The 1,005,546-nt window shown below is 41.2% G+C and overlaps 4 protein-coding genes, 1 non-coding gene and 4 pseudogenes across 14 annotated transcripts; 2 read left to right on the forward strand and 7 right to left on the reverse strand.

Moving 5' to 3' along the window:
• Positions 1 to 28,626: 28,626 nt before the first annotated feature.
• Positions 28,627 to 30,117, reverse strand: LOC122490603 (annotated as a pseudogene).
• A 95,570-nt stretch (positions 30,118 to 125,687) lies between these two features.
• Positions 125,688 to 677,000, reverse strand: FARS2 (phenylalanyl-tRNA synthetase 2, mitochondrial). Of its 7 annotated transcripts, none has more exons than XM_043590888.1 (10): positions 676,559 to 677,000; positions 625,855 to 625,941; positions 585,488 to 585,522; positions 549,570 to 549,765; positions 541,263 to 541,897; positions 493,129 to 493,288; positions 469,505 to 469,636; positions 344,040 to 344,200; positions 286,257 to 286,408; positions 125,688 to 125,981 (listed from the first exon to the last, which is right to left on the reverse strand). In XM_043590888.1, the coding sequence occupies exons 5-10, from the start codon at positions 541,872 to 541,874 to the stop codon at positions 125,843 to 125,845; spliced, it is 1,356 nt and encodes a 451-aa protein (XP_043446823.1). In that variant the 5' UTR covers positions 541,875 to 541,897; positions 549,570 to 549,765; positions 585,488 to 585,522; positions 625,855 to 625,941; positions 676,559 to 677,000; the 3' UTR covers positions 125,688 to 125,842. The 7 variants fall into 7 exon arrangements, with proteins under 7 accessions (XP_043446823.1, XP_043446824.1, XP_043446822.1 ...); XM_043590889.1 differs by having other exon boundaries at positions 676,533 to 677,000; XM_043590887.1 differs by lacking the exon at positions 549,570 to 549,765.
• Positions 226,367 to 226,465, reverse strand: LOC122490730 (annotated as a pseudogene).
• Positions 677,001 to 677,227: 227 nt separating the features above from the next.
• On the forward strand, positions 677,228 to 849,612 carry LYRM4 (LYR motif containing 4). Of its 4 annotated transcripts, none has more exons than XR_006298885.1 (4): positions 677,228 to 677,538; positions 723,583 to 723,703; positions 797,102 to 797,233; positions 849,157 to 849,612. XR_006298885.1 is itself a non-coding variant. In XM_043590894.1 (4 exons), the coding sequence occupies exons 1-4, from the start codon at positions 677,453 to 677,455 to the stop codon at positions 849,223 to 849,225; spliced, it is 384 nt and encodes a 127-aa protein (XP_043446829.1). In that variant the 5' UTR covers positions 677,228 to 677,452; the 3' UTR covers positions 849,226 to 849,612. The 4 variants fall into 4 exon arrangements, 3 of the variants coding, with proteins under 3 accessions (XP_043446829.1, XP_043446831.1, XP_043446830.1); XM_043590894.1 differs by lacking the exon at positions 797,102 to 797,233 and adding an exon at positions 785,584 to 785,691; XM_043590895.1 differs by lacking the exons at positions 677,228 to 677,538; positions 797,102 to 797,233 and adding exons at positions 721,122 to 721,533; positions 785,584 to 785,691.
• LOC122489272 lies at positions 730,081 to 731,751 on the reverse strand (annotated as a pseudogene).
• LOC122490217 lies at positions 731,797 to 737,616 on the reverse strand (annotated as a pseudogene).
• Positions 849,613 to 852,908: 3,296 nt separating the features above from the next.
• LOC122490699 lies at positions 852,909 to 853,042 on the reverse strand. The gene has a single exon (XR_006299232.1). It is a non-coding gene; the product is annotated as a small nucleolar RNA SNORA70 (small nucleolar RNA).
• Positions 853,043 to 869,890: 16,848 nt separating this feature from the next.
• Positions 869,891 to 872,366, reverse strand: PPP1R3G (protein phosphatase 1 regulatory subunit 3G). The gene has a single exon (XM_043590897.1). The coding sequence runs from the start codon at positions 871,540 to 871,542 to the stop codon at positions 870,505 to 870,507; it is 1,038 nt and encodes a 345-aa protein (XP_043446832.1). The 5' UTR covers positions 871,543 to 872,366; the 3' UTR covers positions 869,891 to 870,504.
• Positions 872,367 to 958,603: 86,237 nt separating this feature from the next.
• On the forward strand, positions 958,604 to 967,554 carry RPP40 (ribonuclease P/MRP subunit p40). Its single transcript, XM_043590898.1, has 8 exons — positions 958,604 to 958,726; positions 960,342 to 960,486; positions 961,807 to 961,875; positions 962,686 to 962,781; positions 963,460 to 963,585; positions 965,311 to 965,509; positions 965,643 to 965,777; positions 967,338 to 967,554. Exons 1-8 carry the CDS (start codon positions 958,604 to 958,606, stop codon positions 967,534 to 967,536), a joined length of 1,092 nt encoding a protein of 363 aa, XP_043446833.1. The 3' UTR covers positions 967,537 to 967,554.
• Positions 967,555 to 1,005,546: the final 37,992 nt, after the last annotated feature.

The following is a 1,005,546-nucleotide window of genomic DNA, read 5'->3' on the forward strand; positions in this document are numbered from 1 at the left end:
AAATGTAGAAGAGGGAAGCATAAAAGTTATTGTCCTAGTGATGCAGGGTGGGAAAGAATTGACTGCCATTGCTGGCTTTGAAGACAGAGGGGACTGTGGAATGTGAGCAGCTTCTATAAGTCAGTAAAGGAAAGAAAATAGATTCCCTCCTAGAGTCTTCAGAAGGAATGGATTTTAGTGCACTGGGACCCATTTTGGAACTCTGATCTCCAGAACTATGAGACAGTACAGGCATACCTTCGAGATATTGGTTCAGTTCCACACCACTGCAAAAAAGCAAATATTGCAATAAAGCAAGTAAAATGAATTTTTTGGCTTCCCAGTGTATATAAAAGTTATGTTTACCCTATACTGTAGTACATTAAGTGTGCAATAGCATTGTCTAAAAAGAAATATACATACCTGAATTTAAAAATACTTCATTGCTAACAAATTACTAACCATCATTTGAGCTTTCAGCGAGTCCTAACTGCTGATCACAGATCACCATAACAAATATAATAATATGAAAAAGTTTGAAATTTTGTGAGAATTACCAAAATGTGACAAAGAGATAGAAATTGAGCAAATGCTGTTGGAAAAATGGCACTGATAGGCCTACTTGATGGAGGGTTGCCACAAACCTTCAGTTTGTAAAAAAATAAAATGCTGTATCTGTGAAGCACTGGAAAACAAAGCACAATAAAATAAGCCACTGAGTTTGTGGTACTTTGTTATAGCAGCAATAGGAGACTAATATACTGAGGTTCTAAACAAAACAGAGGAGAAGGGGTACAGATGCATTTTACAACTTAGCAAAAAAAGATACAACAAAAGCATTTATTTTTCTCATTTTATCCATTTGAGCTTATTTTTTCTCTCCAAACATTCACCACCGGCAGAGACTAAGACATATGCTCTTTCAGTATTCAACACAGGGCAATACAACACCAATAGAAGGTGGCCAGAAACAACTATTGGTTAAAAATATACAGTGGATGGCAAACACATTCTGTTATTCAGTAAAGGGGAACTAATTTGGTGTTTTTCCAGGAACTTTTTGGTGATAAAGGGAAAGCTCACAACTCGAAATAAAATTATAACATACGGATGCTCTCCTATTGTCGGGAGGTTTGAAGACACTAGATCTTGGAAGAAACAGGCAGATCTCCATGGCAGGAAGGACAGGGCTTGGGTGGAAAATGCCCTTGACAGGGCATCCCATTAATTTCCAGCTCTTCAACCACCTGGTCTTTAGCAGAGATGATAACAAGTAACTGTGTCTGACAGATGTGAGTTTCTGCTCATCCTCTCTCCCATTTGCAAGGGACATGTCTAGGAACAGAGGAATATCAGAAGGTGGGCAGAGAAGGGAGAGGGAAAAGAGGTGATCAGCCTGGACTATTTTAAACTTTAGTAATTGGTGCCAGAATGGTTAAGAGTAGGCATGCATTTTATATAATACCCAGACCTAAAAGAGACTATTTTCCAAAGGGAGAAAGAATTATTAGCAAACCCAGGGTTTCATGAAAACATGAAAAAGTTTCACTGGTCTTTCCAAGCATTAGTTCATAAACCCAGGCCGTTTTTCTGAAATGAAAGCTATAGACAACTCAAACACATTTCTGGGCACTTATCTGTTAATAACGTGAATGTTAGCTACCACCTGGGTTTGCTGGAAGGATTAACTGAATTCACATTTTTTAACTGTTTAAACAGTGCCAGGCACATGGTAAGAAATGTGGAGGTGTTGCTGACCATTATTGTTAAATCAAAGTAAACCACCTTATTTAGAATAATGAATCAAAAATAGAATGTGACCCTTTCAATCTATGCAATCACATACAGAATTTAAGTCATGATTTGGTGGTGGATCCACCACCAGATTTGTGTGGTTTCCAAGTCCAAGAGAAATAAAAGGAGCTAAGTAAGCTGAGTTCCTCACACAGGTAAGACCACACCAGGGGGAGAGGGAGCATGTGACCATTGGGCCAGAGAATCTCACTGAGCTCCAGCACTAGTGATGTCACAACAGGAAGCTGCATGGCTTCAGTGTGACTCTCTATGCATCTGTATGTACATTCTGCACAACCTACAAGGAGTCCAGCTCCAGTCCTGATAAATATCTGTTGGTTGAGTGAATGAGCTGGACAGGCCACACACACACACACACACACACACACACACACACACCGAGCCTCCATAGCCCATTCTATAAAATAAAAAGAATGCATTTCGATAATTTTTAAAGACCACCCCATTGCCTTCTTAATAAAATTTTTAAAAGAATCAATAATCTTAAAAAAGAAAGATATTGAAAAATAATAAGGGAATCTGTGCTTATAAAACAAAAGCAAATTTAAACAAGTTTACCAGCACCTGTTCCTTTCTCAATTGCCTTTTCCTTTAGCTCTCAGACTTTGGGGGAGATCACATGACAATAGTGATGTATTAAAAAAAACGGTTATAACTGCAGTTATAACTGGCTGGCTCAGTCGGTAGAGCATGTGATTCTTGATCTCTGAGTTGTGAGTGAATTCAAGCCCCACATACTTACTTGATCAATCAATAAATCAATTAATTAAAATTTTAAAAAATGTTATAACTATTTTAGGTTGGGTTCTCTGGAAACAGATATGAGGTAGAGATTGGCATGTAGGGAGTATTTTGTGGAGTGGTCTCAGGGTCAACTTGAGGGTTGACCTTAGTGTCAGTCCCAAGGGGATAAAGAAAGCAGGGTGACAGTGGCACCTAGGTGTCTCAGTTGATTAAGCATCTGACTTCGGCTCAGGCCATGATCTCACGGTTTGTGATTTTGAGCCCTACGACGGGCTCTGTGCTGATAGTTCAGAGCCTGGAGACTGTTTCAGATTCTGTGTCTCCACTCTCTGCCTCTCTTCTGCTTGTGCTCGCTCTCTCTCTCTCTCTCTCAAAAATATATAAATATTTTTTAAAAATTAAAAAAAAAGAAAGCAGGGTTAGAGAGAGAGGGATGGGGGTTGAATGCCTTCCAGTCACAACAGAGGCTTCAGTCAGTCCCATGATGAGTTCTGACGTGGTCCTTCAGAGCTGTCCCAGCTCGAAGCAAGCAGGCTATGCACTCACATTTCCCTGCCCTCCTGCCCCTTTGGCCAATCATTGACCAGTCTTTGGAGCTGACTGGCCATGAGGAGAAAGGGAAGCAGCCATGGGGGAGGTGGCTACCTTTGGTTGAGGGTACTTTCAGGGAGGGACGCAGCACCCACACCACAGGAACTGGGAGAATGAGAGCCTCAGTCTTTGTGTTAGTTATCTGTTGCACAGAAACAAATCACCACTTAGAGTTTTAAAATAGCACATATTTATTATCTCATCATTTCCATGGAGTAGGAGTCTGGACATGGGTTAACTGGGTCCTTTGGTCAGGGTCTTACAGGCTGTAGTCAACGTGTTGATTGGGTTGTGTTTTCATCTGAAGCTCCACTAAGGAAGAATCCATTTCCAAGATTATTCAAATTATTGGCAGAATTCATTTCCTTGCGGCTGTATGACTGCAGGCCTGGCTTTTTGCTGGCTATTGCCTGCCGGCCACTTTCACACCCTAGAAGTTATCCATATTCTTTGCCACATGGGCTTTTCTAACATAGCCAATTACTTCATGAAGCCTTCAGGAAGAGTCTTTCACTTGCAGACACTGTCAGTGTCTATTTCAAGTGCATTCGACTGATTAACTCAGGCTCACTCTTTTGATTGACTCAGAATCAACTGACTTGGGACCTTAATTATATCTCACAATCCCTTTACTACTGCTATATTCTATGGACTAGAAGCACACTACAGGTCCCATCCAGGAGAGCTGGGGAGGGGAGGAGAGATTACATAAGGCATGAACATCAGGGGGTAAGAATCGTGGAGGCCATCTTGGGATCTGTCTGCCATTGTCCTGAAGGGGATATCTGAGTTGTATGCTATAGATCCACTATAATAAACATAAAATCTGGTAAACAAGATTCTTCAAGTGCCAAGTGATTTTAGGCTGACCCATTTTGCAGGCAGCTTTAAATTCGGGGGGATTTTAACAGCCAATAGAGATAGTGTCAAGGTCTTTATGGTGGCAGGGGACAATACCACCTAAAACCTAAATATGTAGCTCTCAATGGGCAAGTTTCAAAGGGGTGGATGTTAGCACAGCCCTTTGCACATAGTGAGATTTCATAAATGACTGTTGAATGAAATTCAGTGGGATAGAGAGCAGCGTTTTATGCTGCAAGGGAGTTGTGAGTCTCCTCAGTCTGAATCTTCTGCTGAATGTCTAACCATTCATAAGTGGCCAGACTGTCAGGGAAAATAATGGCTAAGTTTGACTGCCTGTAAAAGTCCATAGAAAAGTGCTTCTTTTGCCAAGTGAAAATACCAAAGGGAAAAAAAAGTCTTTCCTAAACTATAGAAATTCACCTTTATTTAAAAAAAATTTTTTGTATGTAGGTTGTATTTATAAACTTTTATTTTTAAAATAGAAGCGAGTAGAGGGAATAATAAAAAATGATCTGAAGATCCAAGACAGGTCCTGCAGGAACTCCAAACTACCAACAAGAGTTATGGGCCCTGGCATTTTGGTGTGGGGACAATTCCAGCCACTGAAACTATGTGGCTGATTGACAGATGAAAATGGAGAAAACTGTTTCAAGTAGGAAGGGAACTAACTGCCTAATTCTTTACATATGTGATTGTCAGTTAATACTTTAAGGTCCGTGCAACACCCACTCATCTTCATTTTGTAGAAAAGGAAGCAGTCTTTGCCCTCATGTGGCATAGTCTACTTTGGGGGCCAGACAAGGAGAGGCCATGTGACACTGGGGGTCTGTGCTCTGGGAGAGAACATGAAGGGGCTGCCGGGCAGGGGGAGCACTTCACCCTGCACAAAGGAGGCTTCCCAGCAGGAGGAGATTCTGAGTGGACACTGTGTCTTTACTTCATGGGTCAGTGGGAGAAAAGAATGCCATGTAGGATGGAAAGGGCAGCCAAAGAGGAAGCCTGAGCCTTCTACTTTGCAGTTTGCCTGGAGTCACCTATGTCACTGTGTCTTATGTGGAAGGGGATGGCTTTGGGCTAGTTTAACTCACATATAGATAGATGGGAAGAGGCTAGATAGACAGACTTAGCTTATACAGCTCATAAGAAGTCCTACTTAGGGGGCACCTGGATGACTCAGTCAATTAAGTGTCCAACTCTTGGTTTTGGCTCAGATCATGATCTCATGGTGGTGATCTTATGGTTGTGAGATAAAGCTCTGCGGTGGGTTCCATGCTGGGCGTGGAGCCTGCTTGAGATTTTCTCTCCCTCTCTCTTTGTCCCTCCCCCCTCAAAGCCCTGCTTAGGAATATAGTACCTTCCTTCCTTTTGTTGAAGGTAATTTACCTTCAAAATGGTTTCTAACAACTTAGATTTCTTCTTTGATGAGTTTTGGAAAATCAAGCCCAAGCCACCCAAAGATAAGGCTTAATAGGTCCTCTTTCCCTAGCATATTATTCCTCACAATTAACTGTCTTCATTCTCTCATCTGGAAACATGGACCCTCTTAGAGTTAAGAAACCACACAATTAGAATTAGGGTGATCATATAATTTATCACCTAAAGTGGACACTTCAGAGAGTGAAAGGGAGCATGGATAATAATTATTCTAGGACAACAGACAAAAACTGGGGCCATCCAGGCAGACCATCAGGCTACCTGTGCTGAACTCAGCCCAATTTTTTTAAGTTTATTTATTTATTTAATTTGAGAGAGACAGAGACAGTGCAAGCGGGGGAAGGGCAGAGAGAGAGGGAGGCAGAGAATCCCAAGCAGGCTCCACATGGTCAGCTCGGAGCCCTACAATGTAGGGCTCAACTCATGAAACACTGAGATCATGACCTGAGCCAAAATCAAGAGTTTGACACTCAACCCACCGAGCCATCCAGGCAAACTCAGCCCAATTCAACGCTAATTAGCTACAGAATGGAAACAGAACTTTCCCAGGACTCCCAGAAGCTCCTGTATCTGGGTGATAAGGAGGAAGGCAGCCATGTTCTTCCTGCCTGAGTTACACAGAGTGTGCCAGACTTTGTCTAAGAAGAATATTGTTACCTAACAGGACTTTAGGAGCCCTGTGTTTAAGAAAAGTCTGTTCTCTGAAAATGAGAAGAGCAGATAATAAACAGTAGGCTCATTAAATGCCCAGATTTTTAAAAATTCAGCAATATCTATTTTTAGAAAGCTCATTTTTACTCATGCTCCTGCTCCTAAATATTCTAAATATTCTCCTGCTCCACCCACGAACAAAAGTGATTTTGTAGCAATTGACTCCGAGGCTGCTGACGTCATTAGGTAGGGAAGTAGACTGGAGAACTCCCAGGTTTGCAGTGAAACTAGTGAACACTGACATGTAATGGAGGAGAGCCACCCATCTGGAGGAGATACAACCTAGACTATGATTGTAAAATGTGTATTGAGGAGGCCTGGGAAGCACTTATACCTAACTGGAGGACCAAGGGATAGCTTTAGTGTGCAATGGAACTGATGAAGAGGAAGGCTGTAGCCTAATCAATTCAGTTAATGTATCTGAAGACAGTGTTAGCCAAACAAGATGGTCTGCACAGAATCTAAAAGAGAACTGAACAACCATGCATGTGACAGCGCTCCTCCATCAAGGCCAAATCTTTCAGATTGGAAAAGGTGGTTTTCTTTGTTAAGAGTCAAGGAAAGCCCCTCTGATTTTGGCAAGGCTTGAGTGAAACCCCATACCCCCCACCAAATCCTCCTCAACAACCCACTTTCCATTGTTCTGATTCTCAATTTATCCAAACAACTTTGAGTGACACCACATCTACACAGAAATTCTCTAAGTCTCTAAATCTACTGATAGTTCAGCAACAGGGTCTAGTTGATGAAATTCCTCACCAAGAGTCATAACTAGAACCTGAAATTCTCCTAAAATATTAAGAGGATGAAATATGATAGTTTCATTTAAATTTTTAAAAAAATTTTAAACGTTTATTTATTTCAGAGAGAGAGAGAGACAGCGTGGGAACAGGGGAGGGGAAGAGAGAGAGGGAGACACAGATTCCGAAGCAGACTCCAGGCTCTGAGAAGTCAGCACAGCTTTCTCATTGGAGAGAATTTTCATATCTTTTGTTTACTAGTAAGCCTCTTCTAGATTCACTTCATTTCTCAATGCCTGTTGGAAAATGTGATTCTCAGAGCTAAACATGATGTTCAGGTGTGGTCTGACCATTAAAGAAAACAAGACAACCACTCTTCTCTTGATTGGTCCAATTAAGTACCTCAAGTCTGTATGATTCAGGACTGTCAGCAAGTCAGCTAAGCAAGAACTCTGTTCTGTGTGTGTGTGTGTGTGTGTGTGTGTGTGTGTTATTGTAATTCAATTTTTAAGTTTTAAGATAATTATAGATTTCCATATAGTTGTAAGAAATAATACAGAGAACCGTGCAACCTTTACCTAGTTTCCTCTAGGAGCAACATCTTACAATACTGTAATGTAATATTATAACCAGGGTATTGATTGACACACATATGCAGTCAAGATATAGAACATTTCCATCACTATAAGGAACCCTCATTTGCCCTTTTATAGTCACATCTGTTTCTTCCTTCCCCTACTCTCTCTTAATCCCTGGTAACCACTAATCTGTTTTCCATTTCTACAATTTTGTTATTTTAAGAATAAGTGGAGGGGCACCTGGGTGGCTCAGTCAGTTAAGCCTCCAACTTTGGCTCAGGTCATGATCTCACAGTTGGTGAGTTCAAGTCCCATGTCGGGCTCTGTACTGACAGCCTGGAGCCTGCTTCAGACTCCCTGTCTCCCTCTCTTTCTGCTTCTCCCCCACTCATGCACTCTCTTTCTCTCTCACAAAAATAAATTAAAACATTTTTTTAATTAAAAAAAAGAGTAAGTGGAATTGTAGCCTTTGGGATTAGAATTTTTACTCACCATAATTCTCTGGAGATTCATCCAGGTTGCTGTGTGCATCAACAGTTATTTCTTTCCATTGCTGAGTAGTAGTCCATGACATACTACATTTCATGGATGTACCAAAGTTGGTTTAGCCATTTATTGAAGGACACCTGGGGTGCTTCCAGTTTTTGGCTATTAGTAAGAAAACTGCTGTAAACACTAGAGGTTCCTGTGTGAACGTAAGTCTACATTTTTCTAGGATAAATGCCCAAGAGCGCAATTGCTGAGTTTTATGATAGTTGTATGTTTAATATTCAAAGAAACTTCTGAACTGTTTTCCAGAATGATTTATACCTATTTTTTTTTAATTTTTTTTTCAACGTTTATTTATTTTTGGGACAGAGAGAGACAGAGCATGAACGGGGGAGGGGCAGAGAGAGAGGGAGACACAGAATCGGAAACAGGCTCCAGGCTCTGAGCCATCAGCCCAGAGCCCGACGCGGGGCTCGAACTCATGGACCGTGAGATCGTGACCTGGCTGAAGTCGGATGCTTAACCGACTGCGCCACCCAGGCGCCCCAATTTATACCTATTTTTGATCCAGATCTATAGTTAAGCTGGTGTTCCCCAATTCAAAGCCATAAAGTGTTTTGTGTTTTGGTGTGCTTGTGCATTTTTGTTCTTGGACCTGAATGCAATGTGCATTTATTTTCCTTAAATGTTATTTTGGTAATTTCATGCCAATATTCCAAGTCTTAAGATCTTTCATATCTGCTTTCTCTCATCCAACATATTAACTGTTCTTCTTGACTCCATTTTTTCTGTACCTTTTGTAACCATGTTTATTAAAGCTTTCTTCACCCAGAGCTTGAAGGGGGAAAAAATGGAATAGGACGAAACCCTAAAGCATGACACTGGAGACAAACTCTCCAGGTGAATCTTATCAGCTTATCTACACTTTCTTCCCTGTCTATAAGGATAATACCAGGAAATTTTCCAAAGGATTTGCAAAAGTCTGATTCCTCTGTATATAGCATTCCCATTCCTATCAATCCAAACACTTCATTGATAAAAGAGAGAAACATTTAAGTTCCTAGGTCACACTATTTCACTGTGAATACACTTTAATTCTTACTGAGAGACATTTTCTTTTCTCAGTTAACAGAGATGGAAGACATTAATAAAATTACTTTCAACATGGTGGCTTTGCTCTTTTTTTCTTTTTGAGAGAGAGAGAGAGAGAGAGAGAGAGCACAAGCAGGGGAGGGGCAGAGAGAGAGAGAGAGAGAGACTCTTAAATAGGCTCCACACCCAGTGAGGAGCCCAATGCGGGGCTTGATCTCATAATAGTGAGATCATGACCTGAGCCAAAATCAAGAGTCGCATATTTAACTGACTGAGGGTCAGCCTGATTTTTCAATCTAGGCTGCAATGCCCGTTTAGGGCATCAAGATTTTGGAAATAGGATGCTGACAATGATGAAGATGATGGTGGTGGTGATGGTGATGATCACAGCTAACACAGGTAGCATGCTTACTAGATGCCAAACATTTCTGAGAACTATGAGGTTCTGTGTCATTTTTATACCTGTATCTGGTTTGTGAATAATTGTATCATTCATAGGGATTGGAAAAATGAGTGTTCTTTTTAGATGCACAGCATGGATGCCAGACACTTTAGTCATAAGCTTTACTTGGGATTGTGTCTGAATTCTTGGTAGAAAGGAAAATTGGTAATATAAAATCAAAGCCAAAGAAAGCTTGTGCTTTATTATCTGATTATTGTAGGCATAACAAGTCTTGAGAAGCCTAATTACCTTAATTTTAGTCACTGTGTACTATATCCTGAGAGCATTTTATATCTCTGCACTTTTCACATTTGAAACGTGACAATTCAAATAATTAAAACTAAAATCCAGAGTTCAATAAACACAGTATTTTAATTTTATTTCTTTATGTATTTTTATATTCTTATTATTACTTATTTATTTTATTTAGCTCTCTTCTGATTCTCAAGAAAACCATTGAGTTAGTGATACCTGATAGGATAAAGGAATATGCAATTTAAAGAAATAATTATACAATAACACGGATATAATTTGATTTATACTTGTAAGTGGTACGGGGAGAAACAGAGCTATATCATACTTTGAAGAGTGATAGTAATAATTATTCAGATTTAATCATTTTATTAATACAAAATTAAAAAAAAAGATTTTTAAAACTCTGAAAATCAGCTTGGCTTAAGAATCTTTTGGTGGCAATTTAAGCAGCCATGGAAGGTGGAAATCTGTACTATATTAGAAGAGAGAAACAATAAAATGCAAGACATCCCACTCACATGGGAGCATACAACCTTAGTTATAAGCAAGAATCATTCTGCCTCACACTATAATGACATTCCAGAATCAGATTGAGGAGTCAGTCCCAAAATGGGATTAAAAAAAAAAATCAGATCTTGAAGGAAGTCTTGGTTGACATGTTCATTTACTTTGTTAAATCCAAAGGGTCTTAAGTGGCAGCTATACAGACTAATCCAATTGTTACACAGGAGGCACTGCACTATTTCTTAATATGTAACTTCAAAGCACTTGAAACCATTAAGTTGGTTTGAACATGATACAGAAAGTACTGGGAGGGAAGGTGATATTACTGGTCAAGAGCATAAATGCTGTTAAGATGAAAAGGCTCTGCTAGTTGATTTATTATCACACCAAAGAGCAGATAATAGTCACGTGACCTCATATGAGTTTCATTTAGCATCTCTTAGACTCCGTTTCTTGTAAAAAATGGCAATTAAAATTGCCTTGGAGTATATATGGAAAAAAATCCCTATTCCTGTATCTTGTATAGTATTCAGGGGCAAATTATAGTTTCTTTTGGTCACTTACTGCATTATAATAATGACTGACTATTGCTTATTACTTACTTATTGAGCATTACTATGTGCCAAGGCTAAAGAACATTTTTATATCCTATCAAATCCTTACAATTCTATTGGAAAATGCCAATTTTTCTCATTTTTTTGCTGATGGGAAAACTGAGGCACAGAAGTTAAGGGAATTAGCCAAGATTCTCAGGTAAAAGGGGGGTCAACCCCATACGTAAAGTCTATAAGTGAGATGGCAGAAATCAAGGATGTGATCACCACACTACACACACACACACACACACACACACACTATGTATTTACTTATAGTATAAATTAGCTTTCAATGGACTAGAAATAAGAAACTGGGCTAAGTTGACTGGGGCACCCACCAATTTCCCTGATTTCAGGCTAAATGGTCTTTGAGTTTCTCTAAACCCATTTTCTTTTTCTTTTTCTCAGTAAACAAATATTTATTAATACCTTATTACTTTTTATGAACCAACAAATGGTGTTTTAAGAAAAATAACATTTTTAAAATGTGATGCAGTCTCCATTCTAGACAACAGTCATTATGCACACAGTGCACTACCCTCTGCCTCGTATCAGTCTGAGCACTGAGGTACCTCAGACAGACCAACACCTCAGCCCTCATGGAGCTTCCATTTTATTCTAACAGCTTTGTTGAGATATTATTTGCATACAATAATATTATCCTATTTAAAGTGTATGACTCAATGATTTTTAGTGTATTTAGAGTTGTGCAAACATCCCAGAGTTGAAGTTTAGAACATCTACATAACTCCAAAAACAAAATGTTGACTTTATTAACACTCACTCCCACTCCCCAACCTCCAGCCACAGGCAACCACTAACGTGCTCTCTGCCTCTATAGGATTACTACTGTGAACATTTCTGTACCTGAACGAAGTGGTTTTTTTGTGATTGGCCTCTTTCACTCAGCACAATGTTTGCAAGTCTCATCCATATTATGGTATTTATCAATACTTTATATTTTAAAGATTTTTAAAAATTTTTAAGTAATCTCTACACCTAACGTGGGGCTCAAGCCCACAACCCTGAGATCAAGAGTCACATGCTCCACCAATTGAACCAGCCGGCTAATTCTCAATACTTCATTTTATATTTATTTTTTTAAATGTTTATTTATTTATTTTGAGAGAGAGAGAGAGCATGAGCAGGGGAGGGGCAGAGAGAAAGGGAGAGAATCTCAATTAGGCACCATGCTCAACATGGAGCCCCATGCAGGGCTCAATCCCATGAACCATGAGATCATGACCTGGGCTGAAATCAAGAGTTGGATATTCAACCTACTGAGCCACCCAGGCACCCCAAGATATTTTTCAAGTAATCTCTGCACCTAACATGGGGCTCAAACCCACAATCCTGAGATAAAGAGTCACACACTTCACAGACTGAGTCACCCAGGCGCCCAACACCTCATTTTAAAGCCTGAATAGTATTGCGTTGTATGGGTAGACCACATCTTATCCTTTCATCAGCTGATGGACATTTAGGTTATTTCCATTTTGTAGCTATTATGTATGATGCTGTTACGCATTTTGTATACATTTGTTTATAAGTTTTTGTGTGGACATGTGTTTTTGTTTCCTTGGAATGAAATTCCTAGCAGCAGAATTGCCGGGTGATGTGATTGCTCAATGTTTAACGCTTTGAGGAACTTCTAAATTGTTGTCTAAAGTGGTCACACCATTTTACATTCCTAGCAGCGTGTATGAGGGTTCCAGATTCTCTACATCCTCACCAATGTTCATTATCCAACACTTGTTATTGTACGTCTTTTTGTTTCTATGGTGTGAAGTGGTATTCCATGGTATTTAAAAAAATTTTTTTAACGTTTATTTATTTCCAAGAGACAGAAAGAGAGCACAAGCAGGGGAGGGGTAGAGAGACAGCCCCAAAAAGGAAAGGATACATGCTATATGAGGAACCCTGGAAACATCATGCTAAGTGAAAGAAGCTAGTCACAGAAGACCACATATTATATAACCCCATTCATAGGAAGTGTTCAAAATAGGGAGATCTATAGAGACCTATTAGTGACCTAGGGCTGTGGGGGAGGAGAAACGGGGATGGTAACTAAAGGGTGTGGGGTTTCTTTTACAGGTTGTGAAAAGTTTCTAAAATGAGCTGTGGTGATATTTGCATGTTATCTGTAAATATAGCAAAATCCATTGAATCATACTCTTTAAAGAGGAAGTTGTATGGTATGTGGATTATAAGCTGGTAAAGCTGACATTCTTTAAATAACTTTTTAAACATTTATTTATTATTTTTGAGAGACAGAGACAGAGAAAGCATGAGTGGGGGAAGGCAGAAAGAGAGGGAGACACAGAATCTGAAGCAGGCTCCAGGTTCCAAGCTGTCAGCACAGAGCCTGATGCGGGGCTCAAACCCATGAACTGTGAGATCATGACCTGAGCTGAAGTTGGACTCTTAACCAACTGAGTCCCCTAGGCACCCTTCCATTGTGGTTTTGATGCCATGTCTCGAACAACCAATGATGTTTGCCTTTTTTTCATGTGCTATTGGCCATTTGCATATCTCCTTTGGGGAAATGTCTATTCAAATTCTTTGTCCCTCTTTAAATTGGGTTATTTATCCAGGAGCCTGGGTGGCTCAGTCTGTTAAGTGTCCAACTCTTGATTTTGGTTCAGGTCATGATCTCATGGTTCATGAGTTTGAGCCCCACACGGGGCTCTGTGCTGACAGCATGGAGCCTGCTTGGGATTCTGTCTCCCTGTCTCTTTGCCCCTCCCCCTCTTGCTCTCTATCTTGCTCTCAAAATAAATAAATATAAATAAATAAATAAATAAATAAATAGGGTTATTTATCTTTACTGATCTGCAATTGTTCTATGTGTACCCTAGGTGTAAGTCCTTTGTCAAATATATGATTTACAAATATTTTTCTCCCATTCTAGAATTTGTCTTTTAACTTTTTTGTGGTATTGTTTAAAGCACCAAAGTTTCAACTTGTTTCTTTTTATTTATTTATTTTTATGGTAAAATATGCGTGACCTAAAATTTATCAATGACATTAAGCACCTTCACAATGTTGTGCAACCATCACTACCATCGACCTCCAGAAGTTTTTTCCACCTTCCAAAACTGAAATTACATGCCTCTTAAGACTAACTTCTCATTCTCCCCTTCCCCTCAGGCCCTGACAACCACCATTATACTTTCTGCCTTTATGAATTTAACTACTCTAGGGATCTCATATGAGTGGAATCATATAGTATCTGTCCTTTTGTAATTGACTTATTTCATTTACCATAATGTCTTTAAGGTTCATGCATGCTATAACATGTGTCAGAATTTCCTTCCTTTTTAAGGCCGAATAAGACCCCATTTGTATATATCACATTTTGTGTATCCACTCATCCATTGATGGAAAAAGTTTTTAATTTTGATGAAGACCAATTTGCTTATTTTTTTATTGCTTGTGCTTTTGGTGTCACATCTAAGGTATCATTGCCTAAGCCCCAATCATGAAGATTTACTCCTGAATTTTCTTCCCAGAGTTTTATCTCTCACATTTTGGTCTATGATCTATTTCAAGTTAATTTTTGTTCAGAGTGTGGATATCCGGTTGTCCTTGTACCATTTTCTGGAAAAAAAAAACTATTCTTTCCCCCACTGAATTGTCTTGGCACCTTTGCTGAAAATCAATTAGCCAGGGGCACCTGGCTGGCTCAGTCAGTAGAACATGTGACTCTTGACCTCAGGGTTGTGAGTTCAAGCCCCACGTTGTGTGTGGAGCCTACCTGAAACAAAACAAACAGAAGGAGAAAAGGAAAATCAATTAACTTAAACATAAGATTTCATTTGGGGATTCTCAATGCTATTCTCATTTCCTTATCTTTAAGCGAGCAATCTGATCTAGATTACAGTTACTTTAAATTTGCCTGATCAGAATCACCTCTCATATTTGTAAAAATAGATATTCCCAGGTATTTTCTCTGGTGATTCTGATTCAGTAGACTCGGGGGTAAGGCGGGAATTTGCTGTTCCTCCAGTCTTCCTTAACTCAGTTACCAGCAGCACATTTCCCCTGGTTCCTCAGACCAAAAACTAGAATGTAACAGTGCTAGTTATTAAGCTACTGTCTGTTATTCCTAAACTCACCCTTCTCTACTCTGCTCAGAAGTTGGGCTGGAGCTCTGGAAACCACATACTCCATGGCAGCTGCTCTACAATGTGTTCTGCCAATAAGAAATGTGAGGGGGAGACTGAAAACCCAGGGGGAGGGAGGGAGAAGGACTTGCCCCTCCCAGTTTGTTCCTGATTATGTGTCGTTCTGTGGGCATCACGCCAGGGTGGCATCTTAACTCCAGTAGCAGCAATTCCTTCCCATTACCAGCAATTAAATCTATTTTGTAGGATTTTTAAAAAATATTTGCAGAAACAACTTTATTTAAATCTCAGTTAAGACAGCAGCACCCACCAACCAGTCAGCACCCTCTTGACAGACGTCTGGTTTACATGCCTACAGGACACTACTCTGAGTTCAGACACCAACACCAACACCAAATACGCAGCACCTCCTCAGATGTCTAAGTTTTAGCTCCCCGAGGTTACTACTCTAAGTTTCTAAGTTTTAATATTCTTAATATCTTCCCTTTGTTCCATTGACCCTACATTTTGGGAACTACTTCCTGGAATTGCTTCCCCCATACTACTTTAGACTTTGTGTTGCATCTTTTCAGTTACCTATATAACAACTAGTTAATTTTAATCTTTTTAAAAATTTTTTAATGTTTATTTATTTTTGAGAGAGAGAGAGAGAGACAGAGCATGAATGGGGGAGGGGCAGAGAGTGAGGGAGACACAGAATCTGAAGCAGGCTCTAGGCTCTGAGATGTCAGCACAGAGACTGACATGGGGCTCAAACTCACAAGCTATGAGATCATGACCTGAGCCAAAGTCGCACACTCAACTAACTGAGCCACCCAGGTGCCCCACAACTAGTTAATTTTATATATGAAATACTCTCTTTTTTGACTTCCACTGCATGAAGAAGTACCTTGTTTGGAAGTTGCTTATTAGGCAACAAGCAGCCCCAGGACTATGGTCCCTTAGAGAAGAGAAAGAAACAGGGGTTCTCTATCATTGTCCCATCTTCATACTTAGAGGTAATCTCCACTCCATGGTTCAGAGAAGAGGAATCCAAGCAGAGTCTATTGTTCTCACTAAATTGAGGAGACAGAGAAAGACGTTTGGAGATCCTGAAACAATGGGATTTTGCAGAGCAGACTACCAGGGAGAAGGGAGTTACACAGAGAAAGAACTCACAGATCTTCACTACAGTTCTGTTTAGTCTTTGGCTATGACTACTCTGGGCATGCATAGGGGTAAATTCCATGAAGCCAGGCAAAGAACAACTATCAGAGAGCTACAAAAGAAACAGATCTTAGGGCTAGGAGATATTTGAGATATTTGAGTTCCAAGTAGCCTAAGTGGAGTGAGGTAGATGAACACTTGGGCCATTCCATAGAAAACCCAGAGGGGTCACACTTTAATAATAGGGTTTAATTATCCCTAGAGTAAAAGCTACTCTGGATATACCTTAATAAAATTTGAAAACAAGCCTTGAAATAACCACGCTGACCTGAAAGTAAGTTCACTGCTTAAGTGCTAAAACAAACTGTAGCACCCTTTAAAGGAAAATAGCATACAGGAGAAAAATTAGGCAATAGAAATCATGTTGTCTAAGAAGCTGGCATCAAAACAAGATGAAGCGTGCAAGGATTTTATTAGGGGAAGTATCTGTATGTGGAAAAATGTGAAAAGAGCCTAATAAGGGTGGGAGAAGTGTCAAAACATAATAAAATCTGACCCTGAGGGAAGAAAAGAGAAAGAAACTGAAAAAAAGTGAACAAAACCTCTGTGACCAATAAGATAACATCAAGTGATATAAAACACGTATAACTGGAGTCCAGAAGGTGAGGAGATAGAGGAGGGGCCAGAACATATACCTGAAGGAATAACAGCTGATTTTTTTTTTTGCAAATTTGATGAAAACTACGAACCCTCAGGCCCAAAAAGCACAATCAATAGGAAAACATAAAGAAACCCACATCAAAACAGATCAGAATCAAATTTCTGAAAAACAATGAAAAAGAGACAATTTTAAAAGCAGCCAAAGGAAAGAAGACAAGTTTTATAGAGAGAGTAACACAGATAGGGATTAAAATAGACTTTTTGTCAGATCCCATGCAAATCAGAAGACAATGCAATGGCATGTTTAAAGTTCTAAGAGAAAAATCTGCCAAACTGGAATTCTATTCCTTGTGAAAATATTTTTCAAAAATGAAGACAGAGTGAAGATTGTTCAGACGAACAATGAGACACAGTCACCAGTAGATCTTACTACAAAAAATAGTAAAGGAAGTTTTGCTGTTTCATGGCAAGAAAAAGAAGTTTCTCGGGGTGAAGAAACATGATTCAAGATGGAAACTTGAATCTACACAAAAGAAAGTAGAGTGCCAAAAAGGAAAATGTGGGTAAATACAAAAGGCTTTTGTTGTTGTTGTTGTCGTTGTTGCTGTTGTTGCTGTTGTTGTTGTTGTTAAGTCTGTTAACCTCTTTCTGTTCAAATAATGGGTGTGGTCTCTGTTTCCTGGCTGAACTCCAAGTGATATAAGAGCCTATTTTTTTTCTCAAATCTGTCCCATCAGCCCAGAGGGCTCTGTGAACCACATTCTGTTGGCTTCCCATTATTCCTCTCTCATGGCTTCCCATTATTCTTAAAAACAAAAAGAATACACTACAAAGCAAAAAGAAATCACTTTCTATTGACTGCCTACCACAACCCACGCACTGCTTTTCTCCCAGAATTCTCCTTAAAATCCAATCTCTTCACCATCTCTGATCTGGCTCCTGCAAATTTCTCCAACTGCAGCTACTATCCCTGCCCACTTGCTGTTCTCTAAATCACACCAGCCTTTGGGTTCCTCAAAAACATCAGGTGTGTTTCCATCTCAGGATCCTTTTTACTTGCTGGTCATTCCACTGAATGCTCTTCCCTCAGATACTTTCATGGCTCTCTCCTTCTTCTTAATGGGATCACTGTTTGAATACCACAGTCTAAGAGAGATTGCCTCACCCTATTAAGTGTAGCAAGCCCCTGGTTTCTCCCCAGCTACCTTCTCTACCATTCACTTTCCTGGGTTTTATTTGTTGCTTTTTATTTGAGTATAGTTGACATGCAATGTTACATTAGTTTCAGATGTACAACATAGTTTATATAAACAACAAGTGTATGTGTTATGCCGTGCTCACAAGTGCAGCTACCATCTGTCACCGTACGATGGTATTACAGTATTATTTACTATATTCCCTATGCTGTGCCTTTGATTCCCATGACTTATTCATTCCATAATGGGAAGTCTGTATCTCCTACTGCCATTCACCCATTTTGCCCATCCCTCCCCCTCTCTCCCATCTGACAACCACCAGTTTGTTCTCTGTATTTATAGGTCTGATTCTGCTTTTTATTTGTTTGCTCACTTATTTGTTATTTGTTTGTTTTTTTTTAGATTCTACATAGGAGTGAAATCATGTGGTATTTGTCTTTTTCAGTCTGACTTATTTCACTTTGCACAATACCCTCTGGGTCCATCCATGTTGTTGCAAATGGCATGATCTCATCCTTTTTCATGGCTACATACTATTCCATTGAATATACATGCCACATCTTTCCTGTCTATTTGTCTATCAATGGACTGTTGGGATGCTTCCATATCTTGGCTATTGTAAATAATGCTTCAGTAAATATAGTGGGGCATATATATTTTTGAATTAGTGTTTTTGGATTTTTTTTGGAGGGGGGGAGGTAAATACCCACCAGTAGAATTATTAGATAATATGGTATTTCTATTTTTAATTTTTTGAGGAGTGTAATACTGTTTTCCCCAGTGGCTGCAGCACCTTACATTCCTACCAACAGTGCATGAGGATTCTTTTTTCTCCACATCCTCACCAAAACTTGTTATTTCTTGTCTTTTTTAATTTTAGTTATTCCAATGGGTGTGAGGTAATATCTCATTGTAGTTTTGATTTGCATTAGTGATGTTGAGCATTTTTTCATGTGTCTGTTGGCTACCTGTACGCTACCATTCACTTTCTATTCTGTTACCCTGCTCAACTGACTTCAAAGCATTGCAGGTGGAAGTTAAGTGACTTACCTATCTTCTATTAGATTTTTGGGGCCCCTGGTAGATTGCATATTGACTCCCCCAAAATGTCTACATCCTAATCTCTACAATCTGTGAATATTTTACCTTATATGGCAAAAGAACTTTGTAGATGTGATTAAGGATCTTGAGAGGATATTTTGCTAGGTTATTTAGATGGACCCAATGTAGTCATTAGGGTCTTTAAAGGAGGAGGGAAGGAGGAGGGAGGGAAGGAGAGAAGAAGGTTCTTATTTTAGAACAATATAAGTGCCATGAAAAGAATCACATAATCTTTCTTTATCTTGTATCTTATATCATCAAATTAATCATATCAGGTGTCCTTTTGGAATAGATCCCAAATCCAACAACTTCACAAGACCTCTGACACTGAGACCACAGTCCAAGATACTACTTTCTTTCACTGGGAGTACTGAACGACCTCCCAACTGGTCTCCCTGCTACTACTCCCATCCAAGTACTAATCGGGCCTGACTCTGTTTAGCTTCTGAGATCAGATGAGTTTGAGAGCGTTCAGGGTAGTTTGGCCATAGACTCCCTGCTTCTACTCTTAATTTCTACTATGGTCCACAATGCATCCAGAGGAATCTTTAAACATGAGTCATATCACAGATCCCTGCTGAAACCTTCAGTGGCTTCTCTTGTCATCCCCAGGAAATTCCTCAGTCCTTACTGGGGCCTCAAAGCTGCACATCATCTGGTCCTAGGATGCCTCTCTGACCTCATCCCCAGTCATTATACCTCTTGCTCCCCTAATAAAGCATTTAAGTGGTACAAACAGAATTTGAACCCAGAACTGTGCTCCAACATGATGTCAGCTTGATTAGGCATTCCAACCATATGTCAGTGAAAGCCTCTCTGTCTCAGGGTTCTACCTCACTGGGTCACATGGGACTCAGCTGCTATGCTGGTTAAAATACAAATAGCTGGGCCACTCTCCCAAAGATGTCAATTCAGTGGATCTGACATGAGGCCCAGGAATCTGCTTTGAAGATTTAGGTGCACATGATAGTTTGAGAATCCCTGCACTGCTCAATGAATAGAGTGTAATTCACCTATACAGGTAAAAACAGTACCTTGTTGTTAGGCATGAATGAACTTGATTTAGAAAGCCTAAGACCAGAAAGATCAATTTATGTTTCCATTATCAGCCTCAACTGAGCAGCTGTGCAGAAGCCAGCTTAATTAACTACATTATTATGGGGAAAGCCAAATAATTAAGGAAAAATTATCACTATATCCTTTAACTACTATGTTTATTCTGAGGCACTGAAAAAAATGTTGGTTTTTCCCAGCCTCCTCAAAGCAGAGGCTGGGGTAGGGATAACAGCAAATGACTTTATCAGTGATGTCAGGATAAGCACAGAGATGATGTCAATTGGTGTTAAAAAATTTACTTGGATGGTCTGGACCAACCAGCCAGGATTTGGAGATCAAGAGCATAGCCTGAGGAGCCTGACCCACCTGAATTCAATTCTGTCTTCTTGACCAACCAGCTGTATAACATTAAGCAAATGATTGACACTCTCAGTCTTTGTTTTTCTATTTGTAGGATGAGGCCACTAGCAGAACCTATTTTGTGAGGTGGTTATGAGGATTACATTTGAGAACATCTTCAAAGCATTTATTTCTGGCATGCAGGAAGCATTCAACAAGTGGTTAATTTGATTATCACAGCTACCATATTAATTCTCTTCCTTGCCTTAAACACCGGCTAACTTTGCTTGTGTAAAAACATCTTAGGGATTCTTCCCCATTGACGTTTCCTGGAACACACTCTGCATTCCATTCAGAACTATTCATGAGAAATGATCCTTGACCCTGGGACCTGATCCAACAGCTAATAACTGCATGAAGCAGGTGGCTTGACTGTTTATACCTCTGCTACTATACAGAGCGCTCATGACCTGGTAGCATCAAAGACCTCGCTCATCACTGTTTTTACCCTCTACTTAAATATCTTGTGTACAGAGCAGAGTATCGCTCAAGAAACACTTGTTGAATGAATACACAGGTAGAACACTTTATCTCAAGAATGACATAATGCCGTGTGCCAGCTAGGATTCAGTAGAGGTCTTGCAATTCTCCTAATGAAAGCTATATGAGCAAGTCAGTTTCTTCATGACTTCATTGTCATCACTGTATAGATAGATAGTAATGTTTTATGTAGAGTAGGAGTCAGTCTTTTTACAGTGCAATGCCTGAACAAAATTGGGTTTGAGGTAAAATTTTTCAATAAGTATTAAAGATGTTCTCCCTAACATTGGGGGTCTTATTTAAGTGTCCATAGGAGAAATTAGACAGGATGGTTTTGTTGGCCTCTACTCACTGGTCTTGGCTATTAGCCTCACGCTGTATTTTGCCTGGAGCTTGAGATTCTTGACAGTGAATTATTACCTTCCGGATGTCTCATAAAAATAATAATAAAAGAAAAGATTATATGAAGAAACCTAAGACCTTGTCAGCCTTCGTGAGCAGACACCCACATCCTTTTAGCCACTGCCAACCTTCTAAGAGAAGACTGTATGAAATGTGGTCCTGTGAGTGGCCCCAGTGTGACACAAGGTTAAGAGTTTGGGCCCTGAAATCCAGCTCTACTTTTTGTTACCTGTAAAATTTGATGAGTGAATGTAACATGTGTGGAACATGCCCTGGCACAATCATATTTGTCATTATTACCTGGAGGAGTGATCCTTGTCTGTGTCAGTTATGGTCCAGTTCCAGGACTAGGAATTTACTGCAGCTATATTTTAGGGAGTGTAATACATTGGAAGGGCTGAAGGAATGGCTGCCAGCGCGTCCCCAAGTGACGGCCTTGGGAACTGGGTTCAAGAGCACACAGCTACTGAGCTGAGATGCAAAGACCAAGAGGCTATGCTGCCACCACCAGGAACCTGGGGACTGGACATGGCTGATTTGGGCCACGACAGCCACCAGAATGCCTTTCAACATCCGTGAAGATTAAGCTGGACATGCTGCCCCAAATCCCTCCCTATTACCCTGCTTGTGAGCAAAAGCAGCCATGGAAGCAAGAAAATGGCTCCCACCTCATTCCTGCCTCTTAGCCTGTGTCTATGGTAGCCTGCCTCCAGGATGGCCCCCAATGATCCCTGCCTCCTGGGGTTCACCTCCTGGTGGAGTCCCTCCACCATTGTACCAGCAGTGGTTTGTGTGGTTACTAGAACCCAGCAGGAGTGATGGTGCATCACTTCCAAGACTGGGTTGTAGATGACGCTTTGATGTCTATCATATGACTTCTATCCCTTGTTCTCTTCCTTTCTCAGATCCCTTACTCTGGGGGAAACCAGAGTTGCCTTGTCTTTAGGACATTCTTGCAGTCTTGTAGCAAAGCCCATGGGGTGAGACACTGAGGCCTCTTACCAACAGCCATGTGAGTGAGCAAGGAAGCAGCCCCTCCAGCTTCTGAGACAACAGTCCCAGTAGACTTCTAGGCTTTATAAGAGACCCAGAGCCAGAACCACCCAGTTAAGCTGCTCCCAGACTCCTGACCCTCAGAACTAGGAAAGAGAATAAATGTTCACTGTATTAAGCAGCTAGGTTTTGGACTAATCTGTTACTTAGCAATAGAGAACTAAACAGCATCTAAGTGGGAGGACTCAATTCACCTCCCAAACTCTAGCTGCAAGGAATATGCAATGTAGTTTCAGCCTTATGGCTGTGCAGAGCAGAGAAACACAGGAGGAAGGGGCTGGTTGCTGACTGATCCGATCCGCACACTACGCCACACCATTTCATGCCAAGGATGCCAGTGTGATCGTGTTTGTAAGCAACTAGGGATCAGACAACCAATACATTTCAGACAACCCTGTCTTACAGAATCTTGTCCATCTTTATTCACAAACTAAATCCTTCTTTTGCTATGATCATTGTCAGCCACCAAGAGCAATTCGCTCCTCTTTGCTCCATTAAACAGAGAGAAGCGAATCCTTTCTGCATCACATAATACAAAAAATATCTCAAGATTTTCCACTCAGTGGAGAATTATAATAAGTAGGGCTTATAATAAAATGCAGATACCACAGTGACAAAATAAACCCATGCAAGTCACCAGGCTAAGACATGAAGCTCTATTGTGGACCCACTTTTGCTACTGTTGATCAGTTGATGAGCAAACTATTTGAGCTACTCTCTGCTGCCACGCCTGCCTCCTGCCTGGTGAGAATGAGCAGCTCAGGGAGGTCCATACTGCAGTATTTACAACAGAAACTGTTTTCCTTAGTGGTTCTCAAAAATGCCTCAAGGGAAAATGTCTGAGGCTTTATAAAAATGAATGCATCATCTTTGAGGGGCCCCACACCAGGAGGAAGTGAGATAGGAGCTAACGGCATCAACAGAGATATTTGTGTCTTTGTTTTCCAGAAGTCACAAGGACTGTTTAGCAAAGAAATGGTATGATATGGTGGGGACCTCTGCTTGGGAGACAGAGGAAGGCTCTGTACAGAGGAAGTAAGGCAGGCAGTTCTTCTAGGGTGGTATCAAGGGTGCAAACCATTAACACCTCTTTTTGGAGAAATTATAACAAGGCTTAAACAGAAGAGGCAAGAAGAAACTGTGCAAATGTCCCAGAGTAGATGCTGTGAATGAGGGACAGACCTGCACAACAAAGGATTTATGAACTGGTGGCCTTGAAAAGACTTATAGAGGGTGGCAGGCAGGAAAGAACATTTAATTTGTACTTTGCGCTTGTATGTTTTTTAACATAGAGCACTCTGAGAGGAATTTACTTTTTTTAATATATATTTTAAGGTTTTTTATTTATTTTGAAAGAGAGAGAGCATGAGCAGGGGAAGGGGAGGGAGAGAGAGAATCCCAAGCAGGCTTCATGTTGTCAGTGAGGAGCCCAACGTAGGACTAGATCCCACAAACTGCGAGATCATGACCTGAGCTGAAACCAAGAGTTGGACACTTAACTGACTAAGCCACCAGGCACCCCAAGAGGCATTTACTTTTTTATAAAGAAGGGTTTTTAAAAATTAAATATAATTTATTGTCAAATTTGTTTCCATACAACACCCAGTGCTCATCCCAACAGGTAAGAAGGGTTTTTGCTTTTTGGTATTTTTTGAAAAGCAAAGGTATATATATTATATATAAATAAATATATCAATTTCCTGGCTCTCTTAGATTTTTTTTAAGACCTAAAAAATTCTAACCCAAAACACGCTGAATACAAGTATCAGTTATTAAGAGGCCATCGCTCTCTGTCCCTAACTGGTATGCAATCTAATTTCATATAATCCACACAGACATCAACACCCTAAATAGCCTGTAGGACTCAGAGTTTTTTAATTTCTGCATGTCAGCTGGTGAACAAACACTCTGAGATGATGTGTCCTGTGGTACCACCTACCCGTTCAACTTCTGACGTGTTGGCATCTCTAGGTAGTGGTGAACTTTGCGGGGCAGTTTTATTGTACTTGGACTCTCTTCTGTTCTAAACCTGGCGGACTATGGAAAAATCATAATTGCTGGCTTCCTAAATTTAACAGATTTAACATAAAGATACAAATCGTTGCAAGACACAAAAGTACTGAATCCTAATCTTCAGTCAGAAACCAATTATACTTAATCTGATTGATTCTTTGTTCAATTATGAAGGAAAAGAACAATATTGGAGACTATTATGAAAAGATTACATATAAAAAGCAAATGTAGTTGGAGACCTTACGATTTTTCAATCTCTAGGAAAGGAACAATGTAAGAAAAGAGTTGTTACACTCTCAGAGAACAACAGAAACACATTATATGCAAATAGGGAGCATCATGCAAACAGACTCTCTAGGAGCAGTTTGTTCACTGCCATGCCATAAATTAGGCTCCCTTGATCCTTTCAGAGATAGAAAACTCGTCGAAATTAATTATTGTAATTTAGAGGGGCTCAGGATGGTCATTGAGATGCCAAGAACCAACAGACCCGGGCATCTCTGTATTCTTCCTTCCTTCCTGTTTCTTTGCTTCCTTCCTTCTTTATTCTCTCTCTCTCGGGGCTCCTGACTGGCTCTGTCAGTTGAGCGTCCAATTCTTGGTTTCAACTCAGGTCACAATCTCACAATTTGTGAGTTCAAGCCCTATATCAGGCTCTGTGCTAGCATTGCAGAGCCTGCTCGGAACTCTCTCCTCTCTCTCTGCCCCTCCTCTGCTCTCTCTCTCTCTCTCTCTGAAAATAAATAAATAAGTATTTATTCTCTCTCTTTCTCTCTCCCTTTTCAATTTATTTATTTTTAATTTTGCCAATTTTATCATTTTTACTCTAAAATCCATTATTTCTATTTCTTTCTTTCTTTCTTTCTTTCTTTCTTTCGAGAGCAAGCAGGGGAGGAGCAGAGAGACAATAGGAGAGAGAATTCCATTCAAGCTCTTCACTGTCAGCAGGGAGCCTGATGCAGAGCTTGATCCTACAAATCATGATATCATGACCTGAGCTGAAATCAAGAATCCAAAGCTTAACCAACTGAGACACTCACTCACCCCTCTCTCTCCCTTTTTACAAATGTGAAATATCCACTTCTTTAACTACATACACATTCACAACATAGATAGGTATGGGAGTATATGAAGATCTACAGATGCATATACATGTAAATACAGTAAAGTCTTCTGCCCAATTCTGTTCCATTCCAACCAGGGGAGTTATTTAACTGGTAAAGTTGAGAAGCTATTTGATGATAGGAGAATACACTTGTGGACTGAGATAGGGAAATCATCGTGCAACATGGTCCAGAACAATGTTGTGTCTGAGATGGGGTTCCTTTTTTTTCTTGGCTCAGTAGGAAATTGAATGACAATACTTGAGACCTGCAAGCTTCTGGAAGAGAACTGAAGAGAACAGATCTGTAAGAAATTTGAGAGGCTTTAGAGATGGACACATCCAATTTTCCCAATGTCTCACAATAACTCTTGTTTTATTGATAAAAGAAAATCAGTGTTTTTGCCTTTTGATGAAGAATTTCTTGATGTGGTAAATTTGATGAAGGGAAGGATGCTACACACACACACACACACACACACAAACACACGTGCATGCACTCAGTTCCATGCACAAAAATGTTTACCATAGCCTCATTTATAATAGTCAATAACAATGACAAAAAGCAGGCAACTGAGGAATGCTAAGAGAGTTATAGGTAAGAAAATAATGATGTTTATGAATCATTCATGCTATCTTAGGCTCTCTGGGCTCTAAGATAAGCTCAAGCCAGTAATGACAGAGGAGCTATCCAAAAATGTCCTTGGGACAACAGGTATGATATGATAAGCACATACCAGGAGCTGGGATTTGGCCAGGCCCCAGGAGAACAGGAATTGGTTCCAAGTTTCTGGGGCTTTAAGAGGATGAGGTCAAAGATCTTCACTGTATGGTTGTGTCACTTATGAGTTCTTGCTACTCTCCCCTCCTTTGTTCCATTCCCAAGTTCCTCAACAAGAGCAACTTCCTCGTCTGTCACCTGGAATCTCTTCTCCCCAACTCACAGCTTCTGCTATGTGTCCTAGTTCCTGTTTATTTATGTTATTCATGTTTTTTTATTCCTTTTATGACTTTAACTTGCCTTAGCCCATGATGACACTATTGCATCTTTCATTTATACTTTAGCTGTCATTGGTAAATGACAGAATCTCTGTTTCCATCTAGCACTTCTAAAAGAGAGAAGTTGACCAGTTGAGCAAATAGCCATCACCCTATTAGGCATGAGCCTCTAAGCCCCAGGCCTTCCGGTAGGCTTCTGATAAGCCTGTGGATTGCCTGGTGTGGGTGAGCAGTCGCCAGGGAGGGTGGGTTATTACATTATAGAAACACAGTTATGCAGGTTGTATTTCCAAAACAGACTATGGGTGAGCAGTCTCCCATATAAGGGGCTCCAGGCATGGGCAGGCACCACAATCTGCATCTCTAGGACCAACCTGATGAGTGCATTACAATTGCCCACAGAGTGTCTGCATGCACTTCTAACAGGGAGTCAATGAATCCAGCTTGTCGAGAAGGTAATTTGGCAATATATATCAAATAACTTAATGTTCATAGACTTTGCCTGATCATTTTACTCCCAAGATTTTTATACCAAGGGAATGACTAAAGATGAACACAAAGATCTACATGTAAAAATCTTCTTCAGGAGATTATTTATATTAGAAAAAATATTCAAAAAGGAGATTTGTTAAGTTATGCTTTATATAGGTGCAGTAGAATACGATGCAGGTATTGAAAAGATGGTGGAGACAAATATACAATAGGTAGTAGGGATGTTCAGGATGAACAGAAAAACAGATTTAAAAGTATGGTGTAATAAGAAATACATTTGGTCTTTGTCCCCAGTTCCTGGCACAGAGCTTCTAAAATCCCTTGGAATTTCCCCAATGATAGGACTGTCTTTTGTTATTCATTAGGAGCCCCTTTGGTTACACCTGAGTTTATTGGAGGGGGGGGGGTGGGGCTGCAAACTGATCTCTATAAAAACTCATGAACAATGAGACGTGATGAGCTTCTGAATTGGAAAACACATCCATGTGCTGGGACGGTGGTACACCCCATCTTTACTGGGACAGAAGCTCCTGAACTCAGCATCCTTCAAACATTGTCCTATGCACCTCATCTGGCTGTTCATTTGTATCCTTTAGATTAAACTGGTTTAAGTAAAGTGTCTTCCTGTGTTCTGTGACCCATTCTAGCAAATTATCCAACCTGAAGAGGGGGTTGTGAGAACGCTTGTTTTATGGACATTTGGTTAGAAGTATGGGTGGCCATTTGGCCTCTGGGCTGGGGGTGGTCCTGTGGGCTGAACTCCTGTGGAGTCTGATGCTGACCCTGGAGACAGAGGGGGTCAGAATTGTGTTGAATTGTAGGACACCTGATTGGTGTCTGAAGAATTGGATATTGGTGTTAGACATCCTCCAAATAGGAAAATATAGAAAAAATTCCCCAATATTATTTATAAACACACAAACACAAAAACAAAGGAGTTACGTAACAAAAACTTAATTATGATTCTTTTTTATTTTTATGTGAGCAATCATCTGATGTATAAAAAGATGCAACTAAATTCAAAATGATACAAAATATCAATTTCAGGGTGCCTGGGTGGCTCATTTGGTTGACTCTTGATTTCAGTTCAGGTCATGATCCCAGGGTTGTAGGATAGAGCCCCACATCAGGCTCAGTGCTGTGCATGGAGCCTGCTTAAGATTCTCGTTTCCTCCCTCTGCACCTCCCCTGCTCCTGCACTCTCTGTCTCTCTAAAACAAAAAAAACACACCACAAGATATCGATTTAAAAACAACAAAAAGTGAGTATATTTAATCATACTCAGCTTATAAGAGAGCACATGGGTAAATAGAATAATTCATTCTATAGCATAGTGCTATATGAACTGGGGACAGAAAAAGTTGGTAAAGGAAGGCAGAGGAACTCTTAAGAATTGGAACTGAGCTTGGGGGTTGGGCGGCAAGGGGCACGTCTGGGTGGCTCAGTTGGTTAAGTGTCCAACTTCAGCTTAGATCATGATCTTACAGTTCATGAGTTTGAGCCCCACAATGGGCTCTGTTCTGACAGCTCTGAGCCTGGAGCCTGCTTCAGATTCTGTGTCTCCCTCTCTCTCTGCCCCTCCACTGCTCACACACACTCTCTCTCTCAAAAATAAATAAACACTAAAAAAAAATTTTTAAAAAAGAATTGGAACTGAGGGGCTCCATAATCATCTGGCATCCACTCAGTGTTGTACATATGGTTAGAAATGTACATGATGCGGGGCACCTGGATGGCTCAGTGGGTTAAGCGTCTGACTTCAGCTCGGGTCATGATCTCATAGTTCAGGAGTTTGATCCCCCCATGGGGCTCCATGCTGGCAGTGCAGAGCCTGCTTGGGACTCTCTCTCTGCTCTCTTTCTGCCCCTCCCCCACTCGTGCACACATTATCTCAAAACAAATTTTTAAAACCTTAAAAAAATAAAAAAGAAATGTACATAATGGGAACTCCAGGGATCTTCCATATCCTTCCTTTAAGCTCTCCCCACCAATCAACTGTGGCCACAATGTAACGGTTGTGCTGAGTTACTCTCTATATTAAGTAGTTATCCTCATGGGTTCCTTTGTGCATGGTAATCATTCAAACCTAGGATTCTCAGGAATCCTTAGAGCCACTGGATACTCTTGACCCAAATTCTCAACTTCAGCCATTTAACAGTCAGTTATACATTTGGCATACAGGTAGTCCATCTTTGACTGTACTAAGTCAAGTTTGCCTTTAATAGACAAGTTGATAAAGTTGGTATCAACCAGAATGTCATAAGATGGGCCCAGCTATGTCATATTAAAAGAATACGCAAGATGGTGTTGGGCAACTTCTCTTTCCTTGAGTGCACTGGAACCTTTCTTTTCTTTCTCTTTAGGCTTTTATCTTTCTGTTGAAGCCTCTGATATCTGAGACTAAGCATTTACTTCACGGTCATGTACTTTCTTGCCTTCCTTTGCTTCCCCATGTTCATGCTGCACTCTTATTTCTTTTTAATTACTGTTATTTCTAAAGGGAGAGATGTGTGTGCTTTTTCTAAAAAGTGTTATGAATAGTTATTATGCTTACAACTGGAAACAATAATTTAGCAATTAATGTTTACAAAGAGTTTGTGATAACACTCATATATAATGTTAAATGAAAACAAGAATACAAAATTGAACATTGTGCAGTTACAACTCTGTTAAAAATATGGAGCAAAAAGGCGGGAAACACATTGCAGGGTGGAAATGTCTATTTCTGAGTGGTGGACCTACAAGTGACTACTTTTTTACCTGAGTGTATTTTGCTTGCTTTTCTAAAATGGGCATATGTTGGTTTTCACCTTTTTTTTTTTAACTTAAGGAAACTTGAAGGTTATGGAGATTAAGAGATCTATCCAAGGCCACAGTTGTTCAGCAGAGAAACTGGGATAGGGGGCCAGATAACCTGACATACATGGAGTGGACACTGTGATGTCCTGCTCAGATCCCCTTCAGAAACAACATTTCTTCCCCCAGCTACCAGAAGTGTTAACACAAGACAGTGTGCAAAGGCCAAAGTGCTAATGCTGGAAAAAACCACTTTCCCAAGGTGAGCCACTCTTTCGTGGCAGCTCACACCCAATGATGGAGGGTCACAAAAGACTCCATTTGGGGCAACTCTAAAGGGTCATTCTGCTTCATGGTCCACAAGGAGTCACCAAAGATCTTAGCACTGTATCACAGCTTGACACTTCCCTCTGCCCAGTCCTGCTTCTGTCCTCTCCCTTCCATGAATGTGGTTTCTCCCTAATAAACATCCTGCACAATAAGCTTTATCTCAGAGTCAGCTTCCCAGTGAACCCAGCCTGTGACGGTAGGTATCAGGAGTGGTTCAAGAAAGGAGACATTATAATGAGATATTGGAACAAGATCATCTGCCACCCAGCTGAGGATGAAAACTCTCTATCACTGGTGGAGGTGGAGTCCAGAGCCCACGGCATAAAACAGAAGGACAATTGCTAGAACTTTCACCAGGGGTGAAATGGGACAGCATATCTGTGGTAGGGGAGGCATCAAGCATTTGAGAAATATGAGGGAAATCATTGCTATAAGAACAACAGAATTGTGTAGCTACTGCTGAATTTGCTAGACTTCTGGAAAAAGAGAAAGAAAAGCCGGGAGCAACTAATCAGCAATGAAATCTAGGCTGGAAAGCGAGGGCCTTCTTGGAAGCATAGAGGGAGGCTCTTGTCTCTGTGCTGGGAGACTGAAGACAAGGCAAGGAATTGAATCCACAGGGCAGGAGAGTTTGAGAGAGACCACTCTTTCAAACACGTCACACCTGTTGCTCCAAGGCCAGGCCCTGGAAAAAAAAAAAATGGGATCCCAATACCCAAGGTGAGGACACGGGGGTTGAAAGGCCCAAATCTGCTGGTGCCCTGGAGCTTGCAGAGAGCTCCCTTAACCCAGCCCCATGTTTGAAGCCTGGCTATAGGTAGGTGCACAGGCCTCTCCTCCATAAAACACATGCTCCTCTTGGGGTCCCACCCACCTCCACTTCTGGCATAAGCCTACACTAGAGCTAATAAGGCTAAGGCACAACACAGCCCAGCTAGGGTCATTCTGGGTCTGGGAAGGAGGAAAGGAACAATATCTCACAGGAGCAGCAGGACCCAGCCAGCTGAAGCAGCAGCCTAGGCACGTGTGTGGGGGCCAGACTGTGTGTCGGAGCAAGGGGGGCAGAACACAAGGTATGATAGTGGAAATGCTATAGGTTTGGAAGCACTCCCCCAGGATTCCAGATGGAGCACCCAGGGGACAGCCCCAGGAGACAGTGCGGACATGCTTGTAATGGAAAAGTAACCGCTGCACGAAGTAAGGTAGAATTGCCAGCATTTTGGTGGCATATGGTGGAGACTGTTCAGAGAAATGTGCACACTCAAGTGGATATACTGTATCAGGTTGGAAAACACAGCAGAGGAATATGCTCCGAAGGAGGGTCCAGGGGATGTCCAGGGGATGCCCTTGTTCCCAGGGCACTAAGGAAGACACATGTGAGACAGGCTCCAACTTCCCTCAGGGACTCAGTGATGGCTCTGTAGGAGATGCTGCCACAGAATTGAGCTTGCCAACAACAGGATAGTGGGGTGAAAAGACTCTGGAACAAGAAAGACCACGTGATAGCATGTCACCACCAGGAGCCAGATGAAGGCAATTATCATAGTGTCCAGGTCAGAGGGGCAGCCACAGAGCTTGACCCCCAGGGAGGAAACAAATAGTCACTAGAACTCAGGGCCCTTAGGGGTGCCTGGGTGGCTCAGTTGGTTAAGCGTCCAACTCCTGATTTTGGCTCAGGTCATGATCTCTCAGTTCATGAGTTCAAGCCCCACATCAGGCTCTGTGCTGGCGGTGCAGAGCCTGCTTGAGATTCTCTGTCTCCCACTCTCTCTGCCCCTCCCCTGCTTGCATGCTCACTTGCTCTCTCTCTCTCTCTCCCTCTCTCAAAAATAAATAAACTTTATTTTTAAAAATTTAAAAATTTAAAAACCTCAGGGCCCCTAGGGGTAAAATAGATGGGCAGCCAGTAAGGATGGCATTCTATCTGTGCAATCCAAGAAATCCAGAATGGATGAGCTAGGCAGTGCCCCAGTTTTGCTCAGTTCCCAAACCTGATCCAGAACCTACAGACTGAAGGAGAGTCTCCATCCTCAGAAAAAAGGAAGGGAAGGGAAGGAGGAAGGGAGGGAGGGAGGGAGAAGACAGGCAGGTAGGCCTTGCAATCATGGAAAGTATACATGGTAATGATTTCTCATGTCTTCCCTAATGGAAAATAAAGTCATTTACTTGGATTACTGTACACTGGAGAAAGCAAATACCCAAATATTCTGAGGACATTGTTGACATCGTAAAGCCATAAAGCAATGTCATGCCTGCCTACCTTAACTGAGGAACATAAGGGGGCTGGGTAACAAATGGCTAGGCCCAGCTCACAATGGGCCCACTGGGTCCATAAACTCTGTCCCAATGGTCATTTCCCTGGTCCCTGAATGTCTAATTGGGAGTGACATACTTGGAAGCTGGCACAGCATCCACATTGGGTCCTCAGCCAGTGAGGGAAGAGCTATCACAGGGGAAAAAGTCAAGTGGTGCTGGGAGCTGGCAAACTTTTTCTATAAAGGTCTAGGTAGTAAATATTTTAGGTTTTTCAGACCAAGAAGCAATCAATACCCTCAACTCCTTGAACAACTGTTCCCACCCCCAAAATGTAAATGTAGTCTTTTTTTACATTTTACACTTAAAAATGTATAAAACCATTCTTTGTCCTCAGGTTGTACAAAAACAGAAGCATGATTTCCATCATGTTCGCTATATTTAGAACAAATATAAATGGACTGAGAGATCTCCCAGGATGCACAATGAAATACAATTTCCCTTGGGGTCAGATAGTCCCTAGGATTGTTGGATCTTGGACATATCAAAAGCTTATTTACTTTTTTCAAAACTAAGAAAACTCATCCCCAGAAGAATAAATTTAGATAAAAATATTTAGCCTGGGAGTCTAGTTCCTCCATTATATTACATGCAAAGTTTTGTGTGCATGTGTGTTTGTCCGTATGTTCAAAGATAGTAAGAACCTTGATATGGTGGTGCCATGCCTCATTGCAGCCCAGACCCCTGTCTCCATGAAATTGAAGGTGAATGTTTGCCTGGCTTCCCCTGTGAGGACTCACCATCAACAAAAGTCTCCTGGGCTGCCACCAGGTCCCAAGGGCTTCGGGCATCTGAGGGACTCAAGGGGAAAAGCTATCCCAATCGATAGACTGAATGGTTCAATAACTCATTTTGCTGCCAGGGCAGTAAAATAAATAAATAAGAACCTGGCTGGAAGTAGAAATTGTCCATGTTCAGTGCTTCTCGGAGGCCAAGTTGATGGGCTTTAATAGCTTCAGTCAGCACAGGACACAGGCAGACTGTCCCAGCAGTGTGCCCTCTGTTTCCTAGGTAACCGAATTTGAAATAAGATGATGACTGGAACTGGGTATCGAATCAATTTGTTGGAGGTACAAATGTGGGAAAGGCAAACTTCACATAAAACCTCAGACTGCAGCATCCACATTTATTATCATTTCAGCTTGTGTGTCTCTACCGCTCAATTACCTGCCACCCAGCTTAGCCAGCCCTTCCCTCCCAACTGAAGAGCCCCACCCCCTGAAAAAAAGAAAATCACAGTTCCTTGTGCTGTCATGATCAATAGGATGCTTCTCTCCATCAGATGAAAAGAGCTAGAGGCAGATATGCATGGGGAAAGCTCTTTTGTGTTACAAGCCTTAGTGGCGGGGTTCTGGCTAAAGTAAGGATCTAGAAATTGCTACGTGATCCGCCATCCATCCGATCTGGTTGTGAAGAGATTGCTCCAGAGTTTCTCCAGAGGGAAGGAAATTCCTAAGTACTGTACCTAGTGGGTCACCAATTCTTAGCCTTTGCCTGACTTCAGTTTCAGGGAGTTTCAGCAGTTACCACTTTGGCTGGGTCAAGGGTAGGAATAGGGATAGGAATAAGGAAGAACCTTCCCTGAGCAACTTGTGCCCCTCCCATCCTAACACTTAACCATGGTGTATTGTAATTGCCTCAAGATTTCTTAGTGTCATCTATTCTGTTCTGGACTCAATCAATGGCATCAGCTTATAACATATGTAATGAATGAATCAATGAATGAATTTTAGTGGAGATAGTAGTGAGAAATCCCTTGGTCCATGCCGAGTCCTTGAGTTTTTTTTTTTTTTCTCTTGTCACAGCCTCCTTCCCAGCGTCAGTCCTTATTTCCCAAATTTACAAAGAAGGGGAGCACATTCCCCCACCCCTGAACATAGAGGGCCCCAAGGAGAAAGCATTCTCCCCAAACCTGACACATAACGGTACTTGATACATACTTGCCAATTAAGTTGCTCTGATTATCATGCAAAATAATTTGACATGATTTTAGAAACAATTTTGGGCTTCCACCTTTTATAGTGTCGATTGGATTATTTAAAAGCTTTTACTGAATATTTCAATCAGGATAGGCAGGTATCAGCTAGCCTTGTCTTTACAGGGCCAAATAGTAAATATTTTCTGCTTTCCAGGCCATGCTGTCTGTGTTACACCTATTCATCACTGTTACTGCATCATGAAAGCAGCTGTATGTATACCCATAATGAATGTTTATGAATGGGTGTAGCTATGTTCTAATAAAACTTATTTATAAACACAGGTGGGGGGGGCCAGATTTGGCCCATAGGCAGTAGTTTGCCAACCCATAAACTAGGCTAGGTTATACTAACAAAACCACCAAAATCTCAGAGGCTACGCACACTGAAAGGTTATTTCCCCCTCACGCTACATGTCCAAGATGGATGCTGGTGGCAAGGAGGTTTTTCTCCAAAAAATTACTATATACCATTTTAGGACACCTGCACCTCTATGTGAGGCTTCACTATTCCCCACAAGAGAGGGGGCAGGCAATAAGGTAAACTCTGGCAACTAAATGTCTTAGCCCAGAAGGACACACCTCACTTCTCTTCTCATGTCTGTATGGAGCTCATCACTTTGCCATCCCTAAATTCAAAAGTGTGGAAAATTGTAATCCAAAATTAGCAGAGAACTGAATATTGGTAAATCAGAGAACTATGCACCACATTGAGCATTAGAATGTGCAGAGCCCTATTTGGGACTAACAGGAAGCCTCTGTCTCATAGTGGATGAGACAGATGTGCCTCAACAAAAAGTGGATGCAAAGTCACTGTGATAAGTGAGTAGTGGGTAGTGTGGCATCTACAGTCCCTTTAGCGGCAAACTCTGTGATTGGATCTAAGTGTGATAAACACACAACACATGGAAGGGATAGCAGGATCACTGCTCTATTTACACACTCAATGGACAGTGCAAATTCTGACACAGGATTCTCCCCACCCCCTCAGTGCCTCCAGCCTATTTCTAGATTGAAGAATATGGGTCTGCAGGGGATGAGGTGAGAAGGGCAAAAGAGAAGAAAGCAAACACAGCTTCCAGCAGGCAAAAGTCATCATGTACATTTCAAAAATGATAAAAGACTTACCTGGAACACAGTAGAAAGTTGCCAAGGACAGACATTTAACCCAAGCAAATTTTACACTATGTCAGCAACAGATACCAGTAGGTTCTCCTTTTGAACATCCAAATATAACTGGTCAGATTCATGTTCTAAGTGGGAAAAACACCAGAATTGAAAAGCCTGGTGTGAGACTGTCAGTGAAAGTAAAAGTTAAGACACACACACACACACACACACACACACGGCACATTGGTGCCCTCGTCCATAGGGCCCCCAGGCACTGGGGTGGCAGGATGCCCCTGGGCCAGCCCCGTGCAAGGGGGACTCCTGAGGTGGAAAAGCTCAAGCCTCAGGGAAATGCTTTACCTGCTTAATGAAAAGTCCGTTTTGTCAGTTCCCAAGAATACTTACCTTTTCCCCAGAGACTTCCAAGAATTAATTAATACTAAATGCTTGTCCGGCCCTTTGCCAATGCAAAGGATTTGTTTAGTCTGAAAGGCCAGAGGAAGCACAAACAGGAGAGTTGGGCTTTATTTTATAAAGACTCCACCTGCATTCATGCACAGAATGACCTTGCCATGTGGAAAACACAAGGGAAAGAGGCCCTTCCTATTTTAGGAAGTGTCATTTCCACACCACACAGAATGCAGGTCACACATTGCCAGATTCTCTCTCTCTCTCTCTCTCTCTCTCTCTCTCTCTCTCTCTCCCTCTCCATCCCTCTCTCTCTCTATATATATATGGCATGTATATTCCACATTATGATGATATATGGACTGTTAGGGATACTACTAAAGATAAGAACTTTGTTATTTCCTCTAAGACCCATTTCTGAAATCTGCAATAAACAACAACAGCATGTGGCCATTTCTTGGGATTCCAGTGGAACAATAGAAATAGAGAACAATTCAAAGTTGTTTGTTGTCTAGAGGAGGCACAGAGGCAGAGGGGGGCCTTACCTGGAGCCAGTCAAGCTGTAGAGTCTGAAGGAACAGTTCCCAAGGCTACCCTTGATTCTGACATCATCTGTAAATTCAGGGACTTTCCAAAACTACCTCCAGTTTCAACAGTTCACTGAAAGGGCTCACAGAACTCACTGAAGGCTGTTATACTCATGGCTACAGTTTATTACAGGGAAAGGATTAGAACCAACCAAAGGAAGACACACAGAGGACAGAGTCCAGGGGTTTCCAAACATAAGACTTCCATTGTCCTCAGGAGGTGACACCCTCTCAGCATCAGTGTGTGAGGATACACAAGGAGTATTGCCAACCAGGGAAACCCACCCATGTTTTGGTGTCCAGAGATGTTATTGGGGCTTCATTACATAGGCACGACTGATTGATTGATTGCCCATTGGTCTGAACTCAATTCCATCTCCCTCTCTAAGGAATTTGGACTGTTATCACATAGTCTGAGGGGCCCATCCTGAGCCACCCATTAGCATAAGCTATCTGTGGTCCAAGGGGCTCACTTGGATAGCAAAGACTGTCCTATCACTCAGGGAGTTCCAAGGGTTTAATGGTTACCTTCCAGGAGCCAGGGATAAAAGTGAGATCTCTCTGGGTGAAACCAAATTCCTTACTACACCTGTCCCAAAGGAGACACCCCCAATAGCTTTGCCCGGGAAGTTTGCTGAGGACAGAGAGGTCTAAGCAGTAGCATCCAAGTTTCAAGGGGAAATGATATGTCCCCATGGGAGTAGTCAGTGATTATCTGTTTATCATTCCTCTTCATGCCTAAGTCTTTTCTGGGCTGCATAGCTTCCCAGAACATGATTCCAGACCACAATCTCTTCTCTTCTCTTTTGTCCATTCATGAATTTCATTTACCCATAGTTCAAGGTCCTTCTCAAGCTTCATGTTCTTTGTGAAATGTGACAGTTTTGAAAACTGGCTGAAAGTAACAGGAACTCTCATTCATTGCTAGTGAGAATGCAAAATGGTGCAGCCACTTTGAAAGCCAGTTGGGCGGTTTCTCACAAGACTAAACATACTCTTACCATACAATCCAGCAATTGAGCTCCTTGATATTTACTCAAAGGAATTGAAAATTTATGTTCACACAAAAACCTGCACAAGAATGTTTATAACAACATTATTCATAACTGCCAAAACTTGGAGGCAACCAAGATGTCCTTAAGTAGGTGAATGGATAGATAAATTTTGTTACATCCAGACAGCATAATATTATTCAGCACTATGAGCTACCAAGTCATGAAAACACATGAAGGAAACTTCAATGCACATTACTAACTGAAAGAAGCCAATCTGAAAAGTCTACATACTGTATGATTCCAACTCTATGACATCTCTTCCAGGCAAAATTTTGGGGACAATAAGAAGATCAGAGGTTGAGAAAGGTTAAGAGGAAAAGAGGGATGAATAGATGCAGCACATCTGGGAGGCAGTGAAATCTTTCTGCATGATACTATTGATGAGGGAGCATGGGGCAAGCTGAGGGCAAAGTGCAGGCTAACAGTACCCCTCCCCACCCCCACCAACCCCAACAAGTCTGATATTCCTTGGACACTCCACGCTACCCCAAAACAGGGAAGGACAAAAAAACAAATGGTTAAACTGATAAGAGTCTCCACCAGTTTACCAGAAAGGACAATCCCATCATAGCCTAAAGTCCAGGAACTGTCTTAATGGTAATGCTTTGTTAGGGAGAAAAACAACCTTAGTTTGACAATAGCTAGGCCTCCAGTAAGTCTTTAGCATGTGAAAGTCTCTTTGGAAACTCCCTCTCCGCTCTCTGACTCCATAACACCCTCCCCCCCACACACTTATAATGCAGCTCTTCCTGCCCATGGGTCCTGTCCCCATGCTTTAATAAAATCGCCTTTTTGCACCAAAGACATCTTCAAGAATTCTTTCTTGGCTGTTGGCTCCAGACCCCATGAATCCCCATCACCCCAAAACTTCATCATTATGACAGTGAACGCATGTCACTTATATTTGCCAAGGCTGTAGGGATCACACACACCAAGAGTCAACCCTAATGTAAACTATGGACTCTGGGTGATAATGATGTGTCAGTGTGGGTTCATTCATTGTAACAAATGTACCAGTCAGGTGTGGGATGAGCAGTGCCAGATGAATAACTCTGGAGTTATTTAAGTGTGTCTTCTTTCCCCGGCTGGGTTGCTGCTCTCTCTGGGGCAGGGACCAGCATGCATTTGGTGTCCAAACAGTACGGGGCAGGCACAGAGCTTTGTACAGAATAGGTGTTCTACAAGAATCTGTTAAAAAAGAAAAACCATGCAGGTCGCCTCGATGGTTCCGTCAGTTAAGCATCCAACTTTGTCTCAGGTCATGATCTTGCAGTCCGGGTGTTTGAGCCCTGCGTCGAGCTCTGTGCTGACAGCTGAGAGCCTGGAACCTGCTTTGAATTCTGTGTCTCCCTCTCTCTATGGCCCTCTCCCACTTGTTCTCTCTCTCTCTCTCTCTCTCTCTCTCTCTCTCTCTCAAATAAATAAATAAACATTAAAAAAAGAAGAAGAAAAACTATGCAGACAAGCATCTGCATGACATCATGGTCTCAGTGTTGCCTGACAATAGCAGGGTCAGGTGGCACTGCTACATCTTCACGTGGTCAGCCCAAGACAGTCCCTCTCCCTGCCAATGCTCCTCCTCTTTTACCACCTCACTTACTCTCTAGAGTCTCAGCCTTTGGAAAATTTTGGTCCAATGAGTTCCATTCACCCCAGTGTCAAAGTACTTAAACCTCTCATTGTATTTCCTGAGAAGCTGTTGATTGGATTGGGAAGACACACACATGGAGATTCCTGGTACCACCCAGAGTTGATGTGGGTGTGGACAAACGGTCACTGACTTGGACCACAGCTGGTATGAGAGTTCTTTGATGTAGACATTTTGGAAAGTAAATTGGCACCATGTATTGAAAGCTGTAAAACAAAAATGTATACCTAATTCTGAGAATTTGTTCTAAAGAAATAGTGTATGAGCAAAAGCACTTAGTTTTATGGATCTCTGCATTATCTATAAGAGGAGAGGAAATTGCTACAACGAGATGCCCAACAATAGAGACTGCTTAAACATACCACGATCTACCCACAGGTGACATGCTTTTTCTTCATTCTGTACCAGGCATGGTACCAGGTACATAGGAGAGAAATGTATGAATGACACAGACAGAAAGTCTGGCCTTGTGGAGCCTGCATGCTGGGTTGGGGAGGGTAGGTAAAGGCAACAAATGTAACACATTTTTCACAAAAGTACAATACTTGGTATGTTGGAGAGTGATGTTGACTGTGGAGAAAAATCCAACAGGGCAGGAAGATGGAGAGTGTATGGAGAAAGGGTTTGGGTAGGAGTTAGAAAATATTAAATAGGCTACTTGGGGAAGGTCTCATTGAGAAGATGATATCTAAATAAAGTTGGAAGAGGCAAAGGAACAAGTTGGGGGTAGAGAATGTTCTAGAGTATTCTAGAAAGGAAGAACAGAAAATGCATGGCCCTAAGGCTGGAGCATATTCAAGAAACAGCAAGGAAGTCACTGTGGCTGAAGTGGAGTCAGTAGGAGGGAAAGAAGTAAATAAGGTGAGGCATATGGTATAGGGCCTTACTGATCACAGTAAGAATTTTGAATTTTAGTCCGTGGAAGGAGGAGCCTATAGAGGGCTTGGGAGAGGAGCAATGTGATCCGACTCAGGTTTTTAAGTAATCACTCTGGCTGCTGTGTTTAAGACAAGCATAAGGGAACAAGTCAAAAGGGGAGGGTCTATTAGGAAGATGTTGCAATATTCCAAGGGTGCCTTGCACCAGGGTAACGCCGTAGCAAAATTCTGGATCTGTTGTGAAGGCAGAGCCAACAGAATTTGCTACCAAATTTGGACACAGGGTATGGCCAAAAGGCAGAAGCCAAGAACAGTCATTCTGAATCCTATGCAGAAGGAAATCCAATAACAGAAAATATTCTGAATATATTTCTAATTGAATCAGGTTATAAAACAATGTTGTTAAAAATTACTCTATTATCGGAAAAGAAAATACAGATATATGCGAATACAAAAAGACTAGAAGAATATCAACTGAACTGTGAGAAGTGGTTACCTTAGGAGCAGGATTGCTGGTAGTTTTTATTTTCTTCTTTTGCCTGTTTTTAATGTCTACTTTCCCAGCATGAAAACACATTGTTTTTTAACCACGGAAAATAGAATAAGTCATTTTAACCTGACCCTCCTCTCCATCCTCCTAAAACTGGGTCAGTCAATACAAGACCCTCTTCCAGATAACTTCAGGGTTTCCTCTGTTTTCCTGATGTTAATTATAGCTACTTAAGACATTATGCAGTTTCAAAGAGAGACGACAGCAAATATTTAGAAATCCTTGTATTCTTTCCCAGAAGCAATCTCAGGTAGAAGGGCGGGACTGTCTGTGCCTTGTGATGTGAGTAGACAGATTCTTGGGAAAGTTTGTGGCAAAATACAGTAATGTGTGGGTTTTTGATTCATACCAAATTATTCAACACAAAAAGATGCCCATAATGGTATCAAGAATGACTGGGGACACCTATTGGAAGTGTGACCGCCTTGCTGTGGAGGCTCTGTCTCTTGCTTTCTGAGGACAACAAGACATGCATGTGTGGGAAAATGGGGGAAAACATGGTGCAGCTCAGACCATCAGCCTTACAGATGGGTGGAAAGAAGATGAAGCAGTGTGCTGGAGCATACAGGGACTTCTTCCTGGAGGTTGTGGAAGCTGACCCCAGGCCCAGAGAAAGAGAAGGGGAGGATGAGGGTAGGCACAGGGAACAAAGGAGGAGAGCCCAGATTAAGTAAAGGGCTTGTTACTCAGTCAGTGACATCTTTCCCAGAGAAAGCCCTGTAGCAATGCTTAAATAGCCTCTTCACATGAGGGCCTATTACTTCTGGCACTTGTCCACACAGTCACTTTGTCCATGGAAAGTTTTCCATCTCCCTGAAAGGAACCTCTATTTGAGTTAGGATTATTTAACTAATCTTTGTCTTCTTTTAAATGAACAGTTAAGATGGAAAGTTTTAAATTATGTGCTTGATGATATTTATGTGTTTAAGAAATGAATTATTTTAGCACAATAATTTGAACATTGTGCCAGTATCACAGTTAATGACTAAGTAAATGACTCCCACTTTTGGTTTGGGTAAATATTTCTCTCTCCATTATCATTTATTCCCTTATGGGAGCCATAGACTGCATCATAAACTCAGCACAGAGGATTGTTCTAAGTTTGTTTTATTCAATATTTAGTAGAAGCTACCTATAACATCCATTAGGGGAGATAATGGATTTCTTTCCTTTTCTAGAAAGTCTGTACTCCTATGACAGTCATAAAATGAGCATTTTATACACTCTGGGTCTGGATTGACCCAAGTTCTCAAATTGTGCAGGTTTGGAAGCAGGCATGAAAGCAATTCTCTGCCATTCTGAAAATATTCAGTCTTTTCCACTGCCTTCACTGTGGAAAGAAAATGCTGGCGCAAGACTGGAAGATCTGGAGGAGGTGAGTCTGTGTAGGTGCGTGTGTCTGAGACGGTTGGGGGAAGTCATGGAGAAGAGGTGACCACCAGCAGACCTATAAGCCGGACCCAGTCAATGGGAGGGTCCTCAGCCCTTTCCCTGTCCTTGAAATATGGGTTCTCCTTGCTCCTCCTCCTCCCAGAAGATGCTCCAAGGACAAAGCCTTGAGATAATGATGTGGTGTTGAGAGCACCTGCATGACATGTGTGACTGAAATCAGTTAAGGCTTTAAGATGTGGTGGGCAGGTGTGGAGATCCATTCATCTTGCTGCTGAGCAAAACAAACCTTGTATGTAAATTCCCTTTGCTCAATAAAACAGCCACCTACCAACATAGAGTGGCCTGAGTCTTTCTTCAGTCTCTCCCTGCCCTCTGAGTATGGTGGCCAGTTTCAGATTTCACCCAGGGAAACTCCAAAAGGGGTCATGAATCAATGAGGAGCCAGCTGGTAAACTGAGTCAGTGATCAGTGACCATACATGTGTGACCCAGGCTCACATGGCATTGAGTTCAGATGTTTTTCCTTCAATACAAAAGCATCATCAACAACCACAACAGATGCAACCCATGGAGTGTCAAGTTGTGCCCGCTGTGTACTGAAGAAGAGCACTCGGCTGTGTGCTCCTTGACGGCAGACACCAATGTCAAGAACCCCATCGTGGGAAGGTTGCAATATCCTTCCTGCCCCCTGACCTCACACATCTCTCTACCCTCTTCCCTCCTCTGGGACTTTCCCAAAGAACCTGTCACAACCTAACTTACTAAATATTATTTATTGAATCTTGCTCAATGTCTGTCTCCCTCCCCTACAATGCAATCTCCATGACTGTTTCACACAGTGTGGTTCCCAATTACTAGTACAGTGTGGGTACTCAATAAATATTTAGTGAAGAATGAATGAATTATCCCCCAGTGCCTAGGAAAGCACCTAGAACACAGTAGGGACTCAATACGTAGTTTCAGAATGCATGAAGGGATCCACTGATTAACACCTTATGTCATTTAATCCTACATGATAGTTATTATTATTTTCATTTGACACACAAGAAAACAGAGACATAAACAGGTTCAGCAGTTTGTTCAGGGACGTGGAAATGGTTAACAGCAGAGAGAGGATGCAAACAATTTTGTCTAGTGTCAAAGCCCATATAATTATGCTAGACTGAATAAGACTGTTTAATGTGGAATTTGGAAACAGATCCATTGAGAACGCATAGATTTACAGATATATATGTGTACATTTCATTACAGCTTGTAAACACTAGTGGCTTAGAGACAAAAATCTAAGATCTGGCCCAGGTTCTCTCTCTTTTAAATTGAGGTATAATTGACATGTAACACGATATTAGTTTCAGGCGTACACCATAATGATTTGATACTTGTATATATTGCAAAATGATCACAATTAGTCTGGTTAACATCCATCACGAAAGATAGTTACAAAATGGTTTTTACTTGAGATAAGAACTTTCAAGACCTACTAAGTGAACAACTTTTATGTATGCAATACAGAATTACTAACTATAGTCCCCTTGCTGTGCATTATAATCCTCAGGACTTGTCTGATTTATAACTGGAAGTCTATGACTTTTGACCCCCTTTCACCCATTTCGCCATGCCCTCCCAATCCTAACCTCTGGCAGCTACCATTCTGTTCTCTGTGTCTATAAGCTTGGTAAGTGGTGTTTCTTTTTTTTCCCATAGATGCCACATCTGAGTGAGATCACATGGTATTTGTCTTCCTCTGACTGACTTATCTCAGCATGATGCCCTCAAGGTCTCTCTGTATTGTTCCAAATGGCAAGATTTCCTTGGTTGAATAATATTCCATTGTGTATATCTACCACAATTTCTTTATCCTTTTATCCATCAGTGGACACTTAAGTTGTTTTCATGTCTTGACTATTGTAAATAATGCTGCAATGAACATGGAGCTCCAGATAAATGTTCAAGTTAGTATTTTAATTTTCTTTGCATAAATATTAAGCAGTGGAATTGCTAAATCTTATGGTAGTTTGATTTTTAATTTTTTGAGGAATCTCCATACTGTTTTCCACAGTGGCTGCACCAATGTATATTTCCCCCAACAGTGCACAGGGTTCCCTTTCTCCACATCCTTAACAACACCTGTTATCTCTTGTCTTTTTGATAGTAGCCATTCTAACAGGTGCAAAGTGACATCTCATTGTGGTTCTGGTTTGCATTTCACTGATGATTAATGATGTAGACTATCTTTTCATGTAACTGTTGGTTGCCTCTTTCTCTTCTTTGAGAAAATGTATATTGTGATCGTCTGCACTTTTTTAAATCAGATTGTTTGGGGGTTTTTTGTTATTAGTTTGTATGAGTTCTTTATATATTTTGTATATTAATGTCTTATCAGATATGCTTTGCAAAACTTTTTCCCCATTTGGTAGGTTTTCTTTTCATTTTGTGAGACTACATCATATTAAAACCTTCTTTACATCAGAAGAAACCACCAACACCCATTGAAAAACAGTTAAAAGAGAACTACCATATGATCCAGGAATGTTGCTTCTGGATATTTATCCAGATAATTAGGGAGGGTGTTTGTTTGTTTGTTTGTTTGTTTCACAGCCAGCATGGAGTCTAAGCACAACCCTGAGATCAAGACCTAAGCTGAGATCAAGAGTCAGATACTTAAGCAACTGAGCCATCCAGGTTTGGATGGTTTCTTTGGATATTTATCCGAAGAAAACAAAAATACTAAGTCAAAAAGATATCTGCACCCCCATATTCATTGCAGCATTATTTACAATAGCTAAGACATGGAAACGACCTATTAATGGACGGATGGACAAAGAAATTATGGTATATGGAGAGAGTGGAATATCAGTTAGTCATCAAAAAAAAAAAAAACAACAGTGAAATCTTGCCATTTGTGACAACATGGATGAACTCTGAGGGCATTATGCTAAGTGAAATAAGTTTGACAGAGAAAGACAAATCGTATGATCTCTCTTATATGTGGAGTTTAAAAAAGGAAGAAAAAGGCTCATAGAAGCAGACAACTGATTGGTGTTTACCAAAGGTGGAAGGAAAGGGTTAGGAGTAAATGGGTGAAAATGGTATAAGTCTATTTTTAAAATATTTTTAAATATGAATATGCCCAGGCTTTCAGCCAAAAAATGGAAAGGGAGTTCCAAGCAAGAGGAAAAAGTGAGCAAAGGCAAGAAAGCTACAGCAATGAGGCAGAGAAATGAGGCAGAACTGGGAGGGCAGTTTCCCCAACATCCAGAACTACCTTGGTCACTGCTTTACAGCTGAGGAAACTGAGAGTTACCCACTCAAGGCCAGACAATAGCTGCAGGGCCTTTGACGTTCCAGGTTCCTGCCATTCTTGCCTCAGTGGGTCCAGGCTATGAGGGTGGCTAAATACAAGCCTTGTCCAGCAAGAAACATGTCTCTCTTCTGCTTGTATTTCTGGAGAAGTACAAAAGGATAGCAGATATTCATGTGTCTACCACTCAAAATGAAAAATGTTAACATTTTGTCACATTTGCATGGGGTCCTATTGCCCATGATTATTCCCAACAGGCAACCCCAGTGGTGAATCTGGTGAGGATCTAGGTTTTTATAATTCTACACCACACCACACACATGTATCTATAAACAAAATACACCATGTGTGTTTTAAACATGCACAGGCAGGACTCAAACAACACATACCATCATACCATTCTCCTGCCTGCTGTTTTCATTCAATATTGTATCTTCGAAGTTTATACAGGTGGAACCATACACTTACTTATATAAACCATTTCATAGTATTCCTTTAACTTATTTACCTGTTTTCCTCCTGACAGACACTTTAGTGGTTTTCAGATTTTTGCTATTATGTCTCATTGTGCACACATGACAATTTGTCTAGAATTCGGATTGCTTGATAGTAGGTTATGCACATGTTTTGGCTCTAGTAGATGTTTCCAAAGTGGGAGGAAGAAGAAGAAGAAGAAGAAGAAGAAGAAGAAGAAGAAGAAGAAAGAGGAGGGGAAGGGGGAGAGGGAGGAGGAGGAGAAGGGGGGAGGGGGAGGGGGAGAAGGGGGAGGAGGGAGAGGGGGAGAAGGGGAGGAGCAGGAGGAAGAGAAGGAGAAGGAGAAGGAGAAGGAGGAGAAAACTTGGGCCAACCCATCCCCTTTCTTCTAGAAATTTCTCCTCTCAATCCATCTCTAGCAAATAGGAACATTCTGCTTTGCCAAAACATCCCAGAGAAGAAGACCGGTGCAGAATTCTCTTCTAGGGAATTGCAGTGCTGTGCCATTTTGACACGAATGTTCTGCCTTAACACTTTCCCACTATAGTTAAATCCTCATCCTTCTTGTCCTAATCTATGGAAACAGTAAGAGGTTGCCATCATTTAATGATATCCTTTTACATACCTCATGATAGTTAATAGTTTTTACATTGGATGGAGCCCATGTTTAATTGGAATTAAAGGGTGCTGAGAATGTACAAAGCCATTCTTGTTTGCAGTGAGTTATTCATTGCATTTGTGCTTGCCTTCTTGAGTAGACATCTGGAACTGTGCTACCATAATTATTTCTTATTGTAATGAGTTGAACTATACCCCCACCTACCCAAATAGGTTGAAGTCTTAACCTCCAATACATTAGAATCTGTCTTTACTTGACAATAGGGTCATTGCCGATGTAATTAAGTAAGATGAGGTCATGGTGGAGTAGAGTGGGCCCTGGTCCCACACCAGGGCTGGTGTCCCTATAAGACCGCCATGTGGAGACTCACACAGCAGAACTCCACGTGGCGACAAAGACAGAGACTGAAATTATTCAGTCGCACCCCACAGAAGGCCAAAGGTTGCCAACAAAGCACCAGAAGCTAGAGGAAGCAAGCAAGGATTCGCCTAAAGTTTTCAGGAAGAGCATGGACTCACTGACACCTTGAATTTGGACTTTTGGAATCAAGAACTGTGAGATAATACAGTTCTCTTATTTCAAAGACACCTGGTTTGTGGTGCTTGTTATGGCAGCCTGAGGAAACAATATAATCATATAAATGGTTTCTCTTTGATCAAGTATCTAACCTGTATTGATCTGGATGAAAGTGTGTCTCCACATTTCACTCATCTCCTCCTGCTTTGAGAGACTTTGGAAGCTTCTGAATGAGGAGGCTATTTTCAGAAATAGTAATGAAAGTTTCAATTTTGGATGTCTTTAATTATAATGTAAAAATGAGTAACACTCCTTCCAAAAAGAGCTACCCTAAATCCATCTGGGATTCAAGGAGATACTGAATTCAAACAATGCACTACTGCCATAGTCCTTAATGGATGCCCAATTCTGTCTAAGAATAGCAGAGCATTATTCTAAAATTAAAATAATCACTAAAGCTGGGTGACAGAATGCCTTTATGTGGGCCTCTACAGGCCTGGCTATGCCAGATTTAATTAAGGAGTTTTATTTGCATCAATAAATTATTATCCAAGGTAAAATTAAAGTTATTCGATTTGTTCACACTCAATTTCGTTTAGGTGTACAATTAGTGGTATAAGTCTATTGCAAAATAATTCAGCCAAGAAATCAATTTTAGCACCTACAAAAAGCCCAACCAAGCTATAATTACAATCTTCCAAATGCTAATTGTGTACAGTTTGGGATAGGAAATATACATATATATCATCTCACTGTTTACAACCAAAAAATTATACTTGCATAAAACACGAGAAAATTATCTTCATTATTTATGACCCTCTAAAGGCTAAGATGTTCCTTTTAGGGCCCTTTTGGATGAATCCACATTAGAAATTATTGTCTTCCCTGGCTGCATATGTACCATTTCTTCTTCTTGTGGAGTCAGAAGCTAATGTGTGCTGATGCAGAGAGCCCCATAGTAGGAGGCAGGGGGACCAGAGATCAATGCAGGAGCTGGGACCTCAGGGAAGAGCCTGGGTTTGGGGGAAATGTCTGTCACCTGTAGTATCAACGTGTTCTCATCTATGAGAGAAAGGTCACAAGTTGGGGGATGAGCAACTAATGGAATAATTGATAAAAATGATGTTCATTTCCAAATAGGAAATTAGTTGTATGCTCCAGGCAGGCCATAAGGTAACCATACTTGATGAAAACCAGTGAGAACTAAGACAATATTCAGCAGATTGTTCTGAGAGTCATAATGGCCTCTAGAGCATTCTCTCTCTAAAAATACTGGACAGAATCAATTGGAGCAATATAAGAATGCAAAGGTGGTAGATACCTGAGTTGGATTTTGTTATTTTGACAATGATCTCTTGCTATCCGCCAAAACCACATGCACTGTGACAATGATGCCATGCATTTGCATAGCAAGTCACAGTGTACAAAGGTCCAACATGTGTATCTCTCCCTGGGAGGTCCATTTGCAAGTGATTATTACCGCCACATCTGTTTTTCAGTTGGAGAGGAAACTGAGTGAATTGAAGAAGAAAAAGGACTGGGTAAGTGGGAGACTCAGCCAAGACTCCACAGCCATGCTGGTAACATATTTTGACATACATCTTTCACATTTGCATTTCACAGAAATTCATTATTTATTTATTGTAAAGAGTTACTCTGTTATGTGATACACTGCTTGCCTGGGACTATGGGGAGAAATTCCTTAATATCTTAGCACCATAAAGAACTGTTCTCCTGAGCATTGGGCTAGTTACCTATTCCAGCACATTCTCCCTCTAGAAAAATGGATGGATGTTCTTCTGGGTAATTTTTATGCATAATGACACTTATGTGTCTCTCCAAGATGCCCAAGTTCTGAAAGGGAAAAGTAAGGATTGATTCAGAGAATGGGAATGGGAAAAGTAGGTGGAATAGGTAGAACTGAGGAGAACAGGAAGATGTCAGCTTCCCCTGACACTAACCCAACTGATTGGCTCACTAGTGTAGAATTTCATGTGACTCTGGTACTAAGTTTGGGGGGAGATGGTGACAAATGCAGTGCATTCAGAGAGAGAATGGGGAGCAGTTAGGAAACAATTCCCATAAAGAGTTGTTGAAGTAACTGGAGATGTTGAGTCCTGACTACAGAAGTCTCGAGGAAACACTGTACATGCTTTCTACGATGTGGAGAGCCACCATACAAAGAGGCAGGAGAAATTTTCGGGTGAATTCACAGGACATAATGAGATCATTGGAAAAGAACACCAGGAAGAAAATTTCCTTTCAATGTAAGAGAAGGTACTTTAACAATTCTAGCAGGCAAACAATGGTCAGGGTGTCCTGTAGAACTTTCCACCCTTGACTGGAAGTATCCAAACAGTGACTGGAGAGTTGTCCTAAAGGGTACCATTTGGTTCAAGCAAATGGCTCTGGGGTCAGTTCAATGGTACCAAGTTCAATGGTACCAAGGGTACCGTTTAGTTCTAGCTCCAACTGCCCATGACTTTACGAGTAAGTTCTACTTGGTTCCCAGGGTTCATTATTTTTTTGGTGTTTGCCAGAGACCTCTCCATGGGGCAGTAAACCTTTCTCCCTTCTATTATCTCATGGTCATTTTAGAATGTTATTTCTTTGGCTCGTTCCTTCTTCCCTGGCTCCTTGGGTCTGAAGAGTGATGCCATACTCTGAAGGAATCAGGAAGTGCTGGTGGAAAATTTCTATTAATTGCCAATATATTTTTTATCTTAGTAGACTTTTGTGTTCTCTCTGTACCTCACAGTTTGTAGGCATTTAATGAAGTTTTAATGGTGAATGAGTGAGTATGAATATTATCTTGGCAGCTAATTTTGAAAACAATATTCCAGGCTTTAAGGAGAAAAGAAAAGGGAAATAATCCAAAAAAATTCTAAACCTTTTAAAACAGCTCTAAGTTAGAAATTGAATTAATTGCTCATGATTTTTAAAAATACTCTTAGCAAACTGGAAATAGAAAATTTCCTAAAATGATTTTTAAAACACTATAAAAATACATAGCCTACATCATGCTAAATGTTGAAATATTCTCTTTAAAATCAAATCAGATAAGGAGGCTTGCTATTTTCAGCTCCAGTGAACATTTTACTAAAGGTTCTACACTGTGTGATAAGACAAGAAAAAAGGTATAAATAATGCAGTATAAAAAACAAAATTGGTAGAGGCACCTGGGTGGCTCAGTCAGTTAAGTGTCCGACTTCAGCTCAGGTCATGATCTTGCACTTTGTGGGTTTGAGCCCTGCATCAGGCTCTCTGCTGTCAGCATGGAGCCTTCTTCAGATCTTCTGTCCCACTGCTACCCTCCCCCACTCCCTCAGGCTTTCTCTCTCTCTCAAAAATAAATAAACATTTTTAAAAATAGAGCAAAATTCAGGTCATGATCTCATGGTTCATGAGTTCAAGCCCCGCGTCGGGCTCTGTGCTGACAGTACAGAACCTGCTTGGGATTCTCTGTGTCCCTCTCTTTCTGCCCCTACCCTTGCTCGTGATCACATGCTATCTCTTTCTCTCTCTCAAAATAAATAAACATTAAAAAACACAAAGTTTTAAAACATAGAGCAAAATAAACAAAAGTGTATCACCACAAAAATGGTCTCTTCTTAATTTGGCCTTGTTGAATCTGCTTTCCTGTCTCTGTTGTCAGTGGCTAAGCAGCACATTAACAAAAGTTTGCTACTCACCGAGTTCCTGTGAACTCTCCAGGTCCACCTTGTCTGATTGTGTCTTGCTTCTCAGCATGGCCAGCCTCTCCTGGGCTCCAGCCTATCTTCAGCAAGCAGCTTTACTCTCCTGTCTTTACAGAGCAACTCTCGTAAAGGGGCACAAAGCAAACCTTGTCTTCCCTGCCTTATATGATTCTCTATAATCCCCCTCTTAAGGATTTAGCCCAGGTTAAATGTTGTTTATTTGCTTAAAAAAAAGAATTTAAATCAAATTGAGTTTTTTATACAGCCTACACATTAAATAAGTATGAACAAATATATGTTATGGGGTCAGAACAGGCATATGGATTGATGAGAAAACAGGCATATTGATTGAGCAGTATGGCTGAAAGATCCCACTGAGCACTTATCAGCATAGGGGTCAACAAGAGAAAGAGGTGGCCCACCATTAAGCAAGCAACACCATCTATCATACAGAACACAAGTAGATAATATATGCAAAAGAGCTAGATGGACTATTCCCATAGACAGATGGGGGAAAATGTGGGCTAGATGACAGAGCACTGGGTGATTCACACATAACTGGTTGAACTAACATACCCAGCAGAGCAGATTAATGAACAAATGTCAGCATATCGTGAGATCTCTATTGGCTCTACCCTCATCCCAGTCTTGTCCAACATTTTTATAAATGATTTGGACAAAAGAGGGGTAGTGTAATCAACCAAATGTATGTTATCATGAAAGTAGGAGTGATAGTAAATATGCTGAATAACAGAATCAGAATCCAAAAACCTGCAGAGTGGCTCCAATTAGCCAGCCCGGTTAGGGGTGATGTGTCCAGATAGAGAGACAGGATGTGTTCACCATGCCCAGTGCTGTACTTACCACACCTGCGTGGTCCTTCGGGGGCAACATATGCAAATGGGAATTTTACAGTAAAACAAACTCTAGGCAAAGTGACCAGGATAATGTGACTGGAAACCAGGGTAACTAGATGTGCAATCTAGCACAGGAGATGTAGTCTATGACTACATGTGATCCATTGCCATACATTTAAGGGAATACATATGAAATGAAATAGGACTTCAGCTTATTCCGTGTCATTCCACAAGGCTGAACTAAGACAAGACAGAGTTTGACTTTACGGGAAAGAAAAGGAATATTGGCTTAGTACCTATCTAGTGCCAGAAATGATGCTTAGTGTTTCATAATAATCCTCCCAACAACCAAATAAATTGTTCTGTTTATCTATGGCTAAATAGCAAGCCACTACAAAACTTAGTAGCAGCTTAAAATAGCCATGTATTATTCTTCTAGCTCACCTGTCTGTGGGTCAGAAATTTGGACAGGGCAGAGCAAGGAGAGCTTATCTCTTCTCCGTGATGCCTGGGGCCTCAGCTGGAGTGTCTTGAATGGCTGAAGGCTGTTCAGGTGTCGCTCTTGGTCTCTCTATCCAGCCTCCAAGGGTGGGCTTCCTCACATCATGGTGGCCTTGGGATGGGTGAACCTGTTAGGCAGGGCTCAGGGCTCCAAGAGGTGAGGCAGATGTCGCCCCTCCTCTCAGGTCTAGGCTAGCAGCTGGCAGAGCAGTTCCTCTTTACCGCGTTGGTCAGGCTGGTCCCAGGGCCAGTGCACATTTGGGGAGAGGGAAAAGAAGAGACAGAGAAAGCCTCTGTGGCTGTCTATGACCCAACACTCTGGGGAAGAAGCACAGGATCGTAGGGACCGGCAGAGCCAGGACTCAAACCAGAACTGACCAGTGATCATTCCACTCAGTACCTTCAGGCCCTCAGTGACTTCCCAGATGTTCTCTCAATGTGCATGCTTCTTTTTAAAAATTATTTAAGTTTATGTATTTATTTTGAGAGAGAGAACACAAGCAAGGGAAGGAGCAGAGAGAGAGAGGGAGAGAGAGAATCCCAAGTAGGCTCCGCACTGACAGTGTGCAGAGTCCAATGAGGGATCGAACTCACAAACCCATGAGATCATAGCCTGAGCCAAGGTCAAGACTTGGACATTTAACTGACTGAGCCACCCAGGCACCCAGCCCCCACCCCCGCTACCTTGCTTATCTCCAAATGTGAACCACGCATCTCTGTTTGAATTTTACAGCAGCCCCTCAGACTCAGCAGGCAGATGTGAATCCTAAACTTATCACGGGCCCCCTCTCCATCCCAAACTGGGCACACCCACTGCCCCTAACATCCACCTAGTCTCCCAGGCTCAGCACATCCTGGCGAATCTGTTCCCACTCGCTCACTCATTTCTTGGGCCCCATGTCAGTCACAAAGGCCTGTGAGTTCACGTACACCACAACAAACCAGGGATCTGGCCTGCTGGTTGGGATACCCCTCTCCAAGCTCACCTAACTCCAGTCATACTGTCCTGATGCTCCTCTGTCCTCATCCCCGCCTTCTGAGCAGAAGCTCAGACAGCATCTCTCAGATGCCACTGTGGCAGATATAGCACCTTCCCTTAGCCCTTCCAACCCCTAAGCTCACTTTCTTCTTCACGGTGTTTATCCTTACCTGATATGGCAGTATCTATTTATTTGCTTATTTACTGACTGTCCCCATCTCTCCCTGGAACAGTGCCATTCAATAGAAATACAACATGAGGGGTGCCTGGTTGGCTGAGTCAGTTCATCACCTGACTCTGGCTCAGATGAGGATCTCACAGTTTGTGGTTCAAGCTCCACATCATGCTCTGTGCCTGCAGCCCGCTTCAGATTCTCTGTCTCCCTTTCTCTCTCTGCCCCTCTCCATTTGTGCTCACTCTCTCTCTCAAAAATAAAGAAATACACTTTAAAAGAAAGGAAAGAAATCAACACAAGCCCTGTATGTAATTTCACATCTTATGGTAACCACACGTTAAAAGCCAGAAAAGAAGCAAGTGACATTAATTTTAATCATATATTTTATTTTGTTCAAAATATCCAGTGTATTATCATTTCAATGTATAGCCAATGCAAAAAAAAAAGATTAATGGAATCCTTTCCACTTTTTGTTCTCTGTTTTGAGTTCGGGTGCACACGCTCTCCCAGCACTTCTCATTGAGACTCACCTGTTTCAAGGGCTCAGTGGCTCCAAGAGCAGCACAGCTCTAAAATATAGTAAGCCCCAGGGCTCAGAGGCCTTGTGCTTGTCCACCTCTCTCTTCTCAGGGCCTGCAACAATGCCTGGCACTGAGTGTTTGTGGATTGCATAAATACCATAAAGTAAATTGCATCCCTTGTCTTGGTTCCTCTCCCTCCCACACCAGCCCCAGTCCCCCTCACCTCTTGTATGGCAGGCACTTCCTACCTGTTGGCACCTGCAGGTGTGGCCGGTAATTTCCTTTTCCTGGAACCTTGTCACCAGTTCCAGAAGCTACTGGAGAAAGGCTCTAAGGGAGCAGCCTGGGTGCTGTGTCTGTGCCTGCCACCAGTAGCAGCAACATTCAAGCTAGGGAAGGTTTAGAATCTGCCTGATCTGGTGGCCCCACCTGCGGGCACCTGCTGAAGGCCTCTTCCCCTTCTTTCTTAGCCAGAGTGTCTGGGTCTCTGGTTCTCTCCTCCCCTCTCCCTGCCTTTGCCCTTAATCCTGAGCTCTAGGGTGGAATCCCCTCAGGGATTTCTAAAGGTCTTCAGTGTAACTTAGGTTGGGAACACTGACATCTGATTCGATGCTTTTATAAAAAAATTTTATTTGAAAGAGACAGAGAGCAAGCAGGGGAGAGGGAGAGAGAGAGGATGAGAGAGGAAGAGAGAGAGAGAGAAAGTCTTAAGCAGGCTTCATGCTCAGCACAGAACCCAACTTGGGACTCAGTGCTACAACCCTGGGATCATGACTTGAGCCAAAATCAAGAGTCAGATGCTCAACCAACTGGATCCCAGGCACCCCGACCTCATGTTTTTTGACTGAAGAAATTGATGGCAGAGGCCTGTTTGGTCTGAACTGGTGCCTACCATGATGGCCGGCTCTAAGGACCCACTGCCTGCCCATTTGTCTGCTACTTCTGTGACAGCTTGGTGCCAGCCTGCTGCCCGAGCTCTTGGCCTTGGCTGACAGTTCCAAACTTCTTGTCCCTGGATGTTCCATCTAGGTGTGGCCCAGAGTGGTCAGCTGGCTTTGAGTTCCTCCTCTATGGATTCTTTTTTGTGCCTAGGTGGTTCAGTCAAGCATCCAACTTTGGCTCAGGTCATGATCTCACAGTACATGGGTTCAGGCCCCACATGAGGATCTGTGCTGACAGCTCAGAGTCTGAAGCCTGTTTTGGATTCTGTTTCTCCCTCTCTTTCTGTCCTCCCCCACTTGCACCCTTTCTGTCTCTATCTCTCAAAAATAATAAACATTTAAAAAGTTATTTAAAGAATGTCAGCTTTACCAGTTTATGATCCACATACCATACAACTTCCTTTTTAAAGAGTATGATTCAATGGGTTTTGCTATATTTACAGATAACGTACAAATATCACCACAGCTCATTTTAGAAACTTTTCACAACCTATAAAAGAAACCCCACACCCTTTAGTTACCACCCCCGTTTCCCCTCCCCCACAGCCCTAGGTCACTAATAGGTCTCTATAGATCTCCCTATTTTGAACACTTCCTATGAATGGGGTTATATAATATGTGGTCTTCCTGTGACTAGCTTCTTTCACTTAGCATGATATTTCCATGGTTCTTCATATAGCATGTATCCCTTCCTTTTTAGGGCTAAATAATATTCCATTGTACAGACATATCCACTCATCAGCTGATAAGCATTTGGATTCTTTCCACCTTTTGGTTATTATGAATAATGCCGTATGAACACTCATGTACAATCCCCCATTAGTTCTCCCCGTATCTTGCTGCCAGGCTGATCTTTGACAAACATGGGAGAGCAGATCAGTTTATTGTTCTGACACTTCCAGGGGCTTGGCCCTTCACAACTGGAGTGCCCTTCATTTCCCCCCCATGCTATGGAGGGAGCAATGGAGGAAGCAATGGAGGGCCATGGTCAGGGCAAAGGCTTTGGACTCAGAGGTCACAGTTATAGTTACCAGTGGGCTAAGCCAGACACAAGACCAGCCAAGTTTTGGGATTTGGGGACAGCAGTGATGATTCTTTCACTTTGATTTACTATCCAGTAGGCAACAAGCAGATCAAAGATGCCAGGGGCTGTACTCCACAAGGCTACCTTCTGACTTCCACAGAGATGTCCAGGCTCAGAGGACAGCTGGCCACCCTCCATGTGAGCCCACAGAGCCCAGCACTGCCCCTTATCAGCTAGAGAGGGACCATGACAGCACTTTAGGGTCCTCCACATTAGCACTGTAGCCACACTCATCTGTGTTCTACCTCTGACTGCCTCATCAAGTAACACCACAGTGCTTATAATCCCCTGTTTATGGGGATAATAATACACCAACCTCACAGGATTCCTGAAAATCCATGCATGCATGCATGAACCAGGCCAGAACAAGGAAAGCACTCTATGCATGTCAGCCACGATCTCTTCCCAAGGCAAACACTTTGCTCTGTGGAGACTTCTCTCCCACCTGTGCTCATCCCCTCTTCATACCTTGCATCTAGATTCTCAGGTTAACCAAGTTCTGGCTATTTCTATTAGTTTCCTACTGCTGTTGTAACAAATTGCCACAAACTCAAATGTGATGGCTTAAAACACACACACTTATTATATGTGCCTTCTGGAGGGCAGAAGGCCGAAACTTGTCACAGAGGGCCAAAATCAAGGTGTTAGCAGGGTTCTGTTTCTTCTGGGGACTCTAGGGAAGAATTGTTGCCCTGACCTTTCTACCTTCTTGATGCTGCCCACAGTCCTTAGCTCACAGCCCCCTCCTCCATCTTGAAAGCCAGCCAGCAATGGCTGGTGCAGTCTTTCTCAAATTGGGTCAGTCGGCCTCTCTGAGTCTGTTGTCACATCTCTGCTTCCTCCCTTGAGATTTCCTTGGCCCACCTGGATAATCCAGGATAATCTCCCCATCTCAACTCAGCTCGTTAGCAATGTTTATTCCAGCTGCAACCTAATCCCCTCTTGCCACAAAACCTTTTGTCATGGCAGCTCCAGGTATCAGAGTGCAAATATCTCTGGGGAGCATTATTCTGCCTACCACACTATTCTTTAATGTTCAGTTATGGCCTCCCCTTGCCACTTGGGTCTTCCCCAAATGACCCAGTCCTCTGCCTCCTTTCCTAAATGCCCAAAATACTTATCATCTGTAACCTTCATGTTTACATAGCTTTTGTGCCATCGTGTACTCTTCGTGTACTCATCGTGTAAGTGAAATGTAAAGTCCAGAAAGGGAAGGACCACGTCTCACCCCCTGAGAGAGGCAGCGTGGCAGAGCAGAAAGGCCCGGAACTGGGAGCCAAGGGGACTTGCTTCCATTCTAGCCTCTGGCTGGGAAACCCTGAGTGATTTTCTGGACATCTGTGATTCTCATTTCTCTCTCTGTAAAATGGGGTTCATCCAAACTCTAGCCATAGCCACTGTTAAAAATCAAAACAAAGCAACACATCAACAAAAACAAACTACTCAATCAAAAAAAAATGGGCAGAGGTCTTCAATAGACATTTCTCCAAATAAGACATACAAATGACAAAAAAAAGCACATGAAGAGATACTCAACATCACTCATTAGGAAAATGAGGACTACTTCATGTCCATTGGGATGGCTATTATAAAAAGAAAAACAGAAAATTACAAGTGTTGGCGAGGATGTGGAGAAATTGGAACACCTGTTCACTGCCAGTGGGAATGTAAGATGGTGCTGCTGTTGGGGAAAACAGTATGATGATTCTTCAAAAAATTAAACAGAGAATTACCATATCATCCAGCAATTTCCCTTCTGGGTATATGCCCAAAGGGAAAGCAGGGACTTCAACACCCACGTTCACAGCTGCACTATTCACTACAGCCAAAAGGTAAAGCAACCCAAGGGACCATCAACAGATGAATGGATGAACAAACTGTGGTATACTCATACAATGGAATATTGGGGCCACCAACAGGGATGGTCCCACCGCCCACCAGAGACACAGTCTTAACAAGGAAAGAAATTCTGGAACATGCTACAAAGTGTGTGAACCTTAAGGCTACTATGCCAAGTGAAATGAGCCAGTCACCAAAGATGAATATTTTATGATTGCATATATGAGGTTCCTGAACAGTCAGGCTTATAGAGACATAAAGGAGAAAGATGGTTGCCAGGGGCTAAAGGGTCGAGCAGGAGTTAGTGTTTAATGGGGACAGACTTTCAGTCTGGGAAGATGGAAAACTTCTGGGGATGGATGGCGGTGATGGTCACAGAACAACGTGAAGGTACTTATGCCACAGAACCTTCCACTTAAAATAGTTAAGATGGTACATTTTATATTACATATACCTTACTGCAACAACAACAAAAAATCAAGCAATGTAAGTAGAAGTGCTCTGGTAACTATAACATTTGTACAACTTTAAGGTGACGGTTTCCTGATATCCTATTACCTACTCACCATTTTTCTGCTCATATTCCAGATCCCAATAAATAGTGAAGAGTTGCCCAGGCACATACATCTTCCTGTCCTTTTCTTTCCCAGCCCATCTGCAGACGTGTGTAGCTAACCATCTTACCTGACGATGTCTCGTAAACTATAGCAGTCTGAACATTTTTTAAAGTTTTTTTTTTAATGTTTATTTATTTTTGAGAGAGAAAGACAGAGTACGAGTGGGGGAAGGGCAGAGAGAGAGAGAGACACAGGATCCGAAGAAGGCTCCAGCCTCTCAGCTGTCAGCGCAGAGTCTGACATGGGGCTCAAACTCATGGGCTGCAAGGTCACGACCTGAGCCAAAGTCGGAAGCCCAACCGACCGAGCCACCCAGACGCCCCTGAACATTTTTAATGTGACAAAACGTGAAAAGGTATGGAGAAAGAAAGGTAGAGATGTGTGTGCATTGTGCATTCATGGATTTGTGTTTATAATCCAACGATGTTATTTTTCAAGTCTGCCTAAAGCTGGTTCCACCTGCTGGTTTCTTTTGGTGACCCAAATACGTGTGTGCATTCTCCATATGCTTTGGAGTCTGCACACAATGAGCTGTGTTTGTCCCTCGACTGACTTTATGCAGTGGAAGCAGAGCACACAGCACGTAGACCAGGGAGCCCGAAATCCCGAGCCAAGCTGCACGCAGGGTAGGTAGGAGCTAGGGGAAGCAATAAGACCTAATAACCTCACCCATTCTCCTAATTGCTTTCTTCTCACAAAGAACCACACCAGAGGCTCCGGTGGCCCTCAGGGAAATCTCTGCTTGTTATGAGGCTGGTGGGCAAGTCTTCCCTCACTGTGAAATGCTGGCAGTTTGTGTCAACAAATCCAATTTCAGTCAATCAATAGCCCGCCTCCTAGCTCTGTCCTCCAGGCCCCACAGAGCCGGGAGCTGGCTTCCCCTTCCTCCCAGCCCTGCCCACAGGAGCCCTGGCAGGAAGAGCGGCTGGCTGGGTACAGAGGATGAACAGGCAGTGGGGTCCAGCTGGTTGTGGCAGAGGGCCACCAACAGGGATGATCCCACCGCCCACATGAGACACAGTGGGGCGTGTGGGTTACAAGCACCAGCTTTGCACAGAGAAGCCCAGGTACAAGGGCTGGCTGTGCTACTTTTGCCTGTATGGCCTTCGGCAAGCTCTTCACCTCTTTGAGCTCCAGGTTCCTCCTTTCTAAGGCAGGATGGTAATGGTGCCCACATCCACGATTGTTCAGAGAAGGATTACAATGCATGCAAGGCACCCAGCTCGTCTCTGGCCCATATTAAGTATAAAGAGGGAGAGGCACTGGAGATCTGCCAAACCTTACAAGCCCGTGGAGCTACTGTGGAGATTACAGTCATCGTTAGCACCATCATCATGACCCCTGTCTTCTGGACGATTGTGTGGGAAAACAGCTCAGGACTCTACTGGCAGAGAGGGAACCAGCCCATGTAGGTCTACCAACATGGAGAACCTTTGACCATACACTAGTTCATGAAGGTTCCCTAAGCAGACATGCTTATTAGATGTCATCAGTGTTTGTAAAAAGAAATATCCAAACTGTAGGGGTGCCTGGGTGACTCAGTTGGTTAAGCATCCAAGTCTTGATTTCAGCTCAAGTCATGATCTCATGATTTCATGAGTGCAAGCCCCACATTGGGCTCTCTACTGACAGTGTGGAGCCTGCTAGAGATTCTCTCTCTCTCCCTCTCTCTCTCTGTCCCTCCCCCACTCACCCTATCTCTGTCTCTCTCAAAATAAATAAACTTAAAAAAATATATATCCAAATTGTAGTGTCCTCATCATATGCCTGGTACCTGACCTCAGGAGAGTCATTTGCAGGCAGATACTCCCAAGGAGGTTTGCTCCATCGCCTGGCACAACATGGAATAGGGACAGGGTTTGACCTCAGACATACTGGTTTTCCAGAGAGCAACGCAAAAGGACTCCACAGCGGTTCCCTGAGATTTCTGCATTTCCCCTGGGAAGCCAGAAAGAACAGAGCCCTCCCCAAAAAGGAGCCCTCTCACCTGTAGGGGAGGTCACAGTTTCATAGATCTTTGGGTGCTAGAGGTCCCCACCGGGCAGCAAAGAGTTAACACAACCCTACTTCTTGCTAGCTGGCCATCACGCCCAATAGATTGGGGGGTGAGACCCTTTTGCATGTGCATGATCACGTGAATTCCCCACAGGGCCAGGAGCAAAGCCCCTCAGAGTAGGACACACAAGGACAGGTTCAAGCTAATCAGGCAGCACAGGGCTCCAACTGAAGCTCCGGAAATACGGAATTTGTAACTAGCCGAGGATGCAAACATTTCTCCAGCAGGAAATGGTTAGAAAGAAAGACCATAGAGTGCATTTTGCGCCTGCCGTTGCTGCTGCTGTTTTGCTTAATTGGGAAAGGAAAGAGAGTAATTAGAGGTGAGGTTTCCAGATGCAGAATGCCTTAATATTTATGGAGTTTCTACTCTGAGGCAAGCACTGTGAGAGACCCTTCCACATTCATTATTTCATTTTGTGCATCACAATAACCCTGCCTAGCCAGTATATTTACCTTTTTGTTGTTGTTAAATGAGGAAGCAGAGGCCCAGATATAACCTGAAAGCTCAGGGACCTGGCACTGAGCAGGTACTCAGTAATGAGAGATTAACGGAGACCTGCCCAGGGTCACAGTCAGCAGGAAAGATTCAAATGCAGATTCTAAAGGTCCAGGCCACTCCTGACCCCACTTTGCTCTCTCCCTACCTGCTTTCTCAGGGCAGGAGACTAGGAGGCCTTCATCAGGAATGGGGTTTGGCTTCTGGGAAAAACTTCCAGATGGAGAAAATAAAGCTTTTTCTAGAGGAATCTGCTTTTACAGGAGCAGCCATATCTCCATGCAGCCCAAGGGGAGATCCCTCTGAACATTTAAGGTAGTCTCAGATATTCAGAGGAGAGAGCCAAAGATTCTGAATTTAAAAGAAAAAGGGAGTGAAAGACCCCCAGGCTAATAAAATGTGAGTTATATCTGCTATGAAATTGGGCTTTCCTATGAAAGCACGGGGTCAGTGCCTGCTTCCTTTCTGGAATTTACCTTACGGTGAGTACAGTGAAAACCAAAAGAACAAAAACCAAGTCGCCATGCATGTTTGGGACATTTGGGATTAGGATATATAAGCACAGTGGGAAGAGTCCTAGAAATTGCTCCCAGAAATTTGATTACTGGGTAGAAATGACAGGAATCTGGATTTCCAACCAGACTTCTTGAGTTCCAGACTCTAGCATATGAAACTTCTTCCTGACACTCCATGCAGATGCACCATGGGCATATACAACTCATCATACCTGCCGTCAAATGAATGATTGGTTGCTGCTTACACCCACCCCCATGCCCACTGCCACCAACGGGAACATGGCCTGCCTTCTCTACTTGGGTTGGAGGTATCATTGTCGTCCACCCAGCCCCTCAAACCAGATACTTGGGATATGTGTCAGCCCTCCCTCACCGATCCAGCAGGCTGCGTCCTGCCAGAGTCTCTCCTTCACACTGTCACTGACCTGTGGCATCTTTCTTCCATTCTCATACTCGAGCTTCTAGACCAGCCTCCCCAGTTGTAGTCTTACCCTCCTGTGCCCATCAGTGGTTCCAGAGACATTGTTCTAAAATCCTAATTTGATCATGGCACTCCCCTACTTATCAGCTTCCATCACTCACCAGCATTGCACACTCTAGAGTCCAAGCCTCTTAGCAGACTCTGAAAACTTGCATGATCTCCATAGATGGACAAATTGGGCTTGCCTCCAAAGTGCCTCCCATCTAGGTTAAATAAGTGCCACTGAGAGGGTTCATTTTATGTGTCACCTTGGTCAGACATACTAGTTGGCTTGGGCTGCCATGTAAGATACCACAGGCTGGGTGGCTTAAACAGCAGAAAAGTATTTCCTCGTGGTTGTGGAGGCTGGAAGTCCAAGATCAAGGTGCCAGCAGGATTGGCTTCTCCCGAGGCCTCTCTCCTTGGCTAACAGACAGACACCTTCTCACTGTGTCCTCATATACCCCTGCTTTTTTTTCTCTGTGTATCCTAATCTCCTCTTTTCATAAGGACATCAGTCATACTGGATAAAAGCCCACCCTAACAGGCTCAGTTTAACTTCAACACCTCATCAAGGGTCCTATCATCAAATACAGTCATATTCCAAGGTACAGGAGGTTAGGACTTCAACATATGGATTTCGAAGGGACATCATTCAGCCCATAACAGCTATAGTATCCAGTTTGGGGGTCAAACACCAGTTTAGATGTTGCTGTGAAGGTATTTTTTAGATGTGATTAAAATTTAAATCAATGGTCTTTAAGTAAAGCAGGTAATGCTCCATAACATGGATTGGCCTCATCCAATCAGTTGAAGGCCTTGAGAGAAAAGACTGAGGTCCCCTGAAGAAAAGAGCATTCTGCCTCCAGGCTGCCTTTGGCTTAGAGCCAATCATATCAATTCTTCCCCAGCTCTGGGATTTCAGACTTTCCAGCCCCAATAATTGTGTGGGACAATTCCTTAAAGCAAATCTCTCTTGGGGCACCTGGGTGACTCAATTGGTTAAGCATCCAACTTCAGCACAGGTCATGATCTCACAGTCAGTGAGTTTGAGCCCTGCATCAGGCTTTGTGCTGACAATTCAGAGCCTGGAGACTGCATCGGATTCTGTGACTCCCCCTCTGTCTAGCCCTCCCTGGCTTGTTCTCTGTCTGTCTCTCTCTCTCTCAAAAATAAATAAACATTAAAAAAATTTTTTTAAACAAATCTCTCTTGATATATGTACACATATCTTTTTGGTTCTATTTCTCTAAAGAACCCTGACCAGCCCTAACCACATACCCCAAAAGATACCTGAAAACACATAAAAAATGTAAATACAGAGGTAGGCAGTCAAGGGTTGGTATGGTGTTTCCAAAATCACCAGGGGCCCAGGCTACTTCCATCTTGATACTTAGTGTGCTATCTCATGGTCCTATCTGGCTGCTTGAGCTCCAGATATCACGTCTCTATTCCAGCCAGCAGGAGACAGGAAGGAACATAAAAGAGAACACCTCTTCCTTTCAGAGATACGTTCTGTAAATTGAACATGAACATCTCGTTAGCCAGAATTTGGTCACATGTAGTTGCAAGGAAACTGGGAATGTAGTCTTTATTCCAGAATATGTGTGCCCAGCTAAAATCAGAAGGTTTTATATAATCATAGAAAGGAGGGGTGGATATGGCATTGCACCACAATACATTTGCTACAAGTACCAGCTTAAGTGGGTGCCAACAGGAATGAATTATTTAGAAATTAAGAGATTAACGTGGGCAGGGGCAGGCAGAGAGGGCTCTATGATGGAAAGGGGACCTAGGCTACTTTTGAAGGAAGGGTTAATTCTCTCAAGCAGGAGAACATCTCCGCAAGCTTGTCCCAGGGTGCGCATAAACACTACTGTGAGCCGCATGACACTGGGGGGCGGGGGGGGGGGGGGGGGGGTTGGCGGCGGGCTGCTCAACCCAGGATCAGCAGAGTGTGAGGCCAGTGCTGGAAGGCAGGCTCACTCTGCAACAGGCTGGCAGGCAGCAGCTGCCCGCCGAGGATGGACAGGCTGACGGCTAATGGGACCCACGGCCAAGGGCATGGCGACCCTTCCAGCACTGATTCAGTCTTCACAGAGACCAGGGGTCGGGGGAGGCCGGAGAGTGAGGGAGGGGCCGTGGGATTGCTTCCATCTCCTCAGGGCAAGCCAGCCAATGGGCGGCCTCGCTGATGTTGTAATGCTCCAGCTCGGCATTTCATTGGCCAGCTCTCTTTCTGGGCTCAAACTATTTTTTCATTTCCCCCACCCCTACCCCCCCCCCCCCAAGTCGCAACTAGGCATAAACAAGATACAGAGGAGCAGCGCTGAGCCCAGATGGGTGGAAGAACACGCCCCTCAAGTGCTGTGTGGTCTGTGAGGACAGAAACTGTGACAAGCCCCCAAGCCCCTCACAGGCCTTGGGGAGGCTGGGCTCTCCCACCCAGGCACAGGAGAGATTTCTCCCCCCTGATATTTATTTTTGTTTTCACAGTTTTACAATTCATGTTTCTTACTGTACGGTCGCTCAGGGCTTTTAACACACCAAAGGCTCCGTGAAGCTTCAACAGGGATAAGCCTGTAAGTGAGTAGCATTTCCTAAACCTGGTTGATCTCAGAGTCTTTTACTCGCAGACCATATTCCACTGGACACGCTCTAGAAGATGCTCTGCTAGCAAGTCACTCCGGAAATCCCAGCTCTTCAGGAAGTCATCCTCCCAGGGCCCCTCCCTCCCTGGGCTGGGTTATCTGGCCTCCACACCCACCTTGGGGTCTGCCCTTGCCAGCCTCTGCTTAGTTGGAGCCTTGTAGCTTAATAGTCATGAGCAGCAGCCCAGGGTCACTCGTGGCCCCAAGTTAGGGTGGGAGGTGGAGGTGAGAAGTCTGGTGCTGGGAGAGCCTTACTCTCCCTCCTATGTCCCCCTTTGCACCCACCTGTGGATGCCAGGCAGCCAGCAATGACTGAGGCCCTTCTCAACACCAGCATCCTTGAGTGCTAGAGGTGGATTCTGCACTCAGGGTGCTCCCTGGGAGGACCCAAGGCAGAGAACTAAGCAAGTCACTGCGATACCGTGTGCTGGGTGCAAGACTGGAAGTCATACCACATATGGTCATGGCTCTGAGGAAGGGAGTGATCGCTCTATTTTGGAGGGGACAGTGGGTCGGGGCACCAGGGAGAAAGGGGATATAAGAGGCTAAAGACAGAAGTCAGTGCTTGAGGTGGTCAAATGAAACCTCTATGCAGTTCAGCGTCCTTCAAAGTGTTCGCATCCCAGGAAACCAGGTCTGAGAACCAGACTTATGGGACAAGGGCTAAGCTCGCCAGTGCACTCCAAGTTAAAAGCAGGCCTAGTGCCTGTGCAGAGGGTCAGTGAGCCTGGGCTGGTGTGTGCTCTGGCCAAGCCCATGCCTGGTTTTCCTACTGCAGCTCCCAGATTGTGTCTGATACCAGAGAGGGAACTTCTGTCAGGTGATAGCCACGTGGTCAGAGGCGAGGAAGCCTCTTCATCCCAAGCGGGGTTAAGCACGTTGTATGGCGGTGGGGCAGAGGCATGGGAGTTGCTGGTGCACTGAGGCTCGGGGCTGAAGTGGTAAGAAGAGGCTGAGGACAAGATGGAGCAGAGGCAAGGTAAAAGTTGAAGAGCGGGAGGAAAAAGATGGCTGCTTGATGTAGTGCTGGTGCCCCGGGGATTAGGAGCTTTGCATTCAGGCTCCAGCTCGCCTTCTTCCTGCCTGTGTGACCTTGGGCCAGGCATCTCTGATCTGGGCTAGTTCACTTTTCTATAAAAGGAAGTGGGGAGAGTAGCTATGATCCTTAAAGCCCCCTCCTTCTCAAGTGTAATAACATCTTCCTTTCTGGAAGGTCCCAACTGCAGGTGTTACCACTGTAGCACCCAACTGCAGGTGTTACCAGTGTAAACAGGAATGGGTAGACAGGTGCAGGTGGCACAGTGATCCTCATGAGGGTGGGGTGAGGCTGCTAGCACCCTGGGCTGACTCAGAATGGTGCAGCACACAGCCCTCCGTGCCCCCCCTCCAGCACCATCTCTCTGCTTTCTACCTGCTGAGCCCCCCAGGACACTGCAGCTCATGTAATAGTCTCTTCCAGTTCCCATAATGGTCCTGCAGCAGCTCCTGCAGGCTCAGCCTCTCTCTGCTGGCAGCAGGCTGTGAGTTCAGAGGGAAAATGAGCTCCTGGCTCTTGGGAAGGTGAAATCAGGCTCCAGAGTCAACCCAGGACAGTGGTAGAGCCACAGTTTCCCCTGGACACAAAACCTGTGCAGGGCCCATACAGCAGAACTCTCAGTCCTCCACCCTGCAGAATCTAAATAGAAAGAGAAGGATCAGCCTTTGCTCCTCATTTGATATGGTACCCTTTCTTGCAGTTGTTTCCAAACCATGTTTACCTAAGAGTCCTGTCTGTAAATGCAATCTAACATGAAAGTGTAAACAACAAGTATTCAATAATTATTTCTTGAAATAAATGTCTATTGGGTGCAGTGTTGAGAACTTGCTACACACTGATGGTCCAAATAGACCTTCTCCCTGCCTTCATAGCGTGTGGTTTAGTGAGTGAGACCACACATAAACAAATATTTTATGGACACTTATGATCAATGCAATGAAGGAAAAGAAAGTGGGGATGTGTTTAGGTTGATTTGTCAGGATGGATTTCCTGGGAAGGGATGCTCCTGCCTCTAACGAGGACCTGGTCAGCGTGAAAGCTGAGGACAGGGCCAGGCAGAGCCTTCGGTGACTGACAACACCCAGAAATAATGAGCAACCCCCACATGCAGATGGGACAGTGAGACACCCCTGCCTGGTGGGAGGTGCTGACCTTCTCCACAGCGCAAGCCAAGGCAACAGCTCCCACCTGTGCCCCCAGTGGCCTGCCAAACATCAAATCATAGGTTAATAAAATGTACAAATACAGAGATTTTCACACAATCGATACACATTAAGCATTTGAAGGTGACCAGCCTCATAAAAAAAGCATCAACAAATTCAACAAAACAAAGAGCTTGCAACTGGGGAAACTGAGTTACTAGCGTATCAGAACAGAAAGTTTTAGATCCATGTATTTAATATCTTCAGAGAGATAAGGGAAGATGTATATATCACATATATCAAGAGAAAAGATGGGTATGACTCAAGAGCCTGGCAATTATGAAGAGAACTAATGAGAGATCTTAGAAATGAAAAATATAATTATGCAAAAATTATTCCGACTGTAGTGTGGAGAATGAATACAAGGAGGCAAGACAGATAGAATCCAGTAAGGGATGACAGTGGCTTTGGCTAAGATGGGGGCAGAGCAGAAAGAGAAGAGTAGATGTATTCAAAATATATTTTAATGAGGATTCTGCAAGACTTTCTAACTTGCTAAGGGTTTGAATGTGAGGATGAAGGAGAGAGGGCACTCAGGGATGATTTCTAGAACAAACACAGAACTGCTCCCTGCATAGACCAGGGAAGCCCCTTTACCCTCTGTGTGCATCAAAATGAGTTGTACAACCCCTTGTACAATCCCCAAACTGCACCTTTTGAGGTTTTCTCTTCTCCTTGCTCTTGACCTAGAGGGCTTGAAAAGAAGAGGCGAGAGCTGAATCCATCACTGAATGTGGCCATTATGTTTGTCATCCCTGGTGCCTCAGGGAGGGTCATGGCTGTGAGGGGAGAGAAATGTGACCATTGCAGATTGGGTGCCCTTGAAAGCAGGCCCTGAGATGGAGTTTTCTTGCAGAATGTTGATTAAGGAGTCAACAATAAAGGAGTGGGGAGCGGGGGGAAGAAGGATCAAGCAGAGAAAGAAGTAGAACCAAACCCGATGACAGCCTTGGTCAACCCCATGGGGGATGGAATGACCAGACTGTTATGTACTTTCATTCTTCAGTCATTAGATTTGGGTAGCACTCCCCATTGCCGGAATAGCAAGTCCTTATTGAAGGGTGGCACATTACAAAGATCAGCACAGTGATTGAAGTCACAGAAGCCCCTCAAGTGGCTTGAGGTGTGGCCTTGTGTATATCTTACTGTTCCTTGTACTTACCTGGTCTGAGGTCATTACTAAACATATCTCCAAATTGTGGGGAAATCATAAGTTCAGAGGCAAAGGAAGGCCGAATCAAAGCCAAGAACATCATTCATTGGGGTAAAAGAGAAAGGAGTGGCTTTAAAAATGGTCAATATGGAGCTGAAATCATCTCACTTATGGCAAACTGTATAACCCTAAGCACAAATCTTGGGAAGTTCATACCCTGAGATCCAGAGTCTACAAGTTCACAATATAATACCTTATTGAGAAAGCAAGTCTAAGTCAATCGATAGAGACCCTCTCTGCTGATTCAAATTCTGTTTTCACATGACCTGGCTGGCAGTGGGCTGAGACTCATCTCTCAGAACACTTGGAAGCCCTAAATGTGGACTGATGAACTGCAATATAGAACATCTTTGAGTCCCTACATCATTCAGGGATTCTATATTCTACTAAAGTCTGCTTATGTGATATTTGGGATTGTGAATGTAAAAACTGAGGCAGGAGGCAAATGATAATGTATCCAAATATGCTCTCTGCTATTTGGTTCAATGGGGCCTGGGATTTTTGAAATTCTGAAATAAAGTGGTTTACTGGGCAGTGTTCCATGGAGGGGAATAAGGAAGCAGGATAGGGAGAAGGAAGCCAAGCAAAATGCAAAGCCAACAAAGCCCCATGCTTGAAAGGTGACTGCCTCATCCCACACAGGAGGTCTGTGGACCATGAGCCCCTCTACTCACTTGTCAGAGGGATGGACATTGGCTGGCAATTCCCAGACTCCATGTACTCAGGCAAAGCACCTTCCAGAAGTAGCCCTCTGACAAAGAATGGAGTCTAGATATTGGGAGAAAAAGCAAACTGGGAACTGAGGGGCATGGAAATAGGAAGGGAACCTGAGGATACAGAGCGGAATGGACACCACAATTGCCAGGAAGAAGTTCCAAGGTTATGGAGTCAGCACCACTGTGTCCAAGACCATGCTGCCTATTGTGGAGAAGACAGAAGTCCCCAGACTCCACGGCTCTCATCAGTAACAGATGTCTGTTCCTTCAACATTTCAAACCAGGCTTAAGTTTCCTCGCTGTTCAGATATGGCTTCCTGGGATGATGGCAGCGAGCATCAGTGAATGTTAGGTGTCATAGTTGCATCTGGAAAATGACTGGCTTTTCAATGCACTGTATTCATAATGATCATAGCAACAAATACAACAATAATGTGGCTGAGACTATGCTCACCACACCTATTTTCTCTTCCTGGAATATAGCAAATCTTTCTATTCAAGCACCCTTGGGTCTAGGTAGATTGGGTCTAGTACCCTTGGATCTATTCTCAATAATGTCATTGCTTCCAGGTCAAGGCAGTAAAAGCAGGTGTGAATTTCCTTCAGAAACCTTAAAGTCCACATGCTGGAGATAGTGATTCCACAAAATGGAAGGGCAGCATTCTTGAGTCCCTGGGTCACAGGAGAGCCACCTGACCACAATTATCCACACTGGACCCTGTGTTAGTGGGAAATAAACTTTTGCTAAGCCATGAAGATCTTCAAGCTGTGAGCTGTTAGCTTGCTCTGTTACATTTAACGGCAACAACCACAGAAACAACAACCTGTCATGTAGTATCATGATTTTCCTTTTGTAGGTGAGGAAATTGAGGATCAAAATGGTTAAAAGGCTAGCAATGGCAGAGGTGGAACTCAAAGTTTATCTTTAATCCCAGCCTGTGTTCACTGTCATGTAAAGCCTAGTGTGACTATGTTTGATGCTTTCCCATATGTCAGCTTTGATGGGACAGAGAAGAGAATATAGAAACCTGGGGTCTCTTGGGTGGGATATGGAATGGGGAGGTAGGACACAGAAAATAAAGGCTCTCCACATCAGAAGCCAAGCTTTAGGCACTCTGCAATTTTGCTAAGGGCTTCCCCACCTGCTCACATATGGTCTCCCCTTAATATCCTCACTGTAATGAAGTTGTTTCTTCACTACAGTATGCTCATTTGTCTTGTGTGATTCTAATGACTACTTGCTACTGAAGAGAAGAAATGAGGTGATTTAAGTGTCCAACCTTAAATTCTCAAGGCTGTGCCCCTCAACTCCAAGCAGAAGCAGAGAACCTCTTGTATCATGTAGACATCTTGCTTGCTTTCTGTTCTGCCACTTACCCATTTCCTTCTTAATAAATCTGATTTTCCAAGCTACCATATCCTTTGGGGAAGTCTAAGCCATTCCTCTAGCCAGGAGTGAGAGTTCATGGCCTAAGCTAAGTATGTATGATGGAGTGATTTCCCTGTCAGATTATTGGCTTAGGCATGGGCATGGGATGTAGTTCTGGTCAATGGACCTAAGCAGAAAGTCTGCTGATGAGGTTTCTGGGAAGACCCTCCTTTAAAAAAAAAAAAAAAGGTAAAAATGTTTGCTTTTCTGTCTTGGGGCTTGGGTGTATATGTTGTTCCTGAAACCAAAACGGTCATCATGGGTCCATTAGGAGAATAGTCTATGAGGATAAGCCAAAGATTTAGGATGGCAGAGTAGTAAGACAGAAATAACCTGAGTCTTTAAGACATTGGTGAACTTGTGAATTAACCAAAACTGGAATTTCTGCCCCTCTGGACTTATTATGTGAGATAATAAACTGCTTAATTGTTCACATCATGATGAATTAGGGTTTCTATTACTTGCAACCGAAAGCATCCCAATGGATTCAACTGGTAATGTTGCCATATGCTCTAGGAGGGAGAGCACAAGAAGAGCTTAGTGGCTCCCACAATGCTTAGTGGCTCAGTTGGCTTTCTTGATAGGATCTTAGCTTCCACCCATGCCCTGTGCTCTGACTTAGAATAAATCCTTCCACATTTCACTTACTCATGACTCTGCTCATCTTAGCCCCACTGCCCTTCAGAGGGAGCATACCCTGAATTACTGCACAACAAATCCTCAAGTTTCCACCCAGTTTCCCAGCTGCCCATTCTCATTGCTGCAAGCAGGAGAAAGATGTTGAACACCACGAGTCCTGGCAATTCTTTGCAAAAGATGGTGACTGTTTTCTTGGGTTTCCATAGGTGAGTAATAGGAAGGAAAAGAAGCTCATTTTTTCTAACATTAATTAATTCACATAAGGTCACATTTTACATCATTTTAATTAACTTTCATTGAGTTCATGTTCAAAATGGGGAAAAAATATGTTCATTAAAATAAGTCATGAGGACCTTAGGTATAACAGTATGGGGTATTTAAACAGGTTAGAAAATTGGAAATCTTTTCCTTCTGCTCTGATGCATGGTGGGGTTTTGTGAATTCCTAACTTCTCTCTAACATATCACCTTTGCAGAATTCAGGAAGAAATAGACTTGAAGGTTTTAACTCTTTCAGGAAGCCTTTTCTGAGATTTCTCACCCCTGCTTGTTCCCTTCCTCAACCACTGGCTAAGCCCCCTGTCCCATTAACACTTTGCAAACTTCTGTCTCACAACTACTACGTTATTTGACGTTAATCATTTAATATTTTATTTCCTCCACAACATTGTGAGGTTCTTGAGGGCAAGACCTTGTGTTATTTCTTTATCTTCTAGCAAGATGGTTGGCATACAATAGGTGCTCAGTATAAGTTTATTGAATGAATGAAAGCCAGGAAAATTTTTCCTGGGTCTCATTTTAATTTAAGAAAGGACAAGTATATATAGCACTGTGTAAAATGAAAATTAAAAGGCAAAGTCCTTTAATAGTAGTATTGAAGGCCTGCAGAATGTGCTGTCTATGTCAGAGTGGCTGGTGGAACACAGCTGGCAGCTGGGCTGGTCTCTGAAATGTGGACTTAGGACAAGTGTGGGTCCATGTGCCTCACACACCTGGGAATACAGTAACAGAGTCTTAAAGCATACCCAGTGACAATCTGCACTAATCTGGAGGGTAGGAGCTGCCTGAGGTGCATTTGTTCTATGTTTTGGCTTTTGGGATTGTCCCCAAATGAAGCACAAGCATTTTTCTTAGCTGAGCCTGACACTGATTCTCCAGATACCTGTCCATCTAACTCATAAGGCCTCCATGACTCTTTTTCCATTTCTCAACAAGCCCCTGTCAGATGGAGTTTCATCACACAAGTCCTTGCTGAGCCTGGCAATGTGCCCAATTACAGGACTACAGGTCCTCCTTGGTGCCCCATTTGTCCTTCCCCATTGTCCCCAACAGCCACTTCATTCACTGTCCTCATTCCCCTCCCCCTGTGGAATGACCTGCCATCCTCACTTGGTCAACAAGTGTGAAATTGGCTGGAAAAAAAAGGCAACAGTCTTCTTATTTTTCAAGAGGTGCTTTGTAGCTGGGAAAGTTTGAGACTGAATTTCCCCATGCTCAGATTTACCTCCCTGTTGAAACTTGTTAAGTTGTCTTACTTTTTCTTTTTCTTTTCTTTTTTAACATTTTATTTTTAAGTAATCTCTATATCCAATGTGGGGCTTGAATTCACTACCACAAGATCAAGAGTCACATGCTTGGGACAGCTGGGTGGCTCAGTCAGTTAAGTGTTCGATTTCGGTTCAGGTCGCAGTCTCATGGTTCATGAATTTGAGCCTCACATTGGGCTCAGTGTGGAGCCTGCCTGGGATTCTCTGTTTCCCTCTCTCTGCCCCTCCCCTGCTCACACTTTCTTTTCTCTCAAAAATAGATAGATAAATAAATAAACAGGAAAAAAAAAGAGTCACATGCTCTACTGACTGAGCCAGGCAGCTGTCCCCTTGTGTGACTTACTTTTAAGTAAGTCCAATATTTGGATTTCTAAATGTAGATTCAAACACTATTCACACCACAAAAGGATTTTCCCATCTTCAAAGGACTTGTCCTTAGACTCCTACAAATCAATAAGAATAAGTTAACCAAATAAAAAAATGAACAAAATGCTTGAACAAGCCTTTCCTTTCAAAGTTTATCCAAATGGCTGTTAACATAGAAAACTATGCTCAATTGCATTAATCAGGCACATGCAAATTAAAATCAAATTAATACCAATAGACACCCACCAGAATGGCCAAACATCCTGGTAAATGAAAAACATAGAAAATAATAAGTGTTAGCAAGGGTGTGGAGGAACTAGATTCACATACACTGCTAGTGAAATTGGCACAACATGTTTGACAATATAAAACTGAATACACATAAGCCCTGACTCACAGATTCCACTCTCAGGTACGTACCCAATGGAAATACACATATATATCCACCAACACACAGGTAGTAGAATGTGCTGATCAGCATCATTTGTTGTAGAATATGTCTGGTAATTATGCAAATGTTAATCAATGGTAGAATAGGTATAAATAAACTGTGATATAGTCACACAACAGAATATTCTTCAGTGATGAAAACAGATAGACACTACATGAAATTGATGAACACAATGTTAAGCAAAAGATAGACACAAGAGTGTATCACTTTAAATAAAGTAAAACCTGGTAAAATTAAGCTATGTTCTTGGAAATCAGAATAGTGATTATCCTAAGGGGGTAAGAGATTGGAGGGAAGCATGGGGAGGGCCCTCTAGAGTTTTTATAATGTTTTATTTCTTGATCTGGATCCTGGTTACATAGATGTGTCCAGGTTGTGACATGTGCACTTTCCAGTGTGTGTATTAAACTTCAATTAAAAAAGATTTTTTAAGTATGATGAAATTTATAAATTTTTCATGCCACAATAGAACTTTCTAGAATTATATTTGCTATCCAGAATGAAACATACCACCAATGTTCAATTGGATTAAGTATTTTCCCTCCCTAGTGTCTTTACTAGCTTACTAATTCTGGAAGGCTAGGGAACTGAGTTAGGATTTAGGGACTAACTTCTACATGCATGGCATTGGATCATGTGTTTTTGGTATTCTCTAAATAGCCTATGTTCCTGCACTCCAATTGAGGCCCAGAAGACAGAGACCATTTTTCATTCTCTTTTTTCTCCCCACCCCATCTCTTCCTCAATGCCCAGCTGCCCTGAGGATTCTTCAGAGGACATAGTTTCAGGCTGGAGAGGATTCCTTATCTAACTCTGTCACAGAACAAGCTCTGAGATAGGATGCCTTTCTTTTATGAAGCAAGAATTTATTATGTACCTGTAATTACCTCAGTTTACCTTCACATTCTCAAACCTATGCCCATTTTATGGAGGAGAAAACTGGGAAGCATCACTCAAAAGGCAACATCCTTCAGAAGTGACAAGCTGGTCACAGGATTCAGTTGGCTCCATGACCACACCATACTGCCTGGTGTTTTCTAGAAAAGCCTCACTCTGCAATTTTAGTTTCCAAAAGCAGCCACCTTCTTTCTGCAAGTAACAACCTGGGCTGGCTGGCCATCCCTGACCGGCCATGAGTTTTGATGTCCCTTCATTCCGCCCCAGGGCCTGGAGACAATCAGAACTCCCCTACTAGAGGCTCTGGTTCTTCGCAGGTCCCAGTGGGGCCCCAAGACAGGGTCACCCCACTCTGAGCCTGCCTATTCTTTCTCTGCAGGAGAGGAAGGAAGACCCCAGAATTTTGCTGGCTTCTCTGTGGCGGACATGGAAGCTGCTCCTGCCTGATCAGTACCTGGGCGAGTCTGCTCCGGGTGCACGGGCCCTGCAGATGCTGTCAGAGCTGCCCATTTATAGACAATGGCCGGGCGCCCAAATTTTCCCCAGGCAGCCTGACTGCACGCTTCACCTCCCAGCCTGGCTGTGTGGAACTCTCCATCTGTATTGATCACACTGGCTTACCACTGCAGACAGAAAGCCGCTCTGTAATCTGCTGGGGAAGGCACAGCGCTACCCGGCATGGCGATTACAACTCAGCTCAGGGAAATCAGCCTCTGGTCTTGAGCTCAGCCCAGCAGCCTTTTTTTCCTCAGTGGAATTTTCCCCAGGCTTGCTCGGCGCAGACTCAGGGATAGCAAATTGACCACTCCTCTGGTGCTGCCATGGAAATCAGTAAAGGCAGCCTCAAGGGCAGGGTCTAAACCAGCACATCTTGATGGAGAGCATGCACACCCATTGTCTCTGTGCTCAGGGTCCCCAAACTCCAATCTTTGGCTAACCTCCAATGACCATTTTCTGCACTTTATGCCTCCCTCACCCTTGGCAGAGAAATCGCTGCATGATCCCAGCAAGAGTGATGGAGTTGCAATGTGGCCAGGACTTTAGAGGCCATCCGGTGCTCCTTTTACCAGTGAGAAAACAAGCCCAGAGAAGTTAACTGACTTGCCCAAGGTTACACAGCCGTGCAGGTAGAAGTTGTATGAAAAGAATCCAGGCCTTCTGATTTGATGATCACCTCCCCCTCCCCCACAGCATTCTAGGCTGTTTTTCTTTCTTTACTTAAGGGACTCCTCTAAGCCCTACACAGTTTTGGGCTACAGATTCAGGAGAGCCTAGAGATGATCACTTTCCTTTGGGGAGGCCAGAGAGATTTGTGAGGGGATCCACCAGGGATGACAGTGCTCAAGGAGAGCACACCCCAGGGCCCAGGTGGCTCACAGAAAAGTAGGCAGAAGGTGAGCATTGTTTGGGCCACAGCAGGGAAGAGTGAGGGGAACACGTGTGCACCAAGTCAGTGTCAGCTGGCCTCAAGCATCCGAATGTCCCAGGAGGGGCAGCAAATGCCTGCTTCCCCTGGCAATATTGACACCCGGACCAGTGACTGTCAGGTAATTCCTGTGCTCTGTTCACTGCATCAGTTGAAACCAAAAATGCATCACCCTCCAGGAGGGTTGGCATGGAGGACATCTGAGGCAGTGAAGGCAGGCGTCAGGTTGGTCACCTCCAGTATATTCAGAGATGATCAGAGGAGGGTCGCACAATGGCTGGATGTCCCCAGCCGGCAGCCTCTGCAATTCTCTCCTCTTTTCCCATCCCCAACTTCCTGTTCCCTGCCTTGGGCCAGTTTTCCCCCTCTCCCTCTCCACCCCATCTAGACTTTCCAGGCCTGTGTCCCACTTTCTGAAGGACCTGCCTATGAGGTAACTGGCTAGAGAATTGGGACGATGCAGAAGGATGGCCGTGGTGGCTGGTGATTTTCACAGTTTGCCTATCCTTGGATAACTTCCCAAATCTACATCGATGTGCCAAGTCCGGGCCAGTCTCCATGCCTCCGTGGGCCTCTGTTTCCACATATGAAGCTCTGGGTCTTTTTAAGCAAGAGCAACCATGCCTCCCATGAGGATGGTGCTATTACTTTTTAAAAAAGTGTTCTTGTCTTAAAAAATGTTTGTGCTCTGAATTCAGACAGCACAGACCTGAGCTCCAGCTTTGCCCCATCTTCACAGCCTGCCCTCCAATCCTCAGTGTCCCCATCTGTATTATGGGGTTGATAAAGTCAACCATATGGTTTGTTTGAAGGACTGAGTGAGATGATGCACGGGAAGTGCTCAGCCCAGTGTTATCCCAATAAATGTAACATGTTCACATGTCCTCATTATTTATGAAACAGGTAGGGCATATTCTAGCATCAAAATGATAGATGCATAAATGGAACTCCAAGAAGTGACTCATCTAGAAGCAGAGGTTCCAGGGTCTGTGGACACCTCCCAATGCTACCTCCTCAGTATCTCTGTTTCTGATGAGCTATCCGCCACTCCTTGGGAGGTTTGGAAAATGCAGAGTGGGTTCTCATTGCTCACACAGTCCTGACTGCATGCAAGAATCCCAGAGTAAAATCTGTGTGTCTGACATTCCTCAGGGTTTGCCCTCATGATTAATTTTATAGATGAAGAAGTTAAGACCCAGAGATTGAGTGGCATACCTGGAGGTCACACAGCTTATTCTCCCCTCACTCCCACCTCCATCTCTGTGCCCGGAGATGCTGTCCCTTCTCCTGATTCAAGGTTCGATCTAGGTTGTCCTTACTTTGCCCATTCACAGATCCTGGAGAGGGAACTCAGGGGTCTTGTAGTCCAGGACCTTCTGGGCACAAGAAGGCCCTCCTGAGCAATGCCTGACCCAGCCCCCTCACACCCTATCCCAAGTTGGTGGGATTCCAGGGTCACACTTTGCTCCTATCTTCCACGTAGCTGCAGTTGTCCAGTGGCTGTTCCTCTGCTCAGGCCAAAATGTGTCTGTCAACTCCACCCAGTAGGCCTGGGGTTAGGAAGAGGCCCCAGAGAGGGCCATAGCAGAGCAGGTGAGACCAGGGACCCAGCTCATCCTGGGGGGCACACAGCCCAGTGAGCTACCACCAATCTGCAGGGACAATGAGCCCAAAAGTCACTTCTGCAGGGGGCAAAGCCTGACCTTCCCTCGTGGCTCCAGTGGGGCCAGAAGCACAGCCAGTTCCCCTCATCTGCCATCTGTGTCTGCTGTGCTGACTTCACTCTCAGGTTGCAAGGACAGTTGAGTAGATGCCATCAGAGAACACAACTCCTGAAGGAGCAGCGTCTGGGCAGGGATGGAGTTCACGTTCACAGGTGTTTGATGCTCATCCTTATTAAACCCAGTCCAGAGAACTTATTCCTGGCCAGCACATGTCCTAGCCTCAGAGGGGAGGAAGGCAAGTGGGCAGCAACCCTTGAGAGGGTTTTCCTCTTGGGATAATATTCAAGGCTGGATGAAGAGAGGGTGGTTGGCCCTGCCTTCCACAATGTTAGGGCTACTTAGGGGTCCAACTCCAGTTTTTAGGAAGGAAACACAAATATTTTCAGGCTTCAAGTGAAGCAAAGCATGTGCCTTGTCTCAGAGGAATCCAGTCACAACCTTCAAACAAGCTCACAGTGCTCCCCCCAGGACCCTCCCCAGCTCTTGTCCCTCTCCACAGCCCCCCCCCTCCCCAGGTTGAGTCTCACAGTCAGGAAGAGCTCAAAATTCCAAGCTGTTATTATGACCCCACAGGGGGCCTCTGACATCCCCGTGAGCCAACACTGTCCATGGGGAAACAGGGCTATGACTGAAGCAACATTTGGGCCTAGAACCTCACTGCTGCCGGGCTCAGAAGCCCAGGGATCTGGCAGGTCTGAGCACAACAGCAGCTCAGGCCCGTCTGTGCATCCTGAGCTGCCCTGTCCCTCAGCTCTCTGTAAGTGCTTGGGGATGGCAGGGAAAGTTGGGCCCTGGTGGGGAGTCCCTCCCAAACAGTGGGCACGATGAGGCCTCTGGGTGTGACCTGAGAGCCCATTTGACCACCAAGCATCCTGCAGCCCACTGTCCTCAGCTGTTTTCAGCAGATCAGCTGTGCTCATTCCAGGTCTTTATCTCATTTTTTTTTTTTTTTGGCTCCCTCTGAGAGGCAAATGTTCTAACAAAGATGTGAGATACTAGAACAAGGCATTAATTTCAATAGTCACTTAAAAGCAATTGCTTGGGAAATATCTCATTTTCCCATTAAATGCTGCACAGCCAAAACCTCAGGTAATTCTCTTCCCTTCCTCTCCCTGGCCCCTTCCACCTCCATGCGCTAACCCCCCTTCCCCTCTGTCAACAGCTCACAACCAGCAGATCATTTCCCAGTCCTGTCCTAAAATTATATCCTGAGTACATAAATGATTCCATTTGGCTAATAAGCAACCTCTAGACAGCAAATGCCTGACAGGTGACTTACCCTAAAGAAATCATCCTGGAGGGGCTTCCCCCCAAGGTGGGTGTCTTCTTAGGAGCACAGAGCAGGTGGCTAATCATGTTAGCAGCTTTGTTAACACTCCATTCTTGGTGCAGGGGGACTGGCAGGCACACAGGGGCCTGGAGAGGGGGCAGCCTGCCCTCTGAGGTCTCTCCTTGCTAATGAGACATGGATGATGTAAAGAATGCATTTCCAGGTCTTCCCTGGCCTTCCACTAGACAAAAGTCTGAAGAGGCGTGTCTTTCAAGACCTGTCTCAGGGGAAGCTGTGATCCAGGTGGGGCTGAGCCTGACAGACGTAGTGGATGATTTGAAAAATTGATTGTGGTCTTTCACTGCAAAACCGGGAGAGAAGTCCTGGCTGCCTCCCTTCCTCCCCATCTGAAGGCCCTGGGGCCTGACTGAGACAGAGCTAGAGGCTGGAAAAGGGGAGTCTTGGCCTGTCCCCCATTTTCCCAGTCTCCCCATGCCCCTGATCCCCAACCCCCTACTTGTCTTCCAACTACAGGCTCTTCTCTCTGGTTCCATTACTGCAGGGCCCCACTCTAAGATGCCATCTAATGTAATCTCTCTCTAAGGGAGACCCACAAAACACACCTGCCCCCTCTTTCACAGAGATTCTGATTATTATTATTATTAAAAATAAGAGTTGACTATATGTGACAGACTTCCGCAGGCTCAATTCCAACTGTCAATTTCATTGACAGTTTACAGAAGAACTGAGGCCCAGAGAAGCTCAGTCATGTCCCCTGAAGTCACACTGCTGGGTTCTGAGGATTTGAGCCCAGATTCTCTTGGTTCTGGGGCCTGAATACATGATTGCATGGCAGCACTCTCCATCTAGCCTGCAAGACTCAAGGAAATTCATCTCCAGTGAGGGAGTTTCAAGTCCTGGCAGTGAGGAGCTCTCTGGAGCAGGGTACTGACCCCATAGACTTCATATGGCTTCACAGCTGCTGGCACCTGCAGCCTCTCCTCCCTGAGTAAGAGAGGAGCATGGAAAACAGTATGGCAGGTCCTCAAAAAATTCAAAATAGAGCTACCATGAGATTCATCAATCCCACTTCTAGGTATGTATCAAGGGAAACAAAATCAAGTTCTCAAAGAGATATCTGCACCTCCCTGTTCATTGCAGCATTATTTATGACATCCAACATATGGGAACAACCCAAGTGCCCTTCAAGAGATGAATGGATAAAGAAAATGTGGTCTATACGTACAATGGAACATAACCTTTAAAAAAAAGGAAATCCTACCCTTTGCGAAAACATAGAAGAACTTGGAGGACATTGTACTAAGTGAAGTAAGACAGACACAGAAAGAGAAATACTGCATGATACTTTAATGTACGTGGAATCTAAAATAGTCAAACTCATAGGAGCAGAGAGTAGAATGGTGGTTGCCAGGGGCTGGGGGCACATGGGAAGAGATTGGTCATAGCCAAATACAAAATTACAGTTATACAGGAGGAGCTAGTTCTGGGGATTTAAAGTACAACATGGTGGGGTGCCTGGGTGGCATATTCAGTTAAGCATCCAACTCTTGATTTCAGCTTGGGTCATGATCTCATAGTTCATGGGATCGAGCCCCATGTCAGTCTCTGTACTGAGCATGGAGCTTGCTTGGGATTCTCTCTCTTTTCTCCTCTCCAGCTCTCTCTCACTCTCTCTCTCAAAATAAATAAATAAATAAATATTTTTAAAAAATAAAGTACAACATGGTGACTCTGGTTAAGAATATATATTATACTTGAAATGTGCTAAGAGGGTAGATCTTAAGTGTTCTCACCAAAAGAAGAAAAAGAAGAAGGAAAATGGTAATTAATCAAGGTGATAGATAGGTTAATTAGTTTGATTGAGGTGCTCCTTTCACAATGTATGCGTATATGAAAACATCAAACTGGGGGCGCCTGGGTGGCTCAGTTGGCTCAGGTCATGATCTCACAGCTCGTGAGTTCGAGCCCTACATCAGGGTCTGCACTGGCAGCTCAGAGCCTGGAGCCTGTTTTGGGTTCTGTCTCTCTCTCTCTCTCTTTCTGCCCCTCCCCTGCTTATGTTCTCTCTTTAAAAAATAAACTTAAAAAAAGAAAGAAAACTTCAAACAGTATACCTTGAATATATACAATTTTTATTTATCAATTATACCTCAATAAATGTGGCGTGAAAGGAGAGACAGACCAGAAGCCACCAGCTCTGCATACAATTATGAGTTTCATCTTACTGATTCCCACCTTAGGGAGAGAAGCTGAGGCTCAGAGAGGCTGAATCAAATGATAAGGTCACATAGATTTAAGGTCTCTTCTCTAGGCAATGGGCTTTAAGGCTGTCGTTCTCTTCTTCCCTGTAATTTGATGGCTCTGAGTTGCCCTTCTTGGGCTTTGGTGAAGCTGAGCTCTTGCATCAGCCTGCATATACATGTGCACTTAGAGACGTGAATGCTGTAATTTCCTTGTTCACGCACAGTCTATCCCAGGGCTGGGGGGTGAGACGGCAAGAGAAGGGGTCTTGAGGGTCAAGACCATGTGGGAAGGCTGGGCCACTGAACCCAGAGTGTGGCTCAAGTCAGCCAGCCCGGCTCCTGAAGCCACACACACATAGGAAGGTGTTATCCCATTTCAGGAGCTGCCCTGATGCCACAGGAGGCCACGCAGCTGTTGGAGGCTGCTCTGATCTGTCTGGGGTCACTCTAGCCAAGGTCTGATCTTTCCTTCAGAGCAGAAAATCAAAGCACATTGAAGAAAACCCTGAGAAGGCTATCGTTTTCCAAACTTGAGTGCCTGGGGTGGAATTCTGGTCCGATGTTTGGAGGACTGACTTTTGTGAAGTAATGTGTCTGGGACAAGTGATGGTTCCTTCTCTTCCTACTGTCTGGTCTGCTCCTGCCAGACTCACCAGCAGAGTGGAGAGAAAGCGCGATTGAGTTCTATGATCTAAGGGATCCCAGGTGCCCCAAGGCAGCCATAGAGCCACACCATTTGGAGAGCCCAGTTTTATGCTTTCCACAGCCTCCTGCTGCTGGTGCTTGAGGAGGATGACAAAGCAGCAGCAGCTCAGCCAGTCCAGGCCCAGGAAGCGTGGAGCGAGGTTCTCGGTGTAGGAGTGCGATCATAGGCTTGGACAACAGAGAGACCTGGTTCCATTGATATGTTCCATGTAAACTTGGGCAAGTCTCAGCCTCTCCAAGCCTCAATTTCTTCACCCGTGCATTGGGGACAAGAGTGTCAATTCTGCAGGGCTAGTGTGAAAATTAAATGAGAATCTTAATAGAAGCCTAGAAATGTCAGCATCATAATGATGGTAGTCTATTACTGCCTACAACTCACATTTTCTCAGCACTGACTGCAGACCAAGCTCTGTGCTAAGCATTCACATTAACTGTCCCAAATACCAATTAAAACCATGATGAGATACCACCTCATGCCTATCAGAATGGCTAAAATTAACAACACAAGAAACAACAGGTGTTGACCGGATGCAGAGAAAGGGAAGCCCTTTTGCACTGTTGGTGGAAATGCAAACTGGTGGAGCCACTCTGAACAGTATGGGGGTTCCTCAGAAAGTTAAGAATAGAACTACCCTATGACCCAGCAATTGCACCACTAGATATTTACCCAAAGGATTAAAAAAGTGGCAGATGCACCCCAATGTTTATAGCAGTATTATCAACAATAACCAAACTATGGAGAGAACCCAAATGTCCATCAACTGATGAATGGATAAAGAAGATGTGGAATACATATACAATGGTATATTACTCAGCCATCAAAAAGAGTGTAAATTTTGTCATTTGCAATGATGTGGATGGAGCTAGAATGTATTATGCTAAACGAAATCAATCAATCAGAGAAAGACAAACATCATATGATTTCACTCATATGTGGAATTTAAGAAACAAAACAGATGAACATATGGGAAGAGGGACAAAAAGAGGAGAGAAGGAAACAAACCATAAAAGTCCTTTAATGATAGAGAACAAACTGAGGGTTGGTGGAGGGAGGTGGGTGGGGGATGGGCTAGTTGGGTGTTAAGTACGAAGGAAGTCATTTGTTACGCTGAGCGCCGGGTGTATGTAAGTGGTGAATTACATACACTGAATTCCACTCCTGAAACCAATATTTCACTGTATGTTAACTAACTAGAATTTACATTAAAAAATTGAAAAAAAATATTACTGTCCCACATAGTCATCCTAAAAATCAAATGAGGTATGTATTATTACTATCCCCATTTTGTAGATGGGAAGACTAAGACTCCAAAAGGCTAAGTGCGCTTTCCAGAATCACTGCACATGTGTATGCAGACAGTAAGTCATAAGAAGCCAAAGTCATTGGATATCTACCTTTCTCTCCCGCCATTATCACACAATCACTTAAGTGGTCGTTGTTCCTTTAACTGAATGAGCGCACCTGCTGTTTCCAAGTCTGTGGACCTTCCCACATCCATACCACACAGAGTTCTTCAGTTATGCCATGAAATAGGACATGCATTGTTTTTTATTTTCAAAATGAAGAAAGCGAGGCATTGCAGAGTTAAGTTACACACAGCTAGCAAGTGGCAGAGAGTGGAAGAAAACCAGCATTTATGAGCACTTACTCTATGCCAAGCGCTGTGATTATTTCAAGCTTCTGTTGTCGCCGATCTGCAGGGAAGCTTTGGGGGATGTTGGAATTTCCTTGACTTCTCATAACTACCCTGTGAAGAAAGTCTGATTGTTTATTTTCTTATGTTACAGACAAGGAAACTGAGGTCCAGAGCATTTAATTAGACTCCAAAGCTTGTTAACAAGGAAGGAGAGGGTTCCTTTCTGCTTTTTAGGGAATGTGTAGACAACCCCGATTCCCACCTGAGGACGAGATGGAGATGAGTTCTCTTCGTCCCACGTACTCCTGCCCACCCCCCAAATCCCACAGATCAGTTAGGGAAGGCTTTCTAGGCCCTGGCTTCCCAACAGAGTGAAGACGTGGGTTAGAAAGGGCTGCTGCTTTTGTGGGTGGCCAGGGGGAGTGCTGTGCTCCCCACTCCTGGATGCTTCCCCATCTCCTCCTCCCTGTGTCCCCAGTAAACCCCGGGAGGACTGGAATGCTAGCAGGTATGGGAAACAGCCAGAAGCCATACATCCAGCCTCTGGTGATGCAAGGGTATCCTGCACTCTGGTTGTGGTGGAAGTCATCTTTCCTAGACAGCCAGGCACAGCGCCACTGAAAAGATTGGTGTTGAGCAGTGTCTAGAAGGATCCTGAGGAACAGACAGACATAACTGCAGGTGAAAGCTGAGGCCTATGGCAAGCCATCCTCTCTGGCCCCTGAGAGACCCGGGGGGTGGGCCCTTGTCATTATCTCCAACATTAGACCCCATCTTTTTGTTCGCTTCCAATATTGGTAACATAATTTGGGGCATGCATCCAATATGGGAATGTTTATTGATTTGCAAATTCTATTAATGTGCCACTGAGCTAGTGAAGGCATCCCAAAGCAGACACCAATATTGATATTACAAGGGGATAATAAGAAACCCTAATTAGAATTTCTGATGCTTTCTCCCTGAACGTATTACAAGTCCCCCATGGTGTGGCCCCTCTGGCCTGGCAGCCACTGCTTTTAGACCTTGGTAGAGAGCCGGCTGGGGCCCTGGCAGGGCTTGGGCTTCAGGAGGCTGTTTAGTGAGGGCTTTGGAAGCACAGGCTTTGGAGGGAGTGGGTTTGGAGCCCATCTCTGCCTCTGAGGAGACATGTGGCCTAGGAATTGACCTTCCTCCTTGAAGCCTCTGTTTCCTCACTGCTGAAATGAGGCAGACAACCCTGTTGTGCAGAGTTGATAAGGTGACAACCATGGGGCCTAGCACTGGGGAGGTACTGAAGTGGCCTGGGTACCTGGATATCAGTCCCAAGGATGAGGTCTAAGTTCGGAGGGACTGATGGCACAGGAGAGAAGTCCAAGGACCAAGGACCCACTCTGCTCTTGAGCTCATCCCCTCCCCTAAGCTGGGTGGGCCTCCACGGGGAAGCCACACCAGTGTCACTCCAGGTAGAACTCCATTAACAGAAACGCACACATTCATAAGTTCGGTTTAATCCTTCTTCTGGCATCTTCCCAGTTTTGTTCGCAAAAGCTTGCACGTCCCTTTGGCAACTTAGAAAGCAGAGTAAAACCAGAAAAAGAATTCTGGAGAAGTAGAAATTTATTTTTGACCTGGAACAGCTTCATGATATGAGACCGACACTCTCTCCGAGTCAAGGCAGAGACTTGACCCCCACCCACTCCGCTGCCCCAGGCCATTTATTTAGCAGGACCCACATCATTCTCAGGAGGCTCCTGAATGAGCTGGGGGCTCTATCATTAGCAGGATGTGTGAAGCCACTGACCATGCCCCGGGGTAGCTCCTGTGGCCTGGGACAGGGTGTTCCAGGGGATAGCAGTCCAGGGCCAGTCCATCCCAATATGGCTCCCCCTGAAAGAACCACTTTCACACTGCTGCCAAATTAAACTTGCATTTGGGCAGGGGAGGGAAGTGGTGGGTAAAGGTGGAACATGGGGAGAACTGGCCACAGGCAGAGGGGGCAGCTGCTCTGGCTTCCCTGGGAACCACAGCCCTGTCTCTCATACATCCTACCCCGGAGCACTCACATTCGAGCTTTATGAGCGGGTATTAGATTCCACTGCGGCTGCAGTGGGCATGTTGATGGAGAGTTCAGCTGGGCTGCAAGGACACATTCCTGGTGCAGTCCTGGATCACAAACACTGTGGCTGAGGGGGTGCACGGTGGTGGCGGGGAGGACAGGGTGACCTGGATACATCCTCCCTAATAACCCCACACTCTTTACTAGTTACCTTCAGTGTCTTTTGCCCTTCCATCCCCTTCAAAGTGAAGATACTCACAATACCTATCACCATCCTTAGCGCAAAGTTGCATAATCTTTCACTTTCCCTGAGCCCTGGCCTGCCAGTCTCTGCTGCAGCCACTGTGAGGACAGGACGAATTCATTTGCAAAGGACAAGCACAAGCCTCTGGTGGGAAACAAATGCAATGTACCACAGTAAATGGGAGCAACTTAAAAAAAAAAGGACAAAATCCATTGGGGACTCTGTTGCCATAGGAACTGGTGTTACAGCTTGCTTCCGATAATTAATGGAGGGTTTTGCTATTACAGTATTCTTGAAACTTCGCTCTCCCCTGTGCTGCACTGCAGAATGCAGCATCGCCTCCCCATTCATAAATATTTCATTACCACCGGCTGCTGCGTTTCATCATGGAGGATAACACTTGGCCTAATCCACCCCTCGCCAAACTCCTGTTGTCCTGTCAGAGAAGCAGGGCTTTTCTCTCTCTTCCTTCTGCAGCTTCCATTTACCTGGTGTGAAGCTTTCTTCATTCCCCAACCTCAAAGGGCGGCTTCACTGGCTTTGCTTTCAGATCCTGACATCTATCCCCTGTGCCTCATCTTCCTTTCCTAGAGGTCGGGTTGGCCTCCGCCTGAGGCATCTGTCCAGCTCAGGGCCCTGCTGCCTCTCTGTGTCCCCTTGGATGGTGGCCTGGGAGGACGCTGGGCTTTCCATCCTGGTTTTGCAAGGTGCTGGCTCAGCTTCAGGTCCCTCATGGTTCAGTGGAGACATGGCCTCACCCGCAGGGTCAGAGAGGGAGGAAGTGAGCCTGTGCTGCCCTGGGATGTGCTCACATGGTGGTTGCTGGTGCTGGTTTGTTCTCAGATTTCCTGTGTTTATCTAGATGAAATCATATCCACGTTATTTTATTTTATTTTATTTTATTTTTTAAATGTTTTATTCACTTATTTTGAGAGAGAAAGAATGCAAGCAGGGGAGGGGCAGAGAGGGAGAGAGAGAAAGAACCCCAAGCAGGCTTCGCGCTTGAACTCACAAACCATGAGATAAATGACCTGAGCAGAAACCAAGAGTCAGACGCTTAACTGACTGAGCCACCCAGGTGCCCCTTTTCTTTTATTTTAAAAGAAGGGCTTGTTCCTCCTGGCTGCCAGGGCTGCCTGGCTCCTGGCTGCCAGCTGCTTCTGGAACCACGTGTGGACTCTGTGGCGAGAGCTGGCTCTGGCGAGGGCCCTTCACTGGAACTTGAGGGAAAGGACATTGAGCTATAAAAGGAGCTGTCTAAGGGCAAGAGGGAGGAGTCCTGAGCAAGGGGGAGCAGCAAGGTGGATTCATGTGCATGAAGTGTAGAAAACTAGTCTCAGGCTCACCTTCCCCCCAGGACTCAGCCAAACACACCTTCCCTCTTGTATTTCCTAAAAGCGTTTTAAGGCTCAATTAGTGAACGTTTACTCAGGGCTCTTTGAGTCTTGCTCTAGGAAGAGGCAGAGCAGTGGGGGTGGATGGGGTCTGCTGCTCCTCCAGGTGAGGCAGCAACACTGGGAGAGGGGGGCTGGGGGCTCAGAAGCCCAGCTGCTAGCAGATACTGAGCACTGGCCTGGGGGGAGACTTGGGGAAATTCCCCCGGGCTCTGGGCTTGTTTCCCTTCTGCCTCCCATAAGAATATAAGCACCAGCGTCACTCTCTACCAGCCCCAACTGTACAGTCTCCCGAGTTTTGATAAAAGGGTGTATGCCCTCTGTGATGCCTCTGCGCCCAGCCTACTCTGGGTCACCGTGGCATCCCCTTTCCAAGCCATCCCCAGACTGCAGGGAAAGTGGGGGCAGATGCCTGGGAAGCCGCTCACTGCAGACAGGCCTGAATGCCTGGCCCCCCATGGTCCACTTTTCTCCACGCTCCTCTCTCAAGGCACAGGGTCTAGGCAGATGTGCACTCCCAGGGACCAGAGCCAGGTGAAAGAGGCGCCAAGGACAGGAAGAACCAGACAGGATCAAAACTGGGGAGATCAAATTGTGCCAGGGAGTCCCAGGAAAGAGTTCAGGGAAGACAGAAGACAAGGCCAAGAAGGTTAGAAATGGTGGGACTTCTGCAGGAACCAGGAACCAGAAGCAGAGAGCCAAGCAGGACTAAGCACAGACACGTCCAGCCAATAGTCAGGAACACCTAGATGCTCCTTTGCAGTGGTCTCTACTGTGGGGCCCAAGCGAGTCAGGCCAGCTAAAAGCATGAATGTGGGATAATGTCAGCCTCTGTGATTGCATTGCTTTTACTGCTTTTAGCTCCTTCTCCAAACCCTGCCTACATCATAGATACTGGCTTGATGAGTGCTACTGAGTTCCAGAACCATGTCTCCCACAACCATCAGTCATGCCAGTGTAGACAGTGGGCCAGAGGCTACCCATAGAGACACTCTTCCCTGCCCCTGAATTCCCCAAGCTGCCTCCATGAGTTCAGGACTCTCTGACAGAACTTCCAGCCTTCTTTTCAGTCTGAGGGGGAAGCTGGTCCAAGACTCGGTGCTCATTCCAGAAGCCCCTGATGCCCTGGAACTAATATTCCTATCTAAGTGCTTTGACTTATAAGACCAGAGACCTGGGCTCAGTTGAGCATCTGACTTCGGCTCAGGTCGTGATCTCACAGCCCTCGTTGGGCTCTCTGCTGTCAGCACAGAGCCTGCTTTGGATCCTCTGTCCCCCTCTCACTCTGCACCTCCCCCACCCACACTCTGTCTCAAAAATAAATAAACATTAAAAACAAGACCATGGACCTAGGGTGTACCCTCAACCTCCTGCCCCTGGGGACATTTTCTGGAATCCTGGCCTGCTCTGATTCTGCAGGGCCAGTCTTCGAGGTGGGCTCATACCAGCCTCAAAGAGCCTGGACCTCTCCACACCTAGTCTCAGTGGGACAAGCCTCTGCAAGGCCAGCTCTTGGGAGTCCTCTTCTGCAAGTTCTCTTTCTAGCCTCATCTGTTCCAGTTTCTGGGACACAAATTTAACTCCCCTGCCCACAGTGCTCACCACCTTCTCTGCCTATTTTTTTTCTTAACTGTGGTAAAATGCACACATAACATAAAAAGTACCATCTTAATGGTGCTTTAAGTACCATGCTTTTAAGTGTATGGTCCTGTGATATTAACTATATTCACAATGTCCTGCAACCATCACCATCTCCAGAACTTTCTCATTTTGCAAACCTGAAATTCTGTCCCTTTAAATACTAACTCCCCCTTCCCTCCCTCTGCCCCTGGCACCCACCCTTCCACTGTGTGTCTCTAAGAAGTAGGCTGATCTAGGAACCTCACGTATGTGGAATCATATAGTATTTGTCCTGTTGTGACTGGTTTGGCTATTTCACTGGGCATGATGTGTTCAAGCTTCCTCCATGTTGTAGCATGTGCCAGAGTTTCCTTCCTTTCTAAAGCTGAATAATATTCCACTGTATGTATACACATTTTGTTTCATCCATTCACCCATCAACGGACGCATACATTGCTTATACCTTTTGGCTAATGTGTGTAATGCTGCTAAGAATGCGAGGATACTAATATCTGTCTGAGTCTCTGCTTTGACTTTGGCATACATACCCAGAAGTGGAATTGCTGGACTGCATGGTAATTCTATGCTTAGTTTTTTTTTTTTGAGAAATGGCCATACTGTTTTCCACAGTGGCTGCACCATTTTACATTCCCACCAGCAGTGCACAAAGTTCCAATTTTCCCACATTCTTAACAATACTTGTTATTTCCTGTTGTTTTTGTTTTTGTTTTTGTTTTACTACCCACCATCATAATGGGTGTGAAATGGTCTCACTGTGGTTTAATTCACATTACCCTAATGATTAGGGATGTCAAGCCTCATTTCATGTCCTTTTTGGACATTGGAGAAATGTCTCTTCAAGTTCTTTGCCCATTTTTCAGCAGGTGTCTCAATAAGTGTTTGTATTTTTGTTGAGTTACAGGAGTTCAGCTTGTTCTGGAGCTTTTGAGGCAGGCACCTTTGCTATGAATGAACCCGAATGATATTCAGACACACACACCTTTAATTGTCCTTTGGAGTCTGGTCTCCCCAATCACATCTCCTTCATCAGGATCCACCTACCTGCCGTCTTGGGAGCCATCTCCAGTCTCTTTTTTTGCAGGCAGTAGTAAGAAGCACAGGAGCATTTTCAGGTTTGGGGACACCATGGCTCCCCTTGGGCAGAATGTGTGATGTGCCTGGGCCTTGCTGACCTTGGGTCCCAGGAGCACTCTCCATTGATGACTTCTGGGAAGTTTCCACAGAGCTCCTGTATCACATTTTCCCAGGTCAAAGCCAAACATTTCATTACAGCTTCAAAGATTCAGCACCACATGCACTTCAGGGAAGCTCAAGGGCAAGGAAAAAGGAAACGTGGACCAGAAGTATTCTTTCAGTCCATTATTGCTACTATGAGAAGTGTGTAAGTACTCACCTTCCAGATCCCATTGTGTTCTGTGCCAGCGCATTTGCTGGGCATCTACTCTGAGCCACACACCAAGCTGGGTGCTGATCCCACAGCCTTCCCTGACAGCTTCACCTTATTCCCCACAGGTTTCTGCTTTCCAGCTCCAGGGAAGCCCCGGGGGAGTCAGTGCCACAGAAGGGAGAGAAGTCAGGGGAGAAAAGAACAAAGATGGAAAAGGGTAGGAAGACTTTCCCTCTGTCCTCTGCTTCCATTCAGGGGGGGAGCCCCAACCCCACACTTGTTTGCTTAGGAGAAGTGGACCAGCTTCTCACTCAGGTCTGGATTTCGTGGAGCCAAGCTGTACTAAGGCAGAAGGAAGCCTGGGTCAGGGTCTGACTTTCAAGGAAAAAGTTTTCTCCTAACATTGAGGAAATCTGACATATTTGTAGGTTAGCTCTGCCATCATAGGGGAAGACATCTGTCCTTCAGAACAAGCCCAGGGAGCCAGATAGGGAGTGGGGGACAGGGTGACGGAAGCAGGAGGGAAAGGAGGGAAACACAGGAAAGAGAAACAATGGTAGGCAGAGGTGGGCTGTGGAGGAGGGGGAGAAAGTGTTCATGAATACAGAGTGTTATTTGAAGAGCAATTAGCACAGCACCCAGTGTCTATGACATGCTTAAAGAATGCCCATCACATCACCAACTAAAGCTGGCCCCACCAATCTATGAAATGGGGGGTTTCTACAGCAGCAACAACCCTTCTCCTCTTGACTTGCCACTCACCCATCCCCACCCTCACTTTTCTGTGGAAAATAAGGACTCAGGGTGTGGCCTCTGGAACATTATAAATCTCTCCAAGTTGTGGAGGACGGGGCGCTTCATGGGTGGGTGGACTTTCCAGCCCACTATCCAAGGAGGGTGCCTCAGTTTCTGTCTGTTCTATATGTATGTATTGGAAGGAAGTTCTCCTGCTTAAACATGATGGTGTAAATTACTGGCCTAGAGACCCTCTAACGACCCTCCCACCTGGGACATCTCATGGTCCCACACTGCCCCAGGCAGACAGTTATCGGTGCCCCCATCCCTGTTAGCCACAAGAAGCTGGCCAGGCATAAGGTGGCTGCAAAGAGGAAGCAGTTGGCCCACATCCCCTGCCCAACTGAGCAAGTGTGTTTGTCACACTAGGAATGGTTGTTCCCAGAAGTTGGAAAGGGTTAGCAGAGTCCAACGTCCCCAGGAATGCTGGAATTTGATAAAGTGAGACTTTCTGGACCTGGTGTCAATCTAAGGAAGTGAAAGGGGACAGCTTTTAACCTCACATGAGAGATTTTATAAAAAATGAGACTGATTTGGGGCGCCTGGGTGGCTCAGTCGGTTGAGCGGCCGACTTTGGCTCAGGTCACGATCTCGCGGTCCGTGAATTCGAGCCCCGCGTCGGGCTCTGTGTTGACAGCTCAGAGCCTGGAGCCTGTTTCGGATTCTGTGTCTCCCTCTCTCTGACCCTCCCCCGTTCATGCTCTGTCTCGCTCTGTCTCAAAAATAAATAAACGTTTAAAAAAATTTTTTTTAAAAATGAAACTGATTTGGGGTCAAATGGAGACCCAAAGTAGAAATATTTCACAAAACATAACAAACAGCTGGGTTTTTTTAAAAACCATTTCCCTTGTGCGCTCAAAGCCCACATGTGCATAGGTGGAGAGGCTGACTGAAAATCACACAAACCCAGGAGTATGGTGTCAGCATCTGAATTAGTGACTCTCAACCCCGGCTACATACTGTGACGACCTGATGGTTTTGTTTAATTCTGTTGTTCAAGCCCCACGCTCACCAAGTCTGATTTAAATGGCCTGGGTGAGGGTGGGCGTAGGGATTTTATTACCTTATATCAGTCAGGATGGCTATTATCAAAAACAAAAGACAACAGTGTTGGTGAGGATGTGGAGAAAAGGGAACCCTCGTGCAATGCTGTTGGGAACGCAAAATGGTGCGGCCACTGTGGGAAACAGTATAGGGGTGTCTCCAAACATTAAAAATAAAACTATTGGGGCACCTGGGTGGCTTAGTCATTTGAGCGTCCAACTCTTGATTTTAGCTCAGGTCATGAATGCAGGGTGGTGGGACCAAGCCCCACGTCAGGCTCTGTGCTGAGCATGGAACCTATTTGAGATTCTCTCTCTCTCCTTTTGCCCTTCTCCCCCACTTGTGCTCTCTCTTTCTCCCTAAAAAATATAAATAAACAAACAAACAAACATACAAACACATAAATATAAAGCTATCATATGATTTAGAAGTCTCATTTCTGGGTATTTATCCAAAAGAATTCAAGATAAATCAGGATCTCAGCATTATTAGTACTCCTATGTTCACAGCAGCATTATGCACAATAGCCTAGGTGTTGAAACAACTTAAATGTTCATTGATAGGTGAATGGACAAAGAAAATGTGGTCTGTACTCACAGTGGTCCACTATTCAGCCTTAAGAAAGAAGGAAATCCTATAATATGTTGCCACATGGGTGAACCTTGAGAACATTATGCTCAGTGAATGGGCTGGTCACAGAAAGACAAAGACTGCATGATGCTACATACATGAGGTATCTAAAATAGTTAAGTTCACAGAAACAAAGAGTGGGAGGGTGGCTGCCAGGGGCTGGGGAGGGGGAAATGAGGAGTTATTAATCAACAGGCATAAAGTCTTCAGTTAAGCAAGATTAATAAGCTCTAGAGATTGTACAACATCTTATCTACAGTCAACAGTGCTGTACTTAGAGATTTGTTAATGGTAGGTCTCATGTTTAGTGTTCATACAATTTAGAAAATGTTTTTTAAATGCTAACCAGATAATCATGATGGGCAACCAGGGTTGAGGGCCACTTACCCAAAACAACAATAGCACAACTTCCACCAATCTCACACCTTGGTACTTACCCAAAGGAGTTGAAAGCTTATGTCTAAGCAAAAACCTGCATGTGGATATTTGCAACAACTTTATTCATAAGTGCCAAAATTTGGAAACAACCAAGATGACCCTCAGTATCTTCAGGAGGTGAATGCGTAAATAAACTCTGGTACATCCAGACAATGGAATATTACCCAGCATTAAAAGGAAATAAGCTATCATGTCATGAAAAGACACAGAGGAATCTTAAATGCATATTTCTAAGTGAAAGAAGCGATCTTAACAGGCTACATGCTGTATGACTCCAACTCTATGACACTCTAGAGAAAGCAAAACCACTGTCCATAATCTATGGAGACAATAAAAAAGACCAATGGTTATTAGGGCTTGGAGGACAGAGGACTGAAAAGGCAGAGCACAGAGGAGTTTTAGGGCAGTGAAACTACACTGTGTGATACCATAATGATGGAAACATGTCATTATGCATTTGTCCAACCCCACAGAATGTACAACACCAGGAGTGAACCCTAGTGTAAACTATACACTTTGGGTGATTATGATGTGTCAGTGTGGGTTCATCCATTGTAACAAATGTCTCACTCTGGAGGAGATGTTGATGATGGGGGAGGCTATGCATGTGTGGACCAGGGGGTTTACAGGAAATCTCTGTACTCTCCATCACTCAACTTTGCTATACACCTAAAATGTCTCTTAAAAAATCAAACCTTTCTTAAAAATTGCCTAATTTAACACAGGCAAGTCTTCTCACACACATGATTCACCATATTGAAATTTTCATTAGTAAAACAGAAGAGTGATACATTTTTTAAATTTTTTTATTTTTAGAGAGAGAATGAGGAGAGGGGCAGAGAGAGAGGGAGAGAGAGAGAAACTCAAGCAGGCTCTATGCTCAGTGTGGAGCTGGACACAGGGCTCGATCCCACGACCCTGGGATCAGGACCTGAGATGAAACCAAGAGTTAGGTGTTTAGCTGACTGGGCCACTCAGGTGTCCCAAGAGTGATAAAGTTTTAAAGATTTGAGTCAGGTACAGAAATGAAATGTCCATCCTTGGCTGACGTGTCTTTTGAGGGAAGTGCTGAGGTACAATTTCCCCCAGCTAATCCTTAAGATCAGGCTCACGACCAGCCCTCAGCATAGACTTCTGAGAAGTTTCAAAGACATTGAGAATACCTCAGTTAAATTAGCCACCCCCACATCAGTATTATCTCGAATTCTGCACCCAGAAATTCACCCTCTCCTCCCAGGAGTTTCTGGGAATTTCTATGTACAAAATATGAATAGCTAGGCACCCATCACAGCTTTTTATACCTCTTCCTGGGAACAGGATTTGATAAGAGAGAGAAGGTAAAGGGAAGAGTGATGAGCCCAGGGTTGAGCAGGGGGCCCTTCCCCTCCATCCCCTCCTCCATGACTGTTTCAGGGGGCAGCTCTGCAAAAGGGGCTTGAGGTAGGGATGGCCAGTGGTCTCCAGCTGACCCAGCTTCTGCCAGTGTGCAGGAGGCTTGGTAGGTCCTGCCTATTACGGCCAGACCTGCACCAGCGCCCACCTCTGAAAGAGAGGTCGGGCATGTGGGCACTGAGGCGCTGTGGCCACTCTCTTATCAGCCCAGTGGCTGTGTCCCAAGAGGGAGTGACCCACCTCACAGGCCCAGGATGATGTGCCTTGTGGGTATGAATTCTATACACAGCATGCTTCAGTCTAGGGCCCCTACATAGGGTACAGGGCAAGGAGTTCTGGGATGTTTCCCAGTCCAGCTGTCACCAATGTCCTTTGAGACACGAGCAGGGCACTAGGATATAGGCCACAGCATGTGTGGAAGTGGCATTCACTCTTGAAGGAAACCTGGGCTGTTTCCTACTGCGGGGATAACATTGGGATATAGTGGGAAAGAGCTTCAGGCCTGGAGTCAAGAGACCTTCCATTTACCACCCTGTGCTTTTATTTCCTTAGATTTTAATTTCGCCATCTCTAAGCCAGTGCAAATGTCTGTGGTGCCTACCATCCTGGAAGGTTGTAGGGATCAAGTGGGGTGAAAACCTTTGAAATCTTATTGCTCTTTATGAGTATAAGTGATGGCTATCTGCCTGATGGGCCACTGGCCTTTTGGGGGAAAATGGGGTTAGTGTTTAACCAAATGCAGCTTACAGAGAAGTCCAGACACAGAGCAATTGGTTATACAGGTCATTTGTGTCCATCACTCACGTCACAGATGCAATCATTCTTCTGGGTTGCATGATGCCCGTTTTAGTAGCTTCCAAAACAACTAATCCTTTGATGTTAAATTAAAGAAAATTAATTTCTCATTGGAGTTCCCTGAGAAAGGGAACTTTGTTTCTTTTTGCAAAGGAATATTATTAATAATAATTTTTAAACTCTTATTCTGGAGTAGACCATTGTGGTAGAATCTCATGGTGTTGCAAGCCCTAAAGAATTGTCTGAGGCTGCCACCCTCAGAAGGGAGTCATGCTGGCCTTGACTGTCCCTGGTCTGCCCAGGAGACTGAGTGCACGAGCAGGAGGAGAGAGTGACCCACAGGGGAGGGGCGTTCACAGTGCCAGAGGACCAGCCATCCCCACAGACAGCTCCCTTTGCCTCTGCTCTACAAACACCTCTTGGCTCCCCAGAAGGCACACAACACTAATGCCCTTATAAATAGGCTCCCCCGACTTGGGGAGTTAGCAGTTTCAAGAAATCCAATGGAAGAAACAGCCAGTGTTGCAATCCTGGCAAACGCTCTTGGGCTTTCTCTCTCTCTCTCCCTCTCTCTCTCTTTTTTTTTTTTCCTTTCCCCGTTTTAACTGTTAAAATTCATCTCCGACATCGCACACACGAATGAAATCAACAGTCTCTTATCAGATCCCAAATCTGTCAGCGATGTCTACCAGCCGCCTGGAGCCAAAAGCCTCTTAGCACATGTGTGACTTGAGCTGAAAAGGGGCTGGGACAACAGTGCAGGCAGTTTTGTTCTGGCACCCTCATTCCCAAACATTTGCTCATTTAGAGCACGGCAAGCAGCGATGCCTGCATTCTCATCTATCTCAGTTCCATGGGCTTCCAGACATGGTTCAAGCATCTCCCTGGCATGCACTAGGGTCTGCCTTCTGCAGGCACCAGTCACCGGCCCATGGCTGTTTGACCAGTGGCCAAACTCAGTGCTCTCCCCCAGCCCTAGGATGCTAGCCCAGGTCTCCCCAGGGTGGGAACAGCTGGGGGTACTGCCTGGGAGGAACAGGTGTCTGAGTGGATTTGGCTGAGCCCTGGGTCTGGGTTCACCCCCCACTCACCCTGGCCCAGTGCTTTCAGGACTTGGGTGCTTTGTATGGTAAGTCCACAGGCAGCTCCAGGAGTGCTGGACTCCAGGAAGATCCCATTACTCCTCTCTCTAAGACCCACCTTTTCCCATGATTTCTGCTAGAGAGAGACATGAGACTTAACAGAACATAAGTTTCCTGAGAATAAAGTGTGGGGTTAATCCATCTATGTATTCCTGGGTCTGGCACCTAAATACTAATATTAATAAGAACTATCATGGGGCATCTACCAAGTGTCAGTTACTTTATATAGATCTTCTTGCAGATATTAATATAGTTTTTAAGCAGATGAGTAGAATAAGCTAGAAAGTTAAGGAAATTTCCTGAGATAGTGAAAGTGGCAAAGCCTCTATACATTTCCCCTTGACTTTTTATTATAATGATTGATGAATAAATACATCGAATGGATGTGTGGATGAATGAATGAATAAATGAATGAATGAATGAATGAATGAATGAATGACAGAGTGAGTGAATGAATAAATCTGTTATATTCAGTGAGTGAATGAATAAATCTGTTCTATTAATCAGTCTATGTGTCTGTCTGCCTGTCTGAAGACAGGGAGAGAACATGACCTAAAGGATGAACTTGGGTCTGTGTAGCAAAGGTAGGGTACCCCACCAGCTCTGTCCCAGTGAAGACCCAGGTTTCTAGGTGGGGAGGTGGGTGAGCTCAGACTCATGGGCAGTAGAAATAGGTGCAACTCCTTCCTCTGCGCCCCAGGCAGGGCCACATGGGAAGCACCAGCATTGGTCAGGAAGCAGAACAAGTGGGAGAAAAGTATGGGCCAGAGTCTTTATTGTGGTTTCCTTGGGCTGGAACTGGCAAATCAAGGTGGGCAGGCTTCAGATTGGCTATTTTAAATAATTCAGCTCTGGGACATATGGGCTCTCCCTAGTAGTCTGGTACCTGGCTCTGGGGTGATTAGGGCAGGTGGACAGTGGCCGGCAGTGAAAAAGCCCATGGAGGGTGTCGTTGGGGTGTTCCTGGATTGGTTTGTATTTGAAAGGTGAACTCTGAAGGGGAGAGTGCTATCTCCAGGAGTTAACTAACCCTGGGAGAGGCAGTTCCTCCAGGGTCAGCACGTCCTGAAGATGTCAAAACGTCAGAATATAGAAAATGAAAGACAGTTGGGGTGCCTGGGTGGCTCCAACTCTTGATTTTGGCTCAGGTCATGATCTCATAGTGGTGAGATTGAGCCCTGCATTGGGCTCTGTGCTCAGCGTGGAGCCTGCTTAAGATTATCTCCCTCCCTCTCCCTCTGCCCCTCCCCTCATACACATGCACACGTGTGCTCTCTCTCTGTCTCAATCTGTCTCTCGCAAAAAAGAAAAGAAAATGAAAGAGAGCGAATGCACTGAAGCTCCTGAGGACCCATCAGGGCAGAGGTCTGCTTTGAATGCTGGATATCTAAAAAGATATAATAATTTTAACATGTTAAAAAATATAAACTATATCCAGGCTAACTCCCTTTCTAGATAGAAATCCAGAAAGATTATGCTTCTGTGGTCATCCATGGAAACACCCCATCATCACCTTCACCTTTTATCAATTCTGTTACCATTTAAGGGGGGGACATTAAGTGCCAGTACTATGGCAGGTACTGCATGGTTGGTCCCACCCCTACCACCTCCCCAACCACACCTTGGCCATCTTCCTGGGCTCCAATTCTTCCAGCATACCAGGCTCCTCCTTGGCCTCTTGTCTTTTGCAAATGCCCATCCTTCTTTGGCCTGCCCACCACTCCACCTTGCCTATATATACTTATATATAAAATATCTCTCTATTGTATCTCTCTCTCTCTCTCTCTCTGTGTGTGTGTGTGTGTGTGTGTGTGTGTGTGTGTGTATAGGGAGGGAGAGAGAGAGAGAGAGATTATAATGGGTTGGCTTACACAATAATTGCCGCGGAGAAGTACCAAGATCTGTAGCTGGCAGGGTGGAGACAGGAGAGAGCCAGTGGTAGGATTTTTGCTTGGAGGACAGGAGAAGACTGATGCTCCAGCTCAGTCAGTCAGGCAGGAGCCTGACCTCTTATTCAGCCTTTTTGCTCTTTTCAGGTCTTCAGTGGATTGGATGAAGCCCACCCACGTTAAGAAGAGTAATCTATTTACTCAGTCTACTATGTCATTCATAGGTTAATCCTATCCAGAAACACCCTCAGACACACCCAGAATGATGTTAGACCCAAGATCTGGATATCCCATGGCCCAGTCAAGCAGACCCCCCACACAAAATTAACTACACTCTGTTAATGTCCTACAGACCCATAGAGCTTAAAATGTCCAGAACTGACCTCGATACCGCCCCCCACCCCAGCACGCTGCCCAAACCAGCGCCTAAAATGTCCAGAACTGACCTCGATACCGCCCCCCACCCCAGCACGCTGCCCAAAGCAGCGCCTAAAATGTCCAGAACTGACCTCGATACCGCCCCCCACCCCGGCACGCTGCCCAAACCAGCGCCTAAAATGTCCATAACTGACCGAGATACCACCCCCCGACCCCCACCCCAGCAAGCTGCCCAAACCAGCGCCATGTCCCACCTGTCACTCTGACTCCACGTCGCTCAGCACCATGCCCCACAGCCCGGCCCCTAAAGCACGTCTCGAGTGCATCCCCACCTCTCATGTTCACGGTGCCAGCCTTCTTTGGCAAGCCCATCAACTGCCTGAGTTTTGGCCACTGCCTGTGTGGCCTTAGGTCTTCAGTGTTTCCTCCAATCTTGTCCCCACACTGCCACCTTTGCTGTCTTTCTGAAGTGGTATGCATTTGGCTGAGATCTGTTTGTGGCGTCCTCTTGGGATGAAGTTGCATTCCTGGGCCATGTACCCTGACAGCTTGGGAGGCCTTCTTCCACCGGATCTGACCTACAATGTGGCTTGCACTCCTTGGTGGAGAACACTTAATATAAGTCACAGCCTCCAGCTCCCCACACCCAGGCACCTCCACAGGGCTCAGAACACAAAGGAAGGCTGGTCTCAGTCCTGATCATGCGGTTCATCATGATGAACCTTAGGGAGCATGGGCAGCATTTTCCCCTGAAGAATTGTTTATTCATTCATTTATTCATTCATTCATTTAACAAGTATTCTGAAACAGTATTTCATGACTAGTACTATTCTAGACACTGGGATATGAGGAGAAGTAACACCTGCTCTGCAGTGAGGGAGTCAAGATGTGTTGTATGGAAGCCAACTAACAATGCAAGGCAATGAGAGGAAAGCACAGAGGGGCACGGTCAGTCCCTATGGTTTTCTAGATCCAGGAAGCACTAATAAAAGGAGGGGGTGGGGAGGAAGGAGGGAAAAGAGAGCACAGGAATCCTTAATATACCCAGGAGAGTGTAAAACTGATGTCCATACCAAATTCTGCACATAGATGTTTATAGCAGCTTTATTTGTAAGTGACAAAACTTGGAAGCAGTCAAGATGTCCTTCAGTAACTGAATGGATAAATGAATTCTGGTATATGCAGACAATGGGATATTATTCAGTGCTAAAAAGAAATGAGCTATCAAGCCACAAAAAGACACAAAGGAAACCAAATGCATATCACTAAGTGAAAGAAGCCAATCTGGAAAGACTACACACTGGATGATTCCAACTCTGTGACATCCTGGAAGAGGCAAAACAATGGAGAGAGTAAAAAGGTGGGTGGTTGCCATGGGTTTCGAGGAGAGGGGGGATGAACAGGTGGAACACAAGGGAGTTTTAGGGCAGTGGAAACACTCTGTAGGACACTGCAATGATGGCAATTTGTGGAAACCCACAGAAGGTACAATTCCAAGAATAAACCCTAATCTAAGGGAAACTATGGACTTCGGGTGGTTTTCACGTGTCAGTGTAGATTCATCGATTGTAACAAATGTCCCACTCTGGTGGGGGTGTTGATGGTGGGGAAGGCTGCATGTATGTGGGGGGAGGGGGTATATGGGAAATCTCTGTACTTTCCTTTCAACTTTGCTGTGAACCTAAAACTGTTCTTAAAAAATAAACCTTATTTTTAAAAAAGAAGAAGAAAAAGAAAAGGTGGGAGGGAGGATGGGTTTTGCAGGAAATTGCTCTAAGGTTCTGAAATCCTTTTCCCTCCCTTTTCTGAAATGCAATGATGCTTACCAGCCACCAGCTTGCCTGCCTCTTGGTCCCCAGTTATGGAGATGACAGTGGTCTGTGATATGTGCCTCTGACTCAGTCACCTGGCCTGATGTCTGAATCCCCTGAAAGCTGCTCCCTGGTCCCATATTCTCTCTGGCAGGCGCCCAAAAGTCTCTGCTCCCTGTCCTACTAGAGTTTCTCCCCAGGCCCCACCAGAAGTAAGTGGACCCCTCAGCGTCTGTAAGCAGGCATCTGGGGCTTCACTGTGTCTCTCTATTCTGCAGGGACTTCTGGGGCTCCAGCTTTTCCCAATTGTCAGCTTCCTCTGGGCTTCTTTCCCTATATCCCTATAGGTTCTGCTTTTTTTTTTTTCAACCTCTTTTGACAATGACCCTGCCTCCATCTTCTGGAAAGAGCCTTGTAAAATCTGAGCTCAGCCCAGATCCCCTTAGGGTCAACAGGGATGTCTTCTGTGGCCTTGGGAGGGACTGTGCGTGGGCTGGCTGGATGGGTTTTACTCCCCTTGGATTTGACTATTCAGAGTTTAAATTTGATCTTCTCAATGTAATTCTTCATGTATTCCTTCTTTTTAACATATTTTTATATATGCTTATATAGAATTCTTACATATTTTTATATGCTTTTCTTTCCCCCTGAAGTCTAATGTATATGTTCAGCCCTATGAATTCTCTGATGGCATTCTCCTTTCTACCAAGACTCCTACTGATTCTTCTAAGATCAAAAGTTAATTCAGATAGTAGCTCCCCTTAATGCTTCCTTTTTGCTTTTCATTGCATGGCTAATTCAAAATTTATGTGAAAATATTGTGAAATTTTTTAATGTTTATTTATTTATTTTGAGAGAGAGAGAGAGAGAGAGAGAGAAAGAACTCAAGCAGGGGAGGGGCAGAAAGGGAGAGAGTGAGAATCTCAAGCAGGCTCTGCACTGCCAGCACAGAGCCCAGTGCAGAGCTCCATCCCATGAACCATGAGATCAAGCCCTCAGCCGAAATCTATTCAGCCACCGAGGCACTCTGAAAATATTGTGAAATATTTAACAGGAAAATACTACCATGAAGTCAGACCTTATAATCACCACACTTTTCTTTTCTTTTTTTTTCATTTTTTTTAATCTTTATTTTTGAGAGAGAGAGACAGCGTGTGAGCAGGGGAGGAGCAGAGGGAGAGGGAGACACAGAATCTGAAGCAGGCTCCAGGCTCTGAGCTGTCAGCACAGAGCCTGATGCAGGGCTCGAATTCACAAACCGTGAGATCATGACCTGAGCCGAAGTCAGACACTCAACCAACTGAGCCACCCAGGCACCCCATCACCACACTTTTCTTTACACTGTTACTACATATGCATGCATCTTTACATGCCACATGGTATTGTTTTTTTCATGTCATCTTTATTGTAAATGAATTGCCATACCTGTATTCTTATGCACTTGCTTTTCTGAACTCAACATTACATTTTTTTATATTCAGGCATGTTAATATATATAACACCAGCTCATGCATTTTAACTACTGCCTAGTACTTCCTTATATAATTATATCACAACTGATATATCCATTGTTCTGCTGATGATCATTGTAAATGACTCATTTTGAGTTTTTTGTTTGTTTGTTTGTTTGGTTTGGTTGTTTTGGAATTCAAAGAATGCTGCTATGAACATTCTAGAATAAGCCTTCTCTTCTATTTCAGTGTGGTGCATTATCCAAGAAAATTTTTTATTGTGAAACCATCTTTGGATTCTTAGGTGAAACGCAACTTGGTTACAATGTATTTTTATTTTTATAGATCACTGGATTTGGTTTGAAACTTTAACACAGATGCCTGCGGTTGCAGGTGCCAGGTGGACATTCCCAGGGTCAGGATAATCCTCCAAGAGCCTTGTATAATTTGGGGAGGGGAGTGCAGTATAACCAACTCCTTCGGGACTGTTCCAACAACACCTCCCATGGTGCACACCTCCTCCTCAGAGACATGCTCCACCCCGCTCCAGGCCCCTGGCTGATGTTCATTCTCTAGTTTGGGAACAGAGTAAAATGACAGCTGCCACATCGAGGTCCCTGTCCTCCCAGCTGGGTCCATTGCCAGGGTAACTGCTTCTCCTCCTGTCCCTTCACTGAGTCTCTAGGCCATTTGTTGCAAGAGTCAAAATCCCACCTGGTGTCTACTATGCTCACCTTGCCACCTCCAGGACAGCTGGAGAAAGTGTCACCTACATGGCCAGTTGCTGCTTGGCAGGTAGAGGTTGTTAATGCTGGGGGACTCAACCTGTAAAAGAGACACATCCCATCTCACTGAGAGATGACAGAACACTTCAATAAGTATGTCTTCTTTCTGAGGACATAGGGACTTGCAAGGGAGCTAATGTAGTGGAGTCTATTTTGAGAAACTGGGGGAGGGGGAGGGGAGTGGGCTTCCAGGGTCTGCCTCTTTTACTCTCCCCCCTTTAAACAAATTGGCAACGATTGTGCTTCATGCTGTAGGGGGAGTGTGCAGTAGTGTCCACCACCAGAGTAATTCCCTTCTGATTTTTATTATTTTGTAGGAAACCCTAATTACTTGGGGAAAGGGAATTCAGAGCACCCTGAAGAAATGCAAAGGAAGAAAGAACCACGCAGGATTAAAAGAAATGCCCTTGGCACATCTGCCATTGACAAAGCCAGGCATCTCTGGCATCTCAGAGAGGAGAATAAACCCCAGAAAGGGAAGAGCCACAGTGGGTGTCCAACCCGATAGGCCCATAGGGAGACGCACGGGGTTTATTTGCCCCTGGCATGGCACAGGACGAGCAGCAGCCAGATGCTGTCCATGGTCCTGGCCACAGCAGCCTGGGCGTGCAGGCCCCCGGGTGCCAGACAGACACCCCTGGGCCAGTCAGCATTTTGCTCAACCCTGAAGCCGGGGAGGGGAGAGGCCCCGGGAACAAGCCCAGTTACACTTTTCAGCTGCCTGAGTGGAGATTCAGAATTAGGAATGCATCATAGAAAATATGACGTGATATATATTTTTGCACACTCAGGCTGTGGGCCACGAGTCACACTTGCCACACCTTGTTAAGTGGTGAATCCCGTCATTCTGTGTGTCATTAGTCCAGAGCCATAACTAAGGCTGTGGCTGGTTTGTGGCTGCAAGATACAGACAAGTCACCTGGGGGAAAGCAGCAGAGCCCCGAATTCCCATGCTGCAAACTCACATCCAAGGACCAGTAGTGACCCACCTAGAGATCCAGCTCTCAGGCTCTGCGAGGCTTTTCAGGCTGTGAAAAGCCAGTGGGGACGTGGAAAATCCAGTGAGGAGCAGGGTGGTAGAGGCTCTAGAACTTTCCGTGAACATCCAGGAGCAACATATTCTCAGGCCCTGAGAATCCCCACAAGTAATGAGTCGGGCAGCAGTGGGGTCTTGCGGGGGATCGGGCATGTGTGTTTGAGACCCTTCAGTTTCTCCGTGACCATGATAATCTACTATTATGCCTCCAGTGTGTTTCCTGTTGGGACCCCTGTGAGTCCGTGTGGCAGGGACATTTGAAACTCCACAGGCTGAATGTAATTAGATGCAATGGAACACGCTGGTGGTTCTATTTTATTAAAGAAAAATGGAAATAAATTCACCTCAGAGGAAAGATCAAACCATGAAGTCATACAGAAAAAGGAACGGACCAGAAGGTTCTCTGCGCTGTGCTTGGCGCTGGTTCTTCGGGTTAACAGACTGTCTTTTAAAGCCACTTTCTTTTTTCTCTCTTTTTTTGAACTAATTCTATCCAACCATCCAGCACAGATTCAGAACTGTTAACCTGGAAAAGAGGGGACATGTGGAGGTCGCCTTGGTAACTAGCGCCTGTGCAGTCTGTAGCTCCTGCCCCTGGCAGATCGGAACAGAGCGCGTCTGAATTGATCTTGCTGCTCAGCTCTTGCCCTCTTTGCCTGGAGGCATCAAGCAAGGTTTAGAAAGATGAGCACCAAACACCCCCATGTTCAGAGGACCATCTCTGCCTGGCGACACAGCCCCTGCTTCTCCCTCAGGATTTCAACTTCGCTCATTAGTGTCGGTGGCAAATCTGCCTTTTTTTCCCCCTATGTTATTCTCAAGTCTCTGTTTAGATCATCAGAAATATTTTTTTGATGTAAAATAGTACCCTTTGACCCAGAATCTAGTGAAATGAACTAATCCACAAGATGGAAAAGGCTGTATGCCTGAAGATGTTCACTGCAGCATTTTTTATGAGTGACAGATAGCAACTTACATATACAGAATAGGAGGGGGATTATATACCTTGTAGTATATATATGAGAAATATGCAATTATGCAGTCAACAAATTATAATTATGTGGCAACAGAATAAAATACATCTCACAATCCTAAACTTGAAAAGACTACGACATTATACATTAGTTGGTTATATATATATATATGCACAGGACAAAGGACTAGAAAAGAATGCACAAGAGTATTTGTTGTTGTTTTAGATGGGTGACTTCAGGCATGATTTCCCCTCGCTTTTGTAATTAATAAAATGAATAGCATTCTTAACTTCTCCAAATATAAACCAATATCATAGTTATTTTAAAAGGCCTCTCACCAGTTTTTTTTTTAAACTAAACCTGTTAGGTATGGGGCCAAGTAAGTCAAGAAAGATTAAAAGCTGAACTTTTTCAAATTTGCAAGAAGATCTCTTTTCACCTGAGCAATAAATCTGTTATTCTCCTTATTCCTGTTTTGTTTCTGTTTTTTTTTTTTTAGGCAAAATGCTTATTTTTCTTATCTATTCATTTTATTTAACGCTGTCTCTCATGCTACATTTGGACCTCTATTATCACATCAATGATGGCCCCTGTTTCCTCAACTACAGGCTCCAAACACCATTGCATGTTAAGAGAGAAGGGATGTTAGAATTCATTTCCCTAGTGTTCCTCAAACTGGGGTCAATTGTGGGCGGAGAGAGAGAGGACCCTGTTTTCACTTCTTCAGTTTACTCTGCGTTGATCACTATATAATATGCTATAAGCATATTTATGCTATAAGCATAAAGCATTTCTATTTAGTTTTATGTTATACATATTTAAATGTTATTACAATAGAAATATTTTCAGTCAACACTAGGGAGCATGAATATTTTCTTTCTTTTTTTCTTTATGAGGGGCAAGTCCTCATTAAGCCTTCCCCTGTCTTCAAGTGATAAGGACCCTGAGTGCAAGGGAGGAGAATAACTGGGTCCTGTTCCCTCTGGAATGGGGACACTAAGGCCTGTTCAGTGCTTAACTATCCCATGCAGGGTTTAGAAGTGTCAGCTGGGATTGGCCTATCAGACTCTACATCACAGGTCTGAGAGCTCAGTGAAGGTTGTGGCTTTATAGTGATGGAATTTCTATAACCAGCCTAGACCTCTGCTCTGACCTCTAGATTTACCTACTGGGCTACACACCTGACATCTCTTCTTGGACATCTTAAACTTGACACAGGTCAAACAGAACACTTAGTCCTTCCCACTGACAAGGATCCCCTCCTTTACCAAATTGTAGTTAGGCTCCTCTGAACTTTCTTCTCAACTTCCTTGGCCTTGGCTGGTTGCCCTTGGTTTGTGAGCCCAGAATAGCAAGAAGTCTTCCAACCCATTCAGCAAGAATTCTCCTACCCTTGACACCTAATCAAGTTCCTCTTAATAATTTTCCACAAACTGACCCCCTTGCCCTGCCTATCAGATGTAAATCACCAGTTACCCTATTGTATTGGAGTTGAATTTAACCCCTCTCCACCATTGCAATAGTCTTGAATAAAGTTCCCCTGCTTGTTTAAGTCTGTCCGGTACAGTTTCTCTTGGACATCTCCCATACTCCCCAAACATGTATACTTCCGGTTTTCTCTACCAGCCACCCAGCTGCTTGAGCCATGAAACCCAGGGGCCATCCCTGATCTTTGCATCCAAGCAATCCATCTTGAATCCCTTCTCTCTCCCTCTCTCTCTCCCTCTCTCCCTACCCTAGTCCCAGGTACTATGATCTCCAGCCTATATACCTGAAACCTCTAGCTGGTCTCCCAATTCTAGTTTGGTCCCCTGAAATCCATTCTATACAAGGCAGCAAAAGCAAACTTCTTATAGGATAAATGAGATCATGGCTCTCTCCTGCTCAGACCTTCGAAAAGCTTTTCATTTCTCTGAGATTGGAAACCAGGCTCCTCACCTGACTACAAAGCCTTATGAGATTTGCCCAAGCCCCCCTTCTTGGCCTCATCTGATTGTTATATATTTATGTGTCTGCTTATCTGTCTTTGTGTTTCCTTCCCACTAGAATGTAAGTGCCGTGAGGGTAGAGCCATGTCATTCTTGTTTGCTGTCATCTTTACATACCTATGACCATGCCTGGCTTGTGTTCACTCTCAACCACAATTTGTTAAATGACCTAATTTAACCTTGGGTTGAAATTGACTTTCAGAGAACCCTTTTAGTCACCTATTCCACATGACACTCATGTACAAACCAAGAGCCTAGTCTTCCTGATGGGTCCCAGGGTCCCGTCTGCTCCAAACAGCTCCTGTATGTCCACCTTGCCACAGCCAAATGCAGGCTGGTTTGTAGCACAGAAACACATATCTTTTATGTTAGCCTGAAAGTAGGACTGAATGTCCTTATATTCTGTGTCACAAAGTGGGAAGGGGGGGTCACATGACATTGACATTGTGTGGGCTGTGGGCAGGTGATCTTGTTCCATAGTCCACTGTAAACCATGAGTTCTGAGAACTTGAAATGCATCTAAAGTGGAGCACCTGGATGGCTCAGTCAGTTGAGCATCTGACTCTTGGTTTCAGCTCAGATCAGGATCTCATAGTTCGTGAGTTCGAGGCCCACATTGGGCTCGGTGCTGACAGTGTGGATCCTGCTTAGGATTCTCTCCTCCCTCTCTCTGCCCCTACCCCTACTTCTCTCTCTTAAATAAATAAACTTAAAAAATGATTCTTAAAAAAAAGAATGCATCCAAAGTGATATTTGAGGAATTTTATATATCTTCAGTCCAACTGCAAAGAAGTTCTATATTTTATTTCCATTGAAAAAGGTCAGTAGGAATAAAATTAAGCATAAACAATTCTTTTTTTTTCCAGCTTGTAACTAAAAGGCTTTGCAGGTAGGCAATAGATTTTGCTGAAAGTGGTTGTTTTATGGATGTCTGGTCTCTGGGATCCCCTGCTCATCTCTGGGATTCCCTAGCATACCCCACCAGAAGTGATGAGAGATATCCTCAAGAAATTCTCATGGCTTCAAAGCATGGCCTTTCTCTTTTCAGGTTAAACAGTTTCAAATGTGGTTACATCAGGCTTATTCAACAGATAACAGGACAGAGGGGACAAGGGCTGGGTGAGGTCTTTGAATAGGTGAAGTCCTTGGGTACCAGTGTGCACAACTGGTCTACACAACTAGCAGGGGTATGGGTACTGACATGCATGGGGGGGCAGACAAGGCACTGGGAGCTTGAAGATACTCTCTTCTCATTGTTTCCATGTTCCAAGTTAATTGGGAATTGAGGTTAGGTCCCAAGTGCAGGTAGGGGGAAGGGGGTGTTGGAGGCTTCAGGAGAGACAAGGTGTGAAATGACTATGTAGGATAGGGAAGAATGCTGACTGACAATGTGTAGTAGAATCTGGCAGTGCTGAGGGGTGCATGAGGTCTATGGTCATGAATTTTGAGTGATGCTTGTCTGTACTGGTTGGCCTTTTCTTCCAGGAACAGAAAGTTGTTTGGGCGTGTGTACAGAGTAGGTGGAGAGATGCCGACGAGCAGGCGAGGGGTTTTGCCAGGCAAGTGTGATGAAGACAGGGAGGGCAGCCAAGTTATAAATATTTGTCAGTGAGTGATTAAAATAATGGAATATGGGGTGTTTCCACTGTAAGTTTTTTTTGTGCCATTCGATTAGTTACCATGTCCATAATTACTAATATTTTTTAATTAGAAAAGAAAAGAGTAAAGTAGATGTCGGTCAGATTAAGAACGAGTCAGTCCAGGGAGGTACGTACTGAGGTGATCTCCAGTCCAACCTCCACTTCTGTCAGGTGCTGGTCCCATCTCTCTCCTCTTTGTATCACCGACACAAGGATTGAGGGGCCCACTCTAGGGTCTCCTGGGCCTCTGAATGGGTTTATTGCCAGAGTGTATGTGGCTCTCTAGGGCCTGGATCCCACTCTTCTTAAGATCAAGTCCACTCCTCACTCTTTCTGAAGTAAAATATGAGTCAATACACCAAAGGTAGGAGGCTCAGGAGACTTTCTATCTGTCAGGGACTGAATTGTATCCCCCCCCCCAAATTAATATGAATCCTAACCTTTAGTACCTCAGCTGACCGTATGTGGAGATAGGGTCTCTAAAGAGGTAATGAAGGTAAAATGAGGTCATTGGGATGGGCCCTAATCCAATCTGACTGGTGTCTTCATAAGAAGAGGGGATCAGAATGCTGACACATAACCACACTGAGGGAAGATTGTGTGAAGACACAGGGAGAAGACGACCATGTACAAGCCAGGGAGAGAGGCCTCAGAAGGAACCAACCAGCCTCCAGAACTCTTATTTTAGCCACCCAGTCTATGGTACTCTGTCCTAGCCACCTGTGAAAACTAATATACCATCCAAACTAGGTGGACTGTCTTCTAGAAGATTACTAAACTATGTCAAATATTTCAAAACTGTTTTTATGAAATACAAGCTGAAATGTTTCAGCAGTGTCTCCTCCTTTGCACACTTAGATGTAAGTGAATTACTGGCCCATGTCTTTGTAGGTTTAAGCATACGGCATCCAGTTTATTTCATATGTGTTTACTTTTGCCTCACTGAATTCTTTCATTATTTACATTAAGTCCCAAAATGAGCTCTTCATCTAATGTTAAGATTAAAATCATTTCATCAGGTAAGTAAATAAGTAAATCAGATGAAACCCCACTGAAATTGGAAGTCATCATGTTGGGGTCAAGTTTGTCCCATTCAGAGTGATAGTATACATATGGAATGGCATAAACGAGATGTATTACTAACTGTGTGTGTGTGTGTGTACTGATGTATAAACTCTGGAAATATTTAAAAAAAACCCAACTATGTGAACATGCTGGAGAGTGGATAGAAACAGGCAGAAACTGGAAGGGCACTGCCTCTGGGTAGAATGGGCATTTGTCTGCTTCTCAGCAGGACACTCCCAGGTTGGCAGGCAGAATAGCTGGAGCTGAGGCAGGAAACCCAGTCTTATTGCCTACTCCCTCAGAGCAGGGAGAAGGGCTGCCTGAGCTGCTAGAAAACAAAGGGAGAAATGCCAGATAGGAGGAAGCCAGTGAGGGGAACACTGCCATCTGCATATAAACTGCCCCCAGGTCCATGGCTGTCCTCTGAACTGAGCTTGCATGGAAAAGAATCCACAGAACCTGGGAGGAGGAGGCGTGGAGTATAGGGTGGGGGCGGGGAAGGGCGGGCATAAAGGAGAAGACAGGATGGTGCAGCCAATGTGGAAAACAGTATGGAGTTTCCTCAAAAAATTAAAAATAGAACTACCGTATCATCCGGTAATTCCACTACTGGGTACCTCCCCAAAGATTGTGAAAATACTAATCTGAAAAGTTATATGCACCCCCATGTTTATTGCAGCATTATTTTTACCACAGCCAAATTATGGAAACAGCCCAAGTGTCTATCAATAGATGAATGGATGAAGAAGTATGGTATCTGATACACACACACACACACACACAGAAATATATACACAATGGAATATTATTCAGCCATAAAAAGAATGAAATCTTGCCATTTGCAATGACATGGATAGAGGGTATAATGCTAAGTCAATCAGAGAAAGACAAATACTGTATGATTTCACATAAAGGTGGAATTTAAGAAATAAAACAACTAACAAAGAAAAAAGAGACAAACCAAAAAAATAGACTCTTAACTGTAGAAAACAAACTGGATGAAATAGGTTAAGGGGATTAAGAGTACATTTCCCGGGGTGGGGGAGAAGGAAAAAAAAAAAAAAGAATACATTTCCCATGATGAGCACTGAATGATGTACAGAATTGTTGAATCAATATATTATACACTAAACTCAGTATACATTGTATGTTAACTATACTGTAATTAAAGTTTTTAAAAAAGAAGACTTAGGAGATGTCAAAAGTTGAGCTCTTGGGGAGCATGTTCTTCCAACTACAGTGGAATTAATCTAGAAACCAACATTTTGAAAATCGCCAAATAGCTTCAGTGGACCTTATTGGCACAATTGATGAATTTTGAATATGGACAGAAGATTAGGCAATAATATTTATCCATGTGGAATTTCCAGATTTGTACAATTAGGCTGTGGTTATACAAAAGATGGTCCCTGTTCTTGAGAAATATCTGCTGGATATTTATAGCAAGACGGAACCGTATGGGGGAGAGAGGACGATAAAGCCAATGGGATCCATGGGAACAAGTAGTAAATCTGAGGAAAGGTATACAGGAGTTCCTTGTACTATTTTTGCAACTTTTATGGAAGTTTAAAATTATATCAGTAGAAAAACATTTAAAAACCTAATTCTGATCCTATCCATCTCTTTTGCTTCTATTTCCCTCTTGAAAAGTCTGTATTAGAGATCTGAGGCAAGACTTTCCATCACATGTGTTGTTTCTTCCCTACTTGAGCGGGGAATCGGCAAGGTTGGGACTGTGCCCAAACAGCAGGCAAGGGTTTTGTCTCCCAGCATCTGGTTGCCCTCAGCCGGCCCCACTTCCAGGCACCAGCTCACTGTTATTTGGCTTTTAAGTAGCCAGGCCCCTGTGTTCAACTGCAAAGCTAATCACAGAAAGCCAGCAGCAGGGATTAGTGTCCACTAGATAAATGACCAGCAGCTATTGTCATATTGTTCAAAGGGTAGAAACCTCTAGATAGGAAAGGTGAAGAACAATTGTGTCTGAATAATGAATTTGTGGGTGGTGGGGTGTGAGACAGTATTCAGAGAAGGATGAAGAGGGAAGGGAAAGGTTGCTTTAGCCCGTATCTCACAGGAGGGAAGAAAGGAGGGCCAGCATTTCTGGCGCATTCCCCACACGCCAGGCTCTATATGCTCTGTTGCGTCTGAAGTAGACAAGAGCTCTGTGCACTTGTCCTTCTGAATCACCTTTCACTGCTTTCCCATGTCTGGGAGAAGTTCCCCCTGTTGTGTCTATGTGGCCTGACTCGTCCCACAAGAGAATGTGAGGATGCCAGAACCTGTCTACCTCAGTCTTCCTTGCAGTGTCATGGGGGCTGTGACCCAGTCCCCCAGTCAGATGCACCAGCCTGGAGTCTCAGGGACCCGAGGCCAGAGTGGCTGCAGGAGACAGAGACCCTGGGCAAAAGGGCAGTGTCTGTGCGGTGGTGGGTCCTCACAGTGAGGTTAGAGGTGTGGCTTCCACACTCTTTGCCTTTCACCCAGCACCTCCCCCCACCCCTGCCACACCTTTGTATGTACTCTTTTTTTATTGTGTTAAAATACACATAATATAAAGTTTACTATCAAAACCATTTTTTTTGAGAAAAAGAGAAAGAGAGAGAGTTCATAAGCAGAGTAAGAGCAGAGGGAGAGAGAATCTTAAGCAGACCCCATGCCCAGAGAGGATCTCACAAACGTGAGGTCATGACCTGAACCAAAATCAAGAGTCAGACGCTTAACCGAGTCACCCAAGCACCCAAAACCATTTTCAATTGTAGTAGCATCAAGCACTTTCTCGGTGTTATTACAACCATCACCACCATCTAGTTCTAGAATTTCTTTATCGCCTCTGATGGAAACCCTATACCCACTAAGCAATTTCTTTCCACTCCTCACCTGTCCACACCCCAGCCCCTGGCAACCGCTAATCTGAATTCTGTCCCTATGGATCTGCCCATTGGATACTTCACATGAATGGAATCGTTATGGGATCTTTCGTGTCTGGCTTCTGTCAATAAACACAATGTTTCCAGGGTTCACCCATGTTGTAGCGTGTTATCAGAACTTCATTCCTTTTTATGGCTGAATAATATTCTGTTGTATGTTTGTTTATTCATTCATCCACTGATAGACATTTAGATTGTTTCTAACTTTTGGCTGTTGTGAGTAGAGCTGTTGTGAATAGTCATGTAGAAGTGTTTGAACACCTGTGTTCAGTTCTTTGGGGTTTATACCTGGGAATGGAATTGCTGGGTCATATGGTTTTAACTTACAGGGGAGCAGTCCCACTTTTTCCCTCAGCATCTTTTTAATACCCCCTTTTTCCCCTCCTTAATATGAACATGGCTTTTTTTTTTCTGCTGCTTGTTACTTAGAACTCTGACTAATGCCTCATTCCCATCTCACTGATGTGAAAACTGAGGCTCGGGAGATTGAGTCATCTGTCCAGGCTCCTGGCTGGTAGGTGCTTGATCCAGGCCACAAACCCTGTAACAGTGTAGTGGCAAGACTCTGGGACAATGAGATTCCCTTTGTGTCTTACTTCCTGCATGATATGGTGCAGTGGTTCCCATTAGGGGGTCCCTGGAGGCCAGGGTCTCCATGATTTAGTGGCAGGAGTCTAGGAGCTGTTCTGAATATTTCACAAAGCTTAATGGAAAACTCCACATTCCCACAATGAGGCTATTCAGGCTATCTAAAATGTCAAGTTTCTTTGCTTTTGGAAGGAATTAAATCAACCTAGGGTGGTAATAAGGGTTATCTCCTGCTGATCAGCAGACTCTGGCTGGCAGTTATGTATATTTTTGATTAATTTAAAAATGGGAAAATGAATAAATTATTACTTGATAAATGCAGTTGTTTGGTAGATAAAAATCTCTTAAAACATGGGGTCCTGGGGGGAAAAAAGTAACAAATGAGTTTCTTGGTAGTAAAAAAAAAATGGTGAAAGCATTGGCCTGGTAGGAAGACGTCTGAGGCTAGGCCTGTAGCTCTGGGTTTGGCCTCCATTGTACCACCAACAGTCAGGCCTCATGGAAGTGACGGAATCTATGAAGACTTCAGTTTCCAACTCTCTACCGTAAGGAGCGGCTTGCTGTGCTATCGTGGTTCTGACCTTGACAAGGAATGAGGCAATGAAGAGTGAGAGAGTTCATTTCTTCTAGGTGCCACAGCATGGTCTGGCCTCCCATAGAAGCCAGACATGGAGCTCAGCTTCCCCTCGGATCTCAGTGTGGTCAGAGACAATAGATCCAGCAGAGAAAACCTGCAGGCAAAGGACACCACCGTCTCTTTCCAGACCCCTCCCCTGCAGTATCCTCCCCACTGTTCTCAGCCCAGGGACTTTATCTCTCTTTCCCATCTCCCTTCTATGTCAACCCTCTCCACCCCTCTGCTGTGTCCCACAGGGATCACTGCCTGGCTCCTTGTGGTCATGCCCACCTGCTTCCCTGGCCATCTTCCCAGGTCATGGATGTGTTCTCTTGCTCTTAGCCTGCAGTCATGTCACCAGAGCTCTCCAGTGCATCTCTCACCATCCTTCTTAAAACCACGGCCCTCCAAAGGCAAGGAAATTAAAAGCAAAAATGAACTATTGGGGCCTCATCAAGATAAAAAGCTTCTGCACTGCCAAGGAAACAATCAACAAAACTAAAAGGCAACCTATGGAATGGGAGAAGATATTTGCAAATGACATATCAGACAAAGGGCTAGTACCCAAAAGCTATAAAAAAAACTCATCAAACTCCACACCTGAAAAACAAATAATCCAGTGAAGAAATGTGCAGAAGTCATGAATAAACACTTTTCTAAAGAAGACATCCAGATGGCCAACAGACACATGAAAAGATTCTCAACATCACTCCTCATCAGGGAAATACAAATCAAAACCACACTCAGATACCACCTCACGCCAGAGTGGCTAAAATGAACAAATCAGGAGGCTATTGATGCTGGAGAGGATGTGGAGAAACGGGAACGCTCTTGCACTGTTGGTGGGAATGCAAACTGGTGCAGCCACTCTGGAAAACAGTATGGAGGTTCCTCAAAAAATTAAAAATATATCTACCCTATGACCCAGCAATAGCCCTGCTAAGAATCTACCCAAGGGATACAGGAGTGCTGATGCATAGGGGCACATGTACCCCAATGTTTATAGCAGCACTTTCAATAATAGCCAAATTATGGACAGAGCCTAACTGGCCATCAACAGATGAATGGATAAAGAAGATGTGGTTTATATATACAATGGAATACTACTTGGCAATGAGAAAAAATGAAATCTGGCCATTTGCAGCAACGTGGATGGAACTGGAGGGTATTATGCTAAGTGAAATAAGTTGGTCAGAGAAAGACAGATACCATATGTTTTCACTCATATGTGGATCTTGAGAAACTTAACTGAAGTCCATGGGGGCAGGGAAGGGGGAAAAAAGTTACAGAGAGGGAGAGAGGCAAACCATAAGAGACTCTTAAAAACTGAGAACAAACTGAGGGTTGATGGGGGGTGGGGAAGAGGGGAAAGTGGGTGATGGGCATTGAGGAGGGCACTTGTTGGGATGAGCATTGGGTGTTGTATGGAAGCCAATTTGACAATAAAATATATTTTTTAAAAAACCCGGGACCCTGCCACTAAAAGCCACATGAAGCCCCCCACCTGGGCCCAGCTGCTTCCCACCTCCAAGCCTTTGGATCAACCACAATTGCAATCTCGACATTAAACCTCAGAAAGTGACCAAGGGTTTAGCATTTTGATTTCTGGTGATATGCAGTCCCTGACAACAAATATGGTAAGCCCCTGTGAATCAGAACACTGGTTTCTCTGTGGTTTTGAATAAGTTCTTCCACTTTGTCTCCATACTGAATGCTCTCATCACTGGAAAGAATATTTGCCATCTACCTCACCATGAGTTATGGACATAAATAAATGAACATTTGTAAAGAGCTTAAAAGCGCTAGAAGAAAAGGCATGGGCTGTGAGTAAACACACTTCATAAAGCGTCAGCTCTGGAGGACCATCTTTCATGTCATGAATACTGACGTCCTTGACTGATTAATCCACAAAGGGATGTTGGCCACCCTCACTGACAAAAACCCTGGCAGAAAGGTCATGAGGGGTGAGCCCTGTGGGAAGTGGAGTTGTTAGTCGAGTGGCTTCGGTATCTAGCACACCCAGGCTGCCCTCCACAGCCTCATCCTGCCTGGACTAGCCTCTACACACTCTGTTCAGTTTGGACTCCAAGTTTCAGCTTAACTAGTCCCTGTGGTTTCTGACTGCCAAGTAGCTGCATGACACTGGGCCAGTCTGGGAGACACTGTTGACTTCCTATAAAATAACATTCCCCACTCCACTTATTTTTTTCTGGCAGAGCCTTTTTCCTACAACAGAGGCTGGAAATGCTAGATACTTCCTTTCCCACTTGCCTTGAGATGCTGGAGTGTGGGCATGTGAACTAATCCTGGCTGATGAGGTTTGAAGGAAGGCTAAGAAATACTTTCTCTATGATAAAAATAAATTTGTGAAGAGAAACTAAGATGCTTTGCCATCTTCATTCTTGCTTTTGGAGGTTGTATGGAGACATGTTTGTTGATGCACTTGCAGCCATATTGCAACCATGAGGGGAAGACATGGTCCACGTGCTGCAGTTGGTAGAGCACAAAGATGAGAAGAGCCTGAGGTCTCAGTGACAGTATCAGAGCACTGAATCAGCTGTCCCCTGCAGGCTTCTTGTTCTCTGAGATAATTGTGTAAGCCAGTCTAGATTGGGTATTCTGATATCTGATAGTTGAAATCATCCATATAATACAGCAAGTCATTTTACTTCTCTGGGTCTCAGCAATTCATCTCTAAAATGGGGCTACTGGACAAATGATCACTAAGGGTTCTTTGGATCTAGATTTTCCTGAATACCTCCAAGTGCCATATTTTTTCCCCCAGAAACTTCCCAGACCTCACAATCCCTTCAGTTGGGATTGTGGTCTTCTCTGAAACTACACCCAGATTTCCTTTCTTTTTCTTTCTTTCTTTCTTTCTTTCTTTCTTTCTTTCTTCTTTCTTTCTTTCTTTCTTTCTTTCTTTCTTTCTTCATTTTCTTTCTGTGCCTGCTTACCAGCTCCAATGCTAGCTGCTTTTCCATGCACTTATGACAATTTCACATCTCATCCTATAGCTGTGGGTCTGTGAGGCTAAGAGGCATTGTGCTCAAGGATCCCACATTTCAACTTGCATCTGCCTGATTCCAAAGCCCAAGCTCCTAACCATCTTGGTGAACTGTCTGTGTTATCTTCATTATCTTGAGAATGAGCTTTAAGTGACCCTATTAAACAGTATTTTTCAAGCCCTGAGGCCCCCACACAGCATTAAACTCCAGGAATTAGACTAGCCCATCCCAAGTGGAGTCACTGGCAAACACCATTCAGAGCCTTCTGGGGGGCGGGGGGGGGGGCTGGCCCAGCAAACACAGGTAACCTGGGGCCTGGGCCCTGACTGGAATAGCACAGCATAACTGCATCAGAGCCAGCCAGCCCCGAGGCGTGATGCAGGGAGGCCAACACTGCTTAGCATCCCCTCCTCTGGGTTCTAGGGGGGGCTTGTCTGAGAAGCTCAATGAGCTGTTTCTCCCCGTGCTATTAAGAGGCTCTGCTGCCTGTGCCCAGCCTGGACATGAGGTGATTAATGGGCAGTGACAGGAGAATTAGTGGCTGCCCTCACCAGGGAGTGGCAATTTGCCAGGTGCTGTTTCCCTCATCAAAGGGGGTGAGCAGGTGAGCAGGCCAGTGTCCTTCCATCTGGCCGGGGCTGTGGCTGCATTCCCATCATCCAGAGCTGAGTTAATCCAGGCCAGAGCTGCGTTCTCTAGGAGGGCTGAGCGGGGGGGGAGGGGGGCAAGGGGATTGGGGAGGAAGGAAGAGGAGAGGAGGGAGGGAGGAGACAAAGAAAAAGAAGGAAGAGAAGCAGGGGTGGAGGAAAGTGGGGAGGGAGTTCTGTCCTGCTGCCTGAAGGGAATGGTTTGCAGGGAGGAGCAAATGGAACTAGGATTAAAGATATTACTTGTGATGCCTTGAATGCCTCTGAAACAGTCAGAACACCCTCTGCCTAGGCAGACCTGGGGGAGTAAGTGGTCACTGGCACTGGCTGGGGCCACAGTGAAAGCACCCTCCCAGAGCCACACCCAACTACCTGCCACCAGGGGCTGGAGCAGGAGGCAGATTCTCAGATTCTTGTCACTCCCTTCCCAGTGCAGGGCGGACTCCTGGAGGATCCAGAAGACTCACCTAGTGTGTGAAAAGCATTTGAGACTCGCTCTTCCTCTTGTCACAGGCAGTCCACGGCCCCTCTGTCTCTCACACCCTGACAGCCTCAGGCACCAAGGTCACTGCCTGGTAGCACCCGCGGCCTTGGCACTCTCTGTGTGAACAGGCCCTCCTTCTCTGGCTCATTTCAGGGCTATCTGGCTGGAGCACCCCCATGTGTTCTGGTCCCTGAGGCCCACATACTGGCCCTCAAGTCAGCTATCCTCTCAGTGTTTCCCTGAAGGGGCCCATGAGATGCTCCTTCAAGGCCAGAGAAACCCAGTGTCTCTTGGGAAAGTGAGACTTGAATGCCTCTCTCCACCTAAACACACCACAGCTCCAGCTTCCCAGCTCACTCCCAGGCAGATTCCACGAGGGGCAACTGTGAGGTGACCCTCTTTTCAGAGTCCTAATGAGAAGGAGGGCTGGTCCCTCTGGCTTGGGGCTTATATTAGTTTCTTAGGGTTGCCCTAAGTACATGCCACAGACTGGGGAGCTTAAACACCAGAAGTTCACTCTCTCACAGTTCCAGAGACCAGAAGCCCAAATTCAAGGTGTCAGCAGGGCTCTGTTGCCTCTGGAATCCTCTCTTGCCTCTTCCTGGTGACTGGTGGTTTATTGGCGATCTTTGGTGATCCTTGGCTTGGAGCTACATAACTCCAATCTCTGCCTGTATCATCACATGTCACATGGCGTTCCCTCTGCATCTCTGTCCTCATGTGGCCGTCTTCCTTCAGGGACACTGGGCCTTCTGAACCAGAGCTCACTCCAGGATGATCTCATGTTAACGAATTACATTGTCAAAGACCCTGTCTCCAAATAAGATCACACTGCAGTAAGTGGGGGTTAGGAATTCCACAGCTCTTTTTTGGGTAGATGCAGTTCAGCTCCTAACAGGGGACAAGGATCTGAGGGGTGGAATTTTCTTCCTCATTCTCTCTGCAGCCCGGTTAAGCCTTAATGATGAGCAGTTCAATCCTCTATGCTCTGGAAGGTGCTCATTGCTCTAGCCAAAAGCTTCTTTAGATCTAGTGCACGCCAATCATCAGGAATCTTATTAAATGCAGATTCTGATTGCATTCTGGGGAGGGGCCTGGGACTCTGCGTTCCTAACAAGCTCTTGGGTGACACTCACACTTCAGGAACCCCACATCACACAGTAAGTAGCTGTCCCACTGAGCCATTCTGAGGAGGTCAAGTGCCAGCCCCTCCAGCCCTGGGGAGGGGTGGAAGGCTGCCAGGTCCATGTGCTAGAAGGCAGAAAGTAGAACACTCCATTTTAATCACCAGAAAACAGCATCCTTGGTAAGTGTGTGGTCGAATATGCTCCAAGTCTTGTGTGGGAGCTGCTGGCTGAATCCTCGGTGCGGCCAGATCCCAGGGAAAGAGTGGAAGACAGACTTGGCTGCCAGTTTCAGAGAAGGCACATCACATCCACATCAGTCCTAATTCAGGAAGATCCTTTTTTAAAATCTCTCTTGGGAAATACTTTAGGAATGGAATTGCTGGGTCATATGATAAATATATATTTATAACATTTTATTACTATTAAATGTCAATATTCTTGATGCTTTAAAAATAAGTTTTATTTATTATTATTATTTTTTTAATGCTTATTTATTTTTGAGAGGGGGGGGGAGCAGGTGAGGGTCAGAGAGAGAGGGAGACAGAGGATCCAAAGGGGGCTCTGAGCTGATAGCAGAGAACCTGACGTAGGGCTCGAACTCACAAACTGTGAGATCATGACCTGAGGTGAAATCAAGAGTGGGACGCTTAACTGACTGAGCCACCCAGGCACCCCCAAAATATCAGTTTTATTGGGATTATGATTCACATACCTTGAAATTCACTCTTTCAAATCATACAATTCTGTGGACTTTAATACATTCATATGGTTGAGCATCCATCCCCCACAACCAGTTCCAGAACATTTTCTCAACATGGGCTTCAGAAAAATACTGCTACACCTGTAACAGCTCATTGTGCTAAAAGCTTCCCATGCCTTAGCTCACCTAACCTCCATCACAATGAGTATGATTAGTGCCCCCGTTTGTAAAATGGGGAAACTGAGTCAGGAGGCTCAGGAACTCCTCAAGTTCACCCAGCCAGTCAGTGGCAGGGCCCCCGCTCACATCTGATATCTAAAGCATGCATCTTGACCCCTTGGTCAAGCCTTCAGGTCCTCCCAGCTTCTGGCCCAGGGAGGGAGTACCGCTGACTATAGTCAGGCCTGGTGGCTTGAGGGCAGGAGGGAGAATGTCACGGGAGTCTGATTTCTCAATCCGGCCACAGTATGAACCTCCCTTAGGTGGGAGGGAGCTGCTCTGTGGATCCCGGAAGCCATCGGCAGCTGCTGGGCTTCACTGTGATGCCTGGGTGCTTCCCACCGCGTGGAAGATGGGCACAGGACGTGCTTTGTTGTAAGCTTGATGCCCCAGCTGGAGCAGGGGAGTATGGCTACTGTCACCGTGCTGCTCTAGCTCAGAAGGACTTTGGGGAGAAGATATATGGCTAAACCAGAGGCTCTATCAGCAACCTTTGGGGCCCCTCCTTCTCTTCTCTGTGCCATTGAGTCAGCCAGCCAGTCACCCAACATACCCCAGCTCCAAGGACAGCATTGAGGGCTCCATCACTTCTCGCCTGTGTCCTGTGTGGGGTGGTCTTGCACCCTCACTCCTCCACCTTCACCCAGTCTCCCCAGCATGTGTTGCTCCTCTCCTGGAGATGGTTGCACCTCAGGGTGCACCCCCAGCATCCTTCTGGACACTTCTCTACCCATGTCTTCCAGAATCCCTGCTTCCACCCAGCTGAGCAGCTCTGCTTTGGAGTTGTAGCATTCATTTGGCTGTGAGAGCAGCTTGGTAATTTTTCTCTTTGTTACTGTACATACATAATTTACATGCAGTGAAAGGCACAGATCTTCAAGTGTATGGTTTGATGAGTTTTGACAAATGCATTTGTCCACGTAACTGCCCTCCTCTCAAGATATAGAACGTTTCCATCACCTAAAAATGCCCCATGTGCCCCTTTCAGTCAATCACTTCCCAGGCCCAAGCAACCTCTGATCTATCTGCGTTTGCCACTGTAGATTAGTTCCGTCTGCTCGATCACTTCATAAATGTGTTTCCTGATGGCTAATAGGGCTGAGCATCTTTTCATCTTATTGGCCATTTATAAATCTTTTTGTGAAGTGTTTGTTCAAATATTCACTCATTCCGTTCAAAGGGTGTTTTGTTTTGTTTTGTTCTTTTTAAATTACCATTGAATCGTAGGAACTGTTTGTGCATTCTGGATATAAATCCTTGTGAAATACAGGTTGCAGATATTTTCTCCCAATCTATGGTTTGCCTATTCATTTTCTTAATGATGTGTTTCAAAGAATAGAAGTTCTAAATCTTGAAAAAGTCCAATTTATCACTTTTTTCTTTACTAGTTTTTTTCTGTGTCCTCTCTAAGAAATCTTTGTTTATCCAAGGTCACAAAGATAGTCCCTTATGTTTTTTTCCTGAAGCCTTACAAGTTATGGCTTTTGTATTTAGCTCTATGCTCCATCTCAAATTATTCTTTGTGTGAAGTGTGGAGTAGCATCGAGATTCTTTTCTTTCTTATGCGGATAACCAGTAGTTACAGAACCATTTGTTGAAAAGACTTTCTTTTTTCCATGGAGTTGCTTCAGCACCCTAGTTATTTCTTATTAATAATAAAGTATAGATGACTTCAAATAATTCACTCTTTTTTAAAGTTTGTTTTGAGAGAGACACAGAGAGCGAGGGAGAGAGTGGCAGAGAGAAAGGGACAGAGAGAATCCCAAGCAAGCTCTGCACGGTTAGCACAGAGCCCAATGCGGGGCTCAAACTCACAAACCCTGAGATCATGACCTGAGCCGAAACCAAGAGTTGGAAGATTGACTGAGCCACCCACCCAGACACCCCAAATAATTCACTTTTGATAGGTGAAAAGATGTTAAAAATAGACTTTAAAGTTTTCCCTGTAAAATGGCAAGTCCACACATTGTCTTCCAAAATCCTTTCTTGACTGGGAAAGACGAAGTGCTGCTGTCTGGCTGGCCAGCCATGACCTGTACACAGCCCCGGGTGCACCTTCACCCTGCCCAGGAATGGCCAGTAGCTGAGGGTGTGGCAGGGAACATGGGCTGGGAAGTGCTGCTTTAGGGTGTAGCACACTGATTCTCTTTCTGGATGGATCCTTATTGTGTAACCAGTCTCAAGTGGCCTCCTTGATTTCTGCTGTTAACTCAGTGTGGTCTGGCGTCCCCTCCATTGTTTGATTCTTGGTGAGAACACCAAGCCCTCTGTGAGGCTTGTGTCCACATTAGGCGTGCACACACACACACACACACCCTAGCCTTCATTTTGAGAGAGAAGGCTATAGGGGGGAGTTCCTTGTTTTATTGCTGCGGCTGCAGAGGGCAATGTGCTGTGATGGTGTTTTTTCATCCCTCTTCCGTGCATGGCAGACATGTGGCAGACGTGGCATGGTGGAAGGCCATAGGCTTTTTAGTCTTACGGACAAACGGCCTTAAATTCTAGTTCTATTACCCACCGACTAGAGAAGCCTGGTCCTGGCCTTGGGCTTGATGTGTTCAACCCCTAAGCAGACATACTGTGATTACTTTCAGAGTTGTTGTGAGGTTAACATGAAATACTTGAGAGTTTTACGCACAGCTTTCTTAGTGCTTGCTGAGCCATTCATTTCGTACTCTGCAGTAAGAAGGGCAGGGATTACCACCTTTGTTTTAGTGTGGAGGAAATTAAGCCTTAGGGATGCTAGATGACCCACCTGGAGCAGAGCTGGGTTTAGACCTGGGTCTCAGCCTCAGGCTTGGCCCTGTGCCCAGTGGAACATCCCTGCACCGCTCCCCTCCTGAGAATGGCCACAGGGCTCAGGGATGGGAGGAAAAAAGTGCCAGTAATTTGTTTTCTCTTGACTGCTTTCAAAGCAGTAAGGCATTTCTGGGTACAGAAGCCACCCAGAAATCTCGGAGTCAACACGACCTTGAGTAATTGCTGAGGTCAGGAATAACCACATTTCCTCCCTATCCCGGTGCTGGGACACTTTCCTGGGAGCACCAATTGCCCTTACAGGGTCCTAGATTGCTCAGTTTTGGTTCTCCCCTGTCACTCAGGAGCTGACCTTTTCGACTCTGAAAGTGACCTTGAATCTGACTTTCTGTCCAGAAGCAGCGATGGCTACATGTATAAATCTATTGAAGGTTTTGAGCATCAGAAGATAAAAAGCGGCTTCTAGTGGTTTTGACATAGAACCCAAAGCTGGCCCCCAGAGCCTACATCAGATGACCTAGCATCTCACTGAGAGGTCCTGTGGCTTGTCTGTAGCTTCTGTCACTATCCTGAAACTTGAAGCTCCTGCAGGTGAGGTCTCCACCACTATGTGGTCCATCACCTCTTCTGTGGTCCAGAATGAACTCCCAGCCCTGACTACTGTTGTCTCAGTGCCTGGGCAGGTGCACAGGGAGGAGTGGGAGGCAATGTTAAGAGCACAGGCCGGGGGGTCAGAAGGACCTTCTCCAGTGCTGCTGGTTTTGTAACATTTCCCTGTGCACCTTAATCTTGCACCTGGAAATGAGAGATAATGGCACCAGCTCTAGGGGCTTGTGAGGTTTGAATAAGAGGAGGCATATAAACTCCATGAGGGCTGGACTTGGTCTCTCTATGACTCCATGGCTCCATCAGTTGTGTAGAACAGCGGTCCCCACTCTAAACAGCTGAATGAAGGTGGAGTACTATGCCCGAAACACGACGATATTAGCCACATCAATGTCACTGTCATGTGACGCTTCCACTACCAGGCAAATACTTACGTGGCCTACAGATGGGTGGAGGCAGATGGCCCTCGCTCGTAGCCTGTAAGCGCTGAGTGACAGTAGTCACTGTGAAGACTGGAAGACTCCTAGCATGAGAATGGAGGACACAATGGGCCCACTGGGGTGTCTCAGTAAGTAGAGTCCACGTGTGGGCATTTGGAGGCTGCCGTAAATTCTTTGAGTTCACTCGTTTCCTCTGATGCATGAAAATGAATTAAAAAAATAAAAGAACATCCAGTGTCGAAGGGTTTCCTTTTTCTTTTCTTGACTACCGGGCCATCAGCCAATGGCTGGGAGCACTGGGTCAGTGTTGTGGTGACTGGCTGTTTCCAGGAATGATAAGTCACAGGGTACAGCACAGGGGAATCAGTTCACGGTGTCACTCATCTGGAAGAGGGAAAAGCAAGGAGGGGACAAAGGGGTAAATGGCTCCACCCTTGAGCTGCAGTTGGTCACAGAATTTATCACCATGACCTTCAGAGTAGCCAGTGTCTGCTGACCTCTGGCTGCCTGGCGTCTTGAGAGGCCTGTTGACATGGATAAGTGATGCATGGGCCTGCAGCATACTTGGCCTTCAACTCCAGGACATGGCTGCAACCCTAGCCTGAGCCTTCCTGCCTCTCACATAAAGTCACGCTCAGGATGCCTGACTCAGTGTGGTGTTGTGGAAAACGGCTCCAGAAAGCCCAGTTCTGGGCACAGCTCTATAGTAACTAGTTATGCCCTCAGGGAAGCCATCTTGCCCCTCCGGACTCCAGGGTCCTCATGTGTAGACACTCAGCTAGGGGCAGATGTGGCTGCTCCCAGGGGCTGTTCCAGTTGCAATATTCCACGGTTCTACTGTTTCCCACCTGAATCATGATCAGAGCAGGTATCATTTACTGCTGGCTTGTTAGGTTCCAGGTTCTATGCCAAGTATAGCACATGAGAGGTCTCATTGGGTCCTCACAATCAACCTCTGTAGTAGGTGTTATTACTCCCATTTTATGAAGGAGGGAACCGAGCATTCTGGAGGGTCACAGTGACGGTGCTGGTGTTAGTCACCATGCTCTATGTTATACAGAATTGTCTGTTTTTGAATTGCAAGGTGCTGTTCGTCTTATGGATTAAATTATCTTTCCCATTGTTTCCTTTCTCATTACTTATTTTCCTATGGGAACCATGAAAAAAGTCAAGAGCTGGATGGGGCGGGTCTGCTTTGGTGTGAGTGTCAGCCCACTAGATTAGAAAGAGGGGGTCAGCACAAGCTCATGCAGCTGGAGTTCTTAGAAAAGAACAGAGGCCCAAGGAGCAGGAGGGAGGCACAGACCCGACCACCAACCAATGTCTGTGTAGGCAGAAGGTGCTAATTTGGAGGCGGCAGGCCTGAGTGTGAGGGTATTGTTCCTGGTCTAGTCCTGTGACATCTTTAGGCCTTAGTACCTCATTAGTAAAATATTAGATAATGGATATACATTATAGAGTATTGAGAGGAAACATTCAGAAAAGTCCTCTGTGAACCTTCCTGAATGTCACTCCTACCCTAGGCCCGAGTATAAGGTTTGGCACAAGCACGGTATTGGACAAATATTTGTGGGCCATGGGGTGGCACCGTGATTTTCTGGGTGTTATCCACCTAACTTGGGTTGTTACAGAATATTAATAAATGCCTAACTGGTCTTGGGGAGAAGATGGCTCTCTGAAACACAGCCTAAGGCTAGTCGGAAACGGTCTGCTGGCAAACGCTCCTGAAGAAGATATTACTAATCATGGTGTGCATTCCACACAAGATCTATCCGCTTTAGTAACTGCATCGAGGGGGCCTCAGGACCCTGGAGAGCAGTTTGATGCCATGCATGGGTGCAGGAGTTGGGGCACTGCTCCCTTAATTCCCTTGAAAATCCAAAGGAAAAGTACAAATGAATAACACTGTAAAATGACATTAAGGCCCCTTTGGAGAGCAGCTGCCCACCCCCCATGCTGCTAGCCGATAATGGCCACCCCTCATCAAATATTTATTCCAGCCCTTGTGGTCGTCCATCAGCCTCCAGCATCATGCCAGGGATGGAATCTGATTATTAAAAATGGTCAGGAGCGAGGCAGGCAGACTACAAAGTGCTTGGGATGGAAAGGAGGGAACATCAAAGCCCTATATTCTTCCTTAAAGGTCGTCTCCGGAAGCAGAGGCCTCCTGTTAGGCAATCAAACTCGCAGGGATTCAAGGACCTGGCCCCTGCGTGCTTCCCAGCCTCTTGCTCCTTTCTTTTCTCGCCAGTGGGCCAGAAGGGAGTGAAGCCAGAGCCTGACTCTGAGCCACGGGTTTATGAAAAGCAAGAAATACGCTGCCCCATGCAGACATGTGACTGCCTTCACTTTTGAGGGGGGTCCTGGCATTTCATTAGTGCCCTGTTTGAAGCCTGCCCTTTGCAAAGCAGAAAATGAAGAGAAGAAAGTAAGTACGGAGGCTGATTCAAACAGTCTTCTGGTATCTTGAGTTTGTGATATCCCTTTGTGTGGCTTCACTTATTACATGGGTGGAAGAGCCTGTCAGGCAAGAAATCATGCCTGGTGTTTACACTTTAATGGAACCCAGGGACCAATTAACCACACTAAGTGCCAACGGGCAAAGCATTTCTTAAAGGAATAGGAGGGAACTCTTATATTATCGTTCCATTTCCCTCCTCTTTTCCCAAATAAAAGACAGATGCTATGTCAACAGTCTCTCAAGAGTGATCTTTTATTTTCTGAAAGTCCTAAAACTGACCCATTTATCAAAATATGACTGATGTCTCAGCCTACAAACAATATCCTTTTCTCCCTCACAAATCCTGGAGCCCCGAGAGGCTGCAGCCTGGTCCAAGCAGTGCCATCAAAATCTGCCCTCCACTCCCAGCAGCTGCACGGCGGCCTCCTGCACAGCCTGGTGGACACGCCTGACCTCTCTCTGGGACAAGGTCCTCTCCATGTGGCGGTAGGTGATGCGGTAGCAGTGGCTTGTCTTGTGTGTCCTGGAGAATGGAAGAGAAAGGCAGGTAAGTGAGGGACAGATGTGCCTGCCGCCTGTAGGAACGGTGTTGCCGGCTCTGACCAGATCAACCCCAGAGGAGAATAGGAAGGGATCCGGGGCCTACTGGCATGGTGTGACAGAGACATCACCATCACTAACAGCCTGCACCTCTTACAGGCTTCCTGAGAGGTGGTGGTTGGGAGACCACTGACTTGAATAATCAAGAATGCTGGTTCCCACTGGACTAGCTGCATTCAAGTTCCCTGGGCAGGATGTTTCTTACAAGTCTGATTTCCTGGGCCAAGCCCTGGATAGGTGGGATGTGGGCTCTGGGTTTCTGGGCTTTTTATCGGTTCCTCAGGGGACTCTGCTAAGCAGAGATGGTCAGGAGCCAAGGCCACCAAGCCTCCACCTTTCTCACGTCACAGAAAACATATTTGGAAGGCACACTGCAGTCACAAGGCCGGGATTGGCTCTGGGGGCTCTAGCCGCCTAAAAGGCTGAGCGCTATCACTCTGTTTGCACCTCTAACAGGCCATGGAAAGCATAGAGACAATTGTGCCATACAGACATGCTTCCGAGTTCCAGGTAGTGGGGCCTTTTGCAGAACTTAGTCTTCACAGAGATACGTGAAGCCACAGCTCCTGGTGCGGCTGCTCTGTGAACATGCTTCTCCACAGGTGTGCCTGTGTGTTTCAGGTATATTTGGACAGGCCTTCCGTTGCTGCTGGAAAGGCAAGGCCTGCCCTGCTGGGGTCCTTAAGAAGCGTTCCACTGCAAAAGTACAGCCCAACTGTGCCCAGTGGCACTGGGCCTCTTGTGGACACTGGAAAGACTCCACACTGCCTCCCCCAGGTGCAGAAGACAGGCCTTTTTTTCAGTTTGACATCATCAAGGAAGGAGGCTGCAACATCCTGAGTTTCTGAGAGATGGAAGATTCCAGAGGAGGAAAAATTAGTTAAGGAGTGAGAAGGAGTGCATAGGAATCATAGATGCTTGAAGATGATGCCAACATTTACTAGAACAAGTGTGGTGATAGGATCTGGGGGCCCAGGTTGTCAGTGACCTGGTGATGGTGCAAGGGTGTGATGGTTTCCTGCGGGTGGGGGGCACAGCCATGTCAAGTTACGCCCACTGCAGGGGACACCTCCACTAGCCTCCTAATTCCCTGTGCCAGTGAGGGAGACAGAGGCCCCCTGCAAGTCAGTGGCAGCTGGGCCACGACACACCTTTCCTGGGTCTCAGTTTCTCCTCTGTTGAAAGAGGTTAACAGCATAGCACTTACACCATCAACCTTTCCAATCTGTTGCAAAGACCTAGTCAGAAAGGGACAGGGCTCTGCAAATTATGAAGAACTTGAGTGTGAGGCAAAAGTATCCTTGTGGCAACTGTTGGTATGTGCTTTCGTTGGTTCACTCAGGCATCTTTTACTTAGCTGAAGAGTTCGTAATATGGCCACTCTGCATGCTGGGATGCCCAACCAAAGATGAATGGGAAAAATTTATCATCTTGTCTCTATATGCTTCCCAGAAGGCCCCTAGAAGGATTCCCGGGATTCAAACAGCTTTTATAAAACATTTTGATGAGTGAGGTGTAAATGAATCATAAACATATGGATTAATTTTATAATTTGAGAGAAATAAAATTTGGCAGAATATTTGGTGATAATTCAGTAGCTTCAACTGAAAATCAACCAGCTTTGCCTTTTCCTAACATCACTGGGGAGAGAAAGAAGACTTACTTTTGTTTTCTAGAAACTTCTTTTTGAAGATTTTAGTTGGTAGGACATACTCCTGTCCTCATTTGCTTGTTGGAGGACTGAAAGCAGTGGAGCTGGCAATTGGTCATGAGTCTCCTCATCCTTGAGGAGTGGGTTGTCCCCGAGAACTACAGGGTCACAGACCTGAAGGGTCTCATGGCTCGTCACTGACCAGGTTAAGACGATGGATTTCTCAAGAGGAGGGATGCCCTCAGTGCCCAACTCCAAGTATCTGAATTAGAGCTCTTTTGATTCTTTTATACCACCCAATGTGGCCTTTCTGTGGTCAAAAAGCTTCTCAACCTTTTATCTGCCATGACCCTCACTGTCACTCAATGAGAGCAGCGTTGATATAGTGCTTCTTATGTACCAGGAACCACCGTAAGCCCTTTGCAGGCATTAACTCATGTAAGCATCAACACCCCACTGAGTTCCTAGCACTCTTGTCCTGGTTATAAAAATAAGGAAACTGAGGCACAGAGAGCAAAATAACTTGCCCAAGTTCACACAGCTACTAAGTGGCAGGGCTGGATTTGAAACCAGGCCATCTGGAGGGAATGCAATCGTGCAGCCACTGTGGAAAACAGCTTGGTGGGTCCTCAAAGAGTTAAACATGGAATTACCATATGAACCAGCCATTCTACTCCTAGGTATATACACCCCAAAGAACTGAAAGCATGTATTCAAACAAAGACCTGTACGAAAATTTTCATAGCCAAACAGTGGATATGGCCGTCAATGGATTAATAGATAAACAAAATATGGTATAGCCATATGGTGGACCTGTACAATGGAATATTATTTAGTCATTGAAGGAATGAATTAATGATACATGCTGCAATGTGGATAAACCCCCAAAACATGCTAAGTGAAAGAAGCCAGACACAGCAGATCACATACTGCATGATTTCATTCACATGATATATCCAGAATAGGGAAATCCGTATGATAGAAAGCAGACTGGCGGTTGCCAGAGGGTGGGGGAAGGAGGTACAGGTAGAAACCGCTTAATGGTGTGAAAATTAATAAAGGGGACTGGGATGCTAGAAGGGGAGCCTACAAGGGAGAGCCCTTCCACTCAATGTCAATTACAAGAAGAATTGTCAACTACAGACTCCAACGGAAGTGTCAGTTACAGACCTCAACAGAAGAGTCTCAACAGGAAGCAATTGTCAATTACAGGTCCCAACAGGGAAGGATGTACACTGCATCTCCTACAGGAGATCAACCACCCCTGCAACACAGCCAGTGAGAAACCACCATCACCCTGAACTCCTGCTTCTCTCTAATGAACTTTTGTCCAAAACAACCCCTCTCAACTTCCTCCTTCTCTATAAAATAATATTCTTCGCTTGTGTTTGTTGGATTTGCCTATGATTGTGCTGTAGCTGGCTTGTTCCAGATTGTAATTCTCTGTTATTTCCAAATAAGCGCATCTTTTGCTGGTAAGATAACTGGCAGTGTGAAGGTTAACATTAGGCACAAGGTTTTCTTTTGGGGTGAAGAAAATGCTTTAGAACTAGGTAGGTAGTGTGGCTGCCTAACATTGAGAATGTCCTAACTGCCAATGACCCTCCCACTTCAAAAATGGTTAATTTTCAATGTTTATTTATTTTTGAGAGACAGAGGCAGAGCATGAGTGGGGGAGGGGCAGAGAGAGAGAGAGACACACACAGAATCCGAAGCAGGCTCCAGGCTCTGAGCTGTCAGCACAGAGCCCGACATGGGGCTCGAACCCACGAACCACGAGATCATGACCTGAGCCGAAGTCGGACGCTTAACCAACTGAGCCACTCGGGTGCCCCAAAAATGGTTAATTTTCACCTCATTACAAATACACACAAGAAACTAGGCAGTTTGGTTTCAGAGCCCAATATTAGCTACCATGCCTGAGCACTCCACCACACTCCTCCTTGTCTTCTTTTCCCTTCTCCAGCCTCTTCCTTCTACCCTAACTTTTCCTAAGAAGTGACAAGGCTTGCAAGCTACTGAGAAGGGAATTGCCCTTAATCCTTCTATTCAAGAGATGGAGTAAGCCCATGTTCCTTTCTAGCTCTGCTCTTTGACTAACAAGCCAGACATGAGGCATAACTGTGACATAGAGTGGGAATCCCTGGAACATGGATGCTTTTTAAGAGGTCTTTCCCATATATACAATGGAGTATTACTTGACAGTCAAAAAGACTGATATCTTGTCATTTGCAACTCTGTCGATGGAACTACAGGGTATTATGCTAAGCAAAATTAGAGAAAGACAAATATCATATGACTTCACTCATATGAGGACTTTAAGATACAAAACAGATGAATGTAAGGGAAGGAAGGCAAAAATAATATAAAAACAGGAAGGGGAACAAAACATAAGAGACTTAAATATGGATAACAAACAGAGGGTTACTGGAGGGGTTGTGGGAGGGGGGGTGGGCTAAATGGGTAAGGGGCATTAAGGAATCTACTCCTGAAATCATTGTTTCACTATATGCTAACTAATTTGGATGTAAATTTTAAAAAATAAAAAATAAAATTAAAAACAATAAAAAGAAAATTAAAAAAAAAAAAAAAGGTCTTTCCTGCTTATGGGGCCATTAAAAGGCGTGTTGCAAAAGCCAAACAGCTGGTGGGAAATCAAGAGGGCTTGCAGGGAGAGCATAAAAGGGGGGTTGGGGAGGGGTGCAGTCACAGCTCCTGTCCACACACAGTTGGCTGGGCAGAGTGAAGCTGCCGAAGCCTTCCCCCCAGACTCATGTGGGCACAGCCTTCAGACAAGAAACCTTCCCGGAAAGAGAGAAGAGACTACATTGACAATTCTCTCTTCTGTACCTGATAGCTTCTAGTCATAGGCAGAAGAAATGAGAATATCCCTTATGGAGTTTGTGAGGGCAAATTTCCTTACAGTAAGTCTGAAGAAGAGTCTAAACATTTCTTTTGGTGCTGGAATTTCACTGCATTAGGATATTGGCGGAAACGAGTTGGTCACTGGTTGGAGCTTGGATTTTTAACAGAGACTTTGGATTGAGAACCCGAGAATGTTTGAGCTTCAAGGGCTTATCACTCGTCTAACTCAGAGACTGATTCAGTTCTTGAACAGACAGCGCGTTCCAGGCACTGAGCTGGACAGAGGTAAGCGAGTGAGGGGAGTCCCGACCCAACAGGTTCACATCTGGGGACCAGAGGTCTGCAGAGGTCCTGCAGCAACCCGGGAGGAGCCCGAGTGGAGGACTGTTCCCCTTGTCTCCGTGATGGGGCTGGTGCTGCATTGAAATCAGCCATGCGGCACTCCCACCTCGCATCCTCCTTCAGCAAACGACTCTTTCCTCTGGTGCTTCCCTGTGAGCATCTACGTGGTACTACTCATGTAACACGAGGCTGGGCTCTCCAGGGCCTGTGAAAGGGATCCAGATCATCCTGCCTACTCAGGGGCTTACCTCTGGTGAGAAAAAGGACACAGGACGGCCCATGCTTGCCCACGCACAGAGGAGCTGAACGATGCTGTGGTTCACTGCTCTAACCAGCCTCCCACCTTTTGTGTTTTCCTACCTGGCCTCCCTTCAGTTCTCATTCTCAGAGATCCAACCTGGCTCATGAAGCTGGAAACATGGCTCAGAACTTTTTCTGAAACTTACTTCTCCTTGGGTCCTGTTCCCTGCTCCGGCATGATTGCCAAGGTGCACCGAACTCTGCTGTCCTATGTGTCCAGCTGCCCGCCCCCCTCCCAGGAACTGAGGGGCAGCCCCCTGTGGGCAAGTGGCAGCGCTGGGCTGCATGGTGGATGCACCTGTGGGCAGGGAGCCTGTATTTTCAGGCCTCCTTCTCCCGAAGCACTAACTAACCTTAAACCTACGGAAGGGGATGTTTGGGTGCTGCGCATGATCGAGTCTGGATTAGTAGAGGAGTGTCGAAATCAGACATGTTTAAGAGGAATCTTGCCCTAGCTCTTTCTTTTCTTCCTGACCAAATAAGTGATAAAATTAACAAGTATCAAAAGTACTGCTAGGTGACTGGCTGTGCTCCAGTTTACAGGGTGCCAGCAATAGACTCTGAAAGAATGTGGGGCTAACCAAGCATCGCTGGAAAGAAGGGACAAGGGGTCTGAGTGCTAGGGAGGGTTGGATTACTTCTATTACACAACCACTTGGTTTACTCTGGCAACTAGACAGGTTCCAAATGTGAAATAAAACCCTTCCATGGGATGCAGCCAAAGCTCAGCTCCTGCAACACCCACAGTGGTTGGCTTTTCCATCTGTGACAAGAGCAGCTACTTCATGTTCTTGGCCACTGGACACATCCTGGAGTAGATCGTTTACCACCAGTAGTTACTGCAGATGCCACCTATGCGTGCTGGGACTTCTCAACACAATAATGTCCATTTGGTCTGTCACACGGGTCAGCCTCACACTGGATTCTTTCATTTACTTCTGAGGATACACAACTACCTGATGTTTCCCTGTTTCCAGTATCATGGGTTATGTGCGATGTCACACATATAATGCGTATCTCTCTTGTCCTATACACAGCACAGAGGATATGGGTGTAGGTTATGTATACTCTCTTCTACTCAGGTCACTGTCTTTTTCTAAATTCCTGCCCCAGGTGCTGCCATGGGGTGGGTTCCGTTTTCTGAGTAAAGAAAACAGGAATTCCCCTGTTCACTTTTAATGTGTCTCCTGCATGTATCATGCAGAAGGTCAGTGGGAAGCCCCACAAGGCAATGTCCCGCGCACCATGAGGAGGGTGCAGAATGCTTTCACGGGGTGGGGGTGGGGGTTGGCCCAGGCAAGGGAACAGGATGATGGAAAAAGGAGAATGGAAGGGAGTATCTGTTCAAGGCTGCTCCTGAAAATACAGAATGAAAAGGGGCCTGGTGGAATGCAGAGGAGCCCAGAATTTGCACCTAGAGACCTGAGTTGTAGTCCCTACTCTGCCCTTTGCTTTCTTTGTGACTTGGGGCAGTTTACTTAACCCCTTGTGAAGTGAGGGTCACCACCCTACTCCTGGGGTTGTGCTGGCTGAGTGGGGCATGTCTGGAGCCTGCTAGGATGAAGGCTGCCACCCTGAGAGCTCAACCCCTAGTCCGTCCCATCTCCTTCCCCTATTCCCAGGATGCGTCAGGAGAGGAATGGCACTACGGGGAGGACGACCTGTATTTCTTACATCCTTCTTTGAAATCTGCTTTTCGGGGCGCCTGGGTGGCGCAGTCGGTTAAGCGTCCGACTTCAGCCAGGTCACGATCTCGCGCTCCGTGAGTTCGAGCCCCGCGTCAGGCTCTGGGCTGATGGCTCAGAGCCTGGAGCCTGTTTCCGATTCTGTGTCTCCCTCTCTCTCTGCCCCTCCCCCGTTCATGCTCGGTCTCTCTCTGTCCCAAAAATAAATAAACGTTGAAAAAAAAAATTTAAAAAAAAAGAAATCTGCTTTTGTGGGCCTGGAATCTGACCTGTGGCCAAGGGTAGCATGAGCACATTGGTTAGCTGTGGCTGGGAAAGTTCAGTGAGGAGGACAGGTCAGGGAGAGTGATGAATTATCACTCAGAATTAGGCACCATTTAAATAAGTCATCTGGAAATTAAGTAAATTATTTTTTCTTCTTTACCTTTCATATATATATGTACATACATATATGTATGTATACATATATACAATATGTCATATATACATACATATTTCATAAATATATATAATATACTATATATAGTATATATTTAGTATATGTATATACACTAAAAAAGAGGAGAAAATAAAATCTGATTATAAGACAGCATACAGTGATCCTATATCACTTTCCTAATGAACTGCTCTGGGGTTTTCTCTGAAAGAGATATCACTGGTTTAATGTAAAGAAAGAATATAGGCGTGGGAGGCAGGAGACCCGGGTCCTAGTCCAAGCCCCAGCAACATCTGTGTGGCCTCCCCAGTGAGATGGCTGGACTGAATGGGCTCAAGGCCCCTTCCAGCTCTAACAGTTCAACAGTTACTTCAGAGGACAGATGAGTTTCTAAAGCAAATGCACATGCAGAGGAAAGGAGCCAGCCAGTCAGCAAGCAGCATTTGCAAGCTGCATGGGATGAAAGAGAAAGGGGCCCTGATCTGGCGGGCAATTTCTTGACAGGCTAATGCATGAACACAAAATGCATTAGTAATATTCATGATCAAAGTAAGAAGGAAGGGAGTTGGCTTCATGAGGTTGGATTACGGCTTGGTAGAGCCCACTGAGAAAGTCTTCTTGTAGAAGGTGGACCTCAACTTATAACAGACACTCTGGACAACTTATAGCCCCTCTCCATCAACTACGCTTTTCTAGCCTGCATCCCTTACACCCACACTTTCCAGAACTAAGAGGTCTGCTTTTCTTATTCTCAGAATGGTAGGTTGTAGGCTCAATGCTCCCTGGTGGGCCGTTCTAAGTGAGGTACCTACCCCCCCCCGCCCCAGTTCCTAGCTAGCCAGCATCAGCAGTGCCTGTCACTGCCACTGCTGTGGTTACGATTTCTTCCCAGAGGGATTTCTGTTCCTGGGAGTCAGTCACAAGAAACCAAACCAGATGGTGCCTCTGACAGTTACTGCCTTGGGAAAGACAACTCCAATCCAGGCCTTGATGGAGGGAGAGTCAGAGCCAGGGAAAAAGGAATTTGCTGGGTGCAGCTTGAGTAGAGCTGCTTTCAAACCTGCCTCCCCCGCCCCCCTCCCCAGTTCCCAGTCATCTCGCGTGGTGGCAACTTAAGAGCTCCTCAGAGACGCACGTTTTGCAGGCAAGAAATGCTTTTTCACATCAAACACTTGTCAAGTCCTCAGGGAAGTTTCCAAACACCCCCAGGGTTTTATTTCCATCAATCCCTGTAACTTCTCCTGGTACTTCCCAATGAGTGTCTCATGCTAAGCTCCTCAGGAGGGACAGTGTTCATGCTCTCGCCTCCTGGGGAGCATGGCCCATGTTCCTGCCCCCCACATGCATGTATATACATATGAAAATTGTTTTGGGGAAATCATCTAATAGAATCTCTTATGGAGGGGCACAAGATCTAGACTAGCCAGTGCCACGAGGGCCTAGCTAGAGGACCTTAACCTTGGGCCAGTTCTTCATTTCTGATCTAGGTTCTCATTTTAAGACACAGATAATGAACTCATAGGGTTTTTTGAAGAAACTGCATGAAAATAATATATGTTAGGTGTTTAGCATAGTTCAGGCTTATAGTTAACAATTAGTATTATTAATTATGTACCTAAATATTAAATAGGCTCTACTTTGGGTCACACGGAAAGTGACCTTAGATGAATTATCAGAGTTTCTACTTCTCATTTGTAAAAATGGATCCCTAATATGATACATACTACAACACAGAAGAAACTTGGGGGCATTATATCAGGTGAAATAAGCCAGACACATAAGGTCAAACATGTAAGTCCACTTATGCGAAGTTCCTAGAGAAGGGTGGTTGAGAAGGGCTGGGGAAAGGGAGGACGGGGAGTTAGTGTTTAATGGGGACAGAGTTTCGGTCTGGGAAGATGAAAAAGACCTGGCGGCAGATGGCGTGATGGCTGCAAAACAGTATGAAGGTACTTAATGCCACAGAACCATACATTTAAAAGTGGTGAACATGGTAAATTCTACGTTATGTATATTTTATTAAAATAAAAAAAAATTTGACGAGGAGAGCTGGCCCAAATAACCTAGTTGACTATAACTAGGAATGGGGGTTGGCAACTCACATTTATATTTAGAACAAACAAACAAAAGACAACAACGAAAACCCGACCAGATCACTGACACCCATGCGGCAGACTGTTGGAGGGTATGACGTGACTGCTTCCCGTCCTCCCCAGATGGCTCACTTTGACTTCATTAACCTGTCTCTTAAGCTGCCCTGCATTTCATACAAATGAATTTTTACGATGCCCTGCTCGTAATGTTATAACAGAGAATTTAACCATATTTGAACAATTCTTTTCCATGATTCCATGATCTTCCAAGCTATCCTCATACATTTCTAACAAACTTGGAGTAATGGTTCATTTTGCACAGATTTCCAAAGCTCTGTGCTTTTTGGTTGCGTGGAAAATTTGGAAGAGGTTTTATTTTTCTCCCTGGCTTAGTCTGCCAAGCCAGAGTCAACAGAGCTAACTTTAACTCTTCTACTGTTACATGGCAGCTTCCCAAACGTGTTGACACTTTGGTGGATGACTCACGTTACAAAACAGAAGATTTGTGGTGGGTGAAGTGCTACATTTCCAACTCAATCAATTGATTAGCAATTATTTATCCTGTGATGAGGCAGACATTGTGGAAGATACAAGATACACGTTGCTTGATCAACACACAAATATTCACAGAGTGGCTGTTCTGTGCACAGCTCAGTGGTGGTGTGAGGGGGAAGAAGTATCCCAAAATAATATAAAGAAGGACTGGCTAGATAACCATCTACTTGGGGCTTAAGACTTTATATATGAAAGGATACCAACAGGACAAAGCAGTTCACACTAAATGTTAAATGAACGACACAGATTGTAAATAACTTAGTATTGAGAAACATTAGCAGGGGAGAAGAGATTAGATTTAGATCTTAAAGTATGATTAGGAGTTTTGCAAGTGAAGGTCAAGGGGTGCATCTAGCTGGCAAAATGACACAAGGACTGGCTGAGGGGCATTCCTTATATCTTTTTTCCTCTTCCATTTCAACGCTGAGTTGGTGAGTGTATGTTACAGGTATAAATGGTCCAGTGAAGAGGTATCCAGAGGATGCACGATCTGCTTGCTGGGAGAGGACTGTATACAACCACAGCAGGACGCCAGCTTTGGTCACAGCATGTACAGGAAGTGATTGACCCTGTAAGAGGGAAGGGTCATTTCTGCAAAGGCACAGACAGAATCATGAACATGCAATGGACAGGTTGAGGAGAGGTGAATAGTTCAGAGTGGCTGGTCTGGGTGTAGACAGTACAGAACTGGTAGGGTAGGAGGCTGCAGGGTGGGTAGAGATTATAGAGGAGGGTCTTATGAAGCCTCAAACAAAAATCCATCATTAAGCAATCAACCAAACAACAGAGTCCAGGATCTTGTCTCTAAAGTATCTTATAACTGCTCTGGACAGTTTTATTGCATCTAGAGTTTGGTCCTCAGTGAACTTCAGATCTTACTCCCCACAAACAACAGAGGATTACTCAGATATTATGGTATATTATGTCACCAATCTGGTAAAAAAAAATTTTTTTAAGGGAGAGACAGTGTGAGCAGGGGAGAGGGGTAGGGGGCAGGAGGGTGGGGAGCGGGAGAAAGAGAAAGACAGTATCTTAAGTAGGCTCCATGCTCAGTACAGAGTCCAATGCAGGGCTCAATCCCATGACTCTGGGATCACAGCCTGAGCCGAAATCAAGAGTTGGACACACAACTGACTGAGTTACCCAGGTGCCCCCTGATCTGATATTAATAACCACCCAACCAAGGAATATCCTATAGATCTATCCTCAATCCCATTATTATGAGTAGAATTACCCATAACTGTGTTATGTTGTATAACTTATATTTCTTTAGCAAGTAATGGATCAAATGTGCTGATTGCTTTAAGAAAGACTCAGTGTCTAGATAATTATGAAGGAAGTATTAGGAAAGAGAAATTTATATACATTTCAAATGACTTATGGTTATTTTGCAAATGTTTTTGAGGAGGGACTCTCTCAGTCTAATTAATAGCACCATCTCTTGACAAATAGTGAGTGGGAGAATGAGGGAGAGAATGACAAAATAGAGACTTGGTTGGCAGGATGAGCTCCCACTAATTCATCGTATTCTAGGCTGGAATACAGCAGTGATATCTTGATTAAGGATTCATTGTACAAGCAACATATTTTATGGAATCATAGAATCCAAGACATATAGGCCTTAAAGATTTTCTGGCCCATGATTGAGCTCTTTCTATAAAGCCTTATGTTGGTGTACTTCTGGGGCAGACCATTCCAGGCTTCCCCAGCACAGGCTGAGAGCAAGATCCCCTTTACAATGAGCTGACAAGTGCTTCCTATGTTTGTCCTCATTGGTCCTCAGTTCTGCTCCATGACAGCCCTAGTGAGGGACTCCTAGGATCACTGATAGTCAGAGTTGGAGGCAGCACATGTAATGTTTAACATCACTGTCTCTAAGGTTAAATGTATGTCTGTCTATGCATCTGCCCGTCCATCCATCCATCCATCCATCCATCCATCCATCCATCCATCCATTTCATTTATCCATCCAACAGATGAAGTGAATATCCAACATGTCATGTATTCTGCCAAGTATTGAGGACCAAATGATGGAACAAAAAACAAAACAAAACAAACCTGACCTCATGAAGTTCACAGTCTAGCATAAGACACAGGCATTAATCAAAGAATTACGAAGAAATGTAAATCGCAACTACGCTACTGGGTTTGAAGAAGAGGTATGTGAGGCTACATAAAAGGGCAATTGACTCAGATGGGTGGGTCAGAGAAGGTTCCTTGTGCAAGTGTTAGTGAGCTGAGATCCTACAGAGGGTAGGAACTAACCAGGAGAATGAAGGTGAGGGGTGGTGATTGGAGGAGTTTCTGGTAGAGGGGCTGACAAGTATACAGGCCCTATGGTCTGAGTTCAGATCCTAACTGCTCCTCCTCTGAGCTATGTGATCTCGGTCAGATTTCTGACCTTCTCCAAGTCTCAGTTTTCATGATAACATGGAGAAAACAATCCTGCATGTCATGCAGATGAAGCCTTCATGGGCTCAGTCCAGGTTCATTACTATGAGCACCATCATCTGAGAGTCCCATAGTTCAGGGCTTTTTTCTTAAGCAACAGAACCCCAATCTCTCTCTCATGTGATGCCCTTCAATTTTGTTCCCTATAATTACATGGTATATAGAGTACAGCTTAAAGCAAAGCTACTTTAGTTAAAGTGGGCTTGAGGATCTCATGCACGCGGCCTCTGCTTCCTGCACACAGCAGCCTCCTTCCCCAGAAGCTCATCAGAATCCCCAAAGCTCCAAGGAGGGCAATTTAAAAACCACCCCAGGGGCACATGAGTGGCTCAGTTGGTTAAGTGTCTGACTTCAGCTCAGGTCATAATCTCATGGGTTTTGAGTTTGAGCCCTGCATTGGGCTCTGCACTGATAGTTCAGAGCCTGCCTGGGATTCTCTCTCCCCCTCTCTCTCTGCCCCTCCTCCACTCCCTCTCACTCAAAAATAAAAAAATAAACTTAAAAAACAAAACACCCCAGATTCTACAATAAGAAGCAAAATTCAGAGAGGCAATGAATGATTTGCCTGAACTCATCTCAAAATTTACAAATCACAGTGAAATTTGCTTACAATACAATTGAAGCTCATTTGGGGGAACATATTCTTCTATATAAAGAGAAATCTTTGCTTCCATGGAGTATAAATCCAGGAAGATACAGCAGAGAGCAGATAGGCTGCAGAAGTTAGAAACCTGGATTCTTATCTGAAAGCTTATCACTAAGACAAGTGACTTAACAGGTCCTTTAACAACTCTGAGCCTCAGTTTCCCTATTTTATAGAAGGGATTACAGCTGTCTTGCAGTGTTACAAATAGTAGGTTTTTAAAGTGCTTTGCAAACAAGTGACTATTTAAATATACCATAATAAAAGGGAAATTTCATCTCTGCAAATGGCCAAACAATATTTAGTGCTAAACTTGGGGAGAAATGGTAATCTAATTGAATATTTCCTGTTAAAAGAAAGCACAGTGATATAGTAAACAAGACACATTTTCTGATATGGCCTACGGCTTGTCCTATAAAAATTCTTAAAAAAAAAAAAAAAAAGAGTTCCAAACAACTTTGGAGAACAAAACAGCATCATATAGCCTTTAACACAGACCACTTGGCAGGTTAGTGTTACTTGAAGTCAAGCTGCTGGACTGGCTGGGTATACTACGTTATAGTCATACCACAGTCATGGATGTTCCTAATGGATCTATTTTTACCATCTAGAGAAAGACACAACTATCCCAGACCATCTATTCCCCCGGAAAGCTAACATGAGGAAACCACACTGACAGAAACCTGTAACTTCTATATGAAAACAGTACTTAAATTCCACATATTGATAAAATTAAAGAAAGCTCTAGGCTTTGCCATCACATAGTCTTTGTAAAATTGAAGATACTTTGTTACTAATCATAGTAGCAACAGTAAGAAAAGTTAATTATAAAGTGATGCAGCTTCCAAAGCCTTGGACCCACACAATCTTATTGGTTGAGATCTATGTGGCAATCCTGACAGGCAGACACTGTCACTTCCTTCTGCAGAGCCAGGAACGGGCCCAGGGAGATGAAGGGACTTAGTGAGGGTCACAGCTAGAATATGTGGGGACTTGCTTCCTTCTTGAGCAGGTCTGCTCATCTTTTTGTCCTAGGCACACTGTTCAGCCTGTTAATGTTACCATTAGCGACTTTTAAACAGGGATATCACAGTAACCAATACAATTACAGGATGCTTTCAGAAACAGGACTAGGACTTTGTCACAAAAGAGGAAAAAAGATACTCCTTAGTAAATATTACTTAGCAGAGAAAATGGAGGAAGTATAAAGAAAGGGTGAAACAAGAAAGAAAAAATATTTTAAAGGGAAGAATGATCTATTATGTACTCAGTGCTACGCACCATAATGTTTCACTTTATTCTCATCATTAATAGAAAGTGTGGAGGAAAAAAAAAAACAACAAAAAAATAAAAACAAACATGCCAGAATAAGGGAGAGTATGAGACTGATGAAGACACAGTCAAACCTAGAGAACACAGAACCCAGATCTGCAGGTTGTGAGTTAAACTAGTGGAGACAATACACTTGTTTTTAGAATGTGCAAACAAAATGAAAAGAAAGCCTTATCAATTCCATGGTTTGTACTGTCTGAGAGGAGAAAAGACCACAGTTCTTTAAGAAAGCAAAATTGAGTTGCGGCAAGATGGCGGCTTAGGAGGACGCTGGGCTCACCGCACGTCCTACTGATCACTTAGATTCCATCTACACCTGCCTAAATAACCCAGAAAACCACCAGAGGATTAGCAGAACGGAGTCGCCGGAGCCAAACGCAGACGAGAGGCCCACGGAAGAGGGTAGGAAGGGCGGCGAGGCGGTGCGCGCTCCACGGACTGGCGGGAGGGAGCCGGGGCGGAGGGGCGGCTCGCCGGCCAAGCAGAGCCCCCGAGTCTGGCTTGCAAAAGCGGAGGGGCCTGACGGACTGTGTTCCCACAACAAGTGCGACTTAGAGTCTGGGAGGTCATAAGTTAACAGCTCTGCTCGGAAAGCGGGAAGGCTGGAGGACAAAGGGAGGGAGAGCTGCTGAGCCCCCTGACGACAGAGCTCAGTTTGGTGGGGAACAAAGGCGCTCGCCAGCGCCATCTCCCCTGCCCATCCCCCAGCCGAAATCCCAAAGGGAACCGGTTCCTGCCAGGGAACTTGCTCGCTCCGCGCAAACACCCAACTCTGCGCTTCTGCGGAGCCAAACCTCCGGCAGCGGATCTGACTCCCTCCCGCTGCCACAGGGCCCCTCCTGAAGTGGATCACCTAAGGAGAAGCGATCTAAGCCTGCCCCTCCTGCCCCCGAACACCTTGCCTACCCACCTCAGCTAATACGCCAGATCCCCAGCATCACAAGCCTGGCAGGGTGCAAGTAGCCCAGAGGAGCCACACCACCCCACAGTGAATCCCACCCCTAGGAGAGGGGAAGAGAAGGCACACACCAGTCTGACTGTGGCCCCAGCAATGGGCTGGGGGCAGACATCAGGTCTGACTGCGGCCCCGCCCACCAACTCCAGTTATACACCACAGCACAGGGGAAGTGCCCTGCAGGTCCTCACCATGCCAGGGACTATCCAAAATGACCAAGCGGAAGAATTCCCCTCAGAAGAATCTCCAGGAAATAACAACAGCTAATGAGCTGATCAAAAAGGACTTAAATAACATAACAGAAAGTGAATTTAGAATAATAGTCATAAAATTAATCGCTGGGCTTGAAAACAGTATACAGGACAGCAGAGAATCTCTTGCTACAGAGATCAAGGGACTAAGGAACAGCCACGAGGAGCTGAAAAACGCTTTAAACGAAATGCATAACAAAATGGAAACCACCACAGCTCGGCTTGAAGAGGCAGAGGAGAGAATAGGTGAACTAGAAGATAAAGTTATGGAAAAAGAGGAAGCTGAGAAAAAGAGAGATAAAAAAATCCAGGAGTATGAGGGGAAAATTAGAGAACTAAGTGATACACTAAAAAGAAATAATATACGCATAATTGGTATCCCAGAGGAGTAAGAGAGAGGGAAAGGGGCTGAAGGGGTACTTGAAGAAATCATAGCTGAGAACTTCCCTGAACTGGGGAAGGAAAAAGGCATTGAAATCCAAGAGGCACAGAGAACTCCCTTCAGACGTAACTTGAATCGATCTTCTGCACGACATATCATAGTGAAACTGGCAAAATACAAGGATAAAGAGAAAATTCTGAAAGCAGCAAGGGGTAAACGTGCCCTCACATATAAAGGGAGACCTATAAGACTCGTGACTGATCTCTCTTTTGAAACTTGGCAGGCCAGAAAGAATTGGCACGAGATTTTCAGGGTGCTAGACAGAAAAAATATGCAGCCAAGAATCCTTTATCCAGCAAGTCTGTCATTTAGAATAGAAGGAGAGATAAAGGTCTTCCCAAACAAACAAAAACTGAAGGAATTTGTCACCACTAAACCAGCCCTACAAGAGATCCTAAGGGGGACCCTGTGAGACAAAGTCCCAGAGACATCACTACAAGCATAAAACATACAGACATCACAATGACTCTAAACCCGTATCTTTCTATAATAACACTGAATGTAAATGGATTAAATGCGCCAACCAAAAGACATAGGGTATCAGAATGGATAAAAAAACAAGACCCATCTATTTGCTGTCTACAAGAGACTCATTTTAGACCTGAGGACACCTTTAGATTGAGAGTGAGGGGATGGAAAACTATTTATCATGCGACTGGAAGCCAAAAGAAAGCTAGAGTAGCCATACTTATATCAGACAAACTAGACTTTAAATTAAAGGCTGTAACAAGAGATGAAGAAGGACATTATATAATAGTTACAGGGTCTATCCATCAGGAAGAGCTAACAATTATAAATGTCTATGCACCGAATACCTGAGCCCCCAAATATATAAAACAATTACTCATAAACACAAGCAACCTTATTGATAAGAATGTGGTAATTGCAGGGGACTTTAATACACCACAGCTCTGCTCGGAAAGCGGGAATTCTGGATCTATCCAGAAATGGATAGATCATCTAGACACACGGTCAATAAAGAAACAAGGGCCCTGAATGAGACATTGGATCAGATGGACTTGACAGATATATTTAGAACTCTGCATCCCAAAGCAACAGAATATACTTTCTTCTCGAGTGCACATGGAACATTCTCCAAGATAGATCATATACTGGGTCACAAAACAGCCCTTCATAAGTTTACAAGAATTGAAATTATACCATGCTTACTTTCAGACCACAATGCTATGAAGCTTGAAATCAACCACAGAAAAAAGTCTGGAAAACCTCCAAAAGCATGGAGGTTAAAGAACACCCTACTAATGAATGAGTGGGTCAACCAGGCAATTAGAGAAGAAATTAAAAAATATATGGAAACAAACGAAAATGAAAATACAACAATCCAAACGCTTTGGGACGCAGCAAAGGCAGTCCTGAGAGGAAAATACATTGCAATCCAGGCCTATCTCAAGAAACAAGAAAAATCCCAAATACAAAATCTAACAGCACACCTAAAGGAACTAGAAGCAGAACAGCAAAGGCAGCCTAAGCCCAGCAGAAGAAGAGAAATAATAAAGATCAGAGCAGAAATAAACAATATAGAAACTAAAAAAACTGTAGAGCAGATCAACGAAACCAAGAGTTGGTTTTTTGAAAAAATAAACAAAATTGACAAACCTCTAGCCAGGCTTCTCAAAAAGAAAAGGGAGATGACCCAAATAGATAAAATCATGAATGAAAATGGAATGATTACAACCAATCCCTCAGAGATACAAACAATTATCAGGGAATACTATGAAAAATTATATGCCAACAAAGTGGACAACCTGGAAGAAATGGACAAATTCCTGAACACCCACACTCTTCCAAAACTCAATCAGGAGGAAATAGAAAGCTTGAACAGACCCATAACCAGCGAAGAAATTGAATCGGTTATCAAAAATCTCCCAACAAATAAGAGTCCAGGACCAGATGGCTTCCCAGGGGAGTTCTACCAGATGTTTAAAGCAGAGATAATACCTACCCTTCTCAAGCTATTCCAAGAAATAGAAAGGGAAGGAAAACTGCCAGACTCATTCTATGAAGCCAGTATTACTTTGATTCCTAAACCAGACAGAGACCCAGTAAAAAAAGAGAACTACAGGCCAATATCCCTGATGAATATGGATGCAAAAATTCTCAATAAGATACTAGCAAATCGAATTCAACAGCATATAAAAAGAATTATTCACCATGATCAAGTGGGATTCATTCCTGGGATGCAGGGCTGGTTCAACATTCGCAAATCAATCAACGTGATACATCACATTAACAAAAAAAAAAAAGAGAAAAACCATATGATCCTGTCAATCGATGCAGAAAAGGCCTTCGACAAAATCCAGCACCCTTTCTTAATAAAAACCCTTGAGAAAGTTGGGATAGAAGGAACATACTTAAGGATCATAAAAGCCATTTATGAAAAGCCCACAGCTAACATCATCCTCAACGGGGAAAAACTGAGAGCTTTTTCCCTGAGATCAGGAACACGACAAGGATGCCCACTCTCACCGCTGCTGTTTAACATAGTGCTGGAAGTTCTAGCATCAGCAATCAGACAACAAAAGGAAATCAAAGGCATCAAAATTGGCAAAGATGAAGTCAAGCTTTCGCTTTTTGCAGATGACATGATATTATACATGGAAAATCCGATAGACTCCACCAAAAGTCTGCTAGAACTGATACAGGAATTCAGCAAAGTTGCAGGATACAAAATCAATGTACAGAAATCAGTTGCATTCTTATACACTAACAATGAAGCAACAGAAAGACAAATAAAGAAACTGATCCCATTCACAATTGCACCAAGAAGCATAAAATACCTAGGAATAAATCTAACCAAAGATGTAAAGGATCTGTATGCTGAAAACTATAGAAAGCTTATGAAGGAAATTGAAGAAGATTTAAAGAAATGGAAAGACATTCCCTGCTCATGGATTGGAAAAATAAATATTGTCAAAATGTCAATACTACCCAAAGCTATCTACACATTCAATGCAATCCCAATCAAAATTGCACCAGCATTCTTCTCGAAACTAGAACAAGCAATCCTAAAATTCATATGGAACCACAAAAGGCCCCGAATAGCCAAAGGAATTTTGAAGAAGAAGACCAAAGCAGGAGGCATCACAATCCCAGACTTTAGCCTCTACTACAAAGCTGTCATCATCAAGACAGCATGGTATTGGCACCAAAACAGACACATAGACCAATGGAATAGAATAGAAACCCCAGAACTAGACCCACAAACGTATGGCCAACTCATCTTTGACAAAGCAGGAAAGAACATCCAATGGAAAAAAGACAGCCTCTTTAACAAATGGTGCTGGGAGAACTGGACAGCAACATGCAGAAGGTTGAAACTAGACCACTTTCTCACACCATTCACAAAAATAAACTCAAAATGGATAAAGGACCTAAATGTGAGACAGGAAACCATCAAAACCTTAGAGGAGAAAGCAGGAAAAGACCTCTCTGACCTCAGCCGTAGCAATCTCTTACTCGACACATCCCCAAAGGCAAGGGAATTAAAAGCAAAAGTGAATTACTGGGACCTTATGAAGATAAAAAGCTTCTGCACAGCAAAGGAAACAACCAACAAAACTAAAAGGCAACCAACGGAATGGGAAAAGATATTCGCAAATGACATATCGGACAAAGGGCTAGTATCCAAAATCTATAAAGAGCTCACCAAACTCCACACCCGAAAAACAAATAACCCAGTGAAGAAATGGGCAGAAAACATGAATAGACACTTCTCTAAAGAAGACATCCGGATGGCCAACAGGCACATGAGAAGATGTTCAGCGTCGCTCCTTATCAGGGAAATACAAATCAAAACCACACTCAGGTATCACCTCACGCCAGTCAGAGTGGCCAAAATGAACAAATCAGGAGACTATAGATGCTGGAGAGGATGTGGAGAAACGGGAACCCTCTTGCACTGTTGGTGGGAATGCAAATTGGTGCAGCCGCTCTGGAAAGCAGTGTGGAGGTTCCTCAAAAAATTAAAAATAGACCTACCCTATGACCCAGCAATAGCACTGCTAGGAATTTATCCAAGGGATACAGGAGCACTGATGCATAGGGCCACTTGTACCCCAATGTTCATAGCAGCACTCTCAACAATGGCCAAATTACGGAAAGAGCCTAAATGTCCATCAACTGATGAATGGATAAAGAAATTGTGGTTTATATACACAATGGAATATTACGTGGCAATGAGAAAAAATGAAATATGGCCTTTTGTAGCAACGTGGATGGAACTGGAGAGTGTGATGCTGAGTGAAATAAGCCATACAGAGAAAGACAGATACCATATGGTTTCACTCTTATGTGGATCCTGAGAAACTGAACAGGAACCCATGGGGGAGGGGAAGGAAAAAAAAAAAAAGAGGCTAGAATGGGAGAGAGCCAAAGCATAAGAGACTGTTAAAAACTGAGAACAAACGGAGGGTTGATGGGGGGTGGCAGGGAGGAGAGGGTGGGTGATGGGTATTGAGGAGGGCACCTTTTGGGATGAGCACTGGGTGTTGTATGGAAACCAATTTGTCAATAAATTTCATAAAAAAAAAAAAAGAAAGCAAAATTTACCCCAACATAATACTCTAGAAGAAATTTCTCAGGTGGGGCTCCACACAGGGAACTTCAAATTAATAATGACTATGATTTATGGATCACTAAGTATGTCTACATGCACTACCTCATTTAATTCTCAGCCAGTCCTATCATAATGGGAATTATTTTCCCTATTTTTCAGATAAGAGAACTATAGCTCAGAGAGGTTAAAAGTGACTTGCCCAGGTCGCTCAAATAGTAGGTAACAGACGCAGGATTATAATTTGGGTGTCCAAAGGCCTCCAAAGCTATGCTTTTAATCCTGGGCTGGGAATACTGTCTGATATTAGTGGCCAATGTCTCAACCATATCACTATTTCAAGGCAGTAGCTGAGTTTCATCAGGCTGTTTCCTTGATGAAACTTGAGGGAATAGTCCTAAAATGTACTTCCATGAAAAAACAATTTCGCTTCAGGCAAGGGAGGGGGGGGGTCAGTTCAACACAGCTTTTTGGGGGGTCAAGATATCTTTGCTACTTGTATAAATCCATTGACCTCTCCAGGTCTCAATAAGACAGAAGCAACGCTATTTGCTCCTGACTAGTCCCTCAGTTAGGAAAAAACTGAAGTCATGTGAGTAAAGCATTGTCAGAAACTTGGAAAAAAGTTACTAATAAAGTAAGAGTCAAAGTCAATAAGCCATTTCAAAATATTATTGAATTACAGTTGTTTGTTTTCAAATTCAGTGAAAACAAATATTTTCTTACTTCAAAATAATGTTATCAAGCTTATATTTCTGCTATACTGGAGAGAAACATAATCAGTCTTCTTAAGTTGAATTCTATCCATTATAAATAATTTGGCAAGATTTGATGAGTGCCCATGGGTTAATTTCAAGGGCAAAGTATCAAGACACCTCAATTGTGGGCTCATGGGGCAATGTAACACACTGTCATGCCTTGAAGAAACAACTAGTGTGGTCCAACATCTTTAGGTTCCCTTACTTCATGCTGATTTCTTTTTTTTTTTTTTTTTCTGGGCAAAGGACTGAGTGTGCCGAGTTGGGCAGTGTGTGCTTTGGACAGATTGCTGGGACAGGTGACCAAAGAGTATGTCTGTCTCTTCCATGTATGACAATTAGCTCAGAATAAGAAAGCAGTGAAGGAGGAAGGTTCCAGAATGATGACAGAATAAAATAAAAATCCTACTGCTATATACTCCCAGATGTGTTGAATAACATATAAGAACATTGGCTTAAAAGAAATAACTAAATAGATAACATGAGAGCAAGGGAAAATCTCCCTAATGCTTCAGCTGTCTAGAGTAGAGAGAAATATCAGTTACTGTAACCTAGAGTTTATATTTTGATGTCCACCTGGGAATAGGGGTGAAGTCTTTGGTCCACATGAAGCAAGGAGTTGGAACTGGGTAAGCAGCTGGATTCCTGCATAAAGCTGGTACCCTGAAGGACTGCATCCTTAATAAAACAGTATACTAGGAAAAAATATACGCTTGGCACAAAGAGGGGCAAAACAATTTTGTCTCTGCCTAGATTCTGAGAACAATGCAAAGGAGTCTACCCTGAGAATCAAAATCCCAGGTCTGTGTCACAAGAGGCTTTTGGATCCAAAATATACAGTGCCTTAGATCCTCAAGCTGAGAAGTCAACATAAAACTGGTCCTGAAATGGTGCTAACCCCAGGATGGCCTGGCAGAAGAACATGAAGAGCAGCTCTGGAGAGAAGGTTAGCTACATGGGATCACTTCAGGGAAAGCTCCAAGAAACATAACCTCATAGTCAAAAATTACAGAACACATGAGGAAATAACCCATTATATACCCGAGTCACTAGATAAAAAAACACAGAAGGATCAGTACCCCCAAGAATTTCAGATATAAGAACAACCTAAAAAGTGTTTAAAATGCTTAAAAATGGATTCAAACATTTAAAAATGCCCCAAATACTTAAAGACTTAAAAGAACCATATGAAAGAACATTATGAAAAGAGAACAGCAGGTCTGAAATAGACCTACATAAAAATGTAGAGAAATAAAAACACAGTTATAATTTGAAAATGGGTGGAAAGGTTAAAACAACAGATTAGACACAGCTGAATGAAGAATTAGTAACCTGGAAGACAGATCTGAGGAGCTGCTTAGAATGCAGTAGAGAGAAAGAAGTACAGAAATGGAAGACAGGAGAGAGGGTAAGAAACAGGATAGAATATGAGTGCCAGAAGAATATAGAGAGAAGAAGAAGAGGCAATATCTGAAAAGATAACAGCAAGAGACTTCCAGAATTGATGAAATCCTCACACTCTGGAAGCACAGTAAATTCTGAATGGGATAAAAGGAAAGTCTACATCAGACACATTGTAATGAAACTGCAGAACACCTAAGACAATGAGATGACCTTGAAAACAACTAGAGAGGAAAAATACAGAATTTACAAAAGAACAGTGAAAGAAATAGGCGACTTCTCAATAGCTACGAAGGGGTCAGGAGGTAATGGAATAATACCAACAAAATGTCAACTCCTATTAATTGTACTCAGCTAAGCTGTTATTCTAGAATAATGGCAAAATAAAAACACTCTCACACAAAGTGGAACATAATGAGAAAGTTTACCACTCAATACCTTCAATGAAAGAGCTACGGAAAGTATATTTTAGGAAGGAAACTGAATTCAAAAAGAAAGTGGATGTGAGAAGCCAGCAACAATAATATGATGGCTTAGATCACAACCAGGTGAAAGCTAGGTCTGCGATGTCCCAGTTTTCAGGGATAGTCCCCCTCTTAGATGGTATTCCCAGAATTGCTTCGAGTTGGAGTAAGCTCTCAGGAAAGTGGATCTCCTGCTCTGGGCATTACCCTCAGTCCTAGGCCTCCCACAGAAGCCAACTACTTGCAGAAATGCACTGTGAAGCCACACGGCAGAACTGAGGGCTCCCGCTCTGGTCACATACACCTGCTTTCAGCACATGCTAGGTGTGATTTCTTTCTGGAAAGTTGCTGAATCTCTGTAAAAGTGGGGCTAATAACATACTTTATAGATATGTGCATGGAGATCTGAACACAGTTCCTGGCACAAAATAAATAGTAAGAGATAGCAGTCAGTATATAATTAGTATTAGCATCATGACCATTGCTAATTAGTTTAATGAACAGTACATACATTTATTTAGGTTCACAAAAAAGTGATGTGTCCCCATATTTTTCAGAAAAAAGAAAAATGAACAAGAGTATTAATATCAACAGAAATTTACCAGGCACCAGGTGCTAAGTACTATACACTCTCCACCACACTACTTCTGGCCTTTGAGCACCTCTGACTGCATGACATCAAAGCAGGTCCTCTGATAGCATCACCCTGGTGCTGGCTGAATTAAAACTGTAGGGAAGCGGCTGGCAAGTCTTTCTCAGAAACACTGTTGTTGACTGTACTTGATTTGGAAGATACATCCTGGTTGGTTTTGTTTATAAAAAAAAATTTCTTTTTAATGTTTATTTATTTTTGAGAGAAAGAGACAGAGCGTGAGTGGGGGAGGGGCAGAGAGAGAGGGAGACACAGAATCCAAAGTGGGCTCCAGGGTCTGAGCTGTCAGCACAGAGCCCGATGCAGGGCTCAACCTCATGAATGGTAAGATCACGACCTGAGCTGAAATCAGATGCTTAACCGACTGAGCTGCCCAGGTGCCCTGGTTTTGTTTTTTAAAACCACTTTCTGCAGTTACCTCTGGCCACAGGAAAAATCAAAATAGAGCAGAGAGAAAAGACAGATCTGCTGCTCTCTTTTCAACATACAGGACAAAGCCATGAAATCTGCATGCATGTTAACATGGGGGGGGGTGCGGCAAAAGAAGGGCCTGGATTATTGACAGCTCTGTGCCACAGCCAATTATTTTTACAGTTCATTAAAAGACCTCATTCACCTTCGTCTCTATTCCAATAAGCAAAACAGCAACTCACAAAACAGACACGTGTCCAAGGAGAAGTGCTGCAGAGGGATCTAATGTCTTGTTGGTGGACCCTGAGTGGAAAGCTCTACAGCTGGAATAGAGCTACAGGGATAAATCCTGGGCCTTCAAGCAAACATGCCAGAGGGGACACCCTTTCTCCTTGTTACTGACCAAATAAACTGATGTCCAAAGCAGAAACCCCTCTGGCCACCTGCTTGTTTCAGTGTTTGCAGAAGTGACTTTGATTCATAATGTTTCCATGCAACACATGTACTCTCTCTGCCCTTCTCTCTCTCCCTCCCTCTGTCTCAGTGCCCCCAGATCAAGATCCAAGGGACTTCTGGGTGCTGAGTTGCTACTTTGTTTTGGGCACATTTATTTAAAAAGTGCTAAGTACTTTTGTAATATACTATAATACACTTTTCTAATATACTATACTATCTTGCATACTTCTCAAAACTCTCTTATATAGCATTACTCCCATGGGAACAATAAGGACACTGAGAGCCAGAGGGGTTGTGTGACTTGCCCACCTCACCTGCTCTGCTAGTTGGGGCAGAGTCTGTGGGGCCCTCTCCAGGACACCCCGCTACCCCTTTCCTAAGACACGGCTCTGGGTGAGAGAAGTGGGGGGCACTGGGAAACAGCAACATGTGGGGTGTGAGGAAGTTTGGTTTCCCATGCTGTTAGTCTTTCCCCTAACCACCCAGGTAATCCTGAGCAAGCAGCTAACATCTCTGGGCCTCACTTCCTTCACGTGGACTAGGTGGTCACTGAGATCTCTGGCCTCTTCACTCAGGGTCTCTAAGTGCTTATGTATCCATAGCAGGTCAGGACGGACGAAAAACTGGGATCCAGGAGGAAGCATGTCTCTAAGTCACCTTGGCACCCAGCATCTGTCCTACTTCACCCTGGCCATGAAAACTGTTGCTTACAAACAAGCATTTGGCTGGGAGTTCCAGCGGCTGGCGGTGTATGAAGCTTTACTACGGTCCTTTTGAGTAAGTAGCTACAAAACTGCTAATTGGATTCGGCGAGTTGCTGAGTCACCATTGGGTAAGATCAAGTTGCTCTGCACATTTGATGAGGCCCATCCTGTCAGCAGCTGAGAACATTTTCTTTGTGATTAAAAAGAACAGGAGTGCGAGAAGACGTGCAGGGGATTGGCTTTCACAATTTACGACGAGTAATTAAAATCTAACAGGCCACAATTAGAAAGCCTCCACCACAACCTTATTTTGCCATTTGTCTTTTAATTAAATATGTCCCATGATTTAGCTCTAATTCAACACAGATTTCTGGTGCGGACAGGGGAGAGGAACACACAGAGGTCAGGGCCCTGATGGACCGGTGATGACATCTTCTTGGAGAAAGAGGGTAGTGAGAAGAAGCTCAAGTATTTCATATAAACCACTGATCTTTCCTTTCTGGGGATCTTTGCACATCACAAAAAAGAGATGAAATGTGCCTGGCCCTTCACAAAACCACCACTGGGCAGAGCTGGTGGAAGGACTTTTTAATCTTCCAGAATTGATAGGGTGATAAGTGGGAGAAATTTACCATTATGCCATGGAAAAGAAACATTTGTTAGGGCACTGTGGCACAACCCGGGGTGGGAGAAATCATTTTTAAATGGAAGAGATTCAGAGAGATTTCACTTTTGTGCTACTAATGGCTTACTGCAAACAAGCAGTAACTTTGTGCACGGCGTGTTTAAGGTGCCTGAGTGGGGCCATCGAACAAGGGTGCGAGGAGTGGGGGGTCCTTGGATGTGACTGTCTTCCTGAGTGCAGCCCGGGGTGAAAGACACTGCATGCCATCACAGGCTTCCACCAGGCTCATCCCTCAAGCCAGAAACAGGCAAGGGAGAAGCATTTACGCATCTGCTTTGTAATTTGGAGCTGGCATGAGGGAAGATGTTCCACTTTAGAAGCTTCGGAAGGATCCATGATTGGAATTAGATTTACTGACTCCCTTTTAAAGGATTTCTCACTGGAATGAATGCTGGTGAAGACAGAACTGAACGCAGTTCACATAATGGATCATTCTTTAGCTTGCTTTGCTCAAAAGGAAAAAGTTGTCAGTTGCATGCTGGGAACTGCTGCATTTTTATTATTCATCAACCATCAAGTGTCCGGGACAGCAGCACCTGATCCCTGGGCTGCAAGAGGCCATCTGTCTGATAAACTAGAGGCTGAAAGTCTATTGGCCTAAGTCACTTCACTGGCTACTCCTTTCTTCCCTCCACCGACACACCCAGGAGGCTCAACTTCTATAATTTCCCCCCAATAGTTAAAATCACTAAAGGGGGGTGGGTGGGATCCCTTATGGGGAGTTATGTCCCAAATACCATTTAGAAGACAGTGAGTTTGTATCCAGAATACATGTTCGACACCCAGAAGCAACACTGGAGAGGTATTAGGATTCCAGCCTAGCCTCTCAGAATCCACCTAACTTACTATGCTTATGAGGCTTCCTCAGCATGAAAAAGGAAGGGAACATTTCTAGGTTGAATTAATAGGGTGCCTAGCAAAGCAATATCCAACATGGTGAAGACTTTGAAATCCTATAAAAATGGGTTCATCAAGAGAGATGCTTAGGGATCGATCAGTTGGAAAGTTGAAAGAGACCTTGAATAGTCATCTTTTATTTTTTTTATTTAAAAAATTTTAAATGTTTATTTATTGTTTTGAGAGAGGGAGGGGGAGAGAGAGAGAGAGAGAGGGAGGGGGAGAGAGAGAGAGAGAGAGAGAGAGAGAGGTGGGGCAGAGAGGGAGATACAGAATCCGAATCTGAGCTTTCAGCTCGGAGCCTGACACGGGGCTCAAACTCATGGACCACGAGATCATGACCTGAGCCGAATTCAGATGCTTAACTGCCTGAGCCACCCAGGTGCCCTTGAATAGTGATCTTTTAAATGATCGTGCCTTCTTTCCCAGGCAAAAATAAGAAGTCACAAGAAACCCCTTCAACTTTCGTCTACTGTCTTGCCTCCTCCCGAAGCCTGGACCCCAGCATAGTGATGTGCATTCTACAGTCTCCAAATTCTGGGGCCTTGTCTACCAACGATATTTTCTCCCTCCGGTATCTGCAGCCCTCTTCTCTCTGGGCCTTCCCCTGCCCTCCCACCAGTATTTAGAGAAGCCTAAGTCCATCTTAGAGAAACTCTTTCCAAGATGTCTCCTCTGATTCTCTTTTATTTCTTGCCTCTCTGCCAGAGCCAAGCTTACTGCAAATGTCTATCTAAATGCCTCCACGTTCTCTTGCTACTCATTTCCCAGTGCACTATGGTCTTGTCTGATCAAGAGGGTTGAGGGGCTGAGGTCCAGCTTGTGTTGTGCTCACCACGTGCGGGGATGGGTCCGCAGGTGAAGTCACACAATCTTCTCACTGGTTCTTCTAGGAGTACCTCATGTGCAACCCCCTGGCCTGGGGCCCTTCCCTCAGGAGAGGGATTAGCCTGAAGGGGAGGAAAGGAAGAGAGCGGGGCCTGAAGGTCTCAGTCCATGCAGGACTTCCCCTTTTGCACCAGCCCAACCTCCGCACATCTGCCCATTCACGGAAGTAGGGAGTGGATTTCAGGGATGGTAATTTCGGGAGCCCAACCATATACCAATATTAAAACTGTATTTTGATCTTCACCTGATTCCTGTATCTACTTCTTAGTTACATCTCAATTCAATGAAGAAGAGGGATGCCATTTATTGGTCCTCCTCAAAATGTCAACAAACCCAATCTGTTACTGTTTCACGCTAATAGCATGCAAGTCAAAAAGCAAAGTAGCAAGGATCCAGTGTTCACCTATAGGCAGCACCGAATTTGTATTTGCTGAATGGGTGAATGAAAAGTATTCGGTAATGGCGGGCAGTAGTTGAACCAACTTATTTTTCATTACTGTTCCAGACTTTGTCAATGATGAGTCGTGTGTCCTGTAACAAGTTGTTCAACCTCTCTGAGCCTCAGTCATATTATTAAGACAAAATGATATATTGTATGTAGTACACTTAGCTGGCATACATTAATAATGAAGGCTGGTTCTTTTTATTTTCAGTTTTACTCTTAACCCCTGATTCTTGCCTGCAGCTATGATGCCTGGTGCTGGCCTTCTCCTGCCCCTCACCATTCTTGGCAAGGAAAAGGGTCAAGTTCTTACAGCACATTAGCCATGAGGGCTGTGATTCCCGAAGCTCTCAAGATTATTTTCTCTTTGTTTCCTGCATTTATCTGGCAGTGCCCTTTGTACCAAACATACTGTTCTTTTCACTAGAAACGAGTCCCTGAGACATACTTATTTTTCCCTTTTGCTCAAAATGGGAGGTGTCATTTTCTCCCTTGGTCAGCTATGAGAAAAGAGGCTCCAGAATGCCAATGGGAAAGGTTTGAGGGGAGAAAGCAAAGTTCCGAGAGGCATTGATTCTGGCACCCATGCTGGGAAGACATAGGCAGGGGTGGGTAGAAGGGAGGTGGGGTAAGGGAGAGAGGGGCTACATTGGGAGAGTTTTCTTGAGGTGGGAACGGAACTGGGTTGGGGGGCAGATTTTGAATGACAATGTTAAAGTCATTTCAGATAAACTCTTGATCTTAAGAAACAGTCCAGGATAAAGCACAGAATAGTAAAGGAAATGAGCTTGGAACTGGAGAAAATGGAAAGTTTCGCTAAAGATTTTAAGAACAATCTCTAAATTCAATAATTGAAAAAGAGAGGCAAATGGGCTGGTAACTCAATATACTTCAGTGATAAGAAAAAGGTTGCTTAACAACAAGGTGAAGGCTGACAGGTGACTGCCAGTCACTTCTGTCATCTGACTCTCAAGATCATGTGTGTGGTTTTGGCAAGTGACTTAACTCCTCTGAGCCTCATTGCAGCCAACACTAGCATCCACTCCCCTTCCCACATTGTCTTCCCACATTGTGGTATCTAGTCTGTGGTCTCGTAGTCTCCAATGATCCCTGCCACCTGTATTCATGCTTCCATGTAATTCCCTCTCACGTCATACCATGTTCCACACATACCTGTGCGACCAAGAGAATGTGGCAGACACTACAGTATGTTACTTCTATACCCCATGACAATCCATAAGCAAACCCTGCAGGCTGTGGCTTCAAAGCACGCCAAGAACTGAGTGCTTCTCACCACTTTCCCGACTACCATCCAAATCAGCACCCTCTCTGTCTGAATTACTCTAATAGTCTAACTGGTCTCCCTGTCTCTCCCCTTGCCTCCTTAGAGCAGCCAAAATAACGCTGTTAAAACATTAAGTCACATCATGTCACCTCAGCTCAAAACCTTTTTTTTTTCAAATTTTTTAAAATTCTTATCTTTTTGGTGGGGGGGTTAATGTTTATCTTTGGGGGGGGAAGGGCAGAGAGAGACGGAGACAGAGGATATGAAGCAGAGCCCAATGTGGGGCTCGAACTCACAAATTATAAAATCATGACCTGAGCTGAAGTCAGACGCTTAACTGACTGAGCCACCTAGGTGCCCCCAAAACCTTCTAGAACCTTCTCACTGCATTCAGAGTTAAAGCCCATGTCCTGTCAATGGCCTACAAGATCCCGTGTGACCAGACCCCCAGTGTTACTTCCAATTTTCTCCTACAACGCCCATCACGCTTGCTGTTCTATTCTTCAAACTTGAGGTTTGTACCTGCCTCAGAACCTATCTCACTTCCCTGCTTTTTACCCACAGCACTTGTCATAATCCATAAAACACTATGTATGTTACTCATTTATTTTATTATCTGTCTCCACAGAATATAAGCTGTGGGTGCACACTGCTTTCTCTTCAATTTTGTTCATTGCTGCAGTCTCTGAGCCTGGCAAACAGCAGGGGCTTAATACATATCAACTGATATTGACACTGGTTACTATCAAGAGATATGCATGGGCTCAGGCACTGAGGGGACAAGGATGAATAAGATCTGACCCTGTCCTAAGAAAGCATATCCCTTCTCCCTCCACACTCCAGCTTCCTCCTGACCAAGCCCCCGTCTCACCAGCCAGATCTGGCTGCTGCCCAGAGGCTGGGCCACTAATCATGGAAGCCCCAGGCCTGAGTAGGTGCTGTTTGCGAAGAACTAGGGTCTGAAAGAACTAAGAGCCTTCTGCCATCTTACTTGGCTGGGGGGTTCTGAGTGGCAGAAGCTCACTGACAAGGGGCCCAGAATGCCACCATCTGGATTACGCTCAGAGTGCAAATAAATGAATATATGGCAAGCAGACAAGAATCTGTCACTGTCAACACAAAAACAGACTAATGGTATGGAAGACTAACTGTGTGTGAGTGTGTATGTGAGTGTGCATCCTCTTCCATGCACCATCTAAGGACCACTGTCTTTGTTCACTAGGGTAGGCTCTGGCTTCTAGAGGAAAGCTTGCCCAGCTTTGGGCTCGTCTCCACGGTATAAAAAGATAATTATCTACTGGCTGCCTGGGAATATATGGTATCAAATAGATTACTTTAGTGATTAAAATAATGAAAGGAGTTATCAGGGCTGGAAGATATTTTTTTTTTGGTCTTTTTAATTGAAGACTCTAAGTAAGGGTGAAAATATGAATGGGAGAGGAAGTCCTGATTAATCCATCTGATAATTACAGGGCATGTCAGTTGAGGGCTTGTCTCCACATCACAGGCCTTTGGGGTTCATTTCACTGGTCAGCTTTTCTTGGTGCCCTCCTCTGACTCTGAACCATACAGGGTCACAGAGGGCTTACACTGGGATAAAAAGTGGCTGTTGCAGCCCATTTATTTATTTATTCTTTTGTTTGCAGCCATGGACATTTTGTACTTTCCTCAAACAGACCTTTTTATTCTACTGTCTTTGAAAAGAGCTAATAAAGAATCAATTACAAGGGATACACACAAACAGAAATTGGTATTTATCTAAGCGGGATATCTGCTGAGAAATAAAAGGATCATTAAACCACAGGCACACACGATGAAGTGCGTCTACTGAAGAGTGTCCGCCATGAAATGTGTGAGTGTGCCCCGCTCTCAAACAAGAGGCTCGTTCCTCGCCCAAGGACAAAAAGAGCCAAGGCTGAGGCCGTGGGGGGCAGTTGTCCCCTCTTCTCAAGAGCCCTGGGAACCACTCCATACTCCAGATTTCCAGGAAATCTCTTGAGAGGCCACTTTTCCCTGAGAATTTGGCGCTACAAAGAGCCAGAAAGTAGAACAGGGCTAATAATAACTTCATTGCTGCTCTCATCCTTATTCAGAAACTCACTTTCATTTTTTTTTAATGGCTCTTTTCTAGGAGCCATTAAACCATTTTGTGGGTATATTTGTAGATGTTAATTTTGGCATAAACGTTAGAGGCTATGGCATAAACACCATTTCTTTTCCTAAAGAGCGTCAAATGCTACAGATAAAGTTAATGATGTGACTAGGTTGGGGAGAATGACTGAGATGATCGTAACTATTTCCTTTGTCACCAAAACCTAATTGCCAAATCCAAACAGACCTTGACGGGGGTATTTTCTTTATGATTGTTCATTACATCGTATATTTACGTTTTAACGCACTTTTCTGCTTATGTGTTGTATTTGGCAATAAAAAGGTAAAGCAGTTTAATGTGTTGCCTGCCAAGAGGAGGCTTATGGTATTTTCCGTGCTTAAAGTACGGGACTGCCTCTGAGCTCTGAGGTGCACTGCAGGGGTCACTAGGCATTTGCCCTGTGCTCTGGACTTCATTTATTCACTTGGCTTCTAAAGCTTCCTTCTGCCCACCCCCCCCCCCTTCCTTATAAAAAGCTGGTCAGGATACAGGAATGGGTGGAAACTGGTGGGCAGGTGAGCGCAGGCTGAGGAATCAGATGGAAGTAGGTTTGCACTGCAGTTCTGTTACTTACTAGCTGTGTGACCTGGGGAAGCTGCCCCCCACAGCCTCTGCTTCCTAATCCGTGAACAGAGACCATCATAGTATCTATCTCAGAGAATTGTTGTAATGGGTAATTTGTTAACATACTGTTTCAGTCAGGATGCTGATGGCTGGGGGTAACAGAGTTCCCAATTCAAACAGGTGCAAGGAATGCAGAAGTGTGTTGGACCGAATTTGTCTTGTTAAGAGTAGGGCAGGTGAGAGGGCTGTCCTATGGCAGTGGCTTTGGTTTGGTTTCTCTGCCATTTCCCCAACTAGCTCCATCCCCAGACTTTTGCCAAAAGGTCCAGGCTTGTTACCCACACAGGAAAACACCCTCCCTGAGGTTCTCTCTCAAGTGTGAGGCTCCTTGAAGCCTCTCTGGATGTCTCAGATCTTCCCCTCACAAATCAATGGTCCCCATTGGGTTAGGGCCCATTCCTAGGCCAATCATCGTCACGGAGGAAATACCACGTACTGATTGGCTTAGAACTGGGTGGAAGAAATGAAATGAACACCATTACCAGAGATTAGTTAGGGGTCTGCCCTGGAGCTGGGGGTGGGCAGTGGTCAAGGGTAGAAATGTTGAGGAGAAATGCACATTGAGTGTTATACATACATAAGATGCTCCTAGCATGTAATTAGCCCTCAGTGAATGGAAACTATTATTGTGGTAGTTGTGTAGGTAGGACATTTATTAAATGCCTGTTGATATATAATACATTTGTTTTTACTTTCTCAAAGGAGAGTGCAACAGCTAACTTTAAACTCAGCATTGCTTCTGGGGTGCCTGGGTCGCTCAGTTGGTAGAGTGTTCGGTGATTTTGGCTCAGGTCATGATCCCAGGGTTGTGGGATCAAGCCCCATGTCAAGCTCTGCACTAAGCATGGAGCCTGCTTAGGATTCTCTCGGTCTCTCTGCCCCTTTCCCCACCTCCCACAGTCTCTCTCTCTATGCCCCCACCCCCCAAAAAATCTAAACTCAGCATGCTTCTGTGAATATGCTTTCCTAGCCCTTATCTCCTCTCTTCCAACTCCTCTAGAGCATGGTATATACCCACAAAGATCTCCCTTACAAAGCCTCTCTCACATGAAAACAATTTCAGTGCATGTGAGAGCCTTCAACAACAGCATTAGAAACATGGTTTTGTTCTAAGCCAGGCTTGTTACTGATCAAATGCTTACCATGAAAGTTTCATTAGGTTGTTAGGGATCATGGCTTTCACCTTCTAATATTCAAGCTGTTTTGTACAGTTGCAAAGAGACTACAAAACTAGGAGCATTGATTAAGTGCTTCTGTAAATCAATACGAACACTGTAGCCTCTCAGACACTATAAGAAAGGTAATGTATGATCTTGGCCTCATCTGTTGCCCAGATGCTTGTGGTCAAAGTCCCCACAACAGGGACTGCTGCTGTGGATTTCAGTCTTGCCGGGTGGACAAAAGGAAGGCTTTGTGGTTTCCAATGTTACAGATCAGTTTGAAGGGTGAAAGTTACCCCCTATCAAGGGAATTTTAGAGATGGGAGAAGTGAAAGTTTCTAAAGGGGATGCAAGGTGCCACTTAGTAAGATATTGGAATCCCAAAGGACTTTTCTCAAAGTTCTCAAGAGGGCTGAGTTATAGCCAGGGGAATTCTTAAAGCTCAAATAACTACACAGAACTTACAAGGCAGGATACTGATAATGTTACTGACCTGCTGGATATATATCCTACTCCTGCTCCATCATCCTTACATATACCCTCAGTCCCATCCCCACACAAACACTTAAGCACCTGTGAGCAACTCACTGGCCATCAGGCAAAAGCATCATTTCTCTCAGCAGGGCTGTGCACTTCTGTTTTTGTCCATGTATATATAATTCTTTCAAAGATTATGGATGACTTCTTTTGTTCTTCTTAAAGAAACCCTTATGGGATAAAAAGTTTACCTGTTTAGAATACTATTACCAGATTCCTCTGCCTTATTTTTAATACCCATGAATGTATCCTTTTCTTTGCAGACACTCAAGAAGCACAAGGCAAGTAAAGAAGGGGAGGTGGGGGTGAGGGTCATGTGAGGGTAAGAAAAATCAACCATCCAACCAAACAAGCCACAAAACAAAACAACGAAAGAAAAATAAAAATAAGAGGAAATTTTGCACAGACCAAAAAATAAGATAAAAAATAAGAGGAAATTTTGCACAGACCAAAGGAAAAGTCTCCAACTCTTCTAAAGGCTTTCCACAGCAAAGTTCTCCTTGAAGTTAATACTTAGAAGATTATACGAATAACAGGAAAAAATAAAATATGCTTAATAAAAAAACAACCTGCTAGAATTCTTGAGAATTATCACCCTTCTCGCCACCCTTATCCATCGGACTGACTGGCTTGTTTCTTTTGAGGAAACTATGTTTGGAATCAAAGGGGTAAGAAATCTGGGAAGAGCAGTGATGCAGAAAGAAGGGTCAAAATAAGAGATGGGATGATGATGACAGGAAATGTTGTGGGAGGGTGAAAAATTGTCCCCAGATTGGATCCGGGAAGAATGAGGCACCAGGAAATGCTCCATGTGCCCCCCTGCACTGTGAGCATCTTGCCAACAAATAACAAGTGAAGATTTGAGAGCAAGCAAACCTGGAATTGCGAGTCAACCCCAGAAACAAAGCTGGCTTCGAGATACTTGTTAATCTTAGAACTGAAGAGTCAAGCCTGTCTTTCCCCAGGCCAAACCCACACTGAAACTTTCCTCACAGGCAGAATAAAAACGTGGAGGCTGAGACTGAGTTCAGAACCAGATGCTTGGGAAATATCCCAGGAACCTGTGGAACATGGAGGCACCTGTCACTAAGGGGAAGTCACTCAGTGGGGCCAGGCCAGAAGCCGTTGGGTGGGGCTGGCTGGCTGGCAGCGTGCAGCTGGGGTGGTTGGAAACCGATGGTCAGGAGGTGAAGTGTAGCTGCCGGAGTGAGTGTGGGCACTGGTGACATCAGCTGGAGGGTGTCAACTAAGCCATGGTTCAGGAGTGCTGGCATGCCCCTGTAGCCCTGGAGAAATGTCCCACACCTGCTTGGCAAGCTAATGCTACGCACAGTTTTGGAAGAATCAACAGGAAACCGGGGAATAGCAGCAGACCTGTATCAGGGTGGGGAAACAGTGTCAGAGCCAAGGCTGCCATGCCACGAATCCGCTGCACTCCACGGTGTCCACACGTGCAGTCAGCTCATGGCACCTGCAGTGGGGGGCCTTGTGTACAGAGACAGCTGGGAAGGGGAAAGTTGAAAATGGGAATGTGGTCCTATCAGGGTTTGGTGAAATTCTTCCTCCTCTAACCTCTAAGGCGAACTTGTGTCCTCCTTCGCCTCTAAGGCGAACTTGTGTCCTGAGAATGAGGAATGAACACGCGGATGCTCTTGGGAGACACTGAGAGGCCAGTGTCAGGGGAGGGCAGCCATTTCTTGAGTAACCGGCAGGGTGCTCCTGTAGGACTGACTGATCAAAGGATGTGGTGGCCAGAAGCTAGTCTGTTTCTTTACTTAAAAAATTTTTTTTCACGTTTATTTATTTTTGAGAGAGACAGAGAGAGACAGAGCATGAGCGGGGGAGAGGCAGAGAGAGGGAGACACAGAATCCAAAGCAGGCTCTAGCCTTGGAGCTGTCAGCACAGAGCCTGACGCAGAGCTTGAACTCACAAACTGCGAGATCATGACCTGAGCCAAAGTCGGACGCCTAATGGACTAAGCCAGCCAGGCACCTCTAGTCAATTAGTTCAGCAGGTTGTTGTGCATATTCTGCCTCAGCAAGGCTCCTGAGGAGAATAGGAAGCAGAGGGCAGAGACATTTATTTTCTCAGAGGTGCTGCCTACAAAAGATGGAGCTGGTGAGTGACACACAACACACCTTAATGCAGGTCTTCTGGAGAGCTACTCCCCAAGGTCAGAGACCAGCGTGACATTCCCCTCCTTTCATTTCCCAGATGGAGGGTCTATTTGCTCAGTAGGGATAACAGGCAAGCCTCTGCCTAGGTGAGGCAAGGTGATGTGCCCTTTCTTACAGCAGGTGGGCGCTGAGATACGGGGGAACAGCATCCAGAAGTGCGGGTCCTTTGAGGCTCTGTGGGGGTCTGTGAATATCCTTAATACGGGTGCTTAAACCAAGCCCAAGGATTTGCCTTTCTCAAAAAAGCAAGTGACAGAGAAAAAAGAAGAAACAGAGATTTAAAAAAATTTTTTTTCTTAATGCTTTGCTTTGTACCAAAGTCACTGATTTCTAAAGGTACCAACAAACTCATCTGGTACTTACTTTTGATTAGAATGGTGCAGGCTTCTGCTTCTACAGACTTAAGAAATCTCTATCCCTGACTTAGTTCACTGGGACAAACTAAAATGGCCCCAAAGGTCCCTGGTGTTTGAAAATCCCCGAGGCTGCCACACCATAAGCCCCCCCCTTAGTTCTCAGTTTCTATTTAAATTTTTTTTTCAACGTTTATTTATTTTTGGGACAGAGAGAGACAGAGCATGAACGGGGGAGGGGCAGAGAGAGAGGGAGACACAGAATCGGAAACAGGCTCCAGGTCCGAGCCATCAGCCCAGAGCCTGACGCGGGGCTCGAACTCACGGACCGCGAGATCATGACCTGGCTGAAGTCGGACGCTTAACCGACTGCGCCACCCAGGCGCCCCTTCTCAGTTTCTATTTAAAGAGCCATTTACACTTGCACGTGCATATTTTGTCACACCTCAGATGGAGAGGGTTTGAAGGGCAGACATCAAGGCTTCTGGCGCCACGAGGTATATGGTCTCTCCCAGGACAAGGTAGAACATGCCAGTGTACATAGGCCCTTCGGCCTGCTTTCTGCTCTGGACTAAAACAACTTGGTGGTTAAAAGCAAGGAGTCTGGGGTCCTTTCAACCCTGATCCCAGTCCTGCGTTTTGCTCTATGGTCTTGGGCGGAAGGGTGTTAAACTTCCTAAGCCTCAACTGCTGTACCTGTGAAATGGGGTCAGTAACAGTATCTATCCTGTAGAGCTGTTGAAAGGACTGACGAAAATACTGCAAGTGGTGCTTCCAGTGCAGTGGCTAGGACTCGCTCTAGAGGCCCCAAGGACTGGGAGATCTGGATTGAGATCAAGGTCCCCTCCTTTCCTTTGCTCCAAAATGCCACGTATAGATGTGGCAGCACGGGGAGCCCTCCTGGACAAGGATTACAGATGGAGGCCTAGAAGGGTAGTTGTTTTTCACTAATACTCCAGAATTTTGCCATGAGAAGTGAAGTGGTCAATATTAGCCTGGGAAACACGTGTCCATGTTGTAGCTGTTTCTCAGGGAGTCAGCCCACCTCCTCCGCACAGGCTCCCAGGGACCCTGAGGGCCTAAGGTCACAGTTCCTCCTCCTAAGCAATTTTTATTTTGCTCTAAGTGTAAAAAATAACCAACTGCTTTGGTTTTAATCACTCCTCTCAGGGAGTATGGGTCAAACAACAGGCCATGGTACCAACTTGGCCAAAGTTGGAAATGGCTGAGTTAGGAGTTAGTTAGGATTCTTGTTTTCTTGACACATGCAACAACTTGTATGGATCTCAAGGGCATTAGACTGAAAAAAAAATCTCAAAAAGTCACATACTCTAAGATTCCATTTATATAATATTCTTTTTTTTAATTTTATTTTTTTATATTTACATCTAAATTAGTTAGCATATAGTGCAACAATGATTTCAGAAGTAGGTTCCTTAATGCCTCTTACCCATTTAGCCCATCCCCCCTCCCACAATCCCTCCAGTAACCCTCTGTTTGTTCTCCATACTTAAGATTCTCATATGTTTTGTCTCCCTCCCTGTTTTTATATTATTTTTGTTTCCCTTCCCTTATGTTCATCTGTTTTATCTCTTAAAGGCCTCATATGAGTAAAGTCATATGATATTTGTCTTTCTCTGACTAATTTCACTTAGCATAATATCCTCCAGTTCCATCCACGTAGTTGCAAATGGCAAGATTTCATTCTTTTTGATTGCCCAGTAATACTCTATTTTATATATATATATATATATATATATATACATATATATACATATATATATACATATATATATACATATATATACATATATATATATACATATATATATATACATACACACACACACACACACACACCACATCTTCTTTATCCATTCATCCATTGATGGACATTGGGGCTCTTTCCATACTTTGGCTATTGTTGATAGTGCTGCTATAAACATTGGGGTGCATATGTCCCTTCGAAACAGCACACTTGTATCCCTTGGGTAAATACCTAGTAGTGCAATTGCTGGGTCGTAGGATAGTTGTACTTTTAATTTTTTGAGGAACCTCCATACTGTTTTCCAGAGTGCCTGCACTAGCTTGCATTCCCACCAACAGTGCAAAAAGAGATCCTTTTTCTCTGCATCCTCACCAACATCTGTTGTTGCCTGAGTTGTTAATGTTAGCTATTCTGACAGATGTCAGGTGGTATCTCATCGTGGTTTTCATTTGTATCTCCCTGATGATGAGCGATGTTGAGCATTTTTTCATGTGACTGTTGGCCATCTGGATGTCTTCTTTGGAGAAGTGTCTATTCATGTCTTTTGCCCATTTCTTCACTGGATTATTTGTTTTTTGGATGTTGAGTTTGATAAGTCCTTTATAGATTTTGGATACTAGCCCTTTGATATGTCATTTGCAAATATCTTCTCCCATTCCATCTGTTGCCTTTTAGTTTTGCTTATCGTTTCCTTTGCTGTGCAGAAGGTTTTCATGTTGATGAGGTCCCAGCAGTTCATTTTTGCTTTTGTTTTCCTTGCCTCTGGCAACGTGTTGAGTAAGAAGTTGCTGCGGCCAATATCAAAGAGGTTTTTGCCTGATTTCTCCTCAAGGATTTTGATGGTTTCCTGTCTTACGTTTAGGTCTTTCATCCATTTTGAGTTTATTTTTGTCTACGGCGTAAGGAAGTGGTCCAGGTTCATTCTTCTGCATGTCACTGTCCAGTTTTCCCAGCACCACTTGCTGAGAGACTGTCTTTATTCCAATGGATATTCTTTCCTGCTTTGTCAAATATTAGTTGGGTACACATTTATGGGTCCATTTCTGGGTTCTCTATTCTGTTCCATTGATCTGAGTGTCTGTTCTTGTGCCAGTACCATACTGTCTTGATGATTACAGCTTTGTAGTATAGCTTAAAGTCCGGGATTGTGATGCCTCCTGCTTTGGTTTTCTTTTTCAAGATTGCTTTGGCTATTTGGGGTCTTTTCTGGTTCCATACAAATTTTAGGATTATTTGTTCTAGCTCTGTGAAGAATGCTGGTGTTACTTTGATAGGGATTGCGTTGAGTATCTAGATTGCTTTGGGTAGTATCGACATTTTAACAATATTTGTTCTTCCTATCCAGGAGCATGGAATCTTTTTCTATTTTTTTGTGTCTTCTTCAATTTCTTTCATAATCTTTCTATAGTTTCCAGTGTATAGATTTTTCACCTCTTTGGTTAGATCTATTCCTACGTATTTTATGGTTTTTGGTGCAATTGTAAATGGGATTGATTCCTTGATTTCTCTTTCTGTTGCTTCATTGTTGGTGAATAGGAATGCAACTGATTTGTGTTCATTGATTTTATATCCTGCAACTTTGCTGAATTCATGAATCAGTTTTAGCAGTTTTTTGGTGGAATCTTTTGGGTTTTCTATATAGAGTATCATGTCATCTGCGAAGAGTGAAAGTTTGACCTCCTCCTGGCTGATTTGGATGCCTTTTATTTCTTTGTGTTGTCTGATTGCAGAGGCTAAGACTTCCAATACTATGTTGAATAACAGTGGTGAGAATGGACATCCCTGTCTTGTTCCTGACCTTAAAGGGAAAGCTCTCAGTTTTTCCCTGTTGAGGATATTAGCGGTATGGCTTTTATGATCTCGAGGTATGATCCTTCTATCCCTACTTTCTTGAGGGTTTTTATCAAGAAAGGATGCTGTATTTTGTCAAATGCTTTCTCTGCATCTATTGAGAGGATCATATGTTTCTTGTCCTTTCTTTTATTGATATGATGAATCACATTGTTTTGCAGATATTGAAGCAGCCCTGCATCCCCATTTATATAATATTCTTAAAATGACAAAATTATAAAGATGGAAAACAGATTAGAGGCTAAGGGTTGGGGGGGAAGATACTTGAGGGGAGACACTCAAAGGGAGCATGAGGGAGATCTTTTTACAATAGGATCATTTTGTATCAGATGCCAGTGGCAGTCACACAAATCCACACATACGGTATAACAAGACAGAGCTGTGCCCCTGTGCGCGTGCACACGTGAGCAACCCACTGCTTTGCTTTGCAGGAGTTATGACACAGTTAGTATTCAAGCAACAGGCCAGTGTCCTAACTTTTTCAAAGTTGGAAATTACTAAGCTAGAGGTCAGGATTCTTGTTTTGTCATTGTAATTTTTTGGGGGGGTGCAATGGGGGGAGGCCATCTTTCACTGTATCTAAAATCGAGGCATCACAGTGTTTTAAAAACCAAACCAAACCACTGCAGAGAAGGAAACCACATGTTACAACTCACTGCCTGGTGTGTTAGCATTCTGCCAATTCAGTGGTGACTAGATGGTAAACGATCACCAAAGAGGATCTGTATGATGCAATATGTTTCAGTATTCCTCTCTCTCTCTCTCTCTCTCTCTCTCTCTCTCACACACACACACACACACACACACACACGCACACGCACGCACTCACACACGCACACACCTGATGTCCCCCGCCCTGAGGTTTCCCAAGGGCTGACACTCCGTGACTTTGAACCTCTCGCCATGGTGAATGTCTGTTCTGCCAATGCTCAGGCTGTGTGCACTGGTGGTTAAATATTTTGAATGCAACTCATGACTTCTAGGTCTTGTATCCCACAGAATAAAAACAACAAGAACAACAACACGATGAAATAAATGCACAACCCTTCGATGAAAGTTTTATACTTTTAGGAGTCTTGCAACTTGCAATTTTTTTTTTCTAAATGTAGGGTTTGTGATAAGTATTTCGAATTTAACTGCTGGAAAGAAATCTGTGACTAGCTTCGTGACTTGTAACTAACTCTTCTTGCTGTTACCATATGGTGTTTCCTTTAATAAAAACATTTTGCAGAAATAATGATAAAAAATTACTTTAAGCTTTTATAAAAGTTAGATGTTCCTGGCAATAAAAACACTCCTTATAATGAGGTAGATAACTTTGCATGTGGTAAACAGGAAAAACTCTGCTGACCTTGCCACTTTATCTCTAAGTGAAAATGATGCAATCCATTTGTGTCATTCATTCTTAGACATTTCCTGAATCTCTCATTCACTGACCTCTTATTAGACTGCAGGGACATACATTTAAGGCTCCTGTTCTATTCATGTATCCTCTAGGATCCTGTTTCCTTTGACTGTTTGCAACAGAACAACATATTCTCTATCTTCAGAGCTCTGAGCCATACTGTGTGTCGGTTCTGATGAGTTTAGCTGAATGGAGCCAAAAGAGGTGACCTGGCTTAAACACATTAAAAAACTTCTTGGAGGCGTGCAGACCAAAGCAGCTGTGAGTGATGGCAGGGGGAATCTGGCCTCTGTCTTCTTTCTGTCCCACCATCCTTAGCAAGCAGGCCGCTGTCTTTACGTGCATTCCCTAATGGCTACGAGATGGCTGCCCCATCTCCAGGCCTCCCATCAGCTCTGCAGATAGACAGGAGAAGAGTTGCCTGGTAAAAGGCCAAAGGGATGTCCTAGGCAAAAAGCCTTTTAGGAAACCTCATCCAGAAACTTCTCCTTATTCTTTGGCCAGAATTGGGTTGCACAGCCACCTCTAAGCCTGGGATAAGAGAGTCATGGATGAGGTTAGGTCAGCCAACGAATACCATCTTCTGCTCAAACTACTGCAGAGAGGAAGGTGGATGAGCCTGTTTTCTTATAGGATCTTATTTCTGAAGGGACTTCGGTTCCCCCACTGCCTTTTAAGATCCCTGTGAATGGTTTTGAGTGTACATATGTGAGGTCTTGGTTGCTCAGCTTTACCTTTATAAGAACTAACTGCGCGATATTCCTTCTTGTGAGCCTGACTGTGTGGCTCATGTATGGAACCTATGAACTGTGATTTCATGTCCTTATGTTAGTTCACAGGGCAAAGTGAAAGTAGAGTAAGTTTAAATAAATGTCTTTACCCCCAAATCATCTGGCTTAGAGTGGAGGGAGGGTCCAGTCTCAGGCACGAATGGGTATTGTAGGGATAGAAAAGAGATGAGACAGAGGGTATGCAAGTTATTCTACACTACAGATGTGGAAACAGTAAATTGGTTTGCTATGTATTTAACCACCACTCTTAGGTAACTCTCCCCTCTGGGTTGAAAAAGAAGTGTTCTAGCAATTATGATGGTTTCAAATTTATAAGAGTTCAATTCATGCCGGTCTGCATTGAAAAATTCTGTGGCCACTTCTATAATAAATAGCCAGGGGTACATATAGTTAAAAAAGTCCCTTGAGGTTAAACTGAAAATATGTTTCTCGCTTTTGTTTCAAAACTATCATGATCACTGGGCTTTTCGCATTTTAATATAATCCACAAAATAATCAGCAGGCGTGTCCTGGAATAAATGTGGACTAAAAATTTCCTCTAAAAGGCTTCTTATCCCATTGTGTTAGTCTTTTTAGAGCTTAAGAGTTGTAAAGAGCGCGATTATGTCAGTTCTTCAGAGATGTGAATGTACTACCTGTGGTAGCCAGTCTCTGAGGGGCCCCCAGTGATCCCCACCTCCTGCCATTCACACTCTGTGTGGTCTCCCTGCCACCTGGACCAGGGGTGGTCTGTGTGGCACACACTACGGCAGAAGTGATGATGTGTTACGTCCAAGGGTAGGCTATAAAACACATCATGGCTCCTGTTCCCTCTAGTCACTCACTCATGGACGCCAGCTGCCATGCTGCCCTGTGGAGAAGGCCACATGCCAAGGAGCATATGACTTCTGACCAACGGCTTGGGAGGAACCAAGGTCTCCTGGCACAGCCAAGAGAGTGAGCTTGGAAGGGGATCCTCTAGCCGCCGTCAAGCCTTTAGATGATACAGTACGAACCCCCACCCCCACCTCAACATCTGCACTACAATCTCATGACAGAACCGGAGCCAATATCACCCAGTCAAGACACTCACTCTCTAATTCCTGGCCATAGAAACTGTAAGAGAATAAAACATTTGTTGTGTTCAGCCACACTGTTTTGGGAATAATTCATTATGCAGCAATAGATAACTAATCTACTAACCTTCCCTCTTCTGAATGGTTCAAACCAGCTTTGCAATCATCTTGAGAATAGCTTCCTAAAAGGGGGAACATCAATGGTCATTGTGACACCCAACCTTCCTCACTATTTTGGGAAGTTAACATGACACACTACAGAGCACGGTGTCACAGACAGGGCCAGACCTGCAGGGTGTGTTCAACAGGCAGGGGGTGAACACAACTTGCCAAAGAGTGAATCTAGAGGTTTAGGACATAGGTAATATCCTATTTACTACAATCCTTAAAGTAACAATATTCAGAGGCTTACAATGGCCTTTTAGACTTTGCATGGCTCTATGAGTAGGCAAAGAATTCCTGAGAGAAAAGAGCCAAGGGTATATGATGTCCTATCAATTAGAACCACAATTATCACTTATGCACTGATACTTTACACCATTATTTCACCTAATGCTCCCAACAATCCAAGGAGAAATGGAGGTCCAGTGAGGACAAGTAATTTGAGGGCACGAAGTGATGGAACCACAATTTGGGCCAGGAGCTTTCTTACTATGAAGCCCTATTCCTTTAATCACTAAACTCCCCACATTTTCCCTGGTTCAGCCCACCAATGTGATCTTGTGAGCCACCCACAGAAAGTACAGGGTAATGGAAGGAAGACATGGGAATGGCAGTAGACAGAATCAGAGAAGTAGGAAGATTACAGTTCTGCCACTTATTAGCTCAGTGACCTCGAGTAAGTCACTTAACCTTTCTGAGTCTTTCATGAAGAATGAACAATTCTATAATGAATAGTCAGGGGTACAGATAGTAAAACAAAAACAAAAACAAAACCCTTGAGGCTAAACTAAATATATGTTTCTAGCTTTTGGTTCAAAACTAATAACTAATAATCCTTTTTGCATTTTAATATAACCTGCAAAATAGCCAGGAGATGTGTCTGGACTTAATCTTCTGAAAGGCTGCATACTTTATTGTGATGGTCATTTTAGAGGCCAACAGTCATGAAGTAGAGGAAGAGAGGAATTATCTATCAATAGAAAGACACAGTATCCTATCCATTCAACTGTCCATCTGTCTGTCCGTCCGTCCATCCATCCATCCATCCATCCTTTTGTGGAGGAACTCTCTAGGCTCTGATTACTTATCCTCATTTTTTTGGTGAATCTCCCTATGTATAAGGTGAGTATAACACCAATATATATATATCAAAGGATTATTATGAAGATTGAAATAATTTATATAAAGCATTTGAAGTATTGTCTGGCCATATTAAGTGCTGTGGAAGTGCTCCCTATTGTCATAGTCATCATCAGCACCATCGTCTAAGGAGAGAGACTCCAATCTGATGGGTCAGATTCCAGGACACAGTCTGAGTGACGAGACTGCAGAGTGAAAATGGCACCTCAGGGACATGGCTCTCCCTGATGCCCTCCTCGTGCTATCTCACAGTGCAAAGAAGATCAAAGGCCCAAGGCCTACTCCCTAATTCCATGTACTTAGAGTCCTAAAGAAGACCAACTCTTTTTTCCTGCTTGGGAGGAGAGCTGGCCACATCTTCTTTTCTCAGGAGAACATGCATTCAGGACCCCACTCTCTTGTCCTCCAGTAGTACAACAAATCTGAAATCTAGTTTGGGGCGTGAAACAGGTCTTAGGCCTCTAGGATAGGCCTCCTGCTCCAGCCCAGCTTTCCAGAATTCCCAGAAAAATCTGTCAGACTACATTCTCCATTGCTCATCATGTTCAAATCTGCCGATGGAACTTGCGGCTACCGTCTACATTCAGTGTTGGTAATTCCAAACCCCTTAGCTATAACACCAATGTAGCACTTTTGAATCCCATGGTTATACAACAGCAACAATGATTATAATAGCTGGTATTTCTTGTGGATTTACTATGTGCTAGACATTCATATATCTATCAATTCATTTAATTCTTACAACTCTGATGAAGAGGCTACTACAATCCCTATTTCATACATGTAGGAAACAGAGCTCAAGAAAGTTACTGATTTCAAGGTTACATATCAAGTAACTAGGCTGGGAACAGAACCCGGGTCTCTCTGACTTCAGAACCAGTGGTCCCCACTGCTGTGGGGGCCTATCAATGTATAGCAGCTACAGGCTCTCAGGCTTGATTACACAACACCGAGAAAAAAAATCACATCGAAGAGTAAAGTATAGACTCCAAGGTTTTGACAAAAGTTCTGCTTTGGGCTACTAATCTTTTCATTCATTCATTCATTCATTCATTCATTCATTCATAGAGTAAGTGAGTGAGCTGGGGACGGGCAGAGAGAGAGGAGAGAGAATCCTAAACAGGTTCCTCACCACCAGTACAGAGCCCATGGTGGGGCTGGAACTCACGAACCATGAGATCATGACCTGAGTCGAAACCAAGAGTCGGACTGCTTAACTGACTGAGCCACCCAGGATCCCCATCTGGGATACTATTCTTTTCTTCTTCTTTTTCTTCTTTCTTTCTTTCTTTCTTTCTTTCTTTCTTTCTTTCTTTCTTTCTTCTTGAGAGAGAGGGTACAAGTGACAGAGGGGCAGAGAAAGGGAGGGAGAGAGAGAGAGAGAAGCAGGGCTCAAACTCACTGGATGTAGGACTCCAGCTCACAAACCATGAGATCATGACTTGAGCCAAGGTCAGATGTTTAACTGAGCCACCCAGGCACTCTGGGTTACTATTCTTATATATTCTTGGGCAAAGGTGGTTAGATTAAAAAATGGGACAATCAGTGTGACTATGAAAATCAGGGTGTGGCAGTGGCAAGGAGGAGAAATAAAACAGATTATAAACCCTACTGGCTCTACGAAATGTTTTTGATATTTTAGAAAGAGAGTCAATGGTTAGGATGGAAAAAACAACAACAACCATCTTTCTAGAGTGAAAATCTCCTTTTTTTTAGACCATGGTATTACAAAAGTTTAAAGAAAATGTGCCATGAGATTTCCTGCTCTAATTTGCAATGATTCAGGACACACTTCACTTAGATCGGGAAATGATAAGCATGTGACCCACATAGCTTCAATTTCCTCTGTTGAAAACCAAATCCCATTTTCACTTGTGGGCATTTCATTCATCTTTGCTTTTTTGGTTTTTTAATTACATAGCAGAAAGCGCTACTGTAATTTCCTCCCTGCGTAACGACAGCATTATTCATCAAGAAGCTTTTAATTCTATACAGCAATTGCTTCTCTTCAAAAATCTGCTTTCAATCTCCACAGAGGCAGGAGGGTGTGATTTTTTGACCCTAAGGTTAATTGTCTGCAAATAAGTTAAAATCACACAAAACCTCATCCTGGGAAAAGGGAATGCGAGCCTGACCCTTCACTTTACCTGCCTTATTGTTAGAGGTGGTATGGGATTGAGCTGGGGCAGGGCAGCCAGACCCTGTGGCATTCCTTGTCTGTCCCTCTGGACCTTGATCTGTGAGGGAGGGGCAGGACCATCTCTTCCACGGCTGTAATTTATTTTATTTCTAAATATAATTTATTGTCAAGTTAGCTAACATACAGTGTATACAGTGTGCTCTCAGTTTGATTCATCGCTTACATACGACACCCAGTGCTCACCCAACAAGTGGCCTCCCTGCTGCCCTATCACCCATTCCCCCCCACCCCCATCAACCCTCAGGTTGTTCTCTGTATTTAAGAGTCTCTTATGGTTTGCCTTCCTCTCTGTTTGAGGGCTCACATGGTATCTGGCTCATGGGAAGAAGTCGATAAATGATTGCAAAAGTGATCTGAGTTGAAAGAAGAGTGAATGGAGGACTGAGCTCTGAAGCATTCCTGACTTTTGTTTTTAAAGTTCTGTGTATGCAAAGATCCTATTTCTGGAGGAAAAAAAGGAGAGAAGCAATGAGGAGATTCACTAGGAGCCCTCAGGGGACTAGTGACCAGGACTGAGGAGTGAGGCTGATCTGGGAGGAAAGTCTGATGTGCCCATGGGATCCGGTGTCTTCTTCCCAGACTCTTCCCTCCCAATTGCACCACCAATAACATCCATCTTCTCTCCAGTGATGGGCCCAACTCTCACTTCTTCATTTGTTTCATTGTAATTAAAAACCACTTCTGAGTACCCTATGTGTGGCCTGATATTGAACTTTGGATGGAAGGGAATGGATAAGAATAATGGTTGCTAACATGTGTGGAGTACCCACTAGGCACCAGGGACACCTGCACGCGGTTTCAAGCATTAACCTCTCAGCCTCACGGCACCCCAGGAGGCTAAACGCCAGGTGATCCCTGCTCCCCAAGGGGGGCTTGCATGCTTCATCACTACAGCATCCCACATGCACCCCTCGTTATACTTGCGTCTGGTGTCACCAGAACCATTTGTTGACATGTCTGTCACTTCTAAAGACTGCTCATTCACTTTTGTGTCCCCAACACCTAGCACAGTGGCTGGTACATGACAGGTGCTATATAATGTTTGCTGTGTTATTTAAGTGGCTTCTTAAATCCAACGGGGAAAGAAGCACATTAGGAAGCAATGCAAAATTGTACACACAGTTCCAGAGGGGCAGAGTGCAGGCAGGGGCCTGGGCCAGTGACACACACTTGGAACCTTGCGGGTTGAGGGGCAGCTCTGCAAGCCTGTCACAGCCATGGGGTCAGCAGGACCCCTGAAGAGGACAGAAGCAGAGGAGGCAGCGATTGTGGGAAGGCAGGTTCTCCTCACGTGGGTGACACGAGGCAGGGTCTCGGTGCGGTCCAGACGACACATGATGTGATAAATCACTGTGGGCCATTGAGCAGATAAAGGTTCCCAGCTGTGGCTAACAAATGTTGAGGACCTGAGAGGGACCAAGGGGCCCTATTTTTATGATCTTCAATTTTTAATGGGAAAGGATGTCTGAGAAGATGGAGATCAAACAGTGTGCCCCAACATGATGGCCGCATAGGCTTCAAATGGAATTTCGGTGCAGAGGGACTTTGAGCTCCAGTAGACAACACAGCCCAGCTTCTGCCCCTTGGACAGGACACTACCCACAGAAGAATGTGCAGAACATCAAAGGGCAGGACTAAGTAAAACTTCTCACTAGAAACCACACCCCTGCCTGTGAAAAATGCTCCATCACATAGGATCTATGGCTCCTACTCCAGGGGGCAGGGGCTGATGGCGTGAGTGTGCTGGGGAGAGCACTGGGCAGGATCTGGGGCATGGGGTATTGAGGATCTGGGGTCCTACTCCCAGCAGAGAAAGGGGAAAGTTTTGTGGGCTGTATGGAGAGAGGGAGGACCCACAAAGAAAAAGAGAAAGAAGGGAAAGGAGGAGGGCAGGAGAAGGAGGAAAGGAAAGTGGGAGGAGAGGTGTTTTCCTCTGAGTGGTGGTCCCTGGGGTCTGTCTCATTTCCCAGCTTCTTCATACCTTTTTAAAACCCCCAATGCCCCAATTCTTTTAAATGCCCAAAGTCTGTCACCTTCTCAGGTCAGCTGAATTTCCAAGAGTTATTGGTCTACCTGGGGCGGGGGGGGGGGGGGAGGGGAGGGTAGTCACACTTGCATCCAGGTCTCAGTGTTTTCCCCACACAATGAGCATGTAGCCTCAGAGTCCGTGCTTGCAGAGACTGCTTGGGTCAGTATACCAGCTCTACCTCTTAGTTGCTGTGAGACATGAAGCAAGTTACTTAACCTTGCTGTGCTTCAGTTTCCTCATCTTTAATGTACCTTCTAGGGCTGAGTGACTAATTGAGTTAACCCATGTGAAGCTCTTAGACTATAAGAAGCACATAATAAAGTTACTAATAGCAATGATTTGGGGAGGCAAATTTACTATTAACAGAAGAACCATTTAATAAGAGTGACTAAGTGAAGACTTAGCTCATGACCTCTGAAAGATCACCAGCTCATAGTATAATCCATCCTTTGTGAAGAACAGTTTTGTCAGTTGTACAGGAGTTCTTAGAAGGAGTCTTAATTTCTCTCTCCTGGCCTTGTGCTCGGACATACAAACCGATGATAATGAATTACTGCCCTATGACATATCTTGGGTAAATAAATCCAAGGAAAACAGTTCTAGCTGGACAAAGATCCCTTTGACCCTGTAAATCCTCATTCTTTATAGACTGATCTAGGCCTGGGGTTGGTTGAAATCATCTTCCTAAGGACTGACCCATATGTGTCTCTCTTTTCCAGTCTCCCTTCCCCCTGGTTCTCAAAAACAGAAGCATCTATATCCTCCTCCTAAGCATCTTCTCCCAAACATTTAGTGCCTTCGATCTCTTGCTGTTTCCTCATTAATCGTCTCATCTATCTTCAATCTCTCTTTCTCCCTGAAAAAGGCTCATATTTCTCTCAAAAAATTTTTTTTTAAAGGAAACTATTTTACAGTGCTTGTTTTCACTGAAAAAGTTCTTGAAATGTAATATACTTCTTGCCTCTACCCTCAGTTCCTAAGTATGGGGGCTCCATTAACACCATTCTCCTATAACTATGTATTTAAGTCTCTGGTGACCTTCAGTGTCCACCAGAGAGTCCTGTAACTCCATCTTCACTCATCTAGACCTTTTTGAGCATGTCAAAGTCAACCCTGTCTTCCCCTCTGAAACTTCTCTCAGCCTCCCATGACCCTGTGTTCCTGGAAACCTTAGTAAGCTTCTGACTGTTCCTTCTTGGGCTCTGAATTTGCACTCTCTTACAACCTCCTCACCTGCTCCCATATACGGCCTGCCTTACCTTGATGTGGGTGCTCCCAAAGGACCTATCCTTGGCAGTTTTCTCTTCTCTGCTCTTTACTTTGTCCAAGCACATGGTTCAAGTGACCACCTCTATGTAGAGAACCTGGGTACTGACCTCTCCTGCAAGCCTACATTCCTCAACACCTGCTCAGCATCTCCAGCTAACTGTATGTCTATGGGGCTCAGTGTCAAGCTAGTCCAAACTGAGGCACCCCCTCCTTCCATGCCTGTGCATGTCCCTGGGTGCCATCACTCTGATCATGGCCCATCATTCTCCCAGGCACCCAGATACTCTCAAAGACTTGGGATCACCTTAGACTCTTCACTTTCTCTGGCCTCCACTTCTAAATCTTATCAATCCTGCAATCTCAGATGCACACCTCCTCTTCTCAGTGCTCATTAAACACAGCCCAATTCAGTCCCTCCTCAACAGCTTTCGGCCTTTGTCTTCCACTCAGAATCTCCACCATCTGTTTTTCCCCAACTCCAAGCCATCATCATCTCCACAAAGCCCAGTCTAATCCCAGTCCTGCTCTGTGTCTCACGAGTTGGGCACTGCTTTCTCCTTTCCTACATACAGATGGAGAGAGTGAGGTTCACAGAAGTTCAGTCTAAGGTCAGTAAGTACGAGAGCCAAAATTTAAATTCAAGAATGTCTAGCTCCAAAGGCACTATTGTTCCATGGATGGCTTGTTGGCTGGTGAGCTGGATAGACAGATGGATGGGTCAATGGGTAAACAGGTGAATAAATGAAGAAATAATAAGCAGAGTTTGGTAACTAAGAACAACCCATCCCACCAAGTGGACTGGAATATGTTTAAAATGGGAGGGCAGCCTTGGCATAATTCCTGTAGATCAGTGGTTCTTAACAGGGTAAGTTTTGCTCCTCAGGGGACATTTGGCAAGATTTGGGGACATTTTCAGTTGTCACAACTGGCGTGTGGGGGGGGGGCATGTTGCTCATGGCATATGGTAGATAGAGGCCAGGGAGGCTGTAAACATCCTGCAAAGCTCAGGACAGCGCCCACAGCAAAGACTTCTCCGATCTGAAATGTCAACAGTGCCAAGCTTGACAAACCCTGCTTAAGAGTGATTCAGTGCCAAGTAGTATTCCATTTGCAGCAACGTGGATGGGATTGGTGGGTATTATGCTAAGTGAAATAAGTCAGTCAGAGAAAGACAGATACCATATGTTTTCACTCATATGTGGATCTTGAGAAACTTAACAGAAGACCATGGGGGAAAGGAAGGGGGAAAAAACAGCTACAGAGAGGGAGGGAGGCAAATCATAAGAGACTCTTAAATACTGAGAACAAACTAAGGGTTGATGGGGAGGTGGGGAGAGGGGAAAGTGGGTGATGGGCATTGAGGAGGGTACCTGTTGGGATGAGCACTGGGTGTTGTATGGAAACCAACTTGACAATAAATTATATCTAATTTAAAAAAAAGTGATTTAGGTCAATCCCTTGGGAAATAGGCAAGGTTTCTGAGGGTAAGTGAAGGAATATGATGAGTAATTTTATACTTGGAAATCTGTGCTTCGAAAATAAGCAAACAGAAAACAAAACCAAAGCGTGGATGGCTTGTGCTTAAAAGAACAAGGGCCCACCCCTTGAGGGGAAAGAGAGAGAGGAGCCGAGGATGGAAACAGAACTCAGTACAGAGGAGTGCAGAGCATTGCCATATATCTTAAATGTTTCCAAGAGAAAAATAAAATGAGCACATACCTCACCTTTCAAAAACACATGCAGGTGGATGTGTGTTGCCTTTTCTGAACAACCCTCTCTGTTCTACGACTGTGTGCCTACCCCTGCTTTCTTGTCCCCATCTCTTTGATATTCCTGCCCCAGTTTCCCCAGTGTTGTGCTCCCTGTGCAGTCCATGTCAGGCCGAGGGGCAGGCTCTGAGACTCCTGTGGCTGGGCTGGAGCTTTGGCTCAACCCAAAGCTGGTGTTGGCCAGCTGGGGTGCCTGGCCCTTGGCTCTACCTTTGGGACAGCCAAGGACACTCAACAGGCCCTCATGAGCCCTGCCAGGGGTTGACGGGACTCTGCGTCCACCTCACTCATTAGCACAAGCTACTCATTTTAGTTACCTTGAGAGGAAGTTGAGTCAACATACACTCAAAATCAACTCCATGTAGTGGCTGCATGGGCCTTGGCTCCTTCCTGCAGCAGCAAGATTGATTCTCCCTGGGACTGAATGCTTGCTTTGCTTAAGTGCCCCTTTCAGTTAAGTTGTGAGAAATGGAAATAATAGCCATCTGCAGGATGAGTGAGCACTGCAGTGCTGAGAGTCCTCAGAACCTACCATCCGCTTCTTGGGTACAGACTGCAGCCTGGGCCATGGTCAAAAGCATGCTGCCCAGTGCTGGAGACAAGGGGGACCTTCAAAAGTCCACGAGAGAAGGACTGGAGAGCTCAGACAAGGTTTCAGGTGGCTTCAGGGTGGACAGCTTCAACACAGCAGGGTCCCTTGATGGAAGGCAGGGCAGCAGAGAGCAGAGAATTTTACCGAAAAATATAGTTCACACTGGGTAACTACTTGGTTGTTTCCTGGAAAAGCCCAAGTACAGGAGGCTCACAACTGGGCCTGATAGCTCTCGTATTCTAAAACAAGCCTCCATTTGCTTCCTCCAGCCAGGTTCTCCTGAAGTACAGTGAGCTGTGCAAACGGAGGCTTTCTTTATGATTTAGACCAATTCACTGCCAGTTATAGCTCTCCACAGTGCACGATGTGTTTTTCCTGTCACTTACTGCAGGGAGAGAATCATGTGAGTATGTTCTCAGTTTTGCCAACAGCAAAAATCATTTTGAAGAAGGCATTCTTTCTAGATGAATAGAATTATTATTCCCTATACTTCCTTGTCCCCTCCCCATCATGAATAAACAGTCATTTCAGCTTTAGCAAACCTCGCTTCAAAAATAGGCAAAGCGCGCGCACACACACACACACACACACACACACAAAAGAAAGAAAAAACACCCAATAAAGCTGTAATGCTCTAAAATCCATAATTTGCCTCCAAATGTCACAATGTGAAAGCACCCGAGTCCCTTCTAAGCACATTAGTAAGGGACAGTAGGCCATTGCCAGCTATTAGACTACTTTGAAATAAACCCAAATGGTTGCAAGCCAGGCATAATTCCTCTATTTAAGTTTCTCATGGAACTGCAACCCTGTGATTGCAAACTCCGGCTACCATTCAAAATTAACAAAGGATGCAGACACTGTCGATGAAACATTAATGACCAATTTGCAAATGTTCTAAGACCCCCTTCGTTCATCATGGGTTCATCAATGCAACACTCACCCATCTCTCTTTATTCTTTCAATTATTTAGCATCCATTAAGCGCCCACAGTAGGCCAAGCTCCGATGACCTTTCATCCACATTACCTCCCCACTAACAGCTTCATTCACCTGGTGGCCCTTCTAACTGCACAGCGAATCGACCTTTGCCTTAAGGCAGGAAGCTCATTTAGAAATCATTCTCTATGGGCACCCCTTGCATTACATCTCCAAGTGCTGAGGACACAGGGCAGTGTGCAGATATGACAGAAGCTCGAGGAACTTTTCCAGGCTGTCCCAGTGCACTGGAGGAAAACATACCTGAAAATGAGATCCTTGTGGTACCTCAATCTGTGAATCCTTCAGACCCACTTTGTCTGACTTGATTAATTAACTCAGACATCTTTAAATATTTACCACGTGCCTACAATAATGTTCCAAGAAGCACTGTCTCAGAGGGTGGAGGATACATAAGATGAGACAGGTAAAAGCATAGCAATGTCACAGCTGCTGTGGAGGGCTGAGCAGTGTTGTGGGTTCAGAGCCAAGTTCTGATCACCCAGATATGGGGTCACCTCCACGTAAGTGGAGTTGGGGACCATGAAGGATTGAGGGACATGGAAAGGCCCTCCCCATTTCAAACGACTCCCCTTCGCTGCGTGTCCTAGACTCAAGTGCATCCTGAATCACAAAGACGGACACCAGACGGTGCCCTGAATGCACTTGCTTCACAGTTACCTGAAGCCCACCAGGGTAGCATTTCTGATCTTAAACAGGAAGTCCCTGACCTGGCCTTTCCTCCATTCTGGCCACTCAGCACCATGCCGTGACCTCTGAAAAGTGATAATGAATACAAATGACACCGCTACCATAGAGAAAGTAGCAGATGCTATGAAACAGGTATAAACAGAATGTTCCAGGAGACCAGTAGAGAGACAGAAAGCTCTTGGCAGAGGAATAGGGTCTGACCTCATGAAGGCAGTGACATTTGAGCTAGCCATTGAATGATGGTTCTCTCCAATCAACTAATAATGATTAATAACAACCCCAACCCCCCACCCCACAGAGCAGCCACTACTATTTACTGAGTAATTCTCTGGGTGCCAAGCACTGTATTCATGCTCTTCCTATTAGCAACAGCCCACGGGAAAACCCCATTTTATAGATGGTAAAAGCAAGGCTCAAAGAGGCTAAGGTCACACCATTTGCACACAATAATGATAAAGCTGGAATCTGAATCATGTTTGTTTAGCTGAGATCATCACTGTGATGGCCCGAGGATGTTACATGTTCATTCCATGTCACTCTGGAAGGGCCTTGGTTCCTGGGGAGTGATGTGGGTGCAGAACAGGAGCCCACTGCTGCTGAGAGCCAGTGCAGGAGCCATTGGCTAGGAACTTCCAAAAGTAGAGAAGACGGGTGAATTCTGGGGTGAGAGCAGGGAGAGGGAGCCCCGGCTCTGGGGACTGTAGTCTCGTTAACTACTGATGCCCTCTACCCTTCCACAGCCTCCATGCTCTTCCAGAACAATGCCTGCTGGGCAGTGGGGGTCTCTTAGGCACCGGGGGGGGGGGGGGGGGGGGGCTCATGCTCCCTCCTTTCTTTTTACTGCTTTTCGCATATTCTTAAAACAATCACAGAAACGCTAAAAGAAAAGCAATTAATGTGCTCATGTCCCTTCTCATCTTAACACAAATGTTGTCACATGTCTGCATTTCTTTACAGTCCTTGCCAATATGTATCCCTATTTTCACACAGTTACGGGATGCACACACAATTTTAGGTTTTGTTTTATGTAACGTTATTGTCTAAATATTTTCCTATTTGCTGCAGTCTTCATAATTATCATCTTGATGGTGGGTTCCAGACATCAAATTTGCATCCCCCGCACAGGGGCCTGCTGGCTCCAGAGTGAGACACTTGAAATTCACTCCCCAAATCTACATGTGGGAAGTACAGCCCTGAATGTGCACACGTCCATTAAACACTCTGGCGAAGGGGCTCCAGATTGACCCAAGTGAGGATGAAAAAAAAAAAAAGATTTGAAAGAGAAAAAAAGGGCAAGGTTTCTATTTGTGTTTCAGCCGCAGGGCTGGAAGAAGAGGAGAGAATCTGGAGCTGGTGCCTTGGTGGGGGTGGGGGGAAGGGTAGCACAGCCAGACTTTTAAAGTCAAGCCTCCCAAGGCTGGTGTGCTCCACTGTGCAGTCACTTAACCGCTCAGATTCACCCACCTTCCTTCCAATTAAAGTTCCTAAAATAGCAACAATGACAATGCTGATAAGCATAATACAAGATGACAGTTTCACAGCACTTTGTCACATGCCACGTGCTGTTCCAAGAGCTTCACATGTATCAGCTCATTCAATCTTTGTAAGTATCTACTATTTTTTCCTGTTTTACAGGTGTGGAAACTGAGGCACCAAGAGGAATAGGTAGGTCTTCCCACAGCTGGTAGCAAGGATTTGAACCCAGGCAGCCAGGCTGGAGAGTCCATGCTTGGAATCATTTCATAATAGCTGCCTCAAAACTCAGATTTCAATTCCTTCCCTGCTTAAAATTCTTTTCTCATCTCCCACTGAACATCAAATTCAGTTCCAACCCATTCGGCTGGCATTCAAGGCCCCACACAGCCTGCCTCCAAAGTCCCTTTCTAGCTTTCTTCCCATAATTCCCCTTCACACTTCTCCATTCCACACGTGAGGTACAAAGCATGAGCATGGGGTCCAAAGTGTGACTGTTCTCAGCTAGTAATCCTTAGTCTCTCTTCCCTGTGTTGGCCTAGAATGTCCCCTGTTTCCACATATCCAAATCTTACCCGTTTTTCTGCTCCAGGAGCTTTCTCTTCCCATACTGCTCAGCTCTTCCTTCTCTGAGCTCTAGGAACCATGTACTGTGATACCTCCTTTCAACCTGGACACTGAAGTCCACGCAGGGAAGGAGAAGAGGGCTTATGAGGCATAACACACAGCTGTACATGATACTCTCTCTCCTCACTAGTCCCTGCATCCCACCCCACTGCCCCCACCTCACATTTTCCCTTCCCTTTGAGTTCAAGTCCATCCCATATTTCTGACTGACCTTCAAAGTCTGGAAGAAGTGGGTTTTGGAGGGCATTCTTCCTGCTGCTTCCTTCTAGGGTTTCTGAGTTTTTGAAGGAAGAAAAAGTATGTTGACTGAGTACTTTTTCTCTTAGGTACAGTTCGTTAGAAATTGTCCTTCCAGCCAGAATCATAACACACAGGTGCATATTTCTACCTCCCTTAGGGCTGGTCAGGCCTTATTTATTATTAAACTTACCCCATCTGCTGGGCTAGCATGTAAGCTAACCTGTAACACTGGGAACAATCAGGGGCGATCTCTGCTCTAAGAAGGGAGCTGAGCACACCTCTGAGCAGGGATAGGAAAACTGCTGACTTCTCTCTCAACCTCACCAGGGCTCCACCCACTTAGAACCTGACCCCAAGGGAGTATGGCATGACCCACACTTACCTAGTGTTATTCTTATTTGGGAAAATATCTTACATTGCCTACATGGACCTCAGCTTTTTAGAGGTAAGCTATTTTTACATCCCACATAGTACCTTGTAGAAAACCTGCCACTTGATATTCAACAAATGTTTGATGAATGAATGAATAGCTTTTTCTAAGAGGACCAATATGATAAACTCATGAAGAATTAGTAATAAACAATAATAAATTTATTAGAGATCCTAGTGAGTGAAATAAGGCAAAAAAAACGAAATAAAAGGCATGGATTGAAAAGGAAGAGATGAAATTCTCTTACTTACAGATGTCATGATTTGGCTATAATGATAACCCAAAATAATCTATTAAAAAACCTACTAGAACTTAGTAAGGTCACAAAACACAAAATCAATCTTAAAAAAAATCTATATTTCTATAAACTAGCAATCAACAACTGAAAACCAAAATAATAAAAATGATGCCATTTGCAGTAGCATGAAAACACATGAAATATGTAAGCACAAATATGAGAAAATAAGTACTAGATATGTGTGATTAAAAATATAAACACTGGCAAAATAAATCAAAGATCTAAATAAATGATGAGATACATATACCACGATCATGGATTGAAACAAAATATTTTGATGTTAATTTTTCCAAGACTACTATATATATTCAACACAATTCTAATCCGATTCTGAGCATTAGTGTTTGTAGAAATCAACAAGCTGATTTTAAATTTTATATGGAAAGCAAAGGAACACCCCAAACAGTTTTGTAAAAAAACAAAATTAGAGGACTGCACTACTTGATTTCGAGATGTCCTATAAAGCAATAGTAATCAAGCCAGGGTTGTATTAAATAAAGGACAAACAAAAATAACCAGAATAGAAAACCCAAATAGACCTATATATGTGGTCAACTGATTTCTCAAAACAGGAGAAAAACAAGGAGAAAGGAGAGTGCTGAAACTATTGGATATCAACATGGTGCTGAAACTATTGGATATCCATAAGCAAAAAAAAGTAAAAAAGGAACCTCAATTCACATCTTGCACATTCTGCAAAAATTAACTCAAATTAACTTAAGTGTAAATCTAAAACCACAAAGCATCTAGAAGATAATCTTTGTTGTCCTGGATTAGGTAAAGATTTCTTAGATACAATGCCAAACATATGATTCGTAAAAGAAAATATTGATAAACTGAATCTTAATAAGAAGAAAACAACTTAAGTAACAAAATGAGCAAAAGATATGAAGAGACAATTCATCAAAGATATACAAATGGCAAATGAGCACATGACACTCAACATCATTTGATATTAACAAAATGCAAATTAAAAACAATAATTTATCACTACATCTATTAGGTTAAAAAACAAACGATCTGACAATACCGAGTGCTGGTGAGGATTCTAAGGAACTAGAAGTGTCATACGTTGCTGGTGGGAATGAGAAATGGTACAGCCACTTTAGGAAACAGGGCAGTTTCTTACAAAGTTAGACATACATTTACCATATGACCCAGAAATCCCACCCACTCTTGGGTATTTACCAAAGTGAAATGATAACTTATGTTCACACAAACACCTGCATGTGAATATTTACAGCAGTTTTATTTACATTTGCCCCAAACTGGAAACAATCTAAATGTCTCTCACCTGGAAAATGAAGAAACAAATTGTGGTTCATTAATACAACGGAATACTACTCAGCAATAAAAAGGAAAAAAAACTACTCACATACAACAACATGGAAAGACCTCAAGGGCATTATGCTAAATGAAAGGAACCAGATTCAAGAAGTTACATACTGCATGATTCCATTGCTATGACATTCTGGAAAAGGCAAATGCATAGGGTTAGAAAATAGATCAGTGGGTGCTACTGGCTGAGAGTGGGAGGTTGGGTTGGCTAAAGGGTCCCAGGTTTGGCAGATTCCAAAACGCTGTAAAACAGAACTTAAATCAGGCAGTTCAGGGAAAAGTGTGCTGAAATTTACAACACTTGCCTTGCTTGGGCTCCCGTGGAACCCAGGGGGAGCCCTTCCCTTCTGACCTAGCGCACTTTCTTCCTGCCACAGGTGAGTAACCCAGTGGGCAGCCCAGTGAGGGCTCTGCTGGGGGTTTCCACTGTCCTGGGGGAGTATGCCTGTCACCAGCAGGGCCCCTTACAACTGAGACCTCCTGCTGTGGCTGCTTCTAAAATTCACTGCGAGCCACATTTTGGCCTAACGCCCTGAAGCCTCTTTTCAGGAAGAAAGCATTGAACCTTCCAGTTTCATTTTGTTTTTTACTGCTTGTTCAAAGAACCATCATATAAAATAAAAATATCATCCTCAGGCAAGAGAATTTAATTCAAACATTCTTAAGAGTAGATTCAACAACAAACAAACCTGCCTCATTCTTGGTTTCCCCCGGTTACAGAAAGAAAAAATGGAAAGAAGCAGAGAGTATTTATGGGAACAAGAATTTTCACCTGCCCCTCACACATGACCAAGAAACTTTGTAACAAGCACTTTATGGACATGATCCTAGTACATCTTCCCAACAACCCGAGGTCAGGGATTCTGCTATTATCCCACCTTACAGATGAAAACACCGAGGCTGGAAGGATCAGTACTGTGTCCAGGTTGCACAGTCCGTAGGGCATAAGGCAAAGATTTGAATCCAAGCACTTTTGCCCCAAGGTCCAAGCTCTTAACCAGATGCTACAGTTGATATTTACACAGCTATGGTCAGAATGGGCTAGGAAGTTGCCTTTTGGTTTGTGAAGAAATGAAAAAGGTGTTAGATTTGTTTCTTCTCAACTCTTACTCTCTTTTTATATTAAACCTGTATGCGCACACTTGGGTTAGTCATTATCTGTGCCTCCTGATGGACTCTTATGACTGGCCCATTCGTGGCCTGCCTGCTTTCACTCACTCATCTGTTCTTAATAAGGTAAGATAATCAACACCCACAAAACCACCACTCAACATCAGAACTGGAACTTTGACAAGGAGCTATATCTCTCTATGTGGTCTTCCCTGAACTGGTCCCCCTGACTCCCCTATCTGAGGTCATCGCAACTTTGAATTTCTGTTTACTGTCCTCTTGGTTTCCTTTTTATATAGCCTTATCACAACTATAATATTTTTAGAATTTATTTTTATTGTATAAAAAGTATCATGCTATATGTAATCACTTGGATTTTTCCACTTACAGTCACAACTTTATTTTTTTAAGTTTATTTTGAGAGAGAGAGAGAGAGAGAGAGAGAGGGAGAGAGAGAACACGTGCAAGTGGGGGCAGGGCTGAGCCTGAAGTGGGGCTTGATCTCACAAACTGTGAGATCACGACCTGAGCTGAAATCAAGGGTTGGTTGCTTAACCGACTGAGCCACCCAGGTGCCCCACATTCACACCTTTATAGCCAGCAGTTGGAATTTCAAGGCCAGCTATAGTCATCTGCAGAAGAAAGGAGGTATGAAGATGGGTGAAAACACACTTCCTGGGGGCAGTACGAGGTGGCTGTCACCTTTCACTCTGGCTCAATCCCCTCCAAGTCTTCATCAAACTTAGAATAAAAGCCAGCTCCTTACCTTGGTTTCTAAGGCCCAATCCAGTGTGGACCTGGACTTTCTCGCTGACCTTCCCTCATACCATGTCCTCCTCAGTCACTACACTTAGTGACATGGTCCTCTTTCTGTTCTTCAGCCATTCTTGCTTCAGAGCCTGACTAGCTGTCCTGTTCTACCTGCTCTTAAGTTTCACCTGAAATGTTACCTTCTCTGAGGAGCCTTTCATGACCACCCAACCTAAAATAGCCCCTCTGATGCACAGCCCTGCCTTAGTTTGGTTATAGGATCCTATACATTTTGAACAAAATTCTCTCTCTTGCCCCTCTATAAGAAGAAAGTCTTGTATAGGTCATCCTGAATATCTACTGTAGACCCTTTGGGGGCCCCCAAGACCCTTTTAGGGGGTTATAAGGTCAAAACGATTTCATAAGAATAAAGCCTTGTTTGCACTTTTCACCGTGTTGATATTTGTAATGTTGGTGAAAAAGCAAAGGTGGATAAAATCCATGAGTCCCTAATGCCGATCATGGTGGCAGTGGCACCGACATGTGACTAGTGGCCATTGAATGTTTTATCATTTCATACTTACAGGGAAAAACAACAATCCATTTCACTTAAGAATGCCTTGAAAGAGCAGTAAAAATGATTGCCTTTGTTACATCTTGACCTTGGAGTACATATCTTTTCGATAATCTGTGTGACTACATGGGATGCCTGTCTGTTACATACTGCGGTATGGGGGTGAAAAGCACTTCTGTGATCATTTGAGTTGTGAGACGAACTAGCAACTTTCTTCATGGAACACCATCAACTACTGACAGATCATGGCAGAAATTTTCTCAAAAGTGAATGACGTGGCCTGAGAGTAATTTCTGGCAAGGATAAAAATCAAGCTTTCAAGTGAAAATCTGCATTTTGGAAAACTTGTATCGGCCAATGCTTCCTGATATTTAAGACGTTTCTGATAAGAATGGCAGTGATATTAATAAATGTGATTTTTTAACCTTAGATAATGAAATGTGTCAACATTTGAAAGAGCTGCATAACTCAGTCAACCAATATCTTCCAACTGACTAATGCGAAATGTCACAGAAACATGCCTTTGTAAAAAATCCATTCAAATTGTATGATAGGCTAATAGATTTTAACTTAACTAACAACAAGTTCAAGTGCAGCTAACTTTTAAGAAACTACTACTGGCTGAGTTTTGGTGTAATACCAAAAAAGAATATCTACAATTTTCTCAAAAGGCTATTAAGACGCTCTTGCTTTTTCAGCAACATATGGCAAGGTCGGATTTTCTTCAGATACTTCAATTAAAACAACTTAGAATACCAAATTGAATGTAGAAGCAGATATAAGACACCAGCTGTTTTCTATTAAGCCAGACATTAATGAGATCTGAAAAATATAAATCAATGCCACTCTTTCATTACAATTTTGTTTTTTTCATAAAAATATATTTATGTTAACATGCAATAGCTTCCTTATTACCTCTATGTGAGTTAATAAAATATTTTTACATATCACATTTTAAAATTTCAATATGGTCAACATCAATAGATATATACCCCCCGCCCCCGCTTCAATATTTTTAAGAGTGCAAAGGGGATCTTCAGACTCAAAAGTTTGTGAATCTCCACTCTACTGGCTAGCATATGCTGGGTACTTGATAAATGTTGTTAAATGAACATACTAAAGACATATTCTCTTTACTTTGTATCTGTCCTCCCTGCTCTTTCAAAATGTTCCACAAAGCTTTCTCAGTGGCTCAAAGTATTAGAGTAAGACCAGCGATATGAGGACCCAGTGACAGGAGCATGTAAGTCCCTGCAGAACTCAGAAGTTTCCCTCAGAATCACCATATGTGTCTCTAACTATTTTTTTTATCCTTTCCCTTTTCTTAAGTGCTTACGTCAGATACAAAATTTAAAACTGGTTCTAAGTGTGTTTACTATGATTGCTTTAATTTTAACTACTGGTATTGCTGTAATATTGTTTTTTTTTCTTTCTTTTTTTGCTGTTGTGCATTGAACATGCAGGTGATCTCACCACACTGCATGCTCAAGAGGAGGCTAACTGCCATTTAAAAATAACTTTTTTTTTTTAATTTTAGAGAGAAGGAGAGAGAGAGAGAGTGGGAGAGAGGGGCAGAAGGAGAGAGAGAGAGTGGGAGAGAGTGGCAGAAGGAGAGGAGAGAGAGAGTGGGAGAGAGGGGCAGAAGGAGAGAGAGAGAATCCCAAGCAGGCTAGATGCTCAGTACAGAGCCTGATGCGAGGCTCAATCCCACGGCCCTAGGATCATGACCAGAGCCAGAATCAAGAGTCAGATGCTCAACCAACTGGGGCCACCCAGGTGCCCCTAAACATCACTTTTTAATAGGAAAGCACATGACTTATTTTGAAAGTGACTCTCAATCTTCTGGGAGACAGATGACATTGTGGCTGTGGCAATTTCTGTGGCATGACAGAGAAAGTTCACAGACGGCTTGCATCACACTACAAGAAGTCACATTTGGAAGCTGTCTCATGTAAAAGTAAATACACTGTGCTACAGCTTTATAGATAAGCCAAATGATGTTGCAGAACCTGCCCCTGGTATTATATTATAAAGGTGTATGCTCTCTCCTCTTAGTGTCACATCAATGACAAACTAGTGACAGCCACAGCACTAGTGGCTGGACACTTGGCTGGACACAAAACCAAGAACTTCTACCAGAATCCACATAAAGTTCTTTGTGTTGAGGCCTAAGAGAATGTCCACACACAAGGGCACTGATTGTACCCTCACAACTGCCATGCCCAGATTTTCCAAATAGTGGTCTTCTGCTTTCAAAATCTCATGTTAGCATCTAAGTGTTCTTCTTCAGACAAGTATAACTGAATCAGCAGGTAAAACGGGTGCAGGGAGGCAGGAGACAAATCTCAGATCCTGACTATGTTGTGTAAACAATGTGCTTTGCACAAGTTGCAAGTGGTAAGGTTCCAAGTGGGGTTGGAAACACTCCTGAAAGCTTCCATAGGAAGACCGGGGACATACACTGGTTTAGGAGAACCAAAGATTCAATATGAACAAGAAGATTCTAAATAAAATTTCCCAGGGCGCCTGGATGGCTCAGTTGGTTAAACATCCAACTTTGGCTCAGGTCATGATCCCATAGTTCATGAGTTCAAGCCCCATCGGGCTCTGTGCTGACAGCTCAGAGCCTGGAGCCTGCTGTGGATTCTGTGTCTCCCTCTCTCTCTCTGCCCCTCCCCAGCTCATGCTCTTTCTCTCAAAAATAAATAAACATTAAAAAATTTTAAATAAAACGTCCCTGTTTTTACAACACACCTAACATGAAATTAATAAACCAGAATTTAACACAAACATTTTGATTCCAATCCAAAAAAGGAGCCACACTGCTTTGGGCTGACAGATTTCACAGGCTCAGGAGGAACAGGCTCAAGCTTTCATTAACTATTCAGTTATGAGACATCTGGGGCCACAAAATGAGGGTGGAAAAGACCACATATTTTTTGCTTCAGTTAAATAAAAGAGGTTTGGTTAAAAGAAAAAATTCAGCTTGAATTGTGAATGGTCATCCTTGAATTTGATATTCTAAATGTCCCCCATTATACACTCAGAGTTACAGCCTGTTTCATCTGATTCACTGTTCAACAGTGGCATTATCTGAAAACCAGGAAGCCACTAAACACTTATCAGCAAAAATGTGACCAGCCTTGGCCATCACAGGAAATCTTCTGAAGAGGGTACATAGCAAGGAGCACGGGATATTCACTCACTCACTCAACATCTACTTAGTAAGCTCTTACCATGCGCCTGGCTTAGGGGAGGTGGACATTAAGAACCCAGCACTAGCTCTTGCCCTCAGGAAGTCTAGCACAGAAGAGCTGAATAAATTTTTACACAGCTAATATTGAAAGTAAAACGCCATCTTAATTACTGATACCTCCCTGCTTTCAACACTTCTGCAATATAAAGAAAATAGGGTATAGTAGAAAGCGTACTGTTGCCTTCCTGGGAGGCGCTTGACATGTGTGATTAGGAACGTAAGCTCCCCTAATGAATAATGGATCTAAGCCATGCTCACCAATGGTTGCCAAAAACATTAGTTAAAAAAGCCAATGGGGGAACTTTATCATAGATACGCTAAGCTGACAGTGCTCAGTACAGTGAGCTCAGTACAGTCCAGTGCTCAGTACAAAGAGACATACAGAAGTACAGATCACCACCCGTGAAGTAGTCTTGCCTCCCCACAAAACAGTCAAATTTAAATCTGATGAAGTCTCTAGATTCAACTACTACAGGAAATACAGAGGCTAGAAGAACCTGTTAAATGACACCACAGGGATGCAACTGGCAAAGTTTTAGAATGTAGGAAACTGTATAGGGCAAACCACCTAACTTCTTCAGCAACAAAAATTACCAAGAAAAGAGGAAGAAAGGAACCATAGACAAAAAGGGGCCTAAGAGATGTATCAACCAAATGCAAGCATGGGCCTCGTTTAGATATGAATTCAACAAACCACTGAAAGAAGAAAGTATGAAACAAACAGGGAAAACAGGAAAATTTGAACACTGACTATATATTTGATAATTAAATATTTTTTAAGGGAGTGATAAAAATATTGTGGTTACGGTTTTTGAAGAACACTTTTTTGCTTGTTTTGTTATAGGTACATACATGGGTGTTTATGGATGAAACGGGATTAGTTCCAAAAGAATAAGTGGAGAAATAAGTATGTGAAAAGATGCTCCACATTTATTCGCCCTATTATTATCATCATTCAGCAATAAGAAGAAACAAAGTACTGACACATGCTACAACATGGATCAATCTTGAAAGCTTTATGCTAAGTGAAAGAAAACAGTCACTAGGGACCACACATTACATGATTCCATGTACATGAAATGCCCAGAATAGGCAAATCTACAGAAATAAGAAGCAGATCAGTGGTTGCTTAGGGCTGGGGTGGGGAGGGTTACAATACTGGGGGATGGGGGTTGATGGCTTTCTTTTTGGGGTTATAAAAATATTCTAAAATTGACAGATGCACAACTCTGTAGAATACACTAAAAGCCATGTAATTGTACACTTAAAAAAAAAAAGAATTCATGTTGGGGAGGGAGTAGGTAAGGATACAGGTGATAACAGATCATGTGTTGTAAATTTTTTACATGTGTAGGCTCCATCATAGATCCTTTGGGTCAAATCCTGGCTCTGTCAGTTACTGGCTGTGTGACCTTGGGCAAGGCATTTAATGTCTTTGAATCTCAGCTTCCTGGTGGAAAATGGGGACAATATAGGGGATAACAAAGACTCTACATGAACCTAGGTATACATGGGCTAAATGAGGTTGATACATTTGTTTTTTTTTTATTTTTTAAGTTTTTTAAAATATATTTTTGAGAGGGCAAGCAAGGGCGGGGTGGGGGCAGAGAGACTGGGAGGGAATCCCAAGCAGATGCCATGCCATCAGCGCAGAGCCGGACACGAGGCTCAATCCCAGGAACTGAGAGATAATGACCTGAGCTGAAATCCAGAGCCTGACCGCTTAACTGACTAGGCCACCCAGGCACCCTGAGGTTGATACATTTAAAGCATGTGGAATAGTGTTTGGCATGTATGAAATGCTCAGTAAACAGTTACGTATTATTATTCTCAACTGTTTTTGTTTTCTTATATCAGCTCCTTCAGGAGCATCCATTTCTTCAGTATCTCCCTCAGAAGTCACAGTAATTATGAACAAGTAGTAGATGCTCAATAAAAGCTTCCTGACACTTCCTGATGTTTTGTTGGCTTTGCGTTTCTCAATTGTTAGGATTCTCCTTAATATGAGGTATTATCCTTCAAAGTTTCTGTATTCTGTGAGTGAGTGAGTGAGTGAGTGAGTTTTCTTTTTGGTTTCAGGCTACAGATGGGGATTTGGGAGGAGCAGTGAGATATAAGGAGACCAACTATAGCCGCAGTAATCAGCTTCATGCCAGAAGAAAGTCTGGCTGAGCCCCCAAAGGCCACAAGTGCTGGGACAAAAAAGGATAAAGCCCACAGATGATCCTTCTAGACCCCTTTCCTTCGGTGATGCCTTTGAATAAGACTGGCTCAACCCAGAGATGGCTGCATTTTGTTGCTAATGTTAATGGGACTGCCAGCTTTCCCTCTGGATTCAAACGCAGTCATCTGTGGTTCTCACTCTTATACCCCCACTTAGCATCTTAAATTAGCAAAGTGCTGTGGCTCCTTTTCAATAACAAAGGCTCTACATGAACCTAAATCAGTAAAACCATGATAAATATTTTATAAATGGCACTCTGAAAGCACAGCTTGAGTGTGTGTGCGTGCGTACACACACGCACACGCACACACACACACACACACACACGCACACACACAAGGGGATTTATATGCTCACACATGCTCTCCACACAGAACTCCGGCATTCCCTCTCATTCAAGTTTGCTCCAAAACAGATTTTTTTATTTTTATTTTGTTGTACTGTACATATCAACTGCACAAGGCAATCAGCCAAGGAGAGATTTAAACATATGGACTAAATTTCATGGCTTTGAAAAACATGGTAGAGCAAGACCATGTTATGTATGCCCTTCTGCTCTGCGCTATGGACTGCCATTTGGCTGGGCAGGTGCTCCATGCTCGTGCCAGATTCCCCCTGGGGCCATGGGGTCAAAGTGCCTCTCCCACATCTGCAGTGGCCGGTCCAAACATGCAAAGGCTCCTGTGAAAGCTGACGTAGAGCTGTGATACTCAGCACTCTCTCCACTTGAAAACTGCTCGTCCCCCTGGGCCCACCAACGTCCAGCAAGACAATCAGAAATGTTGAATGGTACAGGCATTTGATAATGCTATGGATGTGTAAGATCATCACGTACTTTAGAAAATCAATGTGGTAATTCAATTTATCTTCCAAAGTGTTCATCTTTACAGACCTCCATTCCATTTGTAAGGTGAGCAAGTATGTCCTACCAAAGAATGAACCTAAAATAAACTCGATGTTATTGTTATAATATCCAGAATTTACAAATTTGTAACGTTTGCTAAAATGAGTAGTGTTCTTCCAGTTTACTTGCATAACCTCTTTGGCTTCTTCTGGCTGGGTAACTGAAACAGAAATGTGTTGATGTGTTATGACCAAAACACCGCTACCTCTGGGAACACAGTGCATCCTCGCCTACAGGTACACAACTCGCCACCTTCTTGTCAATGTTGTCCATTCCCAGGGAAAGGTAAAGAGAATAAGTGGAACAAACAAACAAATAAGTCCCAACCCAGCAGTGCCATCATAGTGTCACAATGCCATGACCCCAAAGGTCCTGTGGTCATGCACTGCAGGTCAGCCTAAGCTAGGAAGCAGGTCATACATTGTCCCTTGACTTTCTCTTCCTTTCAGAAAGCTTATCGGAATGGACACTTCATACTGGTGACAGTGACAGTTCTAGAGCTATGCCTCTTGCATGCTCCATTTTAGGGAGAGGTATTGGAATGGTACAGGCATGTGTTGTCTGCAGTGTGAGCTTTGGGACCAAGCATGACTAGTCACAGCTTCCTTAGTGCACGCCGGACACGTGCGTGTGGAGCAGCCATTTGGCAGAAGGAGCAGCCATTTGGCAGCATTGGTGAAGGAGCTCTCCCCAGCCTCGCCAACTGGCTCAGGAGTACAGAGCAGGGAGGGGACAGGTGGCAGGGGGCTGGAGGGAGAGGTAGGCACTGCAGTGGGAAGACTATGGCCTTCATAGGCAGGTATCCCTTAGTTTGAACCATGGCTCTGCTACTTTCTAGAGGTGTGACTGGAACAGTGAATTCCATGGCTTTTTTTGAGCACTTCCTTCTTTTTCTGGCACTACAGGATACTTCAGGCTCATCTTATGTATTTCCTGCCGCAGTCCTAGAATCTGTCATCTCTCCAAGGAGCCTGTAAGCTTGCATTCAAGCTTTGTTGGTCAGGACCAGGGCAGCCTTTAGTCTAGGGATCCTTTTCCCCCAACACTGAGGGATTACCCTTCTGACTACCATCGCCATGGTTTTCCTACTCTGGCTGGTGGGAACACAAACCATTCCCTGCCCTGTAGGACCTCAGAGATCGTTCTGTCTGTTCCTTTCCTGTGGTTCTTTCCTCAGTTGCTGGTAGCTTCCTCACACCAAGTGCTGAGCAGTACCTGCTGAGGACCAAAGGGAAAGCCTCTGCAGACCCCCAAAGCTCACTCTCTGGGAAGCTCAGCTCCCTCTTGGACTCTACCTAGAGAATTCCAGCTGCCTTGGCCTCTGATTCCCTAACTCTGTCTCTTGAGAGTAGAGACTCCTGGGCTCTGCCTGGGTCCTCTTACCTGTGTTGTGGCCTCGGACCCCCCTCCAGCAGCAAGCTGGCAGGACTGTAGGGCCTACCCTGGTGTTTTCCTCAGGGACCCCGTACTACCTTGGGTCCAATGTCTGCAAACCACTGTTTTGTATATTATGTCTAGATTTTTAGTCTTCTGAGTTGGGAAGGTAAATTCACTCTCTGTTACCCTATCTTGGCCTGAGCCGAAGTTCTGAAGTTCACTATATATAAAGGGTCCCATTTAGAACCATTTGTGATTGACTTTCCTGGGATACTCAATAGTGTTATCACAGTGATGTGCAGTGAGTCACCTTCTTGACAAGTGAGGAACACAGCTTGGGCCACATGGCATCATATGAGCAGGGAGAACCTGTCTACATCACATATGAGGGTGCTGGAGGTGTCAAACCTAACTAGTATGAAGCTGGGAGGCTGAGAAAGCCAAAATGCCTTCCTGCACAGCTACAGGATGATCAGACAGCTGCTGGGGAGAGGGCTGCCTCACCAGGCACACCTCAGGAGCCAAGGGCCTGTGTCAGCCAGCGATGACCAAGGATTTTAAATGAAAACAGCCCACCTGAGTGATGTGCACATGTCAAAGCAGCTTTAATAGCCCACAGGAGAACAGTTGATTTCATACGATTTTCCCTTCATCCTAGGCAAGCTGAGAAGCGCTGGTTAATATGAGCACTCACCAATAGCTGAGAAACTCACTCAGCTAACAAGGGAAGATGGCGGAAAATCATGGCTGAAAATGCCCCCCTGGGGCTCTACTCGGAGTCTTCCCTACATCTCAACTATATCAGAGGGAGTGACACATTGCACGTGTGTACACACACACACACACACACACACACACACACACACACACACGCAGTATACATCCTTATGGAACATAAATAGGAAACCATTATTTTCTTCTGGGTCTCAATTCCATTGTCTTCAGGCCTTAGCAGCCTTATTCCCAAAACTGTGACACAGGTGTTAACGATTTGCAAACAAATTTTAAAATTTAGGAGACTTCCACCAAAGGAAAGAATATGTTTCAGATGTAAGTGTGTCATTCACTGTCAATCAGAAATACTGCAAAGGGAATTTTCTTTTCATGGTGCACATTGGCCTCCCCCAAATGGTAGATCTACCTGTAACTTGCAACCCAGAACCACCGACTCCTCTCTACGCCAGTTAATGCGACCACATTTTCTGTCCTCCTTCAACCAGGGGCAGGGAAGTAGCACCTAGAGTAGAAAAGCTGCCAGGGAGCAGCACCCAGAGTTCAGTTTCGGCAACTGTTTGTTGCAGAACTTTTGCATTCAGTGGGCGCACCATGATCTCTGCTAAGTTACACTGAAGTACTTCAAATGGTGTCCCCTTGTTTCACCCTATTCCCTTCAGGATAACTGCCTGGGGTCCTGCCTGTGAATTCCTGTGTCCTGGCAGACCAAGGGACAAGCTGAAGCTAACTGACCATGTAGGAATCTACTGAGAAATGACCGAGGCTGGCTAGCAGAGCTCCTCTGATCTCAAATACAGATAGAGTGAAATTAGGCAAAAAAAAAAAAAAAAAAAAAAAAAGCCAAAGGACGACAGAATCAATCTGAATATAGATATATAGATTTAGGCTTGAACCATAAGGAAATTCCATATTCCTGAGCCAATCTAAGGAATGGAAGTTTCTAACAAAACACGGGTGGTATTTTCCACAATGACTGCTTGTTAGTTAGAAGACCATGTACAAAACCTTTCTGCCCGGGCATTTTGCCACCACACCAGACTGTTCACTGCTCTGCAAACACACCGTAAACTTCCAGGCTTGTGAGTTTTCATTCTACCCACAACATCGTCCCCATGTGCTGCACGTGGTGAATTCTTGCACATTCTTTAAGGTTTAACTCAAATGTCACCTTCCTTGTTAGGCATATATCCTGACAATATCCTGACAATAAGGAATTAATAACCAATGCATTCCTTCTCTGTGCTGCACAGTGCTTAATGCATCCCTTAATTAGAGCAGGTATCCTCTGCACCGCGATTACCCAAAAAATGTTTGCCTTCTGCTTTGGAATGTGGGGCACTTGAGGGCAGGGACTGAGCCTTGTTCATCTCTGGGGCCCCCTGAGCCTAAAAAAGTGCCTGGGACATGGCGGGGCCTGTGTGAGATGTGCACTGGGAGGCTGGGTGCACGAAAGCAGGGAAATGAGCTCCTGTACAGGAAAAGTACAGTACTTCAGGATCTTCATGGTGGATTTACACATGCGCTCTCATTTGCCCTTTTCTACCTCGGGAAGTGGGGGAGGTGCTCCTCACCATCTACTCCTAAGGAAGACATTTATGTTTCGAAAGGTTTCATGAGCAGGAAATGCCTGGATTAGACCTAAAAAGACCGAGGTTCTAGTCTTGACTATCCTGCAGAATGTTCTGTGTGACTTGGAGCACGTCTGTGCGCCTGGGTTGGAGGAGATGATCTCAATGGTCTGTAATCTGACCATAAGCAGCTAAGCCTCCTGTAAGGTCATACATGTGGAGGAGGTGAAACCAGTACTGGCATCAAGGTTTTCTGATTCTTAATGTGTTGTCAGAGGTCCTGGCGCTGTTTTAGAGCGAACTTCTGACTTCGCTTCACTCTCAGATGCTGAATTTGTTTTTCAAATCCATGTACTATTGGAATAATGGCTGTTCCCCAACTGTTAATGAGAAGCTGCTTTTAGGACTGAAACCCATGTTGCCAGCACTGCGTGGGGTCGGCCCACGCTGCTAGCCGCAGACGGGTCCACGGGAGACCACGAGGACACATTAGTTTCTTTCAGCAAATATGGCAACAGGGCGATGATATCAAGCACGTCCCTAATAAAAGAAAGCGGGAAAGGACACACAAAGGAATAAAAGTGAATAAGAACAAGCACTTACAAGGTCCTGGGCTAATTGTGCCTTTGTTAAAGCAGAACATTTTGGTTCGTCAAGGCACTTTGGAGAAAGCAAGGCTGTATCTGCTGAGTCCTTATTACAGGCTTCCTGACTGCAGTGATGGAAACAATGGGAGCTTCACAAATGGATGGAAAGACTGCCATTTCCCCCACTGCCTCAAAGTCTCACAAAAGCTCTAACTACTTTTCTGATCATCTCGTCCAGCAACATCTGGCAAATCTCAAGGCTGAAGAAGTAGTAAGAGAATGAATAGTGGAAGAGTGATGGCGGGAGTATGCTGAATGCAGTTCTCAGTCGTAAACAATAAGGAACCACACAGGGAAGGTAAAAGGTGGCCAGTATTAGCAAATAGCTTCCTTACTACAAAAGCATAGTAGCCAAAGCTCTCATTCAAAGGCAAGTTAAATATGGTCTTCCTTGTTGGAAACCCAACAGTTGACAGAACTCTGGGTTTAAAAGAGCTGCCTCACTGGCTACTCTCAGGGCTCATTCATGGCAGGTAAGCAGCACAGGCTGTCAGCCATGCCCAGTGACCTGCAAGGCTCTTGGAAGTGGAATGGGGGGAGGGTATCTGAACTAATGGGGGCAGCACTGGCCACATTTAATTCAAGAGCTATTGCCCTTGAATTAAGGGATGTGCAAGGGATGTGACAGTGACCCAGACATAGCCCCTGCCCTTGGAAAGCTTGCCATCTAATGGAGGGAGGAAGATAATCCTGTCACTGTTGCATAGGGAAGGCTAAGATAATGATCATCAACAAGGAATCAATTGCAAAGTGTGATTGAGGTTCAGAGGAGGGAGAGAGCACAAGATACTGGGAAATAAGCATTCAAGATGGTTAGTGAAAGGCAAGAAAGAGCTCAACAGGCAGAGAGGGGTTGATGCAGAATGACAGTCATGAGCAACAGGTGAGGTGCTCGCCCGTGTTTAAGCAGGAACAATCCCAGGGATGGAGCAGAGGCTACATAAGTGGGAAAACAAAAGGAAATAACACTGAGAATATGACGGTGCTATGCTTTGAATGTCTGTATCATATGTTGTAATATCAACCCCAATGTGACGGTATCTGGAGATGGGGCCTTTGGGAGGTTAGATTAGGGTTACATGAGGTCATGAGGGTGGAGCTGCCATGATGAGATTAGTGCCCCTATAAGGAAATAAGGGGATGAGACTCTCTCTCTCTCTGCCATGTGAGGAAGCCAGGAACAGAGCCCTCACCAGAACACAACCATACTGGCATTCTGATTTGGACTTTGAGTTTCCAGAACCGTGAGAAATAAAAGTCTGTTGTTTCAGCCTTGAGTCTATGGTATTCTTCTTATAGCAACACAAGCTGACTAAGCTAGGTGGGCTCGAAAGGGTCCTAGGCATTAGAATAAGCCACTTGAGTTTTGGTAGAGACACTGGAGAACCACCATGCATTTCTTAGCAGGGAGGTTTCCAGGTCTGTCTTCTAGGAAGATTAGTTGGACAGCGATGTTTAGGATGAATTAGGAAGGTCAAGATACAGGCAAAGGGAAGCAAGTTGGAGGCTGCCGAAGTAGTAGTTGTAACAGAAGGTAACAAGAACGTGAGTGCCCTGAGCTGACAATCCAGGTGGAAGGAGGAAAAGGCAGGGATGAAAGTGAGCAGAGAAAGGAAGGCAGATGGGAGGAGGCGGGGACGGGGGGGGGGGGGGGGGAGGGTAGGTGAGGATGAGGTCCCAGGCCCAGGTGACGCAGAGAAGGCTGAAGCCATTTAGAAGGGTAAGAGGTCAGAAGGCCAAAATGACCCCCATTTATGTATGTTCAACCCATGGTGCAGACAGCTGGAGATGTGGGGCTGAGGCTCTGCAGACAAGCCTGCTGTGGAAGCAGAGTGAGGAGCTGTTGGAAGAGGGTCGCTACTGATGCTGGAGGAGTGGGTAAGCAGGAGGGAGAGAAGCCTCACATCAGGGGATGGCAGAAGAGGAATCAGAAACTGGAGAGCCAGCCAAAGCAGCAGGGGTGCTGTGTGAGTCTGGCCATGGCCAGCACACCCAGAAGGCAGCAGAGGAACTTATGAAAGAGGGGTTCCCGGGGCGCCCGGGGGGCTCAGTTGGTTAAGCGTCTGACTCTTGGTTTAGGCTCAGGTCATGATCTTGCGGTTTCATGAGTTCGAGCCCTGTGTCAGGCTCTGTGCCAACAGTGCAGAACCTGCTTGGGATTCTCTCTCCCTGTCTCTCTGTCCCTCCCTCACTTGCGCAGTCTCTCTCAAAACAAACAAACTAACTAACTAAAAAAAAAAAGAGGGGTTCCCTAAACATACTTCCCTGTTCTTATCCCAAGTGATGCCTTTGGCCTAGATGGGGAGAGATTACATAAAAACCAAGGGAAGCCACAAGGAGAGTAGCAGAGGGAGGGAGATTCCCCAGTTTTTAAAGACTAAGACCCTTGGCACTTCCATTTTCACAGGACTGAAACAACTCCTGCTCTTCCTACCTGCCAGGCCCGGCTACATCAACCCTTAACTTCTCTGGTGGACCAAGGTTTCCTGGCATCCAAGGGCCACTTTAAGGGCATTTATCACATAGATGGGCAGGATTATTTGGTTATTTTTTTCAAAAGTTGAAGAAACGCTGGCTAACAAAACTGAAACTTTTTTTTTTTAAATTTTTTTTCAACTTTTTTAAATTTTTTTATTTTTGGGACAGAGAGAGACAGAGCATGAACGGGGGAGGGGCAGAGAGAGAGGGAGACACAGAATCGGAAGCAGGCTCCAGGCTCTGAGCCATCAGCCCAGAGCCTGACGCGGGGCTCGAACTCACGGACCGCGAGATCGTGACCTGGCTGAAGTCGGACGCTTAACCGACTGCGCCACCCAGGCGCCCCAACTGAAACTATTTTTAAAGTAAATATTATTTTTGGCTGCTGTCAGCACGAACCCTCTCAGCAAGGTACCTGCTTAGTGCAGGGATGGTGAGCCCGTGCCACAGCCCCCTCTCTGGTGTCTGTGTTCACGAGCGGGAATTCACAGCCACAAACCCTGGGGTCCCTGCCACAGTGCATGCCATGGCTCTGCCATGCTGTTCACTAAGCCCCTCCGTTCCCTCGATGTATGCTGGGGACAGCTAGCTGACACATGGGGAGTGATGCTCTGAGAAATTATCTGCCACAGAGTCTCAGAAATGTTAACTATAACCATTACCCTGATTGTTAATAGTACTCTTTATTTCTACCAGAATAAAAATCCTGAAGACCAATTACTGTGGCTTGGCCCAAGGGCAAGTGTTTGGAAGCTTTGTTAGCGGCAGGCATGGGGATCAATCCACAGGTCACTGTGAATTTCCTCATTGGAAACTATCTCCGGATCAGTCAGATCTTAAATCCATGAGCAGAAAACAGTCAGGAACTAGAAGGTTAAATGTGTCTGATTCAGGAGGAAGAAGACAGTGGGCCGATTCCTAATCTATCCTTTGATTGCCTTTCTTTCTACAAAGTACTTCCTATAGTAGCATTTGGATGTAGTTAGCAACTCTGGCCTTCAGTGCTTCCAGATTTCCTTTTCCCATGACTACAGAGAAAGAAACACAGGGAAAGATGTAAACTTTTAGATAAGAAGCCATTTGCACTGCAGTTCCTTTCTGATTTTGTTTTTGTTTTTAATGAATTCTATTATCCTACCTTCAGAGTTAAAAAGTGTAATATTTCAGTGACAGGTTCAGGCTATTCAAAATGCTGAATATGTCTCCATGATTTTGTTAAGTGTTTGAAATCACAGAAAGGCTTTCTGCCAGCATGCTCCCTGTCACCAGGAAATCCTTCTACCTGAACTCTTACTTAAAAACTCATGAAGCTAATGAATCAAATTCCATTTCTACAAAGTGCAAAGCAGAAAAAACTCCCCTACAGTGAGTGAAGTTAGAGTGGCTGTCTCGGAGGGGAGGGGTGAGTAGTGGGAAGGGACAGGACGGGACTTTCTAGGGTGGTGGAAATGTCTTATGTTTTATTTTCGATGGTGGATACATGGTATAGACAACTGCCAAAACTCAAAGATGTGAACAATTAAGATTAGCTCATTTTGTAGGATATAAATTATATCTCAATAAAAATTTTGACATAAATGAACAAAAATTCTTTGCAAGCACCCTTTTCTTTAAAAACTGGCCTCAGGACAGAGCAGGGAAGTACAGTACCCACAGTCTCTCTCCCACTGTCATTCTTTCTTGGGGCGGTGGGGGGGGCTTGTGTGCACACAGGACACAAGAAGCATGTGGTCAATGCTCTGCCAGGGCTTGCCAGCGTGTCGCCCCGGCATTTGGGTGCAGTTTCTTTCTTGGATAGAAGCCCCTTCCTTCTGGTCAGGTCGTGGTGGATCAGTAATGAAAGTAAGTACTCTTTCCAATCTACAGCATGCCTGGAATAATCATTAAATAATGGACGTCACTTCATGGCTTGAGTTTGAGGGGACAGATACAAGAGAAAGCTACCCAGTATTTCATCCACCTGCCCCATCCCCACCATCCTCCTCCTCACCCTGGACCCCGTCCCTGTGTGGGGAGGAACATCAGTGGTCCCAGCAGGAAGCTGACACACTCATGGAGCAGAACTGCCCTTCACAGTATACACAACCAAGAGCGTGTGGTGCCGGCACTGTCACTCAGCAGAGGACTTTGTGTCAGCAGCTCGCTCTGCTTTTCCTCTGAGCATGTTAAGTTGGAATATATGGATCTTCGAATACTTAACGTTGCAGACTTAAAAAAAGTGATAATTTCACGTTTTGAAAATTTCAGAGTTTTGACACATCTGCTATGTTTACTATATGGTTTATTTGACCAGATTGTAACTTGCACAAACTTTTACAACTCTTGAGTGAAACTGCTACAATTCTGGTCACTTCTTCATCATTTTTTAAAAAAAATTGTTTGAATGTTTATTTATTTTTGAGAGGGAAAGAGAGAGAGGGAGAGGGAGAGGGAGAGGGAGAGGGAGAGGGAGAGGGAGAGGGAGAGGGAGAGGGGGAGAGAGAGAGAGAGAGAGAATAAGCGGGGGGGGGGGGGCAGAGAGAGAGGGAGACACAGAATCCGAAGCAGGCTCCAGGATCTGAGCTGAGCTGTCAGCACAGAGCTCGACACGGGGCTTGAACTCACAGACTGCAAGATCATGACCTCAGCCGAAGTCAGAGCTCAACTGACTGAGCCCCTTAGGCGCCCCCACGTCTTCATCTCTAATGACAACATTTACCACTTGTGTGCCAATAGCATCAATATTTTCATTTGTTTGGAAAAACGCAAGAAGCTTATAGAGATCACTATGCCTGCCTTATGTTAATAACATTAATAAAAATGGCAATAACAATAACAGACAGCACATAAGTGTGTACATAAGCATTCCATATATATTAACTCATTTATTCGTTACAACAACTCTGAGGTAAGTTCCATTATCATCTGCATTTACAGAGAAGGAAATTATTTACCAGGATTCCATGATAATTACCAAAGCTGGGGCTGAATGGCTCCCAGTGCAAATAAGTTCAAAATTTTAGATATTCATTATCAGACTTCCTATTTGTATGTTTCTTTTTTTGGCAGCTTTTGGGAAATCATCCGACTTGCAGACTGACCATCCATGCTCACATTATAAACCTGTGGACTATTACCATTTGCATGTTGATTTGATTTCTAGGATTCATATTATCCACCCCCCCCTTTTTTTGGACTTCAATGAGTCATTCTGAACCCAAGATCCAACCACTAAAGAAAAGGGCAAATTTAGTATATGTAAATATTAACTTGTAAATGAGACAAAAATACATTTGTAGATAGTTGAGAAGTAAATAAGACAGTCCTTGGAGTGTATGTTAAATATTTAATGCCCCTTATCACTATGATGTATTAAGAAAAAAAATCTGACTGGTGTTAAAATTAAGAAAAACTAAACCCTCTAATCATCCCTATCAGTCATAGAAGGGAGAGCCCAGCACCGTGTTTCTCACTGAAGGGAGGTGACACAGGATTTCCCAGGGAAGGCTGCGGGGTGGAGGGGAGGGAGGCAGCTGGGTCTGAGGCAGAATAGGGGGCACAGACAATGAAAGTGCAGCAGGTTTGGAGGGTCCTGAGAGAAAGGGAAGCCAGTGGTCCATGTCAGCATAGCACCTCCCAGGGGGTGGCAGGACCCCTGGGAGAGCTCAGGGATGCAGTGTGGACTCAACAGCAAAAGCTGAAGTTTCTGGAGTCCTGGGAAAGATCCTCATGCCCAGCTCTGCACAGAAGTAGAGAAGGACCTGTCTGCCTTCAAGAGATCCAGGCTTGGACACAGAACACATCACAGCTATGACCCGTGTGCTGTGGCTGCAGAGTGCTCCTTCCCAAATTTGCAAGGCCTTCAGGTGATATGGTGTATGTGTGTGGAAGAGGCAGGCGTGGTGGTGGCGTGGGGTAGAGGTAGGAGTAGGAGACTGATAAAATCATATTTTGACAAATAAAGGAAGGTGTCACGTCTCATATCCAGAGCTGTGGGATAAAACATATACCTGCTATAGACCCATTAGTAAGAATACAATGGGAACCTGCAAAAATCTCAATTATCTTATATTTTACATTTCCTCTAAAACTGTCAACTGCCAACAGACCCACTAGTATGCCTGCCAGAGACCCCCAGGGATCCACGAAACTTATTTTACAAAGCAGTGTACTCGATCTTGAGCACCAGAGAGTGGGGACCTTTTAGCACCTAGCAGATAGGAAGCACACAACAAAAATGTGTTGAGCTGAACTGATGTTGTTTGATTAGAGTTAAATCTATGCCTTTAGAATCATAACCCGGGATGAAAACCTGCCACTGCAGGGGCCTACCGGAGGTTCATCATTCTTTGGAACCACGACATACAAGCCACAAGACCTGACAGCTACATTTGTTTTTAACAATTGTCTGAATCTTATTAAATGGGAATTTAAAGGAAAATAATATGTCCCTATGTAATTTCCTTCCCTTCTTCCCTTCCTTCCTTTAAATTTTGCCTGTGGAAGTTTTCAAGCCTGAGAAGACCTCATTTCGTTTTGAAGCAGAAGGATGTCAAAAATCTTGAAAAACCAATATCCGTTAAACCAGACCAACAGGTATGAAAGTTCTGCCAAAGTCCAGCTCTGTAAAATTTTCTGGTGTTCCCAAGGGGCAACTGTGGGGACAGTGACAACCAGAGGATACACAAGAAAGGAGCCCAGCCGGGCCTTCCTGAACCACCAGTCCCTTGCAGGACTCACCATGGGAGCCATCCAGCTTAGGCCTCCCACCTCTCATTATCTCAGTCCCCAGTCTCAGGGGACATGGCAGTATACTGAAGGAAAGGGAAAACCAAAACATTTGTCATCAGAAGTCTTAATTAAGTAAAATCCAAGGAACCAGAATCCTCAGACAAGCTTTATTTTGCTGTCTTATTTCACTTTTAGAAGATGGTAGACTGAGCATTTGTTTTTAAACAAATAAAAAGTCCTTAAATATGGCTTAGGGACAGTCCAACCTTAGCCCCAAATTCTTAGCCTTCTAAAATTTTACAATAAAAGCTGACTTAAATTAATTCATGAAATTAGTGAATTGCCTTTCCACAAGTTCTAGAAATATCTGTGATCGTAGCCCATCAGAAAAACATTTCAATTATCAAAGAAAGGTTAAAGCTAAATTTTATCTACTGACTAAGGCAGAAGGTACACACATCACCATAGAAAGATAAATATGAACAGAAACGAAAAGGGTTTTCTGTATTAATTCTCATTACAAAAAATATTGAACTAGTCAGAACATACACTTCATAGAACATTCCAATTAATTAAGGTTGATCAAAATAGATGTCATTATCTCTGCAGGTACTGTCTCCTCAAAAAGTTTGCCACTTTTTTCGATATTAAAGAAAGTATTACTGGAAATCTGGTTGAGCATGTATTTTGCTAAAAGAACACTTTAAAATATTTCTGAGATCACAATTAAAAAGCTTTATGCTTTTTAAACATAATTTCCAACAGGGAGAAAAATGTTAAAAGTTTTTTGTTGTTGATTTGCTTACTCTTTTATATTATTTATTTATTTTTGAGAGACAGAGACAGAGCACAAGCGGGGGAGGGGCAGAGAGAGAAGAGAGAGAGGGGAGACACAGAATCTGAAGCAGCTCCAGGCTCTGAGCTGTCAGCACAGAGCCCGACGTAGGGCTTGAACTCACAAACTGTGAGATCATGACCTGACCTGAAGTCGAACGCTTAACCGACAGAGCACCCCCAGGCACCACTGCTTACTCTTAACGAAAACACTTAAGAGGGATATGTACCAGGAGCTTTCGAAAGTCCCAGATTTCGGGGTGCATTTTATAAGTTAGCACAAAATTCTAATTTGGCAAGATGTCAAGAACAACAATATAATAAAACAGAAGTCAGAGAAAGGCTACACTAGGTTAAGAAGTAGCCAGTATGAATCTGAAAATGGGATAAGAGCACACATATTACGAACTGCTTTATTTTATATTTGACAAGTCACATCTATTTCTCACCTCATTATTGCTCCCAAGGTCTGTTTTAATATTTACTGTGCGTTAATAAAAATGAGTAACGAAGAGCGCTGCGCTCAACCACATGCCACGAGTAACCGCTAAAGCGCAAAATAACTTAATAAAAAGTTCTTATTAGAATATACCAAGAATTTCAATTAGCCCTTTTATTTACCGATGTTATCTTAAGGTTGACATAAAGTTAACGGCTCCCTGCTTTTAACTTACTCCATTTAATGACTAATTCTTCTCCATTTCTATTATTCTTTTAGGGATGAAGCCAGAGAAAAAAGCAAAGCAAAGGTATTGCCAGCACTGTGACTGTCAGTTCCTGACATCAGCAATGTTGCTCTGGATTCTGAAGTTTCTGAAATGTCACTGGAGTCCTCTATTCTGCCCCTGTCCAAAGTTGTTGTGTGTGTCCCTCGTCTGGTAAAAGCCAATATGAAGGCCCAAGTGCAGCCATTCGTATTCACCAATAACGTCAGTTCCACCTGCAGGCTTCTGTAATGGACAAGCGCCCGCCTCCAGGCTGTGCAGGGCCCCATGCTGAGGGCAATGTGCCCGGCAGCCAGAGGCAGAGGCTGCTAATATCAGGATTCCCCATGTGTCACCAACGGCCTTTCCAGAGACAGGCACACGCGAGGCTCTAACTCTCCAAAGGCTGCCAGGAGCAGAGCCCAGGTAATCCCGATGAATTAGAGGATCCCGTCCCTCCCGACACCAGGGCCCACCGCGATTGCAAGCTTGTCACAGATGGGCAGTCCATTTGTCTGCCACGGCCCAGCAAATCCCATAGATCCTCTGAGCCTCTGAGGTAGGCTTTTCAGACCCTGAATCTTATTTAATGTTCACACGGAAAGGCAACTACTGCTTGCTGTGCCCATAAAAGTCTTGGTGAAAATTAACACCTTGCTCATATAAAAGCAGAAAGAAAGGTATTTCTCTCTTTGGAGGCCATTCGGGAAGGAACACGATCTACCTGTGAGCAGGGTTCTACGTTAGCACTGGGGTGACAGGAGTGGGGCTCTGTTATGTGAACTGCGGGCCTGGCAGGAAAAACCCCCTTGTAGATGTCTGTATGTCTGACATCCTCAGTTCAATAGGAAAGGTAACAAAGAGGGTCTTTATTTGATTCTCTCCCCAAAGCCAGGTGTCTCTCACACATGTGTCACCAATCACAAGTTCAGTAAGTTGAAGCAGTGAGAATAATTAAAAGCAGATTATCAAAGCTATTGCTACATGTTTTGAAAAAAGATCCCTCTGTATATAACCCTCAAAGTTACTTAAAAGTAAACACATCCATCTCGTTATCTACTGTATTTTTGATGTTCAACAGAGAATAAAACCCGTTATGTTACATGATAACATAATAAGGTAACCTCTTGCTGTCATCAGGGGAAATTGAGTTTTAAATTCTATCCATCAGGAAAATACTTAAAATGGACAATTTAGTAAATTAACGTATTTGGATTTCCATGACTTGTAGTTATGGCATTTTAAATTTAGATGTGGTGGTCCTAAGCCCTCTGCAGTCATTAGGGAAGACACAGATAATGCCTGGTGAATTCTGATAACAGACTGGAATTGCACATTCTATAAAAGTGTAGAATGCATTGGAGGATCGGAGTCCAGTCCAAAATTCAGTGAAATGCCACTGGGAAGGTTCTGTGGAACACACTAATGGTGGCTGTGAATGTCACTTGGGTCCCTGTATAGCAGTGGTTCTCAAATTCTGCTACATGATAGAATCACCTGGGAGCTTTTTAAAATCTTGGTGCAAGGCCTCACTCCAGACCTGCAAACTGGGTGTTAGCAATTTTTAAAAGCCTCCAAGTAGTTCGAATGTGCTAATGTCTGAGAACCAGTGTTATGGATAAGTGCTTTTTATTTTTTATTTATTTTTTAAAATGTTTATTCATTTACTTAGAGAGCATGTGCACACACACACACACGAGTGGGAGAGGGGCAGCAAGAAATGAAGAGAGAGAATCCCAAGCAGGGTCTGCACTGTCAGCATGGACCCCAATGCAGGGCTCAAACCCATGAACTGTGAGATGATAACCTGAGCTGAAATCAAGTGTCAGATGCTTAACTGACCCAGGTGCCCCGGATAAGTGCTTTTCAAAGTTGAACGTGCACATGAATCCCTGGATCTTGTTAAGACGCGGATTCTGATTCAGTAGGTCTAGAGTGGGGCCTGAGACTCTGTGTTTTAACAAGACCCCAGGGAATGCCGCTGGCCCATGGACTAGTTTCAGTAGCAAAACCATAGACAATGGTAAACCACCAAATACCTCTGTGAGGGGGTGATATAATCAAAGCTGAGCTTTCTAAAGATGAATCAAGCATGCTTTAGTTCAGTAGATTTCAAGGCGAGGGAATGGGATAGGAGACCAGTGAGGAAGCTACTGACAGAGACCAAGAGAGGGGCACAGGGGAGTCTCAAGGAATCCTGGTAGCAGACTCACTTAGGGGAAGTAACCGTACCTTCTTCAGTGCCACCCATTAATGCTGTTGCTAAGGGGTGCACTTGTACAAGGCCCTAGTAGCATCTCAAAGACCGTATAAAACTGCAGTCTACTTTGGTACATGGTCCTCTGGGCAGTCTGAGTAATTGAAAAGCACAACAGGGGTGTGAATGCCAGTGCCTTTGAAATCTCCTTGTGGAAAAGACTCCTTGTTCACCTATCAATCACTTCTCCTTTCTTTGGAGGCACATGGGGGACTTCTTCCTGTCTGGTCCTTGCAGTTGAGAGGGCCCTGTAACAATCTGAGCAGGTGGGGTGAGCCAAGCCAGCAATCATGCCCACTCTTCCCTCCCTGGCTGTCCCAGTAGCGGCCCAGAGGGGAAATCCCAGCTCTCAGTGTAAGAAATATGCTTTTGTCGGGTTATGTGGCAGAGACCTTCAGGTTATTTGTTACCAAAACATTAGACTGGCCAATCTCTACTGATGGATACTCTGATCAAGTGGCTTCACTCTGTGTGGGTCAGTCCCAGCAACCAGGCAGGGGTGATCTGAGGCTCCTGGTGGCCTGGTGAGCCTGCTGATGAACTGTCCAAATTCTATTTAGAATGGGGGATATTCCTTTTGTTTGCTTGTTTGTTTAACAGTTTGTGATATTGAATTCTATAAAAGTTATTCAATCTATTACATCAAGTGCTGAAAAGAAAAAAAAAATGTTGACAATATCCAAATGAATATCTAGCAGTTATTTAAAAGTTATTTTCTCATATCAAGCAAAAATTAAAAGTTGAGCTCACTAAAAATAATTTTTAAGCAATTTAATTTTTGAATTACAGCTAACTCTTGAACAACATAGGTTTGAACTACATGAGTCCATTTACATACAAATATTTTAACAAGTATAATACAGTACTATAAATGTATTTTCTCTTCCTTATGAACTTTTTAAAATGATTTAAAGTAAATATGATTTTTATTCATTGTTTTTATTTTTTTCCCATTATTCATTTTGTTGGAAGAGGTTATAGATGTATATTTTTTTAATTTCTTTAAATTTAAGTTAGTTAACATATCATGTAGTATTGGTTCAGGAGTAGAACTCGGTGATTCATCACTTACTTATAACACCCAGTGCTCATCCCAACAAGTGCCCTCCTTAATGACCAAGGATGGGGGGGTGTTTCTGAAAGATCCTAGTACTAATGACTCATGTAACCCACAGGCCCAGTGGGGAAACTTCACAAGGCCTCATGTCAGAAGGGTTTCCTAAGCTCCTGAAGCTTTCCTTCTTGTAAGTAAGATAGTTCTAAAATAAGTATTCTTGGCCACAGTGTTTATTTCTTTTTTCCCTTGTTCCTCCATATCATGGGTAGCAAGAACCAGGCATCATTATTTGGCTTTAACCTCTGCTCTCTATTTTAATCCAACTCTCTCAAAGCCAGTTTTCTACATCCAGAGTTTTAACTAAAAAGCATGACACAAACCTATTGTTATGATTCAAATTATATTGGGTGATTTTTTTTAATTAAAAAAAAAATAACTGCTGCTTTTAAGTTGAAGATGTAGCTTGATATTCGTTTCAGACTTCTCACTTTTCACACCAAACCGGAAAAGGTTCAGGGGGCTCTAATGTCACTCAGCTAAACCTCACCCTGAAATTAGATATTTGAAGTCTGCAAATGAATGTAAAACAGATTGGGTGTGAGCACAGTATTAAAAGGATGACCTGAAACCACTTCGAAGGCGAGTCATCAACTTTAGTGGTATCTCATCATTTTGTCTTTGTTTATTCAAAGTCATACTTATTTCTCAAATGGATAATGAGCAGAGTCCTCAGAAAATATTCTTGCCTCACTTATCACGAAGTGGAAAGAGCACTACATTGTGTACTTGATAAATATTTTTAAATTTACTGAATAAACTGGACCCAAATTTCTCATTTGTGCAACGGAGTTAGATGTCTTTTCATCTCTATAGTTTTCTGCCATGCTGGGTTAGGATTCCCTTCAGTGACAGATGTGAACTTATCTTGGCTGGAAATCAAAGAAGGCTTTTAGTTCTCTGAGACTCTCAGACAGCCTCCTATTCTCTACCCCTCAGTCTTTCCTTTACCTCTCATACAATGCAGTTCAAAAGAAATTTCAAAACTCATTGTAATTGGTCATTTCACCCAAACATCTCTTTCTGCTTAGACATAATCACATAGTCATCTGTGTCTACCTTTACAGCCCATTAAAAATAAAGCCCTAGTGAGGTTTTAATTTGTTTTCTTTGAGTTTCTTGGTATTTTCCAAATTCTGACAATGAACGTGTTACTTTGGTAAACAGGAGAGGGGCGCCTGGGTGGCGCAGTCGGTTAAGCGTCCGACTTCAGCCAGGTCACGATCTCACGGTCCATGAGTTCGAGCCCCGCGTCAGGCTCTGGGCTGATGGCTCAGAGCCTGGAGCCTGTTTCCGATTCTGTGTCTCCCTCTCTCTCTGCCCCTCCCCTGTTCATGCTCTGTCTCTCTCTGTCCCAAAAATAAATAAACGTTGAAAAAAAAATTTTTTTAAAAAACAGAAGAAAAGGCATTAAAATACATGAAATTGGATGACATCTCAGAGGCTGTGCTTTCCCCAAAATTATTTTTTCCTATTTCTGCTAAACTGAAAAACTCATCTAGCCGGAGAGACTTGTTCCCAAGAGAGTCTAGTTGGTTTTGCTGAAATTTTTATTACCTTTTGTTTATTAAATCATTGATATCTGTTCTCTATGGTTGGGTAAGTTCTATCTGTCAATCCAGGATGATCCACTTATATGGGCTGCATCTTGCAAATAGGGCCTAATAAATGAATGTCTTCCATACTGGATTTTTAAAAATTATTGTTTTATCATAAAAATAATATATGCTAATAGTAAAAATTCTGAATTATACAGAAGGTGGTATGAACTGAAGAGATAAAGATATCCCCAATTCTAGTCCCCTGCTGTGGAGGTAACGATTGTTAACAATCTCCTTTGTGTCTTTTTAGATATTATCTATGCACAAAAAACAGAAAATGAAATCTCCTATACAATGCTCTTTCAACATGTCTTATTCATCTTTTCTTATTGTTGGATATAATTGTTTATAATAACAACTAGTGTTCTGTAGTATGAACATTCTAAAATTTATTTACTCAGTCTTCAATTGAGGAACAGTTTTGGGCATTATATCAAGCAGTGCAATGAACATACTGGCCCACACATCTTTAAATACCACTATTAAGATATTTATGGGATGAGTAAATTCTGGGTTAAAGAGTGAGTGTATTTTCAATACTGGTACTTATCATGAAAACTGCCTTCCAGAAGAATTATACCTATCTGTACTTCCACAAATAATGTAGATGGATAGAACCTGTTATTCAATACATTTGACAGCACTGAGTATTATCAACTTTTAGGATCTTTACCAATCTAACTACTGAAAAAGTGTTAGTCATAATTATTAATTTGTATATTTCTCCAACCATGAGTGAGGCTGAGCACACTTTCCTATGTTTACTAGCAGTCTGTATTTCTTACTCTCACTGACTGACAAGGGCTCTTTCTTAGATTAAGAAAAGTGGTCTTTTATCATGGTGTGTCAATTCTCCCTCCCCACCCATCCTCTTGTTATATGTCCTTGATCCACTTGTTGAGAAGTTTTACATTTTTATGTGGATAAATTCATCGCTCTTTTCCTTTATGGCTTCTGAGTTTTCTAGTAGGTTTATTTTTCTAAGAAAGGAAGGAATGATTCTAATTTAACCTGTATAAACCACTGAAAGTAGCTGAAGAGGCTGGCTCTATTACTAACATACAGTGCAACCTTCTGCAAATTACTCATTCTCCAAGAATTTCAATTTCCTCATCTGTAAAATTAGAAAAGCCACTACCTTCATGGATGATTGTGAAGACCAAATAAAACAATGTAAGTTGTGACTCAGTGCACTGCACACAGGGAGTATAGTAGCCTTGCTTCCCCCAGATTTCAGACATTGCCATCACTTAGCTCCAGGGCGTGAGTGCTAGCTAGTTCAGTGGTGAATTCACATTTCCCTGGGAATCCCAGCACACTGACCAGGAGCTCAGCTCCTGGCTTGCTGTGGTAATGCACGATACATTCTTAGCACGGTTCTTAGAGCACCCTGGGATCTAAAAGCTTTTGATTATTTTTGGGATCTATGCTCACCAAAATGGCTCAGGGCACACAAATGCCAGTGACAACTGCGGGGGCACACAAACCCCAGTGATGACTACACGGTTACCCAGCTTTTGAGTAAGAGTGACGTCTTTACCTTACTTTTCATGAGAATGAAGGGAGGAAATTGCTCCAGAGCAAAGAACAGAATTGAAACAAGAAATTAAAAAGTATAAAAACTTACATGGCATTTCCCATTCTCTTCTTTCATTAAAGGAGAATTCATAAGCACCACACAGGTTGACAGTCCTCTTTACAATAGGAAGAGAGACATGTATGTACATCTAATTGACAGTCTATTCTGCACATTCACACTCGGCCTCTTATCTGATTTTATTTATTAGGGCTACATAGATCAAGAAGACCAAATATTTCTTCAGAGAACTCAATTATTTAATAAACTTCTTACTTAAACGAATATCAAATCCCAAGCAATTTTAATTAGAAGGAATTTATTTTTCCTACACACTCTAAGCACTGTAACATCAGGGTTATTCAAGCAAGAAGCGAACCTAGTTGTCATGACCTAATTGTTCAGAGTGGCAGTTGCTCTTTTGGCTCAATTTTAAGTTTTAAGTATCTAGAAAATACATGTGTTGGGTATCTATTGTTAACTGAGCACTCAGAGCTACTGTTCTAGTACCAGGCCCACCAACACTGATCTTAGCATCTGCAATAAAAACTCCAGGATTAGTCACATTCTATAAACACATTTTAGCCAGAGAACTCCATTATTCATTTTTTACAGAAATCTGTGCACGGAATATAGCACCATCATTTTCTCAAAGGTGGCAGCAATGATATCATCCATGCTACATGTGCTTCCTCCAATGTGACCTTGATAGTTCTTTCTTTGAGAGGTGAAAGCTGTGTTCTCTCCTCTTGAAAACAAATGGATTCTATGACTGTTTTCACTAACAGAGGCCAGCAGAAGTGAGCCTATGTGACTTCTGAGGCTAGGTCACAAAAACAGCTACCATATATAAGCAGTTTAAAGGTCCAGAGATGACAATGGTGAGGAAGCTCAGGCCATGTGGAGAGGGCCAGGTGTTCTCCAGCCCAAATCCCATCAAGTCCTAGCCAAGGCCTGCTGCCAGTCTCGAGGATTCCACCCTGCCATCAAGCCACTCCCAGTCTTTGAACCTTCAAAGGATTGCAGCACAGAGACAAGGATTTGTGCACTTAATACAGTCAGTGCCACAAAGTTTTGGGGCAGTTTGTTACACAGCAATAAATAACTAGATCTTTATCCTAGGTTTACTTGAAAACAGGCTATCTTGCAACTGCTGAGGATAAATGATTCCCCAAAGCACTGCAAAACTTCTGCAGGAACAATGTGAACAGATTAGCCACCCTGCCCATTAATATCCTGCTAAACAGCCCTGTGTCGGGAAGCAGTCATTCATCTGTTACTCTCCACGTAAAAGCCAAACGATGGATTCCCCATAAGTCATCAGGCTGCTCTAAGATTAGTGGTGAAGGGGTAAATCTGGAGAGGGTCTTCCAAAATGAAAATAAAATATTTAGACCATCTTGCAAGTTGCTCTTCAGATGCTGCATTTTTCTCTTTCATCGGTTCCAGCTGACAACAGTTGACAGCCGCTTCTGTGGCTGTTTAAGCCGAAAACCATTTATCCTGAGAACATAAAGACGAATGCCAGACTGGATCTGATATATGTAAAAGTAAACTCATAGGATGGTATCGTGTCCAAAGAGCACATTAATAACATTATTATTATTAATATTTATTTTTCAAAGTAGATGAAATATGAATTCTCTGATCCAGGGTATAAAATGAACTCTGGATGGGAAACAGGAAATACAGTATTGATTAACCTGAATTTATAAGGATCCTCACTGCGGGTGGCAAAAAAAGCGGGGAAGGTAGAATAAAGAGCTTCATCCCCATGAAACCTGGCATGGTTGGTAGCAATGTGGTAGACCTGGCGACAGTACCACTGACTTGGTGTTTATGACATGTTTAAACAACTGGACCAACATACAAGGCAAGAATGCAAAATAGCCACAGACACATCCCACCCCACATGTTCATACGGCATAAACTCAACATATTGGTATACATACATTTTCACATGAGCATCCATTACAGTAGATTTTGGGGATTATGTTATATATAATTTAGCATTCCCCTGCCTACTGTTGGTTAGCAGTAAACAGATTAAACTTTCTAACCATTAAGCATTATATTTTTTTAAGCCTGCTAGCTTCTGCATGTCTATTTTACTTCCATCTAAGGTTTAAAAAAATCTAATTATCAAGGTAGATTCTGAACAAGCCTTCAGTGCCCAGCTCGGGGTGTGGTGAAGAGTGCTTAGCTAAGCTTTCAATGGAAAGAAGAAAAAAACTTGAGGCCAAAAGAGTTTACATGGCTTGCCAAAGGGCATACCAATGGCTGGTTATTATTTTAAAAGATGAAGCTGAGATCAATTTTCAACAGCATAAAAGGTTCATGGAAACAAAGCCTGTTATCATCAACAATATGAAACTTGCCTAATTTCTGTGGCCATCTTCTGAGCATCCACGACAGCCCAGGAGCTATGCTCAGTGACATAAGACAAACAGAATAGCCTCCCTGTTCCTCCCAGTCTTCCTTAGGCAGGCTTCCAGGTGCTATAAATTCAGCTCAGGTGTCATTTTCACCATCTTCCAGGGGAGTCCTAAGCTTGTAGAAAGTGATCTTAATATGTACTGAGTGGTGCCATAGGAAGTGTATTCTAAAGTTCTTAAATCTAATTAATAGCATTTAAAAATATAGTCTCTATGCTTAAGAATACTGAAGAAGGTTTTCACACCTGAAAATATGGGAAAATACTGTCAAGGCAATGAGACTTCTACAGGATGTAAGAGACCCACTATAAGCCTCACCTGGGAAGCCTTTGAACATGACCTCATGGTGATCCCAAGCATGACCTAGAGAGGCCAGTCCGTGAGCTCCTCTCATCCTCATGTGTGCCATAACCGAAATCTCTGATGCTTTATTCACGACAGGCAGAATCTAAAATGCCCTTTCCAGTCCAGAGAGTCTCTCCAGCTTAAATCGCTCCCCCAAACTAAATTCTCCCTGCTTTCTGTACAGGAGAGTCAGGCTACTGGAAATGTCATTCTTCACGCAGTACTCACACATCAAGGTCAGCTACCTCCAGATTAAAGCTACCCCGTTACAATAGTGGCTTTCAGGATGTCTCAAACAGGCCTGCCTGTTTACCTCTAGTTTTACAATCTGGGCTGCTTGGAAAGGTTGGACAGAAAGTTCTGAAGCCAGCTGTTGGGTGTATAAATCCATATCAGTTCAATACTACGGTCTGGGGCACAGAACCGGAGAGGCTCACAGGAAACCAAGGGGGAACTCAGCTTCTGTACTTGGCTCACAAATAATGAATCTTTTATGCAAAAGCAATTACATATACGAGGAAAAAAAACTTTCCTTGAAATGGCAGAAGTGAAAAAAAACTATTGATTGGTTTTGTCCCCAAACAATAGGATCATTTCCCCTTTGCTTTCAGCCCACATTCTGGATGGCTCTGCCTTGGTCCTCAGCTGGCTGTGAGGTGCCTCCTGAGCTAGCCAGCTCCTGACCTCCAAGGACTGTCCCCCATGCTTCTGCGTACACTTAATGTCATTTGAATTGAGCTCCTCACCGTCATCAGTCTCCGTGAACCCCACAGTGTTTCAGGTGAAGGATTCTGAGTTTCAACACTTCAAGAAGAGAAATTATAAAAGGAAATTGTTCTCTGGCTCTGCTTACTTTTTTTTTTTATTTGCTTAACATTTCCCCCCTAGCTGGTGAGCGTGCAATTCGAGTGACTTTAGAGCTAAGTTTAAACAGAATACTAGGAGTCAAAGAAACCTGTCTTTTTTGTTTTAAAGTTTTTATTTACTTGAGAGGGGAAGGGGAGGGGCAGAGAGAGAGAGATGGGAGAGAGAGAATCCCAAGCAGGCTCTGCACAGTGTGGAGCCCAGTGAAGGGCTCAATCCCATGAATGATGAGACCATGACCTGAACCAAAATCAAGAGTCAGACGCTTAACTGACTGAGCCACCCAGGTGCCCCAAGAAACCTGTCTTATTATTAGAGCCTTTAACAGACGTAATAGAATCAGGCTCCTGTTAGCAAGAAAAACATCTAATGGTTTAGATTAGCTCCCTCAATTGTCCTTTCAAAACCTATTCCACCTCTCCATTCACTGTAGAAGATGCCATCTTGAAGTGACAGGTACTGGGACTTCTCAAGATGCTACTTAAGAGGGAGAAAGTAGTTTGCTGATTAGGACCATTAAGCAGTGCTTGGAGGGGAGAAGTCAGTTTCTTGTTGTGGCTTCTCATTTATATGGCTGGCTTAATCTAGGGTAAGGCTCCTGGAAATGGCCCTTGGAAACAAACAAAGGTGGGTCGTGAGAATGAAAAGCAACCAACTACCTCAGTTAGCAAGAGTCCTCAGAGAACAGAATGCAAATTTAATTTTTTACTCAGGGATACATCAGAATATGCTTTTGTTTCACTCTTGAAGTGGATCTTGCTAAGTCATTTGTTTTGAGGACGAGTGCACAGTGTTTGCATGTGATGGGGGTGCAGCAGGTGCTGGGCGACAGGCCAGGGGTGAATCAGTGGGCTTTTTTAAGAGTCAGCAAATCAGGGGCAATCCTCTGTTGACCTGTGCTTTCATGCATGCTCTGGGTCATGATTCTAAACAGGAATGCTAATATATACAAGTGTGTAGGTAACAAGAATGACACCATTATGTATCTGTATCGGACTTTAGTTTACAAAACTCTGAAAGGCAGATATACAGAAAACTGTAATTCTGAGAAGTGAAATGATGTGTCCTAGATGAAACTTCTGTTTTATAGCAGAGGCAGACCAAACTCAGGTTTCTGGGCTCCTAAGCTGGAAGTCTCTCCATTGGCCCATGAAACCCTTTTCCTACCCTTGAAGATACAGCCATAGAACTCTGGGAATTAGCAGCAGCTTCCAGACTGACCTAGATCAGATCTAAGTAATCTTTTCACTAGGAAATAACAGAAACTGGGGTGCCTGGGTGGCTCAGTTGGTTAAGCGTCCGACTTCAGCTCAGGTCATGATCTCATGGTTTGTGGGTTCGAGCCCCATGTCAGGCTCTCTGCTGACAGCTCAGAGCCTGGAGCCTGCTTCGGATTCTGTCTTCCTCTCTCTCTGCCCCTCCCCTGCTTGTGCACTCGCTCTGTCTCTCGCTCTCTCTCTCTGTCAAAAATATATAAACATAAAAAAAAATAACAGACCCTACTGTTCCTCCCTCCTAGCACGTCATCACCATTCACCTGGTGACTCAATCCTAAACCTAGGAGACATCCTTGTGTCCTGACTCCTCCTCGTGTCCCATGTGCTCTGCCTTCATAACAGGCCTTCCCTCCATGCCTATGCCAGTCTCCCATGCCAAACTTCCTTCACCTTTCATCTGGACTGATAACCCACCAGCAGCTCGTCCTCTGTTTCTCCTCTACCTGACAGTCCATTCTCTACCCAAGTAGAAACCATGCTAACACTCCTTAAAACTTGCCATCACACTTAGAAAAGTGTCCGTGTTGTGGCTCACAGAGTTCCCAGGCTCACCAGCTTCTCTGACTCACTGCATCTCACAAACATACCAACCTAGTTCCTGTGTCAGGGCCTTTCCCTAACCTTTTCCCTCCACCTCCTCCAGACTTTGCCTGGCTGCTCTTTCACTTCCCTGTTTTCTCAGGGGGATCTTCCCTGACTCTCCTGAAAATAAGCTACTGCTTTCTGCTTCACTATCTCTGTACTCTACTGTCATTCACTGTACATATCACTACTTGAAATCACACTGCCAATGAACTTATTTCCTGTCCTTCCCAATAGCCCAGAAGCCCCTTGAGGACAGAGCCCTGTTGTCTTGGTCCCTGTGTATTGCCCACACCTGAACAGAACCTGGCACCCATCCGCTGAGTGTGTGTGTGAAAGAATAACATGCAGCAGATGGGAGAAAAGTCAAAAGTCCTTGGCTCCCCGAGGACTCAACAGATATATTATAGTCCAGCAGCATAAGCTTTTCCTGGATCCAGTGTGGAAAAGAATGGTATATTAAGGGTACCCTTTATGCAATCAATAGTGCCCACAGTAACATCTACAAAGATGAATTCCACCACACTACCTTACATTTCTTTAGAAACTGCATTACATTAATATATTATATTATATTATATTATATTATATTATATTATATTATATTATATTATTATACTATACTTATATTATATTATATTATATTATATTATATTATATTATATTATACCATATTATATTATTAAATATTATAGAACTAAATTTTAACAATAGACAGGACAGGGCACCTGGGTGGCTCAGTCAGTTGAGTGTCTGACTCGTGATTTCAGCTCAGGTCAAGATCTCATGGTTCATGGGTTCGAACCTCGCATCGGGCTCTGCGCTGACAGTGCTTAGTCTGCTTGGGATTCTCTCTCTCTCTGCCCCTCCCCTGCTCTCTCTGTCTCAAAATAAGTAAATATTAAAATAAAAATAGACACGGCTAGCATGGTGTCAGGCATATAGTGGGTGCCCAGTAAACATACATTGCTGAATTTTAAAAATTTCTATCATCTGCCATCAAATTAATTATTTTCATTTCCTCATGTTTCCTCTATCCCTTTCAAAATACAAGTATATACTTTTACATTGTCGTAACCACATATAGGTATTGATTTGTTTCCTATTTTACATTTTTTAACACTTTTTTGATGTTGCAACCCAGTCTTTGTAATTTTTAACAACTATGTAATATTCCATCAAGGTGCCGTGCTATATAACTCACCTCGCCTCTTTGGGGCATTTGGCCACTGAGTTCACTGAAAGTAAAAACACCACATAAATTCAGGTAGGATCAGAAGTTCAGCAGAACCAACCCCACATTCTGACCAGGGCAGAGAATCAACCCGACTGCATGATGTCTGTCACAGAGCAGCCTAAATTCTCTCTATTGCATCAGTTTATTGGAACAAACTGTAGATTGTCATCAGAAAGCTCCAAATCACTGCACAAATTATTTATGAAAGAATGACTTCAACCATTGGCCAAGTGTAGCCAGACTCAGGAAAAGGCACCAGAGGAGGAAGAGGACGGAAGAGGCAGCAGCTGTAAGGGAGCTGGAAAGACTTTAATACAGGCGCCAGTCAGAGCCTATTTTATTCCTCTGCTCTCTTGAGAAAACAGTCAGCAGTTTGTTAGGGGATGAATCAGTCAGAGTCAGAGGGGGAAGAAAGGGCTTGTATATCTTGAGGATTATTGTTAAAATGCTCGATAAGTGGTTGTAAAGTTATGCGGTTTTCTTCTTTTTCCTCTTTAAACATTTCCCCCTCTTGGTGTATAGGCGAAATAGTCATTGGCAAGAATTTGGGGAACATGGGAAAGTATGAAGAAGAAAGTAAAAATCCCCTGTAGTCCTGTGAGCTGGACTGGCCACTGTGACACGTGTGCTTGTCGTGCTCTCCCTTACGGATACATCAATCTACATAAAAGTAGAATAACAACACCTAGCCTACTCTTTACCTTTAAACCTACTATATTGTGAACCTTTTGTTCAATGTCTCTAACACTTATTTAAAGTAACACAGTGTCAAATATGTGCAAAATAGTTCTTTGTGTTCAGATGAGGAAAGCAGAATTGATTTGTTTCTCCGTGGGTAACATACAGGTTGTTCCCAAATTTTCTTATAAATAATAATGCAGAACTCTTTGAATTCTTCTCAAATGAATTCCTTAGGGCAGTTTTTTTTTTTATTTTGTTTGGTTTTGGTTCTTTTTAAACTGAAGTATAGTTAATACAATGTTACATTAGTTTCAGGTGGATCTATGAGTACTTGCTGAATTTTCTAGAAGAAGTATAATAAAAAGACAACAATCAATCATCTTCCACACCAGCTGTCTGTGGTGATGATGGCAGAAAGACGGGACAGGGAAGTGAACCAGAGAGTAGCTATGTGAGAAATACAGGGAGTACTGCTTTGGTTTTTAACTCTGGTTTACCATAATTCTCATTTACCACTTTCATTAGGTCTTACCTCTATCGTTGATAGAAATATCTACCCTAAATCCTTCTCTCTGTGACACTGTGGATAAACAATGGTGGGGGATAACTGGACCTGCTAGTGGTTTGGATGACTACATAACCCATGGCTACTTTTACCATTAGAATTACAGTCTTGTTTGCCTGGTTATGAGTCTTCCTGTTGGAAGGGCACCTTTTCTCAAGGTTGTGGACTGAAATACAACTTTGCCTACATTTATGCCATGTCCAAGAGCATGCAAGTGTGCTGACCATGAAGCTGTTTCTCATGACCTCACTCAGTCTCAGCATCTGAGCTACACTGTAATGGTAGCCACTGGACTTGGTTGAAATCAAAATTTCATTAAGTAGCAGAAAGATACAATTGCTGTTAACTTACACCCGGATGCAGCTATTTCCAAATTGGGTTTAAAGATAAAATTCTGCTACAGAGGGAGAAGAACCCTGTAGTTTGGGAAAACACTTTAATCAACTTATTATTATTCATATTATTATTATTATTATTATCATCAAGAACAGGGAAGGTGAAACAGAGGAAGCTAAACCACTCTAGGAGTTAAGTAAAAGGATATCCACATAGGGGGTTGTAATGAAAGAAACCGATTTGTGGGAGCTTCCTTGGGTCAGGCCAAAGAGATGGGAGTTTAGGGAAGAGCAGGCACTAGGGAGAAGCCAGGAAATAATAAATTTCCTCTAAAGAGACAGCTGCTTCCTGGTGTTACTCCAGAAACAAGACAAGAGATGGCCAGTAAGTGATTCACTGTGGTGACAAATCACTGATTGACTGTCACAACTGTGATGCAGAAATTCAGTTTTAGTTTCCTCTCCATTATTTCCAATCTCTTATAAGTCACTGCACCACTTAGGGTATCCTGAGGACTTAAAAGGAGGTGCAGTGATCAATGTCATGAAGCCAACAACCTGCGGAGTGTTGCCAAGACCGTAGGGGTGCTGGAGAAAAGGGCCAGAAACAAGAGCTAGAGGAGGGCATGATTATCCCCATGAGATCTGCAGAAACTCCACAGGGCATGATGGTTGCATACAGCTGAATATTTTTGTTTGGATTTTAAAGGAAAGGGTAAGAGAAGGCTTGCGACCCGAGGGCATATTTGGTTATAACCACAGGCTGGTGATCACTCATTTTGAGGACCTAGTTTTAATGTCTTGCAGATATGGTCTCTAAAGATATAGAGGATATCAACCCTAAGAAAGTATAGCCTGAAGGAAATGTTAGAAAGTAAAAGGCTTGCTTTCTCCTCTTTGTTTTCTGGCTTTCAACAGAAGGTCAGGTGCAGCATATCATCCTTCACCAGCAAGAAAATCTGAGACAATTTCCTAAGGACAGGCCTCTGGCAGGATGTTCCTGGAGCTTAGTTTACTATTCCAACCACAGATCAATGTGTTTTAGACATTCCTTCTGATCCAAGGGGCACCACTTTTGGGTCAAGACAAGATTGCAGGCTAATTCATTAGGATATCAGAGAGACAATGGACAAAATTCAAGAAAACACACAGCAGATACCTTTGCATCCTGTCCTCTGCTAGAACTTTCAGGGGAGTCCTTGGGAAATTTAGAGGGCTCACTCTAAAACTTTGAGGAATGAGGGGCTGAAAACTGAAAATGAATTATTTAAAATATCCTCTTTGTAATTCACAGACTTTAATGTGCACATATCAGGATACATTCCTCCTAGCTTACATATCACCTAGCTAAGGTAGACCCTTCTTTGGCATTTCTAGAGGATGTAGGAATGAGACGTGTTTGGGGCTCCAGAGGCTATCAGACAGCAGAAACAGTGCCCAAGATGCCCTAGAGCTACTAAAGGATGGCTGGGTATGAAATGAGGTGAATCTCCTCCCTCGAACATTATTTATCTAGATATTAAGAGGCTATCTCCAGTGGTGGCTCAGGGCACACAATCTATAGCATAGATTGTAAGTATAAGTGTCTTCTCTGATGTGGATTTAGTACCTTTAAGGGACATAAGTCCTAGGTGGATGACCCCTGCCAGCAGTTACCTTACTATAGGATGGGCTTCTATTGGGTTGTGAGAACCTTCTCAAGGCATTAGTCTCAGCTTTTCTAGATCCCTTACCTGCCCCCAAGTCTACAAAGGATGGTGACCTTCAAGAATTGATGGAAGTGTTCTTGGGGCACCTGGCTGGCTCAGTTGATTGTCTGACTTTGGCTCAGGTCATGATCTTGTGGTATGTGGGCTTGAGCCCTGCCTTGGGCTCTGTGCTGACAGCTCAGAGCCTGGAGCCTACTTTGGATTCTGTGTCTCCCTCTCTCTTTCTGCACCTTCCCAGCTCATGCTCTGTATCTCTCTCTCTCAAAAATAAACATTAAATTTTTTTTAAAGAATTGATGGAAGTATTCTTTAAACCATATACATCTACCATATCTACAAAATAGTTTCTTTCTGTTGGTAAGTAATCTATCTTAGATCTCCAAGAAATTGGGTTGGGTATGTAAGACAGGTGTCAGAGGCACACTTAGGGACTGTTTCTTTGAGGAAAAGATTTTTGACACCCAGTTTGTCAATTTTTATTCAACTTGTCTGAAAGGATATTGTCAACTTCCCTCATGAAATTTCTCTTGTAGACTTCCCCATTTAACCCATTGCCACTCTTGTTCTCCCTTTTGTTCAGCCCAAGCCCTAGAGGCATCGACCACTTATTTTTCTTACTTCTACCTCTGTGTATTTCACATCCATCCATTGTTTGCAATTTTCATTATTATCAGTTGAACCCATATTCTCATTGGTCTCCCTTGAATGAACTGTTTGCTTGATAGACTGATTCATTCACTCATTCATTCTACACCCATTTTCTAAGTGCCTCTTTTGTGTTGGGCACAAGATAGAATTCCTGCCTTCAGGAGTTTCACCACCAAGTGGATGAAACAGACACGTATGTGGACATTTCAAACAAGTGCAAAGCAAAACCAGAGGTGTTAGAAATGTATATACACACTCAGGGCACCTGATGGCTCAGTCGGTTAAGCGTCCAACTCTTGCTTTTGGCTCTGGTCATGATCTCGCAGTTTGTGAGTTCAAGCCCGACACTGGGCTCTGTGCTGACAGTGCAGAGCCTGCTTGGGATTCTCTGTCTCCTGCTCTCTGTCCCTCCCCAACTTGCTCTCTATCTCTCTCTCAAAACAAATAAATAAATAAACATTAAAAAAAAAGAATACACAATCATACACAAGCACATGGGAGAAGGAACAATGACTCTGGGCTTTGGCAACAGTCCCTTGCTTGTCCCTCTTCCAGGGGTGGGTGCCTACTCTTCTCTGTCCTACTCACTGAAGCCAGGTTAATTTCCCAAAGCAGTGTTAAGAGGCCAATATTCCTAACAGGGATTCATCTAGCACCTGCAGGACTTCCTCACACACACATGGACTGATTGTCAAAGGCACCTGCCTGTGTCTTTTTGCTGTGGCTCTAATTGTTAGAAAGTCTTTGGAATATATCACCTAACTACTCTGTTGTTAGAGAAGTCTGGCTAATGGAATTTTATTATGTTGGCCCATTGCCAAGTTTTTAACAGATACTATGGTGTAAAGGGGCAAAAGTGGGAAGAAAGAACTCGTTGAAAGGGAGTTAGAAGAAGGAAATGTAAGAAAGCTGAACACAAATGTTAGCTACTTTACGACTGTCTTATGGACCAGTCCTTTTTAGTTATGGTGACTTTGATTATCAGCATTTGCACCATGTTCATAAAAAAAAAAAAGATACATGGTTTGATAAGAGTATCTTTTGATTCACAAATATAAAATATATGAAATTAATCATCTTCGGTTATGCATTTCAAATGTTTTTTTAACTAAAAGAATATCCGCTCGTGAAACTAATGAGCAACAATCTCGACGTGTGGGCACTTTAAATATACATATGCCTCTGAATTTGAGATAGATTTTTAAAGATCTATTTTGGTCACTGTTAAAGTAAAGCAGGGCAAAGTAATTCTTTCCAACAGTAATAACCACCTCTTGGTTGTTCCAGGAATGACTATGCTCTGTGGATTTCTCAAATGGAATTTTCTTTGTACTAGGCAAATATTGAGACAACATTTAAGTTGGCTCGAGTCTGTCTATATTGACTTCAGGAAGCAGCAAATATCATGGGACAATACAAGGGTGAGAGAGGGAATCTTGCAGTCATTACCACCAAGGCAAGATGAAACATACATTCACAGAAAGTTGACCATAAGGATTTTCTCTCACTAATATAGTATAAAAGCACAGACTAAGTCCTATTAAGTTTGGGAGAGTTTAATAGATATATACAAAATGAGACTTTTGCATGCAGAAATATGGCTCCATCTACAATTTTCTAAACTGCTTTGATCTTTGTATAAAATCCTATTTGAATCATTTAATGTATTATCACAAGGCACATGGCATACATCCTACCTTAATGTGACACCATAAATGTCCTTATGGCTAGCTGTGCTCCCTGAATCCTTTTATGAGGATGTTATTGAGAATTTAAGCAGATCCTAAACTAGGACACCAGATTCATGTGCAATAAAATATACTGTTAGTCCCATGATTTAAAAATGGAAGATTATATAAATGCGTATTTCTGGATATATAGCTGGCCTAATGTGTATGATATTACATTTGTATTTAACAAATGCAAAGTCCAGTTGAATTAATGAGGGCCTAATAGAATGAAGGAGAGAAAAAGACGAATCAAATAAAGAACTCATCAATAATAGACGAGTATAGACACCCCTCATTCAACTAATGTTCCATTCAAGTGACTTTCCTTGATTAGTGAGGCTAGCATCTTTACGTATCATTTAGAAAATCTTCCTACATACTTAAATGGAGTGTGTTAATTAAACTTTTCTGTAGCAAACTTCAGTCAGGTTGTTTGGACTGCTTTTATTAGTTTTATATGAGCCTAACCAAATTGAATAGACTTTATTTTAATTTATACTTTAAATGCCTTCTTCATTCAATAAAAAAAGTGAAATTTCCCTTAGGTGGGAGAAAAAGGATGATTTTTGCCATAGTTTCAATGTAGCATATGCCACAATTATCATCAAGATGTTGTTCAATATGTGGAGAAGGTGATTAAGAAAACACGTTCTGTGACACAGAAAAGAAAATGAAATTTAACTTCCTGCCGGATATGTTAACCAATGGAAAACACGAGGAAAACAATGTTCTTCTGTAGGGTATTTATGTATTTGTCCTGGTTTGTGTTCTTTATCTGTAAACTGATAAGAACAGATACTACACTTGATCTTAGTCAAAAGGCCGAGAAGTGACTGTGTTCTTTATCTCTAAACTGTTCACTCTGTTTTGGTGAAGATTAGCTCTTCTTGTAATGTTTTCTAATTTTCTAAGTTACTCTTTCTAATGTTTCTAAGTTACTCTTGTAAAATAAACGAAACTTGGAAGCACAACTCCAAAATCAAGATATACTGTTTAATTACCAGGTGATGTTCTTACTACACTTCCCCTATGACTTCCCCTAATTTAATAGGTCTCTTCAACATTATAGGTGGTACAAGTGGAATGGCAGGTGACATATATTGTGACTAAACAGTTACTGTAGACAATATTATACAGATAACAAGACACATGCACACAGGTTGCATATGGCTTTATGACTTCAGCAATTCTGCTAGGTTTTCAATGAAAAGGAGTATATTTTCTCTGTTTCCTAGAATCTCATGTCATTCCTCTCCAGAACCTCTTCCTTTGAAGAGAGCCATGTAGACTGGGGACACATGGTGACTAAATCCTTGTGCTGAGAACACACGTGCCATTACCAGTTACTTATTATCCACTACATGTCATCTGTCTAGTCATCCACCCATCTACCTACCTACCTACCTACCAGTCTATGTGTTTGTGTCTGCAAACGTGCTATAGTTTTTACTGACTCAATAGGTGAACATATGCAAGCTTATCCATACCTTCTTCACCAAATATTTATTGACCATGTTGTGCCAGATACTGTGCTTTTTATTTCGTTTCTCCCTAAAAAAAATGCAGATTAGAAAATATTTTAGTTACCCATAATAACTGGGAAATATTAGGTAAAAAGTACAGAATAGAAGTAGTAAAAAGAAAACTAAGCTCTGGCCTTAGCCCTGTCACTACCCACTTCTTGGGACTTTGGGCATTTCCCTCTGACTGTGTTGGTCTTAACTTTTTCATTTGTATAATGAAGGAACAGGACCAGACAATCTTTAAAAAATCTCCCTGAGTACAAAATGTCAGAGTTCCAAATATGGAAGTATTTTATACTTTATAACGTTGAAAACGGGCTAAAATAGTGCTTCTCCCAGAAGAACAACGACATTGATCTTATTTAGGTTACAAGCATTCCAATGTGAGAAAAAGGCAAATATTGTGCTTCTAACCCCTGCTTAAGAATCTGAGCCCAGGCAAAAAGCAATTGGGCATTCACAGAACTGTTGAACAAAACAAGTATGAATGACTGTAAACATTTCATAAATTTCACGTGCCATAAAATATAACAGTCAAATCAGTACCCCTTGTCTATAGTTGCTCGGTAAGTGGAGGATGAGGATAGAAACAAGATTTCCCAGCCTCTCTATTGCTTCAGGGTATTTGAACATCCTCCAGGGGCCAAGCATCAGTGTCCCCTGTAGTTGGGCCAATTGGAATTAACATCTGACCATCAGGGTCTTCTCTTAATCCAGCTATCAAACACAAAAGGAAGTGGCCTTTAGGAGAATATTTACAAATGGAGAAAGTTTGGGCTGTTACCAGTTTGGGCCAATAGATACAAAGAAAATAAGTGGTGTGAATCTGTCAACATGCAACAATTTCTCTGATTTGTGACACCGGCTTTCCCATTTCTTTCTTTTATTTTTTTTTTTGAAGAGTATGCACCAACTGAAAATAGTCATTTTTAAAATGACAAAAAAAAAAAAAAAAAAAGAGGACAAACAGTTTCTAAGTCAGTGCTGGAATATAATATATACATGAATCTTTGGCTGGGCCAAAAAACTTGGCAAGTCTTCAACATTTTGGTTAGCCTTTGGTTGACTTAAAAAGTTATATGGTTAATTCATATAAATTATATAAAAATGAAGATAAATAAATATGTAAGCAAAATTAAAGGATACTATAATCCTACCATCCAGACACAAGCAGTTGACATCTTGTATAGTCTTCTAGTCTTCTGCAATGTACACACACATTATACATATTATGTCTGTATTTATATTCATCTATAAATCCATGCCATCCTGCAGGCATATCTAGGTGTCCAAAGAGCTCTGGAGATGACGATGTTGGCACACCTGTGTGTGTGTACATCTGTATCCTAAGGCACCCCATTTGGGAAGCTTTGCTCTACACTCTCCATAAATTTGACTGTCTGAAACCAGCATCGTCAGCACTGCAGCGAAGCAGTAGCTTGATTTCTTGGAAAGCACCCATGGTTCTTATATCTGCCCCTCACTTCAAAAGAGCTGGCACAAGTCCAGTTAGCATAAATTTGGCTAAATTGTACACCAGTGTTGGAGAGCACAGAATTCTTTACTGTCCAAGTCCCACTTTTAGAATAAAGCCATTGTTGAGGCACCTGGGTGGCTCAGTCAGTTAAGCGTCCGACTTCAGCTCAGGTCATGATCTCACGCTCCGTGAGTTCGAGCCCCACGTTGGGTTGTGTGCTGACAGCTTGGAGCCTGGAGCCTGCTTCTGATTCTGTGTCTTCCTCTCTCTCTGTCCCTCCCCTGCTGATGCTCTGTCTCTCTCACTCTCAAAAAATGAATACATGTTAAAAAAAATTTTTTTAAATAAAGCCATTGTAACTGTGTCCTTACTGACATGTCTCTCCTCTCCCTCCTCTGGACATTGCACCAGGGTGGACGGGCCCAAATCTGTGTCCTGAGACATGGGCATGGAGAAATGGTGTGCTGAGTCCTGAGCACAGAGGGAGGCAAGCAGATACTATAGGTAGTACCCGTGCACTTCAGTTCCTCAAGCATGACTGACCTCATGCCAGGCACCATGCACGAGCACAAGATGAGGCTTTCGCCCTCAATGTACAAAGCTGGTTTGAAGCAGACACATATATTGTTAGAATCAACATGGGAAGTACAAGCTGCTGCTGTCACTGGTTTATGTTTCCTCAAGTTCCTTTAGGGTAGGGACACATCTATTCAGTCTATTTTGTCTCTTCTCAATGGGAAGCACAGTTTGGGGCACAAAGAAGGTGCTGGAACACTTGGCTGGTAGACTTAGTATTGAGCTGCAGTGGTAGATGTGATAAACTTCCTGCCCAGTTATAGTCTCCATAGGTCTTTAGTTATGCTAATTACCCATGTTTTGCCCTAACTGGCTAGGGATTCTGTATGTCACAGCGGGAGGGCACAGAGGGTGCATTCATGGCAGTGGCTTGTGTCATCCCATTACTATCACCATGCAAAGGTGTTTCTACTCCAAAGGCAAAACACGGTGTTGCCAAATTCCAAAAACAGAAAGGAACACATGTCATCAGTGGCAACCAAACTTCGTTTCTGTCATGAATCACTGTGGCCTCATTCTGACAGGTCCAGTTGCAACCTAGCCCTGGATCACACCAAGTAATGACTCAGCTACATTGAGACTTCAGATGCTATTTTTAAGGGGGGGGGGGGGTAGGGGAGGTACAGAGAAGCTATATTATGTTTTCCTGAATTTTAATAGCCTAAACTAAATCTTTAGGAAAAGTTAACTGCCCCCAAAATTATGTAACTTATACAGTTTACTTTTTATATCATAGTTTGCCCATTGAAGACACAAATCATTCTCATGACCAAAATTGATCTGATCAAAACGTAAGAGGGAAGTTTTCAGAAGAGTCTGGGTCCAAGGAAAGCAACTGTGGTGCACAGTGGAAAGAACGCCAGCCTGAGAGTCAGAAAGCCTGGCCTTGGTACGCTTAGTAGTGACATTTGGAGTGACCGGTTAGTGAGGCTGGGCCAGGTGTGCTGGGGGGAGTCTTGGGGACTGCGGGTGTGGGTGAGTGTGGTCTGCCCTGCTGGCTTTGTACTTTGGATCTGGTGGAGGAGACTGTCCTGACCCCAGTGAACCTGCCTGAGACTCCACATACTTCGATGCTGTCTTTGTGCTCTTATCTTCCCACCGAAGGGGCTCTGCTGTTTCCTAACTCTCACATAGCCACCTACTGACTCCTGTGTTCATCCACTCATCCTTCTCTGGAGTTTCTCCAAATGCCACCTTCTCTTGAGTGATCAGAACAGCACACATGTTTCCAAAGTAGATACATGATATTTTTGTTGAAAACTAGGACAGTGTTTTCCTCAAATCCTCATTCCTCACGATGATTGGAATTTTGTTTCCTCTCCTGGCACCGTCCCTATCTTCAGGGGAACAGCCCACCTACAGTGAGTCTTAACTTTAATTCTTGGACAAAAGTGGAAGGCTCATAGGTGTTCACCTCTCCGCACTCGTGTGGTTTCTCCTGTGCATGTCCCCTCACCGCTGTTGGTAGAGTAAGCCATCTAGCTTCGGAGATCTCTTGTGACACAAATTCTACTCTAAAAAGTGTTCCTTTGATGGAAACATTTTTAAAAGGTAAATGACCCTCTGTAAACATGTTTTTGGTTCTTTGAGGAAGTCCTTCTTTTCTATTTTTTTCCAGAGTAAACACTCTTTCAGGTTGGAAGGCCTAGGGAGAAATAATACCCAAACTGGCCCTATGACTCTGAGAGGAAGCGGTTAATGAAAGGAGGGGGCTAATAATCTACAGAGAAATCTGTTATCACAATGATGCTGGATATAAGGATTCTTTCTGGAACTTCAGGAAGTTCCGAATAGAAACAGAGAACTGCACAGAACCCCAGTTTAATGCTGAGATTTCCTGTTGCCACACCACACAATTCAATGCCTGAACAGCTCATTAACCAACCACTTTGAGCAACAAAGCCGTCCAACTCTGGGGACAGGAAGAGCGGAGACAGAGTGGGAGTAGCTCCTACGTCATGTTCTGAAAGCTCAGTCGTGGAGCCTCATTTTTTCTTTCTGAGGAACTCATGGACGCTGAAACTTCCTCCTCCTCAGCTGTTGGCCAGCAGCAGGCCCTAAATTAGTTAAATTTAACTATAATAAACATGCTGCAAATGAATTATATTTAACTCTAACAGCCACCTCAGGGTTTGTCTCGAGATGGAATAATTTTAGCTTATGCCACCATACGTCCCCTAACTAAGGCAGAAAGTAATTACCTAAGCATTTACCATAACAAGTTCACTGACACTCACTATTTATTATAGTGTGTGAACATTCGAGTCTTTTGTATAGTCAGGCATAGACTGTAGGCTGCTGAATGTGTAGTCTCGGATGGACGCAATAGGGACACCAAAAATAAAAATGTTTCAGGCAAATATAAATCCGGTAGAACCACCTAACTTCATCTTCATTAACAATTAGTAATAATTTTGGATAGTCCCAGTTGAAACTTTTATATTGTCAGTAGAACAGGGCCAGCTAAGAAATTGAACACTGTAGGTCAGATGATAAACTTTTTGAGAGAAAAGGTACATGGAAACACTTATAAAGTGTATTTATTTAAAAACAACAACAACAACAACAACAACAACATAAAATTGGGCTTCAGTGCTATGCATGCTAATGAGAAATCATGTTTATCTATCCATTAAAGCAGGATCTTACTCAGTAGCATTTGGTTAGGGGAACAGTCTGTGTTTCTCAAAGTACCTACAAGTAATAACAACTTAAACTGCCATTCCTCATAAAATATTCTGATATTCTATACTTCATTTGTTCTGAATAATCTCCCCATTTGAAAAATTCTCACTTATTCACTCATCCCTTGTGCATTTATTATGCATCAGTTGTGGGCTGAGTACTATAAATGTAAAGAACAATAAGACATGGTCTCTGCTTTCTAGAAGCTAAGAGCTGAGTAGGAGACACAGCCCTGTAAACAGATGACTTCCTGCAGTGTGATATCTGCAATGATTAGTGAGGTATACTGCCTGTTCAATGAAAGTTAATTTGTTTGGTATTGATTTATGGGATTCAAGAAGGAGAACCTAACTATGACTTGACGAATAGCCAAACTGCCTGGGGCTGGCCCTGGCCACTGCACACCCTTTGTATACATGTGCTTTTAGGGCAGAATCACCCATATTTAAGTGTATATGTCATTAACATGCTACATTTAATTGGTATATGTGATCTGTGAAGCTTCATGTTTTCACTTCTTGCCTTAAAGAGGCTTACAAGAGAAAATATATAATAAAAAACGTTTAGATATGAATGAAAATGAAGAATAAATATGAGGGGTGGTATGTTCTTGACGCCTTTTCAAGCCAGACTCATTTCAGCCCACTCCCTCCCTGTTCCCCTCCAGACACCATGAGCCATATGAGCAAATACAAAGAGAGACCTGCAGGTGTGGGTTGAGAATGAGGTACAAGGGTGCTTTGGCCAACTCAGACCCTCTTGTCTTTCACCAGCTCTGGACTGGGGTGCTGGGTGTTGTTGAAGCTGACAAGGTGCTAGCCCAGCATCCCCTCTCTTAGGCTGCCTTCTCAGCTGATTCTCTCAAGAGCCCACAGGGGGCAGGAGGCGCTCATAGGGCAGGATTCAGCAAGTCCAGACTTGTGGCTAAAATCCATCTAGTGGCACCTCTCTCCTGACAGAACAGTGTGGGGAGGGGAAATTTCAGGAAGAGTAGGCCTGCAGAGATCAGGAAAGAGGGCAATGCAAACAGCAAGCTCTGAAGGCTTCTGCGTGAAGCCGGATGACCTTCACCCCCAGCCCTGAGCCTCTTCCCCACCAGAGTGAAAGGGAAAGTGGTGAGTAACATAATTCTTAAGATTAAATTTACCTGCACCTTAAGGCAAGCCAGGTTTTTCTTGGCAGTTAACTCTTAAGACATTTCTCACAGAAGGTTTTATAGAGGGGGTGCTGAAGGATAATAATGGATAAGATCCTCAGCAATCTTCCTGTTGGACATTCGGTAACACATTGCCTATGGCTGTTTCTTACAGGACCTGATGATGAACGCCTAGTACAAGCTGCTCAAGCTTCTCTCCGTGAAGGCCCGAATAACGATGTGGACACGGTGTTATAAAATGATTCCCACAGCAGGATGGGAATTAACATTTGTTTGTTTGTTTCAGGTATGCGCTAGGTACTCCAGATTTATTATTTAAACACAACTCTCTTGAAAACACTACCCAGTAAGTATTACTATCCTCATTTTTACAAGTGAGCATACGGAGACCCAGAGAAGTTAAGTAACTTGATCAAGGCATACAGCAACCAAAAGGTAAAACCAGGATTCCAGCTTGGATATGTCTTCAAAGCCACACCTTTTTGCTTCAGCTGTTTCTAAATAATATTCTTTATTATAATATTCTTTATAATATATTTACATAAATATATATATTTATAATATTCTTTTTGAAATGTTTTGCCTGAATCAAGCTATAAAAACCACCTAAAAATCAATTCATTTAGTTAGGTTTTAGGGGTTCTTTTCCAACTGATTTCTCTGATGATCTGACCAAAATGATCAATTGGCTGGCTATTTCACTGTCATACAGACATTTGGGTAAGTCAGTCCCACACTTAAACTGGTGCAATATCATTTATATTAGCTGTCGCTGTCCAGCAGTACAAGAGCAAACATAAATATTTGCTAATGTGGCTGCGTATAAAAGACAAATAAAACTCACATTATATACAAGTCACCCCCATTTATAAGTAAAATTCAACATAACGGAAGCTACTGAACCCTACATCATCCCTTGGGGGAAAAAGCCATATTTAAAAACCTCTCATCTGTTTTCAGACCAACTATTTATTGTCAGTGTACAGAGACTTCTGAAGCAGTCGAGCTGAGGAACAGCTGAGAGAAACTCTCTGATGACGGGCATGAAAGCAGTGTGTGCCAGGAAACAATAAAGCAGGGGGTTGGAGACAAAACTCAGCAGCTCAGGAAGCACACACACCACAGGCATAATTTCTCATCAGTGTCAGAAAGTGCTTCTCCTGCTCTAAGAGGTGGTCACCAGCAGCCAACACAGTTTAAGAAGAGAGAGCATCTGTCTTCATCAACCCACTCAAGGTGTGTTTACCTACTGGAAACTCAGAGAAAAAGAAATGTAAACTAACTAAATGTGGTTGATGTCTTCACCTCTCTTTGCTCTGTCTCCATTTCTCCATTTGCAAACTAAGAGCTTTGAACAGAGCTAAGGGCTCATCTGGGTCTGACATTCTATAATTCTATGAATTCAGCCACTGGCTCTATGACTGGTATTGATTTTTTTTTTAAGGGGTTATCTTTAACATCAAATGATACTTCTTTTTTCTCCCGAGATTTTGGTTTTGTTGGTCATGATCTTAATCACATTTTGATCATTTTGTCTATTTTTGTATCTCTAGTGTCTAGCACTGCATATGCACGGTACATGGCAAATCTTCATCATGCACTAAATATTGATTAATTTTTTGTCTCTCCTTTCAACTGGCAAGCCTCCTGGAGCTCCTGGTACTGAACAGGAGAAGACTCAATACGGTTCTTGCACAATGAGGCTGGCTGCCTTCTTGTTATCAAGAGTCACTCATGGAGCATCTAGATTGGCACCTCTTCCAATTCAAAGCACATTCTGGGACCTGCAGCGGCTGTTAATCAGCAAGTGTTTACTGAGCTTGCTTTAATGTGCTTTGCTCCCTCTCTCTGTAAAAAAAAAAAAAAAAAAAAAAATGGTGCCCCTTACTTCTGTTTCTTTTAGGTAAGAAATAAATATTCTAAGTTAGTTGAGGGAGTTGGATTTTTCTTTGTATAGTTCACCACTCCTATTTCAGGGCATTACACATAGGAGGAACTCAGTATTTTGGGGTTAACAGAGTTCAGTGATTTAATAAACACCACAGTCTTTTCAAGCATAGTACCCTAGATCTTCTATGGCTAGGAACCCTCCTTTCCTACTTCTGGATCCTACCATGGGGCTAGATGCATCTCCCCTTTTTAGGTCTCTTCAATGTCAATGCCTCTACAATTATAGCCACCTCTTTTCCCTCGCGATACTCTTGCCAGATCACCAACTCATTCTATTCAGAAGAGTGCAATTGCTGTAAAGAGAAAGCAGGAGGCTCTCACCTTCTGCTGCGATGTCACCCTGTAGCTGGTTTGTGGCTAGCTTTTGGTTTACCCACTTGAATTCTGCCAGGGTCTGTTTTGTGAAAGAATTAAAAAAGCAATACTAGGTAGTTAAACTTCAAAGGAAATAGTTAAAGGAAAGAAGCACAATTTCCATTATCTTTCCAAATGGCTAAATGCATTTCAGCCCCTTATGTTTCCAAAAACTGTTTATAATGTACTTTTCTCTATTCTAGGTCACTGAAACGCCTGCCCTGGGCTATGTGTTTCTGGCTCAGACATCCTCATATGAGGGGAAAATGAATACAATAGAAACATAAAGCATACAGCCTTATTATCAAGCAGATAGAAACCACCTCATATACACACACCCATGCTTCTGTGTCTCCTTGACATTCTCATCTCAAATCCCTCAGGAGTGTGTGAGTACTAAATCTCCAAGAATTCTTTCTGTTTTGAAGACAAGCTGCATTATGGCCCCAGCATGCCTGTCTAGTCAGCATTCTCTGCGCATTCTCAAAGCTGTGCCCCATGGGCTCAAGAAACACAGTAGACCGCCAGCCCTAGCATTGTCCCTAGAGTGGGCCTAAGGAACATGGCCTCCTACCCACCTGCTGCATCTCCTCCATTGCCATCAGCCAGCTGAGGTTCCAGGCTTTAGGGATATTAGAGGGTCCCCAAGGAAAGCCACCAGTCAGCACCTTGGCCAGCTGAGCCTCAGTTTAGGCTCTGTCAGGACAATAGTCTTATGTGACCACCCAGATTCTGCTTAACAAACACCCCATTGTTAGAAAGCTCTTTGTATGAGCTGAGATCAACCTCTTATAATTTTCTCCTACTGGTCTTAGTCCTGCGCCTGAAAGAGTATATTTCATTTTCATCATGAAATTGTCTCTTTAAAACAACATAAAGTAAACAAAAAGCCAGCATCATTGGTTATGGAGGAATAGAGAAAACTAGGTGAAGAGTACTCGATCAAACTGATAAAGAGAAGCTTCTGTGTGATGAAGAAGCAGTGAAAACAGGACCCTTCCAATCTCTTCTTTGTCCAACTGCCTTTGAACTATGAGGGGACAGACCCAGAGAAATCGCTGGAGAGCAACAGTTATAAAATTTGACAAGTACATAATAAGTGCCTACTCTGAGGAAGGTCTCATGTTAGTGCTAGGTGCAGAGATGAGGTTCCTGTCCTCAATATCTCATGTTCTACCAAGAGAAATAGACAAATCCAGATCTAAACACAATACAATGTCCATTATTCAAAACATTTACAGTCATGGAGTTATGGGTTACTTTGTGCTTTTGAGATGACACTTTTTATGAATTAATTATTCATCTAAAATAGAAGTAGAGGAAATCAAAGGAAGTCAATTTTGGGATATGGATATACCAGGGAAATCACTGATGCAAGACCAAGGAGAGATATGTAGACTCTCTTGGTCATGAATCCATGCCCAGCACTTGGGGGCTGATTTCCTGGGTGGGAGGTGATGCCCTTCCCTAACATGGCCCTAATGGCAATGCCAGCTGTCTTGAGGGCCAGGCCAGCTCAGAGGACATTTTCTAAGTGGGATTGAGTTGAAGGGGTCTACTTGGCTCTTAGCCACTCAGTTATCTTTGATTTCTGGCCCTTTGTCTCCTCTTCTAGTGCAGGAGAGTTTCTATCTTCAGCATAAAATTAGCATAGAGATGAAGCCATTTCAGGGGATATACAGTGAATTGACACAGCAGACATTCGTTTTTCATTTCTAAAATGAAAAAGTTACCTTTTTTCTTTAAAATCCCAAGACTGCCACTTAATTTGTGTTAGCCTGCACTTCCACTGTTGCTCTGTCAACAGTGGAGCAGTGCTGAGGAAGGCTGAAGAAGGTGGAGGAAGATAGCAGCTGTGGGCTGTGAACAGAGTCATCTATCCATGGGGACACCTAAGCACCTGCAGGGCATGGCACTGGGCAGCTTGTGGACAGTTCATCCTTGGAGCCTCTAGTAGACACACTGATAATGGCCCAGGAGCGAACAATAGTGCTGACCAAATCTTGTCTCAAGATATATAGGGCAGAACCTGGTCCAAATTCACTCCTGTCTGTCTCTGACTTCCCTCACATCATTTCAAAGGTTTCTTCACTCTCCTTCCTTTTCCTACTGGAAAAAAAAGATTCTGAGTAGCTAGGCTGGGACGAATGACAAATTTGCCATGGAACTGGCCCCACCTCTTCTTCCTCACCAACTTTTGTCTTTTTTTAGGTTTTCTCACGTCCCTCCTCTCCTCTCTTTTAAGCTCTTAAGTTCTTTCCACTTTTTCATTAGTGGATTGCTTCTGATCTCATCGGAAAACATTCTCTGAATCATTAACAATATAAGATGCTATGGAAAGCTGTCTGCTGGTGGCCCCAAAGGCAATCTCTCTTCAATGTCATTGTCAGAGCTTTTCAATTAAGGGAGCACAGAGTGGCTCTGAATAACACTGGATCTTTACAGCAAATGATTCCATCCAAACAGATTTAGGAAGAATGTTTTCTGGAAAGTTCAATCATCTGATTCCACGGCTAAATAGTCTAAAAGAGCTAAAAAATAATGTTATTTATGTGTACCAAGCTGGAGGAAGGTATTCTGTGTCTCTGAGAGTCATGCTGTTCCTACTGGGTGGGTGGGGTGGGGGTAGTGTTTTTAATGCAAAGGGAATAAATACTGCTTATTGCATATATGGAAAATGATAAATCAACATTCATATAATATGATCTTATTAGATCATATGAATTTAGACACTGTGAAAAACTGGACATACAATAACCTACTTTTAAAGTTGCATGTGATGAAGACAAGGTGTCTCCTAAATGAAACCTCCAACAAAAGGAGGCAGGAAGACAGACTTCTGAAGCCCATTCTAGTATCTAAAATAGCTAGACTCTGTTAAGTGCTTAGTATGTCCCAGCTATTGTTCTAAGAGTTTTATATTAACTCTTTTTTTCTTTTTTTCTTTTCAACTTTTATTTATTTTTGGGACAGAGAGAGAGAGAGAGAGAGGATGAACGGGGGAGGGGCAGAGAGAGAGAGGGAGACACAGAATCGGAAGCAGGCTCCAGGCTCTGAGCCATCAGCCCAGAGCCTGACGCGGGGCTTGAACTCACAGACCACGAGATCGTGACCTGGCTGAAGTTGGACGCTTAACCGACTGCGCCACCCAGGCGCCCCTCTTTTTTTCTTTTTTAAAAAATGTTTATTTACTTTTGAGAAAGAGAGAGAGACAGAACATGAGTGGGGGAGGGGCAGAGAGAGAGGGAGACACAGAATCCGAAGCAGGCTCCAGGCTCTGAGCTGTCAGCACAGAGCCCGACACAGGCCTCAAACTCATGAACTGCGAGATCACAACCTGAGCCAAAGTCGGATGCTTAACTGACTGGGCCACCCAGGTGCCCTGTGAGTTAACTCTTGCAATGGTTATAATAATCATATGAGATTAAGTAGTATTAGGTCTAGTTTATACAGAAGTAAAAAGGGGCACAAAGAAGTTCTAACCTGTCCAAGGTCACACATGGCCGGCAAATGGCAGGCCTGGCATTCAAACCCAGGCAGCCTTCCCCAGGCACCTTCCCTTTTGACCAGTGCTATTATATATACATTGCTAGCTTCTCATGAAAGAACCTGAAAAATAGCTAGTTAGCATCATTTTCTTAGATACTTATAATTTTGGTTAATTACTGAAAGTAGTATTATGCGGTCTTTACACACATTTCAACTAATCTAGGTAACACTTGTTCCTGAATTAGTTGAAATGGCAAATGCCAGAAATGGGAATGGCCTCAGTAGACAATACTTCTCTCTCTGACTACATCTTGAGAGGAATCCTGGGAGGCTCCTTCTGCACACAAGGGGTTACATGAAGCTTTGGAAGCTGGCAGTATGGGTAACGACTTCCACATTGCTGTTGGAGCAAGTGTAACATATAGCACAGAGGTGTTACGACAATGATTGTCATATTTCATAAATTACATTCTGCTATTCACAGGGAAGTCCCTGCAAAACTAAAGCAATAATATGCATACAGAACAGCAGTAATAATATTGTAAGCAATGCATTGTAAGGATGGGGACATATAACAAATGAAAAATACAGTCTGTAATAAAAGAGCTGAGAGAAGAAACGAATACTGTGAAAAAAACATGTTGTGAATTTAAAAACATGTTGAGACAGAATAACTCATGGTAAGAAGTTAATAAAAAATTACAGTGGCCTGGATCCATGTCAAAGACAAGCCCAAGTAGAAAATCTAAGCAAAACAATAAAAACATTTTTTCCTTTTTTTTTTTTCATTCAATGTAAAATATCTTTTTGTCCAGTTGAACACAGTAACTTCTGGAGAGATTAGTTCAATAAGAGGTTTCCCAATGAAGGAAGGAGGCTGGTGTGCTTTGGCAGTATGAGACCCCCAGAAAGGATCTGTGCCTAAGTCAAACCACAGGGGGACAGCCTCATCCTCATTCACAGCACCCACCACACAAAGGCCTGGCTTCTCTGCTCAGCCTGCTTCCCCACTCCATCACACTATTTCAAATGTTCTCCATTATCCTCAAACCACCCTGACCTGACCTCTCCCTCACTCATCCTCAAGAAAGCCCTCCCATGTACTTCACAGAGCAGAGAGAAGCCACTCAGGTGGGGACTCCATCAATTTCCAGTCGCTGAACTGAGAAACCTATAGTACCTGTCTCTCCATTCTGAGGTCAATGCTATTCACCTCCTTCAGCTTTGGGCACCATGATGACCCGTCTTCTTTCAAGAACAATGCACCACTGGGTATGCCCTCTCTCCCTCACTCATGTAGTCAAACTCTCCTTCTCTACTGGATCCTTTTATTGACTTTTTAATAGACTTTATTTCTTAGAGGAATTTTGGGTTCACAGCAAAAATGGGAAGTAGGCACAGACATTTCCCATATACCCCACTCCTACACACATGCATAGCCTCCCTCATTATCAACATCTCCTGCCAAAGGGGATTTGTTACAACTTGGTGAATGTACACAGACACATAAGCATCACCTACATCCATACTTTACATTGGGGTTCATCCTTGGTGTTTTGTTGACTTGGAAATACACAGAAGTCTACTACTTTTTTTATAAAACTTTCCTTGACTCGCACATCCCCTCCAACTACCACTTGGTCTCTCTCCTTCCCTTGAGTTGTCTCTCCTCACTGTCTCTATTTCCTCCCACTTTTTTCTCAATCCACTTTAAACCTCACCTCTGCCTCCCCAAAATGCTAATTTCTCAATAAGGTGGCCAATGACTCTTATGTAGCCTAAATAACAATGGCTCTTTGTTAGTCATTAACAAAGTCATTACTTTTGTGATGTGCTGTGTGATATGTTGGCTACACTCAGTGTCTTGAAGTATGCATATTCCTTGGCTTCTATAACGCCCACACCCTGGCTCTCTCTCACTTGCCCAGCTATGCCTATTCCATGCTGGTTTATTATCCTTCCCCTGGTCACTAAATGCCTGAGTTCCTCAATACTCACCCCAAATCCCTTGGTTCTCATTCCATTCTTCTAGTTGATCTTCTCCATACCCTCAGTTTCAAATATATCCTAAATGAAGATTACCCACAAATGTATATTCTAGTCCCCGTATCTCCCGTAAGCCCCAGACTATTTTGAATTGCCTGTGCAACATGTTTACCTCAGCATCTCAGGTAAGCCTCAAGGTCAATGTGTTGAAACCTAAATCTCAACTACCTATGTCCTTTTTTTTTTTTTTAATTTTTTTTCAACGTTTTTTATTTATTTTTGGGACAGAGAGAGACAGAGCATGAACGGGGGAGGGGCAGAGAGAAAGGGAGACACAGAATCAGAAACAGGCTCCAGGCTCCGAGCCATCAGCCCAGAGCCTGACGCGGGGCTCGAACTCACGGACCGCGAGATCGTGACCTGGCTGAAGTCGGACGCTTAACCGACTGCGCCACCCAGGCGCCCCCTATGTCCTTTTTATCAATAAATGGCAACACCGTCCATCCAGTTCCACAAGTCAGACACTTGGGGTCATCCATCATCACCTCATAGTCAAATAAGTAGCAAGTTCTAGAAATTTTAGTATTTATTAGTGTTAGTATCTGTTCACTTCCCTCATCACCTTGGCCATAACCTCAGCCCTGGCTACCATTATCTCCAGTGTAGCTATTGCAATAGCCATCTCTTGGCCCTGTAGCCCCACTTTCCCCTTCCAATCTATTCTCCACAAAACAGCCAAAATACGTCTTTTTGGAAACCAAATCTAGTCATGCAACATGCTTTGCTTAAGCATTTTGGGGGCTTCCTATTGCTATTGATAAAATAAGATGTCCTTACCCAGCCTATAAGGCCCAGCATGGTCAGGCCTTGCCCACCTCTTCAGCCTGGTCGCCACATTCTCCCTTTTGTTCACCTACATTGGCCTTCTTACTGGGTCCACCATGCATCAAGTTTTTCCTGCCAGATCCTTGCTTGTGCTTCCTCAGCTTTGAATGTTCATCTCTCTCCCACCTTGCACTCAACCTTGATTCCAGTGTTCAGCTATTCTTAAAACACCACATTAATAACTTAACCCAGTTGTCATTTCACATTTATATTGATTAAATTTAGTTTTTCCATCTAGTCTAGACTATAAGCTCTTTTCAAATAGAGCCGTGTCTGTCTTTGCTTTCCACTGTAACTACACACAGCGTAACTACACACAGCGGACATTCAGTTGAACAAACAAATGAATGAATGGACTAATGAATGAAGGTGGTAACCAGACTGTGATAGAGAGAGTGCAGGATTGGTAAATGGCTTCTCTTTGTAGAGTGGGGTAAAGGAAGGTGGCTGCTCCAGTCTGGAGCGAGAGTGAGGTCTACCAGCAAGGCCTCTTTCAGAAATGACACATTCTGGCCATGTTTACCATGCCTCCCTTAAGAGAAAGGAAAGGGAAAGAGGGAGAGGAGGGAAGATAGTAAAGCAGGATTTCCAACCTCCTTTAAAATGTAAATGCCCCTGAGAAGGTACATTTTAAAGTTCATCCCATTAACTAACACATGAAATATCTGTGAAAGCCTTAGGAGGATTTAGCAACACTGAAACCGTCTTCAATGCACCTTGTCATTTATATTACAGTTCTTTTTAACACATCTTTGTATGATGTTCTCTATATGCCTATCTCCTTCAACTGGACTATAAATTACTTGAAGCCAAGGACTGTGATTTTCTTTCCCTGCTATGTAGCATTGAAGCGACACTGGTGTCTGGCATAGCTTGGGCACTCATGAGTGTTTTTTGGTGAAGGTCAGATAGAAAAACAAGGAATTGGATAAATGTAAAGGTAGGCATAAAAAACAAAGCTGCCTAGTTTACCATTGTGTAGATGGACTAAAACGGTATATACCAAATAATTATATCACCCTGATACAGGGCACTCTAGTGTAGGGGAATGAGCAATGGGCTGGATATCAGAAGACAATTCTGTAATTATCTATTCACCTGATTGTCACCTCTTTAAACTGTGACTTCCTTAAGAGATGGCAGGCTTTTTTTTTTTTTTTGTCTTTGCGCGGGGTAAATATGATTCTCTTCTCAATCCCTTTAATATAGTTACCAAATGAATCAAAATCTAGTTGTAGCTCTTGAACTGACTAGCAGGTTAGTGTTGTCTAGAAGTCTTGTCTCTCTGGGTAAGAATCCTGATGGTAAAGTGATACAGTAGGACAATATGCTCTCCAAGATCTTTCTCTCAGGTCTAACATTTGATGAATATATAATTAAACATCTGAACAAGGAGAGAAAAGCTGGGGACAGCCAAGGAGGAAGTAATTGTGTTAATTACAGTAAGTCAAATGGGACTTTAAGAAATCTTCCATAATGTTCATCCTAACAGGTATTGCTAACAAGGATCACGATAAAGGAGCAACTAGTATAATATTGGCAATTTGCATAAAAGTCTCTTAATATATTGCAAAATGTTATGGGGAACAATTATAAAACAGGGGTGAACGTCGGTGCCAGGGAACCTGGTAGGTCAGGAAGACAGTAATTCAAATAAAAAAATGACCCAGTCTGAAATATGATATGAGCTTATATAAACTATTTTTACCAGCAGCATCTATGGAAAGGATGATTAAGTAATTTGACATGAATATGAAATTATTTAATAACTTGGTTTTACCTTGGAGGAGAAAATGCTTAGTTTCTCCTAAAATTCATCTCCCTGAAGATTTCTGACAAACATGCCAGTCATATATTTTGCTAACAATGTATCTACCTCCTTCTGGAAAAATTAGTTCATTAATGGAAAATTCTTGGCAACTTCCCTCCAGTTTATACAATGTAAATGCCACCATGGCTACGACAATAATGTGCTGTGCAACATGGATTTCTCAAGGAAGCAAGTGTACAAGTAGATAATTACTTATAGTTAAATGTGGTTAAACAACAGTCTCAGACCCCAGAAGGATACGTCTGCATAGCTCAACATTCACTTCCTTGAAGCATCTACATGTTTTTTCTTGGTCTCAGTAACGTGCTGTGCAATGTATATTTCTTAAGGAAGCAAGTGTACAAGTAGATAATTACTTATAGTTAAATGGGGTTAAACAACAGCCTGAGACCCCAGAAGGATACATCTGCACAGCTCAACATTCACTTCCTTGAAGCATCTACAGTTTTTTCTTGGTCTTAACAATTGGGGATGAAAATCTTTCAAAAATGTGTTGTTTCCAAACTCTGCAGAGTAATAACCATAATAACTTAGTGGTAACCACCAATGTTTATTGAGTACTTACTTTGTGCCAGACAGTCCTCAGTGCCTTTATATGCTCATTTATATAATCCTCAAAGCAACTCTGAGGAAGGCACTATTTCTTATAATTCCCCATCTCACGGATGTGGACATTGAGGCACAGAGAAGTTAAATAACCTGCCTAAGGCAACATGGTGAGTAAGTGGTGAAGCCAGTATTTGAACCCAAGTAAGCAGCCTGCCTCAAAGCCCACAGTCTTAACGACAATGCGATACCAGGCCTTTATAAACTACTGGCCATAATATAATGTAAACTTCTAGTGAAAACAGAGTTACAATTTTGAACATCAATTTTTGAAAATGACTCTGTGTTCCCTTTCCGTATTCTCTGCTTTTAAAAACCATTAATGCAATTCAGGCTTCATGCAGCTAAATGCATAGAAATCCCAGTGCAGCACTAATAACCAAAACCCCTTTGAAGCCAGAACCTCATGCACAAGGGCAAAGGACTCCAGAACCAGTTTTACTGTTGCCACCTTCCCGCATCTTAACGGTAAAAACCTGAGTGTCCCAAATTAAGCGGACTTCAGTGATCTGACAGGAGGGCACATATTTAAGTGATTTCCCACATCTGGTGTTCCATGTCATTTCCTCTGCTAAGCTTGATTGGACAATCTGATCAGTGCAGCAAAGTGGAAGAGACGCCTTCACCGCACCAAGTGATCCTGAATCTGAGCTTGGCCAGAAAGATTTAAGCTCTGAGGCCCCCATTTAGATAAAGTCTTCTCCCTAAAAAGGTATAGGAGTCAGGCTTCTAAGCTGAGGCAGAGCTGGTAGCTGAACAATAATAAAGGGCACTTCCTCTTATGGGGGGAAATATACACCCATAAAAAGAGGGCTAGGGGATAAAAGCTGAAAGGACATTTCAAGGCTTTTACGTATTATTATACATTTTTCTACATTATTATATACATTATAAATGTATACACACCTATACATATAATGCATGTAATATACATATACCCACAATGTATAATGTGCATGCATTATATGTTATACGTATTACATAGTAAGATGTGAAATGTGTAACATTTTGGTGCCTGTAGTGTATTGATAGAATATTACAGTATCTGTCAAAGCCAGTCAGGTGACACTTGCTGGTTGATCAACATGCATAGAATATGGGTAACCATTCACAGGTTTTCCATTCTCACTAGGAAACACCACATGGATGCTTAAAACGGCTGTACCAGAGAACAAATTTAAGGACAAACATGCTATTGGCCTAGGCTTTGTTTCAGTGTCACTCACTGCTCTGGCAGGTGGGCAAGGATTAGAATGACAGAGGAGACTGCTCAAGCATCTCATTCACTCAGCTTATCTCCTCCTATTCAGTGATGGGCAAAAGAATGGTCCCCCACAGATGTCTGCATCCTCATCCCTAGAACGTGGGAGAGGGGACTTTGCAATTGGGATTCAGTTAAGGATTGTGAGATGGGGGATGCCAATTATTTGGGTGGGCTCAAGGTGATCACAAGAATCCTAACGGAGGGAGGGAGGAGGGTCAGAGTTTGAGGAGATGAGATGCAAGAGGTAGAAGTCAGGGTTATGTGAGGAAGGGGCCACAGGCCAAGGAAAGCAGGCTACCTTTAAAAGCCAGGAAAGGTAGGGGACTTTTCTATATTAGAGCCTCCAGCAGAAGGAAATAGCCCCTGGCGATGCCTTGACTTCAGCCCAGTTCTGATTCAGACCTTGCTTGACCTGCATAGCTGTAAGGTAGTAATAAATCTGTATTGTCTTAAGCCACTGAGTTTGTGGTAATTGGTTAGTGCAGTAATAAGAAAGTAATACAGCTAATACAGAGTGAAAGGAGGGATTCTGGGCACAAAAATAAATGAGAAGAATCATTTGAAAGGAATATTACAGAAACGGTAAGGAAACAGGGCTTTCTCAGATCACACTGCAGAAACTCAAACTTTACTAGGCATAAGGAAGAAAAATTTGACTAGAAAGACATAGTGAGAGAAAAGCATGGAATTTGAAGGACAGGTGCCTGAGTAGACCCATTGCCTGGACTCAAGCACCGTGGAGAAGGAGGCTTCCAACATACTGAGTAGTGTAGGGAACATGTAAATCTGTTCTCCACAATCTTTATAATGGCTGGGTTCCACCCTCAGGAGCTTCAGATCTTTAGGTCTTAAAAGACTTTTGGTCTTATGATTTTCCTCACCAAACCTTCAGTTACTCCCAAGGGGAAAGGCACTATCCCAACCCCAGGGGCAACTAATGCAGTCCAAGCCATTATTCACAAAGATGTATCGGTCTGACAACATCTTTCTTTGAAGGATAAATATTTTAAATAGCAACTCCAGGAAAACATTTTAAAATTCTGATTTAATCTTCCTGAAATTATCAGCTAACACTGCAGAGAAGGATTGAGAAAGGGCTGGCTGACCTATGATCTACCAAGAGGAAACACTTGGACGTGGCAGAGGTTCAGGAAAGGTTGTGATGACCCATCAGAGATCCTTCCCCTCCTGTGTCCCAGCTGGGCTGGGGCAGCTCTGCTTTTTCAGTGAGCCTGCTCCTGCCTCTCCCAGAAAGCCTGAGGACCCTAAATGGACTCTGATTCCATGGCCAAAGGGCCATCGATGGGCATCGCTCATTCTGTTAGTGATGTCATCAATGCTACCAAAGAGCCTAGGGCACCATTGACACTGTACTTACATACGGCACCCAGGTCAGGAGGCTAATGTCACATGTAACAGGAAACTTCTGAATGGTCACCGAACACAAGTTTGAGTCAGAGCAGAGGAGATGCAAGCTATCCTTTGCAAATTTTTGCCCAAGTAGCTGCTGTGATGGAAGGCGTTCCAGCTGGGCTATCTGCTCAATGAAGGGGGCTTTGTTTTGTTCACTGATACATCCTCAGTGCCCAGAGAGCCACCTGACACAGGGCAGGAATGAGCAAATGAATGAATGAAAAGAGGCTGGGATGTGTTTTTTTAGAATTACAATATGGCAAATCCTTCAGACTTAACTCACTGGAGCTCTTCCTGGTCCCTGAAATGAGATCTGTGCCCCTTTGAGCACCCGTAAGAGGGCTCTCAGATGTTCTTCTCCTCAGACTTGTGCTGTTGTCACTAAGTTCTTCCGAGTTTCCTCTCCAAAAGAAACTGAAAACGGCTAAGGGTTGAGCCTGCCTTATCCATCATTGTATCTGCTGCAGCCAGTCCAATGCCTTCCATGAAGTAGGTGCCCAGTAAATGCCAAGAGATGTGAATCAGTACAGCGTCTTTTCTTCACTTTTCCTGGAGAGATAGGGTCACTTGGATCACAGTAGACTGTAGTAAATCAATACACTCTTTTTTTCCCCCAAGCTCATAATTACCATATAAAAGAAAGAACTACTGTAAAATAAGAAGTGATCCTCCAATAAGAAGATCCAGATTTATCAATATCTGAGGTTTTGCCAGAAGTGATAAGCATTTTTAAGTCAATTTCTCAATACAAAAACCTTGATATTAATATAGATATATATGCATATACATAGGACTAGATTTACTAATAGGCTTTCCCTATCTTTGAAGTAAGAGAAGATAAAAATAAAATGCAGATTGCATTGAACAAATAGCATATGGCATGCTTTATAAATATATACGTTTTTGTCTCTGTCTCCCTCACACACACAAACCCCAAACTCTGTCTTTCAAGATACTGACTGGCCCCTTGCCCTACTTTGAGGTACCTAAACAGAAAGCTTTGGGATCTCTGATGCTATCATTTCCTTACAGGCTGTCTGGGGGAAGGCTTGTCTGTTACCACCGGTCAGGAAATGCACTGGATGCTTGTTCCTCAGAACACCGTGAGATACTTTTGAAGCCCCTTCCCATCAAAGCTGGAGGGTTCTCTAACCACATTAGCTACACCTTAGGTCTCACCATTTGCTGTGCCTGGAGCCAGGTACCCAACAGGGGCTGCAGATGCTAACAAGCGCTGATCAAAAGACTCTGTCAATAGAATTCCCTGCTTTTCTCTTCTTCGCTGAACATTAGTGACTGAAAAATGAAAGGGCCGAAGGGTAGCTGTGCCATGGAAAGTGGTCAGGCAGCACAAACACATGCCAGTCTTTTGATTTCTACATGTGATGGGAAATTGGTGCTTTGAAAGAAAGAGGGAGGACAATTAATATTTATCGGCTTTGTAGGAAGATAAAACAAATTTATTCTTGAACAATTATTCCTTGATAAAAATGAAAACTAAATTTTAGAAAAGTTATATTTGCACATATTTGGAGAGCCGAATCATTCTAATGGCTTATTCCCAAAGACTGCAGCCCCCAGCCCAATCCTGCCATAGTCAACTTCCCAGTGGCAACCTGCGTTCACCTCTTCCAGGGGATGCGCTTGGTATTTCTCTCTGGATCTTTAAATAACAGACTGTTATTGCTATGTCTTGTTGGAGTTTTGTTTGTTTTTCATTTTCAGCATTATATATTAGCTCTGCATACCAGAAGAAAGGCACTGAGCTCCTCCACACCCCATTCCTCCCACACCACCATTCTGCACGTGCGTATGTCCCACCGTCATCCCAATAAAAGCACGTTGAGACTTTAGTTAGCTCACCATTCAGTGAATGCAGAGACTATGATTACTTTTCCTTTTCTGTGCAACTTTTTGTTCTCCCTGGCTTTAGTAACCATGTTGATTTTCATCTGTGTTGTTTCTACAAATGTGTGCATTTCCATGCTCTTCTCCTGTTGTGCAGGGGGTGGAAGGCATGGTGCAGTGGTTATGAGTGTGCACTGCCTTGGGTTCAAATCTCACTTTGCCACTAACTAGCTGTGTAACTTTAGACTAATTATTAAAGCACTGAGTGCCTCATTTGTACAAGGAAGATAATAATGATCATCTGCCTAGTAACTGCTACTCTTCAGATTCAACTAAATTGTATCCGATATACAGCGACTTTGCAGTAAGTATAAGTGATGATGGCTGTTGTTAAGTATTCAATCATTATATCCTGCTAAAGCCTCCCCTGGCGCCTTCTGATCTGCTCCAATTGGATGGATCACCCTCTGGAAGACTGCACCATAGCTAGGGCTTTGGGATGGTCGTTCTCCAGCATCCTGGGGATGCCCTTTGCCTTTCTCTGATGTGGGGTCTTCTTCCTCATGAGTCTTGTCTTGGCTTCTCACTTTGGTGGAACGTCCTCTGGTAGTCTGAAAGTACCCTTGAGGTTTGATGGATGGTATGGCCAAGCATCAGATGCTGGGTTGAAAATTATTTTTGTTAAGCTTTTGAAGGCATTGTTCTTCTGGTTTCTAGAGCTACTGCCAAGACATATGATGTCATTCTAACTCCTGATTCATATTCTGTCTCTCTCTCAGGTTTGAGCATCTTCTCTTTTGTCTCCATCACTCTGTCAGGCCCTGAGAGTCTTGATGTGACTCCCATTTTGTTCATTGCCCCGGGTACTTAGTCTGTCCTTTCAATGTGGAAATGCACGTTTTCTTATGTTTCCTCTAAAGTTTTCTTTCTCTTCTTAGGGGAACTCAACTTCAGTTTTCAACTGTCCTACTGACTTCTGTATTTCTGCTATCAATTTTCTAATGTTTAAGAGCTCCTTTTGTTCTCTGAATATTCCACTTTTAAACAAGTCTTTGTTGTTGGTCCAAAATCATTAGCATCTTTTACTTCTCTGAGGATGTTAAAAACAAGTTCTTTTTTTTAATGTTCTCTTCTTCCTCCACAGCCTAAGGATCCTTCAAGCTGCACTTGTTTTCATTTTTGCTTTGGTCCTACTTTGCAAATGCCTGGTACTTCTTGGATATGTGTTCATATTTCAGGGTGAGCTGCTGGGAGCCCTGTGTGTTTTTGCATGTGTCTCGTGCAAGACTAGGGCTTTACTGTCACTGTAAAACTGTGCTGTTAGTGTAATAGCATCTTGACAGGTAACTGAAGTTAATGCTTGTTTCAATCTGCCATCTTTAATCAGAAGCCTATTAGCCGTACTTCTTAGGTAAGGTAACTGAGGTATCAGGAGAGGGACTTCACTGAAGAATAATTTGTATGCTCTGTTTCTTGGAGAACCCCTGTCAGTATATTAGGCTCTTTTCTCACAGGCTGGTAAGATTCCCAGAATGGCTATTCCAATCCCCTAGTGGGGTAAGGGTGGGGATGGTAACACAAGTGGCTAAGATTCAGGGAGACGAGTGGGTGAAGAAGTTGGGGGTCTCAGTATCCAGCTAGTAAACTTTTACTTCATCCACCAAACCAGAGATCCTCTGCTTTATCCTCTCCAGAGATAAATCTTTAGCCTTCTATCAAGATAAAAGCTTGTCAGTTACTGGGTTGTAGCAGTACATATTACACAGAACTGGGGAGAAAATCTGGAGTTCTGCTTCCTGTTTTAGCCCTGTCTTTACTGCCCACTCCTGACCCCTCACTCCAGAGGGACCAGTACTACTAATGAATACTGGCGTTTAGGTTGGGTTGCTTCTTGGATTTCCCCACTGCTAACTTGGATTTCAGCTTTCAGGGTCTACTTAAATAGCTACCACTTCTCCAACTGCTTCTCAGCTTCCAAAATTATGTAGCTGATGTCTCCTATTCACTTAATCTTTAATTAATTTATGCCACAATAAATAAGCAAAACTTTACTGTTACAGTAATGGTATCTTGAGAGGTAACTGAGGTTAATGCTTGTGTTCAATCTGCTATCTTTATTCAGAAGTCTGTTAACCACACTTATTAGGTAAGGCACTTGGAGGTACCAGGAGAAGGTGTGTAATTTGTCGAAGCTCATAAAAATCAGTAAGAAATGAAATCAGAACCTGAACTCAGGTCTGCCTGATCCTAAAACCTCACCCCTTCCACGAGAGCACACTCCTCTTCCAACAGGAGTCACCTACTAGAGTGTGTTCCACTTTAAAATCAGTACCAAGATAAATACCATTAGACCTTGAAGATTCAGGTGATGTCTCTCAGCCTAATGTCGCCAGAAGGCCCCATTCCACACCTTGTTGCAAATGTTACACTTTTGCTCCATGAATTCTACCCAAAGCCCTGGCTTAGCCCTCTGACCTCAGTTTGAAAGGGTTTCTAAAAGGGAAGGGAATGCCTCCAACAGAAAGGCCCTTGCCCAGTATTGTGAATGCCAACTGTTACCTTTTTCAGTGATCAAAAGACTCCCAGGAAATTAAAAAACAAAACAAAACAAAGCCTTCTCAGAAAATGTCTGAGGTCTTTCTATCAAAAAGTCAAAGAGAGGGGTACTTCTAGGTCTCACTCATCAATGGTCATGGTTATCTCCTCATGATGAACCCTGGACTCCATATGACAAACTTGTCCTGTGGGTCCCCATCAGCATTAGTCTTTTCTGCACAGCTAGAGTTTCCGAGTACAGCTCTAGAATCACACAGGCTTGGGTTCGGATCCCAGCTTTGTCACGTACTACTCATGTGGACTATGAGAAAGCTACATAAGTTCTCTAAGCCTTGATCTTCTCTGCTATAAAATGACAAGGGTCATAGCAGTCACTTCATCGAGCTGCGATCAGTTTAAGTGAGATATTGTATATTACGCATAATATCTAGTGGTCCATGGTAAATAAATTCTAAGTGATATTTTATTTTTCTTGTTATCACCACATTCAAGAAATGTTTATGCAGGGGCATGTGGGTGGCTCAGTTGGTTAAGCGTCCAAATCCTGGTTTTGGCTCAGGTCATGATCTCCCAGTTTGTGGGTTAAAGCCCCATGTCAGGCTCTGCACTGACAGTGTAGAGCCTGCTGAGTATTTCTCCCTCTCTTTCTCTGCCCCTCCCTAGCTTGCTCTCTGTCTCTCTGTCTCTCTCTCTCTCTCAAAATAAATAAACAAATAAACAAATATAAAAAAAGAAATGTTTATGTATATACACACAAAAAAACTTTGTAACTGTATACTGACAAATGCTAGCTCGACTTAATTGTGGTGATCATTTCACAACATATACAAATGTCAAATCATTATGTTGTACACTTGAAACTGACATAATGTTACATGTCAGTTACATCTCAATTGAAAAGACAAAATGTTTATGTTACAAATTCACTGGAGACTAAAATATCTACTATGTTCAAAGAGTTGGATTATACTTTGTGGAGGATACAAAAATGAACAAAAATCAGCTCTACCTTTAAATGGCTTGTGGTCTGGTGCCAGGCAGGGCGAACACAGCAGGTGTCCCGCATGATGTTACTGAGAACGGATTACCCAGCAGCCAGTGCCCACAGCTCCTGGCCCTGCAATAAGCCTTGGGGGTCACTAGAAGCTGGCCCCAGTGTCTCCAGGGTTGCTCCCAGCCACTCAGATCTTCCAAACAATGTATTCTGGGGATAGAACTTCGGTTATGTAAAAGTTAAAAAAAGTGAAATGATGCAAGCTACGTGAAGGATACCGGAGATAAACGATCTATTTATATTTTTATGGTGAAGACATAAATAGAAAAAAACGCAGCATCAAAGAAATGTTCCTTAAAATATACATACAGCATGGATGAGAGATATATGCGCAGCACAAACACATGCTAACTATATACCTTTTCACATCAGCCATAATTCTACAAGACTCATTAAGGAAGATTTACCAACCACTGTAATTATAGAAATTAACCCTCTGACAAACTGGGGCATGGTGTGCTTCAGTGATTTTTTAAGACATTTTGTAATAAGACTGTCAAAACAGTAATGAGGAGCTCCTAAGTCCAATCCTTGGCTATTAGCCCACAGAAAATATACACATAGATGACCATGTTGTTTTATGTAACATTAATGCACTCAATAACTAACTGAGCACCTATTAAGTGCCAGGGATTGTCTGGAACCTGAGGATATAGCATAAGCAATACAGAAAAGGTTCTTGTCCCTACGGGGGGGTGTGTTTGTTGGCAGACGTTAAACATATTAATAACATTTTTACAGCATTAAAAAAAGCTATAAAGAAAATTAAGAAGGCTAGTGGACTCGAATGATATTCCTGAAATAAAGAGAGTTGGTTTAAAAAAAAACAACTAGTTTTAGGATTTGAATTCTTTGAAGGGTAAAGGCAGACAAACAGTTAAAAAAAAAAAAAAAAAAAAGAAGAAGGAGAAGGCAAAGATGACAAAAGAAATCACAAAGGAAACAAAGGAGTTCCGGAGCTCATTATATAGGATCCGAGGAAGGACATTCACCAGAGATGTGGTTCCAAAAAACCCTTGTTTCTTCCCTCCCTCCCCCCCTCCAACTTAGTGTGAGTGGGTCCCCAGGCACAGGGAGAGGGAGGCAAGCAATGGCTCCCACTGCAGGCACACAGAGCCCTGTCATGTAGCACCCAGGCAGGGAGAGGGACAGGCCCAGGATAGCTGGATGGGACATTGGACTAGAAACTTAGGCTGGGGTACAGACAGCCCGGAGATTTGGGGATGTCTCGTATTCTTGCCAGCAAAAGACAGCAGGGACTGGGGGCGCCACTCAGGAAGCCGGTCCCTTTGCTGAAGTCTGAATGAGGCACACACACTTAGTGAGTTGGCAAAAGAGGCTGGCTGGGTGCTAAGAAATGTCAGGTTTGGCATTTAATTTAATGAATCCACCCTGGTTCAGCATACATGAGATTTTCAAAGAGAATTTCTCTGAAATTATCCCATGTCTCTTAGACTACTTATAAACCAAACAATGGTACACAGTAATTGTTTTCAGTGAGAAACAGTTGTCACTGAGACCAGGAGGCAGCATGCCTGGCACTTTACATGCATTGATTCATTCATTTCTCACAACGCTCCGGATGTAGTTGGAATTATTATTACCCCCATTTTACCGATCAGGAAACTGAGGTAGAGAGATTAAAATAACAGCAAGTGAGTGCAGAGCTATCATTAGAACCCAGGCAGTCTGGCCCCAGATTTCCTGCTGTTAATCCTAAGGTTACAAGCTCATGGCAGGGGTTGCAAAATGGGGGAGAATCTGTGGATGTTAAAGCACATGTTGGTATTTTACCTTTTAGTTCTGGTCATTTCACCACGTGACTCTTCTACAGTAGATGCCATGCTTTATTATTTTCTAATTTATTTATTTAAATTCAAGTTACTTAACATACAGTGTAGCAGTTTCAGGAGCAGAATTTACTGATTCATCACTTACATATAACACTCAGTGCTCATCCCAACAAGTGCCCTCCTTAATGCCCATCACCCATGTAGTGCCTCCCCCCAGCAACCCTTAGTTTGTTCCCTGTATTTAAGAGTATCTTATGGTTTGTCTCCCTCTCTGTTTTTATCTTATTTTTGGTTCCCTTCCCTTATGTGCATCTGTTTTATTTCTTAAATTCCACACGAAGCACGATACTCTATGTGGAAAACCCGAAAGACTACCAAAAAACCGCTAGAACCGATATGTGAATTTAGCAAAGTCGCAGGATATAAAATCAACGTACAGAAATTGGTTGCATTTCTATACACCAAAAATGAAGCAGAGGAAAGAGAGGTCAAGGAATCAATCCCATTTACATTTGCACCAAAAGCCATAAGATATCTTAGGAATAAGCCTAACCCAAGAGGTCATGCTTTATTTTGAACCTGGTTTTTGCTCTGTTGTTCTCAAGGTGTAAGGGATGAGCTTCTCTAACTTTCTGAATGAAGAAAGCAGTGATTGCAGAGTGTTTGATAGAGCAAGCTACAAATTTTCCAGGATGCTACAGAAATAAGAAGTGATCGATCCATCCCAAAACCTTTTTCGATAACTCTTGCCAACATTTATTCAAGTCCAGGCTGGCAAATGTGTGCATGCTCTGTCTTTCCTAGCTTATAATGTTAATTTCATTTTATTTTTAGGACATGGTTGAGCACATTAATTTCCAGTGTTAATTCCAAGTATTCCTTCTCATATTCTTGGTCTACTTTTTGAACCAAGGCAGTTGACAAATACATTTGGACCATCTGTTATGTGCCAAGTACTATGCTTAGGGTACAAAGATAAATAAGACATTGGTGCCTACCAGGAAGGAAGGGAAAGAGGAGGCAGGAAAAGGGAGGCCAGCCCAAAGTCAAACTCCCTGCTCGGGATGGAATAAAGTGGTAAAAGAACAGTCATGCCCTTACTAACTGTGGGGGAGGAACACAGCAAACAAAACTAAACCAAAGACACATCTGGGCCACTGTTTTCGTTCTCCTCCTAAATCTCAAACTCATCAGTGCTAATAACAAGTAAAGGAGTGATGGGTTTCATCTCCCCTCCCTAGGTATTCTCTGATAAAAATACTTACAAGGAGCTAGGAGAACCATAACAGTTTTAATAAATGGATTGCTCATCCAAACCCCATTAGGCAATTCTTCTTCTGCTTTGGAGAAGAGGAGCCACAGATGGGAATCCAAGGCCATGAGATGCAGACCACGGATGGGGAGCTCTGGAATAGACAGAGAGAATGGCATGGCCCCAGCCCCTCCCTCATCTCACAGGTGGGAAGTGGGTTCTCAGAGATAAGTCCAAGGTCACACAGCTGGTTAGTGGCAGAGCCCCTGCAGTCTAGATATATTCTTTCCTAATCTAATAGTGTAGACTTTATTTGTTAAGCAGCATTGGACATACTCTGAAAACAGTGAGGACCCAAGGGAATAAGAAAGACATCGAAAAGTCATGATTAAGAGTGAAAAGTAATCCCCAAGAAGGCCTCTCCATCGTCCTCGGTGTTTCCCCCTACTGCTCCCTCTCTGTCCTCAGTCCAGCTTCCTACTCTACTCGAAAACTCACTGACATCTCAATCTGCTGAAGCATGAAAGACCTGATTTAAAAATACCACTTGCATCCTGAAAACAGGATGGCCTCCCTGGCATCATCCTATTCCTGTACCTCTGTTAAATCATGAGTAAAACGCGTGGAAAAATGCCTCAGTCTTTGAATGAAGTGGGAGACAACCAATCGCCACATGGCACTGGAGACGGTAGAACGGAGGAAGCTCTCTGTTGAAACGCATAGTTGACTTACCCTACAGCCTAAGGAAATGTGAGTCCTGTGCAGTTAATTTTAATATTTCTCATGCGCCAATTTTTTTGCGGCACCAGGTCAATTTAATGCAGCCGACTGTGCCAGACAACACAAATGCCAAGACAAAGGCACAATTCAACCGGACCAAATGTCCCCCGTTCTCAGGATGGGCCTCCTTCCTCAACTTGAAAGCTTCCACACATGCCAGCTTTGATTTTGCTGTAGTTCACACACACACTCTCTGTCTCTCAGACACACACACACACACACACACACACACACACACACACACAAACGGAGGAAATTTCTGACGATGGTGAAGCAGAGAAAGGACTGTGAGGCACTGAACAAAAGGCACGTCTGCTCTCCTGCTTTGATTCTGGTCCTTTGTAAACAAATCTGCAAAAGGCGGCCCAAGTGTGGGGACAGAAGGAGGAGCCTGGCACTCTCCTTCCTAGTCCCTTAGGGTTTGTTAATCTCTTTATACTCTCTTCCAAGGTAATATTCAAATCAGCCACACAGCTCAATTTACTTTGCTTGGGACTCTAATTGAATAAATCTAAAATAACAACAGACGCAGTGGCCCTGCGCTTTGGTCAAGTTTTTCTTAGATACTTAAGGCACATTCTGGCTGTCTTAATTCTGACTGCATCAGGGAAAGGTGCTCTGTTCCGGTCCCTGATTTTACACCAGTGGCAGGCTGACTGTCATTCACTGTTTCAGAGGTTGATAATATTTACTGCTGGGTGAAAGGTTTCCAGAATAACATAGGAAGTGTTTAAGTATCCCTGAAGGTGTAAAGAATGTCTTACCCAAGTCAACTGGTACGTTTTTAAAGCAAAGAAATTCGGTAAGGTCCTATACTGTGCTAAATGTCACTTCTTCAGAATCACGAGACCTGGGTCAACTATGAGGTGGGAGTCTATTTGGTCCATTTTCTAAGTTACATTAAGGTGAGCCCTCGATGATCCTGCATTTGTAGCTATTCCCATTTGTAAACATATTCAGGGAATGACACTACAGTAAACCTGTCACTCATTCGAGCTTCTTTCCATCCTTTGGCAAAGGATAAGAATTTTAAAAACTATATTATCACCTACTGGGAGTAGGGATGCAGGTTGAAACCTTAGGAACATCATAAGATAAGAGAGCCATTGATAATGAGTTTAAAACTGGTAGATCAAACCTTGGACCTCCAAGCTTTTCTCTGGGAAGAGTATCACCTAGTAAGAATGCTTTTAAGGAAATCATACACTAAACATGCTGAGAGGCTATTCAAGATCATGTGTGTAGAAATGCTGATATTCTTTCAGTTCTTTGGAGACAAGGGTTAAAAGGAATCAGTGCACACAACTGGCACCTCTCAAGGAAAGGAAGGAGCAGGTCTGTGCTGTGGCTAAATAGTGATCACGTTGTGGAGGGATCCTCTGTCTTACAAATGAAAGTAACATTCTGTGCCTGAGCATTGCCCTACTGCAGGATGGTCATCAGAGTGAACATTTCTGCTTCTTGGTGTGCAGGTGTTTTCATTATATGTTCACCATATAGTCTTAGGAGTTCAGAAACTCTCCCTCAGGGAACCATCAAAATCCTCAAGAAAAAAACAGGCAATAACCTCTTTGACTTTGGCTACAGCAACTTCTTACTTGACATGTCTCTGGAGGCAAGGGAAACAAAAGTAAAAATAAACTATTGGAACCTCATCAGGATAAAAAGCTTCTGCACAGTGAAGGAAACAATCAGCAAAACTAAAAAGCAAACAGCATAATGGGAGGAGATATTTGCAAATGACATATCAGATACAGAGTCATCCAAAATCTATAAGGAACTTATCAAACTCAACACTCAAAAAAAAAAAAATCCAGTGAAGAATGGGCAAAATACATGAATAGACATTTTTCCAAAGAAGACATCCAGATGGCTGGATTTCATCATTTCATCCATGAAAAGATGCTCAACATCACTAATCATCAGGGAAATATAAATCAAAACCACAATGAGATGCCTCACACCTGTCAAAATGCCTAAAATTAACAACTCAGGCAACAACAGATGTTGGCAAGGATACGGAGAAAGAAGAACCCTTTTGCATTGCTGGTGGGAATGCAAACTGGTGCAGCCACTCTGGACAATAATTAAAAACAGAACTACCCTATGACTCAGCAATAGCACTGCTAGGTATTTATCCAAAGGATACAGGAGTGCTGATTTGAAGGGGCACATGCACCCCAATGTGTGTAGCAGCACTATCAACAATAGCCAAAGTATGGAAAGAGCCCAATGTCCATCAACTGACAAATGGATAAAGAAGATGTGGTATGTATACACACATACACACTGGAATATTACTCAGCCATCAAAAACAATGAAATCTTACCATTTGTAACAATGTGGATCGAACTAGAGATCATTATGCTAAGCCAAATAAGTTAGAGAAAGACAAATATATGATTTCACTCTTACGTGGAATTTAAGAAACAAACCAGATGAACATATGGGAAGGGCAGCAAAATAATATAAAAAGAGAAAGGGAGACAAACCATAAGAGACTCCTTAATACAGAGAACAAACTGACGGTTGCTGGCAGGGTATTGGGGGAGGATGGGCTAAATAGGCGATGGGCATTAAGGAGGGCACTTGTTGGGACGAGCACTGGGTGTTAAATGTAAGTGATGAATCGCTAAATTCTACTCCTGAAATCATCATTACACTATATGGTAACTAACTTGGTTTTGAATAAAAGAAAAAAAAAAAAGAAAAACACTAATTCAAAAAGAAAAAAATAAAAAGAAAGTCTTTCTCATGGGTTCAGTAAATGCCCAGCAAACACTTTGGGCCAAAGACCTCCTCTCTCCTCAACAGACCAAGGGGTCTTCACCTTCTCAATAATCCCACCACACACTTGCCCCTAGCCTCTCAAGTTTTTCTTTCACTGGTAGAACTGTTCCAAGTGTATGAGTCCCTTTCCCAGGCCCCTGCCTCTCATCTTGGGCTCATAAGGCCCAGGTTCCACTACTGCTCAGGCTGGAGCATGAACCAAGCAGTCCATGCTGAAAACTGGCTCCTAACCACTGGGAAATGTGCAGGTGCAGGGTTAGGAGCCCAAATCCCTCTCTGCTACCTGAACACCTGTGAACTAATGCTCACACTTCAATGGGAGCCAGCTGCTCGCCCTGTCGTTGCATATAAGGGCAGAATGTGAGAAGTCACCTGAACACCCTGCTGCTATCGTCAGTGCAGCAGGGAAATGTTAACGAAGTAAATGAATGAATGTCGACATCACTACCTGGAACAAGCCTCCAACTTATTAAATATCCCACAGCCTGCGCATTTCAGCTCCTATCTGAGATTTTTTTCCTTCTTACATTCGTTTTATGCCCCTCTGATCTCACATCTTGTTTCTAATCACAGCTCAGAGTGAAACACATGTAAGGTAATTACTCCTTGGTGCTCTGTGGTAGCGCTCATTGATTAGAAATCATTTTCAGAGGGAACACTATAACAAGGAGTTTTGATCAAAGCTGGATTATTATTTCAGTTCCTTGTTTCACCCACATACATTTGCTTCCTCCTCCAGGAAGAAAATTTGTGTGTGTGTGTGTAGATAGAGTTTTTCTTAGAGTGGAACTATTTATTTCCTTAATCTAAAACAACCATTTCTTTAAAAAGTGGCTAATCAAGCTTCTTCCTGAGACTCATGTTTCAAGCTCTTAGTGTCACTCCTTCAGTCCCATCTCTCTGGGATGGGGCCATGTTTATGTCAAGATGGTGGGCATTGCAGGGTCAGGCCCAGCCAGGGCCAGAGGAAACATGCTCATGGAGGATGTGGCCCTGGAATGTCATGAGGACGCAGAGGGAGCTCTGAAGGCAAAGACTGGGCTGTGGAGGGTCTGATGCGCCTAGTGAGTTCACTTGGAGGCCCCATCCTCCTGTGCCTGCCCTACTGGCACATTGGACTCAAATCATGAACACAGTGCATTTCAAATTTGCCCTTCTTTTAAGTTGTTTACAGCTGTGCAAATGACTTTCTTATCTAATCCTAGAAAGCAGGCATCCGAGGTCTGCCACAGAAGCTAGAGTGAGATGCACAGGAGGAAGTTCTATTTTTATTTTTTGACATTTAAAAAAATCCTCTTCCATTCTTCTTCCTGAGGTGCTGGGTTAGATTCTACAAGCAGGGCAAAGACAGGATACGCTAGAATGTCAACTCTCAATTACAGTTTTAAAAGGGGAAAGAAGAAGTTGAGATATTCCAAAAGGTTTTAAAATTAAGAGTTTATATTTTCAAAGTAACGGTTTTAGCTTGGAGTAAACCATCACTAGCCCTTAATCCAAATAATCAGAAAGCTTAAACAATGGTCAAGTGACTTAAAAGAAAAGAGACACATCTTGGATTCAGAATATTTAGAAGAGCACTATACATGGATTGTCCTGGATCAGCATAGCTCATGGTTAAGCCTTTAATGTTCTACATTTATAGTTCTCCATAGCAATGAACTTGTCCCCTGAAAATGAGAAGCTACCGGTATCTGAAATAGGTCTTATATATGTGTACACATATATATGTATAAGTGTGTTACAGTCCATATACATATACACATTACACATACACATATGTACCTATGTGATTAGTATGAGCATATGGCAGACTTCCCCCGCTTGTCTACAGCTTTCCTTTCCAGGGTTCCAGCTACCCATGGTCTACTGCAGTTGGAAGCAACCAGTCCTCCTTCTGACCTATTATCAGCAGGTCGGTAGTTAGCCTAATGTCTATGTCACTCACCTCACTTCATCTCATCATGTATGCATTTTGTCATCTCACATCATAAGAAGGATGATATAGTACAGTAAAGGTGTTTTGAGAGAGAGAGAGAGAGAGAGAGAGAGAGAGACCACATTCACATAACTTTTATTACAGTACATTGTTATATAGTTCTATTATGTTATTGTTGTTAATCTCTTTCTGTACCTCATTTATAAATTAAGCTTTATCACAGGTGTGATATGTTATGTAGAGGAAAAACATAGCATATACAGGGTTTGGCACTCTCTGCAGTTTCAGGCATCCTCTGGGGGCCCTGGAACGTACCTCCTGTGGATAAGGGGGGACTGCTGTAAGTCTATGGCTAAGAAGATTTTATTCATTTAGTAAATATTTACTAATTGCCCATCATTATGGCAAGCCCTGAGAAAAATAGATCAATAAGATAAAATTCCTACCCTTGAGCTCACAGTCTAGTGGGAGACACATGAAAATATAAAGTACAATGAAATGTTAGTGGCTTTCTGATGGATGTACATATGGGCATAGTGAAAACCAACATGAACAACTTTCCCTGGAGGACAGGGGTATCATGAGAGGTTTCCCAAGGAAAGGAGTCCTTGAGCTGTACTATTAAGGTTGCCCGGTGGCCTCAGTATTTGAACTTTGATATCCAGTAACCCACACTTGGTATGTGCAGTAACTCACAGATAAGCATTCTGGATAAGCAAGCATCTTCTGTACAGTTTCCTGGGCTAAAATTAACCTGGAGTTTCATTACCTGCACTTGGCACCAAGGGAATGCAGTCTGGGAGCATGCTGTCCCTAGGACCGTTGACACACAAAATATAATGGACAGTCAGTGTACGAGACACCCGTGGAACAGAATGGGCCGGGATGCCTCTCGGCTCTGCGATCCTGCAATGACACACCACTTTGAGTAGGAAAAGTCCAAGGGAAATGAATAGTGTTTTGAAAATAAGGACCATCTTCCAAAATAGCTGTCCACTGCCCTCACGGCACTGCCCCAACAGGAAGAGGGGTTGGCCTGTTTCCAGCCTGCACTGGGAACAGAGCAGTGGGGGCTCTGTTCTAAAGCCTGGTCTGCCAGAGACCTCTGCATGAAACTGCTCAAGTCAGGACTTGAGTCTGGGACACTGACCTGGAAAAGTAAAATCCTGGTGTTCCAAGTAGGAGGGATGGCCAGCTCCCAGATTTAATTTGGTTGTTCTGCGTAAAAAGCAAAAAGTCAGAGCCACTGTGTCGCTTTTAAGACCTGCATGATTACTGAATAGCTGTGTAACATCAGAAGGGTGAATTAGACTTCTGAACCTCAGTCTTCCCACTGTATCACTACATAATACAGTACCTTATACAGACCTGGTGCACAATAGCATACGCATACACACAGATACATACACCCTAAGAAAAGTACCCACATGGGATTCCAGGAAAAAGAGACCTCAAAGACACACCCTGACAAAAAAGTTAAATGTTATTTAAGGACACAACCTTTAAAACCTCTGTCCAATAGTGAAGCATATTATTAGTAAAATGGAGTGTGATTAACACAAGTTATTCAGAAACCCACCAGATGAGTAGAGAGTTGATTAAAGAGACAACTCACCATAGGGAAAGTATGTGACCCTCGGGCACTGAAGCCCTGAAGCAAGGAAAGTAGGTGACCCTTCCAAGAACTGCATGTTCTCGTCAGATGCCCAGGACCTACCCCCGTGATGGGTACTGGCCACATCTCTCTTGGTGAGTGACAGATTGGTTCTGCAGGGGACCTCACTTGCCAGTGGAATACTACAAGGACATCATGGATCCTTACAAGGCCCTACACCTCCAGAGCCATCACTGGCACCTGCTCTCATCTCACTGACCTGTTTGCAGAGCAAGAGCCAAACTCTGATTAAAGAAGAGAGGAAGATAGGTCTGATTCCCCAGTTCACAAAATGTGGCCCTTCCAAGACACCATGGCTCCCCATGGGCTATTTATGCAAATGGCCTGCTCAACTGTGAACCATACTTAAGCAAGAAGCAGCTACTTCTCATTTCTGAAAATTCCCCCAAATATTCCGAATATGTCCGACAAGATTTCCCTGATGAACACAAGTCTTCAGAAGTTCTTTAAGTGCAGGGTACAAACATTAGAACATTTCATATGCAAATTTCACATAATCACTGAGACCAATATGGCTTCTGGTTAAAAAACTCCCCTGACAGGACATGAGATACAAAGGTTCAGTAACAGGCACTGGGAATACATCAGCAGTCAAACAGAAGGCTGAAGAAACACATGTTAAAATTAAAAATTCAATCACTTTGCTTTAAAACATTTGGATGTATTTTTAAGAACTTCATCTCATTTTAGACTTATAATACTGATTTTAAGGTAGGGTTATTATATCAGTTTTTTCAGAATGATGAACCAGTGGCTCAGAGAAACTAAGTGACCTGTCCCAAAACAGGACAGAGGCTGATAGAATGCAGAGCTCTTTCTCCTACATCAATCCATGCTCAGGTTACATGACCCCATCTGCAGGCCTCTGATGACTGGACTGGGGATGGGGGTTGGGCAGGCAGCGATGAGTGTCTTGAGCTCTATCCAGCAGAGGCCCCCCTCATGGCAGTGACTCTACGGACCAATCAGATCTTCCCTTGTGGGGAAGCTGGACGTGTCACAAGAGAAAAAGAGTCATTAGGAGCTGTGAAATAGGCACCATTGGGTGCCCAGGCACCATCATGGTCAAGCCCTGTTGTGGGAAGCACATAATAGGGGCATGAGACAAGCTTCCTGGGTGCTAGCTAGCAAGGCACCCAATCCTGAGAGAGGTCAGTTCTCAGGGAGGCCTGCTCTGAGACTGGGTGGATTTTGTGTCTTCCCTACCGGTTGCACATCTCCAGAGCAAGCTTCAGTGCCTAAAGTAGCTCATTTCATTGTGAAAAGCAATGATACAAGGCAAAAGCAAAAGCAAAGCATGTTATCTTTACAGTCCTTTGCTAGAATATGGGATCGGAGAGGGATCAGACAGTAGCATCTCCCTGTATATGGTACAGCATCCCCAGCCAGGAGCGACTGCTCTAAAAGGGTGCTCCTTGTTTTCACTGCCCACCTTAGATATCAGACTGGGGACAGAAACCCAGAACTATCCATAAAATTCCTTTAGGAGCTGTTGTGGGCTGAATTTGTCCCCCCAAATTCATATGTTGAAGTCTTTACTCTCAGTACCTCAGAATACGACCTAACTTGGAGACAGGGTCTTTACGGAGGTAATTAACGTAAAATGAGGTCATGTAGTGGGCCCCAATCCTACAGGAAGATATCAGGACACAGACATACACAGAAGAAAGACCGTGAGAGGACGTGGGGAGAATGCGGCATCTGAGTCAAGGAGAGATGCCTCAGGAGTCAATCCTGCTGACACCTTGATCTCGAACTTCTAGCCTCCAGGCCAGGGAGACAATAAAACTCCTTTGTTTCAGCAACCCAGTCTGTGGTGTTTATCATGGTGGCCCCAGCAAAGGAATGTGGAAGCCTTAATGTTGGGTCTCTAGCACAACACCAAAGGGGCCGGCGAGCAATTTCAAGCCACATGCTGGAAGCAGTAGAGTGATTTGGTAGGAACGTGTCTGGGGCTCACACCACTGGGGTTGAATCCTGGCTCTGCCACTAGAGGCCATGTCTCTTTGGGTGAGATGTTTCACCTAAGGTGCCTGGTATCTAAAAGGAAGCGCACAACCCTGCATGTCTCAAGGGAGGTGGTAAAGGTGTAATGAGGTCCGGCGAATAAAGACTTAGTGCTGAGCCGCAGCCAGTGGACACAGCCCTCAACAAAGGTTTGCTTTTATTCTCACGGTTAATTCAGACACAGCTGATTGTATGGGATGTGTCGAGGATGCGGACTCTGAGGCCCTAGTCCTCCTCACCAGGAACAGCTCAGTCTGACCTGGCAATCAGTTGTTCCTTGTTCTGCTCTGGATTATTCTCCTTCCTCTTCTCATGAGTTTGCCACACTCCTGGGAATGTCTTGTGGACCTCATGCCAGGATGGATGGCTGTGTGCATTTATTTGTCTCCCTGTACGCCTGCCTGAAGCTCCCTTCAACTGACAGTGTTTAGGGAAAGTATTAGCAAAGAGGCTTCACTTCTTATCAATATGTTCTATGAAATTCTCCTTGCCATCTGGTGCCTGGAGTGGCTTTTCTCGATTTGGGAGGCACTCTCTGCCCACTCCCTGACATGGGAGCTGCTGTGCCAATGCAGTGGGTCAGAAAGTGTAACTGACGGATTGAAGTAGACACTTAGGCAGCAGAGCTCCTAATTGCCAGCAAACGTACTTAGGCACTTAGGCTAACAAAGAGGCTCTCAGGGGACAGAAACAGGATACCACTGTACTTCCAGGGTACCTTAGCTGGATGCCTGGGGCAAGTTAAGGAAATCTACTTTTCGTCCTGCTGGCTCCACAAGAAAGGGGAATTTGTTTCAGGAGGCAAACAGCCTGGGAGAGAAAGGCCTCCCAGCCCCAGGAAAGCATAGGAATAAGGGACCTGACTGCCCTCTGTATTTCATCTTGGCCTTCTGTCTCTACTTCTGTCTGTATATCTGCTTGGTTTTCTTCTCTGTAAACTGCCATTCTTTGCCTCTCTGCTCCTTAAGGCAAAAAGACAACATGGAAGGTACCTCTGTCGAAGAATGACTTAATCCCTGTCATCCCCAGCTGTAAATTCCCATGGGTCAAGCATCTGTCTGGGTCCAATCATCTGAGACTGGGACTAGGGGTAGGGTGGTGTAGAGAGGAAGCCTCACTGCACAACATGGCTGCCAGGGCCCACTGCTCTGGAGAGGGAGAGAGGAGGTGTTCACAGAGGAGGGGAAATCACTAGTAGCTATGCAGATACCCCAAAAGGTAACCACTATGCTCTCAAGCCTTAGCTGCAAAAGCTCAGGGTTCTATAGTCAAGTTCAAACCCACATCCATATACAAGAACTACACTTCCTCATAGAGATTTATACTTTTAGTCTTCCACGTAAGTGTGGCCATTTTCTTAGGTACATCCAGTGTTATAAATGCATATATGATTTTGAAGTTTGGAATGCTCATTACACATCTCCAAACAGAAATGCTGATTAACACAAAACACCCAAACAAACCTATCACATGTCTTTAAAACTCAAAAAGAAATGCAATTGCTTTTTGTAAGTCAATGTAACTATGCTATTTAAAAGTAGATGTCTAATAGTTGATGTGCTTTGAAAATTATTTTACCATGAAATAGACATAAAAATAACAATAGAGGGGTGCCTGGGAGGCCTAGTCGGTTAAGAGTCCAACTTTGGCTCAAGTCATGATCTCGTGGTTGGTGAGTTCAATCCCCATGCTGGGCTCTGTGCTGACAGAGGGCTGGAGCCTGCTTCGAGTTCTGTGTCCTCCTCTTTCTGCCCCTCCCCCACTCACTCTGTCTTTCCCTCTCAAAAATAAACATTAAAAAAATACCACTAGATGATGGCAAAATAGTGATAGCTCCTAAAAATGATTGCTATCCCTTGTTTCATGAACACTGACAGTAACTAGTTGGTATTCACTTACATCACTGAATGAACTTCTTGCTGAATTCCAAATCAGAATACAAAGTGCCATCTGCCTTGTGCAGGATCCCTCTGGTATTCAGACTCTGTGGTGTAGACATCAGGCCTGAATCAAAACCCTGAGATACAAAGACATAGGACCTGTCCAGAGTGGAAGTCTCATCAGATACCACCCTGTGAACATATGTGCTGGCATCATTTCCTGGCATGGGGCGTCCTTCTCCTCTCCTTTGTCCCACTTTTCTACCAGCAGCATATACAGCACTTACCCCGCCCCACCCCCCCAGTATAATTAATTATAATTAATGTTTTCTTAAGATGCTAAAAAAATACCTTTCTCATATCTTAACCCCACCATACTTTTCTTCTCTTGTCATATACTCAACCTTCTTTTTCTGTCTTTTAATCCAATATAATTAAGACCTTGAGAAAGCAACTTTATTGCTTGCAACAAATGATCGTTGAGCAACTGGATGCTTAATTTGAGTATGAGCTTAACTATAGTAAATACAACATATAAAGCTTTCCAACCTAGATGCTTTGCTGTTCTTGGTGTGTGTTTAATGCTTGCATTTAATTAAAGTTAGTTTCTCCCAGAAGAAATTCACCGCTAGGATATTAACATCACCATCAACAACAGTATTAACATTTATTATATACTTATGTGCCAGGCACTGCAAAATAGCCTTATAAAGTAGGCCCTAATGTTAAGTCCCTTTTAAAGATAAAGAAACTGAGGCTTAGAAAGATAAAGCCAGCTGCTTAAAGTCCCACAAGCCAACAAGTGACAAAGATAGGAGCTGAACTGAAGGCAACTCCAGAGCCCATGCTGCAGCAACTACCCCACAAAGGCTTCCCCGCTCTGGGCAATGACATGCTCTATTCCTTCCAGGACATAACATGAAATAAGACAGAATATGGCAACAACTACATTGTGTAGCTACTGAAGGTTAACTGAACCCCAGAAACCACAATCCAGCCCAATCTCAGGAACCTGATCAATCTGACACATAAGCATTTGCCTGGGACAAAGGACATGCAAAGGCTTTGCTTCCCAGTGTCCTCAGACGACAATGCAGTCTCCAGAAGAGAGACTTGGGGTGGCCACATGGCTACTCTGGTCTGACATGACAGTGTAGCTACTCATTTAGTGAGAATAGGAATACATGTAAACCAAGGCATAGATGACCCAGTTCATATATATGCCAGTGTTTAAGTGTCTTTTTTTTAAAAAAAAGCAAAACTGAGTAAAGTAATTGGTTTCATGTCTTTGGTAACAGATTCTATTATTGCAAATTATTGATCTTGTATATGGTATCAGGAAAGACAGCTATTTAGGAAAATAAAAGTGTGACCCTCTCATCTCGCAATACCATCGTAAGTTCCAGATGGACCCAGAAATACAATTTAAATAAACAACTTAAGAGAAAATGTGAGTAGGGGTGCCCGGGTGGCTCAGTCAGTTGTGTATCCCACTTCAGCTTAGGTCATGATCTAAGGGTTCGTGAGTTCAAGCCCCAAATCAGGCTCGCTGTTGTCAGCACAGAGTCCACTTCAGATTCTCTGTCCCCCTCTCTGTCTGCCCCTCCTCTGCTTGTGCTCTCTCAAAAATAAAAAAAAAATAAAAGAAAAAGAGAGAATGTAAGTAAATATTTATATAATCCTTTACGTGTTAGATACGGACTTTTTAAGACAATTGAAGGAATCAGTGAAAAAAAACATTAGATATGACAATACAAAAGAAGATAAAATATTGCTATGTCCCACACACCACACAGAATAAAAGGCAGATAACAATCTGAAAAAAAATCATAACAACCATGAGAGAAAGTGGACTAAGATTCTGGGTATATAAATAGCTTATACAAGTTGATCTGACAGGTTTTATTGTTTATAAAACCCCAACTCTTAAGAGAAGTATTCAAATGATTAACAAGCACACGGAAAGATTTTATTCCACCAGTCACTGAAACAACGAAGTGCTCTGATAATTATATGTAAATAAGTATAACTTTTCCACATCAAAAAAGCATTAAAAAATTTAGATAGTACACGATGAAAGCAGAATTCTCTGAATATATATGTATGCATGTTCATTCCATATATTAAAAAAAAAGACTAGAAGAAGGACATAAAAATGAAAAAAGTGCTCATCTGTGAGTGGTTGAATTATAGGGAATTTAAATTATCTTTCTTTTCTTAAAATAAAGATCCATTATATCTAATACCCAAATCTAATATTTTTAATATATAAGAAAGAAAAGAATGGATGAAGCTAGAATGTATCATGCTAAGTGAAATAAGTCAGTTGGAGAAAGACAAATACCATATGATTTCACTCAAATGTGGAATTTAAGAAATAAAACAGATGAACATATGGGAAGAGGGGGGAAGAGAAGAGAGGGAAACAAGAGACTCTTAACGATAGAAAACAAATGGTTGATGGAAGGAGGTGGGTAGGAGATGAGCTAGATGGGTAGTAAAGAGGGTACTTGTGATGAGCTGCATGTAAGTGATGAATCACTGAATTCTACTTCTGAAACCAATATTGCACTGTATGTTAACCAAAATTTAAATAATAATAAAAAATGTGGTATAAAAAAAAGGAGGGAGAGAGGAAGAAAGGAAAGAAGGAAATAATTTGTAACTTTCAAGAGGTTAAGAGGCAATAAAAAGTTTGATGTAATAAGTGCCCAGAACATATAAAGAACTCTTACAGCTCAACAAAGGACTTTATGAAAAGATCAGTTAGTTGCTAAGGAAATATATATCGAAACCAAATGATGGATGGATGGATGGAAGGGAGGGGGAGATGGAGGAAGGAACAAGTGTCAGAGAGTATGCAGAGAAACTGAAACCCATGTACATTGCTGGTGGGAATGTAAAATGATTTAGCTACCATAGAAAACAGTTCGACAGTTCCTCAAAAAGTTAAACAGAATTACCAAATGACTCACCAACTCTATTCCTATGTACATCCCCAAAAGAATTGAGAACGGGGATTCAAATGCTTTTGCATACATGTTCATACCTGCATTATTTACAGTTGCCAAAATGTGGAAACAACCTAAATACCCACCAGGAAAGGAATGGATAAATAAAATATATGTTTCTACGTACAATGGAAAATTACTCAGCCATAAAAATGAATGAAGTATTGCTACACGGTATAAGGTAGATGGACCTCAAAAACATGCTAAGTGAAAGAAGCCAGACACAAAAGGTCACATACTATATAACTCCATTTTTTAAAATGTAATGTAATGTCAAGTTGGCTAACATACAGTGTATATGACATATTCAGAATAGGGAGACCCACCGAGACAGAATGCAGAGTGGTGGCAGTTAGGGGCTGAGGGATGGAAGGAGTGGGGAAAGGGAAGCAAGGTGTGGGGTTTCTTTGGGGTGATGAAAACGTCTTGGATCTAGATAAGCAGAGAGATGTGGTGGTTATACAATACTGTGAATGTATTAAATGTCACTGAATTGCTCACTCATGTAAATTTCACCTCACTAAAAACAACAGAAAAATAAGTTGAGAGTAGCCTTTCCATGGGGACACCATCTACATGGCCACCAATTTAAAACAGATTTGTCAGACATCCATGAATCGGAGACTTAGATTCAGGGATAAAATGCAGTAGAGATCTCCTCCTCCTCACATCTGCTATGGATTGTTTGGATCTATTTTTCCACAGAATACATCCAGCAGATATTTTAACACATATGATTTCTTGATTTTTATTGGAGGCCTCAGGTGGGAAACTGTTTATTTTTTATTTTTTTAATGTTCATTTATTGTTGAGAGAGAGACAGAATATGAGCAGGAGAGGGGCAGAGAGAGAGGGAGATACAGAATCGGAAGCAGGCTCCAGTCTCTGAGCTGTCAGCACAGAGCCCAATGCGGGGCTCGAACCCACGAACTGTGAGATCATGACTTGAGCCAAAGTCGGACGCTTAACCCACTGAACCACCCAGGCACCCCAAGAAACTGGTTTTAAAAACATAATGCAAAGGCCCAATTGATAAACAAATATGAATTTTGAAATTACTGCTACTGTTTTATTCTAGCTTTATTTTTCATATTTACTGATAATAAGGACCTAAAACTACCACCTAACTAAAATTATTAGCCACTCAAGGCAGCATACCAAAAGATGATAATAGCTCTATTTCACAGTTGCTTGAAAGTATGTATGTCAGAATGACTGAATGTAATTTTAATTAAACAAATTTGTAATTAGGAATACAATAACTGTCGTGCCATTTTTATATTACGGCCTGAGCTAGAAGAATAAAAATCCTCCTTGTAGTACCATAAGTAGGAAACCTAAGTAAAAGCATTATTTAAAATAATTAAATGGTGTCATTACGATGTATAAATCTGGTCATATGTTATGGGATCCAATTTCGATCTCCACCTGGTCCAGCCATTGGCTGAACTAAGCTGTCTAAGGGGCAGGGCAGGCACTACTGGAGACATCAGATGATTTAAAGGCAGGGAGGAAGGGCACCCCAGAAAAAGACATGAAAATGTGTTGCTCCCCACCCCGGCTAAAATCTCTAAAACACATGTTTTCTGAGATGCACTTGAAACCACTCTGCTCTGAAGGTTGGCGGGACCTTGAATTTTGGTTTTCTATTAACTATTAGGATTTTTCATCTTGAATACCTATACTGATCTCCTTTACTTTAACTATGCTAAGAATAGCTTCTATTCAGACTAGTCTTCTCAAGAATTTGATCTGTTTAATATTGCCAGGTATATTCCTGTATCAGACGTGATATAACATTATTCGGGATTCATATTGAAATAGATTTCCTGGCAGTAGGAATCCTGAAAAGAAGTTCAATGTGCAGGTATTCATTGATTCAATCCAGGTTAAAAAAAATATAACATTCTAAATATAATCAAAACCAGCTCTTCTTGGTTCTCCTTGCGATATGCTCCTCACACCTTCTTTTCCTAGCTTTCTTTCTCTCATTTTGGGGAGGCTGTTTTTGGCTCCAGAGGCGAGTGGAGGTCAAGTCTAATTTCAGGAGCTGTGTGTACTTTGTATTATACTGCACTTCTGTTCCCAAGGGGTGGCTTTATCTTCTGGAGGAGGCAGAGCTGCACAGCAGGTGCCTAGGTTCCCCTGTCTTACAGAAGTAAAGGGAAGCATATGCAACCTTAAGGAGTTTTTTCTTCCCCATGTGCCATTTTAGGAAATGCTGATCAAAGTATTGTTCAAATTCCAAATTCCATTCATATTTTCAGGTCTTCATTTGCATGCCATATCCTTTCTTAAGTTAAATACAGTGGCTATATACAGGCCCAAGTGAATTTAATTAATTTAATTGGTGCTGGGGAGTAATCTCTATCACTCCAGTATAATCCCTGCTTCTCGGAAAGGGCTAATGGATATCCTTCACCTGCTCTATCTACCCCTTAAATGAGCTATGCAGGAAGGGAAAATAAAACAGGTAAGTGTCTGAAAAGTGAAACTTCCCTACAACATTATTGTAAATGAAAATTACGAAGCACATAACCCTGAAGAGGCAGGTTTAAGTGCTAGAGTAAGGACATTTTGTTTGCTCCGTAACACATCAACCCTCTGTATCTACCCATTAAATCAAGTATTCTCTAATTACTAGCATTTGTGGGATAAATATTCATGAAGGCACAACAGGGGGGAAATGAGAAGAAATATGATTAACCAAAGTATTTTCTATCATTGAATTTCCTACTGAAGGCCTCCTATTGGCCAAATCCATGTGGTCTTGGCAGATCTATCTGACGGCATTCTATAATCTCGCTCCTGCAAGACAGAACCTTCCATGGCTTCTGTCCCCCAGCCTCTGCTCCTCTACGTGGACCTCCTGGATTGCACTTCCTAATTCCTTCACTCAGTCTTTCTCTCTTCCATCCCTTAAGACTTCCTTGGGGTTTGTTCTTTCCTCATCTTACCCTTTTCCTGTTCCAGACATGTCCTGGGCACCTCCTATCTAGAGCTGCCAACTGTATATCCTAATCTTGTCTTCTCGCTCATGTGCTCTTAGGTCAGCATTCCCACGTGGCCTACCTAAAACTCAAGAAGTGGGGCGCTTGGGTGGCTCAGTCAGTTAAGTGTCCTACTCTTGATTTCAGCTCAGATCATGATCTCACAGTTCTTGAGTCTGAGTCTTGCATCAGGCTCCATGCTGACAGTGCAGAGCCTGTTTAGGATTCCCTCCCATCTCTTTTTGCCCCTCCCCGCCTTGTGTGCATGCAATCTCTCTCTCTCTCTCTCAAATAGACTTGAAAAAAAAAAAAAAACAGAAGAAGACCAGAAGTGATTAAAATCACCTCCTCCAAACCACTGCTCCCTCTACTTAACCCCTGCCTCAAGGTCAGCCCCCATCCTCGTAGTCATAACACTCAGGACTGGGGAGTGGTATTTGGTCCCTTCATCTAGGTTGTCTCTCCCAAATGGGTCCACATTTCCTGTGGATTTTTACTGAATTTCCTTTCCATCAGTCAGCTTTTCCCACAAGGCTTCAGCCATGGTCTCAGCTCAGACAATTATCTCCTCTCATTCAGATGTGCTTCCATACCTTTCCCTACCTCCAACCTTACCCCATGGCCAGCACAGTCTCAAGACAGATAATCACTTACAAACTTGAAAACAGCTGAATTAGCTCAATGAGTACCCACATATTCTACCAGAGAGGACCACATGTTTATAAGGAAATACCAGGCCTTTAAGGTCTGGCCCCTTCCAAACTCTTCAGCTTTATTCCCTTCCCTTCCTCCCTGCCCTCCCGGCTCTGCCAAGCTTCCTGTATGCTAGGTACACTCAATTATGTTCATATCTCTGTGTTCCTGTCTTTGTGCCTGCTGTCTACTCTGCCTGGAATTTCTTGGCCCATTCCATACCTAATTCTTATTTGTCAGCTGAAACATAATCTGTAAACATTTCTTGGGCATTTAAGGCAAAGTGACATGATGCTCTTCCTTGAAACCGTGGTGGCACCGTCTCTCACCTTGAAACAACAAGGGAGTCACACTTGCTTAGGGAATCTGACCAAGGATTGGACAACCAAGCTGTGGAAAGGGCAGGGTGCGGCTGGGCCCCAGAACACAATGGAACCTGGGACTCAACCATACCAGCATCTTCTCTCCATCTTGCATCTCTGTTCTGCTGCTTCCTTCTCCCTCTCTGCTTACCACATTCTCCCCGCATGGGACACATGGCCAGAGATGGTTCCTAGGTATGTCACTCACAGCTTAAGCTCTCTTTGGTCTTCTATCCAAACATTATGGAGAATAGGCCTTACTGGCCCAGCTTTATCAGGCACTCACCCCTGGATCAATCACTTAGGCCGAGGGGCAGAGTCCCACTGGACCAGTGTAGATGCTCTCCTATTAACCATGCATATTGGGGAAGAAGATGCTTCTAGAAAAGGATGTTGGCAGCCATGTCAGGGGTCCACTATTCTATTACGCCAAATGGCATGCCTTAGGTACACAGGTGGCTTGGAAAGTCCACATTCAAGACAGCTAAGGTTTTTCTGCCTTCCCTGTACAGACAGCTTTTTTCTTCCTTTCATGTTATGTTCCTTCAAAAATTTCCCTTGTTCCTCATCTTGTGGCAAACAAACATACACACAAGCATGTCATGATTTGACTCTCTGAATTTCTATTCCACCTTGCAATTGCCCCTCTTCCAATCAGAAAAGGGTTTCCTAGGTAATCATGAATAATTTGCATACTTCCAACACCCCACACTTTTCTGATCCTGGATGCTCAGAGCTTTAAAATATATTTTACAGAGGATACAACCAATCTTCTTGAAAAGCATTTTTTTTCCTTTTACTTTTTTTCCTTTTCTCTATTTGAACACTGGTCTCAAAAACATTATTTTTAAACCAGCAGTTTACTCAGAATCTAACTTGCTATGACCTAATTTCTGTTCCTAAGGAGCAATTCTCCTCTCCACTCTGTTTTTCCTCAGTAAGAAACCGTCATAATGGATATGGGTTGTAAAGGCTTCTGGTCACCCAGGTGCAAAATGTTACCAAATGGGGTCTCCTCTACATAGAAAGGGATGCCAGTTTTATCTGCAGAAAACATGACAGAAGTATGTTGTTGCTGGCTTTTCTTCCTTTTTATCATTCATTCATAAAAAAAATGTTTATTGAGTAGTTGCTATGTTTTATATCTCAAGTAGAGTAGAAAGTTACAGACCCAGTGTCTGGCAGTAACTGGCAGTGCAGTAGTGGGAACTGTATAAATACAATGCAGTGTGGCAACTGCCAAAAAGAATGTGTTAGAAATGCTTATTCCACCATCACTACAGAATTCCAAAAAGTGCACACCATGTGTGTTGCTGGACAGACGATCATCTAGGAGAGATTACCATATTTAATAAATGCTGGGATAAGATAAGTGATTATTCCAGTAAAATTCTGTATAAATGTTGAGACCACAGCAGTCCTCTCTCGAACAAATACTTCACCTGCTTAATTTTCACTGCTGGTTTCCTCTCTTCTCATCTTACTATTGTACTTTCTTTCGGGAGAAGTTAGCCAGATACGCCAAATAGAGAATCTAAAAACTTTCATGGGGTATTCTTTCTCCTCTAAGAAATATTAAGTAAGACATTATAAAAAAATTATGTTGACAAAAGATGAGGTGACTGGCATTTTGTTGAATTTGTCCTCATTTCTGAGCTATGCTTCCATGGAAAAGATTAGTCTAAGCTGAGACGGAGTCAGGTCTGCACTGGAATCCCCAAGCCTTCATTTGCATGGGTTGGGGGGGGGGCGGGGCACATGCGGGAAGCCTGGTGGGGGGTGGGGGGAGAGCTCTGCAAGGTAGGAAAGAAGATGGGCTCAAAGCAGAGTTGCTGAAGTCCCAGGGGACAGGTGTGACACCAGAGGGGGAAAGCACAGGGACACCCAAACCTGAAATAGCACAGGACACCATAAAGACCCCAGAGTCCTACAGGTGTGCCAGCCAGGGGAAGCAGCAGCAGGGCCAATGATATGCAGGAGGAAACCCGAGGGCCCCAGGAGAGTCACCAGCATGTTCACAGGAAGCTTGTAAGCAAATGGGAGACACCTTTTGGGATCTCCAGACATACTTGAGGGTAACTCTGCAGGAGGCTGAGGTCCCTGTGGGCACGTGGTGGTGACATGCTGGGGATATCTGAATATAAGGTCCTGAATTCATTTCTTAAGTGTCTGACTAGTGCTCTGACTGCCAAGCGGCCCCATGGAGACGGGACTCCCTAACTTACACCACATTGCCTTAAGGTGTCCTCTTCTTCATGTAAATCTCATGGAACATTCTATCTTACTCTGTCCTCACTAGACACATGATTAAATTTCCATCATAGTAATACTTTCTCTGGCTCCAAACTACACATGAATAAACAGACCCTCCTTTCCCCACCAGTGAAGGTATAGGTATTCAAAACAAAACAAACAACAAAAAACAAAACAAACAAAAAACCAAACCAAAACAAAACAACAAAAACCAAACTGAAGCTCTTGTTGGTCTCCTGGATTTTCTAACTTAACCACACCCCGCCCCCCCCCCCACTCCTACATCTGGACTCCAAAGCCAATCCCAAGTCTAAGTAGGGGACAATCAGGAGCCTTGGGTCTTCAGCCAACCAGTGGAGTGTCCAGGCAGATGGCTGCCCCTAAGCCCGGCTGCCCTGTGACTGCTTGTCTGCTCTGTCACCTGCTTCCACTGTGCTTACTGACTGCATGGCCCCCTACCAAAGGTCCCCAATAAGAAAGATGCCCTAGCTCTTGGGTACCATTTGGACCATCTGTGGGCACGACTGGTCCCTTCCCCTGGAGCTGACCTCTCATCCCGAGAGGTGCCTGCCTGCTGCCACCTTTTGTACATCAACTGCTTGCGTCTCGGTTATGACCAAGTTAAGGAAGATAACTAGCCCAAGAGACATTCAGGTGACCAAATGGCACCACCCCAGCCCACACACTGTGTGCCTTGTAGCCCCAGCCTGTGTGATGCGGGAGCCAGAGGGATTGACAAGTCTGCTAAGTCCATCTCTGCTATTGAGAAATACGAACTTTCTAGAATGATTCAAAGAGGTCTCAGAGACTTTCTTACAAATCATAGGCCCATCTTTCAAGACTCAACTCTGAAATCTGTACTCAGGATAACTGTTTGGTTATCTTATATATGATTCTAAGGCTGTACGTGGATTCATAAATGTCTTGGTTACTAAGACATCATCGTTAACTGTGAGGGCTGTAGCACATTCAAGGTCAAGCCTCTGTGGGGTGTGAAGGACAAGGTAACTAACTGACACAGTGCAGACAGTGCCGTGGGGGAGGGGAGTGAGGGGGGGAGGGCTGGAGGGAGGGGCAGCCTCCCAGGGCTGGCTCTGGGTATCAAATTTGGGTGGTACCTTAGTTGAAGTGACCTTGTGACCTGGGATAACAGATTTAAAGATCCAAAATGATTTAGAGCATTGCTCATAATTGCCCCAAATGATGGGGTGGGGCTGCCCTTCCCTGTCACATTTCTGCCAGCAATTCTGTGACAGGTTGTCCTTGGTGTGCATTTTAACTTGCTTTAATCTGATCAATATCGTTGGGGGTGAGACAGGGAAACATCAAGTGATGTTACTTGAGCCTCACATCATGGAAAGAGAGCATTCAATCTCCACGCTACAAAAAGGTGCACAAGTTGCCAAGTGAGGATAACATCCAAAGAATTCCTTGAAAACCGCTAATTGAAAGTTAAAGAGGGAAGAGCGGCTCCATGGCTAATTCTCACAAAGGTGTGCTATAACACAGCACATCACTGAAGATACAGCTCATTAAGTGCCTGGCCTCTCTCCTTGCCTGGCTGTCATCAAGCAATCTCTCTGCTCCTTCTCTGCCCTGTGCGGAGATGCTGTTCCTGGGGCCCTGCCAGGTCAGTGCTGAAGGTAATCCCAAAGAATCCTTCAGCAAATGGTGAAGTGCTGGGGCACAAGGCAGAACAAGGTGTTCGGGGACTGAACTAATTGTGTTTTAATTTGTCTAGCGCTGGTGGCAAACAGGGCTGCTGTGTGACGGTGAGGAAAGGCACCCCTCGTGGGCTGCTTTAAAAAGAAGCCTTTGGGAGAAGGAGGGAAAGGATGGGAGGCAGGGAAAAAAACAAATATCCAAGCTAAAAATAGTATTCTTAGAATTGCTTTCTGGGCTGTCTGAACCACAACAATAAAAGTTCTTACACTCACGCCACCAGCATTGCAATAAAAGCGAAGAAAGGGAAAGAAGCCAGGAGGGTTCTAAAGCAGGCCTGGCCACCTCGAGCCACCTCCCTGGGACTGCATGCTGTCAGCTTCAAGGGGACACAACTTCTGACAAGCTCTCTCAAGATTAGCTGTAGCTGGCTTTTCATTGCTGGCCAAGCTTTAAGTCCAGATAACTGCACTTACTTGGCTCTGTCACAAGAAACCAGACCAGGGAGTGATTTGTAAACCAGGGATGTCATCCCACCTGTCACTGTCCATAGCCTTTTCTCAACACACAACCCAGAGAGCCGCCATATTGACTACACAGCTTGGCTGGTCAGCATCTTTGTGATTAAAAATTTGCTCCTTAAGTTGCAGGAAGAACATGTATCATTTCAGAATGATACTTTTATATGAAGTCTGTTCTGCTTCCCTTTAGTACCAGAACTTCCTATTTATATGTATTTGGCTGCCAAGTCCAAGACTCCTAGCTGTGCTAAGGTTATTCTTTATTTTAATAAACAAGACGGGTTGATTGTGAAAGTTACTAGTATTTACTGTAATAGCTAGCCATTAAAAAAAACCCAAACAAACCTCTGTGTCATTTTGAAAGAATTTTACATATACGGGCTCATCTAATTTTTGCAGTTATACCCATTAAGGATGATGTTAGCGCCCTTGGTTGGCAGATGAGGGAACTGGGCTCAGACAGTCCCAATTTCAGACATCTAGGAGGTGCAGGGCCAAGACTCAGCTGATGGCTTCTGACTCTGGATTCTGAGCTCTTTCTTGCCTCTACTTTTTATGTCATAAAATACTTCCAGTCATTTAACAAAAGCTCCTCTAAGGAGTGAAGAAGGATCAATGAGCTATCCATCAAGTGTCACATAGTAAGGCAGCCTCCTTCCACTAATATAAACATTGTGGGAAGACACAAGTGAGCAACTATGCCATCGTGCCTTACAGAGTGTCCATCAAGTGCAATAGCCTAGAAAAGTTTAAATGCAAATCAGGAACACAAGATAGGAATGAGCCAGTGATTAGGAGCGGTTACCTAGAGCCCTATATGTGGGGTAGACTAGTGGGCGACGGGGAAAAGAGGGCAGTACTCGGGTGCTTGTTCTGTTCTGAAAAAACATCCTGTGAACCCTTTTGGTTGAAAATGTTCAGACAGTTGGCTCTTTGTTCTGGAAAGCAGGGCTGAGTTGTCTTATTAGTGGTCCCTGGCCACTAATTGCTTATCAGCAATAAGGTCTTGATCCAAGAGTGGTCCATCCACAGATTGCCTGGAACCTCAGAAGGCAGCCTGGTACAAAGAGCTCTCCCTAAAAGGGGTACTGGCAGTTTGACCAGTCAGTTGGATTAATTCCTTCCAGTTTGCACTTTGATAATGGAGTGGACTGGCCAGAAAAGACTTTGACCAATGCAGAAACAGGTGGAGATGTCCGTGTTTGTGTAAGTAGCGGGGCGGGGGGCTGGGGGAAGACACAGACACTGGCTAAGAGGAGCGAGCAGAGGGATAGAGCCAGAGGCACCCAGCTGAAGAAGGTCTCTGGCCTCTAGACCCATCTTGGTTCCAAACAGGTTTCCTGTTCTGAATCAGGTGTACCCTTAAATGCATCCCCTATGTCTTAAAGTGGCTACCATGAATGAATTTGTCCCAGCAAGAAAATAACATAACAACCCAGAATTCTTTTTATAGGAACTGAAGGTTTCTACTGAAAAGCACTTACTGACAGTAATTAGAGTCAGAATTGTGTATATCTCATTCACAAGGTATCAGAAGGGAGACAGATGTGCAGAACTTGCTATCCTGTCTCCTGGGAAATCTTCCCATCCCAATGGCTTCTTTCCTTTGAATCTATAACCCTAGACATGTGCCCCTTGTTTTAAGTCCATGAGAGGTTACTGAGCATCAGTTACGTGCAAGTAACCGTGCATGCAATTTACTAGGCTTAACCCACCTTATATCTATCACCTTTTACTTTTTATTGCTGTTCACTTTTCCTGTGTTATTTGGCTCCACAAAAATTAGGATCTTGCCTTAATATCCTTGTGGTCCTAATGTCTCCTATGACACAGGAACTCAAGAATCAATTAATTAATGTTTTTACAACATGCCTCTCTGCCTGAAGTTCAAGGAAGTCTGAAAATGGTAGTGCTGGAGTCAGAAGCTACTGAGTTCAGGTTAAAAAGAAAACAAAGAAAGATATGTATAAACAGTGAACCTACTAACTTGTAAAACAACGTCAGAGGCCATTTGACTCATGTGGCTAATTAGAGCAAGGGGAGGCATGTGACTCAAGTGAAGCCTGTCCACCAGCTGCCCAGTGACCTCTGACTTGGCCAGAAAAGTTGAGTGGGGCCAGGGAGATTCCTTTGTCGAAAGTGTCAGAATTGGGCAAGGTGCTAGCAACTGGTGCTGAGAGCTGACACCTGACAGTCATTTAGACTCAGGGGCTGGGCAGGGTATTCAGAACTCTGCAAGATACAGACAGAGCCTGAGCTACATGGCAGAAAGTAGAAGGGCAGGGGGTGGAGAGCCAGAGTGGGTGTGCGGAAATAAAATGCAATAGAGAAGTAGAAACTGGTACACACACCCCAGAAAGAGCTCCTGCTCTTTCTGAAGCCTAGTTGGTGTGCCCAGCTTTTCCTATGTTCCACCAAGTATGTTTCTTGGAAACACAAGAAACCCCCCACCTGATACACCTCCCTCTTGTGAGGTCCTTCTCTTCCTTCTCCCTGCTGGCCAGAACATAAAACTAAAGCATGACTTTAAGAAATATTTTTCAGAAGACATAAGAAATTCTCTACTAAATGATATCCCAGTGGTTCTCAACTGGGGGTGATTTTGCCCAACAGGGGGCATTTGGCAATGTCTGGAGGCATTTTTTATCATAAATGGGGATGGTAGCAGAGGCCACAGGTATTGCTGACAAATTACAATGCACTGAATAGCCCCCAAAACAAAGAATTATCTGGCCCCAAATATCAGTGGTGCAGAGGCTGAAGAACCCCACTCTAGGCCAAGGGGCTGATAATACAGAAATGATTCAAAGATCAAACATCACCTGATGCACGTGTATAGAGAAAGTCAAGACAGGGAAAATGTAACAATATTAAGAATTGGTGTTAGGGTGTTGAGATGGTGAGTGAATCTCTACTTTTTATTTTTAAACTTTCATGTTTTTATTGGATACAGTTTGACAAAGCAAAAACAAACATACCAGGAAAAGAAAGAAGGGAGGGAAAGATTGGAGGAAGGAGAAGTCACTCCAACTGCCTCATCTTTAGGTGCTCCCACTGCCACATCATGGCCAGTTATGGGCAGGTGATGCCCATGACTCATACCCACTGAGAGGTGGGGCTAGCCACGTTGAGAAGGTGCCTCTCCTGGGGAATTACCTCTTGAGCATTCTGTTAAAAGTGCTGACAAATGCTCCAGTATCCCTAACTATGCCAAATTAGTTCAAACTACAAGTGGTCAGCCATAAAGGACAGAACCATTATTGTATCAAGTCGGGCTGAAGAGAGCTGGGACTCACCTTTGGTGCCCAAAGCTCGAGGTATGCTCCCTTTTAGCATCTCAGCCCCAACTAGACCCTGACTATGGGTTCACGGATTCAGGAAAGCATGACCATGACTGTGTGAGCAGGCTGTGCAGGGTAAGCAGCAGCCTCAGGAACAGGGTGGAAGTCTTTGGGAGGCTCTGGTTTGGGGACATTGCTGGGCAGTGCCTGCTGCAGACACGTGGGCACTTTCCCCACCACGCCCCACTCCTTGCAGTAAAATCAAGTAACTCTTTTTAAATTCTCAAGTTCTAACTCCCAAAAACCTCTGCCTTGAGCTTAAGCCAAATCTGTCCTATTTGAGCCCACTTTACAGTCCATTTCTACAGTTCACAAATAATTGGTGGCATTCCCAAATGAGGTGTTAGTAGCTGAAGACACTGGATAAGTTTCCTTCTGCCTTTCTTTGCTCTCTCTCCTATCCCGGGCTAAGAAATATTTTAAGCAACTGTGTTACAGGAGAAAATAAACACTGTTCACCATAATTCCTTCAGTTGTATGGGCCATGACCAGTGTACTCAGAAATGTGTCGGGCAACAGATATCCAAGTTTGTATGTTGACATACATATTTTCCTAAGTTTTCTCATTATTCAGCGCATGCATATAGCACAATATTTCAAAGGCATCAGAGTGCATGTGGTGACCGTAGTTCTCCTCTCCAAAGTAATCACTACTCTACTTTTTGTTATATGAAATTTGGAACTATAAGAACTCTACTGCACATTAAGGGGCCTACAGATTAAGTGGCAAAGATGCTCTGGGAGAAGGTTCTGAATGGCAGACTAGAACAAAATGTCATCTTCTTCTAATATGAACAGCTACGTCCTTCAGGGCGCAAACTGTTATTGGTAATCCAGAAAATATCTGCCCATTTGTCTAACATTATGAAATTAGGTTCACATTCAGCAGTTTATGTCTCCCTGAAATATCTTAGGATATGCTTTTGTTCACAAAATGAAACCTAATTTGTTGAAAAAATAACACATGATTTGTTCAACTACTTGTTTATTTCAAAGAGTCATTCACTCATTACTAGCATTTCTCAGTTTTTGATGTTAGCAGAAGGAAGGGTCACAGCTCTTTGGACTGTCTAGCAATATTTAATTTATGTGTTTAGAAGATAAAGTTAAGTCTTGAGTTCAAGATATGCATTGATGAGTGCAAGGTCAGGTGACCCTCCACATGCCACCACCCAAGTCAGGAACTCTTAATGGGAAGACAACGGGAGGGGTATAGGGTCCCTCAGGTAAAAAGACCTATGAGAGGAGGATTTTAGAATATGTGAGTGGCTCCCTCCCCTATATCAGGGATCCAGAAACTAGGGTCAAATCTAGCCCACCACCTGTTTTTCTAGTTAAAGCTTTGTTGGAACACAGCCATGTTTGTTTGATTTCATTTTGTCTATAGCTGCTTTTGTAACAGCAGAGGTGAGCAGATGTCACCTCAAAAGTCAAAAATATTTACTATCTGGCCCTTAATGGAAAAAGGTTGCTACCCTCCTGCCTTAGATACTTGCTGAGAATTTACTCAGTGAGCCGCTATTACTAAATAACATCTCCTTTTCTGTAAGTATGTCCTTTTCCTCAGAGCTATAATAGCAAAGTTTACCTTTGGTGGACAGTAACAAAGATCCAAAAACTAGTGGCTTCAACAAGATACTTGTCTCACATAAAAGTCCAGGGCTGAATGGACTCTAGCGTCGGAGACCCAGGCTGTATGCAACACAACTTCCATTTCAAAGGTCATAACATGGGCCATAATGGCTGCCAAAGTACCAGCCATTACATTCACATCGAAGTAGCAGGAAGAAAAAAGGACAGCCTCAACCCAACTTTTCAGGAAAACTTGTAGAAATACCATTAAACACTTCTACTTATAAATTATTGGCTAAACTCGGCCACATAGATACACTTAACTTATAGTGGAGGCTCAGACGTGTAGACTTTTAGTTGGCTGGCAAGCTGCTTAGATAAAAAATCAAGGTTACATTATTTTTATATATATATATTTAAAGTTTATTCATTTATTATTTCTGAGAGAGGGAGAAAGCACATGCAAAAACAGGAGAGGGACAGAGAGAGAAAGGGAGACACAGAATCTGAAGCAGACTCCAGGCTCTGAGCTGTCAGCACAGAGCCCAACGTGGGGCTTGAACTCACAAAGGATGAGATCATCACCCGAGCCAAAGTCGGACGCTTAATGGACTGATTCACCCAGGTGCCCAAGGTGACATTATTTTTTAAATGGGAGGTTGGGTATTGAGAGATAATTAGCAATCTCTGCCACACCAAGTCCCTTTTTAAGATCGGTGCACACTCTGGGCAGGCTAGTCATTTGGCAGAGCTCTGGAATAATAGGCTTTAAATAGTTGTTTAACATTTATTTAAAAGATGGTAAGATCAATGCCAATAAGACATATTTTTAGGTTAGATGGTTTCTTCCAAATTTCCAGTCAAAAGTACTGTCTCCTTCAGAAGAAACTGGACAAATTCTTCTTCCAGGTAGTATGTGGTTGTGTGTATAGACTGGCATCAACAGAGTACTCCTAGACAGTCCAGTGATTTTTTAAAATTTAATTTTATTTATAAAAATGTTTTTTAACTTATTTTTGAGAGAGCATGACAATGTGAGTGGGGGAGGGACAGAGAGAGAGGGAGACACAGAATCTGAAACAGACTTCAGGCTCTGAGCTATCAGCACAGAGCCCGATGCAGGGCTTGAACTCACAAACCATGAGATCATGACGTGAGCTGAAGTTGAACACTGAACCAACTGAGTCACCCAGGCACCCCAGTGATGTGTTTTTCTGTTGTTGTTGTTTTGTTTTGTTTTTAATGGAGTATCTGTCTGCCTGGTCTGTCTGTGGTCCACAGGACCCTGATGCTACCTCAATCTCACTGTAATGTCTCCAATTAACAAGCCCATTCTACATTTACCCTAACTACTGCAAATCATCTACAAGTCAGGAAAACCCAATATTTGCTCCCTACCCCAAACCACACTTACTCACACATCCAGACAATAACATTGCTCTATAACCTTTAAGACCTGATGATATTAACCACAAAGGGCAACTCATCTAACTTTGACACTGGTGATATGAGAGGCAGAGCTACAGAGCTAAGGCATTAGCAAGAAGCAAAAGCTTAAGAAGTAAAAATTTAAGAACATATTCTGAATCCTTGATTCCAAAGGACTTCTACATATCAAACAACAATGGGAAAAAATTAACAAGTCATGTGCTTCTGGCATATTAGTTACTACTTAGCAATCAGTCTTATTCCCGTACTTTTCCTCCTTCTCAAAAGTGAGTAATCAGAATTTCAGTATTAACATGTAAATTCCTGGAAATTTCTCTCTCACATAAAAGTCCCAGGCTGAATGCGTATTCCATTGTGTCAAAACCCCAGGCTGCTCCATACATTCTATTTTCTGTAAAGCCAAGGGGCAGATATCATCTACAAACTCCAAAGTAGATTTCAAGGCTGCCAAAAGCAGCTGAAATCAAGTAGAAGCCAATGAGAGGATGTGAAGAAAAGAAACACACACACAGTGGCGTTTCTCAGAAAACACAAGCAAAGATACATTTCTCAGAGCTGAGGGCTACGACGTGAAGTTCAAAATCTTTATCACTGAGGTAAACAAAAGGTGAATTTTTTGTTTGTAGTAAGAGAGGATTTGGGACGGGAGGCAGAACTACGTAAAGAATCAATGAGATGAATGAGCCATATTTAAAGAAAGAGTTGATTTCTTGGTACTGGAGAGGAAGAAAACTATGTGTTGTGAAAACAACTAGCCTGGATGATCACCCTAGCCCCTCTCTGCCAAGTCAGCCCCCAACCTCACACCTCAACTTTATGCAAATAGCTGGCTCAGAAAATCCAGTGCTGTTCAAATACAAGTAACAAAAAAGCAATTATGTGCACACCACAGATACATCAATTTAAAAATCGGGGAAAAAATAATGAAGATGGCAGAAAAACTCACTAACAAAGAAGTCACAGAAAAAAAATGTTGCCACTGGATCATAAGAACTTGCTGGCGAAATATCCTGCAATAAATTTTAAAAACCAAATGAAGCAATTTCTCTGTGAAGCAAAATTACAAAGCAGAAATAGAAAGTAGACGGCAAGAAAACAGAACGAACAGAAATGTGAGCTCACAGAACTCAGAAAAGGTGGGGAAAACAAAGTAATCAAAGACGGAAATGGAATGTGAGCAGGGAAGAAGAGATTGCAGAAAACAGTAAGGGACAGAGAAGGTAGCAATGAGAAAAGCATTCAAAATGAAGTGGAAATAAAGAGTTTTAAAACATTAGACAGAAAGCTGACAAGTAGAGAAGTCAGACAAAGAAGAGCCTACTCATGTATAACTGGAATCCCTACAGAATGAAACAGAATAGAATGATGGATCTGAGCAAATCCTTAACAATATAACTCAAGAAAACTTTTCTAAAGCCAAAGCAGAGTCAAATCTGATTAGCGTAAGACTATCTCTCTCTCTCTCTCTCTCTCTCTCTCTCTCTCTCTCTCTCTCTCTCTCACACACACACACACACACACACACACACACACACACACACACACCCCAGGGTGAACAGGCCTCAGACAGTTAGTAAACTTTATCCTAGGACCCAACACAGCTTTTGGCATGTGGCAAACACTTCATAAACATTTACTGAGAGACTAACCAAAAAGCTTTTTTTCCCACAAACTCCTCTGTTCCTGGGATGTGATATGGTAAGAAATAATTTCTAAAAGCAATACTGAAAAACTCCAAGATCCTTAAAACATTCTGTTTCACATATTTTTCTTTACGAAGGCAGAAAAGATTAAATACACAGTTTAGAAACATTTTCAGAAAGGACTGGTATAAAAATCTTTTCTGATAAACGATACATTCACTATAAATTCTAGAGACGTTTTGTATCATATGCATTAAGTTCCAGCAAAATTTCATTATGTGTTTCCATAGCCATTTTTCACAGAGAAACAACAAAGGATAAAATCAGAAAGTTTTTTTGTTTTTTTGTTTTTTTTTACTTACTTTGGATGTTCAAACTTGTCTATCAGTTCAACTTTTTCCACCAGGTCTCCTCCAATTGTTCGTACTAAGTCATAGAAATCGTTTTCTGTATAATTCTCAGAGGGTAACCAGAATGAGATGTCATTTATCACAGCAGGATATTTGCTAAGAGGCTAACAAAACAAGAGAAGAAAAGAGATTGATTTGTTAGTTGGATGAGAATGTTTAAATTTTTCATGGAAAGTTACACTTGGCTAATTAGAAAATGCTGGTAAAGCATTATTTCAGCACTTGGATTTTCAGGGACAAAGTGAAGAGAAAGATAAAGCCAATGTTCAAAATTAGCAAATTCCATTATGAATGTTATGGATTCTTATCACATTCATTTGTAACATTATCATATATTATATTTATATAACCATTAATGTTCAATTTAGTATAAAGCAATTTGAATATATCATATTTCAGGGTTTTTTTTTCCCATTTGAATACTAGAGTAGAAAAGTTCACATTTAATTAACAAGTGATTCATTAATTTCCTGTGATATTTCAGGAAATCATTTTAATAGAGAAATAAGTAAAGGCTTGTCAAAATTGATATTTCAATTAGTAATGTCATTATTTGTTAGTACTTCTAGTTATTAAAATAAAAGACTGGGATGATAAGTAGTCATTTGGGGAGTTATTTTTTAAATTATGATTCCAAGAATAAACACAAATGTAGTCACTTCCCCCATTTTATCCCATTTTTTTCCAGTTTATTTGAGCTCATTATTATACTGGACAGGTGTTTAAAATTAGATGCTTTTATGAGTCACTGCATTTGTTTATGTGGCATATATATATATATATATATATATATACACACACATATATATATATATAATTATATATATATATATAATAAGTGTGGGTCCCACTTATATATATGTGGGTCTCTAAGTTACTACCACGATAAAAAAATGTTTTGTTATATAACTATGAAGTCCTAAGGGAATATGTGCTAAAGTATAAATCTGTTAGAAGAGCAAGTTTATACACTGGTTTACAGCAAGCCTGATATCACTATAAACCCTTTAGTGAATCACTGATCAGGAAAAGTATAACTTTTTAAATGGCAAGACCTCTGAAGAATCAAATACTCAAACGAAAAATGATTATACAACTTGAAATATCAATAAAGTTGTCAGACAAATGCATCAGTTCAGAACACACATTTCAAATGAACGTTATACAGCTACCATCAAGGTGCTTTTGACAAAATAGCAAGGCTCCTGAAAAACATCCTTGGTTTTCTCTCCTATAATAAAGTCAGGATCCTGTGATAAATCATCCCTGGGTTAATGTAACAACACAACAGGAGTTTGGTGGTTACACAAGTTGCTCTTCCTTTGGACAACATCCTCCTGCCACTTTAGGAACACGAAAGTTTAGGGAGATTAGATGAAAGGCTGGGATTGACAGGAATTAGCACAAAATGTCCTCTTCAGCTGATCTGAGGTGAGATACCACTGAGCCCTGATGACAGAAATGGGAGGTGTCCAACTGAGCATTAGTGTTAGCAACCCAGTGACAACAAGAAACATGATAGTAACATAATAATGCTGTCAGCCAGGATATAGGCCCCCAAAACATTAAAAAATACATCTTACAGTAAATTACACTTTTAAAAATTAGGGCGAAAAGCCCAAACTGTTATACTGCAAACTAGTTTAAGCTAACAAATTATATATGACAAGTTTAAAGTAATGGTTTATCTAAAGGAAGCATTCACTATATTAATTGGTGTATGTCAGATGTGGGATACCTACTGATGACTTATGCTTTTTTGAGGGGGAAAATAAAATTTTGTTTTGAAAATAAGATTATGGATCTATGGTCACTGGAACGTAGGCTTTCTGATCCTGAGTCAGAGGTGGTGTTAAAAACTAACCAGGGGCTTCCCACTGCTCTTAGGATAAAGTCCCCAATTCTTGAAAAATTCTAGTTCTTTCTGTTGTTCTCCAGGCTCTCACACAAGCCTGGTTATTCAGTTTTTTGAACACACTAAGTTACTTCCTCCATATACTGTTTCCTGCCCTCCCTCCCCTATTTCTGATCCTGTGTTACCACATTCAATTCTAACCCTCGCAGACTCCATTAGTCCTTTGTCATGGCAGCCTATACTTCTCTTTCATACTACCTTTCATATTGTGATTGTGTAATTACGTAATGTCTGTCTTCCCAGTATATTACAATTTTTGAGGGTGGGGTGTGTATCTTTTTATACCTCCAAATCTCTATTACCTTGCATAGTCCCCGTGACATTGTAGGTATTCATTAACAGCAGATTACAACACTACCTAGTGTGAGCAATGGCTACATTACAGTGAATCAATTAGATGTTCTTTCTTCTGTAGCCAGACCAGCTAATGGGTGCGTAAGGTCAGTAAGGCATAGAGACTTGCCTCTATCCCTGGCTATGCTGCCATGAAGAGATAGTGATCATGTGGGATGACACAGAAGAGGTGGACAGGCAAAGTGATTTGGTAAGGACTGGATAATCCACAATCACAGAACCACATAATTTTAGAATTGGAAAAAACCTGTTAACCTAAATAGAGAGGTAGACTGAGGCAAGCTTGAATGACCAGAAACTGAGTTTATTCGGGAATAGCAGAGGAATTGCAATTCAGAAAATGCATGCTGCAGGTGAGTCCACTGAGAGCTTGGAGCAGGCTATATCAACAGGGAGGAGTATGCAGAGAAGGCAGTCCAGCCAGAGTCTAAGCAGTAAGTACCCTGGCAGGAGGATGACAAAAGATCTAAATATATATAAAGAACTTATATAACTCAATATTGCAAAACCAAATAATCCAATTAAAAAATGGGCAGAAGACATGAACAGACATTTCTCCAAAGAAGACATACAAATTGCTAACAGACACATGAAGATACTCAACATCACTCATCATCACAGAAAATGAAAATCAAAACCACAATGAGATATCACCTCATACCTGTGAGAATGGCTAAAATAAAAAATACAAGAAACAAGTGGTGGTGAAGATGTGGAGAAAAAGGAACCCTCGTGCACTGTTGGTGGGAATGCAAACTGGTGCAGCCACTGTGGAAAACAGTACGGAGGTTTCTCAAAAAATTAAAAATAGAATTACCATATGATTCAATAATTCCACTACCAGTTATTTACCCAAAGATTATGAAAACACTAATTCAAAAATATATGTGCACCCCTGTGTTTATTGCAGCATTATTCACAATAGCCAAAACAGGGTCCATCGATTGATGAATGGACAAAGATGATGCAGTATATATACACAATGGAGTATTATTCAGCCACGTAAAATGATGAGATCTTGCCATTTGTAAATGCATGAATGGATCTAGAGCATATAATGCTAAGTGAAATAAGTCAAAGAAAGGTAAATACCATATGATTTCACTCATATGTGTAATTTAAGAGACAATAAGAAAAAACCAGACTATTAACTATAGAGAACAAACTCACGGTTACCAGAGGGGAGGTGGGTTGGAGGATGGATGAAAAAGGTGATGGGGATTAAGAGGACACCTTGATGGATTCAGATGGGGCACCTAGGTGGCTCAGTCCGTTGAGCATCAGACTCTTGATTTTGGCTCAGGTCATGATCTCATGGTTCCTAAGATGGAGACTGCTTGGGATTCTTTCTCTCCCTCTCTCTCTGCCCCTCCCCTGCTCACTCTCTCTCTCTAAAAATAAATAAACTAAAAAAAAAAAAAAAGAGGACACTTATGAGCACTGAGTAATGTATACAATTGTTGAATCCCTATGTTGTACATCTGAAACTAATGTCACATTAAAAAAAAATTAACGTTTATTTATTTTTGAGAGACAGAGCGAGAGCAGGAGCCAGAAAGGGGCAAAGAAAGGGGCAGAGAGAGAGGGAGACACAGAATTCCAAGCAGGCTCCAGGCTCTGAGCTGTCAGCACAGAGCCTGATGCGGGGCTCGAATCCATGAATGGTGAGATCATGACCTGAGCCAAAGTTGGATGCTTAACTGACTGAGCCACCCAGGCACCTCTAAAACTAATGTAACATTGTATCTAACTGTACCGGAATTAAAATAAAATTTTACAAAAGAGGCCATGTCTCTGTCCTGCTCTGTCCCTAGGATCAAAGCTTCACTTAAGCCGGAGGTCATGGTGGCAGCAATTTGTAGCAGTGATTATTGCCTCCTTTCTAGAGTTTACAGAGCACAACCACCACCTGGCCCTACTTCTAAGAGTTTCGTGGTTCCTGTACTTGTACTTGAGTGAACACTTTGGCCCAGTGCATGATTCAGAGCTCTTTTAGTTCCAACATTCTGCCAGAGCCAAACCTCTGGTTTCCCTTCCCTGCTTATGAACCCAGAATGCACAGTGTCTTCATTCCCGCTCTCAACTTCGTGTTGGTCTTGTCCACAGATATAGATCTTTTGTAGGGGGAAAGGCGAAGGCATGGTTCTGTCTTTTTCATGTTCTCTTTTTAGACTGTTATCTCTGACTGCTGTGTGTGTGAAGCAGGTAGAGAGAGGCCTACAGAGAAACACTGACTTGACTCTGTATCTCCTCACACAACGGTTCTTAACTTTGTCTGGGAGAGGACAGAGACCTCCCTGACAATGTGAAGGTTCAAATCCTTGTTCTAGAACATATTTTCACAAACACAGATTTCTACATGGGACTTCTGGATTCACAAACCCAGTAAAAGTCATTCAAAGGGTCAGATAAGGACCCATACTCAAAACCGTGTCATGAGATCAAATACAGACAACTGAAACTACTGTATGAAGGGAATTAAAAAATACCAAAATTGTTCTTACTACCATATGATATATACACATAAGTATGCAGTTTGCATTCATATACATTTAAGGAATGTATATTTTATGATAATAAAACCATACATGAAGTCATCATTGTCTTATGGTAGCTACTAGAAATGCAGTCACATTTATATAAACAAAAAAGTCTGCTTTTTATGGACTGGACTAAGAAACTCCTTATTGCAACTCAGGACAACTCTGAAGGGCCCCCCTCATTCCAGAGCTGCCTATGGGTAGGCAGAGGTCTTTGTGGCAAATGCATCATAGCCCACCTTCTCCCTCTGTCCAGTCCAGCTTCTGTCCCTTCCCGTCCACAGGGGTTGATCCTGACAGAACCTGATAATAAGCTTCCAGCTTGCTTACCTTCATCTTAGAGTCTGCTTTGTGGGGGAACCTGACTTGTGACTCTGAGACATCAGCAAAACCAGCTGACAAAAACTTTAGTGCATTTAGGGGGATGCTAAGCACTTAGAGTGAGGCACATCTGGATTGGAGTGTGGGCCCTACTGCCAGCTATATGCTAGAGGGAAATGGCTCCACTGTGGTGCCCTGGCAGACTGGCATATATTACATAGGCCCCACAGGGGAAGACCTGAACCACAGCCCCACCTGCATTTGGCAGGCTGCCTTGTGATCCTCATGGACAAGACCGCTAGGAGGCTATGTCCTGCTCACCCTGCTTTCCCCTACGAGGTTGTCATGAGGCAGCTTCTCATCACCTCCTGGGTTCTGAAGAGCTATGAGGCTTCCTACCTTGCCATCCTCTCAAAAGAATCCCAGGATATAAAACCTCTTGGCTGCCATCTAGAACTGTGTACTTCACAGTCAGGGTATAACTTGTGTTATAATCATCCACTCTGTTAACAGACTGAATTATGTTTGAGTCCTAAAGCCCAATACGTCAGAATGTAACCTTCTTGGGAGAAAGAGCCTTTACAGAGATAATCAAGTTTAAAATGAGGTCATTAGGGTGGGTCTTAATCCAATAAGACTGGTATCCTAATCTAAAGGGGAATTTTGGGCACAGAGACAGACGCAGGAAAGTCTCCATGTGAGGATGAATCCAGAGATAGGAAGGATGCTTCCACAAGATAAGGAATGCCAAGGACTGCCAGCAAACCACAGAAGCTAGGGGGAGGCTGGAACAGATTCTTCTTCACAGCCCTCAGGAGGAACCAACCCTGCGGGCACCTGAATCTCAGACGTCTAGGCTCTAGGACTGTGACGAAGGAGAAGCTGCCTGGTTTGCAGCACCCTGTTACGGCAGCACTGCGAAACCAATAGAGCCCCTTATGTTTCAGTGTCACCCTTTTAATGGTGTGTGGGAGGACGACCACAGGGAGCTGGCAGTCTGCGGCAGAAACAAACTGTCCCAATCCCCAGGTGGCTCCCTGTAGCTTCACCAGCCAAATCAGCAGGCCTTGGCCTTTCCTGGTGTGTTCACAGGCCTGAGAAAACTTACATCACAGTTTCTCTGCCTATAACATGGAGACAGCACCTATTTAGCCATCTGTAGTGAAGAGGACACGAAGGGATGTTCATAAAGCATATGCTTAGTCATTTTCAAGCCAAAACATTGACTTGGACAGTTCAACAAATACACAATTTTGACAGTTGTCCACGACACCCGGTTATAAGCTTGCCAAAGTGATTGAGGTGTGAACAGGGGTCTGAACAGTGAGATTTGGGTTTATCAATACTAGTCCGTCTTAACTGGCCCCTTGCTCCAGACTCACCTCCATATTTAAACTACAAATGTCCCCATGCACCTTCCCTCAAAGGCTCCCTTCTTATTACTCCATAATAAAATCAAAGCACTTTAGGCCCTCTGTACCTGTTCATAAATATTCTCAAGGAAGATAATCTTAACCTCCAGTTGGTAACACAAATGAGTACTTTTATTCCAGTTCTCTGTGTTTTGACATCAAAATCTTCCTCTTAAATGTTCTCTTCTTGTGTAAGGATACTAAGGCAGGAGAACAGATCATCGTTCTCCACTATGCATATTTTCTGTACTCGTTGCTCAATTATTACCTCCACCTCTGTCTTCTTTCCTTTAGGCAAAGCTGTTATGTTTTTGTTTTTGTTTTCCTTTTCTGGTCTACTAATTATTTTGATAGTCCCTTTAACAGGGTACTTCTTCGACGAGTTCTCCACAGAGTTCTAAAACTGTCAAGGTGACTTTTAGTCAGCTTTTAACCAAGGCCAAGTTTTGGCAAAGGACTACTTTGCAGCTCTCTTAGGCACTGCTTCTCTTTCTAGTTCAAAACACATGGCCCTTGGTTTATTACTAAAACTATATTATTAATGATTACCATTCGTGGGATGCTGTGTGCCAAAGAATGTGCTCGCACGTTCTTTTTTTTTGTTTTTTTAATGTGTATTTATTTATTCATTTATTTTGAGAGAAAGCGACCACAAGTGGGGAGAGGCAGAGAGAGAAAAGGAGAAAGAGGATCTCAAGCAGGCTCAGCACTGTCAGCACAGGCCCGGTGCGGGGCTCAAACTCATGAACTGTGAGATCATGACCTAAGCTGAAATCAAGAGTCGACACTCAACCAACTGACCCACCCAGGTGCCCCTGTGCCAGCACTTTCTATGCATCAGCTCATTACTGTGCAGCACAATCCCATGAGATGAACATGATTCCTCTTCCCACCGTGCCCATGAAGAAACTGTGGCTTGCAGACCTTAGCTCATTTGCCCAAGGTCAAACAGCTGGGAAGTGGCAGAGCCAAGATCAAATGCAGGGCCAGGTGGTGCTCTTAATACTCATGCTTTAAGGCCTCCCATTTGAAACCAAGGGCTCGCAGAAAATGGCTCAGTTTCTAGTACTGTTTCCAGAAGTAGTCTCTCCAGCCTAATTAATAATTATGTAAATAAGAACAAATCTAACATTTATCCCTATGGTGCCTTCCATGACATTTCCTTTTCGAATGATTCATTGAACTTTTAGATTAATTATCTTGATTTATAAGTATCTCTAGACTGTTTACAGTCTGTGTGATTGTGTTCTTATCTAAATTAACTTAAAAATCAGTCTTACCTATGAAAACAGAGTGCACTATGGATTACCTCGCTTTATATCCCAATGTTTCAGAGCTCCCTTACTTTTAATTCCATCTCTTCATTTTGTAATAAAAAAGCTGTTTATCAAATTGGGCTGGCAGGTTCGGTACTTCACAAATTCAGGTTGTTCTAACTCATGATTCCATGCTGCCTTGGTGTTTACAGATTCTCTCACTTTGTTCCAATGTTCTGTTTTTATCCTTACTTAATTTTGCTCAGTGCCGGGAGCATGGCGTGTTGGTCAGGGGTAAGCACGGCTCCTGCTCAGGCAGCTTCTGTTCTGTTACTTCGCCCAAAAACCACAGGAGAACCAGCATATTTGAAGCATTCTTTCAAACTTCCAGTTTCTCATATTTGTGCTTAATTTTTTGACAGAATTCCAGTTCTGGTTGAAGATTCACAGGAATTCAAGAATTTCCATAATGAAATAGTGTGGGACAATCATTTTGGCAGCCTGCTTAATGAATGAACTTTCCAAGTTTCTATGGCATGGTCCCTCCGCAACTATTTACTGAACTCCTTAAGAGCAGAAACAAAATTTCAAATCTTTTTGAATCCTCTCAAATTTACTTCAAAGCTCTAGACCTCTTAGTTATTTAAAACAAATCATATGCATGTGAGAAACAAAGATGTGTTTGCTACTCCAGTTAATGAAGAGGGCGGAAGTGGAGAGTGGTGGCCCTACATTCTCTGTGGGACCCTAGGGATCCACAGCAGGGTGTCAGGGCCCTGCCTGCAATAGTTTCTAACTTAAGAAACAAAAGAAAAAAGTAATCCTCAGAAATCTCTGTTCAAATAAAGTATCATGTGTGCTTCTAGTTAAAGAAGGAATCGCGGAGAGAGTGGGGGCCTGCGGTCCAGACCACCCCTCAGAGCACTGGCAGAGTGCCGCGCACAGAATACTAACGTGAAAAATACAAGAGTCGGGGCGCCTGGGTGGCGCAGTCGGTTAAGCGTCCGACTTCAGCCAGGTTACGATCTCGCGGTCCGGGAGTTCGAGCCCCGCGTCAGGCTCTGGGCTGATGGCTCAGAGCCTGGAGCCTGTTTCCGATTCTGTGTCTCCCTCTCTCTCTGCCCCTCCCCCGTTCGTGCTCTGTCTCTCTCTGTCCCAAAAATAAATAAATGTTAAAAAAAAATTAAAAAAAAAAAGAAAAATACAAGAGTCTCTTTTGGGGGGTGATGAAAACGTTCTCAAATCGATTGTGCAGAGGGTCGCACATCTCTGTGAATATACTAAAGACCACAGGATCACGCAATTTCAGTGGGTGAACTGTGCACTTAGTTGGCTCAAATCTCAGTTTTAAAAGCAATACACGAATAAACCTCTTGGTCAAAAAAATAAGGGTTCTGGAAATGGAGAGCTGCAATTTTGTATTTAGTCTCTTTACTTCATCTTCCGAACTTAGCAAAGATTTCATCTCTTATACTCATCGTTTCAGGTTAGATCATTAAACCTTTCTGAAGCCGGCATTACTTCTGCATTCTGTGTTTTCCTCTCCGAGGTAAAACATTTGTAAAAGTTTTGCCCAATTGTTTACATCTCCCATTAACTGTCTGGTCTGGATCTTTACAGCCTTGTACAATCACAATAGTTGAAGTGAGGTCACATTTGCCTTCATGATCATACTTTTTCCCAGTTAATCATGTTCACTGGGAGACAAGTATTTATTTCCCTTATGCCTCAAGGAAGTGAATGGAGGCCCCAGTTCATCCCATCTCATTCTCTTGCCTCTCCTGAAAAAATACAAAATAGGAAACTAGGTTTCTTAATCTCCAATCCCAAATTTAACCTCAAAATGGTACATGCTAAGAGCAGGAACTCTGTGAGGGGATCACAGTTTCTTTTTCATTTTTTGCCTCAGTCTATGCAATGTTGCTCCCATTCTGTTAGGGACTACACATGCCAGGAGGTAAAACCCAGGGCCAGCTAGAAAACATAACTTGAACTTGCCTGAGTTCATACAGGGCTGGCCTTCTGACTATTCCGGGGTTCAGAGGAAAATAGGCAAAACAAAATTTAACCTCAAGAACTTAAGACATCGAATTTCAATGGCTTGTTCAAAACTGGAGTAAAGACCAAACTTCAGACTCTCACAGACACAAAAAGGTATTTTATAGAGCAGACTCTCTTGGATTTGACCTTCTGCCTTTCTTTCTCACTCCACATTCTTCCCCCCACACTACTGTCTGCTGGTCCTTTTAGGCCAGATCCTTTTAGGTGTCTTAGGCCATCAAACTCCCTTGATACTACATATTTTAATACTTCTTCCTGACTCCCATAAAGCCAAAGAATTAACACCAGTAAGCAGATACTCATCCTGTGTCTAACATTTTGTTCTTCATCCCTTTTGGTAAAAGAAAGGTCTGGGGGAGGCGGGTTAGGCTAATTACTTCTAAGAAACAGTTACTGATTTGTTTTTCCTAGAATATAATCTAATACCAACTCTCAGCCATAGCGTAGCAATGGATAGGGGAATAAAAAGTTGTGGCCATTTAAATTTTTAGAAGAAAACATCATAGCTGCTTCAGGCAAGGAGAGGGGACACAGGAGATGAAACGCGAGGAAAACATGAGGTACAAGGTACTGGTGATATTCACCACGGTGGGGTGGTGGCTTCACAGGTATCCACTGTATTAGTATACTTCACAACTTAAAACATATCATTTTTCAAGTATCAAATATTAAAGAAATTAAAAGGTTAAAAGGGTATAAATGCTTAGTCATACCTGGAGAGATTGCATAATGGAGGGGAACACTGGCCACAGATTATGCATTCCCACGTTAAAAAGAAATCGTTTTTCTCATATTTAAAAATAAAATTCCAGCTGTTACTATTGGATTCTATTTCAACAAAGAAAACAATGAGTTTGGCTTCTGCACATTAGGGACAGACGTGAGGCATTATTTTCTTCTGCACCAAATCCAAACCAGTCTAACAAAACCTACAACAAAAAGTTCACAGAGGGCAGATGTGACACCTTAGTTGAAAGTAAAGGGAATGTGAATGAGGGGTTCCAATCGAGAGACCTCCACTCAGGCGATAGCAGAAGAATTTACGCATCACTGGAGACAGAGAACGAGAGAAATTCACCAGGCACCTACTATGTGACTGCTCAGACACTGTCCCTGCCACCGAGGAGCTCACAGACTAGAGGAGACGAAAACCATAAGAAGCGGTGTGCACAAAATGTGGTTTGTGCACTGCAGCAGAGGGAAGACTCCCTTGTGGTGCAGAAGGAGACTCAGGCATCTTTGAAAATCCGGCTGAAAGCCCGAATGGGGACCCTTACATTACCTCCCCCACTCCTCAGAGAAAAATGCATCTTCCATTCATTAAAGAAAAGTTAAGTTCATTAAAGTAACTAAACCATGGGGGCACCTGGGTGGCTCAGTCCTTTAAGCCTCTGACTTCAGCTCAGGTCATGATCTTACAGTTCATGAGTTTGAGCCCCACATTGGGCTCTGTGCTGGCAGCTCAGAGCTTGGAGCCTGCTTCAAATTCTGTCTCTCTCTCTGTCCCTCCCTTCCTGGTACTCTGTTTCTCTCTGTCTCACAAATAAACATGCATTGTAATTAAAAATAGAAAATAAAAAAATAAAAAAAGGGGCTCCTGGGTGGCTCAGTTGGTTGAGCGTGTGACTTTGGCTCAGGTCATGATCTCGCGGTCCATGAGTTCGAGCCCCACGTCAGGCTCTGTGCTGACAGCTCAGAGCCTGGAGCCTGCTTCAAAATCTGTGTCTCCCTCTCTCTGCCCTTCCCCCACTCACACTCTGCCCCTCTCTCTCTCTCTCAAAGACAAATAAACATCAAAAATTTTTTTAAATAAAATAAAATAAAATAAAATAAAATAAAATAAAATAAAATAAAATAAAATACTAAAACATGGAGTGTATATGAAGAAGTTTGGAGCCATTTGTCACATCAAAATCCAAACTTGACAGGGAGACAAAGGTAACGAATGACTACTTTCTGGAGCAGGTGCAGCCATAATAGGGCACCCTCTGCAGAGAGGTGGTAGTTTCAGACTGTGCTCCTCTCTGACTGTGAATAAGCTGCCAAGTTCTCTGGGCCCAGATTTCCTCATCTGCAAAAGAAAGAACTTAGCACCTCATACACTGTTGTCTATTAAAACTGTCCCATGTGATGCCACAGGAGGCACCCTGAAGAACCTGGGCCATTGTCAAGTGCATCCGAGAAATGCTGGGTTTCACTACGTTCTGCAGGGAAACCTGCCCTTCCTCCTCGTCAGAGGGCTAGGTCTTCCTAAATTGTAAACTAAATGGACCAAGTGCAACCCAAATTTTCGATGCCACTGATCATGCGAGCCACACCCCTGGCCAGAAAAGTGGCAGCGGCATTTGCCAAAAACATCTGTGTCCTGACTTCTAGGATGGCTCCGTGTCATCTCCACTCAAATCACAACTCCTCAAAGTGACCCTGGGTTTCTTGCCACTTTAAACAAACTTTTAGAGCTGGAAAAATAAGCTTTTCAGACTTCTATGAAATAAACCTCATGCCATGTTGCTGAGGCTACAAGCAAGCAAAACTGTCACTCCTTTTTCTCCAAAAAAATCATATCTGCTGATTACCTGTATGGGACGTGAGGTTTTTCATTCTCCTGTACCCACCCTCACAGCGGGTTAAGGCACAGAGTGCGGTCCAGGTTGTGCAGATGGGGAAATGGAAGAGCAGAGGCTGTAGCACTCAAGGGTGCACACGGGTAACGAGGGAGTGGAGACTGGGTCCTGAGGGAGTGGAGAGGGGGAAGTCCTGAGGGAGTGGAGAGGGGGGGGTCCTGAGGGAGTGGAGGGGGGGTCCTGAGGGAGGGGAGAGAGGGTCCTGAGGGAGTAGAGAGAGGGTCCTGAGGGAGTGGAGGGGGTGGGGTCCTGAGGGAGTGGAGGGGGGGGGGTCTTGAGGCAGTGGAGATGGGGTCCTGAGTGTGTGGAGGGGGGGTCCTGAGAGAGTCAAGGGGGGATGTCTCAACATAGCTGCAGGTAGCTCCCAAGTCTCCTATTCATCCAGGAAATCACAGCACAGCCAGGGAAGGGCCCTCCTCCTGAAGGCCACCGGGCATATGGAGGACAGAGGTCATGCTGCCCCTTGCCTTCATCTCTTAGGACTCACCTTGTCCTTTTCGAGCTAAGGCACACCCCTCAGCCTCAGCAGACTCCTTGGTAAAATAGGAATGATATTCTTACCTTGCCGAATTATTATGAAGATTAAATGGGCTAATATATATTAAAAACCCTTATAAATAACAAAACACCATATAAGGTAAGGTATGATTAATTATCCCTTCCTTTGTGTTTTGTAAGCTTTCTTAAAAAAAAATCATCAGACTAATGACACAATAATGGCTGCCATTTAGTACCATATACCAGGCACCGTTACCTCGCTTCCCCTGCAAATTAAGTCTCTGTGGGACTTTATACCATTGCTGGTACAACCCAGCTACGCCAGTTACTAGTTTTTGTAAGGTTGGGCAGTTCCTTTATCTCTCAATTCCCCATGTGCAAGACGAGGACCCGGCCAGGGGCCCCTCAGGGTGCTGTGAGGATTAAAGGCATCGGTATACGTAAAGCGCATAGTAACTACCTAAGTGTTTAGTGCCTCATCTCTCCTTCATTTGTACGTGGCCCAACCATGTTTCAGATCCTGCTGTTTCTACCTCTTTGTGCTGTGGCACTTACTAACGTCTGTAATCCGGGAAGAGTTGACATATCTCTATGGGTTATGTGATTAAAAGTGTCTCAAAGGGCAGGGACCATGTTTTCTCCCTCTTTATGTTAACGTGGTGCCTGGCACACAATGTTAGTAACTAACGCATGTGGGATTGAATTAAAAAGCCACAAGGCTCACTGCCATGATTACTGGTTTGCCAGCCTTGATCTGGCTGTGGTCCCAGGGTAGGTGGTTCCTGGGGTAGGGAAACAGGAAAAGGGGGAGAAGGGCGGTGCAAGACACGCTGACAGAGGAAAAGGACAAATGCTCGGGAGGTGGAGCTGAGACATCATTTCCCCACAGGGAAGTGCATCAAAGATCAAGGGACAGATCCCTTTTAGTGGAGGGAAGAGAGGGTTAATAAACTGAAAACAGAAACACGGAGGGCCTTTTCAGACTTTTGTTCTGGAGAGCTAAAGGGTCAAACGTGGAGTGGAGTGGAGAGGAGAAAAGAATGGGATGCTCAAGACTTTTGCATTTTATTAAGGCTCGGAGTGATGAGGGAGGAAGACCCTCTTAGGCTAACGGAGTAGCATACGTTCCTGGGTACCCAGCTCCTGCCTTCCAGCTCTGGACCCACCTCCCTGCTCTGCCCCAAGAGGATGGGCTGGGCTCTGCAAACCACATCTCTGGAGGGAGGCTGCAGGAGGGAGGAGGGAGGCAGGAGGAGGGCGTGGTTCCCCTCCCTGCTGGCTTCGTGCTGTCAGGGCCCCAGCAGCACCGCTTGGGCACCACTGTGGCGCCACTTTGACCCTGGCAGCAGCGGCTTTTCTAATGCCTGCAGAGCCAGCTTCATGGGACCCTCCCCAGCTGTGGGGTCCCAGTCCCTCCTCTGGACTCAGAGACAGTTGCTCTTCCTCCTCTTCGGAGGCCCTGGTCTCAGCTTTGAAGGATCAAGTTTGTACATCTTATTATTTCCAACTTCTTTTGTTCTCTCAGCCTTAGAGGGGGGAGCTGCTTCCTGCAATTGCTACATCTGTGAAACCTCAGTGTTGTCCTTCTGACTTTTTAGTTACCTCCCTCACAGGTCCATTTCTTTAGATTAAATTCTTTATAATAATAAAAAAAAGTAAATGAACTGGTGTGGTTTCTGTCAACTGCTTAAACCCTGACTGATAATACCAAGGAAGAAAGGGAGAAAGAGATTTACCAAGAAACCTGTGGTCCCCAATATCACGTCAGATTCAAATAAACTTAGAAATAAGAGCCGGAATAACCAATTTGCAATGTAAGTCTAAACAAAGAAATGAAAACCAAAGAAGGTACTGAAAGTTGCTCACAGAACAACAAAGCTGCTTCCTCGAGCACCAATCCTCTGTTCATTTAGGGACACGTCAAAGGTACCAACCGTATCTCCTTCTTTTCTAAGAATCAACAAAGACACCCTCTCCAGGTACCACACCCCAGATTGAAGCACTCCATCCCTGCAAAGATAAGAGACACCAGACCTATGATCCTTCACGTTTCTTCTCCTTCCTTTGTCAAATACAACTCAGTGGTGTGAGAAGTGAACCTGGCAAGGTGGGGGTGGGGTGGGGGGCTGGGGAGAGGACATGAAACAAACACCCGGAGGGGTTAATGACTCCGGGCAGATGGAACAAGGCTGGAGGGACATGCCACTGTGTGTCTGGCTTGTAGCAGTGACTCCTTTCCAGGGTCATCAGCCAGGAGTTTAGCCACAGCTTGTCCAGCCACCTAGTACCCTGAGGAGCCATCAGTAATGGTGTTTCATTCAAAGCCTTTACCTTGCTTTAGTGTTACCCTCACTTGACAGGTAATAGGGAGACAGTCTTTGTTCCTATGGAAAGTGTGAAGAACCTGAATTTGACACACCAGATAGGAGGTAATTTCCTCGTGGCAGAGTTTTTCAAGGTTCTGAATTTCTTTATCTGCTTATTTTTTTGAGAGAAAAGCTGAAAAAGGTGAGGGTAAGGGAAGAATACTGGCTCCTCATTTCAGTTGGAGGGTCGTGTTGCCCCTGAAAGATGGTGAAAACTATGTAGCTGGGCACAAGGCCCTGTGTTTGGGAGGATGTTAGCAGAGGCCGGGGAGGGCAGGAGGCGTGGCTCCTGCCTAGAGGTGCTATAAGTGGTGAGCCTTCCAAGAGAAACGGCAGAAGAATGAGCTGTAAAACCTTGAACTTCCCTTGAGCTGATACACTTGTTACTTGCTCTCTGTCAGGGGGGATTCTGTCCATGCTGTCTGCCCCCTCCTTACTTGTTCTGTGTGCTGCTAATGAACCAGAACCTTGTCAGTGCTCGGGAAGGCTTTGACTGGCTCACCCTTTCTCTGATTGTGACAAGGAGATAAGGCAGAAAGCAGAGATGGGAGGAGGGAAAAGGCTGGACAGAGGATCTGGGGGCTGAGGCAGAACAGGGAAGAACCTGTGATCACTGAAGAGGCTGGGACACTAGCAGTGCTGTGAGCTGGGGCGCGGCACTGGGCCAATGTCACACAGGGTCCCTCAAGTTGTCTGTCCAGTACCTGCCTTGTCTCCTTTCTGGGCTCCTCCCACTGCAAAGCAGGGAGTGCTGACTGGGAGTGGACAGAAGTGAGGCAAGACACAAAGCAGGATATGTCAACATCAGGGACATTCTTTTTGGCTATTGATTGTGGGTGGTTGAAATATGGGATCCCTTTAGGTGACTGACAAACACCCTCTCGGTCCTAAAGCAGAGACACTGGATAAATCCAATAAAGAGAGTCTGTGTGGAGGCCGAGTCTATTTTAGGGCTGGCAGGTTGGTGAATTTTCCACTGCTAGATTTCACCACTGTTTTCAACCATTTTAAAAATATTACAAGTAAGAGTAGAGGTTGGATCTCTTAAAGATTTAAGACAATCAAAACAAAATGGCACATTTCAGAAAGGCTAGAAAAGGGACACAAGAACACAAATGTGTACAGAATACACTGTCTGCAAACATTTGGCCACTGATCAACCCACCTTTTGTCAGTCTTTCTTTTTTTTCTTCATTCATTCATTCAACAAATATTTCATGAATATTATGTGTAAGAAACATGAAAGGCACACAACGGACATTAAGATGGGGAACATATTCTTTTTCCCAGGAAATTTGCAAGCTGATAGGCGTGGTCAGTATGGGTTACTATAAATATTTAACTTAAATCTCAGGGAAGTGAGTTTCAGGAATGAGGTACCAACACATAGGAATCCAATGAGCCATCACTGTCAGCTGGGATGTTCTTGAAGGGAGGGGCTATCTGAGCCTAAGGACTGGAAAGTGGTATGTGTGGGAGAGAGCAAGGGATCTTCAGGGTACAAGAAAAATGTCTTCAGCAAAGATATTTTACCAGCAACATCCAGGAGATAATATCTGAGGTTCTTTTGAGTTTCAAAGGCTGAGAAATAGATGAACTACATTTGGTATGTTGAACCTGAAACTCAATCAGGACACCCATGTGGACAAGGCTAGTGGGCAAGTGGCCTGCCTGTCAAGAGGAAGAGTGGAAGCTTCACGAGAGCAGACAGCAAGTCTCATGTTTTTGTGATCCTCCCCCCTAGTTTCTAACAGAGTAGTTGCTCAGAGAAGTTGATGTGACTTGTAGACATAACGTACGATTTCTTGTCATATTCAACCACTCTCTAATGCCAAGAAATTGACTGCTTAGTCTAGGGTCACTCAGTCCCTGGGCTTAACTCCTTCCTATTATGATAGGAAAAGACAGGATTCAGTAGGCAGAGAGGGAAAGATTAGGACCTGAGGTCCCTGGGTGGGGAAAAACACACATTTTGGAACAATGCTGACAGTGCCTGACCATAGCAAACCTCCTCTGGCCCAGGAATTTGACAAAAGACCTGACTAAATATAATTAGACCATAAAACCTATGACCCACAGGAACGGTATGGCCACAGACTACCCCTCATACAATGGAAACGAGCCAATCAGGAATGGACAACCCAGCACACAGAGCTATCAAGCCAATAAGGGTAGAACCTGAGAAGGAGCAAGCAGGAAGGGGGGGGGGGGTGGACAATCAGAACCTTATAAAACAAGGGCCTTTGCCTATAGTCCTTGAGCATTCACTTTCAAATGTCCCCTCTCTGTAAAGACAGCTCTCCTATATTCTTACTTTTTGATTTTATATACTAATAAACTCTCCCTGCTGCTCATTTTGTGCCCACTTCTTCAATCTTTGAAGTGGTGAGACAACAAATCCTGAGTATTGAGGTAAAAAAAAAAAAAAAAAAGTCCTGCAACACTATTGCTGTTTGACCTTAGGTCTCTCTGTGACTTTTAGATATCTAAATTTCATTTAAGTATGGTATTTCCCTGAAATCCCAGGAAATTAATGTACAGTTTGGTTTGAAAAGATAAGACAGTGAAGTTTTCTTTATCCAAGTTTCAATGGCATTAACACCAGTTATGCCTCATCCATTCCCAAAGTTTCCATAAGCAGAAGTCTGGCCTTACTGTGAAATTATAATGTTCTATTTGTACTTGTTCTCTTAGATCTCTTTATTTTTTTAACATGTGGCTGATTTGGATAATTTAATGAGCCCAGAATACATTTTCGAAGCTGATCTTGATGACTGGTTACTAATTTCTCATGGCTAATCCAATTCCCCAGGAATTTCATTCTATGCCTACAACATGCAAGGCAGTTGTTAAGAAATTTAAAATGAATAAGACATAGATACTCTTCAAAGGAGCTTAAAATTCAGTGCAAGAGAAAGCCCAGAAATGTTCATAACAGACATTCTAGGCTATGTGAAAAAGTGAAGCAAAATCTACCCACCCCCACCTCAAAAAACGAAGTGCTGACCAGGTTGGTACAATTTACAAAGCTATACTTCCACAGACTACTATAATCTGATGGAACAGGTGGTACATATGTGGGGTTTAGCAGGAAAAGAGGAATGTGAGTGGTGTGTTAGTTCCCTCTCCAACCTAAATTCCTACCAGCATATTATATGCTGGGAATATCATCTCAGAGGTGGGGATGGAGATGAATGAATACTGGTACTCCAGCCTGTTTCTTATCAACCAATGCACATCCCTGTGCCAGGTGACACCGAGGTACAATTCATGGCAAGGAATGCCCAGGTGGACACTGGCCATGATCTCTTTACCCGTGGAGTACATGCTCTGGCCCAGGTGCCTGAGCCTCTAACTAACAGAATCCACACTTCTGGGGGGCTGGCCTGGCATGGGTCTCTTCCAAGAGCTCCCCAGAGGGCTCCAATGCAGACAGAGTACTGGGAACCACTGCCATAGTCTCGTTCACTGCTTCTCTCACTCTGTAAAAGGATACTGGTCATACATGAGCCACTCTTCACTATTCCATCTGCCCACACTGAGACCCAAATCAATAGCTCTGTCAACCGTAAATATATGTATTATCCAACATTTGCTGAGCACTTACTATGTGCCAGCGCTTGCTACGTACTGAGCTGAGGACCTTGCATACATTTTGACATTTAATCTTCAAAAACAACCTTAGGAGGTAAGCACTACTGGCTTCCCAGTTTACAGATGGAGAAACTATAACTTAACAGAAGTTAAGTGACCTGCTCAAAGTCACATAGCTATTCAGAGTGGAGTCAGACTTGAATCTTATCTGCTTGGCATCAAAGTTTGCGCTTCTAATCACTAAGATATACCAGCTCATTTATATGTATGAGACATTCAGTTTTTTAAAATGTGTTCTGCATCTACATACAAAAGACTATTTGATACATATTTCTCCATAAAATAGAGAAAAATAAAATATCTACTTGGAAGTGATTTACTGAAAGGATATATATTCAGCATCTATTTTCATAGAACATTTTGCTGATGATGTGCATCTAGCCTTGGTGTCTGGAATCTTAACAGGATACTACTCGTGTTCCCAGAGATGGCATGTTCCAGTGTGCTTCATCTGACACCTCAGGAGTCACTGCAGTGCGCTGCTGCAGTCCAGCCCATCTGCAGAGGTGACTGAGCAGGCTTGGAAAAATGTTGACGCTGCTGAGCAAAGCTACAGGATTTTCACTGTTTTCAAAATAAAAGATGATCCTTACACTGTTCTAGAGAAGACTCCTGCTAAAGCCAAACTAGTCTTCTGAGTTCATTCCTCTTATCAGCACGTATCGCACTCCTGCCTGATGAACAGTGATCCCACTATTAATACGAGTCAGTATTTATGGAGCTCTGGCTGTGTGCCAGATACTGCCCTAGTGCTTTCCATGAATCCTCACACCAACTCCTCATTATAGATGAGAGGACTGAGGCACAGAGAGGCTAAGAAGTCTGCCCAAGATTATAGTTACATACCTAGTATCTAACTCTGCTCTCTACAGAACTCTCGAACTATAGTTAGCGAGCAGAAGAGCTGGAAACCAGGCATGCTAGCTCCCATTCTTTGGTTCGTTACCACCTGCTTCCTATGTATCAGGCACCGTGACAGGCACAGAAGTTATGATACAGCACCTCTGCAGGTAGAGAAGCACACCAGTGGGAGATAGGATGGTGAGAGCCAGTTTCCCAGGTAAGTGTAAAGGAGTAACACTTTGAAGACTAACCTCAAACTGTCAAGAGAAATTATCAAGTAAGTTTCAGTCTGATGAGAGTAAGAACTCCTAGAGAATGGTCAGGAGCTGATAAGCCATGCCAAAGGTGTGAATATGGAGAAAGGCAGAGAGCAAGAAGAGGGAACGACCTTAGGACATGGCTCTGACCTGAGGGCCTTTCCAAGCTGCTGAAGGGCTCACCATGTAGGCAGCTGGGTCTCCCGAGCCTGGCATCCACTGGGTAATCATGAATGAATGGTGATTACCGGGCAGGGAGAATTCAGAGGAAAGCAGGTCCTATGATGAGGAGAGAATCAGTAGGCAGAACCAAGGAGACCCATTAGTTTAACTGAAAAAAAAAAAAAAAAAGGTTCTTTTTTCTTAGTAAGGAGAAGAACAGATGTCAGGGCAAAGCTTAAGGTGGGAAAGATGTCAGGGGAGAAAGGAGGCAGCACCAGCAAGTTTGCTTTTGATGCAGAGGTTGCAAAACTGGGAACTCAAGGACCAAATATATGTTGTATTTTTTTTTAACGTCTATTTATTTTTGAGAGACGGGGTACGAGTGGGGAAGGGCAGAGAAAGAGGGAGACAGAATCCGAAGCAGGCTCCAGGCTCTGAGCTGTCAGCACAGAGCCTGACATGGGGCTCGAACCCACAAACCGTGACATCATGATCTGGGCCGAAGTTGGACGCTTAACTGACTGAGCCACCCAGGCACCCCTGTTTGTATTTTTAATCTGAATACTTTGTCTACATTACAAAATCAGGAAATCTCACATCATCTGGATTTCTCACTTATCTCTTAAAAATGAGAAGATGTGGCAATGCCAGGCTTGAACCTCCATATGACCACAGCAGCGACCCCCTTTAGAAGAGGTTTCATTGCCCTATTGTCCGCAACCACTTCTTTACACTGGGTCCCTTACCTTGCCTATGTCCCCACAGAGCCCCTGTGCATATGCGACTTGCTGACCTGCAGTTTGGATATCAAGAACAGGAGGTGAGAAGACTGCTCTGGGAAGAATTCAGGGCCACACTTCATGGAAAGGGGAGACTTAATCATGCAGAGACCTGGCAGTTGTCTTAATGGGAGAATAAAAGACCAGAGAGGATGACAACTGGCCAGAAAGTCATTTCAGCCGGCCTCCCACCCCACCATCTCCAAAAGCAGAGTTTTTCATGTCTATAGATGTGTTAGTTCATGATTCACATGCAACCTCATTTAATAGTGTGTATTAAAAACATGTTCTCATTTAACAACCTATGAGATAAATAATATTGCTCCTTTTTAAAAAATGAGAATATTGAGGCTTTGAGAGTTAAGTAATTAGCTCAAGGTCACATAACTGAGGTTTGAACATGGGCAGTCTGACTCCAAAGCTCAGGAACGTAAAGGAGTCTGGGCATTAGAAGAATGCTAATAGATGTGTTTCTTAAAAGGGTTCCATGGTCAAATAAATTTGGGAAATGGTAGCTTCGGGTTTCTTCCTGTAAGACTTCTCAGAACCTTTAAAACACTAACAGGCTTTGTGAACCTCCAAGTAAGGGAAGCCATGTCCCCAAGTTTACTTGTGAAACCTTCTTTTGTGAGAAACACAATACGGAGTATGCTGTCGTGGACAGGATATGTTCTGGAGTCACATGAATGAAACCTGATAAAACTGGGTTGAACAGTACAGATTTTCTGAACCAGTCAAATGTTTTGCACAGCTTATATTTTTGAAAACAATATTTCATTTATAGAAGTCTTTAGCTTATAAACTCACCTTTTCCTTGCTAACCTGAGATCTCCTCCATTGAAATATATCTTGTTGTTTTGGTTCTATTAATCTGCATGTCTATTAAAACCCATTCTAACACATTTGTAACAGGAAGGTAATAAAAAATAATCTTACACATACAGGATATTTTGACACTTCATTGCATTCCCATTTTAAAGATGAAGAAAATGAAGCCCGAAGAGGTTAAATGAATTGACAATGGTCAAAAAGCTATCAAGTAAGTGCTTGTTAACCTATTCTTCCACTTTGTGATGGACATCACAAAGTACTGCCCGATGTGAGTGTACTCAAACATTAATTAGGTTTTTATGCCAAATGTATTTTGTTTTCTTATTTAACAGTCATTTTGACATTACTCATCTAGTTAAGTCATACAGTTCCCAGTTAGCCACACATTTTGATTAACTCCATTCCTCAACCATGGTGGTTTACAGAGAATATATTATAATGAGGCTTCTAAATAATGCGGTTGAGGCATATTATGACTACTAGGACTTTAATATACAAAGAAGTCAAAACTAAAAACCAATAGCCTGTAAGAAAGCAATGTGGACGGTTATTTTTATTTTACAAAAAAGTAAATATTTATTTTCCCCACAAATCTAAAGATCTCTAGCACCAATGTTTTGCCATGAGAAAGAATATGGGAAGAAGGGTATTACAATAATAAAAAATAATGCATTTTTCTTCTCTCTGCTGCCTCTTGTCATTTAGTTTCCATGTAACCTAATTCTTATTCTGATCAGAGGAGAAGGAACTGGAAACCAGGATTTTATTAACACCATCGATATCTACCCACGCTCAGGCACATGCACAAACACACTCCTCTGGTTTCTAATTATGCATTTTACAGATGAGCTTCGCTGGCTGCTCTCCTTGCAGATGATGAATAAAGTAGCTTTTGTTTTTAGAGATTTATTTCAAAGACCTCTTCATTAAATGCTATTTGGGGGCAGATACATATCTATGGAAGGTTTGAAAAAAACATTCTGATAAAATAACCATCAAGGAAATGTGTCGCTGACAGAACCTAAGACAGTCTCTCTCCAAAGGACACACTTAAAATACTACACACACACACACACACACACACACACACACACACACACACCCCAGGGAGGAAGAAGTTTACTATGAAAAGGACTTTAAAGACTCTTTTAAAATATCCAAAATTCCTATGCAGAGAGTAATAAGCACTTAAAGATATGGCTGGAAAATGGGTGGCTGCTTGTTGGCTGGTGTGTTTGGCTAGTGGAAGAGAGGGGAGGAGACAATGGTGTTGCAAAAACTGCCCCATTTTCTTTGAGAGTCTGTTGAATTCTGCTATTTCTGTCCCACAGCTTGGATGAATGGGTTGAGGAAAGTGTGAGGAAGGGGGGAAGTAGAACTCTGATAAGGGGGTGGCATAAACAGCCAGAGAGGAGGTCCTGACTCCGCCTCTAACTTCCCACCTAGGCAGGCAGAATTTCAGGCTGGTCCCAGCACCCTCACCTGAGCACTCAAGCCAGGTGGGGGGAAGGGAGGCCATGAAGGAGGGGAGGTCTATACCTGACAGCTGTTCCAAAACACAAATGGAGATGTTTCCTGCAAAAATCCAACTTTTCTGCTTTTGAATTTCACCACAAATTGGAAGAAAAAAGCATTTAACCTTGAGGCAGCAGTAATTTCCTCAAAATGCCCCACATTTAGGGACATAATAGAGAATCCATCCAACACAGGCTTCCCTGGTGAAATGGCTACTTGCCTGTGCTAGATCAGACCGAACTGCAGGGTTATCACATGTACTCATTAAGTGCATGAACCAGACTGCCCGCATTCAAACCTGGCTCCACTACTTACTGTCAGAGTATGTGGCTATTGCCCTATTTTATGACCTTTCGGGGTCTCAGTTTCCTCATCTGTAAAATGGGGATATTAACAGTATCTGTTTAAAATATGTAAACATGAGGGGCCTAGACTGGCACCTGGAAGTATGATATAAGGATCTGTTAAACAAATAACTAACTCTAATTATAAATATAGGAGATAGTGAGCCAGCTGGTTTCTGTTACTGAACGATTTATTAACAATTTAAATGACATCCACATTTCACTGGAAGCGTTTGTCATTCAAATGAAATCCCTTGGAAGTAGAACTATCTTCATTCATTTTACAAGCGGGGAAACTGAGGCACCAAGGGGACATACTTAAACATATATGATTCTTCTGCACGTCCTGCCAAGTCCTTCTCGTGTGGCTATATCCATGGCAGGTGTTTAACACACACTGGTGGCCTGAACTGAATTTCCTGGGGTCTGAGACATAACTGGAAATGTAACAGAGCTAGAAATATTCTTTAATTTCATGCCTTTTACAGATTTTAATTGTTGAGGAAAAACAGTGATAAATTTGGCATACTGAACCATTTCATTTTTACAGTGACTTTTTTTTAAGCACGGGAAATTTTGTACTGGGTATGAGGAACATTCATTCATTGGTAAGATGTTTGTGTAAAGAGTGTCACTGGGCTAATGATGAATGAGTGAGGGCTGTAAAACACCAGACACTGTAGCAATTTATTTCCTAAACCCCATCAGGCCTTGGCTAGGCTGTCTTTTAATCTGTATGTGAGCTTCACTGGATACTCTGCTTTGAAAAAATTCAAGCCACTCAAAAGAAACTGATATACTATATCACAGAATCTGCAAGGCTGAATGAACGCTATTATGTCAGCAATGACATCATAAATTTCATTATTCTATAACTCACACTTTTCACACAAAGGACCATCCAACTTTGCTGAAAGACAATGCAAAAATGTTTTTTATTGTGACTTTGGTAAAGGTCATTTTTTCCCAAGTGACTGAAATCTGATTAAAAGTTAGCCCAGCTCTGGAGTTCTCCATCATTATACACACACATACTTAGAGCTACCTGGCAGCAGAGGCTCTGACACAAATGATCATACTGAGCCGTGTGAAATTGCTAATGATTGAGGGTCTTGACTCTCCTAAAAGCAATTTCATAGGGTTCAATCTGATAGTTGTGTTACTTAGGACAGGTTTCAACATTCTGTAAATGTCAGTTTCCTCATCTATAAAGTGGGGATACTCTTAGTACTCTGAGGTGCTTTCATAAAGATTATATAAAATATACAAAAAGTACTTAGCATTGTCATGGTGGGCACATTAATGCTTACTAAAGGTTATTCATTATTCGTAGTAATAATATCAGCCTCTGGTTCTGGTTCTGATGTGGCCTTCATGGGGTCAATCTGAACTGGAAGTACCTACTGGAATCATGTAAAGTGCCTCAGGAAGTAAGCACCCAGCAACTTCAGCAGAAACCACCCCATGCCCCCACGAGCACAAGCGGGACTTCTAACCGCATCCTTCTTTCTTCTCTGTCCCTATTACGCATTAACGGCAGTGGCAATTTTCACAAAGCAGCTGTCAGCTGCGGGAAGGTGCCAGAGCTCAGAGCAAATAAGCACGCCCAACCTCTCGCACACACACCTGACTGGGCAACTGCCTGTGCGCCATGCTGAGAGACGGCGCCCTGTGGGACACCGTTCAGCAACAAAACGCTGCCGCTTCGGCAGCAGCGCTAGCAGACCAGGCAGATGACTGACTTCTGTTTTTCTAATAAAAAGCAAAACAGAACCCATATAAAAGCTTTCTGAGATCCACTTTTCTGCTGACTACAGTCCACCCTCATTACTCCTTGTTTTTTATTTGTTTTAACTTCCTTTTGCATTCTTAGTCACGAGAGCATTCGCATGTGCATGAAATCGCTTCCTGTGCATTGGTTTTCTCTCCCCAGCTGCACTGGGTGCTTTCTAAGGCAGAAGCCATCTCCATTGCTGGGCATATACCAGCCTCTCAATAAATCGCTGGTGAATAATTGATGTTGCAAATCCAGTGTGAAAATGGATCATCCCCTCTGTCATCCTTCACACTTTTAGGCTGCGAAGCTTCAATACAAAACCCGTGTTCGTTTGTGGCTTCCTATAAACTCTGCCATGCTGCTGTGATTCCAAAGACTTGACTTAATAATTCTATGCACAGTGAGAGAGAACTTTCCAGAACCAGTGAACAGACAACTTTCCCAATGGTTCTGTTTATCCTTTATACTAAACAAATGTGTTTTTTGGCAACCTGTGTCCTCCATTAAGTGCACATATTGGCAGATACTGAATATACCTATGAATCTTAACAGAGATAGAAACCAGTCCTCTTTCTGCAAGTGAAGAGGACTACCTAGAACCCCGAGGGTGAAGTCCTCTCCCGGAAAATAGTTTTCTCAATTTGCACATCATGCAAAATGGTCTACAGTCTACAGAAGCATACAGATAATTTACATCTTTATAGCACTATCCAATACCACTCCAGCACACAAAGGGATTTCGCATGCAAGGTCTCAACTACTCCTTTCATGTAAGGTGTGTGTGTGTGTGTGGGGGGGTGTGCTGATATTATGCCCATTTCACAGAAGCAACTGAGGTTTAGAAAGCTTATGTATGTGGTGCAGGGCTCCACTGTGGACAATGCTACCCGACATTTGGGTATCTAAGCTTTTGATAGGTGAAGCTACTAGGACAGGGCTACTTAGTTTCTGTGTGGTTGTCTTCCTGGACCACAACAGAATAGAAACACCTTGCAGCCTCAGTTTTGTCAGAAGAAAAATGGGGGTAACACAATCCAGAAAATGAAAGTGTCTTAAACTGAAATTCCACCCTTTCTTCCCAAGGGGCCTATGTTCTGGCAAAGAAAAAGAAGATGAAACCAAGGGCTCAAGGAAAAAAAAACAAAAAACAAAAACCAAAACCAAAGATATATAGAGAAAGGATGAGTCCTTGATCTCAAATGGGAGAGCAATATTTTAAAAAAAACACTATTTTATTTCTAAGTAGATTTGCAGGTATATGTAAGTCTTACTTTCATCATCAGTGAGTGACAATGCTGTCATGGTGATTACTTATCTGTTTGCAGAAAAGAAATAACCACAGAGAAGTCATCAGTGACTCAACAAGACACACGGTGCTGTTCTCAGTCTATCGGGTGCACACACCCCCTCCACACAGGATGTAAAGAATGTCCGAATGGGCAAAATAAAAGCAATGGCTTAGGGGGGAAAAACAACTTGGGCCTTCTGCTGAATCCAGAGAAAAGGCATTAAAATCTCATTATTTTTCCTTTTTTTTTGGGTAAAGTCATTCTGGTAAAAAGTAAGAGCTCTCAAAAAAAAAATTTGTTTTCAGGGTACCTGGGTGGCTCAGTTGGTTAAGCATCTGACTTTGGCTCAGGTCATGATCTCGCAGTTCGTGGGTTTGAGCCCCGGGTCAGGCTCTGTGCTGACAGCATGGAGCCTGAAAACTGCTTCAGATTCTGTGTCTCCCTCTCTCTCTGCCCCTCCCCTGCTTGCACTCTGTCTCTGTCTCTCTCTCAAAAATAAGTAAACATTAAAAAAACTTTTATTTTCATACATTTGCTCTTACCTTAAAGTAGATTCAAGTAACTCTTAACAGGGCCCAAACAAAAGGTTTTTGTACACAAGCACTTTATGAATTCATTTAAACACATGATGTAATGGGTGTCTGGGTGGCTCAGTCTGTTGAGCGGCTGACTTCAGCTCAGGGCATGATCTCATGGTTCATGAGTTCTGAGTCCTGCACTGGGCTTGCTGCTGCTAGCACAGAGCTCGCTTCAGATCCTCTCTCTCTGCCCCTCCCCTGTTTCCTCTCTCTCTCTGTCTCAAAAATAAATAAACATTTAAAAAGATACATTATTTAATATGCTAACATGGACCTTTTCAGTTCTAATAGTTAAGATTTACATAATACTACGTCAGGCATTGTGCTAAGGATTTTACATATTTAAACTGATTGATCCTCAACAACAACATTACCCTACAGGTGGAAATTGATATTATTCCCATTTTATAGGTGAGAAGCCCAGAAAAATCTTTGTATGTACATCTTTGTGTATACATGTATGTATATATGTACGTATGTATACACACCTACTAGTATGTAGGAGAATTGGGACTTATCCGGGAGTCTGGCTCCAGAGGTCATGTCTTGCTATGTTTTATCTTTGTATCTCACTTCTAAATACCTTTTTTACATCGAAAAGGTAACGAAGTCACTTCTCCCCACACTGTGCACGCAGGTTTCTTTACAGCCATGTGCACATGGAGTGAAAGGCAGGTTTTTGTTTGAGCGCAGTCTCACCACTGTCCAGAGTAGCCTCCCCAGGGTAGTGGGCACCCTGCCCAGTGAGAACCGGCCACAGCCCGGGGTGCTGTTGATATGCTGGAGAGGAGGCATACTGGGGTCCTGGCTGAATACTTGCTCTTGGACACCAGCACCAAATGTGCTGAGGAAGAAGATGCCGGGCAGTCACCAGAGGAGTTAACCACTATTGATGCCTACAAATGGAATGGATGTTATCAGATTTCAGGAAACAGCAACTAAGATTAATTGCTGCAAGAGGATTCCATGAAAGATACAGTGCACATTATCTTTTCCTGCAAAGCTACTGCAGGATGTTAATTAGTGGATTCTGCTTTCTGGATTTACGCTTAACAAAGGCTCCATAGTTTTGCTTTCCTATAGACTGAGGAAGCAGTTTAATGGAAAAAGTGAATGTAATTCAGTCTTTCACAAATGACTGTGAAGAAAAAAATATATAATAAAAACTCATCAAGTTCAAAGACATATTCCAGGGTCATCTCATATTCTCCCTGCTCTGACCATGGATTCAGTTTTTGTTTCTACAAAGAACCCTGCTTCCTTTTAGGGTACAATGGTATTTAGAAAGTAAAATCTGAGTACCAGGCCTGCTCACTGCTACTGCTATATCACTGCTTCTAGGCCCTCACAGTAGGCAGAGCTAGAGAAGGGAAATGTGTGCATGTACACACACACCCACACCCACACATGCGCACACACACACACACACACACACACACACACACACACACTTTATATTAACTAGTTAAAAAACCATGAGTTGATACCAATACCTCTAATTTGAATTTAGCAACCAGGGTTCACTGTTGTCTTTCCTTTCCTCATATCTATTCTTCCTTTCTTCAACAATGAGAAACCTGACTCTCATTATCCTGAGTATTATTGACCTCTTTGCTCAAGCTAGAAAAGAAGAGAGTTTCAGAATTACTCACCCATAGTGTTATAGATTAAAAAAAGACCCCACTGAGTAGAGTTGAACATTTTTTCAAGCCTTTTTCTTTGGTAAAATATACATATGGTGAAATGTATAAGTTGTAAATGTACATCCATAGAGCCAGCTATCAAGATATAGGACACTTCTAATCACTCCAGGTAATATAAAAGTTGTCTAAGAATCACAGGGACACACCAAAAGGACATAGAAAGCAGACTGAAGTGCCAAATCTGAGAAATGAGAGGTTCAAAAAAAAATTAAGCAAAGGATTGCAACTCACTGGATAAAATAAACAAGTCCTTTTTATATGCATAACTGAAGGAAGGAAGGAAGGAGTGAAATTCTGATGAGACACAAGAGATTCAGAGTATCACCCCATAAATAACTTTCTTACTACTGACAAAGGGAAAACCAGTACCTTTCTGGTTAGAGAAACATGGCAGGTATTACCTTAACCTAGCAATCAGAGATCACCACTAACACGAGGTCAAATGGACATCGTGCTTCTCCTGATACCACACACTGAGAAGGACCAAACATGTTGGTTGCGGTCTTCCTGTGAAAAACACACAACCTGAATCCAATCGTGAGGAAACTTTGGACAATTCAAACTGAAGCCTGTTCTACTACGCAACTTATTTTACTTTTCAAAGAATGTCAAGGTCAAGAAACATAAAGGCTGAGAAATTATTCCTGATTTAAGGTGACCAGAGAGATTTGACAACTAAATGCAACTATTAATTGTATTGGATCCTGGACCAGGAAGAAAACAGCCGTAAAAAACATTATTGGGAAGGTTGACAAAATCTGAATATGGGTTGTGGGTTAGAGGTTGAATCAATGTGAAATTTCCTGACTTATATTAACTATACTGTGATCATGTATGAAAAAGTTCTTGTTCTTAGAAAATACAGGTTAATACATTTAGGAGGAAAGGGCATGTATGGGCTACTTGATCTCAAACCAGAGGGAGTATATATGTGTGTGTACATATACACACTTGTATACACATTAAACACTATTCAATCCTCATTATGTATCTCCTAAAGATACATATATATATTTGCTCATTATTCAGGTTCTGCTTCTGCCAATGTGCCTACTCTCTACCATGTATTTGCAATACCTGCAGCATTTTCATGGCCATTTGCAGATATGAGCAGAGTGGTGCCCATGTGCCCGTTCCCAGCTGAGGCTGAACAAAAACTATACTGCTGTCCTGGTCCAGCTCTCATACTATAAACAAGTGTCCCTTTGAAAGTTTATTTAGTGCCACATTTTTGCTATTTTTGTGTTTTTTGTGGGTGTTTTTGCTGTTTAAAATAGCCCCTGAGTACAAGGCTAAAATGCACTAAGTACCTAAGTGCAAGAAGGTTGTGATGTGTCTTATGGCAAAAATACATGCGCTAGCTAAGCTTCGTTGAGGCATGAGGACAGCGCTGGTTCGTGAGTTCAATGTTTATAAAACAACTATATATTAAATAAGGTATCTAAAGCAGAAATGCAGATAAAGCAAGGTCACCCACTGATAAATTGATGACAGTGTTGTGACCAGAGGCTGGTAGGAATCTAATCCTCTATTCTCCCAAGAACTGCAGTTTGCTATTTGGTGTTCAAGGTGAGTTTACAGAACATGCCTACCACAAATAATGAGAATTAACTGTACATACACATACAGTTGGTCTCTGTACAGGGTCTTAGAGTGTTTTTTATACTATTCTTGTAACTCTTCTTTAAATTTGAATTCATATGAAAATTAAAAGTTACCAAAAAATCACATCAGGTATAAAACTGCCAAAAATGTAACACATGCACATAGCAAGTAAGTCAAATGTTATAAAACGGCATTTAATAAAAATGAAGTCTCCCTCCCAACCTAGACCTCGAGTCCCTTCCTCTCCCCAAATTCAATCACTGTTAAGAGTTTATGTATTCAGGCTGCCTGGGTGGCACAGTTGGTTTCAGCTCAGGTCAATTCTTGATTTCAACTCAGGTCATGATCCCATAGTCCTGGGATAGAGCCATTCTCTGCCCCTCTCCCACTCTTGTGCTCCCTCTCTTAAAAAAAAAAAAAAAAAAAAAAAAAAAAAAAAAAAAAAAAAAAAAAAACCAGACAGACAGACAGGACAAAATGAACAAACAAACAAAAACTGAAAAAAAAAAGTTTCTGTATTCCTCTAGGGCTTTTTTGGGAATATTCACATGGCATATATTTTTATTTTCAAAATCCACATGGGAACATGCTATAGCTACTGCTTTTCCTTTTTTTTTTTAAATTAATGTTTATTAATTATTTTGAGAGAGAGAGAGAGAGAGAGAGAGAGAGAGAGAGAGAGAGAGAGACAGAGTGCGAATTGGGGAGGGGCAGAGAGAGAGGGAGACACAGAATTGGAAGCAGGCTCCGGGCTTGAACTCATGGACTGTGATATCATGACCTGAGCTGAAGTCCGACCCTCAACCGACTGAGCCACTGAGGTGCCGGTATTTCTCATTTTTATACAGAGCTACCTTATTCTTTTTCATTGCAGCATAGTATTTCTTTCACAAACAGTCCATAAGTCATGTAACCAGTCTCTTCTAGATGGAGGTGTAGGTTGTTCTCAGCCTTCTATTACAAATATCATTGCTCCACACATTATACCTATTTTTTGGAAGATATTGTCCTTATGATTTTAATAAGGTAGCTGATAAGCACGTGCAATCAGTAGATGCACCACTGACATACAAATGCTGCCCTTGAGGCACTGCAGGGAAAAGCTTGTCCACCTTTACTATGTAACATTTCTTCTACTGTCTATTATTTTAGCTGGCAGCTACTTTTAGCCACAGATTACAGAAAGCGCACTTTAACTGGAAATGCTCCGCTTCCCTTGTATCACTCATGGAACATTACTGGATGCTGCTGTTGGCCTGCAAATTGTGCTAGTGTCCAAGAGAAAACCTGCACTGGGTACTGAAGATAAAAGGAGTATGACTTGACCCACTGCACTTAGGGGTCTTCTAAGCCCAGAGGCAAGGAGAAGGCAGGACAACTATTGCAAAAGTGAAAAATGCTATAATTAAGCGCAGTATGGGGAGGACACTTACATTTTGTTGAATGGTTACTGAATAAACAAAGTGCTTAGTGGAAAACTAAAATAAAGGAGAGGAGGGAAGGTGTAGGGAAGGGAGAACAGAGTGGGTGTAATGTCGATCATGGCCTAAAGGGGGAGCAGTAGAGCATAAAGGGAAAGTTCAAGCTCTAGAGTCAGAAGGCCAGGGTGCCAAATGTAGAGTCTAGTTTTATCAGCTCTAAGACTCTCTAAACTTCAAACACCTTCACTGCAATATGGGGATATCAAGATAACAGCATCTATGCCAGATGGTTGGGATTTAATAAAATTACACAAACTGAAAGACAGCCCAAGGTCAGCACTCAATAAAAGCTACTTATTGTTTCCAGCAAGAGAAATGGGGGAGGGCAGGGGCCTTTCAAAGAGAAGCAATAGAATAAAGTATGACTGGAATCTCAGTGAGGGCAGGGACTGTCTTGGTCATAAACCCAGTGGCTAAATGCAGAGCGTGGTCAAAACAGACTCAACAAGGAGTTGTGGAATCAATGAACTAAAGAATGACTGACTTCAGAAAACAGAAGTCCTATGTGACATCAGAAAGAGGGCAGGAGGGAGGCAGGGGCAGGAGATAGGATAGGAAGGGACAATTCGTGAACAGACTGGATATCATGTAAAGAGTTCAGATCCAGTCTCTAAGCAATGGGGAACCAGTGAAAGTGTTAAAACAAGACAGTAACATCATGATACATGGATGATGGTTGGGAAGGGGAAGAACCCAGAGCCATGGGAAACAACCCAGGAATGTTGGCTAGAGGTTCTCATAGGGTTAGGTACATGAGAATCACTGGGAGCATGTTAAAAAGCAGATTTCTAGATTCTGTTCTGAAAGATTCTGACTAGGTAGATCTAGGAGCTATAGAGGACTATTAAAAAACAAAAACAAAAACAAAACAGAAGTAGAGAAGAGGGAAGATGAGGGATTCCGTGTAAGATGGCCTTACTTTTTCCAGTGATAAAATGAGGTTACTTGTTAAAGGCCAGGGGTGAAAGAGGCTGTGACACAGATCCAGGACTCCTAGTAAGAGACTGGACATTTGCAGAGGGGTTAATCAGTTCTGCTCTGCTAATGTTTTGTAAGGCACATTCCACATGGGAACAATGTTCAAGCAGGAAACAGGTGAATCTGGGGCTTAACATAGAATAAGGGTCTGCCTATATGGGTTGGCAGAAATGGGGGGTGGGTATCGGTGAGAGAACAGTGGAGGCAGCTGACTGACCTCAGGGTCCATCTGGGCATGGAGGGGCAAGAAGTGAGGCCTGGGGGATGCAGGCAGAATGGCAGACTGGGCAAGAGCCACAGGGTAGAGAGAAGGCCAAAGAGGGGGGGTGCTGGTAGAAATTCAGGGGGCAGAAGGGCAGAAGGACAGAGGATCGAGGCAAGAGAGGAGGTGCACAGAAAAGCCCAGCAGCCGGATGACCCGGGTGTGGCTGTGAAGTAAATCTGAGGCGGAAGTGCTTTTTATGTGATTCATAGAAGGCCAAGTGACTGTGGCATGCAAGCATTGCTCCTAGGATGGCAGAGAGAAAAACTCGGGTGGGGGTTGGAACCACCAGTTGATCAGGAGGGCAGTCAGATGATGGCAAGGGGAGTGGGAAGGGTGTTATTACCCGAGGGCTCCAGATGCAGCCACCTCTGAAAGTGCTGAGCAGCGAATTCGAATCAGGGTCTCAAGGTGCCCTCTTGTTAACTTCTGAGGCTTTGAGAGCAGGATTCCCTACATGCTTTCCTATATGATTCAACAGTCTTTCCCATATATTATCTATTATTATTTAATAGTTATGTAAGCACTTAAACCATTTTGAAATAAAGGTATTGTACCCACATGTCACAAAGCAGGCATGAGTTAAATCAGACCAAAATGAAATCGACATGTTTATATTAATGCAGGCCTATCACAGGTAGTTTTACGCACTCTTATAGGCTCTCCTCTGATTACAATAAAACTAATTGGTCAATAAATAATGTTGGAGGCTCTACCTCATTTGTTCAGTGTCCAAGTTCAATTTACATACTAATGGCTGCATACTTGCCTTTAATAGATACAGTATGTGAAAGTAAGTATAATAAATGAATAACCATTTAAGTGTAAAGTTAGCACATCTTCATGAGAAATCTGAAAAATCAAACAGTGAATCTATTTATTTCTTCTACATTATGAACTAAAGCTAATCACTGGATGAGATGATAAATGAGAATTATTTCAGAGTGGCATAGCAATGAAGGTGCCTCTTCCATAAAGAAATGTGCAGAGCGGCACCTGGGTGGCTTGGTCGGTTAAGCGTCCAACTTCGGCTCAGGTCATGATCTCACGGTCTTTGAGTTCGAGCCCCGTGTCGGGCTCTGTGCTGACCGCTCAGAGCCTGGAGCCTGTTTCAGATTCTGTGTCTCCCTCTCTCTCTGCCCCTCCCCTGTTCATGCTCTGTCTCTCTCTGTCTCAAAAATAAATAAACGTTAAAAAAAATTAAAAAAAAAAGAAATGTGTAGAAACTGGTGCAAAGAACAGTTTATCCATGAGGCTTGATCTCTGTGGATTGGAACTGGAAAGGCCCAGCTGCCAGGGACGGTGCAGATGTGCTCCCCGATTCCAGGAGCCTATCAACAGCCTTTCTAATCCTAGTTCTAGAATCTATTAAACAAGCAGGTTCTCCCCTTCCGCAACCACATTGAGGCTCCATACCGAGACCACTTTCTCTGACGCCAAATTAGCCAAAATTAACAAAGTGTATTCTCCATTCTATCTTTTCTCCTTTAAAAGGTTAAGTGGCACAGGACAATTTTCTGTGTGCCACGTGTGCAGCTAACAAGGTAATAATTGGGAAATTGGGTGAGAAGGACAAAAAACCCCTAAAACTAGAAATCCTCAGTATCTGGGAAGAGGGCAACTGAATTACCTTTAAAAGATGCAAAAGTTATGGTAACACATCACTAAAGAAGCAAACTAAAGTCCACAAAAGGAAAAAGGGAGATGCTAGGGTTTTAATCATTCCACCGAAATTCAGAGGGCATACCATAATATTCCAGATTGCTGAAGCTTTAAACGAACAATGCAAGCCAACTTTAGATCTCCTCTCTTCTCACTTCCTCACATTTCTAACAAAATAAACACATTACAGAGATTTCCCAAGTAATTCAAATGTAGGTGGAATTTATTAGAATATTTGATTCTAATTTCCTTTTCCTTTTCAATCTTCGGTCAAGAAAAAAATATTTTCTGCTTACCATACAGAAATATTACAGAAGTCTCCAAAAGCTGAAAACCACTGTAATTTTTTTTCTTTGTGTGTATGTAATAATTTTATGCTGACCTTCCATGATATGAGCATTTCTGTCACTGCCCTAAGCAAAGGTTCATGAGCCTGAAGCAGGAGAACTGTCCATGTGCCCCAGCAGGCCCTCTCTGTCCCTGCCCTGCCTCTGTTAATGTAGTCCTCTGGCCTGAAGGAAGAAGCTTCTTCACCTGTGGATTTGCTGGCCTTCTCATTCTGTCCTGAGCCAATTCCCCAGTGCCAACCCCGGTGCTTGCTTACCAAATTCATCTCACTTGGCAACGATGTACACACCCATTGTGACCCGAGTATTATTAAAAATAGTTTGTTGTTTTTTTTTTTTAAGTCAAGATAATAAGAAAATGTAGAGGCCACTTTTGGGAACCAACTTGAACAATGGAAACGTGAGTAAGGTAGAAAGGCCACAGTGACTGACTTCAGCCCCCTGGCTGAATATAAACAGTCCCATTAGGTGACCCACCTCAAAATATCCACAATCCCTCGGTGACTAGTGGGTTACTTACACTGGCCACAGGTACCAAAAAAGGAAAATTCCATTTCCCACACCTGCTCACTTTCCCCCTTTAACTACAGCTCCCAGCCACTACCCAGTGGCAGACAGTCTCTGCTTTTTGCCCTGCCCACCACTTCCTTGTGGTGTAGTCAAGAAACTTCCATCTGTTTTGTTGTGCTTAGGGTGAATTCTTTCACCATCCACACTGCTGGCTTCCGCTGGATCGGGGCACCCTACATTTGGTGGCCCCCATCGGATCAGGAGAGATCCCGCAGAAAATATTACAAAGGACTTTATGCCAATATATTTGAAGTTAGATGAAACAAATTTCTAGAAAAAAATACAATTTATCAAAACTGACACAAAATAAAACAAAATCTGAATAGCATTAAGAACTGTTAAGAAATTTAATCTGCGGTTAAAAACTTCCCACAAAGAAAACTCCAGGCCCGGATAACTTCACTGATAAACTGGATCAGACACGTAAGAAAGAAATAATGTCAATCTTCAAAATATTCTCTCAGAGAATACAAAACAAACAAACAAACAAACAAACACAAAACAAAACTAATTTGTTTTATGAGGATAGCATAATCTTAACATCAAAACCTGGTAAGAACGAAAACTGAAATCTATTTCATCCCTCATCCACAAATTTAGAATCCTTAACAAATATCTGAAAATGAAATCCAGAAATCTATTAAAAAGACCATATATTCCAACCATATTCATTTCAGGACTAGAAGGCTTTAACATGCAAAAACACAATCACTATATGTCACTATATTAACAGAATAAAGCCAAAATATTATGAGATTGCTTTTAAATATATTGGTAAAATATAAATTTACATAATTCTAAACATTTGAAATATATATATATCCCATTTATTGATAAATTTGTAGTCATTTATGATAAAAGCTCTTAGCAAACTCGAAATGGGAGGAAACCTCTTTTATTTGATAAAAGGGTTTACAAAAAAACTAAGCAGACCACTTTAAATAAATATACATTTCAAAACTTTTGAGATCATACATTGGATTTGGTTTTAGTTTTACATTACCATAGTTCATTTAGCTCAATCTCCCCAGTCCAGTCTACTCCAGTGAGAAACAAAGAATCACTCCTGCTAAAATGACTGTTTCAAAGTCCGTCAGCTAGCAAACTGCTTTTTGCATTTAGATTTACAAATCCCCTGGAATTCACTTTTTGATAATTAGGAACCTGGGGTCAAGTTCCATTTTTTCCATATGAACACTCAATTTTCCCTGTTCCACTTTGCACAAAAGGCTTCTCTGATCTGTCTGTCCTACAGGGCACGTGTGTTTCTGGGCTCATCACTGCATTCTGGGGGCCTCTGTGTCCACCCTGCCTGAGTGCCACCCTCTCAATTACTGCAGCTTTTAAAAGAACTTGACATCAATGTCCATCAACTGATGAATGGATAAAGAAATTGTGGTTTATATACACAATGGAATACTAAGTGGCAATGAGAAAGAATGAAATATGGCCTTCTGTAGCAACGTGGATGGAACTGGAGAGCGTTATGCTAAGTGAAATAAGTCATACAGAGAAAGACAGATACCATATGTTTTCACTCTTATGTGGATCCTGAGAAACTTAACAGAAGACCAAGGGGGAGGGGAAGGAAAAAACAAAAAAGGTTAGAGAGGAAGGGAGCCAAAACATAACAGACTGTTAAAAACTTACAACAAAGTGAGGGTTGATGGGGGTGGGAGGGAAGGGAGGGTGGGTGATGGGTACTGAGGAGGGCACCTGTTGGGGTGAGCACTGGGTGTTGTATGGAAACCAATTTGACAATAAATTTCATATTTAAAAAAAATAAAAATAAAAAAATAAAAGAACTTGACATCAGATTAAGCAAAGGCTTCCACTTTGGTTATCTGGCTATTCCTGGTCCTCTGTATTTCTATATACCTTTTAGAATCCACTCATCAAATTTCTCATAAAATCTCTCTGAATTTCTACTTTTTAACTATTTTGGTCACTTAGTATGCATTTTGAAACAACCCTACAAACTGTTTTTGAATATACACATGTAACGTGAGAATGGTAAATATCAAACTGAAGTCAGGCGTCACCTCTGGGGAGGAGAGCAGGAAGGAGAATGTCATCGGGGAGGGCTAGGTGTTATCAACTGCATTTCTGATGCTTTCATTCTCTAAAAGAATCTGTGGTAAAACCTTAGCGCTTTTGAGGGAGGAAGGCTGCAGCTTAGCTGGAAAGAGGGCACACAGTCATGTTATTAGCAAATCAAATCAAGAAATAGATGTATGTTTAGAATATTTTGTCCTTTTAAAAATAAATAAAAATAAATATAATACACTTACTTGGTTCTCAAAAAGCAGTTAACCTGGAGTTCAAAATCTGCCAAATGGGCTCTACAGGGGTCATGTATTTATCATTCAGTATCTTTCATAGTGAATCACGGCCTATAATTGTAATTTATAACTCTCACAGGGAGGCCCTTTAGAAAATAAATTCTTCCCTCATACTGAAAGAAAACATTTGATTCATTCCTCAGCCAAGTGAGAGAAAGAATAATTAAGCTATCTACTATATAAATTACTGCTTACTTTAACCATTCTTCATTTCCAAGATCACAAGATTACACATAACAAAATGCCAACATAAAGGCACAAAGTTTGAAAAGCTGTGCAGTAATGTGATCACAAAGTAATTCTCAATTCTCTATTTAAACACAGGCTGACTGTAAGTCCTAACATTTCAGATGAACCCAAATGTTCCTCTAACCCTTTGAGTAAAGGAGCAGAGCCCACCTCTAATTGCATCAGTGAAGTGACCTGTTTTTCCTATTGTGCAGGATGAAATAAATTAAAGACACAGAACAACCTCACTTACCTTCCTTGACTAAGAATTCAATAAGGTAAACTACTTGGATTTAATTTGGTTCCCAGAACATTAATATATATCTTGGGTTTTCCATTTGAATTGGTTCTAATCAACACTTGTTATGTTTCTGATAACTCTCAGGATCTCATTCCTAGGTTGAGTGGCTTTGAGGTTAGTATTTCAGCCCTTTTCCCCTTAGGCCAAGATAGTTAACATAGTTGGATATGCCATGGTGACCCTGATTTTCTATGCTCAATCTGAAATACAGCCACACATGCCCATGAGCCCCATCCAGTTGTTCTATGAAAAGTAGGCACAGCACGTTCTAGGCAAAAGGAACATTTCACATTTGACTTGGGATCAAACTCTAAGGGATGATTTCAAGCATTAGCCAGCTTAAGGTAGGCTATAGGCTGGAATAGCTTTTCTAGCTGCCTTATCATCCCATTTCATAAGTGACTGTTTATTCATAGAAATGCCTGTGGTAATAAGAGACAGCATTGCCTACAGGGCCTAATTGTACACATCTGGTATCACAGTTAGTGAAGTAATGCAGAAAAATAAGCCTTATTGACATGAGCTCAGTAGAAATATCAGAAAACAACAAGTTGCCATCACAGACCACTCCAACTGCCTTGAAAATGAGGTGACAAGACTCTGCTAAGGACTTCTGGATGACTTCTCCTCACACTTAAAAGGAAACAAAAGTGTTCTGTTTTCTGCTTCTGGACCTTGTTGTATGAGGGGAGGCTCCATGCTCCTGCCACCATCCTTCAAGTCTAAGGGGGAAAAAGCATTCAAGGTTCTAGAGCCCTGGCATCACTGAGGGATGCCTGCTGTTGTTCTTATTTTAACTACCCTGAGTTGGGTTTTTCTTGGTTGAAGCCAGAAGCATCCCTAATTCAATCTTGTAACAATCACTCCCTATATTAAGACCTGAGAAAAAAAACCCATTGACCGACTCATCCTTGTTTAATTGACATGTTCTTTCTTTCTATGACAATTCCTTCAAAACTATATTTGTTTCTGGTCTCTATTCTGATGATTTCCTCTTAAAACTATACATTTTTCTCCCCGCTTTATGAAGTTATAATTGACAAACCAAAATTATATATAATTAAGGTACACAATGTGATGGTTTGAAATATATATATCATTTATATATATATATATAATGAAATTTTTAATTTATATTTTTATGTTTATATATATAATGAAATATTTAGTAAAACTGTAACTTTTAACTTTATGATCCATCAACGATTAGTATTCAGTTTAGATGATTCTGTTTAGTACTAATGTACCCTTCAGTTTCCAGAGACAGAAATACCAAAACCTCCTCTAGTCAGTTAATTCTCAAAATATATTGCACATAATTTGTCAGATTTTATGGATGTTGGCAAGATTTAAAGTCTAATGTGCTGTCTATAAATAGGAAGTTCTTGTATATTTCCAAGGTTAATAGCCAAGAAAATGTAATATGGATATTGAATGTGTGTACATATAAAGGTCACATAACACACATTCTTCTAATCTATGCTATGAGAAAGCTGTGGAAGAAGACACTGATGGGCTCATTCTTTTTTTTTTTTCTTTAAGTGCCTCAAACAAACAAACAAAAAAAAACTGTGGTAGCAATTTTTGAAATATGTAAGTGCATCACAAGACCCCTGCCTTAACGATAGCAAAAAAACAGTCAAAAATCCACAGGCCTCTGATGATAGAGGCTCCAATACAAACACGGGGCCACAGTCCAGAGGATTCCATAGACTACAGGTCAATGAAACATCCTCACATCCCACAAGTAGGGTTATATAACACTAATGTTGCCAAAGCAAGCTAAAGATGGGAACTATGGGCAGGAAGGGTCAGGAATCATGAGGACTACAGCCGCTGCACTGAGAATAGTGTGTTTCATAGTAGTTACGGTAGTGGTGGTGATAATATTGGTGGTGGTAAAAATATGAATAATAGTTAACCTGGATGAAACACTTACTATGTGATAGGCTCTGATATAAATGCTTTACATATAAGCACTATATTCCCAAAACAAACTTGTCCATTCTCTTGCTCACTGCATCTCTCCTCATATTGCAGTCAACGATGATTACAGAGCACATATAAAAGGTTGTATAGATGGTCAGGTCCCCCATTTCTTCATCTACCTCTATTATAGGCATAGCTCCCAGATATTACAGGTTCAGTTCAGGGTGCCCATAATAAAGCAAGTATCACAATAAAGCAAGTCAAATGAACTTTTTGGTTTCCCAGTACATACAAAAGTTATGTTTATGCTATACTGTAGCCTATTAAATGCGCAATAGCATTAGGTCTTAAAAAACAATGTATATGCCTAATTAAAAAATATTTTATTGCTAACCATCATCTGAGCTTTCCATGAATTGTAATCTTTTTGCTGGTGGAGGGTCTTGCCTTCATGTTGATGGCTGCTGACTGAACAGAGTGGTGGTTGCTGAAGGTGGGGTGGCTGTGGCAATTTCTTAAAATAAGACATCAATGAAGTTGGCCAGATTGATTGACTCTTCCTTTCACAAACAGTTTCTCTGTAGCTTGTGATGCTATTTAATAGCATTTTACCCACAGAACTTCTTTCTGTGGAGTCCATCTTATTAAACCCTGTTTTATCAACTGTTTTATCAACTAAGTTTATGTAATATTCTGAATCCTTTGTTGTCATTTCAACAGTCCCCACAGCAGCTTGACCAGGAGTAGATGCCATCTCAAGAAACTATTTTCTTTGTTCATCCATAAGAAGGAACTCCTCACCTGTTCAAGTTTGAAAACAAGATTGCAACCATTCAGGCACATCTTCAGGCTCCACTTCTAATTCCAGTTCTCTGGCTCTTTCCACCCCATCTACAGTTACGTCTTCCACTGAAGTACTAAACCCCTCCAAAGTCATCTATGGGGGTGGGAATCAGCTTCTCCCAATGTTCTGCTCATGTTGATGCTTTGATCTTTTCCCATGAATCATGCATGTTCTTAATGGCATCTGGGATGGTGAATCCTTTCCAGAACACTTTCAATACAGTTTGCTCAGATCCATCAGAGGAATCACTGTTGCAGCTACAGCCTTACTAAATGTATTTTTTTTTAATTTATTTTTGAGAGAGAGCAAGTTGGAGAGGAGCAGAGAGAGAGGGGGACAGAGGATCTGAAGCAGGTTCTGTGCTGACAGCCAAGAGCCTGATGGCAGGGCTTGAACTCACGAACTGTGAGATCATGACCTGAGCTGAAGTTGGACGCTTAACCAACTGAGGCACCCAAGTGCCCCACAAAATGTATTTCTTAAATAACAAGACTTGAAAGTCAAAATTAACCCTTGACCCATGAGTTGCAGAATGGATGCTGTGTTAGGAGGCATGAAGACAACATTAATCTCATCATATATCTCCATCACAGCTGTTGGGTGACCAGGTACATTGTCAATGAACAGGAATATTTTGAAAAAGATCTTTCTGAACAGTAGGTCTCAAGAGAGGTCTTAAAATATTCAGTAAACCATGTCATAAACAGATGTGCTAACATCCAGGCTCTGGGTTTTTGGAACAGTAAATGAGCATCGGCTTCAACTTCAAGTCACCAGCTGCATTAGCCTGTAAACAAGAAAGTCAGCTTGTATTTTGAAGCTTTGAAGGCAGGCACTGACTTCTCCTCTCTAGCTATTCAAGTCCTAGATGGCATCTTTCTCCAACAGAAGGCTCTTTGGTCTACACTGAAAATCTGTTGTGTAGTGCATCCACCTTCATTAATGATCTTAGCTAGATTCTCTGGATAGCTTGCTACAGCCTCTATGTTAGCACTTGCTGCTTTACAGTTTGCACTTTGATGTTATGGAGATGGCTTCTTTCCTTAAACCTCTGCTAGCTTCAAATCTTTCTTCTGCAGCTTCCTCACCTGGCTCAGCCTTCACAGAACTGAAGAGAGTCTGGATACCCTGGATTCAGCTTTGGCTTCAGGGACTGTTGTGGCTGGTTACCTTTCATCTGGATTACTAAAACTTTCTCCATATCAGCAATCGGGTGGCTTTTGTTTCTTATTCATGTGTTCACTGGAGTAGCACTTTTAATTTCTTTCAAGAACTTTTCTTTGCATTCACAACTTGGCTAACTGTTTGGGGCTAGAGGCCTAGCTTTTGGCCTGTCTCAGCATTCGACATGCCTTCCTCACTAAGCTTCATCATTTGTAGCTTGATTTAAAGTGAGAGACATGTAACTCTTTTTTTTACTTGAACACACAGAGACCACTATAGGGTGATTAATTGGTCTGATTTCAATATTGTTGTATCTCAGGAAATAGGGAGGCCCAAGGAAAGAGAGATGGGAACCAGCTGGTTGGTGGAGCAGACAGAACACACACTTTTTTTTATTAAGTTCACTGTCTTATACGGGCGTGGTTGGTGGTGCCCCAAAACATTTACATCAGTAACATCAAAGATCATTGATCACAGATCACCTAAGGAATATAATGATAATGAAAAAGTTTGAAATACTGCAAGAATTACCCATATGTGACACAGAGACACAAAGTGAGCAAATGTTACTGGAAAAATAGAGTCAATAGACTTGTTCGACACAGGGTTGCCACAAACCTTTATTTTGTAAAATACGCCATACCTGTGATTTGCAATAAAATGCAGCACAAGAAGTGAGATATGCCTGCAGTTTCTTCTGGGATAAATATCCCTTTTTTAGAAGAAGAACAATAGTTATGTGTTTTCTGTATACATGTGAGATGGGAAAAAATGCACATGGAAATAGTGAAAAACTGTGACATCCATTAATATCACCGCAGCACAACAAAGCTGATGGGATTCTCACAGCTGGATTTATTTGGGGACAGAATGAAGAAAGTCTGCATCCTCCTGCATTAAGTCTCTATAGACAACATTTATGATAATGACAGCAGAACTAGATCTAGGAGCTAGTCCAAGCCATGGAGATTAGCATGTAATCACAGGCTCAAGTCCTAATACAATTCTGGAGAGACATGGAGGGATTTCAAGAATTAAACTAGGAAAAAAGGATTAAAAAAAAAAAAAAAAGGAAGAAGAAAATTTTAGCCTCCACATGCATTGGTCAGTGTCAGCAAAATTCTACATGTTCCATTATAGTACTTCTATATTATTTTATTATCTTTGATAATTCTGTCTCTTCTTCCAGACTATAAACAACTTGATGTCAGAAACTGTCAATTTCATCTTACTGATTCCAGAATAGTGTTTTGGTCTAGGGACAACAGAGTTCACTAGTTCAGTATCAGGAGCTCGCTGGAGTCTACTGCAGACAAAATCCTAGCTCAGTCACTTACTACTAGAGTCCTTATGGTTGAGCTACTTGGTGGTTCCAAGCCTCAGTTTCATCACCTATAAAACCAGTTTACTGTACCCACCCCATTAGATTGTGTTAATGAAAGTTATAATATCAGCAAAATATTTAGTCCAGTGGCCTGTACACAGCACTCAACAAATGGCAAGTATTATAAGCTATTTAATGAATTAATGTACAACATGTGGGCCACTGAACTATGATTGCTGGAAGACATCAATAAGGGAAAATGGCCAACCCTAGCCTTTAGAAACTACCAGTCTTCATATAACCCAGCATCCCCTGCTGATGCTTGGTACTACAGGGAGAGCAAGGACAAACTGTGACACACTTTCCCTCAGGTGTCTATCCATGATTGACCTCACAGATGAACTTCACAGTCAAGGTCCTGCTGGTGCCTGCACCACATTTTGTGTACATCCAGCCTCATCCTTCACATCTTGGATTGTATGTTTTCTAATTTAAGTACTGACAGCTTCTCTTCATAATTTACTTAAAGTACACAAACACATCTCTGACTAGAGCACGGTTTAAATACACATTTAAACCGTGTGAGATTATTTATACAGTCTCGTCTCATTGACAAATACAATGAATGAATGAATGAATGAATGAGAGAGAGGAGATAGAAAGGAAGAAAGGAGGGAGGAAAGACAGAAGGGAAGAGAAAAAAGAAAGGAAGAGAAGGGGAGGGAAGGGAAGGTAGGAAGAAGGAAGAGAAGAAAAAAGAGGGCAAAGAAGAAGGCAGGAAGACCTCTGGCAGGTCATAAAAACAAAAGTGTTACAGTACTGCACCTGAAATTTATGGTAACAAAATCAAAGGCAAGAAGGAGAGTTTCAAGTTTTGTGCAAAGGAATCATAATTTGTTGTAATAGTTATACTAAACAGAAATTTAGAATGCATCAGAGGAGGAAGTGAGTTTAATCACCTGGTCAGACTATCTCACTTTATTATCTCATTTTACTGATGAGGCAGCTGAGGCTCTGACAAGTAAGATGACTTTGCCCATCATTACGCAGCTGCAGAATGTGGTCCATGGATCAACAGCATCGGCATCGTCTGGTAATTTGTTAGAAATGCAGACTCTCAGGCTCCATGTTAGCCATACTAAATCAGAATCTGCACTTTAATAAGTTCCTTGGGTGATTCATCTGAACATTGAAGTTTGAGAAGCATTAACACAAGCAGCTTGTTACTAGTAAGTTAATAACCTGGATGATTTATTCAATGCTTTATTTTTCAATAAACTATACACCAATCTTTGGATCTGTTAGAAAAATTTAAATCCTTTAGCTGTGAAGAATCAACCTATGGATTTTACACTCAGGATAGAACTTTGGGAAACGGCTCTTCGAAGCCCTGAATAAACATGTGCTAACACATAACACACAGTGACCACTTGGCTACTGTTTCCTCATCTGTCAAGTGGAAAGAACAACAGTACCTAAACTCAGAAGGTTATTAAGAGGACTAAACGAAGGCATGTTAAGTCTTTAGAATAACGGACATAGAGTAAGGCCTCAATGACTGTTAAGCTTGGAGTGTGACTGTTGTTAGCTCTTACATAGGGTACATAGGGTGTAGTGCAATAGGCTTGCACACTGCAGCCCATGATTCTCACCTGTTCTGGCTGCAATGACACGTGTATGAAGTACTACTCAGGATTACGAATAAGTATAGCCTGTGCCCACAAAAGAGAGCCGATAAAACTCCTTAATGGGGTGAAAACATAACAACCAACATTGCTGAAACTTGGCTTGCTGACTTTTCCACTCAGTGCACTGAAGTGGCAAATTTCACCTCGAGGCATTGGCAGGTGTACACACAACCAGTGCCCAGATGCCAGAGTCAGCCCAGCAAGGGGAGCTGGAGTGTGGGACAGAGATCTCTTGTGCAGAATGAGACGACACTTGTATGATAAAACCACCAGCTTGTTCATCCACATTATTTCAAGCACCGATCCAGGTTGGGGAAGGAGAGCCATAACAGACAAAGCAGGTAATTCAAACCATGTAAAATAGAAACCAAAAATCAAAATCACATTATAACCTGCGTTTCTTACTTACTAGACACACACAATGTTGTGAAGGTATTCAGGAAAGAGTGGCATAGAGGGGGTCTTGGGGTGATACAAATCAGACCATTGTTAGTCCCTAGAAGAGAGCCATCATGGTGAGATAGATAGATGGATTTATAAGACTATGCAGAGGAAGATGCCAGAGAAGCTGAGAGCCTAAAACATAATCTTGGATGGCTTCAAGGGAGATGAAAGAAAAGGAATTTCTGTTGCCTTCCAGCCCTCCACAATACAATTCCCAAATGGCTCCCAGGTTTCCCAGCCAGACAAGCCACGTACTCAATAGCTGCCAGCAAACCTTCTCCCCGCCACATTCCTCCCCTCCCCTCGGAGAAGAGTCTTGCACAGTATTATGATCATGTTAAATATTCTTCTGAAGACAGGCCAAAAATATTAAGTGACAAAATGAGTCTCATTCCTTGCATATATACGAACATGACTGTTCCACACCAATAGGTAAAAACTGCTAACACTCAGGTACTGTCTGCATCACACTTATCTAAACACAAAATCTGCTCTATTATACCTTCCATGATGAAAATGGGATACATAAAGGTATACATGGTAAGTTGAATAATGGCTCCTCAAAGATGCCCACGTCCCAATCCCTGGAACCCGGGAACATGTTACCTTACATTCAAAAAGAACTTTACAGGGGCTCCTGGGTGGCTCAGTCAATTAAACATCTGACTCTCAAGCATAAGAGACTCTTAAAAACTGAGAACAAACTGAGGGTTGATGGGGGGTGGGAGGGAGGGGAGGGTGGGTGATGGGTATTGAGGAGGGCACCTGTTGGGATGAGCACTGGGTGTTGTATGGAAACCAATTTGACAATAAATTTCATATATTGAAAAAATAAATAAACAAATAAACATCTGACTCTTGATGTCGGTTCAGGTCATGATCTCACAGTTTGGGGGTTCGAGCCCCACATCAGGCTCTGTGCTGACAGGGCAGAACGTGTTTGGGATTGTCTTTCTCCCCCTGTCTGTCCTTCCCCTGTGCGTGCTCTGTCTCTCTCTCTCTCTCTCTCTCTCTCTCTCTCTCTCTCAAAATAAATAAACAAACATGAAAAAAAAAAGAACTTTACAGATGTGATTAAGAAAGGATCTTGGGGTGTGGAGATTATCTTAAATGATCTTGGTAGACTCCATGTAATCACAAGGGTCCTTTTCTTTTCTTGTGAGAGGAAGACAAAATTTCAGAGGCGATGTGACCAGAGAGGGAAGGAGAGGGGAAAAGGCAATGTGGGAGGAAACCATGATCCAAGAATAAGAACAGCCCTATAAACTTTCACAGGCAAGGAAACAGATTCCCTCCCACCTTGAGCCACCAGAAGGAACCAGCCCCACTGACACCTTTGTTTCAGCCCAATCTCAGACTGGTTCTGCATTTCTGACCTCTGGAACTAAGAAAGGACACTGTTTTAAGCTGCTAGATTATTGTGGTAATTCGTTGTGACAGCAATAGGGAGCTAACACAGAATATATCAATAAATACTAATTATAAGTGAATAATTAGGAAACAGCTCTCTGTGATCTATAATTTACAAAGTATTTTATATTTTTCAGTGATCAAATCCTAGCTGCTCATCAGAAATTCTTAAGTTTATTACACAAAGACAGCCATTTAGGTTATATAATAGTGCAAGTATGCATACATTGACTTTAAAATCTGAAAGCAGAGTTGCGGCAAGATGGCGGCTTAGGAGGACGCTGGGCTCACCGCACGTCCTGCTGATCACTTAGATTCCATCTACACCTGCCTAAATAACCCAGAAAACCGCCAGAGGATTAGCAGAACAGAGTCGCCGGAGCCAAACGCAGACGAGAGGCCCACGGAAGAGGGTAGGAAGGGCGGCGAGGCGGTGCGTGCTCCACGGACTGGCGGGAGGGAGCCGGGGCGGAGGGGCGGCTCGCCGGCCAAGCAGAGCCCCCGAGTCAGGCTTGCAAAAGCGGAGGGGCCGGGCGGACTGTGTTCCGACAGCAAGCGCGACTTAGCGTCTGGGAGGTCAGAAATTAACAGCTCTGCTCGGAAAGCGGGAAGGCTGGAGGACAAAGGGAGGGAGAGCTGCTGAGCCCCCTGACAACAGAGCTCAGTTTGGTGGGGAACAAAGGCGCTCGCCAGCGCCATTTCCCCCGCCCATCCCCCAGCCGAAATCCCAAAGGGAACCGGTTCCTGCCAGGGAACTTGCTCGCTCCGCGCAAACACCCAACTCTGCGCTTCTGCGGAGCCAAACCTCCGGCAGCGGATCTGACTCCCTCCCGCTGCCACAGGGCCCCTCCTGAAGTGGATCACCTAAGGAGAAGCGATCTAAGCCTGCCCCTCCTGCCCCCGAGCACCTTGCCTACCCACCCCAGCTAATACGCCAGATCCCCAGCATCACAAGCCTGGCAGGGTGCAAGTAGCCCAGACGAGCCACACCACCCCACAGTGAATCCCGCCCCTAGGAGAGGGGAAGAGAAGGCACACACCAGTCTGACTGTGGCCCCAGCGGTGGGCTGGGGGCAGACATCAGGTCTGACTGCGGCCCCGCCCACCAACTCCAGGTATACACCACAGCACAGGGGAAGTGCCCTGCAGGTCCTCACCACGCCAGGGACTATCCAAAATGACCAAGCGGAAGAACTCCCCTCAGAAGAATCTCCAGGAAATAACAACAGCTAATGAGCTGATCAAAAAGGATTTAAATAATATAACAGAAAGTGAATTTAGAATAATAGTCATAAAATTAATCGCTGGGCTTGAAAACAGTATACAGGACAGCAGAGAATCTCTTGCTACAGAGATCAAGGGACTAAGGAACAGTCACGAGGAGCTGAAAAACGCTTTAAACGAAATGCATAACAAAATGGAAACCACCACAGCTCGGCTTGAAGAGGCAGAGGAGAGAATAGGTGAACTAGAAGATAAAGTTATGGAAAAAGAGGAAGCTGAGAAAAAGAGAGATAAAAAAATCCAGGAGTATGAGGGGAAAATTAGAGAATTAAGTGATACACTAAAAAGAAATAATATACGCATAATTGGTATCCCAGAGGAGGAAGAGAGAGGGAAAGGTGCTGAAGGGGTACTTGAAGAAATCATAGCTGAGAACTTCCCTGAACTGGGGAAGGAAAAAGGCATTGAAATCCAAGAGGCACAGAGAACTCCCTTCAGACGTAACTTGAATCGATCTTCTGCACGACATATCATAGTGAAACTGGCAAAATACAAGGATAAAGAGAAAATTCTGAAAGCAGCAAGGGGTAAACGTGCCCTCACATATAAAGGGAGACCTATAAGACTCGTGACTGATCTCTCTTTTGAAACTTGGCAGGCCAGAAAGAATTGGCAAGAGATTTTCAGGGTGCTAGACAGAAAAAATATGCAGCCAAGAATCCTTTATCCAGCAAGTCTGTCATTTAGAATAGAAGGAGAGATAAAGGTCTTCCCAAACAAACAAAAACTGAAGGAATTTGTCACCACTAAACCAGCCCTACAAGAGATCCTAAGGGGGACCCTGTGAGACAAAGTCCCAGAGACATCACTATAAGCATAAAACATACAGACATCACAATGACTCTAAACCCGTATCTTTCTATAATAACACTGAATGTAAATGGATTAAATGCGCCAACCAAAAGACATAGGGTATCAGAATGGATAAAAAAACAAGACCCATCTATTTGCTGTCTACAAGAGACTCATTTTAGACCTGAGGACACCTTTAGATTGAGAGTGAGGGGATGGAGAACTATTTATCATGCGACTGGAAGCCAAAAGAAAGCTGGAGTAGCCATACTTATATCAGACAAACTAGACTTTAAATTAAAGGCTGTAACAAGAGATGAAGAAGGACATTATATAATAGTTACAGGGTCTATCCATCAGGAAGAGCTAACAATTATCAATGTCTATGCACCGAATACCGGAGCCCCCAAATATATAAAACAATTACTCATAAACATAAGCAACCTTATTGATAAGAATGTGGTAATTGCAGGGGACTTTAATACACCACTTACAGAAATGGATAGATCATCTAGACACACGGTCAATAAAGAAACAAGGGCCCTGAATGAGACATTGGATGAGATGGACTTGACAGATATATTTAGAACTCTGCATCCCAAAGCAACAGAATATACTTTCTTCTCGAGTGCACATGGAACATTCTCCAAGATAGATCATATACTGGGTCACAAAACAGCCCTTCATAAGTTTACAAGAATTGAAATTATACCATGCTTACTTTCAGACCACAATGCCATGAAGCTTGAAATCAACCACAGGAAAAAGTCTGGAAAACCTCCAAAAGCATGGAGGTTAAAGAACACCCTACTAACGAATGAGTGGGTCAACCAGGCAATTAGAGAAGAAATTAAAAAATATATGGAAACAAACGAAAATGAAAATACAACAATCCAAACGCTTTGGGACGCAGCAAAGGCAGTCCTGAGAGGAAAATACATTGCAATCCAGGCCTATCTCAAGAAACAAGAAAAATCCCAAATACAAAATCTAACAGCACACCTAAAGGAACTAGAAGCAGAACAGCAAAGGCAGCCTAAGCCCAGCAGAAGAAGAGAAATAATAAAGATCAGAGCAGAAATAAACAATATAGAAACTAAAAAAACTGTAGAGCAGATCAACGAAACCAAGAGTTGGTTTTTTGAAAAAATAAACAAAATTGACAAACCTCTAGCCAGGCTTCTCAAAAAGAAAAGGGAGATGACCCAAATAGATAAAATCATGAATGAAAATGGAATTATTACAACCAATCCCTCAGAGATACAAACAATTATCAGGGAATACTATGAAAACTTATATGCCAACAAATTGGACAACCTGGAAGAAATGGACGAATTCCTGAACACCCACACGCTTCCAAAACTCAATCAGGAGGAAATAGAAAGCTTGAACAGACCCATAACCAGCGAAGAAATTGAATCGGTTATCAAAAATCTCCCAACAAATAAGAGTCCAGGACCAGATGGCTTCCCAGGGGAGTTCTACCAGACGTTTAAAGCAGAGATAATACCTATCCTTCTCAAGCTATTCCAAGAAATAGAAAGGGAAGGAAAACTTCCAGACTCATTCTATGAAGCCAGTATTACTTTGATTCCTAAACCAGACAGAGACCCAGTAAAAAAAGAGAACTACAGGCCAATATCCCTGATGAATATGGATGCAAAAATTCTCAATAAGATACTAGCAAATCGAATTCAACGGCATATAAAAAGAATTATTCACCATGATCAAGTGGGATTCATTCCTGGGATGCAGGGCTGGTTCAACATTCGCAAATCAATCAACGTGATACATCACATTAACAAAAAAAGAGAGAAGAACCATATGATCCTGTCAATCGATGCAGAAAAGGCCTTCGACAAAATCCAGCACCCTTTCTTAATAAAAACCCTTGAGAAAGTCGGGATAGAAGGAACATACTTAAAGATCATAAAAGCCATTTATGAAAAGCCCACAGCTAACATCATCCTCAACGGGGAAAAACTGAAAGCTTTTTCCCTGAGATCAGGAACACGACAAGGATGCCCACTCTCACCGCTGCTGTTTAACATAGTGCTGGAAGTTCTAGCATCAGCAATCAGACAACAAAAGGAAATCAAAGGCATCCAAATTGGCAAAGATGAAGTCAAGCTTTCGCTTTTTGCAGATGACATGATATTATACATGGAAAATCCGATAGACTCCACCAAAAGTCTGCTAGAACTGATACAGGAATTCAGCAAAGTTGCAGGATACAAAATCAATGTACAGAAATCAGTTGCATTCTTATACACTAACAATGAAGCAACAGAAAGACAAATAAAGAAACTGATCCCATTCACAATTGCACCAAGAAGCATAAAATACCTAGGAATAAATCTAACCAAAGATGTAAAGGATCTGTATGCTGAAAACTATAGAAAGCTTCTGAAGGAAATTGAAGAAGATTTAAAGAAATGGAAAGACATTCCCTGCTCATGGATTGGAAAAATAAATATTGTCAAAATGTCAATACTACCCAAAGCTATCTACACATTCAATGCAATCCCAATCAAAATTGCACCAGCATTCTTCTCGAAACTAGAACAAGCAATCCTAAAATTCATATGGAACCACAAAAGGCCCCGAATAGCCAAAGGAATTTTGAAGAAGAAGACCAAAGCAGGAGGCATCACAATCCCAGACTTTAGCCTCTACTACAAAGCTGTCATCATCAAGACAGCATGGTATTGGCACCAAAACAGACATATAGACCAATGGAATAGAATAGAAACCCCAGAACTAGACCCACAAACGTATGGCCAACTCATCTTTGACAAAGCAGGAAAGAACATCCAATGGAAAAAAGACAGCCTCTTTAACAAATGGTGCTGGGAGAACTGGACAGCAACATGCAGAAGGTTGAAACTAGACCACTTTCTCACACCATTCACAAAAATAAACTCAAAATGGATAAAGGACCTAAATGTGAGACAGGAAACCATCAAAACCTTAGAGGAGAAAGCAGGAAAAGACCTCTCTGACCTCAGCCGTAGCAATCTCTTACTCGACACATCCCCAAAGGCAAGGGAATTAAAAGCAAAAGTGAATTACTGGGACCTTATGAAGATAAAAAGCTTCTGCACAGCAAAGGAAACAACCAACAAAACTAAAAGGCAACCAACGGAATGGGAAAAGATATTCGCAAATGACATATCGGACAAAGGGCTAGTATCCAAAATCTATAAAGAGCTCACCAAACTCCACACCCGAAAAACAAATAACCCAGTGAAGAAATGGGCAGAAAACATGAATAGACACTTCTCTAAAGAAGACATCCGGATGGCCAACAGGCACATGAAAAGATGTTCAGCGTCGCTCCTTATCAGGGAAATACAAATCAAAACCACACTCAGGTATCACCTCACGCCAGTCAGAGTGGCCAAAATGAACAAATCAGGAGACTATAGATGCTGGAGAGGATGTGGAGAAACGGGAACCCTCTTGCACTGTTGGTGGGAATGCAAATTGGTGCAGCCGCTCTGGAAAGCAGTGTGGAGGTTCCTCAGAAAATTAAAAATAGACCTACCCTATGACCCAGCAATAGCACTGCTAGGAATTTATCCAAGGGATACAGGAGCACTGATGCATAGGGCCACTTGTACCCCAATGTTCATAGCAGCACTCTCAACAATAGCCAAATTATGGAAAGAGCCTAAATGTCCATCAACTGATGAATGGATAAAGAAATTGTGGTTTATATACACAATGGAATATTACATGGCAATGAGAAAAAATGAAATATGGCCTTTTGTAGCAACGTGGATGGAACTGGAGAGTGTGATGCTAAGTGAAATAAGCCATACAGAGAAAGACAGATACCATATGGTCTCACTCTTATGTGGATCCTGAGAAACTGAACAGGAACCCATGGGGGAGGGGAAGGAAAAAAAAAAAAAAAGAGGTTAGAATGGGAGAGAGCCAAAGCATAAGAGACTGTTAAAAACTGAGAACAAACTGAGGGTTGATGGGGGGTGGGAGGGAGGAGAGGGTGGGTGATGGGTATTGAGGAGGGCACCTTTTGGGATGAGCAATGGGTGTTGTATGGAAACCAATTTGTCAATAAATTTCAGAAAAAAAAAAAAAAAAAAAAAAAAAAAAAAAAAAGAATATACTCTAACCTAAAGAATATAAACTAAAGAATATACTTAAAGAATAATATTAATCTTCTGGAAGAAAGAAACGCCTTTTTGGAGTTCATGCTATTTAGAAGGTATTCATACAAGTGAAAGCTGAGGTTTAGCAACTCTCTGAGCAAAACTTCCCAGTCCAAGAATTACATAAAAAATTTAGAAATTAAAGTGGGTTGATAAAGTCTCAGTTATATGTCCAACATTATTATTATTATTATTATTATTATTATTATTATTATTATTCTTTGTAAAACTATTCTAATTCTACAAACATTATTTTACATCAAGAAAAGTCAGATGGGGGAAAAAAACCTCTGAATCCTATTTAGGTTATTAGGTTATTCATTAACCACTAACTGCATGGAAAATACTTAATGTGTGTGTTACACTCAAAGTAGAGCCCATAAGCTCTTCAGGTGACCTACAATAATTTTAACAGGAAAAACAGAAGGCTTTGGTTGTCAAATCAATTTAGCTTATATATATATACATATATATATACATATATATGTATATATATATATATATGTATATATATATCTCATGTGTTTACTTAAGTATACTTAAGGTTTTTACTTAGTGTGCATCAGTATTGGAAATTCCTTCTTTGCGGCTCTTTTGTTCTCTGATTATAGAGACAGAAGCTTTGACTTGACACATTTTTCTATAGTTTATTTTTTGTAGAATTTGGATTTGTAATATACTACCATATTTAGTAATGTATCACTAAAAATAAACATTAAAAAAATTTTAAAGAAAAAAAAAAATAAATAAAATCTGAAAGCAAAAGAAATTACAAAAAATGTATTCATGTAATACAAGAAACCCATAGTCTATTCCTGGATATCTTGGTATCTCCTAACAGATGACAGTTAAAGTGCACTTAAGATTGGACCTAAACCACTCACTTATGGTAGCATCTGTGTTAGTCACCTGTGTGTGTCCCTCCAGTGTTGGGCACACTGCTCTGTACAGTGTTGGCTGGTGTTCCATCAATATTTGCCAATTAAATAAATGACTGAAAAAATGAAAATATGAATGAGAAAAACTTACACCCTTAGCCAGGTTTTACTTTTGATCATTCAGATGGAGCTTTATTCCAAATTAACCTAGAAGGACTTGGTGCTAGAATAAAAAAAAAAAAACAGCTTCCTTAAAAAAAAAAAAATAGGATTTTTTAAAAAGGCCACTAAAGATGGAGTCAAAATGTAAATAAATTATAGGAGATTTTCCAGTTCTGGTTAGGAGGCAAAAGGTCACAGAAAACCATCGCCCCCACTATAGCGATGAGAAAACAATAACTTTAGAGATCTTATTTGTCATACAAGATATTGAGGAGATCTGGACACAAGTCTAATCGAACAGACTGCCTTTTACTGTCCTACTGTCTGGGGGACAGACATTGATGGATACTTCCCCTACTGGTGCATGAGTGGGCAGAACTAGCCTGCTTTTGGTTAAGAAACCTTGCTGGAATAAGGAATAATGAGCCAAACTCTTCTCAGCCAAGCATTGGTGGGTGTGGCAGACTGGAAAGTGGGGGAATGGCTAGCTAGCCCTCACTGTCAGCCAATCCTCCTTCATAATACTTTTGCTTGGCAGCTACTGGTGGGTAGAAGCTGGCAACTGGTGGAAAGTAGAGAGATCACATCTCATGTGCATAGATCCCAAAGTCTGCTGCAGGGCCAGATCCCACCACCAAGGGGATGGCAGATGTGAAATGCGGTTCAACTCCTGATTAGAATGACGAGATCTGGCCTACACACCTTAGCTGCCTGACAGGGGAAAGGACAAGGCTTGCTGAGGACATATACTACCTATTTCGGTTTCTTTGTTCTTTTATATACAATATGAAAGTGAGACACATGAAAAAGCAGGAAAAGTGTGACCCATAACTAAGAAGAAAAAAAGAATAAAAGGAGAACAACAGGTAACAAAATGGTTGGAATTAACAAGACAAAAATAACTACTACATGACGATGCTAAAGAATTTAAGGTAAAATGTACAAAATGGGTGAGAAGACGAAGAATCCTCCAGAGTAATAAAAACTCTAAAAAAGAAGCAAATAGAAATTGTAGAACTGGTAAGTACAATATGAATTCATTGGAGGGGCTTAATGGTTAAGTGGACAAGATAGAAAAGGCTGGTAAATCCAAAGATAAGGGAATAAAAACTATCCAAAATAAAGCACAGAGTGAGAAAAAAAACCAATAATAAAAAACACACCCTGAGAATCAGAGTACTAAGGCATAACTTCAAACGGTCTGACACACATGTAGTTGCAGCCTGAACAGAAAAGAAAGAATAGAGTATAATTGTTGGAAAAGATATTAGATGAGGGTTTCAAAGATGGTTGAAAAGACATTAAATCCAACACAGTGAAACTCTAAGCTATAAAACAGAAAATCATATACAGGGCAAACCACTGAAAACCAGAGTAAAAAGATAAGACAATGAAATGACCTGTTTCAAGAGCTGAAAGGAAAACATGCAAACACACACACACGCGCGCGCGCATGTACATGTGCATACAAACTGGCAACCTTGACACCTATAATCAAAGAAAATATTCCTAAAAAGTAAAAATGAAATAAAGGCATTTCCAAACAACCAAACTGAGCACATTCATGCTGCATTACAGGAAAATATTTAAGGAAGTTCTCCAGACCGAAGGGAAATGATCACAAAGAAAAACCAAGATCGGCAGAAAGGAATGATCAGTGGGGTAAGTATCAAGGGAGATATAAAACAACATCGTTTTAAATTTCTTTAAAAAGACAATTGGCTATTTGAAGCAAATAGAGCGACTACTGTGGGATTATAATACATGGAGAAATAAAATAACAATAATAATATAAAAATCAGGGGAGTAAAAAAATGACACTGTTGAAGGATATTTAATGTCTCATGAAGTTGTGTAATAGCTACTGATGGTAAAGGGTGATGCATTAATTATGTATATCGTAATCTAGAACAGCCACTTAAAAATAATACAAAATGGTGAAACTAAATAGTAACAGGAGTAATAAAATGGAATGTAAAAACAAACAAACCAAAAAACAGAAACTCTCAGTTTCCAAATAAAGAAATGAAGAAAAGAAGGGGGAAATGAGGGAAGAAATAAAAAATGACAGAATTAAGCCCAAGAATATCCCATGTAATTATAGTAAATGTAAGATGTATTCAACACTCCAATGAAATAAAAAGGCCCAGTTCTACACAACGTTCAAGAGACACTTTTAAGAACATAGAGTGAAAATAAAAGGATGAAAAAGACACACATGACAAATACTAATCACAAGAAAGCCAGTGTGTCTATACTAGTATCAGAAAAACTAAACTTTAAGATGGCTATTTCATAATGATAAAATGGTCATTAACAAAGCCCAAAGTTGGTTCTTTGCTCAGACTAAAAGCTTCGTAAATCTTTTTTTCTTCCGTATACAGCTTCCGATGGTTTATGAATTCCTGTGTTTATGGACCGCTATTTAAAACTTCTTTTCAAATGCACATTATTTTTTTTTTTTAATTTTTTTTAATGTTTATTCATTTTTGAGAGACAGGGAGAGACAGAGCATGAGCGGGGAAGGGGCAGAGAGGGAGACACAAAATCCGAAGCAGGCTCCAGGCTCTGAGCTGTCAGCACAGAGCCCGATGCGGGGCTTGAACTCACGAACTGTGAGATCATGACCTGAGCCAAAGTCGGACGCGCAACAGACTGGGCCACCCAGGTGTCCCACAAATTCACATTATTTTTAAATTCAACAAGTTTCTTTTCAAGTGCATGACCCCTTCAATTCTTGAAAATCATTATTATAATTAATATTTTATTTTTATAAGTCATGTTACCTGAAATTTCACCTTCTGGTTGATATCTGACACGCGGAACTGCTGCAGGAAACGCTCATCCTCACTCCAGAAGAGGCGGATATCAGGGATGTCATAGAGGATCATGGCCAGTCTTTCCAATCCCAGGCCAAAAGCCCAACCGATCTGATCTTGAGCACCAGCTACAATTAGGAAAGCAAAACACAACTGATTTAAAAAAATACGAAGACTACAGGGTACCTGGGTGGTTCAGTCGGTTGAGTGTCCAACTCTTGGTTTCGGCTCAGGTCATTGTCCTGTGGTTGTGGGGTCAAGTCCTGCATCAAGCTTCATGCCGAGCATGGAGCCTACGTAAGATCTCTCCCTCTGCCCCATTCCCCTGCTCATGAACTCTCTATCTCTAAAACAAACAAACAAAACATTTTTTTTTAATATATAAAGACTTCACAGGTGCATCCTATTTTCCTACTTGTGGGTAAATAACCAGTAACACTGCTTGTGAGCCTACTAGCAGGCAAGGCACTGGGGAGAGACATCCATAAGCCCATCCATAAGTTTTACATTTCTTGTGCTCCCCACATTCCTCACTTCCCTCCCTGAGGCACTCTGGAGTCACACTGCCTCTAATGTTGCCTTTCATTTTTTATTATATTCCAAGCACTTTAAGCCCTGCTTCCTGCCTCTGAAAAACAATTTTCCTGTAATCTTTACTTGCCCTGATTCAAATTTAGCCTACTATGTGTAGAGAGAGAGAAAAAAGATAGTCTCTGTCCCTATGTGGCTTACTAAATGGGTGGGTATGTTGGAAGTGTGCCATAATGGACTGTTAATATTCAGAAAAATCCCTCATTTTGTTAAAACAACTTTTACCCTTAGTAAGAGCTACCTCAATAATGGATGGAGATCAAGCAAGCCAAGGTGGAACGTTTATTTAGTACCACTCACTCCAAAGGTAAAGTGTGCTGTTCACAGTACAGCAATGCTATGAACTCAAAGGGTTTATTTCACTCACCTGAAGCAGACTAAGACCAAAGACATAGACCTGCTGTATGAAGAAGGCAAGAGAGCAAGTCATACTACTTGAAAAGCTTACGGAAAGGGCTCATGAAAGGAATACAATTTCAACTGGACACTAAGGGTGTCTGGATCCTGGGCAGGCTGCAATGGCCTCAAGATTTTACTCCCGTCATACATGCCCTGTGTAAATCTCTCCCTTTGAGTGCGGTGGCCCTGGGAACAGAATGGGATTTCAGCCCTGTGATTAGTTACTTTATATTGAAGTTCATCTGAGCAAACCAGAGAGACTCTCCTGCTGGCCCAGGAAAAGTGAGCTGACATGCAGCGAGAGGGCCACGTGGCTAGGACCTGAGGGAGGCCTCTAAAAGTTGGGGGAAGCCCTAGCGGTCAGCAGTAAGTGGGACCCTAATTCCTACAATCATAAGGAAATGAATTCTTCCAACAGGGTGAATGGGCTGAGAGGAGGACCAGAACTCCCGAAGAGCACATAGCCGTGCTGACCCCTTGATTTCTACCTGTGAAGACACTGAGCAGAGGCCCCAGCCAACCTGTGCCTGGACTTCTGATGCAAGGAAACGGACATAATAAATTTGTGTGGTTTAATCTACTAAGTATGACATTAATTTGTTACCAGGCAAAAAATAAAAACAAACAAACAAACAATAACAACAAAAAACCCCACAAAACTAATACACATCCAAAATGTGGAGAAAGGTAAAAGGAAATTCCAGACTGAAGGAACGTCTTCAAATAGCAGAGGGGTAGCAGTGTAGCATAGAAGCGTTAGGAGTGCATTATGGAAACACAGAAGGTTTGAGGCAGATAGGACATTGCAGAAAGGATCCATTTCTGGCTAGGTGCTCCCACCACCATCATTTATAAATAAAACAACAAGGATAGATGTGTAAAAGAAGCCAGGCAGAAGTATGAGCCTCTTCAAATGGTTTGTTTAAAAGCTGAATGAATTAAAATAATCAAAATGAGATCACAAAAGAAAAAGATACTAAGAGAGAAAATGGATCAGTAGCGAAAGGGAAGATGAATGAGAAAGAAAAGCCAGTGGTTTGCTGAGTACACCTGTTCCTGAACAAAAATGAACACTCAGGTGAGGTAGAGGGAAGTGGGATATTCAACCTCACAGACAGTGGGATCATGAACATTATGCACAACCCCTGACCCAGTGGTCACATGCCTAAGAGAGCAACTGAAGAGTGAGGCAAATTAGTTTAGAGTAATTCATACTGATTCATGAGACTTGAAAAATAGGTTGGTGACTAATTAAAGACATGAAATTTAATATAACCATGATAGACTTTTAAAATCTACTTAAAGAAGAATTTTGATTTCCTTAAGTTTTTATTTATTTATTTTGAGAGACAGAGAGAGAGAGAGAAAGAGTGAGCATGAGCAGAGGAGGGAGGGAGAGAGAGTCCCAAGGAGGCATCACACTGTCAGTGCAGAGTCTGATGCAGGGCTTGAACTCATGAACTCAGATCATGACCTGAGCCTAAATCAGGAGTCAGATGTTCAACCAACTGAGCCACTCAGGTGCCCCAAGAATTTTTATTTTTTTAAATGGAAAGAAAAAATGGCAGTCCTGCTGATGTGGTTCCAGCACATTCTGCATCGTGTGGTTCCACTGTCCTCATTCACTGGGGGGTTACACTAGGTATTCTTACAATTTGGAAACAACATATACATGTAAAGATCCTTAAGAATTTTCATACTCGTTATTACTATGATTCTACTCAGGAATTGATCCTAAAGAAATAATTCAACAAAAGAAAAATATAAATGAAAGAAGATATTCAGCAGTATTACTTTATAAGAGCAAAAACATGGAAACAACCTAAGTGGCCCAAATTAGGGAATGGCTTACAAAATATACTACATTTTCTTTAAATCATTAAAAATTGTAATTATAAAATACAGATTTATTAATTGACAGACTATAAGAAATTATGAAAAATATTTATGATAACATGAATATGTACTGTGATACCACTATTTAATATAGGTCCAAGTGAGGGTTGTAATGTGAAAAAACAAAAAACAAAACATGATGTTCAAGAATTATAATGGGTAATAGTTTTAAAACTTCAAAACATTTTCCTATAACTGTTAGTTGTTTCAAGTAAAAAAAAAATAATAAAGATAGGTAGCAAGGTTAATGCTGCTTTGTGACTGAGGCTTTTTCTTTAATCTTTTCAATTTTATTATCATTCTTTTATAACCAACCACCTAGAGCCTAATATCTGTAACTGAATAAGCAGTAACAGATATTTCCTACTATATAGTAACTACTGCTTATTTAGGGTATTTGACTTTATTTAATATCTAGTAATTTTTTTTAGTATGTTATGCTCCTTTCATGTTACCCTCAGTTAGTTCCCCCATCCCCTGAAACTTTTTCTAAAGCAAAAACACGAATAGAGCCCTTAAAAGTAGGTAAGAAAATGAGCAACAATCTAATTTTTAAAGTTGAAAAAATTTAATTTATATTTGAGAGAGAGAGTATGAGCAGGGGAAGGGCAGAGAGAGAGAAGGGAGATACAGAATCCAAAGCAGGCTCCAACCTGTCAGCACAGAGCCTGACGCAGGGCTTGAACTCATGAACCACAAGATCATGACCTGAGCCAAAGTCAGATGTTCAAGTGACTGAGCCACCCAGGCGCCCCCTCTAATTTTTTAAATGGACCAAGAATATGAAGACATTCACAGAAAGGAAAGAAAAATTACCCTTAAGCAAATGAAAGCTTACTTAAGAAAAATAAAAGATGAAAATGCACAAAGTTATCATATTTTATACCAGATTGGCAAAAATAAATACATCTGATTCCATACTTGAGAGCAAAGCCAAGGGAAAACAAGCACTCTCTATATTGCTGGTAGGTTCACAATTGAGTCTTTAAGCTATTGACCTAAGAAGCATAGTATACCAGTAGCTATCAGAATTACAGATGCATGTACCACCTTGTTACTTTAACTACTAGAAAGTATCCTCCTTACAGGAAATTAGGACTGTATAAGACCACTTGCTGGAATATTGTTTATAAAAGCAAAAGACTGTAAACAACCCAAATATTCATCACTAGAGAAATGATTAAATAAACTATGCTATGTCTGTACAATGAAATATTATTATAAAAAGGCTCCAACCAATTTCAAAAACTCAAAGCAGCAGCTGTTTTTATTTTTTTATTAGTTTATTATTATTATTTTTAATATTAAACTTATTGTCAAATTGGTTTCCAAACAACACCCAGTGCTCATCCCAACAGGTGCCCTCCTCAATGCCCATCACCCACCCTCCTCTCCCTCCCACTCCCCTCAACCCTCAGTTTATTCTCAGTTTTTAAGAGTCATATGAGACCATATGAGGTTTGCCTCTCTCCCTAACTTTTTTTTCCTTCCCCTCCCCCATGGTCTTCTGTTAAGTTTCTCAGGATCCACGTAAGAGTTAAAACATATGGTATCTGTCTTTCTCTGTCTGACCTCAGCTGCAGCAATTTCTTACTTGACACATCTCCAAAGGCAAGGGAATTAAAAGCAAAAATGAACTATTGGGACCTCATGAAGATAAAAACCTTCTGCACTGCAAAGGAAACAATCAACAAAACTAAAAGGCAACCAACAGAATGGGAAAAGATATTTGCAAATGACATATCGGACAAAGGGCTAGTATCCAAAATCTATAAAGAGCTCACCAAACTCCACACCCGAAAAACAAATAATCCAGTGAAGAAATGGGCAGAAAACATGAAGAGACACTCCTCTAAAGAAGACATCCAGATGGCCAACAGGCACACAAAAAGATGCTCAATGTCACTCCTCATCAGGGAAATACAAATCAAAACCACACTCAGATACCACCTCACGTCAGTCAGAGTGGCTAAAACGAACAAATCAGGAGACTATAGATGCTGGCGAGGATGTGGAGAAACGGGAACCCTCTTGCACTGTTGGTGGGAATGCAAACTGGTGCAGCCATTCTGGAAAACAGTGTGGAGGTTCCTCAAAAAAAATTAAAAATAGATCTACCCTATGACCCAGCAATAGCACTGCTAGGAATTTACCCAAGGGATACAGGGGTGCTGATTCATAGGGGCACTTGTGCCCCCGTGTTTATAGCAACACTTTCAACAATAGCCAAATTATGGAAAGAGCCTAAATGTCCATCAACTGACAAATGGATAAAGAAGATGTGGTTTATATATACAATGTAATACTACTTGGCAATGAGAAAGAATGAAATCTGGCCATTTGTAGCAACGTGGATGGAACTGGAGAGTGTTATGCTAAGTGTTTTTATTTATTTATTTTTAATTCGGGGGTAGCTAGGAAAGAACTGTGCAAATGGAGGACAAAGGTAGGAAGTCTTTATAGTACATGCCTTTTTATATAAAGACTGATAGAGATTTTTGTTACTAGATAAAATACAGGAATTTGTTTTCTGTTTATTTTTAAGAGGTTATAAGAAGCACAAAGTATTCCTCTTTGGTTGCACTGGGACCAAACTTTCAGGAAAATCATGAGTAGTAAAAATGGATCTCTATGTCCTCTTTTTAGAGCCAGAATTGGTCCCTTTCATTCTGTAAGAGGCAATACATTTCCAAGGCTGGAAAATAAGTGTTATCATCTGTAGGGATTTCAAAAACAACAACAAATTTCTTCTACCCTTCCTCTTCAATCTCAGTGGGTTGTAATGGCTTCAAGCAATTGAGTATGGGGGAAGTGATACTATGTGACTTCCAAGGTCACATCAAAATAGCCACACAACTAACACTTGGTTTTCTTGGAATGCTCACTCTCCACACACCCTCTCTCACAATTCTTTCTCTAGAACATTCTCTCTTGGAACCTAGCTGCCATGCTCTGAGAAGGAAGTAACACAGAAAGATCATGTGTAGGTGCTCTAGTGGACAGTCCCAGGTGAATCTAGCTTTCAAGCCATCCTGGTGTTGACAGCAGGTATGTCAGTAAAGAAGACTCAAGAGGGTGCCAGCCCTAGCCCTCTAAATCACCTCAGCTGTTTAATCTTCCCAAGGCTCCAGCCATTGCGGATGAGAAACAAACTATCTCCACTGTGTGCTCCAAATTTGTGACCACAGAATAATAAAATGGCGGCTTTCTTAGGCTATTAAGTTTGGAGTGGTTTATTATTCAACAAGAGATAACCAGACATTGCCCTTGTTAAATCATCTGGGTTGTGCTTTCTATTGCAAACATTTCCCATATGGGTAATCTAAGGTTAACTGAACTGCTGATGTAAGTTCATATGTCTGAGATATAAGAATGATGTGAATAGCAACTAGATAGGGTTTCACAAAGATCAGGAATTAAGCTTAAAATAAGATGAATCCACTATACTATAGCACATCATATACACCAGAATATTAATTATGTCCTAATATCACATCTTATCCAAAGCCCATGCCACCCCACATCATTCATCGCATTGCCCATCCAACGTATAAACAAAACAGTCCTAAGCCAAAGCTATCCAAAACCCCTCTCCAAACCAACTACTGCTTTTCATCTTATTTTTCCACCTCATGATGAATGGGGTCATCATCCATCTAGTTACTCAAGGCAGAAACCTGGGAGTAAACTAACTTAAAACACTACCTCATTTCAGATATAGACCTTTAAATTATATCTCAAAATTTCTCTCAAAACCATCCCTTCATTCTAGTCCAATTGTAGCTATAGATTTGTCCCTTCAACAAACATCTCCCACCTGGACTATTCCAAGAAACTCCCAAGTAGTCACCGTCTGTCTCCCTATTTGGTCCATCTGTGATAGTGCTGCCAAGTCTCTTTCTAAAACATAAATCTGGACATTGTCACAGTGGATATGTGTAAGGATAGGACAATGAATGACTCATCTCCAAGACAGCCATATGTGTTCTTATTTTTATTTTTCAGTGTCTTTCTAAACCATAAAAAAAACCTCTTAAAATTGTCCCACAGATTCCCATTCACTCTAGCTGAACTTGAATATTCATGGAATTTCAAGATTAGATATGCAAGGTCCAGCTGGAAAAATGCTTCATAATAAGTTAAATACTAACATCTCTGTTTATCACTTGGTATCAAGGCAATCATAATGACAAATGGGAAAACAAATATTTAGCTATAAGATACATACAGATTAAGAAGCACTGGTCTAGGGGTGCTGGGTGGCTCAGTCAGTTAAGCATCGGACTTCAGCTCAGGCTATGATCTCATGGTTTGTGAGCTCGAGCCCCACTTCTCTCTCTCTCCCTTCTGCCCCTCCTGGGATTCTCTCCTCTTCCTCTCTCTCTGCCCCTTGCTCACTTGCATCCCCTCTCTCTCTCAAAACAAACAAACAAACAAACAAACAAACAAACAAAGCCCTGATCTGTAGTGAAGAACTTTCTAAAAAATTGCCAACATATCACAGGTTGTTAATTTTGTCAAATATAAAATTATGCACACCATACAACAGAATTCACATTCTTTTCAAGGAAGATGGATCATTCATCAACATAAATGATTTTCTGAGACACAAAACAAATTTCAAAATATTTAAAAGGCGTTAAATTTAAGAAATGTCCTATGTCCAAAGAGAATAAATCAGAAGTCAAGAGTATACAAATATCTAAAGACATTCCTAAATACTGGGAAATTATACAACATACTTTTAAATAACCCAAGTCAAAGAAAAAAAAATCACAAGAAAAATTAGAAAATGCATTCAAATGAATACAAATTAAGATGCAACACAAAATAATGTATGGAATGAATCTAAAGCTGTAATTCAAAAGAAGCCTATAGCATTAAATGCTTATGTGAGAGGGGAAATGTGTCAAATCAATGAACTACTACCTTACAAATGTAGAAAAAGAAAATAAAATTAAGAACAAACTAAGCCAAACAAAGGAAAAACTAAACATAGCAGTGCAAGTGATAACATAAAAAAAAAGGAAAAACAATAGAGAAAATTGATGAACACCAAAAACTGGTTTAAAATAAATTTTTTTAAATTGAAGGACAGTTGACACACAATGTTAGGTTAGTTTCAGATGTACAACATAGCGATTCAACAACTCCATACTTTGTGGTATGCTCACCACTCTGTATGTTGTGGTAGCTACCATATGTCACCATACAATGCTATTATAATACCATTGACTATATTCCCTATGCTGTACCTTTAACCCTGTGACTTATTCCAGAACTGGATGGCTGTATCTCCCACTTCCTCTTGCCTGTTTTGCCCATCCTTCCACCACCCTCCTCTCTGGCAACCGTTAGCTTGTTCTCTGTATTTATGGGTATGTTTCAACCTTTTGTTTGTTTGTTTGATTTTTTAGTTTTCATATGTAAGTGAAATCATATGGTATTCTCTAGAACCAAAAACGAAACAGTAAGTTTTGATGAGGATGTGAAAAAAAGGAAGCTTTGTGCACTGTTGGTGGGAATGTAAACTGGTGAAGCCACTGTGGAAAACAGTATAGTAAGGAGGGTCCTCAAAAAATTAAAGATATATAGCATCTGTATGTTTATTGCAGCATTATTTACAGTAGCCAAGATAAGGAAACAACCGAAGTATCCATCAATAGATGAATGGACAAAGAACAGGTGGTATACATACACAATGGAACATTACTCAGTCATTGTATAAAAGAAAAAGCTTTCTCTGTTTGACTGATTTCACTTAGCATAATACGTTCTGGGCCCATCCATGTTGTCACAAATGGCAAGGTCTTATTCTTTTTTTTGACTGAGTAATGTTCCTTTGTATATGTATGTGTACCAAAAGCTGAGCGTTTTTTTTTTTTTTTTGAAATATCAATAAAATGGATAAATTGCTAGCCAGACAAATTAGGAAAAAACATGAAAAAGAGAAAGTACAAATTACCAATGTCAGGAATTAAAGATAGGACCTCACTAAAGACAGATCCTAGTGGTAATAAAGGGATAATGAAAGAATATTATAAAATAACTTTATGCAGGTGAATTCAACAACTATTCAACAATCCATACAAAATGGACAAATTATTCCCCCAAAAACCCCCAAACTACCAAAGCCCATTAAGAAGAACAGATAACCTATATCAATTAAAATACTGAATATATAATTGAGAACCTTCCCACGGGCACCTGGGTGGCTCAGTCGGTTAAGTGTCTGACTTTGGCTCAAGCCATGATCTTGCAGTTCGCGAGTTCAAGCCCCGCATCGGGCTTGCTGCTGTCAGTGCAGAGACCACTTTGGATCTGCTGTCCCCCTCTCTCTGTGTCCCTCCTCAGCTCGTGCTCTCTCTCTCAAAAATAAATAAAACATTAAAAAAAGAAAAGAAAAGAAAAACCTTCTTGCAAAGAAAACTCTGGGGCCAGATGGCTTCACTAAGTGAATTCTATCACAATGTTAAGAAAGAAATAATACTAAATCTATAAAACACTACCAGGAAATAGAGAATAAGGAAATTTTATGAGACCGGGATTGCCCTTATACCAAACCAGACAAAGACATTACAAAAAAAAAGACAACTTTAAACCAATATGCATCATGAGAAAACAAACAAACCACTTTTTACAAAATATTAACAAATTAAATCCAGCAATGCATACAAGGGACACTATGTCAGGACTGGATTTATCCCAGGAATGTAAGGTTAGCTCAACATACGAACATCAATCATGTTATACCATCATATAAGCAGATTAAAAAATAAAATCCAACACACAATTAGAAAAAGCAATCGTAGATGCAAAAGTAGATGCAGAAAAAGCAGTTGAAAAAAATTCAACATCCATTCATTATAAAAATTCTCAGGAAATGAAGAACACAGGGCATTTCTTTAATCTGATGAATGACACAATACAAGAACCACAGCTAATATAATTCACAGTGATGAAAGACCAGTCGCTTTGCCCTCAGGGTCAGCTTGAAGATAGACAGGTACGTCCACTCTCTCTATTTGTTTCTACTAACCTGAGTTCTAAGCTAGTGGGGAAATGGCGGGGGGTGGGGGAAGGGTAGGGGGAGCAAAAACAGATGAACAGGTTGTCTTTATTTGGAGATGGCATGACTGTCTACATAAAAACACCTAAGGAAAATATTTCAAAGGTTACTGCTACGTGAATTCAGGAAGATGATGATATACAAAAATCTGCAGTGTGATGGTCTTAGGGGCATCTGTTCCACCTGGCTGTCAGTGGGGACAAGTGCAGAACCTCTCCTGAACACAGGAGACTGGCTCTACTGAGAAGACCCAACGCACAGGCCAGTGAGGGAGCCATGACATCAAGCACCCGCAATCCCAAGCACCTTGGTCGAGGGCTAGAGTGTCATTAGTAACAGGGAGCAGCTGGCCTCCAGCTTCCTTCTGCTGCACTTTGAGTCTCGTAATCATTCTTATTGAAAAGACTACTTGTGACCATCACTGTGGAGGGCTGCAAGAAAGGATGTGGCATCTCTTTGCAGAGCTGTACCAAATTGTACCTTTGAAACACTTAGTTTTGGTCCCACCTAGAACAGCTTCTTTTGAATTGTCCCCTGAATTGGGCTAGCTGGCCATGCCATTAGTAAGGCACCAGGCATACCTGTCCAGGATGCTGATCTCTGTACCACATAGTCTGCCCTAGGAGACATCATTAAATGAACTGACCTCAGATCTAAGAAGATGGAAATGGCGAACACTTCTTTCCCCTGAACAACTGGGTTGTTTTTCATTTTAAGGATACCATGAGTTACATAATTGACCGTAATTCTCTCCTTACTTTGGCCCCACAGATGCTTAGAGCCAACCTTGCAGGTCACCTCCACAACTGTGCAAGTGTTCAGGGTACATTTCTCTGTGTGACTCTTGGCCCAATTTTATCTTCTTAGTCTTATTTCCTCTTTGTCCTGATTATCTCAACTATTTATTTTCTCCTCTTGTACATACTTTTATATGGTACTTCAAATTCTTTATGGAAGGAAGTGAGCCATAAATAACTAGATACTTAAAGATACTGTCAGCCAAGGCAGGTCTAATTTTCAGGTCTTTGGCACTCCCCAGCTATAATTTGTTGCCAGGTGCTCAAGGGCTGACAGGGTTTTAAGGCAGTATATTTTTTTCCCTATTCTAACACTAGAGAGTTCCAGTAAACTAGAGTCCCCAAAGCAGAAAGCTGACTGTAGGGAAACATCCTCACTTAAACAGAATATTCAGGATGGGAAGGAATTAGGTGTTCTGATTAACACGACTTTGTGCGGAATGGAGCAACCCACACAGGAAAAGATTTTGTTTTTGTTGTCGGTGCTGAAAATCATTCTAAGAAGGTCAGCCTATATATAGAAGCAAAATAACATGAGACAGGAGCCCAGAGATGGGGAAGTTAAAAGGAGGGAAAGGAAAAGAAGAGGAGGAGTAGAACGGCAACTGAGAAGAGGGCAGTAAGAAGTCATCAGCGTGAACATGGAGAAACCAAGTGGACCTGAGAGGCTAAAAGCACCTAATCCCATACACTGTCCCTTCTACAGCAGATGGCCCTCCAGGCTCTGCCTCAACAGCCGCAGAAAGATAAGCACTAGTAAGAGAGGAACCAGAGCAGTGCACAAGCCTCCACACACAGCCTCTGGTCTGGCCCCTCCAAAGCAAAGCCCCTGCGAGCATGAAGCATGTCAGAGAAGACAGCGGCTACGCTAGCCATGCATCAGGATGGGAAACAAAGAGCACTGAGGGAAGATTAAAACTGGCTGCTATTGCTCAACACCATGCCTCTGAAGGCGTAGGACATCTGTGCTATCTGTGGAAGGCATTGGGGGTGGGGTGGGTGGAGATACCGCTCAAACCTCCATCCCCAAAGTCCTTAGAAAAATCACTGTGCCACACAGAAAAGGCTGTATCACCAACCTGAGAAAAGTCTGAGAATGGGCAGTTGTTGACTGTGACACAGATCTGTACACAAACACACAGTATTTAAGCTGCACCAAGACAAGTGAAGCCCATGTACCTTCATCGCTAGTATGGAGCCACATAAAGAAGGTTACATAATATAATTAGACTTTTGTCAGACAATGCCAGAAGATAAGGAATTTGGGAGAATTTGGTGGGGGGGGGCGGGCAAGAAGTAGAGAGAACTTTTAGGGCAATGAAAATACTTTATATGACACTATAATGATGGATACACGTCATTATACATTTTTCCAAACCCACGAATGTACAACCCCAAGAGTGAACCCTAAAGTAAACAATGAATTTGGGGTGATAATAATGTGTAATTGTAGGTTCATCAGCTGTAAAAAATGTAGCACTCTGGTGGCACATGTTGATAATTGGGGAGGCTGTGCATGTGAGGGGGCAAGGGTATATGGTAAATCTCTGTACCTTACTCTCAAGTTTGCTGTGAACCTAAAACAGCTCAAAAAATTACTTTTTAAAAAAAATTTAAAATTAAAAAGAGGGGAGAGTGGAAAGACAACTCATTGAATTAGAGAAAGGACTTGCAAATTATATATCTGTTAAGGGTCTATTATCCAGGATATCTAAGGAACTCCTACAACTCAACAACAGATACAAAACCCAGTTGAAAAATGCGCAAAAGAAGGGCACCTGGATGGCTCAGTCGGTTAAGTGTCTGACTCTTGATTTCAGCTCATTAAGTCCCACAGTTTGTGGGAAAGAATCCCACATTGTGCTCTGAACTAACAGCACAGAGCCTACTTAGGACTCTCTCCCTCTCTTTCTGCCCCTCCCCTGCTTGTGCACTCTCTCTCTCAAAAATAAATAAACGTTAAAAAGAAAAAAAGAAAAAAATGGGCAAAAAATTTACAGAGATATTTCTCCAGAGAAGTTATACAAATAGCCCACAGGCACATGAAAAGATGTTCCACATCATTAGTCATTCGGGAAATATAAACCAAAACCACAGTGAGATACCACTTCATATCTACTAGGCTGGCTACAATACAAACAAACAAAAAACTCATAAAACAAGCATCAACAGGGATGTAAATGAACTGGATCCCTTGTCCATTGCTGCTGGAATGTACCATGACACAGCTGCTGTGGACAACAGTTTGGTCATTCTTCAAAATGTTGAACATAGAATTACTGTATGACCTAGCCATTCTTCTCTCTCTCTCCCTCCCTTTCTCTTTCAGTCTACCTGCCTACCTACCTACCTACCTACCTACCTACCTATCGCTAGCTATATGCAGGTATGCATGCACATGCATGCACACAATATAGTTATAGACATATATGGATATATAGATGAATATATGTATATCCAAAAATTGAAAAAAGGGACTCAAGATAACTGTACACTAATGTTCACACCAGCATTATTCACAAATGACAAAAGGAAAAAACAAAACAAAACAACAACAACAACAAAACTCAGTATCTGAGAATGAATAAACAAAATGCGGTACATATATAAAATGGGATATTATTCAGCCCTAAAAGGAAATGAAGTTCTTATACATGCTATAGGATGAGTGAACATTGAAAAGATACACTAAGTGAAACAAGCCAGACAAAAGGACACATACTATCTGATTTCACCTATGCGAAATATCTAGAATAAGTAAATTCATGGAGACAGCAAGATTAGAGGTTACTAAGGGGCTAGAAAGAGGGGGGAATGGGGAGTTACTGTTTAATGAATACAAAGCTTCTGCTTGAGGTGATGAAAATGTTTTGGAAATCGATAGTGCCAATGGTTCAACAACACTGTGAATCTAATTAATGTCAGTGAATTGTATACCTAAAAATGGCTAAAAATAGCTAAAAAGGCAAATTTTATATTGTAAATTTTACCACATAAATGTAAGATTTCAAAGGGGCTAAACATTTACAAACTTTGAAAAAAATTTGTGTGTTCTTCACTTTTTTTTTTCTCATTACCACATCCATCTCCAAAAACACTGAGATTTACCAACTGAGCCATTATGCAGCCAATTATTTCAGTAGATCTGGGCTGCTTCTCCCATAAAATGAAAGAACAGCAGTAATACTGCATCTCAAGTTCCTTTCAGCTCTTAAAAGTCTAGGATGCGACTCAGTTTAGAGGTAGTTAAGCTCTAAAGAAGCTTTCTTTTTGTTGTTGTTGTTCATTTATTTATTTTGAGGAGAGAGAAGGAGAGGGAGAGGAAGGGGCAGCAAGAGAGAGGGAGAGAAAGAGAATCCCAAGAAGACTCTGCACTCATAGCAACATGGGGCTCAATTTCATGAACCATGAGGTCATGACCTGAGCCTAAATCAAGAATCAGACGCTTAAGTGCCCCTAAAGAAGCTTTCATCGAAATAAACTCAAAGTACTGTAAAAATAATTTGTTTAATACTGAACAGCATAACAAAGGTAACTGCCAACTGCTCTCTCCTCTGGCCATCTGGTCACCTTCGACCCCTCAGACATGCAGGTACACTTGACTTTGCACCCTTTGCTTAGACAACTGTGTCCACTGGGAATGGTCTTTTCCTCCACCTGATCCAGGTCTCTGTTCAAATGCCACCTTCTCAAGGTGGCCTTCCTGACCATCCACTTTAAAACTATATACTTCTCCACCAATCCACACTTCCAAACCCCTTATTCTGCCCTGTTTTCATCAGAGAATATCATCTTCTAATATACTACAACCTTTCCTATTTTTTCTATTTATTGTTTACTGTCAGACTGCTGCTAGCCTGTAATCTGCGAGGGCAGGATCTTTGCTGGCTTTCATCACTAATACATCTCAAGTGGCTAGAACAGTGTGGGGCATGTAGCAAGTGCTTGGGTATTTGCAATGTGAGTGAATGGCATGGAAGGAGAAGTGCTGAGAATTTTCTACTTTTTAAGTTACTTGTTTCATATAAATAGGTAGTATTATGAAGAATTTCAGACTTAAAATGAAGTCTTCAGCATGAGCAGTGACTTTCTCTAATGTATCTGTGAGAGATTTTATCCATCATATTGTGAGGTGATATTTTAACAGGGGTGATATCAGAAATGCCATTTCCGAAAAAGCTCAGAAAGCAGAGAGTTGGAACACAAAAACATAAGAGGAAAAAAATGAATATTCTAATCACTCATCCCACCCTTCACGGCCATTCACTGAGCTTACTCTATAGAAGGTAGCTGGCACTGGGCACTAGCTCCTTGAAGTCTGGGACTTCAGCACTGCTTCTGTGCCAGTATTTTGTCTATTTTATTTTGTTCCTCGGTGACTGAACTGCTAAAATGTAAAGAGCCCCTGTACCCTGAGGTTCCCTCTCAAAATGTTTTGTTGCAAAGCCAAGGATCAAATTAAAACTTTAAACTATTTTGCTGGAAAACATTTTTTAAATTATATTAAGTATATTTTTCCTTCCTTGTCAATAGGGGCTAATTTCTAGGCATCCTTTGACTTAATGAATTGACGCTTTCCCACAATAATTGCCACAAGTAATACTGAAACAACCCAGCAATTAACATTCATATTTTATAGAAGTTAACCAATTACAAAACATTTCATCAATATTATCTTGATTTTGACTCTCACAATTATCCTAAGGGGAATGCCAGGACTGGTATTATCATCTATATTTAAAAAATAAACACCATTTAAGCAAAATCACAGACAATGGGACTCAAATCTGTTTTTTCACTTCAAGTATGTATCCAACGAATGCTTCCCTAGATTCACTTTCAAACATTATTGTAGAGGAGCTATGTTCAAAGTATTTCAAGCCATTAAAAATTCCACTTCTACTGTATGCCTTCTACCTTCTAACTAACTGCCAGCTTCCTGATTGACTTCATCGTTACTCCATGAAAGCTAGTAAAATGACTTGTATAAGTAAGTGCTCAAATATATCAGATTTTTCTGAATAAGTAAAATGTGGGTTTTTTCCCACCACACCAAATAATGCTTTTAATCCTGAATTTGACTAACATATACAGAAACCCTGAGTGAGATGACAGGGCTAGTATTTAGCAGTGGTATTGGACAAAAGCTTCCCCCTCCCTTGATCATTAGGTACCCTGGCAGTCACACAAGAATGAAAGCCCCGTATACTGCACACCCAAAAGCAGGTCTAGAAAAGCCAGTACAGGTACATAAATTCTGATTTCTTCTCTTTTCACCACTGGGTTAGTCCTTGATCCCCTGCTTTCTAGCTACAACTCTTGAATTCTTCAGAGACTTACTACTAGATGATTGACTTTTCAAGCTGTGCCCAAAGATCGATCTCCTGCCTGAAAAATTTCTCTAGTTGTATATATCCTTGGCCCCACACAATTCTGTCAATAAGTCCTTCACACAATCCAAAGGCAGACCTCTTTTAAAAGAACCTTTTGATGGTGTGGAGCAGACTGGGGATCAGATTCTATGAGCTGTAAAGACAGTGGTCCTTAATACAATCTGAGCTAGACTGCATATGAATAAACTTAAAACAACAAATCCTTCAACACCCATGGTGTTGAAGGATTGGACCATGGCCTTTCCTTCTTGTGTTCTAGATTTCAGTTTTCTGTAGTTTAATGAAGGAGAAAACAGCTTCTGGTTCAGGTACCAATCAATAGTACATGAAGCAATTCCCACATGTCTTGTCCCCTGAGAATCTTCCTCACGGATGTTTCCAGCTTCCTTTGAGGGCTTGTGTCCCAGGAATCGGCATCCTTCTGCTCCTTGTGCCTTTAATCTGGGTGTGGTGGATCGTATTAGTTGCCCCCCCCCACCCCAGCAGCCATCCTGTCTTCTTTGGAGTATGGGGGGCAATGTACCTACCCCCAGGGGAGAGAAGGATCCCTGTTTTCCAATGACTCATCTAGGGGAAGACATGGCTAATGAGATAGATCGGGAAATCTGCTAGGATGCTCAAGGGCAAGATAAAGGTCCTTCAAACTCTTCCTGTCTCCCTTCCTGCACTGAATACTGCCACATGAGAATATGATGCCTGAAGCTGCAGCAGCCAACATGTGACCAGAGGGCAACAAGCTGGCAGATGAAAGCCAGTGTGCTGAGGAGGGAAATGAGGGTGGGTGTAAAGAGCCTGGACCTTTCAAAACCAGCCCTGCAACCTATACATTAGGACTTACTAATCTTTGAAATGAATTATAAAAGTCTGTATTACTTAAACTACTGTTATCTATGGTTTCTGCTTCTTGCCGACAGATACTTAAAACCTGACATACCAAAGAACAGGGAGAGGACCATACAGAGCTATTTGTAAGACAGGTCCTGTTGGGAAGACAATGGTAATTTTAATGCATGAAATCTGGTCTTTTTGAAGCCTTGTCTCAGGACTCAAGACAACAAATTTCAGTTTTTATCTGGGTCTCAGGTTGCCTTCTCTAAAGCCTAGCCATCATGCATTAGTGGGAGACATGCAGACCAGGGTACCAGTCACAATGGCATGAACATGGAAACTGGGATCTTAGTAAGGTTATGAACATACTAAATGACCATTGATGGTGGAACAAGAACCATATGAACATTCCAGACAAATGAAACAAAAGGATGCCCTAAGAGATCCATCCCCCAAATATAGAAAGACTAAGATATATTGTCATACAACTACTGATAGAGAAGTAGGACTTCAACTTTTATCAAAGCAGGGAAAATGGCGCTGAGAAGACAGCCAGATAACTCTCTTCAGCTATTTCTTCAATAGGTCCAACAGGTAGGAAGTGCAGTGGTCAAGCCTATATGCAATAACATATACATCTCTTTATGCAGAGTTAGTATTATACCTGAGTCACAAAGGATGTTAACACAGCAGTGCCTAGTAATAAACTTCTTATGGAAGGGAACTGACCAGTATGTCTCAGTGCAAGTGCTCCAGTGAGAGGGCACAAGAAACTAATGGTGTTGACAAGTAAGAGGTACATACTGGTCACTGTAGATCTTCAGTCAAAAGTCAGAGTACAGGAACTCTGAGCTCCCATTGGTAACTACGCTAAAGGAGAAAAGAGCACACACACCACCTTCATATCACCCCTTAGCGACCGTGATTTCGGTTTGCTCTTACAAGCTGCATGGCGCTCACGTTATACTCACTTGATCCGAGCATAGCAAAAGGTACAATCTATGGAAAAGTGAGCACACTCCCTAAAAACTTAAAGACACTTGCTAAAACTTTCCTCAGTCAAAAAGTATGGCAGTAGCTATATCAGTTATTATTTTTATATTTATTTACATGTTGATAATTATATAAACATATGTATTATATATAATTTATTTCGCAATTTGAGAGTAGGCTCCTTATATCGTGTTCCTTCATCCCTACTACTTCCATGTATATTTCCTAAGACCAAAGATATTATCTTATATATCCATAGCAGAGTTAACAAATTTAGGAAATTTCACATCAGTGTAACACTCTTATCTAATCTGTAGTTCATATTTAAATTTTGTCAGTTTCCCCAGGAATGTCCTTTGTAGCCTTTTCTCCCTTAGTACAAGATCCAGTCTAGGATTACATAATGCATTAGGTACCATGTCTCTTTAGTCTCCTTTAATCTGGAGCAGCTACTTGAACTTCCTTGGTCCTGAAAGACACTGACATTGTAGAGAATCCTGACCAATTATTTTATAGAATGTCCCACAAGTTGATGTTTTCTGATGTTTCTTCATGATTAGATTAAGGCCCTGGAACCCAGATGGAGTACTATGACAGTGATATGGTGTCCTTGTCTCTTCCTAGGCATTCATCTTCGGACATATGGCATCCAGCTACCCTGTATCAGGGGTTCCTAAGACCATCCACATGTCACTTATTTTTTGCTACAAAAACTTAGTGGTTTAAGAAAACTATTCATTTAGCTTAATATCGGTTGGCACTTTGAGCTCAGAAAGAAACCTTTCTGTTTTCCAGGGTTTAGCACTCACATGTCCGGTGTTGGCTGCCTGTTAGCTAGGACTCCTTGGTTCTCTCTTACCATGCAACAAGCTAGCTCAGGCTCATGTACATGGTGGCTTGCAGGGACCTACTTGCAGTAGGAAGGCAAGTCTCAATGTGCAAACACTTTCCAACCTTCTGTTTGAATCATGTTTGCTACTATCACTATAGGCCAAAGTAAATCACATGGCCAAGTTACACAGGAGTAGAGAAAGAACTAATAGGAAGGTTAGAATTTGTGGCCATTTTTTACCCTACTGTAGTGAGAGATTGGTTGCGTTGTTCAGAACTATTTTCCAAAACCTTCCCTCTCCTACCTATACCCCAATTATTAGGTGAATTCCTTCTCCACTGTCTACTCAGCTATTAACAAGTCTGTGGGAAGCCACTATAGTAGCCTGTCTTGCAAAGTCTGCTCAACTGCTTTAATAGTCATTTAATTCACTCATCAGATATTTATTGTGGCTTATCTTTGTACAAAAACATGTTTTCTGATGAACAGTATTGTATGAAGGAAGGAGCCAAAAGAAAATTATCTGCTTATCATGTTTCAGAAAATATATCTCTTTTAATCCTCACATCAACTCTGTTATGTTACTATTATTAGCTCTATTTTATAGATGAGAAAACCAAAGTGTAGAGAGTTAACTAATTTGTGCCAGATTACATAGCTATCCAGAAAAGCTTCTGGCTGCAAGTCACAGAATTATTTGGGCCATTTATTTTTAGTGACTTAAATAATTAAAATTTTCATTTCTCTAACTAGGATTCTTGAGGTAGGCATTTCCAGGTTCAGTACAGAGCTCAAGGATGTCCTGAAGGAGGCTTGTTCTGTCTTTTTGCTCCACCATCCTTGGTTTGGTTTTCATACTTATTATACTGCTATCATGACTGCAAAATGGCTTGCCCATTTGTAGTCATCATATTTCATACAAGAAGAAAACAGGGGGCACATGGCTGGCTCCATTGGTGGAGCATGCTACCCTTGACCTTGGAGTTGTGAGTTTGAGCCCCACGTTGGGTGTAGAGATACTTAAAAATAAAATCTTTAAAAAGAAGAAGAAGAAGAAGAAGAAGAAGAAGAAGAAGAAGAAGAAGAAAAAAAAAGGCAGGGGCAGTTCTAATGGGCACTGCTCTCAGGTTTGCTGCTTTATAGGGAAGCAAAAGCTAACCCCAAAAGCCCTTAAACTTCTCCTTACATTGCATTGCCTACAACTGTGTCACTTAGCCACCACTACATGTAAGGGGTACAAGGAAAATGAGTGTTTGGTTTCTTAAACTCTAAACTGGGGTGTGTCCAAGGAAGCATGGGGCTGGGAATGGCATTGGGTCAGCCAACTAACAACAAGTAAGTGCTAGATCAAGAATGTGAACACAGGCATGTATCATTCCACAGTTTATGCTCTCGAGGGATGCGTACTCTAAAATCAGAGACAGAAAAACCTATGAACACATATATGATAGGTCCAATGAGTAGGAGAAGCTAGGTTCTCCTCCTCTATGGAATCACAGAGGAAGGAGAGGGGGTCCACTTTAAGGTCAGCTGAACAAGAATGTTTTGGAAGGGTTAGATGAGTATGGTCTTAAATGACAAGTAGAGTTTAAGAAGATAAAGATCTTCCAATTAGGGGGAAAGCTAAAATCAAACATATGGAGGCAGAAACATGAAATGAAGTTGAGTTGGCCAAATTGACAACACTACAGGGTAATTCAGAACCATCTGAAAATGTAAAGGGAATAGTCATGCCTTACTTAGCATTTATTAAGAGTTAAAAGTGAAATATATGGATTCAAATATAATGAACCAAGGATTCACATCCCACCTCTTATACCTCCCTTTGACTAGCTACTAAAATATAGTATTCATACCTTTTACCCCTTTCCCTCCCGTTTCAATCTAAGATTCTAGAACTCAAGAGAATTAAGTATTGCTCCACAGTAAATCACAAACAATAGTTTCATTCAGCAAACATTAGCCTTCCTAACAGTTTACTAGTCTTCAACATTTTCTATTTTTGATATAGAAGTTGCTTTTGTTCAATTTTTTTTGTTGTGTTTTATTTATAATTGCTTAAATTACATACAGAGCTGTAGGTAACCATGTATTCCCAAAATCAGCAGATGAGACTTTTTAAAAACAGAATCACATTTTAGGTGCATCAAGATGGTCATTAATTAAAAAATCACTTTCAACTAAATGTGGATTCATTATACATCAATTTTTATAAGGTTAGTCACGTCCATAATAGGTGTTTGAGGGAACACCATCAAACACTATACGGAGTTGTTAGGTGGGATATGCTGTTACTTACTTCCAATGTACCATTAAGTTTCCTTATTAATAAGAGTTATCAAAACTGGGCCACAAGTGAAAAAGCCAACTAGAATTGCGAAGTCTTCGAGGAAGAAAGGAGCAGAAATGGAAAGTGAGTCTGTAAATCCCCCACACTGTGGTCCTAGGGAACAGACCTTTGGATGGCAGGGTCAACAAAGTCCTTCCAACAGACACCACTGGCCCTTTCTCACTCTGATTCCAATTTCCATGAAACACAGACTTATAAGGGTCAGCTCCAACTTGAGAGTAACTTGGCCCAGCTCCTTGATACCCAAAGGGAACACAGCTTAGCTACAATATTTACATAAGCACCAGAGAAGAATGCTTTCTTCTTAGTGTGGAGAACATGAAAACCTGCTGATGCACCTTTTAACATTTTAACCCATTGCTAAAATTCCTGAAGTCTTAAGTAACATGTGCTTACCTATTCTTTCTGTTATGGAACCAAGGTGTAATACTTGTCTGCCTTGTAGTCTGAAAAAGTGTGCTTTCATATCTATATTAGAAAAATTGCTTTCCAAAATAAAAGTTAGTAGTGCTCTATTTCTTGTCACACTGTTATAATTTTTTAACCATGAAAGGAATTTAATTTAGAGTAAGTAATGCCACTGTCACTTAAATATATGAATGATAAAAGAAATGTCAGCTGTTCTAATTCCGTAATTCCCAAGTAACAATGATTAATGAAACACTCTTTACTAGTGGGAGTTGTTTTAAGCAGTAGATAAAGGAGCCACTGAGCCTTTTAAGATTTACTCTCATAACCAAATTACATCTCTCTTCATCATTATCCAAAATATAATTAAAAGATGACATTTAAAACAAACAAAAAAAATCAAACTACATCCCACCCCCAAAGGAAAGGCAACTGAGAAGCACCTCTTTACCTCCACTGAGAGTTGACATGTATTCCCTGAGAAACCCTTACTTCTAACTTCTACCTTTTGCACTGCATCTGTCAGCCTGGAGTGTCAATCTCCCATCAATACATGAAAAACAGGATGATTTTATCATTGACTGTTATTGGATAGATATTAATTGGGTTGTTTCACTGCTGTGGAAATATTCTTTGACCTTTCCAAAAAGAAAACAAATCAATATGAGTAATCTTATAAAGACTTCTGTTTTCTTTCTCGGTTTGCTCCAATAGCCTAAAATTTATTAAGTTACACTATCTGTGGTCTTTACGGTTTTAGACCATGTACTCTACCAACTATCTACACTCACAGAAAAGACATCCTTTCATGTTAGCCCAAATACACAAGGTTATATATAACCTCTTGGCTGAAGCCAAGTTAATTATCATACACAAGGGCATTCTGAGCAAAAGTCAAGCAGCTTGATTCAATCTCTCCCCAAATATCTTAAGGACAAATGAACAAAAACTTTCTTGGCAAGCTCTTTGAACCATTTTTTCCTTTGTATTTTTAAACCTTAATTCCCCATTTTCTGTTCCCTCTTGCACCTCCCACAGTTTTCTTTATATGACGTAACTCTCCTAACTAACAGAGTATTTGCGACTAGAGGGTGGGCACACCCCCATGAAGCCAAAGTTATCAGGGATTGATTGGAGGCATGGAACTAATGTCCACACTGGAATTCATTAGGGCCTGACCCTCCCAGTTGTGTGAAACCAATTATTACAAACTCTGAAAAAACATAGATCAAGTCTTAATACAGTCCTAAAGAGGCACTGTTCATTCACACCATAAGGAAATGCATACTCAGCTGATGGTGTTACTGGTTTGTTAGGGACAATGGTAATTCAACTGTCATAATAATAAGTCTGTAACAGTATGAAAAATACACTAGATGAATTTTTTTTCATTTTACATCAATCCAGATGTATTCGGTCTGTGCATGGTAAGAAATATGAGATAAAGTAAAAACAACCACTGGAAGGCCAATCCATCTATGACCCAACAGGTCAAAAGGTGAGTATACCAGATGTCCTTCAGCAGGTGGATGGTTAAATGAATGGTGAGACATCCACATGCCATGTAATGCTAATTCGTGTGATACAAAGGAATGGACTACTGATAGAGGAGACAATCTGGATGAATCTACAGGGAATTATACTCTGGGAGTGTCAATTCCAAAAGGTTATATGTTGTATGATTCCATTTCTACAGAATTTTAAATACACAATTTTAGAAATGGAGAACAGATTAGTGAACGCTAGGGACAGCAGATAGAGGTGGGGGTGGGTACGGTTGTAAAAGGACAACATGAAGGATCCCTGTGGTGATGGAACTACTTTGTACCTTCATTTTTGTGGTGAATACACAAATCTATACACGATAAAACTGTATAGAACTGAATATGCATACAAACAAATAACTTAAGGGAAAACTGGAAAAATCTGTATAAGATCAATGGAGTGTCAGTGTCAATAACCTGGTGTAATACTGTGCTATATTTTGGCAAAATGCTACCACTGATGGAAATGGGATAAAATGTTTTTACAACTGCATATGAATCTACAATTATTCCCCAAAAATCATTAAAAAGAAAGGCAAGTGCAGCTCTACACGTTTGTGAAAAGCCAAATCCTGACCTCCCCTTCCATGGTAGGCTTGTAAAAGCCTTCCGAACAAGGTCGTCTACAGTTCCTACAGGTCAACATGCTTGGGAAATCCTCCCCGGCACCCTGGAAACACACCCGGCAGAGGGATGTCAGTGCACCATTCTGCAACTTCTTTCTGCTCTCATTCTTTATCCTGTTTTCCCTTCTCCAATAACCTACTCAGTCACATGCAAATATTCCTTCAATACCAAGATGCATTATTAACAAACGACTACTTCTAAATGTGTTAAATAGTATTGATTGGATGCCTGGATAAAGATATTTTCTATACCCTTTTTCTCAATGTAAATCTGGGTTCCCTTGGGGAATCTGCTCTTGCCCCATCCCCTTTCTTTTTCTGGACATTTCTAGAACGTGAGAACTTGACAGAGAAGAAGGGACAGACATGGAACAGACCTATTTCCTGGGTCAGGGCAGCATCCGTGTACAAATAGGCAAGAGGTTGCCTTGTGGGGGGTTCTACTTGAGGGGAATTACATGGAAGCTGAGCAGAGATAAATCTCTCAGTATGGAAGGCCAGGTGTTCCTTTTCTACAAATTCCCAGTGAGAGTGTGTGCCCACAGGAAGGACTACTGGCCCTTCGGTATGCCTCAAAGGTTGATTGGCCATTCCCTGCTCAGAGGCTCTCCCCAACCCCCTCAGAAGCAGGCCCCGCTCTTTGGTAGTGCATGGAGATGTCAGGCCAGGGGAAGAAAGTTGCTGCCAACTAACATGGGCTTGTTTTCTTCCTCAGAGGAAAACTGGGCCCTAAGTAAGTCGCAATCTTCTCCTGCAGTTAGCGTAATCACATACTGCTATCCAAACAGACAGGCTAAGAGCACTGACTGTGGATCCAGACTAGTCCTGGCTGCATCATTTACTAGGCAGGCAGTAACCTCAGGCAGGCTCTTTAACCTCTCTCTGAGTCAACTTTCCCATCTGTAAAATGAGGACAATTAAGAGTATCTACATTATGGAGCCACTTTGAGGCTTAAACAGGTTATTGAGGTGAAGGGCTCAGATAAGCATCTGAACAAAGAAAGGGCTCTCTGAGAGTCTGTAATGATCATCACATAGTTCTGTGGAGACATCAACACAGAGGGGAACACTGCACTTGTTCCACTTTGAACTTGTGACTTGCACCAACCCTGTGAACAAGCAGTTCATATCAGATAGGAATACATCCTCTCATGGGAACATGAGAATCACGGCTGTCTCACTAGATATGCATATGAAATAGAAGGTTAAATGGAATATTTCCTGTTGTCAGTGGGGGTTCCAAAGGCTAAGAAAGATAGATACTCCATATACTCTGAGACAGTGAGATAAGCTTGCTCATCATCCACCTCCGCGATACATTAGTAAAAGCTAAGAATTCACTGTGTTACTGGAGAAATGCCCTCTTTTGGAGAGTTACCATTGGATAGCTGCCTTTCTCTTCGTCAGGGAAGTCAGGGAGTGATTCCCTGTCAAGGAAGTAGGGGGATTTAATGAACCATGTAGAGAACCTGGCAAATATCTCCCTGGATTTGGGGGACCCAGAGACTGCCTCTCACCCACACTTGAAAAGCTCTGAAGGCAGAAGACTGAATGGAAAAGATTGTAGTCATGGAGCAGAAAAACAAGTCTGTGCTAGACAACAGGGGGAGAACTCTGTGTTTTCTGTAGCCTGGAGAGGCACTCAAGCCGAAAGGAGCTGGCTATAAGCAACCTTGAAAAGCACCCCATCCACGGGTAGCCTACAGTGGATGAGTTGACCTCAGCAGAAGAAGTCTATAAATACACAGAGACCCTGGGGTGGGATCCAGCCATCAGTCAGATATGACATGACCCACATGGGGTTCTTCAGTCAAAAATCACTAGTGGGAATCTCTAAGGAATCCACAAATGCACCCCCATGAGAAGAAGTTATTAGCATCCCCATAGTGGTCACACCCAGAAGTCACTGATGCCAGATTCCAAATCTAACTGTAAAAAAAAGCCTCACTTCTGTCTTCCCTGCCCAATCCTCTTCTCCCCTTGCTCCCTGCTCCTCCATTACCACTCTTCGTGCTTCTACACCTGTGCCCCTGTTCTGACCTGAGGGAGGAGAAAAAGCTTTAAGTAGATGAAAGATGGAAACTTTGCTATTAGCCTGGACTGTACTTGAAAATGACAAAAAAAAAAAAAAAAAAAAAAAAAGCTATAGGATCTATGGGATCTGCTTGAAATTTCACTCTGGATGAGGAAGAACGGTTAGAATTTGTTGAATGAAGGTCATGGTATGAAACATAAAACTATTTTAGAAGTTTATCTGTAGTGAGTCCAGCTCACTGAATGCAATGTTATAAAAAGATTTTACTTTAACGTTCCCTCTCCACTCCCCTCATCCTAAGTGCCTCAAAAAAATTCTCTCTTTTTTGTGCTTCTCGCTGTCTCATACCTGCTCTTGCCTTCTTATGCCTCGAGGTTAACAAATACATAGTTGAAATATCTAAATATTTTACTCTTGACCCAAATTAGAATAGCATAAAATGTTAAACTGAGTAAAAATGATGAGGAATTGAAAAAGAAAATATAAGAATATGGATTAAATGTAACCAGTTTTTTTTCATTCTTAGTCCTAAATCTTGCCGCCAAATCATCCACTTAGTCAAAATTGCTCACTCTTTCCAAGCAAGCCCAATGCATTTTTTAGCCATGACTATGGAATATAAGAGATAAAACAGATGGAGGGTAACTTAAAAGGACATGAGAACAGAGCTGGATAAAAATAAGATATTGGTTGGCAAAGCTAAAAACACAATTCCACGGGTCTAAGCGCATGAAATTTGTGTAACATGATGTGTTAATCAGACAGACCAAATTGGCAGAGTTTATCTTGGAACAATGGTACAGATTGTCCCTTTCATCAGCAAACTCTGTCAATTCACATCTAGGCCAGTAAGAATAATCTGTGTGGGAGAAAATGCTACGTGAAAACCAAAACCCTGCTTTATTCTCATCTTTCTGGAAATGAAGGCAAGTATGTGTCCCTATCCTCCTTGCTGACAAACAGAGGGTTATGCAGACTTGTGCTCTTCCTAACAGAATCTAGGCAGACAGGACATGAGCTTCTTCTCAGTCTGGCCCTGGGAGACCCTCCCTCCAGCTCTCTCTTCCCCTGCTGCGGGGACCTTGGCAGTCACATGTTCCCATGCTGTCCCTGTGGATGGATGATTCCACGTTGGTCAATCTCAGATTCATTGTAGTGGACTGTGGATTTTCAATGGATTAAGATACTGAGATTTCAGAGGATTTCTCTGTTAGTACAGCCTGACCTAGCCTATTCTGACTATAAATTACCCCTAACATTCTCATATGCTGGAGGAATCTGGACTTACTGAAGAGTTGCATAACCTAATTGGTACCAATCCTAGAATCAACACCACTTTTCCTTGTCCTATAAAAATAATTTTGCTAACTCAGTATAAACATTTCATATAAGGAGATTTGGAGAATTAACCACTTACATACTGTTATAAAGAAAATAATGTTCCCCTACCGTGCAAAGGTTCAGTAAGCAAGAGTTTGGCTAAAATATAAGAAAAAGAGTTTTTGAATGTCTATACAACAAAGCACTAAAACAGGTTACTTAGAGTGGTTGTGCAATCATGAGTTCTGAAAGTCTTTATAATTAAGACTGACCATCGCCCAGTGGCCTGTGTCAGACTTTCATTCAGTTTCTTGCCTTGCTAGAGCCTCAGGTCTTGGTTAGAATATCCAGAAGGGCTTTTCTGGCTTTATAAATTTTGTTCAGGAGGGGGCTTTCTATTACAGAAAGAAAACAAAGCAAACTCTGGTATGCATTCATCTAACAACTATTTAGTGAGTACTGCCTGGGTGCTTGCCCATGCCACACAGTACAAGGGATGGAATGGGGAGTGGAAGAGACCCTGCCTCTCCCTTCATAAGTTCGTAATCCAACAGCTTTATAAACTAGCCCACACATTTTTGGTAGGTCAAGATCAACACCATATGTTGAACATTGCTTCTCAACTTCAGTGTCAAATGTTAACTGTTACTCTGAATACGGAATGTTACTAAATGTCAATGCACAAAAAATTTCCCACTGCCCATTATCACCCAAACCCAAACCTTAGATAAAAGCTGAAAAGAAATCATTAGGATCTTCTTCAAGCCTCCAGGATGTAGTCATTTTAGAAGATTTTACGTTCAAAGTAAAAAAAGAGAGAGAAAGAGAGGAGAGAAAGGCAAATATATGTCAACATATACATATCAACATATCTATGTTGATATATTTTTGTCGATATTTTCTCATTTTCAATTTTGATAAATTTATTAAATTTATAGAAACCCCAAGGATAATTTGAAAAATACGGCTTCATCGTTTTTCACTCATCAAATTGGCAAACATTTCAGTCTGACAATGAATGGTGCTGGCAAAAGAGTGCACAAACAGGACGCTCCTACATTGCTGCCAGAGGCAAGGCAGGATACAGGGGCTTCAGCTGTATCTATAATGTCTCATTTCATGAGCTGTTAATTTGAACAGAGTGTCTATTATATTACTCTCCGTACTTTGTGGAATGCTTGAATTTTTCCTTCGTAATAATTTTTAGAATGTGTCCTCCAAGGGCAGGGAACAAGAGGTCACTTCTTTCACATACTGTCGAGAACAAAGAAATAACTATGCAAGTTTAGTCTAAGAAAGCAAGACACACAAGCACTTTTCTAACTGGGCAGCTTGGAACTGGATGTGGCTACTCCCAGCAAGAGCCAGAACCCAGACAGGAAGTATGGACACCAGCTGCAATCACAACTTGTGCTTAAAGACCTGCATTCAGGCCTCACAAATCCAGGAATCCAACCATTCTTTAAAATGGTAACAACCAATCCAACATGATGCTTCAGCTTTGAACAAAACGTGTGATCTTCAGTTTCCTCAGCCTCAGGTACGACAGGATCCTCTGGCACGTTCCTATTTTTGGTCAAGAAGAAGTACCGCTGTCCACCTCCCCTGAAATCTGCTAACAGCTTGGCCTTGTGGGGAATTAATTGGTCAGGACTGTGTGGCAGGGAGAACCCAACCTTAGTTACTCTCTTTGGCAAGAAGCAAACTGAATTTTAAGGAAGTCACCTAACCTTATAGCTAAGCTTCTCTGCTTGAATTATCACTTCTAGTCTCATCTGCCTATTCAAAGCAACACAATACAACTATGAATAGATAAATCATCCCCTTTCTCAACAAGCTCAACAATATTAAGACCACATCTGTGAGTGTGAGGAAAAAACATTGTGATGGTATCGACAACCAGACAACTAAATTAAAAAAAAAATTTTTTAATTTTTTTTTTTCAACATTTATTTATTTTTGGGACAGAGAGAGACAGAGCATGAACGGGGGAGGGGCAGAGAGAGAGGGAGACACAGAATCGGAAACAGGCTCCAGGCTCTGAGCCATCAGCCCAGAGCCTGACGCGGGGCTCGAACTCACGGACCGCGAGATCGTGACCTGGCTGAAGTCGGACGTTTAACCGACTGCGCCACCCAGGCGCCCCCCCCCCAAAATTTTTTTTTAAATGTTTTTATTTCTTTTTGAGACAGAGAGAGACAGAGCATGAGCAGGGAAGGGGCAGAGAGAGAGGGAGACACAGAATCCGAAGCAGGCTCCAGGCTCTGAGCGGTCAGCACCGAGCCCCACGCAGGGCTCAAACTCATGGACTGTGAGATCACGACCTAAGCTGAAGTCAGGCGCTTAACTGACTGAGCCACCCAGGTGCCCCACCAGACAACTAAGTTTGATAACACAATGGGACCCTTATTTTATTCTTGCAAAAAAATTACATAGGGGACTGGGCTCACAGAGTCATATTGTTGTTAAGAGTATACTGGGGAAGAAATGGACACTCGGAATACAGTGGCTCTTCTATTAGATATATCTCCTTCCTTGGCCTTATGGAGGTGCAAGATTGATGGAGAAATTAACAGCATTGTTTTTGTTCTACACCCAAGCCTCACCCAGCAAATAGTGTTCAAAATCATGACCCCTTTCTCCAACCAATCAACATGGTTAAAATTCTCCCATCAAAACCCTCCTTGACCTGCTTCTACCTTGTTTTACTTCTTCTTTTATTTGACTCCTTCCCTTCTGGACAAGCTTCTTGAAAGGATAGTCTATGCCCACTGCTTCCACATCCTCAACTCCCACTTACTTTTTGGGGCAATCAAGATTAACTGAGTTCTGGTTTCTACCGCACCATTCCATTAAGATTACTTTCACAAACATTGACAAGATCCTCTATCTGCCAAATTCAAAGCCACTTCCTAGAGCCAACTGCCTTAGTTCAGGCTTTTATAGCAAAAATACCATTCTCTACGTGGTTCATAAACAACAAAAATTAATCTCTCACAGTTCTGGAAGCTGAGAAGTCCAAGATCAAGTATCGGCAAATTCAGTATCTCGTGAGGGCCTGCTTCCTGCTTCATGGACTATCTTTTCCTTCAATGCCCCTCGCATAGAAGGGGCAAAGGGAAGTACTCTGGGGTCTCTTTTTTTAGGGCCTAATGCCCTTGATTAGGGTAAAGCCTAATCACTTCTCAAGGGCTACACCTCCTAATACCATCACACGGGGTATTAGGATTTCAGCATAAGAATTTTGGGAAATACAAACATTCAGTCCATAACACCAATCTCATAGCAAATCTGCCACATGACATCCTTCTTTTTGAAATGCTGCACATCCGCCCCTTGCAATGGATGCTTTCTGAGGTTCTGCACAGACAAGTCAGCTCATACACCCAACGTGAATGTGCCAGCAAACATCTTGCTTCTTCATGGCTATGGCCTGGTCACCACCTATTCGTAGCTTCTGGACAAATTTCCCCATGATGCTTTTCATCTACTACAGAATTCTGTATGTTATGCGCTATGCCAAGTGTTATTATATCAACATTTTGCGGGCAAAATTTAACCTTAAAGTAATCACTCTTATTTTGTGCAAAAAGGTTTCTAATATACTGCAAGTATTACATCAGTTCACATGAATCTGAACATCTTCTAACCATGCAGAAAAACTGCAAGTGCTCATACTGGAACCACTACAAAGCTCTTACTTGTTTCAGAATTCTTAGATTTTATTAAGAACTTGCTTTGTTACTAATATTAATAAAATTACAACTGATTTGATTAGGGGTTATTAGTTTTAGATATTATATGACTGTAAAAATTATCAAATAGTCATCAAAATATATATTTCTTGCCTGATGCCAACCTTGATTCTACTATTAATAGAAATGCCACACTTTAACATTTATTATAATAAAAATTGGTGATCCTTTAAGAAATCAATTATGAGCATATATCTTCACGTATTATAGAATCAACTAGAGTCTTATCTGTTCCCATATTTTCCTCTGGCCCATGCTTACAGGTCAGTGTTCCTCAGGCAAACATTTCTGCCTCCCGTACTTCTCAGTCTACACTTTCTCTAGGTAGTTGTATAGAAAACCATTGTTTTATCCACCACCTGATCACTCTCAAATCTATTTCTCTAGCCCAGCCCTTCTTCCAGAGTTTAGATTCATCTACCCAAGCACCTTGTGAATGAGCCATAATCGAGTCACATCAACATTTTCAAAACTGAACTCACTGATGCATAACGTTTGTGACGCAACTGCCCATCAGTCACCCACACCGGAATCCCAAGAGTCACCCTCAACTCCTTGTTCTGAAACTCCAATTCCCAATTTCTATAGTCATTGCTACTGCTCTTATGCAACCCTCATATTTGTCCCCCTGGATAGTGCAACAACCTTCTGGCCAGTATCCCAGTCTCCATTCTAGAGTCGGGCACACCATCATCAGTATTGCCCAGAGCTAACTAAAATGCAAACATGACGTTGTGATTCTACTATTTAAAAATTTCTAGTTTAAATAGTTAAAAACTAAGCTGCTTAGAGAACAGCATCCAAGACTCTTCCCTCCCTGGTTCCCGCCACCCTCTATATCACCAACTCCTGCCACATCTTCCTTTACAAGTTATGCCCCAGAACAGCCCCACCAACAGAAATACAAAGCAAGCTACATATGCAGTATTAAATTTTCCAGTAGCCACATGAAAAAAAAAAGGAAAAATAAACAGGTAAAATTAATTATATTAATATATTTTATTTAATCTAGTACATCTAAAGTGTTCATTTCACCATGTAGTCATATTTTAAAAAGTATTAATGAGATAGTTTATATTCCTTTTATGAACTAAGTATTTGAAACCTGGTATATATTTTACTGTTAAAGCAAATCTGAATTTGAGCTAGCCACATCTTGCATGCGCAATAGCCACATGTGGTCAGTGGCTACCATATTGGACAGTACGGTTCTAGCACTGACAAGATGCGTGATTCATTTCCCTATTTACCATGATTTTTCATGCCTCTGTTGTTCTTTTTCCAAACTTTCTCATTTCATTTTTTTGAGATTTAGCTCAGCCAGCCCTTCCTACCTCCCACACTGAACTAAGTACAGACTCATATTTCATGAGTTCTTGTGCACACCACCATCACAGCACTTCCAAAAGCACACTGAATTCATCTATCTACACGTGTCTCCAATGCTAGATTTTGTCTGGGAGACAAAATCCTACCAGATCTACTCATTTATATCCCAAGTACCTTACAAAATGATTGTACACAGTAGCAATTAAATCTTTGTTGAATTAAAAAAATTCAGAGTAGTGTGTATACCACTAAAATCAGAGTTATAAGTTTATGTTCTGGTTCCTGAGTGAACATTTTACAGTTAATCTTTGAACAATGCAGAGGTTAGGGCCACGTGGACAACTTTGACTCTCCCAAAATTTAACTACTAATAGCCTACAGTTGACCAGCCTTATTTACACATATTTTGTACACTATGTGTATTGCATATTGTACTCTTAGAGTAAAGTAAGCTAGAGAAAAGAAAATATTATTAACAAAACCATAAGGAAGAGAAACTACTGTTACAGTATTGTACTGTACTTATTGAAGAAAATCCTCATGGAAGTGTACCTGTGCCATACATATTCGTCTTGTCCAAGGGTCAACTACATATCCTTAATTAATAAAAAATTGTAAAGATATATTGCAAGTACACACAATCCTTGTATAGGTTCTCTTCCCATGCAGAGCCTACTTATAAAAAATTGTAACTATGGTGTAACTTGGGTATAATACAGAAATTTAAAATATGAAGTTATAAAACATCTTGGATATGATCCGGGTACTTCAGGAAGAAAGAGAAAATAGGTGCAAGAGTTCATTTAAACTCTTTAAACAAACTATGAAAGTAGCTAATATGGAACTAGTGCCATAACCATGTGCCCAGGTCCCTAGAATTTTCCATTACACCAAACTGCACATGAGGCTGTGTCAATGACGCACATTAAGCAGATACATGTTGTACTTAAAATCCACTTAAAATTGGAGAAAATTGTATAATTGAAAGTCTTCTGGTTATGACTGGTGTCGATTCTTTTCTAGACGGCATGGCAGATAATGCACTGCTCAACTAATATTCCTTATGCTCCTCCTTCTGGTCCTTCTACAGTTCCTTGGGGCCACAGACACATTCTAGCCATCAAAACAAGTGTAAGTGGCACACGTCACCTCTGGGATGAGGCATTGAAGAGCTGGTGTGTCTCCTCCACATTCCTCTTCCCTGTCCCTAGGTCCAGTGCTGCAATGGCACCTGCCGGCTCTAAGAGGCCTGCTGTGCCGAATTACCAAGTGCAGGGGTCAGCTCCCACAGGAGCAAGAAACAAACTTGAGTCATGCTAGGTTAGTGAGAGTTTGAGGTTATATTTTGGTGGCAGCAGCTCATGTTTAATTACCCTGAGTAATAACCGACAGAAAACTAAATTACATTTCTAAGGACGTGTATCTTGAAATTGAGTACTGTAGCAACGTAATATTACACTAAATTACCCAGGGTGCCTGGGTGGCTCAGTCAGTTAACCGCCCGACTTTGGCTCAGGTCATGATCTCGTGGTTCACGAGTTCAAGCCCCGCATAGGGCTCTGTGCTGACAGCTCAGAGCCTGGAGCCTGCTTTGGATTCTGTGTCTCCCTCTCTGTCTCCCTCCCCTGCTCAAGGTCTGTCTCTCTTTCAAAAACAAATAAACATTAAACAAAAAACTACCCTAAATTACTAAATACAAATCCACTTTAAGATATTTTCTGCTACTTTTCCCATTTTTAAAATGGCATAATAAACTATACATTAAACTTCAGATGTATCAGGTGTAAAGTCTGGTTAAAGACTTACAAAATCATCAATATTGAAAACACAGACAAAAATCAAATCCTGAAAAAAATTTTAGCACTGGTAAGTTTTCCAAAACTGGCAGTATCCTCACAAAGTGGCTGTATCAGTGAAGGTCATTGTGAGTCTAGGACCTATAGTTTTCTTTTCACATAAGATATCATTCCGTGAGGAATTCCTACTGACAAAATTATCATGGAACTTCAAGTAGGCTCCATTCATCATCCTTGAGTAGCATTACTAACATCACCTTACTTCTGCAAGTACAAAAAAAGACTTTTTATTATTACAGTCAGCTATACCTCTTTAAATTTTACTAGTTGCAATTACTTCCCTCCCCACACATATATTCAATATATCTGTAATTAAAAGCCACAGATGCCATTTGAGGGAGGATTAATGATGTACAATATGCATCTCCTGACTGTACATATAGGGCTGTCACTATAAGATTGTATTGAAACATTTGGAAAGAGTTCGAGTTGGCGCTGGCATCAATTTTAGCGTAGATCCTCTTCGCCAGGCAGAGTGGCTCACAGCAATAGTTATTTTGCAAACTGAAAGCATGATTACCTTGTGTTTCAGCCAATTGTGGGGTGAATTCTCTGAATGTCTGAATTTTAAATTCATACTGAAAAACTTTTAGACATTTAGAACAGATTTCATAGATGCTTACACTTTTAAATGCTGCCAAGCCTTTCTAAATAATGAATTAAACTAGGTAATTCCCAATTACTATTATAGAATTACTATGCAAAGCGAGGCTACCCATATCTCTGAGATGATCAATATTTTTGTCTTTTTCCAAATAAATATCACTGAGACTGATGCCAAGGAGCTTACTGCCTATGTTTTCTTCTAGGAGTTTTATGGTTTCAGGTCTCACATTCAAAGTCTTTAATCCATTTTGAGTTAGTTTTTGTGAATGGTGGTCTAGTTTCACTCTTTTGCATGTGGCTGACCAGCTTTCCCTGCACCATTTATTGAAGAGACTATCCTTTCCCCATTGTATGTGCTCTCCTCCGTTGTCAAATTAATAAATTAACAATTAATTAATTGATCTTTTTGTACACGTTTATTTCTGAGCTCTCTATTCTGTCCCATTGATCTATGTGGCTGTTTATGGGCCAATACCAACTGTTTGATTACTACAGCTTTGTGGGGTAGTATGAAATCAGGGAGCCTGACACCTCTGGCTTTGTTCTTTCTCAAGATTACTTACACTAATCAGGGCTTTTTGTGGTTCCATACAAATAGGATTATTTGTCATAATGGCTATTATCAAAAAGATAAGATCTATCAAGTGTTGCTTGGAATGTGGAGAAAAGGGAACTCTAGGACACTGCTGGTGGGAATGCAAATTTGTGCAACCACCATGGAAAACAGTATGGAGCTTTCTCAAAAGAATTAAAACTAGAACTACTGCATGACCCAGCAATTCCACTTCTAGGTATCTACCCCAAGAAAATTAAAACACTAATTCAAAAAGATATATGTGGGGGTGCCTGGGTGGCTGGCTCATTCAGTTAAGCATATGACTTCAGCTCAGGTCATGAACTTGTGTTCGTGAGTTTGAGTCCCACATTGCTCTCTCTGCTGTCAGTGCAGGGTCCGCTTCAGATTCTGTGTCCCCCTCTCTCTCTGCCTCTCCCCTGCTTTCACGTTGCTCTCTATCTCTCAAAAATAAACATTTTTTAAAAATTAAAAATAAAAGACATATATGTGCTCCTATGTTCATTACAGCATTATTTACAACAGCCAAGATACAGAAACAACATAAGTGTCCATCAATGGATGAATGGATAAAGAAGATGTGGTGTGTGCGTATGTATGTGTGTAGATATAAATATAGATATAGACATAGACATAGATATATATCTACACATACATACAATGCAATACTATTCAGCCATAAATAAGAAATCCTTAAAAAAAAAAAAAGAATGAAATCCTGCCATTGCCAATAATGAAGACAGACCTAGATGGTGATAATGTTAAGTGAAATAAGTCAGACAGTAAAACAATAGTGCATGATTTCACTTATAACAAACGTAAAAATCAAAACAAAACAAAACTCAAATGCTGAGATACAGAGAACAGAGTGGTGGTTGCTAGAGGTGGAAGAGGTTGGAGGATGGGGGTGGAAATGTATGAAGGGAATCAGAAGTACAAACTTCCAGTTATAAAAAAGTCATAGGGATGAAAAGTACAGCATGGGGAATATAGTCCATAATACTGCATTAATTTTGTACAGTGACAGACAGTGACCAGACTTACCATGGTGGTTAGTTTGCAATGTATACAAATGTCAAATTTCTGTATTGTACATGTAAAACTAATATAATATTGTATTTCAATTATACTTCAATAAAAAGTGCCACTATATACTTCAAAGCAGTTAAAAAAAAGATTTTTGTCTTTTTAATGTTAGTCTGAAGTACATTTCCTTACATTAAAAATGTGTACTTGGTTGGAAAGGATTTCATTATAATTCACACAACTTGTTTTAACTAGATGGTTGGCAGATTACTTGTGCTTCATTTAAGAATTTGGCTGAATACTCGTGAATTTGCAATACACAGACTTTTCTTAAAATCAAAACACATCTGGGACATTCCTAGATTCACTTTATCTTATATTTTTCCCTATTCCTCACTTTTATTTTTTCCTATTTGATAACTACATTGTGTGTTTTCCTGTAAGCATCCTCATAACTCTGTGTAACATAGAGGAACATAGATAACCAAATAAAGAGATAAAATATCACATCTGACCTATCAATGTATTTGTTTCAGAATATAAAAAGAGTTCTTGACTCTCGAATTTGTAATGGTTTATAAAGCCTTCCCTACCCTAGGCATCTGAAGGGACCCTGACCAGGGCCTAAGTGATAAGTTAGACAGTGATAAGCCCTAAACACTGTGTTCAGATTCTAGGCTGTTCTGGACTGGGACAACAAAACTGCTCCACAGTAGTTACTGTCACAATCATTACTATTCTCACCCTGGCCAACCTCCCAGCAGCCTAGACAGACAGAAGAGGCTAACAGGTAAAGCCAGGAATGGAGAGGGGACTAAAGAAGCACCCAGAACAGAAAGACAGGTGAACCCCAGATGGAATTTCAAGGTCACGTACACCATGTATTACAAAGTTCTCCTCCCTCTTCCCTGGCTAACTGCCATCCATCCTTCAACCTTAGGCTAAATATCACTTCTTCCAGGGGGCCTTCTAAACGACCTTCTGGATTAGGACAAATTCCCATTCCAATGCTTCCACAAAACTTTGTATTATACTTTTGTTATATTCAGGTATTCATTCAAGAAATATTTACTGAACCCTTACTTACTATGTGCGAGGCACTTGTTCCAGGTAATACGAACACAACGTGAATAAAATTCTGCTCCTTTTCCCAGAGTTCCAATCTCTTAATGATCTCACCATTCACCCAGATGCCCAAAATCTGTATTGACCCTGTTCACTGCCTCCTCCTCACATTTAAATGAGTCACTAAAGCTTACTGGGTTTGACCTCTGGATTCTCCCTTGAATCTAGCTTATTCCTATCCCAACCACGGCTGCCAAGCACAACTATCTGTCCTCTCCCCTGGGATCTATTCTCACAGCCCCCAACACCCATCCTCTCCAACCCAAGGTACACACATATAACTGGGGCTCCCAGAATTCCAGCTCCTACAACTGGAGCAAACCTGTCTAGGGTTTCTCTAGAAACCAAGAGATTTGACACTGGTATTTCCCTTGGTTCCCATATCTTCTCTCAGGTACCCTGTGCTGCTGCCATCTATTTGTACTTTCCCACCTATGTTCTACTATTTTGTGCCCACCAGTGACATCTAACATGGTTCCCTGACACCTACTACATGTTTAATACTTACATGTTGATTAAAAGAATCTGCATGAATTGTCCTTGGTCTCCAGTTGCCAATGCCTTCATCACATCTGCATCCCAAATGCCTAGCACAACACCTGTAACCTAGGAAATGCTAAATAATGCTTGCAGAATAAATGTAAGGACAAATGATTGCTGGACAAGTGATCTACCTTCACCTAGGACACAGAGTGTAATACAAGCAAGTAGAGAGCAATGATTTTCTCCATCATAAAGAAGCCCAAGAGCCTTTGCTAGTTTCCTTCAGGAACATGAACTATGCAGGTCTTGAGAGGTAAAATCAGAATAACCTATTAGAGTGACTCCAGGGAGGACATATTCCCTTCTTGTTTCATTTTTCTTTTAATTCAGCTGATATTGATTGAGGTACTATGAAGGTAGCACCATGTAATGGAAACAGAATTGCCCTGGGAGTCAGAGGACCTGAGGTAAATTCTAACACTGGCTCTACCTCTAATTAGCTGCATGACCTGGATCCAGCTGTATCAGAAGCCAGCCCACCCTGTGGACCTCCTATTTATGTAAGCAACTGAAATCCCTTTTTCTGCTGTAGTTGGACTCCTGACTCTTAAAACTAACAGTGCTAATAGCCCATCCTCATTGTCTATTGTGGTTGCATCACTGTGTGGATAAGCCAAAAAATGCCACAGATGAGGCACGTTTGGATTATAGCAAAGCACTTGATTAAAGTCTCTTAAAATATCCTTGCAAAAGAGAAAAGAGAGCTCAACTGTATACTTAGATGATCTGAAACCTGTTGAACCAATATATGCAAAATGTTCTGATTAACCAACGCACATGGAGAGAGTTTGCTGGTATCATTTTACAGGCTCCCTAAACCCACCAGTATCCTACTTAGGGTGCTCAGCAGGCACCTGGAGGAATGAAAGACATGCTTATCAGACTTCTAGGTCTCTTGAGGTGGAGAGAAACAGTTAATACAGTAGATATATGAGTCAAGATTCAATAGCCTAAAGAGGCCCAAGAGAATGGGTTTAATAAGGAAAACAGAGAAAAGGCCCATGTAGGGCCATACATCTCTGAAATAACCCTTATCTTCAGTTTTTCCCCAAATACATTTGGAGAATTTACCTAGCCTAGGAAATGAGATTCTCTGCTTTTCTTTTTGGTTTTTATGGCTTGTAATTACGTTTCTTGTCTGTGCATTTTTATTCTCCTTCATAGATAGGGTATGATTTTTTTTCTTAATTGTAACTGTTCTTAGAGTTATTTGGGAAAGTTGCCCATTTATGATTAATTAGCTTTTTGATTATTTTGTATTTAAGAGCCTTGAGGCCTTCAGGCATATGCACCTGAAAATTAAAATGTATTAACGTTAACATAATGAAATCAAAATGATTTTATGTTACCTCGTGATTTATATTGATTTGAAAAGTTATTTAAGCATAATTTATAGGTTACTTCTCACCAGCACAATAGCTTTTAGCCCCCTCATTTTCATCTGCAAGAAAGTCTCAAGATTTCTTAAATGCCTTCTATAAAAACTATTCATTCCACCTTCCATTATTCTTTCTTGTTACAACTTCCATCCCTCTAGCTTTCCTCTTGTTTACTGGTTTTGGGGGGCTCCTGGGTGGCTCAGGTCACGATCTCACAGTCTGTAAGTTCCATCAGCACAGAGCCTGCTTGAGATTCTCTCTACTTCTTCTTCTTCACTCTGCCCCTCTCAAAATAGATAAATAAACTTTAAAAAATTAAATACTAGTTTTGGCCAGCAAGTCCAGCTAGTTTGGGGTGGCCATGTAAAAAACACGTTCATCCCAGGCCTCGTGCTCATTGTGTCTTTAGAGTGAAGGGACCTTCTGTCCTCTCTGAGCTCAGGGGAGGGTGCAGAGGACTACACTGGACCTGATGAGGGGCGGGCATGGAACTCATATCAGATTCTAACCACAAACATGAGTATTAAAAAAGCCCTCCACATATGCTGGGTGGGTTTGGGGGTGGTTCCTGGAAATTTGCCTAGACATTAATAGACAGTAGCTCATTTTTCATCTGGACATTATTTTTGTGAGCTCAGCTCCTCTGGCGGTGAATCCCCAAGAGGACACGAGGATGGTGGCAGGACATGGGAACAAGGCCCAGAACCCGTTCTACTACCTATGTGATCAAGCTCATAACTTTATTTCATCATCCATGCATTTATCTACTCATTCAGCAAACAGTGATTAATGCAGGAGGCTCCCTACTAAGCATAGGGATTGCAAAGGTTAGTAAGACACAGGTTCTGTGCTCCAACTCCTCCAGGTCCTCTCATTCTTCCAACAAATGCTGCATACCTACAAAGTGCAAGGCCCTGTACACACTGCTCTGGGGGCCTTGGGAAGCTTAAAGACTAGGAAGAAAGACAGGCTCTGCTTCGGCCAAAGAAAGCTTTAGAGAAAGTGCTCTCTGAAGCCTGAACAAGGAGAAACTGCTTTAGCAGAGAGGGTTTACAGAGGGCTTAATGGAAGGAAGCAAGATGGGATGGTAACCCACAGGGACCAACTGGAATCTCCCTTAAGTGATCATGTGCACCTCTGCCATCCCTGAGAACAGAACAGTAATGTTTCACTTTTTAGATAATCACAGATTTGCTGAATTGGAAGAAAAGAAAAAGAAAAATAAAAAAGAAATGAGGCAAAATCTTTGTTAAAAAAAGGGAGAAAAAAACCCCCAAACAACCTATCCTCTCCTCCCCAGTAAAACTTGTGGTTGCTGCTCTTCCCTGCCATCTATCTATAAAACAATCTCTGTAATCCCCAACCCCACACTGGCAGGCCTCACAAAATGTAAAGCTAAAATTATAGTTAACACCACCAAACAGAGCGCCACATTAAATTAGAAAACAAAATTGGGAGACATAATGTATTTTGAGTAAAAAGAAAATAAAGTCGAAATGATGTGTATATATAAACACATAAAGGAGTATACATATGTTATGTGTTAGTATATATAGATGTTGTATTGTGGATAATGCTCTTCCCACTAACCTGTTTTTTAAAAAACAGTGCACTACAGCAGGTGTCCACATAAAGAAACCACCCACATTCCAAGAACAGTCCTAATGCTCTGCCCACCCACCTTCTGCCCCGCTGCATTCCAGCTCCACATCAAGCTTGACTTATTACACTCTTGACATCTTTTTCTCACTCATCATCTACTGCCTGGAAAAGCCAGTCACTTAGACATTACAAGGACGCCTTGCCTTATCCTTAAGAACCCACTTTTCTGGGATCTGCGCCCTGAGAGACTGACCCTCATTCTCTGAGCTCAAGTGTAAAAACCTGGGCCAGTTCCATTCTACTACGATCAGCTCACTTAGGCAATATGCTCACTGGAATTTCTTTATGACATTTCATCAGCTACATAATGTATGCGAGGAACCATTTACCAGACAAAGTGTAGCTGAAGCAGTGGGTCATCTTGGAGTTCCAGGCTACGGAAGGCTGAAGTGCAAAGATGTGGGTAATGTTGGATGTTTAGTATCTGGGAAGAAAGTGTTCATAACAGTTTTGGTTCAGAAAAACAAAATCTCGGTCACAAGATTACCAGTGTATATACCTAATGTTCATTTCTGTTTCCTAAGGCTATTTTCCCCCCATCCTTTATATGAAAGGGTTGGCAAACTATATGTGGCCCTTGGGCCAAATTCAGCCATGTCCATTCATGTCTGTATTTTCTGGAGACTGGCCCACACAGCTGAAAATATTTACTCTCTTGCCCTCTACAGAAAAAGTCTGCCACTTTAGATTTTTCACTATACATAATCACCTCCTAATATCACTGACATTTCTTCCCTCCAAAAAGCTTCTCAATTTCATAATACCCCCATTTCCAATGATCACACTATGGTTCATGCTCTCTCCACTTCATGGTTTGAGGTATTTTCCCTCTCCTATACCCATCCTCAACATTGCTGCCAGGCTGATCTTCACTATGAATCCTCTTAGCCCACACCCAAAGACTTACATGCTCTTAACTGCCACCAAAGCCAATTTCCTAAGGGCCCCAAGTCTTACCTCTGCCCTGTTTGGCTGGTGCCCTCCCTGCTGCTTGCACACTGCAAGCCTTCCTCCCCTACTGTTGTGCTCCTGTTTCCTCCCCTACTGTTCCTCCCCTACAGGCTTCTGTTGCTTCCTCTGCCCAGCCTCCCAGACCCAGCACTGCTCCTATTTCCTTCTGTGGGTCTCCTCCCGATGGTCCACTGATGCCCTGCTGGCCACTCCACATTCTGCTCTTTTGTTTAACTCATGCTGCCAAGCATTCACTCACTCCCAGTTCACTTCCTGCTGAATTATCTGCTCATCTTGCAGATTCTGATGGTGGAAAAAAACATTAATTTATCAAGACAAAGACTACAATAGAGATTCTGCTGAGAGGAATTCATCTGGTGGATGGTCCTCTCTTGGATGTGGTTTCCAAAACTGGACCAGATCTCAATGTGCAGACCACCTACTCTTTGGCACATTACACTTATAATTTATGTCACATACTTAACTCTTTTCAAGGTTATTTCACATTTTTGCCTTTTATCTCCTCTCAGAGTGCATAAATACCAGTTGAGATATGGGATATAGCTTGCAGGGCTTGGTAATACGTAGAGGAACTTAAAAACTGTGAGACAGCACTATAGCTGGCTTTAAAACCTCAAGACTTGTTTGCTCTCCATACCTGCATATGAAAAGCCAGAACTCTTTATCACATGCTTACCAGATATCATGAATTTGGGAAGAAAAGGAAACCCCTCCAACAGGGCATATGCTCTGGTCTCAGATACCCATTTGAATGGTCAGGTCTTTAACAGGCTCTATATTTCTAAATATACTGTTCTGGGAACTCTTGTACTTTCAACAAAATAATATAACCTTGCTATAAAATCCTTAAGAAAGAGAGACTGGAGTTTTCCTCCCTTGCTTCCTGCTTTTTCTTTGTTCCTCTGCTCTCTCTTTAGTCTTCTCTCCATTGCCCCATGAGGCTCCAGCATCACCCTCATTATCTGACCCACTAGCCCAGAGGTCACTGACTGCCAAACTGGGCCACTAGAAACTGATCTTAATGTACAACATAATCTCAAAGGACAATTCTTGCCTCTCTTGAAAGCTATTTTCATTATTCTCTTAAAATTATTGCAGACCCCCAGTCTTCTACCCCAGCACACCAATCACTCACTGTTGCCTGGGAACTTGCACTTCTAACTGCCTTATCAAACAGCAATGAAAGTACTAAAAATTAACAGCTGAAAGAAGAGATGAAAAAGAATATGCTTCAAATTCACTTTTAGTCATTATAGGTCAAAAGGTGCTAAATGTCAGCCTTAAAAAAAAAAAAGAGCTTCCTTTTTATGAATTGGTACAACAAATGTAGGAGATGATACCTCAAACCCCAAATGGGTTTTAAACACAAACATTTAAGTTGTGTGCCAGTTTCTAAGTCAATGTTAGCCAGCGTGACCACACTAAACAATGGGAAAGCCGGTCAGGCAGGGCAGGGGTAAGTAACCACTATTGTCAACCACACCGCTAATTTGCTAGGTGCCATCAATTTTTGCTGCCAAATTCTGAAACCTTTCTCTTTGAAAGGCTGTGAGCCCTGTATTCACAGAGAAGGTAGGTGGTAGAAAGGGGTTGGAGAGGTTAGGTGTCTGTGTGAATCAGTTTTTAGAAAGATCTGAAACCTGAAACAGCAGTGTGCATGCACTCGAATGTGCAAAACTGAAAGAAAGCAATCCTGGGTTGAAAAATCAAAGCCATTTGCAGTAGACACACATCCAGGAAAGGGGGGGGGGCAATCTTTAAATATATAGTTAGCCTTTTAGCCTCTCTCTGTGGAAAACTCTGGATTGCCAGAGAAACCGTCAGATTTCCCCTATCTTATTGTTCATGAACTTTCACAGTGATTTTACATCTAGCTGTTTTCACAAATGCCTAAATGATCAACCACTGCAGCAGATGGCTTTTCTCACCCATAGTCACATCTATTAGCTAAATCTGCTCTGTTCCCCCAAAGCAGATCCTTCCCCGGTCCAAAGCATCATCAGTCATATTATCAACAAGTATTAATGATTCTAGCCTGTCATTTGTAAATGCTGGTCTTCAGCAGACTGATACACATTGGGAATCTTCAGGCAATGGTGGGAGGTGCTAGAGACAAGCTAGAAAAGCTTATTCACTGATACCAACAGAAAACACAGGGAGGGTGCTCGCAGAGTAGTAAATAGAAAATAACAGGCTGTGAAGACAGCAGGCAGACTAAGGGCTGGCTGGATAGTCTGGCCCCCAGCCATGCCCCAGGCCCACACTCTCTAGCTGACCTCCTGAACACTGGTGTTCTTTCATCTTGAGAGTTTAAATTCAGGTGTTAGTTCAGACTTGTGGTGGGTTGTCCTCCTTTCTGTCGGCCTTGAGTTTCCATCTGTGGAGAAATTTCTAGTAGAGCAACTGTTCTGATCTCTCACTCTGCCTGTACTGAGTCCCTGTTGAAGAAGTAAGTTCCCTGATTGGTCCATGTTTCTGAAAGGGGTGGAGTTGATCTATTAAAAGACCTCAAACAGTAGAAATTTGCTTTTTTCCTATGCTTCCATCCCAGCCAGGTGAGAGACTTGGTGCCAGTTAATGTCAGGTTCACCATCCTGTCAGGTGAGCTGGAGAGGAGGGGTGGGAGTGGTGGGAAGGAAGTGGGCCCCTTGGAAAGCCATGGAAAGCCAGGTTATCCAGTCAGCTTAGGAAAAATCGAGTTGACATTCTGTTTCCTCCATCTGCTTAGATGTCTTACTCTTAATTTGCTTTAAACTCAGGAGAGGAAGAAATGACTCTTATGGTTGCAACTGACAGCAATTAAACTTCAATTTACAATAGCAAAAAGTTAATTTATTATAAAAATGTTCAGGTGACTGGTGAAACCTAAGGGGGAATATCAGGAAAAACTCCACCTGGGAAATTAAATATTATCTTGCCTCTCATTCTATATCTCCTTTCTTCTTTAAATTTCTGCTGACTCTCAAGTCCAAAGTATGGGATATATGGCCGCCCAATGCTCCCCAGCTTCACATCTTATAACTTTAGGCACTTAAAAGAGACTGTATTATTTGTTGTCTTAAATCCACAGTTCCTGGGCCAAAATTGTGAATGTTCCAGGCTGGGCCAGGGGCCCACTCCTGCCAACCATCTAAATGGAGTGGAGCTAATCAATTAAGGAAGAGGGTGTGGTAAGGCAGAACAGCTAAAGTACAACTAGACTGTGTATACCAAACTGGATGGGTGAAGGAAACCCCAAGGGAATGAGTTTCTGGGATAGCAAACCTTTTACAACCTAGTCTGAATATTCTTAATTCTGCCATGTTTCAATCCTAAAGATTCACCAAGCCATTAGTGAATGAAAGACCCACATAATTTATTATAAGACATTTTTGGGAGTAAAAATGGATGTAGCAAATAATTAAAATTATATTATTTTTTGAAGGATTTAGTTACTGACAAACTAGTTTTCTTATATTAATGGATCTACAGAATCACTTTATTCAGAAACTATTTCCAAAAACAAATTTTTTCTAGAAAAAAATATGTTCATGAATATTAAAGCAAAATTAAAAACTTCTTTATATTCATTTTATGAATTTCTAAAAGCAGTATAAATGATAATTGGTCTTGGCATATATTTATAAACCTTGATCAGTTTCGCAACAATCACTTTTAAATTCTATCTCTGATATTTTTCTAAAAGCACATGTTTTCAACATGACCTTGGTATTTTAATTTTGTGTCATGAAATTGCCTGAAATCTTCTTTGAAGTTGCATCCTGTGCAAGTTGAGATTGTTGACACCTTCAATGGACTCTTCTGTGAAGACTACCCAAGTTTGATTGTTGAAAACATCCTGAGGGTGTGTGATATGCTCAGAGCAAGTCCTACCAAATGGAGAATACTTCTCGATTCTATTTTTTTTATTGGAGTGCATAAATATTTCAGCCACAATACTTTCAAAGGAAATGCCTTTCTGCTTCTACATTAACAAGAGCAAGCTCTTCATATAAATCGTCTCTATTTATGATTCTGTTGAATGTTTTGCCAAATTTAAATGATGCAATATTATGTCATCTCAATTTCATTCCATTGTGCTACAGCATAAAAATTTATCCAATTAAATACAGAAGTTACATTTAAAAAATACTTTCCATAGTACAGTTATGCTAAATCAGAATTACTGAATTTCAAATTAGAGTTTATGTACCACTGGGTCCTCATCATGCAATTTTTCAGTACCTGCTTTCCTTTTGTGAGGATATAGTCCAGTATCTTCTAGATTTCAGGCCTTGTTTTTAATAACTGCAATTCTCTAAAAGCTTCAAATGCTGATGTTTTTGGTGTTTCATTAACTGAATGCTTTAAGATTTCCAATGGATTTTGGGGAAAGAAATATAGCCAAAATGTAAAGGACTCATACATTCAATAACACTGTACAATAGTGAGGGGAGATACAAACTAGTTTTTCAAAGGCTGAGCCACTGCTAAAATTCAACTGACAACAGGTAGCAGAGACAGCAAGTAGGACGGTTCTTGGAAAACAGAGGTGTTTTTCATATTTAACTTCAACTTTGTTGAAAAAAATTTACAGTGATATATATCTCACAATTGATTCCAAGTATATTTTGGATCCACTTTTCTAAATTTAGAAAATTGTTTTTATTAAAACACCATACTCTACAAAATTTTAATATGTTATCATTGCAAAACTAAATAATTTGTTCATAAATGTTGAACTTTGGGACTGGATTTGCAATCACAAGTACAATAATGTCAGATGTGTTTCTTTGAAACTACCAAAAACTTTCTTTTGATCTCATGAATTGGATTTAAAAAAATGGAAAATTTATTGGAATCAATTTAACTAATTTTCTACTTAAAGTAGATGATACTGATATAAAATTGGCATGATCAATAACACTAGTCATTAGGAAAATGCAAATCAAAACCACAATCAGATATCACCTCACACCTGGCAGAATGGCTGTTATCAAAAAGATAAGAAATAAGCATTGGCGAGCATGTGGAGTAAAAGAACTCTCATGCGCTGTTGGTAGGAATGTAAATTGGTGTAGCTGTTGTGGGAAACAGTATAAAAGTTCCTCAAAAAATTAAAAATAGAATTAGCATGCAATCCAGTAGTTCTACTACTGAGTACTTATCCAAAGGAAATGAAAACACTAAGTTGAAAAGATATATGCACCTCTACTTTCACTACGGCATTATTTACAACACCCAAATTATGGAAGCAACCTAAGCATCCGTTAATAGATTTATGGATAATGAAAATGTCACACATACACACACACAATGGAATGTTACTCTCAGTTATTAAAAAAAGAAAATGGATGAAATGTCACCATTTGCAACATGGATGCACCTAGAGGGTATTGTGCTAACTGAAATCTAAATAAGAAAACAAACGAAGAAAATCATAAATACAAGGAACAAACTGGTAGTTGCCAGAGGAGAGAGGGGTGGGGGGAAGGGCAAAATAGATGAAGGGAATTAAGAGGTATAAACTTCCAGCTATAAAATGAATAAGTCATGAGGATGAAAAGTACAGCATAGGGAATACAGTCAATAATATTGTAATAACGTTGTATGGTGACAGATGGTAACCACATCTACCGCGGTAAGCTATGCATAATGTACAGAATTGTTGAATCACTATGTGGTACACCTGAAACTAATATAACAAAAAAACTATGGCATGATCTCTTAATTGTTTACAAAGTTCTTTTGCTAGGGGAGCCAAGATATTAACAGCTACAACTATACTTTCTAAAAAATGTTTATTTTTTGAGAGTGCAAGCAGGGGAGGGGCAGAGAGGAGGACAGAGGATACAAAGTGGGCTCCGTGCTCACAGCAGCAAACCAGATGTGGGGCTTGAACACAGGAACTGTGAGATCATGACCTGAGCCGAAGTCGGATGCTCAACCAACTGAGCCAGCCAGGTGCCCCTACAACTATACTTGTAATGTGTGTACAAGGAAACTTGAACTCAAAAATGAGTGAAATTAACTTAGAGAAATGGTTATTTGATCTAAATGAAATAATAATATAAAAGCGCTGCATCTGTTAAATTCTCACCTTTGGAATTTTTAGGTTAGTTGCTAATGCTTTTTCAACAGATTGATTTCCTTGTGTTTTCTTATGATCACTGATATTTTTATGGCCTGCATGTGAATGGTAAATATTGACAGGTTACATATTCAGTATCAACTTTCTTGAAAAATGGAAATCTGGCAATTCATTTTCCCTTTCAAAAGGGCACTTATTTGGTGTGTTGACACTTATACAGGGGTGCTGTACTTTTTGTCCTCATGACTTATTCATTTTATAGCTGGAAGTTTATACCTCTTAATTCCCTTCATCTATTGTGCTCTTCCCCCCCACCCCTCTCTCCTCTGGCAACTACCAGTTTGTTCTTTGTATTTATGAGGAATAATTGCTACTAAAAGCGTTTACAGAAAGATAAAAAACATTACCAAAAAGTGAAACAAAGGAATAGCTGCGGATTTATACCCTACACAATGTGACAAACCCCTGCAGCAAGAGCATGCAGACTCTCCTTATCTCTAGGCTCTGCCGCCCAACTGCTCACAAGCCCTTCCCCCATATATTTCGACCTGTAATTTGTTACAATTCTCACCGAGAAAGCTGACTGAGCACCAGTGGCTCGTGCCTCCTAGAAGCTGTGGAATGGACCCTGGTACACCTGGCTGGTATACCACATGGCTGGCAGGGGTAGCAGTACCCAGCACTTCTCCCACCACCACGCTGGAGTAGGAGGCATTAAGTGCCCCAACCCAGACCCTCATGTCTCAGTGCACTGTTTGCTTGAGAGCATAGTGCACAATATCCTTAAAGGGCGGTGTTGTTTAAGCTGCATCTGAAAGGCTTGGGAAAAGAGAGGTTATGGCTGGTCAGATACAGATTTCACTGAGAACCCTGTTCACTGCACATGCTTCTCACATACTACTGAGGGAGAGCAGGGCAGAGCTGGAAGTACAAAGCAAAGATCTATCAAGCCCATCCTAGTTTATTTTAATGCAACCAGTAATAATGACAGTTTATTTTATTTTTTAAATATTTATTTTTGAGGGGGGTGGGGCACAGGATCTGAACCAGGCTCTGTGCTGACAGCCACAAGCCCAATGTGGGGCTCGAACTCAGGAACTGCAAGATCACAACCTGAGCCGAAGTCAGCCGCTCAACCGACTTAAAACAAAACTCACAGTGCCCCATGACAGTTTATTTTAAACATTAGAAATCTGAGACAATGCTAATTTGGGGGGTATGAAGGCACAAACTGGGCCTGCCCTGAGCAAACTGAGATGTGCTTGGATCACCCCAACAATTAACGACTCTGCAAAGAAAACACGATTAACATAGCTAAAACTAATTACCTACTTACTAACCACAAGGTATATGCTAAGTGCTTCATAGGTATTATCTTTTTTAATGTTCCAATAAGCATATCTATAAAGTAGGTATCATTTCTTCAGCAGACTTATTTCCTTCAGTTTTCTTAGTACAGAGCTGAAGTAGTGGAGGCATTACCCAAGTCTGAGATTTTACCCAAGATTCAGACAGTGAAGCACTGAGCAGCAGGAGTCACTTACATCATACCCACGTGTTAGTTTAGTCTGCATAACAACCCTAGCTGCTTCTTTTGAAAAGGGTGGCCCAATCTTCTTTGGGTGAACCAACTTTGTTTATGTTAATCACTATGTCTCCCTAACCATCCACCCACCCACCCTCCCAAAAAAGCAAGGCAGGACCAATCATCTGTCTCTTACGGATCTGGTTCCTGAATGACAGAAAATGTTTTATTTCAAGTCATTCTACTGGCACTGCCTTGGAGAGGCTGTCCTAGATACTACAGCTACCTTGTTCCTCCCCTTTTTAAGGGTTCCCTGTGTGAAACCTCACCAGTTCTGTGAATGACTCCGTGGCCTTTCCCCTCCCTTTTAAATTAAAGTTAGCCAGAACTGGTTTCTATAGTTTACAACCAAAGCACGTCGACCCCTCAAAAACGAAATCCAGGTCTGTCTGACTCTGGAGTCCGTGCTGTGCTCTTCACCACAGTAGCCTGGGATCTTCCTTAGCCACCACCTCATGCCAGATGAACCCACACTTGGCTGCGCTACAGGGAGAACACACTGGAAGGAAACAGCACAGACCTCTCCTTGGAAAGCCTCTACCTGCAGCACCTGTGTCTGCTCTACTCCTGGCTGGAACTTCATTTCCCAGGGGTTGTCCGGGAAAGATACTTTTTAATGTGCTATCTTCCTCCTCAAATCTTATTTAGTCTGCATTCTGCTTCAACAAAATCACAGGCAGCTGTTAGCAGTCTTGTGAAAAACAGCGTTTCTATGAATACTTTCCAGCCTCCACATCAGCCTCTTTCGCAAGACACTGAAGAAAATGCAGTACCCGAGTGGCCAGAATTTCTCACTGTACCACACACATTTTTCCAAGCTGGAGGAGAGGAGGGAGGAAAAGGGCAGCAGAGCTGAATAACAGAGAACTGGATCGGATACTCAATAGGCTTTTCAACGACATTAAGTGGCAAAACGGCTGACACGAAGAATCGTGTGAAAGGTCTATCTTCATAAAACAACACATTTGCAAAGGACACTGCCCCTAGAATTGCTGCCTCAGCTTGGACCAACTGGCATTTGCTTCTGCCCAAATCCCAGATGCCCCTTACAATCATTTCTGTGGAGGAAAGAGAGAAGACACTGAGAAGGAAGCAGAAAACCAACACGAAATGAACAGGAAATATAGGCCATTACTGCACCCAGTGTTTAAGTAGTTAGTGACTGCTATTTGAGTCAGAATTGGTTTTTCAAAGTAAAAGAGCAACATATGATCTCATCAAAGATATTCTGGCGCACAGTACTGTATAAATGGCTTTGTACCAGTTTTCTATTTCTGCACACAATGACGTCATCAAGCCAAAGGGAACCAAAGTGGGAGAAAGTGACCCCGAAGTTTAAGCTCCAGCAAACACTGAGCACACTGGAGGAGCTTCAGAGAACAGCAGTCATTAGCCATCAATGCATTTAATTGTGGATGAGCATGTTGAGGCCCAGAGACAGTAAATGACTTGGTCTAAGGTCACAGACCCAATTAGTAATAGATCTGAGATTAGAAATCAAACCTTCTAAATCCATTCTTCACCAGTCATTCCTCTTCACTACATTGCTCCGGTTCACACGAGTTAAGTCTGAAGGACTCCAGTGCAGTTTTCATCTCCTGAAGGGAAGACCCAGTCAGCTCTCCCTAAGAAAACCACCAGGGAACTTCCCCACACTGCCTGTTGCACCTCCACTTACTCCCAAAACACTTCACTCTGAAAAACCGTATTTACTCCAACCTCTCAGATTCCTTGGCTTTCACTTGGGCCAGAACCAGGTTACAGAACTGCCAGTGCCAAGCGGGGTGCAGTCATGATCAACACATGCCTCACGCAAGCCTCCTCCAACAAGAGAAAGGCACCACTTGCCTCCGTGGAAATGCAACTGCTACTTGTGGGTTTCCAGCATCCTGGTTCTTCTGCATTCCAGGTTCTCCCAGTGTAACTGAGATGTTCCTCTGCTTAACTCAGCAATCTTTTTTTTTTTTTTTTTTTTTTTTGAGAGAGCGAGCGAGAGCACTCAAGTGAGCAAGGGGCTGAGAGAGAGAGAATCCCATGAGGGAGAGAGAGAGACAGAGAGAGAGAGGATCCCACAAAGGGCAGAGAGAGAGAGAGAGAAGCAGGGCTTGTGTTCACCCAAAGTGGGGCTCATATTGGCCTGAAGCAGCTTGAGTTCACCCAACGTTGGGGCCCAAATGGTGAGATCATGACCTGAGCTGAAGGCAGATGCTTAACCAACTAAGCCACCGAGGCACTCTTAACTCAGCAATCTTAACCTCATCTTCATGCTATTATCCCCATGTGAACTTTAACTGACAGGCACTCACCCTGAAAAATGGCTGATGGGCTGGGGATAGCTACAGCAAGTGCTGCTTTGTGGAGGGCTAGACAACTTGTAGGCAAGACAAATCCAACTTTGTTCTTTGCAGGAAGTGAAAAAAACAAAGAGTATGCAGATAGAACATCTAATTCAACAATCAACTCAGACAACATCTACTGAGTGCCTGGTGTGGGTATGTCACTCTGTTGTTAGAGACACAGGAAGAACAGGATCTTCCTTCAAGGAACACTAAATTCTAGAGAAGAAACGCACAAGTCCAAAGATCACAACACCTTTGGCTTTATGCGAAAACCAGACTTCTTGGTGTCAAATAGTTAAATTTGGCTGATCTGACTTCCATCCTGGCATTTCTTTTCTCCTGTTGGTGCTCTTGAGCACTGACTTTGAAAAATGAAATAGTCAAAAGCCTGGTGACAAGGACAAGAAGAAAATAGACCCTTCAATCTCTACGACTCCAGAAAACATATCTTCTAAACATATGACCTAGAACTGACTTATTATCAGAGGAAGTCAGATTTCCAATTTAGAACTATGAAGTATGGAAAAAAAATTTTTTTAATCATTTCTTAACCTTTAGGATTTGTCCTAGATCGTTCAGTGAAATGATCAGTAGCATCAAGATGCCTAAGCAACAAATAAATATTTGTGTCCTACACACTCCCAGGGCAGCTCCCTACCCCTAGAAGTCCCCAGTAGAGACGGCTAAAGCAGATGTGATTGGAAGAGGTTTTTATCCCTCTCAAAATTGGCCCCAGAGTTATAGAATTAGCTATCTGATCCCTAAATTATGGCAATTTGAAGGAAGAGGACTGAAAATTATTTGTTTATTCACAATGAACAATAATGTGAAACACTTCATTGGCTTCCAATGCCCCCAGATCCTATTATGATGAAAGATTAAGGGAGATTAACCTCTGGGGGTAAAGGAGAATAAATTAAGGGATTACATTTTTAAAGCAGACAGTTTTTAAAATCCCACTTAAAATGAAGCTAAGAGTAATAAAATCAGCCACATCTATAGCTCTTGATCAGAACAACACTGAGGAAATATTTTTAAAAATATAGTCAGAAAACTGTAAGAAGTTTGAAGGACACTACTGGTGTTCACTGTCAATGTTAATACCTTACTTACTACAGTAATAGTTAACACAGGCTTTTAACGGAAGGTGTGAAATAACGTTTGGTGGAACATTTTGATTTCCATTATTAAGAAAGGAACACAATGTTCCTTTTTACTCATTTTTTTTTTCTGACATTTAATCCATGACAGTCCATCATTTCAGGTACTGTTTAGTTTGTCCTTCATCTGACATTATGAATTTCATTCTCAAGAAGCCTGGCAAAGAGATCCACGCTATAACTGCTCAAAACTCAGCAGAGTGGCAATGATGCAGACTGACTGCTCCTATCCCCAAATTCGTATTTCCGCTTCTACTTGCACTAGTTTCTCTGGAACTCTGGGAAGTGTAACATCAATCCAAATTCTTTAATTTCTCACATGGATTCAAATAACGTTTCAAATAACAATCATTTTATATTATAATAATCACATTATATTTACTGTCATACATTATATACAATGATAATGACACTGCCACCCGTACTAGTAAGGATTTGGAGTTTTCCAAATCTTTGTCACAAGATTTCATTTACTCTCAGTGCCATCCTGTAAGGGAGTTATCCTTAGTTTTGGATTTCCATTCATACCATTCAGGCAAGGGATTAGAGCTTACCTACCGCTGCTTAGGGCCAAACTGTACAACCTCCCCATTCATATGTGGAAGTCCTAACCCCTGATACCTCAGAATGTGAGTGTATTTGGAGAAAGGATCTTTAAAGAGATAATTAGGTAAAATGAGCTTATTGAGGTGAGCCCCAATCCAACAGGGCTGGTGTCCTTATAAGAAGATGTCAGGACACAGGTAGGCACAGACAGAAGGCCACAGGAAGATACAGAGAGAAGGGGGCATCTATAAGCCAACATAGAGGCTAATACACTAATTCACAAAACTCTTCCTCTGCTGACAAAACAGTCTGAATACCAAACATCTCATAAGGTTTTACTTTTAATAATCTTTGACTCCTATAATACCAACACCAAAGTCAACATCTAAAAACACCTAAGTGATGAATGACCCACTTGTCACTTGAACGACATACTCTGCTAGAGAGCAGTCAGGAAATCATGCAACAGATTCAAAACCTGAATAGTAAATAGAGTGAAATGAACCACTCCTGCTCCAAAAAGAAAAAAAAAAAGATAAGAAAGAAAAGAAATATATAGTTTTATGTGGTGTGGCCAGAGTAGTTGGGAAGAAAGTCAGCAGAGGAATTAGTTGGTAGGGGAGGGCGGTCAGCATGGGGATGGTAATTTGGGAAGTGTGTGGTACTGCTGATTTTAAGAAATGAGTTTTCTCCCATGTGCAGACACAAATGAAAAGAACTGAAAATCAGGCCAAAAAAATGCCACCATTTCAAAACATCTTTGTTCTTAAAGCAAAGACATGATTGAGAGAAACACAGAAGACTCCATGCTCTGTATCACTGTGCTAAGTGAAACAAACAAAGGACATGCTGTCAGTGAAAGAGCTAACTATTCTGGAAGCTTCTCAACATGTCCCAGAAAGTCCAGTGGACAAACTCCTTCTTTACATGTATTTTCACCTGATTCCAGTTGACATTTCACTAAACAAAAAGCGTTATTTTCTCCTTTGCTGTAATTTTGAGGCTATTTTGCTGTTCTATAGCATCCACTTAAAAGGAGGCAGGAGAAGGGCAACTGAGTGGCACAGTCAGTTAAGCCTCCGACTTCAGCTCCGGTCATGATCTCGCTGTCTGTGGGTTCGAGCCCCACATCGGGCTCTGTGCTGACAGCTCAGAGCCTGGAGTCTGCTTCCAATTCTGTGTCTCCCTCTCTCTACCCCTTCCCTGCTCGTTCTTGTTCTCTCTCTCTCTCTCAAAATAAATAAATATGTTTTAAAAAAAGAGAGGAGGCAGGAGATGGGGCTCCTGGGTGGCTCAGTCAGTTAAGCATCCAACTCCTGATCTGGGCTCAGGTCATGATCTCAGGGTTCACAGGTTCCAACCCCACATCAGGCTCCATGCTGATAGTGTAGAGCCTGCTTGGATTCTTTCTCTCTCTCACTCTCTCTGCCTCTCCCATGCACTAACTCTCTTGAAATAAATAAGTATACTTTTAAAACAAAAAAGAATAGGCAGGAGATGAACAAGGCAAAACTAGGGACACCTGCGTGGCTCAGTCAGTTGGGCATCCAACTCTTGGTTTCGGCTCAGGTCATGATCTCACAGTTCAAGAGTTTGAGACCTGCATTAGGCTCTGAGTTGACAGCACAGGCAAAGCCTGCTTGGGATCCTCTCTTTGGCTCACTCTCTTTCTCTTCTCTCTCAAAATAAATAAAAACTTTAAAAATATTTAAAAAATAAAATAATTAAATTGAATTTTAAAAAGGTGAAATTAGGGGCGCCTGGGTGGCGCAGTCGGTTAAGCGTCCGACTTCAGGCAGGTCACGATCTCGCGGTCTGTGAGTTCGAGCCCCGCGTCAGGCTCTGGGCTGATGGCTCAGAGCCTGGAGCCTGTTTCCGATTCTGTGTCTCCCTCTCTCTCTGCCCCTCCCCCGTTCATGCTCTGTCTCTCTCTGTCCCAAAAATAAATAAACGTTGAAAAAAAAATTTTTTTTTAAATAATAAAAAGGTGAAATTATAGATAAATGTGAAAGTTAGAAGAGACTTGAAAACTGTTTATCTAAAAAATCCACTAACCGTTAATCTGATTTGAACAAAGCTACTGGAGAATGAGCAAGGGGCTGATGCTTACAGACCTATTTATGCCATCTCTTGGTGCTATCCCTGGCTCCTCCTCCTGTAGGCTAAGTGTCTCATGGTTTTAGTATTAAATCAATTTTATGTCCAGCCCATTTCCATATAGAGGTATGCCAAGTATCTAACTCTAGAACTTGCTGAATAAAGTCAAAAGAAAAAAAATGGAAAGTTTCACAGGTTCTCATTTCATTCATTCATTCATCAAACACCTATTGAGTCTTTACAATGGGTCAGGCACAGATCTAAGTGATAAAGATGTAATGGTGAAAAGATAGTCCTGCCCCTTGGCCTTGCAGTGCTTAAAGTCTCCTTTGTGTGCAATGCAGTCATGTCAGAGTTTAGGGAAAAGTGATATCAAAGTGAAGGGCTGGTGAGTTGCTCAGACAGGACCTAGCAACGCTGCAATCTTGCCATGGACTCTCCAGTCTAGTCCTCACAGCCCTCCTCAGGCCTGCACTCTGGGAAACCAGTCAGTCCATTAGGGCTGAGACAAGAAATAGGTTCTACTTACTATTCTTGCTTAGAGCATGAACATTTGAATACAAATCTTTCCTAGTTCCAAACAGCTCTGTGTAAGTTTCTGCTCTTGATGACTTCACCTGGGAAGGTAATTCGTGTGGATCAAGCCAATCCTGAGCAGCACAAACGACCACCTCACTATTACTGGTTTAATTTTGGATAAAACTTAACTGATGATCTTCTGACCCAAATAACAGAGGAAATTTAGAATAGCTAACCCAAAAGCTTAAGGATTCATGTTCCATTAGGAACCCTTTAACCTGAATAGCATGCTTCCATTTTCTCTTTCTACCCCCAGATTCTTTTTTTTTTTTTTGCACCTTCTGTGTTTCTATTAGACTAGACCCCAGAAGCAATGGCAGAACAGAGGCAGTGTTCACATTTCCAATTCACTTTTAATTATAGAAAACAGTTGGCAAAATATCAAAACCCCATGTACAATTTCTTCTGGTTCTACAGGGAGCACCAAGGTTTACCAAGGGGAGAGAACAACTGAGAAAAATAACGAAGTTAGAGAATTATGACAATGCAGAAAAGAAAAGAGAAGATAAAACACAGGCAGAAAATGATGACAAATCTACATCTTCCAGCTGGCACACTACCTTGGATCAAAAGCTAAAAATGTACGTTCTAATTTAAGGTGGCTACAATTTTCACTGGGTTTAACCTGAGTCACATATTTGACCTCTACAGTTTCTATAGTTGGAAAAAAGTTTTTATTATTTGAGAGGGTAGAACAAAGGCCATGGGAGGGAAAACTACAAAGTTCACTCCTGCCAACCTTTGTCACCCAGGAAGCATAACCTCACAAAGCCAGTCATTTTAGGAAGTGTGTTTCCAAGAGACGAGCAATTACTTCTTAAATGGGCCAACATGTTCGTTTGTTTAAAAGGGTCAAAAAGAAGAAAAAGATTAATCTGAACTATAAGGAAGCATCTAATAGAGTTATTTTCCATTGCTCTTTCTTTGCCTGGTTTTCTTTTGACATTGTAGACGATTTGGATACCTTGAACTTGCCAGCTCTAGGGGAAAAGGAGGGAGGGAGAGAGAAAAAGGAAAAGAATATAACCTCTTTGTATACAGTATGTTTGAAATTTCAGTCATCAAACATGTGAAGTCAGGCAGGCAATATGGCAAAGGAGGCAACTTGAAAAGTAAAGAGATGTAACATGCAAAAGATACAACAGAGGAAACACCCCAAATCAAAAGGACAGGTAGAGGGAAGAGAGAGGAGAGGAATAGCAGGCATGAACCCACTCAATGGTGCGCCCATCTGCTAGAGGACCGCCTTCTCCAAACATATGAAGTAAATCTCTACAGTGCAAGCTACACTAGTTTGGTCACACTATTAATGGGAAGACACAAAGGGAATGAGAGCATGCCAAAGACATCGAAATAGAGCAGGGGTAGCAATGTGTGATGCTTGCTTAGAAGCAAAGAAGGTGAGTGTAGAGTGCCAGAAAACACAGACAGGATTTCAGTCCTATAACTGTGCAAGCTCAGGCATGCTTCTAGAAATTTCTGAGCCTCATCTGTGGGATTCAGAATGGCTGGACTGTATGATCAGTAAGCTTTCTTCTTTTAAAAATGTTATAGTTCTAAAATCTAGAATTTTACTTTTTATTATTTTTTAAAACAATTTTTAATGTTTATTATTTTGAGAGAGAGGGAGACAAGAGTGTGAGTGAGCGTGGGGCAGAGAGAGAGGGAGACACAGAATCTGAAGCAGGCTCCAGGCTCCGAGCTGTCAGCACAGGGCCCGACGCGGGGCTCAAACTCATAGATTGAGAGATCATGACCTGAGCCAAAGTTGGACGCTTAACCAACTGACCCATCCAGGCGCCCTGAGAATTTTACTTTTTAAAACCAACTTTGACTCAAATACTAATCACTAACTACTGAGACTTTGAGTATATACCTCAAACTTTAAACTATCCCCACAAAGCTACTTATACCACAGAAAAAAGGGGGTACAGGGGAGTGTGGGAGTGGGACTGAAAACAAGACCTATAGAAAATAAGCAATACAAGGGAGGGCTGAGGTGCTCCCAACCATGGACCAAGATCAGCTTTTGACAGGAGTTCCAACAACTGCCCCCCATGCCTAAAGGCTTTCCAAACACTGTCCTGGTCACAGATGGCACTGCTCACTGTATCTTCAAACAGAAATAGTACTTCCATAATATAGAGGGTATGTCACTGACGCCACAGACAAAATGAAGGCAAGTAAAATACTGGCATAACTTTGTGCCTTATAAAGTAATTTAATTACACAAGAGTTACATCTCTAGTGCTTTACAACAAAAATGTTGTAAATAATGTTCTAAGTGTTATGGGAGAGACACTCATGCCAATTTCTGTGCATTATTTCTTTTAATCCTCATAACACCACTAGGAATAAGTAATACCCTTGTCTGCATTTAATGGCTGAGAAAGCTAAACTGAGAGACATGAGGGGACGTGTCCAATGCTGCAGAACCTGCCAGCAGTGCAGCCGGAAGTCAGACCCCCAAGTCCTGGCGTAGCAATCTGCTGGAGACACAACACGATCCCTGGAGAACATGATCTTGCCTACTCATCACCTCAAAGGTCAATGTAATTCAGTCGTGATGGAGTCACATGACAAAAGACATTTATTCTATCACTATCTTGTCAGCCCCTTGTTTCATTTTAAAAAGTTCTTAGATGCTATTCTGTCCTAGGCACTATGCTAAAAGATACGATGATTCCCTCCTTTCAAGAATATGAAAATCTTACTAGAGAAATGAGAAACAAATGAAGCAAATGAGAATTAAAAGCAACCATCCAATAATTTAATAATCAGACAGCAAGATAGTGCAATATGTGGTTCATTTCTAAATGAGGAATATATAGAATACAAGTCCACCAGAGAAAAAGGCCAAAAAAAAAAAAAAAAAAGGAATTGGTAGGTAGCTTTGTAAACCATGGAAACCACACTGAGAGAGAAGAGAGGCAGACAGTAGACTTAGTCCACAAAGGCACACTTATAAAGCTGAAACACTTAAACTGGTGGGGACAGGACAGGAGTGTGGTTTGCTGAGTCTAGTGCAGTGCTTCCTGGTGATAGTCACTAAGCAAATTACATAAGCAAAAGGTTGCAAGGGGAAACAACAAATTGGCTTAGCATTACAGGATTTATCACGTTAGAAGAAAGTATCTTTTGAGGCGACATTAATTTGGGCTCCAATTATACAATAAACACACTGAAATAATCAAATTACCTAGCCTCAAATGCATTTAATAATCACCAAAAAAGGAGAGGAAGATGCAAATGCACTAAAAACGTTAATATAAATAACTTAGGTCAATGCTGAGATAAAGAAAAATGAGTCACAAAAATAAAATAAAATGATAGCAGATACAATCCTGTCCCTAAAACCTTGTCAATTTTTGATGCAAACAGCACCCTGTCTTCCACAATAAGGACATAAGAACATACGGAAATGTTCTGTGATACTGTTCTCAAAGACACTTCTGTGTATTGTTTTATCCTGCATAGTCTAGAACAACCTTTCCTGACTCTTGCCATTTGGTGAACTCCTGCTGGCCTTCAAAATTAAGCCCCAAGGTTACTCCTCAGGAAGCCTTTCTGGCAAACTCAGGCACAACTGACCTCGTACTCCTAGACAGCTGCCTCTGAGCTCTGTAAAGGCATTTCCTGCTGCATTCAACATTGCCTCATGGGGACTGCCAGCCTCCATGTCTGCTTATCTGAGGGCTCCTGGACTATAAGATTGTTGACTTACTCATTTTCATATGTCTACTACCTAGTACTATTTTAACACTGTGCCCAGAACATGGGCTTAATAATTACTGGTTGAATAGCAAATAAGTTAAAATTCATAGACAATATGCCAAGTGCTATTTGGCATTTACAGATGTAGTACAATGCTTAACACACTGCAGATATTTGAGAAATATTTGCTGGTATGATTCTATTGCTGGTAGAATTTAAAATCTCTGCTTGACATAAAGCTATGAGGAAATGTCCATTTAAACAAGGCCAGCCGTAAATAGTAGTAGTATATTAATGCTTACAGAATGCATTTTACGTTCTTGGGAGTCTATGCTTTAACTCATCTCTTAAGTTAGGAAAGTCAAGATATACACTATTCTATTATCTTTCCAGTAGCTTCATGGGGTAGATGTTAATAAAAAGCTGCTAATCTGACTGAAGACCATTCTGCTAGCATTCCTTGTTACTTGTACTTAATTTTAAGGTATCAGAAGAATAAGATTAGTCTCACGACATCTGAAAAGTACAAACAGCAGCGAGTGTTTAGGGGAGTAGTGAAAAAGGTGAGCTCATGGTAGAAATAAAAATTAGGGATGACTGTAACATGCGAATCAGGTGTGAAAATGATGAATGCTGCGCATATGTATGGAATGAAGCAGATGCTAGGAGAGAAAATTCTAAAGGCAGAGAAGGCATCAGGCAACCTGGGAAATGCTCTGTATTTATGCAACTCTCAATAATTGGCAAGAGACAAGAAGTGATCAAGGATATGGAAAAGCTTCTGAGTGGTAGCTAGAGAATTTGCTTCAATGGTGCATGATGTGACTCCAGGAAAAGGCAAGGAGATTGAGAGCTTTAGGCTAAGTATGGTCAAAATGCTGCTGAGAAATGCTATTGCAAGGCCCACTTGATTCTGCTCAGCAACAATTCCAGAGGCCATGACTAGAAAGGATTCTTATCTCTCATGGAGATGGTACAACAGATTTTCAGTGCAGATTAAAAAAAAAAAAAAAAGCAAGCCAATTTAAAAAATGGGCAAGAATAAGAAAAGACACTGCACAAAAGATATATGAATGGCAATTTAAAACATGAATAGATATTTAACATCACTAGTCACCAGAGAAATGCAAATTAAAAACATAATGATACCACTACAAATATACTAGAATCATTAATGTTAAAAAGACTGTCAATGTCAAAGGTTGTTGAAGAATTAGAGAAACTAGAACTCTCATTGTATTTGTTACCCATTGCTGTGTAACAAATTATTAAAAACTTATAAGTCTAAAACAACAAACAGTAGTTCTATCACAATTTCTGATGGTCAGGAATCCAAGAGCAGCTTAGCTGAGTGGTTCTGACTCTGAGTTTCCCATGAGGTTGGGATCATGATGTCCTCAAGGCTGAAGGCATCTAGAGATAGAACTGGCTGGAATATCTGCTTCCAAGCTCACTCATATAGCTAGCTATTAGTAGGAGGTATCAGTCTCTTTTCTTTTTAATGTTTTGAAAATGTTTACTTTGAGAGAGAGCATGTGTGAGCGGGGGAGGGGCAGAGAGAGAGGGAGAGAGAGGATCCCAAGCAGGCTCCATGGTGTTAGCACAGAGCCCAACGTGGGCCTTGATCTTACAAACAGAGAGATCATGGCCTGAGCCCAAAAATCAAGAGTTAGACGCTTAACTGACTGAGCCACCCAGGTGCCCCCAGGAGGTATCAGTTTCTAACAGGCTGTTGGCCTCGTCATGTGGGTCTCTGCATAGGGCTGCTTGCAACATACCAACTGGCTTCTCACAAAGTGAGTGATTCAAAAGACAGCAAGCAATCAGTCAAGATGACAGTTGCAGTGCATTTTATAACCTAAGCTCAGAAGTAATACACCATCATTTCTGCTATATTCTACCTATCACCCAAACTAATCCTGATACAGTGTGGGAGGAGACACTGTACAGGTAGGAATCTCAGAAAGCAGGGATCACTGTGGATCATCTTACAAGGTGGCTACCACAGTTATACATTGTTGGTAGGAATACAAAATGGCAAATCACCTTGGAAAATAATATAACAGTATCTTACAAATAGTTACCAAATGACCCTTCTTTCATTTCCAATCTCATTCACTCAAGAGAAATGAACACATGTATCCACACAAAGATGTGTACTTGGGTGTTCACATAATATCATTACATATGATACTCGCAAACTGAAAGCAATTCCAATGTTCATCAGCTGATGAATGGATAAACAAATTGTGATATATCCACTCTATGAAATACTACTCAACAATTATAAAGAATAAAATATTAATATATTCAACATGGATGAATCTCAAACACTTTGTAAGTGACAAAAGCAAACACAAAAGTCTATGCACTTTGAGTCATTTCCATATGAAATTCTAGACAAGGCAGACTATAATGACAGAAAACAATGTATCAGTGATGGCTTACAGCTGGTGTGGGGGAGAGAGAACAACTGCAAAGGGCCACAAGGAAGCCTTTTAAGGTGAGCCTTTTCTATATTTTGACTGAGGTGGCTACACAATTGTATATATTTACCAAAATTCATCAAACTGCACGCTTGAAATGGAGGTTTTATTTTACATAAATACCTTAATAAGAATATTATTACGTGCATGATATTACTGTATGCTTCTCACTCCAAAGATACGTTACTATACATAAAATGTTGAAAACACTTAATATGCCAACACGGCTAATCAGAAAATCAAACTTAAAGGAGACCAGTGACTGGTAGGCTTATCTGGAAAGTAATACAACTGTGCAAGAGAGGAAGGAAAAGCCCAGAACTAAAAGTAATGGTGTCATGAATAGAGGAAAGGAAAGAGATGGAAGCCACATTGCATAGGCTGAACTGATTGAATCTGTCAAGTGATTGGAGGTAAAGGAGAATCAAAGGAGACATTCAAATATTGGGCAACTGGGAGGATCATGATACCATTAAAATGCCAAATGCCACCTTCCCGGTGAGGCATCTGCTGATTGTCCTATTTGAAAATGAAATAACCTCACCCACCCCTCTAATCTGAACCTCCTATCCTCCTTCCCAGCTTCATTTTTCACTAACATCATTCATGATCTTATGACACTAGGATAATGTATTTCACTCACTCACCTTGTTGTTGATCTACTCCAACCAGACTCTACGCTCCAGAAAGGTATAGTTTTGTCCTGTTCTATTCACCACCGTATACCCAATGCCTAGAAAGGTACTTGCTACATAAGAGCTCAAGAAATATTTACTGAATGAATTGAATGAAAAGATTAAAAGAGATTTTAAAAATCAGGAAAATTAATGGGTGTGCATGTATTGTGTTTGAGGAGATAAGGAAGAATTGATAGACTTGGATTCAGATATGCAGAATGTGAGGTATTTAACAGCTAAAGTAGGACCAGAGCTGCTGTGGGAGAAGTCACAGTTGGTGATTTTCCCAAAGATAACGACTGAAGCTCTGCAAAAATATGAGATCTCTAACAGGCACCTCAAATTCGAGTCCACAACTAAACTCTTATGCTCCACTAAACTTGCTATCTTTCAACAAAGGATTCTAAGGCACACAAACAGATATCTGAAATATTATCTTCTGCATTGTACTTCACTGTGCTGTAAAAGTGTTTGTCTCTCTAAGTGTGGACATACTGCACACTTTGTAATGGTGACTTTGTGTATCATCAGATATCATTAACAGAATAAACAATTCTGTCCACAGAACCAAACATAAGCACATAAGGTCAGTAGAAATATTTAGGCAGTGCAACAGTAGACATCAACCATACTAACTCTTTAAGCCCTGATAGACCAATAGAAGTCTGAGTACTTAATAACTCCAGAACCACTGAAAACATTTTTCAGAAGAAACAGAATGACAGCCTGAGTAAAGTGAATATCATCACAAATGTATGGCTGCACTTTTGTTCTTGAAGCTTGAGTGATTCAACCACCATTGTTTTGGGCAAGGTTGAGTGAAGATGGAGACAGGATTCAGAGACAGTTAAAGAAATAGTCAGAGCCTAATACAAAAGCTAACAATTGACTCCAGGGATAGGAAAAAACACATTTGTCCCGGGACGCAGCTGACTCTAACACCTAGTTCCTAATGAAGAAGAAAGTGCTGAAGAAATTATCCCCAGGCATGATGGATACTGCCTCAAGGAAAGCATATTCTACAGAATCCAGCACTGCCCCTGGTGGCCAGCTCCCTTGTCCCCACCAACGTGGAATAATAAAGAGTTTTTACAGAGCCTTACCATGTGCCAGACAGACAAGGCACGTAATGTCACGGAGCTCAACTCACGTAAATGAGTAAAGGTGCTGAGGGAAGACTGGTCATTCCAAGACTTAAAACAATCACATGCCCCAGGAGCCTAATGGAGAAAACACTAGCCTCCTAAAATCACCCAGGACTGTCAATGCCCACAGGGACTGTAGAACAGTTTTGTCAAACCGCTCACTCTCCAGGGGAGGAAACGAGGCCCCGAGAGGTAGAGCCGCATGCATGCACTGGCCTCCGTCAGTACAGGGCAGAGCAAGGAGACAGAGTACAGGATCTGCTGCAGGACTAGCCAGGGTTGAATGCAGCTCTCCACCGATTAACACATGTGACTTTGGCCAAGTTACCTTCTGTAAATCCCCACTTGGTCAGCAGTGAAAGGGAATGGCAACAACAGTGTCAAGCGTACAGTGCTGTTGTGAATATTAAAGGAGATAACTGGGGCATGTTATTACCTGGGTACCTGCGCAGAGCTGCTGAATGTCCAGTCTATGTTCGCAGTTATGCTGGCTGGTATTGTCACTACTCTGATTCTGTTTTATCTGCTGAGTATTTGAGATCGGTTGTCGAACTCTGTTCTGGGATTTAGACTCACTCAGTGACTGTGTTTAACTCGCTTCATGAGCTGTTGGTCTAGATAGCTTGTTTCCAAAATTTCAGCAGCCTACCTAAGTGCCAGTCCCTGACTTCTCAAGCGGCTTGCACCAGAGGCTCTCACCTGTCAACCATCAGCACCCCTCCACGCTATGCTCACAAGGCAGGATGCAAAACCTGTCCCTTGAGGCGAGGATTGGCCCAAGGCGGGGACTGGGGCTCTCAGTCATGCCAGCAGCTTGCTCATGATGAAGAGGAATCCATCCAGGCAGCGGACCCAGAGGCCCAGGCACACAAATAGGACTGCACATCTCAGGGGGGAACCACAAATGCCTTGATGTGCAAATTGAAAAACAAATAACCCAAAATTCCTTCCCTGTATAAGCATGGCCATTTCAGCTGAGTATCATCTTTTTATATATACTTCACTTTGTAACTTCTTCGTAATAATCAGCAATACCCCTGAACATGAGCAACCAATATCCAATCACCTTCATTTCTGTCAGTGATGGGTCCCTCTGGGATTCTAATGGTATGAAGTATACAGAACACGAAAACAATGACTGAGTATATAAATCATATAATTCAATTGATCAAAGTTTCATTTCGAATTACTAATAATATTACCACTGTCAGCTGATAATATTAGCATGTAAAGATCATGATCTCTCTTCAGCAAGGATAGAGGTAGATCATTTTGCATGGAAAGGCAAACAGGTCAGCTCTTAGTGGCTTGTTCATACATTCACTTGATGTAAATATGGCTGACAGCTGCCCACGGGGGAATGAAAGAAAGCAATGCCAACTTTAAGAAGCCCATGACCCCACAAGCTGCCCTCCTGACATCACATTTGGCTCATTACAACATATAAAAGAAGTCTTGTTGCTCAGCAACAAGTAATATGCTGGCATTGAGAAACGAATCAATACAGTGTTGGCTAGAACTCCTTCATAAGCAAAAGTAAAACAATAATTTACTCTGAAATTCTGATTGCAGAGCATTCTCCCCTGTGAGCTAACCTTTGTGTCTACCACACCACTAAGCTGAACAAATATTTATCATGGGTTTTTTTCACGAAATTACTATAGGGTGAGTACTAACCTGAATCGAAGGTTAAATTGAAAACAAATCACAGAAATAACAGACAAGAAGACACCTGTTAGGAAATATGGTCAATAATACTGTAATACACTTACAACAGTGAGCGTTTCATATATAATTGTTAAATCATTATGTTGTACACTTGAAACTAACTTAATATTACATGTCAACTATACTTGAGTTAAAAAGAAATAAAATAAAATAAAATAAAATAAAATAAAATAAAATAAAGACAAATAGGTAGATGGACAGCACGTGTCCTGTGTGGAAACGTGGTTCAGGACTTAGGCAAGCATTCTTTTGCACTGGGCAACTACTAAAACCAAAACCAATGTAATCTTGTACTTTACAAATGTCCTATAAAAAAGGATGATAATTCCTTTTCCAAATATAACATTTTAAAAAGTTAAGCTTTATTAAAATTACCAGTTTAACAGAAACGCATCTGCTTCTATAATATTAATAGTTTACATTTACTGAGTGTGGCCAGGCCCCGTGCTAAGTACTTTATATTCATTAAATCTCTACCATATCCTTGAGAGAGGGAATGCTATAGTTTCCACTTTACAGTTGTGCAAACAGAATCTTAGAAAGAATAAATAACTAGTTTAAATACACGAGGCTAGTTAGTGGCAGAGTTAGGATTCTACCTAACTCTAGGGTAGGGCTGCCCAGAACTATGTGTGAGACATGCTCTTGATGTGTGCTGTCCAATTCAGAGCCACTGGCTACATGTGGCACCTAGGCACTTGAAATACGGCTACTGTGACTAGGGAACAAGAGTGGCTAGTGGCTAAAACACTGGACTAGACAGAAAGGCTCTAGAGCTGTGATCATCAACCTGTAGGCTGTAGACCAAACCTGGCCAGCAGCCTGTTCAAGCATGACCATGAGCTAAGAATGTGTTTTATGTCTTTAAAAGGCATTACAGAAGCAGCAGCAGCAGCAGAGATAGCATATGGCCCACAAAGCCTAACATATTTACTATCTTGTATTTCATAGAAAAAAAGTCCATGGCCCCTTGCCCTACAGCTGTCCTCTTCACCACCAAAATCACTGCCCGTGGGAAAAGAGATTTCAAACCCTATCTCCCAGTTTAAATCTTAACAGTATGAGGATGATATTAAACATCATGCCATGTGAGCGTTTTTATGTTTTCCATTATAGTATTGAAGAGACTCAAGCCTGAGCAAAGGCCAAAAAAAAAAAAAAAAAAAAGAAAGAAAAAGAAAAGAAATGCTGACTAAGATATGCCCTAATTAAGTTCTTCTGTCCAGTCAGCCACTAAAATAACACTTCACATTTACAAACTGCTTTTGCATTCATTATCTCATGTTTTATTTAAAACGACCTCATGAGCGGGGATGTCCATTTCACAAAGGAGAAAACTGAGACACACTAGGGCTCAACACTGCATGGAAGAAGTGGTCTCTCCAAGCCCGCTGGCTTACCTATGAAATAAGACTTCTGTAGACACTGAAGAAAACGGTACAAGAACGAGCATCCCACATCTTCAACTGATTCAGAACAGCTAAGGCCACAGGTTTCCTCCCTCTGTGGGAGAAAGAGCCTCTGTTCTCCCACCAGGTAAGTGAATGCAGAGGGAGAGGTGGGGACAGGGCTCCTCCAGGGCTGTGTCTCATTCCTAGAACGGAAACAGTCTCTGACGGACAGAGTGGCTGTTTTGCAGGGAGTGGGGAGGCTAAAAATCAACAGGAGCACAACTCTTAAGAGTCAGGCCCTCTCAAAAGTCTGAGCAGCTTTGCCCTCTTCGACCTGGCTGTCAGGTGAGCACATGCATTAAGAAGGACACCACTCTTTTGGCAATAACTGAGACACTTTGGAAATTCACTGTACCCTTCTACAGAGCTGGCAGGTCTCTCTGACATCCCGCATGGCACTCCTGTGATTTCTGGGACCTGAGGTACCTCTAGGATTTGCAGTGTGTGGCAAACTATGCTTTTTCTGTCCTGGGCCCACTGACAGTCCCCAGATTTTCCTGTAGGTACATATGAGCCTTTGGTTATTGTGATTCTTTTCTTAGACTTGACACAGCGCTGTCCAGTAAGAGCCAATAGCTCCATGGGGCTATTTCAACTTAAGTGAATTAAAACTAAACATTAAAAATCTAGTTCCTTGGTTGCATTTATGTACAACTCGAGCTCAACAGCTACGTGTGGTTAGAGGCTACAATACTGGAGATGATACAGAACATTTCCATCATCACAAAAAGCTATACTAGACTGTGCTGCAATCCAAACCCCAATATTCACACAAGTATCATTAGATGCACATACATGATGAGTGATCACACGTTTTTGTTCTAACTTCTGATTTGTAATACACCGATGCCACACAACCACTACCAAAATACTTTCAGTAATTACTAACAGAAGTCCTTCACAGCACCACAAATTCAAATCACTCACTATTTTTGAATGCTTCCCTCCACACACTCCCCTTTGCCCATGGGACAATTACATTATTTATTAATGTGTTTGCCTGAACGTTTTGCTTGGCAATTTAAACTTCCAAATCTCCTTTCTCATCTGGGGTATTTTAGCCTTGATGGGGCGCGTGGAACTACTGACACTGTATATTACTGTGTAAATCAGTAAAGGCTTAGAAATGTGTGTGTGTACTTACCTCCCATCTGATTAGTTTTCTGTTACCTTTGTCTACTAGCCTTCCTTGACTCCTCAATGCAAGCTTTAAGTAATTACTATGGAAATAATTTCAGTGGGGAATCAATTTGGGTTGCTCCAAAAGCAGAGCCTGAGGCAAGGACTTCTTGCAGGTGGGTGTGGTGGCGGGGGGTTGATCCCGGGAGGCTGGAGTGAGGCTAGAGTGACTGATGAATGGAGAAAAGCTAAACACATGTGTGCTATGTGGGTGCTAGGGTAGCATAGGATCTCAAAGCCACCATGTGGAAGACTTGTAGAAATCATCAGCATAGGGTATTTACCTATCCACCAGCTCCCAAACCCTTAGCTGAGAACTGTACTTTGAGGAAGCTCTCAGGCAGGGGTCTAGTGAGTGCCTGCAGCACTGGATGCAGAAAGTAAAAAAAGAAGGTGGGCCCTGGAAGTATAGGTGGGTCCCAGCTTGCATGATTTTTTCCCCTGCAGTTGTGGCTGAACCCAGGGCTGGGCTGAGAGGTGGTGAGGCAGCTGCCCAGGGCAGGCTTCTCTGAAAATGAGAACAAGCATTATTTCCCTTACTGTAATATCAACCAGTAACTTCCCTTGCAAAACTCTTCTTCATCCTTTGGGACTCAGCCAGAGTAGTTTCCTCCTTGAAGCTCTTGCAGCTCTGCCAACCCCCAACTGAGCTGGATGCTTTTTCTCAGGGCTCCCCCAGTACCCTGCTGCACTCACCACCATCACTTGCAAAAGTGTGCACTCGCTCGCTCTCTCTCCACTAGACTCTTAACTCCCCCATGGCAAAAAACAGTCTGTCCATCACCTTTAGGAATGGTGCTCCTCGCATACTGCCAGGCACACCAGAACTCAGTACCTGTGCACTCAGTGAGTGGAAGGCAGGAAAGGAGGAAATGGGCATCCCCAGACATCAAATAGGAAGAGAGGATTCCAAATCTCTATCCATCTTCATGCTCACCATCAATGATAAAGGGCCCGGGCCCAACAAAATCAAATAGGAATTTGTAGAACTTTGTACTTCATGTTACTTCGTTTACTCCAGCAACAGCCCTGGTCAGTTAAACTGTATTTCATCAGACCTGAGACATCACTGATTAGAAGATGCTGCATTATCTGATGTGCCATCAGGAAAGAAAAAATACTGCCAAATAAATGAAAGATAAACTGATTGGTAAGACAAGTACTGATTTCAGAAATATAAAAACGTGGGAGAAAGAAGCTTTTTCTTCCTGGAATTTTTCAAATGTGATATTTATTTATTTCCCATCCGATTCCAAAAAAGGTCTAACTTGGCAAGCCTAAGAGACAGATATTATTATTTGCATTTTACCAATAAAAAATAAATATCGAAGATTCTAAGGAAGACCGCTGGCGTTTCCTTGGTTTTTGTCCCGGTCCATTTCATGATGCCCACCCCTCACTCTGCTCAAGACACCCTTAGATGAACTCATTCATGCTGATAAGGAACTTACAAGGACAGCCTTCCAGAGATATCTGTGTATACCTGGACTCCTTACACTTGAAACAGAGGAGCAAGAAACGGTAACTGAGGGCTGCACCCCTACATGAAAACCTAAGCATCCCTGTCAGAATATGTATCAATGCAGAAGTTCCACATTCCCAGGGGAAAAAGATTACATATGCTGAAGTAAGTGAGGAATGTAAAAGGAAGTTCTTATGCATGGTTAAAGCAAGCGGCCAAGAATTTGATTTTTGACGCTGATTTTTGACACCACTGATTTTGACAGACAGCGGAACTGGTGGTAGGAAACGACGTCACAGTTTTGTTTTCTTTTGAAGAGTCAAGTGAATGGGTACAGATACTGGGCTACTGATGCCAAATGGCTAATCACCTTCCTCATTCCCCAAACTTAAGAATAATGAACGTGGGGGGACCCAAGAAGAGGAAGGAAAAGAAGCTGTGGAAGTAATTACAGCTCGCACTCCATGTTCAACTGACAGCTCGCAATATGCCCCATGCCTTTTCTCCTCCCTTCCGAAGGGCCTGAACCAGCTAATGAACAGGTGACTGAGGCTCGATGCTTTGTGATACACCAGCACTTCCCCTCCCCCGTGCGGGCTCTCCCCCTCTCCCTAGCCTATTAGCAAGTAGGCCTGGCACAGTGTCCACGTTACCATGTGGTGTGCCTGGGCAGGAACACACGGAGGGCTCCCCTGGGCTCTGGAGGCAGGTGGTACCCGTTCTAAACAGAGATGACAAAAAGATGCTTGTGCCAGAATATTTCTCTTTCCAGGGTGAAGAGCCGTGAATTGAAAGGGAGGTGTAAGACATGTAGAAAGGACTGACTGCCTTTTCCTGCTGCCAGTAAACACTGTGCTGCAGGCCAACTGCAAAGGGGCATTTTTTAAAGGGTGCTTTCATTTTTAATTTTGCAAAATGGATTCAACCAACAGACTAGCATGTGCATGCACGCGATGTTGTTTTTCATTTTTCAAGTCCTCTACACAGCCTGCAGAAGCTGATTTTACAGAGAGAACCACTAAAACACTTCAAATCCACCATACAGTTAAACACGGGTGGGGTAGGGTTGGGGACATATACATTTCAGTGAATAAAGAAGATGCCTAGATGGTACCTCTGCTTTAAGTAACAGTGGTGGTGGAGGTTTCAATTTTATGGTGGGAGTGGGATGGCAGAGAGCCAGGAAGGAGATAGCAAAGGGCAGGGCCTTCTCTAGATTTTTAACATTTCCCAAGATGGGTTTTGAAACATTCATTTCTCTGTTTCAAATAGTTTACCAAAAGTTATATATCTCACTTGGCAATTAAGTATTTTCACTTAACATATGAAAATAGACATATCAGTTGGTAATATCTGAATCCTAGTGTATCTCAGGTAGGGGGGCATTATTCTGTACAATAACCAGATGTGGTCTGCTCAACGGTAATACTTCCCTTGGACTGCACTCTGCTTCTATAATATCATCTACGTTTTTCAGCTGCCTTAGCATACATAAACTCATACTGAATTTGTGACAAATTACCTCCTCCACTTCTCCCCACCCTGGAGTTGTGTAATTATTTTTTTAAACCTAATTTAAAGATTTTATATTTATCTTTACTATTTTTTTACCCTCTTATTTCTGGCGCATCATTTTAGATTATCAAGATTTGCTTGACTCAAGATCAAGTCACTAATCATATTAGCTGTCCCTCCCAGCCTTGTGTCAACTGCCAATTTGATAAACGTGTCTTCATCACCGTCATTGATAAAAATTATGAGCAAGACAAGTCGGAGGGCAGAGCTCTGCACGGCTTCACTATAAATATTCCTGCAGCTTAATATTAAACTGATAATCCACACTCTGGAAAGGTCTGTCTAAATAAATACAAAGGCACTATTCTTCTGCCCAGCCCACATTTCTCCATGTTACTCACAGGGCCTCTGGGGATATTTTCTCAAATGCCTCATGAATATCCAGATCCACAATATACCACATGGTTTCTATCTGCTCTCAGATAAATTTAGGTACTGAGCCTAGTGGAAAGGGAGACGGGAGGGAGGGGACAGAGGAGTTTCAGACAAGTATTGTCGGCACTCTGTCAACCTAGTCACAACTGCCAAGGCACCTCCCCAGCCCCGAGGAGGTAGTTAATCAGCATAACTTTCTTTTTACTCAGAACTTCATCTTCCACATCAGGGAATGTTAATCTGATGGCTTACGTGTTCCATTTACCAGAGGTTTGCATACTGGTGGGTTAAAAACCTGAGATTTCATCATCAGGACAAAGACAAATTAAAGGTAAAACCTGAAATTAACTAAAAACAAAAAAAAAAAAAAAACAAAAAAAAAACCCACCTCCCTCAAACAGTGAAAGCATCAAATAAATACAAGCCCCTAGCAATGTCTTTTTTTCCCATGTGCCTGAGCCGCTATACTGGAAGGGGCACTGAACTGGGTCTCAGAAGACTTAGACCTAGAGCCGCCAGAAGACGCTCTGTCCCCTGGTTATATCATTTGTCCTCCAGTATTTCAATCACTTTATCTGTAAAGAGAAGGAGCTGTGCTAGAAGTCTCCCAGCTACCGGCCCTCTTCAACCCTGCACAAACCTTCACTTGCCCTTGTGCACCCTGGTCCCTTTTTCACTTTGGGAAACTGGGTCTAACCTGCCAGGGATAAGAAAAGGCAACATCGTATGTGTGTGTGCACGTGTGTGTGCGTGTGTGTGTGTGTGTGTGGCATGTGTACATGGGATGTGTACAAGTGCACGCATGTGCATACGTACCTTGTGTGTCTGATGCTTACTACAGTGGGGAGGTATAGGAGCCACAGACACAGATTTGAGAGGACAGACTGCCAGTTCCCAATTCTGCCAATCGTCCTTCCTTCCTCCTGTTCCTTGGGAGTGGAAAGCTGCACTAGGACGTTGTGCATCAAGATGCCTAGCTGATGTCTGTCTGAGACTGGTAAACTCAGGTGCTCAGGTGTGGCTGTGTAGGTTTTGGCTTAACTGCTTTCAAGTTGCCAGTTAACCTTTGAAATTAATTGCTAGTTAACCTTTGAAATTAAGTTGTAAGGTGGTCAATACTATTAGTTCAAATCAGAATGTGTTTTTAAAACTATTCTGGAATTTTATTATATATACAATACCACCTAAACTGGGTCATTGCACAGAGCTTTGGAAATTGTTTTATTATGCAGAGGTCTGAGCTGTAACAGCATTTGTTCCAAGATGCTATAACTTTTATAGATATATTATGCAAAAGTAGAGATTAGGAATCAGAAAATGAATAAAATTTAAAAGATAAACAACTGCATATTAGAAGTGGTTTTATGCTGCTAGGAGACAAATCTAGACGAATATGTGGAGACCTTCCCGTTCCTGGGTTTTTGAGAAAAGACTGCCCAGTGGCACCAGAGGAAAGAATAACTCAATCCCCGGTTCAGACTCCTAAAACATATTCCACATCATGTTGCCTCTCTGATGGTGGTACCCACTTGAACAGAAGATGATCTATTTTCAACAGAATGAGTAGAATACAGGTATACCAACAAGAAAGAACAGACAAACCTAATACATTTTGTAGGCAACATGCTAACTACTGACCCCATGTTGGACTACAATAGGGACCTCTGAACAAAGGAATCACAAGTGAAAATATCTGCATACAGGAGCCAACATAAGCCCAGAGTTAACATGGGTAAGAGGCATCTCCAAGTGCGTCCAGGAAATGTAGGATCACAGGTTAAGCACACTGGAATTTTTAAAAGCCACCATTTCACTATATGACACATAATGTTAAGTGATTTTATATATTAAAATAAGAATATATGATGGTGCCAACAATGTGTATATTTTATTGTCAAGAAAAGACGGGAGGCTTTGGAAAATATTTATACTTGGAACAAGCATTGGGACTTTATCTTACCCAGCCATGGGACTGAGCACCCTCTCCTCCACTGAGAATGGGGACAATTCTGGGAAGAAATGCCACATGGCCACCAAGAGTAAATGGCCAAATTGCAATCAGCTGGCCATTCACAGTTGCTGAGAGCAGGTCATGAGACAGCCCAAAGCAGCACCAACTTTGGGGGAAGGTGGGAAAGCTACCCAAATGAACGAATATACCCGCCACCAAAAACCAACCATTTTTGTGGTGACGTGGTTGTTTTCCATCTGCAGGTGGGGGACTCTCAGTCAACTTGAGAGAAATATGGAGGCCTGAACACTTTTATCCAGCCTCAGCCTCTGGTTATTCTTTCTACTTGGCATTGGTAGCACAGACGGATTAACAGATGAGCAGCCCCAGCGAGGGGCTAGGAAACAGAAGGCTCAAGCTGTACTCATGCTTCGGCTACTCATTACTAGGACATTTACCACGCTATCCCTAGGCTTCTTCCCTCAGAAAATGGGAATGATATCCCCCGCCTCTTCCCAATAAAGACTGAGATCAGAAAGTAAGAAAATAATCTGTAAACGCAGCATACAAGAGAAAGATGTTGTCATCAGCTAGAAAATTACTTCTATCTCTCACATTCTAGAATTTTAAATACAATAGGAAAAAGCTACCAATGGACAAACAGGTTAAATAGTATCTGGTCACAGAAAAGGATAATGAAATTATCTGAAGCCTCTGTTGCTACCACAATAATCTGTGTTCTTGCAATTAGATTTCCACACATTTTTTCATGTTTTCTTTTTTATTTTTCTCTCCCATGTTTAATGTGGTAAAATTGACAAACAAAAATTATATATATTCAAGGTGTATAATAGGATTTTGATACATTTGTACATTGTGAAATGATCACCACAATGCATCTAATTAACATACCCATCATCTCACAGTTACCATTTTGTGTGTGTATGTGTGTGTGTATGTGTGTAGTGAGAACACTTAATAAGATTTATTCTCCCAGAAAATTTCAAGTATACAATATGTACTGTTAACTATATTACCATGCTAAATATTAGATCCCCTGAAATTATTCATCTTGTATAATTAAAACTTTGTACTCCTTGACCAACATCTCCCCATTTTCCTCTCCCTTCATTCTCTGGCAACCATTGTTCTATTCTCTGCTTCTATGAATCTATTTTAAATTCTAAATATAAGTGAAAAGAGGCAGTATTTGTCTTTCTGTGTCTGGGTTATTGCACTTAGCATGTTGCCCCAAATGTCAGGATTTCTTTCTTTTTAAAGCCTGTATACTATTCCATTGTACTTACACATATCACATTTTACCAATTCATTGACCAATTCATGGACACCTAGGTTGTTTCCAAATTTTGGCTACTGAGAATAATGCTGCAATGAACATGGGAATACTGATTTAATTTCCTTCAGATATACACCCTGAATTGGAAATGCTGGATCCCATGGTAGTTTGGTTTTTAATTTTTTTAGGGAACCTCTAGACTGTTTTCCATAGTTACTACACCAATTTACATTCCTACCAACAATGCACAAGGGTTCCCTTTTCTTACATTGTCACCAATACTTACCTTCTCTTTTTTTCTTTAATAATACCCATTCTAATAAGAATGAGGTGAGATCTCATTGTGGTTTTCATTTGCATTCCCCTGATGACTAGTAATGTTGAGTACCCTTCTGCACATTTGTTGACCATTGTGTCTTCTTTTGAGAAATGTCTGTTCAAGTCCTTTGGTCACTTTTTAATCCATTTTTTTTTTTGTTTTGTTTTGTTTTGTTTTGTTTTTGCTATTGTGTTGTATGTGTTCCTTACATACTTTGGATACTAATCCCTTTATCAGAAATGTGGTTCGCAAGTATTTCCTCCCTTTCCATAGGTGGCCTTTTCATTCTTTCATTTCCTTTGCTGTGCAGAAACTTTTTACTTTGATGTAGCTCCAATTGTCTATTTTTGCTTTCGTTGCATGTGCTTTTGTTTTCATATTCAAAAAAATCATTCCCCAGAACAATGTCAAAGAGCTTTTCCCCTATGTTTTCTTCTAATAGTTTTACAGTTTCAGGTCTTATGTTTAACTCTTTAATCCATTTTGGGTTGATTGTATATGGTGTGAGATAAAGGTCCAATTTCATTCTTCTGCATATAGATATCCACTTTTCCCAACACCATTTATTAAAGAGACTATCCCTTCCACACTGTGTGTCCTTGACAGCCTTGATAAAGATTAGTCAACTGCAGATACATGGTGTTATCTGGACTATATCTATTCTGTTCCATTGGTCTTGCTTGTTTGTTTTTAGGCCAATACCATATTGTTTTAATTACTATAGCTTTCTTTGTTTGTTTTTATGCCAGTATCATATTATTTTAATTACTGTAGCTTTATAATAAAGTTTGAAATCAGGAAGTGTAATGCCTCCAGCTTTTTTCTTCTCACTCAAAACTGCTGTAACCATTTAGGGTCTTTGTGGTTCATTTGAATTTCAGGACTTTTTTTTTTTCCTATTTCTGTAAAGAATGCCATTGGATTTTGACAGGGATTGCATTGAATCTGTGGTTCACTTTGGATAGTATGGGCATTTTAACAATATTAATTATTTCAATCCATAAACAACAGATGTGTTTCCATTTATCTGTGTCTTCCTTACTTTTATTCATCTTTTTTTTCTTCCTTATAACTTTCAGTATATAAGTCTTCCACATCTTTGGTTAAGATTATTCCTAAGTGCTATGTCAGTGTTAACCTGGCAGGTAAAGGCACCTTTTAGGATTTTCTAAATATATGATCACATCACCTGCAAAACAGAGATAATTTTATATCTTCCCTTACAGATTGGATGCCTTTTATTTATTTTCCTTGTCGGACTGCTCTAACAATCAGTCCTAGGTTGAATAAAAGTGGCAAGAGTGGGCATCCTTGCCTTATACTGTTATCTTAGAAGAAAAACTTTCAGTTTTTCCCCATTGATTATGTTAGCTGTGGCCTCTAAGACAGCACATGAGTGCCTTCATGTGCCAGGCTAATACTCACATAGCACTTTATGTAGGCCAAGCACTGTCTAATCATATGAATTAATTCATTTAAACTCCAAGGTATTAAATTTTGCATGTAGGTATAAATATATATGTAAATTGCATAAATATGTAAATTGTATGTGTAATTTATACAAAATATATACAATATACATGGAATATATAATACACACACATAAATTAATTTATAGTATAGTTATTAAGGCTTAGAGAGGTTAACGAATTTGCCCACGGTCACCCAGCTAGTGAAGACAGGATTCAACCTCGAGCAATCTGAATCCAGAACCTATATTCCTAATAACTGTTGCTATATGTCCTGCAATGAGACTTGTTCTCCTGAGTCAAACAAACAAATAAAAGGGTTTTCACGAAAGGGGGAGTATTAAGAAGAAAATAAGAGCAATGGGATAGACGGTATCTGAAGGAGGTCTGCTTATGGGCTGATACTCTGCTCAGAAAACAGTTCCTATACATCTCAGACCACCAGGCTAATCTTAAGACTAGTTCTGCTTGGCCCTGTTGGAACCAAGCACAATCAAGGCTTCCATTTGTTTTTATTTTTGTTTTTGTCTCAATTAAAGGATTATGTGCAGAGTATTGTGATAGGTACACACACAAAGGAGTTTGGACATATAAAGTTGAGTTGGATATGGACCCTGCTTTCCAGTCATACATTTTAACTAGGAAAGAGAATCAATTGCCAAACCTAATTATCTTTAGAAAGAAAGATGAGGATATTTTCTTCTGATTGTAAAAAAGTCTATCTCCATTCCTGATTTTGAACTACCAGCTAGAGAGAGCCTCCTGCTGATGCCTAACTGGCACTAAGTATTCTATATTTCTAAATTTCACCTGTTCTCCTGCACTGCAACTGCTCTGTCTCCTACATCCCCTATTCTTCCCAATAACCCTGAGTATCAGTGTTGGGATAAAATCCCAGCCCTCAGTCAGTTGTCCAGTCCTCTTAGGTCTGTCATATCCTTCTGCTCTGGCCCGGCCTCCACTACACCACCACAATCAAGGGTAGGCTTTCATTGCCTCTTGTATAGAACTTCTCTACAAAAGCAACAGCGAAAGGTTTCCACCAGTCATGTATAACACTTCTCCATGATATTTCATACAAGGCCACATTAATTCATTCCCTTCCTCATTCAGCCAATAAATATTTACTGATCACCCATCAACACAGCTCACTCTGTTCTAGGAGTTATGGAGTCAATAGTCACAAGACAGATAAGTACATGCCCAAATGGAGTTTAAATTCTGGTAAAGACGACAGATAACAGGGGAGCTTCGCTGGCTCAGTCAGTTGAGCATCCAACTTCGGCTCAGGTCATAATCTCAGGGTTTGTGAGTTCGAGCCCCACATCAGTCTCTGTGTTGACAGCTCAGAGCCTGGAGCCTGCTTCAGATTCTGTGTCTCCCTCTCTCTCTGCCCCATCCCCACTCACACTCTGTCTCTCTCTCCTTCAAAAATAAATAAACATTAAAAAAAAAAAGAAGGCAGATAACAAACATGTAAATAAATAAAAATTCTGAGTGATAAATGCCATGAAGAAAATAAAGCTGGATGATATAAAAGAAAGCATATCAATTAGAATGTCTCTGACTCAGGTAACAGAAAACCCAACTCAGAGGACCTTATTAAAAAAGGAATAACACCTCAGGAAACAAGTCTAGAGTGGAGAGGGTTCTGGGCATGTTCCATCAGGATTCTGGCTCTTTATAGTTCTGGCACTGTCTTCCTCTGGCTATTGGTTTTATTCTGAGGCAGCAGACCTCTATATCACCATTGTTTATTCAACTTCAAGGGGATGAAGAGGAAACCATCTCTTCCTGTGAGCTTTCTTGGCAGAGAGAACAGTTTTCCCAGAAGCCCCTTGTAGCTCATTCATCCAGCCCTGAGTCATGTGCCCAAGACTAAACCAATCACTGATAAGAAGAGGATTACAATGAAGAAGATTAGACCAGTCAGGATCTACCCTTGGAGAAGGGATAGGAGCACCTTCCTCCAAGGGTCAAAATGGCTATGTGAGCAAAATCAGAGGAGAAAATAAAAAGGAAGCAATTTTTCAGTGTCCACTGTGGCAAGCCATTTGGTGTTAGGCTGTACAGATGGGAACTGCAGGTTGGGAAATAGGCAAACAGTGAAAGAGGGACTCTCCAGGCTGCAATCTGAATGATGAGAAAGAAGTAGTCATAAAAAGCCCGCGGGAAAGAGCGTTTCTGATGACAATTCCGTAAGAGCAGAGACTCAGACAAAAGGAAAGTCAGCCTGTTCAGAAAACAGAAAACAGTGTGACCACAGTAGAGTATGGGAACGAGACAGTGGCTGGTGAAGCCAGAGTGATGGGCAGGGGCTAGACACGCAAGGTCTCAAGGCCTTAGATGGGAGGTGCCATTCTACCTGCAGGAAGCTTTTAGAAGGTAGTTGGGAGAATGACCTGATCTGAAACGCACATGCTTCCTGAAATGTCCTGTCACCCTTTTTGACTATGACTCAATTCACAGACTAGAAAATATGAAGCACAAACTCCTTGGCTGAGCATTTACAGTCCTCTATGATCTGGCTGCAACAGCTTCTACATCATACACTCAAATACTCTGTTCCCTTATTATATCCTAAGTAGTGCTACACACACATTCTTGCACATACCTAGATTATACTTCTCTTCAAGCCTACACATCCACCTCCACACTTTTAAGAAACTACCCAAAAAATCTAGTCTTTGACCACTGGCTATGAGTGCATTGGGAACCTCTTCAAAGACCAAGTCAAATGCTGCAAAACCTTCCAACACTCTGGGAAAAGTCATCTTTCCCATCTTAAAACAATCATGTCTCTTCCTCTAGCCTTCCTCTTGTGGGAAATTGCCAATTACCTTGCATGTGGTTCTTTCAGAATATATCTTATCTTTATAACACTATCAGCATAAATGTGTTTGTGAATGCCCCCCTCTTCTACCTTCATCTCCACTTCAAGTACTGGAATGCCTGGAGTTGACTGGAATGTCACTTGTTTGGTAAATAATGAATATACGAATTGCTAAATAAATAAACAAATGAGCAAACAGTGCTGGCTGGTCCTGATCACTGAAGCTCCAGAGGAAATAAACACAGGTAGAAAGTGGCATGTGCCATTAGAGAATACAGAAATGAGCTGCTGGCTCAAGAAGTATGCAGTGACCTTAGTTTGGAAGGTATGAAGGCTATTTCATGAATGAAGTGTTTTCCTACCTTCATGTCAATTCCTGGCAGAACTCGAGGACCGGGTTCTGGGAGGCTGACCTACAGAGCACAAATCTGGCAACAGGGGGTTGCCTGAAATTCCCAAAATATCCACAATTGGACTGGATTTCCTGGTTGGTGCTCTAATAATGTGGTGGTATTAGTGATTAGGGATGTGAGTTTCTAGGGCTATCTAGCAGGGCAGGATCTGTACTGTGTCACCAATGCAGTAAGATGTTTGCTTTACTGCTTATCTGCTTTTACTACTATGTTGAAAGACACTGCTGTCCCATTAAAGATCTTCTATCTTTATATGCCTATGTAGATCAGGTGAAAATGCAGGTAACAAAGATAATTCACTTTAATGTACATATTTAAAAAACTGAGCCTTTTACCAAATTCACTTTAAACAAGAACAACAGAAACAAAGAATAAACAAGAACAATGGAATAAACCTAAGGAAAACTGAAAAAAGAAAAACCATGTATTTATATCTAACTCAGTGTTTTCTAAAGCTTCACATGCCCTTTCATGAATTAGGAGTAGCATATTCTTAACTCACACATGCATAAAAGGTTCATGAGTTATAGAGCGTGAGGCTCTGCTAAAGCTGGTTTGTGTCACACCTCCTTGGCATTATTTAAATGCAAGGTTTGGTGTAAAAGTATGAATAACTTCAAAAATAACATGCAACATGTATTCAAAATAAGAATATTGTATTATTACTTTATTACATACTAGTTTAAAATAGCCTCACAGACGAACATATCCATGGACCACAAATACCCTTTTATGCTATGAATATATATTTGCAGACAGTTCACCCAAATACTAACATTGTTTTTTCTTGCACACAAAATTTTATGTGACATAGACTGCATTTGTGCTCCTCTTATTTAACAAAGTTGTGTGTGTGTGTGTGTGCGCGTCTTCTTATTTCTTCCACCCAAATAAACAAGCAGATTGACATCACAAGGCTTCTTTTTTGCTTAGGCAGAATATTGAGCAAACAAATATTTATTCTGGGTTACTCAGCTGTGATACATAAGGGGATTCATGACATGCTATGTCTGGTGCCTGCTTAGCTTTTACGAGATAATTGCACCTTGGATCACCTAGAACATCACATTAAATGGAGAGACCTGATTTTAAAATTTAAAAAACATGGAATGGTCAGAATTTAATCAGTCATGCCTCCATAAATTAAGGGAGATATAAATAAATGGGCAATAGAAAGGTGCAATAAAACCAGGATTAATCAAACTGTGATTAATTCAGGATCAGATTAAAACCAATAGTGCCAGCTGTATCAGATCCATTCTGCAGCGTTATTCTCTCGTGCTCCTTTTTGTTACCTCTTTTTTCCTCCTTCTCATTCCCCTTTGCTCTCACCCCTGGGGCACCCTCCTCGGTGGATAAACCTGCAGGAGAGTTAATTGTCACATACATGGATTTAATCACATTGTCCATCACATTTGGGGGCCCTGCCTTTAGCGATCCGTGACTAATTGTTGTGGTAATTTTTCAATCATTAACAGCAGCGCATATGCTGCAGACAAATCCCAAGGTGTCCACTAAACCCCAGTGACAAGCGGCACACAGGCTCCAGAAGGGCCGGCACACGCCTGGCCCCAGCCCCCATCCCCAATCCTATTAGTCATGCACCATCATTAATATACATCTTTTCCAAGGCTATGCCAGGCTGTGATGAGGTCAGAGGGGCCTGAGCATGCTTTATAACATGGCCTTGCTTTCAATCTATTCTTTGAAAAAGGAAAAGGTAGAGGAGAGAAAAGGAAATTAAAACTCCATGTGGGACAAGTAGCTGAGGGCCTGTTCTAAATTCTGCTTGCTTCTCATTCATTTTCAGGCAGGCTCCTGAGCTGCGGCAAGTGCCCTTTCTTTGAGTTTCAGCAGTATTAGTGATCTCCATGGCAACCACTGGTGCTCATCTGCTGCACCACACTGCAGCTTCCCTGGGCTCAATTCTCAAGTCGCCCTGGTGTCAGACGGGGCACGCCATGCGCGCTGGTGGGACGAGACCTTGCCTTGGGGAATCCTCCAGCTGATTGAAGTCCTGCTCTAATCACCACACAATATGAGCGAACAAGATCACACGGAATATGATCTGCCTGCACAGATTCCAGGAATGCTATTTATTTTTCATTTTCCATTTTTTGAGGGTCTTTGTTGGGTAAAAGCAAAGAGCCACTAGAATAACTATCTTACAAAAAGGATTAATATTGAAATCCCTGGTGGTACAGTGTTGTGGGTAACTGATTTATTTAATGCATGCATCTCATATATCTTGCATTAAAGGAAATACTCAAGAGAAAATTCAAACTCCTGGATTTTCCCTTTGGCTCTTCCTAAATGAAGGAACATTTGGGATACTGTCACAGTAGGGAAAAGCAAGAGAAAGATTCCTGCTTTATTACTGAAATTCTGACTCTTCCTACGGAATCTTAGGAAATTCCCTCTTATACCCAGTTTTCCCAAGATTAAAATAAGATCCACTTATTTTAGGCACTTAGCACTGGATCACTGAACAAGGTCTCGGCAAGACTTAATTAATGTGTGCAATTCATTTTTAGTTCCTCAGATGAAAGATGTTTGGTGCAAGCTCCATTATTATGAAATGAGGGGCCTAGCGCCCTCTACTGCTGCTTCGAGGTCAATCTCTTAGCATCTGAAGTCCTGTCTTTGGGGTTCATTTATTGTTAACAAGTATTCTTACACTTTGACTTAGAAGGCATTTACTGATAAGAAAGAGCAGGAAGAAAACTGCAAGGGAGGAAGAAGAGAAAACAGATAGAGAAAACAATAGGCTGGCTGCTATAAATGGAACGGAGTTACACCAAGATGACTCAAAGGGATCTAAGCTTATTTACAGCAGAGTGACAAAGGTCTGAGAAAATTCACCATGCCCAACTTTGCTCCATTAGCAAACATTAAAAGGATAAACAAAGGGATACCTTATTTTCTGCTCACATTCTTCCAGGACAAGAAGGTGGGGGGGGGGGGGGGAGGCGGAGAGCAGGCTATCAATAGGATCTTAATTAATTGTTCTGTTTTTAGATAAGTCAGGTGAAAAAGAAAGCCTCATTTTTCTTGGAATTTTTAACATTCATGGCACTAGTTCCCAACTTCATTTCTGAGGTTAATTTGAACAAACTCAGACCCATACTCCATAACACTGCACAGAACAAGTCCATTCTTGAGCCTAGATTTACTTATTAGTTATCATAATAGCCTAAAATTTATACAGATGAGAAAGGAAAACAATTTTATCCTTTTCTCCATTATGTAAATAACCCTTAAACAACATTTAAACAACTATAAATATAAGTTCAGCTGACAGCTGAAATTGGACAACATTCGGAAGAAATTCTGCTTCTTTATTCAAAGTTAACTCCTTCTGGAAAGGTGTTGGTAATAAAAATTAATAATATGTTAAAGTCTAACACTCACTGAATTGTTTTTCTGCATCAGAAACAGTTCTAAGTGCTCTCCCTGCAACATTCTTTAATTTTTAGAACTTCTCAAAGTCAGCACCAATATTATTCCCATTTTTGAGTTGAGGAGAACGAGATACAGTGAATAAGTACCTTGTGTAAGGTCACACAAACAAGTCACAACACCAGAATTCAAATCCAAGCCATAGGAATCCTAACCACCCCCCAAATTAACCCTTAGGCCATAGTGAAGAACACTGGGTAGAATCAAATTCTGAGAAGACTGAACTCAAAAAAGCTGTTGATTATGGAATCTAGGTCCTTAAAGAAAAATTAAAATTATGAAAGCTCTTTTTATCTTAAATATTTCCACCTCCAAACCCAATCCTCATCTTTGTAGAAGCAAAGACCACATGTTTTTCTATCACCTTTAATTTTTTAATGGTACATCATCAGTTTACTCTGCAACTGAATCGGTGCCACTGACAGAAACCCAGCTCTGGTAAGGCACATCAGGGCCAGTGTCCAGAACACGCTACATGCCCAAATTTCAGAGCCAGCAGATGGTCTGGGAGCTGCCACAGCGGCAATTAACAGTGAGTTGCTGAGCGAGGACAAGGGGTTTTCTCAGCCCTGAGCAGCTGTCTAGGGAGAAAGACAAGAAAGTATCCAGTGGCAGGATTAGCTACTCATCACCCCCACCCGAGTCTCTTCAGCTGATGCCAGGAGGGACACGGAGCAGAGGAAGAGTCTGAAGTGTGCATGAGGCTCAGAGAGATAGGGAGGAGTGGTGGGGCGGGGAAGTCGGTACCAACAGAGTGGACTCTGACAGAGCACAGATCTGCACAGGAAGGAGCCTCAATGGGACAGTATGTGGTGATGACCCAGGTGGGAAAGCAAAACAGCTGCTGGGTGGGCAGCTGACCCCAGGGCCACCACTGAGTGCCCCCCCCCCGCCCCGGAATAGAATGGAAGGAGCAAGAGCTAAAGACAGGGTTCTGTCAAGTCATTTGTGTAAGGGGCTCACACGGCTCTCTGGCTCTTTTCAAGGACATGAATCCCATCAGACTTGAAATGACCAGAGTCCAGCAACGTGAGACTGTCAGAAAGACATAATTTCAAAATTTTCCTGTCCTACAGTAGCTGGAAGAGGGAAGAGGGATGCCAAGCCAAAGGCACATCTATATTTGTATCTACAGAGACAAATTCTAGATACAGAAATCCTGAACTTTCATCATTCTGAACCAGGGATGGACCCCGCAAGCTCGCACAGGGTACCCTAGAAAGACAAATATAGCATTATCTTTTCTTTATTATCTCACTATTCGTTTCCAAGCCATTTGTGTAAGAACAGGAACGGCCTGCAGCATCCCAGGCATACAGTGCTTCTCTGAAGTGCAAATAATTTGCTAATTGTTAGGAAGTGAAATGATTTACAGATTATGATCTATTCTGCAGACATGGGAAAAAGAGCAAAGATTACACTTTAGCCCTCAAAGTAATGTCATTCCACTTCATGAACGAAATGGCCCCCTTTGACACAAATAAAGCTTTCTGGTCAAACTAGATTTTAGAAAATTAGTTTCTTTCTATAACATTATGTATTATCCTTAAATAGTTCTTTCTTTAAATACAAAATGCTTGATGGGGTGCCTGGGTGGCTCAGCCAGTTGGTTGAGCGTCCCGCTTTGGCTCAGGTCATGGTTTGTGAGTTTGAGCCCCACATCAGGCTCTCTGCTGTCAGCACTGAGCCTGCCTCAGGTCATCTGTCCCCTCCCCACTCTCTGCCCACCCCTCCCCCCCGCACATGTGCATGCTCGTTCTCTCTCTCTCTCAAAAATAAATAAAATTAAAAAAAAATAAATAAATAAGCAAGCTTGGTCATAATACAAAAGGAAGTCGCTTATTACAACAAGATATAAGATTCCTTCACCATCACACAAATTCTTTCATTATATAGCTAAAAAATTCTTTTTTCTATTACCAGCCAGGGGGAGAGGGAGATATCTAATTGGCATGCTTTGAAATATTAGATATTTGAAATATCTAACTTTGAAAACAGATGTACAATCTTTCAGTGCTTAAGAATACTATTATTCAATGCATTGCAAGATGAGAAATACCACTTAGGAAATCACTGGCTTTGATGTTACTGACACTAAGGGTTACAGCTCTTTTTTTTTTTTTTTTTTTTGCCTATTATAGTGGATCTTTATTTTTTTTCTTTAGTTTTTTTTTTCAATATATGAAGTTTATTGTCAAATTGGTTTCCATACAACACCCAGTGCTCATCCCAAAAGGTGCCCTCCTCAATACCCATCACCCACCCTCCCCTCCCTCCCACCCCCCCATCAACCCTCAGTTTGTTCTCAGTTTTTAAGAGTCTCTTATGCTTTGGCTGTCTTCCACTCTAACCTCTTTTTTTTTTCTTCCCCTCCCCCATGGGTTTCTGTTAAGTTTCTCAGGATCCACATAAGAGTGAAACCATATGGTATCTGTCTTTCTCTGTATGGCTTATTTCACTTAGCATAACACTCTCCAATTCCATCCATGTTGCTACAAAGGGCCATATGTCATTCTTTCTCATTGCCACGTAGTACTCCATTGTGTATATAAACCACAATTTCTTTATCCATTCATCAGTTGATGGACATTTAGGCTCTTTCCATAATTTGGCTATTGTTGAGAGTGCTGCTATAAACATTGGGGTACAAGTGCCCCTGTGCATCAGTACTTCTGAGGGTTACAGCTCTTAAAAGACTTTAATTTGATGCATATAACACGTGACCAGAAATGTTGGGATGAGGACATCACAGACTTCCTGCAGAGGATGGATGTGACGCTCTCTCAGGGCCCTTTCAGCCTTGATATTTGGTGACTGTAGGTTTTTTACCACTGGCCTCAGTCTCTCAATAAAGAAAATGGGCAAAAAACATTGTACCAGTATATATTCTATTTAATGGAAGCCTGAAGTAAATCATAATGTTAAGGAAACAAATGTTTTGAAACATGGTTTATTATTCCCTTCTGATAACTTTCTTAAGGTAACGAACACTTACAACCATCAAAATGCAGATCTAAAATCACAGAACTATAAAAGATAAAGGCATAAGGAATCTTAGAAATAATCTTGTAGTGCAACCCCATTTATTTCACTGATCAGGAAACTGAGAAGTCTGGAGAAGTATACTAATAATAACAATACTACTACCATTACTATTATCATTTTCAAACTAACATGTACCAAAAGGGAATTATGTGCCCAAACTACTCTAAGTGTTTTCTACATATAATGCTTTTAATCTTGAATCCTAAAAGATACACATTAGTATTACCATGCCGAGCTTTTCAAATAAGGAAATTAGGGCACAAAAAGGCTATCTCAGGGGTCTAGGTTTATCCAGATGGCCAGGAAAAAGCAAGAGGAGGACAGAGCAGTTTGCCTCTACAGCCTTACTCTTTACCCATGAAACCATGAAAAACCACAGCTTCTCAAATAAACTGTACCTACAAGTACATTCATAGTATTAACCAAGGTAAAACAAAGTGTATACTTCAGGATTACCATGCCCATATTTTTAGGACCTTCCCTGTGCCAGGTGCTAGAGGTACCTAGAGAATTAAGACATGGCCTTCTGAATGAGGAGCTGAGATGAAACCCACCCAAGGACGGGAGTCCGGAGAAAGATGCTACAACTACAGATGCTAACTCTGCATTGAGAAGTAGACTCTAAAAACCAGACACAATCTTGAAAACAGAACTGCCCATGACCATTTGGGCCTCAAAAGCTACCGTGCTTATCAAACGATTCACTGATGGCAGTCTGGTGACATGCGCCTACTGGCAGGCAGGAAGGCAGAAAGATTAAACTAAACATTTACTTAATGATAGCTACTATCTTAGATACAATGAAGTTACTTTTTTCCTTCTGGTATTCTATCACGTTGGAAGAGTCCCGAACACCATGTGAAGATTCACAGCCCGCAAACTAAAAGTAGATGGCAAACCTACTCTCATCATCCTAAAAAAATGAGAAAACTTGGCCATGAGGTGGTTATGAGGTAGTTAAGTGATTTGCTAGGAATCTGCAGGGGGGAGAGGAGAAACTACCAGAAAAAAATTAGGTTGTTCAACTACAGCACGTAGCATGTGGGGCGAAAAAATAAGACTATCAATACTAGAAACTTATGTTTTGATGAACTGGTGAAGGAAGTGGATCTAGCAAAGAAGACTGAGAAAATAGGTCACTGAGGAACATTTTATTACCATCTCATACCTACTGTATCTTCAGCATCTAAAAAGCCCTCATGGATAAGTGTTATTAGCTCACAAGCAGGTAGGGGTGATTTCAAGGACTCTCAGGTATTATAATGAGAAACTACTTCAGCAGTGATCACAAAGAACTTCTCAGAAATGGAATGGCCCCTAAATTAGGGCTTATGAAGCTTCAAAACTAATTCTTCAACAGCAATAAAATTTACGTAAATCTCAAAGTATCCATTTAAGGACCGGTTAATAATAGGTAACCACTTGGGAAAAGAATCATTATTAAATTTATACAGTCAAAAAACTTGAGCCACATACAGAAACATCCCATTTAATTTAAACAAACTAATTATTAGGAACATATGTCTTAACAACTAATGAATTAGGGAGTGACTAACTTATAAAAGAATTCAGTACTAGTATCCTGTTTTCCTTTTATAAAATGTTAATTTGTATTCAACTTTTCAGAGACATATCTTTTGCAGGAACTGAGAAACATGTGCCTCTGACCATTCCTGCCAAGAAGGTTTCAGGCCACGTCCATGAGGAGAGAAGCCACTGCAGCACATGGCTGAAGTGTCATGTCCTCATGGGCAGCGGGGAATCCAGACAAGAGCTGGGAGGAGCCATTTCTGACCCCAGTGCTTCTCAGAAGGTGGCTAACAATTCCCAGCACCAGAATTACCAGGGACAGTACTTCAGAATGCAACCCTGGACACCCTACACACGGCCTGCGTCAAAATCTCAGGGGACCTGCATTTGTATCCGACTCCCAGATTGGAGAAGTGTTGCACTAACAGCTGAGCTGTTTTGCCAGCAGCCTGGGAAAGAGCTCTCACTGGATGGGTACGTGTTATCGGGCCATTATAAAGGCTAACATCGTCTGGGTTGATCTGAAACTTGATTATGTTTTCAGAGTTAAGCCTGCAGGCATAAAGTTGACTAATAAGACAGTTTTTGCCTTTAAGGAGCTCAAAATCTAGGGAGATACAGAAAGAAACTCAGAAAGCACGGAAGTATGGCAATGGCATTGGAGAGATATATGCAAGGCATTTGAGAAATACAAAGAAAGGCCCCATCTTGGCCAGGGTGGAGACAGAAATGGAAATGAAGGGACAGACACAGACTCTGTGAAGATTTTGCAAATGAGTTAAATGAGGGACTGACATTAGATCTTTAAGGATGAGCCAAAATTAAAGGGAGAAAGTGGGAAAGGGAAAGGGGACTAATGGCAGAAGGAATGGCATGTGTGAAGTTATAGAGGAAAACAGAGAAGAAGCATTTAGGGAGCAACATATTACCCATTATCTTTGAAAGGAATGAACTACACAGGAGTTGTGATAAGAAATGAGCCTTCTCTGGTGCACCTGGGTGACTCAGTAAGTTAAGCACCTGACTCTTGATTTTGGCTCAGGACATGATCTCAAAGTTCTGAGTTCAAGCCCCATGTCAGGTTCCATGCTGTCATAGAGCCTGCTTGGGATTCTCTCTCTCCCTCTCTCTCTGCCCCTCCCCTGCTTGCTCTCTCTTGTTCTCTCTCACAAATAAATAAATAACCTTTAAAAAATAGTATTTTTTAAAAAAAGAATATGGCTGTGAAGTTATAACTGAAAAACTTTAAGTTAAAACTGAAACTAAAAATATCAATGATGCTTACACTATAAAACTTCCAATATAAGAGGAAAAAAGGGGGGAATGTTTCCTAGGGCTTGTCAAGTACTTTCCAACAAATATGAAAGATTGAAGGACTGGTTTTCTTAGGAGTACTTACATTGAAATGTCTACAAAAGGGACCAGCAGATTGAGAATCCAAGGTGTGTCCATCTGGGCAGAGTTAATGGGGATGAAATACATAAATGGAAAGACTTAGCAGGGGTCTTTAAAAAGTCACAAGTAAGAACAGAAAATTAATTGAGGATGTAGTCTGAAGCCAGTACAATAGCTCTGCTACAGAGTCAAGGTGCTGAGCCGGTCTGGTTTGGGTTTGAAGTCAAGGAGCAAAATTGTAAAATAAACTATAGCCCACAGATAAGACTGGAAGGTTGCCCAAACTAAGTTAACTTTAAATGAATGACATAAAACATAAAATGACAAAATAAACAAATCACACACACACACACACACACACACACACACACACACACCCCACATACCAACCACCTTTCTAATTCCATTCTCTCAGAAATGCTTCTCATTGCTTCTACTTTTTCAAAAGACAGAGGCCTGAGATAGTCACTGAAGATGTAGAACGTATGTTCAATTTCCATCCTAACACAACTACAAAAAAAAAACTAAGCAGTTAAATCCTGATTCCCCCCCCCCCACCTCTTTTTGCTTTTACATAAATAGATTTGGGGTTAGAATTGTCTCTTCAGAGGATGTTATAAAAATCTATTCCTTTCAGGAGGGCTATATTTAAAATGTCCCTGGGAAGAGGAGATCTACTCAAGTTAAAAAGCTATATATCCCCCTAGTAACTGAGTTCAGTCTTTACCAATCTCCATGGGCTAGAGCTCTGCTTAGACAATAGTCTCCCCTTATTTGCAAGAGATATACTCCAAGACCCAGTGGATCACTGAAAATGTGGATAGCATCCTACCCTATATATACTACTTCTTTGTATGTCCTATACATACAGGTCTATGACAAACTTTAATTTATAAATGAGGTATAGTAAGAAAGTGACAACAATAACTAATAATAAAATAGAACAGTTATAACAATTTTCTGTGATAAAAGTTATGTGAATTTATGGTTTCTCTCAAAATATCTTCTTATACTGTACTCACCCTTCTTTTTGTAATGATATGAGATGATAAAATGCTTATGTGTACAAGATGAAGTGAGGTGAGTGACACAGGCACAAGGATGTAGTGTTAGGCTACTAGTGACAAAGTGTCAGAAGGAGGACCATCTGCCTCCAGACCCCGGGTGACCACAGGTAGCTGAAACCGCAGAAAGCAAAACTGTGATAAGGGGGACCTCTGTGTGTAACCTAAAGCCTTCACACTCAAGTCTGTGGGGATTCCACTAGCTGTACCTTCAAGGACTCTAGAAAAGATCTGTCACCTTCCTTAAAGAAAAATGGCCATTTTACTATTTTTAGTTTTTCAGGCTAAATTATGTAAACACATGATTAGGTCACTAATCTCTCTGAAACAAAGTTGTATTTTTTTGTTGTTGTTGTTTGTTTCCTTTTTATTTGTTTTGAATCTACAGGAGAGGTACTTTTCTGTGGCTTCGGGTTGCTGTGCATTTTGAAAAATTTCAAGCATTGTGAAAAGCTAGGAGATGCCATTTCATAGTTACTTGAAAATACCACATATGATCCCAGTATTACTAGAGCTTGCGAATCAAAGGAGAAAAACAGATACTTAATAGGCTGAGAAAAAGCTGAGCGCTATGAAGGAATGTTCTCATCAATGACAATTAAATAAAGCAGAGCAGGGAGGTTTGAAATGGACAAGGGACAAAGTGACAAATCAAAACAGTTACATTCAGCAATGCTGGACAAAGGAGGCTCTTTCCACCACAATATACCCCTAATGAGTGAGATTTAGGGATAAGCTGGAAGACAGTCCAGGATTCCCAATGACTCCACCCAGACTGTCCTGATGGGACTTGAACACCTCCGCCTGAGCCACGGTCAAGGTCATGACTACGCATCTGCAGGAGTAAGGGGCTGGCACATATTGTGGAACCAGCTGCTGCTGACCCTGCCGCTCTGCTGAGTCACAGCCCATTTCTCAAGCCTGGTAGGGTGGCAGTGTAAGAAACTATTTCTACCTTGTCCCAAATGGAACCCTGACCTCGTGACACAGCTAGCTTTTCCTTGCATTAGGAAATAGCACGTAGCAGATGCTCAACAAGTGTTGCTAAATAACTTAGTAAACTGGTTAATAAATTAATGAATGAACAAATGAACAATAGCTCACTTCAGCCCCCAAGAGACACACACAGCTGCATTTACTATCACACTCTTTCACATTAGATGGGGGACAGCAACCAGGTGCGTATACTTCAGGTCAGAGAACTCATCTTCGGCCCCTCCACAGTACCCAGCATGAATTCTCCACAGCAGAACACCTTATAAAACCTCCTTCTCCTTTACCTTAATATAGTAATGTGGCTGTGTGAATTTAAACCTTATTAAAGCCTTCTCTATCCCTTTCCTTCAAAAAGGCCTTTTTCAATTTGATATTATTACAGGGAGTAGAAGAAGGAAATTGGTAATGTAAACCAAAAGAAAAATGAAAGCAATCTAAGGTTGAGGCACGCTGTCAGGGGACTCTACCACACAGAATCCGGAAAGCAGTTTTCATGTACAGAAGCAACAGAAAAATGGCATGTGTGATATGCTTTAATCCAGATTTTTTTTTTTTTAGAAAACAAATCTGCTCATAAATAGCACATACCTAAGCAACCATACTTTGCAAATGCTATTTGTGTATTTATGCCACAGGCACAAGAAATGAATCTACAGATAATCTGTATTATTGAAGTTTTATCACGTCTATTATTGTTGTAAATTTTCTTATGATATTTTCAGCAGAGACATAATAATGTAACTGTGCTTTTATTTTTCCTTAAAAAGACAAGAAACAAAATAAACACTCTAAACTCAAGCAAGGAATTCCTGTTACTTTTTTTTTTACAGATGACAGGAAAGGCAGTTCAACACAATGGCTATACGTGGACCCAGCCCAACATATATAATATGAAATTTCAGAACATGGGGACAAAAAGAGGTTCCTAAAAATCCCAGGAATCCACAAAACCTTTTAGAACAAACAAACAAGTTTAACAATGGTAAAGAATACAAGATAAATATGCAAAAATCAATCATATTTCTATTTACTAGCAATAAATAATCTGAGAAAGAAATTAAGAAAGCAAGACCATTCATAATACCTTTAGGAAAAAATATTTAGAAATATATTTCATAAAATAAGTACAAGATTGTCCACTGAAAACTATAAAACACTGCTGAGAGAAATTGAACATGATCAAGTTGTAGGTCCACAACCTATTGGCCACAGTCCAGTCTCCTGTTTTTGTAAATAAAGTGTTATTGGAACATAGCTACAGCTCACTGTCCATGCTAATTTCCCACATTATAATGGCAAAGTTGAATAGATGTGACAGAGTCTGAATGGCCCACAGGAAGAATCTACTTCCTATCTGCTCCTTTAAGAAAAAGTTTGGCAATCTCTGACCTAAATAAATGGAGAGATATTCCATGCTAACACAATACTGTTAACATGGCAATTTTCTTCAAAATGATCTACAGATTCAGTGCAATTCCTATCAAAATCCCACCAGGCTTTTTTTGTGTACAATTGACAAGCTGATTCTAAAATTTAGGAGTTAGAATGGCAAAAATAATGTTAAAAAAAAAAAAAGGAACGAAGTTTAAGAACTTATACTACCCAATTTCAAACATGCTATATAGCCACAATAGTCAAGACTGCACGTTTCTGTATACAGATTTTCAACACGATTATGAAGGCAATTCAGTAAAGCAGGAATAGTCTTCTCCACAAACAGTTCTGGAACAAATGGATAATCACAATCAAATAGATAATGGATTCAAAGAGATGAATTTAGAATCTTTCCTTACATCATATATAAACTTTATATAAAATTAGGTCATACACCTAGATGAAAAATAAACAATAAACTTCTAGAAGAAAATACAAGAGAAAATCTTCATAGTTGGAGTAGTCAAAGAACTTTTAGGTTACACAACAAAAGCACGATCCACAAGAGAAAACAAATGATAGACTGGATTTTACTAAAATTAAAAACTATCCTGCTTCAAAAGATACTAAGAAAATAAAAAAAGTCACAGACTAGGAAAAAATATATGCAAATCATATATATGATAAAGATCCCTTTTTTAATGGGAGTTGTAATATTTTTTTAAATTTTTTAATGTTTATTTATTTTTGAGATAGAGAGAGACAGAGCATGAGCAGGGAAGGAGCAGAGAGAGAGGGAGACACAGAATCTGAAGCAGACTCCAGGCTCTGAGCTGTCAGCACAGAGCCCAATGCAGGGCTCGAACTCATCAACTGCAAGATCATGACCCGAGCCGAAGTCAGACGCTCAACTGACTGAGCCACCCAGGCGCCCCATGATAAAGATCTTATATCCAGACTATATAAAGAACTTTAACAACTAAATAATAAAGCAAACAACCCAATTAAAAATGGGCAAAATATTGCAATAAACATTTCATCACAGAAGATATATAAATGGCTCATACACACGGTTAAAGGATGCTAAATATCATTATTCATGAGAAAAATATAAATTAAAACTATAATGAGGTCCCTTTACATACTCATTGAAACAGCTATTATCAAGAAGACAGACAATACAAAATGTTGGTGAGGATGCAGGAAAACCACAATCCTCACACACTCCTGGTAAACACATAAAATGGCACTGTCGCTCTGGAAGCCAGTTCGGCAGTTTCTTCAAAAGTAAATTGTAAGCTCACATACAACCCAGCAATTCTACTCCAGAGTATCTACTGAAAAGAAATGAAATAATATATCCCCATAAAGACTGGTACATGAAAGGTCACAGAAGCTTTATTCATAACAACCCCAAATCAAAAATAATCTAAATGTCCACCAACTGGTGAGCAGAGAAACCAAACACACACAATACTAAGCAAAAACACTAAGGAACAAACCACTGAAACGCCCCAACAAGATGAACTGTAAAACATGCTGAGCGAAAGAAGCCACATGCAAAGGGCTACATGATTCCATTTATATGAGATGTCTAGAAAAAACAAATCTATAGAAACAGAAAGTAGAACAGTGGTTGCCTGGGGCTAGGGGGGTAGGAGGCGTGAGGAAACTTTTTGGGATGATGGAAATGTGCTAAAAGCAAATTGTAGTGAGGGATGCAAAACTCTATAAATTTACTAAACAAATCCTTGAATTGTATACTTGCAGTGGGAAATTTTACATCATGTAAATTATTCCTCAATAAAACTTAAAAAAAGGACACCTGGGTGGCTCAGTTAAGTGTCCAACTTCGGCTCAGGTCATAATCTCACGGTTTGTGAGTTCGAGCCCTGCGTTGGGCTCTGTGCTGACAACTCAGAGCCTGGAGCCTGCTTCGGATTCTGTATCCCCCTCTCTCCCTGTCCTTCCGCCACTCGTGTTCTCTCTCAAAAATCAATGCTAAAATAAATTAACAAATAAATAAATAAAACTTAAAAAAAAATTTAACTCCAGGGAGAAAAAAAATGGTCACAAATAAATGATCAGGAATTAAAATGTCTTCAGAATTGTAAACAGAACAAGGGAATCTGTAAGACATTCTTTATCATTCTAAAAGATTTTCACACAAAAATGTTATACCCTGACAAATGATTACAAATGAGCAAAAACAGAGTAAATGACTTTCAGACATGCAAGAACTCAGGGAAATTGCTTCCCATGTATCCTTTCTCAGAAAGGCACTGGAAGATAAGGTCCATTAAAACAAGACAGCAAACATACACATGCGTGTGTGCACATATGTGTACACACACACACACACACACACACACACACACACACGGCCCCGGTGTGGTGTTTAGTATAGAATGGCATTCAGCAGTCTATCTACTTCCATGTACTTTTTTTTGTATGGCAGAGGCTGAAAGCTAAACACTACACTTCTTGGCCTTCCTTGCTGTTGGGTTGAGTCATTAGGTTCCTCCAATTAGATGCGGTCAATTAGATGGGCTGTGGAAATGGAGGTGATCCTTCTGCAGCTTTGGCTCTCTGTACTGGCCAGCATGGCAGTGGGACTGATGGATTTTTCTACACGTGTTCCAATATGTAGCTATCTTCAGCTTCACAGATATCAAGAGACAGTAGCTGTGACAGGTTCTGATCTTTAGACTGCAGCTACAGCAGAAGATTCCTGAAGTGCACAGTCCCAGGGGTAGCCTCCTGACTCCCCCCTTCATCCTAAAATGGCAGAAGATGCAGTACCTTTGGCAGTGAGGGCACCTGTGTGGTTCTGGGGCATTCCTGGAAGCCCGGCCTCAAGCCCACTCCTCTAATACTTCCAATGATTTGGAAGGCATTTATTTTCTTTTTTTGTTTAATTAGCTAGTGTGGTTCTGTCTCTTCCAGCTGAACCCCTGAGTAATATAATACTCAGGTAGACACAGGAGGCAGTATATCCCATACAAAAGAGAGGTAAAGGGCATTTCCAAGAATATGGCAAAGAGAGACAGCAAGGTGACTGCAGAATACCAACGTTAGAAATCAACCCATCCAAGGGCACCTGGGTGGCTAGTTGGTTAAGCAGCCGACTCCAGCTCAGGTCATGATCACACAGTTTGTGGGTTCCAGCCCCACATCAGGCTCTATGCTGACAGCTCAGAGCCTGCCTGGAGCCTGCTTCGGATTCTTTCCCTCTTTCTCTGCCCGTCCCCTGCTCGCACTCTGTCTCTCCTCTCAAAAATAAATAAACATTAAAATAATTTAAAAAAAAAAGAAAAAGAAATCAACCTGTCCAGATATTGGAAACAACCTAAGTGCCCATCGATGGATAAGGAAATTATAGTATGTGTGTATACACACACACACACACACACAGGAATATTATTCATCTGTAAAAAAGAATGAAATCTTGTCATTTGTGACAAAATGAATGGACCCTGAGGGCATTATGCTAAATGAATCAGACAGAAAAAAGGCAAACACCATATAATCTCTTATTATATGTGAAATCAAAAACACAAAACTCCAAAAAATAAGCTCATAGATACAGAGAACAGAGGACAATTGGTAGTTGCCTGAAGCAAGGGATTGGGGTGAGGGGTGGGGGGAAGAAATGGGTGGCAAAGGTTTTTTTTTGTTTTTTGTTTTTTTTTTTAAGATAATCACAGTTCACTATTTCATCTGTGGACAGAATTTAGGTAATCAAAATAACCTAACACAGAGTACTGACCTATTCCAAATTATATTCTAACCACAGACGAGTTTAGGAGATGCAAAGAGCACCTATTTTAGTGTTAGGGTGGATAAGAAATGACTACATCCCCATATTTCATATTGAGTAGTTAAAAGAGAAGGTTTAAACTGAAAAGAAATCAAGCAGCAGCAGTGTGAGCATGTTACGTACAGACAGAAACATCAACAAGAAGAGGCTCTGAGAGCTGAAACACTGCCTCTAGGGCAGAGGCAATTGGCATGCAGGGGTAGGTAGAAGAAATGCACGTGGGGGTGGGGGGCTGTGTACTAAAATGTGTACAACTATTTGACTCTTTAAACTATGGACTCAATACATTTTAAGGAAGTGTAAAAAGTAAAGAGTAAAGGAAGTGTCAAGGGCTCCCTCCCCCCCCCCATCATCCCAAGGCCGAAGCCCTCTGGGGACAGATGGGATGTGCCTCCAGCTCTGGGCCCTGTGAGCAGTGGCTCTGAGCATGCCAGCATAGGTGGCACTCAACTTGTGTGCTTCCCACTCTCATCTGGAAAGGTGCTGGGTCATGGTGAGCCAAGAGCACAAAAGAGGAAAGAAGCTCAAGTGAAACTGTAGCTAAAGCGATAGAAGATCAGATGCAAAAGCAATGTCTCGGGATACTGGGGATAAAATAAAAGATCATAGATTGCTTTTCAGAGATAAAGTCTCTGAAATGAGTTTGAGCCAACCACTAGCAACTGTCTCTATCTTAAAGAGTTATTGAAATACCAACATTTTGAGTTAAAGGTTAATTAGAGTGCCTAAATTCAAATTTTCTTCTGAAGTATCCAAGAGTCATGATTTCCAGGAATATATAAAACTAATTCATTTTTTTTTCTTGGAAGAAGTGTGGGTCTATGAAAACAGATCCACTGACTACTATTCTCAAAGGACCCCTGTTTCCTTCAGTGCTGTCCACCCGGACCAGGTTTCACCAGTTCTGCTAAACCGTATGGGTGGGTGGTGAGTCAATGCAAAAGTTTTACAAAACACATGCAGCTGAAAGACTGCATGTGGCCAAATTAATACATTTCATTCTTTAATTTTTAATCTAATGCCTCTGAGAGAACAAAAGCATAAAAACCACTACCACCATCTCTGTTAAAATTTATCTTCAGAGTAGAATTGTACCATTTATATAGGCATGGCCCTTCTCCCCACAACAGATAAATTTGCACTTGCCTAAGTGAAATTTCATTCTTCCTGCAATCAAATTGCTACCAGCATGCTTGTGAACACTATAAATCTGCCCATGTTGATTCTTGAAATGAAAAATATCAAGGGAAATAAATAATCCTTTACTCCCTGCCATTCTTAGGAATAAGAAACAACAGACATTTTGACTAGGTAGAAGAAACAATAAAAATGTCCTCACTTAGCAGGCTTCTGGTTTGAATTGCCAGCCTCAGCATTATCCATGAATACTGGGCAGATTATGCAACTGTCCAGGGGTAATGTGTCTAATCTGTACATGGAAAGCAAGATCATGATTTTATGCTATTAATTCACTGTTATTAGCCATTATTTGCAGGTGGGGAGGGTAGGAGGATGAAGGGACACCCAGGTCACCTCCAGGCCTTTCCAATGGTAGATTCACGTGACATTTTAGACTACGGAGGGCCTTGGTCTGGCTGGCCAAAGAGCTAGAGGTACTCCTCTTTACAGAGAAGAGTGCTCCTCTTTACAGAGAATAGTGTTTCATGGCTCTGGGCAAGAAGGCCAACTTTGCCAGTCCAGACTTCTTACATCCTTAGCCACAACAGGGCCTCGGGTACTTTAAACGCCATTCAACTAGTTCCTGTTCAAACCCCTTTCTTGCCAAGCTAGTACTGGATTTCCAGCCATGGGCAGCTCTCACTCTAAATGACAGCAAGGGACTAAATGTAGACAGACCTAAGGAGCAGAAGGCAGAATGGGGCCAATCAGAGCCAAGGGGAAGGCAGCCAGGGGCATTGGCAGCAGGAGCAGACGCACAAGCTGCACCCTGGAGCTGATCACAACCCACACGGCAGAGCGATGGGCAGAGGACCCATGACAGTCACAAGGAAGTCATGCCAGAGGAATCCATGTCTCATCTCCACCTTCGATCGGGGACTTCGCTGATGCCAGAGCCAATCCACTTGGTATCTGGAGGCTTTTCCAGCAAACAAAGCATATTTTGTATAACACATCTGAGTGTGAAAAGTAGGAAACACTTCTAAAGAGAGAGATTTGGAAGCTTTTAAAATTATAATGCTCTTTTACTGCTTAATTTCTGATCTCTCAGCTATACCCTCCCAATTTTTAGCCTTGGCTGAGACATCAACTCATGAGTTATTTATTTTTCCTTGACTCAGTTTCCCCCCAGAGAAACAGGAAATAGAACCATATGCTTATTTCTAACTCTCAAATTCAACTATCTAAGATATTCATTTCTGTTTATTTCAGGCCATTAAATATTCAGTGAGTCCAGGAACCAGGTACTTCAGGGGATTAAAAATAAATAAATAAAAGAATCACATGCCCTGCTGTCAAGAAGCTCAGATCTACCAGTTTTAAAAAAATCCTTAAATAACCATACCAAAAGGTAAACTATGGTAAATATCGTAGGAGAAGCTGCCAACAGATGGCTCAACAAACAACTTCTGTGGCTCTGGTATGTGCTGCCCTTGCATCAGGCACAGAAGGAAAGAAGATCAATACAAGTCAGCCGGCCCTTCCCTTCGGGGTGCAGCAGAGGGTCTGGGAGGGAGAAGTAGCCTCTGGTCCTAGTGATCCAGCATCCAGTGACAGGAGTCAAGCAAGCTCTGACAGTGCAGCTACCAATGGCATGCTTTCTAATGGCAGAGGTGACGCTGGCCAGCAGAGACAGAGAGATGGTGCTGTGAGCCCGAGAGAACAGCATGGCAGCCTCGAGACTGGAGGGCACCCACCTCTGTGCTGCCAAGAGCACGTGTAGGTGAAGGTGAGGAGGGTGGCTGGAAGCCTCCTTGGAAAAGCAGGTATTTATGGTTTGTCTTGCAGACAGTAGAGGATCACTGAGCTTTGCAGGGTCACAAATGGAATTTAAGTCAAAATAGCACGTAAGCCTCTGCCCAAGGCCAGTGGGCTACCATCAGCCTCCCTTTCCTGGCTGCTGTGGAGTAGTACTCTTGCCAGGAAATGGGGATAAGCAGGGACAGGGACTAGGAACATTGTCCTTCCTGTTGTCGCTTCCATCAAGCACTCTGAGAAATGCCTGGGGGAGCGGAGGGGTGGGTTTCCACCAGCCAAAGTAGGACGAAGCGGACCTTGCAAGTTCCGCCTTTGCCATCTCTTCCCTGACCAGATCCTCCAAACACACCCTTCCGCCAGACAGAACCATAATAAACTGCTAGTAGCTAAACAGTGTTAAACCCTGCAAATGCTCCTAGAACACGAGCTCCAGCAGGGCAAGAAGGTTTGTGCTCTGCTGTGTCTAAAGCACCTAGAAGAGTAGTGGGCAGTGTAGGCGTGCAATGAGTATTTGTTAAATGAACAAAGTTCAAGGCATGTAGGTAAGTATAAACAGAGACCATAAACAATCTTCAATGTCATCTTTAATCTTTTCTTTTTACAGATGAGGAAACAGAGGCTTGATGGTGTCAAAGGATCCCCTCCATTCACAGTCAGCCAGGGAGTTAATCATTTAGGCGCAAAACAACAACTATCATCCAGGTCTCCTGATGCTGAGTCTAAGGCTCCTTCCAATGTCCCACATTACCCCCTGGTTTTTGCATTTTCAATGCCCTATAATTAAGAGTGATGAAATTAGAAAGCAGTTTCTACATCTCCAAAGAGTTTTATTCTAAAACTGTTCAGAACCTCCATGACACAGAGTATTAAGGTAGTAGAAACCAATTGTGAGCAGGATGGGAGAAACATTCTGATTTCAGGTCAGTGAAATAAAAGCAACACTCTCTCCGTGCTTTTACAACTCTGCTGCTTAGCATTTCTGAGGCTACCTCCATTACTCTGCTTTGAAACTGCTTGGTAAACTACATCAGACATTACTCGACTAACACTCTCACAATCGGCCCTTCCCCGCTGGCTCCCCAGAGACTAACACATACCCAAGCTTCAAACATCATCCCCTGGCACTAAAAGTGTATCTATTTTGAAAGAAAACAAATAGCAGCTTGTGTCATCTTTGGAGTAGCTTTTTGGAACCTTCTGCAAAGATTTAAAATAAAAAAGCTGCTTGGTAACCAACCGCAGGGTCAGAAACAAATATAGGTGAGGGATAACCAAGCCAGTTTTGAATGAAGACCAGAGAAGGGAACCTCACAATGACATCATTGTTCAAAAATCAGGATTTGTGATCACTAGCATCTGCAAGATGCTGGGAGTCAGCTGTGAACGTTCAACAGGGTCCTTGTCCTCAAAGTGGGACAAGGTGGGAGTGGTGAGAAGAGGGTGGGGGGGCGTTGGCGGCTAGAATCAGAGACATTTAACGAAGACACAATCACAAGCAGTTCATTGCAATGGCAATACTTACCACAAGGGGTGTGCAGGTGCTAGAGAGTGTCCCATGGGGTCCTCTGCCGGGCCAGGGCAGTCCCAGCATAAGGAAGGGCCTGTGCATAGCCTAAGCAGGAAGGAAGATCTGAAAAGGCCTGGGTGGCTGGAGTGCCTGGTGCCAGGTGGAAGGGACTTGGCGCGGCTAGAGAGGCAGTCAGGACCAGACCCACAGCAGGCACTGGGTCCAAGAGCACCGCAACTAAGGGTTTTGAACTTCACCCTTTGAGAATCCAAAGATTATATAAGGAGATTATAATGACAGAGACTTGATGGTTAAAAGAACATCTTTTGAAAAACAAGTGTTTATGTTTTCAGCACAGTACAAACCACGTTAACAAAATAATGTAAATTAGTACATAAGGACTGCGAGTTCCACATTTAAGAGCGACAGCAGAAAAACATGTTCGTGGATCCATGAAATGCAGGGCATGGTTAGCAACCCCCAGTGGCACTGATAAAAAATAATAGGCACATTTCTGTGGAAAATAAAAAAGAAAACAAAAATTAGGGAACATGATGTTTCTAAAGACTATACTAAAATTCAAAATTTGTTAAAAGAATAAACTAATGACTCCATTTTCAATTTAGTGTATAAACTAAATAATAAAAATACTGAGGCTTTCATTACAAAAGAAAAAAAAAGATCATTCCTCCTTCTCAAAGCTCCCTTGGTCCCTCCAGCCTACATCTACATTCACAGACATCATCTAACGTCTTAGCACACAGATAGCAGTGGGTCAGGCACTGCTTTGCTGGCTGTCTTGGATGGTTACCTTACTAGCCAACTCTTACATTTAACACACTTTGCCTGTGTTGATGGCCAGAGTACCCATAGGGACTGTGAACTCCTTAAGAAATTCCCACACACTTTTGTACCAACCAGGGCACCTGGCAACATGCCAGGCACATGGGAGTGGCAAGCACTGACTCATCAAGTGAGCAATTAGCAAAAGACAGAAAATGGGATTTGGAAATAATCTGCGGATTTGGGTTATAGAGATCTTCCACAATTAACTTCATTATACATTAAACAAAGCAAATCAGATCCTATCACACTAGTAAGAAAAGACTAAGGAACGTAAAAAAAAAAAGAACATTATAAAATTCAATTGTTTTAAAGACACAGTGCCTCCCAGATGAGGGGGGGTTTTCCTCTCAGCTCTCTGTGTCAAGAACATTGTGCTTTCCCTGCAAAAATGGGCATGTTTTTATCTTGTAGACACTGTGGATAATATTAATTATGCTTCCCTCTTTCCTTTTTACCATTTGGCAGCTACAGCCAAATCTACATCTCCTTATGGCAACCGATATAAATGCGCAGTTTGCTGTTACCACCTTAACTCAGCTTTGTATTTTCCTATGCTTATTTTACCTTTACCTTTTGCCCCTCGATTTTTGTCTTCTCCAGCTGTATCTGTTATCTACAGATGTCACTATCTCATAGCCTTTGTAGAAGTGTTTTGAATAAATCTGAATAAATTACTAAGCAAAGGATGCTTTAGTGCTCCACGATTCACTCTATTGTGCATCCTTTAGGAAAATAATTTTTAAACAAGGCAATTAATCCTCTGTTAAGCTGATTTCCCAATCAGACCTACCCAGAATGACTCCCTTGTCCCCCAACAAAATATCCAGGGAGTGACATGATCAGGTGTATTATTTCAGGTGCCTAGCTTTACTTTTCTGTTCCCTGGCTCTTCACAGTTCCTATTGTCTCTGTTGATCACTGGGGCCTGTCAGGTCTACTTCCTCGGGTCTCCAGAATCTATTTCCTCGCTTGAATTTCGACTGCCACAGATATAATTCAAGCTCTCAACATTTCTTTCCCAGGCTGTATGATGCTCCAAGCCACTCTCACGGCCTCCCGTCTCTGCTCCATCCAATCTATCTTTCAGTCCAGAAATGGAGGGTTTGTGCCAAAATCCATTCACCCATTCACGCATTTGATAAATATCTACTGAGTACCTACTAAAGGTTAGGCGTGTGTGAGGCATTGGTGGCAAAGAAATAAAGAAACCTGATCTCTCTTCAATAGCTCATGAAAAGAGCAGAGGCAGAGCCATAAACAAACGACACTACAGTATGATAAGTGTACAGCCTGCCTAGTGTCCTGTCGGAAAATAACCATGACGAGTACACACGGCACATCCAAGAGCTGTGCAGAGCATGGAGTATCTACAGGTGAAAGAGGAAGAGAAAGCTGCAGGGGCAGGCCAAGGCCAGGTCAAAAAGGACTGACTTGCTATGCTGATCTCAATACACAATTTCTATTTAGAAACTTCCAGTGGTCCCCCATTCCCAGCTCCAAGTAAGTCCCCAATCTCCCTTTGTGATCCACTCTCAACTCCTAGTCCTGTGCCAGACCCAACTACACCTCACTTCTCCAAGACTCAGAGCAATGAGGCCCTTGGCCTGCTTCCAGTCGTTGTTCTGGGGCCACAGAATGTTCCAGCCCACTTCACCCATCTCTGCCTGCTGAGAACCTTATTTACCATCTCCTCAATATTTTATAATCTGGCAACCACTAACAAGTATGAATTAAGTATGATTCCTACCTTCAGGGAGGTTACAGTCTTGTGGAAGAAGATGGTAAGCTGAGTAACTACCATAGAGAGAGATTACAAAGAGATTCTATCCAAAAGAGACTCCAAGATAAAACATTAGCCATGCACAGCATTATTGTTAACTTTACTTCTCTTAATTCTAAGAAAAATCTAGCAGGAATAGTAGCTCATATTAGCCCCATACCACTGGGACAGATGCTGCCCATAGCCCCAGATATAGGGTCAGGACTACAGGAATAAAGTCTCCACTATCCATTTCCCCATGAATTATCAAAGTGAGCAGTGAGCACAAAATCCCAAATTCTTATGACAGTTCAAGAGCCAAAATACGGACTTGAGAATTAAATACTAAGCAGAACATGTTTCCTGGAGACAGGAATAATTGGATTTTCATGAAACGTAATGCAATGTTTGTTCATTCTATGTAAACATATACAGATTGCAAGTAAGGCTAGATTAATTCCCTCAAAGCACACTAGATTTCCACCAACATAATGAAGCTGTCTGTAGTAATAAAGTCTTAGAAGTCAACATTTGAAGACTTTTTCATTTATTTCCCTATACCTGAAGTGGCAGGATAAAAATGAGATGAAAATATAGGACTTTAATATGTAAATTAATCCAAAAGTAACTTTTCCAGAAAATATGCAAAAAGCTCAGAATGAAAGTAAGCTCTATATGCATCTACAGGAATGAGCAGTGACCTAGAAAGCCCTGGGGTGTTTATAGCACTTCCAATCATACCTAAAATACTACATTATACAGTCAGTGGAGCAAAACCTTCCCCAAATTCTTCCTGAAGGGACATTCATGCAAACAAAGCAGACAATGAGGGGGAGGACCTTAATTACCTTCGTGGGAAATCACTGCAAGTTTTTCAGAAAAGCAGAGAAATTATGAAAGAGGTGTCTACGATATATCTAGCAATAGCATGTGGCACAGATTAGAGGAAAAAGACCCAAGAGGCCAGCAGAAAAAAGGCTATTACAAAAGCCCTAGTGTTCATGCTTGTTTGCTTGCTTGCTTGCTTCCTTTCTAGGCTCCACACTGAACATGGGCCTTGAACTCAGGACCCTGATATCAAGAGTTATTGGATGCTCTACCAACTGAGCCAGCCGGATGCCTGCCACCCCCCACCCTTTTTTTTTTTTTTTTAATAAAACCCAGTGTGCTTTCTCTTGCCTCTCAACCTCTGAATATGCAGCTGCTCTAGCCTAGAACAGAAGTCAGCATACTACAACCTGCAGGCCAAAGCTGGTCCCCACTCCCTCTGTTTTTGTGTGGCCTGCAAGATAAGAATGACTTTTATGTTTTTAAATGGTTGAGAAATATCAAAGGAAGAATTCTGTTTCATGACATATGGAAACTACATGAGATTTTCAGTGCCCATAAGTAAAATTCTACTGGAACACAGCCACGCTTGTTTGTTTACCAATGTCTGTGGCTGTTCTCATGCTATAATGGCACAGTTGAATCACTGCAACAGAGACGGGACAGCCAGCCAAGCCTAAGATGTTTGGCATCTGGTGCATCACAAAACAAGTTTGCTGACTTCTGACCTCACATGCTTCCCCTTCTCTACCGCCTTTCACCCCTAACTCCCTGGTTCTTCACGGCCCACACTGGAAGGCCTTTTCGAAGCCGTCCCCTAAGTCACACTGGACGCTGCCTCCTTTTGTTCTCGTAGCACAATGCACAGGCATCATGCCCCACTGCAACTGTATGTTTACCTGTCCATGTCCCCCACCTGACTGCAAGTTCCATAAGAGCAAGGACCATCTCTAGCTGTATATCTATCCCTAGTTGATATGCAATAAATATTGAATGAATGAATGAATGAATGCATGATGAACAAATTAATGGAGACCTGAACCAAATGAGAACTTGCCTGTAGACAAATGAATTCTACTGAATTCAAAAGATAAAGAAACCCCAGATAATGTTTTTTTTTTTTTGCAGTGTTATCTCCCTTGGCTTTTTTCGCCTTTCTCTATGATAATTTTCTTACATTATCTTAATTTCATGACTTTTAACAACACTGATGACTCCAAAATCTCTTATGAAGCTCACTTACACTTTCATATCTTTTATGTCCAAGTATCTCTGAGATATTTCTACCTAGATGTCTTACAGGCACTTTAGACTTAGAAGGTCCAAAGCTTGGGTGCAATCTCCATATCCTTCTTTGTCTTCAGCTTGTGAAGTGGCATTATGAGTCACTAAGGCTTAACTTGGCATCACCTTCAACATCTCCCTCTTGCTCACCTCCTTCCAATCCATATACCAGATATGGCTGCTTTACCCCAGAAATACCTTGAAATCCACCTTCTCTTCTTCTCTCAATTGTCACTGCTGAAATGCAGGCCATCCCATTTTCTCACATGGATTAGCAGGTTCTATCTACTCTTCCTATCACCAATTTTCACTGTTCTGAAATTCTCCCACCAAAAAAAAAAAAAAAAAAACGAAAAAAAACAAAAAACCCCAACCTAAACCTGGTCACATTATTTCACCACTTCAAAAAATCTCTAATGGGAAAAAAATGGGCAAGAGATTTAAGGGCTGTTCATAGAAAATAAAATAAAAATGTCTCTTTTTATATATGAAATGATGCTTAGCCCTCACTGAAATACAAATTAAAATGACCTTGATCCACAGTTTTCATTTGTCAGATTAGCAAAATCCCAATGCTCGATCACACACATGTTGTTAGGGGTGTGAGGAAGTAAGAACTCTCACACATCACAGGTGGGAATAAAAACAGGCAGCTTGATGTGGTTATCTATCAAGTGTACTTGACAGGCATGAGGGCTATAAAAATTATAAATGCTGGGCGGGGGAGAGGGACAGGTGGTAAAATAGGTGAAGGGGATTAAGAGTACACTTGTCACAATGAGCACCAACTGACATATGGAATTGTTGAAATCACTATATTGTACACCTGAAACTAACAGAACACTGTATGTTAATTATACTGGAATTAAAATTAAATATACATATATACACAAAATTATAAATTTTTTTATACTGAATATACTGTTTGACCTAGCAATTCCATTTCAGGGAATGAATCTCATAGAGATACTTGCTATGAAATGTGACATGTGTACAGAGTAATTCACTGAAAGACTGTTTTTAATAGAAAAAGATTGGAAACCATACAAAACGCCTACCAACTCAGCACTAGTTAAATACATTATGGCTCATACACGCAATGGAAAACCAGGCAGCTGTGAATATAAATGAGTATGCTTTCTAACATACAAAGATCTCTAAAGCACACTGTAAGTGCAAAAAGATGTAAAATAATACAGTACACTATTTGTTTTCAAGAAGGAAAAAAAAGAATATATATGTGAGTTGCATTTAAAAGCTACATGACTACAAAATGAAGAAAAATCAGAAGCAAAAGCAGTGGAAGGAAGAGTGTACACACACACACACACACACACACACACACACACACACACACACACACACCTCCCCCCCAACACACACACCACATACACCCCAAATGAATATATTTCCTAGAAAATAAAACCTACATAGTAAATGGACAGGTCTCCTTCTTCTACTCTGCTATCCCTTTCCCCTTCCTCCAAATAAATCCCTACTGGCTGTAATACTATAGTATTAAGCCCAAACTACATAATTTTGCAAAAAAATCCATCACACTACAGGCCCCCTAGATCCATCTCCCAACACATACTGCTCCAATCATATACAAATTCTCTGCCCTCAAACATCCCAAATCTTTTAGTAGTCTGTATCTTTGAACATGCTGCCCCCTCTACCTAGAAGGCCCTACATTTTCTCTTGCTCTTGGGGCAAGGTCCTATCCATTCTTTTAAGACCAAAGTGAAAGAACACCTCTTCAACAGTAACTCTTCTGGGACAACTTCCCTGAACCCTCTCTGAACCCACTTGCTACCTGGCATGACAACTTTGTTTCTGAGGCTCTGTGTGGGACTGTTTCCTTTATTAGACCATTAGCTCTTTGAGGTCAGGAACTCTGCCTTATTCATCTCTCACCAGGCATCTACCTTTCCGTCAAATGCTACCTGCCTTCCTTACCCTTTCCTCATCTGATGAATGGTTTGCCCTCCTGGGTAACAAACACCTTCAAGTAACAAATTGTACTTGTCTGAATAAGGTCCTTAAGGCAGAAAACATTATTAGTCACAAACTGTTCAGTGACCCTCAAATCATACCTGCATTTGATTCTCTACCATACATACCTAAAATCTTCCCATTAAACAATTCTAACTCCTCATATGTAAAAGAAGGGTAATCACTGTTTCTTAACTCTTTAAAGCCACAGAACCCTTTGAGAATCTAATGAAAACTACAATTACTCTCCCCACCATACACCTTGCCCTAAAACATCCCTTCACAAACAGATGCAAAACTTGGCCTGTACTTTCAGGGGATTCAGAGTTAATGAAAGCTGAAGGTTCCAACTTTTACTCCCCAAAGGATGGAAGGCTTAAAGTAAGAAGAGAAAGGATCTAACACTTTTTGATGCACCAAATACTCCACAAAGCACATTATATGCATTATTTCATTTATTTTTCAAGCCAAACCAAAAAAAGTGCCTATTATCAGTCTCATTTTATAGATGAGGTACTTGAATCCAGGGATGTTAAGTAATAAATGTGTTTGTGAATGAAAGTATACCTTTCTGGCCTAAATCCCCCAATATTTTCTACAGACACAAGTATACCTATCTTATGATGGTTGAGGAAACCAGTCAGCAGTAACTAGTAAGTACTAGAATAAGCAAGTCCTACAAGATACTGTCCTTTCTTGTCCACATCTTCTCCCCATGTCTACTATTCCATGCACCACCAAAATACTGACAAAGAATGCCCCAACAGGCAGCCCCATCAATGGCTAACAGAGAAATAACCAGCCATGGACAAGGGAAAGAAAACTGATTTATTAAGCAAGTCAATTTCAAAGTCCCATACCCAAAGAAAGGGAGCTATTCAAAGACTCTTTCAGGCCTCCTCGGGTAGAGACATATTCTCTGTGCCAATCAACCAGTGTAGACTACTGGTTGATACAGCTACTCTCCAGGAGGCAAATACACTTGGACTTAGACTAGATACAGAGACAGCCTGTCAAGGAGAGTCATAATAATCTTCTAGATGAGATAATAAAAGCCAACTCACCACATGCATTTCATCCAGGAGTGAATCCACGTTTGGTAGGGCTCAAAGCCTATCCAATTCAGAAGAGCTCTCTATAACTTACTTCTTTCATTTCAGAGGAGATCTGGCCCTGATTGCCTCCTCTCTCTTAAAAACCGCCTCAGTGATAAGAAAGAAGTAATGCTAGTTACTTATGGCTCAGGAAACTGATAGTATAGAGGGTAGAGGGTAGGGGCCGTGGAATTCACTTATAATTCTCTGGGGGGCATATAGTGGCAAAGCATGCCCAACGTTCTGAGTATCACTTATGCCTAGAAGCGCTGCAACCAGGACTACCTGATCCCTTCAGCATGCCCAGAATGCGGCCCCCAGGCACACAAAGCCTGGCAAAGACTCTTAAGATTCACTCCAGTCTGGTGTGCTTCTCTCTCTCCTGCCACCGCTTCAGCTAGTGCTCTCATCATTTAGAGTCTAGACTGTTCATCTTTCCTTTGGACCTGCATTTCTTCAACTCACTCTCCTCAGTAATGCCACTTTCTAAAACACAAACGTGATCAAATCTTTCTCCTACTTCAAAATCTCCCAATCTCTTGCTACTACCAGAAGGATAAGATGTAAGCTCTTTTATATCCCCTCCAAGCCTTTCCAAACTGACTACGACCAAGGAGGTCTTCTGCCTTCTCTACTTGATACCTATGCCTTTGGTCTGACCAGTACCCCATACTAACCAGCCTTTCCAGAACACATGGTGCTGCCTCCTACCCTACACATCTCTGCAAAAGCTACTCTCTTTGCCTAGAAAGATCTCTTCATTCTACTACTATCATGTAACCTGGTCAACTTTATTGTTCACTTCAAGCCACACAACCTTGGTGAAGCCTTGCCTAGTGTCTCGAGGAAGGGTGTCTTCCTTCAACTGTTACCACAGCGTTATGGAAACGGTAGATGCCTCCGTCCCTACCACTGGATTTTAAGTCCCTCAAAGGCAGAAATGACATCTGTATATGCAGCACCTATCATGGTGGCTGTCACACAGATAATAAATGCTTGTTAAAGGAATGGACAGAGGGAAGGAAGGCTGATTCTAATAAATGGAAGCATGAAATAATGGATTTCAAGAGCTTTTCCTTCCTAATGCCTTCAAAGCCCCAAACCCCTCAATTTCCAGGGCTCCACAGAGAGTCTAAAATGCCAAATGAATGTTCGAAATCATGTATGTTAACATCAGCTGCTTTCCTTCATATTCAAGGCATTCTTTAAGGTAAAATTTTAAAAGACTATCTTACTATACTTTGTCATTACTTCCCTAAAACACGTTTTTACTAGTCTCCTAGTTCGCGGTCAAGCCTAGGCAAACAAGGGAAAAGCGTTTTCCTATGTGTCCTTCCTGGAATAGGCTCCACAAAAGAGATCTTTTCTTATGTTTGAAAATACTGCACAGTGATAGGTCTTCCTCTCGATCCCTTGCACAGTGATAGGTCTTCCTAACTCAGAGATGCTCTCTGCTAAAGAGAGTTTTAGGACTTTGTCAACTCATTAATTCCCACACTTAGTTGAATATCAAATCTTCTCTTGTGTGAAACATCCAATAGTACCCAGGTGCTCCAAGCCATACACTTTGAGAAATGTTATACTTGACCAAATCCTGAATTATATCAATGAAAAAAAATTTTGAGAATCTGGTATAAATTTTACCTAGTGACATTACTTCATTTTATCTATGGACATAAGAGGACCTTTTCATGAAGGCACTGTTTCCAACCTAAAATACAGAAACAAACCTTAAAAAAAAAAAAAAAGAAGATAAAAGAAAAATAACTTACCAGATTGTGTTTATCCCCACAGTACCATAAATAATTCCTAAACTTCTAAATTGCCTTTTTGCGAGGGAGAAAATAAAATTGAGCCATTGAGGAGCACATTGCTACCTGCCTGCAAAGCTGCAGTAATCCCATGAAGCAAGAGTTTCATAAATAGTTTAAATAAAATTCAATTATATGAGCACTCTTTTTTTTTTTTTAATTCTGAGAGTTTCTTTAAGGGGGTGTGGGGAAGAAACCTGATTAGCCAACCATATACACCAAAGTCCTGCTGTTATGCAATTTTCCATGTGGTGCTATAAAACAAAACACAATCCCCTGTGGGTTTTATTAATATTAAAAATCTCTAGCTTGTTTAAGAGGCCAAATCATAAGATCTGAGAGCTAAAAAGAAATCTGGAGTTTATATCATCTATGCCCTGTATTTTACAGATAAAGAAAATGAGACACTCATGACCTACCCAAAATGTCTGCAGCAAGGAGTGGCCAAGACTGACTATAGGCAGATCTTCCCGCTGAGGCCCTGCACTTCCCACCGCATCTTTCTGTGTTAGCAGCTGAGAATAAATAGACCAGGGGCCAGGCTGGGAAACTAGGTGGTTTCCCTCCACACTTTATTGTTCCAATAAGCCTGGATGGAGAAAGAACAGTTAACATCAGGATGAGGAAGAAGGGGTCCACCCACTCAATACCCATTGTTAATGTTATAATATGTATACTGAATGCCTACTATGTGCAAGCCATTGCTCTAGGAACTGGGAATACAATGGTGGTCAAAACCAAAATATTCCCTACTATCACAAAGCTTACATTCTTTTTTTTTTAACTTGTATTAACTTTATTAGCATTTCCCTTTTGCCCAAAAATGAAATTACAAATGAACTTCACTTCTTCCTGAGACTGACTGAAGTCAGAAACCTAGAACTAAAACATTGAAAAGGTTATACTGAGGGGCACCTGGGTGGCTCAGTCGGTTAAATGTCTGACTCTTGATTTCAGCTCAGGTCATGATCTCATGATTCGTGAGATCGAGCCCCATGTTAGGGGATTCTCTCTCTGCCCCACCTCTCTCTAGCCCTCCCCCACCCATGCTCTCTCTGAAAAATAAATAAACATTAAAAAAGGTTATACTGAGAATGCGTACCTGTACATGGGTGCACACGCACACACACACACACACACACACACACACACACACACACACACACGATCCTCCATGTCAGTAGCATTTCATAAAACTCCCATGGGGAGAACTTTCCAGATAAATCCCATCCTGAATCACTGCCTGGTTTAGGGAACAACCACAGCACACACTAAAATACTAGGAAGCCATTTCAATGGCCTCTCAGGGGCAGTGGGGTGGGTAGAAAAAGTCAAGCTTTTCAACCATCCTTCTTACTAAGATAGTAAGGGAAGGGATAAGGAAAACTTGAAAGAAGTAAGTCAATCCTATGAAATGATATTGGAAGAGAGAATCTTAAGCACCTATGAGCCCTGCACAAACTGAGAAAAAATACACAGGGCATCCACAATGTACATTTTATAACCAGCTACTGCAGATGGACAAAGCAGTACACAATCTCAGTGGTGTAAAACCACAAGCACATGTCTATGGGGCTGGGGCTTGACTGGGGCTCAGGGAGTCCAGACTGGGCTGGGCTTCAGCTCCAGGTTGGTTTTGGATCCATTCCGCATGCTTCCTACTGTTCTAGAACGTGCAGGCTATACCTGTCCATCTCATTAAAAGGAAGGAAGAAGCAAAAAAGGGCAAAACTAACTGTCAAGTACATTTCAAGCTTCTCCTCATATCACATCTGCTAATATCCTGTTAGCCAAAACAGTCACATGGCCAAGCCAAAAAATCAGCAGGGCAGAAAAATCCACTCCTTACACTGTGGCAAGTGCTTCAAGGTCATGGGACAAAGTGCATGGATATGGGGAGGGCATACAAACTGGGAACAACAATGGGGTCTAATGAAAGAAACAGCATTTTGCAACAATCCAAACTTGCCAAATTTCATTTCTTTCTAATCCAAACCCCTTATCTGGAAACTCATAAGCTACTCCATCAACTTTAAAAGATAATGGTTGGATTGTGTTACTGAGGTTACTGTTTCAGGAATGGGGGAGACAACAGAAAAAAATACAAATAGTTGAAAAGGGAAAATTAAGTCCATATCGATGGAAGAAGGACTGGGGAAATTAAATGACAATTGCTTTATATTTGCCAAATATATAAGTCCTAACACACTAAAAATACAATACTGGGCAGATTCTCTGCTATCCAGAAGTTTCCTACATATAGAAAGTATGCCACAGACAGTATGAAATACATACTACCACAGCTGCAAAAACATCAGAAAATAGGGCACTTGGGTGCCTCAGTTGGTTAAGTATCTGATTCTTGATCTTGGTTCAGGTCATGATGTCATGGTTTGTGAGATCAAGACCTGCTTCAGGTGCTGTGCTAACAATGCGGAGCCTGCTTGGAATTCTCTTTCTCCCTCTCTCTCTACCCCTCCCCTACTTACTCTCTCCATCTCAAAGTGAATAAACATTTTAAAAAAAATCAGAAAGGTACTCATACCACAACTTGAAATCAACCTACGAAAATGTTATTTTCATTGGAATAATGGAAATATGAAGGAGTGACATGGAGCCTAAGTAGAGCTAGACAGAACTAAAAAATATACCAGGAAACAAATCAAATTCTGTACGAATACTGTAACTGGAATCCCCAAGCAAGCTCCAAGCTACATTTCCTAGTCAAACAAGTGCATCCTACAGCATACCTTCCCAGCTAGAGAAACTGTCATAGGGGGTGGGACCAAATCTGACAGAACATTAGGAAACAGAAGGTAGATGTTTGAAAATCATTAAATATTTAGAATCCCCATGCTGAAAATATGAATGATATGACAATAACATCAGAGACTTAAACCACCAGAATCAAGCATGACAAGCAGAAGGGTTATCTTTATGGAACCTGTCAACTTACACCCACTCACATTCCCTGATAAAGTGACTTTTTTTGGAGAATGGCATTATATAAAGAAATCTAAAGTTACTCAAGTAAGAAATACATATATCCCATTTATGAAAGAGCAACTGGGGGAAAAAAAGCCACCTAGACAATACTATTATAATACATAAAAATGACAAATGATTAGCATTCAAAATAAAGAATTCCTACCAATCACTAAAAACAAACAAACAAACAAACAAACAAACAAACAAACAAAGACAGATAAATGAGCCCCATCTGGAAAGGAACAAAAGAAAAACTATAGATTTCAAATAAACATATAAAAAATGTGTTTGACCTTAATATAATCAGGTGAGTAGAAATGAAATGATAGTAAGATACTATTTTAAACCCCCCAGATCAGCAAAATAATTTGAACAAGGTCAAGTGTAGAAGAGGATACAGAGCAACAAGAACTTTCATACAAATGCACAAGGCAGTGTAAATTGGACCAACCACTCTGGGAAACAAACTTGCGATGGCCAATAAAGCTAAAGAAGTCCATAAAAACTAACTTTGGGAAATCCACTGCTAAATAAAATATACCTTAGAGAAACGCTTACACCTATACACATAGGATGTACAAGAATGTTCAGCAATAGCATTTGTAATAGGAAAAGAAAAAAGAAAAAACTAGAAATAGTCAAATGTCCAATAGATGAATAAACTATGGCATATTCTTCCAATAGAATTTAAGTAGTGAAAAATGACTGAACTAAAACTCTACATATGACAGCACAGATGAACTTCACAATGCTACATGGAAAAGTAAAGTCATAAAAGGATGGCATAATTCCACTTGCAAGAATATAAAAGCCCATGAATGTTAACTGTTTTATAATACACATAGTAACTCTACAATGAAAATCAAGATAACAACACAAAATTCAAAATAGTGATTCTCACAGGATGGAGGCAAAGTGGGAAGATACCAACAAAAAGGACATATACAGTGGGGGCAGGGAGGTTCGGCTGTATAATGTCCTTTGTCTCTTAAGCTAGGTGGTGGACAGTGGACTGATAAAATAAAGCATTGGAATACAGAGAGATACAGACAGATGAGCAGACAAAGTATAAGAATAAAGTATCTCAAGGAAAACAATTTTAAGAAAAAATAACCCTTAAAAAGTTAGAGAGACTTCAGTAGGTTTACAGTAAAAAGTAAAGAATGAATGGAAGAACTAAGTTGGAAGACTCACACTTACCAATTCTATAACTTACTGCAAAGCTACACTACTCAAAACATGTGGTACTTGTGTGAGGACAGAAACATAGAACACTGGAATAGAACTAAGAGTTCAGAAATAAACCCATACATCTATGGTCAACTGATTTTTGACAGAGGTGCCAAGAGCTTTCAATGGTAAGGAATAGTTTCTTCAACAAATGGTACTGGAACAACTGGATGCCTGCATGCAAAAGAATAAATTTGGACCTCTACCTCATATCATGCACAAAAATTAACACAAAATGGATCAATGACCTAAATAGAAGAGCCCAAACCACGAAACTCTTAGATAAAAACAAAGGGGTAAATCTAGTTGACCTTAAGTTTGACCATAGATTCTTAGATATGACAGCAAAAGCAGGTGCAAGAGAAGAAGAAGAACAGACAAATTAGACTTCATTAAAATCTAAAAATTTTGTGCTTCAAAGGACATACATTATCAAGATACAAAAAGAAAACCTACAGATTTGGAGAAAATATTTACAAATCATACATCTGATAAAGGTCTAATATCCAGAATATATAAAGACCTCTTACAACTCAGCAATAAAAAGACAATCCAATTTTTAAAATGAGCAAAGGAACACGTGGGTGGCTCAGTCAGTTAAGCGTCCAACTTCAGCTCAGGTCATGATCTCACGGTTCTTGAGTTCGAGCTCCACATAGGGCTTCTGTGTTGACAGCTCAGAGCCTGGAACCTGTTTGGGATTCTGTGTCTCCCTCTCTGTCTGCCCCTCCCCTGCTCGTTCTGTCTCTCTCTGTCTCTCAAAAATAAATAAGCATTAAAAAAACTCTTTAAAATGAGCAAAGAAATTGAATAGACATGTTTTTAAAGAAGATATACAAACAGTATATGAAAATATGTTTAACATTATAAGCCATTAGGGAAATAAAAATCAAAACCACAGAGAGGGACTACTTCATACCTACTATGATGGCTGTAAAACAAAACAAAACAAAACAATACCACGCAAACAGAAAATAATAAGCAATGGCAAGGAAGTGGAGAAATAGAAGTCTCATATATTGCTGGTGGGAAAGTAAAATGGTTTAGCCCTTGTGGGAGATAATTTAGTACTTCCTCAAAAGTAAATACAGAGTTACTATATGATGCAGCAATTCCACTCCTAAGTTATGCACCCAAATAAACTGAAAACAATGACTCAAATACATGTACATGCATGCTCACAGCAGCATTATATACAATAGCCAAAATATGGAAATAGCCCAAATGTCTGTATAAAGACTGTTTACTGTCAACAATACATAAATGGCCAAAAAGACTCCCCCACGATGTCTATACAACCATTAACAATGATGTAGGTAAATATTTGGTAACATGAAAAGACACTCATGTCAAATTTGTTGTGAAAAAGCATAATACAAAAAAATAATCAAAGGATGATTATATTTTTCTAAAATATATACAAGTTTTTCATACAGATATGGCTAATTATATATATGCATGTTTTAAAAGTTTTACCTAGGTAACAACGGAATTGCTTTTATTTTCTTTTTTATACTTTATTTTTAAAATTTTTCCAATGATTACAGATTTTATGTCAGAAAAAAAAATCTCACCATCTTACCCATTTTGAAAAGAGAAAAAGGACAAAGGCTAAGTAAATATTTGAAAAGACATCTCTACTCTGACAGCTTGAAAATGTGTCACTAGGAGGAACTACAAGGCCACACATACACGTGGGGCTGACACATATTTGTTTGCTTTTCTGAAAGGGCACTAACAGGGCCAAGACTGACTTAAGGGAAGGGAGGAAAGTTAGACGGCTAAAGGAAAGGAAGGAAGAAGAGAAAGATTGGGGAGTGACATGGGAAGGAAAGAAAGAAATCAGAGTCTGCAGATCTTAGTCTCAACTCAGTGTTTTACCTAAAAATGCACTATGTTTAATTTTAATTAATAAAGTCAATAGATTAGGGGTGCCTGGGTAGCTCAGTCAGTTGAGCGTCCGACTTCAGCTCAGATCATGATCTCATGGTTCGTGGGTTCGAGCCCCACATCGGGCTCTGTGCTGACAGCTCGGAGCCTGGAACCTGCTTCGGATTTTGTGTCTCCCTCTCTCTCTGCCCCTCCCCTGTTCACACACTCTCTCTCTCAAAAATAAACAAACATTAAAAAAATTTTTAAAAATAATAAAGTCGATAGATTAAATACACAGGTAGACCCAATGTATCCACGGTTTTCTGGCACCACGTAGATATGTCCATGCAATTATCCTTTTACCTGGGGTGCCTTCACAATCCAACCTAGAGTTTGGTCTCACTATGGGGGTATGAGCCCTCTATTACTCACTCTGATTGCAATTTAAATCCCCGGACAAGGATACATACACAAAGTCACTAAAAGAGCACTATGAAAAGTAAATAGACAAATTTTGATTGAAAGTCAAAACCTGGAGAAACGACCTCCATAGGAGGAATTTCATGTTTGTTTGCTTCTCCCATGTTTTTGCCCTGAAGGTGGGCCCCAGCTGCAGAGCTGCACAGCATCAATGGCAGCTAAGACTCCAAGAGAAATCTCTCCTTCTATATTCAGGGAAATGGCTCTGTGAGTTGGAATGGAGAAGAGCCCAGAGGAGATGCCCTAATTCTACCTGCATAAGCATCAGCCTAACCCATGACTACACATGCACACCACAGACTCAAGATAGCATAGCAAAAGCTGAGAAAACTGAACTGAGATGTGAACCATTCACACGAGTTTCTGACTAACCCCTCAAGTACATATGTGCGGGAAGGACAGAGATCAGCATCACTAAGACTTATACTGAGATCTGAATGACTGCCCATGGGAAAGAAGTCAGAACCAAGGTCTAAACTTCACCAAGTGACCATCTACTAAAATATCAACAGTTAGCACAAATTTAAAATAGGACAGAGTGCACACAACTTACCGTTCACAACTTCCAACACACAAAGTTATTTGACAAAGAACCAAGAAAATATGATGAATTCTAAACAGAATTCATTCTTGATGCGACTCAGATGTTGGAACTATCAGACAGATATTTTAAATCAATTACTGTAACTATGTTCCATGAGGTAAAGAAAAACACAATTGATAGGAATGAAAATATAGGAATTCTCAGAAGAGAAATAGGAACCAATAAATAAATTCAAAAAACACATACAAAATTTAAAACTAAAAAAAAATCTGAAATAAAAAAATATATTTGATGATCAAGGCAGTTTTGTGAAGGTGATACAGGAACATGAACATGGAACAGAAATTAGTATGAAAAACAGCAAAAGATAGACAAAAGTGAGCAGAGTATTGGGATCTTCCGAGATAAAATCGAAAGATCTAACATGGGTACAATTTGAGCTCTAGAAGGGGAGGAGGAAGAGACTGAGATAGAAAAAATTATCTGAAGAAATAATGACCAGAAAATTCTCAAAATATGTGAAAAACATAAATTCATGGACTCAAGCTCAGTGAATCTGAAAACAGAGTCTAAGAAAACCACACCTCGATGCATCAAAATCACACTGATGAAAACCAAAGGTAAAGAAAACAATCTTGAAAGTAGCTAAAGAAAGACAACATATTACTTTTGGGTGAATAATGACTGAAATGATTCCGTGGTTCTCTACAGAAACTATAGAGGCAGAAGACAATGGAACAACATCTTTAAATTGTTAAGAAAAAAGATGAATTCAGAATTCTATTCTCAGTAAAAATATTCTTCATGATAAGGGGTAAATAAAGACATTCTCAGATAAAGGAGCACTAAGAAATTCATCACCAACAGACATGGTAAGGGAAGTTTTCCATACCAAAGGGAAAAAATACCAGAGGGAAACAAGCATCTTCGGGAATAAAAGAAGAGAAAGAGAATTGTAAGAGCTAGGTAAATAGAAAACTATGGTCTCTTAAGTTCTTTAAAATGCATATGACTTTTTAAAGCAAAAAAGTTTAACACTGAGTGGTGAGGTTTTCAATGTATGTAGACACAACACATGTTAACTATAACAACATAAAAGAAACTGAGAACAGGGGTAAGGCTAGAATGCTTATTTTAATATAAATAAAACAGACTTCAAGAAAAAGAGAAGTACCAGAGATAAAGATGATATTTCATAATGATAAAAGGGGCAACTCATGAAGAAGACATAAGAGTTATAAAAGCATATATATCTAATAATATAGCTTTAAAAAAACATGAAGAAAAATTAATAGGATAAAAGAGCAGATAGAGAAGCCCATAATCATAGTAGAAAATTTTAATAATCTTTTCTGGGAAACTGATAGGATACTAAAACCAAACAAAAAAAAAATCAGTAAACATAAAAGAGCTGAACACTATTCAATTACATTGATCTATTTAACATTTGTAGAACATTCCGCGCCTAGGTTTTTTCTCAGGGGAAATGGAAACATACAGGCACACAAAGGATTTTATGCAAATATCTACAGCAGCTTTATTTCTAATAGCCAAAACTGGGAACAAACTAAATGTCCATCAAAAAGTGCATGGATAATCTAATTGGGTATGTCTATACAATGAAACAATACTTAAAACAATAAGGAATGGATGACATATACAACACTGATCAATATACACAACACAGATTAATTTCAAAATCATTATGCTGAGGGAGAGAAGCAAAACATAAAGAACATACTGTATGATTCCACTTATATAAACCTCTAGAAAATCCAAACTCATCCATAATGACAGAGGTAGATCGGTGGTTGCCTAGTGACAAGGTGGCAGGAGGGATAGATTACCAAAAGGGCACAAGGCAACTTTGGCTGGTGATGAAAATGTTTATTATCTTGACAGTGGTTATAGCTTCATGGGTATACACATATGTCAAAAATAGATCAAACTGTACAGTTTCAATATTCATAGTTCATCATCTTTCAATTATACACCAATAAAACTGGGGAAAATATTCAACCTAAAAGTAGGATTTTCAAAGCATGGTCTGAATGTGGGTCATTCATAAGAATTATCTAGGCTATTTATTTAAAATGCACATCTCAGGGGTGACTGGGTGGCTCAGTCAGTTGAGAGTCCGACTTCAGCTCAGGTCATGATCTCATGGTTCATGAGTTTGAGCCCCGCGTCAGGCTCTGTGCTGATAGCTCAGAGCCTAGATCCTGCTTCAGATGCTGTGTCTCCTTCTCTCCCTGCCCTCCCTTGCTTGTGCTGTCTCTCTCTCTCTCTCTCTCTCTCTCTCTCTCTCTCAAAAATAAACATTAAAAAAAATTTTTAAATGCACATCTCAGTCCTCATCCCAGACCTACATACCCTGATATGAACATTTTACATAGGCTCTCCAGGTGATTACCAGGCTCTCCAGGCAGTTACCAGGCACACACTTAACCACTGGTTAAACCCAGGACCAATTCAAATACCACCTCCTCTCTGATGCTTCCACTAATCTAACTGATGAACATAGTCCCCTCTTCACACCTCCCAAAGCTCCATGTCATGAGTGGCACTTATGTTACCATGCTCTAATTATATAATCTCATCTTTCCTACTACATGGTAAATTTTACAGGGAGAGGTCACATCTTATGGTGTCCGTGTCCCCCTCTTTGGCTAGCACAGTGCCTTACACACAAAAGATGCTAAGTAGATTAATGGTAGGTCTGCCTGTATATAATACTATGCCCAGTACAGGCACATATCTTGGTTGTTGCCTCTAGAAGTTCCCCAGCTGAGATTAATAACACTGAATGTCACAAGTGTGTGTAGAGGCTGCAGAGACTGGCTACTAAAGACAGTAATAGACTGGAAATAGATATTTATTCACATAGGAAAAGAAGCACTGGGTATCCTACCTGGCCATCCAAGCAAAGTTCATAAAATACACAACTCCTTGCAAACAGAAACCTAACTTATTCTGGGACATACATTTCAAATACCCATACTTCTAGCATTCCATCCTGAATGTAATCAGGACAAGGTCTTGGCACAATCTTCTTCAGTCTCTTCTTCCTCCCCATTCTGCCCACGATACCTCTGTTACAAATAGTTATCACATGGTATTGTAATCATTTGTATGTCTGTGTATGCTATGCTATTCCCAAAGGCAAGAACAATGCTTATTTCACTTTTCTATAGCCTTAAAAGGAATTCAAGAGAAATTGACAAATCAACAAGAACAAAGAATGATTGTTAACAATAGAAACTGGGTGCCTGGGTGGCTCAGTCGGTTAAGCATCCAACTCTTGTTATCAGTTCAGATGATCTCACTGTTCATGAGTTCCAGCCCTACATTGGGCTCTGAGCTGACAGTGCAGAGCCTGCTCGGGATTTTCTCTCTCCCTCTCTCTCTCACCCTCTCCCGTTCATGCGCACCCTCTCTCTCTCACTGTCAAAAGTAAACTTAAAAAAAAAACAAAAAAACTGGAAACTGTTCATGTATATATTTACAAGGTTTTCCCAAAAGATCACACTTTTAAATTTTAACAAAGAGGTAAAGAAAGAGATTTCATCTTTTAAATGTTATATTCCACCATAGAGCTTTTTCCATTACAATCTTCTAAATTTCAAGGGGCTCAAATAAATGGTAAATTCCTTTCTGGTACAATCACAGCCTACAGTCGCCCTGGTGATGATTTTAGATGTTTGTGCTCCATATATTACTTGGAAAGACATTAGCAACCTGAGTCAGCCCAATGGGAAGTGAGGGTGTGGAATTCGGGGACATGACTCAGTACTGTCCTCAAAACATCTCCTCAAGGAAAAACCAATAAAATCATCATAACAACTGTCATCACCCACATCATGATTAGTAAATCTAAGAAATCTGAAAGCAATGGCAAAAACATTATAAATTAAAGAAGAAATAAAGTAAAATTCTATAAGCTATATGGAAGAGCCTTATCTTACTCCAGGGGGAAAAACTCCACATATATGCCATAGTCAACTTAAATGTGTAATAGCGTTTTCACAAACTGTTCATATTAACAATCTAATTCCCCGCTTTTAATTAAATGCACTCTATCATAAGAAACAACATACATGATGGCCTAGCCCTTCTTTAGGGGTAACAAATAACTACCAGCCAAAGACAGCTCTGTTTGCTGTTGTTTGTTTCATTTGGTTTCTGTTCTTCATTCTAGGTGAGACAGAATAATTTATTTGCAATGGATTTCTAGCCACTTCATAATCATGCAATTTACTATCTGGATAGTGCAGCATGGTACCTTCCTCAGGCTCTGTCAATGGGATCGTATCAGCATCTACATGAGAGCCTTGTTATCAAGGCTAAATGAAAGAAAGGCTCAGAAGCATTGGTGAGATGAGGTGAGATCCTGGCCCACAGGAAGGGCTTAAGTGTGGCTGCTAATTTCACCATCTAGTTCCGGCTTCTTTGGTGTCCAGTTACTTTAGCACTTACCTGTGCCGCTATGAGACCCTTAAAGAAGGAGATCTACAGCCACATGTTAGTGTTTCTTGGAAGTTCTATTTTAAAAGGCAGGGGAGTGGAAAGGAGGGAAGGAAATGTAGGAGAGAAGATGGAAGGAACGGCAAAATGGAACTAGAGGGCTGAGCATGCACAGTCAGCCTTTCTCTAGACCACGGAGCTCAGCAGACAGAAAATTAGCTGTTCTTTCAAATAATGCCTGCAGTTGATGATTGCCAGGCACACAGTTTAAAGATTTTAACTACAGATGTCAAAACACATCCCAGTCTGAGAACACAGAGCAGAACTTTGTCACAATAACTTAAAGTTCAAATAGCACAGCCTACACAGAATTTCTTTTACAAAATCATCTCTTCTTTCTTTTCAGTAGTCTCCCTCGCAAGATATTTCATTTAAAATTTATCTGCACAATTTTCCACCAACTAAAACCACATCTTACCACAACTGTGAACCTCTCAAATATATTTGCATCTCATATGTTCTGTTTTTTTTTTTTTTTCCCTTTTCTTTCACTTTGCCACTTCCCTCAAGAACACTTGACATGGCTGATCTAATTGTGGAACAGCAGTCCCATTAATGTGCAATAATGACTTGGAAACCTGTTCCAGATAACTGTATTTGGCCAATTACTGTGTGAATAAACCTCATAAAAACCCATAAAGGACACTGAAAAAGATACAAGGAAGCACTATTCCCAGCAACAACTGACATGTTAAGCTGACCATCCCCTGACTGGCTTTCTCAGTCCTGGCCCTTGATAACACGTTTCTGGGATGAAGCCTGGGATTCCTTCAAATCTTCTAAGAAAAAAAAAAAACAAAAACATCCCAGAAGTATTTAAAGTTAGCTCCTACTCAAGAAGAGATTAAATCTGGGGCGCCTGGGTGGCGCAGTCGGTTAAGCGTCCGACTTCAGCCAGGTCACCATCTCGCGGTCCGTGAGTTTGAGCCCCGCGTCAGGCTCTGGGCTGATGGCTCGGAGCCTGGAGCCTGTTTCCCATTCTGTGTCTCCCTCTCTCTCTGGCCCTCCCCCGTTCATGCTCTGTCTCTCTCTGTCCCAAAAATAAATAAACGTTGAAAAAAAAAATTAAAAAAAAAAAAGAAGAGATTAAATCTTACATATTTCTTTCCAATTTTTTGTGTTTTCTACTAAGATGGATATATACGTATCAGGCTGATTTTCCGGTGTCTCTTACTATTGGTTAATTGTCTTTTTCCCTCTAAAATCACTCAGACTAGAATCATGGATACTGAAGTGACTAAGATCAAAGAGGTAATCTAATTCCAATTAATGGGAAATCATTTCTGTGATGTACAGGACAGCCACTGTTCAAATATTTCCTTTTTAAGGGGGCTCTGTTGATAAATGGCTCTAACCATTTGAAAAACAATTTAAAAACAAAATCAGCAATTAATTTTAGTCAGCATGCCAGACCCAGTGCTAATAAGCATGTTACATACATCACCTTGATGAATGCTCATAATGAAACTTTGAGCAAGGTATCATTGTGCCCATTTTAATTATGAGAAAACTAAGACTCACAGGGGTTTAAGCAACTTGCCTGAAGACACACAGCTGTCAACTGACAGAAAACCTAAGACAGACAGACACCCAGGCCCAAGCCTCACAACTTTTATACACAGCCCTTAACATGCGACCTCTCTGTCCTTCTCTAGGTCAGCTCTTCAAATTATTGAAAACTATCCAAGAAGCATTTGGCACTGTTCTGGGCTTTCCCCCAAGCCTTCCTTGGCAGAAAGGAGAGGAATCTGTGAGCTGAGTCCAGGCCCCTGCAGACAAAGGTTACCTGGGAGTAAGAAGGGAAGGCTAGGCCTCCAGTCTCCCAAGCCGGATTACCAAAAATCTTGCACTTGACTGCCACCTCATCTCTTCTGTCTCACACCATCCTTATTCTCTAACCCCATGACCTTACCCGTGGTCTCTCTACATTTCTTAGCCACCAAGAGGGCCTGCTCTTCTCCATTCTGCTGCCCGAGGCCCTGTGACCAAACCTGAACCAGAGCCACTGCCCTCCAAGGCCACAGAGTAAATGCCCTACTACGGGAAGGGGAGAGGGGCAGAGTGCAATCTTCATCAGTTCCCCTCCACTTAACTGCTTACACAGAGTTCCTGCTCAAATGCCCAATCCCACCGACTTCTCATGGAGGATTTATACTCTGTAAAAATATTTTTTAATTACGTTCATATAGTGATTTAAAAAAAACAGCTCTGAAATTAAGTTTAGAAATAATCATTTTTATTAAGCAATGGTCCTGCAGAGAAGAGCTGTATCCACAGATATAACTTACTTATAAATGAAATAAGAACAAAAAAGTATTATATATTGGCCTTGTTCTTAAACAGTTTGGAAGGCAAACTGGACTCATGTGGTATGCATCAAATGCTTAGAGGCAACTGCAAAGCAACATATCAACAAATACGAAATTATGAAGTACAAATCCAATACTTAAGTGCTAACAAGGAAGATCTCCAGAAACAAAAAGTCTGTGCAAAATGTGAGAAATGAAGTTCTTCCAGAGTTAAGTATGGAGAGTTGAGGGACAAGTACGGGGGCAACAGGAGGAGACAGAGATTGTGAGGCTACCCCTACAGCGGCATATAAATGCATATGAAAATAAGTATGCAAATGAAGTGAAAGGAGAGAGAGTCTTTTTCAAGAGAGCCTACAAAAAAATGTTGGATTCTTTTCTACCTGAATTTACTAGTTGCTGTTCCATCACCCCACAGCCAAGAACTTCTAGCCATTCTCCGTGGAAGTTGATCTCCATCTCGAAGGAAGGATGAGTAAAAGGGAAGTAGCAGTCTACCCACCTAATGTCCAGTCCTGCAAAGATGCCAAATAAAAACAGATAGTGTTAAAAGGCAGTCTATCCTTCCTTATGATCAAGCCTGCCCTTCAGCTAATGACAACAATTACTACATTCTGAGTAAAATAAATAGGAAACAAACTCATTTGCAGCATGTTAGGGGGAGGCAATAAATCTTAAAACTTGTGAAAAACTGGGCATGTCTTTTCCAATATGAAAAACACTTTGTGCAGTTCCAGGACCCTCTAAAACCAAATCAATCACTTGTCAAATCCCTGCAAACACCTGGCAGAGGGAAAAAAATTAGGTCAAGATCAGGGGAAAGCAGGTAATTCGTCTAGTTCTATAAGTGAAAATGATATCTTTTCAGAGGTAAAGAACAAAACGTTTTACTATATATCCTGAAAACTTACTTATCAACAGTATGACCAATTTTGGATAAACTAATCAACTTTTATTTCCATAAGTATATATATTAATTTTTTAAATTAAGTTTATAAGAACTAATAAAAAGTTAAATAAGATCTCTCAGCTAAATTTAAGCAAAACATCTAGAAAGTCAAAACATTTATTCCTACAGAGGAGTACAAATATTCATACATCTAAACAAACAAGTACAGGCTAAATGCCAGAATAAATTTTTCAATAAGCAATCATGAACATGGCACTCATAAACAATGACATTATTAATTAACAAAAGAAAAGACTAAAGAATTAAAAATAAACCCTGCAAAGAGCAGAAGTCACTACACCAGAAAAACCAGATGAGAAGGTCATCTGGTAGCTAAATGGCCACCATGAGGAAAACAGAAAAGTGGGCATCGTGCAAATCATCTATGGTCTCCTGCCTATGCTCCCTTCTCTTCGTGTAATGATCTTTCTCTTCTCTAAGCAACGTTTCTGATTCCATTTCTCCACAGTAACATGACCTCCTATGAACTGAAAACACTGTCTTTTCTCACTCAAGACTATCTGTATTTTAAACCTTGTGGAAATCAGAATGTGAAATGAATAAAAGTAATAACAAAAACTGCTTCCATTTATTGAGGACTTACTATGTCTCTGTCATCCCACTTCACATGTAGGGAAAACAAACTATCGGAAAGGTCAAGTGTCTGCCCAAAGGCACACAGCTAGCAGATGACTAGGCCAAATCTAGGCCTTCCCAACTCCAAAACTCCCACTCTTGACAATTAAAATATAATTCCCTGCCCATCAATAAAAGATATTTCAATAATCAAAAAGCAGATGGGAACAGAATTATGAAACATGGGGACCTTCCCTATGCCCCAGACAACAAAGGGCAAAGTAGGCTTTTCTTTTATGTTTTGTTTTAGTTGCCTTTATTTTCCTATCTACCTGATGTCTACGGCAAGTGACAAATGATTTCTGTTACACCAGTAACACAATATTCCTCGCTCTTGCTATACACATAGTATAATAGACAAATGTTACACTGCACATATATATAGTGCACAATTTGACATATGTTGACAATGTCTACATCTATGAAACTGTCACCACGATCAATATAATGAACATGTGCATCACCCCCAAAAGTTTCCTAGTGCCCTTTTGTAATCCTACCCCTCTGCCTGTTGCCCCTTACCTCTTGTCTTCACCCCACATGTCCCCAGGCAACTGAAGATCTCCTTTCTGTCCCTACAAAATAGTTTGCCTTTCCTAGAATTTTATAACAATGGAATCATATATCATGTATTTTTTTTTTCATATGGCTTCTTGCACTCAGAAGAATGATTTTAAGATTCACCCATGTTGCACCTATCAACAGCTCCTTCCTTCTTATCACTGAGTAGATTTCACCAACAGTTTTTCTAACCAGGAAAAAAAGCTGATCCTGTTGCAGGCCACTGGAGAAGTGTCCTCAGGTCCCCTGAGTAGTTCAGACTTCTCTGGATGGAAGCTCCTACATGCAGAGCAGGTGTTTATTCACAACTATGTTCTCAGAAGAAGGTATCGGTATACCTGTGTGTTTGTCCAGCTTTGGGACCAACAATCCCCTACCACACTTTTACTGAAAAGCTGCAGACGCAGTCCCACTGGCAAACAGAGACGTGTGAAGCACTGGGATATATAACCGAGTGCAGACAGACGAGCAGAGAAACAATTTTTATCATTCTTTTTTTGTAACTCCTGACAGATAAGCACAAATCACCTAGTGAAAACAACTTAGAAAAACAAATTTTGTTTACATGGCTTGAATCGAATTTTACCAAAAGCAAGATGAGAACTCAGGGTTAACATGATTCAACCATTACACAGTTAAACATCACCTGGAGCAAAGTTAGGTGAGGTCTAAACAAATTAATTTTTCTTGTGTATTGTATATTAATTTTCTTGTGTATTGTGAATTAATTTATTCCTTTGGACAAGCTAAATGCATAGAATTTAGTTTATATAGCTTTATAGCTCACACCTATAAAACCTTACATTCCCCACCCCCCAGTCAGAGAGAAAGAATATATAAGACATTACTGAGCCCTGAAAACAATCACAAATGTTGATTCAAGTAATTCTACTATCAATTTTTATGAAGCCCAGACTAGATCCCTACTGCATAATGTCTATGGGAAGCTCAGCCTGCATAGACAGGACTCTACACACACCCTCTGAGCTGTTGGTACGAGTGGTGTCAACAGAGCACAAAGACTGAACTGAAAAGTGATGTAAGGATCTCACCCCTTGTCTAGAAACCTGCTGTTACTGAAGGGCTTTGGCCACTTCTAGAAGTAAAAAAAATTACAACCATGGATTGAAATTTTTTTAGTGTTGAATAAATTCTTAAGATAAAATGTCCACATGTTGCTTGTATCAACCCTTGCTCTTTTTTTGTTGATGACTTCAGTCACCCTGGCTCTGGGTTTCTTCTTGCTCAGTCATCCTACAGGTGTCCGTCAGGAGCAACCACAGTAATCGCTCCACTCTGAAAACCACACCCGGCAAAGCAGAAAAGGCAGGGAAGCTGGCCAAAGTTCTTCAGAATACATGAAGATGATTAATATTAATCATTTGTGGAGCAGAATCCATTGATAACAGTATCACAGAAACTAATACAGAAAACATAGATTGGCAAAAGTTATGTCCAATGGACCTAGAGCATTTTTAATCCTTTTCAACTCCTCAGATCCTGTTAAAAGTTTCCTTTCTGAATCTATATGATCATGCAAAGAATGCCAAATCCATAAACCATTTACCCCCTTTGTTCCATTACTTTAAAGACCTCAGTTTAAATTCTACTTCTTTCACATCAACAGGCAAAAGCCAAAATCTATGAAACCCCAGTTTTGAGAAACCTGCATCTCTGCTTCAAACAAAAATGGTCCTTATTTGAAAGTAAATTCTATTATTTAATGTGTAATTTTTGCCAAAACACCATATTCTTTTATAGATATAGATATAGATATAGATATAGATATAGATATAGACATAGACATAGACATATAGATACATATATACACATATATATTTTAAACGTTCATTTCAGGGCGCCTGGGTGGCGCAGTCGGTTAAGCGTCCAACTTCAGCCAGGTCACGATCTCGCGGTCTGTGAGTTCGAGCCCCGCGTCAGGCTCTGGGCTGATGGCTCGGAGCCTGGAGCCTGTTTCCGATTCTGTGTCTCCCTCTCTCTCCGCCCCTCACCCGTTCATGCTCTGTCTCTCTCTGTCCCAAAAATAAATAAACGTTGAAAAAAAAATTTAAAATAAACGTTTATTTCTAAAGGGGGAGCAGAGAGAGAGGGAGACAGAAGATCCAAAGCAGGCTCTGTGCTGGCAGCACAAAGCCCAATGTGGGGCTCAAATTTCATAAACTGTGAGATCATAACCCGAGCCAAAGTCGGAAGCTTAACTGACTGAGTCACCCAGGCGCTCCCTTTTATATATTCTAACAATTTAAATTCCAATTATATTGACACATTAACAGTACTTTTTTGTTTTTCAACCACTCATAGTGGAATCATTTAAAAATACACCTTCTTCTTGTTTTCTCCCCATAACCTCAAAATTATAGTAAGGTTGGGGTGCCTACATGGCTCAGTCGGTCAAGCATCCAACTTGTGGTTTTGGCTCAGGTCATGATCTCGCAATTCATGAGTTTGAGCCCCACATCAGACTCTGCACTAGGGATTCTCTCCCTTTCCCCCTCTTTCTCTCTGCCTGTCCCACACACTATCCTTCTCAAAATAAATAAACATTTAAAAAAAAAGAAAAAAATTATAGTCAGGATTATAATATTGGGTTGAAAAAGCATCTGGAAATACAGCTTATATTAAAAGATGTGGTACTGAATAACTGGCTAAAAACTTACAGAGTATGGCTTATTTCACATGCCCATGTATCAGGAGTCAGAAAAAAAATCCACGAAAACCTATATATTTTGTGTTACATATTAATGGAGAAAAACGTTTTGTAAACATGTCCAAATCATATGGATTAATTATGCATTAGACCAATCTCTTCTTGGGATGACAGAAGAAATTATGCACACATGTATTATATATCTAATGGAAAATAATTGCAAATATTTTTCTTGCCTTTTTTTTTTTGTTTTGGTTTGGTTTTGTTTTTGTTTTTGTTTTTGTTTTTTTTTTGCTTAGTTGGTTGGTTGCTTGGTTTGGACCACAATTCACTAAACCATATTTATAAATGAAGCTCAGAGCTTTTTAAAAATTGCCTTAGAACTCTGTGAGACTGGAGCAACTGTCAAAAATTACATACCATACTGTTTTTGTTTTTTTTTTTTTTGCTTAGTTGGTTGGTTGCTTGGTTTGGACCACAATTCACTAAACCATATTTATAAATGAAGCTCAGAGCTTTTTAAAAATTGCCTTAGAACTCTGTGAGACTGGAGCAACTGTCAAAAATTACATACCATACTTTTGAGCTGAGAGTCAAATAAAAGAAAGAATACCTTAGAATAAACAAAATATGATTTGAGTCTCAGATTTCTACCTATTTCTGTGAAACAGTGGGCAAGTTAATTAATCTCTCTGAGCCCCAGATGCCTCTTCTCCCCACTGTGTGTAACGACATCTATTTCAAGAGTGGTCATGAGTAAAGAACTTGTATGTAGGAGCCCAGGTTTTCTCAAAGACAGAGAGATCCCTTTTGGAGATCTGGGCACTCACTCTGCCTTTTCTCCTAAATGAGGATGCCGGCTTTGTTCAAGAATGAAGACAGCCCAAAGTCTAAAAGCATCCCCTCAAATGGGACTGCAGAAATGATTAGTGAAAATTCCTTCGGCATAGTGACGTGAGCCCAAATGCATGTAGCTAGAAATCTAATTCTCCCAACTCTGGTGAAATATGACCTGCCCCTACCTGCCACGGGGAACCAGGGACATGGAAAGGCAGCACTGCATGTCATCTGCTCTGTGTACCAGCTTCACGACTGCTGGACCCTTGGAAAACCGATCGGGGATACAATGAAGGGGCCAGTGTGAGGGTCTCCTCCCACCAAGCCCTGTCTCCTATGCAGTGTTGCAGTGCCTAACCACGGCGACATGTTGTAAATATTAAATAGGTGTCATTCCACCTCACCCCTCAACCCACCTTCACCACAGATCTCCTACAATATGTTTAATTGCCCTGACTTATTGGCTCACTGAGGGATTCTTCCTCTGTTTTTCATCCATACCCTGTATATTTAAAGATGAGACTTTGCTATCAGAACCACCTCCCAGAGGTGTGAGAATCCAGATTTTAAAAGGTTGATGGCCCAAAGTAGAGCATGTACCCGTGATTTTATATATCCTACCATGGCTACCCTCCACTGAAGCAGATAATTGTTTAAATTGACTACACAAATATGCAATTAATAACTGCTACTGGGCATTAATTTTTCAACAGGTTTTCCCTCGGCTGGTAGCAGGGAAACAGAATGCAGTGCTCTGATACCAGGGTGGCTATTCACATTTTCTGCACAGGATATAGCAGGCATCAGGAAGGAAAGTGAGGTGGGCAGAAAAAGGGTGAAAGGCTAAAAATAAATTCTTAGAAAAACTATGATCATCTTAGATGATTACCATCTAACTAGGGAAATTATCTGGATGCCATGTCAAAGGTACCTGACAATTCCATCTTTTTCTGTTTCCATTTAATTGAATTAAAGACCCACAGCCCTTTAAACTGAATATACAGCAAGTGGCATACAAGCATTTTTCCAGGTTTCTCAATATTGCTCTATTCTAATAGCTTTCTTTAAAAAGTCATTTTAATAGGTAATATGTTCACAGGGTTCAAAATCAATATACTGTAAGAGGATATATTTTACTATGTAACAAAGCATCAGCGACATCACAAGGAACAAAAGTTTTGTAATTATCTGAGGTGACTGATGGTAGCTAATTAATTGTGGTAATCACTTCACAATATATACACACATCAAGTCATTATGTTGTATACCTTATACTAATACAACACTGTATATCAATTATATGTCAATAAACCTGGGGGAAAATATGTCATCAGTTAAAGTCTCACTGCATCCTTGTCCCTGTCCTATCCCCTCCTCCTGAATCCTTATGGGTGAACTACTAGGGTTTCCTTTTCATCACCAGATGTAAGCAAATATGGACATGTACCTCTATTTTCCTTCCTTTTTTATATAAAAGACGGCATTCTTGCACATTATTCTACACCATGCTTTTATCACTTAATGATATGTTCTGGAGGCACCAACCTCCTCATTCCTTTCCCTGCTCCTTCACAGTGTTCCAGCAAGTAGCTATGCTACATTTATGTAAGAAGTCCCCTATACTTGAACTATATCCATTATTCTGCTATGAACAATAGTGCTACACCAACCTACTCTGTTGGACAAAAAGTAAATGGTTTTATAGTTTTAATATTGCCCTCTACAAGAGTTGTAACAATTTTGCACTCCCATCAGCTCAATACTTTTCAAGGGCAACAAGGCCACACAACTAATTAGTACAAGAGTCAAACTGGAACTCCTGTCCACGCTGAACATTCAGGGTATCTGCTGGGTGTACTGAGACAAGACCACCCAGGTTGACCCCCCTGAGCAGCTCTCATGTAGCCAGTGCAGAAGCTGGACACCATGGACAAGATTCCCAGGTTCCTACTGAGTTCCTTGCCCTTGTTGTCTGTTTGCATATCCTGTCTCACCCTAGCAAAGGAAAAGAGTATGCTCTGGACCAAATAACCACATGGCTGGCAGTAATGAGGAAGAGGAAGCACAGGTAAGGCTTGAAGCATCCATGTGGGAATATGAAATTGATTCCATTTCCAAAACCCATCCCACAAGCAGAACAAAGTCATTCACAACTTACCATTAATTCCCCACCTAGGACCTTACAAACCTGGCAATGCCATCAATGTGACTCTTTAGCACGCTATATATATCCTATTATGTCCACACAGCCACATACTCTTGAATCCAGGACTGCAGACACTGCAGACAGCTAAGAGGAATAAAATCATTCCAACTACAAAGTTAACATTAAAGACTACCTTTTCCCTCTTGAAGTGGGAAAGAGGATAATAAAATACTCTCGTGTGGAACCTCCATAGCACATAGCAGAAGCTATCAGCACTATTTCAGCCACAATGATGCCCTCTACTAAGACGTATACAAAGTAATAGGGGAAAAAGAAAATATCACCAACGGTGATAGTGTAACTGATCACATATCTATTATCACAGTCTTCTGTTTATCACAGTCTTCTGCCTGGTGGAAAGACGGGGGTGGTAAGTGTTGTTTCAGGCTCTTGCCATAAACTGCTATACACAGGAATCCTTTTGATTAGGGCTTGGATCTTAAAATGATACTATCACCTCTCTACCTCACAATGGGGTGAGAAATGGAGTACAGCACAAATTAACGGCACCTCATTCCAAACCTGGCCATGAGGTCAGAGTCACTAGGATAACTGACTGCTCTTGGGCTATGTAGGGAGCAAAGGAGACAGTGTAACAACAACCTGGCCTGGGGTGAGCCACAGCAACAGGCTGGTCCTCAATCTTCCTTGCCAACCATTCCCACAGGATGGCACACAAACCTTATAGACAGAAGCCTAACACTCCACCCCAACAAATCTGATCAAAGAAGACGTAGGTAGGCCAGTCATAATGTATGGAAAGAGCAATCATAGATCTAGGATCAAATCCCAGCTCCACCATTTAGCAAGTTCCTTACCCTCTCACTGCCTCAATTTTGTTTAAAATAAGAATACTTACCTCACAGAGTTCTGGTAACAATTCAGTTAAGAAAAAGTATGTAAAGAACCTAAATACCAAATGAGTGATTTTTGAATTGAATGTCATTGAAATTCAGACCATAATATAAAATATCTTTCATCTTCTTATAAAAACATGAAAAAAAAATTTTCCAAGTTGCATTCTTAAGGTAATCAACATTTGCTATTCATTTAATGTGGCGCTGTGCTGAACACTTTGCATGCCCTCTTTAATCTTTGCACTGATACAAACACTGCTCAATGACTCCTACTGTCCACATCTTATAGATGAAGGAACTGTGGTTACAACAGCTTACATATCTTATCTCAGTTTACACAGTAAATGTCAAGATCAGAATTCAAAACCAGGTGCCAGACAATAAAGCCCTATGCTGCCCTCCACTGGAACAGATAATGAAAAACTACACTAACTTGGCTTTCCACACAAAGTGGCTTTATAAGACCAAGATGACATCAGAGACTCCTTGTTTTTCTAACACATTATGACAGGTATGATAACAAAGAGAAAACCAAAAAGGTATAGTCTACATTCAAAGATAAGCGAAATACCTCCATAGGCTAGAAACAGAACAGAAATGGAACACAGTGAGAGAGGAGAAAGCACAGTGCTTCTGGACTCAGGGTCCATACTCAGGAAGAGATGCCAAGACTTGCCGTCAGCAGGATGATGTACTACTGGTTCAGGATGTGAGGGAAGCTAAAAGCTTAAAGTCAGTTGCAAGAATGGAATACGCTCCAAGCTCTTAAAAGAAGGGTGACAAAAACTCACCAAATCCAGCCTGGGGCAAGAGCTCTAAAGAGCTGTAGCCTGAGAGATCCTAGCCATAGGCCTTGGAGCTTCCATATCCCTTAAATCAGAGCTGGACAGTAAATCGAACAGATCCCTATGAATCTGTTCTGGATTTTAAGCCTAGACAGCTAGGTGGAACCAACTGCAAAGACACATAGGGGAGAACCAAGCAAAGCAGGAAAGAACAGGAGGGAGGAAAAGAGAGAAAAGGAAAAAAATGAAAACAAAAATGCTCCACTGAATATGAACCTGCAAACCAAAATTCCAAAGTATATGAATAAATCTAATGCTAAGTAAGCCGGCTAACAAAACCAACCATCAAACAAGAATTCACTCCAGATGAAATTAATTTTCTAAAGCAACCTAAAATCTTATTTTTATTTTTATTTTTTAATTTTTAAAATTTACATCCAAATTAGTTAGCATATAGTGAAACAATGATTTTCAGGAGTACATTCCTTAATGCCCCTTACCCATTAGCCCATCCCCCCTCCCATAACCCCTCCAGTAACCCTCTGTTTGTTCTCCATATTTATGAGTCTCTTCTGTTTTGTGCCCCTCCCTGTTTTTATATTATTTTTGTTTCCCTTCCCTTATGTTCATCTGTTTTGTCTCGTAAAGGCCTCATAGGAGTGAAGTCATATGATTTTTGTCTTTCTCCGACTGACTAATTTCACTTAGCATAATACCCTCCAGGTCTATCCACATAGTTGCAAATGGCAAGATTTCATTCTTTTTGATTGCTGAGTAATGCTCCATGGTATATATATACCACATTTTCTTTATCCATTCATCCATTGATGGACATTTGGGCTCTTTCCATACTTTGGCTATTGTTGATAGTGCTGCTATAAACATGGGGGTGCAGGTGTCCCTTCGAAACAGCACACCTGTATCCCGTGGATAAATGCCTAGTAGTGCAATTGCTGGGTCGTAGGGTAGTTCTATTTTTAGTTCAAGCCCTGTGTTGGCCTCTATGCTGACAGCTCAGAACCTGGAGACTGCTTCAGGTTCTGTGTCTCCTTCTCTCTCTGCCCCTCTCCTGCTCAAGCTCTGTCTCTCTGTCTCTCTCTCAAAAATAAATAAACATTAAAAAAAATTAAAACAAGTATGTTTCAGATATCCCAAGGAATACAATAAAGCACAATTTACAGATTTGTTCTAAAAAAAATCATAAGGCAATCTTTTTGTAAACCAGATCTAAACAATGCAACTGTAAGATTTTATCTATCTCCCTATCAAATTTTGCTTTGAGAAGCAAAACACCAGTCCTGATTTCAAAGAATTTCTGTCACAAACAGTAAGCAGCAACAGAAAAGAAGCCAAAGAAAAACAGATTAAGTGATGAGTGAGGAATAAAAAAAAAAAGAAAAAAAGAAAGATGAAGACAGCGAGGTGTAAAAGAAAAAATGGAGAAGAAAGTACAGACAGTCCTTGACTTATGATTTTTTGACTTTACGGCAGACTGAAAACGACATGCGTTCACTAGACCCTGTACTTTGAATTTTGAAGTTCGATCTTTTCCCAGGCTCTGGTGCTACTGGGCAGTGGCAGCAACAAGCCGCAGCTCCCAGTCAGCCATGTGATCACAAGGGTAACAGCCCATACACTTCCAACCATTCTGTACCCGTACACCGTTCAGTGTTTCGCCCTCAGTACAGTGTTCAACAAATTACGTGAGATACTCAAGACTTTTTTTTTTATCAGATAGGCTTTGTGCTAGCTGATTTTGCCCAACTGTAGGCTAATGTAAGTGTTCTGAACACATTTAATGTAGGTGAGGCTACGCTATGATGTTTGGCAGGGTAGGTGAATTCAATGCATATTCTACTTAGGATATTTTCAACTAACAATGAGCTTATCAGGATGTAAACCCATCATAAGTCAAAGAATATATATATCTAAAAGGAGAAGTCAAAGTGTCAAATGAAAAAGAATGATCTCCATGTCTGGACAAGGTGGAATAATGATAAATCAGTTTTACCTTTCCACATGAAAAACTAAAAACAAATAAAAAACAATGCCACGTAAAACATTGGACATCAGGTAACCAAGGACACTGATCAGTGAGAGGGGAGCCCTAATACTGTCCTTGGAGAGAAGAACACAGAAAGAGCCCAGAAGACTTCCCAAGCTAAGGAGACAGAGTGGGAATCTGTACAAGTCAGGGTTAAGTAGAATTCATTGAACAGAGTGGAGAGAAGAACTCTAAAGATCTGAAAAAAACCCCACAATTTTAGTATTAAATTGAATATTATCAGTACTTAAATCTACACAAGGCCAGGGAACAAATAACACAAAAACATTAGAGGGAATAATGCTGGGAACTCACAAGTACCAAGAATACTGCCAATTCCCAACAGCCAAGTGGAAAACAATAATCAATGGGTTATCAGTTACAGTACTAAGAAGGGTCTTATGTTGGTTGTGGGGAAAAAAAATAACTTGGACCCTGTGTAACAAGATTTAACAGGAAGAACAAAAAGGATTAAGGTATTTGTAAGTAATCTCAGAACAAACTTCAGGAATACTATGAGGAATACAAAAATACCGAAAGCATTACAAGGTAAAATTAACAATGCCTAGCATTTTCTAGAAAATTATTATGCAAAAAAGAAGAAAACAGTAGGAAAAAATAAATAGCAATTCATCAACAAATGACACAGACTATAGAAGTAGCAGAAAAAAAATATTAATGTATGATAGTATTCAATATATTCAATAAGTTCCAGGAAAGCCTGAAAATGTTAAGTAGAGACAAAGAAAATACAAAAGAAGGCACTCACTGAAACAAATGAATGGGGTGAATAAGAAAGGAACACTGGCTGGAATTCACAGCAGATTAGATATTGCAGAAAAAAATAATTGGTGAACTTGAAGATAAAGCAATGGAAAGTATCCAAAAGGAAACACAGAAGGAGAAAAAAAGGAACAAAATAGAAAAGTGAAAAGAACACCAATGAATTCTGAAAAAGTTTAAAGTGGCCAAATATAGATGTTATTGGAGTCCACAAAGGAAGAAAGTCATAGAGAAAATATGAAGAATAAAATTTACCAACATTTCTCAAAGTGGACGAAAAATATAAACCCATCAATCCCAGCTCAACCAACTCAGGCACAAAAAAATTTAAAGAAAACTACAGCTATGCAAATCATAACCACATTGCTTAAATTTAATGACAAAGAAAAAATTTCAAAAACAAAGAGAAGACACATTATATATAGAAGAACAAAGGCAAAAGCAAAAATCATAGGAGATCTCTTACAAGAAACACACATAAGAGAGAGAAACAATATTTTTAAAGAACTAAAACAAAAAAACTGTCAATCTAGAATCCTTTACTCAATGACAATGTCTCAAAAACAAAGACAAGGTAGACACTTTTTCAAACAGACAAAAGCTGAAGGAATTCACTGCTAGCAGACCGAGACTATGAAATATATTAATGACAGTCCTTCAAGCTGAAGGAAAATGATACCAGGTAGAAACTAGAGAAGGAGCAATGCACACTGTAACTAGTTGGGTTAATATAAGACTTTTTTTTTCTTTTTTTCTTTAAATATCCTTAAAAGCTAATCAACTGTTTAAACAAAAATAACCACAATGTATTTAGCAGTTGATAACACCGATATAAGTAAAATACATTAACAACAATAGCACAAAGTCCAGAAAGGGAGAAATGAAAGTCTACTGTTGCAAGGGTTTTATACTATACATGAGTAGTATAATATCACTTGAAGATAGACTATGCAAACTTAAAGGTATATATTATCAACCATAAAGTAATTGCTAGAATAACACAAAAAGTTATAGCTACTAAGTCAAACAAAACAGATAAAATGAAATAGTAAAAACTCTACAATTAATCCAAAGAAAGCAAAGCTGAAAAAAATAAAGAACCAAGAACAAATGTGACAAATAGAAAACAAATAGCAAAATGATCATTTAAACTCAACCACACAGATAATCACATTGATGCAAATAATCTCATTAAAACAACTTTGAGGGGTGCCTGAGTGATTCATTCAGTTAAGTGTCCAACTTCAGCTCAGGGCATGATCTTGCAGTTCATGAGTTCGAACCCCACAACAGGCTCTGTGCTGACAGCTCAAAGCCTGGGGACTGCTTCAGATTCTGCATCCCTCTCTCTCCGCCCCTCCTCTGCTTGCACTCTGTCTCTCAAAAATAAATAAATAACATTAAAAATTAAAGAAAAAAACAACTTTGAACAAGAAGAACAAAGTTGGAAGGTTAAATTCAAGGCTTGTGATGAAGCTACTATAATGAAAAAAGTGTAACATTGAATCAAGACAGACAATCACAGATGAATGGAACAGAATATAGAATCCAGAAATAGATCCAAACATATACAGTCAATTGATTTTAGACAAAGGTAGGAAGGCATGGTTACTTCAACAAATGGTGCTGGATATCCATATGCAAAAAATATATAATCCATAGCTCATACCATATGTAAAATTTTTCAAAATAATGACAAGCCTAAAAATAAAACCAAAAAGTATAAAACTTCTAGAAGAAAACAGAGTAGAAAAATCTTTATGACCTTGGGTTAGTTAAGATTTCTCAGAAACTACTTGAAAAACATATTCCATAAAAGAAAAAAAATAATTAAATTTCATTAAAATTAAGAACCTCTGCTCTTTGAGGGTCACTGTTAACAGAATGAAAAGACAAGCACAGAATGGGGGGGGGGGGCGGGTATCTTCACATCACATATCTGATATAAGACTTGTCTGCAGAATACATAAAGAAGCTTTGAAAATCAATTTAAAAAATTTTAATGGGAAAAAGGTTTGGAAACTTCACCCAAGAATACATAAATGGATAACAAATAAACACATGATGCTCAGCACCAGTAGTCATTAAGAAAATGCAAATTAAAATCACAATCAGGTATGACTATATACCTATTAGAATGGCTAAAATTAAAATGACTGACCATACCTAGTATTGCCAAAGATGGGGAGCAACTTCTATCATATACTACTAACAGAAATAAAAAATGGTTCAACCACTTTGAAAAACAGTTTGGCAGACTCTTCTAGAGTTAAATGTACACCTCCTATTCATCCATTCCATTCTTACATATTTACACAGGAGAAATAAAAGTATATGCCCATACAAAGACCTAAACCTGGGTGGCTCAGTCAGTTAAACAGCCAACTATTAATTTCAGCATGGGTCATGATCTCACATCATGAGATTGAGCCCCACACTGGGCTCTTTGCTAACAGCGTGGAGTCTGCTTGGGATTCTCTCTCTCCCTCTCTTTCTCTGCCCCTCTCCCACTCAAAATAAATAAATAAACATTTTAAAAAAGAAGAAGAACAAAGAGCTAAACACAAATATTTATAGCAGCTTTATTTGTAACAGTCAAAACCTAGAAACAACCCAAATGTCCATCCACCTAGATGGATAAACATATTGTGAGCTGTCTGTACAATATAACACAATTCAGCAGTAAAAAAGAATGAAGCATTAATACATGCTGAAACATGGAAGTATCTCAAAATAATTATGCTCAGTGAAAAAGGTCATGATCTCACAGCCTTTGATTTCGCACCCCACATTGGGCTCTGTGCTGACAGCTCAGAGCCTAGAGCCCGCTTTGGATTCTGTGTCTCCCTCTCTCTCTGCCCCTCCCCCATGCGTGCTCGCTCTCTCTCTCTCTCTCTCTCTCTCTCTCTCTCTCTCAAGAATAAACATTAATTTTTTTTAATTTTTTAATTTGATTCAATTTTAGGAACAAAGTAGAACTAACCACTATAAACCTAATTACTATTCTCAATCGCTTTCACTTCAGTTATATTAACAGGGATTCATGGATAGAGAAAAATGTGAAAAGATATGAAAGATATGGGATCCTCATTACCATTACAAGTGACTTCACTCTTGACTAAGTCAACATACACGATACAGAGCCCTAGGATATTTTGGTTGGATGGGACAACATGTACATTGGGTTGACAAGCAGGTTATTTTGGGGGTATCAATACCTATGGAAGAAGAAGGTGGCAACAGGTTGGAACAGAAGAAGTCAATGAGCTGCAATCAGGCCCAACAAAGCCTCACATAGCTCTGGTGCTTAGCCCATCAAGACTGCCCTATAGTGGGATAGTGGGGTAGTGGGTCAAAATGCTGGGCCTTTTTATTTCTGCCACAACCAGTCTTTGGATGTGGGCAGCCCTGGGAAAGGCATCTTCTGGGGCAACGAGTCTGCCTATAAGCTGAGGCAGTCACCAAAGGAGCTGACAGCTGGAGGCCATCTGCACTCTCATCAGGAGGATCCTTGGAGGGGATCCTAAGACATGTATCTCAATGACCATCACAGGTCTTTTTTATCTTAAACAAAAGATAAGAGAAATTACTTGCCCACGGCAACATATCTAGTCAACAGCAAAGGACACAATCTGTTTCTTCTTCAGACTAGTTAATCTAACTTGTGCTACAGTCCAATGGTTTCTAAAGGGAAAATCCAATGTTTAGCAAGACTGTACCAAAGAAGGCCTGTAAATCCTATGGAACAGAGGGTGAAACTAAAACGTTAGTTATCCTAAACCCCCACCTTAGCTGCTCTGAAAGAAATGATTGGCCAAATAGGATACAAAATATTGGAGAAACAATTTAGAAATGTTTAAAATGACAGCAAATGCCACAAGCATGAAAATAATCTAAAGGGTTATTTTATTCCTTTCTAATTCTAAGCTGGAAACCTCTCTTAGCCTTAGGATGCTGGCACAATTGAAATGTTAACAGAAAATAATAAACTGCTTTGGAGAGGCAGGGGGAAAAAAACCTGAACTAAAGCAGCTGTAATAACAACAAATTGCCACAAGGAAATAGTATGTTATAAGTTTTAATTTTGCTTTTCAAGAACAAAGGAATATGATATTAATAACAACATCAAAAAAGGGGGAACGCAAGCTTAGACCATAAGCACAAACATAAAAAGTCACTAAATAATTCTGAGGGGCACCAAGGTAGTAAATACTCATTAACTAATTAAAGAAAGATGGAATTTGAAGTTTTTAAATGATCTTTGGTGTCTATAATGGAACTGAGTGTGATACGGCAAATAGGGCTCTACCCTGAGCTAGCAATAAGAGCCAGAGTAAGGCTCAGAAATATTCACAGTCTCAGAAATATTATCTTTTCAAAAGAGCCTACCTCTAACATGGGCTTGGAAGTCAGGCTGATTAGGCTAAAACCCAGGCTCAAAACATTTCCAACTATGTGAACTTCATGGTACTGCATTTCTCTGTGTCTAGGTTCCCTTGTCTAAAAAGAACAGAGATTATAATCATAGATGTGGGTCAAAACAAAAAGATCCTTGTGCAGCATTTGACACTGTTAATTATTATCTCTATCACTGTCACTTATCATAATTAAAACTATTAGTAATCTAAATGACACCCAGGTTGTTTGTACCTGTATGGTTTACCAAGGTATTTTTCAGAAACTAGCAGACCTCCCCTCAAAAAATTAAATGACCCTCTGAAATGCCCAGTGTAATAACATGGCACTTCTGTTCAGAGTGCAGAAGAAACAGCCAAGAGTCTTGAGGGAGTAGTTAAGATTCAGTGTGAACACCAGAGCACACAGCACCTGTTTTCTCTTATACATACCCCCTCGCCTTTGTAGTTCATAAAATGGGTCTGGATTTGGCTCACCTTCCCACCCTGCTTAACATCTACCCTGAGAAGAATCTTAGCAGATGTTATACTCATACAAACACACCTGGGGACAAGCTCACTCCCAGAGACGGCTCCCTTGGCAATACGCATGGCAAAGATACACCAGGGCTAGGTAAGATGCATCTTTAAGGATTTTCAGGGTATTTGGCTACTGGGTGAATGGGGTTAAAAATGATCTCATAGCTGGAAGGAAAGAAAAAATAAAAGGCTTTTATCAGATAGACTTTAGTGCACTGAACAACATATATTCTCAAAGCAGGTGGATTTTTTACTTCAATGCCATTCCACAATTCTGCCAACTCAGTCTTAAAACAAAAAGTAAATTTGAAGATTTATAAAACAGTACCTCTGATCTGTAATGAAATCTAAAACCTAAAAGTCAAGGCCAATAGGTTTTTAAAAATAAAGAAAATGTTTGCCTGAAATAGAGAAGTCACAACTTCACTGCTGTTTCAAAAGTTAATATTCTTATTTTAATATTCAGAAAAGCCATACACTTCAGAAGTGGTTTTTTATGAGTAAAATTGCTACCTGGAAACTTTTGCCTCAAAGCACAATTTTTTTTTAAATTTTTTTTTCAACGTTTTTATTTATTTTTGGGACAGAGAGAGACAGAGCATGAACGGGGGAGGGGCAGAGAGAGAGGGAGACACAGAATCGGAAACAGGCTCCAGGCTCTGAGCCATCAGCCCAGAGCCTGACGCGGGGCTCGAACTCACGGACCGCGAGATCGTGACCTGGCTGAAGTCGGACGCTAAACCGACTGCGCCACCCAGGCGCCCCCGCCTCAAAGCACAATTTTGAGTGCCATTCAAATACAAATATTAAAAATAAAAACATAAAGGAAATCTGGCACTGGATGCAAAGTTCCAAGGTCCCTGGGAAGGTTTTATAATCTACAGAGGGTCTAGAACATTTTTTTCCTTTTATTGATTGTATAATATTTCCTCATAAAAATCCCTGTTTTTACTGCCTTGTTTTAATTTTTCTCCCTTTCCTTAGTCCTTCATTATTTTTCATATTTACACATTTATTTAACATTTTCTTCTTACAAGGCACCTTTCACATATGTTATTTTATTTTATTCTCATGGGAAACAAGTATTATTATGTTGGCTTTTAAGAATTAGAAGACTGGGGCCTAAAGCACTAAATGACCTGTTTAAGATTTTAAAGTGGATGAAAGAGAACTTAAGTTTAATTTTTCTGCACACTACCATTTCTCAGTGGACATGAGATTTCTCGGTTAACCATTTTTCTTCCTTTCTTGTGCATTTTTCATACCTTAGTGCCATAACCACTATCTGCTTACTCTCAATGACTAGAGTCAGCCCTGATGTCCTCCAACCAGGAAGCTCTCCTGGAGCACATGCTCAATCTCAGGGGAGGTCCCTCTCCTATGTGCTGTCATGACACTTTGCATTCAAGATTCATGGCTCCATGAAAGCAGAGATTATGTCTGACTTATTTAGAACTGTGATGCCTGAAATGTGCTGGAAATCCAAGAGTCCACCCTGCTCAGAAAAATAAAAACCCAGCCCCAAAGAGAGTTTAGATGAGCACACAGAAGAGTGTCTGCTTCGGGACTCAGCCTGTGCACCAGAAAGCTTCCTGGTCGGAGGCCACATGAGTAGACACTAGAGGATAAATAAGAATTATCCAGTTGAAGGGTGAAGGGGCTGGGAGGCCTAAACAAGGTGAGGGGGGAAGACGAGAATAAAAAGTAACAAAGTAGGAGAAACACAAATACTGGCATTTAAGAAAGGAGGCTACCTGCCTGTTTAGAACCACTCAGTTATCTAACCAGGAGGCAGTTTCTGAACCTCACCAACAGCAAATCCTTTGATGAGATAAATGTGTCACAAGGCACAAATAAAGAGGGTTCTAAAAACGACTCTTTCCATAGTTTGACAATGGGAAAAGTCAGATGATCATGAACCTTTTTGTAAAGCGACTAGAGAAGGATTATGATCTCCCTCAAATACTACAATCCCTTCTACCCTAACTTGCCTTGAAAATGGCCTAAACAACACAGTCCATCTCTCCTGCGTTCCAGTGTTAAATAGATAATATTACTGCTAAAAATGTCACAAGTCCTTTATTTTATCATGGAAGTAAAGAGAAGCTGGCTATAATAGGATTTTCCTATCAACAATCTCACTCTGAAACTTGTTTCACTACTACATTATTTTATTTAAATACAAAATATTGCATAGCAAGCAACAGAAATAGAAAATAGCAAATATCCATGTACCTACCATTCAGTTTTATGAAATCAAAACATTTTGTCATATTTAACTTCGTATCTTTTTAATTTTAATGAAACATTATGAACACACTTGGAAGCCTGGTTTGTACCTCCTCCCTGTAAGATTTTTCACCTCCTAGAAAAAGACATTAGCATGAAGTTGATGTTCTCTTTTTAAAAATACATATATATATGAAGAATATATAGGATTATTTAGTGGTTTCTTAAATATTACATGAACTAGGCACCCAGCAGTTGAGATATTCTCAACAAACCTTGCTAAAATAGGGCAGCAGAGGCTTAATGAATTATAACAAGAATCTCTATAAATATAATTTGAACTCGCACATAGGTAGGGAAATCTGGAGGTGCAAAAACATAGAGGTCAATTAAAAGTCGTAAGGGAGCACTCAAGTTCCAGCTGGGGGAATGGTAACTAAGACTCCCACATAAGGCGTGCACTTTGTACTACAATCTGTTTTTCTATGTCATTGCAAACACTTACAAATGTTAGACTTTTAGGTTTTTACACATGAAAAATGACAATAAACAACTGGTGGCTTTCATTTGCTTTTCTTTGGTACTAATAAGGGTGAACGTCTTTTCATGTGTTCATTTGTCATACTAGCTACACCATTTGTCACCTTCACGAAATGTTCACCCATTTCTCCCTTAGGTTGACTTTTGCTTATTTATTTGGAGGACCTCCTTATATATGCTGAATGCTTACTTGACATGCCACTGTACTCTTATTATAATGTCTAAAATTAAAACGATTGACCACATCAACTATCACTGAAGACACAGAGCAACTGGAAGATTCATACACTATTGGAAGGAATATAAAATGGTACAACCACATCAGAGAATAGTTTAGTGGCTTCCTAGAAAGTTAGAAGACAACTACCACATGGTGTAGCCATTCCACTGCTTTTACCAAAGCAAAATAAAAGCATACATCCTTACAAAGACTTGTACATGAATATACAAAGCTTTTGCACAGAGCTTTACCTATAATGGCAAAACACTGGAAATGATCCAAATCTCAATCAATGGGTGGATGAATAAATAAACTATTGAATGGAATACTGCTACATAAAAAAAAATGAACTATTAATATACACTCCACCATGGATGATCTTAAAATAATTATGGTAACTGAAACAAGCTAGGCCAAAAAGAGGGGGAAAAAAACAGGGTACACATCATAGCATTCCATTTATAAAAATCTAGAAGGTATAAATTAATCAATAGTGACAGAAAGTAGAAAAATGATTACCTAGGGTGAGGAAATGTAAGGAAGGGCAAGAAGGAGAGATTACCAAGGTACAGAAGGAAAATTTGGGAGTGATGAACATGTTCATTACCTCGACTGTGATGGTGGTTTCATGAGTATATATATACGTCAAAATTGATGAGAGTGTGTAAATATGTTTACTTTACTGTATGTCAACTTAGCCTGTATACTTTAAACATGTATAGTTTATTTTATATCAATTATAACTCAATAAAGCTGTTCCTTAAAATTTTGTAGGAATAGTAGGAGAATAACGCTAATATCATCCTCAGTGGGAAAAAACTGAGCCCCCTAAGGTCAGGAACAAGACAGGGATGTCCACTCTCGCCACTGTTATTCAACATAGTATTGGAAGTCTTAGCCTCTGGAATCAGACAACACAAAGAAATAAAAGGCATCCAAACTGGCCAGGAGGAAGTCAAACTTTCACTCTTCACAGATGACATGATACTCTATATGGAAAACCCAAAAGATTCCACCAAAAAACTCCTAGAACTGATTCATGAATTCAGCAAAGTTGCAGGATAGAAAATCAATGCATAGAAATCCATTGCATTCTTATTCACCAAGAATGAAGCAACAGAAAGAGAAATCAAGGAATTGATCCCATTTACAGTTGCACAAAAAACCATAAAACACCTAGGAATAAACCTAACCAAAGAGGTGAAAAATCTATACACTGAAAACTAGAGAAAGCTTATGAAAGAAATTGAAGAAGACACAAAAAAATGGAAAAAGATTCCATGCTCCTGGATAGAAAGAACAAATATTGTTAAAATGTCAATACTACCCAAAGCAATCTACATATTCAGTGCAATCCCCATCAAAGTTATACCAGCATTCTTCACAGAGCTAGAACAAATAATCCTAAAATCTGTATGGAATCAGAAAAGACCCCAAATAGCCAAAGAAATCTTGAAAAAGAAAACCAAAGCAGAAGGCATCACAATCCCAGACTTCAAGCTATACTACAAAGCTATAATCATCAAGACAGTATGGTACTGGCACAAGAACACTCAGATCAATGGAACAGAATAGAGAACCCAGAAATGGACCCACAAACATATGGCCAACTAATCTTTGACAAAGCAGGAAAGAATATCCAATGGAATAAAGATAGTCTCTTCAGCAAGTGGTGCTGGGAAAACTGGACAGCGACATGCAGAAGAATGAACCTGGACCACTTTCTTACACCATACACAAAAATAACCTCAAAATGGATGAAAGACCTCAATGTAAGACAGGAAGCCATCAAAATCCTCGAGGAGAAAGCAGGCAAAAATCTCTTTGATCTTGCCCGCAGCAACTTCTTACTCAACACGTTTCCGGAGGCAAGAGAAACAAAAGCAAAAATGAACTACTGGGACCTCATCAAAATAAAAAGCTTCCGCACAGCAAAGGAAACAATCAGCAAAACTAAAAGGCAACCAACAGAATGGGAGAAGATATTTGCAAATGACATATCAGATAAACGGTGAGTAGCCAAAATCTATAAAGAACTTATCAAACTAAACACCCAAAAATCAAATAATCCAGTGAAGAAATGGGCAAAAGACATGAATAGACACTTCTCCAAGGAAGACATCCGGATGGCCAACCGACACATGAAAAAATACTCAACGTCACTCATCATGAGGGAAATACAAATCAAAACCACAATGAGATACCACCTCATACCTGTCAGAATGGCTAACATTAACAACTCAGGCAACAACAGATGTTAGCGAGGATGTGGAGAAAGAGGATCATTTTTGCATTGTTGGTGGCAATACAAGCTGGTGCAGCCACTCTGGAAAACAGTATGGAGGTTCCTCAAAAAACTAAAAATAGAACAACCCTACAACCCAGCAATTGCACTACTAGGCATTTATTCACAGGATACAGGTGTGCTGTTTCAAAGGGACACACGCACCCCCATGGTTATAGCAGCACTATCAACAATAGCCAAAGTATGGAAAGAGTCCAAATGTCCATCAATGGATGAATGGATGGATAAAGAAAATGTGGTATATATACAATGGAGTATTACTTGGCAATCAAAAAGAATGAAATCTTGCCATTTGCAACTATGTGGATAAACCTGGAGGGTATAATGCTAAGTGAAATTAGTCAGCCAGAGAAAGACAAAAATCATATGATTTCACCCCTATGAGGCCTTTAAGAGACAAAACAGATGAACATAAGGGAAGGGAAACAAAAATAATATAAAAACAGGGAGGGGCACAAAACAGAAGAGACTCATAAATATGGAGAACAAACTGAGGGTTGCTGAAAGGGTTATGGGAGGGGGGATGGGCTAAATGGGTAAGGGGCATTAAGGAATGTACTCCTGAAATCATTGTTTCACTATATGCTAACTAATTTGGATGTAAATTTTAAAAAATAAAAAATAAAAATAAATTAAAAAAAAGAATAGTAGGAGAATAAAACAGAATCCTAACCATGCTAGGCTTCTGTCTTCTAAACATCTTTTCAAATACAGGTCAAAAATTTTTAAATTCCCCTAACCTTCTTTTTACATCTTTCTAAAAATAAGCAAAATAATATCTCAAGTAAGTTAGAAATAGTGAGAGGGACTGGGGGCATCACAGACAAAACGTTATCCTGGAGATATAATGGAGAACAAGGACTGAAGTGAGAATCCAGGTCTTAAAAAGACTGTTCTTCCTCCAGGAAATTCACTGTGAACCTGTTTGCTATTGATAGTAGTAATCTGTATGTCAACATACAAAATTTTCCACTGGGCCCACTCACATGGTTGGAATCTTGCCCCATCATCCAAGTCTGACCTAATGATAGTATGCTAAAAGAATAACACTAATCAACCTATACACTTTCTCTGCACTGATCTTAATCCATTCTCATTCTTATCAAAGGTTGTAATCATTTTTCCTTCTCAAGCTAATTCCATTTTCATGTCCTCTGGCTCCACAAGTGAAATGAACCAGCAAATCTGTAAGTTCTACTTCACTGAGGACCAGAACCACTAAGCCACAACTTAGACCAAAAAATCTAAACACAACTAGCCTTTTTTTTTTTTTTTTTAAAGCAGACTCCATGTCCAACGTGGGTCTTAAACTTATGACCCTGAAATTAAGACTCACATGCTCTACAGATGAAGCTGGCCAGGCACCCCAATACAACTAGCCTTAATGATTTCAGAAAGATGGTAATTGTTAAATATTTAAGCTCCCAGAAGACAAAGGCAGATGAGTACCTACCATCTCCAAAAAGATGTGTCACAAGCCTGGTAAGCGTTTGCTTAAGGTCAAATTCAACGAGCTTTGTGGCCTCCATGGTATGTGTCTCCTGTTTATAGGCAGAACGAGAACTCTGTTCAAAGAGGTGCAGGCTTTCTCCATCCTTTATGCCAGTAAATAACTGCAAATCAAGAGGAATAAGATAAATAAAGTAAAATTAAATAAATAAATAAATAAATAAATAAATAAACAAACAAACAAACAGTATCCTGGTCAGTCTACATGAAAAAAACATAAAATGAGAATAAAATCCATTAAGTCTTCTAGCCAATCAACATACTGGAATTAACATTCATTTGGTACCAACTCTGAACAAAGCACTATGCCACATGTTATGGAGAGTCTTTAGGGAATTAAAAAACACTGTTATGATCTTTTCTCATCTCTTCATTTCAGTTTGGCTTAATTTATAGTCATTTCCTCAAAACAGACATTATCCTCAGTGCTAATACAAATACCACTGAATCAGGTTTTCAGACTCTAAAATTATATCCCTACATCCTACAGTGTCCTTACAGTGTGACCTGAGACTAGGTAAGAAAGTATAATCCAAAAATTAAATTCTGTAATGCTCATGAAGTCAGGAAGTATGCCGGGCTTTGCTTAACCTTGTTATCACCAAAACCCAGGACATAATTTTGCCATTTACTATCCAGGTAAACACAGGCAAGTGTTATGGTAAAGAAATCTTGGGTAATGATTTGTGAGGTAGAAATAATAATACTAAATTAAGATACTTTGTGATAATTAAAATAATACATGAAAAGCATAGAGTACCTGGCACATTGCGATGCCTAAAAAAAATGTGATTATCATCACAATCATCATTATTTTTTATTATAATTTATTGACAAATTGGTTTCCATACAACACCCAGTGCTCATCCCAACAAAAGCCCTCCTCAATGCCCATCACCCACTTTCCCCTCTCCCCCACTCCCTATCAACCCTCAGTTTGTTCTCAGGACCCAAGGAAAAAAATAGTTACAGAGAAGAAGGGAGGCAAACCATACGAGACAATCATCATTATTAATCACAGCTATTATTAGTCATAAGCTGCTTTACCACAAAATAAAGTGTCCCCATCTTTAACAAAATAGATCTTCACCTGTTAGGAGAGGACTAAAGATGGAGAACTGAGCAAATGAATCTATTATTCTTTCCACCTAATGTCCCATGAAATAATTTTCTTAATGTTTTAATTTAAAAAACTGAGTCAACTGCTGTTTCTAGTAACATTGGGGTGAATAATTAGAACCAAACCTCCTCATATTTCTACTAAAACATACAAAAATTCTTAAAAGTTTAGAAGTAACACAATAGAGAGGAATTACTTAAAATTCTACAAGAAAGCACAAAACCAGAAAACAAAACCCAGCATAAGCCAGAGAGAAACACTGAGAATATCTGCATCTCCAAGTATCAACTGAAAAGGTGAACATTGGTCATGACAGCTTACCATGACAAGTAAGGTTAAAGTGAAAAGCCCACAGTATCTGACCAAGTTGGGTTATCAAATAAACAGCCCTAAAGCACTTCCCTCATGATAAGGATGAATACAATAGTAAACCAGTTCTTGTCAAACTTATAGTCAAGCCTCACATTTACCTGGGCAAGACAGAGAACCTCAGGCTGTGAAAATGGACTAAGGCAATTACAGACTAGTAACTCCTCTAAGTGCCAGCAAAATCAAATGAAAATCTCAGAAAAAGATTCTACTATCCTATAACTCAAATTAGTCCTATGAGAGCTGAAGACAGTGCAGCTGCCAAAGTCTATGTCTTTCAACACTTTAACAGTAACTTAGAACAACAAAAAGAACAAATAAAACTATTAAACACCATGCTTTCATCACAAAACAGACAATGCCCAACTTTCAAAATGATTGTAAGTTAAAAAGGTAAGGGGGAGAAAAATTGAGGGAAAGAGAGAACAGGGGAAGTAGTGAGGTACTAAGTTTGACCTAAAATAGCCACCAGAAAGAGGAAGTGACCTTAAGTGTGAAACTGCTATGACTATTCTAGGGGATGTGACTAGGGACCACAAGAAAAGGACTGAAAAGCAAGCCCAGGTCAAAGTGACACTCTTCCAAAGGCATGGTTACAATGGAAGAGAAAAAGGTGAAAACAATGAAAGACATCCTTTGACAACTGAGGGGGGAAGAGTAAAAGAGGCAAAAGAGAAAACTTAGGACTCCATAAAATAAAGCAAATCTAAAAACTTAAGAGGATTTATAAAACTATTCCCAACCCACCTTACCAAAAAACAAACAAAAAACCCAAAACAAAAAATTACACTAAAGACTACACTTCACCACACTAACAGAAGAGGGCACCAGACAACTATAATTTCCTCTAAACAACCAAAACCCACAAAAAGTAACAGAAGAAAATAAAATAAAGCTACAGAGAATTATTACTACCCCCTACACCAGAAAATGAGAAAACCATTCAAAACAGATCAATAGATGAAAATCTAATCCTTTCCCCCCTCCCAAAAAAAAAGTCAAGAAGCAGAAGCAGAAGAAAAAGAAGGTAACATACTACTTGAAAAGCAAATTTAATACACTAAACCAAGCATTTGGAGTACAAATAATTGCTTGAGTCAGAAACTCAAAAATTAAGAACAAAACTGTATGAAAAGCAGGAAGAAATGAAAAGAGAGTTGACTGAACTCAGGAAGGAAATAGAAGAAAACTATCTCAGAATGGAAGTCTAAATTGCAAAGTATGCAGGAGGTAACAGCCTCAATGAGGATTTAATAAGGGGCATTAAATAAAAGCAGGAAGACAACCAAGATAAGAACAATGAGGTGAAGAAAGAAAAGTTTGAGAGAAAGTGGTGGAAATAGAAGCCATGCAAAGAAGGAATAACATATATATAATTGGAAGTCCCTAAAAGAGGAGAAACAAAACACTGGAACAGGACTAATGGGCACCAGATAAAATAAGCATCTGAGAAAATGCACCTAGGAGGACAAAACACAAGACATATCCTGGGAGAAACTCTACCAGACTTCAAAGATAAAGAGGAAAAATCTCTTAGGTCTCCAGGCAAAATGACCAAATAAGTTAGAAGGGCAAAGCAATTAGACTCAAATCAGACTCTTGAAAACAACATACAAAACAGGGCAACAATGCAGCCACATTTTCAGACAACTCAATAATAAAAAAAAAAAAATTTTAAGTATGGACCAAGAATTTTATATCCAGCAACACTGGCCTGTGAGCATCAGGTCTACAGAAAAAGTTGTAAACATACAAGAACACAGGGGATTTCACATTAATGAGTATTTTGAAGAATTCAGCAAAGAATAAACTTTATTCAAGCACAGCATAATTGAGCAATATTCAACTAAAAAAGAAAAACTACCGCATTAATGATGAATAACACATTAATATATAAAATTGTTGATTTGACACTAAACAAAAGTAGAAATAACAGAACAAGAAATGGAAGGAGAGGGAGTAGAAGTGGCAAGTGGAACATATACACATTGGTTACTGTATACATGATAAGTAATAGTTAAAGAACACATTAAAACAAACTAGTAAGTTAAATAAGAAAACAGTGAAATAAGAACATTTAAAAAGATGTAAAAATAAGTTACTATTAAAACAAAAATATGAATCTTTCTAAAAGGCAAAAAATTAATTCAAAAGGAAAAACACAATAAAACAAAATATATCTGGTGGACAAAGAAATAAGCTGAATATAAAATAACCATAACTACAAAATACAATTGTGGAGTTGAGACCAAACATATCAGGCATTATCAATACACGTGAATGGATTTGATTCACCTCTTAAAAGAAAAAAAGAACAAAAACATTAAATATGATCACAAAGTAGGACCCAACTAACTACATGCTGTTTACAAGAAACACACCTTAAATAATGTTAAAAATAAAGGAACAAAGTAGAGTATAACAGGCAGAAACAAAAAATTAAGCACAGTAATTACGAAATTAGAAAAGGTAAAATTCAACCAAAAAAAAAAAAACCCACTAAACATGGAAAAGACATATTAATTATCAAGTTTGCAAGTCATTATGAATACACAGTACTAACCAATGTTTACAAATCAAATAAGACAGAAATCACACTTATTCAGAAAAAATCCATAGAAGAAGTCCATTTTCCAGTTCATGGCTACTGTGTTGGGAGTCCCTAGAATCTTTGGAATCTCCCCGGGCCTCCAGCAGCATGATCATCTTTGACATGGCTCTGGAAGCTATTATGAGCAAGCAGCCTAGTGGTCAGCCTGGCAAAGGCACACCAGACCCCGATCCTGAGTGGTCACCACCAGTCTTCAGGAGGTGCTAGGCTCATCAGGGTCCCACCATTACCCTCCCTGTAGACCAGGCAGGATGCAGCAAGCAGAAGCAATTGGGTTCTTTCATATCAAAACAGCAAAACATTTAAAAGGAAGTTGAGAGAACCCCACTCTTTACTATCCAAGACACACACAAGCCTTCCTGACACACTATAATCATGTGCGCTGCACCACATGGAAAATAAACTCTAAGCAGCTGGCGGGGAGGGGGGGGGGAGCGGGGAGGAGAGGAAGAAAGGGAAAAAAAACTAAAATCCATAGGAGATGAAAAGGACACTTAGAAACACTAATAATATAAGAATTTAATATACCATTCTTATGATAAAATCAAGTAAATAAAATCAACTTAAGAAGATAGAAGAGCTAAACAAATAACTAATAAAGGAAAGTTGATAGCCATATACATATATCTCCCCTGACAATATAAAATACATTTTCTTCTTAAAGACTCGGCAACACATAAGTACTCTCCATAAAGAAGAAATAAGAAGTATGTCCCATTATAAGAAATAATAAGCTCCATTCTGACTACAATACTATAAGCTAAAAGTCATTACCAAAAAACGAAGAGAACACACAGGCCCTTCTACATGGAAACTGAAAAAAAGAAAAGGAAAAAAATCTTTCAGGCAACAATGGGACAAAGGGACAATATCCAAATACATAAGAAACTTTTTAGACGTTGGCAAAGGGCTAAAACATCACTAGAAAAATGGGAAAAATACAGGAATATACAATTCACTAAAAAAAAAAGAAAAGAAAAGAAAAAAAAAAGGAACGAAAATGACCCTTAACATATGAAACCTATTCAAAAGACAAATGCCAATTAAAACACTGACATATTATTTCTAATCTATAACACCGGTGGAAATGAAAAAGCAAAACATATTCTTCTCGTGAGGCTTGGGAAAACTTGTATTCACACAGACTGTTGATAGAAACAGAAACTGGAAGAACCCATTTGAAGGCAAATTTGGAAATATCTAACAAAAATTGCATTCGTGTTCACCTCCTGACCCAATCATTCTACTTCTATTTACCCTGAAGATAAACCTCCGGAACCAATACTTATGTTCATTGTTTTTGTTGTAACATTATTTGTAACTACAGAGCACTGGAAACAAAGAAATGTCGATACATAAGAAAAAAGTTAAATAAACTATGGTCTATCCATACAATGGAGTACTTTGCAGATACAACAAAGAATGAAAATCTCTGAACTAATACACAATGATTACCAAGATACACTGTTAAGTGAAAAAGCAAAGGACCAAAAAAGCATTTATCATATGCTAGTTTAAAAAAATCGATTTTGTGGGGCGCCTGGGTGGCGCAGTCAGTTAAGCGTCCGACTTCAGCCAGGTCACGATCTCGCGGTCCGGGAGTTCCAGCCCCGCGTGGGGCTCTGGGCTGATGGCTCAGAGCCTGGAGCCTGTTTCCCATTCTGTGTCTCCCTCTCTCTCTGCCCCTCCCCCGTTCATGCTCTGTCTCTCTCTGTCCCAAAAATAAAAATAAAACGTTGAAAAAAAAATTTTTTTAAAAAATCGATTTTGTGGCTTTTCATGTAAAAAAAAAAAAAGGAAAATAAAAAAATACACAAATCTGTTCATTTGTATAAAATAAAACTGAGCAAACAGCATCGAAAAGATGAATTGAAAACTAAAGAGATGAATTTCATAAAGGAAAGGAGGTGGTAACACACTGCAGACTAGGAAGAAACAGTGAGTGGAAATGGAGTCAAGAGAAGGAGGTAGTAGGAGTCGGGGGATGAGACAGAAGTAAGACTTTCTTAAGTAAACTTTTTTGTATAGTTCTGACATTTAGAATCACGGTAATATTTTGTCTACTCAAAAAATTTTAAATAATAATTAAAACCCACCCAGATGTGGTGAGAACTCAAACTGAAATAATAACAGCACTAATTCTATTCTTACTAAAGGACACTGCCACACTGAAGAGGGTAGAAAAGAACCAACCAAAGTAAATGTGAAAAATTGTATTTTAACTATTTTGTTAGACACAAAATTATTACAGCAAATATTGTATGTGCCAACGTTTCTGAAACTATCTGATGTTCATTCTAGAACTGATCAAGTAAGCAAATACATTGTGGGTAAGGAGAACCAGGCAATTAATTAACTGTCAAAAAAAAAAAATGAGGAGGAAGACTAGAAAGACTCATGTGATAATGACTGGAATTGGAGGTATCAATATGAAATTCATATTTTTTTACACATATACAGATAAAAAAAGAAAATTAAATAAAAGCGCATGTAGGGGCACCTGGGTGGCTCAGTTAAGTGTCCAACTCTTGATTTCAGTTCAGGTCATAATCCCACAGCCATGAAATCAAGCCCCGTGCCCCTCATCAAGCACCTCACTAGGCATGGAGCCTGCTGGGGATTCTCCCTCTCTCTCCCTTTCCCTCTACCCCTCCCCTGCTCAAGGTCTCTCTCAGGGAAAAAACAAAACAAAAAGTACATGTACATACACTTACATGTATGTATTGTCCATTGAGGGGACCTAGAAACAATGACCTTCCACTAGCAATAATGGCACTCAAGCCTGGGTTTCTAAACACCATTTTTTAATGAAAAAGCAGGGCACCTAAAGAAATGAATGATTCCAGGGCTGAGGCAGGGAGAACACACCATGAACCTGAGATACAATGTGGAGCCAAGGAAGGATGAAAACGTGTGAAAAGAAATAGGAGACTGTTTGAAGGGGCTCCCAGTGGTCAAATTGGGGTCAACTGAAAAGCCAAATAAATCATTCTAGTAAGGAACTATAACCCACAAAATAAATAAATATCCACAAAATCATACTGATATAAATAGGTGAATAAATACATATGAAAGAAGGTAAAGGCTGGCCTTTCTAATAATAAAATTCTAAACAATAACTTTAGAAGAAATGATGGATTAAAAAAAAATGAACATTTGGCAAACACCAAAGTAGTAATCATTTCAGGCAATAATTCTCAATGAATTCTAAAGTTAGTGGGGATAAATATATTGAAAAAGAGGATATTTATATATAGCTTCAAAGTATTCTCCCACAACAAACTTATTAATTGCAAAGGGAAGGATAATTACTTTATTCTGCAGAAATCTAATAGATGCCATATTTACCAAGTGATCAAAATTAAAAATTATACATAATGATACCATGTGCCTTTTAATTTAATACACAAATAAGGGCACAAATAACTTATATATAATGTATGTAATATTACACATATAGTATTATAAGAGCACAAATAACTTATAATATATATAATGCATATAATATTACATAATATGTATATAATAGTACATATATATAATATTATGTAAATACAGTTACTGTCCCCAAAATAATTACACAAAAAATCAGCAAGGAGTGTCAAGTATTCCTATGGATAAAAATAAAGCATTTTTCCCTAGGAATAAGAACTACTCCAAGGATACATTAATCAGAAAAAAGGAGGAGAGCTGAACTAGTAAGATGAAATGGAAGAAAATATTTCATTAGTAATGGTACAGAGAAAAAAAGAATGAGGTGCTCTTAGTCAAAATGCATATCCAGGTATAAGGTGTTATTACCTCCCCCCAAATAAATAACTGACCAGAACTGTAAAAGCCCCAGGTTCCAAAAGACACCTTTTATAATCCATTAAAAGTAAAAATCCTATTACAGGATCTAGCTGGATAATAAAAAAGAAACATTTACTCACAATCATACATTAAAAAAATACACTGTGCTAACAATGCCAAGTTATTCAACTGGAGAAGGAAACTGGAGCTGGGTCTGGCAGAGGAACTCTGGCGTAACTAACAAAATACATGAAAAAAGGGCCCACAGGGTGACAGCCCTGCTCTGTGTCCACTCCAAAAGATGAAGATTAGCCTTTTTATTTTTATTTACTTAATGAGATAAAAATGATGCAGAACATTATATGATTCGTAGACAACATTATGACTTCAGGTATGTATACACTGTGAAATGATAACCAAAATAACTTTTGTTAACATTTATCATCGCACACAGTTACAAATTCTTGTTTTAATGATGAGAAATTTTAAGATCTACTCTCTTAGTAAGTTTCAAATATACAATACAGTATTATAGTCTACTGCCATCAGGCTGTATATTACATCACCAGGACTTACTTATCTCATAACTGGAAGTTGTAACTTTTGACCACCTTCACCCATTTTGCCTACCTCCTAACCCGCTGCCTCTGGCAACCAAAAACTTTTTCTCTATGAGTTCAGGGGATTTTAGATTTCACATATAAGTGAGATCATACATATTTGCCTTTTTCTGACATTCCACTAAGGATCGAAAACCCTCAAGGTCCATACATGTTGTAAGAAATAGCACAATTTCCTTCATTTTTGTGGCTGAAAAATATTTGTGTGTGTGTGTGTGTGTGTATGTGTGTGTACCACATTTTCTTTATGCATTCATCATCAATAGACACTTAGGTTGATTCCATATCTTGGCTATTATAAATAATGCTGCAATGAACATGGGGGTGCAGATATATTTCAAGATAGTGATTTCCTTTCCTTTGGTACAATACCCAGAAGTGGGATTGCTGGATCACGTGGAAGTTCTATTTCTAATTTTTTTGAGGAACCTCCACGCTGTTTTCCATACTGACTGCACAAATTTGTATTCCCACCAAGAGTGCACAAGGAATCACTTTTTTCTACATCCTCGCCAACACTTGTTACTTCTTGTCTTTTTGATAAAAACCATTCTAACAGGTATGAGGGGATATCTCATTGTGGCTTTGGTTTGTAATTCCCTGATGAGAAGTGATGTTGATTAACATATCATGATTAGTCATGTTGATTAATGTGTCTGTTGGCCATTTGTATATCTTCTTTGGGAAATTTTCTATTCAGTTCCTCTTCCCATTTTTAATTGAAATTGTTTATTGACTCTTATTAGTTCTTTATATATTTTGGTTACAAAACCCAAATTAATATTTCTCTTTCTGATAGTGCGTTATTAGTGTTTAGAAACAAAACAGACTTTTGTATATTGATCTTTCAACTGGCAACTTCACTGAATTAGTTCTAGCAGTTTTTTGGTTGGTTCTTTATGGTTTACTACATATAATATTATGTCATCTGCAAATAAAGATAGTTTTACTGCTTGCTTCCCAATGTGGATTCTTTTTTTGGGCCTTATTGCTTTGGATAGGACTTCCAGTACTATGTTGAATAAAAGTGACAAGAAGTGGCATACTTGTCTAGTTCCTGATCTTGGGGGAAAAAAAAAAAACCTTTCAGTTTTTCTCACTGAGTATGATGTTAGGTGTGGGCTTGTCATATATGGCCTTTATTATGTTGAGGTGGATTCCCTCTGTACACATTTTGTTGAGTTTTTACCATAAATGGATATTGATCTCTGTCAAATGCTTTTTCTGCATCCATTGGGATATGATTTTTATCCTTCATTACAGTGATATGGTATCTCACATTGATTTGCAGACACTGAAGCATCCCTGAATTCCTGCAATAAATTTCACTTGGACATGGTATGAACTTTTGAATGTACTGTTGAATTCAGTTTGCTAATACCTGTGTTAATACTAGTTGGGAATTTTTGCGTCTATGATCATCGGGGTATTGGTCTCTACTATAGTCATACCTCATGTTATTGTGTTCACTTTCTTGCACATCACAGAAATTGCATTGTTTACAAATCAAAGATTCAAAACTTCATTGGAGGAAGTAACGTGTGGTGAAAATAGCAAGAGAACTAGAATTAGAATTAGTGGGGCACCTGGGTGGCTCAGTCAGTTGAAAATCCAACTTTGGCTCAGGTCATGATCTTCCAATTGTAGGTTCAAGCCCAACATCAGGCTCACTGCTGTCAGCACAGAGCCCACTTTGGATCCTCTGTCCCCCTCTCCTCTCTCTCTGCCCCTCCCCCACTTGCACGTGCATGCACGCACACTCTCTCTCTCTCTCAAATATTAATAAAAAAAGAAGTGGAACCTGAGGATGTGACTGAACTGCTGCCATCTTATGATAAAACTTTAACAGATGTGGAGTTGCTTCTTATGGATGAGCAAAGGAAGCAGTTTCTGGAGATGGCATCTACTCTGGTGACGATTCTGTGATGACTACTGAAGTGATAACAGGATTTATATTACATAAATTTAGTTGGTAAAGCATCAGGTTTGAGAAGATGTACTCCAATTCTGAAAGTTGTTCTACTGTGGATAAAATGCTATCAAACAGCATAGCATGTCACAGAGAAATCAACTGTGAAAGGAAGAGTCAATTGATGCTGCAAACTTCATCATTGTCTTAAGAAAATCCCACAGCCACTCCAACCTTCAGCAACCATCAGCCTGATCAATCACCAGCCATCAACGTTAAGACAAGACCCTCCATCAGCAAAAAGATTACAACTCATTGAAAGCTCAGAAAATGGTTAGCATTTTTTAGCAATAAAGAATTTTTAATTAGGGTATGTACATTGTTTTTTAGACATAATGTTATTGCATACTTAATAGACTACAGTATAGTGTAAACATAAATTTTATGTGCACTGGGAATCCAAAAAATTCATTAGACTCATTTTACCAAGATATTCACTTTATTGTGGTGGCCTGGAACTGAACTTGAAATATCTCCAAAGAATGCCTGTAATTTCCTTCATTATATTGTCTTTGTCTGCAAACAGGGCAACAGGGTAAAATAAGTTTAAAAGTGTTCCCTCTTCTTCTGTTTTTTGGAAAAGTTTGAGAAGGATTAGTATCAATTCTTCTTTAAACGTTTGGAGGAATTCAGTAGTGAAGCAATCTGGTCCTGTGCTTTTGTTTATAAGGAAGTTCTTGATTACTGTTTCTATCTCCTTATTCATTATTGGTCTGTTCAGATCTTCAATGTTGGTAGATTATGTTTCCAGGAATTTATCCACTTCCAAGCTGTCCAATTTGTTCACATGCAATTGTTTATAGTAGTCTTATCATTTATATTTCTGTAGTATCAGTTGTAATGTCTCATCTTTTATTTCTGATTTTATTTATATTGAGGCTTCTTGCTTTTTTTTCGTGCTAACTCAAGCTAAGGTTTTATCTATTTTGTTAACCTTTCCAAAAATACAACTCTTAATTTCATTGTTTTTTTTTTTTCTATTTGTCTTTTCAGCCTCTGTCTTGGTTATTTCCACTCTATCTTTGTTACTTCCTTTCTTCTACTAATTTTGGGCTTCATTTATTTTTTTTTTTCTGGTTCCTTGAGTTGTAAACTTAGGCTGTTGATAGGAAATATTTTTTCATCCTTAATTTTAGATGTTTATCACTATGAACTTCCCTGTTAGAACTGCTTTTGCTGCATCCCATAAGTTTTACTACATTGTATTTCCATTTTAATTTGTCTCGTGACATTTTTTTATTTCTCTTTTGATTTCTTCTTTGACTTACTGGCTGTTAAGTAGCATGTTGTTTAATCTCCAATATTTATGAATTTTCTAGCTTTCATCTTTTATTTATTTCTAGTTTTATACCATTGTGACCAGAAAAGATGTTTGATATTACTTTATTAAGATTTCTTCTGGGGCCTAACATAGACATGGCCTATCTTGGGGAAAGTTCATCAGTGTTCAAGAAGAATGGGTATTGTGCTTCTATTTGGATGGAATGTTCTATAAATGTCTGGTAAGTACATCTGGTCTAACATAGAGTTTTAAGTCCTATGTTTCCTTATTTTTTTTCTGTCTGCATGATCTATCTATTAATGAGAGTAGGATACTGAAGTCCCCTACTATTACTGTATAGTTGTCTATTTCTCCCTTTAGGTGGGTTAATCTTTGCCTCATATATTTAGGTGCTTTTATGTAGGGTGTATAAACATTTATAAATTTTAAATATCCTCTTGTTGGATCGACCCCCTTTACCATTACATAATGATCTTCTTTGTCTCTTATTAGTCTTAAAGTCTATTTTGTCTTATATAAGTATGATATCCCAACTTTTACTGGATTTCTATGTGCATGCAATATCTTTTTCCATTCCTTCACTTTTGGTCTATTTGTGTCCTTAACTCTGCAATGAGTTTATTTATCAGTCTCTTATAAGTAACATATAGTTGAGTGTTGTTTTTTAAATCCATTTAGCCACTATGTCTTTTGATTGGAAGACTTCCATTTACATTTAAAATAATTATTGATAGGTATGTACTAATTAACATTTTGTTAGCTATTTTCTAATGGTTTTGTAATTTCTTCATTCCTTTTTTTTCTTGCTCTCTTCCTTTATGATTTGATGATTTTCTGAAGTGGAATACTTAGGTTCCTTTCTCTTTCTCCTTTGTGTATCTACTACAGGTTTTTGTTGTGTGGTTACCATGAGGCTTATATAAAATACAGTAGGGTTGTAACAATTTATTTTAAGTTGATAACATCTTAAGTTTGAACACACTCTAAAGTTCTACATTTTATACCCCCCATTTACATTTCTTTTTTTTTTTTAATTTTTTTTAACGTTTATTTATTTTTGAGACAGAGAGAGACAGAGCATGAACAGGAGAGGGGCAGAGAGAGAGGAAGACACCAGGCTCTGAGCTGTCAGCACAGAGCCCGATGCGGGGCTCGAACTCACATACCGCGAGATCATGACCTGGGCCGGAAGTCAGATGCTTAACCGACAGAGCCACCCAGGCGCCCCCTCCATTTACATTTCTAATGTCACAATTTACATCTTTTTATCTCATGCATCCATTAACAAATTATTATAGTTATAGTTATTTTCTAATACTTTTGTCTTTTAACCTGCATAATAGAGTTATAAGTGATTAACCCAGCAGCACTAAAACATTAGGTTATTCTGACTTTAACTACATAACTAACTGTATCCTTGAGATTTATACTTTATGTTTTCCTGTTACTAATTAGCACCCTTTTATTTCGGCTTAAGGAAATCCCTTTAACAATTAAGACCACTCTAGATGAACTCCTTCAGATGTTTCTTGCCTGTTAAACTCTACCTTTTCTTTAATTCTGAAGGACAGCTTTGCTAAGTACAGTATTCTTGGTTGAGCAGCTTTTTCTTTTGGCACTATAGATATATCATGCCACTCTTGCAAATTTTGCTAATAGTCTTAAGGGGTGGGAGGGTGTGTGGGAGTTCTCTTGCACATAACAAGGTTTTTTTTGTTGCTGTTGTTGCTTTTAAGATACACTCATGTCTGGAACTTAAGAAACAAAACAAACAGGGATGCCTCAGTGGCTCAGTCAGGTAAGTGTCAGACTTCAGCTTAAGTCATAACCTCACTGTTCATGAGTTCGAGCTCCTCTTCAGGTTCTGTGCTGACAGCTCAGAGCCTGGAGCCTGCTTCAGATCTGTCTCCCTCTCTCTCTCTGCCCCGCCCCCACTCACACTCTGTCTCTCTCCTTCAAAAATAAAAATAAACCGGAGTTGTGGCAAGATGGTGGCTTAGGAGGACGCTGGGCTCACCGCACGTCCTGCTGATCACTTAGATTCCATCTACACCTGCCTAAATAACCCAGAAAACCGCCAGAGGATTAGCAGAACAGAGTCGCCGGAGCCAAACGCAGACGAGAGGCCCACGGAAGAGGGTAGGAAGGGCGGCGAGGCGGTGCGCGCTCCACAGACTGGCGGGAGGGAGCCGGGGCGGAGGGGCGGCTCGCCGGCCAAGCAGAGCCCCCGAGTCGGGCTTGCAAAAGCGGAGGGGCCGGCGGACTGTGTTCCCACAGCAAGCGCGACTTAGCGTCTGGGAGGTCATAAGTTAACAGCTCTGCTCCGAAAGCGGGAAGGCTGGAGGACAAAGGGAGGGAGAGCTGCTGAGCCCCCTGACAACAGAGCTCAGTTTGGTGGAGAACAAAGGCGCTCACCAGCGCCATTTCCCCCGCCCATCCCCCAGCCGAAATCCCAAAGGGAACCGGTTCCTGCCAGGGAACTTGCTCGCTCCGCGCAAACACCCAACTCTGCGCTTCTGCGGAGCCAAACCTCCGGCAGCGGATCTGACTCCCTCCCGCTGCCACAGGGCCCCTCCTGAAGTGGATCACCTAAGGAGAAGCGATCTAAGCCTGCCCCTCCTGCCCCCGAGCACCTTGCCTACCCACCCCAGCTAATACGCCAGATCCCCAGCATCACAAGCCTGGCAGGGTGCAAGTAGCCCAGACGAGCCACACCACCCCACAGTGAATCCCGCCCCTAGGAGAGGGGAAGAGAAGGCACACACCAGTCTGACTGTGGCCCCAGCGGTGGGCTGGGGGCAGACATCAGGTCTGACTGCGGCCCCGCCCACCAACTCCAGGTATACACCACAGCACAGGGGAAGTGCCCTGCAGGTCCTCACCACGCCAGGGACTATCCAAAATGACCAAGCGGAAGAACTCCCCTCAGAAGAATCTCCAGGAAATAACAACAGCTAATGAGCTGATCAAAAAGGATTTAAATAATATAACAGAAAGTGAATTTAGAATAATAGTCATAAAATTAATCGCTGGGCTTGAAAACAGTATACAGGACAGCAGAGAATCTCTTGCTACAGAGATCAAGGGACTAAGGAACAGTCACCAGGAGCTGAAAAACGCTTTAAACGAAATGCATAACAAAATGGAAACCACCACAGCTCGGCTTGAAGAGGCAGAGGAGAGAATAGGTGAACTAGAAGATAAAGTTATGGAAAAAGAGGAAGCTGAGAAAAAGAGAGATAAAAAAATCCAGGAGTATGAGGGGAAAATTAGAGAATTAAGTGATACACTAAAAAGAAATAATATACGCATAATTGGTATCCCAGAGGAGGAAGAGAGAGGGAAAGGGGCTGAAGGGGTACTTGAAGAAATCATAGCTGAGAACTTCCCTGAACTGGGGAAGGAAAAAGGCATTGAAATCCAAGAGGCACAGAGAACTCCCTTCAGACGTAACTTGAATCGATCTTCTGCACGACATATCATGGTGAAACTGGCAAAATACAAGGATAAAGAGAAAATTCTGAAAGCAGCAAGGGGTAAACGTGCCCTCACATATAAAGGGAGACCTATAAGACTCATGACTGATCTCTCTTTTGAAACTTGGCAGGCCAGAAAGAATTGGCAAGAGATTTTCAGGGTGCTAGACAGAAAAAATATGCAGCCAAGAATCCTTTATCCAGCAAGTCTGTCATTTAGAATAGAAGGAGAGATAAAGGTCTTCCCAAACAAACAAAAACTGAAGGAATTTGTCACCACTAAACCAGCCCTACAAGAGATCCTAAGGGGGACCCTGTGAGACAAAGTCCCAGAGACATCACTACAAGCATAAAACATACAGACATCACAATGACTCTAAACCCGTATCTTTCTATAATAACACTGAATGTAAATGGATTAAATGCGCCAACCAAAAGACATAGGGTATCAGAATGGATAAAAAAACAAGACCTATCTATTTGCTGTCTACAAGAGACTCATTTTAGACCTGAGGACACCTTTAGATTGAGAGTGAGGGGATGGAGAACTATTTATCATGCGACTGGAAGCCAAAAGAAAGCTGGAGTAGCCATACTTATATCAGACAAACTAGACTTTAAATTAAAGGCTGTAACAAGAGATGAAGAAGGACATTATATAATAGTTACAGGGTCTATCCATCAGGAAGAGCTAACAATTATCAATGTCTATGCACCGAATACCGGAGCCCCCAAATATATAAAACAATTATTCATAAACATAAGCAACCTTATTGATAAGAATGTGGTAATTGCAGGGGACTTTAATACACCACTTACAGAAATGGATAGATCATCTAGACACACGGTCAATAAAGAAACAAGGGCCCTGAATGAGACATTGGATGAGATGGACTTGACAGATATATTTAGAACTCTGCATCCCAAAGCAACAGAATATACTTTCTTCTCGAGTGCACATGGAACATTCTCCAAGATAGATCATATACTGGGTCACAAAACAGCCCTTCATAAGTTTACAAGAATTGAAATTATACCATGCTTACTTTCAGACCACAATGCCATGAAGCTTGAAATCAACCACAGGAAAAAGTCTGGAAAACCTCCAAAAGCAGGGAGGTTAAAGAACACCCTACTAACGAATGAGTGGGTCAACCAGGCAATTAGAGAAGAAATTAAAAAATATATGGAAACAAACGAAAATGAAAATACAACAATCCAAACGCTTTGGGACGCAGCAAAGGCAGTCCTGAGAGGAAAATACATTGCAATCCAGGCCTATCTCAAGAAACAAGAAAAATCCCAAATACAAAATCTAACAGCACACCTAAAGGAACTAGAAGCAGAACAGCAAAGGCAGCCTAAGCCCAGCAGAAGAAGAGAAATAATAAAGATCAGAGCAGAAATAAACAATATAGAAACTAAAAAAACTGTAGAGCAGATCAACGAAACCAAGAGTTGGTTTTTTGAAAAAATAAACAAAATTGACAAACCTCTAGCCAGGCTTCTCAAAAAGAAAAGGGAGATGACCCAAATAGATAAAATCATGAATGAAAATGGAATGATTACAACCAATCCCTCAGAGATACAAACAATTATCAGGGAATACTATGAAAACTTATATGCCAACAAACTGGACAACCTGGAAGAAATGGACGAATTCCTGAACACCCACACGCTTCCAAAACTCAATCAGGAGGAAATAGAAAGCTTGAACAGACCCATAACCAGCGAAGAAATTGAATCGGTTATCAAAAATCTCCCAACAAATAAGAGTCCAGGACCAGATGGCTTCCCAGGGGAGTTCTACCAGACGTTTAAAGCAGACATAATACCTATCCTTCTCAAGTTATTCCAAGAAATAGAAAGGGAAGGAAAACTTCCAGACTCATTCTATGAAGCCAGTATTACTTTGATTCCTAAACCAGACAGAGACCCAGTAAAAAAAGAGAACTACAGGCCAATATCCCTGATGAATATTGATGCAAAAATTCTCAATAAGATACTAGCAAATCGAATTCAACGGCATATAAAAAGAATGATTCACCATGATCAAGTGGGATTCATTCCTGGGATGCAGGGCTGGTTCAACATTCGCAAATCAATCAACGTGATACATCACATTAACAAAAAAAGAGAGAAGAACCATATGATCCTGTCAATCGATGCAGAAAAGGCCTTCGACAAAATCCAGCACCCTTTCTTAATAAAAACCCTTGAGAAAGTCGGGATAGAAGGAACATACTTAAAGATCATAAAAGCCATTCATGAAAAGCCCACAGCTAACATCATCCTCAACGGGGAAAAACTGAAAGCTTTTTCCCTGAGATCAGGAACACGACAAGGATGCCCACTCTCACCGCTGCTGTTTAACATAGTGCTGGAAGTTCTAGCATCAGCAATCAGACAACAAAAGGAAATCAAAGGCATCAAAATTGGCAAAGATGAAGTCAAGCTTTCGCTTTTTACAGATGACATGATATTATACATGGAAAATCCGATAGACTCCGCCAAAAGTCTGCTAGAACTGATACAGGAATTCAGCAAAGTTGCAGGATACAAAATCAATGTACAGAAATCAGTTGCATTCTTATACACTAACAATGAAGCAACAGAAAGACAAATAAAGAAACTGATCCCATTCACAATTGCACCAAGAAACATAAAATACCTAGGAATAAATCTAACCAAAGATGTAAAGGATCTGTATGCTGAAAACTATAGAAAGCTTCTGAAGGAAATTGAAGAAGATTTAAAGAAATGGAAAGACATTCCCTGCTCATGGATTGGAAAAATAAATATTGTCAAAATGTCAATACTACCCAAAGCTATCTACACATTCAATGCAATCCCAATCAAAATTGCACCAGCATTCTTCTCGAAACTAGAACAAGCAATCCTAAAATTCATATGGAACCACAAAAGGCCCCGAATAGCCAAAGGAATTTTGAAGAAGAAGACCAAAGCAGGAGGCATCACAATCCCAGACTTTAGCCTCTACTACAAAGCTGTCATCATCAAGACAGCATGGTATTGGCACCAAAACAGACACATAGACCAATGGAATAGAATAGAAACCCCAGAACTAGACCCACAAACGTATGGCCAACTCATCTTTGACAAAGCAGGAAAGAACATCCAATGGAAAAAAGACAGCCTCTTTAACAAATGGTGCTGGGAGAACTGGACAGCAACATGCAGAAGGTTGAAACTAGACCACTTTCTCACACCATTCACAAAAATAAACTCAAAATGGATAAAGGACCTAAATGTGAGACAGGAAACCATCAAAACCTTAGAGGAGAAAGCAGGAAAAGACCTCTCTGACCTCAGCCGTAGCAATCTCTTACTCGACACATCCCCAAAGGCAAGGGAATTAAAAGCAAAAGTGAATTACTGGACCTTATGAAGATAAAAAGCTTCTGCACAGCAAAGGAAACAACCAACAAAACTAAAAGGCAACCAACAGAATGGGAAAAGATATTCGCAAATGACATATTGGACAAAGGGCTAGTATCCAAAATCTATAAAGAGCTCACCAAACTCCACACCCGAAAAACAAATAACCCAGTGAAGAAATGGGCAGAAAACATGAATAGACACTTCTCTAAAGAAGACATCCGGATGGCCAACAGGCACATGAAAAGATGTTCAGCGTCGCTCCTTATCAGGGAAATACAAATCAAAACCACACTCAGGTATCACCTCACGCCAGTCAGAGTGGCCAAAATGAACAAATCAGGAGACTATAGATGCTGGAGAGGATGTGGAGAAACGGGAACCCTCTTGCACTGTTGGTGGGAATGCAAATTGGTGCAGCCGCTCTGGAAAGCAGTGTGGAGGTTCCTCAGAAAATTAAAAATAGACCTACCCTATGACCCAGCAATAGCACTGCTAGGAATTTATCCAAGGGATACAGGAGCACTGATGCATAGGGCCACTTGTACCCCAATGTTCATAGCAGCACTCTCAACAATAGCCAAATTATGGAAAGAGCCTAAATGTCCATCAACTGATGAATGGATAAAGAAATTGTGGTTTATATACACAATGGAATATTACCTGGCAATGAGAAAAAATGAAATATGGCCTTTTGTAGCAACGTGGATGGAACTGGAGAGTGTGATGCTAAGTGAAATAAGCCATACAGAGAAAGACAGATACCATATGGTCTCACTCTTATGTGGATCCTGAGAAACTTAACAGGAACCCATGGGGGAGGGGAAGGAAAAAAAAAAAAAAAAAAGAGGTTAGAATGGGAGGGAGCCAAAGCATAAGAGACTGTTAAAAAGTGAGAACAAACTGAGGGTTGATGGGGGGTGGGAGGGAGGAGAGGGTGGGTGATGGGTATTGAGGAGGGCACCTTTTGGGATGAGCACTGGGTGTTGTATGGAAACCAATTTGTCAATAAATTTCAGAAAAAAAATAAATAAATAAAATAAAATAAAATAAAATAAAATAAAATAAAATCAGTAATCTATACAGGGAACAAAAAAAATAAATAAATAAAATAAAATAAAAATAAACATTAAAAAAAAAGAAACAAAACAAAGACAAACAAAAATATAGACTCCTAAAAACAGAGAACAACTGATGGATGCCAGAAGGCAGGTGGGTAGGGGGGACAGGTGAAATAGGTGAATAGGAGTATACTTATCATTTATGAGCACTGAGTAATGTATAGAATTGTTAAATCATTATACTGTATACTTAAAACTAATATAACACAATATAATTATACTTAAATTAAAATTAAAAAAAATTTTTTTACAAATGTGTAATAACTATGACCAGTGATGCTCCCAGGCAATTGTATAGCAAACAATTCCATTAAAGTTTGAAACCTGTCAGCTTAGTGATTCACAGTTATGGAATAGACCTGCTTTAGCAGGACAGCCGGCCTGGAGGTTGGAGGATAAGGGCTCTCCAAGACCACTATATGATCTTTTGGAAGCCCCTTCCCCTCTGAGCCTGGTCTCTCAGTTAAAGACATTTCATTTTTAAACAGTCTTAGAAGAGCATGTACACTAGATCCCCATTACTGGAAACAAACCCAATACTTAAATTACTCCTTGTAACAAACAGATCTATAATATGCATTCTGATAATTGAATATTAATATTAAAATAGAATACAGCAAATGGCAATAAGCAGGAACGTCAGCATTTTTGTTCATTCCTCTTCTACCTCTGGAAATTGAGTTATCTGAAAGACGGATTATTTGATAATGCCCACGTTTCCATACAGACTTTGATTTTTTTTCCTGTATTTGCTCTAGTGTGGTGGTCCTCAAACTGTAGTTTGTACAAGGTTTGCTATAGATTGTTAATGATTTAAAATAAACAGTTTCTACTTCCTGGGTGAAAAAAATTTTTTATAAAGATTCTCTCCTTGGATGTGGAGAAACAGGAACCCTCTTGCACTGTTGGTGGGAATGCAGATTGGTGCAGCCACTCTGGAAAACAGTGTGGAGGTTCCTCAAAAAATTAAAAATAGACCTACCCTATGACCCAGCAATAGCACTGCTAGGAATTTACCCAAGGGATACAGGAGTACTGATGCATAGGGGCACTTGTACCCCAATGTTTACAGCAGCACTCTCAACAATAGCCAAATTATGGAAACAGCCTAAATGTCCATTAACTGATAAATGGATAAAGAAATTGTGGTTTATATACACAATAGAGTACTACATGGCAATGAGAAAGAATGACATATGGCCCTTTGTAGCAACATGGATGGAACTGGAGAGTGTGATGCTAAGTGAAATAAGCCATACAGAGAAAGACAGATACCATATGGTTTCACTCTTATGTGGATCCTGAGAAACTTAACAGAAACCCATGGGGGAGGGGAAGGAAAAAAAAAAAAAAAGAGGTTAGCGTGGAAAAGAGCCAAAGCATAAGAGACTCTTAAAAACTGAGAACAAACTGAGGGTTGATGGGGGGGTGGGAGGGAGGGGAGGGTGGGTGATGGGTATTGAGGAGGGCACCTTTTGGGATGAGCACTGGGTATTGTATGGAAACGAATTTGACAATAAACTTCATATATTGGAAAAATAAAAAAAAATAAAAATAAATAAAGATTCTCTCCTTACTTTTAACTTTTGGCAATTTAATTATAAAGTGTCTTAGTATTCATCTTATTTTGAACTCCTTGCGCTTCTGAGATCTAGATGGCTATTTCTTTTCCCAAATTAGGGAAGTCTTCAGTTATTACTTCTTCAAATAAGCCCTTTTCTCTCTGTCTTCTTCTGGGACCCCTATAATACAAATATTCGTCTTGATGGTGTCTCATAAGTATCTCAAGTTATCTTTACTCTCACTCTTTTTTCCTTTTTGCTCCTCCTACTGGATGAATTCCATTGCCCTGTGTTCATGTTCCCTAATCCTTTCTTCTGCTTCATCTAGTCTGCTGTTGAACCCTTTACTGAATTTTTGTATGCAGTTATATTCTTCAACTCTGCTATTTCTTTTTGGTACTTAATTATATTTTCTATCTCTTTGTTAAAATTTTCACTTTATGCATTGTTCTCCTAACTTTGTGAGCATCTTTATGGTCATTATTTTAAACTCTTTATCAAGTAAATCATTTATCTCTGTTTCATTAAGGTCTTTTTCTAAGGTTTCATCTTGTTTTTTCATTTAGAACATATTCCTCTGTTTTTTCATTTTCCTTAACTCTCCATGTTGGCTTCTGTGCATTTGATAAAATATGCCCCTTTCCCACTGCTCATGGAATAGCTTGTGAAGGAAGTGAATCTTACCATTCAACCCTGTCCCAGCTCTTGCTTGTTTCTAAAATCTCTGTGATTGTCCTTTGTTCTTAGTGACTCCCAGTAGGTGAGGGTGTTGCAAGACCTGTCACTGTCTCAAAGGAGAGGACCCCAGTCAGCACCTAGATATATGCTGATTAGAAGCCAGACTGTAAGGCAGCAGCTTTCAAAGTATGCAAATATACTTTCAAGGGACAACTGGGAGACAGGAAGACAGCCAATTAAGAATTATTTCTTTCATGAACACAAGTCCTCCTGGCCACAAGAGCCAGGTATCAAATGATGTGTTCTCTGGGTGGCAGCCATAAAAACCAGGGCACCAGATGAAGATGACCCTTTTCAGAAGATGTAATCTTATTCCTGTACCACTCCAAATGCCCAACTGAGTGTCATGTAAAAAGTTACTGAACACTAAAAGAAAGAATACGTTTATACTGCTGTTACTTAAGGACCCTGAGTGCATAATTTTTTTTTAAACTGATTTTTGTATGATCAATATGGGTATTTCAAAGTAACACTTGGAGGTAAAAACAAATGGCGCTTGCTCCATATCACTTACAAATGGTACAGAAAAACAGCATATTTCTCATCAAATGCCATCCAATTAGATATTTCCTAATTGGATACTAAGGTTCTAAAATCGTGTGTGAACAATAATATCCATATGATTTTGTTGTAACATTATGTAAATAGGTATACATGGATTAAATTGGCTTTATGTTCCGCTCATTCTGGGGCTTAAATAGGCTTTTTGACACCAATGTCATTGTTACCAGGAAAAAAATGGAATCCTCTCTCAAATTTCCACTCAAACAAATGAGAGATACTTGAACATTTAGGAATTCAGAGCCTAAAATCAGACATTTAGTCCAATGTGGTGATTCTCCTGATTTTCATGGGTCAAAACTGAGAGAAATGAAAATTAAACAAATACCAGAGCACAAAGGTTAAGGATGTCTCATCAATCATGCTCCTTCCATAACCCACACTAAACACACAACAGGTGAAAGACAAGCACCATGATGGTTCTCTAGTCTTACACAAGATGATAGCCCTAGCATGTGGGCTCACAAAGGAAGAGAATGCCCTTCTCCAAATGTTATGTTCTTGCTGAAAATACTAATCATATCTCATATTTGTAAGGTGTGTTATTATTTTTCAAAGAGTACTTTCTTGATACATTATTTCTTTCCGTCTGTCATAGAACCTCCCCACCATTACCCTCAAACCCTCCCACTCTTACTATGAGTACTTTACACAGGTGGAATATAAGTCTCTCAGAGTGTGTGTCTTGCCCAACCTTTTTCAGCATAACTCAAGGAGTCCATTTGTGCACTACATGCTTCAATTATTCATTGTGGCCAATCTAGTTTTAATAGATCAATCAGAAGCACTGCCACGTCTGTGCAGATGCAGAAAACATAACAAAACTTCTGGAGGAGTATGATGGGGATGGATGATGTAATGTAATAAACCCAAAACCACCAATGTTTCCCCAAAAGCAGCACACATTCTATTAAGATTTATGAAGGTATACAAGTAAATACATTACTTTAATAGTTATGTATTAATTTAATTGTATACTAAATAAATATGTCACACCCATATGAGACCCATAATTTCAGAGATTGTAGAGCTTAGGACAGAGCTAAGTAAGAGAATTCAGTCAGTTTAAGACTATTTTTCAAAAATTATAAGCATCTAATAGTATATGCAATATAGAGGAATAACAAAAAATTACTTGTAATATACACTAAAGACTCAAGATTGAAAAACTCTCATAGGAAGAAAAGCAGTAATTTGTAAGGCCATGTGCACATTACAACACAAAGAATAAGACCATGTGAACAAATCAGCTATTATTCCGAGAGCAAATATAATACTGGAACTGGAAGGGACTTTACAGATCAACAATATCAACTCCAAATAAGGAAATGAAATCCAGAGAGGGGAAGATCCACAAAGGCTAAGACTACTGAGCCAATTAGCCATCACACTGGGACTAAAACCTCAGCTCACCCCTGATTCCAGGGACCTTTAAAGTGGCTGCCTCTGAGATTTATGTCTGAGAGACATCCACCATTGATGAAATTAAACTTGATTTCCATTAACTGCACACAATAGGCTATGTCATTTGTTTTTCTAACCAAGATTTCTTCTATTTCTCTGACATTTTCTTAAGTGTCCTTGCACAAACCCCAATGACCAGTAACACAAATTCCACCCCTACTGAAATTGCTTACAAAAGCCAGGGCAAGTGGTTCACAAATGAGAAAAGAATGAATGTGAGAAATTAATTCTAATCGGGTGTAAAACTAAAAGTGGATTGCAAAAGCCAATTAAATTTAAAATTTAGAAAGTCAAAGGGATTTTTAAACACACATTTAAAAAGCAAATAAAAAAGCAAATGATCAGAAGAATAATACGTATCTATGCAAAAACATGAGTGGCCAAGTGTAAAAGTGGCTTAGATGATAGCAGGACAGAGTTATTTAGGACTGGTCTGTGGTTGCTAAAGCAGTTTTTCTCTTCAGCCATTTAAAGATACCCATTGGTCACTGGTTTAATCTATACAGTCTGCCTTTAATAAGTCATGCTAAAGACACACCATGCCTCTGGGTTCCTGTAAAAGACACATGACCCTGTAACAAATTTTGCCACTGCTGTTGCTTGCACTACCACTGGCTAACAGTTCTGGATCATTTACTGTATTTGCTCCTTATTGAGTGCTTATCTCACTTACTCTATGCCTCCACTTAATCCTCACAATCCTTAGTATTTTCCTATATCTCAGATAAGAAACCTGAGGCTTAGAAAAGTTAAACAACTTGCCACTTACACAGTAAGTGGTGGAGTCTGAATTCAAACCAAAATATGACTCACGGACTCATCCTCCAGTTTCCTATGGCCATTTCCACGACAACGTGTATATTATCATCTCCTTGTCTTTGGTGTAGCAAGGATTTACAGAGCCGATGGACAGGACTAGGAACTGAATACAAAACATGAACAGAGATGAGCTGCCACAATTTTTCACACAACGATACTGCTTTAGGCACCTTATATGAAATAGTGGCAGTTTACCTTAATTAAATCACTGTTATTGTACAAGGTCCACTAAATCTCTCAAAATATAATTAAGGTTTGCCTCTCAAATGTATTAATAATGTGTAAGTGCATCAATGTGGACAGTTATTGGAGGAAGACTGCTCTGAAATAAAATGGGAGCTGCATAATGTTCTGTCTCATCGACAGGAGGGCAGCATGTGGCAGAGGCCACGTGTACTTCAAGAGGCAATATTGAGCTCCCAGAGGCTGACATTCCTGTGGCACCTATTACGACACCAGTGCTTGATGCAGGTTACCTCAACCCTTTCCTTCTGCACTAAAGGAAGGAGCAGAACCAAAGGAAAAGAGCGGTAGAAATGTGGAACTGAAGTAAATAAATGATCCTCATGCAGAGTTGAGCAAATAAATAATCTTCATAAATGTGAGAAAGCAGAAGAAATGTGCTCAAATCCAAAAGTGGTTCAGAAGAAACCCTCCAGAAAAGACACAGATTTATGATACTGCTGCTCAGTGTATAAATCCCTGGAGGTTGAAACAGCATCGGAAATAATCAAAATAAAACCTTAGTTCAAACAGACCCTGAGGTGACGGGGTCTCGCAAAGGCAAGGTCCCTCAGAGGCATCCAGCAAGGATACGTTATGCATGTGCGATGAACAGCACGTGTTCACTGTATTTTAACTTCATGTTAATGCTGCTAAGTCCACCTTTCCTGCCTGAAGTATGAAGCCTAGCCTGATCTCATGGTGAAAGACAAAATTAGGCTTGCTTTCTGAAAAACCTAAACAAGCTAAGGAAGTACTGGAACAAGAAACAGTATTAGCGGTGTCCAGATGGCATTTAGAAAAATACATTTGAAACAGATAGAATGTTTGCAAGTTGCAAAGCATGTCTGCATTATAAAATTAAAACAAGTATGGTAAGGTCACCTCAACAGCATGTGAAATTTTAACCAGCTGGCACACCAATCAGGCCACGACTATGTCACCAACTCTGTTAAGTCTGGGTTCCTAAAGCCAATCTTGGTCTGAGGTAACAGAGCAGAAGTCTAACGCCTTGTGGGACAGCATGCTTGCTCTGCACAATATCAAATGCAGGCACAAGAAACATGAGTGGTAAAGCTATAATCCGAGATCGTATTAATGGGAAAATATTGCCGAGTGATACAGCCAAATAAAATAGTTTAAGCAGAAATGTTGAGTACAAGAAAGAAATGAGGTGATAACTATGAGTTCAGGTTAAGCAAACTAGCATTTTAATAAAGGAAAAGGGAGGAAGTGAAAGGAGAAGGAGAAAGAAAAAGAGGAGAAAGAGATGAAAGACAAGGAAGAGAAGAGGGGGAGGAGCTTTCAAATCTCAACAATAGTGTCCAAGTGACATTTTAGTCTACTGATGTGCTCTGTTTTAGAATAATGCCTTGCCTACAGTCAAAAAAGATTTCTGCAAGCTGACACTTTTTTTTAATGTTTCATTTAACTGTATAACTCTATTAGAAATGATATGATTCAAAAGATTACCAGCTTTATTAGATGGGAAAAAAATTAAAACAACAGTCTTTGAGTAACAAGAGAATTCTTTGGCAGTTGGGAGCACTGGCGGGGGACGGGGGTAGGTTGTGGGGACAATAAGAAAGGTGGGAAGTAGAAACTCAAAGGTGCTCACGGAATACAATATAGTTGTTACGTAGCTCTGCATGATCAACAGGATTTCTTTTTGATAGATTTTGAAATGTCCCAGAGCTGGGAAATGGGTGCCAGAGAACTAAGTTCTACAAAGAGGAACAATTCAGAACAACTCCCCACTGACAACAGAAAAAGGGACTTGGGGAGAAGAGTTAGGCTCATTCAGATTTTTTTCAGAATGACTGCACTGCAGATTACATGACACAAATTCTTTTTACTCACAAAATTATAGGCAAATCCCTCATCGCTCATAATGACTTTGTTATCACTGGCCTTTTATAGGAACTAAGAGAGGTTCCTAGTTCTGTGTTCTGCTGAGCAGGAGGTGAAAACAGAATGAACACAGATATAACATTAACCAGAGAGACTTTTTTATTTCAAATTGCATAGCTTAAAAACAAAGGCCAGTATAAAACCAGTGCCATCTAGAGGCAAAGAAGATATGGAACTGTTATCAATGGCGATGGTGCACAATCTCTTCAACAAAAAACCCACTCTTTTCGTTATCCCCCATGAACCCATTTTTTAAAAGATTTTTGTCTAGCAAACATTTACTAGATAATAATACTTTTTAAATTAGAGACACTTATGGGCACCTGGGTGGCTCAATTAGTTATGTGTCCAACTCTTGATGTCAGCTCAGGTCATGATCTCACAATTCGTGAGATCAAGCCCCACAATGGGCTCACACTGACAGTGAGGAGCCTGCGGGATTTTGTCTCCGCTCTCTCTCTGCCCCTCCCTCTGCTTGTGCTCATATTCATTCCCTCTCTCTCTCTCTCAAAATAAATAAACTTAAAAAATAAATAAGAGACACATAATTGACACCAGTTGCTATTTATTTTTCTTTATAAACATTTTCCCTTCAATTGTATGACTTTTTAAAGAGATAAGAAGTAGGGTTTAAGATAAGGCAGTCCCAAAGACACAAAACTACTTATTCAACTCAAAGATTCTGAATTATCACTAGACAAGTATTCCTCCCACTGCCAAAGGTAATTAAAAAGGCCACGGCAAGAAGGTTTGGAAACAAATAAAAATAAATTTAGGTCATCATATATAAAAATTAGTTCAATTATGGTGACAAATACACCATACCAATATAAGATGTAAGAGGAAACTAGGTGTGGGGTACACAGAACTGTGTACTGCCTCTGCAATTTTTCTGTAAAATCTAGAACATTCTAAAATAAAGCTGACTACAAAATTGAATATAGGGACTACATGCTCCTCTGAGTGAGGTCAGCATGATAAAGAGAAACTAAAGCCCAAAGAGCAACATACCAAACTCTTAATGTGAGAGAAGACAGGCGACCACGATTTGTAACCAGCTGAGAAGCAACAGGAAAACCAACTGTGGTCCATGTGACAGACCTGGCCTCAAGGATGAATGAATGAATGAATGAATGAATGAATGAAGGCACCATCACAATGCCTTGAACAGAACAGATGCTCATGCATACCTTCTTAACTACCTGATTAATTTAGAATTGCCTCTATAAGGCATGTGCTGAGTCAACAACCAAATCTGGAGAAAGTATTAGCTGATCTCTCTAGTCAACTTCAGAGACTAACCAGGTATGTTACTCCTTAAAGATGTCTGTCTCAGCTACACTATTTTGCCAGGAAACTAAAAAATTGGCTTTTCCTTCATAGTGAAAAATGAAAGTCATCAGGAAACTCCCCAAATTCTAGCTTCCCACTTCCACTTATAAATGTGTATGCCTTTGCAGTCATCCTTCAGTCCTTTGCGCCCACCTTTGTTTAAAAAAGGAAGGAAGAGGGGCGCCTGGGTGGCTCAGTCGGTTAAGCGTCCGACTTCAGCTCAGGTCATGATCTCACAGTCTGTGGGTTCGAGCCCCACATCGGGCTCTGTGCTAACAGCTCAGAGCCTGGAGCCTGCTTCGGATTCTGTGTCTCCCTGTCTCTCTGACCCTCCCCCGTTCATGTTCTGTCTCTCTCTGTCTCAAAAATAAGTAAACATTAAAAAAAAAAAAAAAAAAAGGAAGGAAGAAAGAAAGGGAGGGAGGGAGGGAGGGAGGGAGACTCCCTCTGATGGGGCTCTAGACCCTACCAACACTTCTCCCAGTGACTTGAATATACTTTAAACCCACCACTTTCTGTCTCCCCAAAGTTCTTACTTAGAAATCATCCCATGTCTCCTCCTCCTTTATTCCCTTTTCTGGCTCTTTGTCCTCAGTAAAAATATTCAACTCTTCCCTTTAACCAATAGCCTACAAAAGACAGAAAGCTCCCTCTCATTCATGCTACTACTACAACCCACTCTCCTCTTCCCAAGTAAGTTGGTCACTCTTTCTTGATCTTCTTAAGTTGCCTTTTCCTTCATTTCCTGACACTAAATATTTGTATTTAGCCCTCGTTTTCAGCTTTGTACACTCATGACTCCACTTCTGCTCCCGTAGATGACTGCAGCTAAACTCCTAGCCGCAACTGTGCTCAGAGATCATAAATATCCACCTCTGTCCTCGACAACTGTGCCAGGGCCCAGACACATACCTGCACCTGCATGAACATGGCCACTGCCATCTGCAAATCCTCTACCCAGACACATCCCAAACTCAACGAGCTCCCCTGATCACAACCCCAAAACCTACTTCTCCTCCTGTCATCTCCAACTCTGAGAATGGGACCAAGAAAGCTGACCAACAGTTATTTTCAAATACTTTCCCCTTTCCCTCACTCCGCCATGTATAGCCACCAAATCCAGTAAATTCTACCTCCTTAACATCTTTCAAGTCCATTCTTCCATATCTGTAACCCTTATTGTTTCTTTGGCTTGGCCTTAACTGGTTTTCAGATTATAAATAATCTTCTAACAGTCTCCTCATGTCCAACCTTGCCTACACTGCTCCATCCCATGGGCTACTCTTGCAGAATTCTTTCTCTAAAATGCCAATCTGATTGCCTCACTCTTCTACTTAAGAATTATTAAAGACTTCCTGATACTTTTTTTTCTTAGTATTTTTAAAGGTCAAATTCCAAAAAGTTACATAGAAGGCCCTTCACGAAGCAGTTTATACCTCTCTCACTAACTTCGTCTCCTATGACTTCCCCATGCTCCAGCCACCCCACAATACATTTTCTAGGGATTCATCACTCTCTTGTTTTCTCTTGCCTTCAAATATACTACTACCACAACCTGAACAGAACACCCCTTCCCTGCCAGCATAACTTCAAATGTCTCTTTAAGATTCTCTACTAAGCCTTCTATTATTACCCCAGGTATAAACATTTCCTTCTTCTGTGCCTTCATCATGTCTCTTTCACTGAGCTAACTGTGTTGGGTTGAGCTTCCAGTTTATTTATCTCCTTCCTTGGCTATAAACAAAAGTAAGTGCACTTAGTCAGGATCTTATTTTACAACAATCCTGTTTTGAGGTGGTTGCTAAGAACACACAGCATCCAAACACAAAGGCAATCTATATCTAACTCAGCTCAACCAAAACCTGTCACCAGGCAGATCGCCTCTGATCCCCAGGGACAAGTCAGTCACCTAGAGACTGACAGATAAAGCCTATAATTCCGATGAATACAGCCTCATACATTTGGCAGGCCCAGTGCTTATTAATTCTTGGTGCACAGACAGAGAAAGAAGTAAGAATCACTTCTAAAAAGAAGCACGTCCACATATCTTACCACAGGAACTCCCAAGCCTTCATTCCCCCAGAATGCAGCAAGCAAATTCAATTACGTTATTCAAATCCAACTAAAGCATTTCAGCAAATATTAAGTATTCAAATCACTTTGGAGGAAGGATTGGGATGTCTTAGTGAGATGAATAGACAGACATATTAAAGGGATAGCAGACTCATCCAAGAGGATTTCAGCCGCTAATTTCCACAGTTTTTAATTTCTTTTAACAACTGGGCCCTAAGTGAGATCTTCTATTGCTCATCATTTGGGAAGACTTGTGGTTGAAAGGGCCCAGTTAAACACAACTCCGTCCTGGGGTCTCTGTGGGAAGTCCATTCCTGTTTTAGCTAATTGATATTGAATCAGTTTGGTCTGTCATTCCCTGGATTTTTTGTAATGCACCACATGCCAATTAATCAAGTTACAGAGATTAGCACAGGGGAGGGAATGCATTAAAGGTCTGCACTGCAAAAGTAGACTTTATTTTCTCTCCCTCCTGCTTGTCTCATTTCCTCTTCTTGCTATATAGAACTTTGTGCCAGTGGAGTAATGGGAAGAGATTTGAAGCAGTCAGTGTTTGTGGCGAAAGATGCTACAAAAATCACTAGTAATTGAAAAGAAACTTCTGCCAGGCAGCTGAACAAAATACTGGCTGTCAAGGGTGCTCTATGAAACAAAAAGCTCCAACTTTCAAATGGACAGGTTCCTGTGCTTTCTCAGGGACTCCCCCCCAACACTGGACCTTCATTTGCAAACTCTAATAGGCCCCCATTGGACAACACAATCTTTCCAAATCTCCACAAGGTGAAGCCTCCATGAGAGAAAACTCAAGTTAAGTGCATCATAGAGGCTATTCATTGCCTTGCTTAGTGACAAAATGTATCTTCTCAAGAAGCCAGGAACAGGGAATCCTCAAAAGAGCAAGTTGGCGCCCACATGATGCCACACAGTTGTTTTCCTGGCTTACACAGAGGCTGTGCTCTGCAGCACTGTCAGTGGGGCATCAACAGTGACTCCTGCCTCCTTCTTCTCCCTGGAGATATTGTCAAAGGCTTCTGGCTATTCTGGAAATCTGGTCAGTTTTTGTTTTGTTTTGTTTGCCTGCTTTTATTAACTCTAGCAAATCATGACAAGTTTATTTCTTAGCACTTTTCCTCTCTCAGGGGTTCTCCTAAGGGTACCAATGGGTAAAGGAAGTAGATTAATATTCTGTCAAGCTCTAGCCTACAGAATTAAAAAAAAAAAAACACATCAGGAACTTCAATCCATCAAAGTAAGGAAGTTACGTGAATCTATACACAAACTACATGAGAGATTAAATATCTGTATATGTGGAGGCAAAAAGTTAACGATGGCAATAATAATAAAAAAAAAAACACCCCACCCTGGTGAGAACTGGTTCTCATGACAACCCCCATTTACAGGAGAAGAAAACTTCATCCATTCTGCTGTCACCTTTAAAATGGTGATCTCTCATCACCCTATTCCTAGGTTATAATGACAGATAAAACAGAAAGAGATTCCATTTTCTTCTTCAGGTGGTTGACCAGCTCATTCACAATGTCAGTGGGTGAAATATAACAGGACCAAGGTCCCATCTAAATTCTATCACCTATTCTAAAGAAAAATGACAGGAGACATATTACTAATCAGTCAACAGAAAAGACAGCAGTGGTTTGGAAAGAAGGAAAGAAGGAAGGAAGGAAGGAAGGAAGGAAGGAAGGAAGGAAGGAAGGAAAAGAAAAGAAAAAGATCAGATCTAAAAAGCAGGACACAAAAGGTATCCAATTCATGTGGATAATATACTAATAATAAACAGCTGTATCTACACTTAACTAACACAAGAAGGGCAGACATCTATTTTTAAGATAATATAAGGGGATGGGGAGGGAGCAAACATTTGCTGGGCAGCTCCCACTTGTCAGGAATCATGCTAAATTCTTTAACCACAACTCAAGAGTTGTACTTCTTTTAATTAAGGAACCTGAGGCTTGAAGTGGTTAAGTAATTTATTTAAGGTCACCAGAGAGTAAGATGCAGAGCCAGGATTTGACTCCCCTCACACCAGCTCAAAAGCAGGTGTTATTTGCAGAATAACAAGCACCGCTACCAGAAACATTTTCCATCTATGATGCCAAGACCCACAGATGGGCTCAAACAACCCAAAAGTTCCTTATTCAATCCTAAAGGGTGAAAAATACAAAATTTCATACTTTCACACTTTTAGGCACAAATAAAAGCTACTTACTAGTAATTAACTATGTTGTTTACTAGGAGTTACTAAAATGTGCCATCCACAGAACAAAATTAAGGACTTACTACAATTGACCAGGGACTTTCGGCATTCCACTACAAACTCTGGCTGCTCAAGAAGAGTGTGATGGTTCACATTGTATGTGTCCACTTGACTGGGTCACAGAATGGCCAGATATTTGGTTAAACATTATTTCTGGATATGTCTAGGAGAGTGTTTATAGATGAGTTTAATATCAGAATATGTAGGCTGAGTAAAGCAGATTACAGTCTCCGATGTGATTGGGCCTTATCTAATCTGTTGAAGGCCTGAATAAAATAAAAGGCTGAGTAACAATAAATATTTTCTCTGTGCGTGGCTGTCTTTGAGGCAGAATGTCAGTCTTCTCTTGCCATTGGACTTGTGGATTTGGACTGGAACTTATACCATTGGCTTTCCTGCTTCTCAAGCCTTTGGACTCAGACTGGAACTATACTACTGGCTATCCGTGGTCTGACTTCTCAGCCTCCATAATCATGTAAGCCACTTCCTTATAATAAATCGCTTTATATAAATCACACACACACACACACACACACACACACACACACACAACTAGTGTTCTGTTTCCAGAGAATTCTAACACAAAAAGACAACACCAAAAAACTCCTATAGCCCTGGACCACATTGGAAAAGTTGGAATCTCCACAATTCATTAGAAGGAGACTATCAGTTAATCTTCAATAGTACCCAAGGTTGGCTGCAGATGTAGATTTCAAATGCTGGAGGAGCTTTTTAACAATAAACCATGGTTAGTCCTACCACTATGGACATGTTTGTTGTGGGTTACTTGATAAATGGTATCATATATATCGATGCATGATGGAATCAACATCTAAAAAGATTTTCAAATTAAACTTGACAATTTCGTTCAAAGAAGAATCATTTACACCACGATTGCCAAAGTAGAAACATACATATTCTACATGGTCCCACCATCAAATTCCCCAAGAAATGACACATCATTGCTATCACAAGTTTCTGCACTGAAAAGGTGAAAGAGTTGGGACAAATGAACTGAGGGTCTTTAACCTTCTAAGAGTCCATCTCCTTAAAATATGGAGAAACATTACCTGGAATGATAAAGTGACCCAAAAATCCCTTAAAAACAGCCTTTCACTGATAATTCTGTACAGTAAGAAAGTTATTCTTTCCACTTGTCTAATGTAAACCCTACTCTGTTTTGATTTGAGCCTAGGTCATAAACCTAAATGATACCTACAATGAATTATCTAAACCCCAATACATACCAGGCCTCCAAGAGTCACCTTTAGTGGATTTGTACTAAAATCTGCTCCCCACAAGACCCATGCCACCCAACTCTGTACCTGAGTCTGATCTCAAGGTAGCTCTCTACCTTACAAGCTTCTAAACCTAGAACAACTATTTCCATTTCTTGGATCTAGAATGGCCACGACATAAGAACTTAGGCAAAAATTGTCCCCTTGGCTTCCCCCAAAACATTTAAGTCACCCTCCTATTCTTAGCCTTTGACTCTTAACTTGACTTCAGTCTTGATCCTCCAATCACCCCAACAGCTGACATCTGGTCATTCCCAAATTAGGCAGTGGTTCTATGTCTTCCTATAGCTAACTTAACCCTAACTTCTGCTGTTATTCATGTAATCCACCACCAAACATAGTCCCAGTTTGGATCTCAATGTGATCCAAGAGAGGTATTATAAAGAAACAGCAGAAGTGGGAAGAGAGAATTACTAAGGGAATAAAGAACAACAGCTTTTCCAATTTACTATAGACTTGGGCTGGGAATTACTGACCTGGAGACTGAACTATCTCCTCGACAGTGACTTCTAATTTCACAACCTAATCCAGGAACATATCATACTGCTTAAGCTATATACAAAATCGTGTGTGTGTGTGTGTGTGTGTGTGTGTGTATGTTTAGTATCCAAATCTCTCAGCAGATTCCCAAATGGTAAAAGAAAAAGAATAGAAATCATTGCTATGATGAAATGCTATCAATCATATATATAACATTAAAGTCTCCATACTGGTGAAAAATAACACTGTCGTTAAATGATGCATCTGGTTTAAGAAAACTGTTTTAATCTTTCAAATTCATTCATATTAACCAGTTTACAATTTCAGAGACCTACCCCCAGATGAGTCTGGGGGATGACATTAGACAGAAGATTCAAGGACAAAGCTTCAGAAAGCAGACACAAGTCAAACAGCAGGAGCATCATCTTTTAAATCTAAGAGAAGACTCGGGTATCTGACCCAACAATTCAACAAGATATGTTTATCACAGGTTAGTTGCTGGATCTGAGACTGGCTGGTAAAGAAAACTCTCTCTCCTTACCTTTCCCACCTGTACCTACCAAGTCGAAATGTGAAATTACACCATCCCTTCCATACAAGTAGGTTTCCGTAATGTGCACCACACAAAGAAATGTGGTCTCCAGCAAGGTGTAAAGTCTACTGCAAAAGAGCATATGTCACTGTGAAAATATTTTTGCTACTTTCACACATCACTTCAGCTAGTACAAAAAATACTCCTATTGTAATTATGTGGATTAAGTAAAAACCTAATGAGGCCCTCTTGACCTCCAATAACAAAGGCAGAATGTAAATGATAATGATTTTCCTGAGATCTTCAAGGGATGAGATGTAGAGGATATTCATCTGTTTTTCTCTGGAAGCTATCTTGGTTCAGGAGTACAAGTTTACCCTTCAGAACATCCTCTGTCCTTTATACATTCCATGTACTAAGAAGCAATAACTAGAGAGCTTGTCCACAACCTAAATTACATTCAGAAATTTTAAATTAGAATCACGGACAAATGTTTGTGCCTCCCTAAATATGACTTTCTCTAGCAACCCATTTATTGGGTGAATAACAGCCTATCTCCCTAAAGACTTCTAGGTACTCAGGAAAATGAGCAAGCTGGCTGTGCCAGTTACCAATGTATTGCCTCTCACCCACAAATCAATCCTCCATTGACCGCTCTGTGAAAACTGAGTTGGGCCCTTCAAATGTTTTTCCTTTGCCAGCTGGCACAATGTTAAACTCTGTCAGTAGAGGTCTCTTGTTCATTGCAAAGGGATTCCTGCTGGATCCCATGTGCCCTGCAGTGTAAACCCAGCACTCAGCTCACCACAGTGATCAGTTGCTTCCTCCACTACACTTTTTAGGCAATTTTATAGCAGAGTGCTTCCTACAAGACACCACCTCCAACATAGCTTTCCCTGGCACCTCAAAAAGCAGATTTCCAGCAAATTCCAGAATGTGGACATCCAGCAATTTCACCAGCATGAAACCACTACCACCTCTGTGCCATTAGTGAACCACAGCTGGGGGTATGGGGGAGGGGGCTCTTCCTTAAGAACTCAGTGTCAATCCTAGGGGTATCACCTGCTCACTTATCTGCTAGTTCTCTTTACATCTTACTAGCCAGTCCCTCATTACCCCAGTTTTCTATGTTATACTGAATAATTCTTTATATTAACATTTCCTTGGCCCATTACTATGTGGTTTCTGTCCTGCAATCCAGGCCTGAGTGACAGACCTGCTCCTCTGGAAGGCTGGAGCATGAGAGTCAGCTCTGAGAATGCCTGGCCAGAAGGGTGGACTGGTGAGCTGCCATGCACTGAATTATATTAGTTGCCATCCTTTGCAGAGTAGAAGCTGGCAGACAAGAATAAGGGAGACATGCAAGTGCCACATTTACCAACTGGTACTCTGTGCAGGAGCCTGAGTTAGAGACACTGTTAAGGAAGTGACCAACCAGTTGGAGATACCAGACATACACACACTAAAAGTTCAAGGCAGGAAGTACTGAAAGCTCAGTGAGGGTCATGGGCGATAACACTAAGGGTCAGTGACAGGTTCTCAGGAGGCTAAGACACTAGTAGTTTCTATTTTGTCATAGCAAGAACAAATTATCTGCAAAAGCCTGTGCCACAGAAAACAGAGACTGGTCTCTCTTTAAATGCTTCTCCAACCCCCACTTTGTCCTCCAATAATGGGTTATTACTCAAATCCAATATATTGTGGACTCCTGGCTGTGACCAGTTGTCTTTTGCTTCACTGTCAAGCGATATACCTAAGTAAACACTCGGCTCAAAAAATAGAATTTAAAATCAGAAAAGCCATTTCAATTTAACTGTGTCTTTGGCAGAGGGAGTCCTTCCTAAAAGATTTTAAAGAAGAGATTAGGGAAACATGGTGACTATAATCTATCAAAGCCAAACAAAAATGCCTTCAATAAAGCCCCTCCACATGAGGCTATTAAGGAAACCCAATAACCACATGGTAGAGAATAAAACCCTGTCATTCACTAAATGATAGAAAAGTGATTCAGGGTAGAAAGCAGGAATAAAGAGACTACCTTTGGCTCACCACAAGAGTAACAGTGGGGAAGCTCAGAAAAAGAAGCCCAAGAACAGGAGGGTTCTAATGAACCATCTGGAAGGTGGGAGAGATTATCAAAGGGAGCAAAAATGAAATTTGCTGATGATAAATGAGAGTGGTTTTCTAACATGGATGAGCCACAAAGGATGTCAAAAGGGTTGTTCTAAATGAAGGATATCCACTCCAGTAGGATTGAGTATTACAGGAAGGAGCACAGGCCATGGAAGGAACCCCTTAACCACACTCTGACAAGAAGAAATGGGGAATGACAGTGATTATTTTTAAAGAGTAAGCAGTTGAGATGGGATGGGATATGAACTTCGACCTCTTGATGAAGTAATGTGTTGTGGTCCAAATTAAGTCAAAATTTACTTCCCTACATACCTTTAGTACTCATCTCTTCTATAAAAACATTCCCTTTGTTTCCATGTAGATATTCATAAATTAGATATTAATTATAAAATATTTACAACTTCTCCATAATATAACTATGTCTCCATTTATCACACCATACTTGTGTTTACTTAGAAATATAAGACTTTACTTTGTATTCTGTAGGCCAGTAAAAATTTCAAAAAATTCTAGGAAGGAAGATAAGGTTGGCAATGCTTTATTTTGCCACGTACAGGCATATTTTTAGAATTCTATCACCATCACTTCATAAAGGAATATTTGGATAGTTATGAAAGTAGCAAGGAAATAATCTCAGGACAAGGAAGAGTCCTTTAAAGTGAACAAATATATATTTATAAAACCTGCTACATTGCTCTTATATTTATAATTTTCCTGGAAGATCAACAAAAACTAGGTGAATGAATGAGGACTTGTTACTACACTCAAGTTTGAGAATTACTAGCCAAGAAGACAAAAACAAGATAGATACACACATTCTTAAAATTAAAAAGAAGCAGCATTTAGATTTTTTTTTAATAATAAAGACAGAAATAGGAAGAAAGGAAGGCTCATCATGAACAATTTTAAAGTCAGACAGAAGTACAGCTTGCATAGGTGTGTATGTAAGAGAAAGACTCTGGATAAAACTGACCCAGAGGAAGTCATTTAAGGGGAATGAAGACAATGAAGACACTCTGAGGAAACAAAGACTCTGCAGTGAAGAATAAATTGCAGAGCATCCTACCTCCTCCACAGCCCCTTGATGCGTTCCTGTACTGAATGCATTCACAGGAATCGTACACAGGACACAGCTGGTGGAACAGGACAAGACATCTCCAGGGACAAGAGGAAAATATAGCTTCTTTGAACAGGTCCAGGTATGTACTTATTAATTTTTTTTTACATCAGATTAAATAGATACAGGATTTGTATGGGCTCCCTCTGGTGGGTCTGTCAAACACATGAGATTTTCTACTCTTTGTAAAATAAATGCCTCACATGTTTAGTAAAAATTTAGTTTTGAAGGAATTGAACAGTGATGCTCAAACTTTTTAATCTCAAAAATCCTTCTATGCTTAAAAAAAAACCATAATTTGTGGCATTATTAGCAAAGAATAATGATGCTTGCCACCACTCACACTTCCTTCGCCTGCCAGGTAATCAGTGTCTTGATTTTGATGTTTATCACTCCCATATATTTTTCTCACACCTACCTACGTATTTATCTAACCAAAAAAACACGGTATGTGTGATGGGGGGAGAGAGAAGGAAAGAGAGCTACAACAAGTGAAAACAAAGAAAGCATAAGCAAGTATACAATGAGAACACTTGTTATTGGGCATATTCTAAAATATCTATTAAAAAAGACATCACAGTTTGGTATCACTCATAACTTATTGGTTTCTCTCAACCCTGTATTAAAACCTCATCCTTGTTGACATACGTACTCTATTTATGTTAACTAAAATAAAGTATTCAGTGTACAAATAGCCAATACTTTCTTTATACTTAAAGAAAAAAATGCCACATTAGAGCATATAATTAAAAAAGAAAAAAAAAAAACTAGCAAATAACTCTACAAAGTGGAGACAACTATATACACTCCCAAAAGAAAGGTACAAGATTTGTGGTTCCTCTAGATTCTTGCTACTGGCCAGGGTTATTAATTTTTGCCAATCTAATGGATTTGGAACAATATTTGGTTCTAGTACTTTGCATTTTGTTATTTGCGGATAAAACCAGTACTTGTTTACTAGCTGATAGACTATTAATGCTGATGAGATGAATAATTTTTAAAAATTTACACAATAAATCATTCATATAGTGTATAGTGTATCATGTTTAAAGAATAAAAGCACATACACGTGTGCTCGCCACCTATATCCATTTACAGAAAACAATACCAAAAACTTTGCAGCCCCTTTCAAGCCCCTACCTGACCACAATCCCCTTGCCGCTCCTAACAGAGGTAACAACTAAATTTTTTCATTATTCCCTTGCTTTCTTTAATTTTTCCACATATGCACGAACCCCTATATAACATATTAATTTTTCCCATTTTTTAAACTCTACATAAATACAATTATACAATGTAAGTTTCTGTAACTTTCTTTCCTTGCCTAATACTACTTTCTATATTCAGTCATATTGATGTATATCCTTGTGACTTACTCATTTTCACAGATATTTCCCAGATTTCACTTATTTTCACTCACATACCACTGTATAAATATACCATAATTTACTTATCTATTCTACTCTTGGTAGAAACATGGGTTGTTCCAAGTTTGGGTTAATACTAATAGCACTATGAACATTCTCATCTATCTGCTAATATAAGCACTCAATCTTAGAACATATCTAAGTATATACGTGGGCATGAAATTTCAGGTGTTCTGATTTCATACTCCCCCAGAGCATTGCCATGGCTCCACGTATTGGCCAACACTTGGTATTGTCAGACCTTCCCTACTGGATTCTTTTTTTCAAACTAAGACTTTTTAATTTGATAACATTAATCTCTTAGCTATACACACAGCAAATACCTCCACCCTGCCTGTTACTTGTCTTTCAACTTCATTTATGAAGGCTTTTATTAGACAGAAATTTTACCTTAATGTAGTGACTCTTTAACAATGTTTTCTACTTAGGATTTTTCTTGTTTAGAGAGTCTCGGTTTACAATATTATAATCTACCTTCAAAGTGATAATAATAATAATCTCTCATATCGTCTTAAGTTTTAAAGACCTCTTCACAAATGAATTGTCAATCCATCCAGAATTGCATTTTGAATTAGGTGTGAGATAAAGATCAATTCTTTTTCCCTACACAGATAATTGTCTCCGAGCAATTCATGTAGAATCCATCATCTCTCCACTTATTTAACATCATCTCCATTTTATAGTAAGATAATAAAATCACAAATATGAGTAGAGCTATTTCAAAATTCTCTATTTGACTAAACTTGTGCCAATAATAAACCATCTTAATAACTAGAGCATTAGAAGTCTTGACAGCTGGTAAGGCATGCACCTTATACCTGTGTTGTAAAAATTATTCTGGCTATTCATAAACTTGCTCTTCCTATGAATCTGAAGATCAGTCCTTCAACTTCTCTAAAATACCCAGTGGATATTTTGATTAGATTTGTGCCAAATTTATAGATTGACTTTGGAAGAACTGCTATTGTCATGATATTGTTTCCTAACTACGAATCTGTGATCATGACATATCTCTCTTTTTTCTCTTCTTCTTTTACATCTTTTAATAGTATCTGGTAATTTTATCCATAAATATCTTGACAATCTTCTGGAACAACTATAACTGGGCACTTCAAAGTGTTAGTTGATATGATGAATGAAATCTTTATTCCTTTATATTTTCTAATTGGCTATTACTTATGAATAAGAAATGTATTTTCTCTATATTATAGTCTTTATACCCATCAACTCTACTGAACTCTCTCATTAGTTCTAATAATTGACCTGAATATTCTATTCAATTTTTGAGGCAAACAATCATATCATTTACAAATGAAGCAGCTTTATCTCATGTTTTCCAATGCTTATACCTTCCATTTCTCTTTCTGGCTTACTACATAAAGTAGAACTTCTACACAATGATGAATAGCACCAGTAATGGCAATAATCCCAAATTATTGCTAATTTTGATAGAAATGTTTATAATGAGTCACCACTAATTACGATGTTTGCTGTGACTGCTTGACAAATATCAGGTCAGTTAAGAAAGTTCCCTTCTATTCCTAACTAAAAGTTTGTATAAGTCATTAATGTCATCCAATGCTTCTTCAATGTCATAAAACATTAAATGCCATCAAATTATTTTTCTACCTCTTTTGAGGCGATCACATGATTTTTCTCCTTACAGAAGTTAATATAATGGAATAAATTTATAATAATAATGCGGTAGAACACAATACATCAGTGAATTAAATCTGCAAATATTTCACTTAAAAATTCTGTATCTATTCATTAAAATAGAGAATCATCTGGGGCACCCGGGTGGCTCAGTTGGTTGAGCGTCCGACTTCGGCTTAGGTCATAATCTCACGGTTCATGAGTTTGAGCCCCACGTCAGGCTCTGTGCTGCCGGCTCAGAGCCTAGAGCCTTCTTCAGATTCTGTGTCTCCCTCTCTCCGCCCCTCCCCCACTCATGCTCACCTGCTCTCTCTCCCTCTCAAAAAAATTAAAAATATTAAAAATTTTTTTTTAATAGAGAATCGTCGTTAGAGAGGGAGGGAGCCAAAACATAAGAGACTCTTAAAAACTGAGAAGAAACTGAGGGTTGACAGGGGGTGGGTAATGGGTATTGAGGAGGGCACCTGTTGGGATGAGCACTGGGTGTTGTATGGAAACCAATTTGACAATAAGTTTCATATTTTAAATAAATAAATAAATAAATAAATAAAATTCAGCATATAAAAAAATAAAAAAATTAGAGAATCATCTATGTTCATAAAGATGAAAATTCTAAAATTTTCTCTTTCATCTAGTTTGTATATGAACATGTCTAACCACATGAAATGAGCTTGATAGGTCTCTCTTTCTATTCTCTGAAACAATGTACAAGCCTTTCAGACTTGGTAAAAACATGTACAGTCATCTCAGGATGATGGAAGAGAGGCTAATGATCCTAGATGTAATTGGCTTCAGCCTTCTATGGAAAGCAACGTATTGTCTTATAATAATATCTCCTGCTTCCTCTTTGTTTTTTAATCTTAATAAATGTCTCCCAGGGCACCTGGGTGGCTCAGTCAGTTAAGTGTTCAACTTTGGCTCAGGTCATGATCTCACTGTCACTCTGCTGTCAGCACTGAGCCTGCTTCAGATCCTGTGTGTGTCTATCCGTCTGTCTCTCCTGCCCCCCATCCTCTCAAAAATAAATAAACATTAAAGAAATAATAATAATTGTTTCCCACATGAAATCACGGAGCATCTCATGATTGTCTGAAACCTTCTTAAAGATCTGGACCCCAGTTTGTGTTCACCAAATGTTTTTCTAATTAAATGACTGACCCCAGTGTTTTTCCTTCAGTCTTTTTCTTTAAACTTTTATCAGAAAAATTTCAAATATGTGCAAAAGTAGAAAGGATAATGAATCCTCACATATCCAACACCCAGCTTAGATAATTAACAATTCATGACCAATCCTCTTCCATTCATCCCCAAATGCCTATCCCCATATTATTCTGAAGAAAACCACAGACATCTGATCATTTCACCCACAGTATTTCAATATATATATCTAAAAGAAAATGACTTTATAAAAATATAATACAATGATCATACCTTTAAAAATAAAAATAAAAGAACTCATTAAATTTAAATATTCAGTTAGTACTCAAATTCCCCGTGGTCTCAAATGATTTCTTCCCTTAAAGATGTTTTCTCTTGACAGGATCTACACATTGTGATTACTTGATCTTTCTTCTCATCTTTAATGTTCTTGCCATTTATTTGACAAAACTGAATCATTTATCCTGTAGAGCAGGCTTCTCAAACTATCTGTGTTAAAGGATGGTTTTAGATTTCCAGTCGGTCTTATACTAAGACCCGGTCCCACTGTGCACAACTACTAAACACTCTGAACACGTGCAACTCGCCAAGATCATCTAAGAACACCAGAAGCAATTTAATATATGCTATTCAACAAATTGAATATGATGGCTAAAACATTTCTAAACACTGCTCCTTAAACATTTCTAAGGTCTTCCTATTGATTCTTCTATTTATTCATTATGCAGGTAACATCTTGAGTAGCATTGCTGTCACATTTCCCACAGGCTGGATTTTGCTTATTAATTCTCCATGGTGTTGTTTAACATGTTTCTCTGTACTCTGTACTTTCTATAAATTTGGAGCTGGATCTAGAGATTTGATCAGATTCAGGTCCAAATTTTTTGGCAAGACTTTAGAGTTGGCATTGTATTCTTTCATCAGGAGACCCAAAAGGCTGGCCCTGACCCTTCTTTTTGGGATGTTGGTGGTCATTGGTGAACAATGTTATTAACTAGTACTAAATGTCAAAGGCCTGCTAGTAAATTTGGTTCTCCAAAGTTTGTTCTCTGAGAGACTCAGATCTCCTGAGCCACCACTGGTTCCCTCCATGGCCTCAGTTGCTGACACAATGCAGATCATCCAGCTGTCAGTTGTGAGTTCCCAGCATTTGTGAAGATCTGAGGGAGAACTTGTCACCCAGCTGTGTTGGAGATGGGCTTTGCTATTCCAGTTGCTGTTTTGTAAGATTTGGGACTATTAAAATCGATTCAACCCGCCTATCTTCCATTTTTTAAAAACAATGCTGTTTGCTTTAGCATCTTAAACTGAACTTAGTTGATAGATATTTTTCAGGGTTTAAAATTTTTCCTGGGGCACCTGGGTGGCTCAGTGGGTTAAGCGTCCAACTTCGCCTTGGGTCACGATCACACGGTTTGTGAGTTCAACCCCGCATCGGGCTCTGTGCTGACAGCTCAGAGCCTGGAGCCTGCTTCAGATTCTGCCCCTCCCCTGCTCATGCTCTGTCTCTCTCTCCCTCAAGAATAAATAAACATTAAAAAAATGTTTTTTAATTTTTTTAATGTTTATTTATTTTTGAAACAGAGAGAGACAGAGCATGAGCAGGGGAGGGTCAGAGAGAGGGAGACACAGAATCCGAAGCAGGCTCCAGGCTCCGAGCTGTCAGCACAGAGCCTGACGCAGGGCTCGAACTCACAGACTCAGATCATGACCCGAGCCAAAGGTGGACACCCAACCGCCTGAGCCACCCAGACGCCCCACATTAAAAAGCAATTTTTTTTCAAAGAAACTTAAAAAATAATTTTTTCCTAAGTATATTTTAAATTAAATGTGCTACAAGTACCTTTTTAGCTATATCCAACCCATTTTGTTTTATGTTTCTACAAAATAAAGTCACTATTTTCCCCCACATCTGAGCAGTCTAAAGAGAGTGTTTTCATTGCTGGTTAGTGATAAGTGATTTGTAATTTACTGTAATATGTCTCTTTAACCCATGAATACTATAGCTGTGAATTTTTAAACGTCTGAGGATGTGAAACGTTTTTCTTTTCTTTTCTTTTCTTTTCTTTTCTTTTCTTTTCTTCCTGCTTTCTACCTAAACTACATTGCAGTCAAGCATAGTTCTATGTTATTGATTCTTTGACAATTGTTTAGACTTCAGCTGTCTGCTAGTCTATGGACAAGTTATTGTTAGCCCACACTGTATGCCTTTGACTCTGGGGATAGAATCGGTGTGTGTGTATAGTTACAGGATTTTAGTTTAGTTACAAAATTTTAAACATAAACATAAATCAAGCCTGTTAATCATGTTTTCAGGTTGTCTGCATATTTACTCATTTTGTCTTCTTAATCCATTGATTTTTGATTCAAGTCATTTAAATTCTACTATGGTTATAAATTTATCAAATTTAACTTTTATTTCTTCAGTTTTGGTTTATGTATTACGGCTATGATGTTGGACACATTAAAATTTCTGACTCATAAAGCATCATGGTTGATGTATTCTTTATTCATACTTATCATTGTTCCCATAAATTCTATTTTGTCTAATATTAATATTGCTGTACCAGCTTTCTTTTGGTAAGTATTTTTTGATATATCTTTTTCCTGCCCTTTATTTTCAGCCTCCAGTATCGTTTTGTTTTGGACCTCTCTAATTGAAAAACATCCATTATGATAATGTATGTCTTTTTTTTCTGTTTATTTTTGAGAGAGACAGACAGAGAGCAAGTGGGGAAGGGGTAAAGAGAGAGAGAGAGACAGAGAGAGAGAGACAGAGAGACAGAGAATCCAAAGCAGGCTCCAAGGCTCCAAGCTGTAAGCAAAGAGCTCGGTGTGGGGCTTGAACTCCTGAACTGCAAGATCATGACCTGAGCCAAAGTCGGACACTTAACTAACTGAGCCACCCAGGCACCCCTGATAATGTATGTCTTCAATTGGTAAATTTAACCCACTTAGATTTGTGAGTACTGATATGTTTAACCTTTTTTCTAAATAAAAAGGGTTTTCTTAACAATTGATAGTTAAAATATATATATATGTATGTGTGTGTGTGTGTGTGTGTATATATATATATAGAGAGAGAGAGAGAGAGAGTCATAATTCAGCCATTTCTAGGCTTATCATTATTTCTTTTACCCATACCTCTGTATTTACTTTTCTTCTTGTTGACATATACCTTATAGCGATTAAAATAATAATTACAAAGATTGTTAAAAACCGGACTTCTGTATTATTAAAAGATAATAATATAATTGTTAATTACATATTACATAAGTACCATGATTAAAGTTACTTAAAAGTCCTATTCCTAGGGGAATAAACTAAAAGAAGGAAAAAACTTTTTTTTGAGGGTTAAGATTAGGTCAGACTTAGTACCAACACTTTAGTTGAGGCCAAGAATTAAAAAACAAAAACAAAAACAAAAAAAAACCCTCTCTCTCCCCAACACCATTCTTGAAACTAACATTTTACTTGGGTCATAAACAGGTTCCACTTACAAAGCAGCCCCCTGAAAAGCAACAGAATACAGAAGAATGGGCAATGAACTACAAATACCTGAGTTCAAGTTTTAGCCCTACCACCAACTGGGTGGGTAACCTGGGGCAACGTTTGGGGACTTCAGATTCCTCATGGTTCAAATGTAAACAATTGATCTCATGAAGTTTTCAAGAGGAGTGAACGAAACAATAAACAGGAACTCTTATCAAACTATATCATTAGTTTTATATGTGTAGGTATTATGTATAATTTTGTAAACTATACAGCAGAAAATACAGTAACATTATCAGTCCAGATTAGTCATGTTTGCTACCCACTAAATTGGACTGGACCCCAAATAAGAAAACAAGATGAAGATCAGTTTCCTACCCCTCTTCCTATTTTCCACCTTCCAAGGATTTTTCCTCCATTAAAATGCTAGTGTAAGTCTCGAAGCTTTCCCTGCCACTTTCAAGGCATTCAGGCTTACAAATTAGTGAGCGCTTTCCTTTCTCAGTGTTTTAATGAGGTAAGCTGGGCTGAGCACCTGCCCGCTGCTGTGACCTGGACATCATATTACTAGCATACGTCTCCTCCAGGACATTAACTGTAGGTGACCTTCTATCACTTGGTCTTATTTCCTCGACTTTCACCTGTCTTTGTTAACTTCCTTTTCATTGCCCAATAAACTCATATCCTTATTAATAGTACTAAGTCTGACTTAGAAAATAGACAGCTATTCCGACCAGTAAGAGTGCTCATTTAAGCAGCTCTGCAATCAAGTTTGGGTGGCCTTTTTGTGTAAAGCTAACCTACTGCTGTATTATCACAAACTCACAGGAAAACAGCACATCCTGAGGCAAACAGTTGTCTTGTATGACATGACTCATTTAATACAAGAAAACAATGGTCACTTATTAGCCTAGGGATCATATACTATTCCTTTCCATGTCCAACAACCCATTTAGCTTATGTTCACAGCAGGGAGTTTTGTGATGATAATCATCCCTCCTATTTCAATGAACACATTTGGAAGAAGTGCTAAAGGAGTAAAAGTAAAATACTTGCTGTGCTTCATTTAATTCCATTTGTTTCTTACATAAAAAACAGAGAGGGGCACCTGGGTGGCTCAACTGGTTAAGCGTCCGACTCTTGGTTTCAAATCAGGTCAGGAACTCCTGGCTCGTGAATTCAAGCCCTGCACTGGGCTCCGCACTGACAGCACAGAGCCTGCTTGGGATTCTCTCTCTGCCCCTCCCCTGCTCATACTCTCTCTCTCTCTCTCAAAATAAATAAACTTAAAAAAAATAGAGACTTAAAAATAAATGAATGAAAGACTAGTGCTAATGCAGGTTTTTAGGAAACAGACTCAAGCTTTTAGGGATTTTCATAATTTGCCAAAAAAAAATTAGGAAATCAATATATTATGATATCAACTAACAAATGCAAGGTGCTGGGTGCTTTTAAGAATAACTAGAATATCAGATTTCCCAATCAAAAAGCGCTAAGCATCCACACATACACTTCAGGAACAGCAACAACTAAGACACCTCACAAAGAAAAAAAATGTAATGCACCTACAAATGTAAAGCAGGGAAGGGTAAGGGAAGAGCTTGGGGTAAGACAAGTTTCCAATCTCAGCCAATAAATTGCCAGTCCCCTATACTGCATAAGAAATTCATTAACCTCTAATAGCATGAACACATAATTAACTCTTACGAACTGAGAACTGGAATAATCTGACCACAGATTTCAGCACTGTATGTTCCTCCTTTTGGATTGAGGTTAGATTTGAACCACTGACTATTCATTCATATGAAGAAACTCTGAAAAAAGCAGGTCAATATTGAAAGAATAAGGTCAGACAGGCAAAAACAAAAGCCCACTAATTTCTGTAGGTACCAACACAACAAATCAATCAAAAATATTGAGGCTTGGCCTGTACAAAGGAAATCATCAAGGATGTATAATACACAAATGCAAAATGAGATCAAGGACAAGTGGTTTCATGGAGATAAACTTTAGGGACTTCAACAAGAACATCCAGGCCTTCTGTCAAGGATAAGAAATGTCTCAAGACTCACCTCATGCTTCGAGAAGAGTCGGACGCCCTCCAGCTGGTGGAACACTGGATAGTGCTGGGAGTCTATCTGGTCGCGCCGGTAGACATCACCCACCACCAGGAAGGCATCCAGCCCAGCATGCAGCAGGTCCCACTGGTGTGCGGACGTGTGAGCTCGCAGCATGTGAGTCCCATTCACGTAATAGTTGTCTCCCTTCTTCCGGCTGGGGTGGTCGGCTGGGATGAGCAGGCTGTCAAAGTTCTGCCAGGTGGTGACTACTGGAGAAAGGTCGTCATAAACTGAGAACAGCGGAGTCCCAAAGCGGCCCACATACTGCTGGTAGAAGTGTTCCTTCACCCTCTCCTTGATCAGCCAAAGAGGGTGATGCTGCTGATTGTGCAGATTCCTGCCAACCCTGGAGAGAACTTTCCGGGAGAGGTTGCTGTAGTTGTCCTGAGGGTAGGATTTGCCCAGCAGCTCCAGCACGTTGCCCGAAGCTCCTCGGGCAGCAAACTCTGAAGCAGCAGGTCTTGAGCCCACAGTCTGTTGATGATGGCCTTTGGAGACACCGCTGGCCTTCCTCACCAGGTAGATATGCACGTGGCCAACTCTCCTGAGTGTCGAACAAATCATTGTAGAAACTTATTTCACAGAGTCTGGAAAGAGCACACGTGCAAAGCACAGGTCAGGCTTCACACTGTAAAAAGTAAACATGTCCTTTGTGTCTCCTCCCAACCCCTCACTGTCCTGACATCTGTCTCCCCACGACCTCCTCCACACAGATCAAATTAAGGAAATCTGCTGCCAGAGGCTTAATAGTCACCGCTCTAAGTCAAAAGAACCTTGGACGTCACTTTTAGACACCTACTCTCAAGTTGTCCTTCCCTTGCCCTTGAGTTTGAAGAAATCTTCCTTTATCACATCATGTCATGTCCTGAATCCCTTATGTTGAATAAAACTTTAAATGTGACAATTTCCTTGTATTTGGACTATTCAAGAACCAAAAAGTTTAGAGGGATCATCTAAAAGACAGGGAGGGCTTGGCTGACCCTACCAAAGTCTCATTAATTAAAGGAAACACATGATTACATACAGCAGAACAAACAGATGATATCTGAAACAGCCATCCTGCACATTTCTGTTTATCCTCCTAACTACCAAGTTCTGCTTACCTGTGACAGACATGACTTCTGGATTATCCCATATATTACAAAATGTTGTTACGTAATGTTACAAAATTGTTATCACATTACAATTTTTTTGATGTTTCAAATAAAATACACCACTTCAGGTGGTGGTTATTTTAGTTTTCACTTTTATAATAACAAAAACAAACAACTTCAGGAAATATTATACAAAGTGATAGACTATACCAATGGACAGCTGAAGTTATTTTTATAAATGCAAATCTTTTCTGTACTCACATTTGGTCGTGTCATTTAAATGTGTGTCATACCACTGCAGCATCCTACCATTGTATTTTTGTTTTGCGAAAGAGCAAGTTTCTACTATACACCCACAATAAACCAGGAGAAGGGCTACACTTACATGGCTAGGGATACAGAGCAGTCAAATAACAAAGTACTGACTAAATCTTTAAAAAACAAAAAAAATGCCTAGAATTTAATCTAAGAAGAGACCAAATTAATTTAAGACAAGCATCATCAAATTTCACAGTGGAAAGTCACTTCAGAAGTCACCTGGCACAGGTCATTCAACGTCAAAGATGAGGTGGCTAAGATGGCTAAGTGGCTGACTCTTGATGTCGGCTCAAGTCATGATCTCACAGTTCATGAGTTGTGCACTAAGAGCATGGAGCCTGAGATGCTCTCTCTCCCTCTCTCTCTCTGCCCCTCCCCCGCTTGCACACGTGCATGTGCACAAGTGCTCTCTCTCTCAAAACAAACAAACAAAGAAACAAACAAACAAACAAAAAGGTGACAAAGACCCAGGTATAGCTGACTGAACTTTAGGGCACTGAAGAGTTAAGACAACAGAGGAAGAGTCTGGGCCACTAATGTATGGTCATAGAAGCAAATTTTAAACTGACTCGGGGATCTCAGTAATGAAAATCTTTAGATGTCATTTCCCTAGGTTCATAAAAAAGTTTACTATGGGGGCGCCTGGGTGGCGCAGTCGGTTAAGCATCCGACTTCAGCCAGGTCACGATCTCGCAGTCCGTGAGTTCGAGCCCCGCGTTGGGCTCTGGGCTGATGGCTCAGAGCCTGGAGCCTGTTTCCGATTCTGTGTCTCCCTCTCTCTCTGACCCTCCCCCATTCATGCTTTGTCTCTCTCTGTCCCCAAAATAAATAAAAAACATTGAAAAAAAATTAAAAAAAAAAAAAAAGAAAACAGTTTACTATGAATTAAATCACCGAAATCAATTTCAAACTTTTAGAATTGTTTTTATCTATTGAGCTACTTTAAAGCATACAACCAAGTGATTATTTTACTTTAATGGCCCTATAATCATACTAAGAAAGTACACACCTTCGTCATAGTAAGCTGCATTAGAAGGGAATTCTATTGTTCCACGTGACCATCAAAAGCATACTGAGCATGTACCCAGGCAGCAGAGCATAACTGGTTCAAAAGTGCAATTGAAAATATCTAGCTACAAGTTAAGTTATTGTGGGTGTGTGTGATTGCTTATTAGAAGCCTGTGCATTATACCTTTGCCAGAGACTACTGTCATGACACAAGATACCCGGGAACTCCCTGGATTTATTCAAATACGGCACTATTTTGTCAGTTGTTTCTAAAAGTGTTTTTGGGTGAGCTTCAGGGGGAATCTGTCTTCCTATCTACAGTGTTCAGGGGCTTGTCAATGCAAGAGATAGGAATTTTAAATATGCATGTGCCACCTTATACATCTTGGCACATACTCAGGCTGTTAGGTTATTAGCTACCTAGCTCAGCACCCTTGGCAAGACATGAGAAAGCATTTCTTCCCTCCAAAGGCATATGCTGTTACACAAAGTTCAGAATTCTTCTGGAGAAGGTGCTATTGGTGCAGTTAATCAAGGGTTGCTGACTGTCTTTTCCTTCTCAATTCCCAGCCCTTCACACATGCATTTCTAGGTTCTGTTCCCACATCTGTGCCCTATCCTCATGCCCCTTCTTTGTTCTCCTCACCCCACCTCTACCTTACTTAGGAAAGTTTAATTATCTTGTCTTCTTTTCCAGGCTTTTTATCTAATCTGCTCAGCCCTGGCATTATGTTCCCCACTGTGTATTCTCCCCACCCAAAACAATTACTTGGGTTTTTTTCTTCTATTATCATCTCTTACAGAGAGAGAATAATGATTATGATAACATTCCCAGTTCCATCCAGCAAGATTCCTTTCCTTTTGTCTCTGTCAAATTTCCTGTAAGAGTTCAAGGGGCACCTGGTGACTCAGTTGGTTAAGCACTGGACTCCTGATTTTGCCTCAGGTCATGATCTCATGGTTCTTGAGATAGAGCCCAGCCTGGAGCTCTGTGCTAAGAACACCTGCTTGGGATGCTCGCCCTTCCTCTCTATCCTCCCTCACTCGTGTGTGGCTGTGGCTGTGGGTGTGTACGTGTGTGTCAAAACAAATAAACATTAAAAAAAAAAAGTTCATGTGGAAAACACAGGAGCCATGGGAAAATACCACCAATGGCAGTCAGACTTCTATTGATATGGAGGGTCTTTTATCTCATGCTTTCAACAACACTGTGAGGTAAGTACTATTCCTACCACTTTACAAAGAAACTAAGGTTTAAACAGATCATGCAACTTGCAGAAACTCTTACATCTTCCCAAGAACAAAATTCAGAACTCTGAGCAACTCAAGTACTTCTCAATCAATAGACCCGGACTGTTAAATTCAAATTACACATCTTTAATTACCTCTCTTAACTTCTTTCTTATGTGAACATGATTACACATAATTGCATTTTAAGTGCACAAATGAATACAGGAATGAATAAATTAATACATCAAATAAAACCCATTAGTTTAGATAGTGGAAGTGAAATACTATTTAACCTAGAACCATAGGACCAAACCTGCCCATGTTCTGTTTTTGTAAATAGCTTTCTTGGACTGCAGCAATGCCCATTCATTTATAGTTTTTCTGTGGTGGCTTCTCTACTCTGAAGGCAGAGCTGAATAGCTGCCAGAGACTAGGTCTTTAGCGGCAAAGACCTAAAATACTTACTATCTTGTTCTTTACAGAAAAGTCTGCTGACCTCTGTTTTAGCTTAATTCACTGAAAAGTTCTTCCACACTATTAAGAATCTCTTCCTAGTCACAAATATATGCAGATTATAGAGCCACAAAAAGTAACAAAAGTACAAATGTGGATGTTAAATGTGCTAACATTGGTAGAGAAGAGACCGTGAGACCAACCATGAGAAGTCAATACAATACAATGGGCAAAAGACCACACTTTGCAGAGACACCCACGTGGGTGTGACCCTAAGTTGGCCAGTCAGGCACTGCGTATTATTCTCAGACACACCGCCTGATCTTTCAGACTCTCAAGTTTCTCATGTATAAAAATTTAGAAAACAATACCAACCTCATAGTAAAAGAATTAAACTAGATCTTGTTCATAATATACTTAACCCAATGCCCAATATGTAAGAGATGAGTTGAATCAAGAGTTGGAGACTCTAGAGACCAGATAACAGAGAAAACAATAAAGTTATTCACTGAAGAAACACAGGATGAATTTTGTTTGTCTGTTCAAGTGATTTTCATATGTGTATTTGTGGTTGGAGAAGGAAATAGCTTTGGATAGGTTGAAGTTAAGAATGGGTTAAGACAGCCATGTTAGTAATTTCTAGGAATCAGTCTGTAGTATGGGTTTGAAAATGAAGTGAGAGATTAGTGCTAGAAATGTAGACCTTGAAAGTTATGTGCATAGAGGTAAGAGGTAACATCATAAGAGTATATGAGAATCCATGGGCAAGTGAGAACAAAAATAAAAATCGGCAAAAGACTGAACTCTTAGAAATTATCATATTTCCAAGGGAAGGGTATATAAAGAATAAGCCAGAAGAGAACCAAAGAGTACAGTATCACAGAAGCTAAGCACAATGAAGTTTTAGATGGAAACCAAGGTGTTTTCCGAACCTTAATGCTACTGAATGTGCAATCCTTAGCATGCTATATTATTACTATTTGTCTTCTTGTTAGACTATGTGGTTCTTGAGAGTAGAACTAACTAACTCTCTCTCTCTCATGTAAATCTTTGTATACCCAGACTCTAGCACTACCCCTGATACTGGATAAAAGAGTAGGGAAGAAGTAAAAGAAGAAAAACAGAAAAGGATGGAAAGAAAATTGGTCAAAGGATAAAGCATAACAAAGAGGTTAGGCAAGGAGCAAAGTAAAGAATTATTTGACAAGATGATCATCAACAGGGCAATTTCAATATTTCAATGGCTGAGTGAGGCCAGAAATCAGATTATAATGGGTGGGGGATAAACTTAAGAATCCCCCAGGCTTACACCAATGGGTTAGCAAGGCATAAAGAAATACAAAGCCATAGGATGCTCACACCCACGTTTGGGCAAACAAGACAAGGCAACCAAGAATAGGGAGGTGCAAAGGCATCCCAGAATAGAGAGGAGGTACAGAGCCCCCAGAATAGAAAGGGAGGGGCAAAGGCCCAGAAATAAGGATACAAAGGTGCCCAATACATAGGTATATGAAATAAACAAGATTAGATATTCAGGGTGGAAGCACCCCCAATTTAGTACTATAGCAAAAAGCTGCTTTCACAGGAGGAAAGGACCAAGTTAGGTAAATAGGTAAATTGGGCTACAGACCACTGCACTGCAGGTGTTAACAGCCCAGAGTGGAGATAATCAACAAAAAGAAAGGTGCTTTGTTAACTCTGAGACTATTTCCCCTGACTCATCCCCTAGGCTAGCTAAGATAAACAGAAGTGTTGCCTCATGTCTGTTGTAAACAACCTTCCACCCAACTGCCCAGCACTAGGATTTTGCTTTGTATTAAACCAAACCCCTAACCCCAGATATCTTCAAGACCCCCTTTCCCTCACATCCACAAGGTAATATTCACAGATTCATTGTCTCTTTGTGCACATCCATCTCCATTTTTGTAAGCCTTCTGATCCTAATAAAAACAGGGCGAGGACCCTTATTCAGGGCTCTTGTCTTTTCCCGGACATTAGCCATATCTCACTTTTCATCCTACGTCCCACTGTCTTGCTAGACAAGACAGAAATTTAGACCGAGAGTCTATGACAATAATGGGTTAAGAAATGAACAGAAGATGTAAAAATGAAGGAGGATACCAGTGAGAGAATAAATGAAAATATTTAAAACTTCTGAGACTCAAGGAAGGGAAGCTGAAGGAACTTTTAATAGATGGTCCTAATCTCTCAAGGAAAGCTGTAGATTTATAAATAAAAATACTGTGTATGATCTCAAATTCACCAAATAAATGTGATTTTTTTTCAAAGACAAATGCTGTAATTTAGAGTGAAAAGTTATAAATATTAGAAAACAGGGTCAGAGGAGGGCACTGTGCATGAAATTAAGGGGAATCCATTTAAGAGTTATTTGTAGAAAATAAAAATTAGGAGAAACATGAAAAATTTGAAAAAGTAAAAGGAAACTGATTTAGAGAAAGTATAAGCCCAGAATGTGTAGGAAAATACTAGAGAAACAAGGATGATTGATGTGGTTACTAGGAAGTCAGGAGTCAGCCAAAAAGAAATACCTGTTAATTCGTGACCTGTCATCCAGGAACAACCTAACAGCAGAGAGCAATCAGTAGAATATTTTCTAGACAGACCCAAAGATTACTGATTTTTCATAAATAAATAAATATTTAATATACATTCTGTACAAATCCAAGAAAGTCACCAACCAAGGATTCCGGAGGCTGGTGGATATTGATCTGAATATTACTTAGTACCAGATAACCTATCTTCCTGGCACACCCTTAATTTTAACCCATTTCACTCCAATCTCTTGGGTCCCCAGAGCTTTCTTAACTGAATGTTAGGCCTACTTTTCGATCAACCAATCATTGTAAGTCAGAATATCCTACAGGAATATCCTATAGGAATACAGCACAGCTCCTTATCAAGAAGGCAGTATCGCTTTTGAAAAAATACGCAATAACAAGAATGTTTACATTTTATAAAATAGTTTCACATGCATTTTATTATTATTGATTCCAATAAGACCTCCTGCAGTACACATAATTATTCATCACAATTCACAGAAAAAGAAATACCAGTTCATAAATGACATAACTCAATTCCCATGGATAAAAGTAGAAAATAGGGGCCTCGAATCCTTGTCTTCTAACTTTAGAATCCCATGACCTTTCCAATATACTCTAAGCCACTGAAGAAGAAAAATAAGACGGAGACAAAAGAGGAACAAAAACAAAGGTATAAATAATAGTTTCTTTAGTCAGTGGTAAAAGTTTTAGTGCAATAAAATAAATATAAAAATGTCATACATTAACTACATAAGGAACTCTGTGTACTTCTCACTCTACCATGACTTGAAAAAAATATGCTATAGGTAGTCACTACTACTAAAAAATGCAATGACATTTTACTTACAAGGACATTTATTACTTTATTACTTACAAGGACATTTTGAGATGTCTGCAATGGGCCAAAACTCTTTTTAAAAGGCTATTCAGGTAAGTTCATACTGACTTTCTTTTGATACATTTTCCCATAAACATCAGAAGGCAAAATCACTCTGCTGGCTTTAGAGTGAGTGCCTCAGAGCCCTATAAAAAGTGCTCACTGCTGTTGTTTGTTGATGATGGGAACAATGAAGATAAGGGGTCATCTCTTCCAGTGTACAGGATGGACTAATTCATTCCATCATACTTTCCTTCCTTCTTTGGTCATTCCAAGTTCTGCAAACATACAGTATTTTAAGCTACTTTGACTAATTACAGATCACAGGACATAAAAAAAAAATATTATGGTACTCTAAATGACATTTACTTATAGCTACTACATAACTTTGTGTTTATAAGAAAAAAATAAATAATTACAAATAATAAACTCAAACCAGAAAATAAATGAAAAATCTGACTGGAACCTGCCTTTTCTTTATTCTTGGGTATTGATAGTTGTAGAAATTACCTAACACCACAAGAGTCCTTCTTCTCTTACTTTCTGGTCCTCTATTTACATAGTCTAAAACTGTGGATTATTAGAAAACAAACTTCTGACTTGATGTCATTACTACCATGAGTAACTGTGCTGCACTACCCAAATCCACCCTCAAGAGAGAAGGATTCATCCACCCAGATGCCCCTCAGGTTTCAGCCTTTTTTAAAGATAGCCTCACCTCAAGAAAACTGCCTTGCCCAGGGTCATACAACCTTCCAGGAGCAGTCTGCATCCATTATGGTGGGTGGTTTGTTTCAGGAAAGGCTGGATGACAGGACCCCATGCAGGTGGCTGAGATTTTCGTTGGGACTGTGCGGAAGCTCAACTTCTCCCTCCGCCCAATCCAGCTTCTTCTCAGTCCCCCATAGGTGTTGCTGCCAAGAGCAATACCACATAATTAATAAGTGTCCTGCATGCTAAACTTCACCTCAGAGTTTGCTTCCTAGGAAACCCAGTCTGGGACACATTTAACAGAATTAAACCCTCTACTCTTCCTCCTAAAGCAGAAAGACAATATATTGAGCTTTATTTTGATGCTACCCTGACACTCATTTTCCTTGTAATCAGAGCAAATTGTTTTCTCTGCACTTAAAATACACATAAAATTTAAGTGTACAGTTCCGTGGCATTTAGTACATTGACAATGTTGTGCAACATCACCACCATCTATTCCTGGACTGTTTTTATCATCCCAAACTGAAACTCCGGTAAAAACAATTTTTTTAAATGTTTATTTATTTACTTTGAGAGAGAGAGAGAGAGAGAGAGAGAGAGAAGGGGAGGGGCAGAGAGAGGGGGAGACAGAGAATCCCAAGTAGGCTCTGTGCTATCAGTGCAGTGCAGGGCTGGAACTCACAAACTGTGAGATCATGACCCAAACTGAAATCAAGACTCAGGTGCTCAACCAACTGAGCCACCCAGGTGCCCCCAAACAATTATTTTTAAAGAAAAATTATATAGTGACATTTAAGACTTTCAACACTGTAAAATCCTTAAGGGAAGTGAGGCTAAAGTTCATCTTCTGCAAGTGTCAAAAGCAATGTAGTTAGTTCCATGTTTCAACTTGGACAGAAAATCCTTCTTAAAAAATTGACACTGGAACAGAATGAGGGAAAAAAAGAAGTCCTAGCATACCATAAGCAGTACACCTTAAACAGACACTGGATCACTTTTTTCCAGCCCTTTTTGACAAATGGTGTTGTTATTTACAAGACAGAGCTTATTCTGACCAAAATCCAATGGCCCATGCCATCCAACAGAACTTTCTGCAATGACAGGACTGTCCCATATCCACACTGTCAAATATGCTAGACACCAGCCACATCTGGTTATTGAATATTTGAGATGTGGCCAGTGCAACTGAGGGATTTCATTTTTAATTTTATTTTACTTAATTTTAATTGAAATTGGCCACATGTGACTAGTAGGTATATTAGGGCAGATCTAGACCCCCATATAAGAAAAATGAGAATTCTATAACCAAAACGATCAAAACTGATTTCCAAGATTGTGCTTTTAGTATATAAACTAGCTTCCAAAATAGTATATGGATTTCAGCTTATAAATAGGGAGAGCTATTCAATCTTCAGAAGAATTTAAAAAATTAGAAAACTAGAAAGGATCACAGAGATCATGAAGTCCAACAGTCATATTTTGTAGATATCAAGTCAAAGATTAGCTATATCCCCAAGGATGTGCAGCCAATGAGTCAGTCAGAGGTGAGAACGTAGTGGCCTAATTCCCAGGTAAATGTTCCTTCTACTTCAACTTAAGTCTAGTTAAGATCTCACCTATAATGTAGAATCTAAAAAAGCAAGTACACAGAAGCATAAAGAGTAGAAAGGTAGGGGTGGAGTGGAGGGGGAAATGAAAAGATGTCGGTCAAAAGGTACAAAGATGCAGCATGACATCAACTATAGTTTATAATACTGTATTGAATACTGGAAATTCACAGAGAGCAGATTTAAGATACTCTCATTGAACATAGAAAAATGGTAACTATGTAAGGAAATGATTGTGAATTAGTTGGATTGTAGAAACCATTTCATATATGTGTATCAAAAAATTATATTATATACCTTAAATATACACAATTTTATTTAAAAAAGTAAATTACGTGAATCTAATAAATATATAAAAATAAAAAGGTATCTGAGGCATCTTGTTACATGGTCACAAATTATACTTGGATGCTTTTGGTTGTTCAATAGGCCACATGAGAACGCTGTAAACTGTCTTTACCACTATATATCTAGCACAAGTGACTAGAACTAGCAAAACATCAAGCAAATGTTTGTTGTTAGAATGAATGAATTTTGTAACGATTTAAACAGTCGGTCCTTTCAATTTCTCTCTAGGTCTTGTATGTAAATGAAACCAGGCAGCGCATTGAGTCTGCCTGACTGGTAATTTCTTCAAAGCACACTTAGCAAACATGACCCACATATGGTCATAACCATACCAAAAAAAAAAGAAAAAAAAAGAGATCAGGCACATTCCATTAACTTCCAGTTTCTACCAAGAAATATGAAGCGTGGCTCAGTCAACACAGTTTATACATTTTACCCCACTAAAACAATGGTGGGGAAATGGCCAACTTCCGTTAACTTTTACTCATAAAAGGGCAAAGCAAGAGTATGTTTATGCTCCTGCTGAGTAGTATGAATACCAAAAAAAAAAAAAAAAAGTCTCTAAAAAGGGAGCTATATTATTAGTGAGAGTGTTATTGGTGCAACCTTTCTAGAAGGGAATTCAGTACTCCCAAGAGATTTAAAACTGTTCATACCCTTTGACAGGGTAATTACCTTTCTAGGAATTTATCACAAGGAAATAATGTAAATGAAGACAGAAGTTAAACACAAAGAAGTTTCATTATAGCATGATTTATAATACAAAAATATTAGAAACAACATAAACATCCCCCAACAAGGGAGTGATTAAGTAAATTATAGAACCATACAATAAAATATTACGCACTCATAAAGTATAATGGTTTCAAAGAGTTTTAATGATACAACCATATACTTATAAAGTGATAAATAGGATATAAAATTGTATGTATGATATGATCTTAACTATGTAAATATATATCTATACCTATAAATATACACATATTATATTTAGGAACTAAGCAAGATTTAATAGTTATAATCCCCAGTCCTTATTTTCTGTTTTGTACTTTTATATTTCTAAACTTTCTAAACAGATACTAAAATTTTAATTAAACTTCTTTATTATGAAATATTGAATTATGATTATAAGAAGTTGTTTTAAAATATCTGTTGAGTTGAGCTCTAGCCATCTTAATTGTCTATACTAAACCCACTTAAAACTACATCAAGAATAAATGCCACCAGTATAAATGTAACATGGCCATAGATAGTTTAATTAATTGTGTTCAATGACCCAGTAAGCAGTTATTTTTTTAGAACAATGCAGGTAGAATGCTTGGCATGTATAAACTTCTGTGCCTTTCCAATTTCCTCTCCCTAGCTATAAATCAACTGTCACAATCACCATGCCAATCACTCAACGTTATTTCCCTAAGATATTCAGATTTTCTAGGAAATTAATGCCAGATCCTATACCAAATAAATGATTTTCAATTATACCCATTAATGAAGTCTTTAATGCATGTTAAAGCTAAAATGTTACATTGTATTTTGGTTAAACAAATATTTATTTCTAAAGGAAAATTCTCACTAAAACTTAGTTCAAACGAAGCTACTACCTATGCTTTATATGCAACTCATTGTATGGGACTGCCAGAGAATCTCAGAAAAGTATGGCAGTATTACTACCATCATGGTAATCATTAGCCTCAATCTGGCCATCTAATGATGGGCCAGCCCTGATACATGGAAGTTAAGAAGGCTTGTTCCAGTCTATCTCTTTATCATGGGTTTCTGGCCTAGCAGGCTCTCCTCAATTCAGTTCCCCCTTGTTTACTGTTATTACTGCACACTCACTGTTCAAGGGCCAAGAATTAACTCATGACACATTTTTCACTACAGCAGTTATGGGGTTTTACATCTGCTGTGATGTGTGTTTTTCAACACCACCAAGCACGTCTCCAATTCTCTGCAGATACCAGTTGGGTGCCCTACAATTTACTGAATTCTGACATTATCTACCTGGAGATAGCATTAGACAGCGCAGGTTAAGAACTCAGTCCCACAAGACTGCCCCCTTGCCCCACTTTAGATGCCAATCACTAGTCCAGATGATGACCAGCTATAAGTCAGAGGGTCCCCCTCCTCAGGTTTTATCAATTTACTAGAGTGGAACTCAGGAGAATAGTTTACATACTATATTACTGGCTTATTATAAAAAGATGTAACTCAGGAACATCCAGATAGAAGAGACACATAGGGCAAAGTTTGTGGGAAGGAGGATGGAGCTTCCATACTCTCTGGGCACACCACCATCCACATGACCAGCAACCCTGAAGCTCTCTCACCGCATCCTTCTGGGGTTTTATGGAGGATTCATTACATAGATCTGACTGATTAAATCAGTTGTCATGGTGGCTGGGTTCAATTTCCAGCCCCTCTGCCCCTCCTCAAAGGTCTTGTTGGTTCTCTTGGCAATCAGCCCCCATCCTCAGGTAACCTAGGGGCTTGCCAAAAGCCACTTCATTAATATAAACTCAGCTGTGCTAGGAAGGGTTTGTTATATGAGTAACAAAAGACACCCATTTTACCTTTATGTCCCTGGAGCTTTTTCTGGTAGTGGGAACAAAACTAAATATTATAACAAAAAATGCGACTATGGGTTACAATTACAATTAGAAATTACAAGGGCTGGGGCACCTGGGTAGGCTCAGTTGGTTGAGCTTCCGACTTCAGCTCAGGTCATGATCTTGTATTTCGTGGGTTCAAGCCCCATATTGGGTTCTCTGCTATCAGCACAGAGCCTGCTTCAGGCTTCAGATCTTCTGTACCCCTTTCTCTCTGCCTCTCCCCAACTTGCGTGCACTTGCACACTCTCAAAAATAAAATTTTTTTTTTAAAAGAAAGAAATTACAAGGGTTTTAGGAGCTATATGCTAGGAACATGGACTAAACCAAGTATGTATTTCTTAATTTAAATCTCATTAGCACATCTGCATTCATAATGTCACCGTCATCAGCACTACTCTCCTCATGCTGGCCTGAATTCCAGCAATTTCCTCATCATTCAAGGAATGTACAAGAGGCACAACATTATCAAATTTAGCATCTGTTCAGTTTAATAGTCTGGATGATCAACTTCTGGCATAAGAAGAGAGTGTGACATAATCTTTTCATTAGTGCCATGGTTTCCTTCAATGTCTCCTTTGCAGGTTTAATTTCAAACCTCATTGTACTCCCAAGTCAGGACCAAGCATTTGTTGTGTTGATTGATCAACCTCATTTCAAGCACTAGCAACTGCATCAATAGCATTTTTAAGGTTGAGTTCTTGTACTGAAAGTTGTAAAACCCAAGGAATCTATTAACTACAGCAAGCATGCAGATTACCTTTATTTTTTTAACATGTTTACTAACAGGAAACCTCACTTAAAATCGGGAAGTCTCAGGATGGGAAGCTCTATGCCCTTCCACTCTTTATCAATATCAATTGCAGACCCAACAAGAAAAGCCTGACTTGACCTTACTGGGACTTGACCTTACACATGGAAGGAAGCTGAAGGAAGAGATGCTTTCCTCATCCCCAGGTAACAGCTCAGCCGATGAGAAGTCACCACACTTGGAACTCTGAGTTTACTCCAAGGAACTTTTAGTTCATAACTGCCTTCCCAACTTACTCATTTTCTCCTTGAAAAAGCTTGCCTCTCATTTGTTCCCCAGACTTGCCTGAGGTTTTGCCTCAGTTCATTTGTCCTGGGATTGCAATTCTCTTTTATCCTCGAATAAACCCATCTTTTGCTGCTAAAATAACTGGCAGTTTTTACTTTTAGAGTTATCAGGGGCATAAAATTCTTTGGTCACCAGGCTCTATTAAATGTGTCCGTTAAAGATGTCACATTGTTGGGTTAGGTAGACGTCAAAAACATTACTTTTCACAATAAATTGAAAAGTAAGGCTGTGTAACCCAGTTATCTAGGAACAACAAAATTCCTTTTTTCTTCCAGTCCAGCTTATCATTAGTCAGTTTGTACTGCTGATTCAAAGGAGTAATAAACTGTTCAGAAAATACTTCTCTGGTTAGCTCTGCTGTCTTATGTAAATAATAATTTCTAACTAAAATGCATGTATACTTATTCATGGGGAATATGCTCCCAAGACCCCCGCCCAGTGGATGCCTAAAACTAAAGACAGTAATGAACCCTATAAATCCTTTTTTGCTATGCATACCTGTGATAAAATTTAACTTGTGAGACCCAGTAGAAGATTAATAACAATAAAATAGAACAATTATAATAGTATGCTCTAATAAACGTTATGTGAATGCCCCCCCCCCTTCAAAATTGTTAGAGAAGCCAAGAACACACAGTTGAAATTTGGTCAAATAGGACAAAGGTCTTACAAATTAAACTACATACACCCAGGTCCTGGTCACCATAGCCAGAGTTTTTCCTCCTGAGACTGAGACTATCATGAAAAGGACCATATGCAAATGAAGTCAGTCATCAGAGACAAGACCACACATTATCTAGATAGCTGTACCTTGGAGAATAAGTAGGAAAGTTATTCTGGGAGTGGTTCTGTTCAATACACAAAGAATAAAATTACCAAGAGTCCAGCTTGGCTGTGCAGAAGATCAGAAGATATGGTTTTTGCAAATTCTGGAAATAACAGGGTACCACAAAAATTTATCTCCTGCTGGTTGAGTTGAAGTCAATATAAATAACCTGGATGTTTAAAATATAAATATTCACACTTTGAATGCCAAATGCATCTAGTAGTAACTATCTGTGGACATGTATATCTCTCCCACTAGAAAACAACCAATACAGGCTCAAACAGACACTGTGTTTTTGAAATCATTGATTTGCAATAACATGAAATGCCTAGGAGAAACCTTTTAACACACAGTTGTACCGAGAGCATCCCATATTCTTTCCTTGACTTTTGTCCATTTAGACACAATTATCCTTTTGCAGAGCATCGCTGTGCTTAATTCCTGAAAATTACTGTAGGCACCAATAGCAACAACCTGGCTTTTCTACCTGGGGCACTTTAACAGCACTGAAGAGAATAAAGTGAATAAACTCTTTTCTCTAAGGATTCACCGAGATATGTTTTTCTGATTGATTCTGGAGCATGTAAGTGACAAAAGGGAAGCCTGCAAGGCAGGAAGCTGTAGTGCCAGCACACAAGAGGGTCTACAGCTCGGAAACACCAGCAGTCCCTTCCCTTTCAAAAATGCTCTCTTCTTGCATGGATAAATGAAAGTACTTCTTACCTTAAGTGACTATTTATTTATCCATCATTGGTTTCAACAACATATTTAAGGCATGGCTTAAAGCCACCAGCAAGAAATTGGCACCAGACTTGACGCCTGGGGCACATGGCTTCCACAGATTGGCAAAGGTCCAGTTGCAATATTAACGAGTATACCATTTGTCAAGACAATTATGCAAGAAAACTTGGCAGCTGCTCATAGAGGGCAAGCCTGATGAGAAATGGTGCCAGAGCACACGGATCAGAGAGCCTGAGAAATCCCCTGGCAGTTCAGTCTTCTTTGGTAAGAGTTACCTTTTGTGTAGACAATGCCTTTTATTAAAATGAAGTCTTAAGGGGGAAGAAAGGAGCTGGAAAAACAATTTTAAAATACTCATTATCTGAATATACAATGCTCCCATTCAGAAGAAGTGTCTTTTCATCACTATAAATTCAGTTGAGAAATGACTACCAATATCATTCTTTGCTAATAAATGCCATATTTTCAAGAATGAAAGTTTTGAAAATGTTCTGTCACACGGGAAGTTTCTTAATTGTTCAAGAATAGAAGGGTACTCCAGAGAAAAGTTATCTAGTGATGGACATAAAAACAAATGGAAAAATACTGCACTTGGTTCCAAGAGAAATCAGTTCTGTTGCCCTAAGTCAAAAGGTTAAAATCTGTAATTAAACAAATGCACAAGGGAATGACTGCAGACCAAAGACGCTGCAAAATGAATTTGAAGATTGGTTAGTAAGAATCTTAAAGATACTTATGCAGTTCCATATTTGGAACTGGAGAGAGATTCCCAATCACTCTTGCACTATTTTTCAGTTAAGAAAAGTATCATCAGTTAAAATTAAGATCATGTCACCAGTATCCACTAGTATGAATGAAATACCAAAACTGCTAGTTACTCTTAACGTGAATCAACTACTAGTTATCACTTATTTTGTTTCTAATGACAGGCCTATACTGTGGTTCTCCATCCACATTTGCAGAGTGACAGAATAATTATCCACTAAATTCCACATGTAAGATAACTGTATAATAATCTTACTAAAGTACATGTACATAACAGGCTTAAAATTTTAAAAAAGTACTCAGCTAATGAAAAAGAATAAAGTTTTCACCCAGAAATAATTTAGCAAGCAGAATGGCTATGGCAAATAAAATTAAAACTTGTTTTAAATCAATTCAATAAACTGCCTATTAAAAACTATTTTAGGCAACTAGAAATATTACTGTTACATAGAAAAATAGCCTCCAGGTTAAAAATTATTTTCTCCTAAATATTCTAAATAAATTGATTTTAGCTAAGATTCTCCAAATAAAGTTGCTGCATATAAAATCCTGGAGTCTGGGCTGTAGTGGTGGAAGGAATAAATCACAGCACACAAAGGCTTGGCCAGTCCTCAGTTCCACAATTATTAAGTAGATGCTATCAGCCTGAAATATGTGTCTACCAACAAATGGTAAAATAAAATCACCTCCTCTCAAAAGTGTTTCCTTTCTTCTTTATATTATTTTTTTCATTCAGTTCTCACAACAACACAACAAAAAACATAAACGGATTTGTCCAAAGTCAACTGAGAACTGAAAGCCCTGAATAGAGCATCAGGAATCAAGCCCAGGCCTTCTGACTCTTGCCAGATCCTGGTCTGTCCTGCCACTGCCATTATCAGCCCTCTTCTGATAAATACCTGCTGTCCTCACTTTTTCCAAAGGGCAGTCCTGATAAGCTCCTGTTCAGTTTTCTTTTCAAATGAAAACACACCTTCCCTTTGAAATGTTTTGTAATTGCAGAGATGTTTTATCTCTGTTAAACTATGTCTTATCCTTCCTACTTTCCTCAAACACAGCTGTGCCCTCTCTTCTCTCTTCCCCACGTGCACATGAGACACTCACTGAGCTCACCCGGCAGCTGCAAATCCATCTGTTAGAGCTTAAGCTACTGGAGGACAGGGACAATGTTTTTGTCCGTAAAAGGAATGTTTTCCCAAGCCAAAAGGAGTGAACTCCACTAAGAATATCCATGTTATATCTTTCTGTATTACTGTTCTGCTGAGAAAAGACACTATTCATGAACTCACGGTGACATTTCCACGGGACCACCCCTCTCCCCACAGCACATGTAATTATAAAGTGATGACAAGCAAAGTACAGTAGTGAAGGTCATTTAGAAAGCCATTTGAAAACATGGAAATCAAACAACATTCTTTAATTCTTGCTTCAGAGAAGGTTGTTATGTGCACACTAAACCATATTCTGAATATAGTGACAGGAGGGCAGAACAGTGAAATTTAGGCCCACTTATGAAGGTTCCATCAGCCTCAATCAGTCCACATCATATTATGCTCTCTGTTAAAATTCCCCTGTAAAGGGGCACTGGGTGGCTCAGTCAGTTAAGCATCAGACTCTTATTTTGGCTCAGGTCATGATCTCACAGTTCAGGAGATCGAGCCTTGCCAGGCTCTGCACTGACAGCACAGAGCCTGCTTGGGATTCTCTCTCTCTCCCTCTCTCTCTGCCCCACCCCTGCTTGTGCATGCACATGTGTGCACTCTCTCTCTCAAAATAAATAAAAACTAGCAGTGCCTAGGTGGCTCAGTCAGTTAAGCAGCCAACTTTGGCTCAGGTCATGATCTCAAGGTTCATGGGTTCGAGCCTCGCATTGGGCTCTGTGCTGACAGCTCAGAGCCTGGAATGTGCTTCAGATTCTGCCTGTATCTCTGCCCCTCCCCCACTTGCTCTCTCTCTCTCTCTCTCTCTCTCTCTCTCAAAAATAAAATAAAATAAATAAAATCCCCTGTAAAAAAGTTCTGCATTTCTCTGTACACTATGTAACTTCTAAAGGATTAGCTAGTGCATGAAATCAGTTCATTGAAATTGCAAAGTATATATGAAACAAAAATGATGAAAATAATATACACACAGTCCATTCTCATTATTCACGGTAGTTATGATCTATAACATCTCTAAGAACACTAGATTAGTGAATACTGAACCACTGCTCCTAGGGGAAATAGAGAGTTAGTTTCCTGTGAGCTTCTGTTCACATTTTTGTCAACTAATCAATACATAACCTTGTTTTATGTGTGTTTCTGTTAAAAGATACTCTACTTAATATATACTGTAGATTCACTAAAGTCGAATTCACAACCAACGGCGCTATAACTCAGGGCCTGAATGAAGCTATCTAACACAGGTATTTTCTCAATAAGGCATATCACAGCCTTCTTGAGCTTGGGAGCACAAGACAGCACTTGAGCACTACTCTTGGGGGCCATTATAAACAGCAAAATCATCAACAACACAAAAATGTGAAAAACATGGCACTAAATGGCTGGCAAAAAGTACACACATTTATAGAAAGAGCTGAAATAAGAAGGTAGAGCATTGTGTTATTGGACCTCAGATGGAAACGTGGGTGAATCAAAGTTTTGATGCTCTTTACGTATCCTCAAATGACCATGAAAACTCTACAAGTATTGATTTTGAGGTTACAAACAAATGTTAGCAACTAAGCAAATTCACAAATACAGAATCCATGAATAATCCAGGAATAATAAGGACTGCATGAATGTCAAGATATTGACAATAACAGATGCCTCCACGGAAGTGAACCTAGCTGGCTGGGAGATGGGGGGCAGGGAGGCTTACTTTTGTACCAAAGTGTTAGAACATCTTGCATTTTTCTGTGTGCATGTGTGTGTGTGTGTGTGTGTGCGCGCGCGCGCACGTGTGTGTGTGTGAGAGAGAGACAGAAACAGAGACAAAGAGAGACAGAGACAGAGAGAAACAGAATTTTATGACATGTGCTCAGAGAAAATAGCATGAAACATACTAATGATATAAAAAATATAAAAGTAAGTTTGGGGTTCTAATAGTAAAAAGATAACCAAATAAAATTAGGAATAAGGAAGAATGAAAGTAGAAACAAATAAATTCAAAAACAGAAAATCACAAATATTTGGAGTTTCTCTGCTTGGAAATGACAACACACTCTCATTAAGAGAACAGCACAGAGGGAAGAAAAAAAAAATCCCATGATTTTTTAAGCTCTCAATTCCCACACAAGGAGGGGGCTACAGGAGGTATGATACAAAATGAAGATATTTTTAGAAATAATTATATAGTAAAGTATGAGCTTTACACATAATTTAATTTTTCCAAGTATTATTATTTTAAACAATATTTAAAATGCTTTTGCATAAGACAGTGGTTCTCAAAGTATGGTCCCAGGAACAGCAACATCAACATCAAAAAAGAAACTGTGAGGGGCACCCAGGTGGCTCAGTGGGTTAAGCGGCCGACTTTGGCTCAGGTCATGATCTTGCAGTCCGTGAGCTCAAGCCCCACGTCAGGCTCTGTGCTGACAGCTCAGAGCCTGTACCCTGCTTCAGATTCTGTGTCTCCCTCTCTCTCTACCCATCCCCCTCTCCCACACGCTCTCTCCCTCCCTCCCTCTCTCTCAAAAATAAACATTAGAAAAAGAAAAAGAAAAAAGAAACTGTGAGTAGTAGATTCTCAGGCCCTACCCCAGACCCAAGAAATAGAGACACTGGAGCAGGGCCAGCAGTCTGTAACTTAACAAGGCTTCTAGATGATTCTATCTCAGCAAAACTTGGAGAACCACTGGTAGAGAAACACTTTGAAATATTACTATACTATTTAACAAAGGCTATAAACAAAATTTAAACTTTTCTCAATGACAACGGTCACCCTTTAGGAAAAGCTATTGCTATTTCTGCAGTTTTTTTAGTGTTTCTTTTTTGCCTCTTTCAATTTCAGTTGGCCAGCAGAACCTCTACCACAATTATAATAGTACTAATAGCTCTGCGATGGCTCTCAGAGTTTGAGGCTTTCACTCTGTTGTAAACTATCAGGGAAGCAAAACAATTAAGCTAATTAGAATTAAATGCTATGTATCCATAAGACTGGGTACAGTCCTAAAGCATAAAGTGCCTGGTGTTAGTGCAAGAAGACTGAAGTGGCAAGTTTTTTATTCCTATAAGGCTTTTAATTCCCAGACGTGGCTGTGCACCAAAAGAATGACATGGGTAGAATATTAAGCTCTAGAGATGATGGAGATGTTGCCATATTAAGATTTGGAAATATTATTCACTTAGACTAAAATATATGTCTGTGACTACTGTTATAAGAATTCACTTCAAAAAATACACAGTTGCAAAGAGTTCTAGAAGCCTGGTTTCCAGTTCTACCTTGGGCTTCATTCTTCCGCAGCCTTTCCAACATTAGAAAAGATGGTTCTCTCATGTGGCTCTTTAAGCAAGTATTTATATTGAAGAGAAACTTAAAATTTTAAAGTCAGGGGGAACTTAAAGATGAGATAGACCCAGTATGGCATTTAACAGATGTGAAAACTGAGGCCCAAAGACACCTTCCCTGCAGAGACCAGGCCTTCTATTTCCCTTTACTTATCACCTAGTATTCTTTCCATGGTCCCACCAGTATTTTCCTCCACACAAATAAAGCACAAGCACCCACAGAGTGGTAAGCAAACACTTGAGCAGCGTGGGCATTACATACTTAAATTATTTTAGATTTTAGAATAGCCAAAACAATCTTGAAGAAGAAAAACAGAGATGGAAGTATCACAATTCCAGATTTCAACTTATACTACAAAGCTGTAGTAATCAAAACAGTATGGCACTGGCACAAAAATATACACAAAAATCAATAGAACAGGATAAAAAACCCAGAAACAAATCCATGATTGTGTGGTCAATTCATCTTCAACAAAGCTGGCAAGAATATGCAATGAGAAACAGACTGTCTCTTCAACAAATGGTGCTGGGAAAACTGGAGAGTTACGTGCAGAAGAATGAAAATGGACCACTTCCTTATATTAGACACAAAAATAATCTCAAAATGAATGAAAGACCTAAATGTGAGACCTGAAAATATAAAAAACCCAGAAGACAGCACACGCAGTAATTTCTCTGACAGAAGCCATAGCAATATCTTTCTAGATATCTCCTGAGGCAAGGAAAATAGAAGCAAAAATAAACTATTGGGACTACAGCAAAATAAAAAGCTTCTGCACAGTAAAGGAAACAATCAACAAAAGTAAAAGACAGTCTACTGAATGGGAGAAGATAATTGCAAATGAAAAATGATAAAGGGTTAGTACCCAAAATATACAAAGAACTGATACAACTCAACATCCAAAAAACAAACAATCCAATTCAAAAATGGGCAGAAGACATGAACAGACATTTCTCCAAAAATGACATACAGATGGCCAACAGACACGTTAAAAGATGCTCAACATCACTCATCATCAGGGAAATGCAAATCAAAACTACAATGAGGCATCACCTTACACTTGTCGGAATGGCTAAAATCAAAAACACAACAAACAAGTGTTGCCAAGGATGTAGAGAAAAAAGAACCGACATGCACTTTTGGTAGGAATGCAAAACACAGTGGTGTACCACTGTAGAAAACAGTATGGAAGTTTCTCAAAAAGTTAAAAAGAAAAGTACCCTACAGTCTAGTAATCGCATTACAGGGTATTTACCCAAAGAATACAAGAACACTAATTCAAAAGGATACATGCACCCCTATGTTTATTGCAGCATTATTTATAATAGACAATCTGTGGAAGCAGCTCAAGTGTCCATTGATAGATGAATGGATAAAGAAGATGTGGAGTGTGTGTGTGTGTGTGTGTGTGTGTGTAATGGAATATTAATCAGCCATAAAAAAAGAATGAAAACTTGCCATCTGCAAGAATATGGATGGAACTACAGTATAATGGTAAGTGAAATAAGTCAGTCAGAGAAAGACCATATGATTTCACTCACATGTGGAATTTAAGAAACGATACAAAGGAACAAAGGAAAAAGAGAGGAGAGAAACAGAGAGGCAAACCAAGAAACAGACTGTTAACTATACAGAACAAACTGATAGTTACCAGAAGGGAAGTGGGCAGGGGAGATGGGTGAAATAGGTCAAGGGGATTAAGAAGACACTTCTGAGCACTGAGTAATGAATACAATTGTTGAATCACTATATCGTACACTTAAAACTATTATAACAGTGTATGTTAACTATATTGGAATTAAAACTAAAAATTAAAGAAACATCAATGCTAATATTCTTGAAAGAGGGGCATTTTTTTTAAGGCTTCCTCCCAGAAATCAAAGTTTCTGTCAAAAAAACATCATGCCAATAGATGACCTACCTTATAAATGGGAAAAAACGAAAGTGGTTTTCAAATTTTTACTGCCAGAGATTTAGTCTGTTAGACAGTGTCCTTGTCTTTTTATGGTGATTGCAAAAGTGTACCGCCTCTAAGTGACTGAATAGGACAAAACCAGAAACTGAGTATTCACATTTGGAAAAAGCTTAAGTGTCCAACTCTAAGGGGCTGGTGAAATAAAGTACTGGCACTGTTAAACTAATTTTAAAAAGAGGTCATTAGACAGAGGTTGCTCTAAGGCTATGGCAGCCTATCTAAGCAATTCAAAATCTACACCCGCAAAAGTCTCAAGGTTACAAAATCAAAACTTAAGGACAACTGATCACAAACAGCCAACTAGACTTTAAGCTATTGCCAATCAATAATTTCCTTACTTCACTTCCACCGTTTCTCTATAAAAGCCTCTCCCCACACTCCTGTCCATGGAGTGCTCTTATCCATTTTTGGTTTGGCACTGCCCAATTCAAATCAATATTTGCTCAAACTCTTAAAATGTTTAATATGCATCAGATTATCTTTTAACAGTTCAAATGACGTGGGAGAAAACATTAATTGAGAATATTTTTTGACATTGGTCAAGGATCACAAAACAGATAAAGCAGCTAAAAAATTATACATATAACATGATAACGTATTTTTTACATATGTGTGTAGGTCTTAACCTAGAAAAACTACCATATGAACATAGAAATAAATTAACTGCCTCTGATTTCCCCCACCCTGCTTTTATGCACTGAGCTTTTGTAATGTAGTTTCTTGTGGAGGATCAGTTCATCTCTGTCAATATTCTGTCAAAGTACTCCTGAAAATCCTCCATGAGCTATTATGAGGAATATATCAGGAATGTGTTTTCTGGAGATATAGATTTTTATGGGTTTGCTAAACTTCAAGTCCACCAACCAGTTGCTGTTCATCGTACTGTGAAAAGGTATGTTCCCACAATCTAAAAAAAATTAATTTCGCATCTCCCTATCCAGTTCTTTTGTTTGGTCATAAAGCTTATTTCCTTTCCTTCATAAAAACTACAGCACTTGTAAGGAAAGGAAAAGTTTTCCTCAACCCTCTTAGAGTTTATGACAGAGTTGAAAATTAAACTGACAAAGACAGCTAATCCTATTACTCTAACAGGAGAAAAACACGCAAATTTTATTAAATGTTTACATGTACGTGGGAGCCTTCACAAGAGAATGAGGGCCCAAAGACAGGAAGCGTTTATAGCTTACAGACAAAGAAACAATCAATTTGTGAAGGGTGAGGGCAGTAAATAATAAAGTAACTAAGAAAGTAGGGATTAGCCTAACAAGGTTTGTTTGGACAGATTTCTTGGCCCCAAATTCCCATCTCTGGTGATAACAATGCATTCTTTCCTCCTTGTACAGAGAGGGTGCCTTTCATATGGGAGATTTATTTCCATCTACAAAGAAGACAGTGGGGAGAAGCAGTGACCTTCTTCTGTCATTTTTTTCAAATTCGTCAGTTTAAGATCTTCAATACGCCAAGGTGCCTTATTTTGGGGTGAGCATATCTTGAACCCCATTGCATTCATGTAGTCAAATAAAGCTTCCAGCATATTTGCATTAGTGTCTAAAATATCCCAGCTACAAAGGCAAGTACTTGGAATATAAAGACGAATAAATGATAGCCTTCTCCTCAACCTCACAGTCTGAAATCCAGTATAACAGAGTGAAATAAATATGGTCCTGATGCTCCCTGAAGCTACAATCCCCTCCCTGGATAGTATCCCCTCACTTAGATGCTTCTAGATTGCAAATATTTACAACCACACTTGTCTTCACTCTGTATTTTCAGAACCTAACCAGTGAATTGGCAAAAAGAAGGAACTTACCAAATGAATAAAGGACTGTCAAAGATATAAAAGGCTGGAAGACAACCCAGCCCTCCAAAGGAATTTATTTTTATGATGATTTTTTAAATTAAACTTTTAATCTTGAGATAATTCTTGATTTGCATACCTACAGTTAGAATAAATAAGACAGAGAGAAACCAAGGTCCAGTTTCCCCCAATGATGACATATGCAAAACTATGGTACCAAAATCAAAACCAGGATGCTGACACCGATAACATTCAACACAGAACATTTCCAACACCAAAAGGAGCCCCTGAGCTGCCCTTGCACAGCCAGGCTCACCTCTCTCCCCTACCATGTCCATCACCCACAGTAACCAGTAAGTCTGTGCTCCACTTCTATGCTTTTAGAATTTCAAGAATGTTATATAAATGGCACATATAATACAGGCCTGCTTAGGGTTGCGTATTTTCATTCGGCTTAATTCCTTGGAGCCATCCAGGCTGTTGTATCAAGACTTTCTCCCATTTTATTGACTAGTACCCATGTGTGAGATCACAGAAAATATATAGAAATAAATATATTGGGTCTCTGTCCCTGCCTTCTGGCAAAGAGCTGATAAAGCTATTACAAATCCCTAAGCAATAAGAACAGTAGAAGCATCTCTTGTTCTAGTATTTGGTCTTTGACTCCATCCCTGACACAAGGCTTTTCAAACCCTTGTAAATTCCTACACGGTAAGAGCACTGGAGGCAACTTTTGTTCTAATGAGGCAACTCTAGGTGGGCTCCTGGATGGAGGCTGGTCACCAGAAAGACCAAGCCCTGAGTAGAAGCTTGGAATATCCATCTTACCTCCCATCCCCCAAGGAGGGGAGAGGGGCTAGAAATGGAATTAATAATTAATCATGCTTGTATGAGGCAGCCTCCAAAAATCCTAATAGCACAAGGTTTGGAGAACTTCCAGGTTGAACACATCCACATTAGGAGGGGTGGTGCACTCCAACTCCACAGAGATGGAAGCTCTTGCACTCAGGAGCCCCCATCAGAGCTCACCCTATGTAATCTCCTATCTAGCTGTTCATCTGTACCCTTTACCATATCCTGGAAGAGACTGGTAAACATAAATTAAGTGTTTTCCTGAATTCTGTGAGCCACTCCAGCAAATTAACGGGGAAACTGAGGAAGGGGCTGAGTGAACCTCTAATTTCTGAGCAGTTGCTTGGAAGCTCGGGTGATACTCACAATGGGCGTCTGAGGTGTGTAGGTGTGTGTTTTGGGACTGAGCCCTTAAGCTATGGCACCTGACATTATCTCTGGGTAGACACTGTTAGAACTGAATTAAATAGTGGGACACCTAGCTTATGTCTGAGAACTGCTTACTGATGTGGAGAAAATCTCTGAATGTTCAGTGACCAGAAGTGTCAGAAGAGAAGCATTCTCTGTAAAGGCAAACAAGACAGGCAAAGAGGATGAGGAAACATGCAGGAAAGAAAAAAACAAAAAACAAAAAACAAAAACCAGAGACTTTTTGCTTTACACCAGTTTGCTTTACTACAGTCTAATGAGTCACCCTTTGAAGGATATCTGGATTGTTTCTGTTTTGGCTATTAACCCAAAAAAAAAAAAAAAGCTACTATGAACATTCATGTACAGATTTTGATATGAACATACATTTTCATATCTCTGGGATAAATGCCCAAGAGTGCAACTGCTGGGTCACATGGGAGTTGTGTGTTCAGTTTTATAAGAAACTGCCAACCCGTTTTCCAGAGTTGCTATATCTTTTACTTCCTGCCCAACAATGTATGAGTGATACAGTTTCTTCACATCCTCGCCAACCATTTGGGGTTGTCACTACTTTTTATTTTAGCCATTCTGCTAGGTATGTAGTGATAGCTCATTGTGGTTTAAATTTATATTTCCCTAATGGGTAATGACGGTGAACATCTTTTTGTGTGCTTATTTGTCATCTGTAGATCTTCTTTGGTAAAATGTCTATTCATGGTTTTTGTCCATTTTCTAATTGCATATTTTGCTTCTTTTACTGTTAAATTTTAAAAGTTTTATATATGTTGTATGCTGGTCCTTTATCAAATATGTAGTTTCCAAATATTTTCTTCTAGTCTTGTAACTTGTTGTTTCATCCTCTTAACAGGATCTTTACCACAGTGAGAGCCCAATTTTGATGAGATCCAGTTCATCAATCTTTTTCTTATGAATCATGGTTTGGCTTGTCAAGTCTAGGGCTTTTAAGCCCTAGACCCCAAGATTCTCCTGTTTTCTAAAATATTTATTTGTTGTCTTGCATTTTAAATTAAATTCATGACCCATTCTGAGTTAATAAGGTGTGAAGGTTAAGCCATGGTGTATTGTTTTGCCAATGAATGTCCAATTGTTCCAGCACCATTTTTTTTTTTTTTTAACGTTATCCTTCTTCCATTAAATTGCTTTTTTCTAGATTTTCTATTCTGGATCTATTCCTCTATCAACACCATAAGCTTTACTTTACCTTAGCTATATTATGTTTTAATAATAAGTAGTGTGATTCCACTGACTTCATTCTTTTTCAGGAAGATTTTTTAAGTATTCTAGGACTTGTGCTTTTGCCCATAAATTTTAAAAGAAGCTAGTGTGTAAAAATCTTGCTGGTTCTGAAGAGTACAGTGGAGAGGGGATGAGTGTTTCACCTTACAGAGGAGAAGCCTGACAAACACCACCTCAGCCAGGTGATCAAGGTCAACGTTGACAGTGATTAGTTACACTGATCATATGAACCCATGATATGATGTGATGAAAATGGCCATTACCATTGTGGTTGTTTTCCCCCAAAACACATAACCCTACTCTCATCATGAGAAAAACAGCACATAAATCCCAACTGAAAGACAATCTAAAAATATCCCACAGATACTCCTTGAAACTGTCAAGATCAAAATCAAGGAAAGTCTAACAAACTGTCCAGCTCAAGACAAAGATGACTACATATAATGTGGCAACCTGGATGAGATTCTGGAAAACAAATGGAACATTATGTAAAAAAAATAAGAAAATCTGAATAAAGTATGGACTTTAGTTAATAATAATGCATCAAGGGGCGCCTGGGTGGCGTAGTCGGTTAAGCGTCCGACTTCAGCCAGGTCACGATCTCGCGATCTGTGAGTTCGAGCCCCGCGTCAGGCTCTGGGCTGATGGCTCAGAGCCTGGAGCCTGTTTCCGATTCTGTGTCTCCCTCTCTCTCTGCCCCTCCCCCGTTCATGCTCTGTCTCTCTGTCCCAAAAATAAAATAAATGTTGAAAAAAAAATTTTTTAAATAATAATGCATCAATATTGGTTCATTAATTGGAACAAATGTACCAGACCAATGCAAGATGTTAACAACTGAGGAAACTGGGTATTGGATACATGAAAACTTTTTGCTTTATCTTACCAATTTTTCTGTAAATCTAAAACTGTTCTAAAATAAAAACTTTTATATATGTTTCTAAAAAGACAACTGTTCAAAGATTAAAATTTAGTATCATTAATAATAATTACTTCATCAAGGCCATCTTTAAATGAAAACAAAACAAAACAACAACAACAAAAAAGCATTGTTGGGGTTTTCATAATAATTGCATTGAACAATTTAGGGAGAACTGACATCCTCACTAGGTTGAGTGTCCTGATCTGTGAACACAGTTATCTCTCTGCATTTATCTACGTCTTTGACTTCTTTCATCAGTATTTTATAAACTTCAGCATATAGATCCAAGACGGAATTCATTAAATATATTCCTAAGTATTTCATTTTCTGAAGAGTGACTATAATTAATTATGTGTCTGTAATTTTGGTTCCTAAATGTTCATTGTATAGAATAAAATGAATTCTATTTGTTCATATTACATCCTGTGACCTTGCAAAATTCACTTATTAGTTTTAGTTAGGAGGGCATTCTGTTTCCTTTGGGTTTGGTTTGGTTTGGTTTGGTTTGGTTTGGTTTGGTTTTGGTAGATTCTTTGGGATATTCTGTACAGATAATCAGATCATCTGTAAATATGAATAGTTTTATTTCTTCTTTTCCAATCTGAATGCCTTTGACTTCTTGTTCTTACTTTACTGCAGTGGCTAACACTTCCAATACAATGTTGAATAGAGGTTAAGAGAAGACATCCTTGCTTTGTCCCCAAACTTAGAGGAAAAGCATTGAGTGTATTAGCATTAAATACGATATTAACTGGAGGATTTTTATAGATTTTTATCAAATTGAGGAAGTTCCCCTCTATTCCTAGTCTGCTGAGAGTTTTTATCTTGAATGAGTATTGGGTTTTCTCAAATGTTTTTTCTATATCAACTGATACGATCACATGATTTTCTTTAGTCTGCTGATATGGTAGATTATAATGACTAGTTTTCAAATACTCGATTAAGATGAATTTTAAAGGATAAAGAAGACTTTACCAGACATAAATATAAATGCATTTGTGTTTATTTGCTTAATGTGTATTTATCATTACTAGACTACCAGCTCAATAGTGGATTGTTTACGTTTTATTCAACAGTGCATACCCAATCCTAAACCTAGTACCTAGCATGCTATAAACACTCAATAAACACTTGTGGAAGAGAGAGAAGAAAGAATAAAATGCTCAAGTACACAGCCACAAGTGTATATACATTAGAAAAATGACCAGACAGAGTACAGAAGCCAGAGATTATGTTGAGGAGTGGCTGAAAGGCAGAGCATATACATAAATTAACTCAAGATACATCAAAAACCTAAACATACAACATAATGACCTAAATGTGAAGCTTTTAGAAGTCAATATATGAAAATATTTGCATAACCTGGAGTAGACAAAAGCTTCTTAGAAAGTAGAAAGCAATAATCATAAAAGAAAGTATTGATAAGACAGTATTGATAGAATTGAAAATTAAAATTCTCTTCTTCAAATGACATCTTCAAGAAACTGAATAGGGAAGCCAAGGACTGGGAGAAAATATTTGCAAAGCATGCATATGGCAGCTATGATGTATAAAGAATCCCTATAATTCAATAGTAAAAAGACAAACAACCCAGTTAAAAACAAATGAACAAAATGTTTCAATACATTTCAAAAAGATATACAAAGGTCTGATAAGCACATATAAAAGTGTCTGACATCAATAGTCAGCAAGAAAATGCAAATAAAACCAGTGATATACTATTATTTATTGCCACTATTATCAATTATTGTTATAGCAGTAGAATAACTAAAATTATAACACTGACAACATGAAATGTTGGAGATGTGGAGCAATCAAAACTCACATATACTAGTTAGGGACAGTGTAAAATGATATAACCTCTTCAGAGCAACGGTTTATAAAAGTAAACATACACCTTTCCTATAATCCAACAATTCTAATCCTAGATATTTAACCAAGAGAAAATGTCTACAAAAAGACCTGCACAAGTTACATTCATGGTAACTTTATTCATAACAGCCCCAAAACAGAAAAAGCACAGATGTTCCTCAATAGAAGAAGGGATAAACAAATAACAGTATCATACAATGGAATGCCATTACATACATACACACAGATTACTACTAAAGGCACAATAACACAGATGAACCTCAAAAACATTATGATGAATAAAAAAGAAACCAGTCACAAAAGAGTACATACTATATGATTCCCTTTATGTTAGGTAATATAACAAATCAAACTAAATTATAGTGGAAAGAGAATTAAAACAATGCCTTCCTTTGGAGGGTGGGGGAGGAGATTAATGTTCAAAAGGGGCATGAGGAGACTTGTTGGGATATATAACTTAAGTAATGTTTTGTATCTTGATGGGGGTTTGAATTACACACTTATATACATTTGTCAGAACTCAATCTGTGCATTTCACTGTATGTAAATTTTGCCTTCAAAAACAAAATTATATTTTCATATGTATTTGGAGAAAGTCTTCAAATTACTTTGAAATTTATTTTTTAAAAAAAGATGGATTGTACTGGTGGATGGACAGAAGGATAGACAGATGGATGTGTGGTAAAATGAGCATACTAATGTATGAACTAAAAGAATCCAGGGATGGCTTTACAGAGGTTCAGTGTAAAACTTCTTTGAAAATGTACTGTATGCTTGAAACTTCAATAATAAAACGAAAAAATGGGAAAAAGTAAATTTGGGATTAGATCAAGCACACAATGGTACACTCAAGAGTATGGATCTCCCCCTGTAATGTCTACTTTTCAAACCCTAGGGCTCTACGGAAATGGCTCAGGGGGTGAAAATTAGACAGGAAGGACTCTGGCCCTAATGACACTACAGGAGCTCTACTTGTATTACACTTTATAAAGCAGCATTTCATGCAAATAGTTTGAAAGGTTCCAGTGATGCAAAGAAACACACACACACACATACACACACACACAGGAAATCACTGCTGAAGTCGATGACAACTTTCACCACACAAGTATCATGGGCCTCCATGAGTGACAAAACACCTGTCTTTTCCAGGAATGGCTGTGTAAAATATGCAAAGTGGTGCCTCATACATATCCTCATAGAAATGGAATACTTAAAAAACACCGAAGATCACTGGTTTACTATCTTGACTTTCCAGATGAGAAACCTGGGTCCAATAAGGAAAGAAACTTCCAGGTGACAGGTCACCCCATAGTGTGGGGTGAACCAGGTCCAGGCTCATAAGGTGTCACCAGTCCCCTTCCTGCTCACTCTTCTGTAACACCACATCCTGCCATGATCCCCAGCACCCCTGAGGAGTCTTTAATGAGATTTTCTAGTTATTTTGGAGACAAGGTATTTGAAAAATAAGGTCTGTGCTTCATAAGACAAAATGCTTCAAAAGCAGAAAGTCCATTTTCTTCAGAGCAGCCTGTGAAAGATTATAGGCTTATTTTCCGATTTTGACATTTATTTGAAATTCAGATTCTATTGTATAACCTAATATAAGCTATGGAGATAATTAATATAAATGTGAATATCTCCAAGTGAAGTGGGAGAATGGAGGAAAAAGAACGTTCTTAAAGTTCAAGCCACTTTTCTGTGCCACTTTACAGCATTTAATTGTCTGCTATTCTCAAACACAAAATTCAAACATTAAGCTAAAATTACTCTCCTCTCTAAATCTCTATTACCTGTTCTGCACAAAGAGCATGTGGACCTCTTTTACACATGTGTCTGAGAAGCTTGTGGGTAAACTGCTATTTAACGGAGGCCTGGAGTTCATCTTTCAGTATAGTCAAGAGGCCCCTCAATTTAATTTAACTGAGGGTGAGCTGATAACACATGTCAAACATACCCTGGTAAGCTACCAATTTTATAATCCATGCAGCCCTGGGTCTTCCTGATATTTTTCAAACATCAAAATAACAGCTTGCCTTTAAGATTTTTCACCTTTGTAGCAGAATCAAAGAAGGCTATCTCTCAAAACTACTTATCTTTTTACTAGCCCTCTTGTCAAAGTTCTGGTAGGAGAGCAGGATAATAACAATGGCATTATGATTCTCTCTTGAGTCACTAACTGGGCACTTCACATGTATTATCTCACATAGTCACCGTCACAATCCAAGATTTATATTATTTTGTAGAAAAGGAAAATGAGGCTCCAGTTACACACAGAGAAAGGGTACTGGGAAGAATCAGAAACCCAGGTATAACCGCAAAGCCCAGTTTTTCTATCAAGTTGGATGATGGAAAAACTTTAGTTATCCTCATCAAGACCCCTCACTCCCATCACACTGCACCCAGGGCATTGAGCAGAATTTAGCATCTGGTGCAACACATCCTCTAACCCAGATAGGGGTTTCCAGAAGATGCACTGCCTCCGTGACCACTCGCTCCTCTAATGTGCTGCCTCCTCCCTAAACCACCAGCTCAACTGTCAATATGTGGCCTTTCGGTGGAGCAGAAGAGGGAGGCAGAGTATATCAGGAGGACACCACAGGTTGCACAAGACATAAAGAGAAGGGCCACGGCTGCCCTGCATGTAATAAGGAGATTTGCTATGTACCCCAGGGCCCCCCTTCAAGGTAGCTGGATCTGTTACAAATCTCTGGGAGTCTCCTGTGAGGCTTACTGCATCATCTCCACGTCCCCTCTCCTGTGCAGGGATGGGACTGGAAGCAAATGCTCCCCACAGGGAACAAGGCCACAGCCACAGCCAGTCTCTCCAAAGGAAGCAGCCACAGTGGCCTTTCTGAATAATGATTCCAGACACAGATAAACTGGACCTGGAGGCCACCCACCTCCAAGTTCACACATGAAAACAACAACGCAGTGGCTTTTGTGAAGTTTGATGAGCCGAAATCTAGGCTGAGATCCATTTTGGTGACCACGTACCCAGAAACAACCAGCGAGAGCTCTAAAAGGAGGCACGAAGGGCAGAGCTGGCCCTTGCTGGCAGCAAAGAAGGCTGAGGGCGCTACAGAACAGGGCAACGCTCGTTCTTAGCCATCATCATACACACGGACCACTGTGACATTTTAGTTTGAGAGCTAATAAACAATTTCTCTCCTTTAAAGGGACAGGAGAGGTCACTTTAAATTTGGAAACTCTGAAAGGGTAAAACTGATACCAGTCTTAAGAGGACAGGAAGGAGAGTCTGTAGGTTGGATGACTTAAGAGACAAAGGTCCTTTCCCAGCCCTCAGATATCCCCCAGCAGGGTCGATAATACCGGGTAGCCCATTTCACGCCTTCCCTGTCAGGAGCCTGCCAACAGCCCTGTGCATCGCAGGTCCTAACACCCAGCTTCTCTGTGGTTCTTCTTTTCCACTTTTGTCACCATTTCCTTACGTGGTCCTCTTTATTTTTATACCATATCATAAATTTATATCCTGCTTGTAAGCAGCCTTCAATTATTTAAGAGAAAGGTAAGAAATAAATCACAGTAATTCTTACTTTCTTCTCCATACAGGGCAGAAAAAAAGAAGATAAAGTTGTGCAAATTTTATCTAAATAAGAATGCTCGGTTTCTGTGTAAGGATCTGAATTAGTTTAAGTAGAATCACATTAACCACATTGGAAACAATCTTAAAGATCATAAAGACTAACTTGGTCATCTTGCAGAAGAGAAAACGCCCCAGGAGACACTCAACTTAACCAAGGTTGCAATGTTATTTGTAGGCATGCCACAGCTTTACAGCATGATGTGCATGCAACCGACGCTTTCAAATGTTGAAAGAGGACATATTGAAACCATGTCTCTCGAGCCATGTATTAGCTGACAGACACACACATGCCACTACAGCAGTTACACTTTGCCAAGCAACGTTTACTTGTGCAATTATTTAAAGATCGTGTAACATTTACTTATTTTCTGAAAATGAGTGGAAATGGAAAAATATAAGTGCTGATACTAACAATACAAGTGAAACAAAGATGGACATAATTAAGGGTACGAAATTGACGGCTCACCATCCACTGACCAGTTAAAGGACATAAGTTGTTCCATTCAGCATGCAAAGGTAACAGGGAGCAAAGTATAGACATCCCCAATACCAAGACCACAATGTCTAAATAGAGTCCTAGCGATGAGAGCAAGTGATAGAAAATTTTTAAAAGATGACAAAAATCTTAAATGAAAACTAGCATCAAAAGAACATTCCAGTAACTCAAATACAGAGCAGGGGAGTTCAAATGTCTGTTCGCCAGGTATACACCTTACTACACAATCAGGGTAACCAGTTCCTTATTAAAAAGAAAAAAGGACACTGGGGTGCCTGGGTGGCTCAGTCAGTTCAGCATCTGACTTCAGCTCAGATCATGATCTCACAGTTCATGAGTTCAAGGCCCGCATCAGGCTCTGTGCTGACAGCTCAGAACCTGGAGCCTGTATCAGATTCTGTCTCCCTCTCTCCCTGCGCCTGCCCCACTCATGCTCTGTCTCTCTCTTTCTCTCTCAAAAACAGACATTAAAAAAAAAAATGAAGAGAAAGTTTATTAATAAGCCACAACAACTGTGTACCAGAAGTATTTAGGTATAATTTGTCTCTTTCTATGAGAAAGAAATAGTAATAAAAAATTGGCTTACAATATACCTCATTAGAGATAAATTTAAAGAGAAGCCAATCCTGAGGCCAAACTATGTATAGGAACAGGTCTATAACTCTGGGGTACATAAAAAAAAATTTCTGCATATATTATATCTAAGTCAGTGATTCTTAACTGAGCGGCTGGCAGGGGGAGGATTTTGACCCTCTTGTCCGTCAAATTTTTGGTTATCACAGCACAGAAGGAAGGGCTACTGGCATCTAGTGAGTAAGAGCAAAGGATGCCACTAAACATCCCACAGAGCACAGGACAGCTTCCACAACAAAGAACTATCTGTTCCAAAATGTCATGCTGCAGAGGTTGGGAAATCCTGGTCTTTCTGTGTCTGTGTCTGTTCTGATTCCGAATCTCCCATTCTCTCTGCCCCTCCCCCGCGTGCACTGTCTCTCCCTCTCAAAAATAAACAAACATTAAAAAAAAAATTTTTTTTTAAGATAAAAGGACAAGATAGCATTAAAGTCAACATCATGGGTTTCTGTTCTACCCCTTACAAAACCACCAGTGATACAGTCCTTACCTCTATTAGTACTAACAGTGTATTTCACTGATATGGACAGTACTATTACTGACAGAAGCAAAATCTGAGCTACAAAATTACAGTTTGTAAAACTGTCAATATTTCAGCTTACTATATGTTTAATGCTCTAGAAATACATGTACACTGTAATAAGAGTTGGCATAAAAACACATTTATCTTTTACTTCTCTGAGAACATAAAACTACATGTTCAACTTCTACACATGAAAGTTTTAAAAACTTTTTGAGGAGTACATTGTGAAGTAAAGTGGATGGCAGCCCGTAGTGGCAGAGAAAACACTAGAACCCAGTCTCTTGAAGAGTATGTCTTTTACATTTCTTTTGCTAGGCTTCTCTCCCATGACTAGATTGCACTGGCTTTGTGACATCTTCTCTGGCTACGCACAAACTCTTGTTTGTTGTTCATGGTTATTGGCAGAGAATTCCAAGATCTGCAGGATAGAGATAAACAAAGAACCTACCAAATGGATGTTCTTCCACTCTATTCTTAACCCATGAAAAAATGTGGTCAAAGGCAATTCACATTGACTTTCAGTTCTTTTTTTAAATAAAGTACATCCAAGGAAATTAGTACTAGATCATAAGCAAAAATTCAGGGGTTAGAGAAGGAAATAAATAAAACCACAAAAACCACTCCAACTCTCTGCCTTGCATACAGGCTCCTAGCTGTGGGGCACCTGAGAGGCTCAGTTGGTTAAGTGTCTAACTTTGGCTCAGGTCATGATCTCATGGTTTGCGAGTTCGAGCCATGATCTCATGGTTTGTGAGTTCGAGCCTCTCATTGGGCTCTCTGCACTGACAGTGTGGAGCCTGCCTGGGATGGATTCATTCATTCTCTCTCTCTCTCTCTGTCTCTCTCTCTCTGCCCCTCTCCCACTTGCACTCTCTCTGTCAAAATAAATAAACCTTAAAATAAATAAATAAATAAATAAATAAATAAATAAATAAGCAAGCAAGCAAGCAAGCAAGCAAGCAAGCAAGCTCCTAGCTACAAGACAGAAGGCAAAGAAGTAGGAAGATGCAATTGTTCCTCCAGGAAAAGGCACTCAGGATTACCAGGATCGCAAGATAGCCAGAGAATGACTATCTAGATTTCCACTCATGTGTAATGATTTGGTTAAATAAATAAAAGAAAAACAGTAATATCATAGAGAGTGATAACAAGGCTAACAGTAGAAAGTAAAAGTAAAAAGTTTCAGTGCCTAGAAGGTAGACTTTTCTACTATTTTCTTCTAATGAGCTATTTAGTCCTTTATTCACATAGTTCTTCAAATTTCTATATTTTCTATCATTTAAAAAGTCCCTCTCGTGGCACCTGGGGGGCTCAGTCAGTTGAATGTCTGACTCTGTTTCAGCTCAGGTCATGATCCCAGGGTCATGGGATCAAGTCCCCCATCAGGCTCCACACTCCACTAGGCTCCATGCTGAATGTGGAACCTGCTTAATTTTCTCTCTCTCCCTCCCTCTGTCCCTCTCCCACTCATGCACATGCACTCTGGCTCTCTCTCTGAAATTAAAAAAAAAAAAAAAAAGTCCCTCTCTTGACCCTATCTTCCTCTCCAGCTACTATCTCATTAACCTCCACTCTTTTACCACAAAACACCTCCAAAGTGTTATATACCAATGTCCTCTAATTCCTCTGCTCCATGCTCTAGACTCAGCCCAAGGAGGCATTTATTCCACCACCATAATTGCTGCTGTCCAGGCCATCAGTGACCCCCGCATTAGTAACCCCAACAGCTGGTGCTTGGTGTGCATCCTTCTTGAACAATCAGCAGCATTTGACAAACTTGCTCCCTTCTTTTTCTTAAAACATTCTCATCTTAGGGTTCAGCTCACCACCTGGCCTTCTCTTCTCTCACTAGCTCTTCCTTACTGGTCATGTGCTTATTCCTGCTCCTCACCCAACTGGGAACACTGATGAGCCCCAGGGCTCAGTCCTCAAGTCACGCCTCTTGCACTACACTCACTTCCTAGGTGACGTGGTCCATCTCACAATTTTAAATGTCACCTGTAAACTGAAACTTCTCTAACTAAATCCTCCTCCCCTAAACTCCAAACCTACTAACCTACTGCCTACTCAGCATCTCTACATGGATGTCCAATAGCCATTTCCAACCTATTACAACCAACGCTAAGCTTCTGATTTTGCACTCCCCCCTCTAATTTGCTCTTCTTCATGTCATCCTCCTAGCAGATCAAGTCAGAAACTCTGGAGTCACCCGTGATTTCTGTTTGTCATGCTTCATATTGAATCCATAAACAAATTTTGTTAGCTCTACCTTTAAAACATATGTTGATTCCAACTTTCTTACTTATCTCCACTGTTACCACCCCAAACTAAGCCACCAAGAACTCTCACTTGAAATTTTACACTTGTTTCCTGTTTCCATCCTTACTCCTCTACAGCCTACTTTTCACACAGTTGAAAGAGTAATCCTTTAAAATTTTTCCGTATCCTCAGCTCCAAAATCTCTGCCCAACATAAGATGACCCGAATCACCCATATCCTTATATAATCCTCTCCCTTTGACTATGAGAAGAACTTGCATATATGAAGGCTATCAGTTCCATGACACTGTTGTGTTTACATGTCAAATGTGAAAGGGTTTTGCAGACACAGTTATGACTCCTAATGAGTTGACTTTGAGTTTATCACAGGGGTGACTATTCTAAGTGGGTCTAGCCCAATCAAGGGAGCCCTTTCCAAAAGGGCTTAGGTATCACAGAGGCACAGAGACTGGAAGCATTAAAGATTTTCCTACTGGCCTTAAAAAATAAAGAGCTACAGGGGCGCCTGGGTGGCTCAGTCGGTTAAGCGTCCAACTTAGGCTCTCACAGTCCTTGAGTTCGAGCCCTGCATCAGGCTCTGTGCCTACAGCTCGGAGCCTGGAGCCTGCTTCAGATTCTGTGTCTCCCTCTCTCTCTGCCCCTCCCCTGCTCATGCTCTGTCTCTATCTCAAAAATAAATAAAAACATTAAAAAAAATTTTTTTAGTAAAAAAATAAAAAAGAGCTATAATGTGAATTATCTATGGAGGGAGCTAGGTGGCAGGGTACTTACTGTGGGAGACCTCTAGAAGCTAAGGGTCACCATAATGTGAATTCTGCCAGAAACCATATCAGTGTGGATGAAGACCCCAAGTTCCAGATGAGAATGCAACTCAACTAACACATTGATTTCAGCCTGGAAAGACCATGAAGAAAAAACCCACCTGAGCTGTGGCTAGACTTTCTTACCTACAGAAACTGAGATAATAAATGGGCGCTGATTTAAGCCACTAAGTTTGTGTTAAATACTATGTACCAAGAAGGCATATATTCAATAAACACTGTTGAACAAATCATTTCTCATTCATTTATATGCTTTGAATTAATAAAAGTCACACATATCAAGCTTCCTAATACAAGTGAAATTCCTAATAATCTGACTAAAGGCTACTTTATCACCAATTCACAGGATTTGATATCCTAAAAAAATAAGGCGGCAAAAAAGGGGCACAATCATTTCAATCAAATAGTATATGATGGTAAAAATCAAATTCCAAAAGAAAATTAAAACAAAGAATTAGGGCTCTTTCATTTTACTTTCCTATTGTATTCTTAGTGTTCTAAATAAACAACTGCATCACAAATGCTATGAGAATTGATTAAAAAAAAAGTATCAGCACAGATAATTTTGCCAGATGTGATGTGATGGCTAAATAACAGGGGAAAACTTCCCTAATGTATTTTTAGAATTTTCTAAATATTTACTTTGCCTTTGTTCAAATAATTCTTTTACTTTGGGGTACCTAAAATACAATTCTGGACACAGGTTAAATGTTTGAAGACAGAAATAAAGTCCACCAAAAAATAAAAATGAATTTCTGGATGTCAGTATAGAAGACACTCAAGGCAGGAATCAGAAAATAAAAAGGGATACCATCGCAATCCCATGGGTTGTGGGAACACCACGCTGGAAGACAGCCAAACTCCACCCACCAGCTCCCTGGAAAATTCTCACAGCTTCTCTCAAAACTTCTCTCCCAGGACATACAATCACAGGACATGCAATCTGTATGTACAGCCAGAGAGCAGGCAAACAAATTTGGAATGACATGCCCACAGGAAATTTACTCCAAAAAAGGATTTCTGTCTCCATTTTGTCTCTTCTTTTTCTCCTCAGCCACCATGCAGGTAATTCCTCCTCTACCGACATACAATTAATCCACACCATTGACAGCCTCCAGACAGGAAAGACAGAAGATGGCACAGCCTTGACCTGAAATGACACGCAGCTTCCCAGGGAAGACCCCAATACCCCCGACAAGGGAGGTTTCACATAGCCATTCCCAAGACCCACTATCATCTTTCTGTTAAGGATATGGTACTATTGCTTCCCTAGTAATTTCTAATATTAGGAAATGTACGTGAAACATGATTTTGTGAAACACCAAATTCCTGACTTTGACTTTCAAGGAAAATAGCTTAAAATTAAATGGATTCGTTTATTAACATAAGAATCATGAGGATTAGGGGTGTCTGGTTGGCTCAGTTGGTGAAGCATGTGACTCTTGAATTGGGGATTGTAAATTCAAGCCCCATTTTGGGTATAGAGATTACTTAAAAATAAAATTATGGGGATCAGAGGAGAAAAGGGAGAATTCCTGTGAAGCATTCTGAAGACTTAGGAATAAAATAAAATAAAATAAAATAATACAAAAAAAAAAAAAAAAAAACACCCACATTGCTGGTAGGATTAACTTTTTACCCAAAGCAGACCTTAGTATTTGCTCTTTGATCTAATAAAATATAATCAATGAGTTTGGAATATTTCTAGGATATGCAGTCATTCTCCTGGGACATATGCCACTGTTCCACATCAAACAAAACCTTTTTCCTGGGCATCTGATAGAAGCGAGGTCATATGAAAAGACATCTCATAGGTGACTGACTAGTTTTACAAGGGCAAGATAGTTTATCACAGAGTGAGGTCTCATCAATAAATAGCAAAACTGATTCAACATAGGCGTTTGGTTACTGTAATGATTAAATGTGGAAAAAAAAAAAAAGGTGCCTGGGTGGCTCAGTTGGTTGAGCATCTGACTCTTGATTTCGGGTCACAGTTCCTGAGTTTGAGCTCTACATCAGGCTCTTCACTGACATTGTGGGGCCTGCTTGGGATTCTCTCTCTCTCTCTCTCTCTCTCTCTCTCTCTCTCTCTCTCTGACTCTCCCCTGCTCATGTTCTCTCTTGCAAAATAAATAATCTTAAAAAAAAATCTTTAGTTTCCATTCATTTTTATAATAGCAACATATGAAGCCCAAGAAAGAATTTATGTATTATAACTTATATGCCATGAACATTGTTAAAATAGTATGTTTGAGAAAATATATATATTCAGGAAAGAACAGTAAACAAGCAGGTATCATGATCATTGTTAATATAGTATTTTTGAGAAAAACAGAATATATAGAAAAGGCTAGCAAATCTGGGAAGTATGTAGGAAATTTATGAGAAGCATGTTCCAGAGCACTGAGCATGAAAATATAGACAGCTCCCACTCATTCTTCAACAAACAGGGGCAGTGCCAAGCACTGGGGATTTCTGGGAAATGTGACCTAGCCATGAAACACTGTGGCAAACTATAGACAAATGCAGAGAAAGCGGGCTAGAGTGCTAAATACCATAAACATTACCATACAGTGCCCTGGGACTCCAGGAACTATTGGCAGAGATGATCAGAAAAAACCCACTCAAAGATGTAAACTTCTGAGAATTCCTGCCATCTGGACAGGATTAGGACCTGTGTAATGGAATGCAACATCTTGAACACTGGGAAAGGCAAGTCACTGCTGCAGAAACATCCAGGGAACAGCACCCACCAGTTCTGTGTGGATTCTATGCAGAACCTTGGGACAAGTGACAAGCTATGCAAAAGACAGCTGACGAGAAAAGAAAGACACATTTTAAAGGTACACCAGGTAGACTGTAAACACACCAAAGCAAATCTAGCAAGTAGCTTTAGCTTCCTGGGAATGGAGACAATTCATGAGATAGAAAACAGCACAACATGAAAATAAGTTAATTAGTAAAAAAGTTGTTTGCATACTAAAAAAAAAAAAAAAAAGGAAAGATAATTCTGCTGAGTCTCTAATGAAAACATTGAAACTTTTATTTTTTCTATACAATCAATATAGAAAACAATTATCCATAAAAGTTATGAAAACAATTATCCATAAAAGTTGGATTTTCCTTTGGAACCAATGAGGTCATATTACTTTCAGACTCTGAATTTTTCCTTCCCAATATCATCAAGTTCCCACCTAGACACATAAAAAGAATAAAAATATACAATAATTTATTTAAATATCTGCTTTAAATAAATTTTCAAAGCAATTTTTAAATAAATTTTGTCTAAAATTATAATTCTTGGAGTGCTTGGATGGCCCAGTTGGTTATGCGTCTGGCTCTTAGTTTCAGCTCAGGTCATGATCTCATGGTTTGTAAGTTTGAGCCCAGCATAGGGCTTCACACTGACAAGGCAGAGCATGCTTGGGATTTTCTCTCTCTCTCTCTGCCTCTCTCCACCCCTCCCCAGACCTCTCTCTTTCTCTCCCTCAAAATAAATAAATAAACTTTAAAAAAATAAAAATAAAAAAATAAAATAAAATTATAATTGTTCCTCTGAAAATATGAACAGATTTCATTGATTAATTACCAAGGAAATGTGACAACTTTCCAAAAACCTTTCTTCTTGGTGGAAAGCAAGCTACAGTCTCTAGGTAAGTTATAAAATCATTTATAACAGGGTAAATACTTTACAACCAATCTTTTTTTTTTTCATTTTAGGACTTTAGCCAATGTGAGAACATAAACCAGAAGGTAATGGAACATAACTTCTGGAAGGAAGAAACCAAAGTATAATTGGCCACACATAACTGTCTCTCTAGAAATCTCAAATGAATTGACAAACTATTAGAACAAATAACAGGATGCTCAAGGGAATAAATGTAAAATTCCTAAAAAGCAATAGTATTTTTCAATCCCAGCAATAACCAACAAGAAATAAAGTTATAATGAAAACAAAATATTTTATAATAACTAAGTAGCCCCCCGCCTTATAAACAGTTTCATTTTCCACGGTTCTGGTTACCCTCAGTCAACCATGGCCCAGGAGATGATCCTCCTTCTGACATATTTTCAGAAGGTCAGTAGTAGCCGAACACAACATCACAAGCATACATCATTCACCTTGCTTCATCTCTTCACACAAGCATTTTATCACCTCACATCATCACAAGAAGAGTAACTATAGGACAGTAAGAAATTCCGAGAGCGAGATACCACATTCACATAACTTTTATTACAACATACTGTTATAATTGTTCTATTTTATTATCATTGTTAATCTCTCCCTGTGTCCAATTTATAAACTTTATCATAGGTATGTATATATAGGAAAAACACAGGATACATAGAGTTCAATACATTCTGTGGTTTCAGGTGCCTACTAGGGGTCTTAGACCAAATTCCCCAGAACTAGGGGAGGAACTACTGCATATAAAAAGGCCTATATGAAGCAAATTACAAAAATTTACCAAAAGCCATGAAAGAAAATCAGAATAAATAGAAAGAGATATATGTTGAATGGGAAGATTGAATAATACAAAAATGCCAGCTCTATCCAAATTATTTTGATGTAATTTCTAACGGCAATTTCTCCGGGATGTGAGGGGAAAGTTAAGAGGACTTGAGGGGCACCTGGGTAGCTTAGTCGGTTGGGTGTCCGACTTCAGCTCAGGTCATGATCTCACACAGTTCGTGGGTTTGAGCCCCGCATCCGGCTCTGTGCTGACAGCTCAGAGCCTGAAGTCTGCTTCGGATTCTGTGTCTCCCTCTCTCTGCCCCTTCCCAGCTCATGCTCAGTCTCTCTCTGTCTCTCAAAAATGAATTAACATTAAAAAAAAAAAAAAAATTTAAAAAGAGGTCTTGAAATACCACTTAAGTTCACTTGAAAAATTAAACAAGTGACAGAAGCTAGCAATTTTTTGAAAAATAAATAAGAAAAAAGGAACAATGAAAACTTGCAAGAGGGGCACCTGAGTGGCTCAGTCAGCTGAGCATCTGACTCTTGATTTCGGCTCAGGTCATGATCTTGTGGTTCATGGGATTGAGCCCCACACTGGGCTCTGTGCTGGCAGCACAGAGCCTGCTTGGGATTCTCTCTCTCTGCCCCTCCCCTGCTCATGCTCTCTCTCAAAATAAACAAACATTTTTTTTTTAAACTGGCAAAAGACCTGACATAGCAAACAGATTCTGAGGAAGTTTAAAATTTAATATAGATCCTCACAAATCAATGTAGAAACAAATTCCATAAGACATAGTGTTAAGAAACGGACTATTTGGGAGAAAAAATGAACTCATCTTCACATCATATGCCAAAACAGACTGTAGAGAGTTCTGTAGAGTTCTATGTTTAAAAACAAAAGAAAACAAACAAAAACAGAAGAAATATTGGTAATTTTTTAACTGATCTGGGGTTAAGAATGACTGTTATACAAAAGAAGTAAATGAAATAAATGAATGGAAGACACATAAGTTTGACCATATGAAAATTTAAGACTGCTGATGTTTGTAACCATCAGAAAATTTGAAAGTTTAAAAAAGAAAATGGGGAAAATCTCTGCAGTGAATGACACAGCCAGCTGCTATTTACTAGGGCTCTGAGACAGAATGTCAGCTCTTTGAAATGCTGATGGTCTTTTCAACATTCTATGCCATATAAATATTTGTTTACATCATTTTAAATATAGATCTGGAAAACAAAAGCATACATTTTATTTCAAAAACAAATCTGGGCTTTTGAAAATAGTTTATTTGCCCATAGTTATGAGTTCCCACATATGTGAAGAAATATCTTTGATCCTAGGAAGAGCTTGAAAAGACTCAGCTTTCAGTTACACTGGTATGAAGTAAAGTCTCTGAGACTTTTAAAAAACCATCAGCCTTCCATGTCTTTGTTCTTCCAGAGAAAAAACTGTCTTATTTTAAAACTCTAGAATGATATATTTAGAACTAAGATTTTTTTCCTCCACTCTGAGCTTTCTTACAAAAAGCAACCTTACCTTTTAGTCTGTTTTAATCCCAAAGGAGACAGTATCTGAAAAATAAAAATAAAACACAATCGGAAAAAAACAGTTGAAAATTAATGGTTCAAATACATTCAAGCCTCTGTAATTTTTCATATTAAGTCATACCAGAGCTCTGTGCAGAAGAAATAGGTGCAGTGTTTCTCCAAGTTTGCACTAGTGGGGGGTAGCACCTCTGAGGTACAGCACAGTGTGAACAATAAAATCTCGTCCCTCTTGTCTCTGTAAAACGTAAAATGCCTGCCCCAAGGCTATAAAAAGAATGGACTTGAATGCACAAATATCCACTATCTACTAGGCTTGTTGTACACATAAGCACTAATGCTTACTATTTGACAGTACAACAAAATAAAAACAAGGTTATTGTTTGCATATCAAATGTTAATTTGTTTTACTTTCTACTTTGATAAATATTACATTCTCTAATTACATACAATTTCTCCCAAACTTAACCTGTAGAAGTAATAGTGAAAAACTCATTCATGATATTTCTACACAATGAATCACATGATGTAATTTTATTTCACCTAATAGATTGGTAAAGTAATTTTTTTCTCCATTGCTAAAGTATTTTTAAAAAGGATTTACATTATAATCACTAATTGTTCATAACATGTTTAGTTTTACCTAAGAATATTTGCTCAGAAGAAAGTTTGAAATCTTTTATCTGAATGATATCTGTTCATTTAATTAAATCAATTCTAAATTTCAATACTGGTCAAAAAATAACATCAGTATGTAAGTCAAGACAAAGAAAAAAAAACACATTTATAAATAGATAGAGTCTAGCAAACCAGAAAGCTTCAACACTCTTAAGAAGAAATGTCAACACAAAACACCTGCACATGATTATCCTGCTGGTTAACTATGGATCTTTCTCTGGCATCTGTTGATTTGTCATTCCTACTTGCCCTCTATACAGTTTCTAGGAGAGTACTTGTTCTGGCCTAGGTTATAACAAAGGATAAGATGGGGGCAGAATTGAAATGGAAATGGAACTTATAAACGTATGAGTCACTTAAAGCAGCAAAAACCCATGAAGTGAGGACACTGATTTGGAAGTAGCAATTTTAGACAAATATATCTTGCTAGAGTACAGTCACATATGCCAGGGAACCACTGTTCTCACAGGTCAAATGGCAACAAATGGTCACATGACTTAGAAACCAAATTTAGGTCCATCGACTTCAGAGAAATCATTACATCATCATAAAAATCAGACCCTAATCTTAATATACAGATAGATGGCAAAGGACAAGGGTTCCACATTACCACAGGATAAGCATGGCTTAACAGAAGACCATGGAAGGGGGGAAAAGAAAAAAGTTACAGAGAAGAAAGGAGGCAAACCATAAGAGACTCTTAAATACAGAGAACAAACTGAGGGTTGATGGGGGTGGAGAGGGGAAAGTGGGTGATGAGCATTGAGGAGGGCACCTGTAGGGATGGATGAGCACTGAGTGTTGTATGGAAACCAATTTGATAATAAATTATATAAAAAATAAATAAATATAAATAAATAAGTTAATAAAATAAAAAATCACCATCCATGAAATCAAGGAGTTTAAAATATATGAAGCTGGAACATCACAGTATTCACAGTGAAACACAGAAATACGCTTATAAAAGAACACATGATTAACAGGAGAAGAGCCATCAGGTCCTGCAGATGTACATGAGGAGGAACAGCAAATGCAGACAATGCCTGGTAACGCATTCATGGAAGAGGTGAGACTCCAACTGGTTATTCCATAATAAGTCAAGTTCAGACAGCCAAAAAAGTATAGAGAAAAGGCAGCAGATGGTATATATACAAGAAAAGTCAAATCAGAGTTCAAAGTTACAACAAATACTTAATGTTGTATGCTACTGGTCTAATATCTGGCTAGGGATTGCTCGAAATACCAACAGGCCAGTCAGACACGGGAAGCCAAGCAAAAGCCAAACAACAGTTTTACAAGTAACATTGGCCGAAAACAACTTCTAAAATTCAACAATAAATGGAGACCAGCAATTAAGAAAGGTTCCAGGTGATTATATCCTTTAAACAAGGTTCAAAACCTAGTGAGGCAGGACTTTCCTTACACATTTTATAGATTTCACTATAGGACTCTCTTGAAAATATCTTAATATGATCATGTTGATCAAAAAAAAAAAAGTAAATCAAACCTGATGCTATAACTTCATCACTCTGTGTTTTATAATCTTGCTGATAACTGCAATTCAGTCATTTCAAATCAGCAGCAAACTCCAGCAAAAACAGGGGTTTTGAAAGTAAAAGTCCTGGGTTCAAATCTACACCCACCTTAACTAGTAAGTCATTTAATATCACAAAACCTCATCTGAAAAATGGTAATAAATGCTATGAAATGAGCATATCTGTATGGGTATAGATGATATTTAAACATACAAACACACAAACACACAGAATCTACACATAGAATCTAGCTGGGTGTCTCACACACAATGAGTGAGCTATACACGTGTTTCTTTTTCTTCTTGCCTATTTCAAGTAAAATCAAAATATATAGAACCACTTAAATACTGACTGCTCCTAAGCACATCTTTTAGTTTCCCCTAATTTCACTGACATAATTCCATGAAAGCAGTAAAAAAAAAGTAATGGTGATAAAGAATATCCAGACAATTCAAAAAGAAGAATGGTACATTTTAGAAATTACCAATACAGAAAGAAAGCATTCTGAATAAATCCAAGGTCATATAAAAAAGTATTAGCATAACATTCTTGATTTGATCTATAAACCTAAGAATTATTCATTTTGCTAAATAAAAGCAAATTCCTAGTATCTGTTCTTTTATAGTCCTTAATACTGAACCAATATGTTTTTAATGTAATTCATCCATTGTCTAAGTCTAATCATCTTCCCACATGAGCATTCACCCCACTTGCCCTTCCCATAGTCTCATAACTGCACTGGCACAATATCATGGGTAATATACTGACGAACAGTGTTGAAACCATGTGATATTGACCTTGTTTTCTCCATTTCCTCTGATTCGAAAATAGCTTATACCCTACATAACACAGGTATATACCTCTGGGTGCATTAAAAGTAAGGATCTCTGAGAAAGCAGGGTTTTAAATAAAGCCACTTAAGTTAATCTGAGTAGCTCAGCTACTTTAGGGATATCATCAATCATCAAAACTAGCCAGAAACTGCTAGAATAGCATCTTCCAAACTTCACATAAATAAATCTGTGAGTTTCTTAACATTCCATGCTTTCAATTAGCCTTTCTATAGCTCTGCTCATTTTTTTATAACCATATACTTCTTCCTATTGATTCTCAGCACTCATATATTGGCAGGAAACCATTGCCAAGCTAATAGAATGACATGCATTTATGCAGTGCTTTTAATTAAGTCATTTTGGAATCTCCTTAGCATTCTGATGAAGATGATATGTTGTCTTCCTTGAAGTGAGCACAGTTGAATTTGTCTTTGTATTTCCAGTACCTGGCCCAGTGCCTGCTACATACCAGGTGATCAGTATCCATCACAAATCGCCAGAGTGACACAGTCCTGGGTTTCAATCCTGGCTCCAGGACTCTCCAAATCTAACCTGGAATGTGAGCAAATCATGTGACCTCCCAGGGTTCTAGTGTCTTTTATAAAAAATGGGAATGAAGAAATCCATATCATAGAGTTTCTGTGAAAACTAAATGAAGTAATGTATTTAAAGTCATTTCGGAGTAGCTGGTACATAAGGGCTGGAAAAATTGTAGATTAGTTTCACTAAATCATACATACTCCTCACACAAATCCTCTCTGAGGTCATAAATTACATAGGTAATGTCAGACTATGGATTCAGAGTAATACCTCCCTTAAGACCAATGATTATAGACAGAAGGATACTAGACCCTAAGAAGCAGCATTCTCTGAAATTTGCCTTGATCATTTTAGAATATTTCCCACATCTGGTTTCATGGTCCAATTCTGTAAATTTTGATCTCACAGTTCCTTTAGACTCAACCCTACTATGACCCATTAACAACCATACTGTGCATCCTAGGCCAGCTAATCCCTAATCCTCTTTATATCTATCTCCTTCCTCATATCTAACCCTTAATATTCCATTACTGGTCCTAACAGTCCAAAGAGAAATAGAGATGAATAAGCTTTGGGGTCAGATAAGAGGAAATCCCAGCCACCAGAACACTACTTTTTGAGCCCTTCTGTGTGGCCATAGAATCCCAAGAGGTATAACAAGTATAACACAGCAGGCTGGACATGGGGGAAGCAGTGACATTTCAATGCTCCTAGAAGATGTGAAACAGGGATCTGGTGAATCTCTCATTATGAATATCTAAATACAAAGCATTTTAAAACTAAAATTCATTAGTCTATAAACATAAGTGAGAAAGACCATGGTGAATTCAGCCAAGCAAAATAAGAGAGATAATGAAATCTTCTATCTGAAGACTATCTAAGTATAAAGCCTGGAAACTTCAGAGTTCGTAAGATGTAAGTCTAAAAAATATTTGGGATAAGATTATAAATCAACAAATATTGACCAAACATCTACTACTATAATGCAAACATCTGCAAGGTCTTCTAGAAGTTACAAGGTATGTTCAAATAAATACTTGCATAAATACTGGTAGCAAACATCCAAATCTACCCGAGAGAATAGAAGGAATGACTATATCTCTAGGGGAGACTGGAGGCATAATCCAAAAGGGTCTGTTAATGAACATGAAATTTCTTTGATGCCACATTTCTGATTTTTTTCCTAATACATAATATCCCTATATTTGTTGTAATTATACTTACATAATAAAACACCCATTAAAAAACCTCTCTCACACTCTCAAAAATAAATAAACATTAAAATTAAAAAAGGGGTGCCTAGATGGCTCAACTGGTTAAGCTTCTGACTTTGGCTCAGGTCATGATTTCGTGGATCATGGGTTCAAGCCCTGCATCAGGGTCTGTGCTGACAGCTCAGAGCCTGGAGCCTGCTTCAGATTCTGTGTCTCCCTGTCTCCCTGCCCTTCCCCCACTTGTGCTGTCTCTCTGTCTCTGTCTCTCTCTCTCTACACATACACACACACACACACACACACACACACACACATATATATATATATATGAAAAATAAACAAACATTAAAAAACATTTTTTAATCCCCAACAGTGGGGTTCAGAAAACATTCAAAGTTAGTGAATACACTTAGGTGTTGGAAGATGGCACGCTCTGAAATGTGCTGCCCAACACTCTACTGTCGCCATCCACTCTACTATGCTTCTCTTCCATTTAGCTGTTCCTCAGTTGTATCCTTTATAATAAGGCAGTAATAGTAAGTAAGGTGATTTCCTGGGTTCTGTGAGCCAATCTAGCAAATTATTGAATCTGAGGAGGGGGTTAATGGGAACCTAAGATTCAAGCTGGTTGGTGAGAAGCATGGGTAGCAACCTGGAAAGGTGACCAGCATCTACAGGGGTTGGGGGGAGGTGGGGGTCTGGTGGGATTGAGTCCTCTCCCCGTGAGGACTGAGCTAAATCTGGGTAGCTAGTACAGAACCAAATTTAATTGTAGGATACACAGTCGGTATCTGAAGAGCTGGAAAAGTGTTTAATATGGGGGGTGGGGGAGGAACAAGCAAAGGACACATTTGGTATCAAAATTATATGAGTGAAGTCAGCTCACAGGCACATCAAACATGGAAGGACAAAAATTACAGTCAAGAGACAACGGTGAGTTCATTCTAGATTTCACTCACATTCTTTTTGCTTTTTGTTGTTGTTCACTCACATTCTTGATTTTGAACCATCATTCTAATGTGTGGAGAAACTGAATAACGTAACACACATGAATGATTGTGGAAATCAATAGGCTATCAAATTTTAAAAATACTGCACCAGGTGGTGGACTTCAATTTACAAAAGAAATACATTCTATCAACTTCATTACAAGTTGGATGGCAGCCCCACAAGTTTTAAAGCAACAAGGTTTACGAGAGTGGGTGAAAATCCATGAGGCTATGGTGTAGCTGAAACATGGCACTCTATCACCCCAAAATCTTCGCACACATAAAGCAGAACCATTTTGCAAAGGTGTGCTCTGATCTTGCAGCCCTGAAGGAAGTAGCACCAGAGGTGTTCCCTCCCTCTAACTTCTCTGACAAGACACTCCCTCAATTCAAGGCCAGGAATGGTGAATTTGACCATGGCTGCCCTCCACCACAACAGATGGCTTGGTAAGGTTTATAAAAGAAACAGTAGTGGGGAAAGAAGAGCTGTTTAAAACACAGAACTGGGCTCATCATTCTAGGCCTCGGAGCTGCAGTGTAAGGTGTTCACAACTGAAATGGCTCAGAAGCTGTTCTTACAATAACTAAGAACTTACTGAGTTGTTCTTATTACAGGATAATTCCTAACAAAATGCATGTCGTATCTTAAAAGCCAAAAGGAATAAAATAGAAGGCACCAAGACACCTAAAATATTCTACCATCATTTACACTTCAAAATGACAAAGTAAGAGTAATCAACACCTGTAGACAGAGGTGTGACAGACCAGAGTGCCTGGCTTAGGAAATCAAGGCAGACATTCCCCCACAGTCCTATGGGAGTTCTTCAGAACACAGCTCAGTCAGAACCTGGGTCTCCTGAATCCTAAGATGTTAATGTTTCATAACATGATATTGCCAATGAAGAGGCTAACACGGGATCCTAATGATAAAGAGGGGGGCATCCTACCTTCACATCATTCATGCTCAAAACTAACAGAGCAAAAGGACCACTCTGCAAAACCACACTATTATTCTCTAGACCAATTTCTCAAATATCTAAGCTCACAGTGGACGGACGGTAAGGATGTCAGTGAGAAAGACTAAGCAGCCTCCTGCTATAATTAAAGTAATTTCCTACATAATGATAGGTAGACTCTTCCCAATTTATTTTCTTATAACTTGAGGAGAAGGGGATATTTAATTCTGGCCTATCCTGAAATGTAGTAAAAATGGAAGTCTCATTTACCAGCAACAAAAATAAAAGTTACACGTTTAGTTATTTTAAGATCTAACAATACTAAGATCGCTATTTTTAGGTGATTTGCAAAGACCAGCATGAATCTGAAAGACTCTTTTTACCATTTAAGAACAAATCCGTTCTATACCCTGTCTGATCTCTGAAGGGGATAAAATTTCCCAGTCTGCTACTAAAAATCAGATGTAGAAACCAGGAGTCAGTATGTTTCAGTAAAGCCCAGAATAGTATCAACGCCCATAAAGTGAGAATCAACACAAGGCAAGGGGCGGTGCAGGTGTAGCTGTCCCCTGCCTGTCCTCCCAGTTTTCTATTCTCAAGTGAGGCAGACTGCAGGCTGACGCCAGAATGAAAAGTAAGAAAGGAGAAAAGGAGGAAAAGGTCAACTCAGAGCTAAACGGCATGCAGGGACGCAGGCTGCACACTGCAAACCCCACGGGCAATCTTCACCATCCACAACGTGACCTTTTCTGTGTTCTTCTCTTCACCAACCAGCTTCACAAACTATGGAGATTTCATATCGAATAATGGAAAAACTGTGAAATAATAACTGGCACCATTAGCTGATTAAAGGAAAGAAAGTAAAAAAAAATTTTTTTCCTTCCTTGTTTTTCCAGGGTGGGGGTTAACTCAGCTGAACACTAGAAAGCCACAATCTCCCTTGACAGTGTTACAAATTTTTAAATGTTTATTATTTACTTTTGAGAGAGACAGAGTGAGAGCAGGGGAGGGGCAGAGAGAGACACAGACCCAGAATCTGAAGTAGGCTCCAGGCTCTGAGCTGTCAGCACAGAGCCTGATGCGGGGCTCAAACTCCAGAACCGTGAGATCATGACCTGAGCCAAAGTCAGACACTTGACCAACTGAGCCGTCCAGGTCCCCCTCCCTCGGGAGTGTTAAATGCGCTATCACCCCAGCATAAGGAACCAGGCTAAGGAGCAGGTGCATCTGTGAGGGGCCTGGGCTGATTTACCATTTTCATGACTCTGTTTTCAGTCTTGTCAGTATTTCCTGTGTGTAATGCCCTTAATACCAGGTCTGGCTACCATAGTGGCCAGCTGCACTAACTAGTTAAATTCATAGAAGAGTATCTACAGATAGTTATGAGGCTGACATGTAAATTAACATAAAAGGTCTATCAATAAGTCACTGATAACAAAATACTGCCTCTTGAGAAAGAACAGTCCACACCCCAACTGCATGCTCCCCAACTCTGAGCATCCGATGGCACTTGCAGGTGGAGATGCAGTGATGCTCAGAGCAAACACTGTGCCGTGTGGCTCACTTGGGGTCTCCCATGTGGCTATGTTCTCTACCCAAGTTTCTAGAGAGAGAAGAGTGACAAGGCCATTGACCCCAGAACACAAAGCCTTAACAAAGGTGGTAGAAAAGGAGTGAAAAGGGAGGAACCTGGAAATTTGCTCAGCAGCCCCAGGCCTGGTCAATCTCTAGTCCCTGTTGGTGCCAGTTAGGAGAGGGGGGAAACCTGGCCTGTCCTTGATAAGGACCTCCAGGAGGATCTCAAAGCAGCCATTGGAACCCTGCGGTCAGCAGCCATGCGGGCAAGACTTCCTCTGAAGACTCACCAGGATGGTCCTGTGCCAAATGCTAACAATTGAGGGAAATGAAAAGTGTTCCTCCTGAGAACATGTCAGGGCCCTGCCCTAGAATCTGTGATCACTCTGTCTAGAATAAACATCCCTACAGTGACTTGGGCTTGCCCTGAGGCTCAGCTTAAGTCCTGATTACAGGGAGTTACACGGCAGAGTAAACACTCCACTGATGGTCACTTGAAATAATGCCAAACTAAAGGAGCCTGACCAACCACCTTTGGAGTTGCTCCAGTCATATAAGGGTAAGATAGGTAATTTTCAGAGCAAATAATGTGTATGCATATTCTACGTTGTAAAACCATATAGACACACAGCCTAATAAAAACACTGTACCTGTGAATGCACCTCAACACTTCCTCCCTAACATTAGGTATTAGGAATGTTATTTTCAAATTTCCCAATTAATGCTTCAAAATGTATCCTTTTACACTCATTTTAGTGGCATTTAAAAGGTTCCCATATTTTTATTAAACTACTGTGTTTTTAAACTGACAACGCTTGCCATTTTTAATACTATAGTAATGATTGTTTTGTAACTAATTTGTCCATCACATACATTGCATGCATTGGACATAGTCATTTACAAATCATTCTTTTTTATGGTGATTAAAAAAAACATTTGAAAAATTTGATCATTGAGTAAAAATCATACGGCCTTCCTAAACAAGTGGGAAATTTTTTCATGGCTAGACTGCAAGTACATGCAAAATATTTCTGATACTTGGTTTTAAGAACCTGTTGTTTGAGCTGGAAAATTATGCTACATCTGATAAACCACCAGAAATGCTTGTGGCTCCTATTCTTCAGCAACTTAGAGATCCCTTGCTCCTGAAGTTTGGAGGCTGGACACCACTGAAACAGGTGCCCACACAGGGAGGCAGAAAAAAGCAGGTGCAATCATGCCAATCCCTGACTGCTGCTGAACGACAAAGAGGACCGCACTCAGCATCCCCATTATGAGACTTAGCATCAGGGAAGAAAAATAAATAATGCACCACTCTGGAAATTTCTTTAGCTGCTATATTCAAGCTGGAAATAGATTTGCTTCAGCGCTCTGGCACGCAGTATGCCAGCAATTCCTCTCCCCTTTGTCAAAAGGAAAAAAAGAAAAACCTACAGACTTTAAAATACCCACCAGAGCTGCCAGCTTACAGGGGGATGAAATAGCCAGAGGAACTGATATGCCATATATCTAGGGAACAGAAAAGCAACAGAGAAACACTCTTTTTAATATAAAAAGACTTGACAAAATTAAAAGAAACATTTTAAAAGTAAAAGCCATTTTTGAACAATGCTCAGATTTCTCTCAATCTGCACCTGCTGGATGCATGGGAGGTACAAGGAACCAGATGTTTGCAGGGGCTTGCTAACAAACGCCTTCCTGCAGCAGAATGGCATGTCTCTCCACATGACAGTCTGAGGAGGCAGGGAAGTGACACAGGAAATCTGTGGTCCATTCTCGGTGGAAAGTCAGTCTGATTCCCTGTCAACTGCACGCGGCAACCTTAGCGCCCGTCCTCCGAGATGCAAGACTGCACCCTGGGGGCCGCGAGCCAAGCCCAGAGAGACAGAGGAAAGGTAGATTCCATCATTCATCACGCTGAATTGTTAGAGAAAGAGCTAGGTTTCCTCTAGCACTGTTTGCACGCAGTGTATCATATACCTATGTTTGGGGTCCCTGAGCGTGCCCTCCTCATACGCCGGTCAATGGAAATTCGCTCCACCAAAATGGCTCAACTGCTCCTTCACCAGTATGTTCACAAAACGTGCGAGTAGCAGCCCAAGAACTAAGAACGGGAAGGGATGATGTCTGAGAGGTGAGAGGGCCCGCGTGTTCACACAACAATGTAAGGAGCTGTAACACACACCTTGGTAGAAAATCCTAGTCTCTTCCCTGCAGTTACCACTAAAAAGAGCAGTGATTGGCAGGTAAGGGAAGAGAAAGTGGAACAGATTATAAATTAATTGGCATAGAGAGCAAATCCCAGAAGGAAGTCGCCTATTAGTTTCAAGCAAGTAAAATGTATATGCATTATCCCTACTCTTTTCTGAATAATTTCACAGCCTGGTACAATAGGAGCTGCCGTCACTGCAGAACCAGAGTCAGCCGTGCAAAGTCCTCGGTGAGGAGCTTCTTGCCTGCTCCTCCCTAAGGCCCAGCAGTAACGAGACCTTCCTCAGCCTGGTCATTCCACTCTGTCCTCCGGGTGACTGACAGGAAATCCCGGCAAGACTCTGGATGACCACTGCTCTCCATCCTAGATGTTCATATTTCAACAGAGACTCATGATGAAAAGTCTGTAAGACTTAGAAGTATAACTTGCTACTTATGTAATTTTGCATATAAGGAAAGCAGCAGGAGGTCTTTTGACCATCTCTTAAACCGTTATAGAAAAAGAACTCTACCCTCATAAGGCCAAGTCTTGCTACCTCTATTGTGCAGAGCAGGGCAAATCCAAGATGGCACGGAAGGTTGCAGAAATGCTATTCTATCCATCAGAACTACATCACTTTAATGACTCAGGAGGTGTTTGAAATAAGTACTAGAACATAAAGAAAAATTTTCTTTACAAGGAAAACATTACAAATCAGAGGAAAACTTTCTAGAATTTTCACATCTTATGATAATTAAATTATATGCCATAATCTAATCCTGTGAGTATATCATCAGTACCTCTATCATACTTTTAATTTTCAACTAAAAAACACACAGATGCTTTAAAAAACAAAACAAAGCAAAACAAAAGACCCATTTAGAAACAGAATTATTGTTGTCTTAAGCTAATAAAAGTAGTAACACCCCAACTTTCCAACAAAATAATAATTTCTGATAGGGATTAGAGAAGATGGAAGCTTTTGCTTATAAAATAATGGAACTAACCCAAAACAACCCAAATACTGACTAATAACAAAGGAAATCAAATTCCCACCATCATCTCTGGAAGCATTTCTGGGACTTGCCCTCTGGATACAAATTTTTTTTATCTTCCAATAGAGACAAAACCCAAAGCAAAGCAAGACCCACAGCAGACCAAGGAAGGTGAGTCCTGCAGGGGTAGCACTGAGAGAGACTCTGTTCCTGGACCTCACATCTCCAGGGAAAGCACTAGAAGACAGTTTCCACCAGAACCCACTCAGCAGGAGTCCTCAGTGACATTTTAGCTTACTTCCCCCCTCACCATCAAAACCAAACCAAAACAGCCAAGAAAGAATACCAGTTAAAGCTTTAGTTCCTCATTTAAAGCATGCAAATCATCTAATTGTGAATTCAAACAATGGAAAAACCAATCTGCTCACTTTCTGGCAACAACAGTCCTTTTTAATGAGAACATGCTCTATGCTCCACAATGATATCACTAGGAATACCCACTGTTCAATGTGTTGTATAATCAGCTTTCCTATGCATAGGCAAACATGTACTGTTTTTACAAAGTAGGGACTATACTGGGGCGACTGGGTGGCTCAGTCGGTGGAGCCTCTGACTTAGGCTCAGGTCATGATCTCGAGGTCTGTGAGTTCGAGTCCCGCATCAGGCTCTGTGCTGACAGCTCAGAGCCTAGAGCCTGCTTCAGATTCTGTGTCTCCCTCTCTCTCTGCCCCTCCCCCGCTCATGCTCTGTCTGTCTGTCTCTCTCTCTCTCTCTCTGTCAAAAATAAACATTTAAAAAAAAAAGTAGGGACTATCTTATATCTCCCTTTTTAAATACCCAACGTAAGTTACTGCAATCATTTTACAAGTTGTTGAAACAATATCAATGGCTACATTATATTAAGTCAAAAAAACAAATTACAATTTATTTCATCATTTTCCCATGGGATATTTAGGTTGTTTCCCATGTAAATTTATGTTTATTTACATGATTACTTAATGAACATTTGTCTGACTCACCAGATTGCAAACACCTGTGTTTGTAATTTGTGACTGTTATATTCTCATTTCACAGCAACACTTGAAATATGCTAGGTAGACTATAGCATCAGGTGAATAAATGAATGACCCTATGCTTTAATTCTTGCCTCATATCAGCCTCATCCGGAAAACATTCCTGATACATCTCAGCTATACACAGTGCTCTAGCTCTCTTCTGAAATACCATGGACTTCTCTTTTTTTGTATCTACATTGCAGAGAAAAGAGAAAAACGTTATTTGGTGAATGCTGTTATGTGCCAGGCACCATACCAGTCATATTCAAGAAGGTCCATGCCAAAAAAGATTGCACCTTAGGAAAAGGACACGCCAAAAACCTACCACTAAATTTTCAATCCAAGGACTTTCCTTAATTCTTCAGCGGCCTCACTAAGCAGTCTGACCAGAAGCAGCTCAGGTCCCACCCTAAATGCCTGGGGATGGTCTGAGAGGACAGAAGCACACTGCAGCTCAGACGGTCTGCCACTGTGGCTGAACCCTGGGCATGGAGATGTGAGCTCACCTCTCTACCTCCGGTACTATTGGGGCACATGGTAGCTGCCCAATATATACATTTGTTTGACAAATATTATTGATAATATTATTATGGCTTCTAACATCCCCTCAGGAGTCAAAACATTAAGTACTTGCATACATTACTTAGTACATTAATAGAAAAGGATTGGGCTAGGGAGAGAGGCTCTTCCAACTCAACAAGTGAACTTAAAATATACAACAGATATTCAGCCTGAAGTCATCAGTCCACGTTTGCTCTCTAGCTCGTAAGGATTTAATGTGAGGCAGGAGAAGAGAAGAAGATCTGGATGAGGCCCCTCCAAAAGCTGTCACACCAAGGTGGCCAGCTTCATGCCAAAGGGCCTACAAGGCACCATCCCTCCTATAAATAGGGTTCTATACACCCCTTAGTGTTTCTAGCACTCTGGACAGTTTCATTTTTCTTTCACATTTTCAAGGAAGAATTTGTACTCAGGACCATGTCCTGCTTCAAGGACTGCAGACAAATTAATTCACAAGAAGCTCTGAAAAGTGCTACACAAAATGGCTGGTTGTCTCATCCCTCATATGACTGAATTATTCATTTAAGAGGTAAGTATATCAAAACTCAAAAGGATGTCAAAACCTGGGCGTCTCCTGACCCCACATCTGGCCCATGGGAGCCACAGAGCACCTAGTAGAGAACACTAGCTCAGGACATGATCTCTGCCCTCACCTGCTCCACGTTATCATCAAGCTGCTTACCCTCCCTCAGCATTCACTTGCCAATTAGCTAAATGGGGATCTGTAGCTAAAATGAATTAGAAAGGCAGAGAAAGTCTTTGAAAACAGTAAATGCTACTGTCACTTGTTAGTGTTAATACCATTATACAATCTGCTCAAGGCAGTGACAATGCTACACTAAGACAAACACACACGAGATCCATTCAAATCAGTAATCACCTCCCATAGTCCATCATCAAAAGCCAATCAGGAAGATATTAAATGCTTACCCGTTAATATTTAATAGTGTTTATTTTACAAAACCATCTCCCCTCCCCACAAACACAGAAGAATGGAGGGAGAGGAGAAGGAGAAAGGAGGAAGGTTCCAGGTACAGTCTAGTCTCTGAAGTTTCACCAGGTGTGAGTAGAGAGACTGGCCTCTCCACTCCACAGGGGGCCCCTGGAAATCCCATAAATTGCAGCATCACAGTTATTTTTGCCACAATGGTTTTGAATGCCTTAAAAATGCCAGATAGCTCGAACCCAACAGACAGACCCCACAGCACTTGGCACACTTCCATCCTCCACTGGACAAAGTCCCCTGAGGTGGCCAGGCCACATGCATACAGCTGGAGAAAGCTGGAGCCACCTAGGGCTCCACCACCATTGCTGGCATTGTAGGGGGAATGAGAAGACGACAGGGACAATGTGGGAGAGTTTTGTTCAAATGGTAGTCTTCATCTCCTGACCAGGTTGGGAATTACAGTCACCTTGGCTGTTCTGCTGGCCTTCGACACAGGCTCCTGGTCCTCATGCCACTGATTTTCTGTCTTAGAGAACAAAGTAAAGGTGGGAATGACAGCACTCTGCTGCTTAGGTTGACAGAGACACTTGTCTCCACCACATGGGACGGGGAAAGACAACACTGTTCTTGGGATCAGCTGTAGGCAGGGACTTCACAGTGACAGAGTGCCCTCCAGCTGGGGTGTCTTAGTAGTCCAAAGCCAGCAGATGGTCTTTAATTCTTCATGCCTCAGGCCTATCATTGAGTCGTGGATCTCTTCCCACTTGTAGCCCATGGACAGCATCGACTCAGACTGCCAGGGATCCTTGTAGTCAGGGAGTGGCTCAATGGAAGGCCTCAGTTCCTCTTCAGGGCCCATGTCTATCCATGAATCCCTCATAATTTCCTCTAAAATGTCTCTGTCACTGTGGTTGTAGATCAGGAATTTCTTAAGCAGGCTTTCACTCTCTATGGACATGATGAAAGAAAAGTCATATACTCCATCCAATACCTAAGCCCACAGGTCTTTGAATTCCAATCCCTCAAAATGTAGGAAACTGGTGACCATAATAAAAAAAGGATGATTCCAATGCTCCAAATATCCACTTGGGGGCATCATAATTATGACTCCAAAAAAATTCCAGAGAATAAGGAGGTCTGCCACAAGAGGTATTCAGCTTATGCATTCACGATGGTGAACACATTACCAAAGCCAAAGGCCACAACCTCGACATTAAGGTCAACAACAAAAAGCAAGTTCTCTGGCTCTAAGTCCCTGTGGACAACACTCTTCTGGTGGTAGCACTGTACATGGACACTGTCCAGAAAATGTGCTACAAGCCTCTTTCTCATGTAGCCATGGTCCACCACGTAATCAAATATCTCTCCTCCACTAGTAGACACCCTGACCAGGTAGAATGGTCCTGGATCAAGATCATGTCAAACAGTTTCACATTATTAGGATAATTCGAGACCTTCATGTTTCAGACTTCAAGGAATAGTCTCTGGGGGCTAGAAAATCTCTGCCGGAATCTATTAATGACATTCACAGCCACCTTTGTCCCATAATATGCTGAGTCAACATGACCTTGGTAAAGCTGCCTGGCCAATAGTCATAAGAAGCTGCTGTCAATACGAATGTCATCATCAGTACAGATGGTGCAAAACCCTGCAGCATGGTAACTTGCTAACTACACTAATAATACTAACAACAATACTAAAAAATTTTAAATCAATAAAAAAGAAAAACATAAAAAAGAAAAAAATGAGAGACTTGAAAAATAAAAGAAAAATAAAGAAAAAAGAATGAGGACAAATGAAAGTAAAATAATTTTTTTAAAAAAAGGAAATAATTTTAAAGAAAAAAAATAAAAAGAACAAACAAAAAAAGACAAAAAGCCAAACAGGAAAAAAGCTAACTGTGGTCAACATCCCTCAGGTCACCAAAACTCAGCTTCCTGGGTAAAAGAATCAAAAACCTTAGGGCCAACCATGGACTCCTACAGGTGCATGAAGTTCCCTAACAATGGTTCCTTATGAGGTCATAGCAAGAAATGCACCATTCACTACCGGGAATAATCCACAGTGCTTTCTCACATTTGTCTCAAGACAAATTTTTTTAAGAAAGAGAGGGGGATTACCCCAAGAGATTTTTTTTATGTGGTTGATAGCCATCAATAGTAACTTACGAAAATTTAAAACATATAAGATGCTTCAGTGCCCTTTTCATTTCTAGTTTGGAAAGCTACAATAACATTTGTCTTTTCAAGAGCTCGTATGTCTACACTTAGTAGTATTCAATTCCTTTTCCTTTAAGGTCTGAGAGATTCACCTCAAAATGATACCACTGGCAGAGTGATACTATATAACAAAAATTTGTTACATAAGAGACAATAAGGTGCATGATTAACATACACAGAGCTGAAGGGAACAAGACTTTTGGTATTTATTTTGTTTTGGTATTTATTTGGTATTTATTTGTTCTTTGCACTTTAGCCCAGAGTCTTTGGAGGTTCTACTCTTCCATGAGCCAGAGATCCTGCTATGTCCATTTCAGTAATTTTTAAGCATAGAGACTGAGGCTGCAAGTTGAGAAATTCACCCTTTTTAAAACTAACAAGTCATAAAATTCCATGTCTGTATTATTCAGCATGGGTGTGGGCATGGATACTGGGTGCCAGGCATGGCACCAGTGCCTCAGGAGAGGGAAGCAAGAAGCCCCTGGACTTATTCCTTCTCTGACACTGCTCCTTTCTTTATGTAGATCCAAGTTTCTGACCTGTATCATTTCCCTTCTCTCTGAAGAACTTTTTTTAACACTTCCTGCCAGACAGATTTACTAATGAAAAGTTCCTTCAATTTTTGAGAAACTCTTCTGCACTCTTCTGTCACTTCTGCAGGATAATTTTACTAGATTATAGCATTTTTTCAAAGATATTGTGAGTTCAGTTCCAGACCATCACAATGAAGTGAATATCATAATAAAATGAGCCAAATTAATTTTTCCTAGTGCATATAAAAGCTATATTTACTGGCATCTATTAGGTATGCAATAGCATCATGCCTGAAAAACAATGTGCATAACTATTTAAAAAACACGTTTATTACTAAAAAGCGTTGACCATCATCTGACCTTTCATCAAGTTGTAATCTCTTTACTGGTGGAGGATCTTGCCTCCATGTTGCTGGCTGCTGACTGATCAGGGTGGTGGTTGCTGAAGGATGGGGTGGCTACGACAATTCTTTTTTTTTTATTTTTAATTTTTATTTTTGAGAGAGAGACCGAGACAGAGAGAGCATGAGCAGGGGAGGGGCAGAGAGAGAGAGAGGGAGACACAGAATCTGAAGCAGGCTCCAGACTCTGGACTGTCAGCACGGTTCCCGACGTGGGGCTTGAACCCGTGAACCACGAGATCATGACTTAGGACAAAGTCTGACACTTAACCTACTGAGCCACCGAAGCGCCCCTACGGCAATATCTTAAATAATACAACAATGAAGTCAGCCACACCTACTGAGTCCTCCCCTCAGGAACAATTTCTCTGTGGCTTGTAATGCTGTTTGGTAGCATTTTACCCACAATAGAATTTCTTTCAAATTGGAGACCATCCTTTCAAACCCTGGCACTGCATTTATCAACTAAGTTATGTAATATTCTAAATCTTCTGTTGCATTGCAACAGCCTTCACGGCATCGTCACCAGGAACCCACTTTCTTTGCTCATCTGTAACAAGCAGCTCCTCATCCGTTCAACTTTGATCACAAGATGGCAGCAGTGCAGTCACATCCTCAGGCTCCACTTCTAATACTAGTTCTCTGGCTGTTTCCACCCCAACTGTAGTCACTTGCCCCAATAAAGTCCTGAACCCCTCAAAGTCATCCACGAGAATGAGAATCAACTTCTTCCAAAATCCTATTCATGTTGGTATCTTGACCTCTTCCCATCAGTCACCAATTTTCTTAATGGCATGGAAAATGGTGAATCTGTTCCTGAAGGTTTTCAATTGACTTTGCTTAGAACCATCAGAGGAATCACTCTTTATGGCAGTTCTAGCCTTACAATATGTATTTGTTAAATAATAAAACTTGAAAGTTGAAGTTACTCCTTGATCCATGGGCTGGAGAATGGATGCTGTGTCAGCAGGCATGAAAACAACATCATGTTGTACATCTCCAACTGATGTCTTGGCTGACCAGGTGCACTGTCAACAAGCAGGAATATTTTAAGGGGAATCTTTTGTTTGTTTTTCTTTTTTCTGAGCAGTAGGTCTCAACAGTGGGCTTAAAATATTCAGTTAAATCATGTTGTAAACAGATGTGCTACCATCCAGGCTTTGTTGTTCCATTTACAGGGCACAGGCAGAATAGTTTAACATAATTCTTAAGGGCCCTAGGATTTTGGAATGGCAAATGAGCACTGACTTCAACTTGAAGTCACCAGCTGCTTTATACCCTGACAGGAGAGTCAGTCTGTCCTTTAAAGCTTTGAGGTCAGACACTGACCTCTCCTCTCCTACTATGAAAGTCCTAGATGACATCTTCCAATAGAAGGCTGTTTGGTCTACATTGAACACCTGCTGTTTAATGCAGCCACCTTCATGAATTATCTTAGCTAGCTATATCTTCTAGATAACCAGCTACAGTTTCTACATTAGCCCTGCTGCTTTACCTTGCACTTTGATATTACAAATATGGATTCTTCCCTTAAACTTCGTGAACCCCTTCTAGCTTCAAACTTTTCTTTAGCAGCTTCCATGTCTCTCTCCCCTTCACAGAATTGAAGAGAGTTAGGGCCTTGGTCTGGATTAGCATTTGGTCTAAGGGAATGTTGTAGCTGGTTTGATCTTCTATCCAAGCCGCTAAAACTTTCTACATATCAGTAAACAAGCTACTTTGCTTTCTCATCATTCGTGTGATCCCTGGAGCAGCACTTTTAATTTTCTTCAAGAACTTTTCCTTTGCATTCACAACTTGGCTAGCTTTTTGGTACAAGTGGCCTACCTTCTGCCTGTCTCGGCATTTGACATGACTTCCTCACTAAGCTTCATCATTTCTAGCTTTCAATTTAAAGTGAGAGACGTACAACTCTTCCTTTCACTTGAACAGTTAGAAGCCATGATAGGGTAACTGGCTTAATTTCAATATTCCTATGTCTTAGGAAATAGGGAGGCCCAAGAAATGGGGGAACAGCTGGTCAGTGGTGCAGTCAGAATACAGACAGTATTTATTAATTCAGTTCACCATCTTATCCTGGCACACTTGTGGCACCTCAAAACAATTACAAGAGGAACATTAAAGATCACTGGTCACAGAGCACTATACCAAATATAATAATCATGGAAAAGTTTGAAATATTGTGAGGGTTATCAAAATATGACACAGAAACATGAAGTGAGAAATTGTTGTTGGAAAAATGGCACCAACATACTTGTTTGATGCAGGATTGCCACAAACCTTCAATTTGCAAAAAACACAGAATGTGCAAAATTCAGTAAAGCAAAGGACAGTAAAACAAGATACGCCTGTACAGACTTCAAGGTTAACTGTTTTTTCTGATTTGCTTATGTGGATTCTGAATAGAAATCTAGTGTAATTCTTACCCTTGAGCCTTATACAGGTAAGGTATTTATCTCTTCTGGATTTACTCAAGATTTTCTCTTTTGTCTTTTTCTGCAGTTTTAATCTGCTATGTCTAAGCACAGATTTTTTGAAATTTGCCTGCATAGCGTTCTCTGTGCTTCCTAGATTTGTGGTTTGATGACTGTCATCAATTTGGGGAAATGTCTCAGCCATTATTACTTCAAATATTTCTTCTTTTCCTCTTTATTCTTTTGGTATTCCCAATACACATATTTTATAGCTTTTAATTGTCCTATAGTTCTTAAACATTCTGTTCTGGTAATTTTTTTTTCTTTTTTTCCCTTTGCTTTTCAGTTGGGCAAGTTTCTCTTGACGAATCTGCAAACTCATTGACTGTTTCCTTGGCCCCAGTCCAGTCTACTGGGGACCCAAAAGGCATTCTTCATTTCTCTTACAGTGTTTCATTTCTAGCATTAATTCTGATTCTTTCCAGAGTTTCCACCTCTCTGCTTATATCTATCTGTTCTTGAATTTTGCCCACTTTTTCCATTAGAACCCTTAGCATATTAATTATACATATTTTAAGTGCTCAGTCTGATCATTCAATAATCTCTTCTGTATCTGACTATGGTTCTTCTGATGCTTCATTTGTCTCTTCAAACTGTGTTTTAGTGTGCCTTGTAATCTTTTGTTGAAAGCCAGACATGATGCATTGTGTAAAAGGAACTAAGGCCTTTAGTGTGAGGTTGTATGTGTATCTGGCTAGGAGGTAAGCTGCGTTTACTGTTGGTTTTAGGTGGCAAGAGGCTAAAAATTCCTCTAGTGTCGCTGTTTTTGTCTTTCCTGATGCCTTAGGCTTTCTCTTACAAGAGTTTGAGCCTTGCTGTTGATAATCCCATGTTATTATCCAGGACCATGACTGATATGGTAGTAAGGTACATAGTGCTATAATTAGGTCTCAGCCTTTTAGGGAGCCTGTGCCCCTGGACTGTGACTTTCACAGGTGTTACTCAGATTTCTTCTTCCCCCTAAGGTGAAACCAAAAGTCTAGAATGGGCTGGAAATGGGTATTTCCCATTCCCCAAGTCAGTTAGGTTCTGTTAGGTAAAACCCAGGTCTGTTAGGCTTTAGTAAAGTAGTATCTTTTATGGCAGGCTTTTGTTAAGGAGAACAGAATGCTTTGGATATATTTCAAAATGGTTTCTTTTCCCCTCCTACTGCCAGAAACAGGAGAGGACTTTTCTGAGACTCTGGTGGGGTTTCTGGAAGTAAAAATTATGAAAGCGCAGAGCCCTTCTCCCAAATACAAGGCCCTGGTAGTTTTTAACTCTCACCCACAAGCCTCTAGAAATTCACCTGTTACAGTTTAACTGTTCCTAACAGTCCTGGTGGGGGAAGGGCAGGGGGGAGGGGAGCAAGGGCTGGGCATGGGAGGGCTCTACTCTTGGACTTCTACTTCTGGTGAACCGTGATTCTTGCTATGCACTCCTCTTTCCATTTCTTGGGCCAGCAATTTACTCTGTGACCTCGATTCTCTCATGGATCTGAGAAGAATTGTTGATTTTCAGTTTGTTGATCTTATTTTCTCACTATGAGGACAGGACAGTGGACTTATAAGGTCTTCACATGTTGTCCCATGAAACTGTTTGGTTTAGTAATGTGTCATTTTGGTGATATTATAGTCCTATTTACAATGCTCAAAACTACAAAAATCTGTTTATTTCAAGTATTTTGTTTATAACATGCTATATGGAAATACTACTTGCATACAGAAAAAACACTCAGCACATATGAGTGTTTAGAAAAGCAGCTAATCCTTCCTACAGTGCCACCCAACCTAGATGTATCTTGCACAGTACATCTGACATTTAAAAATCTCTCTGTTTGGATTACAACGATCTTTTCTTTATAAATAACTTCTAAAACCAGATGTCAGCCAACACAAATATGGCTCCATTAGTCAGTGAAGGCTGCCAGTTAAGCATCTGGATAGCCACCAGCATGCCTCTCCATAATGAAGCCCTTGCAGATGACAGAGTGAGCACAAGCAGAATATGCTGCTTTATTTCTAATGCACAACTCATTTGTTGATGCCATGCAAGGCGGCAGGAGGCAAATGATTTCATTTCATATGAAGCAGGTTCCTATATGGTTGTTTATCATGGTCATTTACCTCTGAACATGCATGTATAACCAGCCCATCATAAGTGTGTTAGGTGTTTGGGTGCCCTCTATTCCCCCTTTCTCCAAAAATCATCTTACTCTTTAGAAACAAAACATTCTTTTCAAAATAATATGTTGCCAATGGTGTATCTTGATGCTTTGGGAAATACATGTTTTGTTGCTAGTATATCATTCTTTCTTTGGAAGATGGGGAGAGCTATTACTTCACCGCAAATACTTAAGAACTTACTCTTACTATTTCTCAAACTGTGGAATGTTTTTTTTCCAGATTATATTTTCATAAATTATCTTAGCTCCTTCGTCTTACCATTAAATGAATTTCCCTTCTAACTGTAATTTCTGGCTTCAAAACTTATTTACCTCAGTAAATCTACAGTGAAATTCATTACATGTAATTTATGACTTTAGAATCACATTCACATCAACAGACCAAAATGTCACACAGTGTTTGATTTTACTATGGGGTTCTGCAGGTGTCACAAACATGTAAAGAGATGAGACAACTATCCACAAAGCTATGATAATGGGGAAAGGTCAGAAAACACATATATATAAAGGAATACTCACCTTGTCTGACATTGTCCATCATTATGCGGAGGTCTTAACCCTTATTAACGTTTGTCCAAGATTTTCATAGCGATATTAGTTGTTTATCTAATATTCAGGCAGACTGTTCCTTACCCCAAAAGATTATTCCTAAAATCCAAATAATTTAAACCTTATGTTATGAAAGATTCCTAAACCTCTTCAAAACCAAGAATCCATCAGCAAGATCATCAACCACCAATTATCTCCACCCACAATTTGCCAGCTTTATCATTTCAGATTTTTGTATATTAGATTTTCCTGAAATAGAGCACAACTGAACTTTTGTTACACAGATTGTATTTCTTTCTCAAAGAAATCCAGATTGCTATATAAAAGTTGCCTCAAAAATTCTCAAGAATCTTCTCAGATAAAAGTAATATAAATTCTCAATTCAATTATATGAAAGAGTAATGAAACTTATATTTCCCAAACTGAAATATAAGCTTTTTAGATGCCACTGACCCACAGGGCCAACAGGCCTTCCATGGATCACAAATATGGGGAGAATCCCCTTACTCAATGGCTTAATGCATATAAGATATGCAAGATCATTAATCATTAGAGAAAAAACATCCATTCAAACAGCAGACAAGATATAAGCTCTAACTGAGAAGAAATCAGACTAGAGGAAGTTCACCACATAAGGTCAGTGCTTAGTAGAGACCCAAGAGACTTCCTCAGTTATTCCTTGGAAGGAGAATCCAGCAGTGCTGGTGATCCCTGCCAAAACACAGAAACGACCTACCCCTTCCCCCACATCATCCCTGCTTTCCCTGCTCCCACTGGCCTCAATCAAGTGATAACTCGGCTCTGCCCCACACACCCCATCCCGCCCACCACAAGTTCTACTGAATCCATCTCTTCAATATCTCAGGGATCCATCTTCCTCTTTCCATCCCTACTGTCATTGCCTCCATCAGGCCACCTTTATTTATCTAAGGGACCCTTGACTACATTCCCTTAGTCCAGTCTCAGCTTTCTCAATCTATTTTCCCCCAAACAACCAGCAATATCTTCCAAACTACAGGTCTGATCAAGTCACTCTACTGGTGATGCACCTGGATAGCTCAGTTGGTTAAGCTACCAACTTCAGCTCAGGTCATGATTTCATGGCTCATGAGTTCAAGCCCCACGTAGGGCTCTGTGCTGACAGCTCAGAGCCTGGAGCCTGCTTCAGATTCTGTGTCTCCCTCTCTCTCTGCTCCTCCCCTACTCACACTCTCTCTCTCAAAACTAAATAAACATTAAAAAAAATTTTTTTTAAGTCATTCTACTAGAAAAATCATTTAGTGGCTCTTCCATACCAAAAAATGTCTCTGTGGATAAAATCCTTATGCCTCAGCATAATTATACAGACCTCCATAAATTGGCTTGGATGTTCCCAAATTTTGCTACACATGGAAATCTGGGAAGCTTTGCAACTTCCAATGTCTTGGCATACCCCATCCCAACTAAGTCACAATGCCTGCAGGCAGGAGCCAAGTATCAGTATTTTTTCATTTCCAAGTGACTCCAAAGTCAACAAAGCTTTGGGAAACAATGCTTCCCTCTAGAGATTCACCTCCTACAACTCTCTGACTCCAACCAAGCCACAAACTAGCCTACCTGACCCATTTTCTGTTTTTCAGTAATCCAAGGCTTTGCTGAGGCTGTTCCCTGTGAACACTCTTCCCTCAGTTAAGACTTGTACAAATCAATGTCCTAAAAGAGCTCCCAGTACATTTTAGCAGAGTCCTTAAAGAATTCTCTATCAGAAATTACTTTCTGGGGAAACAATCAACAAAACTAAAAGGCAACCTACTGAATAGGAGAAGATATTTGCAAATGACATATCCAATAAAGGGTCAGTATCTGAAAAATACAAAGAACTAATAAAACTCAATACCCAAAAATTAATCCAATTAAAAAAGGATAGAAAACACGAACAGACATTTCTCCAAACATGACATACAGATGGCCAACAGACCCATGAAAAGACGCTCAATATCACTCATCATCAGGAAAATGCAAGCAAAACTACCATGAGATATCACCTCACACCCATCAGAATGGCTAAAATAAATAAAAAACACAAGAAACAGCAAGTATTGGCAAGGATGTGGAGAAAAAGGAACCTTCATGCACTGTTGGTGAAAATGCAAACTGGTGCAGCCGTTGTGGTAAATAGTACGGAGGTTCCTCAAATAATTAAAAATAGAAATACCATATGATCTGGGAATCGCACTACCGGATATTTACCCGAAACATACAAAAACACAATTCAAAGGGATACATGCACCCCTATGTTTACTACAGCATTATTTACAATAGCCAAATTATAGGTGCATCCCAAGTATCCATCAACAGATGAATGGATAAAGATGTGGTATATGGTACACACACACATAGGGATATTATTCAGCCATAAAAAAGAATGAAATCTTACCATCTCCAACAACCACTGAATCCAACGGATGGAGCTACAGTACACTGCCAAGTGAAATAAGTCAGTCAGAAAAAAACAAATACTATATGATTTCACTCATATGTAAAATAAAGAAACAAAATAAATGAACAAAGGAAAAAAGAAAACAACAAGAAACAGACTCTTACCTGCAGAGAACAAACTGATGGTTACCAGGTGTGGGGGTACAGGAGAGAGGGAATTGGTGAAGGGGATTAAGAGTACACTATCATGATGAGCACTGAGTAATGTATAGAATTGTTGAATCACTATGTACACCTAAAACTAATATAACATTTGGCATCTTAACTATATTGGAATTAAAATTTACAAAAGGAAAGAATGAATTATCTTCTGGAAATACCCAATCAAGTCACTGACAAGGAAAGCACATATTAAACAGCTATACATACAGATCTGTGCTGTGAAAGTTGTGATGTGTAAGTGGTAAATGCAGTTGGGAATCAGCTAAGACGATAAAGTATGGCCCTAAACCACTTGGCTTTTATCCAATGAATTTTTATACTTTGCTAAGGAAGGAAGGAAGGAAGGAAGGAAGGAAGGAAGGAAGGAAGGAAGGAAGGAAGAAAGAGAAAGAAAGAAAGAAAGAAAGAAAGAAAGAAAGAAAGAAAGAAAGAAAGAAAGAAAGAAAGAAAGAGGAAAGTATAAAACTAGCAGTAAAGTATAAGTGACTGCATAACCAGAACTAGCTGACAACAGTCTCTCTGGGTGTGCACAACCTGGGACCTAGGTAAGGATTTTGTGGCATATTCTAGCCTGGGATTTGTCTGGCATATCCCTCACAGACAAGAATCCCCAAACGTGGGATTCAGATGATTCTCTAGTTAACCATTATCTGTTTAAATAACATTGAGATTTGTTTTTAGGGTATTGGTTGTTTGTATTTTGCTGGTAAGCTTGCTCTGCACTCCTACCACCTTCCAAATATACACACGTACAAACACACACACACACACACACACACACACACACACACACACGCAAAATCTCTCTCTGTATCTGTCTCTTTCCCTCTCTTCTCAAATTTCAGTTAAAGGCCATGCCTATAGGTTCCCTGGCAACTTGTGCTTCCCCTATTATACCACTGAATACACGGTGTTGGGTCTTCCTATTGATCAGACAGCAACCCCACTAAACACCAAGTTCTCTGGAAGCCAGGGGCAAATCCTCCTTGGTGACCACACATCCCCAAAAGGAAGCATCAGATGGAAGCTCCTAAGGAAAGGGACTGCGCCCCCGCCGTTGAACAGCTGTCTCCAGCACATCCAGCACTGGCACATACTAGGCACTCCATTGTTTATTCAAGTCCAGGTTGGATCCCTTAAAAACGATAAATCAATACTTGCCACTGGGGTCTTGAAATTTTGAGAGATGGCTCTTTAAGAAAGAACAGCCAGAATAGGAGGCAGGAATAAAGTGCCTCATAATTTCTAGCACATCCTGGAAATTATCCTACTTTTCAAAACCCTCTTCAAAGAGGACATTCCCAGCAGCTACAGAAATGAACCCAAACTTTAAGTTTTGATATTCCCAGTTCTTTCTCCTGTCTTGCTATAATATTCTGTACCATTGTTAACGTCTTTTCCAGGTTGGTGATATTGCCCTCCAATGTCAAACAATAAGTCCTCAAATAATAAAGACTATTCCCAGGGCTGTTAGGAAGAAATGTGAGAATGTAAAAAAATAAAATAAAAAGTCTTCTGGAACACAAGAAAATACTATACAAATGTAAGTTATGAAACTTATAGATTAATAGCAAGCAAAACCCAAAAGAAATTCTTATTGAAATTTTTATACTTTAATTTCTGGGGATAAATGAATGCCATGAATGAAACTGCATCACTTTTGAATTAAAGGCACATTCACAAGGATTGCAGCTTCATTCATAATCTGAATTGCTTCCAGAAGATGGTCCCAAATCATGTGCTTTTTTCTAAATTATCTACCAGTTTCAGACATTGCACACATCTAAAAAGCTCATTAGAAGTCAAAGAGCTTTATGTACCTAAATTTGGTTTGTGAATGAATATGTTTATTGCATAAAACCCATTAACATTCAGAAGACCCTATGATGCATGGAAAATTATTTAAACTAACTTTTACCCCCAAAGAAATCTACAGTGGGTAAATTCACACGGGGCCACAATGGAGATGTTATACCACTATGGATCAGAAATGCATTACAGTTATGCAAGAAGGCAGTCTGTGAGTGGCTTTTTGTCTCTCATTCTGACAGCGAGATCCAATCATGAGCCTCTAGTTCCATCACTTACAAACCTTCAGGTTCTCAGGGCACCTGGGTGGCTCAGTCAGTTAAGCATCCAACTTCGGCTCAGGTCATGATCTCACAGTTTGTGGTACAAGCCCCACGTCGGGCTCTGTGCTGACAGCTCAGAGCCTGGAGCCTGCTTCAGATTCTGTGTCTCCCTCTCTCTCTGCCCCTCCCCTGCTCATACTCTGTCTCTCTCTGTCTCAAAAATAAAACATTAAAAAAAAATTTTTTTTAATTAAAAAATAAAAACCTTCAGATTCTCACCAGCCCCCCCCCCCCGCACCATGTTTAAGCTTAAGAAGAGGCTGATGGCCCTCTTCTTAGTTAGATAAACCACCAAGATCAAAAATTGAAAAGGTCTCAATCTTAACAGGGCTTCATATATCTAAAGAGGACAGGATGAACAAATTAAGTTGATCTGAGTCTCATACCACAATCTACAAGAAAGTTTTACAGAATTTTTTCTACATAACATTTGTTAAGGAGTGTAGATATATAAATGTTCTAATACAGAGAAAGAAAACTCTATAAACTCATACTCAGATAACCCCTGTTGAGTTAAAAATAATTGAACAGACTATAAGCACACACACACACACACACACACACACACACACACACACAATTCCAACAGTACCCCCCCCTCAATCTCTACCTCAGTTACTTTGTCACCTTTCTTACAACAGTTAATGTTTCCTATTTTGGAAAGAGTGGGGGATTTATTTAATCTATCTAAAACATTCTCTTCGAGTATTTCTATAAGCAGGGTCATAGGCCACATCTTGCTTTTCATTTAAGAACAACATGCACTGGCATTTTTTCCTCTGTCAGCACATTATACGTACTCCTCACTCTTTGGACAGCTACAGATCACACTACCATTTGGGGGTGCCAGGATTTATTTAACCAGTGCCACACTGAGATGCTCTGGTCTCCCAGGTTTTTGCTATAGCAAATGATGCTAGAATAAGCATCCTTGCCCACATAACTTAGCACATCACTGTGTAAGTACAGAAGGAAGGTGATTTTTTAAAGGTGGGATTCCTAGGGAAAAAAGCATACGCAATCTACTTTGATACTGTCTGTATATCTTATGTTTTTGTGGTGAGAGTTTCTGTTTGCCGAAATTCTCATGAGCGCTTAGAATTTTATTTATTTATTTATTTATTTTTTTTTTTTGCCTAACTGGTCAAAAATAATACCTCATTGACATACCTGTATATTTTGTATATTGTATATTTTTTCTTAAACTACCAATTCTCTCTCTCTCTCTCTCTCTCTCTTTCACACACACACACACACACACACACACACACTATTGGATTAATAGTTTTTCATTATTTCATTTTTCATTATGAATTCTTTTAAAATTAAGAATTGTTTTAAAATTAAGATAGTTACTGGCAACTCTTTCTTAGCCACGTGTGTTACAAATATATGGCTTAGAGAAAGGTCTTCACCATTCCAAAATTATAAATAAGTCCATCCATGTTTTCTTACAGTTTTACTTCTTTGTATTTTCATGCTTTAATCTTTGATCTATAGGGAATTCACCTTGGTGTAAAGAATGAAAGAGAAAAAAATGCATTTTGTTTAATCTTGTTTCCCTGAACATTTAAATTATTGGAAAATCTATTTTCTACAGTGGTTTGAAAACCATCATTATCATAATCCAATTTCAGGTCCACTTCAGGTTTACTTCTGGATACTATTTTGTTCTGTTGATCTGTCTGCCTATTTCTTCTTTTGTAGCAAGAAGTTGAAGTTACCCAGTTCCAGCGTTTAAGTAATGATAGCTTCATAATGTATCTTAACATACAGTAAGTCCAGGTGCTGCTCCTTCTTCATTTTCCAGAATTTCCCAGGTTTTTCTCACATTTTTATTTTTGCAGATGAATTCTGTATCATTTGCCAACTCCCTCCATAAACAACAAAACTCTTTTGAATTGGGAAAGCACCGATTTTACAAATTTCTAGAGAACTGACCCCTTTCAATATTGAGCCTTCCTTTCTAAACTCTTCCTTTTTCCATTTCTTCAACCCTCCTATCATAGCCCTTTAAAGTTTTCATCATATAACTCTTCCACATTTCTTATTCCAAGTTTATCCACAGCTGTTGTAAAAAACCTAGTTTTAAACATATTTTGTTGGATAGGTAATATACAGAAACACTACAAAATTAAAAAGATACAGAGATATAAATTAAAAGGTAAAGCTCCCTCCCACCCCTATCCCCCAGCCATCTAGATTTCTTCCCTGGAAATCATTTCAAATCTGCATCAGATGTAAATCATTTTGCTGTTAGGAAATTAGTATGTCCTCTCTTTAAACAGAAAAGCTCGAGGCTAAAATGAATCTCACGCACCCCAGGTCTTAACAATAACCCTCGCTCCTGCCAGTCAGCCTGGATTCCTACTTCTCCTTAAATCTTCCATGTCTAATCCACCAGTAAGTCCTAATGCATCTACCCCAGGTTCATCTACTTCTTCCCTAATTCAGCTAGACTACAGAATCAGAGAAGGCAGAGACCCCGCTGACTTCATGTCTGTTTATCCCGTACACAGCACACTGACTGGCACAGAATGTTAACAGTGCACCACTGCCCCATGCATACAAAGTGCCTGATGTAGTACTGCATGTTAGAACAGCAGTCACAATCGGGGCTACACAAAGGGGGGTCTGCAGGTGCCTAGTGCCAACCTATGGTAGGAAAGGACAAAAAAGTAGGTACAAAAATCCTTTTGGAACAATTAGGCTGCCACATTCTTCCAATAATTCACGTTTCTCAAAATTTACAAAAATCAGCAATAGAATAGAAATAAAAAATTATGATCTTTTGCCACAGATGGTTTAAGAAGCAGGGGCATGTAAGCCACCAGTATCTCATGCCTAGACTACACTGGTAGGCATCCAATGAGACTCACTGCTTCCTCTCTTGCCTACCTCCAATCCATTTCTACAGTGATCCTTCTAGAGAGTAACACAGAACCACAGCCGTGCAGCTCAAATCCTTCAGTGCTCACCCTCAGCATTCACCAGGACCTACAAATCTCCACATCACTGGGCTCCTTCCCGCTTCTGTGACCTCACCCATTATCTGTTTTGTTACCATCTGGGTGCCGCGCTCTGTCTGCCTTCCCAGGACATACCACTGTCTTTCTGCCTTGAGGCCATTATATGGCACGCTCCCTCAGCTAGGAATACCTGGCCCAGTAGATACTCAATAAACTGAGAAAAGAATTAATGGAAGAAGAATAATTTTATAGCAGGCTACATTTAAAAAGTAAAAAAATTCTCACATCCATGCCCCATTTTTTTGATAAAAATAAAAACCTCACACTCTCCCTTTTAGACTTTTTTTTTTAAGATTTATTTTTAAGTAATCTCTATACCCCGTGTGGGGCTTGAACCCACAACCCTAAGACCAAGAGTCGCACACTCTACTGAATGAGCCAGCCAGGCACCCCTTCCTTTACTTCAGTCTTAAAAGATTCTCATATCTTGAAGCAATGTGAGTAGGGTGAAGGTAAGGCAGAAGATAAAGCACAATGTGGGATCCTGTCCTCCCAAAACCAAGTGTGCAGGGCAGCTCTGTGTTCTAACCACCTGCCCTTTAAGATTCCCACAGGCACCACCCTTTCCTAACCACCACCCACAACTGTAAGCTGAGCTGAGGTAATTCATAAAACAGGAAATCAAATAATTAACAAATATATGCCAGAATGTTCAAACTCAATGGCAACCAAACAAAAAATTAAAAACTCAATGCTATTATTTTGTTTATCAAGTTAACAAAGCTTAAACAGCAATAATAACCAACATTAAGGTGCAGTGTGTGGTTAGTTTCCAATGTTTGGCATTCGTAGTATCAACTTATGGAAAACAATATATACAATATTATACAACATAAAACCCTGTGTATATGTTTTGTGTGTGTGTCTGTAACATCAAAATGTTTTATCTTTTTTGAACAGCAATTCAACTCTGAGAAAACACCCTAAAGAACTAATCCTAAATATATACCAAGCTTCATGCATAAAAAGCTCACTAGAGGATAATTTGTAATTGGGAAAATACTGGAGCAGTGCCAATCAATTTCTCTCAGAAGAAAGAGGGAGCCCATCACTACTGACTGAACAGACATTGCACCCAGGTCTGTCTCCATGACTGAGGGGCAGTGCAAAACCCCACTGATGAAAAAGGGCTGAGCCTGTGGTCCAGACACTGCCAGAATAAGCAAATATTTTAGTAACTGCCTCCTGATGAAAAATTCAGGTATCTGTAAAGGAAATTATATAACAAGGAAAAACATGCATTAAGTAGAAAGAAAAAACACTTGCATAAATAGACTGATTACAAGCACATAAAAATTACATATAGGAAAGGAATGGCAGACAATTTTGAAACATTATAAGAGGCTTGCATTCAACTAGAAGGAACTTGGGTTAATTTTCTCTCTTCTTTCAGTTTTTCCTCATTTTCTAAATTTTTGAGAACAAGCTTATAGTTCCTATCACAAACAAACAAAAAAAAAAATTAGTCCCTTTGAGACCAAACAAAGTAAAAAAGTGCCTACCTCAGCAAGTTGTAACAAAATGTTTATCCACAGTGTTAAGAATCTTCTAGCTTCTTTTACTGTATAACCATATTACTGGTTATTCCACAGAAAGCAGTATGGAGCTAGAAACCATCCTGTCCACTAGTCGACAAATAGGATTAACAAGATTATCTTTGTGCTCTCCCAGGAAAAAAGTGGTTTACACTCTGAGACAGTTTTAAACAGTGGCACCATGCATAAAGTAAGCTATTCAGTCATACCAAGGACAAACATTTCTACCCCAAAGTTATAGAAACACAGTAAAAGCCCTCTGAAATGTAAATACTCATAAATTTCAAACCCGATTACCCAGTAGCTATAACTACTGACAGCTTATGTGGTTAACATCAATTTCGAGAGGCCTCAAGCCATTGCAGACTGAGCAGGCTGTAGTCATCCACAAATCATTCAAATCCCAGGGCAGACATCACATGGCTGTTAGAAGGACCCGGAGACTGTTCATTCTCCCTCCTGCTTTGTCTCCTCAGTGGTGCCATTTGGCATTCACCACGGGCACTTCCCTCACTATTAAAGCCTTTAGCTTTAGAACTTCAACTGTGCAAACAAATGTGCTTGTCACATTCAGGATGAGAGGTTACAAAGAGGAAGGAAGAAAAAACACCACACAGACGATGCAACACTGAGGTTTAGATTTCAGTCACACAAGAGAAATCAAGAAACTCAAAGTTAATGCTCCCTTGACAACCTTAAATCTCTACTCCGCACGTATGAATCATAATCAGAGTTTTATTAGGGTCACAATTGCAGCAAATACACACTCAAATCATGTACCACAACTAACACTGAGCATTCTTCCTCTGAAATAAAAAGTTTATATTCAAATCCAGAGATAACGCAAAGCTGTAATTTTGTATGAAACTGAATTTGGATCCCGCGCTATCCCTTGACCTCTATGGCTCTGGACCCTATCTGACTATTGCATCAAGGTCACAATCTCTTTAACACATCTGTGCAGCTACAAGAGAGGGGAAATGTGGGCATATGGCAAAGTAAACTCCAAACATAGATCTGAGGGTATGGGGGGATAGGAGTAGCAAAACAAGTGACCTAAGTTCTGTCAACACCATGTAGTGGAAGGGACACCAGAGCAGGAACCAAAGGACCAGGTCTGAGTTCCCAGTCGTCATCCACTATCTGTATGATCTTGAGGAAGACACTTGGCCTTACCAGGCTGGGTTTCTTCATCTGTTGAACAAGGAGATCCTGTGAGATGATGTGGGAAGTAAAACACACAAGTGAGAGGTCTTTTCCAGCATTACCTTTGTCAGGTAATTTCTCCACCAAAGTGTCCTCCTCCTTTACCCCTGGGAGATCCGCTGCAGGTTTTACATGAGAACCCAGGACCAGTGCAGTCCTGTCAGGTCACTGCAAGGCTTTGGTAGAACTCCTGGGACCACGAGGATGCAGCCTTCATTTCCCCCATTCATTCATTCATTCAGTCAGTCAGTCAGATGACACAAAGCCACCACTACATACATAACATACAAAATAATATGCTAGACAATCCAGGGGACAGGTATAAAAAGTAACGATTTTAAAAAGTACAGTCCAGGGGCGCCTGGGTGGCGCAGTCGGTTAAGCGTCCGACTTCAGCCAGGTCACGGTCTCGCGGTCCGTGAGTTCGAGCCCCGCGTCAGGCTCTGGGCTGATGGCTCGGAGCCTGGAGCCTGTTTCCAATTCTGTGTCTCCCTCTCTCTCTGCCCCTCCCCTGTTCATGCTCTGTCTCTCTCTGTCCCAAAAATAAATAAACGTTGAAAAAAAAAATTTTTTAAAAATTAAAAAAAAAAAAAAAGTACAGTCCCTCTTTAAGGCATTTAATGTTTACAGTCCAATGGGAAACAAAGAATTAGAGGAAACTGTAATGGCACAGATCTAGAACAAATTACTAATGAAGCAAAGTACCTTTCCAGCTGAGGCCTAGATAAGACCTCAAAATCCTCAACACAAGCATTCCATTATGAAAGACTGTAGTTATCAGGTGAGGGAACTGATAGACTGTAGTTATCAGGTGAGGAAAGTTTTGCTGCCCAGGTAGGCCTGCTCCTGAGCATATGCCCCTACCTGTCCTAGGACTCCTTCAAATTCCACCTTCACTTCCAAATCATTAGGTATTCTCAGAAAGGAGAGGGCCACTAAGAACCTCATCACAGTGGCTAAAGGTTGTTAACTAACCTTTGCCAATTTTAAAAATTTTCAAAATTCCAGAGAAACAGGAAATACACATAAGTTGCTTTATTCCTTGTCTAACACACTGCAATACTAAACACTGAACTGGACAATTACTACACTGGCATTAGACACCTAATATATTCCTATTAACAAGAATAATGCATAATGTCATTGAGGCTTAAATCAACACACACAGGAATCCATGAGTTTTGCGTGCACACGTGCATACACGCAGACACCCCCCCACACACACACACCCTTCTCCTCTCCTACTCTGAAAGGCCACATCCCTAACCCTGGCTAGCCATCTGGGAAACAAATGACTTTGTGATGGCATTGTAAATTGGTTCCACTCCTCTGGAAAGCAATCTGGCAATATGTTTTAGAAGCCATAAAATTCTTCATACTCTTTGACCTAGTAATGCCACACCTGGGACTCTCTCATAAGAATCTAATTCAAAATATGGAAATTCTTACACGCACAAAGATATACCTTATGGTGTTAATAATTGTGAAAAGGTGGGAGCAATGTACTTGTCAACAACAGAGCTAAATAATTAATGGTACAGTACCACAACAGAATATTATGCAACCATTAAAATGGTAATGATGTAGATTATGTAGCAATAAAGGGGAATGCAGACAGAAAACAACAGGCACAACTATGTAAAAATCATTGCAGAAAAGTTTAAAAACTGATAATCACTGTTTTAGGATGGTAAATGGAGGTGTTTTTTCCCTTTTTATTTCTTATCTTTTTGTCATATAGTATTCTTTTAGGGGTGCTTGGGTGGCTCAGTCAGTTAAGCAACAGACTCTTTTTTCAATGTTATTTATTTTGAGAGACAGACAGGCAGGCGGAGGAGGGACAGAGAGGGAGAGAGAGATCATTTTGACCTGAGCCAAAATCAAGAGTCGGATACTTAACCAACTGAGTCACCTACGCGCCCCTCAGGTGCCCTTAAGTGACTGACTCGATTTCAGCTCAGTCATCATCTCATGATTCGTGAGATCGAGCCTCACATTGGGCTCTACACTGATAGCATGGAGTCTGCTTGGGATTTTCTCTATCCCTGTCATCTCTCAAAATAAACATTTACAAAATAGAGAGAGAGAATCCTTTTGAAAAAAATGGAAGGCAGGCTTTTAATCTTAAGAATAAAGAGGAAAGGGGCCACATCAGAGAGTAAAGCCTGCTCTCTTACCCAGAGAGGAAGGGGACCAGAGGCATTTCACACTGCATGAGGGTCTGGAATTCGTATGCACAGAGCAGCTTCATGGAGAACCTTCTGGAGGTGTCCCATATGGTCAACGATTACCAAAAAAATGAGCAGTGCCCACCAGCTAACCCCATTCAACTCCCTCCATTATGAGCATCCTGAGGCAGAGAATTCCCCAAGCACACCACACATGCTGTCAGCTTAGTTCTCTGTTAAAGAGATTTATATGGGGTCATATGAGGCTGTACAATAATTCATTTAAAGGAAATAAGCTCAGATTTTCACATTTGGAGCAATGAGGAATGTCTGTGGCAAGAAATGTAATAATCAGAAAGATGGGAGGAAGAAAGCAGAAACATCTGTCACTTGTAGGGAAGCAGAGTGTGGCAGCAGAGGGTGTGTGTCCCAGGGACCGGAGTCAAAGTAAGAGCAGGACTGGCCTCTCCTGGGCTGACTCAGGGATGAAGGAAGCAGGAAGTCAGGAAGAATATTTAATCCTAACCAGATGGAAACGGATTTAAACTTGGAGCCATTCAACCCTACATGCAGTTTCAGCCCTGTGTCCAGCCTGGGGACCAGCCCTACACTGGGAGATCTTGGGGGACTCTGCTTTGCAGCTCTTGTGTTCTTGCACTTATCTGTTGGCCAAGCACCTCATTTACAATGCAGTGTCAACAACCAAGTTCTAACCTCCCCTCTATATTTTAATTTCTACTCTAAGGCCCTGCCCTGGAAGGCCACAGAGCAACTGACTTCAAATTTAAAATTATATTACCTTCCTCTCTGTAGACCTTGGGAAAATTACTTCATCTGTCCAAACCTCAGTTCCTTTATCTTTAAAATCTGTACCTGTACCATAAGATCATTATCAGTTTCAAAAGAAATAATGAATGTAAACCATAGTATCAGATGCATCGTAATGCTAAAATAAAAGTTTGCTACACATGCCCTCTTGTTCCTCAACTACTAGCATCTGGCCTGTCTCCCTTCCTCCACTACTCCTGCCCATTAAACATGAATAGCATGGCCCACTCTCTATTGGTTATACCTTATACCAACCACACACCTGGAAACAGCTTGCCCTCTGGAACCCTACTATCCAAACCGAGACACTCATTTCTGAGCCATGATCTGACTCCACTTTCCCACAGATATAACACCTTAGACAAAGAGGAAGCACACAGCAATCCTTTCAAAGCTGGGATGGTGAGGTCATACTGCCTGCGTTCAAAGCCCTGTTCTTTCACCTGTTAGTTAATGTGACTTTGGTCAAGCTACTTAATCCCTCTGCGCCTCAATTTTCCCATCTATAAAACAGATATAAAACTGTTGTATCAAGTATATTAACAAAATTCTGAGAGCTCTATCTAGCACCTAGGAAACAGGTACATTTTTTAACTTTGACTCCCCATGAGAGTATTTAGGTAGAGGTATTTGGTTAGCTAAGTATGCTATCCCACATTAGCAGACAAGTCAAACATCTTTGCTTCTCTCTGGCACTGGCATAGATTAAGTAGGCTTTCTAGGGTAAAGGCTTGCTATCCCCAGTGTGGTGCACAGACAAGCATTGGCATCACGTGGGCATTCCTTAGAAACGCAGATTCTCGGGACCCATTTAGCCCAACTGAAGCAGAACCATTTTGTACGCCCAAGTCACCTCGGGTTCTTGTGATAACACAGATCTAGGTGGGGAGAGGTACCTGAAACCACTATGTTAGGACCACACATAGGAGTAGCAGGTGCCACAATGAAAAGAGCACCCTGCATTCCAAAAAGAAAGGGCACCAAGATGTGACAAAACTGTCATCTTGGCATTTATAAGTGGACAAGGAGGGAGATGGGCATGATTGGTAACGATGGAAGAGTGTACAGCTAAGAAGATAAATGGCACAAGGAGCTTCTCACTAAGTTCTTAGAGGGGAGGGACCATGTCTTACTCATCTTGGTATTTTAACAGAGACTGACTGACATAGAGGAAGTGAATGGCTCACTGTAAGCATCCGACACTAGCTTTACTTTTGTTTAATAATCCCCATTTTCAATAAGATTGGAACGTTTGTTAGTTTTACAAAAAAACACCATGGTTTTACTGTTATATTTGTGGCCCCTCCCATCCTACCGTAATATAAAATTTGATTCTACACTTCCTATATGAAGATGCCACAAACTATCATTGAGGGAAGGGAACCATTTCTGAACTGTTCCCCTTAGAAATGGTCCTGGCTTTGAAAGCCCCTGAGGGGGCACTGGGACTAGAAGAAGGGGCCGGAAGAACATCCTTCTCCACATGTTGTTAAAGAGAATTTGCTGCCTTTTCATTTCAAACATCTGGCATGTTAAAACTAAGTTAAGGTGACAGAAAATTAAGTGCCCCATTGTTACAACCCTTGACCTTTTCTTAGTGACATGTGTAACTAATTAGCCCCTGGAGGTCAACAACCAGGGAATAATTAGAGGGAAGGTGATGGAGAATCAAATGAGAGTACAGAGCAGAAAAAAATCATTCCAACTGATCCAAGATCCCCTTCAGGTCCTTGCAGGGGAGCACAGCCTTCATTTTCTAAGACATCAGAAATGAACAGATGCCCTTGCCTTTGATCTGAGCAATGAGTCCCCCTCACCCATCAGGCCTTCACTCCACCCCTCCACACAAACCTGTCACCAAGGTAATGAACTTAAGAGGAGAAATCCACACAAATGGGAGAAGACAGCCACTTCCCCACTCCAGCCCCCACAACCATTATGAAATTACCTAAATGTGAATGCTAGATCAAACCCAAATGTGCCTCTCTTTGAAAAAACCAAGGAGGATGAATGACAGATGTCCCTACGAGAATTTCCTGCATCACTCTGAATTAGCAGCTATGTATGAATACAAATAAACATAACATCATGTATGCTTATACTACATATATACCTAAGTGCATACACATATACCTGTACAGATTTCTCTGCTCTGCCCGTATCTGCAAGGTTTCGGAGTGGGTCAGGAAGTCCTTGTCCTCCACTACTGGAGTAACACAAACATTTTCTACCCTTAAGTGAGGTCTCTGATACACAGCAGGAAAAGCACCACAGGTCATATATCCTTTCTGCTTCAACCGCTGACAGAGCTCTCATAAACACACAGAATACAAACAATGGCGAAGTTAGAAAATTTTACATCTAAATACTCATTTTTAAAACAAAATCAAAGCAAGAATACTTGGTTCCCCAAACGCCAAATCTCATCTCTGGACTTTGATGAAGTTTCAACCAAATAATCTTAAAGCCACAGTACAACACAGGGAGGAGGGTGCCAGATCCTTCACTGCCTTTTTAAATAAACTCAAAACGGCCCAGGAGAGGCTCAGACAAAACATTCCTCTAAACCAGACTGACTGTGCAGTTTACTCAGATACAGCCAGATTTCCCAAAGTAATGATACGGCTGAGTGTCTAAATGCACAGGCCGGCAGGCACTACAGGTACTAAGGGTCTAAATGAGAAGACTTCCAGAACTGCAGAAACATCAGCTCCGATGTCACAACAGTCTTCAGTTTACAAAATGAAACTGCCATTAGAACTCAGCGACCTGGAGCTTGTGTTGAAATCTTGGAAAACAAATTGTTGTCTTTCCTCTCTATTCCTAAACTCAAGCCTCTGCAGAATAAGATCTGTCCTCCACAGCAAACAGCACAACATTGTGTGTATATGAAGACATACATACTCCATAAGGATATGAAAATAAATTTCAACCACAGATAAACAAAACAGAAGAGAGTCCCTTTGTCTATAAGAAATATATTCCAGCAAACCTTGCTAATAAGGACAACTAGAGAAAAGACCTTCTGTATCTTCTTTGGTGGTAGAAATCTTAATTAGAGCCCAAAGAAACAGGTACTCAAGAGAAATCAGAACAACAATCCTATACTTTAACCATACATTAGAATTATCCGTAGAGCGTTTTTACAAATCCCAATGGCCAGGGCACCCACCAGACGAGTTAGATCAGAATCTCTGAAGTGGGCCTCAGGCCTCATTTTTTCTTCTTTTTTTCCTTTTTTTTTTTTTTAAGGGATCATCATTTTTTCAAGCTCCCCAGGTGGAGTGCAGTGTACAACCAAGGTTAGGAATCACTGAATTAGTGACTATTCTAAAGATACCTTCCAGATCAGACTGTTCATCTTCGCCGATGGTGGACCCTTGATACAAGGGGACCAGGAGTCTCTATCTAAAGCCAACACCCGGTATTATGCTATACTATACAATCCATTACCCCCAAACCTGGGAGGGCACTTAAGGCCATGCACACCCAGCCACCCAGTCTTAAAATGAAGCACAGAAGGCACCCACCCAGATGGCCTGCCTAGATGAACAGGGTCAAAGAGGCCCCTAGATCTGTTGTTTTCACAGGAGGCCTCCCTGGCAGTGGCAGGAGAGGTTCTGGAGATAGGCCACCCTGAGCCAGCATTACCAAGGAAGGGCACTATTTTCAGAATGCCACAACACCCCCTTAGATGACTACTCTCTGAGGGAGAATGCACACCTCTTAGCAAAACACACACGGGGATTAAAAAAATAAGTACACTTCCTAGCTCCTCTGGTGAGAAAGCTGGAAATTTCACTGTCATACCCTCGTCGTTTCCCCCAATTTAAATCTGGCTTGAGATAATTTTGCTTGGTTTTATTTGAAGGCAAACTTTCTGGCAGGAGGAGGCAGAGTGAAGATGTATAAAAAAATTCCACCAAAATCATTTCATATTTATTCAAAACATTTAAAGGCAAAATATTGCCCAAGAAATCCGAATAAAAAGAAAACAGAACATACCACATACATCTCTTAAGATGGTTATTTTAAATAACAGTTTAAAGTATAAATTTAGAATGGCAGAAAAAAACTATTTAGAGATATTCAAAAATTAGTATCGTTCTACAAAATGTGGAATTTTTTTAAAGACCATTTTTAACAAAACAAGGAAAAAGAAAAGAAAAACCAACCACTAAATCTAACAGTGCTTAACTGCCTGGGTCTGAATCCAGGCTTGGATACTCTATTAGGCATAGTGCCCTTAATCATGTCTCTGAGCCTCTCTGGGCCCCATCTTACCTGGATAACAAAGGTTCTGAGTTGGACTACAGGGTTCAACTCAGATCTGCACATGTTAGCTGTGTGAGCCCATTCAACCTTTGCACTTCTCTTCCTCCTCTGTAATACTAAAATAAGAATAATACCTACCTGCGATCTGGAGAAATAGGAAGCCTGGCACACCACTGACGGAAATACAAACTGGTGAAGCCACTGTAGAAAGTAGTATGGCGGTCCCTAAAAATATTAAACATAGAATTACCATATGAGCCAGCAATTCTACCTCTGGCTATATGCCCAAAAGAACTGAAAGCAAGATTTCAAACATATTTCTACACCCATGTTCATAGCAGCATATTCACATGGGCCAAAAGGTAGAAGCAACCCAAGAGGACATGGACATATAATTGCACAAAATGTGGCACATGCGTACAATGGAATACAGCTCAGCCTTAACAAAGAAGGAAACTGACACAGACTATAACATGGATGAACCCTGAGGACGTTATGCTGAAATATGCTAGTCACAAATTGACACACATTGTATGATTCCACTTATGTGAGGTCCCTAGAATAGTCAAATTGATAGAGACAGAAAGTAGAATGGTGGTAGCCAGGGGCTTGGCAGAGGAGGGAAGGGGAGGCAGGGCGGGGAGGGTCCAGAGGTAGGAATTAGGAGTTAGTATTTAATGGGTACAGAGTTTCAGTCTGAGGAAGACAAAAAAATTCTGAGAGGGATGGGGTGATGGTTTACACAACAATGTGAATGTACTTAATGCCACTTAGCTGTACACTTAAGAATACTTAAGACAGTCATTTTTATGTCTTGTACATTTTGCCACAATACAAAAATAAACGTAAATAAGAAAGAATAAATAGTCCCTACTTTCTAGAGACATTGTAAAGATTAAATATAAGTAAAGTGTATAGAGAGTGCCCAGCACAGAGTAAACCCTCCATAAATATTAGCTACTATCTTATTTTCCTGCTTTTGTTGCTCCTTCCAGTCCCCACTACTGTGTACTACAGAAATAGATGCTCACTGATTACATTCTGATCCCCTCCCCCCTTGGAGCTGTATACCTTCTGCAATGAGACAGTTCCAGTCCAGGCCTTCCTGGTAATATAAATGCTGCTTCCCTGGGACAAAACTTTCACACAATCAGATAAAGATGAAGAAACCACCTAACTTCACAGTCTTCACACATAAAGCTGAGATGACCACACTTAAATAAAACAAAACAAAACAAAACAAAACAAAAAACCCTGATTTTAGTGTCTTCATTTCCTAAATGGATTGTCAGTAATTCTGCCTCAAAAAATGGGTTCAAAGGCTAATGCTGTCACTTATGTCTGATAGAAAAAAGAAGGAAAGTCTCCCTGCTATTCATAAATGTTCTCCCACTTTCTGTCAAAACCAAGACTATTTTACTTCTTTGCTCGATCATTTAAAAAAACTATCAGTATGAAAACTTCCAAGTATACAAAAGTAGAGAGTTCAACTAGCCCTCATATAACCAGTTTAATAACCAACATTAACCTTTTTCACTCTGCCAAAGACTCTACATTCTCTCTCTAAAATATCAGAATAAAAGCACCACAATTGGCTACACTGAAGCAACATTCATCTGTAACAATCACTGTCATCATCATCATCATCATCATCACTACTTTTTGTTACTTTTAAAAGTTCTTTTCTGGCATCTTCTCACCTCCTTTTATTTTTTCCTTTGAAACTACAAATAATTTCAATATCTACCTTCCCAAGATAATTGTAAGAATGTAGCATACGTGAAAGTGCATAGCTGGGTGTCTAACACATATTGGTTTCCTAAGAAATAGTCGTTCTCCAAAACCACCATCTCATCTTGCTCCATGATGAGAGACACCCCCACATATCCTTCTCCATGCTTTGTCCCTTCTTTGGGGAAGGAAGTGTTTCCTAACGCTAGTCCTTATTCCTTCTTGTACCCCTGCCTCCTTCTAAACCAGGAATCCCAAACACAAATGACTAACCACAAATTCAATCACTGAGAAGACCCCAAATATAAAGACAAAGAAGGTAAATAAATTGAACTGATAAATGCATTCAACATTTAGGGTACCAGTCCCTAAATTAAAAATAAAAAACATACCCAATTTGTGCCTATATATTATTTAACAGAAAAATCAGGCTAGACTTACTAATGCAAGTCATTCCCGTGTGTGTGTGTGTGTGTGTGTGTGTGTGTGTGTGTGTCTATATTTTAAACGTTAAACTCTTTTCTGATGATCTAAGAAGTTTTAAATGCTGATGAGATTCATTTCCTTGCAGTACTTTTCGCCCATGGCAAACCTGCCACCTCTAATTTGTTTTAAAAGGAACTGTAATCACCCAATCAATCATACTCTTGACCTTCAGCCTTTAAAGTCACTTCACTGTGGTCAAAATTGGCTCTAAAAATTCATGTTGTAACAGTGCTATTGTCCTCAAGCTCCAAAATGCCAATGACAGGAATATAATTTGAGTAAACCCTCTGGTAGAAGAAAAAAACAGCACATGGAGTTTCCAGTTTGTCTTCTACCAGGATTCTTTAAATAAAAGTGAATGTCTATGATATTATTAAGTAATAACTTTTCCTCCACTGGGGTTTAAAGACTTATAAATCACCCAAGTTTCTATGCAGTGAAACTAGTTTCTTCATCATAAAAACCACATGGCTTTCTTTTGGTTTTAAATAACTTATCTTTCTTTATGGGGAGGTACAGAATGACCAAGTAACAATCTTTCCAGTTCTCACCTTCTCTTCTCCTAGCACACACTCAATCTTCACCTCATTGGCATCCATCTTTCTTGCTTATATCCTATTTCAATGGAAAAAGGATCTTTCTGCTTGCGCAGGCCAAAGCATTATGGCTAATTAATTTCAACATACAAAAATGCTCAAGTTTCTTCCATGACAACAACAAGCACCCACAAACCCATCCAGCTACAAGTCCCCTCTGGCATTGTCTATCTCCCTATTTCTTAAGAAGGCACTGAGGCTTAAACATTAATTCCATACTATCTTCATTTCCTCAACCCAATGAACTATAGGTTCTATGTCCCACTGCAATAGAAATATTTTCAGTAGTGTCTCCAAAGGCCTTCCAGTTATTTAATCCAGTTACTTTTCAGTGCTTATCTCACTTGAGGTCTCTGTAGCATTTGACATTACTGGTCACATGGGCACTGCCTTCCCTCAGCATGCCTTCCCTCAGTTTTTTTTGGCCTTTCTCCTGACATTCCTCCTACCTCTTTGAACACTCCTACTCAATCTCCTTCAAGGACTCATATCCTCCAATCATCCCTATTAGTCAGTGACCCCATCTTCAGCCCTGTTCTCTTCTATATCTACTACATACCTTTTGAATACCACTGACTTCAGTTACCAATTATGTGTCAAGTTCTGTCAGATCTCCGTATTTCCATCTCTGGTCTCCCTCATGAGCTCCAGTTTACACATGCAGGACTTCTCCGCCTGGGTATTGCCAAGGCACCTTAAACTCAAAACATCCAAAATCTAATATAAGCTCATGCTCTTCCTACATGGGTGAATGCTACCAACCACCACCTGATTATTCAATCCAGAAAAATGGAAGGCATCCTTTAGTCCTTGTCCTTTATTCCTGATATGCAAGCAGTCAATGGGCTTCTAAACTCCAATCTCTAGGATTTGTGTCTCCCTTTCAATCTCTTCCACTACTGCTAGTCCAGGTCTTCCCATCATTTCTCACATAAATCATCTCTCATTACCAAAATACACAAGTGCAGTTCTCTGTCTCCAATCAACACATGTGGCTCTGACCAGCTCTCCAGCCTACTGTCAAAATTATCTAAAATACAAGTCTCATAAGATCACTCTTCTAAAACTTTTCCAAACAATCTGACGTCTTTTATCTTCATAATTTATTTCCTGAATATTTGACCTACCCCATGTGTTGCCATCAACTACCTCTCCCAGAGCATCAGCCAGACAGAAGTACGCATCCATGCAAACACAACTCCCTCACCCAAGGGAAGCCCTTCCACTCTCTGCCTGATTAACTCTTGCGCATTCTGAGAACTTCTTGTGAAAAGATTTTCTGACTCGACTTTTCCAGGTAAAGTAACCCTCCATTCTGCAGCCACAGCACCATGTGCCTATAGATCACTGGTTTTTGTTGGAGATGTTGACTTTATCTCTCCCAATAAAATAAGCACTCTTTGAAAGAAGGAAATGCATCTTACTAAATTTGTATGTTCAGCTACTACATATTTGCAAAATTAATGAATGAATATTCATTCATAAGGCTTATTTTTCACCAAATAAATTTTTCAAAATTTGATTCTAACGATAAAAGGCAAATCGCACACTAAGAACAACAGAAGAAATGACATTTTTTATGAGAGACCTTGTACTTCATTTTCTTACAAACTATAAAAGTCCAAAGGTTTCTTCCCCCCAAATGGAATGGTTTGGGAAGCTGGAAGCACCACTAACCACTATCACTGACCTCCCGCCCAGCCCTGCGGCACACTGCCTTCAGAGAAGCACTTTATGCAGCACTGGCTTTTGAAACAAAGATCAGAAGATGGTCAATTTGTTCAAAAGCAACATGCTACTAAAATTCCAAAGATAAAAGAAAGAATCAAGGTTAAGCAGCAGTTTCTTATACTAGATAAAACTAAGTTCCTTATATCAGATCACATCAACAAGAATGAACTTATGAAAATAACTAGGCACCTGGCAGGGAAATACTTACCAAGCTCTTTTCCCAGTGGTGAACACACACCACACCACAAAGATTTCTACACCTGTTTCTGGAATGTAAAAAAGCAAGAAGGATACAGATTCTTCCATATTGCATATGCTCTTGAGGAGCCATGTGGAAAGAAATGTTCCATGTAAGACTAGCACAGTGCTTCCATTCCAGAATTTCTTTAATCAACCCCCAGGGGATGAAAGGGGCTATCACCAACTAAGTTGGATCTCATTAACCAATCACAGGTCACCAAAACATGTCAGCCTAAAGTTTTTGTCATCCAAGTAGAAAAGACTGAACTACATTCAACATGAGCAACATTCTGCTTGAAAAACTCCTATTTCAGAGCACCTAGGTGGCTCACTCAATTAAGTATCTGACTCTAGATTTCGGGTCAGATCATGAACTTCTGGTTCGTGACTTTGAGCTCCACATTGGACTCTGCACTAAGAGCATGGAGCCTGCTTGGGATTCTCTCTCTCCCTCTCCCTCTGCCCCTCCCCCACTTATGTCCTCTCTCTGTCTCCCTCAAAATAAAATAAACTTAAGGGAAAAGAAAAAAAAGAAAAACTATTTTATTTCATCTAGGCTACCTTGATTTCAAACTTTAAATGTTTGCAAATAAATACACTGCATGTGCGTTTTCAGTTGTCAATAAAAGACATCCAAATGACTTTGATGCTCTTTTCTCCAATGGAACTTGCAATCCCAGTGATAACTTAATAGCAATCAGTGACATACCACATCTTATGTCCACAGAACGTGCCAACTTTGTGTAGAAAGTCCACTTGACTACAGAAACCTATATACAAGAAAGCATAACTTATGGACTATTACTGCCCCTGTCTGTCCTGCACAAAGTCATTTTCCATAATTTGGTGAAAAGTAGATAAAACAGTGTTAAAAGATTCAAACAGTTCCAGATTTCTAAGTATGACATAGATATATCCAAATTCAATTTTCCTGTATCTTTAAGAAATGTAACATTTAGCAAGCTATTTCTAATTTTTTTTCAAAACAGTATCATACATTATAAACACCATTATAGGGGAGGGTCCAACATGGTGGAGCAGCATGGCAGTTTTCTGCTTCTCTCCTACCTGAAATACAGCTAGATCAACAACAAACCAACTTGCACACCTAGAAAATCAATCTGAAGATTAACACAACAATCTGCATAACTTGAGCCACAGAACTCAGCAGGTACGTGGTGTGGAGAGGAGAAATGGGGAAGAGAGAAGCCATAGAGAGTAGGGAGCTGTTTTTGCTTCCAGAGAGGACAGAGACAGGATGAAGAGTACAGGAAAAACACTCCCCCCAAAAGCAGCTGGAGAGAAAGAGTGGAAACACCCATAAAGGACCAAAAAAGAAAAGGAGAAAGGAGAGGGTTTAAATACCATCAGGGCACTATAAACGGGAGGTGGGGGGGGGGGGGTGGGCACAGAGTCTGAAACTCCACAGCTCGATATCTGATGGATCTGCTGGAAAGGGTAAAACCCCAAGAGCAGAGAGCAAGGTCCAAGGGGTCCTTGGGCCCAGGGAAAGAGGCGATTCCCCTGCTGAGAGCACAATTGGTAGAAGCTGTGCGGCCTCCCCACAGGGAGAGGTCCCAGTGGACCCCAGAGAACAGCCACATTTGCTGTCGCTGTAACAAGGACAATGGGGGGGGGGGGGCGGTGAAGCTGCGTGCCAGGTATGTATTGTGCTTTACCATAATCCCTGAAACGCTACTGCTACACTACAGCGCAAACTTTTTCTGGGGCGGGCAACCAGCCGCAGTCACTGGGCATCTGCAACACTGCAGTCATATGAATGTTTCTAGGGATGAGCCAGCACCCAACCACTGATCGGCAAGAGGGTCAAGTGGGTTTGCATGGGTCAAAGCCACAGGGCCTTCAAAAGTGAGGGGTTTGGAAACACAGCCCCATCTGAGATAAAACTCAGGAGGGAGGTGCCACTTGGAAGGCTGACAACTTAGTTGCAGACAATGCAGAAGCAGGGAGTGGCCACAAGTCAGAGACTAAGAGTGATGCTTGATTGCCAATCGGGGAGAACGTATAGTTCTCATGCTAGAGACTAGGTAGATGGGTGGTGCCATTTTCACCTCTCCCCCGCATGTGCGTACACACATAAAGAAACCACAACAATCCACACCAGTGAACTAAACAATGCCATCTAGGGGATAAAGGTGCCATTACACCAAGCCACATCCAAATGCACCAACCATGATATAGAGAAACACCACAAGTCTCTAGGCCTGTTTAGTTTGCACACTATAAAGTGGTTCATAGTTTGACTTCTAGGGGAAACTAGATGTAATTTCAATCATATTTCATTGTGTTTACTGGTCCTTCTATTCAATTTTTTCCTTTTCTTCTCATTTCTTATTTTGAATACAGAAAGAGAAAAATCTATTTTTATTCTCCATTTTATAAAAAACATTTTTCTTTAAATTTTTTTCTACTATATTTTTATTTTTTAATAATTTTTTCTTACTTTAATCATTTAAATTTTATTATATTTTATAGTATTCATTTTTGTAAATTTTCAAATGTTTTCCTACTTTTTTTACTTTTAAGTTTTCTTTCCCTTTTTCTCTCTTCTACGAACCTTCTTGCAACAACCAAACCAAAACACACCTAAGATATCACATCCTTTATTTTTTGTGTTGTTTTTAATTTTTAATTTTTTTATTATTAATTCCTTTTCTTCCTTCAAAATGACAAAAGTGAAGGAATTCACACCCCAAAATTAAGAACAGGAAGAAATGACAGCCAGGGACTTAATCAACACAGATACAAGCAAGATGTGTGAACCAGAATTTAGAATCACGATAATAAGAATACAAGCTATGGTTGAAAAAAGCATAGAATCCCTATCTGCAGAGATAAACGAAGTAAAATCTAGTCAGGACAAAATTAACAATGCTATAACTGAGATGCAATCTCAATAGATGCCACAGTGGCAAGAATGGATGAAGCAGAGCAGCAAATCAGCAATATAGAGGACAAACTTATGGAGAATAATGAAGCAGAAAAAAAGAGGGAAACTAAGACAAAAGAGCACGATATAAGAATTAGAGAACTCAGTGACTCATTAAAAAGGAATAACATCCAAAAAATAGGGGTCCCAGAAGATGGAGAGAGATAAAAGCATAGAAGGTTTATGTGAGCAAATCATAGTGGAAAATTTTCCTAACCTGAGGAAAGACACAGACCTCAAAATCCAGGAAGCACAGAGAACTCCCATTAGATTCAACAAAAACCGACCATCAACAAGGCATATCATAGTCAAATTCCCAAAATACACAGGCAAGGAAAGAATCATGAAAGCAGCAAGGGAAAAAAAGTCCCTAACCTACAAGGGAAGGCAGATCAGATTCAAGGCAGACTTATCCATAGAAACTTGGCAAGCCAGAAAGGAGTGGCAGGATATATTCAATGTGCTGAATCAGTAAAATATGCAGCCAAGAATTCTTTATCCAGCAAGGCTACCAGTCATAATAGAAGGAGAGATAAAGAGTTTCCCAAACAAAAAGGAGTTTGTGACCACTAAACCAGCCCTGCAAGAAATTTTACGGGGGACTCTCTGAGGGGAGACAAAAAGAAAGAAAAGACCAAAGGCAACAAAGACTAGAAAGGACCAGAGAACACCACCAGAAACTCCAACTGTACAGGCAACACAATGACAATAAATTCATATCTTTCAGATCTCACTCTAAATGTCAACAGAATAAACACTGCAATCAAAAGACACGATAGAAGGGATTAAAAAACAAGATCCATCTATACGCTGTTTACAAGAGACCAAGTTTAGACCTAAAGACACCTTCAGATTGAAAGTAAGGAGATGGAGAAGCATCTATCATGTTAACAGCCACAAAAAGCTGGGGTAGCCATACTTATATCAAACAATCTAGATTTTAAAATAAAGACAGTAACAAGAGATAACGAAAGGCATTATATCATAATCAAGGGGACTATACACCAAGAAGATCTAGCAATTGTAAACATTTATGCCCCCAATGTGAGAGCACACACCTATATAAATCAATTAATCAAAAACATGAAGAAACTCATTGACAATAATACCATAATAGTAGGGGGCCTCACACCCCACTTACAACAATGGACAGATCATCTAAGCAGAAAATCAACAAGGAAACAATGGCTTTGAATGACTCACTGGACCGGATGGACTTAACACATATATTCAGAACATTTCATCCTAAAGCAGCAGAATACACATTCTTCTTGAGCGCACATGGAACATTCTCCAGAAAAGATCATACACTGGGACACAAATCAGCCCTCAACAAGTACAAAAAGATCAAGATCATATCATGCATATTTTCAGACCTCAACACAATGTAACTCAAAATAAACCACAAGAAATAATTTGGAAAGACAACACATACTTGGAGACTAAAGAACATCCTACTAAAGAATGAATGGGTTAATTAAGAAGTTAAAGAAAAAATGTAAAAACACATGGAAACCAATGAAAATCATTAACACCACAACCCAAAACCTCTAGGACACAGCAAAAGTGGTCATAAGAGGGAAGTATATAGCAATCCACCTCCCATCCATAAGGAAGGAAGAAAGGTCTCAGATACAGAACCTAACCTTTCATCTTAAAAGAGGGAAGTATATAGCAATCCACCTTCCACCCATAAGGAAGGAAGAAAGGTCTCAGATACAGAACCTAACCTTTCACCTTAAAAGAGCTGGAAAAATAATAGCAAATAAAACCCCAAGTGAGCAGAAGATGGGAAATAATAAAGATCAGAGCAGAAATCAAAGCTATCAAAACAAAAACAACAACAACAAACCATGAGTAGAACAGATCAATGAAACCAGGAGCTGCTTCTTTGAAAGAATTAACAAAACTGATAAACCCCTACCAGTTTGATAAAAATGAAAAACGAAAGGACCCAAATAAATAAAATCAAGAATGAAAGAGGAAAGTTCACAACTAACACTGCAGCAATACAAACAATGATAAGAAAATATTATGAGCAATTATTTGCCAATAACTTGGGCAATCTGGAAAAAATGGACAAATTCCTAGAAACATATACGCTACCAAAACTGAAACAGGAAGAAATAGAAAATTTGAACAGACCCATAAACAGTAAAGAAATAAAATCAGTAATGAAAAATCTCCCAAAAAACAAGAGTCCAGGACCAGATGGTTTTCCAGAGAAATTCTACCAAACATATAAAGAAGAATTAACACCTATTCTCTTGAAGCTGTTCCAAAAAACATAAATGGGAGGCAAACTTCTGAACTCATTCTATGAAGTCAGCATTACCTTGATTCCAAAACCAGACAAAGACCCCACTAAAAAGGAGAACTACAGACCAGTTTCCCTGATGAACATGGATGCAAAACTTCTTAAGATACTAGCCAATCAGATCCAACAAAACATTAAAAGAATTATTCACCACAACCAAGTGGGATCTATACCTGGTTCAATATCCACAAAATAATCAATGTGATACATCACATCAAGAAAAGGACAAGAACCACATGATCCTCTCAACAGGGGCACAGAAAGCATTTGACAAAATACAGCATCCTTTCTTGATTAAAACCCTCAAGAAAGTAAGAATAGAAGGATGATACCTTGAGATCATAAAAGCCATACATGAAAGACCTTCTGCTAATATCATCCTCAATGGAGAAAAACTGAAAGCTTTCCCCCTAAGATCAGGAACACAACAGGGATATCCACTCTCACCACTGTTATTCAGAATAGTCCTGGAAGTCCTAGCCTCAGCAATCAGACAACACAAAGGAATAAAAGGCATCCAAATCGGCAAGGACAAAGTCAACTTTCACTCTTCGCAGATGACATGATACTCTATGGAAAACCCAAAAGATTCCACCAAAAACTGCTAGAACTGACCCATGAATTCAGCGAAGTAGCAGAATATAAAATCAATTCATTTCTATACACCAATAATGAAGCAAAAGAAAGAGAAGTCAAGGAATTGATCCCATTTACAATTGCACCAAAACCCATAAAATATCTAGGAATAAACCTAACCAAACAGGTGAAAAATCTATACACTGAAAACTATAGAAAACTTATGAAAGAAATTGAAGAAGACACAAAATCATGGAAAAATATTCCATGCTCCTGGATTCAAAGAATATTGTTAAAATGTCGATACTACCCAAAATCATCTACATATTCAATGCAATCCCTTAACACCAGCATTCTTCACACAACTAGAACAATCCTAAAATTTGGAATCATACAAATTTGGAACCATACAAATTTCCATACATATTTGGAACCAGATAAGACCCTGAATACTCAAAGCAATCCTGGGGGAAAAAAAAAAAGGGGGGGAGGCATCACAATCCCAGACATCAAGCTGTATTACAAAGCTGTCATGATCAAGACAGTATGGTATTGGCACAAAACCAGATACTCAGATCAATGGAACAGAATAGAGAACCGAGAAATGGGCCCACAAATGTATGGCCAACTAATCTTTGACAAAGCAGAAAAGAATCTCCAATGGAAAAAGACAGTCTCTTCAGCAAACGGTGTTGGTCAAACTGGACAGCGATTTGCAGAAAAATGAACCTGGACCACTTTCTTACACCATACACAAAAATAAACTCAAAATGGATGAAAGACCTGAATATAAGACAGGAAGCCATCAAAATCCTAGAGGAGGACCTCAAAACCTCTTTTGACCTCAGCCACAGCAACTTCTTACTCAACACGGCTCCAGAGACAAGGGAAACAAAAGCAAAAATGAATTAATGGGACCTCATCAAGATAAAAAGCTTCTGCACAGCAAAGCAAACAATCAGCAAAACAGAAAGGCAATCGACGGAATGGGAGAAGGTATCTGCAAACGACATATCACATAAAGGGTTAGTATCCAAAATCTATAAAGAAGTTATCAAACTCAACACCCAAAAAATAAATAATCCAGTGAAGAAATGGGCAAAAGACATGAATAGACACTTCTCCAAAGAACACATCCAGATGGCTAACAGACACATGAAAAAATGCTCAACGGAACTCATCATCAGGGAAATACAAATCAAAACCACAATGAGATACCACCTCACACCTGTCAGAATGGCTAAAATTAACAACTCAGGCAACAGCAGATGAAGAGAAAGAGGATGGATCTCTTTTGCACTGCTGGTGTGAATGCAAACTGGTGTAGCCACTCTGGACAACAGTATGGATGTTCCTCAAAAAGTTAAAAATAGAACTACCCTACGACACACCAATTGCACTATTAGGTATTTATCCAAGGATACAGGTGTGCTGTTTCAAAGGGGCATATGCACCCCAATGTTTATAGCAGCACTACTGACAGTAGCCAAAGTATGGAAAGAGCCCAAATGTCCATTGATGGATGAACGAATAAAGAAGATGTGGTATATATATACAAGGCAGTATTACTTGGCATTCAAAAAGAATGAAATCTTGCCATTTGCAACAACATGGAGGGAAATAGAGGGTATTATGCTAAGAGAAATTAGTCAGAGAAAGACAAATACCATATGACTTCACTCATATCTGGAATTTAAGATACAAAATAGATGAACATAAGGGAAGAGAAACAAAAACAATATAAAAACAGAGAGGGGGACAAAACATAATATAGTGAACAAATATAGAGAATAAACTGAGGGTTGCTGGAGGGGTTGTGTGTGTGGGGATGGGCTGAATGGGTAATGGGCATTAAAGAAGACACCTGTTAGGATGAGCACTGGGTTTTATACATAGGGGATGAATCACTAGAATCTATTCCTGAAATCATTATTCCACTATATGCAAACTAACTTGGATGTAAATTTAAAAAAAAAAATGTTACCTATAAATAAATGCATACATACGTAAGTACATTAATTAATTAATTAAAAACACCATTAGTTAACCCCTTGGACAACACGAGATGTAGTGGCACCAACCCCCCCCCCCACCTCCACAAAGTAGAAAATCCATGTAAGAGTTTTGATATCCCCAAAACTTTACTAATAGTCTGTCATTGACCAGAAACCTTACCAATAACATAGTAGATTAACACATTTTGTGTTATATGTTATCATATACTGTATTCTTACAATAAAGCAAGTTAGAGACACAAATGTTAAGACAATCGTAAGAAAGAGAAAATACATTACACTACTGTACGAAATCCATGAAGAAGTGAACTTGCAGAGTTCAAATCCATGTTATTCAAGGGTCAACTGTATTTAATAATGATCTTGAAAATTTTACACTTTCTGACTAGCTTCTAAAAAGGACCCAAGCACAAAAGAATAGCATTCTGGCTCCTCTGGATTTTCCCCAATGTAAGAATTCAAACTAGTGCCTAATTTGGTAACTACATAAGCAGTCTATCATTCCCAGTCTGTACGGCAATGGTAACAACTAGGGAGTACTTAAACTTTTAAGGATTAAAATCAAACATAATCCCTTCTCCTTTGACTTAAATCTGGAATTTGGTTTGTGTAATATGTTAAATGTGTCATCAAAATATTTTATTCAAATTTTATTACATTTTTAATAACTCAGTTATTGCTGTTAAAATGAACCATCAATATTCTTCACATCTAAGCGCATGTCAATTGTGAAGGACATATCACAAATGGGGTAAATATACTCCACAATATCGAGAGTTAAACATCTTAGAACTTTCAACTTAGAATAAATGGCTTGGATGCTTTTGCTACCTCCATGGGACTTAAACATGATGATATTCCTGTGACTGTCAGTTATTTATTTTAGGCTATATATTACATACACTGTCAAAATCTCTCTTGTATATATAAATGTAAGTGCAATGCCTAGATCCATTAGTAAAAGTTATTATAATGGAGAGGGAAACAAGAACTATTATTCCACATAGATGCCACATATAGAGAGAGATAAGTAAAATTGTACAACTTAATAGTTTTATCTACTGTGGAATAGAACAAATATACATATCATACGGAGGTTTATTTACAGCTACAATAACAGTAACCTTTAATTCATTTGAACGCTTTCTCCAAGTAGCTCAAAGAATTGCTAAGTATATATTGGTCTCACAACTTGCCTAAAATCAGCACCATTTTGATGAAAGAGTAAACAGACTCAATAACTGTGTTGCTTAAAATCAGTAGCACAGACTGACCAGTAGCTATTTTCTCTCATCTGTGTATTAAAATCCAACAGACTGCCATTTTTCTTTCTCTGTCTTTTAAGAGTATGTTCTAAAAACTTCATAGAGGAGAATGTAAGTTGTAGGAGAGCAGGGACTTTTGTCCACCCCACCCCCACGCCCACATATGGCCAGCACCGTCAACAGTGCCCCCCAACAGCACAAATGGGAGAATCAGGCTACTTATATTCAAAACCACAGGTCATGGCTGTGTCTTAGGATGGCTGTCATCAAATTCTATAGTATCAGCAAATGTAATTGGTGAGAAGAGTTCAGAGCACAATAGACAAAGTCAGGCTGGCCCTCAATAGGCCAATAATAAGGCACCATAATAAGTTCCTCCAAACTGTTGACTAGAAACATCAAAAGAAGATAGCAAAAACTCAGGACAGATGGTTGGACGAGATATGACAATCACTGGCTCAGCACAGATGGAAAAGCAAAACTCAGAGGAGAAAATCTTTGTCACCCAGTCAAAACTATGACATTGCCAACAAGCAAGGAGAAAGAACATGTTGGATGTGGTGACACTCCCTAATAAATACAAGGAGAGCTCTGAGAATAAGGCTGTGCAGGAGGAAGAAAGAAAACAAGAAAAGAATAGAAAGAAAATATTATAGGAGAACCAAACAGATACCCACAATTGGGTCACATATTCTAATAAATGGAGGGCTCTGTGAACACACTGCTACTCATCCCTGTCCCCTGCCCTCAGAAGAGTGAACACCTGCACAATTTCCAAAAGTGTGATCATAAAACACCTACCGAGAAAGGGGACTGGAACCACATGAGGCTGGGGTAAGCTCCTTGTCTTGAAGAATTAGCCATCTGTACTAACAGTGTTTCTTCTGGAAGAGGTTTTGATCTGAAGGTTCATATAAACAGAGCTATTTCTGATAATAGAATTTGTGGCATACTATAAAGGTCCACCAAAGAAGAAAATGGCATTGCCAGAATATAGGTCAACTCTAGAAAATTCTTTTGGAAGAAGTATATATATAGGAGATGAAAATGCAAAAAGAAACAGAAAACTGAATGTCCCCATCCGTTAGCTTACACCAGGCCCAGGCCAGGCTAATTTCAGGGACGGAATTTGTTAGTTTATTTACATAAAGACACCTCCTTGCCAGAGCTTACCAGGTGGACCCAGAGAGTCAGACTCAGACCCACAAGCACAGCTTTCCCTACTCAGGGCTCACAGATGTAACAATACCCAGAAGGGGTCTATTACTCTCTGGAAGATTCTCAAGCAGTACCAGAATTAAATTGGCAATTATTTAACATGTAGAAACTATTCCCTCTCTCGTGCACTCTCTCTCTCTCTCTCTCTCACATGCACACACACACGCACACACACACAGAGCATATATGCTTTATACACAATTTCATAGTACTTGAAATGCTATCATGCAAGAGGAGGAATGGATGTGGTCTAAGCAGGTGAATGAGAGCAGGAACAGAAAAGAGAGAAAAATGTAAGAACCATATTCCCCATATGTGAACTTTCTTAATCAGGGCAAACAACTGGAGGGAAAAGGGGCAGCACTCTGAGCCCATCAGGAATTCTGGGGGAGGACAGCCTCCATCAGGAGGCTGGGGGACTGCTCATGGGAGTGCATGGTGGCTTACTGCCCCCCACACACAGATACCATTGCTAAGAAAGATATTCAAACATGGCCTAAATGCTATGAGTGGCATTGGGAGAGACATTTATTCCTTCCCTACCTGCCCCAGAGCTCCAGATAACCAAACTGCTAAAAGAACCAAAAAAGCAGACTTCCTTGAACAACAACAAAAATGTACTTGCAGATGGAGCCTTAAATTCAAGGAATAACTGTGAGCATGCTAAGATTAGCCCTGGATGGTCCTTCATGCCCTCTACAGAGTTCAAGAGTCTATCAAAAGTAGCTGAAAGCAGGATTTTGCTAATACAGATAGACACACTAAGAAAAATTTTCAGAGAACTTAAAAATATTCTCTTCAAGAACAAAATGTCATCTCTTCCATTAACCCAGACCTCATGTTCTTGTACCCAACGTATCTCCTCTCAGAGTCTCTATGGCTCTTCCTTTCCTTCTCTTCTCCTTCTGCCTACTGATTCCATTGGCTATCTCCCAAGCAATGCTCCCATTAACCTCTTTGATACTTGCATCTGATGCTTCCCACCTTGACTGCTTCCTCACTTCAAACAAACCATGTTTCCCTCAACTTCTTTACCCCTTCACCTTTACAAACAATGTATTTTTCTCCATTATATCAAGTTTCTAGAAAAAGAAATCTACATGAGAGCCTGCCCTCCCTGTTCCCACTTTCCCTGTCTCAGGGTCTGGCATACAGCAGTGCTCAATATATGCCAGAGCCAGGATCATTATGAAAATGTTAGTTGTGGGAAGCCTGTGTGGCTCAGTCGTTTAAGTGTCCAACTCTTGGTTTCAGCTCAGGTCATGATCTCGTGGTTCATGAGTTTGAGCCCGTGTCAGGCTCCGTGCTGACAGTGCAGAGCCTGCCTGGGATTCTTCTCTCCTCTCCCTTTCTTTCTGCCCCTCCCCTGCTTGTGTGCTCGTTCTCTCTCTCTCTCTCTCTCTCTCAAAATAAATAAACTTTAAAAAATTAAAATGTTAGATGTTACAATAAACAGAAGAAAGTGTATCGAGTGGAGAAGCTGATTTGGGGTGAGGGTGAAGAATGAGTTTCTGTTAGACACACTGTGTGTGTAGTGATGGCAAAATGTGCAGATGGGCATGTTAAGTGATATATGAGAGGTCAGTCCACATTAGTGCTGATGTCACGCTTGAAAGAAGGTCAAAGAGGAAGGCTCTGGGCAGACAGATTCTCCTATGAGGAGAATCCATTAGGGAGTGGAGACCTTAGTTCCTACTATCACAGGAGCTAGGAAAGGAAAGCATTTTAAGAAGGTAAGGTGAAAACACTGGTAAGGGTATGAAATGCCACCACTAAAGTGAAGATGATTCAAGACTGTACATGAGGTGAGGGGTAATTTAACCACTAAGAGGTTATCAGTGATCTCAGCAAAGCTGTTTCTTGATGAATAAGATACGTACGGAATATATGCAAAAATCCCAAATGAAACATGAACAAACAGAACCCAGAAACCACTAAAATACTATTCCAAAAGGGGTGGTGGGTGCCTGTTATGCACAGGACTCAAGGATAAATCAAAATAGAAAATCTAGTCCTCTAATTTACCCTATGATCACAGGAGAAAAATCATATAATCAGCCCCACAGATACTCAAATGGCATGTGACAATCTTCATTAAAACAAACTCTTAAAAAAGGGGATAACTATTGCCTTAATATCATGCCAATAAATACACCAAAACTCCAGAATTATGATTTTTGAGAAACCATTATAAGCATCCCATGAAAGCCCAACTTCTGAATAGAGAAATGGGAATCAGGAAGTGACAGAAAGTTCCCCAAAAAGGAATTACAAATGCATCTGAAAGTTATGAAAAGATGCTCAATCTCACTCAGAAAGAAATGTAAATTAAAATGACAATCAGATATTTTTTAATCTACAGATTGGGGAATTTTATATTGTTTGATAGCATACTATTATGAAGGTCTAAGAAACAAGCATGCTGATAAAAACTCTGTGGAAGACAATTGGCAATATAATCAACATTGAAAACACACATATCCTTTCATTCAGCAATCCCACTTGTGGTAATTTAAATCTACAGATATATTTGTTGGCATGTGTGCAAAATAATGCATGAACAAAGATATTCCCTAAACAATTTGTAAGAGCCAAAGACAGGAAATACATTCTATTAACTGGGGACAAAGTAAATTAGGAATAAGGCAGCTCTACCTGTATTGCCATAAGATATCTCTAAGATATGTTGTTGAATGACAAAAGCAAGACATTGATTACTGTGCAGGGTAGCTAACATTTTTAACAGGAATATAAACATAGCTTATGTAAATACACACACATATATAAGAAAGTATATAGGAGTAAGAGCTTAGGGACAAACACAGGAGAGAGGCTTACTTTTCATAATATATGCATTTACACTTTTGAATTTTATATGAAATACATTACAATCCAGGGACTCTATGATCACTCTCGACCTTCCTACTCAGCTTAATTCCCCAGAGTCAGTCCATTGGTAAGGACTGTGAATTCTATCTTCACATTTCTGCCAGTTTGGCCCTCCTATCCACCGCCGCCAGAACTAACATAATTTAGTTGTTATCTTTCTTGTTATCTTCCTCCAAAATAATTAAACAGCCTTTAACCACCTCCCTCCTGAAATGATCACCTTCTCTGATATACTTTATGCACTATGCCTGGACTTACCCTTCTAAAGCACAACTTTATTAAGCTTCAAAAGACCTGGATTCCAGTTGGCCTATCACAGTACTCTCCACAGGCCCAAGCCCTTTCCCTCCCAGGGACTGTACCCTACACTCCAGTTGAACAAAACTGCTCTCAAGGACCAGAACTACTGCTGCTTTTTCCCATCCCTCCCTAAATTCTAGTGATCTCCTCCACCAGGAACACCCCATTTCATGCACATCTCTCCTCCTTACACGCGTAAGCTAAGATGGTTTGTGGCCTTCAGCACCCACTGCAAAGGCCACCAGTCTCAGGAAATGTTTCCTAAAGTACATTCAGGATGTGACAACAGAACTGTGTGTTTCTTTTAGGGTGGTTCTTTATGCCCATTCTGCTGATTTTTTCTAAGCACCTGTGCCAGTGGTAAACCTCTCCCTTGGAGCTGCATCTTCTGCTTTGTTCCTTAGTCTTCTGAATATGGTGATGTGCCCACAGCAATAAAGAGCAAGTCACTTGGTGAAGGCAACACTTCCCTTCAAATTCTCCAAACTCCTATTGCTCATTAAAAGACTAAAAAGCCATCTTGAATCCCCACGTTTGGATGTGCTTATTCTACACAGTTGCCCAGTGTTCGCAATGGTATCATACTCAGTTAGTAGCTATTACAAACATTAAATAACTGTCCCCTGCTTCTTTTTGCTTTTCTCAAAGGAGACTGATAAAAAGTCTGGAGTACCAAGCACATGACAACACATATGCAAAGAAGTTAATTTTACCGCTTGTCACTTAAAAGTAATTTTCTAGAGTTCTTGTTTTTTAAATGAGAAAAAATTATCTTTCCAGGACAAGCAAGTAAGGTTAGTGATGGCTAGGAGCAGTAGCTAAATTGGATGGATTCAGATCCTTAGCAAGAAGTGCCTACCACATCCTAATATATGGCAATTAATGAATTTAGTTAGGTCATGATGATTTTATTTTTTTAACTTTTTAATGTTTATTTTTGAGAGAGAGAGAGAGAATGTGGGTGGGGGAGGAGCAGAGAGGGGGGGGGGGGGACACAAATCTGAAGCAGGCTCCAGTCTCCGAGCTGTCAGCACAGAGCCTGATGCAGCACTCGAACTTACAAATCCGAGATCATGACCTGAGCTGAAGTTAGACACTTAACTGTCTATACCACCCAAGCACCCCGGTCAAGGTCGTTTTAAAAGGGGTGATCCCAGAGTGCCTGGGCGGCTCAGTCTGTTAAGCATCTGACTCTTGGTTTCACCTCAGGTCATGATCTCACAGTTTGTGATTTTGAGCCCCACATCAGGCTCCATGCTGACAGTATAGAGCCTCCTTGGGATCCCCTCTCTCTCTTCTTCCCCTCCTGCGCTCTCTCTAAATAAATAAATAAATACTTAAAAAAATAAAATGTGTCCCTATAGACACATAAGTATCAGTATTATATATTGGTTTGGACAATGACTTTGAGCAAGAATTTTAAAATTCATCATCAAATTTATATAGACATAAAGTAGAATAATAGTTACCAGAGGCTAGAGAGAGGGAGAATGGGGAGTTATTGTTAAATGGGGATAGTGTTTGGGAGATGAAAAAGTTCTAAAGAATGCACAGTCGTGATGGTTACACAACAATATAAATGTACTAATGCCCCTGAACTGTATACATAAAATCATTAAAATGATAAATTTTATTGTATGTATGTATATACATACACATAACTACAATTTTTAGAAATCTTTCATGAAACATGACCTTTAAACATATGTCATGCTCATGAATTAGAAGAATTAATTTTGTTAAAATATCTATACTACCCAAAGCAATCTACAGATTCAATACAATCCCTATCAAAATACCAACAGCATCTTTCACAGAACTAGGACAAAGAATCCTAAAATTTCCATGAAACCACAAAAGACCGCCAAAACCAAAGCAATCCTGAGAAAGAGCAAAGCTAAAGGTTTCACACTCCTTGATTTGAAACTATACCACAAAACTCTAATAATCAAAACAGTATGGTATGGCACCAAAAAAGGAAATATAAGGACCAATAGAACAAAACAGAATCCAGAAATAAACCCATGTTTTTATGGTCTAATTAATCTATGACAAAGGAGGTGAAAACATACAATAGGGAAAAGAGGATCTCATCAATAAATAGTGATTGAAAAACAGGACAACTGCATGCAAAAAAAATGATATTGGACCACTTTCTTATACCATACTCAAAAATAAACTCAAAATTAGTTAAAGACTTAAATGTAAGACCATAAACCATAAAATGCCTAGAAGAAAAGATAGGCAGTGCAATATTTTTTAGATCTGACCCCTCAGTCAAGGGCAACACAAATAATAATTACTGAACTACATCACACTAAAAAGCTTCACATAGTGAAAGAAACCAAAAACAAAATGAAAAGCAACCTACTGAATAGAAGGTAACTACAAATGATATTCTGATGAGGGATTAATATCCAAAATGTTTAAACAACACACACAACACAGTAACAACAACAACAACAACAACAACAACAAATCCAATTAAAAAATGGACAGAGGGCCTGAACAGACATTTCTCCAAAGAAGACATACAAGATGGCCAACACACATAAAAAGATGTTCAATATCACTAATCATCAGGGAAATGCCATCAAAACTACGAGATACCACCTCATGCCTGTCAGAATGGCAATTATCAAAAAGATACGAAATACCAAGTGTTGATGAGGGTATAGAGAAAAATACCTCTCATGCACTGCTGGTAGGAAAGCAAAACGATACAGTCACTATGGAAAACAGTATGGAGGTTCTCCAAAAAATTAAAAGTAGAACTACAATACAATCCAGGAATTCCACTTCTGGGTATCTACCAAAAAAAGATAAAAGAAAAAGAAAAACAATACACTAATTCAAAAAGATATACGCACCCCTATGTTCACTGCAGCACTATTTACAATAGCCAAGTTACGGAAACAAGGGTACATCAATAGATGAATGGATAAGGTCCATTGATAGATGAATGGATAAAGAAGATTTAGAATATATAATGGAATATTAGCCATAAAAAAGAATGAAATCTTGCCATTTGCAACAACACTGATGAACCTAGAGGGTATTATGCTAAGTGAAATAAGTAGGACAAAGAAAGATAAATACCACACAATTCCACTTATACATGGAATCTAGAAAACAAAAGAACAAAACTAAACAGAAACAGACTCAGAAAAGAGAACAATGTGGTGGTTGCCACAGGGGAGGTGGATGGGGGAATGGGCAAAGTAAGGTGAGGGGATTAAAAGGTACAAACTTCTAGTTATGAAATAAATAAGGCACGAGGATATAATGTACAGCATGGGGAATATTGTTAATAATGGGTAAAATCTTTGTATGGTGACAGACGGTAGATAGATTTGTTGTGGTGATCAATTCATAATGCACATACTGCTGAATCACTATGCTACACACCTGAAACTAATAATATTGTATGTCACTTGTACTTCAATAAAAAAGACAATATAAACAAAACATAAGCAGCTTACTCCTTAAACAGATTAAGTTTGATGCTTCAAATATATTAATCATAAAGTTTATCCTGATAATTTTTTAAATCCTACCTTCATTTGGAAAATACTAATGTATTACTTAAGTTTACTCTGCTAATTCTTATTCTTCCTCTTTTTAATCCTACTCTTCACTTTACCTTCCAAGACAGATCCATGCTATGTAGTCATAAGACAACTGTTACATATAGCTGCTGACAGTGGACAGCCAGGCAAAGGAGGCTGCAGAAGGCTTGAATGCAAAGAAACCCAACCCTTATTCCTTGATGAGTCCTCTCCCAAACTAAAGCCCAGGAGGCTCCAGTCAATTGATACAGTGCAATTAAAATAATAAAAAATAAGAAATAAAGAACAGAAGAAAATGTAATATTAATACCGAATCACAGAATGTCACTGAGGACATAAGATCTTCTACATCTCAAGTAAACCATAAAACACACTAAGTTTTGTAAAATGAACTGTGCACATGGTACTGCTTTTAGGAGGCCTTTTCAGCTTCAGCAATTACCTATGGTTACAGGGATAGTATTCAATATTAATATTTTTAAATGTAGGAGCACTTGGGTGCTCAGTAGGTTGAGCATGTGACTTCGGCTCAGGTCATGCTCTCATGGTTTGTGAGTTCAAGCCCTGCATCAGGCTCTGTGCTGACAACTCAGAGCCTGGAGCCTAATTCAGATTCTGTGTCTCCCTCTCTCTCTGCCCCTCCCCTGCTCGTGCTTTGTTTCTCTCTCTGTCTCTCAAAAATAAATAAACATGAAAAAAATTTTTTTAATATATATATTTTCTTAATGTCAAAGGCAGATAAAAGCATGTCTAGAACTGTGCTAATACACCCTCCAATAATCACATGTGGCTACCTAAATTTAAATTAAGTAAATAAAGTGAAAAATGTAGTTCTTCAGGGGGTGCCTGGTGGCTCAGTTGGTTAAGATCTGACTCTAGATTTCGGCTCAGGTCATGATCTCAACATTCAGGAAATCAAGCTCCACGTCAGGCTCTGTGCTGACAGCGTGAAGCCTGCTTGGTGTTCTCTCTCTCCCCTTCTCTCTCTCTGACCCTCCCTCTCTCTCTCTCTATACATATAAATAAATAAACTTTAAAAAAAGGTAGTTGCTCGGTTGCACTAGCCACATCTCAAGTGCTCAAGAGCCACATACAGGTGGTGACTGCCATACTCCACAGCACAGATGGAAAACACTTCCATCACCACAGAAAGTCTACTGAACAGATCTCCTCTGGATACTAAGTGCCTTTTTCTGAAGCAACCACAGCATTTTATTTCATTCGTTCACTCAACATGTGTTTGCTGCTGAGCTCCTGCTTCAGGACTGGCACTGTGCTGATTATCACGCATGGCCATGAGTAAAACTAATAATTTAGGTAGGCCATACATAGAAACCTAAAAAATATGAGTAGAGACCATACGTTTAGACAAAGAGCAGTCAAGGAAGTTCTGCCTGAGGAAGTAATATTCAGGCCGAGATTAGAAAGATTAGCCATTCAAAAAGAAACAGTTTCCAGAGGGAACTGAAGAACCAAAGTGTTCAGGAAGGAAGGGCTTAGCATGCTCTAGAAACTGATTTCAGTGCATTTTGCAGCTGCCTCATTAAACTCAAACACCAAGCAAAGCATTTCACTGACACCAAATCTATTCCAATGGGGAAGTTAGACAACAGTCCATATATTATCCGAGGCAGCTCTCCTTCTCCCTCTAAATCACCTGCTTTTTTGTCATTTCATTTCTTGAAGTACCAACTTCTGAGGGGGCAGGAACAGAAAGAGCAATTAATTTTGTTACTTCTTAGCAGGGGAAAAATGGGCTTAAGTGGGGTTTCTGAATTATGGTGAATTTTAACTAGCTGTGTTCTCCCAAGCCACTGCTTACGCGGTAAGCAAGACACTGCCATCACAAGTGCAGCAGCTTCCACTTGAGGGTAGCTGTCGTGATCTCTGCCAAGGGCAAACAACCCACACAGACTTGGAGCAACAGCATCTGGCCACTGGTCTGACAGCTAACTGGGGGCATGGTCCTCTTTCTGGGAGACGCAGTTGGCTGCCATGCAGTGAGCCCCACAGCACTGTCACTGTCCACTGACAGCTCCCCTGTGGGGCAGCTTTCCAAAGCCAGGACTGAGGGGCACTCCAAACAGCAAACCCCAGGGCCTCTGTAAGTGTGGGTACTTGGAACACCTCTGCCTAGCAACTCATTCACCCATTTATACACACCTTGTCATCCTACTGTCTTTTCAAACTTTTTCATCACCTTTCCACCCCAAATGGCTCTTTACTACCAGGTCTTGGGCTGCGATTGATAATGCCCAAGGTCCCCTTCAAGGAGCTACACAAAGCAGCTGAGGGAGCACCCCCAAGACCTCTGAGCAGAATGGAGGCAGGAAGGTCGTGAATGAGCGCTGAAGCCACTGTCCTGTGTGTGTTGTCCACTGTGCACACAAGACCTCCTAAGGGTGGCTGAAAGACACCATCTATCTTCCTCTCTACTTAATGGGAGCCAAACCATCGAGGCAAATTTTTTTTTCCTATCCCATTTCTTTCAGAGAGGGGAAAAATACAACCTATGTTGCTGGTAAGAACTGAAGTGCTTGGTATTGGGGGTGGGGGAAGAAGACGCCTGCATTTTCATACCAAATTAATTAAGAGTCAAATATGGAAATTCTGCTTCTGACATCAGCTTTTGATTTCTTAGCCTTAATGAAGAAAAACCCAATGCTAACTAAACTGAAAAACCCAGGGAAATTGCATAATTCTAGAAGATCAGGCTAAGGAATATCTTTTAAATCCACACGTTATAATATTCATTGCACAGCGACATTTCTGCCGAAACACATTTCAGTAATTAAAATTAAAGTTCTTTCAAATAAAGTATGCCATTATCATTTTTAGTAAAAGATCTTGTAAAAACACTTCATTTTACTATATTTTGAAGACAGCATAAGCTTCATATGTTACAATACCATGTGAGTATATCCAAAAAAAAAGAACAAGAAAAAAAAACTAAAGCCTGTGCTACTGCCAGATCTAGTTCACTCATGGCAGTAAGACGAAGGCCCTCCCCCCACACCCTCTTTTTTTTACAGAAAACCAAAGCAGAATGTCTTAGTTTGAGCTGCTATAACAAAATACTACAGACCTGGTGGCTTACAAACAACAAATAGTTTTGGAGGCTAGGAAGTCCACGGTCAAGGTGCTGGCAGGTTTGGTACCACATGAGAACCCAATTCCTGGTTCAAACAGCCACCTTTTCGCTGTGTTGTCCACACATGATAGAAGGGCCAGAACTCTCTGGGAAACCTTTTATGAGACACTAATGCCAATCAAGAGGGCTCTACCCTCATGACCCAATCATCTCCCAAAGGCTCCACCTCATGTGATTTCAACGTGTGAATTGGGGAGAGGGGGCGCAAACTTTCAGTTTATGGCACAGAGTAATGAGAATACGTTCTTAATCTTCACAATGCCCCTAGGGGTAGGGAGAGAACAGATTATTTCAGTTCCATTTTGGACTGAAGAGAGATAAACAGAAAAAGGTAACCTGAACACAGATCACACAAGCTGGGGCAAAGCGCGGCTGAACTCTGATCTGGCAGTGCTCTGTTCAGTACCTCATCCCCGTCACGATCATACTGTAAGAGCTGAAAACTGTCAGCAATTGATGTCTGCTTTATTTAAAACTATAATTTAGATTAATTACAAATGAAGTGTAACTTTAAGAAGAAAATACTTTAAAAGATTAGGGTTCTAGTCCAAACAAGCAGGATATAAGATACCAACGCACAAGAACCTACTCTCTTCAAAACTTCCCTCATTTATTATATGGACATAATCAAAATAGGGTGAACACAAGGATATTCCTTAAAATGAGGGTCTAGGGGTAAAAACTAAAATGTGAGACTGGGATTTTATTGAAAGAAATACTGAAATAATGCTGAGCAAGGAAAAAAACCAGTGTTCTTCTATATTATGAATAAATTACGATACATAGATTCTATAAAAGAAAGTCCATATCTTTCATATTTTAAATACATTCTCTTCTAAACATGGTATTTCTGATAATATACTACCACCTAAAAACAAATTTTAGCTTCAATATAGGGCCAGCAACTTTTATACTCTGCAGAGATTACTTGGGAAGTAATCTAACTTTAAGTACAAATGTATAAGACATTTGGAAATCAGTATTCCTTAACTTTAACAGTTAAAGTTATACCACATTTTCTTTACTTTCCAGTTTGCAGCTTTCTGGTAAATAAAGGAATTTTGTTATTAAAAAAAAAAAAAAGTACTTTAAAACCTTGGATTGTGAGTAACTTGTTCCATGAGTGTTCCACAAGACAAGCAAACATTTCTAATAAATTTTAACTCGATAAATGAGCTCTTGTGATACGAGTAGTACGTGACGCCAAATATCACATGATCACAACTGAGCCAGCGGCTCTCTCTCTCTCTCTCGCTCTCTCTCTCTCTCTCTCTCTCTCTCGTTGCGGTATTGTGGGTGATCATCTCCCGTGCTCAGATGCTCAGTCTCAGACCACGGTGTTTGGCAGAAATTAGTGATTTTTCAGAACATTGGAAGATGCCCACAACTGGCACTAATGTGTTAGTGAATTTTGTCACTTCAAAGCACCTATGGACAGACCTTTGCTTTTCCATACAACTTTGTAGAAGCTTAGGAATGCTTTGCTTCATTCTAGGTCAGGCTGCCTGCAGATATAGACCCTTTCCTCTGCTGCATTATTGCTGGTTACACTAAATACAGTATATGACAAGAATGTATTAATACTGTACTATAGTCAATATCTGTGTGAGCGTATACAATGGCCCCCACATAGAAAGAGATTCCATTGAGCCGATAGCAGTGATTCCATTAGTGACAGTGAAAGTTGTCCTACACAAAAACCCTCCTCTCTCGTCTCCCTCACACCAGCCACGAAGGTTTTCAAAGGTAAGCGCAAGTTATTTGTTTATTTCTTTATATTTTGTATTTTCTTTATTTTGTATCATATTACAGTGTTGTAATCATTTTTATATGAATATTTTTGAGTTGTGGAATAAATCATCTGAATTTCCATTATCTCTTATGGGGAAATTCACTTTGATAAATGAGTGTTTTGGATTACAGGCATGCTTCTGAAAAGAATTATGCTCACAAACCAAGATTTTACTATATCCATAACCACCCATTTGGAATGGGTATATATTTCCTTCTCCTCAAAAATGTAACTGATGAGCAACTGAGTAATGTATTGAATTGTTACATTATTATGTTGTATATCTGAAACTAGCATAACACTGTATGCCAATTATACTTCAAAAATAAGTAAAAAAATTTTAAAACACCAGAAAGATGTACCTGAGGGGCACCTGGGTGGCTCTGCTTTCAGCTCAGGTCATGATCTCATGGTTCATAGGATCACACGGCACATCAGGCTCTGCATGATAGCATGGAGCCTGCTTGCGATTCTCTCTCTTCCCCTCCCCCACTTGTGCATGTGTTTTCTCTCTCGCAAAATAAATAAACATTAAAAAAAAGAAAGAAAGAAAAATGTACTTGAAAAGTACAGTCATTCTAAAACCTCATGGGTCAATTCCACTTGTTTTAAAAGCAAACCACTGTGCAATTCTAAGTGCAACTTTATTTAATGTTTTAAGTCTTTCAAAAAAAATCAAACACCTGCATGTGACAGGTACCAATTAATCTAAAGAAAACACTGTGAACCAGCTCCTGTACACATGCAAACAGCTCTGAGTAACATTAAACCAAATCCACCACCTGTGCATTTATCCTGCTTTGCAGCCACCATCTGATCAATGAATAACAAAAAGGGAAAGTTAATTACGGAGTAGCTTCTGTATGTATTAGGCTTACATATCACAAGAGGATAAATGATTTCTCATTCCTCCACAGTATTCTAAAGGTGACTCAGGAGTATACTGAGCCCGCATTTGAGAAGTACAGATTTTATTTGAAAATACTACTACAACAACATGTATTTGTTCCTGTGCTGCCTGTTACAGAGACAAGAATAGATAGATCCAAGAGATCCTTCAAGGTTCTTCCCAATGCCATGAAGAGTTTCCGGACAGATGGACACAGTCATCTCCTGACGAGGAAGGAATAATTCCTGTTCCACCAGCCAGTCAATCCCACTACATTAGGCCTTCATGACCTCCCTGCTATAAATCTCCTAAAATCTCCTGGTTTTGTTTTTGGATTTTGTTGTTTCTGTGTGTGTGTGCATGGTTTTTTGGTTTTGTATTGTTTTGTTTTTTTTGGAGGGGGAGTGGGTGCCTTCATTTTTAATATTTGTGCATATAGGGCTGTGTTTCTCTAGAGGAAACAAAAATCAGTTTGACCTAGAGAATAGCTTGAAATACGGAATACTTTAAAAGAAATAAAACTAATTTGCAAATATTTACTGTGCCCTTGGAAGAAGTGCTAGGAAACAGAATAAGAAAGTGTCTACCCTCAAACATTTCAGAAGGCCAGTCTTGCAAAATTCCAAAATCATTGATGCGCAATGACTGTGCCTTCATCAGTCACACATATTAGTGGCAGCACTAGGGGCCAGTGGTTTTCAATCTTGACTGAACATTAGAATTACCTGGAAAGCTACTAAGAAAGATGTGTCAAGGCACCCTCATGAGATTTGTATTTGACTGCTATGGGAGAAGCCATGACATTAGTCGTTTCATAAGCTCCTGTGACTATAATGTACAGCCAGGACCAAGAGCCACTGCTCCACATAGTTCACAAACCCTACAGCTGCTAAATCGAACAGATATAAGACTGGTTCTCAAATTGTCAAGGGTTGTTTAACTCAGCCTTAGGTTTCACAAAATACCTAGCATTCTACCCATAGAGTTCCTTTTTTTGTTTGTTTTAGGTTATAAAAGATGATTTGTGTCATCTGACCTTCAGCTGGCAAGTAGTCCTGAGAAGCCTATATGTGCCTTTAGATAACCATTTTAAAATTATCTAGATTTCCCCATGAAATCATTTTTGTTACAAATATTTCTTCACATAAAAATTTTTAATGTTTATTTATTTTGAGAGAGAGAGAGAGAATGTGTGCAAGCAGGGGAGGGGCAGAGAGAGAGGGAGAAAGAATCCCAAGTTGACAGTGTGGAGCCAGAGGTGGGGCTCGATCTCATGAACTGTTAAATCATGACCTGAACTGAAATCAAGAGTTGGAGGCTTAACTGACTAAGCCACCCAGGCACCCCTGAAAATTTCATTTTTAAGTAATTACTGAGAACAGTCAAAATGATATTTAATAAAAATGCTATTTTTCCAAAAAGTAAGAAGCAATGCTGGCCATTTTCAGAAGACTTCTGAAATTATCTTCACATCTTTCACATCTTCTACAGGAAGTTTTGTTAAGACCAGTTCAACAACAGGCTGGTATGATATAACTTCAGGCCTTTGTATATGCAAAACTAGATTTTGCTTTATTGATTTGCTGTTAGGTTTTGAAAGAATGAGGCACATATGTCACAAGAAGACTGGTTAAATGGGGGTAGCAAGAAGTCTTGGTGTAATGTTAACTGTCACGTATTTCAAGATTATGGACAGGATCAATTCTAAAAACTGCTTAAGGGAGGAAAAATTCAAGCACAGAATTTATTTCCTCTTAAAACTAGGTTCTTCCTCTTGCAAAAGGGGCTTACATAAGGAAACTTTGAATACACCTAGCCCACAGTCATGTGACCTGGTCCTGGAGCATGGGGATAGGAGGGTATATATGCATCATCCTACTAAACTCAGGGCTTCCCTACAGCAATGCCAGTAAGGAATGGCAATAGCACACCTGCGTGGATGCAATGAACACGGATGGGTACCATCTGCTCTTTCAGACAGCTGTCTGACTTGGGCCTGATGACCATGGTCCTCTACCCTGGTGGCACATTAGAAGCCCCTGACACTTTTTAAATACATTATTACTGGGCCCCATGCCCAGCATTTATAATTGACTTGATGTGAGTGGAACTAGAATACTGGTAGTTTTTAAAGGTTCTCAGATGTGAAACAGAAGGCCAGGGAACCAGTGGGTTAATGAAACCAAAAGGTTATCCATCTGTCAGCTAATGTGATCTGGAACAACTAAGGGGAACAAGTTCAGATAAAGACAGATCTGACCTCTGAGCTTGTTTAGACTACTCAATCCCGGCCTCTCTCCTAGACAGAAGGAGGAGGGGGAGGTGGCTCGTGTGAGAGGAAAGAGCTTGAGCTTACAGATAGGCAGGCAAGGGTTCAAATTCCCATTCCACCATTCACTAGTTGTATAGCCCCTGTCCACTGAGAAGATTCTTTCAGCCTGTTTTCCCAGATGTAAACTGGCACCCATTGCATCTCATCAGGGTTCTACCTAGACTAACATAAATTTGATGTAAAATAAGTGGTACAGCAGGTATTCAAAAATGAGAGCTGTGTCAACCTCTGAGCAATCCAAATGAGCCTTTGGCAATAAAGAGAGGCATCCCGTAGCTCATCTCTTCACACATAAGACACATTCAATACCTCATTTCTCAAAGTTTCACAGCCGTAGTACAATATTTTGTACTCCATATTTTCTTGAAGCCAGTAACAAACATCTCTCATGGCGAACTTGTGGAGAAGATCATAGCTTACTTGTTAAACAAAACTGCTAGTGATGCTGAATCATAACAAAGACATAACTGATGGATCTGAAACAGGAAAGAGCAGTTCAACTACCTCAGCACGGCTCCCAGGGAAGAACGGGATACTTAGCTGAGGGGCAAAGAAGGAACCCAAACCCTAGAACAAACATACCCCTATGGCTCCAGAGTCCTATGGCCTTGAGTTCAAATTTCAGCTTCAACATTGCAGTAAATCACACACTCTGTTAGCTTTAATTTATTCATCAATTAGATGGGAAGAGTGCCATCGGAGCCAGAATTCTCATAAAAACTAAAGTGCAAATGAGGTAAAGGGCAGAGCACAAAGTGGATGTTCAGTAAATCAGGTTTTATTTCCCTTGCCCTATCTATATTTTGATCTCTGGTCATGAAATTTCTGATAAATTATGCCTCTGAAATATTGCCTCCTCATGAATCAAACAACTCTCAAACCTAAAGTGCAAAAATTCACAAACCATTCAAAAATCACTAGAAAGGTATCTTTTGGACAGTGGGTTCCCTTTGGGGAATGGGGAAACTAGACAGAGACGAAGAGACACAGAATATTTCTGAATACTCACTTCATATCCTATGCAACATTCCCAATGTCTAAACCTCAAAACTAATGGAAATATATTGAGGAAAAAGAGTAACTAAGCATGATAACAGCATAGGCTTATTTCTTATTCTTTAAAATCTTGGGGTCATCATCGTCTGACCAGGTCTCAAAGGGGACTCAATGATTGATTACTAAGCACAAACAAATTGTGTTAAATTAGAATATTAATACAGGAAATCTGTATCAAACATTTTACACCTAAATGATAGGAAAGCTGAGATGTATAATCAATTTACAAATAATTGTAACTGACTGACAGGAAAAAAAAAAAACTCAGCCAACTTTCCACTTGATTTATATACCTATTAAATCCAGGAACTTCTAGACAGTTTTGTATAATTATTATCATGACTAAAACAAGAAGTATGAGAAAAGGAAGTGTGTAAGAAAATAACATATAAACATCAATTTAGAGGGGCGCCTAGGTGGCTCAGTTGGTTGAGCTTCCAGCTCTTCATTTCAGCTCAGGTCATGATCCCAGGGTCATGGGATCGAGCCCCACATCAGGCTCCGTGCTGAGCATGGAGCCTGATTAAGATTCTCTCTTTCTCTTCCTCTGCCCCTCTCCACCACTCTCGCTCTCACTCTTTACAACAAAAAACAAAAAAATGTTTTTTAATAAATTTAAAAATAATTACAATTAACAGCAAAATAGTCTCAGTTTTCCATTTGATTTATATACATGTTAAATCTAGCAACTAATAGACCGATTTGTGCAATTATTACCATGACCAAAATAAAAAGTATATGAAATAGAGGTATGTAAGAAAATGACATACAATCATCAATGACTTTTTTTCATTAGAGACAACAGATCTACAAAGATCCTTCTAAGGCTCCCATCTGAAACATAACAACCAAGATCACTGATACACTGATTTCACTACAAGTCTTGCTGTATATTTAGCATTATAACTAAGAAATTGGTCACACCCCTCAAGGAACTCACAGACTGCCAGAAAACCAGATTGAGAGATATATAGGTTCCCAACTAAAATTCCAGACTATGTGATTATGGAGGGCAATGGAAGAAGTGACTAACTCTACATGGAAGAAGAGCAGAAAAGATTTCACAAAGGGTTAATTTCCAGGGGTTGACGGCTAACACCATCAGAGACTGCACATCTCTTCTCAATTCTGCATTTGGCGGCTTTTTGACAATGGCCTGAAATTGGGTGTAAATACACTGACTACAGCCAAACACAATCAGGCACTGCTCCCACAAACATTTTGTTTTTAGTTTATTTATGTATTTTGAGAGAGAGAGCATGTGTGTGCATGCACGAGCAGGGGAAGGGCAGAGAGAGGGAAAGAGAATCTCCAGCAGGCTCTGCACTGCCTATGCAGAGCCGACGCAGGGTTCATTCTCACAAACTATGAGATCGCGACCTGAGTCGAAATCAAGAGTCAGATATTTAACCGACTGAGTCACCCAGGTGCCTCCATAAATACTGTTTATTAAACATCGACCAGCACACCAGTGATCTTGATGGCAAATTTTATTTAATGTTTTTACTTATTTTCATACGTGGAATTTAAGAAACAAAATAGATGAACATAGGGGAAGGGAAGGAAAAATAAGATAAAAACAGAGAGGGACACAAACCATAAAAGACTCTTAAATACAGAGAACAATTTGAGGGTTGCTTGAGGGGAAGTGAGGGAGGGGGGATAGGCTAAATGGGTGATGGGCATTAAGGAGGTGGCTTGTTGGGATGAGCACTGGGTGTTATACGTAAGTGATGAAGCATTGAGTTCTACCCCTGAAACAGTTATCACACTGTAGGTTAACTAACTTGAATTTAAATAAACTTTTAGAAAATAAAAATAAAAAGCCATATATACACAGCACCGTCTTTTCCCATCACAGTATCCTTTGCAGAAGGAATGGATAAGGGAAGAAGTAAGTTTTCATCCAGAGGCAGGGGAAGATTAGCTCACTGAACACAATGTTAAAGAAGTATTAGTTGGAAAAAATGTGTTTGACCTACATCCCATAGGTCATGCTAGTACAACATATTGTTACATATGAAGTATCCCTAAACCACAGGCAGTAAGTCAAATCCACTAACGAAAGCACATCAACAAAGCAGGGTAGGGAAATTCATACTAGTCTGAAGCAGACCAATTAGATGATATTAAAAAGCAGTCAACAAAAATCTAGACTAGGTAAGGAGAAAAGTAGGTATGTGAGATAGATCTGGAACAGTAAAAAAGTGCAAAGCCGAGTAGATTCGAAGTCCAATTAGGGAGAAAGAACTGTGCTTCCATGGTAGCAAAGGGTAGCTGAAAGGTGGGAACAGCAGAGTTAGAGAAACGCTTAAAATGGAGAATATGGAGGCAGTTCAGTCAATAAAATGTGTTTAACTACGAATCCCAGCTGGCCACTTACTATTTATGTTTCCTCGTTCTACGCGATTGTGATGAGTATTAGATAAGGTAACCCATAAAACAGCCAGCCCAACAATAAGCACTCAAAAAGTAATTAGTCCCTTCCGTGCCCATGGGAGCTGATGAGCTGTGAACCAGGAACCAGCAGTGTGAGGGTGGAAACTCGAGCTATCAGAATAGAGCCATCCACAGTTTAAAATTCATATTATTTAACTTCAAATACAAGAATCCTACAGCAAGGAAAAAAAAAAAAAACTTTGAGGGGAAAGAAGAAAACCAAGGACATTAATTAGTACACCATGAAACTACAGCACTAGTAGAAAACTCCACTGAATTACTGACCTCCATTGGCAAATATTTACTGAATCCTAAGCGAAGTACAATCTAACTTAGAAGCCAATTAGAGGTAAAATAGGTAGAACTGAGTGATTGCTTGTATTTACAAAGAGGGGTGGAAGCCAAGGATGACCTGAGTTAGGACAGCGAATGTCCACTGAGCGATAAGAGGACATGTTTCTGTCACGTGCAGGGCTTCAGAATGTGCTCTGCAGCCATGGAAGAGATGGAAACATAATGGTTAGCACAGTAGAAACATCCTGGCATTATTACAGCCTAACCAGGGGCTCCCAACCTATTTCAGCCTTAAAATAAATTTTAACTTGGAAAAATCATCCAATCTCCACAAGATCAAACATTATATATATATATATATATATATATGTATATATATATATATATGTATATATATATATGTGTGTATTTATATATATATATACACATACACATATATATACATACATATATACACATGTATACATATGTATGTATGTGTATATATATATGTTTCATCTCGTGGAGATTGGATGATTTTGTAAATATGATTTTATATATCGGCTTTATATATTGGATGATTTTATAAATATGATTATATATATATATTTTTTTTAAGATTGATGTTTAATGAATGAATGGCTATCCAATGATAAAGGATGGTTATAGTTCCTAAGGAAAATCTATACTTCAGAGTACATAATCAAACCAGGCTCTCAACCCAAAAATCAGTAATAATAATAGCTAACCTTCCTACAGTACTTTCTACAAATCCAGCACTATTTTAAGTGCTTTGTATGTATTAATTTCTTTCATTATAACAACAGCCTGGGACAGAAGTACTTTTATTTTTTCATTGAGATATAAGTGACATATATCGTTATATTAATTTCAGGTATACAACATAATGATTCGATATTGCAAACCGATGACCACAGTAAGTATAGTTAGTTAAAATCCACCACCATAATCACAATTTTTTTTCTTTTGATGAGAACTTTCAAGATCTACTCTCTTAGCAACATTTTAATGCCCATTGTATAATTCAAAATTATTTAAAACCATTGATAATCACAGTACCTTTTTATCACTGCATATTTTTCCAGTCACTATACTATGTGCATATGTTTGAAAAATGAGTGGACAAGCATGTTAGAAATAAAGGGATTCATGGGGCACCTAGGTGACACAGTCAGTTGAATGTCCAACTCTTAATTTCAGCTCGGGTCATGATCCCAGTCATGAACTGCACTGAGCGTGGAACCTGCTAGGGATTCTCTCTCCCTCTGCCCCTCTCCTCCACTCATGTGCTCTCTCCCTCTCTCTCTCTCTAAAATTTAAAAAAAAAAAAAATTTTTTTTTAATTAAAAAAATAAAAAGAAGCATAGGGATTCCTAAGCCTTTTCTTTCTGTGGTTCCACAGTTGACTAGCACATGGACTGGAAATCACTGTTCTAAGTGATTTAACTGACAGGACCATGAATCTTTTAAAATTCATATCCCTAATCCTAAACTTGCAGAACCTGTAGAATAGCATTTTAAGAGGGAGAAAAAATGCAGTTGAAAAGAACAGGTTCAGAGAGAGTCTAGCAAAACACAAAACGAAAGAACAAGTAGCCAATATTCACTGAATACATACGGTATGCAAAGTAATGACCATTCACTCTAATCATATCTAAGCATTTTATTAATCATCTAGTATATGCAAAGTGTTAAGCAAACAACTGTAATAAAAAATAGACATAGTCTCTGTCCTCATGGAATCCACAGCCTGATAACAGAGAAAAAGATTAATCAAATAATCACACAAAGAGATGTAGAACTCAAGCAAGACTGCTGTAATGACTTTTGTTGCCTTTTACAAAAAAAATCAGTCCCCGTTCTCTTGGTAACTACTTCAATGTCATTGTATGTACCCGACATGCTTACCTACCCATTCCCAGCTTTCAGAGCCTATATATCTTGGGGACAACTGGACCCATTCTTGCCTCTAGGATATAGGCAGGTGACTCAAACCTAAACTAATTGTAATCCTATGCCCTAACTACAGTGATTGGTTCAAAGACAGATGAGCACACAACTCACTCAAGAGTTGAACAGATAGGATTATTGAGCACTCCTGGTCCGCAAACTCACTCTTCTGATGTTCTGGAAACAAGTACCCCAGAATTGTTGCTGGCCTTCCACAACTAAGAGAGGATGCCAGCCTGAGGATAAAGCTGCCATTGTACAGGACAGAGTGAAAACAGGACAAAGCCAGGTCTTTAACAATGTCACTCAAATAAACCACTCCTAAAGCTTATCTGACTTCTGAACTTTCAAGATACATGACACAGTAAGGCCATTATGTTGGTTCAAATTTATTTGACCTGCGTTTTGTTACTTGCAACTGCAGTCACTCTCAGCAAAAAATACACTCACAACATTAAGAGGGCTTAAAAGAGGAAGCTCTGCTTAAACTCTGAGAAGGTATCTTTGAGTTAAGTATCCCTTACACTAATACTGGACAAATTAGGAAAGGCGGAAAAACCATTCCAAGATGTTGGATCAGCATTTGCAAAGACCTTCAGAGTCATATTGGCTGTGTTAGAGAGTTTACACACTTTTTTAGACTTTATTCTAAAAATGATGCAGGAAGTTTGGGGAGGGAGGGGAAGGAATATCAGCATAAATCACTGTCATATTAATCTATACTGAACATTTTATGTTAAAATAGCTTTCAAGACCATAGAAAAGGATTTTCAGAAAACAGTGTAACTTGGCACCCATGGAATCTCCTCTACAAAATCTTTAACAGAGGGACATTCCAACTCAGCTTGGACACTGTGGTGAAACTGACCTTATTGTGATGAAATGTATTAATCCAGGATGGTTTACCCAGAGGCTTTAAAAAGTAGTGGGTATAGGCAATTCTTGGAAGACCAGGTGTCTACAAATAAAAGCAGCACCGTAACTATCATCACAGCCAGGTCTCAGGAGGCTGGAGGTGCTCTCACTGCACCTGGAAGCCAAGGCATGAATGAGATTTCTAACAGAGCTTAACATAAATGCTCAGGCACATGCACTTACTTCAAAGTGCTCAAAGACTTGAACTAGATAACACTGTCCATACCTTAAAATGTCAAGAAGGAGAGAGGAAAGTATGCCTGATAAGCTTTCCTGTATTTAATGACTTAGCCATTTTCACTTTCCCCTGCATTCCAGAATATATATATTATAAAGATAATTCTACCAATAAATGAATTCTTATTAACTAAAGCTAACTCTGTATCACTGTCTGCCAATATTACTGCAATCCATTTCACACAGCCAGGCTTTTATTACTCTTAAATATTATTACTTAACTCAAGCTCACCATTACACAATATACAGGACACAGATTTGCCAAGGTGAATTGCTTTGGTTGTATTCAGCAAATAAATTTTTAAATTAAAAAGCTATGAAATATTAAATCATATAAAAGTATTCACTACAATAGCAAAAAGTCATGAATTCTCTATTTAGCTTCCACTGATAATAACATTCTCCAGGATAGTATTGCAGTCGATTTATGTATACATCCCAAAATTCATATTAAAATCTTAAGTTAAAAATCCAGGTGATGGTATAAGGAGATAGGGTCTTTGCGGGTGATTAGGTCATGAAGATCCCTAAGGAATGGGATCAATGCCCTTGTAACAGAGGCCCCAGAGACATCCCTTGCCCCATCCATGCGAGAACACAGCAAAACAGAAGCCATCTATGAACCAGGAAGCTCTCACCAGACATTTATTCTGCCAGTGCCTTGATCTTAAACTTCCTTGCCTCCAGACCTGTTAGGAATAAATTTCTGTTGTTTATAAGCTCCCCAGTTTATGGTATTTTGTTATAGTAGCCCAAACAGACTAAGACAAGTATCCAAGATTCTAAGGTATTTCTCTAGACTGTGGCCAGCTGCCCAGTTTGCACACCTGGGGAGGAGGGGAGCCAGCCCCGAGCTCAGTAACTACTTCAGAGGCACAGTCCACAGTGGGAGAAAGCAATCCCTTCCCTGGAGTGCGGTGGGAAGATGGTATATAGCCATTCAAAGGACAAAGGTCCCTTCCTGCACCCACCAGCCAGAGGCCATTTATCGATGTGGTGGAGAGGCACTTCCCCAGAACCAGGGCACATGGAGCAGGCCCATTAAGACATCGGGGTTTAAATCCCAGCCAAGTGCCAGGGAGGTGTGGGAGTCAGCAGAGTGGGACAAACCGCCTCATTCACGACTGCGGCACTATGAGGTCAGCCTGAACAGAGTGGTTTGGGACACCCGATACAGGGAGGAGAGACTGGATTGTTGACATTTTTCTCCCCATCACCATCAAGGTGTAGCTTCAGGGAACAGACAGGGGCCCAGACAGTGGAGGTGAACCGCCTACACCAAACCATGCCCTTCTGGCACCTGGTAACTGCGTATCTACTGGAGCAGAATTGACACTGAGGAACCAGACAGCCCTTCCTCCAGACCAGTGCTGCCACCAGTTCAAAGGCACCCATAGGTTTGTATTTACAGACGTAATTCTGGGACAATTCTTATTACATATGTTTTTTTTTTCTTCCTTTTTTCCTTATTTCTTCCCTTCTCTAGTCTGGTTATTCTGGTTCTTGGTTTGTTTAAGCAGACATATTTAATCTATTCTCTTTATACCTGTTCTATATCTCCTTCTTTATTTTCCCCTCTCTCTCTATCTGGATTAAGCAGTATAGTTTCCCTGCCTGGTCAATTTTCTTTTCTTTTTCCCCGCCCCTGTCATTTCTCTGTATGGCATAAGGCCTTTTCCACCAACACCTCCCCGCCCCATTGGGTTTTGTTGTTGCTGTTTTTTGTTATTTGTTGTTTTGTGTGTGTGTGTGTGTTTGTGTGTGTGTGTTCTTTTGTTTTTTGGGTTCTTTGTTTGTTTGGGGTTTTTTTGGGGGGTGCAGGGGTTGTTTTTTTTTCAGGGCTACTTCAGTGAACAACTCAAAGCACACCTGGTGAAGGGTCCAAAACATCACTACAAGTAGGGAGATAAAGCAATCAAAGTCACAATAACAGAGAGCAAGTAACACTCCAAAAAACACCTCCTGAAGGGTCAGGCCCTGGACAGTGTATGACCCCTCTTTAATATAGTAGTGCTTGCAAGTGCAGGGCACATGACAAGCTTTTAAAACACATATGGGACAGAAAACTAGCCAAAATGATGAAATTGAAGAATTCTTCTCAAAAGAAATTCTAGGAAGAAATGACAGCTAAAGAATTGATCAAAATAGATATAAACAATATAACTGAACAAGAATTTAGAATAATAGTCATAAGATTAACAGCTGGGTTTGAAAAAAAGCATACAAGACAGAAGAATCTATTGCTGAAGAGATCAAGAAACTAAAAAATAGTCCTGAAGAATTAAAAAATGTTGTAAATGAGGTGTAAAATAAACTAGAGGCTGTGACAGAGAAGATTAAAGAGGCAGAAGGGAGAATAAGTGAAATAAAAGATAAAATTGTGGAAAAAGATGAAGCTGAGAAAAAGAGAGATAAATTCTAGACCACGAGGGGAGAATCAGAGAACTAAGTGATTCAATGAAACATAATAATATCTGTATCATAGGAGTTCCAGAAGAAGAAAAGACTGAGAAAGGGGCTGAAAGTGTACTTGAACAAATCATAGCTGAGAACTTCCCTAATGTGGGGAAGGAAGCAGACATTGAAATCCAGGAGGCACAGAGAACTCCCTTCAGACGTAACAGGAATCGAACTTCTGCACAACAAATCATACTGAAACTAGCAAAATACAAAGAGAAAGAGAGAATTCGGAAAGCAGCTAGGGATAAACGGGCCTTAACCTACAAGGGTAGATACATAAGGGTAGTAAGAGACCTATTTACTGAAACTTGGCAGGCCAGAAAGGAGTGGCAGGAAAATTTCAATGTGCTGAATAGGAAAAATATGCAGACAAAAATTCTTTATCTAGCAAGCTTGTCATTCAGAATAGAAGGAGAGATAAAGGTTTTCCCAGACAAACAAAAACTGAAGGAGTTCATCACCACTAAACCAGCCCTACAAGAAATCCTATCGGGGACTCTGTGAGTGGGATGTTGCAAAGACCACAAAAGACCAGAGACATCACTACAAGCATGAAAACTACAGATAACACAATGACACTAAATCCATATCTTTCAATAATAACACTGAATGTAAATGGACTAAATGATCCAGTCAAAAGACACAGGGTATCAGAATGGATGATCCATCTATTTTCTGTCTACAAGAGACCCATTTTAGACCAGAGGACACCTTCAGATTGAAAGTGAGGGGATGAAGAACCATCTATCATGCTACTGTAAGTCAAAAGAAAGCTGGAGTAGCCATACTTATATCAGACAAACTACATTTTAAACTAAAGCCTGTAACAAGAGAAAGGAATTATATCATAATTACAGGGTCTATCCATCAAGAAGAGCTAATAATTATAAATGTTTATGTGCCGAATATGGGAGCCCCAAATATATAAAACAATGAATCACAAACATAAGCAATCTTATTGATAAAAATATGCTAATTGCAGGAGACTTGATTATTCCACCTATAACAATGGACAGATCATCTAGGCAGAAAATCAATAAACAATGGCCCTGAATGACACACTGGACCAGATGGCCTTGACAGATAAATTCAAATCTTTCCATCCAAAAGTAACAGAGTACACATTCTTCTCGAGTGCACACGGAACATTCTCCAAGATAGATCACACACTGGGTCACAAAACAGCCCTCAATAAATGTAAAAGAATTAAGATCATACCATGCACATTTTCAGATCACAATGCTATGAAACTTGAAATCAACCACAGGAAAAGTTTGGAAAAACCTCAAAATGCATGGAGTTAAAGAACATCCAACTAAATAATGAATGGGTAAACCAGGCAATTAAAGAAGAAATTTAAAAATATTTAAAGAAACAACAACAACAAAAAATGAAAACACGACAGTCCAAACACTTTCGGATGCAGAAAGGGCAGTCCTAAGAAGAAAATACATTGCAATCCAGGCCTATCTCAAGAAACAAGAAAAATCCAAAATACAAAACCTAACAGAACATCTAAAGGAACTAGAAGCAGAACAGCAAAGAAACTTCAAGGCCAGCACAAAAAGAAAAATAATAAAGATTAGAGCAGAAACAAACATATAGAATCCAAAAAAAACCAGTAGAACAGATCAATGAAACTAAGAGTTGGTTTTTGAAAAAATAAACAAAACTGATAAATCCCTACCCAAGACTTCTCAAAAAGAAAAAAGAGGACCCAAATAGATAAAATCATGAATTAAATTGGACTTATCACGACCAACCCCTCAGAAATAAATTATTGGAGAATACTATGAAAAATTATATTACAACAAACTGGACAACCTGGAAGAAACAAATTCCTAGACACCCACACACTACCAAAATACAAAGAGAAAGAAATAGAAAATTTGAACAGACCCATAATTAGTGAAGAAACTGAGTCAGTTATCAAAAATCTCTCAACAAGTAAGAGTCCTGGGTCAGACTGATTCCCAGGGGAATTCTACCAAACATTTAGAGCAGAGTTAATACCTATCCTTCTCAAGCTGTTCCAAAATATAGAAATGGAAGGAAAGTTTCTGGACTCATTCTATGAAGCCAGCATAACCTTAATTCCCAAACCAGATAGAGACCCCACAGAAAAGGAGAATTACAGGCCAATATCCCTGATGAACACGAATGCAAAAAATTCTCAACAAGATACTAGCAAATCAAATTCAACAGCATATAAAAAGAATTATTCACCAAGATCAAGTGGGATTCATTCCTGGGCTGCAGGGCTGGTTCAATATTCGCAAATCAAGCAACGTGATACGTCACATTAATAAAAGAAAGGATAAGAACCATTTGATCCTGTCAATAAATGCAGAAAAAGCATTTGACAAAATACAGAATCCTTTCTTAATAAAAACCCTCAAGAACGTCGGGATAGAAGGAACATACCTAAACATCATAAAAGCCATATATGAAAAGCCCACAACTATTATCATCTTCAATGGGGAAAAACTGAGAACTTTCCCCGAGACCAAGAATACAACAGGGATGTCCACTCTCACCACTGTTGCTCAACATAGTGTTGGAAGTCCTAGCAACAGCAGACAACAAAATGAAATAAAAGGCATCAAAATTGTCTAAGAAGAAGTCAAACTTACACTTTTCACAGACAATATGATACTCTACATAGAAAACCTGACAGACTCCACCAAAAGACTGCTAGAACTGATACAAGAATTTAGCAAAGTCACAGGATACATAATCAATGTACAGAAATCAGTTGCATTTCTATACACCAATAATGAAGCAACAGAAAGTGAAATCAAGAAATCGATCCCATTTACAACTGCACCAAGTTGTAAATACCTAAGAATAAACCTAACCAAAGATGTAAAATGTCTGTATGCTGAAAACTATAGGAAACTTATGAAGGAAATTGAGGAAGACACAAAGAAATAGAAAAACATTCCATGCTTATGGATGAGAATAACAAATATTGTTAAAATGTTAATACTACCCAAAGCAATCTACACATTCAATGCAATCCCAATCAAAAGTGCACCGGCATTCTTCTCAAAGCTAAAACAAACAATCCTAAAATTTGTATGGAATCACAAAAGACCCTGAATAGCCAAAGTTATATTGAAAAAGAAAACCAAAGCAGGAGGCATCACAATCCCAGACTTTAGCCTCTACTACAAAGCTGTAATCATCAAGACAGTATAGTATTGGCACAAAAAAGACACACAGACCAATGGAATAGAAAACCCAGAATTGAACCCACAAATGTATAGGCAACTAATCTTTGACAAAGCAGGAAAGAATATCCAATGGAAAAAAGACAGTCTCTTTAGCAAATGGTGCTGGGAGAACTGGACAGCAACATGCAGAAGAATGAAACGAGACCACTTTCTTACACCATACACAAAAATAAACTCAAAATGGATAAAAGACCTAAATGTGAGACAGGAAACCATCAAAACCCTAGAGGAGAAAACAGGCAACAACCTCTTTGACCTCAGCCGCAGCAATTTCTTGCTCAACACATCTCCAAAGGCAAGGGAAACAAAAGCAAAAATGAACTACTAGGACCTCATCAAGATAAATTCTGCACTGCAAAGGAAACAATCAACAAAACTAAAAGGCAACTGAAGGAATGGGAAAAGATATTTGCAAATGACATATCAGATAAAGGGTTAGTATCCAAAATCTACAAAGAACTTACCAAACCCAATACCCGAAAAACAAATAATCCAGTGAAGAAATGGGCAGAAGACATGAATACACACTTTTCCAAAGAAGTCATCCAGATGGCCAACAGACACATGAAAAGATGCTCAATGTCACTCATCATCAGGGAAATACAAATCAAAACCACACTGAGACACAATCTCACACCAGTCAGAGTGGCTAAAATGAACAACTCAGGAAACACCGATGTGGAGAAATAGGAACCCTCTTGCATTGTTGGTGGGAATGCAAACTGGTGCAGCCACTCCGGAAAACAGTGTGGAGGTTCCTCAAAAAAATTAAAAATAGAACTACCCTACGACCCAGCAATAGCACTACTAGAAATTTATCCAAAGGATACAGGAGTTCTGATTCATAGAGGCACATATATCCCAATGTTTCTAGCAGCACTTTCAACAATAGCCAAATTATGCAAAGAGCTAAATGTCCATCAAGGGATGAATGGATAAAGAAGATGTGGTTTACATACACAATGGAATACTACTTGGCAATGAGAAAGAATGAAATCATGCTATTTGCAGCAATGTGGGTGGAACTGGAAGGTATTATGCTAAGTGAAATAAGTCAGTCAGAGATAGACAAATATCGTATGTTTTCACTCATCTGTGGATCTTGAGAAACTTAACAAAAGACCATGGGGGGAGGGAAGGGGAAAAAATAGTTACAAACAGAGAGGGAGGGAGGCAAACCGTAAGAGACCCTTAAATACAGGGGCGCCTGGGTGGCTCAGTCCGTTAGGCGTCCGACTTCGGCTCAGGTCATGATCTCACAGTTTGTGGGTTCAAGCCCCGTGTTGGGCTCTGTGCTGACAGCTGAGAGCCTGGAGCCTGCTTCAGATTCTGTGTCTCCCTCTCTCTCTGTTCCTCTCCCATTCATGCTGTCTCTGTCTCTCAAAAATAAAATAAAACATTAAAAAAAAATTTTTTAAAGAGACTCTTAAATACAGAGAACTGAGGGTTGATGGGAGGTGGGGGAGAGGGGAAAGTGGGTATGAGCACTGAGGAGGGTAACTGGGTGTTATATGTAAGCCATGAGTCACAGGAATCTATTCTCAAAACCAAGAACACACTATATACACTGTATGTTAGCCAATTTGACAATAAATTACATTAAAAAAAAGAAAGATTGTGAAATAGAAAATCTGTATATTGGTCTCTGCCGCCAGTTCCTGGCTCCTAGAACCCTTATAATTTTCTAACCAATACGAATCCTAGAAGCATCTCTTGTTCTAATATTTGGTCTTTGACCCCATCAACACAGGGATCACAAAACCCTTGAAAATTCCTAAGTGATAAGAGCACTAAGAGCATTGTTATTTCTAAAGAAGTGACCTTGGGTGGGCTCCTGTAAGGCTCCTGAAGGGACTGGTCACCAGAAAGACCAAGCCAGGATTAGATGCTTGGGATTTTCAGCCCCATCTCCCCCCTCCCCATCCCACTTCTCTAGTGAACAGAGGGGTTGAAAATGCTGCTAATTGATCATGGCTACATGAGGAAGCTTCCATAAAATCCCAATAGTATGGGGTTTGCAAAGATTCCAGGTGGGTGAACACATCCACATAGGTGGGGCAGTTCACCAGGGACAGAAGCTCCTGCACTCAGGGCCCTCCCAGACCTCACCCAATGTATCTCTTCATCTGGCTGTTCATCTGTGCTCTTCATCACAGCCTTTAATAAACTGGTGAGTGTAAATGTTTCCTTGAGGTTTGTGAGCCTCTCTAGTAAATTACTCAAACCTGAGCAGAGAGTCACGGAACCTCCAATTTGCAGCCAAATCCGACAGATGGCATGGGCAACCTGGGGATCCACTACTTGCAATTGGCATCTGAAATAGGAGGGTAGGGAGGGCAGTCTTAGGGGAATGAGCTTTACCCTGTGGAATCTGATGCTATCTTCAGGCAGTGTCAGGATTGAGTTGAACTGTAGGATACCCAGCTGGTGTCGCAGAGAACTGCTTTGGTGTCGGTAAAAATCCCCACACATCAGGTGACCAGAAATGAAGTGTTCTGTTTGAACAGCTAAGGAGACGCACAGGAAAGAAACACAGTAGGGAAGAACTGCAGGATTTTTCTTTACAAAGATATACCGTCCTTCCAAGATATCAGTTAATATCACAGAACTCCGTTTCTGTATGAGACATTGACCTAGTATTTCGTCAGTGACTAGGCAAACGCAGGCTGCTGTGTGTTTTTTTTTTTCCTAAACAGAGTCAATCCTAAGTGTTTTCTGTACACAACCATTGATCTGAACAAACAGATGGTGGTTATTACTCCCCACTCAAAGAAGTCAATCAGGGCTTCAAATCTGTCTTTATAAGAATTTTTTAAAAATTTTTTATGATTATTTTTGAGAGAGAGGAACAAAGCACAAGTCAGGGAGGGGCAGAGAGAGAGAGGACACAGAATCCAAAGTAGGTTCCAGGCTCCGAGCTGTCAGCACAGAGCCTGACACAGGGCTCAAACCCACAGACTGCAAGATCATGACCTAAGCCAAAGTCAGACACTTAACTTGCTGGGCCACCCAGGTGCTCCTGTCTTTATAAGAATTACTGAAATGAGATGTTTGCAAACTGCCTGGCAAAGCTTTTGGAAAAGAATGTAAACTTTAAGCATTATCATCACATAGAGCTAGCTGATGAACAATTCATTCTGAAATATACAAACAATAAGAAAATATAATTGCTCTAATTCACCCCTCATAACTAGTATGAAAAAGAATGCAGGTGATCTATAGCAGAGTATTACTATTAAAAAAAAAAAAAAAAAAAAGGCAAGGGAGCCTGGGTAGCTCAGTCGATTCAACGTCCAAGTCTTGATTTCAGCTCAGGTCATAATCCCAGGTCATGGGATTGAGCTCCACTTTGGGCTTGGTGCTGAGCATGGATCCTGCTTGGGATTGTCTCTCTGTCTCTCCTCTCTCTCTCTCTCCCTCCCTCCCTTTCTCCCTCTCCTCTCTCTCCCTCTCCCTCTCTCCCTCTCTCTCTCCCTCCCTCCTCCACCTCTGTCCCTCTCCTCAACTCCATGTGCTCTCTCTCTTAAACAAACAAACATTACCATAAACCACATTGTAAAAGAATTCCCATGTTGGTAAGAGTTTGTAGTAGGAAAAGATGGTTTCTTTCCTTCAGAAGACAAAGAATTTGTTTCCAAAAAAAAATGCTCTAGAAGTAACATTTGATCTACTTTATACAAAATCAATTGTCAGTTTTATTGTTGTTGTCCAAAAGTAAGGGAACCTTTAGCCTCCAATCAATGAAGCTAGACTATCTAGCTGCTTTCTAACTTTCTTAGAGAACAGATTTTCTTAGGTAAGACTCTCCAGAAAGGAGAGTCTCAGAAATCCCCCAAGAAGTAATGTCTGTTGCACACATGAACAGACAACCTAAAAAGGGCATTCGATTGAGGTCTTTTCTAAGACACGTTAATAGGAAAAAAATTTTTTTTTCTCTTACAAGGTTAAATAAAAAGCTAGTATAAAAAAATCAATATTTGAGATTTTCTGAATATTTGTTAGGAGCTAACCAGTTAGCTTTATAAATAAGTGGAATCCAACTAAATTAAAGTTCAGATATGGTTGAAATTTACCCATGTTATCCAAGAAAAATTAATACACTTCAAACTCCTGAAGCTTCCACTGAAGACTGTCTGTGAAGCAGTGTAGCATCATGGCTAGACAGATCAGGTCCTCGGCCAATGCCTACCCTCACTGCTTCCTAGCTGTGGAACATTCCGACTCAATAACCCAACCTCTCAGCTTCCCTGTCCTTAAATGAAGTTAACAGCTTTCTTTCCCATCAGGTCTCCAATCAACTGAGATCATACAAGTATGGAGCAGGTGTCCACCATCCAGGAAAGCTGCTGTGCCAGGCTTCCCAGCTGCATCTCCTGCACTCCCCCTCAAGTACCCTCCAACTCCCCCCTCACAAGTCTGTAGGCCTTGATCATCTTTCCCCAGATCTCACTCACTCTCTCTCTTCTACTCTTTCCAAGAGTTAAGCTTTATCCTGCAGTAACCATCGCACCCACACACCAAACCCTGGGATTCCTTTCAAGACCCAGCTCAAACATAAATTCTCTCAAGCCCAAATGAACACTACCTCCTACAAAAGCCCCCTAATTCCCACAGATTAACGCTTCTCTACCAGGCTGCATCCAATCACCTGGGGAATAAAAAACAAAAAAAATTAAAAACAAAATCCTCCTGGAGCCTGGGCCATGCTGACTTTGTCAGTCTGAGGTGGCCCAGGCACTACCCATGGAAGTGACCTCTTATGCTGAGATTCCATGCTTCTCCTCAAGCACTTTATACTTTGTTTTAATTACATACAAACTGTACTTAAACTATAAACTCTTGGAAACCTAGATCAGTATTTGATTGATAGCCCTCAAATATCCACAGGAACTGTGGCTTGAACTAACAGGCGGGTCAACTATATGTTAAACACAGAGGTAAACAGAATTTCAGTACTCCTAAAATATAGGATTCAAAAGTATGGTTTAAAACAAAAACCTAACAACACCTAAAAAACTAACCTATATTTCAACAGATCTTAAAGTCTACTTATGTGAACTAGCCAATGTATAAGAAATAACTTATCCCCAAAACAGAAGAAGCATCATTAAAACAAAGCAGGCACAGGACTAATCACGTCTGGTTTCACAGATGGTCCTTCCCATCCATCTCCCAGAGTTCCCTGAATGGGTCATGCTCCCTCATGCTTCAATTCTCTGAATATACACTACAACGTCTTACCACATTCTTCATCTGGGTTACTAACTAATTGGGGAAACACCTTCTATGATGGAAAGCCTCCCCTTAGGTCAAAATCCTAGTTGAATGGCCCTCTTCTGTACTCTCCAGACACTTGGTAACATAGCACCTGACAAAACAAATTAATACTTTGCTTCTCTAGTTCCCTGTCCAGTTCTGGGAGGACCAAAAGGCTCTGTTCATGGTAACTCCATCATCTTAGATAATGTATGGCACTTAGGAAGCATTCAATCAATGTTGAATAAATGAAATCAAAAAGGCCTTCAGTTTGTTCATCTGTAAAAAGGAGTTGATATCCAAGGTCTCTTCCAGCTTCACATTCTATTACAATAATGGTTCAATTAAAAAAAAAAGTGAAAATTACATATAATAAAGACTTAGATCCATGTTTGGAGTGGAATAATTTCTAAATCATAATATCACAAGTCACTCATTTATATAAGATTTTCTTTGTACATCATTTTAAGCCTGGGGAACCTGGGTGGCTCAGTCTGTTAAGCACCTGCCTTCGGCTCAGGTCATGATCTCAGTTTGTGAGTTCAAGCCCTGCATCGCGCTCTCTGTTGTCAGTGCAGAGCCCACTTTAGATCCTTTGTCCCCCTCTCTCTCCTCCTCACCCCCTCATAAATAAATTAATTAATAACTTAGTATTTAAGCTTAAGACAATAAATTGCTGTTACGTTACTATGTTTAGAGAAATTTCTCTTCAAAAAGGATTAAGCGTTCATTAGCAATCCAGCAACCCGAATTTTAATATGAAGTAATACATCATTAAAACTTTTTTTTTCGTGTTTATTTATTTTTGAGAGAGAAAGAGAGACATATCATAAGCAGGAGAGGGCAGAAAGAGAGAAACAGAATCCGAACTAGGCTCCAGGCTCGGAGCTGTCCGCACAGAGTCCGAAGCAGGGCTCAAACTCACAAACCCTGAGACTGTGACCTGAGCTGAAGTCCGACGCTTAACAGACTGAGCCACCCAGATGCCCCATACATCATTTTAAATCGGTAGTTAAAGAACTGTACATTTTTACATTTTGAGGCTTAAGTGGTAGTAGATGGGTACCACTAGCTAATAGTCATTACCTAAGAGAATACTCAGCCCAGAATAGAATGCATATTAAAGAACATATGAGTAAGTAATCCTCATGTACTGGCCTGATTCCTTTCAACCTCAAACAGAGCTACTATTCAAAATAGTCATCTCTGCAATAAAGATGTACAAAAATGGAGATATAGCTTTGGAATGCAATTTTTTTTATTAGTTGTTCAAGACAACAATATCCAAGATGCTGGTAAATTATTTCAAATACAATAAAAATATTTTTGTGAGGACTTGGCTTGGAATCTACTGGGAAGTTATCACCGACCTAACCTCAACTATTCTTTGTACTAACAGATGACTAGCTACCCAAACTAAACTTTAAATATTTATTTGGAAAGTTTTCTTTGATTACGACAAAGTTAAAGTCCTTGATCTACATTAACTGTATAAATGATTAAATCACCTGATAATTAGACATAAACAACTGTATACAGTAATAATTATTCCAACTTTATTTTACAGATGGAAGCAAAATATAATGCAATCCCAACTATTTTTTAAAGTTTATTCATTTAAGTAATCTCTACACTTTACACTGGCCTTCCTCCAACTCACAACCCGGAGATCAAGAGCCACATGATCCACTGATTGAACCAGCCAGGAAACACTACAATTCCCAATATTTTTAAACAAGCCAAAATAACTTTTCTGTTTTTTTTTTCTTTTACCTTGATAGCTTTCTCTATTTTTAACTTGCAGGAACGTTGTAGTTTTCCCAGGTGCCCCATTTTATGTCATTAGCACTCATGTACCATATTATGAGAAAATGGCTCTAGATCTTACTCCGTAATAATCAATTACCTTGGTCTTGAATCCTTTCAGTAATGCCAAGGATAAACTCAAAATATTAAAATCCCTTTCAGTAATTCTGAGGCAAGACTTGCCCAATGACCTGATCAACCTGCAAGAGTGACAGAAGCTTGACTACTCTGTAAAAAACCTTATTTTGATACTCACAGATGTGGGACACCTTTAAAAAAAAAATCAAACAGGAAACTTAAAAAGATTTTACTAGAAGTATGTTCTCTTCCATGCCTTTTTTAAAAATGCCATTGCATTATAACAAGTAATATTAACAAGAATATCTGGGTGCAAGGACACCAAGCTGCAAGTACACTAAAGTGCATCGAGATCAGAAAAGTGTTTCCATCTCTTACAGTTTCTGAAAATACGAGGTTTTGATATAAAGCAAGTGTCATTTTAAAAACAGATAAACTTAAAGAGACGAAATACAACCACAACTCAGTGGTTGAATTAAGATGGCTGTTGAGGGAAACTTGTTTTTTACGTCTAAAGTTACTCCTACCTGTGATGTGAGCAAGAAAACTGTGACTCTTCTAACGTTGTCTATATAGACAGAAACACTCCCAAAATAAGACAGGTGCTTTACAAACACACCTAGTTTTAACTAGAACTAGCTCAGGCTTCTCCACGCCCGGTCCTACGTTCAAGAACCAGAACAACTAAATTTATCCACCACGGTAACAAAGTGATTCTGAAGTGCTGATGTCTTCAGGGAAAGACCAAGAGAGAAAACTTAGCCATGAAGAACTTCGTGAGAAAACTTGCTCAGCTTCTAGTTTTGGGTCTGAAATTATCCCAAGAGAGTTCTTAAATCCTTTAAGTTTTCCCAATTAACCACTCACGCCACCCCACCTTTCGTACACATTAGATGACAAAAGTCCGCGGGACTCTCAAAAGCAAAACCTCGAAAGCTCAAAGAACACCCGGAAAGGGGGGGAAATTCCACGGCCAATAACTCTCCCCGCCACCACCGACCGCCCATGTCGCACATCACGCTGCAGCGAGGCAAACACTCACCCACCGCTCGCCCAGGAGACACAAACCTGGGTGTTTCAAAATCTGAAGCGCGGTACGCTGCTCACTCTCCTGGGAGGTCTCTTACCCGCCGCACCCCCTCCCCACCTTAGAGATACCTCCCCAGCATGCTGGGCGCTGCCATTTTGACAAGAAAGGGGACCTTGCTATCAAGGCCCTTAGCCGGTCGTCCTGAGCAGAGCCTAAGAACCAGGGAGTCCCTCACCTGTCGCCTCAGCGCCCCCTACAACCCATCCCTATGCTCAGAAAGTTCCCTGTACAAGGGGTCCACAGACAGAGAGCCGTAAAGTAAAGGCAACCTGGAAAGCCCGCTCGGCCTCTCAGGCAGCGCGGAGGGCGGCCCCAGCGCAAGGGGCGGGTCATCTGCGGCCGAAGGCGGGGCGTCGACCCACCGCGCTCCTGGTAACCGTGGCAACGAGGCGTTGGGCCTTGCAGAGATAGCCCTGGGAGCTGCAATATGAGACTAAATGTACCCGCCACGACCTAGGCAGTTCTCGAAGGCGCTCCTTGACGGGCAACGCGCACTCAATGCTAGAGCCTCCGCCCTGCGTCCCTCCCCAGGCTCAGACCTTCCCCTGTGGCCGTCCCCCTTCTTCCCCCTCAGCTGCTGCACGCCTCCTCCCAGGCGCGGGCAGAGAATGGCAACGCCTCCCTGTCGGCACCTCCCCCTTAAGCTGCCCGAAGCCCGCCTGCGCCCGCCTCCCCAGCGGCGCGCGACGCCCAGCGCCCCGAGGTGCGGGCCGGTGTTCTCCTAGGTCGAGGTGCGGCCCGCTAGCGAGACCGAGCCCCACTGTATTTTCTTTTATTTCATTTCACTCAAGGTTTTGCACAGACTGAAGTTTTGTGGGTTAGGTTAAACTCGGGACCTCCTCAAAAAGGACCTTTTGTTTTTTTCTTTCAAAATGGCAGCCTCCAGCCGCGCACAAGTGTTAGATCTGTACCGGGCGATGCTGAGAGAAAGCAAGCATTTCAGCGCCTACAATTACAGGTGACCCAGTGGGCGGCGAGGGCCGGGAGGTCCGGGGTGCGGGGAGCTCCTGTCCCGCGCCGGAGGCTTTGGAATGGGGATGCAAAGGCTCCGCCGCCGAAAAACGTGCCCCTGTCGACCAGCGTAGCTCTCTGAAACCCTCATGGAAGAGCAGGGGGCTTGCCCTTTATTGTATTAAAGAATAGGTTCAAATATTGTGAAGTTTTCCCCCAAATCGAATACCGTGGTTCTCTGGGAGTGTGGTTACTAGTGTGTTTCTGTGGACGTGGAAACTGCAAGGGTTCAAGCTAGGACCCGTTTGTCGCATGTGTAGAGCTTCAGGATTGGAAGAGTTGATAGTGGAAGTAAGCAGTCAGTAGCACATGTCCGCAAGCTGAAGACTCGCTCTAGCCACTTCTTTAATAATAGCCTACGTGTCTTAGCTAGCTTTCTTGGTTGCAAGAATCAGAATCAAATCACTCCTACTTAGGGCACTGGCTTTGCAGAGGGGGTCGGGCGAGGGCAGGGTTTGTAAAGGAAATTGAAGTAGCGGTAAAGGAACGAAAGTCTCACAATCTTCCAGGAGCTGAAACGTTTCCCTTGGCCTCATAAAATGGGGATACAGCCTTAAAAATCTTAGTAGCAGAAGGATGAGAGTCTAAACTTACATCCCTCAATGTGTTGCACGACTTTCTCCGTGCCTGCCCCTTCCTCATATATGCTCTTGAGTTCCTTATACTCTTCATATATTTTTTTGGTCTACCTCCCAGCCTCTGCTTCCTTTTTTGCTTCCTTATAACTTCTGACCCATCGTTACTGTATGGATTCTGTCTCTGCGTCCTTTCAGATTTGATGTTTCCTACCAACTACCTGATCCTGTCTGAGTATGAGACATATTTAGACGAGATCTGACTTTGGGTGATTGGCCAGGCCAAGCGTCCTAGGAGAGAGCCTATCCTTGGAAAGATCTGGTTAGATAGGCGCCACCCTCCCAGTGAGTATATGAGCTGTGAGGCCCTATAAGTAGACCCAGTACAATGTAGGTTATAGGAACACTAAACCTCTCAAGCAGTGGCTAATTTTTAGATACCTGCATGGTAAAGGTATTCATCCTATAAATTTGAGAACATCTGGACCATACCAGTGAGACCAAATTTACCCAGTCAAATGGCTGAAAGAAACATTTCATGAGAGACCGTGGTTTCACTTAATGGCTTTGCCTTTGGAAGGTAAGGTTTATAAATATCAGGAATACTGGTAGAATTTTTAACAAAAAATTAACCTAGTACTTAGCACCAAGACTTCACCAAGTCTATTGAAGAAACCCACAAAATATGCAAGTGAATAAATGGTAACCAGTTATTTACATTACATTCTGGAAGAAGATATTTTGTCATTTAAGTTTACTGAGCATAAGCAAGAATTAGGAATAGGCACACAGGTCACACACTGAAGAGACAGCAGCAGGGATAGGGTAGATGAGAAAGCACATTGTGGAAAAGTCAAGTACGAGCCCTCAGAGAATATATAACCTTCAACAAGTCGCTCAACCTTAGTATTTCAATTTTCTTGTTTGTAAAATTAGCCTGTTGGACTAGGTAATCTCTAAGGACTCTTACATTTCTAAAAATCCATTCAGAAATGATTTATGAGCCAGGTGGTGAAATGTACACTTGAGGCAAAGTTTTATCCAGTGAATAAATGCCAAGTCAACAGGAGTAAACTGCAGGAAAATCATTCAAAGCTCATAGGCAGAAAATTGGAAATGAGTTTCTGTATGAGCCACTGTAAAGTAATAGACAATTAGAAAGTAGTTGCTCGAATTATACTTTGAGTAATGCTTTTGAACCAAATTTATTAAATACATGTAAATGTATTAACGGTAGGGATCTGGTAATCATTTTACACTTTCTTGAAATCATGGACCTAAAACCTGAGATTCCTACCAGTATGTCTAAGATAATAAATGTACTTTTTACAAAATAATGTTCTTCTTGTATATTAAGGCTATGTCTTGTGAATTTCAAAGACATCCCCTTCCCCCTTGTAAAGTTCCTTCTATTGTCTTTAAACATTCTTTAAACAGTCTTGTCTTGAGTTCATCCTCTTTTGAGATTCAGCTCAATCATGACCTTCTCAGGACAGAGGTTTTTCCTAATTTCCCTCATCCACAACCCCACCTCCATCTAAACAGGTCCTTTTCCTAAGTGTCATTTTACTTCAGTGCTTCCAAAAACTTTGCCTCTGCCATACCAAAACCTAGATATAGAAAGATGAGAGCTTTGGGCTCAGCAAGGCCCATCAGTGGCTTTTTTAACAGACCTTTGTGGGACACAGTTATAGAAACCATTTTTGCAAACTGTGTTAAGTGCTGTGATGGGCACGCACAGGAGATAGGATCAAGAATATATTGGATCAAAGGCATAAAGCAGCATAGTATGTTCAGATAACAACAAACAGCAGAAGACTGTTTAATTTCTGAAGAGTTAAGTGTGATTCATGAGGTGACAGAGGATGAGACTAAGGGTAGAAAGGGCCACATACATATTCAAGGACCTAGGCACCATGCCTTGGACATGGACTTTATTCTTAGCTAACAGGCAACCAATAAAGCATTTTAAACCAGAGAGAGACATGGCCAGATTTACGTTTTAGGGAGATCACTGGCAGTAGTGTAGAAGATAATTTTGAGAGCTAGATACAAGGACACCAAATGGAAGTTCATTACAGCAGTGCTGAGGAGAGATTAGGGTCTTAATGAAGGCAGGAATAGTGGATGATAGAGAAAAAAAGACATTTTAATATAGGATAAAATTGTTAGAACGCTATGAATGATTGGATTCAGGAAGAAGGAAGAGAATCCAAGCAGAGTCTAGAATCACAACCAGGCTGCTAGTTAAGAGGAGGCACAGAAAGATTAAGTGTAAAGTTCTGCCATTAACTGACTTACAGAAATAGCTGGTCTTATGACAAGAAGACTCCTAAATACATCTTAGGACATCTTGAGTAAATGTCATCTGATGTGCAGCAAAGGCAGTTATGCACAAGCATCTACAGCTCAGGGGAGCAAACAGGGCCAGAGTTACTATAATCACTTATTTGCTGTGTGACCCTGGGGAAGTCATTTCACGTCTCTGTTTTGCAGTTTCTTAATCTATAACACAGAGATAATGATTTATTTCTCATACAGTGATAGAGGTTTAAATGAGTTAATACATGTCAAGTGCTTACAATTATGCCTGGCACAGAGTAAGTACCCAGTAAGAGGAATTAAAATCTTGGTATTAGGTGAAATTTCCAGGAAGAGTATTTAGGGCAGTAGCTCTCAACCAGGGGCAATTTTGTTTGACAATGTCTGGATATATTTTTGTTGTCACAGCTTGGGTGGGAGGATGCTGCTAGCATCTAATAGCTAGAGGCCAGGGATGCTGCTAAACACAAGAAATCCCCCCATAATAAAGAATTACCTGGGGCCACCTGGGTGACTCAGTCAGTTGAGTGTCCAGTTGATCTTAGCTAGGTCACGATCTCAGGGTTTGTGAGATCAAGCCCCACATCAGGCTCTGGGCTGATAGCATGGAGCCTGCTTGGGATTCTGTCTCTCTCTCAAAAATAAATAAATAAACTTTAAAAACAAATTATCTGTTCCAACATGTCAAACATGCTAAGACTGAGAAATCTTGGTATATGGTGAGAAAATTAGTGGGCTAAGGATGCTGTTCTAGAGAACATCAAAATTTAAGGAATTAGACAATGAAGAGCCACTTACGGACAAAGAAGAGCCACTTAAGGAGACCAAGAAGACATAGTCTAAGGATATGATCCTCAAATTTAATGGTCTCAGGATCCTTTTACATTCTTATATATAACTGAGGACCCCCAAGAGCTTTTTTGTGTGCAGCATAGTTATCAAAATCGTATTAAAAATTAAAACTAAAACATTTTAAAACACCTATCTTTAAACGAAATAATAAACCCATTACACACAAACATAAATAACATTTTTATGAAAAATAACTTTTTCTTCCAAATTAAAAATTAGTGGCAAGAGTGACATTATTCAACAGTTTTGCAAATCTCTTTAACGTTCATCTTAATAAAAGAAGAGTACATTCTTCTATTTGTTTCTGCCTTCAGCCTCTTGCTGTATCGCATGTCATTTAGCCTCTGGGAAATTTCACCATACACTCATAAGAGAGTGAGGAAGAAACAAGCAAATATCTTCTTGATATTGTGAAAATACTTTTCCTGATGAAGCTGCTGAAAGGTCTCAGAGACCCCCAGTGGCCCCTGAGCCACACTTGGATAAGTACTCTAATGTCTAAAAGGGAGAAGAGAACAAGCAGAGAGAGTAGTGTCACAGAAGTCAAGATAGTCACATGTTTGGGGAAAGTGGTTGTGGTCAGGGCCACTTGCTTTAGCAAGGTCTAATAAATAAAGATGGAAATGTGGTCCCTGTTTTGGGGAGTATGGAGATCTCTAGGGACCTTTACCAGAGCAGTGCCAGTGGCTAAGGCAGAACCCAGATTGTGGGGCTTGAGAAGTGAATCAGAAGGAAGTAAACAGCCACAGTGAGTGTAGACCAACCCTCCACTGCAGGAAGTCTGGTTAACGTGATATGGGAGTTTGGATAACTTCGAGAGCGGGGCCGCACAAAAGGTGAGAGGCAGAGTATCTGACAGCATGGTTGGTCCTGGGACTTGAGGGGGAACACTTTCTCATCAGTTAGGGTGAGAGAAGTGACCATGTGGGAAGGTTGGGAAGTTCACATGATTCGTGCCATGCCTGATTGCCAGTGTCTGGATAAACTGGAAAGTAAGTGGATGTTGAGGAAGCACTGTGTTGTCAGATTTATTGTTATACATATCAAATACTATTGTAGTTGTAGGTGTACTTGTCTCAACCATTTGTTCCTTGAATGCCTGTATTCCGTTCCTATCTTATGTCTGTATTTCTAGTGCTTAACACAATAACTGCCTAGTATATACTTACGAATATTTGTTGAAAAGCAAAAGGAAATTGTATTCAGAGGTAATTTTTATCAGCCATTTTGCTATTACACATTAAAAATATTGTAAAATGTGGGGCACCTGGGTGGCTCAGTTGGTCACACGTCCGACCCTAGATTTCAGCTCAGGTCATGATCTCACGGTTTGTGAGTTCAAGCCCCACATCCGGGCTCTGTGCTCAGAGTGGAGCCTGCTTTGGATCCTGTATCTCCCTCTCTTTGCCCCTCCCCCACTCACGCTTTTCTCTCTCTCTCTCTCTCTCTCTCTCTCTCTCTCAAAAATCTTTTAAATGTTAAAAAAATATTTTAAAATGTGAGACAAAGCAAAAATAATGCCCATGTGCTTACCAAACTGAGTGTCAGAACTTCTTTTTTGGTAAATTTTTGAGTATTATATAGTTCCTGTAACACTAAGCACTGTGGTAGGAGCTGCAAATCAAAATTAGCCTCCCATTAATGGTACGAAAATGGTTAAGTACTGTTGACCTTAAAAAACAAAAGAGCCCTTTATTTTACCAGCATAATGAGTTCCTTTGGGAATAGCGGAGGAATTGTGATTCAGGACTTGCAAGCTGTGACAAACTATAGGCCAGCCAGTCTGGAGAACTCAGGAGAGGAACATTACAGAGAAAAAGGAAGAGGTTGGTAGGGGCTGCTTGGAACAAAAGACTGTTGGAGGGTGGCGATGGCTTCTTATTGGCTGAGTCGTGGCAGTTTCTCCTTGGCAGGGCTGTTGCTGGGCAAGGAGAAAACCTTCCTTCCTTCCGCTGGAGTAGCAAAGTGAACTAGACCAAAAGTTCATGGGTGAGCAGTCCCCCTACGGGACTGCTCACCTGCATTTTAAATAAGATTTCCCTTGGGGCGCCTGGTTGGCGCAGTCGGTTAAGCGTCCGACTTCAGCCAGGTCACGATCTCGCGGTCCGTGAGTTCGAGCCCCACGTCCGGCTCTGGGCTGATGGCTCAGAGCCTGGAGCCTGTTTCCCATTCTGTGTCTCCCTCTCTCTCTGCCCCTCCCCCGTTCATGCTCTGTCTCTCTCTGTCCCAAAAATAAATAAAAAAATGTTGAAAAAAAATTTTTTTTAAATAAGATTTCCCTTCACTAATTTTCATAGTATCATCAGGAGTTTATCAGTAAAGTACAAAGGAGGAAAGGCTGACCTCATAAACACCACCTTAAAAATAGATATCATTAAGAATGCTTTTGACTATAAGTAATAGAAAACCTTTACACAGTACTCAAGTAAAGGGTTTATTCTCACATAGAGAAGATCTGGAGGTATGTAGCTAAACTGATTTAGCTGCTAGATGATAACATGTCTGAGTGTTCCTTTTCCTCTCATGCATATGCCTGATGGTTGTAAATGGCTGTCAAGGTTCCAAATATCATATCTTTATGCAAGGCAAGAAGAAGAAAGAAGGATATCCCAAACAGGAAAGAGTAAGTTTTCTTTTCACAAGGAAAGGGTAAACTTGCCTGCAGCCTTTCTAGTGAACTTCTGGTTACAGCACTGACCAGGACTCTGTTACAGTTTTATCACTTGCTGAGCACAAGGCTGGAAAATGAGGATGTAGCTATTCCAGGCTCTGCAGTGGAAAGCAGCAAGAGAAAAGAGTTGGGAATGACTGCTGGGCCAGCCAACACTTGGTGTCTTCCATAGCTGGGGGCATGTAGACACGGGTGGAGGAGCACACCAGGCACAGATGATGAGGTACTGGGGAAGTAAAACACAAGGGCACATCAGAACCAGAGGTAGGTAACTGGCTGAAGCATTGGACTGGAGTTCCATCATAGATGACTTTAAGTGCTCAGCGAAATAGCCAGCAAGTGATAAAATGGGTCAAAAAGGAAAGTAAAGACAGAAAGGATAAACGGCTTGACTAAGGTCTCACAGCTGGTAACTGACAGAATAGGAGCTAAAAAGCTTCCCAGCCCCCAGTGCACTGCTATTTCTATGACTCCACGCTTTTCCATGGAAAATTCCTACAACCCCATGCATCCTTGACTTGACCTTCAGAAGTTTTAGAAACATCAATCCAAAGATATTCATTTTCATGGTTTCTTTTACAGCTGAAGTAGCTAAATAGACTCTTTAGTTTCGTGACTGATAAACTGCTAACTTGATAAATGTCAGGTCTCCAGTACTACCTGCTACACAATTGAAGGCAACATTATTGAAGTCCCTGATTGCAGTCTTACCAAATGGACTAAATAATGATTCCTATTTAGTAATCTGTTCTCTTTGAACTAGAAGCTGAGGACATGGAACCTGGAGCTTCTGGACACAGCAGGAACCAAGTAGAGGTTTACTTCACAGGTTTCTATACTCATTGTTGCAGATCTTTTCACATTAACAACCTTTTCTGCCCCATGTGCTACTGATTGATCAAGAATGTAAGGTGAATAATACTAACTGACGTGAATAGTGTTAACACTAAGCACCTTTCTAAAACACCTTTCTTTCTAACACACCTTTCTAAGATAGGAAAGCTCTACTAAAGACCTTACTGCCAAATATTCTTTGGACAAATCAGTTTGTTTCTAACAGTTCCTGGCCTTTCATAGAATATATGTTATTGCACTAGAGCCTCGGGCTAGTTATAACTATATAACTTATATAAGATGGCCCTGCAGTTATAAGATCGTAGTATGGTTGGGCCTAAGAAATGTACACATAGGACAGCTCAAGAAACTCAACAGAAGAAACAAATGCAAATTGAAACAGTGACCAAACACTGGAGATTTGCTAAACGTAGTGGCTTTGAATGAGACACTTGTCACACAGATGGATGTTTTGCCAGACTCCTATATCATACAGATATTGTGAAAATAATGCTATAGTGATTGTGTCAGTTCTCTGGCCCTACCGTTGACTTCAGCTGTAGCTTCGTACATCTGTTTTCATGTAGAAACTTTAAATCCTTAAATATGTTTTTCATTTTTATAAAGATAATTTTAGCCTCCCCACTGAAACATTCTTTACTTTGTTCTCAAAGTAAAACCTGCCTTTCTGGAGACTGTGATGCTAAGTGAAATAAGCCATACAGAGAAAGACAGATACCATATGGTTTCACTCTTATGTGGATCCTGAGAAACTTAACAGAAACCCATGGGGGAGGGGAAGGAAAAAAAAAAAAAGAGGTTAGAGTGGGAGAGAGCCAAAGCATAAGAGATTCTTAAAAACTGAGAACTGAGGGTTGATGGGGGGTGGGAGGGAGGGGAGGGTGGGTGATGGGTATTGAGGAGGGCACGTTTTGGGATGAGCACTGGGTGTTGTATGGAAACCAATTTGACAATAAATTTCATATATTAAAAAAAAAAAAAAAAGTAAAACCTGCCTTTAACCAGAAGTTTCTGATGTGTTGGAAATTACCCAGGAACTCTTGTTCTTTTGCACCTCTTCTTCCCTCACTCAGTTTAGAGCCATGCATTCATGCCACCTGGGACAGCCCTCAGGTTAGCGAGCATTAAGTATTGCATTTTGCTTTTTGCTGTTTTTATCAAGATTGTTAGGATTCCCCCCATCCCTCTGTAAAAAGTTTTGCCTCTTGTGTCTTGAAACGCATGTATAACCACAGAATTCTGTAATAAACAGCCAGATGAGAGTTTTGCTCAGAAATGTTGAACAAATCATACCTCTCTGTGAATTATATTACAGGCTATGAAAGTTACAGAGGAGGAGAGCAATAAAAAAGAAAAAGACAACTATTAAATGTTCTAAGTTCTTCCCAAATTTAGTCTTAAATTTGAACTCCTAAGTCAGCTCGTAGCACGTTATTAGAAGTGTTCTTACCTGACCCCTTCTCTCTATAAAGCTCCACAACAACTCAACAACTAGAGACAGTTCATTTGTGCTAAAGAATAACAGCTTCTTAGACTCTTCAAAGAAGGATAATTCATTATTGTTGAATACGCTTGAAATCCCCCACAAAAATTTTTTTTTCGGGAAGCCTGGGTGGCTCAGTCAGTTAAGCGTCCGACTTCAGCTCAGGTCATGATCTCGCGGTCCACAAGTTCGAGCCCCGCGTTGGGCTCTGTGCTGCCAGCTCAGAGCCTGGAGCCTGCTTTGGATTCTGTGTCTCCCTCTCTCTCTGCCCCTCCCCGGTTCATGCTCTGTCTCTCTCTGTCTCAAAAGTAAACGTTAAAAAGCATTTTTTTTAATTTTTTTTTTCTTTCATGGTTGCTAAGTTCTGCCATGTTGAGTCATCATGATTTTGAAAAATAAGTAAAAATTGTATAGATAACTCAGAGAAGAAAATATTTAAGATATTCACCTGCCTGAATGGGGGAGGGAGATAATGTATTATTTTTTACCCTTAACAGTAGAGAGAAGTGTTAAAAACTTATTAGATCTATGTGTCATTGTTGACTTACTGAGTGTAGTTTATAAGAATTTCCAACTTGCACTTACTCTATTTATACTTCCTCTTAGCCCCTAAAGCATTTAACTTGGAAGAATACATATAATAAAACACAATAAAATGAAATAATTGTTATAATTAAAAAATAATAAATAAGAAAAGCAGGGCAAAGAGAAAATAAAGGTAGAGAATATATAAGAAAGTAAAGTTAGAACACAAAATACAATTATAAGTCAATAGGACTTCCATAAAGTATCTTTAAATTATTGTGTTGTACTAGGGTATACTTTTTTTTAATGCAAGTGTACTTAAAAACATTTTGTTTGAAAACTGCTGTAATGAGCACCATAGAAAATTGCCTGCCTCTTAATGACTTGCATCAGTAACCTTATGACTACTTTTGCCTTGGGTGAAAAGTACTTCATCTCCTGTTTCTTGTCTTCTATGACCCCTTTGCTGACACTGAATCCCATTTCATCAGATCATAGATTTTTATATATGTCTTAGCATTTATGTTTTCAATTAACTGGTTCCTAGCCAATTTAGGAAAATCCTTCAGAAACCAAATTAAGTAATACAACTAGATCAGTTACATGGATCAAACTGAATATCTGGATTTAGCAAGAATCAGCTAAATTAAGATGGGTCCTCCTGGCTTTTGTTTATATTAGCAATAGGCATGCCTTCAATAGGGTCCTTTCAGTTGATCTCTCCCCTCCAATTTTGAGAATCAGATTTAGAATTTCCAAAGTTACAATTAATGTATATCACTGTGATATCTTGATTATCCATGTGGCTTCATCACCACTTATTATTGGAATTGTCTTTGAAAGTATAGTAGTTTTTTTTCACTCAGATACTTTGAGATTTAAACAAAAAAAAAATAGCTCATAGAAATGTCTTTCATGACAAAAGAGAAAAGTTGCAGTGACTTGATGCTAGGTCTTCTCCTTTATTTTCTTTTACCCCTTATTTCTTTCCCTAATGTTATCATTCCTGAACTAATTTGCTTTAAATGTTGTTTTCACTATTATGAATGAGAATCATGAGCAAGGCAGTCTTGACTTAGAAAGATTCCTGGGAAGGGCGCCTGGGTGGCTCAATCGGTTAAGCGTCTGACTCTTGGCTTCAGCTCAAGTCATGATCTCAAAGTTTCATGAGTTCAAGCCCCATATTGGACTCTGCACAGGCAGCGTAGAGCCTGCTTAGGATTCTCTCTCTCCCTCTCTTTCTGCCCCTCCCCCACTCACTCTGTCTGCTGTCTCTATCTCTCTCAAAAAAGAAATAAAACTTAAAAAAAAAAAATGTATATATATATATATATATATATATATATATATATATATATGAAAGAAAGAAAGATTCCTGGCCTTTGAATCAAGAAACTTATTTCAGGGATACCTTGGCTGGCTTAGTTGGTAGAGCATACCACACTTGCTCTTGGGGTCATGAATGAGTTTGAGCCCCATGTTGCATATGGAGATTACTTAAAAAAAAAAAAAAAGCAAACTTGTATTCACATTTGAAGTCAACTAGCTACTAGCTCTGTGATTGTTATTTACTCCCCAGTACAGTGTCTATAAATTGAGAATGCTGACATTGCAAAACTTTCTAGCAGAATGTTTGGCATACAGCAGGTACTCCAAAAATCACTTCTGTGTTTCAGCAGATACAAGTTAATTAGCTACTACATAGTGATCTTTTATACTGACTATCCAACTGCCAAATCTTCGGGATTTGTAGTAGCCAACAGTCATGTAACCATTTCAGTTAAACTGTGGAGTCCCATTCGGTAATACATAGTTTTGGTATGATGGTTTGAGCCTTCATTCAGCTAACATTCTTTGGATACCTGCCGTGTGCCAGACCTTTTGCTCCTGCTGGCGGTACAGAGATAAACAGAACATGATCTTTGCCTGAGAGAAGCTTCACAGTTCAGTGCATACAGTAATGCACTCACTGAGGATTTTACAACACTGTGGTGGCAGTGTGCTGATAGAGAACTGAGCAGCACATCGTGGGAGCAGATGGTGCAACATAGCCTGTCCAGAAAGGGGAGTGAGGTTTAGAAAGCAATGGTAGTTGGTCTGAGCTGTGAGGATTCAGTAGGGATTTGCTGGTGAAGGGGAAGCAGAAGCAGAGGGGACATGTGTGGGAAAGACAAAAAACAAAAAGAGTGTAATTGGTGCCAGGTGTGAGAAACTGCCAGCAGTCTGGTGCCACTGATGACAGCAGGCGAGGGTAAGAATAGACAGATCATAGAGGTGGGACCACAGATGACAGAACCCTGCATGCCAGCCTGCTGGGGTATGTTACTAGACAGCAGAAAGCCCTTAGGTATTTCAACCAGACTCCAGGTACACCTTTAGCTGGATCACCCTAAACATGAAGGAGACAATATACAGATGCCAGTGAGGAGGTGATGGCATTAGTTTAGTTTAGTCAGATGATGTTGAAGGCCAGACTGAGCAATGGTGCTTAATGGAAAGAAGAAACTGGTTTTGAGATGTATTGAGAAATAGAATTAGCTGTTCCTCGTGATTTGTTGAATATGTTGGATTAGAGAGAATGACTTGAGTTTCAGTTAGCAGAATGTAATCGTAAGGAGAAAGACCATTCCAGATGAAGCCTCACATTTCAGAGGCACTGCCTCCTTGGTACAAGGACATTTTCTATAGGTGCCTTTGTGTGCAGTGGTATAGCTTCAGGAGAGTTTCTGGACATTTCAGGCACGCTTTGAAAGCACCTCTTTGGCCCTACATGCTAACTTAATGTGCAACACTGTATATACACTTATCTCACTTTTCTTTCTCCGATTAATGTGTCTTTCATATATTAATTTACTTAATTTGCCAGTTATTGTTCATCGATGTTCCATTAGTTCATTGTATCTGTTCTCAGAGTAATTATTTATTCTTTTTAATAAATGCCTCATTAGATGTCATTAATGCATCTATTACCCCTATATTCTTTTGTTTCTAGGGTAATTTTGGGGTGGATTTAGACATCCCCTTTCACCTAGTTTGAAGTGGTTTATGTAATCAATTCATTACGATTATAAATATTCTATGCCAAGGCTCCTGGGTGGCTCAGTCAGTTAGGCAACCAACTCTTGATTTTAGCTCAGGTCATGATCTCATGGTTTGTGAGTTCTAGCCCTGCATCAGGCTCTGCACTGATGGCTTAGAGCCTGCTCGGGATTCTCTCTCCCTCTCTCTGTTCCTCCTACATCTGTCTGTCTGTCTCTCTCTCTAAATAAATAAATAAATAAATAAATAAATCTTTAAAAATGTATATTGTTTTAAACCATAATTATTCGTTTAATGCCCTCATACCATTTCTTTTTGCATATCCACAGTTTGAGAATAAATACAAATTATCTTCCCTATATGATCATCACTCCCCAGCATCTGATCCCTAACAGTGATGTTGTTTTAACCACAAATCATTTCTGTAGGCAGAGGCATCTCTTGTCTAGAATCACCATTGCCCTTTACTAAGCAAAATGCTAAATTAATTGAGAAAGTAGTTCCTTGTAGCCAGACTGGAGCGAGAACAAACCTTTGATCCTCTAACCTGATCCCGTTGTCTCTTACTCATTTAACACATGTGTATTGAGCACTCGCAATGTATTCAAGTTCAGTGCTCTGTTTCTTTCCTTCTCGAACCCAGAATGAACAGATTTTAGTTATGGTGGCCCTCTAAACTTGTGGAGACATGAAATAATAAGCACAGCATTTAGTGGCAACTTAATGCTTTATCCCCGAATTTGAAACTCTAAAGGAAGGAAATCCCGGAAGGTGTTCGGTAAATTCGGGCAGGCCCTGCTGGGCAGCCTCCTGGGAGGGGTGTTGCTTACAGGCTCTGCCCCCCTGTAGGCCCCAGTCCTGACTATGGCCTTCATTCTCCGCACCCAGTTTAGGCACCTCTCCTTCCCCATGGCTGAAGGACTTAATTCCCTTGAGACCCTGATATACCTAAAGGTCTGTTCATTCCCAGGTTCCTGTGCTTGGTCCTTCCTCTTTTCCCTCTTCGTACATTTCCAATAATTTTATCATAATCCATGGTTTCATTAGCCACCCAGGTCTGTCTATTTCCCGCCCAAGCCCCTTCCCCAAGCACTGGATGCCATAGGCAGCTCACACCACCTCCAAACCTGCTTAGGCTCAGCTGGAAACTGGATGTTCGTCCAAGAATGCTCCCTGTTCTTCCACATTCTGCCTGCACGCCACTCAGGCCTATCTCCTCCCTTTCATCCCCACTTGCTTAGCCCAGCCCATCCTTACTCCTCACCTGGATGGCTGTGCCCATATTCTACCGTCAGTCCCCTCTGCACCCTGCTCTCTTCACTGCGAGCTTTCTAAATGCAGGTAGCGAACTGAGCGGGTGCTGGGCACCAGGCTAAGCATGGTAGGCAGATGATTTCTGCCAGGAAGGAGTACCATGGTTTATCCAGCTGAAGGACCCTGTAAGAGACAGAGTCAATATTTGAACCCAAAACTTTGGCTCCATGATATGTGTGCTCCCACCCAGCCAACCACCTCCCCCTGCTTAAAACGCACCAGAGGTTTGACAAGCCTTTCTTCCTAGCTTCACATGCCCGTCTTTGTGTTCTGCATCCTCTCTTTGTGTCTCTCTTCATTTCAGCCACATCAGACTTCTCCCATTTTCCTAATGGTGCCAAGTGGCTTGGGGCCTTTGCAGGTCACACACTGATTCCTAGGTTTGAAACACACCTCCTCCCTTTGTACAGCAAATACCTAATCATCCTTCAAAATTCAGCTATTTGGCTGATTCTTGGTAAGCTCTCGGGCACCACCCAACCCCATTCTGTTTCCTTACTATACAATTTTTTTTTAAGAAAATTTTAGTTGCTTCGCATTGCTCTTGATAAAATCCAAAATCCTTACCATGGCCTACGTTTGCCACGGGATCGGTTACCCTGCCTCTTTAGCCTTATATATTATCACCTCCCCATTTGGGGGGTACTCTCCTCCTGCTGTCCTTTTATTGACTTCCTTATATCCTCTGCTGCCTCAAACCCATACCCCTCCTCTGTCACAAAGGTCTTCTTTCTCTGTTCCTTTAGGTCACCCCTCCCTGCTCACCCACCTGGACCCCAACAAAGGCACTCCCTAGTCCTGTAAGCTCTCACAACCCTGTGATTTCTCCATCATGACACTTACCCCAGGTGTAATTTTACATGGACTTTGTGATTGCCTTAGTAATGTCTCCTCGACTAGTCTGACCGCAGGCTGTAGGACATCAAGGACTGTGTGCATCTCACCACTATTACTGCAGCATCCAAGCCAGGCACCAGTGCATGGTGCATCAGTATGTGACACCAGTGCATGGACCAGTGCATCAGTATGTGGCAAATGTGTGGGTCATATTTATGAAGGCTCCTCCCTTGTCTTCCAGACAGCTTGTGCAAAATCCTTCCATGTTAATTCCCTTATCGCTCTTGTCCCTTTTTTTACTAAACTGTCATCCCAGGACATAGGGACTCTGAATCAACTTTGCTTCCTCAGTGGTAACATACTATAAAAGCAAGAGAAATGTGAGAGTGAGTGCTGTGTCTATGGGTAACTGCTTACTAACAAGTGTAAGTGAAAAGATTTTGATTAACTAACACGGTGGCCATGTTTAGGGCCCAGACAGCCACATAATTTTATTTTCCTTCCTAACTTCGTGACATATCTAAATACAGAGAAATCTCAGAGAATTTTAAGACTTGGTTTTCCCCAACCAGATTTATGTATATATCCTTTTTCTTTTCCCAGAAATTCACCTATTGTATTTAAAAAGGTCTTCCTAACTGAGAACAAACTGAGGGTTGATGTGGGGTGGGAGGGAGGAGAGGGTGGGTGATGGGTATTGAGGAGGGCACCTTTTGGGATGAGCACTGGGTGTTGTATGGAAACCAATTTGACAATAAATTTCATATATTAATAAATAAATAAATAAATAAATAAATAAATAAATAAATAAATAAAAAGGTCTTCCTGCAAATGAAGGAAGCTTGATTTCTTTTTCTTTGGGATCACCATAAGGTATGTGTAGGCAAGCCAGCTATTAATAAGTAATCACACAGTACTAGGACAGTTGTTTTCCAAGCTGCCTCACCAAGCCTGGGGAAGACCTCCAGGCGGTGTGACAACTGCAGCAGGAGCCCAGCCCAGAGGACGGCCTTGTCAGCCTCCCCACCCCAGCCCACTGGCAGCACAGCCTCGCTGTCTATGTTTGGGTTTTGAATGCTCGCGTGTGTGTGCTACCACTGCCGGCCTGCCTATCCACATCCACGTGGCCACCACTGCTGAGGCCTCTCAAAACCTCAAGCTGGGTGAACATACAGAGAGCAGGTCCCAACTTCTATCCCAAGCTAGGGCAGAAGTGCTTCTCACCACAGGGTGAGGATCTTGGGTTTGGTACCATTTCTTTCTACCTTCTGTCTGAACTCATGAGCTAAGTCAGACAGGATTCTTTCTTCTTTCCCAACACTCCTGCTCTTGCATCTCTCCGTGCCCTGGGACCTTCAGACTTGGTCTGTCCCCTAAAGGACGAACAGAGAGGGGGGAAGGGGCTCTATTATAGTGATTTCATGTCAGTAGCAAAGTTAAGAAGTAGACTCAATTCAGGAAGCAAGATGTGTTGGACGTATATTTTCTTAAAAGCCACTTCCTTTCCTTTCTAAAAACATAAAAACACAAGGAAAAAGTATCCAAAATATTGAGACATCCCAGGTGATGAACAAAAATTGGTATGAGAGGAAGAAAAGACCATGTCAGAAATAATCTGTCACTGGTAGTGATTGTGGACGTGTTTTCTTAAGATGCCTTCATCTGTTTCACTGGGAAGAATTTTTAAAGGTCAGAAGAACCAGTATAAGATAATAAGAGAAAAATAAGCCTCTTTGTTTTAATTAATTAAAAATAACCAAAATGCAAAAAACTACTTCTAGTTTCATAACCTCTACTTCTAACCTAGATAGTCTTCTACTGGAGATAATATTATTTCCACCATAATTAATTTTAATCCACAGTCAGTTGGAAAACTTCATATATTTCAGGCATATAATTATTATCACAGAAGATTATTTCCCTGGCATCATTCTAACCCTAGGGAGTAAGAGGAAATCCAGTGTTTATTTTTAGTGTATCTTCCATTTTTTTCTTCTTTAAGGATGGAGCAAAAAGTTATTACCTTTCAACACAGCCTGTTTTCATTTTACAATTCCTTTATATTTTTATTTGCCAACCTGAAGACAAATGTGTTCAGAATACTGGAACCTGAGAAAAGAGAATCTCGTTCATTTCTATTCTCTAAGTCTTTCACTGTGCAAGAGAATGGGAGCTAGGGACAGCAGGGTTAAACACCAGCATTCTGTGCACCCAGGGTCATAATATCTCTGGAGTGCTGAATCTCTGACTCGTGATGGAGCAGTGTGAATAAAAGAAAGCTTGGGGTGGAGGCAGAAAACCTGATTCAAGTGTGGGTGGAGCAGACAGATGAAGTTAACAGAATTTGCCCTTGAAGGATTTGCTGGTTCCTACTATATTTTGAGTCCTTGAAGAATGGAAATCTTGCTATATTCATGTTTGTTTGTTTTTTAACCTCCCCTTCCACAGCTTTGCCTATAATGAAGATTCTTATAAAAAACACAAGCAGGCCAGCAAATTATTAAATGAGAATTTACATGTGGAGGCTTCCTAATCTGTGAAGCACTTTCAAATTAAGGTGGTGGTAATATGGTTAAGAGTGTTTGAGTTTGTCTTACTTACATTGAATAATCTTCTTTTATGACCTTGCTATGGATGAAGGGCTCTATTAGGATGCTCAGTATTCCTGAGTCAGGCCAGTGCTATGTGTCATTATTTTAGAGTATGTCACGTGTCCACCACCAAGACTGTAGCTGCCTCCAGGCCTCCCATGCCTCCTTGATCCTTGTGGACAGTAACTTTTTGGCAAAGACATTGGCATATGACATATCCTCACGAGCCATGTTCATTCAGTGAGCAAGTATTTATTGAATTTCCAGTATACACCAAGAGTTCTGCTGGGAGCCGGAGATACAGCAGAGAATAAAACTCAGAATCCTGCATTCATAGAGTTTTCATTCTAGTTAGATGGTGTTTTAACAGAAGCCTTCCAGCCCTTTGATAACTACATCCAAGGGAGAGAATAGTCTCACACATGTCTGTTGTACCAAAGTCTGCACTCTGCTGAGGCTTAGTTGCATTCCAGGGGTCAGTAGCATTGGGAGAATTGATTGTATTCAAATTCTGATTAAAATAATATTAATAAAATCAGTCCTTGCCACTGAGGCTGTTTACTGCCTCAGGGATATCTGTTCCATATTCACACAGATCCCCCAGTGTTTAGGGGGAAAGAGAAAAAAAGGGGGGCTCCAAAGTGAATTAACATTGATTGATCACATGCCTGAGATTACATATTTTAATATGCATTTTCTTGTTCAACATAGAATCACTGTGAAATAGGCATTGTTATTCTATTTTACAACTACAATCATAAAAATAGCTTTTTTTTACTTAAACATTTCTTGTGGGCCAGATGCATGTTAGTCTCTTCCTTGGATTATCTCATTTAACCATCATGGAAACTCCATGAAGCGGATTTTTAATTTCCCCCAGTTTGCAGGTGAGGAAGCTGCAGCTTAAAGCAGAAAGTAGTATACCTAAAATGTTACAGCTGATAGGGAGTGAAGGTAACACCTGAGTCCTTTAACACCAACACTTTTCCCCGTGTTCCATGTGGACTCAGGTTAGGAAGCCTTCTCTACCTCCACCTGTCTCCACAGGAAGATGCAGACCTTTATCTTTGAGTGGGCTTCTTTTTTTTTTTTTAATGTTATATTTATTTTTGAATGAGAGAGAGAGACAAAGCGTGAGCAGGGTAGGGTCAGAGAGAGAGGGAAACACAGAATCCAGAGCAGGCTCTAGGCTCTGAGCTGTCAGCACAGAGCCCAACGTGGGGCTCAGACCCACTAGCCATGAGATCATGACCTGAGCCTAAGTCAGACACTTAACCAACTAAGCCAGCCAACAGTGGATTCTGGTGTCCTGCCAAATAGATGCATGTAAGGTGTTCATGAAAACCCCTCCTGGGGACCATTGCCAACATCACAGAAGATATCTTTCTGTATATCTGTATATCAGATATCTTTCTGCCCCTTGACTTCAAAGCACAGATCAGTAATTTTAATTCCCTATATAATTATTTTCATTTTCTTAGCAATCCTTTTTTTCTGTTGGCCTTGCTCACAAGCTAAAACCCACACTGAATACTACTCCTGAGGGTTTACAGTCCTGTCTGTGAGAATCCCCCAAGAATATCTTGACTTTGGAACTTCCCTCCAGCCCCAGGTTGGTGGCCTTTGTGTGCTCCTTTTAAGACAGAAAATAAAACAGATGCTTAAAATTGTCATTTCACAGTTGATGTTTTAATAGATGTTGCTCCCCAACTGATATTTGTTTTAGGTTCTTAAGTGAATAATTTATAATGTGTGTGTATACCCTAAGGCAATATTACCACAAAAGGTACAGTGTTATAAACTGAAAATAAATTCACTTGGTTCTGTGCCATATTCTAAAAATATCAGTGGAGGGGCAGGAACAGTAGTAATGAGAAATAATATTTCTGCCAAGTAGTTGGGAGAGAAAAAAAAAGAGAAGGAAGATAGGAGGCAGGATTTTATTGGAAAGAAACAATACTCAAGATGAGCAGAAAGAGTGGGCAAGGTCACTGTGCCCTAAGCAGTAGAATACAAGACAGGCTAGCTTTGGCAGAGCTGGATGTACTACCTAAAGGGATCTTTCCAAGAAAGATCTGTGGTGGGGCTGCCTGGGTGGCTCAGTCGGTTAAGCATCCAACTCTTGGTTTTGGCTCAGGTCATGATCTCACTGTTTGTGGTTTGAGCCCCAGTCAGGCTCTGTGTTGGCAGTGCGGAGCCTACATAAGATTTTCTCTCTGTCTCTCTCTCTCTGTCTCTCTCTCTCTCTCTCTCTCTCTGTCTCTCTCTCTTTCTGCCCCTCCCCTGCTCTCTCTCTCAAAATAATTTTTTTTTAATTTTTTTTTTTAAAGAAAGAAAGATCTATGGTGCTGTGAGTCTCATTTGGCACAAGGCCACATGGCCCCACTTACCATAACGGAAGGAAACAGTTCTGGACCACAGGCCCCGCTTCCCTCCTGATTGGTGCAGAACTCAAGCTGTAGAGTGTGAGCATCCCCCTGCCATCATCGCCTTCCCTTCCATGTTTCTGCCTGCTCGTGCTCTTGTCTTATGCCGTGTCTGCATCCGTTGCTTTTTGGGGACAAACAAAATGGTGGCTGTGGGCCTATGTCAAAGGACCTTCTAGAACAGACAGCCAACTTCTACAGGAAAACGTTATTACTTTAAAAGAGCCAGTAGCCAACCCTGTAGAACAAAGACCAGTGTGGTTTGTGCTGTTAGGGGTACAGATAATCCTCTGGTAGCCTGCTCATGGTAGAAATGGTCTACACATGCTTTCCACTGTTCCCTTCAACTTATTCCTCATTCCATTGCAGTCTGGCTTGGCAAATTCTTCCTGTTACTTTTTTGTCTTTGGCCCATTCACCATGATCATTGACTTTCCTCCCTCCCCAGCATACAGGACACCATCACCACTGTCTCCTGGTCTCCTCCCCAGTTGTCACACTTGTCCTCCTCTACCTCTCTTCCTTCAGTATGAGAGGTCCCTTATATCACATCTTGACCTTCTCACACCCTCCCTAGATGTGCTCATCAGTTGTGGCTTCAATCCTGATGATTCACGTTTGGTTTATCCTTTCCCCTAGCCTGCAAATCCTTTCCAAGGCCTTCCTTCATCTTCTGGGTATGCTACCAAATTGAGTGTGTCTACACAAAATTCTGCATGCCCTTCCAGCAAATGTGTCCCTCCTGCATTCCCTCTCATTGTCTAGATGTTCAGCTTTCAAGCTAGCAATCACTCACTTTTTCTCCTTATTTTACCCATAGTCAGTCTTCTTGCCAAGTGGATTGCACATTTCTCTTACTAGCAGAAATTTTGTGCCTCCACAGTGATTTCCTTTGTTAGTCCTCAACATTTTTTGTGTGAATTTTATGAAAGCCTTCTACTGATCTCTGCACCTCCAGGTCTTAGTGCTACCAGGCATCCTTCATATTGTCACCAGAATGTGTGTGTGTGTGTGTGTGTGTGTGTGTGTGTGTGTGGTTTTTTCTAATGTTTATTTATTTATTTTGAGAGAGAGAGAGACAGAGCACGAGCATAGGAGGGGCAGAGAGAGAGGGAGAAAGAGAATCCCAAGCAGATTCTGTGCTGTCATCACAGAACCCAACATGGGGCTCAATCCCACAAACCATGAGATCATGACTTGCCAAAATCAAAAGTCAGACACTCAACTGACTGAGCCACTGAGGTGCCCCTCACCAGAATAGTTTTATAAATCCAAATCTGATTGTGCCACTCTCTGAAGTCATGCATTTAAAAGTAGTACCGAGTTAGTAGAAGCAGAATTCTTCCCTTAGGAGCCAAGATTTGTCAAGAAAATTTGACTAGGTAGACTTCCAATGAATAAATTCTGAATGAGAGCCCAGTAAATATAAGCCATAGTCTAGGACTATGAATAACTATGTCCAAGACATTATTATGTTTATCTATATGAAATATGTCTAATTTGCTTGTAAAATTAAGGTATTCAAATAGATTCGTTTTCTGCTGCTGGAAAATTAAGAACTGACCCTCAGTCAAAATTTGCATTTGTGTCCTATCATGAAGAAGCTTTAGCAAAATAAATAGGATCATAAAATTAACATTTTATTGTTCTTCAAAGATCTATATTCACTTCACTACTCTCACTGAATTAAATTACCTTTAGTTATTTGTTTATATAAGGAAAAAAGAACAAGTCAACCTGACTGAATAAAATATGGATTATTTACAAGCTCTTGGACTTTCTCTTATTTAAATGCTTATGAATTTCTTAGCTGACTTAACTTATGTAGCTTGTGCCAGTATGAGTTTGGTTAATCAATGAATGATGTGTCTTTACACTCAAATTTTCTAATAACAAAAATTTCTTTTTTCACATGGGTATATAGTTACCCTGCAGCACTCGTCTTAAATGACAGTAGCTTCTCTTGATACTACTACATATTGCTGTATTGTGATTAAATGAAATTTCCTTGGGCTGGCCTGGCAACTTTACCATCTTTTAGCATTGTTATTCCAAATTCTCGATAAATAAAAAATTTTGCAACCTCATCTTTTCTCAAATAAACTGAAAACAAGCTGCACTTAATTTTAGTCTTAATTCATTCCAATATGTTTTTTTTACCAGTGAATCAGGATTGTATGTGTGTCTTAAGTGAGAAAATTGGGGAAAATAACAGGAAAACCAAAATGAGACCTGCAATGAGGTTATTAACAAGCAAAATGCATGCTGAGAAGACAGGACATTTGGCAGCCAGGAGCACAGCCTCAGGTCTGGCTCTGAGCTTCCCAGCAGTCTATGCAAAGAGAAGACCATGAATGGTTACTTGAATCAATCAGTGTTCTGAGATATATAAGCAGCCAGCTGCTTAGAAATACACTCTCCTGACACGAAATCTCAAGAGATTGCTCTCCTGAAGGGCAACATCCTTAGCAGAAATACAACCAGTTTCAAAGGGCAGTCTCTTCTGGCATCTCATAATGTGGACTAACAGCACCAGACCAGCAGATCTGCAAGAGACCCAAGATTGCAGGTCCCTGGCACAACCCACAGATAGTATCCAGAGGAATAGAGGGCTTGCCTTTTAGTCAATCCTACATAAATAGTACTTATTTCAGTCGGAGCTTTGATGTGTTTTGAACAGCAGTGAGTAAAATTATACTCCCACCCAAAATCTAAACTGAGTAGAAAGTGAAAGCTTTACCTTTATCTTGAGGGAATAGCCATGGACAAAACCAAAGACTTTTTCTAAGAACTTTGGATCCATTCCAGTTCTGTACCTTATGATGGACCATCTTTTTTAAACAAAATAACTTTCAGATGAGACATGCAAATAAATTCATGATACAGTGAACCCCTATATAACTAAATTGGTTTATTCTGTACGGTTATTTTGAGCTTTATAAGCCACTTAACATGTACCAAAAATTAAGACATTGTTTTCAGAAAATTTTATCTAAGTCTGTTTTTTTTAAATAATATTTGAGCTCAAAGTCGTTGTCTCTTAAGACCACTCTCCATGTGTGTTAAAACCTCTCTATCTAGGGGCGCCTGGATGGTTCAGTCGGTTAAGCATTTTGACTCTTGATTTCCTCTCAGCTCAGGTCATGATTTCACAGTTGGTGGGATCAAGCCTCGCATCCAGCCCTGCACTGACAGCACAGAACCTGCTTGGGATTCTCTCTCTCCCCATCTCTCTCTGCTTCTTCCCCACTTGCTCGCTCTCTCTCGCTCTCTCTCTCTCTCTCTCTCTCTCTCCAAATAAATAAATGTAAAAAAAAAAAAAAAAAAACCTCTCTATTTGCATTCAGGTATGACTTCATGCTCAGGGAGAGAGATATTTTAGTCCCCCCCTTATCTGTGGTGGGGCGACATATGTCAGTACCCCCCAGTGGATGCCTGAAGCCACAGACAGTGCAGAACCCTATAGTCAATATATATTTTTTTCCTATACATACATACCTTTGATAAAGCTTTACCTATACATTAGGCACAGCAAGAGATTAACAACAACAACTAATAATAAAATAGAACAATTATGACCATATGCCATAACAAAAGGTATGTGAATGTGGTATCTCTCTCAAAATACTGTACTCCCCCTTTCTCTTGTGATGATGTGAGATGATAAATTGTTACATGAGGAGATAAAGTGAAGTGAATGGCATAGGCTTATGAGGTAGTGTTAAGCTACTATTGACCTTGGGGCGCCTCTGCGCAGTCGGTTGAGCGTCCGACTTCAGCCAGGTCACGATCTCGCGGTCCGTGGGTTCGAGCCCCGCGTCAGGCTCTGGGCTGATGGCTCAGAGCCTGGAGCCTGTTTCTGATTCTGTGTCTCCCTCTCTCTCTGCCCCTCCCCGTTCATGCTCTGTCTCTCTCTGTCCCAAAAATAAATAAACGTTGAAAAAAAAAAATTTTTTTTTTAAAAAATAATAAAATAAAAAAAGCTACTATTGACCTTCTGAAGATACATCAGGAGGATCACCTTCAGGACTGTGGTTGACCAAATGTGACTGAAAACACAGAAAGCAAAACCACAGATAAGGGGCAGATAAAAGAACACCATACGTTATTCTTTTCAAGTGGTTGTGGTTTGTTGACCTAGAGTTTCCCTCAGAAGAGTAGAGTTTAGCATTGACCATGGTGATAATATTTTTTTCTTACTGTAAGCCAAATATACTAATCTGCCTATTCTTAATCTCTAAACAAGTGAGAACATTTTAAATTTTCAAATTTTTTCAGTGGCAGTCAATCAGTAAACACATTTTTTTTTTCTGATGAAACTACTTTGTAACCAAGTAAAGCTTGGACACACAAATAAAAGAACAGGCCTTAAGCCATGCACTGAAGATTAACACAACCAGATTATTTCTCTGTCTAAAGTATTCTAAAGTAACTTAACTACACATATTTGATGTTGTTGCAGGAAGAGAATTGTGATGATGCGTTCAAATTACAGTTTATTTAGGAAATGTTAAAAGTGTAGTGTGCAGTAATCGGAGACATATGCGAGTTATTTCCAGAACTATCTAGCACTGATAATGTGCAATAATTATTATTAAATAATAGGAAAAGATATAAACATGTAGTTAATAGGTGAAATAAAAAATAATATCTAAAATTGTTTGTTAGCTTAAAAAAATATGGGGTGCCTGGGTGGCTTAGTTGGTTAAGCGTCTAACTTTGGCTTAGGTCATGATCTCACAGTTCGTGGGTTCAAGCCCCACGTCAGGCTCTGTGCTGACACCTCAGAGCCTGGAGCCTGCTTCAGATTCTATGTCATGTCTCCCTCTCTGCACCTCCCCCCGCTTGCACTCTCTCTCTCTCAAAAGTAAATAAAATAATATTAGTTTAGTTTATTCTGTATATAATTATGGCTAAATACAATTGAATTTTTATTCCTATTGGTTTAGAAATCTTACATTTACCATTGGGTCACAGGTTTTTGGGCAAGTTTTGTTTTTTGTTTTCTAATTAAATAAAAATGTCCAATTCAACAATAGTGGCTACCATAAGCAAAGCATAGTGTGGCCTGTGGGGAAGTAAAGATGAATAGGGTCAGGGCCCCTGTGTTGAAAAGATGAAGAACCTGGTGGGGTGGACATACTCTCCGTAAAGCTGAGGGAACAAGGCGGTGTAATAGGGGGACCCAGATGGACTAGAAACAAAGTGTTAGAGGCCGAGAGGGAGCCTGGGAGTGGAACGGCCATGAAGCAGTGGGGCACGGGGGTTGGATGTACTCACTAGTGGAAACTAAATTTCATTTGCGAGCTATGTAATACTAAAACTACAACTTCACTGCTAAAGTACTTTCCTTCTCCCTTAATCTAGCAGCTAAATCTTACCAGAGAATTCCATCTCCTGTTCAGAGACTCGTGCTTTAAAAAAGTAGTCTTTTTCCCTCTCTTCTCCCTCCAAAACTTCTCTATTCCTTCTTCCATATTTTCCTCTTTCCTTTTCCATACTTTTTCCCAGTCATATAGAAGTACAGAATTTTGAATTCTAAATTTATCATTGGCCTCCCTTTGTGGTATGGCTGGTCCACTTTGGTGAAATTCTGTTCATCCTTCAGCCTCCTCGGACAGACTTCCCAAACCCCTAGACCAAGTTACTCCCTCCTTCCTCTCTCTTCTCAGAGCATACATATATTCTTATTATAGTAATTTGCAGTGTGTCCCTGATACCATGAGCCTTGTAAAGCCTTGGCCTATTTCCATTTGAACCTTTAGTACCTGACACTACCAGCTGCCTAAATGGATGAGTGTATGAGTGAACAAAACAAATTCCTTTTGACTAGTAAATACATCTCACAAGGTACTGTTCTCTATATCTCAGGGATATTGGTTACAAACAAAATAAATATTTTTAAATAATGGTGAAGATTCCCTAAAAACTGATACTTCACATATAAAGGCAGTGCTAAATTTAGTCATCTTAAATAACCATGAGAGCTTTTACTTTGTTCTTTTTTTTAACATCATGATAGATAATATAGTATAGGCAGTTTTAAGAAGTAAAGCTTGAAATTGGAGTCCCGATTTTTTTTACCACCTCTTTTTTTTGTTTTTATTTTTTTTATTTATTATTTTTTTTAAATATTAAATTTATTGTCAAATTGGTTTCCATACAACACCCAGTGCTCATTCCCACAGGTGCCCTCCTCAGTGCCCATCACCCACCCTCACCTCCTTCTCACCCCCCATCAACCCTCAGTTCTCAGTTTTTAAGAGTCTCTTATGTTTTGGCTCCCTCCCTCTCTAACCTTTTTTTTTTCCTTCCCTTCCCCCATGGTCTTCTGTTAAGTTTCTCAGGATCCACATAAGAGTGAAAACATATGGTATCTGTCTTTCTCTGTCTTATTTCACTTAGCATAACACTGTCTAGTTCCATCCACGTTGCTACAAAAGGCCAGATTTCATTCTCATTGCCACGTAGTACTCCATTGTGTATATAAACCACAATTTCTTTATCCATTCATCAGCTGATGGACATTTAGGCTCTTTCCATAATTTGGCTATTGTTGAGAGTGCTGCTATAAACATTGGGGTACAAGTGCCCCTATGCATCAGGACTCCTGTATCCCTTGGGTAAATTCCTAGCAGTGCTATTGCTGGGTCATAGGGTAGGTCTATTTTTAATTTTCTGAGGAACCTCCACACTGCTTTCCAGAGCGGCTGCACCAATTTGCATTCCCACCAACAGTGCAAGAGGGTTCCTGTTTCTCCACATCCTCGCCAGCATCTATAGTCTCCTGATTTGTTCATTTTAGCCACTCTGACTGGCATGAGGTGGTATCTGAGTGTGGTTTTGATTTGCATTTCCGTGATGAGGAGTGACGTTGAGCACCTTTCCATGTGCCTGTTGGCCATCTGGATGTCTTCTTTAGAGAAGTGTCTATTCATGTTTTCTGCCCATTTCTTCACTGGATTATTTGTTTTTCGGGTGTGGAGTTTGGTGAGTCCTTTATAGATTTTGGATACTAGCCCTTTGTCCGATATGTCATTTGCAAATATCTTTTCCCATTCCATTGGCTGCCTTTTAGTTTTGTTGATTGTTTCCTTGGCAGTGCAGAAGCTTTTTATCTTGATGAGGTCCCAATAGTTCATTTTTGCTTTTAATTCCCTTGCCTTTGGGGATGTGTCACATAAGTAATTGCTGTGGCTGAGGTCAGAGAGGTTTTTTCCTGCTTTCTCCTCTAAGATTTTGATGGTTTCCTGTCTCACATTCAGGTCCTTTATCCATTTTGAGTTTATTTTTGTGAATGGTGTAAGAAAGTGGTCTGGTTTCATTCTTCTGCATGTTGCTGTCCAGTTCTCCCAGCACCATTGGTTAAAGAGACTGTCTTTTTTCCATTGGATATTCTTTCCTGCTTTGTCAAAGATTAGTTGGCCATACTTTTGTGGGTCTAATTCTGGGGTTTCTATTCTTTTCCATTGGTCTATGTGTCTGTTTTTGTGCCAATACCATGCTGTCTTGATGATTACAACTTTGTAGTAGAGGCTAAAATCTGGGATTGTGATGCCTCCTGCTTTGGTCTTCTTCAAAATTACTTTGGCTATTCGGGATCTTTTGTGGTTCCATACAAATTTTAGGATTGCTTGTTCTAGTTTCGAGAAGAATGCTGGTGCAATTTTGATTGGGATTGCATTGAATGTGTAGATAGCTTTGGGTAGTATTGACATTTTGACAATATTTATTCTTCCAATCCATGAGCACAGAATGTTTTTCCATTTCTTTATGTCTTCTTCAATTTCCTTCATAAGCTTTCTATAGTTTTCAGCATACAGATCTTTTGTATCTTTGGTTAGGTTTATTCCTAGGTATTTAATGCTTCTTGGTGCAATTGTGAATGGGATCAGTTTCTTTATTTGTCTTTCTGTCGCTTCATTATTAGTGTATAAGAATGCAGCTGATTTCTGTATGTTAATTTTGTATCCTGGGACTTTGCTGAATTCATGTATCAGTTCTAGCAGACTTTTGGTGGAGTCCGTCAGGTTTTCCATGTATAATATCATGTCACCTGCAAAAAGTGAAAGCTTGACATCATCATTGCCAATTTTGATGCCTTTGATTTCCTTTTGTTGTCTGATTGCTGATGCTAGCTAGCACTTCCAACACTATGTTAAACAACAGCGGTGAGAGTTTTTACCACCTCTTTTTAAGCAAAACAGCGTTGTTAGTTATAGCGGAGAAGTAAAGGGACAAGCTGGGGAAAGAGCTGTAGAATCGCAACCTGATCAGAGAAGCTCAGGCAAGACCAGGCTCCACATCCACAGATGAATCAGCATCATCTCCAGCCAGAACTGCTCACGGTCCTGAGCCATCCCCCAGACCGCTGTAGCAGAGGAAGAACACAAGTACTCTTAACATCCTGTGCTTGGAACATGCAAGTTAAACTGTGAGAAGATTAACAGGAGGCAAAGCACACAAATTTTATTTCCTATTGATATTTTTATAGGGCATGTGGAGGGCTGCATAGAAAAATGAAGCCCCCCCAAAAAAGCAATTAGACCTGGGGCTCCTCTGCCTTTTTTACAAAGGGTGATAAAACTGTGGAGAAGTGACCAGGCAAAGAAAAGGATTGGGGTTTTTTAAGGGTAGTATATTGGAGGAAAGTGACTAGGAAATACATGGGGGAAACTGATGGAATATAAAGGTGGTTTTAGTTTGGTTTGTGCAGACTCATCATGGTGTAGACTCTTGTCTCCAGTGTTAAGAATGTTCTCTTTCTCCTGGTACTGGGAGGACATCTTTCTCATGGGAAATGTATGCCCTGCTTTTTAGGCAGAAAGAAGGACAGAACCCTTCCTGCATCTGGTATTCTTTCTCAATTGCCTGCCACTCAAAATAACCAAATGCCAAAGTTGCATATTTGGGGGCAGAATGTTCTGACCCCTTTTATTACTGTGATCTAACTGTGGACTGGCATGAGGTGTGTGTGGCAGGGGACTTCTAGGGAGAAGGGGTTGGGGGTCTCTGTTGAAGATCCCTGCTGTGACTAATGGACTTGACATACCCAAAGTCAGCTGATGCCCTTCTTAGGCAGTGTGGCTAGGTGGTTAAAGGAGATAAAAGTAACAGGGCTGTGCCTGGAGTGTAGTCAGTGTGCTGGCCCAGCTAGCTGTTGTGAGAGAAGGGTTTGAGGTTGGTCATGATGCTCTGTAAGTAGCCTTTAATGACTGAGCAGGACTTGCACAGAGTAACTGTTGTCACAGGGTCTGGGACCAGCCCATTCAGTCTCCAGCTCTTGAACCTTAAAGGAGCAGCCTCAGTAGAAGTTTTGTCCAGATCAGCATTTCCCAAAATGTCCTGGATATTATTGGGAGTGGGAAGAGGTATTGTGAATGAATCCAGGTGCCTAACTCTGTCTTCCTATGTTTCCAGATTTCTGTACTGCTTTAATGTGCAGATATTCATTGTAACTCTTTTCAAGGGGGTACTGGTATTTTTCACATAACACATGCTGGGAAATGCTGTCAGATCTGATTTTCACCTGCTGTAGGCTCTTGAAAGCACACCTAGGCAATTGGAAGGTCCTCCTCAAATCTGTCAGATCACCCATTTTCTGGGCCTGCTATGGTTGATCATGTACATGAGAGCTCCTTATTTCTAGGGAACATGTTTTGCAAAAAAAAAAGTTGCAGTGAGGCAAGCTTGCTGACTGAACCTCAGTGTATTAAACAGAGGCTCAGAGGATGAGACCTCTCTTGTTCTATTCATCCACTGATGCTGGTTCTCTGTAAATATAGTTTATCACACTTGTGTGGCTTTTAATGCAAGGTGGACAGTTTAAAAATTTTAGTAGATAGTTAAAGAACACGGAACTCATTTAAGTTTGTGTGCCCTACATTAAAGTGATTGCTCGATACCCACTGTGAACGTGCCGTTTGTTGATTCTCAGCTAGGCTTATTAGATTGTGGAATTGCAAACAATACTGAGGCCAAATGCCTTCATGCTCTGAGCGTTTATGTATATTGAAAAGTCGGCCTTCGATTTAGGCCAAGTAATAAAAGTTTCATGCAACTCAAAATCAAAGTGTGTTGCAGATTTCTGGTCCCTGAGTTCTCAGTGCTAAAATATATAAGTGGTGGGGAGAAAAGCCCTTCATATTTTACCAGTTAGGCCTGGTTATCTACACAGTTGTGGTCATCCTTCCACAGCAGCAGTTGCTAGGACCTTGGACCTAAGCAGATAGAAGATCAAATTTCAAAAGAAAATGCCCGGTAACATATAGTGAAGGGCTTTATTAGCAAGGTAGTACATTCCTCTCCTGCACTTCTTTACGCTTCTGTAAAGTGTCCTGGCTCCTGTCCATGTGTTGGCATTTAGTTGCCTGTCCTTAGAATATCATGCCTTCTTAACCACGTACTTAACCGTGGACTAACTGTCCAGAAAGTGTCACTACCTTTGCGAATCCTCTATATCCCAAGAGAATTGCCAAGACTTGACCTTGGACAGGAGCTATAGGTAGTGACCAAGACATGGAAGGTTCTGGGGACAGCCTGCGGCCAGGTTCCTTTAGCCACAGCACGCCCTAAAGGAAGAGATGAAGTCTGCCCACAACTAAAGATGCCTGTCACCAGTCCTACAGCAGAATGAGGAGAATTAGGTTTATATAAATCATCAGAATTTATTCTGAGACTACATTTGTGGTTTGACCTACCATGTATTTTAGTTTTCATTGTTGTTTTGGCCGATAAATGCCGTGTCGTTCTAATATTACTTAGTATTAATACGAACAAGTAGTATAATAAAAACAGCTACCAAATTTGGAAATGCAAATGTTTACTCGATTTTCTTCAGTCTTCAAGTTCTTTAAAATAAAATTAAATCCTAACACAAACACCTACTAGATGATTCACAGAGATGTTATGGAAATAAATTATGTAATGCATGGAGATATTTTGACCTACTTGGAAGAAAGCTACAATAACAAGTTATTTGTATTATAGATGGCCAAGCAAACAAACTTTATTTCAAAGCGATACAGTACCTAGACCAAAATAGCCATCGCTTTATTACAGTGCTCGTATTCCATGCCTCCTGCTGCTTATGACATCCCAGGAGACATAGAGGTTAATTGCATTTTTAAATTCATAGAATTTTAGACTAGACAAGACTTTAGAGATGCCTCTTCTCTATGAAAAGCAAAATTAAAGCTCTCCAAAGGGAGAAAGGGCTACTAGATTTTGTCAGTAATTCTAGGGCTATGATTAATGTTTTCATTTGCATAAATTTACATATAACATTCAGAACTCTTTAACTCCAAGTAAGCAAAGTAAAGTTAAGTTAATGGGCTCCCTTGCCCTGGATTCAATCAGGTATTCAGAGATTGCGGGAACTGAGACCCAGCTTGTCCCTTCCTATCCTTTCCAAAGCCAAGATACTCAGGGGAAGCTCACGAGGATTTTGACTGTACTTTGCAGCCATGATTCTAGGCCCTGACACCTTTTTAGTTTATCTCCTGGTTTCTAGTTTTCTTGTGGATGGGTATGGGTACTATATACCTGATATATGTTTATGTCGATTTTTCTTCCGAATAACTCAGCAAATATTCTGCTATTTCCTACATTGTAGGATGGGGGAGGGAGAATCATTCTGTTTTTTGCCTGTGAATTATCCTTAATAATACACTGTGCACAAGCTATGTGACTTATCTGTGTTCCCTCTTGTCTTTCCTTCTTTGCTCATTTATTGTTGCTGGTGACTGATGGCAGGAGGAAAGAATAAAACAAAAGACATTTTATTTGGTGCTTTTTTTTTTAGCAGCACTGATAGGAAATTTTAATGAAGACATTTGAGTTTAATGACCAAGACTTGTCCATTTTTCCTGCTTACCCTCCTCCCCACCAAAAATGGAAAATCCAGAATTAATTAATTGAATATTCTATTGTGGATAATTATTCTCCATAAATTTTAAGTTATCTAAAGGTCATGTCCTTCTTAAAAACTGAGAACAAACTGAGGGTTGATGGGGGGTGGGAGGGAGAGGAGGGTGGGTGATGGGTATTGAAGAAGGCATCTTTTGGGATGAGCACTGGGTGTTGTATGGAAACCAATTTGACAATAAATTTCATATATTAAAAATAATAAAATAAAAAATAAAAAACATTCTCTGCCAAAAAAAAAAAAATCATGTCTTACACTGGCTGGTTCACACTATAACTTAAAACAATTTTTTTAATTGTATTCTGAGCCTGACTTTTATTATCCCTTATTACATAATGAAAACTTGAACTTGCTTTTTTGGTATTAGGTCAAGCTCATTTCTGGTAGTTTCAGGGAGAAACAGAGCCAGAAAATTCTATCCCTGCACACAGAGCCTTTATGTCACAGTGATACTTTTAAAAGAAATATGGCCAGTTCCATAAGAAGAGGATTTGTGGATATGAGGACAATGAATACTTGAGTATTATCTTGTTTTTCTCCTAATAAGAGTAGTTGCAGGACCTGTTCATCTTTCAGTCCATGAGTATGTGAGGAATGGACCATGGATCTGAGCCTCAGCTGCCAGCTCTTGGATTTAGTTTGCAGGGGACTGCACTTTCTAAACAGCCATGTCTAAAATGAAATAAAAGAGAAGCCAGGACCTCCCCATTACTTGATCTGCATGCCTTACTGCAGAAAGCCTGGACCACAGTTGTATAGGTGGCCTTTATTTTGATAAATTGGTTTACGTTTTGAAAAATCTTGTTTGCAACAAAATGTCAGTGGCTGTGAGGAAGGATCCAAGTGATAATTACAAGTTCAATTTTGATGAATTATAGGTTAAAGATACCAAATGTTTTTAAGCACCAAAAAGAAACCTAGACAGAACGATTCTAAAGTTTTTCTCTAGGGCCTGAGGAGAACATCTGCTACAGGATGGTGCTGCCTTTCTTTCCTTCTGTTATTTTATTGGGTGTTTTTTTAAAGAGACTATTTAAAAATTTCTCCATAGAGGCACCTGGCTAGCTCAGTCAGTAGAGCATGCACTCACGGGGCACCTGGGTGGCTCAGCGGGTTAAGCATCAGACTTTTCGGCTCAGGTCATGATCTCATGGTTCATGAGTTCAAGCCCCACATGGGGCTCTCTGCTGTCAGCACAGAGCCAGCTGGATGCTCTGTCTCCCTCTCTTTCTGCCCCTTCCCCACACGTGTGCGCTCTCTCTCTCTCTCTCTCTCTCTCTCTCTCTCTCTCAAAAATAAATAAACATTTAAAAAAACAAAGGAGCATGGGGCTCTTGATCTTGGGTTGTGAGTGTAAGTCCCACGTGGGGAGTGGAGATTACATAAATAAGTAAAACTTCAAAAAAAAATTCTCTATGGAGAGTTACCTAAAATCTACAGTTAAATTAATATGTTTTTAAGTGATTTTTTACATATATTTTTACTCATTTGTACATAATTGTCCATTAATTTACCATAATTTCTTGGTTTATTATTGGACATTTAGATTGGGATGAATCCCACAAAGGGGGCTGAGTGGGGTGATAGCCTAAGTTCTAAGAACTGGGGGTTTTCAGAAGTTCATCCCATGGGGGAAGAAATTCCTGGCACCACCTCCTTTAATCCGTGGAAAGTTTTTCTCTTGTGTGCTCTCTGTCTCACCCTTCTGTTAGTCTCATCTGTCAAACCTGCAAGTATGGATTTCCTCAAACGTCTGTCTTTTCCATAACTAGACCTGTACTAACTACACTAGAGAAGAACCACCATGTTTGGCAAATTGGTACCAGCATTCTGGATATTTCCAACCTCAGCTGGCCCCTTCACATTGTTTGGCAACTTCTGGAGTCTGTGAATGCTCTCAATTTCTGAAAGGATTCTTTTAAACCCCTCTCCTCAAACTTCCAATCCTCCTCACTCTTTTTTTTCTCATAATTTTGTTTTCTGATGTATACCCCAGAAACTATCACATAAAAGAATAAAATCAGTTGTCTTAACTAATCCCAATGATTTTTTTCATTTTTAATTTGTTTGACATGTTTTAAAAATACCTTGTTTCCTCCTCTATTTTCTCATGTGATACTGTTTTTCCTTTCTAAAATGTTAACAAACATTGTTAATTTATTAAACTCTGCTTTTACTTTATTACTAATAGGGCTATGTAAGCCATTAATTTTCATCTAAGAATGGTTTTAACTACATTCCAAAAATTCTATGCATAATCTTTGTCATTATTTTAAAAATATTCTTATTATGTCATGAATTTTTTTCTAGGCTCAATTATCATTTATGAGTGTGTTTTCAAGAATTTAGGGTTTTTTCCTCTATACATTTACTAATTTTTGTCCAGTAAGTATATGCTGATGTTGTTCTTGCTAAAGTTACTGATAACATCCTGACTGCTAAATTCATCGGGGCTCTTTTCAGCCTTTGTCTTACCCTTTGTAGGACCTGTGACAGTCTTCTTTACTCTCCACTTGTTAAGTATGTCTTCTTGCTGTCTGTCTTCCCTGCCTCTACTCTGATACCCTGTGCCTGCCCTTAAATATTTACTGTGTCTCCAGGGCTCTATCCAGGGCCGGCTTCTCTTCCTATCCTACTGCTTTCCTCTCAGCAATCACATCTACCCCCAGTGGTTGTGCCTCACTCTTCTTTATCAGGGATTTTCAAGTTCATTGCCAGCCTGGACCTTCTCACCAGAGATCCAAAACCCAATCTCTTCTCCCACAAATTGAGCCTTCTCTAATGCAGATTCTTCTTTATTATAGTGTATTACTGATTTTATGTTGTCACTAGGAACTTAATGAGGAAATAATTCTGATTGTAATAATTTAGAAAGCATAAACTCCAATACCCAAAAGCAATTATTGTTAATATCCCATTATATTTTCTTCTAATTTTCTATGGCTACATATTCCAGAATTTAGGTCATTCTGAGTATACAGTTACATCCTTCTTTTAAAAAACGTACTTGTGGCACCTGAGTTGCTCCATCACTTAAGTATCTGACCCTCGGTTTTGGCTTAGGTCATGATCTCACGGTGTCATGGGTTTGAGCCCCTCATTGTGCTGTGTGCTGACAGCGCAGAGCCTGCTTGAGATTCTCTCTCTCTCCCTCTCTCCCTCTCTCCCTCTCTCCGTGCTCCTCCCCTACTCATGCTGTCTCTGTCTTTCGCAAGATAAATAAACTTAGAAAAAAAATTTAAAAACGTACTCTTAGTGAATGGTGTAAAGTTAAGATTCATATTCAACACCTTCCACCAAAATAAATTCCAGAAAGAGTGAAACAAAAAATTAATCCATAAAAGTTCTCAAGAATACATGGATCAGGGGCGCCTGGGTGGCTCAGTTGGTTGAGCATCTGACTTCATCTCAGGTCATGATCTCATAGTCTGGGGGTTCAAGCCCCGCGTCGGGCTCTGTGCTGACACCTCAGAGCCTGGAGCCTGTTTCAGATTCTGTGTCTCCCTCTCTCTGTCCCTTCCCCACTCATGCTCTCTCTCTCAAAAATGAGTAAACATTAAAAAAAAAAAATAGAAAAAAAAAGAATACATGGATCAGTGTTTTCTTGTGATTTTGCAATAGAGAAGGCTTTTTGAATATATGATAATTAACCCTGAAGCCATAACATAAAAATTGATACACTTGACTACATGAGAATTAAACATCTCCATGACAGAAACACACAAACATCTTAAAGCCAAATGACAAACCAAGAAGAACATTGCAACTCCTTACAATAGATGTCACCAATGAATCAAAAAGAAAAACCATTCAGTTAAGAAAAGGTAAAGGATATAAACAAATATAAATGGCCTTAAACTTGTGAAAAGGTTTCATTCCTCAAAAATTAAAAGGTAAAGGATATAAACAGAAATATAAATGGCCTTAAACTTGTGAAAGTTCCATTCCTCAAAAATAGGTAGAGAATCTTAATAGACATTTTCCGAAGAAGACGTATAGATGCCCAACAGACACATGAAAAGATGCTCAATGTTACTAATTATCAGGGAAATGGCAAATCAAAACCACAATAAAAGACCTCCTCACACCTGTTAGAATGGCTAGTATCAAAAAGAAAACAATAACAAGTGTTGGTGAGGATGTGGAGAAAGAGGGACCATCATGCACTGTTGGTGGAAATGTGAATTGGTGCAACCACTGTGGAAAACAGTATGGAGGTTCCTCAAAAAATTAAAAATAAAACTGCTATATGATCCAGAAAATTTACTTCTGAGAATATATCTGAAAAAATGAAGACGCTAATTCAAAAAGATATGTACCCACCTATGTTCACTGTAGAATTATAATGACCAGGGTATGGAAACAACCTAAGTGTCCGTCAGTGGATGAATGGATAAAGAAGATGTGCGTATGTACACACATACACACACACACACACTGGAATATTAGCTGTAAAAAAGAATAAAATCTTACCATTTGCAGGGCACCTGGGTGCCTCATTCAGCTGAGCATCTCACTTCGGCTCAGGTCATGATCTCACAGTTTGTGAGTTCGATCCCCACATCAGGCTCTGTGTTAACAGCTCAGAGCCTGGAGCCTGCTTCAGATTCTGTGTCTCCCTCTCTCTCTGCCCCTCCCCTGCTCATGCTCTGTCTCTCTCAAAAATAAATAAACATTAAAAAAAATTTTAATTTTAAAAAATTTACCATTTGCAATAACATGGACCAATCTTGAGGAAATTGTACTAAAGGAAATATTATACAGATATCGTGTGATTTCACTTACCTGTGGAATCTAAAATGACATATGAACAAACAAAACCAAAATCATAGATACAGAGAACAGAATGGTGATTGCCAAATAGGAAGTAGGCAAAACGGATGAAGAGGGTGAAGAGACACAAACTTCCAGTCATAAAGAAGTCATGGGGATGTCACATGTGCAGCATGCTGACTACAGTCCATAATATTCTAGAGCACACTTGAAAGTTGCCAAGAGAGTAGGTCCTTAAGTTCACTTTGTATGGTGACAGATGTTCACTAGACTTACTGTGGTGATCGTTTCACTGTGTATACAGATATCAAATTATGTTTTTCACCTGAAACCAATACAATGTTATGTGTTAATTATATCTCAACAAAAAAATGTAATAAAATGAGATACTGTTTTCACCAGTTAGATTAGCAAAGATCAGAAACTTCAATGACACATTGTTTTGGCAAAGGTGTTGGGAAATAGTCATACCTCTACATTGCTGCTGGAACCTGTATGCAGAATTTGGACAATATTTTATCAAAGCTGTAAATTCACATGCTTCACCCTACAAATTCCATTTCTTGGAATTGATCCCACAGACACACACATACATGATGCTACTGTAAACAAGGATATTGATTAATTACAGCATTGTTTGTAATAGCAAGATTTCAAACAACCTGGCTAAGTGAATCCTAATTCATCCATACAGTGGAATAGGACACAACTGTTTATGACTTGAGTCAACTCCATTTATATTGATATGAAATGCTCCCTGATACATTTTAACTAAAGTTTTTAAGTTACACAGTATGTTAAGTACAGAGGTTTTAACATGAATCTACTATCTCTCGGAGGCTAGTAAGAAACAGCTGTGAATTGCATCCAGAGAGAACTGGGAGGGAAACTGATCTTCTTTCTGACGTTTTTTAAAAGCTATGACTTTTGCACCTGTGACTTCAAGGTTGTTGTTGTTTTTTTTTAATGTTTATTTTGAGAGAGATAGAGAGTGAGCAGGGGAGGGGCTGAGAGAGAAAGAGACAGAGACAGAGAATCCCAAGCAGGCTCTGCTACTGTCAGCGAGGAGCCCAACATGGGGTTTGAATACACGAACCATGAGTTGTGACCTGAGTTATGACCTGAGCTGTTTTATAAGCTGCATAATTTTGAGGTGTCTGGGTGGCCCATTTGGTTGAGCATCCAGCTCTTGATTTCCGCTCAGGTCATGATCCCAGGGTTGTGGGATCAAGTCCCATGTCAGGCTCCATGCTGAGCATGGAACCTGCTTAAGATTCTCTCTCTCTCTCTCTCTCTCTCTCTCTCTCTCTCTCCTGCTCTCAAATAAAAATTTTTAAAAAGTTTTAAAAGCTGCATAATTTCATAGTGTATGTACTCCTTTCTCCATTATTGAATGTTTAGGGTTGTTTTTATTTTTAATGCTTACAAATAGTTCTATAATGAACATCGTTCAGTATGCATCTTTGTGCATGTTTCAGGTTATTTCTGCAGAATTGCCAAAAGAATTCCTGGATAAACAATTATGAACATTCTTACACATTATTATGCTATTTTCCCCCAGAGGAAGTGCAGTTCCTACACCTACCAGCAGGATGCAAAGGCCCTTTGTTTTTTATTTATAAAAAATAAAACTGCTGATGTGATAGCAGAAAATCCCACCTTGTTTAAATTTGCATTTCTCTGATTATGACTGAGGTGGAACATGCATGTATCTCTGTCCATTTATCTCTCTAAATTTAGTCACTCTTTGTGCTCTCTTGTGAATTATTGTTTCTGGCCTCTTATTTATTTACTGTGGTCCTAATGTCTTTCCACTCGATTTATATGTGCTATTTATGTGCTAAGGATATTAATCTTTTGTCATATTTGTTTCTAACTGGGTTAGCTCTTTAAGGACGAGTAGGAGTTAGCCAAGAAATCAGGCTGGAGGAGGACACTCCTTGTACAGAGAAATGCCAGGCTAGGGTTGGTGGTCCATGCTGGAAATGGTGCTTGATGGAATGTGAGAGATGAGCAGGGCTATACTGTCCCTGCGTTTGACCCTTATCCTGAAGATCGTGAAATGCCATTAGGGGATTTTTAACAGGGAAGTATATAGTAGGTTTTGTTTACAGCTGCCCAAAAACTAAGAAGATTTGGTCTCCAAAGTAGGTTTTCTAATAGTAACTTCACCTCCTCTCTCCACAACCCTTCTTATTGGTCACTGTCCTCCTTTTGAGAACAACTAATCTCAATTATTTCACATATTCTTTCTGCTTGTATCAATAGCTCTTTTCCTCATAATGCTCTCAGCTCCTTGTCTTTTCATAAGACATGCTTGGCACTTGAACTATTTGTAGGACCACCTGAAGCAGCATTGAGAGATCAGATGATCTTTTTAAGCTTTGTGATGCCAGAGACAATTTTTTTAATGCCTTTTCCAATGAATAACACCTTGGCTTATACCAAGTGCTTATCACAATTTAGGTGGAGTTTATCAACCTCTGGAAGAGGCATGGCCTGGAGTTGAAAATCACAGACTGTAGTCAACTGGGTTCAGAACCCAAGTCTGCCACTTACTGGACATGTCATCGTGGCCTAAATGTTCTGAATCTCTCTGAGCCGTGCTTTGTGAAGATTACATGAGATCATGTGTGTCTAGTACTTAGCATAGTGCCCTGTGCATGGTACTTGGTGCCATCAATCACAGATAATATTTTGTTCTCCCTTTGGGCCCTCAAAACAACAAATGACTGTGGAAACAGCCTTTTTCTTTGTGGTTTTGAAAACAGAAATCTGAGGATATACTTACCTATGTTCCATTCTCCTACTATAAAACTACTATAAAAACTATAAAGTTTTTTCTTTATCCTTCTTTTGTTTTTGAGAGAGAGAGACCATATGCATGCACCAGCAAGCTAGCAGAGGGGCAGAGAGAGAGAGAGGGAGAGAGAGAGAGAGAGTGAGAGAGAGCCCAAGTAGGCTCCACACCCAGTGCAGACCCCAACACAGGGCTCAATCCCATGACCATGAGGTCATGACCTGAGCTGAAATCAAGAGTCTGACATTCAACCAACTGAGCCCTGCCACGCCCCTCTTTATCCTTTCTTAAACTATTTTTTCTCTGACCTTGGAGTTCACGGTTTTATAAGTAAACATCTTAGCATTGTACTCTGGTTGTTAAATCTCAATGAGTCTCCTCAATTTTTCATAATCACTCCTTGCACATTTTCTTCCATTATAACTTTAATTATCTAACCAGTTCAGTTTGTTCACGCTTATTATTCATAGGTTAATACCTTTGCCCTGTTCCAAAGCTTAATTTTTTCATACGTATTTCTCATTTTTCATAATTTTTCTACTTCAGATTTGATTTTCCAGTTTGTCCTCCACCCTGGTTTCTATAATACAGCGTTAATTTCTACTTCACCCATGTATATAATCATCCTCTAATATTGCAGTCTTTTGTTGGTGGTATTTTTTTGCTTTTGTTTCTCTTAAAATTGGGCACATGTGATATAACTCCTATACTATTTATCTTTTCAATTTTCTTTAAAGTCAACCTAGTGAGAAATAATTTACCTACAATAAAATGCATCTATTTTAAGTGTACAATTTCAATGTTTTGACAAATGGATGGTCTTATGAAAACAGCACCCCAATCAAGACAAGAACTATTCCATTGCCCCCCAAAACTCTCCTTAGCCCTCTGTGTTCACTTTCCAAGAATTCCAGTTCCTCTTTCATCTCATTCTAATAGATTTCCTATATAGTGTCTGACTCCAAAACCATGTTGATCTCCCCTGTAGCCCCAGCACCTCATAGAGCACTTACGTAATAGGCGTTCAGTACATAATTTCTTCAGTGAACTCTCAGTGCAGATTTTGTAACCACTGCCTCTCATCTTTATGCTGCAAACCCTCTCATTCTGTTTCCTTTTCAGTTTCCTATTCTTTGCTATGTTTTCCTTATTGATTATTGGTCTTTTTCCCAAAGACCTTTAGAAGGGCAGAGAGAGAGAGAGAATCCCAAGCAGGCTATGCCCTGTCAGCAAAGAACCTGACATGAGGCTCGAACTCATGAACTGTGTGATCATGACCTGAGCCAAAAAAAAAAAGCCAGATGCTTTACCAACTGAGCCACCTAGCACCCCACAAGATCTTTGTAATGTTGCCTATGATGTTTTGAGAAGTTTATTTATTCTCTAAATATTTATTGAGTACAATTTCTGAGCCAAGCACTTTAGATCCAGTGGTAAACGAAAAAAGACAAAACACCCTATTGTGCGGGACTTATATTCTAGTAGGAACTTGGACTCCTAAGAAGGAAGCTTTTTGATCTGTCCCTCACCCTGTTATCCACCCTGAGTACTTATGACCTTCAAATGACCCTTGAGCTTTCTCTCTGTTGGTGGTAGTATCCATTTTATTGATCAACACATGTGCTATAGTTATCCCAAGTCTACTGCATTAGTGTGAGAGATAAGAGCCTGAACTAAGATGAGGTCTGAGGGTTTGGAGAAGTGAAAGGTGATTCAGAAGAGATGTAAAAGGTGTGTTTGCTTGAATATAAGGAATTAAGGAAAAGGAGGGAATTTAGGATGAATCTCCAAATATCTGGCTGAGGTAGTTAGCTATATAAAGATGCACCTACCTACAAAGGAAATACTGGCCACTGGGGTCAGGAAAGAAAGAGGGAGGTGGCTTCAGTATTGAAAGTGCTCAGTGGAAAAAGCTGTAGTGGGTATAGTGGGTATCTTTTGATGGTAAATCCAAAGGCAATTGGTTTATATGGATTTGGGACTCAGAAAGGAGGCATGGGTGAGCAAAAGACCTGGTAGCCAATGGTATGAATGTGATCATGAGACCTTAGGCAACACATTCAATTATTGGAGGAGATTTTATCATAATAAAAGAGGTCCAGGGCCACCTGTGTGGCTCATTTGATTAAGCATCTCTTGATTTTGGCTCAGGTCATGATCTCAGGGTCATGAGATTGAGACCCACATTGGGCTCCGCACTGAGCATGGAGCCTGCTTGGGATTCTGTCTCTCTCCCTTTTCTCCCTCCTCTCCCTCTGCCCTTCTCCCCCGACCCTCACTGCCCCTCTCTCTCTCAAATAAACATTTAAAAATAAATAAATAGCATTTTAAAAAAGAAAAAGAGGTCCAATACATGCCCTAGAGAATGTAACATAGAAGAGGCAGCTGAATAAGATGAGCTCACAAAGGAGCCTCAGAAGAAATAACTAGTAGATCTAGAGAGCAAGACAAGAAGCCAACCAGCTGTGGAACTTTCCATCAGTAAAGCAAATGTAGATAACTCAGTAAAAGATTGCAAACGCTGTCATCTATCTCATTATAAAAATCATCGACTTTAAACGATTTTATTTTTGTTAAAAATTATGATCATTTTGTAAGTCACCTAAAACTGGAGGCCTATGTGTACACTGAGTGCCATTTAGATATTAAGTCTTGATGAATCTTGAGACTTCATATCAAGAAGTCAGCAGATAATAGTGTCATGGAGGCATACAACATGCCTCTGTTAGGTAGCTTAACACTAGGTACCTTAACGTAGGTACCTAATGTTAACATTAGGTAACTTGGCCTCAAAACTGTGTCAGGGGTGAACCAATGACCCATAAGCAGCAGTAGGATCCAAGAACACACTGGCACTTTCCTCTCAGTCCCATGGAATCTGGAGGCATGGCAAAATTTAAGCAGCTTTCTCCTAATGGCTGTAAAGGAAGATCTTCAGGGACAAGGCATATTTGAGTTAAGGCCAGTTGATGGAGGACATGTCCCTCCAAGCAGTTGAAGGAGTTTGCCCCAGAGAGGCTACAAGAAGGGTCAAGTTGTTTTGTTACTGGGATACTTGACTTGGGGTTGGGGAAAGAAGGAAAAAGCAGCTGATGTTTTTACAGGATGGATAAGCAGAGAAACCAGCATGGGGGGCTTGGCGGGGGTGGGTTATGAAAGATGGTGCAAATGAGGGATATTCTATCAGCTTATTTCCCAATCACACATTTTGGATGCTACAGTGTGAGCCTCCAGGTGCCATGATTATTATGGCCTGCATTTAGCTGACAGTGGTTCTGGAAGGGGAGAAAGTAAACCAAAACCTTGGGAACTACATACAGAACTTTCGTTACTGCCAGCTGTTTATTTTGTGACTGGGAAATTACAATGCATGGAAGACCCTCACAAAGGAGTTTGATCCTTGCGATGGAGAGCTTGAAGGGCTGCTGGGAAACCAAAGAGCAAAGGCTGGGGTAGAAAAGGAAAGCCAAATGGAAATCTCCTTCACAAAGAAGCCCTAAGGAACTCTGCCAAGCTTCAGGAGGGTAGAGGTAGAGTGGTGACTATATGAGCAGCAAAGCCTTACTGTTTCCGCGGATGTGGTCTGCCTTCTCATGGTTGATAGCTCTTGCTGTTCTGTTGCCTTTTATGTGTTAATTTTTCATGCCTTATTTCAAACAGCATCTGACTCCCATTAGGATGATCCTAAGGCAAGGCATTGTGTAACAGCTGGCTGCCATTTTCACAGCAGCATCTGCACATCTTTCTTTGAAATGCTCTTGCTCAGTGATGTGATTGAGAGGCCAATAGCCAGAACGTGTTCAAGGATAAATGGTTTACCTTAATAGTGGTAGAAAAAAATGCAAAGGATAAAAACCAGGCAGGGACAGAAATGAAATAATTGATGGTTGGTTAGCCCTCTCCTATGAAATTTGAAGATTCAGGCAGATTTGTGATTACCTTCAAAAAGTTGTGATCATTGGAAATAATTCATAAAACTGAAAAATTGCTCATGAAGTAATAGTCATGTTACTTGCATGGTTCCAAGCCTGTGCAATGTCTTCTGTTAGGGCAGAGAAGACAGTGGAGGAAGAGGAAGAACAGGAAAGAAGAGGGAACCATGTATATGGTAAAGGTGCATTCAGATTTTGAACAACTTTTGATTGCTTTAGACACATTTAATTCAAACTCTAGAACTTTATTCTATTAAGTGTGGACTCTGGGGATTTGGGGAGACAACAAGAATGCACAGCAGAATATGTAGAAGACCAGATCATGAGCCCAGTTGATACAATTGTAGAGTGCCATAAGTTATTTTCTAATTTCTTTAAACTTAAGAAGAACTTCAGACTTTCCATTCCAGGCCATACTCCTTTTTTGCTAGCTTTTCTGGGCTAGTCACTAGCTTTTAGAAATATGAATTTAGTAATGACTACTCTTGCCCATTGCATTTTTTCCAAAAAGCCCATGAAGCATCCTGAGTGAAGAATTAAAACAATGGATGACTCCCTGGGGTAAATTCCTGTTCTAAAACCAGTTCTGCATATAGAACAGAATATTAGAATTAAATTGTGGTGTCTACTCGGGTCCCATCACCACAACAAGGAAACTGTTTTGAAGAGTGTATGGGTGTGAGGATGATCAGTGATGTTGTGTTGTGTTAATAACCATCATGCTGTGCAAGACAGTGCGCAAGAAATTGCTTTTAGCTTACCTCCGTACTATCTAAAATTTTGTTAGATTAGTAGCTACACAGGAGGAGAATATCTAACATAGTCTATTAGTAAAAATCCTTTCCTGTGCCTTTGCAAGTGAAGGAGACCTTCATTACGTAGTGTCTGCTAGTTCAGGGATTCCATTTCCATTGTTGCCCCAAGATGGATCCTGAGCACCCAGGAGGGTCTCTGCAAATATTCCAGCTGGTCTGCAAAGGGCTCAGATGAAAGTCTCCCCAGTGGCTTACCTCCTAAAAATGTAAGTTCCTAAACTGTCTGCTTTTTGCCTTTACAATTCTTTTTTTTTTTTAAGTTTATTTATTTTGAGGGGAGGAAGGGCAGAGACAGAGGGAGAGAGAGAATACCTAGCAGGCTCTGCACTGTCAGCTCAAAGCCCAACGCAGGGCTTGATATCACAATCCTAGGATCATGACCTGAGCCAAAATCAAGAGTCAGATGCTCAATCAACTGAGCCATCCAGGTGCCTCTTGCCTTTACGATTCTTAACGTTACAAGATTTCATTTTACTTTTGTTTTTAAAACCTGATATTTGCATTCTTAATTTAAAATGTCTTTTTATTTTAGAAAAGTTGATCTAAAACCAAATTAGTCTTCTCTAAAACAAGTTTTACCAGTAAATTATATCCATCTCCCAAAGCACTAAGAAATATTTCCCTTCTCGGGGCGCCTGGGTGGCGCAGTCGGTTAAGCGTCCGACTTCAGCCAGGTCACGATCTCGCGGTCCGTGAGTTCAAGCCCCGCGTCAGGCTCTGGGCTGATGGCTCAGAGCCTGGAGCCTGTTTCCGATTCTGTGTCTCCCTCTCTCTCTGCCCCTCCCCCGTTCATGCTCTGTCTCTCTCTGTCCCCCAAAAAATAAATAAACGTTGAAAAAAATTAAAAAAAAAAAAAAAAGAAATATTTCCCTTCTCTCATTTCTTTGCCTCTATGTGCAGATGTTACTAATAGTTTCACATGGATTCTTCAGCTGGTGTTTAAAGTTAAAAGAAAAGCCATCTGATACCATTAAAAGGCTAGAGAAAATGGTATCTGATGTGCCTGACTTGGACTCTTTCTCCTTAGTCTCTTGTCTTCAGGCTGTTGTAGATGAGACAGACATGGGTTAAGGCCGTTACTATCTGCATGTGGGGTATATCAGGTTAAGGACTCTTGATTATCCAGACCATTCTGCCTTCTGTACACACACCTTGGTATGACTCTGAGGATGCAGGATGAAAGTGAGCTTGTGACGTGAGGAGAGCAGAAGATTAATGCATTAAGGTATTAAGAAGAATTTTCGGGGTGCCTGGGTGGCTCAGTCAGTTAACCATCCAACTCTTCATTTCAGCTCAGGTCATGATCCCAAGGTCGTAGGGTCGATCCCCCACATCAGTCTCCATCATGACACTGGGGAGCCCACTTGGGATTTTCTCTCTCTCTCTCCCTCTCTCTCTGTCCCTCCCCCTGCACTAAATAAATAAATAAATAAACTTTTAAAAAAAAAAGAAGAGCTTTCAGTTTTTGGGTCTTCCTATGTACCCATCTCTGTGCCAAATTCCAGACATAAATTATTTAAGCTGAATCCTCCCAGCAGCCCTGAGAAATAGGTGGTACTATGCCCATTTGACAGATGAGGAAACACAGGCTTATGTTAAGCTTGTGTGATTTGAAAGCCGTGCTTTTGAACTGCCGTCCTGTGCTGCATGTAATTTATATTGAAGGGGAGAGGGTGTTTGTGTGTGCATGTATATGCATATCTATGCACTTTAAAGATGGAGGAAAGCATTTTGGTGTCCTCTCCACCCTCAACTGTGGTAGGGTCCCAATGTGGATCCTTATATGTTATGTTCCATGAAAGGAACAAACAGCTAAAACAGGGGAAAAGATTAGAAAGCTGACCCAACCAAGTTAAGCATAGGTCCTAACTGTCTCGGTGCATGAATGTGTAGTGCATCATTTCACCTCTTTTAATTCTTGCTTTGTCTCTGTGCATTAAAGTTTCAATTATCCACGTTAACAGAGAGAATGCAGACATGAATAACTAAAGACCCGGTAATCTAAGGAGCAGTTCCGTAGCAGTTTGCCATTTATATGTGATTTGTTTGCGCTAGATTTATTTCCCTAATCTGTTTGCTTAGTCATCCCAGAATAGTAATAGATGGGTCTGTCCCAAGAGCAAAGATATAAGTGGATTATCCACAGGGGAATACAGACAGTTAATTCATCAGGAAGAGCTTTTGATTTTATTTGAAAGCATAGCTTCAGACCGCTGACACCTTTTCTTTTTTTTTTTCCCCCTGAATTCATTTAGAACTTATGCTGTCAGGAGGATAAGAGATGCCTTCAGAGAAAATAAGAATGTAAAGGATCCTGTAGAAATTCAAACCTTAGTGAATAAAGCCAAAAGAGACCTTGAGATAATTCGTCGACAGGTAAGATGGTTCAATGATGTCCTGTCTTTCATTAAGCACTGTAAGCTTTGACATCTCCTTCCTAATTGGACATCACTGCTTTCGGTGTTTATGATTTATACCACAGGGCCATGAAACTCTGTTCTTTTTACTCATATAGACACAGAAAGATGACCTATCACATTACTGAACTCAAGAAGAACCTAAAGGAAAATATCAGCTTTCCAGAATTTCCAGGGGACGCATCCTTCTGGGAAGCTGCGTTCTCATAGTTCACTCAAGGTTGATCCTTTAAACATGGGAAACGTTTTAAAAATTTTGTCTCTTTGTAAGATATATTTACACATTTATGCGTTGACATATGTCAAAGAACATAAATATATTCTGCTTTTCCTTGTATTTTAAAATCGTAATTCAAGGTGATGTTGCCCTTTTCTTGAAGACACCATCCTGGTGAGTCGTTGCCACATGGAAGGTGTATCTGCAGGTGCAAATGGTGTAAAGCACAGCTGCTTAGCTAGTGAGCCCATAACAGACCCTGGAAGGTGTTTTTGTCTTCATCGTGTAGAGGTGCCAGGGATCACACTGATTTGTGTTTGCTTTTCTCCTTCTCATGAGGTGGAGTGGGGCATCTGTAGCAGCATGGTCTCCTGGGTAGTGTCATTTGTCCCTCTTTCTGCAAAATTAATTAAAGAGCCAAAGGCCAAGGAGCCTGCTATCAGTTGGTTTTCTCACTCTCTAAAAAAATCATCCTTTTCACTATTTTTCTTTGATTTAACAATAATCACACCATAAGCTCCATTTCTGCTTCTGTTCATCTGTCTTACTTGCAGTAAATTTGTTTATAAAGTAAGGAAGGGAAACCCCTTATCATTTCCCTAGGTTCTGCATAGTGTTATGGAAAGGGCTTGTTTTGTTTTATTTTGTTTTGTTTATTTAAATCCAAGTTAGTTAACATGTAGTGTAATAATGATTTCAGAAGTAGAATTTAGTGATTCATCACTAACATGTAACACCCAGTGCTCATCCCAACAAGTGCCCTCCTTCATGCCCATTGCCCATTTAGCCCATCCCCCACTCAGCACCCCACCAGCAACCCTCTGTTTTCTGTATTTAAGAGTCTCTGGTGGTTTGTCTCCCCCTCTCTTTTTATCTTACTTTTCCTTCCCCTCCCCCGTGTTCATCTGTTTTGTTTCTTAAATTCCACATATGAGTGAAATGATATTTGTCTTTCTCTGACTAATTTTGCGTAGCATAATACCCTCCAGTTCCATCCACATTGTTGGAAATGGCAAGATTTCATTCTATTTCATTGCCGAGTAATATTCCAGTGTGTGTGTGTGTGTGTGTGTGTGTACGTGTACCACATTTTCTTTATCCATTCATTAGTCCATGGAGATTTGGGCTCTTTCCATAATGGTGGCTGTTGTCAATAGTGTTGCTATAAACACTGGGGTGCATGTGCCCCTTCAAGTCAGTATTTTTGTATCCTTTGGATAAATACCTAGTAGTGCAATTGCTGGGTTATAGGGTAGTCCTGTTTTTAATTTTTTGAGGAACCTCTATTCTGTTGGAAAGGACTTGTTTAGCATCATCAGGAGATACCAGCTTGGCTGACAGCATGTCATATCACAATATATGACATACATATACACATCCCTAACCCTTCTTCATGCTTGACTCTAAACAGAATTCAAAAAAGAAAAAAAAGAAGAAGCTATAGTATGCACTGTAGTTTTCTTTTTATATCACATTTGAAAGTCTTGCAATCTGATGAAACAGTCCCTTCTAGAATAACCTTTCAGATTCTGATAACCCTTCTTGAGTTCTACAGTTATCTAGCAACAGAATAACTTGGGCACATCTGGACAAGCCTAGGAAATGATCTTTAAGGAAGGGCATGAAAAGATAATAGGAGTCAGAAAAAGAAACTGATCTGCACATTTGCATGCACTCTGATAGTGGCAGGTAAAAGAGTTGTCATTTTGAAAACTCTAGGACAATGGCATTTCCTAGACATCAGTGGCTGAATTTTATGGGATCCTTTAGCACTGGAACTTGGAAAAGCAAGCAGCCTGAGTCCTTATTTCACATAAACTCAGAGAGATTCAATTCTTTGGCACTTTCTTATGTGGAAGTTGGCAAGCGTCTCCCAAACAGGCTGGCTTCATCTTTCTGTGTAAAGTTGCACAGAGTAGAAACTGCTTAGAAAAGGTGCCTGTAAGTACTCTGTGCCACTATTTCTTCTGTTATGTAATTGTCTGTGTCTTCTCCTGTTTTGAAATGCTAAAACCACCTTTCAAGAACAGAAAGACTAGACTAGCTCTCATCACACATTCCCAGTAAATCCATGCTCAAAACAGACTCCCAACTCTGCAGTCATGGGACATGTGCTGGGGCCAGGGCGCCCTCCCTAGGACAGCCTGGCAAGTGCACCTTCCTTGACCTTGGGGGACTTGTGCTGCCTAAAATTTTGTTATCCCTGAAGACTCTGCTCATGCTCAGAATGGTTCTGACAAATGAAAGCATTCCTATTCCATTAGAGAACTCATTAGCCATTTATAAGTCAACAACGTTTCTGTTCACTTCCCTGTCTTGTCAAGAGTATTCCTGAATCCAGGAATTTACCATGGTTAGCTTATGAGATGTTACTGTTACTGACTCCTCTAGCTACCTCGCTGAAAGCTGATATGAGTTGACCTTGGCCTAAAGGCCCAAAATAAAGCAGTGTCTGTATTTTCTTCACACCAGCTGCTATAATAGCCGTCTAGCTTGCCTCCCTGATTTCCCTCGCCTGAATGATCTATTCTCCACACACTGCCAGAGTGATCTTTTTTTAAAAGGAAAATTAGAGCAGGTTATACCCCTGCTCAAAACCCTCCAGAGGCTTCATAGCACCATGGCAATAAAATCTGAAGTGCTTAAGAAGTCCTCAAAGGCCCTCCATTGCCTACGTCTCCCTCACACTATTTCAGATACCATCTTGATGTCCCCAAAACACCCCCGGCTTGTTCCCGTTGCAGAGGCTTTGTACCTTCTGCCTGGAATACTCTCTCCCCAGACCTTCCCACTGCTCGATTCCCCTTTTCACTCAGATTTTTACTCCAATTTCACCTTCTCACAGAAGCCTGTCCTGACCACACTGTCTAAAATAACCTTCCTTCTGTCATTCTGTCCCTTATCCTGCTTTCATTTTCCTTATGGCATCTATCAGTCCTGAAAATAACATTCCTTATTGCCTTGTCTGTTTTCTCCTCTTCTATGAGGGTAGGGATCTCCCCTGTCATGGTCACCAATGCCTAATTGCAAGAACACAGGCTCTGGGTCCAGCCTGCCTGTGTTCAAGTCCTGACTCAGGCTACTAACTATGTGATCTTGAACCACATATTTAACCTCTTGGTGCCTAATGTAAAATTCAGATGAGAACAGGCTCAACTTCATGGGTATGGTGAGCATCAAATAATATATGTGAAGCCCTTGGGAACATACTGACACATAGATTGTACTTTGTTATCGGGAGTATCTAGAAAAACTCTTAATAATCCTCTGTGGAGGGTGCCTGGGTGGCTCAGTCAGTTAAGCATCCAACTCTTGATTTCAACTCAGGTCATGGATTCACGGTTCATGGGCTCAAGCCCGGCACTGTCAGTACAGAGCCTGCTTGGGATCCTCTCTCTCTCTGTCTCTCTCTCTCTCTCTCTCTCTCTCTCTCTCTCTGTCTCTCTCTCTATCCTTCTCCTGTTCGTATACTCTCAAAATAAATAAATAAACTTTTAAAAAATAAAATAAAAAAATAATCTTATGTGGACTAAAGGAATATGTGAAGAGTTTGGCCCCTGGGATCACACATCTCAGCCAAGGGGTCTATGCCACCAAAATCATGGTGTCTTGCTGGCTACCCAGAACCTTTCTTCAAAGAGAATGAACCATAAAGGGAAGGTGGAAACCTAATGAGGCCCTTAACCTCTAATCTAATGAGACATAACTGATACGAGTGGTAATATGCTTCTATCAGGTCCCTCTTCCATTTGCATCCTTGGACCCAAAGACCATCCACCAGGATGCATATCCATCTAAGCATCATTTTTCCATGGATAAGAAAGCCCCTGGCCACCTTCCCAGCTGCTACATACACACATCCTTAAAGGCAGTGCTCAAAGCGGAACCCTCCATCCAACTTCTCTCCTCTCTCGACACTGTTTACCTCTTCCTGCTTTCCAGTCAGTCTTTACAGTGGATCTTGCTTTCTGCCAATGCTTCTTCATCCCCTCCAGTCAGCTGTGATGCTAACAGTACAGCTGTACACATGATACGATTGTGAAGTTTTAAAGAAGTCTCTGAGCAAAGATTTTCTTCTGGCTTTTTTGGGTAGAGAACCAAGGTGCAGGCTGGATGCCTTAGAGCTTAGAGCAGACTCAGAAGTTGAAGGACATGAACTCCTAAGTCAGTAGAAACTGAAAGATAAAGATTAAGTCATTCCCCAGTTTTGTTCCCAGATATTTAAGGACATCAACCCAGCTTAGCATCTCCTCAGAGGTCTTTCTTCTTTCGTATCCTTAACGCTCAGAGATCCCATCTCATTGTGGCAACCCTGGAGGATGCTAGTTGGCATCAGTATTTCTCATTAGTCCTGCACACCACTCCTGAGGATTACTCTCATTTCAAGAAGTGGCATGGCAGATTGTTTTTCCTCCATTATGACCAAGTCAGACTCCTTTTGCTCCCTCTCCATAATTATGGCCCACTGAATAGAAACCTGACATACACTTGTTCTTTCTTTGACATTCTTGGACCAACTGTCCCCTGAAAATTATAATCTAGTCTATCAGTCCCCAATCTCTTTCCAGAGACAAGCATCATCTCATATCCCATAACTAGTAGAGGCATCCTTTTACCTTTCTTAAATTTCCATTATTTCCATATAAAATGGTCCTGTAAAGACAGATTGATCCTGGCAGCTTGTATGAGTATTTCCTCTCTGCTGAAAGCAGGTTCTGGACTAGTCCCCACTAATGCTAGCTTCCCTGTCTGCTTCCCAAGCAGGATCAAAAAGTTGGAGAGGCCTTCTGTGTATGTGCCAGATGGTGCCAAAAAGGATGCCCAAAAGATGGACTATATATGTGTAGGGTTGGGCAAAAAGGTCTCACACAATCTGGACAGCAAAGAAGTACCTAAGGACTTTCTACCTCAGAGGTTACAAAAGGCCCCTTAGGTGTTACATATCAGAAATAAGAACAAGAAGGTCATCTTGGTTCTTTTTTTCCATTTTGCTGTTCTGATGGTATTCCTTTTGATAAGGCACTGATTAGAATTAGCCCTCAGTTAATCATTCCCACTCATTATAGTTTGTCATGCCCCTTTGGATTTTTGAACAACCAGAGCCTTATTTTCTATCACTGCTTCCATGCTCTACACCTTTGCTACTTGAGGTCACCCCTCTCCAGACCCACAGCATTGCTACCACCAAGGGGCCCTCTTCCCCTGTGTAGTTCATAGAGATTTGTGGTCGTCATAGTGAAAGTATTTTCCAAACATTCTGAAATAGAGTTATCACCTTTGTTATATACCCAGCTAAATAGCCACATGTCTGTGAGAGGAGACATGGAAGAAACAGCCGAGGGTGGGAAACTATAACTACAGCAAGGAGGCCAGACCAATCTTTGTATACGTTGACAAAATTTCCTTGGATATGCAAATTAAGGTTGTGACTTTAGGAATTCTTAGCTACAGCCTAAATGTATAGCAACTTTTTCTTGAAACCAGCTATGCAACATTCTCACTATTCATCAGAGTGCATCCCATGATGCATACCATGAAGACCAGGCTCTAGGTTCTCGGGTAGCAACACACCTACATAACAGAAGGGGTGTGTATGTGTGTGTGTGTGTTTGTGAGCATGCGTTTGTGATTGACTCTTTTCTTACACAGTTAACCAAGTAAAACCACAATCTCTAGGAAAGGAACAACTAACTATTCCCTATTGAGAGGTTCCCAACCACCACCTTAACTAAGCTAGCAGATTTAGCACTAAATTTACATCCAAATGTTTGCTTCCCCTACCAGGGATGGTTGTACATGCGCTGATAAGGAATGCATCCCACAAAAGGAGGTTCAAGTGTAACTTCAGCATTTCAATGAAGTATTTGTTGCTGTGGTAGTAATTTTACGTGCTGGGTGACAACAAGGTTCTGGAGTCATACCAGCTTTGCCAGCAGCTTTTCAGTGACAACAATTTTTTTTTCTAATACTTTCCTGAAGGAAGGATTTTTTTTTTTTTTCTTTTAGAGAGAGCTTAAGCAGGAGAGAGGGGCAGAGGGAGAGAAAGAGATAGAAAGAATCCATGCTGAGTGTGGAGCTCTCCCTCTCCCAGTTCAGGGCTCAATCCCATGACCCCAAGATCATGACCTGAGCTAAAATCGCGTTCTATGTTCATCCAACTGAGCCACCCAAACGCCCCAGTGATAACAATTTTATACCACATTAGTCATTCTTAAGCCAGTGACGGCTTTGTGGGAGGGGCTTGGTTTGCTTTGGTTTGGTTTTTGACAAACAACTTTTTTACATATATTTTTCCTTCACATCCAGTTAAACAAAGTTGCTTTCAGTTTAGAAACATTGATTATGTCTTTTTTTCATTAGAAAAAAGTCTTTACCTGAGTATTTATATAACTTCATTGCTGTTTTTACAACAAAAAAGTTTTAAACTGATTCATAGAATCCATCCAGTAACTTATGAAATTGAAATCCATTTCTCAAGAAGATGAGATGGCTGAATGTATTTGATGCTTAGAGTACAGCATGAATAAGAAAAAATCCTTCATTCATCTGTGTTCATCTCTCCAAAAGCAAAAGAATCCATTTGACGTTTCAGTAAATATCAAAGTTAATTGTTTTCAAAAAAAAAAAAAAAAAAGCTTCCCACATTCCCACAGAACCTTCCACCCAAGAAAGAGCAGTTTCAATGAATGGCTCCTGGAATCGGCTGAGTCTTCCTTTAGTCCAGTGAGGAGATAGTGTCAGGAATGTTCCTTCCACTGCTGGTGATGACCCCTGTGTCAGTCAGCTGCTGGTTGAACTAACATGAATATTGCTTTCATGGGGGCTGGTGGTGGTGACAGATGTGCTCTTGCTGTTAAAGATGAGGTGAGACTCTCCAAAAAGATAAGAGGACAATACTAGGGATCAAGTGGAATAGGAGGAGAAAAATCCAGACCTGGCAGATCTGATGACATGCTTTATATTGGCACATGGTGGAATAGCACTGAGCAGTCTGTTAGTGAAGGCGAAATAACAGCAGCGTCAACCAATGTCACACTAGGCACCCGTACAAAAGATGGCTGGGACATGAGAACCCCTTTGCTGGGGCTGCTTTGTGCTTCTGACATCAGGATGCCTTTTGTGTTGGCAAGAGGGGCTTCCTCTTCCTGGGGAAAGCTTTCTAGTGTTAGGTCAGTAACATCCCCCTTCTTCCTGCTTACCTCACTGACTACAGTCACTGAACAAGGCTTATGAAGACACTTGGAATTTTTATTTTTATACATGCTTGCTGGATACTTTCGTCACTTCTTTTCTTCTGTCTCATTGGACACCAAGAACCATCTTCTTGGAATCCGATCTCATCCACATCAGAACAGTCATTGAGAATTCCCATAAAAAGCCCATCTAAAATTAGACTTTCATGGGCAGCTTTTTTGTCACACACAGGACAAATCCAAGCAGGCTTCTCATTCATTTGCAGATAAAGGGCACCATCAAAACGCTATAGATGTGTACCAGTCACTGCGTGGCATGGGATTGTCGGCCTCATTTTCCTTAAAGGGCACCTCAAGGATACCTGAAGGAATTTCACTATCAGGAGCTGCAGTTAAGTTTTTCTTTAATTAGTTTTCTGAAATGATCAGGGTTCCTAGTATCTTTCATCTTTAGTCTCTGTAATGACATGGTCGATGTGAGCTGTAATACAAGATATACAGACATGGAGTAGTTCTTTCCAATATCTTTTTTTTTTAATACTTATTTATCTTGAGGGAGGGTCAGAGAGAGAGGGAGACACAGAATCCAAAGCAGGTTCCAGGCCCCAAGCTGTCAGCACAGAGCCTGACATGGGGCTCAGAACTCACAAACCATGAGATCATGACCTGAGCTGAAGTCAGACACTTGCTTAACTGAGCCAACCAGGTGCCCCAATTCTTTCCAATTTCTGATGCCCAAGAATGGAAATCTGATTTGGCACAGCTGAAGACAACCCAACTAAAGATGTATTTGTGTTCAATCCTATTTTTAGGTGGTCATGCATAGCCAGGCAAAGGAAATGGCTTCCCATTCACTTTTATACATAGACCATTGAGGTGATTTTGTTCTTGAAAGCAACTTCTCTCTACCAGGCAGAATCCCAGCTAAACTTGTACTTTGTAATCTCTCCTATTATCTGGCAAAAAAAAAAAAAAAAAAAAATCCCTGAATATGCATTTATCTCTAACTTGTGTCAGAACAAAAATAAAAACTTCTCTTGAAATCGTTGAATACTGCTTTGAGCTAAACTCATGGGCTTGATGAGAACATCAGGAACATCATAAAAGGGCAGTTTTTTTTAAATGCACATCAGGATGGACAGGAGGAATTGGGGGAGATGGCTGCATCTCAAACATGAGCTTAGTATTTTGAAGCAGCACGGAACCAACAGGAGAGGTATTGTGGGTGTGGTATCATAGAGGTGGAAGGCAACCAGTGGATTCCAGCTATGGCCAAGTCAGGTTCTACAGGATGAGCTGTCATCCGTATTGAAACCAATGGCTTGATTACAGATAAACCAGAAAGTGCTTCAAGAAACAGTGGGTATCCACATCTCTATAATTTTTGGATTTTAGTCTGAGCCACAAGACTACAGCCACTCTTCTGTAAATGAAACGAGTATCAGGAGACCATGCTTGTGTCCACTTTATGCTGTCCAGGAAAGCCTAATAACAAGTGTAGTTCAGATCCCCTAAAACTAGAACCATATTCAGATTGGCTAAAATGAAAAACAGTGAGAACACCAGAGGCAGGTGAGGATGCAGAGAAACTAGATCACTGCATACGTTGCTGGTAGGAAAGTGAAATGGTACACCTCTCCTGAACTCGAAATCTGCCAACTGTGGATGCTGCCATCAGAGCACCCCTCCCACCAGCACCCACGATACCTCCAGCACTGTCCTAAGCTGGACCCTGCTGGCAACAGGGATGCAGCTGACCAGCAGGGGAGCAACGCCCCACCAAACTAGGGCTTTTTATAATAAAATGGTTCAAGTAATGAATGTATGAAACTGCAGTTATAGGGGCACCTCGGTGGCTTGGTTGAGCATCCAACTCTTGATTTCAGACCAGGTCATGATCCCAGAATGGGGCTCTGCACTGGGCATGGGGCCTGCTTAAGATTTTCCCACTCTCTGTCCCTCTCCCTCTGCCCCTTCCTCCCGCTCACATGCCCCCCTCCTCAAAACATAAAGAGTAAATCTCAGTGGTAAGCAGTTAAGAACAGACTCCATACAGCCATTAGAAATAGTAGGAAAGAGGTTGATCTTACTGGTAGCCAGCATTTCTATGTGAGAGGAAGCATTTTCACCGTTTCTTAGCTTGCACCTAATTACTTTGTCAGTCACTGAAAGCAATTTGCCCAGTTTATTGGCGTTTGGGTGGTGATAGATGAGAGTCTCTGAAACCAAATTTTTTTTTACTTTTGTTTACTATTTTATGGTTTAGTCTTTACATGACCGTTCTAGAGAAATGTCCACCAATAACATTTTTAGTGTGCATGTCATGAAATGAGAAGTTCATGAACGATGTCTGTCTTCTTTCACCACCAGTCACTGCAACATCCATTTTAGTGCCCCATGTAGTAGAGTTAAAACTTAACTTAGAAGTGATATCTCGGGGCATCTGAGTGGCTCAGTCTATTGAGCGTCTAACTCTTGATCTCAGCTCAGGTCTTGATCTCAGGGTCATGAGCTCAAGCCCTGCATTGGGCTCTGTGCTAGGTATGAAGCCTACTAAATAAATAAGTAAATAAATAAAGTTCAGGATTGTTAATTTTATGGTGCTTTTTCTCACCATAAATAATAAAAAATATCTCCCCACCCCCCGGCCCCCAACAAAAGAATTATAGCTAGTCATCCATTTTTTTTTTCTTAACTGGGAAAAATAAAATTAAATGCTTCAGACATTGGTATTTAAGCATAGGAGGCTTAAGTCGTCTGAAGCTTGAACAAGTGGATTTATATCTGTGAGCCTTCAGTTTCTTATCTGTAAAATCAGAAGATTATAGTCCGATTTCTAAGCCTACTTCCAGTTCTAAAATTCCATGGTCTAACATTTCACATAAATATCTGTCCCCTTCTTTATTTGCAGAAACTTACTGATATATTTTTTTTAGTAAACTACTCTATGCTTTGAATTCCTTGACCAATCTTTGCTAAGATCTTAAGTCACTAGAGTTTAGGCTATAGATAAGCAAAGTTGTAAGCCAGCTATGTATTTATACCATCATAAATTTCAAAAACTTCTCTTGGTCTAACCTCTCTGCCACAAGGAAAGTCAGAAAATTGAATTATTTTATTAATGTCGCTAGCACCTCTGCTCTTAGCCTTCCTTTCTGATAGAATATACATCACCAGTACTAGAGCATATCTCTGAACAAAACATTTTCTTTCAAAGAAAATTAAGTAGCAATTCAAAAGCAATAATATGATAACTTGATAGGCAAGAAAAGGATTAAAATGCTTTCCTCAAGCCCCACCTTAATGTTGATACTAGTTTCTTCTTGATTGGACTTTTCCCTGCTCCCTGGGTGGCTTCTCAGCTGCATGAAACGCAATCTGTGAGATAAATCAAATGACACTGTATATTTTGTAATTCCGTGCCCACAGTTTCTTTCCCTAGATATTTATCAAGCACCCACTCTATGCCATGTAATTATGAATTGACTTTATGAGCTTTTTGGAGGCAGAGTTGGGAATGGAATTTTGAAGTCCATCAGAACCTTGTAGAAGTTCTTTCTCAGTTTGATTCTTGGGAGACAAACCTTTTCTCTTCAATCCAAATCATACCTATTTGTTCATTTAATAGAACAGAAATATATGGACTCTGATAGGGTACCCCAGAAATACTTTCCCCTGTGTCTATATAGATCAACTAAGATTAGATCAAAAGATCTATCTACATATTTAAAAACTAATAAAACAGAAGCAAAGGAGATTTAAGTACTCTATCTTGGACTTCAATAAAAATCCTCAGGAAATCAACATGAATTTATATACAATGACTCAATTGCCCCCTGAGTGAACCCTGTATCTTTTGGATATCTGAATTCTTTCAATGTGAATGAAAGATTCCCCAACTCCCTGTCAGATGAGAAGGGATGATTACTTTTATAGCTTGGCCTACATGTGACATTTTTTTTCAGCCTGTTCAATAAATAGTTCCTCTACAGCTATAAAAAAAGACTTCTTTATACAAGGATTGAAACCAATTTCTCTGCATTTTCTGGAAATTCCAGTACATCCTTGAGTCTGGGACGATAGTATTCCCACAGTTAGCATTCCTGTGGAAGAAATGCCTCTCTGATGGAGATTGCCCAGCAAATTTGCTTGAGTCTTCCAAGGCTGACATGCATAAAACAAGATTCCATGTTCTTTCTAGAAGAAGCCTATCCCACCTCTGCATTTTTTCATATACAGCAATTTGTCTTTTTCATATTTGCGTGTGCAGAAGAGCTCCTGAAGAACGCAGCAGTAACGCTATTTATAGAAAGCTTTGCACGGGTTTCATTTGGGAACCTTTATTATCCTTCTTCTGTTGAGCCTACGAGAGCTGTTCACTCTTGAATTCCCTAAAGAACTATTTTTGTTGCTAAAGTATCTAAAGTGGAAGTAGATGCCATCAACTCTGAAGCAGAAAGTACATTGATGTTCTAGGCAAGAAGTGGAAGTTGTCAATCTAAGCTCTGAGAGGAGCTTACTATGGGACCTTGGGGTAGCTGTTTATGTGCCTAATTTACCATATGTGTAAAAAGATGATTTTATATATGAATATTGATAAAGGTGATGCGGATGGTGGTGGTGGTGGTGGTGGTGGTGGTGGTGGTGGTGGTGATGAGGTGTGCTTGTTGTCAGTGTGGTTCATTGTGTCCTCTTTAGGCACTGAGACTATGTACTAAGCCCTTAGAACATGTTTCAGTTTCTCACAGCGATCTTGTGAGAAAGATACTGTTTTCCTCATGTGTTAGATGAGGAAATTCAGACTGAGTGTGTTTGAATAACTCCCTGAGAACACACAATTAGGAGAATGGTGGGCCCACATGTCTTCTCACTTTTTTGGCCAGTTCTTAGAAGAGAGATCAAACTGTGGGTGGTCTGATCTTTACAGAAGCAAATAAGACATGGGAGATAGGAAAACAAGGCGAGATGTAGGTTTCCTTTTCTAATTGCTCATTTAGAATTTGTATTAGGAGGTAACAGTCTCTCTTCTGTAGACTCATGAATAGTTTATCCCTCTGAGCTGATCTCCTTTATCATTTCTCAAAAAACTATCTCCCTCTCTCTCTCTCTCTCTCTCTCTGCCTTCAAAAGAAAAAAAAAAAAAAATACAGAAACCACAGTCTGAAAATGTTAAAGTTCAGCCACCTTATTTAAGAAGTGTTTGCTCAGAATTTCCCCGTAGATCTGAAGGTTGCAGCTCCAAATGTGCTTTTCCTGACAAGCAGTAACACTCGAGTGCCCTTCACTGGAAGCCTTTTGATGCCTCGCTGCTGGGGTTGTCGTTTCAAGTAATCAGTTAATTTCAGCCATGCTTATGCAGAAGATCTTGTCCCAAGATGACTAAGGAACAGTTTCACACCTTCTAGGAAGGGGGCGGGGGGAGGGGGGTCCAAGGGATTCACCCCATTTATGTTTGTGTTTCTATACCACATCCTCTCTGGTGGCGGGAAGCCAGTGTGCTCCCACGCCCAGCGTATGGATAAGAAAATGCACTCTTTTCTGAGCACTTGATATCTGCAGTTGGATTTTTATAAATTTGATGTGTTTCACTGGTATATATACATGAAGGCTAGATTCTTGGTGCTGTTGGAAAGATACCTCCTCATTATACGTCTCTCAGTGTTAAAAACGATTGTTGTTTTATGCAGAGATGTAATAGGAATGGTAGCCAAGAGAAGAGATTTTGAGTAACATACACCTAAACTGAAATCCTAACACTCACTAGCCCTCTGGCCTTGGTCATGTTATTTAATTTCTCTTAAAATATTACAATCATTCAATTTTTCTACTAAAGGCAAAGGAATACCATTCTGAAGTTAATGTTAGTTTTGTACGTGCTTTGCTTTTAAAATACCAAAGCCGGGGCGCCTGGGTGGCGCAGTCAGTTAAGCGTCCGACTTCAGCCAGGTCACGATCTCGCGGTCCGTGAGTTCAAGCCCCGCGTCAGGCTCTGGGCTGATGGCTCGGAGCCTGGAGCCTGTTTCCGATTCTGCATCTCCCTCTCTCTCTGCCCCTCCCCCGTTCATGCTCTGTCTCTATCTGTCCCAAAAATAAATTTAAAAAGTTGAAAAAAAAAATTTTTTTAAATACCAAAGCCAAACACATCAGAAATTTTCTCTCTTCCCCAGTCTGGTAATGAAGGCTGTCGTATCATGAATTGGTCCGTGGTAAATAATCAAAAGACTCTATTCTCTAAGATGTGGCACTGTAATAATCTTAGTTTTATTCAGTAATGATAGTGCACAATTAAATCAGTATTTTAAGTCTTTTTCTTTTCCTCGAACATTTCCCCTTCATACAGCCTAAGAGATACTTCTCCCCACCCATCTCGACTTCTTAATGCAGTGAAAATAGCACCAACCAGAGGCCACAAAGATTCTCCTCAGTCTCAGAAGTTAGCAGTAGCATCACCAGGAAGTCCATGACCCTTTAGGCCTCATCTGTAAAAAAAGTAAGGAATTGGGTACATTGGTTTCCTAGATCTCTAGCAGCGTAAGAATTTGTTTATGAATCCTAAGTTTAACTGCCTTGTCGAGATTGGACTTGGGGTTTCTTTCAGCAGATTATTGCATCTCACTAATAAGTGAGTACATTCCAGAATTGCCTACACAGAGCAATTGGACATGCCTCTGGAGCTCAGTGAAAACTCAGTCACTAAATGCTGGGTGGCCCAGGAGCCAGCAGACCTGGGGTCTGCTCCCACCCACCGTCAGTGTGCAGGCAGCTCCCCCTGTGAGTGAGGAGGGAGGTGCTCCATGACCCTCTGAGGCCTCTCTCACACCGGACATTCTCTGATCCTGAAACTAGTTGGTAATGATTGGTAGGTCCCAGAAACATCCCTGGGAATGTTGGATTTTGACCAAAGGTGAGTTATGTCACTGACCTCCTCTGTTTACTGAATTGACTTTAAAAAGAAACCCGAACTGCCCTGAGCTCACAGACAGCATGTTTTGTTGAGTGTGGGGGCGTAGCTAGGTTACGTAATGCTGGGTTATGTAATGTTCGTGCTTCGTTGTCAGCCTCAGCAGTGGAGCCGATTCGAGAAAACCCTTTGGCTGTACTTTGTGAAAGCTTTTAATACCCAGTGATGGCAGGAACGTTACCTGGGTCATGGTGACGTCAGGAGGCCTGTGAACTGTGCACAGAGCCCGCTGTTCTGTACATTCACAGACTGTACGTACCTCACGTACTAATGAGGTTTTCTTCACTGGGACCCAACGGTCCTCCAAGCCAGAGTGGGATGGGAAAGGGGACACCCGGAGAAAAGGCAAAAGGGAATGTTCCCCTTGCTTTGAACTAGGTTCTGAGCATTGCCAAGCTCAGTGTTTTGCTTTGTTTTTCCGCTCTCAGCTGCTGTTTAAGGTGTGCAGTTGTCTGCATAGCTATCCGTGTTTTTATAACACTGAAGTATTCTTCTTACTGGAAATGTGTTTTAAAACTGAGTCCATGTTTCCCTACAAGACACTGACCACTCTCCTATATTCTGGGCAGTTTCTGGATCTGTTAGGAAAACTGCTTGCTCCTGCCTGTTTCTGTGCCTCCAGAGCCTGTCCCGTGGACAGTCCTACTTTATATCCTGCCTGTGCAGCTCAGTCTCTCTGAAGCCAAATTGCAGGATCCTTGCGGGGGTGGGGCGCTGTTGGACCAGCACTGCACAGGCACAAAGCACACACCCAGTGAACACCTTTCTGCGTTCACCAGCTCCCCACGGGAAGGCCTTGAATACCCTTCCTCCTCCTTTCTTGCCTGCCCAAATCTTGTCCTCTGAGCCACCAGAGCACTGAAGTGTGACTCCACAGCATTGACATGGCATTGCAATGGCATGTTAGTGAGTCTTGTCTGCCCTTAGCCTCTGACCTTCCAGGGAGACGGGGTTGTTTTCTTTTTTTATTTTATTTTTTTTATGTTTACTCATTTTTGAAAGACAGAGACAGGGCACAAGTAGGGGTGGGTAGAGAGAGAGGGGGGCACAGAATCCGAAGCACGCTCCAGGCTCCGAGCTATCAGCACAGGGCCTGACACGGGGCTTGAACTCATGAACCGACAGATCATTACCTGAGCCGAAATCGGTCGCTCAACCGACTGAGCCACCTAGGCGCCCCAAGAGACGAGGTTGTTTTCTTGTTCACTGTGATACTCCCAGGGCCTTATAGATACAGTAAGCACTCCATTAATGCTTCATAGTGTCAAGATAGCTTGATAGGAAGACACAGAGGATGATTTTAGCCTGAAACTCAGGAGGACCAGTGCTAGCCCAGGCTGTGCCTCTTACTCCTGGCCCAAGCAGCCTTGGCCCCTCTGACTGGAAGTCTTCTGATAATTGTTAGCACATTTCTGAATACAAAGGGAGATGACACGTGCCAACACCCTCTGAAAATCAGCAAGGCCGCTCGAGTTCCCTTTCAGTAACCAGCACTCGGGCCCTCAAAGATCCTGCTCTGGCTGAGGACATGGCCACCTCCTTTACCAGAAAGGAAGCCAGGAACTCCTTCTGGAAATTAGCGCATTTATTAGCTCTGCAAGACTAAGCTGAAAACAAAAGCTGGTCCGATAAGGTGAATTCCAACTGTACGAAACAAGGCTGTTAAACTGTGTGTTCACATTTCCTTACTCCACAAAGAGACATGAGGGCACGGGACCAGGGAGTCAGGAGTGGTTTCAGATCCTGGTTGTCGCTCCCTAGCTTTATGAACTTAGGGAAATGACTTCCTGTGGCACTCATTTCTCTGGTTACCTCCTTGTTGGGATGCGAGAAGACAAAGAAATGTGTGTGTGAAGCATGCAGCATGGTGCCCAACCCATGGTCAATGTTCAATGAATGTAGCTGCATCCACGCTCTGGCTTGTTTTTTGTTTTTTTTTTTTCCATACATCTTTTAAAATCTCAAGTGCTGAAATGATGGAGATGTGGTACAGTTTGGTTTCAGATCTCTACATGTGCAGCGAGGGAGCAGGCACTGGCCCCTCTTCCAGGCAGTTCTGTTCTCTGGTCTCCTCCATGCTGACTCCTGAGGCTTTGCTAATCTGCAGGCTCTTGGCATATGGTACTTGTTGTAATGTAGGTCTGATTTTCCCAAATGCTTTTCAGTGGTTTCAGTGAAACTGCGAAGATTAAATTCCAAGTGACAGTTTCTATATGAAATATTTATCACATGCTGATAAAAGCATATCCACCAAATGGAACTGGGAGGGCAAAAGGGAAATTCAGTCCACATAATCTTACTTTCTTATTTTAAATGTTTCCATCACATTGCAGACTGCTGGGCAATGAAATGAAAGAAAGGCTATAGGAAAATAAAAGTGGCAGGGAAGGGCCAGTTGGTTTTTAGAAGTGAAAAATGGGGGTGCCTTCATTTGAATAAATAAAGGTATCCTCAAATTCAGAATATGGGAAGACAGAACCAGGAGCCCTTACTGGGCCTGGCAAGCAGAGCAGACAATACAGATAGAAAGATTTGGCTTCACAATGGTCTTCTCATCCACGCTCATACACATAAAACAGTGCCTGATCGACAAGGTATGTCTTAACAGGTGGGTGAAGTTTTCCTTACGTTGCTGCAATATTCATCTCAGACCATCTGTATTTATCCATAAGCAGTATTAAGTGTCTGCTGGAATGAGTTACCAAAGTAGGGGCAGAGATCAGTATTTGAGGAACTTGTCTTCTGATGACAGTTGATTGACAGACTTCATGCGTACATGTTCGAACACATGCCTTCGTAGAGATAGACAAGTCATGAGAGTCTTACTGGTTTAATAGGGGTTTTTATCCTTGTCTCCTTAAGAGCAGAGGTATCTATCCCCACACTTAACCACAGTGCCTTACACACTGATAGTGCTTAGAAAATATCGCTGAATGAGTTATATGCTTTAATTCTAAAGGACTGAATTATATATGCTTGAATATCTTAGTAGTGGCTCAGTGTCATTCACTCTATTTATGGAATAACCTTTATCAGCAAAGCAAAAAGCCTTACTGAGCTAACAAAATTTTAATCCATAACATGGAGCAATAATTAGAACCATTACCGATTATAATAGCGCTCTCTTTGAGGCAGATAGTGGTCCTGACATACATACAGCCTTATGACAGTCTATTCATATTTTCTTGGGAGAATTGGGGAGAAATAAAGAGAGTGGGGGTGGGAACCAAAGCTTCTTTGGAGAGGCCTTTCACAGCAATTCATTCTTGTCCAAACATCTGAGTGAAAAAGACTGTGCTGAGTTGGTCTGCACACTCCTACATCTTCCTTTGGTAGCCTCTTGGGCTGACATAAGGTTCGTAATCCCTTCTGTTTTATATGTGAGGAAATCAGCCTGTCTGCTAGGTGGGGAATCAAATATAAGAACCAAGTACTACATCGTGAGCTGGGCTCCCCTTGCCTCTCTGGTCAGTTCTCCAGAGCTTTCTGGAACACAGATATTATAGACAAATACATTATGACTTATGCACCTTTAGCCTTTGGGAGAACTCTTCTTATGTGAATTCAGACATGCCCAAAAATGTAGGAAGGTCAAAAGCAGTCATGTTCTTGCCAGGATTCTTTGTTTAGACAAATCCATTATGAAAATTCAGAGTACCAAGAAAGTGTAATTAGAGGTTGATGGAACACTTATAAAAACTAATTCTGGTTATAGTTACTCGCTGACTGTGGAGACTGCAGGGGTTAACATTTCATTATCTCCTACTGCATGCTACATGCTGCAGGCACGGATCGTTTCGTTTACAACTACTCTGCAGCCTGTCCTTATTTTACAGGTGAGGAAACCAAGGCACAGGGAGAGGGGTTACGGAGAGGGAGGTTCATTAGCCGGTAGTGGTTGAAGGCAGGGTTTGAGCAGAGGTCTCTTATCGCCATCCCATGTGCCTGACAGTAGGATCTTCCATTGTATTTTAATAAATGAATTCTATAAAAATTTGATTTCGATATACTCTGTAGCCTTGGAAACCCCTTTCAACTAAAAGCCAGTGGGTGCTCAACATCAGGGAGTGGGTCTCCAGGAAAGGTGCCCACAGGACTGTGACTCCTGAATCCCTTGTCCTCAGGTCCTGATTCTCGAGAGAGAATAAGGTGCAGCGATCCCAAGCCCTCAGAGCTCTTCAAGATTTACTGATGGCGGGATCTGAAAGACAGATTGTTCCCTCTGGAGGTAGCAAACATGATCTCAGGGGTAAGCCAGAGGCCTGACCCAGAGCTGAGCGGAAGGCTGAAAAGGGAATTAAGTCTGGCCAGTGAAATGACTTACTCAAAGAAAAGGGATAGTTTGTGGCATGAGCAAATCAAACTTCCTGCTCCACAACCCCGGCCTCTGGTTGATGGCCGTTTGAGGCTTTGGTATCAAGGCCAAGGATGAAACTTTTTGGCCAGTCAAGGAGGGGAGGAGGGTATGTGCCTGTGCATGCACTTTTGCACATAGGAGGAACCTTTTAGGCTTACTGTACCAAGGTTTGCTGGTAGTAAAAGGAAAGTAAATGAAGACTAGCACATTCTATATCAAATATACATGTTACTCGCACACCTCAAATACTTTAAACCATACACAAGTGAAGCTTTTTACTATCTAAGCACTTTTTAATGTTTGGAGAGAAAAACTATAACCTCAAAACAACCATGATACATTTCTCCAAGAAAAAGAAAAGTTTTAATCTTAATTTTAACACGTTTTGTGCTTATATGTTGTAGTATACATGGAATTTAGTTCAACTCCGCTTTATATTTTAAACTGTATTACTAGGGCAACCAAAGCCTGCCTGGCCTCTAGTAGGATCTTCAAAGGCAGGACTTTGCACCTTCTGCTAATGGGGCAGCCTTGATTGTACTGTGGAACCACCTGAGTGCCTCTACAAATCTCTATGACCAGGCCCCTCCAAGCCAGCGGAATTAGAGACTCTGGGGGTGGGACTCAGGCATCAGCAGTGTTAAAACTCCCCAGGTGATTTCAGTATGCAACAAAGGTTGAGAACCAGTTTATATAACCCTGAACGGCTGCCTCCAACCTGTCACCCTGCACAGAGTGCATGTTCTCCAGAAGTCAGAGTCTTTGATATTTGTATTACTGATCTCTGGATATCTCTAAATTAACCTTTGGCCCAGGGATAATTTTTATTCTCTTGTACTTTCATGGAGATTCAGACTTCAAGCTCTCATATATATTAAACAATGAAACTCTCTCTTATTACAACTGAAAATCTCATGTGTTCCCATTAAGAAAGAGTGCATATCCTGATGAAGCTCTTTGGGCTGCTATTGCCAGACAATATTCTTTTTTTTTTTTCTTTGAATGCTTATTTTTGAGAGAGAAAGAGAAAAAGGGGAGGGGCAGAGAGAGAGTAGTGGGGAGACAGAGGATCTGAAGTGGGCTCCATGCTGAAAGCAGACAGTCCAATGCAGGGCTCAGATTCACAAACTGAGATCGTGAGCTAAGCCGAAGTCTGACACTTAACCGACTGAGCCACCAGGCACCACACAAGACAATATTCTTAACAACCAAGTAGAATACCAAGGCTTGATGTCAAAAGAATGGCAGAGACATCTTCTCAGGAACACAGCCCTCATCTCAGGGAGAAGTTATTTATTGTTCTTTGGGGGGGTATTTTTAGTGCAACAGTGGGTTTACTACTCTTGTAAATTGTAGCTCATCCATCCTGCATTTCTGCTTGTCCCATAAACCTTGGCAATAAGAATATCTGCAGAGTCTTGGACCTTCACAGCAGGTGCATTCCCAAGTCAGGTTCCAAGTGCAAGTGAAATTATTCAGGAAATCATGCATCTTCTCTCCTTTCAAGGAGGAATATATGGGAAGAAAAGAAGATTAATAGAGCTATGTGCCAAGAAAGATACTTGTAAAATTTGTTCAGCCTTTCAAGATCATTGATAGGAGTGTGCTTCCTGCTTTGGTCTGTTTTGAAGCTGTCTGCAAGCCCTCAGCTGTGCTACTTGTCCTCAGCATCTACTCTCAGATAGATCACCATGGGGACAGCAAGGAGACCAGTGGAAGCATAACAGGGCAGTAGCTTTTGGGAACCAGCCCGGTGACAAATGCTAATGCACTGGGCCAAATGTTCTAGCACTCAAAGGAACTGGATATCAGGGCTTATATTGGGGTGGGTTGACCCTCCAGTGCACTGAATTTTTCTTAGGAAGTTGTCTGGAAATTTCTTGTCCTGATTTTTCTCAACTCCAGAACCAATCAAGATTCAGCCCATTGATGGAACTCTCTGATGAAATCTGGCAGTTCAATCTGTCCTTCTCTACTGAGCCCAGTACTATGTTGATTTCATTAGATCGCATGTTCCTTAGCTCGCTAGAATATTCAGCTATGCCTTTATTGACACATAATTCACATACCATAAAATTCAACCATTTAAACTATACGATCCAGTGGTTTTTGGTATATTGAGTTGTGTGACGATCACCACAATCATTTTCAGAACGTTATCATCACCCCTTAAAGAAATGCCATACACATCATCAGTGACCCCATTTCTCCCCAACCCACTCTCCCCCAGCACTTGGAAACCACTAATCTGCTTTATATCTCTATGGAGTTACCTATTCTAGACATTTACATAAGTGGAATTTGTTTTTGTGACTGGCTTCTTTCATTTAACATCATGTTTTCACATTTCATCCATTCATAGTATGTATTCTTTTTAATAGCATTGTATGATTGTACCACATTTTATCTATCCATTCATCAATTGATGAACATTTGGGCCATTTCCACTTTTTTGCTATTGTCAGTGATGCTGTATGAGCACTTGTGTGCAAAGTTTGGTGTAGACATACATTTTCATTTCTCTTGGGTATATACCTAGAAGTGGAATTGCTGGGTCATGTGGTAACTCTGTGTTTAATTTTCTGAGGAATTCCAGCCTGTTTTCCAAAGTAAGTGCTCCATTGCACATTACCATCAGCAGTGTATAAGAGTTAATTTTGCCACATTCTTGCAAACACTTGTGATTATCTGTCCTTTGCTTACAGCCATCCCAGTGGGTAAGAAGTGTATACCTTTTGTACATAAAACACTCAGATTGAGGTTGAAAAACTAATATTAACACAGTTGCTTGTGGAACATTCAAGGGAAGGTTAAGATTGTGTTTAATTTTTATATATTTATTTTGTCCACACGAACCTTGGGCCAGTCTTTCTGTATATCTAAACCCTGCTTCTCTGTGAGAACCAGTTTAAGCCCCCATTGGTTTCACAGTTTGTATAAGAGTTGGGTATGGGTTGGCAGTGTGCATTGGGTAGCCAGGGGTTGATTCAGATGATCTAAAGCTCTGGATGAGAATCCTGTCTTTCACCATCCCATGTGGCCCTCCCTGAGTTTGGTTTGAAGAGAATGAATTTCCCAGATGGACCAGGGTAATGTGCTTTGTCTTTCATAGTCCCTGAGAGTTCTTCCACACAGTAGGTGTTGGTTGATGTTTTTTTAACTCTACCATCTTCCTCACAGAAATTCAGTTGCTGTCTCAAAAGCATAGACCTCCGTACTGCTAAGTCAGTCAATCTTTTTTATATCCTTATTCTTTATGTATCTAATAGTTTATTCCTTGAAACTTCTCTTTCATGCAAATTGGTGGCTTCAGTATAGTAGATATTTGCACTTGAGTGTTTTATCAGGAGTTGAAACTGTCATGACCAAAACTTAATGACTTATCTTACCTTCCCCTTAAACTAATTTTCCTTTGCAAATTCCCAGTACTTCCATTATCTTGGTAACCCAGGCTCAAATCCTTCCTCTTCTCTGTACACAGAGAATGGAGCCCATGAGTGCTCATGTCATTCATTTAAAATAAATCTGAGACTCTCTTCAGGTCCTCTAAAATAGGGTACCTGGAATATTAGAGTATGTTCTGAGATACTACCCTAAAAGCTACCTTTTTCTTTAGCTTCTGGCTTGGTGTATGCTAACCATTTATATAATCTGGTCTAACCAACTCAGGCACTTGTTAAATCAACGTGTCACATTCTTTGAATACTTTCCTTACCTAGCTTATCATGAATCACAAATAAACATTGTGGTTTTTTTCTGTAGGACTTTACTTGAGGTTCTGTTAGGTATTCCTGTTGACTAGATGCTCATCTGTTTGAAAAATCCCACCTTTAATGTGAAAGCACCCCTTATTTCCTTGCAGCCTAATTTCCCTTGGCATTTATAGTGGTTGGATATGTATTGATGGGCATTACTCTCTAACTGCTGTGTCAGAGCACTTTGGGAAGCTCATCAATCTTGTGCTTTTTTTAATTGGCATCAATAATGTGTTTGCATTTATCAATATTTCCTAATTGCCAAGTTATAACAGTGGAACTTCTGCAATAAATCATGCCCACAGATATCTTCAGACATTAAGATTTAAAGTTTCTGTCAATATTTTGATGTATTATAAATTGTCTTTATGAGGATTTTTTTCCTATGAGAAAGGAAGAACTGTGTAGCAGGAGACAGAATTGAGTCAGTGTCACCATATAAAATTAAGTTAAAGGGCCAAATCATTCCAGTGAAAAGAGAAGAAAGCTGTTTCCCAAGCCAGTACAATACATTCCCATAAAGTTCAGCATTATTGTCCAAATGAATGTTAATGCGTCTCCCCTGCAAGTGATGTGCTGTGCCAATCCTCTTCCTGGGAGAGGAATTTGAACATAAGGACAGTTAGCACTCATGCAAAGAAGAAACTCTTTATCAACTCATTTTTCAGTAGCAGAAACTGAGGCTTCGTGAGCTAAGGTTATTTGCTGAGAGTCAAATAGTGACTTTGCAAGGCCAGGACTCAAACCCAGGGCTCTCAGGGTCCACAGGTGGACTTTTTACCTTTCAGGGACAAACTTGACCAAACCCAAAGGAGAGGGAGACCCACAGGTTGTCAAAGAACTGAATCCACATCATCTCTTAGGCAATTGAAGACACTAGAATGTTTGGCTCAGAAAAAAATGAGTGAAAAGCTCAGGTGCTCTGTCCTGCTGTGCCTCAAGATCCTTCCCAAGGAGATGAGACACTGTCTTCCGTGCACGCAGACAGCAGAAGTGGGGCCAGCCCTCTGACCTGGTGAGAGGCGATGTTGTGGGGCAGTTACAGATGTGGACCCAGGAGTCACATGGGCCCCAGCAAATCCCAGCTCAGCCACTCACCCAACCCCTGTCCTTGGACAAGTCAGTTGACCACTTGTGTCCCACTTTCCTCAGCTAAGATAGGACTTTTGACAGTACTTACTTTTTTTTTTTTTTTAATTTTTTTTTTTTTCAACGTTGATTTATTTTTGGGACAGAGAGAGACAGAGCATGAACGGGGGAGGGGCAGAGAGAGAGGGAGACACAGAATCGGAAACAGGCTCCAGGCTCTGAGCCATCAGCCCAGAGCCCGACGCGGGGCTCGAACTCACGGACCGTGAGATCGTGACCTGGCTGAAGTCGGACGCCTAACCGACTGCGCCACCCAGGCGCCCCCAGTACTTACTTTTTAAGGTTGTCATGAGGACTCGGTAAGTTAATATGTGGAAAGTGCTTTTGATGGTGCTTGGCTCATAGTAAGTGTGGTATGTGCCACTGTTAGTGTTTTTACATTATAAAGCCAGAACTAGATGGGAGGAAGAGTTCTCTAAAAAAACCCTCACCATTTATACATTAATTCTGCAAATCTTTATGTACTAGACACTGTTCTAGACACTGGGACACAGCAATAGATAAGACAGATTTAGTCCCTGCCCCTGTCCTCCTACTGCTTACAATCTGTATTAGGGAGAAAGGGAATTACTATGTGAATCAGTAAAGCAGCCATTCAGCACTGGAATGAACCATTTCTGGCATTGTGACACCAGCCCTTTCACTGTTACCCCTGAAGATATCCAGGCACAGGCTGCCTGAGGTCATTTTGAGAGGCGCTTGCCACTGTTGTATTTTATTAACATCTCTCTGCAAAGTAAGGTTAATTTAATGCAACCAGTGATTAAAACATCAATTCAGACATTGCTTTACTTTAAAACTGTCATCCTCTGGATCGTCAAGGTGAGGTGGGGGGATTATGCAGGACAATCCTGTGAGGTACAGGAAGAAAATATAGGACTTCTCATAATTTTTATCATTTTTTAAATGTATATTCTTGTATATATTTTATAATGTGCATAATTTCATAGCACAGGAGCACATGTAGATAACTTCCAAGTAAATATAAATACAATGTAAACACACATTAAAGTTGCATGGGTAAACATATATTTTCCTTATTTCTGATGTGGTCATTTATGGATAATTTTCAACTATAAAGATAGTAGCTTTCTACATGAATGGAAAATTAAGACATACTTTTACCTCTACTGAAGAGTTTAAAAAAAAACAATCATGATAATACTTGATGCTTTTATAGGAGTTAATGGTTTCATTGCTTTTAATCCTCCTTTGAGGATTAGGATAGGACCTATCCATGAGATAGGTCTTACACCCACTTTGCAGATGAGGAAACAGAGCATTTTAGAGGTTATTCCCAGAACTCTTGGCACCTCATCATTTTTCCAGAGAAGAGAAATTTTAAAATTAAGGACTATAAAGCTGATGCTCATTATTAGCAGTATACCAGGGGAGTACCTGTTGGCATGGGTCAAGATGAATACTGTCCAGTCTCCCGTGTTGCTAGAACAAGGACTGTGGCTATTTTTTACTGCTGCCATCTTCTGCTCTTACCCAAAAGGCAAAACCCTATCAAATATGTATTCTTCCACAAGATTTATTAGGAATGTGCAGTGAAAAGGTCTTCAAGGAGCTTTCAGTGTACACGAGGAGGTAACATTTATTTCCTAATCCCCAAATTGGTAGCTTGAAGTTGACTGTTATTTAAAGGCAAATGTCAGTTTGGGAGATAGTCTCTGTGTTTTCTCCTTCCTCATCCCCGTGTATCAGCAATCGGGATCCGTAGTTGTAGTCAACAGAAAACAACTCTGGCTAATTTCAGCACAAAGTAAATAGTTAAATATGTATTGAATTAATGAACAGTGAATTTCTGTCTGTGTTCCTTCCATTCATGGATAAGGTTCTTAGGGGAAAGGGAACAGAGAGAGTTTAGAAGCTTGAAAAGGAAAGTTGGGAAGTATGTTCTAAATACGTAGAAACTAGTTTTCTGCCAACTATGGGTTGATAAAGATTTATGTAGATCTGTTGGCTTGCATCTAGTAAAATTGTATAGCATGAAAAACAGTGAATTGGAGTTGAGAGACCTATATTTTCCACTACTGAGCTGTGTGATCTTGAATAGGTTATATAACTTCTAGATCTTGGTACTTTCTACTCTGAAATGGATGACTGGATGATTTAGCCTGAGTCTTCTTGTGAACTTTCTCTGCTGATAAAAATGTTGTATGTCTGTTCTGCCTAACACAGTAGCCACTACCCACACGTGGCTGTTGATTCAGCACTTGAAATGTGGCTATTGTGACTAAGTGAAGTTTCACTTTTAATTCATTTAAATTTCAATTTAAATTGCTGCTTGTAGCAAGTGGCTACCATATTGGACAGCACAGTTCTAGAGCATTCTATGATTTTCTGGATTCTGTAGGTTTACTTATGAGGTATAGGCTTGGAAGGTAGAAAAGATAAAAGTCAGAACTTCACATTAGTAAAGAATTGCACTCATACTTTTTTTCACTTTTTTTTTTACTTATCTTGAGAGAAAACATGTGCACACAGGGGAGGGGCAGAGAGAGAGAGAGAGAGAGAGAGAAAATCCCAAACAGACTTCCTGTTGTCAGCACAGAGCCCTATGTGGGGCTCAATCCCACGAACCATGAAATCATGACCTGAGCCGAGATTAGGAGTCTGACACTTAACCAACTAAACCACTTAGGTGCCCCATGTTCGTATTTTAATACCTAATTATTTGTTGGGAGAGAAGAACATACTCTAGAAATTCACATAGAATAGTGTAAAAAGCACAAGATTTGGAGTTAAGGGATTTGAATTTGAACTCTGGCACCACTAATCATGAACTTACCAGCCCTATCTACCATACAAAGTTTATCATCAAATGAGATGATAAATGTGAAAACACTTTGTGAATATAAGATTACTTTATGAATGTTAGTTATTCCATTATTACATAGAATCAGTGATCCTACTAAATTACAGATATCTCATATCTTAGGTTTTTTTTGTGTTCATTGGTTTTTGGTAAAGATCAAGGGTATGAGTGAAAACCACATTTAGTGCTTACTTCACAACTTCTTCTTGATCTGTTTATATTTTATTTCTTTTTCTTGTCTTATACCATTAACTATGACTTCCAGTATGATGGTGAAAAGAGTGGTGAGGGGGACATCCTTGCCTTGTTCCTGATCTCACTGGGAAAGCTTCTAGTTTTTCACTGTTAAGTATGATGTTAGCGCTGGATTTCTTGTAGATATTCTGTATCAAGTTGAGGAAGTTCCCCTCTATTCCTACTTTACTGACAGTTTTTATCTTATTTCATAACTTTAGATTTATTATCTTAGCCCTTGTAACTAGTTTGTTTGTTGTTTCCTTCCTTAGAAGCATTCCTTTGGATCTGATTTATTACCCCTAAGTGACAGAACTACTACTTTTCAGGCCCTGAAGATAGGGTTTTGTGATGGTTAATTTGGCTGGGCCAAGGTGCCCAGATATTTGGTCAAACATTATTCTAGGCATTTCTGTAAAGATATTTTTTGGATAAGATTAACATTTAAGTGGGTGGACTTTGAGTAAAGCAGATTACTGTCTATGATATGAGTGGCCCTCATCCAGTCACTCAAACGTCTGAGTAGAACAAAAAGCTGATACCTTCCCACACCGTACCCTGAGCAAGAAGGAGTTCTGCTAGCAGATGGCCTTTGGACTCCAATTGCAACTCTTCTCTGTGAGTCTCCAGTCTGGTGGACTGCCCCCTACTTGCTAAGCCTCCACAATCAGGTGAGCCAGTTCCTTAAAATAAATCCATCTATCTCTCTCTGTCTCTGTCTCTCTCTTTCTTTTTCTCTCTCCCTCCTCCCCCACCTCCCTCCTTCCCCCCTATGGATATACATGTACTATATACACATAGACATACACATAGACATAGACACATTCTGTTGGTTTTCATGCCCTGCCTAACATACTTTTAAACTTTAGATCATATTTCTGTTAAAGCCCCTGAAATCAAACCTAAGCCATTAATTTCAGTTATTGTTTTTGTTTAGATATAATTTGCAGGTACCTCAATGCTGTGTGTCCATTTTCCTAGTTTCCTTACTTTTGTCAACCAAACTATATATGCAGACTTTGATTAGTAGGCTCCTTTTAAGGGACCTATAATCCTATCATCTGACTTTCTAAGGGCCTTTACCAGTTGAATCCCAGTTTCAGCCTAGGGAGGTTGTCAGGTCTCCGGTCTTCTTTCCTTGTCTGCTTTTGTCTGTGTCAGCCATACACAGAGGTCTCTTGTTAGTTAGATTGTTAGATAATTAGAGAACAACTTCAATTTGCCATTTTTAGCACATCTGACTAGCTGGGAAACTCTATTTCCCCCTCCACAGTTTCTCTTCTCTAAGATTCCCTGCTGCCTCTTTTTCAAAGACCAAAATGGGAAGAACGGAGGTGCTACATACAGAATCTGTCCACTAACATTATCTTATCTCTTTCTGACCATTTTTCTCTACTCTCTCTGTAAAAATTACCTGCTTTAGAAAGAGTCCAAGAGCCCTGCCCTTCCATCACATGTTTCTTCAGTTGGAGCAGCTAATGACCTACAACTTCATAGTCTTCACAAATACTGCTTTTAATAAAGCTATCAAGACATTCTTTAAATGTATTTTTATGGGGAAATAATCACACGTAGTATATGGAGATGCTGAAATAGAGCTTATTGCTCAACAGGAGAAGGTGTACTGTCACTCCAGGTTCTTCTATAATATCAGCCCTTTCATTTTCTTGATCAAGGATCTTACATGTTAGATTTTTGCCTATAGGACTCTATGCTTTTTATTATTATATCTACCAAACTACAAATGGGGATTAAGCTTTTATGCCCAAACGCACTTTGGATACATTATGAGTATAGCTTATTGTAAGTATAGCTTGTTGTGGGTTTGATGTCTTTTAACTCCACACCAATTGAGAAGAGTTGATGTGATCACAGAACAGAGGAGCAGTGTCCTTTCCACAGAAGCACATTCCCACTCAAGCCAGGACAAGCCCCTCACAAGCAGTGTGCTTTTCTCTAACAAGAGGAAACTGTGAAGCGCAGAGGTCTAATCGTCCCAACAGTATAATAATTATTAGGACCTCAGAACTTTTTTTTTAACGTTTGCCTTAACTTTTTTTCTAATAGATCCTCCCTACATGTCATATTTGGGAGAGTGTGAGGAGGAGTATTTTTTCAGAACATCTAGGATACATTCAGGGAGGTAAGGACAAAGTGTGCTTAGTCTGTACTTTTCTAATCCTACTCACCTGGTGGGGATGTCATTGTATGACAGGGCCAGACACTGCTCTTGGATCCCTCCTTCCTTGGTCACAGCAGTTCTCTCCACCCAAACCCCACCACCACACCCCCCACCCCTCATCATCTTCATTCAGAAGTGACACACACTAAAAGTCATTCACAAGGTCCTATGGGGAGTATACTACTCAGCAAGGAAATGGACTATGTCTCTGAAGAAGTGGGTTATAGACTCATTCATTGCCTTTTATAAATCTCAGGCTTTCATTAGCTCTGCATTTTGACTGGAAGTTATTTCTTAGCTTATTAATGGGGGGTGAGCATCAGTATTTTGTTCTAAGTTAAAATTCTCATCTTCATTTTATTTTTTTTTTAATGTTCATTTATTTTTGAAGGAGAGAGAGACCAAGTGCAAGCTGGGGAGGGGCAGAGAGAGAGGGAGACACAGAATCTTCATGAAGCAGTGTCCAGGCTCTGAGCTGTCAGCACAGAGCCTGACACGGGGCTCATACTCACGAACCATGAGATCATGACCTGAGTTGAAGTCTGATGCTTAACCAACTGAGCCACCCAGGTGTCCCTCACCTTCATTTTATAATGCCTGTGATATTTACTGATAACATGTATATAGGTTTGCAGATTTAACTTGGAAGAGGCTTATGATTGACCCTTCCCAATGTGTGCTCTACTCCATATGCATTGCCCCAGTGCCTATGGTAGGAACCCAGGATAGTTATGGGCTGACTACTAAAACTAGCATCTCAGGCATGTTTCTTTGGAATGAAAAGTAGCATATTGTTCTCTATATTAGTTTTCTTCTTAAAAAAAAAATTACTATTTTACTTGGACTTAAACAGTTTATGTAAAAGAATGAATATTTTCCCCTTTACTGAATTCCACCAATGTTGGCAATTTTTTTTGCCACATTTGCTTTATCTCCTATTTGCCTTTCTTTTTTTTTTCTTCATTGAACTGTTTGAAAATAGGTTGCAGGCATAATACTACCTGTATATACTTCAATATATATCTTCTTAGAACAAGGGCATTCTTCTGCATTATCACAGTACTGTTTTCACACCTCAAAATTGAACATCAATCCATACTTCAAATATATAGCCCATTTTCGAATTTTTCCAATTGTTCTATAATACCTTTTTTAACTTTTTTGTCCTAATCTGGAATCCATTTGAGGATCAAGCATTGCATTTTGTATTCATGTTTCTTAAAGCTCCTTTAACAGAGAAGAGTTCCTCTTTCTTTTTTTGGCAAATTTCATGACATTGACATAGTCTAGAATGTTCCCTAATATGAATGTGTGAGATTCTTTCTCCATTATTACACTCAGAATAATCACTTTGGCAGGAACACTCCTTTAGTACCATGATATTCTCCCTTTGCATCATGTCAGGAGGCCCCTAATGCTGGTTGTACCATTCAGTATTCAGTGCTCATCATGAAAAGTGTGCTCTTAATCCCATTGCCTATTTCACCCTCCCCCCACCTACATCCCCTCTGGTAACTTTCAGTTTGTTCTCTATAGTTAGGAGTTTGTGGGGTTTTTTGTCTTCTTTTTTTTTCCTTTGTTCTGTTCCTTAAATTCCACATGAGTGAAATCATATGGTACTTGTCTTTTTCTGACTAATTTACACTTGGCATTATACTCTAGATCCATCCATGTTGTTGGAAATGGCAAGATTTCATTCTTTTATGGCTGAATAATATTCCATTGCATAAATATGCCACATCTTCTTTATCCATTCATCTATTGATGGACACTTGAGCTGCTTGCATAATTTGACCATTGTAAATAATGCTGCATATATCCTTTCAAAGTAGCGTTTTCGTATTCTTTGGGTAAATACCCACTAGTGCACTCACTAGATCATAGGGTAGTTCTATTTTTAATTTTTTGAAGAACCCCCCCATACTGTTTTCTACAGAGGCTGCACCAGTTTATATTCCTAACAGCAGTGCATGAGGGTTCCTTTTCTCAACATCCTCACCATTCATTTGTGTTTTTTGCATTGTTGATTTTAGCCATTCTGACAGGTGTGAGGTGAATACTTCATTGTAGTTTTGATTTGCATTGCCCTAATGAGTGATGTTGAGCATCTTTTCATGTATCTGTTGGCCATCTGTATGTCTTCTTTGGAGAAATGTCTGTTCATGCCTTCTGCCCATTTTTAATTGGATTATTTGTTACTTGGTTGCTGAGTCATATAAAGAATTTATATATTTTGGATACTAAACCTTTACCAGATAGGTCATTTGCAAATGTCTTCTCCCATTCAGTAAGTTGTCTTCTGGTTTCATCGATTGTTTCCTCTGTTGTGCAGAAGCTTTTTGTTTTGAAATAGCTCCAATAATTTATTTTTGTTTTTGTTTCCCTTCGCTCAGGAGACATATCTAGAAAGATGTTGCTATGGCCAATGTCAGAGAAATTGCTGCCTGTGTTCTTTTCTAGGATTTTTATGGTTTCAGGTCTCACATTTAGATCCTTAATCCATTTTCAGTTTATTTTTGTGTGTGGATAAAAAAGTGGTCCAGTTTCATACTTTTCTTGTAGTTGGCCAGTTTTCCCGTCACCTTTTGTTTTGAAGAGACTCTCTTTTTCCTATTACATATTCTTGCAAGATTAATTGATCATATAATCATGGGTTTATTTCTGGGCTTTCTGTTCCATTTCATTGATCTGTATGTCTCTTTTTGTGCCAGTACAATACTGTTTTGATTACAACAGCTTTGTAATATAATTTGAAATCTGGAATTGTGATACTTCCAGCTTTGCCTTTCGTTTTCCAGATTACTTTGGCTATTCGGGGACTTTTGTGGTTCATTACAAATTTTAGAACTGTTCTAGTTCTGTGAAAACTGCTGTTACTATTTTGATAGGGATTGCATTAAATCTGTAGATTACTTTCGGTAGTATGAACATTTTAACAATATTGTTCTTCCAGTCCTTGAGTATGGAATATCTTCCCGTTTGTTTCATCTTTGATTTCTTTCATCTGTGGTTTATAGTTTTCAGAGTATAGGTCTTTCACCTCCTTGGTGAAGTTTATTCCTATGTATTTTATTTTCTTTGGTGTGATTATAAATGGGATTAATTTATCTTTCTGCTGCCTCATTATTAGTGTACATAAATGCAATGGATTTCTGTATATTCATTTTGCGTCCTGCAACCTTTATCAGTTCTAGTAGTTTTTGTTGGAGTCATTGGGGGTTTCCTATATATAGTATCATGTCATCGGCAAATAGTGAAAGTTTTACTTCTTACTTACCAGTTTGGATGCCTTTTACTCCTTTTCTTGTCTGATTGCTGTGCCTAGGACTTCCAGTACTATATTGAATAAAATTGATAAGAGTTGACATTCTTGTCTTGCTCTTAACCCTAGGGAAAAGCTGTCAGTTTTCAACATTGAATATGACATTAGCTATGAGTTTTTCATATATGGCCTTTAATATGTTGAAGTATATTCCCTCTAAAACCTACTTTGTTGAACATTTTTATCAAGAACGAATGTTGTACTTTGTCAAATGCTTTTTCGGCATCTCTTGAAATGATCATACAGTTTTTATTCCCTGTTGATGGGACATATCACATTGATTGATTTGCAAATACTGAGCCATCCTTGCATCCCAGGAGTAAGCCCCAGTTGATTGTCGTAAATGGTTTTTTTAATGTATTGTTGATTCCGTTTGCTAATATTTTGTTGAGAGTATTTATATCTATGTTTATCAGAGATATTGGCCTGTAGTCTCTTTTTTTTGTAGTGTCTTTATCTGGCTTTGGTATGGGGGTAATATTGGCCTCAGAATAAATTTGGAAGTTTTCCTTCCTCTTCTATTTCTTGAAGTAATTTGAGAAGAATAAGTATGGACTATTCTTTAAATGTTTGGTAGAATTCGGGGCACCTGGATGGCTCAGTCGGTTAAGCGTCCGACTTCAGCTCAGATCATGATCTCACAGTCTGTGAGTTTGAGCCCTGCATCAGGCTCTGTGCTGACAGCTCAGAGCCTGGAGCCTGCTTCGGATTCTGTGTCTCCCTCTCTCTCTGCCCCTCCCCTGTTCATGCTCTGTCTCTCTCTATCTTAAAAATAAATGAAAACATTAAAAAAATTTTTTTAATAAAAAAAGTAAAAAATAAAAATGTTTGGTAGAATTCACCTGTGAAGTCATCTGGTCCTGGGTTTTTGTTTGTTGGGAGTTTTTTTTATTACTGATTCAGTTTTCCTGCTGATAATCAGTCTGTTCAAATTTTCTATTTCTTCCTGCTTCCGTTTTGGTAGGTAATATACTTCTGGGAAATTATCCATTTTTTCTAGGTTGTCTAAATTATTGGCATATAATTTTTCATAATATTCTTACAATCCTTTGTATTTCTGTGATGCCAGTTGTTATTTCTACTCTTTCATTTCTGATTTTGAGTCCCCTCTCTTTTTTGTGTGTTTTCTTTTTATTTTTGTTTTTTGGTGAGTCTGGCTAAACATTTATCAATTTTGTTGATCTTTTCAAAGCCAGCTCCTGGTTTTATTGATCTGTTCCATTGTTTTTTCAGTTTTCTATTTCATTTATCTCTAATCTTTATTATTTCCTTCGTTCTACTGGTTTGGGGTTTTGTTTATTCTTTTTGTAGCTCATGTAGGTGTAAGATTAGGTTGTTTTATTTGAGATTTTTCTTGCTTCTTGAGGAAGAACTGTATTGCTATAAACTTCCCTCTTAGAACATTTTTTGCTTCATCCCAAAGATTTTGGACCATTGTGTTTTCATTGATATTTGTCTCCATGTTCTGTTTTGTTTTTCTAAGTACAATTCATGCCCAGCATGGAGTCCAGCACCAGGCTTGAACTCATGACCCTGAGATCAAGACTTGAGCTAAGATCAAGAGTCAGACACCTAACCAATTGAGCCACCCAGGCACCCGTGTCTCCATGTATTTTCTGATTTCCTCTTTGATTTCTTTTTTGGCCCGTTCATTTTTTAGTAACGTGTCATTAATCTCCATTTATTTGCGGTCTTTGCAGGTTTTTTCTTGTGATTGATTTCTAGTTTTTATAGCATTGTGGTCAGAAAGGATACATAGTATGACTTCAGTCTTTTTGAATTTGTTGAGACTAGTTTTGCGGCCTAATATGTGATCTATTCTGGAGAATGTTCCAAATGCACTTGAAAAGAATGTGTATTCTGCTGTTCTAGGATGGAATGTTCTGAATATATCTGTTAAATTCATCTGGTCCAGGGTGTCATTCAAAGCCACTATTTTTTGGTTGATTTTCTGTTTAGATAATGTGTCCCTTTTGATGTGAGTGGGTGTTAAGTACCCTACTATTCTTGCATTACTATTGATTGCTTCCTTTATGGTTGTTATTAACTGCTTTATACATTTGGGTATTCCCATGTTGCTGCATAAATATTTGCAATTGTTATATTTTCTTGTTGTATTGTCCCCATTATTATCATATAGTGTTCTTCTTTGTCTCTTGTTACAGTCTTTGTTTCAAAGTCCATTTGTCTGATATAAGTATTGCTACCTTGACTTTCTTTCATATCCATTTGCATGATAGATGTTTCTCCATCCTCTTTTTAGTCTGCATATGTCTTTAGGTGTGAAATGAGTCTCTTGTGGGCAGCATACAGATGGGTCTTGTTTTCTTGGGATTTTTTTAATTGGTTTGTGTTTCTTTTTGTGGATCTTCTCTGTTCCTTTCTTCCCTTGCTCTCCCCATAAGTTCGCTTTTTTTAAGTGATCTACCTGGATTCCTTTCTCTTTATATTTTGCATATCTATGACCATTTGTGGTTACCATTAGGTTTGCATATAACATCTTTCGCATATAGCTAGCACTCTCTGTTTAGTTGTTGGTCACTTAAGTTTGAACTCATTCTTTACTCCTCTCCCCTCCACATTTTAGATTTATAGTGTCATACTCTACATCCTTTTATTTTGTGAGTCCATTGACCGATTTTTATAGCTGTATTTATTTTCACTGCTTTTGTGATTCCTACTTTCTTACTCTAACTTAACGATCTTTTCTTTCCACTCAAAGAATCTCCTTTAACATTTCTTGTAGGACTGACTTAGTGGTCATGAATTCCTTTAACTTTTGTTTGTCCAGGAAACTCTTTTACTTTTCTTCTATTCTGAATGATAGACTTGCAGGATAAAGTTTTCTTGGCTGCAGAAGTTTTCCTTTAAGCACTTTCAATATATCATGCCACTCCCTTCTGGCCTGCAAAGTTTCTGCTGAAAAATCAGCTGATAGCATTATAGAGTTTTTCTTATATATAACTATTATATTTTCTCTTGCTACTTTTAAAATTTTCTATCACTGCTTTTTGCCATTTTAATTACTATGTGTCTTGGTGTGAATCTGCTTGGCTTGATTTTCTCGGGAGATACCTGTGCCTCTTGGATATGGATTTCTATTCCTTCTCCAGATTCAAAAAGTTTTCAGCTATTATTTATTCAAATAAATTTTCTGCCCCCTTGTCTCTCTCTTCTCCTTCTGGGATCCCTGTAATGTGTATATTATTATACTTGATGATGTCACTGCATTCCCTAAATCTATTCTCATTTTTTACAATTTTTTTCTCTCACCTGCTCATCTTGATTACTTTTCATTACTTTGTCCTCCAGGTCACTGAGTCGTTCTCCTTCCTCTAGTCTACTATTTATTCCATCTAGTATATTTTTAATTTCATTTATTGCATTCATCTCTGATTGGTTCTTTTTTATCTCTTTGTTAAGGGTCTCACTAATGTTCTCCACTCTTTTCTCAAGTCCAGTGAGTCTTTATGATCATCATTTTAAATTCCCTACCAGGCATATGACTTATCTGTTTTGCTTAGGTCTCTTACCATGATTCTGTTCTGTTCTTTCATTTGGCACATATTCTTCTGTCCCCTTATTTTGTCTGTCTCTGTTTCTGTGTTAGGAAATTCAGCTACATCTCTTGCTCTTGATAGTAGTAACCTGATGGAGAAGAGATCCTGTGGTGCCCTGCACTGAAGTGTCCCCTCTTCACCGGAACTTGGCATTTTATGGGTGCCTCATGTGTGTGTTTTGTGCACCCTGCTGTTTTGGCTGTGCTTTTTCCTTCAGTCCAGTCATCTTCAGTGGTTATCTTTACCTGTTGTGGGCTTGTTTGGTTCCATTGGTAGTATTAGTGGGCCAGTCTGGGGCTGTCTTGGGCTTGAGTTGAGTCAGACCAGGCATGTGCAAAATGTTGTAGCACTGAACTGCAGGGGGCTTTCCCTGTGTTGCCCCTGAGAAACTTTCATTCATGGGTGGGCCTGCAGTCAGAATAGTGTCTGCCCACACCCCACCCCTGGGGCCACAGTCTGACAGGTGTGTGTAGTTCTCTTTCCCTCTCTCAGGGGCAGGAGTGTCTTTGGACTGGTGCTGACCCCTGTTGGGGCTGCATGCATACTGCCAGGTATGTGGCACCACATTGGATGGGCTCTGGCCAAGAGCTATTGGAGGGAGTGGACCTGCAACATGCGTAGGCTGGGTGAGCAGTGTGTTCAAGGTTTGCGCACAGGTCCACTGGAGGAGCAGACCTGCAGCGCAGGGACTGAGACAAGCCTGGCTGGAGGGAGTAGATCCACTAAAGTACAGTGGTGGGGGGAGAAGCAGTGTTAGCAGGTTAGGTACCTGGTTCCTGCAGGTGCCTGTGTTTTTTTGCTGTGGAGCAGGGGAGGGAAATGGCACCTGCTAGTTCCTTTGTTCCCAGAGGAGTCCCCCAAGGATCTCTTTCCCTCCAGGACAGCTCTCCCTTCTATAAGCCTCAGTCAGTTTTCAAACTGCTGCTTCTATACAGTATCTCTGTGGGCTTTTTGTTGTGCTGTCTCTTTAAGGGCAGGGATTCATTTCCCTTCCCAGCTGTCCCAGAGCTGAGCCAGCTGATTTTTAAAATTGAATGTTTTTAAGTTTCCACTGGTTGTAAGAACTTGTGATATTCAGCACCTCTGGTTTTCAAAGCCAAATGTTATAGGGATTCACCTTCCCAGTGTGGGGGTCTGTTTCTCTCCCCTCTTTGCGCCCTGGAGTCCCTTTCTCCCACAGAGACCCCAACAGGTGCATTTAGCTCCCCACCGCATCTCTGCTCTACCTACCCTCTTCAACCTCTTCTCTACATTTAGTTGTGGAGTTTTCTCTGCCAGTCTTCAGGTCATCTTCTGGGTTATTTACGCTGATGTGTTATCTAGTTGTATCCCTGGGAGGAGGTAAGCTTAGGGCCCTCCTACTCCACCATCTTCCCAACGGTCTGGTATCGAGGCTGGTTTTAAACACAATGCCTTATATGTGATAAAAGCTCTTTACCCTTTCCCCAGAAATATGTACGCATATACATACACAGACAAAGTATTGCATAAGCTATCTGGTTTTCTTGAAGCTATGGGCTCAGGTTCAGAAACCAGTTTGCAAAATTAAGGTATGAAATTATCCAAGACCACATTCTCCAAGAAGCTCTCTCAGGCCTATTCTGATTACACCATTTCGTGATTCTAGACACTGGCTTTAATTCTGATAAGTAGTTGTGAGACTGTTAGGAGCTTTTCCATTATTTGCTGATAAAAAATATGTATGATCACATCTCAGATTCTCACTTCTCAAGAGTAAAGTTGGGGTATTTTATATTCATAATTAGTTCCTGCAGCTTCTCTTGTAATCCCCCTTACACGGTGAACACTTAACCTCTCATAATCAATAACTCACATTTGTTCTCCGTAGCTAAAACACTAGTAACTCTAGTTATGCCAGTTTGGGGAATGGTACTTGGGTTTGAATTTCCCTGATCAGTTACATCAATTCAGTTGTTGTAACTTAATGTATTAACACTATGGAAGACTAATTCGAGAACCTAGACTGACCAGTCCACAGCTCTGATATATCTTTTCCACTTAAAATCTTAGAATATACCATGATAAAAGACCCTCGATTTTGACCTTTGGGACTCTAAACCAGGAACATCCCACAGTGGGAATTGCAGTCTGGGTATGTTTTCATCTTTCTTTCAGTTAGGATGGGACACGCCAGTGAATTCTCAGCAGCCTTTACTGGGGAAAAGATTTGGATTTTGAGGTCACTTACATCAATAGCTGTCCTTCCACATCACCATTAAAAACACAGGAATTTTAACTTACACAGTCTGCTTCTTTCCCTCTAAGTACTCATTTTTGGGCAGCTGAGATATGGCACAGAGATTTCTAATTGCATTATGTTCCCAGAAAGAGTCTGACCCAAAATGTTTCCAAAGATGTCAGAGGAAGATGACTGATTTAAATGATGTTTTCTGGATTTGAGTTTTCAGTCACATCCGAAGTGCTCAATTATATGCTGTGCATACATGTGTGTATGTGTTTGGGGGGTGGTGATTTCAAATAAATAAATAACATTAAATTAATTTTCAATGTACAGCTTATTAGAGCCATCATATTTAATTGATTCCTTATTAGTATAGTTCAGAATAGAGATGGTGCTACTATAGAATACCAAATGAACTTTCTTCTAAGTGGATTTTTCCTAAGCATTGTGCTTAAACATTGTGCCAAAATACATTTATACATAAGGAGAGCACTTAGAAGTCACAGCTACTTAAAAAATGTACATTCTCAGTTTGAGCCAAACTGTTTAAAAAAAAGGAAAAAACTCAAGGAAATCAATTATTTTGAGTCTATTAAAGAATTTACTGAGACTCAAGTACTGTCTACTTCGCGTGCTCAGTGTAATATTTTATTCTTCCAAAATAAATTCAGAACTGATTCTGGGAAAGTCCTATGAAAAAAATTAAAGCAAGGAAGAGTGTGATCTTGGTGTGTGGTATTTGAGGCAAATTTGAAAGCAAGCAGCTGAACTCAAATGTTTCTGCCCTTAACTCACTGAAGGACCTTGAGAAAATTGCATAAATTCTCTTTGTCTTGTCTACTAAATGAAGATGCCAATATCAGCCTACTTTTCTAGTTCAGGAAAAAAATTCTTTGGGTCAGATCAACTTCTGTTATATAAAGAATTATTGAACACAGTAGTACTCAAACAAAAATGCCTAGATTTCAGACAACAGAGATCCGATTCATAGAGCAAATGAAGCATGTATTGATTTTTTTGGACAGGTGATTTAGCCATCTTTGTTGTTTTTTTTTTTTTCTTTTCTGTGCTTTTTTAACTTCTTGTGCTATCACCACTAACCATGTAGAGATGTACTTAAATCTTGTTAAGGAAAGTTATAAGCATCAACAGAATGGCATTCTAAACAGCACTTTGGTTTCCTCTGTCCAAAGTATCATATGAAGTAATGTAGAGCTCCATGGTTACTAATGCCTAGGATTTCACAATCAATATTAATGCATGTCAAAATATAGGGTCTTGTGGGCTTTTTGGTCTTCAGACAGCTAAGATCAGGCGAGAAAAAAACCCTTGAAGTCAAAAGAGATACTTTTAAATCCTAGATTGTGATCTTAGGCTAACCACTTAATTTCTCTGAAACTCAGTAAAACTTTGGCTGCTGTGAAAACTAAGATAGGATAATAATGTTTTAGAATCTGCAAAGCACAAGTCAAGTAAGAATTCTATGTAATAAGGTAATAGCAAACTGTAAGATGAAGGAGCTTTATTAATAATGATACTAGATCACATTTATTGGACACTTCGTATGCTAAATGATTTACATGTACTGTCTTCATTTAGTCCTTCAACCAGTACTATGAGATGAGGAAACTGAAGTTTAAAGCAGTTATTTAGGTACCCACTGTCGCTCACTAATAAGTAAGGGACCCAGGATTCACACTTAGACTGTGAGCCCTAGCTCCTAAGGATGTGGATCAAGTGGATCAAGCTCCACTTAATGTGGTGATCACTACCAGATATCAGAATGAATGGGAACAGAACACAACCAATAATGCCCTGTGACTTGCAAGTTGGGCAACTTGATCTTTCAGACATTTACATTTCTTTACTTACCATTTTTTAGTCAAAATATTATATTTTCAATATAAAAAACCTTAAAAGAAGAAATTTGCTCTCAATCTTTCTCCTAAATGTAAATCTCACTTTCCCATAGTAAGGGGTCTTATGTAGCCTTCCAGAAATTTCCTGTGCATTTAAAGGTAGTGTGTGTGTGCATATGTGTGCACTCTTTTCTGTTTAAACCAGAGGACAGTACACTAAAAATACTCTTTCACGGTCTCTTTTTCCCCCCACTAAATATAATATATTCTCCCATATCAGAACATACAACCTTTTTGGTGGCTGAATAGTATTCCTCAGTATGATCTGTTGTAATTTAACTAACTGGCCCGTTACTGATGGACATTGCACCGATCTCAGCTCTGTGCCATCATGAGCAGTACGGCAGTGGACATTCTGGTACCTGTCTTCATGTTGAATAAAGGCCTAGAGGAGGAAGAGCTAAGTCGAGGATGTGGGCATTGAAAACAGAGACCAGCATTCCCACATTGCCCAGCTTGCTACCATCCAGCAAAACCCTGTCTTCACACTCTGCAGAATATCAAACATCTTCGTCTATACCAATCCAATTTCTAAAAGGTGGTATCTCTTTAGTTACGGGTCAAGTTAAGGATAGTTTATGTATACTACTATCTCTGTCTCTTTTCTGTGTTAATTTATTCACTGTTTTATTTCATGTCATACATATCACAAATATATTTCCCCCATTTGTCGTTTATTGTTTGGCCTTGCTTACTACATGTTTATATACAGGAGATTTTAATTTTTATGCAGTTAACTTTTTACTTTATTGCCTTTAAATGTAGCATCACGCCAGATTCCCATTCCAAGATTCCAAAATTCTCTTGCATTTCCTTCTGGTGCTTTTAGGGGTACTTTTTTATGTCCAATTTTTGATGAGTAGAGAATTTATTTTAGTATAAGAACGGAGGTAGGGGTACAGTTAACTTCATCCAAAATCATATCCCCTTGTCCTAGTTACCATTTATCAACTAAGTAGACATTTTTGTTCTAATCAAACTTACCAGGCCACAAAATCCTCTGTTCCCTCCAGTTTACCTCACGAAGAATACCCTAATTTTACCCACCTCAGCGGTCCTACTTCCCTCTCAGTTCCCACCACCTCCACCTCTGAAAGCCTCCTCATCCTCTTCAGCTGCCCACTCTCCTAAAACCTTTCTTCTCTCCCTACTGGCTCCACGGCTCCCTCCCTAAAGCACATCTCCATTTCCCAGGTGCACAGGTACACTTTGGCTTCTTTACTCCCATTTCAAGTGACCCTGCCCAGCTTGTTTCCTTTTGCTTCTAAAGGGCCACTTGGGCTCAGCAAGTACCACTTCCTGGCCTTGCTTTCACACCTCAACCCCTGTCATCCCAACCATATGCCAGCTCCTGTACATGTAACCTGGTTCCTAATGACCACAAGCAGTGCATGTACCCTCATCCAAGTAGACATCCTCTTCATGCCTGACCGTTCTAACCCCTCTGAATGGCTGGTGTCCTCACTCCCGCCTCCCACACCACCAAGCCTGTCCCAGTCTCCTTTGCTGGCCCTCCCTTTCCCTGTGATCACGCCCACCACTATGACACATCTGTCCCCCTTGAGGACAACTCTCAAGTCCCTCTCCAGTCATCCCCTCTCCCCCAAGCACAGACATTGCAGCCAGACAAGCCTTCTGGAGGTCTCTGCCCCGCCACTTACCAGCCGTGTGATGTTAGGGAGCCACTTTCTGTCTCTCAGCCTCCAAGTGGGTCTGTCTCTCCTACTGGACGCTAGGTTTCATATGGACAGAGACTCGATGGTATTGTTTTGTATTGTATCTTATACAAGATTTGATTTTGCTCTACTGAGGGCCTGCTCTGTGTCAGATACTGAACTGGGGGCTTTATACAACTCATCTTTGACAAAGTAGGTGTGTGTTTGTATTCACTTCAAATATTGTATTTCAATATTGTATCTCAACCAAAACCCATCTCTTCCCATTAGCTATCCTATTATCATTAGTCTTTCTCCAGAAGCTTAGACTCTTTCAGAAAGAGAAGCTATGTTCTCGTAAGAAAGTCCCTGTTACAGCCATTTCCAGTGTCTGTGCTCTTTCCGTCCACCATGCTATCCCCCTGGCTCAGCCAGCTGTCTGTCCCCATGGCCCCGAGCATGGAACCGGCATTCAGTCACCCTTTAGTCACCAACAGACACAACTTGTCTCATTCATTTGTTCACCCACTCATTGATTGAACAAATATCAGTCCTTCATGCCAAGACTCACCTGGGCTTTATGAGTTCAGTGGTGATGACACAGACTCAGCCCTGGAGGCACTAGAGTAGGATACTGTTGTAATGAGGCCACAGAACACACAGGGTGGGAGGTGGGGAGCAAGGGGGCAGTTTGAGGTGAGGCTTCCGAGCAGCAAGTAGGAGTAAGCCAGGGGAAGGCAAGGGTTATGAAAGCTGCAGAGATAAACAAGAGCTGGAGACCCGTCAGACCTTGCCCCCCATGCCTGGGCTTTATCTGGAGGGAGGGCCCTGCAAGTTTTACTTGGAGGTGCAGCACGATCACATTGCTCTTTCGTGCTTCCACACGGCTCCCTGTTGTTCTGCTGGTATCTGCACGGATCATCTGTTTATGGATTGCCCTTTGGAAGTGCCTTAAAAGCAGACTGTTTCTTTAACATGACAGCCTAGAATAGTGCCTGAACCACAGTAGGTGCTCCACAGGGTTGGTGGGGAATAAGGGAATGTTGGCAGGGTAGATGATCAAGAGTCTCCTTTTCCTTTTTTTTTTTTTTTTTTAATTTTTTTTTTCAATGTTTATTTATTTTTGGGACAGAGAGAGACAGAGCACGAATGGGGGAGGGGCAGAGAGAGAGGGAGACACAGAGTCGGAAACAGGCTCCAGGCTCTGAGCCATCAGCCCAGAGCCCGACGCGGGGCTCGAACTCACGGACCGCGACATCGTGACCTGGCTGAAGTCGGACGCTTAACCGACTGCGCCACCCAGGCGCCCCTCCTTTTTTTTTAAAAAAAAAAAAAGCATGAACTCAGGAGTTATTTATATCTTGTTTATTTTCTTTGGAGAACCAGACCTATTTTCTAAACACCAGATGGCTTAAATTAGTTTATTAAAATGTTAATATGGCTGATCTTTATAAAATATAAGCAAGTCCTTTTTGTTTTTGTAGGGTTTTAACATCTCCTCAGAGTAAAATCAAGCCTTAATAGAAGTGTGAACACTAGGTTGTTTAATATCTATTGCCTTCTAAAGGGGGAAAAAAAGTACAGCTTTTTCTTTTTTTTTTTTTTTTTTTTTTTTTTTCATTTAAAGAGATAGCTCTTTTGAGGAAGGAAGGGAGACTCCCAGTTATAATTTTGAACCCCTTTATTGTGAAATTACACACCACTTGCCATTTGTATCTTGCTTTAGAGTTTTGGAATTTGTTTATTCTAATAGACAGACCCTATAATGTGTGTATGAAAAACCATTTGTCGTCAGTGAAGACGAGTCTGAAGAAAATGGACTAGATTTCCTCCTTAGTCCCTTCCATAAAAGGTTTTGATACACGAGGAGAGAATATAAGGCTTGATTTTTATTATTCTTAGCAATTCAAGCAGAGCTTTAAATAAGATCCAGGCATTCATATTTCATTGTTAAATTCTTTTTCCTGCATATTTTTTTTATTTCTAGTCATGTAGTCAAATGATGAGAAATGACCCCTTTTGTACCATACAGTTGATTTAGTGGATCTGAAGAGGGGAAAGTAGGGTGTGGGATAAAGAGAAATGAGGTCCGATGTGAAACGTACGTAGGAGATTGTATACGCTTAGCAGAGTTTGACGCCGTGGTAGGCTCGTTCTCCAGACATTTTCTAACAACCAGGACCTCACAGAACTACTGTACTGGTGAATGTTCATCCCTTTTGGATGGAAAACCTTTACTTCACTAAATAATAGTTCCAAAGATAATAATGATTATAATAATCATCGTAATAATACAATAGTGGCCACTATTCATTTTGTTTCTTATATGCCAGACACTAACATATTTTCACTGAAGCTAGAAAGGAACAATGCATGCCACTCAAAGCTGCAAAATCCCACCTTTCAGTATTTAAAACTACTGCCCCAAAGCAGATGGTGAATGCTGTGCAGGGATAGAAAGCATAAGGGGCCTTTCATTTATACATCACAAGAAAGGGCAGAAATGACAAAGCAGCATATTTTATATTCTCTCTTTCCTGTAGCCATTGGCCCATAAGCTGCGGATTAGCCAGTGAGCAACCCCGTTCCCAAATGCCTTTCTAAATGAATGCACATTGGCTGTGGAGTAAGGTTTCTCCACATGGAAACTATATAAGAGGAGGGAAGGCAGAGAGGAAGAACAGCCTTTAGTAACGAAATAGTATGTGTGTGCCAGAAATCAAAGATTTATGCTTTTATTGTAATTTCTACAACTTCATGTGGCAAACACTAGATTATAAAAATAAAATACACAGGCAAACTAAATCTTTCTGTAATAAAAAAAAAGTCTCTATAACATATGTTCCCCACTCTTAGGCTGTGGCCTCTTTGAAAATTAATGCATCTCAGCTAAAGAGTATAGGAGGTCCATCTATGTCAAATAAAATGTGATTTGACTCGTAATTTAAGTGACTAGTAATTTAACTGGTGACTGTACTCTACCTACTATGCTAAGTAAAGGAAGAACTAAATAGTGATTGCATCTCGGAACCACCTCTTTAAAATAGACATTCCTGGTGTGCCTGGGTAGCTCAGTTGGTTAAGTGCCCAACTCTTGATTTAAGCTCCAGTCATGATCTCACAGTTGTGAGATCAAGCCCCATATCAGCCTTCATACTGGGCATGGAGCTTGCTTGGGATTCTCTCTCTCCCTCTCCCTCTGCCACTGCCCCGCTTATGCTTTTTCTCTCAGAAAGGAAGGAAGGAAGGAAGGAAGGAAGGAAGGAAGGAAGGAAGGAAGGAAGGAAGGAAAGAATGAAAGAAAGAAAGAGAAAGGAGAGAAAAGAAAAGAAAAAAAGAAAAAGAATTTTTTTAAATACACATGCCCAACCTTGCAGTTCTGAGCACCTCGACTGTCCTAGATAAAGCCATGGCTCTAAATCATTTTTTTTAAGTTTTTATGTATGCATTTTGAGAAAGAGACAGCATGAGCAGGGGAGGGGCAGAGAGAGAGAGGCAGGGAGAGAGAAAATCCCAAGCAGACTCTGCACTGACAGCACAGAGCCTGACTTGGGGCTCAAACTCACAAAACTGTGAGATCATGACCTGAGCCCAAACCAAGTCGGACACTTAACTGACTGAGCAACCCAGGCACCCTGGCTCTAAAACATTTTAAGACAAAAAGAGACACATGTGATATACCTCTAAAGTATCGATTACCATTTAATATCCATGGAGCTTATGGCCATGGATACGTTTATTCTCGATGATCAATTTATTAATGTTATATATCCAATAATTGAAACATTAAAGTGGATCTTTGCTAAACATTTATCCATTGATTAAAAGCTAAATTTTATTTTCTTAACCAATTTAAAAAGCAGTTACTAATCTAATCTAGCTGCTGCTTTCAAACTCTCCAAATATCTTAAAGATGAGCTATAACAACACAAAAGTAGTCATTACAAAACCAGTTACTATATTTATTCCTAAACCTCTTCCAGAATATTAACACTACTGGTTTAATTCAAGTTTTTGTTATTTCTACACAACATCCCAGGGTTTCAGAAATGTCACATTAATTAATACCTGTCTCCATGTTAATAACAAAAGGAAAAGAATACCTGAGGTTTCAGTACCTGAAGTAGATACCACCTGATTCCTGTCAGGGCACTGATCACCAATCTGAGCTACCTTTTTATTGCTAAAGTCCATTTGTTAAATCAGTCCAAGTGTGTGTGTCTGTACGTGCTTTGTTTCTTTGTTCGATGGGACTACTATTAGCAGTCAAGAACAGTGGACCCATGGGAAGGAAGGAAATGTTTTCCTTAAGTCATACTGAGTCAAAGATGCCGGCATTATAACTTTTAGGTATGTCCAGCAAACCGCAAAAATGCAGACCTAGCACTCGGAAGCCACTTAAAGCAGGAGACCTAAGTTTGGAAGTCATCTGATAGGATGCGAACCCCTGAGACTGAGCTGTGTTGCCTAGAGGGAGCAGACAGAGAAAGAAGAGGCCGAGAAGAGCTTTCAGAACAGAGTTTCCAAGCATAATATTTGCCTGTGTCCATTACTTATAGAGAGCTCATCAGGAGGCTGTCTGGAAGAGGCAGTTCAAAAGCCATTTGTATTTCTGAGAGCAGCTTAATGGAAGAGAACAGAATCAGCAGGGCAAAGCTGGTGGCCCAGAGGCAGAGGCATCAGCTTTGGAAGAGCAGCTTGGTAGAGAAGAGCAGGAGAGAACAGAGAACTGTTTGAGAATTAGGGGAATAGGTAGATGGGTCCATCTGGGATTTGTGTGGGGGGGAGGTGATTTTTTTTTTAAGGGTGCAAAGATTTTATTGTTTGACTAAGAGAAAGGAGCTAATGCAAAAGAAATCATTGAAGGCACAATAAAGAGTAGGAAAAAAGTAATGGAGAAAGGTCCCAGAGCAACCAGGGGAAAGTGGTTTTCCTCAAGAAATCTCAAATACCATTAGACAAGAGAAGGAGAATAGAATTGATAAAAAGACATGTAAGACAATTCTGAGTCAAATGAAGAAGCTTACATTTTCTTTTTCCTACTTTGTCATTCATCTTTCAAGCTGGTTTGTGTTTGGGACTATTAAAAAGACTTCAAATACGTAATTAAATATATCAACAGTTTCAGGGCACCTGTCTGGCTCAGTCAGTTAAGCGTCTAACTTTGGGTTAGGTCATGATCTCACATTTCGTGAGTTCCAGCCCCATATTGGGCTCTGCACTCTCAGTGCATAGCCTGCTTCAGATCTTCTGTCTCCCTCTTTCTCTACCCCTCCCTTGCATGCTCGCTCTCACGCTCTCTCTCTCTCTCTCTCTCTCTCTCTCAAAAATAAACATAACGTATACACATACATGATATATATACATATATATACACATATATATCATGTATGTGTGTGATATATGCATATATATATATATATATGCATCAACAGTTTCTTTTATAGTTTTGTTTCTCTTGGCACTAAAATTCACTCATCTTACATGGCCTCAATTCTTTGAAAAAATTTAGAGAGCAAAACTGCATAAAATTTAGGTTGTGGGGTTGAGATGCATTGCTTGCAAAGAAATGTGAAAAGGGTTGTTAGAATAGATGTAAAGAAAGCTGGGGGGGGCATTAACAATGCTTACAAGGATAATTGTGCAACGAGATGACAGAGATAAAGTCAAACGCACACTTTAGCAGCAAGATCAATCAGCCCTGTTTGCAACATTTGGGAGCAGATAGGGAGAGAGGTTAGTGCCATCTGCCAGGCTGAGATTGGCAAGGAGAATGCAGCAGTAGAAGTCAGACAAAGCAAGGGCACCCACGCTAGCGTCACTGCAGTGACCAGTCACCATGCCCAAGAGCACAGCTGTGGGGCTGGAAGGGGCAGGTGAGCTATGAGAATGGGAGAGACCAATCAACTAGAGGCCATACTGAGGAAGAGCAAGCTCAGGGTGACCACTTGAGAAGAGCAGAAGGAGAAGGATGGGAGATTGAATCAAGGTCTGGGGCTTGGCTTATGTCAGTGAGGTCCATACCTAAGGGTAGGTGACATTAGGAAGGCACTGAACATCATTGGACTTGAGGATTGTAGGTATAAGGCAGGGTGTTTGGAAGGTCGTTAGCGTAGATGCTGAGAGACCTAAAAATGCTGGCAGAGGACTGAGTGGATAGGAAAACTGAGCTCTGTACTGAAGTTATCAGAGAAAGGACATGAGCAGATAATAGCTACAAGTTTGGGAAGAGGGTCAGGACGGCAACAAGTGCAGGTACACCCACACCACCTTATACGGTAGCCTCAGAGAAAGTGGAGTAAGCAGGTGATATAAACTTCAGAATAATCCAGAGGCTCTACAGGGGCCTCTAGGATTATAGGCTCTTCGGATTTCATCAGTAACCATCTCCTACAAGATGCTTTCATTCTCAGGTTAGCCCAGTAAACAAATCTACTTACATAGCGGAATCACCATTTGCGGTTTTGTAATGAGACTTAGCTTGTTGGTTTCTAAGAAACTGTGATGTGTGGCTAAAAGTGAAGGAAATTGTGTGGCTGGCATAATAAGATTCTATCTGACATAGTCACATCTCCTGTGATTAAGCACAGTAAGGAATTAATGGTAAGCAGAGTCACAGCCAAAAGTGTATTATAAGCATGATGGGGCAAGATATTACAAAACTCTGTTTTGTATGAAACATACAAAACATATAGTTACAAAACTCTATGTCTGTTTCTCAAAAAAAAAAAAAATTCATAGAGTTGCCATATGATCTAGCAATTCCACTTCTGGGTATATCCCAAAAAAAATTGAAAGCAGAGTCTCAAAGAGATATTTGCACACCCGTGTTCATGGCAGCATGATTTGCAATAGCCACAAGGTAGAAACAGCCCAAATGTCCATTGATGAATAAATGGATAGTGGTTTATATGTATGATGGAATATTATTCAGCCTGAAAAAGGAATGAAGCACAGGCACATGGCCACAACGTGGATGAACCTTGAAAATGTTATGCGAAGTGAAATGAGGCAGTCACGAAAGGACACATTTCATATGATTCCACTTATATGAGGTATTTAGTATATCCAAATTCATAGACATGAAAAAGGAGAATGATGGTTGCCAGGGGAATGGAGAGTTACTGTTTATTGGGTTCAGAGTTTCAGTCTGGGAAGTCGAAAACATTCTAGAGACAGATGGTGGTAATGGTGCATGACAGTGTGAATGTGTTTCATGCCATAGAACTGTATACTTAAAAATGGTTTAAATGATAAGTTTTATGTATAATTAACCACAATTTTATAAAAATATATGAATACATTTTTATAAATAAATGGTTTAAATGATAAATCTTAATGTTTTATGTGTTGTACCACAACTAAAAAAAAATACCAATTCCAGATTTGGAATTATTGAGGGGTGTTTGCTCCCCCTTTTTTTCCAATTGTGCATTTACTTCTCAGTGAGAAGAAATCAGTAAGAGCATGCTCTCAATGATGAAAATAAATCATTTTCTAATCTTACAAGTGTAGGTGGCCATGTACACACAAGTGTGTGTGTGCACCTGCAAATCCATGCTATACTCAGCTTAGAAACAGCAAATTTGAACTGTCAGGAAACCCTCTTCCTTAAAAAGAACTCGCTTTACTTTAATCTTCTGTAGCAGGGAAGTATAACCAGAGAAAACTCTTACAATCCACCCATTTTATTCATTTCTGCTCCTATTTCTCTCTGGGTCAGAAAAGGTAATACAGGTATAAGAAAGTCATCTTTCAAAACCATGACATTCTGTAAATGTAAGACATGAAAACGGTGGTAGCACACCTTCCAGCCTGCCCACTGGGATCAAGGTATGATGCCCCTCCAGACAGGCAAAGCAGGATTGGGGGGGAAGCAGCTGCCTCACTCTATTTGGAGGAAACCTTTGAAAAGGAAGTCTTCACTGGAAATTGCACCTCTTAATCACTCTGACAATCTTGTCTCTTTTTCCAGTTTCATGTATTTTTTAAAAAAATATTTTCTTAATGTTTACTTATTTTTGAGAGAGACAGCACGTGACCACAGGAGGGACAGAGAGACGGGGAGAGAGGATCTGAAGTGGGCTCTGTGGAGCAGACAGCCTGATGCGGGGCTTGAACTCACGAACCGTGAAATCACTACCTGAGCCAAAGTCAGACACTTAACCAACTGAGCCACCCAGGCGCCCTGATCTCATAAATTCTTAATTGAGCTCTTGTTGGGGGAATGTTTGGAGGAAGTGTTGGGAAGTGCGTGTGTGTTATAAGGAAGGGAAGAATGACCTGCCAGTTCTGCTTTCAGGAGCACAGAGCCAGTGTAGACAAAAGGACAAAGCTTCATGTGTATATACACATGTCCCATCTGAGGCTGTTCTGGTGGCTCTGTGTTTTGGGGGTGTTTACGTAAGCATCAGCAGCAGGAGCCTGTGAAGCAGGACAGAGAAATACAAGTGTTCAGGAAGCATTAGACTGGCAGAGCCCTAAAAGGTAAAATGGTGAAAAGGTGGCTCCAGCAGACAGTTTAAGTAGAATTAGCTGAGCATGCATACAAAGATCTGTAGCCACTTTGGTGCTGTGAGATACGGGCCTGGATCACTGACCGTCTTCATGATAGTTGCAAAATGGTTCTCTATGTCTGTCAGGGACTAAATGATTGTGACCCCCCCAAAATCATATGTAGAAGCCCTATACCCCCAATGTGATGACATTAGAAACTAGGGTCTTTGGGAGTTTATTAGGATTTGATGACGTCTTAAGGAGGGAGCCCTTGTGGATGGGATTAGTGCCCTGATAAGAGTCCTGATGGACTTTGCTTCCTCTCTCTGCTCTGCAGTATGAGACACAAGGGGAAATCAGCAGCCTGCAACCCAGTAAAGGGCCCTCACTAGAACCCGACCATACTCACACCTGATCTCAGACTCCCAGCCTCCAGAACCATGACAAGTACATGCCTGTTGTTTCCGAAGCCACCCAGTGGATGGTGTTGTGTTAAAGCAGCCCGAGTGTACCAAAACAGTGACCATGACAGTTAAGAGGCAGAGGCGGACTAGGTGACCAAGCGGGCTGTGAAGCACACTTTCAGGACCATGTTTGCTAAACATAGAATGCAGCCAGCTTTGCAGTGCTCAGTGTTGATTCCTCTGGCCTGTCATTTCACAGGAAATACATAAAATCTCTTTTCTACATAATCCTTTGTTTAAAAAAAAAAACACAATTTTTTTTTTTTTTTCTGATTCTCACCTTCTTTGGACAGTCTTTAAAATGATGTTGGGGTTTAAATTTGTTTAGTTTTTTTTTTTCTCATTCTTGAAGTGATTAATATTAATGCTAAAAGTGAATACATTCACTTTTCCGTTTTAGAAGTTGCCAGAAAAAGGAATTACTTGCAGTCATAACAAAGACAGTTTGATTCAATAATGATGTAACTGCTTTACTATATAGGAGTTATATGTCGGATTGTTGTTTTTTGTTTTTGTTTTTATTAAGAAGAAATTCTAGGTAGATCAGCTTTGCAATACATCCATTTGGATTAAAAGTTGGCATTTGTAATAGGGGCACTTGTACCCCAATGTTTATAGCAGCACTCTCAACAATAGCCAAATTATGGAAAGAGCCTAAATGTCCATCAACTGATGAATGGATAAAGAAATTGTGGTTTATATGCACAATGGAGTACTACGTGGCAATGAGAAAGAATGAAATATGGCCCTTTGTAGCAACATGGATGGAACTGGAGAGTGTGATGCTAAGTGAAATAAGCCATACAGAGAAAGACAGATACCATATGGTTTCACTCTTATGTGGATCCTGAGAAACTTAACAGAAACCCATGGGGGAGGGGGAGGAAAAAAAAAAAAGGAGGTTAGAGTGGGAGAGAGCCAAAGCATAAGAGACTCTTAAAAACAGAACAAACTGAGGGTTGATGGGGGGTGGGAGGGAGAGGAGGGTGGGTGACAGGTATTGAGGAGGGCACCTTTTGGGATGAGCACTGGGCGTTGTATGGAAACCAATTTGACAATAAATTTCATATATTGAAAAAAAAGTTGGCATTTGTAGCAATTGAATAAAGAACTATGGTTGTAGAAGGAGGCTAAGCCTCAGCCCTGAATCAAAGTTAATGGTATGTTATCAGGCCAAAGCTGCCTGTTTCTAGCCAACTCACAGCGATGCTCCCACCCTCAGCATAGCTCACTCCCAACCTTATGTTGACATTGCTTATTTCTGAGTTGAAGTGGGTTGTCTTTTACCTCCGTCCCCATTTTTGCATCTCTCCAAAGTTCTGCCCACCCAAGGCATTAGGGGAAAGATCATTTACACCGGTACACAATCACTGCCAAGAAAGATGGGAGCCAGAGAAAGCGCAAGGTTATCTCTTTCCAGCTCTGCCTATACCAGAGCCTTGCTTCAGGCTGAGATGTAGAGAAATGGGAAGGAAATGGGAACAGGAAGCCAAGATGGAAAGGCTAAATGTATTTTGGGCCCCTTTTACACCCTCACAGATTGCTAGAATATGAGGTCTATCCATGCTTACATGTCCATTGAAGAAAAGCGGATACAGATGATTTTGTACGTTTCATTTACACATACACACTTCTACAGAAAATAAGGCGTTCCCTTTCGGAAGCTTTGGGGTTTTTTTCTTTGTTTGTTTTGTTTTTTAATACATAAGAATCCTGAACAATGATTCTGGGGCACCTGGGTATCTCAGTCGGTTAAGTGTCCAGCTCTTGATTTCGGCTCAAGTCATGATCTCACAGTTCGTGAGTTTGAGCTCCACATCGGGCTCTGTGCTGACATTGCAGAGCCTGCTTGAGAGCCTCAGATTGTCTCTCTCCCTCTGTCTCTCTGTCCCTCCCCCTCACACACTCTATCTCAAAATAAATATACTTAAAAAAAAAAAACCTGAACAAAGATTTTTTAAGAATCACATGGGAATTTCTCCATCCAAGTGTTACTCTTTAAATTATTTGCCTTGAGGGCCTGCCTGTTTACTTCAATAAACTTCCTTTTCAAAATTGCCATCCGTTTTAGTTTCCAGTGCACATAAGAAAATTGAGTTGTAGCATGGCCTCTTTCTTCATACTTGACTCTGAATCACTTTTGACTCTTTCAGAAAAGTAAATCTACCCTCACAGGATGAAACTTTGACAACACAGACAATATGCAAAAGAATGTCTGAGTTATTCATTCAATAAATATTGAATACCTACTATGTTGCCAAGTGTTCTGTGGGAGGACAGGCATGTAAGATGAATAGACAATTTCAGTCCTTACTCCTCAGCTGCTGGCAGTCTTAGGGGAAGACAGACATTCTCAAACAATTAAATCCATAGTGAAAACTGGTGGCATATGGGGGTATAGCAGGAGCCCAAGGCGAGGAGTGGCTTTCAGAAATGTTTTGAATAAAGACACCATCCTTGGAATACATTATCATCTCTCAAAATGACAGTCTCAAGGAAGGTGCAGGATCTAGTGTGTTTCTTGAAGACTATATTCATTTTCTAATAATTGTAGTAAATAATAATAAATAATCAATGCATTTGACCTGATTTGTTAGAATAATAGAAAGCAGAACACTGTAGTGTTGCCCTTTAGCCCCTAAAACTATTCAAAGAAGATAAGTTGGAGCATCTTATGACTCTCGTTGGATGTTATATTTTTGTAAGTCATTGAAAGAACCTGGCACTATAAGGATATATTTGATAAGGATAGCTAAAATGATTGAAGAAAACGCTTCAGTAAAATATCCCTCAAGCCAGAGCAGTAGGACAGAAACAGCATGTCAAAACAAGACAACATGGGAGTCTGGCTCTAGAGATAAATTAAACAAGCATCCTTCACTTGGATGATAATTGTGTTGGCACCAGAGAGCTTGTGTATCACTGAATTGTGCTCTTAAAGAGGCAGTTGGTGCTTCAAAAGCAGTCATCCTGGTGAACAGGGGTAGGGTTTTCTGGTCAGGAGATTTCATTTCAAGCAAGGATGTGATTATTCCTGACTGTCATTGCATTACCAGGAAAACTTGTTTCTGAGATCCTTAAGAATACATCAGCTATGACATTTAAGGAAGGCCTTCAGAAGCTGTACTAACTAGCAATAAAATATAAGGTTGAGAAATTTCTAAAATCCTCTGTAAGTTTTTGTGCCAAAACTCACATTTCAGCAATGGTCACAGCTGTCAAGAGCACAGCTCCCCTAAATACAGAGAAGTGGGAGACTTCAGTAGCCCTCCCTCAGTTATTGGTGATGTCCTTGCATTCACACACTTCCATATTTTTCCTTCATACTGCCATTCTCAAGTTTTACACACATTTATGACATTGAAACAGGATTTTGGAGGTATTACAAAGAACCCACAGCCCTAAACAAAATGAAATATGTCATTTAGAGCATTAAACAAGCATATTCCTAAACACAACAATGTTTAATGAGAAACTTGGGAAAACATGCAAGAAGTTTTGGAAGTAATATCTCTGTCTCCATGCCGATGGAGATAAAATGATATTCTCTCACTTTTAGAAATCTGAGGTTCATATTCACTAAAACTTGAAAGACTGTGAAATAGGTGATCAGTCAGCTGACATTATCCTTGATTTCAAAGATGAAAGCTTCATTTTCAGAGACAAATCTAGATCCAGTACTTCCACTGCTGGCTGTTTACCCAAAGGGAAAATAAAACACTAATTTGGAAAGATATATGCACCCCTATGTTTATTGCAGCATTATTTACAATAGCCATGATATGGAAGCAACATAAAGTTTTGTCTAGTTTCTATGCACAGGTTCTGAACCCCTCTTAGAAAGGTCCAAAACTCTTAATACAAAGCAATATTAAAGATTGCACATTTACATCTATTCACAAAAATCTATGCACTGGGGTCTAGAATGCCCCTCATTTCAATACTGCTTACTTAAAACTTTTTTTTTAATGTTTATTTATTCTTGAGACAGACAGACAGACAGAGACAGAGTGTGAGTGGGAGAAGGTCAGAGAGAGAGGGAGACACAGAATCTGAAGCAGGCTCCAGGCTCTGAGCTGTCAGCACAGAGCCTGACGCAGGGCTGGAATTCACAGACTGTGAGATCATGACCTGATCTGAAGTCGGACACTTAACCAACTGAGCCACCCAGGTGCCCCTCAATACTGCTTACTTTAAATACTATTTGTAGAGCCTCTGTTCAAGAATCTAGGGTCTGCGGTGCCTGGGTGGCTCAGTCAGTTAAGCGTCCACCTTCAGCTCAGGCAATGATCTTGCAGTTCATGAGTTCTAGTCCCACATCGGGCTCTGTGCTGACAGCTCAGAGCCTGGAGCCTGATTCAGATTCTGTGTCTCCTTCTCTCTCTGCCTCTCTCTCTCTCTCTCTCTCTGTCTCCCTTTCAAAAATAAATAAAAATTAAAAAAAAAAAAAGAATCTAGGGTCTCACTAAATGGAAGGCATTCTTCCCCCATCTGTAATTAGTATAGGAATGGCAACATTTTAGTGCATTAATTTTATGTGTGATGTCTTTAAGCCCAATTAGCTAAGGAACAGACCTTTAATGACTAGCTGTATAAAATCAAAGAAGGACTGGCTTATATTTTATATCCTCAACTCGTCTCAATATTTGTTAGAATTTAAACTTTCCAAGGTTGATAATCTGTTTAAAATAAAAGGGAAAATATATATTTATACATGTACCTCAGTTTAATATTCTGGACTTAAGAATTACCAATTATAAATGTAAAGACAAAAAGAAGTATAGTAAAATAGGCCAAGAAGAGATTTAAGAAATCTAAAGCTAAAGCTTTATTTTTCTTCCTGCCCTCCTTGTGCTAATCATTAACTGAGTTTACAAATAACCCCCTCCTCTGAGAAGAAATATAGCAACACCAAACAGGACAAGCACACCAAATGATCTGTATTTTCCTTTTTATAACTGAGTCTTTGTGAAAATGTCCGTGTGCAATATACATGCCTCAGGTTCTATTCATTATCACCTCTGGATGAAGCCACGAGTTGGGAAAGATGGATAAATTCCTCATTTTAACCATAATAATTGATTTGAGAAGTGATGCTATCCTTAGGAACATGGCTGATGCGCTGAAAGGGTGAAATTAGTTGTTGTTTTCTTGGTGAAGATGAAATTTTAATGTTTCTTTATTTTTGAGAGAGAGTGAGACACACAGAGTATAAGTGGGGGAGAGGCAGAGAGAAAAGGAGACACAGAATCTAAAGCAGATTCCAGGCTCTGAGCTGTCAGCACAGAGCCCGACATGGGGCTCGAACTCCTGAGCCCCGATCATGACCTGAGCTGAAGTCCGATACTTAACCGAATGAACCACCCAGGTGCCGCGTTATGAAGGTGAAAATTTTAATGATTTTTCCATATTCTCTAGAACATTAACTGCTCTTTGTAAAATGCATTGTTAGATCCAAACACAGGCAGCTGCTTGTAGGAAACTCTTTATTCCTCCTTTACCCTAACATGAAGGACAAAAAAAAAAAAAAAAAAAGCAGCAGCAGCAGCTGGGAATATTTCCAGAGCATGGACTACGGGAAGCATCAGGTCTGACTATACAGAAGGTGGTTTTCTCCAGTCTGCATACTGGGCCACAGTTCTCTTCTCGCAGAACTCTGGAGCTCAGGACCAGAAGTGACAGTAATGGTCCCCAGGACCTTTACCCCAAGGCCTTGGGGTAGGCTCTTCAGTCTGTACCTTCCAGAATCGATGCACAGACTCCTGGGTCCCCAACACCAGGTACTGCAGGAATCGGACCTTATCTCTAGGACAACTTGCTAGTGAACGCAACTCTCCCAACAGGATACTGTAATTTGTAAGCCAGTTCATTTCCCTAAGACCTTACTTCTTTGTAAAATGAACTTCTCTTTTGCATACGTGAGCCCTACCTATGCTCAGAAGAATGGACCACCACCAGAGGTGTCTAGCCCAAAATAAGCACCCAGTAAATAGTAGGTCTGTAAACAAAAAAAAACCTTAAAATATGACATGATGAGTTACTAATCACTCATACCCATTAAGTGCTCTCTTCAATATTATAATTTAGTGGAATTTCAAATATGTTAATATAGGTTATCATTCATTAATGAGAAAAGGATTGCAATTTTAACTCTCATATTTAACTCTTTAAAGTGTGGCATCTTTAATGCAGCTGGATGTTCTTATTCTATGACAGATTAGCTCATGATTCATTAGCTGTACACATCTTGGGTCCATATGTGCTGCTACACAGTAGGTTAGACCCCCACCTGGCTCAAGGAGTAGCCTAAAGGAATCTTGCAAACAGAAGATTCCAGTCCCTAGAGCAGTGCCAGGGCATAGCTTACATACAGCATGTGGCAGGGTTATTATGTCTAATTGGTATGTTGGTATTAACAAATGTGTAATGGCACAAAGCACAGGAAATTTCACTACATCTCTGGCAAATTCATAGTGAGAAAGAAGGACAGATGGTTGAAAACGGCCATAAAATGTTCTATTCCATGTCTGCAAAAATCATTAGTAGTTAAAGAGATGTTATTAATGGATCAGATTCACTTAGGGAGTCGTGTTTCTGTAATGCACATTAAAGCAATGATACTTCTGGTATTTTTAATGTAATCAGGGTCAAAGACAAACATGTCTTTGTATGTAATTAGAGAATAGATTTATCGACAGTAAAGAAGCTGTTCCACATCACTTAGGAAGTTGTTCTTATCTTCTTACACTGAGGAGTAAAACGCCAACCACATGCTAGCCTCGTAGGTCCCTGAAATAATACCATATTGTTTCATTGGTATAATCTCGGGAGATGGAGAAGGGGTAAAGTTATTATTTCTGAAAATCACCAAAAGCCCATTTTTAAAAAGCCACAAATAACCAGTTTATAAATTATGAATGAGTGATTTTAATTCCCCAGGTTCTTTAACATATTCTTTTAGAATTAATACGAAAATCAGTGTTTGGACTTTGTGAGCATGAGAATGATTTCCGTGGATGTTTTTAAATTTATTTCTTTATTATTTTAATTATTATTATTTTTCTTTTTTTTTAACTCATCTCTGTACCTGGTGTGGGGCTCGAACTCACAACCCTGAGATCAAGAGTTACATGCTTGTAGGGAACCTGGATGGCTCAGTAGATTAGGCATACAACTTTGGCTCAGGTCATGATCTCATGGTTCGTGAGTTTGAGCCCTGCATCAACCTCTGTGCTGACGGCTCAGAGCCTGGAGCCTGCTTCAGATTGTGTGTCTCCCTCTCTCTCTGCCCTTCCCCCACTTGCACTCTGCCTCTCTCTCTCTTTCAAAAATAAATAAACATTTTAAAAAATTGTTTTTAAAGAGTTACATGCTCTTCTGACTGAGCCTACCATGCGCCCTAATTTCAGTGGACTTTTTATGTCTGTGTGACAGCATAATATCTGTGAACTGATGGAGGTGCTTTAGGCCAGGTGCAGTGGCTTGTCATGGTCCCCTCCATGTGGAGTGGAACTTTCCGCCCTGCAGGTCCAGAATGCTAGAATCAGGAGGTTGTCAGTGCTTAGGGACAGCGGCTTTCCTTAGGACATCTCAAGGTGCAAAACAGGATTAAGGCAATTGTGTGAATCTAGCCGGGAAGCCAGAGGGATGGAGGTGTTCAGGAACCTGTGGTCATTGTTCTTGGGCTTTCTCTCACTCAGATTGTTCAGAAATACTCTTTCCCCAGCTCTTTCTCTTTCTGGGCTTTCTGAAACTGCTGCTCCTGAGAGCAACTCTTGCACGCAGAGGCAGCTCGTGTTTCTGCATGCTTTCCCAGCGTGGTAGAATGCATGGGCTTGTAGCACGTTTTCACTTGTTACCTTTTAGATCAGCTGCCAACCTTTGGCTTCCAGGCAGGCCTGTAATTACATAGTTTGTGTGTCTCCGGAGCCCCTTTTGGACATGGGCTAGAGTTCTTAAGGCAGCTGGCTACGCTCATGATGCTTTTCCTGAAGCACACGACCTGGAGCTACAAACAGAGACAGCGGTTCTGTTGCTGTCCCCACACGACTGTGTGGGCGTCACATCGTGTGGGCATCACAGTTAGGTTTGTGGATTTTATCCCAATGGAGCACTGATTTACAGTGTTCTCTTCTACAAACCAGATTGCCTCTGAGTAGGTTTCCCCCATCTCGTAGCCATTTCCTTATCCTGTCAACCTAAAAATAATAACAATAAACCATTTAAACATCCTATATAAATCTGCCAGGTTTGATAAAAAGCAAGGGGGAGAAATCTCATCACCTCCAGTGACAGTGGTGTAAAATCCCTGCATTTGGCTCTGGCAGAGTTTCCACCACAGAAAGAGGTGCTTTGTCATCACTTTGGACTCTTAAAATGTTGGGTGTTTTTTGGGTTTTTTTTTTTCCCTCTCCCGCCCCTCTCCCTGCCCTCCTTCCTGAACAGTTAAAATGTTTATACGGTTGGTTAACAAACATCAGCAAAATGATAACAACCGCTATTGATCCCTGTATTATGGCTGTGGAAAGCCTAAACTTGCAGATTTATTCCTGATTATAAAGTAAGTCTTGGCTCTCTTTGTGCATTCGTTGGCCCCCACCGCCCCACACATTGTTCATTTCTGTGTGACATTGGTGTATCTTCCTCAGGTGAGAGGTGTCAGCCGTGAACTGGAGTAAGCCCTCCAGGTGCTAGATGCAGCTGTGCATCAGTGATTTATTCTTGTAAATGTAGGACTTGAAGGGGTAGAGGGCTCTCAAAAGCAGTGTTCTCCTGTTTTCCCCAACAAGGAGAGAGGGGAGGAGCTGGAGACAGATAGGACATTGATGAATGATCAGTGGTTTTGTTGCCACTGGGAAGGTTGGTTCAAGGGAAGTATTGCATTTTTTATTACATGAATAATCTATAGTTACTGTAATAATATTTGAGGGGAGAAAAATTATTCATAGTTCTACTCATGAAACACTATTATTTTCGTGTATATCCTTCCAGAATGTTACTTCTGCAGATACATAAGAATGTGTATTTTTCAATAAATGGAATTCTAATCCTTCATAACTTTGTGACTTCCTAATTATAATTAACAGCTTTCAAGTCAGTAAAAGCACACAAGCATCATCATTTTTAAATGGACACATAGGGCACCACTGAATGCACTGCTTCATTTGTTTTGCTGATCCTTTATTGTTAGAGCTGAAGGTGTGTGCGACTTTAAACAATGCCATGATGAACATCCTTGTGAGTAAGATATCTTTGTTCACTTATCTAGCTCTTCATTTCGGGTAGATTACTGGAAATAGACTTGGCTCAGGTCATAATCTCGCAGTTTGTGGGTTCGAGCCCTGCATCGGGCTCTGTGCTGACAGCTCAGCCTGGAGTCTGCTTCAGGTTCTGTGTCTCCCTCTTTCTGCATCTCCCCCACTCACTCCCACTCCCTCCCTCTCTCTCTCTCCCTCTCTCTCTCTTTCTCTCTCTCTCTCTCTCTCTCTCTCTCTCTCTAAGATAAATAAACATTAAAAAAAAAAAAGTACACCCAGTTTAAGGAGATTTTCTACATGCCCGATTTGGGAGAGAGGGTGTGTGTTTGTTTTTACTATTCTACTGTGCTCTTCCTATGCTGTGAGATTAGATAAAATCTTGTCATTTGTATAGCCATATTTATTTATTTATTTATTTATTTATTTATTTATTTATTTATTTTTTCAAAGGCATAAAACATGTTTTTATTTGCCTATTTTTTCCCCATTTTTTATTTTTTTTTTTTTTTATTTTTTTTCACTTTTTTTTTTTTTATGAAATTTATTGACAAATTGGTTTCCATACAACACCCAGTGCTCATCCCAAAAGGTGCCCTCCTCAATACCCATCACCCACCCTCTCCTCCCTCCCACCCCCCATCAACCCTCAGTTTGTTCTCAGTTTTTAACAGTCTCTTATGCTTTGGCTCTCTCCCATTCTAACCTCTTTTTTTTTTTTTCCTTCCCCTCCCCCATGGGTTCCTGTTGTATAGCCATATTTAAAGGAATAAAGTAAGAAAAGCTGTTTCACATCTAATTGCTTCTTGGGTCACAGAACCGTTGTGAATCTGACTAGAAACCGTTGTGAATGCTCCCCTAGAAAAATGGATGTATGTATATATACAATGCCAAGGGTTCATCTGCTCCTGAACCTAATCCATGGACTCCAGTTCAGTCTTTGACTTCTAAGTTCTTCTTAGTTTTTTTATTTGTAATTATTGTCACTTTCACACCAGTTAAGAATGAAGTTATTGTTTCTGCTCTAGTCTAATAAATATTTTATGCTCTTCCATGTATAGTCTGTTTTATAGTGGACTGTTATAAAATAGTATTGAAACCAAGAATGAAGTCATTTCTGCAGGAAGACCGACTGCCCCTACTACTCTAGACTTACATATTGCAAAGGGTTACCAAAGATGTGTTTGAGCCATTTGGGTGAGACCATTCTAAACATACAGAATGTGATGTTCACATGCTTCACTTTACCCCATCTGTTCATGCATTTTTCCTGCTTGTAGGATTTACCCAGTTGATTGTCTCACGGTCCCATTTGTCATGACCAAAGCCAGACTCATCATTTCTTTCCCAACATGTCTGCCTTATTGTATCCAAATGTCTGTTAATCACACTGCTCTTCTTCCAGTTACTCATGGGTGGAATTTTAGACTCAACTTGAGCTTTCCTTGCCCAATGTATTAATCAGGGATCCCCACAGAAACAGAACCAAGAGGGTAGATATGTGTATAGAGAGGGAGAGGAAGAAAGGGAGAGAGATTTGTTATGAGGAATTGGCTCACAATTATGGAGGCTGGCAAGTCTCAAGATCTCCAGGGTGAGTCTGCTGGAGACCCAGAAGAGCTGACCATTTAGTTCTGGTCCAAAGATCAGTAGGCTTAAGACATAGGAAGATCCTTTATGTCAGTTTGAGTCCAAAGGCAGGATAAAAGCTGATACTCCTTTTAAGACCATCAGGCAGGAAGAATTCTTTTTCTTAGGAGAGGGTCAGCTTTTTTATGCTTCTCAGTCCTTCAACTGATTGGGTAAGGCCCACCCACATTATGGAAGGCGGTCTACTTTACTCAGTGTTGGAAGTAAACTGGCCACCATAACATGGAGGGCAGGGAGAGACCAAAAAAAGAGGCAGATCATCCCAGATTGGTAGTTGGCAGGTTTAACAAGCAAGGGAACTTCCTTACAAGGCTTATCTGGAGTGGCCACAAGAGAAGTAGATCTTTGCACCTGCCCACCAAAATCTTAAGTCTGTATAGAGACCTGAACTGGGTTCAGTCACATACCATCTAGATGGTCTTAACAACACTTTGTTCTTTCAAGGTTATGTCCTTGAAATCAACGCCTGCTGTGGGAATGGTGGGCAGAACACACATTCCAAGGACAGGGACAGCATTGAGGAACCTCTACTTGCCAGGGTCCAGCTCACAGGTAAACTGGCAGTCACGTCCTCTTGATTACCTCCCCCAGCACTCAGTCTACCTATTTAAATGATAATACCATCCAGAAGCATCACACAGGTCATCTCTTCTTCCTGCAAACCTAGTAGAAGACACATAACAAATGAAGAGTGCAAGCTGACAGGATAAAGTAGAAGTGGGTTTTTTCCTATGGGGCTTACAGAATACTGAGAGAAACAGTTGGGAAAAGGCAAGATGAATCAACATCACAACCCTAGACAGGAAACACTTTCAGGGTTGAAAAAAGGTTTTAACTTACAGGAAGAATGTGTGTGGTATACAGGAATGAAAATAGGAATATGTTTCATATACAGTTGATTCTCATTATTTTCAGAGTCCATATTTGTGCATTCACACACTTGATACCCATGGCACCTTCACCAGTGGTTATCTTACTGTTGGCCACGCCATTAACAGTGCCACTGTAATTCTCTGGTTTTTTTTAAGTTTATTTATTTTTGAGAGAGAGAGAAAAAGTGTGAATGGGGAAGGGGCAGACAGAGGGAGACAGAATCCCAAGCAGGCTCCTCACTGTCAACGAGCCTGATGCAAGGCTTGATCTCATAAGCTAGACACTTAACCGACTAAGCCACCCAGATGCCTGCTTAAAGATGCTCTCGTGTGCCCTGACAAGTTTTGCTCATGCCTTTTGTGGTGTCATTTGACTCCTTGTGTTCTCAGTGAAAACTGTCCTGTTTAGGGGCACCTGGGTGGCTCAGTCAGTGAAGCATCCAACTCTTGATTTCAGCTCAGGTCATGATCTCACCATACATGAGATCAAGCCCCATATCAGGCTCATTACTAACAGTGCAGAACCTGGTTGGTATTCTCTCTCTCTCTACCTCTCACTTCCCTCCCCCGCTTGCGTGTTCTCTCTCTCTCTCTCTCAAAATAAATAAATATTTTTTAAAAATAAAATAAAAACTGACCAGTTTTATTTCTGTTTTGATTCCCTAATTGGTCAGATCTAACTGCTGCCATCTAAGTGATGAGATTTGTTTTTCAAGCAAGAAAGAGCCAAAAATATATCAGTCTGGGTTTTTTTCCTAGCAATTTATTTTGAAATTTTTCAAAAATACAAGAAAAAAAAATTTTTCAATAATACAGTAATAACCCATATACCCTTTGCCCTTATTGACCGGTTGTTAGCCTTTGCCACGTTTGCTTGCTCTTACTTATTTGCCCATCTTCTTGCTCTCTTCCCTCTTTCTCTGTCACCATCATGGTCATCCTCTGTATGTTTTCCGGAACCATTTGAAAGTAAGTTGCACACATGACACTTTACTCCTAAATGTTTCAGCAGCTGTCTCCTCTAAGAACAAGCGCATTCTCCTACATGGCCACGATACCAACATCACATCCAGGACAGTTGTCAATGATGCAGTAGTATTATCCGTTAGCATAAAATACAATCCAACAAACATTTCTCCACACTCCCCCATCATACTCCTCCCTCTCCCGCCTCCCACCAGGATCCAATAAAGGGTCCAGTCACTGGCCGCCATGTTTCTTCTGTCTCCTTAAATCTGGACCACCCCTCTCCTCGCCCTTTCTTGTGTCTTTTGTGAGATTTCAGTTTTGAAGAGTCCAGGCCTTGTCATGGATAATGTCCTGCCATTTGGACTTAGCCCATTACCCTTAGATTCAGGTAAAACATTTCTGGCAAGAATACTACATGAGTAATGTACCTTCTCATCTTGTCACATCAGGAGGTACCCCAGTATTGGGGATACTCAGTTTGATTATTTGCTCGATACCTCCTTTTCTCCCTATAATTAGTAAGTGATATTTGAGGCCTAGTGAAAATCCTGTTCTTCAGCAACTTTTCATCCATGTTTTAGCATTCATTGGCAGTGACCCTTGCCTGAATTAATTATTACATGAGTGGTTGCAAAAGGTGATTTTCCAAATAGCTGACATTCTATCCAAAAGAGCTCTTTTCCTCTCTTAGCCTTCTCACCCAATTTTTTTATCACTAGAGATTTATTGTTGGTTCAGAGTGTAATCCATTACCATCATTGTTTCTTTGATGCTTGCATTGTCCCACATTTGCCAGTGGGAGCTTTTTCTAACCAGTTCCTGTGCCCCTTTAATATGGCCCAGTTCGTCTTTGAGCACCTCCTTGTTTTCTGACACAAAGTGGGTTTTTTTCTTTGTTTCTTCCCAATAATATGTTAAAAGAAACAATTGTATATTGTTTTCTACCCATAACTATATTTTATCAGAACAGCCTACTATTTTAAAGAAGCAAACAAAATGTATACCCCATTCATAGCTAAAAATAAAATATACTGTATTTCTCCAGAAACAGATTTCTGGATCAGAGCCCAGCTACTAATAACACACATAAACAGTCACTTCCTTTCAGCAAAGAGTAGTAGGCCATTAAGAAATATCTGACTCGGCATTGTTTGTGTGTGAAAAGCCTCTTCCATGACAGCAGAAAAAGGAAAGTGAGTTGTACTGACAATTCAGAATGTTTAAATCATTCATCGGACAGGTGTTTTTATAATTTACATTGTGTGCCCAGCACCATGCTAAAGGCCATTATAGATCTATAAGGATATATTGTTAAAAAGGCAAAAGGAGATAAAGCTAGTTGAAAAATAGAAACGGGTCAATATGTGACAGCGTACTTATTAATGTTATAGGAATTAATAGGGGAAGAGATAGCATGGAGCAGAATGTGGGAGAACTTGTGAAGGAGCTCAGAGCAAAAGTGAACTTTGAGTCAATGGTTGTGTATCTGGTTTGTGTAGGCATGAAACGAGACTTTTTCTGACATATGAAGCTGTTAGCAGTGATTATCTTTGGGGAGGGGGACCAGAGCAACAAGACATAAGGCAGCAGCCTTTTTGTTATATGTCCTTGTGTGCATATATTACTTTTACAGTAACAGAGACAGATTTAAGATCTTGCTTATTAAAGATGAGTGACCTAATAGGAAGAGGAGTCTATACCAACTGAATAAAAAACTTGAAGTCCAGCCATAGGTTGGGCTGGGTAGTGGGAGCAAAGTTATAATTGATCTTTCAGACAATGGGGGACTACTGAAAGGTTGTGACAAAAGTAGGCATGCCTTGGGGGAACTAATGTAGCAAAAAAGTAATTTGCACATACACCAAAGGCTTATTTGCCTTTATTCAGAAGAGAGTCACTATGTGGTAGTTAAAATCAAGTTTAATTGCATCTAGTTTATTTAAAACACACTTTGATTTATATTTTTGAAAGTGGAGTCATTGGGATATGTCTTTTGAATAAATCAAGGCATACCTGGATGTATTTATGGATTCTTTGGACAATTTGTTTTGATCTACGATTTCTGAAATTGCACTCCTCAAAAACTGGCTTCTGTGGCTTTGCCACAACCTTTTTTTTTGTTTTTGTTTTTGTTTTTAATTACCACAAAGGTTTAAATGCCAGTGATCATGTATCTAGTCAAATTCTAATGATACAGCTTTTGGAGACAGGATACCACAGTAAAATGATTTTTGTGGTTTAATCAGTTTTGTACTTACATACTGGGCTGCTTTCAACTGTGGATTCCACTTATACCTCACACTTCACTGTGATGAGTCATGCGCAGGGAAGAATGGAGAGGAACCTGCATGTATGACACACTCTGTAAATGGATGACCCTTCCCTTTCTCCCTGTAAAGCCAACTGTTGACAACTATAGGGTTTTTGTGCTCGGTTTGCTTTGGTTTGGATGTTTGGGCGGGGGGAGGGTGGTGGTTAGAGGTGGTGTTTTTGTTGTTGTTGTTTTTGTTTGTTTGTTTGTTTTTTGCCTCCATTGAATATAACAAATGAAATCCAAGGAAAATTCTCAAACTGTCAAAATAAATTCAATTTGTATTTACTCAAGTACAGATGGTCCCAGTTTTCAATAATTCATTCAGCCAAGGAGGCTTTTAAAAACTAGTATTTTATTCCTCTTCATTCTAAGCCACTTATTTCTTTTCTCCTAAGTCCAAAAATAAGCATATGAAGCTCAGATCAGTGTTTTGTTTCACCTGTGCTGAAGTCTCATCCAGTGGTGGTGATGGGTTGTTCATCCCGATGTGGATTACTTATGAGGTCAAAGGACTTGTTTTACTCCCCTCTACTCTCTGACAGGCTGAAACTAACAGGGACAAGTGGGACGTGGCTTAGGTAAAACATCACTCTCTACTCCACTTCTTATCTCACCCCCCAAAATCAACGAAGGCAGCAAGAACACCTTGAAAAAAAAATGAAGCACCTCTACACAGTATATTCAGCATAAAAACTGGGCCAGAAGATCACATGGTGTGGCTTTTTAAAACAACTCTCACTTCCTCAGGTCACCACTGTTTACATGATGATGTTGGGTAGCTTCTGAGCTTTTTAAGCGAAACCTTTTAATATTTAATGTGGTTAAAAAAAGCTTTTCCACAGGCAGCTTTCAACACTACCACAAATCCCTGTCTGTACGGTGGTGGTTATTGTAGTGTATCCCTTAAAAATTCTATTTTTTTCTTTCTACGTACTACCAACTCTGGAGTAAATACCAACACAGAACAAAATATTCTCAAATGGCTCTTTCATAGCACTTGCTATTCTAGTGAATGAGATGTTTTTCCCCACTATATGCATTTTTGTTGATTTTAGTAAAACTTGAATTGTACTTATTTTATGATGTTTTTAAAAAACTAAGATTGCCCTCCTAGCCTTTCACTTTACTGATTTTGTAAGTCTCAGCTTTGTCCATGATTCTCAGTTTCATTCGACACTTCCTTTTAGCAGATTATGGACAAGTAAGTCTCAATCTCTGTAACCTGTTTTCTAGAAATAGACTAAAAGGAAATAAGCTAGCATTTGTTGCAAATTTTGGGAAAATTATGTTGTGTCATATCTAAAAATGAATTTCCTAGGATTCTGTAATTATAGTCACTGATTCGTGTAGTATCAACACAAAACTGGAGAAAAACAAATCAGGACAATTGGATGTTAGCATAGCAGAGCTACAAAAGGATGGCTAAAGGGATCATTAAAGAGTCTGCTCACTGAAAAATAAACACAGACATACACTTGTGTCCACACTAAAACTACTACTAAATCACTCACGGGCAGGAATAATAAGTGATGATTTGAATGAGGAAGTAAGACAAATTCACTGAAACTAGCAGTGTCTTCTATCCTTTTATTTCTCCATTTTCTCATCTAAAAGAAAGTAAAGAAAATACTTCTAATTAGATGCTTACAACGAGTTCAGCATGCTTGACTGGATGATAGGATACCCAAAAGCACTACATTCAAACTCTTAAACTAAGTTCCAGCTGGGGAAGCTTCTGCAGAGCATAGTTTCCCCTTTTTTGTTCTAGTTTCTTGTTTGTTTTGTTTTTAAGAATCACCCACACACACACCAAAAAAAGGGCGGGGGGGAGAATTCCCTTTAGATTACTAGTCATATAAAAATGCCCTGGGAAGGGGGTGGAGCAAATGGGGAGAGAAAATTGTTTAAAAGTGAATTGGGTTTTGGCCGGGGCGGGGGGGGGGGGCACCTAGGTGGCTCAGTCTGACTTGATTTTGGCACAGGTCGTGATCCCAGGATCATGGGATCAAGCCCCTCGTCAGGCTTTGCACTCAGCATGGAGCCTGCTTGAGATTCTCTCTCTCTCCCTCCCCCCATCTCCCCCACTCACAATCTCTCTCTGGAAAATAAAAATAGAAAGTGAATTGGCTTTTAAATAAAAAACTCAAAAATGAATTTCTTTAAAAACACATTTTGTTAAAATATGTAAACAGTGCAATATTGTAAAAACACAGCTCAAGGTATTTTTGTAAAATGAAGACATCATGTACTCAGGACCCAAATCAATCAAATGAACGTTATCAGCACTCCACAAGCCCCTTGTAGTTCCTTGTCCCAGGACCCCACCAAGGATAACCACTGTCCTGATTTATCACATAGATTGGTTTTCCTGTTTTTATACTTTCCACAAATGGAATCTGGCTACTCTTGCTCAATATTATTTGAGATTCGTCCATATTATTCTGTGCTGGTGTGGATGGTTTGTCCTCAGGGCTGTATATTTTTTAATTGTGTTAATACACCACAAAACTTACCTATCCTTTTTTACTACTGATGGGTATTTGGGTAGTTTCGAGTTTAGGGCTGAATAGTGCCAATATATATATATATATATATATATATATATATATATATATATATATTGGTACTTATCTTTTAGTGGATGGTCATTCTAGGACTGGAACTGCCTGGTCATAGACTTTGCATGTATTCAGCTCTAGAGCCAAGCGGTTTTCCAAAATAGATGCACCAAATTGCATCCCCATGGATGCATGCAATTTATATTCTAGTTGTTCCACATCCTTTCTAATACTTGGTATTTTCCGTCCTTTTTCATTTTAACCACTCTAGGGGTTATGGTGGTTTTAATTTTAATTTTTCTAATAACTCACAAAGATGAGCCCCTTTTCATGTATTTGTACATGGAGGGATATTTCATGTTTAGAGATTGGAATACCATTAGAAAGTTGTCAGTGTTGTTCAAGCTGATGTATAGACATAATACAATCCCAGTCAAATTACTAGTAATTTTATTTTTGCAGAAACTGAGAAGCTCATTTAAAAATTCACATGGGTATTCAAAGGACCAAGGATAGCCAAAGAATTCTTACAGAAAATGGAGAAAGCAAGAATACTTGTACTATTGCATAGAAAGGTTTCTAAAGCTTTGGTAACTAAGACAGTGCTACTGGTGCAGGGCAAGGCTAACAGATCAATGGAACAGACTAGAGTCCAGAAACGGGCCCACTTCTATACTGTCATCTGATCTGTGGCAGAGATGACACTGCATTGCAGTGGGAAAAGGATAGCCTTTTCAATAAATGGTGTTCAGCTATTTGGATAACTATTTGGAGATAAAAGAATCTTGACCTCTTCCTCATTTCATGCAAAAAGTGGATTGTAGATTTAAATGGGAAAAATAAATAAATATATATGTGTACTTTTAGAGGAAGACCAAAGAAAACAACCTTACTACCTGGGAGTAGACAAAGATTTCTTTTTTTTTTTTTAATTTTTTTTTCAACGTTTATTTATTTTTGGGACAGAGAGAGACAGAGCATGAATGGGGGAGGGGCAGAGAGAGAGGGAGACACAGAATCGGAAACAGGCTCCAGGCTCTGAGCCATCAGCCCAGAGCCCGACGCGGGGCTCGAACTCACGGACCGGGAGATCATGACCTGGCTGAAGTCGGACGCTTAACCGACTGCGCCACCCAGGCGCCCCTAGACAAAGATTTCTTAAATAGGACACAAAAAGTATGAACCATAAAAAATTAATATATTGGGCCATGTTAAAATTGTGATGTCAGGGGACCCCTGGTCAGTTCGGTGGTTAGAGCATGTGATTCTTGACCTCAGGGTCCTGGGTTCAAGCCCCATGTTGGGCATGGAGCCAACTTAAAAAAATTAATTTAGGGGCGCCTTGGTGGCTCAGTTGGTTGAGCAGTTCAAGCCCCGCATTAGGCTCTGTGCTGACAGCTCAGAGCCTGGAACCTGCTTCAGATTCTGTGTCTCCCCCGCTCTCTCTGCCCTTCCCCCACTCACACATTGTCTCTCTCTCTCTCTCTCTCTCTCTCTCTCTCTCTCTCTCTCTCAAAAATAAACATTAAAAAAAATTTTAAATAAAAATGGGTGAAAATTTTGAACATTCACAAAAGGTGATATCCAGATGGCCATGTTTTTTCATTTTCTCCTTACTTTTAATAAGAGAATATGTATGTCATGTACATATTCAGCTACTCTTTACTACTGCCATTCTAAAAGAGTATGCCTAGAAAACATCAATAATATGTATAATTACATGAAAACATGATGTCCTTTCAATATTACTGTTTTAGGTTCATGTTGTTTTGATGCCATGGACATATAAACATGCAGAATCTAAAGCATGCAACAGCAGGAAACACCAGATGGTTTCTCACATACTTATAACCCTAAAAAAAAATTAGCTTTTCCATTACCGTGAAATGTGAGCAAACAGATCTCCTCTGCCTCCTGCTTCTCTCCTTTTCCCTCTCCCCCTCCCTTCTCTCTCTCCTCCCCTCCACCCCTTTCTCTCTCTCTCTCTCTCTCTCTCTCTCTCTCTCTCTCTCTCTCTCTCACACACACACACACACACACACACACACACACAGAGTTCAGTCTTTGAGCTATGGACATCTCATCCCTGACCCAGAGCCACATCGGGCTCACTATTACTGGTCACTAGTGTCATCTTTATGGAAATAATGAAAGGACACATAAGTGGCAGGAATAGATGAAGTGCAGAAGCCTGTGGTGTTCTCTGCTTGGAAATTTTTTAAAGCTGAAGATTTAATGTTTTTTTAGGGAAATGAAATAGGTGTAAACTTGACCAAGTTAAAACATTCTGCTCTAATACATACTTATTAATTAGAATCATCTGGAGGGTTCTGAAAACATGCTGATACCTGGGATCCTGGGTGCAATCTGGAACCTGGGAGGTTTTGTTTTTTAATTTTTTAAGTTTATTTATTTTGAGAGAGAGAGAACACGAGCAGGGGAGAGGTAAATAGAGAGGGAAAGAAAGAGAATCCCAAGTAGGCTCCACACACACATCAGTGCAGAGCTCGATGGAAGGCTTGAACTCATGAACCTCAAGACCATGACCTGAGCTGAAACCAAGAGTCAGATGCTTAACCAACTGAGCCACCCATGCTCCCCTGGACCCTGGGAGTTTTAAAAGCTCTGTGGGTGATTCTGATGTGCTGTTAAGGTTGTGACCCCTGCGGGTGCTTAAGTCAGGGTGCAGTTAAAACTGAAATCCTACGTTGATTGCTCCAAAGAGCCACCCTGTTAGACTACCTGATTTGTGTTTTGGTTTGACTGGGGAGGAGGGATATTTGTTCCTTTTAGAGTACTTCTCCAGGGACCTGAGTCCTGGGAATGACTAACAGAAAGTGGTAAAACTGTCTTTTCAGGAATATGCTCAGATGTTCTACACAGGGTCCCCTACCTTCCTAGTTATCCCAGGAGCGCCTCACTGCAGATAGTGTGCACACAGTGCTAGTTCAGCAGAGAAGGCTACTGCAAACAAGAAGGATCTAGATTTCTAGTACATCCAGCCATCCTCCCTCCTTCCTTCTCAGCCCCACCACACTGATTAAGAATTCATGATTGTAACTCAAGTATTTCAATACCGTGAAAGCACAGAGCCCTGGCAGTTCCTTCCAAAGAGAAACATGGTGGTAGTGGCTGCTAAAATTTTTATTTTTTAAATGCCATTGTGAATATAGATATACTGTAATGAAAATAAATCACTAAAATTTTTACATAATTCATACAGCCTTTTGTAACTGGTATCTTCCATGATTAATATCTTATTTACTTTCCCCTTCAGTAACCAAAAATAATTGATGTACTACATTTTAATATTTTCTATTTGTACTGCTTTAATTGATTTCATAAGTTATTCCAAATGCTGACCGCAAAGGTTATTTTATACTCATCTAATAATCGATTTAAGGTTGTAATATGTTGGGGGAACATAGATTATATACAACAGTTTGAAGACCATGCAATAGAAAAGTCTAAATAAGGTAAATAAAGGAAAACTTTTAAAAATAAAACCTACTAGTCTACTATGTAGCTAATAGATTTTTTCATATCTTAAGTTTTTTCCATTCTTTACCCATGTCCTCTGCCAACCAAAGAGCAAACAGGACATAAATTTTAATCTCCAACCCTTAATCTGATTCTTATTCTTAACACGTTTTTCATTCACTAGATCAAAATATTGTTATTTAATAAAGGACCTAAATTTGTACACCATTAACCTTAATTTGGAACATTTTGGTTACTCAGTAATTTAACAATTTCTTCTAGTTTTGCATACATCATATATATTACCCCATGCAGAGGCTCAACTTTTTCAGTAGGTTGGACAGGACCAGTAGGTAGTATTATATTCTTCATTTGTCTAATGAAGTCCAGAGAAGTTAGACTGTGACTTTCTCTATTATAAATACAGGATGCAGCTATTACTAGAATTCCATTTTTCTGATCTAAATCCTTTGCTCCGTTTGTTTGGGGAGCATTTTCATCTCTGTTAATTTAGGGCCCAGTCAGTTCGGAGGCAGTGGAAGGGAAGGAATATATCTACTAATCAGTGATAGCCACTGAATTCAAACACTGAGCAGGATGCCACTCAGACTTCGACTTGGTTGAGAATCACACCCCTGAGAAGCCAGCACTTTGGCCTCCAATTTTCAGTTGAGGAAATGGAGACTCAGGGAGTCTACTAACCGTCCCAAAAGAGTGAGACCCAGGTCTGTCAGGTGCTGAAATTCCTTATTTGCTACTTCTCCAGGAATTCAGCATCCAGTTAGGAGGGAGGGGAAATTACACACACACATGGACACACCTGAAATTAAAGTACCATTTACTATTCTGGAAGTTGCAGAAAGAGTAGTCACCAAGTTAAAGGGTTCCAGAGAAACAAAAGATCACTTCTGAATGGATGGTCAGCAGAACTCCTTTTTCACTGAGAAGATTCGTCATGGCTAAAGTCTAAGGAGATTTGGGCAGGCCAAGATTAGATAGATAGATAGATAGATAGATAGATAGATAGATAGATACATAGATTTCAGTAGGCAAAATAAACAAGATGGATGGATGGATGGATGGACGGATGGGAGGAAGGAAGGAAGGAAAACATTCCAGGGAAAGATGATAGATTAGAAGGAGAAAGCCAAAGAGATGGGGGAAATGAGGATGTAGGGAATAGATGAGCAACAGGAAAAGCAGATTTGAAGACCTTGTGTATATGCTGAATGAGCATGGCTAGTTTAATATATGCCCAATTCCAAATACTAAGATAAGTGCTGCTAGGTTAAAGGAAGCATCAAGAATTTTTGAACTGAGCTGACCCCATAAAGCTTCACAGCAGAGCGTGATTTGAGGTGGATATAAAGATAGGTATGAATTTTAAGGAAAATTCTTGAACAAAATGTCAAGATGGGAACACTAAGACCTAAGGTATGATTGCCAGGTAGAGATGAGAGGACAGCTTTGCTTTAAGAGAGACTTTGCGGTGGGTTCGGAGGCAGTGCAGAACCATTGGAAGTGTTTTAGTTCAAATGCTGCCCTCACCAACCTCTTTATTGTAAATACAATGGATAAAATATAATAAAAACAAAAAATAATTTTCATCCTTTTATCTTACATAATCTCTTAACTTTTAACCATGTGTTGACCTATTTCTTTCCTGGTTTTTGAAATACCCCCACTGTCCTGGCTTCTCTTTTACCATTATTTAGTCCCCTTTGTGGGCTCCTTTGTTCACCCATCTCCTTGTCTCCCCGCATTACCAGAGTCTGCCCTACTCATCTTCATCCTCTTCAGAAATGACCTGAGTGGCAGTGACACCTAAATATATGTTTCCAGCCCACACTTCTCTCCAGACTACACCCTGATCTGCCTTCCTCCTTGACGTTTCACCCGGGGTGAGTACGGCACCTGCTGTCAACCTTGCCCTGTCCAACCCAGCTCTTGCCCAGACATAGATCTGGTCCTGACCCTCCCTGTTGAAAACTCTCCTGTGACTCTCCATGAGGTGGCATTTTCCCATTTCCCAGTGTGGCCCAGCTGAGTGTCAACATTCTGAACCCACCTACACAATGAGTATACCAAGGCCTTCTCCCCACCCACATTCCCCTATAATTATGGACCTTTAAAAAATTCCCACTCAAACAGATGGGCATGATGCTTCTAGAAATCTTTGTTTCTTCCAGAGTTGACCCTCTTCCAACCCAGCAAAGGCAATGGCAGTGATTATTTAGATTTCTGCTCCACAGGCATAACCTCAAGAGCTGTAGACCAGAGGAAAGAACCCTCCATAGCACAAATTTATCTCTCTCTGAGGCAGGTGCTTTGGAAAAGAATATTATTAAAGCTGGCTTGTGACATTATGTTCAGGGTCAGTCTTCATTGCCAAGAGTACCTGCCAAAGGTTTATCTGCTCATATTTGCTTATGCTAGAAATACTGATAAATTACTCCTATTCTATATAAATGCGAATGTATATGTATTCTATATAAATACATCTGTGCATGCACGCACATATATACATACAAAACATGCATATGTGTGCATACATATATATATACATAGGCACATTCACATTCACACACGTGCCCCAATACACATATGTATATAAAACTGTTGGGGAATGGGGACCATTTTTCTTTTTTCTTTTTTCCCCTTCTCTCTGAGTCTGTCCCAAAGTCAACAGAGTGGGGTATACTTTGTGATGGCGTTGCCTTGGAGTTTAGTGCTGACACTCTTTTTCAAAGTCCTGTATTCTCTTTTCCTCAGCCACCCTGGCTGGCAGTAGGGGCTGTGGGCTGCACGGAAGTCCCAGGTGCTCTCACCACAGTCTCTGCCCACGGTCTTGATTGAAATCCAGCTCACGTTATAGCGCTCAGGCTCAGGCATTGTTACAACTGAGAGATATATTCAATTTTAAGCAAGAACAAACTAAATCTGCCTTCTAAGGAAAAGTAGGCCCAGCCTCCTGTGGCATTTCTTTAAATGGATTAATATGTTGATCTGGGAGAAATCGGGAGCCATCCTTCATGTTTTCATTATGAAGCCAGGTGAAATGCAAACCAAATCTTACTGCTAAATGCCACCCCTGGGAATTCTTCAGTGTTGTTTCTATTTTAAACCAAACTGCAGGATTTCTTCTTTAGTTAAAGCATAATGTTGTAAATATAAAATTTCAGTGTTCCTTTCTTTTTTTAACTTTAGACACCATTTAGTTGCTTCCTGTTTGCAGAGCTCATACCAGGAACATTTTATAATGTTAAGCGGCTGTGAATATCTAATCACATGAGAAACAGTTGCTGTGTATCTACCTTCACGTGTTGGAGAAATTGCAGCCTGAGCCTGGTAATAAGGTACTAATTATCAGAGTACTGCATCATAGTCCTTAGCAGACACCTAAGCCTTTATTCACTTAAATGTTTGTTTTTAAGTGAAATTATCAGTCATAAAATAAAGCATAGGCATGAAATGGTGACTTTTGTCATGCTAAATTATTCTTGGTGATTTAGGGTAAAACACTTTTCCATGTCGTGTGCTTTCACTCAGTATCTGTTTATAAATGAGCAAACATGGGGGGGGCGCCTAGGTGGCTCAGTTGGTCAAGCATCCAACTTCAGCTCCAGTCACAGTCTCATGGTTCGTGAGTTCGAACCCCGCATCAGGCACTATGCGGACAGCTCAGAGCATGGAGCCTGCTTCAGATTCTGTGTTTGCCTCTCTCTGCCCCTCTCCTGCTCGTGCTCTGTCTCTTTCTCTCTCAAAATAAATAAACATTAAAAAAATAAATGAGCAAATATGATTTTAAGAGAATGGAAGAATACTTTTCTCTGTTTTCTTAGTTACACACTCTGAACTTGTCATCCTGTACTGTTTATCTGAGTTTAAGGGGAAATTTCTGGAAGAAAGACTGAGCATTGCTTTATTATTATTATTATTTAAATTCAAGTTAGTTAACATATGGTGTAATAATGGTTTCAGGAGTAGAACCCAGTGACTCATCGTGTCCATATAACACCCAGTGCTCATCCCAACAAATGCCCTCTTTAATGCCCATCACACATTTGGCCCATCCCCCCACCCACCTCCCCGCCAACAACCCTCAGTTTGTTCTCTGTATTTAAGACTCTCTTATGGTTGCCTCCCTGTCTGTTTGAAACTATTTTTTCCACTTCCCTTCCCCATGGTCTTCTGTTAAATTTCTCAAATTCCATGAGTGAAAACATAGCAGTCTTTCTCTGGCTGACTAATTTTGCTTAGCACTCTAGTTCCATCCACGTTGTTGCAAATGGCAAGACCTCATTATTTTGATCACCAAGTAATATTCCCTTGTGTATGTATCTTTGTTATCCATTCATCAGTTGATGGACGTTTGGGCTCTACTTCACACCTGTCAGAATGGCTAAAATTAACAACTCAGGAAACAATAGATGTTGGTGAGGGTGTGGAGAAAGGGGAACCCTTTTGTACTGCTGGTGGGAATGTAAACTGGTGCAGCCACACTGGAAAAAACAGTATGAAGGGTCCTCAGGAAACTAAAAGTAGAACTACCCTACAACCCAGCAGTGGCGCTCTGTTTATCCAAAGGACACAAAAATACTGATTCAAAGGGGCACATGCACCCCGGTGTTTGTAGCAGCGCTATCAACAATAGCCAAATTAGGCGCATTGCTTCACAAGGCAAAGTTCAAAATGCTGAGAGGGTGTTTCATCTTCGGAACTCAGCTGGAGTGGAAGGTCAGGGTCTTGTGACCTCACCATGATGTTTATTGTAATTTGAAACCCTTGAAGATTTGCAGGCAGCTACCAGGCTGCTTCTGGAGAGCCTTACAGCAGTCAAGATTCCTCTCCCTGAGGGGACCCAGAATATCCCCTTGCGTTAGGCTATTTCTGTTTGCACAAAACAGATAATAGGAGGTTCAGAAGTGTGGGTTGGCTTGGAACAGATCTGAGATGGGGCTTTATTCTAATGACACCTGGAGAAATGGGGCAGCTCAGCAAAGATTGCCAGCCATTTACCTGTCTTACCTCACCATAGACAGGTCCTTCGAGATGGAACGGCAGCTCCCAAAGTTCACCTTTTCCTTTCCTGTTGCTTTGCTGCTGCATCTTTGCTTCCCCACTCCCACCCCTGCTGCTTATTCTTTCTGCTACTGGTGGGCTGGCTGACTCTGTTTCAAACAATTGCTTCAATTCCCTCCATTTGGAGCACACCCACCCTCCATGGGCAGAGTTCCTGAGGTCTGGCCAGGTACCTGTGGTCCGTGCACCTCTGCCACTCGACAGAGAAGGCGCCATGAGCCTCAGCTTGGTTCATCTTGCATTTAGGCTGCGTCTCTGGGACACGGTCTTCCTCTTCAGAGCTAGCAATGTGGCCTCATTGTCTTGGATTCGATATAGGAGTATTCATTTCATACCTTTGCCTCCTGTTTTGGCAAACACTCTAGAAGACAGATGATAGAGTCCTATTGAAGAATTCACTATTGGATGACCAAGATTATAAATCTGTGTGGTTACCTCTGGAGAACTCTAGGTGAAATGAGAATGTCTGGTTTGTCCCACCTGCCTCCACAGGTATCTCAAGACTTTTCTCTCTGCTCTTTTTTTCTTAGCCATATACATCAATTGTTACTTATTTTGCAGGGAACATGTATGATACTTTGGAACACACACAAAGTGTAACATACAAGAGTGTATATATAGTGTGAATATAGGCTGTACCCCACCAGAGATCTTTGCTTTGCTTTGTTTAATGCTTTAAACTTTCCTAAATGCTCTCCCATCCTTTATCACTTTAATCTTCCAAGTAACTAGGAGAGGCTAATCTCCACCTTTTGCTGCTGAGAAAACAGACCTAACACTACAGACAGAACCATTATTACAATCCCAGTTTTCTGATACGTTCCACAACGTCTTAACACAAAAGTGTACGATCACTGAATGATGTGTGCATGCATGGCTTCCCCCCCCACCCTGCCAAGCACACATACACACACCTGTTGAGACTCATTTATTGAAAACTGATAGAATTTACCAGCATCGATAATTTTTCCATTCTGTATATGGTATTGGCAGCTGAGAAATTAATGATTAGCCTAGTAAAAATGGAGTCTGAAAACCTGTCCTATGTCTTCAGTATTGTTAGCAGTCAGTCTAACGGTAGGCAGTGTGGGAAAGTCAGTGATTCTATACAGAAAAGAATCAGTGTTTCCAAATCACTCGTCTTCCTAACATCCATCCATTCAACCAGCCATCCTGTTAGAGTGACATCGTTTGGAAAAAGTCCCAGACCTGGGATAAAGGGACCTGAATTCTGATACATGCTTAGTATGTAATTTGGGTTAAGTCAGTCTACATTTGTGAATCTGATTTTTTTTAAGTTTATTTATTTATTTTGAGAGAAAGAGAGCAAAAGAGTGCAAGCTTGGGGCGGGTGGGGGGCGGGGGGAGAGAGAGAGAGAGAGAGAGAGAGAGAGAGAGAGAGAGAAATCCCAAGCAGACTCCACGTTCAGCACAGAGCCTCAACGCAGGGCTTGAACTCAGGAACCATAAGATCGTGACCTGAGCTGAAATCAAGAGTGGGATGCTTAACTGACTGAGCTACCCAGGCGCCCTATAAATCTGATTTTTGTTTTTAATCTGTAAAATGAGGTGTTGGGATTTTGTTTTCTGATGTTTCATCCACGTGCAGCATGGTCTTAGGTCCGACACACCATTGTCTACTATAGTATCCCCTTTGTAACCTCCTTACCCACCCACTTCAGAGCCTGGGGACTGGGAAGGGTAGTGTCACTGATGTATTAAAAATCTTCCTTAGGCCCAATTTCCAGGTATTATATGAAATTCCCTCTGCTGCTTAATTCCACTGAATTACATTTTTCATGTTAATAGGCTAATATTTTTTGAACTTGTAAGATTGAATGTATGGAATGAAATCAATATCTCTGATAATTACTTGACGGGGGTGGGAAGGTTGAGTAGAAAGTCATTTAAAACTTGTAGACTAATATTGATTAAAATTATTGGCTTGAAGATTTAGAATATCTAAAATGTAGCCCCGGCATTTACGATGACATGTAGCAGGTCATTTTCTTTACTGGATTTAGGGAAGAGCCAGTAATTTAGAATCAGAGCATTCTGTGCATCCCTATATAGGGTGTTCTCAGGCTTTATTCCTGCAATTTCGCATTTTTATGTGGGATGTTCTAAGGGACAAGCAGTTCTCTCTTTCAGAATTATTGGAATCTTTCTTTTGTTATCTTTCAGTATTCACAGAATATGTGGTCATTTCATTCAAGTGTCCATGAATGATTCTAGACAGATCCATAGTTCTTTACGTTTGTTGAATGCCATATAACAGTGGTTCCCAATTCTGGCTAACCATTCAACGTATTTTTTTTTAAGATCACACAGATGATTTTGGTGAGCATCCCTATTGAAAACCACAGGTTTACCAAAAGTGTCAGATTATAATTCACATGGTTTTTGGTCACTTTCACTCATCATGAGAAAGATACAAGAAGCCTTAGTGATGATCCCCCACCCCTTTCACAGAGAAGGCAATTGAGGCTCGGGTTAAGTGAGCTGCCGAAAGTAACACTTCATCTGCTTTTTTTCCCCAATGTCCAACTTCTGCACTGACCCACTGTGTTATAACCTGAAGTCTTAGCCATGTTTCAGATTATCAAAGCTTCAACAGACACAAACCTGAAAAACACAGTATATTGTGACAATCATGGAACCACAGAGAAGCAGAGTTAGGTGAATACTCTTCTCGTTTAAGGACCTGAAAGCCCAGCGGCCTTAAGTATTGTGTCAAGGATGTACCACTGGCTGTTACATATATAATCTGTAGGTAAATAAAATAGTAAGTACTCTTACTGTATAGTATGCCCTTTATAGCATTCTCCACCCACCAGCAGGTTCACCATTGGAGGGCAAGGGGGTAAAACGTCAGCCCAGCTGCACAATTACATTAGCCTTCTGGCCCAGCCTGAAAACCCTACCCAGTCATTAACAGAGCAGACCCAAAGAGGAGGGCTTTCTTCAGAAGGACACAGTTAATATCTCATTATCTGAGAACAGTTCCCATTAGCATGTTCATTTTAGCTGGGTGTTGAGATTAGCTAGTAGTCAACTCAGGCAGTGAGGAAATGGCCTTTTGATGGGTGGGACTGTAGGAGGAAGGATGCCTGTAGGAGGTGAACAGCCAGAAGGACAGGCAGAATCACGGTATAAGCCAGAGGGAGGTAGCTGGACTTGCCTCCACCTGCCCATTTACCTCCACCATCCATGCCTTCTGATTGCACGTTTTTACCAAAAAAGATACAGTGAAGTAGACTTTTTTTTTAGATCAGAAGGATGAAAGGTTACTAACAGCCAGCTCTGCTTCCTTGTCTAATCTACTATGTCATGCCAGGCACTGAACTACTTACTACAGATGTGTTGTCAGATTACAAGTTGTTTATCTCCGATGGATGTTTCCCCAAGTGGCATAAGTTATATGGGTGCTAAAATTTTCCTAAGAAATGCTCTTGGCATCACATACCTGCCAGCAACATCTCACTGATCAGGGAAGCAGCATGGTGGAGCAGAAGCACAGAGCTGAGAGGCAGCCATTGTTTGCATGCTGCTACCCGGAGGCAATAAAATGAAATTGAGTTAGTGATTTACTTCCAATTCCCATACTCCATGATTCCATTGACTCATGTTGGCAAGAATATTATAAGCATACTGTAATTCATTCATTACATATGTGTGTATCAGGGCGCCTGGGTGGCTCAGTTGGTTAAGCGGCCGACTCTTGATCTCGGCTCAAGCCATGATCTCGCAGTTTGTGGGATCAATCCCCACATCAGGCTCTGTGTTGACAGTGCAGAACCTGCTTGGGATTCTGTGTCTCCCTCTGTCTCTCCTTTTGCGTCTCTCTCTCTCTTTCTCCCTCCCTCTCTCTCTCTTCCAAAATAAATGTTTAAAGTTAATGTTTAGTTTTTTTACTAAATTTTTAATTTTTAATAAATAAATATGTGTGTGTCACCTTCTCTGTCTAGGGGGTTATGCTAGATGCTGTGGGGAATGCAGCAATGAGTCCCACAAAGACCTGCCCTTCTGGAGCCTCCCATCCAGCCTGGGAGATCAAAGTATGTCCAGAAAGTTCTCCCAGAAAGTGAAATGAAAAATAATCAGTTGAGAAAGATGTGGAAAAATAAACTTATAGTTTTTGAGCCTCTCTGTGTGCCCTAGGGACTCTACTGGATATTTTATATACATTTAATGTAATTATCATGATAATCCTGTGGGGTAGGTATTATTATCCCATGTTATAGATGAGGGAGCAGACATTCAGAGAATAAGTAATCTGCCCCTAGTTGTACAGCTAGTATATTGAGCCACGACTCAGAAACAAGCCTTTCTGATTCCAAACTCAGACTTTTTCTATTAGATCATGTCACCTCCGGTTAAAATTCTAGGAGAATTGATACTCAGATAGTTTTGGTGGGGCATGATAAGCCCTTTCTGGTAGAGGAGCCATTCGCTCAAGGGCTTAAATATGGTAGAAGTGGCATATGTTAGCTGGAGAGTATATATATTTCCAGCAAGGACACTGGAGGGAAAAAGCAGTGGGCTGGTAGGAACTCCTGCCTGCATGTACTCTCTGCCACGTGAGCAACACTTGTGAAAGCGTGGCCACGGAGCAGGGAAGGGCTGAGGCAGGTTGCAGGGGCAGATCCTACAGTTACTGCAAAGGCATCTCAGTGCTACTCCAGATTTGGGTGAGAGGTCATATCTGGCTGTGTCTTATGAGTACTTGTGTGTGGAAAGATGAGATCTGAGTCCACTGAACTGGCTGGGGTGCAAAGATGCAGGACTGAGCTGCCGGACCGAGATCAAAGGTCAGACATGGGGAATGGAGACAGTGGAGCATTCTGTGGCCTTCTCGTGAAGGTGCTGTCATCAGGGAACCACACCCAAGAGCAGGGGCAGACTGGAGATGCACACGATTTCTTCAGCAGCAGTTCTAGGACTCCAGAGAGTGGTCAGAGCCAGAGTACGCGGGCGTCACGCTTTTGTAGGGGGAAGGGAGTCAAGGTGAAGTAGTAAGCTGGCACTCTACTGTTGACTAAGCACAGTTGGTACCTCTTGTGCTATTTGCAGTGGCTGAAGAGAGACCACAGAGAAAGAATAGCAGTGCTAATGGCTAACAATTATTAACTGCCTGCTTGTACCAGGCACTGTGCTCAGCGTTGTGCATACCTCAGTCCCTGTGCATGTCCCTGTGAGGCGGGGGTCATTTTTCATAGCAAGGAGCTAAGACAAGGGGAAGTACATAAACCAACTAGTAAATGACAGAGCCGGGGTTAGGGCACAGGTCTGATGGCCATTAAGTCCACCGACTTGGTTAAACAGAGAGAAGGAAGAGAGATGCTGTGATGGGGGAAAGTCAGACTCCAAAAAAAGAAAACGGGAGACAGCTGATTCCTGTTTATCAGTTGGCCACTAGATCCTTGGAAAGTAAAGGTCGGGGCTGGAGTGACTTTGCATGACAGGTGCTGGTTCACCACCATTAACATTCACCTGCCTCCCAGAAAGCTTGCATATTGAGCTCTTAACTGATGTACTAGAATTTTCCCTACTCGCAATAGAACAGATGGACTGTGGCATATTATGTGCCTCTCACTGCCCCATATTACTGTAGCCTGAAAGAAGGGTGAATGTCTGAAAGTCAGCAAGGATGCAGGGAGGCCAGAGACACACTGCTGTGCTCATCTGCTTCTGTGCATGAAGGTCTGACATGTAACCTTTGCCCTTCTTTACATTCACCCTACAGTATTTTTAAGCGATGAATTTTTACTTGCAATAGTAACTATCTTAATACTGTGATGAGCCAGTAAGATGGCTTATCCTCGAATGGCTTCTACACCATGTGTGTGTGTGTGCGTGTGTATGCGTGTGCATGCATGCACGCACACATATGATTGTAAATGGAATTGTAGATCTGATGGTTACATTTGCAAATATATTTAATTTTAGGGGGACACTGGCTCAAAATTTTCCATTTTTCTCATAGTATTACTATTTCAATCATGGCTCAGCAGGGAAGGCTTATTTGAAGCTCTGACCACTCACCTAAATTTAAGATATAACAAACCCTCTGGTGTTCTGATCTCCACAGCAATGAAAGACTTCAGGGATACATTTTTTTTCTTCCATAAGACGTACCAAGATTTTTAGTCTGCTTTTCCCACCAACCTTAGGATATATCGTGTTCTCCTGAGATATTTAATAGCCAGATGGATTAGGTAAATCTGACTGCTGAGGATTACTTTGCAGTTCCTGGCTCTTTCCACCCTGTCCATCCACAAAGAACACTTGGAGACTGTCCAGAGAAGCAGTAAGGACCAACCAGCGGTTTGAGCTGTGACTTTCTAGGAAGGCTTGGATCCCGGCTCTGTGACATGCTATATAATCTTGATTAAACCATCCACTGCCATCCCAGCCCCCACTCTAGAGTCTGAGATAATGAGCCAGACACCATCCTTGATGCCTGTGTCCTTGAGATGTGGGTGAGTTAATGAGCTAATGCCAAAAAAAACCTAAAAGAGACTTGGATTGAAGGACCTCTCAGAGGAACAGCCTCCTGTTGCACTGCTTCTCCACGGGCAGGCTGTTCCCACATAGCATGCTTCCTTCAGGCCCTCATCCTCTCATTATCCTCATTTTATCCGTACCTGTGAGAGTATTCGATATCACTGCAGTAGAACCTGTTCCACTTACAGTTTTGAAAAACCTGAAAATATCACACACCATAATGAAGTTTCAGTGAATTACTAATGATCACTCAGGACTGTATGTCCAATGCTAAATTGGCTAAATTTTATTTTCCCAATCATTTATCTGAAACATAAGTATCATCCTACAATCCTAAAAAATAGTAATAGTAAGTAATATGAAATTTTAAGCTTAAAGTACAGTTTTGTAATATCAAACAAGTAGCATGTCTGATAAATGAAATTTTGTTAAAGGAGCTGCTGTAGATAAGAAATGAAGCTAGAGTTCTGAAAGAAATCCAAAACTTCTATTGAATTGTACATTTAGAAGTGCGTCAGAAATGACAAAGTAACCTTCCTATGTATATTTATAGGTTTAATGAGCAGTTATTTCATTTATATATCTTTCATATAAATGGAAAATGATTCCAGAGCAGAGGCTGTCATTTTCAGTAATTGTTTCTGGCATGGTTTTAGAAGAGTTTACTTCTAAGGTCTGAGATCGTGACCGACCTAGCTTGGTCGGTTAACCGTCCAACTCTCGATTTCAGCTCAGGTCGTGACCTTACAGCTTGGGATTCAGTTTGGGATTCTCTCTCTCTCCCTTTCTCTGCCCTTCCCCTGTCACTCACGCTCTCTCTCTCTCTCTCTCTCTCAAAAATAAATTTAAAAAAAACTTTTAGAAGAGTTGACGTCTTGATTGCTGTAAAGTGTATGTGTGTGTGTGTGTTCATCTCTTCACCAAGTAAATGTTATTACCCACTAACTAACCTGAAAATTTTTCTTTCACTGAAAAAACATTTTCCAAGACTAATCGGTTTTCACACTTTTTCATCTGTGTTTTGCACTTGAGAACATTTAGAAGGCACAGTTCAAATGGACACACTGATCAAGACTGATCAGTGGACACACTGATTCAGAGCCTGACTGTCCCAGCCCACATTGTGCAGTCCTCCTGCTTATACTGCAAGTATCCAAGAGCTTCGGGCTTGTCAAGGCCTTCACTTCTCCTGTTTTCAATAAACACCTCCTCAGTGCAGTGCAAGGCATGGAGGAGCAGACACGGCCCCTGCTCTCAGGAGCTGGCAGTCTGGGAGAACAGACATTAAACAGACAAGCACACGGGTGACTCTATCACAAGCCAAACTAAGTGCTGACAAGGAGGGCACATGACAGGATGACCAGGGACACCAGTCACGGATGTCTTGAGATCGAGTGACACTTGGTCTAGGCCCTGGCGATAAGCAGAGGTGCGTGAAGGGAGGGTGGAGAAGGGCAGGAGTCCTGCAGGTGGGGACAGACCATGCAGAGACCCTCAGTGCTGCAGAGCACGGCATATTCCAGGAAGTGGAGGAAGAGCCCCTTGCCCTGGCTTCCCCACTCCAAGCCGCTCTGTCCACAAGAGAGAGTGTCTCCACCACCTCAGCCGCCATCTCCTATCAGCGCCACTCATTTATGAGACCTGGAGCTTCAGAGCTTACAGGAGAACTCACGTCAGCAGCACCCCAAGAGAAGCAAGAGGCAAAACAGGACATAATTTGTCCCCCGGCTCACTCCTATCTAACTTGGCTTGCTAACACAAGCAATCCAAGCAGTGGGGATGGAAGGTCAATAATCCATATTTCTCTGCATAGAATTTTTTTTAGGATTGTGAAATTTTGTATCTGTGTTTACTGTCTTCCTTTGAACAAAGATTAACCTTTTTTAATTTTTTCTAATGTTTATTTTTGAGAAAGAGAGAGAGCATGAGCAGGGGAGAGGCAGAGAGAGAGGGAGACACAGAATCCAAAGCAGGCTCCAGGCTCTGAGCTATCAGCAGCAAATCTGATGAGGGGCCCAAACTCACAAACATTGAGATCATGACCTGAGCTGAAGTCGGACACTTAACCAACTGAGCCACCCAGGCACCCCTTTTTAAAAATTTTTTTTCAAACAAAGATTAAAAGGGACCCATTTACAAAACAGATAGCCAAATATATTTATTTACTGTTATGCATATTAATATAACAAATATGTTTGGTCATATGAGCATATATAAAATTTGGTTAAGCAAATCCAAGGACTTTTTTTTTAATGTTTTTATTTATTCTTAGAGAGAGAGAGAGAGAGAGAGAGAGAGAACACAAGTGGGGGAGGGGCACAGAGAGAGAGAGGGACAGAGAATCCAAAGCAGGCTCCTGGCTCTGAGCTGTCAGCACAGAGCCCGATGCGGGGCTTGAACCCATAAGCCATGAGATCATGACCTGAGCCAAAGTCAAACACCCAACCAATTGAGCCACCCAGGTGCCCCCAAGGGCTTTTTTTACTTAATCGGGGACAGTATATTTTCTGGACACTGATAACCCACAATTTAAATTATAATCTCATCGTGAACCTTAATTCTCAGGGAAAGGGACACTTACCTAATTCTGGTCACTCATTTTTTTTTTTTTTTAATGTTATTTTGAGAGAGAGCTCATGTGTGAATGGGGGAGGGGCAGAGAGAGAATTCCATGCAGGCTCCGTGCTGTCAGCATGGAGCCTGACACTGGGCTAAAACCCACTAAGGACGAGATCGTGACCTGAGCCAAAATCAAGGACTCCCAATCAACCAAGCCACCCAGGCGCCCCATGGTCACGGACATTTTTGGTGAAACCTGAAGCAATTGTTCATTGGTAGCCTAACCAGGCACTTTAACTACCATCCCCAGATCCAGCTTAAAATGTGAGGACATCAGGTAGATTATGACTACAAATGTTTGCTTCCTGGTTAAAGAAAAGAAAATCCCACATATCCTTGTTCTGTTAAGGTAATAAAAGGAATTCACATAGAACATAAATTAAACATAAATTGCTAAAACAAAAAATGTTTGGCTCAAACACAAGCATCACAGCAAAGCTTACCTGTCACCCAACTAGGAACATCATTAAAAGTAGAACTCTCCAGCCTACACAGTAGTACCTGGTCATGGCTTCTTATAGGCTATAAGTGTTCGTCTCCTGCTCTGCAAGGAGAAATGTTGGCAAGATTATTGCACCGTCTCTGTGCAATCTTCTCACACGCTATTCCATTTTCCAGTGAAAGTCCAAAATGACCCTCTAGTAGTGTCTCTCTCTCTCTGTCTCTCTCTCTCTCTCTGTCTGTCTCTCTCTCTCCAAATCTCTGACCCGAGAATATGATAGGACTGTTTCGTATTATAACAACAAGTCCTGGATCGGTTAATTCAATGGCCCATAGACCTGGCTCCAGCTTGACAATGTCCAACAGTAAAAAATAGAAAGTCCCTGTCTCCTTGTCTTAAGAGCAGAGACACCTTTCCCACAAGGCCTCAACCATCCTCCCTTCTAGTCACATTGACCAGAAGTGTGTTATATGGTTGTGCTCCAACCATTCACTGGTCAGATAGATTGAGACCACAGTGACTACCTTAGATCAATCAAGGTGGACACCATGGGGCTAGAGAGAGACCAGCCTTCTCTAAGGCTCACAGGGGGCTGGACATTTTGGGGCCTTGTTGGGAAGGAAGGAGGCAAAGAAGGGCAGCTGTGGATGGGTAGCCAATGGTCTCAGCCACAGTAGGTTTAACACATGGGGCCCAGGAACCTGCATTTAACAAGTACTCCAGGTATTGCCCAGTAGTAGCAACTGGACAAGCACTTCAGTTTGACCCCTGCTCTCCCTTTACCAGCTCCACTACCTTAGATAAATCACCATGTCTCACGTCTGCATCGCAATTTTCCCACTAATAACAACGATGTCTCCCTCAGAAGATGACAGGAAAAAAAAAAAAAAAGAAGATGACAGGAAAAGTAAGGTGAATGCACAGTCCCCGCCCTTCATTCCCAATTGATTAGGTCTAAGCTCTTTAAGGACAAGGTGTTAATAAGGGGCCCATTGGTGCTTTGCACAGTTCATTTACCTCACAGACATTGGTTCATTCGGGCTGACGGGAACAGCACATGAGTGAATGAGTGTTCCAGCACCTCCCAGTGTAAGGAGGCAGGCAGGGGTGAATACAGCATGATGAGAGCAGGAGGGGTGAGTACAGCGCATGAGCACCATATACAGTGAGAGCGTATTAGAGTGCTTTAAGCGGTGAAGTGATAGTATCAAATTAATGTGCTGGAGGCATTGCAGTAATGAAGAAAATTAATTGTAGAGTGTGGATAATGGAGGCAGAGTGTCCAGGTAGAACTAATCTCTAAGCAAGAGATCATTTAGAGCTGAGGGAAGGGAGTGGCAGGTTGGAATGGAAAAGGATAGATGAACTCGAGAGGTAATTTCAAGATTGAATATACTGGGTTGGGGGCTCAGGAGATAGTCTGGTCTAGCAATATAGATTTAACAGTCAGCACTCTCAGAACATTGATAATGGAGCCATGGGTATAAATGAGGGCACCGTCGTATTTATTAAAGACATATTGGTGGCCTTGCTGATGTTTTATACCGTTTCCTATCAATATGCATGAGCAATGAAGAAATGAAATGTTCTTTTCTCCTCCTTGGCAGCATCTCTCCTGTGATATTTTTTTCCCTCCTGATGACTAGAATCATATTGCTTTCCCTTTAGATGGATTTTTTTTTTTTTTAACTCGGTGGGCAGGAGGGCCTTAGCTCTGGCAAAGAAACGTCGCACCCACAGTCCTCACCATCACAGCAATGAGGTGCGTTGACTTTATTGTCAGACGAGCTCTGGGTTTCAGTTCTGGCTTCATTTCAGTCCTGGCTGCCCACCACATTAGTTGTGTGAAATGGAGCACATTTTCTTAATCTTTATAAACCTCATTTTCCTCTCCTGCAAAACGAGAATAATATTATCTGCGCTTATCATAACCGCATTTCCTTTCCTTTGTTCAAATACAGAGACAAGAGGCAAATATGAGAAGGAGCAGAAAGAGCTTGCTTCAGACTTTAATATGATGTATTAGTGACTGAAAGCCAGAATGCCCACGTGTTGGTGTGTACTTGGGGCGGGGGGGGCGGGGGGGGGCGGCGCCTGGGTGGCTCAGTCGGTTAAGCGTCCAACTTCTGCTCAGGTCACGATTGCACAGTTCATGAATTCGAGCCCTGCATCAGGCTCTGCTGTCAGCACAGAGCCTGCTTTGGATTCTCTATTCCCCGCTCCTCTGCCCCTCCCCTGCTTATTCTGTCTCTCGCTCTCGAAATAAACTTTAAGGGGAAAAAAAAGAAAAATGGTAGGTTGGCATGTACCACGGGGACTGGCCTATCGCACTGTGCTTTCTGTGGAACCGTGTCCCAGCTCCAGGTGCAGTGATAGAGGCTGCCTTTCTGCCTCTCAGGCACATTCCCAGTGAGAAGTACTTCCTTCCCAGGGGCCTGTGCCATCAAGGCAAATGACACGTTGGCTTTATGCTGGCAGTTCCGTGGCCCATTCCCACTTATGATGGTGCATCAAAATGTCACAGCACATCAGACCTCAAAGGCATTAGAAGTCCTGCGGCACAGCCCTGGCCAGAAAACCACGTGGGAAGGGATTGCAGAGGTTTGGCCAGGAATGGCCCAGCAGCCTTCAGAACAAGCTCCCCACACCTGAGGATGTTCCGTTTCCAGATGGTTCTAGCTCAGTGTTGTTTGGGATACTGAAGACATTTCCCAACTCCCATAGCTGTGGGTAGCTGGGGCTCTCTGGAAAAGACAGGAAGAAAAACCCCGTGACTTAATAACCCTCTATGAGAATTTCACTTTTTTATATATATTTGACATATTTCTGACAAATAGGCCATTCCTTTACTTTGTCCATGCTAAGGCTACTCCCCTTCTACCCTGCCGGCTCAGTGGTGCTGAGCAAGGCAGAGCAAGGTAGAGGGAATCCAGGGAACAGCAGTGGGAGTGCAGGGAAGCCCTGGACAGCTTTGCCTTGAGGAAACCATCTGACAGACATTTGCTTTTCCTAACACCTGCTTGGTAAGCCATTCTGATGATGTGGTCACATCACATCTCTCTCTCTCTCGGCTCTCTCTAAGCATTTCTTTTTCTGGGTTATGGAGCAGCTATTCTGGAAGGAAAGCAATTTGATGTCAGGGGCTCCTTTGAGCCTTGGGAATTAGGACTCAGAAGCTTGGACCTGGAGCTCAGCTGCTTTATGGAAATACACTGTGAATGTTTTATTCAGTAATGCATATATAACATTGAGCAGAATCCAAATACATAAATCACTTGTACAATAGCTGTTAAAAGCTACCTTCCAGCACGTCCGAACTCAGCTGCCAGAATTGCTTACAAAGTCCTCTATTGCCACCTGCTGGCTGAATGTTTTATTATACTGTTAAATCTTCCTCTGGGTATTTTCAGTTCCCTTCAGCCTCTTTATAATAGTCCTTGGCACTCAGGTTTTTCCAGGGTAAAATTTTCCCCCACCAAAACTGAAATGCCTTATGCTTTTGAGGATTGCAAAGGAGAACCATAGTATTCTTTCAAACTCTGGCAGCAGAGAGAATAGGATGGACAGAAACCTTAGCATCTGTGGGAAGGCCCCCTGAATTCAGGCCCCCTGCCAGCCTACATCTCAAGGGCAAGAACTCAGTACTCAATTTATCTTTAGATCGGGCCCTATTATCATAGCTGTCTACCTCTCAGTGTCTTTCTATCACAGTCACCAGTATATTACACCAAAGGAATAGGATTATTAATGTTAGCAATGTAACATGCCTACAAATCAGCATGAGTTCACAAGATTCCCAGTACAGAAACCTTAACGCCCCCCCCAAAAAAAAAGAAACCTTACCCCAGAAGTTGCCATGAGACACCAGAGCCAAAAAGTAAATTTGGTCACCTGTGCAAGACATAGTTGAATAATGATTGTGTGACTTTTGACATCAGTTCAAAATGGCCATCGTATCCTAAATGACAGTGGTGTGTCAACCTAGCATCGACTGTAATCCAAACAAGATCTCCAATGTAGCCGTGGGTCCTGGAGCACTCACAGATGTCACCTGGGCATTCGCAAAGTGAGTTATCAGCATTATATGGCTGAGTTGCGGCCACAAGCCCTTCTGAACTAGAAGTGGCATCGTTGAGGTCTTACCAGCTCAGAAACAGTACACTGGCATCTCAGCTCTGGAAGCATCAAGAAAGGCTGGAGGGAGAATATCCCAAGTGCAGCCACATGGTGATTTAGGGAAGGGCAAGAGTACAAGAGTGCTGACTGAACCATGGGATGCCATGCCTGCAATGCATCTGTGATGCAGACGTTCTGTGAGACATCTGTGGCAGACAAGCAGGCTGAGGGGCCATGCCTGGAAATGACAGTGCTCTTTTTAGGCAAAGGTGTTCTAGAAACTGCGCTTAAGAGGCAGAGTTGCTAAAGGATACTGAGCTCTTCAAATCTGGGCACGGGTATAGCCCAAAAAAGATGTTGTCAGGTAACATTATCTCCTAATACAAAGGCTAAGTTAACGGTTGGAAAATCGTGTTTTAAGTTTAGGGGGAGAATTCAAAAGCAGATAGCTTTTCACTTTCGCTATAAACTATGGAAGGGAATGTGGGATGGAAGAGTAGTAGAAATCTAACAAAGGCAATAAACTCAAGAACTTGACATATTGCTTATCTGTTTCTGCATAATAAACCACCTCCAAAATTGAGTGCCTTAGGACAACAGTCTTCATTTATTATCACTCCCAGCTTAGGTGCATCAGGGATTCAGACTGAGCCTGTCTTCATGAGAATGTTCCACGGTGACCAGGCCTAGCCAGAAGACTCAGAAGGAGGGGCCTGGAATCATCTTACTCACTTACGTGTCTGGTGGTTGACACTGCCTGCCAGCCAGGGCCCTGGCAAGAGTTGTCACCAGAACGTGCTCACACGGCCTCACCATGTAGACTGGGCTTCCTCACATCATGGTGTCTGGGTTCCAAGGCAAGAGTCCCAAAAGAGAGAGCCAGGCAGGGGATATGGTGCCTTTATGACCTAGCCTCAGAAGCCATGCCCTGTGACTTTCACTGTCAAAGGTGTATTGGTCAAGATAGTCAGACAACCTGCCCAGATCAGAGGGGAGAGAACTTGAACTCCTCTCAGTGAGTGTCAGGTCAAGTATTTGGGAAATAACTCAGCCACATCTGTCTCATTCCTTGTAACTCCGTTCTTTACACGGGCACAGCAACAGCGTGTGGCATGTTGTGGGCCCTCAGGTAACATGAGACATACCTATGCAGTGGATAAATGGGTGGGTCATTGGGTTGGCTTTAGTTCTGGTTCTTTCTCCAACTTGCAGTTTGACCTGGTCTTAGTGTCTCTGCATCTCAGTATCCTCTTCTAGAGAACAAAAACACTGACCTCTGAATCAGTAATTATTTCTCTTTTTTAGCAGGCTGATAGACATGCTTCAATGGTAGGGAAGTTTGCCACAAAAGTAATTTGGAGTGAAAGGGTGATGATAAAAGTTTGGAAAAGCCCCCTCCCCTCCCTTAAAAGCCCTTATTCCCCTCCCCACCTTGAGAATCCTGAGTTAAATGATCTCTAAAATTTCTCCCATCTCTGATCATGAGCATTGAAGCCTTGGACCCATTGCCTGGCTTCTTTGGGTCTTAGTTTCCTGCTCTGTAAAACAAATGGATGGTTAAATTATCATTCAGACTTTGTCAGCTTTCAGATGCGTGATTTTAGTGTTTATTTTGAACTAAGATTCCTTTATCCACACTAATTCTGCTTTACTATATGGACACTTGAGTCTGTAAGAGTCCAGTGTTTATAAGTTCCTACCTAAGCCATTTGCAATGTTTTCCTTTGTGTGGAATAATAGAATCGCAGACTGGCTTTGTGATTTGGATTTGGAAATTGTCAAACTCTCCATTTTACAATGGAGAAAACTGAGGCACACAGAGGCCAAGCAATGTGCCCAAGGTCAGAGGGTATATTAGGGCTCTACAGAGGAGCAAACCAACTGGATATAAAAGGAGATTTATGAAGAGGAAGCTAAGTCCCTCAATCGGCAAGCAAGAGACCCTGAAAGCTGGCGGTGTGATTCAGTCTTGAGTCTGAAGGCCTAAAAACAGCAGAAGCCAAAATAAGATCCCATCCCCAGCTCAGTCAGGGAAAAGGTGTGAATTCTTCCTTGGGAGGACAAACCTGATTCCTGGGAGGGCGACCTAATTGCTGAGTCCACCAACTCAAGTGTTAATCTCATGTGGAAAAAACATCACACACACCCAGAAATAGTGTTTAATCTGGACATCCCTTGGCCCATTCAAATTAACACTAAAATTAACTATCACAAAGGGCAGGGTTAGAGGCAATTCCAAGAGGTAGTAGGGTAACATCCTACTACCCCAGGCAGTATACTGTACCTTTCTGTTTGTGTGACATCATCCTGTTAATTGAAAATATGTAAATGTTGTGTGGACCCTGGGTGACAGTGCCATCTTTTTTTTAGTTCCTCAAATGTGACAAATGTTCAATTACTTTTTATAAAGGTACAGATTTTTTAGACATGAAAACTCCACATCAAAAAACTGAAAAATCCAAAATCATTTTAACCAGAGGCAGTCATGAGCACACATGGAGGTTCTTGGTATGATGTCTGTGGGGACCAACAGTGTTTGGATACATGTAGAACTAGGTATTTTAAATACAAGCTGACAGGCTTTTTAATCTACTAAGTTAATTATTTAGGAGGTGGTAGGTGGCATAAGGAAAACCATACTGGTACCTCACAGTGTAGGAAAAAGGAAGGGGGCCATATTCTGGTTTAAATTTGGGTTTTTGTTTTTGTTTTTTTATGATTTATTTATTTTTGAGAGAGAGAGAGAGCACAAGTGGGGAAGGGGCAGAGAGAGGGGGAGACAGAAGATCCAAAGTGGGCTCTGTGCTGACAGCAGAGAGCCCGATGTGGGGCTCAAACTCACGAATCGTGGGGGTCATGACCTGAGCCAAAGTTGGACCCTCAACTGACTGAGTCACCCAGGTTTGACTGAGCCAAACCCAGGTGTTTGGGGTTTTTTTAATTGTAGTATCTTACTACACATAATAAAGTGTATCACCTTAACCATTTTTAAATACATGTGTTACATTTTTAACAGGCTCTCACTGAGTGATAAAGAACCCAAGAAATGATAAGCGAGGAATTGATAGGCCTTACCTGTTCACAAGTACAAATCAAGTTGAAGCCCAAAGTAACTTTTCCAGACCCGGCTCCACGCTTCATAGAGAAGGTCCCCAGCCACAATTGCAAATACCTGTAAAATCTTACAGGAGAACTTTTGCATTGTAAAATGCTTGCAGCCCATGATAGTTGTCTAAACCTACCTGTTGAGCTTTTTGAATGCAAAAGCCCTATGTCGTTTGCGTGTTCTCATCATATCCTTAATAAATCCTCCTTCCTCCAAACATTTTTAGAATTTTGGCAAGTTTTAGTTTCATTTTATGTTTTAAAAATATCTTATGTAATATCAAACACAGTTATATCAAAAGTGTCAAAAACCAGCAAACCACTCCTGTTTTAAAACCAAACATTTACTTTTACGTAACACTCTTGAATCTCCTACTCCTGTTTATATTTTTGGTAAACAGAGTGGGACCTATGTCATGAATTGAACTTGATAATCTGTTGCCTAACTTCGGAGTATATTGTGGATCAAAGTTCTCATTATAATGGCTTTGCCATGTTTATAGAGCCACAGGGATGCGATGGTTTGAAATTTGACCCTGTTTCTCCATGGTCATCAGGTAGCCACCTGGCTTACTGTCGCTCTTTAGTTCCCAACTCTTGTCTCATACAACAGGCTACTCACCCTTTCCAGGCCTCTGTCTTCTGTCCCTACAACAAAGATGTTAATGCCTGTTTCCTAGGAATTTAATAACAAGGATGACATTCAGTTCCATAAAACACCCTGCATAAGTGCCTGGAACTTAGTAGGTACTCAAAGAACATTAATATTCTTCTTTTGGGATTAAACTCTCTCAGGCTTTATCCATAGCAACCACTTTGGAGTCCTTCTTTGACTGCCAAAAGACTTTCTTTCAGACTTTATTTAGATTATTAGCATGATTATGGAGAGCAACATTTCTGTGTCTGAAGGATTAATCTCCTTTTTAGCACTCAACTTTTCTTAAATACCTCTAACACTTGCTTCTGTTTAAAATCCAAAAAAACTGTTCCTTTCCCTTAACTCTAGTTCTTACCTTTCTCTTACTTCCTTTTATTTTACCCCAGTCCAAAGTCACATCTGTCACCAGGTTTGTTTTCTGTTGCATCTTGCTTGTTTTCCTGGGTTTTGAGTTTAGGATGTGTGTAATATACAAACGTCTATATATATATAAGCTTTTTTGTGACATAGTCTGGAAAACACTCATAAGAACACTTATTCTTGGGGCACTTGGGTGGCTCAATCAGTTAAGCACCCAACTTCATCTCAGGTTATGATCTCACGGTTCATGAGCTTGAGCCCCACGTCAGGCTCTCTGCCATCAGCACAGAGTATTCTTGGGATCCTCTGTCCCCGTCTCTCTGCCCCTCCCCCACTTGTGTGTGCACGCACACAAAAAATTAAACATTTAAAAATAAATAAACATCAAAAGTAAATAAACTTTTTTTAAAAAGAACGTTCATTCTTACTGGCTACTGATTCAAAATTCTCTGAGGGAAAGTATTTAACATCGTTTTTTCTATAAATAACATTTCAGCAGACATTTTTCTTTTGTCTTCATGAAATGTACTCTTGTGATACCTTCTCAGAGCCCCTTATCTACTATTAATCTTTTTTAGAATCCTTTTTCAACTCCTGGAAGACAGCAAACTTGTTTTTCCTCTCTGTAACCTGTGGAGCCACTACCATACCCAATAGATTTTGACCATAGGCAACACCACCTCAAATGTGTGAGTAACACGGTTGAGAGAGGGCAGATATTAGACAGAAGACATGACTAATATGCAGCTAATATGAATTAGAACCTCTCATATAAGATGATGCAGAATAGAAGTTAGAATTTGCAAAACTGCAGGAGGAATGTTCTGTATCTTCCTTCAAAATTATGTTTTGAGGGAATGGCTAATATCAAAGAGACGAGAAATATCAGGTATTGGGAAGGATGTGGAGAAAAAAACCCTCGTGCAGTGTTGGTGGGAATGCAAATTAGTACAGCCACTATAGAAAACAATAGACAGGTTTCTCAAAAGAATTAAAAATAGAACTACCATGTGATCAGGTAATTGCACTACTGGGTATTTACCCAAAGGGGGGGAAAACACTAATTAGAAAAAATATATGCACCCTTATATTTATTGCAGCATTATTTAAAATAGCCAAGATACGGAAGCAATCTAACCATCGATAGACAGAGAAGATGTGATGTATCTATACAATGGAATATTACGCAAAGAAAATATATCAGCACATCAAGATTACAAAGTACAAACTGGAACAGCTTTTCAAAACTGTCACTGAGTGGAGCTATCCCCAGGAGTTTGGTTTCTGCTGGTCTGGTGCCCTCCTGACAGATCCGGGAAGCAACAGTTCTACATTGTACGTATAAAGAAACACTATGATCCAGCAATCCGCCCGCAGGCAGGTACCCCAGAGAAATGAGAACATATGTCCACTCAAAAAGGTTATACCCAGAATGTTCACAGCAGCACTCTTCACAATAGCCAAAAAATGGAAACAGCCCAGTGCTCGTCAGCTGATGAATGGATAAACAAAACATGGTATATCCATACAATGGAATATATTCAGCCATAAAAAGTAATGAAGTACTGATATACACCAATATATGAAAGGGCATATATTACATGATTTCATTTTTATGAAATAGCCAGAACAGGCAAATCGATAGAGACAGGAGATGAGCAGTTGCCAGAAGCTGGGGAAGATGGGAGGTTTGAGGAGTAACAACTCAGGTATAGTTTCTTCTGTGGGTAATGAAAATTGATCGTGCTGATAGGTGTACAACTGTCAATATACTAAAAACCACTGAATGGTACACTTTGAAATCTTCTACAGTATGTGAATTATGTCTCCATAAAACGGTTAAGAAGAAAAGGTTCCAGGAAGAGACCAGTTCTTTCTGTACATAGACCTATACAACAAGAAGGAAAAAAAAGTGGGACCAGTCTTCCTACAGGTGTCATTACATCAGAACACTTTAGCAAGCCATCAGAAGGGGCTGTGACTAGAGCCTGTGGGACTCACCTTGTTGTAGGTGCCATTTGCATAGCCAACACCTGGGATCATTGAATGCTATGTGCCGAGCATTGTGCTAAAACAGTATAACTACTAATGACGTAAGGTTGGTATTATCTTATTCTGTAGGTGAGGAAACTGAGGCTCCAAGATTAAGTAATATAACCACAGTTTCAGAGCCAGTGATTGGCAGAGCAAAGATGGAAACTTAAGTTTGTTTTAGCACAAAGTCCAGGATCTTCAACAGTGATTATCCTACCTTCCCAGCTCTCCAGCCCCATCCCAGTTCATTCTAATAGACAGCAGGAAATTGTGGACAAGTTATTATTTAGAAGAACAATGACTTGGTTTTAAAAGTATTGAATAGAATTACCAAATGATCTTGCAACTCCGCTTCTGGGTATATGCCCAAAAAATTGAGAGCATGAATTCAAACAGATTATTTGTCCAGCAGTGTTCACAGCATTATTCATAATCACCAAAAAGTGGACTCACCCAAATGTCCATCAACAAATGAGTGGATACGACAGCCAATAGACACATGAGAAAATGCTCAATATCACTCATCATCAGGGAAATACAAATCAAAACCCCACATTGAGATACCACCTCATACCGGTCAGAGTGGTTAAAATTAACAACTCAGGAGACAACAGATGTTTTCAAGGATGTGGAGAAATGGGAACCCTCTTAACCCTGTTGATGGGAATGCAAACTGGTGCAGCCACTCTGGAAAGCAGTGTTGAGGTTCCTCTAAAAATTAAAAATAGAATTACCCTACAACCCAGCAATAGCACTACTAGGAATTTATCTGAAGGATACAGGAGTGCTGATTCATAGGGGCACATGCACCCCGAGGTTTATAGCAGCACTGTTAACAATAACCAAATTATGGAAAGAGCTCAAATGTCCATCAAGTGATGAATGGATAAAGAAGATCTGGTTTCTATATACAGGGGAATACTACTTGGCAATGAGAAAGAATGAAATCTTGCCATTTACAACAACGTGGATGGAACTGGCGGGTATTACGCTAAGTGAAATAAGTCAGAGTAAGACAGATATATGTTTTCGCTCATATGTGGAACTTGAGAAACTTAACACAAGACCGTGGGGGAAGGGATAGGGAAAAAAAATAGTTTCAAACAGAGAAGGAGGGAGGCAAACCGTAAGAGACTCTTAAATACAGAGAACAAACTAAAAGTTGATGGGGTTGAGCATTGAGGTGATGAGCACTGGGTGTTATATGTAAGTCATAAATCATGGGAATCTACTCCCAAAGCCAAGAGTACATTTTATACACTGTATATGTTAGCTAACTTGACAATAAATTATATATTTTTAAAAAATGAACGGATAAACGAAATGGTCTTTGCATACAGTGGAATGTTTTTCCACCTTAGGAAGGAAGAAAATTCCAGAGAGGGAGGCAAACCATATGAGAGTCTTAAATACAGAGAACAAACTGAGGGCTGTTGGCGGGGAGGTGGGTGGGGGATGGGCCAAATGTGTGATGGGCATTAAAGAGGGCATTTGTTGGGTTGAGCACTGGGTGTTATATGGGCGTGATGAATCACTGGGTTCTGCTGAAACCATTATTACACCATATGTTAACTAACTTGAATTTAAATAAAAATTAAATTAAGGAAAGAAATTCTGACGGAGGCTACAACATGGATGAACCTTGAACATTATGCTCCGTGAAGTAACCCAGGCAAAAAAGGACAAATATCATATGATTCCATTTATGCGAAATCCTTACAGAAAGTAGAACGGTGGTTGCCAGGGTAAGGGGGGATGGAGAGTTCGTGTTTAATGGGTACAGAATTTCAGTTTGGGGAGATGAAAAAGTTAAGATAGATGATGGCCGTGTTCGTACAACATTGTGAATGTACTTAATGCCACTAACGTGTACACTGGTCAAAACGGCAAATTTTATGTTGTGTATATTTTGCCACAATTGAAAAACGGTACAGTATCAGGTTTGTTTCAAATTCTAGAACAGGAGAGCTTTTTTGAGTAGATTCAACTGGAAATTTTTTTTTTAAATATATGAAACTTATTGTCAAATTGGTTTCCATACAACACCCAGTGCTCATCCCAAAAGGTGCCCTCCTCAGTACCCATCACCCACCCTCCCCTCCCTCCCACCCCCCATCAACCCTCAGTTTGTTCTCAGTTTTTAACAGTCTCTTATGCTTTGGCTCTCTCCCACTCTAACCTCTTTTTTTTTTTTTTTTCCTTCCCCTCCCCCATGGGTTCCTGTTAAGTTTCTCAGGATCCACATAAGAGTGAAACCATATGGTATCTGTCTTTCTCTGTATGGCTTATTTCACTTAGCATCACACTCTCCAGTTCCATCCAAGTTGCTACAAAAGGCCATATTTCATTTTTTCTCATTGCCACGTAGTATTCCATTGTGTATATAAACCACAATTTCTTTATTCAACTGGAAATTTTTATGGTGTTTTTGTTTTTGTTTTTGAGGGAGGGAAGGAGAGAGAATGAGAGAGAATCCCAAGCGCAGTCCATGCTGTCAGCACAGAGATCATGACCTGAGCTGAAGTCAGATGCTTAACAGACTAGGCCACCTCAACTGGAAAATTTAAAAGACAATCCTTGTCTTACAAGGAGACCAGGTCTAAGGCATCCAGAGTAAACCCCACCTAGGGAGCTAATCCCATTACCCTAAAAGCCATACCTGTGGTGAATGAGCAGTCCATTCACAGTCCCAAGCATTGTAGTTACCTAGAGAGGAGAATAAGTAAAGATGAGGTTTTTTTAAAACAAATAGACATTTGGTTACATTCTTTCCTGTATATTAGTTTGCAATGGTTGGGACTTTCTGTTTGTTTCTTAACTGGCCCCTCTCCCCCAGCTTTATTATGCTTTTATGGACAAATTAAAATTGCATGCAATTAAGTGTATACCATGATTTTTTGATATACATATAAATTGGGACATGATTACCACAGTCAAACGAATTAAAATATCCATCATCGTACATAGTTACCCTTGTGTGTGTGTGTGTTTGTCGTGAGAATGCTTGAGATCACTCTCTTTAGCACATTTTATTATTAACTATTTGTCACCACACTGTACATTAGGTGTCCAGAATGTGTACATCTTATAACTCAAATTTTGTACCCTTTGAGCAATATCTTTCCCCCCCCCCCAACCCCCCATTTTCTCCACCCCTCCAGCCTTTGGTTACTACCATTCTTTCTGTTACTATGAATTTGACTTCTTTTAGTGGGATCATACAGTATTTGTCTTTCTTTGTCTGGTTTGTTTCACTTAGCATAAAGTCATCCAGATTCATCCATGTTTTTGCAAATGCAAATGGCAGAATTTTCTTCCTTTAATGGCTGAATTATACTCCATATTGTGTGTGTGTGTGTGTGTGTGTGTGTGTGTCTGTGTCTGTGTCTGTGTCTGTGTCTGTGTATGTGTTGTTTATCCCTTTACCTGTTCATGGACACTTGGGTTGTTTCCATGTCTTGCCTAGTCAAATAATGCTGCATTGAACATAGGCATACAGATCTCTCTTTGGGATAATGATTTTATTTCCTTTGGATATAGACCCAGTTGGGATTGCTGGATGATATGGTACTTCTATTTTTAATATTTTGGTTATAATAGTTATACAAATTTGTTTTCAAATTTTTATTATGGAAAAATATAAACATATAAAAAATATACAACATAGTGTAATGAGCTCCATGTACTGTTCATCCACCTTTAATAATCTTATACTCATGGCCAATGGTATTTTATCTGTATGCCCACCCAGGCCCTCCCATATTATTTTGAGAAAATTTATATTTCATATGAAACTATTTTAGTAAAAATCCAAAAAAGGTTTTTTAACATAATCATAATACTATTATCATACCTAACAAATTAACAATTCCTAAATATCATCAAATATACAGTATCTAAATAGTGAACAGTCTCATATATATAATCTTTTAACCCTTGTGTGTTTGAATTAGGATCCATATCCACCTCTGAATGATATATCTTTTTTTTTAAGTTTATTTATTTTTGAGAAACAGAGAGAGAGCACAAGAGGGGCAGAGAGAGAGGGGACAGAGGATCTGAAGCAGGCTCTATGTTGTTGGCAAAGAGCCCCATCCGGGTCTCAAACCCACGAACTGCAAGAACACGACCCAAGCTGAAGGCAGATACTTAACCAACTGAGCCACCCAGGCACCCCCGGATGATATATCTCTTAAATTTCCTTTAATGTATAGGTTCTGTCCATATCCTTGTTTTCCTCACCTTTGTTTTCCTTGTAATTCATTTGCTAAAGAAGCAGGTTCTTAAGTCTAGATTTGTCACTTATCTCATAGAAAAATTGGTAGTTGGATCTTAACCAACTAGGTTCTTAACCTTGGCTAGATATTAGACTCACCTGGGGAGCTTTTAAAAATCCTGACATGTGTGGAAATAGTTTGGCAGTTCCTAAATAAGTTAAACATAAAATTCCCATATGATCCAGCAAAATTATTGAAACAGGTGTTCAAACAAAAACTTTTGCACAAATGTTCAAAGCACCATTATTCACAACAGCCAAAAGGTAGAAACAGCCCAGCTGTCTTCAACTGAAGAATGGATAGACAAAATATGGTATATCCATACAATGGAATCCATTCCATTAATGGAAAATTAATGAAATACTGATACATGCTTCAACCTGGATAAGCATTGAAAACATGTTAAATGAAAGAAGTCTGACACAAGGGCCATATATCTTATGGTTCCATGTATATGAAATATCCAGAATAGGGAAATCCATAGAGACATCAAATAGGTTAGCAGTTGCCAGGGACTGAAGGGTGGGGAAATGGTAAGTGGCTACTTAATCGGTATGGGGCAATGAAAAAGTTCTGGGGCAAGATAGTGGTCATGGTTGTACAACACTGTATATGTCATTAATGTATACTTCAGAGTGGCTTAAATTGTGAGTTTTATGTTATGTATTTGACCACAATTTTTTTATATTCTGATATGTAAGCCACACCCCAGGCCAAGTAAATTATAATCACTTAGAGGTGTGACCCAAACATCAGAATATTCTAATGCTTGGGGTGCCTGGATGGCTCAGTCAGTTAAGCATCGGACTTTTTTTTTTTTTTTAACTTTTTTAAATTTACATCCAAATTAGTTAGCATGTAGTGCAACAATGATTTCAGGAGTAGATTCCTTAGTGCCCCTTACCCATTTAGCCCATCCCCCCTCCCACAACCCCTCCAGTAACCCTCAGTTTGTTCTCCATATTTATGAGTCTCTTCTGTTTTGTCCCCCTCCCTGTTTTTGTATTATTTTTGTTTCCCTTCCCTTATGTTCATCTGTCTCTTAAAGGCCTCATAGGAGTGAAGTCATAATGATTTTTGTCTTTCTCTGACTAATTCCGCTTAGCATAATACCCTCCAGTTCCATCCACATAGTTGCAAATGGCAAGATTTCATTCTTTTTGATTGCCGAGTAATACTCCATTGTGTATATATACCACGTCTTCTTTATCCATTCATCCATCAATGAACATTTGGGCTCTTGCCATACTTTGGCTATTGTTGATAGTGCTGCTATAAACATGGGGGTGCATGTGTCCCTTTGAAAGAGCACACTTATATCCCGTGGATAAATGCCTAGTAGTGCAATTACTGGGTCGTAGGGTAATTCTATTTTTAATTTTTTGAGGAATCTCCATACTGTTTTCCAGAGTGGCTGCACCAGCTTGCATTCCCACCAACAAAAGCATCTGACTCTTGATCTCAGCTCAGGTCTTCATCTCAGGGTCGTGAGTTCAGGCTTTGCACTGGGCTGCACACTGGACAGGAAACCAACTTAAAAAAAAAAAAATAGAATATTCTGACGCTCTCCAAGGGATGCCAGTGCACAGCCAAGGTTTGGAATCATTGATAGGAGCTGGATTTCAAGCTTTCTTTGTAGGTGGTAGTGGAGGTGTGATATATTTAAGTTTGTGCCAGTCTGCTCACTTGTTCTTGGGAATAGCTATGTCTTTTCGGCTCCTATAGTCAGCAGATGCTGTCAGAAATTGCTGCCTAGAGTCACGCAAAATGTTGTCTCTTTTTTTAGAAAATAAATTTTGGAAAACCAGAGAAGAAAAAGATCATCTTGCATTGACCTGGTTGGGTTTTGGTTTTCGTTTTAACTTTTATTATTGAAGCATAGTTGACATACAATGTTATATTAGTTTCAGGTATACAAAAGAGTTATTCAATCTTGTTTTTGTTTTTTAATGTTTATTTATTTATTTTGAGAGAAAGCGTGAGCAGAGGAGGGGCAGATTGGAGGAGGGGGTGAGCAGAGAGAGAATCCCAAGCAGGCGCCACACTGTCAGTGGAGAGTCCAACACGGGGCTCGAACTCACAAGCCATGAGTTGATGACCTGAGCTGAAATCAAGAGTCAGATGCTTAACTGACTGAGCCACCCAGGCACCCCACGACCTTGTTTTTTTAATAAGAGGGAAAAAGGCCCTGCATTTGTAACTGCCGTGAAACCTCAGCATGGCCCATAAGGTGGCCCTTCAGTCTCCCAGCACACACCCTGCCAAAACGGGTGCTGTCCTGGCCACTTCTTGAGAAAACCGAGGGGCAAGAGGCCAAATAACCCCCACTGATGCCTCAGGAAGGGAAGTGAACTTTCTCTTGTCACCCTTCTAATCCAGGGATGGCTCGTGCTGCCCTCAGTCCTATCGAATCTCAGCAGTGCCTGCTTCCCTACCTCGGAAAGGAAAATGCCATTTCCTCAGCTTCCCGTGAGCTCATATCAGGCCACAGCTGCTGCCTGTTCTGCGGCTTTGGCAGAGTTGCAAATAGGCTAAATGTAGACCGGGAGTTCTAGTTGTCCTCTGCTTCAGCCAGCTTCCTTTTCTGGCAAAATCTGAATAAACTCAACAACCCTAGGCAAATGGCTTGTTGCTCCCCATGGAGCTTCACAAAGCTAAGTTCTTTAAGAGATCCAAGAGATGGATGGCTTGTGATTTCCTTTGCTCAGCGTTACTCTGTTAACATCCTAAACTCTCATTTCTGAAAACGATGTGGCTGAGATGTGCCCCTGAAGGAAAACTACAAATTAAACTGGGAAATGAAATCTCCATCTTTCTCAACCTTTTGTAGCCCGACCTCAGTGACCAAAGGACTCTTCTGTTTGAACAACATGGGGTTTCCATTTAAGATGTTAATTGGAAAGAATAGAAGACACTCATTCCGAGGACATGTATTGTAAAAGGTCATAGATTTGGCTTGGGACCAAATTCCCCTCACCAGCAACCTTTCTAGGTTTGTCAGACCAGAAGCCAACCCTACTTCTTCCCTTCCATGCCTTGACCTTTCATTTGCTCATTCAGCTCTAATAAAGTAATAAAGCTTAGTTGTGAATATTTCAAAAAAAAAAAAAAAAAAAAAAAAGAAAAGAAGGTCATAGATTTTGAGTTAGAAGACCTGGGATGGAATATGGCAGCTCTCTAGAATTCATTTACCAGTTGTGAAAATGTAGACTTGTTAATGAATTTCTCTGATTCTGTGTACTCATCTATAAGATTTATGTGGGCATTATGTATCGTATAGGGTATTTGTAAAAATTAAGTGAGAAACTAAGTAAAGCATCTAAGCCTGGCATCTGCCCAGTAAATGTTACTTTCCTAAATATGTATTTCTAAGTAGGTAAAGCAAGTGATGGTCAAACTTTAATCCCTGAGAGGCAGGAAGGTTAGGGGACAAGATGCAGAAATGCCTTCTGTCTTTACTGTGGGAGTGTCCCGAAAGTCACAAGAGTTGGATACAATCATGGAAGCTTGCTTAGGGTTAAACCAGGTTACAATTTAGGTACATCCTGATCTATCAGTTGGGGATCCATAATTACTTGAAATAAAGGTGTAAGTTAGGGATAAAGTTATGAGGCCAAGACATACAATGATTGCCTTTCAATTATGATTTACATCTTTTTTTTCCCCTTTCACATGTATTTTCCAGGTCATTAAATATTCTTGTATAATGTCACTTTTAATGATTACATATTAAGGATATGCCGTAAGAGAAAGCAGTGACCAACTCTATGGCAGCTAATTTGAAAATCTAATGAAAAGTAATTTCACCTGAGAAATGGAAAGCTTTTTTAAGGATTTTTTCTGTGGCCAAGTCCTTGATAAATGTTTATAAAACAGTAATATTTGTAAATATTTTGTGGTCAAGTTTTGTTAAAATATATTCTTTGAGGGGCACCTGGGTGGCTCAGTGGGTTAAGTGTCCCAACTCTTGATTTCAGTTCAGGTCATTATCTCACGGTCTGTGGGTTCGAGCCCCACATCAGGCTCCGTGCTGACAGCTCAGAGCCTGAAGCCTGCTTCAGATCCTGTGTCTCCTCCTCTCTCTGCCCCTCCCCCGCTCACACTCAGTGTCTCTCTCCCTCTCTCTCTCTCTGTCTCCCCCCAAAATAAATAAACGTTAAAAAAAAAAATCAAATCAAACGTTAAAAAAAATTAAAAATTTTAAAATCTTTAAAAAAATTAAAAAATAAAGTAAACCTTGTCACACAGGAGAGATGAGGTCTCCCTCAGACATGTAAGTAAAAAAAAGCAAGATGGATGAACTTGGTCATCCCCCCACATAGTATTTTACATCCAAAGCTATATAAGAACATCAAGTGTGGATAGAGAGAGGAAAACAAAAAAACAGAGGGCCCATAAGACGAAGTCACAGAACAATTGGGAGAAATTGGAGGGGGCATAATCTCCAAATATATTTATTGTGACAGTCAGTTTGTGAAAAGCGGCCTCTGAAATCTTCAGGTATGATTTTTTTTCCTGAAAAGGGAAAAAGGTAAGGGTGACTCCTTTTTATCTGCTGTCAGTCAGCCAGGCAGCTTGGTAACTTTGACTTTCCCCAAGGAACTGTGCTCAGCCACAATCAAGCCCAACAGCTTAATTTAGCCCCTTGTGATTGGTGAGGTTGAGAAGCAACTTGTACCGACAAGGCCACAAGGTGCCCTTATTTTGCAACAAGTTCAGTGAGTGTGCAGTTGGCCACCCCCACTGTCAACCAGGACCAGGGGAAGCATGGCAATCAGCACCCCGTTCCCAGAATATGAATGTAATCACTGTGGCTCTCTTCACACCAACAGGTTCTATAAAATATTTCTGTGCAGATAGCAAGAAACCTAAATTTAAATTTCCACTTGTTTTTTTTTTTATTCCAATAGGAGTAATGGGTATTTTATAGATGCTCAGCAACTTTAAGATACCATTTCCTGTTGCATGTGTACCTCACCAAGGGTTATTTAGTCTTACACCAAAAAAATTTAAATGGAAGGTGTCACAGTCAGTTTCCTGGTTTTAGTTTTACGCTGAAGTTCAGCAAAATGCTACCTTTGGGAGAAATAGAATGAAGAGTACACAGCACCTCTCTGTACTACATTCACTTTTTAATGTTTATGTATTTGTCTTGGGGAGAGAGACAATCCCAGACAGGCTCTGCACTGTCAGACGTGGGGCTCCACGTGGGGCTCCATCTCACAAACTGTGAGATCATGACCTGAGCTGATATTAAGAGTCCGACATTTAACCAGCTAAGTCACCCAGGCACCCCTCTTTTTGCAGCTTCCTGTGAATATATATTTATTTCAAAATGAAAAGGGTTTGGGACACCTGGGTGGCTCAGTCAGTTAAGTGTCTGACTTTGGTCCAGGTCATGATCTCACAGTCTGTGGGTTTGAGCCCCATGTCAGGCTCTGTGCTGACAGCTCAGAGCCTGGAGCCTGCTTTGGATTCTGTGTCTCCCTCTCTCTCTCTCTCTACCTCTCCCCAGCTTGTGTTCTCTGTCTCTCAATAATAAGTAAATAAGCATAAAAAATCATTTTAAAAAATTCAAAATGAAAAAGGATAAAGTGATACATTTTAACACAGCATAATATATATTTTACCATGATTTTTAAGCCCACTAAAAAACAAACAAATAGAACTTTTTTTAAAGGATGATATAGACCACCACTACTCTATAGAAATGTAATACAAGCTATAAATTTAAGCCACATGTATAATTTTAAATTTTCTAGTAGCCACATTAACAAAACTAAAAATAACCTGGCAAAATTAATGCTAATAATATATTTTTCTTTAACTTGGTGTGTCTAGAATATTGTCCTTTCACCATGTAATAAAAAAATATTAATAAGATATTTTGTGTTCTTTTTTCCTTATTAAGTCTTTGAAACACAGTGTGTGTTTCGTACTTACAGAACATCTCAATTTGGAGTAGCCATAGTTCAAGTGCTAAATAACCACACGGCCAAGTATAGACAGTATTGAGATTATAAACACAAAATCTTTAATGTCTTTTTCAACATCTCTTAACATATTTATTGAGATTCATATACCACGTGATTCACCTATTTGAATTCACCTATACAATTCAGTGGTTTTCATATATTAAGAGTTACATAAACATCCATCACCATGATCCCATTTAGAACATTTCAGCACCCCAAAAAGAAACCCCATACCCACAGGGAGTCACTCTACATTCTCTCCTGTTCACCCACTCACCCCCAGCCCTTGACAACCACTAATCTACTTTCTGTCTCTATGGATTTCCCTCTCCTAGACGTTTCATATATATGGAATCATAGAATATGTGGCTTTATGTATCTGACTACTTTCGTTTAGTGTCATCTTTTCACAAGTCCTCCATGTTGCAGCTTGTATCAATGCTTTAGTCCTTTTTATGGGCAGATAATATCCCATTACACAGGTCCATTGTTTGGATATACGACATTTTGTTTATCTGTTCATCGGTTGATAGGTTGTCTCCATCTTTTTGCAATTGTGAATACTGCTGCTATACACATTCTTGTACACCTTTTCGTGTAGACATATGTTCTCATTTTTCTTACACATATGCCCAGGAGTGGAATTGCTGCACAAAATCATTCTGCACTGTGCTTTAATTTTTTATACATTTCCCTTGGCCATATCTGCCTGTTTACATTCTTCAAATAGCTGAGCATTTATAGAAGCTACACTGCTAATCTCCCCGTGGTCTCAGAGGATTTGTCTCCATTTCCCCTGAACATTATAATGAGTTAGTGCTAGTGGCCCGGCTATGTCGAGTTCACTACCAAATGGCTAAGGACATAGTCAGCTTTTATCACTTTCTTCCTTGTGTTCTCACAGCCCTCAGTTTTCTTTCATTGTTCGTTACAGGAGTGTGGGGTATTTCTATCAAAAAATAAAGGAAATCTGAAAAGGTCAAATTTGTGATAAAGTCTCCAGTTTTCTATAATAGATTCCCTAAGCTAAATGACAGGGACACATCACTCTAAGACACTGGGTGGAAAGGAAAGAAGAAAGGTGAGGTCTTCATGCAAACTACTCAAAAAGAGAGGCTTGTCCCACTGGCTGGGCCATGTCATCAGGGTTGAATCCAGTGTCAGGGTCCCTCTTTTTTTTCTTAACGTTAGCTCTTTTGTTTTATTTCATGTTTATTTATTTTGAAAGAACAAGCATGCAAACAGGGGAGGGGCAGATAGGGAGAGAGAATCCCAAGCAGGCTCTGCTCTGTCAGCTCAGAGACTGATGTGGGGCTCGATCTCATGAACCTTGAGACCATGACCTAAGCTGGAATCAGGAGTTGGACACTTAACTGACTGAGCCACCCAGGCGCCCCAGGATCCCTTTTATCTTGATGACAGAAATGCATCATCCACCGTACTTGAACCAAAACGCAAATCAGAAATCAATCCAAAGGAAAAGATACTTCTAGCAGGTCACGTTTGGGACTCAAGGGTAAAATGAAAATCCAGAGCACAGCATTTATCACTGGACCGTCACCAAAGCCTTCAAGTTATACTCTTTCTAAAATAACAACTGACTACCTCAGATGGTGAAGTTTCTCTAGTCGAGATGAATATAACTAAAACATCTTATTCATAAACCACATGCTCCCAAGAGGGGCTGCCTAAGGAAGAAGGCTTCCTCTGCCAAACTTGGCTTTTGCTGGTGACCACACTTAGTACTAGTTTCTTCTCTGCAGGGCTTGCCTGAGACCTTGGACAGGCGCCTCCTTCTGGGATTCATTCATTCAATAGAGATTGCTAAGCACTGGGTATGGCTAATGAGGATGCCGACACCCAGACTGGTTCGTGGGCTCAGACCCCACCTGCAGAGACCCAAGGTTCCATGTTCAGGCAACAAAAGCAAGTGATTGGGTACTCTCAGTTGCTCTGAAGGGAGAGGAGTTGGTAGAGGTCCTAGAGCTGAGCCAGGGGGTGAGGATTCAACAGGAGTGAGTAAAGAAACCACAGAGGTTTCCATGCCAAGCCTTCATATCAGAGAGAGATGATTTTAGCAGCTGTATGGGGTGGACTGAGGTGGGATAAGGGTCCCAGCCTTACTTCTTCCGTGTCTCTGCCAACCATATCAGCAGGGACACGGAAGGTATCCCACAGGCCTCATGTGATCAGGTCTAGCTTCCAGGCTCTTATGAGAATATAGCTCCCTTAGGGGGGGTGGGAAGGAAGGTAACACAGCAGTGCCGGGTGCAGGGAACATGAAACAGACACAGCCCTGCGTCAGAGACAAACAACACATAAACTATACAAAATACAAAGGCAGTGCAGCGTAACTGGTGCTGCGACAGAACAGAAGGCCCTGAGTCCACAGAACACTTTTCCAAACATGGTCCGAGCCTCATCCCAAATCTGCTCACTCATAATCTCTGGGGGCTGGCAAAGAGCCCTCTGGTAAACTCACACACACTCAAGTTTGAGAAGCATTGCCAGCACAGGAGGCCATGTCCTTCTGTTGGGAGGAGCTGGGCTAGGACAGGGACGGGGGGAGGGGCAGACAGGGAGGAGCACGGAGGCACAGGGATCCCAACCTCCAGGCAAAGTGTATTCTTCACTAAATAACTGTCTTCAGGCAGTCATGGTAGTGATTTAAAGTGCATCCCCATTTCCCTGAACTGAGAGAATTCTCTCAGGGATCCCATCCATGAGGGACACACGTTTCTGAACGTTTCTAAAGTCTTATTTTTAGCCCAATCAGATGCAGGTCGGGGGAGGAAAGAGTAGGAACAAAAAAGAGGCAAAAGACCCAAGACTCATAAAAGCAGTAATATATTTTCTAGGAAAAAAGTCGTTTCTCCAAAAATTTTAAAAAGGAGGTAGGGGGAAGTTAAAGACCTTTATCCTAGAATCGATCATGTTTTCAGCTGAACTACTGAAAGTGAGGCTGACACAAGATGTGCTGAAATGCACTGTTTACAAAGCACAGTTGTGAAGACAATGTAGAAACACAGGGGCAAGTGTCTGCTGTCTGGATTCTGGAGTAGTAACTCCAAAGAGTATACTCCCATAACAGTGTGGAAACAGTGACTTTTAGTTTTTCACATATAAACATGACAAAAGGGGTATGCAGAAATAAAAATAAAGGTGATTTTGGGGTGGTGGGATTATGTTTTTTTTTTTTTATTTAATACTGTTAAAAAAAAACACTGTACTCACGGAATACACTGCGATTTAAAGGATTAGAATGTAGAGCTTTGGTAAAACTCAGAGTAATAAGAATTAACCCTGTGATGTTGAGTAAATTAGGGTTACCCTTTCAACCCTGGATCTCTTTAAAACAGAGACAATGACATCTGCTCTATATATGAGGATCAGACGAGCCAATGAAGTGTACAGATACCTTGCAAACTGTAAAGTACTAGACAGATATTAGCTGTCACCATAATTATTACATGCAGCGTCTGAGGCTGTCTCATTTTTTTTTCAATATTTTTGGGTTTTTTTAGTTTATTTTGAGAGAGACAGAGCGAGTGGGGGAGGGACAGAGAGTGATTGAGAATCCCAAGCAGGCTCCACACCATCAGGACGGAGTTCAATGAGGGGCTTGAGCTCATGAAACCGTGAGATCATGACCTGAGTCAGCTCAACTGGCCTGAGCCACCCAGGCGCCCCTGAGGCTGTCCCAGTCTTCATGAAACGACGTAGTACGATTTCATTGAAGCAAAGTGAAAATGAAGAAAAGGCTGGGTCACAGTTGCCCTCACAAAAGAAAATGGTCACGGGTCCTTTTTCAAATTAGCTGTGGCAGAAAGTTGGGGCAGGAAGATCAATTTCCCTGCACTTTCCCCCTAGCAGTTGACAATGAGCACATTTTTTTAAAGTTTTTATTTTAATTTATTTTTTTTTTTTTAATTTACATCTAAGTTAGCATATAATGCAATAGTGATTTCAGGAGTAGATTCCTTAATGCCTCTTACCCATTTAGCCCATCTTCCTCCCACAACCCCTCCAGTAACCCTCTGTTTGTTCTCCATATTTGAGTCTCTTATGTTTTTGTCCCCCTCCCTGTTTTTATATTATTTTTGTTTCCCTTCCCTTATGTTCATCTGTTTTGTCTCTTAAAGGCTTCATATGAGTGAAGTCATATGATATTTGTCTTTCTCTGACTAATTTCACTCAGCATAATACCCCCCTCTAGTTCCATCCATGTACTTGTGAATGGAAAGATTTTGTTATTTGACTGCCAAGTAATACTCCATTGTATATATATACCACATCTCTTTATCCATTCATCCATTGATGAACATTTGGGCTCTTTCCATACTTTGGCTGTTGTTGATAGTGCTGCTATAAACATGGGGGTGCATATGCCCCTTCGAAGCAGTACACCTATAACCCTTGGATAAATACCTAGTAGTGCAATTGCTGGATCATAGGGTAGTTCTATTTTTAATTTTTTGAGGAACCTCCATACTGTTTTCCAGAGTGGCTGCACCAGTTTGCATTCCCACCAGCAGTGCAAAAGTGATCCTCTTTCTCCGCGTCCTTGCCAATATCTGTTGTTGCCTGAGTTGTTAATGTTAGCCATTCTGACAGATGTGAGGTGGTATCTCATTGTGGTTTTGATTTGTATTTCCCTCATGATGAGTGATGTTGAGCATTTTTTCATGTGTCGGTTGGCCATCCAGATGTCTTCTTTGGAGAAGTGTCTATTCATGTCTTTTGCCCATTTCTTCACTGGATTATTTGTTTTTTGGGTGTTGAGTTTGATAAGTTCTCTATACACTTTGGATACTCACCCTTTATCTGATATGTCATTTGCAAATATCTTCTCCCATTCTGTCAGTTGCCTTTTAGTTTTGCTGATTGTTTCCTTCACTGTGCAGAAGCTTTTTATTTTGATGAGGTCCCAGTAGTTCATTTTTGCTTTTGTTTCCCTTTCCTCCAGAGGCATGTTGAGTAAGAAGTTGCTGCGGGCAAGATCAAAGAGATTTTTGCCTGCTTTCTCTTCGAGGATTTTGATGACTTCCTGTCTTACCTTTAGGTCTTTCATCCATTTTGAGTTTATTTTTGTGTATGGTGTAAGAAAGTGGTCCAGGTTCATTTTTCCACATGTCGCTGTCCAGTTTTCCCGGCACCACTTGCTGAAGAGACTGTCTTTATTCCTTCAGATATTCTTTCCTGCTTTGTCAAAGATTAGTTGGCCATATGTTTATGGGTTCATTTCTGGGTTCTCTATTCTGTTCCATTGATCTGAGTGTCTGTTCTTGTGCCAGTACCATACTGTCTTGATGATTACAGGTTTGTAATACAGCTTGAAGTCCGGACAATGAGCACATTTAAAGGAAGTCCATATCGTGAAAGGGAAAAACCACTATTTGCATGCAGAACCTCCCACTGCAGCCATTTGCTCAGGGTAGGCAGAAGGAGGCTACAGGGAGCTCCTCTGGGTTGTCTCTTTCTCAGGGAAGCCAGGAGGGCACAGAGATGGGGCAGGCAGAGGGTGGTCTTGCTGCGGCTCCCCGAAACCCAGGAAATCTGGCCACTGCAGCTGCCCTGCTCTGGAGCAGGACAGCCACGTGTCCTGGCCACCACTGAATGCTGGCAGGGTGTCTGCAGCTTGTGATTCAGAGGCCTGATTCTTTCCCCCTCTCAGGGAGACAAACTGCAATGGATTTCTTGATGCTGATTCCCTCAACAGGTTATCTAGGGACTGGTTGTTTCCTCCACCAGGGCACATCCATCTGTGGCAAGCCTCAGAAATCTAGACTGTCAGCCACATGGTAGAGAGCAGTAGTGGGCACAGCCACAGGATCAAAGAAAAGATGTGCTCATGTTGGCATTGGTGCTTCTGTTTGAGGCTCGGTAGAGCCCTTCTGGTGTCAATTCTTGGCTTCCTGGGTTTTTCATTGGAAGGTACAGTCAGTAACTGGGCTTCAGGAACAGCACAGAGGCTGTGTAAGCAAAGGACAAATCCTCTGTGTCCTTCTAGAGCCCCAAAGATCAGGGAGGTGGGCTTGGTAAGACACACAGCCCTCCTGTCCTCTCCTTGACCCTGTGAGTGCTGAGGAATACCAAGGAGCCACCACACTGGCCTGACACCAAAAGAGAAGCTCTAGCCTCCTGTCTCATGATGTCATTTCAGGCTCTAGCTTCTGGCCTTCCCTTTCTCCCTCACCCAGAATAACTTCCTGGAGGAAAATACACTCCTCCCTTGCAGAATGCTAAGAAGAAACAAGAAAATGTGATTCTTGTGATCAGAAGTGGCCTGTGCTTACTCTGCATACCTTTTCAGTAATGGCCCAAATTACTCTCCAAAGTCCCTACCCTATAGGTGATATTCAGTGTTTAACTGCCAGTATGGCATAGGCCTTGACCTGTCATAATGAAAGCTGGCCCAAGCCAGAGCAGGGCAGCAATGCACTGAGCCAGACAAGGACCCTGAGTGTGAGGTCCAAGCATTCCATCCTGGAGGTAGGAGGAGGGAGGGAAGGAAGACTCTAAGTGTGAGGTCCAGACATCATGGAGGAGGGAGAGTCCCTGAGCAGCAGTCACTTACCAACAGTGCAGAAGTCATTCAACATTTTAACCAGTCTGGTATATACTGGCTGACTATCAGCTTTGCCCTGTCCCCTGGCCAACAGAGACTCTGTTTCCTAGCAGTCCCCCTCCTCCAGACACTATTGAGAACGCCCGAGAGTCCTGACATATACGGAAGTGTCCCTAAACCCTACCAATTTGGGGGTCCTGTGGAAGCTGGTAACTGTGGATTCAGGATTAGGATCTGTAGACGTGAGCCATATTAAGCAGAGAGGTGCCATCCACTGACTGCCCATCCCTTACTACCCATCACTGCTGATGCCCTTTGTCCCAGGTCCTCCCACCCCCAGCTTTCCTCAACCAGCTTTCAGGGGCCTTCCAGGAGCACAGCTATTGGGCTTCAGGAGAAGCTGGGATGGATGGGGAAGCGAGTGAGTGCTGGATTAGAGGCCAGGCAAGCACAGCTTCTTAGAGCATCTGGACCCAACACTGCCTCTGAGGTGTTTAGTTCACGCTGGTGTTTTTCTCTCATGTCTGTTATGGTGCACTTTTCAACCTGACTTCTGGATGGCGAAAAGACAGAAGAGAGCCAGCTAAGCAAATGTATATGTCTGACCCCAGTGTTGCTTAAGGTTTAATATCATTCCCAGAAGGTCCCTAAGCCCTGGGAAAGTAAGATGCTATTGACCATGTGTTCTAATGTCCCTGGATCTGACGTGGCACGTCCCCACAGGGGTGGGTGCAAAGGAATGCAAAGCAGCTGTTTGAAAGAAAGAAGTAGATCTGTGTCCTGACATGGAATGATGCCAAGCTTGAAAAAAGGCAAGTTGTAGAAAAAAGTGTGGACTTTGACTTCATGTTTGTATCTATTGTCTCCCACCATTTCTTGTGTGAGCCGGGCTTCAGTTGATGAGGTGGAGGTAAGGCAACTGCCATGGCATTCCATCAGCAGCTGCTGGTGGCATTGTTGCAGAGAAACTGTTCTGGCAAACCTGGGTCCGTGAGAGGTATGAGCACAGCAGGGGAGGGAATGCACATTGTCTCAGTGGGGACACTTGATCATTCCTGACTTCTTAACACCAAAAGGCATCAAAGTTATCCTGTTTATTTTTGTTTTGTTTTTAAGTTTTATTTATTTTGAGAGAGAGAGCACACATACGCACAAGTCGGGGAGGGGCAGAGAGAGAGGGCAGAAGATCTGAAGCCAGCTCTGCATTGACAGCAGCAAGTCCGACGTGGTGCTAGAACTTACCAACCGTGAGATCACGACCTGAGCTGAAGTTGGACACTCAACCAGCTGAGCCACCCAAGTGCCCCAGCTTACCCTATGTTTAAAAGAAGCCGGTAAATCAACGCATTTCACAAGCCTGAATTTTAAAAAAAGAGCAAGTGCACCTTCTGGCTCATACTCTGGAAACTTCAGCATTGAGTGCCTTTTCTTTATGACCTCGACTTTGGATCTGCTGTGTTCATTGCCCTGGAAATTGTGAATCTGTTTACAGTGACAGGTGCCTCAAATAATGCTGTCCCCCAAACCTGGAAGCTCACAAAGTGAAGAACTTGTAAAATCAAACCAAGTTGTGTGAGTGACCCTGCTCTGTACCGCTGACCAAGTATGATGCCGTCAGCCATCCGATGAGCGAGACAGAGCCAAACCAAGTGAAATACAGTCAATCCACAAGTCTCTAGAAATAATTGTCCGAAGTGGTGGGTAGTCATCTAACTCTGTATTTGTCTTTTTCTCTTTTTTTTTGTTTTTTGTTTTTTTGGCCACCCTTAACTTTTCAGTTATATTTGCTTAAAGAAAATGGAAAATCAGAATTGAATCAAGCTGCCCCTGACAAAGGGTGTCCCCGAAGGGATAAAATAGCACCTGATCACCCCCACAAAGCATCAAGGATAGTCCTCAAACAAGTGATAAGCACACCGTCAAGAACTTGCTGGTCCCAGCACCGTCCCAGGAATTGCGAGCCTAGTCACTTGCATCACCTTGCCACTAATTAAAGTGGTGCCGGGATACTGGCCTTGCTGCTATGGTTTTGGTGACCTGAAGCACTGAGTTCAGGGGGCTGAGGTGCAGCTGAGCTCAATGCAGGAAGACCAGCACCTCTGGCAGTTTGCCTGGGCTCTGTCACCATCCCAGGGAAGTGCCAGGTTTCACTCTGATGTGATGTTTGGGTCCTGAGTTCTGCCCAGTTCCAAGAAGGGCTCGGTGACTGGCTGCCAGGGTGCTGACGTGCAACATGGTGTGCTTGCCATGTGGGTGCTTTCATCTCACAGATGTGCAATGCTTCACCGCCGCCTCCGGAACACTCCTCAGCGGCTAGCAGAGCATTTGTATCCAGTATCCCCACGTGGTCAGCTCTGCTGCAGGGGCAGGTGCGGGTGAATATCTGGATATGATAGGCCTGTCTCCTGTTTTGTAACCATCTGCTCACCCCATGCAATGGTCCAGACTAGCAGGTAGGAATCATCCTCAAACACCCAGTACCTCTAAAGAACAGATGTAGAAGGATTCCCTGGCCTTCATTAACAGTGTGGTATCCTAGGGGTGCCTGGGTGGCTCAGTCAGTTAAGTGTTCAACTTCAGCTCAGGTCATGATCTCACTGTTCATGAGTTCGGTCCCTGCATCAGATTTGCTGTTCACAGCCCAGAGCCTGGAGCCTGCTTCAGATTCTGTGTCTCCCTCTCTCTGCCCCTTACCCACTCGCATGCACTTTTTCTCTCTCTCTCTGTCAAAAATAAATAAACATTTTTTTTTTTTAAATTAAAAAAAAAAAAAAAACGGGCACCTGGATGGCTCAGTAGGTTAAGCGTCCCACTTCAGCTCAGGTCACAGTCTTGTGGTTGGTGGGTTCAAGCCCCACATTGGGCTCTGTGCTGACAGCTCAGAGCCTAGAGCCTGCTTCTGATTCTGTGTCTCCCTATCTCTCTGCCCCTCCCCCACTTGCGCTCTGTCTCTCTCTCTCTCTCTCTCTCTCTCTCTGAAAAATAAACATTAAAAAATTATTTTTTTTTAAAAGTGTGGCATTATAGAATGATACTAAAGTACAAAGACCCCTCCCTGCCCCAACCTGGTCTTGTAGTCCATGGCTGTACCTTCTAGAAAGGCTATGCCCAAAGAGCACCTGGTGGGTAAATATCAACCGGAGTTTTTTGTTTGTTTTTTGGAAAAGTATTCACCCACTAGTGGGAAAAAAAACTGATAACTTAAAAATATTAATAATAAACCCTCTTATATGTGTGCTTCTTCTTCACTTAGGGGTGCCAATCAGAAGCAAGAGAACAGTGCCATACACAAACCCCTCCCCCACCTCCCTAATGAGAACCTCCTTGAGTGGGACCCAGCCATGTATATCCTTGAAAGCTAGCCCTGTAGATCTGAGGCCCAGTCTTGTTAGCAACCCCTGCCTTACATGTATATTTGTTCAAAAAAAGGACTCACTCCTGCAGAGGGGACAGCATGCTTGTCGAGTTGGGAACCCCTGCTGGCTGCCCATGACTTCAGGCTCTTTGAGACCAGAGTTTTCTGAGCCCCATTACAATAGTTTGATTTCTTTTATTCTGATGGCCTGGGATACAAAAGAAAGAGGCTGTCCCTTGGTGGGCTTTTTAAAAAATTTTTAACTGAACATCAGACATGCAGAAAAACAATGGGATGGCCTAGAATTCTGACAATAGATAAGACATAGGATGACCATATAATTCATCATCACAAATGGAGACCCTTGAGAGTGAAAGAAGGCTCTATTAATAATCACGCTGGGACAATCGCGTAAGCCAGGCATCTGGTCATACTGATGAGCAGACACACTCCTGCATCTGGGGTGTCTCTTGTCCCCAGAAGCGAGGATGAAACGCATTAACTGTGACATGGAATTTAGAGAAGAGATATGAATTTGTTCACCACTCTGCCGGGAATATTAGAGAAGATAAAAGGTCAGTTCCTCACCACCACCCTCCACATTAGGAATAACCAGTATCTAAAATTCAAGGCTCACAGAGTTGAATGGAGATGGAGCATGGGTAGAGAGAGGGAACACAAGAAGATCCATCTGTGGATTTTTTTGGACTAATCTTCTTTCTCTGTTTTACATTCAGTTGTGAACGAATTTACAGAGATCTAGTTTGAATTCTTCAGGCATTCTTCCATTTCATAAAAATGATAGCAAATTCAAAAGCAATAATATTAGGATACTACACGTAACCATTTTGAAAAACATCTTAGGCTGCTGAATCCTAGAAAGAAAAAGCATATGCATAAAGAGCTGTTTTTAGAGGAAGACCATGTGACCTATATTCGTAAGTTTGGATTTCATAATGCCTCTTACTGCTAAAGAGAAAAAACTGAAAAAATTATAATTTCATGTATCCCTATTTCACTTTGCTTCATTAAGAAGTTATTAGGAAACTAGTATGGTAAAAATGGTCTATTTGAAAAATGGTTGTGATCACAGTTGCCTTGACTGTGGCAAAGCTGTGGCAGCTACTCTCCATGCTCACTAGAGAGATTTGCTAAACAAGTTTCAGGCAGCATGGAAAGCTGTCTGACATCATCAAAGGTCAGAGGAGGGGTGCACATGTCCTGTCCGCCTTCCACAGGGCAAGCAGGCAACCGTCAGCAGAACGTATGGTCTGACAGACCAGAAGCTGAAATTCTCCTACCAAAGATTCATTTATATTGGTGGCTCAGAGGTTTGGGGGGACCTTCCAACTATCTTAGGAAATGGCAATACCTTAAAAAATGCCTCTCAACTGGGTGTGTCAGGAGGCACTCAAAGGCACAAGGTTACTTAAGTGCATTTTCTCAAAGGGCCAGCATTATTTGACAACTTGGGAAAACATTTTATAAAATGAGCATAAATACATTATGGAGAAGAACACACCATTTACATGAAGATCGGTAAGGGACTTAAAAGAAATATTTAGTTGCCACATCCTCTTCAAGCTAAGCCCCAAAACCCGATGAGTATGATTTTATTTAGTAACTACTTCCATTTGATAGGACCTGCTTCTAACTCTTATTCTGTTCATTTCTCTCTCCTTGGGCTAGTACCAACAGTTTCAGTTGTTTCTCAGAAATGCTTTAATATCTTCCTCATGTTCTTTCTTATTCTTGACATGTATTCATTCAAGTAAACACTAAAGTCATTTCCTCAGGTATCTCAAAAAACCCCATTGGGATTTTCATTATCATGTTACACATTAATTAATTTGGCAAAAGATTGACATTTTTATATGATTCAGTCTTTCCATGAACATGGTATATATCTTATTTTATTCAAACTCATTTTCTATTTGTAAGTTTTATAGTTTTCTTTCTTAAAGCCTTACACATTTATTTTTAAGGTTATGTCTAGATGTGTTATTTTTGTTGTTGTGACTGTTGTTGCTGTCTTTTCTCATCATATTCTGGCTTTTTATATGGGAAATGGAAGGACGTGCCCATCTAAGCAATTATACTCCTTCCAAATGTGGAAATTAAATACCAAAGATGGCGTTTCCCTATAAAAAGCCTGTAAATTGATGATAATAATGGCATCTTCCTCATAAAGTTGTTGTGAGATAGGAAGAATTCCTAATTGATTTAATTAATTGAATGCTTAGAACAGTACATGGCACACAGTAAATGCTCATTAAATTGTGACTGTTACATCTCATCATCATTATCATTTTTTATTTTTTAGTAGTAATAGCATTATCATCATTAATACTAATAGTGTAGTAGGGGCGCCTGGGTGGCTCAGTTGGTTGGGCATCCAACTTCAGCTCAGGTCATGATCTCATGGTTCATGAGTTCAAGCCCCATGTCGGGCTCTGTGCTGACAGCTTGCAGCCTAGAGCCTGTTTCAGATTCTGTGTCTCCCTCTCTCTCTGACCCTTCCCCACTCAACACTCAGTAGAACTCTCTCTGTCTCAAAAATAAATAAACATTTAAAAACCTAATAATTTTTAAAATGATGATAATAATAGTAGTAATAGTATAGTCACTACAATGCCAGAGGTAAGATTTGTCCCTGTTCCCCACCCCCCATTGTACAGGGAACCATCCCTGCCTGGGTGGTTTTACCATCCTCAGAAAGGGAAGAGAGCAGGGACAGCCCACCCCTTGGCTTCTCCAGCAGAGCCAGGTGTCACCATCTCTCCCAAAACTTTTCAGTGCCCAGGGCACCTCCTTCTCACGCCAGACTGCCCTGGCCAGCTGGAAGCATCATGGTCCTACTGGTCACGAAGCTGTGCCCCAGAGCAATGAGTCCTCAAGTCCAGCCCAAGAATCTCAATTTCAAAAGCAGGAGGTGGTGACAGACATCACTGACACCCTCTCCACAGTGTGGGTGGGTTTAACAACTACAGAGTCATAGACTTTTGCACCCAGAGGGTGAGGAGGCTCTGAGAAAACATCTTTGAGGTCAGGATCTGACACCCTGTGGTATTCCTCTCGACAGCAGACAGGCCATGCACATAAGTGACATTTACAACCCCTTACTACATGCCTGGTACTGTTCTTATTTAATCCTCTCAACAACATGAAGACAGTTAATATAATTGAGGCCCTAGGAAGTATCTGGGACAACTGGTACATTTCCTTCAAGTCTTGTATCCCATTTGATTCTCATAACAACTGTGTGAAACAGGCAGGAAGTAGCAGAGGCCCCATTTCAGCCTCCCCACCCCCACCCCTGGCGATTAAGCCCAGCTCCTCTGAGTCTAAATCAGATTGAGATGTGTTGCACGGGAGACAGTGCATTGCTTCAGATGAGTGAGCAATGAAGGAAGACCTGAAACGCTGTACTCAATTTTCTTTTCTTGGATCCTCCTTCTTCCTCCCCAGCAGGTTATTTGCCTAATGAGTCTCAGAGCTCATAAGTGTTTCTAGGCCATCCAGCCATCCCATCTACTTGCAGTTGAGTAATCTGTGTATTTTTCTAATGGACTCTAATGCCAACTCCTGAAGTTTATAGAATAGAAGTGTGATCAGCTTTAATGACCAATTTATGCATGGTAATAGTCATATGTGGCTGGCTGAGCCCATCGGGGCTTCTGGAAGGGCTGTAAATTGAAGCTGGTAACTGCACTTCCTCACTTCATTGACCGGTTCCTCTCACCTGCAGCTCAGAAGCGACATGCTCTGTCATTAGCACCACAGCATCCATCCCATGGGGGGCTGGCCCCACATGTGTGCTAACACATTTTGTAGCCCAAATAAATACAACAGAACTGTTACACAAACATTTATTGCCTCCCCTCTATAGCTCTCATTGAGATAACTTTTTAATATTTCCTCCCTGTGTGAACTGAATATTTCTCTTACATCTTCTGTAATTGCTCTGGGTTAATCCCTTATAGCCCTGGATTATAGCTTTAAAGTTTCTACTGGGCCAAATTTAAATCATTTGATTTTGCTTAACAGTGAGTAGAGCATTCTTGTTACAATAAAATGATCCTATTGCGATTTTTATTGACTTGCCTTTATCAGTTCCATAATTCCATGGGTAGCTCGCCACCAAAGCACTGCAATAATTACTTACAGATCTGGGTTTCAGAACTGGTGGACGCAGAGCTTTGGTTATAACCAGGGATACTAGACATTGGTATGTTTAGTTGCTGAGTACTTACCGAGCACTTTCTACGTGCTTCGCACTGTCCTAAACTACGCTGTGAAGGCAGCTAAGTCAGAACAAGTAGAACGTGAACCCCTCCTTTCTCCCCATCAGTCATTGATGTTCATGCAGAGGAACTGATACAGGTATACAGATACATGTAGTGAATGTTCCCAGGAGAGAGAGTGAGCCCCTTCTGCAGAGGGGACCCCGGAAAGCTTCAACCATTTGCACAAAGTGTGTGTGTGTGTGTGTGTGGCGGGGGGGGGGGGGGGGGTAGGCTTTTGTATGGTGGACATGGAACAAACCTTTGTTGGTGGAGGAGTCTGAGCAAAGACCCAAAGTGATTTGGAAAACCCAAAGTGTCATGGCAGTCCATGAGAGGCTCAGTGGTACGTAGGAAGGTGGGCAGATACCAGACGACTGTGACTCTCAGACCAAGGGAGCCTGGACAGATGAAAAGATACTAATTGTTATGGTTTCTTAATGTCATTGACGATAAGATCTGATTTCTTTCTTCCACCCCCCGCAAAAACCATGAAAGTGTTGTATCTGGATGGAGTTTGTTTTTTTTTTTTTAATTTTTTTATGTTTTTTAATTTACTTCCAAATTAGTTAGCATATAGTGCAACAGTGATTTCAGGAGCGCTCCTTAGTGCTCCTTACCCATTTAGCCCACCCCCTTTCCCACAACCCCTCCAGTAACCTTCAGTTTGTTCTCCATATTTATGAATCTTCTGTTTTGTCCTCCTCCCTGTTTTTATATTATTTTTGTTTCCCTTCCCTTATGTTCATCTGTTTTGTCTCTTAAAGGCATCATAGGAGTGAAGTCATATGATTTTTGTCTTTCTCTGACTAATTCCGCTTAGCATAATACCCTCCAGTTCCATCCATGTAGTTGCAAATGGCAAGATTTCATTCTTTTTGATTGCTGAGTAATACTCCATTGTATATGTATACTACATCTTCTTTATCCATTCATCCATCGATGGACATTTGGGCTCTTTCCATACATTGACTATTGTTGATAGTGCTGCTGTAAACATGGGGGTGCATGTTCCCCTTCAAAACAGCACACCTGTATCCTGTGGATAAATGCCTGGTAGTGCAATTGCTGGGTCGTAGGGTAGTTCTATTTTTAGTTTTTTGAGGAATCTCCATACTGCTTTCCAGAGTGGCTGCACCAGCTTGCATTCCCATGGATGGAGTTTTTAAAATATAATTCATACTTCTTTCAAAATGGTACATATTTGAAGGTTTGCTTTAATTCAAGTTCCCTAAAACCTGAGCTCTTTGTATCGCCCCTCACTCTTCATTCTGCAGTTTTCTTTGGAGACTTTTATGCGGAGTTGATTACAACTAGGCCACCCCATACCACAGCTGCATTTCTTTCAAGAGAGGACCTGTCCCCCAAAGGTGCCATCCTTTAGATTGGGGGGCGAGGAGAACCAATACTATGTTAACTGTGTCCCTGGAGGCTTAGTTAGGAACACAGGAGAAAGGCCACACAACAGATGTCATAGCCTATCCATCAAGAAGGTGGCTGTTAGCACAGTGTCCACAAAATGAGTTGTGTGGGAGAAGATGTGTTTATTCTGTGGCATGATAAGTGACCTCCTGGATCTTCAGTCTCCACCAAGAAGACCACCTTTTCTTCCAGGTTACCAGAACACATGGCTGAACACTGGGCCCCTCAGGAGCCATCCAGCTGCTCTGAGATGGGTCCTGGAGACCCAGACAAGCATGGCAGTCACAGAGGCTGAGAGGTGGAAGAAACCCATCTGTTTCCACCTCTGTCCAGCATATAAATCCTTCTCCATCCTCACCTCCTCCTTCTTGTAGAGAATTGACCACTTCCCAAGGCAGCCAATTCCATTTTCTGACAGCTCTGTGAAAGAGTTCTTCCTTATGCCATATCATAACTTCTGCCTGCCACTAGAGCCCTGAAAAAAACACTGATAAACTCAGCCAAGCCCTCATGGAACATGGTATTGTAGACACTTCTCTAAGAGGGGTTCCTGTAAACCCTCCCAAGATCAATTAAATATAAAACAAGTTCCCAGGTAACTGAATCATTTGAGCAGTTATATAAAATTATTTTTATTAGACATTCCCCAAAAATGTTTTGTTTTGTTTTGTTTTTCCTTTTTGAGTAATTGGTATTTTAGCCTTTCTTCTGAAAAGCATTGAGGGGCACCTGGCTGGCTCATTTGGTTAACCATCTAAATCTTGACTTCGGTCAAGGTCCTTGCTTGCTCAGGTCTTGATCTCATGGTTTGTGAGTTCAGGCCCTCCATCAGGCTCTGTGCTGAGAGCAAGGAGTCTGCTTAGGATTCTATCTCCCTCTCTCTCTCAGCCCCTTCCCTGCTTGTTCTCTCTCTCTCAAAATAAATAAAAATAAACTTTAAAAATAAAAAGCATTGATAGTGGCCCATTTGTCTGTTGAGGTTAGCAAATGAAAATAAAACCATATAGCAGCCAAAGTGGAGAATGCCTCTCTACCTCCCATCTGGAGTAGGGTAAATATGGCTTCCACTCACCCCACAGCTATCTCAGGTCATCAAGAAGAGAGGCCAGACCAGCCTCTGTGCTCCATTCGTCATGAAATCCCATCCAGCTAATCTCACCCCTCAAGATGGTTTATTGACTGTGTCATTCAGAGTGTGGTCCACAGAATCCCAGGCCCACCCTTTCCTCTTGCATCAGAAGCTATATGTGTTCTTTATATGGACAAAAGGAAGGGAGACTGAAGACACAGGAGCAAAGCTTATCACTGACTTTTGTTAGGAACTGTGCAGAGCACTCATTCCCCACCACCACCACCCCCTCTTTCCCTTTTTTCAGTTGAAGGAATTCATTTGCAGTTAAAATATCTACACAATCATCCTCATCCCCCGAAATCTCCACTCTTATATTTTGGCTTTCTCTTTAAATAATTTGGCTGCTCTGACATCTTCCTTCACTTCCCTCTAGCACCACAATGCTTATGAGCTACTGGTGCTCCCAAGGCCATCAGGATATCTCTCCGCAAGACATAACCAATGGCATGTGAAAATTCAGATGGTCTGTTGGGGTGTCATTGATGAGAAACCACCACTGTACCTTAGTAATGACAATTTAACCATAAATAAGGAGGACATCTTGCCATTCACAACAATATGGGTGGACCTAGAAGGTATAATGCTGAGTTGGATAAGTCAGACTGAGGAGGACAAATACCAACTGATGTCACTCCTATGTGGAGCCTCAACAACAAAACAAATGAATAAACCAACAAAAAGCATAATCAGACCTATAAATACAGAGAACAAACAGATGGTTGCTGGTCGGGGAGGGGATGGGAAGAATGTGTGAAGGACAGTGTGAGATACAGGCTTCCCATTACAGAGTGAATAAGTCATGGGCATAAGAGGCACAGAGTAGGAAATATAATCAGTGTTGTTGTAATAGCGTTGGATGGTAACAGATGGTAGCTACACTTGTGGTGGGCACAGCATAAGATATAGAGAAGTTGAATCACTATGTTGCACACTTGAAACTGCAAGATTGTGTGTCAACTGTACTCAAAAAAATAAAATAAAATAGAATATTAAAGCAAGATGAAAAAAAACACATGAAGATCTAGCTTCTGACCCCTGGCTGCTATAGGTGTCTGCTATAGCCATTGAGAGTTTCCCTCATTTTCTCAGAGAGCAAAGACCCCAAATTACCCATAGATAGTGGCCAATCACTCTAAAATCCCTTCTGCACCAATTCTCTGTTTTCTAAGAAAGTATCACTTAGGAAATGCTTTTGGAGAAAACTCGTGAAAACCCTTTGTTCCAAAGGAAGGACTAGTTATCTGCTGTGGCCCCCAGTTATGGCTGCAGCATCTACCTGGGACAGTGGGAACACCTGGGCATTAACAGAAACACTCACTTTAAGAGGACACTTAGAAAGGGCAGGAAAGACAAGAGACAAGAGGTGAAAGAACATAGACCATGGTCCTCAGCCCCGTCTGGGATAGGCGGTCATATTGCTGGCAGTGCTCTTAACGCAACGCCTATTCTAGCCCAACAAAGACAAGACACATTTCTGTGTTATGCTGAAAGCCTTTCCTTATGGAAGAACCAGTTCTAAAGGAAGGGGGTCCTGTTCAGTGAGGAGCTGCTGTGCACACATCTGGGTGGCTCTCCCTCTGGCCACCAGCCAGGGAACCTGGTGGATGGTCTCAGCCAGCTCAGGACAGCCTGAGAAACAGAGACCACAGCTGATGGTGCCACTTCTAAAGTGAGAACGAATGACTGGATCTCTAACTTGTCCTCACAGTGAGGGACGTGGGAATCAGAGGGCGCAGGGAATTAGCGAAGGCCAACCTAGTGACTACAGTTTGCCCCGCGATGCAGTTTCCCACAAGCAACAGCCCTTTGGTGGCAGACGTTGGCATTTAAAAGGTTAGAAATGCTCTTTCTGACTTTTCACAGCTAACGGAGTCTTTCTTTGCCTTCAGGTCCACATTGGCCAACTGTATTCGACCGACAAGCTTATTATTGAAAATCAAGAGAAACCCAGGACCTAGAGAGTCAGGACCAGCCACCGCTGGCAGCTGTGGACCCCACCTTCAGCATCCATTCTGTGCTTGGGATGCGGGCTCCCAACAGACCACAAGTGGCCTCTTTCTTACATCAGCTTAAAATAGCCTCTTGCTCTGCCCGCCCTGTAAGGAGCTGATAAACTGAGTCTGGTTACCATTCTTCTTTAGCCTTTAGTGAAAAAGGATGGCTGTCTCCTTGGTTCAAGTGTTCAAATGAAGAGCTGGAGTTCGCTCCCAATACTGCTGTGTATTATTGTGTCTCCTCTGCCCACCCCTTTTTGTATCTCATCCCCGCTTGTATAGAGCACCTCCACACTATGTTTCTTGGTTGACAATAAACAGAATTGTCTGCCTAAGTCACCTAACACCAGATACACTCCTCACGATGAATGCATTTCTTCCTGCCAAGGCAGGTCCTGCAGAGGGCGGTGGGGACCCAGAGGGAGGGTCCCAACCTGAGCTGAGCCCTCCCTTAGTGAAGGTCGAAGTCTCAGCACCCAAGATTTGGGGGGGCAGCAGAGAGTAGGACAGGGTCAAAGGGGTGGAGGGCACATCCTGCGGTTTATACCTGGGCCTGATGCAACAGCAAAGGTGGCCCACAGGTGGCCACACACGTGCAAACAAGACACCATCAGCCCCACCTGCGAACTTGTTTCAAATGCAGAATCTCCAGCCCCATCCCAAATCTTCCGAATCAGAATCTTCAATCTAGCACATCTGGATTCCTCCAGCGCACAGGGAGGCTGAGGAAGGGCCACTCGCAGCACCGCTCCTGAAAGCTGGCTTCCAGAAGCATCCAGAAAATTTCTCGGCATCTCCCTCCCCCTCGGATTTTTAGTGAGAGGTGAGGCACGATCATTTATATCTGCATTTTTAAAGATCCCCTAGTGTTTTTAACATTTCTTAGCCAGTTTGGGGAAACTCTGCCTTTTGAGTATGTTGCAGGTAATGGAGATATTTGTGTGCATTTATCCCTGGAAACATATCAGTTCAAAACATAAAAGGCAGGTATTAAGTAACTTTCTTGATTTCCGGGGATTTTATGGGGGACCCAGATACTATCCAAGTGATTTTTCACCTTTGTAAACAACATGAAGTGCGTTCATTACTTAGGTGTTTCGGTTTGGAACAGACTCATATAAATATTTACGGATCACAGAATCGCTGTGACGGTGTCACTGACCCTGCCACTGACCCACTGCCCCATCACTTTAATTCTTACAGTCATGTGAGTCAAACAGGAACAGTCTAGATCCACATCCTCTTGCATGGGAAAAGATCATGTCTGCCCTTCTCACCCACAGATTGCAGATTTTGTGGTAACAGTGGATTCAAAATAGATTAACAGTGTGCTCGTTCTGATGGGCAGTACATCTTGTGACTTCAGAAAGCTTTTGCCCATGGATAGTCTTGTACACCTGCACCTTGGTGGGTCTGGGATCTATCACCGGCCCAGCAGTGTTAGGGCTGCAGCATGGAGCAGAGGGTGAATGTAGGTGATGTGGGTAATGTCCTTTCCCCCTTCCGCTGACTGTCCTCGAGCAGAGTCCCCCAGCCCTGGGATGTGCAGCTCTGGATCAGTTTTTCCACTCTGCATCAGTAGAAAATATAGTCATTCAGCAACAATTGCACCCAACAATGGGGGTAGCTAATGGATGTCACCTCTGATTTATACTTAATTAATTAAAGCAGCTGCTACTTGGAATCCTAAGTCTAGAGTTGAACCTCTCCTCTAGAAGTGTCAAGTTACCAGTAGGGTATCAGCTCCATAGGAGACTTCCCCCAGATTTTAGTCACAGACACAGTGGACCAAGCAAACTTAACTTTGTTCTACAGGCCTTAACAGCAGGTCCCTTTTGTGTTAATTAAAGCTCATGAATGCCTTTGAACATGCCAAGCCTTAAAAATAGGGCTAATTTTTATAACTCAGATAATACTAACTATGCATTAGGAATATATGGAAAGACTTGAAAGAATTGTGTCACACACAATCCACAGACGGTTCTTGAACCTGTACTTCAGGTACAGGTAAGGCAGGCAGAGCCTTACACTAGTCAGTCCCCAAATCAGAGGACCCAGGGTTGACTCTAGAGCTTTGACTAAAGGGACATGCCCATGGTTGTGATCTCTGAAAGAGTTCAGCGTTCCACGTGCTTGACTGGGTCCCACATCACACTCAGCCTCACGGACCTCTAGTGTGCTCAGCTGTTCCAAAAGAGGAATTCAGGCTGGGGTCTGGAGATCACTTTCCAGTGTCTGCATTTAGCAAATGGGAAATGCCACTATGAGTTAACTTCTCCTGAGGTGAAACCATTGGCCAAACACGGCTATTTTCTAGACCTTCAGAGAGAACACTTGGCTGGTCTGGCTCTCATGCTTTAATATCCAGGAAACCTCGTATGACCTAGTGCATGGCTATGTTGTTCTGATGGCTGTTATTCTCTGGACTGTGAAACTAAAAGGAGATCATGGATTTGACGTAGCTGACTTCACCTTCTACTCTGCCCTGCCACCAACAGCAGTTACCTTTTTAACTCCCTTCGTCCATAGCCTCACCCACCATCTCCAGCCCCAAATACAACCAAGTAGTGCAATCCAGCATTCAGGAGCACAGGGAACAGGCTGGGGTGAGTCTACAGAGAAGATAAAGTGTCACAGTTGGCTGGCGGTAGAGCCTACCTGGTCCGACCCCCAAATCTGCAGGTGTGAAAAACAAGATCTCTATCATCCCGGCTCATTGGCAGACCTTTCCCACCCACCCCTTTTGCTGATCTTTTCGTTCATTCAGCACTGCCTGCGAGCTGGCGGTGCAGGTGCCAGGGGGAGACCAGTGAACTTGACACGGCCCCTGACCTCACAGAGCTTGCAGTCCAGGGGGCAAATTGAATGAGAAAGGACCAGTCTGAGGAATGTTACAAAGGGTGACATAGAGGTACTCTAGGAGCTGATGGGGTGTATCTGGAAAGCCCTCCCTGAGGTCAGGGGGATTTAAATTTAAGATTAAATGAGGAGTTGGCTGGACAAAGGATGTGGAGAGGAGCTCTCTAGGCGGGAGGAACAGCATATGCAAAGCCCTGAATCAAGGCAGGAAAGTGCTATGCAAGGAACCAAAGGAAGCCCAGGATGGCCAACAGGCAAAGATGAGTCAAAAGGCAGGAACCTCTCTGCTGAAGGCTGTGGGAGCCTTGGCCTGAGGCTTTAAGAAGCTACTGAAGTTTTTCAGCAGGATGATATTTGTATTTGTGTTTTTGGACAGGAAGTAGGATTTATTGGTGGGCATGGAAAGGGATGGGCGGTGCCAAGGTTCTCATGAGTGCAGAGCCCACCATTTGTCCAAGGGGCCATAATTAGGGATGTGTTTGATGATCCCTATCTGGGATGAGCCACTTTTCCGCCACCATTTCTTCAAATTCATCCACATTAAACTTAGTAAAGCCCCACTTCTTGGAAATGTGGATCTTCTGGCAGCCAGGGAACTTGAACCTGGCCTTACATAGGGCCTCAATCACGTGCTTCTTGTTCTGCAACCTGCTATACATGGACATGATGACTCAGCCAACGATGGCCCTGGCCTTTGTGCCCTGGGCCTTTCCAAAGTTACCCTGCATACCTGTCTGGAGCCTGGATTGGAGATAGCATGAGGTCGGACATCAATGTCCACTGGAAAGGGCTGTCCCCAAGGCCCCTTAGGGCAACCCATACAATCAACAGGCTTCATACACTACCAAGGAGGCTACTGTGTGCGGCCATTGCATACTGGGCCCCTGTGGGGAAAGAGCACAGTGGGCTTAATTGGCTGCAGATGATGTTTGTATTTCTAAAAGGTAACATTGTTATAAGGGGACTAGACTGGGAGAGATGCAGTGAGACCAACTTTTTTGGGGGGTGGGGGAAAGGTTAGATTGAACACTAATCCAGGAAAGAGATGGTAGTGACTTGACCTAGGACGGTGACAGTTGCAAAGTAGAGTCAACATCACCCTGAGAAGAACTTGCTTCGGCTCGGCTGCTCTCCCAAGGAGGTGGGAGACACGTGGAGCAGAGACGCCCAGCTGAGCCTCCCAGCCAGGTCTTGCTTAGATCAGTCAGCTGCAGCCAACCCTCAGGTATGTGATACATAAATTATTGTTTAAGGCACTGTGTCTTGGGTAGTTATGGAGCAATGACAAACTACTACAGAGAGCTAGCTAGTATAATAGTTGCACTTTAACAGGGCCACATAGCAAATCAGAAGGTAGGTAGACAAACTTGGTAAAAACTGTGCATCTCCCATGTAGAGTCATTTCCACAAATACCTACAGAGTATAGGTGTCACGTCTCCCAACTACTGGACCCCATCAGTGTGTACATTAAGAACAGAACAAGACCAAAAAAAGAAAACAGAGTCAACAAGACTTGGTAATTGAATGTGAAGTGGAGACAGGGTGTCCGGGGAGTCCAGGAGGGCTCCCAGGTTTGGGGCCTGAGTGACTGAACAGATGTTGGACACCTGCTAAGACAAGACAGGAGTGGGCACTATCTAAAGCTTTCTCCTCCTGCCAGGTTCAAACAGCTTCAAGTTCAAACAAAAAGCTAGCAACTACAAATGTATCTTTTACTTCCAAAGGTTGAAAATATTATTTCGGGTTTTTTTTTTTCAAACAAAACAAAATCCACTGGAAGAAAACAATTTAAAAGACCCTAATGAAGAGATTTTATCCATAGTCTCTGTAGATTAAATATACTCCTTCCACAAGGAAAGCCTATAGATAAATATTACCACTGGGGACAGGAGGAGTAGGGAGAAATGTTTCTATATTTTGCAAAGGGTGATATAAGATCAAAAGAAAAGGCTAAGGAAGGTTGGTCTACATATTCTAAGAATATGGTACTTAAAAAGGCAACTAGGGGCAACTGGGTGGCTCAGTTGGTTAAGCGTCCGACTTCGGCTCAGGGCATGATCTCACGGTCTGTGAGTTTGAGCCCTGCATCAGGCGCTGTGCTGACAGCTCAGAGCCTGGAGCCTGCTTTGGATTCTATGTTTCCTTCTGTCTCTGCCCCTCCCCCACTTGTGTTCTGTCTCTCTCTATCAAAAATAAATAAATGTAAAAAAAAAAACTTTTTAAATAAAAGTATGCAACTAAAGTGCACAGTAAAATATCAGCAAGTATACAGAAAGAACACAAATACATTTCATAACAGAATGAGCTGCTTTTGTTTGTTAAGTACTTCATACAAACTGTTAGTAGCTTTCTAGATTAAAGGATATCACAGTTACTGAGGCCAGGCTATAAATATAGCAGCAGCTGAAGAAATGATAAGCACTCAAAACACAGGAGAAAGCATTTCCTACACCAAGAATGATGTTCTCTGAGTTGGCCACCCTTCTTCCGGACCTACCCACAGTACCAAACAAGAAGTTCTTTGGTAAACATACAGAACCCAGATGACCAATTCTCGACTGAAGACAACCATGTGGACTGAAGAACATTTTCACAATTCAACCCGTTAAACTGTGCCATTGGCTTCAGTGGCCCAGTGTGTGATTCACATGCCACGAGAAGCGGCCACAGTTTCTAGATCGTTGGAACAGACACATCTGGGGAGGTCATGCAGATGAGGGTGGGGAAGCCTGTGCAGATGTTTGTTATGAACCAAAGAAACAGCCCACAGGAACATGTGCTCTGCACATCCCAGGTCAGCAGACGCCTCATCAATAATCTAGTATTTGCTAATTGTCACAAAAGGATCTAGAAAAAAGCTGGAACTTGGTAGAGAAAGCAATGATTTGTGTATGCTGCAGCAGGCTTTTCCTATGACAGTTTGCCCATCGCCTGGATGGACAGTGGCTCACCTCGCCTCTGAGAACAAATAAGATTGTTGCTTTTCAATCTTTCTGCGGCCCTTCTTTGTACTTCAGAGAACCATTCGTGAAAATTGCTTCTCATGTTGAGATCCCATTTGAGGAGTGAGATAGATACTCTGGCTCTTGCTCAAGGGCAAAGTTTTAAGTCCAAAGACCCAGAAGGAGAACTCGCAGAAATGAATCTGACTGTGCTCTTTACCTCGGGGGACCACAGACACCACAATGGTGACAGAAATCTTGCCGTCTTGACATTTGACCACACAATCATTGACACCAATAAAGCTGGAATTGCACTTGTTGGTGTCTTTCTGAACCGATTGGTCTCAGACTCAACACACCTGTGCTGACCATTGTGGCCATGTCGATCATTAAACATTCTGGTTGCTTCTCCCAGAGAAGTTAAGTTTCTGGGGATCAGGAGGCCCAGCAGGAAGACAGCTTCCTACTCCAGTGATAACTGTTCTTAGAATGTTCAATGGTACTAAACCCTTTTTTTTCATCATCCCCAAAGTTACTTTATTTACTTTGTCTGAGAGTATCACTGAAATGGCTGTCAATTAAATATCACTAAAACATTCTGATAGAACTTCCCATCAGTTACCAAGTGACTTCATCTGTCTTCAACACAGAGACAGTTTAATAACAATATAATTGGTTTGGTTTTTAAAGGAATATTTAACCTAGGTACATCTATGTGAAATACACAGCACACATAGGATATAGGATCAAGGAATACAACTAATGCCACGTGTCTTGTCAAGATTTGCCATGTTTACTCTCCCACTCATGCTTCAAACATGTAACGTATTTAGGACTACTAATTTGCCAAATTTTAGCATGTATTTTCACTTTAAAACCACATCTTGGTGGGGCGCCTGGGTGGCGCAGTCGGTTAAGCGTCCGACTTCAGCCAGGTCACGATCTCGCGGTCCGTGAGTTCGAGCCCCGCGTCAGGCTCTGGGCTGATGGCTCGGAGCCTGGAGCCTGTTTCCAATTCTGTGTCTCCCTCTCTCTCTGCCCCTCCCCCGTTCATGCTCTGTCTCTCTCTGTCCCAAAAATAAATAAGCATTGAAAAAAAAAATTTTTTTTTTTAAAAAACCACATCTTGGGGTGCCTGGGTGGTTCGATGGGTTGAGCATCCAACTCTTGATTTCAGCTCAGGTCATAATCCCAGAATCATGGGATTGAGTCCTGCATTGGGTTCTGCACTGAGCATGGAGCCTGCTTAAGATTCTCTCTCTCACACTGCTCCTCTCCTTTGCTTACATTCTGTCTCTCTAATCTAAAAATACTTTAAAATTTAAAAAAAAGTTGTTAATGTTTATTTTTGAGAGAGAGAGCATGAGAAGGAGAGGGGCAGACACACACACACTCACACACACACACACACACACACACACACACACAATCCAAAGTAGGGTCCAAGCTCTGAGGTGTCAACACAGAGCCTGACTCGGGGCTTGAACTCACCAACTGCAAGATCATTACCTGAACTGAAGTTGGATGCTGAACCAACTGAGCCACCCAGATGACCCTTTTAAAAATGTTTTTCAATTAAAAACAATTTTTTTAATAAAAGCACATCTTTGTGGAACTCTGTAAATAGAAGCTTGTTCAAAGGGGGGAAATGATAGTAACTCAGACTGTAAAAAAATAAAACAATTCTTTAAAAAAAAAAATTGGAAGACAGAGGCACCTGGATGGCTCAGTCAGTTAAGCATCTGACTTCAGCTCAGGTCATGATCTCATGGTTCGTCAGTTCAAGCCCCTCATCAGGCTCTCTGTTGTCAGCACAGAGCCTGCTTCGGATTCTCTGTCCCCCCCTCTCTCTCTCTGCCTCTCCCCAGTATGCACTTTCTCTCTTTCACAAAAATAAACATAAAAAAAAAAAAAAAGCATTGGAAGACAGGAATACTGAGCAATAGGAGGAATGAGGATGGTGGAAACAAACCAGTCACGGGGGCCAGACAGTCTGAGCGCCAAGGATGCCACCCGTACAAAGGGCTGTGCCTCCAACTGGGCCGCTAACTGACTTTGCAGTGTTGCCTAAGTCCCCTCAACTTGGGCCTTGGCTCCTTCTGGGCAATGTGGGATAGTCAAATCCCAGGACCCCTAACAACATTTTTAGCTGTAAAAGCTTGCAATTCCAGTTAAATTTAAAGGAAGGAAATAAACCATCCTAGAGACCCTCTGAATGTTCACTTTTGAAATAATTAGCAGGATATCTTCAGGACCAGTCCCCCAAGGTGGATGGAGGTTTGGTGCTATTTGGGTGGGCCATAGTTTTTAGCCCAGCCTGTGGCCCATGAGAATGTGAATTTGGGGTTAAACTGGGCAGTGAAGCCAGTTGGGCTGTCTGCAAAGGCACGGGGAAGTCCTGGAGGCAGTCCTGGCCCCTCAGAATCCAACCCGGCCTCTAGTCCAGTGTCTGACCAAACAAGTGGGTTTCCAGTTTTTTTCTGAAATGAAAACTTTCTTGAGGATGCCCGGCTGGCTCAGAGCCTACTTTAATACATACATACATACATACATACATACATACATACCTTTTCTCCCTGGCTTCTGGCTTTTGAGATTGCTAAAGGAAAATTGGACACAGCTGAAAAAGAAAGAGGCCATCCTTCTCTTGCTTACCCAGCAATAACTTTTGCTTTGCATGTTTTCCCAACAGACATGTAGTTAAAAACCAAAGCTCTGAATGTACTCAAGCAAGAATGAACGCTTTGGGGTAGAGGCAGGTTGTGGGCCAACATGAGCCAGGGGTTCCTGCCCCTGAGAATTGTTTGAGGACCCCCGCTAAACACATGTAGAACAACTAGAAAATGACGGAATGCTGAGACTGGCTATGAGAGCAAGAGAACAGCATGGACCAGAGGGAACTCCAGGGTCCCAGGGCTTGAATAAGCCTCAGAGTGGGAGTGCAGTGTCAGGACAGGGAAGAGGTGGGGCATTCTCACGGGAGCACTGCACAAGGCAGGCACACTGAGTCCACACTGGATAAGGGAGCAAATCCTGGTTCCTTACGGGCTTAGGAATGATAAAGGCAGGCCCACAAGGTCGCCCCAACCTGTAGACCAACCAGAAAGCTCCTCATTCTTCCCTCTTCCAGCTCTGCCTCTTCCTGGCAGTGAGATCCCAGGTAAGTAGCTTCTCTAAACTTGATTCCCTGTCTATGAAATGGGTCTAACTGCCTACCTACCTTACAGGGTAGGGTTACTGTAAGAATTGTAAATGTATCCTGCACATAAAATTCTTCTACCGTATTTGATCTAGAATAAGCAAGCAATAACTGTAAGGTGCTTTATCATTCATTTAGAAACTGTATCAGACACATTAGGAGATGCAGAAATGAACCAGATGTGGATTCTTCCCTTTACTACCCTTAACGACAGCAAATTTAGCACTGTACTCAAGACAGGTAAATAGCTTTACAAAGTCTAAGATGATAAGTTACCTGAGAGGGTCCAGGTAAAGTAGGGCTACAAGCGAGGAGGGAGGTAAGATACAAATAGAGGGAGAGATTATTTCTGCCTGAACTGTAAATTCTAGGCTAAGGAGTCTGAGTTTTATTTGTTGGGAAAGGAGGCCCTTAAGCAGGAGAATGGTGGTAAACAGCAGATTAACTTCATAGTGACAGTGACACAAAGGATGCCCCTGAGGGGAGACAGCCAGGAAATTGTTGCAGTAACTTAGATGCAAACAGTCTAAAGCTGGGTTGGGGTTGGCAGTGGTGTGGATTGGATATAGAGGCAAGAACAAATCCAGAAGGTATTTGCAAATGACAGATTTGGTGAGAGACTGGATATGTAAAATAAAGAACGGGAGTGATGCAGAGATAACTTGAATGCTTGCTCCTAAAAAACTGGTAAGGCAGGGTTGCCTCTCACTGAAATAAAATACAGGGCAACGATACATCTCCCTGAAGGCAAACACACGTCCATATACATATACCTCACTGCACTGCTGTATGTCCACAGTTCACATTGCTGGGTGTATTATTCGCAGTAGAGACACTTCAGGCTATCTTCCTGTCTCCTGAGACCCCAACAGGAGTCAGGAGCTCTTGACAACCATTTTGCATCATAATCTTACCCCACCAGGAGTGAGAGTTCTATCTTTCTGGGCTATGTGCTGGAGCTCACGAGGAACAGGCTTGGGAGGTACACCTTCCATCTGTCATGCAGACAGAAGATAGGATATCTAGTCTGCAGGAAAGATGAATGGAACAGGAAGGAGCAGAGCTGAAGCAGAGAGAGTCCCTCCTGAGTCTGGTAGCTCCAGACCCCGCAGAGGCCTGGCTGACTTTGGATTCCACATGGTAGCCCCGTATCCATCAAACCGACTCCCCTGTTTGCTCAGGCTGGCTTGAGTTAGTTTCTGTAACCTGCAGTTTGGAACCTTGACTAACACTGTGTTCTACTGACATATGGGGCCATGTTGAGGACTACACGAAGTTTACATTTTTCAACAGATAACGTCCCCAGTGAAAAGGAGACCTAGTCCCCATTACACTCCCCCAGAAGAAGTAGGAAGTAGGAAGAAGAGGGACGTTGACCTCTTGTCCCAAGATTAAGAGGTCTAGATGTCTTACACTGCAACCATAGTAAGGAAGGAACCCAAGAAAAAACTCCTTTCTTTCCTATGGATGAACTCCAGATATGTTTTCTTCTCTGTATTTATTGAAACCATATATGGGTAAGAGCAATGGATCTGGGCCACACTGTCGTGGATTCAAATCCAAGCTCAGGCTCTTACTCACTGGCACATTGCTCAACCTCTCTGGGACTCAGTTTCTTTAGCTATAAAATGGGAGCAATATGTCTCTCACAGAGTCATGTTGGAGTCACTAAGGGGGCCTGGTGGGCACCCGTCTTCCCAGCCCAAGTTTTGTACACTTACGAAATACGAAAAATGAAGGTTGGTGGAAACAGAATGACTTCTTTATCATTGGTGCAGGCTACCGTGAACAACACCGCTAAGTGTGTGAGTCAAAATCAGTCCATACTCCCAAGGAGACCCTTCACGCCAGGGAAGCGTGAGTCTACTGAGTTGTGGCACCACCCAGGTTGTGGCCTCCCCTGGTGTGAGAGGAGACTCACCCTCAGAAGCTGGGACAGGAGCTCAAAATGTGAACCAATGGCTGCAGCCTACCCAGCAAGTGCCTGTGGGCAGCAGGGAGGAGCAGGGCGAGAGCCCACCGGTGAGGGAGAAAACCCTCTCGGTGGCCAGGAGTGGAAAAATGGTGTTTCCTCACCTCAGCCCCCCACTGATAGTTGTCAGGATTGAGTGAAATAATCCTGGCAAGTGGCATCCCATCCCATGGGTATCTAACCCAATCAAAATCAGCTATTATCTTCAGCAAGAAGAGACATAACTGACAAGTTAGGACACCACTGACAACTTCCGCCCACAGCTGCTTTCGATGGATGCATGTGTTGGGGAGATGTGGGATGGGTTGTGTACATCTGTTACTCTCTCATGTGTTCCGCTCACCCTGCTTCAGGCAGGACGTGAAGATCTCTGTGTGCCGGCCAGGACTTCAATATGTATAGTTTCTAGGTGTTACTGCTACGAGCAATGCGGCTATAAACTCTTGTACACGCTCTTGGTGCCCATGTGTATACACTTTAGTACCTCTGTGGAATTTCTAGCCGGGGACGTATGTATGTGTTCAGCTCTAGCAGATGCTGCCAAACAGGTTTACAATGTGACACTCCCATTTCTGGGATGTCTAGACATATATGAGTGTGAGAACAGGGGGAATGGAAAGGGGCTGAGAAGCAGCTCTCTGCTGTGGGAGGCAACAGCCTTTGTCCAAAGCCCCCCATGCTCTGCCATGAGGAAGGCTGGCCTAAGGGGAACAGAGGCAGAGACACAAGGTCTACCAGCCACCCCACTACAAGAGATTCTCACAGTACCAACACTGGGGATTCTGAGGGCCAGATTTTTTGAGAAAAACATTTTCTCATGTGTGTGGAGCTGGCTGGGGTTTGTAAAAGAAAGGTCGATGGGAGTGTGAGTGCACAGATGTGCCAGTCCACATAATGGCCCAAGTGTCCTGAATCCAAGCTCCCTGAAAGTCGCGTCCCCTGTATGTCTTCATCCCCACATATCCCAATGCCATGACTGTGCCCCCACCTAGGAAGAGCTCCATTGACCCGTGCTGAAAGAATGAATAGATTTCTGATGAGCTGACTCAGGGAAGGGTCCACCACAGAGGGTATAAAAAGAATTAGACATGGGGCACCTGGCTGGCTCAGTGGGCAGAGCATGTGACTCTTTTTTATAGATTTTTTAAAAGTTATTTATTTATTTATTTATTTATTTATTTATTTATTTATTTTGAGAGAGAGAAAACAGGGGAGACAGCAAGAATCCCAAGCAGGCTCCAAACTGTCAGCACAGAGCCTGATGTGGGGCTTAAATTCACAAACCATGAGATCTGACCTGAGCTGAAGTCAGAAGCTTAACCAACTAAGCCACCCAGGTGCCCTACAGCATGCAATCTCAGGGTTGTGAGTTCAAGCCCCACATTGGGCATGGAATCCACTTTAAAAAAGAAAAAAAGAATTAGACACAGTCTTCCACTTGTGGAATCTGCAACACCTTTAAAGAGAACAAAGAGTTAAAAGTGGATTCCTGGAGGACTGTGTGGCAGACAAAAGGAGAATCCCTCCCAGTAGGAACTGACAAGGTGCAGCCAGGAGGGAAAGGGGATGAATCAGAAGAGGGCAGTCACAAAATCAAAACATGTCCCAAAGAATGGGTTTTCAACAATATCACACAGTAGTCAACAAACAGGAAGCCCCTCAAAAGTAGCTTCTTAAGATAGGGCGGACAATCTTTGAAGAAGCTATTGCAAGGAATTCAGAAGACAGAAGTCAGATGAATGTGTGTACATGTATATATTATGTTATAACAACATGTATACACAATATACCACCCATTATGTGAACAAGAGGAAACAAATGACATGTTTTCTGCCCACGTAACAAGAACAGTTTGGTTAGCACATTGGCGGCCACCATAATTTGTCCCCCAAGTTGGAAGTTTCATTTATTCTTCCTACACTCAGAGGAAGATAGACAACATTTATTCTCAGAACGAAATCAGTAGAAACCACCTTGCAGAGACCAGAAGGAAAACAGAAAGATGTTTAGAACCAACTGTCTGCTTGGTACTTTATAAGTAATTTCCCTTTGTGCTCATAACAATCTAATTAGGCTGGAATGACTGCCCCCATTGTGCGAGTGTGAAAACTCACACTCAGGTTAAGGGTCCTGTTTGAAAGCACACAGATAGCCAGGGCTGAGCTGGGGTCAACAGCAGGCCTGGCTCACCTGGAGCCCAAGTGTCTTCCCCACGTCACGCTTCTAATGCTGGCAGCTAAGTGTATTTCACCAGCACAGCACCCGAAAACGCTTTATACATTTCTCAATGGAAGGGATTTTTTCTTAATTTAATTTTTTTATTATTATTATTATTATGAATTTTTATTTGGAAATGGTTTAAAACTCGCAAGAAATTGCAGGAATAGCAGAGAGAATTCTTGTGTGTCTTTCACACACCTTTCCCTGACGATAATATCATCCATAACTATAGTACCTGGTCACAACCAGGAAGTCGATGTTGGTACAAGACTATTTATTATCAGGGTTTTTCAATGAATCCTCACTGAGGACTCAGGCCAGACAATTACTTGTGCCCGAACGCTGTCCTGTGCTTTGTAGGATGTTTGCAGCACCCCTGGCCATTTGCACCTCCCTCCCCAGTTGTGACCACCAAAAATATTTCCGGATGCAGAAATAGCTTTTAAAGTACCAAATTGCTGGGATGCCTGGGTGGTTCAGCCGGTTTAGTGTCAGGCTCTTGATTTTGGCTCAGGTAATGAGATTGAGCCCCACGTTGGGCCTGACACTGAGCATAGTGCCTGCTTGAGAGTCTCTCTCTAAAAAATAAAAAGATAAAGTTCCAAATTGCTTTATATTCTTTATTCAAAATACAACTTCGGGTTCAGCATCTCTCAGACATAACACATGTAGAAAAATAATCACAACAAACAAAGTTTTTGTTTTTGTTTTTAATCCTCGGGATTTAAAAGACATTTTCAAACCACAAAAATATAATTATCCTTTAAAAAATCAAGGAGAAATAGGAAGGCTGCATTTTGATTACAGTAGTTCTCTGTTTAAATAAACACTAACAAAAATCACATTCACAGAAATCTGTTACTCATCCCAAACATTCCTGGGCACATTTCTCAAGCAAATCTTAAAACACAGATTGATAAGGTTATTTTCTCTCACATTATTAGAGAGAACTGTTAAAACATTCTAATGTGATCACATAAAAATCTACTGTCTGAAATAGTGACCCATTCTTGCTGCTGCTGGCTGGCTGATAAAGGAGCATTTGGCCCCATCTTGTTTCAGCTGAGGAGGGCAGACACTGTGCCGATGAAAGTTGATGGTCATTTCTGCTCCAGCTCTGAGAACCACCCCCTACTCTCAGACAGGGTTGGGAACCTCACCAACTTCCTTGGGCAAGTCAGAGCCCTCCACAGGTAGTATCCCTAGAAAGCTCAGGGATTCCAGACACACACCTACTGAAGCTATGTTGCATTTTAGACTCTGGAAAAATGACTTGGGTGTCAGAACCTGCCATTGCTTCTTACGATTATGCCTACAGAGAGTGTTGCTGAATCATTCTGGAAACCCTTGGCTATATAACATGTTTATCTGGGTAGTGAACCAACTGGATGTAGCAGGTAGCAGAATCAACAGCAAAGTCTCAAAAAGCTACGCCTTCCACCTCCCAGCAGCCATCAGCACACTTCTGCTCAGGCTAGAGCCTGTGGGGGATGGGACCAGACAAGCCATGGCCCAGGCCTGAGGCCCAAAACAGGAGTTTCATCCCCTTTCCACCTTCTCACGGCTTTACACAGTGATAGGTAGCACAGGGGCAGCCCTTACCCCTTAGCCTCAGAACTCAATGCCTTTACAACCCATTTTTTTAATGTTTATTTATTTTTGAGATACCGTGCGCTTGCAAGTGGGGGAGGGGCAGTGAGAGGGGGACAGAAGACTCCATGCTGACAGCTGTGAGCCTGATACAGGGCCTGAACTCACTAACCTCCAGATCGTGACCTGAGCTGAAGCTGGACGCTCAAGAGGATGAGCCACCCGGCGCTTCCTTTACAACCCATTTTGAAGGTGTTGTTTCCTCCACCAGAACAACTAACCTTTCAGAGCATTCATTTTTAATGACTTTATGGTGAATAGCAAAGTCCAAAATAATGCAGGATCTAAAGACAGAAGCGACCTCTAGTTCAGATTTGGGGAAATGGGGAATGAAGAGGTTACTAAGTTACTTTCTTTTATTTGCAAAAGAACATGTTATGTATTTCATTGTTAAACACTTGTTTGTCATTTATTTCCACAATTATCCATTTTATAGATACCGCAGGGACCTTCAAAACTCAATTCAATGTATAGATTTATGATCCTAAAACAATAGACCTCACTAATCTTGGTGTCTGCACTTATTTGTGAAATGGGTTACACAATGGCTTTGGGGTTTTCTGACTGCAAAACGTAACATCACAAGCAACATGCCTGAAATCTGGACATAAAAACACAATTGCTCCTTAACCAGAGGCTCCTTAACCAGACAGGAGTATGCAAATGGACTATTTAAAGGAGTTCTGAACACAAACTCACCTTTCTTTTTAAATAATGTAAAATTATGGGGCGCCTGGGTGGCGCAGTCGGTTAAGCGTCCGACTTCAGCCAGGTCACGATCTCGCGGTCTGTGAGTTCAAGCCCCGCGTCGGGCTCTGGGCTGATGGCTCAGAGCCTGGAGCCTGTTTCTGATTCTGTGTCTCCCTCTCTCCCTGCCCCTCCCCCGTTCATGCTCTGTCTCTCTCTGTCCCAAAAATAAATAAACGTTGAAAAAAAAAAATTAAATAATGTAAAATTAGAAAAAAAAAAAACCCTTATCCTCTCCAAGAAATTGTAACCTCTTTCACTACCCCAGAACAGCCTCCTAAAAGCAAGGGTGTTTTACCCAAAGACTTCAAGGGAGGAGCTGTAGCAATACGTCCTCTAGAGAGCACTGCGAGGTGTCCCCACTAAAGGCTATTCGTTTCCCGTGACCATCAATTTCTCATCTGCTGGAGTGGATGCTTCCTCAACATAACACGTGCATAGCTATTTGCAGAAAAGCCATCTGCGTGATGTGCTCATGAATTTTTCAACTTGGAGATTAAATATTTCAGGCTTAGTTCACAAAAATCTACCTGTTTTCCATCTTCATTCAATTCAGATTTTCAGACAGAATTTCCCATTTCAGGATGCATTAGGATGCTGTTGACTCTCCTTGGGAAATGACCTCAGGTAACAAGTTTCAAAGGACCTGAACACTGCCAACTATAAGACCGGATGATAAGTAAATACGATCATGGAGAAATTAGACTGGTCTAAATGTAAGTTAGTCTAAAATATCTTTGCTTTGCCAGAGATGTTTATAGATACGTACATTTCCCGGTTGAACTGGCTCTGAACTCATGACTTAAATAGACTTTTACTCTTCTATTAGACTCATTGGCAAATCTCACCAGCGCATCTTAAGCGTAAACCCTTGATCTTCGCCAACTCAACAATCGATATTCAGCTGAAATGTGACTCTGTTCTCTCCTTGCCAATATTTGTCCCCTCAGAGGCGGCCAAGGTCAAAGAACTAGACTCCACAAAACGCAAATACAAAGCCTACCCAAAAGATTCAAAAAAGTTTAAATCCTAATGAGTCTAAAGTTAAAATATTTAACACAACAACAACCAGCCCTTGGAGGATTAAAGGACCATTTAGGGCTGCTTTCCAGTAGTCTCCCTGATCCGCTACAGGGAGTCCAGAGAGGAACATGAAAACACAGTAGGTCACCTAGTGGAATGTGTCTATTACGGAGTCGGGAAGAGAGAGCTGGGTCAGCCCCTCCCAGCGGGCCTCGGGCACTCACCTGCTGATCTGCAGGATGAGCCAGGACTGCTCTGGAGAAGGAAAGCAGGGGTCACCAGGCTGAGCCCAGGCTGTCAGGATCCACCCTGGTCCAAGCCCTTTGCCCTTGTGTGGCTACCACGAGCACATCCCCGATCTCTGGAAGACCATCCTTGCCCCGGCATTGTGGGAATTGGCTGCGCAAAGGCTGGACTGCAAACAGCTCCCTGTTTGTCAGGATTTGCTTATTAAGTTGCCATACGTCATAGTGCTGTCTTTAACCCACAAACCTGTGCTCCACTGCCTAAATCAAAAATACACATTTGATTCAGTTCCATGATGCCACAAAAAAGGAAAGCATCCCATTTCCTCTCGAAGGCTGTTCTTTGCAGTCCTGACAAAGCACATGCGACACAAATCACAATACTCCAAGTGGCTCCAAGCCACACGCTCTTAAGAAACACGACTGAGTCAGGAAATGAAAAAACTTGGCATACTCAAATATGTGCACCTGCTGTGCTAGATAGCAGCAAGATGGGGAACTCGCGAAACAATGTATAGTCCAACACTACAACTCCAAAAATGAAATGAGCAGAAGGTTCAGCTTTGCTGCGAGTGAGCAGACTCACGAACCACAGCATCACCAGGGAAGCCCTCAGCCCGGGTCAGGGAGGAAAGGCACAGCAGGTGAGGGCATGGTCAGGGGGAAAGCCCACTGAGCACCCAACCGGACAAAGTTCCCCTGGCCCTGCAGCTAAGGTTGGTGGATGACAACTGCTCCACCCCCACGTGCTATAGGAATGCTGCTGGAGCTGTGGCCCTGCTGCCTATGAAGAGAGGCATGTCAGCCCCCAGAGCTTGCTGGGTTTCTGGGATCCTAATCCAGTACTTCACTGAAGCAGGATCTTTGTCTCCCTGAGGGAAGTCTTGGAACGTCCTGATCACCCTGCTTCATAAACCTGGGGATTTTAAGGGGAAACTCTGTTCCATACAGACTGCTACATTTTCCAGCCACTGCTTCTGAGACCTCAGATAAGGACACACACTTCATCCAACATTTCCTGACCCAGTGATCCATGGACCCACTTGCCCATAAAGAAGATGCTGGAATCTCTCTGGTAAAATTCAGCATCATTAAATGAGCCGAGCAGAACTGAGTTTTGATCATTAGAGCTAATAGATACTTCAGCTGTTACATTTCAGCATTTCAACTAGAATGACAGGCTCCCCCCTCACTCCCTTACTCAAGGTAAATATTCCTGAAAAAAACCCCACAAGTGAATTGTTGGAATTTTGCTTTGGGGGATGAGCATGTGAGTTTTCATTCCACTCTGGAAATATACTCTCAAACACTTCCTTGGTCTGGCCAGTATCGCCCCTTCTTTTGAAACTACCTCTTCAAAAACAAAACCTATTTAACTTCTTTATGTTTCTTTGCAAAATGTTTGTTATCAGTCTATAATGAAAAGTTGGCACTTTATAAAATTGACATTTAGAAGATTGCTTAATACTTAATGTATGAAGGGCCATAACCACGTGCAGAAAGACTGGGCTGTTCCAAATCTTTTACAAAATTCTGAACCTTAGAAAAACTATTCTCCAGGATTTGTGAGACAGCAAAGCTAGATTTCCTCACCTGAAAGCCAGGTTTGACTTTCATTATATTATGAAATAAGTACTTTTAAGATTCATTGTTTGAATTCCAAAATATACTTTTGAAAGTCAATAATTTTTTTAAATAAAAAATTTGCTCTTCATACCTCTTTAAAATCCATTTCTTACTTTATTCCATATTTGAAGGGTTACCTTTTGAAGAATACCAGACAAGGGGATCTCTATTTTGATCATGTTATTGGGCTCCTAATTTCATCCTTGTTTAATTTTAAATAATCCCAAACAACCCAAAAAATAATGCATAATTATCATATGAATTGGCATTTCAAACTGTGCTATAGGCCATATACACTAGCAATATGTTTCAACTAAAATGTATTCATAAACACATAAGAAAAATATAAAATATATTTATCTAAGTGTTCTTATGCAATAATGCATTTTTTAAAAAGAAGTGGCATACAGAACTCAGTATGAGGCGTTGCATGAAAAAGCTTGATAATTTTTGTATTTAGTAACAGAAAAATGATGCAATTGTTAAAATTGTAAAAAATTGTAAAAATGCAATTGTTAAAATTGCTTATTTCTATGGTTATAAAACTTTTTATAAGTGTATGTGAATTAAGTATTCATTGTTTCATAGACATGACTATTTTTTAGTCTGCTTTACTCCAAGCATAAATTATAATGAACTTCGGATGGCTTTCCGCTAATAATTATTTGAAACTTTTCCCCATGATCAATTACCTTTGGCAACCACTGCTATAGTCAAAAGGAATGTCTCCAAAACAGAGGTTAAACTAAATATTTCCATGGCTTAGGACATCTCATTTTGAGGCATGGAAGTATCTGGCAGTTTCTGTAGCTTGATGTCAGTTCAGATAGATGCTATATTTCAGCCGTACTGATTTATTATTATTTCTTAGATGAAAGAGGACAAGTAGATTCTCCCCCCTTGCACAGTAATAATTGTACATTTGGTGTCTTAGTGTTTATTGTAACCAAGATTACTGAAAATAATGTAAACAGTTTTACCTCTACCCACAAGAGGTTCATTTCAAGTGGCAAACCTTGCTGAAAGTTTAGCTACTTTATTAAGTGTAACTCTCAGCATCTACTGTTAAAAAATACTACTTTTCTAGAGCCAGATAAAAGACCAGTTAGTAAATATTTTACCTTTTGCCATATAGCCTTTGTTGTATCTACTCAACTTTACTTAGCAGGAAAGCAGTCACAGATTATATGCAAATGAATGTGCATGGCTGTGTTCCAGTAAAACCTCATTTATGGAAACTGAATGTAAATTTCATATAATGCTCATGTGTCACAAAACAGTATTCTTCTTTTGAGTTTTTCCAATTGTTTACAAATGTAAAAGCATTCTCAGCTCTCAGGCCCTACGAGAACAGGCTTCAGGCTGAATTAGGCCCATGGGCTGTGGTATGCCTACCCTGGTTCCTATACAGCAATGGTAGAAACCATCCTTCTTAAAGATTACCATTACAAAATGAATTGACTGTACTCATCATGTGCTGGAAAATAATGAAAACGAAAGAAAGACAAATTACCAAGGGGTAACCAAGGTGTGGTTAAAAATCAGGTCCTCAGCCAGGATACTTACCTGTCCTGCTCATACATAGCCACTTTATCTTGGCATCCACAGCATCAGCAGCTGAGTGATGGAGGCCAGTGTGCACAGCACCCATCTGGTTCTGACAACATGTACCTGTTGGGCATGCTTCATCTCCTATCAGGTCATCACTACCCATTGTGGCTCTGACTAAAGACAGAAAGACACCTGTCCATTACACACACACACACACACACACACACCCTCCAATCACCCAACCACTGGAAACTCTAGCTTCTCTGGCTGCTAAAGGCCCAGAGAAGTCTAGCAGCTATTATGTGGTCCGCCTATACAAGGGGGTTGAGGGCTGGTGACTGCAGCTTACACAGGTCTACGGGATTACTCTAATATATCAATTGACCAACCACCTCATTTTGGCAGGGGACAGAACCCTCCTACAAAACATTTCAAAGAACATTTTTGCCCAGAATAGGAAATCTGGGCCTTTCCACATCAGAGAGCAAGGATTGGAGGAAAGAAACTTGAAAATACTGTTAACTATTTGAGGAAGATCACCTGTCAAGACCTCCCAAACTCCCCAGGAGCTGAAATATAAAGTACAGTGTAAAAGAGTGTGCAAGTTGCCTTTACTTTTTTAAAGGACATGTGTACACATAGGCCCAAGTAATATCCAGTCTGTGCAAACATCTCCCAGATCCCAGTTAAGAGAAAAGGACGGCCCAGCCCAGGCCCCACCCGGTTTTCTCAGAGAAACAGGCCCCTCTGCGAAGGCTCCCCTTCACGCCCACGGTCCAGTGCATTCTCCTGGCATGATGTGGCAGGATGCCTGTCCTTTCCCTGAGACTCAGGCATCTCCAACAAGCAGCAACGGCGAAAACACTTTGTCTATAGTTTTAAACAAATCCCAAGGTCTTACAATTAGGCGCAAGGGTCAGGAGACTTTTTCTTGGAGAAAGCTATGGCTCGGAATCTTGAGAATTTTTTCCCATTCTGACGCAGAGCGAGAATCCCAGAAGCAGCGGAGGAAGGCCTAAGCGAGGAGACAACGGGCGGGCGAGGAGTTTCGGTGCTCATAAGGCTCACTCGCCGGATCCGTCCTGGTGAAAGTTTGCCGTTGAACGGCTCCCTCCTTTCCTTCCCCGAGGTACGGGGCTCAGCAAATCGTCCCCGCAGGTCACCCGGTTGCTCTGGGGCGGCGCGCGGCCTGGAGCCCGGCCTTGGGCTCAGAGCGCGTCGGAAGGGCGCACATAGCGCAGCGTGTAGTTGGCCCCCGAGTTATTGTCCCAGTACTCGCCCTGGGCACAGCGGTAGCACACGGCGAAGTGGACCGCGGCGCCCGGTTCGTCCGCGTCTTCCCCCTCCTGGGGCTGCAGGCCGGGGGGCAGGCACAGCGAGAAGTGGAAGCGCTCGGCGCCTGGCTCCTCCTCGGCGTCCCCGGGCCCCCCCGACGGCGCCTCAGGTGGCTGTGGCTCCGCCGGCGGCTCGGGCTGCAGCTCAGCCGGCACGTCTAGGAAGGAGCGCCACTCGGTGAAGGTGTAGCGCACCGCCACGGTTCTCGGCCCAGGGCAGCCCAGCACCCGGCCGGAGCCCGTCACCTCCGCTCCCGAGGGCGCAGAACACTGCACGCGCTCCAAGCACACGCGCTGCCGCCGCAGTCTCTCGGCGGCGGCGCTGGGCCCAGGAAGCTCGAAAAGAGGCCGAAGCCGGGTAGGCGGCGCAGAGAGGGCCGCGGTCGCGGTCGCCGCGGCCAGCAGGCCGGGAAGCTGCTCCAGGTCTTGGGCGCGCATGGGGAAGCTGCGCAGGCGGGAGAGCACGGCGGGCGGCACCTGCGGCTCCTCCGCCTCGCTGAAGTGCTTCACGCTGGCCAGGCTTAGCCCCAGCGCGTCCGCGAACTGCACTCGCTTCTTGCACTTGGCGCAGCAGCTGCCGGGACCGTGCGGCAAGCCCTCGGCCCCCTCGCCGCCCTCCGGGCCGAGCCCCAGGCCAAGCTGCTGGCGCTGGCGCAGCAGCTTGGCCGCCTGCAAGATCGGGTCCGCGGGCAGGGAAAAGGAACGCGGGAGGCGACGGCGGCACTCCAGCAGCTCCTCCGGCTCCTGGGAGGCGGCCTCTTCCTCCGCGGACAAGGGGTCAGCGTCGGGGCTCGGGGCTTCTGACGCGCCGCCGCCGTCGCCCCCCGGAGTGGGCAGCCCCTCGGCTGGCGGGGGCTCTCCAAAGAGCGCAGGTCCCTGTTTCTCCAAACTTAGCGCCCCCTGGGGCTCCATGACGCTGTCTGGCCCCGGGACTGTCCGTATCGCTTCTCCCTGGAGACTTAACACCTTGGGTCGTTGCAAGGGCGCGCAGAGCCCGCCCCTGGCTGGAGAAGAGAAGACAGTCCCACTGCGTAGCCCCGGGTTTTAGCGGCGGCGACCCGGCGCGAAGTGGGAGGAGGATGCCAGCGTGGGGCCGGCTCTGGGGATTGAACCTGCCAGCGGAGGGGGAGGGCCCAGGGCGGGGAGGCGCAGGCCGTGGGAACACCGGGAACCTGGGCGGCGCGGGCCGGAGCTAGCGGGCGAGCTTCCCGAAGGCTGAGGCAGAAGGTGGAGACGGCTCTCTGGAAGTTGGGGGCTCCCTTTTCCCTCCCGCCCACCCCGGCGGGGCCCGAGTCGGTCCTGCCTCCGGAGCTCCTCGGATGAACTGGCGCTCAGCTTTCGTGGACTCGGGCGCGAACTGCCTTCCTCCGGCGCGTCAAGTTGCCCCAGGTCTGGACGGGTCCGCCCTCTGGCGGGTCGCAAAGCCGTCTCCTCCCGGGTGTCGCGGCGGCCGGGGAAGTCCCCGGGGGCAGGCGCGCAATTAGGGAAGCTCGCCTGCGGGCAAGCGGACCAAGAGCACCGAGCGCCTCCCTCGCTTTCTTTTCCTTCCTTCCCAAACTTCGGGGCTCCCGGGCTTCAGTCCCGCTCTCCCGCCGGCCCGGGACCGGCGCGCTGGCCTCGGCGCTCCCGCAGTGGCGGCGCCCGGGGGCTGGGGCCGAGTCCGGGGCGGGGACGCGGCTCTGCGCCGAGAGCTGCCGGAGGCCATTAGCTCGGGGCCCGGGAGCACGTCCCCGCTCCTCCCCCCTGTCCCGCCCGCCGCGCTCCGGGGCCCCGAAGACCGGGGCCCCGCGGGACCGTCGCCGCACGCACTGCCTCTCCCCGAGGCCCCGAGGGGCCTCGGCGTGCGCTAGGGCTGCGAGGCGGCCGACCTGCGGCTCTACCGGTGGAACGTGGAACCTGGGCACTGGGGAGACCTTCGGTAGTGAGTTTTTGTTGTTGGTTTTGTCTGTTTTTAAGGCTAACTTTACCTTGATCAAAGTCAGTGTCTCGCAAACATCAGCGCGCGTCGGCGTCACCTGGAGGGGTTGTGAAAACATTCCTAGGCCACCCTGGAGTTTCTGATTCAGTGTTGCTGAAAGTATTTCCAACAAGGTCATGCCGATGCTGGGCTCCAGGGACCGCATTTTGGGGACCTGCGTATAAACCTGTGTGGACGTGTGGAGTTACTTGTGTAAAAAGCTAGGGATTCTAGAAACATAGATACAGTATTTCAGGGGAAAAAAAGAAAAGAAAAGAAAAGAAAAAAAAAAAGAAAGAAAAGCCAACCTACCCGGGTCTAACTGAGGCATGGTAACTAAAATACCTTATGGTCTGGCAGAATTTAAAGGGGCCAGCACCTTAGGCATTTTGGTGAGGCGGCAGGCATAAGATGGAGAGTAGGGAGTAAGGGTCATATTAATCACTAATATTGACTGAGCACCCAGCCATCAGCAAATGTTGGTTTGAACTGATCCTCCTTGCCTGATCTTATTCTCAGAGCATCATCCCTACTCTACAAGTGGGACATAGAGGTGTAGAAGGATTTTTCATTGCCCAGGCCTTACAGCTAGGTGTGGTGGGATTTGAACCCTGGGCAATGAAGAGGGAAGAGTTCTCCCATCACTAGGAAGCCAGGGCTGGGGGTGTGATGCTTCTGAGGAAGGGGCTCTGCCATCCTCCTGTTAGGGTGGTAGGTCCTTGGGTGCCCAATATAAAATTCCATGATTGCATGTCAACTTGGAAGCTTACAAGAGGCGCGTGATACTCTGTGTGTCTCCCTGAACAACTCCAAGATTTGGGGAAGAAGACATTATTTTTACATTTAGGTAAATATTTACATATTATGGAGTTAAACACAAAATTTGAAAATTATTTGGAAGATTAAAATAGGATTTCAAAGAGATTTTGAGGTTGTGGTGACCCTTTGGGTTACTGCCCTCATCAAGGCCATGTGCCCACTGCAGGACAAGGGACTTCAGGAGGTGAGGTGCCTAAGGGGTAGGACTCAAGGAGGCGTCAGTCTCAGGGTTATTGCAGGGCCCTAGGCCCAGCAACTCTCTTTTCTTTTTAGTGAAAGTGTTAGAACACCTCACCCTCAGGGAGCTCTCAGTATATTGGAGGAGACCAACATTAACCAAAAAGCAAATACAGGCTTGGCCACACTAGCAGATGCTAAGAAGAATGCAACCTAGCCAGGGAGGCCTCCGGGAGGAAGGTGAGTAGGAGTGAACAGATAGGCCTGCAGGTAACATTTCAGCCCATAGTTGTATGGGCCCCATGTGGGTGGGAATGTGGGGAATGTAGGTGGAAGGGGTTCACATAGCGGAGGAGGCAAGGGGTCTTTCTTGAGTCTCTTTCATAAGAGCACTAATCCCATCCATGAGAGCCCCACCCTCATGACCCAATTACCCTCCAAAGCCCAATCTCCTAAAACCTTCACATTGGGGGTTAGATTTCAACATAGGAACTTTGAGGGGACACAAACATGTACACTACAGCAGACACATTGATTGTTTTGAGGTGAAGACAATTGAGAAACAGCAGATACAGGAAGGGCTCTCCTTTCTACCCAAAATCACGGCATAGATTTCTTGTACCAGGAAAAGGAGAACATTCTTATCATCAAGACAGAGTTGACACCAATTTGAATGTGGACAAACAAACCTACTAAAATAGACCTTAGCTTCCACTAGTTTCCCCATGTACTTCTGGGTCACTTTCCCACATTTTACCCTTTTAGCCCAGACCCTTTTTTCCTTCGTCTTGCCATGTCCCCTGACTTATCCATCATTGTTAAAATGGTACATAAGCTCCCAGGCCTATCCGTTTCTTTGGGTCTTCATTTCTTACACTGAATATGAAAGCCTCCATGTACACATAAAACTACCGACAAGAAATAAACTTTTTATGTTTCTCTCTTGTAAATCTGTCTTTTATCAGTTTAATTCTTAGGCACAAACACAGAATTTAAGAGGATAGAGACACCATATATAATATGTTAAAGTGTTACAAAAATACTTAATTTTTAAAGTATTTTAAAAGAGCAGAAACATTTTAGAAACGTGTCCCCTAACTCTTCTTCAGCTTTTTGAAGAGGATTGAGTTGATTAAGATAAAGTCACAGTGAATTTTCAGGGGCTTAAATGCAGCCATGGAAACTTCCTAGAAAAATGCCTTCTAATCTAAAAGGATCAAATTCTGTAGTGCCTTACACTGCATTTTTCAGCACAACTGAAATATGGCAATGGGATGAACTTGCAATAAACTTGAAAAAAGCATTACCCTGCTTGCCTGGTTCATTTTTCTTTCTTATGTGTACCTTCTAGCAGAATCTAAGAGGTCTGAGTACAACTGACTTGCTTCAAAAATGGAAAAAATAAAACCAAGTGAGATTCAAATGATCTGCTTAACCAAAGCCACTCAGCCACCCAGAGAAGGGAGCGCCAGATTGATATCTAGTATAGCCAGGGCTTGCGAATCATCGTGTGCTAAAACGCTGCTCACAGCATTGCACAACCTCACACAGCCTGATGGGATGGTTATGTTACCACAAGTATGGCAACCTGGAGGCCTACAACAATTCACTGAATTGCTCTGGTTACCCAGGATAGAATTTGCTGGGCCAGGATTTGGACTCACACAACCTACTGTCTGAACCCCGCTGCAGCCCTCTCTGGGAGCCTGCTGGAGGTAAGTCATGTTGCTTTTGGCTTAAAAAAAAAAAAAAAAAAAAAGTCACCAAGTCAGAAGGGGCCTTGCTTCCCACAACAAAGGGATGATGAGTTAATAAGAAAGCCTTAAGGATGGAGTTGTCTATTTTTATTCTAAATTTCTTTGGCTTCCCTATTTCAATGAGTTTTTTTTTTTAATTTTTTTTTTTTAATGTTTATTTATTTTGGGGACAGAGAGAGACAGAACATGAATGGGGGAGGGGCAGAGAGAGAGCTAGACACAGAATTGGAAGCAGGCTCCAGGCTCTGAGCCATCAGCCCAGAGCCTGACGCGGGGCTCGAACTCATAGACCGTGAGATCGTGACCTGAGCTGAAGTCGGACGCTTAACCGACTGAGCCACCCAGGCGCCCCATTATTTCAATGAGTTTTACTCATGTTTCTGATCATCCAGGTTTTAACATGATTTGCATAATATATTCTAAGTGTAATTTGTAAGTTTCCCAGAGCTTGATTGGCCTAATACCCAACCAATTTTTTTTTTCTGAAATTAACAGTCATTTACACATTACATGTTAAAGAGCCCACTAGTATCAAGTTAACCTCCTATCAACACTTCAAGTTTTAGTATGTTAACTTTTTATCCTCATATCAATTTTCTGCAATGTTTAAGTCATTTCACTTACATTTAGTGACTTTTCTCATTTGACTTTGGATGACTGTAAATACCAAACATAAGAAACATAAACAAATGTGTGAAAACTTCAGTTCTTGGTATATGTGACACAATTCTAATGAGCATGCAAAACTCTGGGAGTGTAGGACTAATATCAATCTATTACTTCTGCCTGGCTCCCCAGAGTCTCTGTCAGCTTCTGGGAGGAGGCCCTTCATTAGTCCTCTCAACCTTCTTGTTCAGGGCCTCCCTGCTTCTTTTCCTCTGTGTGAGACAGAACTGAAAGGTTAGGGAAACTACTGGATTTGACATCTTTCTTTGAAGGGAGCAGGGAAGGACCCCTATGTCTTGCTGTCTCATAAAATGACGGAGACTTGGTCTAATAGGGTCTGTGACAGCCTATGAGCGAGTGTAGTGGGCATGTGGCTGGCCAGCCCCACACACACCCCTCTGCCTCTGTTCTAGCAGGTATCCTACACACACTTCTCCCGTACTCCCCTCCAGAATAGCATCTGTCTGATCTCGGAGGAACACCCATCCTGCCCATGACTGGTGCAGGAATGAGCAAGTGACTCAGCCAGTAAGATGTGAGGGGGAAGTCTGAGAGGAAGCATCTGAGGGGCATTTCCTTTTTCCCAAGAGAGAGCCAGAGATGATGCATTCTCGTTTGATCCCTTGGACTCACAGCAGTTGCAACTACCTTGAGGTGAGGTGCTTACTGAGCACGGGAAATGGAACAGCCATTTTGTGATTTTGTGACTGAGCTGCTAAGTTGATGTTTCTCGATGGGAAGTCTCTTTCGCTTTTTGAACTGGCAAATCTTCGCTGTGACCATTTATAGCAAACAGTGTAAGATCTTTAACATCCATGAGCCCTGCCCTCAAAATGCCTCTAGCAGCCCCAGGAATGAGACAACGAAAAACATCCATCCTTTTGTTTCCAAATGAGAACCATGACACTCTGTCTCTGGACCTCTTACCATGTGAAATTAAAAAAAAAAAAAAGTACAACCTTTTGGGGCACCCGGGTGGCTCAGTTGGTTGGGTGCCCAATTCTTGGTTTCGGCTCAGATCATGATCTCACAGTTCATGAGTTCGATCCCTATGTGGAGTTCTGCACTAACAGCAAGGAGCCTGCTTAGGATTCTCTCTCTCCTCCTCCCCCTGCTCCTCCCCCTGCTCCTCCCCTGCTCGCATGCACACTCTCTCTCTCTCAAAATAAATAAATAAACTTTTTTTTTTTTTAAGACAGCCTTTTGATTTAAGCCAGTTTAATTGAGCTTTCTCCTGGTTGCAGCCCAGGGTCTCCTAACAGGAAGGCATTTAACAATTTTTTTTATTTATTTAAGTAATCTCCACATTCATCATGGGGCTTGAACTCATGACCCCAAGATCAAGAGTCGCATGTTCTTCTGACTGAGCCAAACAGGCACCCCAGAAAGCATTATTATAATAATTTTGGAAGAATGAATAAATTGAGCCTCAAAGAGGTCAAGGAATGTGCCCAAGGATATCCACCACCTGTGGCAGAACCAGCACGTGGCTCCAGATCTGACTTCAAAGCTTAGCTATTTCCTCCCTATCTGCTTCCTCTCCAGTCATATAGAAGTTACTCTGAACTTCACTATTCTGAATTTCTCCTTCCCGTCAATTTCCTCCAAAAGAACAAACCTGGTTAGTTTGTTCAGTGGAAAAATTCACACAACAAAGAAACAAAGGACGGAAGTTTTATGTGGAAAAAAATCAATAAATACAAAACATATATCTGTTTATTTATGTGTGGCATATTTCTGGGAAGACCCTGTCACAGGGTTTGCCTCTGGGGACTGGTGCTCAAGGACTGGGGCTATGAGGTGCGAGGAAAACTTACTCTCATTGTAGATCCTTTTGGACTGCTTGAATTCTTTGTCTTTTGAAAGTATCTTTTCATTGTATTAAACATTAAAAACTTTAAAGCACTTGTCAATAAATTTTGTGTTAACATATGTTTGCCATAATCTTAAAAATATTTTAAAAAAGCATTCATAGCATTCAGCATTTAAGAATTGGATTCACCTGACTCTTCCCTCTCACTGGCTACATTTGGCTGCTTGGTCTTATTCCTCTGCCCATTCTTCCTTTTGTTATAGTGGAGCCATCTTTTCTTTTTCTGTATCACTATTGTTATTCACCTAGCATGACCTCCTCCAGTCCTTTGGTGTAGCCCTGGTGAAGGAATCTTACCTGACCCCTGCTTTGACACCATCTATATACATCTCCCAACTATGGTCCAAACTCCTTACCCAGAAATAATCTGACTCCAACCACTTTTTTTTTAATGTTTATTATTTTTGAGAGAGAGAGACAGAGTGCAAGTGGGGAAGGGGCAGAGAGACAGGGAAACACAGAATCTGAAGCAGGCTCCAGGCTCTGAGCTGTCAGCCCAGAGTCCAATGTAGGGCTAGAACTCAAGAACCAGGAGGTGATGACCTGAGGCAAAGTTGGACACTTAAGTGACTAAGCCACCCAGATGCCCCTCCAACCACTTTTCCATCCTCTCTCTCTATTCATCTTAAGAAGTCATTTTCTGCAAAAATCTTCTAGAAGCCCCCTGGGCTGATATAAGATGAGGCAGCAGAGCCCTAGGCCCTCTGCTCCACATCTAGCTAAGAAACTGTTCTTTTACCTATTTTACATATTGGGATTCCCCAGCATGTTTCAACAAAGAACTCCACAGCAAAACAATATCACCATCATCACCATCATCACCAGCATCATCATCATTATCACCATCATTACCATTACCATCTTCACCATCATCACTATCATCATCACTGTCATCATCATTATCACCATCATTACCATTACCATCTTCACCATCATCACTATCATCATCACCGTCATCATCATTATCACCATCATTATTACTATCAGTAGCTTCACCATCATTACCATCATCATCACTGTCATCACCATCACCATGACCATCACCACCACCCTTATCATCATTATCATCATCATCATCATTATCACCATCATTATTACCATTACTATCTTCACCATCATCACTGTCATCATCACCATCATCACCATCATCATCACTGTCATCACCTTCACCATGACCATCACCACCACCCTTATCATCATTATCATCATCTCATTATTACCATCACCATCTTCAACATCATTATCATCACCATCACCATGACCATCATCATTACCATCACCAGCATCATCATCATCACTATCATTCCCATCATATTTTAAAACCATAATTTGCGGGGCGCCTGGGTGGCGCAGTCGGTTAAGCGTCCGACTTCAGCCAGGTCACGATCTCGCAGTCCATGAGTTCGAGCCCCGCGTTGGGCTCTGGGCTGATGGCTCAGAGCCTGGAGCCTGTTTCCGATTCTGTGTCTCCCTCTCTCTCTGCCCCTCCCCCGTTCATGCTCTGTCTCTCTCTGTCCCAAAAATAAATAAACGTTGAAAAAAAAAATTAAAAAAAAAAAACATAATTTGCTCTAGAGAAATTTGCTCTAGAGAAAATTCTTCCAAAATTTCTTCCCTTAAAAGTGCTTGTGCTCTTCTCATTGCCTGGAACATCCTACCCCTATCTCCACTTTTTGAAATGACTTGGTCTTTAAGGAAATTTCCAAATTTTACTTCCTTTATGACCTTGTTTGGATCAACCCAGTGAATAATGGTGACTTTTGCCCCAAGGCAGATTTGCAGAGAAACTACTGAAGCTTAAGTGTTATTTGACCCCTCTGATGTATTCACAGTCATGCTTTCTTATAATTTCAGGAGTAATGCATTTTAACCACAATTAGTTAAGACCACTTGTGTGAGGTGGTGTTGGAGCATCCAGTAGCATTTTGGGATCCAGATGAGGGACATACGAGTTGGGGACACATCTTTCAGTTTAATGGAGTATGTTTAGACGGTTCACAATGTCTCTTTAAGGCACTATTAGATGTCTGGTGTCAGAATGGCTTCCAGGATCTTACTGTGGCCCACTCTGTCCACTCAGCCAGTGGTGTGATGGGAAGGTACAGGGCCAGCATCCACAGCACCACCTTCAGGTGCTGTGGCAAGCAGCACCCACATGGCTCCCAGGGATCCTGCCTCCTGATGTTCAGGCTATAAGGAGAAGAAAACTTTTCTTCTAAACTACTAGGTTCACCCCTGAGTTCCTGCAAATTAAGCTGACAAAAGATAGATTAACAGGATAAAAGAAAACAGTTTACTTACATGTGCGGCACGCATTCACAAGGGTGGGTGTGATGAGGAACTCAGGGTGGGGGCAGTGGTTTGAACTTGGGCTTAAACATCATCGTAACAAAGAACAATAAACTTGTAGAGAAGCGACAAGACAAGGGAAAAGGGATAAATCCTTTTAGAAGTGGCAAACCTGGGAAGGCAAATATATAGGGAAAACATAGCAGATTAGTGCTGTTTTAATAAGGTTTATTATATAGATTCTTCCAGTGCTGTCTGAGCGGTTAAGGATCTAGAGTCATCTCCTGGTAAGAAGAGGGAAACACCTTTACAAATGGAAATTTATGTTGTGCTTCTGGCCAGATAGGGGGAGGGCAGAGAGCTTTTTTTCTTTGTCTGCTGTTTCTTAATTTTTTTTCAGTTCAAAATAATCCTCATGTCAAAGTGGCATATTTGGGGTGTCATATTCTGATGCTCTCCAGTGTCCAGTGTAATCTCCTTTCCTTGAGTGTGGGTAGAGCCTAGGGCCTTCTTCCTCCTGAATAGGGATAGGATGTCACTTTCATGTTAGGTCTTCTGCTGACACTCTCTGGCTCTCTCTCTTACTGATGTTCTGAAGAAGCCAGATGCCAAGTTGAGAGATGTCCTGAAGGAAGAAGCTCATGTGGAAAAGAGGGTTTTTCTTTCATAGTAATTACGTGGAATAGAATTTATTAGCTTCCTGCATTGGCAGCCACAAACCTATAACACATTTTTTACAGTTGCTGTGTCAAAGACACTTGATGGGGGGTTTCCAAAGTTTTCCCTCTCCACCACCCCGAAATTATGTAAGTTGCAGCCCCATATCACTGGGATCTGTCCTCCAACCTTTTTTTTTTTTTTACTGTTTTTTTCTTTAATTTAAAATGTTGATGTTTTGTTTTTCAGGAATTTCTTGCATAATTTTGATTCTTAAAATATTGAATTAAAATATTATTTATCTTGATTGCTGAGGGGTTTTTTTTGGTCTCCCCTTAAATTTTGTGCCCCAAACCAGTGCCTGTCTTACTTCACCAGGGTCCTGACTCTGCTTATTGGAGGTGGTTGAAAAGTAACCCAAGACACATTTCCTTCCTTAGTGGTACTTCCTGACTCCTTGGGTTAAGGTTTCATTTAATATAGTTTTGCAAAAAAATGTTTAATATATATTCTTACATAGCATGTTTTTATATTTGTATATAATATATAAATACATGTATGTTAAAATTTTCTTCAAAACCATATTAAATTAAACCTTAACCATATATATATTGTCACATATTTGCATACACAGAGTATCATTGAGAAGTTATCCCAAAAACCATTAATAGAGCATGCTACAGGAGAAGGCAAGTGACAGGGGGAAACTTGCCTTAGAAAATGTGTTTTTTAATTTTTAAAGGAACATTTCCTAAGATAAATATTTTTTCCCTTGATACAAAAGCAATACTTACTCACTAGGGAAAACTTAGAAAGTATAGGTAAAGTAGGAAACAGAAAGTATAAATATTCATAATGTCATCCAACAATAACCCTGTTAGTATCTTAGTGTTTATCTTTTTCAATCTGACCCTTTCCCCTCCCTCAGACCCAGAGTTTATTGCCTGCTTCTCTGGCGTGCTTCTTAACATTTACATCCCAGTTGGGTCTGACTTGTTTCCAAATCTTTTCTTCAATGAGTGCATCTCTACTTGGAGAACAGGGATTGTGTCTCATTGGTCTTTGTGATTTTCCTGGAGTGTGGAATAGGAGGTTTGGTCTGAATAAGGACCTGGGAGACCATGTCAGCAAATTATGTAATCTCCATGAGCTGTTGCCTCAGCTGTAAAATGGAATAATGTTAGTGCCTAACTTAAGAGAATCCAAGGGTGCCTAGGTGGCTCAGTCAGTTAAGCATCCGACACTTGATCTCAGCTCAGGTCTTGATCTCAAGGGTGTTGAGTTCAAGCCCAGTGTTGGGCTCCACACTGGGCATGAAGCCTACTTAAAAAGAAAGAAGAAGTCCAGGGAACCTGGGTGGCTTGGACAGTTAATCTTCTGACTTCGACTCAGGTCATGATCCCGTGGTTCTGGAGTTTGAGCCCCCCATTGGGTGGTGTGGCTCTGTGCTGACAGCTCAGAGCCTGGACCCTCCTTCAGATTCGTGTCTCCCTCTCTTTATGCCCCTCCTCTGCTCATGTTCTGTCTCTCTCTCAAAAATAAACAAGTATCTAAAAAAAAAAAAAAGAAGGAAAGAAGAAGAAAATCCATATGAATTGCTTTCAGCAATTATTTTCTAACATGACTTAACAGCGCATTCATTAATTCAGCACACATTTATTGCATGTGATTATGTGCCAGACACTCTTCTAGGTGCTGGGGACAAAACAGTCAACAAAACAGTCACAAATTCTACCATCTGGCTGGGAGTGGGGACAATATACAAAATTTACAGCATATCTGATCATGATAGGTGCTTTGGAAAATATAAAGCTTTACACATAGGTACTCATATTATGTATTTATTGAGTCACTTACTATTCCCTAGCCTATTCTCCCTCACTTTCTGTCCCAAGTTCTGCTTTCCCATGGGATTAAATAACGCACATGGGGTTTAAACTCTCCAGACCTGCAGTGTAGACCGGCAATGGATCCCAGGTAGATGACTGGTCAGGGCTGCAGCGTGGAAAAACCAAGCCAGAGGTCATACAACATTTGTACCTCTGCCATCGGGAGACACCAATAGGTGTTTTGACGTGGGTTTTCTTCCAGATGAGCACACTGTTGTACTACTTTTAATTTGCACTCGGTTGTGATCGATAGTTACTGCTATGTGAAAGTCAGGACAGTAAACAGCAGCTCTGGCCCCCGTGTGGGGTGAGGGTGTGGGAGGTGCTGGCTAAGGGTTGTTTGACCCTTGTGTCACCAAGTTGTGGCTCCTGTCCAGGAAATTTCTCACCCTGCCTGCTGCTACAGGAACCTTTCAGGGTGTTGGCCTTTTCTCCGCTCCTTCCCCAAGCCATTTGCTGTTACCATTCAAGACTAGAGCCTCAACTGGGACCTCACAAAATGAGTGGGCAAATAGACAACACCATTGGGAGACAAACATCTTTGTAAATAAGCAAAGATTAAATGTATGAGCCCAAGCCTACAATAAATCAGAGTGGGAGGAACAGATTTTATTTTTAAGGGAAAAAATTAAACTTAGAGCATATCCAACACTGAGATCAATGTAGGGTGTTCTTGTAAGAGGATTTTAAATATATGGAAGTCAATTTATTACTACCCTATTCCCATAGCCAAGCATTAACTAATGTGCACACAAATTTTATATCTTCATACCAGGCATTCATACTTTTATTATTCCATTATTATGATGGTTAAAATTCCTCAACACAAATTGCCCCAAACTGGCATTGGATTTGTTCTAATACTGCTTACTTTATATGGGTAAAGCCTAATTGATTACAATTTGTAATTTTTCCTTTCGCCAAATATAAAGTTTTCCACAAGAGTTACAAAACAAATCCATGAATTGCACGATATGATCGTCAGCCTCCAAAATAGCCCTGAGTGATTCTTGCCTCGTGGTATTTAATCCCACCCCACCTCCCCATCCTGAACTGTGGTACCCAGCAAATTGTGGAAGTGACTATGCATGACTTCCCTGCTGGGTTATAAAACACACTGAGGATTCCCCTTGCTCTCCTGAATCACTTGCTTTAGGGAAGCCAGCCACCAAGTGGTGAGAACATTCAGGCAGCCCCGTGGAACAATCAACATCAATTTGCTGGTCTTCTGGGCAAGCCTCCTTGGAAGTGGATCTAAGCCTTCAGATTACTGTAGCCTTGGCTCATACCTTCAGTGCAGCCTCATGAGAAACTGAGAACAACCCAACTAAGCCATTCCCAAGCTCCTAGCATGAAATCTGTAAAACAATAAATGTTTATTGTTGTTTTATGATACTAAATTGGAAGTAATTTTGTTACACAGCATAGATAATGTAGTCTGTGCGCATAAGTGTCTATAAATGCAGAAGAAACATCTAGAAAGATGCACATGGCAACATGTTAAACTTGGAGGAGGTGGAGTGGTAACAAGGAAATTAATGTTTATCTGCGTTGCTTTAATTTTTTCTTCAGATGAATATATGTATGTTTCAGTTATATAAGTAGAAAAATAAATTTAAAGCCAAAACTTTAAAGCAATCAAGATGTCCTTCAGTAGCTGAATGTAAAACTGTGGTGTATCTGTACAATGCAATATTATCCAGTAATTTGAAAGCCACAAAAGGGCATGAAGGAAACTTAAATGCTGAGTGAAATAAGCCAATCTGAAAAGGCTACATACTGTATGATTCCAACTATATGACATTATGGAAGTGGCAAAACTACAGAGACAGTAAGATCAGTGGTTTTGAGGGTTTGGGGGAGGGATGAATAAGGCAGTGTACAGCAGATATTTAGGGCAATGAAACTATTCTGTATGATACTATACCAGCAGCTACAGGTCATTATGCATTTGTCCAACCCATACAATGTCAACACCAAGAGTGAACCTTAATGTCAACTATGGCCCTTAGTTAATAATAATGTATTAATGTTGGCTTGTCAATTGTAACAAACGTGCTACATTAGTGCCAGATGGTAATAATATGGGAAACAGTGGGGTGAGGGGCTGCAGATATATGGGAACTAATTCCACTTTCCACTCAATGTTTCCGTAAACCTAAAACTGCTCTAAAATATAAGGTCTATTAATTATTTTAAAAACACTATAAATTTTAAAAGATGAGTAAAAACAAGTATACCAACACAGATCTCACATCCAATTTGCCAGACACCAATCAGGGCCAGCTGGAATAGCAACTTCCGTGAGCAAGGTGGGAAGATTGACTCACCTGTCACTCTTGTTTCTATCAATGGTTTGGTTTTTTTGTTTTTGTTTGTTTGTTTGTTTTGTTTTTTCCAGCCAGCAGATAAAAGTTCAAAAAATTTATGGAGAATAGTCCAAAACCTGGATCCCTTATAGACATGTATTGTTAAAACTTGCCCCCCAAAGCTAAAAAGTAGATTGAGAATGGACTCCTGTAATGTTCTAGGAGATTCTGGGCCAGGGAGAGTCCACCAGATCTGAAGGAATGTGGCTTATAGGTCTCTCTGCAGAGCTTCAAGCTACTAGACAGCTCCCATTGGACCACTACTCCATCTAGGCAGGTCACAGTCCTTTTCTTGGAGGCAATGTGTGGCCAGCCAATTCCTGGGAAGCAGATGACAGTACCTGGGTCAGGTTACTAACATGCTGGTGTGAACAGAGATGAAGAGAATTGCTCAGGGTCTGGGGAAAATGGGGCAGCTGGAGGGCACAGCTTTCCTATTGTTGGAAGTATACCAGGGAATGTGTTGCCAAGAGAGGCTGGGCAATCATTAAAAGGATTGATCTAGTCTCTGGAGATGGCTCCCCCATCACAGTCCACAGTGGTTCCTGACATGAGATCTGGTGGGAGGTAATGGCACACTTTCAGGAGTATTCTTGCTCATTTACTGCACAAATAGCACGGTGTTGGTGCTGGGATACAGAGGTGTTCACCCTGTATCCCAAATTCCCGGGGCTGTTGGAGAATTTATTCTAGGGGGGGTCAGATCATGTTTACATGGTGAATGATGATACTCACTATGAGGAAAACAAAGTAAGGGGGAGGGGGAAGGAGGATAGAATGAGTGGAAGGTGCCATGATGGATACAAGGGGATCAGGGAAGACATGGGACCTGGAAATGTAAAGTTGGTTAATGTGGTTGCAGAGAAGGGACTCCAATCTCCCCAGAATAACACCTGGCTCTCCCTGGGAGTACAGCAGACTGGTAAAGCCCAGCCTTGGCCATCTCCCCCTGCACTGTTGCATCACGGGACCAAGGCTTTGATAGATGAAATGGACCTCCCTGTCTCTGTAGATTGTGCCATCCTAAAAAAAAGTCTAAGCGTGCTGCCCACCTTACACCATTTCAAGAATGCTACTCAGGACAACTTCGTATAGAAGAGGAAATGCCCACAGAGATTCTTCCTGTGCCTCTCGAGAAGGGGTGCAGAGAGATGGAAAGGCGTTTGTTGGAGGGCTTGTTTGTAAGCAAACAGTTTCAGAGGCCTGGTGGTGGGCTGGCCACACCACCCTCCTCTATGGTGCCCTTGACCACAGGGACATCGGTGCCACATGGGTCCTACCAGGTCCCTTCCCATGTGACTTCCACTTTCCCTTCCCCTCCTGTCTGTGGAGGGCTTTGGTGTGCCCCCAATCCAGCAGTCACACACTCATGAGGAACCACAGATTCTAAATTATGCAGTGTCTCCATAAGGACACAACCTCAGGAATCCACTGACAGAGCTGGGAACTCATGTTCATTTGCACAGAGATGTAAGTTTTGTCCTGCGAGTCACCCAGGACTAAGGAGGTGGTGAGTGAAGGTTTTATTTGTTTGTTTTGTTTTCCTTTGTTTAAAATTTTTTTTAACATTTGTTTATTTTTTTTTTAATGTTTTTATTTATTTTTGAGACAGAGAGAGACAGAGCATGAGCAGGGAAGGGGCAGAAAGAGAGGGAGACACAGAATCTGAAGCAGGCTCCAGGCTCCGAGATGTCAGCACAGAGCCTGACGTGGGGCTTGAATCCGGAGACCAAAATATCATGACCTGAGCCAAAGTCAGACACTTATCCAACTGAGCCACCCAAAACAGCACCCCTGTTTTGCTTTGTTTTTAAAGAACCATCCTTAAAGTGGATGAACTTTCAATGGAAGAGAATAAGCTACAGGCAGCTCAGGGGCAGCTCAGAATAAACAGAATAACTTCCTTTTGTGTTAGCTCCATACCTCTGGCCCTACTTACCTCAGGCCTTTCTAAAAAAGAGATCACAAATTAAATAAAATTGTGATGGAAGAAGAAAAACAGGTCATAAGATTGAGAAAAACCAAGTATTATCAAGAAATTAGAATAATTGTATTTTAATCCAGGCGAAGGGAGACAAAATTTGTGCTCAAAATATCAGTACTAAAATCTTACTTTTATATGAAAGTGCTAGAGTTAGTTATATAAAAGTTGAGCCATACGCACGTATAAAAGGCCTTCATTTCCAGAGAATTACCGGTATTCCAACGTCCTCAGTTATGGAGGTTCTGGGTGCCGCAGCTCTGCTTCACACTCAAGTCTCCCAAAGGTTTGCGGTACTTTGTGTGCGAACTCATTTTCTTGGGTTTCTGGGGGAGTTCTGTGAGCCCTCGGTGGTAATACAGAAAAGTATGAGGTTTCCTTCCACCAGCACCTCTGGGCTTTCACTGGTCACGGGCCTGATTTTGTATTAATTTCTCAGGATTCAATTCTTGTGGCATGCAGGTATTGGGTGCAGACCCTGTCCACCTCACCCCCACATATGGCCCAGACCTGTCGTTCTTCTTTCCCTGCCAGTGAAGCTAGGAGAGAGGACACTTTCTCAGCACTTCTGGCTGATGCTCCAAGCACCACATCTCACAGATTGTGGGTGTTAGCTGTAGCCCTCAGTGCCTCATGCTGGGATCCAGCCCAAACTCTTGTATCAACTACTTCTTACCGCTTGAGTTCTTTTCTCTCTATACTTTTTAAAAAATTTTTTAAATGTTTATCCTGAGAGAGAGTGTACAGGGAGAGTGAACAGGGAAGGGGCAGAGAGCAAGGGAGACAAAATCCCAAGCCGGTTGCACACGGCCGGCACAGAGCCCAATATAGGGCTCAAACCCACAAACCATGAGATCATGACCTGAGCCAAAATCAAGAGTCAGGTACTTAACTGACTGAGCCACCCAGATGCCCCATCTCTGTTTTTCTGATACCAAGAGTTTACATTCCATTCACTCAAACTTGGTTATGTAATAAAAAGAAAGAATTATTTTTTTTTCCTCCAACTTAAAGCAATCAACTTAATGAGTATGAAGCATAATTTGACAGGGAAATGAGTGTATTTTATCTAGGATTAACCCAGGGATTTGTAGCAGGAGAGGAACCCTAGGCCTCATTCTCATCTGCCATGTTGGTGAAACCCAAGTGTCCATGAACAGGTTAATAAAGTGAATAAGTGATAATACGGTAATAAATAAATGGACAAATAAAGTGTGGTATATACACACGGCGGAATATTATTAGGCCATAGAAAGTTCTGACACATGCTACAACTCGGATGAACCCTGAAAATAAGCTAAACGAAAGAAGTCAAACACAGAGGACCACAAATTGTAAGATTCCATATATATGAAATATCCAAAGTAGGGAAATCCATAGTGACAGAAAGATTTGTGGTTGCTTAGGATTGGGGGATTGGAGAGGCAGGGAATGAGAGCTGAAGGGCATAACGTTTCTTTTTGAGATGATGGAACATTCTAACACTGACTGTAGTGATGGCTGCATATATCTGTGAATGTTCTAAAAACCTTTGAGTCATATACTAGAAATGGGTGAGTTGCATGGCATGTAAATTACATGTAAATGAAAGGTTTTTGTTTTTTTTTAAAAAGTGATTCTTACCTTAAATCTGGTGTCACACGGGCAAAGAGAAGAGGTAGATTTGGTTTGGGTAAGTCTGCATAGACTGAGTGGGGGATTCTGATGGTATCCTATTAACTTCCTTGAAAACAATATCTTCTCTTTAAAACTTATTTGTATCCCTATCAGTAGCTTTTGGAGCCTATTAAACTCTCTTAAAAACTCTCTTTGCATTTGGATCAAAAAAAATTTTTATGACAGTTGTCATCCCAAAATGTTCACGTTCTCTCCATTTCTTATTTTCCTACACCAGGTTTATGGATAAAATCTTTGATGTTCTTCCCCCCCCACACACATTTTTAACAGTTTCTTTCATTTGCTTTTACTATTTTGAGAATATCTTTATTGAATTATACTTCATATACCATACAATCCACCTATTTAAAGTGTAAAACTCAGTGTGTTTTTTTAGTATATTCACAGATACATGCAACCATAACCACAGCCAGTTTTAGAATATTCTCATCACCTCTCCCTCTCTCTCTCTCTCTCTCTCACACACACACACACACACACACACACCTTACCCTTTAGCTATTGCTGATGAACACACATTAAATCTATGTAAGCCTAGGGTGCCTGGGTGGCTCAGTTAATTAAGCATCTGACTTCAGCCCAGGTCATGATCTCACGGTTCATGGGTTTGAGCACTTCGTCCAGCTCTGTGCTGACAGCTCAGAGCCTGGAGCCCACTTCAGATTCCGTGTCTCCTCTCTCTCTGCCCCTCCCCCATTTATGCACTCTCTCTCTCTCTCTCTCTCTCTCTCAAAATAAATAAACATTAACAAAAAAATTTAAAAAGAAACCTAAGTAAGCCTAGTAAGCTAAAAGTTCGAGGCACAAGTAATACTTCTCTTTGTCTCATTGATGTTATAATAAAATCAACCTTCTTTATTTTATTTTATTTTTATTTTTTTTTTAATTTTTTTTTTCAACGTTTATTTATTTTTGGGACAGAGAGAGACAGAGCATGAACGGGGGAGGGGCAGAGAGAGAGGGAGACACAGAATTGGAAACAGGCTACAGGCTCTGAGCCATCAGCCCAGAGCCTGACGCGGGGCTCAAACTCATGGACGGCGAGATCGTGACCTGGCTGAAGTCGGACGCTTAACCGACTGTGCCACCCAGGCGCCCCAGCCTTCTTTATTTTAGAGTTGTTCATTCTTTTATATGAAAAAGGGCAAAAATGAAATAAAATATTCACATAGTTGAGAAATCACTGCTCTACAGGCAGAGGTGGAAGTTCAGCCAGAATTGAATTGTTGACAGAAAGTCAGGCCCACGTGGAAGACAGAGATGCTAGCTTGTTGCCATGCATGAAAAGTGGTCTGTGGATGGTGGTGGACAATATAGAAAGTACACATTGGGTAATAATTGGTACATGAAACAGAAAACTGCTTATAGATCATGTTTGGGATAAAGGAGACAAAAAGCTAAAGCCCAAGGAATAAGTTTAAGTCATGAAAATAGAAAATAGAAAAATATGAAAATACAAAGATTGAAGGGTTAAGAGTGAATCAAATATTAGAGTTAAAAAGTAAAATAATACCAACAAAATAAAGACACTTAATTTTGTTTTAAATAACGAAACTAAAAATTTAGGGCAAGAAGATGGAATATTTAGTGGAAGAAATACTCCATTTAAAAAAGCTACAAAAGGGGCGCCTGGGTGGCGCAGTCGGTTAAGCGTCCGACTTCAGCCAGGTCACGATCTCGCGGTCTGTGAGTTCGAGCCCCGCGTCGGGCTCTGGGCTGATGGCTCAGAGCCTGGAGCCTGTTTCCGATTCTGTGTCTCCCTCTCTCTCTGCCCCTCCCCCGTTCATGCTCTGTCTCTCTCTGTCCCAAAAATAAATAAAAAACGTTGAAAAAAAAAATAAAAAAATAAAAAAGCTACAAAAAGTCTAAAATACCTACAGATAAACTTAAGAAATATATAGACTCAAATCTGTACGGTGAAGGAAAGTGTATTTCTACCGAGAGATACAAAAGAATACATCCATAAATGAAAAGAGCCCTATCCTTGAATAGGAAGAAACAATAGAAGACAGGTGTTCATTCTTCCGAAGAGAATCCACAGATCTACTGTGACCCTGATAGAATAAAAATATTTTGGAGAACTATATGCTAAAATTCATATGAAAATAGCCAGGAAAATTCTAAGAAGAAAAAGAAGAATGAGTAGGGGTTGGTCCTAACACATATTACAGCATATTTTAAAGCTATTTACTTAACAGGTTGATCCTCCCATGTGAATAAGAAGACAGATCACTAAAATAGATTAGGGAACCTAGAAACAAATGCAAATAGCTATAGGAACTGTGCAGTGTAGGTGATATTTACCATCAGTGGAGAAAAGATGAATTATTATCTACTACTGGGGGTGCCTGGGTGGCTCAGTCGGGTAGACGTCCAACTTGGGCTCAGGTCGTGATCTCACAATTTGTGAGTTTGAGCCCTGTGTCGGGCTGTGTGCTGCCGGCTCAGAGCCTAGGGCCTGCTTCGGATTCTGTGTCTCCTCCTCTCTCTGCCCCTCTTCTCTCTCTCTCTCTTTCTCAAAAATAAACATTAAAAAAAAATTTAAAAACTACTACTGGTAAAAACCAGTTGGCTATTTGGGAAGAAATAAAGCTCTTCCCTGATTCTAATTCTCAAGTTAAGTTCCAGAGAAATTTAAAATTTTAATGTCAAAATCGAAAGCAAAGAGACTAGAAAAAAGCACAGTATGGGGGGGGGGGAATCAGACTGGGAAACACCTGGATTAAGGGAGAAACAGAGATCAAAAGCCATGCATGAGTTTACCTGCAAAGCATAAAGAAAAAATTTACTTGCAAAAAATCTACCAGTTTTTTCAAGGCAAAAAAAAAAAAATATATATATATATATATATATATATAAAATAAACAAAATCAAAAGAAAACATACAGGGAACAATACTTCCAACACCTATGACACCTCTGATCTATGCCTTGGAGGGCAATGTGACAGTATCTATCAACATTTTCTTTTTTCTTTTTTTTTTTTTTTTTTTTGGCTTTTAGGATGTCACTTTATTTTTTTTTTATATTAGACATAATTTATTGTCAAATTGGTTTCCATACAACACCCAGGGCTCATCCCAACAGGTGCCCTCCTGAATGCCCATCACCCACTTTCCCCTCCCCCCACCCCCATCAACTCTCACTTTGTTCTTAGTATTTTTTTTTTAATTTTTTTAAACGTTTATTTATTATTGAGAGACAGAGAGAGACAGAGCATGAGCAGAGAGGGCAGAGAGAGGAGGAGACACAGAATCCGAAACAGGCTCCAGGCTCTGAGCTGTTAGTGCAGAGCCTGATGCGGGGCTGGAACCCACAAACCGCGATATCATGACCTGAACCAAAGTCGGATGCTTAACTGACTGGGCCACCCAGGCCCCCCTGTTCTCAGTATTTAAGAGTCTCTAAATGTCCATCAACTGACAAATGGATAAAGAAGATGTGGTTTATATATACAATGGAATACTACTTGGCAATGAGAAAGAATGAAATCTGGCCATTTGTAGCAGCATGGATGGGACTGGAGAGTATTATGCTAAGTGAAATAAGTCAGGCAGAGAAAGACAGATACCATATGTTTTCACTCATATGTGGATCCTGAGAAACTTAGCAGAAGACCATGGGGGAGGGGATGGGGTAAAAAAAAATTTACAGAGAGGGAAGGAGGCAAACCATAAGAGATTCTTAAATTCTATTAACATTTTCAAAGCAAATAGTTTTGACCTAAGAACTGTACTTTTAGAACTTTTCCTATACTCTCATGTGTATGTACATATTTTACCAAAGAACTATTTGCAACGAGATCGGAAACAACCCACGTGTTCTATAAAAAGGGGACATATTCAAACATATTAATATATTTTTATATTACTAATATATTATGTACATCCATAATCTGTGTTATTGGTGCAGCCCTTACAAATATTGGGGTAATTCTTTGCATGCTGATATAAAACAATCTCCAAGATACGAGGTTAAAAAGAAAACAAAAGGTCCAGAACTGTGTGAAAAGCAAGCTTCTATTGGGTCAATAGAGGGAGAGAGTATGTTTATTATATGCATAGACCATTTCTGGAAGGAAATATGAGATGCTGGTAACACTGTTTTCTCTGGAGACAAGGATTAGCAGACCAGAAGTCTTGCTTGATTTTCATTATATACTCTTTTATCCATTTTCATCATGTGCTTTTATTACTTTTCCAGTTAAAGACAGTTAATAAAAAATCAAGGAAAACAAGTTGGAAGCGGGAAATTTTTACCTTAAAAATAAAGGAAATTAAAGTAGAAAGATAAAAATGGAAAGCAAACAACAGACATTGAAGCAACTTGATATACTCAGAGTGTGGTGATACAGAGCTGTGAGACCAAATATGACATTGATAAAACAGGAAAAATAACAGGGAACTAAGAAAGGAAGGGAAAAGATAACTGCTGGAGGCAAAGCTGAGTCCTCTGTGCTGTCTATAGGCTGGAAACAGGTCCCCTCCAAGGATACCTGAAGCTGAGCCAACTGCACAGCATCCAGGCAAAGTCCAGAAGCAGAAAAAGGCATTAAGGACAGAGGGAGTCCAGGCTTGAGGGTAGGACCAGTGTGTGACAGGGAAGCTCCTCCAGGTCCACTCTCTCTAGCACTGGTGCTGTGGTTTGGAGAATGATGGTTGAGTAAAGGGTGTAAATTAAAAACCGTGCCCTTAGAGCATCCTGTTCCCATGGAGACAATGGGCTTGGACAGGTTGTCGGGGAAGTGGTTTGGGCAGACAACCAAAATTTGGTTCTTTTTAATGTTTCTTTGTTGAACTTCTTATTTTGTTCTTGTTTTGTTTTCCTGATATTGTTAAATCATTTATCTGCTTTCTTGTAGTTGTCTGAACCTCTGTAGAACAATTATTTTGAAATTTTTTCAGCAATTCCTACATCTCTGCTTCTTTGGTGACAGTTACTGCAAGTTTACTATACTCCTTTGGTGGAGACATGTTCCTTGAGTTTTCATGATCCCTGTAGCTTTGTGTAGGGGTCTGAAGCAGTCATTTCTTCTAGACTTTATAGACTGATTGCAGTAAGGGAAGATTTCACCTGTGGATGGGGGCATGCTGGATTGTGCTATGACCCTGGGTCTAATGGTATATGGTGCCAAGTTTGGGGGCACATGGCAGCACTGGGTCTGAGGGGGCACGATGTCTCTTTGGTTCAGGCCACTGGGATTCCCAACATTAACAACTCTATGGTCTCGGGTGAGAACTTCAGGGAGTCTACAGTGGCTGCAAGAGCTGTTCGTGTCTTCAGCAGCACTTCTAGCTACCAGGGACCTCAGGGGGCAGTGGTAGTGGCCAGAACCATAAGTGTGCACACACTCAGCGGTGGGGGTCAGCTGCAGGTGCCTATGTAGTGGTAGGGGCATCACAGACCACACACGTAATGATGGGGGCCAGAGCAGATACTAAGGGTTGGGGCCAGCTATGAGCCCACCAGAAACTGTGGGGACCCTGATTATCAGCATGCTGTCCTTCGACTGCATATGCCCCCCCCCCACCCCGCCCAAGCAGGCACACTGCAGTGGAGGCCAGTGGCAGGAATCAAGCAGGGGACATCCAGGTACACAGCTGAAGAGCAGGCACAGTGTTGTTGGCCAGTGATGGAAGGCCTGCAAGCAACTGGGCAGTCTCTATTTATATGCTCACCTGTGGCTTCACATTCTTCCCCCATCTCCATCCCCATCCCCAGGGCATGCACACTGTCATAAGGGAAGGTGATAGGCATCAGCCTGGTATCATATAGATGCATATCTGGCGGGGCTAGCCCTCAGCATGGGCACAGTTAGCGGAGGAAATTGTTAGCAGAGAGAGGATTCTAGGCTAGTGTCTTGTACTCATGCAGAGGCCCAAGCTGGTTGCAGGCATGGCCCCAGGGCTCTGGCAGAGATGAGGAGGGATTCGGGTGACTGGTATCTTACACTTGCACAGCTGTAGCCATGGAGACCTCGGATGGCTGTCATTGTGGTTCCTGTCTCTGGCAGGGGCAGAGTGGGGAGGGAATGAGGAGGGAATTAAGCAGCTAGTGTCAGGGAACAAATGTGATTACTTGTGGGGTAAAAGCTGGCAAAATCTACAGGGGGTCTGAGGCAGCTGTGCTGACCATTGGCTTTGCAATGGCAAAGTTTGCGGAATTTGTCTGCAGATTGGGTCTCTAAACTGCATTTGATCTCACTGTGTGCCTGCTAATCAAGCCTCTGCTCTTCCTCCTTGTTCCTAGCCAGCTCTATAGTTTCGGGTTTGCCGGTCTGGTTGGGATGGCACTGAAGCAAGTCACTTACACAACGCCCCAAGAGGCTGGAAAAATTTGCCACTCACCCTGCTCTCTTCCCGGATGAGAGGAAGTCTTTCTAGCTGGCAAGTTCCTTCTTGATGCACAGTGCCAGCTTGGGGAATGGGATGATACAAGCAAATAAAATTCCCAATTATTCTCAGTTATTTTTGTTACACTGTGTCGCTGAACTTCCTAAATGGACCTTAGAGGTCTCCCAGAACTGTTTTGGTTTGTGCATAGCTGTCCAATCACCAATCTCGTGGGATGATGGGGAAACTGGGTTCTCCATCACCATTTTTTTCTGCAACTATTGATTCCTTGTAGGTGGTGATTCCTTTCTCCCTGCTGTTGTCAAGATTCTCTCATCCTTACACAGGGGCCATGGTAATACCGTCCACATTGTTCCTGTTTCAGTATATGTGCTGCTGAAGCGAGCTCTCAGGATTCTTTGTCTTTTGATAGTTTGATTATAACGTCTCTTGGTGTGGGTCTTTTTGAGTTTATCCTACTTGGGTTTGAGTTTCTTGGATGTTTATTTTCATGTCTTTAATCAAATCAAGGACGTTTTCAGCCATTATTTCTTCAAATAATCACTTTGCCCTTGTCTCTCTCTCCTCCTTCTGGGACTTCCACAACATGAATGATGGTCCATTTGACTGCATCCCACATGTCCTGTAGTCTCAGTTCATTTTTCTTTAGTCTTTTTCTTTTTATTCCTCAGGCTTGAGAATGTCAATGATCCTGTCTTCAAGTTCATTGCTTCTTCCACCTGCTCAAAGCTGTTCTGATCCTCTTTCACACATTTTTCATTTCAGTTATTGTAGTTTTCAGCTTGTGGATTGATTTTTATATTTTCTATCTCTTTGTTGATATTTATACCTTGTTCATACATCATTTTTCCTGACTGTGCCTAAATCTTCTTTTGGCTCTTTGACCAGCTTCAAGACAATTGTTTTAAGGTCTTTGTCTAGTAAACTTGCCATCTGGTCTCCCAGGGATGGTGTCTATTCATTTTTTTTTTCCTTTGAATGTGTCATACTTTCCTGTTTCTTTGTATATATATATATACATATATATATATATATATGTATATGCCTTGTGATTCTTTTTGTTGAAAACTGAACATTTGAATCTTATCATGTGTTAACTATGGAGTTCAGATTCTCCCCTTGCTGGTTTTTGGGTTTGTTTTTATAGAGATCAGCCTGAGATGTAAACCTAAGGTCTTCTCAGGCCTTTTCTGAGCCTGCGTCTTTCCCTTGGTATGTGCTATAACTTTCTTTTTATTGTTTTTAAATGTTTATTTATTTTTGAGAAAGAGAGAGAGAGAGAGAGACAGAGTACAAGTGGGAAAGGGGTAGAGAGAGAGGGAGACACACAGAATCTGAAGCAGGCTCCAGACTCTGAGCTATCAGCACAGAGCCTGACACGGGACTTGAACCCATGAATCACAAGATCGTGACCTGGGCCAAATTCGGACGCTTAACTGATTGAGCCACCCAGACGCCCCTGTGCTGTAACTTTTAAATTCATATGTGTAAGTGTATATGTATTCATATTTTTAAATGTGTATGTGGTTGGGGCACCTGGGTGGCTTAGTTGGTTAAGTGGTTGAGCACCCAACTTTGACTCAAGTCATGATCTCATGGTTTGTGAGTTCAAGCCCTGAGTCAGGCTCTGTGCAGATGGCTCAGAGCCTGTAGCCAACTTGGGATTCTGTATCTCCTTCTGTCTCTGCCCCTCCTCCGCTCGCATTCTCTCTCTCTCTTTTAAAAATAAATAAACATCAAAAAAAATGTTAAATGTGTTGCTTTGGAATGTCCTAGTCCTTAAATGTCTAGCTCCCAAAATGAAAAAAAAAAAAAAAAAGGAAAACATGAAGGGAAAAAGTCTCCCTAAACAGGTGCCAGCTGTTTAAATCCCCCTGAAACTGCTTTGGCTGGAGGAGGTGAGATTTGTAAAAATTGCAATGAAGACTATAACAATGTCGCCATCTCTGTGTCTGCACATCTGCAATCACAAGCATCAATCAGTGATCAGAGACAGATCCCTGTTATTCAGAGGGCAGGGTCCTTATCACCCACTGTAGCTCTTGCAAGTGCTGTGCAAGCTGTTTCAGGCTGCCTGACAGGGGCTTGGTGGGTGGGGGATGCTACTGTGCTAGGAGTTGAAGTTGACCAAAATTAACTACAACTTACCTTTAAGCCTTCCTCTAGATGTTGCAAGCCTTCAGTAGACTATCTGGTTCTAAAATAGCTCTGCCACTGCAATTGTTCTGTACATGGGAGAGGGTCTCAGGATGCTTCCTACTTCACCATCTTCCTGACATCCAATTTTTTTTTAAAGAGATTCCAAACTTTTCTACCAAAAATTTTCTTTTGAAAAAGAGATCAAAATTAGGTTCTCAATCCGAGAGGCCATGTATTATTATAATGAGCCATTATTCCCATGTTACAGATGAGGAAACTGAGAGTTAGAATGGCCAATACCTTTCCCGTTGAAGGTTCTACAGCTGTTCGGTGGGAGGCACCACGCAGTCTAAAACTGATAATCTCAGCTGCTGTGTTCTTTGGACAGGGGATAGTTCTGTGGGTGTAGCAGGATACAAGACAATCTCAGTCACAGCAAATAGTGTACATTATTAGCTAACTTAGGTGGGAATCTTGGGCCCCTATGGATTGCACTTTCTGAGGTCAGTCTCCCCACTTGCCAATGCCTTTGGACCTGAAAGAAGAGCCTATCCTCAGATGCTCAGCAGGGGCTCCTTGTTGTCTGTGGAGAGGAGAATGCAGGCTCCCCCTTCAGGAACACAAGAGTCCTCTGGGGCCAGAGATGGCGGTGAAAGTCTGGTTATCCTGACAAACATCAGGCCTGTCTCACAGTGGTGATGCCCATGAGATCTTCATTGCCTCACTGCTCTTCCTTTCAATGCTGGCTCTTCTTTCAACCTTCCTTTTCAGTGAGCCCTCTCATATTTCCCTCACTCTGCAATTGAAACTCCCACTGTCCTCAGCTCTCTGCACAACTGCCTCCCCAAAGGGAGCACTATCTCCTTGCTCTCCCTGAGGGAACTTCTTCCCTTGCGGCCCTCTGGAGCAAGTTCTGCTAATTCTTCCATACTTGTTCCCCAATTTCATGAGCTCAGAGGGACTATCAGCTTTCTGTCTCTTCTTATTATCCCTTTCAGGCCATTACTTACCTTCCTTTAACTACTGCTCTCATCCCTTGAGACACACACTACTCAGCTACACCCACCCAACCTCCGCCTTGGGCTGCTTTCCTCCTCCTCGAATCACTGTCCATGTGGGGCTCTGCAGTACAAAAATCACAAGATGAAGTAGGGGTCCATGATGGAAAGCCCAGAATGCCCTCATGGAAACACATTGTCAAATAGAGCCTGTCTTTAAATGTAATGTTGCCATTCTGCTGAGTCTAGATTGTCATGAAAAAGAGAGCCATCATATGGAAAAGTTCCTACAGAATCATCAAGATTTGTCACTAAAATTTCAGTCTATCATCAATATTATATACAAATCCTAAGACACAGATGCTCATAACTCTAATGGGAAATGAAATGTGTTAGTTGACGTTGAAACTAAGTGAGACTGAGTTTAACAAGGGCATTCATTAATCAGAATTTATTAAGCATATACATTGTAGAAAACTATTGAAGGAGAGCAGTGCTGACTGATTTTTAAGGAATCTTCAGACTCTAACAGAGACCTCAGGTTGGAGAGAACTTCACTACCCTCACCAGGGCACAGAAACACTCAGCAAGACTCCAGGCTATCCATAACCCTTTCCACTTTGTGATGCTTGATGCTATTATAACAAGGAAAAAACGAACAATATGTTAGTGTTCAGAACACACGTAAAACTTGAATTGCCTTTTGAATTTGACACCTTTGCCAAGAATGGGTCATGTGAACTTTTGGGTTTATATAGGTTACATTTTTAAAGGCTTACCAGATGAGATTTTGGATCTAAGATACAGTGCTCAGCTATATCTTGGATTAAAATAATCAGTGCAAGTCCAATCCAAGAATGCATCTTCACTGCCATATTATTGGATTTATAGTGCTCCAGACACAAGTGGATCAGATACAAACCATTACAGGTTGGAACAACCACCAGAAAAACATAGGGAATATACGGAGACTTCACCAGAGTGGGAATCAAAATTTTAAGGCAAACCCAAGCTTTGGGTTTGGGAAAGTCAGCTCTTAGCATTATATACGTTCATGAAATTGAGGATGTGTAAGGACTTTTCAGTGCTAAAACCAGAAGAGATCCAGGAAAATGCACTGATGATAGAAATACAGAGCATACAAAAAAATAATAATAATAAATACAGAGCATACTCACAAATATGAGTTGGCAACCAATCTAAAAGATGCCTTTATGATATGAGCAGCTAATAGTTGACTTTTAATATAATCTCACAGGACATATAATTTTACAAGAAATAAAGAAAATGTTCTAGAATGGCAAAGGAAGTTGAATAAAATAAACAGGAAAGACTGCTTCATGTTTGTATTCAGATTGGACAGATGCTAAATCAGGCTCCACCAGATGATATGAGAGCTGGGCTTAGAAAATCAGAAGTGACTGGGTCAGGTCAGTCCAGGAGAATTGAGAACTGAGAATTGTGAATCAGTCCTGGATTTCATCACAAACCAAATGGGCTAAGTTCCCACGTTTGTCAAAGTTAATCAGGGCTGAGGAAGATAAAGGAAAGGAAAGGAAAGGAAAGGAAAGGAAAGGAAAGGAAAGGAAAGGAAAGGAAAGGAAAGGAAAAGAAAGGAAAGGAAAGGAAAGGAAAGGGAAGGGAAGGGAAGGGAAGGAAAGGAGCCATGACCATCATCCAGGAACAAGTCCAACATACAGAGGTCAGACCCAGGCACCAGGGTACATGTGGAAATCCTGAAATGAAGCAGGTAAGCCTCACTCTCTTGAATTTGGACCCCTGACATGGTACTGGGGATAAGAAGTTTCCTAGGTGTTTAAAACAATAATGTATTAATAGAAATTTTGAGGTATATTAAAGCCACCAGATTAGAAGACAATGGCCTTTGAAAAGATGGTTTACTACTCACACTTCTGAGGAGGAGGGGGCATGACACACCGTGAAGGGAAGCACCAGTGTTGATCTGGAGGCAGATGGAGAGCGGGAGCTGTGGGCAAGAGTCTTTGTTGTGGTTTCCATGGGAAGGAATGTGTGAGCCAGGCCCCAGGATGGTGGTACCAATCCAGGAACACCTCCAGCCTTCTCAGACTTTCAGGGGTTGAAACTGTCCCCCTGTGTGCTCTAGGTGTGACAGCATGGGTCATTTAGTGGCCAAAGGCCACTGGAAATGAGCACAACTTTCCCTAATCTTGCTAGACACGGGGATCCTGGAGGTGGGAGGGATTAAGCCCTTAAACCAGTATCTTTGCTCCCTGGTCTGCAAAGAGAAATGTTGGAAATGCCCAGAGAGTGTCTTCAGAAGTCCTGGGCACTGGGTGCCTGGGTGGCTCAGTTGGTTATGCATCTGACTTTGGCCCAGGTCATGATCTCACAGTTCGTGGGTTCTAGCCCCGTATTGGGTTCTGCACTGACAGCTCTGAGCCTGGAGCCTGCTTTGGATTCTGTGTCTCCCTCTCACTCTGCCCCTCTTCTGCTCATGTTCTGTCTCTTTCTCTCAAAAATAATAAACTTTAGAAGTTCTGGGCAGGAATCCTGATCAACTGGAAGGAGAAAAGACAGCAATGGGATTAGCGCTGAGGCAAAGCTCTTCTGGGAGATACACTGTCTTCCTGCCAGAGACTCATAAAGACCCAACAAAGGAAGAGCACAAAATTGCATATATACAACCTTCCCTCCTTCTCTCCTGCTACCTCCTACACTCTTATTAGATCAGTTCCTGGTTCTTCGGGTCTATTTTGTACAGAATCCAGGTGCTAAGAAAATAAGAAAATGATAGAACACAGAAAGGCTCAGTGGATGGATACAATGAAGAGATGGACAGAGAGGGAGGATAAGGGGAGGAGGGGCCAGGTGGGCTAGGCGTCAGAGGCGCGGTCCATGGGAAGCTCTGGCAGAAGGTGTGGGCACGAGGGGATAGAAAGATGAAGAAATAGAACCTTTTGTAGATGTTGTGCTGTGTCTAAAAATTGTTTCCTCTTTCAAGTTCCCTCTAGAGATGAAATACAGATTTGGACTCCTCTCAACCCTACTTTTATGTCAGGCTGTTATTTCTTGGAAGGGAACACTGTGCCAGGACTGGGCCATATTGGGATCCCATGTTTATATGGATTATATTGTACTGAGCTGTGTTTTCATAAACTGTAGTCGGAGATGATTTTGCTGCTGTCAAATTTTATAGAAAAGCAGAAAAAGCATTTTTGGCTTTTGTGTTTTGGGAAAAAGAGAAGTCTGGGTATCACCCCTAAGGATGGCGAGTGCTCTGATTTCATTTCCCCTCCCAACTATGCAAGCCTAGACCTTTCTATTCTGATCTCAAGCTTGGAGGTGAACAGGACCTTTTTTTCTGAGGAAACATCTACACAATGCCAGACAAATTGAAGGAAAAGTAAAACCTTAACAGCCCGTTTGGTCCACGGATTGTAAAATGACCAAAAAGGATGGTTTGGCCCACTGTCTCTGTTATATTCCACTGCTCTCTTTTCACTCAGTTGTCTTAAGAGTGACTGTTTCAGGTTTAAGACAGAGCACAAAGCCTTTGTGACTTTTCTCAGCTGAGAGAGTCATGCTTGTTTTGAATGGCAATATTGTTATGCCAAATGGAACTTACTTCTGGCAAATGGGATGGCTAATTGATAAATTCAGGACAGCAGGCCTCCTGAAGGAGACAGTGCAAATGAAAAAGAAAATGCGCGGAGCCTATGTACCAATAGTTAAGCCAGTGGGGAAGCCACTCTCTGGCATCTCTGATGGAAAACCTCTGTTGAAAAAGACACCCCACCCCCACCCCACAGCAGTTTAAAGTCAAAAGACTAGCTGCTTGCTACTTTTTATTTTTAACTCTGAGAGGATCAATTAGAGCCTTCAGATGTCATCCCCTCAGGTCCTGGTTTGAGCCTGCTGACTCAGGAGAGGCAGACAGCAGGCCCTCCTGGGGCCTCAGTGCTTGTCCTTAATTGGTTTGAAAAATTGCAGCTGGATCTCGACAGCCACTGCTCTCAGGCTGGGTCAGGAGCCCAGAGGGACAGACGGAGGATGACAGCATGGCCTCCCGCCTTGCAAAGCCCCTCCACTTACTTTCCTGCCGTCACCCTTCTCTTCCTTCCCTGAAGTGTGTTTCTGGGACCTCTCCCCCAAACTGTCTTATGACAAGACCTCTTCTCATCTGTGATGACACTTCTGGAGGCACTTCCTGTCTGTGCTTGCTGGCTGGTAAGTCATTAATGAGACGATTCCTCTTCCTGTACCTCTGCCTCAGGCCCCAAACGGCAGCCTGCTTCTGTTATTACCTTTGAGTTAAAGCCCATCTCTGGTTTTTCCTCCAGCATTTATTCTTTTGGGTTTTTTTTTTTTAAGTTTATTTTTATTTCTTGAGAGACAGAGAGAGCAAGTAGGGGAGGGGGAGACAGAAGGAGACAGAATCCCAAGCAGGCTCCGCACTGTCAGTGCAGAGCCTGATGTGGGGCTCAAACTCATGAACAGTGAGATCATGACCTGAGCTGAAGTCAAGAATCACTTAACCGACTGAGCCAGCCAGGTGCCCCTTATCCTTCTGTTCTTTAACTGAACCCTTTCCTGCTTCAGTGTGCCACAAGTACTCTGACCACCCGCCTGCCTCTCCAGGCATCTTGGGGAAGCAGGACACTCACAAGGGTGGGAGAAACTCTGGCTTGCAGAAATAAGAGCTGTGCTTGCTACAGCCTCGGTTTCCTTGCCTGTAAATGAAGAGGGTTACAGAAGTATTTCAGCTAATACATGGAAAAGGAGTAATAGACCTGGAACATCCTCAATTTGCAAATCCTAATGTGTCAGAGAGGTAGCAGTGAACATTAATGGCTGCTAATATCACAAGACCAGCAGACTTCAGATCTTCCTGGTAGAAGGAAACACCACCATCTGTGAAGTTGCTCTGTCCCTCCCCCAGCCCCACCACAAAAACAAAACCAAACCTGAATCTTGTCAAACCTCTAGATCTAATGAAGGATTTACAGGAATCAAGCAGGAAGGAGAAACATGTTAAAACAAACAAACAAACAACTTGGGGCACCTGGGTGGCTAAGTCAGTTAAGCATCAGACTCTTGATTTTGGCTCGGGTCATGATCTCACATTCATGAGTTTGAGCCCCACATCAGGCTCCATGCTGACAGGTTGAGATTCTCTCTCTCCCTCTGTCTGCCCCTTCTCTGCTCATGGTCTCTCTCTCTCCCTCTCTCTCTCAAAATAAATAAATAAAACTTTAAAAAATTAAAATAAAGTAAGATACAAAATTGAGGCTAAGGGAATCTCCACAAGGCAAATGACCCAAAATATACATGGGGGAAAAAAAAAGAGATGAAGGGTTAACCTATAAGTGAGATATAAGAGATATATCAACCAATCACAATAGATTAAAAAAATAAATTTGTTCTCAAATCTCCTTTTACTTTCAGCTGATTGAAATTTTATTCAAACAAAACTACATCCTATGGAGGCCTGCCCACTTGGTCTCACGCCCTCCATTCCCCCCACTCTCACACCTGTCCCTGCAGCCCCTGGGACTCCCAGAGCACAGTCCACAAATCACCAGACTGGAAGCTTAAGCGCTAGCAGTCTGGGATTCTGAGACTGAGATTTTCAGGAATGGCCTGAGGGGAGGAAAGGGACTCTGCAATGCGACAGCTTTTCCCCCCATGGGGCAGAGGACTAAAGGACAAGAAAGAAGCAAACAATACTACCACCAATGACAATGGCTTATGCTGTGGTGTCCCTTCCTGTAGCTCCAATTGACCTACAAGTGAGTTGGGGGGGAAACAGAGGGGCCAACTGCCCTCGCCCTGGAGACGAGGTTGAAGAGGTAGGCCACATTGGGGCTTTTGCTTTTTTTTTCCTTTAGTACAATGGAAAGTTATTGAAAAATTTTAAATACAGGCTCAGCATGATCTAATTTTACACACTTAGAAGATCTATGTTTGAAAGAGTCTAATGTTGGTTTGGAGAGGGGGGGGTGAGAAGATAAGCCTGGAGGCAGGGAAAACCACAAGGTTTTTTCACTAGTGTTATTGACAGATGATGGGATTACCTAAGAGGATTGAAACCTTGTGTCCACACAGAAACATGTATGGCAACGGTCACTGCAGTACTATTCATAATCACCTTAAAATGCAAACAACCCTGAAGTCCACCAACCAATGAACGGGAAAACAAAACATGAGATATCTATACAGTGGGATATTATTTGGCCACAAAAAGAAATAAGGTACTGATGCTGACAGGTGCTACAGGAAGGATGGAACTTGAAAACATTATGTTGAGTTAAAGAAGCCAGTCATACAAGAACACGTGACGTGTGATTCCATTTATATGAAGTGTCTGCTACAGGCAAATCTATAGAGGCAGGAAGTAGAGTCGCGGGTGTCCAGAGAGGCCAGCAGGGGGATGGGGAGTCACTGCTGAGGGTGCAGGACTTCTTTCTGGGGAGGTGACATGTTCCAGAATTAGACAATGGTGATGGTTGCACGACTTTGTGAATAAACTAAAAACTAGTGAATTGTACACTTAAAAATAATTAAATTTAAATTTAAATTACATTAAGTTAAAATAAATTTAAAAAAAAATGGTGGGAACTGGAACAAAAGTGGTAATGGGGACGGAGTAGGTTCTAGAATTTTATTTTGTTTTATTTTATTTTGTTTTATTTTGTTTTGTTTTGTTGTATTGTATTGTATTGTATTGTATATAGAGAGAAAGCACAAGCAGGGGAGAAAAGCAGAGGGAGAGAGAGAGATTCTTAAGCAGGATCCATGCTCAGTGCAGACACCGACACAGGGCTCCATCCCATGACCCTGGGATCCTGACCTGAGCAGAAATCAAGGGTCAGATGCTCAACCGACTGAGCCACCTAGGTGACCCAGGTTCTAGAACTTTTCAAGAAAAGGAATAGAATTTGGTGAGAGGTTGGGCATGGGGTATGAGAGAGAAAGAGAAAGAGGGAGGGAGACAGAAAGAGAAAGGGCAAGGGAAAGAGAAAGGAAAAGGGAGAGAGAAAGGAAAGGGAGAGAGAGAAAGAGAAAGAGAGATAGAAAGGGAAAGAAAGGGAAAGGGAAAGTGAGAGAGAGAAAGAGAAAGAGAGAGATTGAAAGGGAATGAGAAAGGGAAAGGAAGAGAGAAAGAAAGGAAGAGGAAGGGAGAGAGAAAGAGAAAGAGAGAAAGTGAAAGGGAGAGAGAGGGTGTGAAAAAGAGAAAGAGAAAGAGAAAGAGGAGGCTGGCTCTCAGGCACCCAGAAGCGTTCTGCCTGCGGACGGGCCTGCCACAGAGCAGGGCAGGTACAGAGGATGGGCAGTGATAGAGTGGGAGCCGTCGCCTGGAAGAGATGTGTGAGCTGGAAAAGCCCGGATGTGCTGCCTTGAGGCTGGACTTCCTTGCGGGGGTGGAGAGGAGAGAGGCCACACACACAGTCGGCTCTCAGATGGGGATTTCCCTGCTGCTAACAGGTGAGCAGAACTGAGCCCAGATTGTCCCGGAAATTGCCCAGGCCTCCATCCTGTTTCCTCCTGTGTGTTTTAGGCACGCTGAGCACTGTTCCCACCTTCTTTACTCTGGACTCCCCTTTATCTTTGCTCTGACTACATGGTATTGAAGGTTTTCAGTCTGTATCCAGACGAGGACAAGACTTCTGTGTGGAGACAAGTTCCTGGAGGTGGCAGGCATACAACACATGGTTATTGGACTGGATTAAAATTTTATGTAGAGTTGGTCCATCATCTTAATTATTTGGAGTTTGTTTTTCCACCTCTGACATAGGTTTTAAAGCTAAAATGGCCAGAACTCCCTGTGGCATTCCAAGCTTGGACCTACCAGGAGGTGGTGTGTGGGAGAAAGCACAGGTGTGGAATTACTGGTCGGGTTCTCAGTTTTGATTTTGCTGCAAGCTCTTATTTCTCTTAGCTGGATTATTCTTTATTCTTTATTTGATTTGATTTGATTTTTTACTTTTGGTAATCTATACCCAACCTGGGGCTCTAACTCATTACCTGGAGATTAAGGTTGCAAGCACTTCTGACTGAGCCAGCCAGGCACCCTTCTTAGCTGGATTATTTTATACAACTTTTAGGACTTACTCATCTATAAAATAAGGCCTAGGTATTATCTGAGAGAGTGCTGTCAGAACTTGGGTGGTGACAGAAATGTGCTGTGGCTGTGCCGTCCAATATGGCAGCCATTAGCCACCTGGCAGCTGAGACCTTGAAATGTGGTCAGTTTGTTGGGAGCTCAGCTCTAAGACTCCTCACAGCTTTAAGATATCACTTTCTTTTTTTTACAAATCTTTTTTAAAAAATTTATTTTAGAGAGAGAGTGTGTACAAGTGGGAGAAAGGGAGAGAGAAAAACAATCTTAAGCAGACTATGTGCTCAACGCAGAGCCTGACACAGGGCTTAAACCCATGACCCTGGGATCATGACCTGAGCCAAAATCAACAGTTGGTTGCCCAACTGACTGAGCCACCCAGGCGCCCCTAATATAACACTTCTTTTATGTGCTTCTACACATTCTTTCCTCTAGCCTTGTTTTCAAGTTCTAATGTATGACAATAGAAAACTCAAAGATATTTTTGTTTGAACAAAATGTCAACACGTTTGTAATATAATCAGTGATAAAGGAAACTTTTTAGGTAAGTATTTTGGAGAACTGAGAAAAAAAGACAAAAGGATACCCTAGCTGCAGTGTAAGGATGAGTTATGAGTCCTGGGAGGACTTGGGCAGTGCCATGAGCAGACAAGACTTGCCCGTAACCCCAACTCCTCCAATGTGCTATACAGACAGCCCCTATTATGCCTCTCCTGCCTGGGGGTGGGAACTGGGGGTGTCAATGCATCTGGAGGCTGCCATATCTGCCCAACTAGAGGGAAATGCCAGTTTAGAACACACAACAGACCTACTGCCACCTGTGGACCTGTGTCTTCAGTGTGTAAAAGGGGGCCCACTTGTGTACAGAAAGACTATGGTAGGAATAGTTTGTGGTGGGGGCAGTTTTGCCCCCCAAGGACATTTGGCAATGTCTAGAGACAGTTTTGGTTGTGACACACTTGGGTGGGAATGCTATTGGCATCTAGTGGGTAGAGGCCAGGGATACTACTAAACATCATATAACACACAGAAGAGCTCCCCCCACACACACACACATACACACAATGAAGAATTATCCAGCTGCCCCAAATCTCAATAGTGCTAATATTGAGAAACTCTGATTTGTAGCAACATTCCGTCTAGAAATGCAAAGCTTTATTATTGTATAGTCCTGGATTCCTAAAGCAGAGGCAAATGTTGAATAAATAAAATGGCTTATCTTCAGGGTAATGTCATCATTTGGCTTCTCGTCATTAACTAGGAAAAAAGACCAGAAATCGTTATAGTTTCCAACTGTATTCGATTTCATATGAGTTAGGCAGAGCCCAAATTACATTAAACAATTAAGTGAAAAAAGATCAGTCACAAGATATTTTTATTATATTGATCAAAATAATCTTACATGAGAGATATTTTCTCTCTTTGTTCATTAATAATTGTACCTTTCTTTTCCTACTGGTATATATATGCATATATTTGTATATATTTTCAAATGGGCTATAACTTATAATTCTAACTTGGCTGTAAATGCTATGATTTATATATGTAGTTAAATAATATTTACCAGGCAATATCTATCAAGTATTTAATATTTTTTCAAAAATTTCACATGTATTAATAAACTATGAGCCATCTTGCAAAATGATATCATTCCTGTTTTATAATGAGGGAAACAAAGAATAAGGAACAAGTTGTTTCCTCAAAGCCATAAAAAGGATCATGTATTTGATCCAAATATCCAAATATTTAAATACTTTTATCCCGTAGGTCCTTGTATACAAAATAACTTAGAAAATAATTACTTTTTACTTTAAACTTCTTTTTTATTTTCTCTGTTTTCAAACCAAATTTTATTTAGGTATAATTTATATATATTAAAACTAAAATGTACTGTTTGATGAGTGTTTAAAAACTTATTCAGGGGTGCCTAGGTGGCTCAGTCGGTTAAGCATCTGACTTTGGCTCAGGTCATGATTTCACGGTTCATGAGTTTGAGTCCCGAGTTGGGCTCTGTGCTGACAGTGCTGACAGTGAGGATTTCTTTAGGATTTGTTTTTTTTTCATGTCTAATTGCATATATGTACATATACCATAGCCATTGCTTTATCCATTCATCCATCAGTGGACACTTAGATTATTTCCATGTCTAAGCTATTGTAATTAATGCTGCTGTGAAAATGGGGATGCAAGTATCTTTTCAAGTTAGTGTTTTCACTACTTTTGGACATATTCCCAGAAGTAGAATTGCTGGATCATATGGTAGTTCTATTTTTAATTTGTTGAGGAACACCCATATTTTCCATAATGGTTGTACCAATTTATGCTCTCACCAATTGTGCATAGGGTTCCCTTTTATCCACATCCTCACTGGCATTTGATATCTCTTATCTTTTGATGATGGCCATTTTAACAGGCATGAAGTGGTATCTCATTGTGGGTGTCTTTTTTAAGATTTTATTTTTAAGTAATCTCTACACTCAACATGGGGCTCGAACTCACAACCCTGAAATCAACAGTCTCATGTGCCACTGACTGAGCCAGCCAAGCTCCCCTCATTGTGGTTTTAATTTGCATTTCTCTAATGATTCGTGATGTTGAGCATCTTTTCAAGGGTCTATTGGCCTTTTGTATATCTTTGGAGAAATATCTATTCAGGTCCTTTACTATTTATTTGTTTGTTTAATTTTTTGCTGTTGAATTGTATGAGTTGTTTATGTTTTGGGTATTAACCCCTTATCAGATATATGGTTTGCAAATATTTTTTCCCGTTCTGTAGGTTGTCTTTTCACTTTGTTGAATTCTTTTGCTGTGCAGAAGCCTTTCTGTTTAATGTCTCTCACTTCTTTATTTTTTATTTTGTTGCTTATGCTTTAAGTGCCACATCCAAAAAATTATTACCGAGACCCATGTCAAGGAGTTTGGTCCTATATTTTCTTCTAGGAGTTTCATGGTTTCAGGTCTTACATTTAAGTCTTTAACCCATTTCCAGTTAATTTTTGTCAGTGGTTTAAGATATTGGTCCAGTTTTATTCTTTTACAATTGAACATCCAATTATCTTAGCACCATTTATTTATTTATTTATTATTTTATTTTTTAATATGAAATTTATTGTCAAATTGGTCTCCGTACAACACCCAGTGCTCATCCCAACAGCCTAGCACCATTTATTAAAGAGATTGTCTTTTCTCCATTGAGCATTCCTGACCGCCTTGTTGAATATTAGTTGACTGTATATTCTTTTTTTTTAAGTTTTTATTTAAATTGCAGCTAGTTAACACACAGTTTAATGTTAGTTTCAGGTGTGCAATATAATGATTCAGTACTTTGGTACATCACCCGGTGCTCATCATGACAAGTACCCTCCTTAATCCCCATCACCTATTTCACCCATCCCCCTCCCTCCCTCTGGTAACCATTAATTTGTTCTCTATAACTGAGAGTCTGTTTCTTGGTTTTCCTCTCTCTCTTTTTCCTCTTTGCTCATTTGTTTTGTTACTTAAATTCCATATATGAGTGAAAATCATCTGATTGACGTATTTCACTTAGCATAATACTCTCTAGCTCCATCCATGTCATTGCAAATGGCAAGATTTCATTCTTTTTTATAACTGAGTAATATCCCATTGTATATATATATACACATATATACAAGAATATATAGATGCCATATCTTCTTTATCCATTCATCAATCTATAGACACTTGGGTTGTTTCCATAATTTGGCTATTGTAAATAATGCTGCTATAAACATTGGGTACATTTATCCCTTTGAAGTAGTGTTTTTGTATTCTTTGGGTAAATACTTAGTAGCACAATTACTGGATTGTAGTATAGTCCTATTTTTAATTTTTTGAGGAACTTCCATACTGTTTTCCACAGTGGCTGCACCAGTTTGCATTCCCTCCAGTAGTGCAAGGAGGTTCTCCTTTCTCCATATCCTCACCAACAACATCCTCACCAACACCTGTTGTTTCTTGTGTTATTGATTTTAGCCATTCTGACAGGTATGAGGTGATATCTCATTGTACTTTGGATTTGTATTTCCCTGACAAGTGACATTGAGCATTGTTTCATGTGTCTGATGGCCATCTGTATGTCATCTTTGGAAAAATGTCTATATATGTCTTCTGCCCATTTTTTAATTGGATTATTCTTTTTGGGTTGTTGACTTATATCAGTTCTTTATATATTTTGGATACTAACCCTTTATCAGATATGTCATTTGCAATCATCGTCTCTCATGAAGTAGGTTGCCTTTTAGTTTTGTTGATTGTTTCCTTTGCTATACAGAAGCTTTTTATTTTGATGTGGTGCCAAAGTTTATTTTTGCTTTTGTTTCCCTTGTCTCAGGAGATATATCCGAAAAGAAGTTACTATGGCTGATGTCAAAGAAGTTATTTTCTTCTGTGTTCTCTTCCTGTGTTCTCTTCTAGTATTTTTATGATTTCAGGTCTCAAATTTAGGTCTTTATGCATTTTGAGTTTATTTTGGGGTATAGTGTAAGAAAGTGGTCCAGTTTCATTCTTTTGCATATTGCTGAATTGACTGTATATTATTAAGTTTTTTAAATTCATTAGAGCGTCATTTATTCAATGAACACTATAAGCAGCACAGTTTGGTTGACTATACAGCATCCTGGTACATGGAAAGTTAACAGTTGTTCTGATACATCAACAAAATGTCACTAATTTATCACATTGGAAAAAAGGCCAGTGTGACTGAATAGAAACAGTTTTGAATTTTAGAATATTTGTAGAAAAAGTGTATTATTACTCCTTAGGCATCCGGGATCCTGCTATGAAATCATAGTGTGACCTCAAGCAACTCACTTCACATCTCTGAATCTCAATTTCATTATCAGAAGAGATAACAGGATTATATTAAAAGATCTCTTGGGTCCTCCTGGGCCAAAAGTTCTATGACTTTCAGTTTGTGCTTTCAGAACAGTAACTGCGCTCACTTCCTGCTGGGAATTCTCCTTCCCTGCCCTCCATCATCCCACACTCCCCTGGGATGAGAGAGCTCTCCACGCACTCATCCCATTTCCTCCTCCTCCTTCTGCTCTTTCTTGATCTCCTTTCCAGCCTCTTCTGTTATGGAATTCCTCACGTTTCGTCTTTGGGGAACTCACTTTTTGTGGCTGTTGCAACCACCTGCCTGCTCATAACTTCCAAGTTGTTATGTCTCTCCCCCAGCTCCCCTGTTCTGGCCTCCTGGGAACAAATTAGTCAGCCACTAGGTCCTGAACATAGATGTTCACAGGCACGTCCAACTTACGTGTCCAACGGACTCCTCTCCTGCCCTAGCCCCACAAGCTGCTGCTTTCCCTATTTTCTTTATTTAAGTAAAAGCACCAGCACTTATTTAAATCTCAAAATCGCTCTGAGGTGTTATTTTCCCATTATATAGACTCTGTACACTGGAGAAGAAAACACTGAAGCCTGGAGAGGTGAAGATGGCTACACAGCTAGTGAGTTGGTGGAAACTCAAGCATCTCTGAGTCGGAGACTGGAGCTCTCACCCATGGCCCTACACCGTTCATCAGCCCAAGCCAGGAGCCTGGGGGTTGTCCCCAGTTCCTCCTTCACCACTCATGCCCAGCCCAGTGATGGCACCTGGACTCAGATGGCTCTCAGATCAGCTCCTCAAACCTCTACCATGGCTGAGTTCATTCACCCTCCCCCTCACCTGGATATGGCCATCCCCCACTGTCTCCAGTCTAACCCTCAAACCACATATTACACTTAGAAAAAGTGGTTTTTTTCACAGCAGATATCTTGTCACTCTCTTGCTTGAAACACACAGCATTCACACAAGAGCAAGATTTTTCGCTTACAGCAGGCCTCTCTACTCTGCTCGCATTGCGGTCCATCTTCATTATTTACAGATTCCATATTTGCCAGTTTGCTTGCTCTCTATGATGTATCTGTAATTCCAAAGTCGATATTCCTGGCACGTTGGCAGTTATTTGCAGATGTGCAGGGAGGGGGAAAACCCAACTCATTCAGGGTGCACATTCCTAGCTGAGGTTGACCTGACACTCTCTGCTTTTCATTTCAGCTCAGACTGTAAACAAGTGTCCTTTCCATGGCCTGTCTAGCGCCACATTTTTCATACTTTTGTGCTTTTTGTTAGTGATTTCTCTTTAAAATGGCCCCCAAGCATAGGCTGAAGTGATGTCAGGGGTTCCGAAGTGCAAGAAGGCTGTGACGTGCCTTCAGGGGAAAGTGTTAGATGAGCTCCATTCAGCATGAGCTACAGGGCCATCAGCCATGAGTTCATTGTTACTGAATCAATGGTACGGTACCTCCATAAAAATAAAAAGGAAATCACCAATGTGTACATGAGGCCATTCCAGAAAGTGCTAAGGAACATTGATAGTGGGTGATGAAGTTATGAAAAAGATGGAAAAGTAGCGAAACTTATGGATTCTTGAGGTGGTTAAAAAAAAAAAAAAGCATAATGAGCAGTGTTATGAGGAAAGCCAAAGAAATTTATGGTCAGGGAAAGGTTAAACTTTTCTCAGAAAGGGCTGGTTCTAGGTTCTTGCATTTTTTTTTTTTTAATGTTTATTCATTTTTGAGAGACAGAGACAGAGTGCAAGCAGGGGAGGGACAGAGAGAGAGGGAGACACAGAATCCGAAGCAGGCTCCAGGCTCTGAGTTGTCAGCACAGAGCCCGATGTGGGACTTGAACTCATGAACTGTGAGACATGACCTGAGCTGAAGTTGGACGTTTAAGCAACTGAGCCACCCAGGCGCCCCTAATCTAGGCACTTGCATGTTTCAAAGGTGACATGGTGTGAAAAGTGTTAAACTTGCGGGTGAGGCAGATCAGGAGGCTCTGGAAGAATTTCAAAAGCACATGCAAGCATTATACAGGAGAGGTGTTATGTGGAAGGGCAGGTTTTCAGTGCTGATGAAGCAGGCTTCTTTTGCAGGGATGTTGGCAAATGAATCTGTATAAGACAAATGGGGTTTTGATTGACAGAACTGTGACTGGAGGCTTCCAGGAACCTAACTTTGTGTTTCCCTAGGAGCAGTGTTCTGTATTCCCTAGTTTGGTATCTGCACTAAGTTCACAGAACCTGATTACCGTGAGTAATGAGAACTGACCACTTCCCACTATTCCTGTCGTGTGGGCTCCACTATTTGTAGTTGTCTGGATGCCCTCTTTTTTCTCTCCAGCTGGTCATTGAGATTCATCCTTAAGCCTCTTTCCGGTTTCCCCAGGAAGTGTCTCTGGACCCCAGCCCAGGGTGACTGAGATACTCCTCTTCTAAGCTTGTTAACATACTGTGCATATACCTCTATCTCAGCAATGCAGTCTTTCGTACATGTATCTCCCCAACAGTCTCTAAGCTGCTTGAGGGCAAGGTTCTCCCTTCCTTCCTTCCTTCCTTCCTTCCTTCCTTCCTTTCCTCCTTCCTTCTTTCCTTCCTCCATCTATACACACACAACGTATGTGTGTGTGTATGTTATTGATATGTGTATACATATAGATACATATTTTGTGGGTAGCAAAAACCAACACTCTGATATATTTCTTACATTGCACTTTTATTTTGCAATGGTTTTGTTGTTGTTGTTGTTGTTGTTGTTGTTGTTTAGAGGGAGAGAGCATGCACCCATGCCACTCAACAGGGGAAGGACAGACGCAGAGAGAGAATCTTAAGCAGGCTCCATACCCAGTGTGAGCCACCCAGGCACCCCTTATTTTATTTTAAAAGTTAACATACAGCACTATACCATATTTGATTCTATGTTTTTGTGTTCTGATGCTTAGCACAGATCCTGGCCCAAAGAGAGGATCAGTAAATAGTTGTTGAAAAAAAAAAGCATAAAGGTTAACAATATTTATTCATTTTACCTAATTGAAGTTCCTTGGGCCATATAGTTGAAATAAATAAAATAGTTTTAAATTAACATATTAAACTAATAGCCTGTTCTTTGAAATATTTTAAATAATTCCTCCACCCTCTCTTTAACTTGAGCTATATATAAAAAATTTTGCTGACCAGGGGGCCTGGGTGGCTCAGTTGGTTAAGTGTTTGGACTCTGGATTTCAGCTCGGGTCACGATCTCACAGTTTGTGAGTTCAAGCCCCACATTGGGCTCCATGCTGATAGTTCAGAGCCTGTTGGGATTCTTTCTCTCCCTCTCTCTCTCTGCCCCTCCCCTGCTCATGCTCATGCTCTCTCTCTTTCTCTCAAAAATAAATAAACTTAAAAAAACAATTAAAAAATTTTGCTGAACAAATAAGATTAGCCCAAGTGGAGTAATTAGAAACTTGGAAAAAGTGGTCTGCATTAATGAGTTTTTACTATGCTCAGTAGAATTCTAGAATTTTAGAACCAGAGAGATCTCATTTATACATGGGTTAATTAGGCTCCTGCAGTGATCCTGGGTGGCTCAGTCATTAAGCATCTGATATCGGCTCAGGTCACGATCTCACAGTTGGTGAGCTCATGCTCTGCTTTGGGTAAAACACGAGCCCTGGGTGAGCCCTGCTTCTCCCTCCCTCTCTCTCTCTCTCTCTCTCTCTCTTTCTTCCCCTCACTCACTTGCACCCTCTCTCTGTCTCTCTCAAAAAAAAAAAAAAGGCTCTTCCAGGTTAACTAAGGAGACAGGAGGGGAAAGACCATAGACAGCCCTTCATATGGGGCTGTGGGGCTTGGAAAGAAGGTCATTTGTGGGCAGCTCTGCTCCAGCCATCTGACAGCAGCTGTGTGAGTCCACAGCAGCTGTCTTTTGGAGATTGGACATTTGCTCCTTCTGGAGCAGGGGCTGCTGTTCTGAAGCCTGCGCTACTCCAGACAATGCTTGGTCATGGCTTGTCCTGACTCGTTACTTCTGCTGCTATTCTCCTTGCTTGTCTTATGCTTCTACCCTGACTAGCAAGTGCTGCCAGTTTCTAAAGAGTCTCAATTCAAATCCTCACCTAAAAAGGATCTGAATGCTTAAGATAGTTATTCTCCTTCCTGCTGGGCAGAGATCTCATTGCAGTCTACCTCCTAAGATGGAGGCTGATGAGGTTTTGGGGTGATGGTGGGGTTCAGAGCCGACAGCCAAGAAAGAGTTCTTGAAGACGTCTTTGGTGCAAAAAGGTGATTTTCTTAAAGCATTGGGACAGGACCCATGGGCGGAAAGAGCTGCACTGGGGTCATGAATAAAGACTGGTTATATAACGTGGACTTGGGGGAGGTAAAGTCAAAAGGGAAGTTTCCAAAGAGACTTTCATATGCTAAAGACTCACAGAATACTGGAGGCTTCGCAATTGTCAAGCTAAGGTTGTTTTTCCCTCTAGCAAAACATTAACCTTAAGACAGTAGGGAATTCTGGACTTTAGGCTATTGATAAGATTGCCCTGTTTTTGTAATTGTACTAAGATATTTGTAAACTGATGGAGACTCTTAACAGTTTAACCATCTGTTTTCTGTCTTTTCCTTTGTTCTTGGGCAGCCAGGAGTGCCTGAGGAATATTACACACATCCCACCTTGTGTGTGGAATGGTGCTAGCTTGTACTTTGCCCTCAGCTTGCCTTATACTCCCTCATCAGAGGCCACCCATAAATTATCTGCCCTTGGGGCCAGCACTTCCCCCTTGAACCAGGATGGTGAGAAGCACAGCTTTCTCAGAAGGCTTGTGGGTATGGACTGCACTCCACTTACACAACCAGGACTGCTCCTGGCTCTGGGGGTCCCAAACAGACCAGGTCTGGCCACTCGCTGCTGACAAAATCCACAGGCAGAGAGATGAGGGGTCGCAAAACAAGAAAGGATTTTGTTTTCATGAGGCCAACACTGGGAGGACGTGGACTAGCGTCTCAAAGACTGTCTCTAAAGTGCTGACTACCCTTCCAGGTTTAAGTCAGGAGGATGTGGGACAGAGGTGGGTGGGTATGTGTAGGTGGGCCATGAAGGTCAAGTCATTGTGGCCATGGGGTTAGTCACAAGGATCTTGCTGGCTCCAGCAGCCCTTGATGCTTGAGGGGGTAGTTTTGGCTTCCACAGGGGACTCAGGGTCTCCCATCTGAGTTCGGAAAGAAGCTGGAAAGAACTTAATTAGAAAGTGATGAGGTTTTGGGGTGATGGTGGGGTTCAGAGCTGATGGCCAAGAAAGACTTCTTAAGACATCTTTGGTGCAAAAAGGTGATTTTATTAAAGCACGGGGACAGGACCTGTGGGCAGAAAGAGCTGCACTATAAGTGTGGGGGGGGGGGCATTTTATGGAGTTGGCGGAGATAAAGAGGGAGTTCCTAAAGGGATTTTCATATGCTCACAGACTACTGGAGGCCTAGCTGTAGTCGAGCTAATGTTGTTTTTCCTTCTAGCAAAGCATTAACATTAAGACAGTAGCAAGTTCCTGGACCTTAGACTATTGATAGGGTTGCCTTTTTCTTGTAAACTGGTGGAGACTCTTACCTATTTAACCATTTGTTTGTACTTTCCTGCTCTTGGGTCACTGGCAGTATCCAAGGAATATTGTACATGTCCCACGGCGGGGAGGTGGGGGGAGGCGGGGGCAGTGTGCTAGCTTGTGTTTTGCCTACAACCTGCCTTATGCTCCCTCATCAGAAAGTACAGACTGGTGTCAGAATGCAGGTGGCTGAAGTTCTCTTTCAGGAACTCCTCTCTCAATCAACAGAGGCAGACACTGAAGCCTGGAAAGTTAGGTGGGTCATTCTAAAGAGGGGCCTTTCGAAGTCCACTGTGGTCTAGGTCTCTGAAGGATGTCATCCCCCAGATTTTGAGAAGACTTGCCTGTATGGCTCATTTCTTTTGACTTACTCTAAATGTTTGGGTTAAGCCTGCAAGGCTGGTTAACATACATCTCATTTATGGATTGTCTAAACATACTGCCAGTGGATCTTTTATCAGAATTACTTCTGGCTGAAAATGAGGGATGTCTGATATGACTGAACATGAGTAAGTGGGCCTACAGCATATTGATTCTTTTCATTTGTTTCCTTAGTCTGAATAAAGGAGTTATTGCCTTAAAAATAAATGTAGGGGCGCCCAGGTGGCTCAGTCAGTTAAGCATCTGATTCTTGATTTGGGCTCAGATCGAGCTCCCCATTGAGCTGTGCACTGACTGCGTGGAGTCTTCTTGGGATTTTCTCTCTCTCCCTCTCTCTCTCTCTCTGCCTCTTCCCTGTTCATGCTCTCTCTCTCTCTCTCTCCCTCTCTCTCTCTCTCTCTGAAAAATAAATAAACATCAAAAGAAAATAAATTAATAACACTGCAAGGGAAACTGGTATGAAACTTACTGATGTGAAATGTTGGGGTCTGGGTGTGAACAGTTAATAAAGAATTCTTGAGATGTCTTCTGTGCAAAAAAGATGGTTTTATCAAAGCACGGGGACAGGACCAGTGGGCAGAAAGAGCTGCACTGGGGTTGTGAGGAGTGGCCAATTATATACTTTCATGTTGGGAGCAGATTAGGGATAGAGGGATTAGGGATAGTGTAAATTCGTAAAGAATTTTGGAAACAAGATTTCCAGGACCTTGAAGGGCTAGCTGATAAGTCCATTTACTACTGTCTAGTAAACCCTCAGCCATGAGACTCTTGGGATTCATAGCAGTGGGCTATATGCTTGGAGGATGATTGCTAACATATATCCTGGGGGGTAGAGATAAAGGAAGTTTCCAAAGGGATTTTCATATGTTAAGGAAGACTTACAGGATCCTGGAGGTCAGGCTAATGTCAAGCTTAGGTTGTCTTTTGCCCTTAGCAAAGTATTAATCTTGAGGTAGTTGAGTTCCTGGAGGAAGGTCACTCTGCCCATTTCAAGTACTTATCAATGAACTGTAAGTTGTGAGGAAGTTTAATTTTTTTCTACATTTCTTTTGCCTTTGTTCTCCACAGAAGTTGCTGTTACTTGGAAGCTATTAGTATTGTTTTATTTTATTTTCAAATTTTTTTAATGTTTATTTTTGAGAGGGAGATAAACAGAATGTGAGCAGGGGAGGGGCAGAGAGAGGGAGACACAGAATCTGAAGCAGGCTCCAGGCTCTGAGCTGTCAGTGCAGAGCCCGACAAGGGGCTCGAACTCATGAACTGTGAGATCACGACCTGAGTTGAAGGGGGACGCTCAACTGACTGAGCCACTCAGGTGCCCCTATTAGTATTGTTATAGAAGTATGAAGCCAGGCAGTATGGAGACTAGTATTTAGTTAATTGATATTTATTGAGAACCAGCTGTGGGCCAGACATCATACTAAGCCCTGGGAATACAGCATTGAACACGACAGACGTATTCCCTGCTCTCATGGAACTTAAATAGTATATATTCAACCAAACTGGTTTTCCATTTTTTTAGAACGATGAAGAGTAGGGCAAAGGGTGGAGGGAAGGTCAAAAGTAAGTCCAGAAGTCCTGCACCACAGTTGTCTAATAAAAGCATTTATGAAAGAACTTAAGCAACCAAATTAGCAATTTTAACTTTGAAAACGGCAATTAAACTCCAACCTGAAGCAAGCTGTGAGTCAGAATAATGCCACAATGATATTGTTAATCATCAGAGGGCTTGTTGCCCACTGGGCTTTCTTCCTTTTCCTCCTTCCCCCCTCTCATTTCCTCTTAATAAAAACAACCCTTAATAAATAATTAACAGTAGACATGTTAATTATTGGATTGGTTATAGACTTCCATAAACCCAGTGATGTATGATGAGACTCAGGCCCTAAGGCCCTGAGCAGTCACCAGTTTCCATCACAAAAGACTCATTACTGGCTCCTCTGGTGTCCATCTGAGTTAATCAGCCCCAGGCCAGTGTGGAAGACCCTGTCCTACTTCCAGTGCTGATTTACTTTTTTCTGAAGCAGATTCATCATTGCTCACAAAGCAGTTCCCTTAAAACAGTTCCATTAGAACCCCCAAAGCTCAGGCTTGTGAATGGGGCACTTCCCTGTTGTTTTTCTCAGCCCCGAGGAGAGCACACTACTGGCTGTGGAGGCTCGGCAGCAGACTTCTCGGAAGCATGTCAAATATCACTTGACATCTACTGCTCACCCTTAGAACTGATAAAGCCCTACTACATTCCTGCAGGGGCACCCTGTTACCCAGAGCATCGAGCCCCGGGTCAGGGCCAACAGATGATGGCCTCATCATTCCCCAAGACAAAGGATACTGAGCCCTAAAGGAAAACCTTGGTGTGTGCCTGAACATTTTCCACATGCTTTTCATATCACTTTATTTCTAATGGGACATGGAGGGGTGCCTGTGTGGCTTAGTAGGTTAAGCATCTGACTTTGGCTCAGGTCATGATCTCACAGTTCGTGAGTTCCAGCCCCGCATTGGACTCTGTACTGACCACTCAGAGCCTGGAGCCTGCTTCAGATTCTGTGTCTCCCTCTCTCTCTGCCCCTCCCCCGCTCATGCTCTGTCTCTCTCTCTCAAAAATCAACACTAAAAAAGTTTAAAAAATAAAATGAGACACAGATTTACACGTTTGAGCTAAAGAAGCACCCAACTGTGCTTCTGTATTTGACAGTTTGTATACTCTGCTTCTTCAACCAAAGGCTCTCCCTGCCCTTGACCCCTGGACCATTTCTGTAGTACATAAACAGCAAAGTAAGCACCCCAGGATATTGAACCACAGGGCAGTTTCACTGGGAGAAAGATGTGTCTGACCCCTTGCCTCTGGAAATGAACCAGCAGTCAGATTCACCTGGAATCCACTCTTACATCCAGTTGTCTGCTGGAGAGTTCAACCTTGGACACACTGACTGACTCACAAGCACATTGAAGTGTCTGGGCAGCTTCATGCCTGCTTGGGTAGGCGGGTTGTTAGAGTCAGTCTCAGGACAGCACATTTGTCATGAATGAGATGAAAATATTTATCACACTAGTAAAGCTGTAACACTGGAATAGATTCCCCTGAAGGCATGTTCACTATTATTGTTGTAATCTATCCTCATATTAAAAAAAAAAAAAACAACTAATAATATCAATTATTATTAAAGTCTGCTGAGTTACTCTACACCAGACTGATGTATAAAACACTGGGCAACTTAAAGCCCTCCCTCATCCAGTAGTTATTTCATGTTAACCATGTGAAGTGAGGCTTATAGGTTTTGGTGAATCTGTGACACTTGATAGGGAAACAAAGAAATTTACATATCACTCTCTGGCTTTCTTTATTATCGTTTTGGCCATAGAAATTACACAACTTGATTATAAAAATAAAGGTCATCTAGAATATCCAGAATATTCTTATGTCAACTTCCTAAGATTACCATCTAAAATAAGACATTTAAAAATATTTTTGAGAAATCTTAGCTCATGAATAATATGTCCATAGACCCATGGGAGTTTGAGAACCCTATTTCTGTAGAAACAATCAAGAGCTCCATTTATCTCTCCTAGGATTTTGAGATTCCGATGAAATACCACATCGACCCACTAATCTAGATCAAATGACCAGATTTCTGTTTATTATTCAAATAATTCAAATTCAGAATTTCTGTTTATTAAAAGATATCATTAAGATAATGAAGGAGTGATTCACAGAGTGGGAGTAGATATGTGTAACTAACAATGGGCTCATGTGCACATAGAAAATGAACTCTTATAAATCAATCAGTAAAAGACAAAGTTTAATATAAAACTGGGTTGAAGACCTAAATACATAATTTACAAAAGAAGATATCCAAATGGTCTTCAACTTCCTTAATAATTATATATATTCAAGTAAAATCACAATGATATTTTACACACATCCTCCAGAATAGCTAAAATTAGAAAGACTAAGAAACCAAATGTTGGTAAGGATATGGACCAGTAAGTCTCATTTATAGCCAGAGGGAGTACATTGTATAATAGACCTAAAAATTAGCACATCTTGAGTCCCAGGTATTTCACTCCTGGGGTAACAGAAATGCACGCACATGTGCATCAAATAACACGTATAAGAATGTGTATAGCATCATTCTTTGCAATAGGAAAAACAAACGAAAAAGAAACTAAAAGAGACTTCTGGTTTGCAGCTAGAATTGTCACTCTGGCCCTTACAACAGGATAAAAACTGAACAAATTGAAAAATCAGCAATTTTTCTTAGATTCATCAGAGAAGTGAAGTCCAGGGCAAACTGCTATCTCCAAATTGGAGAGACAGGTAACTATTGAAACTCTTTGCTTAGTAGGAACAAAACCTACCAGTGGAGGCAGTACTGGGAGAGAAAAACTTAAAACTTTAATTGAAAAATTGCTGGAGGTCCACCAAGAGGTGGACCAACTTGGGAATTAGAAATTAAGAGGAGTTCTGTCTTTTGTGAACCTACGTCAAGGAGGTGGGAACACTACCAGGTTTTCAGAGTGAAAATCAGAGGAAAAACTCCCTTCTGTCTTCCACAGGGGAGGAGAGAAGTAGCCATTTTAAAATATGCCCAGAGCATTCTGTTCTTAACAAAAGCCTGCCCTCAAGGGACACGATTTTGCTAGAGCCTAACCATCTTGGGACTTACCAGAATCTAACAGACCTGAGGCATGGCAAATACCCAACTCCAGCCCCCCAAAGCTCTCCTGTCTTAACGTAGGGCAGGGGAGTGTGGTGGTTGCCTGAGAAACTCTTTGTGAAGGTCATAGCCTAGGGCACAGGCTCATTAAGAACAGAGGTCTAATAGACTAGGTCTAAGAACATTCCCCCTCCCTCCACACCTCCTCATCATAGCGGCAAGGTTCCTGTACAAGGTTCCTGTAACAGATTACATTGAAAGAATTACAAGCCTCAGATCGTATTGAACAAGTCCTTAGGAAAACCCAGAGACAACAGAGGAGAAAGACCAGATACACAGGGAAATTTTAGCCTCTAACACACCTACAGCTACAGCAAAGAGTAAACACAGCTTAACCCCTGGCCAGATAAACATAAAACCTCACACAAAAGGCATATTTACCTCAGATCTTCTTATCAAGTACATCGTGTCTAGCTTTCAAGTAAATTACAAAGCATGCTAAAAGGAAAAAACACAGCTTGAAGAGCAAGCATCAGAACCAGACTCAGATATGGCAGAATTTTTGGAATTATCAGACCAAGAATTTAAAATAACTATGGTTCATATGCTAAGGGCTGTAGTAGAAAAAGTGGACAACATGCAAGAACAGATGGATAATGTAAGCAGAGAGATGGAAACTAAGAAAGAATCAAAAGGAAATGCTAGAATCAAAAACACTCTACTGGAAATGAAGAATGCCTTTGATGGGCTCATCAGTGGCCTGGACATGCCAAGAAAAAAGCCAATGAACTTGAGGATATACATCAATAGAAACTTCCCAGACTAGAAAGCAAAGACAACCAAGAATTAAAAAAATAAAAAAAGAAAGAAAGAAAAAGAAAAAAGAAAAAAGAACAGAATAGAACATCCAACAATTGCAGGACAATTTAAAAAGGCGTAATGCACTTTTCTTCTCAAAAAAGAGAAGAAAGAGACAGAGAAAGGCATAGAAAAAATATTTGAAGTAAGAAGAGCTGTGAGTTTTTCAAAATTTATGATAAACACCAAACCACGGATCCAGGAAGCTCAGAGAACACCATGTGGGAAGATACCAAAAAACTACACTGAAATGTATCATATTCAAAGTGCAGAAAAATCAAGGCGTCTGGGTGGCTGAGTCGTTCAGCATCTGACTTTGGCTCAGGTCATGATCTCATGGCTAGTGAGTTCAAGTCCCACATAGGGTGAATTCGTGCTCTGCTTTGGGTGAGCCCCACTTCTCTCTCTCTTTCTCTCCCTCTGCCCCTCCTGGGATTCTCTCTCTCTCTCTGCCTCTTGCTCATTTGCACCCTCTCTCTCTCTCTAAACAAAACAAAACAAAAATAAAAAAAAACAACCAAAGTGCAGAAAAATCAAAGACAAAGAGAAAATCTTGAAAAGAACCAGAGAAAATAGATGCCTTACCTACAGAGGGACAAGGATCCATCAAACTTCTTGCAAATCATGCTAGCAAGAAAACCCCACCAACCTAGAATTCTGAATCCAGGAAAATTATCCTTCAAAAGTAAAGGAGAAACAGACTTTCTCAGACAAACAAAAATTGAGGGAATTTGTTGCCAGTAGATCTGCCTGGTACAAAAATGTAAAAGGAAGCTCTTTAGAGGAAAGGGAAATGATACAGGTCAGAAACTTGGATCTACATAAAGAAAGGAGTGCTAGAGAAGGAATAAGTCAAGGATTTCTCGCTTCCCTCCCCTGAGGCATCAGTGCCATACCTGGGCACCCAGCACCCATGCCCACACCTGTGCTAAATAATATGGACATGGAGTTTTGTGGCTTTTTGGCTTAAAGAAAGAGAGTAACTTTCTCAACCCATTGCTACAGCCTCTACACTTACAGATTACTAAAATGCACATAGCGAGGTTTCTAGCTCATGGAAGAGAGGAGTCTCCTCCAAAGACTCTGGGAAAAACAAAATAAGAACTGAATATATGATGAAAACCATCTTCTCCTCTGCTTTACAGATGTTGATAATGCACCTTATTGTGTCTTTTGCAACAGAACATACTGTTCTAATATCACCCTGCCAGTTAAGTGTCATGGCATCATTTTGATACAATCACTCAGAACCTAAAGAAAAAAGAATTGAATATACTAAATGTAAACATGAGCTTTTTTAAAAGCCAAAGATTATTACAGCTTTTCCAAGTAGAAATGAAAAAGCCACTGAAGCATCCTATAGGTTTTAATTTTTAATAAGGTAAATATTGATTGCTATCCACCACATAAACAAGAAGCCCTTTGGGGTGCCCCCCCACCTTTGTCCTTTAAGAGTAAAGTATTCTTGAAGCCAGCAAGTGAGAAAAGCACTAGGAATTATCCCTGGTCGTGAATGGTACATTTCTTGCTATGACGTCATAGGGAACCATTGTTAGGCAACTGCACGTGCCTGCACAAGTCCGTGGTTGAGCCTAGGGGTCTTGGTCCTTTTATCCAGGAAGCTGATTTTTAGTAACCTGAAGGATTTTGACCACAGCTTTTTTCCTCTTTGTTTTTATTTTTTCCTGCTCTCTTTTTCTCTCTTTTTTTCTTACTCTCTTTTTTTAAGTTTTTGTTTTTTCTTTCTTTTTAATTCCCTCATTTTTCTTTGTTCTAGTCTTAGTTTCTTTATTATTTCATTTTTACTATCTCATTTTCTTAGTTTGCATTTTTATTCTTTGATTCCTTAATTTTCCAACTTTTTTATTATTCTTTGTCTCATTTAAAAATTTTTCCTTTGGGGGTGCCTGGGTGGCTCAGTCGGTTAAGCATCTGACTTCAGCTCAGGTCATGCATGATCTTTTGGTCAGTGAGTTCGAGTCCCGCATCGAGCTCTGTGCTGACAGCTCAGACCCTGGAGCCTGCTTCAGATTCTGTGTCTCCCTTTCTCTCTCTGCTCCTTCCCCTGCTCGTGGTCTGTCTCTTAAAAATGAATAAACATTAAAACAAAATTTTTACAATTTTTTCCTTTTTCTCATTTTTAACATTTTTCCCATTTTTTTTTAAATTGAGTTTGTTAGCATTGTTAGTTAGTATTGTTTCTTACTATTGTTAGTGTTGTCAGTTAAGGTTGTTGGTATCCTTCATACAGCTAGCAGGTCACCATGCTGCAGGGCTGTTTTCTGCTGACAAGGAAACCCATATTGACAATTACCAGCTCCCTTAGACCATCAGCCAGATCAGCTTTGCTGAGGTGATGTTGGTCTGGCACAATCCTGGCTGGGACAGGTAGTCATGAAGGTCATTTAACAAGATCAGCTCCTCCAGCCTCCAGAGACTATTCCTCAAAGGTCAAAGCACGAAGGCCGGGAGCCATCCAATATCCTGAAGGTACTTGATGTTATTGAGACCCAGGAAACAGTACCTGGCCATGGAATATGCTACTGAAGGAGAGATGGTTGCCCACTGCTTCAGAGCCTCATGAAAGAGAAAGCAGCTTGTAGCCAAGTCCACCAGATGGTGTCCGCTGTGCAGTGCTGCCACCAGGAGGCCAGTCAGGGAAAGACATATAGCATCACACTCTAGATCCATCCATGTCATTCATTGCAAATGGCAAGCTTTCATTCTTTTTTATGGCTGAAAAATACTCCATTGTGTATATATTCCACATCTTCTCTATCCATTCACCACTGATGGACACACGGCACAGTGAACAGAGGTTATCCCTGCTGGTGAGTTTGTGAAGCGTTGGAACGTGTTCTCATTAACGAGTACCATTTTTTGTTGTTGTTGCCAGGAAGTGAGTAGATTTGTTTTCCCATTGTTTGAATTTACAATTAGATGCTTTACATGCTTTAAGTGAGAAACTAAAGCCTTAACTGATATTCTTTCTAGGTTGCCTTGGTTTGGTTTTGATGGTGAGGGGGGAAGTTAGCTAAATGTCACTGAAGACTCCTGCTGAGTGGGGCAAGAATGGTTCTTGTGGAAGCTGTCATCCAGTGTGGCCCCTGGAGGTGTGAGGTCCGGGCGCCTAGTCCTTCTCAGTGCTGCCCCTGCAGGGCTCACCTTCCATGGTCTGCTGTGGGTCTTGCTTTCCTTTGGGTTTTGCAAGATAAAAACCTGCGTCCAGAGGGAAAGCTCCAGAAATGCTTCCAGGGATGATGGTGGGAGTTTGATTTCCAAGTAAGTATTCCTGGGCATTTGATTAAATTGCTTTGTTATTAATCAGTATTTGAGTTGTCCTGGATTAGTTCCATCATTCACAGGGATAGCTCCCATCTTCTACCATCCCCACCAAACACGATTGTTTTGTTTGAGAACTTTCCCCTTGGAAGTCAACGGTGTGTTATTACTTTTATCAGCTTAAAAAAACCAATAGTTCTGTGTTTCTGAAGTCTTGGTTTTTGGTTTTTAAAAACATCTGTGTGTTTTTGAGCTGAAAATGAAAAGTATTATGAAAGTACTCGTGGTATACCTATAAGGATAGAATAGGACATTTAATTTATTATGTGGTGTGAAAATTCTAGAATTTTTCCTCTGATTTGTAGCATTTTCCCTTTAAGGAAAGTTTTTTTTCTTTATGTTCTATTATTTATTTTAAACACCCACTGTGTCATTTAAAGTGCCATAGATCTTTTTTTTTTTTTAATTAAGTAATCTCTATGCCCAACATGGGGCTTGAACTCACAACCTGGAGATCAAGAGTCATACACTCTGCTGACTGAGCCAGCCAGACGCCCTTAAAGTGATGGAGTTCTGATGGACAGGATAATGTTTCTACAACCTTCCATGCCATCTTGGACTTACACTGTTTTATACAATAGAGGTGCCAAGGTTCGGCCTCATAAGGATGGGACTATTTTTCTGTTATGATTTAAGAGATGCTCAAAAGACCTCCCTCCTACTGCTTTCTGTATACCCCAAGTTACACAAGAATTGAGTTTGGCTCTTAAGTCTTACAGACTTTTCATCATGAGTCTCTATTGGAATATAAACATCTAGGATGGAGAGCAGCAGTCATCCACAGTCTTGCTGGGATTTCCTGCCAGTCATCCATAGGACAGAGCAGAATGACAAGGCTGGGGAAGGTCTCGTTACTGCTGGGCCTTAGGAGCAGGCAAGAAGCTCCTCACCGAGGACTTTGCATGGCTGACTCTGGTTCTGCAGTGACAGCAGCTCCTATTGTACCGGGCTGTGAAATTATTCAGAAAAGAGTGGGGACGATGCATATACATTTTACCTGCTTGAAACTAATAGGCAACTTCCTTCTGGGATTTGCTCTCTATGCCAATAATTTATAATCTGTTCTACTTTCTCTTCCCTTACTTGCCAATCACTGCTCTTTTTAGTGGTAACCACAGGGAAGAAACTAGGATTTTCTACCAAGGTGTGTGTTACAGCTCCTTACATTGTTGTGTGAACACGCGGGCCCTCTCACCTCTCAGACATCATCCCTTCCCGTTCTTAGTTCTTGGGCTGCTACTCGCACGTTTTGTGAACATACTGGTGAAGGAGCAGTTGAGCCATTTTGGTGGAGCGAATTTCCATTGACTGGCGTATGAGGAGGGCACGCTCAGGGACCCCAAACATAGGTATATGATACACTGCGTGCAAACAGTGCTAGAGGAAACCTAGCTGTTTCTCTAACAATTCAGCGTGACGAATGATGGAATCTACCTTTCCTCTGTCTCTCTGGGCTTGGCTCGCGGCCCCTGAGGTGCAGTCAGTCCTGCTTCTGGGAGGACGGGTGCTAAGGTTGCCGCGTGCCGTTGACAGGGAGTCAGACTGACTTTCCACCGAGAATGGACCACAGACAGATTTCCTGTGTCACTTCCCTGCCTCCTCAGACTGTCACGTGGAGAGACATGCCATTCTGCTGCAGGAAGGTATTTGTTAGCAAGTCCCTGAAAACATCTGGTTCCTTATACCTCCCATGCACCTCACAGGTGCAGATCCCGAGAAATCTGAGCATTGTTTACATACGGCTTTCACCTTCCATAATATTCCATTTCAGTTTGGTTAGTCATTTTAGGTTAAAAAAGGAATGTTTCTATGTTGCTTGTCTGTTCCCTAGATACATGGCATATCAGTTCCTTTGCATATCTCTTCCCCTTGTAAGCTGGCAGCTGCTCTAATAGATATTTTATTTTTTTTATTTTTTTAAAAAATTCTTTTTTTAATGTTTATTTATTTTTGAGACAGAGCATGAATGGGGGAGGATCAGAGAGAAGGAGACATAGAATCGGAAACAGGCTCCAGGCTCCGAGCTGTCAGTACAGAACCTGACACGGGGCTCGAACTCATGGACTGCGAGATCATGACCTGAGCCGAAGTTGGCCGCTTAACCGACTGAGCCACCCAGGTGCCCCACCTAATAGATGTTTTAAAATATGGTTTATTTCTCTCAATAAAAAGGGGGAGGAATTGCTGGCATACTGTGTGCCGGGGCACTTGAAGCAAACCTATTTCATTTTTAAGTGTATTGATTTATTTTGAGAGAGAGAACCAGGAGGGAAGGGGCAGAGAGAAAGGAGGACAGAAGATCTGAAGCAGGTTCTGTACTGACAGCAGAGAGCCCAATGCAGGGCTCAGACTCACAAACCATGAGATCATGACCTGAGCTGAAGTCAGAGGCTCAACCGACTGAGCCACCCAGCAGCTCCATAACCCAATCTATTTCTAACTTGAATATCGCAGCTAAGGAACTTGCCAGAGTGGTGCGTTATTTTTGCCTCCTTGATGCTAGGTGCACTCAATGGGTAGCTGAGTGCTGCCACCTGTGCCATCCAGCAGCATCAGGGACTGGCATGATCCCACCTGCTTTGCCTGCCTCCCTGTGCAGGGGCCGATTTCATCTGTGTCCAGCCTTCTCCAAACATCCAGTACAAAGGATCACTCGCTGAAAAGCAGGGGCCACAAGCATTTCTGGTGGTTTATTGTAGGGTGTATCTTTCTACAGTTTAAGCAACAGGTTCCTAAAAACAAGTGTCAGAAATATTTTGTGTGTATTTTCAGTCTAGCCATAAAAAAATTATTCGTTTAGAAAGATGCCATGATTTATGCTTAGGGATAAAATTTTGTAAATGATTACTTAATTTTAAACAAAAATGAAAGCAAATGACCAGATACTTCCAATGTATGCAGTATATGTGACCAACAAAGTAGTAAAAAAACAATCCATGCCCTAGTAGTAAAGTGTTGAGAATAGGCAGTTTTTAAAAAGGAAAAGAAATCTAATAACAATATGAAAATATTTTATTTATTTACTTATTTTTGAGAGAGAGAGAGAGAGAGAGCAAGCGGGGGAGCACATGCAGTATGTCAGGCCTACACTCAGCATGGGGCCCGACCTGGGACTTGATTTCATAACCACGATATCCTGACCATGAGATGATGACCAGAGCCAAAATCAAGAATCATTCACTCAACTGACTGAGCCACCCAGGTGCCCTAGAAATATGAAAAGATTTTAAACATCACTAATAAGAAATGAATATAAAAGCATACATTTTGGGGGCACCTGGGTGGCTTAGTTGGTTGAGCGGCCGACTCTTCATTTTGGCTCAGGTCATGTGGGACTCCGTGCTGACCACATGGAACCTGCTTGGGATTTTCTCTTTCTCCCTCTCTCTCTGCCTCTCCCTCACTCTCTCTTTCTCATAATAAATAATTTTTTAAAAAAAGCATAAGTTTTTAAGCATCAGAATTGTAGAGATGAAAAAAAAAAAAACCAAAATACTCATCGACAGAGAGTAGAAGAGCAGGAAATGTGCCTTCTCACCTGCTATCAGTGGGCATGTTCATAGGTACTATGTTTTTATAAGGGTGTCTGCCAATACATTATGCAATTTAGAAGATGTGCACACGGGTTTTGACATGGAGACTACCTTCATCCAGGATTGTTCAGCACAGCAATTTTTATTTCATGTGACCATCAGTGGATGTTCTGCCTGATGTATAAGTCACTGGACTCAGGACTCATGCTTGGTCCCAGTGGAAGCCCACGTTGCTGTGCTGGTCACTGAAAGGGCATCTCTTTTGCTCTGGGAAGAATGATCACAGATTCTAGAGCAGGGGCCCTGATGTTGTCAGGAAGAACACTTTTCATTTCCCTCAATTGTTAGCATTTGGCACAGGACCATCCTGGTGAGTCTTCAGAGGAAGCCTTGCCCGCATGGCTGCTGACCCCAGGGCTCCAATGGCTGCTTTGAGATCCTCCAGGAGGTCCTTATCAAGGACAGGTCAGGTTTCTCCCCCGCCTAACCGGCACCAACAGGGACTAGAGATTGGCCAGGCCTGGGGCTGCTGAGCAAATTGCCAGGTTCCTCCCTTTTCTCACTCCTTTTCTGCCACCTTTGTTAAGGCTTTGTGTTCTGGAGTCAATGGCCTTGTCACTCTTTTCTCTCTAGAAAGTTGGGCCCAGAGCATATCAGCCACATGGGAGACCCCAAGTGAGCCACACGGCACAGTGTTTGCTCTGAGCATCATTGCGTCTCCACCTGCAAGTGCCATCGGATGCTCAGAATTGGGGAGCATGCAGTTGGGGTGTGGACTGTTCTTTCCCAAGAGGCAGCATTTTGGTTTCAGTGACCTATTGATAGACCTTTTGTGTTAATTTACATGTCATCAACCCTATCCATCTTTTATGGATTCAACTAGTTAGTGCAGCTGACCACTGCTTTCAAATACAAGATTGTGGGGCGCCTGGGTGGCTCAGTCGGTTAGGCGTCCGACTTCGGCTCAGGTCATGATCTCACAGTCCGTGAGTTCGAGCCCCGTATCGGGCTCTGTGCTGACAGCTCAGAGCCTGGAGCCTGTTTCTGATTCTGTGTCTCCCTCTCTCTCTGACCCTCCCCTGTTCATGCTGTCTCTCCCTGTCTCAAAAATAAATAAACGTTAAAAAAAAAAACAAATACAAGATTGTGAAAACAGAATCATGAGAATGGTAAATCAGCCCAGGGCCCTCACAGATGCACCTGCTCCTTGGCCTGGTTCCTTATGCTGGGTGATAGTACATTTAACACTCCTGAGGGAGGGGCACCTGGATGGCTCAGTTGGTCAAGTGTCTGACTTTGGCTCAGGTCATGATCTCACGGTTCTTGAGTTTGAGCCCCGCATCAGGTTCTGTGCTGACAGCTCAGAGCCTGGAGCCTGCTTCAGATTCTGGGTCTCTGTCTCTCTCTGCCCCTCCCCCGCTCTCACTCTGTCTCTCTCAAAAGTAAATAATAAACATTTAAAAATTTGTAACACTCTCAAGGGAGATCATGGCTTTCTAGTGCTCAGCTAAGTTAACTCCACCCTGGAAAAACAAGGAAGGAAAAAAACTTAACAGTTTTTTACTATCTTTGTTTAATCAGCACTGTGCTGATGGTGCCAGTTATTATTTCACAGTTTTTCCGTTATTTGTTATGAAATCTCCATAGTTTGTGAAGCTGGTTGGTGAAGAGAAGAACACAGAAAAGGTCACGTTGTGGATGGTGAAGATTGCCCGTGGGGTTTGCAGTGTGCAGCCTGCATCCCTGCATGCCATTCAGCTCTGAGTTGACCTTTTCCTCCTTTTCTCCTTTCTTACTTTTCATTCTGGCGTCAGCCTGCAGTGTGCTCACTTGAGAATAGAAAATTGGGGGGGATGGGCAGGGGACAGCTGCACTGCCCCTTGCCTGTGTTGATTCCCACTTTGTGGGTTCCAATGGGCTTTGACATTATTCTGGGCTTTACTGAAATAACATACTGGCTCCTGGTTTGTATAGACGATTTTTAATAGCATTTAGGGAAATTTTACACACCCAGTTTTACGCCATTTGGGGAAATTAGGCAGGAAAGAAGATGAAAGATCCTTGAAATTCATGCTACTCTTTGCAGGTCCTCTTAAAATCCTGATTTCTTTTAGGGTTCCTAGATCCAATTCCAATATGTGGGTGCGTCCCCCATGCATACCACCAAACAATTCTCTAGCAATTCGTTGAGAATTCAATGCAATTCTGACACTATCTACCGGAAGATAGCATCAGATTCCATAGGTTAAGGGTTCATTCAGTTGTACAAGACTGCCTCCCACTCCTAACTTCAAATGCCAGTCGTGAGCCGCAGACTGTTCCCAGTGCTTCTCACCAACCGCTACAGATTGGAGGGTCCTGTGACCCCTCCTCTGGTTCGATTAATTTGCTAGAGCGGCTCACAAAACTCGGGGAAACACTGACATTTACCATTTTATTAAGGGATATGATAAAGGATATAAACCAATAGCCAGATGCAGAGACCCATAGGGCAAGGTCCTGAACAAAGAAGCTTCTGTCCTCGTGGAGTTTGGGGCCCAGAATGGTGACATATGGAGGCATTCTGGTTTCCCAAGTGGGGAAGTTCTTTAAAAGACAAAAAGGCCCCAAAAGCTGTTCTCTTGGGTTTTTATGGAGGTGTTATTGCATAGACATGATTAAGTCATTAGGCATTGGCTGATTCAATCTGTAGCTCTTCTCTCCTCCACAGAGGTGGGACTAAAAATTCCAACCCTTTAATCACAAGGTTGGTCCTCCTAGCAGCCAGGCCCCTGCCTTTGGGTGGGGTTAAAAAGTCACCTTCTTTAATAACAAGACACCCATTTGTGGCTCTGAAACATTTTCAGGAACTGTGGAAAAAACCAAATATATCTGAAAAATATGACCAAACATATGTGTTTCATAAATTATATTGCATGATCTTAACAGATCCTTAAATAACTAAATTTATACCTTTTATATTTATTTTTATTAAGTCAGACATCCATTTACACTAGAGTTCATGATAGGCCAGCATTAATAAGTACCCTTCTCCCCCCAAATAATAGGAGAATAAATTGGGAAGAGTTTACATTTTAGCTTTATTTTCTTTCTTTCTTTTTGTTGAAGGATATAGGAAAATATTTCAATTTTAGCAGAAGATTGCTCATTCTCTCTCCCTCTCAACCCTTCTCCCCAATCCATTGTGAGCATAGTTATTTGAGAACATGGTTAGAGAAGAAGGGTGTGATTTTGCAGAGCGGCCCTATTGCTGTTTTGAACATCAGTAATATGAAGGAGGGAGGCCCCCATTTTTCTTTCTTCTCTAACATGAAGGGCCTTGACTCAGGCTCTTTGGCAATGTCATGTCAGGAAATATTAACAACTTGAGACTCAGGAGATCCAGGTCTGGCTGTGCTCTGTCCTAAGAGCTCCTATGTGACAATGGGCAACCATTGCCTCAATTTCCTAAGCTGATCCTTCTGGTCCTTCATACCTCTGTTCAGATTTATAGTTTTGAAGTATAACTGATGTCAGCATATTTATGGTGTCCTGGTGCTACCCACCCCCCACCCACCGCACATTGCCTTTTAAGATATGGTATATATTGAATTAGCAATCCTTTTATACTAAGAATGACTTCTAAACTATTCTCCTGGTGAACATCTTTTCCACTGCAGCTTTGAGGCCTAGAACATTGCTCTGTGGATCTAACAAGGGGGAAGTTTACTTACTGCAGATGGCCTGTTTTATGCTTAAAGAGCTCTTCTTTCCCTACAGAAATTACCTTATAAACTTTCAGCAGCCAATTTTTGCTGGGGAGGGCAGCCATGGTGAAATCCACTACCATTGGCTTTGAACAGAGGAAGTGCCCTGGCTGAGAAGTTGGCAAGAGGGAAAGTCTCTAGTGTTGCCATCAGGGCTGTGATGTCAGAACATACATTTCTGAATGGTCCTCTTCTATGTGGTGCATAAAGTCAGGGATATTACAGTGCTGTATTTTAGTTACTGTGGCCTTATCTGCTTATGTGGCCTGACTGATTTCTAAACACTCTGCTGTACATTGTTTCTATTAAAAAAAAATATGGCTAACCAACTCAAGTTGATAGAAGGTAATTCTATTGTAATATGGGTGGAAAGCCTTGTGAAATATTTTTAAGTTGCCGTAGCATACCAGTTTTTAAAATAAATCGTATGACTTACCTGAGTTCAATTTCTCCTAACATCAGAGTTGTGGTACAAAATTATGAATTTGTAAAGTAAAACTGAATGAATTCACCAATATCTCTGAATTGACTATGTTCATTGCCCTGCCTTGGTTAAGGTGCCATTATTTTCTCTACTAAATCTTATCCATCCATTAAGATCTCAGTTTCCTCCTTCTGTGTTTTTCCCTTCTTTGAACATCTCTAGGACTTACTTGATTAGGCACCACCTTGCCCTATAGATTTTTTCCAGTTTCATATCCCAGAATATTCATTTCCATAAGGTCAGGAGATGTTATGCTGCTTATACACTGGCAGCACCATTTAGCTCAGTGTTTTGTGTCCAAGTAAGAGGCCATGTTTCTCAAGCCGGGTCATAGGTGACAGCACAGTGATGAGTTTTGCAAGAAGACATAACAATCCTTAATGCTAATAATAAAGCATACAAATATGCAAGGTAGGAACTGATAGAACTGCAAGGAAAAATAGATGAATTCACGATTGTAGTTAGAGACATCAACAATCAGTAATTGACAAATCAGTAAGGACTTATGGAACAGCATAATCAATCAACTAGCTCTAATTGACTACTTAAGGTAAAGCAAATCTTGTACTATACATCCTTCTCAAGCTCATGTAAAATATTCAACAACATATGCCACATTCTGTGCCATTAAACACACCTTAACAAATTTTAAAGAATAGAAATCACACAAAGTATGCTCTCAGGCCACAGTGGAATTAAAGTGGAAATAAACAACAGAAAGATAGCTGGAAAAATCCCGAAATACTTGGAGATTAAATAGCATGTTTCTAAATAACACATGGGTCAAAGAAGCTTCAAGGGAAATTTAAAAATAATTGAACTAAATGAAAATGAAAATACAACTTATCAAAAGTGTAAGTATTAAGGGAAATTCATATCATTGAATGTGTAAATATTAGAAAAGAAGATCTAAAATCAATAATGTAAACTTCCATTTTAGGAAACTAGAAAAAGAAGCGCAAGCTAAATCCAAAGTAAACGGGAAAAAAGAAATAATAAAATTAGAGAAGAAATCAATGCAATTGAAATAGAGTATCAGTAGGGAAAATACTAATAAAAGATTCAATACAGCAAGACAGCATAACAATTACAAACATTTATGTACATAACAACAAACCAATGAAATATTTGAAGCAAAAATTGATAGAATTGAAAGGAGAAATAGAGAGTTCTACAATGATAATTGAAGACTTTAATACCTCACTCTCAATAATGGATAGAATAACCAGACAGAAGATAAGTAAGAAAATACGGGATCTGAACAAGTGATAAGCCAACTAGGTGTAACAGACATATATGGAACATTCTACCCAACAATAACAGAATATACATTCTTCTCAAGTACATGTGGGACATTCTCCAGGATGAGCCACAAATGTTCAGCCACTGATAAATCTCAATATATTTTAAAAGATAACTGTCATATATAGTATCTTCTCTGACCACAATAAAATAAAGTTAGAAATTAATACAAAAGAAAAACTAGAAAATTCACAAATTTGTGGAAATTAAACAACACACTCTTAATCAATGGGTCAAAGAAGAAATCATAAGGGAAATTAGAAAATACTTAGAGATGCATGAAAACAAAAAACACCATATACCAAAAGTTATGGGCCCAGCAAAACCAGTGCTATGGGAGAAATTAATATCTATAAATTTTTATATTACAAAGGGAGACCTCAAATCAATACCCTAACATTACAATTTAAAAGATTAGAAAAAGAAGAACATGTTAAATCTAGTAGAGGGAAGGAAATAAAGACTGGAGTAGAGATAAATAAAATAGAGAATAGAAAATCAGTGAAACCAAAACCTGGCTATAGATAGAAAATGTACGGTGATTCCTCAAAATATTAAAAATAGGATTATCATATGATCCAATAATTCCACTTCTGGGTATTAACCCAATAGAACTGAAATCAGGGACACTGATATATATGTACACATATGGTTATAGCAGCATTATTTCCAATATCCAAAAGGTGGAATAAACCCAAGTGTCCATCAATGGATGAAATGATAAAATGTGGTAATACATACAATGGAATATTATTCAGCCTTAAAAAGAGAGGAAATTTGGACACATGCTACAATAAATAGAAAAAAACCAAATACTGTATGATTCTACTCATATGAGGTTCCTAGAGTAGTCAAGTTCACAGAGACAGGAAGTAGAATTGTGGTTGCCAGGGCTGAAGGGAGGTGGGAATGGGAAGTGATTGTTTAATGGGTACGAGTTTTAGCTTTATAAGATAAAAAAAAATCTGTGCATGGATGGAGGTGATGGTTGCATAAAAACGTGAATGTACGTAATGCTACTGAACTGTACACTTAAATGCTTAAAGTGGTAAATTTTATGTTGTGTATATTTCACCACAATATTTAAAAATAAATGATGTATTTAAAAATGGACGAATTGTGGCTGCATACAATGCATGGATAAATATCACCATCATAATGTTGCAGCAAAGAAACCAGATACAAAAATATATAAACTATATAATTCCATTTATATATATAAAAAAAAAAACACGGGGCACCTGGGTGGCTCAGTTGGTTAAGCGTCTAACTTCTGCTCAGGCCATGATCTCGCAGTTTGTGGGTTCAAGCCCTGCACTGGGCTCTGTGCAGACAGCTCAGATCCTGGAGTCTGCTTTGGATTCTGTGTCTCCCTCTCTCTCTGCCCATCCTCTGCTCATACTCTGTCTCTCTGTCTCTCAAAAATAAATAAATATTAAAAAAAAACAATTGGAAAACTGAGGTTCTGGCTTCCAGTAATGGTTATGTAGCCTGTGAACTAATACTCTCACAGATAACAGTAATAAAATCTGGATAAAATATCACATATAGTTAAAGAGAAATATGTACCTATATATAATACACATAAGCTATATGTGTGTATATATTTCCAGAAAGTAAGCAGAAGAGAAAGGGAATCTACCCTTGAATGATGGGAATTGTGACAGGAGATATTTGCAAGCTTGAGTCTTTTTGCCTCAATGTACTTCACAATCTGTGCATGACCCATGTAGGCAGAAAACCACAGTCTTGTGGTGTCAGAAATGACATTTTTAGGGCTAGCAGAGTTGCTGGAAAGTTAGGGGAGAAATCCTGGAAGGGAGGGAGCCACAAAGGGGTAAATTCCAAAATATATATGTAGGTTTCCCCTAAATAGGGGATAGATCTTTAAACTACATATGTGCAGAACATCTTTTAAGGGGCCCAGCCTGAAAGAGGATTTCAGCTGTGCCTACTGTAGTGAGTTTTGAGCCTAGCCAAGTTAACTCTGTACTAGGAAATTAACACTCTTCAAAGGAATAAAACAGAATCCAGAGTCTTCTATAACTATCACTGATAATGTCTAGTATGCAATTTTTAAAAATCATGAGATGTGTGAAGAAACAGGAAAATGTATTCTGTATACAAAACAAAAAGCAGGCAGTGGAAACTATCCCTCAGATATCCAAGATGTTGCAGTTAGCAGACAAGGATTTAAAATCAGTACTATGGGGCTCAGTTAACCATCTGACTTTGGCTCAGGTCATGATCTTTATAAGTTTGAACCCTGCGCTGGGTTCTGTGCTGACAGCCTGGGCCCTGCTTTGGATTCTGTGTCTCCCTCTCTCTCTGCCTCTCCCCTGCTCACTCTCTCTCTCAAAAAAAAAAAAAAAAAATTAAAAAAATTAAAATCAGCTACTATAAATATGTTCCTCGGGGTAAAGAAAAATGTTCTCATAATTAATGAAATGATGTGGAAACTCAGCAGAAAAATGGAAATTATAAAAAGTAGAAAGATGATAAAAGGAAAAGGAATTTACTTTTGAGCTTGTCAAAAATTAAAAGCCTAAAATTTGGTAGAATACCTAAATTTTTAGATCCAAGAAGGTTAAAAAAAATACAAATCAAACTAAACCTAACACATCATAGTCAAACTGCAAAAATCCAAAGATGATAAGAAAATCTTGAAAGCAGGCAGGGAAGGACACCACATTACATACAAGGGATAATAATATGAATGACAAATGATACATCATCAAGAATAAGAGACAAATCGACAATGAAATGATATCTTTAAAGTGCAGGGGGAAAAGTCAATGTCAACAAAGGATTCCACATTCACTCAGCAAAACTCTCCTTCAAAATGAAGCAGAAGCCACAATGAGATGCAACATACCTATTAGAATGTTTAGGGGTACCTGGGTGGCTCCATCGGTTAAGGGTCCAACTTCGGCTCAGGTCATGATCTCACAGTTAGTGGGTTCAAGCCCCATGTCAGGCTCTGGAGCCTGCTTCAGATTCTGTGTGTGTGTCTCTCTCTGCTCCTCCCCCATTCATTCTCTCTCTCTCTCTCTCTCTCTCTCTCTCTCTCTCAAAAATAAACATTAAGAAAAAATTTTTAAATGTCTAAAAATAAATTGCAAATAGCAAGTGCTTTTGAGCATCTGGAATGACTAGAACTGGAAATGCAAAATGGTGGTGACTTTGGAAAATAATTTAACAGTTTTTTTGTAAAGTTAAACATTAGATGATCCAGATATTCCACTCCTAGGTATTTAGTGAAGTGAATTGAAAACTAATGTTAAAAACTTGTGCGTGATTATGTATAGCCACTTTAGCCATAATTTCCAAAACCTGGAAATAAACCAGGTGTCCTTCACCAGGTGAGTGAATGAATAACCCAGATACATCCATACAATAGGATACTGCTTGGCAACAAAAGGAACAGACAGCTGATTCACACAATGACAAGGATGTATCTTAAGTGTTTTTCTCTAAGTGAGGGAAGTCAGACTCAAAAAGCTATATATTACATGATTCCTCTTACATGATATTCTAGAAAAGAAAAAATTATAGGGATGAAAAATGATCAGTGGTTGCCAAGGGATAAGGGGAGGGGAGATGCTGACTGCCACAGGGCAGCATGAGAGACTTTTTGGAGTGATCTACAGTGTTAGCCATTTAAGACATCAGTTACCTTTGTGAAGGAGGGAGGAAGAGAAGGATTGTCAGGGGGCCTGAGAGAAGCTGGTTCTAGTGCTTAGTTACACAAGTGTATTCAACCTGTAATAATTCACTGAGCTTTACGTGAATGGTTTCTGCATATATTCCTGTATGCATGTTTATGTCAATTAAAATTTAAATACATATTTGCATAAAAATCCTCAATATCTCAGAATAAACAGCAGCATTTGGTTGGGTTTTGTTTTAAAGTAAACATGTTTGCTTGTGGCATATCAGATGGATTTTAATATTACAAAGTATGAATGTCCTAAACCTTGGGTGACTGCCTAGGGTCTTTCTATTTTTTTTTTTTTTTTTTAGAGAGAAGGAGATAGAGCATGAGCAGAAGGAGATAGGCAGAGAGAGAGGGAGACACAGAATCTGAAGCAGGCTCCAGGCTCTGAGCTGTCAGCACAGAGCCTGATGCAGGGCTGGAACTCACGAGCTGTGAGATCATGACCTGAGCCGAAGTTGGACATTCAACCGACTGAGCCACCCAGGTGCACCAGGTCTTTCTATTTTTGCTTCAGTTTGGTAGGTCATATGGCTTTGATTTTTTGTGATGCAATTTTTTTCCAGGAAAGTCCTCCCTTCCAAAGATGTGTACTGACACCAGGACACCTAGCACAGCACCTTGCATTTTGTATACACATACTCGTGGAACTGTGTTGACAGGAACAAAGCTAGTAGCAGAGGTCTGTTCATGCACAGGATAGTGAGCAGGTGATGGCAGGTAAGACTGAAAGGCTACACTTGGCAGTGAATGTTTTTACACTTTACTTGGTAAACTATTTGCAGCTAGTTCACCCAACCAATGTTGGTTTCAGCCTTGCCACCCACTATGATCACCTGAAAAGCTATTTAAAAAAACGCTGATGCCCAGGTCCCACTCCAGGGATTCAGATTTAACTGATCTGTTGTGATTTGGGTTCCGTGAATTTCAAAAGCCCCCAGCTGATTTAATGTGCAGCCGGGGTGAGGGCCACAGATTCAGGGCCAGGGATGCATATGCTGTAAGTGATTTCCATGTGTGCTCTGGGGTCTTAGAAAACAGCTCTGTCCTGTTAAAATCAAAGGACTACTTCAGATTACTCAGCTCTTTGTCTAAACTGTAACAGGAGGAAATGTCTTCTTAGCAGATCTATCTTTATGTCACTTGCTTTCAGAATAAGAGGTTGCTCCGGGCACAACAGTTTGATTTAGTCTGTGTTGAAAATCATTAATAGCCTACAGATACCAAAAAGGGATGAAAAGAATTTGCAAACACGTGGAGTGCATTATACATGTTTTCAAATTTCTCCTATGATTAGAAACTAAAACTCTACTGCTGAAGACTTGATTTCCTAAACTCAGCCCTCAGCCATTTCCCTAAATTATTCCAAATCTTTCCAATTCACTCAGTATTCTCTGGACTATTCCCAACATGAAGAGTACAAGATGGATGCAGATCTCAAAGGAATTCTCTTTCTATTGCAGAAGCCTCACTTTCCAGAACCTCGGGTGATAGGGAAGCTGCATGCAGTGTGATCTAGTGGAGGCAGGAGGGCTCTGCAGTCAGGAGATGATATGGGGTCCCAGCCCAGCCACTTAGTAGCTGTGGGGCTTTGGACAAATTTCTTGACTTGGAACAGTTACATAAACCTCATTTTGCAAGCATAAAGATACTGATTGTAAAAACAGCAGTGACTTTTCATTCCTCCTTGTGGTCCACAACCTTTGCAACATGATTTTATAGCTGCCCCTACTGACAGGCAGACTCTTCCTCCAAACCTTGCATCAGACATGGTCTTACTTGCTCTGGTCAATAGAAAGCAGTGGGTATGACAGCAGTGTGCCAGTTTGGGGCATGGGCTCAAAAGGTCTTAGATGCTTCTGCTTTTTCTTTCAGAATACAGCTGTCTCCAAGCCCATGTTAGCTGGCTGGAGGATGAAGTACCATGAGGAAGAGAACCAAGGTGCCCAGTTGACAGCCAGCTCATCCCCAGAAGTAGAGTCCCCTGGTCAACCAGCTGCTGACCACACGTGCATGAAGGAGCCCAGCAGAGACCAGACTGGTCCTGATGAGCCCAGGCTAAACTGCTGACCAACTCAATCATGAGCTAAAGTATTGGGATGGTTTCTTATACAATGGCTAATAATACACCAATTGCAGACAGGATGTCAAGATTCAATGATATATTAATTACAAGTTACTTAGCAAATAGTAGGCATACTATAGATGCTGATTTCCTTCTTCCCTCATTAAAAAAATTTTTGTTTTATTTATTTTTGAGAGAGAGCGAGAGAGCATGAGTGGGGGAGGGGCAGAGAGAAAGGGAGACCTAGAATCCGAAGCAGACTCCAGGCTCTGAGCTGTCGGCACAGAGGCACAGAGCCTGATGGGGCCTTGAACCCACGAGCTGTGAGATCATGACCTGAGCCAAAGTCGATTGCTTAGCCGACTGAGCCACCCAGGTGTCCCAACTTCTTCCCTTATTTAATGTTGGATCTCCTGAGTGAAACAGAAATACATGTGGACATGTATGTATGTGATTGGTGCTTAAGCTCACATAGTGCCCCACACTGCAAGAGTAAATAGGCGACCAGAATCTGACCGTAGGACTCAAGCCCAAATTGCAAAATAACAAATTTGCCTTTAATCTAGTCCCTCCAAATCTAAACTCTGGACGTCAAGGCTGTGGACAGGTCTGAAGACATGGAGTTCCCTCCTCCTGGGGCCCCATCTTCCTTTCATTGCTGTCTGATATCTGAGAAGGAGGAATGGGCCCCCGCTGAGAGGTAGCTGGGAAGCAGTGCTCCATTTGGGGAAACTTCCTGCTTGTGCCCCTCTGTTTCCTCTCAGGGTGCTTTTCTCCCCTTTGGTGGTGGAGGAGAGGGAGGGGTGTGACACTTCACTTCCTGGAGGTCAAGGGGAGTCAGAGCCCTCACTGTTGCACTCAGTGTGCCTGCCTCTCAACACATGTGAGTACTCAGCACCTGGAATGTGGCCAGTTTAAGTTATGGTGTACTGAAAGTGTAAAATAGAGTGAACTTCAAAGATTTAGTACCAAAAAAGGTAAAAATTTCTTTAATAATTTTATATTGATTACACATTAAAATACTATTTGAGATGTATTTAGGTTAAATAAATTAATAGTATTACCATCAATTTCATCCGTTTGTTGTTTTGTTTTTTTTTTTTCTAATTTTCTCTGTGATTAGAAAACTTAAAACTGTAGACGTGGCTCACGTCCTATTTCTACTAGACATTGCTGCCTTAGAGGACTGCCTCCTTTTCAAAGCCCAGGCTGCCTCCTCAAAGGACCAGAGGCCAGGAAGGTTAGGAAATCTAAAATTTTAAAAGAATTTGGCATTTTACTATTTCCATTTGTGAATGATTTAATAAGGCTTTAAATTTAAGATTTAATATTCAAAATAAAATGCATTCATTTCAACATTGTGCTTGGGGTTGTTTTGCATGGGGGTTGCAGAAGCACTGTGAAGAGGCTGTCCTTGGCTCCAGACCTTTACTACTTAGCTTTTCATGGATTGGCTTAGGGCCTGATATTTCCATTTTTCATAGATATTCTTCCTCTAGGGTGATTAAGGAATGAGACTGAAATGAAATTTGAAGCTCTCACAAACCAAAGGATTTTTCTTTCTGTGGCTTACCAGCATTTTTATTTTCTACTATCAGAAATACTAATTGTGAGGTGCCTGGATGGCTCAGTTAGTTAAGCGTCTGACCTCGGCTCAGGTCATGATCTTGCTGTTCATGAGTCGGGCTCTGTGCTGACAGCTCAGAGCCTGGACCCTGCTTTAGATTCTGTGTGTGTGTGTGTCTCTGTCCCTCCCCCGCTGGCACTCTCTCTCTCAAAAATAAATAAACGTTACAAAAACGGAGTCAGAGTCTTTATTTTAAAAAAAGGAAGAAAGAAATACTAATTGCAGGCCACAGCTGGGGAAAAGAACATAATGAATGGAGCTGCAGCTAAGTTTCACAGGCATGTGAAAAAGAGACCTAACTTTCAACAATTCCAGTAAGTTCCCAGGACTCAGTCGACACGGAGCATTCGACTGCGACAGTTCCCACTGCCATTGCTGGTATTGAAATGGGATTGTGCACTGAATCCAGACAGGGCTGGGATGCTTGAAGAGAGCAAATCTTCACAAAAACACTAAATAATAACACTCTTTAGTGAAAGCAAGCATAATGGCCAGCGTTAGCTGATGCAAGGCAACTTTTTTTCTTTTACTTTTCCAATAAACAGTATCTTCAAGGAGAGAAGCCTAGTTTCCACACAGCAGTGCATTGATGGGTGCTTGGGGATATGACTGAATTAAAGAGGGATAAAGGAGATGAAATCCACATTTTAATTGTAAACAGATGAGTCATTGAAAAACTTTCAGATCCATAAATCCATGTATATATTAATCATCACAGCAATGTGAAATGCAGGAAAATGATAAAAGCATGTGTCACTTATTATGTGTTTTTTCCTGCTCCTCCTTTTGTAAACTTTTCAAGTTCCTAAGTATATCTTTATGAGAAGAAAAATTCCCACTGAAATCAATGTGAACCTTTAATACTATACAATTAGTTTTTCACTTTTTAAATTTTGTTTGTATGCTTCAAAGCCAAAGATATATAGTTGAACATCTTACATATTGCATTTTTGTAAAAACTCTGAATGTAAAAAGCTTGCTTTCTTCAATTACTAATAATAGTTGCAATTTGCCCATTCTATGAAGATACACTTCTAGGAACTGTGCGAAGGTGGAAAAGAAATAGCAAATATTGTTCCCTTGAGATGGCAAGTCCCCCACAGGCTGGGGCAGACAGATAGTCTCTCTAGGCTTAGCATGGTGTTTGGCACCTGGCAGGAGCACAATTAAGAGCTTGTTGATTGAATAAGTGAATACTACCAATGCACATAGAGGCCAAATACAGATACGTTCCACATGTGGTGCTTCGGAAGTCCAGAAGCACACTGATGCCACCTGTATACCCACCCCTTCGTAAGACTCAGCCATGCCCTACTCCCCAGCCCCAGGGTGATGCCACCAGCTATGGGAGAATTCAGGGATTTCTCTTACCCAATGTCCTCACCTCATCACCATCTCCCTTCCCTTTAGTCTGTCCAAGCTGTCCTTCCACCTCTTATTCTTGTAGCTCTGTTCCTTCTACTGCAGATAGCTCTCCGCCTCCCTCCTCACCCCTCCCGTCTCTTCCATCAGATCTTGTCTGCTTTTCCTCATGAAATAACTCTTCTGCACTCTCCCCATTCACATTTGCTTGGGAATCAAACATTTGCCCCACAGCTTTGTATTCCACAAATTTGGAAAAAAGGAAGTCATGTTCTGGAATGAGAACCAGTGCCATCCACCTCTAGAGATCCTAGAAGTAGTTTAAGATCCTTTAGAATCTGCAGAGAAATCTTCATCTTTCTCATTTCCCTCTAATTAAGCTATTTTACTACAAGCACCAGCATTAAAGACAAGCCAATTTTTTTTTTTCAACGTTTATTTATTTTTGGGACAGAGAGAGACAGAGCATGAAGGGGAGGGGCAGAGAGAGAGGGAGACACAGAATTGGAAACAGGCTCCAGGCTCTGAGCCATCAGCCCAGAGCCCGACGCGGGGCTCGAACTCACGGACCGCGAGATCGTGACCTGGCTGAAGTCGGACGCTTAATCGACTGCGCCACCCAGGTGCCCCAAGACAAGCCAATTTTTAAAAACAAATTTTTTAATGCTTGTTTATTCTTGAGAGAGAGAGAGAGAGAGAGAGAGAGAGAGAGACAAAGTGTGAGTGAGGGAGGGGCAGAGAGAGAGAGAGGGAGAGACAGAATCCGAAGCAGGCTCCAGTCTCCGAGCTGTCAGCAGAGCCCGACGTGGGGCTCGAACTCACAAACTGTGAGATCACGACCTGAGCCGAAGTTGGATGCTTAACCAACTGAGCCACTCAGGTGGCCCTTAGACAAACCAATTTTTACCTATTTGCCAGCCATAAAAAGGGATGAAGTACTGACCCATGCTACAACTTGGACGAACCTTGAGAACATTATGCTGAGTGAAAGAAGCCAGTCACAGAAGTCTAAATATTACATGATTCCATTTATATGAACTGTCCAGAAAAGACAAATATATGGGATAGAAAGTAGATTAATGGATGCATAGGGTCAGGGAAGGTGGGTGGGAATGTAGGAGGCTGACAACTAAAGGGAGTTTCCTTTTGAGGTGATGAGAATGATCTAAAATTGACTCGTGTTAGTTGTACCTATCTTTGCATGGACTAAAAACCATTAAATTATACACTTAGCTTTAAAAAAAATTTTTTTTAATGTTTATTTTTGAGAGAGAGACAGAATGTGAAGCATGGAGGGCAGAGAGAGACACAGGGCAGGGAGACACAGAATCTGAAGCAGGCTCCAGGCTCTGAGCTGTCCGCATGGAGCCCAATGTGGGGCTTGAACTCATGAACTGTGAGACCATGCCCTGAGCTGAAGTTGACACTTAACCGACTGAGTCACCCAGGAGCCCCTAAATTATACACTTTAAATGAGTGAATTGTACAGTACATGAATTGCATCTCAATGATTTAAAATTTTTATAAATTATGAACCATTTTACATGTACAAAAAATATATAGCATAAAGACAAATAAACATTCTGTACGTGTCACCTGCTTAATAAAATTTTACCACCACCTTTGAAGCCATCTGCATGGTTCTTCCCAAATACAATGCTTTGCCTCCCCTCCTAGAGAATCATTCATCTGAAGTTTAAAAAAATTATTATTCCTTTGACTTTCATTATAGCTTTGCCACATCTGTATCTCTAAACAGTATATTGTTGGGGAGGAGTTAGGATGGTGGAGAAATAGGGCTTTCCTTGTCCCTCAAACGCATGTGTATTGAGGCCAGGTCACTTGGAACACCCAGAAAATCAATCTGCAGAGTAGCAGAAGGATCTCCAAGGTTGAAGAGAGAGAGTGTAGCAGGTATGAGAGAGAGAGAGAAAGAGACAGGGACAGAGAGAGAGAGAGAGAGAGAGAGAGAGAGAGAGACCGCAGGGGAGGACAGAGAGAAAGGGAGAGAGAGAATCCCAAGCAGTTTCTGTGCACCGTCAGCACAAAGCCTGATGTGGAGCTCTAACTCAGGATACCATGAGATCATGACCTGAGCCAAGATCAACAGTCAATTAACTGAGCTACCCAGGCGCCCCTGGCTTATTCTAACAAACAAATCAAAGCACACTTAGTGAAAGGTCCAAACACTCCCCACCGCAAGCAGGAGGAGTTCTGCAGAGGACTGACCTGGGGGAAAGAGCAGCCAAAACACAACAGCAGAGTACACACAACATACACCAGAAATACTTCCTGGAGTGCCAGGCCCTCAACAGTGTATGACCCCTTTCTAATACAGCATTACTCTCAGGTGCAGGAAACATTAACAGGTTTCTAGAACACACACACGACAGAAACTTTAGCCAAAATGACAGAATGGAGGAATTCTCCCCAAAAGAAAGGTCAAGAAGAAATCACAGCCAGGGACTTGCTCAAAACAGATCTAAGCAATATATTTGAACAAGAACTTAGAACAGTCATAAAACTACTAGCTAGGCTCGAAAAAAAGCATAGAAGACACCACAGAAACCCTTGCTGCAGATCAAAGACCTAAAAACTAGTAAGACTGAAATAAAAAATGCTATAACTGAGGTGTAAAACTGACTGGATACAGTCACAATGAGGATTGAAGAAGCAGAAGGGAGAATAGGTGAGAAAGAAGACAAAATTATAGAAAATAATGAAGCTGAAAAGAAGAGGGAAAGGGAACTATTAGAGCACAAAGGGAGACAGGCTACTTAGTGATTCCATAAAATGAAACAATATCCATTTCATTGGTATCCCAGAAGAAGAACAGGAAAAGGATTATTTGAACAAATTATAGCTGAGAGCTTTCCCATCTGGGGAAGGAAACAGACATTCAAGTCCAAGAGGCACAGAGAAGTCCCCTCAAAATCAAGAAAAACAGGTCAACACCACAACATATCATAGTGAAACTTGCAAAATACAAAGATAAAGAGAGAATTCTGAAAGCAGTAAGGGACAAAAGGCTCTTAACCGGGGCGCCTGGGTGGCGCAGTCGGTTAAGCGTCCGACTTCAGCCAGGTCATGATCTTGCGGTCCGGGAGTTCGAGCCCCGCGTCAGGCTCTGGGCTGATGGCTCAGAGCCTGGAGCCTGCTTCCAATTCTGTGTCTCCCTCTCTCTCTGCCCCTCCCCCGTTCATGCTCTGTCTCTCTCTGTCCCAAAAATAAATAAACATTGAAAAAAAAAAATTAAAAAAAAAAAAAAAAAAAAAAAAAAGGCTCTTAACCTACAAGGGTAGACACATTAGGTTAGCAGCAGACCTGTCCACTGAAACTTGGCACGCCAGAAGGGAGTGGCAGGAAATATTCAACGTGCTAAGTGGGAAAAATATGCAGCCAAGAATACTTTATCCAGTAAGGTTATCATTCAGAATAGGAGAGATAAAGAGTTTCCCAGACAAAAACTAAAAGAGTTAGTAACCACTAAACAAGTCCTGCAAGAAATTTTAAGGGGGACTCTGGGTGGAGAGGAGGAGGATGAGGAGAAAGAGAAGAAGGAGGAGAAGAAGGAGAAGAAGAAGGAGGAGAGGAGACCAAAACAACAAAAACTACAAAGGACCAAAAAACATCACCAGAAACACCAACTCTACAGGTAACACAATGGCACTAAATTCCTATCTTTCAAGAATCACTCTGAATGTAAATGGACTAAATGCACCAATCAAAAGACACAGGGTATCAGAATGGATAAAAAAAGATCCATCTATATGCTGCCTACATGAGATTCATTAGACCTAAAGACACTTGCAGATTGAAAGTAAGGGGATGGAGAACCATCTATCATGCTAATGGATGTCAAAAGAAAGACAGGATAGCCATGCTTATATCAGACAAACTAGTATTAAAAAAAATTTTTTTAATGTTTATTTATTTTTGAGAGAGGGAGAGACAGAATGCAAGCTGGGGAGGGGCAGAGAGAGAGAGGGAGACACAGAATCCAAAGCAGGCTCCAGGCTCCGAGCTGTCCACACAGAGCCTGGCACGGTGCTTGAACTCATGAACTGTGAGATCATGACCTGAGCTGAAGTGGAACACTCAACTGACTGAGTTACCCAGGCGCCCTCAAACTGGAATTTATTTTTTAAAAAATACATTTATTTTTGAGCGGAAAAGAGAGAATGTGTTAGTGGGGGAGGGGCAAAGAGAGGGGACAGAGGATCTGAAGCAGGCTCTGTGCAGAGAGCCTGATGCAGGGCACAAACTCACAAACTGTGAGATCATGACCTGAGCTGAAGTCAGGTGCTTAACCAAGTGAATCACCCAGGCATCCCAGACAAACTAGATTCTAAAACAAAGACTGTAACAAAAGATGAAGAAGGGTATTACATCATAATTAAGGGGTCTATCTGTCAAGAAAATCTAACAATTGTAAATATTTATGCCACCAACCTGAGAGCACCCAAAGACATAAATCAATTAATTACAAACATGAAGAAACCCATTGATGATAATAATAATAATAGGGGACTTTAATACTCCACTTACAACAATGGACAAATTATCTAAGCAGAAAATCAACAGGAAACAATGGCTTTGAATGAGACACTGGGCCAGATGGACTTAACAGATACATTCAGAACATTTCACCCTAAAACAGCAGGATACACATCTTCTTGAATGCACATGGAACATTCCCCAGAACAGATCACACAGCTGGCCACAAATCAGCCCTCAACAGGTACAAAAAGATTATACCATGCATATTTTCAGATCACAATGCTATGAAACTTGAAGTCAACCACAAGAAAGCATTTGGAAAGCCCTCAAATACACGGAGATTACAGAACATCCTACTAAAGAATGAATGAGTTAACCAGGAAATTAAAGAAGAAATAAAAAAATACATGGAAGCCAATGAAAATGAAAACATGCCAGTCCAAACCCCTTCTGATGCAGCAAAGTCAGTCCTAAGAGTGAAGCATATTGTAATTCAGGCCTATCTCAAGAAGCAAGAAAGATCCCCAATACACCATCTAACCTTACACCTAAAGAAGCTAGGAAAGGAACAGCAAATATGGCGTAAAGCCAGCAATAGAAGGGAAATAATAAAAACTAGAGCAGAAATAAATGATATAGAAACAAACAAAAAAAACCCCAGAACAGATCAATGAGAGAGCCAGCTCTTTGAAAGAATTAACAAAATTGATAAAAACTTAGCCAGATTTATCAAAAAGAAAAGAGAAAGGACCCAAATAGATAAAACACAAACGAAAGGGAAAAGATCACAACCAACACCACAGAAATACAAACAACTGTAAGAAAATACCATGAAAAATTATATGCCAACAAACAGGGCAATCTGGAAGAAACAGACAAATTCCTAGAAACATACAAACTACCAAAACTGAAACTCAAAGAAATAGAAAATTTGAATAGACCCATAACCAGCAAAGAAATTGAGTCAGTAATCAAAAATCTCCCAAAAAATAAGAGTACTGGGCCAGATGGCTTGCCAGGGGAATTCTACCAGACATTTAAAGAAGAGTTAATACCTATTCTTCTCAAACTGTTCCCAAAAAATATAACTGGAAGGAAAGCTTTCAAACTCACTTTATGAAGCCAGCATTACCTTGATTCCAAAGTCAAAGTACCCCACTAAAAAGGAGAACTACAAACCACTATCCCTGATGAACCTGGATGCAAAAATTCTCAACAAGATCCTAGAAAATTAAATCCAACAATGTATTAAAAGAATTATTCACCATGAATTTATTCCTGGGCATCAGGAAGGGTTCAATATTTGTAAATCAATCAACATGATACACCACATTAATAAAAGAAAGGATAAGAACCATATGATCCTCCCAATAGGTGCAGAAAAAAGCATTTGACCAAATATAGCAAACTTTCTTGATAAAAACTCTCAAAAAATAGGGGTAGAAGGAACGTACCTCAACATCATAAAGGCCACATACAAAAAATGCACAGCTAATATCATCCTCAGTGGAGAAAAGCCGAGAGCCTCCCCCTAAGGTCAGGAACATGACAGGGGATATCCACTCTCACCACTGTTGTTCAACATAGGACTGGAAGTCCTAGCCTCAGCAATCAGACAACAAAAAGAAATAAAAGTTATACAAATTGGCAAGAAAAGGGGTGCCTGGGTGGCTCAGTCAGTTAAGTGTCTGACTTCGGCTCAGGTCATGATCTCACAGCTCGTGAGTTCGAGCCCCGTGTTGGGCTCTGTGCAGACAGCTCAGAGCCTGAAGCCTGCTTCAGATTCTGTGTCTCCCTCTCTCTCTGCCCCTCCCCCACTCATGCGCGCGCGCACGCGCGCGCGCGCGCGCGCGCGCTCTCTCTCTCTCTCTCTCAAAAATAAAAACATTTAAAAAAAAAAAACCAAAAAAACAAATTGGCAAAAAAGAAGTCAAACTTTCACTCTTCGCAGATGACATGATATTCTACGTGGAAAACCTGATTCACCAAAATTTGCTAGAACTGATACATGAATTCAGCAAAGTCACAGGATATAAAATCAAGGTACAGAAATCTGTTGCATTTCTATATACTAATAATGAAGCAGGAGAAAGAGAATTGATCCTGTTTACAATTGCACCAAAAACCATAAGATACCTAGGAATAAACTTAACTGAAGAGATAAAAGATCTGTTTGCTGAAAACTATAGAACACTTATGAAAGAAATTGAAGAAGACAATTTCTTACTCATGGATTAGAAGAAAAAAATATTGTTAAAATGTCAATACAACCAAAGCAATCTACACATTCAATGCAATCCCTCTCAAAATAACAGCAGCATTATTCACAGAGCTAGAACAAAGACTTCCATAATTTGTATGGAACCAGGAAAGACCCTCAGTAACCTAAATAATGTTGAAAAAGAAAACCAAACCTTGTGGCATCACAATTCCAGACTTCAAGCTGTATTACAAAGCTGTAATCATCAATACAGTATGGCACCAGCACAAAAACAAACACATAGATCAATGGAATACAGAACCCAGAAATGGACCTACATATGCATGGCCAACTAATCTTTGACAAAGCAGGAAAGCATATCCAATGGAAAAAAGTCTCTTCAGCAAATGGTGTTGGAAAACTGAACAGCAACAAGCAGAAGAATGAACCTGGACCACTTTCTTACACCATACACAAAAATAAATTTAAAATGATGAAAGATCTAAATGTAAGACAGGAAACCATAAAAATCCTACAAAACAGGTAGCAACCTCTGTGACCTCAGCCACAGTAACTTATTAGACATGTCTCCGGAGGCAAGGGAAACAAAAGCAAAAATGAACTACTGGGACCTCAAGATAAAAAGCTTCTGCACAGCGAAGGAAACAATCAACAAAACTAAAAGGCAACCAACAGAATGGGAGAAGATATTTGCAAATGATACTGGATGAAGGGTTAGGATCCAACATCTACAAAGAACTTACCAAACTCAACACCCACAAAACAATCCAGTGAAGAAATGGGGCTGAGGACATGAGTAAACAGTTTTCCAAAGAAGACATCCAGATGACAAACAGACACATGAAAAGATGCTCAACATCACTCATCATCAGGGAAACATAAATCAAAACCACAATGAGTTACTACCTCACACCTGTCAGAATGGCTAAAATTCATAGCTCAAGAAACAACAGATGTTGGTGAGGATATGGAGAAAGAGAAAGCCTTTTGCATTGTTGGTGGGAAAGCAAACTAGTGGAGCCACTCTGGACAACAGTCTGGAGGTTCCTCAAAAAATTAAAAATAGAACTACCCTATGACCCAGCAATTGCACTACTAGGTATTTATCCAAAGTACACAAAAATGCTGATTTGAAGGAGCACATGCACCCCAATGTTTATAGCAACACTATCAACAATAGCCACATTATGGAAAGAGCCCAAATGTCCATCAGCTGATGAATGCATTAAGATGTGGTACAGGGGTGCTTGGTGGCTCAGTTGATTAAGTGGCTGACTTCGGCTGTGGTCATGATCTCACAGTCTGTGGGTTTGAGCCCCGCATCAGGCTCTGTGCTGACAGTTCAGAGCCTGGAGCCTGTGCCCAATTCTGTGTCGTCCTCTCTCTCTGCCCCTCCTCTGCTCCTCTCAAAAATAAACATTAAAAAAAAAAAAAAGATATGATTATTACTGAATATTACTCCCAGTGCAGGACTCAAACTCACAAGCTGCGAGACCATGACCTGAGCCAAAGTCAGCCGCTTAAACTGATTGAGCCACCCAGGCACCCTGAGAGCCTTTCACATTTTAAAGTTTCTTATTCTATTCTATGCGTTATTAATTAGCCTCTAAGTTGAAGGTACTAAAACCTACTAAAACCTACCTCAGAAAGGATTCTGAGATAATTAATATAAAGTGCTTGCGGTAGTTAGTGCCTGATTCATTATAGGTGTTCAATACTGAATATGCAATATTATATATTATTATACAGTTATTGATAATTATATATAAAATTATGGTGATTGCCCCTATCTCTGTTAATGTATACTATTTCATTAACTGCATTGTGGATTAATAGTTTTTACATTATAGTAAAATCCAAGATAAACAGAAATGCCTCATCCTAGATATCTGAAGTCCCTGGATAGCTAAGATTTAAATTTTTTATGTACCAATTTACTTCTAAACATATGTTTTTCACTTTAAACAAAAGAATGAGCTTTATAAAAAATGTCAACCATTTCAAAATCCTCTTCCAAAATTGTAATGAACATATGTGACAGAGTTTTAGTCAGACGGTGTGACTGTTTTGGGTTCTGCTTTTCTCCCCCAGATTTATTGAGATACAATTGACATATAACATTGTGTTCTGTTTTAAAATACTCCATTTGTGCACTTCCATGTGTTGACACAGTCCACACAGCTGCCAGTGTTAATATGTTTGCATGTTCCATCGATTCCCAACCAGTCAGAGGGAGAGGACATGAAGCAGTCTGGCTCTGAGCCCTTCCCAAAACTCCAGGGATTCAAGTCCTCACTTGGAGTGCATCATATACTCTTGGGGGCCGCTGATTTTTTCCACTGTACCTGTTGGATCCAGTTCCCAGGCTGCCTGCCATCATAGGGTAGTTTTGATCTTGTACCCCAACACCCGTCCATTCGTGGCAGCTGCCTGGAGCCCAGTGCTGATAAAGACTGTGAGGTCAAGTTTAGGCTTGGCAGGATGGAGTCCTCTGATTTATTACTGGTGTCTTCAATAGTTGCAGTTCCCAGCACCACCTTCCCTGCTGTTCCCACCTGTAATGGGATGATGTTAACAGATTTTAGGTTGGCTGCCTACTGATGAACATACCCAGGAGCTTCAGAGATGGAAAGCTCTCTCCTTTCACCAGTATAAATACAATACACTTGCATGTACAATTGAATAACACGGGTTTGAAGTTTGCAGGTCTACTTATATGTGGATTTTTTACACTACAGTACTATAAATGTATTTTCCTTCATTTTAACAATTTTTCTCATTTCCTTTAAGAATATAGTATATAATACATATATAAAATAGGTGGTAATTTATTAACAGCAAGGCTTCCAGTCAACAGTAATTAAGTTTGGGGGGAGTCAAAAGCTATATGCTGATTTTTGACTGCAGGGGATAAAGGAGTGTGTGCATCCTAACTTCAGTGTTGTCCAAGGGTCAGCTGTATATTTATAGGCAATGTATTTGTGCCTTGGATTCGCACACTGATGCAGGCATTAATTTATGTAGAATAATATTTTAGTGTTTTCACAGAGTTGAGCATATTTATCTATTTTTAAATGTTTATTCATTTTGAGAGAGAGAGAGAGAGAATGTGTGCATTTGCGTGTATGGGTGAGACGCAGAGAAACAGAGAAAGAGAATCCCAAGCAGGCTCTGTGCTGTCAGTGCAGAGCCCGAGCTCAGTCTCATGAACTGAGAGATCATGATCTGAGCTGAAATCAAATTGGACACTCAACTGACAGAGGCACCCCAGCGCCCTGAGTTGAGCATATTTAAATTATTTTTGTACTTCTAATTTTATTGTATCGTAGTCCCAAAATGTGATGTGTAAAACTGTTATCCTTTTATATTTACTAAGTATATTTTTGTGTTTTTAGAATACAATCAAAGGTAATTTTTTTTGCAAGTCTGTTGGTGTGGTCATTTAAAAATTCATATTTGCTACTATATTCTTTTGGATATATACATACAAATCAGTTATGTTTTGCTTCTTATTTCTTTCTTCTTCTTCTTTCTTTTTTTTTTTTTTTTTTAAGCCATTCCTGGCCCTTCATCCTCAGACTTTTGCTATGCTCCCGAATCTGTGATCTAATATCCATTTGTCAATTAAGATTGCTTTCAGTTCGGGGCACCTGGCTGGCTCAGTCAGTTAAGTGTCTGACTTTGTCTCAGGTCATGATCTCACGGTCCATGGGTTTGAGCCCCGCATTGGGCACTGTGCTGACAGTTCAGAGCCTAGAGCCTGCTTCAGATTCTGTCTCCCTCTCTGCCCCTCCTCGGCTCATGCTCACTTGCTCTCTCTCAAAAATGAATAAACATTAAAAAATAAAATAAAAAGATTGCTTTCAGCTCTAGATACCAGAAATTCAGACAAATAATAGTATGAACAAGCAAGGGTAGCAGATGAGGCTGCAGAGGTAGGCAGGGGCCAGGTTATCTAAGCTTTCACACTACTGCAATGAAAAGCCAGGTTAAAGCCAGGCAGGGTTTAAGTGGGGGGTGGGTAGCATATACAGGCCTGCCTCAGATATACTGCAGTTTGGTTCCAGCCAACCACAATAAAGTGAATATGCAGTGAAGTGAGTCAAATAAATTTCCTGGTTCCCCAGTGCATATAAAAGTTATGCTTACACTATACTGTAATCTATTAAGTGTGCAATAGCATTTCGTCTTAAAAAATGTATATACTGGGGCACCTAGGTGGCTCAGTTGGTTAAGCGTCCAACTTCAGCTTATGTCATGATCTCACAGCTTGTGAGTTCGAGCCCTGAGTCAGGCTCTGTGCTGACAGCTTAGAGCCTGGAGCCTGCTTCTGATTCTGTATCTCCTTCTCTCTCTGCCCCTCCCCTGCTTGTGCGCTGTCTCTCAAAAATAAATAAACATTTAAAAAAATATACATACCTTGATTAAAAAATTGTTTATTGCCAAAAAAATGCTAACCATCACCTGAGCTTTCAGAGTTGTAATTACTGATCACAGATCACAGTAACAAATAATAATGAAACAGTTCGTAGTGTAAGAATTACCAAAATATGACAGTTACACAAAGCAAGCAGATGCCTTTGTAAAAATGGCACCAATAGACTTGCTCAACACAGGGTTGCTACAAACCTTCAGTTTGTTAAAAACACAGTATATGCAAAGCCCCTGGGTGGCTCAGTTGGTTAAGCGTCCACCTGTGGCTCAGGTCATGATCTCACGGTTCGTGGGTTCAATCCCCACGTCAGGCTCTGTGCTGACAGGTCGGAGCCTGGAGCCTGCTTCAGATTCTGTGTCTTCCTCTCTCTCTGCCCCTCTCCCACTCATGCTGTCTCTCTCTCTCTCTCAAAAAATGAATAGACATTAAATTTTTTTTTAAAAAAACAGTATCTGCAGAGCATAGTAAAGTAAAATGCAATAAAATGAGGTACGTCTGTATGACATTTTTACATTTTTGAGATCGGTTTGGATACTGAGGGGAGAAGAGACCGCAGGAGAAGACAGGAAGCAGGGAGGTGGTTAGAAGCCTGTGTCTGGCAGTCAACTGAGAGAGGGGAAGGTGGCTGAAACTGGTTGTAGAAACAGAGGGAGTAAGTGAGAAGAGGCTGCCACCAGGATGCATGCTGCAGGCAGAGCCAACAAGCCACAGATATGGGGTGAGAAGTGTAGAAGAGTCAAGAATGATGCCTGGGTGTCCCTCACCCCCACCCCAGGGATGAGGACCCAGGCCTGGTGGTACAGATAGATGGTTCTGAAAGCTGAGATCACGAGGGATCACTCTGAGAAGAGAGGGCAGGAAAGAGAAGCGGGGAAGGTATGGATCACTAGAGATCTAGTGGAGGAGGACGGGCAGGAGGAAGTAGAGTAAGGTAAGCGGGGGTCCAGAAGAAAGGTTCTCAAAAATCCACAGGGGAGTGTACCAAGAAGGAGGGTTTTCAAATGTACCCAGAAATTTGTTCTGACAGGGATGGCAAGCATGCACAGAAATGACTGTCATAAAGGAAGTTTTTACTCACAGCTCCCTAGAATCCGGAGCCACAACAGGAAGCTTCTAGGTTGGTCAGGAGGCAGGGGAAGTGAGGGGAGAGCATCAGTCAGAGCTTTTATTATGGGAAGGAATGACTGAGGCAGGGTAGACAGACTATGTAGGCTTAGGAGTGGCTAGTCTAAACAGTTTCAGTGGGCTCTGAAGTATCAGGACTGTCCCCAGTTATCTAGGACCTGGCCCTGGGGTTATTAGGGCAGGGGAACATTAGCCTGGAGCGAGCCTAACAGTTTCCAGATGAGGTGACAGGGTGTAAGCTCTGGATTAGTTGGTTTGCAAATGAAAGACATGCTCCCTGCACAAATTATTTACTATCTTTAGGAGTTATCTAAACCTGGAAGGGGCAGTCCCACCCTAGTCAGTGAGGCCCCAGATCCAGAGCATCAGAGAAATTTTTAAAAAGGAGATAAGAAATATAGTTAATACAAGAAGAAGTGTTCAATTGTATCATCTGTGTTGAGTGCAGCTAAAAGACTGAGATAAGAACAGAAACTTGGCTTTCAATTTGGCAAATGGAAAGACCTTGATGAAAGCCAGGTCAGTGAAGTAGTATGGAGGAAAGCTAAAATATATTGGGTTCAGGAGAGAATGTGCAGAGAAGTGGCTTTTACGGAGCAGAGAAACAGAATGGTGAGAATGCAGAGGAATTCAGGGTCAAAGGAAGTGCCTTCACTTAATGCACAACATTAAGCACATTTGTATACTGATAGAAATGACCCAGCAGGCAGGGAGAAACGAATGAGTCATTACAGACAGAACTCCAGAACACTGTGGAGGGAGGCTGAAAGGATTCTGCAGTCCCAAACTTACTTGAAGTTATAGCTTTAGTCTTTTTTTTTTTTTTAAGTGTTTATTTATTTTTGACAGAGAGAGACAGACAGTGCATGAGTGGGGGAGGGGCAGAGAGAGAGGGAGACACAGAATCTGAAGCAGGCTCCAGGCTCCAAGCTGTCAGCACAGAGCCAGACGCAGGGCTTGAACTCACAGGCTGCGAAATCATGACCCAAGCTGAAGTTGGACACTTAACCGACTGAGCCACCCAGACGCCCCCACAGCTTTAGTCTTTAAAATAAATGAGAGTTTTAGAAGCACCTGGATGACTTAGTCGTCTGAGCATTTGACTTTGGCTCAGATCAAGATCTCACGGTTTGCAGGCTCGAGCCCCGCGTCCGGCTCTGTGCTGACAGCTCAAAGCCTGGGGCCTGCTTCAGATTCTGTGTCTCCGTCTCTCTGCCCCTCTCCTGCTTGAGCTCTCTCTCAAAAATAAATAAACATTTAAAATAAATGAGATTTTTGCCTTCTATTTCATAATACAGGCACACCCCCATAAAACATATCTGCAAGTACGATTTCCCTGGAAGAACACTGAGTTATGAATACCAGAATGGCATAGTGGCTGTTTATCAATCTTCAGCTGATATAATTTATATTGAATTTTCAAAACTTAATAACATATTTTAAACTAAATGGCTTGCAAGAAAACCTTCACATTGGCTCCAAATACAATTGGTAGACCATAAAATTACAGCACTTTGCAAATTTTGTATTATCAGCAAAGGTGTGTGTACACGTCTGATGGTGGTCTAAGAGAGGCCACTGCTACTTAATTGTGACGTGACTAAGAGGTAATGTTTTAAGCATTTTATATCCTAATATGACATTTGTAACACCGCTAGGTGCCATGTTGTGATTCAGAAAATTGGTAGAATTTTTCAATTAACCTGCTATTCCTTATAATTTTTCCTGTTTAAAATAATGGTTAATATGTTTTTCTTAGTTTTCTCAGAGATAGTCTGACATTTTGGGCACACGTTACTGGCCTGGTCTGTTTAAAATTTTTAAATACTTACCTTGTAAATTACGTAACTTCGGTTGTTCCAAATCTTACAGTAAAATTGATGCTCCAGACAGTTGTACCACAGATAGTCTGCTGTTTTGCATCCTCTCAGCACAGAATTGGGGCTGTGCATACTCCAGCTTGAGAAACGTATAGTACTTGATCAGAAAAATTATGGAAAAACGAATTCTCACATTGTAACAATAGTAACAAAATTTTTAAAGCCATTCAGGTGGGATTTTTAAAAAGGGATCTTAAAGTGGTTCCGACGGAGTCGTATTGTAGGGCCGAAAACAGAAATTGTGTATTATCTTCCTGCACAAAACTCCTAAACCATTTGTGAAGGAACAGAGGGAGGATATACGGCAAGACAGCAGCAGGGAGGGACGGAGGTCTTGGCGAGAAAGGTGGGTTTGAAAAAGCAAGTTCCAGGTTTCCAGGTACCAGGTATTTCCCCTGTAGGCAATGAATTTGCGGTTTCAGGTACCCAAGGTTCAGGAACCTAAGGTTCCGAAGAAACCCAGGCCCGCCCTCACCCCTAACCGGTCACTAAGCCCGAGCAGCTTCAACCGGCACTGCGCAGCTGCAATGCGCATGCCCGCGGGGCCAGGCGGAGGGGCGGAGCGAAGCGGAGGGACTGGGCTCCCCGACCTCGCTCAGGGCTTGTGCCGGAGAAAGCATGGCCACACTGCGCAGGCTGCGAGAGGTTCCCCGACACTTGCTGGTCTGCGAGAAATCCAACTTCGGCCATGACAAGTCGCGCCACCGGCATCTTGTGGAGACGCACTACCATAATTACAGGGTGAGTCTGGCTGTCGTGGGCCACTCAGGAAGCACCCCGTCTCCGGGAGCTGGAGAGATGTGGGGAAACTCACGTTCAGTGAGGAGCCCGCCCTCAGCGCGAAGAGGGGCGGGGCCCCGCGCTAGGCACTTTGGGAGCTGTAGTCTCTATACTACTCCGAGCTGGTAGCTTGCAGAGCTGCAGGACTACAACTCCCAGGATGCGCCGGGAGTAGGGGGCAGTGTCCTGTCCTCGCAAGGAGGGGCTGGGCGATTTGCTCCGGGCCGATTCCAAAGCGTCGCTGGCTACTTTGGCCCCGCCCCCGGTGGAACACTTTCTTCGGAGGAAGAAGTCAGGCACGGGTCTCTGGAGTAGAGACGCTGTGACGTATGCCACGTGGAGCCGCGGACTGGCTCCAAATTGGGGCCTCGCGCCCCTCCCCACCTCTTGATTCTTTCTCCCACCTCATGGGAGCATCTTGCCGAGTCCAGACCCAGGAAGCACATGCTTTTCTAAACTGTTTAGAGGAACTAGTTTTATCTCTGAGAGAAGTTTCCACTTTGCCTGTTACCTTCTGTGGTCTCCAGCTGGAGCGCTCTAGGTTGTCAGGTTTAGAGTGAAATGAGTCGTGGTGTCCCTGTTTGCAAGCACAATTTAAGAGCTTTACGGGGGGGAGGGGGGGGGCGGGTAACTTTGGCTTTTGCTTTGTAAAAATGTCAGCCGCATGGGGCGCCTTTCCGCAGATGTGGAAGTTGAGGCATCAGTGAGGTTAATTATTGGCTTATCCGGCATCTGGCAAGAGAAGAGGAGAATAATCCAAATGTCAGTCAAGTGTCTAATGGTCCGTTCTCACCAACCCATTTAAGTGGTGAGGCCTCCAAAAACTCGACTTAAACCGGTTTAAGCCTTTTGCTTTTACTTGAAATTGATCAGCCTAATCTCCACCCAGGTCTGACTGGCAGTTTCTCAGAGACAAATGGTGACCTTGGTCCCTCAGGAATAGACTGGTGTTTGAGCTTTGGGAGAGCACTTTTCAAGGTGTGGAGCATTTGGGCCACATTTGAAACTGGTTAGGCTTAACATCTCTGCCTTAGATTTCCATCTAAGCTTTCCAGCTCCTCACCAGCAGCAGTCAGGGTGTGTGCCTTCTCCCACCTGGGCTGATCTGTAGAATTCTTCTGTCTAGAAAATGGAAATAACCAGGAGCACTTATGCTTTCGTGGAGCCTGTTAATGATTGATGTCCCTAAGTTTCTGTAAGCCCTAAAGGACAGTCCCTTTGATTCCAGCTGGTCCCAGGATAAACAAATCTAGGGATATTCCATTGTACTAGATTGCCCTAAAAATTAGAGTAGTGGACAGGATATAAAAGATATTGCTTATTTGCAAAAGATGAAACGCAAGCAAGAGCTTTCTATTAATTTTTTTTTCTCATTCAGCTTTCCTATAATGTTTGAATACACAAATAACATGAATTGTCAAATTTCTTTTTTCCTGAGACTGGTAAATTAATTTAAGAGTTTTGTAGAAACCTGTGGGGGAATAGTTAGCAGCCTTCATATGTTATAAGCATCCCTAAAAAGCTGGGGGTTAATCTACATGACAATAAGGCTTATTTATATTACACATTCCAATAGGTTTCATTTCTGATTCCTGAATGTGGGATACTATCAAAAGAACTGAAAAACCTGGTCATGGAAACCGGACCCTATTACTTTGTGAAGAACTTACCTCTTCATGAGTTAATTACACATGAATTCATCAACACCTTTGTGAAGAAAGGTGAGGAAAACCTGATCATATCTATGAACGTGGCAAGCTGAGGAAGGATAGTTAGATCACATCACAATACTAGGGGTCTTCCCTTGTCTTAAACAGGGCCTCTGGAGATGGTCTGTGGGGTCAAGTGCGTGCATCGCCCCCCTGCCCTCAGTGTTCTCACCCTACACTTTCTGGCGCTCTCGTTAGGTGGTGGTTTCTGATTACACTTGTTCACAAGTGTGGCATGGGGATGTTGTAAGATGAAGGTATCTCTCATCTTAAAACAAGGATTCAGGGAGAGGAAGGTCTTGGGACCTGTGTGTTCAGATACACTGCTATTGGGTGTGTGGCTGCAGAGACCACTATGTTCCCACTCAGTCCCCACTCAGCAGTCTCAAAGGGTTCATCTCCTGATGCAGCCACAGCGGCTGTTCACCAGGCGGTGTGCCCGTTTATGGTTCAGTGCCTTCTGCTTAGATTTTGTGGCTCTGACCCTCTTCTGCTCACCCCATTTCCATTTGTGTCTGCTGGGTTGATTTCTCTGTTGTAGTTGTTTTGTAGGGGCCACTTGTTTGAAACTGTATTTCAGTGTCTTTAGGGAATGCACCCTCACTACATGAATCACTGTGAGTGAGTAAGCCCCTTATCTTGTTGCCGGCCCTGTGTCTGTCCTCTGCATGGAGCTATGAAGAATCCAGTTCCTTGCAGTTCCTCTCCTTCAGGTGCTGCTGGCACTGCTGGAGAAACTGGACATGTTGTCCCTGGCCCCATCAACTTCATTCCTTTCATCTGCTCTGAAATTCGGTACTAATTTGTTAATAATGTGGACACTGGCTGCAACAGGCACTTTTACCTATCTGAACTCTTGCAACAGCTCTACAAATTAGGGCTATGATACCCATTTTACAGGTGAGGAAACTGAGGTTCAGAGAGGCTCCGAGGCTTTCCTAACCTCACACAAGTTCCTGGCACATTTTGAAACTTTACCTGGAACCTTTCCTCTCCAGTGTATACATTTCCCTAGTGTTCTACTTTGTGCCTCTGCCAGCATCCCCAAGGGTACGCACGCCACCCTGAGTCCATTTTCTGCTTGATGGTAGTCACCTGGCACACATAGGCCCTGGGGGGAGGGGGGGGGCATGAACTAGCTAGAGTGTGGCCTCTGTGTCCTCCAGCTCACCCTTGGCAGGTTTACGGTTGATTGAGTGAGCTGGAGCAGTGGTGGATACTGACCTTTAATCACCTGGAAGATTTGTTACAGTGTAAAGATAATCTGCTAAATTTTTGTAGGTGTGATTTTTTTTTTTTTCCTTAATTTCTGGTCTGGGCTTTCTCTTATAGGTTCGTGCTATGCACTAACATACCATACAAATATTGATGAAGATAATACAGTTGCCCTGCTGCCAAATGGTAACAACACTCAATCTTTGATTTTAGAAGAAATACTGTAAAAAAAAAAAAAAAAAAAGTCAAAACTCCAGATTCATTCCCCTTCTTAGAAGGAATTATTGTTAACAATTAGGAATTATTGGTGTTTATTCTTCCTGACATTTTCTTTATTTTTTTTAATGTTTTATTTTATTTTTGAGAGACAGAGCGAACAGTGGAGGGGCAAAGAGAGAGGATCTGAAGCGGTCTCTGTACTGACAGCAGAGAGCCTGATATGGGGCTTAAGCTCATGAACCATGAAATCATGACCTGAGCTGAAGTTGGACTCCCAACTGACTGAGCCACCCAGGCTCCCTTCTCTTGACATTTTCTATAAATTTATAAACAGACATAAAGCTTGTTCTTTTTTTTTTTTTTTAACATAAATTGCATTGTATTGCAATTGCAAACTGTTTCTCAGTTTGCTTTTTTCCCCAATATGTCATAGACATCTTTCCATATCAGGGCATATAGTTCTGACTTACTGTTTTTCATATTTTGAAGGTATTCCAGTGAATAGATATACCATGATTTAACTATTATTTCTTTAATAAAAATGTACATATTTCTGTTTTCACTATCATAAGTAATATCTGTGTATGTATAATACATTAAAATATCCTTCTACATAAGTAAGATGTATATATAAATAATATCTTTGTATCACAAGGAAGATCCTTGTATGTAGTTTATTACCCTCATATCTAATTGTTGAATTTGCTGTGTTCTCTGTTCAGTCAGAGAACATGTCATATTTTAGCATCTTTTTTGGGGGAATTATTTGATTTTTAGGGAAATTAATTTTATCACTGGATAAAGATACTTATGAAGAAACTGGACTTCAAGGTCGTCCATCTCAGTATTCTGGCAGAAAAATCATGAAGTTTAGTAAGTATTATGCTCCATCAGTTTCCAACAAGTCAGTAATCGTCCTGTAGCTATTGAAGTTTAAATGTTTGAATTGCTGCTGTTCTTTTTGTTCAGAACTATGGCTTTTTCTTGTCTTTAAAACTTCTGACTCAAGGGGCTCTAGGTTGAGCTTTGGAGAGAATAAGATTGCTGTTGTATCTATTTCTCTGCAGCTGTAGGCTGAATCCTATACAGATCACAGAGTTGGAATGGTCCATTAAATATATGTTTTGGGCCAAAAATTCAAAGTAATGAACCCAACATAAGAGTCTACAACTTGTTCTTAATGAAGAATTTCCTTTACTTTCACCAAATTTTGGGGATTACTAGCAGAGATTCACCTGTGAGTGAAAAGAGATGGTTCTACTGATAGTGTCCGGTTTGAACGTGAATAGGTGAGGCTGCCACATCCATAGGTAGATTTAGGATTGACTTCCCAAGGACCTCTGCTCTTGGTCTTTGACCTAGGAAAAAGTATGAATTTAAAACAAGGCAGAGTTTTGATTTGGTAAACCAAAGGAGTGCAAGAAGAACAAAATAATTTTTACTATTCACAAAATTCCAAAAATTCTGATGCTTTTTAATACAACACTTTTGCCACAGTGTAGGCTGTAGTATATGTGAATGAACGATGTATTCCTCTTTCCATTTTTTAAGTTGTTTCCATTGATTTGATGGATTTATCCCTTAACCTGGATTCTAAGAAGTATGAAAGAGTTTCTTGGTCCTTCAAAGAAAAGAAGCCCTTGAAATTTGATTTTCTCTTGGCTTGGCATCACACAGGTATGAAAAATAGGTAACAATACAATGACTTGGAAATCCAGTTATTGATTAAAGGGGGGTAATAGAGAATTCAAACAGGTGATTCATCCTTATGGTCTAGGATATTGTATACATATATGCATAAACATTATTCAGGAAGCTGCTTGCAGCCCTCTGTCCTCCCCAAGAGCTATACTTCAAGATGATCTAGGCCCACAGGCATCTGCCTCCATCACCGTGGGGTATGTTTGGATCCAGAGATCATGGCTTCAGAGCAGCTAACTCTTATCTGTTTCTCCTCTTCCTTCCTGCAGCTTACCTCAGATAGCCTTGGCTGCACATTTTTAAATAACACACATTCTAAATACAAACTGTTGATTATGGCAAGATAATAATCAGGCAGACCATTCATTGTCAGGTTAAATTTGTCATAACTTGAAATTGATTGAACGTTAAATTTAGTTCAGGGGTCCCCAGACAATGTTGATTTGCTTACAACTGCCATGTGCCTTGGTCCTTTTAGAGTGTATCTTTGGTCCATCACAAGATTGTCATGGGTCAGATCATCAGTTATGATGGTGTGGTACTCTGTTTTGGAGAATAGGGAGACACATAGGTCCATTTTGGAGATCACGCCTATCCATCTGCTCTTCCTCGGAAGTTTCTGGTCACTGGGTGCTGTACGTTGCTTGCATGGGTCTGGAATGCTTCAGTGTTTCTCCTACTTATGGTAGAGATACAAGAGGGCAGAGACACTGACTGACATTTCAGTTGCTCGAAGTGTTCATTGAGTACCTTCTGTATATTGGGTTCTGGAGAGTTCTGTGTTCCTAAGACTCCATATTATTCTAAGGGCTTATCAGGAACTGGGGAAGGTCTGAGATTTTCCCCACTTGTAAGCTAAGAAGTTAGCCTGCACAGTCTCATGGATGCTGGCAGAAGGTACGAGACTCAGGTCAGAGGCAAAGGGTTTAATTATTCATAGTGTCAGTGGCTGGACTATGAGCATATACAGTAGTGCACCAAGTCCCAGTACCTACACAGTGATACACAGTGGGCCAGGTGACACCCGCGCATGGAGTGGGCTGCATTACAGAAGAGGAATCCGGAACTCCAGTCTTACACTGGCCAGTAAGCCTGCTGACCTTTGCTCCTGGTAGTGGGGGATGGGGGTAGGTGGGGTTGAGATGGAGAGCAGATTATTTCTATTGCCCTGGACAGTAAGAAGGCCTGCCTGTTGCTCCCCCCACTAAGGGGGCCACTATCGCTGTCTCCCAAGGCTGTTGGAAAATCCGTGAAGATACATTGATTTTACTGGGTTTTTAAAGACAAGCTCAGATGAGATGCTGCCATCGTTCAGTTCGTCTTGTGCTTCCTTTAGAGAGATTATGCAAATAAGCTCCTCTCTGTAGAGTTCACTAATTTTATTTATACACAAGTGGTGCTTTTTTATTTAGTCAGTCAAAATTCTCAGATTAGGGCGCCTATGATACTACTATGGGTTGGACGTGAAAGGGTTACGCGTTTCCAGGAAAAGTGAAAGAAAGCGAATGTTTACAGAACTTTGGCACCAAGGAGCCCAAAGCAACTTAAATGATTTTAATTTGAATACAGCTTTGCACACCCTCCTTCTGCTTTACTTCATCCCGCCTGCTCCCCGGAACTGTCGGGAGGGAATGGGGTGGTTCCAGGGATTCGCCGAACTTGTTTCCAGTACTCACATGGCCTTTTATGGTGTGTTCTAAGGTGCAGAAGAATCAAGGATGATGTCGTACTTTGCCAGTTACGGAATTCAGGAGCGGCAGCCGCGAGTAGCCCTGAGCACGGCGAGCGAGCTGCAGTGCCCGGTGCTGCGGAGCTGCGAGCTGGGGGGAGCCCCGGGGGCGGCTTGCAGCGCCCCGGAGCTCCTGGACTGGCTGGGCGCCGTCTTCAGTAACGCCCAACTGTGCGTCCGGGGGGCCCGGGCTGGGGCGTGGCCAGCTCCGCGTTCTTCACGGGGGTTTATATTTTGAAAATGATCAGGTGGGAGATAACAGAGGTGTTTTCTTTCTTTCTTTCTCTTTCTGTGTGTGCTACAGAAATAATGAGCCGAATAATTTCGTATCAACCTATTGTTGTCCTCAGCCGAGCACGGTGGTGGCAAAAGCTTATTTGTGTACAATCACTGGGTTCATAGTTCCAGAGAAGATACGTCTCCTGTTGGAACAGCTGTGGTGAGAACTTTTTTTGCCTTTTAGGTCTTGCTTGTTCATGCCAGCGTGACATGTCCGGGGCAGGGCTACTGTTCCAGACCTCAGGGCTGTCTTGCACACGTCTTCTCTTTTTTCCTCACTTGGGTGCACAGTGTGGTAACATTATCATCTTAAATGATGTGACTGTCCTTGGTGAGAGGAAAATTCTGTTTGTACTTAACAAAAAGACAAAGAGCAGAGTTTAATTAGGCTTCTTGAAAACAAGCTGTTCATTTTTCACGTCGTGCCCCAAAAGTTATAATACCACTTAGGAAAATGGTGATACTCTATGGAACACGTTATGGTCTGTTTTAAATGTTAGAGTTCTGCAAAGGTTTTTTTTTGAAATGGGGTGAGAAAGCAAGTTGACCATCTTTGAAACCAAATCATGTTTAACATCTGTTCCCGCTCTTAACATCTGCCCAGGGCAGGGTTCACATGCCAGGGACTGGACACGCAGGATGGGGTGTGTGGTTGGGGTTCGGAAAGGTACTCTCCAGAAAAAACGCCACATTGTATCTAATGTCAGGAAACTCCATTCCCGTATTAAAAAGACTATGAAATAAACATAATGCCTTTGCAGTCTTCACTTTTCAAATGTCTAAGATTTAAGTCTTGCGGGTTTTCTAAGTCTAATACCCCTTTTCACTTACTAGTTTAGTAGTTTGATTTTCCTCAATAAGAAGGTTGGATTTTAGGGGCACCTGGGTGGCTCAGTCGGTTGAGCGGCTGACTTCAGCTCAAGTCATGATCTCGGGGTTCATGAGTTTGGGCCAGGGTTGGGCTCTGTGCTGACAGCTCAGAGCCTGGAGCCTGCTTTGGATTCTGTGTCTCCCTCTCTCTCCCCCTCCCTTGCTCATGCTCTGTCTCTCTCTCTCTCTCTCTCTCTCATTCTCAAAAATGAATAAACATTAAAAATAATAATAATAGGGGCGCCTGGGTGGCGCAGTCGGTTAGGCGTCCGACTTCAGCCAGGTCACGATCTCACGGTCCGTGGGTTCGAGCCCCACGTCAGGCTGATGGCTCAGAGCCTGGAGCCTGTTTCCCATTCTGTGTCTCCCTCTCTCTCTGCCCCTCGCCCGTTCATGCTCTGTCTCTCTCTGTCCCAAAAATAAATAAACGTTGAAAAAAAAATTTTTTTTAAAAAATAATAAAAAGAAGCTTGGATTTTATTTAAATCCAGTAAATTATTCTGCAGTGTTGCCGTGAACACAGACTGTTGAGTGAACAACACTGTTAAATGGAGGGAAACTATTTTTATACACTTCTGTGGTTTTTTTTTTCTTTGCATCTTACATGTTGTTCCATAGTAAGCGTAGGAACTGCTGAAGTTGGTTTTGTGCATTCTGTATTGGTTAACGTTTATTGAGTTCACCACATAGTAATTTGAATGTAATTTGTATCTCTTAATTTTTTATCAATAGAAGCTAAGGTCTGAGCTTCATTGGAACATCAGAAATACCACTCATTCTGAATAAGTAAAAATATAAATGTGAACGTTCCTAGCCCTCCCGTTTGTTAAGATTTCTCTTTCTTTTTCAGTCGCTACTTTGATGAGCCAAAATTAGCTCCTTGGGTTACATTGTCAGTTCAAGGCTTTGCAGACAGTCCTGTTTCGTGGAGAGAAAATGAACATGGTTTTCGAAAAGGAGGAGAACATTTATACAACTTCGTGATTTTTAATAATCAAGACTATTGGCTTCAGATGGCTGTTGGGGCGAACGATGACTGTCCACCATAAAAACTACAAAACTTTAAATCACGTTTGTGTATGTTTCTGTTTGGTTTCAGATTTCTTAATGGTAAAGGGCTGTGTGTTCACCCAGGCTTGTATGATGATGGCATTTCTACTCTTGACTTAGGGCCCATCCTGTGAGTGCAGCTGGGCCTGACATCCAGTACAGAGCTCATAGTTGACTACCCCTGGTCAGCGTCAGTATAAGCACAGAGGTGTGGGTCACTACATGGTAGAGCAGACCAGGATGGCCAGGGAACAGGCGCTGTTGGACCATTGGGTAAGATGTGTGCCATTACTCAGGCGTATGATTACAGGTTTTTCACATAATAATAAAAAGAAGCCCTTAGATTATACTTCTCAGGGCCAGTCCCTGTTGTAAGTGCTGATTGTGTATCACCTCATTTATTTCTCACATGAACCCCAGGAGGAAATAGTGGCACAGAGTATAAACAAGTGAGCAAGATCACGCTGGTTGTGGATCTGAGACTTGACCTCAGGTTAGCTGGTTCCTAAGTGTGTGTTCCACTCTTGCCTCTGGATCAAGGAGGGATGTTTCGATACTGTATATTGTAAAGCACAAGTCAAAAGAATTTTTTTTTCCAGCTGTGGCTGATAAGGACCAGCTGAAAACAACTAAAACTTCTGGAATACATATCAAGAACGATTTTTAAAAATGGATTGGCGAGCTGCAAAAGAATTTAAGAATTCTCAAAAAAATTTATTCTTTTTTTTTAATGTTTATTTTTGAGAGAGAGACAGAGTGTGAGTGGGGGAGGGGCAGAGAAACAGAGGGAAACACAGAATCCAAAGCAGGCTCCAGGCTCTGAGCTGGAGGGCTCAATGCAGGGCTTGAACTCATAAACCGTGAGATCATGACCTGAGCCAAGGTCAGACGCTCAACCGACAGCCACCCAGGCGCCCCAAGAATTCTCAAAAAATTTTAAATGGAGGTAGAAACATAAAGAGGTAATTAGGATACTGGTGCCACTTTTCACCCTTATGACATTTGCCAAATATCAAATTGAACTTTGTTTTTCAGCACCTGGGGTGGGGAAGGGGCAGTAGCACAGCTGACAAAACTTAGGTCCTGCCCATGGTAGGGGGACTGATAGGAGACCTCACAAAGCTGAGACCCCAAAAAAGACAGACTTAGTGTAAAGGTGAACAAATCTGTCTGTTTCCTCCCTCTCCAATCTCCCCTTGTCCTCCCTCACTTCCCCCCGCCCCCCAGATAGCGAGGAAGATTGCTTATCCTGAAAACCCATCTCCCCTGAGGATATGTATATATATATGTGTGTGTGTGTGTGTATATATGTATACATATATGTATATATGTATATGTAAATATATAGCCACATTCAGCCCCCAAACTGATTTGTTTGCACAGCCTGGGTAGTCTAAAAAAGTGTCATGCTGGAAATTTAAAGTGATATCAGGTTTTTAGTGCCTTCCAGGTGACAGAAGCAAACCATTGTCTTTGGGGGAACTCAGAAATAGTTTCAAGGAATGCAATTTCACAACCAAAAATCACAAACATGTAAGAGAGACAAGAGCCAGCAGAAACAATGGACAAAAGAAGCAGGCCTACAGACTTAAGCTATTAAGACTTACCAGACATGGGGTGCCTGGGTGGCTCAGTCGGTCAAGCATCCAAATCTTGATTTCAGCTCAGGTCATGATCTCTAGATTGTGAGATCAAGCCCCGCATTGGGCTCTGTGCTGAGCGTGGAGCCTACTTGGGATTCTCTCCCTCTCCCTCTGCCTGTCCCCCACTTGTGCATGTGCACGCACTTTGTCTTACAAAAGAAAAGACTTAACCAGACATAATATGAGTATGTTTTATATTTAAAGAAATAAGAGAGATTAAAGAGCATGAGAGCAGATGGGAAAAGGACCAAATGGAAATCTAGGAATGAGGAACACCATAATTAAAAGTTAAGTGGATTGACTAACATGACAACAAACTAGGTACCACTGAGAAAATAATAGGAAGAAATAAGGATGTTTTGGACTTGCAAAAGACTGTATCACCAGCAGATACTCACTACAAGAAAGATGAGAGGGTGTTCTTCAGACAGAAGGAAAATAATCCCGGATGGAAATATAGATCGTCACAAAGGGATGAAGAGCAGAGGAAATAGTATGAGTAAATGTATGATTTATTATTTTTAAAGCTTCTTTAAGAGGTAATTATAAACAATTATAGAAAAGTAGCATGGACTTTATAATATATGTAAAAGCAAAATGATGACAAGAAGGGCTAAACAAGGGGGGGAAGTATACTATAAGCATACTTATAAGGGTCTTATATTAGATGTAAAATGAGAGAACTATAATTCGAATGTAGGCTGTGATAAGTTAAAGATGTATACTATAAACCCTAAAGCTACCACCAAAATAGCCAAAAGATTATAGCTGTGAAACTAACAACAGATGAAATGCAATAAAAAAATAATAGATTAATCCAAAAAAAAATGATAAGAAAAGAGGTAAAAGAGTAGAGAACAAATGGAATAAATAGAAAATAAATAGCAAGGGGGTTTAGTTGGTTAAGTGCCCAGGTGGTTTAGTTGGTTAAGTGCCTGACTTGATTTTGGCTCAGGTCATGATTTCACGGTTTGTGGATTTGTGCCCCATGTTGGGGTCCCATGCTCATTGTGGAATCTACTTGGGATTCTTTCTCTCCTGTCTTCCCCTCCCATGCTTGTGCTCTCTGTCTCAAAAAAAAAAAAATATATATATATATATATATACATATATATATATATATATATATATATATATAAAGAATAAATAGCAAGGTGATAGACTCCAACCTAACCATACCAATATTCACATTAAATGTAAAGTCTAAATTCCCCAATTAAAAGGCAGAGATTGTCAGATTGAATTTTTAAAAACTACATTAGGGGTATCTGGGTAGCTCAGTTGGTTAAGCATCTGACTCTTGGTTTCGGCTCAGGTCATGATGTCACAGTTTTCGTGAGTTCAAGCCCCATATTAGACTCTGCGCTGGTAGTGTGATGCCTGCTTGGGATTTTCTCTCTCTCCCTCTTTCTCTGCCCTTCCCCCACTTGTACTGCCTCTGTCTCTCTCAAACACAAAAATAAAACCTATATTATGTCTTCAAGAAATGTACTTTAAATATAAAAAATAGGTTAAAAATAAAAGGGTAGAAAAAGATACACCATGCTAACACTAGTCAAAAGAAAGCTAGAATGGGTATATTAATAACAAAATGGACTGTAGAACAAAGAATTTTAACAGGGATTAAGGATTATTTCATTATGATAATGGGGTCAGTTAATGAATGTAACTGACAGCAATCCTAAATGTTTTTGCACCTAGTAACAAAGCTTCAAGACATGAAACAAAAGCTAATCAGACTAAGGAAAAATGGATAATTACACAATTATCAAAGATTTTATTACCCCTTTCTAAAACTGATCGAACAAGTTGGCAGAATAAAAATATAGCAGACTTGGATGACAATATCAGCCTATTAGACCTAGTTGATATTTGTAGAACATTCCACACTAACACTGCAGAATACAAAAGTGCACATAGAATATTTATGAAGATTGACCACATTGTAGCCCATTAAAAAATCATAAATTTGAAAGTATTCATCATAACAAATTATGTTATTTGGTCATAGAGGAGTTATGTTAGAAATCAATAAAAGGAAAAAAATCAAGAAGAGATCCTTGAAAATCCTCAAATATTTGGAAATTAAATAACTCACAAGTCAAAGAAATCTAAAGGGAAATTAGTAACTTGAAGTGAATGAAAAAAATTGTAGGTTGCCACTAAAGCAGTACTTAATAGGGAAACTTGTAGTAGTATATACCTGTATTAGGTCTCAAATCAATGACCTGAATTTCCACTTTAAGAAACAAAAAAATAAGAGCAAATTCAATACAAAGTAAGCAGAAGGGGAATAATAAAGATCAAAGTGGAAATCAATGAAATAAAAGACAAAAACAATAGAATAATCATGGGGTACCTGGGTGGCTCAATCGGTTGGGCATCCAGCAACCTTGGCTCAGGTCATGATCTCATGGTTTGTGAGTTCAGGCCCCCCAGTCAGGGTCTGTGCTGACAGCCCAGAGCCTGGAGCCTGCTTCAGATTCTGTGTCTCCCCCTCTCTCTGCCCCTTCCCCACTTACACTCTGTCTCTCTCAAAAATAAGTAAACATTAAAAAAACAAAAAGAACAATAGGGAACAATCAGTGAATCTAAAAGCTTCTTCTTTGGGAAAAAAAGACCAATAAAAAATCCAGCCAGATTGGTGAGGGGAAAAAGAAAGAGAAATTACCAATATAAGGAAAGAGGGAAGTAACATCCCTACAGATTCTACAGATATTAAAAGGAATATTAGGAGCACCTTTATGCCAATAAATTCAAAATCCTAGATGAAACCAACAAATCCCTTGAAAGACACAAATTCACAGACCTCACCAAAAAAGGAGCAGATAACCTGAACAGCCCTACAGAAGAAATTAAAATTACAGTTTTAAGACCTTCCTGTAACAAAAATCCAGGTCCAGGTGGCTTTAGTGATGGGTTTTACCAAACACTTAGGGAAGAAATAATACTAAATCTGCACAAACTTCCAAAAAATCAAGGACAGAATGCTTCCCAACTCATTCTATGAGATGAACATAACTCTAGTACCAAAATTATCCTGGTACCCTAGCCAGACAAAGCTACAAGAAATACTACAAGAAAAGCTACAAAGCGATATTCCACATAAGCATAAATTCAAAAGTTCTAAGGAAAAGTTTAGTAAATTGAATCTTCTATAATAAAAAGATAATATATCACGTTCATAGGATTTATCCTAAGAATGCAGGGCTGATACAGCGTTCACACAATCCTCTCAATCAGTACAGAAAAAGCACCTGACAAAATACCATCATCTATTTCTGAGAAAAACTCAGGCAAACTAGGAATAAAGGGCACTTAACCCATTTGATAAAGGGCATCTACAGAAACCATAGAGCTAACATCATATTTAATTGTGAAAGACTGAATAATTTCCCCCTAACATCAGGAACAAATTTGGGATGTCTCTATCCAATATTATACAGGAGATTCTAGACTGTACAACTGGGCAAGAAACAAAGGGCATCCAGATTGGAAAACATAAAAAAGGACATGATTTTCAGTCATGTAGAGAATGCACAAGGGAGTCCACAAACTATGCATTAGAACTAATAAGTGACTTCATCAAGGTTGTAAGATACAAAGCAATGTACAAAAATCATGTTTGGGGTGCCTGGGTGGCTCAGTCGGTTGAGCATCTGACTTCAGCTCAGGTCGTGATCTCACAGTTTGTGAGTTTGAGCCCCGCATCGGGCTCTGTGCTGACAGCTCAGAGCCTGGAGCCTGCTTCCAATTCTGTGTCTCCCTCTCTCTCTGTCCCTCTCCCCCTCGTGCTCGGTCTCTTTCTCTCAAAAATAAATGTTAAAAATTTTTTTTTAAATCATGTTTGTGTATGTAGCAACAAATAATTAGAAATTGAAATTAAAAATCCACATTTACAACAGCTTAAAAATGTATTTAGGGATAAATGTGACAAAATATCTGATAGACCTGTACATTGAAAACTACAAAATATTGCTATAATAAGACGTAAATAAATAATAATATATACCTTGTCTGTAGATTAGGAGATTCCGTATTGTTAAAATATCATATTTCCAAAATACAGATTCAGTATAACTCAGTATAATCCCAATCCCAATCCAAATCCCAGCAGGCTATTTTGGGTGTGTATATATATAAATTGACTAGCAGATTCTAAAATCTCTGTACTACTGCAGTGGACTTAGAATAGCCTCCAGGGCTGCTTTAGAACTTGACAATATTATCACCAAAAGTTTCCAGCTGCTCCATTCTCTGCCCCGACATGATGTAAAACCTCAGCCCAAGCAGGAAGTCAGAAGGTGTTTTTGTTTCAGTATGTCCCTCTTATTATCTGTAAGAGTGCATGCCAACTGAGAGGAAGTGTTGTAATAAGGAAGTTAATTTAGGAAGTGTCAATTGAAGTTGGAAATAAGATTTATTGCTGTTAATTCTTTGGAATAATCTGGGGTTGATTAGTGTTTTCAAACTGTACCTGCCAGTTGATACCATTATCATTTACTTTCCATATAAGATTAAAATGAATCTGATATAAAAGGATTTTCTAAAGACTGAGTTGATGAATTTATACGCATAGGAAAATAGACTTGTAGATCTCCAAGGAACAAGTGTCAAGAGGTTTCTGTAAGAAAGGAAGAGAGAGAGAGAGAGAGAGAGAGAGGAGGAGGAAAGAAAGACCTACAGATTACCAAGGCAGTTTTCTTAAATTTAGAGAAGGGACATGGTAACACAGCAACCGACCAAAAAACCTATGCCAGAAGCATCCCTTTTAAGGAGCTAAGATCATGTTCAAATTCTTTTAGTGTCATTTGCTGGGACTTGGGGACCAGAGGGACTATTGCAAGCATATTCCTAGGAATCCACATCAGGGGAAAAGGTTACCCTTTGGATGCAAAGTTACTGCTGTATTCATCTTAATAAATAAAATTAAATTATTTGGCAGAAAGCCAAGTGTGACCCACCCATTTCTGAGGAAATGACCAGAGGTTGAAGATGATTATTCTCATCACTTGTAATTGAAGAAATATTTGCCTTGTTTTCCTATTGCCCAAAGTTGGGATTTTCCTCCTTCTTCTGGCATGTTGCCTCTAAACTCATGTGCCATTTTGACCACAAAGCTCCCTGGCTTCTTTGGAGACATGAAACCAATGGAATATATATATTTATATTTATAAAATAAATATATTGTTATATATTACAAATATTTATTATGATGAATTTACTTACAATTATGGAGGCTGAGTAGTCCCACCATATCTGCTATCTGCAAGCTGGAAACCTAGGAGAGCTGAAGACATGGTTCACTCCAGCTCAAATGCCTGAGGACTAGGAGAGACAATGGTGTAAGTCCCAGACCAGGGGAAAAAGACAGGTGTCCTCACCCAGCAGTCAGGCAGAGAGAGTGCAAATTCTCCCTTTCTCAGCCTTGTTGTTCAATTCAGGCTCTCAAGGGATTGGATGAGGACCACCCACATTGAGAAGGGCAATCTGCTTTACAGAGTCCACTGATTCAAATGCTACTCTCATTTAGACACCTTCCTCCCAGACACACCCAGAAAAAATGTTTAGCCAAATATCTAGATACTGCAATGGTCTAGTCAAGTTGACACAAAATTAACCATCACACTCCTTCATGAATTACTTTAGTCTGTTGTAGTGTTAGTCAAATTGTTGGTGTGCCTTCCTTCTCCTTTTGAAGAAAAGCTATTCAGGAGGAGTGTTGTCTCTACCTTGACCTCATTAGCTCTTGACTCAAGCTAACATGGTGGACTATTACCGCTGAAGGAGCTGAATCAACATTCTGGAAGGGATGAAGTTTCAGGTCAGCTAGGACTCTTCCCCTGGGGAGGAGATCCACTTGGGAACACCCTGGTCTTGGAGCTACTCTCTTTTAGCCCCACCCCTTCACCCCCTGGGCCCCAACTTGCCAGTTTGGGAAGATATCGCTCAAAAGGACACCAGCTTTCTTTGGCTAGAGGTTGGTAGGAGCCACATCAGGAGAATGCATTACTTTATAAAAAAAAACATTTTCTTAAATACAGCCTGGTGCCCCTTTCATGGGATAGCTGTTCATGCATTGCTTCTGCAGAGTGACTACCCTTGTTTTAGGACAGGAAAAACTCCTGGAAAAGACAATTGGGCTTGGGGTAGGATTGATTTTTTTACTTTCTCTTTTAACATCCATATTAGGGGTGTCAGTGTAGGAAGTTGCTGCCGCAATCCATCACAATCACTTGAGCACCATAAGCAGGGAAATCCTCAGTGAGAAAGGTGGAAATGTAAAGAAATTCAGGGACTGGAAATTGGGGCTATCATTCTATTAGCATCTGTGAGCTCTTTCTGAGGGAAAAAACAGGCACACACAAAAAAGTATATTCCTGCAGACTTCTGTTGTTTCCCTCAACTAATGAGGTAAGTTGGAGCCCTTTCATTTATGAAGAACTCACATCTGGTTCTTATTTCAGATAACAATTGGCAGCTTCAAGGCAGTGCATTCTGTAAATCTTAGTAAGTCTCTTGGCTTTTAGACCAGGCTGCCTGATACTCTTCTGGGTGAGAGACCCAGATAAGATTTGGAGGGCTTGAGAATGTAGGGCAGTCTCTTGGGTCTATAAGCAGACAGAATTTATGATGTTTCTCATAGGCCTCTAACATGTCTCAATATCTTTGTTCCTGAGGGAAAGTTGTGGGCAGATAATGCCTTCTGAACTTCCAATGCTTGTCTGTTTCTCAACTGGTAAACTTTGCCCCTGTTTCATTTTGGATTCATTCTAAAGTTTTCATAATAAAAGTACAAGCCAGTGTATTTGATTTCATGATAATAGCTGACATTTTCTGACCACTTACTGTGTGTTCAGGCAAGCTAAGCATTTTATATACATTCCTTCGGTGAATGCCCACTAAGGACACTTGAAGCAGGTGTTACTCACATTTTGCAGATAAGGTTAGAGAAATTAAGTAATCTTCCCAAGGCGACATGGCTAAGTAAGCGGCGAAACCAAGAGTACAAATTAAGCTTGATTGCATAGCTGTAGGTTTCAAACATTAAGACATGCTACTTCTCACAAATTTCCTTATTTCTCTGTGATTACAAAAATGAGATTGGGAAGATGAAAAGGAATTGTTTCAGCTATCCATTGTTAGGTAACAAATCAGCCTTATAATTTAATGGCTTAAAATAACAACAATCTAGTATTTCTCATGACACTGCCAGTTGACTAGAAGGTCTTCTGTTTTACCTGATGGTGGGTTGGCTAGACAGTCCAAAATGGCCTTACTCCCATGGCTGGCAGTTATGTGGTTACTGACTTAGATATCAACTGGGGCTGTTGGCCAGAGGCCTCAGTTGTCTCCTACAAGGGCCCTTCTGTGTGGCTGCTTGGGTTTCCTCACAGCATGGTGACTGTGCTCTAAGAAGGAACATTCTAAGAAGACAAACCCCCTGTGAAAGTGCTTATCAAGGTTCCACTTTTAGTATCCTTGCCAATGGCCCATTGGCCAAAGTTAGGCTCATGGCCAAACCCTGAGTCAATGTGGGATACTATACAAGATCATGAATTTAAGAAGGTGTGGTTCACTGAGGGCCACCAAAATAATGGTAACAGACATTAGGTGATAATATTTTATTTACTTGAGAAGCATTATTCTCTTCCTCTCAGGCTAATAATACCAAAGTTCACCCATTAGGGTTTCAAATTACATATATATCCATTTACATATAAATTTTGAAATTTTGAATGGTGGTATTCAGGCTGTTAAATGAATCGATAATTGCAAGTTCATTTACTAGTTTAATATTCTCTTTTTTTAAAAAAAATCTTTTTTAATGTTTTATTTTTGAAAGAGAGAGAGATGGAGTGCAAACAGGGGAGGGGCAGAGAGAGAGAGAGAGAGAGAGAGAATCTGAAGCAGGCTCCAGGCTCACAGAGCCTGATGTGGGACTTGAACCCACAAGCCGTGAGATTGTGACCTGAGCTAAACCTGGATGCTTAACTGACTGAGCCACCCAGGTGCCCCAATATTGTCTGCTTTCAAGGAGCGTTAGCTTGTTAACACAGTCATTACCTTGTTTGATATTCACAAAACCCCAATTATTTTATGATCTCTACTTTACAGATGAGAATGGAAGTAACTTGGCCTGGGTCACATGCCTGATTCTCAGCAGATCTAGTTTTGAGGCACTGCTGGACTCCAAAGCCATGCTCCTTCCTCTTCTCCAATCCACCTCTGGTGCTGAATGCAAATCTGGGGAGCTGAGGAGTAAGCAACACAGGACACTTAAACGTTTGTAAGGAAGGGTGCTGTTTCTTTTTCTTTCTTTTTTTCTTTTTTTTAAAAGTAAGCTCCATGTCCAACGCAGGGCTTGAACTCATGATCCTGAGATTGAGTTACATGCTCTACCTACTAAGCCAGCCAGGTGCCCTGGGTGAAGATTTTTTAAAAGCAATTGCAATCAAGTAGAAGAGGAAGCTCACAGGAGGAAAAGTCTGGAGGCTTTGTTTCATATTGTGCTGATGTGTTAAACTAGTGGGCCTGGTCTTAACCTTTCTTCATCTATAGCACACACACACACACACACTCACTCACACACACTCACTCACACACACATATATATATATACATATAAGTTTATTTATTTTTGAGAGAATGTGCACGCGCATGAGGTCAGGGGAGGGGCAGAGAGAGTCTGAGACAGAAAATCCCAAGTAGGCTCCATGCTGTCAGTGTCCGTACTGATCAGGAACTGTGAGATCATGACCTAAGCTGAAATCGAGTCAGAGGCTCGGGGCGCCTGGGTGGCTCAGTCCGTTAAGTGTCTGACTTCGGCTCACGTCATGATCTCAGTTCCTGAGTTCCAGTGCTGCATCGGGCTCTGTGCTGACAGCTTGGAGCCTGGAACCTGCTTCGGATTCTGTGTCTCTCTCCTTCTCTGCCCCTCCCCTGCTCTCTGTCTCTCTGTCTCTCTCTCTCTCTCTCAAAAATAAATAAACATAAAAAAAAAGAAGAGTCAGAGGCTCAACTGCTTGAGCCACCCAAGCACCCCAATCTTTTGATTTAAAGTGAGAGACGTGTGACTCTTCCTTTCACTTGAAAATGTAGGGGCTGTTGTAGGGTGATTAATTGGCCTGATTTCAATACTGCTGGGTCACAGGGAATAGGGAAGCCCAAGGAGAGGGAGAGAGACTAGAACACCTGGTTGGCAGAACAGAATACACCCAACGTTTATTAAGTTTGCTTGTTATGTGGACTCAATTCGTGGCGACCCCAAATAATCACAGTAGTAATATCAAAGATCACAGGTCACAGAGTACCATAAAAAATATAGTAATCACGGATAAGTTTGAATTATTGTGAGAATTACCAAAATGTGACCCAGAGACAAGAAGTGAGCAAATGCTGTTGAGAAAAAATGGTGCCAGTAGACTTGCTTGACAAACCTTTAATTAAAACAAAAACAAACAAACAAACAAACAAAAAAACAATATCTGCAAAGCATAATCCCATGAAGTGCAATAAAACGAGGTCTGCCTGTAACATAAAATATACCACCTTAACCACTTTTAGGTGAACCATGCAGTTAACTACGTTCCCATTGTTGTGCAATGGATCTCCAGAACTTTTTCTTCTTGCAAAACTGAAACCCTAGACCCACTGAACAATTAGTTTTCAGTTTCCCCTCCTTCTCAGATTTCAAAGGGAGAAACTGGTGACCTGAGAATTCACCCAGGTGACGCATCTTCTTGGAGTTTTTCATCAGTACCTTGTGCAGATCCACGTGTGATGCCTAAGGACTGAATTCTGACCAGTGCCTAAAGGACAAGGAGATTAAAATAACAATACACCTTGTGACAGGCGGTGCTGAGCACCTGTGGGCATTGTACCCTCTTGATTCTCCCAGTGGCTCTATATCCCTTATCAGCAAGTCTGTGCATTGAGATTCTCTTAACTTTTATTCTCATGGCCATAGGTTTCCATCATTTTTCTTTCCTGGGATGGTGGGTGCACTTTGTACACTGTGCTCCGAGGAGCCTGACTCAGTGTGTGAAATGTGGATGGGCTGTGCTAAGACAGAGCCTTCACTCTGGACATAAGCAGGGCTTGGTCTTTAGCTGATAGTAAGCATGCACACTTAGCAACTGATGTTCCAATGGCAAAGCGTGCATCAAGGGACTCTGGGCTTGTGTATTCTTCTACATTGGATGAATGAAGCAAAGAAAAACAAAGCAGGCAGTAGGAAATTTCGACTCTTCCAGACTGCAAAATGGGTGGGAAGATGGAAGGATAAAGGAAGGTGTTGGGGGTCAGAGCCCTTGGATTAGGGTCCCTCGAGGGGCTGGCAGACTGTGTCCTCCTTGGGAAAGGCTCCAGCCCTCCAGCAGGGAAATAGAGGAGCATCCTGGGTGGTGGGGGGGGGGGGGGCACTCGCCCCCTCCTGGATCCCATGCTGAAGGAAAATACCCACCCACTCTTTCCAAGAGCTGCCACAGGTTCTGGCCCTGGGGTTCCTTGGATTCCTTGGGAGCGAGGTTACCCGCGCCTCTCTTCCATCAGCCACTGTGCCCTCGTTGTCCACTTAAATTTTTTTTTTAAGTTTTTATTTATTTTTGAGACAGAGAGAGACAGAGCATGAACAGTGGAGGGGCAGAGAGAGAGGGAGACACAGAATCGGAAGCAGGCTCCAGGCTCTGAGCCATCAGCCCAGAGCCCGACGCAGGGCTCGAACTCACGGACCACAAGATCGTGACCTGAGTCGAAGTCAGACGCTCAACTGACTGAGCCACCCAGGCGCCCCTCGTTGTCCACTTTAACTGGCCAATGTGGAGACTCAGGGTCCAGACCCAGATCCTAGCTCCCAGAGCAAGTTTTGGAGAAAGCACCTTCACATTTCTTGAGTCTCTCTCTCTCTATATATGTAGTGGAGGCAGGAAGGGGAGCCACTTGAAATATCTAGAATTATCTGAGGTAGATTTATGGGTAAAGATTCCTTTCACAAAATGCTGTTTTTCATTTTTTCTTTCTTCAGAAAGATGTTTTTCAAAAGGAAGCATGATATTTTCACCAAGATGGATATTTTACATCACTTTGGGATGTTCATAACACCGTTTGCTTTCGTGCAGCCCAGGAAACTGAAAAAGAGACAGAAGTGAATGAATCTGTCTTCCTTCTTCTTTCCTGAAAGATAGCAGACAGCAAGTGGCTGCTTGATAAACCCAAGGCCTCTGTGATTAAACAATATATAACCACGTGGAACCAACAGGCGAAAGAATCGGTTTTCTGACAAGAACATTTTCAGCCAAGCAGGGGGATTAGCTGAGGGGACCTGCTCCCCTTCTCTAGGGAAACCAGTGGCCTCTGGGCTTTCAAATGCAGCCACTGTCCTGCCTCAGGCATCTTCCAGAAGAAAAATGCATATTTATGAAGCCTGAATTTTATGTAAAAACGAGACGAAGGGACCAGTTGGAATGGTCCTGCCAGAGAGGGAAAACATCAATTTAAATATTTGATTTGCATCCAAAATTCATTCCATCAAAGATCTGGCACCCGCAGCCGTCTGCTGACCTGTTTGAGAAATAACGCAGACGTTTCTGGTGTGCCTGTAAAACAGCCTGAGCTCCCCAGGACCTCCGGCTCAGAATATGGGACAGCTTACCCGAGTCCCAGGATAACGTGGATTCAAAACCAGCAGACACCGGGCTGCCCTCAGCCGCTGCTTCATGCTGTGCCTTCGGGGCCTGACTGTCCTCAGTCTCAGCCAAAATGGGGCCCCGAGGTTGTGTGGGGGATGGGCTGGGAGCCAGCCGCCCGCCCCGGCGCCTCCCCACTGCTCCTCTGCTGCCTTCGGGTCCTTGAGCAGCAGATTTTCCCGTGCTCCTGCCAAAACCCAAGACAGCCAGTGAATAATCGGCTGCAATTTGTAAACCCATTCCATTTTGCAACTGCTGTTTTCATTCAGAATTTTCTGGAATTCCAGTGGCCAGCCACAGCAGGTTTTTTGTTTTTTGGTTTTTTTTTTTTGTTTTTTTTTTTTTGTCTTCAGACTTGCAAGGCACTTGGCCCTCTGCAGCGGGGACATGGGAGGAACTCGGATCTGCTTCCCAGATTGGAAAGAGACCCCAGACACAGTGAGCCACAGGGAGAGGCTTTCCAGCTTCTTCAGGGGAAGGGGCCTGTACCTCAGAGGGCAGGGTGGCACCCAAGTTGTGTCACTCCCTGACACCCAGCTGTCTGTTCTACACACAAGATGCCATTCTTGGAAAAGCAAAGCACAAAAAGATGCAAATTATACAAACACATAATTGGTGCCCAATGAGTGGTGGTTGCCTTGAACTGCTTGGCGAAAAGGAGGGTTTGCTGATGTACAAACTCTTTAACTCTCCTTTCATGTATTGGAAAGGCTGGTACTTGTTCCTGGTAGACTCAGTGCCCAGCAAGTCTCCTGCCTGATGCTATAGAAAAAACAACCTTTTGCTAGTCAAGAGCATTAGAGACATTTTGCCTCCAATATTTAAATATCAACATCAAGGAGGAAAAAAACTGTATAGAAAATGTTTTTAAAATCCTATTTATTTAAATTGTGGTAAAATACACATACCATCTGTAAAAACAGGGAGAGAGGCAAACCATAAGACGTAAATGCAGAGAACACACTGAGGGTTGATGGGGGTGGATGGGGCAGGGGTTTGGAAAATGGTTGATGGGCATTAAGGAGGGCACTTGTGAGGATAAGCGTTGGGTGTTACATGTAAGTGATGAACCACTAAATTCTATTCCTGAAATCATTATTACACTATATGTTAACAACTTGGACTTAAAAGAAAAAACTTACCATCTTAGCCATTTTTGAGTATACAGTTGAGTAGGATTAAGGGCATTCACACTGCTGTGCCAACACCACCACCATCCATTTCTAGAACTTTGCCATCTTCCTGAGCTGAAACTCCTGTACCCATTGAACACTGACTCCTCATTCTCCCCTCCCCCAGTGCCTGGCAGCCCCCATTCTACTTTCTGTCTCTGTGATTCTGATGACTCCAGCAATCTCATGTAAGTGGAAAGAAAATTTTTAAAATCTTTTTTAAGTTATTATTATTATTTTGAGAGAGAGAGAGAGAGAGTGCGAGCATGAGTGCAACCGGGGGAGGGGCAGAGAGAAAAGGAGTGAGAGAACCCCAGGTAGGCTCCTCGTTGTTGGCGTAGAACCCAGCTCGGGGCTTGAACTCACAAACAGCAAGATCATGACCTGAGCCAAAACCAAGAGTCTGACGCTTAACTGACTCAGACACCCAGGTGCCCCCAAGAAGAAAATTAAAAAAATTTTTTTGAAAAAGAGGTTAGAGTGGGAGAGAGCCAAAGCATAAGAGACTCTTAAAAACTGAGAACAAACTGAGGGTTGATGGGGAGTGGGAGGGAGGGAAGGGTGGGTGATGGGTATTGAAGAGGGCATCTTTTGGGATGAGCACTGGGTGTTGTATGGAAACCAATATGACAATAAATTTCATATATTAAAAAAATTTTTGTTTCTAATTTTAATTCCATCATAGTTAACATACAGTGTTATATTGGTGTCAGGTGTACAATCTAGTGATTCAACAATTCTATACATTACTCAGTGCTCATCAGGATAAGTGCACAAGAAAATTTTTTTAACTTAGAAAATATCTTGAGTCTAAGGAGAAAATAATCCTCTCATTCACAAAATCAAAAAATTTCTGTCCTGTTAAATCACTGGACAGTCTCCTGGGGCTCTCCCCAGGTGACCAGCTTTTCTTTTGGTCATCTGGGGCAGGTCACCATTCCTGAGGGGGCCGGAGTCAGGACAAATCCGGGTTTGAAGGTCTGAGTGGACCCTATGCCCTCTTCTCAGGGGGCTGTGACTCAGGGTGCTCACCGTGGGCCAGCCCTGCCTGAGGCTGGAGCACTCACAGTTGGAGTGCTCCCACCGCTCCACACCCACTGAGGGATGCTGTGATCCTGACCTTTCAGTGCCTCCCACCCACTGTGGATGCTTCTATTTAGCCTTTGTCATGCTCAAGTATCTCCTGAGTCTCCACCCTGGTGGCCCCTCCCACTCCTGCCCCTCTAGCCCCAGGCTGCCCCATCCCCTGCCTCTCACTTCACTGCATCCAGTCTCTGCGGCCTGACTTCCCCTGCCTTCCAGGGCTCTTGTGAGCTTGTCTACCATGCCCCTCTCGCCAACACAATAAGTCTGCTATGGGCTGAGCTGTGTCCCTCAAAGTTCATCTGCTAGAGTCCTAACCCTGAGTCCCTCAGATCAGCACTGTTCAGAGACACAGAGGTGAAGAAGTTGTCAAGATAAAATGCAGTGGTAGGGGTGGGCCCTGGTCCAGGGTGCTGGTGTCCTTATAAGAAGAGGAGATCGGGGGCGCCTGGTGACTTTTTCACTCTCTTACTGATGAAAAACTTTTTAAAGTTTTTTAAAATTTATTTTGGGAGAGAGAGAGAACACACATATGCACGTGTGAGGGCGGGGTGGAGAGAAGGAGAGACAGAATCCCAAGCAGGCTCCGCACTGGAATGTCAGCACAGAGTCCAAGGTGGGGCTCAAACTCACAAAGAGTTATCATGATCTGAGCTGGGATCAAGAGTTGGACACTACTAAATCGACTGAGCTACCCAGGTGTGCTGATGAAAAAGTTTTTTTTTTTTAATTTTACAACTAAAAAGCTTCTACACAGAAAAACAACAACAAAAGGGTGCCTGGGCAGCTCAGTCGGTTAAGCATCCAACTTTGGCTCAGGTCATGAGGTCACAGTTTGTGAGTTTGAGCCCTGTGTCTGGCTCTGTGCTGACAGTTCAGAGCCTGGAGCCTGCTTCGGATTCTGTGTCTCCCTCTCTCTCTCTCTGCCTTTCCCCTGCTTGCGTTCTGTCTGTTTCTCGCTCTTGAAAATAAATAAATGTTAAAAAATTTTAAAAAAGAAGGGGCGCCTGGGTGGCTCAGTCGGTTAAGCGGCCAGCTTCGGCTCGGGTCATGATCTCACGGTCCGTGAGTTCGAGCCCCGCGTCGGGCTCTGTGCTGACAGCTCAGAGCCTGGAGCCTGCTTCAGATTCTGTGTCTCCCTCTCTCTGGCCCTCCCCCGTTCATGCTCTGTCTCTCTCTGTCTCAAAAATAAATAAACGTTAAAAAAAATTTTTTTTTAATTAAAAAAAGAAAGGAGATCAGGATACAGACACACACAGAGGGAAGATCGCGTGAGGACACAGAGAGAGGCGGCATCTGCAAACCAAGGAGAGAGTCCGCAGGAGACGCCAATGCTGCTATCACCTTGATCTCAAACTTCCAGCCTCCAAAACTGTGAGAAGTCAATGCCTGTTATTTAAGTATCAAGGCTGTGGTACTTGTTATGGCCACTGGAGCTGATGGATGCCAGGCTCTCTATGGTCCTAACCTTGTCTGCCCTCCCCTGGACTCCACCTGCTGTGGGTCCCCAGTGTCCATGTGTCCTCCCAAAGCCCCCAGGTGGTTCCTCTTCCTCTGCTCACCCTGAGGTGCTGCTGCTCTGAGCGACCGTCCCCCATCATATTCCTGGGACCTCTCTGGGATGTCCCGCTGTCCTGGCACTGGCCGCACGCACTCACACCTGTCCAGTGTCCCTGAGCCCCAGGTGGGCGCTCCGGCACCTGCTACAGATGCTCCAGGGGCACCTCAAACTCCACCTGTTAGAACGCACGTTCCCCCCACCCCTTACTGGTTTCCCCCTGAAGTTCTCCATTCCTGGGGGCATCCATTCCCCTTTTGCAAGCCAGAAACTCCTCTTTCCCTCAAACCTAACCAATCACACACCAAGTCCTGCTATTTTATTTGGAAGGTATTTTTCAAGTCCCTTCCTGTGGTTTCCTGTCACTGGATGAAATGCTATCTCATTAGTTTGGGCCCTCCCAGACCCCATTCCAGACCCTTCTCTTCCACTGCGTGCGCCTCACTCCAGCCCCTCCTCAACACCACAGGCTGCTGCAATCACCACACAGTCTCATGGCTCTGAGACTTTCTAGGCCATTCCATCCATCTGCAATTCTCCCTTCCCCACCATACCCTCTCAAACTCTTCGTGCTTTAGGAAGGCATCCCTGAATTTCTAGTCTGGGTCTTGATGCTTCCATCACATCCTGGGTTCCCTCATCATCAATATAACCACAGCCTAGTCGTCATCATCACAGTCATGGAGCAAAGTCAAATTACTGTGTGTTGGGCACGTGGCTAACTGTTCTACCTGCATGATCTCACTTCATCCTTACAACAACCCTGTGAGGTGGGTACTATCTTTATCCCACAGTTCACAGATGAGGAAACTGAGGAACAGAGAGGTTAAGCAACTTGTTCGGGGTCATAATCTATGGATGATATCATTCATAACATTCATATCATCACCTTGAATTGCAATCTGCTTATATAGCTTCTTGCTCTTGAGAATAAGAGCCATATCTAATTTATTTTTGAATCCCTAAGGCTTAGCATAACTTCTGATAAGGAGTAGTTGCTACATGGAACTGAGGAAAAAAGAACAGAACATCTTACTACATCATCTGGCCCAGCAAAGGCAAGATGCCTCGAGGTGCCTGGCTTGAATTCAGCCCCTGCCCTACCCGAGGCTGGCTTTAGGGTGTGCTCAGTATGTGGGTCCATAGGGATCAGTTCTGGCTCTAAGAAAGAAACCCTCCCACCCTAAAAAGTATCTTTCCTATCTTCTCTACCAAGCGTCTAATCTCTTTAACTGAATGAAGACCTTCATTCCATAAGTATAAGTAAAGATTCCAAAGAAAATACAGCCAGTCCACTTTTCTGTTTGGCATTTCCCAATTTTACCCATTGTTCAGTTTGTTAATTTAGAGATTAACCCTTCCCTTTTATCCATTAATTCCAGAATCCATAGTGCTCTTTTTTTTTATTGTCACAAAGAATTTATGCATAAATATAGTTATTACATAGCAACCGGTCTAATAAAAGCTTTCCAGCTTTTTATTATTTTATATGGGGCATGAAGACCAAGTGCAAATGATAATTAGAAGAATTTGTTTAAAGAAAATATAATGCTTCTTTATGAGTAGGAGCTTTTTAAAATAAACTTAAAAAAATGGAAGTATAGTGGCGCCTGGGTGGCTTAGTCAGTTAAGCGTCACACTTCATCTTAGATCATGATCTCGCAGTTCATGAATTCGAACCCCACGTTGGGCTCTGTGCTGACAGCTCAGAGCCTGGAGCAGCCTCCTTTGGATTCTGTGTCTCCTCTCTCTGCCCCTCCCCTGCTTGTTCTCTCTCTCTGTCTGTCTCTCTGTCTCTCAAAAAAAAAAAAAAAAAAAGAATAAACATTAAAACAATTTTTTAAATAAAATTTAAAAATGGAAGTACAATATACATATTATATATGTATGTATACATGTATGATATACATATAATATACATAAAAAGCCACCAATCCTAAGAATATAGCCTGGTGAATTATTACAAAATGAACATAACTGTATCACTAGCCCCTAGATCAAGAGACAGAATATTACCTGGGGCACCTGGGTGGCTTAGTTGGTTGAGCATCCAACTCTTGATTTTTGGCTCAGGTCATGATCCCAGGGTCATGGGATCAAGCCCCCATGATGGGCTGTGTGCTGAGCATGGAGCCTGCTTAGGATTCTCTCTCACCCCCCTCTGTCCCTCTTCCCTGCTCATGTGCTCTCTCTCTCTCGTTCTCTCTAAAATAAAATAAAATTTAAAAAAGATTTTTAAAAACCATTAAAAAAAAAAAAGAGAGAGAGAGAGAGAGACAGATTATTACCAGAATCACCTTCCCTGCCAAAGAACCCTTCTCCAAGCACTAAGGTAATTGCTCTACTGACTTCTAATGCCATGGGTTAGTTTTCCCTGCTTTTGAACTTCCGATGAATGGAATCACGTAGTATACATTATTTTGCATATAGCTTCTTTTGCTCAACATTATGTCGGTGGGGTTTATCAACTATGAATAGCAATCCACCTGTTAATCCATTTTCACTTCTATAAGAATTCCTTTTGTAGATATATTAAGGTGTGTTTACCCATTTTCCTGTTGATGCACATTTGGTGCTATTATGAATATTGCTGCTATGAACATTCTAGCACACATCACTGGCAACAATATATATACATTTCTTTGGAGTCTATGCCTGGGAGTGGAATTTCTGGATAACGGGTATACTCAGCGTTAGTGGATACTCCCAGAGTTTCCCAAGGTGGTTCTGCTATTTTATATTCTCACTGTGGAATGAGTGGGGATGAGTAGATGTTTCAGTTACTTCATATTCTACACAACACTTGGTATTAACAGTCTTTTCCATGTTAACCACTCTGGTAGGTGTATACTGGTTTCTTAACCAGTGGGTTGTTTGTCAGAGAGCTCATGAGGTTATTTTTTATACGCTTTTTGTTTTTATTGTTTTTTATTTTTTATTTTTATTATATTTATAGAGAGAGGGAATGTGCACACATGAATTGGGAAGGGGGCAGAGGGAGAGAGAGAGTCTCAAGCAGGCTCCATGCTGAGCACGGAGTACTATGTGGGGCTAGATCCCATGACCTGAACCAAAATCAAGAGCTAGATGCTCAATTGATTGAGCCACCCAGGTTCCCATATGCTTTTTGGACATTTGGATGTCCTTCTTCCTTCCTTCTTTTGGTGAAGCATCTGTTCATTTCTTTAATCAATCAACCAATTATACTGCCTTTTATTTATGGTGATGTATACATAACATGAAATTTATCATTAAAAATTTTTTTTAATGTTTTTATTTATTTTTGAGACAGAGAGAGACAGAGCATGAGCTCTGTCTGGGGAGGGGCAGAGAGAGAGGGAGACAGAATCTGAAGCAGGCTCCAGGCTCTGAGCTGTCAGCACAGAGCCTGACGCGAGGCTTGAACTCATGGACTGCAAGATCATGACCTGAGCTGAAGTCGGACGCCCAACCAACTGAGCCACCCAGGCGCCCCAAAATTTACCATTTCAAAGCACACAATCCTATGGTATCAGTATATTGACAGTGTTGTACAGCCATGACCACCATCCATTTCTTTTCTTTTTTTTTTTGCTTTCTTAAAAAATTTTTTATTGTTTATTTTTGAATTTAAGTCCAAGTTAGTTAATATATAGCGTAATAATAATTTCACTTTTTGTTATTTTTTATTATTAAAATTTTTTATTATTTATTTTATTATTATTATTTTTTTAATTTATTTAAAAAAAAATTTTTTTTCAACGTTTTTTATTTATTTTTGGGACAGAGAGAGACAGAGCATGAACGGGGGAGGGGCAGAGGGAGAGGGAGACACAGAATCGGAAACAGGCTCCAGGCTCTGAGCCATCAGCCCAGAGCCTGACGCGGGGCTCGAACTCACGGACCGCGAGATCGTGACCTGGCTGAAGTCGGACGCTTAACCGACTGCGCCACCCAGGCGCCCCTTTTTTTTTTTTAATTTTTTTTTCAACGTTTTTTATTTATTTTTGGGACAGAGAGAGACAGAGCATGAACGGGGTATTTTTGAATTTAAATCCAAGTTAGTTAACATATAGTGTAATAATAATTTCAGGACTAGAAGTTAGTGATTCATCATTTACATATAACACCCAGTGCTCATCCCAACAAGTGTCCTCCTTAATGCCCCCACCCCTTTAGCCCTTACCCCTACCCAACACCTGCCAACAACCCTCAGTTTGTTATCTGTATTTAAGAGTGTTTTATGGAGTATTTAAGAGTGTTTTATATTATTTTTGCTTCCTTCCCTTATGTTAGTCTGTTTTGTATCTCAAATTCCACATATGAGTGAAATCATATGATATTTGTCTTTGTCTAATTTCACTTAGAATAATACACTCCATCCACATTGTTGCAAATGGCAAGATTTCATTCTTTTTGATTGCCGAGTAATAGTCCACTGTATATATACACCACATCTTCTTTATCCATTCATCAGTCAATGGACATACAGGCTCTTTCCATACTTTGGCTATTATTGTTGATAGCGCTGCTATAAACATTGGGATGCATGGGCCCTTTGAATCAGCATTTTTGTATCCTTTGGATAAATACCTAGTAGTGCAATTGCTGGGTAGGGTAGTTCTATTTTTAACTTTTTAAGGAAACTCCATACTGTTTTCCAGAGTGGCTGCACCAGTTTACATTCCCACCAGCAGTGCAAAAGGGTTCCTCTTTCTCCCCATCCTTGCCAACATTGGTTGTTGCCTGAGTTGTTAATATTAGCCATTTTGACGGGTGTGAAGTTGTATCTCATTGTGGTTTTAATTTGTATTTTCCTGATGATGAGTGATGTTGAGCATTTTTCATGTATCTGTTAGCCATCTGGATGTCTTCTTTGGAAAAGTGTCGATTTATGGCCTCTGCGCATTTCTTCACTGGATTATTTGGTTTTTGGGTGTTGAGTTTGGTAGGTTCTTTATAGATTTTGGATACTAATTTATCAGCTTTATCATTTGCAAATATCTTCTCCCATTCTGTCAGTTGCCTTTTGGTTTTTCTGATTGCTTCCTTTGCTGTGCAGAAGGCTTTATCTCAGTGAGGTCCCAATAGTTCATTTTGGCTTTTGTGTCCTTTGCCTCCAGAGACATGTTGAGTAAGAAGCTGCTGGGAGGTCAAAGAGGTTTTTGCCTGCTTTCTCCTCTAGCATTTTGATGGCTTCCTGTCTTATGGTTAGGTCTTTCATCCATGAATTTATTTTTGTGTATGGTGTAAGAAAGTGGTATAAGAAGGTTTATTCTTCTGCATGTCACTGTCCAGTTTTCCCAACACCATTTGCTGAAGAGACTGTTTTTATTCCATTGGATATTCTCTTCTGCTTTGTCAAAGAGTAGTTGGCCATACGTTTGTGGGCCCATTTCTGGGTTCTCTATTCTATTCCATTGATCTGTCTGTTTTTGTGCCAGTACCATACTGTCTTGATGATTACAGCTTTGTAATACAGTTTGAAGTCCGGGATTGTGATGCTTCCAGCTTTGGTTTTCTTTTTCAAGATTGCTTTGGCTATTTGGGGTCTTTTCTGGTTTTTTAGGATTATTTGTTCTAGCTCTGTGAAGAATGCTGGTGTTACTTTGATAGGGATTGAATTGAATATGTAGATTGCTTTGGGTAGTATTGACATTTTAACAATATTTGTTCTTCCTATTCAGGAGCATGGAATATTTTTCCATTTTTATATGTCATCTTCAATTTCATTCATAAGCTTTCTATAGTTTTCAGTGTATAGATTTTTCACCTCTTTGGTTAGATTTATCCCTGGGTATTTTATGGTTTTTTGTGCAATTGTAAATGGGATTGGTTCCTTGATTTCTCTTTCTGTTGCTTCATTTTTGGTGTATAGGAATGCAACTGATACCTGTGGCATTGATTTTATATCCTGCGACTTAGCTGAATTCATGAAACAGTTCTAGCAGCCTTTTGGTGGAATCTTTTGGGTTTTCCATATAGAGTATCATGTCATCTATGAAGAGTGAAAATTTTACCTCCTCCTGGCCAATTGGGATGCTTTTTATTTCTTTGTGTTGTCTGATTGCTGAGGCTAAGACTTCCAATACTATTCTGAATAACAGTGGTGAGAGTGGACATCCCTGTCTTGTTCCTGACCTTAGGGGGGAAGCTCTCAGTTTTTCCCCACTGAGGATATTAGCATTTGGTCTTTCATATATGGCTTTTATGATCTTGAGGTATGATCCTTCTATCTCTACTTTCTTGAGGGTTTTTATCAAGAAAGGATGCTATATTTCATCAAATGATTTCTCTGCATCTATTGAGAGGATCATGTGGTTCTTGTCCTTTCTTTTATTGATGTGATGAATCACAGTGATTGTTTTGTGTATATTGAACTAGCCCTGCATCCCAGGTATAAATCCCACTGGGTCGTGGTTGGATCCGGTTGACTAATATCTTGTTGAGGATTTTTGCATTCATATTCATCAGGGAAATTGGTCTATAGTTCTCCTTTTTAGTGGGGTCTTTGTCTGGTTTTGGAATCAAGGTAATGCTGGTTTCATAGGAAGAGTTTGGAAGTTTTCCTTCCATTTCTATTTTTTGGAACAGCTTCGAAAGATTAGGTGTTAACTCTTCTTTAAATGATTGGTAGAATCCCCCTGGAAAGTTATCTGGCCCTGGACTCTTGTTTTTTGGGAGGGTTTTGATTATTAATTCAATTTCTTTACTGGTTATGGGTCTGTTCAAATTTTCTATTTCTTCCTGTTTCAGTTTTGGTAGTTTATATGTTTCTAGGAATTTGTCCATTTCTTCCAGATTGCCCATGTTATTGGCATATAATTGCTTGTAATATTCTCTTGTTATTGTTTGCATTTCTGCTGTGTTCGTTGTGATCTCTCCTCTTTCATTCTTGATTTTATTTATTTGGGTCTTTTCCTTTTTCTTTTTGATCAAACTGGCTAAGGATTTATCAATTTTGTTAATTCTTTCAAAGAACCAGTTTCTGGTTTCATTGATCTGTTCTAATGTTTTTTTGTTTTGTTTTGTTTTGTTTTTTTGTTTTTGATAGCATTGATTTCTGCTCTAATCTTTATTATTTCCCATATTCTGCTGTTTTGGGGTTTTATTTGCTGTTCTTTTCCCAGATCTTTAGGGTGTAAGGTTAGGTTGTGTATCTGAGACATTTCTTCCTTCTTTAGTAAGGCCTGGATTGCTATATACTTCCCTCTTATGACCGCTTTTGCTATGTCCCAGAGGTTTGAGCTTATGGTGTTATCATTTTTATTGGCTTCCATGCACTTTTTAATTTCCTCTTTAAAATTTTTTGGTTAGCCCATTCATTCTTTAGTAGGATGGACTTTAGTCTCCAAGTATTTTTTTATCTTTCCATATTTTTTCTTGTGGTTGATTTCAAGGTTCATAGTGTTGTGGTCTGAAAATATGCATGGTATGATCTTGATCTTTTTGTACTTGTTGAGGGCTGATTTGTGTCCCAGTATGTGATGTATTCTGGAGAACATTCCATGTGCACTGGAGAAGAATGTGTATTCCACTGCTTTAGGATGAAATGTTCTGAATATATCTGTTAAGTCCATCTGGTCATTCGAAGCCATTGTTTCCTTGTTGATTTTCTGTTTAGATGATCTGTCCATTGTTGTAAGTGGGGTGTTGAAGCACCCTATGATTATGGTATTATTATCAATGAGTTTCTTTATGGTTATGATTAATTCATTTATATTTTTTGGTGTTCCACCTTTGGAGCATAAACGTTTACAATTGTTAGGTCTTCTTGGTGTATAGGCCCTTTAATTATGATATAATGCCCTTCTTCATCTCTTGTTACAGTCTTTATTTTCAAGTCTAGATTATCTAAGGACGGCTACTCTGGCTTTCTTTTGTCAACCATTAGAATGATAGATGGTTCTCCATCCCCTTACTTTCAATCTGAAGGTGTCTTTAGGTCTAAAGTGGGTATCTTGTAAACAGCATATAGATGGATCTTGTTTTCTTATCTATTCTGTTACCCTATGTCTTTTGATTGGAGCATTTAGTCCATTGACGTTTAGAGTGAGTACTGAAAGATATGAATTTATTTCCATTATGTTGCTGGTAGAGTTGGAGTTTCTGGTGGTGTTCTCCAGTCCTTTCTAGTCTTTGTTGCTTTTGGTGTTCTTTGTTGTTTGTTTGTTTTGTCTTTTCTCCCCTCAGAGAGTCCCTCTTAAAATTTCTTGCAGGGATGGTTTAATGGTCATGAACTCCTTTAATTTCTGTTTGTCTGGGAAATTTTTAATCTCCCCTTCTATTTTGAGTGACAGCCTTGCTGGATAAAAAAAATCGTGGCTGCATATTTTTCCAATTCAGCACATTGAATATATCCTGCCACTCCTTTCTGGCCTGCCAAGTTTCTGTGGATACATTTGTGGCAAACCTGATCTGTGTTCCCTTGTAGGTTAAGGACTTTCCCCCCACCCCCTTGCTGCTTTCACGATTCTCTCCTTGCCTGAGCATTTTGTGAATTTGACTATGATATGCCTTGTTGATGGCCGGTTTTTGTTGAATCTGTTGGGAGTCTTCTGTGCTTCCTGGATTTTGATGTCTGTGTCTTTCCCCAAGTTAGGAAAGTTTTCTGCTATGATTTCCTCACATAAGCCTTCTACCCCTTTTTCTCTCTCTTCATCTTATGGGACCCCTATGATTCTGATGTTGTTCCTTTTTAATGAGTCAGTGATTTCTCTAATTCTTAAATCATGCTCTTTTGCCTTAGTCTCCCTCTTTTTTTCTGCTTTATTATCCTCCAGAAGTTTGTCCTCTATATCACTGATTCGTTGCTCTGCCTCATCCATCCTTGCTGCTGTGGCATCCATTGGAGATTGCAGCTCAGTTTTAGCATTTTTTTAATTTTATCCTGACTAGTTTTCACTTCTTTTATCTCCACAGAGAGGGATTCTAATCTATTCTTGACCCCAGCTGGGATGATTCTAAATTCTGGTTCAGACATATTGCTTGTATCTGTGTTAAGTCCCTGGATGTCATTTCTTCCTACTCTTTCTTTTGGGGTGAATTCCTTAGTTTCATCATTTTGAAGGAAGAAAAGGAATCAGTAAAATTTTAAAAATTAAAATTAAAAAATGAAAAACAACACAAAAAATCAAGTAAATGATGCTAGATCCTAGGTGTGTTTTGGTCTGGTTGTTGACAGGAGCTTGATAGAGAAAAAAAGGGAAAGATAATCAAAGGAAAAAAAAAAAAAAAAAAGAAAAAAAGGAAAAACGTTTGAAAATTTGAAAAAAATGAATACAATGAAATAGAATAAAATGAAATGATGAAAGTAAAGATAGAATTTGAAAAATTTACAAAAAAGTAAAAAATATAGTAGAAAAAATTTTAAAAATTATTTTTAATAAAAATTGAAAATAAAAATACATTTTTTCTTTTTCTGTATTTGAGAATAAGAAAAGAAAAAAAAATTGAATAGATGGACAGCGAACCGACTGAAATGCATTTGAAATTACATCAGTTCCCCTAGAAGTAAAACTATGAAGGACTTTATAATCCATAAACTAAGCAGGTGGAAAGACTTGTGGTGCTCCTGAAGAGCGAGGTTGGCCCAGTTGGGCGGGGCTTAGTGTAAAGGCTCCATTCTCCACTAGATGGTGCTGCTTAGCTTACTGGGGTGGATTGTTGTGGCGCTTGTAGGCGTGTATGCACATGAACAGGAGGGGTGAAAATGGCGTCACCCAGCTACCCAGTCTCTACTATCAGAACTCTGTTCTCCCCAACCAGCATTCGTGCACCCCGCCCTTTGTCTCTGGCTTCTGTCGACTCCCCACTTTTACAGTCCATGACCAAGCAGTCAGGTTGCCAGGTGGCACCTCCCTCCTGAGTTTTATTTCAGATGTGGCCATGTTTCCCAACCCCTCACTTCTGAGGGACTACAGTTTTGACCTGTTCTGACCCTCTGAGTGAGAGTTTCACCAAAGGATGGCCAGGTGCCCACTGGCCCCCAGCAACATTCACGAGACCATGGTGCTGCTGATGCCCAGAGACTGCAGCTGGGTGCAAGCCCACCCCAAAAAGTTCACGTGATCATGTAGCAGCATTTCAGGAATTATGGAGAATCACAACACTCATCTGGCACGAGGCTTCACACTTAACGACCTTGTTCCAGCACCAGTGAATGTGGTTGTTCTCCAGGGTCTGCTGGGACCTTTGCCTGTGGAGTGGCTGCACAGCCTCTACCAAGTGTCCTGCCAGCAGGGGAACTGCATCTCCCCATATGGCCCTTGGACCCCTCGGACCTCACTCTCTGCTCCTAGTGATTCACCCTTCCCACCAGAGCACCACCAGTTATCAAGCTGTGGAGGTATCTGCACAGTTATCTGCAGGTATCCCCCTGTTTATAGAGTATTAATGAAATTTAAACCCTCTCCTTTCTCCCTTCTCATTTCTTCCTTTTTTGTTCAGTCCCCGTGGCTGTTTCCACTTTTCCACTTTCTCTTCAGCTGCTTTTGGGGGGAGGATGCTTTTCCCATACTCTCCCCCCATCTCCCTCTCTCCACAAGTAAAAACAGCTCCCTGCCCTCCGTGGCTTCTCTTTCCCCCAGTTCACTTCTGTGCCACATACCTGCTGAGTTCTGTGGTTCAGGTTGTGCAGATTGTTGTGTTAATCCTCAAATCAGTTTTCTAGGTGTGCAGGATGGTTTAGTGTTGTTATGGCTGTATATCGTGGATGAGAGATGCAAAAAAACTTCCATGCTGTTCTGCCATCTTGGCCCCTCCCTCAAGTTGGGCACTTTTAATATGTAAACTTTATTGTACTTCAATTATCCCTCAATGAAGCTGTTAGAAAAGCATCCTCCCAACACAAACACACATACATTTGCATACATGCAACACACATGGTTTGCAATGAAGTATTTCAAGTTATACTTTAAAGTTTATTATTTATTTATTTATTTATTTATTTATTTATTTATTTTTGAGAGAGAGAGAGGCAGAGAGTGAAGGAATGACAGAATCCCAAGCAGGCTCCACACTGTCAGTGCAGAGCCCGATGCAGGGTTTGATCTCTCAAAATATCATTAGTTGATGACCTGAGCCAAAATCAAGAGTTGGATGCTTAACTGACTGAGCCACCTATGCGCACCTCAAGTTACACTTTAATCACTCAACTACAAGCATTTCTGTCTCCAAACTTGCCTGCTTGGCAGGAGCTATGATTCTTCTAAGTGTCCTGGCCACCCCTTCGAACATTCCAGGATTCCGTGAAGGTCCAAGCTGATGAGAGAACTTGCCAGCAGTACAGAATGGGAAAAGCTCTTAATCCCATGTCTACCTTGTCCCCACAACTATCACACAACACACAGTTACTGGAGCTGGTGACTTGAACTTCAGAATCTGCAGGCTTACAATGGGAGTCCCCCTTCTCCTCATAGCTGATAGGATATCCTTCTCTCCTTCCTGGGAAAACTGGAAATTGAGAATTGGGGCAGGGGTGGGGGATGGTATTAGAACAGCCAGGGAATGAGGCCAAGCTGAGTCCCCATGCCTGAGGGCTGGTGCTGTGGTGACGATCACCCATCTTTAGAGAACAAGAATTATAGGTCATTCTCTTCTCTCCAAACTGTGTGTTGATGCAATAGTTTTTCACTGCAGGAGACTTTAAAGCTCCAGATAATAAAGCTTTCTAGTAATAGAGGGGAGAAAAATCCCAGTGGTAACTGTCACAACAAACAGATTGCTACGAGCAAAAATTTACAGCAAAGTGTAAAAACCAACAGATTGTTTTTCCTTTTATTAAAATGGTGTCTCTGACCTTGGAAGAGGTGCTTTGGAGGGTCATGGACATGTTGGCCTGCTACCTGCAGGAGTGTACAGCCTTCTCCAAGAGCCCTGAAGTGGCCCCCGGTCCATTCCAGCTGCTCTCTTGGTGTCTCTGGTGATCAACAGTTGCTGCCAGGCAGCCAGCCAAGGTCTTTGGCAAGGGATCAGAGGCTGGCAAACGAGTCCCCACGGCAGGACCAGTGCCTCATTAGCACAGTGTTCTAACCATCTGAGCACTAGCTCCAGAGTTAAAGGAAAAAGAACCAGTAACGCTGAGCCCCAAAGCAATATGTTGGAGAGGCCCTCCACGCCGCCCCCCCCAAAACACCCAGCAATGGACCCTGGGTCACCAAGGGCCTGAGGAGTGAATTGTTGGCTTCAGAGTAAAATCTAAAATGTTCAAAGTGTATGTGAGTGGTTGCCTCTTCAACTCAGAGGCATCTAGCCCAGCTAACTAGAGGTGATGCTAAGGAAAGACTTACTGAAGCCTAGATCTGTAAGTGGAAGCAGGGGGACAGGGCTATTGCTCCTCTCTCTGAGGGCATCAGTTTCCAAATATTTGGGGAAGGCTGCCTTGGGGAATCTGGGTTATGGTTCCCGTGATAGAGACAAGGGCCTTTTCACCAACTGGTGTATTTTATAAAAATGAGTTATGTAAACACGCTCATAAAAATAAAAGCATTACACCAATTTATTTGAAAAGTAAGTTAGCAATAGAGATAACCAGCGAGAGCCAAACCAAAATTTGGTGTATTTTCTGTGCATGTGAAACTGTCTCTCAAGTTCTGGTTCTTAGTTTCTCATGAGAAATGAGAGAATGAGCAAGTCCAAGTGCTCATGGCTCCCTTCCCCTTTCTTGGGTTATGTATACCAGTACTCAAGCATCTACAGAGCTCAGGGGGACAACAAGGGAGGTAAAGCTGTTCTTTTTTAATTTTTTTTTTTAAGATTTTATGTTTAAAAATTTTTTTTAAATATTTATTTATTTTTGGACAGAGAAAGAGCATGAACAGGGGAGGATCAGAGAGAGGGAGACACAGAATCTGAAGCAGGCTCCAGGCTCTGAGCTATCAGCACAGAGCCTAACGTGAGGCTTGAACTCACGGACTGTGAGATCATGACCTGAGCCGAAGTCAGATGCTTAACTGAGCCACCCAAGTGTCCCAAGATTTTATGTTTTTTTTTTCTTTTTAGGTTTTAAATAAATATTTGTTTAATAAATGAACTAGTAGTTTCCTTGCTTCCAATCTTTTATCCTTGTCCCAGAAGTGTCCTCTTTTTTTTTTAAATATGAAATTTATTGTCAAATTGGTTTCCACACAACACCCAGTGCTCATCCCAACAGGTGCCCTCCTCAATACCCATCACCCATCCTCCCCTCCCTCCCAAGGATTTTATGTTTTTAAGTAAACTCTACACCAATGTGGGGCTTGAACCCATAGCCCTGAGATCAAGAGTAGCATGTTTCACCAACTGAACCAGTCAGGCACCCTGAGAAAGCTGTTCTTGGGTGAAGTTTGGCTGTCAAACACCTGACCAACATTTACTATGGGATGACCTTAGGGAAATTATATAACGTTTCTAAAACTCAGTATTCTCGTCTGAAAAATGTAATAGGTTATAATTCTAATATAATTAGAGATTAATATAATTAATTACTACCCTAAGAGATTAGTAAATATTTATCATCATATAAATATTTACTACTACAACTACTACTACATCATCAGCAGCAATATCATATTCATTTAGAGTTGCAGAAAATTCCATTGGGTGAGCATAAAAACATGTACGCACCCAATCCCTCATAAAGGGATATTTAAATGCAGAGAATAAACAAGATGTTAAAATGAACATTTTTTCTAACACTCTATCCTATCTATCTCTATATTTAAATGTAGATATCTATTTGTTACCTATATATTTATCAAATACTAAAGTAAGCTGTGAGACTGATCATCTTGAGTATACTAATTATCTTCTGTTGCATAATAAATTACTCCAAAACTTAGTGGCTTAAAATACCAAAATTTATCATCTCGTAGTTTCTGGAACATAAATCCAGGTATGGCTCAGCTTGGGCCTCTGACTAGGGGTCTCTGGCTACAGTTAACCTGTTGGCCAGGTGTAGTCTTCTCATGGCTGGACTGGGGCAGGATTTCTTCCAAGCTCAGTCATGTGAGCACTGGAAGGATTTGCTCCTCTTGGGTTGTTAGCCCAAGTGCCTCAGATCCTCACTGGCTGCTGGGAATCCCCCTCAGTTTCTTGGCTCATGGGCCTCACAGCACCTCACAACATGGCAGTTGGCTTCCCCAGAGTGAACAAGATGAGGCAGAAAGAGAACAAGTGTGTGCAAGATGGAAGTCACAATCCTTCATAGCCATATTTCAGAAGTGACACCCCCATCACATTTGCCATACTCTGTTAAAAACAAGGCACTTGGTCCATCCCACACAGAAGAGGAGGGGATTATACAAGAGTGTGCATACTGGGAATTGGGGATCATTGGGAGCCAATTTAGAAGCCACCTACCACATTCACACTCAGGAACTTGTCAAAATAGAATCAGTCAAAATCAGGTACATGATTATTAAATCCCACATCTCCATTGAAGGTGTAAGAGGGTCAGATTCTATCAGTTACTGGGGAGTGCCAAAATCTCCCGTAATGGTTTTGTGCTTGTCTATTTTTTTTGTAGTAGAGCTGTCAATTTTTGCTTTATATATTTTGAGGATAAGTTAAGTAGGGCACACAAATTTGGAATTGTTTTATCTTTCAGTAGAACTCAGTCTGCTGTCATTATGAATACTTTTTCTGACATGCTTTTTGCTTTAATAGTATTTTGATAATATTGTTATGGCAGGGTTTTTTTTGGTATTTGCACAGTATATATTTTCTATATCTTTATTTTGAGCTTTGCAGTTTTAGATGTGTTGGGGTTTTTTTGTATGCGTGTGACCAGCATATGTGTGTATATAGATCTTTTCACACATTTAGTCCATTTTCATTTAATCTTTTTATTAATATTTTGAGAAAAATCCATCATGTCAACTCTGTTTATTATTCATCCTTTTTCATTCCTCTCTTGCTTATTTTGGATCAATTAAGTATTTTTCCATTTTCTCCGTGTGTTAATTTAGAGGATACACACTCTTAAAAAATTGAGATATAATTAAAATATCTTAAAATTAACCACTTTAAAATATGCTAATCAATGGTTTTTAGTAGATTCCTGAAGTTGTGCAAACATCACCACTAATTCCAGAACATTTTCATCAACCCCAAAGAAAACCCTGTACTTGTTAGCAGTCACTTCCCATTCTGTCTCTCCTCCCCGCCTTCCATTCCCTGGCAACCACTAATCTACTTTCTGTTTCTGTGGATTTTTCTATTCTGGACATTCCATATAAATGGAATCATACAATATGTAGCCTTTTGTTTCTGGATTTTTTATTCCACTTAGCATAATGTTTTCAAGGTTCAATCACATTGTAGTATGTACCTGTACTTCATTCCTTTTTATTGCCAAATAACAGTTCATTATTTGGATATACCATATTTTGTTTATTCTTTCATCAGTTGATGAACATTTGGGTTGTTTCCACTGATCGACTATTATGAATGATGCTATGAACATTTGTGTACACTATTTAGTTGAGAACTTGTTTTCAGTTCTTTTGGGTATATAACTAGGAGTAGATTTAATTGCAAAGCTACATAGCAACTCTAAGTTTAACTTTTTTCGGGACAGCCAACCTGTTCTGCATTGTGGCTGTACCAATTTACATTCCAACTAGCAGTGTAGGAGGATTCCAATTTTTCCATATTTTCACCAATATTTGTCATTTTCCTTTAGAGCTATCCTAGTGTTGTAAAGTTGTATTTCATTGTAGTTTTGATTTTTATTTCGATAATGATTAATGATATTGCACATCTTTTCATGTGCTTATTGGCCATTTAACGTACGGATTCCAGTCCATGAATATCTTGCTATTTATTCAGGTCTTCTTTAATTTCTTTCAGCAGTGTTTTGTAGTTTCCAGTGCACAAGTCTTGCACTTCTTTGGTTAATTTATTTCTAAGTATTTTATTGTTTTTTATTCTATTGTAAATAAAATTCTTTTGTTTTCTTTCTCTCTCTTTCTTTCCTTCCTTCCTTCTTTCTTTCTTTCAAGAGAATCTCAAGTAGGGTGTGGAGCCTGACACCAGCCTTGATCTCACAACTGTGAGATCATGAGTTGAGCCGAAATCAAGAGTCACTTAACCAACTGAGCCACCCAGGTGCCCCTGAAATTATATTCTTAATTTTATTTTCAGATTTATTGCTGGTGTATAGAGATACAACTGATTTTTGTATATTTTTCTCATATCCTGCAACATTACTGAGTGTATATTCTAATAGTTTTTTTGTGTGTGTGTTTGGATTCCTTAGTATTTTCTACATATGAGATCATATTATTTGCAAATAGATGGTTTTACTTATTCCTCTACCATCTGGATGTCTATTTCTTTTTCTTATCTAATTGCTCTGGCTAGAACTTTCAGTACAATGTTGAATATAAGTGGCAAAGGCAAACATCTTTGTCTTGTTCCTGATTTTAGGGTAAAAGCTTTCAATTGCATCATTAAATATGATGCTGTGGGTTTTTTTTTATAGATGCCCTTTATCAAGTAGAGGAAATTCCATTCTGTCTAGCTTGTTTTTATTGTAATGGTTGTTGGATTTTTCAAATGCTTTCCTGCATTTACTTAGATGTTTATGTAATTTTATCCTTTATTTTATCAATATATTACTTTGATTGATTTTTACATGTCAAACCAACCTTGCATTTCTGGGATAAATCCCACTTGGTCATGGCATATAATTTTTTATATTGTGCCAGATTATTTGCTGAGAATTTTTGCATCTATATTATTAAGGGATATTGATGTATAGTTATCTTGTCATGTCTTTGTGTGATTTTGGTATTGACTGACCTCATAGAATTATTCCTTCCTATTCTATTTTTTGCAAACATTTGTGGAAGATTGGTAATGATTACTTTTTAAACACTTGATACAATCAATGAATCAAGCCATCTGTTTCTGTGCTTTTCTTGATGGGAAGCTTTTTGATTACTAAATCAATCTCTTTACTTGTTATAGGTGTGTATTCAGATTTTCTGTATCTTCTGAAGTCAGTTTCAGTAGTTTTCATCTTTCTAGGAATTAGTTGATCTCATGTAGCTTACTTAATTTGTGGGCATACAATTGTTTGTAACATTCCCTTATAATTCTTTTTATTTCTATAGGGTTGGTAGTACTGCCCCTCTTCACTCCTGGTTTTAGTAATTTAAGTATTCTTTTTTTCTTGGTCAGTCTCATTAAGCTTTTCAAAGACCTTTCCTTGATTTTTTTTCTATTGCTTTTATATTTTCCATTTTATTTATATCTGCCCTAATAATTTTTATTTCCTTCATTCTGTTTGCTGTGTGTTTAGTTTGCTCTTCTTTTTCCAGTTTCTTAAGGTAGAAGTTTAGGTTATTGACTTGGCATCTATTTACTTTTCTATTTTTTAAATATAGGTATTTTGTTATGAATAATTTATTTTTTAATTTTCTTAATGTTTATTTTTGAGAAAGACAGAGAGAGAGAGAGGCGGCGTGAGTGGGGAAGGGGCAGAGAGAGAGGGAGACACAGAATCCAAAGCAGGTTCCAGGCTCTGAGCTGTCAGCACAGAGCCTGACACGGGGCTTGAACTCATGAACCACAAGAACATGACCTGAGCCAAAGTCGGCCGCTTAACTGACTGAGGCATCCAGGTGCCCTTGTTATGAATAATTTATTATGTTTTGTTACATTGTGTTTTCAGTTTCATCCATCTCCAGATCTTTTCTAATTTCTCTTGTAAAGGTTATAAGAGGTTTAATTTCCACATATTTTTCAATTTCCTAAATTTCTTTGTTACTGATATCTAACTCCTTTTGTTAAGGACACACTTTGCATGATTTGAATCCTCTTAAATTCATTGAGACTTGTTTTATTGCCTAACTTATGGTCTATTCCGGAAAATGTTCCATGTGCCCTTGTAGAAGAATATGTATTCTGCTCGGGTGGAGGATTCTACAGATGTGTGTGTATTAGGTCTACATTTTTAAATTGAAGTACAATTTACATGCAATATCCTATTATTTTCAGGTGTACATCATAGTGGTTCAATATTTTTATACACTATGAAATGATCCCCATAATGAGTCTAATTACCTCTATGGTTTATAATGTTGTTCAAGTGTTCTATTTCCTTGTAATATTATGTCTTGCTGTTTTATCCAGGGTGTTTCACGTGGGTGATTACATATATAGTCTGTATGGATGTTGATAAAAATTTATATCCTCCCATTTTAGAATACAATCTAAAATTATGAAAATAGGAATTAATGTTAAAACTCATTAGACCTTAGCTTTTATTTTTAAAAATGCTTGCTTTAAACAACTTATTAGTCATCGAAGGGCATAATATGGTTCTAAGATCATAAAGTTGGCTTTTAACTGAAGTTTTCTACCTCACCAAAAAAGTAACTTTCAAAGCAATGTTCTAACATCCAATGCCATTTTCAGAATGTCTTCAGAGACACTGTCAGGAATGTCCTCTAGAGAACAGGGAGGAGTTTCCTGGGATATAGTCAGTCTTTCCTCTGTTGCTAAGCAGTGAGATATTTATTTCTAGATGCTAGTATTGAGGTTTTTGTGGAGTGGTCCAGCTCCTCCAGATGTAGAAATAGTTTGTAGACCATCAAAACTCTCTAGGTAAGGCCAGCCTCCACTTGAAAAAGCCCTAACTCCCAAGCTGCCAAGCTGCTCAAACCACCCACTCTGCCCCACTGCCCCACTTCCACCCACAGAGCCCTAGGCCCATGAGATGTCAGGATGCACTGAATTCTCCAGGCCACTCTCCTACTCATTGTCACCTCCAGGCACAGACAAGTCAAGCTACCTGGGTCAAATACTCCAGATGCATGGATCCCAGCTCAGAGATTGTGATTTATTTTCATGTATGGCCAAAGCATTAAGAATTTTCAATGCTTTCTAGATCATTCTAACGTGCAATGAAGTTTGATCACCACTCTACACTCCCTGTGGCCAGTGTTCACCTCAATCTGATCTTGGCAAGTTAAGGTGCTGGGAAGGCAGGCACAGATGGCAGTGGGGTTTTGTGAAGAGCACTAGCTACTCCTGGATGCCAGGCCTCTTACAGGCAGTATGATGATGGGAACGTCCCTTGACTTCTCTAGTTCTGTTTCCTCATGTAGAAACAGTTGCATGCAACATCACAGATCCTCTCCCACTCTCCAGTTCTGGGCTTTACTCCAGGGCTAAGGTTCCTTGGACTTTCACCTGCCCTGAGTCTCTTCCTGTGAAGGCCAGGACTCCCCCTGGCATGTTCTGCAGGTCACTAGAGTGCCCTCTAGGGCAGGAAAGGCATGGACTAGGGAAAGTTGGTTATGGAAGGATAGAAAGGTCAGTAACAGAAAGGCCACCAGATGGGCTCGTTGGATTTGGGGAAAGCAGACTGAACTTTGAGCAGGGACAGACTCAGTTGACAGAGCCCCACATCCCTGGGCTATCCCTAAGATGTGTTTTTATTTGGGAAGTGCCAATTCTGCAACATACACATTTTCCTCCCTTTGGAGAATAACATTTGTTCATATCAGTGTAAGTGACTAAGTTATTTAGGAGTGGGTTAGAGCTTCTCTGCTGTGGCTGAAGGAGACAGTTGGTCATAGAGGCTGGTCTCTGGCTCGCTGGGCTCCTGCTTTGCCCTGATACTTGGGTTACTCCTCATTTACTTCCTGACCAAGCAATGAGGCCAAAGGGTGGTAGGAGCAGCCTAGCCAGCAGCTCTCCGGGCACCCCTCTTCTTACATCATGGGCATGATTTCCTTCAAAGATCCTCAAAGTTCGGGCTTCTTGATTTCTTTGGTCTTCTTGCCAGAGTGGCCAGAAACGAAGTCAGCCTACCACAAGATTTTTTTGAGAGCTCTCATTTTATAGTGATTATATATTAATATATACTATGTTAATAAATATTCTCTGGAAATTGGGAGTTCCCTCAAAAAGCCTGTGACCTAATACACAGAAGTGTTTGCAACAGTGCCTGGTGCATACTGCAGGCTATGTGCTGTTTCACCATTACTACAGCTGAGGAAAACAAGCCCAAGAAGGGGATGGCCCTGGTCAGGGGCCTAAATGCATGGGAATGCCTGTCTCTGTCCAGCTCTCCACCTTCACTTGCCAGAGGCTGAACAGTATTTAAATCCAAGAGTGGGGAAGCACTAGAGGAGAGGATATGATAAAAAGAAGACAGTCTAGTTCTTGGGCACATCCTTTTAATTTCTTAGAAGCATATAGTGAATGTTTTGACATGTTATTCTGTAATATGCTTTTTTCACCTAAGGTTTAGAAGTATTTTATTCTTTTAATGGTTGTGTATTCCATTGTGCAGTGTGGCATAATTAAACCCATCATTTCCAGCTTTTCACGGAGACGAATTTAGTCACCCGTGGTATCTTTATCCTATCTTGTGCAAGAATTCATTCCTTATGATGAGTCCTTATAAATGGAATTGCTCGATCCTGTCAAATTCTCCTCTGAAGTTGAACCAAATTAGAGAGCATTTCCTGTCACCTTCCCCAACACTGGGCAAGAATATAAGGATTTAAGGTTGTCAGTTCTTCCTCCTAGTTGGGCTTGATTCATGAGCCAGAAGTTGGAACATGAAAGTTTTGCCTGAGAGAGGAGGGAATGTGGCCAGTGTAGAGAATGCAGAATCCAGGATGACACAGAGGAGAACCGAACTGAATTAGTTCCCTAGTTCTAAATTCTAGGAAACAGACAATATGGTGTTGATGCCAGAATACTGGTTCTGCCACCTGGGCTGGAAGCCTGGTCCTGCCCCTATGGCATGTATTTCATACTTTAGGTTCCTTATCTATGAAACAGGAATGAAAACACCTACATTGTAGGTCTGGGCAATGGAATAAGTTACAACTCTACATACACAGATTAAAAAAAACAACTCAATACTAAATCACCAAAGCTT

Source organism: Prionailurus bengalensis, chromosome B2 (assembly GCF_016509475.1).
Source record: "Prionailurus bengalensis isolate Pbe53 chromosome B2, Fcat_Pben_1.1_paternal_pri, whole genome shotgun sequence".
In the NCBI taxonomy this organism is placed as follows: Eukaryota; Metazoa; Chordata; class Mammalia; order Carnivora; family Felidae; genus Prionailurus; species Prionailurus bengalensis.

Excerpts from the sequence above, each read along its gene's own strand:
- PPP1R3G (XM_043590897.1), bottom strand. The coding sequence starts at position 871,542 with ATGGAGCCCCAGGGGGCGCTAAGTTTGGAGAAACAGGGACCTGCGCTC.
- FARS2 (XM_043590891.1), bottom strand. The coding sequence starts at position 541,874 with ATGATTTGTTCGACACTCAGGAGAGTTGGCCACGTGCATATCTACCTG. Across the intron at positions 469,637-493,128 it reads GACACATCTTTTTGGAGATG|GACTGGACATTAGGTGGGTA; the intron begins GTAGGTACTCAT and ends GCATCTTTGCAG. Across the intron at positions 286,409-344,039 it reads ACCAGAAGGTGAAATTTCAG|CCTCTTAGCAAATATCCTGC; the intron begins GTAACATGACTT and ends TTGTTTTGTTAG.
- RPP40 (XM_043590898.1), top strand. The coding sequence starts at position 958,604 with ATGGCCACACTGCGCAGGCTGCGAGAGGTTCCCCGACACTTGCTGGTC. Across the intron at positions 958,727-960,341 it reads CGCACTACCATAATTACAGG|GTTTCATTTCTGATTCCTGA; the intron begins GTGAGTCTGGCT and ends ACATTCCAATAG. Across the intron at positions 965,778-967,337 it reads CTCCTGTTGGAACAGCTGTG|TCGCTACTTTGATGAGCCAA; the intron begins GTGAGAACTTTT and ends TTTCTTTTTCAG.
- LYRM4 (XM_043590894.1), top strand. The coding sequence starts at position 677,453 with ATGGCAGCCTCCAGCCGCGCACAAGTGTTAGATCTGTACCGGGCGATG. Across the intron at positions 677,539-723,582 it reads TTCAGCGCCTACAATTACAG|AACTTATGCTGTCAGGAGGA; the intron begins GTGACCCAGTGG and ends GAATTCATTTAG. Across the intron at positions 723,704-785,583 it reads TTGAGATAATTCGTCGACAG|GTTATGTCCTTGAAATCAAC; the intron begins GTAAGATGGTTC and ends TGTTCTTTCAAG.